The sequence below is a fragment of the Hyla sarda genome, chromosome 2, assembly GCF_029499605.1.
Source record: "Hyla sarda isolate aHylSar1 chromosome 2, aHylSar1.hap1, whole genome shotgun sequence".
NCBI lineage: Eukaryota > Metazoa > Chordata > Amphibia > Anura > Hylidae > Hyla > Hyla sarda.
Window position 1 is genome coordinate 375372019 of NC_079190.1, and position 1153433 is coordinate 376525451.

Consider the following 1153433-nt stretch of genomic DNA (forward strand, 5'->3'; position numbering starts at 1 on the left):
CTCCTCCATACATCTCTATGGGAGAGGCGGGGAGCCAGCGTTCGTGGAGGAGACGGGGAGGAGACGGGGCGTCACCGTCAACCTCTAGGTCGACGCTATGCGCCTTAGCACTCACCATGATCGCTAATGGCGGCACCCCGTTAGGGAGATCGAGGGGGGTCCCAGCGGTTGGACCCCCCGCAATCAAACACTTATCCCCTATCCTGTGGATAGGTGGTAAGTGTCATACCTCTGCAGTTGTCCTTAAGGGTACGTTCCCACACGGCGTATTTTGCTGCGTATTTGCTGCGTATTTGGTGCTGCATATTTTCCTACCCATTGACTTCAACAGAGAAAATAACATACGCAGCAGCAAATACGCAGCAAATACGCCGTGTGGGAATGTACCCTTAACCTCTTAAGGACCAAGCATTTTTCTGTTTTTACACTTTCGTTTTTTCCTCCTCACCTTTTAAAAATCATAACCCTTTCAATTTTGCACCTAAAAATCCACATGATGGCTTATTTTTTGCGCCACCAATTCTACTTTGGAATGACATGAGTCATTTTACACAAACATTTATGGCGAAACGGAAAAAAAAATCATTGTGCGACAAAATTGAAGAAAAAACACCATTTTGTAAATTTTGGGGGCTTCTGTTTCTAGGCAGTACATTTTTCGGTAAAAATTACACTTTATCTTTATTCTGTAGGTCCATACGATTAAGATGATACCCTACTTATATAGGTTTGATTTTGTCGCACTTCTGGAAAAAATCATAACTACATGCAGGAAAATTTATACATTTGTCCTTTTCTGACCCCTATAACTTTTTTATTTTTCCACGTACAGGGCGGTTTGAGGGCTCATTTTTTGCGCCGTGATCTGAAGTTTTAATCGGTACCATTTTTATTTTGATTGGACTTCTTGATCGCTTTATATTCCTTTTTTTATGGTATGAAAAGTGACCAAAAATACGCTATTTTGGACTTTGGAATTTGTTGGCGTGTACGCCATTGACCGTGCGGTTTAATTAATGATATATTTTTATAGTTCCGACATTTACGCACGCGACGATACTACATATGTTTATTTTTATTATGGTTACATATTTTTAATATGGAATTTGGGAAAAGGGGGGTGATTTAAACTTTTAATAAAGAAGGGGTTAATGTGTGTGTTTTTAAACTTTTTTTAAACTTTTTTTTTTTACACTTTTAGTCCCCTTAGGGGACTTTTAGGAGGAATCATTTGATTCCTCATACAGATGAATGGGATTGCATACAATCCCATTCATCTGTGTGCTCTGCGCTCGATTGATAAAGCCTGGTCCTGCCATGCTTTATCATTCAGAGAGCCGGAGCCGACACAGGAGGAGAGGTAAGCCCTCAGGCTACCTCAGCAGTGGATCGCTCCCCCGCGATCGCGCTGCGGGGGAGCGATCCACCCCACTGGACCACCAGGGGCTGTATACAGGCACCTTTAGACGCCGCTGTCAACTTTGACAGCGGCGATCTAAAGGGCTAATAGCCGGCCGCGGCGATCGCCGCATGTCGGCTATTAACGCCGGCCCCCAGCTACAGGAATCAGCTGGGGGACGGCCGGTATGACGCGGGCTCGAGTCGGGAGCGTCATACCCCGGTAACGTCCATTGGACGAGTATAGACGTCCATGGTCGTTATCGGGTTAAAGAAGGAAATTGTAGGGAAAAGTGCAATATGTAAGGAAACCTTAGTAAATACTGTGGAAAAAGATCTGTTGGGTAAAAAAATTAAAACACAAAGTAAACTCCACTCCACTCTTAGTAAATCAGGGCCATTGTGTAGTATAATGAAGGGTTCCATTAATAATGATAACTTGTTTGAGCGGGGAGAAGTACACAGCTCAGTGCTTCTCTCCCTAGCAAGCTGTTTTCTTAAGCTTCTCCCCACTTGTTGTAGTGACTGGGAAGGAAGGGTGTTTGTCCCCCCTTAAAACATATTGGGGAGAATTTATGAAGTCTTGTATGCCTACATAGTTACATATAGTTACATAGTTACATATAGTTACATAGTTAGTACGGTTGAAAAAAGACATTAGTACGTCCATCAAGTTCAACCACACATTTTTACATACACATTTGCGACTTTTCAGTGTTTTAGTTAGTGAGCACCTCCTCCCCCAGAGGGGTGTGACTTCGCTATACAAGCCATCTGGTAAAAGTATGATAGGGAGATTTTTACTTGTTCGGCTATGTTCACATGACGGAATGTCCGCATGTAGAATCTCCGTGCAGACATCCCAGAAACTGTGGGGCGCCAGCATAATATGCCGGCACTAGGACCGCACAGGAATGCGTCGTCTCATAGACAGCTAAGCATTACGTGCAGACTCCGCACATTCTTTGTGCGGACACGGAAAATGGAATTTTAGGGTGCGTTCACACGGCCTTCTGTCCCCGTTTTTTTATCCCCATTTTGGTTCCATTCTTGCAGGCTGTAAACTGATTAAAAACGGTTTTAAAAAAATCCCATTCATGTCAATGGGATTTTTTACAATCTGTTTCCATACGTCTGCACTCATTTCCGTTTTTTTGATGGCAGAAAAAAACGGCACTTGCATTTTTTTTTTTACTTCCGTCAAAAAAAACGGATACAGTAACATTGAAGTCTATTTAAAACGAATGAGCCTTTAATGTTATCCGTTTGCATCCGTTTTTTTCTATCCATTTTTACTTCTGAGCATGCTCAGAGCAAAAAATATATTTTTTGGTTTATTAACTGAACAATAGCGATACAAATGGATAACATCCATTTGCATCCGTTATTGTCCGTTTTTTTAAATCCGTTTTTATTTTTGACGGGAGAAAAACGGGACGGGTCTAGACGGCCGCGTGAACGCAGCCTTAGGGTGCATTCACACCACATTTTTGCAATACAGTTCCCGTATACATTTTCTATGTGAAAACCGTACGGAACCGCATTGAAAACCGTATGCCAAAAGATGCAGCAGGTTGTTTCTGTTTTGCATCCTGTAAGGTTTTAAAAAATGTTTCCCGTACCCAAAACCGTAGCCTACCACGGTTTTTGGTCCGGGTGAAAAACTGTATTAAACCATATAAGTTTTTTTTTTTAACATGGGCGTCAATGGGAACCGTACAGAACTGTATGTGCGTACGGTTCCATTCGGTTTGCACCATACGGTTTTTGACTATGCTCAGTTTTTTTTTTCTTGGAATTTCAATCAAACAAGTGAAACTTTATTCATAATGGAGTGAAAAGTTAAAAACGTATGTTTTTTTTTCTTAAAAACGGATGCATATGGACATCATTTTTTAAACCGTATACAGTTTTTAACTGTATACAGGTTAAAATTTGTACTCACGTTTTGAGGAATCAGTTTTTCATTAAAAACCTGATACGGGAACTGTATTGCAAAAACGTGGTGTGAATGCACCCTTAGTTCTATTTTGCAGGTTTTATTTATTTATTTTTTGCTGCTTTACTACCTAAGAAATAGTGTTGTGAAGTAATTCTGTTTGCACCATCACACATTGTGAGACTATATAATAAATAATGTGCATGTCCGCCAAAAAAACGGCTACAGAAGTGACATGAAAAATGACATCCAAAACAACTTCAGTGATAAATATCTCCCTCAGTGAGTCTTTAACCCCTTAAGGACTCAGCCCATTTTGGCCTTAAGGACTCAATTTAATTTTTACGTTTTCATTTTTTCCTCCTCACCTTCTAAAAATCATAACTCTTTTATATTTTCATCCACAGACTAGTATGAGGGCTTGTTTTTTGCGCGACCAGTTGTCCTTTGTAATGACATAACTCATTATATCATAAAATGTATGGCGCTACCAAAAAACACTATTTTTGTGGGGAAATTAAAACGAAAAACGCAATTTTGCTAATTTTGGAAGGTTTCGTTTTCACGCCGTACAATTTATGGTAAAAATGACGTGTGTTCTTTATTCTGAGGGTCAATACGATTAAAATGATACCCATTATTACATACTTTTATATTATTGTTGCGCTTAAAAAAAATCACAAACTTTTTAACCAAATTAGTACGTTTATAATCCCTTTATTTTGATGGCCTATAACTTTTTTATTTTTCCGTATAAGTGGCGGTATGGGGGCTCATTTTTTGCGCCATGATCTTTACTTTTTTTTGATACCACATTTGCATATAAAAAACTTTTAATACATTTTTTATAATTTTTTTAAAATAAAATGTATTAAAAAAGTAGGAATTTTGGACTTTTTTTTTTTTCGTTCACGGTACGGGATCATTAACATTTTATTTTAATAGTTCGGACATTTACGCACGCGGCGATACCAAATATGTCTATCAAAAAAAAAAATTACGCTTTTTGGGGGTAAAATAGGAAAAAACTGACATTTTACTTTTTTATTGGGGGAGGGGATTTTTCACTTTTTTTTACTTTTACTTTTACATTTTTTTACATTTTTTTTTACACTTGAATAGTCCCCATAGGGGACTATTCATAGCAATACCATGATTGCTAATACTGATCTGTTCTATGTATAGGACATAGAACAGATCAGTATTATCGTCATCTCCTGCTCTGGTCTGCTCGATCTCAGACCAGAGCAGGAGACGCCGGGAGCCGCACGGAGGAAGGAGAGGGGACCTCCGTGCGGCATATGAATGATCGGATCCCCACAGCAGCGCTGCGGGCGATCCGATCATTCATTCAAATCGCGCACTGCCGCAGATGCCGGGATCTGTATTGATCCCAGCACCTGAGGGGTTAATGGCGGACGCCCGCGAGATCGCGGGCGTCGGCCATTGCCGGCGGGTCCCTGGCTGCGATCAGCAGCCGGGATCAGCCGCGCATGACACGGGCATCGCTCCGATGCCCGCGGTTATGCTTAGGACGTAAATGTACGTCCTGGTGCGTTAAGTACCACCGCACCAGGACGTACATTTACGTCCTGCGTCCTTAAGGGGTTAAAGGGGTTATCCAGGAAAAAACTTTTTTTTATATATCAACTGGCTCCAGAATGTTAAACAGATTTGTAAATGACTTCTATTAAAAAATCCTAATCCTTTCATTACTTATGAGCTTCTGAAGTTAAAGGGGTACTCCGTCCCTAGACATCTTATCCCCTATCCAAAGGATAGGGGATAAGATGTCAGATCGCCGCAGTGCCGCTGCTGGGGAGCCCCGGGATCGCTCTGCACCTAATGACGCGCAATACAGGGGCCGGAGCATCGTTACGTCACGGCTCCGCCCCTCGTGACGTCATGTCCCGCCCCTTTCACTACAAGTCTATGGGAGGGGGCGTGGCGGTAGTCACGCCCCCTGCCATAGACTTGCATTAAGGGGCGGAGCCATGACGTCACGCGGCTCTGTCCCCTGTATCGCCCGTCATTACGCACAGAGCGAACTCGCTCTGTGCTGTAATGATAGCGTGCTGCCGCAGCGGGGATCACGGGGCTCCCCAGCAGCGGCACCGTGGCGATCTGACATCTTATCCCCTATCCTTTGGATAGGGGATAAGATGTCTAGGGGCGGAGTACCCCTTTAAGGTTGTTCTTTTCTGTCTAATTGCTCTCTGATGACACGTGTCTCGGGAACCGCCCAGTTTAGAAGAGGTTTGCTATGGGGGTTTGCTTCTAAACTGGGCAGTTCCCGAGACACGTGTCATCAGAGATCACTTAGACAGAAGAGAACAACTTTAACTTCAGAAGCTCATAAGTACTGAAAGGATTAAGATTTTTTAATAGAAGTAATTTACAAATCTGTTTAGCTTTTTGGAGCCAGTTGATATGTAAGTTTTTTTCCTGGATAACCCCTTTAACTACATTTATTATATGTGACTTTTTAGAAAACTCCACTCAATAGGTGTCATACATGTGACCTTACCCTAAAATGGCGTAAAGGGGAAAGTGCAGGCTTGAGCAAAAGTTTAAAAAAGATGGAAATGATAAATTCCCTTTTTGTTTTTGAACGCAGAACTGTAGCTCTGACTTGCAGCTGAGGTAATAACAGGTGGCTACATGGTTAGTGCTCCCTGAAATATGCAAATCCAGTGACTTCTATGTCAGTCAGTCCATGTATAAAGCAGTGTTTCCCAACCAGGGTGCCTCCAGCTTTTGCAAAACTACAACTCCTAGCATGCCCGGACAGCCAACGGCTGTCCGGACATGCTAGGAGTTGTAGTTTCGCAACAAGAGTCATGTATCTACTCTGCTGCATAGAAGGTAAAGCTGTGGATCTCTTCCTGGACACTCCTATTCTCTGCAAGCGAAGAAGCGAAAGTGAAAGTAATAGAACAAGAGAAGGACTGAAACTGCACTGAAAACTCAGAAATGGATAACTACCCCGTCTCCCTCATACTATGCGTGCTGCTAATAGGCGGTAAGAATGAATGCATCTACTTTATTCAGTCACGCTTGTGTGCACAGTAGTAGATATATGGACCTTCTCAGATTGATCTTCTAGCTGCTTGTACGTTAACTCAATGTAGTATTCAGCAGTCTGTAGTAATAACCCTATGAACAGAAGAATCTCCCAATAGCAGACACTGGTGGGGAATAAAAAAGTGTCCGCTATTGAGAGATGTTCCCTATTGGGAAAAAAGGCTCAAAAATCGACGGAATATTGTACTGTACTCACTCCAGAGTTTAATCTTATATATAAAAGGAGAAGACCTGGCTCATCAACGCGCAGCCTAAACCCTTGGACCTAGAAACCTGAATTTTTGCACAGGTGTTGTTTTTAAGACGTAGACAAGGAATAAAAAAGGATTTTTTTCGAAATTCCACCCTTTGGGTACGTTCACACGGGCGGATTTATTTGCAGGTTTCCCGCTGCGTATTTGAAAGTGGGCGGGCTCTTCTCGGCTGTCCGCAGCAGATTTCCCGCTGCAGAATTTATGCTGCGGAAAAAATCCGCCGCAGACCCTACTGACTTCAATGGGGCTTGCAGTGGATTTTCCGCAGTTTAAATTCCGCCGTGGAAAATCTGCTGCGGACAGACGAGAAAAGCCCGCCCACTTTCAAATACGCAGCGGAAAACCCGCAAATAAATCCGCCCGTGTGAACGTACCCTTAAGGGGGTGAAAAAGTTTTTTTTTTTTTTTTTTTAAAGTCTTATACAAGTCTATGGGAAATATATGTTACTGCATAACTTCCAAACGGCTGGAGATATTTTGATAATACTTGGTCACATGTTACTTATATGTCCACTTAAAATATAAGATAGTTAATTTAACTCTTAACTACCCCCATTTGTGGGGGTCAGGGTTTTTGTTTAAAGTCCCATGCAAATCAATGGGAAATGTATGTTCCCACATAACTTCCGTACGGCTGGAGATATTTCAATACCTGGTACACATATTACAGGTCGGGCTATGAGGACAGGATGGGAGGTCGGGATAGGAGGTCGAGATAGGAGGATGGGATATGAGGTCGAGATAGGAGGACGGGATAGGAGGTTGGGATAGGAGGTGGGGATAGGAGGACAGGATAGGAGGTAAAGATAGGAGGTCAAGATAGGAGGACAGGATAGGAGGTCGGGCTAGGAGGTCGCGTTCGGAGGACGGGATAGTAGGACGGGATAGGAGGTCGAGATAGGAGGATGGGATAGGAGGTCGAGATAGGAGGTCAGGATAGGAGGTCGGGAAGGTTGAGATAGGAGGCCGAGATAGGAGGTCAGGATAGGAGGTCGAGATAGGAGGACGGGATAGTAGGACAGGATAGGAGGTCGAGATAGGAGGACGGGATAGGAGGTCGGGACAGGATGTCGAGATAGGAGGACGGGATATGAGGACTGTTGCCAGTATATAAGCAGCGCAAGAAGGCGGGTTCCCCTGCGCGCAGACTCGGTAAAAGTCCTCAAAGGATGTCGATCTTCAATTCCATGAAACAGCAGATGTAATGTTTCGGGTTGTTTGGATGCCCGTAGACTTTAATCAGAGCGGCCTCATTACTATAGGGTCGTAAAAAGTAAATCTATGTTACCCCAAATTTAACGCGAACGAAGCCGCGGGCAAAAGCTAGTTACCTATAAAACTTAATAAAAAAGGAATATTACAGTACAATCTCCCAGTGGCGTTTAATCACCCCTTACCCCCCCCATCATTTCATCCCCCTTTATACCCTGTGCCACCTTATGCCTTGTGCCAAATCCTCCCCCCCCCCCCTTACCCCCTGTGCCACATAATTCCCCCCTTTATCCCCCTTTGCCTCTTTATTAAGAGGGGGGTGATGAATTTACACAGAGGGTAATAATGGGGCAATGATATGGCACAGGGGGGATAAAGGGGAAATGATGTGGCACGGGGGTAAGGGGGGATGATTTGACACGGGGAATAAAGTGGCATGGGGGATCAGAGAAGGAGGGGGGTGAATGATGTGGTGGATGTACAGAAGCAGGAGACCACTGTGGTCTTCTGCTTCTGCACTGGGCCTGCTGCAGTGGGGGCCTGGCCCCCTTACTTGGGTATTGGCTGTAATGGCAACCCTGTGTACAAGGTAGGGCCGGCACATACGCCTGGTTGTCCCCTATTGGGAGTGTTTTGTTCCCTATTGGGAGTGTATTGTCCTCTACAGGAAGTTCTTTGTCCCCTATTGGGAGTGTCCGCGTCCACTATTGGGAATGTCCCCTATTCGGAGTGTGCAAATACATTAAAGGGGTACTCCCCTGGAAACCTTTTCGGTGCCAAACAGATTTGTAAATTACTTCTATTTAAAAATCTTCCTTCCAGTACTTATCAGCTTCTATATTCTCCACAGGAAGTTATTTTCTTTTTGAATTTCCTTTCTGTCTGGCCACAGTTCTCTCTGCTGACACCTCTGTCCATTTTAGGAACTGTTTGGAGCAGTATAGGTTTTCTATGGGGATTTGCGCCTACTCTGGACAGTTCCTAAAATGGACAAATGTGTCAGCAGAAAGCACTGTGGTCAGACAGAAATGAAATTAAAAAATAAAAGAACTTCCTGTGGAACATACAGCAGCTGATAAGTACTGCAAGGGTTAAGATTTTTAAACAGAAGTAATTTACAAATCTTTTTAACTTTCTGACAGCAGTTGATTTAAAAAAAAAAAAATTTCCCAGTGGAGTACCCCTTTAGGTTTTACGGAACTTTGCCGGAGAATTAAAAACTGTCCACTATTGGGTGGTGTTCACTAAGAGAGGTTTCACTGTATAGGGTGATGTAACATGGTGCCTGCTATCTGTCCGCAAAAAGGACAAAACTAATGAATTCCTGAACAAAGCACCTTCACAGGTAGCTCTGTCACTGGAAAAAAGGACCTTGGTAATAGAAAGAGTGCTAGGAAAGCGGTTACCTAATATTGAATTAACACTGTTTTAGGGTTTATTCACACGTACAGTATCCTGCACATATTTGATCTGCTGGCTTTGAAGCTGTATTAAGTCATTTAGTTTACATTGAAATCTGCAGCTTCAAATCCTGAACAGCAAATGTGTGCAAGATACTATATTGTACGTGTGAATAGACCCTTAACTCAGTCACGCACATGGCCCAGCCTGGAACAGAGCCACACAGTCTTTATGCACTATTGTATAGGTTCCAGTTAAAGGGGTCCTCCACCCCTAGACATCTTATCACCTATCCTAAGGATGTCAGATGGCCGGGGTCCCGCTGCTGGGGACCCTCGGAATTTCGGCTGCGGCACCCCGCTATCTGCACAGAGCAGACTCGCTCCATGCGTAATGACCAGCGATATCAGCTCCGCCCCTCGTGACGTCACGGACCACCCCCTTAATTCAAGTCCACGCCCCTTCCCATAGACTTGTATTGAAGGGCAGGCCGTTACGTCACGAGGGGCGGAGCCGTGACATAACGATGCTCCGGCCCCTGTATCGCCCATCATTAAGCACGGAGCGAGTCTGCTCTGTGCAGTAATGATATCGGGGTGCTGCAGCCGAGATCCCGGCGATCTGACATCTTATCCCCTATCCTTTGGATAGGGGATAAGATGTCTAGGGGCGGAGTACCTCTTTAAGTGCATGAAAACAGAGCTTTAATATGGCTGTTTTGCAGGAGCTTCATTGGGAGTAGAGTTAAGCTGTCTAAAAGGCAGCACCAAGAATCCATTGTGAGTACCAGACTGTATGGAATTGTTCCACATTATTATTATTGAAGAAAACAGTGTGTAGGCAGCATGTTCAGAGACAGCTTGCTGAGCAGAATTGGGGATTTCCACCGGAATTTCGATGGAATTTCTGTGTTCTCAGAACACAGAGTTCTGCTGAAATTCAAGCCCAATTAAAACTTCAATGAGATTCTGCCGTGGATTTCCACAAAATACAAGACTGATCTTATATAGCATGTTATTTTCTATGTTTGCTGAATGCAGAATTTCTGCTGCAGAATGCACACACATTTGTTGCGGAACTTCCTGTGATTGAAAATCCATATATATATATATAACTTCCTCCGTAAGGAAACAGCACCCAACACCAGGTCCAGGTAAAGTGCAAGCTACAGGGTCTTTATTGCATCAAGAGAGACAATGCGACGTTTCGGCTGACAAGCCTTTTTCAAGCATGCTTGAAAAAGGCTTGTCAGCAGAAACGTTGCATTGTCTCTCTTGATGCAATAAAGACCCTGTAGCTTGCACTTTACCTGGACCTGGTGTTGGGTGCTGTTTCCTTACGGAGGAAGTTCTATGTGGATCCAGTGTGGCACACTGGGGGTTACACTGCACCACACCTGAGCAATCCTGTGCTGGAGTTCCCATAGTGATTACTATATATATATATATATATATATATATATATATATATATATATATATATATATATATGAATAAGGTTGTTTCTGATGCATGTGCATGGATTTCTGCAAGGTTCATCTACGGGACAGTTGTAGAAATTTCAGTAACAAGTTTACTGTGTGAATACACCTTTACAGTGTAGCAGTTTTTTTTTTTACTTTTGTCGACTGTATTTTTCTTGTGATTTTGGTGCTACTTCATAGTATTTGTTTATTTATCACAGTTACTCCATTTATTCCTATCTATCTATTTATGTATTTTTAGGAACTTGGTCCATTGAAGACCCAACATACATCAAATTACCTTGCTTGTATGAACGTCCAAACCATCATCTGCTGGGTGACCAACCAGTTTCCTTAAATACGGCCTGGGTAGTGCTGGGAAGTGGACAGGGCATCAGTGTCCAAAATTTAGATTTTGAAGGAGTTACATTTATTTTTAAAGGTGAGAGCTTGATATATTTATAGAGATATCCCCACTGTATGGCAATATTTATGGCATATATCCACAGAATGCCTTATAGGTGCTGGTTACCTACCTGGGGTCCCATGATCTCCATGTCCTGTTTCACACCCACCGCTTTTCCGTGTAGAAGTAATATGAGTAAGCAAGCAAGCCCCCATTTATTGTAACAAATGAAAAAAACAAAGGCTATAGATACCCCTGACCAGGCAAAAATAATATTTACATATTTTAATCGTAAATATGTATAGATCAGCACAGCATGGTTACTCTACTGTGTTCTAATACAGTCCCTGTGTGCTCTACTCTCTCTTATGATGACAGGGATGCTGGCTGTGTGTTTGACCTTCCCCTGCCTGCAGATTTTGCTATACATTTACTCTGACTCCTCCCCTTCCCCCCTCCCCGTTTGCTTTTTCCTGTTGCTCTCCCCAATCATCAATACAGTCTATCTTGCTGTAGTGTGTACAGACTCTTCGCCCCCCCCAAACCCCCTTCATGACAGAAGCTTTAATGGCTCCCTCGCTCGCCATCCCTCCTTTGTGATAGTTGCTTTAACAGTTTGGTATTGTGAGGGGAAGAAAGAAAAGGTCATATGAAGTTAGCCCTGACCATACAGCAGACAGAAGCAGCATGTTGTTACATCGATTTCAGAAACAGCAGCACAGCTGGCTATGTGAAGGAGCTGAACAAACTCTACAGCATCAAAATCGTTGGACATTTTTTTTATGTAGTTTATGTTGAAGATTTCCTCTTCTTGCTTTTAAAGAGCAACTAGTGAAGTAATCTCTGTATGGGATGCCAGATACTAGTAGAATATAGTATCTGCACTCACCATAAGTAGCAAACAGTGTCGGACTTTATTGTTGAACGTCCATACATAAAAAGCAGATTTGTGTGGAGCTGCTCTCCCTCCCTGCACTGGGTGGTCTGCTTTTTTTATGTATGGACGTTCAACAATAAAGTCTGAAACTGTTTGATACTTATGGTGAGTGCAGGTACATTCTTTCCTTGTTCGGCTGGGTTCACACCACGTTTTTCAAATACGGTAACCGTATACGGTTTTCTGCAAAAAAACGTACACGACCGTATCCGAAACCATATGCATAGAGAATGCATTGTAAACCGTATTCCAAATGTTGTGTACGGTTGCATCCGTTTTGCCTCGCATATGGTTTTGCCGATTTTTCAACCGTAGGCAAAAATGCTGTCGACCACGTTTTTGCCTCCGGTTGGAAAACCGTATGCGAACCGTATGCGGTTCTTTTAACATTGTTGTCTATGAGAACCGTACACAGAATTTCAGAATACGGTTGCACACTGTTTTTCTAATCCGTTTTTGGAGTTGACACATGCGCAGATTGGAATTTCAATAGAACAATAGTAACTTTATTAAATTGCTGGGAAACTAATTCCAACAAAATAGCAAAACCGTTGGCAAAAACTGATGTAAACGGATAGAACCATACGGGGAAAAACCGTATACGTTTTAATTTGGAGTCATACGGTTGCATACGGTTTTTGCCATACGTTTTTTAGCAGAAAACTGTATACGGTAACCGTATTTGAAAAACGTGGTGTGAACCCAACTTTCTGCTTCTGGTGTCTGACACACAACAATGCAGCTCAGCTAATTTTTGGTCGCAGAGGTGTCCCACCTCAGCCAGAAATGAGCTGAGTGGAAGGGAGATGTATTGAGCCCCAGCCCTGGTCTTCTTCCTGGTGCCTGAGCCGGATATGTCACACTGATGCTCAGAGAATCTCTGGCCAAGATAGGACACTACTGCAGCCAGCGATAAGCTAAGCTGCATTGTTGCCTGTGGGGTATTAGAACCACAAATAAGATCGCATCGGAGGACATACAGTAAGAGTGATACCAGAGGCACTGGGGGAGCAGCAGGAGGTAAGTTAATGTTATCTTTTTTTTATTGCGGCAGCTTGAGCATATTGAGATAAAAAAAAATAATAATTAGCTGGCGTACCCCTTTAAATGTCTATAGCATTTAATGTTGGATTATGGTGAATCCCAATATAACAGCTATTTTTAATGCCCCAATATATGATTTCTATAACACTAGTTAGGAATTAAAAATGAAGTATTTTCCTTAGTAACAAAAGCTGCAAAATGGCATTTAGCCCAAATATATAAAAAAGAAATGATAACTGTTAACCTAACTTGTAAAATAGCAAAGATAATTCAGGTCCTGAAGAACAGAAATACAGCAAACCGCATACTATAGGAATATGAACATCTAAAGAGAGTATCCAGAAAAAAACCTGTACTTACCTCCCTTCCTCCCCTATAGTAAAAGCTTTTTTTTATGTTATCACACAGCCTCTGCACATTAGTCAAAAAAAGTGGTTTCCCTGATAACCCCTTCAAGGAATAGAAATTATGAAAAAATATCTCCAAAAAAGGTTTATTTTGGGCAGTGCAGAAAGAGTTTGTGGTTCATTGCGTCAAAATGATCATAAAATGACCATCCATGTATGGTTGTGTTCTGTCCATAGAATGTGCCCATCTTCCCTTCATGATCACACGGTCTGGAAACACTGGAGACATGTCTGTTGTCAGCAGCCAGAAACCAACATGCTATTTTAAAAAGGCTAAATAAAAATTCAAGATTTTACGCCTGCATATACTGAATTCACTTGTCCATGTTTTTAAATGATACTCCTACTCCACATGCAGGGTAGTGACGGATATAGAACCCCCCCACCCTTCCAGTTTACATGCAGTGCAGCAATGTGATGGCAGTGCAGCAATGTGATCTTGTTGTGGGCAGTGAGTGCTCTGTTCCTGTAAAAAAGGAGTATTCCATACTTTAACTTTCTCAAAGGTATGGCGTCATCATTTGCAAATTTCTGGTTCCATAGGAACCCTGCTTTAAATTATTCTGATAATAAATTGGTATACAGTAATATGAAAAAGAGATGTACTACTCAGCTACAGCCAGCAGATGGCGGCATAATACCATGTATAAAATATATAATTATTCGAATATCTCTAGGAAAAAAAGAGTCTTGGATACACAGTTGACAACCTTCCATAAAGTCGTACACATCCTTAAAAATATTGATCTTACTGTTTGAGGGTATGTGTTTAGAAAAGTTTAAGTTCAGAAAACCTGTTAACCCTTAAATGGCAAGTAGTCTTATCATTCATTATGGTTCCATCTGTTGCGATTTTTATTTCTTTGAACTTTTTCCGTTTCTATTTTTAACTTAGATTCTGTAATTCAAATTATTTATTTTTTTCAGATTCACCAGTAAATTTGATGCCATTTTTAAAGGAGGGCATCACAGATCTGAAATGTGAAATCAAACCATATTTCACAGCCAACACACAGATTCTATGGCCTGGTGTTAAGAGTACAGATAACGGGCTCAATTCCTGGTATATCTACACAGTACAGGACTCTGCTGGCAAATTTCACACTGCAACTTTTTTCACAAAACTTACAGAGACTGCAGAAAAGAAAGAGGACAAACATCATGTGTTAGGTAGGTCGATCATAACAAAAATTGCAAGCAAGCATTAAAGGGGTAGTCTGACTTAAAGGGGTTATCCACCATAAGGAGATTTTAGTATGTACCTAGCATGGACATGCTTAGGAAGGATCTGCTCTTGTCTTGGGGCTAAATGGCTATGTTGTGAGATTACCATAACACTGTGGCTAGCTGTTTGTGAACTGGTATTTCCTGTTTGATTTTTCTTTTTTTGACTACAAATCCCATAATTCAATTTTCCTCCTTCCCACACATCAGCCACCCCACCCATTGAAACATAAATGAGCTGCATCCATTCAAAAGACCTGTGGTTTTCAATCAGGGTGCCTACAGCTGTTGCAGATTGATCGCTCTCCCACCAAGCGATCCCTCCACTCATTGAAGCAGACAGGCTCCCTGTCATCAGCTGACTAGTGAGTCAGGTCTCGGCCGTATTGCAACCTGTCACGCTCCCTCCCATAGACTTGTATTGAGGGGACGGGGTGTTACATAATGATGGGCGGGGATATGACATCACAAGCTCCCAGCATCGGCTCGGCTCCAGCGTTTGGAACAGTTTGTTCCAAATGCTGAGCAGCGGAGTACCCCTTTAAAAGACAAAAAAAAAATCAATGTTCCCTGAAATAACTTAAAACTGACCAAAGTAAAAATAAATATAAATTTACTGAAAATAACTGATGAAAATCATTTAAAAAATAAAATAATAAAACTGGCCTGGACAAAAATGATGGTACCCTGAACTTCTGTTCGCAGACACAAAAATGAAGCATACAAAGAAAAGCCCACTGTACCTACTGTGAAGCATGGAGGAGGCTTGGTTATGTTATGGGGCTGCTTTTCTGCGCAGGGGCCCTCATTTACTAAGAGTGGAGTGTAGTTTTCTTTGCGGGTTTTTGTTTCCGACAGGTATCTTTCCATCGTATTTACTATTGTATCTTGTATTTGGCAACTTTCCCTACGTTTTGCGTTTTTTACACCTGCTCTAAGCTTTCAGGTTTTCCAGAGTTCAAATCCACCACATTTTATGTGGAAACGTTATTAAATTTGTAAGTTTCTTTTGAAAATGTAGTTTTTAGTTTTTTAGACACGCCCCTTTCCCAGATGGCCACGCCCATCTGTAGTGGTTTCTGAGTAAAGTGGAGAGTTAGTAGAGTTTTTTGGATTCTTTGTCGGAAATTCTGGTGCACGGCACATGCAACACAAAAAACCCTACACAATCTACTCTGAAATGCCTTAGTCAATGAGGCCCAGGGTGTCTTTAATCTATACAGGGTACAATGAAATCTCACAACTATTAAGGCATTTTTGAGCAAAATGTGATGCCCAGTGTCAGGAAGCTTGGTCTCAGTTGCAGGTCATGGGTTCTCAAACAGGATAATGACCAAAAACACACAGCTAAAAACACCCAGAAATTGCTAAGCGCAAAACATTGGACTATTCTAAATTGGACTTGAGCCCTGATCTGAATCCTACTGATTGTCTGTGGAGCAGAAGGAGCAAAAACATGCAGCCTGAAGAAGGCACCTTCACACATGAGACACAATGACTGCCTCAAAAGGTTGCGCAACAAAATATTAACCTGTTAAGGACGAAGGACGTTAGAGAACGTCCTTGGTCCCGCTCCCGTGATATAATGCGGGGTTACACGATAACCCCGCATCATATCACGGCGGGCCCGGTGTCATAGTGAAGCCGGGACCCGCCGCTAATAGCGCGCTATTAACCCATTAGCCGCGCGCTCAAAGCTGAGCCGCGCGGCTAAAACCGAAAGTAAAAGTGCCCGGCTAGCTCAGGGAGCTGTTCGGGATCGCTGCGATGAAATCGCGGCATCCCGAACAGCTGTAGCACAGGAGGAAGGTCTCTTACCTTGCTTCCTGAAGTCCGATCGCCGATTGAATGATTCAAGGCTGAGATCCAGGCTTGAGCAATCAATCGCCGAAAATACTGATTGATGCATTCCTAGGGAGATGCATCAATCATTGTTAAAGATCAGTAAATGCCATGTTATAGCCCCCCCCCCTAGGGGCTATAATATGGCATAAGAAAAGTGTAAAAAAATCATTAACCCTTTCAATGATCCCGTCCCCTAATAAAAGTTTGAATCACCCGGCATTTCCAAGAATAAAAAAAAAACAGTGTAAATAAAAATAAACATATGTGGTATCGCCGTGTGCGGAAATGTCCGCATTATAAAAATATACCGCTTTTTAAACCGCTTGATCAATGGCGTACGCGGAAAAAAATTCCAAAGTCCAAAATAGCGTATTTTTGGTCACTTTTTATATCATGAAAAGATGAATAAAAAGCGATCGAAAATTCCGATCAATGCAAAAATGGTACCAACAAAAACTTCAGATCATGGCGCAAAAAATGAGCCCCCATAGCCCCTTGAACATAAAAAAGTCATAGGGCTCAGAAAATGACAATTTTAAACGTATACATTTTTCTGCATATATTTATGATTTTTTTTCAGTAGTAATACAAAATCAAACCTATACAAGTAGAGTATCATTTTAACCATATGGACCTAGAGAATAATGATAAGGTGTTATTTTTACCGAAAAATGTACTATGTAGAAGCGGAAGCCCCCAAAAGTTACAAAATGGCATTTTTTTTTCAGTTTTGTCGCACAATGATTTTTTTTTCCGTTTTCCCGTAGATTTTTGGGTAAAATGACGGATGTCATTACAAAGTAGAATTGGTGGCGCAAAAAATAAGCCAACATATAGAATTTTAGATGAAAATTTTAAAGAGTTATGATTTTTTAAAGTTAAGGAGGAAAAATTGAAAATGAAAAGACGGATAAAGCCCCATTCCTTAAGGGGTTAAAGGATTATTCCAGGAAAAAACTTTTTATATATATATATATATATATATATATATATATAATACAAAGTCCAGGAATCACAGCACCAATAGGTCAAGGATCTTCATAAGCTGGTTTCTTTATTCACCCCAAAAGTTACAACGTTTCGGCAACAATAGCCTTTATCAAGCATGATGTAACTTTTGGGGTGAATAAAGAAACCAGCTTATGAAGATCCTTGACCTATTGGTGCTGTGATTCCTGGACTTTGCATACACTAACACCAGGCTGGCTGCCTGGGTGTTTCACATGCACGGAGGTTGGTCCCCGGTGCTGTCTCACACCAATTCTTGTGTGTATATATATATATATATATATATATATATATATCTCAACTGGCTCCAGAAAGTTAAACAGATTTGTAAATTACTTCTATTAAAAAATCTTAATCCTTTCAGTACTTATGAGTTTCTGAAGTTAAGGTTGTTCTTTTCTATCAAAATCCTCTCTGATGACACCTGTCTCGGGAAACGCCCAGTTTAGAAGCAAATCCCCATGGCAAACCTCTTCTAAACTGGGCGTTTCCTAAGACAGGTGTCATCAGAGAGGATTTAGACAGAAAAGAACAACCTTAACTTCAGAAGCTCATAAGTACTGAACAGATTAAGCTTTTTTAATAGAAGTAATTTACAAATCTGTTAAACTTTCTGGAGCCAGTTGATATATGAAAAAAAAATGTTTTTCCTGGAATACCCCTTTAGTTCAGGAACAATCATTTTTGTCAAGGATGATTTCATTTTTCTTTTTAACCACAATTCAAGCAAAGTCTGATCTTCATCAGGTAGTTTTCAGTTGATAAATTAGATTCATTATTACTCTTGTGAGTTTCCTGTTATTTCAGGGAGCATTGTGGGGCACCAACAATTGTGTCCACGTCTCTATGACTGTGAACGTATCCAACCCCGTCAATGAGTTTTTCTGGTTGGGCCAGGAACTGATATCCCAACTGTGTTTTCTCTGCAGCTACTTTTATGTTAAGCACCAGAACCCGTAATGTCTACGCAAGACTGGGAGACAGCGTGCTCCTGGATTGTGCATTCACTGTGGATCACCAGGCTAAGATCTCAGTCACTTGGAGCTATCGAGAAAGTTCAGAAGTAAAAATACTGTCTTACAATGGAGACACTAAAAAGCTACAAAATAACTGGAAAGATGCTTACATGAATGTAGAAGAATTAAAAACTGGAAATGCCTCTCTACTGGTCAACAATCTGAAGAAAGAAGGACTCTTCACCTGCACGGTATCTGTAGCTTCTCTCTTTGCTGAGCAGCAGATTCATCTGTACATCAGAGGTATGTACTTTTTCCATTAAACACTGTGACAGTACTGATCCCGCTTTGAAAACTTTTTATAAAAAACAATAAACATTATATGAAGTAAAACATACAGCACTTATAGTAATACAGTATAATTACCGTATTTTTCGCCCTATAGGACGCACCGGCATATAAGACGCATCCAATTTTAAAGGTGCAAAATCTAGAAAAAAAAAGATTCTGAACCCAACAGTGATCTTCAACCTGCGGACCTCCAGATGTTGCAAAACTACAACTCCCAGCATGCCTGGACAGCCGTTGGCTGTCCGGGCATGCTGGGAGTTGTAGTTTTGCAACATCTGGAGGTCCGCAGGTTGAAGACCACTGGTATAGAAGGTAGTACTCACGTGTCCCCACCGCTCCGGACCATCACCGCTGCCCTGGATGTCACCCTCCATCGCTGTCGCTGCGTCCCCGTGGTGTCCCCGACACTCCGGATGTCTTCTTCCCCGGGATCCACGCTCTCCGTCGCCGTCATTACGTCGCTACACACGCCGCTCCTATTGGATGACAGGACAGCGTGCGCGACGACGTGATGACGTCGAAGGAGAGCGCCGGCCATGCAGGGGATCCCGGCACGGAGCAGACACAGAGGAGGCAGGTAACAGCCCTCCCGGTGTCCTGTAAGCTGTTCGGAACGCCGCGATTTCACCCGAACAGCCTGACTGAACAGCCGGGTTATTGTCACTTTCCCTTCAGATGCAGCGGTCAGCTTCGATCGCCGCGTTTGAAGGGTTAATACAGGGCATCACCGCGATCGGTGATGTCCTGTATTAGCCGCGGGTCCCGGCCGTTGATGACCGCAGGGACCGACCCGATAGGTGTGTATTCGCCGTATAAGACGCACCAACTATTCCCCCCCAGTTTTGGGGAAGAAAAAGTGCGTCTTATACGGCGAAAAATACGGTACATAGAAAAATTGACACATGTCCATCAAGTTCAACCAAGAAGGGGAGAAGAAAGATGAAGGGAAGTGTATGGGTGGATGAAGAGGAAGGGATATGATTCTGTATTTATACATAGTATTAATGTTATTTTATTCTAAGAATTTGCCAGTTCTTCAGCCGTAACATTTTTTAGACAGTACAGATAGACCTGACATCCAGAAAGGTCCCAGTCAGTTGCTCCTTAACCCACGTTAAGAAAGTTCATTGGTGCTGCTGTCTCAGGTGGAGTGCATGCTTGACATATGTTGGATTCCTAGGATTTCACCAGAAGTTGTTGGTAAGGGACACAAGCATTGTGCTTAGACTTCCTCCTTCTCTTTCCCAAGGGACCAGGATCTTCTGCCCAGAGCAGAGCACGGTCCTGTTGTACATATGCAGCCATTTTAAGCCATATCGCCTGGTGACATCATCCCGTGCATACATGGATGTGTCCCGACCTCCCAGCATCAATCCAGCCACCCTGTGCTCCACGGATGTCACTTCCGGCAGAGCACAGATGAAGCGGCTATATACCATAAGCTGAGGAGACAACACAAAGGCTGGTGTGCATTCCACGGACTTTGCTTCTGGATGCACAGATGACGTGCCCTACTATAGCAGGGACGAGTGGACTAATGGTGTGCATATCATATCGGCTCCAGGGTAACACAGACAAAGTAGAAACACTACACAACTACACTTACCCTGTCAATATGCTGGCAGTCCCTTGACAATCAGTAGAAATATGGAGGTGTATAATGCCACAGATTCCCATAGGCCGAGGGGTATAAAGCCTAGGGGTTCTGAAAAAAAGGCAGTAAATTATATTGACTTGATTGTCCAGGAGAAGAGTAAAACATATGTCTCTTGGTCGTATCATTTGTTGCTAGATCCCTACACTTCTGTCCATGAGACCCATGAGAGTGATGCCGGTACATAATGAGGATGGAAAGATAGATACTAAAATGAATAGGGGGTGATGCTGGTTTCTTCTGTTGGTATATAAAAGTTTATCACTTTTTAAGACCAATTAAATGATCTATTTTATTAAAACTAACATCTCTTCTTACAGAAAGCCCCTTGGTAACTCTAAATGTAGGCTCAGCATTAACTCTGAGTGAAGGTGATGAGCAGAAGTTTGTTTGTGATGCTTCCGGTTACTATCCATTGGACGTCAATATTGAATGGCTGCGTGAGCTCCCAAATACTGGACTTCTGCCATCTGTACTGTCAAACGTTGTGTACAGCAGCCACAAGCATAATCATAATGGCACTTACAGTCTTTCTGGCTTCTTCCTGTACACGGCTTCCCTCCAGGACAACGGTGTCACATTCACTTGCCGGGTGGAACATTCAAGTCTCAAAAAACCAATCAGAAAGAGTGTGACGCTTACAGTTTTAGGTACTTCTGGCATGGTGTTATTACATTGTGTACTATGTTCATATATAAACTTGGACTTTGTATGCATTGTTGGAGTGGGATTCCTTGAGTCTACAAGAGGAAATATTTATAAAGGCCCGGTCCATTGTGCATACAAAGCACATACACTTCATCCATTGCATCGTGAACATTCTTGTTGTCATTGCACACATAGGACATATCAGTAATAAGGTCTATTAAAGGGGTACTCCCATGGAATTATTATTATTTTTTTTAAATCAACTGGTGCCAGAAAGTTAAACAGATTTGTAAATGACTTTTTAGGGGCTATATACTACAGAGGAAAGGCTTTTCTTTTTAGATTTCTCTGATGTCATGACCACAGTGCTCTTTGCTGACCTCTGCTGTCCATTTTAGGAACTGTCCAGAGCAGCATATGTTTGCTATGGGGATTTTCTCCTGCTCTGGACAGTTCCTAAAATGGACAGCAGAGGTCAACAGAGAGCACTGTGGTCATGACATCAGAGAAATCTAAAAAGTAATGCATTTCCTCTGTAGTATATAGCCCCTAAAAAGTACTGGAAGGATTAAGATTTTTTTATAGAAGTAATTTACAAATCTGTTTAACTTTCTGGCACCAGTTGATTTAAATAAAAAAAAGTTTTCCAAGGGAGTACCCCTTTAAGTTATTTATAAACCCTCTAACCCTGCACCATAGTCATCTGGTGCACAGAGCGAACTCCGCTCCGTGCCGGATGATGGGCGACCACAGCTGTAACGTCCCCTCCTTTCATGTTTATGGGAGAAGGCATGGCAGCTAATACATGGACACGAAAGCTCCAAGCTTCCGTGTTCAGCCAGGAGTCTGCGTTGAGGTCGCAGCTGCCGGACACTCCGCAATCAGACATCTTATCCCCTATCCAAAGGAGAGATAAGATGTCTAGAGGAGGAGTACCCCTTTAAGTTTAGATGGGGCAATGGTTATCCTAAGTGTACTTACCCCACACAGCAATGTGTTGTGCTGGACTTCCTATTGTATCAGGGATCAAGAAAAGGCCAGTAACTAAGAATTCATGTTAAACTTAGGTTTGTGTAGTATTGTGCTGCACTCCAAAAGTCAGGATAGGTTATCCTTAAATGCCAGGGATCAAGATAACAATGGAAAGAAATATGTGAACAAGTTCCTTTCAAGAAGGCGCTGGTACCCGGAGATGAAAATAAACTTCTTTATTGGCAACACGTTTCGATCCCGAACCGGGATCTTCGTCAGGCATCATAGATGCCTGACGAAGATCCCGATTCGGGATCGAAACGCGTCGCCAATAATGAAGTTTATTTTCTTCTCCGGGAACCAGCGCCTTCTTGAGAGGAACTTGTTCACATATTTCTTTCCATTGTTATTCACCGGACTGACTGACGTCACACCGGGAAGTTCCTCGTGGCAGCGGTTTCACTCGATTTCCTGCACATAGACGCTACTGTAGGTGTTGTGCTCTGAGCGCAACACCTAGGGGTAAGGACCCATCTTTGCGTTATCTCCTTCATTTTATTTAAATGGTCCTCACTAGGGGCGCACCTCCTGTTGTTTTTTCTCGTTGATATATTCGGGATCAAGATAAGGCTTGCTACAGCTGTAGAACACTTCTTTCATCCTGTCCCCAGCATCCCTATAAAGTTTTAGCCTTACACACAGAAGAAGGTGAAAAAGCGCATGGATTACATGCCAAAATGTAGAAGGCATGGCTATAACTCGCAATCCCGTGACTGTGGGGGATGCAAAATACATACTGTTGTTTTACCTCTTCCCCAGTCATCCTCTCCATGGGAGATGTCGATCCAAGCACCATATGAAGCAGTATCATCATGGGGCTACCTGTATGTTTTCTAGCACCCTCGTGTCCGCCATCTCCTTGAAGTTCTTTCTTTTCCTGTATTATCAAGCAGCCACTTCACATCTCACAGTCCTCATAAAACCTCTTCATTTCTCCCAGCTCCTGACTGGTCGGGATTGTTAGCAGACTACATCTACACTCAGTCTTCAATCATCCTACCAAAGTATTTGTCATTTACTATATTTTTTTGCTGTTTGACAGATTCTCAGCCTTGGATGCTTCTTATAGTCATTGTCATTTTGATTCTGGTTCTTCTCTACTGTGTAAGGATCTACTATAAAGGTAATCATTTCACTTTTTTATGAACTGCAATGCAAATTTCCATACATTTATTTTACATATATTTTTGTGCAGTATCATTTTTTTTTTTCAACCATGTATGAATTTATATTTTCTAAAATCTCTTTTTTTGTCCCCAACCCACATTAATTCAGCTTAAAGGCACCAGGTGTCCGCCATGTGTGACCTTTTGTCCTTCTAGCTCAAATTGGACAATTGCCTGTCCCTCCATAAAACATGTCCCCACCCCCATATTCTGATTGTCTATCTGCCGCCTGGGCTAAAACTATTGTAGATCAGTTTGGCAAAGCACAGGCAGCCAATCTTCATGGCAACAAATGGCCACCAGCTGGTCAAAAATGAGGAGCCGGATGTGACCAGTCTGAAGATCACCATTACTGACAAGTCTATGGTGGACATCAGCTGGGCTGACCATTACGCTTGTGATTTGTAGAATACATAGTATCTACTAGAAATCGTTATTTACAAATACTCTATAAGTGAAACAATCTTTTTACGCATACATAAGGGTTCTCTTAAAAGAAAACACATATTCTAAGTAGAATAATAGGACTAGAAAACCATCGTTAGATCCAATTGAGCAGACATTTTCTTTCGCATTGTATGGCACAAGGCTTCTCAAATTGTGAGCTTCACCCATGAGGTTGACAGGTGTGATTTTATGATCCATAGTTCTTTATCTGGCTCCAGCAATCTTTAGTTTTGCCGTCACCATCGATTCCAAGCTGCCACTGCTCCGGTATCCCCAGCCAGAAGTGCTGTGATAACGTCCTATACATTGTCATGACCAGTGATTGGCTGAAGTATCACTTGCACGACATAGGTGAATAATTTCAGTACAGTGATCCCTCAATTTACAATGGCCTCAACATACAATAGTTTCGACCTACAATGATCTTTTCTGGACCATTGTAACTTGAAACCAGACCCAACATACAATACAGACAGTCCAGATCTGTGAAAAATGGCTGGAAGAACTGATGAATTAGAATGGGCATTTTACTGGTAAAACTTCTGTATTACTGAAGTGCATGCACTGACCAGATGTCTGGTAGTGCCCCCTACAGTCCAGGGAGGTATTGCATGTTCTGTACTACTCTTTACCGATGCGACGGTTAGCTGCTCCTTTGGACACCAAATAAGAGCAGCTCCATTTTTCTTTAGGACATTGTGTACTGTACAGGACCCTGAGGATACTCCCGTCCCCTACATAGACAGTGACTTACAGCTCCCAGCAGATCTTTATTGTAAGGACTTGTTTTATCTATATTAGTTATCTACTTATTTTTCTTAATCCTCACTTTTTCTTATTTTTGGATGACATTTTGGTGGCATCAGAACCAATGACCAGATTTCCATAGAGATATAGTCTCAACATACAATGGTTTCAACATACAATGGTCGTCCTGGAACCAATTAATATTGTAACTTGAGGGACCACTGTCCTTCCGGTGGGGGACATCAGAGCGCCTGCAGCACTGGAGCAGCTGCAAATTTGTATTCTATAGACCAGTGGTCTCCAAACTGTGGACCTTGAGATGTTGCAAAGCTTCATCTCCCTCCGTTGGCTGTCTGGGCTTGCTGGGAGTTGAAGTTTTGGAAATACAGCATTTCAGTCATTAGCAAAATTAGCTGCAGAAAATATGCAGCAAGATTCTCTGCTGCAGATTTGCTCTAGCAAATGTTGCTACCCTTTGAAGTCAATGGACAGCAACATCTACAGCAGGAAAAATATGCACCAGTGAACATACCGTAATAATGGGTTTTAATATACGCATTAAGGGTAGGGTCACACGTAGCATATACACAGCATATTTCACGCTGAGTGAAATCTGCTGCATTGCAGGAAATCCACTACGTATTCTCCTATGAGCAGACCCACAGGGTGAAATACTCTGCGTATACGTTATATGTGACATTACCCTAAAGTCCTAGCCTACTGTCAGTTTATAAACAGTATCAATATATAGCTTCTGTTGATTTCGTTTTTTAGAGCTAGAATTCTTTTAAAGTGGTACTCCGGTGGAAAACTTTTTTTTTTTTTTTTTTTTAAATGAACTGGTGCCAGAAAGTTACCACAGATTTGTAAATTACTTCTATTAAAAAAATCTTAATCATTTCAGTACTTTTTAGCAGCTGTATGCTACAGAGGAAAATCTTTATTTTTTTAATTTCTTTTTTGTGTTGTCCACAGTGCTCTCTGCTGACACCTGATGCCCGTATCAGGAACTGTCCAGAGCAGGAGAAAATCTCCATAGCAAACCTATGCTGCTCTGAACAGTTCCTGACACGGACAGAGGTGTCAGCAGAGAGCACTGTGGACAAGACAAAAAAGAAATTAAAAAAGCAAAGAATTTCCTCTGTAACATACAGCTACTAAAAAGTACCAAAAGGATTAAGATTTTTTAATAGAAGTAATTTACAAATCTGTTTAACTTTCTGGCACCAGTTCATTTAAAAAAAAAAAAAAAAAAAAAAAAAAGTTTTCCACCGGAGTACCCCTTTAAGTAAAAAGTAAGGTTTGGCATATAGAGTTTTGATGGCTCATGTTTGGCGCACAAAATATGGAACCAAGGTAAGGAGACGTTTGGAAACATTAGGTTAGCGTAAGGAGATGGTAAACCATTTTCAGGAAAGAAATAAGCCTAATAGATTGATCTATCTTTAAGAAATGATTTAGTAGAATCTAGAAAAGAAACATGTCACATATGGGAGGAATATTCTGTAGATTCAAGATTATAGGATTGTATACATTATTACAAGTAGGGCTGGGTGAGTGCACAGAACTGCTTGTATTGCTTCATCAAACAGATGGGAGATTTATCAAAACCTGTGTAGATGAAGAATGGTGCAGTTGCCCATAGCAACCAATCAGATCCCTTCTTTAATTTTTTAAAAGGACCTGTAAAAAATAAAAGAAGCAATCTGATTTGTTGTTATGAGCAACTGCACCATTCTTCATCTACACAGGTTTTAATAAATCTCTCCCACAGTCTCCAGTCCTCTCTGTGTAAAGTGCTGAACATTCCAAGTATTTCACCGCCCCAATCTCTTGCGGAAGGGGCGGGGTGGGGAGGGGGACGTGGTTAATCCCAGGCCAACCTAGGCTTCTCGGCATTCTGTATTTTTGATCTATGAAAAAAGTGGCTGTCAGTGCCAAAAAATTCAGTAATTCTAACATCAGAATATCGAAAGTTTTTTTTTTTTTTTTTGACAGTCACTGTTGTTATTTCTATTTTACAGATGTATTTTATTCCTATTTTATTTTGCTATTCATTTTACACAGCGTGATTATAGCCTTACTCCAACCACTGGCAGGCTTTTTTTAACATGTTTTTTTCTCTTGGTTTTTTTTTGCTACAGAGATGAATGCCAACAAGGTAAGCTTTTATGTTCAAATATTTTCTTATAGTTTTAAATTGTACCTGTAAGATCCCACAAAAAAAAAAAAAAAATTTTACTCAGCACCTAATCCTAACCATGTGCATCTAATTTTTCTGCGTCTATAACCTACATTTATTATAAAAAAAATAAATAAAAAAAAAACTCTTTTCATTGGCTCACAGGGTTAAAAATCCTCTCAGGGGAAGGGGTGTGTCCCTCCCTTGTGGTGGTGGTGGGATATGATTGGTGTGTCTGCTCATGCAACCTTGTCCATGCATCATCTCTTGTCCATGACCCATGGACAAGCCTGAGGATGCTGCAGGACTGGTTAGTGTCCCAGTAGGTATGTGGACACCCGCTGTTTGCTTAATTAAATGTTCAAAGAATTTGAAACAACCATATTACAAATGGTCTTTGATTTTCATCAGAAACAACACATAAAATGTTTTTAGATCTGAAAGTGCCCATTTAAAATAAATGTTTTACTATACAATGATACATTATGATGGTTCAACTAAAAAGCATTTGCTTTATCTGTTTAGACAAAGCCATATTAAGGAGAAGAATAAATGTAGATAAGGTAAGTGACTTAGATTTAGTGTTAGGGTACGTTCACACATACGCAGATTTGATGCACAGCACAGCTTCTAATCTGCAGTTACAAATCCTACGCATCAAATCTGCGCAGGATCCTGTACGTGTGACCGTACCCTAAATGTAAATTTTAATGGTGTTTTGTAGATGATAAGTCTGTGTATGGATATTCATTATTTTTGATTGTCTTAGTACCTAACATGTAAAATAAAAATCCACAGTCATATAGTTTTAATTAAAATGTTCTACAGTCTTGTGTAGCTTCTGAACTGATGTCACTTCATGGTTACAGACCACAAATACAAGTCTTATCTAGAAGTCATGTGTAACTCCCTTCCATCCAGGATTTTTGCCACCCTAGACAAACGTTAATTTTGCCGCCCCTTGACTCCGCACATTGGCTCCACTCTTTAACACGCCCCATCTTACTACTGGGATGACACACTGTAACAAACCTTCTCGTCATGTAATCACCTTACTACTGGGGTGACACACAGTACCAAATCTCCTCTTCATGTAATTACCTTACTACTGGGGTGAAACACTATAACCTCATGTAGTCACCTTACTAGAGAGGTGACAAACTCATAACACACTATAACAAACCTCATGTAATCTCCTTACTAATGGGGTGACACACTAACAAACCTCCTCCTTCTGTAATCACTTTACTGCTGGCATGACCCTGAGTTGTGACCGTACAGGAAACATGTGACCTCCGTTTTAGCTCAGCCCCGCCTCCTCCACAGCGTCACCAAAGGTCCTTCAACCACCATCTCTCCTATCCTACATGGCTGAGCTCCACCCCCAACATATTACTGATCACGTGATGATGACATCATCACAGGTCCTATAACTCCAGCATCTAGTAGGCCAGTTGGGGTGGAGGAAGGGGATACACATAATTCTAAGGTCAGTCCTGCAGGACTTGATCCCTGGATAATCATATGGTTGTGCGGCACTGCACTCCTCTATCTGGATGTGATGTGACTACAAGTGATGTGAGTGCTGTGCTCATGACAACCGGCAGCTAGATAGAGGAGTATAGCGCCACTGGCGTTGTTTTTATGGCTTCACAAAAAGGTTGCCGCAGGTGGCACCCTCATTCAAGGGGGCGCTCTTGGCAGCCACCTACTCTGCCTAAAGGTGCCCACCCCATCCCCTTTTGTAGCCTAACAAATGGAATTGGCACATAACTGCAGGATCAGACTACACAAAGAGTTTGTTTGTAGCCTGTAACTATGGAGACACACTAGGAACTGATAATCAAGTTGATGTGCAAAGAACAAAGCATAATTAATCTTACACTCTCGATATATAGGACTCTTAACTGCACTTCTTGTCATAATATTTAGACTTCAGGCCAAGGGCCAGTATTTTCTGACAATCCTCTGGGTCACAATAGAAGCTATGAGGAGAAAGAGTTGGTGTAGTGATGTCACTATTCTGTCTTCTCACAAGCAGTGGGTAAATGACGGACACTGTGCTGCTTGCAATGGTGATGTAGGATCTAAAGTAAAGCACCCTTAATCAGGGGCGGACTGACAACACTAAGAGCCCCCAGGCCACACTTCTGCCCCACCTCTATTCCATATAATCCAATATATAGGCCAATAGTTTACCATACCAAATGTTTGATGCCTCTAATAATAGAATTACCTATCAATATGCACCAAACCACACATAAGAGTCTCTCCCTGAGGAACTGAGGGAGCGAAACTGCGTAGGGGTAGGCTCGGATCCGTTGTGAGTATAACACAGAGATTACTATTTATCTCTTGGCTATTGTGAGAAATTAGTGTTCAAATGTTTATGGATGTGTTTGGTCCTCCATCTTCAATTGATTCACCCATGATCTGATTTGCACCAGTCCGTGTATCACGCAACTGACATTTATATGCTATCTCACTACTATTTGTCTCTCATATATTAAGTGGGATGGATATTCATGTCTCATATAAGGGTATATACCATTTTTGTGTTATTTCTTATTATTTACACAGGTTGTGTTATCAAATTTTTTACCCATTATTTAGTCATATATCCCATGTCACCAGGGAGACGTTCTCATCATCTAATCTGAGTCTTTTTTCTTCAGACTGCTGTTGATATTTGAATGCATTTTTTCAGTATTTTATTGTGTTTCTAATAAAGAAGTATTTTGTGATAATTCTTATGTTTGGTTTGGTGCATACTGATAGGTAATTCCACCCCTATTCCACATCCCTACTCATGGTCGTCCCCCCCCCCCCTACACACAAAATAAAATAAAATTTAATGAATATGTGTGTGTATATGCGTATGCATGTGTGTGTATGTGTGTGTGTGTAAAACAAGTTAACGTAGGTAAGATAATTTTCCATGAACAAGAATAAAAGTTTACAAGGAGGAAATATATAATACCACTCAATTACTGGATAATACCACCTTACTGTACTGAATAAAACTATTATACACAGACCAATATCCCCCATACAGTGCCCATATAGTGGTAGATACAGTTACTCACAATTTACGTCTTTTCTGATCGGTGGTGTCCTCTTCCTTATCTTCTCCGTTTCAGACCGCCATGTCGACTTCTTCCTGACAAAACACATCTCTTCAGCATCTGTGGGACAAACACCTTAAACTCTCAATTTTTCAAGTGCCCTGCCCTCCTCTATACAATCCCCCCATCTATAGGCCCAAAACTGTAATTATACCCCTCTTGGTGTCCTGTTCAGTAAAATGGTAGGTAGGTTGCTAACTAGGTAATTAGTTAGCCAGGTCTGTAGGTAGGTATCTAGCCAGGTAGGTAGGTAGACAGGCATATAGGTAGGTAGTTAGCCATGTATGTAGGTAGATATGTAATTAGGTAGCTAGTTAGGTATCCAGATATGTATGTAGGTAGACAGCTTGCTAGGTAGTTAGGTAGCCAGGTATGCAGATAGGTAGATATTTAGGTAGCCAGTTATAAAGTTAGGTAGTTCTTTATCCAAGTATGTAGGTAGTTAGGTAACCAGCTAGGTAGTTCTGTAGTCAGGTATATAGGTATTTAGGTAGCCAAGTATGTAGGTAGGTATGCAACTTGCCATGTAGGTAAGTACCCAGGCATGTAGGTATCTAGCTAGCTAGGTAGCCAGGAATGTAGGTAGGTAGGTAAGTAAGTAAACCCCATTCTTAACCCCTGTCCCCTTTGTGCCAGGTTGAAGACAGAAAGAAAAGTAAAAAAAACAAACAAAAGCAAAACCTGTCTCATACAGCGATCTCCTCCGCACTAACGCTGGGCTGCATCGTTCTTCCTTCACGGTCGAGGCGCTAATGATTGAAATGGAAGTCAGATGCTGCTCACTTTGAGAGGAGGCTTTTGCTTTATGTTCATGAGCCACGCATACAGCTGAAGGCAATGCTTGCCTACCTGTGGATCCGGGAGAAGTGTCCTGGATCCCCAATATCAGTGGTGGGCCCTTTCCCTGGCCGGGCCCTCAGACATGGCATGTCCAAATGGACCAACCAGTCAGTGCAACTCTGCCTCCAATAGTTAGACTGAGCCATCTAGTGGAAGCACCTATACTAAAGGTCATAGTAAAAATAAAAGAAAATAATAGTGGAACTGGGCTTGAGTTCCTATTGGATATATTATGTAATAATAAAAATTGATTACAATATCATATATATATATTCATACATATTTAACAATTGATTTTCACAAATCAGGGAGAAGCATCTGGAACTGTGTTGGAATATTTGTGGTAGGGATCTACCATCATACATGGCCCATACGGTCATTGTTATAGTTATCATAAAATGTAATAACATAAAGGTAATCTGTATGCTTTCTATGTTTCATCCTTAAAGGTGTCAACAGTGGTGAAATAGCAAGATGTGATATATTCTCTGAAGAAGCAGAAAGATATATTGAACTGAAGTTGGCAGAATGTGTCTTTAGCAGTAGTAGAATTTACCCTACAGCAATACATACAAAAATAGAGGCAAAAAAAAAGGTTGAACAAAATAAACAAAAAATAAAGAATATAGGCTGTACAATAAAAAGTTTTACATTATTTAAATATAATATTTGTATCAATTCCTTGTGGTTTTCAAGGTCTCTGCTTGCTGTCATTTATTAGTAATCTTCTCTAATTGTTTGTCTTGATGATGTGATGGACATATAGGTGATCAGCTCATAAGAAAGCTGTAATACAGATACTGTACCAGTAATAAACCTTGTACCTGTATGTCCATGACCAGGACAGATTTATAGCCACTGTATGTCAATAATTAATGGTCATTTAGAAAGGTGGTACCGTATTTCTCGCCCTATAGGACGCACCGGCATATAAGACGCACCCAATTTTAAAGGTGCAAAATCTAGAAAAAATAAGATTCTGAACCCAACAGTGATCTTCAACCTGCGGACCTCCAGTTGTTGCAAAACTACAACTCCCAGCATGCCCGGACAGCCATTGGCTGTCCGGGAATGCTGGGAGTTGTAGTTTTGCAACATCTGCAGGTCCGCAGGTTGAAGACCACTGGTATAGGAGGTAATAGTCACGTGTCCCCACCGCTCCGGACCCGTCACCGCTGCCCTGGATGTCGCTCCATCGATCTCACCGTGCCCCCGTGGTGTCCCCGACGCTCCAGGCGTCTTCTTCCCCGGGATCCACGCTCTCCGTTGCCGTCATCACGTCGCTATGCACGCCGCTCCTATTGGATGACGGGACAGCGTGCGTGCCGACGTGATGACTTCGAAGGAGAGCGCCGGCCATGCAGGGGATCCTGGCACGGAGCAGACACCGAGGAGGCAGGTAAGGTCCCTCCCGGTGTCCTGTAAGCTGTTTGGGACGCCGCGATTTCACCGCAGCGGTCCCGAACAGCCCGACTGAGCAGCCGGGTTAGTGTCACTTTCGCTTCAGACGCGGCGGTCAGCTTTGATCGCTGCGTCTGAAGGGTTAATACAGGGTGTCCTGTATTAATACCAGATGTCCTGTATTAACCGCGGGTTCCGGCCGTTGATGTCCACAGGGACCGCCGCGATAGGTGTGTATTCGCCATATAAGACGCTCCAACTTTTCCCCCCCAGTTTTGGGGAAGAAAAAGTGCGTCTTATACTGGAAAAATATGGTAATTTTGCAAGCCGCGAGAAATTGATACCTAAACTATAATGGAAAATGGTAGAACTTTTCATTGTACAGTATAAAGAATAACTTTGTCTTTGTAGATTTTTTTCACAAATGACTATTGTACTGCACTGTGCAGTTCTTTGTGTAAATATGATCCATTTTAAAATTGGCTCCTAAATGGTATAGCTTTTCTCCCCGCTCATGTCTGCTTTTATCTGTATATCGCTATGCCGCATAAGACAAACTTCCTGCTAAGCTCCATTGGTCCCGCCTCCAGTGGTGAGACCCGGTGTAATGTAATTCTATGGTGCTGTACTAAAGTCATTTGTAAAAAAAAAAAAAGCTCTAGAAATACACTTTAGGCCAAGATTTATCAGCAAATTTGCATAAAAAATGGTTTTCTACAGTTAAAAAAAAATGATTTTAAAATTGTTTGACCCAACTGTTAGGGTAGAGTCACACAGGGCACTTCTGATTTGTCGATGGCAGTCACATGAGGCAGTCCCGCTGTAGAAATCTGTTTCTATCACAGGACACACAGAGCACAGAGGACACACTAAAGCAGGGAGCTCGGTCTGCAGTCCCTCTTGTGAGAAATCCGCAGTGTGAAATACGCTGGTGATGCACCCCATGTGACCCCGCCCTAAAAGTTAACAGTCAGTGCTTGTAGAAGGTCAGCAATAAACCCATAGAGACTTCTAAGTAATGGGTAAAAATAGTATTATTCTAGACCTGTGCTCAGGAAGTAAGCACTGTAGTATAAAAAGCAAAATGGGGAGATAGTTTTATTTTAGACAAGTCTATTGAAACTTACAGCAACAATTGTTGCACTGTATTGTTGCTATATAAGAGACTTGCTTTGTGTTATTGTACTGTATGTCTGTACCAACTGTACATATTAGTCTATTGTAAATATTTTGAGTGCTGATGAAAATTTGAATTTATGAATGCATATGAAAAATAAATATATATTAAGAAAAGGATTAAATGAATGTCTGTTTTTCTTAGAAATTCTCTTTTGAGGGGTCTCATGACCAGTAGATTCAAAGTAGTTTTATAAATGTACTTTTGATGTGTTTTGAGAAACGCATCAATCCTGAGAACAGAGGACAGGACAGATGTCTTAATGAATAGAGTGCAATGTTCAGAAGTCCCATAGAAAATGAATGGTCCTCTGTCCGCACCTCTCCAGCTGCAGCATCATCTTTGTCCCAGCTGAAGCACAGGAAGTGAGGACAGGACTAACACTCCTCTCTGCTCACTCCTGTCTTGTCTATCAAACAGAGTGGAGGGGTTACAGTGCTTAGAGCTTGCAGTGATTGGATGATGAGAGACAGCACAGCACAGAAGACTCAGGGGTGAAGTGAATGCATGGTGAGTGAGGGAGGGCTCAGTGCTTGTCTTGGACATGCCCCTTCCTGAGCAGTAAATGTCAGAATAAGTAAGCAGCAGAACAGATGGATTTGTGAGCCAAATACAGAAGCTAGGTACATGAAAAAGACATGTAAAGCATTTGTATGACCTAGAAAGTAACATATATAAGCACTGTTTTTTTCTGTGGTATGACAGGTACACTTTGTCTTCTTCTGCATTTCCCTTCTGATTGTCTCCTATTTACCAATAGCTACAATTTGTCACATTGCTAATCAAATTTCTGTCCTTTGCTAATAAGGACCACCAGAGCAAAAAAAGATCTGAAAATGACAACCCCCCTTTAAAGTGATTGTTCAAGATTAGAAAAACATGGCTGCCAAAAACGGCACCTAACCTGTCTACAGGCTGCAAGAAGTATTGCATCTCTGCCCAATCCCTCAAGGGGGGTACTCCGGTGAAAAACATTATTTTTTACAAATCAACTGGTGCCAGAAAGTTAAACAGTTTTGTAAATGACTTCTGTTTAAAAACATTAATCCTTCCAGTACTTATCAGCTGCTGTATAATGCAGAGGAAGTTCTTTTCTTTTTGAATTTCTTTTCTGTCTGTCCACAGTTCTCTCTACTGACACTTATGTCCATGTCAGGAACTGTCCAGAGCAGGAACAATTCCCTACAGCAAACCTCTCCTTCTCTGGACAGTTCCTGACATGAACAAAGGTGTCAGCAGAGAGCACCATAGACAGACAGAAAATAAATTCCTGTGGAGCATACAGCAGCTGATAAGTCCTGGAAGGATTAATATTTTTAAATTGAAGTAATTTACAAATCTGTTTAACTTTCTGACACCAGTTGATTTAAAAAATGTTTTCCACCAGAGTACCCCTTTAAAGGAACTGAGCAACACTACCAGCCACAACACGTGGACAGGTATGGTGCTGTTTTTTTGAAGAAATCTGCCATGATTCCTGAACAACCCCTTTAATTTTGATGACTGGTACAGATCAATTTAGTTAATAGTCAATTTAGTGTATGTCCTTTGTCACTTTCTGAGATTATTCCTTTGTCTGGGATACTGCTTCCCAACCAGGATGTCTCCAGCTATTGCAAAACTACAACTCCCATCATGCTCTTTGGCTGTCTGGGAATGTTGGGAGTTGTAGTTTTGCAACACCTGGAGGCACCCTGGTTGAGAAACACTGCTCTGGGGTATTCTCTTTATAGTACTCAGGCTGGGGTAAAGCCCCAATTTAACCGAGCCGCTATTCTGACAGTGCCCCATCCTGCTACATAGCACTTCCTTGTTATGGTCTTGGCACAGGAAAGTTCTCGTTTAGCCAATCTCTGGCAGGTGTGGTGACCAACCTAAGCAACTGATTGGCAAAGCTAGGAGACCAAGGCCATGAAAATATGGCAGCGAGGGATCAGGGCAAGTGAGTACACATAATTTTTTTGTTTTTACAAAGAATACCTCAGAAAACCTCTGTAAAGGAGTACTGTGACCAAAATTAAACTTATCCCCTATCCCCAGAATAGGGGATAAGCAGCTGATCGTGAGGGGTCCGACTGCTGGGACCCACCACGATCTACTGAATGGGACCCGGCTCTAAGTGAGGAGCGCGTGTTGTAGACGTCACACGCTCCATTAAAATGAATAGAGTGCGCTGTCTAGGGTAGATGACACACGCTCCACACTGAGCAAGACAGGGGGGGTCCGAGTAGTTGGACTCCCTGCGATCAGCTACCTATCCTGTGGTTAGGGGATACATTCATTTTACCCACAGTACTCCTTAAAGACACTGTACATATAAAATAATTTTTTGAGGTTGTTTAGTTCTTTCGGGTGTAAGTTCTATATCCACAACTAATGAATCTACGATTGTAAATAGGTGTAATGAACATAGGCAGTAACACAAGTCTACACAAGATCATTGGCTCTTTAGGCCCGTTCACACTACGGAATTCTCGCGGAATTCCACGAGCGGAACTCCGCGAGCGGAAATCCGCTGTGTGAACTTAACATTAGTGTGAATGGGTCTCCGAGAGACCCGTTCACACTGCGGAATTTCCGCGGCGGACAATTCCGCCACTGAAATTGTTCCGCGCAAAGAAAGAACATGTTCATTCTTTGCGCAGATTCCGCGAGCACTGCATAGCCATCAATGGTGACGGCCCTAGCGCCGAAGCATCTCCAGCGGCGGCCGCCAGGCGGAATCTCCGCTCGCGGAATTCAGCCATGAGAATTCCGTAGTGTGAATGGGGCCTTACTGTATCTTCTTAATTTATTGTACTGAGGTTTGTATTGTCAATACAATTTTAAACTGAGTTTTTTTGTTTTTGTTTTTAAATAGATGAAAGGTTACATATTTTGTGCACATAAAATAGGTCATTTATTGTGAATTTTGCAAAGACACATTTAAGCAACAAAATATACATTTGTGAACTTTAAATTTCATTCTATACATTACTAGACCAAAGCAATAAATTAAATGTACAATATTTACAGACAGAGGTCACCGGAAACTTACAATAAGCACCACCTATCTAAAAAGAATACAAATAGATAGAGGATAGAGTTTCCCCTTCACTTAAATTCATATACTTAAAAATGATTTTTATACTCTAAAATTAGAAACCGACTTTGCATTTTGTCTAGTGCTACATTTAGGTAGAAATTATATATATTTATATCCGCATGCTTTATTTACACAATCCTCTTTCATATTTTATCTGCAAAAAAAGAAAAACTAAATTTCTGACAATAAAATACAATTCTAGGAAACCGATTTACATTGATATCTTAACTATGTCAGATTCTTTTCAGAGTCACCAAAGGCAGTAGTACCACGTAGTCAATGACGGGCGGGTTATAAATAATGCTAAAAATATCATTAAATGAGAACATAACATTTGATTCACAGAATTTGTTAATATTGGATAATGTTAAACAAAGTTGGAAAATAAAAGCACAACTGAACACAGTTTTGGGCATAATATATCGGAAAATCAAACACCTATTGTACCCCTATGTAAGGCCACATACCGAACAATAACTCAGAGAGTCAAGAGAGTTTCTGTGATTTATGAGTGAACTGTCCTTCATGGTTAAAATAGGAAGGTAAGTTAGTGCTCCCCTCCCCCATTAAAGATTATTTTTATTTATTCATTTTATTTTTGTACTATAAATAGGAAAACTAATTAATTGTAATAATTAACCTTATAATATATCATTACATGGGTTATAGTTCAGATTTCCTGCATAGACAGTTAAATGATAACATTATGACTACCTGTAGCAACCACAGGGGGAGCTTAAAGGGGTACTCCTGTGGAAAACTTTATTTTTTTTTGTCTTTTTTTTTATCAACTGTTGCCAGAAAGTTAAACAGATTTGTAAATGACGTCTATTTAAAAATCTTAATCCTTCCAGTACTTATTAGCGGCTGTATACTACAGAGGAAATTATTTTCTTCTTGGATTTCTTTTCTGTCTGACCACAGTGCTCTCTGCTGACACCTCTGTCCATGTCAGGAACTGTCCAGAGCAAGAGAAAATCCTCATAGCAAACATATGCTGCTCTGGACTGTTCCTAAAATGGACAGAGGTGTCAGCAGAGAGCACAGAAAAGAAATCCAAAAAGAAAAGAATTTCCTCTGTAGTATACAGCTGCTAATAAGTACTAAAAGGATTAAGAATTTTTAATAGAAGTAATTAACAAATCTGTTTAACTTTCTGGCACCAGTTGATTTAAAAAAAAAAAAATGTTTTCCACCGGAGTACCCCTTTAAGAGCATACTACATACTGTTCCTATATTGAATTAAATAATAAAACAATATTATCCTATGCAGTCAGAAATATCTCTACAGCTGTCAAAATAGTCTGGAACTGTGTTTAAAGTGTATCTGTCACTCTGTACTCCTTTGTATTAAGGGCATAGGGACATAAGAAAGACAGTACACTCGTTTAGTGTGGCCGCAAGTTTGTAAACTTATATTACCCTCATTTTCTAATCCAGCTGAGAGACCGGCAGAGTTGAAATGGCGCACAGCGTCTCGGCCGGCCTCTCTGACTATCCGGCTGGATCAGAAGATGAAGACAATATACGTTTACAAACTGCGGCCACATTAACAAGGTACAGTATTTCTTATCTCCCTATGCTCCAGATGCTTAGGTGTGCAGCTCCGTACCTCGTATGAAGTAGATAGATGACCTTTAAAGAAGTTCTCCAACCCCTGTAGAGAGATATATGATAAAATCAAATGATAGGCACGAGGGTGACCTGACACCTTACTGCTGCTCGGATTGGTGTGGACACCGCCAATGCTTGAATGTAGAATAAAATCTTTGTCTAGCGCAGTGACTCTTCAGAATGGTGTAAACTTTATTCACATTGAAACCACATGGAACAAAAGGACATCACTGAAACAGTGACACGTTTCATGTCCTTCTGTTCTGTGTGGTTTTAATGTGAATAAATAACAACCAAAGAACAAAAAAGTGGCACCGATACCATAAGCCTACAGCTCCTCGAGATGGATATGATCACTCCCGGTGAGGAAACCAGCCGTGTCCAGTAGCGGCGGTGCTAGGACAATGCAAATAGCAATCAATAGTGGAAACACCAAAGATAAGTGCAGGTGTCCTGCACTCACCGCATAAGACCTGGTATTTCAGCTCCCACCTCTGGCTGTTCCTCCGGCAGGGACTTCAAGACGTTGTGGGGTGCTCAGAGGCGACTGCCGGCGTGAAACCGAGCGCCCCACAACGTCTTGAAGTCCCTGCCGGAGGAACAGCCAGAGGTGGGAGCTGAAATACCAGGTCTTATGTGGTGAGTGCAGGAAGCCTTTATCTTTGGTGTTTCTATTAATATGAATAAAGTTTACATTGTTCTGAAGAGTCACTGCGCTGGACAATCAGTTTCTTTAGCATATAATGTTGGATCTGAAAATGACATTAATGTTAACATGACATTCACTAGGTAGTCAGAGATATAACATGACAGTTGACTGACACATATGATGTCTGATTGACTATTTGCTTTAAATAACCTAATAATATATATTATTTAAGGAATAGCGTACTGTAGAACAGCTGAAAGGAGGAGCTCTGGCTTCTGGCGGCTCTGAATTAAAATAATGCTCTTTTTCATACAGTAATGCAAATGGAATATGTTATACAGTGGGAACTACCCTTTTCATATACATGACTGGCTCTAGAGATGAGCAAAGTTACAATAAATTCGATTCGTCGCGAACTTCTCGGCTCGGCGGTTGCTGACTTTTCCTGCATAAATTAGTTCAGCTTTCCGGTGCGCCGGTGGGCTGGAAAAGGTGGATACAGTCCTAGGAAAGAGTCTCCTAGGACTGTATCCACCTTTTCCAGCCCACGGGAGCACCTGAAAGCTGAACTCATTTATGCAGGAAAAGTCAGCAACCGCCGAGCCGAGAAGTTCGTAACGAATCAAATTTACTGTAAGTTCGCTCATCTTTAACTGGCTCCTCTAAGAATTCAAGCTCATTGCATAGAAAAGGGGCAGATGAGCAGCTGCTTTGTAGAATAGGAACAGTTGTCTTGTTGTGTCCATAGACATTAGGCAGGGATCAGTAGACAAACATTTATATCTATGAACAATTTTTAAGGGATTTACATGATTATTCCTGAAACAACATCTATGAACTGTGTCTGGTATTGCAGCTAAGTCCCATCAGAGTGAGTGAAAAAAAAGCTTGACCCGCAGAACCTAAAAGAAGAAGTAGGCACATATGTCTCCATACTCCATCTCAAATGTCGGATTATGCTCTGGCAGACCGATCGGCCGAATGCAGTTAGTTCATGAACATTGCAATTCATTTATCTATTACATTTTATCACATAACAAAATTTGTAAAATGCCCTGTATTACTTCTAATACTATATAAACCTATATAAACCTTGATTTCTGAGGTTAAATTAAAAAGCATATTTAAAGGGGTACTCTGCTGCCCTGCTTCGGAAGCTCCGCTCCCCAGTGTCCGGAAGTTTCTAGTTCCGAACGCTGTGTACGGGCTTCCGTGTTCAGGGCCGCCCCTCGTGACATCACGCCCGCCCCCTCAACGAAAGTCTATGGGAAGGGGGCGCGACGGCCGTCGCGCCCCCTTCCCATAGACTTTCATTGAGGGGGCGGGCGTAACGTCACGAGGGGCGGCCCTGAACATGGAAGCCCTCAAGCAGCGTTCGGAACCAGAAACTTCTGGATGCTGAGGAGCGAAGCTTCCGAAGCAGGGCAACGGAGTACCCCTTTAAGCCAAACTAACCTATGTCGAAAAATAAATTACTGAAATGAAAGGCAGAGCATCTGAAATACCAACTTTGAATTAGCTTCAAAAAAAGGAATTTCCATGCCCAGGTAACTTTGGTTAGTAAATTGAATTCCTGTTTGAAATGTTAAATGATATTCTGTAGAAGCAAACTCTATTTCGATGTACAGTGCCCAGATAAAAAAACAGATTTAAAGTGGATCTGTCCAGTAATATATTACTATGTTTGAGGAAGGCATGTGATAGAGGAGGAGATGCTGAACTTGGATATATTTATTTTTCTGAGTATGATTTGATACTGTACTTATATAAAGCTCTTTAAATGTTGTCAAAACCAGAGAAAGCCTGTGAGTCCTGCCTCCCCCACCCACAAAGAGTGATTGACAGTTCTCACTCTCTACAGGAAGACCTGTCAATCAGAAATGGGTGGGGGGGAAAAAGGACTCGCAGGCTTCCTCTAAGGTTAGGTTCACACGTCAGAATGTCCACAGGAAGAATCTCCGTGCAGACATTCCAGACACTGCGGAGCGCCGGCATAATATGCCAGTGCTAGGACTGCACCGGAATGTTCATTCTTTGTGCGGATACGGAAAATGGAATTTCCGTGCCGGAAACATCTGACATGGAAATTCCACAGAGCAGCAGAATCCTGTTGAATTCAAAGGGAACTCTGTTGCAGCGGAACAGACACACAGACACTTTCTCTGCCACAGTCCTGTGTGTGCAGTGAGGTTAGGAGGAGGGCCCAGCGCACCGATATAACTGTGACACGTGGCTCGCCTCGGAACCTCACTGCACACACAGAGCTGCAGCAGGGAAAGCCCTGTGTAACTGCTTCTTGCGCATACACAGCATATTTCCCGCCTTGGAACATGTTCGTGTGAACATGGGTGAAGAGTAATGAGAACAATAAAGCAGCTTGCACATTGCATACTGTGAGAAATCTGCCAGACAGTGTTAGTAGCAGACACACAGGGATTTCCTGCCACAGTCCTGTGTGTGCAGTGAGGTTAGGAGGAGGGCCCAGGGCACCGATATAACTGTGACACATGGCCCGCCTCGGAACCTCACTGCACACAGAGCGACGGCAGGAAAAGCCCTGTGTAAATGTTTCTTGCGCAAACGCAGCGAATTTCCCACCGCCGAGCAGATTTCTCTCAGACTCAAAAACATTGTGTGCTGTTATCATTTTACAAAAATATTTTGAATATATATATATTCTCAAATGTAGTAAATAGTCGAATCAATTAAAACCGCGGAGAGAAAAAACAAGTGTTGTGCAGGCTACATGCTGGTACTACGCTGATTGAAACATAGAGTATTTATGAATTTTGAAACATGAATACTTATGTATAAAAGATATTAAAGTCTGTATGGCTTTTCTTGACACTGGTGATGGCGACAGCTACCCTTTGATTCGAGTAGTTTTAGGAAGAATCCATTTAAAGGGGTACGTCGGTGGAAAACATTTTTTTTTATTTTTTTTTATCAACTGGTGGCAGAAAGTTAAACAGATTTGTAAATTACTCCTATTAAAAAATCGTAATCCTTCCAGTACTTATTAGCTGCTGAATACTACAGAGTGAATTCTTTTCTTTCTGGAACACAGTGCTCTCTGCTGACATCTCTGACCATTTTGGGAACTGTCCAGAGCAGCATATGTTTGCGATGGGGCTTTTCTCCTACTCTGGACAGTTCTTAAAATGGACAGAGATGTCAGCAGAGAGCACTGTGCTTGTGATGTCAGCTCTGTGTTTCAAAAAGAAAATAATTTCCTCTGTAGTATTCAGCAGCTAATAAGTACTGGAAGGGTTGCAATTTTTTATAGAAGTAATTTACAAATCTGTTTAACTTTCTGGCACCAGTTGATTTAAAAAAAAATTGTATCTTAACAATTGCTGGAACAGGATCAGACTAGTGTGTATAGGGCAGTGTTTCCCAACCAGTGTGCATCCAGCTGGTGCAAAACTACAACTCCCAGCATGCCTGGACAGCCAAAGGCTGTCCAGGCATGCTGGGAGTTGTAGTTTTGCAACAGCTGGAGAAACACTGATTGGGAAACACTGGTTTTGGGACAAACTCACAAGAGGAATAGTTACACTAACTTATCAATATATTCCTAAAAATTGGAAGCCTCTTCCAAGGGCATGGTTTAAAAGAAAATCAGGCTATAATGACTGTAAAAGTATACGAAAAACGACATCTCGACGCTGCGCTCCTTCACTTCTTCCAACCACCAGTAGAGAGCGCTCAGCAACAACAAGAAAAAAACCATTCTGAGTTATCGCGGGCGATTCCGTATTTGCATATCATTTACGTAGCCTAACAAAGAAATTACATTTCGGATGACAACCTCACGAGCAGCAGGACGTCTACATTAGGATCCAGCGGTGACCTTTATAATTTAATACTAATGGTTTTTATCATGTATGTGCACAGATTTATTCTAAATAATTTAGCTCCAGAAAAGAAATAATGTGTCACTGTCTAGGAGGGAACAGGGGACTGCAGCTGGTGGGGTAGGTGTGCACAGTCTTTTTGACTATTACAGTTATGTTTGTATAGAAAATATTACTTGACTGGTCATGGAAACCTTTTTTTAATATACAAGAGTCCACTTCCAAAAATGTTTGGATGGAAAAAGAGTCGCCATTTTTTTTTTTTTTTTTTTTTGCCTAAATGGAGCACTTACATAGTAGCAGATCACATGAGATGCAGATGGCAAATAGAATTGCATACAAAAAAATTGCAAAGAAGAAAGAAGAATGTCACACAGGCCAAACATATAGCTGTATAACTATGGAAAAAGAGAGCTGCATAGAGAATAGACTAATGTCTAACTTTTGTTATCTTCAAATACACACTGGCATTTTCTTTGGTTATGGGAGGAAAAAAAGTTACACAAGACGTCCGGCAAAATAAATAACCTGTGTATGGTGTCAAAATGTATCATACAGCAACTTCCTAATGTATTGTTATTAGCCTTAGTGCAGAGATATGAGCTGTGCTGTCTGGCTTGCAGCTGTGATGTCACATCACACTCTCTGAATGTAGTCTGTTCTGTCCCTCCTCCCCCTCCCCTCCTGTCTGCTCGGAACAAGACCAGTAATGTTAAGGGGGAGCTTGTGTTACTGCTCATTAGATAAGACAGCAGTCAGTAGCTTCTGTCAAAATAGGCTGTCTTATCCAAGGAGTCATAATTCTAATGAGCAGTTATACAAGTACCCCTCTTTACATTAATGGTCTCGTCCTGAGCAGGCAGGAGGGGGGGGGGGCAGGTACAGGAGCTCTGGATTCAGAGAGTGTCATGTAATGTCACAGCAGCTCTGCTCTTCCAGATCTGTGCACTATGGCTGATAACATTATAGTAGTTATTCGCTTTCTTGTACTTTTTTTTTAGATCGTACACAGATTGTTTCTTTCACTGGGTAAACCCTTTATTTGGAAAAAGAGTCCTTATGGAAGTGGAAGCTGTGGAAGCTAGCATAGGGACTGGTTTTTATCAAAAATGACAAAACTTAAAAAAAAAAAAAGGATTCAATATATTAAAATGTGGTGCTGTCTGGAAATGAAGCAGTGCTGGATTAATTGACCATCTGTTTCTTTGGTGCATTATGACATCTGAGTTTAAGTAAAATTCCAGGTAAGTTTTACCAAATTAGCAGGATCTACCTATAATGATTATTTAAAGGGGTTATCCAGGAATAAAAAAAAGCAGCTACTTTCCCACCAAAAAACAGGTGGTTAGACCTTCCCTAGCCTGTGAATCCCCATAGTAAATACAGTAGAATCATGCAAGTCTGAAACAATATTCGAGACTAATAAAACCCAACACTCAGAGCCGTAGACTGCAGGAAGCGGAGGATGATGACATGTTTCCCAAATAAGTATATATTTAAATGTTTTATATATTTGTATGCACTAAATTTTTATAAATAGAAAAGTATAAACATAGAAATATCTGTAATTATTTATATTTATCTCCAGCCAATGTTAATTATTGTATTGAGCATACTTATAGCATTTTTATTTCTAATAAATGAACATATAGAGAAGTATAGATTGAAATTTGCCGCTTTTTCTTTGCAAAAACAGCACCACTCCTGTTCACGGGCTGTGTCTGGTATTGCAGCTTGGCTTTATTGAAGTGAATGAGACTGAGCTGCAGTACTAGACATGGCTCGTAGACAACAGTGGTGATGTTTTTGCAATAAAAAAGCAGTGTTTTTCTAATCCTGGACAACTCCTGTAATTCCCGATTACTGAAATATTTTCTATATTTTCCTACTTGCCTAGCAACCCTGGTGCACTACGAGGGTAGCACCCAGACTCCAAGTTCACGGACACTTAGACAGATTCAGTGCCCCACACTTTTTATTTTGCTATCAATTCCCGATTACTGTTTGATGCCATAAATTATCCTTAAATATATTTCTTAAATATCAATAACAGATCCTTAATAGACATAGATCGGGTAAAGTTAAAAGCTAACAGCAGGATATGCTAAAAAATACCAGAGTTGGACTGTTGTCAAGGCAAATGCCTACCTATATTCTACCTTCCTAGAAACTTAAAGGGATCATCCGGTTAATAAATACGTATCTCCTATTCACAGGATAGGGCATAAGTGTCTGATCACAGAGAATCGACTGCCGGGACGCCTCATGATGTCCAGAACGGGGCCTGTCTCTTACCGCTGTCAGTGACATCCCAGTCAGCCAATCACCAGGCTGGCGGTCATAGATTGGCTGACCGGGCCATCACTGCTGAGACTAGTACTTTTTGAAAAGTGGGGGCCGGAGAACTAAGCAATGTGATCCAGGCCCTGTTTTGGAGTTTGCAGGGGGTCCCTGATTCCCTACCCCCTCCAATCAGACACAATCAGAATTAATTTACCAGATAATTTAAGCATCAGGCAGTTGCCTTAGCCAACTAACATCCACCATGCCTGCCTGCAGCATTCACTGCCATCAGTTTTAAAGGTGTTTAACTGGGACTGTTTAATTGGTGACCTTTTGTCAGTAAAGGCCATCGATAACTGATCAGTGGAAGTTTGATACATGGCAACCCTGCCAGTCAGCTGATTGCCAGAGCTGAACTGCCCAAAAACACAGTGAACAGAAACAGCTCCATACATCGTGTAGTGGAAGGAATGGGTTACTGCAGCTTAACTACAGTAATGCCAGCAACTGTCAAACGGTGCTAGACGTTGGAACCTCACCGATCAGATATTGATGAGTAGAGGCCATGAATGAAAAAGTCCTGGAAAACCCCATTTTGGCCAGGAGACATGCCATGCTTTATAAATATAACTATGCTTTAAGTGGAGACAATGTTGCAGCTACCACAATTAAAGAAATTCAGCAAATTTAGAAAAAAGGGTCACACCAATGGCATTGCAGTTCAATTCTCAGTCCAAATTCCCTATGTTGCTATAATGTTTAAGCATGCAAGACAGGCACACCTGATGTAAACCACACCTCACAAAAAAGGTTGCATGATATTAAGGAGAGGGTTGCACAGTACAAGCTCTTGCCCCCTTATGATGTAGGTATACAGACTGGTATAACTAAAGGCCCGTCGAGCCCTCAGAGAATTCTTAGACATTCAAGAAAGTTTTCATCACCAGAAACACAACGAATATTAAAGCTGAAGACTTATTCTACACTTTTAACTTCTGACACTTCTGCTGATGTCAGATGACTAAGAATATGGGACCTTGATTTGTGGGAATATTTCACAATGTTGGATTCGTTCTTAAAGCCATTGCACATCCAGATACATTTGTGTGTATGCATTGCATAAGATGCCAAAAGAGCAGCCATGTTTAATGAAACTGTTCACCTCTAAAGCTCATTCAATACGATAATATGGCAGACGTAAGATTGTGTGAGGCTCAGAAAGATCCTCAGATGTTACCTTGTTAAATGGAACAGCAGCATTGGAAATATCACTGTATGAAACATCAAGTACCACCTAGGGGGAATGCCCAAAATTGTGGTAAGAATTCCACAGAATTTCATTCCTAAATAAACTTGCCACTCGGTGTTCAGGTGCTGTCGAGTATAAAGACCGTGCAAGTAGGATGCTTCACATTTAAAAAAAATTCTCTTTGTATTAGGCAAAGTAAAATAAAGAAATTGGGTGAGAGTCAATTCCACTATTGGACAAGACAAGTCGTACTATAAACTCCGTTCACAAGACAAGTGTCACAGGACACGAGGAGTGCACTAAGATGGCAGTTCTTTCTTTGATTGTTGGGAAACAGCTTGGTAGCCAAACATTTCCATGGATGCATTGTGGTAACTATTCGCGGAGTGAGTATACCCTTGCAGGCCAGTCTTAAAGATGGTGGTTCCACTTCGCCAGGGCATCATTTCACTGCAACACAAATGATAAAGTTGTCAGTAAAGAAGGAATAAATGGAATAACAGGTAGAATATCATGCTGAAACCTGGCATTCAGAACCCAGTGGTTTGTCAATCACAATAACAACATGCTCCATGACACACACGGCAAGACAAAGGCATAGTAAAAGACAGTAAGGACCCGAAGCATACAGCAAACCATCAGCAAGTAATGCAAAGTAATGGCAAATATATGTTTTCCCTCCAGCTGTTTACCTAACCTCAGTTGTGCTCTATGAGAATTTCATCAACCCCCACGGGCACATTCACGATCTATACTGTTATACAACACTGGATCATAAAACTACAGAATGTGTCCTCCATCATTGGGGTCTTTCTTACTATATGAGGCATAACATAGATTGTGGCATACTCCATTGTGTACTGTATAACTTAGATTAGCATTTTTCCCTTTTTGTACTACATGTGCGTGACTAACAGGTCATTCCTGTGTAATTTACAAACACCAAACAATCACTGCATTAGCAACAGCTGGAACTTGACATTTTGTGACCAATAACACAAAACCCCAATCTTGATAATGTGTTAACCTCTCCTCTGCATGCAGAAGGCATTATTAGCAGGTAAACATGGTGACTTCCGTTTCCTTGACCGCAGACAGATTGTTGAGACGAGTATTTTTGAAACATCTGCACTTGTTGACTGTTCCTAAACCACGGTACCAAGAGTTTATCAAGACTGGATGAACCATGGACAGAGATCCAACAGAAAATCACACAGCTGTAGGCCATATGTGGTTGATCCAAGGGGCAAGCGTCAAGTAGCATGTTTAGTGTTTTTCTCAGGATTGGCATACCCCAGTGGATCGACTGTACCATCAGTACAACAGCGGGATATTTATCAAAACCTGTCCAGAGGGAAAGTTGCCCATAGCAACCAATCAGATCATTTCTTTCATTTTGCAGAGGCTTTGTTAAAAATGAATGAAGCAATCTAATTGGTTGCTATGGGCAACTGGACAACTTTTCGTCTGGACAGGTTTTGATAAATCTCCCCCCATGTGTAAAACCTCACACTGTTGGTCTTCGGCTATTGGGTCCAAGTCAAAGATGCTCCTAACAACCCTGAATTATCGCAAAAGAAAAAAAAAAACATCTTCCATGAGCCTTGGACACAAGGCAGAAGATCATTTGGAGTCCCTGTTTCTTTTTAACCCTTTTGGAGGGCCAGGTCCACATCTGTCATAAACAAACCTGTGGGTGCACTGTTGGGGTTCAAAACGCTGGTGGTGGGAGTGTCATGGCTTGGGAACGTTGGCCATAAAACCACAATACTTGAATGATGAATACTATAGAGATATGTTAGCTGACCATCTGCATCTGATATCTTAAGGAAGGTCTTCCCTAACCACAGTGCCATTCTTTTACAGGACAATGATCTGTATCATCAGACTTAGATCACTAGAGAGTACAGGAACATGGCAATGAGTTCTCCAAACTTCCTTGGTCCCCAAACTCTCTGGGCTGTTATCCCATTAAACATATTTGGGATATGGTGGAACTGTCTGTAAAATTTGTTCCCACTCCTCTGAAGTGATGGAGCTGCTGCAGTGGGCATGGGTTAAGTATGCAAATATCACTGTATGAAACATAAAGTACCACCTAGGGGATAAGATGTTAGATCGCGGGGGTCCCGCCACTGGGGACCCCCGCAATCTCTAGGCTGGCAGTGGCAGTGCCCGGAACATGGAAGCTTGCAGTACCTTTTTAAGTGTCACTTAATAATTGCTTGCTTTACATTGTCATACTTGCTGCTTGCAGACTCTATAAACCCATTGTCTGGCGATGGTGATGATGACCCTCCTAGTAGTTAGTTATGAGGGTTAGTAGGGTTGTATGCATTATCAAGGTTATCAAAGCTATTAATATAGTACAAGCCTGTTATTATTGTATAGATGACTCTTTAAGCTAATACTCATCAGAAGGCGCAATTCATGAACAATAAGCTGCTTTGTTGCAATCTCTCAGGCACTGGATCATTTATGTGGCTCAAGTGGCCATTTTCATGCAAACGAACATGGGACTATATGACAATGAGTGATTGTAGACTTAAGGGTCAAGTTGTCAGATGGTGAAAACCTTTGGCATTTTTTACAAACAAAAATCAGCAAAGTAGTATACTAGATAACACTAAGATACAGAAAAGGCATCTCCATTGCTAAAGGAACAGTGTTATGGCAAATGCATGGCTTACATTAAACAAATTCCTGTAGAAAAACTCCTAAGCATTCCCTTATGGATGGAAGAAGCCAGTCACAGCACAGGCATGATGGATAATAGGTTTAGGAACTCTTCTATTACCTACTGTATATTTGACGCTCAGCTCACATGACACAATAGTACAGCTCGCCCATGCTGCCTAGGGTTGGACATCTGTAGACAATGCTACTTACTGTACTTGAGCCGGAACTTGACTGGCTGAGTTTATCAAAACGAAATTTGAGGTTGGATCTTGGGGAATTTCTACTCTTTACATCTGTGAGAAGGAAAGATGATGAGAGGAGCACTCCATTTACTTCATTCACCTTACTCCCTTCAGGCTATTTGTGGGAAGATAGAGTATAATAACTTTACCAGATAATTATGATATAAAAGTTGACCATGTGCCCATAGCAACCAATCAGATTACTTCTTTTATTTTTCTGAGGCCTTTTTAAAAATTTAAGAAGCAATCTGATTGGTTGATATGGGCAACTGATTAACTTTTCCTCTGCACAGGTTTGGATAAATCTCCCCCAATAATCCTTTATTGTGCACTAAATATATGAAAATAATTTCTTAATACATGAAAGTGTTACTGTCATTTAAAAAAAACTTTGAGTCTGTCTCCTGCAGCAAAATGGGAGAGTGTCAAGCCATATCAAAAATGTTGTTAAATGACAGTAAGGCTACATTCACATCACGATTTTCCAGTGCAGTTTTGTATTAGATTTTTCTTTCCAAAACAGTATACAAAAAAAACCTGGCAAAACCATATGAATTGTATGCTTAATGGGGTTTCCATTGACTACAATGTTATAAAAAACATCTCTGGGTGCCATATGGTTTTTTATAAACCATTGTAGACCCAAAAACAGGACAGAACTGGGAACAAAACCGTGGTTCACCACGGTTTTGTGCACGGGAAGAAAAACTCAGAAAAACGCAAAAGTACAAAAACTTTTGGGTACGTTTTTGTAGGGAAAGTCAATGGGTACGGCAAGCAATACGGCTGTATACAAAACAGTATTGAAAAAACGTGAGTTGAACACTTTAAGCACTGATAACTTATCAGAAGACTAAAGTGTGGACTCATACCATTGCTTGCTCCATGGACAGGGTTTCATATATCCATAGTTCTCTGTAAGCCCTCATATACAGTGGGGCAAAAAAGTATTTAGTCAGCCACCAATTGTGCAAGTTCTCCCACTTAACAAGATGAGAGAGGCCTGTAATTTTCATCATAGGTATACCTCAACTATGAGATACATAATGAGAAAAAAAAAATCCATAAAAATCACGTTGTCTGATTTTTTAAGAATTTATTAGCAAATTATGGTGGAAAATAAGTATTTGGTCAATAACAAAAGTTCATCTCAATACTTTGTTATAGAGGTCAAATGTATTCTGTAAGTCTTCATATGGTTTTCACACACTGTTGCTGGTATTTTGGTCCATTTCTTCATGCAGATCTCCTCTAGAGCAGTGATGTTTTGGGGCTGTCGCTGGGTAACACAGACTTTCAACTCCGTCCAAAGGTTTTCTATGGGGTTGAGATCTGGACTCCAGGACCTTGAAATGCTTCTTACGAAGCCACTCCTTTGCTGCCTGGACGTTGTGTTTGGGATCATTGTCATGCTGAAAGACCCAGCCACTTTCATCTTCAATGCCCTTGCTGATAAAGGAGGTTTTCTCTCAAAATCTCACGATACATGGCCCCATTCATTCTTTCCTTTACATGGATCAGTTGTCCTGGTCCCTTTGCTGAAAAACAGCCCCAAAGCATGATATTTCTTCCCCCATGCTTCATCACAATAGGTATGGTGTTCTTTGGATGCAACTCAGCATTCTTTCTCCTCCAAACACGACAAGTTGAGTTTTTACCAAAAAGTTCTACTTTGGTTTCATCTGACCATATGACATTCTCCCAATATTCTTCTGGATGATACAAATGCTCTCTAGCAAACTTCAGATGGGCCTGGACATGTACTGGCTTAAGCAGGGACACACGTTTGGCACTGTATGATTTGAGTCCCTGGCGGCATAGTGCGTTACTGATGGTAGCCTTTGTTACTTTGGTCCCAGCTCTCTACAGGTCATTCACTAGGTCCCCCCGTGTGGTTCTGGGATTTTTGCTCACTGTTCTTGTGATCATCTTGACACCATGGGGTGAGATCTTGAGTGGAGCCCCAGATCGAGGGAGATTATCAGTGGTATTGTATGTCTTCCATTTTCTAATAATTGCTACCACAGTTGATTTCTTCACAACAAGCTGCTTGCTTACTGCAGATTCAGTCTTCCCAGCCTGGTGCAGGTCTACAATTTTGTTTCTGGTGTCCTTCAACAGCGCTTTGCTTTGGTCTTGGCCATAGTGGAGTTTGAAGTGTGACTGTTTGAGATTGTGGACAGGTGTCTTTTATACTGATAACAAGTTCAAACATGTGCCATTAATACAGCTAATGAGTGGAGGACAGAGGAGACTCTTAAAGAAGAAGTTACAGGTCAGTGAGAGCCAGAAATCTTTCTTGTTTGTAGGTGACCAAATACTTATTTTCCACCATAATTTGCAAATAAATTCTTTAAAAATCAGACAATGTGATTTTATGGATTTTTTTTCCTAATTCTCTCTCTCATAGTTGGGGTATACCTATGATGAAAATTACAGGCCTCTCTCATCTTTTTAAGTGGGAGAACTTGCACAATTGGTGGCTGACAAAATACTTTTTTTGCCCCACTGTATCCTATTTATATATGTTTATAGGCATCCATAATTGATGAGCTAGTGCAGAGAGGGATTGGTTATTCAAATCATGCTCTGTTATTCAATCTTTGATTTTGACAAACACAGGTAAATTGCGTCCAGAGAGGACTATGGAAAACCATGCACTTTCACCTTATATAGGGCTATTTACATAAACAAGAAACATATAAACAATCAAAGGGATATTCCATTATCTTAAAGTGATGGCAAAAAAACTAAGATATGCAAATGTGGGTCCCACCTCTGGTACCCCCACCAATTGTAGGTAGGAAGGGGATGCATAACTGGTGTTGGGCTCTGCAGGAAATTGAAATATCAAGTTAATGGTGCCCACTACAGTGTCATTCACACCTTGGTGGCCAAGAGCACCATGGCAACACTGTGTAGGAAAAACCTCTTACCGATTCTTATGATCAGTAAAAGTCACATGGGGCAGATCCTAAACAATCATAAAGCTATGACATATGCCATCACTATATAAGATGGAAAACCCCCATTAACCCTTATTACTACAATAACTCTGGTAACTGAAGTGTGTTTATATCAAATCTTAGAAACTCTTGCAATTTATTCCAGTACCAACAAACCCCTAAAGGACCATAGATTTACAAGCACTGTCTTATTTCCTCAAATGCAATATCGTGCCTCAGCTGGTGTTATAAGTAGAAACTGGCCTCCTGTATTCCATCCTATAGACATGTAGTTTAATAAGGGAAGCACCTGTAGGGCTCCTGCTCATGATTACGGGGGTAGAGGAAGTATAGATCTCGTGGCTAGGCGACGGACTGTAGACAAACACTTCCTGTTTGCAAGGTGATGCGGTCAGAGGTTGGCTGCCCTGTGGAAAATGTTTGTAAAAATACATTTAGATCCTTATTTTATTTTATTTATTTTTACTTAATTCAAGCAGGAAATAAAGGATGGATCGTATTTACCAGTATGAGGCAATGCATATAAATATCCTGCTAGACTGTACTCTTATTTATACCTCTAAGCAGTCCTATCATTTGTTGCTATGGCTACTAGAACATTTGCGCACATCGTACCATTATATTTAATAAATCTCAAATGTTATAGATTAATGTTGGTCACTCTAGCAATTTAATGGTAAACCAAGCATTTGATGATTAAGATACAACCTACAAAAAGGAATACATCACGCTAGGTACATCAACCTGGCAAGTAGTAAAAAACAAGGTTTTGTATGAAGGATTGACATCAGACATTTCATAAAAGTCCCAGTAAAATGCATTCGTTTCTCCAGTGCCATGGGAGTTTCCAACAATATTAAAGCAATATGTTATTTCCAATTCAAGAATGAAGATTATGATGGTCTCTGTATTTTTAATTATTTTATAACTTTGATTCGGGGTAAATCTGCTTATTTGAACGTTTACAGATTTGTTAAATATTCAAAAAGGTAAAAAAGGTGTCACTTAATAAGGGTTCACCATGTAAGACAATTGTACTATTTCTATGTTGCTGATAATTTTGCAGATTCATTATTAGATATATTATTGATACATTTTATACCATTTTGATTTTCAGCAGCTTTACTTCTGGGTAATGTATTCTTTACACCAGGCAATGTACAGTAGATGTGACAATCTGGACCATGTTGTGAGTAGCAGAACACATTTCATTGCTGGCATGTTAACATTGTGCCTGTTTATACCTTAAACAAATAAAAAAAAAAAAAAACATTTTCCATAATGTTTCTGGGCTACACCAGAGGTATAGATTGGGATACTGGTTAAAAGGTATGCTGATGTATCCTGTAGCTTAGACAATTAGTGACTGAGCTCAGTCTACTTCCAAAACGTATATTTTTTTTTTATGGGACTCGGAAGTGCAGTAGGCTAGGCTATCAGTACCTTTTTGCCTGTATCCCAACTCTTACCTTGGATGTAGTGCTTGAACGTGGTATGAATGGGGCCTTTTATTTGCTTGATGTATGCCTCATGAAGCCAGAATGTTCAGCATCTAAACAGTGTTTTGTGTTATGTCTCTGATTTGTAAATTTCCTATGAATTAAAAGATCTAAGGACCATCCTGTAAGTGTGGGCATTCCATAGTTTTTGTCATGGGCAGTAAACATACATATTCCACCAATGCAGTTGTGCATGTTAATAAGGGAAGTTGGAAGTGATAACTTTAAAGGAGATATCCAGTGCTGAAAAACGTATCCCCTATCCTAAGGATAGGGAATAAGTTTCAGATTGCGGGGGGTCCAACCGCTAGGGCCCCCCCCCCCCTCCGCGATCTCCTGTACGGGGCCCTGGCAGCCTATGGGAAGGGGGCATGTTGACTACCTCACGAAGCGGCAGCTGACACATCCTCTCAATATAACTCTATGGTAGAGCGGCTCTGCTTTAGCGATGTATTGAGGGGGAGTGTAAGCCGCCACTTCGTGCGGTGGTCAACACACCCCCTTCCCGTAGGCTATCAGGGCCCCGTACAGGAGATCGCAGGGGGCCCCAGCGGTCGGAACCCCCGCAATCCGAAACATATCCCCTATCCTTTGGATAGGGGATACGTTTTTCAGCACAGTACTACCCTTTAAGGCTAACAGGTACAGTGTAAAAATTTCCAAAGATATACATACATACAGGCCCAGATTTATCCATCTGCACGAAACCAAAACTGCCAGGTTTTGCCCATAACATCCAATCAAACTCGACATTTATTTTACCGGAGCTCAATAAGATATGAAAGCTGAGCTGTGATTGGTTGTTGTGGGCAAAACCAGACAGTTTTTGTTTTGGCCAAATGGATCAATCTGGACCATGACAAAGCTGCTACTCGAAGCCGGTGACAGTTAAAAAGCTCATATATGAGCCATATAAGTCCAAGGACTTTCACCACCAGTATGTGAGATGTCTGTCTATAGCCACCCTTGAAGTGTTATGGTATGTTCACCCGCTAGTAAAATGTGTGGAATGTCTGTCCGGAAAACATACCACACATTTGAAAGTTCCGGTGGGAGCTAGGACCGCTCAGGAATGTGCCATTTCATAGACAGCAATGCATTTCCGAGGGACAAATCTATTCTTTCTGAGGATGTCAGAATACAGATTTTTGGAAGTTCCCCCATGTGCACAGTGCAGGAGAATCCCATTGAAATCAATGGAACTTAGCTGCAGCGAAATGTCCATGCATAATATTCCAGTGTGTGAACATTAGACTTGTCATAGAGACATGTTAAAAGTTTTGATCGGTTGGGTCTAGGAGCTTGAACGATTGGTGGAGATCTCTATAGAAAGTCTATTGAGGCACGAAAAGAAGCGCTAAGACAAGCACTTATTCCTGCTTATTCTAGTGATTGTAGGGGGTCTCTACACCAATCAGTACTTTCCATGTCTTTATGACATGCCCATAATTTTTTTTTTTTTTAATGATAGTAAAATATTAACCCCTTAAGGACCAGGCCCATTTTGGCCTTAAGGATCAGACAAATTTTATTTTTGCATTTTCGTTTTTTCCTCCTCGCCTTCAAAAAATCATAACTCTCTTCTATTTCCATCCACAGACCCATATGAGGGCTTGTTTTTTGTGTCACCAATTGTACTTTGTAATTACATCACTTATTTTACCATAAAATGTACTGCACAACCAAACAAATATTATTTATGTGGGAAAATTGAAAAGAAAAACGCAATTTAGCAAATTTTGGAAGGTTTTGTTTTTACGCTGTACATTTTCCGGTAAAAACTACATGTTTTATTTATTCTGTGGGTCAATCATATAAAATGATACCCATGTTATATGCTTTTCTGTAATTGTACCACTTAAAAAATATCTCAAACCATTTTAACAAAATTAGTATGTTTGAAATTGCCCTATTTTGACCACCTATAACTTTCTCATTTTTCCGTATATGGGGCGGTATGAGGGCTAATTTTTTGCACCATGATCTGTAGATTTGACAGTACCACTTTTGCTTAGGTTTTACTTTTTAAAGTAAAAAAGCAGCAATTTTGGCCTTTTTTTATTTTTGTACGTTTACGCCGTTCACCATACGGGATAATTAACAATATATTTTAATAGTTCAGACTTTTACGCATGTGGTGATACCAAATATGTGTATTAATAATTTTTTTTACGCTTTTTTGGGGGTAAAGTGGGAAAAACTGACGTTTTACTTTTTTATTGGGGGAGGAGATTTTTCAAATTTTTTTTACTTTTTTATTTTACATCTTTTTACTTTTTTTTTACACTTTAATAGTCCCCATAGGGGACTATTCATAGCAATCATTTGTTTGCTAATACTGTTCAGTGCTATGTATAGGACATAGCACTGATCAGTATTATCGGTGATCTTCTGCTCTGGTCTGCTCGATCTCAGACCAGAGCAGAAGATCCCGGGAGACGGCCGGAGCCAGGTGAGGGGACCTCCAGCCGCCATGTTGGATGATCAGATCCCCGCGGAAGCGCTGCGGGCGACTTGATCATCCATTCAAAGTACCGCACTGCTGCAGATGCCATGATCGCGGATGTCCGCCATTACCGGTGGGTCCCTGGCTGCTGATAGCAGCCGGGACCTGCTGGGCATGATGCGAGCACCGCTCCGGTGCTCGCCATCATGGCGGCACGTAAATGTACGTCATGGTGCGCTAAGTACCACGTCGCCATGACGTACATTTACGCCCATTGTCGTTAAGGGGTTAAAGAGAACTGCTAACAAGAAAATCACCATAAGGAAAATATAACATGATTATCCATTTATTATGTCGTTATTTATATTTGTAGTCCATATCTTATTTCCCACCTTTGCAAGGGCATAACTACGTAATGCATAATCTCCATAAGAGGAGACCACATTATAAAATCATGTCATAGTTGAAAGACTTTGTTATAGTTTTTGCATTGGGGCCCAGGAGCTTCATGTTCTGCCTCTGTGGGAGGCGTAATGGCATCTTTATAGGCTCTTTTATAAATGTTTATAAACAGATGAAACAGGCAAAATATGAATAACAATTGAGTGGTGTTGGTCAACGTCTTTTTTACCCCATTAATTCATGTGGAGGAAACTGTGTCCCTGCACCAGATTTATTACACGGTGTAGAGCAGGTGATAAATCTGGAGCTGATGACATTTCTTACTTCAGTACACCACTTTGTATGGCGATTCCTATGTGACTTTTTGTGCAACTTTTTTTTCCGTGCGACAAAATGTGCAACTTTTTAAAAATGCTGTCCACAGTCAGTTCTGTAAGCCAAGTCAGGACTGGTGTAGATTTGATGCAATAGGAGGGACCTATGAGTGGAGGGTAAATCCAATATTATTAACATTTGACCGCTAAGCGGTCACTAAGACCCTAAATTTCCCACCCAATTTAAAACTTAACGTTTAATGAGCCGAGATTAAAATAACCTCACACATATTGATCCATGGTGCATTGATTGGCATGACACTGCATGCTATAGAAGTGAATTGAAAAATTAGACTGTGGCTGCAGTCCACAGTCTATAGTGTGAGACAATTAAAAATCTAACACATTGCCCGCCCGCCCGACGTTTCGCCACAGGCTGTGGCTTTATCAAGGGCTAAGAGGCAAATGGCGTGCAAACAAGCCTTGCAGGGGTTTAAATAACCTCCTGTCTCTAACGTCATTAGAACATGTCACTTCCTGTATTAACATGACATCTCATTGGTTACAATCATATGCAGACTCATGATTGACCGCTTCCTGGCCAATGAATTTTAAGACCAGGATGCATCTTGCTATATTCGTTTGATTGACAGCATCCTTGACCAACCAGCTGAGAACAATCAAGCTTCTGAACTCCTCATTGGTGCCGGAAGCTGTATACGTATGTGCGCCATCGGTCCTGCGCTAACTAATAGCTTCCCGAACCTCCGATATGGGCGCATGCGCAGTACGGATGCGCAGAAAAACGTGCGCGAATACTTAGTCATATACAGGCACTGCTGGAAGCTGCGCGACAGACATATGCGCCGGCACTTAGCCGATTTTTGGCATATGATTCACTCATGGCTATTGTGATAGGGCTGTAATACACAATATAACCACTATTGTGAACAACGACTGCGTAGCAAGTGATAGGTTAATTCGAGAACACTAATAAGTTACTATCTGGCAATATAAGACGGCCAACCTAGCAACGTAAGTATAAGATCAGAACAAGGAAATATTAATCGATAGAGGGAGGAGCAATTACTCATCTGTTCTGCATAGATGTAGTCATAATTAATTCATATCATCAACGGAAGTTAATCATAAATATAATTAATAAAGGCTTATAACGGCTCTTCTATATAGTAACAATTGTAATAAGTGATTCCTGTCCTACAAGAAGGCTGCAAAGGTGAAGCCTTCATTCAGTCCATTTGGACTTTGGGATTTTAATCTCCAAATCCAACGGGCTTCTTCTTGAAGCAGTCTGGTGTTAAGATTGCCACGTCTCGGACCTAGTTTACACTGGGTAATGCCACAGAAACGTAATTCAAAGGGAGCATCATTGTGTACAGTCCTCATATGCCTAGCAATTGGCGTATCTTGGTAGGTGTTAATAGTACTCATATGTTTTGAGATACGCCTACGCAATTGTTGAACTGTCTTTCCTACATAGATTTTAGGACAATTGCAAGTGGCTAGGTACACTACCCCCGTCGTTTGACAGGTGATGAAGTCCCTAATTTGATATTTCCGATTATCAATCGGATTAGAGAATTCTTTTGTACGTGGCATAAATTTGCAAAAATTGCACCGTCCACATGGATGTGATCCTTGAATTGAAGATTTCAACCAACTGGATGCAGACTCCTCTGCATAAAAACTCCTAACTATTTGATTTTGAATATTGGGTCCTCTACGATAGGTTATAGAGGGGTGAGTAGAGATCACCTCCCTAAGGTCATTATCCACCTGTAATATAGGCCAATATTTCCTAAGTATATTCATGATTTTTTGATTGTGTTGATCAAAAGTTCCGATACACCTAATGATCTTTTGGCCACTATTGTCTTTAGCCAATTTGTGATCACGTAATAATTCAGATCTTGGAGTAGCCCTGGCTCTGGCGAAGGCCTTGTGAAGGACTTTCTTAGGGTAACCTCTATTGGTGAAGCGTCTATACAGGAGATCACATTCTTCTTGAAATTTAAGAGGGTCAGAGCAATTCCTTTTGGCTCGTAGATATTGACTGATAGGGATGCCTTTCTTCAATGGTACGGGATGATAACTCTTCCAATTGAGAAAACTATTGGTTGACGTAGGTTTACGATATATAGAAGTGTGAATGTGACCAAGTGAATCAATAGTGATAGTGAGGTCAAGAAAATGAAGAAATTTATCATGAATTTCAGAAGTAAAGTGCATATTAATATGATTAGTGTTAAGTGCTTGAACGAAGGATTGAAATAGTTGTGTGGTGCTGTCCCAAAAAATCAATATATCATCTATATAACGACCCCAAAATAAAATGTGAGAGTTAAATTCTTGAAAAGTGTCAGAGAAAACGTGAGTGTCTTCCCACCACCCTAAGAATAAATTAGAATAATTCGGTGCACAAGGAGTGCCCATAGCAGTGCCCTTCAACTGAAAATAAAAGTGCCTATCAAAAAGGAAAAAATTGTGAGTAAGTAGAAAACGTAATAAGGTCAAAACAAATTTGTTGTGTGCTGTGTACTGAAGACCTTTAGTAGTTAGGAAATGTTGTACAGCATGAAGTCCCTGTTCATGTTGGATGTTTGTATAGAGAGATTCCACATCCAAACTAGCTATAAGGGTACCTGGAGGGAATGTGATCTCCTGTAATTTCTTCACAGTGTCCTTGGTATCCTTAATAAAGGACGGAAGAGAGGAAACAAAAGGGGCCAAGAACTGATCTACATAGTGACTGATATTTTGTGTAATATTGTCACACCCTGAAACAATAGGTCTGCCAGGGATAGGGGAACTCCGTTTGTGCACCTTAGGAAGGGCGTAGAAAGTGGCTATTGTTGGCGATGGATTAAAGAGATATTTAAATTCTTCTTCTGTTATCAATTGGTCTATTCTTGCCTCTTGTAAAATTGTACGTAAATTCTGGTTAAACTCCTGAAGTGGGTTGTGGTCAAGTTTACAATAAGTATCTTTATCATTCAACAGTCTCATCACCATAGCCTTATAGTAACTTTTATCCATCAGGACGATGTTTCCTCCTTTATCAGAAGGTTTGCAAACAATCTCATTATTATGTTGTATTTCATCAAGTGCTCGGATTTCTTCCGTAGATAAGTTAGATGGAATATGGGGAGTCCTTGACCTTAGGGAACTGATCTCGTGTGTAACCATCTTAACAAAAGTATCGATATTAGAGTATTGTGACAAGGATGGTGTAAAGCTTGACTTAGGTTTAAGATTAGAGAAGGGAGCTTCAACTGAGACAATTCCTGTCTCACTTTCTTCTTCTAGCTGTTCTAGCATAGTAACAACTTGCTGATCTTGTTGTCTGTTCACAGCAGGATTGGTAGCAAGGTTTTTGTGAAATTTGTGTAGGGCAAGCTTCCTGCCAAATAGATTTATATCTTTAGTCCAAGTAAAAATATTACAAGGTGGTGTAGGGGTGAATGATAACCCCTTTTGTAATACGGACAGATGGTGTTCATTCAGAACTAGGGATGACAGGTTACAAATTTGCAATTGGTCACTGGTAGCATCAGTTATTGTCTGGGAATTGGATTGTATCCCCACAATCCAATTCCCAGACAATAACTGATGCTACCAGTGACCAATTGCAAATTTGTAACCTGTCATCCCTAGTTCTGAATGAACACCATCTGTCCGTATTACAAAAGGGGTTATCATTCACCCCTACACCACCTTGTAATATTTTTACTTGGACTAAAGATATAAATCTATTTGGCAGGAAGCTTGCCCTACACAAATTTCACAAAAACCTTGCTACCAATCCTGCTGTGAACAGACAACAAGATCAGCAAGTTGTTACTATGCTAGAACAGCTAGAAGAAGAAAGTGAGACAGGAATTGTCTCAGTTGAAGCTCCCTTCTCTAATCTTAAACCTAAGTCAAGCTTTACACCATCCTTGTCACAATACTCTAATATCGATACTTTTGTTAAGATGGTTACACACGAGATCAGTTCCCTAAGGTCAAGGACTCCCCATATTCCATCTAACTTATCTACGGAAGAAATCCGAGCACTTGATGAAATACAACATAATAATGAGATTGTTTGCAAACCTTCTGATAAAGGAGGAAACATCGTCCTGATGGATAAAAGTTACTATAAGGCTATGGTGATGAGACTGTTGAATGATAAAGATACTTATTGTAAACTTGACCATAACCCACTTCAGGAGTTTAACCAGAATTTACGTACAATTTTACAAGAGGCAAGAATAGACCAATTGATAACAGAAGAAGAATTTAAATATCTCTTTAATCCATCGCCAACAATAGCCACTTTCTACGCCCTTCCTAAGGTGCACAAACGGAGTTCCCCTATCCCTGGCAGACCTATTGTTTCAGGGTGTGACAATATTACACAAAATATCAGTCACTATGTAGATCAGTTCTTGGCCCCTTTTGTTTCCTCTCTTCCGTCCTTTATTAAGGATACCAAGGACACTGTGAAGAAATTACAGGAGATCACATTCCCTCCAGGTACCCTTATAGCTAGTTTGGATGTGGAATCTCTCTATACAAACATCCAACATGAACAGGGACTTCATGCTGTACAACATTTCCTAACTACTAAAGGTCTTCAGTACACAGCACACAACAAATTTGTTTTGACCTTATTACGTTTTCTACTTACTCACAATTTTTTCCTTTTTGATAGGCACTTTTATTTTCAGTTGAAGGGCACTGCTATGGGCACTCCTTGTGCACCGAATTATTCTAATTTATTCTTAGGGTGGTGGGAAGACACTCACGTTTTCTCTGACACTTTTCAAGAATTTAACTCTCACATTTTATTTTGGGGTCGTTATATAGATGATATATTGATTTTTTTGGGACAGCACCACACAACTATTTCAATCCTTCGTTCAAGCACTTAACACTAATCATATTAATATGCACTTTACTTCTGAAATTCATGATAAATTTCTTCATTTTCTTGACCTCACTATCACTATTGATTCACTTGGTCACATTCACACTTCTATATATCGTAAACCTACGTCAACCAATAGTTTTCTCAATTGGAAGAGTTATCATCCCGTACCATTGAAGAAAGGCATCCCTATCAGTCAATATCTACGAGCCAAAAGGAATTGCTCTGACCCTCTTAAATTTCAAGAAGAATGTGATCTCCTGTATAGACGCTTCACCAATAGAGGTTACCCTAAGAAAGTCCTTCACAAGGCCTTCGCCAGAGCCAGGGCTACTCCAAGATCTGAATTATTACGTGATCACAAATTGGCTAAAGACAATAGTGGCCAAAAGATCATTAGGTGTATCGGAACTTTTGATCAACACAATCAAAAAATCATGAATATACTTAGGAAATATTGGCCTATATTACAGGTGGATAATGACCTTAGGGAGGTGATCTCTACTCACCCCTCTATAACCTATCGTAGAGGACCCAATATTCAAAATCAAATAGTTAGGAGTTTTTATGCAGAGGAGTCTGCATCCAGTTGGTTGAAATCTTCAATTCAAGGATCACATCCATGTGGACGGTGCAATTTTTGCAAATTTATGCCACGTACAAAAGAATTCTCTAATCCGATTGATAATCGGAAATATCAAATTAGGGACTTCATCACCTGTCAAACGACGGGGGTAGTGTACCTAGCCACTTGCAATTGTCCTAAAATCTATGTAGGAAAGACAGTTCAACAATTGCGTAGGCGTATCTCAAAACATATGAGTACTATTAACACCTACCAAGATACGCCAATTGCTAGGCATATGAGGACTGTACACAATGATGCTCCCTTTGAATTACGTTTCTGTGGCATTACCCAGTGTAAACTAGGTCCGAGACGTGGCAATCTTAACACCAGACTGCTTCAAGAAGAAGCCCGTTGGATTTGGAGATTAAAATCCCAAAGTCCAAATGGACTGAATGAAGGCTTCACCTTTGCAGCCTTCTTGTAGGACAGGAATCACTTATTACAATTGTTACTATATAGAAGAGCCGTTATAAGCCTTTATTAATTATATTTATGATTAACTTCCGTTGATGATATGAATTAATTATGACTACATCTATGCAGAACAGATGAGTAATTGCTCCTCCCTCTATCGATTAATATTTCCTTGTTCTGATCTTATACTTACGTTGCTAGGTTGGCCGTCTTATATTGCCAGATAGTAACTTATTAGTGTTCTCGAATTAACCTATCACTTGCTACGCAGTCGTTGTTCACAATAGTGGTTATATTGTGTATTACAGCCCTATCACAATAGCCATGAGTGAATCATATGCCAAAAATCGGCTAAGTGCCGGCGCATATGTCTGTCGCGCAGCTTCCAGCAGTGCCTGTATATGACTAAGTATTCGCGCACGTTTTTCTGCGCATCCGTACTGCGCATGCGCCCATATCGGAGGTTCGGGAAGCTATTAGTTAGCGCAGGACCGATGGCGCACATACGTATACAGCTTCCGGCACCAATGAGGAGTTCAGAAGCTTGATTGTTCTCAGCTGGTTGGTCAAGGATGCTGTCAATCAAACGAATATAGCAAGATGCATCCTGGTCTTAAAATTCATTGGCCAGGAAGCGGTCAATCATGAGTCTGCATATGATTGTAACCAATGAGATGTCATGTTAATACAGGAAGTGACATGTTCTAATGACGTTAGAGACAGGAGGTTATTTAAACCCCTGCAAGGCTTGTTTGCACGCCATTTGCCTCTTAGCCCTTGATAAAGCCACAGCCTGTGGCGAAACGTCGGGCGGGCGGGCAATGTGTTAGATTTTTAATTGTCTCACACTATAGACTGTGGACTGCAGCCACAGTCTAATTTTTCAATTCACTTCTATAGCATGCAGTGTCATGCCAATCAATGCACCATGGATCAATATGTGTGAGGTTATTTTAATCTCGGCTCATTAAACGTTAAGTTTTAAATTGGGTGGGAAATTTAGGGTCTTAGTGACCGCTTAGTGGTGTAGATTTGCACCTAAGTTAGCACAGTTGCGACAAAAGATGCGACAAACTGAAAAGTCGCATATGATGAATTCCTTACCACTGCATGATATCAACTGAAATCATGACTTGGTATGTTTCTTTTGAAAAACCTTCTAAAGCAAAAACCGCAATGAAAAGTCTCAAAACAGCATCTGAGACAAACTGTGAGACAAATGTACAACACAAAACCAGGGTAAACCAGTGATAGATTCCCATGACCGTTAAGAAGATTTTGTTCTTATCCAAACTTTAGGAACTCTCTCTACCAAAACACTGTCTTCCCACAATCATACAATAGAATGTTAGTAATGCTGTTCACACAAAGGATTTTCTTTTTTGTAATATTGGATTTATTGAACTATTTTGATCTCCTCACATTGCATTCACCACTGCTTTAGGACATGTTTGACATACGCACCACACTTTCGTATTCCTCCATGGCCTCGCTCTCTCCAGCTGTGCTGCTGAAACTGCTTGTGCTGGATGAAGAGCGAGAGATGTTGGATCTCCCGTTCTCTTTCAGCTTAATGTACGGTCTGAAAAACAAAAAAGTAAAACAGACTAAATATTTTTATGGTGTTCAAAAAGTAATCTATTAAAATATATACAGGGGATCAATTGATGAATGTGATGTTGTTAGATTTAGAAAACCCATCTTCAGGGTACGTTCACACGCGCAGATTTCCGCAGCGTATTAAGCTGCAGATCCGCTGGTGAAGGCCCGCTCTATGCTGGCTTTACATGTGCCTGCTGGTAGCGGTAATACGCTGCTACCAGCAGACACAGTGCAGCGGTGTGCGTGGCGTACTTGCACATCGCGGCCGCTCTACCTGCTCTGAGCTAGGCAGAGAGCTTCCGCAATGAGTATACTGCGACTCGCACATCACAGTGTGCCTGCTGGTAGCGGCGTTTTGCCGCTATGAGCAGGCACTTGTAAAGCCAGCATAGAGGGGGCCTTCACCAGCGGATTTACAGCGTAAAATACGCTGTAAATCCGCGCGTGTGAACGCACCCTCAGATGTCATATGGTGGAATTCTGAGTTAGGGTAGGGTCACAAGGTACGGATCCGCAGAGTATTTTACGCTGCGCTGATGATGGATCCTACAGTGTGCATCCAGCTGTGCCTGCTCATAGCGGCAATCCGCCTCTATGAGCAGACACACAGCAATCTGCAAGACACTGTGAGCGTGTGCAGTATACTCACACATATTGTATCTGCTCTCAGCCTAGCTCATGGAGCAGGGGGAGTGGCCACCATGTGTGCGAGTATACTGCGCATGCATGTAGCGACTTGCAGATCGCTGTGTGTCTGCTTGTAACAGCGGATTGCCGCTATGAACAGACACAGCTGGAGGCACACTTTAGGGTCCATCCATTTCATGTGACCGTACCCTTAAAGGGTTGCTCCCAACTGCCCCTTTACCAAGCTTTGCTGTTGCAGGCTCAGTGCAGCTTCCTGGTTTGGCTCTGAGATGAATGGGTGCACACACACACACACACACAAATACATATACACAAACACACACTCAATCACATAAACACAAACTGTCATGTACACTCACATATACACATACACAATCGCATACATACATAAACATACACATACATAAAGGAAAGAGACTCAGATGTATGCAGGGCTGTCCTGGAGAGCCCCCCCACCAAGGAGCCAGAAAGCTGTCACTAGTAATATAAACACACAGATAAGATGGCCGGCCAGGTCTTCTGCAATATCCCATCCTGCAGACACTTTCCTGCTATGTGCAGACAAAGTGATGTCACCAACAGCTCGACCACTGCTCTAGATTACCACAATCTCAAAAAACAGTGTTTTTATTGCACAAACTTGGGGTGACAACGCGTTATTAGGGGACCTGCTTCCCTCTTCCTCAGGTCAACCTACTGGTGCCAGAAAGGCAAACAGATTTGTAACTTACTTCTAGGAAATTTGTTTAATCCTTCCAGTACTTCAGCTGCTGTATGCTCCAGAGGAAGTTCTTTTCTTTTAGAATTTCTTTTCTGTCTGACCACAGTGCTCTATTCTGACACCTCTGTCCATTTCAGGAACTGCCCAGAGCAGAATAAATTTGCTATGGTGATTTGCTCCTGCTCCGGACAGTTCCTGACATGGACAGAGGTGTCAGCAGAGAGCACTGTAGTCAGACAGAAAAAAACATTCAAAAAGAAAAGAACTTCCTCTGTAGTATACAGCAGCTGATAAGTACTGGAAGGATTGAAACATTTTTATAGAAGTAATTTACAAATCTGCTTAACTTTCTGGCACCAGATGATTTAATTTTTTTTTTCCACCAGAGTACCCCTTTAAAGCCATTCCTGCACGGCACACTGGCCGCTACTTACCTTACACAGCTCATACTGTGGGCGGCTGGGATCTCCAGCATAGCAGGAGAAATGCTGAATCGGTCTTGTTTCAATATACAATATAAAATACTACAGTGAGCTAATCCCTGTAGCAAGTGATAACTTATAGTATAGTAGTTAATATCATAACTCAATGCTTAGCAAAAATCAATGTGTCTTAACAGCAAAATATAGATTTTCTTTTGAGACCACCAGAGGGAACATTATTTACATGGTACACATTTGGCTCTTGCTCGTAGACAAGTACAAACTGTATAATAATATTGTCAATATGATTTCCAATGACAAAGTGTTCCTAGATAGTTTTGTTTCTAACATCTGCATGATCAGCTACATGGAGGAACATGTCAGAAGTTTTGATCAGTCAGGATCTCAGTGCTGAGAAGAGTGGGGGTAAGCATGTGGCTGCACACTTTACTCCCTGGCTCCTAGTGATCTTTGTCTCACTGCTTCATTATAAGTCTATGGGGCAGCGTGACAAATATTTCTGAGAACCGGGGAGTCAAGTGCGTTTATCATTGCTCGTTCTCCTGATCGGTGGGGGTCTCAGCACTGAGACAACGACCAATCAAAACTTTTGACATGTCTCGTTAATATGTCAAACAATCTTTTTAAGTGACAGATACACTTTAAACTGGTTCATGTAGTGCCAGAACTTTTCTGTAACTTCTAATACATTACACAATTTATCATTATTTCCCATATAACACATAATAATGATCACATGTTCATTACCATGCATGGCATTATTATTTACCTTTCTTTGTTGGGACATATCTCCGGGGAACTGGGATTTGATGAGGTTTCGGATTTGACATCCTGTGATGAATGGCCACAATCTGGAGTCCTTGGTGCAGCAGACATGCTATCACTGTCAATAAGAAATATATGTTTACTATATGTACCTTTAGCGCAGAAATGATCAGTCTTCACACCAAACGTTTTCATGAAAAATCATTGACAATATAGAAATCATAAACTTTAGATAACTAAGTGTTTTCATGGTATAATATATTCATAAAATCCTGTAGTAGGGAGTAAAAAGTAAAAATATTGGGGAATAAATAAAAAGTGTGAATCTGTTATTATGCAAAGTAGATGGTTTCCTCACGGAGGAATAAAAATTGTTCCTGTATCATGTAATTAGATTTGTGTATTAACGGAACCTGAACTGGAGCTGGAATTGAGTGGTGCACAGCAAATGCATTTTGGTGCCAAATTGTACTCAAAGGGGTATTCTGGCCAAGTACATCTTATCCCCTATCCAAAGCATAGGGGATAAGATGTCCGATCTCGGGGGGCCCGCCGCTGGGACCCTCCTGTGATCTCCGTGCAGCACCCGCATATGCTGGGCTGTTACTCCAGTCTTGGAAACCTCTGTGTTTCTGGGACTGGAGATGTGACGACACTGCACGACCCATCCATTCATGTCTACAGAGGTTTCCGAAACTGGAACAGCAGCCCAGCATAGTGCTGCACGGAGATCGCTGGAGGGTCCCAGCGACAGGCCACCCGAGATCAGACATCTTATCCCTATAAGATGTCTTCAGCTGGAATACCCCTTTAAAGGGGTTTTACTATTTGGTTGACTATCTACACTTTTCCCTGAATATTTAGATGAGCATGAAAAAGAAATGAGTGAGGAATCAAGGCTCCTGAAACCCTCAAAAACTAAACAGCCTAGGAATCAGGGGGCCTGAGGCTAAAATATTATATAAAAACCACAGGTCCTCCTTATAAAGGACTGAAGTCTCTTTTATACATGTCCTCCATTTATGATCCATCCCTGGCCTTGGCCTAAAAAACTGCATCATAAAACATGAGGGAATACATCCTTTTTGAAAATAGTCAATAAGCTCTTTGATAAACACACTAATACAGTCTGCATATGTGTTCTCACATACAAGTTTGTCATGCAGTTTGGTGAAGCCAAAATCAGAATCAGATCATAATGAAGGACATGTATGTGTAGGAAAGAGTGTTTGGCCGATTATTATGAGGGGAAGTCACTTTTTTATGTTTGACTTTGCCAGTCTGCGTCAACGCCCCTACAGAAATTTGCTTTTTTTTCTTTAAAAGTGAAGTCTCATGTTTGATGTTACAAAAAATGTATCCCCAATCCACAGGATAAGGGACAAGTATTAGATCGTAGGTGGTCAAATTGCTGGGGACCCCACGTTCATCTGTACGGAGCCCACGACCCCCGCACAAAGGGGGGGTTGCCACACCCCCTCCATATATCTATAGGAGAGCCAAAGATTGCCAAATGGCTCTCCCATAGAGATATATGGAGGGGGTGTGGCGGCCCCCTCTTTGAGCAGGGGTCGTGACAAGCTGCTCTGGGGGAGAACCGGGGCTCTGTCCAGATGATCACGGGAGTGGGAGAATAAATGGGAAAAACAAGTGGTTGTATTAATTATTTGACTGTTATAATTACATTTGTATAATTAAATTAAAAATATTAATAAAAAATAAATCATAAATATGACACATCCTCCTGAACCATAAAAACCATGGTCACTATGCTAGACAAAATAAAGAAGTATAGATCATGGTGCAGAAATGGTTCACGACCTTCAGTAATGCATGAAAAGACAGAAAAAAGGTACAAATATGTAAAAAACTGACATAACCAATGAAAAAATGCTCCACCGAGTCTTCTTTTTGGAAATAAAACTATATAAACAAAACTGCACATGGGAACCCAACCCTAGGTGTGTGTGGGTGTGAAATCCCCCCCATTCTCTTAAAACGCAATTGAAAGCATAATTCACACACATTTTACGTGGGGCTTAAAAATATAAAAAAAAAGACGCCTCAAAATGCTAGTGTTTTTCTTTTCGTACTTTGTGCATTTTTTATGCCTTTTTTCTTCAAAATAATGGGAGAGATATTCAGAACTATCTAAAAGTTAATTGTGGTTGCCCATAACAACCAATCACAGCTGAGCTTTCACAGTTTAAGAAATACAACTAAACTCTGATTGGTTGCTATAGACAGTTTTTCTTTTAGACAGTTTTGATTATCTCCCACATTTTAGTACATGGGATTTTGTCATTACGTTTTTTTCTTCACTTGGTGTTTATCCTATTGCAAATCATGTGACCCATCATTGCTCACAGTCCATCATCCCTATCTCATCCTCTATCATTTAGAAGGTTCACTTAACTCGCCATAGGCAGCTGATTGCTACCGTGTCTTAACCTTTAAAAAGTAGATGAAAATATATTTTTCCTCACGTAATATAAATCTGTGCAGCTCTTGCTATGGTGAAGGCAGACCTACCCTGCCCTTTCAACAGTAATAATTGCTTGGTAATAGGAAGCGAGTATTCGTGCACATGGTCATTCTGATTCAGAAAGCAATGGTCATAAAGGTCATCTAGATGTGCCCATTCATCTGTTTAGCTACTTCAGAAAAGCTTTTTAGATTGAAGAAACTGTTCTCAATTAATGGGATTACTTCTATTATTTTGATCGAATTATGGTATCTGTATATTGCCCTATCAGAATTAAACTTAAGCACATTAAACAGAACAAGTCAACATGAAAATTCTATTTGATCTATTGGAATCAGGTTATAGAGCAGGAAAAGCTGAGCAGATTGATATACATCTTTGTGGGAAAAGATTCAGTATAACTTGTAACTTACTGACTGAAACTCCTGCTTCTCAAGTGCATAGGAGTCCAGTGATAGTGTTCTATAATGATAGGACCGCCCACTGGACTCCTAAGCATGAAAAAACTGATGTCAATCAAAAAGTTACATGTTTTCCAACAAAGATGTATATCGATTTTCTCAGCTCTTCCTGCTCTATAACATGCTGCCTGCAGATTAGACTGCATTTGCATAGTGACAGGTCCCTTTAAAGCATCATAGGGGTCAGAACATGAACATCTTGCTGCCACCTCGACCTCTAAATAAATATCAGCAATAGGAAATTATATCCCATTAACCCTCTCAGTTGTGCTAAATGGCTTGAGAGGGCTTAAAGGTAGGAGGGGGTATATAAGTGGTTATCCACTCGCCAGGGGTTAAATATTAGAAAAGTGCGGTTCCCGACTGCAGACAACCCTACCAATTGCAAGAACCTTACTACACAACCTTAAACTGATGGTGGTGAGGAGAGTTAGAAGACAGTGGTGATCAATCATTTGTGTTGCCGCTCCTTAGATGGGGGTCATGGAAATGCGGTATTGTGACACTTAGGCGGTACTCTTGCCAGTTAAGAAACAATGATAGACACAGACTATTTAGTGAAATAAAATGAAGCTCTTACACTTTGTAAAAGTTATAGAATAGTATATAACATTTATAAATGTCAAAGGAAAGAGCAATGCAAGGCATACACAAAGGATCAGACAACCGAGGGTAACTCAGAATGTCCTGATATTTCGTTCAAAGCTATCAGTAGAAGATTTTGGAGGGAGGGGTAATATATCCCCTTAGGGAAGTCACCAAGCTGGCATAGGGATAGGCCAACCAATGCTCCCTGGAAAAAAAATATTCCAAATAACTTTCCTCCAGAAGTAGAATAGTTGACTCTCTAATGCCACCTATTGGTAGCTTTCCTGTAAGTCAGTGCTTGACTACTTTAGAAGCCCTGAAACTCATGATTATGAATCACACTAGAACCTACCCGAAAAGAAAAAAGACCAATGTTTAGAACAGCCTGTCTCTTCAAGGAGACTTATAATCTACTTAGACATACAGTGGTCCCTCAAGTTACAATATTAATTGGTTCCCGGACGACCATTGTATGTTGAAACCATTGCATGTTGAAACCATTGTATGTTGAGACCAGAACTCTATGGAAACCTGGTAATTGGTTCTGAAGCCACCAAAATATCATCCAAAAATAGGAAAAAGTGAAAATTAAAGAAAAATAAGTAGATAACTAATATAGATAAAGCAAATCCTTACATATAAAAGTAAGAAAGATCTGCTGGGAGCTGTAATCACTGTCTATTTCTGTGTTTCCCAACCAGGGAGCCTCCAGCTGTTGCAAAACTACAACTCCCAGCATGCCCGGACAGCTTGGCTGTCCGGGCATGCTGGGAGTTGTAGTTTTGCAATTTCTGGGGGCGCCCTGCTTGGGAAACACTGGTCTATGTAGAGGACAGGAGCTTCTTCAAGGTCCTGTACAGTACAGGCAATGTCCTTAAAAAGTAACATGGAGTCGCCCTCACCTGGTGTCCAAAGGAGCAGGTAACCCTGGTACAGGTAAAGAGTACAGAACATGTAATACCTCCTGTACTGTAGGGGGCGCTACCAGACATCAGTCAGTGCATACGCTTCAGTAATACAGGTGTTTTACCAGTAAATTGCCCATTCCGATTGGTCAGTTCTTCCAGCCATTGACACGTTTCACAGATCTGGACTGTCATTGTATGTTGAGTCTGGTTTCAACTTACAATGGTCCAGAAAAGACCATTGTATGTTGAAACTATTGTATGTTGAGGCCATTGTAAGTTGAGGGATCACTGTATATCTAATGCCTCTTGTCTACCTAACAAACACTCTTCTCTCTACTCTACAGATGTCTACAGAAGGAACTTCTGGTTTGGCTAATGATCTTTTGTTATGTCTCAGCTCCTTACGAGGAAGCTTCCTCCAACAGTGGCACCAGAGATCCAAGAGATGTGAAATGGGGAAACTGGTCTGGACTTGCAGTAATCGTGTCGTTTGCTTGAACCCTTTCAGATGCAAAAGATTTTGACCATGATGAAAATTAGAAAAAAAGTGCTCAACATATTTTAGGTGTTAACAGCCATAAAACGACCTATTTAGCTTATATTTGAGTTCAATGCCTGTCTTCTCCATGTTAAACATCCTACTTGAGGCAAGCATGAGATTTGTCTCATGTGACCAGAGTTCCATAGCTGAAGAATGCAATGTCCAACAGCAGATTGGTCTTACAGCTGCTTCTTCCTACCCACTCCTGTTGTCTCATTACTTTGTTCCTGTCTCCTTTAAAGGGGTATACCGGGCAAAAATATTGTATCCCCTATCCAAAGGATAGGGGATAAGGTGTTTGATCGCGGGGGGCCCGCTGCTGAGACCCCCCACGATCTCCCTAGAATGGGGGTGCGGCAGGGAGATCGTGGGGGGTCTCAGCAGCGGGCCCCCCGCGATCAGACATCTTATCCCCTATGCTTTGGATAGGGGATAAAATGTTTTTGCCCGGAATACCCCTTTAATCTACAGTCCCTAGAGATCAGTATATTGAAGAGATGTCTGGTCACTGACACCCCATGCACCTGCTCCCCTTACCTGCAGTCAGACAGAAAGCCTGCGCCCCACATCCCCACTGGAGGCCGAACACATTTATTCTTACTTTGCTTTCATAAGTTGTGGACAGCGCATACAGCTCAAAATAATACATTTAGATTAATCAAGAAAAACATTACCATCGAGCCCGGCTTTCAGGTGTCTCCGCTCCAGTGTGTAATCGAGGGAACAGACCAGATCTCCGCTTTATTGGGCTCTTGGACTGTGTCTTTGTTACTACTGCAGGGGGCTGTAAACACACAACAGAGGACAGCACATATTTTTTATTGCTCCAATACATCTAGAATTAAAAATGAAACATCTTTGCTGATATCCTTGGTTATACATATCCTATTGTTTTATGTATACAGCTACTCTATAGAGTTACAGGTGTAGCACCCTAATCCACAACCACGCCTGCCACCCAACTCTACACCCACAACCAATATCATCATGTTCAATACTTAGCTCTCTGCAATCTAAAGGGGCAGATAGAAAAGAGCAACAAAACATCAGTATCAGACTACACATTGCTTTTTTGTAGTCTGTTATCGTGGAGACACAAATGTCTGCATACAATTTAAAGGGGTACTCTAGTGGAAAACTTTTTTTTTTAAATCAACTGGTGCCAGAAAGTTAAACAGATTTTTAAATCACTCCTATTAAAAAATCTTAATCCTTCCAGTACTTTTTAGGAGCTGTATACTAAAGAGAAATCCAAAAAAGAAATGCATTTCCTCTGATGTCATGACCACAGTGCTCTCTGCTGACCTCTGCTGTCCATTTCAGGAACTGTACAGAGCAGGAGAAAATCCCCATAGCAAACATGTGCTGCTCTGGACAGTTCCTAAAATGGACCGCAGAGGTCAGCAGAGAGCACTGTGGTCATGACATCAGAGGAAATGCATTTTTTTTTTGGATTTCTCCAAAAAGTACTGGAAGGATTACAATATTTTAATAGAAGTGATTTACAAATCTGTTTAACTTTCCGACACCAGTTAATTAAAAAAAAAAAAAGTTTTCCACGGGAGTACCCCTTTAATAGTGCTCCCTGCCAAAATATTGTGAGGTGACCAACCATTTAAATGACCCGTACCCAGAGTTTCCGCTAAGCTGTGAGCTCTGGCAAGGAATGAGTTAAACAGTAAATGTATGTAAGAAGCCATGTAGTAGTATCTATGTGTAAGGAATTTTAATTATTAATTCCACTGCACTGCTTAGAGGAGACAGTGCTTGTAGCCTGGATGGGTATCACATATATGATAGACCTAAATTCAGGGAAAGCCATATAGTTTTATCAAACTCCCTCTCCAAAATATCTTAGCTCTTATCCAGTGGGAACCCACAACACACAGTGTGAGGTTTACCTCCCTAGGTGAATGGGGTCAAATATGGACTAATCACTTTATTAGATACACCTGATCAATTACTTGTTAACACAAATCGATAATCAGCCAATCATATGGCAGCAACTCAATGCATTTAGGCATGTAGACTTGGTAAGACAATTTGCTGAAGTTCAAACCAAGCATCAGCATAGGGAAGAAAGGGGATTATAGTGACTTTGAATGTTGCTTGGTTTTTGTGCCAGATGGGCTGGTCTGAGTATTTCAGAAACTGATAATCTACTGGAATTTTTTTTTACACATAATCATCTCTAGGGTTTACAGAGAATGATCAGTAAAGAAAAAAATATCCAGTGAGCAGCAGTTGTGTGGATGAAAATGCCTTGTTGATGTCAGAGTTTACAGAAAAATGGTCAGACTGGTTTTAGATGACAGAATGGAAGCAGTAATTCAAATAACCACTTGATACAGGCATGCAGAATGCCATCTCTGAATGCTCGATACATCAAAACTTGAAGCAGATGGGCTACAGCAGCTAAAATACCACAGCGGATGCCACTCCTGTGAGCTACGAACAGGAAACTGAGGCTACAGTTTGGACAGGCTCAACAAAATTGGACAATGGAATTCCGTATATTCCGGCGTATAAGACGACTTTTTAACCCCGACTTTTCTGAAAAAAAGTCGGGGGTCGTCTTATATGCTGGGTATTGGGGTCCGGGATAGGAAAACTTATGACTATATGCCTGGGCCGGCTCCGTGTGTGGGGGCCGGCCAGAGCAGATAAAAACTAATTACTGATACTAAAAACCAGGGTGTCTCCAGCTGTTGTCCGGGCATGCTGGTAGTTGTAGTTACACAACAGCTGGAGGCACCCTGGTTTTTAGTATCACGGGAGCAGATAATCATAGCTTTTCCTATGCCGGACATCCCTGTGTCCCGAAATATCTTTTCGGGACATATGGATGTCTGCCTGTCACTCACCATTCCACGACCGGCGCGTGTCCTCCTGCGGTCCTCCTCCGCTTCTCCGCCTCTATGGTTGTACGCACGGGACGTCAGTGACGTCCTCCTGCGACCATAGAGACGCAGGAGGACCAGGAGGACAGCAGGACCATCGCAGGAGGATGCACGCCGGCTGGGGCCTGGTGAGTGACCAGCGGCACGTCATCTTCTTCAGTGATCCGGTCACCGCTCCTACAGGCCCGGGACTGCTGCTATGGTCCATAGCAGTAGATGGTGACCCCGGGCCAGAGGAGCGGTAATCAGAACACTGTGGGGGCAGTACAGACATACAGCCTCCAGCCATACATTGTATATGGCTGGAGGCTGTATGTCTGTGAGGGGGGGGGACTGTCTACTAATGTGGGGGAGCTGCCTACTAATGTGGGGTAACTCCCAACCTAATGTGGGGTAACTCCCGACCTAATGTGGGGGAAGCTGCCTACTATTGTGGGGGAACTGTCGACCTAATGTGGGGGAACTGCTGACCTAATGTAGGGGGAGTTGCCTACTATTGTGGGAGAACTGCTCACCTAATGTGGGGGGGAACTGCTGACCTAATGTGGGGGAGCTGCCTACTATTGTGGGGGAACTGCTGACCTAATGTGGGGGAGCTGCCTACTAATATGGGGGAACTGCAACCTAATGTGGGGGAACATGCTGCCTACCTAATGTGGGGGGAACTATACTGCCTACCTGATGTGGGGGGAACTACAAGGTTCTGTACATCGCGGTAGAAGGGGTAGTCTTATACGGCGAGTATATTCCAAACTCTATATTTTAACTGTAAAAGTTGGGGGCCGTCTTATACGCCCAGTCGTCTTATACGCTGGCCTATACAGTACTGGAAGAAGATTGCCTAGTCTGAGGAGTCTAGATTCCGGCTGTGAAATTCAGATGGCAGGTCAAATTTCAGCAATATGAAAGCATGGATCCATTCTGCCTTGTATCAACAGTTCAGGCTGGCGATGATGTAATGGTGTGTGTGTGGGGGGGGGAGGGGCATTTTCATGGCACACTTTGGGCCCCTTTGTACCAATTGAGAATTGTTTAAACGTGACAGTCTTCCTAAGTATTGTTGCCGACCATGTCCACCCCATTATGACCACATTGTACCCATCTTCTGATGGCAGGATAATGCACCATGTCACAAAGCTTTCATCATCCTTAACTGGTTTCTTGAACACAACAATGAGGTCACTGTACTCAAATGGCATCCACAGTTACCAGCTCTCCATCCAAAAAAGCATGTTTGGGATATGGTGGAATGGGAGATTTGCATCATGAATGTGCAGCCGCCAAATCTGCCACAACTGTGCGATGCCATCATGTTCATACGGAACAACATCTCTGACAAATGTTTCAACACTTTGTAGAAAGTACTCCACAAATAATGAGGGTGGTTCTAAAGGCAAAACGGATCCAACCCAGTACTAGTAAATGTACCTAAGTGGCCTGTGAGTGTATATTTCCTATGGTCATGCTAATGTTAAATTATTTAAAATAAAATAACTATAGAGACCAAATGTTTTCTGTTAGATGATATGAGAAGACATAATATAGAAGACTCCAGTTGACATGGACAATGCTTACAGAGAAGGTGGTTTTGGTGAGTTCGGCCGTGGTGTGCACAATGCCTCCGCTCAGGCTCCCCGTTATGCCTCCAGATTGATGCTTTTTCTGACTTCCAACCATAGTTTCCATTGAATGACTGCGAACCCGGATCGCTCTCTTAAACAAAGAAGAGATAGAGGAAAACAAATAGACTTTATGTGCGGACCATAAAGAGAATGTTTGCTATCAGATAAGCAGCATTGTTTACGGCATGAAGATTAATCCCAACATATATAACCGGCTGATCTTGCCCTCCTCAAACATCTGATACATTTATATCCTTTGCTAGTGTTCAGCTGATGAGTTATCTCTTATTCTTTTCACGGTCACGATAGAATCCATATTTTCCAGGCACATTGTGTAAATGCATCATTGTTTGTTGGAGTCCAAAAAGTCTGAACCCTACAATTAAACATTTAATACATATCCCATGATATGTGATGTGAGTTTATAATGGAGAAAACTCCTTGTACATCTGCACTCCCTATAGTTCCCTACTGGTGCATACTGCGCCGTCAGGCAGAGCACTAGTGTGCATGGCAGAGCTGTGTATTTGTATTAAATTATTCACATTACTTATTAGCAAGGCAAAGGGGGCATTCTTCTAGTTTAGTGAACAACATATTGTGACGTAGCATCCTATTTTTCTCAAATGAGAATGTAATTGAAAGTGGCCTCGCAAGGCAGACTGTACTCCAAAGCAATTATAGAGCATCTAGTAGGTCATTAGAAGTCAGACATCTCACCAGACGGCCATGCCAGCCATTATCCTTCAAAGTGGCACAGCTACCAGGGGTTTAACTGCTGATCAAACCCAGAGACTGCGTATTGAAGTTTAACTGCTGCTAACATCAGAGCGGCACTCTTTAATTAACCATTCTGCAGCTGTCTGCATCCACTTTACATGTCAGGTCTGGCAGCTATCCCGGGATCCATTCATACATGCCATCTGGTCATGGCATGTCAATTACAGAATATATATATATATATATATATATATATATATATATATATATATATATATATATTTATTTATTATTACTATTATCATTATTATTGGAAGTGTCTAATGATTTCCTATTTTTAAAGGGGTACTCCGTTGCTCAGCCTTTGGAACAAATGTCATAGACCCGCCACCCTCATGACATCACGTCCCGCCCCCTCAATGCAAGTCTATGGGAGGGGGCGTGGCAGCTGCCACGCCCCCTCCCATAGACTTGCATTGAGGGGGCGGGTCATGACATCATGAGGGGGCGGGGATATGATGTCACAAGCTCCCGGCAAGGGCTCCAGCGTTCGGAACAGTTTGTTCCAAACGCTGAGCAGTGGAGTACCCCTTTAAGGAACTGCTCCACATAGTAAGAAAATCCAGTGTTTATCTGTTAATCGGAAATTAGTTTACATGCCATCATTGACCAACGTTCTACCACAATATATAAAGGCACACTACCAAACTATTTTTTTTAAGATCAGTTTCACACAGGCGTAATACCCTATCTACAGTATACTCACTTTGAAAGACTCGAGGAAACCTCCATGAGCGCCATTCTCAAGCTTGTCTTCTTCTGGGCCCAGGCCAAGCATAGCCTGTGTGTGCACATGAAGGTCATCATGAAGATTGTCCAAAAGAGCGGCTCTTGTCCGGTCCTAGGTCAAAAAAACATGGACAAAATGCAGATGTCCTTAACTCAGAAAAGTAACAGTAACACAAACAGTTCTTTTTTTAAGTCACACTACCTTAAAGCATTACTGTCATTTAAAACAACTCTAGACATTTGAAAGGTTGTGATCGCACCAGATCTCACTCCTGGGACCCCTGGGATTGTCAGATATAAGTCGGAGAATTTTTCAGCAGTACATGGATCACTCCTCGTCTGTCAATCAAATCCAACCTTTCCCCTTAGACTGCAATGTAGAGAAAAGGTCAGATATGCGGGCCAGCTGGGGAGTGAATGGCAATGCTGTGAACTTCCCTGGCTTATATCTTATGATCGCAGGAGGTCTCAGGAGTGAGACTCAGTGTGATCACAACCTTTGGAAACATGTCAAAAGTTGATTTAAATGGCAGTTATGATTTAAGACCCCTCTAACATTGGATGTATATTCATGGAGTCTTCATACCTCAAGCCTAGCAAACTTGTCCGACTTGCAGCAAGCATACTCAGCATTAATGAGTTTTGTCAGTAAAAATTCACGGAACTCCGCATTCTGGAGAGAGAGAGAGAATAAGTTATTATAAAGCCCTTATAAAACTGCTCTTTGTCATAAAATAGTACTATAGACTAATGAATAAGTCAGACCATGTTTTAACCAGTTTCTTAAAAATGCATTTTCAAAAAGGGAAACATTGAGGTTCTGTAGTGGTCACAATAACCCATTATGTGGAGTCCAAGCCAAAACAATCTCCTTCTTATACTATGTTAATCATAAGATAGAAGTAGATTGATAATTGAACATCTCTTGAGCAAACCATTGTCTGATAGGTGATAACTATCTGATTGCAGAGGCCCTGGCAATCTCAAGAAAAGGGGTCCGAGTCTTTTGTTAAAATAGAGGGATGAGATGCGCTTGCGCATGGTGCTCGATGCATTCTCTGTTGGAACTGCTGGTAACATCCTAATGCTGTATTTAGCTTTTTCCTACAGCTCCCATAGAGAATAAATGGAGCAGGAGATTTAGGTCTCAGTCCTCAAGATCACAGGTGGTCCCAGTGGTCCGACCCCCCCTAAGATCATATAGTTTTGTGGATTGTGCATTATTGTTGGCAGTTTATATGCATTTTCATTAAAGTAAGGTAAATCTGAATATGACCCAAAACCCCACCCAATGAATCCAGATGACCAACATTGATACAATAGTATTCAGATTTCAATGTTTCCAACATATATTTTAACTCAAACAGTCAGGACTCCTGAGCCAAAGCCATCCACTTAGCATATACAACCGGACATATATATTAAAGGGGTATTCCAGGCAAAAACATTTTATCCCCTATCCAAAGGATAGGGCATAAGATGTCTGATCGCGGGGGGCCCACTGTTGGGACCCTCCGCGATCTTCCTGCAGCAGCCCGCATTCTATGCGGGGACTGCGTCTCTAGTTTCGGAAACTTCCGGGTTTCCAGGACGTGATGTCACGCCACACCCCCTCCATTCATGTCTATGGGAGGGGGTGTGACAACCGTCACGCCCCCTCCCATAGACATAAATGGAGGGGACGTGGCTTGACGTCCCGTCCCCAGTCCTGGAGGTTTCCGAAACTAGAGACGCAGTCCCCGCATAGAATGCGGGGGCTGCAGGGAGATCGTGGGGGGTCCCAGCAGCAGGACCCCCGCGATCAGACATCTTATGCCCTATCCTTTGGAAATGTGATATTTTGTCAATGCAGGGAGAGCAGAAACAAAAGGGAAAGTGGTTAAATTTAAAAAAATCTTATTTTACTCTATATTTGCAGTGTCTGGGAGAGGTATATGTTAGGTGGATGTCCTGATGTATACTTCCAACAGATTTCTCTGTATAAGCATACAGTAATGTCTGCCAACTATAGACTCCTGGGTTAAAAAAGTAAACCGAGTTATGTATTGTACATTATACTGGATTGCACTGTATGGAATAGTGCAGCAGACAGTGCTATACCATACTGTATTAAAAAGCATATTAGTGACCGGTAGATTCCAGCCCAATAAAGGCCAAAAGGATATTCTTTTGGCCTTGGTCAAGTAAATGGGGGCTTGTAGATACGTTTGACACAGTAATGTGGTTTTATACATCATTCAGTATCTGGGGAGACATCCGTACTGTACTGGCTGCTAAGAATAGCTGATACCTTTGAGGACTTGAGAACTTTACATCCTACTCTCTGTTATGTATGGGAAGAAAAGTGATAGCTACTGTACTGTAAATTCGTGGGTCTCTGCCTTTACCAGAGCGGGGGACTTTTTAGCACCTAAAAAAACCTACATTACAGGCAAAATTCCTACTAAGAATCAGGTTGTGCAGTATTATTTCCCTCTGTAAGGTACCTGGCCCTTTAAAAGCTGAGCTGGTTCCATGCAGTATTAAACATGACTTGTGTATAGTTTTGTCTATTACAATCACAACGTGATCCTAATAAATAATTTTGCTATACATACTCTACCAACAGGGCCCAGTGGTAAGACATCAGAAAGTGTGAGATGTAATGAACACATTTGGAATTCAGATTTCCTTGCATCTCTTTCATCTCTATGGGACCGGCGGGGACTCAGAGGCTTGGTAGCTGACACGCTGACGCATTTATGACAGCTCAGGGAGAATCATGACTAATATTTTGACTGCCAAAAGCTGGCACTCATTTTCTTTCCAAATGCTGGTCTGCTCCCTGCTGAGTACAGAGAAATGGGCTGAGAGGATAAATTTGTTCGTTTTATTGAGTCATGGCCTGCTCGGCTCCCGGAGTCACTGTCAGGTGCTGTACTCTGTCTGTGGCAGGTGTCTCTGCTGGAAGGGATTACATGAGTGAATGCACATCTGGGAGGGAAAGGAACACTGTGAACATTACCCATCTCACTGCATAAACCATCAACGTACACAACTAGGTGATCGCTTCTATTCCCTGTGTGTCCTGCAGGTTGTTTTACTGATCCCTGCTGCTCAATACAGTTTTATCACTCCAAAGGAGTCCAAAGTGGAAAATGAAGCTTTTGAGAGATGAAGCTTTTGAGAGACTTCAAAACTGAATTCTAAAATAGTGTAAAAGGGGCCAATACGTATAGGGGCAGTCAAACAAATCAGACAAACCTGATAATTTCAGCAGGACTTGATGACTGTCCAATGTATGTACGGTACATATGCCCTACATAGGGCATAAGATGTCTGATCGCGGGGGTCCTGCCGCTGGGACCCCCGTGATCTCTGTGCAGCACCTGGCATTTGTTTAGAACACTGGGTGCCGGCAGCGGGGGTCGTGACGTCACACCACACCCCCTCAATGCAAGTCTATGGGAGTGGGCGTGGCATACGCGGGGGGGGGGGTGACTGTGATGTCACAACCCATTGCCGCCTGCACCCAGCGTTCGGAACAAAGCATTTGAAACGCTGAGGCAGCGGAGTACCTCTTTAATGGAAAAGAAGGATCGGGCATGCTAATTTTCAACGCCAATTCTTTAGATTTTAAAGGGATTTTCCAGGATTCAAGGACAAGCTACCAATTTCTGATCACTGGGGTCCAATAACCAGTGCCTAGCCAATGAGAGGATTGCAAGAGCAGTTTACATATACAGAGAACAGTGTTAGAAGCAGACAGCTCCCATTAAGGGACGTGACTTGCACTAACCCAGCATGATCACTACACAATTCACAGAGCTAGCTGCTTCTTAGGCCTTGTTCACGTGACAGGGTTTTTTGTGGAATATTTGCCTGTAAAATTTCCAGCGGACATTCCGCAGACATCAGGTACCAACAGAACAAGCCGGCGCTAGGACCATGTGGTAATGTGTCGTCTCCAAAGATATGTTACATCTTTCTGCAGAGGCTCAGAATTTGAATTTCCTCGCCAGAAAGCACACGCACAGAAAACAATAGGACAGCATTTCCCAGCAAATTCCACTCAAAAATTCTGCCGTGTGAACGAGAGATATCACTCTCTCTGTTCTCTGTATATGGAGATGCCATGGCTCTGGTATTCAGCTGAAAGGTGAGGCAGCCTATCCTGGAACCCCAGTGGTTAATATTGATGACATATCCTAAGGATAGGCCACCCATAATAATTTCCCAAAAAATCATTTATAAGATGTTATCCAGGAATAGAAAAACTGTGGTAACTTCTTCCAAAAACAGCACCACACATGTCTTTAAAGGCAAGCTCCATCTCGTAATGAGTAGTTATATACAGGGAGAAAGGCATCCTGTGCAGCGACTTGGGCGCCCATGTTGAAATGGATGTCAATGAAATAGTGCTCAGTGCTACCAGAAAATTGACACACTGTAGAGTTACATTTTAAAGTTATACTGTATAGTAGACACTTGGGGATTTCAGCTACAATACAAACATTATCAGAAACATGAACATGTACAGTACAGACCAAAAGTTTGGACACACCTTCTCATTCAGAGTTTTCTTTATTTTCATGACTATCAAAATTGTAGATTCACACTGAAGGCATCAAAACTATGAATTAACACATGTGGAATTATATACCGTATTTATCGGGGTATACCACGCACCGGCCTATAACATGCACCCTCATTTTACCAAGGATATTTGGGTAAAAAAAGTTTTTAACCCAAATATCCATGGTAAAATGAGGGTGCGTGTGTGCGCATGCGTATACCCCAATACACCCCCAGGAAAGGCAGGGGGAGAGAGGCCGTCGCTGCCCGCTTCTCTCCCCCTGCCTTTCCTGGGGTCTAGAGCCCTGCTGCCGGCCCTTCTCTCCCCCTGGCTATCGGCGCCGCTTCCCGTTCTGTCCCCCTGACTATCGGTGCCGGCGCCCCATTGCCGGCGCCGATAGCCAGGGGGAGAGAAGCGGCGCCGACAGCCAGGGGGAGAGAAGGGGCAGCGGCACCCATTGCCGGCGCCGCTGCCCCGTTGCCTCCCCCCATCCCCGGTGGCATAATTACCTGTTGCCGGGGTCGGGTCCGCACTGCTGCAGGCCTCCGGCGTGCGTCCCCTGCGTCGTTGCTATGCGCTGCACGGTGCGGCGCATGACGTCAGTGCGCCGCGCCGTGCATAGCAACGACGCAGGGGACGCACGCCGGAGGCCTGCAGCAGCGCGGACCCGACCCAGGTAATTATGCCACCGGGGATGGGAGGAGGCAACGGGGCAGCGGCGCCGGCAATGGGTGCCGCTGCCCCTTCTCTCCCCCTGGCTGTCAGCGCCGCCTCTCTCCCCCTGGCTATCGGCACCGATAGTCAGGGGGACAGAACGGGCAGCGGCGCCGATAGCCAGGGGGAGAGAAGGGCCGTCAGCAGGGCTCCAGACCCCAGGAAAGGCAGGGGGAGAGAAGCGGGCAGCGACGGCCTCTCTCCCCCTGCCTTTCCTGGGGGTGTATCGGCGTATAACACGCACATAGACTTTAGGCTAAAAATTTTAGCCTAAAAAGTGCGTGTTATACGCCGATAAATACGGTACATAACAAAAAAGTGTGAAACAACTGAAAATGTCCTATTCTGGGTTCTTCAAAGTAGCCACCTTTTGCTTTGATTACTGCTTTGCACACTCTTGGCATTCTCTTGTTGAGATTCAAGAGGTAGTCACCTGAAATGGTTTTCACTTCACAGGTGTGCTGGTGTGGAGGAGGAGGTGTGATGGTGTGGGGGTGCTTTGCTTGTGACACTGTTGGGGATTTATTCAATATTGAAGGCATACTGAACCAGCATGGCTACCACAGCATCTTGCAGCTGCATGCTATTCCATCCGGTTTGCGTTTAGTTGGACCATCATTTATTTTTCAACAGGACAATGACCCCAAACACACCTCCAGGCTGTGTAAGGGCTATTTGACCAAGAGGTAGAGTGATGGGGTGCTGCGCCAGATGACCTGGCCTCCACAGTCACCGGACCTAAACCCAATCGAGATGGTTTGGGGTGAGTTGGAAAGCAGAGTGAAGGCAAAAAGGGCCAACAAGTGCTAAGCATCTCTGGGAACTCCTTCAAGACTATTGGAAGACCATTTCAGGTGACTACCTCTTGAAGCTCATCAAGAGAATGCCAAGAGTGTGCAAAGCAGTAATCAAAGCAAAAGGTGGCTAGAACCTAGAATATGACATTTTCACACTTTTTTGGTATGTATATAATTCCACGTGTGTTAATTCATAGTTTTGATGCCTTCAGTGTGAATCTACAATTTTCATAGTCATGAAAATAAAGAAAACTTTGAATGAGAAGGTGTGTCCAAACTTTTGGTCTGTACTGTATATGACCTATAATTTATTTTGTTTGTTTCTCTTTAAAGGGGTACTCCGGTGGAAAACTTTTTTTCTTTATTTTTTAAATCAACTGGTGCCAGAAAGTTAAACAGATTTGTAAATGACTTCTATAAAAAAAAATCCTAATCCTTCCAGTACTTATTAGCTGCTGAATACTACAGGGAAATTATTTTTTTGGAACACAGAGCTCTCTGCTGACATCCCGACCACAGTGCTCTCTGCTGACACCTCTGTCCATTATTTAGAACTGTCCAGAGTAGGAAAAAATCCCCATAGAAAACATATGCTGCTCCTGACAGTTCCTAAAATGGACAGAGATGTCAGCAGAGAGCACTGTGGTCATAATGTCAGCTAAGAGCACTGTGTTCCAAAAAGTAAACAATTTCCTCTGTAGTATTCAGCAGCTAATAAGTACTGGAAGGATTAAGATTTTTTTTTTATAGAAGTAATTTACAAATCTGTTTAACTTTCTGGCACCAGTTGATTTAAAAAAAAAAAGAAAATTTCCACCGGAGTACCCCTTTAACCCCTTAACGACGCAGGACGTATATTTACGTCCTGCGCCGGCTCCCGCGATATGAAGCGGTATCGCGCCACGATCCCGCATCATATCGCGTGGGTCCCGGCGCTAATCAACGGCCGGGACCCGCGGCTAATACCACACATCGCCGATCGCGGCGATGTGCGGTATTAACCCTTTAGAAGCGGCGGTCAAAGCTGACCGCCGCTTCTAAAGTGAAACTGAAAGTATCCCGGCTGCTCAGTTGGGCTGTTCGGGACCGCCGCGGTGAAATCGCGGCGTCCCGAACAGCTGATCGGACACCGGGAGGGCTCTTACCTGCCTCCTCGGTGTCCGATCGACGAATGACTGCTCCGTGCCTGAGATACAGGCAGGAGCAGTCAAGCGCCGATAATGCTGATCACAGGCGTGTTAATACACGCCTGTGATCAGGATGAGAGATCAGTGTGTGCAGTGTTATAGGTCCCTATGGGACCTATAACACTGCAAAAAAAAAGTTAAAAAAAAGTGTTAATAAAGGTCATTTAACCCCTTTCCTAATAAAAGTTTGAATCACCCCCCTTTTCCCATAAAAAAATAAAACAGTGTAAAAAAAAATAAAAATAAACATATGTGGTATCGCCGCGTGTGTAAATGTCCGAACTATAAAAATATATCATTAATTAAGCCGTACGGTCAATGGCGTACGCGCAAAAAAATTCCAAAGTCCAAAAAAGCGTGTTTTGGTAACTTTTTATAACATTAAAAAATGAATAAAAAGTGATCAAAAGTCAGATCAAAACAAAAATCATACCAATAAAAACTTCAGATCACGGCGCAAAAAATGAGTCCTCATACCGCCCCGTACGTGGAAAAATAAAAAAGTTATAGGGGTCAGAAGATGACATTTTTAAACGTATACATTTTCCTGCATGTAGTTATGATTTTTTCCAGAAGTGCGACAAAATCAAACATATATAAGTAGGGTATCATTTTAACCGTATGGACCTACAGAATAATGATAAGGTGTAATTTTTACCGAAATATGCACTGCGTAGAAACGGAAGCCCCCAAAAGTTACAAAATGGCGTTTTTTTTTCGATTTTGTCGCACAATGATTTTTTTTTCCGTTTTGCCGTGAATTTTTGGGTAAAATGACTAATGTAACTGCAAAGTAGAATTGGCGATGCAAAAAATAAGCCATAATATGGATTTTTAGGTGGAAAATTGAAAGGGTTATGATTTTTAAAAGGTAAGGAGGAAAAAACGAAAGTGCAAAAACGGAAAAACCCTGAGTCCTTAAGGGGTTAAGTAAACTACCCTATAACCTAATTTATTGAATGTGTTAAAAACAATGCATCTCACCCAGCAGACAAAGCTGGAGCCCCATGTATGGCACTTAATTCTGCTCCATTAATAATGGAGATTTTAGTTCCTGTCATTTTGCACATCTGGTGCTGTTGAGTAAAATGATGAATGTTACTGTAGAGCGAGGAGATTGTTTATCAGGATAAAAATAGTGTGGCTTTCGGTGCCCCATGCCTTATGTCTCCCCGCAGAGCATGTATGCATTTACATTTCTTACTTTCTGGAATACTGGTGGATTTGGAAGTGGGGGCCCAAAAGACGGGACATCTTCTCGTGCAGTCACTGAGACCTGGATAAAAGCAAAAGAAAGTAAACACATATTAGAAACAATACTTGTAACATTTATACCACAGAGATTTTAGTGTAGCTTCTATAAATATAAAGTACATCGGACTTGAAAACAGTAAATTATTTAACCCATCCCTTACTTTAAAAGGGTATTCCAGGATTTTTTTTATTTGACTATGCTACAGGGGCTGTAAAGTTAGTGTAGTTCATAATATAGTGTCTGTACCTGTGTGATGGTTTTCTCACAATTCTTATGTGATTTTCACCCCAATATTTATTTTTAACAGCATACAAAATGACTGCTGTCTCAGATTTTTCCCAGGATGCAATGCGGCCGAGATCTGACTCACTAGTCAGCTGATGACAGGGAGCCTGTCTGCTTCAATGGGTGGAGGGATCGCTTGGTGGGAGAGAGAACAATCTGCAACTAATGCAACAGCTGTAGACACCCTGATTGAAAACCACAGGTCTTTTGAATGGAAGCAGCTCATTTATGTTTCAATGGGTGGAGTGGCTGATGTGTGGGAGGGAGGAAAATGGAATTATGGGATTTGTGGCCAAAAGAAGAAAACTTCAACTGGAAATACCAGTTCACAAACAGCTAGCCACAGTGTTATGGTAATTTCACGACATAGCCATTTAGCCCCAAGACAAGTGCAGATCAGATCCTTCCTAAGCATGTCCATTACTGTCTGCCAGGTACGTACTAAAATCACCTTATGGTGGATAACCCCTTTAACTTTCCTATACAGCTTATTAAGAATAAAGATTATATTGGTGGAAATTCCACCAAACACAGCCTTCTGCTGTTTTTTGTCTGACATTGTAAAAGTTTTAAATCTCCTTTGTTACTTTAAAAATTTAACATGTTTCCATCAGTGGGGGTAAGAGGAGTAGCACACACTAAGAGCATGACTACCAATGTAAGTCTATGGGACCATCTCGGTTGGATACACAGTGTTCAAAACTTTTGACGTCTCTACATGTCAAAATAATTTGATAGTGACAGGTACATTTTAAGCAGTGACTCCCTAAGTATTTTTAAAAATATTTTTATTGCATTTTTCTTTCAATTAATACAATCCAACAAAAAAAAACTTAAAAATTGTCATCTTACATTTCTTAGACACCGTACCAAACAACTGTACCTTGGGTTTCAAATGGGTTTAAAGGGGTGAAAAACAAATACTTTCAAATCAGCTGGTGCCAGAAAATTATACAGATTTGAAAATTACTTCTATTCAAATATCTTAATCCTTCCAGTACTTATAGGCTGCTGTATACTACAAAGAAAGTTGTGTAGTTCTTCCCAGTCTGACCACAGTGCTCTCTGCAGCCACCGTTGCCCATGACAGGAACTGTCCAGGGTAGAAGCTAATCCTGATTGCTAACCCTCTCCAGCTCTGGACAGTTCCTGACACAGACAGAGGTGGCAGCAGAGAGCACTGTGGTCATACTGGAAAGAATTACACAACTTTCTCTGCAGTACACGGCAGTACCGGTAGGGTTAACATTTTTTACCTCCTTTAACCTCCACAAATGTGGATTTTTATTTGAGCTCTAAATAATTGAAACCACACCTCTTTTCCACAAAACAAAAGACACCGAACCTCTCTCTCCTTCCCTCAACATCTAGCTTCGGTCGTGTCTCCAGCCCAGGGTGGCACCAATGATTCTTGGGAAAACTCATCACTTGACCCTATTCTCTAATTCCCTAATTCTTCCAGCTCTTCCCTTTCTTCCCTCCTTCAGTAAGACCACAGTTCTAATTGACTTTAACCTATTTCACCCTTTATATTCCGTTTATAAATTACACCATGTTCACTTTAGCCGAAACCCACATTATTACAATACCTTGACACCATATTCTTTTTTCCCTTCCCATCCCCAAGCAGCAAATAAAGAAAGATAAAAATATTTTTTTTCCCCCATAAATTTTCCATTCCCCCGAACAACCATTTAAAGGTGTAGGTCCTCCAATGTAGTGGTTGTACTTCTTTACAACAACAAATGCTGCACTACAAATCTCTATTCTCTATTCAATAGGAAAACTTTTTGTGCTTAGCCATATAGACACTGCTCAAAAAAATAAAGGGAACACTTAAACAACACAATGTAACTCCAGGTCAATGACACTTCTGTGAAATCACACTGTCCACTCAGGAAGCAACACTGATTGACAATCAATTTCACATGCTGCTGTGCAAATGGAACAGACAACAGGTGGACATTATAGGCAATTAGCAAGACACCCCCAATTAAGGAGTGGTTCTGCAGGTGGTAACCACAGACCACGTCTCAGTTCCTATGCTCCCTGGCTGATTTTGGTCACTTGAATGCTGGCAGTGCTTTCACTCTAGTGGTAGCATGAGATGGAGTCTACAACCCACACAAGTGGCTCGGGTAGTGCAGCTAATCCAGGATGGCACATCAATGCGAGCTGTGGCAAGAAGGTTTGCTATGTCTGGTGCTACCAGGAGACAGGCCAGTACATCAGGAAATGTGGAGAAGGCCATAGGAGGGCAACAACCCAGCAGCAGGACCGATAACTCCGCCTTTGTGCAAGGAGGAGCACTGCCAGAGCCCTGCAAAATGACCTCCAGCAGGCCACAAATATGCATGTGTTCACTCAAACGGCCAGAAACAGACTCCATGAGGGTGGTATGAGGGCCCGACGTCCACAGGTGGGGGTAGTGCTTACAGCCCAACACTGTGCAGGACATTTGTCAATTGCCAGAGAACACCAAGATTGGCAGATTCACCACTGGCGCCCTGTGCTCTTCACAGATTAAAGCAGGTTCACACTGAGCACATGTGATAGAGTCTGGAGACGCCGCGGAGAACGTTCTGCTGCCTGCAACATCAGCATGACCAGTTTGATGGTGGGTCAGTAATGGTGTGGGGTGGCATTTCTTTTGGGGGGCCGCACAACCATCCACGTGCTTGCCAGAGGCAGCCTGACTGCCATTAGGTACCGAGATGAGATCCTCAGACCCCTTGTGAGACCATATGCTTGTGCAGTTGGCCCTGGGTTCCTCCTAATGCAAGACAATGCTAGACCTCATGTTGCTGGAGTGTGTCAGCAGTTCCTGCAAGAGGAAGGCATTGATGCTATGGACTGGCCCGCCCGTTCCCCAGACCTGAATCCGAATGAGCACATCTGGGACATCATGTCTCGCTCAATCCACCAACACCACATTGCACCACAGACTGTCCAGGAGTTGGCGAATGCTTCAGGCCAGGTCTGGGAGGACATCCCTCAGGAGACCATCTGCCACCTCATGAGGTGCATGCCCAAGCATTGTAGGGAGGTCATAAGGGCATGTTGAGTTGAGGCCACACACACTACTGAGCCTCATTTTGACTTGTTTAAGGACATTACATAAAGTTGGATCAGCCTGTAGTGTGGTTTTCCACTTTGATTTTGAGTGTGACTCCATATCCAGACCTCCATGGATTGATAAATTAGATTTCCATTGATAATTCAACTATGTGAACACATTCAACTATGTAAAGACGAAAGTATTTTATACGATTAGTTCATTCATTCAGATCTAGGATGTGTTATCTTAGTGTTCCCTTTATTTTTTTGAGCAGTGTATAAGCAAGAAGCACTCAAATGTGTACACTTACAAATTCCTGCCAAACAACATATGTATAAAAATAGAGTTTCATGAACAAATCAAAATAAGATCCCACACAAATATTCAATAAAAAACATACACACAATAGACACATTTAAAAAACAATTTGTTGAGGGGAGGTATACAAGTATAAAGAGGTTGTAAAGTCAACTGCTGCACTCTGCCCACACAGAATATATATGCACACCTAGATGTTAAACATAGCAACAATAAATATAGATATACATGCCAGAAATTATACATTGTGCTACGTACTAGTGGGCAGTTATTATACAGGGCCCATAAATGAATTAGCGCTGGCTAAGATCTGATAATATAGTTTAACACCTTAAGGACCAGGCCATTTTACACCTTAGGACCAGAGCATTTTTAGCACATCTGACCACTGTCACTTTAAACATTAATAACTCTGGAATGCTTTTAGTTATCATTCTGATTCCGAGATTGTTTTTTTGTGACATATTCTATTTTAACATAGTGGTAAATTTTTGTGGTAACTTACAATCTTTCTTGGTGAAAAATCCCAAAATTTGATGAAAAAATTAAAAATTTAGCATTTTTCTAACTTTGAAGCTCTCTGCTTGCAAGGGAAATGGATATTCCAAATATATATTTTTTTATTCACATATCCAATATGTCTACTTTATGTTTGCATCATAAAATTGACAAGTTTTTTCTTTTGGAAGACACCAGAGGGCTTCAAAGTTTAGCAGCAATTTTCCAATTTTTTACAAAATTTTCAAACTCACTATTTTTCAGGAATCAGTTCAGGTTTGAAGTGGATTTGAAGGGTCTTCATATTAGAAATACCCCATAAAAGACCCCATTATAAAAACTGCACCCCCCAAAGTATTCAAAATGGCATTCAGTCAGCGGTTTAACCCTTTAGGTGTTCCACAAGAATAGCAGCAAAGTGAAGGAGAAAATTCACAATCTTCATTTTTTACACTTGCATGTTCTTGTAGACCCAATTTTTTAATTTTTACAAGGGGTAAAAGGAGAAAATGTATACGGTACTTGTATTTGTAGCCCAATTTCTCTCGAGTAAGCACATACCTCATATGTCTATGTAAAGTGTTCGGCGGGCGCAGTAGAGGGCTCAGAAGGGAAGGAGCGACAAGGGGATTTTGAGAGTACGTTTTTCTGAAATGGTTTTTGGGGGGGCATGTTGCATTTAGGAAGCCCCTATGGTGCCAGAACAGCAAAAAAAAAAAAAAAACACATGGCATACTATTTTGGAAAGTAGACCCCTTGAGGAACGCAACAAGGAATAAAGTGAGCCTTAATACCCCACAGGGGTTTCACGACTTTTGCATATGTAAAAAAAAAAAAAAATTCACAAAAATGTGTGTTTCCCCCCAAATATCCCATTTTTGCAGGGGCTAATAGCAGAAAATACCCCCCAAAATTTGTAACCCCATTTCTTCTGAGTATGGAAATACTCCATGTGTGGACGTCAAGTGCCCTGCGGTCGAACTACAATGCTCAGAAGAGGAGGAGCGCTATTGAGCTTTTGAAGAGTGAATTTGTTTGGAATGGAAGTCAGGGGCCATGTGCGTTTACAAAGCCCCCCGTGGTGCCGGAACAGTGGACACCCCCAACATGTGACCCCATTTTGGAAACTACACCCCTCACAGAATTTAATAAGGGGTGCAGTGAGTATTTACACCCCACTGGCATTTGACAGATCTTTGGAACAGTGGGCTGAGCAAATGAAAAATTTAATTTTTCTTTTTCACGGACCACTGTTCCAAAAATCTGTCAGACACCTGTGGGGTGTAAATGCTCCCTGTACCCCTTATTACATTACACGAGGGGTGTAGTTTCCAAAATGGGTTCACATGTCGGGGGGTCCATTGTTCTGGCACTATGGGGGCTTTGTAAACACACGTGGCCTTCAATTTCGGACACATTTTCTCTTCAAAATCCCAATGGCGCTCCTTCTCTTCTGAGCATTGTAGTTTGCCCGCCGAGCACTTTACATCCACATTTGGGGTATTTTCTTACTCAGAAGAAATGGGGTTACAAATTTTGGGGGGCTTTTTTCCTATTTTCCCTTGTGAAAATGAAAACTTTAGGGTAACACCAGCATTTTTGTAAAAAAATAAATTTATTTTCATTTTCCCATCCAACTTTAACGAAAATTTGTCAAACACCTGTGGGGTGTTAAGACTCACTATACCCCTTGTTACATTCCGTGAGGGGTGTAGTTTCCAAAATGGGGTCACATGTCGGTATTTATTTTTTTGCGTTTATGTCAGAACCGCTGTAAAATTAGCCACCCCTGTGCAAATCACCAATTTAGGCTTCAAATGTACATAGTGCACTCTCACTCCTGAGCCTTGTTATGCGCCCGTAGATCATTTTACGTCCACATCTGGGTTATTTCCGTACTAAGGAGAAATTGCGTTACAAATTTTGGGGGTGTTTTTTTCCTTTTACCTTTTGTGAAAATAAAAAGTAAAGGGCAACACCAGCATGTTAGTGTAAACATTTTTCTTTTTTTACACTAACAGGCTGGTGTAGACCCCAACTTTTCCTTTTCATAAGGGGCAAAAGGAGAAAAAGCCCCCCAAAATGTTTAGTGTAATTTCTCCTGAGAACGGAGATACCCCATGTGTGGCCCTAAACTGTTTCCTTGAAATACGACAGGGCTCCGAAGTGAGAGAGCGCCATGCGCATTTGAGGACTAAATTAGAGATTGAATAAGGGTGGACATAGGGGTATTCTACGCCAGTGATTCCCAAACAGGGTGCCTCCAGCTGTTGCTAAACTCCCAGAATGCCTGGACAGTCAGCTGGAGGCACACTGGTTGGAAAACCTTCAGTTAGGTTCTGTTATCTAACTCAATATTTTCCAACCAGTGTGCCTCCAGCTGTTGCAAAACTACAACTCCCAGCATGTACTGATCACCGAAGGGCATGCTGGGAGATGTAGTTATGCAACAGCTGGAGGGATCGCAACTACAACTCCCAGCATGCTGGGATTAGCAGTTTTGCATCATCTGGAGAGCTACAGTATAGAGACCACTGCAAACTGTGGCCCTCCAGATGCTGCAAAACTACAAATCCCAGCTTGCCCAGACAGCAAACAGTTGTGTGGGCATGCTAGGAGTTGTAGTTTTGCAAGATCTGGAGGGCTATAGTTCAGAGACTACTATATAGTGGTCTCAAATTGTAGCCCTCCAGCTGTTGCAAAACTACAACTCCCAGCATGCCCAAACAGCTGTCTGGGCATGCTGGGAGTTGTAGTTTTGCAACATCTGGAGTGCTACAGTATAGAGACCACTATATAGGCAACTTACCGGCTTCCGTCGGATCCAGGGAGCCTGCTGCTCCAGGGAGCCTGTCAGCTCCGGCGCCGGTCCCCGTCGTTTCCCCGTTCTGCCCCGCCTATTGAGGGTTTGTGGGTGTCTTAGACCACCGCGATCCCCCTTATATTCCGGGTCACCGGGTCACCACAGACCCGTAATGACCCAGAATCGCGTAAATCGCAAGTGTGAATTCACTTGCGATTTGCGTCGATCGCCGACATGGGGGGGGGGGGGGGCATTTGCGCGGGGTGACTGCTGATCGATATCAGCAGTTACCCCGGTCTGGAAATTCCCATGGACGTATGAGTACGTGCTTGGTCCTTAAGAGGTTAAAGATAATAAAGTGCATAGAGTTGATCACAAATGTCTCACATCATCCCATTAAAGGGGTTATCCAGGAAAAAAAAACTTTCTTTATATATATCAACTGGCTCCAGAAAGTTAAGCAGATTTGTAAATTACTTCTATTAAAAATCTTAATCCATTCAGTACTTATGAGTTGCTGAAGTTGAGTTGTTCTTTTCTGTCTAAGTGCTCTCTGATGACACCTGTCTCGGGAACTGTCCAGAGTAGAAGTAAATCCCCATAGCAAACCTATTCTACTATGTGCAGTTCCCGAGACAAGCAGAGATGTCAGCAGAGAGCACTGTTGCAAGACATAAAAGAACAACTCAACTTCAGCAGCTGATAATTATTGTAAGGATTATGATTATTTAATAGAAGTAATTTACAAATCTGTTTAACTTTCTTGAGCCAGTTGATATGAAAAAAAAGTTTTTTTTTCTCCTGGAAGTTTTTTTTTCTCCTTTTAAGTACATGTATAACAGTTACATCAGCTCCAAAAAGTGCATAGATAGGATAACATGTATCTCACATTCACTGATTCACATATAGCTGGCAGTTAGATAAAGTAAATATGGCTTGATAGTATGTATTTATAGACACCTAGGTCGCTTTTCTTTCTTTTCTTTTTTTTTTTTTTTTTGCAGCTAGAGGTTAAATGGGCACTGTCAGAATCAAAAACTTTTTACATGTTGCACATCTTGGTAAAGCATTAAAGGAGTACTCCAGGATACAAAATCCCTCTCCTCCTCCATAGTGATCCTATTCCTTGACACTGCGGCTCAGCTAATTCCCAGCCACAGCGATATCCTGCCTTGGCCGGCGATAGGCTGAGAGGCAGTGTGACATATTTCGTCCCTTTTCTTCTTCCTGGTGCCAGGGCCCAATACGTCATACTGCCACTCAGCCAATCACCGGCTGAGGTGGGACAACGCTTGGGTGATTAGTGTGACAGATCGATCACCAGGAAGAGCATAGCTGTGTAGGCCGGAGCGGGATACCAGAGGCCCCAGGGGAACGGTGACAGGTAAGTCCTGTTTGTTTTTTTTAAATGCCAGAAGCCTGGGGATGTTTGAAAAAACAATTGTGGCCTTTAACCTTTCTAATATACATCATAAAAAAATGTCATCTCCTTTTTATAGGAATCATGGCCCATAAAAAAGACCACTAGGGGTCCCCATACCGTCCAGAACATAATCCTGTCCGGCTGCAGCAGCATCATCTTTGTCACAACTGAAGCACAGACAGAGACAAAGTCCAGTAAGTGAGGGCAGGACTAGTACTCCTCACTGCTCACTCCTGTCCTATATAAGACTCCTTTCTGAAAACAGAGAGGAAGGGGTTACAGAGCAGCCGGCAGTGATTGGATAAAGAGACTCAGGGAGGAAGTGAATGCATGGTGAGTCAGGGCGGGATCAGTACCAGCCTCCGACATGCCCTTCCTGAGCAGTGGATGTCAGAATGAGTAAGCAGCAGAACAGCAGAAAAAAGATTTGTGAGCCAAATACAGAAGTTAGAAAAGTAAAAGTATTTAAATAAAAAAATAGTTATGCATGACCTAGTGAGTAACATATATTTTGTTTTCTGTGATATGACAGGTAAGCTACAAGTTATGAGAATTTTAGTATGGAATATAAGGGAGTGGGTAGATAAATTAAAGCAAACGAAAATCTTCTAAGTTATGGCTAAACATTTGCCTGGAATGATATGTCTGTATAGATACGCATTTAACGGTAAAAAAAAAAGGTAAAAGTTTTGTGTCAGAGATGGACTGAGAAAGAATAAGAGTAGTGAGTGTAATGATTCATAAAGAAGTAGAATGTAAAGTACTGGTGAATATAGATGATGGAGAGGGTAGGTTTGTGCTTCTAGTACTGTAGTAAATTATAGCAGGAAGAACAACGTATAAAATGGATCGGACAATGCCCAATTAACTCTATCTGCAAAAACTGAAAAAAGACCAGTATCCTAGGTGTCTCTAAATACATTGTATCAGCCATATGTACTGTATCTAACTGCCAGCTATAGGCACTTCATCAGTGAATGTGAGATACATCTTATCCTATCTATGCACCTTTTGGGGTTGATGTAACTGTTATACATGCACGTTATGGGGTGATGTGAGACATTTGTGATCCAGTCTATTATCTATGAACTGTATTATCAGATCTTAGACAGTGCTAATTCATTTATGGGCCCTGTATAATAACTGTTACCTAGTACGTAGCACAATGTGTTATCTATGTATGACAATGGGTTATGCAGGTATATTAAAGGGGTATTCCAGTAAAAAACATTTTTTCTTCATATCAACCTGCTCCAGAAAGTTAGAAATTACTTCTATAAAAAATATTAATGCTTCCAGTACTTATCAGCTGCTGAAGTTGAGTTGTTCTTTTCTGTCTGACCACAGTGCTCTTTGCTGACACCTCTGTCAGTCTCAGGAACTGTGCAGAGTACAAGCAAATCCCCATAGCAAACCTATCCTGCTCTGGACAGTTCCTGAGACAGACAGAGGTGTCAGCAGAGGACACTGTTGTCAGACAGAAAAGAACAACTCAACTTCAAAAGCTGATGAGTACTGGGAGGATTAATAGAAGTAATATACAAATCTGTTTAACTCTCTAAAGCCAGTTGATATGAAAAAATGAATGTTTTTTTTTTTTTTTTTACTAGAGTACTCTAATATTTATTTGCTATGTTTAAGATCTAGGTGTGTGTATATATATTCTGTGTGAGCAGAGTGCAGCAATTGACTAACAGTTAATAAGTAGTGTTGGGCGTGAATATTTGCATTCCAAATTTTTATCGCGAATATCGCAAATTTGCGAATTTGCGAATATTGCGAATACATTCGCTATATATTCCAAATTGTGAATATTCACTTTTTTTTCCGCATATGTGAATATCCGCATATGTGAATATGCAAGGATATTTGAATATTCCTTCTTTTGTCACTTGTGGGCCAATTAGAATGATGCAAATACACTTGTCAGAGGTTATCAACAACATCCCTAGCAACCAATAGTAAAGTTGCCCACCTCCTCACTGTTTCTTCCTTAAATATGCGAATATAACGAATACGCGAAATTCACGAATATAGGACGAATATTCGTCTATATATTTGTGAAATATCGCAAATTCGAATATGGGCAATGCCGCTCATCAATAATAATAAGAACATCATTATACTTGTATAAATGTGTCCAGTGTGTGTTTTTTTTTTTTTTTTTTTCAAATTAAATGTTTTATTTATTTATGTGTAAAATACAACATGTACAAATAGAGATAACAGTCGCCATCGGGTCATATACAGACACAAGGATCAGCAGCTCAGATACAATGACCCTACAAATGGTACGATACAATGGATCAAGTAACACGTGGGGAGACTGGACTAAACCTCCTGTAATAGCAACGGGAGGATGAGCGTGTGTGTTTGTTTTTTATGGGGTACGGTGTCCATTTTAGGACATTTTATGGGGTACGGTGTCCATTTTAGGACATCGTCAGTCCTCAGCTGTATCTCCGTCAGGTATTTGTGTGGAATTTTATGTTGATGTAGTCATAAAACTCTATTTTTATACATATGTGGCTTGCTTATTATTTGTTAGTTCTACATTCTTACTAATATACTGTATGAGGAAGATTTATCAAAACCTGTCCAGAGGAAACGTTGTCCAGTTGCCCATAGCAACCAATCAGATTGCTTGTTTCATTTTTCACAGGCCTTCCTAAAAGTGAAAGATGCAAGCTGATTGGTTGCTATGGGCAACTGGGTGAGTTTTCCTCTGGACATATTTTGATAAATCTCCCCCTATGTGCTTAGGCTCAAAGGGGTTTCCTATTTCTTATAGTTTGTGTTGCAATACAGTACAGTAACCCCCCCGACCTGCGATGGCCCCGACATATGATAAAATTGACATACGATGGCCTCTCTGAGGCCATCGCATGTCGATGTCAGCATCGACATACGATGCTTTTATATGTCGGGGCCAACGCATTAACTGCTATCCGACAGCGCAAAATGCTTAAGCTGCTGTCGGATAGCAGTTTAAGCATCCCGGACAGGTTCGCCTACCTATTCCCGCTGCTCCGGGTCCACTTCGCGACCCTCCGGCTTCTTCTGCATCTTCTCCAGGGTCCGGGCCTCGCTTTCCGGCGTCGTTATTACCTCGCTGCGCACGCCACGCCGGCGCAGCAGCGTAATAACGTCACCAGAAAGCGAGGCCCGGACCCTGCAGAAGATGCGGAAGATACCGGAGGATCGCGAAGAAGACGCCGGAGCAGCGGGACAGCATCGGGAGCCCCTGGAACAGCATCGGGAGCGGTGAGGACCTGGTCCGGAGCGACTGGGACAGGCGAGTACAGCTTCCTATACTTTACATTGCACGGATCCATCAACATACAATATATTCGACAAACGATGGGTCATTTGGAACGAATTACCATCGTATGTTGAGGGACCACTGTATAGAGCAGTGGTCTTCAATCAGCGGACCTCCAGATGTTTCAAAACTACAACTCCCAGCATGCCCGGACAGCCGATGGCTGTCCGGGCATGCTGGGAGTTGTGGTTTTGCAACATCTGGAGGTCCGCAGGTTGAAGACCACTGGTATAGAGGCTGAGATTTGTTGTAAAGCAGTGCACCCACTGGAATACCCACATCTTGAAGTGGCACCTGACCTCTTCAGAAGGAAACTATTTTCCTTAATTTGCTTAAAAATAAATGCAGAAGAACAAAAGCTGTGCCAAGACATAGCTCCGTTAATGTATTTGTTGTACTGCATGTGTTTTCATGGAGGGACAGCTGGTATTTTAGTATTTTCTTATCTTTTAAATCATCGGGTCAATAAAATGAAGTCTGGCATATGGTTTTCCAATTTGCAGACCATTACGCTCTGGCCAGGGATACCTCCTCTCCATTATCCCCATAAAGCATAATAACCCCATCTTTATAATACGCCTGCGTGAGTTTCTGCCTAGTAACCATCCTAATGGGGGAAGTTCCCGTCCTCAAATAATATTTGCACTAGAATATTGTCTGGCTAAAGCCAGCTGCTTCTTGGAAACAATTAACAGCTCTACACAAGCCAATCTGTTCTTCCAAGGCCGCCTCACCAAACAGCACATTCTGTAACTCTTCATCTAAACCGCCAATTTATTGTAACAGTGCCGCCCCAGAAATTCATTTCTGGAGATCTAAGCAGCTTCCTCTTGTGAGCGCGGGTTTATTGTTTTATTGCTGTAAAACTTATGTGCCACCACCCACTCCTCCTGTCAGCGCTTGGCCGTATTTCCTGTCAATTGCCGTTTGTACAGATAGAAAATGTTCACTGATAAGCAAAAATTATGTTTTTTAAGGTTGATATAATAATCAGTTAAGACCAGTAAAACAGCTGTCTTTGACTTGTTAATTCCAGTAATACATTTACTATTTGCAATGAGTTCATGGTATGTTGTCAAAATGTCAACCTCCTTCAGTGGCCGCTAAGTAGATGTAATTCTTCTAAAGAGGCAAATGAAAAAGACTGCACTCACCAAATATTTTCGTTCTCTGCTTTATTCAGTCCATAACATGGGGTAACACACTTGCGGGCGCCTTCTCAGGATGAGCGACATGTTTCGCGCCTTCTAGCGCATCGTCTGGATCCTTAGGAGCCAGACGATGCGCTCGAGAGCGCGAAACATATGTCGCTCATCCTGAGAAGGCGCCCGCAAGTGTGTTACCCCATGTTATGGACGGAATAAAGCAGAGAACGAAAATTTTTGGTGAGTGCAGTCTTTTTCATTTGCCTCTTTAGAAGAATTGTTGGAACTTGGTCACTGCAAGGCTTCATTGCACCTCCAAACTTATGCTGCCACAACATATCTAACTCCATAAAGGGGCCATTGTTACTCATACAGTGACACTTATTCAATAGGAGTGCCAGTCGTGCTCTATATATCAGATAAGTAGATGCTATGTTACTGCTACAGGCTTCAGACTAGAAAAGGACTAGAAAAGGACGTTTAAAGGGGTACTCCATTGGAAAAAAAAAATTTGAAAATCAACTGGTGCCAGAAAGTTAAACAGATTTGTAAATTATAAAAAAAATGAAGCAAGGAAACAGGGAGAGCACTCAAGGAGTAATATCCCCTCCTACAAGCAACAAAGCGATCCTTGGCGACCTGTCACAATGTCTCCTGCGGGGTGCATATACACAAGTGTAAAGTATCCAACCTAGACAAAACAAAGAGCACGTATGAGCACTCACCATTGGGCAGAGACAGTCGGGTCTGGAAGTCCAGTAGCAGGGTGTCGGGTCACGGCATAGGCGCTGGTGTGTGGCACCTGGAGGCTACGCCGGCAGTTTCGCACGTAAGTGCGTGCTTCTTCCGGCCTCTATTAAAACATCTTAATCCCTCCAGTACTTATTAGCTGCTGAATACTACAGAGGAAATTATTTTCATTTTGGACCACAGTGCTCTCTGCTGACATCTCGGTCCATTTTAAGAACTGTCCAGAGCAGGAGAAAATCCCCATAGCAAACATATGCTGCTCTGGTCAGTTCCTAAAGTGGACAGAGATGTCAGCAGAGAGCACTGTGCTCGTGATGTCAGCAGAGAGCTCTGTGTTCCAAAAAGAAAATAATTTGCTCTGTAGTATTCCGAGGCTAATAAGTACTGGAAGGATTACGTTTTTTTTTATGGAAGTAATTTACAAATCTGTTTCACTTTCTGGCACCAGTTGATTTAAAAAAAAAAAAAAAAAGTTTTCCACCGGAGTACCCCTTTAACAGCCCATGTCATTATGTTCTCTTACTGTTGCTGGTAACCATGCCCTAGACAGACCCCATGTAACGTAATGCTACAATGCACCGCAAAGTCAATATCTCTAAGCCATTTTAATTGTTTAGAAGGTCCCGAAATCTACGTCTACATATTGCTTGCTTCTTGCTCACTTGTAGGATGCATTGGAAGCAAGTCGACGAAAAAGAAAATGTTACGGGAAAATTATTTATTTTTTTTGGATCTGTTTTTCAGAAAACTGCAAAAATTCTCTACAGGTATTCCTCAACTCGCGGCTTTCTAGCTGTTGCGAGACTACAATTCCCCCCCTTTCCTGACAGTTGAAGGCTATTAGGGCATGATAGAAGTTGTATTTTCGCAACAGCCAAAAAACCACAAGTTGGGGACTACTGCTCTAGAATGTATAACTTACAATACTGATCCTTAAAGGGGTACTCCAATGGAAAACATTATAGGGGAGATTTATCAAAACCTGTGCAGAGGAAAAGTAGCCCAGTTGCCCATAGCAACCAATCAGATTGCTCCTTTCACTTTTAGCAAGTCTGTAAAATGAAATAAGCAATCTTATTGGTTGCTATGGGCAACAGGTTTTGATAAATCTCTCCCTATATTTTTTAAATCAATGCAAGCCGACGGGAGGGGGCGTGATAGCTATCACGCCCCCTCCCGTAGGCTTGCATTGAAGGGCGGAGCGTGACATCACACGGGGGCGGAGGCGTGACGTCACACGCTGCCGGCCCTGTAGTCGCCCGTAATCAGACCCGGAGCGAACACGCTCCGGGGACTGATTACAAACAGGGTGCCCCGTGCATGATCCCGGGGGTCCCCAGTTGCGGGACTCCCGCGATCAGGCATCTTATCCCCTATCCTTTGGATAGGGGATAAGAAGTGTAAGCACCGGATAACCCCTTTAACTTTCTGACCCCAGTTGATTAAAAAAAATATTCTTATTGTATTTCCAAAGGAAAAGAACATGCAATGCACTGCACAATATACCTTATAAGTTGTTAAGTCTGTTTCTGGATTCTCCACTTGCACCACAATATATGCATGTAGAAAGTTTGATGCAATCATGTCTGGAACAAAAGGGGTGTTCTCTTCTTGAAACACTATGGCTACGATGTCATTCCCGATGTGTCTTTTCCTTTGTAGCTGAAATGAAATAATTGTAGGACAATGAATAATTATTTACCAACGGTAGCTAAAGTCCTCTATAGGTCAGTGTTTCCCAACCAGTGTGCCTCCAGTTGTTGCAAAACTACAATTTCCAGCATGCCCAGACAGCCGTTGGCTGTCCGTGCATGCTCGGAGTTGTAGTTTTGCAACAGCTGGAGGCACACTGTTTGGGATACCCTGCTGTAGATACTGTTTTATACTGTGAGACTGGATGGTCAAACAAGGCAATGTGCTACATTTTCTGTACTTGTAACATCTTACAAGCTTAGGCTGCATTCACGCCACGTTTGAGGCATACAGCATTCACTTCAATAAGGGTGCATTCACCATGCATTTACCATCCTACTTTGAAATCGTACAAATCTGCATGTCAGGTAGTATCCATTGACTTCCATTCATTAATGATAGACAACAAATGCATCAGTTTTGATCCGCATCCGATTTTGCACGACTTAAGATCGGAGGTAAAATCGTGGTGTCCGATTTTTTTTATTATTGATGTCTATGTAAATCGCATGGAATCAGATTAATCGCACACAATTTTTTTGTACGCATGCGCAGTAGACTTGAAAACACATACACTTCAAATATATAAAACTTTATTGTCATTGGCATACATATTAATTTTAAAAACAGGATTAGATTTTTATTGAAAATCGGATGGAATTTTCATCTGTACGGTTTTTGGATATGATTTTAAAATCGGAAAGCAAAGACATTTTTACATACGATTGTATACGATTTTTTTGCATTCCGATTTAGTCCGATTTTACGGTCCGATAATTGGATGGTTAAATCGTGATGTGAACCTAGCCTAAGGTGACCAGAGTCAGTTATGGACTCCAGTCGGCTCATTTTCCCACTGTTTCTGGTATTAGAAACGGACTAAAATCTGTGGTCTGCTGTGCTTTTCAGTCTGGTTTAAAAATGGATACCTTGGGAATATGAGCCACCTGGAGTTACTAGCTGACTCTGGTTACCTCATTGAAATGACTGGGGTCCGGCATTGGTCCGAAGGCGGTTTAAAAATTCTCCTGGCAGATCTGGCTGCCGATTGCCCCAAACGTATTGTGAATGCAGCCTTAAAGGGAATTTGTCATCAGTTTTATGCGACCCAAACCATGAGCAGCATAAAGCAAGTGCAGGCAGCGCGTCTGGGCTTTATAAAACTGATGACGGGTTCCCTTTAAAGGGATACTCCAGAGGAAATAAAATGTTTTCAAATCAACCAGTACCAGGAAGTTATACAAATTTGTATATTATTTATTTTTAAAAATCTTAACCCTTCTAGTACTTTTCAGCTGCTGTATGCTCCAGGGGAAGTTGTGTAGTTATTTCCAGTCCGATCACAGTGCTCTCTGCTGACAACTCTGTCCATGTCAGGAACTGTACGGTGCGGGAAAGGTTTGCTATAGATATGTTTATCTATATATCCTATATATCAGCTTGCTATTTGCATGCAACTAAGATGAAGACCTTGGGACGAGGCCAAAAGACGCAAGATAAAGAAGAAGTTAGAAGTTGGAGACAAAACATCTGAGAAATATAGACTGTGCAGAAGGAAGGATACATCCGGAATTTTCTGGTAGAATAGGGAAATGGCAACATAAGTGACCTATGGTTAAGAAAAATGAATGCTTAAAATGCTAATATATACAGACGCAATACTCAAATAACCAATCAAAATATAACATGATGATTTTGACGTGATAATGAACCACCCCTTTTTTGTCAACTGTAAAAAACAATGTACTTCCGTATAATAAACAGAACTCCTTGGGACAGCTCCTTAGCCAGTGTCAGCTAAACTTCTGCTTAGAAGGAGATCATACCAACTTTTTGTCTGGTGTTTATTTCTTTGTGTCGACACTCAGCAGTATACAGCGAAGGAGGAGAAAATCGGAAGCTGAGATCGCGCTGTTGCAGAAAGGTTCAAGGATACTGGTGGAAGTCTTAAATTCTTTTATTCTATTCACACAACGCGTTTCTGGATATTAATAATCCAGAAAAGGATTATTAATATCCAGAAACGCATTGTGTGAATAGAATGAAAGAATTTAAGACTTCCACCAGTATCCTTGAACCTTTCTGCAACAGCGCGATCTCAGCTTCCGAGTTTCTCCTCCTTCACTGTCTCTCACACGCCGGTGGATCCAGCGTTGGAAGCCGCAGCAGTTGCTACATTAAGCCCACATCAGCGTTGTGCCTGGAATATGCACAACCCGACCAGGTAAGTGCGTTCCTCACTCACCCACATAATCCGACCTGGTCTGGAAGATCGCACACAGAAGCGCTCTGTTGTCTTTTGTCTAGCAGTATACAGCGGCAGTCACACACATTTTAAGGCCTAACCAGCAGCCAACCTTAACAGTGGCACCAGAGAACACTGTGGTCAAACTGGAAATAGCTACACATCTTTCTCTGAAGCATACAGCAGCTGATAAGTACTGGAAGGATTAAGATTTTCTAAATAGAAGTAATTTACAAATCTGTATAACTTTCTGGCACCAGTTGATTTGAAAACATTTTTTTTCCCTCCAGAGTACCCCTTTAAGAAAAGCTGACAAATCGGCATTACAATGACTGGACTTGTTGAACAACTTGCTGGATTTCTATAGTAACTTTGAAGGGTAAAGTACTCTGCTTGATTAAATCCAGAATGATGGGTTTTGGATAAGTCGGGCTGAGTGGCTTTGCCAGGGACATTATAATCTGGGCACCAGTGCAGTGACAGTATTTAGTTGGAGTTGTCAACGTCTGGCTATCTATTCTCTCTAATGTGTCCAGCTTGAGTTTGAAGCCAACCAATAGTTAGAAAACCTGATTTCTATATAAGATGACAAAATGTATAATATATGACAGCTATATATGTATGACCAGGGTTTGCTAACCAGAGTGCCTTCAGCTGTTGCAAAACTACAACACCCAGCCAAAGGCTGTCTGAGCATGCTGGGAGTTGTAGTTTTGCAACCGCTGGAGGCACACTGTTTGGGAAACTCTGAATTAGACTAACTAAAATCTATATCCAAAAAAATCCATTTATGCATCATTTACTTGTTAACCCTTAACAAGTACAGTAAAAGGGTTGTTACTGAAGATAAAACCCATCTTTTGAAACAAAGCTGGCCTGGTATTTATCAGATGGCAGTGGACTCCGCTTGTAAAGTACCTGACTAACAGCATGTTACAGGGGGAAGTGACTGCTGCAAGGGAATTGTAGCATTGTTCATCAATACTGCTTCAGATTAAAGGGGTTATCCAGGATTAGAAAAACAGAGCTAATTTCTTTTCAAAACAGCAGTGCACCTGTCCCCAGGTTGTGTGTGGTATTGCAGCTCAGTTCCATTGAAATGAATGGAGCCGAGTTGTAATACCACACACAACCTGGAGGACAGGTGTGAAGCTGTTTTTGGAAGAAATTAGCTCTGCTCTTCTATTCCTGGATAACCCCTTTAAAGGACATCTTCAGCAAAAGACAACTTATCCCCTATCCACAGGATAAGGGATAAGTGTCTGATCGCCAGGGTCCAACCGCTGGCACCCCCGCAATCTCCCAAACGGGGCCCCCGCATTGCCGCTCGATGTGAGCGGCTAATGCGTGTAGCATCGACTTCTCTGAGGTTGACGGTACACCCCCTCCTATGGGGGAGGCGGGAGGCATGAACGCTGCCTCCCCGCCTCTCCCATAGAGATACATGGAGGAGGCGTGTTGGCAGCAACGTCACGCTGCACCCGGGACGCCTCTTGCACAAGAGAGCCGCGGCAGAACTGTGCAGGAGATCGCGGGGGGTCCCAGAGGTCAGACTCTCCGCGATCAGACACTCATTCCCCATCCTGTAGATAGGGGATAAGTTGTCTTTTGCTGCAAATGTCCTTTAATGGCCACCCATATAATTTGGTTCCAGCCCAGGTTTACTCCCACTCTTTGTTAGTGTCTCTACACTATGGCTAAGAGAGGGGTCCCATACAGGAGATCCCCCCAAATGACATTTGTATGCCTGGGGTACTGGGGTATATAGGAATGAGCTGTTTTATTGAATGAAATAAGCATTCTCTGAGAACAGGATGATGGGCAGCCATGAAGGACCGGGACCTAGAAAAATCATTAAAAAGAAGTCCACTCTCTTGTGTCAATGGCTACCTGCAGCTTACATGCATTGTATATTACAGGGTCAAAATAAACATATCGGTGAAGATTTACTATTGCAAATGAGCCAGAATTCTGATGTCATTTTCTTCCCAAAAACTGTCTTACATGACCTGTGCCATATTTATTTTGAGTTTTAGAAATTTTTCCTCAATGCTTCGTCTTGGTAAAAGGAGGTGTGCCTTTGGTAAAAAAAAATTACCACTGCTCCAAAAATGTGCCATAATGCTGGCGCAAGATTTTGGTACAAACTAATAGTTGAACTAAACTTAGACTAGACAGTCTAAGTATATGATAAACATATCACATAGCCACTGTGATAAATCTGGCCAATTCCTAGACTGTCTGTCTGGTACACTGTCTTAGAATTAGAAAGTTTTTAAAATTCTGGCCAATGAATGAGGCTAAAACGGTAACCATTCCTCCCCCTCGCCTTTCCCTACACACATAGAAAAACACTATTACTTAGGGGCCTACCAAATATTTTCAATGTGGTATAACATTAAGGAGGGGAAACGCATGAGGGAGCCCAAGGGGCCAATCCTTAATAATGACCCCTTAATATGGGACCTAGATATTCCAAAAGGCCGCTCGGAGTACAATAATAGGACACGACTCCAATTATGGTGGGACATAGTAAAAGAACAATTCAATCTGGCCACAATGTAATAAATACACAAGTGTTTTATTTATTTATTTATTTTTTATGCAATCTTAGGACAATATGTGCAGTCGCAGGAGACCTCAATGTGATGGTAGTAATGACTGTGCTCATGCGGCTTTAGCTATGTAGTTATTATTTTCAGAAGTAAACTTTACCTCCATTAAACACCATCGCTATTAATATTATCCCTAGAGTTTATAGTTACTTATAAAAATGAATAGTTTTTTTTCCCCCGCTAATTTAAGGGCAACACAATCATTTATTACTGCAGGGAGTATGCAGATGTGAACTGGTGACCTTTAATGAATGAATAATTCTCGGTTCATTCACGGATCTTATTGGGATGTTGATCCTAGCGCATTATGGGGGTGGAGAATGCGGATCGTCTTACAGAAGAGGGAGGGAGAATGCTGGAACTTTTAGCTGTTATAAAAAATATTTTCTAAGATCTTGTTAAAGGCTCCACTGCTGTGCAGACCAAGTATCCCTGACTACAAGACTCTATATAACTGCATACATATAGGTATCACTGACTATAAGACTCTATATAATCACATACATATAGGTATCACTGACTATAAGACTATATAATCTCACACATATAGGTATCACTGACTATAAGACTCTATATAATCACATACATATAGGTATCACTGACTATAAGACTCTATATAATCACATACATATAGGTATCACTGACTATAAGACTCTATATAATCACATACATATAGGTATCACTGACTATAAGACTCTATATAATCGCATACATATAGGTATCACTGACTATAAGACTCTATATAATCACATACATATAAGATATAAGTATCACTGACTATAAGACTCTATATAATCACATACATATAGGTATCACTGACTATAAGACTCTATATAATCACATACATATAGGTATCACTGACTATAAGACTATATATAATCTCACACATATAGGTATCACTGACTATAAGACTATATAATCACATACATATAGGTATCACTGACTATAAGACTCTATATAATCACATACATATAGGTATCACTGACTATAAGACTATATAATCACATACATATAGGTATCACTGACTATAAGACTCTATATAATCTCATACATATAGGTATCACTGACTATAAGACTCTATATAATCGCATACATATAGGTATCACTGACTATAAGACTCTATATAATCACATACATATAGGTATCACTGACTATAAGACTCTATATAATCACATACATATCGGTATCACTGACTATAAGACTCTATATGATCACATACATATAAGTATCACTGACTATAAGACTCTATATAATCGCATACATATAGGTATCACTGACTATAAGACTATATATAATCGCATACATATAGGTATCACTGACTATAAGACTCTATATAATCACATACATATAGGTATCACTGACTATAAGACTATATATAATCTCACACATATAGGTATCACTGACTATAAGACTATATAATCACATACATATAGGTATCACTGACTATAAGACTCTATATAATCACATACATATAGGTATCACTGACTATAAGACTCTATATAATCACATACATATAGGTATCACTGACTATTAGACTCTATATAATCACATACATATAGGTATCACTGACTATAAGACTCTATATAATCACATACATATAGGTATCACTGGCTATAAGACTCTATATAATCACATACATATAGCTATCACTGACTATAAGACTCTATATAATCACATACATATAGGTATCACTGACTATAAGACTCTATATAATCACATACATATAGGTATCCCTGACTATAAGACTATATATAATCTCACACATATAGGTATCACTGACTATAAGACTATATAATCACATACATATAGGTATCACTGACTATAAGACTCTATATAATCACATACATATAGGTATCACTGACTATAAGACTCTATATAATCACATACATATAGGTATCACTGACTATAAGACTATATATAATCTCACACATATAGGTATCACTGACTATAAGACTATATAATCACATACATATAGGTATCACTGACTATAAGACTCTATATGATCACATACATATAGGTATTACTGACTATAAGACTATATAATCTCACACATATAGGTATCACTGACTATAAGACTCTATATAATCTCATACATATAGGTATCACTGACTATAAGACTCTATATAATCACATACATATAGGTATCACTGACTATAAGACTCTATATAATCACATACATATCGGTATCACTGACTATAAGACTCTATATGATCACATACATATAAGTATCACTGACTATAAGACTCTATATAATCACATACATATAGGTATCACTGACTATAAGACTCTATATAATCACATACATATAGGTATCACTGACTATAAGACTATATATAATCGCATACATATAGGTATCACTGACTATAAGACTCTATATAATCACATACATAGAGGTATCACTGACTATAAGACTATATATAATCTCACACATATAGGTATCACTGACTATAAGACTATATAATCACATACATATAGGTATCACTGACTATAAGACTCTATATAATCACATACATATAGGTATCACTGACTATAAGACTCTATATAATCACATACATATAGGTATCACTGACTATAAGACTCTATATAATCACATACATATAGGTATCACTGGCTATAAGACTCTATATAATCGCATACATATAGGTATCACTGACTAGTGTTGAGCGGCATAGGCCATATTCGAATTCGCGAATATATGGACGAATATTCGTCATATATTCGCGAATATTCGCATATTCGTTAAATTCTCGTTTATTTTCGCATGTGCGAAAATTCGCGTTTGCGAAAATTAACATATGTGAATATTAGCATATACAAAATTAGCGCACGCGAAACTTCGCATATGCGAAAATTAGCATGCACGAATATTCGCATATGCGAATTTGCGCACACCAGTCTCACACAGTAGTATTACAGCCTTCTTTACACCACACAAGCTGGAAGCAGAGAGGGATGATTACTGTGATGTGTACTGTGAAAAAAAAAAAAAAAAAAACGAATATTCGTCATTACGAATATATAGCGCTATATTCGCGAAATTCGCGAATTCGCGAATATGCGATATTCGCGAATAATATTCGAATTGCGAATATTCGTGAGCAACACTATCACTGACTATAAGACTCTATATAATCACATACATATAGGTATCACTGACTATAAGACTCTATATAATCACATACATATAGGTATCACTGACTATAAGACTCTACATAATCACATACATATAGGTATCACTGACTATAAGACTCTATATAATCTCATACATATAAGTATCACTGATTATAAGACTCTATATAATCACATACATATAGGCATCACTGACTATAAGACTCTATATAATCACATACATATAGGTATCACTGACTATAAGACTCTATATAATCACATACATATAGGTATCCCTGACTATAAGACTATATATAATCTCATACATATAGGTATCACTGACTATAAGACTCTATATAATCACATACATATAGGTATCACTGACTATAAGACTCTATATGATCACATACATATAGGTATCCCTGACTATAAGACTATATATAATCTCACACATATAGGTATCACTGACTATAAGACTATATAATCACATACATATAGGTATCACTGACTATAAGACTCTATATAATCACATACATATAGGTATCACTGACTATAAGACTCTATATGATCACATACATATAGGTATTACTGACTATAAGACTATATAATCTCACACATATAGGTATCACTGACTATAAGACTCTATATAATCTCATACATATAGGTATCACTGACTATAAGACTCTATATAATCGCATACATATAGGTATCACTGACTATAAGACTATATAATCTCATACATATAGGTATCACTGACTATAAGACGCTATATGATCACATACATATAGGTATCACTGACTATAAGACTCTATATAATCACATACATATAGGTATCACTGACTATAAGACTCTATATAATCGCATACATATAGGTATCACTGACTATAAGACTATATATAATCGCATACATATAGGTATCACTGACTATAAGACTCTATATAATCACATACATATAGGTATCACTGACTATAAGACTCTATATAATCACATACATATAGGTATCACTGACTATAAGACTATATATAATCTCACACATATAGGTATCACTGACTATAAGACTATATAATCACATACATATGGGTATCACTGACTATAAGACTCTATATAATCACATACATATAGGTATCACTGACTATAAGACTATATAATCACATACATATAGGTATCACTGACTATAAGACTCTATATAATCTCATACATATAGGTATCACTGACTATAAGACTCTATATAATCACATACATATAGGTATCACTGACTATAAGACTCTATATAATCACATACATATAGGTATCACTGACTATAAGACTCTATATAATCACATACATATAGGTATCACTGACTATAAGACTCTATATGATCACATACATATAAGTATCACTGACTAAAAGACTCTATATAATCGCATACATATAGGTATCACTGACTATAAGACTATATATAATCGCATACATATAGGTATCACTTACTATAAGACTCTATATAATCACATACATATAGGTATCACTGACTATAAGACTATATATAATCTCACACATATAGGTATCACTGACTATAAGACTATATAATCACATACATATAGGTATCACTGACTATAAGACTCTATATAATCACATACATATAGGTATCACTGACTATAAGACTCTATATAATCACATACATATAGGTATCACTGACTATAAGACTCTATATAATCACATACATATAGGTATCACTGGCTATAAGACTCTATATAATCACATACATATAGGTATCACTGACTATAAGACTCTATATAATCACATACATATAGGTATCACTGACTATAAGACTATATAATCACATACATATAGGTATCACTGACTATAAGACTCTATATAATCACATACATATAGGTATCACTGACTATAAGACTATATAATCGCATACATATAGGTATCACTGGCTATAAGACTCTATATAATCACATACATATAGGTATCACTGACTATAAGACTATATAATCTCATACATATAGGTATCACTGACTATAAGACTCTATATAATCACATACATATAGGTATCCCTGACTATAAGACTATATATAATCTCACACATATAGGTATCACTGACTATAAGACTCTATATAATCACATACATATAGGTATCACTGACTATAAGACTATATAATCACATACATATAGGTATTACTGACTATAAGACTCTATATAATCGCATACATATAGGTATCACTGACTATAAGACTCTATATAATCACATACATATAGGTATAACTGACTATAAGACTCTATATAATCTCATACATATAGGTATCACTGACTATAAGACTATATATAATCACATACATATAGGTATCACTGACTATAAGACTCTATATAATCGCATACATATAGGTATCACTGACTATAAGACTTTATATAATCACATACATATAGGTATCACTGACTATAAGACTCTATAATCACATATATATAGGTATCACTGACTATAAGACTCTATAATCACATATATATAGGTATCACTGACTATAAGACTCTATATAATCACATACATATAGGTATCACTGACTATAAGACTATATATAATCACATACATATAGGTATCACTGACTATAAGACTCTATATAATCGCATACATATAGGTATCACTGACTATAAGACTCTATATAATCGCATACATATAGGTATCACTGACTATAAGACTCTATATAATCACATACATATAGGTATCACTGACTATAAGACTCTATATAATCACATACATATAGGTATCACTGACTATAAGACTCTATATAATCACATACATATAGGTATCACTGACTATAAGACTTTATATAATCACATACATATAGGTATCACTGACTATAAGACTCTATATAATCACATACATATAGGTATCACTGACTATAAGACTCTATATAATCGCATACATATAGGTATCACTGACTATAAGACTCTATATAATCGCATACATATAGGTATCACTGACTATAAGACTCTATATAATCGCATACATATAGGTATCACTGACTATAAGACTATATAATCGCATACATATAGGTATCACTGACTATAAGACTCTATATAATCGCATACATATAGGTATCACTGACTATAAGACTATATAATCGCATACATATAGGTATCACTGACTATAAGACTCTATATAATCACATACATATAGGTATCACTGACTATAAGACTCTATATAATCACATACATATAGGTATCACTGACTATAAGACTCTATATAATCACATACATATAGGTATCACTGACTATAAGACTCTATATAATCACATACATATAGGTATCACTGACTATAAGACTCTATATAATCACATACATATAGGTATCACTGACTATAAGACTCTATATAATCACATACATATAGGTTTCACTGACTATAAGACTCTATATAATCACATACATATAGGTATCACTGACTATAAGACTCTATAATCACATACATATAGGTATCACTGACTATAAGACTCTATATAATCACATACATATAGGTATCACTGACTATAAGACTCTATATAATCGCATACATATAGGTATCACTGACTATAAGACTCTATATAATCACATACATATAGGTATCACTGACTATAAGACTCTATATAATCACATACATATAGGTATCACTGACTATAAGACTATATAATCGCATACATATAGGTATCACTGACTATAAGACTCTATATAATCACATACATATAGGTATCACTGACTATAAGACTCTATATAATCACATACATATAGGTATCACTGACTATAAGACTCTATATAATCACATACATATAGGTATCACTGACTATAAGACTCTATATAATCACATACATATAGGTATCACTGACTATAAGACTCTATATAATCACATACATATAGGTATCACTGACTATAAGACTCTATATAATCACATACATATAGGTATCACTGACTATAAGACTCTATAATCACATACATATAGGTATCACTGACTATAAGACTCTATATAATCACATACATATAGGTATCACTGACTATAAGACTCTATATAATCACATACATATAGGTATCACTGACTATAAGACTCTATAATCACATACATATAGGTATCACTGACTATAAGACTCTATATGATCACATACATATAGATATCACTGACTATAAGACTATATAATCACATACATATAGGTATCACTGACTATAAGACTATATAATCACATACATATAGGTATCACTGACTATAAGACTCTATATAATCGCATACATATAGGTATCACTGACTATAAGACTCTATATAATCACATACATATAGGTATCACTGACTATAAGACTCTATATAATCGCATACATATAGGTATCACTGACTATAAGACTCTATATAATCACATACATATAGGTATCACTGACTATAAGACTCTATATAATCACATACATATAGGTATCACTGACTATAAGACTATATATAATCTCACACATATAGGTATCACTGACTATAAGACTATATAATCACATACATATGGGTATCACTGACTATAAGACTCTATATAATCACATACATATAGGTATCACTGACTATAAGACTATATAATCACATACATATAGGTATCACTGACTATAAGACTCTATATAATCTCATACATATAGGTATCACTGACTATAAGACTCTATATAATCACATACATATAGGTATCACTGACTATAAGACTCTATATAATCACATACATATAGGTATCACTGACTATAAGACTCTATATAATCACATACATATAGGTATCACTGACTATAAGACTCTATATGATCACATACATATAAGTATCACTGACTAAAAGACTCTATATAATCGCATACATATAGGTATCACTGACTATAAGACTATATATAATCGCATACATATAGGTATCACTTACTATAAGACTCTATATAATCACATACATATAGGTATCACTGACTATAAGACTATATATAATCTCACACATATAGGTATCACTGACTATAAGACTATATAATCACATACATATAGGTATCACTGACTATAAGACTCTATATAATCACATACATATAGGTATCACTGACTATAAGACTCTATATAATCACATACATATAGGTATCACTGACTATAAGACTCTATATAATCACATACATATAGGTATCACTGGCTATAAGACTCTATATAATCGCATACATATAGGTATCACTGACTATAAGACTCTATATAATCACATACATATAGGTATCACTGACTATAAGACTATATAATCACATACATATAGGTATCACTGACTATAAGACTCTATATAATCACATACATATAGGTATCACTGACTATAAGACTATATAATCGCATACATATAGGTATCACTGGCTATAAGACTCTATATAATCACATACATATAGGTATCACTGACTATAAGACTATATAATCTCATACATATAGGTATCACTGACTATAAGACTCTATATAATCACATACATATAGGTATCCCTGACTATAAGACTATATATAATCTCACACATATAGGTATCACTGACTATAAGACTCTATATAATCACATACATATAGGTATCACTGACTATAAGACTATATAATCACATACATATAGGTATTACTGACTATAAGACTCTATATAATCGCATACATATAGGTATCACTGACTATAAGACTCTATATAATCACATACATATAGGTATAACTGACTATAAGACTCTATATAATCTCATACATATAGGTATCACTGACTATAAGACTATATATAATCACATACATATAGGTATCACTGACTATAAGACTCTATATAATCGCATACATATAGGTATCACTGACTATAAGACTTTATATAATCACATACATATAGGTATCACTGACTATAAGACTCTATAATCACATATATATAGGTATCACTGACTATAAGACTCTATAATCACATATATATAGGTATCACTGACTATAAGACTCTATATAATCACATACATATAGGTATCACTGACTATAAGACTATATATAATCACATACATATAGGTATCACTGACTATAAGACTCTATATAATCGCATACATATAGGTATCACTGACTATAAGACTCTATATAATCGCATACATATAGGTATCACTGACTATAAGACTCTATATAATCACATACATATAGGTATCACTGACTATAAGACTCTATATAATCACATACATATAGGTATCACTGACTATAAGACTCTATATAATCACATACATATAGGTATCACTGACTATAAGACTTTATATAATCACATACATATAGGTATCACTGACTATAAGACTCTATATAATCACATACATAGAGGTATCACTGACTATAAGACTCTATATAATCGCATACATATAGGTATCACTGACTATAAGACTCTATATAATCGCATACATATAGGTATCACTGACTATAAGACTCTATATAATCGCATACATATAGGTATCACTGACTATAAGACTATATAATCGCATACATATAGGTATCACTGACTATAAGACTCTATATAATCGCATACATATAGGTATCACTGACTATAAGACTATATAATCGCATACATATAGGTATCACTGACTATAAGACTCTATATAATCACATACATATAGGTATCACTGACTATAAGACTCTATATAATCACATACATATAGGTATCACTGACTATAAGACTCTATATAATCACATACATATAGGTATCACTGACTATAAGACTCTATATAATCACATACATATAGGTATCACTGACTATAAGACTCTATATAATCACATACATATAGGTATCACTGACTATAAGACTCTATATAATCACATACATATAGGTTTCACTGACTATAAGACTCTATATAATCACATACATATAGGTATCACTGACTATAAGACTCTATAATCACATACATATAGGTATCACTGACTATAAGACTCTATATAATCACATACATATAGGTATCACTGACTATAAGACTCTATATAATCGCATACATATAGGTATCACTGACTATAAGACTCTATATAATCACATACATATAGGTATCACTGACTATAAGACTCTATATAATCACATACATATAGGTATCACTGACTATAAGACTATATAATCTCACACATATAGGTATCACTGACTATAAGACTCTATATAATCGCATACATATAGGTATCACTGACTATAAGACTCTATATAATCACATACATATAGGTATCACTGACTATAAGACTCTATATAATCACATACATATAGGTATCACTGACTATAAGACTATATAATCGCATACATATAGGTATCACTGACTATAAGACTCTATATAATCACATACATATAGGTATCACTGACTATAAGACTCTATATAATCACATACATATAGGTATCACTGACTATAAGACTCTATATAATCACATACATATAGGTATCACTGACTATAAGACTCTATATAATCACATACATATAGGTATCACTGACTATAAGACTCTATAATCACATACATATAGGTATCACTGACTATAAGACTCTATATAATCACATACATATAGGTATCACTGACTATAAGACTCTATATAATCACATACATATAGGTATCACTGACTATAAGACTCTATAATCACATACATATAGGTATCACTGACTATAAGACTCTATAATCACATATATATAGGTATCACTGACTATAAGACTCTATATAATCACATACATATAGGTATCACTGACTATAAGACTCTATATAATCGCATACATATAGGTATCACTGACTATAAGACTCTATATAATCACATACATATAGGTATCACTGACTATAAGACTATATATAATCGCATACATATAGGTATCACTGACTATAAGACTCTATAATCACATATATATAGGTATCACTGACTATAAGACTCTATATAATCACATACATATAGGTATCACTGACTATAAGACTCTATAATCACATACATATAGGTATCACTGACTATAAGACTCTATATAATCGCATACATATAGGTATCACTGACTATAAGACTCTATATAATCACATACATATAGGTATCACTGACTATAAGACTCTATATAATCGCATACATATAGGTATCACTGACTATAAGACTCTATATAATCACATACATATAGGTATCACTGACTATAAGACTATATAATCACATACATATAGGTATCACTGACTATAAGACTATATATAATCACATACATATAGGTATCACTGACTATAAGACTCTATATAATCACATACATATAGGTATCACTGACTATAAGACTATATGATCACAAATATACTGTATAAGTATCACTGACTATAAGACTCTATGGGGGACATTTATCAAAGCATTTAGTGGGGTTTTTTTTGCTTAAAATTGTCGCAAAAATGTCGCACATGAGATTATGCTCTTTTTTCTGCGACTTTTTGCATTTTCAGTGTCCTAAGCAAAAAATAAAAATCTTGCTTAGCAAAGCAAAAAGTGATTTTTCAAAAAAGTCGCATCGCATGAAAAACCTACTAAATATACTCCAGCTCAGACATGGAGCAGAAAAAGCCACTACCAAAGCAAAAAAAAGCCTAGGCCCAGGAACGCCATATTTTATACTGCGGGCCTGTTGGTAGCGGCTCTTCCCTGCACCCCTGGGGCGATGGGTACCGGGGTAACAATTGTGGGTTAGCACCAGCTGTTTTTGAGGCTCCAGCTGCTGCTAAATTACAACCCCCATCATTTCCAGACAGCCTTTGACCATGACGGGTGTTGTAGTTTAGAAACAGCTGGAGGCACCCCGTTTCTCATTTACAACTTCCATGACGGGAGTTGTAGTTTGGAAACAGCTGGACGCACCCCGTCTCTAAACTACAACTTCCATGATGGGAGTTGTAGTTTAGAAACAGCTGGAGGCACCCCATTTCTAAACTACAACTTCCATGACAGGAGTTGTAGTTTACAAACAGCTGGGGCACCCCGTTTCCAATTTACAACTTCCATGATGGGAGTTGAAGTTTAGAAACAGCTGGAGGCAACCTGTTTATAATCTACAACTTTCATGATGGGAGTTATAGTTTCGAAAAAGCTGGAGGCATCCTGGTGTTAAAATGCCAGCTGCATCTACCACCAGCCCACTAGCTGTTTCAAGATTACAACTCCAAGCATGCCCGTACAGTGAGGACATGCTGGGAGTTGTAGTTTCAACTCATGGGCGGGTGGTTGATGCAGGCCGGTGGCCAGGGCAGCGGAGTCGGCCGGCTTCCAGAGATATGAAACTACACTATAATTCCATATTTCCCAGGCAGTGCCGAGATTGGCCGAGACCAACTGGCCAATCACGGCAGTGCCCGGAAAATATGAAATAACAGTGTAGTTTCATATTTCTGGGAGCCAGACGGCTCTGCTGCGCCGGCCCCTCCTCTCCCTGCCGCTGCTGTTCATCTCTCCCCCACCGTCGCTGATCCCTCCCCCGCCACCACTCATCTCCCTCATCACTCCGACGCAAGGTTAATGGAAAACTGGCTTTGCTGAGGGTGGAAAGATTGTACAATCTGTTTGGGCTCAGATTAGCATGAAGGAGATGCAGGGTGAACTTTGGGAAGCTTATCGGCTTGCTGCGACTTATAGTTGATTGTGTTGTATATGACTGACTTGCATGACTTGTATGCAGCCCACACTAGACTTTAGTGACTTGGACTTGAATAACTTGACTTGAATTAATCTCCGGACTTAGTGCTTACTGCAAGGCTTTGACTCGCACCCGGGTAATGGGGTTAACTGGTAGTAGATGTATGGTTGCTGGACTAGGCCTCAGGCCTCCTTCAGAATCACCCACAGACTTCACATTTCACCAAACCGTACCACAGCAAGAGAAAGCGAACTGAACTCTGACCTCTCTATATATGGGAGGAATTTAGAGAGCTCCCATTGGCCGGATAAGTCACCTGGTTCACCTTTGAATACTCCCCTAACAACAAGGCTCATAGCAACAGGCTTCTTAAAGTAACAAGTGCATAGAAAATACTCTTACATTAACCATTATATAACATTGCATTATACTGTGCATTATAGAGAGTCCTGAGGAGAGTGGGACAAAGATGGACATTGAAGCAGCATATGCCACACAGGATGGGCAGGAATATAGAAGAACACATGATTCTGTACTGGGTCACCACTCTATTATAACATTGACATATCACTGACTATAAGACTCTATACGATCACATACATATACTGTAAGTATCAATGACTATAAGACTGCATCAAAATCTGCTCTGTATAAATTTAGGCTAAAGTCATCACAGCAGGCATTCTCTCCAAATTCTGTAGGAAAGTATCACCATTCAAGAACATTTACATTTATCATAAAAGTATCGTTTTTAAGCTTTTTAAAATTGTGATGGGAAACTTTATTTAAATATAAAAATAAATTTTTGTTCTTGCTCAATTCTATAAGTAAGGACTTGCTTTATATGTTTTAGTTACCTTTTTATTTCGGGTGGGGATTTTGAGGATTCAGAACTGAAGAAAATTTTTTAACAGAGTGTTTGGCTAAAATTACTATATTTTTACCTTTAACAATGTTTGTCCTGGGAATAGTAATATTTAGGGATGAGCGAATCGCTACGAATCCAAATATCACCGCGATTCGATTGCACGAATCGTTTCATTAAACTCCATTTAGTGTGGTCCAGGCTCCAGGGCATCTAAAATAGCGGATCCACATGTGACGACATGGGGCAAGAAACTCTGGGAAGGCGGTAATTCAGTTAGGCAGGGTGAATAACCCTGAATCACATGCAGCATGCAGCCTATCAGCAGCCAGCCACCCCTGTGATGTCACAACCCTATATAATCGGCAGCCATCTTGCGGCCAGGCATTCAAGCGTTTTATTTCAGAGAGCGCGTTTCATTGCAGGGAGAGATAGAGCATTGTGTGCGTTGCATAGAAAAACACCTTGACAGCAGTGATTCAGCACAAACCCAAATCACTGCAGAAAAGCACTGACAGAGAGAGAGAAAGAGAGAGAAAGTACACTTTTGGGTGTAATACACAGGGACTCTACTGCTGCAGTGGAGTGTACAGCAACTTTAAAGCTTATAGGGGCCAGTTAGGTTGAGCACTAAAAGCCATTGTCACCTGCTATTAGTGCCTAATAATACTGTACTGGGCTCTACTACACAGCGATTCTGTACTGCTGCAGTGGGGTGTACAACAACTGTATAGCTAACAGGGGCCAGTTAGTGTGAACACAAAAAGCCATTGTCACCTGATTACAGTGCCTAATACAGGTTGAGTAGCAGAGCTTATTGTCCTCTCATAAGTGTAACCTGTACATACATAGGTGGTGTGCATTTTTTTCCCCCCTGTAAAACTAGTTTGGGCCAAGTTACCGTGAGAGACCAGCCAAAGCTACACACTTGTTTTTGTAGTCTAATACAGTTTCAAGCGGAGCATATTGTCCACTTCTCATATGTATAACCTGTGTATACATAGGTGGTGTAAGTATTTTTTTCCCCTGTAAAACTCATTTGGGTCTAGTTACTGTGAAAGGTCAGCAAAAGCTACCCACTTGTTTGTATAGTCTAAGACAGTTTTAAGTCCTTCTCTCATAAGTGTAACATACATGCACTCAGCTGGTGTACAAGTAGGTCAGACAGGCAGCAGTAGTCGCAGCTAGAGGTCTGAGCTCCCGGTGCTAGCAGTCGTGTCTCGACCAGCAACCCAGCAGCCGTGATTGATCCGTTCACTCAGTCATCCACTTCATCCCAAGTGACGTCCGACACGTCCGTCAACAGTCGGTGGGTTCCTCAGACTCAACCCTCCGTTGGAATGGCCCTCATGCTCCAGAAGCGCAAAATAGCTATTACCATCATGGCTCCAGTTCAGTGCTGGTCTGATGCAATCTAATACCTACCTGGCGTCCCTGCTGCTGTAACAACCTCCTGAATAAAGTCTGGACAACAGAAAATCGTGAGTGCCCCCTGTCTTCATTCTCGTCTTATGGTGTATTTTGCTTTGTGCTTGTGGGGGATGCACCGTGCATAAATCTTAGGACTGTATCCACACTATATGTACCGGTCATTGCCGTGACCAGGTTCCTGATATACAAAAGTATCGCTAGTGCCGACTACTCTCTCTCTCGATTGCAAATAATAAAAATAAACATATGTGATATCACTGCGTGCCTAAATGTCAGATCTATAAAAATATATTGTTAATTAAACCATACGGTCAATGTAGTATGCGCAAAAAAATTCAAAATTTAAAAATAGCGTATTTTTGGTCACTTTATATACCATAAAAAAAATTTAATAAAAAGCAATCAAAAACTCCTATAAAACCAAAAATGGTACCGATAAAAAATTATGACTGAGCCCTCATACAGCCCCGTATGCTAAAAAATAAAAAGTTATAGTGGTCAGAAGAGGACAATTTTAACCCCTTAAGGACTGGGCGATTTCACGTTTTTGCATTTTCGTTTTTTCCTCCTTGTCTTTAAAAAATCATAACCCTTTCAATTTTACACCTAAAAATCTGTATTATGGTTTATTTTTTGCGCCACCAATTCTACATTAGTAATTTTACTGTAAAATCCACGGCGAAATGGAAAAAAATTAATTGTGCGACAAACTTGAAGAAAAAATGCCATTTTGTAAATTTTGGGGTCTTTCGTTTCTACGCACTACATTTTTCGGTAAAAGTGACACCTTATCTTTATTCTGTAGGTCCATACGGTTAAAATGATACCCTACTTGTATAGGTTTGATTGTGCATTACTTCAGAAAAAAATCATAAATACATGCAGGAAAATTTATACGTTTAAAATTGTCATTTTATGAGCCCTATAACTTTTTTATTTTCCTGCGTTCAGGGGGCTATGAGGGCTAATTTTTTGCGCCGTGATCTGAAGTTTTTAGCGGTACCATTTTTGTTCTGATTAGACTTTTTGATCACTTTTTATTTCTTTTTTTTTTTTTTTTGCGCGTACGCCATTGAACGTGCGGTGTAAAAAGCAGTATATTTTTATAATTCGGACATTTCCACACGCGGTGATACCACATATGTGTATTTTTTATTTTATTTACACTGTTTTATTTTGTTACTAGGAAATGCCGGGTGATTCAAACTTTTAATTCAGAAGGTAATACCTGAAAGGGTTAACTTTTTTTTGCCATAGAGACCTATCAGCTTGCAATGGCTGATTTCATTCACAGACTGCTGCCTTGCTGTTGCATGGCAACAATCAGTGAAATCGGTGATTGATTGCTCCAGCTTGTAACTCAGGCTGGGAGTAATCAATCGGAGCCCGGATGCCACCAGAGAAGTTAAGAGACCTTTTTCACTCCAGGTAGCTGATCGGGGCCTCACGATTTTATCGTGCGCAGTGGAGGGCTCAGAAGGGAAGGAGCAACAATGGGACTTTGGAGAGTGAGTTTTTCTGAAATGGTATTTGAGGGGCATGTCACATTTAGGAAGCCCCTATGGTGCCAGAACAGCAGAAAACCCCCCACATGGCATACCATTTTGGAAACTACACCTCTCAAGGCACGTAACAAGGGGTCCAGTGAGCCTTAATACCCCACAGGTGTTTGACGACTTTTCGTTAAAGTCAGATGTGTAAATGAAAAAAAAAAATTTCACTAAAGTGCAGTTTTTTTCCCCAAATTACAATTTTTATAAAGGGTAATGGGAGAAAATGCCCCCCAAAATTTGTAACTCCATCTCTTCTGAATATGGAAATACCCCATGTTAGGATGTAAAATGCTCTACAGGCGAACTTCAATGCTCAGAAGAGAAGGAGTCACATTTGGCTTCTGGAAAGCAAATTTTGCTGAACTGGTTTTTGGGGGGCATATTGCACTTAGGAAGCCCCTATGGTGCCAGAACAGCAAAAAACAACCACATGGCATACTATTTTGCATACTACACCCCTTAAGGAATGTAACAAGGGGTACAGTGAGCCTTAACACCTCACAGATATTTCATGACTTTTTGTTAAAGTTGGATGTGTAAATGTAAAAAAAAAAAATTTCACTAAAATGCATTTTTTCCCCCCTAATTTTACATTTTTGCAAGGGGTAATGGGAGAAAATTACCCCCAAAATTTGTAACCCCATTTCTTCTGAGTATGGAAATACCCCATGTGTGGACATCAAGTGCTCTGCTGGTGCACTACAATGCTCAGAAGAGAAGAAGCGCCATTGAGCTTATGGGAGAGAGAATTTGTTTGGAATGGAAGTCGGGGGCCATGTGCGTTTACAAAGCCCCCCGTGGTGGCAGAACAGTGAACCCCCCCCCCCCACATTTTTGAAACTTCATACCTCACAGAATTTAATAAGGGGTGGAGTGAGCATTTACACCCAACTGGCGTTTGACAGATCTTTGGAACAGTGGGCTGTGCAAATGAAAAATTTAATTTTTCATTTTCAAGGACCACTGTCCCAAAAATCTGTCAGACACCTGTGGGGCGTAAATGCTCACTGCACCCCTTAATACATTACATGAGGGGTGTAGTTTCCCAATTGGGGTCACATGTGGGGGGGGGTCAATTGTTCTGGCACTATGGGTGCTTTGTAAACACACATGGCCTTCAATTCTGGACAAATTTTCTCTTCAAAAGCTCAATGGCGCTCCTTCTCTTCTGAGCATTGTAGTTCGCCAACAGAGCACTTTACATCCACATATGGTGTATTTTCTTACTCAGAAGAAATGGGGTTACAAATTTTGGGGGGCTTTATTCCTATTTTCCCTTGTGAAAAGGAAAAATTTAGGGTAACAACAGAATTTTAGTGAAATTATTTTTTTTCTCATTTTCCCATCCAGCTTTAACGAAAATTTGTGAAAAACCTGTGGGGTGTTAAGGCTCACTATACCCTTTGTCACGTTCCGTGAGGGGTGTAGTTTCCAAAATGGGATGTGGGTATTCATTTTTTTTGCGTTTATGTCAGAACCACTGTAAAATCAGCCACCACTGAGCAAACCACCAATTTAGGCCTCAAATGTACATAGTGTGCTCTCACTCCTGAGCCTTGTTGTGCGCCCGCAAAGCATTTTATGCCCACATATGGGGTATTTCCGTACTCAGGAGAACTTTCGTTACAATTTTTTTTATTTTTTCCTTTTATCTCTTGTGAAAATAAAAAGTATGGGGCAGCACCAGCATGTTAGTGTAAAACGTTTTATTTTTTTTACACTAACAGGCTGGCTTAGACCCCAACTTTTCCTTTTCATAAGGGGTAAAAGGAGAAAAAGCACCCCAAAATGTGTAGTGCAATTTCTCCCGAGTACGGAAATACCCCATATGTGGCCCTAAACTGTTTCCTTGATATACGACAGGGCTCTGAAGTGAGAGAGCGCCATGCGCATTTGAGGACTAAATTCGGGATTGCATAGGGGTGGACATAGGGGTGTTCTACGCCAGTGATTCCCAAACAGGGTGCCTCCAGCTGTTTTAAAACTCCCAGCATGCCTGGAATGTCAGCGGCTGTCCGGAAATGCTGGGAGTTGTTGGTTTGCAACAGCTGGATGCTCCGTTTTGGAAACACTGCCATACAATAAGTTTTTCATTTTTATTGGGGGGGGGGGGGGACAGTGTAAGGGGGTGTATATGTAGTGTTTTACCCTTTATTTTGTGTTAGTGTAGTGTTTTTAGGGTACATTCGCACTGGCGGGTTACGGTGAGTTTCCCGCTAGGAGTTTGCGCTGCGGCAAAAATTTATTGCAGCTCAAACTTGAAGCAAGAAACTCACTGTAAATCTGCCCGTGTGAATGTACCCTGTACATTCATATGGGGGAACAAACCTCCAGCTGTTTCAAAACTACAATTCCCAGCATGTACTGACAGACCGTGCATGCCGGGAGTTGTACTTTTGCAACAGCTGGAGACACACTGGGTGTAACCTTCAGTTAGGTTCTGTTACCTAACTCCGTATTTTCCAACCAGTGTGTCTCCAGCTGTTGCAAAACTTCAACTCCCAGCATGTACTGATCGCCGAAGGGCATGCTGGGAGATGTAGATGTTGCAAAACTACAACTCCCAGCATGCCCATACAGCTGTTTGGGCATGCTGGGAGTTGTAGTTTTGCCAGATCTGGAGGGCTACAGTTTAGAGACCACTGTATAGTGGTCTCAATTTGTAGCCCTCCAGCTGTTGCAAAACTACAAATCCCAGCATGCCCAAACAGCTGTATGGGCATGCTGGGAGTTGTAGTTTTGCAACATCTGGAGGGCTACAGTTTAGAGACCAATGTATAGTGGTCTCAGACTGTAGCCCTCCAGATGTTGCTAAGCAACTCACCAGCTTCCGTACGATCCAGCGAGCCAGCCGCACGACATCGCCGCCCGCCGATCACCATCGCCCGCTGCCTCCGGATGGGTAAGTGGATCTTCTGCCATCGGTCCTCTTCGGTTTCCCCGTCCTGCCCCGTCTATTGTGGGTGGGCAGAAGGGGAAACCGAAAGTTAACCCCCCCCCCACGCCCCCGATCTGCTATTGATCGTCGCTTCTGGTGACCAATAGCATGGATGGGAGGGGTGGCACCCCTGCCACCTTGCTCCTATCCCTTCAGGGGGATCATAGATGTCTTAGACAACCGTGATCCCCCTTATATTCCAGGTCACTGGGTCACCATAGACCCGCATGACCCGGAATCGGCGCAAATCGCTAGTGTGAATTCACTAGCGATTTGCGCCGATCGCCGACATGGGGGGGTCTGATGATCCCCCTGGGCATTTGCGCGGAGTGCCTGCTGATAGATATCAGCAGTCACCCCAATCCGGTCCCCACCCAGCACTCGGCGGGGACCCAAATTCCCACGGGCGTACAGGTATGCCCTTGGTTCTTAAGTAATAGGGAGCAAAGGCATACCTGTACGTCCTTGGTCCTTAAGTGGTTAATAGCGATTCACCGCAAATAAACTCGGACCGAACCAAATTTTTGGGAAAAAATTGTCCGAATCCAATTTTCCAAAAAATTTGCTCATCTCTAGTAATATTATAACCTTTGGAACCAATGTATTAAAGTGGTACTCCACTGGAAAAAAAATTTAAAAAATCAACTGGTGCCAGAAAGTTAAACAGGTTTGTAAATTACTTCTATTTTAAAATCTTAATCCTTCCAGTACTTATCAGCTGCTGTATGTTCCAGAGGAAGTTCTTTTCTTTTCGAATTTCCTTTCTGTCTGACCCCAGTTCTCTCTGCTGACACCTCTGTCCATTTTAGGAACTGTCCAGAGTAGGAGCAAATCCACATAGCAAACCTATCTTGCTATGCACAGTTCCTGACATGGACAGAAATGTCAGCAGAGAGCACTGTGGTCAGAAAGAAAATAACTTCCTCTGGAGTATACAGCAGATGATAAGTACTGGAAGGATTAATGTTTTCAAGTAGTAATTGAAGTAATTTACAAATATGTTTCACTTTCTGGCAACATTTGATTTAAAAAAAAAATGTTTTCCAGTGGAGTACCCCTTCAAAGGTACAATATAAAGTGTACAGTTTGTAAAGTACTAATGTAGTGAAGGTATTATATACAGTGTACAGTGTGTATAGTAATAATGTGAAGAAGGTATTATATAAAGTGTACAGTGTGTATAGTAATAATGTAGTGAAGGTATTATATAAAGTGTACAGTGTGTATAGTAATAATGTACTGTTGCATCACTCATTGCCCACATAACCCACTTCTACTTGTCCTGGAGACTGTCATTAGGTCTACACTAGTTTTAACCAGAAATCAACCCGCCTCCAATTAGTGACCTGATCTATTCTTTGCGCAGGTTTCCGTGTATGTAACTTTGGTTTAAATATAGAAGCACTTATCTCATTTTCCATATTTCATATGGCGTTTTATTATAGACTGGTGATAAAGGAATAATATAAACTAAACTACCACTGGCAAATAAGACAGACATTGAGTAAACCTACCAAGATCTATTGTCTATACACAGTGAAAGGTATTTTTTTTTTCTTCTTATAACAGAAGAAGCACAGCTTCAAGAAAAATTAAGTGATTATACTGGAATTTACTGGATTTCATAGTGATTGCTAATAAAATGTGGTCTAAACTGATATCTAAGTCTAAATTATAGACAAACTCAGACTAAATTAATAACAAACAGTCACACTGTTCATGAGAACATCGAGTAAATGTACACAGTGCAGGGAGAAAAGGTAAATTGAATGTCTGTGTTACTGAGGTTTATTGTCTATTTGGCATAAAGTGTTTTACTTATGGAGATGAAATTCGCAGAGTGGGTTTGATAGGTGCCATTAAATTAAGGTACACAAAGCCTGTTTACTGACAGATCAGTTCTCCTGAAAAGAGATTAGATAGTGTGAACCATGCCTTAATGCATACAACTTTTAGTGGATATGTGTTATAGAGATGCAGGATGCTGGAAAAGTCTACAAAAGCATTGCTAAATACTTAGGCTGCTTTCACACTATGAGAAGTAACCGTTATATAACGCCCTTTATAAAATAGCGGGCGATCCCGGGGTTAAACGGCCATTAAAAAATCCCTAACGGACGTTAGAAAATCCCATTATAGTCTATGGGATTTTTCTAATAGCCGTTTTAACCAGTTATCGCCCATTATAAATAATGGCCGTTATTTTGTGACGGGCAATTGAACGGAAGAAATAGTGCATGCACTATAACTCCCTTTACTATCTTCTGTCACAAAATAAAGTCTGTTATTATTAATGGGCGATAACGGGTTAAAACGGCTATTAGAAAAATCCCATAGACTATAATGGGATTTTCTAACGTCCGTTAGGGATTTTCTAATGGCCGTTTAACCCCGCGATCACCCGCTATTTTGTAACGGGCGTTATATAACGGTTACTTCTCATAGTGTGAAAGCAGCCTTAGGTGTACATTAATCCATTGTTAGACAAATATCTATGAATGGGGAGAAATAAAGACTGTTGCTGCTGTCTCTAGTAGAGAGAATGCTGTAGAGATAACTCCAAATGCACAATGGGCAAACTTGAAAGTGGTATGGATTGTGTTGATGCATCCTGAACCTGTTTGTGTCCTCCTGGGGTTCCACGTTAAGCCTGAAAGGTAAATCTAAGCTTCTCTCATATCTTACCACCCATAAAGCATGGGTAAAAATACTACTATTCTTACTATGTACAATGCACAGTTATATAGCCTGAATGTAATACCTTCTTCCCCTCACTTTAGTCATCATCACTATTTACAGTTCACTTCTTAGGCCAGAGCTGCCTTTGTGTTGCAACTCCTTCCATGCTGCAATCCTCTCTGTTGCCATAAGTTTACTTTTAGTTCATACAGAAAACCCAGGTCATTAATCACCCCTTCCCCACATGCCATTTATAGTGCTCCGCCCCGTCCGCAAATCCTTAAGGACTTAGGGTGTACCTGTACACAGGTAGGACCCAGGGTTAATGCCAGGATGGCCGATCGGGCCAATGCCCGGCATTAGCCCTTTAGACACTGCATTAAAAGTTGTTCACGTCATCTAAAACGAAACCAAAAGTATCCAGGCAGCTCAGTGGAGCTGATCGGGATTATCGCAACATAATTGCGATGTCCCGATCAGCTTACTGGATGACAGGAGGGTCCTCACCTGCCTCTTGGTCATCCGATCGTCAATCTGCTGCTCTAAGCCTGCTCAGCAGGCTGGAGCAGCAGAGTGCCGAGAACACTGATCAATGCTTTAACCCTTTCCCTATTAAAAATTTTAATCACCTCCCTTTTCCCATTTTTTAAAATAAAATTATGTAATAAAGAATAAAAATAATCATATGGGGTATCGCCACGTGCATAAATGTCCGAACTATTTTTTTCATCCCATTAAAAAGGTCTTTTTGTTTCGGCACAGATTATGTTATAAAATAAGTGATCTCATTACAAAATACAATTGGTGATGCAAAAAACAAGCCCTTATATGGGTCTGTAGGTGCAAAATTGAACACGTTATGATTTTTAGAAGGGGAGGAGGAAAAACAAAAGTGCAAAAACTAAAATTGTTTTGAGTCCTTAAGGTGAAAATGGACCATAAGGGGTTAATAGGGTAATCTAATGTTACCTTTATTTGCATGATTTGAGTAAAAAAAACAAAAACAAAAAACACAGCTTTCAGTATTTTTGTCTTTGGTTGTGCCCCGCTATTGGAACGGATTCTGAGAACAGAAGTCTCTGAAGGGAGCTCCAACACACTTGTGCACTTAGCCTTAGCAGTGCACTTTCTCCAGGACTAAATATGTTAGGGCATATTAGAGAGTAGGTGGGCTTGAGTGCTTATTTAACCCTATCAAGATACGGTGGCAAGAGAAGTATACAAACAAGGCATTCCAAGAAATATGGATGAACCAAAACACATTTGCAGGGAGAAATGATCCAAATGTTTCCTCAAAGTTGATCATATTGTATTATTTGCAGCTCCAGGAAATTTTTAATGAAGGTGAGTGCTGCTAAAGGGGATCTACAGTTTATAAAATTTCCTCCTGCACAGTGGATGTTTACTCAATATTCTTAATAAAGGACCTGAGCAGTACAACTATTTGTTAGTAGTTTATTTAGATTGCTAATTTGCCTATAATTGTAACTAACATAACAATCAGACCACATTTTATTAGCAATCAGGGAGGAGTACAGTTCCAGTGTGTGTACTTATTCACTTACTTGTTCCTGCTTTTCTATGTTCCACAATATAAACATTTTTATGCAATTAAAATCCCTCCCCCCTCATGGCAACAATAATGGATGTAGCCTTTTTGGTTTGCCTTTAGGGGATAAGATGTCTGATCATGGGGGTCACGCTGATGGGGACCCCCAAGGTCTCACTGCTGCACCCGCCGTTCATTTAGAATGTTGAGGGCATCGCGGGAGGCTTGTGACATCATGGCGGCGCCCCACTCGTGACGTCACAGCTATGCCCCCTCAATGCAAGTCTATGGGAGGGGGTGTGACCATAGAATTTCATTGTGGGGGCATGGCCGTGACGTCATGAGCGGGACGTGACTGTGACGTCATGAGACTCCGCCTGCATCACCAGTCATCCGGCACAGAGCGAAGTTCGTTCCATACACAGATGTCTGGGGTGCCGCAGCCAAGATCGTGGGGACCCCCAGAGGCGGAACCCCCGTGATCAGACATCTTATCCCCTATTCTTTGAATAGGGGATAAGATGTCTAGGGGCGGAGTGCCCCTTTAATCCGATCAAGCATTTGTTCAATGTTCTGGAAAAACATGTCTGATCTACGGAGATCCCACCTTACAGTTTACAGGACCTGAGGACTTGCTACTAAACCTTGAGAGGTCTTGTGGAGTCCATGACAGGTCAGAGATGTTTTGGTGACATTAGGGGGAACCTATACAATATTAGGCAAGTGGTTTCAGTGTTATGGCTGATCAGTGTTTGCTTTAATGCAAGAAAAGTACACAAGGACATACCGTATTTTTCGCCGTATAAGACGCACTTTTTCTTCCCCAAATCTGGGGGGAAAAATTCGGTGCGTCTTATACGGCGAATACACCCCTTTCGCGGCGGTCCCTGCGGCCACCAACGGCCGGGACCCGCGGCTAATACAGGACATCACCAATCGCGGTGATGCCCTGTATTAACCCTTCAGACGCGGCGATCAAAGCTGACCGCCGCGTCTGAAGGGAAAGTGATACTAACCCGGCTGTTCAGTCGGGCTGTTCGGGACCGCCGCGATTTCACCGCGGCGGTCCCGAACAGCCCGACTGAATAGCCGGGTTAGTGCTTACAGGACACCGGGAGGGACCTTACCTGCCTCCTCGGTGTCTTCTCCGTTCAGGGATCCCCTGTATGGCCGGCGCTCTCCTTCCTCGTCATCACGTCGTCGTGTACGTGCGTCGGCGTGCGTAACGACGTGATGACGGCGACGGAGAGCGAGGATACCCGGCCGGCAGCAGAGACGTTCCGGAGAGATGGGGACACAGTGACAGCGATGGAGCGACATCCAGGGCAGCGGTGACGGGTCCGGAGCGGCGGGGACATGTGAGTATTACCTCCTATGCAGTGGTCTTCAATCTGCGGACCTCCAGATGTTGCAAAACTACAACTCCCAGCATGCCCGGACAGCCAACGGCTGTCCGGGCATGCTGGGAGTTGTAGTTTTGCAACATCTGGAGGTCCGCAGGTTGAAGACCACTATTGGGTTCAAAATCTTTATTTTTTTAGATTTTGCCCCTAAAAATTGGGTGCGTCTTATACGCCGGTGCGTCCTATAGGACGAAAAATACGGTAATATAAAAGTGATTAATGTCCATATACCTACGCTAAATTTACACAATAATAAGAAACGCAATTCCATATCCCCTACAGGCAAATAGAGGCAAATTTCCCTCATGAATATATTACAGATTCAAAAGGAGCTCAGAAGTTGCCTCAGTTATCTCTCTGTGATAGTCTGGAACATTTGGCTTTACTAAATAGTATAATATCCACGAGTCAGCCGTGATATTAGGAGCTAGATGGCAGCAATATATGACAGCACATTCCTTGAGATAGTACAGAAATATGAAAGCAGAGAATTTTATCAGTGTCTGACAGCTGACAGTTCATACATTCTGACCTGCTGAGTATCTCCTTCAGTAAATGGTAACTTAGTTGACACGTGAAACATGATCTCCTTGTCCCTGAATACAGTGTAAATGGATTCAGTGCCCGTCTGGCCATGCGCTACATCCAGCCCTCCGCGAAAACTGTACAGGAGGAGAAAAAAATTTAAGAATCACATATTAATAACTAACAAATCCGATTCATAAAAAAATATTATGTATTGTGAGACAGTGGAATGGAGGTCAGGGATCAGTATATTTCCTAAGGTACCTGTCATGTGTAGCTACCAGATTCCAGGAAGTTCATATCTCATCTAGAATCAAAGGCGAATGACCAGGGAGTCAGGAGTTTGTCTGGCGCAGAGAGGAACCATCAGACAGCCAAGTAAAATCAATGGATTTATTAGATGCAACGCGTTTTGCTGCGCATGCGCAGCTTCATCAGGCATCATATCATATCTCATCTAGGGAAAGCTTGGTGAGATATGGAAAGGCCAGAAATACAGTATTTAGTCAGCCACCAATTCCCCCACTTACAAAGATGAGACAGGCCTGTAATTTTCATCATAGGTATACCTCAACTATAAGAGACAGAATGAGAAAAAATCCCTAAAATCACATTGTCTGATTTTTAAAGAATTTATTTGCAAATTGTGGTGGAAAATAAATATTTGGTCACCTACAAACAAGCAGGATTTCTGGCTCTCACAGACCTGTAACTTCTTCTGAGGGGTACTACTGTGGAAAACTTTTTTTTTTTTAAATCAACTGTTACCAGAAAGTAAATTACTTCTATTAAACAATCTTAATCATTCCAGTACTTATTAGCTGCTGAATACTACAGAGGAAATGTTTTTCTTTTTGGAACACAGAGCTCTCTGCTGACATCATGTGCACAGTGCTCTCTACTGACATTTCAGTCCATTTTAAGAACTGTCCAGCGTAGGAGAAAATCCCCATAGCAAACATATGCTGCTCTGGAGAGTTCCTAAAATGGACAGAGGTGTCAGCAGAGAGCACTGTGCTCGTGATGTCAGCAGAGAGCACTGTGTTCCAAAAAGAAAACAATTTTCTCTGTAGTATACAGCCCCTAAAAAGTACTGGAAAGATTAAGATTTTTTAATCGAAGAAATTTACAAATCTGTTTAACTTTCTGGCACCAATTAAGGACCAGACCAATTATATTTTTGCATTTTAATTTTTTACCTTCTCACCTTCTAAAAATCATAATTCTTTTATATTTCCATCCACAGACCCATATGAGGGCTTGTTTTTGGCATCACCAATTGAACTTTGTAATTACATCACTTATTTTACCATAAAATGTATGGCGCAACCAAACAAATATTATTTATGTGGGAAAATGTAAAAGAAAACCGCAATTTTGGAATTTTTCACGCTGTACACTTTCCGGTAAAAATAACATGTTTTCTTTATTCTGTGGGTCAATACGATTAAAATGATACCCATGTTATATGCTTTTCTATAATTGTACCGCTTAAAAAAAAATCTCAAACCATTTTAACAAAATTAGTATGTTTGAAATTGCCCTATTTTGACCACCTATAACTTTCTAATTTTTCCGTATATGGGGCAGTATGAGGGCTCATTTTTTGCGCCATGATCTTTAGTTTTTATCAGTACCACTTTTGCTTAGGTTTTACTTTTTATAAATTTTTTATTAATTTTTTGGGGAATTTTTTTACGTTTACGCCGTTCGTCGTACGGGATGATTAACAATATATTTAAATAGTTCAGACTTTTACGCATGTGGCAATACCAAATATGTGTATTAGTTATTTTTATGTGCTTTTTTGGGGGTAAAATGGGAAAAACGGACGTTTTACTTTTTTATTGGGGGAGGGGATTTTTCACATTTTTTTACTTTTTTATTTTACATTTTTTTACTTTTATTTTTACACTTTAATAGTCTTCATAGGGGACTATTTATAGCAATCATTTGATTGCTAATACTGTTCAGTGCTATGCATAGAGCATAGCACTGATCAGTGTTATCGGTGATCTTCTGCTCTGGTCTGCTCTGATCTCAGACCAGAGCAGAAAACCCCGGGAGACAGCCGGAGTCAGGTGAGGGGACCTCTGGCTGCCATGCTGGATGATCGGATCCCCGCGGCAGCGCTGAGGGCGATCCAATCATCCATTCATAGTACCGCATTGCAGCAGATGCCGTGATCCGTATTGATCACAGCATCAGAGGAGTTAATGGTGGACATCCGCCATTACCGGCGGGTCCCTGGCTGCTGATAGAAAATGTACATCATGGTGTGTTAAGTACCATGGCACCATGACGTACATTTACGTCCATTGTCGTTAAGGGGTTAAGAGTCTCCTCTGTCCTCCACTTGTTACCTGTATTAATGGCACCTGTTTGAACTTGTTATCAGTATAAAAGACACCTGTCCACAACCTCAAACAGTCACACTCCAAACTCCACTATGGCCAAGAACAAAGAGCTGTCGAAGGACACCAGAAACAAACATTTATACCTGAAAACACATGTAGAAAACAGAGTCCGGCACTCTGGGATTGGAGTATAGGAGAACTGCCGCAGTGGTGATAATGATGACAACTGCCCGGCTATCCACAGGTGCTTGAACTTAAACTAAAGAACATGTAACTGCGGGCATAGAAGAACAGACTGTACAGCACTCACCAGGAAATTTCGCCAGGATGGCACTTTCTTTATTGCATGTAAGACGGGGTTACAGCAGCATGCTCGGAGGAAGAAGAACGCGAGCTCGGAGAGCTCGTGGGTAACCGATATCGCGGGTGTCCACTTGGTCACGCCCACTTGAGAGTCGAGTCGGCGTTACCAAGCGGACACCCGCGAAACCGGTTACCCATGAGCTCTCCGAGTTCACATTCTTCTTCCTCCGAGCATGCTGCTGTAACCCTGTCTTACATGCAATAAAGAAAGTGCCATCCTGGCGAAACATTTATACCTGCACCAGGTTGGGAAGACTGAATCTGCAATAGGCAAGCAGCTTGGTGTGAAGAAATCAACTGTGGGAGCAATTATTAGAAAATGGAAGACATACAAGACCACTCAGAATCTCTCTCGATCTGGGGCTCCACGCAAGATCTCACCCCGTGATGGCAAAATGATCACAAGAACCGAGAGCAAAAATCCCAGAACCACATGGAGGGACCTAGTGAATGACCTGCAGTGACAGGCCCAAAGTAACAAAGGCTACCATTAGTAACACACTATGCCGCCAGGAACTCAAATCATGCAGTGCCAGACGTGTCCCTCTGTTTAAGCCAGTGCATGTCTGGTCCTGTCTGAAGTTTGCTAGAGAGCATTTGAATGGTCCAGAAGAGTATTGGGAGAATGTCATATGGTCAGATGAAACCAAAATAGAACTTTTTGGTAAAAACTCAACTTGTCATGTTTGGAATAAAAAGAATGCTGAGTTGCATCCAAAGAAGACCATACCTACTGTGAAGCATGGGGGTGGAAACATCATGCTTTGGGGCTGTTTTTATGTTTAGGGACCAGGATGACTGATTCATGTAAAGGAAAGAATGAATGGGGCCATGTATCGTGAGATTTTTTAACCTCCCTTCTTCAGCAAGGGCATTGAAGATGATCCTGAACACACCGCCTGGGAAACGAAGGAGTGGCTTCGTAAGAAGCATTTCAAGCTCCTGGAGTGGCCTAGCCAGTCTCCAGATCTCAACCCCATAGAAAACCTATGGAGGGAGTTGAAAGTCCATGTTGCCCAGTGACAGCCCCAAAACACCATTGCTGTAGAGGAGATCTGCATGGAGGAATGGGCCAAAATACCAGCAACAGTGCATGAAAACCTTGTGAAGACTTACAGAAAACGTTTGACCTCTGTCATTGCCAACAAAGGGAATATAACAAAGTATTGAGATGAACTTTTGTTATTGACCAAATACTTATTTTCCACCATAATTTGCAAATAAATTCTTTAAAAATCAGATTTTATGGATTTTTTTTTCTCATTATGTCTCTCACAGTTGAGGTATACCTATGATAAAAATTATAGGCCTCTCACATCTTTTTAAGTGGGATAACTTGCACAATTGGTGGCTGACTAAATACTTTTTTGCCCTACTGTTGTTAAAATATCTGGCAACACTTAGTTTGCTAAGAACATTGGTAAGTCCTGTTTTCTGTTGCTAGTTGCTCTATGTGTATCAAATAGGTGTCCATGACATGATGAACTTGTAGCAGACCCCCCCCAGGTAAGTCTTTTTTTTATACCACCTAATGGCAAAAACTCTAGCATAAAGTATTGCTTACTTTACATAAGTATTTTGTGCAAAAAAAAATTGTAACACATATTTTATAAATTTGCTGTATTTTCCTACCTACCAGCTTCATTTTTTACACACTTTTCGAAACTGTTGATTAAAGTGTAAACAATTTTTGACACATTTCACACCAGAATACACTAGTAGATCTTTCTCATGTAAATTTATATCAGTTGTTTGTATCGCATGCTTTCATATAAGAGCAATGTAAAACTCCACACCTATCCACAGGTTGCGTGTGGTATAGTAGCTCAGCCCTATTTAATTTAAAGGGGTACTCCACTGGAAAACATTTTTTTTTATTCTACTGGTGACAGAAAATTAAACAGATTTGTAAATTACTTCTATTTAAAAATATCAACCCTTCCAGTACAGTATCAGCTGCTGTATGCTTCACAGGAAGTTCTTTTGTTTTTGAATTTCCTTTCTGTCTGACCACAGTGTTCTCTGCTGACACCTCTGTCCATTTTTGCAAATTCCCATAGCAAACCTCTCCTGCTCTGGACAGTTCCTGACATGGACAGAGGTGTCAGCAGAGAGCACTGTGATCAGACAGAAAGTAAATTTACAAAAAAATTATATTTACAAATATCTCGACCTCCTATCCCGTCCTCCTATCTCGACCTCCTATCTCGACCTCCTATCCCGTACTCTGATTTCGACCTCCAATTCTGACCTCCAATCCCAACCTCCTGTCCCGCCCTCCTATCCCGCCCTCCTATCTCGACCTCCTATCTCGACCTGTAATATGTGTACCAGATATTGAAATATCTCCAGCCGTACGGAAGTTATGTGGGAACATACATTTCCCATTTATTTGCATGGGACTTTAAACAAAAACCCTGACCCTCACGAATGGGGGTAGTTAAGGGTTAAATCAACTATCCTATATTTTAAGTGGACATATAAGTAACATGTGACATCGAAATTTCTCCAGCCGTTTGGAAGTTATGCAGTAACATATATTTCCCATAGACTTGTATGGGACTTTAAACAAAAAGCCCTGGCAAATGGGGGTGAGAAAGTGTTAAATTACTTATCCTATGTTTGTTGTTGACATATAAGTAAGATGTGTGCCAAATTTCATGCTAATATCTTTAGCCGTTTGGACGTGATGCTGGAACATACACACATACACACATACATACACACATACACACACACGTTGAGTTTTATATATATATATATATATATATATATATATATATATATATATATATACACTAGCTGAGTACCCAATGTTTCCCGGTTTTTCCTACCTTATCCTTGTGGGGGAAAAGCAACAAAGGAGGAAGCTTTTCTCCTCATATCCCGTACCAAAATCCTGACCCCCATATCCCATTCCCAACCTCAAATCCCCTCCTCATATCCCAACCTCATATCCTGACCTCTATCCCATCCTCATATCCTGACCTCATATCCTGTCCTCATATCCCGTCCTCATATCCCGTCCTCATATCTTGTCCTCATATCTTGTCCTCATATCCCGTCCTCATATCCCGTCCTCATATCCCGTCCTCATATCCCAACCCCATATCCCGACCCCATATCCCGACCCCATATACCAACCTCATATCCCGATCTCATATCCCGTCCTCATATCCCAACCTCATATCCCGTCCTCATATCCCATCCTCATATCCCGTCCTCATATCCCGTCCTCATATCCCGTCCTCATATCCCGTCCTCATATCCCGTCCTCATATCCCGTCCTCATATCCCAACCCCATATCCCGACCCCATATCCCGACCCCATATCTCGACCTCATATCCCAATCTCATATCCCGTCCTCATATCCCGACCTCATATCCCGTCCTCATATCCCGTCCCCATAGGTAATCCTCATTTCTAATCCTCATATCCCGTCCTCAGGTGGGGCTGCGTTGTAGTAAAGATATTGTAAGTTGAAAATAAAAGGGGTGTGGTTTAAAGGGTGAGCGTGTCTTTGTGTGATGGGGTGTGGCTTACCAGCCAGACTGACGCATTCACCAGGAGATGCAGAGCGAAGCTTGTGGAGTAAGGCACCAGAAGTCCTATATACTTGCATGGGACTTGAAACAAAAACCCCATCCTTCACATATGGGGGAAGGTTAGGGGTTAATTTAACTATTATATATTTTTATTTGACACATAAGTAACATGTGACCAAGTATTAGCAACATATCTCCAGCTGTTTGGAAATTATGCAGTAACACTAATTTTCCATAGACTTGTATGGGACTTTAAATAAAAACCCCGACCCTGGCAAATGGGGGTGGGTAAGGGTTAAATTACCTATCCTATGTTTTGTTGTTCACATATTAGTAACATGTGTGCCAAGTTTCATGTTAATATCTTTAGTGGTTTGGACGTGATGCGAGAACATACACACACACACACACGCATACATACATACACACACACATTGAGTTTTATATATATAGATATTAGCTGAGTACCTGGCGTTGCCTGTTTTTTTCTTCCTAATCCTTGTTGGGGAGGAAAATAAACAAAGGAGGAAGCTTTTGACTTCATATTCCATCCTCATATATTGTTGTCATATCCCAACCCCATATCCCATCCTGACCTCCTATCCTGACCTCCTATCCCGTCCTCCTATCCCGTCCTGATATCTTGTCCTCCTATCCCGACCTCCTATCCCGACCTCCTATCTCGACCTACTATCCCGACCTCCTATCCCGACCTCCTATCCCGTCCTCCTATCCCGTCCTCCTATCCTGACCTCCTATTCCGTCCTCCTATCCCGTCCTCCTATCCCGTCCTCCTATCCTGTCCTCCTATCCCGCCCTCCTATCTAAACCTCCTATCCCGTCCTCCTATCTAGACCTCCTATCCCGACTATCCCGTCCTCCTATCCCATCCTCCTATCTCCACCTCCTATCTCCACCTTATATCCCGTCCTCATATCCCGTCCTCCTAACTCGACCTCCTATCCCGATCATCGCGTCCTCCTATCTTGACCTCCTATCCCGACCTCCTATCCCGTCCTCATATCCCAAACTGTAAGATGCGTACCAGGTATTGAAATATTTCCAGCCGTACGGAAGTTATGTGAGAACATACATTTCCCATTGATTTGCATGGGACTTTAAACAAAAACCCTGACCCTCACAAATGGGGGTAGTTAAGGGTTAAATTAACTATCCTATATTTTAAGTTGACATATAAGTAACATGTGACCCAGTATTATCAAAATATCTCCAGCCGTTTGGAAGTTATGCAGTAACATATATTTCCCATAGACTTGCATGGGACTTTAAACAAAAACCCCCGCCCCTGGCAAATGGGGGTGAGTAAGGGTTAAATGACCTATCCTATGCTTGTTGTTGACATATAAGTAACACGTGTGCCAAGTTTCATGTTAATATCTTTAGCCGTTTGGACGTGATGCTGGAACATACACACACACACACACACACACACACACATACACACATACATATATACATACAAACACACACACACAAGTTGAGTTTTATATATATATATATATATATATATATATATATAGATAGATAGAGATTTATCCACTGTTTAAGTAAGTGCTTGGAAATTACCAGCTTTAAAGTACAGTATCCTACACCTAAAAGGAAGGTGTTTACATAGCTTTTGTTGGGAAGTTTTGATGATGTAATTTTCCATATATACACATCAACCAACTTTTGCAAAGAGTTCAGAGGGAGGAGAGAAAGGGGGTCCCTGTATACTGGGGTATCCATTAACCTTGTGGTCCCCAATGTAGTCAGGAGCAACATGTGGCTTATATATCCCTACTGTGTTGCCCACCGAAAGCATTCTTGATAATTTTTCGGCCTCCATCTGGAAATGGAAGCCTAAGGACAGGATTAAAGGTCAAAGGTATGGCACATAAACCCGGTTAACCCAGCCTAAGTAAGTATCATAAAGTCAAACCTAAAATAGCATATTATGTAAAAAATATGTACTAGACATACAGCTAAAATAGCTTGAACACAATGTAGGTAGGACTCTGTATTTAAGATGATTTGTTTCTTCCTAGAAATATCAGCAGTGTGATGCCAATAAAAGTCCTTATAGACTGTGTCACTCTGCCCATAATTTGGGTGACCTGAAACTAGTGACAGGATCCCTTTTAAAATCAAGGAACAACATCCTATCAGATGGATCTACATATGCAAAGACTGAATGCACCGGATGCTCAAGATTGATGTCAGACTTTCTAATTACTGTAGAGATTGCAGTTTTTTACATCTATTTTTCTAGAAAAGACAAAAGAACCAAAATGAATGGGCAATCAAATCTGACTACAGAACGACCATTACTCCTTAGGAAAAAGGGAATGAGCAGATCTTTTCAATGTCAAGATGCAAAATATTGATTTTGAGCCCATTACATGTCACTTTACACCACTGCTTATGTTTTCTGTTTCATTGCAATCAAAACAATTGTGTTTTTTTATAGATTTCATCTGTGACTCTTAATCTTTGTAACTTACCCTCTAAAGTCTTGAAGTAAGACGGTATCTCCGAGCAAGCTTAAAAATTCTCGAAAAGCTGGACTCTCTTCATTATTCCCGAAGAGCTCTTCTTCTAATGTCTGCAAAGAACACAAATTGGATTGTGTGAGACCTTTGGAAAAGTTTGGATTAATTGTTCAACATTAGTGCTACGTTCAAAGAGATACACACCCGCCATCTCCTTGTAGCTGACGGATATTTGCATGCAATACAGATTAAAAGGGTGTCCCCTTTCATGAAGCAGGTGATACATGAGAAACCAGAGGAGAACCAACCATTGGTCTCCCCATAATCACTAGAACCATCATGATCACTACCTTGGTTCCTTTATCTTCTATATTGGAAAATCCAACAGGGTGAGGAGCCAAGAATGTGTATTGCTGCTCCCAATATTTTTAAGAAAAGTGCAGAAATAGCTTTGTTGTATAGAGTAGCAGCATGTATGTCTAGCCACTGCTCAATGTAACTCGTCCCTACCATGATGAAGTCCCCCTTTCTATTCATATGTGGTATCCCAGTAGTAAAACCCAATTAATATCAATAGGCACTGTCATTTCATACAATTTCCCCTATTTGATTTGTAAATCAATTAATTTACCAAAATGAACTTGTTACACAAGAAACACAGCTCTAAAGTCATGGCCACTAGGTGTCTACTTCCCTGCAATCTGCTGTTCACTGCCTATTGTTAGGGTAAATCTGTCTCTAGTAAAAGATATACCAGGAGTGAGCACAGTTAGTGGGGGCTGGGCTTAGCATGTGCTATGTGCTGGAGAGATGACTGAAAGACTGTGTTACTGCATCTGTGAGTGTCCAGAGTATTTGCACTGTTCATGCAAGGTAAATCAATGCTTCTCTCTCATCTCAGCAGAAACAGTGCTACATATAACCCTTTTTTTTGCCTTGATGGTGCTGTTTATTTCCAGTTTACTTATAGCAACTAGCAAAACCATTGTATCAGTAACCCTTTTCCTCCACAAGCCATCTATAGTATTGTACTGTGTAACTCATCCCCTAGTACAGTACAAGCCTGTTCAGTGCACTTTCATAATTTTACGTCATGACAAAGCAGAGAGAGAAGTGTGTTATTAGCTGTGCTGTAATTAGCTAAACAAGTAAAGGAGGAAGTAACTGTGTGTGTCAAAGCTCAGCTCTGGCCCCACCACCCAGAAATTAAGAGAATGAGAAATATCTGGCAATATGGAAGGGACTCTCAGGGGCTCAGTAGCAACAGAGACAGCACTGAATTTCCATTTTCCCCTTTAATATAGGTTAATCAAAGAAAATGTGCATGTTTTTTAATCTTTTTAAAATGATAGGTGCACTTTAACGTTATCATCAAGACAATGGCTAAATAATAAATGTTAACTATAGATATATCCTTAAGAAGCATAGAACTGCCATGACTAACAAGATGGAAGCGTGTAGCTATTGGATCATTTGTATTCTAACCTTCTGCTGCTCCCGCCTTCAGTATCACATAACTCCAAATCCATAGCAATTTGTAGCTACATAGCGCTGGCACCGCATAGAGGCAGAATATGGAAAGTTAATTAAGACGCCTGCCAGAATTTTCGGGGACAAATTAGTGGATTCGTTCCTCTCTGTCTTTCCTATTCTGAACTCTTCCCTAATTACAACATTTTCATTACACACATGGCTTTATAGTTAAATATTTCAGTAAAGGGAATCATCTTTTATGTTAGAACTTGGCGAACAGCATCTTTCTTCAGATCCATTTAAAACAATGGAGGCTACAAAAAGCTAGCAAGCTAATCTTGAAACTGTATTGTATTTTTACTACAATGTTGGTAAAAGTTGCTCAAGTCTTTACTGATAGACTGTGCCAAATATCAGAGAACAAGTAAGGAAAGGGGGAGGGTGGCTTGGTCAGTACAGGTTAGGCTCCGTAGACGCTGTCATTAAAAGGTTCTCATAACTTGATGGGAAGAGAGCTTCTGTCACCTAGTGCAATATGCTGCACTACTCTTCCTGTTGAACCAAAGCAAACCACAATGGAACCTGACAGACCCCATTAGAAGTCAATGGGGTCCATCAGTACAGTGTTTGTCCATCCCCGGGCACAGCAATGCCTTTTTGGATTCCATTGTGATGGTAGCCATGATAGCCATCTGTACATTCACATCAATAAAGTAGCCTACATTTGTGTTATACATTGGCATACCGGCAGAGCAGTATGCCAATGTATACTGAGGTCTAACTAAATAGGATCTATTAATTTCAATCGAACAAACTTAACTTGGTACTGACCAATTCAGTTCAGCTGGAAATGGACCAAATATAGGTGCTACTAGATGCTACTAATTGTAGGTGCTTCCAGTACTTATCAGCTGCCAAAAAAGTTGTGTAGTTTTTTTCTTATCTGACCACAGTGCTCTCTGCTGACACCTCTGTCCATGTCAGGAACTGTCCAGAGGAGCAGAGGTTTGCTATTAGTGTTGCTTGCGAATATTCACAATGCTAATTTTATTTGCGAATATCGCATATTCGCGAATTTGCGAATATTCACGAATATAGCACTATATATTCGTAATTACGAATATTCTACTGTGTGAGACGTGGCGTGTGAATTTTCGCATGTGCGAAAATTTGCATATGCAAATTTTCGCTTATGATAATTTTTGCATATGCCAATTTTCGCGGATGCAAATTTTCTCTTACGTGAATGTTCGCATATGCGAAAATAAAACGTGAATATTACGAATATGCGAATTTAGCAAATATATGACAAATATCGCAAATTCGAATATGGCCTATGCCGCTCAACACTATTTGCTATGGGGATTTGCTCCTACTCTGGACAGTTCCTGACATGGACAGAGGTGTCAGCAGAGAGCACTGTCGTCAGACTGGAAAGAACCACACAACTTCCTATCTAGTATACAGCAGCTGATAAGTACTGGAAGGATGAAGATTTTTATATAGAAGTAATTTACAAATCTGTTTAATTTCCTGCCACCAGTTGATTTGAAAAAATAAAATAAAAATATGAATTCCACCTTTTTAAAGAGTACCTGTCAGTAACAACATTTTTAACCCCCCTCCCTATTCATCCCCCCACCCTGATAAAGCTCCTCCTGCCTTAATTCTTTAAAACATTTTTACCTTATCTTTCCCCCTGTCTTCAGCTCACATGGTGTGTGAGCTTCGGTGGTCAGAGGGGGCATTCAACAACATCTGAAGCTCTGCCAGGTGAACTTCCGCCCTCACTCTTCTATGCTGTGCTCGCACTACAGAGAAGAGTCAATTGCTGCAGGCTGTTCTCACTCCTCTCCTCTCTCTATGGGGGATCAGAGCAGACCTGCAGTGATTGGCTGCACACAGAATTCACTGTACCCTGCATGACTGACAGGGCAGAGAGTGAACGCAGTGTATAGCTGATGTCCTGCCCGCACTTCCTGAGTTTGGACTTTTGCCTGGCTGGAATGAGTACAAACTCAGTTGGCGTGCAAACACAGACTGCAGCCAGCATAGAAAGGGAGACCCCTAGTGGCCATGTTTTAAGTCCTTAAAAAACATATAAATAGTGAACATTTTTAAAAGAAGTATATAAGAAATATATTTATTTTCAATAAAGGAAAACAATATAAAAAGTTGATTTTAATGACATTGTCCATTTAATGCTATGACTATCACTGGAGGTAAATTCACAGCTTCACAGCTTCACTTATGAGTCACTTTACTGCAACCTCAATATTTCCTATTGTAATTCCACAATTTTACCTTGATCCATGAGTGACACAAAGCAGCTCTAGCCTTGAGGCTCATCTCACCCGACAATCCGCAACTAGGTCATTTTAGGAGCTTTCATATGCAAGGTACATTAAAATAATCCAGCACTTGCCTTGGCTTTTGATGTGTTAAACTAGATTTGTATAAATGATGAGTGCAAAAATTGTCTGTCACGATGCCGGCTGGCAGGTAGTGGATCCTCTGTGCCAGAGAGGGATTGGCGTGGACCGTGCTAGTGGATCGGTTCTAAGTCACTACTGGTTTTCACCAGAGCCCGCCGCAAAGCGGGATGGTCTTGCTGCGGCGGTAGTGACCAGGTCGTATCCACTAGCAACGGCTCAACCTCTCTGACTGCTGAAGATAGGCGCGGTACAAGGGAGTAGACAGAAGCAAGGTCGGACGTAGCAGAAGGTCGGGGCAGGCAGCAAGGATCGTAGTCGGGGGCAACGGCAGGAGGTCTGGAACACAGGCTAGGAACACACAAGGGAACGCTTTCACTGGCACAATGGCAACAAGATCCGGCGAGGGAGTGAAGGGGAAGTGAGGTATAAATAGGGAGTGCACAGGTGAAGACACTAATTGGAACCACTGCGCCAATCAGCGGCGCAGTGGCCCTTTAAATCGCAGAGACCCGGCGCGCGCGCGCCCTAGGGAGCGGGGCCGCGCGCGCCGGGACAGGACAGACGGAGAGCGAGTCAGGTACGGGAGCCGGGATGCGCATCGCGAGCGGGCGCTACCCGCATCGCGAATCGCATCCTGGCTGGAGACGGTATCGCAGCGCACCGGGTCAGTGGAGCTGCCCGGAGCGCTGCGGTAGCGAGAGAGAAGCGAGCGCTCCGGGGAGGAGCGGGGACCCGGAACGCTCGGCGTAACAGTACCCCCCCCTTGGGTCTCCCCCTCTTCTTAGAGCCTGAGAACCTGAGGAGCAGACTTTTGTCTAGGATGTTGTCCTCAGGTTCCCAGGATCTCTCTTCAGGTCCACAGCCCTCCCAATCCACCAAAAAGAACCTTTTTCCTCTGACCGTCTTGGAGGCCAGTATCTCTTTCACTGAGAAGACGTCAGAAGAACCGGAGACAGGAGTGGGAGAAACTAATTTGGGAGAGAAACGGTTGATGATGAGTGGTTTAAGAAGAGAGACATGAAAGGCATTAGGAATACGGAGAGAAGGAGGAAGAAGAAGTTTGTAAGAGACGGGATTAATTTGGCACAAGACTTTGAAAGGACCAAGATAGCGTGGACCCAGGCAAACTTTTTCATGCGAGATGAAGCCTGTAAAAGAGAATCTTGGGTCTCTTTCCATATGGTGGAAAGATCATGAGTCACTTCATCTACAGCGGGCAAACCAGAGGGCAAGGGAGTAGGGAGGGGGGGAAGAGGGTGACGGCCGTACACCACGAAAAATGGGGATTTGGAGGAAGATTCAGAGACTCTAAAGTTATACGAGAATTCGGCCCATGGTAGAAGATCTGCCCAATCATCCTGGCGGGAGGAAACAAAATGTCGTAAATAATCACCCAAGACCTGGTTAATTCTTTCTACTTGTCCATTGGATTGAGGATGATATGCAGAAGAAAAGTTTAATTTAATCTTGAGTTGTTTACAGAGAGCCCTCCAGAATTTTGACACGAATTGGACGCCTCTATCCGAGACTATCTGTGTGGGCAACCCGTGAAGACGAAAAATGTGTACAAAAAATTGTTTAGCCAACTGAGGCGCTGAAGGAAGACCAGGAAGAGGGATGAAATGTGCCATCTTGGAGAATCGATCAACGACCACCCAAACAACAGTGTTGCCACGGGATGGGGGTAGGTCTGTAATAAAATCCATACCAATCAGAGACCAAGGCTGTTCAGGGACAGGCAGAGGATGAAGAAAACCAGCAGGCTTCTGGCGAGGAGTCTTATCCCGGGCACAGATAGTGCAGGCTCGCACAAAGTCCACAACATCTGTCTCCAGAGTCGGCCACCAATAGAAGCGAGAGATGAGTTGCACAGATTTCTTGATGCCTGCATGACCTGCGAGATGGGAGGAGTGACCCCATTTGAGGATTCCGAGGCGTTGGCGTGGAGAGACGAAGGTCTTTCCTGGAGGAGTTTGCCTGATGGAGGCTGGAGAAGTGGAAATCAGGCAGTCAGGAGGAATGATGTGTTGCGGAGAGAGTTCAACTTCCGAGGCATCCGAGGAACGAGAGAGAGCATCGGCCCTAATGTTCTTATCGGCCGGCCGAAAGTGAATTTCAAAGTTAAATCGGGCAAAGAACAGAGACCACCTGGCCTGGCGAGGATTCAGCCGTTGGGCAGACTGGAGATAGGAGAGGTTCTTGTGATCGGTGTAAATAATAACTGGAAATCTTGATCCCTCCAGCAGATGCCTCCATTCCTCAAGTGCTAATTTAATGGCTAGAAGCTCTCGATCCCCGATGGAGTAGTTCCTCTCCGCCGGAGAGAAGGTCCTAGAAAAAAAACCACAAGTAACAGCATGCCCGGAAGAATTTTTTTGTAGAAGGACCGCTCCAGCTCCTACAGAAGAGGCATCAACCTCCAATAGGAAGGGTTTAGATGGGTCAGGTCTGGAGAGCACGGGAGCCGAAGAAAAGGCAGACTTGAGCCGTTTAAAGGCGTCTTCCGCTTGAGGAGGCCAAGACTTGGGATTGGCATTTTTTTTGGTTAAAGCCACGATAGGGGCCACAACGGTAGAAAAATTTGGAATAAATTGCCTGTAATAATTGGCGAACCCCAAAAAACGTTGGATAGCACGGAGTCCGGAGGGGCGTGGCCAATCTAAGACGGCAGAGAGTTTGTCTGGATCCATTTGTAGTCCCTGGCCAGAGACCAAGTATCCTAGGAAAGGAAGAGATTGGCATTCAAACAGACATTTCTCTATCTTGGCATAAAGTTGATTGTCACGAAGTCTCTGAAGAACCATACGGACATGCTGGCGGTGTTCTTCTAGATTGGCAGAAAAAATCAGGATATCGTCCAGATATACAACAACACAGGAGTATAAGAGATCACGAAAAATTTCATTAACAAAGTCTTGGAAGACGGCAGGGGCGTTGCACAGGCCAAAGGGCATGACCAGATACTCAAAGTGTCCATCTCTAGTGTTAAATGCCGTTTTCCATTCATCCCCCTCTCTGATGCGGATGAGATTATAAGCACCTCTTAAGTCCAGTTTGGTAAAGATGTGGGCACCTTGGAGGCGATCAAAGAGTTCAGAGATGAGGGGTAGGGGGTAGCGGTTCTTTACCGTGATTTTATTAAGACCGCGGTAGTCAATGCAAGGACGTAGAGAGCCATCTTTTTTGGACACAAAGAAAAATCCGGCTCCGGCAGGAGAGGAGGATTTACGGATAAAGCCTTTTTTAAAATTTTCCTGGATGTACTCCGACATAGCAAGAGACTCTGGGGCGGACAGAGGATAGATTCTGCCCCGGGGTGGAGTAGTGCCCGGGAGGAGGTCAATAGGACAATCATAAGGCCTGTGAGGAGGTAGAGTCTCAGCTTGTTTTTTGCAAAAAACATCCGCAAAGTCCATATCCTGGCGGAGCTCCTGACGCCTTTCGGAAAAACGCATGTCAATGCGAGTGGCAAGATGGATGAGTTCATGTAGGTTAGCAGGGATTTCTCGTGCGGCCAGAACATCTTTAATGTTGCTGGAAAGGCCTTTTTTAAAGGTCGCGCAGAGGGCCTCATTATTCCAGGATAATTCTGAAGCAAGAGTACGGAATTGTACGGCGTACTCGCCAACGGAAGAATTACCCTGGACCAGGTTCAACAGGGCAGTCTCAGCAGAAGAGGCTCGGGCAGGTTCCTCAAAGACACTTTGAATTTCCGAGAAGAAGGAGTGTATAGAGGCAGTGACGGGGTCATTGCGGTCCCAGAGCGGTGTGGCCCATGACAGAGCTTTTCCAGACAGAAGGCTGACTACGAAAGCCACCTTAGACCTTTCAGTAGGGAACTGGTCCGACATCATCTCCAAGTGCAGGGAACATTGGGAAAGAAAGCCACGGCAGAATTTAGAGTCCCCATCAAATTTATCCGGCAAGGATAGTCGTAGACCAGAAGCGGCCACTCGCTGCGGAGGAGGTGCAGGAGCTGGCGGAGGAGATGATTGCTGAAGCTGTGGTAGTAGCTGCTGTAGCATCACGGTCAGTTGAGACAGCTGTTGGCCTTGTTGCGCTATCTGTTGTGACTGCTGGGCGACCACCGTGGTGAGGTCGGCGACAACTGGCAGAGGAACTTCAGCGGGATCCATGGCCGGATCTACTGTCACGATGCCGGCTGGCAGGTAGTGGATCCTCTGTGCCAGAGAGGGATTGGCGTGGACCGTGCTAGTGGATCGGTTCTAAGTCACTACTGGTTTTCACCAGAGCCCGCCGCAAAGCGGGATGGTCTTGCTGCGGCGGTAGTGACCAGGTCGTATCCACTAGCAACGGCTCAACCTCTCTGACTGCTGAAGATAGGCGCGGTACAAGGGAGTAGACAGAAGCAAGGTCGGACGTAGCAGAAGGTCGGGGCAGGCAGCAAGGATCGTAGTCGGGGGCAACGGCAGGAGGTCTGGAACACAGGCTAGGAACACACAAGGGAACGCTTTCACTGGCACAATGGCAACAAGATCCGGCGAGGGAGTGAAGGGGAAGTGAGGTATAAATAGGGAGTGCACAGGTGAAGACACTAATTGGAACCACTGCGCCAATCAGCGGCGCAGTGGCCCTTTAAATCGCAGAGACCCGGCGCGCGCGCGCCCTAGGGAGCGGGGCCGCGCGCGCCGGGACAGGACAGACGGAGAGCGAGTCAGGTACGGGAGCCGGGATGCGCATCGCGAGCGGGCGCTACCCGCATCGCGAATCGCATCCTGGCTGGAGACGGTATCGCAGCGCACCGGGTCAGTGGAGCTGCCCGGAGCGCTGCGGTAGCGAGAGAGAAGCGAGCGCTCCGGGGAGGAGCGGGGACCCGGAGCGCTCGGCGTAACATTGTCTATTAGCTGTGGGGAAGCTATTGACTGCTAAGTGAATAACATCTTATGTTATGTTATTGTTTTATTGGTTTATAAATGTATTATTTATTCTGAATACAAACAACTATAATTTCTGTTACACATATACACATAGAATATTGAAAAATAATTTACTAAATTATAGAAGACGTCTTAGTAAGAAACTACTAAAAGGAGCTTAAGTGACCAAAATATAATTCAGCACCTTGGAGAGCGAATCATTTTACTAACTCAAAGTCTTATAAACTCTTCAAACCAAATGTTCACTTGAGTAAACATCGGTACTGAGATGTAACCCCATCACTGGCAGACTGAAAGAAGTCTGGGTCCCCGGACAATAAAGTCATTGACCCCATATCAACCACAATGGTTATAATACACTTGAGCTTTTGGTAATACAATAAGTTTCTGTTGCACAATATTTATCTCATGTAATTTTTTTAGAACCTTCACTTAAACATTCAATTGTTGAGCAAATGGCCCAATGACAGTTATAGGGCATAAAAAAATTAAAAAAATTAAATATCCTTGCATTTGCTTCCAGTCCAGTGCTACTTCCAGTTCCAAGTGCCCTAATGAGACTTCTCCTGATGCAGCAGTGACACAGGACTAGGAGCAAGCAGGGTGATATAGTGCCTGTTTCTTGTTAACTGATTTGCAGGATAAACCTGCAAATAATAATAATAATAATAATAATAATATATATATATATATATATATATATATATATATATATATATATTCGAGTAGGAAAACACAAAGACAATCGTGCACTCACCGTCCAGCTATTGACTTGATGCCCCTCTTACGGGATAAACCGGGGACACCGGACTGCAGAAGGTGTGCGCTCAGAGGCAAACAACCGGTGGTATTCGCGCAGACTAGCGCTTCATCTGGCCGGATGAAGCGCTAGTCTGCGCGAAAACCACCGGTTGTTTGCCTCTGAGCGCACACCTTCTGCAGTCCGGTGTCCCCGGTTTATCCCGTAAGAGGAGCATCAAGTCAATAGCTGGACGGTGAGTGCACGATTTTCTTTGTATTTTCCTACTCAAATTCTTGCTGAAATCTAATTTTCTACATCCTAGCACCGCCGCATAAGACTCATTAGTTGTATACTGGAGGACTGCACAGAGCTCCCTGAGTCTCCGTACTGTGGGTACAAGATATCAGCGGTGCCATCTCTCTCTTTTTTACTGAGACACACACACACACATATATATATATATATATATATATACACACATATATTGTACAGTGACCCCCCGACCTACGATGGCCCGACATACGATAATTTCAACATGCGATGGCCTCTCAGAGGCCATCTCATGTTGAAGGCAGCATCAACATACAATGGTTTTGTATGTCGGGGCCATCACATAAATGGCTGCTTCAGCTGCTGCCGGATAGCCGTTTACGGTGCCCCATGTGCTCCGGTGATGGTCTCTTACCTGTCCTCGGGGCTCCAGAGCGTCCTCTTCGGGATCTTCTGCATCACCGGCGCTCTCCTTCGTCATCATCACGTCATCCAATAGGAGCGGCGTGCGTAGTGACGTGATGGCGGCGACGGAGAGCGAGGATCCCGGGGAAGAAGAGACGTCCAGAGCGTCGGGGACACCAATGGAGGGTGACATCCAGGGCAGCAGTGACGAGCGGTGACGGTCCGGAGCGGCGGGGACAGGTGAGTATAACTTCCTATTCTTTCCATTGCACGTATCCCTCAACATATGATGGTTTCAACAAACGATGGTTCATTTGGAACGGATTACCATCGTATGTTGAGGGACCACTGTATTAGAAAAGCTGCTATATATACTGTTGCCAGTTTGACAATTAGAAGCTATAAATGAATGGTAGGACTTGCAGCTGGAAAGCCACAGGTTGCAGACCATTGTTGTAGATTGTAGATGTTATATCCTGCTTTCCCTATAGACATAGAAAGCAGTTTGGAGCTCACCACACCTATATTTGGATTGCTATGTCAAGTTAGTAATACATATCTTTGTTTGTCTTCAGCTACAGCAGATGCTCCTTGGACTGAGAATGAAGTGGAGGGAATTTACTAAGACGCCATATGCCATGTATGAAGTAGTTACAAACACTTCTTGCCATCAATCTTTGTAGATTAGATGACAGCTTTAGCAGCTGCTTTAATAGCTGCAAATAATTCTTCTGAAGGCCAAGTCAGCTTGTGTATTGATTTTCGGATTATTTCTTGCGGGTGTCACTGCATTGTGAAATCATTGGAAATTTGGTGTAAGCTCTGAAAGTTGTATTTTAGATATCATGTACTGTAGTAGTCTGGATATATTGTCATATATATATATATATATATATATATATATATATATATATATATATATATATATATATATAAGGGTACTTTTCTATCTATGTGTACATTTTTACAATTGTTAAAACATAACTGTCATTTGTAAAAAGTTTTAACATGTCAAACAGAAAGGACAAACGTTTAGATTGCACCAGGTCCCACATCAAGACCCACTGCAATCCCAAGTTATAAGCTGTGAAGAGTGTGAGGCAGCGTTCTTCACCGATCTGATTCTTTCACTCCAAAGACTAATGCAGTGAAAGGATGGGATTTAATTGACGGACGGCGAGCTCTGCCGTGCACTTCACTAGCTTATAACCTACAATCACCTTGGGTCTCAGGACTGAGACCAGTGCTGTCAAAATTTTTGACATGTCTGGACAACATGTCAAAAGTAGCACTTGTGGATTTTGGTGGGGATCTGCAGAAAAATCTGCAACGTTGCTGATTTATTCCAGATTTTTACTTCTACAAAAGATCTGCAGTTTTTCCAATACATACAGGTGAATTTCCCCTTTCAAGTCTCGTCCATGTGTCTAAAACACATAAGAAAGATGTGTTCCTGTGTGTCTAATGTATCCCGTGTAGGTGTTTGTTGTTATTTCTGATTATATTGCTATATGTGTCCTGTCTCATTGTTATAAGGCTTTCTGCCACTCTATTTGTGGTCTCCCAATATCTCTTTAGGCAAAGTCAGGTTAGGTGACACCTGGGACTTCTCTCTGCTGAGCATTTGTTCATTTTGTAGGATGGCACACGTGGACATGGACTTATAGTTGTCTTGGGGCTATTCTGCTGGGGAGGGGTGGGTGCTATTGTTGGGGAGGTGGGGTGGCTAAGGAGCGGGAAATGGGGTTTATCTTATTTCTGTATGAAAAAGGTAAAACATTTATAAAAATATCTGATTTAAAAAAAATAAATAAATAAAAACACACAAGAAAAACAGATATTGATAAATCTGCTCCAGTATGTCTCCTGTCTGTTGTATCTGCTTTTGTCTTTGGTCTTTAAAACGGCATCTAAAACTCATAGGGGTTTTACCACCATAGATACTTATCCCCTAATCATAGGGCATATGGATAGGTGACTGATCACAGGGGTTCAAATCGACCAAGAAAATAGGACTCTCAAACAGGACCCTGAATGGGGTGCCAGTTCATAGAGCATCACTACATTCATTGTCTATGGGTGCGATTAACCCCTTAAGGACTAATGCAAATAAACCTGTATGCCCCTGAAAGACCATGCCTGTTTTTTTCAAATCGGGGATGTCTGTCTTTATTAGAGAATAACTCTGGTAACGTTTTGCCAATCAGGATAATTCTGACATTGTTTTTTTTTGTCACAAGTTGTCCTTCATGTACATAGTAAAAGTAAGCCGATATCATTTGTAGTTTTTTTTTACAATGCAAAAAATCATGAAATTTTTACAAAAAATTACGATTTATTGCTATTTTAACACTAATTGGTTGCATATATTTATACATACTGACCAAATAGTTTATGAAACTTATACTTTCAGATGTCTACTTTATTTTGACGTCATTTTTTAGTTTTTAATTAACATTTTAAATTAGTTAGAAGCCTAACAATTTAACTTGACATTTTTAAAATTTTTAAAATTTGAAAAGTACATCTTTGTTTGTGTGCTATGCAAGGTTTGCAGAAATTAAAAAGGTAGTAGAACATAGGAACACCCCCCCAAATGACCCCATTTTAAAAACAAGACCCCTCAAGGTATTTGCTAGGGGGTACAGCGAGTATTTTAACACCATAGTTTTTTGGCAGGAATTATTACAAAGTCAGTGTTAAAAATTAGAAAATTGCAATTTTTCACAAATGCATCATTTGGGGGGCATATTTTTTGTACATCACTTCTGATATTGAAAGAAATGCACCCTATATTTTATTTAGCTGCTTGTCCCATGTTCGGAAATACCCCCGCTTTGGCCATATATGGTTCCTTGGCCGCGTGGTAGGACTCAGAAGGAGAGGAGCGCCATTTGGCTTTCAGGGCAGAACAGTACCCCCACCCCCACAAGTGACCCCATTTATATACCGCACCCCTACAAGTTATTGGCTGGACTAGGGACCTCTCTGATTGGTCCTTGGTCGGCTGGCAGTATAACGCGTCTGTCTGTGACAGTTAAGGCTCCTGATGGATATATCCGCCATGTTGTGGGAATAAGCACCCGCTCATGGCGAACATATCCATCACTGCTGCGGCTGGGTAGCTCAGTGTGTCCGCTCATGACTGCTGGCGGAAAATCCGCCGCTATGAGTGGACGCACAAAGCTACCCAGCCGCAGCAGCGAGCTCATTACCGTGACTGCTGCATAATGTGTAGGATCACGTGGCGGACATCCGCAGCATATTACATGCTGCGGATGTCCGCCAATGCGATCCTACACATTATGCTTTTTTTTTTTTATTAGATTAATTTAATAAATGTATTTTTAATATATATATATTTTTTTTTTACACTTTTCTTAAATTTTTATTTTTTTTACACTTTTATTTTATTTATTTATTTTTACACTTTTTAATGCTTTGGAATACTTAGTATTCCAAAGCATTGCAGTTATATGCTGCCTGCCAGTTTTCACTAGCAGGCAGTATATTAGGACGTGCCTCTCAGGCAATACCCAGGGCAGACCTGGGGGTCTTTGTAGGACCCCCGGCAGCCCAGGTATGCAGTAGCACCCCGCGTTCGCGATGCGGGGTGCTGCAGGAGAGACAGAGGAAGCCCCCTCCCTCTGTCAGAACTCCTTACAGCGCGCAGTCATTTCTGACCGCGGCTGTAGGGGTTGAACTTCACTCCCGGCAGTGTGGCCACACGCAGCACCCCGCAATCGCGATGCAGGGTGCTGCAGAGGAGACAGAGGGAGCTCCCTCCCTCTGTCATAACACTTACAGCCCGCGGTCACTTCCGACCGCGGCTGTAAGGGTTAAAACTGCCAGGACCGAAGTTTACTTCGGTCCTGGCAGTGCAGCAGGGTCCCGGCTGTGTGATACAGCCGAGTCCCTGCCGCGATCTTGTGGGTGCACTGGGCAGCACCCACGAGAATAATGGACGAGTATAGACGTCCAGGTGCGGGAACGCCCGCCAACCTGGACGTCTATACTCGTCCATGGTCGTTATCGGGTTAATGCTGTACTCAGCTATCTTTGGCACTTCTATAGATCCTGCAGATCCTGCTTTGGTGCCCCAGCACCAAAGGCTGTCCTGTGGGCTAAAAGATTCCCTCGGGTATCCCTGCTGTCTCTATGTTCGGCCCAATGCTCCACAGTCTGACCTGTTGTAATGTAATATATTGTTATGTTGTGCCTTAATTATACTCTGTACCTTTAAGGAATTGTGGCAGAGGGATCAAATGGCCCTGATGCCCTAATGGGGGACCCCCAAACCTAGCCCCTATGTAGGGGAGGAGGAGCTGTGCAGTTAGGGTAGAAGTGTGTAGAGTGAGGAGTTCAGGAGTGGAGTGCAGGTACTGTGAGGAGAAGTCTATGAAGAAGAAAGCCTCAAAATACTACAGCCAAGTCAATCTCAGGAAAACCCCGGTGCACAGGTGAATGTCAAAGCCTGGTGGTAAGCAAAGCTATTGGGGAAAATCACGTCTTTTCAGTCAGTCAAGTTAAATCTCTCAAGCCAGCGTGGGCTGCTAATAATCTGAAAGCTGCTGTGACAGCAACTACAACTACTAGCAAGGCGACAGGTTCCCCGGGTTACCCTCTGCACATCCTTCTGCACTAAAGCTTACTTATATTGTCAAGGATTCAGTCATTGCAACCACAGTAAAGATAGTCATCCGTAACCTTGCATTGGTGTATTCATTACCCCGCTCCTGGTCAAGGAGAAGCTATCTCAACCTTGGACCATGTAGGTTAACGGTGCCTTGGCGTCACAAACTGATCCATACACCCTGCATACACAATCAATCCCTAGTAAAAACAACATTCACGTAAACAGAACTGATCTCCAGTCAATACATTTCTGTAACAAATGTATCCTGTGTGAATTTCTACTTAAGCAAATGAAAACATCTGCAGCAAATTCCCAATGAAATCCAAAACAAAAATCTGCAAAATCTTGATGCTGATGTGTGGTGACAACATCAAGGGAGTGCAGAATATTCACCAAGCCAGACACATAAATAAGTAAGAAAGATGACCTTGCACTTACTTGCCTAAGCTTCTGATATATGACACCAAACTTGAAGGTATTATTGATTTCATGTTCATCATAGGTAACAATCATTTGTGACGCCTGGAAACAAATACACATAATACATTGGTTAATATAAGTATAAAACACAGATATTCAATGCAATATTTTATTTTAGTCACAACTTGATCTTGTGTTAAATAAAAGTGTAAGGAACACAAATAGTTCATGATTCCTTCTAATTTTCGACTAAAATAAAAACATTCAGAAAGTGGACCAAAGCACAAACACTTTACAATAACATATTTTATAGAGAGACATACTGAACTGTACACAATTTTTTTTTGTTTTTTTCTGCCTTTTATTTTAATGATTATTTTACAAGATTTTTCTGAACACAGTGTGCATATGTTGCTTATTTGGTAGGTTTTAATGTCCTAAAAAAAATGCCATATCTAGGTCATGCTGTGTTTTGAAATCTAGAAGAACAAAAACACACGCACAAAAAAAAAAATTGTACCAGGCTTTGTAAACATATATTTCAATTTTGACTTTTAGCTAACATCTGGCCACAGCTTTTTTTTGTACTATGTATAGTGTCCCAGTATCTGTGTTCCAGCTGCAATCTATCAGAAGTTGTCATGTGGCTTAGAGAAACCATCTATCACTTGCTTAACACTGTGTGTGGGCTACTGTGGGTGAAGTTACAATTGCTTTACACATTGCATTGTCTTAATTGCCTGAGGTGTTCAGGAATGTAGGAGTAAAAATGTACATATGCATTTTATCAGATGAATGATGCCTTGGTCACATGATACTTCCCAGCTAGTGTCTATGCAAAAACTTCTAAAAGGTTGTGTGAAGAGTCCATAGTCCAACCATCTCTCCCATTAGGGTGGACCTAAACCAGTTTAGTTCTGGCTTTTGCCAGGGTAACATGTCTCTTAGCTCTGCTCCTTCTAAGCACACATACACCTAGTCCAAAGCATTACTCCTAGGCTAAGTCCTGTCCTGTAACCTTTTCAAGAAAAAGACTGCTACAAGCAAATCACTGTGTTTGCCTAAATGTTTGTCTCCAGTCCTCAAAGTGAAGGCATCATGCTCAACTTTCCAGCTCCAGGAAGGAATATCATCTAAATCAGAGGAGAATAAAGCTGAACAAGAGTCTATCTGCATACGCTGACATAGGTGGCAGAGAACACTGTGGTCAGACTGGAAAGAACTACACAACTTCCTCTGGAGCATACAGCATCTGATAAATACTGGAAGGATTAAGATTTTTAAATAGAAGTAATTTACAATTCTGTATAACTTTCTGGCACCATTAGAATAAAAAAAAAAAAAATGTTTGTTCCACCCGGAGTACCATTTTAAAGAAAAACAGATGTCACACAGGTTGGTGCAACAAGATCCCTATCCTGTATTATCCTGATCCCATAGACATGCAGTGAACAAACACTGGACCTGTTAGGGAATGTATATATGGGCAGGTTAGTTATTGTGGATTTTCCTCTCTGGAAACTCGGCAACGGGACACTGCAGGTTCAAACCTGCAGTGGGAAACTCACGGGTAACCCACCGGTGTGAACGTACCCATAGGTTCCTGTTTTTTATCTATACTGTTCAAAAAACAGATTCTAACAGAAACTGGTGAAATGGACACTTAAAGGGGTACTCCGGTGGAAAACCTTTTTTTTTTTTAAATCAACTGGTGCCAGAAAGTTTAACAGATTTGTAAATGAGTTCTATTAACAAATCTTAATCCTTCCAGCACTTATTAGCTGCTGAATACTACAGAGGAAATTATTTTCTTTTTGGAACACAGAGCTCTCTGCAGACATCATGACCACAGTTCTCTCTGCTGACATCTCTGTCCATTTTAAGAACTGTCCAGAGTAGGAGAAAATCCCCATAGCAAACATATGCTGCTCTGGACAGTTCATAAAATGGACAGAGATGACAGCAGAAAGCACTATGTTCATGATGTCAGCAGAGAGCACTGTGTTCCAAAAAGAAAATAATTTCCTCTGTAGTATTCAGCAGCGAATAAGTCCTGGAAGGATTAAGATTTTTTTTTTTTTAGAAGTAATTTACAAATCTGTTTAACTTTCTGGAACCAGTTGATTTAAAAAAAAATAAAGTTTTCCACCGGAGTACCCCTTTAACAAATACCAACTGATCTACATGTTTACAAAGGAGCTTCTCTGTTTGATAACTCTACCCACTCCATAAATAGTTCCACCCTCTTTTTCAGCATGTCCATGAAGGGGGCAGAGTTATCAGCCAGAGTGGGTGGGTGACAGATTTGTACGTACAGCAGCAGCCACCTCCCAGTTCAGTTAAGAAGTTAAGAAAAACAATATTAGTAGTAACAAGATGAAAATCTCCTGAACGGCTGCACCAATTTTCACTCAATTAAAAAATTTTAAAAACAGGGTCACCCACACTACATTGACAGCAATGGGATTCTGCTGCACCAGAATTTCCAGCCAAAATTCCTGAGTGGAATTCTGGTCAGAGATTCCGTAGAGTGAACATGGCCTGATCTGTGCCTGAAAATACACTGTGTGACCATAGCCTAAGGCTGAAAACACCCACAGCAATAATTCTTCATCCTTTAGGGTATGTTCACACTACAGTGTGTGAACGGAATCTCCGCTCGCTGAATTCAGCGAGCGGAGATTCAGCCTGGCAGCCGGCGGCGGCGGAAGGACCGCGCGGCACTGCGCCGTCATCATTGACGGCTATGCGGACTTCAGCGCAAAGAATGAGCATGTTCTTTCTTTGCGTGGAACAATTTCAGCGGCGGAATTGTCCACCGCTGAAATTTCGCAGTTTTTTTTTTTCCACCGTAACATGCTCTGGATATGGCATTTTGTTTAATTTTTAAGAAATAGAGCTATTTTTTCCTCCCATAGCCATGTGTGTATGTACAAATTATTTTTTTTTTTTTTTTACTCGTGTTTTGCCCCCAGTTCTTCAATAGACAAACTGGGGTTGCCTAATAAAAGAATCACATGACTTGTACTGAGAACGATACAGACGATAAAACACCAAATAAAAATGGCTATACTGATAAACACTATTTTTGAAACAAACAAAAACAAAACACCAAAATGCATCATGGAGGAGAAAAATGAGGGGGTAGTGTTGTGAGGCTTTTTTCAGGCCAAAAGGAAGGTCAAAAGTTTTGTCTGTTGCAGTTTTTGAGCCAAAGTCAGAAGTGGATCCATTAGGAAGGAGAAGTAAAAGTTCTTCCTATATATTATCCATTTCTTTTGAATACACTTCTGGCTTTGGTTCATAAATTCATGAAACTGTAATTTTGTATGCAGTTTTATTAAGCTGCAGAATTAGATCCAGTAAGAAGAAGAAGTTTCTCCTTTATATTTCCTGTTACGTTTGAATCCACTTCTGGTTTTAGCTGCATAAAAATGAATGACAAACTGCCCCAAAAATGCTGTGTGTGGAACCTCCTTATAATAAACAGTATTCCTCTGGAGTATAACAAATGTGGAGTGTGCTATTCTTACATCTCTGGGTTCTGCCATCACTCTGTCATTCTTCCTGACAATGGATGAATAAATTGACAAGGGGGCATTACCATTAGCTACGTCAATGAAGTGTATCCCTACACACAAGTACCAACAGGGACACATCATATAAAAAATGGAATGATCATGCCTAGTTTATTCAAAAAATTCTTAGTGAATTGAGAATATCTACAGTCTCTGGGTGCGTTCACACAAACTATATATTCTGCAGATTTTATACTGCAGATTTTCTGCTGGTAAGTCAATGATAAATCTGCAACAGAATATCTGCAGAATATGAAGTCCGCATTTACAGAATATTTTTACAGAATTTTCAAATGGAGAAATTCTGCGTGGAAATTCCCATGCAGCAGTCTCCTATTGTCTTCACTGGGACTCTGCTGCCCCGTGCACACTGCTGAATTTCAGCAGTGGAAATTTCTGCGTAAATTTAAAATTCAACTCCGCCCAAAAAAATGAACTTGTTCTATCTGCTCCGATGGGCATTGCCGTCAGAGGTAACGGCACATGTCTGAGCGGGCCTGAATCAGTCGGCAACTGCTGAGCAAAGAATGTACACCAGGAATTTCTCCAGGCAGACATTCCATAGTGTGAATGCGCCCTTACACTTCAAAAAAGGAAATGGAATGGGAAATGTACCTTTGGGTAGAGAACAGGATTAAATTTGAGTCCAGTGACGTCGTCACATAAGGCCTGTAATAACAAGAACAAGAGTCCACAGTTAGAAGATTAGATACGAAAAGTTGAGTAGTTGTATTTCATTGTGTCCTTACTAAGATCACATACAACAAATGTGGTATGGGGTGTGAGATGCAGGGCAGATGGAATTACCCTAGTGGCAAACAGCATTAACCCCTTGTATTCGCGACACCAGGGCATAGTTTATCCTCAATACCACCTGAAGGTATACCGCTGGATCCTGGATTAGGCACGGGGGTAATAATGACTCCGACACCAAGTTACGGACAACGGTAGCTTTACTGAGGGTAGACAGGTGGAAAAGTCTACACAGTTCAGCCAGGCCCACTGAGGTGACCAGTGACTTCAGAGACCTTAAAGGCTTGCTGGGACTTGTAGTAGACTTGTGGACATTTATTGCAGGCCATGCTGACTAGACATATGACTGTAACTTGACTTGACTTGTGACTGACAATACTGTGACTGTGGATTACTTGCAGGTTTGTAGCTTGTGGCTGCAGACTTGACTTGAGGCCTCCTATGACACTGGACACACACTTAGGCTCAACTTGACTGGACCTCAGCAGGAAGCAAGAGAGAGTGAAGAAACTCCTCCCAGGGATTTTATGGGGGAGGCTCTGGGGGGTCCCATTGGTCACCCTTAAGTCACCTGGTCCCTGATACCTCCAGGGTAACAATCACATGACAACTCAAATGTTAACCAGTCTTAAAGATACAACACTCTTAGGCTAGGTTTCCACAGTTTTTTCCTGCATTTTGGCAGTTTTTCTGGCGTTTATTCTGGCGTTTTCCCTGGTGTGTGGAAACAGCCAAATTTGTCTCCTGTGGCAGTTTTCTCACTACCTTCAGGTACCACTCTGTGGGTCAGATGCTGAGCGCCCGGTCCACAGAGTGTAAGGAAATGAGGAGGGATGTATAGCATCACTAATCACCTCGCCCGGCTGTATAGTATACAAGGGGGCATAGTGTACCCGTGCATACTATACAGGAGCCAGGAATCCTGTCACCAGACTGACAGGAATTCCTGCTCCTATAGCCCTTTGGGTGGTATACAGTATATACAGCTATCTATAGATAGCTGTATATAGTGTATACAGAACAGGAGGTCCCCTTACCTCCCTCGTTTCTGTCCCTGCTGGGTCCGTGTAGCTCCACCTCCTAGTGATGACATCATTAGGGGGCGGAGTTACAGACAGGATCCAGGCTGGTAAGTCTGAAGCTCTGTTAACATTGTCCGTTTTGGATAATGTGAACAGACCCTTCTGCCAGTGTCTACCCAGACAGGGAGACTCCATCTTTTGCTAAACTAAAACTCTCTGCATGCTGGGAGTTGTAGTTTTGCAAAAATTGGAGGCTCCCTGTTTAGGTAGACATTGCATTATGGGCGCTCCTAACCCATTTTTTTGTGTTTTTTTTTTCTTCTTGTTTCAGATCAGTGTATGCAGAGGATTACGGCGGATTCGATGGATTACGACAGATGAACTGGATTTTTTTTATTTTAATAAAATGGTTAATGAGGGCTGTGAGGGAGTGTTTTTTAAAATAAAATAATTTTTTTAAATGTGTTGTGTTTTTTTAAAATTGAATATTCAGGCTTAGTAATGGAGGCTGTCTAATAGACGGAATACATTACTAAGCCAGGGCTTAGTGTTAGCCCCAAAAACAGCTGGCGCTAACCCCCAATTATTACCCGGTACCAAACGCCCCAGGGGTGCCGGGAAGAGCTGGTACCAACAGGCCCGGAGCGTCAAAAATGGCGCTCCTGGGCCTAGGCGGTAACAGGCTGGCGTTATTTAGGCTGGGGAGGGCCAGTAACAATGGTCCTCGCCCACCCTGGTAAGGTCAGGCTGTTGCTGCTTGGTTGGTATCTGGCTGATACTGAAAATAGGGGGAACCCTATGCATTTTTTTTTTTTTTTTTTTTATTTATGGAAAAAAAAAGGCGTAGGGTTCACTGTATATTCCCTTAAAGTCTTGACAAGAGGTCATTTTTTAAAAACTGCCAAGGAGCCCAAAAATGCCAAAAGGATAAAAAAAAACGCCAAACTGAAAAACGCCAAGCGGATTTGCCATTTTGCAGTTCCCTATTGACTTGCAGCTAACATCTGGCCACATGCGGCAGAATGGGTGTTTTTATTGGTGTTTTTGTAAAAAAAAATACAAGTGGAAACCTAGCCTTATACATATATATAACATAGGGGATAACATATAATTACAGTAAATCAGATGCTGGGGGGCCACCTGACAGGGCAGCAAGGGTACGGTGTAACATGTGGATGGGCCACCACACAAACATTAAGCATTTGTTCTATCAAAAACAGAACCGCACTTTTCCTCAGTTTGTGTGTGTGGAGAACTGGAGCAGTGGTGCTGGATGCATTCAGGATTAAACAGTAATTTTTATTTTAGAAACGAACTAATGTCGCCAACAGTGAAATGTAACACGTGGATATGTCTTTTCATCTACTGTGTATGAAAAGAATAAAAATGAAGGTAGATTGAAGAAAGATAAAATGATGCCTCGGGTTCACAACTGATCATTAGTACTTACCTTTGCTATTTGGGGAATACTGGGAAGTTTGCTAAACCCAGCCAGCGGGATTCGTTCATGTAACGTTTTTGCTTTAGACCTAAACAGAAGCCACATACATTAGTTGATTTGAAAATAAAACTTTAAACAAGGTAGAAGGTAACCTGTTAATAAAATTCTACAAAATTATAATAATAGCCACGGCCATTTCCTTCTGTTAAAGATATTTTTCCTCCACAGTTATTGAGAATAGAGATCTGCAGAGCCGTGTTTACACAGTGATTGTATGTATATTTCTTTTAATTGAAAATGGGAAAAAATATAACGTTAGGTGGTGACTAGGGCCAGGTTCTGCCACCAAAAGTGACTAATGGTTACTTAACATGGTAATGACCCAGTATATTAAAGCTCGGTTCTGCCAGTTCGCCAAACTCTGGCAAAAAATTATAGTTTTGACCAAACTACTTCTGATAACACTGTCTAAGAGCCCTTAATGGGGTACTCCCGTGGAAAACTTTTTTTTTTTTTTTTAATCAACTGGTGCCAGACAGTTAAACAGATTTGTAAATCACTTCTATTAAAAAAAATCTTAATCCTTCCAGTACTTTTTAGAGGCTGTATACTAAAGAGAAATCCAAAAAGAAATGCATTTCCTGTGATGTCCTGAACACAGTGCTCTCTGCTGACATCTGCTGTCCATTTTAGGAACTGTCCAGAGAAGCATATGTTTGCTATGGGGATTTTCTCCAGTTCCTAAAATGGACAGCAGAGGTCAGCAGAGAGCACTGTGGTCAGGACATCACAGGAAATGCATTTCTTTTTTGGATTTCTCTGTAGTATACAGCCCCTAAAAAGTACTGGAAGGATTAAGATTTTTCAATAGAAGTGATTTACAAATCTGTTTATCTTTCTGGCACCAGTTGATTTAAAAAAAAAAAAAAAGTTTTCCACGGGAGTACCTCTTTAAAGCTTAGTATAGCACTGTTAAGTCACCTAGGAGTGTATTTATGTACTTCTGAGCTATTTTAAAGACATTGTTAATTTTAAAGCTACATCAATATGTATGGCTATGGGCAAACACATCATACCTGGTGGTAACTAATAGGTTGCATAAAAACAAACTGCACTCTTTTTTTTTTTTTGGAGTAGCAACAGGTTTTGTGCCTAGAAAGTAAAGAATCAATGGCTTTTTACAAGCTTTAAAAGCGTATTTCTGTTTTTTAATCTGACAGTGCCCATTCAACTTTTAGTTCAAGCCCATTTTGCAGAAGAACATGTAAGCTGATTCCTAAACATGGAAAAAGGAGCAGAATATTATTTTGGCCTGTTCAGGGAGAGTATAAAAGGACCAGTGGGAGAGGCCATATCTGTAAGCGTAGGGTCACATGTAGCGTATTTTGCTGAGTATTTGCTGCTGCATATTTTTATACCCATTGATGGGTAACAAAATCATCTGCATATTTTGCTACCCATAGACTTCAATGGGACAGCAAAATAGAGCACATGTGACTCTACCCTAATAAAGTTTTCTTTAACGTATGTATGATTTAAAGGTTTAAATCGGTACTCCGGCCCTAAAACATCTTATTCCCTATCCAAAGAACAGGGGTTAAGATGTCTGATTATGGGGGTCCCGTCCCCTCCCATAGACTTGCATTGCAGGGGCGGGGCATGAGGTCACACGGGGCGGGGGCGTGACGTCACAATACTCCGGCCCCGTAGTCGTAACCCGGCAGACTCTGAGGCTGCACTGCGTGCAGCTCCCAGAGGTGGGTGCTGCATGCGAGATAGCAGGGGTCCCCAGCGGCAGGACCCCCGCGATCAGACATCTTATCCCCTGTCCTTTGGATAAGGAATAAGATGTCTTAGGGCTGGAGTACCCCTTTAAGTCCAAGTGCCTGGGTATCCAGCAGTTTAAAGCAAACAGGAAAACTGGTGTAAGGCTATGTTCACATAGAATAATTTCTGCAGGGAACTCTGCATGAAAATTCTGCAGAAATTCACTTCAATTGGATTCCTGCTGCAGAAATTCTGCTGTGTGAATGGGACAGCAGAATCCCATTGAAATGTATTGACTATGAATTCATGCAGAATTTTCATGCAAAGCCCTATGCAGAAATTCTGGCGTGTGAACATAGCCAAAATACACACATGGCTGTATAGGGCTTCTCACCATAATTCTAGGTTTGCCTTTTTTTTTTTTCTAGTGCTTTCCAGTGCCAAAGTATAAACCTTTTTGTTCATTTGTAAATGAGGCTCAACATTCCAGGGGGCCAGTCAGTGTCCTGTTTAACTAGTGACAAGTCAGTCAAACAGGGTAGACGGAAGCAAGGCAGTACAGAGGAGTGGAATACGAGGATATAGGCTGGACTTGCCTCGGCTCCTGCTGTGCTGGTGAACACTCTCTGGGCTATCTATTCGAATTTCAATTTTTTATATTAGAGAAATCTCTGCTATTTTATCCAAAACCTACATCTATTGTACCCACCTGAGTATAATTCTTAAATATTCTATGCTGTCGGCTTCTTCACATTTAATAGATAGGATCAAGTTCCCAAGGCTGCTGCCAGTGCAATAAAAGTTTAGATGGTCCTAAAATCAAAAAGACAAAAAGACCATGATAACATAGAAAACTCAACATTACAAAAAACAATGGACATTTTCCATTCAGGTATCATGAAATATAAAGCATTTGTGTTCTTGTATGTGCTAAACTGAATCAATTTATCCAAAGGGAAAATCCATAAACTTGTAATAATGTTTAGACAGAGAGACTTCCTTTCTATATGTAATCCTTAAAGCGTACCCGTCAGATCCAACAACATTTTTTTTTTAATATAGTACAGTGCCTAATCCTGACCATGTACATCTAATTTTTATGTGTCTAGCACCTTTATTTATTTTTTTATTACACTTTTAATTTAGCTCACTAGTTTGAAATCCTCTCAAAGGGAGGGGGTGTGGCCTCACTGTGCAGGTCTCCGCCCCCTCCCTCAGTATACTGTCTGATCACATCTCCCCTAGCATTAGCAAAACTACAACTCCCAGCTTGTGCTCACTGACAGTAGCGGGACACGAGCTGACAGTGGGAGGATTTTTCCTCCAGGAGAGAGCCCTGCGCTCACAGCTGTCAATCAAGGAAGTGTGTCCATGACATAGGTGATGATGCATGGACACAGCAGGACTAGTATGTGTCCAATAGTGTTGAGCGGCATAGGCCATATTCGAATTTGCGATATTTCGCGAATATATGGCCGAAAAATTCGCATATGCAAAAATTAGCATATGCAAAAATTTGCATACAAGCGAAAATTCGCATATGTGAAAATTCGCATAAGCAAAAGTTAGCATAAGCTAGTACGCCAGTCTCTTACAGTAGTATTAGAGCCTTCTTTACACCACACAAGCTGGAAGCAGAGAGGGATGATCACTGTGATGTGTACTGTGAAAAATAAAAACATTTTAAAAAACGAATATTCGTAATTGCAATTATATATAGTGCTATATTCGCGAATATTCGCAAATTTGCGAATATGCGATATTCGCAAATAAAATTTGCGTTGCAAATATTTGCGAGCAACACTAGTGTCTAAGCAGGGGGGGGGCAGTTGTTTGATTGGCTTTTTCAGTATGAAATACCGAACATTTTCTCATGAAAGCAATTGCAAAACCTATTGGTTATACATGCTTTACAACATATCAAAAGTTTTTGTATCTGACAGTGCCCATTTAAAGTCAGATTTGTCTAATTCCAATACAATTGAATATCAGTGCTTCCATTCTTTTTGTCCGTGTCAAATCCCAGGATATAGAACTTATCTGGTAGATAAATATACAGGCCTTTATGAATACATGGAAAAACCAAGAAGCAAATTAAACATGTTTAGAAAAAGTTGCCTGAGGATATATGGAAACCAATAAAGTCATTTGAAGGTGGAAGTCTTTTCCAATTTAAGATACAATAACTATTAATGCTAAATTACATCAAATCCTGAATAAAGAGAAAAAACAATCAATAGTGTTCATCACTTTGTCATTTATAAGAACTTGCACCTAGACCTTATTTCCTTCCAGAGCTATAATAAGAAAAGGAAGAGTTATAGATAGAAAGTAATTCACCACCTTAAAGACTATAACAATTGAAATATATAAGGCTGTCGCATGGTGTGTCCTCCTTTGAACTAAAATGAATTTATGCAGCAAATTAATGGTTTCTATTATAGATAATAAGCTCTTCAAGCTCAGTTATAACTCTAGAAGGCAATAATGTTTATACAGTATTTTTTCAGGTGTATTTTATATGTAATAATTCTGCCTCGTCACTTTTTAAAGGGGTGCTACCGTGGAAAACTTTTTTTTTTTTTAATCAACTGGTACCAGAAAGTTAAACAGATTTGTAAATTACTTCTATTAAAAAATCTCAATCCTTCCAGTACTTATTAGCTTCTGAATACTACATAGGAAATGATTTTCTTTTTGGAACACAGAGCTCTCTGCTGACATCATGACCACAGTGCTCTCTGCTGACATCTCACATCTGTCCATTTTAAGAACTGTCCAGAGTCGGAGAAAATCCCGATAGCAAACATATGCTGCTCTGGAGAGTTCCTAAAATGGACAGAGATGTCAGCAGAGAGCACTGTGCTCGTGATGTCAGCAGAGAGCACTGTGTTCCAAAAAGAAAATAATTTCCTCTGTAGTATACAGGCCCTAAAAAGTACTGGAAAGATTAAGATTTTTTAATAGAAGTAATTTACAAATCTGTTTAACTTTCTGGCATCAATTGATTTAAAAAAAAAAAAAAAAAAAAAAGCTTTCCACGGGAGTACCCCTTTAAAGGGCCAACACTTTCAATTTTAACCTTTTTACTATTTATAAAATTATAGAAGATTTTGGGGTTAGTTTTAGTTTATTTAGCAATGTGTCTCTCTGTCTCCCGTTTTGCTGCCTTTATCTGTTTTTTACATTTTTTTTTCCAGTAGTGAATTGTCTCTGTAGCCGTCATTAGGACCCACATGGGTAAAGGGAAATGAGAGACAACTTAATCAAAACCCCGTAATGAACGAGTACAGGAATGAACAGCACTGCTGAGCTTCTTAATACCTGGCCAGCTGTATAGCTACAGAGAAATTGCTCAGTGAAAACATTCCCTGGGAAGGAGTTCATGACAGAACTACAATTTATTATTAACGTACTGTACAAGCTTATATCCTCTCAAGCCTCTCAAAATCCCATAATGACAACAACTACATCCCAATCTACAGTCTAGGTTTAGATGTACAATATTTAGCTATATATGTATATATATATATATATACATATATATATATATATATATATATATATATATACATACACACACACACCGTACTCGAGTATAAGCCGACCCGAATATAAGCCGAGGCCCCTAATTTCTCTCCAAAAACCCAGGAAAAGTTATTGACTCTACTATAAGCCTAGGGTGGGAAATAAATCATCCCCCCCATCATCCAGACTCCCGTCATTAACACCCTCCATCATCATCACCCTGTCATTATCACCCCCGTCATCATCACCCTGTCATCATCCAGACCCCCGTCATCATCACCCCCATCATCATCCCCCCCTTCATCATCACCGCCTGTCAATCCCTTCATCAGTGGTCTTCAACCTGCGGACCTTCAGATGTTGCAAAACTACAAACCCCAGCATGCCCGGACAGCCATCGGCTGTCCGGGCATGCTGGGAATTGTAGTTTTGAAACATCTGGAGGTCCGCAGGTTGAACACCACTGCGACCTTCGTCATCATCCAGACCCCCCTTTAGTTTTCTACTCACCTGCCCTCAGTGGGGAGGAAGGGTGAGCTGGTCCGGGCTATCTATGCTGCAGGGACCGTCCGGTGGGGAGGGTTAGACGTTCCGGACTGTCCATCTTCACCGGGAGGCCCTCTTCTCCGCTCCGGGCCTTGACGACGACGCACAGGGACGTTCATGCGCAGGGACATTAAGAACGTCTGCTGCGCACAGACGTCTCTCTGCGTCGTCGTCAAGCCAACGTCACTAGTCTGGGGCCGTCCCGGAGCGGAGAAGAGGGCCTCCCGGTACCCAAGGCATAGGTTTTAGAAGGGCCTGCCCTCCATATATTTAGGCTGGGTTCACACATAATATTTTGGTCAGTGTTTTGGTCACTATTTTTAGGCCCCCTTTACATCATATTTTCAGCGCTCCATAGTGCCTTAAATCAGTGTCCTGTCAAAAAGAGATGCCCACATGCAGTCTGACCTGGACTTTATTGGGCCCAGCATAGGCTAATTGTGACTATGTTTGTTCCACTTTCCAAGTTACTCTGTATGTGCAGGACTCAGCACTACCGCATCCTTTTTTGCCAAGATGCCAGTATACAGCCCAATGGAGCCCTGAAAACGTAATGTGAACATCACTTTAGAGACAACTAGGAGTGGACCTAACACAGAAAAACCATAATGGAATCTATTTGGATACACTGCTGGTTTTGTCTAAAAATACCGACCAAAGTACTTTATATTAACCCAACCTAATACCCACCATACACCCATATGCTTTACATAACAGCTGCCCAAACCACAGATTTCCGACAGATGTCACAGATGTGGTGATGGGGGATACTTTTCTGCCAGAGGTGTCTGGTTGCAGTCTAATCCCCTCTTTACATTAAAACACACAGATTTAGGAAAGCAAAGCGTGAATGTTTAAGGCAGAAGCGGGAGAGATAGCTGCCGGCCAAATGGATGTTCAGCCAACAGCTATCTCATGTGTATGGAAATGAATGCGTATGGCCAGCTATCATTTTAAAGCTCCGTGCCGCACGTGTTTAATGCTACATCCCTACACAGCTGCTTCACTCTCTAGGGAATGCCAGCTGATTATAGTTGGCACCTGTTAACCAGTGAATGTCTATTACTGCCTGACAGGTGGCATTCCCATTCCCTTACCAATGAACGCACAAAAAGTGTGGATATCATTTTGTTCGGGTTTTCAGCATAGTTTATGGAAAAATAAAGGATGTCATTACAAAATACAAAAGCCTTTATATAGTTCTATATATGGAGAAATAAAGAGCTCTGAAAATGTGAAAAAAAAATGGCCTGGTCCATAAAGGGGTACTCCGCTGCTTAGCGTTGGGAACAAACTGTTCTGAACGCCAGGAGTTCATGACGTTATATCCCCACCCCCTCATGATGTCACACCCCGCCCCCTCAATGCAAGTCTATGGAAGGGGGCGTGACATCCGTCACGCCCCCTCCCGTAGACTTGCATTGAGGGGGTGGGGTGTGACATCATGAGGGGGCGGGGCTATGACGTCACGAGCTCCCAGCATCGGCTCCAGTGTTCAGAACAGTTTATTCCAAACGCTAAGCAGCGTAGTACCCCTTTAACTACATTCAGATTAGGTTTGTTATCCCCCTCTCAGACCAGAGACATTTTCAGATTTTTTGGGACTCGCATATTTGGAAGGTATAATGTGTCTTTTTATATGATTATTCAAATAATTTGTGCACCATTTTTTCTGTGATAGTGAGTGGCTGATCTTCTAACAAACGAATGGCTTGAGTCCATGAGACTCCTCTCTTTTTGGGCTATTCTCTACTATAGCTTATAGTGCATATATATACTCGATATGCCCAAAAAGGGATTATGACAAGGGTTAACCTGAGATAGGCCTCTTTAAAGTCAAAGACAACCCAGAAAAGATTTTGGCCTTGGCATTTTTTATACATATTTTTATACATATTAATTTTATTTAATCTAGCCTCTAAGTCAGCACAAATATAACAAACCACATATATTTAAAAGCTCTTTAACATGGGCCAATGATAAAGCGTTTCTAGGAATGCTAGGTCCCAATGATCTGCAAGTAGAGATGAGCGAACTTACAGTAAATTCGATTCGTCACGAACTTCTCGGCTCGGCAGTTGATGACTTTTCCTGCGTAAATTAGTTCAGCTTTCAGGTGCTCCGGTGGGCTGGAAAAGGTGGATACAGTCCTAGGAAAGAGTCTCTTAGGACTGTATCCACCTTTTCCAGCCCACCGGAGCACCGGAAAGCTGAACTAATTTATGCAGGAAAAGTCATCAACTGCCGAGCCAACAAGTTTGTGACGAATCGAATTTACTGTAAGTTCGCTCATCTCTATCTGCAAGTGTAAAAGGGCCATAAGAGATTATATGTAAATGTAAAGTGTATTGTGAAAAGTATTGAAAAAAAAACACTTACCTTTCCCAAAAAGTGCTTTCTGTATGCCTGAGCTGAACCTTTATATTCTAGTTTATATCCATATGTGCTGGGGCTAATGGGTTCTTCCTCTTCATCACATATACTGCTGTCTGAGGAAGTTGGAGTACTTATATTTTCTGGATCTTCTATCCAATAACCCCCAAACTGAGGCAGGATTATGAGAGGGTAAGTGGTGTCCTTCTCCAGGATCTAAAATGTAGAAGAATAAACAGGAAATACTTTCATTTTCACTGAGTGGCCTGACGAAGCGCGTTCTCGCCCGAACACGGTCCATTTGCCCAACCCCCCACGCCAATCCTCTCTCCCGCACTGTGTTTGTTACCTGCTCCAATATTGAATAAAGCCTGAAGATTTTGCAAGCTTCTATTGGGTGAGTGCTCCGATTTATTCTTCTGCACGCGCTATTTTATTTTAATAGTTCGGACATTTACGCACACGGCGATACCAAATATGTCTATTAAATGTATTTTTTACGCTTTTTGGGGGTAAAATAGGAAAAAATGGACGTTTTACTTTTTTATTGGGGGAGGGGATTTTTCCCTTTTTTTTTACTTTTACATTTTTTAACATTTTTTTTTACACTTGAATAGTCCCCATAGGGGACTATTCATAGCAATACCATGATTGCTAATACTGATCTGTTCTATGTATAGGACATAGAACAGATCAGTGTTATCGGTCATCTTCTGTTCTGGTGTGCTCGATCTCAGACCAGAGCAGAAGACGGCGGGAGCCGGAAGGAGGAAGGTGAGGGGACCTCCGTGCGGCTTTCTGAATGATCGGATCCCCGCAGCAGCGCTGCGGGCGATCCGATCATTCATTGAAATCGCGTACTGCCGCAGATGCCGGGATCTGTATTGATCCCGGCATCTGAGGGGTTAATGGCGGACGCCCGCGAGATTGCTGGCGTCAGCCATTGCCTTCGGGTCCCTGGCTGCGATCAGCAGCCGGGATCAGCCGCGCATGACACGGGCATCGCTCCGATGCCTGCGGTTATGCACAGAACGTAAATGTACGTCCCGGTGCGTTAAGTACCACCGCACCAGGACGTACATTTACGTCCTGCGTCCTTAAGGGGTTAAAGGGGTACTCCCCTGGAAAACATTTTTTTTAAATCAACTGGTGCCAGAAAGTTAAATAGATTTGTAAAGTACTTCTATTTAAAAATCTTTATCCTTCCAGTACTTATCAGCTGCTGTATGCTCCACAGGAAGTTTATTTCGTTTAGAATTTCCATCATGTCTGACTACAGTGCTCTCTGCTGACACCTCTGTCCTTGTCAGGAACTGTCCGGAGCAGGATAGGTTTGCTATGGGGATTTGATTCAACTCTGGACAGTTCGTAAAATGGGCAGAGGTGGCAGCAGAGAGCACTGTGGTCAAACAGAAAGGAAATTCACAAAGAAAAGAATTTCCTCTGGAACATACAGCAGCTAAGTACTGGAAGGGTTAAGATTTTTTAATAGAAGTAAATTACAAATCTGTATAACTTTCTGGCACCAGTTGATTTACAAAAATGTTTTCCCGTGGAGTACCCCTTTAAGTAACATCTCATAGAGGAAGATTAGCTCAATATAATTAAACCAATGGCCTTTTGGATCTACTTTGAGAAAGAATCTCCAAAAAAGGACAAATGGGGTCTTGACGACACTTTAGGGGTTTCACAGGACCCAAAGAAGTTAAAAGAAAGGCAAGAATCCTAGGAAAAAGTATCTTACAGATTTGCAAATTCAAATGTATAACCTTTTAGCAAAATCAATAGTAAGGGTCTATTCACACAGCAGAATTGCAGCTTGCCAAATTCCACCTCAAATTAAAACATATAGACTTCTATGGGATTCAGCACTACCATTCACACTTCTGAATTTCCACTTGCGGAAATTCAGAAGTGTGAATGGGAGTGCAGAATCCCATGGAAGTCTATGGGCTTTAATTTGAAGCGGAATTCCGCAAGCGGAAATTCTGCTGTGTGAGTAGACCCTTAGTGTCACAAACACTCCTGTCCATACTCCTGAAGTCTTAGGCTGGGATGTGCCCCTGTGGGGAATGTGTTTGTGTTACACAGGTGACCAGTTCTGGTGACAGTGTTTCACTTTCTCCCTGTCGAGCACACTTAAATGGGTGTCTGCTGACCACATTTTTGAATTTCTGTGTGTTCCTGGACTTATGAACCCCTGCCTCCTTCTGACTACCACTACTGAGATAAAGATTTGGACCTTACATGACCTACTGTTCTGACCTGGCTTGACTTCTGGTATTGTGCTTGACAGTTAGTCAAAGAAAAAGGGTGTAGTGCAGGACCTGGGCATTGTTGGGAGGGCAACACGGGATCACTAGTAAAGAAGATTTTATGGTATTTTTATCATAGTTGAAAGAGTATTTTTCACATATATTATAAATTCCCAGAAAGCTTCTTTGGCCCCATTTATATGGTTTCTGAGCGGAATCCGGTGGCAAAATTCCACTCGGAAATTGCCCTGCAGCAGACTACCATTGTTTTCAATGGTTTTCACAGGGCAAAATTTCCAATTCCGCACTCAGTAATGCATTGTCGTCTATGAAGATGGCACATTTCCAAGTAGTCCTAGAGCCGGCTTCTTCTGCTGGTACCTGCCATCTGTGCAATATCCTGACGGAATTTTTCCGGACAGAAATTACCGCCGTGTGAATGGGGTCTTAAAGTATCAAAGGAATTTATTTAATTATGTTATGGTCAGCTATAGGTTTTATTTAGCTCTATTACAATGGTTGCACCTTTTATCCACATACACTAATGAAGTCTGCAAAATGTAGGTTGAAAAGCTAATATACCGTAAAAAAAAAAAATTATAATAATAAATTTGATGACAAGAACTGTGTCAGGCTAGCTAATATTATATAAAATATACTACCACCTTTGGAAAACCATCTGTGCTCAGCTTGTCATATTTTACATAATGTAAAACAACGTGTTATAGTCTTTTAAACATTGCATTGTTGTTGCCCACAATTCAGCACTTTTCTCTTAATAGAAGAAGAGAGTATAATATTTGTGATATATAAAGGATTACCTCTTCAATGCTGGGATATGGTATGTAGTCATCCTGTAAAAAGAAAGGAAAGACATATGTAGTCATTCATACTAATACTTCAAGGGGGAGATTTTTTGTTGTTGTCTTTGGAAAACTTGTTTTAATGTCATTTATTTTTGCATTGGTTTTGCTTACGTGCGAAATATTTATCATAATACCGCAATTGGGTTGATAAACTTGGCGCACCTAAGCAAAAAACAATAGACATCCGAACACCATTTTCTATGATTCTTGTCTGCTTTCTGACTTTTCTGCACAAAAAGTCTGATTAAAGGGGTACTCAGGCGCTAAGACCTCTTATCCCCTATCCATAGAGGATAAAATAGAGGATAAGATGCCTGATCGCGGGGGGGGGGGTCCCGCCGCTGGGGACCCCCATGATCTTCCACGCCGCACCCCGGTAGAATAAGCCCCCGGAGCGTGCTCGCTCCGGATCTGATTACTGGCAATCATGGGGACGGAGAATAGTGACGTCACGGCTCCGCCCCGTGTGAAGTCACGCTCCACCCCCTCAATGCAAGCCTATGGAGGGGGCATGGTAAATCCGTTACCACTGCAAGTTAAAAACTGAAATTGACTTTTGCAAGATGGCTTGTAGCTTTTTTGCTTACTGTGTGAAGTCGCTTTATTGCTTTTAGGGCACATGTTCCGATTATAAGCAAAACAAAACAAAAAAATCTCTAAAGACAATAATAAATGGCCCCCTATGACACATGGAAGGACACAATAGTGAATAAAACTTGTTGATTGTCAACCTACACCAAACAAAATGAAATATAGTCCTAATAATAACACAGCCCCATTTCTCCGTTAACACTTGAGTGTTTATCCATAAGGTTTGTCTCTTCTGTAATTGACCTCAAGTAACTGAATAACTGATGACAAATGGTCTTGTTTCCATATGGGTTTTCAATCTGTCACCCATTAACCTCAATGATAAGGACAAATGATGAATCATGGAAATGGATGCACCTAGAGAAATAAAAAGGATCCATACACATATCATTAGAATTATTGGCAAAAGCCAAACTGTACCAGAAGTAACCAGTGAAGACATAGTAACCCATGTAGATATAATATAACTGAATAGCCTATAATGGGACAGCAATTCACTATTTAATCTGCCAATTAAAACATAGAAAAATAGACATAATCTAAAAAATGAAGTATAAAAATGGGGAATGGAGAAATATTTCATTTTCTTGAAAAATTTCAGGGGTGCCAACATTTACGGCCATGACCGTATAATCCTATTATCTATTACACTGTCAAACATTGGGATTGGAAATACATTGTTGTTCTTTCATGTTATTATTTATATGTGAATCTATGGGGTGTCATTCTTTTATTTCCCCATAGGTGGATTCCTACCTCATTTTTATATTATTTTAACATGAAAATAAAGTATATACCTTTTAATTGTAACCCCTGTGGAGTTGGCAGTAGATGGCGGATGGAGCCCTCAAACGAACTAGCATGCTGTTAATTAAGACTGGAGCTGTGATCACATGATTACCAACCATTTCATGAGAGATAATGTTGATTGGTGGAGACTTCGGTCAAATGATTGTGACATCACACAGGTCCTGTGCCATGAGGATTTGCTCAGACGACTACAAGCTTAGCTAGAGAAAAGACGTGCTTCTAGCTGTGAAAGACTGCACCACTGAGACAGCACCTAGCTGAGAGAACTTGCTTCACACAGGACCACACTAGCTGAGAGAGACTTGCTGGCAGAGACAAGCACTGAGTCCAGATGTCTTGTAAATACAGTGAGAGGAGACTGCTGCTGGACTGACCTAGTTAATGGTGTTGTGAGGGTAAGATAAAGCCTCTTCCCTGTTCCACTACAGGGCACCTGTCTCCTTACTCAAAGTAAAGACTCTGAGGTTCAGTGGCGGATAGTACAACACAGGCTGCTTCAGTGACTCTGCGGAGCAGGACTTTAATAGGGGCTCCAACACTCCTATGTGCACTATCGGCCATTAAGGCAAAGATAAGGGGGTGGGCCGCAGGTGTACTAGTGGGTGGGTGAGGAAAATTCACACTGCATTCCTATCTGTGTTACACTATTTTATTATCCTATGTATGTTTTTCCTTTGCTACTTATTATATAAAGTTAGTTCCCATTAGGCTGTGTCAGTCTCATTGTACCAAGTATGTTCCCAGTGGGACCCCACATTCCTATCCCGGATGCTCCACTGGGTGGAGGCACTGCTGCAGACATGTACCCCAGCTCCCAGATAGCGGAGGCTCAGGATCCGCCTGTCAGGCGTAGTGAGGTAGCTAGGGTAAGGGACCCCAGAGACACTAGGGGGCGCTCCCAAAAACCCGCTACATAACATTGCACAAGTTACTCCAGTTTTCTTAGCTTTTTTGTGTAGTTTGGTAGGAGTTCACACATGGGCTGGTATACATTGGGTGTTACATTGTGGGACTAATACTCTTTCATTTGGTTAATACAGTAAGGGAGAGATTTATCAAAATCTGCCCAGAGGAAAAGTTACCCAGAGTTGCCCATAACAACCAATCAGATTGGTTCTTTCATTTTTAGAAAGGCCTCTGCAAAATGAAAGAAGCAATCTGATTGGTTGCTATGGACAACTCAACAACTTTTCCTCTGGACAGGTTTTGATAAATCTCCCCCTAAGTGCTTACCTGCCACTTAGTCACTCATTTGCCTTTGTTTCTTGTTTTGTATATTTCATATAAAGGCATATAGGGGGATATTTATCAAAACCTGTGCAGATGAAAACTTGCCCAGCTGTCCTTAGAAACCAATCAGATTGTTTCTTTTTCTTTAAAGAAGACCTGTAAAAATGAAAGAAGCAATCTAATTGGTTGCTATGGGCAACTGGGCAAATTTTTCTTTGCATAGGTTTTGATAAATATTCCCCATAGAATTTTTTTTTTGCCACATGGAAACAAAAATCACAACCTTCTGTATCAGGCTCTGTATCACAGATACTGATTGAGAAGTATTACCTCTATGGAGGGGGAGGGGGGGTCTTCACAATATAGTATACCTTCATTGCATATAGAGTCCCTATGATCCTTTGGATTATATAGGATAAAAAAAAATGGATGCTTTCTTCCAGGGCCTCATTCACTTTAGTGGAGCTGAGCTTCAATACCAGAACCAACTCAAGGATAGGTGTAATGCTATTTCTAAAACAAAGCAGCCACGTTTAATTGAATCTTAGGGACTGTTCACATCACATTAACCGGGAAAGTTTCAATGTACACACTAGAGGGTCCTTTTGTTCAATGTCTGGCTGGTATCATACCATTGGGTGCTTTATGGGCTATTTCCTGGGGTCCATGATGTGGAGGCAATCCAGGAGGCCTGGTGTGGTAACCCAGTACAGAATAACGTGTTCTTCTATACTCCTGCCCATTTTGTGTGGCAGATGCTGCTTCAATGTCCGTCTTGGGCCCACATACATCAGGACTTTATATTTCACAGTATAACGCAATGTTGTGCAATGGTTAATGTATTGGTATTTTCTATGTACTTGTCACTTTAAACCTTAAACCTGTTATTAAGGACCTTGTTGTTAGGGGGGTATGCAGAGGTGAATCATGTGACTTAGCTGCCCAATGGCACTTCTGCAAATCTGCTCCATATATGGTGTAACCAGAGTTCAGAGTTCAGTTTATGAGAGAAGTCTAAAGAGTCTGGGAGGTGATTCTGAAGAAGGTCTAGTCCATGCATCTACTACAAGTTAACCCTGCGCCTGGGAGAAAGTCAAAGTGTGGCGGTAAACACTAAAGTCCGGGGATCAATTCAAGTCAAGTTAGTCAAGTCAAAGTAGCTACAGTCTAGCGTGGGTTGCATACAAGTCAAGCCATTCTTACACAGCACAATCAACAACAAGTCCCAAAAAGCCGATAAGCTTCCCAAAGTTCACCCTGCATCTCCACCATACTAATCTGAGCTGCAATGGATTGTACCATCTCTGCAACCTCAGTAAAGCCAGTTATCTGTAACCTTGCGTCGGAGTAATTATTTGCCCCGTGCCTGGGACAGGAGAAGTTGGTCTACCTCGTGTGGTGTATAGTTCAACCATGCCCTGGCGTCACAAAAAGGTTAATTCACACACTACCCTCACCCGACACCACACTGGCGTCTCGTGCACTGTTAATAGGATGTTATATGACTGGCAAGGAACCATCTCATCGTCAACAGGGGGAACATGTCCATCTGGGACTGCTGCAGGCTGATCTACAGCCTTCTTAGAGACTATTCCATCTTGGACAGACTAACGCCCCTTTACTTTTCCCATCTTTCCATATTTGTGCTCAGTAGTTTGGCCCTGTGATTTACTGCCCATAATTCCCACCCACTCCTTGATCACAGACTGTAATATTTTGTTGTTATTTTTATAATATATGTAGAAGCAGAGAGTTAGTGTGGCATGTAGTATGATGTATAGCCTAGGGAGCCTGTGCTATATATTGTACTGTCATGCTTTGTATGGTTGTAATTTATTGTGCCTGCGCACACTGACTTGTATGATGACTGAATAGGCCACAAAATAGAAGTTACAGAGAATGCCATGGTTCACAAAGAACTTTATTGCTATCTATTGTACCAATAAAAGGATACAATCTGTTAGATGTTTATGTAATGAGAGGGGGGCGTTTTTGTAAAAGACTCAACCAAATGATGACCTTGTTGAGCTCTAGGCATGGAAAGCAGCATATGGTGAAAAAGATAAAAAGTGACGTCGGTGCAAACCAGTTGGTACTAAACAAAGTGTGGTTATGATGTGCTATCAGACTATTTACTTCCTCCTCCCAAACTAACCTAGGCAGTGTAGTGCCTCAATAATACATTACTCTTCATCATCTTTTCATATGCCTCAATGGTGTGAGCAGCACATAACATAATACTCCACTGTGTACAATCTCACTTACATTATAAATGCAGAACGCACGCTGTAAAACAAAGTTGAGCTTTTATTAAGCCAGATGGCGAAGCAAACTATTCACTATACCAACAAGTTGATTCTGAAGGTAAATCAATAAAAGAGAACTGGGAATTCAGACAATTTGCTAAAGAATGTGCGCTATTATTTATACAGTACAAGCACAACAATGCCACATGGAAGCTATGCCATTAGCCTAGTGTACTCAGTATAATTCCTAAGGTCAAGCTCACATAATGCATTAATGCATTTGCAGAATTTTTTCTCTCTCTCTTTTTTTGTCATTGTTTGCTAAAACACACCGGCCAGATGTTTGTTGTTCATCAATAAGAGAATATAAAGTCCTCAAAGGGAACCTTTCATTAGTTTCATGCTGCCCTTCATGTAAAGGTTTATGATTTAAGCTAAAATGTTGCAGCATTTAAAGGGGTTATCCACCATATGGTGACTTTAGTACTTACATGTGAGACAGTAATGGACATGCTTAGGAAGGATTGATTCTTGTCTTGGGGCTAAATGGCTGTGTTGTGAGTCCGCCATAACGCTGCTGAATTCTTTTTGTGAAATAGCTATTTCCTGTTGGAGTCCCCTCCCTTCAACTACAAGTCCCAGAATCCCTTGTTTGTAGGTGTGAGGTCACTTTTCTTCCTCTCACACATCAGTCATTCACCCTTTGCAGCACACCTGAGCTATGTGTGCTGTTTATGAAGCTACAATTTCCTGCTTGCCCTGTGGAGAATGATCTACTTCCCACCCATCAGTCACTCCACCCATTGAAAGAGACATTTCAACATCTGACTAGTGATATAATGTCTCAGACTGCACTGCAACCTGGGAAAACCTAAGACAACACTCATTTTGTATGCTAAAAAAAACACATTGGGACAAAGATCACAGAAGAATTGCAAGACCAGACATTAAACACAGGTACATACACTATATTATGAACTACACTAACTTTACAGCCTCTATAGCACAATCAAATAAAAAAATAAAAAATCATGGAATACCCCTTTAAGAGGATCATAGTTTTAACTGATAGTTTGATTTATGGATCCTTCTCTATACACAACTAGGAAGAGATCTACCAATCAGGGCTGGTAGAGCATGGAGAAGCCACCGGGGACTGAATGTCACAATGTGAATCATAGATTGTTCAGATAAGGGAGCATGAAGCCAATAACATGTTCTCTTCAACAGATTTTTGACTTCAGAAATACCATAGTCCATCCCAGTCTTGAGATATAAACCTTTTAGTTATTATGCAAATGAGGATAAAAAATCAAGTGGGTGTTCCCCAGCATGGCAAGAGCCCAGTTATGTCCAACCAACTAGCCCGCCCGGTTGCATTCACCTACCCCATGTGACTGACAGCCACTAGATAAAGGGGACATGGCCTAGACTGACCTGGGCTCTTGCCTTGCTGGGAAACACCCCCCTGGGCTTAGGAGCCTCATTTGTATAATAATAAAACTAAAAGGCTGATATCTTTGCATTAGAAAAGATAATGGAAAAAGGTATATCCAGAATCCTGATGAAAACCTCTCTCTAGCCATGTGGTTATTTACACCAAAGTTTTCCTACTGACAGGTATGCTTTATAGGGGTACTCTCGTGGAAAAAAAAATTTTTCTTTTGTTTTTGAATTTCTTTTCTGTCTGACCACAGTGCTCTCTGCTGACACCTCAGTCCATGTCAGGAACTGTCCAGAGCTGGACAGTTCCTGACATGAGGAGGCATGTCTGTTTTACTTTCTGGCACCAGTTGATTTTTAAAAAAAAGTACCGCTGTAGTAACACTTTAAAGGGGAACTGCTGCAAAAAGTAACTTATCTCATATCAACAGGATAGAGGATAAGTGTCAGACCGTGAGTGGGCCCCAGAAGGTCACTGGGACCTTCTGCGATCTCCTGAACGGGTCCCGACTCTCTGAGAGGAGCGCATGCCAACCCCAGCACACATTCCTCTTAGAAAGTCGGGACCCATTCATGCATGTACTCCATTCATTCTCTATAGGAGTACTGAAGAGACCAAAGTGCTGTGTAGGCATGCTTATGGGACAAATAGGTGTGATTATAGCCTGGAATGCGGTGACTACGGTGTCCTGACTTACAAACAGTGCAGGAGATTAGGAGATTTATAAACTGATTGTCTTCACTTTACCAGAATCAAGCCAGCATGTGAAAGCATGGAAGCAAACATCATCTTTGGGAGTGAAACGTGTTGTTGCTGGTTATAAGGGATCCAAACTGATGACAGATTCCCTTCAAAAAGAAGATTCCAACTATCAGCAGGTATGGGACTCGGTAAGAACATCTGTACTCGGTAAGAACATCTAAATCTCCAGCGCTCCCATAGAAATGAATGGAGTGCATGCCGATCCCAGCACGTGCTCCGCTCAGAAAGCCGGGGCCCATTCAGGAGATCTTGGGGGGTCCCAGCAGTTAAACTCTCCACGATCTGACACTTATCCCTATCCTGTAGATAGGGGATAAATTACTGTGGTGTCAGCGGGGTACAATGCAGGGTAGATGTTATAACCCAAGGGGCAGATGTTATTAACCCCTTCTTGTTGTGACACCAAGGCATGGTTTAGCCTTAACCACCCGAAGATAATACCGCTGGTCCTGGGCTAGGCACGGGGGCAATGAAGACACCGATGCCAAGTTACGGACAAATGGTAGCTTTACTGAGGTTAGACAGATAACACAGTCTATGCAGTACAGACAGAATCCCAAGGAGGTGACCAGTGACACAGGGGGACCTCGCAGGCTTGCTGGGACTTGCAGTAGGTAGAGACACTTTAGTGCAGGCCACGGTGACTAGACAATTGACTAAACTGATGACTGACATGTGACTGACAAGATGATGACTTTAGCTTACTTGAGCTGACTTTGTGGCTGCAGACTTTAGGCTTGAGGCCTCCAATGCTCTGGACACACACACTGAGATGACTGCACTGACCTCAGCAGGAGAAAGAATGCTGGAAGAGAGAGATTGCAGCCCCTCCCCTGATTATATAGGGAGGCGGTGCAAGGAGCCCATAGGTCACTTGGGGGGGGGGTCACCTGGTCACTATTGTCTCCTGGGTAACAATCACATGATCATAGCAATTAAAGAAACATTACACTTTTAATGTATAACATATGTACACTGTGGGTAACACTGGAGGGGGGGGGGGGGATCATGGGGACATGAAGGGACACTGCCTGATAGGGCAGGAGAGGTACAGGGAAACACCATCCCGTACTGGGCCACCTCATTATTTTTCTCTGCAGTACCCTTTTTTCTATCAAACAACATCAAGTGGTAGTATACAATTCAGTATTACATTCCTGTTTCAGATCAAGCAAAAAAAGAAAAAAATATGAGTCAATTGGAAGAATAACAACACCCAGTTTGCAAAAAATGTTCCTGTGTGAAGATATTGCTGTCATATACATTACGGTGCTTCCTGGTGGTCTCTCAGAATATCTGCCCTATGTGTCCATGCTGGTGCTGCTATTTAGATGTGTCCATGTTTACAAATCGCAAAGTAATCAAATGGGGATAATCCCTTACCAGTGCAATCCTACAGAAAAGCTGGAATTAAAATAAAAAATGCAACACAAATATTTGCAAAAATCCTATTATAAATCTACATATTTTAAATCCTATTATAAATCTACTTATTTTAAAACACATCCTGTATAGAAGGTGTGTAAAGAGAACCTGTTATCAGTATGGACCCCCTGTAACCTGCACCGACACGTTTTACTTGCAAAGAATATGTTTCAAATGCTGGATCAAGTAGTCCCTGGGATGGTGAGACTTTCAGAAGTAGTCACTGTGCCCTTCAATGTAATCACACCTATTTGGCCCATAATTATGCCTACTTAAGCCTGACTATGTTTGTTTGACAGCCTGAGTATGGCACTGACAACACAGACATTGCATACAATGGAGAGGACTGGGCGTGCCCATAGTCTATATGGTTCACCATAAATCGATCAGTAACCTGGACTATAAATATCACCCAAATGGTCAATTTGCCAAAGATCAGTATAAGGCAGCTGCATAATATTCAAATACATAATTATGTTACTACAGTGTTACAGTATTATGAAACTGTCTTATAATACGAAAAATAGACCATTTGGGTAGTATTAACTAAATAGTCCTGTTTTTTAAGTATTTGTGTAGCTTGAGGGTTTAAAACAGGATAGTAAACAGAGAGTGGTGTAGGAATGAGAATAGTTATGAGGTATGTACATTGAAACGTGTATTACCTACTAAAAGCCAAAGAATGTTACAGTATTTATAGCCTTTAAAACATCATTATGGACAGTGCAGTGATCTGGGCAGCATAGGTCAATGGAACAAGTGATGCACCATAACTGCATGTAGGGGGTTTACACAAGAAAATACAATTATAGCAATTTTATTCTAGGCCCCATGATGCAAAACCCAAATGGTTTTTTTAGACAAATATTCAATTTGGCCGATTCGCCGAAAAAATTACTTCTAAACTGTCCCTGCCTGCCTGCAGTGATGTGGGCTTGAGGTCAATGGATTTCCCCTATGCTGATCTGTATATTCAGTAACACTGATTAGTGACATCACAGTGTCTGCTCTCTCTCTAGCCAGAACGAATGCGGGATTGAGGTGAATGGATTCGCAGTATTGTCAGTAACGGTGATTAGTGCGCGCACACAATCTCTGCTCTCGGAAATGCCTGTCTTCGTCAATGGCTGCCGAATATGCAGGGCTGTGACATCACAGGACTGGCTGGATGCTGATAGGCTGCATGCCGCTATGTGATTCAGGGTGATCCCGGCTACCCGCCTTCCCAGACTTCCTTGCCCTATGTCCTCAGACGTGTAGCCGCCATTTTAGCCCTCCGGCCCGCACAAAATGTAGTGAATGAAACGATTCATTACCATGAAGCGAGAGGAAATTAGGATTTGTTCAGAATAAAATTTTTCATGAAATTCGATTACTCTTACTCTGCTTCGATTCGCCCATCTCTAGTGTTTCTTTTTTTTCCAGATGACTTGAAATATATTTTAACATTTTCTCTACTTCAGGCCATATAAGCAGACTTGGTAAAAGGCCAAAATTGGTCCACTACCTGACCCATTTAATTTCCATTTGTCTAAAAGTGGCTAGTATATTTAGTGTTGGCTGAGAAAATCCAGTTGGGATTAGTTTACAGTATCTGCAGACATTCGGAGGATAATGCCTATTCCTTAAATAGATAGTTAAGGCTGACATGAATCCATCTGTGTAATAAGGGGCGAGGTGTCTGCCTGGATCTGAAGCTGCTCTTTGACAAGTGTGATGAACTGAGATGTAACTGCCTGAAATAGTGGATATAATGAAGATAAGGATTTATTGCCTTCCTGCTGCTCGTGTCTGGTAATGGGCTGGAGAAAGAAGCGCTTGCTGTCTGCTTTCTTGCTACCCTGAGGATTCTATGAAAACAATATCCGTTGCTGACAATTCAGAAAAATAGAGAAATGGCCCAAAGGGGAATATTTACGAAACGTATTACCAACTTTTCTAAAGCAAATTTTGGATTCTATTATGATCAGACTCCTGTGTGGAGACCGCAATAGAGTCTCAAAAGTTGATGGTTTTGCCTGTGCTCACATAGACGTATGTTTTATTATTGCCAGTATGTCTTCAACAAGTGATAGCTACAGGGTACATATTCCACAATATAAAATTCAGCAACTAAATGGCAGCATGACCTGCAGAGCCGAGAGAGGGTCATCACACAGCAATGCAAGGGTTATTGCACACAATGAAACAAGAGCCATAACCTATGAAAACAAATCAACACTAACAAATGGCAGGGGCAGGTCCGAGGGGCACATTAAAGGCAGGTGCTATGGGCAAATGTGGGCTTATGGAACACAGATGACTTGCATGTCTTTTTATGTTCCCGCTTTGAAGGTGTTTGAACTTGTAACAAGCTTTAAAGGGGTACTTCGCTGGAAAACATTTTTCAACTGGTGCCAGAAAGTTAAACAGATTTATAAATGACTTCTATTCAAAAATCTTAATCCTTACAGTACTTATCAGCTGTTGTATTATCCAGAGGAAGTTCTTTTCTTTTTGAATTTCCTTTCTGTCTGACCAGAGTGCTCTCTGCTGACACCTCTGTCCATTTTAGGAACTGTCGAGAGTAAAAGCAAATCCCAATAGCAAACCTCTCTGGACAGTTCCTGACATGGACAGAGGTGTCAGCAGAGAGCACGGTCGCCAGACAGAAAATAAATTCAAAAAGAAAGAACTTCCTCTGTATCATACAGCAGCTGATAAGTACTGGAAGGATTAAGATGTTTAAATAGAAGTCATTTACAAATCTGTTTAACTTTCTGGCATCTATTGATTAAAAAATGTTTTCCAGTGGAGTACTCCTTTAAATAAATGATCTTAAAGGGGTACTACTGTGGAAAACTTTTTTTAAATCAACTGGTGCCAGAATGTTTAACAGATTTGTAAATTACTTCTATTTAAAAATCTTAATCTTTCCAGTACTTTTTCCTACAGAGGAAATGGTTTTCTTTTTGGAACACAGTGCTCTCTGCTCACATGATGACCATAGTGCCCTCTGCTGACATCTCTGTCCATTTCAGGAACTGCCCAGAGCAGCATATTTTTGCTATCGGAATTTTCTCCTACTCTGGACAGTTCTTAAAACAGACAGAGATGTCAGCAGAGAGCACTGTGGTGATGATGTCAGCAGAGAGCTCTGTGTTCCAAAAAGAAAACCATTTCCTCTGTAGTATTCAGCAGCTAATAAGTACTGGAAGAATTAAGATTTTTTAATTGAAGTAATTTACAAATCTGTTTAGCTTTCTGGCACCAGTTGATAAAAAAAAAAAAAAAAAAAAGTTTTCCACGGGAGTACCCCTTTAAGAACTCACAGTGTTTAGAAATCTAGTCTGTAATGGCTGGTAAGAAAAAAATATAAAATATAATTAGTTTACCATCTATATTACATCAGGAATGAATATCTAAACATGTGGAAGGGATGGTACTTAGTTCCAAATATAAATGAGGTGCATAAATACTGTAGAATTAAGGAATAAAGGGGTATTCTAACCACAAAACAGAGGATAGGGCATGGGCAGATTTATAGCTGGGGCAGCCGGTCAGGGCATCAGGGTTGCTCAGGCTGCCTGCCAGGCTCTTTTCCATAGAAGTCAATGCATTTTCGAGCAAATTCTTTAGGTGGAGTCCGGAATAAAGATTTCGGCAGTATATGTTGTGTGCACAGTGCAGCAGAATCCCATTTTTTTCTTGCGGATTCCACTCAGATATTCCGTTTTGTGATTTCATACCTTATATGGTGTTATACATAAGTGTTAGGGATATTGCTGAGGTTTGGCAAACCTACCAAGCCAACATTTGAAAAGTTTGCACATCTCTATTAAAGATTACTGCCTTTTCTATGTCACTCTCTTCTCCTGCAGCTCTACGACTTTTCATGGACAGTCAGGAGCATCCTTACGAAGTCACTTGCGGACTGGCTAGACTATCTGGCAGTCCACAAATGGTTAACTGAGTTTTCCAGCTGTCATAAATAAGGACTTATGGACAGCATGAGACACAATGATGTTCCGCCTTGGTCAGCCTATCACTGAGCAGCAGTATGATACATTGGGCCTGGGTGATCCTGGGCCTGGTACGTCACTCTGCAGATCAGGAAGAGAATTGCACCTGGAGACCGGAGAAGGACACCAGAGGCACCATGGGAGTGCTGGAGGTAAGTAGATGTTTATTTATATATATATATTTTTTTTTTATATACCACAAAATGGGCATAGCTAAGAATCCCACACCCCTACCCTCCTGCCGGATAACCACTTTTAAGCTAACTTCAAAAATGCTCAGTAGATCACTGTATCAATTCAAGTCATTTGATGCATATTGCAGTCATAATACAGGCACAAATAACACCTATTTCAATTCATAAACCAAGGGCATTAAATTATAGGAGCAGATTATAAATCCATAAACACTCCTTACAACAAACAGCATTGCAGTGCTGATGTGAAAAGGATTATCCAGGAAAAGGAAACCAGATCTAATGCCTTCCAAAAACAGCACCACCCCTGTCCTCAGGTTGTGTGTGGTATTACAACTTGACTTTCTTCACTTCAAAGGAACTGAGCTGCAATACCACACACAACCTGAGGACAGGGGTGGTGCTGTTTGTTTGTTTTTTAAAGGAAATATCAGCTTCTGGTTAACCTCTTTAACTACCATACCCAGCATACAACTAGAATGACCAATCAAAAAGGGTAACAGAAATCTCAGCAGACGGGAAAATTAACAATGTTGTTATCTGTTTCTCAACATCAGAGTCACGGATGAATTGGTAACATGGATAAATAATACTGTTACATTTTGCTCATGATTCACCCACCTTATTTTTCTGGCTGCTACCTTTCTGCTCTTCCAGTTTTGGGGTCTATAATATGGTGAAAAGAGAATATGAAAAAAATTTATTTCCAAAGTAAGGAACAAATGACCAGCTGAGATAAACATCCAGGATTTAACAATAAGGCTAGGTTCAGACTACGGAATTTCCGACAGAAATTCCGTTTCAAAATTTCCGTCCGAAATTCCGCTTGCTAAAAAGTACATGCGAGTCAATGGGATTTCCGTGCCCCTGTTCAAACTTCGTATTTTTTCACTCGGAATTTGCGTGCCTAATTTCTACTTGAAAATTTCCACATGAAGAAAGGAGGTGCTCTTTCTTCAGATGGATTTCCGCAGCAGAATCCCATTGACTTCAATGGGACTCTCATTTCCCGGCGGATTTTTGTTCGAACGCAGAACGTAGGCAGATTGAAAGCGGATTACATATGGAAAATCCGTATGGATTTGAGTCAGAAATTTTAATATGATCAGCCCACTGGTTCTTGGACTAGCCCACATTCTTCCTTTTAAATACGCCTGGGTCGGGTCATGTGATCACATGGTCCAAAAGGCGGATTTGGTGGCATCATTTCCATTCGAAATAGAGGCCGATTACTCGCGGTAATGACAAAATTACGCATGACACTGAAAAACGCCTTTGGAGGCAAAAAATAGTCGCGGAAAATTTTGCAGACAGACTGTCGGAAATTCCGTAGTCTGCACCTAGCCTTAGCGTCTATTCACATGGCAGAATTTCCTCTCATCTGCCCCAATTCCGCTTCCATTTATGTGTATTTTGTACTGAATTGGTGTGGAATCCAAGCAGAAATTCTTCAGAAGTGTGAATGGGAGTGTATTGGGCTTTAATTTGAGGAGGAATTCCTCAAGCGGGAAATTCTGCCATCTGAATAGACCCTTAGGCTAAGTTCACACTACGGAATTTCTGGGCAGAATTTCTGCCGGAGATTTAACCGATGGCACTAGGACCGCACAGTCTGCATTGCCGTCTCCATAGACGGCAATGCATTTCTGGATAGATCTTTTGGGAGATCTGCTCAGGAATGTATTTGAACTGACATGGGGACAGCAATGCAGTCCGTGCAGTCCTTGTGCCGCCAGCTTGGTCTCAGGCAGAAATTCTGCCCAGAAATTCCACAGTGTGAATCCAGCCTTAGGCTAGGTTCACACTGCGGAATCTCAGAGCAGAAAATTTCCACCCGGAGATTCCGAATACGGACAGCACTGACTGAATCAGTCGGCGCTAGGACCACGCGGACACTGCAGTTTCCAATAGACTGCAATGTGTTCTTTGAGTATTTCCGCCTGAAGAATGAGCAACGCCATTCCTCAGGCGGAAATTTTAAAGCGGATTTTCCATTCACAAATTCCGCTTCACAAATTCTGAAGTGTGAATTTGTGAACGGAAACCCATTCACTACACTATACATTTTAGTAAGCGGAATTTCTACAGTTTCAAAGCGGAATTGCAGGCGGAAATTCCGTAGTGTGAACCTAGCCTAAGGGTTACAAAAGTTAAAGTCACACAGGAGCCATAATAACTGTGCATGTCCAATGGTCCCTCTGTCTCAAATGATAATAAGTAAGTGAGTAAATGGGACTCAGGAGCTTTAAGTTACATTTCTAGAATACAACATGAGCATTCAAAATTGGTCCACACAGTGTACAGTGGTTTATATTATAGATTTATTATACATTTGTTTTGATTATTTTATATAGTTATGTAATTTATATTAGAAAATGACAATACAAGCAACTCTCTAAAATATTTTTATTGTCCTTTAAATTCATCAGCAGACTGCAGACCTCAGTAGCCTGTAAATAAAAGGAATGTATTGGAAGAATTCTGTTTTCTTTGATGGCTATTAAACCTAAATAATTTTTAATTAAAGGGGTACACCACTGGAAAACATTTTTTTTTTTTAATTAACTGATGCCAGAAAGTTAAACAGATTTTTTAATTACTTCTATTTAAAAATCTTAATCCTTCCAGTACTTATCAGCTGCTGTATGCACCGCAAATAGCTATTTTCTTTTTGAATTTTCTTTCTGTCTGACCACAGTGCTCTCTGTTGACACCTCTGTCCATGTCAGGAACTGTCCAGAGCAGCATATGTTTGCATTGGGGATTTGCTTCTACTCTGGACAGTAACTAAAATGGACAGAGGTGTCAGCAGAGAGCAGTGTGGTCAGGCAGAAAGGAAATTCAAAAAGAAAACAACTTCCTGTGGAGCATACAGCAGCTGATAAGTACTGGAAAGATTAAGATTTTTTAATAGAAGTAATTTACAAATCTGTTTAACTTTCTGGCACCAGTTGAGTTTAAAAAAATGTTTTCCAGCGGAATACCCCTTTAAGGGCAAAGTCATATGGGGCACATTTGCAGCATATTTGATGCTGTGATTGCGCTGACGGCAGCCATAGAGGGACTGCAGAGCATGCTCGTGGCTCAGGCCGGGTCTCTTTGTGTATCTGCATGCAGTGGCGGATTTGCCACTCTAGAAATCTGCCGCTATGAGCACACACACAAAAGTGATCTTTTCCCCTATTCTTAGGATACGGTCCCACATACTGCTTACGCAGCATATTTCACGCTGTGCAAAATCTGCTGCTGCAGCGGGAAATATGATGCATAATCCCAGATCACCACACACACAGGGCGGATTTCCCACTCTAGAAATCTGCTGCTACGAGCAGACATACAAAAGTGATCTTATCCCTATTCTTAGGGTACGGTCCCACATACCGCTTATGCAGCGTATTTCACGCTGGGCAAAATCTGCTGCTGCAGCAGGAAATATGATGCGTAATCCCAGATCTCCACACACACAGGGCTTTCCAGCGGTAGCCCTATGTGTGCAGTATGTTTTGGAGGAGAGGCCGCGTGTCACAGTGATGCCGGCATGCGGCCCCGCCTCCAAAACTCACTGCACACACAGGGCTGCTGCCAGAAAGCCCTGCGTGTATGGTGATCGGGGGTTAAGCAGCATATTTCCCGCTGCAAGAGCAGATTTTGTGCAGTGTGAAATACAATGCATAGGCGATACATGGGCTGTACCCTCAAGATAGGGGAACAGTGTCAGATCTCCAGAACAGGGGCCCTTAAAAATGTAGTGTCTCGCCCATGCACACTGCTGATTTATTTATAGTATATGGATCTGTCAAAGAGAGAGCAACTTGCAAGTCACAAAAAAACATGAAAAAGAGTGGCTTCATGCTCTGGGGCAGATTAACTAAAGATGACTAATTCCTAGACAGAATTCCTAAACTTTTAAGATTTGCTCAATTTGTGCAAGAATTTTGGCATAGTTTTGGCACACAACCCTTTTAGGCAAGCAATGCCTTCTTTCCCACTAAACAACTTTCCCTTTATGAACGAGCCTGGTCTAGTTTAAGCATTGATAAATTCTCCCCCTAACAAACATGGTGCAATGCGTGTATACCAGTTTTTGTTTTTTGGCTCCAATTGCACCAGAATTATGTCATATTCACAATAGGAAAATGCTGCTTTTTGTGGAATTTTTGTACTTATTAAAGGGGTGTTCCAGAAACGTTCATAGTGCTAGGGCTGTGTTGTGCAAGTAGGTCTTTATCCAACCCCTAAACTCCGAAGTAGGTAGAAGAGATAAGGGATCGGAAGAAGCAGCAACATTAGCTACAGCAGGACCTGCAGGGAATCGGGGATAGATAGGAGAAGACATTTCTTGCAAAATCTGAGAAAGTCTGGTTCCGCAGGAGGAGTTTAATTTTCTATGTAGTGATATTTATCTCTGTATAAAGGAATTCTTACATATTGGGGGGTATTTATTAAAGGATTTATGTTTTTTTTTTTTTTTCACGTTACTTTGGTGCAATACTTCGGCACAGTAGGGGGTATGTATGAAGGATTTTACCTTTTGACTGTGATTTGTCTGAAATCTCCTTTTATGTGACTTTTTGCGACAAACAATTGCGCCAAATGGTTTAGAACAAAATCACTGATTTCACTTTGTTAGTCGTGATTTCAGTTACAATCATTCTTTGGTCTGGAATTCATTAATTGCGACTTTTCGATTTGGCGCAAGTTTAGGCGCAAATACCTTCATTTAGGCGCAAATCTACACCATGATTAAAAGTGACAGAGAAAATAGCTACAACAATAGAACGTCCCAAAGTCAGATTTACTGCCTGGAATTCTGGGGTCTGCGCCTTTTGTAGGGCTACATTTGTGCCAAAATTACAAACTTGCCTACGACAATTGATCATTTTGGCGCAAATATGCTCCATTTGACGCAAAAAAACATACATAAAATCACACATTGCTACACCATTATTGTCCCCCAGTGTCTTTTTGCGCCAAAGTTTGGCGCATCTTCTCCACCGTCATTTTTACAACTTTCTCAAAATCACATGGTCCTGTGTGTGACTTTAACTTTTCATTTGCGCCAATCGATCTTTGTTTTTTTCTTGGCGCAAATCACCGCCAAGAAATTTTGCACATGGTAAACACACTTAGCAATCTCAGAAAATGTAAAGGTATCAAAATACATTAAACATTTTTTTTTTTTTTGTCAAAAGCAGCGACGCCTCCAGGGCTGCGCAATACTATCCTGCGACATAGTTGTCTCTGAGGGACCTTCACCCTCCGTTGAGCCAGCATTGGACATGGCCACACAGGTTCAGGAAAGGTAAAGCACTAAAGGAGTGGTCTCCAACCTGCGGACCTCTAGATGTTGCAAAACTACAACTCCCAGCATGCCGGGAATTGTAGTTTTGCAACATCTGGAGGTCCGCAGGTTGAAGACCACTGCACTTAAGTAACCAAAATAATAATAATACTCAAGTTGAAAATAAAATCCATTTCACATGGTGGCTATAAACCCCTCAAAAGAAAATAACTCATGTCGCTTGCTGATATACTGCAGGAGGGACTCCAAAATGGCTGCTCTACAGGGTAAAATACGCATCCTCTGTGGTGGTAAGTTCTGTGTAAGGATGCATGCACACCACGTTTTTGCTATCCAGTTCCCGTATCAGGTTTTTTGTAAAAAAACGGATAGGCAAAATCCGGACTCAACCGTATTAAACCGTGTGCACATAGATCAACCTCTATCCGGTTTGAATCGTGATGTACGGTTTAATCCGGTTGTACCGTTTTCACCCTAAAAAAACATATACGTCTGTAAATGTTCGCCTTGTTTTTAAATAAAGTTTTTCCAGAAAGAACATTCTAGAAGGTGGGTGGTGTTTTCGGCGGAGGGATTAAACGGAGGGATTAAAACGGATCCAACCGTACACTCATACGGTTTAGTCCGGTTCTCATTGACTTCTATGTTAATAAAAACGTATCCGGTTAGGATACGGTTGGTCAACCGGACCTAAAAACGCTGTATACTCCGGTTGCGAACACGGCTGAAAAACCGGGCCCAACCGTAAAAGTCGCCAAACGGACATAACCGTATGATGCGTTTGCAATACGGTTTGCAATGTTAAGTCAATACCTCCGGTTTTCAATACGTTTTAGTACGGTTTTATACGGGAACTGTATAGCAAAAACGTGGTATGCATGCACCCTAAAAGGCACTGTAAACAGCTGATGTCAACATTTGAGCCAAAATTACTAACAACTTGCACCAATTTAAAAATTTGGTGCATGTCCACGAAAACCAAAGGGGAAAAAAAAAAGGATAAAAAGAAACTGTCAACAGACAAAATTGATAAATACCCCCCTAATGTCCTTTAATGGGTATTAGTTATCTATAATGGATATTGACTCAGATATTGAAGCCCATGTGCTGAGCAATATCCCATAATACACAGTGTTCTTCGTTCTCCAATGCACTTCAGGTCAGGTAGGTATAATTAATCCCCACTTCTGAACTGGGGACAAGTGCACAAATCCACTTTTGAAGCTATTGAACTAGGTGCATGAGGAGACACACACTTCTGAAGCTTTGAACAGGGTTCCATTCATATAGCCATCTTGAAAGTATACTTCAAACATGCCTCAAGAACGCTTCAGAAGCAAAGGCTCTTGATCTGAGATGGATATTGAGTCACAAAGAAAGCAACAATGTATTTGTATCTTATATCTATGCCATGATCCTTGTGTTACGTTAGCAGTGGACTGTGCATTCAGCGCTTATACACAGAGGAATATTTATAAGCTCTTTGTGTTACCAGAAACTATAGAACTGGTATTATACCGTGTTTCCCCGAAAATAGGACCGGGTCTTATATAAATTTTAGCCACAAAAAAACACACTAGGGCTAATTTTCAGGGTAGGGCTTATTTATCTATTTATATATGGTATGCACACTGAACAACATGGCGGTTCCACGGTATTTACCCCCCCCCCCATTATCATCATGTGATATGCGCGAGCTGCGCATATCACATAATGATAATGGGGGGGGTGTAAATGCCCCCCCAATGTCCCTAACCCTCCCCCCCCGCCGGTTTATCAGCCCAGCGCTGCACCCCACAATCCCCACATCGTGGTACTGATCATTTGTCACCCGCGAGCGCAGCTTCTCTCCCCCCCCTGCCAAATAATTATCAGCCGCTGCGCTGTATCTATTCCTGTGCCCGGTCTGCACATATTAAAAAGCAATATTTAACTTACCTTCGTCCTCCGTTCCCCCGTTGCTAAGGCACCGGCCTCATGGTCCCTCCGCTGTTCTTGCTGCTTCCTGGTGTTGTGACGTCTCAGAGCCTTCAGCCTATCACCGGCCGCAGCGATGTCCCGCCTCGGCCGATGATAGGCTGAGCCGACTGTCATGTAAGAAGCCGGCCGGCAAGCGAAAACAGCGGAGGACAGTGAGGCCGGTTCCTTAGCAACGGGGGAATGGAGGACGAAGGTAAGTTAAAGATTGTTTTTTAATATTTGCAGCCTGGGCATTGTCTAGGTCAGTGGTCTTCAACCTGTGGACCTCCAGATGTTGCAAACATTTGCAACATCTGGAGGTCCGCAGGTTGGAGACCACTGGTCTAGGTCTTATTATCGGGGTAGGGCTTATATTGCAGTCCACCCCGATAATCCGGCTAGGGCCTATTTTCAGGGTAGGTACTTTTTTTGGGGAAACACAGTAGTTCATTTATTCATTTTACACGTTCCAGCTTGTCACCACTGTAGGTCTCTGTTGTGCAATGGACCGTACAGGCCCTGAATGGAGTTTGTGATGGTGGACCCAAGCGAAGCTCTAAAGATATATATATTTTTTTACTTTTGGTAATTTCTTTTCGACTTTGGTGTTTTATTATCTATTTTTTTTTTATAATTCTGAAGTCTTGCAGTTTTCATTCTGGCCACTATGGGGAGATTTATCAAAACCTGTCCAAAGGAAAAGTTGACCAGTTGCCCATAGCAACCAATCAGATCGCTTCTTTCATTTTTAACAAGGCCTCTACAAAATGAAAGAAGCAATCTGATTGGTTGATATGTGCAACTGGGCAACTTTTCCTTTGCACAGGTTTTGATAAATCTCCCCCAATGTGTTTTGTCAACAAGGAGGATGGGTGACGAAACTCAGGGCAGCCGAGAATAGTAGTCCCTTAGGTAACGTCTCTAGTGTGGTCACAGGTGGCTTTTGAGTCTGGCTAACCCTGTATATGTTCCTGCAACTTTTGTAAATGGGGGTCTGCACAATTGTAGGAAATCCTTGACCCAAGGGTCCACATCGTTGAGTTGTCTAGGGAGGTGTACCTTTGTTGGTATATGCAATAGAATCATTTTAGACATGCAGGTAACTGGGATTGACTTTATTGAAGTGCACTGTGCACAAGACAATATATACTCCTTTATAGCACAGGGAAGCAAACCTACAGTCCTTAAAGGGGTAGTCCAGTGGTGAAAAACTTATCCCTTATCCTAAGGATAGGGGATAAGTTTGAGATCGCGGGGGGTCCGACCGCTGGGGCCCCATGCGATCTCTCTGTACAGGGGCCAGGCTCTCCGGCCAGATAGCGGGTGTCGACCCCCGCACGAAGCGGCGGCCGACACGCCCCCTCAATACATCTCCATGGCAGAGCCGGAGATTGCCGATTCCCTTCCCGCGGGCTGTCGGGGCTCCGTACAGGAGATTGCAGGGGGCCCCAGCAGTCGGACCCCCCGCGATCTGCAACTTATCCCCTATCCTTAGGATAGGGGATAAGTTGTTCACCACTGGGTCACCACTGGACTACTCCTTTAAAGGGGTACTCCGCCCCTGGCATCTTATCCCCTATCCAAAGGATAGGGGATAAGATGTTAGATTGCCGCGGTCCCGCTGCTGGGGACCCCGGGGATCACCGCTGCGGCACCCCACCATCATTACGGCACAGAGCGAGTTCGCTCTGTGCGTAATGACGGGCGATACAGGGGCCGGAGCAGCGTGACGTCATGGCTCCGCCCCTAATGACATCACGGCCCATCCCCTTCATGCAAGTCTATGGCAGGGGGCGTGATGACCGCCACACCCCCTCCCACAGACTTGTATTGATGGGGGCGGGCCATGAACTCACGAGGGGCGGAGCTGTGACGTAATGATGCTCCGGCCCCTGTATTGCCCATCATTACATGCAGAGCGAGCTTGCTCTGTGCAGTAATGATAGCGGGGTGCTGCAGCAGCAATCCTCGGGGTCCCCAGCAGCGGGACCCCGGCGATCTGACATCTTATCCCCTATACTTTGGATAGGGGATAAGATGTCTAGGGGCGGAGTACCCCTTTAAGGACCCAGCCATTTTACACCTTAGGACCTGGCCATTTTTTGCACATTAGACCACTGTCACTTTCAACATTAATAACTCTGGAATGCTTTTAGTTATTCTGATGCCGAGACTCTTTTTTCGTGACATATTCTACTTTAATATAGTGGTAAAATTTTTGGTAACTTGCATCCTTTCTTGGTGAAAAATCCCAAAATTTGATGAAAAATTAGAAAATTTACTTTTGGAAGACACCAGAGGGCTTCAAAGTTCAGCAGCAATTTTCCAATTTTTCACAAAATTTTAAGTGGATTTGAAGGGTCTTCATCTTAGAAATACCCAACAAATGACCCCATTATAAAAACTGCACCCCCCAAAGTATTCAAAATGACATTCAATCAGCCTTTTAACCCTTTAGGTGTTTTACAGGAATAGCAGCAAAGTGAAGGAGAAAATTCACAATCTTCATTTTTTACACTCGCATGTTCTTGAAGACCCAATTTTTGAATTTTTACAAGGGGTAAAAGGAGAAAATGTATACTTATATTTGTAGCCCAATTTCTCTCGAGTAAGCACATACCTCATATGTCTATGTAAAGTGTTCGGCGGGCGCAGTAGAGGGCTCAGAAGCAAAGGAGAGACAAGGGGATTTTGGAGAGTATGTTTTTCTGAAATGGTTTTTGGGGGGCATGTTGCATTTAGGAAGCCCCTATGGTGCCAGAACAGCAAATAAAAACACATGCCATACCATTTTGGAAACAAGACCCCTTGAGGAACGTAACAAGGAATTAAGTGAGCCTTAATACCCCCCAGGTGTTTCACGACATTTGCATATGTAAAAATTTTTTTTTTAAATTCACTAAAATGTGTGTTTCCCCCCAAATTTCACATTTTTGCAAGGGTTAATAGCAGAAAATACCCCCCAAAATTTGTAACCCCATCTCTTCTGAGTATGGAGGTACCCCATAAGTTGACCAGAAGTGCACTACGGGCGAACTACAATGCTCCGAAGAGAGGGAGTCATATTTGGCTTTTTGAGAGCAAATTTTGCTCGGGGGGCATGTCGCATTTAGTAAGCCCCCATGGTGCCAGGACAGCAAAAAAAAACAAAAAAACACATGGCATACCATTTTGGAAACTAGACCCCTCACAGAATGTAATGAGGGGTACAGTGAGAATTTAACCCCCACTGGTGTCTGTCAGATCTTTGCAACAGTGGGCTGTACAACATTTTTAATTTGCACAGCCCACTGTTCCAAAGATCTGTCAGACACCAGTGGGGGGTAAATTCTCACTGCACCCCTCATTACATTCCTTGAGGGATGTAGTTTCTGAAATGGGGTCACATGTGTTTTTTTTTTTTTTTTTGTGTTTGTCAAAACCGCTGTAACAGTCAGCCACCCCTGTGCAAATCACCTCAAATGTACATGGTGCACTCTCCCTTCTGGGCCTTGTTGTGCGCCCCCAGAGCACTTTGCGCCCACATATGGGGTATCTCCATAGTCGGGAGAAATTGCATTACAAATTTTGGGGGGCTTTTTTCCCCTTTTAACCTCTTGTCAAAATGAAAAGTAGAGGGCAACACCAGCATGTTAGTGTAAACAATTTATTTCACCTTTTCATAAGGGGTGAAAGGAGAAAAAGCCCCCCAAAATTTTTTAGGCAATTTCTCCCGAGTACGGCGATACCCCATATGTGGCCCTAAACTGTTGCCTTGAAATACGACAGGGCTCCAAAGTGAGAGCGCCATGTGCATTTGAGGCCTGAATTAGGGATTTGCATAGGGGTGGACATAGGGGTATTCTACGCCAGTGATTCCCAAACAGGGTGCCTCCAGCTGTTGCAAAACTCCCAGCATGCTTGGACAGTCAACGGCTGTCCGGCAATACTGGGAGTTGTTGTTTTGCAACAGCTGGAGGCTCCATTTTGGAAACAGTGGCGTACCAGACGTTTTTCATTTTTATTGGGGAGGGGGGCTGTGTAGGGGTATGTGTATATGTAGTGTTTTTTACTTTTTATTTTATTTTGTGTTAGTGTAGTGTAGTGTTTTTAGGGTACAGTCACAGGGGCGGGGGATTACAGCGAGTTTCCCGCTGCAAGTTTGAGCTGCCGCGCAAAATTTGCTGCATCGCACACTTGCAGCCTGATACTCACTGTAAGCCCCCTGCCCATGTGAATGTATCCTGTACATTCACAGAGGGGGGGGGGGGAACCTCCAGCTGTTGCAAAACTACAACTCCCAGCATGCACAGTCTATCAGCGCATGCTGGTAGTTATAGTTTTGCAACAGCTGGAGGCACACGGGTTGGGAAACACTGAGTTAGGAAACAGACAATGTTTCCCAATCAGTGTGCCTCCAGTTGTTGCAAAACCACAACTCTCAAACATTCTCAGGCATGCTGGAAGTAGTAGTTCGGCAACATCTTTAGAGCCAGATGTTGCCGAACTACAACTCCCAGCATGCTTCGAGTTGTAGTTTTGCAACATCTGGAGGACTACAGTTTGCAGACCACTAATACAGTGGTTCCCAATCTGTGCCCTTCCAGATGTTGCAAAACTACAATTCCCAGTATGCCAAAATTGTCCAGGCATGCTGGGAGTTGTAGTTCTGCAACAACTGCAGGGCCAGATGTTACAGAACTACAGTATGGGCATGCTGAGGATGTGTAGTTTTGCAACATCTGGAAGGGCACAGTGGTCTCCAAATGGGGGACCTCCAGATGTTGCAAAACTGCAACTCCCAGCATGCCCAGACGCCAAGGGCTGTCTGGGCATGCTGGGAGTTGTAGTGTAAGGGGACCAGATGGAGCAGTCCAGATCGCTTTACGGTGGTCTGGACTGCTGCAAAGGTCCCTCGATGCCGACGAAGATCAACTCACCTGTCGCCACCGCCGCCGTCTCCGCCGCTGGGATCCTGGTCTTCAGGGACGAGGTAAGTACCGGGGCCGGTCCCCAGCACTCCCCCGTCCCCCACCGCATCCTCCAGTCTTCCTCCCGTCCTCTCCGGACTTCCAGGGGCCGGGCAGGGCGGGAGGTAGTAACCCCTCCCCCCCGGCGATTGGTCGGTTAACTAACCGAGGAATCACAGGGGATAGGAGGAGGTGGCAGAGACCCGATCAGACCGGTATTGCCGCAGATCGCAGGGCCGATTTCCCTCGCGATTTGCGGCGATCGCCGACATGGGGGGCAGACATGGCCCCCCTCGCCGTTTGCCCTGGATGCCTGCTGAAGCATTTCAGCAGGCATCCGCTTCCGATCTCTGCCCGGCGCGTGGCAGGGACCGGAAAACGCCAGGGCGTATGGATACGCCCTGGGTCCTTAAGGCCCAGGGTGTGAGGGCGTATCCATACGCCCTGGGTCCTTAAGAGGTTAAATCAGTGATTCTCAACCATTTTCCCAACTGTACCCCAAAGGGTGAAAGTATGTCTGCAGATACCCCTTGTGCATAAATTCGCACCGTACATACGATAGGGGTACTCATGGACAAAATAAGTAATAAAATTACTTATTTTAATAATGGCGTGTGCTTACCTTTATCCTAATTCAATACTTAATCCCCTTGTGCCATTATTATCCGATATGGCAAATGGAGATCAAAGGGGGGGGGGGGGGGGGACAGAATAATGACACAAGGGGATCAGAGGGAGGGGGAATAATGGCACAAGGGAACTAAGATGGAGAGGGACAATGGCACTAGGGATAATTTCACCCACCCCCTTATATTATATATATATATATATATATATATATAATATACACACACACAAAAACCCTCCCTCCCATACACTTTTTTTTACATTACATGGTCTGTTCGGGTATTCAGCACGTCCCAACTGGCTTGTCGGGGTATACAGCGCGTCTCAGCGTCGTGTGCACTGTGTGGCACCTCCGTGCCACGTCAGGGGAGGTCACACGTCTCCCCAGCAACCACGCAGCTCCTGTACAGTAGCCATGGCCGAAGCTCCGGCCGCGATACTATACAGGGAGCTGCCGTGGCCATTCTCCACTGTGCGCTGACAAATACTGACCAATGTATGGCCGGTATTTGTAAGCGCATCGGCGTACCCCTAGGGGTATCTGAACCACCGGTTGAGAACCCCTGCTTTAGATGGATGTTTAGAATTTGATCACAGTTCCCTTTCAGTCACTTTAAGAGCAGTAATACTGACAGGAAAGTCTTTGAATGTGCTTCTAGAACTTTATTGTTATTGGAACTGTAGGCAGTTTAATTAGGAGATACTGTACCAAGGAAAATTTACATAGCTTGGCTGAATGGCAAATGTACTTGAAAGACTTGTACCCAATATCCTATCACAGGGCATAAGACAAAGATTACACTAACCCTGGCATATAAGCCCTCAAACAGTTAGGTGTTGGCCGAAGAGTCCTTGAACAGCTATTCCCTAGCAGGAACAGCCTAGTAGAGATAAATGCCCTCTCAGCAAGGACTGGAGACAGTTCTTGGGCAAAACTTCTGAAATACCATTCGTACCTTAATCACTGTGACCGACCCAGATCTGACTCAGGTTAGGCTTTATCAACTTCAACTGGGTGAAGATTTGTTGGCAAAGCCAGGACTTGGTTACCCTGCTTCACAGCACGCTTAGCTAGAAGGAAAGACTGAAAAACTGCTCTTAGGAGACTCCTCCCGCCAAAATTTCTAGAAGCTTCTAGCAAGTTCCATGCACCCTTTACACATAATCCACCAGTGGTGGCAGTAAAAAGAAAAATATTACCGTAACTATTTCATTACCTTAATACCACAGTGTATGCAGAGATAGCAGTGTGACAGACAAAATGGCAAGTTATAAAGGTTAGAATCACGAAACCCAGATAAAGATTAAGATTTTTGAAGAAAAACTTCTCAGTCCTAGACTACGGCAGCTGGGAGATGGTACCAGGTCACTGCAAAAGGCTAATAATAAACTGGCACTTTCTGTTCTGTAGAGACAACTTTTCAACAGTCTCCTCTTTATCATTACATACATGATTGCAGTGAAAAGTAACACCAGTGTATAGATAAGACGGGACCAGTCATTCACAATAGGGGTTTTTAGAATGACCTCTGCACAACTTACAGAACATGCCTAGTCAATGAGTCAGCTCCAGATTATTGTTTCCTATATTTATGGGACTGCTGTAAAGCATCTCTGTGCAGAGGGCTCTAGCAATATGTCTGCTAGACTTGTGCACTAGAAAAATTTTCGTTTAATTTCGTTTCGTTTTTTCGTTTTGGAAAAAAAATTCGGTTCGGCAATATTTTCGGTTTAGATTTTTCGGATACATTCGGTATTCGGGTATTCGTGTTGTTTTTTTTCGGATACATTCGGTATTCGGGTACATTCGGTAAATCTTTTTAGTCTTTTTTTGGACTTTAGCGATCCTAATAAATAATGGAGATACCTTTTTTATTAAAATTTCGCAGGGTATCATAAAAAAATCATAATAAAAAAGATACAGTGGTGATGGAAAAAATTGTATCTAACGAAATGTATCTTTTTTATTATGAAATGTTTATTCATTTTTAAACAGGGATCAATTTATGTGAGCGGGTAAAGCACAAAAAATGGAGCCGACAATAATAAAAATGTATTATGTGCGTGTTTTTCACTTTTTTTAAAAACATTTTTTAGGTAGTACTACTACTCCCAGCATGGAACACACTCTTCCATGATGGGAGTAGTAGTTACCTGTACTAATTGACAGATTGCAGGGGTCCCTTGCGATCCTCTTGTATAAGGTATAGATGCAGCGGCTGCTCTTCTATGGTCCCCTGCACTCACGTATATGTACACATATTTATATTTCCCGCAGAGCTGTGATTGGCCAGATGGTTCCAGCCAATCACAGCTCTCTGTGAGAAATAGGAATATGTGTATATATACGGCCGTGCAGGGGACCATAGAAGAGCGGCCGCCGCATTCATACATTATACAGGAGCATCACAGCGGGTGTCAGGAGTGATACCTGCAGTGATCTTTCCTTTACTACAAGTACTACCACTCCCAACATGGAGTACACTCTGCTCCATGCTGGGAACTGTAGTACCTGCATTAATAGACAGATCGCAGCGGGTGTCAGAAGTTACACTCGCTGCCATATGTCTATTAATGCAGGTACTACAGCTCCCAGCATGGAGCAGAGTGTGCTCCATGTTGGGAGTATTAGTACCTGCAGTAAGGGAAAGATCCCAGCGGATGTCACTTCTCCTGACACCCGCTGCGATGGTCCTGATGTGAATGTCGGGATCAGCTGTTCTCAGGGCTACAGAGCCGGGAGAACAGCTGACGCTGAGCCGTATACCATACATCGTATATCTACTGCCCAGCAAGAACTTACAGTGAGCCTGCAATGTGTATACAGTATACACATTGCTGGCTCACTTAACCCCTTGCTGAGCTGTGCGCTATGCGCAAGCCCAGCAAGGGAAGAGTTAACTTACACTGCTGGACAGTGTAGGTTAACCCTTTGGGCGGTATATACTTCATACAGCTATCTATAGATAGCTGTATACAGTGTATACAGAAGACGAAGTCCAGCTTACTTCCCTCGAGTCCCGGGCTGGGTTCGTGTAGCTCCGCCCCCTAGTGGTGACATAATTAGGGGGCGTGGCTACAGAAGGGAACAAGGCTAGTTAATCTGAAGCTCTGTTCACATTGTACGTTTTGTATAATGTGAACAGACCCTTCTGGCAGTGTCTACCCAGACAGGGAGACTCCAGCTGTTGCTAAACTACAACTCCCAGCATGCCCAGACAGCCAAAGGCTGTCTGGGCATGCTGGGAGTTGTAGTTTTGCACCAATTGGTGGCTCCCTGTTTGGGTAGACATTGCATCATGGGTGCTCTCCCCAGCGGACAGCGCCAAAAATGTCATAACCAATTTTTTGTGTTTTTTTTCTTCTCTTTTCAGATCCGTGTATCCAGAGGATTACTGCGGATTCGATGGATTACGGCGGATTATTTATTTTTTCCTTTAATAAAATGGTTAACGAGGGCTGTGGGGGAGTGTTTTTTTAAATAAAATAATTTTTCCAATGTGTTGTGTTTTTTTTTATTTTTATTGAATTTTCAGGGTTAGTAGCGGAAGCTGTCTTATTGACGGAATCCATTACTAGGCCAGGGCTTAGTGCTAGCCTCAAAAACAGCTAGCGCTAACCCCCAATTATTACCCCAGTACCCACCGCCACAGGGGTGCCGGGAAGAGCCGGTACCAACAGGCCCGGAGCGTCAAAATGGCGCTCCTGGGCCTAGGCGGTAACAGGCTGGCGTTATTTAGGCTGGGGAGGGCCAGTAACAATGGTCCTCACCCACCCTGGTAACGTCAGGCTGTTGCTGTTTGGTTGGTATTGTGCTGAGAATGAAAATACGGGGAACCCTATGCGTTTTTTTTATTTAAATAAAAAATTTAAAAAAAAAAACGCATAAGGTCGTTTCTCAGCACAATACCAACCAAACAGCAACAGCCTGACGTTACCAGGGTGGGCGAGGACCATTGTTACTGGCCCTCCCCAGCCTAAATAACGCCAGCCTGTTACCGCCTAGGCCCAGGAGCGCCATTTTGACGCTCCGGGCCTGTTGGTACCGGCTCTTCCCGGCACCCCTGTGGCGGTGGGTACCGGGGTAATAATTGGGGGTTAGCGCTAGCTGTTTTTGGGGCTAGCACTAAGCCCTGGCCTAGTAATGGATTCCGTCAATAAGACAGCTTCCACTACTAACCCTGAAAATTCAATAAAAAAAACAAAAAAACACAACACATTGGAAAAATTATTTTATTTAAAAAAACACTCCCCCACAGCCCTCGTTAACCATTTTATTAAAGGAAAAAATAAATAATCCGCCGTAATCCATCGAATCCGCAGTAATCCTCTGCATACACGCATCTGAAACGAGAAGAAAAAAACACAAAAAATTGGTTATGACATTTTTGGCGCAGTCCGCTGGGGAGAGCACCCATGATGCAATGTCTACCCAAACAGGGAGCCACCAATTGGTGCAAAACTACAACTCCCAGCATGCCCAGACAGCCTTTGGCTGTCTGGGCATGCTGGGAGTTGTAGTTTAGCAACAGCTGGAGTCTCCCTGTCTGGGTAGACACTGCCAGAAGGGTCTGTTCACATTATACAAAACGTACAATGTGAACAGAGCTTCAGATTAACTAGTCTTGTTCCCTTCTGTAGCTCCGCCCCCTAATGATGTCACCACTAGGGGGCGGAGCTACACGAACCCGGCCTGGGACTCAGGGAAGTAAGCTGGACTACGTCTTCTGTATACACTGTATACAGCTATCTATAGATAGTTGTATATTGTGTATACCGCCCAAAGGGTTAACTTACACTGTCCAGCAGTGTAAGTTAACTCTTCCCTTGCTGGGCTTGCGCATAGCGCACAGCTCAGCAAGGGGTTAAGTGAGCCAGCAATGTGTATACTGTATACACATTGCAGGCTCACTGTAAGTTCTTGCTGGGCAGTAGATATACGATGTATACCTACGGCTCAGCGTCAGCTGTTCTCCCGGCTCTGTAGCCCTGAGAACAGCTGATCCCGACATTCACATCAGGACCATCGCAGCGGGTGTCAGGAGGAGTGACATCCCTGGGATCTGTCCCTTACTACAAGTACTACCACTCCCAACATGGAGTACACTCTGCTCCATGCTGGGAGCTGTAGTACCTGCATTAATAGACATATGGCAGCGAGTGTAACTTCTGACACCCGCTGCGATCTGTCTATTAATACAGGTACTACAGCTCCCAGCATGGAGCAGAGTGTACTCCATGTTGGGAGTGGTAGTACTTGTACTAACGGGAAGATCACTGCAGGTATCACTCCTGACAGTCGCTGCGATCCTCCAGTATAATGTATGAATGCGGCGGCCGTTCTCCTATGGTCCCCTGCACGGCCGGTATATATACACATATTCCTATTTCTCACAGAGAGCTGTGATTGGCTGGAACCATCTGGCCAATCACAGCTCTGCGGGAAATATGAATATGTGTATATATACGTGAGTGCAGGGGACCATAGAAGAGCAGCCGCCGCATCTATACATTATACAAGAGGATCGCAAGGGACCCCTGCGATCTGTCAATTAGTACAGGTAACTACTACTCCCATCATGGAAAAGTGTGTTCCATGCTGGGAGTAATAGTACTACCTAAAAAATGTTTAAAAAAAAAAAAAAAGTGAAAAACACACACTACATTTTTACTATTGTCGGCTACATTTTTAGTGCTTTACCCGCTCACATAAATTGATCCCTGTTTAAAAATGAATAAACATTTCATAATAAAAATCATACATTTCATTAGATACAATTTTTTCCATCACCACTGTATCTTTTTTATTATGATTTTTTTATGATACCCTACGAAATTTTAATAAAAAAGGTGTCTCCATAACTTTTTAGGATCGCTAAAGTCCAAAAAAGAATAAAAAGATTTACCGAATGTACCCGAATACGAATGTATCCGAAAAATCAAACTATCTGTATCCTTTTTATTAACTTTGTTATCAGAATTAATTCTTCACGTCGTTTACGGATAACAAATGCATTCGTTATGGTCGGGAAATAACGAATGTATTCGTTACTTTGCTATTCGTATTATCGTGGCTATTCGGGAATGTTCAAAATATGTTTTCGTGCATTCGGATGGGTCCAAATGCACGAAAACGGTAAAATTCGTTAATTTAGACATTCCTGCCGAACCGAATTGCACATGTCTAATGTCTGCTGGCCTCTTCTCCAGAAATAGAAACAGATTTATAAAAATAAGGACTTGGCTGGCCAATGAACAGTAATGTTCAGCTGTTTTATTCGGAAGCCATGACGCAGTGAGCTAACGCTGTGGCTCTGACACTGCCTTACTAGTGTTGGGCGCAAATATTCACATTTTAAATTTTTATCGTGAATATCGCAAATTCGCGAATTACAAATATTGCGAACATATTCGCTATATATTTGAAATTAGGAATATTCACTTTTTTCCGCATATGCGCATATTCCTTCTTTTCACTTGTGGGCCAATTAGAATGATGCAAATACACTTGTCAGATGTTATCAACAACATCCCTATCAACCAATAGTAAAGTTGCCCACCCCCTCACTTTTTTCTTCCTCGAAATATGAGAATATACGAATATAACGAATACACGGAATTCCCGAATATAGGATGAATATTCGTCTATATATTCGCAAAATATGAATATGGGCAATGCCGCTCATCACTATGCTTTACCAGCAGCACGGCAGGTGGTGGGATTGGGGAGACAAGGGTCAATTGTATGTATGCCCCTGCACAGTACTCAATTAACAATACAGCCCCATAATGTTTGTGGCTGCACAGGGGGATGGAGTGGCCTGTGGGCTTATTTGCGGTGGGGCAGGGGATTGTATGGACGCCCCTGACTTACACATTGGTGTCCTAATCATGTGATGCATTCACCGATGCTCTGCTTTATATAGTAAACTGCTCTGATAACTGTACAGTAACTGTGATGAGCAGCATCACATGACCTGGACAGACCATCATCGGTTGTTAGTAACAGTGAAGCTTCTTGTTGAAAAACTTAAATCATTAACCTTAAAAAATGGGAAGAATTTATACAAAAAGTATATTGGAAAAATCTAAAAAATAACCATTATTTTCTGCAGCATAAGTCGGTCTCATTAACCATGGCAGACTTCTGCTGGACTACACATTCACATCAGTAGTAGAGGTGATCTGCCCCGGTCTTTGTTTTTCTTGTCATTACATACTAGGAAAAGGATGTTGGGAGACAGTCGCTTCTTCTGATCATAGGGAATGGATAACCAGTCACTTGACAGCTTGCCCTTTTTTGTTTTATTATTGTGCCAATCTCTTCTGCTGAAGGTCATGTCCTGTCGTGATACAAGACATTCTGCCAACACAAGTCTCTGGATACTTCAATTTAAAGACATTATCACTCTATGCTATTGTATAGTACATCACATATGATACTGTATGTGGACGACATACAGAATAAGGCTATTTACCATATCATGAGACTCCCATAAATCAGATATTACAATCTTGTCAGGGGATATTTGTTAGTTGCTATGTTGTGGTGAGCTTGTGGGGGTATAGGATGTATGGGGTGTAGCTGTGCGGTAACTAAAAGGTGCTTGTTTAACCCTTATCACTCATGACTCCAGGCTGAGGGCTCCTCTGTATATGCTTGTCCTATCGCCACCCGTCTCAAGAACGATAGGGAGGTCTAATAAATGATTGTCCACAACCGGAGGTTTTCAGAAAACTGTCGGAACTTTTGCTGCAGCTTTTATGCAACATTAAACAGGAACAGTCTTTGTACAAAAGTCTATTAAGAACCTGACGGTTGGGACCATGAGTTCTCAGCTTAGAAAAGGAATAAGTGCTGTTCCGCTGGATTTAGGGGATTGAGTTTAGGTCCAGCAGTAACACTAGTTTTAGCGGGGATTGATATCGCAACTCATGAATAGATTCAGGCTGTGGCTGGCAGACTTCAGGTCTAAGCTTGTCTTTGTAAGTTGCACGGATCACTTATTTCTCTCCACTAGTCCGGAACCCAAGAGAGCGAGGATTGGGTAGCAGCTCCCTTATATTGGCAGGGGCTGGCCATGAGCTCATTGGTTCATACCATCTGTCATTCACTTTACAAGGAATTATGGTCTAACCATGTGACCACACTCGGGACCTAGGAAGGTCCTTCAACATACCTTACTAGAATTAACATTAGTCATGTGACCTAAGATCCTGCGACAACATAAAGATAATTAAATATACAATTATTTATACATGTAAATATCATAGAATTGAAGAAGGAAGAGGCGACTAGGGGCAATCCCACCAGGAGGACCCTACTGGAATGAAGTAACTCTGACTTTGGGGACCACCATACAAGGTACGGTATACTATACGGTACTGGGACACCACAATGTTATATTTGAATATTGGGCACAATATACCTTACATCTTACTACAGCTGGTCCAAAACATCTGTCACAATCCAAGATCTCTATTTCCTCATCGACACACACAATAAACACAATGATATAGACTCTCTAGAAATGTTTGGCAATGCATACAGGAAAAATGACACATTTGTACAGTTAAGTGACATACACTGGGAATATAAAGAACAAATATTACAGCTCATTGAACATTTTCCATAGTCTAAATGCATTTCGTGACATTAAATATAGTGTTACAAACAATAGATAAGCTTACACATAAACTTAGCTTAATACATAGGATTTCATAGCTGAATACATAGGATTTCAGAACTATTTTATTTAATGTACCTCAATTTTCCCCAACCCCTGCCTATTAGACTCCCTGCATTTGGCTCCCAAGCTATTGGTTGTTCTAGATACTCCTATTTCCCAATGGCCCCAGTGAGGTCATTGCATTACAGTTTGGCAATCTGCCCTTAATGGCGGCCCCCAACTGGGTAACAGTCCATATACTGGATTAAGTAGATGTAGCGTCAGGAAATGCAGACAGGCAATCAGATACAAAATCAGCAGACAAAGGGTTTAAAAACAACTTCAGGGCAAGCAAGGGTCTACCCATGAAAGTAGTGTAATACAAAATTAGCCAGCAGGAGGAATCATCAGGAAACATGCAGAGGTCAGGTCACAGGGAGTCAAAACACCAAATGCAGGACAAAAAGCTTGTGAAGGGCAAAACACAATCATAGGCATCTCAGCTAGTGTGTTAATTTCCCACCGCCAGGAGGTGTGAGCACCCGCACTGATTGGCCCGATGCTCCTTCCTACCAATAGGCCAGGCCTAGCCACATCACACAGTCAAGATGACAAACATCACTGCTGGCCAGAATGTGGGGGCTAAGCGTGCTTGTGCAGTGATAGAGGCAGAGAAAGAGAGAGAGCTCTCTGCCTCTATCACCGCGCACGCATGCTGTGCCGAAAAGCATTGAGACCGATTGATTGCAGAGACATCTCAGGCGGGATGTAGTGGAAAAGGCCCACGCATGTGCAGGTCAATCACACAGTGGGCCAAGTGTTGACATAGATGGAGAGAGGTGGTGTGGCCCCAGGGCATTGCAGACACCGGCCACACCTCTCCGAATTCTCCTGACTGCAGACAAAAGTCATTTTCGAGCACATAAACCCACCAACTAAGCAGCTAAAGGGTATGGCTAGATTACACAGCAACACAGCTTGTCTATACTGTGCTTCTTATAGGGGCTACTTGTTAGAGACAGTTGCACTTTATATCTTAAATTTACATCTAAAATGTCAGTGAATTTTGTGAAGAAGCTAAACAATCTATCATTGTTTCTATCATACAAAATTGTATATTTCTTACCTGCATTTTTTCCAGCATCTCGAAAAAATCTGCTGACTGAAAAGAAGAGAAGAGACAAGCTTAGTGGAAGGTTCAGAAACAGTGACATTGCTAGAATTTGACAGAAAAACAGTCATTGAAGATATGGTGTTAAAGTTGTACTCCGGTGGAATTTCTTTTTTTAATCAACTGGTGCCAGAAAGTTAAACAGATTTGTAAATTACTTCTATTTAAAAATCTTAATCCTTCCAGTACTTATCAGCTGCTGTATACTACAGAGGAAGTTCTTTCTTTTTTGAATTTCTTTTCTGTCTGATCACAGTGTTCTCTGCTGACACCTCTGTCCATGTCCAGAACTGTCCAGAGCAAGAGCAAATCCCCATAGCAAACCTCTCCTGCTCCAGACAGTTCTGGACATGGACAGAGGTGTCAGCAGAGAGCACTGGTCAGAGAGAAAATAAATTCAAAAAGAAAAGAACTTCCTCTGGAGCATACAGCATCTGATAAGTACTGGAAGTATTAAGATTTTTAAATCGAAGTCATTTGCAAATCTGTTTAACTTTCTGGCACCAGTTTATTTAAAGAATTTTGGTTTTCCACCAGAGTACCCCTTTAAAGGAATATATCACTAGATGGACAGTATACATTTGACAGCGTAAAGAAGACATAATACTGTAATTCTGAACTGATGAGTGCATTTGTGACTACTATGCAGCATTTGGTTGAGTTCATATATTGCAAAAAAAACAAAACAAAACAAAAAAAATAAACAGTAAAAGAGGTATGAAACCTGACATTTTTTTTTTTTTTTTATCTAATGATGTGTTATATCAGAGTCTAAGGAAAAGTGTCCGTCAGTTCATACAATGTTTAAAAAAAAAAAAGACCAAAATTCCATTTTGCTGCTGTTCTTTTCTTTTCTACAATGTGTGAACCCAGCCTATGAGAGATGATCATCCCCTTCATAAGCCTTTTTAGTCATTTTACAGAATCAAAATAGGTCAAACCTCTCTGTCCATTGATTTTGGGGAAAATTACTGTTTGCAATTCTACAGGAAATCCTGTATATAATCTAACATTAGGATACATTCACACATACAGGATCCTGTGCAGATTTGATGCGCAGGATTTGTAACTTCAGATTAGACGCTGTGCTCAGTCATTTAGTTTACATTGAAATCTGCAGCAGAAAATCCTGAGCATCAAATGACGCCAGTCACTATCCTGTGGAAAAAAGGAGTTACTGTTTTCTTATTTGCCCTATAATAAACAAAATATAAACATCAACAAGTAAATTATATGTACCAAAACGTAGAGCAAAAAAATCTCTTAGCACTAAGCACAATATATATAGTATATATAGATCTAAATAAATATATATCTACATAAAAAATTATATATATATATATATATTTTACAGTGGGGCAAAAAAGCATTTGATCAGCCACCAATTGTACTTAAAAAGATGAGAGGCCTGTAATTTTCATCATAGGTATACCTCAACTATGAGAGAAATAATGAGGAAAAAAATCCATAAAATCACATTGTCTGATTTTTAAAGAATTTATTTGCAAATTATTGTGGAAAATAAGTATTTGGTCAATAACAAAAGTTCATCTCAATACTTTGTTATATACCCTTTGTTGGCAATGACAGAGGTCAAATGTTTTCAGCAAATCTTCACAAGGTTTTGCTTGTATTTTGGCCCATTCCTCCATGCAGATCTCCTCTAGAGCAGTGATGTTTTGGGGCTGTCACTGGGCAAAATGATTCTTATGAAGCCACTCCTTCTTTGCCCAGGCAGTGTTTTTGGGATTATTGTCATGCTGAAAGACCCAGCCATGTTTCATCTTCAGTGCCCTTGTTTATTGAAGGAGATTTTCACTCAAAATCTGGTGATACATGACCCCATTCATTCTTTTCTTTACACGGATCAGTCTTCCTGGTCCCTTAGCAGAAAAACAGCCCCAAAGCATGATGTTTCCACCCCCATGCTTCACAGTAGGTATGGTGTTCTTTGAATGCAACTCAGCATTCTTTCTCTTCCAAACACGATGAGTTGAGTTTTTACCAAAAAGTTCTACTTTGGTTTCATCTGACGATAAGGCATTCTCCCAATACTCTTCTGGATCATCCAAATGCTCTCTAGCAAACTTCAGATGGGCCCAGACATGTATGAGCGTCTGGCACTGCATGATTTGAGTCCCTGGTGTCGTAGTGTGTTACTGATGGTAGCCTTTGTTACTTTGGTCCCAGCTCTCTGCAGGTGATTCACTAGGTCCCCCCCCCCCCCCCCCCCCCCGTGTGGTTCTGGGATTTTTGCTCACCGTTCTTGTGATCATTTTGACACCACGGGGTGAGATCTTATGTGGAGCCCCAGATCAAGGGAGATTATCAGTGATCTTGTATGTCTTCCATTTTCTAATAATTGCTCCCACAGTTGATTTCTTCACACCAAGCTGCTTGCCTATTGCAGATTCAGTCTTCCCAGCCTGGTGCAGGTCTACTATTTTGTTTCTGGTGTCCTTTGACAGCTCTTTGGTCTTGGCCATAGAGGAGTTTGGAGTGTGACTGTTTGAGGTTGTGGACAGGTGTCCTTTATACTGATAACAAATTCAAACCGGTGTCATTAATACAGGTAACGAGGGGAGGACAGAGGAGACTCTTAAAGAAGAAGTAACAGGTCTGTGAGAGCATGAAATCTTGATTGTTTGTAGGTGACTACATTTTTCCATTATTTGCAAATACATTCTTTAAAAATCAGACAATGTGATTTTATGGATTTTGTTTTCTCATCATGTCTCTCATAGTTGAGGTATACGGTACCTATGATGAAAATAACAGGCCTCTCTCACAATTGGTGGCTGACTAAATACTTTTTTGCCCCACTGGGTGTAGTGTGTTTATTGTTGCTATACCAACTTAACATTTTAATACATATTATAAAAAAAAAGTAAAATGGCAATTTTTCCATCTCATTAAAATTAACAAAAATATATTATTTAATAAGTTATACATGCTCCAAAATAGTGCCAATAAAAACTCCAACTCATCCCACCAAAAAAGTAATCCTTTATTCAACTTTTCCTTGGCTCTGAAGTCCCAGCATAGAAAGCATTGTCCCAAGGCATGTCGATGTTAACTGTTATCTTATGCACTTAAAATGTGACCTGCAACAATAAATATAGTTGCCAACACAACTCCAGTACCTCTCTGTCCTTATTATTACATTACTAGGCCAAAATGTGGCCATATTGCCTGTCTGCCTGCCAGGTGCTATATTTTCTATTTTCCATAGTATTGTCTATGTAGAGGGAGCACTAAATATTCAATCTTCTTTTAGAGTAGTCTACTAAGTGACTATAACTATATTATGTGCTACAAAATGCAGCTATAACATCTTTTATGAAATAAGGCAATAATAGTTACTACATCTGCAATACGTCTTTTGTGTTCTCTAACTAAAGATTAGCTGTAGAGAATTGCCTTAAGTCCGGAAGATCAGCTCAAACATCCTATATGGAAATAAATATTTGCACAGTACTGACTGGAGTATATAAGCCGTCAGACAGTAACATGTGGCATTAACCTTGTAGAGGAGTGGACTACACAATTTCACAAGAAATGTATACACTTATTCTTCAGAAATATAATATTTCACATTAAATACCAAACAAGTTTTTCACCATCAAAGCTGAACATATACTACATGTACTTTTCACCTGATTTTTTATACTGTCATATAATACTGCCAGACAACTGGCAGTAGCCGATATCCAGTAGAAGCTTATTTAATCTCAAATGGACAACGGGGGAGATTTATCAAAACCTGTGCTGAGGAAAAGCTGCCCATAGCAACCAATCAGATCTCTTCTTTAATTTCTCAAAGAAAGAAGGGTAGAAGGCACTCCATGTGTAGAACCTCAAGTTCAGATAGAGGGGGAAGGGAACCATCCACAGCTGCTTACCAAATTAGGTTGTGTGAACTCACACACAACAATGGATAGCGCATGGAAAGGGTAACCAAGTCGTCCGCAGCCTTCCTGGAGACTGGTAAGCAAAAAAGTGGCTGAAGATTACAGGAATCAATCCAGCGCTGGACGAGTAAATGCAAGGGAGCAGCAGGTATGAAAAAGGTAGATATATTCATCAGAGATGCAATGCGTTTCGCTGCGCATGCGCAGCTTCATCAGGCATCAGGATGTCTGATGAATCTGCGTATACACAGCGAAACGCGTTGCATCTCTGCTGAATATATCTACCTGGCCTTTATACCTGCTGCTCCCTTGCATTTACTCATCCAGTGCCGGATTGATTCCTGTTATCTTCAGTCACTTTATTTATTTCTCAAAGGCCTTCTTAAAAATGAAAGAAGCAATCTGATTGGTTGCTATAGGCAACTAGTCAACTTTTCCTCAGCACAGATTTAGATAAATCTCCCCTAAAGTCTTTAAGTATTAAAGGGGGGCGACCAAGAACTTTTTTTTATTTATTTACTTTATAGATCCAAATTAAAAAATGCAGCATGTTCACCTATACCTGATCCCCCAAACTGTAGTTTTGATGGCTCTCGGTTTCCAGTGCTCCCTTTATCTTCCTGCTTCTGATGACGTGCTGACCCTACAGGAACTACTTGCTCAGCCAATCACTAGCCACAGCAGTAATCCACCTGAGACAGTGATTAGCTGAGCAGTGCTGCAAAAAAGAGAGTCAGCAAGTCATCTGGAGCGGGCTGAAGTAGAGAGCAGGGACCAAAGCCATCAGAATAGCTGTGGTGGGGATACAGGGCAGGTGAGTATGATCTTTTTTTATTTATTTTTTATTTATTCATTAATTTATTTATTTTTCGCAGCACCTTTTGACCGAGATAACCCTTTTAACTTTTGGCTGCATGTACGTTTGTATACGTATAACTGCTGGAGATCTGGATTGACAGATATTTAGGATTCTACACACATGCAATGTAGCTTTTCTTTTTAACCTGTTGCATCTAAGGATACAGTTTTTATTCGCTAGGACTGAGTGACTTTAATTCACTTTGTCACCTTAAATTATTAGACACATTGATTGTCAATACACACGTTTGCTTGAAAGCCCTTTTTATCTAAGACTATCATTTTCTATTGATGCATATGAAAGTTATATAAAAGCCACATTGACTCACTGAACGGTCCATCCCTATTTGCTGCTATTGATAATATGAAAGTCGGGCAAATCACCTCTTCTGTTTTCTCTTGGCAGACAAGATTTTCTTATACTGAAACATATAATTTTCTCTCTAGTACTCCACCTTACATAGCTAAATGTTGAATCTTTAACCTGAAATCTGCCAGGAGGGAGTTATGTAAACAGGACTTGTAGCAGCTCAGTTAAGCACTGCATGCCGCTTTTTCCTCCTTTCTTTCCCATCTATTTGCACAAACACAAAGCAAACAAATGATGGATGCTGAGATGTGGGTGTATGATGGGAAGATGGAGAATGAAATCCGGACAAAGAACTGATAGCCACTGGGAAAACATGTGTCTATTCAACTGCCATGTGACATTTCTTTTTATACAAGACATAATGTTTCCTGCTCGGTGATTAAGTGCATATCCTGTGGTTTTGATGGACAAGACATCAAACTGCGCCGCAATCTATGTTAGTGGTGGTGGGATTGGCTTTTAATTGCTGAAGGAAGAAAAAGAGTCGTATTAATGCACCCAGGGGGACTGCACAGACTCACATGTATAGCTGCAAGAATGGTGGTTGCAAAGGCAATGGAAATAACCACTGTGGAAAGAAGAGCGCCATATACGGTATAAAAAGAATATCACAACAAAAACATGCTATGATATGCTTTTACATACAATAAAACCCTAGTAAACCAAATTATGAAGACAGACAATTACGATATCACATAGGCAGAGTTCACCATGTTAAGGAAAAGCAACAACTTCCAGGTTTAAACAACCATGTTGCAGTAGTAAATCTGGCTGTACATGGAAAATGTATTACTTATATTCTACAGAATTCGAACAGAATGTAAAATAATAGTTCACTTTTTACATAACTTGGGCTCATAAAATGATTCTCTGGAACATTGGCGGGCCAATTTGACCCTGGTCAGAGCATTGGATTTTTAAAGAATCCTTTGCTACTCTGATGGGCCAGTCTTACCCTCACCAGAGTGTGGGCTCACCTGGAGTTCCAATGGTATTCTGGTAGGACAGCCAGGCCCTGTAGACCAGTACAACCCTGTTCAGAGTAGAAGCTCACTGGAAGATCCCTAAGTGGACCAGTTCAACCCTGGCCAGAGCATAGACTCATCGAGGGATCAGAGCCTGGGGTCATCCTCTGGTGGACTGTTCCAACCTATTTCTTCTTTATTGTTGAAAATATTATTGTCATTTTCCTTTAAACTTAAAATGAGATTTCTAATACAACAAGTAACTTTTGTTGCTTGATACAACCAGAAGCATGTCGAAAACTTTAGACCAATAATCTACACAAGTTGTAAAATTGAGATGTAAAACAGGAAGAAACTAACTACTGAATCATTTAAATAATACATTTATTTGATAAAATTATTTCAGATGAATGAATTTCTTTGTAAAAGCAAGTTAAGTAACATTGATATTTTTTTATTTCCAAAATAGAACTTCACAGAACTCTCAGTGAAGTACAAATGTAAAAGTGTTCAATACACTTTCATACTTTATTGCTTGTGGCTGCACAATGAATTTTGGGATTATGACTTCACACAGCACAATCCTCTCAATCCTAATGAAGATCTGTCATTTACTTACAAAAGATCCGCCCATTTCTGAGTTCTTTCCAATCCATAAATGAAGCAATAAAGTGAAGACCTAGTTACGCAACTGAAACACTGGATGAAGCTGAATCCGCTTTATGCCGTACCAAAGCCACTAAATCTGAGTGAATTCATAGTCTAAACGTTCATGAATATTTATTGGGATGATGAACTGTACAAGGTTATAGGTTCATATTAACATATTTGCCTCACTGACTCATAAGCAGATCAGCTAATATCTAGATGTAGATAATGAGTAGATTAAGTGTTGCTGAGCCATCTCTGTAATTTCCTAACTCCATAGCATTGCCCAGATGCAGACACATCTCCTATCTTGTCCAGTTAAGTACAAAATTATCCTTTCATTATTTTTTTTTTCTTAGAAGGTTAACTCTTCTAAGCCCTGCCATGGAAAAAGTACAGAGAAGCAGAGATTGAAACTCCATTTGATGTGGCTATCTGATTGAGATTTGATCACAATTAAAGCCTATCTATATTTTTTTTGTGTGTTAAACACATTAATTTTGCTCATAGATGAACTGTGAACATATTATCAAAGGCATACTATGCAACTCGTTTATGAATGTGCGGGGGAATAATAGCTCAGCCTCCACACAGATCAAAAACTGTATGGAGCTATGTCAGCCCCATAGCAGTGCCAGTTCAAAGGATAGGGGCAGGCTGAAGTTTATGCATTTACCGTATATACTCGAGTATAAGCCGAGATTTTTCGTGCTGAAAACGCCCCCCTCGGCTTATACTCGAGTGAACTCTCCGCCTGTCAATCCCTTCTCAGTGGTCTTCAACCTGCGGACCTCCAGATGTTGCAAAACTACAACTCCCAGCATGCCCAGACAGCCATCAGCTGTTGGGCATGCTGAGAGTTGTAGTTTTGAAACCTCTGGAGGTCCGCAGGTTGAAGACCACTGCGGCCTTCATCATTATCCAGACCCCCCTTTAGTTTTCTACTCACCTCCCCTCGGTGGGAATGAAGGGTGAGCTGGTCCGGGCCATCTATGCTGTAGGGACCGTCCGGTGGGGAGGGTTAGTCGTTCCAGGCTGTCCATTTTCACCCTCCTCTCCGCATTCCGGGCCTGACCTGGACTAGTGACGTTGCCTTGACGACGCACAGGGACGTTCATGCGCAGGGAGGCGTATGTGCGTCGTCGTCAAGTCAACGTCACTAGTCCGGGGGGGGGGGGAAGATGATGGGGGGTATGATGACGCGGGTCTGAATGATGACGAAGGCCGCAGTGGTCTTCAATCTGCGAACCTCCAGAGGTTTCAAAACTACAACTCCCAGCATGCCCGGACAGCCAATGGCTGAAGGGATTGACAGGTGGTGATGATGAAGGGGGGGGGATGATGACGGGGGTCTGGATGATGACATGGGGGATGAGGTATTTCCCACCCTAGGCTTATAGTCGAGTCAATAAGTTTTCCTGGGTTTTTGGGGTGAAATTAGGGGCCTTGGCTTATATTCGGGTCGGCTTATACTCGAGTATATACGGTAATTTGTAAAGACAGGATGGAAATGATCTTTTTTTGAGCGAATGAAGGTTTAGCAGGTAGAGGGAGGTAGGGAAAGTAGCTTGAAAGAGGCACCTTCTCTGATAAAATACTGTACATTACATAGTTTTTTATCACTTGTTTGTACTACTGATTTTTACAAAGCTTGTTGAAACAAGTTAAACGGGTACTCCAAAGGATAGGGGATAAGATGTTAGATCGCCGCGGTCCCGCTGCTGGGGACCCCGGGGATCGCCGCTGCGGCACCCCGCCATCATTACTGCACAGAGCGAGTTCGCTCTGTGCGTAATGACGGGCGATACAGGGTCCGGAGCAGCGTGACGTCATGCCCCCCCCCCCTCATGACATCATGGCCCGTTCCCTTAATGCAAGTCTATGGCAGGGGGCGTGACGACCGCCACGCCCCCTCCCATAGACTTGTATTGATGGGGGCGGGCCGTGACGTCACGAGGGGCAGGGCCGTGACGTAATGATGCTCCGGCCCCTGTATTGCCCGTCATTACGTGCAGAGCGATCTCGCTCTGCGCAGTTATGATAGCGGGGTGCTGCAGCAGCGATCCCCGGGGTCCCCAGCAGCGGGACCCCGGCGATCTGACATCTTATCCCCTATCCTTTGGATAGGGGATAAGATGTCTAGGGGCGGAGTACCCCTTTAAAATAGAGGCTATTTACAGTTAATAAAATGTGCCCATCATGTACAGAATTTAAATAAAAAGTATTGCATTTCTTAAATCTATGAGTTATGGCTCATCAAAATGACATCATCAAATACCAATGCTTATATAATTATGATACAGTATATCCAAGTCTAATTAGTAATCTATTATAGTCAGTATTAAAGTTTGCTAAGCAGTTGTGTGCAAAAAAAAAACAAAACAAAAAAAACAACAATAAGGATTAACCCCTTCATAACCCACCTAATTTTATTTTCTGGCTCAAATTTTTTTTCTCATTACCTTCTAAGACCCATAACTTTTTAATTTTTGACTGACAAAGTTGTATTAGGGCCTATTTTCTGTGTGATGGCTTGTACCTTCCACTGATGAGGTTTTTTATTTTTTTTTTTTTTTTTTTTATCAGCAGTGTATTACAAAGCCAGAAAAAAAATGTAGGGCAAAATTGAAGAAATTATGGAAGTGCACAATTTTGTAGGGCAATCATTTTTTTGGAGTTCAAAATACAATAAATTTGACATTCCATCTTTATTCTCTGGGCCAGTACTATTCCAATGATACCAAACATGAATAATTTTTGTTTTGTTTTATGGTAAAAAAAAATTGAAAACGTGAAAAAAGAAAATAACTTTGTTCATTACCTTGTTCTCACCCCTATAATTTTTTTAAACGGAAATGTGTTAGGGTTTGTTTTGTTTTTTTGCGCCATGAGCTGTAGTTTTAAAAGGTACCACTTTTGTGTAGGTAGCTTTTTGATCCCTTTTTACTACGTTCTTTTTAGATATAATGTAACAAAAAATCTGCATTTTTGGCATCTGGAATTATTTTGCGTTTACGCCGTTCACCTTGCAGGATCAGAAACATAATAATTTTATATTTCAGACAATTACGCATGCGGTGATACCGAATATGTATATTTTTTCTTGTTTGTACAGTGTTTTATTTAGAAAATTATAAAAAGGGGGGTGAATTGAATTTTTATTAGGGGAGAGATGTTTTTATATTTTTCAAAACAATTTTTTTAATAATTTTTTACACACTTTTACCCCCTAGGAGCCTATAATAAGCCATCATCAGATGACTTACATAGATCAATGTAATGCTATTGCAGTACATTGATCCATGAAATCTGTTCTTGATTGCTAAGGGCTGCCAAGGACAGCCCCCAAACAATCACAGAGCCAGGAAAAATGCAAAGGACAAGGTAAGGTTTCCCTAGTAACCCATAGCTTCACTTTTTTCCCACTGCAACCAATCACAGCGCATCTTTCATTTTTCATTTCATATAACCCATAGGGGCAAATTGAGTTGTTAACTGCTGGTCCCTTGAAGTCTGCTTGTATTAGGATCCTATTATATTTAGACCATCACAGAACCTTCCTTGTGCTCTGGTGTGCCAGATTGGACCGTTTTTTCTTTTCTTTTCCTTTTTATGTTTTTGTATATTATATATTAAGCTAAAATATTCCTTCATATGAATGTTGCATAATACTGTATATACCCTGGTTATGAATTTGAAGGTATGATTAGATAGGGTATTCTTCCTCATAGAATATTCAGTTCTTAGGTAGAAAAACTTAAAGGGGTATTCTGCTGAAAACATCTTAAGATCAGATGAGATAAGATGTTAGATCGCGGTGGTCCCGCCACCGGGGACTCCCGCGATATCCACTGTGGCAACCCTGTCATTCGGTGCACGGAACGAACTCTGATGACTGGCTAAAACCCTGTCCTTCTAGTCCAACTCAACATTGACAATCCCAACAAAACTTATCACTTCTCTAAGACAATCTGCTCGGCCTCAGCTACAATTAAAGACAAGTAAAACTAATTAACACTTTATCTTGCTAGGACTTTCAAATATAACAAATAAACATCTTAAAATGATCCATGGATGACAGACGATGACAAAAGAAACATATTGTAAGTAGTTACAGTAAATTCCTTCATAGTTTGCAACTGCCTGAGGCATAAAGTCAACAATTAGTCTGTCCCGATCAATGCCTAGTGAAAAAACAAGCATACAACAAAACATCACATTGAAGAGTAGAGACTGAGCTCAAATAATAATGTAACCTTTCTACTGATGCCTAGATAAGAGCTTTCCTTACATAGAGAACAGTACATATAGAAATGTGTTCACCTTGAATCCACCGCCCACTCATCTGCACTCGGTTTCCAGTAGCGCTCACTGTAGTTACTGCTATCTTTATGCTCTTGTACATGAAGACAAGTATTGGTAAATGTATAACACAGGTATTATTTTACTGCATATACAAAGGATTCATTACTTCTATTCATGGTATTACATTAAAGTTGCATGTAATCCTAATACAGAGTTCACACCAGGTGAGCTCCATGAAAGTCTGAATGTTAGAACGTAATAAGCAGGGATATGATGCATGTCAGTAAAGATGGTTGAATATCTACAGTGCCTGGTATATTGATATATATCTACACATAGATATTGTTAAAGGGGTACTCCGCCCCTAGACATCTTATCCCCTATCCAAAGGGTAGGGGATAAGATGTCAGATCGCGGGGGTCCCGCAGCTGGGGACCCCCGGGATCTCGGCTGCAGCAGCCACCTCAACGGCTTCCGGCAACGCTGGAGGCTTCGGATCCCGACCACGCGAGCAAAAGAGCGTGATGTCACGATTCCGCCCCTGTGTGACGTCACGCCCCGCTCCTCAATGCAAGTCTATGGGAGGGGGCGTGACGTCTGTCACGCCCCCTCCCAAAGGCTTGCATTGAGGGGCTGGAGTGTGACGTCACACGGGGGCGGAGTCATGACATCACAATGCTCCGGCCCCGTGAGCGACAGTTATCAGACCCGGAGCAAACACGCTCAGGGGACTGATTTTAACGGGGTGCGGCGTGCGAGATCACGGGGGTCTCCAGTGGCAGAACCCCCGCAATCAGGCATCTTATACCCTATCCTTTGGATAGGGGATAAGATGTCTAAGCACCGGAGTACCCCTTTAAGCACCAGTTTTGTTACATAAATGGGCAAAACATTTTAGCTGTTGTTTACATGAAATGCCGGGGTAAGGATCGACTGTGCCGGTGCCAGGTTGGGTAATTTAAGGACATCTAAAATGGTTCATGACTCTTGAGATCTTCACACTCTAGACTCTTTGTAAGAAATACAGTAAGTGCTGCTTAGATGTCTTATTCATAAGAAAGGTCAGAGAAGAAGAATCAAACTGGAAGGGGAACTGTCACGGGAACAGTCACCACAACCAGTCTTAGCTTTTTGTTGCCTGAGGCAAAGGCTTGGATACCCCCTTTCCTCGAACTCAGAAAAGCTCCAGTGTGCACATATGCACATGCATGCAACCTACGTGATTTGACTTTAGTATGTGAAGGGTTAATCTACCAGGAGCGGAGGTTTCTGTTTATTTGCTGTTGCTGGTCCCTTCCATCTGCCAATGATTGACAGATATCTGTCAATCATCAGTGGGTTGGGACAGAGGCAGCTAAGGTCTCATTGTGACACAGCGACCAATCAAATGGAAGTTCTAAGAAAAAGATGCTAAAAAAAATAAACACAACATAAAGTTGCAATGATTTCTGTCAGAGCCTTCTGTTATATTAAGAACATTATTTGGGAAAGTTACTATTTACTGCCCCCCTCCTCCCTCCACAGAACAGTAATATGTTCCGTATTTCTCGCCATATAAGATGCACTTTTTCTTTCCCAAAACTGGAGGGGGGAAAAGTTGATGCGTCTTATACGGTGAATACACACCTATCGGGTCGGTCCCTGCGGCCATCAACGGCCGGGACCCGCGGCTAATACAGGACATCCCCGATCGCGGTGATGCCCTGTATTAACCCTTCAGACGCGGCGATCAAAGCTGACCGCTGCGTCTGAAGCAAAAATAACACTAACCCGGCTGTTCAGTCGGGCTGTTTGGGACCGATGCGGAGAAATCGCGGCATCCCGAACAGCTTACAGGACACCGGGAGGGACCTTACCTGCCTCCTCGGTGTCTGCTCCGTGCCGGGATCCCCTGCATGGCCGGCGCCCTCCATCGACGTCATCACGTCGTCGCGCACGCCGCCCCGTCATCCAATAGGAGCGGCGTGCGTAGCGACATTATGACGGCGACGGAGAGCGAGGATCCCGGGGAAGAAGACGTCCGGAGCGTCGGGGACACCACGGGGAGCGGCGGGGACACGTGAGTACTACCTCCTATCCAGTGGTCTTCAACCTGCAGACCTCCAGATTTTGCAAAACTACATCTCCCAACATGCCCGGACAGCCAATGGCTTTCCGGGCATGCTGGGAGTTGTACTTTTGCAACATCTGGAGGTCTGCATGTTGAAGATCACTGTTGGGTGCAGAATCTTTTTTTTTCTAGATTTTGCACCTTTAAAATAGGGTGTGGTGCGTCTTATATGCCGGTGCGTCCTATAGGGCGAAAAATACGGTATAGTGTAACATGTAAAGATACTATAAATGGTTTCTTGTATTTTTAGACAGTCTCAACTACAACAACAAATAAAGGATCCAAGTAAAACATAAAAAGCTAGGCCACTAATGTATTTGACTACATGCCAGTGTAAGAAAGAATCTTAATAACTTTAGTAATGCATTCATGCGGTGGAAATAACAAAGTGGATTTGTGGCATATTCCTGTCCAGACAGCCTGGAGGTTTCCTTAATCCTTGTGTTAATGGAACCTGCATTTAGACGCAGCAGACTGTACCGAGAAGATCCTAGTTTTTGTGCTCACAGTTTTCATAGATGAAAGGATAAAAATATAAAATTAATAAAGAACTTACTGGTCTGTGGTAATGAACTGAAACCAAGAGTGGTTATTGTTTTCTATTAACTTCTTGTGACTAAGTTGCATTCATTTTCTTCTCAGAAAAGTAAATTAAAATATGAGCTATTTATTGCAAGTTTAATAAAATAGAATTTTTTTGCACACACTTTTTGCAGTCTCTCTTAGTCTTTACATATTTTTTTTTAGGTAAACACAAGCAACAATCAGAGGGGGGGTTACCCGTAATAATAAAGAAGATACTCCAGGACATATTGCAGGAGAGACCCACCAGATCACAGGATAAGAGGCGACTAATAGGTTAGCAGAGTTCTTAAATTAACTACAGTGATCCCTCAACTTACAATGGCCTCAACATACAATAGTTTCAACATACAATGGTCTTTTCTGGACCATTGTAACTTGAAACCAGACTCAACATACAATGCTATGGAATCTGCCAAACGTGTCAATGGCTGGAAGAACCGACCAATCAGAATGGATATTTCACTGGTAAAACCTGTGTATTCCTAAAGTGCATGCACTGACTGGGGTCTGGTAGCACCCCCTACAGTACAGGGAGGTATTACATGTTCTGTACTCTTTACCTGTATTACTGAAGTGTATGCACTGACTGGTGTCTGGTAGCGCCCCATACAGTACAGAGAGGTATTACATGTTCTGTACTCTTTACCTGTATTACTCAAGTGTATGCACTGACTGGTGTCTGGTAGCGCCCCATACAGTACAGGGAGGTATTACATGTTCTGTACTCTTTACCTGTATTACTCAAGTGTATGCACTGACTGGTGTCTGGTAGCGCCCCCTACAGTACTGGGAGGTATTACATGTTCTGTACTCTTTACCTGTGCCAGGGTTAGCTGCTCCTTTGGGCATCAGGTGAGGGCGGCTCCATTTTCCTTTTTTTTAGGACATTGCGTGTTCTGTACAGGACCCTGAAGAAGCTTCTGTCCTCTACATAGACCAGCGTTTCCCAAAGAGGTTGCCTCCAGCTTTTGCAAAACTACAACTCCCAGCATGCCCGCACAGCCTTTGGCTGTCCAGGCATGCTGGGAGTTGTAGTTTTGCAACAGCTGGAGGCACCCTGGTTGGGAAACACTGAAATAGACAGATTTGTAAATGACTTCTATTAAAAATCTTAATCCTTTCAGTACTTATGAGCTTCTGAAGTTAAGGTTGTTCTTTTCTGTCTAAATCCTCTCTGATGACACCTGTCTCAGGAAACGCCCAGTTTAGAAGAAGTTTGCTATGGAGATTTGCTTCTAAACTGGGCATTTCCCGAGACAGGTGTCATCAGAGAGGATTTAGACAGAAAAGAACAACCTTAACTTCAGAAGCTCATAAGTACTGAAAGGATTAAGATTTTTTAATAGAAGTAATTTACAAATCTGTTTAACTTTCTGGAGCCAGTTAATATATATAAAAAAAAAAAGTTTTTTTTTTTTCCTGGAATACCCCTTTAAAGATAAATAAGTAGATAACTGATATAAGTAGATAACTGTTTTTTTTTCCTGGAATACCCCTTTAATCCTCACCTTTTCCTATTTTTGGATGACATTTTGGTGGCTTCAGAACCAATTACCAGGTTTCCATAGAGTTATGGTCTTAACATACAATGGTTTCAACATACAATGGTCGTCCTGGAACCAATTAATATTGTAACTTGAGGGACCACTGTAATTCAATTTGAAAGCAGGTGGTCAAAGGGAGCCCTTGTGGTTCTGACATACAGCCTTCTTAAAGGCGTACTCCGCCCCTAAACATCTTATCCCTTATCATAAGGATAGGGATTAAGATGTCTGATGGCAGGGGGTCCAGCCGCTGTGACCCATCGGGATCTCTGGGCCAGCACAGCAGCGTTAAGAACACGGTACTAGTACACAACCATCACGCCCCCTCCCATAGATATGAATGGAGGGGGAGTGGCAGCTGTTGTCGCCGGGGGGGGGGGGGGGGGAGGGTCCCAGCAATCGGAGTATCCCTTAAAAGGATGCAGTGGCACCTAGGTCATGCAAAGTAGCTTGACTCCAGAAGAAAGATCCAGGCGTATAAAGGAAAAAGAGCAAAAACAGCGAAAATGGGATTCCACATATATGTGTGGTATATAACATGATGTGAATGTTACCCCCAGCAAAGCCCCAAATTATAAAACGCTGTAAATTCCATCCATACAGTATACCTCCACAAAAATGTAACTGTGATTTCTGCCAGTTTAACAGAAACGTCCCAATGGTAAACTGAGCCTGGGGTCCCCGATCATTTATCTAACCCTAATATACAGCAACCATACGGTTCACTGGAGACTAAACATGAAAAATGTGAACTTAGCAATGGAATAAAATAACACTTACCAGTCAGTTACTGGAGAAATGAAAGAAAGGACATGCCTGTATGACTTTGAGCACATGAGAAGACTTATCAGAGTAATACAGTGTACAGATAAAGATTAACCCTTAACGTTACCAGTAGCAGTGATGAATGCACCTATGCCTCAAGGTGGCCACATTTTTGTATTATATATTTGCCAAACAAACATACTAGTAAAAATAAATAAGAAAGATAGTTTTCTTAAAGAGTACCTGTCATTAAGTGGTCACCCCTCCCCCTTTCCCTATTAATTTCCCCCACTCTGCTAACCACCCCCCAGCCTTCATTTTTAATCCCCTGGCAATTTTAACCTTTTATTTGGGCTGGCTCTTCAGCTCACTGAGTGTGAGCTTGGGAGTGCTGGAGGGGGCGTTACATCATCTAAAGCCATGTGGGGGTGAACATCCGCCCTAGCATAGAAGAGACAGCCAATCACCACAGGCTGTTCTCTCTCCCCTTCTCTCTGCATGTGTATCACAGAGAGGAGAGGGATCAGATCACACCTGCAGAGATTGGCTGCACACTGCATTCCCCCTGCCCTGCATGATTGACAGGGCAGAGAGCGAACACAGCTGATGTCCTGCCCCCATTTCCCGACTTTGTTCTCATGCCCGGCCGGCATGAGACCAAATTCAGGTCTGCTGAAGACACAAAATGTGGACCGGACTAGGAGGGAGATATATATACAAATCCATAAAACACGGCACCAGGAGACCAAGGATCATGCAAAACTGGATAGGTTTATTCCCAATTCAATTGCGATGTTTCGGCAGCAATAGCCTTTTTCAAGCATTCAAGCTATTGCTGCCGAAACGTCGCAATTGAATTAGGAATAAACCTATCCAGTTTTGCATGATCCTTGGTCTCCTGGTGCCGTGTTTTTTGGATTTACACATAAGATTCCTGGGCTGGCCGCCCAGGTGACCACGAGCACAGAGACCTGGCTCCAGTGCTGTCCTATTTTCCTTTGTATATATATATATATATATATATATATATATAATTTTAATGACAATGGCCATTTAAATGAGGCCCTTTTTTTAGTTTACATAATTTCCATGTTCTAAATCTATCCTACATCTGTACCATACAAGTAAAAAATTGTCATAGGTACATTATCGATTAGCTGCCTAGTTTACAGTAGAAACCCACGTTAGGCTGGGTTCACACCACATTTTTCAAACACGGTTACCGTATACGGTTTTCCGCGAAAAAACGTATGGCAAAAAACGTATTCAACCTTATACAACCATATGACTCCAAATTAAAACGTATATGGTTTTTCCCCGTACGGTTCTATCCGTTTGCATCAGTTTTTGCCAACGGTTTTGCTATTTTGTTGGAATTAGTTTTCCAGCAATTTAATAAAGTTATTATTGTTCTATTGAAATTCCAATCTGCGCATGTGTCAACTCCAAAAACGGATTAGAAAAACCGTGTGCAACCGTATTCTGAAATTCTGTGTACGGATCTCATAGACAACAATGTTAAAAGAACCGCATACGGTTCGGATACGGTTTTCCAACCGGAGGCAAAAACGTGGTCGACAGCGTTTTTGCCTACGGTTGAAAAATCGGCAAAACCGTATCCGAGGCAAAACGGATCCAACCGTACACAACATTTGGAATACGGTTTACAATGCATTCTCTATGCATACGGTTTTGGATATGGTCGTATACGTTTTTTTGCGGAAAACCGTATACGGTAACCGTATTTGAAAAACGTGGTGTGAACCCAGCCTTAGCCACCTAAAGGTTGGAGGCGTCCTATCACCCTGAACTCTATCAATCAAAACTTGTTTTCTAGAGATCACAGTGACATTTCAAGCATATACTGTTTCTAATAAGGGGTTACTGTAGGTTGCTGTTATTGCTGTTGTTCTTGTATTGGTTGTTTGTATTTAGATTTTTTTGTGCCAAAAGAGATTGTAACCTTTTTCAATTGATACTTGCTCCCACTGGGGCTCACAATCTAAACACCATATTAATCTATTAATAGGTTCTGCTGTCAGCCGTCACAGACATAGAGTAACCCTAACCCTAATGGGCAATAAACAGCTGAAAAGGAGCTAAATAAACCCTACACATGGCTATTTTTAGCCATTTATGCTAAGCGTTTACATTAAACGGGTACTCCACTGAAAATTATTATTTTTTTAAATCAACTGGTGCCAGAAATTTTAACAAATGTATAAATGACTTCTATTTATAAATCTTAATCCTTCCAGTACTTATCACCTGCTGTATGCTCCACAGGAAGTTCTTTTATTTTTTTATTTTGTTTCTGTCTGACCACAGTGCTCTCTGCTGACACCTCTGTCTATTTTAGGAACTGTCCAGAGTAGGAGCAAATCCCCATAGGAAAGCTCTCCTGCTCTGGACAGTTCCTGACATGGACAGAGGTGTCAGCAGAGAGCACTGTGGTCAGACAGAAAAGAAATTAAAAAAGAAAAAAAAATTCCTGTTGAGCATACAGCAGCTGACAAGTACTGGAAGGATCAAGATTTTTAAATAGAAGTAATTTACAAATCTGTTGAACCGGTTGCCGACTAAGGACGAGCCAGCTCGTCCTGAGAGGGTAAGCGGTGTAAGACGCGGGCTCCCGACTTGAGTCCGCATCATACCGGCCGGCCCCCAGCTGATTCCTGTAGCTTGGGCCGACGTTAATAGCCAACATGAAGCGATTGCCGCGGCTGGCTATTAACCCTTTAGATCGCCGTTGTCAAAGTTGACAGCGGCATCTAAAGGGACATTTAAACCATCTCTGGTGGTCCAGTGGGGTGGATCGCCCCCCTGCAGCACGATCACGGGGGGTGATCCACTTCTGAGGTAGCCTGAGGGCTTACCTCTCCTTCACTGCCTGCTCCTGCGCCGAGAATGATAAAGCCTGGCAGGACTAGTGTTGAGTAGTGTTGCTCGCGAATATTCGCAATGCTAATTTTATTCGCGAATATCGCATATTCGCAAATTCGCGAATATTCACGAATATAGCACTATATATTCGTAATGACGAATATTAGTTTTTTTTTTTTTTTAACAGTACATGACAGTGATCATCCCTCTCTGCTTCCAGCTTGTGTGGTGTAAAGAAGGCTCTAATACTACTGTGTGTGACTGGCGTGCGAATTTTCGCATATGCTAATTTTCGCATATGCGAATATTCACTTATGCTAATTATTGTATGTTAATTTTCGCATACGCGACTTTTTCGCATATGCGAAAATAAAACAAGACTATTACGAATATGCGAATAGTCGCGAATATATGACGAATATTCGTCCATATATTCGCGAATATTCGCGAATTCGAATATGGCCTATGCCGCTCAACACTAGCAATACGAATTTTATTCGCGAATATCGCGAATATAGCACTATATATTCGTAATTACGAATATTCTTTTTTTTTTTTTCCACAGTACACATCACAGTGATCACCCCTCTCTGCTTCCAGCTTGTGTGGTGTAAAGAAGGCTCAAATACTACTGTGTGAGACTGGCGAGCGAATTTTCGTATATACGAAAATTTGCATATGTTAATTTTCGCATATGCAAATTTTCGCTTATGGTAATTTTTGAAATGCTAATTTTCGCATATGCTAATTTTCGCATATGCGAAAATAAAACACGAATATTACGAATATGCGAATTTAGCGAATATATGACGAATATGACCTATGCCGCTCAACACTATTTATCAATCGAGAGAAGAGCACACAGAACAATGTGTTTCTATGAAACCACATTGATCTGCATGAGGAATCTAATGATTCCTTCTAAAAGTCCCCTAAGGGGACTAAAAGTGTAAAAAAAAAAAAGTTGAATAAAAAGTTTAAAAATCACCCATTAACCCCTTCCTTATTAAAAGTTTAAATCACGCCCCTTTTCCCAAATTCCATATAAAAAATATGTAATCATAATAAAAAATAAACATATGTGGTATCGCCGCATGCGTAAATTTCCGAACTCTAAAAATGTATAGTTAATTAAACCGCATGGTCAATGGCGTACGCACAAAAAAAATTCCAATGTCCAAAATAGCGTTTTTTTGGTCACTTTTTATAGCATGAAAAAATGGATAAAAAGCGATCAAAAAGTCAGATCAATACAAAAATGGTACCGATAAAAACTTCAGATAATGGCACAAAAAATGAGTCTCATACCGCCCTGTACGTGGGTCAGAAGGGGTCAGAAGATGACAATTTTAAATGTATTCATTTTCATGCATGTAGTTATGATTTTTTTCAGAAGTACAACAAAATAAAACCTATATAAATAGGATATTATTTTAATCGTATGGACCTACAGAATAAAGATAAGGTGTCATTTTTACCGAAAAATGTACTGCGTAGAAACGGAAGCCCCCAAAAGTTAAAACATGTTGTTTTTTCTTCAATTTTGCCGCACAATGATTTTTTTTTTGTTTCGCCATAGATTTTTGGATAATGACTGTTGTCATTACAAAGTAGAATTGGTGGCGCAAAAAAGAAGCCATCATATGGATTTTTAGGTGCAAAATTGAAAGGGTTATGATTTATAAAAAGGAAAAAACGAAAGTGCAAAAACGGAAAAACACTGCGTCCTTAAGGGTTTAACTTTCTGGCACCAGTTGATTAAAAAAAAATGTTTTCTAGCCGAGTACCCCTTTAACATCTGTTATGTAACATGTCAGCAGTGTATCTGTAACTTTGACATTCTGATATATCTGTGTGCCACTGAGCTATTTTTAACATATTTGCTCGTTATTTAATCAGTTCCTATTCAGATGTAAATAATGTTTATTCAATAAATAGCTACAGTTCAGAACAGATTACAGATGCTGGCTGATGATGATTGTTTTGTATAATTTATGATAAAAAGTATCCACGACCTTAAAGAGTTTGCGTCATTACTAAAGGCTTTTCACATGTAGCACAGACATATAAAAATGTTTGATTGCACTGGATCTCAGTACTGAGACCCACTGCACTTCACTTCTTGGCTGTCAGTAAAAAAGTCAAAGAGTTGGATTGGGCCGCTATTACTTGCAATCACAGCGAGCCTAAGGGCTGAGACTTGGACAACATTTCAAAACTTTTTATTAAGACCTGGTTCACACTACATATCCTGCTCTTTGACAAGTGTCATTATAATGAGATAAGCAATATTATATATCTCACTTGTCAGTGGTTTTAATGTTGTGGCTGATCGGTGTCAATCAGTTGTCCAAACAATATTTAAAAAAAGTTTATTTATGTGTTTAAAGCTAAAATATACTCCATGCTACACGTACAAAATATCATTACAGCCTCTATAATACTGGAATCATCATCTGAGCTGTCACTTACACATAGATACTAGGAAGGGAACAAGTTCACATGTAAAAATAGTACAGCAAAAGGCAAAAATAACCCGTGATATACCAGTCTTAGTTCATTACCATTGATAGTGGTGATAAGTAGTGTTGCTCGCGAATATTCATTATTTTTTTTATTTTTTTTTCCACAGTACACATCACAGTGATCACCCCTCTCTGCTTCCAGCTTGTGTGATGTAAAGAAGGCTCTAATACTACTGTTTGAGACTGACGTGCTAATTTTCGTATATGCAAATTTTCGTATATGTTAATTTTTGTTTATGCTAATTTTTGCATGTGCGAATTTTCGCATATGCGAAAATAAAACGCAAATATTATGAATATGCGAATTTAGCGAATATATGACGAATATTCGTCCTTATATTCGCGAAATATCACAAATTCGAATATGGCCTATGCTGCTCAACACTAGTGATAAGTGTAATCTGATCATCACATCTTTAACAGGCCGGAAAGTGATCTCAAGGAGGACTGGAGAATGTTGCATTAGTTCTGGAAGGGTGGAAAGATCTAGACTGGAGCATAGATAGGGGCATAGCAATTTAGGATGCCAAAGTAGCAGTTACACCTAGTTCCTGGTGCCTGAGGGGACCCAGTGTCCCCTCTGCCGCTTAAGAAAACACTAATAGGAGGGGGGCCTTATGACAGATTTTGCATTGGGCCCGGGTACTTCTAGGGGTTGTTTAACGTAGCCTAATGATGGATCACATTAAAGGGGTACTCCGGTGGGAATTTTTTTTTTTTAAATCAACTGATGCCAGAAAGTTAAACAGATTTGTAAATGACATATATTAAGAAATCTTAACCCTTCCAGTACTTATCAGCTGCTGTATGCTCTAGAGAAAGTTGATTAGTTATTTTAAGTCTGACCACAGTGCTCTCTGCTGACACCTCTGTCCACGTCAGGAACTGTCCAGAGCAGAAGCAAATCCCCATAGCAAACCTCTCCTGGAAAAATAAATGTTTTCCACCGGAGTACCCCATTAAGGCATGTGAGCTTGATACAAGATTTGAATGATCCAGATTCTCATTGACAAACTTCAAACGGCCTGTACATGTGCAGGGGGCCTTGTGGGCACAGCATAATTTAAGTCCTTTACAGCATAGTGTGTTATCAATTGTTCTCTTGGTGACTGTGGTCCCAGCTGCCTTGAGATCATTGACAAGATCCTTCTGTGTAGTTTTGGGCTGACTTCTCACCATACTTTTGATCATTGAAACTCCACAAGGTGACATCCAGCATGGAGCCCCCAATCGGGGGAAATTGATATTTTGTGTTTCCTCCATTTGCAAATAATTGCACCAAGCTGCTTGGCGATTGTCTTGTAGCCCATTCCAGCCTTGTGTAGGTCTACATTCTCTTCTTTGACATGCTTGAACAGATCTTTGGACTTACCGTAGTCAAGGTGGAGAGTTAGCAATCTGATTGATTGATTCTGTGGAAAGTAGTATTTTATACAGAAGCCAAGCTGAGATTAGGAGCACTCCCTGTAAGACAGCTTGTTACCTGTATAAAAGACACCTGGGAGCCAGAAAGCTTGCTCATTGATAGGGGATCAAATACGTTTTTTTGTTGTTGTTCTGCCTCTCACTGTTCAAATAAACCTACCATTAGAATTATAGACTGATCATTTCTTTATCAGTGGGAAAATGTACAAAATCAGCAGGGGGTCAAATCATTTTCCTTCACTGTAAGTTCACATCTAAAAACAGCTAGAGGATATGTCAGCATACTGACAGAATGGTACCACAAAGTACCTGCGCCAGGTCCATTGAGCCCACTGGTCTGAATAGTGGGACTAAGTTTGGTCCGATTCCACGTATAAACTGTTATATTTCATGATTCAAAAGTGCTAACACCTGCGCTTTGAAGTCTGGTAAAACAAAAACAGTACATGTTCGGAAATGGACAGAACCTAATCACTAGCAGACCATGCTTGGGCCATGGCCCCCACACAGGTATGCCACATTAAACATTGGCATACCCTTTTGCTGGTGTGCCGCTGTACGCCATGGACCCTATCAGATGTGAACATAGCAACAAGACAAGTCATTTTACAGTATGAAAAGCAAACTGATCTAAGCCTGCAAAATTTTTTTTTACAAAAATGGCAAACATATCGGAGCCAAATAATAGCCAAATAATGGACAAGAATTATGGAGTGCTTCATTTAAGGCAGGAAAGGCATTAGGGGTTTCCCAGGGGAGAAAACATTTTTTTAGGTCTTCCCATGTGGTAGTACAGTTGGGAATTACTGTTGGATAGTACAAAGAGCTCTGCTTACTATTTATTGATGCCAAGGTGTCTCCTAAGTATAACCAGCTATCAACATAATAAACCGTTTCAGAATTTGCATAAAATAAAAAATTTTGTAATAATTAGTTTCATGGTAATCTAAACTTCTGCTTAATTACGGACAGGAAAAGAAGTTCCCGGGGGAATAAAATCATCAAAATAAGCTTTGTGTTTGTGTTGATAGAAATAGTTTTTCTCCGTGCCTGGGTAATATGTTCCTGTGTAGTTACGCATTGAGCTGGGCATAGGCTTTCATCTACGATATAATAAGTCCAGACTAGGAACAATATGTTTGCTCAGCAGCTATTTAAAGTAAAAGTTGCATGCAAGCGACAAACATAGTCTACAATAGTATGTTTAATTGTTTGCTTACACGTACGGAACGTAGAAAGGCATGCTACATCTCAGGCATGGGGATATATTTACTACAAGGTCACATCTACCCAATAGTTGTGGAAGTCATGGAACAAGATAATTATAGGAGTCCTATTAATGTATGTTATTTCTAATAGATAAAATCCTTGATGCAATGTTTTAAAGGAATATGTCAGTTGTATTTGCTGCTAAAAGTTCCCAACACCATTGGAAAGTTGTAAGAATATAAAGGCATTCACACACTATCCCATGGAGCCAGAATCGGTGGTGCTACACATAATATGTATAGATATCCAAAAATACAGAGCAAAGAAAGTTCAGAAAAAAATGGAGCACTCACCGAATATAACTTCCAGATGGGAATTTATTTTAACAATGTAAAACCACAGACAGAATAGTGATATGTGCGGGGGAGCAGAGGACAAAAGTGAGGCAGGGGGTTAACTGCAAGAGCTACAATTTTTTCATGCCTGGTTAGCCTGAATAAGTTGGACGAACCAACCAGGCTACTTATATAAGTTGTCAAGTTTATAAAATCTTCCTCTTTTATTTTTAAGTGTCATGGAGGTGGAGCCAACCTGCTCATATGCCACAGCTTGGCATGCATCTTCGCTCAACCTTAATTCCTTAATGGGAGGTAATAATAATACATAATAATTTGATATAGCACCAACATTTTCTGCAGCACTGTACAGAGCCTGTCATTAATGAAGTCAGTCCCTGTCTCCACTAGGGCTTAATGTGACATCAGGCAGGAAGGAGTGCAGCTGTACTATCACCCACAACATCTGAGCCACTGTGCGGACAAGTTAGGTGTGCCATGCTGTGGCACTTGAGCAGCTCGGCTTTTTTCTTGCCGTCCTCTGGGTCAGCACTACAGGGTGATTAGCTGAATTTGATGGGCATATGTTTATCTACCTAACAAAAGATGTTACTAAAGAGAAACTTTTATGGAAATGGAAGATGTGAAAATTCCTCCCCCTCTTCAAGCTTGTGTCTAAGGCTGCATGCACATCAGTGTTTGGCTCCATTCAGGGGAGTTCTAGGCGCCGAGTGCGTTGATACAGCGGGAAATGAGCGGAGTAGGAAATACAGTAAGGCGTAATTTTTTTTCGCTCAAAGCATACAAATCTACAGACACCAAACATTCAACCAGATGAATGGAATCCAATGGGACCCAGCTCAGTTTTTTGACACTTGAATGGACTCCCAAATGGAGCTCCAACTTGGATGTGTGCGAGCCCCATGTCTACACAATGAAGTACTACTGTATAGTATGTAGAATATTGACTTGTGTCTTTTTTCTGTTTCTCTGTTTTTAAAAAGAGACCCCTGGAGGATAAAAATACTCTTTATGCATTGCTATGTGAATATAAAAAATACATCTATTTTTGCACAGTAATATTAAAGGGGTATTCCAGGATTTTTTTTTTATTTGACTATGCTACAGGGGCTGTGAAGTTAGTGTAGTTCATAATATAGTGTCTGTACCTGTGTGTGACGGTTTTCTCACAATTCTTCTGGGATTTTCACCCCCCTATTTATTTTTAACAGCATACAAAATGACTGTTGTCTCGGATTTTTCCCAGCTTGTAATGCGACCGAGACCTGACTCACTAGTCAGTTGATGACAGGGAGCCTGTCTGCTTCAATGGGTGGAGGGATCAATCTGCAACAGCTGTAGGCACCCTGATTGAATACCACTGGTCTTTTGTTTCAATGGGTGGGGTGGCTGATGTGTGGGAGGGAGGAAAATGGAATTGTGGGATTTGTAGTCAAAAAAGGAAAATCAAACAGGAAATACAAGTTCACAAAAAGCTTGCCACAGTATTATGGTAATCTCACAACAAAGCCATTTAGCCCCAAGAGAAGCAAAGATCCTCCCTAAGCATGTCCATTACTGTCTGCCAGGTATGTACTAAAATCACCTTGTGGTGGAGAACCCCCTTTAAGATCATTCCAGTCACAATGCTAAGCTCACACTAGACAATAGAAATTTCCCAGAATTCATTTGATGCTTTCCATGGCATTTTATTCCCCGTCACATGTAAAATTCATCACATAAGAGGATTACATGTTTAACAGGTGTTTAAAAATGCAGGAGGATGGGGCAGCCAATGGGGAAGTCTATATAAACAATGCTTCCAGACGTCCCTCACAATAAACCATTGGGGCTTTATCATTATTTAGACTTGCATGCTCTGGCATTAAAATTGTAAAACCTACTAAAAGTTTCCTAAATACTGGGTTCTATGCAATTCAACATGCCAATATGTTTCTTTACTAACATATAAAGCACTAGTAACTGGTTTTTATTGGCTTCTATTGAATTATCAGATGATGTTCAAAGGAGACAGTACATGGGGTCTTTGTCTCGCAGATAGAAAAGTCTTTTGTTGAATCTTTAATAATTAAACGGGTTTTGCCACAAAGATACATAAAGTGGAATTGTGGGAAAATGTATGCACTGTTGCCTGGAAACAGCAGGGTCACAGTTCAGAGAGGAAACCATGACATGATCAGGTCCTTGGGCGAGAAGAACGGTACAGGGATGTGGGTCATTGTACCTAAAAACTGGACATGAACTCCTTCACACACACACACACACACACACACACACATATATGTATAGTATACCGTATTTTTCGCCCTATAGGACGCACCGGCATATAAGACGCACCCAATTTTAAAGGTGCAAAATCTAGAAAGAAAAGATTCTGAACCCTACAGTGGTCTTCAACCTGCGGACCTCCAGATGTTGAAAAACTACAACTCCCAGCAAACTACACTCACAGCCGTTGGCTGTCCAGGCATGCAGGGAGTTGTAGTTTTGCAACATCTGGAGGTCCACAGGTTGAAGACCACTGGATAGGAGGTAGTACTCACGTGTCCCCGCCGCTCCGGACCCATCACCCCTGCCCTGGATGTCACTCCATCGCTGTCGCTGCGTCCCCGTGGTGTCCCTGACGCTCCGGACTTCTTCTTCCCTGGGATCCTCGCTCTCCGTCGCCCTCGTCACGTCGCTATGCACGCCGCTCCTATTGGATGACAGGACAGCGTGCGCGACGACGTGATGACATCGAAGGAGAGCGCCGGCCATGAAGGGGATCCCGGCACGGAGCAGACACCGAGGAGGCAGGTAAGGTCCGGCCCGGTGTCCTGTAAGCTGTTTGGGACGCCGCGATTTCACCGCAGCGGTCCCGAACAGCCCGACTGAGCAGCCGAGTTAGTGTCACTTTCTCTTCAGACGCGGCGGTCAGCTTTGATCGCCGCGTCTGAAGGGTTAATACAGGGCATCACCGCGATCGGTGATGTCCTGTATTAGCCGCGGGTCCCAGCCGTTGATGGCCGCAGGGACTGCCGCGATAGGTCTGTATTCGCCGTATAAGACGCACCAACTTTTCCCCCCAGTTTTGTGGAAGAAAAAGTGCGTCTTATACGGCAAAAAATACGGTACATCTAATTTTACCAACTTTGCTGGCAACTTTTATTTCAGAGAATAAAAATCTTTCCTGATCATGTAATAGACACGCTACTGCAGGGTTTGTTACAATTTGCATCAGAGTTTTAAACTCTGTTTAGTTTCTCTTCTACAGCCTCTTTGTTTTGCTGGTTGCTGTTAGGAACAACAGAAAATTGTTGTATGGTTTTCCCAATAGCAACCTGGACAATCGTGGAAGTATTACTTTACTGAGAGAGTAGTGGATGCATGGAATAGTCTTCCTGCAGAAGTGGTAGCTGCAAATACAGTGAAGGAGTTTAAACATGCATGGGATAAGCATAAGGCTATCCTTCATATAAGATAGAGATAAGGCTATCCTTCATATAAGATAGGGCCAGGGACTATTGATAGGATTCTGATTATTGGGCAGACTAGATGGGCCACATGGTTCTTATGTAACAACAAATTCTATGTTTCTATAGTGTTATCTGATGTGTCCTGTTCCGTCAAAGAAGAAGCTTGTCATCTCTGTTTCTAGCTCTTTTTTATGTCCTGACCTATATTCTAGGGACTTTTATTGCACCATAAGTCAAAAAATAATAAAACAAATAGCATTTAATAGTGTTTATAGCTGTTAAGTAATGAGTCACTAAAGAAACTCATCTCCCCTATAGCTGCCACTCTTATCTCTCCCAGTCCCTGCTACTTACTGCTTCTCTCTGTGACGCAACTATGCAGGAACTGCCTGCTCAGCCATTCGTTGTCTGAGGTAGGTCAACACTGCAACCCTCAGTGATTAGTCCATGTCTTAGGAAGTAGTGGTGAATGGTGGGGACCAGGACACATCAGAACGGCAGCTGTGGGAGATTGGGGTAGGTGAATAACATTTCTTTTTATATCTCCAAGGGCCAATTTCTAATTTTCTTTCTGGGGCTGGAATATCCATGTAAGCCCCAATGACCTTATTATAGCAGAAGATAATTCAATGTGGGATTGCACTGCTAACTGTCTTTGACTTATCAGGAAATTCTTAGTGTTAAGGACAGACAGCATGCACCAATGAGGTGCTACCTGAAATAAGATTGTGATGCATTATTATCACATTGTGTTATGCTTACAGTTATATTAATTCAATTAGTGACATTATTTTCCCTTTTTAGAGGAATGTGTTTTGACAGCATGTTACGCCGAGCGCTCCGGGTCCCCGCTCCTCCCCGGAGCGCTCGCTACACTCCTCTCACTGCAGCGCTCCGGTCGGTTCCACGGACCCGGGGCGCTGCGATACCGCCTCTGGCCGGGATGCGATTCGCGATGCGGGTAGCGCCCGCTCGCGATGCGCACCCCGGCTCCCGTACCTGACTCGCTCTCCGTCAGTCCTGTCCCGGCGCGCGCGGCCCCGCTCCCTAGGGCGCGCGCGCGCCGGGTCTTTGCGATTTAAAGGGCCACTGCGCCGCTGATTGGCGCAGTGGTTCCAATTAGTGTTTACACCTGTGCACTTCCCTATATCACCTCACTTCCCCTTCACTCCCTCGCCGGATCTTGTTGCCTTAGTGCCAGTGAAAGCGTTTCCTTGTGTGTTCCTAGCCTGTGTTCCAGACCTCCTGCCGTTGCCCCTGACTACGATCCTTGCTGCCTGCCCCGACCTTCTGCTACGTCCGACCTTGCTTCTGTCTACTCCCTTGTACCGCGCCTATCTTCAGCAGCCAGAGAGGTTGAGCCGTTGCTAGGGGATACGACCTGGTCACTACCGCCGCAGCAAGACCATCCCGCTTTGCGGCGGGCTCTGGTGAAAACCAGTAGTGACTTAGAACCGATCCTCTAGCACGGTCCACGCCAATCCCTCTCTGGCACAGAGGATCCACTACCTGCCAGCCGGCATCGTGACAGTAGATCCGGCCATGGATCCCGCTGAAGTTCCTCTGCCAGTTGTCGCTGACCTCACCACGGTGGTCGCCCAGCAGTCACAACAGATAGCGCAACAAGGCCAACAGCTGTCTCAACTGACTGTTATGCTACAACAGTTTCTACCACAGCTCCAGCAATCATCTCCTCCGCCAGCTCCTGTACCTCCTCCGCAGCGAGTGGCCGCTTCTGGACTACGACTATCCTTGCCGGATAAATTTGATGGGGACTCTAAGTTTTGCCGTGGCTTCCTTTCCCAATGTTCATTACACTTGGAGATGATGTCGGACCAGTTCCCCACTGAAAGGTCTAAGGTGGCTTTCGTAGTCAGCCTGCTGTCTGGAAAAGCCCTAGCCTGGGCCACGCCGCTCTGGGACCGCAATGACCCCGTCACTGCCTCTGTACACTCCTTCTTCTCGGAAATTCGAAGTGTCTTTGAGGAACCTGCCCGAGCCTCTTCTGCTGAGACTGCCCTGTTGAACCTGGTCCAGGGTAATTCTTCCGTTGGCGAGTATGCCGTACAATTCCGTACACTTGCTTCTGAATTATCCTGGAACAATGAGGCCCTCTGCGCGACCTTTAAAAAAGGCCTATCCAGCAACATTAAAGATGTTCTGGCCGCACGAGAAATGCCTGCTAATCTTCATGAACTTATTCACCTAGCCACTCGCATTGACATGCGTTTTTCCGAAAGGCGTCAGGAGCTCCGCCAAGATATGGACTCTGTTCGCACGAGGCGTTTCTTCTCCTCGGCTCCTCTCTCCTCTGGTTCCCTGCAATCTGTTCCTGTGCCTCCCGCCGTGGAGGCTATGCAGGTCGACCGGTCTCGCCTGACATCTCAAGAGAGGACACGACGCCGCATGGAGAACCTCTGCCTGTACTGTGCTAGTACCGAACACTTCCTGAGGGATTGTCCTATCCGCCCTCCCCGCCTGGAAAAACGTACGCTGACTCCGCACAAAGGTGAAACAATCCTTGATGTCTACTCTGCTTCTCCACGTCTTACTGTGCCTGTGCGGATGTCTGCCTCTGCCTTCTCCTTCTCTTCTGTGGCCTTATTGGACTCTGGATCTGCAGGAAACTTTATTTTGGCCTCTCTCGTCAACAGGTTCAACATCCCAGTGACCAGTCTCACCAGACCCCTTTACATCAATTGTATAAACAATGAAAGGTTGGACTGTTCCATACGTTTCCGCACGGAGCCCCTTCTAATGAGCATCGGATCTCATCAAGAGAGGATTGAACTTTTGGTCCTCCCCAATTGCTCCTCGGAAATTCTCCTTGGACTTCCCTGGCTTCAACTTCATTCCCCAACCCTGGATTGGTCCACTGGGGAGATCAAGAGTTGGGGGCCCTCTTGTTCCAAGGACTGTCTAAAACCGGTTCCCAGTAACCCTTGCCGTGACTCTGTGCTTCCTCCAGTAACCGGTCTCCCTAAGGCCTATATGGACTTCGCGGATGTTTTCTGCAAAAAACAAGCGGAGACTCTACCTCCTCACAGGCCTTATGATTGTCCTATCGACCTCCTCCCGGGCACTACTCCACCCCGGGGCAGAATTTATCCTCTCTCTGCCCCAGAGACTCTTGCCATGTCTGAATACGTCCAGGAGAATCTAAAAAAGGGCTTTATCCGTAAATCCTCCTCTCCTGCCGGAGCCGGATTTTTCTTTGTGTCCAAAAAAGATGGCTCTCTACGTCCTTGCATTGACTACCGCGGACTTAATAAAATCACGGTTAAGAACCGCTACCCCTTACCCCTCATCTCTGAACTCTTTGATCGCCTCCAAGGTGCCCACATCTTTACTAAATTGGACTTAAGAGGCGCCTATAACCTCATCCGCATCAGAGAGGGGGATGAGTGGAAAACAGCATTTAACACCAGAGATGGACACTTTGAGTATCTGGTCATGCCCTTTGGCCTGTGCAACGCCCCTGCTGTCTTCCAAGACTTTGTTAATGAAATTTTTCGTGATCTGTTATACTCCTGTGTTGTTGTATATCTTGATGATATCCTAATTTTTTCGGCCAATCTAGAAGAACACCGCCAGCATGTCCGTATGGTTCTTCAGAGACTTCGTGACAATCAACTCTATGCTAAAATTGAGAAATGTCTGTTTGAATGCCAATCTCTTCCTTTTCTAGGATACTTGGTCTCTGGCCAGGGACTACAAATGGACCCAGATAAACTTTCTGCCGTCTTAGATTGGCCACGCCCCTCCGGACTCCGTGCCATCCAACGTTTTTTGGGGTTCGCCAATTATTACAGGCAATTTATTCCACATTTTTCTACCATTGTGGCTCCTATTGTGGCTTTAACCAAAAAAAATGCCGATCCCAAGTCTTGGCCTCCTCAAGCGGAAGACGCCTTTAAACGACTCAAGTCTGCCTTCTCTTCGGCTCCCGTGCTCTCCAGACCTGACCCATCTAAACCCTTCCTATTGGAGGTTGATGCCTCCTCAGTGGGAGCTGGAGCTGTCCTTCTACAAAAAAACTCTTCCGGGCATGCTGTTACTTGTGGTTTTTTTTCTAGGACCTTCTCTCCGGCGGAGAGGAACTACTCCATCGGGGATCAAGAGCTTCTAGCCATTAAATTAGCACTTGAGGAATGGAGACATCTGCTGGAGGGATCAAGATTCCCAGTTATTATTTACACCGATCACAAGAACCTCTCCTACCTCCAGTCTGCCCAACGGCTGAATCCTCGTCAGGCCAGGTGGTCTCTGTTCTTTGCCCGATTTAATTTTGAAATTCACTTTCGGCCTGCTGATAAGAACATTAGGGCCGATGCTCTCTCTCGTTCCTCGGATGCTTCTGAAATTGAACTCTCTCCGCAACACATCATTCCTCCTGACTGCCTGATTTCCACTTCTCTAGCCTCCATCAGGCAAACTCCTCCAGGAAAGACCTTTGTTTCTCCACGCCAACGTCTCGGAATCCTCAAATGGGGTCACTCCTCCCATCTCGCAGGTCATGCGGGCATCAAGAAATCTGTGCAACTCATCTCTCGCTTCTATTGGTGGCCGACTCTAGAGACTGATGTGGTGGACTTTGTGCGAGCCTGCACTATCTGTGCCCGGGATAAGACTCCTCGCCAGAAGCCCGCTGGTTTTCTTCTTCCTCTGCCTGTCCCCGAACAACCTTGGTCTCTGATTGGTATGGATTTTATTACTGACTTACCCCCATCCCATGGCAACACTGTTATTTGGGTGGTCGTTGATCGATTCTCCAAAATGGCGCATTTCATCCCTCTTCCTGGTCTTCCTTCAGCGCCTCAGTTGGCTAAACAATTTTTTGTACACATTTTTCGTCTTCACGGGTTGCCTACGCAGATCGTCTCGGATAGAGGCGTCCAATTTGTGTCTAAATTCTGGAGGGCTCTCTGTAAACAACTCAAGATTAAATTAAATTTTTCTTCTGCATACCATCCTCAATCCAATGGACAAGTAGAAAGAATTAACCAGATCTTGGGTGACTATTTACGACATTTTGTTTCCTCCCGCCAGGATGACTGGGCAGATCTTCTACCTTGGGCCGAATTCTCGTATAATTTCAGAATCTCTGAATCTTCCTCCAAATCCCCGTTTTTCGTGGTGTACGGCCGTCACCCTCTTCCCCCCCTCCCTACCCCCTTGCCCTCTGGTCTGCCCGCTGTGGATGAAATTTCTCGTGATCTCTCCATCATATGGAGAGAGACCCAAAATTCTCTCTTACAGGCTTCTTCACGCATGAAGAGATTCGCGGATAAGAAAAGAAGAGCTCCTCCCATTTTTTCCCCTGGAGACAAGGTATGGCTCTCCGCCAAATATGTCCGCTTCCGTGTCCCTAGCTATAAGTTGGGACCACGCTATCTTGGTCCTTTTAAGGTTTTGCGCCAGATTAATCCTGTCTCTTACAAACTTCTTCTTCCTCCTTCTCTTCGTATTCCTAATGCCTTTCATGTTTCTCTTCTTAAACCACTTATCATTAACCGTTTCTCTCCCAAATCTGTTCCCCCCACTCCTGTCTCCGGCTCCTCGGACATCTTCTCCGTTAAAGAAATTTTGGCATCAAAAAAGGTCAGAGGGAAAACCTTCTTTTTAGTGGATTGGGAGGGTTGTGGTCCAGAAGAGAGGTCCTGGGAACCTGAGGACAATATCCTGGACAAAAGTCTGGTCCTCAGGTTCTCAGGCTCCAAGAAGAGGGGGAGACCCAAGGGGGGGGGTACTGTTACGCCGAGCGCTCCGGGTCCCCGCTCCTCCCCGGAGCGCTCGCTACACTCCTCTCACTGCAGCGCTCCGGTCGGTTCCACGGACCCGGGGCGCTGCGATACCGCCTCTGGCCGGGATGCGATTCGCGATGCGGGTAGCGCCCGCTCGCGATGCGCACCCCGGCTCCCGTACCTGACTCGCTCTCCGTCAGTCCTGTCCCGGCGCGCGCGGCCCCGCTCCCTAGGGCGCGCGCGCGCCGGGTCTTTGCGATTTAAAGGGCCACTGCGCCGCTGATTGGCGCAGTGGTTCCAATTAGTGTTTACACCTGTGCACTTCCCTATATCACCTCACTTCCCCTTCACTCCCTCGCCGGATCTTGTTGCCTTAGTGCCAGTGAAAGCGTTTCCTTGTGTGTTCCTAGCCTGTGTTCCAGACCTCCTGCCGTTGCCCCTGACTACGATCCTTGCTGCCTGCCCCGACCTTCTGCTACGTCCGACCTTGCTTCTGTCTACTCCCTTGTACCGCGCCTATCTTCAGCAGCCAGAGAGGTTGAGCCGTTGCTAGGGGATACGACCTGGTCACTACCGCCGCAGCAAGACCATCCCGCTTTGCGGCGGGCTCTGGTGAAAACCAGTAGTGACTTAGAACCGATCCTCTAGCACGGTCCACGCCAATCCCTCTCTGGCACAGAGGATCCACTACCTGCCAGCCGGCATCGTGACACAGCACTGAACATAACACGCAAAGTCTTCACAGTTTTCCAGTCTACTAAAGGTTTGTGTGTCTTATTTGCATAGATTATAATATTCTTGATTACAAAAGCATAGCTGTTTTTTTCCCAAAAAAATTGCGCTACACCTGACCTCAGATTTTGTGTAATAGTACAATTCAGCACCATTCACTTCAACAGAACTGAGCTGTAATACCGGACAAAAATGGCACTGTTTTAGGAAGAAAGCATCCATGTTATTTATTTTTTATTTTTTTTGGTCCACCTCTTGGATAAGCACTTCAAGCTGTAAGAGCGGAGAAGAATTATATATATATATATATATATATATATATATATATATATATATATATATATATCTTTGTTGGAAAAGATTCAGTATAACTTGCAACTTATTGATTTAAATCTCTGATCTTTCTAGTCTTAGAAGGCCAGGTGTTACATTATGTGCTCCGGCCACACAAGCTGGCCATGAGCGCATGGCCCCCTACCTTCTGCTGCCGACGGGACTGGGACTCATATCGCGGGACGTGCCCGCATGCGAGCCCCAGTCAGTCACTCTCTGGGTGTTTCTCCTGCCTCTCTGCTCCTGCGTGCGTGTCCCTGTCCCCTAGGGCGCGCGCGCCCCGGAGCTTTAAGACTTAAAGGGCCAGTACGCTCATTAGTGTAATTCACCTGTGGCTCATTTATAAATTCCTCCACACTCCTCAGTTCCCTGCCGGATCTTTGTTGCCTTGTGCCTTTGAGAAAGCGTTCCTCTGTATTGCCTTGCCGTGTATCAGATCTCTTGCTCTTGTGACTTGACCTTGCTCCTCTGCCGCCTGCCTACTGAACTCCTGGATCGCTTTGACTATGCTATTGTGCCGCCTGTCCTGACCTTTTTCTATCCAGACTACGAGTTGCTTTATCCCTCCTGTGCCTCACATCTCCTCAGCTGCCTGTGTGGTCAAGCCATGACAGGGGTAGCGACCTGGGTTCCGCCTGCAGCAGCAAGTCCATCCTGCATTGCGGTGGGCTCTGGTGAAAACCAGTGGCACCTTAGACTCCGCTCCCTGGTACAGTCTGAGTCATCTGCCACACAGGTCCAGCGGATCCACATCCACCGGGGTTCCTGTCTTCAGAAACGTGAGTGTTACACCAGGGAAAGTGTCACTCAATCATAGGACCACCCACTGGACTTGTAAGCATGGGAAGAGCATACATTTCTATCAATAAGTAACAAGCTATCCAAAATGTTTCCCAATCCTGTTCTATAACATGATGGCAATAGATTAGACAGCATTTTCATGGTGGCAGGGTCTCCTTTAAGTAGAGTAGATTGAATGGCTCGTTATTATGGTTTAGAATCCATGATATTTGTCTAGTCATTAAAGAGGACCAGCGGTCTCTCTTTAAAAATGAGATACAGTCATGTATAAATAGCTTAGAGAAGCTGGTCACATATCTTTTTATAGAATGGTGATCAGCCCCTTCCTTTCCAGAGATATAGGGCTCAGTATCCCCTCTGACTGTCTTGCTACTCCATCAGATGGGCAGGACGGCTTATACAGTGTTTGCCATACTTCATATGACTGGTGACATGCACAAGATCTCTTTGAATTGATAGAGGTGTAACTGATTAACTATACTAGCCACATGAACAAGAATACTGTACCTTATATAATGATATTATACCAGTTGAGATGGCCTCAAAGATTAAAATGGGACCCCTTTCTGAAGCAGGTAATCACCACCACATCCCTGACTACCTGAAGCTGAGCTAGTTTGAGCTAGACTTAACTCTTTACTCCTTTATTTGTGGCTTTAGAGTCAACTGGGCATTCCCCTTAGCTGCTAGAGCTTGACATAGTTTGTCCATTTCACCAGTTAGTAACTTTTCTGTCAGTCAGAAGGGTAGAGGAGGTGACTAATTCATGGAGAGGAGTGACTAAATGGTGAAGGGGCTGAACTGTGCTGGGCTCTAGCAGCCGAGGGGAACACTCAGCGGACTCCAAAATCTAATTTGCATATATTTTTTATCTCAAAGCTAGAGGGGTCAGGTAACTAACGGGAGGTATGTCCTTACTTTATACCCTAAAAACTTCTTGACAGTTCCGCTTTGAGGTGAACATTTTTCATATTTTAGAAATTAAACAAGTTTTTGCCACACATTACCAGGGGTATTATTGCCCCCCCCCCCCCCAAGACCTAGTGTTATTCTTGATTCTGGATATTATTTATGAACCTTCAGTAATGTTATTAGAAAAGCCCTAGCCAACAAACCACTGGACCATTAAGGATGGCCACTGGATACCCATAGATGCCTACAGAAAACAAAACATCAGGATTTGACTATAGCTTAACCACCTTTCTAATAGATAATAGACATTAGATATTAACTAAATTAGAAACTAAGCCCTTGCCTACGAGGTACATTAGATAACTGTGAAATATTGGACAAGGTTCCAAATACTTAGGTCACCGAAAACTCTACAAGTTTGTAATATAATAAGATTATTTTTACAAATGTATCACATCATGAACTATATTTACAATATACACCATTGGAATTGTGCTGTAAAGTCTTCAAGCAAGTCACAATAAAGAAGACTTTGTGTGCAAAATCTAAAAACAATGCTACGGGCTGCGAGAACAAAAAACAAATGATTGTGTAGTTTACAACCGCCACTGAGTACACTGTCCAAATGTCTCCATGTGCCAGTCATGTTACACTTTTCCTGTTCTTTTTTTTTATTATTAGTAATGAAGTATTGGTTCTCTGTTTATTTTGCTAGGATTCCTAAAGAATCTTGATGAACAGGAACAATAGGGTCAGGAAATTGCTATATATTCCCGCATATTACCCAAAGGAAAATAAAGGTTGGGTTATGTGGGTTTATTTCCCCGAATGGCATATGAATGCCATGATATTGTGTTTGAGACATATGAAAGCCTTGCCTAAATTTCTGTTACGGGGTAGGGCGCATACGTTTTGGATCATTCTTCCGTGTGTAAATAGTAACTCTATAGTGTTGTATTAGAATTCCACCCTTTACTAGAAGAGATGTTCATAAACTATGTAATAAATGCAGAATTGTGACTAAATTAGCAGACAACATAGTCAATGGTTGTGGTCACACTTGGGCTGGTCTCCACAAACCTACAAGATCATTTAGTGATTATGTTATTAAGAATTTTCCCTAACAGTAGGTTTATTGTATATTTGAGGATATTGTCTTACAATATCCTATTGTAATTTATATGGTAATTAGAGGAAAGGTAACATGGATTTCAGATGACCCTTTTCTGGTAGAATCTTAAATAAATTCAGATTACTAAATAACAATTATTTATTTTTCCAGTTACCTTTTACACCTCTAAAAATACACTTGTGATAACATTGTGACCAAAGTAAGTCATTTTATGGGTAACAGGCAGATGGAGCTTTTTACAGCCGATCAGTACAGACGCTTTGTTCACATTATTATCTTACAGGTACTCAGCATTTTATGAAATTACTGGCCTTATGAAATCACGTCCCAAATACAGTGATCCCCCGACCTATGATGGCCCCGACATACGATCATTTCAACATACGACGGCCTCTCAGAGGCCATCATATATAGAAGGCAGCATCAACATACTATGCTTTTATATGTCAGGGCCATTGGATAAACGGTTATCCGGCAGCGCAGACTGCTTCAGCTGCCACCGGATAGCCATTTAATGTGCCCCGTGTGCTCCGGTGAGTGTCACTACATATACATATACCCCTACACAGTTACCCCTACCTGGTTTCCGCGTCTGGTACGGCACGGTTTCTAAAACGGAGCCTTCAGCTGTTGCAAAACAACAACTCCCAGTGTTGCGTAACAGCCACTGACTGTCCAGGCATTCTGGGAGTTTTGCAACAGCTGGAGACACCCTGTTTGGGAAACACTGCTGTAGGGTTATTTTGGTATTGGAGGCAAGTGAAATTCTTGCATCCAGGTCAGTCCCTATGCAAATCCCAAATTTAGGCCTCAAATGCGCATGGTGCTCTCTCACTTTGGAGCCCTGTCGTACTTCAAGGCAACAGTTTAGGGTCACATATGGGGTATTTCCGTACTCAGGAGAAATTGCCTAACACATTTTGGGGGGCTTTTTCTCCTTTTACCCCTTATGAAAAGGTAAAGTTGGGGTCTACATGCTAGAATGTTATTGTTAAAAAAAAAAATTTACACTAACATGCTGGTGTTGCCCTATACTTTTCATTTTCACAAGAGATAAAAGGAAAAAAAAAAAGGCCCCCAAAATTTGTAATGGAAGTACGGAAATACCCCATATGTGGACGTAAAATGCTCTGCGGATGCACAACAAGGCTCAGGAGTGAGAGCGCCATGTACATTTCAGGTGATTGCACAGGATTGTTACAGTGGTTCTGACATAAACGCTGTACACCCCTCATGAAACGTAACAAGGGGTATAGTGAGCCTTAACACCCCACAGGTGTTTGAAGAATTTTCATTAAAGTTGGATGTGAAAATGAAATGTTTTTATTTTTTTCACTAAAATGCTGGTGTTTTTAATTTTCACAAAGGGTAATAGGAAAAAAGCCCCCCAAAATTTGCAACCCCATTTCTTCTGAAAATGGAAATGCCCTATATGTGAATGTAAAGTGCTCTGCGGGCGCACTACAATGCTCAGAAGAAAAGGAGTGCCATTTGGGCTTTTGGAGAGAGAATGTGTCTGGAATTGAAGGCCATGTGTGTTTACAAAGCCCCCCGTGGTGCCAGAACAGTAGACCCCCCCATTTTGGAAACTACACCCCTCACAGAATGTAATTAGGGGTACAGTGAGCATTTACACCCCACAGGTTTCTGACAGATTTTTCATTTGCACAGCCCACTGTTCCAAAGATCTGTTCAATGCCAGTGGGGTATAAATACTCACTGCACCCCTTATTAAATTCTGTGAGGGGTGTAGTTTCCAAAATGGGGTCACATGTGGGGAGTTTCTGCTGTTTTGACACTATGGGAGGTTTGTAACTGCACATTGCATCTGACTTAAATTTCATCAAAATTCTGTCTCCAAAAGTCCAATGGCGCTCCTTCTGTTCTGAGACATGTAGTGTGCCAGCAGAGCACTTAATGTCCACATATGGGGTGTTTTCTTAATCGAAAGAAATTGGGCTTCAAATTTTAGGGTCCATTTTCTCTTATTACCCCTTTTGAAAAAGAAAAATTTGGGTAACACCATCATTTTAGTGTTAAAAATCTAATTTTCCATTTTCACGTCCAAATTTAACGCAAAGTCGTCAAACACCTGTGAGGTGTTAAGGCTCACTATACCCCTTTTTACGTTCTTTGAGGGGTGTAGTTTCCAATATAGTATGCCATGTTTTCTTTTTCTTTTTCTTTTTTTCTGTTCTTGCACCTGGGGACTTTCTATATGCAACATGCCCCCCAAAAACCATTTCAGCAAAATTCTCTTTCAAAAAGCCAAATTTAGCTCCTTTTCTTCTTAGCATTGTAGAGCACCAGCAGAGCACTTAACGTCCACATATGGGGCATTTTTGTTAATCGAGAAAAATTTGGCATAACATTTTTGGCCCAGTTTCACCTATTACCCCTTGTGAAAAAGAAAAATATGGGGTAACACCATAATGTTAATGTTAAAACTCAACTTTTTCATTTTCACATGCAACTTCAATGCAAAGTATTCAAACACCTGTGAGGTGTTAAGGTTCACTATACCCCTTGTTATGTTCCTTGAGGGGTGCAGTTTTCAAAATAGTATGCCATGTGGGGGTTATTTTGCTGTTCTGGCACCATGGGGGCTTCCTAAATGCAACATGGCCCCCAAAAATCACGACTGCAAAGTTTGTTTTAAAAAATCCCACAGTTGCTCTTAAAGCCCGCAGAGCACTTTATGTTAACATATGAGGTATTTCCATACTCAAGAGAAATTGGGCTACACATTTTGGGGAGCTTTTTCTCCATTTACCACTTTTAAAAATGAAAAAAATGGGGCTACAAGAACATGTTAGTGTAAAAAAATGCAGGTTTTGATTTTTCTCCTCCACTTTGCTGCTATTCTTGTAAAACACCTAAAGGGTTAACATTTCTGAATTGCATTTTGAATACTTTAAGGGGTGTATCTATCTATCTCATATCTATCTACAACAATATGTCTAATAATAAAAGTGCCAGCAAGTCCAGGCCTTGCCCAGGGCCCACACAAATATGAAAGAAGAGACTTTAGCGCATAGATTTAATTTATTCCATCATACGTCAAGAAAAAAGAGCAATAATTCTGCCCCCTTTGAGACAATTTCTATGTGGGGGTAGAAATGTTGCCCTACTTTGATCTCTATCGTTCTTTTTATCTAGTAAAGTCATATATTTGTTTTAATAAACTCATTTGTAGGATGATCTGTCTTAGGCTAGGTTCACACCATGATTTGAGCTTCTGAGTCATGGATACATTGGAAAATGTCAAAATGACATGTATCTGTGCTTGGACAGGCACAGGCCCCTTTCATTTCTATGGCCTAAACTAGTGACTATGGTGCAGATTCATCAAGACCTGTGCTGAGGAAAATTTGACCAGTTGCCCATAGCGACCAATCAGATCGCTTCTTTCATTTTTAGAAAGGACTCTGAAAAATAAAAGAAGCAATCTGATTGGTTGCTATGGGCAACTGGTCAACTTTTCCACTACACAGGTCTTGATGAATCTCGCCCAATATGTTATGGTTATTTACCAGACTTGTATATCTGACTGAAAAGTCCTGCAACTCCGCTTTTCAGTCCAATCTAAAACCTGTACACACTATGAAATTGACCTGAACATAGCCACTAGCTGGCTATGCTTTGGCCGGAGAAATGAATGGGGCCCATACCGGTCTGGGTATGAACAAATTGTCATGTAATTTTGACATATGTTCCAACGTTTTCATGCCTCGGAGGCCCAAATTGTGCTGTGAACAAAGCCGTAGGCTAGGGCTACTTGTTGCATAACTTTTGTGACTTGTCATGTGACTTTATTACTGTTGGGATTTGTCTTATAGGGTAGGGTCACTTGTTCCGTATTTTGCTGCTAATTTGCTACTGTGTATTTTCCTATCCATTGACTTTAGTAGGCAGGAAATTACACAGCAGCAAATATGCAACAAAATACGGAACGTGTGACCCTACCCTAGGGTATATATTTGATACTGTGTTAAATCATTTAGTTTCCACTGAAATCTGCATCATAAGATTGGCAGCATCAAATATTTGCACCGAATACTGCACTGTGAATACACCCTGTGGCAGATCACAGTCACAAGCCTGTCCCAGTTGCACACAACTTGCATTGAGGTCAATTGTTGCAAAGTTGAGTGCAATCAGTGACACAAAATCCATCACCAAGTTGGATTTTGTGCCAATGCCATGTCACAGTCGGGCCATGTGGCAACACAACATGACCACATGACTATCATTAGATGTGATGTTGGAGTCTTCAAGTTGTGTGACCAAAGTCCTGCTGTTGCCCTAGCCTAAAACTAGCCTAAAATGTGTCAAAATGTTGCTGTTCTTGTTGCCAATGTACTGTACAATATGTAAAAGTCATTTTCTGTCATTTTTACATCGCTGTCACACGTCTGTCAAAAACTTTCATCAAATAGTGTTTTTGGATAAATAGATAGTAAATTAATAAATAAATAGTATGTAAATAAATAAATAGACTAAAATAATAATAAACTGATTGAACAACTGATAACTTCATTGCAATGATATACAGATATAAAGTATAAAGTTTGATATGACTAGTTTAGTGTGCCTCAAGCTGTTGCAAAACTACAACTTCCAGCATGCCCGGACAGCCTCCGGCTGTCCGGGCATGCTGGAAGTTGTAGTTTTGCAACAGCTGGAGACATATCGGTTATGTGAAACAAATATGAAGATGAATACAAAATTCACTACATAAGATAATGAAAGCAGCACAAAATAATACAAAGCATATGCAAGCAGAAGCAACGGTCACAGAGGGGAATAGAGACAGTTTTTTGGCCTTTTATTTTGGCCCCTGAAGGAATAAGTTAGTGAAGTGTCATGTGTACACAGCCTGCAGAAAGGTAAACGCCACTACAGAACCAGACGGTAAAACTAAAGTACACTCCTGATACAACGGAATAAAATATACACCACTCACCAAAATATTCCTAAGGAAATCCATCATGATTCCAGACAGTATCCTTGGACCAAAAGTTAAACAGCGGGGAATCCCGCCTCCGGGCCACCAGAGAGAGTCCTGACAAGCCCGACACACACCTGATTCCTCCACCTGCTCTCACTGAGCTTTCCATGTAATGCTTGAAGAGTTAAAAGGGTGGGTCGGCTGCCAAGGCTGATGACAAGAAACAGGTTGTGCAGGAAATAGGGTTTAAGGTAGCACGAAAAAAATAAAAAATAAAAGACTCACATGGATTTGGCGTGGGGTCTGTGTAAATATTAATGTGTTAAAGAAGCACAGAATACCTGACAAGAGCTCCCAGCCAAGTATATAGGCAGTTGGTTCTTTTTGTTGGCATCTGGAATGAATTATAATGTAGACAGACATCTTGGCAGCCTCCAGAGTTACCAGTAAACGTTAAGGAAATATCTACTGTAAGTGTGTTTAACAACGCAGACATATTTCTTCTGTACATAAAGATAGAGATTTCTCTACTGAGCCCTACTGTACTATATATATATATATATATATATATATATATATATATATATATATAGTTATATAAATAAATTCACCAACATTCGCCTAACCACATGATTATTGGCTTTACGTGTATTGATAGTGTTTTCTTGTGAAAAGTAACCTCTGCTACTTAGGAAATCCTATGGTGTCATATGACTAGAACTTCACTTTAAGTTGCATTTTCCCTTTATAGAAAGATTCCCTTTAGAGCAGAAGCCACAAATGCAAAGAGTGACATTTGCACACAAAAAAAAAGAAAAAAAAAACAGTAGTACTTTTTTGTTTAGTTGACTTAATGTAGTTTTGCTATGAAGTCGTAAAAGTCTGCTATGCCTGAATATAGCCTTAGCAATCTACTACAAAATGAGCCTGTTCCAAAGCTTGACCTAAAATCTTCATTCACTATGTTAAAAGAAATGCAGAAAACCTCAAGCTGACATGTGGAGAACTTCGAAACAAGAACCTCAAGCTTACATGTGGAGAACCTCAAGTTAAGAACCTCAACCTGACATGTGGAAAATCTCAAGCTGAGAAACTCAAGCTGACATGTGGAAAATCTCAAGCTGAGAACCTCAAGCTGACATGTGTAGAACCTCAAGATGAGAATCTAAAGCTGACATGTAGAGAATCTCAAGCTAACATGTTGAGAACCTCAAACTCACAGGTGGAGAACCTCAAGCTGACATGTGGAGAACATCAAGCTAAGAACCTCAAGCTGACACGTGGAGAACCTCAAGCTGACACGTGAAGAACCTCAAGCTGACATGTGGAGAACCTCAAGCTGAGAACCTCAAGCTGAGAACCTCAAGCTGATGTGGAGAAGCTCAAGCTGACATGTGGAGAACCTCAAGTTGACATGTGGAGAAGTTCAAGCGGACGTGGAGAACCTCAAGCAGAGAACCTCAAGCTGACATGTGGAGAACCTCAAGCTTACATGTGGAGAACCTCAAGCTGACATGTGGAGAACCTCAAGCTGACATGTGGAGAACCTCAAGCAGAGAACCTCAAGCTGATGGGGAGAAGCTCAAGCTGACATGAAGACGCTCAAGCTGACATGTGGAGAACCTCAAGCTGAGGTGGAGAAGCTCAAACTGACTTTAAGAAGCTCAAGCTGACATGTGGAAAACCTCAAGTTGACATGTGGAGAAGCTCAAGCTGATGTGGAGAACCTTAAGCATAGAACCTCAAGCTGACAGGTGGAGAACCTCAAGCAGAGAACCTCAAGCTGACAGGTGGAGAACTTCAAGCAGACATGTGGAGAACCTCAAGCTAACATTTGTGGTCCTTTACCCATATTCATGTTCAGTAATTTTGCACTGCAATACCTTCTACAGGCTAACATAGGGGGTCCAGTGGTCAGACCACCCCCCAATAACACACTTATGCCTTAGATAAGATGGTTTAAGTCAGAATACCCCTTTAACACTATTCCGTATGTCTATCCTGGTCTTCCACAAGGCCCAGGATACAACTGATCTAAAGTGATATTTAACAAGTTATGTGCAGAAAAACAGAAGTATACTGCAGAAGCCAGCATAACAAGTGTATTAGACTATTTAAGGACATCAAGCTTGGCATTAAGCCTGTATATGTAATACTTACCAGAGACGAGATACAATTCTGTGTTTTTTGTTTTTGTTTGTATTTTTATTGGGTTTCTGGCTTTCAGAGATTAGTTCTTTACTATCTGTTCTGATGCTATCAAGGTAAAACAAACAATCTCTTCAGGCAGATTATTATAGGTAAGATGTGGTGAGATGTAACTTAGATAGACTATTACCACTGTCCACTAACAATACACAAGAAATGTTGTGCTTATATATAGTTGACATGTCTATAACTGATCTAAGCCTAAACTGGCCTTGCACTTTTCTGCTATCAGCTATTCTTCTCTAGACTATTATACATATGCACGCTTAGTTCAGCAGAATGTGCTCTGAAGGGACAGAGGGGAGAGAGCTGTTTGCAGACATCTCTGGTAGTGCCTTATTTCCCATTAGATGAAATGAATTGACTATATTGAATCTTCCATCAGGGGAAAATCAAGACACACCCATATACATTAGATAGTTGGATGGTCCTGCACATTTGGCTGACATTAATCCTATCGTTATGGCCAGGTAGCTATCTGTTGCTCCCAATGCTTGTATAGACCACTGCTGGATACCTCTGGCAGCTGCTTATCTACTGGTAAAATCCAACATGCCGATCCATCTTTACCCAACATCCTCTGTTAGAGGAGAGTTGGAAAACTTCCATATGTACAGAATTTGATGGTCATCCAGTCAGGGCCAGTGCAAGGTTTTCTGCCTACACAAGTGAAGCTTCATTTTGCTAAGTTAGGATGCGCAGCCCCTCTGTCGCCTGCCGCCACTGTGGCAATCAGTCCCTGAGCCGCCTGGATGCTGCTGGGCTGCTATACACCAGCCCTGCACGTGATGTCAATCACAGTATCCCAGCCCGGCGGGCGGAGGCCAGCACACACACATCGCCCGCAACTTAAGCAACGTGTGAGTGCTTAGTTATTGTTTTTTTTTTTTTTAAATGTAATGATCCCCCCACCCTGAGCTTCGCAGCGTCAGCGCACACCAAAGCCTCAAGTGGCTGCTTGAGCAGTCTTACACAAGTGGCAGGCCTACATCCAGTCCTGATAAAATAGGCAAGTTTGCCAACATTCATCTAATGTAGTGTTTCCCAACGACTGCACCTTCAGCTGTTGCAAAACTACAACTTCCAGCATGCCTGGACAGCCGAAGGCTGGGAGTTGTAGTTCTGCAACAGCTGGAGGCGCACTGGTTGGGAAAGGCTGATCTAATTTATAGACAGGAAGACTTTCTGGCTGCATGGTAGAGCTGTATAAGTGTATAAGTGGTAACATTCTTAAATAAAGTACTAATAAAATGTCAGTTATTAATGTACTGCATATATATATATATATATATATATATATATATATATATATATATAGGCATGACAGTATAAAAAAGGGAATATAAAGTTAAATTTTGATCATAATTTGCCCCAACTGCTTTCCTTTCAATTATTTTTTTTCTGTAGCCTAATAAAGCCCAGTAGGTTGGATTTCTGATTCAATTGTAACAGTAACAATTTGCTGTCATGATGAACCCAATCAAATTGTATTAGGTCAGAATAAAAACATTAATCTACAGTATCACAGAATCAATAAAAATGAGACTTGCATTGTGGGAATTTACCGTAATAGATTCTAAGGGACAAGGGAATAAATACATGAAGAAGTGTTAAAACTACAGTAAACTACAGTAAGTAAACAAAAAAGCTCTGAAAGTTGTAATGGACACAAACCAAAAACACCACAAGTTGTTATCATATACATGAGTTGTCACGTTGCTTTCCCAGAGTACTGAATGACAAATCTGCATAGTTATGTTGCGGTACATTCCCAGCCCTTGAATCACGGCTTAGTTCTGCAGAACTTCATGAGTCTACGAGATGACCATGTTAGGATTGTAGTAACAAGAACAGGCAAGATGTTACAATTTAATACACAAACTATCAGAGATGAATGAGATAAATGCGGGTATTTTGTAAACATGTAACCATGTTCCTAGTGATAATAAAGATTCCTGCAGCCTGATCTCAAAGTATTACTTTCATGTGTATTGTAAATCATCTCTGTATAAGAATTGGATGTTTATGTTATTGAACGTCCAGAGAATTAAATAGTTTTAGTAAATCTGGGCCCATGTTAATAATGTTAATAAGAATATAAAGCTGTAATGATAGGATTAAACACTAATCAAGAAAACCCATAATACTGCCGGATGGATTGCTGAGCTGTCTGTCATTTTAACAGGGTGTAGCATTATTTTTCCTGTCAACAACAATGGTCTCCGCGACAGACGGAGCTGCTAATGCAGATGTGAATCTAGCCTTTCCAAAGCCTCTTCTGCTACCCAAAATGGTCTGTATATCATAGCCCATGCTTATAGGGCTGTATACAATATAAACATAGGTGTAGCTGAGGTCGATCACTTAAGGTTAGTTTCAGTTTATGAGCCAGTTGTTACATTAAAGTCTATGAACACTGTTAGGCTGGGTTCACACCAAATATTTTGGTCAGTATTTTTTTTATTCAAAACCGGGAGTGGAAATGATACCAAAATAAAAACTATAATGGAAAGATTTGCTCCTTTTTCTGTGTTTTGGATGTACAGATAAAGCAAAATAGTGACCAAAATACTGTGTGTGTGGACCCAGCTTTAGGCCATGTTCACACGGAATGTCCTCCTTGACGCATTTCCGAGCGGATTCTCCAGAAAGAATTGACATGTCCCTACCTATCCATCTGAAGGATTCCCTACCTACCTACTAGGGTCATCCATCAAATTGGAGTAAGGAAGGGGTAGGGTGCCAAAATGCCCTTCACCTGTGTAACAACATCCTTGCACCGGCCCTGTGAACATGGTGAGAAGAGATTGCGTGGTGTCATGTGATGTAGGGAGGTGCAGTGTACCCGGAGGTAGTATAATAAGGTGTATTAGTAAGGTTTATTAGATGAGTTATTTACTGGAAGGGAACATGGGAAGATTTATTGCACTAGGAGGGGGTATTGAGGGATTCAAAGTACTGGGAGGGGTATTAAATGGGGTAGATATGTCATGTATTGGGAGGGTTAATAGACAGGAAGATGTCAAGTGATGGAGAAGTTATTATATGGACAGAAGCCAATGAACAAAAAATGTGTTGTACAACTGTGACAAAGAAGTGCTTGTAAAAATAGTAAAACATTTTAAATGTATGAAATGCTGAAAACATATGTGTAAAGGAGACCTAAGTACTTTATACAGTTCCTCAACAGAGCTATAGAAATCAATGAAGTGCTATTTAAAGGGTGACTCTCATTGAAACTAATTTTTGCTATTGCACTCCTTATGGTAAATAAAAAATATTTCTAATATACTTTGCTAAAAAAAAAATGAAGTCTTATTTGTGCTTAAAAAGCTAAAGAGCACATTTTCCCCCATCTTATACACAGACTTTGGACCGAAGTCCAAACACAGGAAGTGCAGCCTGGAGTGCTGAGGGGGGTGTGTCCAACCTCATCCAATCATAGCTCCCCTCACACTTAGCTCCCCTCAGCACTCCAGGCTGCACTTCCTGTGTTTGGGCTCCGGTCCTAAGTCTGTGTATAGGATGGGGGAAATGTGCTCTTGAGCTTTTTTAAGCACAAATAAGACATAGAAAACTTCATTATTTTTTTTAAAACAAAGTATATTAGAAATATTTTTTACTTACTACAAGGAGTGCAATAGCAACAATTAGTTTTAATGAGAGTGACCATTTAAAGATTGAATATAACACAACCTTCCCTATCAATTCTTTATTTTCAGATGGCAAATAAAATTCTGTATCTACAAAGCTCATCGGACAAACCAGAGGTATCAGACAGAGGTATGAGAGCTTTTCATAAGAAGCAGCCAGGACTATTCCCTCCACACATCCTTTTAATGTCCCAAGTTTTTGAACTCTCTTATCTTCCTAAACCACAACTCATTCTCTCAACCTCAATGTACTCCTGTGTTTCTTTCCATCAATCCTTTGCCTGTTTACACATACTCCTTAAAGGAGCCGTCCTAATTGATGTGGCTTTCATTGATCTAATACCTGGACACCTCAATCTTCTCCAGTTACTTATCCCTGTAGCCTAAGGAATTGGTGCGCTTAATCCTAGTCTTCTCTAGAGGATTGAAACTTTCTTTATAGAGACCAGAATACAGGTATTAGGTAGCCACATTAACCAAGGGCCTAATCTTTGATGTATTAAATATCCATTAGTCATAAATGCATGTAGATATCAAAAAGGGAGATCTCCTACTCAAACCCCCCTGCATAAGCCATAGCATGGAGCTGATGTATATACAGTAAAGAAAATATTTGTGATGTGTGATGTTTTATGTCTGCATTTGGCATAGTAAGAAATGAAAATAGCCAATGGGGGCTTTGTTTAGTCATAGCCTACTAGGTAGAGATGAGCAAATTTTCCTAGATTTGCTTGACTGACTTTAAAGGGGTCCTCCGTTGGAAAAAAAAAATTCTAATCAACTGCTGCCAGAAAGTTAAACAGATTTCTAAATTACTTCTATTAAAAATGGTAATCCTTCCAGTACTTATCAGCTGTTGTATACTGCAGAGAAGTTGCATAGTTCTTTTCTGTCCGACCACAGTGCTCTCTGCTGACACCTCTGTTCGTGTCAGGAACTGTCCAGAGCAGGAGAGGTTTTGCTATGGGGATATGCTTCTTTTCTGGACATTTTTTTCACACGGACAGAGGTGTCAGCAGAGAGCACTGTGGACAGATAGAAAATACTTCCCCTGTAGTATACGACAGCTGAAGTACTGGAAGGATTAAGATTTTTTTTTTAAATAGAAATAATTTACAATTCTGTTTCTGGTACCAGTTTCAGTTTGCAGGAACAGGGACAAAACTAATTTTAAATGAATTACAAAAAGTTTAGATTCTAATGTATATTTATTTAATTTTTTTTTTGTAAATTCTGATTTGTGCCAAATTGCTTTGCTCATCTCTACTACAAGTGTTGAGCGGCATAGGCCATATTCGAATTCTCGATATTTCGCGAATATATGGACGAATATTCATCATATATTCGCTAAATTCGCATATTCGTAATATTCTCGTTTTATTTTCGCATATGCGAAAATTTGCGTATGCGAAAACTCGTACATGCGAAAATTTGCATATATAAAAATTAGCATATGCGAAAATTTGCACGCCAGTCTCACACAGTAATATTAGAGCCTTCTTTACACCACACAAGCTGGAAGCAGAGAGGGAGGATCACTGAAAAAAAAAACAAAAAAAGGAATATTCGTAATTATGAATATATAGTGCTATATTCGCGAATAAAATTCGTATTGCGAATATTCGTGAGCAACACTATCTACTACTAGCCCACAATATTTCTAGAGACTTTTAGAGCCAATAAGAGCACTCCAGGAACTAGTTTGGTTGTTTAGTTGCTAGAATTCATAAAAAAAAAAAAAAAACATAAAGCAACCCAAGAAAAATAGTGAATCACAAAATATCTACGCACATCTCAAAGCACCGGGATAGAAAAATCCTCTATCCTAAGAATAAGTGTCAGATCATGGGGGGGGGGGGGGATCTAACCACTGGGACCCCCCATAATCTCCCGCATAGCACCTTAGCTCTCTGCATGAAAAGAACTGTGTCGACCACTGCACAAAGGTGGGGCCCACATGCCACAGGTCTATTGGAGAGCTGTAGATACCCGAGTGCAGTGCTCCGGCTCTCCCATATAGAGATGCATGTGCATGTGGTGGACGACACACCCCATTCAGCAGGAGAGCCGGGAAGCCATGCAGGACATCACCGGGGTCCCAGCGGATGGACCCCCTGCAATCTGACACTTATCCCCATATCCTTAGGATAAGGGATACAATTTTCTAACCCGGAGTTCTTCTTTAATGGAGGTCAAGATTAGGGAACAATTCTATCACTACAGAGTGCCAATTCTAAAAGTACCTAAACAGATAAGCCCAGATATAAACAAATACAGTTTTGCAAACAGATGCTTAAATACGGTACATATAAATATATAATGCAGGAGAAATATATAATAACAACATCAGCCCTATAAAAGTACATAAATATTTATATCATGCATAATATATTGAACATAAAAGGCAAAAAAAATTAGCCTAATATCCCTTTTCTAATCACAAACACTAAATAAAATAACTTGGCTGAATTAAATATTATTAAATACAGTGATCCCTCAACTTAAAATGGCCTCAACATACAATAGTTTCAACATATAATGGTCTTTTCTGGACCATTGTAAGTTGAAACCAGACTCAACATACAATGCTACGGACAGTCCAGGTCTGTGAAATGTGTCAATGGCTGAAAGAACCGACCAATCAGAATGGACATTCACTGGTAAAACACCTGTATTACTGAAGTGTATGCACTGCCTGGTGTCTGGTAGTGCCCCCTACAGTACAGCGAGGTATTACATGTTCTGTACTCTTTACCTGTACCAGGGCGACTCCATGTTACTTTTTTAGGACACTGGGTCTACTGTACAGGACCCTGAAGAAGTTCCTTTCCTCTACATAGACCAGTGTTTCCCAAGCAGGGTGCCCCCAGCTGTTGCAAAACTACAACTCCCAGCATGCCTTCGGCTGTCCGGGCATGCTGGGAGTTGTAGTTTTGCAACAACTGCAGGCGCCCTGCTGTGGAAACACTAACATAGATAGTGATTTACAGCTCCCAGCAGATCTTTCTTACTTTTATATATAAGGATTTGCTTTATCTCTATTAGTTATCTACTCATTTTTCTTTAATCCTCACTTTTTCCTATTTTTGGATGACATTTTGGGCCTTTAGAACCAATTACCAGGTTTCCATAGAGATATGGTCTCAACATACAATGGTTTCAACATACAATGGTCGTCCTGGAACCAATTAATATTGTAACTTGAGGGACCACTGTAAATAGAGAAATTATGCAAATATTTCAGAATCTCTTACTTTTTGTTCTGCCGAAATAATGGCATTTCTTATATATATATTTTTTTCCATTCTGAATGCTAATTCTAATGAGGATACTAAAAAGAGTTAAATCCTGGCTCATCTTTCAGATGGTAATGGAAATCTAATAGCAAGATATTTTGTGTTACTGATAGAATGAATGGAATTTGTATATAATATTTAAGGTGTTACTGTCATTTAAAAACAAACAAATAAATAAAATAAAATGGACATGTCAGACTGACATGTCAAAAGTTTAGATCGGTCGGGGTCTCAGCACTGAGACCCCCTCCGATCGACCCCCACCGATCTCTAGACATTGTCAGAAATAGCGCACCACTCTCTATCTTAGTGTTTTCCAAACAGTGCATCTCCAGCTGTTGCAAAACTACAACTCGCAGCATGCCCGGACAGCATTTGTAGTACCTACAGTAGGATTAAAGGCGTACTCACGTGGGAATTGTTTTTTTTTTCCAACTGGTGCAAGGAAGTTAAATAGATTTGTAAATTACAAAAATTACAGATTTCAGTACTTATCAGCTGCTGTATGCTCCAGAGGAAGTTGTATAGTTCTTTTCTGTCTGACCACAGTGCTCTCTGCTGACACCTCTGTCCATGTCAGGAACTGTCCAGAGCAGGAGCAAATCTCCATAGCAAACCTCTCCTGCTCTGGACAGTTCCTGACATGGACAGAGGTGTCAGCAGAGAGCACTGTGGTCAGACTGGAAAGAAAGTAAAAAAAGAATAGAACTTCCTCTGAAGCATACAGCAGCTGATAAGTACTAGAAGGATTAAGATTTTTTAATAGAAGTACCGTATTTTTTGCCCTATAGGACGCACCGGCATATAAGACGCACCGAATTTTAAAGGTGCAAAATCTAGAAAAAAAAGATTCTGAACAGTGATCTTCAACCTGCGGACCTCCAGATGTTGCAAAACTACAACTCCCAGCATGCCCGGACAGCCAGGTTGAAGACCACTGGTATAGGAGGTAGTACTCACGTGTCCCCGCCGCTCCGGACCCGTCACCGCTCGTCACCGCTGCCCTGGATGTCGCTCCATCGCTGTCGCCGCGTCCCCGTGGTGTCCCTGATGCTCCGAACGTCTTCTTCCCCGGGATCCACGCTCTCCGTCATCACATCGCCGTCATCATGTCGCTACGCACGCCGCTCCTATTGGATGACGGGACGGCGTGCGCGACGACGTGATGACAAGGAAGGAGAGCGCCGGCCATGCAGGGGATCCCGGCACGGAGCAGACACCGAGGAGGCAGGTAAGGTCTCTCCCGGTGTCCCGTAAGCTGTTCGGGACGCCGCGATTTCACCGCAGCGGTCCCAAACAGCCCGACTGAGTAGCCGGGTTAGTGTCACTTTCGCTTCAGACACGGTGGTCAGCTGTGATCGCCGCGTCTGAAGGGTTAATACAGGGCATCACCGCGATAGGTGATGTCCTGTATTAGCTGCGGGTCCCGGCCGTTGATGGCCACAGGGACCACTGCGATAGGTGTGTATTCGCCGTATAAGACGCACCAACTTCCCCCCCCCCCCAGTTTTGGGAAAGAAAAAGTGCGTCTTATGCGGCGAAAAATACGGTAATTTACAAATCTGTTTGACTTTCTGGCACCAGTTGATTTAAAAAAAATGTTTTCCACCAGAGTACCTCTTTAATTTTGTTCCTTAGATACTGATTAGGAGAACACACTAGTGATGTCATGATGCTGAGTGATGCCTTTTTCTTTTCCAACACTGGCATTGCCATTGCCTCCAAATGTTGCAAAACTACAACTCTCAGCATGCCCGGAGAGCCAACGGCTGTCCGGGCATGCTGGGAGCCGTGGCTTTGCAAAAGCTGTAGGGTCACGGCTTAAAACTATTGACTTAAAGGATCCTTTATTGTCAATAAACCTCAAAGGAAAGGACATAGCTATCACTCTATGAGTTAAAATTGTATCTGCAGCGCCAGTCTCCAATTTCAGGGCTCAGGTATTATCAGGAAGATTGATAGATATATTGTCTTATTTCAGCTTTATTGAGAAAAACAACATAGACAGCCTTTACATCTTAGTCCGCTGTCTGACCTGAAAATCCCCTCCCCCAGGACTGTACAGAATGGTCTATAGACATCCTTTATGGTAATTAGTCAGGCTATTTATAAGAACGGAGCCATCACCTCTACAGGATAGACCTTCATCACTGCAATCTGCAATAATAAAACAGCCTTCTTGCTCTTAGAAGGAAAGTACTGCGGTCGAAATAATAATCCCTCTGCAAACAGCCGTCTAAATTCAGCGCCTGCAAAACTCACGCTGCTATCAATATGGCCCATTTATCAGCTTTATTGTGTACCAGGGATGTTAACCACTTTGCTGATTGAAGAGCAGACCACACTGTGTCGTGATATAACACAACTCCAACCCTACGACTGATGTCGATTGGCGCATCAGTTACCATAGAGAAGGAAATTATGCCGCGGGTTTGTTGTGGCTGCTAGGAAAATTGTCGATTTTAATAGGAGAGGCTTAGATCAGCTTCTTTCCTAACATTTATGCAAAAACAAACAACACAATGTTTTACATAATACATTAGAAATGTCTTGCATGATACAGGATCAGACTGCCAACCAGAATACCAAATAATCCTGCAGTTTCCCAAAGTTTGAACACAATATTTGGACCTATATATGTAGCAGAAAACAAGCCCAATTGAAGTTGACTTTATACTACTGTGGCCTATTCCCTATAGGATTCATCATGTACAACCTATAAGACATTATCGATTACTTTTCCCTGTGCATTAATGGCAACATTTGTAATCCACTTTGAGGGTAGGGTCACACACAGCGCATCCACAACATATTTGACACTGCAGATGAGCTCTGCCAACAGTCACAGAGCGATGGCAGAACAAGCTCCCTACAGCTCTGTGTGTCTGCTCGTTGTGGACGATTTCTGGCTGGCAGTCACGAGCTGACACATTGCAGCAGGGAGCTCAATTTGCTGTTGCTCTGTGACAGCCAGAAGCGCATCCGCAGCGTAAAATATGCTGCAGATGCACTCTGTTTGACCCTACCCTAAAGGGAAACTGACATCAGGGTCACCCGTACTAACCTGATTATACAGGTAGATAGTGCGGGTAACCCTGTTCCTAATGCTGCTCACCGGGCATCAAAATTGATGCAGCTGTTCAGGATATTCATTTTGTCGCTAATATGGTAATTCCTCGTTCTGTGCAATGGAGGTGGGCCGCTGCATGTATGTGGAACGTTCCATTCTGTCTGCTCCTTCCCACACTACTGTAACCGCCCGACTTATGTGAGTGAATAAATTCAAGTTTTTGCATCCCACTTGCTAGTGCCATCCACCTTCTTTCTTATTGGGACCATTGTGTACTGCTATTTGCTACTAGGATTAGAGCACCGATGAGAGTGGAATTTGCTGGGAATCGCATCTGTACCTCTGGGAAGTCTAATTGTGTAGAAGCCAGTAGTGCTATCCTCTATTTTCTTTTGTTTGTGTTACTTCACATCATGATGGGGGTGGTGACATCGGCTGGAGTGGGCAGCAGAAAGTATTGTACACATCGGCCCATCTCTATTGTACAGAATAAGGAATTATCATATCAGCAACCATTCTGGCTTCAGAGGTCTTATTCCTAGGCTTTATATGTGGGAACAGCTTTATTTAAAAAGAATGTCATTTTGTGGTGTTTACTGGGAACATTGGGTTAACACCACTCAGCTCATGACATATACTTATATTACCCTCATCATTGTCCTAGTGACCACCACAATAAATGTCTATGGCCTGATGTACTGAACTAATGGCCTGATGTACTGAACTAGTTGGTGCTCATAGATTTTCCTAGGGCTCTGTTCCCATTGTAATAGCTATCAGGCTGTCTTTTAAGGCCTCATGCACACAGCTATTTTATAGCTGTACAATCTCCAAATTGTCCATATGGCACAGTACAGAAAAATGCACAAAACCTCAGTACAGTTACAACTCTGAGCTTGTATAGAGCCCTATTTAGGCTGTTTAAATGTGGTATTAGGCTTCTGTACCTGTGAATTGGGTTTTCCTAATTACATTTATTGTGTTACCTTACAGCAACAGTACAATGTCCACTTGCTGTTGTCTGCAACCACTATAATTATTATAGATAAATAACCAGAATAGGAACAGGATACAGAATAGGACACAAAATTTGGAATGTGCACCTTGACTAAGTTCCTTCAAGGATTACATGGCTAGCATGGGACAAAGGTACAGATTTACAGATTTAGGAGAACACAGCCTTGAGACAGAATAGATATTAGAAATGTTCTACAATGGGCAACTTTTAAGAAATGCCTTTAATATACTTGACTGCCAAAGTGAATATACATGTAAACACGGGGGCAGGCACCTGTCCCCACATGATCAGGTAACCTCCAACACAATGTTATTTTGTAATGACTATTGATGTTAAAAATCTGCAGTGTTATATGAACTTATCTACCGTAACTCAGATCTCCTGAAAGTATTGATTTTTAGGTTTAACGCACCATAACTCAAATGCTTTTGTCCGTCTTGAGTCTCAGTTTAATGTCTATTTTTCTGCTTCACTAAATTTTACAATTATCCAAAATCTTTCAGATACTTCTATAAATATCTTTTGCACTTTACTGAAGGAAAGTTGTAGCACTCTTAATGCAATGGATGTCTTATGTCAGTTCTAGTGAGCAACGATGAGGAACGTCAAGGAACTGGCTATGCCACATAACCACATTAAATTACATGCAAGTTCTATAACAAGATGTACAACACAGTACTTGGAAAAGTATTTGACCTCCTTACAAAGAGTTTATTAGAAGTGCTGTACTGCATGGCCTATTCCGATCATCAGGGTGGAGCACTTAATAGGAGCAAAGCAAATACACAAACACTTAACTTTTCCATTTCCAGTCTGCTCATTATTTGCTATAGGTAACATGGGAATTGAGACCAAGGTGACTAGGTCTTAAAGGGGCTGTGATAAAAAAAAAAAGGGGGGGGGTGGCGTTATGTCCCCAGTCCTGGAAACAAACAAAGAGCTTTCTGAGACTGGAGACGCAGCCTCGCATAGAATGCGGATGCTGCTCTTTGGCCGAATAACCCCTTTAAAGGGGTACTCTGGTGAAAACCATTTTTCTTTTAAATCAACTGGTGGCAGAAAGTTAAACATATTTGTAAATTACTTCTATTAAAAAATCTTAATCCTTCCTGTACTTATTAGCTGCTGAATACTACAGAGGAAATTATTTTCTTTTTGGAATGCTCTCTGATGACATCACGAGCACAGTTCTCTCTGCTGACGTTATTATAATAATAATTACGCTTCATTTATTGTTGTCCTTAGTGGGATTTGAACCCAAGTCCCCAGCACTGCAAGGCAGCAGTGCTAACCACTGAGCCACCATGCTGCCCTTAGCATACATCTGCTATGCTATGCATGGTTGCTAAAATGGACACACAGAGATGTCAGCAGAGAGCACTGTGCTCGTGATGTCATCAGTGTTCCAAAAAGGAAGGAATTTCCTCTGTAGCATTCAGCAGCTAATAAGTACTGGAAGGATTAAGATTTTTTAATAGAAGTTATTTTCAAATATGTTTAACTTTCTGCCACCAGTTGATTTAAAAGAAAAAAGGTTTTCACCGGAGTACCCCTTTAAGCTTTGAACACACGATTAATATAGCTATTCATTTTTTATGTCCTGAATATGAGTTTGGTCTTGGAGGAATGGTGAACATATCTTTCTTTATTTTATATCGTAATTGGTCATATTTGTGATTTTGTAACTAGTATTTTCTTTTCTTTATTGTGGCTTGAGAACTGTAATGTTACTTCTGCATTAAACTTCCTTTCCATTGCACAGGGCCAGGTCTCCTACCTTTCTGGTTCTGCATTAGAAATAATAACAGATTAAACCAGCATTTATTTTTAGCCTCGATGGTAATTAACAATGTATCAGAATCATTCATAGCTGTCAACCTCATAGAAGTACAATGCTGTCACAACAGAGGTTCCACCCTGCATAAGAAAAAATACAATCCCAGTATTTTTGATGAGATGTAACAAAAGTTTTGATTCTCATGAGAACCCAAGGAAACACAAATAAATAATGGAGCTCAAAAGAGACAGTAAGAGGTAAATGTCAGCATTGATATACCTGCATAATGTTTGTTTGTTTCCTAGAACATTAGTGGTGACACTAAGAGGGTCTCAAATTTCAGAGGAAAGTGAGATCACTCACCCTCTGGTACATCTCTAACCTGGTAGACCTCTGACCCTAAAAACGTCATAAAGAAAACATTATTTTAGCTACGTTATGACCATAAACTGAACAATCCATCACTGAACTTTCAGTATAGTCCATTTTGCTTTGTATTCTAAACTTTACAATACATAGATCATTCCTAAAGCAGTTATATGGTCTCAGTATAGTGTTCACTTACAACTATATCATTTTGGACCAGCTCTCTAGCCCAGTGGTTCTCAACCTTTTTTGCCTGAGTACCCTTTCACAGCCCATTCAAAAAAAATTGTACCCTTATATTAGAGACATTTTTGTAATCATTATAGTATACCGTATTTATCGGCGTATAACACGCACTTTTTAGGTAAAATTTTTTAGCCTAAAGTCTACCTGCGTGTTATACGCCGATAAGCCACTGCAGTTCAATGATTTAAAGCGGGCGCTTTAAATCAATGAACTGCAGCAGCTTTGCAGGTGCAGAGACCGCCAGGGCTGCCGGCTTCTCTGCCCCTGCCTGTCCTGGGGTCTAGAGCCCTGCTGCCGGCCCTTCTCTCCCACTGGCTAACGGCGCCGCTGCCCGTTCTCTCCCCCTGACTATCGGTGCCAGCGCCTCATTGCTGGCGCTGATAGCCAGGGGGAGAGGAGCGGCGCCGGCAGTGGGGCAGCGGCGCCGACAGACAGGGGTAGAGAAGGGGCAGCGGCACCCATTGCTGGCGCCGCTGCCCCGTTGCCTCCCCCATCCCCGGCTGCATAATTACCTGTTGCTGGGGTCGGGTCCGCGCTGCTTCAGGCCTTCGGTGTGCGTCCCCTGCCGTGCAGTGCATAGCAATGACGCATGGGACGCACACCGGAGGCCTGAAGCAGCGCGGACCCGACCCCGGCAACAGGTAATTATACAACCGGGGATGGGGGAGGCAACGGGGCAGCGGTGCCGGCAATGGGTGCCGCTGCCCCTTCTCTCCCCCGGGCTATCGGCGCCGCTGCCCCATTGCCGGCGCCGCTTCTCTCCCCCTGGCTATCAGCGCCGGCAATGGGGCACCGGCAGAGATAGTCAGGGCGAGAGAAGCGGCGGCAGCAGGGCTCTAGACCCCAGGGAAGGCAGGGGGAGAGAAGCGGGCAGCGACGGCCTCTCTCCCCCTGCCTTTCCTGGGGGTGTATCGGGGTATAAGCATGCACACACACGCACCCTCATTTTACCAAGGATATTTGGGTAAAAAACTTTTTTTACCCAAATATCCTTGGTAAAATGAGGGTGCGTGTTATAGGCCGGTGCATGGTATACCCCGATAAATACGGTAATTCACCTCTGTAACAGGCCCCCTGTTTCTCTTCTTATCTCCCCAGTCCCCCGATTTACAGGTGACGTTTTCTCTAACCGAAGATGTTTATTTTTCTTCACTTTATGGTTTAGACCGCCAATAAGATTTCTCCCATACAAGACTTCTCCACAGAACCAAACAAACATTTGAATCTCCTTACTGCTGTACAATACCCATCTATTTACAAACTCCCCATGTTTATTGTCACACAGTAATAGTACCCGCTATGGTTCCCTATAAAGATGTTAGGCCCCCTCTGTGCCCCCAAATATAGCTGTAGGCCCCCAAACTGCCCCATATATAGTTGTTGGCCACCATACTGTCCGTTTTGTTGCTCCACTGCTCCTCTGGTCTTGGGACCAATTTCTATGGCTCATAGCAGTAGGTCCCCGGTCTGCAGGGGCAGTGGAGCAACAAAACTGCTGGTCATTACTGCCCACAACAGCCCAGTGCCTGTCCTTCCCCTTTGCTGTCCTCCTGCTCCGCTCCTCGGTGCAGTGACATCTGCCTACTATTTCTTTCAAAGTGGTCAAGACCAGTAACTAGTGGCTGTGGCCGCCATTACTGATCTTTTTTCAAGTACCCCCTGGAGAACTTCTAAGTACCCCTGGGGATACTTGTACCCAAGGTTGAGAACCACTGCTCTAGCCTGTTCATCTGTCAACTCAGGTTACAGTCTAATGTGATCAGGCGTTCCTAAGAACATCAGGTACATAAAAGGATATTCCTATTTTTGGATATTTCAGCAGGATACAGGAGAACATGCCTAGTGGTGGGGATTAGACCACTGGGAATATCATGAATCCGCAGGTGAAAATGGCATATGAAATGGCAAATAAAGTAAATATGTCCCATACTAATACACTAATACAAATTTAAAGGGGAACTTCGGTGGGGGAAAAAAAATTCAAATCAACTGGTGCCAGAAAGTTGTACATATTTGTAAATTACTTCTATTTAAAAATCTTAACCCTTCCAGTACTAATCAGCTGCTGTATCCTACAGAGGAAGTTGTGTAGTTATTTCCAGTCTGACCACAGTGCTCTCTGCTGACATCTCTGTCCCTGTCCGGAACTGTCCAGAGGAAGATAGGTTTGCTATGGAGATCTACTCCTACTTTCGACAGTTTATGACATGGACAGAGGTGTCAGCAGAGAGCACTGTGGTCAGACTGGAACTACACAACTTCCTCTAAAGCATACAGCAGCTGATAAGTACTGGAAGGCTAAATATTTTTACAAATCTGTTTAACTTTCTGGCACCAGTTGATTTGAAAACATTTGTTTTCCCCAGGAATACCATTTAAAGGGGCACTCCGCTGCTCAGCTTTTAGAAGAAACTGTTCCGAACAAATGGAGCCGGCGCCGGGAGCTTGTGATGTCATAACCCCGCCCCCTCATGACATCACACCCCTCCCCCTCAATGCAAGTCTATGGAAGGGGGCGTGATGGCTGAGCAGCGGAGTACCCCTTGAAGGAGGTTGTCCAGCATTAAAGAAATATGGCTGCTTTCATGCAGAAACAGTGCCTCACCTTTCCATAGTTTTAAGGTTGCCAAGCTGTAAAACCACACACAACCTGTAAGTAGGAGTGGCACTGTTTGTGACCAAAGGATCGTAGCCTACCACCATCTAAAATGTTCTTTTCAAAAACTTCCTTCATTTTATTGATCAGGTGTTATGAATCTTGGCCCCGCCACCTATTCTGTAACAAGTTTTTTCTGCTGTATCCCATGAGGGACCTTTTGGAACCGTTCTGTTCTTTGTGCTGTTTATATATTTCAAAAACAAAATAAAGATTTGATTTAAAAAAAAAAAAAATTCCTCTATGTAAAGATGCAGGTAAGAACTATAAAATGCAATTCCCAACCTGACAGATTACCCCCTTAAGGACGCAGGACGTAAATGTACGTCCTGGTGAGGTGGTACTTAACGCACCAGGACGTACATTTACGTCCTAAGCATAACCGCGGGCATCGGAGCGATGCCCGTGTCATGCGCGGCTGATCCCGGCTGCTGATCGCAGCCAGGGACCCGCCGGCAATGGCCGACGCCCGCGATCTCGCGGGCGTCCGCCATTAACCCCTCAGGTGCCGGGATCAATACAGATCCCGGCATCTGCGGTAGTTCGCGATTAAAATGAACGATCGGATCGCCCGCAGCGCTGCTGCGGGGATCCGATCATTCATAACGCCGCACGGAGGTCCCCTCTCCTGCCTCCGTGCGGCTCCCGGCCTCTTCTGCTCTGGTCTGTGATCGAGCAGACCAGAGCAGGATATGACCGATAATACTGATCTGTTCTATGTCCTATACATAGAACAGATCAGTATTAGCAATCATGGTATTGCTATGAATAGTCCCCTATGGGGACTATTCAAGTGTAAAAAAAAATGTAAAAAAATGTAAAAGTAAAAAAAAAGTGAAAAATCCCCTCCCCCAATAAAAAAGTAAAACGTCCGTTTTTTCCTATTTTACCCCCAAAAAGTGTAAAAAACATTTTTTATAGACATATTTGGTATCGCCGCGTGCGTAAATGTCCGAACTATTAAAATAAAATGTTAATGATCCCGTACGGTGAACGGCGTGAATGAAAAAAAATTTAAAAAGTCCAAAATTCCTACTTTTTTAATACATTTTATTAAAAAAAAAATTATAAAAAATGTATTAAAAGTTTTTTATATGCAAATGTGGTATCAAAAAAAAGTACAGATCATGGCGCAAAAAATGAGCCCCCATACCGCCGCTTATACGGAAAAATAAAAAAGTTATAGGTCATCAAAATAAAGGGATTATAAACGTACTAATTTGGTTAAAAAGTTTGTGATTTTTTTTAAGCGCAACAATAATATAAAAGTATATAATAATGGGTATCATTTAATCGTATTGACCCCCAGAATAAAGAACACACGTCATTTTTACCAGAAATTGTACGGCGTGAAAACAAAACCTTCCAAAATTAGCAAAATTGCGTTTTTCGTTTTAATTTCCCCACAAAAATAGTGTTTTTTGGTTGCGCCATACATTTTATGATATAATGAGTGATGTCTTTACAAAGGACAACTGGTCGCGCAAAAAACAAGCCCTCATACTAGTCTGTGGATGAAAATATAAAAGACTTATGATTTTTAGAAGGCGAGGAGGAAAAAATGAAAACGTAAAAATTGAATTGTCTGAGTCCTTAAGGCCAAAATGGGCTGAGTCCTTAAGGGGTTAAACGAATGGGAATGGTGCCTTATCTCTCTGATATAGGTTAATAGATTCTTTTATGATCAATAGAAGAGTAGTCAGGGAGAGAGAAATGGCTGCACAGCGCAGTTCTCAGTTGGGTAAGTCGGAGCCAGGCTAGACTTTATCTGTAATAATATGCACACATACATGTCACTATGACAATAGAAATGACATGAGCCACAGCTGACTGAATGTGAAATACGAACAAGTGAAGTTCACCATATTACACAGTAGACATATTCATTATATTACAGACATATTATGTGAAACAAGTTACATTGTCATAACAGGTTGACAGGTTTTCTGTCTTATCCTATAGAATAAGACGCTATATGTCATTCAGATAACTGACAGACTATACTTTGCCTACAGGCTCTTAGGGTTATAAGAACTCCACTGCCAGTTCTGTCTTCAAACGCCTTTGTTGGCAGCTCCAATTCTCCAACCCACGTCAATTTATTAAGGAATGACTTATGAAGCTGTTTCCTAATATTTTAGCTAAGTAGCTTTAAACACTTATTATCGCCTTCATAAAGATGTGAACGGTTTTTAAACATCCAGTTTCTACAGTTCTGTGAAAAGCATTAGATCTTTTGAAATGTATCTCTAGAAATACAATGTGTCCTATATAATTCCTTCAATGCAACCGCCACACGGTAATTGCTTTTATTGTTAAATTGGCTACGTGGTCAAGGCGGCATATTTCTGAGTAACAATGAATAGGTGGTAATTTCATTAATGAAAACATGAAAGGAATTACAGACTTTTCTGAATAGGCACTCAGCAGATAACTCAGGTTATTTCTTCCATATCCAGTGTAAAAGGGGAAAACATTTAGAAAAAGATGGATTTCTGTTTGATGTTAATTCATTTTATTAACATTATAGACAATTCTGAGAACAATCATTCTAACTGATGATGACAGCTACACTGCGGTGTCATCATTCTCACGTCTCTATAGGTGGCTGAAATACCCAGAGGGCACTGCAAGGTGTCCCTTAGGACATTTATGTATTGTATTCTTAGAAAGATTTCCACGCAGGTTAAACCTTGTAATCAGGCTTGTCCTGGGAGACAATCGGTAGTAATATGATGACAAAGTGACCACATTTGGTTCCTTTTGAGTGGCGGAAACCTGACTGCCCCATTATCAGTCAATGAGATCCATCCCTTTTTATTAAATTAAAGCTGTCAAGACTCATTTAAAAAGAATCGGTCACATTCAGCTGTCAAGGGGACTGAGTGCTTTTCCCTCTGAGAACTGAGGGGTTCTTTTTAAGGCTTCATTCACATTGGGGGTATTCATGAAAAGTGGAGGTGGAGAACGTCTTTTTACTCCATTAATTCAAGTGGTGGAAACTGTGTACCTGCACGAAATTACTAAATGGTGCAAGGCATGTATAAAATCTCGTGCCGATCACATTTCTTACTTCAGTACTCCACTCCTTTGTATGGTGATTCCTCTGTAACATTTTGTGCGACTTTTTCAATCATGCGACAAATGTGAGACTTTTTAATAATGCTGTCCACAGTCAGTTTCTAAGCAAACTAAGGAGTGGTGTAGAATTGCGGCTAAATAGGCGCACTTGCGCCAAAAATATGCGACAAACTGAAAAGTCGCAAATCATAAATTCCTGACCACTGTATGATTTCAACTGAAAAACAACTGCACCCAAAAAAAACAAGTGACAAACTACAGCCAAAATAATGGAGTACAACGTTTTATACATACCCCTCATTGTACTGATGGATTCCTATCTGAAAAGGAACTTTTTCAATTCTAAAAATTCAATCGGCCAGGATCATGTTATAGAGCAGGAGGAGCTGAGCAGAATGATATATAGTATTGTTCCCGGGTGACTTGTCATTTATTCATGTAAATTTCTACTCATTAATGGTTAAGTAGCTAAGAGGTGGGTCCTACTCCGTGATTGACAGCTATCTGTGTGTATGCTCATATAGGGAGAGAGCTGCCAATCACTGAGTAGACCCGCCCACTTGACTACTTAGCCTAAATTATTTATTTAGCCCCAATTCTGCACCAGAGATTTACATAAAAACTACCGTATATATATATATATCAACCTGTTTAGATATGCTTGGTCTATACCATGATGTCTGTGGATTGAATTGCATTTTTAAGTATAGTTAAAGGACAACTGCAGTGGTACACATTTATATATGCCCGTGCCCGGGCCTCATAAATAAACAAAATTAAGTCATACATACCTTCCTACGAGCCCCCGTTGGTCCGGCACAGGCCTCACGGTCCGGCAGTGCTGACGTCATTCCACTTCCTGGGGACGGGGATGCCGCAGAGCCGTCGGCGTATCACCGGCCGTAGCAATGTCCCGCCCCGTGATAGGCTGAGCCCACTGTCATTTAAGAAGCCGGCCAGAGCTCCTTACATGACAGTGGGCTCAGCCTATCACAGGCCGGGGTGGGACACCGCTATGGACAGTGATACGCCGATGGCTCTGCGGCGTCCCTGTCCCCAGGAAGTGGAATGATGTCAGCACTGCCGGACCATGAGGCCTGTGCCGGACCAAAGGGGGCTCGTAGGAAGGTATGTATGAGTTTATTTTGTTTACTTTTGAGGCCCGGGCACGGGCATATATAAATATGTACCACTGCAGTTGTCCTTTAAGTTCCTTTTCAGAAAGGTATCCATGAGGACAAAATGAAACAAGCCTGAAAAGGTCCCCTTCAGCCATCACAGATTTAGGCAGTGCGCTTTTTGCACCCCCTATAGTTATGTCCCTGCAGAAGACATATTCTCCCTGTAGAGGTCAAGAATCACCTGAACATGAGGACCTCATGTTGTTCCGCAGGGATCAGTTGTTAATCAGAAATGTTAACTTTATTGTGTTCTTATTACTATGTGCATGTATGATATTCTTGTATGATATTCTAGTTCTGTGGGTTATCTGCTAGAAATGATCTTAATCCAAAGGTTCAGGCTTTGCCCCAGTGGTTGGATCCTGTTTGGTCAGATGCTTGTCCTCTATACTATGGATAGGGATAAGATCATTTTCACTGGGGAATCCCTTTAATGGCAAAATCAGGTTCAGCAGACTGACTAAATTAACCACATTATATACATTTAGTACATGTACTATTTAATATATTGTTTATGGCTGTCTACTGGTGACAATGTGACATTGAATAGCTTATAGCAAATCTGTATTCGCCGTTCAACCTCCCAACAAGTGGCAGCAACATGATATGGACAGCTTCTTTGCTGTTAATGGCTATATTAATCTTTCTTGTCTTATAATGTGAAATATAACGTGTATAAATCTGAAAAATGAAAAGAATTGCAGGTCCTTATTGAAAGACTTGTAAAACTTCAGCTTGTTTATTGCTTGCTACGTCTGCAGAGGCCCAGGGGACAACACATTACATCCACTCCTACACCGAGGACGTGAGCAGGTAACAAGCAAATCTCTTCCTGCGGTTCTACAACTAATCTTGATGGACTGGCGCAGGGATCACAAGGAGCATTTATTGGTACTTTTTCTTATCCTAATACTAATTTAATTAAAATGACTTGCCTTAAGCATTGAATAAAGCAACAATATATGCAGATAGTTATAAGAAAGAAACAACAGGAAAAACAGTGTTCTTGATTTCCAGTGGTTGCTTGTATGAATTGGAGCGTCACAACAGTTCTTTTTTTTTTACTTTGGATTTAATAAAGAAAAGATGTAGAAGAGTTCACCAAATGGATTCATTTCTGGGGGCTACACATTGAAGGGGTTAGAAAAAACTGAGCTGATTTCTTTAAAAAAAAGTCATTATTAAAGTCAATGGAGCCAAGTTGTAATACCAAACACAACCTGAGGACAGGTGTGGTGATATTTTTTTTTTAAAGAAATTAACTCTGTTAAACTGTTTCTATGGATAGGATCAATAATGGGCCTGACAGGGCACAACAGGGTTCCAAATGTTCAACCCTATTGTTTTTCTTAGGCGCTGATTCCTTATTGGTGATTTGTCCAGTGTGTGTACCGATAACAACACAACAGGATGCGCACATTTTCTAAATAGATGGAGGTTGGGTTTTCATGTGCTCTGGTGGGTTTATGGGTTTGTCCTATCACATGAAATATGATGTGCAATTTAAACAAATACTGCTATTGTAGATCAGCGCTCATTTAGGGTCTATTTACATGCCAGAATTTCCGCTTGCTGAATTCCGCCTCAAATTAAAGCCCATAGACTTCTATGGGATTCCACCCTCCCATTCACACTTCTGAATTTCAGCAAAATTCCGCAAGTGGAAATTTAAAAGTGTGGATGAGAGTGTGGTGTCCCATAGAAGTCTATGGGCTTTAATTTGAGGTGGAATTCGCAAGCGTAATACAGGGCTCAACAAATGCACAGGAGGGCTGCATTAACAATGACTCGATATCTGTTCCCATCATTCATAGGCCACACATACCCTATTACACAGGAAGACGTGTATCCAACAAAAGATGATTTTTAGCCAGTAGAAAAATGAAGCGACCAGGTGTCAAACAACCCCATTTATTGGCTGATCTCTGGCTCTATTACACAGGGAGATATTGGTTGGTTCGGCTTATATTCGCTCTGTGTAAGGGCCGATTTACACAATGGAGATTCCGAGGGTGGGCAGCACAGACCAAATCAGACAGCTCTAGGATGATGCAGACATGCCGATTCCCATAGATGGCAATGTATTCAGTGCTGTTTTCCACTGAAAGAATTAACATGTTCATTCTTTCAGCTGAGGCCTTCAGCAGTGGAATGCACCGCTATAGAATTGCCGCCTCTGCTGCACCAGGTTTTCAGATTGGAATTTCAAAGTGGAATTCTACTCGAAAATTTTGGAATGTGAATGAGCCCTAATAGGGCCATGAGAAACTCCAATTCTGGAGGCAAATTAACTGCATTGTCTTGACTTAGATAGTTATAAAGTACAAAGGATGCAATCCAAATAGAAAGAGAACACTGGAACCTGAAATAAATAGAAATTCACTAGTACATACAAGTCAGTCATTTCTTAGTAGTGTTAGGTCTTTAAGGAAAAGCCATTTTTTCCTTTTTAACTCCTGAAGGTCAGCTTTGTGTAACTATGAAATAAATGCACTCCTCCCTATAGTGTATAAGAAAGAAAAGATTCTTCAGCTCACCTCTCTTCGGTGTGCGCGGATCCTTGTTGGCCCGGCGTCACACATTAGCAGCGAAAGAGAATACCATGATCCAGCAGATCCTTAAAACTTCAATACTTTATTACTTGCACTTAAAATTCCACAGTATAGGACATCACACCACCTAGCTGGTTACACAACACACACAACGGACACGTTTCGAGCGCATGCGCTCGAAACGTGTCCGTTGTGTGTGGTTTGTAACCAGCTAGGTGGTGTGATGTCCTATACTGTGGAATTTTAACAGCAAGCAATAAATTATTGAAGTTTTAAGGATCTGCTGGATCATGGTATTCTCTTTCGCTACTCCTCCCTATAGAGCTATAGACATGACCAGGCAGATTTGCTTTTTAGGGAATGACAATCTATAGGAGTTAGAATAGAGGCCATGTTAGTTGTCATTTCTGGAAAACAAGAAAGAGCCAAAATAACAAACATCTCAGTGCAAACTCTCAGACTTGGGGACATCTACTATACAGTGAGCGAGCAAAGTCATTTTAATTCTGGAAAATTACTCTGCCTACGATTCATTAAATTAAGATAAGCAAAATGGCTGTTTTTATTTGCAGATTTTGCTAATTGTTATATGTTCTATTTGTAATAAATGATGCAGTTTAGCTTCATGACTTTCTGTTACCATTGTAAGAACTAATGGGGCTGATTGTTCAGTTGCTTGGGGACAGAAAGTACTTTAATGAAATTCTTAGAGCAGCATGACATATGTTATAAAATGGAAAGATTACTTCCCAGATCTGAAGCACGCTTGTTTACTACATAATTGGGCAACATCATTTGTCCTTGTTAGCTAGTGGCATAGTCAAAGGAGACGGAACCTTCATAGAACAAGGACAATAAGTGCATTCCACATCACAAAATAGTAGAGTTTTAGTTGGGTGTAGATAGTTTAGGATGGAAACCAGTAACCCCGGGTATTTATAAGTAATTTATATGTTTTAATGGAGACATCGGAGAGATTCCATAGATGTGAACAAAAATTGCTTTACCTGGTAGTGGTGGTAAAGTAGAAAAGGGCAGTATTGTAGTGTGGGGGAGGAGTGCAAAATATGTTCAGATAATCTGTTAGTATACCTACATTGAATGGCAAGTATTGGGTAAAATGTAAAGCAAGTAGTGATACAAAAATCGAAGGCATTAAAGCGCACTTTAGTAAGTACACATTCGCTGGATTAGATATTCTCGCACCAGGTATGGTGAATGTGAAGGGAGCGGCGATGCACATAGTGTATGCATGGCTGCTCAGTCTTGTATAGGATAAGGAAGTCTGTAGACACACAGGAGTCCAGCTTCTGTACATACATTCTGTGGCACACCCCGGATATCATGTTGGCATCCACTACATCTGTCGTCCTACTCTCAGTTTGAGTAAACAGGAACAGGTTAGGGGCCCAATAATGAACTTCCCCATGCACTGACAACCCACAATATATGTCCCTGGAATAGTATAGAGGTGAGTATTATGGCACCATGGAGATTGGCTAGATATTCTGGGAACTTCTATTTTTATGGGAAAGCTGGCAAGGGCAAAGTTCTTCGGTTTGTAACAAAGGTGTCTTTTTACCTCACCACGACATTATTTGCAACAAAACGTTTGATGTTTCTGTGATCACACACCGATATATATTTTAACATTTTTTTGAGGGTTTTTATCTCGCCCTCCCTCCTCACAAACATACACTGATATCACCTGGTATGGCTAAATCAAATAAGCATTCAAGTTTATACAGCTGTTCAGAGTTGAAAAATATGCATTAAAAAAATTATATGGTAAAAATACTTACCTCATAACTGTGCACACAGTGTATATGACTAAAACAAGAAGGAAGAGCGCTCTATAGCGTAAAACCGCCACTCCAGGGTCCAATTAGTAATAGTAAAAAACCCTTACCGAAGGCGGTTGTGTGAACTCACACACAACAATGGTCTGCGTGAATGAGAGAACAAGTCTGGTCTGCAGCTTTCCAACCTAGGCAATATTCAACAGGTGAGGACTTCCAATGGGCGGTTAGGGATATCGGCGCTGACCAGGAACGGACACGTCCGGTGAGTAAAAGATTTTTAATTTAAATGCAACGCATTTCACTGTACTGAGACGGCTTCATCAGTTATGACAAACAGGATAAGGAGGGGGTTTATATACAAAATAGTGTTAACCCTATCGGGTCAGGATACATCATTTAAAAAACTTAACCCATTCAGGGTATATAACAACATTGCATGAACATTAAAAAAAGGAAAGAAAATTTAAATCAATGTAAAAGTACATACAGACTGCACATATTATTTGGGCAACCCTACAAACACTGGATTTTATGGAAGCACAAATATACAAAAAATAAGTATTATATAAGACATTTTTTTATTTTTATATATAACTGGGTGTAAAAACATATAATCAATTAAGACATTCTAACATAAAAAAATGTTTTTCATGTATAACGTAAACTAATAAGATATAAAGGTACATGAAAACATAAAAAACACATATATATATATAGGGAAAAAAATTCTGACAAAAAATCTGACAACAAATCTGGGTGTGAACAGGGCACGGAGATAACATTCACCTCACATTTTCAATCATCTCATTTAGTCCCTGAGGGGCCAATGTGGCAAGTTTATGAATCCAAAAGGATTCCCTGTTGATTAAATGCTGGAATCTCCCAGGGCAACCCTCAGGGATTTATTCTAGTATGACTAAATTTAAAGAGCTCATGTCTCCTTTATGAATAATTGAAAAGTGTCTGGAGACACTATGTAATAAAAATGTATTTTTGATATTTGATCTATGCTTGCACGGTGCGGCCCACATATTGCAAACCACAACTGCAAGTCAAGAGATATATCGCGAATTGTGTACCACAGTCAACATTATGTTTTATAGAAAAAGTTTTTTTTAGTTTGAAGTGAGGTGAAACTATCAACTCTAGAGCCCTGAATCATATCACAGCACAAACAACGATTTTTATTGCAAGGAACACAACCTTTTAGTGTAGTCGCATGTGCAACTACCGCAGAATAATTTTTGAAACTGCTGGGTGCCAGAATATTTTTCAAATTTTTAGCACGTCGAAATGTGATATTTGGGGAATTTGGAACTATCTCCCTAAGTATAGGGTCCGCCAAAATAATAATCCAGGGTTTATAGGGTTGCCTAAATAATATGTGCAGTCTGTATGTACTTTTACATTGATTTAAATTTTCTTTCCTTTTTTTAATGTTCATGCAATGTAGTTATATACCCTGAATGGGTTAAGTTTTTTAAATGATGTATCCTGACCCGATAGTATAAGGAGGGGGTTTATATACAAAATAGTATTAACCCTGTTTGTCATGCCTGATGAAGCCGTCTCAGTACGGTGAAACGCGTTGCATTTAAATTAAAAATATTTTACTCACCGGACATGTCCGTTCCTGGTCAGCGCCGATATCCCTTACCGCCCATTGGAAGTCCTCACCTGTTGCACAGTGCATATGGACAGGAATACATAGGGTGCATTCACACTACGGAATTCTCGCGGAATTCCACGAGCGGAACTCCGCGGTGTGAACTTAACATTAGTGTGAATGGGTCTCCGCGAGACCCGTACACACTGCGGAATTTCCGCGGCGGACAATTCCGCCGCTGAAATTGTTCCGCGCAAAGAAAGAATATGTTCGTTCTTTGCGCGGATTCAATGGTGACGGCCCAGTGCCTCGCGGCCCTAGCGCCAAAGTAAGTTCGGCGGCGGCCGCCAGGCGGAATCTCTGCTCGCGGAATTCAGCTGCGAGAATTCTGTAGTGTGAACGGGGCCATACAGGGATTCAACAGTGTATTTTTGGATACAGGGCAAATAACCGGAATGTTGAACATTTTTTAGTAGTTACCCCTATTACATTTTTCTTACTAGGATTTAGCTTAGGCCCACAAAAGAGTTGGGTTGGGCTACATACATGACTGTCTGCAATACATAAAAGGTTATCATTGGATACAATTCCAAGCTAATGCCTTATAACCTGAGGAACTGGATGAGATTGAGCTTTCTTTAGTTTCTGTGGTGATTGCATACAGCGAATTGCTTAATCTGCACATATAATTGGCTGAACAAATAGCTTTAGTTGTTGCTTGGATTATTTTTGGAATTTTTTATTGTACTTGTAAAAGGTAAAACTTATAATTTTTTACTCCAATAAAATATGTGTTATCCTTTAAAGAGATATACAGTCATGGCCGCAAATGTTGGCACCCCTGAAATTTTTCCAGAAAATGAAGTATTTCTCATAGAAAAGGATTGTAGTAACACATGTTTTGCTATACACATGTTTATTCCCTTTGTGTGTATTAAAACTAAAGAAAAAAGGGAGGAAAAAATAGAAAATAGAACATAATGTCACACCAAACTCCAAAATTGGGCTGGACAAAATGATTGTCACCCTTCGAAAATTGTGGATAAATAAGATTGTTTCAAGCATGTGATTCTCCTTTAAACTCAACTGAGGCAAGTAACAGGTGTGGGCAATTTAAAAATCCCACCCAAAATCAGATAAAAAGGAGAGAAGCTCACTTAGTCTTAGCATTGTGTGTCTGTGTGTGCCACACTAAGCATGGACAACAAAAAGAGGAGAAGAGAACTGTCTGAGGACTTGAGAATTAAAATTGTGGAAAAAAATTTCAACAATCTCAAGGTTACAAGTCCATCACCAGAGATCTAGATGTGCCTTTGTCCACAGTGGACGGAAGAGAAAATGTATGAAAGGTGCAATTTATCAATGCAGGATAGTTCGAATTGTGGATAAGCAGCCCCAAACAAGTTCCAAAAATATTTAATCTGTCCTGCAGGCTCAGGGAGCATCAGTGTCAGTGCGAACTATATGTCAACATTTAAATGAAATGAATTGTTATGGCAGGAGACCCAGGAGGTCCCCACTGCTGACACAGAGACATAAAAAAGCAAGACTCCATTTTGCCAAAATGAACTTGAGTAAGCCAAAATCCTTCTGGGAAAACATCTTGTAGAGAGATGAGACCAAGATAGAGCTTTTTGGTAAAACACATAATTCTACTGTTTACAAAAAACGGAATGAAGCCTACAAAGAAAAGAACCCAGTACCTACAGTGAAAAATTGTGGAGGTTCAATTATATTTTGGGGTTGTTTTGCTGCCTCTGGGTGCCTTGAATTTGTGCACGGCATCATGAAATCTGAGGATTGCCAACGGATTTTAAATCGCACTGTACAGCCCAGTGTGAGAAAGCTGGGTTTGCATAAGAGATCTTGGGTCTTCCGGCAGGAAAATTACCCCAAACATACGTCAAAAAGCACCCAGAAATGGATGCAGAGCATATATATATGAGTCTAACACATAAGGGGTTCTGTTGACTTATCTTTGTAATTATGGCATTTAAGTCCTGGATATAATCCCTTAGGAAAGCCAGTCTTGGAGCAATGTACAAGACTAGTCATCTGAAGAGACAAGCATTATAGTTTTGTGATACATTTTTTAAAGGGTGAGTTTACAGATGTAAACCTTCTAGACAGATTAGGTCTCTTCTTCAGGCCTGTATGGTATAGAAACTGGAATAGTATATAGGCGTGCCAAGAGATATAATAATTTGTCAGGTCTACAAACTTATCAAAGATATACACCAAAAACCTTGAGATCTGTTTGTCAGGATACAGAGGGTTAATGTTGTGGACATGTTAACATGAGAAGAGGTAAATAATATGGATAAGGCTATGTTGACACGGTGGAATGTCCGCCCGGAAAATTTTCAGGTAGACATTCCGCAGACAGCGGACCGCTAGAAAATGTAGACGGCAGTGCATTTCCGAGTGGATTCCGCAGAAAGAATAGACAAGTCTTTTCTTTCTGTGAACTCAGGAATCGGGGTTTCCGCAGCAGAAAGATATGTTGTGGAAATTGAAGTCAATGGCACTCTGCTGCAGTAGAATGTCTGAGTGGAATATCCCCGTCAAGTTTTGTTAGGAAATTCCACAGTGTGAATATGGCCTAACTGTGTAAATCTACACCAAGGAAATGTAGGTGGCTGATGTTGACCCTGTCAGGAGAGGAGTTGGGAAGCTAAAGTTGGCTGTTTGGAGAAATGTGTAAATCTAGGCTGAAAAATGCCTTGAACTGGTATATCTGAGTATCAACAGAGACATCTTAAAACACAGCAGATCAGTGCATTGGAAGATCTAGAACCAGCAGCGGTAATGATCGGCACCTATTCATATTGTCTAAATTAGAAATTAGTGAATTTTTTAAAAATTTGTTTCGGTCAATTCACCGAATTTTTTCCCCTGAAAAAAATTGGTTCGATACGAATTTATTCGCAGAGAATCTGTATTAAAAATGGCTATTTCTGAGGGGTGTAGAACACTTTGCCTTGCTGTAACACGCATAGGATGTGTGCTGTGTTAGTGAAATAATACTGTTATTCAGTATGACATGCAGATTAGAGGTGTCGCTATTAGAATCACTGTCACAGAGTGGCACAATGACAGAGCCCGGGGGTGGCATCAGTATGAGGAGACCATATAGTTGCTGAATGACACAGCGTGGAGGAGGCAGCAGCATGATGAGATCATATAGTGGCTGAATGACACAGCCTGGAGGTGGCGGCAGCATGAGGAGACCATATAGTGGCTGAATGACACAGCCTGGAGGTAGCGGCAGCATAAGGAGACCATATAGTGGTTGAATGACCCAGCGTGGAGGTGGCAACAGCCTGACGAGACCATAGGGCCTCACAACTGAAAAGATTAAAGATATTTTTAACATTTAAATTGAAGATTTCAAATAGATAAACCTAAAAAGTTTTATTAAATGTGCCAGCAACATGAGTAGACCACATGGTGGTACAGTGACACAGCCTGGAGGTGGCGGAAGCATGAGTAGACCATTTAGTGGCTGAATGACACAGCCTGTAGTTGGCGGCAACATGTGGGGACCATATAGTGGCTGAATGAGACAGCCTGGAGGTGGTGGCAGCAAGAGCAGACCATATAGTGGTTGAATGACACAGCCTGGAGTTGGCGGCTGCATGAGGAGACCATATAGTGGCTGAATGACCCAGCCTGGAGCTGGCAGAAGCATGAGGAGACCATATAGTTGCAGAATGAGACAGCCTGGAGGTGGTAGCAGCATGAGGAGAACACATTGTGGCAGAATGTGACAGCCTGGAGCTAGCATCAGCATGAGGAGAACATATGGTGGCATTATGAACCAGCCTGGAGGTGGCATCAGCAGCATCAGGAATCCTGAAAGTGATTTGGTGACATAGTGGGGCGGTGGGTGGCAATACCAGTACCCGGTGATGAAGGTGGGTGAAAAAAGGAGAACTTGGCATCAGGCGGCTGGCAGAATAGTAGTTGAGCAGGTAGGTAGAAGAAAATGGTCTCTTTTGTAAAAGTGTTATGGTGCACAAGTAAGTATTGAGGATATGCATTACGTAAAACTTAACTTTTAATAAAATTCTTAGGATAAAACATATGGACCCAAATCAAACAAAAGGAAAAGGTGTGAAAACAACACCATGAGCCACCTTCACCACCAAGTATTGATGTGATGCAAAGAACACAAAAGGTGGAAGGGAACAACGTATAGTTCATTGTAACCGGTGGGGGTAAAAACTTCCCCTGCAAGGCCCTAGTCTCGCATTATTAATTCCCTTCTTGGCAAGTGTTACTCGCCCTAAAAAGGGTGGCACCACCAAGGAAACTCTCCCTATTTCCACCTAAAAACCATGGGAAATGGCAGTGTTTGTAGCTGTAAATAGGGAGAGGTTCCTGTGTGGGGTCGCCCTTTTCAGGGCTATTAAAACTTGCCTAGAAGGGAATTCAAAATGCAAAAGTAGGGCCATAGAGGGGAAGTTTTTACCCACACCGGTTACAATGGACCATACGTTGTTCCCTTCCACCTTTTAGAGGTCTTTGCATCACATCAATACTTGGTGGTGTAGGTGGCACATGGTGTTTTTTGTACACCTCTCCTTTTGTTTGATCTAAAAAAAAATTGTTTGATCTAAAAAGAAAAGTTAAGTTACTTGTGATCTGATGCGGAGGAATGTCTGTAACTGGGGAGCAGCACCTTAAATATGTCTTGTACTATCCATATTTGTGAAGTGTTGGTGTGGCACCATGGTCAATCTACTCTGATGCATCAGGCATTGGTGGATGGAAATCCTGGCTGATCCATGCCTGATTCATCTTCACAAAGGTCAGTCTCTCCACATATTTCGTAGACAGACGAGTTCTCCTTGAGGTTACTATGGCCCCCGCCGAACTAAACACCCGCTATGATGGCACACTACTGGCCGGGCAGAACCGCTTTTCCAGGGCCAACTCTGCTAGTTAAGGCCACAAATCAAGTTTGGCTGCCCAGAAGTCCAGTGAATCTTCAAGGTGTGTTTGCAGGGTCATGTCAAGGTATGCCACCACCTGCTGGTTCAGGTCCTGCTCCAGGTCTACCTGCTGCTGATGAGTTGCTTCACTATGCGGGTGAAGAAAGGTACTCATCAGTGACTGTAGACTCAGGCTGCTGCTGATAGAGCTGGCAATGCTCCTGCCACTCCACCCCTCCCCAACAGCCATGGCAGTGGAAGGTGAGCGCAGAGCCCCCCCCCCCCCCCCCCCCCAAGTCAGACCTGCGAGAGGATGGACGATGGCGCAGATATGCATCGGCCAACAGACTACGTAGGATGTCTCTGTAGTAGGTCAGTTTGTCCTCCCTCTCAGTGGTTGTAAAAAAGCACCCATTTTGAGCGAGGGTCCAATAAGGTGGAGAGCCAGAAGTTATCCTGCTGCCAAATAGTGACAATTCAGCGGTCATTACCCAAGCAAGTGAGCTTGAATCGTGCCATTTGTGCAAGTGACTCGGAGGGACTCCCTGCATCCATCTCCACTGCATACTGCCACGGTGTGTCATGGTCCTCTGTCTCACCTTCCTCATAACCCTCTAGCTCCTCTGGCTGCTCCTTCTCCTCCTCTTCTGTCAGATGACTAGAAAAACTGCCCAACTCGCAAAACCTAAACTGTGCTCCACTGTGCCCCTCCCCCTCCTCCAGTTCAGCCCCCAAAGGGCTCATGTGGCCGTAAGATGTAGACGCCATGTCTCCAATGCCTTGACCAGCCATTTTTTCCAACACATGTTGTAATAAATGAAGCAGCGGCATGACGTTGTTTATACCGTAATCCTGGGGACTGACTAATAAGGTGGCTTCCTCAAAGGGCCTTAGCAAATGGCAGGTGTCACATATGAGCTGCTGCCCCTGGCTGACATTGAAGTTACACAGGGGAGTCCCCCTATCCGCTTGGATCATCAAGAAATCGGTGATGGCTTTTCTCTTGTTCGTATAGTCAGTGCAACATATGAAGGGTGGAATTCCAACGTGTGGAAACATTGCAAATTAGATTATGTTGGGGGATATCATTCTGTTGGTGCAGCTCAAGGAGGGTGTGCTTTGCGGTGTACGAGAATGTTGTCTGGGCAGTGGAGGGTGAGGACACGGTGGCGGAGTTGCAAACTGTCACAGGACCAATGGCCTGAGAGCATGGAGGAGGAATAGGCGGGATCTGTCCAAGTTGCTGTTGTGGCTGTGCAGGAACCACATTCACCCAATGGGCTGTAAAGGACACGTATTGTCCCTGACCGTAGTTACAGCTCCACACGTCGGCGCTGCCGTGCACATTGGTATACACCGACAGGCTCAAGGACTGGCCCACCTTCTGTTTCACAAAATTGTGCAGGGCTGGTCTTGCCTTTTTTGCAAAGAAATGACGGCTTGGGACTCTCCACCTTGGCTCAGCACAAGCCATCAGTTCTCTGAAAGGTGCAGAGTCCACCACTTGAAAAGGGAGGGACTGCAGCACCAGAAACTTGGACAGGAGCACATTCAGCTTCTTTGCCGTTGGATGAGTGGGCGCAAAATGTTGTCTCTTTGACATGGCTTAACCGATAGATTGCTGGCGGAATGACTGACTCGAGTAGGAGCAGCAGGAGCATCTGGAGTGACAGAAGATGGGTATGACACACAACTCCCTTCGGCTGAGGTGGTGGAGCCTTGGCTGGATGAAAAAGGGAGTGGCGTGCCACTGGGTGATGCAGCAGGCTGGACCACCACATCAGAGCCACGGTTCTCCCAGGCCACTTTATGGGGATGCTGCATATGTTGACGCAGGGCCATGGTGCCAACATTGGGACCCTGGCCACGCTTCACCTTCTGCCAACACATTTTGCATGTGGCCAGGTTAACATCCTCCGGATGCTTGATGAAAAACTGTCTCACCACCGAGTAGCTGATTTTCCCACCAACAGTCCGCACTGATTGACTGCTACTGCCGCCGACTCCAGAAACCCCTGTTCCACTACCTCCCAGAAAGGTAGGCTGTTACAAAGCAGATAGTCTACCCCGGGTATGTTTGGCTCCAGACTTTTCACTTCTACCACCATGCTGACTGCCAACTATGCTACCATCTTGCTGGCTCACCTGCTGCCTCACGGGCAACCTGCAACCCTCTTCTCCTGATGATGTTGATGCCCCTTCTGCACCCGGCTCCCAAGTGCAATAGGCTTCATCATCATCAAGTTGTGTCTGCACGTCACTGATGTCCTCTTCAGGTTCCTCAACAGTGTCTGCTTCAGGAGCCTGAACGCTCTCAACACCACCTCCCATGCCACTCTCCTCATCACTACTTGCCCGCCTAGCGGAGAAAATGGCGGATGTCTCCTCCACTTCTTGGCTGGGCAGTAGCTGCTGACTGTCCTCTAGTAAATTGTCCTCACTAAATAGTGGAGCTGGACCCACAGCATAAGATACTTCTGTGGGGGATGGGACAGCATCGGACAGAGTCAATGGGAGGACAGGGACTGCTCCCGGGCCATGCCAACTGTGGGTTGTGTCTGAGGAACCCACCGACTGTGTACTGGGGGTGTCAGATGTCAACCAATCGATGGCGGCAGATGGGTTGCTGGTCAAGACACGGCCGGTAGCTGATACCGGGAGCTCAGGCCTCTTGCTTCGACTCCTGCTGCCACTTACCCCTAGTCTGCTGCGACCTCTGCCTGATGAATTTAGGCCTCTGCCACTCCTCTGTCCCTGTCCTGACACTTCTCTGCCTGACATACTGTCACGATGCCGGCTGGCAGGAGGTGGATCCTCTGTGCCAGAGAGGGATTGGCGAGGACCGCGCTAGTGGACCGGTTCTAAGCCACTACAGGTTTTCACCAGAGCCCGCCGCAAAGCGGGATGGTCTTGCTGCGGCGGTAATGACCAGGTCGTATCCACTAGCAACGGCTCACCTCTCTGGCTGCTGAAGATACTGAAGAAAGGCGAGGTACAAGGGAGTAGGCAGTAGCAAGGTCGGACGTAGCAGAAGGTCGGGGGCAGGCGGCAAGGTTCGTAGTCAGGGGAGATAGCAAAGGTACTGGTACACAGGCTATAAAACACACAATACGCTTTCACAAGGCACAAGGGCAACAAGATCCGGCAAGGGAGTGCAAGGGAGGAGACTAGATATAGCCAGGGAACAGGTGGGAACCAATTAAGCTAATTGGGCCAGGCACCAATCATTGGTGCACTGGCCCTTTAAGTCTCAGGGAGCTGGCGCGCGCGCGCCCTAGAGAGCGGAGCCGCGCGCGCCAGCACATGACAGCAGGGGACGGGAACGGGTAAGTGACCTGGGATGCGATTCGCGAGCGGGCGCGTCCCGCTGTGCGAATCGCATCCCCAACGGCCATGACAGAGCAGCGCTCCCGGTCAGCGGGACTGACCGGGGAGCTGCAGGGAAAGAGACGCCGTGAGCGCTCCGGGGAGGAGCGGGGACCCGGAGCGCTAGGCGTAACAGTACCCCCCCCCTTAGGTCTCCCCTTCTCTTTATCGGGTAACTGCCTCCCCTGGGATGAGGACACCGGGAAAGGATGGAGGGATTCCTCAACGGCAGGCAGAACCGCAGGAGTAGGAATGGGGAGAGAGGGCAGAGGGCGGGACCTGGCACGGGGCAGTGTGACACCAGGACGAGGGCCATGAGGGGACACAGAAGCTTGCCTGATGGAACTGGGAGGGGGGGAGGGGCATTTCCTGTGGCAGGCAGAGTCCTTAATGACCTTAGGGGGACCAGATACAGGAGGAACCACAGAGTTACGGCAAGGGTTACTGGGAACCGGTTTTAGACAGTTCTTGGAACAAGAGGACCCCCAACTCTTGATCTCCCCAGTGGACCAATCCAGGGTTGGGGAATGAAGTTGAAGCCAGGGAAGTCCAAGGAGAATTTCCGAGGTGCAATTGGGGAGGACCAAAAGTTCAATCCTCTCGTGGTGAGATCCGATGCTCATAAGAAGGGGCTCCGTGCGGAAACGTATGGTACAGTCCAACCTGGCTCCATTGACCGCGGAAATGTGGAGTGGCTTGACAAGACGGGTCACCGGAATACGGAATTTATTCACAAAGGAGTCCCGAATAAAATTCCCAGAAGCTCCAGAGTCCAGGCAGGCCACGGCTGAGAGGGGAGAGCTGGCTGAAGTGGAAATCCGAACAGGTACCGTGAGACGTGGAGAAGCCGACTTGGCATCAAGAGACGCCACACCCACGAGAGCTGAGTGCGAGCGTGCGTTTCCCAGACGTGGAGGACGGATTGGGCAATCCACCAGAAAATGTTCAGTACTGGCACAGTACAGACAAAGATTCTCTTCCTTACGGCGATTCCTCTCTTCCAGGGTCAGGCGAGACCGATCCACTTGCATGGCCTCCTCGGCGGGAGGCCTAGGCGCAGATTGCAGTGGAGACTGTGGGAGAGGTGGCCAGAGATCTAAGTCTTTTTCCTGGCGGAGCTCTTGATGCCTCTCAGAAAAACGCATGTCAATGCGAGTGGCTAGATGAATGAGTTCATGCAGGCTAGCAGGAGTCTCTCGTGCGGCCAGAACATCTTTAATGTTGCTGGATAGGCCTTTTTTAAAGGTCGCGCAGAGAGCCTCATTATTCCAGGATAGTTCAGAAGCAAGAGTACGGAATTGTATGGCGTACTCGCCAACGGAGGAATTACCCTGGACCAGGTTCAGCAGGGCAGTCTCAGCAGAAGAGGCTCGGGCAGGTTCCTCAAAGACACTTCGAATTTCCGAGAAGAAGGAGTGAACAGAGGCAGTGACGGGGTCATTGCGGTCCCAGAGCGGTGTGGCCCATGACAGGGCTTTTCCAGACAGAAGGCTGACTACGAAAGCCACCTTAGACCTTTCAGTAGGAAACAGGTCCGACATCATCTCCAAGTGCAGAGAACATTGCGAAAGGAAGCCACGGCAAAACTTAGAGTCCCCATTAAATTTGTCCGGCAAAGACAGGCGGAGGCTAGGAGTGGCCACTCGCTGCGGAAGGGGTGCAGGAGCTGGCAGAGGAGATGATTGCTGATGAAGTTGCGACTGAAGTTGGTGCACAATGGTGGACATTTCTGACATCTGGTGGGTTAGATGGGCGATCTGTCGGGCTTGCTGGGCGACCACCGTGGTGATATCAGAGGCAACTGGCAGGGGAACCTCAGCGGGATCCATGGCCGGATCTACTGTCACGATGCCGGCTGGCAGGAGGTGGATCCTCTGTGCCAGAGAGGGATTGGCGAGGACCGCGCTAGTGGACCGGTTCTAAGCCACTACAGGTTTTCACCAGAGCCCGCCGCAAAGCGGGATGGTCTTGCTGCGGCGGTAATGACCAGGTCGTATCCACTAGCAACGGCTCACCTCTCTGGCTGCTGAAGATACTGAAGAAAGGCGAGGTACAAGGGAGTAGGCAGTAGCAAGGTCGGACGTAGCAGAAGGTCGGGGGCAGGCGGCAAGGTTCGTAGTCAGGGGAGATAGCAAAGGTACTGGTACACAGGCTATAAAACACACAATACGCTTTCACAAGGCACAAGGGCAACAAGATCCGGCAAGGGAGTGCAAGGGAGGAGACTAGATATAGCCAGGGAACAGGTGGGAAACAATTAAGCTAATTGGGCCAGGCACCAATCATTGGTGCACTGGCCCTTTAAGTCTCAGGGAGCTGGCGCGCGCGCGCCCTAGAGAGCGGAGCCGCGCGCGCCAGCACATGACAGCAGGGGACGGGAACGGGTAAGTGACCTGGGATGCGATTCGCGAGCGGGCGCGTCCCGCTGTGCGAATCGCATCCCCAACGGCCATGACAGAGCAGCGCTCCCGGTCAGCGGGACTGACCGGGGAGCTGCAGGGAAAGAGACGCCGTGAGCGCTCCGGGGAGGAGCGGGGACCCGGAGCGCTAGGCGTAACACATACTTAGTGCATATATGAGTGGAGTACAATGCGCTGAACTATGCTTAAAACAGTATTTGTGTACAACACCAGCAGGTGTGTACTTTTTGTTGGCCTTTCACAGTATCTAGGCCCTTAAGACTTTAACAGGAACAAAATGGTACACCACTTAGATGCACGTATGTGGTATGTACTTATGAGGGGAGGACAATGCACTCCAGTACGCTTAAAACAGAAATTGTCTACAACACCAGCAGGTATGTACTTTTGTCTTGCCTTTCAAAGTATCTAGGTCCTCAAGACTTTAACAGGAACAAAATGGTACACCCCTTAGATGTACGTACAGGTTACACTTAATAGAGGACAATACTTTTTTAGTGCTCTGCTCACCCTAACTGGCTGGCTGTTATTAGCTTTTCTGTTGTTGTACACACCAGTGCTGCAGCACACAGTCGATGTGTACTACACCCAAAATTGCACTCTCTCTCTCAATATCACTCCTTTCCCTACCAGTGCTTCTCTGCTCTCTGTCCCTCTCTCTCTGCCATAGAACGCTGATGTGACTGGTTGGTGAATCGCTGCTTTAAAAATTATTTTCTTTGCAACACACATTGCTCTCTACCCCTCTCTCTCTGTAATGGAACGCTGATGTGAGTGGCCACAAGATGGCTGGGGATTATATAGGGCTGTGAAATCACAGGGGTGGCTGGCTGCTGATAGGCTGCATGCAGCATGTGATTCAAGGTCATCCCGCCTACCCTTGTTCCTGCCTTCCCAGGATTCCTTGCCCCATGTCCTCACATGTGGATCCACCATTTTAGATGCCTGGCCCACTAGACCCTGGACCACACTAAATGGAGTTTAATTTAGCGAATTGTACGATTGTTGCAAATCTAATTTTTCCTGAAATTCGTAACGAATTCGGATTTGTCAGATTCGACTCGCTCATCCCTAGTCTAAATTAAGGAAATCTCATATTTCATCTACAGTGAACAGACATCTTTATGCTTTTTAATGAGGTCAAAAAGTCAAATAGAGGATAATCTAACCTAGATGTAATACAATATCGTTCACATCCTCAAACTAATGGGACACATTAAAATTCAATGGAAAATAAAGTTAATTTAAAGACATACAATAAAGCATGATTTCTATACATCTTATGATCTCTGCTCATCCAAAGCAAGCTGGGAAATTGTAAGACCAGTAAGATGTGCAGCATACAGTATCCAAGTAAAATGAATTTGCAATAGAAGGCAGAACGATTTATCAGCTATGTTCAGCTCATGGCATGGTTATTCTTTATGTACAATAGTATTCTCTGGTTTCATGACTAGGCGAACATACATATGGATACATACATACACTCTATGGCAGTGTTTTCTAACCAATGTGACTACAGCTGTTGCAAAACTGCAACTCCCAGCCAAAGTCCGTCTGGGCATGCTGGGAGTTGTAGTTTTGCAACAGTTGGAGACACACTGGTTGGGAAACAGTGCTCTAGGGTGTACACTGGGTAACAAGGTTTAAAGGGGTACTGCAGTAAAAAAAAAACAAAAAAAAAACAACTGATTGGTGCCAGAAAGTTAAACAGATTTGTAAATAAATTATATTTAACATTTTTAACCCTTCCAGTACTTATCAGCTGCTGTTTGTTCCAGAGGAAGTTCTTTTCTTTTTGTATTTCTATTCTGTCTGACCACAGTGCTCTCTGCTGACACATCTGTCCATGTCATGAACTGTCCAGAGCAGGAACAAATCCCCATAGCAATCCCTATCAGCAGAGAGCGCTGTGGTCAGACAGAAAATAAATTCAAAAAGAAAAGAACTTCCTGACGAGCACACAGCAGCTGATAAGTGCTGGAAGAGTTAAGATTTTTAAATATAAGTAATTTACAAATCTCTTTCTTTCTGGCACCAGTTGATTGAAAAAAGAAAATTTCACTGGAATACCCATTTAAAGCTGACAGTGAAAGTAATACAAAAAATAAGAGATGTTGACGGTGTCAATATCAGCCGCCTACATTTCCATGGTTTAGTCACTGTATGGCTGGGTTGTTCCCTTTGGAAAATCCCATTTTGTCATGTACTGATTTCTAGTAATCTGCTGTAATCTGTGCCACCTCGGAGTAGAAGAAGCATTACATGATACTCAATCACTGGCACTGTAAGGTATGGACCTGACAGGTCCACAAGGAATAGAGATGTTCTAAAGTTAAACCTACACAACAGATAAATGTCGACTGAATGCCGCCAGTAGAGGTTTTTGGCAGTAGTTTATTTTCATATCCAGAATGGGAAGACATTTGTGCTTGAATGTGTATTGGGGCAAGGAAGTGTCAATGACTCAGGAGTAAAAGCTGTCAATTGAGTATTCAGCTAAACTCTAAGGTATGTGACCACCATCGAAATTAATCTCCATTGATGAACCTCCCTCTCTATTAAAGGAGAACTCCAGAATATAAAAATTGTCCTCCATACTGCCGGCAGAAAAATAAATAAAGATGTCCATACCTTCCTTCGCTCCCCCGGGGCCTCCGGTAACCGTCTCCGGTCTCCGCCGCGATCCTCTTCCTGGTTGCTGGTGGTCGGCAAGTCATACTGCGTTTAGCCAATCACCGGCCGCAGTGAAGTCCCAACTCAGTGTGAGAACGCTTCAAGACACAAAATCCTTCACTACACCAGCACCTGCTGCCGGGGCCGAAAACGTCACACTGCCGCTCAGCCTATCGCCGGCCGAGCCGGGACTTCACTGCGGTCAGTGATTGGCTGAGTGCAGTATGACTCGCCAACCACCGGCAACCAGGAAAAAGATTGTGGCGGAGACCGGAGCCGGTTACCGGAGGCAACGGGGGAGCGAAGGAAGGTATGTACATCTTTATTTTCTTACTGCCGGCAATATGGAGGACAATTTTTATATTCTGGACTTTTCCTTTAAGGCTAGGTTTACACTGCATTTATGCATTACATCATAAATACGCAAAGGGCATCACGCCAAGAAAGGGATGCCGATGTATACTATGGTGTACTGCAGAAGTCCCCATTCATTTCAGTGGCCCATATGTGGTTAAATAAATTCAAATAATGCTTTTTATTTTCAGGTAAAATTGAAGTAAAGCAAAAATATTATTAAAAAAACATTACACCGTATCATGAATATTGACACTTTTTTTGTTCTTTGCCACTTTTATTCATTATCATAGTCATTTTAATTAACGGGATACTCCGATGCTCCAGCGTTCTGAACAGTTTGTTTAAAACGCTCGAAGCTGGAGGCGGTGATTGTGACGTCCCAACCATGCCCCCTCGTGATGTCAAGCCACGCCCCCTCCATTCATGTCTATGGGAGGGGGTGTGTCTGCCGACACGCCCCCCTCCCATAGACATGAATGGAGGGCTCGTGACATGACATCGTGAGGGGCGTGGTCGTGACATCATGAACCTGGCTGTGGGTGATCGCGGGGGACCCCAGCAGTGGGACCCCCACGATCAGACATCTTATTCCCTATCCTTTGGAAAGGTGATAAGATGTCTAGCAGCGGAGTACCCCTTTAGCTCTACAAATCCCACTTAACCGCACTTGTTTAACACTACTAGGCTTTTCTTGGCATAGTTCAGAGCCTCATACTGACCCCCGTGATACAGTACACCAGTAATAATAAACAAGCCCCGCTGTGACAATTATACAATGTCATTTGTAGGGAAAAATAAATATCTCTGGAGATTAGGGGTAATTGGTGGCTATAGTACTTATAACTTTAAAGGACATCACTAATGATAAGATATTGCACTGCAGTTACTCCTTACATTTTATCCTATTGCTTCTCTAGCACAGACTGTTGCACTGTGACAGTAAATCACTAAAAGAAAACAGGATACCAGCTATAAACCAGTCTGTTCATTGATAACATAGGCGATCCATCCATCAGCTCCGTTTTATTAGCTTCAGAGAATAGAGATAAACTGTGGATATAATTCTACTTTCACTAGTTTATTGAAAGCAAGGCAGAACCTGTCCATGTACCTGTCTAATGGCCTTAACAGGATGATGTTCTATCCGAACATAATAATGTGCTACTGAGACACAAATATTAGCTTCTAATTTTTATTTTTGCTTAATTTGGATACTTAAAAGGGTATTTCAGTAACCTAAAATGCATCATATGTTGCTAAAAAATAAATACTTTCCTAGCCTGATCCCCTGCAATTCTTCTTCCAGTGAAGGATCCCATGCTGGTCACCAATCATAAATACCGTATTTTTCGCTTTATAAGACACAATTTTTCTCCCCCAAAAGTGGGAAGGAAATATCTGTGCGTCTTATGGAGCGAATGTGTGTGCCGAAGTGTAGGGGCGGAGAGCAGATCCTGGCTTGCGGCATAGAGGAGGAAATATCGCAACCGGCAGGATGGAGGAGGGAAGGCTGCAGAGGGGAGGCTGCTGAAGCTTACCTGCTCCTGGGTCTGTACGGAGAAGTGCTCCGCTGCCCCGTTCTCTGATTCACACCGCTGCCCCGTTCTGCCATCCCCTTTACTGTTGCTGTCCCGTTCTGCCGTACGCATAATGGAGTTTTATGGAGGAGCATGTGACACACACGTCACTCCGCTTCCTCCCCTGCCCCCAGCCTAACGCCACAGAGGAAGCAGAGTGATGTGTGTGTCACATGCTTCTCCATAGACTCCATTATGCGGACGACTGAACCAGTGGCGTCTCCAGCATTCATATTTAGGGGGGGCACATGGGGGGGCCAGTGACAAAAGTGGGGGGGGCAATTTTAAAACATGTGTGTATGTATGTGTATATATATATATATATATATATATATATATATCATAAATAAATACACTGTGCAGAACATGTTTAATTAAAAAAAAATGTAAAAAAAATGTATTTAAAATCTTCATACATTCTTGTTGCACAATGATTTTTTTTCCGTTTCTGCGTTTTTGCCGTAGATTTTTGGGTAAAATGACCAATGTCACTACAAAGTAGAATTGGTGGCGCAAAAAATAAGCCATCATATGGATTTTTAGGTGAAAAATTGAAAGGGTAATGATTTTTAAAAGGTAAGGAGGAAAAAACTAAAGTGCAAAAACAGAAAAACGCTATGTCCTTAAGGGGTTAAAACTTTTGGACACAACCATCAACTTTGATAGCGGCATCTAAAGTGTTAATGTCAAACATCAGCCTGATTGGTGATGTCTGGCATTAGCCGAGGGTTCTAGCTAATGATTTATACAACACAGTGGGAGCAGGCACTGTGCGTACACATACGCCTTAGGGCTCATTTACACGGAGGGATCCCCAGCATATTTTACGCTGCGGATCCCCCGACAATGGACCCTACAGTGCTGCCTCCATCTGTGCCTGCTCATAACGGCAATCCTCCGCTACGAGCAGACACGCTTTGATGTGCATACTCGCACACATCGCGGCTGCTCTCGGCCTAGCTCAGAGAGCAGGAGCGGCCATGATGTGTGCGAGTATACACATCAAAGTGTGTCTGCTCGTAGCGGAGGATTGCCGTTATGAGCAGGCACAGATAGAGGCAGCACTGTAGGGTCCACAGCGTAAAATATGATGGGGATCCATCCCTGAATGAGCCCTTAGGGTACGTTAACACATACAGAATCTGCTGTATATTTTCTGCAGCTGATTTTGCTTCCTATTGAAGCTAATAGGTTGCAAAATCAGCTGCACAAAATATGCAGCAAAAATATGCAGCAGATCCTGTACATGTGAATGTACCCTTAAGGGGTTAATGATAAACTAGCAGTGTGTTCACATGTTGTCCTTCCAGAGGGGTCACTTTCCCTCCTCCAGTGTCCACAGGTCTCCAACAGGTCACATTACCAGAACAATTTATGGAAAAATTGCGGCAAAAATTGAGCGGTTTTACCGCGATTTACGAAAAATCGCGGTAAAACCGCGCAATTTTGCCGCAATTTTTCCCAAAAATTTTTCTGATAATGTGACCTGTGGACACTGAAGGAGGGAAAGTGACCCCACTGGACTGCTACTATACACATGACCCAGCCCCATAGGCGTGCGCACGGGGTGTGCCGGGTGTGCCTAGGCACACCCTAATCAAGCCCAGGGGGGCATCCGAGGCCACCACTGAGCAGCCCACAGAGGACCCCCCCCCCCCCATCACATTCGGGACATCCCTGTGTCCCAAAAGATCTTTTCGGGACACAAGGATGTCCCGGTTACCTTTCTACAGCGGCCCCCGCGTTAACTTTAAAAACACAGGGGCCGCCGGGAAGTAGCGCACGCAGGGACGTCAAGGAAGAGGATGCGCGCCGGCCGGAATGGTAAGTGACCAACACGAGCTGGCAGCACGTCGTCTTCAGTGTTCCGACCACCGCTCCTCCAGTCCCAGGACCTACTGCTATGGTCTATAGGCCATAGCAGTAGATCGTGACCCCGGACCGGAGGACCGGTGGTCGGAACACTGAAGTGGGGCAGTACACAGACATACATCCTCCAGCCATACACTGTATATGGCTGAAGGCTGTATGTCTGTGGGGAATATACTGCACCTAATGTGGGGAGCTATATTGCACCTAATGTGGGGGACTATACTGCACCTAATGTGGGGGACTATACTGCACCTAATGTGGGGGAACTGTACTGCACCTAATGTGGAGACTATACTGCACCTAATGTGGGGGGAACTATACTGCACCTAATGTGGAGACTATACTGCACCTAATGTGGGGAACTATACTGCACCTAATGTGGGGAACTATACTGCACCTAATGTGGAGAACTATACTGCACCTAATGTGGGGAGCTATACTGCACTTAATGTGGGGGACTATACTGCACCTAATGTGGGGGACTATACTGCACCTAATGTGGGGAACTATACTGCACCTAATGTGGGGGACTATACTGCACCTAATGTGGGGGACTATACTGCACCTAATGTGGGGGAACTATACTGCACCTAATGTGGGGACTATACTGCACCTAATGTGGGGAACTATACTGCACCTAATGTGGAGAACTATACTGCACCTAATGTGGGGGACTATACTGCACCTAATGTGGGGGACTATACTGCACCTAATGTGGGGGAACTGTACTGCACCTAATGTGGGGAATATACTGCACCTAATGTGGGGAATATACTGCACCTAATGTGGGGAACTATACTGCACCTAATGTGGGGAGCTATACTGCACCTAATGTGGGGGAACTATACTGCACCTAATGTGGGGGAACTGTACTGCACATAATGTGGGGAACTGTACTGCACATAATGTGGGGAACTATACTACACCTAATGTGGAGGAACTGTACTGGTGCAGTAGAGTTCCCCCACATTAGGTGCAGTACAGTTCCCCCACATTAGGTGCAGTACAGTTCCCCTACATTAGGTGGCACCTAATATGGGGGAACTGAACTGCACCTAATGTGGGGGAACTGAACTGCCAACCTAGTGTGCGGGGACTTATATTGCCAACCTAATGTGGGGGGACTTATACTGCACCTAATGTGGGAGAACTATACTGCACCTAATGTGGGGGACTATACTGCACCTAATGTGGTGGGACTTATACTGCACCTAATGTGGGGGAACTATACTAACTGTGTGTATGTGTGTGTGTGTATATATATATATATATATATATATATATATACACACGCGCGCGCGGCGGGAGTTTGTGCTTTAGGGTGCACACCCTAATGCAATAGGCTGCGCACGCCTATGCCCAGCCCCAGGATATACTGTTGATCAGGGGGGAGAGAGGGAGGACACGGACATCACTCACCTCACATGAAGCTGCTCTGTGTTCCAGAGGCCTGTCAGCTCTCGGCCCGTCCTCTCCTGTGCTGGGGGCGGAGCCATCATCAGGTACCTTCATCCCCAGCAGCTGCAGCAGGCTCTTTACCCAGCCGGTCAGTCCGCCCCTGGCCCCGATACTAGTATCGGGACAACCCTATTTATTTTGTATTGGGGGGGGCACAAGGGGGGGCATGGCCTGATCTAGGGGGGGCCATGGCCCCCTCTGCCCCCCCCCCCCTCTAGCGACGCCACTGGACTGTACAGGGCAGCAGTAGTGATAAGTACGGGGCTGCGGAGCGGCCATGAGTAAGCAACTACAAGTGGGGTCCTACTGTTTACAAGGGGGGTCCTGCTGGCCACAAGGGGGGTTGAATAACATGGTTGAATAATTATTCTGTTATAGTTTATTAAATATTTTAGTACCCGTTTGGTTCAGAATATTTTTTTTCTTGTTCTTCTCTAAAACCTAGGTGCATCTTATGGTCTTATAGTGCGAAAAATGTGCCCAGGCACACCCTAATCAAGCCCAGGGGGGCATCCGAGGCCACCACTGAGCAGCCCACAGAGGACCCCCCCCCCCCCATCACATTCGGGACATCCCTGTGTCCCAAAAGATCTTTTCGGGACACAAGGATGTCCCGGTTACCTTTCTACAGCGGCCCCCGCGTTAACTTTAAAAACACAGGGACCGCCGGGAAGTAGCGCACGCAGGGACGTCAAGGAAGAGGATGCGCGCCGGCTGGAATGGTAAGTGACCAACACGAGCTGGCAGCACGTCGTCTTCAGTGTTCCGACCACCGCTCCTCCAGTCCCGGGACCTACTGCTATGGTCTATAGGCCATAGCAGTAGATCGTGACCCCGGACCGGAGGACCGGTGGTCGGAACACTGAAGTGGGGCAGTACACAGACATACATCCTCCAGCCATACACTGTATATGGCTGAAGGCTGTATGTCTGTGGGGAATATACTGCACCTAATGTGGGGAGCTATATTGCACCTAATGTGGGGGACTATACTGCACCTAATGTGGGGGACTATACTGCACCTAATGTGGGGGAACTGTACTGCACCTAATGTGGAGACTATACTGCACCTAATGTGGGGGGAACTATACTGCACCTAATGTGGAGACTATACTGCACCTAATGTGGGGAACTATACTGCACCTAATGTGGGGAACTATACTGCACCTAATGTGGGGAACTATACTGCACCTAATGTGGGGAGCTATACTGCACTTAATGTGGGGGACTATACTGCACCTAATGTGGGGGACTATACTGCACCTAATGTGGGGTACTATACTGCACCTAATGTGGGGGAACTGTACTGCACCTAATGTGGGGAATATACTGCACCTAATGTGGGGAATATACTGCACCTAATGTGGGGACTATACTGCACCTAATGTGGGGAACTATACTGCACCTAATGTGGGGAGCTATACTGCACCTAATGTGGGGGAACTATACTGCACCTAATGTGGGGGAACTGTACTGCACATAATGTGGGGAACTGTACTGCACATAATGTGGGGAACTATACTACACCTAATGTGGAGGAACTGTACTGGTGCAGTAGAGTTCCCCCACATTAGGTGCAGTACAGTTCCCCCACATTAGGTGCAGTACAGTTCCCCTACATTAGGTGGCACCTAATATGGGGGAACTGAACTGCACCTAATGTGGGGGAACTGAACTGCCAACCTAGTGTGCGGGGACTTATATTGCCAACCTAATGTGGGGGGACTTATACTGCACCTAATGTGGGAGAACTATACTGCACCTAATGTGGGGGACTATACTGCACCTAATGTGGTGGGACTTATACTGCACCTAATGTGGGGGAACTATACTAACTGTGTGTATGTGTGTGTATATATATATATATATATATATATATATATATATATATACACACACGCGCGCGCGGCGGGAGTTTGTGCTTTAGGGTGCACACCCTAATGCAATAGGCTGCGCACGCCTATGCCCAGCCCCAGGATATACTGTTGATCAGGGGGGAGAGAGGGAGGACACGGACATCACTCACCTCACATGAAGCTGCTCTGTGTTCCAGAGGCCTGTCAGCTCTCGGCCCGTCCTCTCCTGTGCTGGGGGCGGAGCCATCATCAGGTACCTTCATCCCCAGCAGCTGCAGCGGGCTCTTTACCCAGCCGGTCAGTCCGCCCCTGGCCCCGATACTAGTATCGGGACAACCCTATTTATTTTGTATTGGGGGGGGGCACAAGGAGGGGCATGGCCTGATCTAGTGGGGGCCATGGCCCCCTCTGCCCCCCCCCCCCCTCTAGCGACGCCACTGGACTGTACAGGGCAGCAGTAGTGATAAGTACGGGGCTGCGGAGCGGCCATGAGTAAGCAACTACAAGTGGGGTCCTACTGTTTACAAGGGGGGTCCTGCTGGCCACAAGGGGGGTTGAATAACATGGTTGAATAATTATTCTGTTATAGTTTATTAAATATTTTAGTACCCGTTTGGTTCAGAATATTTTTTTTCTTGTTCTTCTCTAAAACCTAGGTGCATCTTATGGTCTTATAGTGCGAAAAATACAGTAGATAGATCTAAAATGGAAATACTATCACAATAATAAATAGATAGATACATAGATAGGAATAGGAAAAGTTGCACACTTCAAGGTATCCTGTTTCCCCCATAGAAATTTAAATTGCAGACTTTGCATGGACTGCATTGCCATCAATGGGGAAGGCACATGTCTGTGCGATTTTGACAGCGTCCACTGTACACACAATATACCATAGTTTGAAAGGGGCCTTAGGATACAGAAGCAAACTATACCTTTCCTAGACCTGAGGGTAGTTGCTAAACTAATAAAATCTCCTTTAATCTCTCAGCCAAGTGTCAAGGAGGCAGGGCCAAGCTGCTCAAATGCCACAGCCTGACACACCACTTTGCTCACCTCCCAGCCCCTCTGTATTTGATGTACAGAGGTCACTACATTTTTTTTTTTTTTTACACATGCTCTGAGCAGTCGGGTTTTCTAGAGCTCAGATCCACTACATTTTTATGTGGGAACATAAGTAAATTTGTAGTTTCTTAATATTTTTTTTTCAAAAAGGGAGACACACCCCTTTCCCCCCGATGGCCACCCCCCCCTTTTCAGGTTTTCTGTGTAAAGTGGAGAGCTGGTATGTTTTTTTGGATTCTTTGTCAGAAATTCTGGCACACAACACATGTGATGCAAAAAACCTACTAAATTTACTCAGAGAAGCCTCAGTAAATGAGACCCATTTTGCTGCAGATTCTCCTTTTTTTGTGTGTGCTTCCACAGGAAAGTCTGCAGATACAAATCTCACCCATCTCAGCATCATTTTGTGCAGACTTGTCTTGTGGATTTCTCTGCAGGTTTCCTGTGGATTTTCTGCAGAAATAATCTGAAGATAATCTGACCCATGTGAATATGACTGATCTCTGTATTATAGCCTAAACGTTGCGACATATGAAGTGAAAAATGATTATAATATAAACAAGTAGAATAAATATTTAGTATTTTTCTTAGGAATTAACAATGAACAGTAATTCCCAGTTAACCACATCTAGATATATAATGGAGATATGACCTATGAGATCCAGCAGTACAGTAACATTAGTGCATATTCTGGGAAGAGTAACCAATGAACGAATAATGATGTCTGCAGATTGCAATTCAATGCTATATGCTATGAGAGGCAATGATCATTTGCACTCAGGCATCCTGTCTCCTGGATGAATGCCTACACTACTTCATCTTGGCTAATGCTTTTTATATACACAGATGGGCTCGTAGGCCAAGTTGGTTTATTCCCTGCTATGTACTCTTCTGATGTAATGAGAGTTTGCTTATTTAGGCATGTGAAATATATCTGAATCTCAATATCTTTTATATTAAATTTTTATTCATGTTGTGGTTTCATGCAATCTCTGTTAAACTTATAAACCTATTTGTAACCCTTAAAGCGTGCCCGTCAGATCCAACAAAATGTTTTTTTTATATATCACTCAGTACTTAATCCTGACCATGTACATCTAATTTTTATGTGTCTAGCACCTTTATTTTTTTTTTTATTACACTTTTAATTTAGCTCACTAGTCTGAATTCCTCTCAAAGGGAGGGGGGTGTGGCCTCACTGTACAGGTCTCTGCCTCCTCCCTCAGTATGCTGTCTGCTCACATCTCCTCTAGCATTAGCAAAACTACAACTCCCAGCTTGTCCTCACTGACAGTAGCGGGACACGAGCTGACAGTGGGAGGATTTTTCCTCCAGCTGTGAGCCCTGCACTCACAGCTGTCAATCAAAGAAGTGTGTCCATGACATAGATGATGCATGGACACAGCAGAACTGGTATGTGTCCAAGCAGGCAGGGGGGGGGGGGGGGGGAAGATGTTTGACTGTTTTTTTCAGTATGAAATACTGAAAATGTTCTAATGAAAGCAATTGCAAATCATATTGATTTTGCATGCTTTACAACATATCAAAAGTTTTTATATCTTAAAGTGTCTATGTAAAGGGGATGTGTAACCAGAATATTACCTATTGTTTAACCCCTTAAGGACGCAGGACGTACTCAAACGGCCCCTTTTCCGAGTCCTTAAGTACGTCCTGTCAAATCCCGGCCCCCCGCCGCTAGCTGGAGGGGAGCCGGTGCCCGATGCCTGCTGAAATCGTTCAGCAGGCATCGGGGCATATCGCCCAGGGGGGTCATTATGCCCCCCATGTCGGCGATGGCCGCAGATCGCTGGACAATTCAGTCCAGCGATCTGCGGCAGATTCCGGGTCAATCGGGTCTCCAGTGACCCGGTGACCCGGAAATCCAGAGCCTGCAGGGGTGAGGTGGCACTGGTGCCACCTCACGATCGCCCTGATTCGTCGGCCGGATTACCGGCCGACCAATCAAGGCGCCTGCTGCGGGTGTCACTCCCGCAACCCGCTCCGCTCCTCTTCCGGAGGACGTGAGCGGGTGTGGGAAGACGACCCCGGGTGCTGGGGACCCCGATCCCCGGCGTCAATGTTGGGATCGGGGCCCCAGGAGCGACGGCCGCGGCGGCGACGACGAGGGACTGACCTCATGCGGCTGGATCGTTGGAGGTGAGTGACAGCCTCCTGCTGTTGCTTAGCAACAGCTCCCAGCATGCAAAAAGGGCATGCTGGGAGCTGTAGTTATGCAACAGCAGGAGGCAGACCACCACAACTCCCAGCATGCCCTTATGGGCATGCTGGGACTTGTAGTTTTGCAACAGCTGGAGGCACATTTTTTCTATGCAAAAGTGTACCTTCAGCTGTTGTGTAACTACAACTCCCAGCTTGCACCAACAGCTAAAGTGCATGCTGGGAGTTGTAGTAGTGCATCTGCTGGTTGCATAACTACAACTCCCAGCATGCCCGTTGGCTGTCGGTGACTGCTGGGAGTTGTAGTTTTGCAACAGCTGAAGGCATACTGAGTTATGTAGCAAACCAGTGTTTCTCCAGCTGTTGCATAACTACAGTCTCCAGCATCCCCAGCCAAAGTAGTATGCCTCCAGCTGTTGCATAACTACAAGACCCAGCATGCCCTTCCGCTGCCCGTACATGCTGGGGGTTGTAGCTTTTGCAACAGCTGAAGGCACACTGGTTGCAAAACACTGAGTTTGTTCCCAAACTCTGTGTTTCACAACCAGTGTGCCTCCAGCTGTTGCAAAACTACAACTCCCAGCATGCACTGATAGACCGTACATGCTGGGAGTTGTAGTTTTGCAACAGCTGGATGTCCCCCCCCCCCCCCCAATGTAACGTACAGGGTACACTAACATGGGCGGAGGATTACAGCAAGTATCCGGCTGCAAGTTTGAGCTGCGGCAAATTTTCTGCCGCAGCTCAAACTGCCAGCGAGAAACTACTGTGAACCCCCGCCCGTGCGACTGTACCCTAAAAACACTACACTTACACACAATAAAAAGTAAAAAACACTACGTATACACACACCCCTATACAACCCCCCTCCCCTCCCCAATAAAAATTAAAAACTGATAGACAGTACATGCTGGGAGTTGTAGTTTTGCAACAGCTGGATGTTCCCCCCCCCCCCCCCCAATGTGAACGTACAGGGTACACTCACATGGGCGGAGGATTACAGTAAGTATCCGGCTGCAAGTTTGAGCTGCGGCTCAAACTGCCAGCGTGAAACTACTGTGAACCCCCGCCCGTGTGACTGTACCCTAAAAACACTACACTACACTAACACACAATAAAATAAAAATTAAAAATCACTACATATACACATACCCCTACACAGCCCCCCTCCCCTCCCCAATAAAAATGAAAAACGTCTGGTACGCCACTGTTTCCAAAACGGAGCCTCCAGCTGTTGCAAAACAACTACTCCCAGTATTGCCAGATAGCCACTGACTGTCCAGGCATGCTGGGAGTTTTAAAACAGCTGGAGGCACCCTGTTTGGGAATCACTGGCGTAGAATACCCCTATATCCACCCCTATGCAAGTCCCTAATTTAGGCCTCAAATGCGCATGGCACTCTCACTTTGGAGCCCTGTCGTATTTCAAGGCAACAGTTTAGGGCCACATATGGGGTATCGCCGTACTCGGGAGAAATTGGGCTTCAAATTTTGGCGGGTATTTTCTGCTATTACCCTTTTTAAAAATGTAAAATTTTTGGGAAAAGAGGCATTTTAGGTAAAAAAAAAATTTTTTTTTTTACATATGCAAAAGTCGTGAAACACCTGTGGGGTATTAAGGTTCACTTAACCCCTTGTTACGTTCCCCGAGGGGTCTAGTTTCCAAAAAGGTATGCCATGTGTTTGTTTTTTTGCTGTCCTGGCACCATAGGGGCTTCCTAAATGCGGCATGCCCCCAGAGCAAAATTTGCTTTCAAAAAGCCAAATGTAACTCCTTCTCTTCTGAGACCTGTAGTGCGCCAGCAGAGCACTTTTCACCCCCATATGGGGCGTTTTCTGAATCGGAAGAAATTGGGCTTCAAATTTTGGGGGGTATTTTCTGCTTTAACCCTTTGTAAAAATGTAAATTTTTTGGGAAACCAAGCATTTTAGGTAATTTTTTTTTTTTACATATGCAAAAGTTGTGAAACCCCTTTGGGGTATTAAGGTTCACTTTGCCCCTTTTTACGTTCCCCAAGGGGTCTAGTTTCCAAAATGGTATGCCATGTGGGGTTTTTTGCTGTCCTGGCACCATAGGGGCTTCCTAAATGCGGCATGCCCCCAGAGCAAAATTTCCTTCAAAAAAGCCAAATGTGACTCCTTCTCTTCTGAGACCTGTAGTGCGCCAGCAGAGCACTTTCTACCCCCATATGGGGGGTTTTCTGAATCGGGAGAAATTGGGCTTCAAATTTTGGGGGGTATTTTCTGCTATTACCCTTTTTAAAAATGTAAAACTTTTGGGAAACCAAGCATTTTTTTTTTTTTTGCTGTTCTGGCACCATAGGGGCTTCCTAAATGTGACATGCCCCCCAAAAACCATTTGTCGCTCCTTCCCTTCTGAGCCCTCTACTGCGCCCGCCAAACAATTAACATAGACATATGAGGTATGTGCTTACTCGAGAGAAATTGGGTTTCAAATACAAGTAAAAATATTCTCCTTTTTACCCCTTGCAAAAATTCAAAAATTGGGTCTACAAAAACATGCGAGTGTAAAAAATGAAGATTGTGAATTTTCTCCTTCACTTTGCTGCTATTCCTGTGAAACACCTAAAGGGTTAAAACGCTGACTGAATGTCATTTTTAATACTTTGGGGGGGTGCAGTTTTTACAATGGGGTCTTTTATGGGGTATTTCTAATATGAAGACCCTTCAAATCCACTTCAAACCTGAACTGGTCCCTGAAAAAAAGCGAGTTTCAAAATTTTGTGAAAAATTGGAAAATTGATGCTGAACTTTGAAGCCCTCTGGTGTCTTCCAAAAATAAAAACACGTCAATTTTATGATGCAAACATAAAGTAGACATATTGTATATGTGAATAAAAAAAAAATATTTTTAATATCCATTTTCCTTACAAGCAGAGAGCTTCAAAGTTAGAAAAATGCAAAATTTTCAAAATTTTCATCAAATTTTGGGATTTTTCACCAAGAAAGGATGCAAGTTACCACAAAATTTTACCACTATGTTAAAGTAGAATATGTCACGAAAAAACAATCCCGGAATCAGATTGATAACTAAAAGCATTCCAGAGTTATTAATGTTTAAAGTGACAGTGGTCAGAATTGCAAAAAATGGCTGAGTCCTTAAGGTGAAAAAGGGCTCAGTCCTTAAGGGGTTAAATTGAGTTTTTATAGATTTTTATGAATTTTGGGTGCTTTTTGTTTCTAATTTTACTATCTTTATTATAGAATAAACCTGAAATCTTGCTATTAAGCCTAACACTTTCCGTTCTGTAGAGAAAACATTTGAGCAGTCTCATCATTATCATCACATGCAGAACTATGATGAAAGGTAACAGTATAAAACAGGATCAGCTCATTCAAAATACCTGATAATGATCACTGCTCCCCTCCTCCCCCTCCCTGCACAATGATCTCTGCACAGGTGAAAGAACATGTCTGAAACACTTTTTCATAGAAGTTAAAGACGAACTCACAGGCTGTTCACATGCACTAAACCAAATATACTGGGTTATAATGAGGGTGAACAGCTTTAAAAACTGTTGTCACTTACTTTAATCTGTTTAGTACTTGCAAAGTTATGGACCTTTATTCTTTCCTTAGTATTGCCATCCTGTGTGCAATGGAGGCAGGGAGTTGGCTGGCCTTCCCCTCTCATCATTATGCCAATGGATTTACTCAAGTCTGCGGGGGGGAGCGTTTTGCTCTCTGAGCCAAGCACAGGTGCCCCTGCCTTTCTAAACCTGGAAGGCAGCAAAGCCTGTTTAGAGAGCAGAACGGTCACCCACATCAGGCTCTCACATCCTAATGACGTAAGAGTGAAGATATTAGCATATTTATGAGAGGGGTGGGCAGGGCAGTGAATATGGAGGAGGCAGGGGAGCTGGGCAAGCCGCCTCTCAGCCTCCATTGTGCTCAGAAGCTCAATATCAATAAAAGTATAAAGGTCTGTAACTTTGTAAGTACTAAACAGATTAAAGTAAGTGAGTCTCCTCCAGTCTATTTTTTACTACTATGGTTCAACAAACTAATCAGAAAATATAAACAGAATATAAAAAAATTACATGTTTCCGTATCTGGCTCTAACCAGAGTCATACACAGGTTGTTTTTGTGCTGTACTTTATCAGATCCCATACTACAGGGTGGCACATTGGGCACATAGGGTCACCTCTATTCTGCCTATGACTATTTTTCCATCTGTGTCTTGGCTCCATTCAGGGTTTCCATGACAGATTTTTCATTCAGGAGTATACAAAGTACTGTAGAATGGTCTACTGTATGACAGATACCAATGGATCCCAAGGGACCTCATTGACTTTAATGAGGTCCATGTGGTTTCCATTTTTAGCCCATCATATTATGATGGAAATTTTCCTGAATGTAGCATTTTCTTGTTCCGATATTTAAAGGTTTACTGCAGCCATAGAACACTTATCCCCTATCCGCAGGATCGTGGGGGGTCTTACCGCTGGGACCTTGCTATCTCCTGTACGGGCCCCGGCTCTGCTGCAGATCTCCCAATGCAGGATTCACGTTGGCCGCAGCATAACGCTATGGCCGACACACCCCTTTTCATGTATCTCTATGGGAGAGGTGGAGCTGCAGCGTTCGTGCATCCCCACCTCTTCCATAGAGCTGAATGGAGGGGGAGTGTCTGTCGACCTCTTAGTGAGATTGACAGCACAATTATTAGCTGGGCAGAGCCACGGCAATGCCGGGTCCCTGTACGGGAGATCACGGAGGGTCCCATTGGTCGGACCCCCCGCGATCAGACACTTATCACCTATTCTGGCGATAAGGGATGCGTTCTATGGCTGCAGTAGTCCAGTGGAAAACATTTTTTTAATCAACTGGTGCCAGAAAGTTAAATAGATTTGTAAATTACTTCTATTTAAAAATGTTAATCTTTCTAGTACTTCAGCTGCTGTATACTCCACAGGAAGTTGTGTAGTTATTTTCTGTCTGACTACAGTGCTCCCTGCTGACACCTCTGCCCATGTCAGGGACTGTCCAGAGCAGAAGAACATCCTCATAGCAAACCTCTCCTGCTCTGGACATTTCCTGACATGGACAGAGGTATCAGCAGAGAGCACTGTGGTCAGACTGAAAAGAACAACTCAACTTCTTCTGGAGCATACAGCAGCTGTCAAGTACTGGAAGGTTTAGGATTTTTTAATAGAAGTCATTTACAAATCTGTTTAACTTTCTAGCCTCAGACTTAAAAAAAAAAAAAAAAAAAAAATCCACCGGAGTACCCCTTTAAACAAAATCTGTGACAGAGATCCAAATAGAGCCTCCAATGCAAAAGTGAATGAAACCTTAGGCTAGGTTTCCATACAGGTTTTTGCTGGCGTTTTTTTGAAAACTGCCACTGCAGTTTTTGAGCCAAACTCAGCAGTGGCTCAAATACTGTAGTAGCAGTTTAGCAAAAAACGCCAGAAAAAAAACCTGTGTGGAAACCTAGCCCTACACATCTTTCCTGTTTCACAATGCCAGTTACCAAACAGTTATATAATGGCATTCTCTACAACCCCCTCTGAACCCCTTAGTCAGTACTTCCCAACTTCGGCCTTCCAGGCATGCTGGAAGCTGTAGTTTTGCAACAGCTGGAGGCATGGCAGGATGTTATGCAGCCTATCCTCTGCCTAAATCATAATCCTCCTTCTTGGCCTACAACAAAAAGCTAAACAAATCCTAGAAGTGCCGTTAAAACAAAGTTTTAGTATTTCTTATTAAAAATCACAGAAACAAGTGAACCCCAAAAAAGGCAATAACGTCAAAGTGCTCCAACTAAAGACTGGAAAAAAGTTGTGAACAGTAATATACACAGACCGTCCTAATACATACAGATACTCCCAACATGTTTCTGTTGTCTATAGCAACAACATCCTCAGGGGAGAAAATTATAGAAATACCATGTGAGACAAGATCATTAAAAGTGATAGCATAGATCAAAAAAACAACCATACATAGTTTCATAGTATCATAGGTCTTATATTTAGAAAAACTCTAGTTAGAAAACACTGCCCTAAGTTGACTAGAAGCTAGCCCTGTCTTCAAAAGAGAAATCCCCTCTTCCTGAATGGCCAAGATAAATCATGTGATTGCCTCTCAGACAGCAGCTATAAGCCTGCTGTAACTAACAGGTACAATTCTGCAATTTGCAGCCGTAATATATTGCCAGATGCAGCTGATTTAGTAAACAGAGGATCTAATTATACGGATGACTTACAACCCTTGTAAATGTTTATTTGCATCGTTCTTACAGGAATATCTTAATAACGTTTCATTACCGTTAATTTCATCTCCGATTATATGACACACCTGGGCTGGAATCAAAACTAAGATGTCAATGAAATCCTATTGATTATAAATCTGCATCTTCTCAGTGTCTTAAAGTGGATCAGTCCCATTAGAAAGAGTCATATTGGCAAGTAGATTGTTATATACTGTATCCAGAGATGCTTGGAAGATTGAGATATATATATCCATATATATAGGGAAAGGAGCATTAACACAGCAAATATATATATATATATATATATATATATATCCAAAGCAAAGTAGAAGCAGCACTCCAATGTCACACAAAAATACGTGGTTTATTCACTCATCTGTGTACAGCGACGTTTCGGCTTATCAATTAAGCCTTTCTCAAACATAAGCAAAACAGTGCAAAATGGTGCACATATATCCACCCCCTAATTGCAGATGCAAATAAAGGGGGCGTGATATCACAGTGTCAACACAACAAACACAATACCATTTAAGAGACCACGAAACGTCGCTGTACACAGATGAGTGAATAAACCACTTTTTGTGTGACATTGGAGTGCCGCTTCTACTTTGCTTTGGATATTACAGTGGGGGTAGGTCTGCCCCCGGAGCTGAGTACCCAAACGGATCTGGAATCCTGGTTCACGGTGCTTCTCCTTCCTCTCCTTTGTATATATATATATATATATATATATATATATATATATATATATAAATATATATATATATATATATATATATAAATCAAGTCGAATGCAGCAACACAATATTGGTGAAAAAAAAAATGTGAACAGATTTTATTTCATTACAATGTGAACAGCGAGATTTTGACCCTCTTCAGAGTCTTTTTCAAGCTGGAAAGAGTCGATACGTCTCTGTTTACACTGTGATGGAATAAAACCTTTTCACTGTTTTTTTTTTTCACCAATATTGGAGTGTTGCATTCAACTTGATTTTTTTGTATCTTACCAGGTCTGCTTGTGGTCCTTACTCTTATTTTTGCTTGCACCCATTTTTTTTTTTTTAAGTCTCCTTGGAGGACATTCAACCAAGAAAAAGCACTGCTGATTTGCTGATTATGAATATATATATATATATATATTCATAATGAGGAAAAAAATACTACTTGTCCTTTTTTTTTCTCTCCACTCAACTCCAGTACAATAACGGATCCCTGACCAACCCCATTCAAGCCAAAGGGATCCATCTGAACCTGGTGGTGTCAGTTGTTCTCTGCCCCGTTCCAGGTCCGTTGAACAAAAACACAAACAGACCCAGAAAGGAACGGAGCATAACACAATGGGAACTTAGTCTAACAACAAGGATGAAGGAAACCGTAAGGCTATGTTCATACCTTGGAATTTCCATGTGGAATTCTGCATGGAAATTCTGCTGCAGCAGAGTCCGATTCTGCTGAAATGTACACATGGGGGAATTTCCGTGCCAGATGTTTCCGGCACAGAAATTTCAAATCCTGTGTCCTGTTAATTCTTTCTGCGGACTCCACACAGAATGCATAGCCGTCTATGAGATGGCGCATTTCCGTACAGTCTTAGCAGCGGGATATTATGCCGGCACCTGCAGTCTATAGAATGTACGCACGGAGATTTTCTGTGCAGACATTCCGAGATGTGAACTTAGCCTTACACTCTAATTTCTTCTGCAGTTGGCAAAGAAATTATATTTGGTTTTCTCTAATACAGAAGCAGAACATTGGATACCATTTAATAAAAGGATTGGATACTATCATGGGAGATTGGGAAGGGATTACTCAGGGAATAGGCTCCTGTCCCCTCCTGGCAGCACATATAAGGCCCATGCATGTTGTATTAAGGCCAAGTGCAGGACTTAAGATTCTGCTGAATTCAGCTCACCAAGCCTAGATTTATCTGTGATACAATAAAAAACACAAAAGTGCACATGAACTCTTCAATAAGTACATAAGAAAGATCTGTTGGAAGCTCTATATGGCTCTATTTCAAGATGTAATGAATGAAGGGGAGGGGTGGACTGGCAGCTATTTGTCTCCCAAACCACCAAAGAAATATAAAACAGAGAAAAAACTGAGGGGAACCACAGCTCCTAATAGCCAATTAGTCAGAGCACACGATCGATCAGCAGACACGCTGCGTCATTAGCACCGGCTCAATTATTGATCTGTCATGTATTGATCTGCCACATTGTGTTTCAGGAGGTATTAGCTATTTCCAGCGCTGGTTATTTCAGTATAGCTCTGGAGGTCTCTTTAAATACGTTTGGTAAATTGAAAACAGAGATCACAAAGTATACAATACAGAACATATGACACAGGGGCACATTTATAAAAAAAACGGAGAAAGACATTGGCGTGTGGTTTAGTACCTGGATGACAATTTTTGCATGGGCTTTTTGTGGTCGACAAGTTTTGGTAGAAGGGCATGAGATAATTTACTGAAAAGAAGAATCACATTGTAAAATCTTCCATATGAAAAAAAATCTGGTTGACCAGGTGTACAAACTAGAAGCAGTTAAGAATTAAAGGTGGACACATATTTCACCTGACCTCCCCATACATGTGAATGTTTGACACATCTGAAAGTTTATACAACCTCAATGGAGATAGGAGGGTTAAGACACTGCCAGACTGGTCTGGTGGCTTACCTCTCAGAAAACAAAAGGGTGAGGCAGTTAAAATCCACCATGGCCAACTCTTCTCTCCCTCAACATCATCTGTTGGAGAGGAGTCAGAAGGCCACCATACACTTTAGACAGTTGGCCAACCCCATCATAGTCTTCCCCATGGCACTTATTCATCTGCTCCATTCATAGTTTTCCTCATGGCCCTCACTCATCTGCTCCATTTATAGTCTTCCTCATGGCCCTTACTCATTTGCTCCATTTATTGTCTTCCTCATGGCTTTCACACAACTGTTCCATTTAAAGTATTCCCCTTGGCCCTCACTAATCTTCTCCATTCATAGTCTTCCCCATGACACTCACTCATCTGCTCCATTCATAGTCTTCCTCATGGCCCTTACTGATTTGCTCCATTCATAGTCTTCCTCATGGCTCTCACACAACTGCCCCATTCATAGTCTTCCTCATGGCACTCACCCATCTGCCCCATTCATAGTCTTCCTCATGGCACTCACCCATCTGCTCCATTCATAGTCTTCCTCACGGCACTCACCCATCTGCTCCATTCACAGTCTTCCTCACAGCACTTACCCATCTGCTCCATTCACAGTCTTCCTCATGGCACTCACCCATCTGCTCCATTCACAGTCTTCCTCATGGCACTCACCCATCTGCTCCATTCATAGTCTTCCTCATGGCCCTCACTCATCTGCTCCATTCATAGTCTTCCTCATGGCCCTTACTCATTTGCTCCATTCATAGTCTTCCTCATGGCTCTCACACAACTGCTCCATTCATAGTCTTCCTCATGGCCCTTACTCATTTGCTCCATTCATAGTCTTCCTCATGGCTCTCACACAACTGCTCCATTTATAGTCTTCCTCATGGCATTCACTCATCTGCTCCATTCATAGTCTTCCTCATGGCTCTCACACAACTTCTCCATTCATAGTCTTCCTCATGGCACTCACCATCTGCCCCATTCATAGTCTTCCTCATGGTACTCACCCATCTGCTCCATTCATAGTCTTCCTCATGGCACTCACCATCTGCCCCATTCATAGTCTTCCTCATGGTGCTCACCCATCTGCTCCATTCATAGCCTTCCTCATGGCACTCACCCATCTGCTCCATTCACAGTCTTCCTCACGGCACTCACCCATCTGCTCCATTCACAGTCTTCCTCATGGCACTCACCCATCTGCTCCATTCACAGTCTTCCTCATGGCACTCACCCATCTGCTCCATTCATAGTCTTCCTCATGGCCCTCACTCATCTGCTCCATTCATAGTCTTCCTCTTGGCCCTTACTCATTTGCTCCATTCATAGTCTTCCTCATGGCACTCACCTATCTGCTCCATTCATAGTCTTCCTCATGGCACTCACTCATCTGCTCCATTCACAGTCTTCCTCATGGCACTCACCCATTTGCTCCCTTCACAGTCTTCCTCATGGCCCTCACTCATCTGCTCCATTCATAGTCTTCCTCATGGCCATAACTCATCTACTCCATTCATAGTCTTCCACTTGGCCCTTACTCATTTGCTCCATTCATAGTCTTCCTCATGGCCCTCACTCATCTGCTCCATTCACAGTCTTGCTCATAGTATTCACTCAACAATGGGGGCTCAAAATTCTAATCTAGTAGAGGTTCCTGTGAGACCCCCTGTGTCATTCTCCCATAACTGCCCATTCAGCAAGTCACAAGTTGAGGTGGGTAACCATTGCAGGCAACAACTGACTGAGTAGGCAGTTCTTGCAAGGACAGTGCATCACAGGAACCAGGAAGAAGTGTGTACCGTGAGCCATTGAAAGTGCAGCTACAGGGACCGTGGCATGTGAGTTTGGTTTCTTTTTTAATTTTATAACACCCTGACACACTTCAACACTTTTTTTTTAAAGGGCTGGAGTACCCCTTTAAGTATGCATTTACATTTTACAAGAATTATTGTAAAGAAATGTAAAATTATGCCAATGAGATTTTAGTGTTTTCCCATAGTTCATTCAAATTGAATACATGATACAAAATTTTGTTGGATATGTGACTGGCACTAGCTAACAAGAGAGCCGCAGAATGTTTACTGAGAAGAATAACCCCATAGAATGGCAGCTGCAGACCAATAATCACTGTGTGAATGGTAATATCAGCATAAGAAATAAGATTATACAAAATCCAGGCCCATATAGTGGAATTAATATGAGAGAATAAATGAATTTCTGGCGCCATCCTGCTATGGAGCGATTATTGGATTCTGGCTAGAAAATCACAATATTAGTGTTTGTAAAGAAAACAAATCAGGAAAATACAGAGATAAAGCAATTTCTAATTTATGTGTAGGGTTGGTTAATGGTAAATTCAGTGCTTTTTTATGCATTTTCATTATCTTCTTCCTATGTAACACATTTTTCTTTGCATTTTGCAACTGTTCACAAAAAATAATAGACATGTTGCCACCTGGCAACTATTAACAAGCTGATACAGTGGTCCCTCAACATATGATATTAATTGGTTCCAGGAGAACCATCATATGTTGAAACCATCATATGTCGAGTACATATGTCTATGTAAAAATGGTAATTGGTTTTGGGGCCTTGGAACCATTGTATGTTGAATACATATCTCTATGGGAAACTGCTAATTGGTTCTGGGATGACCATTGTATGTGGAGTGTATGGGGAGTGTTTAACAAACCAGGGTGCCTCCAGCTGTTGCACAACTACAACTCCCAGCATGTATGTACAGCCATTGACTGTCTGGGCATGCTGGGAGTTATAGTTTTGCAACAGCTGGAGGCACACTGATAGGGAAACATTGATGTATGGGGTGTATAGTGTGTATATGTATTGTATGTGATGTGTGACATCGCATACAGTACTATACAGTTCTTTAAATACCTTCAGGGGAGACAGAATGTCCTCAATTACCATCCTGCCGACTACAGCTCTATAGGAAAGGAAGGGGAGGGCAGCCAGCAGCTCATTGGATGCCTGCAGCAAGATGCTGCAGGCTATTGGCTATGGTTGCACTGGGGGGGGGGGGGGGGGGCTTACACGGAGCTCACAGTGGAAGCCTCCGTGAGTTAGCAGGACAGCATGTGAGTGACAGGAGGCAGAACGGGGCACACGGGGACATTAAACAACTATCTGTCAGTTGCTGAAGTTGTCAGCACTGTCAGATAGCTGTTTGTATGATGGCCCCGACACACAGCAGTATCATATGTCGAGGCTGCCTTCAACATACGATGGGCTCTGAGAGGCCATCATATGTTGAAATAATCATATGTCGAGGCCATCATAATTCGAGGGATCACTGTACTTACACATTTTTAACTGGCTTTTTTATTTATTTATTTAATTTATTTATTTGTTTGTATTTATTTATGTGTTTGTTTGTTTATTTATTTATTTTGACAAATTCACAAATACTTCACAAAACACCAACAGTCTATCACAGCAAGACATTATACAGTGTTTTCCAAGCACTGCGGGGGAGATTTATCAAAACCTGTCCAGAGAAAAGTTGCTGAGTTGTCCATAGCAACTAATCAGATTGCTTCTTTCATTTTTCAGAGGCCTTCTTAAAAATGAAAGAGGTGATCTGATTGGTTGCTATGGGCAACTGGGCAACTTTTCTCTGGACAGGTTTTGATAAATCTCCCCCTGTGTCTCTAGCTGTTGCAAAACTACAACTCCGAGCATGCTAGGAGTTGTAGTTTTGCAACTAAATTGAGATATATAAAAAATAAGAGATATAATAAGAAGAACTAAATAGAGTTATAAGAAGAATAAAATATATACTGTAATAAGTATAACTTAAAAGGGTACTCCAAAGGGGAAAAAAAAAATTCTAAATCAACTGGTGTCAAAAATGTATACATATTTGTATATTACTTCTATTTAAAAGAAAACTTAAAGCGTACCCGTCAGATCCCACAAATTTTTTTTTTAATATATCACTTAGTACCTAATCCTGACCATGTACATCTAATTTTTATGTCTAGCACCTTTATTTATTTTTTTATTACACTATTAATTTAGTTCACTAGTCTGAATTCCTCTCAAAGGGAGGGGGTGTGGCCTCACTGTGCAGGTCTCCGCCCCCTCCCTCAGTATGCTGGCTGCTCACATCTCCCCTAGCATTAGAAAAACTACAACTCCCAGCTTGTCCTCACTGACAGTAGCGGGACACAAGCTGACACTGGGAGGATTTTTCCTACAGCTGTGAGCCCTGCGCTCACAGCTGTCAATCAAGGAAGTGTGTCCATGACATCGGTGATGATGCATGGACACAGCAGGACTAGTATGAGTCCAAGCAGGCGGGGGGGGGGGGGGGGGGGGAGGCAGTTGTTTGACTGGCTTTTTCAGTATGAAATATCGAACATTTTCTAATGAAAGCAATTGCAAAACCTATTGGTTATACATGCTTTACAACATATCATAAGTGTTTGTATCTGACAGTGCCTATTTAAGCCTTCTAATACATATCAGCTGCTGTATGCTGCAGAGGAAGTTGTGTAGTTCTTTCCAGTCTGACCATAGTCTTCTCTGATCCAACCTCTGTCCGTGTCAGGAACTGTCCAATGCAGGATCAAGTCCCCATAGCAAACCTCTCCTGCTTGGGACAGTTCCTGGCACGGACAGAGGTGGCAGCAGAGAGCACTGGAAAGAAGTACACAACTTTCTCTGAAGTATACAGCAGCTGAAAATGACTGCAGGATTAAGAATTTTAAATAGATGCAATTTACAATGTATGATTTTCTGGCACCAGTTGATTTGAAAACCTTGGAGTAGAGATGTAATAAGCTATAAAATAACAATAACTAAATAGTCATATGATGAAAGATATAATAAGAATAACTAAATAGAGAATAAGAGATATAAAAACAATGACCAATGATTGGTTCTTAAGTCATAATAGTAAAAAATAAACTGACTGGAAAAAAGTGGGGAAAAAAATGCATAAAAACCTACCGTATTTTTTGCCATATAAGACGCACTTTTTCTTCCCCAAAACTGGGGGGGAGTTGGTGCGTCTTATACGGCGAATACAGACCTATCGCGGCAGTCCCTGCGGCCATCAACGGCCAGGACCCGCGGCTAATACAGGACATCACCGATCGCGGTGATGCCCTGTATTAACCCTTCAGACGTGGCGATCAAAGCTGACCTCCGCGTCTGAAGGGAAAGTGACACTAACCCGGCTGCTCAGTCGGGCTGTTCGGGTGAAATCGCGGCGTCCCGAACAGCTTACAGGACACTGGGAGGGACCTTACCTGCCTCCTCTGTGTCTGCTCTGTGCCGGGATCCCCTGCATGGCCGGCGCTCTCCTTCGACGTCATCACGTCATCGCGCACTCTGTCCCGTCATCCAATAGGAGCGGCGTGCTTAGCGACATGATGACGGCGACGTGATGACGGCGACGGAGAGCGTGGATCCCGGTGAAGAAGACGTCGGGAGCGTCAGGGACACCACGGAGACGCGGCGACAGCGATGGAGGGCGACATCCAGGGAAGCGGTGACTGGTCCGGAGCGGCGGGGATACGTGAGTATTACCTCCTAAACCAGTGGTCTTCAACCTGCGGGCCTCCAGATGTTGCAAAACTACAACTCCCAGCATGCCCGGACAGCCAACGGCTGTCCGGGCATGCTGGGAGTTGTAGTTTTGCAACATCTGGAGGTCCGCAGGTTGAAGAACACTGTTGGGTTCAGAATCTTTTTTTTCTAGATTTTGCACCTTTAAAATTGGGTGCTTCTTATATGCTGGTGCGTCCTATAGGGCGAAAAATACGGTAATAAAGATTTGTACAAAAAAAGTATTAATTCTGTATTATTAATCAAGCATTGTGATTTAATGAATTTCCTTTATTTTTCAGTTCTTTCAATAACCACTATATAATAAGTAGATGCACATTTTCCTTTTACCAGTCTAACTATAACATGAAATTCCGTATTTACCTATTGAAAGTGTGTAACTAATTGCCTGTGTAAGTTTTCTTAGCTCTGTGTTAATCTGTAACTGCAAGGCCACCAGTCTCATTTGTCTGGTCAACAGTGGGGAGATTGCAGATCTTGACATTTCCATTTGACTTTCCCACATCACTTCACCCCCATCACAAATGTCAGCTGCAACTGGCGGCAAACACACCCTAAAGTAAGCCGAATGTATTAATCAGTGATTGGGTTTTACAATAGGAACATCAGCCACATCATAAAGTCATTATCAGCCGTGGATTTCTCATTGAAACATATGAAATTGTTTGGAGACCTTTTCAAGCTGATCAAACTTGTATAGAACATCAAACATGAATGTTTATCTGCACTGGAAGAAGAGATGCCCTGAGGTCCCTCGTGTTGACTTTATTGATTGGAATACACAGAACTTTTATTAAATATTATTTACTGCATGGTTTAGCGATCTACCCTGCATCTTGTATATTGCAACATATTTAGATGTAAATAGTAACACAGGCTAATTCATTAAAATAAGTGATTGTATTAATCTGACTTCACACCCTGTGGCTAATTAGTGGTACTGCAACTAATTACCACATGCGTTTTTGACGCAAATGTCTGGTAAATTGTGGTGAAAAAGGACAAAACCCCATACAGTAATTAGTAGGGGTACCACTAATTATCTGCAATGTCTGAACACTGCCTTAAAGGGGTACTCCGGTTGGAATTTATTTTTATTTTTTTTATCAACTGGTGCCAGAAAGTTAAACAGATTTGTAAATTACTTCTATTAAAAAAAAATCATAATCCTTCCAGTACTTATTAGCTGCTGAGGAAATTCTACAGAGGAAATTCTTTTCTTTTTGGAACACAGAGCTCTCTGCTGACATCATGAGCACAGTGCTGTCTGCTGACTCATCTGTCCATTTTAGGAACTGTCCAGAGTAGGAGAAAATCCCCATAGAAAACATTTGCTGCTCTGGACAGTCCTAAGATGGACAGAGATGTCAGCAGAGAGCACTGTGCTCATGATGTCAGCAGAGAGCTCTGTGTTCCAAAAAGAAAATAATTTCCTCTGTAGTTTTCAGCAGCTAATAAGTACTGGAAGGATTAAGATTTTTTAATAGAAGTAATTTATAAATCTGTTTTACTTTGTGGCACCAGTTGATTTAAAAAAATCTGGTATAATAAATTTAAAAAAAGTTGAACTTAACCGTGCTCTCCCGCTGCTCCTTATAACATTGCTCCGGTGATTTTCTATTCCTTGTTGTTGGGCCCAATACATCAGAGTGCTCCTCAGCCAGTCTCTGGATAAGGTGGGACACCATTGTGGCCAGTGATTGGTTGAACGGCAACTGAGGTATTGGGTCCCAGCCACCAGAAGAGGAGAACACCAGAGATTGGAAGCAGCGGAAGAGGTATATACATTTTTTTATAGCCTGGTTGTCTTTAGGAAAAATGGGTCTTCACCCGAATAACCCCTTTAGGCACTGTAAGAACATTCTAACTTCTTTTTGAGCTATTTTGTAAGGCTGGATTCACATATATCAGTTGTCCGGCATAGTTTCACTCTGGCGTGCACCGGAGGGAAACTGAAGCTAGAACTGATCCCATTCATTTGAATAGGACAGTTCACGAGCACCGGATAGGGGAATGCAGATTGCTGCGTTCCCCTGTCCGCCGTCCAGAAACAATGGACACCTGATGCCATACAACTTATGACAACTTTTCATCAGTTGTGGTATCAGTTGTGTCCAGATCTAGGCTGAGTTCACCTACAGTAAGTCGGGTGCCAGACATATGTGAACCCAGCTTTAGAGCAAAGGGTCTTTTTTAAACAAATTGACTAAACATGTTACAATATTCATGAAATATAAGAAAGCACATGCACATTGGTAAATACATGACTTCTGACAGTGGATTTTTAAGATGGAATAGGAAAGGCTGAAGGACCTTAAAGGAGAAGTGTCATGGGGAAAAAAGTTATCCCCTATCCAAAGGATAGGGAGTAAGTTTTTAGATCGCGGGGAGGTCTGACCGCTGGGACCCCCCGCGATCTCCTGTTCCATTTTCAGGAGGGGATATGATACACATAAAGATTTACTATTGTCTTTTATTTACAATTTACTATTATTGTGTTTACTATTACTATTTACTACTATTGTGTTTACTATTATTATTTACTACTATTGTATTTACTATTATTATTTACTACTATTGTGTTTACTATTACTATTTACTGCTATTGTGTTTACTATTACTATTTACTGCTATTGTGTTTACTATTATTATTTACTACTATTGTGTTTACTATTACTATTTACTGCTATTGTGTTTACTGTTACTATTTACTGCTATTGTGTTTACTATTATTATTTACTACTATTGTGTTTACTATTATTATTTTCTTCTATTGTGTTTATTCTTATTATTTACTATTATTGTGTTTACTATTAGGGGGAATACAAAACAATAAAAAAAAGAAAAACCTCCAGGTCATGGGAAAGCCATGCAGAAGGTATATTGAGAGATTACATAACTTTTAGAGTTATAATTTATATTTAGAGTTTACATAACTTTTAGAGTTATAATTTATATTTAAAGATTACATACCTTTTAGAGTTATAATTTATATTGAGAGATGACATAACTTTTAGAGTTATAATTTATAATGGGAGATGACAATGTTTTTTTTCACAATTAATTACACACTGTTTACTGTACACATTTCCAGATGCAGCTCAGATCACTGGACAACGAAGATTTTTTTTTCCCCCCTGGGAGTAAATGGTGAAAGTTGCTATTGAATGAATGCAAGCAGAGATCTTATAATGGATGCAGAAGGTTTATTGGGAAATATTATTATAATGTTTCCTTCATACAATATCATTTATGTGCTGAAATCAAAATATAACTTTAAATACTTAAGTCTCTGGAACAGTGTTCCCCAACCAGGGTGCCTCCAGCTGTTGCAAAACTTCAACTTCCAAAATGCCCGGACAGCCAAAGGCTGTCCGGGCATGCTGGGAGTTGTAGTTTTGCAATAGCTTGGGCACCCTGGTTGGGAAACACTGGTCTGGAAATAATGAATGTAGCCTAATCTGACATGGATTTGAGGCTACATGGAACATAGGTATTAAATGTATTAATAGAAGGTCTGTAAAATATCAATATTTAGCTGATATACATGTTTAATGCTATTCATAGAGAGCTAGTAGGACATTTGACATCATTAAAACTTCTGTATAGTATATTATACATTGAACTAGGTGCTTTTATCTCTACATAACATTGACATACAGGGTCGGCGTTAGGGCGGGGCTATCCTGACAATTGCCCAGGGCCCCCATGCCCCAGGGGGCCCCCTGCGGGCTGCTCAGTGGTGGATCCAGGGGGGGACCCTCCACTGAGCAGCCAGCAGGGGGCCCCGTCACATTCGGGACATCCCTGTGTCCTGAAAGATCTTTTCGGGACTCAAGGATATCCCAGTTACCTTTCTGCAGCCCCGCGTTAACTTTAAAAACCTTTAGGCCATAGCAGTAGATTGTGACTACTGACCGGAGGAGCGGTGGACAGAACACTGAAGTAGGGCAGTACACAAGCATACAGCTTCAGCCATACACTGCATATGGCTGAAGGCTGTATGTCTGTGGGGAGCTATACTGCACCTAATGTGGGGAACTACACTGCACCTAATGTGGGGAACTATACTGCACCTAATATACGGAAACTATACTGCACCTAATGTGGGGAACTATACTGCACCTAATATGCGGGAACTATACTGCACCTAATGTGGGGGGACTGTACTGAACCTAAAGTGGGGGAACTATAATGCACCTAATGTGGGGGAACTATACTGCTCCTAATGTGGGGGAACTATACTGCTCCTAATGTGGGGGAACTATACTGCATCTAATGTGGGGGAACTATACTGCACCTAATGTGGGGGAACTATACTGCACCTAATGTGGGGGAACTATACTGCACCTAATGTGGGGGAACTATACTGCACCTAATGTGGGGGAACTATACTGCACCTAATGTGGGGGAACTAAACTGCACCTAATGTGGGGGAACTATACTGCACCTAATGTGGGGGACTTTACTGCACCTTATGTGGTGGAACCATACTGCAACTAATGTGGGGGAACCATACGGCACTAATGTGGGGGAACCATACTGCACCTAATGTGGGAAACCATACTGCACCTAATGTGGGAAACTATACTGCACCTAATGTGGGGAACTATACTTTACCTAATGTGGGGAACTATACTGCACCTAATGTGGGGGAACTATACTGCACCTAATGTGGGGGAACTATACTGCACCTAATGTGGGGGAACTATACTGCCAACTCAATATGGGGGAACTACAACCTAATGTGGGGGGACTATACTGCACCTAATGTGAGGGAACTATACTGCACCTAATGTGGGGAAACTATATTGCACCTAAAGTGGGGAACTATACTGCACCTAATGTGGGGGAACTATCTTGCCAACCTAATGTGGGGGAACTATACTGCCAGCCTAATGTGGGGGAACTATACTGCCAGCCTAATGTGGGGGAACTATACTGCCAACCTAATGTGAGGGGACCTATACTGCCAACCTAATGTGAGGGGACCTATACTGCCAACCTAATGTGGGGGAACTACAACCTAATGTGCGGGAACTACACTGCCAACCGAATGTGGGGGAACTACAACCTAATGTGGGGGGACTTATACTGCCAGCCTAATGTGGGGAAACTGTGCTGCCAATCTAATGTGGGGGAACTACAACCTAATGTGGGGGAACTATACTGCCAACCTAATGTGGGGAACTATACTGCACCTAATGTGGGGGAACTATATTGCCAACCTAATGTGGGGGAACTTTACTGCCAGCCTAATGTGGGGGAACTATACTGACAACATAATGTGGGGGAACTATACTGCCAACCTAATGTGGGGGAACTATACTGACAACATAATGTGGGGGAACTATACTGACAACCTAATGTGAGGGGACCTATACTGCCAACCTAATGTGGGGGAACTATAACCTAATGTGGGGGAACTACACTGCCAACCGAATGTGGGGGAACTACAACCTAATGTGGGGGGACTTATACTGCCAGCCTAATGTGGGGGAACTGTGCTGCCAATCTAATGTGGGGGAACTACAACATAATGTGGGGGAACTATATTGCCAACCTAATGTGAGGGGACCTATACTGCCAACCTAATGTGGGGGAACTACAACCTAATGTGGGGGAACTACACTGCCAACCGAATGTGGGGGAACTACAACCTAATGTGGGGGGACTTATACTGCCAGCCTAATGTGGGGGAACTGTGCTGCCAATCTAATGTGGGGGAACTACAACCTAATGTGGGGGAACTATACTGCCAACCTAATGTGGGGAACTATACTGCACCTAATGTGGGGGAACTATATTGCCAACCTAATGGGGGGGAACTATACTGCCAGCCTAATGTGGGAAAACTATACTGCCAACCTAATGTGGGAGGAACTATACTGCCAACCTAATGTGGGAGGAACTATACTGCCAACTTAATGTGGGAGGAACTATACTGCCAACCTAATGTGGGGGAACTATACTGCCAACCTAATGTGGGGGAACTATACTGCCAACCTAATTTGGGGGAACTATACTGCCAACCTAATGTGGGGGAACTATACTGCCAGCCTAATGTGGGGACACTATACTGCCAACCTAATGTGGGGGGAACTATACTGCCAGCCTAATGTGGGGACACTATACTGCCAACCTAATGTGGGGGAACTATACTGCCAACCTAATGTGGGGGAACTATACTGCCAACCTAATGTGGGAGGAACTATACTGCCAACCTAATGTGGGGGAACTGTGTTGCCAATGAAATGTGGAGGAACTACAACCTAATGTGGGGGAACTATACTGCCAACCTGATGTGGGGGACTACAACCTAATGTGGGGGAACTATACTGCATCTAATGTGGGGGAACTATACTGTACCTCATTTGGGGGAACTATACTGCACCTAATATGGGGGAACTATAATGCAACTAATATGGGGGAACTATACTGCACCTAAGGTGGGGGAACTATACTGCACCTAAGGTGGGGGAACTATACTGCACCTAATGTGGGGGAACTATACTGCACCTAATGTGGGGGAACTATACTGCACCTAATGTGGGGGAACTATACTGCACCTAATGTGGGGGAACTATACTGCACCTAATGTGGGGGAACTATACTGCACCTAATGTGGGGAACTATACTGCACCTAATGTGGGGGAACTATACTGCACCTAATGTGGGGGAACTATACTGCACCTAATGTGGGGGAACTATACTGCACCTAATGTGGGGATCTATACTGCACTTAATGTGGGGGAACTATACTGCACCTAATGTGGGGAACTATACTGCCAACCCAATGTGGGGAACTATACTGCCAACCCAATGTGGGGGAACTACAACCTAATGTGGGGAACTATACAGCACCTAATGTGGGGGAACTATACTGCACCTAATGTGGGGGAACTATACTGCACCTAATGTAGGGAACTATACTGTACCTAATGTGGGGAACTATACTGTACCTAATGTGGGGAACTATGCTGCCAACCTAATGTGGGGGAACTATGCAAAAATATAAAATTGTACTATTCTGATCCCTATAACTCTATTATTTTTCTGTATATGGGGATGTATGAGGGTCATTTTTTGCGCTGTGATTTGTAGTTTTTGTTTTGATGGGACTTTTCAATTGCTTTTTAGATATTTTTTAATGGTATTTGAAGTGACCAAAAATGTGCAAATCAGGTTAGTGCACTATTATGACTTTTGGGGACCCACTTTTGATTTTGCCCAGGGCCACGCTAAGCCTAAAACCAGCCCTGCATACAGATATAGCAGAGCAGAACTTGCCACAGTAACAAGACTTGAATTAAAAAGGTTTTATTTGATTCTGAATGTGTAGATTTTTTTATTTTTTGCATTTTAGAAGAAACAACTTTATCTTGTATATTATGTTCTGCAAATGTGTAATGTAGAGAGCCCTCTCCCGCCTGTTTCCATACAAAACCCACACAGTACTTTTATAGCACCAACACAACACCCACACAGTATTCATACAGCACCCACAAAACACCTACACAGACATAGGTGCCCCTGGAAATTACTATATTTATTGTACAGCAGTTCTGTATGGCACATGGTAAATTTTCTATACTGTAGTGCAGTAATGTGGATACTGCATGTTGGTACCTATACTGTGTGGCACTGCTACTAGGCACTATATATTTTTGGCATCACATGTGACAAGGCTTTACAGGAGTAAGGCTGAAATTCCCCTTGGCAGCTTTTTGGAAAACTGTCACTACAAGGCAAAGCCAGAAGTGTATTCAAAAGGAATGAGAAATATAAAGAAGTACTTATACTTCTCCTGCCTGCTGGGTCCACTTCGATCCAAAAAACTGCCATGGGGAAATTCAGCCTTTCCGAAAATTAAAAAAACAAAAACATAGCTACTTTCTTCTGAAAACAGTGCCACGCATGTCCTCAGGTTGTGTGTGGTATTACATCACAGCTTCATTCCCTTCAGTGGAGCTAAGCTGCACTACTACACACAAACTGAGGAGAAGAGTGGTGCTCTTTCTGGAAGAAAACAGCTCTGTTTTTTTCTAACCCTGCATAACCCCTTTAAAAGGGTTACTGGGTTACTATGATTTATAAAAATTAAAAATAAAACTTTTAACATATCATGCAGATCTGGATCAGTCAGGATCTCAGTGACTAGATATAGCTGGGAGAAGTGGTAGTGCGGTTCTCTTCCCCGGATCGGCGCTGAGTCTGATTGCAGGAGTTGAGCTCCATAGACTTACATTGAGCGCAAAGCCTCAGAGTGAACCGCACAGCCATGCACTTCCCCCAGCTATATCTAATGATCAGCAAATGCTTGTTCATTGGTTGAGGACTTCACAGCTGCACATCAACCTGTATAATAAAGGATGTGTGGCCGAAAACAGACGGTAGTAAAGGACCGATTCATAAGTCATTTGTGTGGCCCTGCCTGACCATAACCAAGCCATGTAATAGACTCATTAAATGAGCATCGATCTACATGATTAGGACGGAACTGACCTGTCTTATATGTACCACCCTATGGTCATGTTCACATGGCGTAAATTTGGCAGAATGTCTGGCCAAAAAACAGACGGACATTCCAAAAATAGTGGGCACCAGCTAGAATATGCTTCTGTTTGGTCTGCTCGGAAATGCAACGTCTCCATAGACAGCAATGTATTTGAAAGTGGATTAGGCCAAAAGAATGAAGGTTTATTCTTTCAGCGGACATTGGAAGAGGAATTTCCCTGGCGGCAACATCTCCCGCGGAAAATCAGCCGAGTGTATGGTGCAGCAGAATCCAATTGAAAATAATGGGACTCTGCTGCAACATAATTTCTAGGCAGAATTTTTAATCCGAATTCCACCGTGTGAACATGGCCTAAGATGATTTCACACCAAGAACTTGAATGTCCATTTTGATCTCTAGTGATTTTTGCTTTCCGTACTGAATTTTTGGTTTTCAGCGCAGGAATGATAGCGGAATTTCTGTGCGGTAATTCAGAGGCAGAAAATCCACAGTCTGCATGACCAAGCGGGATCCCCATTAATATCAATGCAAAATCATAAAGTCCATCATGCAAATATACCCTAAGGGTACATTTACCCAACAGACATTCTGCGTGGTATTCCGCTCTGAATTTTAGGTGAATTTCACTTTGTATTGGAAACAATGGGGATTTCACTTAGTCGTCCAGACTGTGGAATTTTCTGCCTCGGAATTTCCGTACTGAATTTCCTGCATCATTCTGCAAGGAAATCAAAAAATCAGTGTGCGATGGAAAAAACAAAAACGAAACAATTCCAAGCAGACACTTGGAAAATCCTTTGTGTGAAGCCATCCTTGTTCAAATGGTGTGATTTCCACAACTCTGCACAATTTCCGTTCCACAAAGGTTACTGAACGAAATTGCGGAATTCTCAAAACTTCAATGAGATTTGGCTGCTGAATTCCACAAAATTAAAGACTGGTCTTAAAATTTTGCGGAAATTCCATGGCGGACTTGCAAGTAAAATTGGAAATTCAGCTTTGTGAATGGGACAGCGGAAGTCTACGGGCAGTAAATTTCAGCAGAATTTAAGGCGAAATTCTCCTGCAGAATTCCACCTGGAAATTTTGCCGTGGAAACATGGCCTAAGAGGATGCAATGTAAGTACCTGACAGTAGGTCAATGAGGGCAGAACATTGTAATAACTTCCAAGTAATATTTAGGCTGAAACGAAAGAAGAATCTAATAGCATTAGGCTAAGGTCGGGTTCACACGATGGAATTTCCAAGTGGAATCCCGTTTTGAAATTCCGCTCGGTAATTCTGGTGCAGCAGAGTCCCATTGCTGGCACAGTGTAAACTGTAGTTTTTTGAGGCCGACTATCTGACCATTAAATCCCCTCGAAAAATTGCATCAGAACATTGAACTCGTTCAATGTTCTTGCAGATCTCCGCTCTGCAGACATTGCCGTCTATGAGCGTCCCTTGAGAAAGTCGGGTGACGAAACGTACGTTGGGACGGTGGTTACAGGCTTCCATTATGGGTAAGTGAGGTCTTTTTTCACTAATCATTATTGTTATACTTTGGGCCCATTCTCTATACCAATCATGTGATATAGCAGTTAGCTTCTTATTCTACTGGGGCCCTTTCTGGACCCCTGGTTACTTCTTTTTGAATAGGAGCCATATTACATCATTTCCTGACCTCACTATACATACATCCATTGTGATTTTTACTTCTACTGCACCTGATCCACCTACGTGTTTTCTGGTTGTATCTGAGACATCTCATTTTGTATTGCTTTATACATACACACCTGGTACTTTATCCTTATCGAAATCAGTCACATATGTGTGACGCTTTTTAACATTTTGGATATACTAATAAAATTTTGCATATTTATCAGTAGCAATTGCTCTTTGTTTGAGTTTTTCTCTTTCTTTGTATAAAATAGTTTATGGAGCTATACTGATTCACGATTTATAGACCCCTTGCACCTAGTACATATCATGAAAAATAGAGTACAATATATACCTAATTGGTGCAGTTTATCCTTTTTGTGTTTAATTGCCGTCTATGGGTACGATTCTAGTGCAGACTGATTCAGTCGTCGGATTTCCCGGCCGAAATGTATTATTATTTTTACATCTGATGCTGCAGCATACCATTACCTCTACAACAATCCTCAAGCTTTATGATGTCCTATGAGCATTTAGAAACTCATGCTACATCAGGTTTGTGACAAATATACCTTTTAAAACAGGGGCTTGGGCAACCAGCATGCCTCCAGCTGTTGCAAAACTACAACTCCCAACATGCCCGGACAGCCTTCGGCTGTCCGGGCATGCTGGGTGTTGAAGTTTTGCAACAGCTGGAGGCACGCTGGTTGATAAACAGTGCTCTAAAATGCCTACATTGGCAACAGTTAAATAATACTATAGGCACCAGCCTGCTTACAAGCCATTTCTTAGAGCCCAAATGTGAACAGAAAAATGCTGTGAACAGAACAATTCCACAAGGTCTTCTCCACAAACAAGAATAGAAGCCAATTAAAAACAAAACAGCCCAAATTATAATAGAGCTTATGCTGCATGCGAGAGCCACAGTATGCGGATAACAAAGGAACAGCTGCCCTTCCCCTGCCCTTCCCCAGAACGTTATGCCCTATGGAGCAATAACACAGGAAGCACTGTAAAGAATTCAATTAGCAAAGGCTGCTGTGTTTGCAGATGGGAAACTTGGGCTGGACATTTAACCTGGTGTATACTGCGACTCTGTGAATGCTATCACTTGTCAAACCGGGTTCACACGGCCGAAAATGTGCGAAACGTCCACCCGGAAAACACAATTGGACATTATGCACATTTAAGCAATCCAGCGGGCGCTAGGACTGCTCAGAAATGCACCGTCTCAAGTTTCTGGCATATGTTACATTACATTACATTGAAACTGCTAGCAAATCCAAGGACAATCTTATATACGATGTGGTAATGTAAATTAGATGTAGCCCAACCTAACCCTATTTAATTGTTTAAATATTATTCATTAGCTGAGTACCCGGCGTTGCCCGTTTTTTCTTTCCTAATCCTTGTTGGGGAGGAAAATCAACAAAGGAGGAAGCTTTTGACTTCATATTCCATCCTCATATATTGTTGTCATATCCCAACCCCATATCCCATCCTCCTATCTCAACCTCATATCCCGACCTCATATCCCATCCTCATATCGCAACCTCATATCCCATCCTCATATCGCGACCTCATATCCCATCCTCATATCGCGACCTCATATCCCATCCTCATATCCCGAGCTCCTATCTCGTCCTCCTATCCCGACCTCCTATCCCGACCTCATATCCTATCCTCATATCCCGACTAGTGTTGCTCGCGAATATTCGCAGTACAAATTTTAATCGCCAATATCGCATATTTGCAAATTTGCGAATATTGCGAATATAGAGCTATATATTCGCAATTACGAACATTCATTATTTTTTTTTGTTCACAGTACACATCACCGATCATCCCTCTCTTCTCTTCACATATGCACGAATATTGAGCCCTCCCTTCTTTAATGGTATAGGGAACTAATGTGCTAGTGCAGTGGTCTCCAACCTGCGGACCTCCAGATGTTGCAAAACTACAATTCCCAGCATGCCCGGACAGCCGTTGGTTGTCCGTGCATGCTGGGAGTTGTAGTTTTGCAACATCTGGAGGTCCGCAGGTTGGAAACCACTGCCCTAGTGCATTAACTTTGAGATTTTTTGCCCATTAAAACCAATAGGCCCATTGTGGTCTATGGGGATCTCGCGGTATGTAAAACTGTAAGATAAGCAGGAGGGTCTCGGCAGTACAGTGGATGAGAGACTGGTGGTTCAAGTGCCGGGGTGGGACGGAGTGTTCAGTGTTGTGGTTAAACTTTTTTACTCGTGATTGAAAAATGTAGGTCAATTAGAAATTAAGAAAGCCTTTGAACCGTGGGAACTAGGTTAATGGGGTACCAAATATGGGTATTGGGGTAAATTGAAACTGGATGTAAGGTGTAAGGCTGGGCATTCATCAAAAACTGTCCAGAGGTAAAGTTTCTGAGTTGCCCATAGCAACCAATCAGATCGCTTCCTTTATATTTCAGAGGCCTTTTCAAAAATGAAAGAAGCAATCTGATTAGTTGCTATGGGCAACTCAGAAACTTTTCCTCTGGACGGGTTTTGATAAATCTCCCCCATAGGGGGAAATTTATCAAAACCTGTGCAAAAGAAAAGTTGTCCAGTTGCCCATAGCAACCAATCAGATCGCTTCTTTGATTTTGCAGATGCCTTGTGAAAAATTAAAGAAGCGATCTGATTGGTTGCTATGGGCAACTCAGCAGCTTTTTCAGGAAAATCTGCTGAGTTGCCCATAGCAACCAATCAGATTGCTTCTTTCATTTAGCAGAGGTCTTGTGAAAAATGAAAGAAGCAATCTGATTGGTTGCTATAGGCAACTCATCAGCTTTTCCAGGAAAGTAAAGTTTAACCACAACACTGTACAACCGCAGGACTCCAACCACTGCATGGTCTCCCATACACTGTACTGCCGAGACCCTCCTGTTGTGTGGGAACATACATTTCCCATTGATTTGCATGGGACTTTAAACAAGACACCCTGACCCTCACAAATGGGCATAGTTAAGGGTTAAATTAACTACCCTATATTTTAAGTGGACATATAAGTAACATGTGACCAAGTATTATCGAAATATCTCAAGCCATTTGGAAGCTTTGCAGTAACATATATTTCCCATAGACTTGTATGGGACTTTAAACAAAAACCCCGACCCTGGCAAATAGGGGTGAGTTGGGGTTAAATCACCTATCCTATGTTTGTTGTTGACATATAAGTAACATGTGTGCCAAGTTTCATGTTAATATCAGTCGTTTGGAAGTGATGCTGGAGCATATACACACACACACACACATACACACACATTGGCCCTCATTTACTATTGCAAACCTAACATGTTTTGTCGGGTTGTGTGCCAGATTCTGTTGCATTGTGCCAGAAATTCTGTCTGCGGCAAATTTTGCACCAGAATTTGCTCCAGAAGTGAAAAAACCCCAACTAACTTTACATTTTGCTAAGAAATCCCGAAAAAGGGGCGTGGTATCCGAAAGGGGCGTGTTCGCGACATTTTCACGAAAAACCAACATATTTACTAATGTTTCCACATAAAATGTGGTGGATTTGAGCTGAGGAAAACCAGACAGATCAGAGCATGTGTAAAAAAAGCAAAGTGTAGGGAAAGGGGAAAATGTAGGGAAACCTTAGAAAATACCGTGGAAAATAAATTGTAGGGAATTAAAACCCACAAAGAAACCTACACTCCACTCTTAGTAAATAAGGGCCATTGATATATATATATATATACATACAGTAGATGAGCTATATAGAGCAGTTTCCCCTCTCTGTTTGTAACTTGCATGCATGAAGTGAGGGAATGACATCATCCAGTCATTCACTTTGTCTCTGTCCAAGTTCCTCTCCGAAAGCAGCCCCCACCCTCCTGAGAGGCACAGACCATGTGGTTTCTGCTCTGCACTGATGAGCCATGATCTCTTTAGTGTTGAGAACTGGGAGGTGTGTGCAGCCTCAGCCACTGAACTTCTCTCTGATCAGAGCAGGAGGGTGGGGGCTGCTCTCAGAGAGGGAGCTGGCTGGCAGAGCAGAGCTGCAATGATTGCTGGGAGATGTAGGCAAGGGGGAAGGAAGGATGGCAAAGGAAATCAAGCAGCCAATGAAGACAACAGGGGCCACAGAAGCCATGCACATCAGTCAGGGAACATATCACGGTAGTGTGGTCAGTTTTATTTATATATATATATATATATATATATATATATATTTATATTTCCCTGGAGTACCCCTTTAATTGTATAATAAACATGAAGACCTTACTTTTATTCAGACCACAGTTTTTGCAATGGATTAAGAGTGCATTGTACATTATGCATAGTGACCATTAAAAAAAATACCGTCTACATGAAAGATGCCAAGACCACTGTTTACTGCAATTGTACCATAAGTTTGTAAAATAAAAATAAAAAAAATAATAAATATGTAAGTAAATAAAAACATGTATGAAAGTGTAAACATAAATACATGAATTCAGGAAACCAAAAAAATAAAAATAAATATATATATATATATATATATATATATATATATATATATATATATTGTAAGGATTCCTCCTTGGGGATTAGCTCCGGGATCGTCCTGGACACTGCCACGGGACACGTTTCCACTCAATAAACCCGCAGACAACGGTTATTCATGCAAGCCTGGCACCTCGCCAGCTTTATTTAGACAGGTTGCAGGGGGAAAACAAACATAACGCAGGAACAAAATGAAGACCTAGACCGTCTGGTCACTGACTACACATATCAGCATTCCCTGACTACGAACTGGTGAGCTACCCTCAGCCAGTTAAACATGTGACTCCTGCAACCTGTTACTCACAGTTCACACCACTTCTTGGACCACTCACAGCGCCTTCTGTGTGTTGCCTAAACAGGGTCCGTGTGTCTCCCCCTCTAACAACCAGCATACTGTTTCCAAGGGAGAGTCCCAACTATTCTGTTTCCTTTACTTTTAAACATACTTTCCCTTCCTGATATCTCATTAATCAGGCCACAGGTGGAGCATTCTCCAGAGTTAGCAAGGGAAATACACCTTTTCCTTGCCACACTGCACAATATATATATATATATATATAATCGGTCAAATCGGTCATCATAGGTATACCTCAGCTATGAGAGACATGATGAGAAAAAAAAGTCCATAAAATCACATTTTTAAATAATTTATTTGCAAATTATGGTGGAAAACAAGTATTTGGTCACCTACAAACAAGCAATATTTCTGGCTCTTACATACCTGTAACTTCTTCTTTAAGAATCTCCTTTGTCCTCCACTCTTTACCTGTATTAATGGCACCTGTTTGAACTTGTTATCAGTATAAAAGACACTTGTCCACAACCTCAAACAGTCACACTCCAAACTCCACTATGGCCAAGACCAAAGAGCTGTCGAAGGACACTAGGCTGGGAAGACTGAATCTTCAAAAGGCAAGCAGCTTGGTGTGAAGAAATCAACTATGGGAGCAATTATTAGAAAATGGAAGACATAGAAGACCAATGATAATCTCCCTCGATCTGGGGCTCCATGCAACATCTCACCCCATGGTGTCAAAATGATCACAAGAACGGTGAGCAAAAATTCTAGTACCCCATGGGGGGACCAAGTGAATGAGCTGCAGAGAGCTGGGACCAATGTAACAAAGGCTATCATCAGTAACACAGTACGCCATCAGGGACTCAAATCCTCCAGTGCCAGATGTGTCCCTGCTTAAACCAGTACATGTCCAGGCCCATCTGATGTTTGCTAGAGAGGATTTGGATGATCCAGAAGAGTATTGGGAGAATGTCATATGGTCAGATGTAACCAAAGTAGAACTTTTTGGTAAAAACTCAACTCATCGTGTTTGGAGGAGAAAGAACGCTGAGTTGAATCCAAAGAACACCATTCCTACTGTGAAGCTTGGGGGTGGAAACATCATACTTTCGGCAGTTTTTCTGCTAAGGGAGCAGGACGACTGATCTGTGTAAAGGAAAGAATAAAAGGGACCATGTATCGTAAGATTTTGAGTGAAAACCTCCTTCCATAAGCAAGGGCATTGAAGATGAAACATGGCTGAGTCTTTCAGCATGATAATGATCCCAAACACACCGCCCGGGAAACAAAGGAGTGGCTTCATAAGAAGCATTTCAAGGTCCTGGAGTGGCCTAGCCAGTCTCCAGATCTCAACCCCATAGAAAACCTTTGGAGGGAGTTGAAAGTCCGTGTTGCCCAGCGACAGCCCCAAAACATCACTGCTCTGGAGGATATCTGCATGGAGGAATGGGCCAAAATACCAGCAGTGTGTGAAAACCTTATGAAGACTTACAGAAAAAATTTGACCTCTGTCATTGCCAACAAAGGGTATATAAAAAAGCATTGAGATTAACTTTTGTTATTGACCAAATACTTATTTTCCACCATAATTTGCAAATACATTTTAAAAAAATCAGACAATGTTGAGGTATACCTATGATGAAAATTACAGGCCTCTCTCATCTTTTTAAGTGGGAGAACTTGCACAATTAGTGGCTGACTAAATACTTTTTTGCCCCACTGTAGATATATATTTATGAATGAAGAAAGCACATATTTTTCCAAAAACCCATACATAACACTGTTACACATACTGCTAAAATGAAAGCTATAGGGAGCTCAGGCATATCTGAGCTTTAGGATCTAAGCACCCATAGTATCTGCTCTGCCACATTAGTGAATACTTTGTTTATTACTTTTCTAGTGTGATATCACAGTACTTCATTGTCCATTGGCAGTAATTATTGTGCTGTGGGTGTTCTGTGACATTCCTGTGTTTATTATTTCTGTACTGTAACATCACTGTGCACAATAACCTTACTTTACTGTTTATTATGTATATACTGTGACATAACTGTGTACAATAACCTTATGACTAGTGTTGAGCGGCATAGGCCATATTCGAATTCGCGAATATTCGCGAATAGATGGACGAATATTCGTCATATATTCGCGAATATTCGCATATTCGTTATATTCTCGTTTTATTTTCGCATGTGCGAAAATTCGCGTATGCGAAAATTGACATATGTGAATATTAGCATATAAAAAATTAGCATATGCAGAAATTCGCATATACGAAAATTAGCATATGCTAATTTTCGCATATGCGAATTTCGCGCGCCAGTCTCACACAGTAGTATTACAGCCTTCTTTACACCACACAAGCTGGAAGCAGAGAGGGGTGATCACTGTGATGTGTACTGTGAAGAAAAAAGAAAAAAAAAAACGAATATTCGTAATTACGAATATATAGCGCTATATTCGCGAAATTCGCAAATTCGCGAATAAGCGATATTCGCGAATAATATTCGAATTGCGAATATTCGCGAGCAACACTACTTATGACTTCACTCTATTATGTATGTACTGTGACATCACTGTGTACAATAACCTTATGACTTCACTCTATTATGTATGTACTGTGACATCACTGTGTACAATAACCTTATGACTTCACTCTATTATGTATGTACTGTGACATCACTGTGTACGATAACCTTATGACTTCACTCTATTATGTATGTACTGTGACATCACTGTGTACCATAACTCTATGACTTAACTCTGTTTATTATGTTTGTACTGTGACCTCACTGTGTCCAATAACCTTATGACTTCACTCTGTTTATGATGTATGTACTGTGACATTACTGTGTACAATGGGGGAGATTTATCATAGGATATAGAGGTTTTTTCGTGTGTATATTTGCGTTTTTTTGTATGCCGTGTTTGATGGAGTTCTTCATAGCGATGTCTACGTTCATGTTTACCGTAGAGCACTTTATCCTGTAGACTTGGATTTATTAACTGCATCCTTTTGATATTATTGCACAAAAAATGTGCAAAAGCCCTTTTCTAGCGCAAATATACACCACTTTGGAGGACATGTACCTAAGTGTCAGAAAGCATCAGAGAATTGTAAACGCATGTTCCTCTTTAGTGTGCAACATAGAGGAGATGAGGTGATCTCTAAGGGTGCGCACAATTTACCAAGATATGTGAGCATGCCTAGTAAATTGAGCATAGCAGCATAGGGGATAGACGCAGCAATAAGGGGTACATAGAGCTCCAACTTAAACAGATTTTGATAAATTCTCCTTAATAACCTTATGACTTCACTCTATTATGTATGTACTGTGACATCACTGTGTATGTTAGCCCTATGACTTCACTCTGTTTATTATATTTGTACTGAGACATCACTGTGTACAATAACTCTATGACTTCAGTCTGTTTATTATGTTTGTACTGTAACATCACTGTGTACAATAACTCTATGACTTCACTCTGTTTATTATGTTTGTACTGTGACATCACTGTGTACAATAACTCTATGACTTCACTCTGTTTATTATGTTTGTACTGTAACATCACTGTGTACAATAACTATGACTTCACTCTGTTTATTATGTTTGTACTGTGACATCACTGTGTACAATAACTCTATGACTTCACTTTGTTTATGATGTACAGTGGGGCAAAAAAAGTATTTAGTCAGCCACCAATTGTGCATGTTCTCCCACTTAAAAAGATCAGAGAGGCCTGTAATCTTCATCATAGGTACTGTATACCTCAACTATGAGAGACATAATGAGAAATTGTCTGATTTTGAAAGTTTTTTTTTGCTAATTATGGTGGAAATAAGTATTTGGTCACCTATTAACAAGCAAGATATCTGGCTCTCAAAGACCTGTAACTTCTTCTTTAAGAGTCTCCTCTGTCCCCCACTCGTTACCTGTATTTATGGCACCTGTTTGAACTTGTTATCAGTATAAAACACACCTGTCCACCACCTCAAACAGTCACACTCCAAACTCCACTATGGCCAAGACCAAAGAGCTGTCGAAGGACACCAGAAACAAAATTGTAGACCTGCACCAGGCTGGGAAGACTGAATCTGCAATAGGCAAGCAGTTGGTGTGAAGAAATCAACTGTGGGAGCAATTATTAGAAAATGGAAGAAATACAAGACCACTGATAATCTCCCCCGATCTGGGGCTCCACGCAAGATCTTACCCCGTACTGTAACTAAAAATGATCACAAGAATGGTGAGCAAAAATCCCAGAACTACACGGAGGGTCCTAATGAATGGACTGCAGAGAGCTGGGACCAAAGTAACAAAGGCTACCATCAGTAACACACTACACTCAAATCATGCAGTACCAGATGTATCCCCCTGCTTAAGCCAGTACATGTCCTGGCCCGTCTGAAGTTTGCTAGAGAGCATTTGGATGATCCAGAAGAGGATTGGAAGAATGTCATATGGTCAGATGAAACCAAAGTAGAACTTTTTTGGTAAAAACTCAACTCGCCATGTTTGGAGGTGAAAGAATGCTGAGTTGCATCCAAAGAACACCATCCAAGAACACCTACTGTGAAGCATGGGGGTAGAAACATCATGCTTTGGGGCTGTTTTTCAGCCAAGGGACCAGGACGACTGATCTGTGTAAAGGAAAGAATGAATGGGGCCATGCATCTTGAGATTTTGAGTGAAAACCTTCTTCCATCAGCAAGGCTATTGAAGATGAAATGTAACTGGGTCTTTCAGCATGACAATTATCCCAAATACACCACACGGGCAACGAAGAAGTGACTTCGTAAGAAATATTTAAAGGTCCTGGAGTGGCCTAGCCAGTCTCCAGATCTCATCCCCATAGAAAACCTTTGGAGGGAGTTGAAAGTCTGTGTTGCCCAGCGACAGCCCCAAAACATTACTGCTCTAGAGGAGATCCGCATGGAGGAATGGGCAAAAATTCCAGCAACAGTGTGTGAAAACTTTGTGAAGACTTATAGAAAAGTTTGACCTCTGTCATTGTAAACAAAGGGTATAAAACAAAGTATTGAGATGAACTTTTGTTATTGACCAAATACTTATCCACCATAATTTGCAAATAAATTCTTAAAAATCTGACAAGTGGGATTTTATGGATTTTGTTTTCTCATTATATCTCTCATAGTTGAGGTATACCTATGATGAAAATTACAGGCCTCGCTTATCTTTTTAAATGAGAACTTGCACAATTGGTGGCTGACTAAATACTTTTTTTGTCCCACTGTATGTACTGTGACATCACTGTGTACAATAACTCTATGACTTCACTCTTATGTATGTGCTGTGACATCACTGTGTACAATGGGGGAGATTTATCAAAACCTGTCCAGAGGAAAAGTTGCTGAATTGCCCATAGCAACCAATCAGATTGCTTCTTTTATTTTTAACCCCTGAAGGACACAGCGTTTTTCCGTTTTTGCATTTTCATTTTTTCCTCATCACCTTCTAAAAATCATAACGCTTTAAATTTTTCACATAAAATTCCATATTATGGCTTATTTTTTGCGCCACCAATTCTACTTTGCAGTGACATTAATCATTGTACCAAAAAATCCACGGTGAAACGGAAAAAAAATTAATTATGCGATAAAATTAAAGAAAAATGTCATTTTGTAACTTTTGGGGGCTTCTGTTTCTACGCAGTGCATATTTCGGTAAAAATGACACCTTATCTTTATTTTGTAGGTCCATATGGTTAAAATGATACCCTGCTCATATAGGTTTGATTTTGTCGTACTTCTGAAAAAAATCATAACTACATGCAGGAAAATTTATACGTTTAAAATTGTCATCTTCTGACCCCTTTAACTTTTTATTTTTCCGCGTATGGGCCCGTATGAGGGCTCTTTTTTTGCACCGTGTTCTGAAGTTTTTATTGGTACCATTTTAGTATTGATCGGACTTTTTGATCACTTTTTATTCATTTTTTATGATATAAAAAGTGACCAAAAATACGCTATTTTGGATTTTTTGCGCGTATGCCATTGACTGTGTGGTTTAATTAACGATAAATTTTTATAGTTCGGACATTTACGCATGCGGCGATACCACATATGTTTATTTTTATTTACACAGGTTTTTTTATGGGAAAAGGGGGGGGTGATTCAAACTTTTATTAGGGAAGGGGTTAAATGACCTTTATTAACTTTTCTTTTTTTTTTTTTTTTCACTTTTTTTTTCACCCTGTGTCCTTAAGAGGTTAAAAGGCCTCTGCAAAATGAAAGAAGCAATCTGATTGGTTGCTATGGGCAACTCAGAAACTTTTCCTCTGGACAGGTTTTGATAATCTCCCCCAATAACCTTATGACTTCACTCTATTATGTATGTACTGTGAAATCACTGTGTACGATAACCTTATGACTTCACTCTATTATGTATGTACTGTGAAATCACTGTGTACGATAACCTTATGACTTCACTCTATTATGTATGTACTGTGACATCACTGTGTACAATAACCTTATGACTTCACTCTATTATGTATGTACTGTGACATCACTGTGTACGATAACCTTATGACTTCACTCTATTATGTATGTACTGTGACATCACTGTGTACGATAACCTTATGACTTCACTCTATTATGTATGTACTGTGACATCACTGTGTACAATAACCTTATGACTTCACTCTATTATGTATGTACTGTGACATCACTGTGTACAATAACCTAATGACTTCACTCTATTATGTATGTACTGTGACATCACTGTGTACAATAACCTAATGACTTCACTCTATTATGTATGTACTGTGACATCACTGTGTACAATAAACCTTATGACTTCACTCTATTATGTATGTACTGTGACATCACTGTGTACAATAACTATATTATTTGACAGTGTTCCTTTTCTATGTACTGTGATGTCACTGTGACATCATTATTCATATTGTTTCTACACTAATACATTATGACACATTGTGGGAGATTTATTAAAACCCGTGCAGAGGAATAGTGAAGCAGTTGCCCATAGAAACCAATCAGATCCCTAGTTTTATTTATTTTTGGAGGACTTTTTGAAAATAAAATAAGCAATCTGATTGGTCTCTATAGGCAACTACTCCACTTTTGCCATGGGGGCTTTTGATAAATCTCCTCCCTAGTGACCATGCTTTCTGCACTCTGACATTACTGTGTGCAATAATCCTTAATACTTTTCCTCCCTTAATCGTGTGTTGAAGTCACAATAATGGTACAATAATAACACTACTCATGTGTGGTCGGTCACTGAGGGAGATTTATCAAAACCTGTGCAGAGGAAGAGTGGTGCAATTGCCCATAGCAACCAAACAGATTGCTTCTTTCATTTTCCACAGGCCTCTTTAGAGGCCTGTGGAAAATGAAAGAAGCGATCTGATTGGTTGCTATGGGCAACTGCACCACTCTTCCTCTGCACACGTTTTGATAAATCTCCCCCACTGTGTAGTGGTAATCTTATTGGGGGAGATTTATCCAAACCTGTGCAAAGACAAAGTTGCCCAGTTGTTCATAGCAACCAATCAGATCGCTTCTTTCATTTTTAACAAGGCCTCTGCAAAATGAAAGAAGTAATCTGATTGGTTGCTATGGGCAACTGGGCAACTTTTCCTTTGCACAGGTTTTGATAAATCTCCCCCATTGTTCATGTTGATCACTGAGGTGTATAATCCTTGTGTAGATACTGAAAACGTTCTGAAAATACCAATGTAAAGACTGAGGGGGAGAAGTGTAGAGAAAAAATTGTCCAGGTGCCCATAGCAACCAATCAGATTGCTGCTTTTATTTTTCAGAGGCCTTTTTTAAAAATGAAAGAAGCGATCTGATTGGCTGCTATGGGCAACTGGTTAGCTTTTCCTCTACACAGGATATGATAAATCTCCCCCTGAGACAGAACAAAGATCAGTCAATAGCCATTATTGGACATCAGTGCAGACTGTACAGATCTCTTGTGTACAATAACTCCACATAAAACCATTTGTAAGAGCGTTAAGGGGGGGAATCTACTAAGAACGATTTCACAAGCTGGTCATAAGGAAAACCTTGCTGTAAATAATAAGCATCAGATGTATTAACAAGTACATGCCTGTTAACACATTTGACATATCTATTGCTGTCTGTACACCATAAATTTATGACTTTTGATAAATACTTATACGTAACTATATGTACTTAACTGCATTTCACTGTAAAGTTGGAAGTCATGTACGTATATGCGTAATCTGTGCTTAAAGGGGTACTCCAGGGAACTGAACATTTTGGACATTTATCCCCTATCTACAGAAAGGAGATCTGGGTGAGGGGGCCCATACAGGAGATCATTGTGGGTCCCAGCGGCTATCCTTTCCCCCTCTTCCCCCAATACGATCGGACACTTATCCCCGATCTGTTGGCCTCTGAGTTGTTGATTGGCTGAGTGGGCTGTCTCTTGGCTCTGTTCAGGAAGGTGTGGGTCAGAGTGCACTGAGGATGTGTAAGTAGCCAGACCCCATACAGTAGATCGCTGGGCGATCACCGGGGGATAAGATGTCTGAGGGCGGAGTATCCCTTTAACTCCTTGGGGACGAAGGGTGTATGCATACGCCCTCGCGTCCCGTCACTTAAGGACGGAGGGCGTATCCATACGCCCTCGGCATTTCCGATCACTGCCGCGCGCTGGGCGGTTATCGGACCAGGATGACTGCTGATATCTATCAGCAGGCATCCCGTGGCAATGCCTACGGGGGTCCTGAGACCCCCCCCATGTTGGCGATCGCAGCAAATCGCAGGCAAATTCAGACATTGGTGACCCGATCACCCAGAAAATAAGACTGATCGGAGCTGTCAGAGCCAGCTCCGACCAGCCTAAAGGATAGGAGCGAGGTGGCAGTGTTGCCACCCCTTCCTATGCCCTGCCATTGGTCAGTACGGCTGACCACCAATGGCTGGAGGGGGCGGGGGGGGGGGGTGGGGGTTAGAGTTCATTTCCCCCGCTCTGCCCACCGATCGGAAGTCGGTACAGAGCGGGGGAACACGGGCGGAGAGGGGGAGCATGGCCCGGCTTACCCGGACCTTCAGAGGCGGCGGAGGCGGCATCAACGAGCAGCGGTGGCAGCAGGAGGAGCGGCGGCCGGAAAGTGCGGCGCAGAAGGCTGCAGTGAAGATCCCGATAAGTGATCTTCACTGTGACCTTCTAAAAGCTTCAAAACTACAACTCCCAGCATGCCCACACAGCCAAAGGCTATCTGGGCATGCTGGGAGTTGTAGTTTTGCAACATCTGGAGGGTCACAGTTTGGAGACCACTGTATAGTGGTCTCTAAACTGTGGTCCTCCAGATGTTGCAAAACTACAACTTTTAGCATGCACTGACTGTCTGGGCATGCTGGGAGTTGTAGTTTTGCAACATCTGAAGTGGCACAGTTTGGAGACCACTATAATTTGGTCTCCAAACTGTAGCCCTCCAGATGTTGCAAAACTACAATTCCCAGCATGGCCAGACAGTCAGGGATGCTGGGCGTGTAGTTCTGCAATATCTGGCCCTTCAGATGTTGCAGAACTACAACTCCCAGCATGCATGGGCAGTCTGGGCATGCTTGGAGTTGTAGTTTTGCAACATCTGGAGGGCTACAGTTTGGAGGCCACTACTTAGCGGTCTCCAAACTGTTCTTCCCCAGTTGTTGCATAACTACAACTCCTAGCATGCCCAGACTGTCCAGGCATGCTTGGAGTTGTAGCTCTGCAACATCTGAAGGGCCAGATATTGCAGAACTACACACCCAGCATCCCTGACTGTCTGGGCATGCTGGGAATTGTAGTTTTGCAACAGCTGTAGGCACACTGGTTGGGAAACACTGAGCTAGAGTCTGTTTCCTAACTCAGTGATTCCAACCCGTGTGCCTCCAGCTGTTGCCAAACTACAACTCCCAGAGTGCACTGACAGACCGTACATGCTGGGAGTTATAGTTTTGCAACAGCTGGAGGCACATGGGTTGGAATCACTGAGCTAGAGTCTGTTTTCTAACTCAGTGGTTCCCCACCAATATGCCTACAGCTGTTGTAAAACTACAACTCCCAGCATGTACGGTCTGTCAGTGCACTCTGGGAGTTGTAGTTTGGCAATGTGAACCCCGGCCTGTGTGAAAGTACCCTAAAAACACTACACTAACATATAATAAAAGTAAAACACTACACATACACCCCCTTATACGTCGCCCCCCCCCCCCCCCAATAAAAATGAAAAACTTCTCATACGGCAGTGTTTCCTAAACGACGCCTCCAGCTGTTGCAAAACCACAACTCCCAGTGTTGCCGGACAGCCATAGACTGTCCTGACAGGCTGGTAGTCTTGCAACAGCTGGAGGCACCCTGTTTGGGAAACACTGTTGTAGGGTTTTGGTGGAGACAAGCCCCATCCTTGTATCCGGGTCCACCCCTATTGCAAATTCCTAATTTAGGCCTCAAATGCGCATGGCGCTCTCTCACTTCAGAGCCCTGTCGTATTTCAAGGCAACAGTTTTGGGCCACATATGGGGTATCTCCGTACTCGTTCGAAATTGCGTTACAAATTTTGAGGGGATTTTTCTCCCATTACCCTTTGTAGAAATGGTAAATTTGGGAAAAGAAACTGCACATTTTTTTTTCATTTACACATTCGAATTTAACGAAAAGTCGTCAAACACCTGTGGTGTGTTAAGGCTCACCGGACCCCTTGTTACGTGCCTTGAGGGGTGTAGTTTCCAAAATAGTATGCCATGTGTTTTTTTTTGCTGTTCTGGCACCATAGGGGCTTCCTAAATGTGACATGCCCCCAAAAACCATTTCAGCAAAATTCACTCTCCAAAATCCCATTGTCGCTCCTTCCCTTCTGAGCCCTCTACTGCGCCCGCCGAACACTTGACATACACATATGAGGTATTTCCTTACTCGAGAGAAATTGGGTTACAAATTTTGGGGGTCTTTTTCTCCTATTACCCCTTGTAAAATTTCAAAAACTGGGTCTACAAGAACATGCGGGTGTAAAAAATGAAGATTTTGAATTTTATCCTTCACTTTGCTGATATTCCTAAAGGGTTAACAAACTTACTGAATGTCATTTTGAATACTTTGGGGGGTGCAGTTTTTATAATGGGGTAATTTATGGGGTATTTCTAATATGAAGGCCCTTCAAATCCACTTCAAACCTGAACTGGCCCCTGAAAAATTCGGATTTTGAAAATTTTGTGAAAAATCGGAAAATTGCTTATGAACTTTTAAGCCCTCTGATGTCTTCCAAAAGTAAAAACATGTCAACTTTATGAGGCAAATATAAAGTAGACATGTTGTATTTGTGAATCAATATGTAATTTATTTGGAATGTCTGTTTTCCTTATAAGCAGAGAGCTTCAAAGTTAGAAAAATGCAAAATTTTCAATTTTTTCATCAAATTTTGGAATTTTTCACCAAGAAATGATGCAAGTATCGACAAAAACAGTCTCGGAATCAGAATGAAAAGTAAAAGCATTCCAGAGTTATTAATGCTTAAAGTGACAGTGGTCAGAATTGCAAAAAATGCTCCCGTCCTTAGGGTTATAATGGGCTCCGTCCCCAAGGAGTTAAACACGTCAAAGGGGTGTGGGGCGTTTGTTTGTCACCAGATTGCACCAGCTGGGCTTTACCTGTATGATTCTATCCAAATACGTCAAGTTTTATGGGATAAAGGGCCGTTTTTTGCATGTTTAAAGTTGCTGCTTAAAGGGGTACTCCCATGGAAAACTTTTTTTTTTAAATCAACTGGTGCCAGAAAGTTAAACAGATTTGTAAATCACTTCTATTAAAAAATCTTAATCCTTCCAGTACTTTTTAGGGGCTGTATACTAAAGAGAAATCCAAAAAAGAAATGCATTTCCTCTGATGTCATGACCACAGTGCTCTCTGCTGACCTCTGCTGTCCATTTTAAGAACTGTCCAGGGCAGGAAAAAATCCCCATAGCAAACATATGCTGCTCTGGACAGTTCCTAAAATGGACAGCAGAGGTCAGCAGAGAGCACTGTGGTCATGACATCAGAGGAAATGCATTTCTTTTTTGGATTTCTCTTTAGTATACAGCCCCTAAAAAGTACTGGAAGGATTAAGATTGTTTAATAGAAGTGATTTACAAATCTGTTTAACTTTCTGGCACCAGTTGATTTAAAAAAAAAAAAAAAAAAAAAGTTTTTCATGGGAGTACCCCTTTGAGGTGAAGAATTGCCAAAAAAGTGCATGGCAGGAGGTGAGCGAGCCATTTATTACTTTTTTTTTGTATAGTTTCCATGTATATGTAAATGTCATGTGTCACATCTGCAGAACTGATCCTGCCGCCTGCATTATACTTCCTAGCAGACAGTTTGATGTTTCCGTCCTCCCGTTTTTTTTCTCTCCTCCTAATATCTATCACTGTGGCAGGATGACATTTCTCATGGTATGTAGTGTGGATTAGGCAGTATGAAGAATGTTCAGGATTTCACAAAAGTCCTTTCCAACATTAAGATGACAGGAGTTCTGGTGTCTGGGAGACGACTCAAGCTGACTGCTGCGTAGCCTCTAGTGCCTCAGGTAATGTAAGATCGTAGCCTCTAGTGCCTCAGGTAATGTAAGGTATATATCAGGCTTTGGTGAATAGCTCATTGTCTCAACCAGCTTTGTAGTGAACCCTGTGACTACATGAACAATGCATCAAAACTGAACCTGATGAACTTTTCTTATTGTTTCTGAAGAGATGAATGGAGATCAAGTGCAGTTAAGGTGGAGTATCTTGGCGTGACTAGACACTATGTCACTGATCTTCTTAGCAGTACATGGTCATGAGCTATTATATTCAGGCACAATGAAAAGTGCAACAGTTATACATTCCTGTGCCCAATTATTGACATCTGTTCATATGGTAAATAAAGTATATATCTACTCCTAAATGTTTGCAAATGTCAATCCGAGCAGTAATGCAGGTGGCTCATGAAGGTCAATAGTGGCGCTTGGTGCCATAAAGCAGTGCAACAAGCCAAGGACATGCACACATTGACAAGAAAGGGGGCTTGACCCCCTGCCCTTTTGACACTGGGCAGCGGGGCATCATTATGTGGTCATTTAAATAAATAATTATGAGAAGTGCCCTTTGTTCACTTCAGGCCCTGCCCCCCAAAATGTCTGTGCACGTCCCTGCAACAAGCTATAATATATAGAGTGCAGTAGAAGACAAATATATTCTATTACTATAAATTTACACTTTACTATGCATTCATAGTTCTCCAAATGTTTTCATATAGCTTTTGTTTTTTTGGATGGCTCATTGATTTCTGCATATATACAAAAATCTGGCATGATGTACACCAACAAAAAAAAACTGCCATGAATCGCATCATATTTGCATGTGTGTTCGGCTTTTTTTAAATACTTTTTGCACTTCATCACCATGACTTGATGAAAGTGAGTACAGCTTGTGGCATTGAGGCAGGTTTGAGGGAAATGAAAGGGTGTTTTCCCCAGTCCTTTATCCAAGGTGAGCTAGCAGAGATGCTCATCAGGGGCCTAATTAATGAGGCCAACAGAAATGTGGGAAGTCTAGATATAAGGAAAGGAAACAGAATAGTCTGGGCTCTCCCCAGAAAACAGCAAGGTGGCTTTGGGGGGAGACAGGGGTCCTTGTGAGGAGCACACAGCCAGGGCTGTGAGTGACACCCACAACAGTGAAGTTGACAAGACAAGGAGTCTTAGTACACACAGCAAGAGGCTGCAAACGCTGTGTGTGAACAGAGTAAAAGGTTGCAGGAAACTTCAGTTTTAACTGGCAGGGAAAAGCCCTCCAGTTGATGGCATGCTGGGTTGTTTAGTTAGTGACTGGATGATCTAGGATTTTGTTTGTTCCTGTGTTATGTTTTTTATTTATCCTGCAACCTGTGTAATAAAGCTGGTGAGGAACCAGACTTGCATAAAGAACTATGTTGTTTGCTTTCTGAATGAAGTAGAAACGTGTCCCGTGGTTGTGTCAAGGATCATTCCAGAGCTATCCCCAGGGTGAAATCCTTACAGGCTTCATTGTAAGGGGACATGGCTCATATATGATGCAGTACGCCAAATTTTGCCACACCTTTTTGGCCTAAAAAGGGCTAGACAGTCTAAAAGATGTGACAGATTTGTCAAACAGCCTGTGCCACTAGAATATGTTTGGCACATTCTCTGTCTAGTTCATTGTTTCCCAACCAGCGCACCTCCAGCCAAAGGCTGTCCAAGCATGCCTGGAGTTGTAGTTTTGCAACAGCAGGATGCACGCTGGTTAAAAAATACCGATCTAGTCATACAATTAGACCATTTTTGTTTATCTCTCATAGTATGTCTTTTAAAAGAAGGAATTGCTATGACTAAGAGCACTTAGCTGTTTGAAATGCGTCAGTAAGATGTGGTCTGCTATCATAATGCCTTGTAATTGTGGTACTATGCTAATGAATTTTGAATAAAGAAATTAACTTTTTACAGAACTTGCCGAGGAATAAATATGGGTTTTTATTACAAAAACCTGTATGGCCCTAATAGTCTACAATGTGATCAATGTTTGTGCTATGTTATCATGCTGCTTACATACATAACAGGGGGATACACAAGATACACAAATTCTTGTTCATGCCTGTCAGCTATATCTGGAGTCTACCTGATCAGCTTGTACATTTCTATTGTTCTAGTCCTACTTGGAAATGTGTACAGAGAAAAGAGGAGTTGTTCATATATGGCTCATATGAATAAGAAATCAATCAAAATATGATACTATAATAATTCCTTGAATCCCATTTAGGATATTCTGTGATTCCATAATGAATGCTGAAAAGCAAATAGATAGATAGATAGATAGATAGATAGATAGATAGATAGATAGATAGATATGAGATAGATAGATAAAAGATAGATATGAGATAGATACAAGAAAGATAGATAGATAGATAGATAGTAGATATGAGATAGATAGATATGTAGATAGTGAGATAGAGAGATAGATATGGGAGATATGGGAGATAGATAGATAGATAGATACAGTAGATATAGAGATAGATAGATAGATATGAGATAGATTGATAAATGAGATAAAGATGAGATATAGATGAGATAGATACATAGATATCTCATCTATAACTCAGATAGATAGATAGATAGATTAGATGCACAGCAACACTCCAGAGTAACGTGGTTAAATGGTGGCTTTTCTTCAATCACCTAAGTGTAGCGACGTTTCGGTCACCTCACGTGACCTTTATCAAGCCTTGATAAAGGTCACTTAAGGTGACCGAAATGTCGCTACATTTTGGTGATTGAATAAAAGCCCAGATTTAACCATGTTACTCTGGAGTGCTGCTGTGCATCTATCTATTGGATATATTGAGTGGGGACCCAGGACCGGGGTCTGACGTCAGCACACACCCATTTACTGGCATACTCTGAGTGCTGCTCCATTTCCTTGTACTAGATAGATAGATAGATATTAGAAAATGTAAAAAATTGTGGCATGTTCCATTAGAAATACAAAGGTACTGTTTGAAGGTACTCTACCTAAGAAGCATGCATCTGCAGCCTGAAGAAGCCTCTATGGCAGTGCACAGAGCTGTATGATAAAGGACTCCTTTATAATGCATATCTACTTACATATACTGCCATTCATCTTTCTTATTCCATTTTTCTATTTACTAGTAACTCACTGGGGATCCTATGCTTGCAACTATAGTACGTACAACAGCTATGAGGAATGGGGGATACTTTGAAAACCGTACTGCTTTGAATTCTAGAACAAATCGTTATTGCAGAGAACCTGAGTCTTATCTGAGTTTTAATGCCCAATATTGACCAATACTTCTCAGTATTAGTGGTAGTCATGAATACTCCCTTTCATAAGGGGCACTTATTGCAATGAGGTCTCTACCGGATATATTACATCTCTTCAAGTGTGCCTGTCACATAAAAAATCTTTTGACATTTCACAGAGATATGTAAAAAGTTTTGATCGGTTGGGGTCTCAGTGCTGAACTTCCCCCTTCCCCCCCCATAAAGAGAACAAGCTGGGATAAGCGAGTGTAGAACACTTTACTGCCTGATTCTCAGCAATCTCTGTCTCGTTGCTTCATTGTAAGTCTATGGGACAGTGAGACAAAGATTGTGAGAGCTGGGAAGTAAAGCACTTATGCCTGCTGGTCCTACCGATTGGTGGGGTTCTCAGCAAGGAACCCCAATATTTCTCTGTAACATGCTAAAAGTTGGTGTTTATTTTTACTTTACAAAACATACTTTAATAGAAATATATTGATATATGTCAAAGCTAGAAGAAAGACAAAAAAGGCTTATTCTAGTCCTAGAGTATAATCTCTTAGCCCAAAAAATAGGGCATTAAACTTATCATCATATAAAAGGAATCTTTGAACATCGAGATATTTGAAATGATCAGATGATGCATTTATGATTAGACCTTCCAATGAATAAAATCCTAAAATCAGATTTACGGAACCACAGCATGTGGGGATGAAGCTGGCACATATAGGGGGTATTTCTTATCCCAGTAGTATTTTGGTCAGTATAGCAATGGAAAAAGCAATGGAAATCACACAGAGAAAAAACTATAGTGGAAAGATTTGCACCTATTTCTATGTCTTTGGACCCACTCCTGGCTAATAATAATCATACTAATAATTGTAATAAATCTTCACAGTCTGTTGTACTGCACAAGATAAAGTTGATTTGTGCCATAACTTATGCCACTTTCTAGGGTAAACTATAGTAAATCTGCAGGACCACAAGAGATCATGCCCCTCTTGCTAACCCCAAATCACATTTTTTTTTTAAGTTGCGAGAGAGTATAGCATAAAATAGTAATTTTCTTTCCGAAAACTTGCATGCCAAAAAACTGGTATGCCTGCTTACTATATCCCTCATAAAGATCCATTTATGTGATGCATTTAACATACAGCTCAACACAAGTACTACAAGTACAACACAAGTCGCCAAAAGCTCCACTCGGGTACTGCAATAACACAGTAGTAATATTACAGCTGTGACCACATCCCACAGCATACACCTTTTTCCAAGGTCAGTAGAAACAGCCAAAAAATAAAGGTGCATTATAGAAATCAGTGTATTTAAGACACTGATAATGATTGACCATCATAGGGTTGGTTAGATGAATAGTAGAACCTATTACCTTCATAATTGGGGGAGCAGTGGCCGGAGGGGAGAGGGGGCGATCAGGTGTGGTAGCTTCTGAAGAGTTGGACATCTCCTGTTTCCTGTTGATACAAAACAGATGATTATTACTATTGCACTTCTTATATATATGAAAAAGTTATGAAATACAACCACTATATCCAATGTAACACCTGTTATAGGAACGTCATCTTATTTACTAACACACTACTGGTTATTTGTAAATACAGGACATGATGGGGCATCTTCTTACCACAGTTTCATTGTGCTGCACAAGGTTGAAGAAATAGGGACCGGTGTAACCTGTGATGCAGCAGGTGACTCGGGACTCCCCCCTGCAAAGTGTTGCAGGTAAAATTAATTTCAGGTGCTTTTCACACAGGAAAAAAAAGGCAGATAGATTTGTGTTACCATGACAATCTCCTTACGCCAAATTTCCCTTGGCCCTCCCTCCTCCAGTCTCCCATCTGGCATTAGCTTGTTATGGACCACATTCTGTTTGTTTCTGGCTTTCCTTTTTATGATATAAAGGATTACATGGAGCGCGTATGATAGGGGAGATGCTGGAGACCAACTACGGAGGATAAAACCGGATGCTCTATTGTATCTGTGTTCTAGAAGAGCGGCAGAGTGAATAAAGGGGCATGGAAAATCAGAGACATGTTTTCTTATGGTTCAGTGACTATTATAGCTTGAAGGTGCATTAAGTGCTTAGTAAAAAGGATCTCTGGTAAAAAGGCTGAAATATGGGATGTAGCTTGGTGTTACAGTGTAGCAATATTATAAAAAGAATAGAATGTTAAAGGGGTACTCCGGTGAAAACCTTTTTTCTTTTAAATCAACTGGCTCCGGAAAGTTAAACAGATTTGTAAATTACTTCTATTAAAAAATCTTAATCCTTCCTGTACTTATTAGCTGCTGAATACTGCAGAGGAAATTCTTTTCTTTTTGGAATGCTTTCTGATGACATCACGAGCACAGTGCTCTTTGCTGACGTTATTAGAATAATAATAATAATAATAATAATAATAAGTCTTTATTTATTGTTATCCTTAGTGGGATTTGAACCCAAGGCCCCAGCACTGCAAGGCAGCAGTGCTAACCACTAAGCCACCATACTGCCCTTAGCATACATCTGCTATGCACGGTTGCTAAAATGGACAGAGATGTCAGCAGAGAGCACTGTGCTCGTGATGTCATCAGTGTTCCAAAAAGAAAGGAATTTCCTCTGTAGCATTCAGCAGCTAATAAGTACTGGAAGGATTAAGATTTTTTAATAGAAGTAATTTACAAATATGTTTAACTTTCTGTCACCAGTTGATTTAAAAGAAAAAAGGTTTTCAACTGAGTACCCCTTTAATGTACAGGAAAATACTAAGATATAAAAAAGTTACATTGTAGCCAATCTGTAATGCAATTGTATAATGTCAACACTATATGGGTGCCCCTGGTCAAATAGTGTATCTTACTCAAGGCCAAATCAAAAAAAGGAAGAGGCCCATGGACAATAGAATTAGAGGGGCACCCTTCAGCAGTAGCAGCATCATATTTGACTAAAAAGTGGGAATTAAACATTAGATAATTGTCAGTAAATGTGAACAAGATAACAACAATCTAAGTTTTAAGGGCGCATTATGGTCCCCCAATCAGTATGATGGTTTTTACTTTTCTACAGTGTTCATACAGTGGGGCAAAAAAGTATTTAGTCAGCCACCAATTGTGCAAGTTCTCCAACTTAAAAAGATGAGAGAGGCCTGTAATTTTCATCATAGGTATACCTCAACTATGGGAGACATAATGAGAGAAAAATAATCCATACAATCACATTGTCTGATTTTTAAAGAATTTATTTGCAAATTATAGAGGAAAATAAGTATTAGTTCAACTACAAACAAGCAAGATTTCTGACTCTCACAGACCTGTAACTTCTTTAAGAGTCTCCTCTGTCCTCCATTCGTTACCTGTATTAATGTCACCTGTTTGAACTTTTTATCAGTATAAAAGACACCTGTCCACAACCTCAAACAGTCACACTCCAAACTCCACTATGTCCAAGACCAAAGAGCTGCCGAAGGACACAGGAAACAAAATTGTAGACCTGCACCAGGTTAGGAAGACTGAATCTGCAATGGGCAATCAGCTTGGTGTGAAGAAATCAACTGTGGGAGCAATTATTAGAAATTGGAAGACATACAAGAACACAGAAAATATTCCTTGATCTGGGGCTCCCCTCAAGATCTCACCCCGTGCTGTCAAATGATCACAAGAATGGTGAGCAAAAATCCCAGAACCACATGGGGGCCCTAGTGAATGACCTGCAGAGATCTGGGACAAAGTAACAAAGGCTACTATAAGTAAGACACTACGCCACCAGGGACTCAAATCATGCAGTGCCAGACATGTCCCCCTACATAAGCCAGTACAAGTCCGGGCCCGTCTGAAGTTTGCTAGAGAGCATTTGGATGATCCAGAAGAGTATTGGGAGAATGTCACATGCTGAGATGAAACCAAAATATAACTTTTTGGTAAAAACTCAACTCGTCATGTTTGGAGGAGAAAGAATGCTGAGTTGCATCCAAAGAACACCACACCTACTGTGAAGCATGGGGGTAGAAGTATCATGCTTTGGGGTTTTTCTGCAAAGGGATGAGGACAACTGATCCGTGTAAAGGATAGAATGAATGGGGCCATGTGTCGTGAGATTTGGAGTGAAAACCTCCTTCCAACAGGAAGGGCATTTAAGATGAAACTCGACTGGGTCTTTCAGCATGACAATGATCCCAAACACACCACCCGGGCAACAAAGAAGTGGCTTTGTAAGAAGAATTTCAAGGTCCTGGAGTGGCCTAGCCAGTCTGCAGATCTCGACCCCATAGAAAACCTTTGGAGAGAGTTGAAAGTCCGTGTTGCCCAGCGAAATCCCCAAAACATCACTGCTCTAGAGGAGATCTGCATGGAGGAATGGGCCAAAATACCAGCAACAATGTGTGAAAACTTTGTGAAAATTTACAGAAAACGTTTGACCTCTGTCATTACCAACAAAGAATATATAACAAAGTATTGAGATGAACTTTTTTTATTGACCAAATACTTATTTTCCACCATAATATGCATACTATTCTTTAAAAATCAGACAATGTGATTTTATGGATTTTTTTTTTCTCATTATGTCTCTCACAGTTGAGGTGTACCTATGATGAAAAGTACAGGCCTCTCTCATCTTTTTAAGTGGGAGAACTTGCACAATTGGTGGCTGACTAAATACTTTTTTTGCCCCACTGTATCTATGTCCAATAAAACTGCATGTTAAACCATTGGATGTCTTCCCATAAGCTGTGCAGGAAGAAGGGGAATTTAATTTCCAAGCATGTGCTAGCCATTCATTCATACTTTTACTTTGTTAAACTCATCATATTTTATTGCAGAGGAGTATATTACTGGGAATTAGAGGCCTTGGACAACTTCCCCCTCTCCCCCATATGGTAAATATAGTATTAGATATTATTAGATATTGGTCATTCATTTTACTGAATCTATAAGAGCAGGAGTTAACTTCATAGAGTATCTTTATTCTGGATCATAGAGGGGTGACCTCCGTATGTGACTCCCCCCTAAGATATTCATTCCCATTAATAGGCCATATAAAAAGGGATAGTCTTCATGAGACAAACCTTGGAAATGCTACTGAAAGATATACGGTATGCACCCACTAGTTATGGTGTTAGAAGAACATAAGAGCTCAGCCTTTAATAATTCCCTTTCCTTTGTGTCTTCTTAGACTCACAGTGTGTATTTTTCATTATGGGTTATTCACATGAACACCACATCGGAATCCCAGGGAAAACCACATAAAATCCTTGTGTGATTGTTTGTGCTAGGTCATTTTAATAATGCACAATTTATGTGGATTATGTGTTGGGAAGTTTGGACATGGATTAACTCCACTGACTGACAGTATTTCAGAAGAAAACAATTCTCAAATTTTCAGTGTTTTTGGTTAATGTTCCTAGAATGTAACAATTTCCCTTCTATTGCTCCATCTGTATTCCACTCCCATTCTTCACTCCAATTTTCATGAAGTGTTATATAGTACCTAGTAATAGGAGGACAAATCTGATCAGAATTTGGGAACGAGAAGAGAACATCTTGAAAGGGGGAAACAAAAAGGACACTGGAATATAATAGTGTAATATGGATAATGAAGTGGATATGGAATAATTATAAGCGTTGTGCTATACAGTGGGCTGTATATACAGTAAATTGGTCAGCAGCTACAGCTGTTACATACTGCTATAAACCCACCTCTGGGATTTGAAAATTTCAAGGAGAAAATCACAAGGATATAAAGGGCTCGTCCACATTCCTGAATTTCCGCCAGCGAAATTCCACCATGGAATTCCGCTTCCATTTGTATCCAATGGCATTTTGCCGCAGCATTCACACTGAGGAATGTATACAGCGAAAAATTCCATAGCAGACCTTCATGATTCAGGACCCACCAAAAGAATGTTCATTCTTTTAGCAGAATTCCGCCATACTACATTGCTGTTTATGGCGATGGTGCATGCTTACGCGATACTCCCTCTGATGATTTTAGCAGCGCCCACTACAGAAAGAATCTCCACCTGGCAGTGTGGATGGGGCTAAAAAGTAAATGAACAAGGTACTAGGTGGAATATTGTATTTGTTGAAACACTGATGTTTTAGGGTACGTTCACACGAGTGGATCCCCAGTGCGCATTATGCTGCGGGTCTGCCGCTGAAGGACCGCTATATGCTGCCTTTACAGATGCCTGCTCGGAGCGTCAATCCGCCGCTACGAGCAGACACACTGGGATGTGCGAGTCGCCGCTCGCATGCGCAGTATACTTGCACATCGATGCTGCTCTCAGCTTAGCTCAGGGAGCAGGGGGAGCCGTTGCGATGTGTGCGAGTACACCGCGTATGTGCGGCAACTCGCACATCGCAGCAGTGTGTCTGCTCAGAGCGGCAATACGCATATCTAAAGGCACCCTGTAGGGGTCCTTCAGCGGCGGACCTGCAGCGTAAAATACCCTTAGCCTTGTATTTAAAAAGTCAACATGTCGAAAGCCAATCCCGCCAAAAAAGGTAAGTATTACTGAGACAGGGATTGTGGTGTGCTCACTGGTGTGCATGGCAGCATCATGTTATATTTTACAACTTCTCTATATGGGCTGCAATGCTCACAATTGAGACTGCGCCCCTAGGTTAGGGGAACCGACAAGCCCCTCTTGCCACATATTGGAACTTCAGTCCAGTTCACCTACTCAATAGTATCGGCATCCTTAGGACAGCAATACAATTGAAAAACTATGTGGCGACAGAAACAAAAGAATGTTTGGCTCCCTCTAACCCCCTTCAGCGCTTGCTTTGTCCTGCAGGATTGATTAGCACTGCCTGCCTCCACAGCAGTCAGACCTGAAAAGAGAAGCCAGAGCAGCGTAGGAGTGACGACAGGTGAGTATTACCAGGGATGCAGGGTATTTAGGGTCAGTGTTACCCAATCTTTGGCTCTCCAGATGGTGCAAAACTACAACTTCCATCATTGCTTGATTTCAGGGCATGATAGGAATTGTCATTTTGCAACATTTGGAGAACCACAGATTAGGAAACAATGATTTAGGGCTAAGGGGCACAGTGGCACAGTTTATTATTTATTAGACTTTAAAAGCATGGCAGCACAGTTCATTGAGATATAGTGGCATAATACATCAGAGGCATGGTGGCTGAGTTTATTGTGATGTGTTAGCACAGTACATGGGGCATGGTGGCACAAATAATTGGGGAATGGCTGTACAGATCATCAGGGGCATGGTGGCATAACACATTAGGTCATGGTGGAACAGATTATAAAAGACAAGCTAAACTTTTCCACTATTGCCCATAAACCCTTAGCTATGCCCCTCGCTATTAATAATTACACATTTTATACTAAGACATTAAAGCTATACTTTTTAATAAAAATAACTTCAGACATGTCACTCCCTCACCTGGCACTCAATTTAATTGAAGGTGTCAGACTCCATTACAAGTCTATAGTGCCTGACATCTGCAATCAGACAGACTAAACGCCTAGCTAGGGAGTGAAACACACTGCAATGCACTTCACCCGACTACATCTAAGTACTGGTGGGGGTCTCAGCACTAAGACTCTGACCAATTAAAACTTTTGACTTGTTTATTAGAGCTGCCTTTACCATCCTACCCCCTAGTTCATACATTCTAGATACATTTTTAGTATGTGTTTGTTATTTACCATATTTAAAGGGGTACTCCACTGCCTCAGCGTTCAGAAAATGTTCCGAACGCTTAGGCAGTAGAGTACTCCTTTAAGGAGCCTGCAAACAGAGAAATAGGGTTATAGAAGAAAATAATGATGCTATCTCCTCCTAATTACAATATCTATTACAGCTTTTTATATTCACATATATTAATTATTCATGGCAAATAATTATAATAATAGGTAGAATGTAAAACCCAGGATTAAAGGGTGCGCCCCTAGATGTCTTATCCCCTATCCAAAGCAGCAACCCAGAAATCCAGTGCATGGAGCGAACTTTGCTCTGCGCTGGATGACTGGCGATGTGGGGTGGAGGCTCGTGACCTCACGGTCATGCCCCGCTTATGACTCAATGACCACTCCCCCCTCAAGGAAAGTCTATGGGAGTGGGCGTGATGCCAGTCATGCCCACTCCCATAGACTTGCATTGAGGGGGCGTGTACATGACATCGGCAGCGACCGTAACATCACGAGCCTCCAGGGCTGCACACGACAAACTAAACAAACGCGGAGTGCAGCAGGGAGATCACGGGGTTCCCCATCGGCGGGGTCCCCACGATCAGATATCTTAAGCCCTATTCTTTGGATAGGGGATAAGATGTCTAGGGGCAGAGTACCCCTTTAAGCCATGAAATAATGGAAGAGAAAGCCGGTAACCACGATTCCAGTCATCCCCATGAAAGTAAAAGTGTTCAATGTAAACCGCAGTGCACACTACCTTCTCTTATAATGAGACCATGCCTAAAAGGTGCCGAGGCTTTGTTAGTGTATCAGTCTAAACTGGTAACAGCTGGGACCAAATGCAATATACAGCTTTTATCACACTTCAAACAAGCTGGGTTGCTGGAGCAACAGGCCGCATGGTTCCCTAGCACCACAGAGTCCACCTGAACGATGCACCTCGGAGGACGCGGACAATTATAGACCAAAGGGAAAGCACACGACGAATGAATCACACAGCAAACAACTAGGAATGCTGTAACATTAGCAGACATCCTAAATGGTCCAATACACTGGAAGCTGAGAAGCCCTATGTGCAAAAGGCATTTTTATGAATAGTCTTTTTATCAGGTAATGTTTTAAAGAAAATCCCTGGAAATTTAGAGCTGTACAAATAATTTATGGGCTCACATCAATCCTGGACCTCGAAAGGTTTGCGTTCATACTGTCTTTGCTATTTTCCTCCTTTTGTAAAGGTGAGCCATGGGGCAGGTTTGCACAATTGATTTTCATGTGGATTTCAGCAAAGGATATGCATGTATTCTGCACCGAAATCTGCATGAATTCTGCCTGCACCCCGGGTACCATTGTTTTCAATAGGAATCTGTTCCATAGTTCATATTTTTCCACTATAACTACGAAATCTGCATTGCAAAAAAAAAAAGGGACATGTTATTTATTGAAGTGGTTCCTGTGCAAAAAAAAAAAAAAAAAAAACATGTAGGATAGCCATTGAAGGGGACAACATTCATGCCAAAAATCACAAAAAATTCATAGCATAGAAGATGACAGCAGCAGAAGTCTTAAGAGCACAAGTCCAGTGTCCAGTCCAGCCCATTCCGCAAAGTTTGGCGAAGAGATACTGCTCATGCTGGGAGAGGCAACCATACTGTCATTCAGCAAGTTCTATGCACGTGTCCTATTGATATGAAATTTATCACTAAGTCACAGGATAAATTCCCATATACAAACACATATTCTCTCTTACTGTTCAATCTTTTCACTCTCATCTCTAGATGTATATCAATCTTTTGTACATATATCAATCTTCATCAATATCTATTTGGCAGGGAGCTGATGAGCTCTTCTGCAGAACCTGGGGACACACACTACATGAGAAATAGAGCAGGAAGTTGTTGAGCCATTCACTTCAATAGTTACTGAAAGAACTTTATTGATCATTCAGTCGCCATTACAAGTCATACAAGAAATTACAGTCACACAAAGCGTGTGCAATATACAGCACAGGTTCCCTAAGCTATACACTACACCACATGCTACACTAACAATCTGCTCCATCACTCGTTATCCAAGAAACAAAGTTGAACACAGCACAGCCACTACACAATGTATGGAGCCAGGGCTTCTGTATCTGTTCATATGTCTAGTACGAGTACAGTGATAGGCGGAGTGCCTGGTGTCCACAGGATAGGCCATCAATATATTATCATTAGAAAATGCCTTTAAGTCCTTAAGGACACCGCCCATTTTGGCCTTGTGGACAATTTTCATTTTTGTGTTTTAGTTTTTTCCTCCTCGTCTTTTAAAAAACACCTTTATTTTTCATATGAGTTTTTTTTTTTTTTTTTTGCACAACCATTGTACTTTGTATTAACACCATTTATTTTACAATAAAATGCATGGCGAAACAAAAAAACAATGTTATAAATGGGGAAAGTTCCCACAACTTGCAACCCCCTCGACAGTACAATGGAAGTCTGGAGCCTGCAGCAGGGAGCTGAGTGAGCAACTTGGCCAAGATAAGCAAGAATGGCAGATACTGGGGTTACAGTATGCTTAAGACTGCTCTATTCTGACCGCTATAACTTATGTATTTTTCTTTATATGGGCTGTACAAGGGCTGATTTTTTGCACCGTGATCAGTAGTTTTTATCTGTACCATTCGTGTTTAGATAAGAGTTTTTGATCACTTTTTATTTCTATATATATATATATATATATGCAAAAAAGATCATCAATTCTGGATTATTTTTTTTTTACTCCATTTATTAACACTTTTAATGTCCACAGAGAAGTATTATAAACGGTTATTCGATTGTTTATACTGCTCAGTGTTATGCCCTAGCATAGCATTGCTCAGTGATAATGGCAATCTACTAGTACAGAGACTGTATGAGTGGAGCACTGATCAGCGATAAGGAGTAGACCTTCCATCAGCCATTTCAACTCATCAGACCCCCGTGATCATGCTGTGAGGGTCGAGGAGCACTCTGAATCCACCAGCACCTTCATTTTATCCATTAGATGCTGAGATCTGTATTCATCGTAGCATCTAAAGGGTTTATGGCAGACACCAGCATAATCATTGATGTTCGTCATTAGCTGTCATCGTAGCAGCTGATCCTCACCATCTATGAAGTAACCGCAGCTTCTGCGCTCGCTTCATAGACATAAATTATTGTAACATATTGCTGCTGGAGAACCCCAGGCACATTTATGTTTAGCTTAATGTGTACCTTGTCTGTGATCTATACTTGTTTAAAATTATTTGAGTATTTCTACTAGGGTTGCATTTCTACTAGTGCCTAGGACAGCAGTGCTGAGGGGACAGCACTTAAAAGATTTGGTTGAATCCACATGAGTCTGAACATGCTCTGAATTTTATCTTCAGATTGGCTGCTGCAGCCGCACAATATGCTGTGAATTTGTTATTCATTTCACCATTTTATGTTTACAGGGATGATATACCCAGTGAACTTGCAAAAAATGCACATGTAACAAGTATAGCTTTTGCTGTGTATTTGTGACACATCTGCATTAAAGGGGTACTCCATTGGAATTTTTTTTTTTTTTAATCAACTGGTGCCAGAAACTTAAAAATTTGGAAATTACTTTTATTTAAAAATCTTAATCCTTCCAGTACTTATCAGCTGCTGTATACTACAGAGGAAGTTCTTTTCTTTTTGAATTTATTTCTGTCTGTCCACAGTGCTCTCTGCTGACACCTCTGTCCATGTCAGGAACTGTCCAGAGCAGGAACAAATCCCCATTGCAAACATATCCTGCTCTGGACAGTTCCTGACATGGACAGAGGTGTCAGCAGAGAGCACTGTGGTCATACAGGAAGGAAATTCAAAAAGAAAATATCTTCCTCTGTAGTATACAGCAGCTGATAAGTACTGGAAGGAATAAGATTTTTTAAATAAAAGTAATTTACAAATCTGTTTAACATTCTGGCACCAGTTGATTTAAAAAAAAAAAAATCAAAAAAATTCCACCAGAGAACCCCTTTAAGAGATGCAATGCTTGTGGAATCACACTAATGGGGTGTATTCAGTCCAGGTGCCCAGGACAATGTAAGCTAAATTCCGTCTAGAGATTTCACAGTGTAAACCTGGCCTAAGACTGCTTTTGTGGTGACCACTGGGTGTTGCAGTGAGTGGTGGGGTCGGATGGTATTAACCCCTGGGGCAAGATGTTGTTAACCCCTAGTGTTTGTGACGCCAGAATGTGGTTGTTTTGGTATAGGGCACCGCTGACAACCAGTCCAGAAACGGCATGCAGTAAATGAGAGTCCACAGCAAGGATTTGAAGCAACTTGAACTTTTACTTGGAAAAGGCAGATAACAGTCTTTACAAATAGCCAACTTCAACAGAGGTGACCGGGACACAGGGAACCTCTCAGGCTTGCTTGGACTTGTAGTTATTGTAGTAATGATGCAGGCCACTGTACTACCGTTGTAACTTTAGCGGGACAGTAGCGGACTTGAATTGTAGAGGTAGATTTCACTTACAGTTTAGTTGTGGCTTCAGGTTCTTAGGCTTTGGCCTAGATAAGCTGAACTTGGATAGTACAGGACTTTGTGCTTTCTTTAATGCCAGGAACTAAGAGAGTGAATATACAGACTACAGCCTCTTATATACTAGGGGGCTGGACTATAGCCCATTGGTAGCTGGTTGCCTGGGGTACCTGTGCCCTTGGAACTCTGGATATGTCATGTGATTACAAGACACATGACCAACATTTCATACAATCAGTACAGCTTTATACATACTGACAAAGACAATAAATGAACATATTGAATATACAAGGCACTTATACCATATAACCTGGGGGAAACCCTGCAAGAGAGCCCTGTGGACCTGAGGGACTCTTCCTGTGGGGACTTAAGGACTCTGTACTGTTCTGTACTGGGACACCACACTTTTCCACTTGGCAGGTTTTTGTTTTGGAGGGGAAAATCAGTCCAAAAAGGAACACATTAAATAGCATAAGAAGGTTTACTAGGGTACAGGTCTCACTTCCAGAACTTTGTGGAAACAAGGAAACAACCTATAGGTGTTGTTTCCATATGGATCAGGTTTAACTGCATGATAACTGAATGTAAACTGTAGAATAGTTTTCTGCACATGTTTGCAGTGATACTATAACAGTAAGTAACAGTACTACATCAAACAGATATAACTGACACCATTGTATCCTCTGATGTTGTGGAATGGTGCTGAGAATTCTAAACTAAAGCTATTATATAATGCTCAGGTAGAATTCTACATTATACAGTGTTTGTGCTGGGACAACAGCAGGTGACTAGCTGGGTACCTCTTAGATATGAAGGATGATACTACAGAATACAGCTAAAAAATATTAAAGGGGTTATCCAGGGTTTATTAACTTATCACTATCACTAATGACTTCCTCTGGACTCTGGATGACTGTTGACTCGAGCCTTTCCCTGGATCCTGTTCTGCTGTTCTGAGACAACAGCTGATCACAGGGGCAGCGGCACGTCTAGCTGGACCGCACAGGTCATCAGAGAGCTGACTTGTTAGGGAAGACAAGAAGAAGCCTCCCCGTGATCAGCTGTTGTCTTGAGCCAAACCGGATGGGAAAGGCTCGAGACAACAGTCATCCAGAGTCCAGTGGAATGCTGAACCTGGGGGGGGGGACCATAAAATCATAAAAAGGGGCACATCCAGGTAACACAAGTAAATGTACTTAAGACATTACTTGGCATCATGGGCACAATAGTAAAAAGTTAATAAATGCTGGATAACCCCTTTAAACTAGACTCCCGGGCATCACCTAAATGATGAATTTTTCCCCAGTGAATGGAACAGTATTCTCTTTGGAACACTGCTGAGCCCCACAGAGAATGAATGGAGCATTTATGAGGACCCCAGAAGTTGTTCCTGTAGATTTGGGACAACCCCTTTAAGATGTCCTAATGTATGTGCATAAATTCTATAGAAAAAAAAATGTTGGTCATAGCTTTACCTTTGGTTCTTCCAGTTGTCATACCCGCTCCTTTTCATATAAAAGTTATTCCCTTCCAAATGTAAAGACATATTATTAGTAGACTTTACAGTGCAGTAGGGTAATCCTGTTTCCAATGAAACCAGACATAATTGGAAACAATGATATCTGACTTATGGCATATTTCTCATAACCCTTCCCAATAACCGTATTATACTAATACACTGTTCTCTGCCTATATATGCAATACTCTATTTCTGCAGCAAGCGTATATTAGAATAAAATGGAATATTAAAATTCAATGCATCTTATAAACACGCTAAACGGGAATGTGCTATATGTGATTATACTTTATTAGATTGAAATGAGCAATGACCTGGGGTGAATCCAGCCACAGGTAATAATTTGCTGTGGAAGAGAATATCTTCATGTGTGTGAGTTGACAAGCCTAGCATTATTTACATGGGAAAGCTTCACTTACTGTGTATTATATTGCTCTTAGAGAAATTAAATTGCTGCCTGCTGATAGCTTTATTTAATCATTTTACTAGAAATTGTGCTTAGTGTTTCCACAGAATATTAACAGTGTGGGGGTAACAGTGATATTACACTCCTCAACAATAAAATTACACCAAAAACACCAAAAAGAACAATAATGTTATGAAAATTGAGGAAATAACAGGAGTCATTATGATCTGCAAATTAGCAAATGTATAAGTATAAAAGCCAGATCGAAAGCAAATTTTTTCAGCCACATGAAACCTCAGATATTGTATCAAGTAAGTTCAGTATGATTGGGTGATGCCTCCTGTTAGATGACAGGCCAGTTATTGCCACTTGTTGCAAACTGAGAGGAACATAGTCCATGAAATCAGAGACCTTGGTTTATTACTCCAGCAGATCACTATGCATGTAGGCACAAATGTCAGCACTGTTCTGTGATGTCCAAGTACGGGATATAGTCCCGTACAGTACTTAGGCCCTGTCAGCTTGAGTCCCTCTGTGTCCTATTAGCTCTCCTGCAGTGTCTCCCCCATAGTAATATATATATATATAAATATATATATATAATGTATAGTGCTATGTGTGTTATGGATAAAGGACCTTTAAGGACCTTTGAATTAGTCAAATGATCATGTGTTCACATGATGTGTTTGTTACCCAGAGAGCACCAGTTAACCAGGTGACCTGTAGCTTCACCTATGGGCTTCTGGCTCAGCCCCTCTTTATAAGAGGGGCACCCATTACAGTCTCTCTCCTATATCCTGAGACACAGTAAAGACCAGACGTCTCAGAGCTAGTGTCCAGCACATCTGGGGGCTTCAAGCTTACCTACAGCCACATGCCAGTAAGTCAAGTTGTCTTTGTCTGCTGTCAGTACCTACAGTCAAGTCTGTTATAGTCAGCGTGGCTGTCCTAAAGTCTGTCAAAGTCACTACAAGTCCCAGCAAGCTGCGAGGTCCATCTGTCTACCTCAGTAAAGCTACCATTAACCCTTACCTTGTCTTGGACAATACGGTGAAGGACATCAACGGTGTGAAAGGTGACTGTCGTTTTGTGCATATCGCACTTCTTCAAGCGATTTGCAGTTCTCCGAAGCTGTCACCTCTCACAACCCTGCTGTCCTTCACTGTATAACCCCTCTGTGTTGTGCTGATACTACATTAAATAAGTAAGAAGATTGCACTATGATTGTACCACCCCATTTACCGATTACAAACTGTCTTGTGCTGTTCAGGGAATGGGAACTGTCCAGGATATATATAACAATCACTACTGATTGTAAAGGGGGAAATTCTGGTTATATTGTATAATAAGGAATTCACCATGATGAAATCTGCTAACACGGTATAACCGTGTCCAGACCAGACTGTTCCTAGCACTGCAGTTCATCTAGAGGTTTCTTACATGACAAAGCTGTCAGTGAGTTCTGCTTATGAGAAAGATCCATTATAGAAAGTCTCTTTTCCTCAAATATTCCTCCTAGCAAAGATATAGGACCTCTCCCATAACACAATATTGCACTACAGATCATACAAGGTAAATTAAAGGAGTACTCCGGTGGAAAACATTTTTTTTTAATCAACTGGTGCCAGAAAGTTAAACAGATTTGTAAATTACTTCTATTAAAAAATATTTATCCTCACAGTACTTATTAGCTGCTATATACTACAGAGAAAGTTCTTTTCTTTTTGGATTTTTTTTTTTTTCTGTCCACGGTGCTCTCTGCTGACACCTCATAGCAAATCCCCATAGCAAACCTAGCAAACCTATCCTGCTCCGGACAGTTCCTGATACAGACAGAGGTGTCAGCAGAGAGCACTGTGGACAGACAAAAAAAAAAAAGATATCCAAAAACAAAAGAACTTTCTCTGTAATATACAGCCGCTAATAAGTACTGGAAGGATACAGAATTTTTAATAGAAGTAATCTTCAAATCTATTTAACTTTCTGGCACCAGTTAATTAAAAAAAAAAAATTATTTCCCCTGGAGTACCCCTTTAAGAGTGTCTCAATCATCAGATAACACTTCTACAGTCTGAGATAGTGTGAGTGCTGGATATAATCTTGGTGAAGAAAGTTAGAGGATACAATGACGTCTGTAGATACATTCTTCCAGCTCACAGAAGCTTTGTGAACATCTGTCTGCATCCTGACTCATCCCCTATGATATTCGGTCATAGGCAACAATTCAGTGTGAATATGTACTCATTGCATTTCCCTTCGCTCCATAGAAAGCATGGATCATCATTTCTTCTTCCTATCTCACAGGGACTGGCTGTGAACTTCTTTATTATGCCATTGATTCCTGAGAATGCACATTTCTCAACTTAAATCCTATACTTAATGTTAACATCAAACCAATTTACCTGTATATTAAAGGGGTATTCCTGGATTTTTTTTTTATTTGACTATGCTACAGGGGCTGTAAACTTAGTGCAGTTCATAGTGTCTGTACCTACGTGTAACAACGATCTCGCAATTCTTCTGTGAATATCGCCCCAATATTTATTTTTAACAGCATACAAAATTACTCATATCATCGGATTTCCCAGGTTGCAGTGCGTCGAGACCTGACATCATTAGTCAGGTGATCAGAGGAAGCCTGTCCTGCTTCAATTTAGCAACAGCTGTAGGCCCCTGGTTAGAAAACACTGTGTTTCAATGGGTGTGGTGGTTGATGTGTGGGAGGAAGGAAAGTGACCTCAAACTTTCAGGCATGTAACTGTGGGATATGTAGTTCAGAGAACAAAATCCAACAGGAAATACCCAGTTCTGGCAAGTGAGTTCTAAAATTTCCTTATGGTGGATAACCCCTTTAATCATATCTGGTAATCCAAAATATCCACTTTAAATATATGTAATTTCTGACCTCATATAAAGTGAGAGATCACTCCCGGCCTCTAGTAACAGGTCTGATGGGTCAGCGACTCATTGCACATGCGTGGACATAACACACAGGGCTGCTATCAGCAGTGTCAATCAAAGGGGCCCAACTTCATGCAGAGGCGTTTCAGCCTAGGGGCAAAGAAGACCCCTGTCCATACCTCTCCGACACTATTAAATACAGAAGAAATGTTATTTTTGAGAGAATATAGACTCAAAAACTAGTAACAAAGGTATGTTCGGCATCGTGAGACCAACCCCTGGTAGGCTATGGTGCACTTTAAAGGGTAATTTCGGAGCTACAGCTTTCTGAACCTTTTGTTCAGAACGCTCAGAGTTTGAGCCCATGATCATGATGCCACAGCCACGCCCCTACCATAGACATGAATAGAGGGGGCATGGTTTGAGGTCATGAGGGGTGTGGCCATGATGTCATGACCACTGCCACAGTTAGAATGCCGAATGCTGTGGGATAAGATGTCTAGCAGCAGAGTACCCCTTTAATGTCATTGTGCCATATGAATACCATGAAGGGAAGTTTACTGCCTACACACCTACTCTGTGACCTGACACAGTAGCTGCTACTAAACATCAGCTTTTCCTCTGGAAAACTCATCCCAATAATGTAATAAATGGAGAACCAATGAGTTAAATGTCACAATGTAATGTTACTAAAAATGAGCAAATCGATTTGGAATTAATCAAAGTTGTTCTAAATTTCCCCTAAAAATTGGATTTCAGAGAATTTTTTACTTTTTGAATTCATAATAGCCATAATTTAGGGATAGCGTTATGCTGTTTTGGTGTTTATCTGCTTGGTTATATTGGATACAATCCAGCTGATCTTTAGAAGCTAGTGTAGATTGACTCACAGTGAACAGCAGATCATGCCCAGTTTTCATTAAAGGAAATCTTCAACCAGTGTCACCTACACTAACCTGTCTGTACCGTCAGGTAGTGCAGGTGACACTGATGACAAAGGTACTTACCTTGTCCTGTTCCATGTAGGCGGAGAAGGAAAATATGACCCTTACAGAGGCGCTGCTAGTTCCAGAGTAATGTAGAAGCCAACCAGAGGTATTGGTAAAACACCGGAGTGGTTTATTAGAGCATAAGAAGACAATGAAGTACACAGATGACGCGTTTCGGGGGAGCAACCAACTTCCTCAGGAGCAGTTCCGATCTTTCCGTCACCCACGGTGTGGGTTATATGCGAATACCTTATTCGCTCAAGGTGAGCGGCCATTACCTAAGGGGCAATTCCTGCCCGTTCACTGTGTTTGTTTTTATCTGTTATTCCTGTCTAGTGGTAACGCACAAGGCGCCTGTGTCGGTCTCTCCGTTTTTCTCTCCCACACTCAGGCTGTTCCATGTAGGGGATCTCCAGTAATCTTCTCCGTTAGCTTAAGCTCCAGGCCCGGCTTGGGGCATGGGCAGCATGGGCTTGATGTCGCCGCTGCTGTTCTCTAGCAGCGGGACCCAGAAGAGAACAGCAGCGGAGACGTCACTAAGCTCCGCTCATGCCCCAGGCCGGGCCTGGAGCTTAAAGGGGTACTCCGGTGAAAAACTTTTTTTTTTAAATCAACTGGTGCCAGAAAGTTAAACAGATTTGTAAATTACTTCTATTAAAAAATCTTAATCCTTCCTGTACTTATTAGCTGCTGAATACTACAGCGGAAATTCTTTTCTTTTTGAAACACAGAGCTGTCTGCTGACATCACGAGCACAGTGCCCTCTGCTGACATCCCTGTCCATTTTAGGAACTGTCCAGAACAGCATATGTTTGCTATGGGGATTTCCTTTTACTCTGGACAGTTCTTAAATGGACAGAGATGTCAGCACTGTGCTCATGATGTCAGCAGACAGCTCTGTGTTTCAAAAAGAAAAGAATTTCCGCTGTAGTATTCAGCAGCTAATAAGTACAGGAAGGATTAAGATTTTTTTTAATAGAAGTAATTTACTAATCTGTTTAACTTTCTGGCACCAGTTGATTTAAAAAAAAAAAAAAAGTTTTTCACCGGAGTACCCCTTTAAGCTAACAGAGAAGATTACCGGAGATACCCTGCATGGAACGGGACAAGGTTTCATCCATAAAAGTCAAGGATATGATCAATGCAAATGGTTATAGCTTAAAAAAAAAAAAAAACTCCTGGATACCTACGTGTATGAATGGAACTGGATATGTTAAAGGGGTATTCCAGGAAAAAACTTTTTTATGTATATCAACTTGCTCCAGAAAGTTAAACAGATTTCTAAATGACCTCTATTAAAAAATCTTAATCCTTTCAGTACTTATGAGCTTCTAAATTTAAGGCTGTTCTTTTCTGTCTAAGTGCTCTCTGATGACACCTGTCTCGGGAAACGCCCAGTTTAGAAGAGGTTTGCTATGGGGATTTGCTTCTAAACTGGGCGTTTCCTGAGACACGTGTCATCAGAGATCACTTAGACAGAAAAGAACAACCTTAACTTCAAAAGCTCATAAGTACTGAAAGGATTAAGATTTTTTTAATAGAAATTATTTACAAATCTGTTTAACTGTCTGGAGCCAGTTGATATATAAAAAAATAGTTTTTTCCTGGATAACCCCTTTAAACAAAAAATTATTCTCTTTTGTTTAAATTTTTCTTCAGTGGAAAAACAAATCAAATACTCTTCTAAAAGTTGAATACGGTATAAATAGTCAACACCTTTAGCATTTTAAAGCTTCCTATGATGTCTAAATGTTATTTATACCCTTAGGCTATGTGAACACTCAAGTTTTTTGGTTGGTACTTCCAGCTAACAATTTTTTTTAAAGCTGGCAATTTAGGCTGTTTTTATCTGCCATTTGGTCTTTTTTTTTTTTTTTTAAACAATATTTCAAGACTTTCAGTTTTTATTTGTCAATAAAACTCAATAATGAAAAAAAAACTATTTTTTTCCCCGCCAAAATACTGTGTGTGAACATAGCCTGAAAGTTTATGCACATGGTTGTATTATGATTAGCTGCTGCTGCTACTGGAGGGATAATGTAACAGAGCATGTCCGGAGGACTGTAATTTCCCATCAGTAACATGGACACATCACACATGAAATGAAAGTAGTAGTTATATGCCCCCTAGTGGACATGGTGTCATTAATATCATGCATTTGAGTAATTTGGTTAAATAGATGGAGAGACTGTTTGTAGTCCATTAGTAGATTTCAATAATTGTAGCTACCATCTATGGTTACTCTCATATTATTCTCAGAAGCTTATATGCATTTACATTACAGTAAGGTAAGTCTGCATAAATATGACCAAAACCCCAAATTATATAAGTGATCAACATCAATACCATGGTCATCCAGATTTCAATGTTTCCAACATATATTTTAACTTTTGTCATATTGTCATATGAACAAACAAACTTCTGAGCTGACGCCATAGTGAAAAATCTGTACTAGAATAAAGTGGTATTTTCTGTTCCACTTCATCAGAAATAAAAGTTGTGTTATTATTATTAATAATAATAATAATAATAAAAGTAATCTCAAAAACATATTGTATTATAATATAATAACATAATGCATTTATATAGTGGCAACATATTCTGCCGCGCTACAATTCTGGGCCATAAATAGACAATAATCAAACATGACTTGCTGTAACTAGTAAGGGCCCTGTTCACAAGAGCTTGCACTCTCTGAGGAAGGGGGTTGAGACAAAAGGCTTTAGTTGTATAACGGCTCAGCCATCATATATAAACAGTATAGTTTACATAAAGGTAGGTGGGCCACACTGTCACACACCAGCTACGCAATATTAATAGTTTGGCAAATGTACTGCAATCTGTCTGCTGTAAATATAAAAGTGTGTAAAATATCTCAATCATCTTGCATATTGTTCATTGGGAGATAAATCCATTTATATGTTATATATCTAGTTATATAATTTGCCACTCCAGAATCATGAATTTTACTCGCATGGTCACTATTTCCTCCAATCCCCCCCCCCCTCTGCAGTCTCTCTGTAGATTTCAAGAAACTGTCTGTCACTAAAAAGCTTGTCTTAAAGGGAACCTGTCATCTGTATTTCCTGCTCAGAGCTACAGACACTGTTGGATAACTGTTGGGGTATAAATGCAAACTGTACCTTTCCTGGAGTTGATGATGGTTGCCAAACTTATAAAAATCACCTTTTTATTACTCAGCAAAGTGTCAAGAAGGCGGAGCCAAGCTGCTCAAGTGTCACAGCCTGGCCTGCCTCCTCACTCAGCCCCTCCTTAATTACATGCTAATCCCTGTATGCCAGTCATAGAGGGTCTGGGAGGTCAAGCAAGAAGGCATGCCAGGCTGTGGCACTTGAGTAGCTTGGCTCCACCTCCTTGAGACTTGGCAGAGAAACAAAAAGGCAATATGATAAGTTTGGCAACAACCTTCTGCTCCAGGAACGGCACAGTTTGCTTTTATACCCCAACAGCAATCATATGGTGCATGTAGCTTTCACCAGCCAATAGAGCTGACACATTTATCATTAGCGTTGCTCGCGAATAAAATTTGCATTGCGAAAATCGCATATTCGCGAATTCGCGAATATTCGCGAATACAGCACTATATATTCGTAATTACGAATATTCGTTTTTTTTTTTTTTTCACAGCACACATCACAGTGATCACCCCTCTCTGCTTCCAGCTTGTGTGGTGTAAAGAAGGCTCTAATACTACTGTGTGAGACTGTTGTGCGAATTTTCGCATATACGAAAATTTGCATATGCTAATTTTCGCATATGCGATGTTTTGCTTATGTTAATTTTTGTATATGATTATTTTCGCATATGTAAATTTTCGCATACCCGAATTTTCACATATGCGAAAATAAAACGAGAATATTACGAATATGCGAATATTTGCGAATATATGACGAATATTCCTCCATATATTCGCGAATTCGAATATGGCCTATGCCGCTCAACACTATTTATCATACCATCAGAGGGGGATTGATAAATTTTACTTTTTCTCAACTCCAAAGGCTGGCTTTGGCTTGCAACATTTTGATGGGGTTGACTGCTTTTGTTATGCCTATGAGAGACATGCACACTTTATAAATTTGAAACAACTGCAAGGCAAAAACTGAAAATTGTTTGGGTAAGGCTGTTTGCTACCTTATGTATATCAATGAAAGTCACAAAAAAAAAAGGTGCAAGTGCAACATTTGTGCGCCCGGAGTAAGTAAAAAAAAAGCTCTAAATGCGATGATAAATTCCCCCCAAAAAAATATTTTTGTCATGCAAGAAATAGTCATGACCTTTGTAAATGGTTTCTAAGTTGCCTAAAGGAACAACATTATTCCACTTTTATATTAAACAGCATAGCTCAGTTAAGGCTAATGTCCACATGAATGGCTTTGTTTTCTTTAGAAAGCAGTCTATTGTAGTTAATGGTTGATCTTTCTTTACGGGAACATTGTGTGACGACCATTGCAAGGATTCTTGGTTTAATTGTAGCACAGTATATATTAGATGCATATTGTGGAGTCATTAATGGGTAAGGCAAACCCGAAGGCAATTACAGCGTGCACTGCATGACCTTATCAGGAAAGGTTAACTGCGATAACTAATGATCGGGCTGCTGGAAAATTCTTTCGACACAGTTAAACTTGGTTATACCGAAGAAAAAAAAAGCGTTAATATTTTTTGGGGTATTACCTGATTGTCTGATATACAAATATTTATCTAGAGACAATGACACCAGTCAGGGGATGGGAAAATAGACAAATATAAGGCTCTGAGTGACTTTGACGAGGGCCCAGTTGTAGCGGTTAGACAACTAGGTAAGAGTATCTCCGAAAGGACAGGTGTTATGTGGTGTTCCCAGTATGCTGTGGTTAGGACCTACTAGAAATTGTCCAAAAAAGAACAACAGGTGGAACTGGTCAGGGCCAGCACCACCTATAGGCGGGATAGGCAGTCGCCTACAGCGCTCTCTTGATGCAAGAAAGTTGTCTGTACACTGTCCCATAGCTGGCAGAAAAGCACAGCACCCCTCACTCAGGTCCCGCTTCCTGTTAAAGGCACAAGAACAACCCCCTCCTCCCCGCCACTCGCCCTCTACTCTAGGCCGCTAGCCTGCGCAAACCCCACCCCCCGCCGCTACTAGGCAAGCAGCATGCAATGAAATCTGAGGATTACCAACGGATTTTTGGGTCACACTGTACAGCCTAGTGTCAGAAAGCTCGGTTTGCATTCGAGATCTTGGGTCTTCCAGCAGGACAATGACTCCAAAAATACATCAAAAAGCACTCAGAAATGGATGGTGACAAAGCGCTGGAGAGTTCTGAAGTGGCCAGCAATGAGTCCAGATCTAAATCCCATTGAACACCTGTGGAAAGATCTTAAAATTACTGTTGGGAAAAGGCACCCTTCCAATAAGAGAGACCTGGAGCAGTTTGGAAGAGTGGTCCAACATTCCGGCTGAGAGGTGTAAGAAGCTTATTGATGGTTATAGGAAGCGACTGATTTCAGTAATTTTTTCCAAAGGGTGTGCAACCAAATATTAAGATAAGCCGGACAATTATTTTGTCCAGCCCATTTTTGGAGTTTGGTGTGACATTATATCCAATTTTTTGGCTTTTTTTCCTCCCTTTTTTTGTTTAGTTCCAATACACACAAAGGGAATAAACATGTGCATAGCAAAACGTGTTACTGCAATCCTTTTCTGTGAGAAACACTTAATTTTCTTGAAAAATGTCAGGGGTGCCAACATTTACGGCCATGACTGTATGTGTGTGTGTATAGATGTATGTTATTGCAGTGTTAGTCAAGGTGTGGCTGTATTGTTGTGTTTTTCTGTGACGTTGTATTCAGTCATGGTATGGCGGTATTGTTCTGTTCTGTTATGGCGTTGTTATTCAGTCACGGTATGGCAGTATTGTTCTATTCTGGTATGGTAGTGTTATTCAGTGACGGTATGGTGGTATTATTCTATTCTGGTATGGCAGTGTTATTCAGTCATTGGATGGTTGTATTGTTTACAAATGGGGGAACACTTGTTTACATATCGGACAAAAATAATTAGTTTTGACCAAAAGCCAAACCCCTAAGGGTTGGGGGGGGGGGGTAGTGGTAAAATGAGGTTTTGCCTAGGGTGGCTAAAATCCTTGCACCAGCCTTGGAACTGGTCATGGGTGCCCAACGCTCAATATTGCATTTGGGTAGGTCATCTGGTTTAATCCTAAATTTAGGTTCTGAGCAGGCATTCTATGGATGACACTCTATCCGACCTAAACATTGATTCAGCCCAAATACACCACTTCTTTTCAATGGTATTCCATAATGGCGTCTTTTAGCAGGATAATGTTCCCGGCCACTTCAATGTTGTTCGGGAATGGTTTATGGGACATGACAAAGCGTTCAAGATGTTGACATGGCCTTCAATATTTAACACTGTGCAAAAAGCATTGCTAGTGAGCCAAGCAGCACATGCAGTTCAGAAAGTCATGTTAGATTTGCCCCCAATAAGATTTGCAGACATCTTTCCAGTGAAATACACATAGGTGGACTATACACCATAAATTATCAATCCCTGTGAAACGTTTAAGTTATTAAGTTATGATGCCAGCAAAAAGACCATTGTAGCTCAAGGGACCTCTACATACTGGGAATCACTGGATATTTCTTGAGGTATGCTTTGATTTGTGGATGGTGAGGACACTCAGATACTGTATGTACCCTTAGGGCCGCTGGTCAGTTTGTATCATAATGAAAATGCACCATTTAAAAGTCAAATACAAAAATGTCCCATCTATTGTCTGATGTCTGTGATTCACATTTTATCAATGAGAAAAGAAATCTGAACTTCTTAGACGTATTAAAGGTTATGTTTTAGACTATATACTCCCCTTGTGTGAATTGTTTTTTACTTGTAATAGGTACAAATTTAATTAGCAAAATGCATTTAATGGGTTCTGTCATAAGGATGGGAGTTTTTATTGTAGATGAAGCACGTGCTAATGTCATTTTAGTAAATATACAGACATAACCACCCATGTTCATTTCCCTTAGTGTCTGAGTTACAATCTCAATAAATGTTTAACTTCAATTACCTCTTTTGGGCTCTGTTCACATCTGCAAAGGAGGCATCATTAGAACACACCGTCATAGATACCTTAATTTTTATTAAAACTGTATTTTATTAAAAATGGGACTGCATGCACCACTATGTATCCAATCAAAATGGCGGGCACCACTGTGATAACATACCCAATTATGTAAATAATAAAGTCTGTTGATGTCCACCCTGTGATAGATTGAGCACAGTGCTGTGGCTTCTGTTAGATACAGAAACCATGTTGCAGATGTGAAAAGATCCAAAAGTAGACCTTAATGGTCTATTCACACGTACAGTATTCTGCTTCAGATTTCAATGTAAACTGAACACAGCTTGAAATCCTGCGCATCAAATCTGCGCAGAATACTGTACGTGTGAATAGACCCTAAAGAGGTACTCCACCCCTAGACATCTTATCCCCTATCCAAAGGATAGGGAATAAGATGTCTCATCGTGGAGGTCCCGCCGTTGGGGACCACTGCAATCTCCCTGCTGCACTTAGCATTCATTTAGAGCGACGTGCCCCCTCCCATAGACTTGCATTGAGGTGGCGGGGCGTGATGTCATGAGGGGGCGGGGCTATGATGTCACAAGCTCCTGGCACCGGCTCCAGCATTTGGAATCGTTTGTTACAAACGCTGAGCAGCAGAGTACCCCTTTAATGGGTATCAGCGTAAATCAGAGAGGTGAGGAACTGTTGGTTTGTTATACTATCTAATGTGGGGTCCCTTAAATGTGTTATTCTTAATTTTTTTTACAACCTGGATAACCCCTAAATGGAGATTGTGGCCAACATTTATCATTGTCTTTAGACTGTTTTTTGTGTCTACCAAAGGCACAAAAAGGCGCAAGCAGGGTTTATTTGCGCTGTTTTTGCGCCTTTTTGTTTACACATTTCTGCTGATTTTGAGTTGCAATCCACTGATTTTGAGTTGCAATCCACTGATTTCGCCAATACACATTATATAGAAGGGATTTATGAACTGCGCCTTTTTGTAAAAAGGTGCAAAAAAGGCGCAAAGCCACTGAAAAGTGTCTAAAACTACACCAGCCCAGACTTGGTGTAACTTTTTGGTGTATGTGAAGAGAGAAATTTCAGAAAATGTGACCTGAACAAAATTTATCAAATGCTCTGTGACCATATAATAAATTTGGTGCTCCTACACATTACCAGCACACAAAAAAAGGTGCAGAAAAATGCTTCACTTACACCTACAATGATAAATGTGGGCCAGTATGTTGCAAAATTTTGCATTCAGGAAACAAAGCATTTATCATTGTAGGTGTAAGTGAAGCATTTATCATTGTAGGTGTAAGTGAAGCATTTATCATTGTTGGTGTAAGTGAAGCATTTTTCTGCACCTTTTCTTGTGTGCTGGTAATGTGTAGGAGCACCAAATATATTATATGGTCACAGAGCATTTGATAAATTTTGTGCAGGTCACATTTTCTGAAATTTCTCTCTTCACATACACCAAAATGCTAAGCTAAGTCTGGGCTGGTGGAGTTTTAGAGACTTTTCAGTGGCTTTGCGCCTTTTTTGCACCTTTTCCCAAAAAGGCGCAGTTGATAAAACCCTTCCATATCATGTGTATTGCCAAAATCTGTGGATTGCAACTCAAAATCAGCAGAAATGTGTAAACAAAAAGGTGCAAATAAACCCTGCTTGTGCCTTTTTTTGCGGCTTTTCTAGACACAAGAGTCTAAAGACAATGATAAATGTTGGACTGTGCATCCTTTACTGTGCTGTCAAACCATTGCAGTTGTGTGTTATTTCCATAGGCCACTTCATGGCTCCAGGTGAGAGATATCAGTATTCACAATTGACAACTAAAATGCATTCTGCCTGGAATAAGAACAGTATGATCTATGCTCTTAAATCAGAAAATGTAACTGTCGACAGGAGCACTTACATAGTCCTGCCAGTTTCTTTGACAAAAGTTTTTCTGTTTCCGACCCTTTATATCTCATGTAATTTAATCTCTTGAAGTAACAAATTGAACAGCAAAAAGGCTCCCAAACTAAAGGACAAATAGTTCTTATTCTTCTCCATTTTATCCAGTTGAACTCATTTTATGGATTTCAGTGTGAGGTCGGCAGCCGAGCGGAGGAGAACGCTCTCAGTAACCCTGTAAAATGTCTGAGATAGTAGAGAGTTATGGACCTTCCAGCTATAAAAGCCTGGAGTGTATTCCACTAAAATATTGTAAAAATATCTGCTCTTATAAAAAGGACAAAAAAGGACTTATCCATCTTGTTGTCCATCATGTTGTCATTTGAAAACTTTTTAATGTAATGATTCTTTCACTCTTGATGGACCAATTGTTCAAAATCCTTATGTTCCAGGACACTATGGGGGAGATTTATCGTTGCTTTTTGAGCATTTTTTTGTCTATGTTTTGGCGCAGTTCAGGCGCAAGCAGCATATTTAGCAACTTTTATGCGTCTTTTGATATAGACAGTTTCATTCTTTTTGCCTACCTGTAGAACTTTTTCTTTTTGACCATGCAGTGGTCACATATTTATCATTTGCGACTTTTGTCAAAGGTCGCTATTTTGTGCGCAAAGGTAATTATTAATAATTTCTACCTTCCACAATTCAACCTTTAACCCCTTGTGGACGACAGCATCCCACTCCCCTTCTATGACACGCATTCAGGAGCTGAGCGCGGGTCATAGCTGGGTGGTCCTGGCGGCTATCTGCCACCAGGACCCATCTCTAATGCCAGACATCACCGATCACGGTGATGCCCGGATTTAACCCCTTAGACACCGCAATCAAATTTGATTGTAGCATCTATAATGCAAGTAAAAAATGTCCCAGCAGCTCTGTGAAAGTAAGTAAAAACACCTAACCTGCCAAATTCAGGACCCGGGAAAATGTCTACTTCCCTCCCTCACAAGTGTCTAGAAAAAGTTCATTAATACAGGTTCTAGCATATGTCGTGTATGATCACCCCTTGCCTTAGTGGCATATATTCGGGGGTACACCGATTCCTGCATAGATACAAGGGAACTCATAATACCATGTATACAAAAAGAGAATCAAGTTCAGACAACACCTTAATAATTAAAATCATGATTTCATTAAAGCAATTTTTAAAAAACAATGTAAACAGACGATAATGATTGGAAATGGGATTAAGGTTAAACACCAGTACAAAAAAATAGGACTACTGCCAGCTACAATAAGCTTACATATAATATGGTGTAGAAGGTAATCAGTATGGTTTCTCAGTCTCTTAGAGAACTGCACTTCACATAAATTATTCCTGCTAGAGTGCTCTATGTGCGGTATATATAGTATACACTTACCACAATTGTGGGTATTACTAAATATTAAACCAGTTCAATAAGGTGCCTGAGAATATTAGAATGCAAATGTGCATATAAAGATATAGTAATTACTCAAGCACTATCCATGGATACATGCAGACTACAGAGAGACATAGAAACTAATCAAGTTAAGTACATATAGTAACCTTACCCATATTGAGCAGCAGAGCCCTGTCGAAAATTTGCATATGCGAAAATTTATATATACAAAAATTAGCATATGCGAAAATTCGCACGCCAGTCTCACACAGTAGTATTAGAGCCTTCTTTACACCACACAAGCTGGAAGCAGAGAGGGGTGATCACTGTGATGTGTACTGTGAAAAAAAAAACGAATATTCGTAATTACGAATATATAGTGCTAGATTCGCGAATATTCGCGAATTCGCAAATATGCGATATTTCCGAATATTCACGAGCAACACTATTTATGACTAGGCTTTATAGTATCAGTACTATTACACTATTGTTTTTACAGTGTTTTGCAAATTAGACAGTACAGCAATAACAAAGTAGACAGGTGAGCAATAACGCGCCTATTTACGGCAGTCTCTAATGGACTTCATACTGCTACATGTACCTTTTTACGCCATTGTGGAAAAGCTTAGTACAGGTGTTCCATCGCAGGTAGTCTAATGACAGCTCTAATGGCTGGAATCAGAAGAACATCTAATCCTATACATTTAACCCCTTAAATACCCTAGTCAATAGTAACTGTGGCACCTAGATGTTTTACAAAGCCCCAAAACTATGATTGTCTTTGCATATCCACCATTGAAAAAGGGGACGCTGCTCCCCGAAACGCGTCTGATCCAAGACTGCCTTTGCACAAGAAGTCGGGACTATTTGGATTATTTGTCAACCACTATTGGTCTTTTACTGCCCTCTCAGCTTCTCCCTGCGCCGTCCGGGTAGAGAGGGATACTACGCCAAAGACCTCCAGCGCTGCCACACGCTACAAACAAACATTACCTTTTCCAGCGGACTACGCAATACCTATCTCTACCGGACATCTTCACCTCTCCTACACCTTCTCTGTGCTGCCGGGGCTGAGAGGCATCAATCCGGATCACCGTTAAGCGCTGCTATGCGCATATTACTGCTTTCGCCGGAGCCGGTAAGAGGCACTAAGTGCCAGACTTTGATCTATTTTCCCTCTTGTACTTTGTCCCCGTGCCGTCGGGGTATAGAGGATAGATCGTTAGCGCTACTGCGCATAAAAGTATACTCAGTGGGCTCGTAACTGCGAGCCTCCAGAGCTGAAAAAACTGTTTATTGGACATATCCTATTACATACATTGGTTTAGAAACCCCCATCATTGTCCCACCGTTTAAGTGCAATACTATTTTACCGTCATGTTTTAAATGTTTATAACTAACTTTTACCATTCTATTTTAGTGAGCTGTCTGCGGCAAGAGCCCTGCCCCCAGACCTCACAGTATTATTCAATAAATGTCATTATATTTTATATCTTATTATCAGACACTTTCTTTCTTTCTTTTTTATTTATCTCTATTTATTCAGCCACATTCTAAATTTTCTTCCTAGCCTAGTAGGACTGCTATTTTTCTATTTTTTAAATCAGTATATATATATATATATATATATATATATATATATATATATATATATATTGCCCATGGGTAGGTATCCTCAGTTTAGGTCTCTTATATTTTACGTAGAGCTCCCACACGTGTACATTATACTCTTTAAATATACGATGAATTTAATTTTTAAATATTACAGAAATCTGATTTCTTGAAATCAAAATATTAGAAATCATATAGAGAATTACTAAATATAGTAACAGTTCATTAGGTTGAAAAAAGACCAGAGTCCACCAAGTTCAACCTATAACCCTATTGTGTCCATACTGTGTTGATCCAGAGGAAGGCAAAACACCTTTACATCTAAGCTGATTCATCCTTCAAAAAATAGGTGGCAACCTTTGAAGGAGTTGTACTTGTTGCTAGTTCCTGTTGTTACTAAACAAAAAGTTGGAAAACTCCGAGATAAATTATTTGTAACAATAGATGCGGTTGGCTCACCTTGTATGTGGCATGCTCTTGGCATTCCACTAAGACCGTTCGTAATTCATGAAGGATACTGGCAACGTTTTATATTAAAATAAATGATCCTTTATTCCAAACACTTATAAACCAACATGATAATCTCTTTTCATTAAAGGGGTACTCTGTTCCCTTGCTTTCGGAGCTCCGCTCCCCAGCGTCCGGAAGTTGTTGTTCCGAACGACACCCCCCCTTCCCATAGACTTTTGTTGAGGGGGCGGCCCTGAACATGGAAGCCCGCACACACATCGTTCGGAACAATAACTTCCGGACGCTGGGGAGCGGAGCTCCGAAAGCAAGGGAACGGAGTACCCCTTTAAGACAATGTGCAAAATAAATACCACTCAGGACACAGGAAGTGACCCACATGTATAGGACATATACGTCCTTCTTTTGGGCACTGTACACATGGGTCAGTTCCTGTGTCTTGAGTGACTTTTATTTTGAATATCTTGCTGTAATGGAATAAAGGATCTTTTATTTTAATATAGATCGGTGCTGGTATCCTCCATGTACTGCGATTAGTTAGTAGTAACTACTCACAATGGCTGCACATTTTTACTTTTATATATTAAAACCGTAGCTCATATTACAACAATTGTGCCTACAAATAACATATACAGTACTGTACTTGACATCTCTAAGGCATTTTATCAATGGCTTATTTCTTCCCCTATATTGAATGTATAAAACATATAACGGAAGAAACTCAGGAAATGCAGATTTGATTGATTTCGAATTTATGGAGCAAATGAAAAAAGCTTTTTACTAAACAGTGGAACGGAAGGTTACAATTAGAGATGAGCGAACTTACAGTAAATTAGATTCGTCACGAACTCCTCGGCTCGGCAGTTGATGACTTATCCTGCATGAATTAGTTCAGCTTTCCAGTGCTCCGGTGGGCTGGAAAAGGTGGAGACAATCCTAGGAAAGAGTCTCCTAGGACTGTATCCACCTTTATGCAGGATAAGTCATCAACTGCCGAGCCGAGAAGTTTGTGACGAATTGAATTTACTGTAAGTTCGCTCATCTCTAGTTACAATGTGATAAACCAGCAATTTACTTCTATTATAAATAATCTATCTAATCTGTCACAGGTTTTTGTGTTACAGTCCTACACGAAATAAATTATTATTTTAAATTATTAAAAAACATTTCCAACAGGTGATTTATTCTTAATATGTATATGTGCCAGAGATGACAGCGCGGGGTACTTTGTCTATTATAATGCACCAATGTTAACCCGGGGCACTTGTTATGTGTGGAGAGAGTCCAAGTGGCCAGTGAAGGTTTACTTTGTTTTAAAGATTTAAAGCCAAATAAAGACAATCATCAGTAAAGCATTTGGCAAAAGCATAGGGGATATTCCAGACAAAATAAACAAAGGCTAAATTCAGCTGTATCCATAAGAATTACTAAACTTATTTCTGTCAATGGCATAATGTTATTAGTTATTTTTTGAGGTTGGCAAAATTCAGAACATTCTATACCAATTGTCACCCTGCAGCCTTCTCCTTGCTCAATTGTCAATTGTGTAATGCTGCAGAAAGGAAGGGGGGATTCATCGAAACTGTTCCACGTTTCTTCTGCACAGGTTTTGATAAATCTCCCCCTGAGATTGATCCCACTTGATTATTAAGGAAGACATCTGTTTTTACATTAAATAGATACTACAGTCTTTTCCACTAAATTAAAGGGGTATTCCAGGAAAAAAACTTTTTTTTATACATCAACTGGCTCCACAAAGTTAAACAGATTTGTAAATGATTTCTATTAAAAAATCTTAATCCTTTCAATAATTATCAGCAACTGAAGTTTAGTTGTTGTTTTCTGTCTGGCAACAGTGCTCTCTGCTGACATCTCTGCTTGTCTGGGGAACTGCACAGAGTAGAAGAAGTTTGCTATGGGGATTTGCTTCTAAACTGGGCAGTTCCCGAGACGCGTGTCATCAGAGAGCACTTAGACAGAAAAGAACAACTCAACTTCAGCAGCTCATAAGTACTGAAAGGATTAAGATTTTTTAATAGAAGTAATTTACAAATCTGTTTAACTTTGTGGAGCCAGTTGATATATATATATATAAGTTTTTTTCCTGGAATACCCCTTTAATTAGTATTCGTATTTCACATCATATTTTGGCTGTATGCTCTAGGCATACATCAGAATGGCATGGCCATAGGCTTTGATATACCAAATATAGTCTACTTGTCATTACATTTGGTCTGTTTTACACATACATGTTATACATGTAATACGTTTTATTTGTGGTCTCCCACATATTTTTGTCTCACAAGGCATTAAGGCTGATGTGTCAGCCTGTATTTGTGGGAGGGGCAATGGGTGTTACTTAAACGTCACAGGACCGCAGTGACGTCATCCTGGCGTGCATACCTGATGTACAGTATAATAATGCATGTGGGGTTGGTATAATGAGTTGAGGAATAATAGCTGTTCATTAAGATTGGGGAAGATGGGTCAAAAGGGTTAACATTGGATGCATTAAGGGGCAGGAGAAAAGTAATAAGGGAGAGTGGCACCATTAATGGGCCATATAACCATCAAGTGAACATGATAGTGGGGTTACTTCCAAGCTGTATTTGTTAATACATCTGTCTTTGGGTCAGTCAAATGTTTAAGGGGTACTCTGGTGGAAAACTTTTCTTTTTTTAAAATCAACTGGTGCCAGAAAGTTAAACAGATTTGTAAATTACTTCTATTAAAAAAAAATCTTAACCCTTCCAGTACTTATCAGCTGCTGTATGCTCCAGAGAAAGTTATTTTCTTTTTGAATTTCATTTCAGTCTGACCACAGTGCTCTCTGCTGACACCTCTCTCCGTTTCAGGAACTGTGGACAGTTCCTGACATGGACAGAGGTGTCAGCAGAGAGCACTGTGGTCAGACTGAAAAGAAATTCAAAAAGAAAAGAACTTAATTTGTAGTATACAGCAGCTGATAAGTACAGAAAGGATTAAGATCTTTACATAGAAGTAATTTACAAATCTGTTAAACTTTTTGGCACCAGTTGATTAAAAAATGTTTTTTTTTTTCCCACCGAAGTACCCCATTAAGGGTCTTGAGGTATCTTAGTCATGGGGGGCCATGGAGGAACCTTTGGTGGTAGTATAGGTGGGTTACATGGGCAATATGGATGGCGATCTATTGCTGTCGTATGTTTAGCAGTGATTTCACTTGAGGAATATCAATATAGGTAAACTTTACCTTTATAATTTTCTTTATTCAAGTTCACTACGGTTGCATAATGTTTATAGATTTTTTAGGAGCCTCAGGAGCCTCAGAAGTTTAACAAAATTGCAGAAATGCAGGACTGTTAAATAGTCAGGCAGTTATGATATTACTGTTTCCCATGTATTCTGGCCTGTCATGTTTTCAGGTAGTAACAATATTGTTACGTTTCCTATATAGTCAGGCCTGTCATGTTTTCAGGAAGTTAAATTATTAGTACAGTTCTGTTATGGCCTGGTAGAGTTTTAGGCAGTTACATTATTATTATGGTAGTGTTTCTTTTTATTTTTTCCCTATTCTCATGGATACTAATAGCCTATAAACAAAACAAAACAAAAAAACACTAAGGGGACCATATTATACCTCATAAACATTACGGAAGAAGTAGAACAAAGGATGGGTAACGGGAAGAGGATCCTGCTACGCACTTTATTAATATGCTGATAAAGCTCATTGAGCAAAGAAGCATACAATTAATAAATAGAATAAACCTGGTAATATCTGGGCATGTGTATAAGCACCATAGAACATATAAGGAAGCATAATAAGTAATAATTGGCAATATACATCATGTAAATATGTTTCTAAAGTATTATACCATTGTAATGTGTTCAGAATGCGTTGTCACTTTAAGACTGTTCACCATGTGACTTGTCATGTGATTGTTACCCAGTGATTAGGTGATCCCAGGGGTGACTTATGGGCTCACTGCTAGTCTCCCCCATATAAGCCCTGGGTGGAGCTAGCTCTCTCTCTCTTTCCTTACAAGTCTTTGCTGAGGTCAAGTCAAGTCCTAGAGATTATCCAAAATCATAGGAGGCCTCAAGTCCAGTCTGCAGCCACAAGCAGCTACAGGTAAGCCACAGTCTCAGTATTGTCAGTCATCAAGTCAAGTCAAGTCAGTCACAGTCACCATTTGTCAAGTCAACGTGGCCTGCATTAAATTGACCCCAGTCCCAGCAAGCCCTTAAGGTCTCTGAGTCACTGGTCACCTCTGTGGGCCCTGGCTGAACTGTATATACTTTACCATCTGTTTACCCTCAGTAAAGCTTCCGTTATCCATAACTTGGTGTCAGAGTCATTATTGCCCGTGTGCCTAGCCCAGGATCTAGCAGTATACCTTCGGTGGTAATGAAGATAAACCATGCCCTGGCGTCACAAATACAAGGGGTTAATGCCATCTGCCCCAAGGGTAATTCCATCAGCCCTTTGCATCACACCCTCTATCTACAACAGAGCCAAGGTGCAAGTGCTAAAGTGCTAGGGGGAAAAAACCTCATGCTTAGAATAAAGCAGCATATACTTATATAGTGTGGATATTATACATACATAAAGCATGGGTCCCCATATACCAGTTACCCACCACAACTCTGAAGCGTTGTGCCACCAGGCTTTGTCCAATACATAGGTATTGTAGCTTTGCAGTTCTCAGAGTAATAAGCCTTGTTCATTTTATGGGGTGTCAATAATGGGGTTTAGGTACGTTTCATTGCATCATCCATCAATATGTGTTTTTCATTATGTGCATCCTGTTTTATTTTGGAAAGTTGTAGCACCCATTAGACATTGTTGTAGCACCCATTATGACCTTGCATTTAGCTTCTAGTATGTTACATAACTCAGGTACCGGCTGATTACCCTTGCCAAGTCATGAACGTCTCATCTTGTTATCCTTACATATCTTATCTTTGTATTCACTAGCCATTATTTAATTTAGGGTTGACATCCCAGGATTTCGGTAGTGGTAGTTCTTAATTCACACATGGTTTACAACAGTGTTCTGGTTTTTCACATGTTACATATGCCCTGGTAGCTGCAGTTTGCCCTCGTCAATCGTCAGAGCCTCATGTCAGTGGCATTGTTACTTTGTTAGAATGTTCCAGTTAATGTTGTTTTTTACAGTAGTTTATTACAGAGGTTTTTGCTGGATACCATGGGGAAGTCTACGGTATAATTGGTTGGAGCTGCTTCCACCTTCAGGCCTCATATCATTACGATACATTACTTGTTTTGGTACTGGTTATATGTTGGCCTCAGTTGCTTTCTAATAACATTCACAATGTCAAGTTAGCAAGGTTCCTGAACCTGGCATGTCTACGGACTCAGTCGCTGGTTCAAAACCTGTCACGTCTCAGTTGTTCAAATAAGTTTTTTTCATTTTTTATGTCTGCAGGCTGCAGCTTTGATGTTTCAACAAATCCTGTCATGTCTACAGGCTCGGTCATATCATATATCTTTCCCACTTGAGTTTGTATAGATAATATAACTGTTTTATCTACTGGTTCTACCACATCACTGAGCCTGTCACATATTCAGGCTTAGTCATAGCGAAGCCTGCCAAGTTATCAGGAGCAAAACCGTCACGTATTCAGACTTAGTCATAGTGAAGCCTGCCAAGTTGTCAGGATCAAACCGAACTAGCATTATAAACTTTCTGTTTCAAGCATAATACCCCAAGTAATTGGGGGAGTTGGTCTTTACCAGCATGAATTCAGTTCTGTGGCTCTCGTCACTGGATGTAAGGCAGGATATTGCCCTCACATTCATCAAGAGGGCCATACCATTTACCTACTTGCTCAATTATGTTTGCCATTTAGATATAAGGCTAGCATATAACACTATCATTTCTAATTACCAGCCATCCACTTTTTTTATCGTTATAGATGGGATAAGGATTATCAGGTATCAACATCCCATTCTAAGCATGATATGAGTAGGCGATAACATAGGGAGTAAGTATTTTGCCACCTAGAATGCTATACGTCTGTTAGGGGTACTGCATGAGTTGCTGGGAAAACTCCCCACCTACCTCACTACCTACTAAACTGTTGTCACCCTTTCCCAAGCCAGCAGTCCTAATAGTAGTTTAGCAAATACATTTTGTATGCCACTTTTCACTTTTCTATAGCTACAACAGGTCATGCTGCCACATTGGGATAAGGCAATGCCTTCTAAACCGCATATTCCGACAAGTTACTCAGGAAGCTCGGTTAATAGAATTCTTTCTGTAGCAGCTCAATTGCATATGGGAGAATATCAGTAGTATCAGAATATAGTTATGTAAATAACAATATATCGGCTTGTCACACTCGGTGGCCACAACCACAAATAAAATATATACTGGAGTAAAAAAAAAAGACGAAAGATACTTAAAGGGGTATTCCAGGCAAAAACTTTTTTTTATATATCAACTGGCTCCGGAAAGTTAAACAGATTTGTAAATTACTTCTATTAAAAAATCTTAATTCATCCAATAGTTATTAGCTTCTGAAGTTGAGTTGTTGTTTTCTGTCTAACTGCTTTCTGATGACTCACGTCCCAGGAGCTGTCCAGCTCCTATGGGGATATTCTCCCATCATGCAAGGGATATTCTCCCATCATGCACAGCTCCCGTGACGTGACATCATCATTGAGCAGTTAGACAGAAAACTTCAGAAGCTAATAACTATTGGAAGGATTAAGATTTTTTAATAGAAGTAATTTACAAATCTGTTTAAATTTCTGGAGCCAGTTGATATATATATAAAAAAAAGTTTTTGCCTGGAATACCCCTTTAAATATAATTTTCTAGACATGAACATTGATTGGTTGTTTTAGCAACTGGTATAATGCCATTTGTCCTTTTTGAAGGGTTAAATACCCAGGTGTGGGGGGCTTTAACAGACTTTAAATATTTAGTCTTTCTAATGAATAATTTTTAAGCTGTTTGCTTGTCGCGCAGGAGCCTGAATATGTTCGAGTTGTTGCTTAGCAACAAAGGCCACAGCTGGCGGGTAACTCTTAGTGAGAGCCAGCTGTGTCACTCGTCATACAGTAGGAGGACTTTTGATATGTATCACTCTTTCAGATTAGTGCAAAATCAGTCTTCCAATGTTGGAGCTAGTCAGCTGATATGGTACCTACAACAATATTGAGGCATTTGATCATGTTGTACCACTAACTATCATGTTAAAGATATTCATGTGGCATGGTTGGGCACAGCAAATACTGTCTGCCCTACACCTTACTGCCATTGGGTCTCTCCTGTTCCTCCAATTCCCCCTGGGCTCAAGGCTTCCTCCTCCTTCTGTCTTTCCTGTGGCTGCGGTTTCTGGTGCTCCCTCCAGGATGCGCACCCATTCTCTAAATTTGTCCTCCACCTCCCTGCCTGACACTGCCTATGTAAGTCTTCCCTGCCTGATTACCTGGACCTGAGGAATAGTGTGGTTTTGTCATGGCAAATATATGTTTGCCAATGTTGATCTGGCATCCTGTACCTGATCTCTGCCCTTTACCAGACTTTTCCACTGCCTAATCTTTGCATATTACATTGATCCTTCCATTCATAACCTGGGTCGTTCACCCTGATCCACCTGCCACAATTCTTCTGTCAGAACCTGACACTGAACCAGTGCCACCTGCTACAACTTTTTTATGTGGACTTGACTCCACTATCTGTCTGCAGCCTACCACCCAGGCTAGCACCAGCACTACCTCTGCTTATCCACTACCCATACTGGTACTATGGGATAGCAACCTAGTACCTTCTAAAAGCAGAAGTCCAGCTACTGCATCCTGGAGGGGGATGAAGGGTAAAACCTATAGGGTAGCTTAGCATTACATAATCTCATACATATACCAGGCATAAGATAATGTAAATATAAAAAATTCTTCAAACCTACTTGCACCACAACAAACTCCACTTTTATTATTCAATTTTTACCAATTTATTAAAGGGAAATAAGTTTACCGAGAGTCTGGCTCCTGAAATTTTCCAGCAATCAACATATATTTCCCAGGCATTTTTTATGTTGTCTCCCTATTTCAGCTGCAACAGGTGCAATATAGTATTTTATGTCCTTTGTGCCATCAATGATGTTGCCATTCTGGGCACCTCTCTGCTCTGGCCAATAGAAAGACCTCCAAGAGGGTTAGTAATTCTTCTTGCCCTTATGACCTAAAATCAGGATGAACACCACATTTACCAGCAAATTCCCATGTAAACATGTGCAGCTAACAAAAATGGAAGAGTATGTTTGCATGAATATTTGTCCTGCAGGTCACCCCCAATTATTCACCCATCTATACCATTCCTATTAACAAGACCTCATTCATTGGTATAGATGCAGTAGGCACCAAAAAGATTAGCAGTGTCCTGCACTATTACCATGGTGCGGGCTATGCCAGTAGCATAGCATAGCAGTTCTGTCTAAGCTGTTCTCTACAGAGCAGTTCTGCTACTGTACTGTAAAGAACAGCGTTACGGCAGGGTCAAGAGGTGCACTACAATATCTTTATAGCGCACTGCCATGATTTATTTTGCGGCTGTCATATCTGGACTTTAGTGTTTAGATATGAAAGCCTGTTATTTAGACTCTGGTAACTTTTTGCCCCCAAAAAATCAGAATACATAGACATCTGAAACAAGCTAAATATGCCAAAAATGCCAAAACTCCATGAAAAACACCATGCAACGATTTTTTTAATACTGCCACTGAACAAAAAATATGCCAAAGAAGCGTGGAAAAAAGTACCAAGTGGGTTTGGCATTTCATATTTCCTTATTGAACTTAGCTAACATCAGGATTTTTGCTGAAAAAAAATGCATGTGGCGATTTAGGAGGTTTTTTTGGCTGTTTTTCCTATAAAAAAAAGTTAAAGTGAAAAACCAAGCTATATACTGGTTTGTTGCATATGGTAATAATTATTCATTTTCTATATTGCCTTTATGTATAGTACAGATACTTAGAATACCAAGAAATTATAAGATACAAGGAACAGCTCATGAAGGATTTCTAGGTCAAAGAAAGTAAACTATGACGCACCAAATACAGTATATATGATTGTCAGGGGTTCAAACACAGCAGCACACTTTGCAATTAGTGTTGAGCGACATAGGCCATATTCGAATTCGCAAATATTCGCGAATATATGAACGAATATTCGTCATATATTCGCGAATATTCGCATATTCTCGTTTTATTTTCGCATACGCGCAAATTCGCGTATGCGAAAATCTGCATATGCGAAAATCAACATATACAAAATTAGCATAAGCAAAAATTCGCATATACGAAAATTAGCATATGCAAATTTTGGCATATGTGAAAATTCGCACACCAGTCTCACACAGTAGTATTAGAGCCTTCTTTACACCACATAAGCTGGAAGCAGAGAGGGATGATCACTGTGATGTGTACTGTGAAAAAAAAAAATAATAAAAAAAAAAAAAGAGGAATATTCATAATTACGAATATATAGCACTATATTCGCCAATATTCGTGAATTCGCTAATATGCGATATTCGCGAATAAAATTCACATTGCGAATATTCGCGAGCAACACCATTTGCAATATTAGCTCAGGGACTTTCTGAAGTTTACACTTACTGACAAATTAGGATCTTAATTCAAGTACAAGTATGGCCAATATTCGGATATAACACAATATGGATGTTTCTTAAGTTATTTTCATTACTCTTGTGGCTAATGCAACATTTATAACTCAGATACATTTAGATACATAAGTCAGATACATTTACAACCATAGTATCAACATAATAGATTGATATTCAAAGACAATGTTTAAGCGCAGTTATTATGAAATGGACCCTCTAGTCAAGCCAGCATTTAAGAGATTTGGTGGTAGGGCACACATGCCCACGAAACATAATGCATCTGTCTCCCCGGTTGCAGCAGAAGTTCAACACCGCCTCTAGAATTCATCTCTGCTGTTCGCCAGAAGCCTCATGGATTTCTGTGTCTATGATAACAAATCCACACACAAGTCTGAGAATACCATGAACGTCGTCAAGCATTGGCTGAAGACGGACTTTGTTTCCAGTAGATCATACTTCATTATCAAAATATTTCCTTGCTCTTTCAACACAAAAATCACACGTATTACCTTATTTAACCACTTAAATATCTTGCTAATAAATTTGTGCACTAGCTATCAACAGGAGTGTCTAACCTTACTATGGCCTTGTAACATTAAGGGAATCTGCCATCACTTTCATGCTGCCTGAACCACAAGTCACTAGAGTGGTCCCCAGCAGCTTCCCCCTGCCCCAACCAGCCTTTATTGGAAAACCATCAAAGAAACCAGAGGACCAACACTCTATAATAATGGCCACGGCATTCATTTTTACACTGTTCCATGTGAAGTAAAATTTAAATATTATTATTATTATAAATTTGTATAGTTTCTGCTTTGCTTTACTGCTTAAAAAAAATTTAAAACTTTAACAAAAAAAAATATTAAAATGGCCATTTTCTGACCCCTTTACTTTTCTGACTATGAAACTGTATGGGGGCTAATTTTTTACAGCCCAAACTGTAATTTTTATTGATATCAGTTTTAGTTGGATGTGATGTGTTAAAAAAAAAAAGTATGGCAATTGGTATTTTTTGGTTTTGTTTTGTTTATGGCATTCACCATGTGGCTTCACTAACCTAACATTTTTATAGTTTGGACATTTCTGGTAGTGACAATACCAAATATGTTTTTGTTTTGTTTATAATGGGAAAAGGGAGATAAAATGTTTGCTTGCTGTGTTGTTTCATCCCTGCTTGCGAAAAGTACAATAAGGTTTTAACATGTTGTATAATATGAATGATTCTTATGGCCTTCACCCCATATATTTGGTCATACTATGAACCTCAACTTGTGTTGGCTTTATTACAAAATGTTTACAGTAAAATCTAAAATGCAATTTGTTTTTATTCTGTATTTATCAGATACTGACATGTGGAGAGATGTGGAAAATGTTCCAAAACTTATGAATATAGCGGATGGTGTGATCCCTTTATCCTCCTAATGAGCATGTCATGGATCATGAAGGATGAAGACAAGAAATAAAATGAGACGCCAGAGCAGAAGGTAGCCAAGCTATTAGGGACTGTGTGTCTGGGGAACAAGACTTGTCAGTCAGCTAATTTTAGTACAGTAGGTTACAATATAGTCATTTTAATTTTATCACATAGACTGAATAACAATGACAAGGGTTTGTGTCAATGGGCAGGACGTGAACAGTGAATTGTTAAAGTGGATATATTGGAAAAAAATGGGTAAGAGACTTTGACGAGGGCATAATTGTGATGACTAGCCAACTGGGCCAAAGCATCTTTAAAATGACAGAGCTTGGGAGTTGTTATCAGCACACAGTTGTTATTTCTTTCCAGAAGTACTTCAAGAAAAGAACACCAGTATACCAGCAAAAGGGTCAAGAGTCACCATGAGTCATTAAAGGGGGTGTTAGCGAAGGAAACAAACTGTGTACAGTGTCAAAAAAGTAACTTAATATAATGTTTTAGCTTTTCTTGTAAGCTGTTATGTCACAGACTCTGAAAGCAGTCTTCTCTGTCCCTCCTCCCACCCTCCTCTGCTGTCAGCACTGAATGAGACAGTGATGTGGAATTATTATTCATTAGATTTTTCATCCATTAAATAAGGCAGCTGGGAGCCCATTCTTAGTCACAGTAGTTTATATCAGAATGAACTCCCTGCTGCCTTATCCAATCAGTCATAAATCTAATGAACAGTAATACCAGCTACCCCCCTTGACATCGCTGATCTTGTCCCTTGATGATAGGAGGGAGGGGGAGAAGGGAATCCACATGAACTTTGACTGTTTAATTAAATAAAGTGTATCTTTAACTGAGCAGCGGAATCCGTGACGAAATTCCGTATACATTCCGCACAAATTATGCACCGATTCCGCCTAAGGCCGCGTTAACACAGCAGAATTTCTGCACTGAATTCTGCATGGAATTCTGCATGGAATTCTGCATGAAAAATCTACATGAATTTTTAGCCTCTGTCCTATTCACACAGAAGAATTTCTGCTGCAGACTTTCTGCTGCAGGAATTCCATTGAAGTGAATTGTCTATTCAGAAATTCAGTGCAGAAATTTTGCTGTGTCAACACGCCCTAACTGTGCCTCTGAAATAAAACATTACTAAGTAGACTTTGTTAAAAGGAGACCCAATAAGAAAATATAGTGAGTTATTATCTCAAATTAGGCTCTGCTTTTCTTAGTCAGAAACCTCATGTCTCAAATGTCTGTCAAGTCCTGTACTTTTATGACTTTCATATTGCTTCTAGTTCAGCACTATAATTACTTAAGCAGACATTTTCCCAATAGTGTTATAATACCATTATACAATGAACCTGTACAAACATTCATGACATCAATGTCAAAATACCAGAATTCAAGTAAAAACACAAAAAAATATATATAGGAGCGCAGTCCCAGTGCATTATATCTGGTGGAAAAGGTTATAGAGAGAGATGTAGTTAGGTTATGCTCACGAATGAGAGTTATGCTAAGAGCATAATATCTGTGATAGTGTATCAGGAGCGGGTCAACAGCATTGGAGTACCCAATTTCCAGTCGATCTCAGCAGGTAAACAGCAGAGTTTTTTTCAGGACAAATTCAGGACAAAATACCTCCAGACATGGCGCTTCTCCCAAGAAGTGTAACATGTTACGCATTTTGGGCTCGGACTGAGCCCTTTCTCTTTGAGTTGATAATAGTTTCAGAGATTTCATTAAGGCCCCCCAGGGATAAAGTGTCCATTTTATATATCCAGAAATCTCTGAAACTATTATCAACTGAAAGAATACACAAGTGGGTAGTGGTCTCCTTCTAAGGCTTTGTAGGTGACTGGTCCAATTGGTAGAAACATTAAGTCAAAGTACTGTCCCCATAACACTTGCTCTTACAAAGTCGAGCATCGTGTAGGCTTTAATATGAAATTATTCAAATCACTCACTAATCAACTATTACCATCCACAGTTCAATAAACCCAAACTGTCATTCTACAATGAACCTATGAATATACCCAATATAACTACTATTATCCTAATTATTATTATATACATGCATTAGCTCCATAATGAACCTATGAATATACACAAATAATCACTATTATACTAATGCTATTATAACCACTGGTATACCACTACTTTTATACAAACCACAAGATATAATTGTGCTATAATCATTGTCAGGTCTTGCATAGAAGAATGGTGCAAGAAAAAAGATGGGGAATAATAACAATATTCTATATCATCCCCTATACTGTAACATTTGATAAATGAAGAATTATTACTTTCATCTATGGCACAAGATTTATAATGGTTCATTATTATATACCGGCTGTCCTCTAGCACTCCGAACTATACAGTTACTAGCGCTCCCCCTTGCAACAAAAATCCTGAATGTTACAGTTCAGCTGTTGCCGTGTCATCACTGTAACATTCGTTACATACTATTGTCCCATCATGCATCTCGCATCACCATCATAATCAGCGCCCTCGGACACGATGAACTAGACAGGGATCAGCGCTCCCCCTACATAGCGGATACCTGTACTTGTAACAGTTCACATTCCCCCTAAACACTGCAACATCTTGAGGCAGACACCTTTATGAACAATTTTTTAACAATATTATGCATTTTGTAATTCTGATAATGCTTATGACCTTTTACTATGTTTAACTGAACTGACATTTTTTTTTTTTAAACTGAAATTGCCATATTACTACACCCAGCACTGAAGCCGTGGGCTGGGTGTAAGTAATTCCTGGGCAATTCTACACCCGGAAGTTTTACCTGTGTACCTGCTCACGAATATATTATAAGAGCCACACATTATTTATACCATGCACCACTTGAGAAAGGGTTCGGTTCAAGCCTGAAACGCGTCGACCATCCTGTGTGAAGTTTTATCCAATAAATGTAACACTACTTGGGAGAAGCGCTTTGCCTGGAGGTATTTTGTCCTGAAAAAAACGCTGCAAAATACAGAATTGTCATGCAGCACACTAGAGCTAAGATCACTAGAGAGAATATTTTAATATTCCCATTTGCAGTAACAGTATCAGTAACAATGCTAAAATTATGTCTCTTCTACATGATGAAAATGGGTGTCCTTCAGATCGTAATAAGCTTGGCACTATGCCTCATAGAAGTAATTTCTAATGTATTTATTCTATAGTTATTGGGCCCTATAGTACATGTCATATACTAAAGTAGTATAGTACTTGCATCCATGTGGAACACTTCTTAAATTTAAATGATTTAGTCTTAATTCTCCTTGACAATATGATACCAAGAACAGTTGATTATTTGGCAACTTGTAGATTTCATTGACTATATACAGAAACTATGAAGCTTGAGTAACTAAAACATTACCCTTTGGTCCTACAATGACAGGCTTCTCTTCAGTCAACCAGCACCCTGCTCTGTACTTACAAAGAGTAACAACTGTGAAACAGCTTTCTATGGATAGGTACAGGGCCGGTGCAAGGTTTTCTGCCTACACAAGCGAAGCTTCATTTTGGCGCAAATTTTGGCGTAAATCAAAATGAAAGAAGGGAGATTAAAATGGCACAGGGAGGATGAGGGGAGGGAGGATTGAGAACAAATGACACAGGGCCCCTGTCTCATTTTAATCCCCCCCCCCCCCCAGCCAATTTAATTCTCCCCTGATCCATTTGTGCCCTAATTAGGGGGGGGGGAATCTCAATGAAAATACCACAGGGGGATCAGGGGGGGTTCAATTTAACCCCCCCCCTGATCCCCCTGAGCAGGTCTGGACCCTACTACAAGATTCTGGACCGGCCATACATTTACCAAATTACCCCCGGTGGCTCCCCCGCCTACAGCCACTCATAAAAATCTCTCTCCCCGAGACCTCCGGCCCCTCATGATCACCCGTTCCCGACCCACTCCTTCATTTTATCACCTGCTCCCTTACCCGCCATTCAGGATTACAGAGCCGCGGCTCGAACAGGCTGCCCAGACTGGGTACTACTGTACTATCCACAGCCTCGGTGGTGCCAGCAGCGGAGGGCCGCCCCTTCAGTGATGTAAGACGTTCTCCTGCGCAGAGGAGGACGTCGTCACTGACTCACTGCAGTGCCGTACAGTCAGGCCCGGACCCAGGGGACTGCGGAAGTTTAGAAGGCGCACGCAACAAAGTGACAGGCGCCCAGGCCAGGGCGGCCAGCGGAGACAAGTGATCAGACTGGAGCGGGACACCGGGAGCCGGCGGCAACTCAGACAACTTAGACAAGTATTTAAAAAAAAAAAAAAGAGGTTCATTTTTCCGCCCCCACCCCCGGCTGCGGACCTGCCCGCCTCTAAGCGGCCACTTGGTCCACCTGGTGGTTCCGCCGGGCCTGGATAGGTCCCTCTGCATCTAGCCAACTCCCTGATCTCTGCAGTGACAAACCTTAAACAGCTGTCTATAGATAGGTAACTCCGTCATGTTCTGAGGCTTTTTAAATGGGCCAAATATTAACCTAAAGAGAAAGCTACCTCCAAAATGGTGTCAGAGAGCTGCTGTGCATATGCTTTTCCCAGATGGAAGCTATCACAGCCCAAGTCAGACACTCCAAAACTGATCAACAGAGGACATATAGATCGCTGAAGTTAGTGATAGATAACATTATATTAAACATCCCTCTTCCCTCATTCTTCAGGGTAGAGTTATTCATCAAAGGCGTTTTTCAGGATCTTTGGGCAAGGCCATCAACATCAGATTGGCGGGGTCTGATCCCAGCCCCCCTTCATGGACTAGATAAATTAAGGGGCTGCTGTGCTCAGGTGGATGTTATGACCTCTTCATTACCAGCAACCACTCTCTACACTTTCACTGATTATCCCTGGTACTACACATAGCTTAGTCCAATTCACTTGGAACAGGCTAAGCTATAGTAAGATAAACAACCCCTAAAAAATGTATGGCACTGTGACAACAACAAAGAAGCCACAGCACTTGCCTGGAGTTGGACCCCAACACGTCTTATATTGGTGGCCTATCCTAAGTATAGGCCATCGATAAAATAAGTAAAGTTTATTTTGCCAAAGCCAATAACAGATACTATTCATATTCAGAATAAGAGATGTAAGGCAACATTCATATTTTAGATTAAAATTCAGATTCAGCAGAGCATTACACAGCAACTAATACATCCATTGTCCCTGTTGGATCACTGACATAATGTGTATATCTCAGAATCCTCTACATGATTCATATATATTGCTTCATTATTTATGTTTCAATATGTCTTGAAAGTATTTTTATTATTTTAAAATAATAAGGTCTTATTAAATTGTGATGTACATGTACTCCCTAAAGCGCTTCATATATGTTTGTACATAAATATATGAAATTCAAGGATACAATGTACTGGATATATTGGTGGTGCAGCGGAATGAAAATTTTGGGTCGAAACCAAAAATTTAGGATGTGCTTGGCTGAAATTTGAAACCTGAAAATGACTTGTCCCATCCATGAAAAAAATTGCATAATTGTATTATGTTAGAATTTTACACAGCCTACGGCTCTGCAGCTGACCCCGACCAAAACAAAAACTGCAATTCCAGATGGTTGCACTATAAATGCAGCATGCTTGGAGTCGTAGTTTTGGTTTGGGTCAGTTGCAGAGCCTTAAAGCAGTAGTCCGGTACGCACGTTTCTTATTTTATTCGGTCCGGGCTGCAAAAAAAAAGCAAACAAGCTTTCTCTTGCAGCGATGTCCCGCCTCGGCCAGTGATAGGCTGAAGCTCCGTGTGATGTGCCGCTCTAACAGGAAGTAAGAAGCAAACAGCCCGGCGACCGAACACCTATACCGGAGCTCCGGGGGCGCGGCAGGCAAGAGAAAGTTTGTTTTCTTTTTTTTTTTTTTTTACAGCCTGGACCAGATAAAATAAGAAAAGTGTGCACCGGACTACTCCTTTAAGGCTATCTAGGCATGACGGGAATTGCAGTTTTTGGGTGGACAGATTTGGTTACACAGGAAAGCACAAAACCTCCCATTCATTCTATTTCATACACTTCAAAGTGCCCTTTCATGTCAGCTCTATGGGCTAGATCAGTATTCCCCAACCTGTGACCGTCACAGCATCCTGGGAATTGTAGTCCTACAGCTGAAGTGGCACAGGATGGGGGAATAGTGACATATAGAAAGGAACATACTGAGCACATGTCTGTCAGTGCTGAGATTCAAGGACAAGCCCCCCCCCCCCCCCCCCCTATATGGCACTATTGTCTGCTGACTATGTAAACAACTGTATATACTTGGTAATGCTCCTTGTTAACTTCCGTCACCACCTGGTCTGTACAGGATATCCAGGCAACAGTATAAAACTGTACCCTTGGCCCTATTGCAGCTGTATGTCATGCACAGGTTCTGCGGCATGTATTTTCCTTTTGGTAAAATGCTTATAGCACCATTTTTGGCCGACAAATGACACTTTCTTTCTGTAGCTCACTTGGGAGAGAAAAGGTGTCAACTTATTATTAGAATGTTAACCTAAATGACAGAATCTTTAAAAAAAAAAAAAAATCATCTGTAGAGTTATTTCTAATAAACAAATAATAAAACTGACATATTTTAAGTATGGGGTTGCAAACTATGGAAAACCTTTCATCCTGACAACTTCGAATAGAAGGAATACTGTATCACAGACGAGGTCCATGTTGCATATTGCTTTTTATTTTAAGTGTTTTAGAAATGTTATGTATCAATGTTAAATATAACACTGCTTAAATGTAAGTTGTGAGCATTTATGATATTTCAGCTCCTTATCTTGTTGGGTACATTAAGCACGGATGTAGGTGAAGTGACTCATTTATTTAAGTCACAACATTTTAGAATGTCATTTACACTCGCAGTCTGGTGTGAAAGCCTAAGTCTTGGTAAACTACTATATATTAAAGAAAATGAATAAAACAATAATCTAAGGTTTTTTTTTTTTTTAAATCATAAATGTTTTAGGCTGTTTTAGGCTGAGACATATTCAAAGACGGGGGTGGGGTGGGGGTGGGGGGGAAGCTGAGTAGGCCCAACATTGGGTTACATGTCTGAATACTGTCAAAAAAGCTAACGTGTTACTGAATGGCCCCATAAACTTCAGTGAACAAGTTCAAGAGAGACCTGGAAGTATTGGTTATTAGCTTTTGGAGCCTTGATCTACAAATGTATTCATTTACAGTTATATGTATATATTTACAGTTGGCATCTGCCTCAAAATAATTTTTACCTTCTTCTGGATCAACACAGTATGTTTATAAGTTGAACTTGATGGACCTAACAAAGACCCTTTACCTCTCCAACATTGCCCATTGTGTATCCAAAGAGCCCCCTTGTTTAGGCATGTGTTAACTGTCCTGATATTAACCATTTGTGTCTAATGCTTGCCTACAAAAATAATAAAATCTATAGAAAACAAAAGCTCACAAAAGTAGAACATAGCTGAAGCTACTGTACAGTTCCTGTTTAGACACCATGAAAGGGTTGATACGCTCAGTCACCTTTAATGTTGAAACTATAATAAATGTTATATTCTTCCCACACGGGAACACTCAACAAGCCTATAAACTGGGACAGAAAGCAGCTATGCAACTGACTACATGTCAACTAGAGATGCTACTACTGTACCATCTCTAGTAACATTTACCTGAACTTTGCTAAATATATTTACAAGGTTCATTTTAACTTAGTTCAGTTATAAATGGGATTATAGAGTTAGGGTTTCTACCATTACACCAATTAATTATTATGATTATTATTATTATTTTTTTTTTTTCACAAGACACCAACCAAGCAGACAACTACGTGAAGTCAGTTCTCGGGGAGAGACAAACATGAATCACATGATTTGAATAATTTATTCGTTGTTACATCTCATGCATAATTTTGTCCTCCACCTGCATCTAAATGATATTGCAGCCAATTGGGGCCCTCTCTGCTATCTTTAGAAGTAATGTGTGAGGAGCTCTCCATCTCCGGTGGTGCACAACCTAGAATGACACAAGGTTTCTGACCTACTTTACATGCCAGACTTCTTCAGTAGAAAGTCGCCTGTGCAAGATAAATAATAGATTGTGGTATTGTCAACATCACCACCATATACTGCACAGTAAGAGTTAATACATGTATGGACTCAAGAAATTGGAATAAATGATGAGGGTAGTCTTCAAAGCAAATCCATAGCCCAAATGGTTAAAGCCATCTTAATGTTGGCTGTCCTGGTCTCCAGGTATTGTATCAGACCTCAACCATATACAATATGAAGTTATCATTTAGGACAATACTTCTTTCCTTTTTCAGTTGAATTAAAAAGATCTGATTCCCCATGAGCAACAAGGTCATTATAGAAATACAGATATTACAACGCAACATGTTTAGTTGCACTGGTCATACTATGGCTTTTTTCCAACACAACAAAAAATGAAAGCTGTAGAAGTGCCACGCCCCCTCCCATAGACATGAATGGAGGGGGTGTGACGTCATGTCCCCGTCTCAGAGGCAGCACCCGGAACAGAATTAAGGGGGCTGCACCAAGATTGCAGGGGTCCCCAGCGGTTGGAGCCCTGTGGTCATACATCTTATCCCCTATCCTTTGGATAGTGCATATAATGTATAAAGCCAGAATACCCCTTTAATTCAGGATGAAAGGTACATTACACATAGCAGTTTTCCCTATTTGAATGGGGGTTATGCTCCCAAATGACAAAACACAGCTCCCTAGATCATGGGTCATTTCCACAATGGTGGTTTAGGATTTTGAAGAAAATGGGTGTAACCCTCCACACAGATGTGCGAATCCATTGGAAGGTTGGGAGTGAAGCATATTTCCTAACAACATGCCGCACATAGTTCCTATAAGCCATCCAATGTTTAATTGCTATTAAGAAAAACCTGCCCAAAGCAGCTCCAAAAGCTCATCGTTGCTCCTTACAGCTCTGCAGGACACCCCAAGGCATGAAGAAATGAGAGATCAGCCAAGGATTACATCTTCTTTTAATTTTGCTAACCACATCAGGAACTGATGGCTACATGTATGATAATGGCAGCCCAAATGGCTGAGGTGGAACCTCAGGAGATTGGGTGGCTATTCAAGATTGGTCTTGTCTCTATTTAAATGGTTGATGAGAATTTGCATAGGAAAGTGGAGAAAGTACTCAAAGAGTACCTGTCATTTCAAAAGATTTTTAACCCCTTGGAGAATCAGGGTTTTTCCGTTTTTGCACTTTTGTTTTTTCCTCCTCACCTTTTAATAATCATAACCCTTTCAATTTTGCACCTACAGACCCATATGATGGCTTTTTTTTTTTATGCCACCAATTCTACTTTGTAATGACATCAGTCATTTTACCCAAAAATCTACGGTGAAACAAAACAAAAAAAAAATCATTGTGCGACATAATTGAAAAAACTTAAGCAAAATGCAATTTTGTAACTTTTCGGGGCTTCCGTTTCTACGCAGTATATTTTTCGGTACAAATGACACTGAATCTTTATTCTGTAGGTCTATGCAATTAAAATGATACCCTACTTATATAGGTTTGATTTTGTCTTAATTCTGGAAAAAATCATAACTAAATCCTTACAAATGTCCTCTTCTTACCCCTATAACTTTTACATTTTTCTGCATATGGGGATGTATGAGGGATAATTTTTTGCGCCATGATCTGAGGTTTTATTGGTACCATTTTCGTTTTGATCAGACTTTTTGATCACTTTTTATTCATTTTTATATGGTATAAAAAGTGACCAAAAATACGCTATTTTGGACTTTGGTATTTTTTTTTTACTTGTACGCCATTGACCGTGTGGTTTAATAAATTATATGTTTTTATAGTTCGGACATTTACGCACACCGTGATACCACATATGTTTATATTTATTTTTATTTACATATTTTTTTTAGTTTTAAGGGTTAATAAAGGGTTAATAACGGACATCACCACAATCGGTGATGTCCGGTATTAGCCCCGGGTCCCAGATACTGTTAGCCACCAGGACCGACCTGATATGACGCGGGGTCACCACGTGACCCCGTGTTATATCGTGGAAGTGGAAGCAGGGCGTACAGGTATGCCCTGCATCCCCAAGAGGTTAAAAACCTGGCTAGTTTTGTTAGATTAATCCTTCAAAGTGATAGCAAGGTAATTTTAGTGCTCACACTGCTGTTTCTGAGTCTCTGACAGCCCCCTCCATGGTGCACAGCTGTTTCTCATTCTGTCCATTTTAAAGAGTGGTACCATGTATGAGCTGTTTGCCTGTACACAAAATCCCTTAGTCGTCTAGCCAATCACAGCACAACATTCATTCTTTACAGTTTAGCCTCAACATTCAGTTGGTGAAAGTGGACTGAACAGGCTGACTTTGTGGTGGGAGATGATTTTCACAGCACAGTATTATATAGATGGCATGTGGAGGTAGAAGGGCTTACTGGGGCATTGGGTTTGCAAGCTGCTCTATGAGGAGAAATTCATTGGTTAGGACTGGTGGTACTAGCAACATGTGAAAAGGGACTAATTTTGAAAGAAGACCTGTTGTCAGTCCAAAACAAAAACTTTTCAAAATAATTTCATTGCTTTGCCCAATCTTATAAAATTATATAAAAATAATATTTTTTTTTTTGATTGACCACAGGTCGTCTTTTAGTCCGTGGACACTTCTGCTGATAAGTGACCAATTATAAAGCTATTCTGTGTTTTGTTTCTAGTTGCAAAACAGCAGTCATCTCACATTGGTCCAACAAGACAAGAAGAGGCTGATAGCAAATACTACTATACAAAATCATATTGTTTTGCATTTAGGCACATGCTGTCCATCACTACATTGTTTTCAATGAATCTAGAATAAATAATGTGGTTAGATACTCTACTGTTTCTTTACAAAACAAACTAGTTTTGCTTCCTTTCCAGGAGATAATGAGGGGGATTAAAGGGGTACTCCGGTGCTTAGACATCTTAGATGCCTGATCGCGGGAGTCCCGCTGTTGGGGACCCCCGTGATCTTGCATGCGGCACCCCGTTTGTAATCAGTCCCCGGAGCGTGTTTGCTCCGGGTCTGATTACCGGCGACCACAGGGCCGACGGAGTGTGACGTCAAGCCTCCGCCCCGTGTGATGTCACGCTCCGCCCCTTAATGCAAGCCTACGGGAGGGGGCGGAGTCATGATGTCACACGCTGCCGGCCCCGTGATCGACAGTAATCAGACTCGGAGCAAACACGCTCCGGGGACTGATTACAAACGGGGTGCCGCGTGCAAGATCATGGGGGTCCCCAGCGGTGGGACTCCCGCGATCAGGCATCTTATCCCCTATCCTTTGGATAGGGGATAAGATGTCTAAGCATCGGAGAACCCCTTTAACATCAACATTTCCACAACCTACAAGGAAACTGTCCCCCTCAGGACACTAAGAGGCAGCATGTTATAGTAAGGTCAAATTGTTTATTTCAGGTATTGTACCACCGAGGAGAAATAATAATGGAGGGATTATTTGTTTATTCCCATGGAGATAATGAAAGAAAAATTTCCCAACAAAGTCCCCGAAAAGTACAAAAGTCCCAGGAATGACACTTCTGTCAGTGCTTTGGATCTAAATACACAGGACTTTTTACAGGAGATTTCCAGTCGCGGCCGGACAATTATTATTATGTCTGAATAAATAATCTGACTAAGATATTTTGTGCATTTACTAGAAAAATTATAGTAAAAGGATAATGGTGTGGAAAACTAAACTGCATAAAACCTTAACCAAAAGTTTTTTTTACACCATATCCTCATATACCTGGTCTTATCAGCCCCTCCCATATTCAGATCAGTAAGGAGTATGACACTGGGTCATCATCATGACACAGTCGGATTATAGTTTTGTGTTATAAACTGCTATGGATTCACAATATATGTAATTTTTTTATTGAGAGACATACAGAAGAATACTCTACTGGATTCATACAGATTCTAGAAAATAAATGCTGGATGTTATAGTCCCTCTCGGTAGCAAATATGGTAATATTTTGTTGATAGGGGATACGTTTTAAAGTACCCTGTTGACATATTGGCCCTGATACTGATAGGATATTAACATTAATGCAGCCTGGATGACCAGCTTAGATGGTTTATTGGGCACTATCAAAACCATCCAGCTTTTGAGTAAATCCATTTAAATTTAAATACAAATTTTAACACACAATCCCTCACAAAGAGCATAAGTCCTTTTTGCAGATGATACTAAACTCTGTAAAGTGGTTACTACAATAATGGACAGTGCACTGTTACAAATGGATCTGAATAGGTTGGAGGTTTGGGCTGGGAAGTGGCAGATGAGATTCAACACTGATAAATGTAAGGTTATGCAAATAGGGAGGAAAAATCGAGACAGGAAAAAAAATATATATATTAAATGGGAAAACACTGGGGGCGACTGACATGTAGTTTTAGTTAACAGTAAAGTTAACTATAGCGACTAGTGTCAGGCAGCTGCTGCCAAGGCATATAAAATCATGGGGTGCATCAATAGGTGCATAGATATACAAAACAAGGAAATCATACTACCACTGTACAGATCACTAGTCAGACCACACATAGAATACTGTGTACAGTACTGGGCACCAGTGTACAAGAAAGATATAGTGGAGCTGGAGAGGGTTCAAAGACGGGCAACCAAAGTAAAAAGGGGAATGGGAGAAAGATTACCAGAATTAGGGTTATTACAAAAATACATTTTAGGGGTCAGCAAATACCTATGTATTATTTTATTATAGGGGGCAGTACAGAGATTTCTCCCATTACATATTTGATCTGGTTTATAGATTTAGAGCCAGGAAGGAATGAGGAAACTTGGCTTCTTCCTCATGGTAGATATTCAACATTGCCGGGTCATAGGCTGAGCTGGATGGACATATGTATTTTTCAGTCATCCACACTTTGCTACTATTTTACTATGACCGCCACGGTTTCAGCTGCTGACACTCTACATATCTGTCTTGCCAGATTACAAACTAAAACTGAAACAGGAACACATACAGCACAAATCTAGCCTGGGATCCGGCCTCCAATCTCTTATCTTCACTGTGCAAGGCAATGTGGGAAAAAAGCTTTATATTATGCTTATATTTTCTTTGGATACAATTATACCATGCTATGTATTAACGATTTATTTCCCAATAAAAACAGAGAAATTGATGGAGAAAAATAATAGAAGAGATTCTAACATATTTAAGAAGCTATAGCTGTGTTATTTTCGTATCCTGAAAAGAACAAATCAAGTTTAGTGAATGATTTACAATATTAAAGGGAACCAATCATCAGATTTTACCCTATATAATGCTTGGCAAAGCGTTATATAGGGTAAAAACTTTATTTTCACCATCCCGGGGGGATGCTCCTGCCCCCAGGGATGGTGAAGATATGAAGTTATAAAATAGTCACCGCCGCCACCGTAAGTAGTCACCTGGGCGGGGAGCTCTTCTCACCTACTCGCGTTCTTCGTCCGGGAGCGACGCCCCCTCTGCTTGATTGATGGGCCGCATCATCGCTCTGCTCCGTCTGTTCAGTGAGCGGAACAATGATGCGGCCCATCAATCAAGCAGAGGGGGCGTCGCTCCCGGCCGAAGAACGGGAGTAGGGGAGAAGAGCTTCCCGCCCAGGTGACTACTTGCGGCGGTGACTAGTTTATAACTTCATATCTTCACCATCCCTGGGGGCAGGAGCGTCCCCCGGGGATGTGAGGACAACAATTTTACCCTATATAAAGCTTTGCCAAGCATTATATAGGGTAAAATCTGATGATTGGTTCCCTTTAGGCCACCGACTCTATCTCCCATGTCTTTAACTTACAAATCTGTTATACATTCTTCAAATTCATTCTTACAACCAGACAAACAGCTTATGAAGCAAGGAAACGCTGGAAGAAAATCAGCTTCTGATGTTAAAAGGGGTTATCCATGAAAAAACGTTCAACTGGCTCCAGAAAGTTAAACAGATTTGTAAATTATTTCTATTAAAAATCTTAATCCTTTCAGTATTTATGAGCCGCTGAAGTTGAGTTGTTCTTTTCTGTCTAAGTGCTCTCTGATGACACCTGTCTCGGGAACTGTCCAGAGTAGAAGCAAATCCCCATAGCAAACCACTTCTACTCTGTGCAGTTCCCGAGACAAGCAGAGATGTCAGCAGAGAGCACTGTTGCCAGACAGAAAAGGAAAAAATTTACTTCAGCAGATGATAATTATTGGAAGGATTAAGATTTTTTTAATAGAAGTAATTTACAAATCTATTTTGATACGTAACAGGAGCCTGCAAGTTCAGTTTCAAAAAATGGATACATTTCACTACAAAGAAAACACAAATGTAACTAATTAGTATCCCCCTCTATTTGCAAGCACTTGGGGTTGAGCACCTCCAGCCATTTGAGACCACGTTTTTTGTTGTTGTTTAAAATTTATACTTGGAGGTGTGTAAACTCCATATGTAATGCGCCTTGAACATTTTCCAGGCAGCATTAAGGTTGCACCTGTGAGGCCATGCACTTATATCAGCCAACTTAGGTGGGGGTTGTAGCCTGTCTCTCCCTCCTCCCATTGTATGTGTGCTCAGTCACACCGGAGGGAACTCTAGAGAGAGGGAGGAAGGCACCTCATGTGCGGGATCAGCAGGTCTTGTTAGTGGAGGAAGGTAATTCCCAAGCCGCTTACCAGAGTTGGTTGTGCACCCACACACAACAAGGTAAAGCATAGAATTAATATATGTATTGGTCCGCTGCAGCCCTCCTGGGTAGAAGTAGAATCAAAACAGAATGACCGTAAATTCAGGAGTTAGTCCGGAGCAGAGAGGAACCATCAGGGAGCCAGATAAAATCAATGGATTTATTAGATGCAACGCATTTTGCTGCGCATGCGCAGCTTCATCAGGCGTCATGAATGCCTGATTTTGCTGCGCATGCGCAGCGAAATGCGTTGCATCTAATAAATCCATTGATTTTATCTGGCTCCCTGATGGTTCCTCTCTGCGCCGGACTAACTCCTGAATTTACGGTCATTCTGTTGTGATTCTACAGGAGGGAACTGGGAGCAGGCTGCATGTCAGGCTAATGCTGCTGTAATTGCCCACTGGCCCCTGGTTTTTGCTTATCACTCACAGGTAGGTTAGTGTTAGGTCCCGTGCCATTTGAGAAACCTTGGCATTGGTGTGCAGGCTCTGGTATGTCCTTCATATATTTTAACATCAGAGTTGAGGGATAGCCAATGTCATTGTATACATCTACCACAGTAGGGCACCTAAATTTCTGTATTGTATGATTCTAATTGTTACACATCCACACTGCTTATCTGGTGTAGGATTCTATTGTGGCACTTGTAGTCCGCTGCAGGCATCCTCCATTGTATGCATTTTTATGCTGGGGATCGCCCTTAGCAATGGACTACAAGGGCAGGATGTGCTCCCCCAGTATAAATGCACAACTGCATTTGGGGTTGAGCACCTCCAGCCATTTGAGACCACGTTTTTTGTTGATGTCTACTAATTCCACATTGATTTTGACCCCTTTATAAATACGTTCCGTTGGTCAAATATGCAGCACTGTTATCGTGATATCTAGTAAACCATATGTCCATAGGTGTTACTCTGCCCCGAAGTACCTGATGGTTGTAAGTTTTCTTTCGGTATCGGGTTGCGGTCCTTCACTGTATTCCAGTGCTGTTTGCGGTTAGCGGAATCCCCAGGTGTATACTGGACAGTTACAGAGTTCCTGGCAGGGAGCCGTACACCGGGAGAACTGCCCCGTCCGGAAGCATCTCACCAGTTCGTTTCCCTGTTAGTGCAAAAAGGCACCGTGACCCACAAAAGATTTTGGCGTTCTTGTTAGTCATTGACGTCACTACTGAATATAGATTGGGCCAAAAAGGTATCTGATGCATTTCAGAAAGAACGCTTTCCTTCCTCAGATATCTCAGAGATTTAAAAGAGAGTTAAAATACACCATCGCGTGTCAGGAACAGTAAGGGGCCCTCTGCATATTACATAGTGAATGACTTTCCTCTATTGTGTATGAGGTGTAGGAGATCAACTCCATAGAGCCAGTCAAATATTGGCAAACCAGCAATCAGAGACAGGGACACAGATGTAACATTTGAATAGGGCTTCTCCTGTTTTTATTTCTCAGTAACAAATACAGCTTTTAACTTCAGGCACAAAATGAATACAAAATGAATCCTGCCTGTCCAACATCAACTGCACAAAATCTTCCCTCTTTGTACAGGAGGGTAACTACCACCATCTAACAAAACAGTCACCAAAAATGTATTACTCACACAACGTAAATGTGTAAATGTCCCCCTATTGAGGCTGCCCACTTCAGGACTCCACCTCTCATCAGAGGGTCATCACAGCCTCTCGGAGCAGACTTGGTTACATCTTTTGGAAGCCCAGTATTAAATGGCATCAGAACTTGTGCTGACTTGGGATCAACCTGACAATCTCGATTGGCCCAGAAAGTGGGATTAAGTAGCCCACTACCAAACTTTCCATTCATACTATAAAAAATTAATTATATGATATTGAGAGCAGATCAATTAGGAAAGCTTCATTTTATTTTATTTTAGTACAAGTCCTTAATTTAACAAAATGTGAAAAACCTGAAATGATCAAAAGTATTTACAGAATAAAATTAAAAGGTTTTTCAATAAATTATTCAGTGAAAATAAATAAATGCCCTTTCCCAATAAAACCCTATATTATCACCCGACTAAAATTTCACAAACCTATACATAATAGGTATTGCCACGATCATAATGACTTGTTCAATAAAATAATAATATTATTTATCCTGCATGGTGAACTGCGTAAAAAAAAAGTGCAAAAATCGCTAATTTTGGTTCAAAACATGGAGTAAAAAAAGATCAAAAGGAAGCATGATCGCAAAAATGGTACCAATAAAAAGTACAGCTTATTCAGCAAAAAATAAGCCATCACACAATGGCGTTGGACGAAAAAAAAAAAAAAAGTCAAAGCATGACAACACAAAAAAGGGGGAAACTTATTTTGTTGTGAAAAGTAAATGGAATATAAAAAAATGATACAAATTGGGTATCACCATAATTGTACCGAACCACAGAATAAAAATAACATAATTTTTACCAGTGAATACCATAAAAAAGTCAGAAATTTTCAAATTTTTCACAATATTTGGGAGTTTTTCACAAAAAATGCTGCATAAATCAACAAAGATTTACCACTAATGTACATAACAATATGTCATGAAAAAACAATGCCGGAATCACGTCACTAAAAAAAGCATGTCAGAGATTTTACCACTTAAAGAGACACATGACAGATTTGAAATATTGGACCAGTCATTAAGATAAACAGGTGGCATCCTCAGGTGGTTAATAGACCATCATGCAACGTATTTCACAGCACAAATGCTTCCTCAGGCATCTTCTAGAAATTACCTACTTTACATATTCTTTTCTCATGGAGCATTCCACGATCTCTAATGGTCTCCTCAAGTAAATTCTGTAAATTTTTGCCACAGACAGCCATGATATGTAACCAAATGCCTAGGCATTTCAAACCGGCTTGTTTTTAATCATAATACAGGGTGGGCCATTTATATGGATACACCTTAATAAAATGGGAATGGTTGGTGATATTAACTTCCTGTTTGTGGCACATTAGTATATGTGAAGGGGGAAACTTTTCAAGATGGGTGGTGACCATGGTGGCCATTTTGAAGTAGGCCATTTTGAATCCAACTTTTGTTTTTTCAATAGGAAGAGGGTCATGTGACACATCAAAATGATTGGGAATTTCACAAGAAAAACAATGATGTGCTTGGTTTTAATGTAACTTTATTCTTTCATGAGTTATTTACAAGTTTCTGACCACTTATAAAATGTGTTCAATGTGCTGCCCATTATGTTGGATTGTCAATGCAACCCTCTTCTCCCACTCTTCACACACTGATAGCAACACCGCAGGAGAAATGCTAGCACAGGCTTCCAGTATCCGTAGTTTCAGGTGCTGCATATCTCGTATCTTCATAGCATAGACAATTGCCTTCAGATTAACCCAAAGATAAAAGTCTAAGGGGGTCAGATCTGGAGTCATTGGGGTCCATTCAACTGGCCCACGGCGACCAATCCACTTTCCAGGAAACTGTTCATCTAGGAATGCTCGGACCTGACACCCATAATGCGGTGGTGCACCATCTTGCTGGAAAAACTCAGGGAACGTGCCAGCTTCAGTGCATAAAGAGGGAAACACATTATCATGTAGCAATTTTGCATATCCAGTGGCCTTGAGGTTTCCATTGATGAAGAATGGCCCCACTAACTTTGTACCCCATATACCACACCATACCATCCATTTTTGTGTTCCAACAGTCTTGGAGGGATCTATCCAATGTGTGTTAGTGTCAGACCAATAGCGGTGGTTTTGTTTGTTAACTTCACCATTCACATAAAAGTTTACCTCATCACTGAACAAAATCTTCTGCGTTAACTGAGGGTCCTGTTCCAATTTTTGTTTTGCCCATTCTGCAGCACCTGAAACTACAGATACTGGAAGCCTGTGCTAGCATTTCTCCTGCGGTGTTGCTATCAGTGTGTGAAGAGTAGTGTTGCTCGCGAATATTCGCAATTCGAATATTATTCGCGAATATCGCATATTCGCGAATTCGCGAATTTCGCGAATATAGCGCTATATATTCGTAATTACGAATATTCGTTTTTTTTTTTTTTTTTTTTTTTTTTTTTTTCTTCACAGTACACATCACAGTGATCTCCCCTCTCTGCTTCCAGCTTGTGTGGTGTAAAGAAGGCTCTAATACTACTGTGTGAGACTGGCGTGCGAAAATTCGCATATGCGCATTTTCGCACATGCTAATTTTGTATATGCAAATTTTCACATATGTTAATTTTCGCATACGCGAATTTTCGCATACGCGAATTTTCGCATATGCGAAAATAAGACTAGGAGATAACGAATATGCGAATATTCGCGAATATATGACGAATATTCGTCCATATATTCGCGAATATTCGCGAATTCGAATATGGCCTATGCCGCTCAACACTAGTGAAGAGTGGGAGAAGAGGGTTGCATTGACAATGCAACACAATGGGCAGCACATTGAACACATTTTATAAGTGGTCAGAAACTTGTAAATAACTCATGAAAGAATAATGTTACGTTAAAACCAAGCACATAATTGTTTTTCTTGTGAAATTCCCAATCATTTTGATGTGTCACATGACCCTCTTCCTATAGAAAAAAGTAAAGTTACATTCAAAATGGCCGACTTCAATATGGCCGCCATGGTCACCACCCGTCTTGAAAAGTTTCCCCCATCACATATACTAAATGTGCCACAAACAGGAAGTTAATATCACCAACCATTCCCATTTTATTAAGGTGTCCATATAAATGGCCCACCCTGTAGACAATTTGGCTATGAACAAACCAGTTGTGTAGGTATGTGAAAACCACATTATTGCCCGTGGGAGGCCCATTCATGGTTCATTTCAACTTTGTCAGGCATTACCTAATACATTATTCATGCTGATACACAGTTAGCAATTTTCTAATGTATGTTTAATAATGCTAGTCTACCAATACTCAAGTCTCCCAATAACTATAACTACCAACACTCAGACAGTTCAGACAGTATAAAGTTGGCACCTTCCTCATTCATACCAGATGGTAAATAAAATCCCAAAAGTATATAACTGTGGTACTCCCAGTGTAAGTCCAGCATGTAGCATAAAGATACCAAAAGAAAAAAAGATCCAAGGCACTCGCCAATGAGTGCCATGGATCTTTTCTTCTTACTGGATCTAATAACTACCAACACCGTTACCCTAGGCTCAAGAACATGGTGGTCCCTTGTGTATAGACCCTGTAATGCAGAACATAGGACACCTACAGGTCCATAGTACCGATAATAATAACAACTGCCATATGGTGCCACTAAGCAATGTTGAAGTAATTCTTCTAGGAGTGAATACCTTCAAAATACTATGTTCTACGAGACATTTCACAAGGGTACTTTTTGCCTACTGCAGTCATTATATTCTTCTTAAAAAATAAAATATGAAGAAAAGTGATCAATAGACCACGCCGCACTGACTTCACTACAGTCCGATTTTACATACATGTGGTGATAAGTAAATCATCTGCTTCCATGAGAAGAAGATAGGATAATGGGTTCACATGGTGGTGACACTAGAAATGATAATGCTATTCCAGCTATGATAATGATGCTTTTAAACGCTAAGACCTTTGTTTAAGTGGGTGAAGTCATTTCATTCTCATCTTTTTACACTTCTTTTTCACATCCACCTCCAGGATAACAGAGATACTAAAGTCTAAAAATAATTTCAAGCTCGCTCGGAAAAATTAAACGTGGTCGGTGCTCTAAATATAGAAAATGTGTTCAGTGTAGTAGAATCTACGCATAACCCACCTTTCGGGAAGAATGTAAAGGCTTATGTCTTCAATTGTCTAGTTCCACTTGTGCTGTCAGTTCCATGAAAATGCGCTATATATATATGTGCGCACACTATCCTGTACCAAAGGGCAGCATTTTCACCTTGCACAAGCTGGACAATAAAGCCTGGTGTTTCCTCGATTGTATCAATCCCTTTAGAATTGACAACAAAAGAGAGATAAGTGTGCACTCACCGCAAGGAACGTCAGGCAGTACCGAAGTCCGGGTCACGAGCAGCAGGTTACCGAGGACGCATGCGTCCTCGGTAACCTGCTGCTCGTGACCCGGACTCCGGTACTGCCTGACGTTCCCTGCGGTGAGTGCACACTTATCTCTCTTTTGTTGTGAATATTGTGATGCCTCACCCTAGTGGATGCACCCCGCAGGTGTCAGCGTGATTTCTCTGAGGGCCACTGCATTAACCCTAACCAGCCCACCAGGTGTATATATGCACCATTGAATACTACGTGAAGTGAAATACACCGCCAGGGAGTACACGCTCTATTTCCATTACTCTACATATATTATATACCCTTTAGAATTGAGTATTGTTTTATAAAGATTCTATAAATATATTACCATATTTCCTAGATTTCACATTTTCCTTGGCACAATCTGTTTTCTTATTTTTTTTCTCAATAATATTTTCATAAACAAAAGTAACACAAGGGAAAATTATTCTTATTTAAAGCAGCAATTACTTGTATTTTTCTTGCCTGTGAGCTGTATTCTTTATAATAGTCATGGGCTCTCAGAAGGTGTTGATCCTCCTTAGGAAGTTCCAGCTGGTGGGGAATTGTTACGCCGAGCACTCCGGGTCCCTGCTCCTCCCCTGCGCTTGCGGCGTTCTCCTCTCTGCAGCGCCCCGGTCAGACCCGCTGACCGGGAGCGCTGCACTGCCATTGCCGGCGGGGATGCGATCCGCATAGCGGGATGCGCCCACCCGCGGATCACATCCCAATCCACTCACCTGTCCCGTCCCCCGGCTCTCACGTCCCCGCGTGCGCGGCCCCGCTCTCTAGGGCGCGCGCGCGCCGGCTCTCTGAGATTTAAAGGGCCAGTGCACCACTAATTGGTGCCTGGCCCAATCAGTGTCAATCACTCCCATTGATTTAAAAACCCACTTCCCCTTCCTGTCCTCGCCAGATCTTGTTGCCTTAGTGCCCTGAGAAAGCGTTTTAGTGTGTTCCCAAGCCTGTGTACCCAGACCTTCTGCTGTTGCCCCTGACTTGTTGCCTGCCCTGACCTTCTGCTATGTCCGACTTTGCTCTTGCCTTGTCCCTGTGTACCGCGCCTGTCTCAGCTGTCAGTGGGGTTGAGTCGCTATCGGGTGGAACGACCTGGGGGTTACCTGCCGCTGCAAGTCCATCCCGCTTTGCGGCGGGCTCTGGTGAAAACCTGTAACCCTTTAGATTCCGTTCCCCTGCTACGGCCCACGCTATCACCTCACTGACACAGAGGATCCACCTCCAGTGTCCTCTCTGCATACCAGTCCGGATCCTGACAGGAATCTTTAGTGTAATTCTTTCTGGGAAAAGGGTATGCAAAATAGATCCCCTCCAGAAGGAAGAAAGATGTCTTTCTGGTGGCACCTACACAGGGTAACCACTCATAGAGGGCACTAGAGAGACATTTGTATTCCTTCTGAACATGAGCTATAATGAAATGCATTTCTTTTGAAAATATAAATTATAAACAATGCAAGTGACTATGGGACAGAGAATATGGCCGCTACAAGGTATTTCAGTTAACTGTCCCATACCCTAGAGGGGCACGTCTGACTTTATAACAACTTAAATCAAAGTGTAAACAAGTAAACAGAAATGAAATTGCACAATAGAGGCATTTTGGATAAGAGCAGACATGTCTGTTTAGCAGCATGGCACATATACTTGTTTTTGTGACTACAACTGGAAAGCAAGGTTGACCCCCTAAGGCCGGGTTCGCAAAGCAGAAAAATTGTGTTCGTATATTATTTACGCTCGCATTTTCTATACTTGGCAAAAAGCAGCAAGTAAATTATGTACAAAATTATATGAGCATTTTTTTCACCGTGTGAACCCTGGCTAGAGGTAAAGTCATACACATAGCATTTTGTTCCCCTGGCAGAATTTTTGCACAACACACTGAACATTTTTTTCGCAAATAAGCAATTGCTCAATAATTTGGGACACATTTTTGCCAAAACCTACACAAAAACCATTGATAAATTCCCCCTAGTGCACTTGCTTTTGTGGTTTGAATTTTTGACCTTGATAGTCTTTTCTTATACAATTCTTCAATATCCCCTCACTTTTCACATACATCTTAATGGCACTATAAGGGTACTATAAAATAGTTCTGCTTTTGACCATAGCCATAAAACTTCCATTTTTCTCTTGGAAAACAGTCAATACATAGCGAACACTAAAGCTAAAATGGTTTCTTTCTTAATGGCTTTAACTTGCCTGAATACACTTCTATTCGTTCAGCTCGCAAAGGCATTTTTTTTTTTTTAGAGTGGTGCCACATATTGCCCATTAGTGCCCTTAAGCATCTGATGGCAGGTCTAATCCAACCCTACTCTTGTCACTTCATGTGCGTTAATGGCATGTAGCTGCTAGACTGAGGAGACTGCGCTATTTCCATCAAGTAAAGACTTTCTGCAGGTAACTTCAGAGGACAAATGTACTTCAAAGTGTTTTTCCTTCTCTCTGTATACTACAGATGACGCATTATATGTTTTATCTACAGTAAAGTTTGATAAATTATGAGACGTATGGGACAAAAAAGTTGCACGTGTTTTGAATGCAACTTTGTAGGCCTTTTCACCGCACAGCAGATAAGGGTGGGTTCACACTACAATTTCACTCTACGGCTGCCGTGACATACCAAGGTTTTAGGTCTGGTCAGAAAACCGTATACAGGGCAAGAATGAGCTCACTGGAGTCCCCGTTTGACTCTGGTCGGCTCATTGAAATGAATTAGAGACGGGCTGAGTCGTAGAGTAGCAATCGTAGAGTGAGATCGTAGTGTGAACCCAGTCTTACTGAGAAATCACTGTTGACAGTCAAATCTGTGTTTGCACATGCAGTGGTCAGGAATTTATCATTGTAACTTTTTGTAAAAAGTTGCAAACTCTTTAAAAACCCTATCTTACAAAACTGCCTTTGAATATGTTTTAAAAGACACACATTTTGGCACTGCGGGTTGAAAAGTAGGAAACTTACAAAGGGATGTACTAAAGTAAAAAATTAAGTTAGGACATGCTGGGAGTTGTAGTTTTGCAACAGCTAGAGAGTGATATGTTGGGGCTTGCAGGACCTAACATGTCTCTCTATATTGTAAACAACTACAACTCCCAGCATACTCTGAGTTTTAGTAAATTTGAATAAGCCCCCCCCCCCAAAAAAAAAAAAAAAATTGTTTACTCTATTTTACCATTTTATAAAATAAAGAAATAAATAAATAAACATATTTGGTATTGCCACATGCGGAAATGTCTGATCTATTAATATAAAATGTCAAAAAAAAAACTATGTCCAACATTGCCGATTTTTGGTCCTATCACATCCCAAAAAAGTGCAAGAAGAATTACCAAACATCCCAAACACTCAAAAATGGTACTGTTCAAAACTACAGATCATGGCTCAAAAAAATTAGCCTTCATACTGCCCTGTATATGGAAAAATAAGAAAGTTATAGGGGGTCAACAGAGGGTCAGGAATGCAATACAACAACACGCAGCATTTAAACACAGCTACTTTTTCTTTCAGTGTAAAATTGACGGTGCTGGGGTAATTTTCCCCAGCTTTCTATTGCTAAGACAAATGTATCATATTCATATATTTGGTGCATGTCAGCACTTTCACAGCAGAAAATTATTGACCGTAAAACACATCTACCACAGACAATTATAGTAAATTCCCCACATATTTTTACGGTATGATTTACTGCATTTGCCAAAGATAGAATTACTAGACCTAAGGAGGACATATACTATAGATGATTGTCAATGGGATCCACTGACAAGGCAGCACTCATGTCTCCCTGTTTCTTTTATTCTATATAACAAAAAGCTTGTTAGCTTTCATCCTGCTTATTCTTCCCCAGCAGATACATGGTGCTGGAGGTGTCTGCTTGCAGCTCATCCCCTTCTGCCCTCTGCTGGAGAGTATGCATTTAAATGAGTGAGCGGGGATAGGGACAGGGGTAAAGTGCAGAAAATCGAAGCATTTGGTGACTGCATATATTTTAGAGAAAAACAATAGTTATCCTATAGGCCCTATCTCTTCTGCTCCCTGACACTCACGTCCACCCTCTCACATTGTACACGATGACCAATAGCTGCACAATGCTCGGGCATGTTCGGGCATGCTGGGATTTGTAGTTTTGCACCAGCTGGGAGCACACTGGTGGAGAAACACTGGCCTAGGCTGAATATTAACTTACAATTTACAAAATATAATTTATTAAAGCCTGTCAGAAATATTCTGTGCTCGTAGTGGCACCCACATACTGTATGAATATTATCCCTCTGCGAATGTTTATAGCACATGGTTTGTTCTTCCGTTCTTGTTTTAAAAAAGCAGACTTTTTTTCTGTGCCGAAAATATGGGTGAATAAGTATCTGTTTTGCTTGCCGGGGTTTCCACTGCATTGCGATAACCTTTATCAATCATTAACAACAAGGTAAAGAACCCAGCGATATCGATTGTGACTGACCTTTACCTTTTTGTGAACACTGTTGTAGACAGGAGCAGTACTAGAGGGAAGTGTCCCTAAAAAATACCAATAAACACTATGAACATTGTGCATCAACATTTTATTGTATTACGGCCAAAACATCCGGGCACGCCACAGTCCATGTGAACTGAACTGTGATGACTATAGAAATGAACAAATTTTTTGAAAAATTGATTCGGCCGGTTTGCCAAATTTTCCCCCAAAATTTTTTTCAGTTCGAATTTAGTAGCGGCGAATCGCTATTGAAAACTGCAATTTCTGGCCTACAGAGAGCCTCAAAAGGGGTGTAGAACACTCTGCCTTGCTGTAACAAGCATAGAGTGTGTGCTGGATTAGTGAAATAATACTGTTATTCAGTATGACATGCAGATCACAGGCATCGCTATTAGAATAAATGTCGCAGAGCGTCACAATGGCACAATGACAGATCCTGGTGGTGGCATCAGTATGAGGAGACCATATAGTGGCTGAATGACACAGCGTGGAGTTGGCAGCAGCATTTAGTGGCTGAATGACACAGACTGGAGTTTGTGGCAGCATGAAGAGAACATATAGTGGCTGAATGACACAGCCTGGAGGTGGCAGAAGCATGAGGAGACCATATAGTGCCAAATGACACAGCATGGAGGTGTTGGCAGCATGAGGAGACCATATAGTGGCTGAATGACACAGCGTGGAGATGGCAGCAGCATTTAGTGGCTGAATGACACAGACTGGAGTGTGTGGCTGCATGAAGAGAACATATAGTGGCTGAATGACACAGCCTGGAGTTGGTGGCAGCATGAAGAGACCATATAGTGGCTGAATTACCCAGTGTGGCATTGGCGGCAGCATGAAGAGACCATATAGTGGCTGAATGACACAGCATGGAGGTGGCAGCATGAAGAGACCATATAGTGGCTGAATTACCAAGTGTGGCATTAGTGGCAGCATGAAGAGACCATATAGTGGCTGAATGACCCAGCGTGGAGGTGGTGACAACATAAAGAGACCATATAGTGGCTGAATTACCCAGTGTGGCATTGGCGGCAGCATGAAGAGACCATATAGTGGCTGAATGACACAGCATGGAGGTGGCAGCAGCATGAGAAGAACATATGGTGGCAGTTTGAGACAGCTTAGAGCAGGCATCAGTATGAGGAGAACATATGGTGGCAGAATGAGACAGCCTGGAGGTGGCAGCATCAGGATTCCTGAAAGTGACCCAGTGACAGAGTGGTCCGGTGGGTGGCAATACCAGTACCCGGAGACAAAGGTGGGTAAAAAAAGGAGAACTCCACATCAGATGTGTGGCATCAGGCGGGTGGCAGGATCAGAATAGTAGCTGAGGCAGGTAAGCAGAAGAAAACGGTCTCTTTTGTAAAAGTGTTAGTGTGCACAAGTAAGTATTGAGGATATGCATTACGTAAAACTTAAAACTTTTAATAATATACTTAGGATAAAATAAATGACCCAAAAGATTTGTTTAAATCAAACAAAAGGAAAGGTGTGCAAAAAACACCATGTGCCACCCACAACCTACACCATCAAGTATTGATGTGATGCAAAGACCTCTAAAAGGTGGAAGGGAACAATGTATGGTTAATTGTAACTGGTGGGGGTAAAAACTTCCCCTGTAAGGCCCTACTCTCGCATTAGTAATTCCCTTCTTGGCAAGTGTTACTCGTCTTAAAAAGGGCGGCCCCACACAGGAACCTTTCCCTATTTCCCCCTACAAACACTGCCATTTCCCAGGGTTTTTAGGTGGAAATAAGGATTAGTTCCTGTGTGGGGCCACCCTTTTTAAGATGAGTAATACTTTCCTCAAAAAGGTGGAAGGGAACAACGTATTGTCCATTGTAGCAGGTAGGGGTAAAAACATACCCTATAAGGCCCTACTCTCGCCCAATTATTTCCCTTCTTGGCAAGTGTTACTCACCCTAAAAAGGGCGACCCCACACAGGAAACTCTCTCTATTTCCCCCTAAAAACCCTGGGAAATGGCAGTGTTTGCAGGCAGAAATAGGGAGAGGTTCCTGTGTGGGGCTGCCCTTTTTAGGGTGAGTAACACTTGCCAAGAAGGGAAATAATAATGCAAGAGTAGGGCGTTACAGGGGAAGTTTTTATCCCCACCGGTTACAATGGACCATACGTTGTTCACTTCCACCTTTTAGAGGTCTTTGCATGACATCAATACTTGGTGGTTTAGGTGGCACATGGTGTTTTTTGCACACCTTTCCTTTTGTTTAATTTGGGTCCAAATATTTTATCCGAAGAATATTAATAAAAGTTAAGTTTTGCGTAATGCATATCCTCAATACTTACTTGTGGTCTGATGCAGAGGATGCCTGTAACTGGGGAGCAGCGCGTTAAATATGTTTAGCACTATCCATATTTGGAAAGTGTTGGTGTGGTACCATGGTCAATCTACTCTGATGCATCAGGCATTGGTGGGTGAAAATCCTGGCTGATCCATGCCTGATTCATCTTCACAAAATCGAGTTCTCCTTGTGGTTCCTATGGCCCCGTCGCACTAAACACCCGCTCTGATAGCACACTACTGGCCGGGCAGGACAGTTTTTCCAGGGCAAACTAGTTACGGCCTCAAATCAAGTTTGGCTGCCCAGAAGTCCAGCGGATCTTCAAGGTGTGCTGGCATGGTCATGTCAAGGTATTCCACCACCTGTTGGTTCAGGTCCTGCTCCAGATCTACCTGTTGCTGATGAGTTGCTTCATTATGCGGGTGAAGAAAGCTACTCAACAGTGACTGTAGACTCAGGCTGCTGCTGATGGAGCTGGTACTGCTCCTGCCGCCCCACCCCTCCCCAGCAGCCATGGCAGTGGAAGGTGAGTGCAGAGGGCCCCTAGAGCCAGACCTGCGAGAGGATGGACGATGGCGCAGATAGGCATTGGCCAATTGACTACGTAGGATGTCTCTATAGTAGGTTAGTTTGTCCTATCTCTCAGTGGGTGTAAAAAATAGCCCCCATCTTGTGCTGGTAATGAGGGTCCAATAAAGTAGAGAGCCAGAAGTCATCCCGCTGCCAAATGGTGACAATTCGGCTGTCACTACGCAAGCAAGTGAGCATGCATCGTGCCATTTGTGCAAGTGATTCGGAGGGACTTCCTGCCTCCATCTCCACTGCATACTGCCACAGTGTGTCTGGGTCCTCTGTCTCGCCTTCCTCATCACCCTCTAGCTCCTCTGGCTGCTCCTGCTCATCCTCTCCTGTGAGATGACTAGAAAAACTGCCTATCTCGCAAAACGTAAACTGTGCTCCAGTGTGCCCCTCCTCCTCCAGTTCAGCCCCCACAGGGTTCATGTTGCCCTGAGATGAAGACGTCACGTCTCCAGTGCACTGACCATTCATCGTTTCCAACACGTGTTGTAGTAAATGAAGCAGTGGAAAGACATCATTCTTCCAGTAATCCTGCTGGCGACTGACTAATTAGGTGGCTTCCTCAAAGGGCCTGAGCAAACGGCAGGTGTCACATATGAGCTGCCTTTAGTCGACATTGAAGTTACACAGGGGTGTACCCCTATCCGCTTGGACCATCAAGAAATTGGTGATGGCTTTTCACTGTTCATATAGTTGGTCCAACAAATGGAGGGTGGAATTCCAATGTGTGGAAACGTCACAAATCAGACTATGTTGGGGGATGCCGTTCTGACGCTGCAGCTCAAGTAGGGTGTGCTTTGGGTTGTATGAGTAGCTGAAGTGTATGCAAAGTTTCCTTCCCATTGTTAGGATGTCTTGCAGATTGGGGGAACACTTCAGGAACCGCTTGACAACCAGATTGAACACGTGTGCCATGCAGGGCGCATATCACAGACATCCTTTTCGACAAGATGTTCTTCCTGTTGTCAGTCACCATGGTTCCCATTTCCAGTTTTCATGTAGTAAGCCATGATTTGATTTCTTGATGAATGACTTTTGGCAGTTCCTCCCCTGTGTGACTCAGTTGCCCAAGGCAAAAAATGTGAAGAACAGCGTGCACACATGGTATGCTAGAGGGGCACTGAGACTTGTCCGTGCAGTGGAGGCTGAGGACACGGCTGAGGACAAAATTGTGCAGAGTGGTACTGCCTTCTTCACAAAGAAATGATGGCTTCGGACTCTCCACATCAGCTCGGCACAAGCCATCAATTCTCTGAAAGGTGCAGATTCCACCACTTAAAAAGGGAGGGACTGCAGCACCAGCAACTTGGACAGGAGCACTTTCAGCTTCTGCGCATACTGTTGTCTCTAGGACATGGCTTCTCTGATGGATTGCTGGTGGAATGACTGACTCGAAGTAGGAGGGGCAGGAGTATCTGGAGCAACAGAAGATGGGTATGACACACAGCTCCCTTCAGCTGAGGTGGTTGGAGCTTTGGCTGGCTGAAACAGGGAGCGGCGTGCCACTGGGTGATTCAGCAGGCTGGACCACCACATCGAAGCCATGGTTCTCCAAGGCCGCTTTATGGTGATGCTGCATATGTTGATGCCAGACCATGGTACCAACAATGGGACCCTGGCCACGCTTCACCTTCTGCAGACACATCTTGCATTTGGCCAGGTTAACATCCTATGGATGCTTCATGAGAAACTGCCACACCGCCAAGTAGCTGATTTTCCTACTAACAGTCCGCACTGATTGACTGGTACTGCCACTGACTCTATGAACCCCTATTCCATTACCTCCTGGGAAGGTAGGCTGCCGTGAAGCAGGTGGTCTACCCTGGGCACGTTTGGCTCCAGACTTTCCACTTCTGACACCATGCTGACTGACAACCATGCTACCACCATGCTGGCTCAGCTTCTGCCTCATGGGCAACCTGCAACCCTCTTCTCCTGTTGATGATGAAGCCCCTTCTGCACCCAGCTCCCAAGTGCGATCGGCTTCATCATCATCGAGTTGTGTCTGTACATCACTGATGTCCTCCTCAGGTTCCTCAACAGTGTTTGCTTCAGGAGCCTGAACGCTCACAACACCACCTCCCACGCCATTCTCCTCATCACTACTTGCCCACCTAGCGGAGGAAGCGGCGGATGTCTTCTTCACTTCTTGGCTGGGCAGTAGCTGTTGACTGTTCTCTAGCAGATCTTCCTCATTAAATAGTGAAGCTGAACCCACAACATAAGATACTTCTGTGGGGGGAGGGAACAGCATAGGACAGAGTCAATGGGAGGACAGGGACTGCTACTGGGCCATGTAACTGAGGGTTGAGTCTGAGGAACCCACTGACTGCTGACTGAGGGTATCAGATGTCACTTGTGATGAAGTGGATGACAGTCTTAACCAATCGATGACGGCAGATGGGTTGCTGGTCGAGACACGACCGCTCGCTGATACCGGGAGCTCAGGCCTCTTGCTGCGACTCCTGCTGCCAATCGTCCCTAGTCTTCTGCAACCTCTGCCTGATGAATTTAGGCCTCTGCCACTCCTTTGTGCATGTCCTGGCACTTCTCTGCCTGACATACTTAGTGCGTATATGAGGGGAGTACAATATGCTATACTACGCTTAAAACAGTATTTGTCCACAACACCAGCAGGTGTGTATTTTTCGCTGGCTTTTCCCAGTATCTAGGCCCTTAAGACTTTAACAGGAACAAAATGGTATTAACAAAATATATAGGCAAAAATTATAGTACCATAGGCCACTATACAATACTCTCACAAAAAATGAGGCCAAATATGGAAAACACGTATTAATCTTTATTAGAAAACAAATTAAAATATATACATAAAATCACAAATGCAATGAATAGGTGGTCAGAAAACACATACTGAAAGAAAGGGATGAGTATATCCCAGGTATTACCTGGGATATACTCACCCCTTTCTTTCAGTATGTGTTTTCTGACCACCTCTTCATTGCTTTTGTGATTTTATGTATATATATATATATATTTATTTATATATATATATATATATATATATATATATATATATATATATATATATTAATAGGTTTTCTAATAAAGATTAATACATTTTTTCCATATTTGTCCAAATTTTTTGTGAGAGGAACAAAATGGTGTATATACCACTAAGATGTATGTATGTGGTATGCACTTATGAGGGAAGGACAGTGCTCTCCAGTACGCCTAAAACAGTATTTGTCTACAACACCAGCAGGTGTGTACCTTTGCCTGGCCTTTCACAGTATCTAGGCCCTTAAGACTAATAGGAACAAAATGGTACATCACTCAGTTGTACGCACAGGTTACACTTAATAGACGACAATACGCATTTAGTGCTCTGCTCACCCTAACTGTCTGGCTACTATTAGCTTTTCAGTTGTTGTACACACCAGTGCACTTTCTCTCTCATTCTCACTCCCTTCCCTATCACAGCTTTTCTGTGCTACACACACTGCTCTTTGTCCCTCTCTCTGCAATAGAATGCTGATGTGACTGGGAGGTGAATCGCTGCTGTAAAATGCTTTTCTGTGCAACACACACTGCTGTCTATCCCTCTCTCTCTCTCTCTCTCTGTAATAGAACACTGATGTGACTGGCCGCAAGATGGCTGCCGATTATATAGGGCTGTGACATCACAGGGGTGATTGGCTGCTAATAGGCTGCATGCAGCATGTGATTCAGTGTAATCCCGCCTACCCTTGTTCCCGTCTTCCCAGGATTCCTTGCCCCATGTCCTCACATGTGGATCTGCCATTTTAGATGCCCTGGAGCCTGGACCGCACTAAATGGAGTTTAATGAAGCGATTTGCGTGATCGAAACGCGGCGATGTTCGCATTCGTTGTGAATCAAATTTTTTCCTGAAATTCGTAACGAATTCGGATACTCGACCCCCCAGGGGCGGATCCAGAGTCGAGACTCGGGAGGGGCACTATTAGAGTATTTTGTGTTGACGGACAGAAAATAAGATGTTGCTTACAGAACTTACAATATTATTAAATGTATCATACAGTCCTAACCTTGTTTAAGACTCTTAGGCCATGCTCACATGTCAGAATAATTATCAAATATACCAATTGCCACAGAATGGGAAAGTACTAAAGAAGTTTTTACCATTTAAAACTACAGCTCCCAGTATGACCTAAGCAGTGGTGAGGGGGTGCTGGGAGTTGTTGTTTCACCCATCATTACTGCAGAACTTCTTCAGTGACTCCAGCTCTGATGGGACACACACAGGAGGATACAGAATGATATCAGTGACTACAGGTGACGTCTTCTCCATAGTCTTTCCTTATCTAATTCAGCTGGTACATACCACCGGGACTTGTTCCAGCTAAATCTTCTCTCTGCAGAACTTGACGCCCAGATGGCTCCTCACTATGTCAGCACATTCTCATCCTCTATATGAAAACAATTATTATTATAAACCTGCCAGACACTGTATTCTTCGAATATAATACTGGCACATACCTTCTGAATATAATTCTGACACACTGTATCCCCTGAATAAACAACACACTGTACCCTCTGAATATAATACCGCCACACACCGTACCCTCTGAATATAATACTACCACACAATGCGCCCTCTAAATATAATACTACCACACACTGTGCCCTCTGAATATAACACTACCACACACTGTGCACTCTAAATTTAATACTACCAAACACTGCACTCTCTGAATATAATACTACCACACACTGTGCCCTCTAAATTTAATACTACCACACACTGCACTCTCTGAATATAACTTGCTGTGCAGTGCACCCTCTGAATAAAATACCCAAATGTATTGTGGCCCATAAAAAAATGTACCACCCCAGAAATTCCTCATAATATACAATATACTTCTGAAATGCAGAAGACTCTGTGTCTTCACATATAGTAATAATGCCCCATTTTGTGCCCCTACATATAATAATTATGAACCGTCCTGTTCCCCCCACATAATAATAATAATGCCCTCTCACATATAATGCTCCTGTCATGTGCCCCTAACATATATTGCCCCCTGTGCTGTGCCCTTCACATATAATTCCCCCGTTCTTTGCCCCTCACATATAATTCCCCCGTTCTTTGCCCCTCACATATAATGCCCCCATCATGCGTCCCTCACATATAATGCCCCCTGTGCTGTGCCCCTCACATATAATGCTCCTGTCATATGCCCCACACATATAATGCCCCCTGTGCTGTGCCCTTCACATATAATGCCCCCGTTCTTTGCCCCTCACATATAATGCCCCCATCATGCGCCCCTCATATATAATGCCCCCATCATGCACCCCTCACATATAATGCCCCGTGTTGTGCCCCTCACATATAATGCCCCCATCATGCACCTCTCACATATAATGCCCCCTGTCCTGTCCCCTCAGGGGGCATTATATGTGAGGGGCACAGCACAGGGGGCATTATATGTGATGGGCGCATGATGGCGCATCATATATGAGGGGCACAGGATGGGGGTATTATATATGAGGGTCGCATGATGGGGGCATTATATGTGAGGGGCACAGCAAAGGGGGCATTATATGTGAGGGGCACAGCAAAGGGGGCATTATATGTGTGGGGCACAGCACATGGGGCATTATATGTGATGGGCACAGAACAAGGGGCATTATATGTGTGGGGCACACACGGGCATTATATGTGAGGGGAACAGCACAGGGTGCATTATATGTGAAGGGCACAGCACACGGGGCCCCCCTGCCATGTGCTCTTCACATAGTGACCCTAGTGCTATGCCCTGCAGCCCCTCACATTAAAAATTCCCCTTTCTCTCCCCCCCCCCCCCCTAAGTTTTTAAATCCCCCTCCCCGCCTCCTGTACGATATAGTGCCCTTACAGTGGCACATATTCTGTCCCCCAAATCCCCTGGGCCCTGAGCATACTCTTAGTACTTACAGTATGCAGGCTGCGGGGACGGGATGTGACATCATCGCGCCGGCCTGCAGTGGATCGCATTCCCGCAGCTCACACGCTGTGTACTCACAGCGTGTGACAGCCAAGGTTAGTGAATGGTGGAGCGGGAGCTTACAGCTTCGGCCCCACCATGCTAGGGGGCGGGGGGCAGCAATCTCGGGGGGGGGGGGGGGGGGAATTGCCCCCTTGCCCCCCCCCCCCCTGGATCCGCCACTGCGACCCCCTGAATTATAATTTGTGGCTTCTGTTTTTCTTTTGTTTCAACTTATAAGATGCAAAACATTAAATTTTTCCATTAAGAGAGTTTCATTAGGATTGAGGTTGTCTGAAACCTACCTGTCTGTATGATCACTTAGGTTGCTGCTGGATCTCTATGCTTTAAACTGCAGCTCTGCTTGTTCAGATTGTCTTCCATGTATGAGCACAAGCCCAGTAGAAGCATACTTACTGTACAACCAACTACACAGGTAATTGCTACGCATGCACTCAGGCACATCTCTCTTAGTACGGGGGATCCCACAGCAACAATTAAAAGCTAATTTTGCAATAATATATCTAAAAATACATTTGAAACCAGACGTTAATTGACATTTCCTCGGTTTATTCGGTGCCTATGATTATGGTAATGGCAGTGATGAGTATACTAGGAACCTTAATTTGCCATATGTACAGTAAGCTTTCTAGATATAGGGCTGTTAATGTCCTATTATGCTGAAGGTTATTCTGCACAAATGTATCACCAACACTCCCATGTTCTGCTCTGTCAACATCAGCAAACAGCTTTTAGCCTTGCTAGGTTTACATAAGAGAACTACACGTGTACCTTTATGTGGGCCTACAGTCTCTCAGCTGATACAGATCCATCAGCAAAGCCTCTTTTCAGCTAAGTGCCATCCCCGGCCTGCAGTCTTTCTCTCCAGTGATTTATGTCTGTAGGATGGCAGCCCATGGAGATACCAACTCTCAATTTGCAAATGCAAAGATAGAGTGCCCTAGACAAAAGGCCTTTTCCATCAACTCTGCATCAGCTCGGTTCTGTCCTCCGTCCCCTCTCTAACCTTATTAACTCCTTCTGTTACAATCTGGATGCCTGGGATTGTGCTGAGCGTCCCTGTAGACTTGTGTTTTCCAACAGCCAAAGGCCGCCTGGGCATGCTGGAGGCAACATGGTTGGAAAACACTGCTGTAGACCATTGTTTCCCAACCAGGGTGCCTCCAGCTGTTGCGAAACTATAACTCCCAGCATGCCCGGACAGCCGTTGGCTGTCCGGGCATTTTGGGAGTTGTAGTTTTGCAACAGCTGGAGGCACCCTGGTTGGGAAACACTGATGTAGACTGACAAAAGCACTGACTCATAAACATAGGCCACCAGGGACAACATTAGGTGCAAACTTCAGGGTCACAGCTGCTAGACAGGTGCATCAATGGCAAAGAATTTAATGCATTATCATTATATAATATTCTGTGGCAGCCAGGGGAGGAGTCTTAAAGGAGTAGTCCAGTGGTGACCCAGTGGTGAACAACTTATCCCCTAAGGATAGGGGATAAGTTTGAGATCACGGGGGGTCCGACCGCTGGGGCCCCCTGCGATCTCCTGTATGGAGCCCCGACAGCCCGCGGGAAGGGGGCGTGTCGACCTCCGCATGAAGCGGCGGCCGACACGCCCCCTCAATACAACTCTATGGCAGAGCCGAAGCGCTGCCTTCGGCAATCTCCGGCTCTGCCATAGAGATGTATTGAGGGGGCGTGTCGGCCGCCGCTTCGTGCGGAGGTCGACACCCGCTATCTGGCCGGAGAGCCTGGCCCCCGTACAGAGAGATCGCAGGGGGCCCCAGCGGTCGGACCCCCCCGCGATCTCAAACTTATCCCCTATCCTTAGGATAGGGGATAAGTTTTTCACCACTGGACTACCCCTTTAAAGGCATAGCAGTCCATGTGGTGTATATGTCATGTAGCTGAGTGGTGTCCACCCAATGTACCTTTATCTTAAATTAAGCAGTTTCCACACACAAAGCCCAGGACTGACACCTCTGAAGCCAAGGTTTTGTGAAACAACTTCTAACATTACTTAGCTCCAGATGCAAATCCAGCACAATATAAATGGAGCTTAAAGGGGTATTCCAGGAAAAAAACTTTTTTTTTTATATCAACTGGCTCCAGAAAGTTAAACAGATCTGTAAATTATGCATGCATCTGATGAAAGGTCACATGACCTGAAATGCGCCATGCCTGGCGCTTATCCCAAGGATTTTATCCACATGTCTTATTCAAGTCTCTCCATGTCTATGCTTTTAACGTGATGAAAATAAAGAGGAAGTTTCTTATCAGCTGGCATTTACCTGCTTTCTTCTTCTAGATTTGTAAATTAGTTCTATTATAATCTTAATCCTTCCAGTAGTTCTTAGCTGCTGAAGTTGAGTTGTTCTTTTCTTCCTGACTACAGTGCTCTCTGCTGACACCTCTGCTTGTCTCAGGAACTCTCCAGGGTAGAAGCAAATCCCCATAGCAAACCTCTAATGCTTCGGACAGTTCCTGAGACAAGCAGAGGTGTCAGCAGAGAGCACTGTTGTCAGGAAGAAAAGAACAACTCAACTTCAGCAGCTGATAACTACTGGAAGGATTAAGCTTTCTTAATAGAAGTAATTTACACATCTGTTTAACTTTCTGGAGCCAGTTGATATATATATATATATATATATATATATATATATATATAAAAGTTTTATTCCTGGAATACCCCTTGAAGAAAGTACAGCTTTGAATAGAAGATATTAAGTACTGAATGCTTCTTTAGCAAATGTGTTGAAGGAATAAATCTTGAGTGCTTTCTTAGGATGTGGATGTAAATTTGTCTAATGCGGATGAAGACTGAACATTTTCTGATACATAAGCTTGTAGTCTTTGATACAAAGAGAAGAGTATGTAGAAAAACCCTGCCTGACTTGGCAGACAGCCTGGCACTAGTTTGACTGGAGGCCAATAAAATACCAAGTGAAATACAGTAAGGCCCTTGTTCAGCATTATCCTTGCTTGAAAAATGTAGCTCTTGGGGCAGAAATGTGAATTGTATCCTCTCTCTAGGACTGGAACTAAGCTTAGGAACAACTTGGTAGCAAACTAGACTGATGACATGTGGCAGGTCAGGTATGTCTAACTTTAGTTATTTTGGCTTTCTGTACCTAAAATACACAAGTTACACCCAGCAAACCTTTTATCTACTCAGTCACCCTACTACTCAGATGGGTAGAAGGTAAAAAAAAAAAAGCTGTGCAGGGACATCACAATTCATTGCTACAACTTAATGGACCCTTGTGCTGGTATTAGTGGCTACCAGGTATACCAATGCAGGTAGTAATAGTACAGTGCAAATTAAAGGGGTACTCCGGCGGAAAACTTTTTTTTTTTTTTTATTAACTGGTGCCAGCAAGTTAAACAAATTTGTAAACAGCTTCTATTTAAAATTCTTAATCCTTCCAGTTCTTATTAGCAGCTGTATGCTACAGAGGAAATGCTTTTCTTTTTGAATTTCTTTTTTGTCTCATCCACAATGCTCTCTGCTGACACCTCTGTCCATGTCAGGAACTGTTCAGAGCAGCATAGGTTTGCTATGGGGATTTTCTCCTCCTCTGGCCAGTTCCTGATACAGGCATCAGGTGTCAGCAGAGAGCACTGTGGACAAGACAAAAAATAAATTAAAAAAGAAAAGAATTTCCTCTGTAGCATACAGCTGCTAATAAGTACTGGGAGGACAAATATTTTTTAATAGAAGTAATTTACAAATCTGTTTTCCACTGGAATACCCTTTTGAGACTGGTCTGTGTGGAATTTACTGTCAAAAGTTCTGAGCAGAAAATTATGCAGTGTAAATGGGTTCACAGAAAATCAATTTACCTGCACTTAGGGGGCACTCCGGTGAAAAACTTTTTTTTTTTTTTTAAATCAACTGGTGCCAGAAAGTTAAACAGATTTGTAAATTACTTCTATTAAAAAATCTTAATCCTTCCTGTACTTATTAGCTTCTGAATACTACAGCGGAAATTCTTTTCTTTTTGAAACACAGAACTGTCTGCTGAATCACGAGCACAGTGCTCTCTGCTGACATCTCTGTCCATTTTATGAACTGTCCAGAACAGCATATGTTTGCTATGGGGATTTCCTTTTACCCTGGACAGTTCCTAAAAATGGACAGAGATGTCAGCAGAGAGCACTGTGCTCGTGATTCAGCAGACAGCTCTGTGTTTCAAACGGAAAATAATTTCCACTGTAGTATTCAGCAGCTAATAAGTACAATAAGGATTAAGATTTTTTTAATAGAAGTAATTTACAAATCTGTTTAACTTTCTGGCACTAGTTGATTTTAAAAAAAAAAAAAAGAAAGTTTTTCACCGGAGTACCCCTTTAATTTAACCTTCCTGTAGTGTAGTGGAATTTCTGACCGAAATTCCTGAACTGAATTCTGGTCGGAAATTCCGTACTGTAAGGGAGTCTGAGCTTTGGGACTCTCTGGCTAGCATATATGGTGAATTTTGGTATTACTGTATTTTATAGAAGCTCTTAGCTTGTCTTTACTATGAAGGCAATAAGGATGTCAATATTAGAGGAAAATTATTATTTTTTAATTTTATTTATATAAGAGCCGAGGAACGTGCTCTAGAATCACACAAGGTGTAAGAAAAAGTGCAAACGTGTTACACTAAAAGAACATACACAAAGGATTCGGTCTATCGCAAGCACTTCTCCGACGGGAGAGAGGCCCCCAACAAACCTTACCCTTCGCCTCCGGACCAAAAGGTACCTGTGAGGTTTGAGGTTCAATGTCCCTTTTCGCTGAAGCTACTAAGGGACCACAAATGCTCCTGGCATCACTTTGGCTAGCGAAATGCTAGCATTGGCTCTCTTTGTATCGCTGTGGTTTGTTTCCTTATGACGTCCTATAATTTGTTTCAGGCTATTAATAAAGCAACCAAAAAAGTGTTAAAATATTGTTGGGTGGAATGAACTATCAGTTGTGATCATCAAGGCCCATACCAATTTTTTTTAGAGTTTTTTCTTAAAAATTACAGCATTTCAATCACAGTGCTAATGCCATATGAGGCTGGGTTCACACTAAGATTTTCAAATACGGTAACCGTATACGGTTTCCCCTAAAAAACGTATGCCAAAAACCGTATGCAACCGCATACAACCGTATGACTCCAAATACGGTTTTTCCCAGTATAAGGTTCCAAAACGTATGGACGGTTCTATCTGTTTGCATCCGTCAACTCCAAAAACGGATTAGAAAAACTGTGTGCAACCGTATTCTGAAACTCTGTGTACGGTTCTCATAGACAACAGTGTAAAAAGAACCGCATACGGTTCGCATACGTTTTTCCAACCGGAGGCAAAAACGTGGTCGACAGCGTTTTTGCCTACGGTTGAAAAATCGGCAAAACCGTATCCGAGGCAAAACGGATGCAACCGTACACAACATTTGGAATACGGTTTACAATGCATTCTCTATGCATACGGTTTCGGATACGGTCGTATACGTTTTTTTGCAGAAAACCGTATACCGTTACCGTATTTGAAAATCGTAGCGTGAACCCAGCCTAACAGTGTTTTCCAACCAGGGTGCCTCCAGCTGTTGTAAAACTACAGCTCCCAACATGCCCGGACAGCCAAAGGCTGTCCGGGCATGCTGGGAGGTGTAGTTTTACAGCAGATGGAGGCACCCTTATCGGGAAACGCTGCCATATAATGTGAAGGAAGTGGTGCCGCTCCAGTCAGATGCCGATATTGGTGAAATAATATCCTTAATATGCAGACATAGCAAGTACCACTGCAGCCAGCTGTAATTGCCGCCAGCTTTGTAGAATCCCAGCACAATGATCCATAAATAATTGGAAAGTCACATTTATGTCGGTAACTAATGATCTGCGATTACTGGGGCGCAGTGATGGATGGCAGAGTGTGATATCCGTACACTTGCACATAATCCTCCTATACCTTGCTAATTTATAATGGTAATGTGCCGTAAAGAGCCAAGTAGTGCCACATATTACCAAGATAGCAGTGTTAAGTGTTTTCTCTCATAGTATAAATAGACATAGATGCAGGTTTTAAACTTCCCATTTGTTTGATGCATCTATCATCACTGCCGCCTTTCTTTATCTCTTGTCTCCACAGGAAAGCAGGTGAAATGAGGCAACAGGAGGGGCCATAAAGACTCTTGGGTGGTCAAAACTCTTAACAGTTTTCATAGACAACCTACCAGGGCCATCATTGGTATGAAACGTGGCCTTTACATCCCAAATCACTCCAGCTCATGTTAGTGATCATATATACAGACCAAAAGTATTGACACTATAAAATTGATATTTATTGAATGACATCTATGCTGCGTCATCTCTTATTTTTTTTGTCAATTTTATCAGTGATTTCAATTTCTATTTATTGTAACATGGTAACAGTACCCTAAACAGGAATAGCAATTCACAGAGCCATCACTGGTTGGCCACACACAGGGCCGGCTCTGCCTATAGGCATATAAGTATTTCCATGGCAGATGTTTCCACAATGGAAGTTCTGATGGGTGTGCGGTGGAGCAGAATCCCATTGAAACCGCTAGATTCCGGTCAGAAATTATATGGTGTGAACAAGGCCTAGTAGAGTACAGGGTCACCAAAATCCATTCCTTGGGTTGGTCTAGGTCACCTTATTTCCCATCTATGGACGCTAGGGTCCAGCATTTATAGTTAACCACATTGCTTTTTATGTAGGAAAAAGTAGGAAGAACATGGTTTTCACACCTTTGTTTGCTAGAAAAAGAGCTCGGCTATATCTACAGATGAACTGTTTATCTCTAAGATTAACATAACCTGACATGTATAGTGCGAGATTACCAGCTTTTGACAACAATGTGATATTGTGACATGCTATCACGAGATTTATATGCTGTGTTTGTCTATGTGTCTCGCCCAGTGATTGTTATGTGAATGAAGCCTTTTGAGTACTCTGATAGCTTGTCCTGATATTGTGTTCAATTGATTTTATGGGAAAGTCGAGTCTTTAACCAAATAAACCAATCCAAGGCTCAGTATATAGATCGAGACAGAACTGCAACAGGTGTATCTGAACGCAGAAAATCTATTGTGCATACAGAGAGCGATGGCAGTGCTCAATCTTGAAGGGGTTAACCAGTAATAAAAAAAAGCAAAGTTAATTTCTTTCAAATACAGCACCATAGCTGTCCTTAGGTTGTGTGTGGTATTACAACGTGGCTCCATTTGTTTCAATGGAACTGATGTACAAAACCAAACCCAGCCTGTAGACAAATGTGGTGCGGTTTTTTTGAAAAATCTGCTCTGTTTTTCTATTTCTGGATGACCCCTTTAGGGCAGGCACACACATAACGGATCCTCAGCGTATTTTACGCTGCGGATGCACCAGTGACCCGACCCATATTGTGCCTCCAGCTGTTAGAACTAACCCAAACAACCCCCCCGCCCCCCGGCCTGGGAGGGAGAGTGACAGCCGTCACGCCCCCTCCCATAGACTTTTATTGGGGGGCATGGCCGCGAGTGGGGTGCAGCCATGATGTCACAAGCCTCCTGCGTTGCACCCGATGCTCTAAACGAACACCGAGTGCAGCAGGGAGTACCCCTTTAATAATTGAATTCAGGTCATTTCTTTCTGTCCCAGGTGAATAGGAACCACAGCAACTCAGCCATGAAGTGGAGACCATGAAGAGCTACAAAGAAGGGTCCCTGAGTGCTGAGGTGTATAAAAATCCCCAACACGGACTCAAGAATTCCGAACTTCATCAGGGACCTTCATTGCATGGGTTTCTAAAACCAAGCAGCTGCATGCAAGCCATACATCACCAAGCAAACAAGACATAATAACAATGCAAATGTATGGAGTGGGATAAAGCACGCCACACTGGACTCTGAAGCAGTGGAAACATGTTCTTTGGAGTAAGGAATGACAAGTCTCTATGTGGCCTGTGGTCTGATGGACCTGACTGACTGCATTGTTCAAACTGTAAAGTTTCAGTAAAAAAAGTAAATCATAATGCCTTAGTATGACAAGACATTTTGGACACTTGTGTGCCTCCAGTTTTGTGAAAACAGTTTCGATTCAGCCCTTTTCCATTCCATCACGACTGTGCTCCAATGTCCAGCATGGTTGTGGGAGTGTGGTGTAAAAGAACTTAACTGGCCCTCACAAAGCCCTGACCCCAATCCCATCCAACAGACATGGGATGAAATAGAATAAAGAATGTGAGCCCTCGCATACAACATCAGTGTCTGACCTCATAAATGCTCTTCTAGAGGAATTGGCAAAAATTCCAACAGACACCTCCAAAATCTTGTAGAAAGTCTTGCCAGGAGAATGGAAGCTGTAGTTACTGCAAAGGGGGTGGCAATTTTGATATTAATGCCTATGGATTTAGAATAAGATGTCCTGTAGGTGTTATGTGTAGGTGCCCCAATACCTTTGTCCATATAGTGTAGTTCACTGTAAGTAGGAAGCCTTTCATGCCTTTATAAAGGACAGTATGAATGTGCTGACAGGTTCCCTTTGTATGTACATCTTTCTGGTGTTACCCCCAATATCTGTGGGATTAAGTAGCGGTAACTAATACACCCAGGGTCTTTTCAATGTAGATAGCACAAGTCATTCCACAAAAAGGGATTACATGTATGATTAAGTTTTTATTATTATATATTTTCCTATAAATGGCTTACAGCTGTCTACAGTCCAATATATTCTTGAATGAAAACCTAGTTGCCACTATTACTTAGGGCAGCCGACTGTGCTAAATGGACCACATGATCTCCAAGGCAATCTCCTTTGTCACATGTAACCACCCAAGTGTGTGGCCTAATCATTGAGCAGCTGGGTCTTAATGTTTGTTGTCATGCATGGCATAACTAATTGGACGGCTCTGGCCTTCTAATGGATAGACCAACAAACTCTGAAAAGATCCCCATTGTACTGTATGTGTTAAATGACTACTGAAGCTTGTGCCTTAGCCCTTACTCCACAAAAATCCTGTAACATAGGATTTCAGGACCAACCATAATTGGTTTCATGCACAACTAATCCTGTAACATAGGATTTCAGGACCAACCATAATTGGTTTCATGCACAACTAAACAAAAGTCAGTACCGATCAGCAAACTGTATTTGTGACATTCCGTATGGTGCTGTATATTAACTGCTTTGTTTCAGTATAGTACTGGGTTATTGGTATATGGTGTTTCATAGGGGTAATTTATGAATGGATCTACATACATGAATGTGGATTTTTATTCTCCATTGGCTTTTATGGGGGGTAAATCTATGTCCATATGGCATCCAATGAAGCATGGCATGGAGAGCAAATGAAAAGACCTCTATAACAAAGATACAACATCACACAGAAGCCTCAACAGGGTAAAATCCCTGCCATGTTACAGCTGGTGTGGTGCTTGTTGTCTGCATGAGGTCAAAGCCAAAGACCTGTGAAAAAGAAAGAAGGACAGAAATGTGGTGTCTTATTTGCCAGAGTAGTGTTTCCCAACTAGTCTGCCTTTAGCTGCTAAAAAACTACAACTCTTAGATGCCCAGACAGTTGTAGTGGGAGTTGTAGTTTTGCAACAGCTTGGAGGCATACTGGTTGGGAAACAATGGTCTAGAATGTCAAGTCAATGGTGGGAACTTGAGGAGTTGGGTAGCAGTTTTGAGTTTTGTTCTGGTATATAGGAAAATCCACATTTTACTATACAATAAATGGGGGTGTATATTTTAACAACCCTATTTCATATTGTATTTAGGGATTATTTACTCTCTACCTTGGTCAGCTGCTGGCTGCCATCAGCGCTTGTTATGTTCATTTTCCTAAATCACAAGAAGAATCCTATTTGCAGTGAAATTGAACTATGAGAAATGGGAGAAGAGGGAGGAGGAGGGGAAAGGTAAAAAAAAGGGTGTGGGGGAAGGGAAATTGAAAAGGAACAAGAGAAGATACCACTGGTTATGGCAGGCACGGAGTCTGGCTGGTTAGCACCCATGCGTGCCCAGACCTGGCAGCCCCATTAGCTATGCCCCTTACTCCCTTCCTTCCCCCTTTTTTTCATATCCGATCGAGCCATTGTGCACACCCCTCACCACACTGTCGGACTTACTCTTCTATGAACCTGTAGGAACCCATTCTGTTTTTAACTCCAATCCCTTTACCCCAATAAGTCCAACACTCCCCTATATGTATACTTATGTATTATCAATATTGATAATACATTTTTTTTTATTATTTTGCAATTCACTCTTTACAGTCTTATACACATATGTATTGCATACACTATTTATCCACTAACACATATTTTATCTAATTTTATTATATTTATATTGATCAGTACTCACAAAGCCACACATAATGAATTTCACATTTAATTCACACATCACTACCTATCTACCGAATGTTCATACACACTTATGATATATTTATTTGATGAAAAAACTAAAGGAGATACTTATCCCAAGAACACCGTGATCCAGCAACCTTTTAACCCATTCCTTGATACTCCCCACCACTTTTTCTTTCCCAGTCCCATTCTTTCCTTTCTTTCCTTCCAATCCTATACTCCATTCCCACCTTTTCCTTGATCAGATCTATTCCAATTATGGTATAAAAGGAGCACTACTCCAGCTACTGAAGAAAATAGTGGAGCCCCTGAAATGCGTATAGCCTCATATCAGACGGCAATCCCCACCATCCACAGCTATACAAAGTATGGAGGGACCCGTGGCTCGTTTGTTACCTACATACAGCATCGGCAATCTCATCCCAAAGCGCGCGCTCCAACACAAGGAGGACATCGTTAATACCGCATCATCTGACTGAGAGCTCGCTGCTGGAGAGCCGTTCACAGCGACGCATCAGACCGGGTGAGCAGGACATAGTCCCCACTGTACTTGTGTTCCTTCATAGGATTTGAGTCACTGGCCAGAGACCAGCACCGCCGATTTTTTCCCCTCAGCATTTCTTTTCACAGGAGGACCCAGCGACAACAATGCTCTGCCTGTCTTACATCACAGGACAATATAGCGCTTTTTTCCCTCTACAGGAGAGCGTATGTGGGCATTTCTATTGGAACTACAATAAGTGGCCACTAACTGCTTTTTTTTCCCAGGGAGCACACAGAGCTCTAATCATTGGTTACATAGTAACATTACCTGTATATTGTATTATGACTGCATAGCAGCTATTGTTTCGTTATGTTTGTTTGCTCATGTATCTGTTGCATAGTAATATACTCCACGGCACAGCAGGATCTAGGTGCCTGCCTTTAGAGCACATAGCGCTGAATATCTGCCACACAGTGGCAAACAGCACAAATTACACAGCGGCAATACTGCAACATTAGGAATTACAAGGGAAGTCAACAACCCACACCTCCTAATATCACAAGGGGATTTTCTGCATATCTGTTTTATAATATACATTTTTATTCTTATAATTATTATGTTATTTAGTATTGTAATAGGTGTCCAGGTGGGTGGTCGCTAGGGCCCAGCGCACCCCCTTCACTTGGTTCCACCATTGTATAAGTTAACTAAATATAGCCAATTATTTACCACACTACGGTCTGATCATGCTACTTCCCCCCCCCCTCTCTTCTCTTGTTCCTGTTCAATTTCCCTTCCCCCACACCCTTTTTTACCTTTCCCCTCCCCCACAAAAAATGAGCCCTTATACCGCTCCGTACGCAGAAAACTAAAAAAGTTACAGAGAACATGACAATTTTAAATGTATTAATTTTCCTGCATGTAGTTATGATTTTTTCCAGTAGTACGACAAAATCAAACCTATATAAGTAGGGTATCATTTTACTTTTATGGACCTTCAGAATAAGGTGTCATTTCTACCAAAAAATTTACTATGTAGAAACGGAAGCCCCCAAAAGTTATACAATGGTGTTTTTGTTTCAATTTTGTTGCACAATGATTTTTTTCCCCCATTGAGCCGTAGATTTTTGGGTAAAATGACTGATGTCATTACAAAGTAGAATTGGTGGTGCAAAAAATAAGCCATCATATGGATTTTTAGGTGCAAAATTGAAAGGATTATGATTTTTTAAAGATAAGGAGGAAAAATAGAGAGTGCAAAAATGGAAAAACCCAGAGTCCTTTAGGGGTTAAGGTAGAAATAAGGTAGGCACTTGCACTTTAATCCAATTTTGTTCACTTTTTGTTCACTACTGTGTGTTTTTAGTAAATGCTTGGAGCCTCACTACAATTTGTTGTACCCCATCTATGTTTGTAACCATTCCGCCTGCCCCTTTTGTGATAGATGTGTTATCAAGGGATCCCACCACTTTCTCCATTTTACCATAGGGAGTAGGTTTGCTTGAACCAATTTTATATCATTTTACATGTTTTTTCTTGTACTTCTCTGTATTTGTGATAAAGATATTTATTTGGTTGTCTAAATACGCAGTTTTTTCTCTTTCTTTGGTTGTGCATATCTAGTGGGTGTAAAACATTTAACTTCATGGATATATTTTTGGTTAATTTAAAAAAAATGCTGACTAAAATATTACATATAAACCCAATCTCTCAGTGGATATCTAGGAGAGCAAATCCCGCAGGTACTGTCTATATTCTGTTATATTATGAATTGTATTCTATACATAGAAGAAAGCCCTGGATGTCATATTCAGATGATATAATGCTCTCCTATCAATGGTAGCTCTTCCCTCAGGCCCCAGGATTATGTAAGGCAGCAGAACTGTAAGGGTACGTTCACACGTGTGGATTTACAGCGTATTTTATGCTGCAGATCTGCCGCTGAAGGACCTCTGTATGGTGCACTTAAATGTGCCTGCAATACGCCGCTCCGAGCAGACACATTGCGAGTCGCTGCGCATGCGCTGTGTACTCGCACGCATCGCGGCCGCTTCCCCTGCTCAATGAGCTAGGCCAAGAGCAGCCGCGATGTGCAAGTATACTGCGCATGCGTGTGGCGACTCGCACATCACAGTGTGTCTGCTCGTAGCGGCGTATTGCCGCTCCAAGCAGGCACATATAAAGGCAGCATATAGGAGGTCCTTCAGCGGCGGATCCACAGCGAAATACGCTGCGAAAATCCACACGTGTGAATGTACCCTAAGGCCGGGTTCACACTACAAAATCTGCGGCAGGAAAATTTCCGAACAGAGACTCTAAGTGCAGTCAGCGTCGACTGATCCCGATAGACGGCAATGTCTGCGGTGCGGATTCCGCCATAACATTGAGCAGGTGCACTGTTCTGGTGGAATTATTTGATCAGAATTTTCTGATGGAAATTCCACCCAAAAATTCTGCAGTGTCAATGGGTTAACGGAAAATCCATTCACCTGCATTTTACTGTCATACAGGGGAATTTCCGACTGAAAATAAGAAGCGTAATTCTGGTCAGGAAATTCCGTAGTGTGAACCCAGCCTTATGGGGTGTACTTTAGGAAATTGTACATTATCCTAATCGCTACCAGGAAAGTACTGGGTCCCTTTAACCCCTTAAGGACCGAGTGTTTTTCAGTTTTTGTATTTTCGTTTTTTCCTCCCTGCCTTTAAAAAATCATAACTCTTTCAATTTTGCACCTAAAAATCCATATGATGGCTTATTTTTTGCGCCACCAATTCTACTTTGTAATGACGTCAGTCATTGTGCCCAAAAATCTATGGCGAAATGTAAAAAAAAATCATTGTGAGACAAAATTGAACAAAAAATGCTGTTTTGTGAATTTTGGGGGCTTCCGTTTCTACGTAGTAAATTTTTGGGTAAAAATGACACCTTATCTTTATTCTGTAGGTTCATACGATTAAAATGACACCCTACTTATATAAATTTGATTTTGTCGTACTTCTGGAAAAAATCATAACTACATGCAGGAAAATGTATACGTTTAAAATTGTCATCTTCTGACCCCTGTAACTTTTTTATTTTTGTGCATATGGGGCGGTATGAGGGCTCATTTTTTGCGCCGTGATCTGAAGTTTTTAGCGGTACAATTTTTGCATTGATAGGACTTATTGATCAGACTTTTTATTCATTTTTTCATGATATAAAAAGTGACCAAAAATGCACTACGCCATTGACCATGCAGTTTAATTAATTATATATTTTTATAATTCGGACATTTCCACACGCGGCGATATCATATATGCTTATTTTTATTTACATTGGTTTTTTTTATGGGAAAAGGGGGGTGATTCAAACTTTTAATAAGGAAGGGGTTAAATTATCTTTATTCACTTTTTTTTGCAGTGTTATAGCTCCCATAGGGACCTATAACACTGCACACACTGATCTATTACATTGATCACTGGTGTCTCATAGGAACCCAGTGATCGTTGATTCTGCCGCTTGACTGCTCATGCCTGGATCTCAGGCACTGAGCAGTCATTCGGCGATCGGACAGCGAGGAGGCAGGTAGGGACCCTCCTGCTGTCCTGTAAGCTGTTTGGGATGCCGCGATTTCGCCGCAGCTATCCCAAACAGACCACTGAGCTAACCAGCATACTTTCACTTTCACTTTAGACGCGGCGTTCAACTTTGAACGCCGCGTCTAAAGGGTTAATAGCGCGCAGTACCGTGACCAATGCCGCCCGCTATTAGCCACGGGCCCGACCCCCTATGACGCGTTCCAGTACGTCATGTGTCCTTAAGGAGTTAAAGGTGTACTCCACCCCTAAACATCTTATCCCCTATCCAAAGGATGGGGGATAAGATGTTTGATCGTGGGGGTCCCGGCACTGGGGACCCCCGCAATATAGCATGCGGCACCCACCTATTTCTGGTCCGGAAGCGCTGAAGGGTCTGGGTCCCGACCACAGGAACGGAAGTTCATGACGTCACGACTCCGCTCCCGTGTGACGTCACGCCCCGTCCCCTCAATGCAAGTGTGTGGGAGGGGGCGTGCATTGAGAGGACTTGCATTGAGGGGACGGGGCGTGACGTCACGAACTTCCGTGGGTGCCACATGCTATATTGCAGGGGTCCCCAGCGGCGGGACCATCGCGATCAGACATCTTTTCCCCTATCCTTTGGATAGGGGATAAGATGTCTAGGGGTGGAGTACACCTTTAAGTAGAATTTCTCTATAGTTACGGAAAAAAAAAACACTTTAACTGAAGCATTTACTCATGTCAGTAGATTCGCATGTATAGAAGCAGATTCATTATTTCAGGTTATGCAGCTCCCAAAAATATTAAAGTAAAATGTCTGGGAGTGCGACGTAATGTGATGAATTATTATGGCTTCATCATTTTGACATGTAATTTTCTGCCATCTTTGTATAGATATGTCTTTATTACATAGTACTGTACATCATGTAGACAAGACGTTTGCTTTTCTTATTTATTGCTGCAGCTGAGGAGGGAGCAGTCATGCACAGCGCTAATACATAGATTTCCCGAATCCCGGCAGCGTTCTGCCAGTGTAAATGTGGGGGTCGCAGAAGTAAGTGGTATATGCAGCACTCCTAGGGAGCAGTGACAAGGGCCTCATCACACTACAGAATCATTTTCACTTGTTCTAGCAACAAGCATCTGATTCTCTGGGGGTCACTGAATTCCAGCTGCTCTTCCTTCCATACAGCTAACCCATTGGTGTCCAGAGATAAGCCTTTTATAGTGTATAGACAATGCTTGATATTGGGCCATTTTATTGCCAGGATGAGTTTATGTCAGTTTTAGAAAGAGTGATCTGCTGGCTGGATTAGGGAATATTTGGGGTAACAGAACTGAACTGATGATCCTATTGTATACGGAACTGGAGCCTAAAGTAAACCAATCCTCCAGTGTTGAATCAGGTTATCCAGCATTGCACAAACAGAGCTAATTTCTTCCCAAAACTGCACCACTCTTGCAGCTCGGTTTCACTGAAGTGAATGGAGCCAACTTGTAATACCACACATGACCTGAGAACAGGTGGGGTGCTATTTTCAGAAGAAATTTGTTTTACTCTGTTTTAACCCCTTTATTGTACATCCCTACGAACTAGGAAGTACTTTCTGGCAAACATTTTTATGTGCCTTAAAGGGGTACTCCGGGGGTAAATAAAATATTTTCAAACCAGCTGGTGCCTAAAGATATGTAAATTATCTCTATTTAGAAATAAGCTTTCCAGTACTAAGCTTTTCAGTTGCTCTTACTACAGAGGAAGTTGTAGAGTTCTTTACAGTCTGACCACAGTGCTCTCTGCTGCCACTTCTGCCCATGTTAGGAACTGTCGGCAGCAGAAGAGATTCGATATGGGGATTCGCTTCCGCTCTAAACAGTTTCTGTCATGAACAAAGGTGGCAGCAGAGAGCACTGTGGTCATACTGGAAAGCACTACACAACTTCCTGTGTAGTATACAACAGCTGATTAGTACTGGAAGGATTAAGATTTTTTTAAAGAAGTAATTTTCTAATCTGTATAACTTGTTAGAAACTGTATAAGTGGGGTCTGGTGAGGGGTGGGTGAGCCCCCTCTTTAGTACATTAGTGGCAGCTTTAGACTATCTCACCTAGTCCCCAAAAATCCTTAGATAAGCACAAACAGGACCCTCAAAATTTAACAATTCCATATGACCAATCACCACTACAGTATGTTTCTAATAGGTTTATCCACAATAATATCCTCAAATCTATTATAGTGTTCTAGAATCTGAGTACAATGATGACAATGCGGCTATAAGTAGACATGCACATGATCTGTATAGATCAAGGCTGAGCCATTTACAGCAATATATATATATTTTTTTTTCATAATCTAAACTATTTATAATTTAAATGTCAATGGAAATACCATGTTAAATTCTCAGTAAACTACTAAAAACTGCAGAGACTTGATCTGCAGATAATAACTTTACAACACGTTTAATACATTTCGCAATCAATAATTTTAAATGAATCGGAAAATAATAATAATACGAATAATAATAATTATTATTACTACTGCATAATATATGTAAAAACAGACTGATTATGTGTATGACCATAAAGAATAATAATAATTATTTCATATAAATAAAAGACAACTCATAAAATCCACGCCATTGTCAAGGTGCATCACTTCAGCTGGACTGTTCTAAATCATTATTATAGAAACTTCGTAATATATAAGTCAAGACGAGGAAGATATTCTATAAGATATTCTATATAATTTTCAGTATTCAAACATTTTAGTTTAAAAAAAAAATGTGGTGTTACTGAGAGACAATTGGAGTACCGTAAATACTTGTATACGATGATGATGACACTCAACACCGTATGAGTGATATAGTGCCATACTTGCGCCAATAATAATTACGCGAGTCACTGAAGATCGTATTTACCCGGTCGCATGCAATCAGTTGCTCGTGCAGTTGCTCAGCATTGGGATACACTGTTTTGTCAAGTAACAGCGACTTCCTCAGCCCTCAGTAGCAGCAGCACAATGACCCTGATGACAGCTTTACTGCGGGTGTTATGGCAAAGATTTAGTGCAGACTCAGAAAAGAACATCACGTTCTCTGTTCCATACCTGAGTGCAGAAGCATGGAAGTATGGGATTTCATTCCAAAAATAGTCACTTCTTCTGGCAACTGGAATTTAAAGCATGCTCACCTCTGTTTGCGGACACTGAGTATTTAAAGGGGCACTCTGAGTTTATTTAAAGGGGTATTCCAAGAAAAAACTTTTTTTTATATATCAACTGGCTCCAGAAAGTTAAACAGATTTGTAAATGACTTCTATTAAAAAATCTTAATCATTTCAATAATTATCAGCAGCTGAAGTTGAGTTGTTGTTTTCTGTCTGGCAACAGTGCTCTTTGCTGACATCTCTGTCTGTCTCGAGAACTGCCCAGAGTAGAATAGGTTTGCTATGGGGATCTGTTTCTAAACTGGGCGGTTCCCGAGACACGTGTCATCAGAGAGAACTTAGACAGAAAAGAACAACTCAACTTCAGAAGCCCATAAGTACTGAAAGGATGAAGATGTTTTAATAGAAGTAATTTACAAATCTGTTTAACTTTCTGGAGCCAGTTGATATGTAAAAAAAAGTTTTTTCCTGGATAACCCCTTTAAGTAGGTATTGTCATTTTCCTCATCTCATAGACTGCTTGCTCAAGCCAATGTTAGCAGATTTGCTGAATACACAGCCCAGATGAATGCAATGGGGTTCCTTATTGTTGCATGCAATCTACCTGCAGGAACCCATGGAGAGGAGAAGTAGTGTTTTTAAAGGTAAGTCATGGAAAAATTGGTTTAACCTCTAAACGCCATGTGGCTAATAACCCCATAGCACAACGGTGACTTGTGTGAATGCACCATTACCCACATTCATCTCACAACTGGTTTACCCATTATGTCTTGTACACATGATAGCTGCTGCATGCTTCCATGTTCATCCCCGTCCACTGATCTGCTGTCACAATGTCTGTTCAACGAGTTATGTGCATAAAACGTCCTACTTCTCATAATAACCAGTACGATAACGGTATAAAGCTGCCCCAAGTGTAAAAACTGCTCTGATCCAGGTTGTGACAAAAGGAGTGTGCGCAGGTTGGTTCTTCTATTAGAACAGGACATGTACACATTGGGGTTTTATTTACTAATGTGACCCCGACTCTTTTTTTTCTCTGGTTTTGCACCAAAATCCTGTCACACGCTCCATGCGACACAATTTGCGACCAAAAAAAACCAAAACCGTCCATTTTACAAGAAAACACGAAAAGGGGTGTGGCCACAGGAGAAATGAGGGCATGGTTCCGACAAAAGGGGTGTTTCCCTGACAGTTTTAAAAAATCACGACATATTTACTAAGGTTTCCACAGAAAATGTGGTGGATTTGAGCTGAGGAAAACCCTACAGATCAGAGCATGTGTAAAAAAAAGCAAAACGTAGAGAAAAGTGCAAAATGTAGGGAAACCTTAGTAAATACCTTGGTAAAATACCTGTCAGGAATGAAAACCCACAAAGAAAACTACACTCCACTCTTAGTAAATAACCCTCATTCTGTGTGCCATTGTATAGAAATATTGGCCCTCATTTACTATTGCAAACCCGACATGTTTTGTCGGGTTGTGTGCCAGATTCTGTCGCATTGCGCAAGAAATTCTGTCTGCGCCAGATTGTGCGCCAGAATTTGCGCCAGAATTGAAAAAACCCAGACTAACTCTCCATTTTGCTATGAAAACCCCAAAAAGTAGTGTGACCGCCAGGAAAGGGGGCGTGGTCTCTGAAAAGGGGCGTGTTCCCAACATTTTCACAAAAACCCAACATATTTACTAAGGTTTCCACAGAAAATGTGGTGGATTTCAGCTGAGGAAAACCCTACAGATCAGAGCATGTGTAAAAAAAGCAAAGTGTAGGGAAAGTGGAAAAAGTAGGGAAACCTTAGAAAATACCGTGGAAAATAAATTGTAGGGAATTAAAACCCACAAAGAAACCTACACAACACTCTTAGTAAATGAGGGCCAATGTGTCACATTCCATTCGATGTATTATGGGTGCTGATTTCCCATAGAGAAGCCCAGGAAGTATGAAAATGACAGTACATACGTATGGAATCATATATACACCCTTGTCATGACAAGTCAGTTTTTATTATAAACTTTGGACAATTTCTTCATACACTCTTTTGTTCCTGAGATATGAGGGTTTATAGTTTGTCTGACAATTCAGGGAATAGTCATTTGGGTGTGGTCTTACTTCTGATATAGGGAGTGATAATCAATGCAATGGGTACGCCCCTCAATATGCCCCTTAATGTAAAACTTTCCCACCTCCCAATTGCATAACCACACCTATCACCTGATATTCCCTCCTATTATTAAAATCCCATTCACGACCATTCAGACACATAATAAACCTAACGGAATGGAAACGAAAAGGCAGACCAAGAAACTGGAAAAAGGAGTGTGATCAGGGTCACAGGTCCTTTTTAAAGAAAAGAAAATGGAAGTCATTAGGTAGCAGTACAGAGCAACAAAAAGTGAAAAAAAATGCCATACAGTACCAATTATCCATACAAATCTTTAACTGGTGCCAAAAAGTTAAACCGATTTGTAAATAACTTCTATTTAAACATCTTAATCCTTCCAGCACTTATTAGCTGCTGTATGCTGCAGAGGAAGTTGTATAATTGTTTTCCGTCTGACCACAGAGCTCTCTGCTGACACCTCTGTCCATGTCAGGAACTGTCCAGAGCAGGAGCAGATCCCAATAGCAAACCTATACTACTCTGGACAGTTCCTGACTTGGGCAAGGGTGTGAGCAGAGAGCACTGTGGTCAGACAGAAAATAATTATACAACTTCCTCTGCACCATACAGCAGCTGATAAGTACTGGAAGGGTTAAGATTTTTAAATAGAAGTAATTTAAAAATCTGTTTCACTTTTTGGCAGCAGTTGATTTAAAAAAATAAAAATATACGTTTTCCACTGGAGTACTCCTTTAACTAACACTGCATTGTACAGTATGTACTCTTATTGGGGGAGATTTATCAAAACCTGTGCAAAGGAAAAGTTTCCCAGTTGCCCTGAACAACCAATCAGATCGCTTCTTTCATTTTGCAGAGGCCTTGTTAAAAATGAAAGAAGCAAGCTGATTGGTTGCTATGGGCAACTGAGCTACTTTTCCATTGGACAGGTTTTAATAGATCTCCCCTTTTGTTTCTCTGAAGAGTTAATGTCTGGTATAGCAATGTGCATTATTACATAGACTACGCAGACTAAGTACCGTATTTTTCGCCGTATAAGACGCACTTTTTCTTCTCCAAAACTGGGGGGGGGAAAGTTGGTGCGTCTTATACGGCGAATACACCCCTATCGCGGCGGTCCCTGCGGCCATCAACGGCCAGGACCCACGGCTAATACAGGACATCACCGATCGCGGTGATGCCCTGTATTAAAGGAGTAGTCCAGTGGTGACTCAGTGGTGAACAACTTATCCCCTATCCTAAGGATAGGGGATAAGTTGCAGATCGCGGGGGGTCCGACCGCTGGTGCCCCCCCGCGATCTCCTGTACGGAGCCCCGACAGACCGCGGGAAGGGGGCGTGTCGATCTCCGCACGAAGCGGCGGCCGACACGCCCCCTCAATAGAACTCTATGGCAGAGCCGAAGCGCTGCCTTCGGCAATCTCCGGCTCTGCCATAGAGATGTATTGAGGGGGCGTGTCGGCCTCCGCTTCGCGCGGGGGTCGACACCCGCTATCTGGCCGGAGAGCCAGGCCCCCGTACAGAGAGATCGCAGGGGGCCCCAGCGGTCGGACCCCCCACGATCTCAAACTTATCCCCTATGGATAGGGGATACGTTTTTCACCCCTGGACTACCCCTTTAACCCTTCAGACGCGGCGATCAAAGCTGACCGCCGCGTCTGAAGGGAAAGTGACACTAACCCGGCTGTTCAGTCGGGCTGTTCGGGACCACCGCGATTTCACCGCGGTGGTCCCGAACAGCCCAACTGAATAGCCGGGTTAGTGCTTACAGGACACCGGGAGGGACCTTACCTGCCTCCTCGGTGTCTTCTCTGTTCAGGGATCCCCTGTATGGCCAGCGCTCTCCTTCCTCGTCATCACGCCGTCGCGTATGTGCATCGGCGTGCGTAACGACATGATGGTGGCGATGAAGAGCAAGGATACTCGGCCGGCAGCAGAGACGTTCCGGAGCGATGGGGACACGGCGACAGCGATGGAGCGACATCCAGGGCAGTGGTGACGGGTCCGGAGCGGCGGGGACACGTGAGTATTACCTCCTCCTGCAGTGGTCTTTAATCTGCGGACCTCCAGATGTTGCAAAACTACAACTCCCAGCATGCCCGGACAGCCAACGGCTGTCCGGGCATGCTGGGAGTTGTAGTTTTGCAACATCTGGAGGTCCGCAGGTTGAAGACCACTATTGGGTTCAAAATCTTTATTTTTTTAGATTTTGCACCTATAAATTGGGTGCGTCTTATACGTCGGTGCGTCCTATAGGACGAAAAATACGGTAAGTATCTCCGAGAATGCAGGAAATGTTAGTAAAGTTTCGCTTTTTCATTGTAGTTCACTGCTGCGGAGTAATATGCGGCATTGATCACTTCTACATAGAGAACACAGTGTAACGTAGCAGGCAGGGTACAGGTCACTGACTACCTATTCTTACTAGACCTTACTTTCCCGCTTACACTGGAAGAAGCCACAGTATTTCAGCTTTAATCACAGCTTTTCTCCCTTGGTACTTCTATGGGTTGTCTTCTTGGCAGCCGTGTTACCTCGGAGTGCGCCTACATTTGACAAGCTGTTATTAAATTTGTAAGTATGAAAAGTATGTAAAAGGTATAAAAGGCCCTTAGCATGGGATGTATTCACCACGATGTCAACAAGAGCACAGGAAACTGTTAATATCATATTATCTACATTTCACCGTATCTTAAATAGCTCAACTAGTAGCTGTCAATTCATCTACTAAAAGTTTCCTTAGATTTTGGAGGGCTGCAGTAACAAGTAGTGCTGCATATGTCACTGTGGCTCCGCATCCCTCGGTAAACCCTTATGGGGACGCCATCTCTAACTCCATTAATCTTCGTACCGGTATCTGTTTCCTGTACCCATTAGGTGAGGACATTAATTAGACACATTCATCTTGTGGTTAGGGTGTGAGGGCAGATGGAATTACCCTAGGAGCAGATGGTATTAGCCCCTTGTGTTCATGAAGCCAGGGCGTGGTTTATTCTTTACACCACCCGAAGGTAAACCGCTGGATCCTGAGCTAGGCACGGGGGCAAATAATGACTCTGACACCAAGTTACGGACAATGGTAGCTTTACTGAGTCAGACAGGTGTAAAAGTCTCTACAGCTTGGCTAGGCCAAAGGAGGTGACCAGTGACTTCGGAGACCACAGGTTTTTGCTGGGACTTATAGTGGGCTTGGACAATTTGATGCATGGCCACGTTGACTTGACACAAACTTGACTTGGACTGACTTGACTGAGATGACTATGACATACTTTTCCCCTTTTGTAGCTTATTAGGCTTTGACTTGGACCTGGGGGAAGTGGACTTGCTGTGTGGTAGACTATAAGCCTCCTCTGGACTCCAGACACACACCTAGGACTTGACCTTACTGTAGCTCGGCAAAGAGTTCAAGAGCATAAGAGATTGAGCTAGCTCTACCCAGGGCTTATATAGGGGAGACTCAGGATGGGTCCCATAGGTCACCCTGTAGGTCACATGTCACTGGTACCTTTCTTGGTTATAACAAATAGCAACATTACTTAACCCCTTAACGACGAATATACGTCCCCGAATATACGTCCTGCGCCGGCTCCCGCGATACAGCCGGGACCCGCGGCTAATACCACACATCGCCGATCGCGCCAATGTGCGGTATTAACCCTTTAGAAGCGGCGGTCAAAGCTGACCGCCGCTTCTAAAGTGAAAGTGAAACTATCCCGGCTAGTCAGTCGGGCTGTTCGGGACCGCTGCAGTGAAATTGCGGCGTCTCGGACAGCTTACAGGACACCAGGAGGGCCCTTACCTGCCTTCACGGTGTCCGATCGACGAATGACTGCTCCGTGCCTGAGATCCAGGCAAGAGCAGTCAAGCACCAATAACACTGATCACAGGCATGTTAATACACGTGTGGTAGCCCTTGGGGGGGTGTATGGTAGGGATGGTATGATGTTGGTATATGAGGGGTTAATATTAACCCAGTCACTCGTGACGCCAGGGTGAGGGCTGGTATGCTGAATCTATGTTCCGGCCTATCGCCGCCCTTCCCAGAAGCGATAGGTGCAATGAAATGACTGAAGGTCCACAAGCAGATTTAACTTGAACTTGAATAACTTTACTGCAGTGCTTGCAATATCCAATGCATAGTAACAGTCTCATATAACAGTTCTTAGGTTGCTTAGCGACTGGCAGAAGTTGCGGACCTTGCATTAAACTTATAGTCTCTGAATTTAGGGAGTGATGTGCAGATCCGTCCGGATTTAGGGGAAATATTGGGTCCGGTGATACTGCAGAGTGCTTAGGGGATGAAACACTCTATAATTTAGATCATTCAGCCGTTGCCGCAAGGCTCAGGCCTAACTCACTGCGATTACTGCTATACAGGTCTTGCTTGCTTGCTATCCCAGGAACAAGAGAGAGATAAGATGGCCGCCGCTCCCTTATATGGGCAGGGGGCGTGGCGATTTTGATTGGTCCGAACGTCTGCCACTCACTTTACATGGTATCATGGGATTGCTTACATCACAGGATCTATATACGTTGCAAAACCCAAAATGAGGCTAGAGATACAAAAGTGAGGCCTGGAACGCATCCAGAATGAGGCTTGAAACGCATCACATGACCCGAAGGCCCTGCGACACCATGTAAACAAGTAATTAACCATTTATATGCAGAAATAATACTATATACATTATTCAATGGATAAATTAGGAATCTATGCACTATAATAGAGGCGACTAGGGGCGGACTGACTAACAGATATTACTAAGTCCTAGGGACTCTGGCTACGGGACCCATAGATAAATGAGTACCGTATGAAATGCGGTACTGGGACACCACACACGCCAGTGATCAGCATGAGAGATCAGTGTGTGCAGTGTTATAGGTCCCTATGGGACCCATAACACTGCAAAAAAAAAGTTAAAAAAAAAGTGTTAATAAAGGTCATTTAACCCCTTCCCTTATAAAAGTTTGAATCACCTCCCTTTTCCCATAAAAAAAATAAAACAGTGTAAATAAAAAAAAACATATGTGGTATCGCCGCGTGCGTAAATGTCCGAACTATAAAAATATATCATTAATTAAACCGCACTGTCAATGGCGTACGCGCAAAAAAAATTCCAAATTCCAAAAAAGCGTATTTTTGGTCACTTTTTATATCATTAAAAATGAATACAAAGTGATCAAGAAGTCCAATCAAAACAAAAATCGTACCGATAACTTCAGATCACGGTGCAAAAAATGAGTCCTCATACCGCCCTGTACGTGGAAAAATAAAAAAGTTATAGGGGTCAGAAGAGGACATTTTTAAATGTATACATTTTCCTGCATGTAGTTATGATTTTTTCCAGAAGTGCGACAAAATCAAACCTATATAAGTAGGGTACCATTTTAACCGTATGGACCTACAGAATAATAATAAGGTGTCATTTTTCCTGAAATATGCACTGCGTAGAAACGGAAGCCCCCAAAAGTTACAAAATGGCGTTTTTTCTTTGATTTTGTCGCACAATGATTTTTTCCCAGTTTCGCCGTGAATTTTTGGGTAAAATGACTAATGTCATTGCAAAGGAGAATTGGTGACGCAAAAAATAAGCCATAATATGGATTTTTAGGTGGAAAATTGAAAGGGTTATGATTTTTAAAATGTAAGGAGGAAAAAACGAAAGTGCAAAAACGGAAAAACCCTGAGTCCTTAAGGAGTTAAAGGTATAACACATTTTATGTACAGTACACTGGATAACAGAGGCACTTAAGGGAATATACATAGGAGACAGGTGAAGAGGAGCCCAGGGGTCACAGGATGGAGTCTGCAGGACAGGGCAGCTAGGGTACAGGGGTACAACTCCTGTACTGGGCCACCACAATCTGCAGTAAATATGTGCTTTAAATTGGGACCTTGAAGATGTTTCTGTCCTATAGACCAGTGGTCCCCGACCCAGTCCTTATGGGCCACTAACATTCTGTTTTTTTTTGTTTTTTTTTTAGTAACTTCATTGCAATAGAACAGGGAACAATAGTTCAAATTCTAGACTGTTGATGGGTCTTGAGGACTGGGTTGGGGACCTCTGCTATAGGCCATCTTACAGATATCCTTGCTTAAAGGGAAAGGGACTCACTAAAGGGTCATGTGCTAGATCTCAATTGAAGTCACTATTTTAGCTGTATTGCCTCACTTTGTAGTTTACTTGTGCTTATATTGTAACAGACTTTAATGCAGTTCAAACTGAGCAGTCCCATTATGGGGCCCAGATGGGCATCCTATTACAGTACCCTATTGTACCCCCAGGACAGAAGGGCCTGGTGTTTATTTTTCTTGTTTATCATAACCCCTCATGTAGGTTAATACCTCCATACCTTTATTTGCTGACAATTCAGTTCCTTTGGAAGAAGGGTCCTTTAAACTTTCCTACCAGTAGCAAAAGGAATGGAACCAACCCGGGCTGGGCCCCTCTTTCCAAGTGGCCTATAACAACTGCATGGTCTGTCTCTATGGAACATACACCCTTGCACAGTGTTCAGTAACTCTGCACCCCCATTACAGTATCAGTCTCCTATCATCTCATATCCACAGCTCTGCAAAATCCCCATAGAGAATGAATGGAGTGCAGGCCACACACAAGCAGCACGCACCATTCATTTCATTTTTCCCATTCTCATAACTGTTGGGGTTCCTAGTGTTCAGATCCCGATCAGTTAACTTATCCCAGTACTATGTTTAGGGGATAAAGAAGTTTAACCCTCCATGTCCTGTACAGCTCTATATCCTTCTAGCCTTCTAAAAAGTCCTGCTTTTCCCTACTTTCCACAGGAGAGATAAAACTAAAGACATGTCAGATAGCAGCTCCTCTGATCTCTACGGTTGTGTGGAGCCTTTATTGTACAGATGTGCTCATCTATGACCATTAACATAAGATCTGGATGCTATTCACAAGCCAACAGATGGCCCTGACTGTTATGTTCTGTCCATAGGAGTATTTTACACCTTAAAGAGGTTTTCTCTTTAGGACACTGTCTTCTTCAGTGCTGTATGAGGAAGGTATGCTGGCACAATATGAAGAACAAGAATGACATATTGTCACACCATATGCCATGTACCAGTAGCCCCCAGCTTGTTAGTGATTCAGAGATGACAGGTCCACTCGAACAGCCTCTTTAGGATGGATTCTAGGATTCAGTGTTTTACAGTTAAAGGGTTTTGGGTTCCTTTAAGATCTCCTCATCCAAACCATAAAGAACTAAATAAATTACCTCTAGTTATTTGTCCATAGAGAATCATGCATTGGATAAAATCCTAATCCTAATCTGGATTATTTCCACCCTGCGCTTTCCAAATGCTACAGAGCTAATTGAGAAATGATTAACGGGAACTCCCACGATATAGTCCTGTCCGCCTCCTCCAGAGTGAATGATGGCTTTCCATCTACGGTAAGTCACAAGGAAAATGAAATAGAAAGCCTGAAAATGTGACATCTGAATATAGATCAACCAGAGTGTGTGATATAAGGTACAAGTGACATCTTTATATACATAAATGTTTATAAGAAGGTTCTTGCAGTCATCATCGTGCCCCAAATTCAGGAGAAACCAACCTGAATATGGAATTATTGACTAGAGCGCAGTCAGCTCCTAAGACAGCAGTTTTCCTCTGTTTCTATACTATTGATCTTTTTGACATAAATTGTTACATGATGTGAGTTATTGCATCTGTATTGTTTCTATCCAAATACTTATTCATGCTTGCTCCACTCTAAACACAAAAAGGGTTAAACTGAAAGACCTCTAGATAGCCTTACAGTTTGCTATGTACAGTATAGTAGACACTGAAGTGCTGATCTTGAAGACAAAGATAAAGTAGGGCAATGCTAGGAGACTGCTTGTATGAAAGCAAAGAATACCTTTTTGTAGTTACGCACCATGGATACTATTGTACTATGCAGAGTCAGATTAGCATACTAGAGCACCAGAGTAGATCCCTGCATTGGGAATGGGATCCCACAGGACCCCATTCAGGCTCTCTGAGGATGCTACTTGCTCTGAGCTGGTGTAAATGTTCACTACAATGTATGACTTCTAGCAGGTGTAAACTGTATTAAATTTGGTGTGTCCCCTTGTGCAAAACCACACCCCTCGGCTATAAGCCAAGCCTCCTTGGCAATGATATCGGCATCATATAAAATGTCATATTCACAGGTTCTTTATAGAATAATGATATGTGTTGGGAATCACTTGCGAATGGCCCAATAGCACAGCTGAATGGCAAATCTACCTAGTAATGAAGCAGTAGGTATCTGAGTTGCAATTAAAGGAAAACTGTCTCATTGAAAATACAGTCCAATCTGCAGATATCATGTTATAGAGTAGGTGGATCTGGGCAGACAGATATCTAGTTTTGTGGGCAAAGTTCCAGAATATTGTTAGGGTCACGGCAGGTGGTGGATCCACTGGGCCTGTGTGGATGATGACGTGAGCCATGTCAGGTAGCGGAGTCTAAGGTGCTGCTGGTTTTCACCAGAGCTCGCTACAAAGCAAGATGGTCACAGGTCGCTATCCCTGGCATGACTTGTCCACACAGGTTGCTGAGATGTGGCGAGGCACAAAAGGAAACTGGCAAGACGAGGTCAAGTTAGCAGTAGGTCAGGGCAGGTGGCACAGGTGCAGGGTCAGGCAACGGAACAAGGATCAGGAACACGGATATCAGAAACACAGTATGCTTTCACTAGGGCACAAGGCAACAAAGATCCGGCAGGGATACAAGGGAGGACCAAGTACTTATAACAACAGCACAGGTGAATACACTAATTAGGGAAGTACTGTCCTTTTAAATGAAAGAGCTCTGGCGCGCGTGCGCCCTAGGAGGCGGGGGCACGCGCGCCGGGGCTGCAAGACCAGGGAGGTGAGTGAGGGGCTGGGATTCGCATGTGGGCACGTCACGCAATGCGAATCCCAGCCCCGCCACCAGCCGGGACATGTCAAGAGAGCGCTCACGGCCAGCCTGTCTGGCTGGAGCACTGATGTTACAGATATTTTGATATATTGATTTATGTAAACTTCTGCTCATTCTGGGGTAAGTAGTCAAGTGAGTGGTCCTACTCAGTGATTGACAGCTATCTGTGTGTTAATCACTGATTAGGACCACCTACTTGATTAATTAGCCCAGAATGAGCAGAGATTACCCTGAATATATGATGTTATACTTTTTGACTATATATCTATCTGCTCAGCTCCTTCTGATCTATAACATGACGCCTGTAGATTGGACTATGTTTTCCATGTGACACTTTCCTTTAAGACAGAGTTTTCCAAACAGCCTGCCTCCAGTGGTTGCACAACTACAACTCCTATCATTTCTGAACAGGTGAAGGCTGTCCAGGCATGCTGGGAGTATTTGCCACCGCTGGAAGCACGCAATTTGGAAAACAGTGCTAAAAGACTTCTTGTAAAGATGAGACAAAACCACTACAAGGCCGTAAACACAGCAATATTTTTTACTATCCAGTTTGTATAGAAGTAAGTATAGCTAAAAACAGATTTAGGGTTGGTTCACAACACTTTATGATCTCCGTTTAACATATTCGCAGTGACATATACATTGAATGGATCCCATTCAGTGGCATCTGTCATCCCTACCCTTACCGTAATAATCATTTGTATACTGTACTGTCCTGCATACTTTTTTTTTTGTGCAATAAATGGCCATTTAAATGGTTACTCCAGTTTGCAGCTCTCGTGTATCTTTGGCTCTTACAAAGAGATGCAGGAAGGGGGCTTGTAGACCCCCGATCTGTTCATGAGAAGAGCCAGAGCACTGTGAAGGAGATCGTGGTGGTCCCAGCAGTCGGACTCCCATGATCAGACACTTATCCCCTATCCTTTGTACAGGGGGATCCATTTTCCTAAACTGGAATACCCCTTTAATGTCTACCAGCAGCTGAAAGCACTTACATATAGGTTTACCATACATTTTTTTTACAGGACTCTGTGGGATGGTAGTGTAGTCTTCAATACTATTCCATCCCTTTCTTTTTGTGGTATTCTAACATATACCACCAGCTGGAGGACATTTTTAAGGACATTTTACTGACCAGACAGAAAATTATTTAGAGATGTTTAGCATATACAATAGGAGGTTTCACGGCATACATGGATTACTAAAGAGAAGTTATTTCTTAAACTCAACCCTACTCTAGTGCTTAGTACATCTTGTATGTTTGAAGTTGTTCACCCTATTTAGATAGTTGTCACATAATGCTGCTAAGCCTTAGCCGCACATAGCTATAAGCTTCAGGCCTTATGGATAAAGTAGAGTGTTAAAAAGTATGTCAACCAGGGCATGGTAGCATGCTTAGAGTGCTCAAAGTTTTTCCCAGTCTTATCCCAGACAGCAGGACGTCACGTAAGGCTCATCTGATCTGCAACAAATAAATATTGAACTTTCCTAATGCTTCGCCTTTGCTGCTCTTCAGGTCTGATTGAATTAAACATTCAGAAGCACAACGTCTTCTCAGCCCTCACATTAAAGCCCTGTCTGACGTTATAAGGATTTGGAGGAAATGTAAATGCTTCCTCACACCATGCAGCTACGGCATTTGCTGTATTTCACTTATAAGGTAAATAGATGTTGCTCATCTCATCCAAAAAAAAAAAACGTCTCTTGTACCTGGCTGGATACATACGGTAACAGGCAGCACATCCCAGCTGCAGCCATGAATCATTTAAGGGATTTAATTTGTGACTGAACTGATTTCTCCGAGTTTTTGAATAATGAAACCTATACAAACCATAAAGGTCGGTGCAAATGGATCGTAAACCGTGTGAGGTTGTGTTCAGGCGGAGACAAAATGAAATGCTTAAACTTTGTAAAAATAGTGAGTTAAAGTTTCTGGTGTGAGACCAGCTGAAGAAAATGTGGATGATGGAGGAAATAGAGACATGAAACTGGTGGCCTAATATAAATCCATGCAGCCCCAGTACAAATATCATTATGGGTTCACTTCACTACAACCGAATACAGCAGCATAGGGACTTAGACAGAAGAGAGCACAGGGGAGTACTATCAGACAAGAGAGCACAGGGAGTACTATCAGACAGGAGAGAGCACAGAGGAGTGCTATCAGACAGGAGAGAGCACACCGAAGTGCTATCAGACAGAAGAGAGCACAGAGGAGTACTATCAGAAAGGAGAGAGCACAGAGGAGTACTATCAGACAGGAGAGAGAACATAGGAGTACTATCAGACTGGAGAGAGCACAGAGGAGTACTATCAGACAGGACAGAGAGCACAGTGGAGTACTATCAGACAGGAGAGAGCACAGAGAAGTGCTATCAGACAGGAGAGCACAGAGGAGTACCATCAGACAAGAGAGAGCACAGAAGAGTACTATCAGACAGGAGAGAGCACAGAGGAGTACTGTCAGACAGGAGAGAGAGCACAGTGGAGTACTATCAGACAGGAAAGAGCATAGAGGAGTCCTATCAGACAGGAGAGAGCACAGAGGAGTCCTATCAGACAGGAGAGAGCACAGAGGAGTCCTATCAGACAGGACAGAGAGCACAGTGGAGTACTATCAGACAGGAGAGAGCACAGAGGAGTACTATCAGACAGGAGAGAGCACAGAGGAGTGCTATCAGGCAGGAGAGAGCACAGAGGAGTGCTATCAGGCAGGAGAGAGCACAGAGGAGTACTATCAGACAGGAGAGAGCACAGAGGAGTGCTATCAGACAGGAGAGAGCACAGAGGAGTACTATCAGACAGAAGAGAGCACAGAGGAATCCTATCAGACAGGCGAGAGCACAGAGGAGTGCTATCAGACAGGAGAGAGCACAGATGAGTACTATCAGACAGGAGAGAGCACAGAGGAGTCCTATCAGACAGGAGAGATCACAGAGGAGTGCTATCAGACAGGAGAGAGCACAGAGGAGTACTATCAGACAGGAGAGAGCACAGAGGAGTGCTATCAGGCAGGAAAGAGCACAGAGGAGTACTATCAGACAGGAGAGAACACAGAGGAATCCTATCAGACAGGAGAGATCACAGAGGAGTACTATCAGACAGGAGAGAACACAGAGGAATCCTATCAGACAGGCAAGAGCACAGAGGAGTACTATCAGACAGGAGAGAACACAGAGGAATCCTATCAGACAGGCAAGAGCACAGAGGAGTGCTAGCCCACTCTCACTTACTGGACTTTGTCCCTGCCTGTGCTTCAGCTTGGACAAAGCCATGATTTTATAAGCCATGATTTCTATAAAAAGAAAATACATTTTTTTAATGAAGTATAATAGAAAGGTTAATGTTTTGCCAAGATGTACAACATATAAAGGTTTTTGATTCTGACAGTTCCCATTTAGGGCAACAAATGTTGATGATGATTTAAGTCATAAGTATATCTGTGCGGTTCAAAATGCGTCAGAGTTTTGGTTGCATTTTATGCTCACCATTTTGGTATGATTTACTTTATACTGGGAGTGTGAGAATCCTATATGCTTCTCTTTATATAATGTTAATAGTTATTGTGGTCTCTATCTTGCCCCCATCTCTTTTCCACCTCTCCATATTCTCCTAATCATTTGCACTCAGTATGTTCTACTCTTCCTTTCCATGATCCATAGTGCTTACTGACTTCACCTCTGCTTGAAGTGTATGTTTCCCCCCTAGGTTGCTAAGCAGCATCAGCTGTGTCCGAGACGCTTCCATTTACATGACAGGAACATACTCCTATCTTTCCTCCATAATATCACAACTGTAAGGTGTGAAGACATCCAAGAGTCAAAAATAATGTATACAGAAAGGTTTCATATAGGAATCTATATATTTATCAACGTGGGCCATTTCTTCCCACACACTGACAGTGACAGTATTGTGACATTATGTGAGGCTGCATTCATACCACATTTTGGCATATGGCAGCCATATACAGCCATACCCATGCTGTACCCCATTCATGTCAATAAGCCAGACAGATTTGGTTAGTGACTCCAGCTGTGTCATTTTTGGACATTATTATTTTTTTGTTTGGCGGAATAAAAAGCTCAGTAGACAATGGTTATCAGTCTGGTAAATTATTGGGTACGGTCCAAAAATGAGCTGACTGAAGTCACTAGCTGGAATGAATGGGGAATGGCACAGGTCTGGTCTCCCAACAAATCTGTCTGCCGTATGCCCCAAATGTGGTGTAAATGCCTCAGTGACACCCTACTTCAGTGGTTATCACTGCTGGTTTATAGCAATGGAGTATGCAAACTTACATGATATTTGTATGTTTTCTCTGTATTTGCATAGGTATTTTAAGGATGTTCTAATTTCTTCCCACACTCCTAATTTCATGATTTTCCCATGACCATTGCTGGTTACCAATGCAGAATACATTGCAGCTATCATGGCTATTAATGTATCTATAGGCTGATTGGTTTACTAGGATATTACCACTAGGGCATGTATGCTCTTGGTCTTCAAACTGTGGACCTCCAGCCTTTGGTGGTCCGGGCATGCCGGCAGTTGTAGTTTTAAACCATCTGGAGGTCCACAGTGTGGAGACCACTGATGTATACTTCCAAACCTCTGGCAAAAATGATGGGGTCGCCAGACTTAAATGATGGTCATCCAGCTTTTCTACTTTATAGAAAAACATAAATCGTAGATATGACACAGAACAATGTTTAATGGCTTCATGAAACATCTCTCAAACAAAGAAAATCATAATGGCCAAAGTATTTCCAGATCAAGTAGAGAACATTATGGAATCATCAAATAAAGTCCCGTACAGTACAGTACTTTTCAAATAAGTACAGTACTTTTCTGCTCTCCCTAAACAGGTTTCTCAATGAAGCCGGTTCCAGCCTCCTCACCAGATCAGCTTTGCATGATGGAGTCTTATCATGGACCAATTGTTGACTGGTTGTTTTCTCCAGGTGTCTTCTTTAGATCTTTTACTAGAACGGTAGCAGAAGAAAGTTCTCGTTTCATCTCCTTGGTCAATGCAGATTAGTTATTCCTCACTGAATATCACTTTTATCCAATTTTCCACAACTTTTGATGATTTCTCTTTAGCCCATTGTAGCTGTGTTTGCTTCTGTTTAGGTGTTGGAGCTGCTTTTCATTCGACTATTCTAAGTATAAATTCATTTTCATTCACTCCTGTTCTTGTCTATATATTTGGTACTTTGATATATTCCTTGTTCTACCCATGTGTTTTCCTTTTGTCACGGCTGATTGGGTATAACTAACATCTTTTGCCACACTCTGTTAGATTTCCATGCTAAGCAGTTTTAGAATACTTCCCATTGTTACAACTGACAACTATCTTGTTGCGGCCATATTTTCTATTAGCCAAGTCCACTGCTCTGTAATGTTTCTAAGCACTTTCTCTTTTTTTTTTCTTGCAGACTATTTCACATTTTTACACTTGTCTTTGGTTTAGTGTTGGTTCCTCAACACTGAGTGATTCCATCATTCATCCTCTACTTGGTCTGGGAACACATAAGTCATGAATAAAATAATTTACTTTAATGATGTCAGAAACATTGTTTTGTGTCATATTTATGTATCTGCAAGTTTGTCCTCTGTCACACTGTGTTTTCCTTGTGTCATTTTGCCCCCCCCCCCCCCATCACACCAGTGCTAATGACTTATTGTTATTCACCGCACTCTTTGTATATCTGCCTCAGCAGGTCTAGTGTTTTTCACAGCACCCTTGTTCTCCCACTCTTGTTTTCACTACCCCCTCAACCATCCCACAGTCAGTGATTGTACCAACACAATGTTACTGAGTAATTACAACCCTTCAGTACCGCACTACAGTATATGTAGGGCCTCGCACAGAGGGAGGCATCTGTTATGGGGCTCACCTATATAATGGTCTCTTTAATAGGATAAAGGAGCATGTACTCTTCATCACAAAATGTGTGTAAAGTTTGCCAATTGCAACATCCCTTCCCCCAAACACCCACAGTTCTATCTGTTTCCTTCTTTCCCAAAAAAAAAAAAAAACACTTTCCTCGTCATTATAATTAGTTGTGCCAAAAATGACGTACAAGTACAAAGATTAAACTTGTTACAAGGCTTGTCCTTCTGTCCACGTGTGACCGTTTCTTTTTAAAATATTTTATAGGGGTTTTCCCATTTCATTAGGTGACCTCCAACCTTCAGTATAGGAAATATCAAGTAGATATGCACCATGCCTCCATGACCACCACTCCACTCATTCTCTATGGGACCACCCCTGTTGAACTAGCAAATGTTCAGCCTTTTGGAATAATGAATTCTATAGGTGACTCTTTTTTCTTATTGTGCACTTTTTTCATGGGACTAGCCATTGATACTGTACAAAAATGGACTATTAAAGGTATCGTGCTAGGAAAAATGGACAGATTGGTATAAGCAGTAAAAGTTACCAATTCTGTAAGATAAAGATATTTAATTTTATTTCATGTAGGGTATTTTATTCAGCATCAATGGCTCCTTTTTGCAATGTAGTTACGTATAAGAACTGATAGGGATCAGGCAGGATATGCACACACTGAGGACAAGGATTATTTCCGTAAGTTCGGAAAACCTTCATCTGCATGATGTGGATGACAGCTGTTCTATTTAGGATGCACCATAGAAGCGTGCATGGACCAGAAGGTGTGAATATGTGTCATGTTACCATGTTGTATTGAGAAAAGTAAAGTCAGGAATACAACACTCACATTGGGAGTCATTTTGGTCATGTTAAGGTCAAGGACGTTAGTATTTCAGCTTCAAGTCATGTTAGTAGGATGTAGTTGTCACTATTACAGCCCAGTCCAGGGGATGGCAGTGCATTACTGAGAGCAATGTACAGCAGCATCAATGCCATAGATGCCAAGGGATTCCAGATTCGACGAATATACTTTATATTTTACACTACTGATAAATGACCCCTAATAACACCCATTGTTACTATCTTCTACGAGATAGTACATCCAACATTTTCTGTATAAAATCAGACATGCTACCTCATTACAAGGAAAATATAAACGATAGGTTGGCCTGTCATTGTCACTGCCTATATGAGAGATGTATTGCAGCGGAGGTGTCATGTGACAATACAGAGAACACGCCAACATCAGTGACAGGTCAAAAGGTGCCAATATACACCACCGACAGCCATGTAACAAGCCCCTATCTCTACAGTGCTCAAGGTGAGACCACTGTAACAGTACCTGGCAAGCACCGTCTAGAGGTAGCAAAACAAATACATAAGTACAGGAATAAGAACAATGATCTGTATGCAGCGTTACCTCCTCTCTCTATTCTGTTTTCTGGATTTGTGTAGCAATCCTATTAAAACCACGGCCGCTCGGATCCCAGCTTTTTTCGAATGCATCCTTTCCGTCGGTTGCTCTGACATATTTGTTAGATGCCAGTGCCACCAGGACCAAAGTATCCAAACTTAAGGAGTTAAGGCTGCAGGGTTACTTATGTTTTCCCCTTCTTTTCAATGTCCGCAAAATGATTGCCCAAGACAAGTGACTTTTCTCACCAGTGACCTTAAGGTCACTTGTCGCCGCAATCCAGGGTACGCTCCTGCAGGTTCAGCCTTTCTCTTGTTCCCTGTCATTCAGTTAGTATGACAATTCCGGAGAAGGACGGATTATTACAAGTCACTTTCCAAAGTGCTGCAGCCTCATCCCAGCTGGAAAATGTCCATCGGGAGACCAACCGTGAATGTCCGTCCCCACAGGATTCTCCTTCTCACAAATATTCCAACCCAACTTTAAGCTGACACATAGGGGAGTGTGTGAATCTCCTTCCCAGATCCATCATTTGCTGGAGACACAGACACACAAGCAGGGCTGAAGAGGGATGTCATGAAATCAAAGCCCAGGAGAGAAGGGGGAAGAACAAATACACACACCACACAATGGCTCGGAGTTGGCTCTGCACCTGCCGGATAAAATATTAACTTTCACAAGCAAGATGATGCTGAGTGTGTGTGAAGTAGGCGGTGGATTGTGGAGCATCTTTGCCTGCACTGGCTGGGGAGACCAGGATCTGCAAGGTGGGTGTTTCCAGACGGATTATTTCCTCCTCTTTCCTCATTCTTTCTTTACTCGCTGCAGAATGCTGGAGATGAATGATGCCACAGCCAGGGAACAGCAAGAAGTCTGGATAGAGTTCTACAGAACTGGATTGGTGTCTGCATTGACAGAAGCGGAGAGCCAGCGCAGATCCATTGGAGGCGGGGCACATGTCATATTTAACCCTATCTTTTGGATGCAGTATGGATAACTAAACTTGCAGATGTAGCAGAGCTGAGTTTGTCATTTGACACCACTCACCGTCATGGCACAATGTCTCCTCTGCGCTGGTGTGTTAATAGAATTGCAGGTATCTTCATTATCTTAATTCAGAGCCTAATCATGATGTCCGAGCAGAAGGTCAATGACAAATTCAGATCTGCTGCATCTGCTTCTCGTCATGAGAGAGAGAGCATTACTGGCTCCTCATTATCTAGATGGTAATGCTGATTTGTTTGCGCTATAGTTTCAGGTTTTGTTTTTTACACTAAAAACATGTCTGCAGAGATGTTGTTTTTTTTTTTAAGGAAAGCCTCGACTAAAGAGTCAAAATCTGACCAGCAAAAATCCAACCGGTCACTCTCACTATCCAAGTGAAGTACCTGTATTTTTCACCGTATAAGACGCACTTTTTCTTCCACAAAACTGAGGGGGAAAAGTCGGTGCGTCTTATACGGCGAATACACACCTATCGCGGCGGTCCTTGCGGCCATCAACAGCTGGGACCCGCGTCTAATACAGGACATCACCGATCGCGGTGATGCCCTGTATTAACCCTTCAGACGCGGCGATCAAAGCTGACCGCCGCGTCTGAAGAGAAAATAACACTAACCCGGCTGTTCAGTCGGGCTGTTCGGGACTGCCGCGGTGAAATCGCGGCGTCCCGAACAGCTTACAGGACACCGGGGGGGACCTTACCTGCCTCCTCGGTGTCTGCTCCGTGCTGGGATCCCCTGCATGGTGGGCGCTCTCCTTCGTCATCATCACGTCTTCGCGCATGCCGTCCCGTCATCCAATAGGAGCGGCGTACGTAGCGACGTCATGGCGGCGACGGAGAGCGAGGATACCGGGCAGCAGAGACGTTCCGGAGTGATGGGGACACCCCGAGGACACGGCGACAACGATGGAGGGCGACATCCAGGGCAGCGGTGACGAGCGGTGATGGGTCCGGAGCGGCGGGGACACGTGAGTATTACCTCCTATACCAGTGGTCTTCAACCTGCGGACCTCCAAATGTTGCAAAACTACAACTCCCAGCATGACCGGACAGCCAACAGCTGTCAGGACATGCTGGAAGTTGTAGTTTTGCAACATCTGAAGGTCCGCAGGTTGAAGATCACTGTCCTATACTTTACATTGTATTTGGTTAAGAATCTTTATTTTCTAGATTTTTATCCGATACAATTAGGTGCGTCTTATATGCCGGAGCATCTTACATGACGAAAAATACGGTAAATCTAGGTAAGAACCAGGTAGGTCCATTCATGGCGGAAATAAAGCCCGCTGCAGATCTGTAGTGAATACACCGCAGACACTGCATAGATAATATGCATTTTTCTGATGATTTACTATGGTTTTTATGCAGTTTTTATCCCTGCTTTACTGAAAGGGTTGAAATGTGAAAACTGGCAACAGATCCGCAACACAATGGACAAGTTTAAAGGGGCACTCCAATGGAAAACAAATGTTTTCAAAACACCTGCTGCCCGAAAGTTAAATAGATTTGTAAAATGACTTCTATTTCAAAATCCTAATCCTTCTAGAGAAAGTTGTGTAGTTCTTTCCAGTCTGACCACAGTGCTCTCTGCTGCCACCTCTGTCTGTGTCAGGAACTGTCCAAAGTAGAAGCAAATCTTCATAGCGAACCTCTCCTGCTCTGGACAGTTCCTGACATGGACAGAGGTTTCAGCAGAGAGCACTGTGGTCAGACTGGAAAGAACTACACAACTTTCTGTAGAGCATACAGCAGCTGATAAGTATTGGAAGGGTTACCCCTTTAATGAGTGATCTGGTGAAAATCTTTATATATTTCATAAACCCAGAATGCCAGCATTAAAAAACTACAAGCCCAGAATTATCTCCCACCACTACCTAGCTGACGCCAGTATTATCACAGTCTCCACTACAGTCTTCTTTCTGCTTCTGGGTCAGTGATTGGCTGAGAGGCAAGATGACAGATCGGGCCCAGGAAGAGGCCAGGGCTCGATAATCAGCCAATCACTGGCCGAAGAGGGACACCGCTAGCTTATCTGCGTATCAGGCTTAAGACATAGAAAGGGGATCACAGTAGCGACCCTGATGACGACCGGGAGTGGTAGGAGAAGTCCAGGTTTATTTTTTTATTACGCCATTCTGGGGTTATTAAAGGAAAAAAAATAAAAGATTTTAGCAGGATAACCCCTTTTAAAAATTGAAAATCTACAGCATGTTCAGTTTTCTCAAATTGTAAAATCTCAACCACTTGTTTAGCCCAAATCTGCTGGAAAAATCCTTTGTGTTTCCGTCCCATGTAAATTTAGTCATAGGATTCTACAATACTAGAGCTTTGGTTCAGTAGAATCACAGGGACCTGGCTATGCTCCTCATATAAATGGACTGACAGACTGATTTTAATTTGTCGGAAGCAATCACATTTCCGGTGGAAAAATTCAGCTGGGAATTTTGCTACAAGAAGTTACCATTGTAGTGAAAGGAATTTCGGCTGTCCCATAAACACAGCAGATTTTCTGCTGCAGAATTTCATCTGCGGAAATTCTGCATGCCAGATTCCGCAAAAAAATTGACATATTCATTTCCAATTCCACAGTAGAGTCCTATTGAAGGACTTTAAATTTCGCTTGGAATCTGTGTGTGGAGCACAAGAAATTCTGCATAAATTCTGCATAAATTCTGCATGGAATCCGCAAAACTGCAAAAACTTCACTGCCAGTTTGGAAGAACAGAATCTGAGCAGAAGCATGGAAATTCCGCCGTCTGATCAAAGCTTTAGGGCGCATTTACACTATGGAATTTCTGAGTGGAGAAATTTTGAGCAGCAGCCTCCCATAATTTTTTTATTTTTTATGCAATTCTGCTGCACCATGCACACTGCTGAATTTCCACAGCGAAAGATTGTGCTGCGCAAATTCAACTATTGAAATTCTGAACTATGATAAAAGAATGAATAGATTTTTGTTTATTGGTTCTATTTCTGAACCTTTGTTTTGCATGCGTTCCAAGTGACCGCTCCTGAGCCAAATTAGATAAATACGTGCACGGAGAAAACAGACGCTGACTCTCTCTTTGGGTCAAAGCAGCTATTGTATAGCGTACACACAAGATATATCCTTCAGTAGGGCGTAGCACATTATGTAAGCATTCTAATTGGTTAGCAGACTACTTTACGTAAGCATTGCATCATATTCTCTCTGTGCCAAAAGGGGATGGTCACACAGGGCGTAATACAGGATGTAACCTCCATTTTAGAAGAATGATCTTCATTATCATATATTATCCATAACACCTTTGTTTGCATTGAACATGCAAAATAAAGAATTATAAAAAATAAATAAATAAATAAAAGAATTATTAGGTTAATTCGGAAGAATCCACTCAGATATGCATTGCCATAAATAGTGATGGCGCATGTCCGAGCGGTTATAGCACCAACTGAATCAGTTGGCACCTGCTGTGCACAGAGGGGGAGATTTATCAAAACCTGTCCAGAGGAAAAGTTGTGGCGTTGCCCATAGCAACCAATCAGATCGTTACTTTCATTTTTGAAAAGGCCTCTGCAAAATGAAAGAAACAATCTGATTGGTTGCTATGGGCAACTCAGCAATTTTTCCTCTGGACATGTTTTGATGAATCTCCCCGAAGAGTGGTATAGTTGCCCATAGCAGCCAATCAGATGGCTGCTTTCATTTTCCGGATTTTAAAAATGAAAGAAGCGATCTGATTGGTTGCTATGGGCAACTCAGCAACTTTTCCTCTGGATAGGTTTTGATAAATCTCCCCCTCTGTCCGCCGGGCCCATTCCATAGATTTTAAATTGTGGCCCAACACTTTTGGCAATAATCTGTATTAGTCATCATATAAACATTAATGATAGTGATGCGGTTAATACGCCCTTTCCATGTTTATTTCAAAAGCTGAAATAAAATAAAAATCCTGAAAAATAACTGCAAGGAAAATGCCCTGTGTGAACCTGACCTTAGCGATCACTCTTCTGCGCATCCTGAGAGATTACATTTCCATCATGGCCTTTTCAGGGCAATAATGAATGCAAGTGGTGGAAGAAAATGCGCAATATTCTCTCATGGTGGATGATAAGTGAAACCGTCCCTAGTGGTTGACATTCATATTGCGGCAGACTAGGTGGATTTTTATTACAATATTGGTTTCCTGGAAACTAGCAATAATGATGTTTATAGATATTACCAGCAGTGTTTTATTATTATCTATCTGGAGCTACTGAAGTAATTGACTATATTTGTGGCGGTTGTTGTAGTTTTAGCGCAAAACACTAAAGCGAATGTAAAATAAGTAACTCATGGATTTCTTTTATACTTTCTTTAATTTTTTACCCACTCTTGGCTTTGGTAAAACAAAAAGCTAAAAGTGTGTGTGTATGTGGGATTCCGATTTTATGCTATGTTCATGGAAGACATGCTGCAGATTTCCTGCAAATTTTGTTGCGGATTTTCCCAATTCGGTTGAAAATCGAAAAAAACTGCAACAAATCTGCCACATGTGAACATATGCTTATATGGACTTTTCTAAAGTTCCCATTGAACTGTGGCAGTGTTTTCTAAACAATGTGCCTTCAGCTGTTGCAAAACTACAACTTCCAGGATGCCCGGACAGCCAAAGGCTGTCCGGGCATGCTGGGAGTTGTTGTTTTGCAACAGCTGGAGGCACACTGTTTGGAAAATGCTGAACTATGGTCACAAAAAATCCATTCAAGGAGGACTTTTTGCAACTTTCAAGTCACGATCCCTCGTGGGTTGCAATGTGACCGCATTTACTTTGCTTAGCTATGACGCAGCACAATCCGTGCAGGTGACGTGACCCCCCTGATGCGGCCAAAATCACCAAGTAGCCCTAGCCTTATACTAGATTGATGGAAATCAGGCTGATGGCTGCCCCTCTGATCGACTGGCTAAAGGGGTCATGGCACTGTAGAGAGTGCTGGGCCCTGTTCATTGTTTACAAAGCTCCATTCATTTAGTAACATCCTATTCTCATTCACTGCCACTACCACATGTACCAAACTGTGCCTGGGTAACAATGTCACTTTAGCACCACAGACGCTTGAAGGAATCTTCCCCACCGATCTGACATTGATGGTCTTTAACCCCTTAAGGACCGGAGGTTTTTCCGTTTTTGCATTTTCGTTTTTTGCTCCTTGCCTTTAAAAAATCATAACTCTTTCAAATTTACACCTAAAAATCCATATGATGGCTTATTTTTTGCGCCACCAATTCTACTTTGTAATGACGTCAGTCATTTTGCCCAAAAATCTATGGTGAAGCGGGAAAAAAAATCATTGTGCGACAAAATTGAAAAAAAAAACGCTGTTTTGTAACTTTTGGGGGCTTCCGTTTCTACGTAGTACATTTTTCGGTAAAAATGACACCTGATATGTATTCTGTAGGTCCATACGATTAAAATGATACCCTACTTATATAGGTTTGATTTTGTCGGACTTCTGGAAAAAATCATAACTACATGCAGGAAAATTAATACGTTTAAAATTGTCATCTTCTGACCCCTATAACTTTTTTATTTTTCCGTGTATGGGGCGGTATGAGGGCTCATTTTTTGCGCCGTGATCTGAAGTTTTTAACGGTACCATTTTTGCATTGATAGGACTTATTGATCACTTTTTATTCATTTTTAAATGATATAAAAAGTGACTTTGGAATTTTTTTGCGCGCACGCCATTGACCGAGCGGTTTAATTAATGATATATTTTTATAATTCTGACATTTCCGCACGCGGTGATACCACATATGTTTATTTTTATTTTTATTTACACTGTGTTTTTTTTTTATTGGAAAAGGGGGGTGATTCAAACTTTTAATAGGGGAGGAGTTAAATGATCTTTATTCACTTTTTTTTCTCACTTTTTTTTTGCAGTGTTATAGGTCCCATAGGGACCTATAACACTGCACACACTGATCTTCTATGTTGATCACTGGTTTCTCATAAGAAACCAGTGATCAACGATTCTGCCGGATGACTGCTCAGGCCTGGATCTCAGGCACTGAGCAGTCATTCGGCGATCGGACAGCGAGGAGGCAGGAAGGGGCCCTCCCGCTGTCCTGTCAGCTGTTCGGGATGCCGCGATTAGCCGCGGCTATCCCGAACAGCTCGACTGAGCTAGCCGGGAACTTTCACTTTCACTTTTAGCCGCGCGGCTCAGCTTTGAGCGCGAGGCTAAAGGGTTAATATCGCGCGGCGCCGCGATCGGCGCTGCGCGCTATTAGAGGCGGGTCCCGGCTTCACTATGACGCCGGGCCCGCCATGATATGACACGCGGTTACTGTGTAACCCCGCGTTATATCGGAAGAGCAGGACCAAGGACGTACCGGTACGTCCTTGGTCCTTAAGGGGTTAAAGGGGTACTCCGGGGGGGGGGGGGGGAACAAATGTTTACAGAAATTTACAGATTTATAAATTACTTCTAAGATGCTCTATGCTCCAGAGGAAGTTGTGTAGTTCTTTCCAGTCTGACCACAGTGCTCTCTGCTGACAACTCTGTCCATGTCAGGAACTGTCCATAGCAGGAAAGGTTTGCTACAGGGATTTGCTTCTACTCTGGACAGTTCCTGACACAGACAGAGGTGGCAGCAGAGAGCACTGTGGTCAAACTGGAAAGAACTACACAACTTTCTCTACAGCGTACAAGTGGGAGGCTTAAGATTTTTAAATAGAAGTAATTTACAAATCTATTTAACTTTCTGGCACCAGTTGCCTTGAACACATTTTTTCCCCACCAGAGTACCCCTTTAAATGGTCACCTATTTAGAGTAACTTACAACATGGCCTCCATTGTGACACTATCCCAACTATGCTCACACGGCCGCTCACCTCACAAGGGCCTTTCCCTTGTAAGCTCATCAGGCCTATGTTGTGGTTGGACTCATTTACACCAAGTTTTGGGGATACAACAGCCAGATACGACAGGATAATATAAAAACCGGCTACTGCCGTATCCCCACCAGACCCACGCCGCACCTCATTCATTTAAATGAGCCTGACGGAGTCAGATAGTGATTCCGGTCGGCAAATTTTTTGACCGTATCCAGTTTTGTTGCCGGACAAAAACACTAATAGGGTACGTTCCCACACGGCGTATTTTGCTGCGTATTTGGTGCTGCGTATTTTCCTACCCATTGACTTCAACAGAGAAAATAAAATACGCAGCAGCAAATACGCAGCAAATACGCCGTGTGGGAATGTACCCATAAGGTTAAAAAATGAGCCGACTGGGGTGACTATCTGACTCCATCCGGCTCATTCAAATGAATGGAGTGCAGTGCCGGTCCGGCAGTGATACAACAGTGGGCAGTTTTTAAATTCTCCCGCCAGGTTTGGCTGCCATATCCCCAAAATGTGGTGTAAATGCACCCTTAGTTATGTCCTCGCTTGTCACATATCCTGCAATTTGATTTACATTTTTACGAAAGAGTGATTTTTTTTTCTATAGGTTGTCCTATTAATTTGCCTAGAGGATATACCCAACATATTTGTGACTTGTCATCGCTGCGGGGGCTTCATTGGTTCTGTCATATGTCATTGTACGTACAGTCATCAGTAAAGGCTTTCATATGAACGCGTACCAGTGTTCCCGCTTCCAGTGTACAAATAGACACAATTAATGGCAGCAAAGTATTGATAGATCCTTGTCATGAAAGAGTTGCTATGGAGTCACAGATGGTAAGTGCCTTTGAGAGTTTTATGCAGCAGAAAACAAAAAAGGAAATCATTGCTGGATTGTATGCATTTGCTATTATACCGGTGATTTGTCTTTCTTTAGAGCACTGCTGGCTTAAAGGGGTACTCTGCTGCTCAACGTTTGGAACAAACTGATCCGAACGCCGGAGATGGCGCCGGGAGCTCGTGACGTTATAGCCCCGCTCCCTCATGACGTCACACCCTGCCCCCTCAATGCAAGTCTATGGGAGGGGGCGTGACAGCTGTATAGACTGTATAGACTCCCATAGACTTGCATTGAGGGGGCGGGCGTGACGTCATGATGGGCGAGGCTATGACGTCACAAGCTCCCGGCTCCAACGTTCGGAACAGTTTGTTCCAAACGCAGAGCAGCGAAGTACCCCTTTAAGAGTTGAGACGTGGAAGTGGACGCACGACTGGAGACAACACACACATCTGGCATCACTTGATTAGATCACCATGTGTAGTGGTTGTAGCAAGTGTGAACATGATAACACACCGTACACCGATTCAGAGCTGCGCTGTACAAGTAGTTGTACAGGGAATATGAGTATGTGTTGAGCGTGTTACCATGTCACTGGTGCTTATTCATCTATTCAGGTGCCCGGCATGTGTCAGGCTTCAAAGAAACTAAACATGTTTCATAAATTTGTACATGAAGAATTAACCACTTATTTTCCAGAATAATGACATGAGTCGAAGAAGATGTTTTAAGAAAGGATTACTCCTATAACAAATTTACACTATAATGGTATATTCGAAGCACAGTATTTGCAAAAAGGAGCATCATTTTGTGCTTAGCTTTACTGTAGACACACCATTATTTTACTATTGAGACCCCTTATCATGTTTGTCTAATCTACTGATGGGCAAGTGGTGCAATGGTGCAAGATGTGAATGGAGATCCTTTGTATTCTGAACTTACAGCTTTAAAGTGGTACTCCTACTCCGCTGGAAAACATTATTTTTTTTTTAATCAAGTGGTGCCAGAAAGTTAAACAGATTTGTAAATTACATCTATTTAACCCCTTAAGGACACAGCCCATTTTCACCTCTAGGACGCAGCCCTTTTTTGCACATCTGACCACTGTCACTTTAAACATTAATAACTCTGGGATGCTTTTACTTATCAATCTGATTCTGAGATTGTTTTTTCGTGACATATTCTACTTTAACATAGTGGTAAATTTTTGTGGTAACTTGCATCCTTTCTTGGTGAAAAATCCCAAAATTTGATGATAAAATTTAACATTTTGCATTTTTCTAACTTTGAAGCTCTCTGCTTGTAAGGAAAATGGATATTCCAAATATTTTTTTTTTTGGATTCACATATACAATATGTCTACTTTATATTTTCATCATAAAATTGACAAGTGTTTACTTTTGGAAGACACCAGAGGGCTTCAAAGTTCAGCAGCAATTTTACAATTTTTCACAAAATTTTCAAACTCGCTATTTTTCATGGACCAGTTCAGGTTTGAAGTGGATTTGAAGGGTCTTCATATTAGAAATACCCCATAAATGACCCCATTACAAAAACTGCACCCCCCAAAGTATTCAAAATGACATTCAGTAAGTGTTTTAACCCTTTAGGTGTTTCACAGGAAAAGCAGCAAAGTGAAGGAGAAAATTCAAAATCTTCATTTTTTACACTTGCATGTTCTTGTAGACCCAATTTTTGCATTTTTACAAGGGGTAAAAGGATAAAATTTATACTTGAATTTGTAGCCCAATTTCTCTCGAGTAAGCACATACCTCATATGTCTATGTAAATTGTTCGGCGGGCGCAGTAGAGGGCTCAGAAGCGAAGGAGCGACAAGGAGCCCCTATGGTGCCAAAACAGCAAAAAAAAAAAAACATAGCATACTATTTTGGAAACTAGACCCCTTGAGGAACATAACAAGGAATTAAGAGAGCCTTAATACCCCACAGGTGTTTCATGACTTTTACATATGTAAAAAAAAAAAAAAAAAATCACTAAAATGTGTGTTTCCCCCCAAATTTCACATTTTTGCAAGGGTTAATAGCAGAAAATACCCCCCAAAATTTGTAACCCCATCTCTTCTGAGTATGGAGGTACCCCATAAGTTGACCTGAAGTGCATTACGGGCGAACTACAATGCTCAGAAGAGAAGGAGTCATATTTGGCTTTTTGAGAGCAAATTTTGCTCGGGGGGCGTGTCGCATTTAGGAAGCCCCTATGGTGCCAGGACAGCAAAAAAAATGACATGGTATACCATTTTGGAAACTAGACCCCCTCGGGGAACGTAACAAGGGGTTAAGTGAATCTTAATACCCCACAGGTGTTTCACGACTTTTGCATATGTAAAAAAAAAATATTTTTTTTTTTTACCAAAAATGCTTGGTTTAGCAAAAATTTTACATTTTTAAAAAAGGTAATAGAAGAAAATACCCCCCAAAATTTGAAGCCCAATTTCTCCCGATTCAGAAAACACCCAATATGGGGATGAAAAGTGCTCTGCTGGCGCACTACAGGTCTCAGAAGAGAAGGAGTCACATTTGGCTTTTTGGAAGCAAATTTTGCTCTGGGGGCATGCCGCATTTAGGAAGCACCTATGGTGCCAGGACAGAAAAAAAAAAACACATGGCATACCATTTTGGAAACTAGACCCCTTGGGGAACGTAAAAAGGGGTAAAGTGAACCTTAATACCCCACAGGTGTTTCACGACTTTTGCATATGTAAAAAAAAAAAAAATTTTTTTACACTAAAATGCTTGTTTTCCCCCAAATTTTACATTTTTACAAGGGATAATAGCAGAAAATACCCCCCAAAATTTGTAACCCCATCTCTTCTGAGTATGGAAATACCCAATAAGTGGACGTGAAGTGCACTGGGGGTGAACTACAATGCTCAGAAGAGAAGGAGCATCATTGAGCTTTTGGAGAGAGAATTTGGCCATGTGCATTTCCAAAGCCCCCCGTGGTGCCAGAACAGTGGACCCCCCCACATGTGACCCCATTTTTAAAACTACACCCCTCACGGAAGGTAATAATGGGTGCAGGGAGAATTTACACCCCACTGGCATTTGACGGATCTTTGGAACAGTGGGCTGTGCAAATAAAAAATTTTATTTTTCATTTTCACAGACCCCTGTTTCAAAGATCTGTCAGACACCTGTGGGGTGTAAATGCTCACTGTACCCCTTGTTACATTCCGTGAGGGGTGTAGTTTCCAAAATGGGGTCACATGTGGGTATTTATTGTTTTGCACTTATGTCAGAACCGCTGTAAAATCAGCCACCCCTGTGCAAATCACCAATTTAGACCTCAAATTTACATGGTGCACTCTCCCTTCTGAGCCTTGTTGTGCGTCCCCAGAACACTTTGCGCCCACATATGCGGTATCTCCGTACTCAGGAGAAATTGCGTTACAAATTTTGGAGGCTTTTTTTCTTTTACCGCTTGTGAAATTTTAAAGTATGGGGCAACACCAGTATGTTAGTGTACAAAAATGTTTTTTTTTTACACTAACATGCTGGTGTAGACCCCAACTTTACCTTTTCATAAGGGGTAAAAGGTGAAAAAGCCCCCCAAAATTTGTTAGGCAATTTCTCCCGAGTACGGCGATACCCCATATGTGGCCCTAAACTGTTGCCTTGAAATACGACAGGGCTCCAAAGTGAGAGCGCCATGTGCATTTGAGGCCTAAATTAGGGATTTGCATAGGGGTGGACATAGGGGTATTCTACACCAGTGATTCTCAAACAGGGTGCCTCCAGCTGTTGCTAAACTCCCAGCATGCTTGGACAGTCAATGGCTGTCCGGAAATGCTGGGAGTTTTTGTTTTGCAACAGCTGGAGGCTCCGTTTTGGAAACACTGCTGTAGGATACGTTTTTCATTTTTATTGGGGGGGAAGGGGTGGTGGGGGGGGAGGCAGTGTACGTGTGTATATGTAGTGTTTTACTCTTTATTTTATGTTAGTGTAGTGTAGTGTAGTGTTTTTAGGTTACATTCACACTGACGGCGGATTACACTGAGTCTCCCGCTAGGAGTTTGAGCTGCGGCTGCTGCAGCTCAAACTTGAAGCAGGGAACTCGCTGTAATCCGCCGCCAGTGTGAATGTAACCTGTACATTCACATGGGGGGGGGGGGGGGCAAAACTACAACTCACAGCATGCACTGACAGAACGTGCATGCTGGGAATTGTAGTTTTGCAACAGCTGGAGGCACACTGGTTGAAAAATACTGAGTTAGGTAATAGAACCTATTACCTAACTCGGTATTTCCCAAACAGTGTGCCTCCAGCTGTTGCAGAACTACAACTCTCAGCATGTACTGATTGCCAAAGGGAATGCTGGGAGATGTAGTTATGCAACAGCTGGAGGCACACAAGTACAACTCCCAGCATGCCGAGACAGCCATTTGCTGTTCCTGAATGCTGGGAGTTGTAGTTTTGCAAGATTTAGAGGGGTTCAGGCTAGAGATCACTGACAGTGGTCTCTAAACTGTGGCCCTCCAGATGTTGCAAAACTACAAATCTCAGCATGCTAAGACAGCAAACTGCTGTCTGGGTATGCTGGGAGTTGTAGTTTTGTAACATCTGGAGGGCTACAGTTTAGAGACCACTGTCAGTGATCTCTAGCCTGAACCCCTCTAAATCTTGCAAAACTACAACTCCCAGCATGCCAACACAGCAAACAGCTGTCAAGGCATGGTGGGAGTTGTAGTTTTGTAACATCTGGAGGGCGACAGTTTAGAGACCACTCTCTAAACTGTCGCCCTGCAGATGTTGCTAGGCAATAGACTCCGGACACGCGGCGTCATACTCACCTCCACCGCCGCCGTGATCACAGCCGCCGCCGGGTAAGTGATCGCCGCTGCCGCCGCCACTACTACACGGTTCCCCCCGCTGTGCCCGGACACCGATGGGTGGGCATAGCGGGGGGAACCGAACTTTAACCCCCCCGCCCCCAGTTTGCTATTGGTCGGCCGCTCTGCTGATCAATAGCAGGGATAGGAGGGGTGGCAACCCTGCCACCTCACTCCTATCTCTTCAAGGGGGATCGAGGGTGTCTTGGACACCCTCGATCCCCCTTATTTTGTCGCGGAGCCGCCGTTGATGGGCAGGGGGAGAGCGCTCCCCCTGCAAACACCGCGGCAGAGCAGGAGATCGCTTGGACGTATGCATACGTCCATTTGCGCGAACGTGTAATTCGCCTGGACGTATGCATACGTCCAATAGCGGGAAGGGGTTAAAAAAATCTTAATCCTTTCAGGACTTATCAGCTGCTGTATACTACAGAGGAAGTTGTTTTCTTTTTGAATTTCTTTTCTGCCTGACCACAGTGCTATCTGCTGACACCTCTGTCCATGTCAGGAACTGTCCAGAGTAGGAGCAAATCCACAAAACAAGCCTCTCTTGCTTTGGACAGTTCCTAAAATGGACAGAGGTGTCAGCAAAGAGAACTGTGGTGAGGCAGAAAGGAAATTCAAAAAGAAAAGAACTTCCTCTATAGTATACAGCAGCTGATAAGTACTGGAAGATTAAGATTTTTATTTAATAGAAGTAATTTACAAATCTGTTTACCTTTCTGGCACCAGTTGATTTAAAATATTTGTGAATGTATAATAGATAGATAGATACTGGAACATATTTTTTTTCTAATCTTTTTTTCTGATTGTAGGTCCCTAGGTGAGTTCCTACAGGGATTAGCTGCAGAGTTATAAAACTCCCCTGCATCATACTATAATTATCTGCATTATGGTTTGTGCTGAGAGTCCAATCTGTTATAGTAATAATAATAACAAATTATATAGTGCCAACAAACTGCAGCACTGTAAAGAACAGAGGGTGGCACTCTATGAGATGCAATTTCATATTACTCCCCCTGCCTCTGGCTTACAATGGGTAGGTACTTTCCTGCCAGCTCTTATAAACACGCGGAAGAAGTGAGAGCTATGTGAATGAACTTACTTTTCTCCCTGCTTTGTGGATGTTTAGCTCTTATAAACACACGGAAGAAGTGAGAGCTATGTGAATGAACGTACTTTTCTCCCTGCTTTGTGGATGTTTACTCAGTGTGCTTAATAAAAGACATTACCAAAAACAACAACGGTATTGTGTGTAATTAGTTAAGATAAACTATGGGTGTATACAATTGAGAAAGATAACAGTCAGAGCCCATTTAAATAAAATGTAGAAATCCATGAAATTCCAGGGGTTCACTTACTTTTTCTAGCAACTTAAAGGGGTACTCCGGTGAAAACCTTTTTTTTCTTTTAAATCAACTGGTGGCAGAAAGTTAAACATATTTGTAAATTACTTCTATTAAAAAATCTTAATCCTTCCTGTACTTATTAGCTGCTGAATACTACAGAGGAAATTCTTTTCTTTTTGGAATGTTCTCTGATGACATCACGACCACAGTTCTCTCTGCTGACATTATTATAATAATAATAACACTTTATTTATTGTTGTCCTTAGTGGGATTTGAACCCAAGTCCCCAGCATTGCAAGGCAGCAGTGCTAACCACTGATCCACCATGCTGCCCTTAGCATGCATCTGCTATGCATCTGCTATGCATCTGCTATGCATGGTTGCTAAAATGGACAGAGATATCAGCAGAGAGCACTGTGTTCATGATGTCATCAGTGTTCCAAAAAGAAAGGAATTTCCTCTGCAGCATTCAGCAGCTAATAAGTACAGGAAGGATTAAGATTTTTTAATAGAAGTAATTTACAAATATGTTTAACTTTCTGCCACCAGTAGATTTAAAAGAAAAAAGGTTTTCACCGGAGTACCCCTTTAAAGAGGTACTCCGGGAAACTAAACCCGTAGCCCATCTTTTCCCTCTCATCAACCTATTTCATTTTCTAAATATCATTTATTAGTTACATAGAGCTGTTTACCTTCTTTGGTTGTCACTTACATGCATGAAGTAAAGGAATGACATCATCCAGCCATTCACTCTGTCCAAATCCCTCTCAGAAAGCAGCCTCCATCCTCCTGAGAGACACAGACCATGTGGTTTTTGCCCTTCGCTGATGAGTCATGCTCTCTTTAGTGTTGAACACTGGTAGGTGTGTGTAGCCTCAGCCAATCAGACACTGAATCTCTCTCTGCTGCTCAGAGCAGGAGAGAAGGGGCTGGCAGAGCATCAATAATTGCTGGGAGATGTAGGCAAGGGGAGGGAAGGATAGCAAAGAATATCAAGCAGCCAGAGAAGACAAAAGGGGCCACAGGAGCCATGCATATCAGGCATATTGGTTTACAGGGTTGCTTTGGAGCTTTACTATAACAGGGTATTAACAAATGTATTTTATATTGTCCATTTTATGCCATTGCCATTATATGTTTGCCAGTGGTTCTCCCTGTCTGGTCAAGGTTATAGTGACTATAAATGTATTCTTTATATCTATCTTAGACACTTGACCACATTTAAAAATATAAATCCACAAGCTCAGAAGAATAATCATAGATAATTCTGCAGAACTAATGGAAGTGCTATTTCCACACCTCTGTCATGAACTGAAAGCTAATTCTGCATAAGCTACGTGAATCTCTACTGGAATGTGATCTATTTTAGGTTGTGTAAACTTCTCTCACCCGGCATGACCCTACAGCTCATATTCAGCCCTGTCTGAATACTCAGAGGGTGATGCCTTAGGATTATACAATCCTAAAGGTGTAAAGTTTGCTGTCTAAGTATGTGCAGGTTATTCTAGAAGGCTGTCATTTCATTCTATGGGCATGAAAGTTAAGAATTACAATGAAGGCTTGGAAGAACTGCAGCCAACTGCAAGCTGAACTGGTCATTTGGGAGCCTGGTATGAGCAGATTCAAGCTGATCTCTATCTGCTGGCTCTATAACTAGTAGGTCTGCATATATCCCACATATTAGACTTTAAACGGTACCTGTCACAATCAATGATATGTAATATATTATAGAGCAGCATATTTGAATTACTTTTCTAATATACTTCTTAATAACATTTTGTAACTATGCTTGTTAAATTAAGCTCTATAATTTGGCAACATGTTTCCTTTTTATGGTCCTGCCTGCAGTCCTGATAGCATATTGTCTCCTGCAGTAGCCTGGCAGAGACAAAAGTCAGGAAATGCAGACGGGACCTCAGCTTAGCACAGTGTATAGAGTGTATAGTGCCGAATATTGTGCTAAACATTGTGCTGAATATTTCTGCTCCCTTTTGCAGCTGCTGGGCAGAGCTAACACACTGTAAAGTTCAGTGCATGAATCTAAGGTGGGTACATGCAGTCTCAGCCAATTACAACCAATCACACGCTTAATTGCTGTAGACTGTATGCAGCGGAGTAAAGGAGGAAGTTCTCCCCAACAGGGATTCAGATGATGTCACGCCTGCTGGGTAATGCCCCTTCCCAGTCTGTGAATCTGACTGAGACTGTGCATAAAATACAGAGCAATATCAAGGTAGAAAACTAAAAAATTATAAAGGCAAGGGGTGGTTTATTATGATGGGGAAAAGAACTGGGAGGATTTAAAAAAAGATATCAAGGTCATGATAGGTACTCTTTAAGATGCATTCCGATCTTCAGGAGTTACCCAATATGAACAATGTAGGGGATAACAAGCTGATTGGTAGGAGTGAAACCTTCTGACTCCCACCAGTCACAAGAACTCAGGGATATTGTATCAACAAATAAACAGAGCTCAAAATTGGTGGGGGTCCTAAATAATGGACACCCACTGATGTTCCCTTTATGGCATTGTCTCCTATACTGAGAAAGACCACTATAAGCCTATTGCATTCTTCCATTGCAATGTACCTATCAAATACATAAGTTCCTCCAAATAAATTTAAAAAAATTGGCTTGATTGAGATTTGGTTGATATGGGAATCACCACCATTGTGTCCCAATTCTTCATGATATTTTGAGATTTCTATACTGATTTTCCCCAAATGACTTGCAGGAGACCAAATGCAAACACACCCAGATTGACTTATGTATTAGTCACTCTATAACAAAGAAGAAAAAAGGTTACACTAGATTATCAAGTGGTTCCTTCTAAGCTGTGGTCAACTGAGTAAACAAACCTCTTGGCAGTCAATGAGTTACTCTGGCCGCCCCATTGGCATCCCACCCCTTTGTGACCTTAGATTAAGTGGTCTGCACGGCATTCGCTGTTACAATTAATGCCTTGTAAATTGAATAAGAGTACAGCCAGCTGAGAGAGCCACACAGCTCGGAAAAAGGGCCCTTCTTGCCAAATGTTCAGATACGTTCTGCTCAGAATGCTGCAGCTGTTACTATTCCATTGCAGAATTCTGCTTTTTTTCCATTACCAGCTTGAATTTATGGTATTATTAACCCAGTAAATGCCCAATAAGAGTTGGAGATAGCAGTTCCATCAGGATGCTGCTGTACAGCGTACACAAACAACATGCCCACACCCAAGTCTCAGACATTCTGGAACTATAGGATGTAAAATATCTTGCCTGAGGTTGTATGTAATTGGCATTGTGACTGAATCTCTTACTTGTGAAGCCAGGGCAGCAGTTTACTCATCCCCAAGTCAGTATGACATCAGCCAGATACAGGAGTAGAGGAAAAGCTTCTGAGGCTCTCGTCCTCTGCATTGCAGTAACATACCTTACCCAGCAACTTTGCCTCCAGATATTTAGAAGTCTTCAATTTTAAGAGGAGCAAATCCAAAATCTGAATGTGAATACTGTAATATCTCATCATTAGTCAAACAATAACCTGCTCATACTGTGTCGGGATCTGTTCATCTGCCTCATTGTCATCTATGATCACTCAAAACTAATAAATCTGAGAACCCTTATCACATGGTCAATCTAACAGGAGAACACCAAAAACACAGACCATAGTGAGACAAATAAATGCCAAATAATAATGAATCTTTATTAGCATACAAAAATATATAAAAATCACATAAAAAGTAGCAAGGGTGGGTACAATGAATGCACAGGCAGAAAATAAAGAGGTACGTCTGATGATATATTGTACATGATGATGCAGGTACATACCTGGAAATGTATCACTATACGTATATAAAAGGTATACAAATGACAATTGATGGCTTGATAAGGCCCAAATATATGCAGGGTATCTATACAAGTACAGTATATGCCAGAAAATTGAAGAACCCCAACTCAAATCCCTATTAAGAATACATATCACAAGTATCACAGTAAAAGGGCATAAAGTATCACAGTATGCAATAGCAGCATTATAATGTACATAGAAGATACATGATATGCACCCTGTATCTTGGTCATGTATCTTCTATGTACATCATAATGCTGCTGTTGAATACTGATGCACTTTATGCCCTTTTGCTGTGATACTTGTGATATGTATTCTTAATAGTGATACGAGTCGTGGTTCTTCAATTTTCTGGCATATACTGTACTTGTATAGATACCCTGCATATATTTGGGCCTTATCAAGCCATCAATTGTCATTTGTATTCCATTTATATGCGTATAGTGATACATTTCCAGGTATGCACCTGCATCATCATGTACAATATATCATCAGAGCACAGCCTCTTTATTTTCTGCCTGCGAATTCTTTGTACACACCCCCTTGCTGCTTTTATGGGATATTTATATATTTTTAGTATGTTAATGGTCTTTTCTGTACCATTGATACTTGAAACCAGACTCTACATACAATGCTGCGGACAGTCCAGATTTGTGAAAGGTGTCAATGACTGGAAGAATTTACCATTTTACTGGCAAAACACCTGTATTACTGAAGTGCTTGCACTGACTGGATGTCTGGTAGCGCCCCCTACAATTACATGTTCTGTACTTCTCTCTACCTTTGCCAGGGTTACCTGCTCCTTTGGACACCAAGTAAGGGCGACTCCATGTTACTATTTTAGGACATTGCGTGTACAGTACAGAACCCTGAAGAAGCTCCTGTCCTCTACATAGATAGTGATTTACAGCTTCCAGCAGCTCTTTCTTTTATATGTAAAGATTTGCTTTCTACTTATTTTTCTTTCATTCTGACTTTTGTGGATGACATTGTGGGGGCTTCATAACCAATTACCAGGTTTTCATAGAGTAAAGCTATGTTCACATGGTGGAATGTCCGCATAGAAACTTTCTGTGCTGACATTCCACCAACAGCAGAGCGCCGGCATATGTTCGAAAATGTGCCGTCTCATAGACATGACTATTCTTTCTGCGTATTCCGGAATCTGAATTTCCATGCTAGAAACAGCGTGGAAATTACAAGGTGAGGAGGAAAAAACAAAAGTGCAAAAATGAAAAAAAAACTGAGTCCTGAGAGGTTAAAATCTAATGAGCTGTAATATGATGTCCCCCTCTTCACATCAATGGTCTAGTCCTCTGCAGACAGGAGGGGAGAGGGAGCAGGGACAGAGCAGACTGGTAGTTATACAAGTCCTACTGATCTACTAAATGTTCTGTACCACTTCCTTTGGACACACTTGGTGCCGTACAGTGGTGATGGCTACATACATAGTGTTGGGGAACAATCCTTACTTCTCTGCCTCCCAGACTGATGTAATGACCAACCAGACCTTACTAAATGACTAAAAATATGACTATGATGCAATGAATGTGTCTATTTTCATGTAGAAAGTTCAATAGCTGAGACTAGGATTGATCGCTATTCACTAGTATGTAGTTTAGTCCTGAGGCTAAAAATATGAAAGTTATCACTTACATTACCCTTACTTACACTTAACAGCCAATCCTCATGGCTTTCATCTCGCTATTCTTGTACTATATCACAGATGCCCAGCACAAATAATAAAAGTAGTTTTGTCAATGACATATTCTTTCATCAAACCCATCAAGAGCTGTTCCTGGAATATTCCAAGCAAGTGGCTGCTGTTTGGCTTAGATCTATCTGACAGCCATCAGTCCCTTTATATTGAAGATAAAATATAATGCACTTTAAAGTTTACTTTTCCTGTGAGAGCATCTGTGAAGGCCACAGCTTTCAGTGTGCTGTACACATGCTGAATTCTGTCTGCAAGCTCCTGTTACCTCAGAGATGAGCACGTGCTAGGTATCTGTCGGCATACAAATTGCCCTTCTCAAGTACTTGTACCTGAGCTCTCGCTATTATTCAGCATTCTTAAAATGTAGCTACAATGAAAGCGCCATCCATGAACAAGCTGTGAATTTAAATAAGGTAATGTCAAATAGTGTGTCCTAAATTCTGTTAAATGTCTTTTATCTGAAGAAAAAAAAAAAAGAGATCTTAGTCAACTGGTCAGGTGTATTTAGCAATTTCTTTGGTTCCAGCATCTATAGCATTCAATATAGCAACCACATAGCATGCAATTGCATACAACTGCAGTTTTGTCCTGTCATGTCCTTTCACTACTTTCTATGTGAGAAGTTGCTTAGTATTACAATGCTGAAAATGCACAGTCCTCCCACCCTGCCATACTACTCCTTTCAGTTCTCCTGCTCAGAGCTGCTGCAGAACATTGCTCTACAGGGCAAAACAGAATGCAGTAGCTGCTGTATTCATTCTCTGTCTGCTCCTCTGCCTGTATCATTGTTCAGCAAAACTGTAAATTGTTAACTGTAACTGCAGTGTAAATATATGTTTATGACAGGGAGTAATGTGGGCTGTAGAGGCTGGTCAGAGGTGGTGACATCACTCAGGGGATAGGACTAGAGATCAGAGACTAGATCCAGCCAAACTTCTTGTGACAACAGAAGATTCTAGGACACCACAAGGGAGAGGGAGTTTCTGGGGAGCTGCTGAGACAACACCACATTGAAAACAGGACTACACAACTTCCTTTTAGGCAAAAACATGCTAAAGCCAGTACAACTTGAGATAACACTCTATTAGTAAGTTATGTATGTTGGGGTTATAGGTTTATTTAAAGATAATTTTCTGATACTAGAATACCCCCTTACATATTTCCGTGGGCAGTGCCAAATTTGTCGGCTAAAAGCTGACTGTATGTAACTATAAGAGGCGCAAAGGGGTTTACCCTCTTGGTGCACATTGACTACATCCCCATCAGGCTCCAGTACCCCTTCTCAACATAACCATCCCTCACCTTCTTGTGTCCTCAGTTAGGGAGAAAATGAGGATCCTGCTATTCTATGTTTTTATAGAATGAGGATGAGAGAAGAGGGTCAAACTGGATCAACAGTGGTAGGAAATCAAAAGGTTTACTTGGTGTACTTTATTTTTATCACACATCGCGGGAACAAACGCGTTGTGTGATCAAAATTAAGTACACCAAGTAAACCTTTTGGTTTCCTACTTCCCGCTTGACCCTCTACAGCAGCATGATCCAAGCTTCCTTTTCCGTGCCTTCTCTCATCCTCATTCTATGCGCCGATGTTCCTGACGTAGGAAGTCGCAGAAGCTGATCTTTCTTCAATGACACACCATTGTAAGCATTGTGCCTGGATTTTGCACAACCTATCCAGGTGAGCACGTTACCTTCTGGAAATCACCCTGATCGTCCTGTGGTGATCCCACACAAGGAAACGCTTTTTGTGTTTTTTTCTTATGTTTTTATAGTGCATTCTTAGAAGCACCAGCATGGAGGATAATAAAGAGCAGTCATGAGATATATCACATACTAGAGCTTTCATAAGCTTATTTGTGTGTCTTTCTACTAACTATTTGTCTCATATTTTCACTCAAAACTTCTATGGGCAGCATGTAACGTCATCTATTAGTGATTTATCAATCCACTTGTTCTGTAAGGAAGACATACTTTTAACAATTTTTCATACTGAATAATGAGTTGGGGATGCCTGATAAGTGGAGAACAAGGTATTTTTTTGTTTAATAAAATGTATTACAGTTTTTTTTTTATATTGGTTTGTAATTTATGCAAAATTTGTTAAAATTGTGTCTACAATGGCTATGCTCCCGTAAAGCTCCACTACACTTAGCAACATTTTAAGAATCAAAAACTTTCTTGATATAGTAAATTTTGTTGTGGGATTTTATGATAATACTGGAATGATAAAATATTGAAACTAATGGAACAAGACAAAGGTTCAAAGCATAAAATGATGTGTCATACTGCAGTCAATGTTTAAAGTTTAGTAACATCTATTTAGTTATTCAGTAAAGAATGTGTAGAATTTAAGGGGCACTACTGCACTTAGAGACAGTGCACTTGATAACTAGGTCTATTTATTTTGCTCCACTCCCAGCCTCCCATGTGTCTTAGTTTTGGTGTTTAGGTATTAAGGTTGTCAATAGGTTAGGGTGCACTGTCAGTCCTTTCTTTCCTGTGTTGCCCTTTCCCAGCTTCTTTATAGTTACTATTTGGCAAGGTTATTTCTCTATCCTCTTTGGTCATGGAGGTGCTCTTTCCCATGATCCCCCCTTTGGCAGTGGTTGTGCTTGTTTATACATTTCTATTGTAAATTTATTATTGTTTTTTAAATATTAATGTCACGATGCCGGCTGGCAGGTAGTGGATCCTCTGTGCCAGAGAGGGATTGGCGTGGACCGTGCTAGAGGATCGGTTCTAAGTCACTACTGGTTTTCACCAGAGCCCGCCGCAAAGCGGGATGGTCTTGCTGCGGCGGTAGTGACCAGGTCGTATCCCCTAGCAACGGCTCAACCTCTCTGGCTGCTGAAGATAGGCGCGGTACAAGGGAGTAGACAGAAGCAAGGTCGGACGTAGCAGAAGGTCGGGGCAGGCAGCAAGGATCGTAGTCAGGGGCAACGGCAGAAGGTCTGGAATCACAGGCAAGGAACACACAAGGAACGCTTTCACTGGCACTAGGGCAACAAGATCCGGCGAGGGAGTGAAGGGGAAGTGAGGTGATATAGGGAAGTGCACAGGTGTAAACACTAATTGGAACCACTGCACCAATCAGCGGTGCAGTGGCCCTTTAAATCGCAAAGACCCGGCGCGCGCGCGCCCTAGGGAGCGGGGCCGCGCGCGCCGGGACAGAACTGACGGGGAGCGAGTAAGGTACGGGAGCCGGGGTGCGCATCGCGAGCGGGCGCTACCCGCATCGCGAATCGCATCCCGGCCGGAGGTGGTAACGCAGCGCCCCGGGTCCGTGGAACCGACCGGGGCGCTGCAGTGAGGGAAGTGTAGCGAGCGCTCCGGGGAGGAGCGGGGACCCGGAGCGCTCGGCGTAACAGTACCCCCCCCCTTGGGTCTCCCCCTCTTCTTGGGGCCTGAGAACCTGAGGATCAGACTTTTGTCCAGGATATTGTCCTCAGGTTCCCAGGACCTCTCTTCTGGACCACAACCCTCCCAATCCACTAAAAAAAAAGTTCTTCCCCTGACCTTTTTAGAGGCCAAAATCTCTTTGACAGAGAAGATGTCCGAGGAGCCGGAAACAGGAGTGGGAGGAACAGATTTAGGAGAAAAACGGTTGAGGATGAGAGGTTTAAGAAGAGAGACGTGAAAGGCATTAGGGATACGAAGAGAAGGAGGAAGAAGAAGTTTGTAAGAGACAGGATTAATTTGACACAAAACTTTAAAAGGACCAAGATAGCGTGGTCCCAACTTATAGCTCGGGACACGGAAACGGACATATTTAGCGGAGAGCCATACCTTGTCTCCAGGGGAAAAAATGGGAGGAGCTCTTCTTTTCTTATCTGCGAATCTCTTCATGCGAGAAGAAGCCTGTAAGAGAGAATTTTGGGTCTCTTTCCATATGGTGGAAAGATCACGAGAAATTTCATCCACAGCGGGCAGACCAGAGGGCAAGGGGGTAGGGAGGGGGGGAAGAGGGTGACGGCCGTACACCACGAAAAACGGAGATTTGGAGGAAGATTCAGAGATTCTGAAATTATACGAGAATTCGGCCCAAGGTAGAAGATCTGCCCAGTCATCCTGGCGGGAGGAAACAAAATGTCGTAAATAGTCACCCAAGATCTGGTTAATTCTCTCTACTTGTCCATTGGATTGAGGATGGTATGCAGAAGAAAAATTTAATTTAATCTTGAGTTGTTTACAGAGAGCCCTCCAGAATTTAGACACAAATTGGACGCCTCTATCCGAGACGATCTGTGTAGGCAACCCGTGAAGACGAAAAATGTGTACAAAAAATTGTTTAGCCAACTGAGGCGCTGAAGGAAGACCAGGAAGAGGGATGAAATGTGCCATTTTGGAGAATCGATCAACGACCACCCAAATAACAGTGTTGCCATGGGATGGGGGTAAGTCAGTAATAAAATCCATACCAATCAGAGACCAAGGTTGTTCGGGGACAGGTAGAGGATGAAGAAAACCAGCGGGCTTCTGGCGAGGAGTCTTATCCCGGGCACAGATAGTGCAGGCTCGCACAAAGTCCACCACATCAGTCTCTAGAGTCGGCCACCAATAGAAGCGAGAGATGAGTTGCACAGATTTCTTGATGCCCGCATGACCTGCGAGATGGGAGGAGTGACCCCATTTGAGGATCCCAAGGCGTTGGCGTGGAGAAACAAAGGTCTTTCCTGGAGGAGTTTGCCTGATGGAGGCTGGAGAAGTGGAAATCAGGCAGTCAGGAGGAATGATGTGTTGAGGAGAGAGTTCAATTTCAGAGGCATCTGAGGAACGAGAGAGAGCATCGGCCCTAATGTTTTTATCAGCAGGCCGAAAGTGAATTTCAAAATTAAATCGGGCAAAGAACAGAGACCACCTGGCCTGACGAGGATTCAGCCGTTGGGCAGACTGGAGGTAGGAGAGGTTCTTGTGATCGGTGTAAATAATAACTGGAAATCTTGATCCCTCCAGCAGATGCCTCCATTCCTCAAGTGCTAATTTAATGGCTAGAAGCTCTCGATCCCCGATGGAGTAGTTCCTCTCCGCCGGAGAGAAGGTCCTGGAAAAAAAACCACAAGTAACAGCATGCCCGGAAGAGTTTTTTTGTAGAAGGACAGCTCCAGCTCCCACTGAGGAGGCATCAACCTCCAATAGGAAGGGTTTAGATGGGTCAGGTCTGGAGAGCACGGGAGCCGAAGAAAAGGCAGACTTGAGTCGTTTAAAGGCGTCTTCCGCTTGAGGAGGCCAAGACTTGGGATCGGCATTTTTTTTTGTTAAAGCCACAATAGGAGCCACAATGGTAGAAAAATGTGGAATAAATTGCCTGTAATAATTGGCGAACCCCAAAAAACGTTGGATGGCACGGAGTCCGGAGGGGCGTGGCCAATCTAAGACGGCAGAGAGTTTATCTGGGTCCATTTGTAGTCCCTGGCCAGAGACCAAGTATCCTAGAAAAGGAAGAGATTGGCATTCAAACAGACATTTCTCTATTTTGGCATAGAGTTGATTATCACGAAGTCTCTGAAGAACCATACGGACATGCTGGCGGTGTTCTTCAAGATTGGCAGAAAAAATCAGGATATCGTCCAGATATACAACAACACAGGAGTATAGTAGATCACGAAAAATTTCATTAACAAAGTCTTGGAAGACGGCAGGGGCGTTGCATAGACCAAAGGGCATGACCAGATACTCAAAGTGTCCATCTCTGGTGTTAAATGCCGTTTTCCATTCATCCCCCTCTCTGATGCGGATGAGATTATAAGCACCTCTTAAGTCCAGTTTGGTAAAAATATGGGCACCTTGGAGACGATCAAAGAGTTCAGAGATGAGGGGTAGGGGGTAGCGGTTCTTAACCGTGATTTTATTAAGACCGCGGTAGTCAATGCAAGGACGTAGAGAGCCATCTTTTTTGGACACAAAGAAAAATCCGGCTCCGGCAGGAGAGGAGGATTTACGGATAAAGCCCTTTTTTAAATTTTCTTGGACGTATTCAGACATGGCAAGAGTCTCTGGGACGGACAGAGGATAGATTCTGCCCCGGGGTGGAGTAGTGCCCGGGAGGAGGTCAATGGGACAATCATAAGGCCTGTGAGGAGGTAGAGTCTCAGCTTGTTTTTTGCAAAAAACGTCCGCAAAGTCCATATAGGCCTTAGGGAGACCGGTTACATGAGGAAGCACAGGGACACGGCAAGGTTTACTGGGAACCGGTTTTAAGCAGTCCTTGGAACAAGAGGGCCCCCAACTCTTGATCTCCCCAGTGGACCAATCCAGGATTGGGGAATGGAGTTGAAGCCAGGGAAGTCCAAGAAGGATTTCAGAAGTGCAATTGGGGAGGACCAACAGTTCAATCCTCTCGTGATGAGATCCGATGCACATTAGAAGGGGCTCCGTGCGGAAACGTATAGTACAGTCCAATCTTTCATTGTTTACACAATTGATGTAGAGGGGTCTGGCGAGACTGGTCACCGGGATGTTGAACCTGTTGACGAGAGAGGCTAAGATGAAATTTCCTGCAGATCCAGAGTCCAAGAAGGCCACAGCAGAGAAGGAGAAGGCAGAGGCAGACATCCGCACAGGCACAGTAAGACGTGGAGAAGCAGAGTAGACATCAAGGACTGTCTCACTTTTGTGCGGAGTCAGCGGACGTCTTTCCAGGCGGGGAGGACGGATAGGACAATCCTTCAGGAAGTGTTCGGTACTAGCACAGTACAGGCAGAGATTCTCCATGCGGCGTCGTGTCCTCTCTTGGGGTGTCAGGCGAGACCGGTCGACCTGCATAGCCTCCACGGCGGGAGGCACAGGAACAGATTGCAGGGGACCAGAGGAGAGAGGAGCCGGGGAGAAGAAACGCCTCGTGCGAACAGAGTCCATATCCTGGCGGAGCTCCTGACGCCGTTCGGAAAAACGCATGTCAATGCGAGTGGCAAGATGGATGAGTTCATGTAGGTTAGCAGGGATTTCTCGTGCGGCCAGAACATCTTTAATGTTGCTGGATAGGCCTTTTTTAAAGGTCGCGCAGAGTGCCTCATTATTCCAGGATAATTCTGAAGCAAGGGTACGGAACTGTACGGCATACTCGCCAACGGAAGAATTACCCTGGACCAGGTTCAACAGGGCAGTCTCAGCAGAAGAGGCTCGGGCAGGTTCCTCAAAGACACTTCGAATTTCCGAGAAGAAGGAGTGTACAGAGGCAGTGACGGGGTCATTGCGGTCCCAGAGCGGTGTGGCCCAAGCCAGGGCTTTTCCAGACAGCAGGCTGACTACGAAAGCCACCTTAGACCTTTCAGTGGGGAACTGGTCCGACATCATCTCCAAGTGTAATGAACATTGGGAAAGAAAGCCACGGCAAAACTTAGAGTCCCCATCAAATTTATCCGGCAAGGATAGTCGTATTCCAGAAGCGGCCACTCGCTGCGGAGGAGGTACAGGAGCTGGCGGAGGAGATGATTGCTGGAGCTGTGGTAGTAACTGTTGTAGCATAACAGTCAGTTGAGACAGCTGTTGGCCTTGTTGCGCAATCTGTTGTGACTGCTGGGCGACCACCGTGGTGAGGTCAGCGACAACTGGCAGAGGAACTTCAGCGGGATCCATGGCCGGATCTACTGTCACGATGCCGGCTGGCAGGTAGTGGATCCTCTGTGCCAGAGAGGGATTGGCGTGGACCGTGCTAGAGGATCGGTTCTAAGTCACTACTGGTTTTCACCAGAGCCCGCCGCAAAGCGGGATGGTCTTGCTGCGGCGGTAGTGACCAGGTCGTATCCCCTAGCAACGGCTCAACCTCTCTGGCTGCTGAAGATAGGCGCGGTACAAGGGAGTAGACAGAAGCAAGGTCGGACGTAGCAGAAGGTCGGGGCAGGCAGCAAGGATCGTAGTCAGGGGCAACGGCAGAAGGTCTGGAATCACAGGCAAGGAACACACAAGGAACGCTTTCACTGGCACTAGGGCAACAAGATCCGGCGAGGGAGTGAAGGGGAAGTGAGGTGATATAGGGAAGTGCACAGGTGTAAACACTAATTGGAACCACTGCACCAATCAGCGGTGCAGTGGCCCTTTAAATCGCAAAGACCCGGCGCGCGCGCGCCCTAGGGAGCGGGGCCGCGCGCGCCGGGACAGAACTGACGGGGAGCGAGTAAGGTACGGGAGCCGGGGTGCGCATCGCGAGCGGGCGCTACCCGCATCGCGAATCGCATCCCGGCCGGAGGTGGTAACGCAGCGCCCCGGGTCCGTGGAACCGACCGGGGCGCTGCAGTGAGGGAAGTGTAGCGAGCGCTCCGGGGAGGAGCGGGGACCCGGAGCGCTCGGCGTAACAATTAATTTAAAATTTGCTTAATTTAGAGCAGAGGTCAGTGAAAGAAGGTAGAAAGTAATTGACTTACTGGGGGTTCGACAGTGGCATAAAGCCTTAAAAATGTTTGCCCATAAAGCTTGGTCCAACCAGATGTGTAGAACAAATGTGCTGTACAATGACCTATGGGAAGTAATGTAATTATATGATGCTATACATTCCAAAATGTAGTAGCAGACCATGGACAAAGGTTGGGCTAGTCTTGGCAAAATATCTAAGGACCCCTTACCAAAAATGAGAATATTCAACTAAATTCTGCTTTCACAGTGGCAAAGGTTCGGCACAATAGTGTTTCAAGAGGATAAAGGATAAGGCAACATTCTCTTTCTTACGTGTTTGTTCCATTTGTACCTACCATATCCTGGTGTCTAATTACGTGGTGGTCAGTGCAATTAATATCTTTAAGAACTATATAGCTGCTATGCCCCAATCTTTCCCTAATAGAAGTTGGCACTCCACAGGCCTCATTTACTAAGAGTGGAGCATAGTGTGGGATTTTGTTTCCGACAGGTATTTTTTCATGGCATTTACTATTGTATTTTTTTTATATTTTTTTTTTATTAAAGAGCCAAGGTAAGTGCTCTCAAATCACCCAAGTGCAAACGTGTACTTACCTTACTTTCATTTTTATTTTTATTTTCATTCTTATTTTTATTCCCATTTTTATTTTTATTTTTATCTCCAATTCATCACTTTTCCTTATGTATACATTTTCTGTTCCATATTTACAGTGGGGCAAAAAAGTATTTAGTCAGCCACCAGTTGTGCAAGTTCTCCACTTAAAAAGATGAGAGAGGCCTGTAATTTTCATCATAGGTATACCTCAACTATGAGAGACATAAGAAGAAAATAAATCCATAAAATCACATTGTCTGATTTTTAAAGAATTTACTAGCAAATTATGATGGAAAATACATATTTAGTCAATAACAAAAGTTCATCTCAATACTTTGTTATATACCCTTTGTTGGCAATGACAGAGGTCAAATGTTTTCTGTAAGTCTTCACAAGGTTTTCACACACTGTTGCTCCTATTTTGGCCCATTCCTCCATGCAGATCTCCTCTAGAGCAGTGATGTTTTGGGGCTGTTTTCTATGGGGTTGAGATCTGGAGACTGGCTAGGCCACTCCAGGACCTTGAAATGGTTCTTACGAGGCCACTCCTTCATTGCCTGGGTAATGTGTTTGGGATCATTGTCATGCTGAAAGACCCAGCCACGTTTCATCTTAAATGCCCTTGCTGATAAAAGGAGGTTTTCACTCAAAATCTCATGATACATGGCCCCATTCATTCTTTCCTTTACACGGATCAGTCGTCCTGGTCCCTTAGCTGAAAAACAGCCCCAAAGCATGATGTTTCCACCCCCATGCTTCACAGTAGGTATGGTGTTTTTTGGATGCAACTCAGCATTCTTTCTCCTCCAAGCACGACGAGTTGAGTTTTTACCAAAAAATTCTACTTTGGTTTCATCTGACCATATGGCATTCTCCCAATAATCTTCTGGATCATCCAAATGCTCTCTAGCAAACTTCAGACGGGCCCAGACATGTACTGGCTTAAGCAGGGGGACATGTCTGGCACTGCATAATTTGAGTCCCTGATGGCGTAGTGTGTTACTGATGGTAGCCTTTGTTCCTTTGGTCCCAGCTATCTGCAGGTCATTCACTAGGTCCCCCTGTGTGGTTCTGGGATTTTTGCTCACCATTCTTGTGATCATTTTGACACCATGGGGTGAGATCTTGCGTGGAACTCCAGATCGAGGGAGATTATCAGTGGTCTTGCATGTCTTCCATTTTCTAATAATTGCTCCCACAGTTGATTTCTTCACATCAAGCTGTTTGCCTATTGCAGATTTAGTCTTTCCAGCCTGGTGCAGGTCTACAATTTTGTTTCTGGTGTCCTTTGACAGCTCTTTGGTCTTGGCCATAGTGGAGTTTGGATTGTGACTGTTTGAGGTTGTGGACAGGTGTCTTTTATACTGATAACAAGTTCAAACAGGTACCATTAATACAGGTAATGAGTGGAGGACAGAGAAGACTCCTAAAAAAGAAGTTAAAGGTCTGTGAGAGCCAAAAATTATGCTTGTTTGTAGGCGACCAAATACTTATTTTCCACCATCATTTGCAAATAAATTCTTTAAAAATCAGACAATGTGATTTTATGGATTTTTTTTTTCTCATTACGTCTCTCATAGTTGAGGTATACCTATGATGAAAATTACTGGCCTCTCTCATCTTTTTAAGTGGGAGAACTTGCACAATTGGTGGCAGACTAAATACTTTTTTGCCCCACTGTGTACATAACACTTTTTATTTTATGACTGTGTATACTATCACCATTTGGTGGTTTTTATTTATATGTGATACCATATGCAACTTTGTTGCTCCTAGTTACGGTTGTGTCTCCAGATTGTAAAGTAGAATATATTGAGTTCAAGTACATCAAAATGGATCCATCCCAGATTTTCCAGAGATACGAGGTGGCAAACACGTGAAGGACCTTGTAGACCAGATATATGGAACATAAAACTCACAATATACTTTACACCACTGAAGAAGGGGTATTTCATTATCTGTTGCTGCTTTTATACACCCCGAAACGCATTTGGTTTAATAGATATTGGACATCCATTCTTGCACCCTATTCATACTGAGGAAGTGGACTATTAATGCATTTTTGCAAAAAGAACCTCTAATCCTAGCAGTTCCTCTGCTATCAGCAGAGAGAAGACACGCTATAACTTTGAGATAAGCCACTACTGGTAGCAGCAAGCCCAGAGAGAATTAAATTGTCTATACAGAGCACTGATTCTGTTAGCCGGACTCAGAACCATTGCTACAGAGCATACATCTAGCTCAAGGAATCAAATATAATGTGCCCTCCTGGTCAGCTGACCTGCCATCAGCTGACCACCCAACGACACATGCCGAGGCATAATGGTTCATGGCCCCTATTACATAATCGTTTAGGAGCTCAAAATTCCACCTCTGCCTATATCTTTATACAGAATATAGTGCTGCAATTTTAATTTATCTATGGAGCAACAGCTGCTGTCCACAGCCATACCTTGAGTTGTATACAATCTTGTGGACTGCAGCTGTCACTCAATAATTAAAATCAATCATTTGTGCTACAAAAGGTTACAGTGCATCCCTAACCTTATAGCCCTGTAATATTATCACTGGAAACAATTCATGATAAGATAATGGGGCCATTTTAAGGAATTATGTAACTTTTTAATACAGTAGTCCCTCAAGTTACAATATTATCTGGTTCCAGCACAACCATTGCATGTTGAAACCATTGTATGTTGAGAACATAACTCTATAGAAACCTGATAATTGGTTCTGAAGCCCATAAAATGTCATCAAAAAATCGCAAAAAAGGGAGGATTAAAGAAAAATAAGTAGATAACTAATACTGTATAGATAAAACAAGTCCTTACATATAAAAGTAAGAAAGATCTGCAGGAAGCTGTAAATCACTGTCTATGTAGAGGACAGGAGCTTCTTCAGGGTCCTGTATAGTACACACAATTGGGAAGATTTATGAAAACCTGTCCAGAGGAAAAGTTGCTGAGTTGCCCATAGCAACCAATCAGATTGCTTCTTTCATTTTTCAGAGGCCTTTTCAAAAATGAAAGAAGTGATCTGATTGGTTGTTATGGGCAACTCAGCAACTTTTCCTCTAGACAGGTTTTGATAAATCTCCCCAAAAGTCCTAAATCTGGTGTCCAAAGGAGCAGCTAACTGTGGCACAGGTAAAGAGTAGTACAGAACATGTAGTATCTCCCTGTACTGTAGGGAGGTGCTACCAGAGAGGCAGTCAGTGCATGCACTTCAGTAATACAGGTGTTTAACCAGTGAATGTCCATTCTAATTGGTCCGTTCTTCCAGCCACTGACACAACCGTAGGGCCCTGCGGCAGTGGCGTACCAAGGGGGGGAGGTCGGCCCGCATCGGGTGCCACTCACAAGTGGGGTACCATTACGGAGTCACCCCCCCCCCCTCAATCCAGTGGCGTAGCGGCTGGGGTGCGGACCGAACCGGGTGACACCAGCCTGATGGGGTGACACCATGCCGCTCAGTGACCGGGGTGCCCCCCTCGTCTTCAGCTGCGCTCGCTCCGATAGCACCCCATTACCTCGCTCCGCCGACCCCATTATGCAGCTGTCCTGGCGGCCGGCACAAGTCTGATGAGGGACGTCGCGCATGTGACGTCCCTCCGCAGACCCGCACAGGAGGACGTCACCGGAGGGAAGAAAAGCCGCCGGAGGGAAGAAACGCTGCCAAGTAAGTGTGTCTGTCTATGTGTGGGTGTGTGTGTGTCTGTTTATCTATGTGTGTGTGTGTCTGTCTATGTGTGTGTCTGTGTGTGTGTGTGTGTGTGTGTCTGTCTGTGTGTGTGTCTGTCTATGTGTGTGTGTGGGGGGATGACGACTATGCTTCCTAATGTGGGGAAACTGAGCTTCCCTAATAATGTGGGGAGTCTATGCTACCTAATGTGGGGAGACTGTGCTTTCTAATGTGGGGAGTCTATGCTTCCTAATGTGGAAAACTATGCTACCTAATGTGGGGATTCTATGCTACCTAATGTGGAAAACCATGCTACCTAATGTGGGGAATCTATGCTACCTAATGTGGGGAATCTATGCTTCCTAATGTGGAAAACTATGCTACCTAATGTGGGGATTCTATGCTACCTAATGTGGAAAACTATGCTACCTAATGTGGGGAATCTATGCTTCCTAATGTCCGCCCCGGGTGCCAAATTCTTTAGGTACGCCCCTGCCCTGCGGTTTGTGTTTTTACCACAGATTTGTATCATTGACTGTCCATTTTTAATAAATGCTTGTGTTGAATCATATACTGTTCAATTTTTCAAACATCCATCATACATCAGTACTTGGGACAGATGGTAAATTGAGGACTGAAGAACTTTAGCATATAAAAAGTGCAAACGTGTTAACACAAAAACCGTGCACGAGGATGTGGTCCATCGCAAACCCTTCTCCGAAAGGAGAGAGGCCCCCCAACGAAACCAAACACTTTGCCTCCGGGCCATAAGGCACCTGCAAGGTTCCAGGTACAATGTCCCCTTTCGCTGAAGCTACTCAGGGACCAAAAAGTGTTCCCGGCAGGCAACTAGGCATTAACCAGGTTGCCACCAAGGAACCAGTAAAACCGGTTCGGTACTCATGCCGAAGCAGGAGTACCACAGGGTATGGCAGGGAGGTGAGGAACCTAATGGCCACACACACCTCCCATAGACCGGCAGGAGGGACACCCAGAAGGGCTACCGCACCCTACCAAATCCTTGTGACACATAAAGAACACAAACCTGAGCACAGTGACAAAAATATATAAAATAAATAAGTGAATGTGTGCAATGTAAAACTGCCCGGACATCCGGCAGGATCTATAAAAATTCCTCTGCAGATCAAAAGCCAGAAGGCCAGAACGCTAGAGGTGAGTGCTCAGAAGAGTGAGAGAAAAAGGATGTGCCACATGCCATCAGTCAAGTGGGGTTGCGAATCCCAAGTGATTTCCGGCACCCTGGGGTCACCACTCCCAGGGCATTTTTGTACCTCGGCCTTCACTCTACCCGAACCTTAGGGCCAGATCCAGAAGGTCAGTTCAGGGTCTGCCGCCAGACGCAAACGGCTGACCCAGGTACACCTGCACCATTTTGTGTGGTTCCCCATCCTGTCTACCACACTGCCAAGTAACAGCAAAGGTACTACACTTGATCTTAGCCAAAAGGCCGAGAAGCGATTATATTTGGCACTTACCTCCATGTTTTGCTCTTTTTACACATACTCTAAGCTGTCAGGTTTTCAAGTGCTCAAATCCACCACATTTTTTGTGGAAACATTAGTAAATTTGTAGATTTCTTTAAAAAAAATTTTTTTTTTTTTTGGGAGACACCCCTCTTTTCCTTAATTGCCCCGTCCCTTTGTAGGGTTTTCTGAGTAAAGTGGTGAGAAAATAGGGTTTTTGGGATTTTCTTTGTCAGAAATTTTGTAGGATGACACATGCGACACAAAAAAACCTACAACCTCTACTCAGAAAAGCATAAATAAATGAGGCCCAGAGTCTCCACTGTTTGGTAAGGGGGCCATACACATGAAATAGCTGTAAATTGAATGCTCTTCCATCTATACAAGTGGTCTTCAAACTGTGAACCTCCAGATGTTGGAAAACTGCCATTGGCTGTCCGGGCATGCTGGTAGTAGTAACTTTGCAACAGCTGGAGGTCTAAAGTGGGAGACTAGTGATCTATGTCCAGATAAAAATCAAAGGTTCAGCTCACCATTGGCAGCATGCAGTCCCAGATCACGATGAACTCAGCACACCCTCCAGCGGAAGCCACGGATTGAACAAAGGCCGTGTTCCCAGGTACAACAGATGAGCACAAGAGAAAGGAAGATCCGTCTCCCAAGACTGGATAAAAGTTCGTAGCTTTAATGTATCATATTAAAATCCAACATAGGAAGAAAAAATGTGGCTAAAATCCCAAACGAAACGCACCAACGTGTTTCGACTTGTTAACAAGTCTTAATCATGGACATGTACCACTCTGGCAGCAGTTAAGATTAGACATGTAGAACTTCCACATTCCTGATTCTTTTTTTTGCCTCAGCTTCTACCAAAACTAGTGAGTTGGGGCCACCATTGATAACTATAGGCAACTTTGCCTTATCAATAGGCCCAGAAATCCTCAGACTGTACATCTATATATATAAAACTCAACGTGTGTGTGTATGTATGTATGTATGTATGTATGTTCCACAAAAACTTTCAAACAGCCAAAGATATTAACATGAAACTTGGCACACATGTTACTTATATGTCAATAACAAACATAGGATAGGTAATTTAACCCTTACTCACCCCCCATTTGCCAGGGGTGGGGCTTATGTTTAAAGTCCCATGCAAGTCAATGGGAAATATATGTTATTGCATAACTTCCAAACTGCTGGAGTTATTTCGATAATACTTGGTCACATGTTACTTATATGTCCACTTAAAATATAGGATAGTTAATTTAACCCTTAACTACCCCCATTTATGAGGGTCAGGGTTTTTGTTTAAAGTCCCATGCAAATCAATGGGAAATGTATGTTCCCACATAACTTCTGTACGGCTGGACATATTTCAATACCTGGTACACATATTACGAGTCGGGATATGAGGACGGGATGGGAGGTCGGGATAGGAGGTCGAGATAGGTGGTCGGGATAGGAGGATGGGATAGGAGGATGGGATAGGAGGATGGGATAGGAGGACGGGATAGGAGGACGGGATAGGAGATCGGGATAGGAGGTTGGGATAGGAGGTCGGGATAGGAGGACGGGATAGGAGGTCGGGATAGGAGGTCAAGATAGGAGGTCGAGATATTAGGATGGGAAAGGAGGTCGGGATAGGAGGACGGGATAGGGGGTTGAGATAGGAGGACGGGATAGGAGGTCGGGATAGGAGGACGGGATAGGAGGTCGAGATAGGAGGTCGAGATAGGAGGACTGGATAGGAGGACGGGATAGGAGGTTGAGATAGGAGGATGGGATAGAAGGACGGGATAGGAGGACAGGATAGGAGGTCGGGATAGGAGGAGGGTATAGGAGGTTGGGACAGGAGGTTGAGATAGGAGGACGGGATAGGAGGTCGGGATGTGGGGTTGGGATATGACAACAATATATGAGGACTGCATACGAAGTCAAAAGCTTCCTCCTTTGTTTATTTTCCTCCCCAAAAAGGAGATATTTCAATACCTGGTACACATATTACGAGTCGGGATATGAGGACGGGATGGGAGGTCGGGATAGGAGGTCGAGATAGGAGGTCGGGATAGGAGGACAGGATAGGAGGACGGGATAGGAGGACGGGATAGGAGGACGGGATAGGAGATCGGGATAGGAGGTTGGGATAGGAGGACGGGATAGGAGGTCTGAATAGGAGGTTGGGATAGGAGGTCAAGATAGGAGGTCGAGATATAAGGATGGGAAAGGAGGTTGGGATAGGAGGACGGGATAGGGGGTTGAGATAGGAGGACGGGATAGGAGGTCGGGATAGGAGGTCGGGATAGGAGGTCGAGATTGGAGGACGGGAAAGGAGGTCGAGATAGGAGGTCGAGATAGGAGGACTGGATAGGAGGACGGGATAGGAGGTAGAGATAGAAGGTTGGGATAGGAGGAGGGTATAGGAGGTCGGGACAGGAGGTTGAGATAGGAGGACGGGACAGGAGGTCGGGATGTGGGGTTGGGATATGACAACAATATATGAGGACTGCATACGAAGTCAAAAGCTTCCTCCTTTGTTTATCTTCCTCCCCAAAAAGGATTTGGAAGGAAAAACCGGGTAACGCCGGGTACTCAGGTAGTAATCCTATAAAATTGCCAAAGCACTGTGGTGTGTATATTACGGTACTCTAATAGAAAGCAAGAGACATGATGAAATAATGGAAAGTGGGAGACATGATGAAAGCTTCTTAAAGGTATTGTCACTGCCATGTATATGTTTTGAGTCCATTACTGTGTCAGACAGATGTCAGGTCATAGGAGATATACCAACAAAGCAACCTCGGGATGAGAAGGTTATGACATGGAAGAAAATAGAAATACCAGCCATTTTGCCCATTGATGCACTCAGATTTATGAGAACTATTAGCAGAGCATTTGTCTGCACATCCTGTTCTTTTTGAGAAGAAAAAACGGTGCAATAATGATGAATGCTCAGAAATTCCCTCTGAGCCGCATCTCTAAGAGCCCTAATGATTCCTTCATAAACATGATATCGAAGGACGAGGAATTAGTCTCTCATGACACGTCTATAATGAATGGCTTATGGATTTAAGCCATTATGGCAACCATGTGTAACAGGTGACATATCCTCTATTCATTAGCTATAGAAATAATTGTTCATGTATAACTAATATGTTGTCACAATTTGATGACATATGTTTAACGTAATTGACTTCTTGACTAGTATGAAAAAATATTATATCACAACTCTGTTTAGCCTGAACTGTGTGCTAAAATTAACCAAAAACTGTCTCGTAAAAATTCAGATTAAAGGCGCTGGTGCATGTACTCTATGCCAATTTTTCAGTACTAATAGTTTACCTCAGAAAAAAGCAGGAAACAGTGAACTTGTAGGCTAGTGGTTATCTGAGATTTCCCCGAGGTGTTCTTGATGGGTGGGGTGGAGAACAGGCTTATTCCTGCTGCTTTCTAATTACCATTTCTTAAGACTGTGGTTAATAAGACAAGGTTAAAAAAGGTGAAAAGTGACAGTGCATTTGTCACATAACTCACTTATTACAAGCATATTCTTCTGTGTCTTTTTATATTGTAATTCCCTAACATATACTGATGTAAGTATAGGAGGGGCAGACTTTGTAGCAACATTAAGCTCCAAAAGACACATGGGCCCCTAAAAGACTCCTCTCCCCCATAAGTATATACTAGTACTATAAATGAGGCAAAATGGTTAATGGGCCCTATTACATAATCGTTTAGGAGCTCAAAATTACACCTCTGCCTATATCATTATACAGAATATAGTGCTGCAATTAGAATTTATCTATGGAGCAACAGCTGCTGTCCACAGCCATACCTTGAGTTGTATACAATCTTGTGGACTGCAGCTGTCACTCAATAATTAAAATCAATCATTTGTGCTACAAAAGGTTACAGTGCATCCCTAACCTTACAGCCCTGTAATATTATCACTGGAAGCAATTCATGATAAGATAATGGGGCCATTTTAAGGAATTATGCAACTTTTCAACAGGGCCAGTTTTAGGCTTAGCGTAGCCCAGGGCAAAATCAAAAGACGGGCCCCAAAAGTCGTAATAGTGCACTAACCAGATTTGCACATTTTTGGTCACTTCAAATACCATAAAAAAAATATCTAAAAAGCAATTGAAAAGTCCCATCAAAACAAAACTGGTACCGGTAAAAACTACAAATCACAGCGCAAAAAATGACCCTCATACATCCCCATATACTGAAAAATAAAAGAGTTATAGGGATCAGAATAGTACAATTTTATATTTTTGTATAGTTCCCCCACATTAGGTTGTAGTTCCCCCACATTAGATTGGCAGCACAGTTCCACCACATTAGGTTGTAGTTCCCCCACTTTAGATTGGCAGCACAGTTCCCCCACATTAGGTTGTAGTTCCCCCACATAGGTGCAGTATAGTTCCCCCACATTAGGTGCAGCATAGTTCCCCCATATTAGGTGCAGTATAGTTTCCCCACATTAGGTGCAGTATAGTTCACCCACATTAGGTGCAGTATAGTTCCCCCACATTAGGTGCAGTATAGTTCCCCCACATTAGGTGCAGTATAGTTCCCCACATTAGGTGCAGTATAGTTCCCCACATTAGGCGCAGTATAGTTCCCCACATTAGGCACAGTATAGTTCCCAAGATTAGGTGCAGTATAGTTCCCCACATTAGGTGCAGTATAGTTCCCCACATTAGGTGCAGTATAGTTCCCCACATTAGGTGCAGTATAGTTCCTCCACATTAGGTGCAGTATAGTTCCCCCACATTAGGTTGGCAGTATAGTTCCCCCACATTAGGTTGGCAGTATAGTTCCCCCACATTAGGTGTGCAGTATAGTTCCCCCCACATTAGGTGCGGCATAGTTCCCCCCACATTAGGTGCAGCATAGTTCCCCCACATTAGGTGTGCAGTATAGTTCCCCCCACATTAGGTGGGGCATAGTTCCCCCCACATTAGGTGCAGCACAGTTCCCCCACATTAGGTGCAGTATAGTTCCCCCCACATTAGGTGCAGTATAGTTCCCCCCACATTAGGTGCAGTATAGTTCCCCCCACATTAGGTGCAGTATAGTTCCCCCCCCACATTAGGTGCAGTATAGTTCCCCCCCACATTAGGTGCAGTATAGTTCCCCCCACATTAGGTGCAGTATAGTTCCCCTCCACATTAGGTGCAGTATAGTTCTCCCCACATTAGGTGCAGTATAGCTCCCCCACATTAGGTGCAGTATAGTTCCTCACGTTGGGTGTAGTATAGCTCCCCACATTAGGTTGGCAGTATAGTTCCCCACATTCGGTTGGCAGTGTAGTTCCCCACATTAGGTGCCGTATAGTTCCCCCACAGACATATAGCCTTCAGCCATATAAAGTGTATGGCTGGAGGCTGTATGTCTGTGTACTGCCCCATTTCAGTGCTCCATCCACCGCTCCTCCTGTCCGGGGTCACGATCTACTGCTATGGCTTATAAGCCATAGCAGTAGGTCCCGGGACCAGAGGAGACATGGTCCTGGTAGTACAGTCCACCCATTAAAGTGAACAGAACCAGGTACAGCCACTACCCAGTGAACAGCCCTGTGTCTGGAAGGAAGTAAAGAAGGGACATCACTTGCCTAAGCACAGTTTCAAGCACGTTCACTTAGCTAAGCATATCAATCAGATTATCAATTATCAATTATCAAGTATGGTGAACCCCTTTAAATTATTAATAATAATAATAATCAGCCAATCAGGATAACATCTGTGATATTTTAGAGCACTATTGGCTCTTACTCATGACTTCCGTCTTCTTTAACATAGTGGAATAACTGTAGGTTAAAGGGAATTGGGTAATAAATTGATAATATGTATCATACTTGGAGTTTCCTGATTATAGTTTTTTGGGGTAAGGTCATTGAGGGGGATTTATCAAGACATTTAGAATGTTTTTTAACCTCTTCAGGACACAGGGCGTATGGATACGCCCTGCATTCCGAGTCCTTAAGGACCGAGGGCGTATCCATACGCCCGTGGGAAATCCGGTCCCCACCGCTAGCCGGTTGGGGACCGGAGCCGGATGCCTGCTGAAATCATTCAGCAGGCACCCCGACACATCGCCCAGGGGGGTCTTGAGACCCCCCCATGTCGGCGATCAGAGAAAATCGCATGTCAATTCAGACATGCGATTTTCTCCAATTCCGGGCTGATCGGGTCTCTGGTGACCCGATCACCTGGAAAATAGGGCTGATCGGAGCTGTCAGCAACAGCCCCGATCAGCCTAAAGATAGGAGTGAGGTCGCAAAGCTGCGATCTACTCCTATCCCCTGGCATTAGTCAGAGTTCCGACCAATGGCAGCGCAGGACAGGGGGTTGCCATGGCAACCCCCCGTTCTGCCCGCCCCTGGATGTCGAGGGGCTCTGGGAAGAAGATGGAGGCCGTACCTGCAGGAGAAGATGCCTGGGGACCTGGGATCTTCGCTGGAGCCTGCTGGATCCTGATCATTTTATGATGCCAACATAAAGTGGACATATTGAGTTTGTGAAGAAAAATAACATTTATTTGGAATATCCATTTTCCTTACAATTAGAGAGCTTCAAAGTTAGAAAAATTCAAAATTTTCTATATTTTCATGAAATTTGGGGATTTTTCACCAAAAAAGGATGCAATTAACGCCGAAAATTTACCACCAAAATAAAGTAGAATATGTCATGAAAAAACAATATCAGAATATTCGGTAAAAGCGTTTTCGCGTTATTAATTCGTAAAGTGACGGTGGTCATAATTGCGAAAAAGGGCTCAGTCCTTAAGGTGAAAAAGGGCTGCGTCCTTAAGGGGTTAAACGTTATTTTTTTTGTTTTTTTGTTTTTTTTGTTTAAACTCTGTTTGTCGCACAAAATGTCACACAATGGGTCCGTGTTACTTTTTGTACGACAATTGCTTTAGAAACGTTTCCATGATTTTTACCTAATTAGAGCACTTTGTGCAGTGGTCACTAATTTACTAATGTTGCAAAATTGTTGCACGATCCCAGAAATAACGAAAGGTCTATTCAGCCCTGCCCTACTTGAGTCAGGGTATATGCGACTTTTCACACAAAATTCTGCGACTTTTTTAGAAGTTGCATCAGCGAAATTTGTCAAAGTCCGTATGCCGTTTGATAAATGTGCCACACATCTGCAACTATTGCAGCAACTTTTGTGCTCTAACATAGTTAACAATTCATACCACTCTTCGTAAATGCTCCCCATTGACCTTTTATGTGAACTTACAAATGTATCTTGCCCCTTTATCCCATAATTTTGTCTCCCGAAAGCCATTTAGATTCTTTTGGCTGTCTAATCTTGTGCTGCTGGCAGCACAAATACATATTGCCACTAAACAGCCAGATCTTTCCTGGGACTTTATGATCGCACGGGTTAATAGTATTGTTTTCTTTCTGAAAAGCTGTCTGCTATGAGAGAAGATGGAGTTGACAGGCTCCATAAGGTGTGGGAACCCGGGTTAACTTCTCGTTTTTGTCCATACCTCATAGATAATTTTCTCTCTATTAGTGTTTTTCTTGATGTGGCTATGTTATTTTTTATTATTATTTTTTTTTGTACTCCATTGTATTCATGGGCATGATTGGTTTGTTCTGTATTGTACCCATTTGTCTACCCTTTATCTCTTTACCTGGGCAATTTCCCAGGTGTCATGGCTCTTTATTAGCAAGTAAGATTGTGCATTTCTTCTAATAAACTTGTGTTTTGATACTAAAGGGAATTAGGTAATGACCTTGGATGTGCCCTTAACACCATAATCTATGATGGAGATTAATGCTCTTGTTTATTAAAAAGAAGCTCATTAGACCTATGTGAAGAGCCATCTTGGAGCGTCACTCTCAGTCTCTGCACTCACCAGCTTCAGTGCTACAGACTCATTAGCAGATTGCCATTGACAGTCAAACTTCCTTAGCAGCTTGAAGGAGAGAAGTGGCAATGAGAGCCCTCCAGGAAGAGAAAAACCTCTACAGAAATTACTGCGATAAGCTGCGAGCTGTGCTTTACTTTATCATGAAGCACAATGATACCTCACTAACTTAAAGGGGTACTTCGCTAAAAACATCTTAGGATAGGGGATAAGATGTTAGATCACGGGGGTCTCGCGGCTGGGGACCCCCTCGATCTCCGAGCCAGCAGCAGCGGCGGCGCCCGAGAGATGGAAGCTTGCAGCTTCCGTGTTTGTGATGTCACCCCACACCCCCTTCCTTCATGTCTATGGGAGGGGGCGTGGTGGCTGGCATCGCCAGTCATAGGGCACGGAGTGGAGTTCGCTCCATGCACCAAATGACAGGGGGCTGCAGTGGAGAGTGCCTAGCGGCGGGACCCCTGGGATCTAATATCTTATCCCATATCCTTTGGATAGGGCATAAGATGTTTTCTGTGAAGTACCCCTTTAACCTGGCTGTATGAACCTACAAAGTTCTCTTGGAAGAAAGTACTGGGATTTACAGTATGTGCTTTCCAGCCTGATTCTAGGAAAACTACAGATAAACACAGATAAACACAGTACAAAAGTATTAGGGCTCATGCACACTGACATATTCTAAATTTGTATTGTACAGTTACACACATAGAAACATGTCGGCAGATAGAATGTGTCGGCAGATAAGAACCATTTGATCCATTTAGTCTAGCCAATATTATGGATAGATTACATAGATTGTAATGTATCTCACTATCTTTTGTCATACATTTTTAGAGTATGTTTGTGATGACCCAGTACAGAATCATGTGTTCTTCTGTACTCCTGCCCATCCACTGCGAAACAGAAAAAAAATTCATTGTGCGACAAAATTGAAGAAAAAATGCCATTTTGTAACTTTTCGGGGCTTCCATTTCTACGCAGTGCATTTTTCTGTAAAAATAACACCTTATATTTATTCTGTAAGTCCATATGGTTAAAATGATGTCCTACTTATATAGATTGGATATTTTCGTACTTCGGAAAAAATCATAACTACATGCAGGAAAATTTCTATGTTAACAATTCTCATCTTCTAACTCCTATAACTATTTTATTTTTCCGCATACGGGCCGGTACGAGGACGCTTTTTTGCGCCGTGTTCTGAAGTTTTTATCGGTACCATTTCTGTATTGATCGGACTTTTTGATCGCTTTTTATTAATTTTTTCATTATATAAAAAGTGACCAAAAATACGCTATTTTGGACTTTGGAATTTTTTTGCCATTGACTGTGCGATTTACTTAACAATATATTTTTATAGTTCGGACATTTCCGCACGCGGCGCTTCCGGATGCTGTGAGCGGAGCTCCGAGCTGCCCTGCAGTTCTGAGCTCCGCTCACAGCGTCCGGAAGTTCATTACTCCGAACGCTGTGTGCGTGCTTCCGTGTTCGCGGCCGGTGGGCGTGACGTCACGCACGGCCCCTTCGTGACGTCTCGCCCGCCCCCTCGTGACGTCTCACCCGCCCCCTCAACGAAAGTCTATGGGAAGGGGGTGCGACCGCTGTCACGCCCTCTTCCCATAGGGACCTATAACACTGCACACACTGATCTCTTATGCTGATCCCTGCAAAGCCATAGCTTTGCACGGATCAGTGAGATAGGGGCTCGATTGCTCAAGCCTGTAGCTCAGGCTTTGAGCAATCAAACCCCAATCGGACACCGCGGAGACAGGTAAGGAGACCTCCGCCTGTGTCCCAGCTGATCGGAACATCACGGTTTTATCGCGATGTCCCGATCAGCCCGTCTGAGCTGCCGGGAAGCGTTTACTTTCACTTTCAGACGCGTTGGTCAACTTTGACCGCCACGTCTGAAGGGTTAATAGCGCGCGGCCGGTGCCGCGTGCTATTAGCCCAGGGTCCTGGCTATGACTAGCAGCCGGGACCGACCCGGTGTGATGCGGGGTCACGGCGTGACCCCGTTTTAAACACCAGGACCGGGCTCAGGGAGTAGAGGTGCGCCCTGAGTCCTTAACCCCTTAAGGACCCAGCCATTTTACACCTTAGGACCCGGCCATTTTTTGCACATCTGACCACTGTCACTTTAAACATTAATAACTCTGGAATGCTTTTAGTTATCATTCTGATTCCGAGATTGTTTTTTCGTAACATATTCTACTTTAACTTAGTGGTAAAATTTTTTGGTAACTTGCATCCTTTCTTGGTGAAAAATCCCAAAATTTGATGAAAAATTTGAAAATTTAGCATTTTTCTAACTTTGAAGCTCTCTGCTTGTAATGAAAATGGATATTCCAAATATTATTTTATTTTATTCACATATACAATATGTCTACTTTATATTTGCATCATAAAATGGACGAGTTTTCACTTTTGGAAGACATCAGAGGGCTTCAAAGTTCAGCAGCAATTTTCCAATTTTTCACAAAATTTCCAAAATCACAATTTTTCAGGGACCAGTTCAGGTTTGAAGTGGATTTGAAGGGTCTTCATCTTAGAAATACCCCACAAATGACCCCATTATAAAAACTGCACCCCCCAAAATATTCAAAATGACATTCAGACAGCCTTTTAACCCTTTAGGTGTTTCACAGGAATAGCAGCAAAGTGAAGGAGAAAATTCACAATTTCCATTTTTTACACTCGCATGTTCTTGTAGACCCAATTTTTGAATTTTTACAAGGGGTAAAAGGAGAAAATGTATACTTCTATTTGTAGCCCAATTTCTCTCGACTAAGCACATACCTCATATGTCTATGTAAAATGTTCGACGGGCGCAGTAGAGGGCTCAGAAGGGAAGGAGCGACAAGGGGATTTTGGAGCGTACGTTTTTCTGAAATGGTTTTTGGGGGGCATGTTGCATTTAGGAAGCCCCTATGTGCCAGAAAAGCAAAAAAAAAAAAAACATGGCACACCATTTTGGAAACTAGACCCCTTGAGGAACGTAACAAGGAATAAAGTGAGCCTTAATGCCCCACAGGTGTTTCACCACTTTTGCATATGTAAAAAAATTTTAAAAAAATTTCAATAAAATGTGTGCTTCCCCCCAAATTTCACATTTTTGCAAGGGTTAATAGCAGAAAATAGCCCCCAAAATTTGTAACCCCATCTCTTCTGAGTATGGAGGTACCCCATAAGTTGACATGAAGTGCACTATGGGCGAACTACAATGCTCAGAAGAGAAGGAGTCATATTTGGCTTTTTGAGAGAAAATTTTGCTCGTGGGCATGTCGCATTTAGGAAGCCCCTATGGTGCCAGGACAACAAAAAATACCCACATGCCATACCATTTTGGAAACTAGACCCCTTGAGGAACGTTACAAGGAATAAAGTGAGCCTTAATACCCCACAGGGGTTTCACTACTTTTGCATACGTAAAAAAAAATAAAAAATTGTCACTAAAATGTGTGTTTCCCCCCCAAATTTCACATTTTTGCAAGGGTTAATAGCAGAAAATACCCCCCAAAATTTGTAACCCCATCTCTTCCGAGTATGGAGGTACCCCATAAGTTAACCTGAAGCGCACTACGGGCGAACTACAATGCTCAGAAGAGAAGGAGTCATATTTGGCTTTTTGAGAGCAAATTTTGCTCGGGGGGCATGTCGCATTTAGGAAGCCCCTATGGTGCCAGGACAGCAAAATAACACCCACATGGCATACCATTTTGGAAACTAGACCCCTTGAGGAATGTAACAAGGGGTACAGTGATCATTTACCCCCCACTGGTGTCTGTCAGATCTTTGGAACAAAAGGCTGTACAAAATTTTTAATTTGCGCAGCCCACTGTTCCAAAGATCTGTCAGACACCTGTGGGGTGTAAATTCTCACTGCACCCCTCATTACATTCCATGAGGGGTGTAGTTTCCGAAATGGGGTCACATGTGTTTTTTTTTTTTTTTTTTTGCGTTTGTCAAAACCGCTGTAACAATCAGCCACCCCTGTGCAAATCACCTCAAATGTACATGGTGCACTCTCCCTTCTGAGCCTTATTGTGCGCCCCCAGAGCACTTTGCGCCCACATATGGGGTATCTTCGTAGTCGGGAGAAGTTGCATTACAAATTGTGGGGGGCTTTTTTCCCTTTTACCTCTTGTCAAAATGAAAAGTATAGACAACACCAGCATGTTAGTGTAAAAAATTAATTTTTTTACACTAACATGCTGGTGTAGACCACAATTTCACCTTTTCATAAGGGGTGAAAGGAGAAAAAGCCCCCCAAAATTTGTAAGGCAATTTCTCCTGAGTACGGCGATACCCCATATGTGACCCTAAACTGTTGCCTTGAAATACGACAGGGCTCTAAAGTGAGAGCGCCATGCGCATTTGAGGCCTGAATTAGGGATTTGCATTGGGGTTGACATAGGGGTATTCTACGCCAGTGATTCCCAAACAGGGTGCCTCCAGCTGTTGCAAAACTTCCAGCATGCTTGGACAGTCAACGACTGTCCGGCAATACTGGGAGTTGTTGTTTTGCAACAGCTGGAGGCTCCATTTTGAAAACAGTGGCGTACCAGACGTTTTTCATTTTTATTGGGGAGGGGGGCTGTGTAGGGGAATGTGTATATGTAGTGTTTTTTACTTTTTATTTTATTTTGTGTTAGTGTAGTGTAGTGTTTTTAGGGTACAGTCACACGGGCGGGGGGGGTTACAGCGATTTTCCCGCTGCGAGTTTGAGCTGCCGCGCAAAATTAGCTGCATCGCAAACTGCAGCCTGATACTCACTGTAAGCCCCCTGCCCATGTGAATGTACCCTGTACATTCACAAGGGGGGGACCTCCAGCTGTTGCAAAACTACAACTCCCAGCATGCACAGTCTATCAGTGCATGCTGGTAGTTATAGTTTTGCAACAGCTGGAGGCACACGGGTTGGGAAACACTGAGTTAGGAAATAGACAATGTTTCCCAACCAGTGTGCCTCCTGCTGTTGCAAAACCACAACTCCCAAACATTCTCAAGCATGCTGGGAGTAGTAGTTCGGCAACATCTTTAGAGCCAGATGTTGCCGAACTACAACTCCCAGCATGCTTGGAGTTGTAGTTTGCAACATCTGGAGGACTACAGTTTGCAGACCACTAATACAGTGGTTCCCAATCTGTGCCCTTCCAGATGTTGCAAAACTACAACTCCCAGTATGCCAAAACTGTCCAGACATGCTGGGAGTTGTAGTTCTGCAACATCTGAAGGGCCAGATGTTACAGAACTATAACTCCCAGCATGCCTGGACAGTAAGGGCATGCTGAGGATGTGTAGTTTTGCAACATCTGGAAGGGCACAGTGGTCTCCAAACTGTGGACCTCCAGATGTTGCAAAACTGCAACTCCCAGCATGCCCAGACGCCAAGGGCTGTCTGGGCATGCTGGGAGTTGTAGTATATAGGGTACCAATACAGCAATGCATGTCGCTTTACGGCGACGTGCTTTGCTGTAAAGGGCCCGACCGCGGCTGAAGATCTACTCACCTGTCGCCGCCGCCGCCATCTTCCTCGCCGGGATCTGGGTCTTCAGGGATGAGGTAAGTACCGGGGCCGGGCCCCAGCACCCCCCGTCCCCCGCCGCGTCCTCCGGTCTTCCTCTCGTCCTCTCCGGACTTTCATGGGCCGGGCAGGACGGGAGGAAGTAACCACCCCCCTTCCTGCGATTGGTCGGTTAACTAACCGACAGATGGCAGGGTATAGGAGAAGGTGGCAGGCTTGCCACCTCGCTCCTAGTCTTCAGCATGGTCCTGGCTGTCTGTGACAGCCGGGATCATGCGAAATTACCGGGGGGTCGGGTCCCAGAGACCCGATCAGCCCGGTATCGCCGCAGATCGCAAGGGCCCCCCCCTGGCGTTTGCCCTGGATCCCTGCTGAAGGATTTCAGCAGGGATCCGCTTCCGATCTCCGCCGGGTGAGCGGCGGAGACCGGGAAAAGACATGACGTATGCATACGTCATGGGTCCTTAAGACCCAGGGTGTGATGACGTATGCATACGTCATGGGTCCTGAAGAGGTTAAGGATCGGGGATGCAGGGCGTATGCATATGCCCTGCGTCCCCAAGAGGTTAAACAGTAGGGGTAATTCACTAAATTGATCCTGACAGTTTTTTCCCAGGTTTTGCACCCAAATTGTGTAGCTGCATATTTACTAATGTTCCCACATAAAATGTGGTGGATTTGAGTTTTGAAACCCGACAGCTGAGAACAGTTATAAAATAAAAAGAGAAACAAAAACATAGGGAAAAGTGCTTTACTCTTGGGTGTGCACTGACAGTCACTTTTCCATAGTCTTTTATTGTGCACATTATTAGCTAAAAAAAAAAATATGGACATGTTTTAGCCCAATTTCACAATAGTATTTTATTCCTACTTTACAGATAATTTTTTTTCCTATTTTACCATGCATTTTATTCCTATTTTACAAATGTATTTTATTATTCATTTTGCACTGTGTGAACTTGGCCCTGTAATGTAAAAGGGAGCAGGACTTTGTCAGTAAGATCTCTCATGGTAAGAACGTTCTAAATATAAAACAATCAATACGAAACCTATGGCAATCACACATCATCAACATTTAATGCGCACAAATGTAAAACAATCAATTCAATCAGCTTCAGTGTGATCTGCACCTGGTCCACATACGCATAGAATTAACAAGGTAGAGCAAATGAAGAACAGCCAGTTAAATAGACTTATAATGACATGCAAATACATGGCAGGTGTCAGTAAATGTCTGCTGCGCTGGGTGATCTAAAGTAAGTGGATCCCCCGGAAGACACCTATACTCTTTTTAGTAACCCATTTGACATTTACCGCTGTAATGTAAGAGTATCTGTCACTAAATAAAACTTTTTAACCCCTTAAGGACCAAGCCCATTTTCACCTTGAGGACCAGAGCATTTTTTGCACATCTGACCACTGTCACTTGACTAGGGGATAGCCTAACTGCTGGCCCCTTAAGACCCACCACCATCCCATATACCATAAGAATGACAGACACATTGGTTGGGTACAAGGGCCACAGCAGACACACTTTTATTTACATAACAATTTAAACATTGTTCAACAAAAAATAACCCCCTCCCGTATGAACACCATACAAACAAACAAAATACAAAACTTTAACTTATACCTGCCCAGGACAAGGACTTGAAGGCAATACTAATTTAAAGGGGGCCCTACTATATACCCCCAGCCGTGCATCACCAAGACCGGGGGCACCAATTATCGAAGACCCACAACCCTCCCTGGGGGCCCCATGCCCGCAGGGAATTATCCACAAGGCAGGGTACCATTCCCAGCCTTTACTGAAACCACCTTTCCAGCTGCCACAATGACCATACACATGCCTCCATGTCCCTGTCCTGCTACCTCTGCTGTGACAAACATCGGAAAAACTAGGGCGGGTGGGCGGGACTTCTACTGTGGCCATGAGCCAACTGACCCCCTCCTCACTCTGCCTCTCCGATATATCTCCTCCCTACTCCTCCCCTTTTCCAGCTCCGCTCCCTGAACTCTCAATGACCTTAACCATTTCATGGCCACTAGTCTCCCCCTGTCTTGTGCCCCTCCACTCCAATGCTTTCTGTTACAGGGCTTTCTTTAAGCATTAATAACTCTGGGATGCTTTTACTTGAATTGATTCCAAGAATGTTTTTGCGTGACATATTCTACTTTAACATAGTGGTAAATTTTTGTCGATACTTGAATCATTTCTTGGTGAAAAATTCAAAATTTTCATGAAAAATTAGAAAATTTTGCATTTTTCTAACTTTGAAGCTCTCTGCTTGTAAGGAAAATAGAAATGCCAAATAAATTGAATATTGATTCCCATATACCATATGTCTACGTTATGTTTGCATCATAAAGTAGACATGTTTAAACGTTTGGAAGACATCAGAGGGCTTCAAAGTTCAGCAGCAAATTTCAAATTTTTCTCAAAATTTTCAAAATCGGAATTTTTCAGGGACCAGTTCAGTTTTGAAGTGGATTTGAAGGGCCTTCATATTAGAAATTCCCCATAAATGACCCCATTATAGAAGCTGCACCCCTCAACGTATTCAAAATGACATTCAGAAAGTTTGTTAACCCTTTAAGTGTTTCACAGAAATAGCAGCAAAGTGAAGGAGAAAATTCATAATCTTCATTTTTTACACTCGTATGTTCTTGTAGACCCAGTTTTTTTAATTTTTACAAGGGGTAGTAGGAGAAAATTCCCCACAAAATTTGTAACCCAATTTCTCTTGAGTAAGGAAATGCCTCATATGTGAACGTAAAGTGCTCTTTGGGTGCATTAGAGGGCTCAGGAGGGAAGGAGCGACAATGGGATTTTGGAGAGTTAATTTTGCTGAAATGGTTTTTGGGGGGTATGTTGCATTTAGGAAGCCCCTATGGTGCCATAACAGCAAAAAAATAAATACTATTTTGGAAACTACACCCCTCAAGGCATGTAACAAGGGTTCCAGTGAGCCTTAACACCCCATAGGGTGTTTGACGACTTTTTGTGAAAGTTGGATGTGTAAATTTTTCTTTCACTAAAGTACATTTTTCCCCCCAAATTTAAAATTTTTACAAAGGGTAATGGGAGAAAATGCCCCCCAAAATTTGCAACCCCCTTTCTGCGGAGTATGGAAATACCCCTTGTTATGACGTAAAATGCTCAGTGGGCGAACTACATTGCTCAGAAGGAGTTACATTTGGCTTTTGGAAAGCAAATTTTGCTGAAATGGTTTTTGGGGGGCATGTCGCATTGAGGAAGCCCCTATGGTGCAGGAACAGCAAAAAAAAAAAAAAAAAACACATGGCACACTATTTTGGAAACTACACCCCTCAAGGAATGTAACATGTGAAAATTGAGAAAATGCCCCCAAAATGTGTAACCCCATTTCTTCTGAGTATGGAAATGTTCCAATTGTGGACGTCAAGTGCTCTGCTATAATGCTCAGAAGAGAACCAGAGGAGCACCATTGAGCTTTTGGAGAGAGAATTTGTTTGGAATGGAAGTCGGGGACCATGTGCATCTACAAAGCCCCCCCCCCCCCCCGTGGTGCCAGAACAGTGGACCTCCCCATCATGTGACCCCATTTTTGAAACTACAACACTCACAGAATTTAATAAGGGGTGCAGTGAGTATTTACACCCCACTGGAGTTTGACAGATCTTTGGAACAGTGGGCTGTGCCAATGAAAAATTACATTTTAAATTTTCATGGACCACTGTTAACAAAAACCTGTCAGACACCTGTAGGGCATAAATTCTCTCTGGACCCCTTATTAAATTCTGTGAGGTGTGTAGTTTCCAAACTGGGGTCACATGTGGGGCCTGCTTTGTTATGGCAACATGGGGGCTTTGTAAACACACGTGGCTTTAAATTCCGGACAAATTTTCTCTCCAAAAGCCCAATGGCGCTCCTTCTCTTCTGAGCATTGTAGTTTGCCAGCAGAGCACTTTACATTCACATGTGGGGTATTTATATACTCAGAAGAAATGGGATTACAAATTTTGGAGGGCTGTTTTCGTCAAAGACCTGGGGGGTGTTCAGGCTCACTATACACCTTGTTACGTTCTGTGAGGGGGGTAGTTTCCAAAATGAGGTCACATGGGGGTATTTATGTTTTTTGTGTTTATGTCAGAACCGCTGTAAAATCAGCCACCCATGTGCAAATCACCAATTTAGGCCTCAAATGTACATAGTGCACTCTCAGTCCTGAGCCATGTTGTGCGCACGCAGAGCACTTTACGCCCACATATGGGTTATTTGCGTTACAAATTTTGGGGTTCTTTTTTTTACTTTTACCCCTTGTGAAAATAAAAAGTATGGGACAACACCAGCATGTTAGTGTACATTTTTTTTTTTTACACTAACAGGCTGGTGTAGACCGCAACTTTTCCTTTTCATTTGGCGGTAAAAGGAGAAAAAGCCCCCCGAAATTTGTAGTGCAATTTCTCCCGAATGCTCCCAATGCTGGGAGTTGTTGTTTTGCAACAGCTGGAGGTTACGTTTTCATTTTTATTGGAGGGGGGAGGGGGGGGGAAGTGTAAGAGGGTGTATATGTAGTGTTTTACTCTTCATTTTGTGTAGTGTAGTGTTTTTAGGGTACATTCACAAGGGCGGGTTTATGGTGAGTTTCCCACTAGGAGTTTGAGTTGAAGCGGAAAATTTCCCGCAGTTCAAACTTGAAGCAGGAAACTCACTGTAAACCCACCAGTGTGAATGTACCCTGCAAACCTCCAGCTGTTGCAAAACTACAACTCCCAGCATGCACTGACAGACTGTGCATGCTGAGAGTTTGCATGGGGTGCTTGCTGGACGATTTCAGCAGGCATCCCGGTCCGGTCCCCACCCGGTGAGCGGTGGGGACTGGAATTCCCACAGGCATACAGTTACGCCCTTGATCCTTAAAGGGGTACTCCGCCCCTAGACATCTTATCCCCTATCCAAATGTCTGATTGCGGGGCTCCCGCTGCTGGGGACCCCCGGGATCGCGTCTGCAGCACCCCGCTGTCATTACTGCACAGAGCAAACTCGATTCATGAGTAATAACAGCTCTGCCCCCTCATGACATCACGGCCCGCCCCCTTAATGCAAGTCTATGGGAGTGCGTGACGGCTGCCACACCCCCTCCCATAGACTTGTATTGAGGGGGCGGGCCGTGAAATCATGAGGGGGCGGAGCTGTGATGTCACGATGCTCCGGCCCCTGTATTGCCCGTCATTACACACAGAGTGAGTTTGCTGTGTGCAGTAATGACAGAGGGGTGGTGCAGCCGAGATCCCGGGGGTCCCCAGCAGTGGGACCCCCACGATCAGAAAATCTTATCCCCTATCCTTTGGTTAGGGGATAAGATGTCTAGGGGCAGAGTACCCCTTTAAGTACCAGGGCGTACCTGTACGCCCTTGGTCCCTAAGTGGTTAATACAGTGTTCCTTGTGTAATTAGCAGACACTTTCCCATTCACTTACTTTTAAAATTATCAACATAAATTTGTTTAAAATGTAATAGAAAAAACAGCCACTAGGTGACTCTGTTCTGTTCCCTGCCACAATTAATACAGTGAGTTTAGTCTCCTCCCGGCCTCAGGAAGTGTTTCTCTGCTCTGAGCTTAATTGACAGCTGCACAGAGCCTCACTGAAAGCTGCAAAGAGTCTCATTGAAAGCTGCATAGAGCCTCACTGAAAGATGCACAAAGCTTGACGTCTTCTATTCATCACAGCACTGCAACAATGTGAGGGCAGAAGAAGTTCCCCAGCAGGCTTCAGTGATGCCATGCCTGCTGGGAAACGCCCACTTTCTCCTGCTGGGAGATTGCACTATGTGAGCAAGAATAAAGGTAAGATACACAGCTTTTTAAATCTCTGAATTAGTAGTAGTTAGGGAACATAGCCTGTGTAGTGTTAGGAGTAGTTAGGGAACATAGCCTGAGCTAGTTTAGAAAAGTTTATTTGGTGACAGGTACTTTTAAATGTAGTTAGTTCTTAATGACTGTAACGTGCTCTCACTTTAAAAAAAAGCAACCCAATTTTGCCAAAAATTAGAGCCTGTTACTTGCTCTAATTGTCAATTTAATCTTATGAATTCCAGTTTAGGCACCTTAAAGAGTACCTGTCATGATCTTGATAATTTTTTTTGTATCCCTCTCAGTTCCCTCCATCATCATGATAAACCACTCCCTGCCTTTATTTGTATTATTTTTTAGTTTTCTACCTTGTTATTTTGCTGTATCTTCTGTTCAGTCTCATTGGGCTGCACATGTATAAAAAAGAGTGTCCCGGCACTCAGAAATTCGTGACTGACACAGTTGATAAAGGCTGCTTAGCCGTAACACGTACTGTGATTTATGCTACCCTTTTTATTGTATGAATAAAGACAAAGATTAAGCAAAAATTTCTGAGTGTCGGGACCCTCTTTTTTATACATGTGCAGCTGCACTGACTGGGAAGGGGCGTTCCCTGGCAGGCGGGACATCATCTGGGGAGAACTTCCTCCCTCACTCTGCTTCACATCCTTGAGCAGTTCAGTGTGAGATGGGCTGTGATTGGATGAGACCACACACACCCTCAACTTTGCACAGAACTCTATAATGTGTCAGCCCTGCCCCATAGCTTGCAAAGGAAACAGTAACATTCAACACAATATTCAACACTAAGCACTGAAGGCATTCTGACCACAGTCTATCTCAGCTCAAATATTTAGCTCCATATACTCTATACACTGTGCTGAGCTGAGGTTCCACCTGCCTTTCCTGACTTTTGTCTCTTCCAGGCTGCCGCAGGAGACAACATAGCAATCCAAAAGGAAGGCCATCAATTTTTGACCACGTCCTGTGTTGTGCAGGTGAAAAGCCAGCTTGCCAGGCTGGAACAATAGCATATGTTCAAAAGAAGAAGAATCACAGCACAACTCCAAGGATCCAGTCCTTCAAATCAGGGCTGAAATTTTATTGCACCAAGCAGTAAAAAGTGCAAGCATTCATAAAGGCATTGGATGCCAAAAAGCCGCACAGTTTACTGCTTGGTGCAATAAATTTTGATTTGAAAGACTGGATCCCTGGAGTTGTGTTGTGATTCTGCTTCTTTTGGACATATACAGGAGACAACATGCAGCAGGACTGCAGAGGACCTCTGGTGGCCAAACTTTTAGGGGTTAATTTAACACATAAAGTTACAAAATTGTATAAAGAAGTATATTAGAAAAGTAATTCAAATAGGCTAATCTATAATATAATTATTTTTTTATCACTAATGACAGGTACCATTTAACTTCAATGAGTTTTAATGCCATGCACACCTAATAGATAACCTAATAGATGAGCCTTTAAAAAAATGGTCTCCAAAGTGTAAACCTCCAGATGTTGCAAAGCTATCACTCCCAGTATGCCCGGACAGCTCCTTGGAGAAGGGGATTAGACTACGGGCCCTTCCATCAGTCTTCTAAAAGGTTCTGCATAGTTGGGGAGAATTATGTGACCAATGCATCACTCATCTTTACACAATATGCAGATTTTTTATGTCTTTACACTCTCATTATATCTCAGTGTATGTTGTCAAGGCAATGCAGTTTACAAAAACTGTTTTTCTGTCTCAGTACCCCATACGCAGATTTAGGCAGGGTTTTTCAGCCACTTCTGATATATAACCACTGGGATCAGGTCTGTAACTATAGGGGGTGCAGAGTTAGCAGTCGCACCAAGGCTCTGTGCCTATGGGGGCTCCAAGAAACATCTGCCCCATAAGAGACCATTATTTTGCATGGAGATTTTGCATTGGGGTTCAAAAGTTACAAATTACGCCTCTAGCTGGGACGCGGGTACACTACTCCTTCGTGTTTCATTTAAATGTTGATTATTTTGACAAATTGAGCAATTTACCCCTATTTATTAGTTACATTCAATGGCTTCATTCATAGGCAATACACTTTGCTCTACATTTGTTTTGACCCCATCGCCAATGCTGTGACATGTGACACATACCACTGTGGGTTGTTTCTGTAAGTTTAAAAAAAAAATTTTGTTTGTCAATTTCAAAATTACCTCCCTTTATTCAGCGACAATTTAATATTTATGACCTGTATTGTGCAGTATGTTTGTCTACCTCAAGTTTTACAGCAGTAAATAATTTAATGTGAAAAATTTACCTTCCACAATTAAAATATGGATAAGATCTCTAAAAATAAAAGTCCCCCTCGAGAGCCATGTTTAAAGTAAGTGATAGAGGGGGCTATAACATTTTACAATGCGTTAAATGGAGGACCTTCTCTATGAAGGACAGTCTGCAGGGAAGTCACCTCTGAGGGTTAAATATTCATTTGTTTAAGTGTATTGTGTTTTCCTCCTGTGGTGCAGCGTTCTCTCTGTATACTATGGCATTGAAGGATGAGCTTTCAAGATCATCCCTAGTTTCTGATACATTGACCTTGATAAATGTTTTTCCTGTTCCCTAATAACCTTTTCCCCCTCTTTTTCAGAATCTTCAGGCAAATTGCATTTTTGGTGTGGTTTTTCTCCTGCAGATTAAGCCTAATCTCATAATAACACATTCCACTGCCTGACCACCCCTTTGACACCAATGTAAAAATGTTATTATAAGCTAAATGCACACCTTGTGGTTTTATCCCAGTCAGTAAGCTCTAAGTCACACATTCCGCCATGTGACTTAAAGGGATACTCCTGACTGGCTGTCTGGTAGCGTCTCTCTAAACTACAGTGTGGTACTCTTTGTTCGGTCCTACTCTGTGCCACGGTTAGCTGTTTCTATGGACACCAGGTGAGGGCAGCTTCATGCTAAGTTTTTGGGACAGTGTGTACTTTACAGGACCCTGAAGAAGCTCCTGCCCTCTACATAGACAGTAATTTACAGCTCCCAGCAGCTCTTTCTTACTTTTATATGTAAGGACTTGTTTTATCTGTATAAGTAAGTTATCTCCCTCTTTTTTTTTTATTCCTCAATTTTTACTTTTTTTTTTAACAATTTTTGATGATATTTTTGGGCTTCAAAACCAATTACCAGGTTCCCATAGAGTTATGGCCTCAACATACAATAGTCTCAACATACAATGGATACAACATACTATGGTCATCCTATTATTGTAACTTGAGGAACCACTGCACAGTCGTGGCTAAAAGTCTCTGTGAATTTACATCTTCTGGTCAGATTAAACTATGGTTACTGAAGTACAATTATAAGCACTTCATTAGTTTTTTTTTTTTTTTTTAGCTTTTTTTGACAAATATGTCAAGTTTACGCAAATACCCTTCTTTTTCAAGACAATCCGCCCTGGCATACTGGATATCAACTTCCATGCCGAATCCTGACTAATGGCAACCTATTCTTGCCTATCCAGTGCTTGGAGTCTTTTTTTGTTTGTATTGCCACGTTTTGGGCATTGACCAAAGGTCCACAATGGGATTGAGATTTGGGGAGTTTACGGGCCATCAACTCAAAATGTCCAAGTTTTGCTCACCGGGCCGCTTGAATATCACTTTTACCAGCACATTGGTAATGGACAAAACTTTTTCCAGCATGTAAATATTGAGACTTTACATAATCCTGATGTATTTGGCAGTAAAAGTTTAGCAACTTCTGAAATGCTTATGGTTGTATGAAAAATATCTGAAAGATTTAAAACATTGAAGTAGAAACTTTGTGAAAACCAATATTTGTGTTAGTCTCAAAACCTTTGGCACGACTGAATGAAGTGCGTCATATACTGTGTGGTGTACGACAGACCTTATAAAAGCTAATGCACACAAACAGAAAGGTCTTGCCCATAGAAACCCATCAGATCACTGCTCCAATTTACTAATCGGCGTTGGAAAAATGACAAGACCTATGTAGTTGGTTGCTGTGGGAAACATTCCACTTTGTTTTCTAATAGTTTACATAAATGATCCTCACTATATCGACTGACAATGTTCTAAGCTGCTCTTTAGCCTATGAAAATAGAAAAGTTTAAATAAACGTCCTTCAATTTACAATGAGTCCTGGAAATGTATTAGTGACCCCACTCAGACTCTGCGGCAATTTCACAGAAATGGATGCCAACCAATTTATATAAAACACCAGGAGGCGTTAAAAGGAAAGAGAGTGTTATATGTACTGACCTCTTTATACCGGGAGAACTTACATTTTTATGACTTATTCTAATGTATCCTATATTACAGATTTTGTAATAAAATGCTAAACTATTTTATATATTTTTTTGTTATGTCGCACTGGTATATAAACAACAGTCATGTAGACATTCAATGTCTGGTGGATATCCTTTTCACCCACCAAGTAACTGCTACGTTTAAATGAAAAATTAGAAAATTATTAAATTGTAAAAAAAAAATAAAAAGCATAAAATTGAATAATAGATTAATGGGACCCAAGGGGTAATGTTTCTCCTTGTGGAGAGCATCATAAAGATGTTTGGAGACTTATAGGCCATTCAAGTTGCTGAAAAATAGCTTCCCCCCAAAAAAAATAAAAAGGCAAAAAAAAAAAAAAATTGTATTGATTCATTTTGTTTCATTATTTTACACAGTTTTGAGTGTTATTTTTTTCTTTTAAATCAAATTAGAGAATCCATTGAAAATTTGCCCCACTATTCTAAGTTCTTTATGACATTAACAAGAGTGATTTAAGTGCCTTGGAATTTTTTTCTACAATATAGGCTGAAGGAGAAATGTATCATTAGCACAGATTTTTGCACAATGCGAAACCTATTGTACAAGTTTGTGGTTTTCCCAGTTGCTGCTTACGTGTGACACACGTCTCTTCATAAAGTTGTGCAAGTGACAAGAAGCCCCTGGATAGAGCACGAAAAGGGTCACTGGATTAGGTTTGTGTGATAAGTTCAGCGCACCAACTAGTGCATTTGCTAACCACGCCCCTTGATGGCGCACAACAAGAAAAGTGACAAAGCCAGCACAGACAACATATAAACAGCGCAAAATGAAATGATAATTTTGGCACAAGTCAATGTGAGCTTGCAGTTCTGCAGGTGTACTCCCAGGGGGTGTTTTAAAATAGGTTAAAAATAGTTAAATTGCTTCAGATTTACGATCTTTGTAAATATAACATTACATCAAATTGGACATAGAATGTCTGTCAACATATCAGAGAAATTTACCATATATACTCGAGTATAAGCCGAGTTTTTCAGTACGATTTTTCGTGCTGAAAGCGCCCCCCTCGGCTCGGCTTATACTCGAGTGAACTCTCCGCCTGTCAATCCCTTCTCAGTGGTCTTCAACCTGTGGACCTCCAGATGTTGCAAAGCTACAACTCCCAGAATGCCCGGACAGCCATCGGCTGTCCAGGCATGCTGGGAGTTGTAGTTTTGAAACCTCTGGAGGTCCGCAGGTTGAAGACCACTGCGGCCTTCTTCATTATCCAGACCCCCCTTTAGTTTTCTACTCACCTCCCCGCGGTGGGAAGGAAGCGTGAGCTGGTCCGGGCCATCTATCCTGCAGGGACCGTCCGGAGGGGAGGGTTAGTCATTCCGGGCTGTCCATTTTCACGGGGGGGGGGGGGGGCGGGTGCTCATCATCGTCCCTGTGCATCGTCGTCAAGGCAACGTCCGGGCCCGAAGCGCGGAGCAGAGGGCCTCCCGGTGAAAATGGACAGCCTGGAACGACTAACCCTCCCCACAGGACGGTCCCTGCAGCATAGATGGCCCGGACCAGCTCACCCTTCCTTCCCACCGAGGGGAGGTGAGTAGAAAACTAAAGGGGGTGTCTGGAGGATGACGAAGGCCGCAGTGGTCTTCAACCTGCGGACCTCCAGAGGTTTCAAAACTACAACTCCCAGCATGCCCGGACAGCCATCGGCTTGCTGGGAGTTGTAGTTTTGCAACCTCTGGAGGTCCGCAGGTTGAAGACCACTGATGAAGGGATTGACAGGCGGTGATGATGAAGGGGGGGGGGGGGGGATGATGACAGGGCGTCTGGATGAAGACGGGGGGGGGGATGATGACATGGGGGGATGATGTATTTCCCACCCTATAACTATTCCTGGGTTTTTGGGATGAAATTAGGGGCCTCAGCTTATATTCGGGTCGGCTTATACTTGAATATATACGGTATATATATATATATATATATATATATATATATATATATATATATATATATATATATATCTACCTTAGTTTATTCAGTATTAAACATTATGAGTAAATTGTGTAAGTCATTTAATGCCCCAGCTCTTTCTACATGTGATTTATAAACTATTACAAGGAGAATGAAAAAACAGAGAATGCATAAGAAATAAAGACGATAAAATGACTCTATTTCTTCCAGGGCAGGAGGGTACGCATTATTTTTCCTGACTCTTAAATCTCAATAGACTACTTATTATAATCTGATTCTGATTAGCAGAGGGTTCATTAAATTTAGAATAATGTCCATTTAACCCCTGCCCTTCCCTCAGCCGTGCATTAGAGATTCTGTCTTCATATATCTATATAGCAGTGACATATCCCGTATAATGATGGCTGTCGCTGATGCTGCTAATGAAAAAAAATCAGGACATTAGAAGTCTCATCTGCTGGGCTCACTTAATCCAGTTACTGCACATCTGCTGAGGAAAAATGAGCTGTTCCGCTGAATTTTTTTTTCTAGATATAAGATTGATTATCAAAGGCCTCATGAGGGAAGAGATAATACTCTGGGCAGGCATCCCACCTGCAGATGTTCTCAGCGCGGAGTGCCAGGCTGTACCGATTCACACTTATAGTGCAAAGGATGGGCACTCTGAAAATGCTCCTACATCTTTGCAACCTCTATGTCAGTGTTTACCAAGCGTGGTCCTCAACTACCCCCAACAGATCAGGATTTCAGGATATCCCATACAGGGACCACTTGGGGTGATGCCTGATGCACTGACCAGAATTATGTCACCTGTGAAAGACAAAAGAAATCCTGAAAACATGACCTGTTGGGGGACTTGAGGATCGCACTTGGGAAACACTACTCTGTGTCCACTTCAAAACCACTTCAACCCATTATTGGAATTACAACTTGGCTCCATTCACTTAAATAGAACTGAACTGCAGTACCACACACAACCTGAAGACAGGTGAGGTGCTGTTTTTTTTTAAAAGAAATACGAGTATAAGCCGAGTTTTTCAGCTCGGCTGTCCGGGCATGCTGGGAGTTGTAGTTTTGAAACGTCTGGAGGTCCGCAGGTTGAAGACCACTGCCCAGGCCTTCATCATCATCCAGACCCCCCTCCCCCCTTTAGTTTTGTTCTCACCTCCCCTCGGCGGGACGTTAGGGTGAGCTGGTCCGGGCCATCTGTGCTGCAGGGACCGTCCGGTGGGGAGGGATAGTCATTCCGGGCTGTCCATCTTCACCGGGGGGGGCCTCTTCTCTGCGCTTCGGGCCCAGCCCCGGAATAGTGACTTTGCCTTGACGACGACGCACAGGGACGTTCATGAGCAATTTCCCTGTTCATCGTCGTCAAGGCAACGTCACTATTTCAGGCCCGAAGCACGGAGAAAAGAGTGAAGATGGACAGCCCGGAACGACTATCCCTCCCCACCGGACTGTCCCTGCAGCACAGATGGCCCGGACCAGCTCACCCTAACGTCCCGCCGAGGGGAGGTGAGTAGAAAACTAAAGGGGGGGGGGGTCTGGATGATGACGAAGGCTGCAGTGGTCTTCAACCTGCGGACCTCCAGATGTTTCAAAACTACATGCTGGGAGTTGAAGTTTTGGAACATCTGGAGGTCCACAGGTTGAAGTCCACTGTGATCAGAAATTGACAAGCGGTGATGATGAAGGGGGGGATGATGACAAGGGGATGATGACAGGCGGTGATGATGAAGGGGGGTGTGGGATGACGACAGGGGGATGATGACAGGCGGTGATGATGAAGGGGGGATGATGACAGGGGGGATGATGACAGGGGGGGATGATGAAGAGGGGGATGATGAAGGGGGGGATGATGAAGGGGGGGATGATGAAGGGGGGATGATGACAGGGGGATGATGACAGGCGGTGATGATGAAGGGGTGTGTGTGGGATGATGATAGGGTAATGATGACAGGTGGTGATGATGAAGGGGGGATGATGACAGGCGGTGATGATGAAGGGGGGATGATGAAGGGGGGGATGATGACAGGGTAATGATGAAGGGGGGATGATGACAGGCGGTGATGATGAAGGGGGGATGATGACAGGGTGATGATGATGAGGGTGTTAATGATGGGGGTCTGGATGATGACAGGGGGGATGATGTATTTCCCACCCTAGGCTTATAGTTGAGTCAATAACTTTTCCTGTTTTTTTTGGGGTGAAATTAGGGGCCTCGGCTTATATTCGGGTCGGCTTATACTCAAGTATATACAGTAATCTCTGTTTTTTTTTCTATCCTGATAACCCCTTTAGAGCTTCTTGGGGAGCAATAAATAATAACTTTTTACTAAAATGTGGAAATTGTTGGAAATCTACATAGATCAACACATAAAGTTCCACTTGGGGTATGTGTCTACACTACCCATAGTATTTTAACATATAGTTGTATGTATTAGGACTTTACCAACATTCAATATTATATTGTATACCCAAAGCAAATGAGTCATCATAAACACTCACAGTCTATTAAAAATACACCTTCATTTAAACTTCTTATATAAAAACAACTAAATAGTGGGTATTTAGGTCAAATGACAACCAAATTAATACAAGGAAAGAGCATGAATGAATGAGCGTCTCTGGATCAGTGGGGGTCCCAGCGATTGGACCCCCCCCATAAGCAACTACTTATCTCCTATTCTTTGAATGGCCGCTCAGAAGGGGCTGGCCCTGAGAACTTTCATATATGCCTGTGGACTTTGCGAGAACAGGTGCCGCCTGAGATGCCCACTCTCTGAGAAAACTACTTTTGGCAGTGCCCATTTCCCCAGGCAGTGTGGGATGCTCTTTAATATGAACTCTAGGAGTTTCAAGGATTAATCTATCATATCACTTGGTGCTTTACAGACTATTTGGGGGTTCACATGGTTGTGACTATGAAGGAGGACTGGCATCTTATGAATTATTATTAGGACACTTTGTGATTTGTCAGGAAATGCCTGATTTTACATTCAGAGAGGATATCCACCCAGGACTGCCCAGGCTAGTCCGCATTCTGCTTACAGACTATTCCATCATTGACATTCTGGATGTCGAGGAAGAAGAGGATAAAAACTCCTCTCCCCTCATGTGTTTAGTCTCTCAATAAAGCCTAAGGCCTGTGCTCTCCCCACACTACCCCCTTCTTACCCAGCTCCCACCTCATATCACCATTTTCAATGCTTTTCTGTTTGATAATGTGTGCAGGAATGTTAGTGTAGCACGTGATATGATGTATAGCATAGGGAGACCCATGCTGTATGTTATACTGTTGCGTTATGTAGGAAAATTGTAATAGTTTATTGTGTGCTGCCTCAGTGTCGGTTATGTATTGCAGTACATTGTAGGTATGTTAACTATAACTGGTTGCTAATAAAGTGATTTTTTTAATAACTTTTGATGATGTGAAAACACTAGTAACCTTTTATAGGGCCTGTAAAGAAGGGTACATTGAATGAACTACAAAAATTCTTTGGGGGAGATTTATAAAAACCTGTCTAGAGAAGAAGTTGCTGAGTTGCCCATAGCAGCCAATCAGATCGCTTATTTCCTTTTTCAGAGGCCTTTTCAAAAATGAAAAAAGCTATCTGATTGGTTGCTATGGGCAACTCAGCAACTTTTGCTCTGGACGGGTTTTGATAAATCTCCCCCTTTGTCTATACATTATGACACCAATTCTCCACGGTAGAAACACCTCCCCTTCTTACAGTGATGGACATTAAAATGCACTTTCTTATTAACCATCTAAAGGTACTTAAAGGGGTTATCCAGGAATAGAAAAACACAGCTAATATACTAAAAAACACCTCCAGTCTGTCTCCAGGCTGGGTGTGGCTTTACAACTTGGCTCCATTCACTTCAATGGAACTGAGCTGCAGAATCACACCTAACCTGGAGACAAACGGGGAACGGTTTTTGAAAGTAGCTCTGTTTTTCGATTCCTGGATAAACCCTTTAAATTCATCCGCATGGCTGACAACAATTCATTATATTTAACATATTGTTAAAATATATTTAACATATTATATTCAACATATTGTGTTTCCAGTATTGAAACAGTCTGTTATCATTCCTTTAGTATATATGCAAAAAAGGGAGAAAAAGTTCATTGTAAAGGAGGACGTGGGTGTTAGCTCTGGAACGCACTACCTATGAATCACACATATTATGGTAAATGCGTTTTTCTAGATGTTAAGCAGCGGATGGTGTGTGCAAAATATTGATTTTCAGCTATGAGTAGGCAGTCAGTATTACTATAGAAAAGCAGAAAATAATTTACAAAAGCAAAATATACTGCAAAGTGTATGTATTTATACATTTAAGGGAGTACACCTAGAACTCTCCCATGATATAGGTCCTGATCCATTGTTTCTCTTGCTTTGCCCCCAGCCTGGTGTGTTGTTTTACTTTCTTTTGTCTTGTGTGATCCTGAGCCTGGGTATCTTGATCTGTATAGTGTCCTGACTTCAGTTGGTAATCATCCCACTATATCTTCCTGGTAATCTGTTTGTCATTCCTCTCTGGGTTCACACCACGTTTTTCAAATAAGGTTACCGTATACGGTTTTCCGCTAAAAAACGTATGGCAAAAACCGTATGCAACCTTATACAACCGTATGACTCCAAATTAAAACGTATACGGTTTTTGCCCGTACGGTTCTATCCGTTTGCATCAGTTTTTGCCAACGGTTTTGCTATTTTGTTGGAATTAGTTTTCCAGCAATTTAATAAAGTTACTATTGTTCTATTGAAATTCCAATCTGCGCATGTGTCAACTCCAAAAACGGATTAGAAAAACCGTGTGCAACCGTATTCTGAAATTCTGTGTACGGTTCCCATAGACAACAATGTTAAAAGAACCGCATACGGTTCGCATACGGTTTTCCAACCGGAGGCAAAAACGTGGTCGACAGCGTTTTTGCCTACGGTTGAAAAATCGTCAAAACCGTATCCGAGGCAAAACGGATGCAACCGTACACAACATTTGGAATACGGTTTACAATGCATTCTCTATGCATACGGTTTCGTATACGTTTTTTTGCGGAAAACCGTATACGGTTACCGTATTTGAAAAACGTGGTGTGAACCCAGCCTTACCTGACATAGTACTTTGATCGCAAAGCTATAGTAAGTACTCCATATACCTACCATTATATCTCCCTGCTACCTGTTTGTTACTACTTTTCATACCTGCCATTATATTTTATCTTGGTTTCCTGATTGTAGAATCAGTGCCATTTGTGTCCATGGATTGCATCTGGTATTGCAACTCAGCCTTACAATCACATGGCGCAGAGCTGCAGTACCATGCAAAGCCCATCAATTAGAGTGGCGCTGGTTCAGAATAGAAGCAGCCATGTTTTCCTAATCTCAAGGAACTCTTTTATTATTAACCAGCTAATTGCTGAAACATAATATTACGTTATGATTTTTAGTTGCATTGGTACAAGAGAGTAAGAATATCAGTCTCTTCAGGCAAGCGAATGAAATGAATTCATGGAAAATAACATCTGTTCCTGTTTTGGTTAATACAGATGGTTCCAAGCAATTATTCCCATGTACTTCTGAAAAGAAAGCAACACAGTAAAAAGTTCTATTACTAACAAGGAGGATAACCACTAATATAATCTATGTTATAATACTGATTATATTCGATTTACAGTCCTTGCAAGATGTGTATAAGAGAAGGAAACCTTTAAAGGGTTGACAGATTTGTAAATTACTTCTATTTAAAAATCTTAATCCTTCCAGTACTTATCAGCTGCAGTAGAATAGGGTGTTTCATTTTGTAAGGCAAAAAATAACATTTAAAATTTTCAAGAAGATTGGATAATATTTAGAAGTTGCACACTTTGCTCAGTTTTTTAAAAGTAGGCAAAAAATATGATTTTTCAATGTTAATTACCGTATTTATCGGGGTATACCACGCACTGGCCTATAACACACACCCTTGTTTTTCCCAGGATATTTGGGTAAAAAAAAGTTTTTTACCCAAATATCCTTGGTAAAATGAGGGTGCGTGTGTGTGCATGTGTATACCCTGATAGACTGTTTCTGACCCCGCAGAAGCCCCCAGGAAAGGCAGGGGGAGAGAGGCCGTCGCTGCCTGCTTCTCTCCCCCTGCCTTTCCTGGGGTCTAGAGTCCTGCTGCTGCCGCTGCTTCTCTCCCCCTGGCTGTCCAGAGACTGCCACCGCCGCTGCCCCATTACCTCCCCCATCCCCGGTTTTATAATTACCGGTTCCCGGGGTCCACGCTGCTTCTGGCTCTGGAGGCGTCCTTAGCTGTCACTGTGCACCGGGCCACTGACGGTGACATCATGTTGAAAACGTCACTCATCATTGCGCAGCGTATATCAACAACGCAGGACACGGGACACAGAACGCTTCAAGACACAGTTATTTATAAAACAGGTAATTATAAAACCGGGATGGGGGAGGCAATGGGGCAGTGGCGGCGGCGGTCTCTGGTCCCCAGAATAGGCAGGGGAAGAGAAGCAGGCAGCGATGGAGCGGCTTCTGCGGGGTCAGAAACCGTTTATCGGCGTATAACACGCAGATAGACTTTAGGCTAAAAATGTTTGCCTAAAAAATGTGTGTCATACGCCGATAAATACGGTACTTTTATTGGGAAAACTAGAAATCACAAACTTAGTATTAAAACTAGACACTAAGATTAATAGGTAGTATGATAGGCAAAACGTGTGTTATATTAATCAACTTTGAACAATGCAATCCCTTCTTTTGTTCGCTTGATGATGACTTTCATGTGACGCTCGACTACCCTCAACAAGAATTGGACAACAAGGCGACTTCAGCAAATTTCAGGAATTCAATGGTGCTGTACAGGACTTCAGACACGGGAGACAGCAATAACGAATAAAATCCTTTACTAGGTACTCATGCAATGCATTACACTGTGCATGCTCAGCTTCTTCAGGCATCTCAACAAGAATGGTTTTTGCTGTTCGTCCCTGACCGATTCGTTAAACTCCTCTTTCGGCGGTATCATTGACCACCTTATGAGCGTTCTCATGGCTTCTTAGAGAATCACTGCAGTATTCTGTCACTTGTGGATCCCAAACAATTCAAAGAATGTGTTTGTTTTATTAGTAACAAACTGGCTCAGGTCTTTTCCTTAAAAAAATCGGTTTTTACCCTCTAATCATTTCATTTCCTTTTTCTTTGCAGCTTTGGTTTCAAATTTTTTTGTCATATTTTCCTTATCAGCATTATTTCCTTATCAGAGTAAAAAGTTCGTCCAAAAAAAGCCAATCCTACGTTTGTTTCTGACAGATACCAAAGGTATCTCTTAGCAACTGTGAGAGCACTTTTTTTGACATCTGCATCTGGGTAAGTGCTCAGAAGCTGTAGCATATCCAAATCATTCTTTGGAGCCCATCGACTTACAATTGCCTCGTGCCAAAAGTGAACATATATGAGGCTGACAAAATGTGCAACCTGTTTCATTCCTTTTAATTCTCGTTAAAGAATATTCAACTGTTTAGTGAAGAGGACAATTTTAAGTGCATTTATTGCCTTTGCCATCCACCTTGCTTGAGAGCCCCTGGGATCCTGAAACTGAATATTACAAATTTCACTAGTTTGAGATCAAAGTGATCAATGTGTGCCACCCCTAAATATTATTCAATCTTCTTGAAATTTGGCATATATATCTTTTACATCACTGAGACTCAGGGCGTAAGCAAAGTCATATGAAAATCACATCTTTGAAAAATGAAACAACCTACTGTATACTACAGAGGAAGTTATTTTATTTTTGAATTTCTTTCCAGTCTGATTATGTTGTGTATAACTCTATTGCTGCTGTGTACCTGTTACTGTATTCACTATTACTGTGGTTCCTTCCTATATATGAGGTGTGTTCAATGAATTACATTGAAGCAATGAAAGTGATTTCATTTGTATTTTTCTATATATTTACCCTTAAACATTTATTACATCTAGAAATTAAGCTTTCTATTTCTTGAAAAAATATATGTAAAGGGACTTCCTGGAACTTTTTAGGCCATCAATATCATAGCTGCCAATCAGCTGTTTGCCAGAGCCATGGCGCTTGCATAGGGCAGGGTCACATACAATGCATCCGCAGTGTATTTCACGCTGCAAATGCGCCAATGGCAGTCACAGAGGGACTGTAGATGGAGCTCCCGGATGAAGCCGGATAGTCCTGTGTGTCAGTTTGCAGCGGCAGATTTCTACAGTGGTATGTTCGCCGCTACAAGCAGACACAAAGAGCTACCAGGCAAGAGGCAGGAGTTTGCTCTGCAGTTCCTCTGTGACTGCATTGGGCGCATCTGCAGCATGAAATACACTGTGTCCCATGTGACCCTGCCCATACATAGTGAACTCTAGAGAGAGGAAGGAAGGCGCCTCATGTGCGGGATCAGTAGATCTTGTTGGTGGGGGTAGGGGACGGTAATTCCCAAGCCGCTTACCAAAGTTGGTTGTGCGCCCACACACAACAAGGTAAAGTGCAGAAGAAGTCAAGAAGAAGGTCCACTGCAGCCCTCCTGGGTAAGAGTAAAATCAAAACCGAAAGACCAGGGAGTCAGGAGTTTGTCTGGCGCAGAGAGGAACCATCAGGCAGCCAAGTAAAATCAATGGATTTATTAGATGCTTAAATTAAATCCATTGATTTTACTTGGCTGCCTGATGGTTCCTCTCTGCGCCAGACAAACTCCTGACTCCCTGGTCTTTCGGTTTTGATCATACATAGTGAACGACCTGGAGCAGACAGTTCCATATATTGACTCTGATTTATCAATCTGTTGTAGACAAAAACTGGTGTGATTTACCCATAGCAACCAATCACAGCTCAGCTTGCAAATCTCTGGTAAAATGAAAACTCTGCTGGGATTGGTTACTATGAAAAAAATCCCACTAAACTGATAAATCTGGGCCAATGTGTAGTGGCCATGCTGGGTTATTGTTGCACAACCCCATTGAAATGAACTGTGTAAGAGTAAATTGTCAGTAACAATGCAAGTGTGTAGGGCCGCATACTACATTCACTGGACCAGGTGTTTTCTTCCAAACGAAGTACAGTACAGTAAGAGTCCATGCATATGTGTATTGCTGCTCACTACAGTACTGTACAGTACAAACAGGAACAGGGAGTCCGATATAGAAGTCCTTGCTTCTGTATATAATATCCATCATGCAAAAAGAGTAGCTCACCATCAATAAAGTTACTAAGGCCTATTTCTGATGGGATGATTCATATACAACCATATACCCACAATGTGAGACTCTACCCTTACAAATAAGCCACTGAAATGGTGAACCCTTTCAATTATTTCAGAACTTACTTAACCCAGTGATCTAAAGTGTCTCTGTCATAAAAAAAAAAATGTTTAGACATATCAGAGAGACATGACTAAAATTTTGATTGGTTTAGGTCTCAGTACTGAGATCCCCACCGATCATTAGAACAAGTGGGGAAAAGGGTGCAATAGCAGGCTTCACTCCCCGGTATGCATTAATCTCCAACCAATCAAGTTTTTTAACAGGGACACTTTAAACAAACAAGTATGGATTAAAAGGTCAGATAAATTTGCAGTTCCCATTTTATACTTGGGTAAAAACACAGTTGCTCTAGGTGAAGATCTGAACTACAGGGGCTGATAGAGCTTTTTGCTCTGTTTGCTGCCTTTTTTCATTCAAAATTTGATTTACTTTGAGAGAAACATAGGCAATTGTAATAACTTGTAATATAACTTGTAATATAATATAATGGTATTTTTTTTTTTATAATTTATTGTTATCACTAGTGGTTAACTTCAATATGTGATGGTCCTTTATTACAATGTCTGCTGAGGCACCTGATTACTTTCCTGTTTTGTGCCCCCCTTGGCAATAGCTTGCAAGATAGAAATGAACATAAACCACTGCTATAAAGAGAGATTCATTGTTTCTACCAAACTACTGACAACAACATTATAAAATGCACTAAAAACAGAACATTTAGTATTTTTGATATTTAAAAGGAAATTACCATTGGGAAATGGGGGTTATTTACAACTAGAACCAGGATCAAATTTATAACTTTGACTGCTCTTAGCCCCAAGCTTGAGTACATCCCCTTTAAAGGCACATTTACACTCACCAAATATTGCCATGATTTACTCATCTCTAAGCAATCATAATAATTGTTCAGGGTTAAAAAAAGGAAAAAGCCAACGATAAAACTATAATACTTATCAGAGCCATGAATGATAAATGTAAATGCTGCTAAGTTACATTTATGCAAGGGGTTGCTGTCTAGCACACAGACTGGTCCTGATGTCCAGTACTGGACTATGTTCCCTAAGAGTCTTATGCTCTTTTGCGAAATATAGGGCTCCCTATGCTTTATTAGAAATATGAATCTATGTACATAAATTAGTTGTACCTCAATTCATGATAACCATATCAATTAAATACTACCACTAAACCATACAAGATAATACTCCCATTATGTGGTTAAATAATATGCCTGTACTGTGATTGGGTAACAGCACTTTACATGACTGGATAAATCATCATATCATAGGCTGGATAACACACCCATACCATGACTGCTAATTCCACCATTCCATAATTAGATAACAAGCCATACCACGACTGGTTACACCACCATACCATGACTGAATAAAACTGATATATTGTGACTAAATAACACCACCATACTATTACTGTATAACACTCCTGTACTATGACTGAATAACACTATCATAGTGTGACTGGTTAATGCCAAATAATAATAATAAAAAAATAAAAAACACTATGGGGGGCATTTACTAAGGGGTTTAGTCATTTTTTTCTGACTATTTTTGGCGCAAAATTGTCGCAATTGCGCCTACCCTATAAATTGTGCGACTTTCCCTAGCAAGAGCTAGAAAGTCAAATTTTTTTTTCCCGCTTAATTTACGCAAGTTTTCAGTTTTGACTTGCAGTGGTCAGGAATTTATTAACTGAGACAGTCGCAGTTGCGCAATAAACTGTCGCAACGGCCGTAAAAATTGACTAAATTTACTCCAGCTCCAACATGGAGCAGGAAAAGCTGCTGCCGCCCGGGCTCCGACATACTTTCTCCCCGCTACCCTCACTGCGCTACCAGGACACTACAGTCACTACAGTGATTTACATCCCACCCCTCTCACCTGCCAGCGCCACACAACTCCCATCTGTCTGCTGTTGCAAGACTACAAGTCCCAGCATGGCCTTACAGTGAGGACACGCTGGGAGTTGTAGTCTTGGAGCAGCGGGAGCTGAGCGGCGCGGGCGGGAGACAAGGGGGGGGGGTAGCGGGGAGGCCGTATGAGGAGCCCGGACGGGAGACAAGGGGGGTAGCGGGGAGGCCGTATGAGGAGCCCGGGCGGCTGCACTGTAATGTCAGCCCGGGCTCCTGCCCTGAGAGCCATAGGCTTTGGCTGTCAGGGCATGCTGGGTGTTGTAGTTTTGCAACAGCTGGAGGGCCACAGTTTGCAGACCACTGGTGTGTGGTCTGTAAACTGTAGTCCTCCAGCTGTTGCAAAACTAAACAGCTGAAGGGGACCGGCGAAGAAGTTCACTTACCCTTCCGAGGCTCCAGCGACGATCGCTGACGGAGATCGTCGCGCGGCACTGTCGCGCGGCAGTGTCGCGCGGCAGTGTCGTGCAGCGCTGGATCCTACGGAAGCCGGTAAGTTGCGCAAGCTTCCCAACCAGGGTGCCTCCAAATGTTGCAAGACTACAACTCCCAGCATGCCTGGACACCCTTTGGCTGTCCGGGCATGCTGGGAGTTGTAGTTTTGCAACAGCTGGAGGCACCCTTGCTGGGAAACACTGGCCTAAAACAGTGTTTCCCAACCAGGGTGCCTCCAGATGTTGCAAGACAACTCCCAGCATGCCTGGACAGCCATTGGCTGTCCGGGCATGCTGGGAGTTGTAGTTTTGCAACAGCTGGAGGCACCCTTGTTGGGAAACACTGGCCTAAAACAGTGTTTCCCAACCAGGGTGCCTCCAGATGTTGCAAGACTACAACTCCCAGCATGCCTGGACAGCCATTGGCTGTCCGGGCATGCTGGGAGTTGTAGTTTTGCAACAGCTGGAGGCACCCTTGTTGGGAAACACTGGCCTAAAACAGTGTTTCCCAACCAGGGTGCCTCCAGATGTTGCAAGACTACAACTCCCAGCATGCCTGGACAGCCATTGGCTGTCCAGGCATGCTGGGAGTTGTAGTTTTGCAACAGCTGGAGGGCCACAGTTTGCAGACCCCTGGTTTGTGGTCTGTAAACTGTAGTCCTCCAGCTGTTGCAAAACTAAACAGCTGAAGGGGACCGGCGAAGAGGTTCACTTACCCTTCCGAGGCTCCAGCGACGATCGCTGTCGGAGATCGTCGCGCGGCACTGTCGCGCGGCAGTGTCGCGCGGCAGTGTCGTGCAGCGCTGGATCCTACGGAAGCCGGTAAGTTGCGCAGGCTTCCCAACCAGGGTGCCTCCAGTTGTTGCAAGACTACAACTCCCAGCATGCCTGGACAGCCTTTGACTGTCCAGGCATGCTGGGGCTTGTAGTTTTGCAACATCTGGAGGCACCCTGGTTGGGAAACACTGTTTTAGGCCAGTGTTTCCCAGCCAGGTTGCCTCCAGATGTTGCAAAACTACAACTCCCAGCATGCCTAGACAGCCTTTGACTGTCCAGGCATGCTGGGACTTGTAGTTTTGCAACATCTGGAGGCACCCTGGTTGGGAAACACTGTTTTAGGCCAGTGTTTCCCAGCCAGGTTGCCTCCAGATGTTGCAAAACTACAACTCCCAGCATGCCTAGACAGCCTTTGACTGTCCAGGCATGCTGGGACTTGTAGTTTTGCAACATCTGGAGGCACCTTGGTTGGGAAACACTGTTTTATTCCAGTGTTTCCCAGCCAGGTTGCCTCCAGATGTTGCAAAACTACAACTCCCAGCATGCCTAGACAGCCTTTGACTGTCCAGGCATGCTGGGACTTGTAGTTTTGCAACATCTGGAGGCACCCTGGTTGGGAAACACTGTTTTAGGCCAGTGTTTCCCAGCCAGGTTGCCTCCAGATGTTGCAAAACTACAACTCCCAGCATGCCTAGACAGCCTTTGACTGTCCAGGCATGCTGGGACTTGTAGTTTTGCAACATCTGGAGGCACCCTGGTTGGGAAACACTGTTTTAGGCCAGTGTTTCCCAGCCAGGTTGCCTCCAGATGTTGCAAAACTACAACTCCCAGCATGCCTAGACAGCCTTTGACTGTCCAGGCATGCTGGGACTTGTAGTTTTGCAACATCTGGAGGCACCTTGGTTGGGAAACACTGTTTTATTCCAGTGTTTCCCAGCCAGGTTGCCTCCAGATGTTGCAAAACTACAACTCCCAGCATGCCTAGACAGCCTTTGACTGTCCAGGCATGCTGGGACTTGTAGTTTTGCAACATCTGGAGGCACCCTGGTTGGGAAACACTGTTTTAGGCCAGTGTTTCCCAGCCAGGTTGCCTCCAGATGTTGCAAAACTACAACTCCCAGCATGCCTAGACAGCCTTTGACTGTCCAGGCATGCTGGGACTTGTAGTTTTGCAACATCTGGAGGCACCCTGGTTGGGAAACACTGTTTTAGGCCAGTGTTTCCCAGCCAGGTTGCCTCCAGATGTTGCAAAACTACAACTCCCAGCATGCCTAGACAGCCTTTGACTGTCCAGGCATGCTGGGACTTGTAGTTTTGCAACATCTGGAGGCACCTTGGTTGGGAAACACTGTTTTATTCCAGTGTTTCCCAGCCAGGTTGCCTCCAGATGTTGCAAAACTACAACTCCCAGCATGCCTAGACAGCCTTTGACTGTCCAGGCATGCTGGGACTTGTAGTTTTGCAACATCTGGAGGCACCCTGGTTGGGAAACACTGTTTTAGGCCAGTGTTTCCCAGCCAGGTTGCCTCCAGATGTTGCAAAACTACAACTCCCAGCATGCCTAGACAGCCTTTGACTGTCCAGGCATGCTGGGACTTGTAGTTTTGCAACATCTGGAGGCACCCTGGTTGGGAAACACTGTTTTAGGCCAGTGTTTCCCAGCCAGGTTGCCTCCAGATGTTGCAAAACTACAACTCCCAGCATGCCTAGACAGCCTTTGACTGTCCAGGCATGCTGGGACTTGTAGTTTTGCAACATCTGGAGGCACCTTGGTTGGGAAACACTGTTTTATTCCAGTGTTTCCCAGCCAGGTTGCCTCCAGATGTTGCAAAACTACAACTCCCAGCATGACTAGACAGCCTTTGACTGTCCAGGCATGCTGGGACTTGTAGTTTTGCAACATCTGGAGGCACCCTGGTTGGGAAACACTGTTTTAGGCCAGTGTTTCCCAGCCAGGTTGCCTCCAGATGTTGCAAAACTACAACTCCCAGCATGCCTAGACAGCCTTTGACTGTCCAGGCATGCTGGGGCTTGTAGTTTTGCAACATCTGGAGGCACCCTGGTTGGGAAACACTGGCCTAAAACAGTGTTTCCCAACCAGGGTGCCTCCAGATGTTGCAAAACTACAAGTCCCAGGTTGGGAAACACTGTGCCCGGCCTCCGCCCCACCTTACTGTAAGGGCATGCTGGGAGTTGTAGTCCTGCAGCTGGGGGCAGGGGACAAGCTTGTCACATTTATTATCACCTGCTCACACATCTCCTGCACCACACAACTACAACTCCCAGCATGTCCTTACTGTAAGGGCATGCTGGCAGTTGTAGTCGTGCGGGGCGGGAGATGTGTGAGCAGGTGATAATAAATGTACTAACCCATTTTTTTTGTTTTCTTCTCATTTCAGATCCGTTTATCCTGTGGACTCCTTCGGATTCGGTGGACTACTTCGATGACCAGCGTTTTTCTTTGTTTGATTTTAATAAAATGGTTAACGAGGGCTTGTGGGGGAGTGTTTTTTGTAATAAAAATTTTTTAAAACCTGTTGTGTTTTTTTCTTACTTTACTAGACAGGCTTAGTAGTGGAAGCTGTCTTATAGACAGAGTCCATTACTAACCTGGGCTTAGCGCTAGCCACAAAAACAGCTAGCGCTAACCCCCTATTATTACCCCGGTACCCAACGCCACAGGGGTGCCGGGAAGAGCCGGTACCAACAGGCCTGGAGCGTCAAAAATGGCGCTCCTGGGCCTAGGCGGTAACAGGCTGGCGTTATTTAGGCTGGGGAGGGCCAGTAACAATGGTCCTCGCCCACCCTGGGAACGTCAGGCTGTTACTGTTTGGTTGGTATTTGGCTGAGAATGAAAATAGGGGGGACCCTATGCGTTTTTTTTTTTTAAATAAATAATTAAATATATTAAAAAAAAGCATAGGGTCCCCCTATTTTTATTCTCAACCAAATACCAACCAAACAGTAAGAGCCTGACGTTACCAGGGTGGGCGAGGACCATTGTTACTGGCCCTCCCCAACCTAAATAACGCCAGCCTGTTACCGCCTAGGCCCAGGAGCGCCATTTTTGACGCTCCGGGCCTGTTGGTACCGGCTCTTCCCGGCACCCCTGTGGTGTTGGGTACCGGGGTAATAATTGGGGGTTAGCGCTAGCTGTTTTTGTGGCTAACGCTAAGCCCGGTTTAGTAATGGACTCAGTCTATAAGACAGCTTCCACTACTAAGCCTGTCTAGTAAAGTAAAATAAAAATAAAACACAACAGGTTTTAAAAAAAATTTATTACAAAAAACACTCCCCCACAAGCCCTCGTTAACCATTTTATTAACATCAAGCAAAGAAAAACGCTGGTCATCGAAGTAGTCCACCGAATCCGAAGGAGTCCACAGGATACACAGATCTGTAGAAGAAGTAACCAAAAAAAAAAAAAGTGTAAGTACATTTAGGGAGAAAAAAACTGTGTTAAAAAAATGTAATAAACACACACACACACACACACACTAAACGCCGTTTACCACTTCTGAGCCATGACTACAATTTACAGTGATCCCTCAACTTACAATGGCCTCAACATACAATAGTTTCAACATACAATGGTCTTTTCTGGACCATCGTAAGTTGAAACCAGACTCAACATACAATGCTACAGACAGTCCAGATCTGTAAAACGTGTCAATGGCTGGAAGAACCAACCAATCAAAATGGGCATTCACTGGTAAAACCCCTGTATTACTGAAGTGTATGCACTGACTGGTATTACATGTTCTGTACACTTTACCTGTATCAGGGTTAGCTGCTCTTTTGGACACCAGGTGAGGGCAACTCCATTACTTGTTTTGGACATTGCCTGTACTGTACAGGACCCCTGAAGAAGCTCCTGTCCTCTACATAGACCAGTGTTTGCCAAGCAGGGTGGCCCCATTTTTTGCAAAACTACAACTCCCAGCATGCCCGGACAGCCTTTGGCTGTCCAGGCATGCTGGGAGTTATAGTTTTGCAACAGCTGGAGGCTCCCTGCTTGGGAAACACTGACATAGACAGTGAGTTACAGCTCCCAGCAGATCTTTCTTACTTTTATATGTAAGGATTTGCTTTATCTATATCAGTTATCTACTTATTTTTCTTTGTCACTTTTTCCTATTTTTGGATGACATTTTGGTGCCTTTAGAACCAATTACCCTGTTTCCATAGAGTTATGGTCTCAACATACAATGGTTTCAACTTACAATGGTTTTCCTGGAACCAATTAATATTGTAACTTGAGGGACCACTGTAGTTATTGAATTATTTAGATGTGGTGAAAAAGCTAAAAAAAACTCAAAAACAAAAGATCCAGAAGGAAACCAGCAGCCAAACCTATTCAGACAGCAGGAAAAAGGAACAGACTATTTTTTCTACTACATGAAGTAAATTTCCCACTTTTGCCTATGTGTGCCAAATTTATTAATGCCGTGCAGCAATTTAGTAAATTTGTCGCACATAGTCAAAAATGAAGTAGAAAAAAACAGGGTAAAAACCAGACTACATAGTAAAAGATTAGTAAATGCCCCCCTATGTGAATGACAACATGACTATCATACTGTAAGTGAATAATAACAATGTATAGAGACTGAATAAGAGGAACATATAGTGATCTGGTGGATTTCCCTACATATTGAGGGTCAGTTTTTCAGTGGTATCTCATCAAATGCACTAAAAATTCGGTCCATAGGAAAGTGCCTTGTGCTTTGTTAGACTGTCAAACGAAGTCTCCTGGAAAATGAATGAGGTGTCAGCCCCGTTTAGTTAGTTCTGTGCATCACAATTATGCTAAATAAAAAAAGAACATGGAGAAACACTAAATAATGACTTTCATTAGGAGCACGCTCAGCTTTGGCGCGCCTATAATTACCTCCGTTAAAAATTTAATTGTACACAAATTATTGTTAACAGGCCTACTGCAAAGTAATGTGCTTTGATGTACATTGAGAAGAAGACTGACCAGAAGTTGAATGAGGGGTGCTGATCACTGACTTATCCTGCCTACCATCAGCCTTCAGTCTCTTGGAAAATGCTAAAAAGTCTCTATAGGTAAGGAAGGCCTTGATATTTTTCCTTGATTTTTAGGAGCTATTAGGAGGTAAAACACGTATACACAGCAGACAGGATTTGGATTAAGCACTTTGCATAGTCATATTTTACTCTCTATGTCATATGTAGATTTTGGCCTTTCTATCAAAATGGTAATGGTGTATTCAATTTACAAGAGCATGGGAGCTAGTGATATCACATTAACCTACCAGTGATAAAGTATTTATCAGTCTCATTATCAGACTCTTCCCCAGAAGAATTATATAAAGTCACCTTTATTTTACTGAAATGATCCCTTTCAAAATGGTTTATCAGTCCCCTGACTAGAGCAACTGTATTTTACTGTTATATAAATGAAGCTGTTCATAAATTACAAGTGCAACCATCATTGGTCTATAGCCATTTCTGCAGGTACCTGATGTACTATACTGTGTAATCATTTATTTTTATCATTTCAGCTAGATGAAATTAGATCTGTGTCGGCTGGACCTGCTGAATGCATCGGAACTGGCTGATTATTTAAAGTGTATGGTGGCCTCTTGGCTTTCCTCTGATGGCAGATGACAGCTTTTCCATCTGCACTGTGTCCCTCCTCAGCAGGTCCCAATCCATCTACACCGTGTCCCCCCTCAGATTGTCCCATTCATCCACACCATGTCTCTCTCAGCTTGTCCGTATTCATCCACATTGTGTCCCTCGTCAGCATGTCCCCATCTGTCCACACACTGTCCCTTTCAACTTGTCCCCATCCGTCCACACCCTGTCCCTTTCAACTTGTCCCCATCTATCCACACCGTACACCCCTTCAGCTTGTCCCCATCCATCAACACCATGTCCCTCCTCAGCATGTCCCCATTCATCCACACCGTGCACTCCCTCAGATTGTCCCATTCATTAACACCAGGTCTCTCTCAGCTTGTCCCTATTCATCCACACTGTGTCCCTCATCAGCATGTCCCCATCCGTCCACATCCTGTCCCTTTCAACTTGTCCCCATCCGTCCACACCCTGTCCCTTTCAACTTGTCGCCATCTATCCACACTGTACACCCCTTCAGCTTGTCCCCATCCATCAACACCATGTCCCTCCTCAGCATGTCCCCATTCATCCACACCGTGTCCCTCCTCAGCATGTCCCCATCCGTCCACACCTTGTCCCTCCTCGGCATGTCCCAATACATCCACATTGTATCCCTCCTCCGCATGTCTCCTTTCATCCACACAGTGTCCCTCCTCAGCATGTCCCCATCCGTCCACACCTTGTCCCTCCTCGGCATGTCACAATCCATCCACATTGTGTCCCTCTTAGCTTGTCCCCATTCATCCACACCTTACACCCCATCAGCTTGTCCCATTCATCCACACCATGCACCCCCTTGTAATCAGAAAACAAAATCAGATTAGGAAAACAGATCATGCTTCAGTCATCAGAACTTGGAAGCAAAAAAAGAAAGAATTTCTCCAAAACCAGGTGCTTCTCCCAATAAAAGGTTTTATTCTTCAGTCATTGGCTCTAATCAATAAAAAAATAAATAATCTAGGTGATACATTAATACTATTAAATACATGTGTGCCATATGCACCATGAGCTGTTGTTTTTTAATAGGAGTCGATGGCAGATAGGCAGGACAGGAACCTTTCTCTGTTCCCCACAATCAGTCTCTGTCACTGTCATGTGTTCTTTTAGCCTCTCTGGGTCTTATTCCATGTTATGTGCTTCATACTGCCATGTCCTCCAATAGTAGTAAGCCACATTGACATTTCCATCTATAGATGCTAACCTCATGTGACATGGACAAAGCATCAGAATATATTATAAGCTATTATTATTTTTTTTAAAGCTAAGCAACCTTTAACCCTTTCAATTTTGCACCTAAAAATCCATATGATGGCTTATTTTTTGTGCCAACAATTCTACCTTGTAAAGACAGCAGTCATTACCCAAAAATCTACCACGAAATTGAAAAAAAAATGTGCGACAAAATTGAAGAAAAAAGCCATTTTGTAATTTTTGGGGGCTTCCGTTTCTACACAGTACATTTTTCGGTAAAAATTATACCTTCTCATTATTCTGTAGGTCCATACGATTAAAATGATACCCTACTTATGTAGGTTTGATTTTGTTGTACTTCTGAAAAAAATCATAACTACATGCAGGAAAATGTATACGTTTAAAATTGTCATCCTCTGACCTCTATAACTTTATTTTTCCGTGTATGAGGGCTCATTTTTTGCGCCGTGATTGGAAATTTTTAGCGGTACCATTTTTGTATTGATCGGACTTATTGATCGCTTTTTGTTCATTTTTCCATGATATAAAAAGTGACCAAAAATATGCAATTTTGGAATTTGGAATTTCATTGTGTGTACGCCATTGACCGTGCGGTTTAATTAATTATATATTTTTATAATTCGGACATTTCCGCACGCGGCGATACCACATATGTTTATTTTTATTTACACAGTTTTTTTTTATGGGAAAATGGGGGTGATTCAAACTTTTATTAGGGAAGGGGTTACATGATCTCTATTAACTTTTTATTTTCAACTTTTTTTTGGAATGTTATAGCTCCCATAGGGGACTATAACACTGCACACACTGATCTTTTACATTGATCAATGATTTCTCATAGGAAACCATTGATCAATGATTCTGCCGCTTGACTGCTCATGCCTGGATCTCAGGCACTGAGCAGTAATTCGACGATTGAACAACAGGAGGCAAGGGAAGGGACCCTCCTGCTGTCCTAGAGCTGTTCGGGATGCCGCGATTTCGCAGCGGCGATCCCAAACAGCCCCTTGAGCTAACCGGCAATGTTTTACTTTCACTGTAGACGCAACGTTCAACTATGAATGCCATGTCTAAAGGGTTAATAGCGGATGGCACCGCGATCAGTGCCACACGCTATTAGCCACGGGTCCTGGCCGTTGTTAGAGGCCGGGCCCGACCAGGTATGACGTGGGGCCACACCGTGGTCCCGTTATAGAACGGGAGCAGACTCAGGACGTACAGGTACGCCCTGAGTCCTTAAGGAGTTAAGAGAGTATCCACAGGATGTGATGGGACCCCTGCTCTTTTAGTGAGGAGCATGTTTCATCTACCGGTAGCTGGCACACCCTCCATTCATTTCTATGGGCTATGGGAGTGCCCAGGATGTATTGGGTCTTTTTAGTGCTCCTATAGAAATAAATGGATTGCACGCCATGTGCAGCACACGCTCCTCCCTGAGGGACGGGTTCCATCCACGAGAGTGCGGAGGGGTCCCTGCGCTGGGACCCTCCAGGATCATCTACAGGATATTATTGTGATGAATTTTTGCCAAAGTTCTTTAAATTCTTTACATTCTGTAAATATTTTTTTGTTACTTTTTACAATGTAATTGTGCTACAAAATGTTATATGACTTATACTTTTGTTATCTTTCATGCCAGCTCCCAGCTGACAGCCTTTTACTTTATGTCAGTATTCTGAAGGGCCACTCTGAGGAACCATAAAAAACCATATAAATAGGCAAGGACAGAGGGATAGATGTAGCAAACTTTAACTTAACACTTACAGGTTACAGATCATCATGCAGCAAACTTAACCTCGACAGATTTAAAGGAATACTGTAGTGGAATATAACTTATCCCCTATCCGAAGGCTTCCTGCTGGGGATGGCTCGGTGCTTCCTTCCCATACAGGAGATCGCGGGTGCCCCAGCGGTCAGACCCTTTCGCGATCTATAACTTATCGCCTATCCTTCAGATAAGGGATAAGTTATATTCCACTACAGTACTTCTTTAATGCCATGAAATGTGTTTAATGTCAATTTAACATTTAATGCACCATGGTCTGTAATGTTTAAATGTCAGGTTAACAGAGATGTCAACCTGGGAGATCCCTTCACTGGTGATACATGATTATCGGGTCACTGCAAAAATGGAAGAGACCTTTTTAAGGTGTAGTTTATAAAAAAGCATGGCTAAAAAACATTCAACCACTCTATCAGAAAATAGAAACAGACCACCGCTCTAAATGTAACCAGACAGCTTATATATTATTATCAGACTTCAGACCAGACCACCTTAATAAAATCAGACCATCTATTTAATCATCAGACTCCTAAATACGTTTAGATCTTAGACCAGACCCAGACCAAAACACTAAGTCCAGTTCATGGAGACTCTTTCTTAACAATTTACAGAATTTAAAGGTAATATGTCATCTAGATTTTTCTTTACGGATTAGAGCCATATACTGAAACATGTTCTTTTTCTAGTCTGTTTCTATTTTCTGATTTTAATTACTTATTTTTATTTTTTTGTACATTATTATGAGGACTACCATATTGCTAAATTTTTATGCGCAGCGTTTAGAGATATGCTTTTCAGCAGCCACACTCACATAGTAAACTGTAACTAAACCCTATTGATCTGTCTAAGGGCCGGTTCACACTACTTATGTAGTGTACGGGAACCGGATACAGCTGGGGGGAGCGAAAACCGTGAACTCCCATATCCCAGTCGGACCCAGCCCATATGTAATGCATTTCAATGAGCTGGCCGGAGTCAAACGCTGACTCCGGTTGGCTAATTTTTGCCCCGTATATGGTTCTCTAACCGGACCTAATACCATGGTATACCACGGTTTTATGTCCAGCCAGAAAACCGTATATGGGGCAAAAATGAGCCGACAAGAGCCAGCATTTGACTCTGGTTGGCTCATTGAAATGGATGGATTTCGGGCCGGATCCGGCTGGGATACGGGAGCGGGTGGTTGCCATACACTGCAAACGTTGTGTGAACCCAGACTAAGATAGTTTTCTAGGCATCATCTATTCATTGTGAAGAAATGGTGGGGAGGGGAGTAGTGCCATAACCTATTGTGAATGGTGTAACCCTTCTAGTGTAATCACACATAGAATCATAGCAAACAGACAGATGAAACATTTTCTCTACAGAACAGGAAGTGTCAGCTTGTTATTAGGTTTAGTGACCAGACTGATAGATAGATAGATAGTAAAATGGGAAATCTACACTTTATTAGGCAGGTGATTTAATGTTGTGGCTGATTTGTGTATGTACTGGCAAATAGAAAACTAAGGAGCATGCATAAAAGTAAAGGAGGAAATTAAAAAGAGTCCCCCCCGGTTCTGGTTTATGCCATCCCAATTTTATATTGTGAAGGAGGTCCTTCTGTGTTCCTGGCCACCTCTCTGGGATTTCGGCTTAGCTGTGAAGATAATAACACCTATCTGACCACAGTAAAGCCTCCGTGAAACCATAACTTGGTTGTGGACTCTCATTTTCACTGCCTAGCTCTTGGAATAGAGGAGATACCGTTTGGGTGGTTCCGGTGCCCAAAAAGCACTCTGGCGTCACGAACATTAGGGGTTAATGACACCTTGACCCCGGGGGTTAATAACATCTTGCCACATCCACCTACACCGCTACACTGTGTGGTTCCGCCATCTCCGTGGGTCACCACAAATGTGTATATTTTTAGGTGAAAAAATACTGTCTTGTCCCTGCAGTTTGCCTGTGCTGCAGGGCTCTTTGCAGGCTCCTGGCTTGTCAATCATCTTGTATGATCCTGCTTGTCCTCAGAGTACAGAGCCCTGCTTATCCTCAGTGTACTGAGCCTTGCTTGTCCTCAGTGTACAGAGCCCCGCTTGTCCTCAGTGTACATAGCCCCACTTGTCGACCACACTTCCTGTATTTTTTCTCTTCACAGACACACAGACAATAGCTGCAGAGACAAACTAGGATTTTTTCCACACAAAAATATACACTTTTTTTTTAACCAATGTAGATTACAAATATACATATAATGTTACATATTATGTATATTATAGAAAAAGTTTTCAAGTGACTGCCTAGAAATGGATCATAGATTAACCACAGAAAAGCTGCATCTGTAAATTTGTATTGAAGCACATATAATGCAGTTCGTGAGTTATTACCTAAAATCAAGCCTAATAAAAGCTTCCCTCCAGTGTGCGTTCAGCTAGGAATAAAAGCAGAGGCAAGTGGGAGCGGAATCAATCTCCAGATACATGCATCACAGTAACATTTATGGTCCAGACTGTGCAAATTGAAGGGGTGAATGCAAGCAAATTCATCACCAATTGTGACATCCATGATACAGCCTATCTGACAGCAAAGGAGAATAAAATACACACTTTAGATAAGAAGTGTAAGGTTTCCAGGTCTAATGAGCATCACTACTGAGAATCATACATCTTATGATAAAGAAGCTGATATTTCACACTCCAGACCCTTTTAACAGTAAATATCTGACATCACTTGGGTGAGACATTAAGAAAACCATTTCTCCTGAAAAACAAAAAATGATCCTCTGTTACAAGTAGATTACTAGGTGCTGTTGAATTAAACTAAGACAACACAAATGGTGAAGGGTATTGGCAATGCATTATGCCTGCCTAAAGGAGAATTGCATTTCTTACATCAGCCATGTTTCAGTTTTTTCTTTTACCAGAATGTTTTGTACATTGGGTTGTGATACACTAGAAGTAAAAGAGCAATGGAACTTTATGAAAAAGAAATGACAAAGTGGGAACAGAGCTCGGGGTCATTTTATACGATAAGAAACCTAAGAAAACATCATGCCCGATATGAGTGGAACTCTAGCAGATCAGCACTCATTCAATAAGCCTTTTACATGGCTCAGTGATTATGCGGCCAGGCAGGCCACATGGACGATCATTAAATTGTTCACATGGCCCTTCAATTACATTATTGTCTTCGAAAAACCAGATTCCATAGAGAGATGTAAGATCGCTTAATGATGATTTTTTTTGGCACAGACTTTTACTCATTTGTTGTCTGATCACTGGGTCTTTTATATGGGGCAATAATCGACCTGTTCAGGAAATAATCACCCATGTAAAAGACCCATAATGGATACTTTTCCCCTAAGTGTCAAGTCACATGGGTCCTAGCTCTCCCTTACGGTGCCCATATTTTCTCAAGAATGGAGGCATGCTGACCACCCCACAAAACTGTGGGCAACACACACCCTCCATGCATCTCTATGGGAGAGCCGGAGATACAGAATTTGGTATCTCCGGCTCTTCCATAGAGATGCATGGAGAGGGTATGTCAGCCACAGCTTTGTGCTGTGAACAACGCACTGCATTCATGCAGAGAGCCAAGGTGTGAGGCGGGAGATCGGGAGGGGTCCCAGTGTTTGGACCCCTAGCAATCTAACACTTATCCCCTATTCTGCGGATAGGGCTTAAGTTTTGTTATACTGGGCTATTCCTTTAAAGTATTGCATGTCATGCAGACATGTCAATTGTTTGGATTGGTTAGGAACTCAATGCTGAGACTCCACTGATTGCTAGATACAAATGGGCGAAACATGTGATTGTACATTTCACTCCCTTGCTTGGATCTCAGTTCATGATATTGCAAGTGATGGGTCATTTGTGCAGCCTAGCTGCAGAATTAGTTCAGCCTTTGGAAGAATCGCTAATGATTAGGGCTTGTTTTTTAATGTTGGCCTGTCTAAAAGTAACTTTAAGGCGTATGTCTTCAGTCTGTAAGAGGATATTTTGTTTTACTGCTTTCTCCTCTCCAATTCAACAAAAAGGGGTTCACAAGGATCCAACATATTGTATGCCTTCTACAAAAACAAGGTTGGTCTCACTCGTCTTCAAAGCTTTAGAAGAGCTTATCTGTCCTCTGCTATTTGCATAGGCTGCTGCCCACATATCCACTGCAGCTCAACAATAAAGGTTTTGCAAGTTGAGTTGAATGGAGGTAGAAGCAGTGGCATAGCTATAGGGAGTCAGAGATAGCAGTTGCACAAGTGCCCCTGTGTCTAAGGGGACCCCAAAGCACATCTGCTCCATTAGAGACCAGTATTATATTTGACATATGGGGCCCTGTTGTAGATTTTGCATTGGGGCCCGGAAGCTACAAGTTATGCCTATGGATGGCAGCTAATGGTCAGACACAGGAGTCATTATAGGGTGAAATCATCCATAAGGGCTACTGCGAGCACAAGTTAAAACGGTAACCTCTAGTCAAACCAATAACAGACATACACATTTGAAATATTACATATTGCTTAAGGCTTGGACTATATGAATAGAAACATCAGAATTTATACAATGTAGAAAGAAGAGTCAGCACCCAAAGTCCCAGCTCATATGCAAATGTCCAACCAGCGTGCCAGTGCTGGATTAAGCAAATCCCAGAATTTATATTTATACTTTCTTATTTTCTGAAGGATAACCTCTAGACCCCACTGGTTTCTATGAGGACATCTGAAACATTATTTGTCCAGCATCTGTGATGATAAATGTGAATGAAGTGGCCATGTGAAAAATACAGTGGCAAAGTATCACATCAAGTTCACCCAGTGCCCAAGGCCCATCAAATGCCTAATCAAATAATAATTCATGTGAAAGATTAAAAGTAGTAAATATCTATGGAGCATGTTATTAGATTTCACATTCCAAGACCCAGAACATTCTTGATTTATACTGTACAGAAAAGGCTTGGTGTAGAAAATGATAACATAAAAAGAGTTGAAAATATACCGCCAGGTTAAGCCTTAACACAATCTCTTGTAGGTGATTGTTGAGGGACCATGTACGTCCTCTGTGTATAGGTTTTGTAATTGCCTTCAATGCACTCAATAAAAGATCTGTAGTTTTGTCTTTAGGCTTGTCAGTCCCTTGGGTTCATCACGTTTATATCAGTCTAAAGGAAACTCCAGCAGGAATTTAAGGCCATCAGATCAACATTTTTAGTTAAATTGAGGCCTACTTTACATATCCCTTGAGGCCATATTGTATGTTAGTTTATCCCTTATTTGTATTAATAAGTGATACATTCACACATGTTCCTCACCTCAAACTTCAGTCTCCTACTGGGAAATCAAATATGTATCTAGAAATATATCTAACAATTATGGCTTCAGCTGCCATTTAGTTATTTATGTTGCTTTTTTTTTTTTACCACTAAATTAGAATGTATTATCACGAAAAGGAGTGTTTTGCATTTACATGTTCACAGCTTGTATGACAACAGCATTTCTATAATAAACTAAATAAATCTTTACAAAAATCCTTTGAATTTAGAAATCTAAAAATGTCCTTATATCCATATATGTGTATGTTACAAGACTTGAAAATCTGAAAACATACAATTAGGGGCGCTCCATAGGGTCATATTATTGGTACACTGGAACCAAATATAAACTGTGTTTCCAGTATGATATGTCCTGGTTCACATGTTGCTACCATGGAAAACAGAGTACATAGACTGGACAACTCAGAATGGACCAGAATGGACATCAGCTTGTGGTATTGCTGTATGTCTTAGGGTGCTGCAAGTCATTGGACAGGAAGATGCTGAATGCTCAAATGAAAAGACATCCTCCAAAGTGCAGAGCTAGCTGTAAACATAGATGAAATTAAACACAGTTTAAACTGGGACCTTCTTCAGAAGGGATGGGAAGGATCTGCTGTGGACCACCCTGATGACTTCTGGCTCAGGCATCATAAAATTCATGTGGTTACCTACACTCACCGCTAGGCTTCAGTAGGATGACTCTGCTACATCGGCTTCCCCGGACGTCATTGGTCTCAGATGTGCTGCAGGGCGCTCAGAGGCAACTGCTGGCTGGTTTCACGCTGATTGTGCCTCTTCCAGCCTCATAGGAAGAAGCGCAATCAGCATGAAACCAGCCGGCAGTCACCTCTGAGCGCCCTGCAGCGCATCTGAGACCGAAGATGTCCGTGGAAGCCAATGTAGCAGAGTTGTCCTACTGAAGCCTAGCGGTGAGTGCGGGTAACCACTTTTCTCTTTGAGTTTACTATAATGTGACTTTAAGTTCTCTGGTTCCCAGCATCACCTGACTTGCATGCCTAGGACCCCGTTCTCCGGCAGTGACATACATAAGTGCTGTTGCCCTACAGTCCTTGTCATCTAAGCCACAATTGTGACACTTGATCTCCCACTGTATGTATCATAAAATTGATGACAGGTTTCCTTTAAGGGATAATCTGATTTTCACACTTTAAATCATTTACAGAGATCTAATTATCGCTGCAGGGATCCCCCCAGGTCACTGTCCTCAGAGTAGTCTCCTTCAGTAACAGCTGGCAAATACAACCATGGAACCAAATAAGAAGGTGTATAGGTCCCATTCACACAACAGCATTTCCTCCACTTGCAGCAGATTCCAATTGAACTCAATGGGATTCTGCTGTAAAGTACACAATACAGAAGTTCCGTAGTGGAACTTTCGACATACAATTGTATTCTGGCACAAGATTAAGCATGTTCAATCCTAAAACTGCATCCGAGGGAGATGTCCCTGCACTGCACTGTAATGAATGAGATAAGGCTTATGTCTGTGACAGTGCTGACAACGACTCAAGTGTAGATTCCAATGCACTACAAAATTCACAGTAGAAGGATATTTCTGTTTGAACTGGCTTTAATGTAGTCAGACAAATCGAGTTCAGGAGAAGCAGAATTCTTGGTCAGAAGGTCAGGCAACAGACAATTAGACAAAGTCAGGAAACAACAGGCAAGGATCAATAGAAGATAGGTTCTTAAATAGCCTAGGGCAAAAGAAGAAGCAGAACTTCAGTGTACACTGGCCCTTTAAGAGGCTGGAAGTCTATGTTTGATGGACCAGAGGAGGCCAATGAAAAGGAAGATACTGCCAAGCAAGACACTTGGTGAGGAGACCAGGAACAGCAGCACAATATTGAGGAGAAAAGTAGAGTGAAGAGCAAGTAGAAAACCATTAGAGATCTACCTAGGACTGGGCAGAAAGCATCAGTGATCTACCCACTGGCGATTGCCTATTTAGGGTTCATAGGATATTAGGTAAGGGTATTGCTTCTGTTTTTTACTCTGAAGAAATATTTGGTATCTTATAAGTAAAATGTTTTAATGAGATTATAGCTCCACAGAGCTCTTAGAGCAATTTCAGTCATTTTTCAACTCCCAGTTCCCATCATGAATTTATTTGGATCTTGACTTGGTAAATTGGAGGCTGGAATAAGGCTGTTTTTGTTCCCTTAAAAGAAGTGGGTTATACCTTTAAAATGAATTTGTCATCAGAGCTGCAGATACGGCTGGATAGGGTATAAAAGCAAACGGTTCCTTTCTTGGAACTAATGGTGGTTGTAAAATTGATAAAATTGACTTTTTATTTCTCTGCCAAGCGTCAAGGTGGCAATGTCAAGCTGCACGAGGGTCACAGCCTTGCATGTCTCCTCACGCTCTCGCCCATTCTTGACTGACATACAGGTATCTTTACATCAATCAAGAAGAGGCTGGAGGGTGAGCTAGAGGTTAGTGAAGAGGTATCCCAGGCTGCGGTACTCAACCAGCCTGGCACTGACTGGCACTTTATATGTTTGGAAACTATCATCAGCTCCAGGAAAGGTACATTTTGCTTTGACTTAAACTTAGGAGCTGTAAGAAAAGCAAAATTTAGTTTTTGGGTAAGCTCACACGAGTCGTAATTTGTTGCATATTTGCTGCTGTATATTTTCCTACCCATTGAAGTCAATGAGAAACAAAATCAGCTGCAGCAAATACGCAGCAAAATATGGCACATGTGACTCTTCAAATCTAGTCACCATATAAGCATTTATATATAAATAATACAATGAAATAGTGAATAGGAACCACATGAAGAATTCTCAAACTTACCAAAACAGTATAAACATGACTGATAAGAGATTAGATTTTCATTTCTGTGACCACAAGTTTCATGGCATGGCCGAGAGTTTAAACATGGCCACACAAATATGATAGAAGTAGGTTGAGAGACATAGATTTGCTTTCCATAAGCGTTTTATTCATAAGCCTTAAAGGGGTACTCCGGTGGAAAACTTTTTTTTTTTTTTTTTATCAACATGTGCCAGAAAGTTAACCAGAATTGTAAATTACTTCTAGCTGCTGAATACTTCTAGCTGACATCACGAGCACAGTGCTCTCTTCTGACATCTCTGTCCATTTTAAGAACTGTCCAGAGTAGGAGAAAATCCCCATAGAAAACATATGCTGCTCTGGACAGTTCCTAAAAATGGACAGAGATGTCAGCAGAGAGCACCGTGCTCATGATGTCAGCAGAGAGCACTGTGTTCCAAAAAGAAAATAATTTCCTCTGTAGCATTCAGCAGCTAATAAGTACTGGAAGGATTACGATTTTTTAATAGAAGTCATTTACAAATCTGTTTAACTTTCTGGCACCAGTTGATTTTAAAAAAAAATGTACCCCTTTAATAGTCAACATTCACATATGCTGTTTAGTGTGTACTAAAAAAAAATAGACTACAGTTATTTTTATCATTGGTTTAAAGCAAGTAGAATCAATACTTCTGTAAAAAAGACATTGTTAATGTTCTTAGTGGCAAAACCATTAGATATATTTCATGTTATATGAGCTTTTATCTGAATTTAGGCCTGATTGTTCTTGATGCTGTTCTATTATACAGTACCATTAAAATATTAATGTCTAAATTTTGCAACCTCCATTAATGAATAGGAGCCTTTAAGTGGGGCCACAGCTTCAAATGGATGATGAAGCATACGTTTTTTATAGTCACTACAAGTCCTCATATTCCATCCTTAACTCCTGTCATTTTATCTCATCCTCATATGCCATCCTCATATCCCTTCCTGATCCTGTTCTCTATCCCACCCTTATATCTCATCCTCAAAGTTTGTCCTAATATCCCGACCTCCTATTCCATCCTAATATCCCAACATCATAACTCAACCTCATATCCCGTCTACACTATTTTCTGCACCTGCTTGTCGGACAGTTGACAGGATGTTTAAAAGTCCCGGCAATCTCTGCAGCCCAAGAGTAATGCAATCAGGAGATATACCGGAAGTTCCATAAACTTGCATTAGACTCGCTCTCGCATAAGAAGGTAGGTTAGGGTTAATTTAAAGCTACTATATTTTTGTTGACATATATGTTTAATCAAACTATCTACAGCTATTTGGAAGTTATGCTGGAACATACATACATAAATATTTTGAGTTTTACATACATATATATGTCGAGATAGATAGATAATTTTTTTAAAGTCGGTTAATATTTTGCAAACTTATGCAAATATATATATATATATATATATATATATATATATATAAAGGGGAATATGCAAAGCAGCTCATTACATCCCCTTCTCAGGCGATGTTTCTTGGTATCAGCTTAGCTCCAGTTACGGAATATAAAAAAATGATCGGGATTAATGCCAAGCCAGACTTACTGGCTTGGCTGAGATGAGGGGCCTTAGACCAAGCCAGATCACCCTGCTCTGTACTGACGAGGGGCACTTACCTTTCCCCTTGCTCACATTCTGTGAGCTCCTGGCAGGAAAAAGTGCAGCAGGCGCAATGTCACTGAAGCCTGCGAGAGCTGTGCCTCGCCATGCCCTGCACGCACTTCCTGAGTTTGGTCTCCTGCCACGCCGGGAGGAGACCAAACTGTTTGACTTGCAGTAGGGAACAGAACAGAGCCACCAAGTGGCTGTTTTTTCAATCACATTAAAACATATAAAGATTGAGAATTTTAACAGCAAGTAAATAGCAAAGTGTCTTATAATTACATAAGGAACAACATATTAAAAGTTTAGTTTGGTGACAGGTGCTGTTTAAGTAAAATGAAGGTAAATGAAGGTAAATGAACTACATTACACCATTAAAGTGCAGGTGTTCCACGTTGTATGTTGCACTTGGTTTAGAAAACTAATCTAAAGTAAATGTTAGTTAGCTAGAAAAACAAAGACTGATAAGATATAAGTGCTATAAGTGTTATCGACCAATCCCAGTTACTAAGGAAACCCAGTACTAAGAAACAGGGAGCTCATTTAATAAAGAGGTTATTGTATGAAATTTGGGCTCCATTTATGAAGCTGAGCTATGTAAACATGTCTAGAAGTTAAGAATATATAACAAAGTAATGTTTTGGTCGTGAGGGCTGGATATTGGAAATCTAGGCTCTATTGATGTGTGCAAACACAGTTTTAAAAGTTTATTATGTTTACTAAAAAGTGATAGCATCATTAAGTGACTCTTTGTTATATAGATTAGAGATGGTAAACAGTGAAAGACTTTTCCTTCTCATTTTGGCCCACACTTGTGTACATTCTAAAATAATGAGAAATAAAACACCACTGGAAGCATGTTAACCTGTGGTGTACTCCCCAATGTAACCAGCTCCTTCTCCCATCATAGGTAAAAGTGAATAATGAATAGGATATACCACAGTAATGTATATACCAAAGTCACTGGATCATTTTAAAATAGGCTACAACATCAACCCTGGTTCTGATCACAAATCTAGTGCCATTGCCAGTTATAGTGCTCATAGAAAACTACCTCCTGTACTAGTATTACAGTGTGCCTATTGGTCTAAAGCAGTGGTCTCCAAAATGGTGGCCCTCCAAATGTGGCAAAAATACAACTCCAAGCATGCCCCTGACCACCAATCTGATTCCACAGGAAAATCCTCATATGGTACATGTGAATTTTACAACAGATTATGCTGAGGATTCATTGGGAATTTCACCCCTATACATTGAATGAAATACTTAATTTATCATGCAGGATTTTTCTACTAGATGTTGATGCCATTTTCAAAGCCCCATCCACATGTATTGTATAAAATGCTGATTTGTGATGAAGAATCCTTTGGGTAATATTCATAATGCGGGAAGTTATTATGGCATATTACTGGATACCCCTGGAGGTAAATGGTAAGTTTGACCTCAACTTCTTATATTTGTAGGGGTAAGGTTAAGGGTATTCCATCACTTTACGATCACTGGTGGCCTAACAGTAGTAGTAGGTAGGGGCCGTTCTGTGTAGGGAAAACTGTTAAAACAAAAAAATTAAGAATACCCTAACTCAAAATAAAAATTAGGTTACCCACAAAGCCCCTCCCCCCCACCTGAAGGTCCCCAATGGTTTCCTCCTCTACCTATGTATATAGTAGGGCCTGTTGTGAAGTAAGGACCATTACTTTGTTCTAGTTTGAAAGTCCAATTGTTCCATTTATAGTATCATTGCCTTCTTATCTGGCCTAGGTGAGAATGTTACCTTTACACCCCTCCCATGGCTACATCTCTGGTTTTAAGGAAACTCAAAATGTCTGACATAAGGGACATATAATAGCTGCATTAGGATCTGGTATATTTTTTTTTTGTTCAATAAACAGTTTTTGTCAACCATTCAATGTAACAGTATTATATAATTTCACGTGGCTTTTCAGTCGAGCTGTAAGAACTTGCGCACAATTAAATCTGGAGTCCCCTTGTCAAATCTGTTTTGTGGTTTTAAAGCCAAGAATGTGCGAACACTTTGTTATTCCAACATCCAGTAATTACAACTTCTGCTTAGGGAACAAGCCCTGTGACTTTCAATGTGTTATTCTCAAGAGATTCTCACATATCGGAATACCAAGTGTATTGAGCTATTTATGTACTTGCTTTCACTCACATATACTTACAAGAACCATAGGTGATGAGAAAGAAAATCACTTGAGCACAAATATCGGACTAATTGATATTATCCGTGCATAGAAGCCTGACCTATACATTGATCATATGAGAGCAGAATTCATGTCAGCTCTAATGTTAATGCAAAACTGTAAAAGTAGAATTTACACCATGTAACATGCACTTTGAAGCAAAGTTAAAGGGGTACTCCGCCCCTAGACATCTTATCCCCTATCCAAAGGATAGGGGATAAGATGTCTAATCATGGGGGTCCTGCCGCTGGAAACCCCCCCGCTGGCTTGACCACGCCCCCTCAGTTCAAGTCTATGTGAGGGGGAGTGACAGCCATCACGCCCCGCCCATAGGCTTGCATTGAAGGGGCATGGCCATGTTGTCTCGAGCGTGGCGTGGCCGTGATGTCATGAGCCTCCGCCTTGCATCGCCAGACATCCGGTGCATGGATAGGGGATAAGATGTCCAGGGGCAATGTACCCCTTTAAGGGTGACTTTTTATTGTGCAAAAAAGAGTAAAGCTCTGTTCACATGTGCAATGTGGCTTTTATTTATAGAGAAACCAGCAAAACTCTGTTGTGCAATGGATCCAAATGCTGCCTGACCCTCCCCATTGACCTACAATAGAATTAATCATGATTCTTTTAAGTTTTTTGACCACAAAATAGTGCTGCCACTGTCCTGTTCTTGGAGTCAAAAATACAGTTAAGTTATAGAATCCCTGAGATTGACTTCAAGTACAGAGAGCCATAGACCAAACTAGACTACAGTGCCACTAGAGCTACAGAAGAAGATCGATACAGAAGACTATGCTTCCGCAGTGAAGGACAACTCAACTTATGTTTAGAGTTGTCCAGGTGGCAGTATTTTAGATGGATAGGCCATCAATGATGGATTCTTTGGGATCAAACCCTATCAATCAGATTATCAGAGTGACCTTAGTGTTCATGCCTGTGCTGTGGCCTCTTCATTCTAGTGATAAGCAGCAGGGTCCATATTCGAATTTGTGATATTTCGCGACTATATAGATAAATATTCGTCCTATGTTCATGAAATCCGCATATTCACTATGTGCATTTTTTTTTCATGTGAAAATTCATTATGAAATTTGCATAGTGCACATGCGCAATTATATCTCACCTAAAAGAAGGGAGGGATCAGTGTCCAGTCTGGACTTGCCGATATTTGCATAAACATTTGCATAAAAATGTGCATAAAAAACAAATATTCGTCATTACGAATATATATCACTATATTCTAAATATTTGCGAAATCGCGAAGTGCCTATATGCGCGGTAAAAATTTGCATTTCGAATATTCGCGCTCAACACTATTGATTGATTGAAATGGCCAGGCACAGCTCCAGCCTTTTTTTTGTGGCTGTACCTGCTATTGCAGCTTTTCCCATTGATGTAAATCACACAAATTGCAGTGCTAGGTACAGCCACAACCCAATGTACACAAGCATACCGCTTATTCACACACTGTGGCCCATTCATCCCTTACCAGGTACAGCTGTGTACATTGGGTAGTGATTGTACCTAGTATTGCAGTTCATGTTATTTACTTCAATAGAACATGCTGCAGTACCAGGTACAGCCACTGCAAAGAGTCCAGAGTTGTTTGTGGCATTGCAGCTTGTCTTATTGAAGCAGACAGCACGAGCCCCAACACTAGGTACAGTCACCACCCAATGTACAAAGCTGTGCCTGGAAAGGTTACTGCAGTACAGCTCTCATTCACTTCGCTTCTCGGCCTTTTGGTCGAGTTCTTATAGTATCTGTTCTTATCAGTTTTTCATGCCGGTTGGCAGTAATGCCGGTATGGGGCTGGTGGGGATGGGTGCTGCATGGAGGGTGCAGGTGTACCAGGGCTTTCCGGGGCTGGTTCTGAGGAATCAGCTCGACGGCTGCCCCGATGTGACCTGGTCCCTCCGGGTCTCGCCACGAGGCTGAGAGGGTCTAAAGCCGAGGTACTTTTGTGCCTCAGGGAGTGGTGACCCCGAGGTGCCGAAACTCACTGGGAATACTGGCTCACTGAGTTGAAGCACGGGCACCATAATCTCTTCACCTTGTGGTACTCACCTCTTGATTCCCGGCCTTCTGGCTAGGATCAGAGAAATTTTTATAGATCTGGCTGGATGTCCGGGCAGTATATCTGCACACATTCACTTATTTATTTCTTTTTGTCTCACTGTGTCACTTTTTGCGTGTTGTGTGTTCACAGGATTTGTCAGGATGCGGTAGCCCTTCTGGGTGTCCCTCCTGGCGGTCTAGGGGAGGTGTGTGTGGCCATTAGGTTCCGCACCTCCCTGCAAACACCCCGGGTACTCCTGCTTTGGCAGGGTACCTACCGTTATTAGCTCTGCGGGCAGATACCTTGGCTAACGCCAAGGGGGATGCCGGGAGCATTTGTGGTCCCCTAGTAGCTTTGGCGAAAAGGGACATCGAACCTGGAACCTCGCAGGTACCTTTTGGTCCGGAGGCGAAGGGTAAGGTTTGTTGGGGGGCCTCTCTCCTATCTGAGAAGGGCTTGCGATAGACCGCATCCTTTGTGCACATTTTTTTAGTGTAACACGTTTGCACTTTTTCTTGCACTTTGGGTGAATCGAGAGCACATTCCTCGGCTTTAAAAAAAGCTCTCGTTCACTTTATTGGTAGCTCTGCTGCAGTAGTCTAGTGCCACCACTACACAATCTACAGAGCTGAGACTTCTGCAGAACACTGCGGCTGTCCAGAACAGTTGATTGGCAAAGATGCTGCATATGGGCACTTTGCCGATCAGCTACTGTTGACCTTCCCTGGGATTAGGCTGGCAATGCTTTATACAGTCATGGCTGTAAATGTTGGCAGCCCTGAAAATTTTCAAGAAAATGAAGTTATTTCTCACAGAAAAGGATTGCAGTAACACATGTTTTGCTATACACATGTTTATTCCCTTTGTGGGTATTGGAACTAAACCAAAAAAGGGAGGAAAAAAGCAAATTGGACCTAATGTTACACCAAACTCCAAAAATAAGCTGGATAAAATTATTGGCACCCTTTCAAAATTGTGGAAAAATAAGATTGTTTCAAGCATGTGATGCTCCTTTAAACTCACCTGGGGCAAGTAACAGGTGTGGGCATTATAAAAATCACACCTGAAAGCAGATTTAAAGGAGATAAGTTCACTTAGTCTTTGCATTGTATGCCACACTAAGCATGGACAACAGAAAGAGGAGGAGAGCGCTGTCTGAGGACTTGAGAACCAAAATTGTGGAAAAATATCAACAATCGCAAGGTTTCAATTCCATCTCCAGAGATCTAGATATGCCCTTGTCCACAGTGTGCAACATTATCAAGAAGTTTGTAACCCATGGCACTGTAGCTAATCTATCTGGGCGTGGACATAAGAGAAAAATGTATGAAAGGTGTTAATGCAGGATAGTCCGGATGGTGGATAAGCAGCCCCAAACAAGTTCCAAAGATGTTCAAGCTGTCATGCAGGCTTAGGGAGCATCAGTGTCAACGCGAAATATCCATGGACATTTAAATGAAATGAAACGCTATGGCAGGAGACCCAAGAGGACCCCACTGCTGACACAGAGACATAAAAAGCAAGAGTACATTTTGCCAAAATGAACTTGAGTAAGCTAAAATCCTTCTGGTAAAACGTCTTGTGGACAGATGAGACCGAGATAGAGCTTTTTGGTAAAGCACATAATTCTACTGTTTACCGAAAACAGAATGAGGCCTACAAAGGAAAGAACACAGTACCTACAGTAAAATATGGTGGAGGTTCAATGATGTTTTGGGGTTGTTTTGCTGCCTCTGGCACTGGGTGCCTTGAATGTGTGCAAGGCATCATGAAATCTGAGGATTACCAACGGATTGTACAGCCCAGTGTCGCTGGGTTTGCGTCCGAGATCTTGGGTCTTCAAGCAGAACAATAACCCCCAAACGTACATCAAAAAGCACCCAGAAATGGATGGCAACAAAACGCTGGAGAGTTCCAAAGTGGTAAGCAATGAGTCCAGATCTAAATCCCATTGAACACCTGTGGAGAGATCTTAAAATTGCTGTTGAGAAAAGGCGCCCTTCCAATAAGAGAGACCTAGAGCAGTTTGTAAAGGAAGAGTGGTCCAGCATTCCAGCTAAGAGGTGTAAGAAGCTTATTGATGGTTATAGGAAGTGACTGATTTCATTTATTTTTTCCAAAGGGTGTGCAACCAAATATTAGGTTAAGGGTGCCAATAATTTTGTCCAGCCCATTTTTGGAGTTTGGTGTGACACTATGTCCAATTTGCTTTTTTTCCTCCCTTTTTTGGTTTAGTTCCAATACACAAAAAGGAAATAAACATGTGTATAGCAAAACATGTGTTACTGCAACCCTTTTCTGTGAGAAATACTTCATTTTCTTGAAAAATTTACTGTATATCTATGCAAACTTAATATGGGTTATAAAATATATTTACACCAAAATATTAGTCAGCACAAAGTGGGAACACAGGAGGAAATTTATCAAAACCTGTCCACAGGAAAAGTTGCCCATAACAACTAATCAGATCGCTTCTTTCATTTTTCAGAGGTCTTTTCAAAAATGAAAGAAGCGATCTGATTGGTTGCTATGGGCAACTCAGCAACAATGCTGTTTTGCCCAGTTTGGACTGCAGCATCCAAAGGCATTCCATCATAGAGGCAGACCATGCAGCTGCTATTTGGCCCTTGGAGAGAGGGGCCCAGCTCCAGTTGGTCCCATTCTATTTTCTAGGGGTAAACAACTCTATTCAATTATCTTCATTATCAAGAAATTAATGGATGGTAGAATTAACTAATGGGTCATGAAAAGCTAAGGGAAATAAAAACCAGATCCATTATGACCTTTGCCATGTGTGCTACTGGAACACTTGTCCTTTACTGTTGCATTACTGGCTTCATTAATATATTATAAGTTATTTCATTTGTATTGTACAGAAAGTGAGATTGTAAACAGGTATGGAGATCTAGACTTTCCAGCTAAACATCTGTATACTAACCCTTACACCCCATTATGACATGTAGACATCATAAAGTCAGAAAGTGATATTTCTCCAATTGGCAGTTCTCCCTCTGAGGATCCCAGTGTAAACCTTGATTAAAGGGGTACTCTTGTGATACAAAATGTTTTAGAGTTGACTCAGAGATTTATCAAAACCTGTGCAAAGGAAAAGTTGCCCAGTTGCCTATAGCAACCAATTTGATTGCTTCTTTCATTTTGCAGAGGCCTTGTTAAAAATGAAAGAGGCAAGTTGATTGGTTTCTGTGGGCAACTGGGCAACTTTTCCTCTGCACAGGTTTTGATAAATCTCCCCAAGTGGGTTTTCCAGTTTAGGTAATCCCGGGCTGAGGCAGATCACCACTGCAGCCAGTGACTAAACTGGAATTTCCTTCAGGATTGACAGAACAGAGGGAGCAGTAAGCAGCTGGGACCTGGCACTATTGGAAAGACAACTGCAAGGACTCAGGGCAGGTGAGTATGTATTTTTTTAAATTATTTTTTAAAGTGCCTTGCATTGTATTGAAAGAATACTTATTTAAATGGTTGCAGTATTAGTGTGATCACCTGAACCCTTCCCGGCAAAGACTGTGTGGTATTCAAGCAGCAGGACATGTCTAGACCAGCGGATCTCTGGACAGCTTTGATATAGGACTGATTGTCCAGATGAGACAACACTTTAAACCTGACAGGTTTCTCTGTATTGTCGACATTTGAAGATGACAAACAACAAGCTTAATGGATACATCCCAAGAAGGTACATAGAAGAGAATTGGCCACCATCATAGTTTTAGATATTGCTACCCAGGTCCTAAGGGCCATGACTTGTAGGATACTATCGCAGCCATTCTTTTTCTACTTGTTAGATAAATAAAAGAAAAAACAAAGGTGCGCTCCTAGTGCAGGCAACTAAAATTGAGATAAGGTGCACATATGAGATTGGAGGCTTACCAGATAGTGTTGTGCTCAGGGCACAACACCTCAGCAGGCACGTAGAATCGCTGTAGGAACGAAGGTCAGCAGCTACGGTATCCTTTTCAGATGGCCAAGGTCAGCTGGATAATGCAAGTGACATTGTGGATAAATCCAATAAAAAGAGAGGACTACCCGACTGGCGCTTCTCGGGAAGTCCTCTCTTTTTATTGGATTTATCCATGATCTCACATTCTTTTTCTAACAGCTCTTATGTAGACAGAAATTCTTTAGCTCCATGCATCACTAATCAGGACTGGGATCCCTTGGAATTTTTTTTTTTTTTTTTTTATCGCGGGGAACCCCTACCGAACTTGATGAGCAAAAGAAAAGGGAAACAATATCTCTTTATCTGTGAGTATGTAGATTACAGTGCTGATTTATACAGTGACGTCTTCTAAAATCAGCGTTGTTCCCTTCTCTTTTCCATCTGGTCCAGGCCGTTATGACGATTTCTTCCAGCCACAATACTTCACCGCAAAACAAACCTATTAGGCTCTGCACTTTTAGGCTCTAGCATCAGCTTCCAGATTCCCCCATTACAAGTGAGGAGGAATACAGGAGCGTATAGGGGTAACAGAGAGGTGCAGAAAGGTGTACATGGGTGACAGGTGTGTAGAGGGGAGTACATGGGTAACAGAGGGATGTTGGGTGTGTAGAGGAGTGTACATGAGTGACAGAGGGGTGTAGAGGAGTGTACATGGGTGACAGGGGGAGTAGGGGCGACACAGGGGTGTACATGGGTAACAGAGGAGTGTTGGGGGGTGTAGAGGAGTGTACATGAGTGACAGAGGGGTGTAGAGGAGTGAACATGGGTGACAGGGGGGCATAGGGGGTTACAGAGGGGTGTACATGAGTGTTGAAGAGTGTACATGGGTGACAGGGGGCATAGGGGTGAAAGAGGGGTGGACAGGAGTAGCAAGGTGGTAACAGAGGAGTGGACAGGGGTGACAAAGGGACAGAGGGGTGAATAGTGGGGGTTGGACATAGGTGATAGTGGGGTAGACTGGGGGGGTGGTCAGAGGGGTGGTCAACATGGGTGACCGGGGCGGACAAGGTGGACATGGATGACAGAAAAGTGGACAAGGGTGAAAGGGGGTAACAGAGGGTTGACAAAGGGGGGTTGACAGGGGTGACAGAGGTGAGATGTACCTTAATTAAGCTGAGCTGTTTTTCCTTCTGTGGGGGATCGGGAAGATGGGCCGGGGGCCGGGAAGATGGGGTGGGGGTTGGGAAGATGGTCCGGGGCAGGTGCACCATCCCCATTTGCATTTATCCCCTTCACTAATGGTGCCGAAGGGGGGAGGGGGACGCTGAGTGCGCAGTGCGCATGTACACGCAATGCGCACGCAGGCTCCCTTTCCCCCCTGCGCTGCCATGATTCACAGGCGCGCAAGCCAGGGTGGGAGATTCAAAAAAGAATTGCCGGCACCTGCCATCTTCTCCACCAGAGCTAAGCGGACCCCATGGCAGTGCCTGACAGAACCCATGGGTTCCACGGAACCCCGGTTGGGAATCACTGGCCTAAACACAGCACTCATAGACTTGAATACATACACAGAGGACAGGATACCGGAGAATTATTATTAATATGGCAAAAATTTACTTAACAGAACATAACAGTAAGCTGTATTCTTGGTGATGAAACTTACAAAATACTGTATATGCTTGTCAATAACCTAATAAACCAGAGTCTACAAAAAAGCATCACAACCACATATTAATGGGGGAACTCCTGTGGAAAATTATTTTTTTTCATATCAACTGGCTCCAGAAAGTTAAACAGATTTGTAAATTACTTCTATTTAAAAATCCTAATCCTTCCAATACTTATCAGCTGTTGTATGCTCTAGAGGAAGTTGAGTAGTTCTTTCCAGTCTGACCACAGTGCTCTCTGCTGACACCTCTGTCTGTGTCAGGAACTATTCAGAGTAGGAACAAATTCCCATAGCAAACCTCTTCTGCTCTGGACAGTTCCTGACACGGACAGAGGTGTCAACAGAGAGCACTGTGGTCAGACAGAAAAGGACAACTCAATTTCCTCTGTAGTATACAGCAGCTGATGAGTACCAGAAGGATTAAGATTTTTTACTAGAAGTCCTTTACAAATCAATTTAACCTTCTGGAGCCATTTTCCACCGGAGTAGCCCTTTATTGGAGAGAACTGACACAATATATATATATATATATATATATATATATATATATATATATATTACATAAACAGTTTGAAACAAGTATAACCTTAAAAATAAAGTAAAAAGAAAACTTCTAAATATGAGTTGCGTCATAAAAGTCCAGTTTGTCTCTATTAGTCTCCTTAATGCAGCTAATTTTTATATGATGTGTCAGGTATTTGTGTTCCTGCCGAAAAAGCCAGCAGTAAATGGAGGTAATAGCCACCAAAAGAAACAATCATAGCAGGTGGTGATCTGAGTGAAAATACATTACAGCAAATTGGCCCTTCATGTTCCATTTAATAGCATTGCTTGAAAACTGGATAAATGTCGCAACTAACGTGAGTATCAATTTTCTCATAACTGGACAAAGGATAAACCAATGCAGACTCAGTGCTTTAGAGGCTGTTTGTGAATAGAGAGGCTATGCTTCACAGTACAATCCAAAGACAGAATATATGACGTGAAGTCAGTCATAATAAAACATTTGAGGCTGCACCTCAAAGAAATTCAGCCACATCCAGTGTTTCTTTCAGCTGCCACCGCCACAACGAGTCTCTGTCAGGGATGCCGGGTGGTGTATGCACATAAGGAAGGGTGCCCGTGCCCAGCCAATTAGACAACAAACTGGTCTTGGTGCCAGCTATATGTGAATCTGCCTGATCCTGTTGTTGAATTCCTTTTAAATGCTTGTTGCCCAATCTTCTGTTACTACATCTCTCCATGTTCCATGGTCCATGTGTAATAAAAGTGGCTCACACCACTAGCAAGAACGGAGTAATTGTCAATCCAGTTATATTCCCCCCATTTGCAAGGTGGTGATTACACAATTTCAACTGCCCCACATTTTTAATTGGATACATCTATAGTTAAAATTAATAGAAATGTCACTAACATTTTTGAGTATTTCTATCCATTGGGAATCTACCATGGGGCCTATTTCATTTTCCCATTGCGCCTAATGTTTTGAATTCAGGAACTGGAATCTCAGTAATATCAGACTTTCATACAAGATCAACTCACCCTTCTTCAATTGTGATGAATTGTGCAAAAGTTCACCAAGTGGAAAGCACACTACCTTTAATAAATTTTTATTTTCTGTGGCCGTGTAAGCACTCTGTATTTGACTATATCTCAAAAAATCTATAATTTTATTATTTTTTTCATATTTTTTATTTTATTTTTCACAATTTTTTTTTACTTTTTAATTTACTTTTCACTTTTTTCACATTTTACCTTTCTTTTTTTTCTTTTACTATTATACACATAATTCAATGGAGTACACATCTGTACTCCAGTGAATTATGCCTATGTCTGTCAGAGACATAGGATAGATCAGTCACTACATTAGGTAAAGACTTATCTGTTGCCATGACAATGGAGGCCACTGTCAACCATGGCAACCATCGGTGCTCTACTTTCACTTTGCAGAGCGCCGATCGGTGACAGAGGGAGCTCCCTCCTTCTGTTACCCTAATAGATGCTACGGTCACAGTGACCACAGCGTCTACATGGTTAACTAAGGATCGAAGTGCTGCAGGTGGCCTCCTGCGACGGGGCCCCCCTCACCACCGATCTCTTAACTGTGTGAAGCAACGGAGGAGAGGGGGAAGGAGAAGACCCCTGCCAGATCCCTGCTATTGGTCCATCTGTACTGACGGACCAATATGAGCGATCGCCGGCCGGGGACTGCTGCAATTAATCCCTGGCCGGCTTCAGGGATGTTCGGCTGTGCAGCACAGCCGAGCTCAATAAACTGTCACAGCGCCCGGCGGCGCTTTAACACTTTATTTCCATCAGGTACATGTACGTGGTGTAGCGGGAAGTCATCCCTAATCACCATGTACATGTACCTGATTTTGTGTAAAGGGGTTAATCATACCAGCTAAAAATTTGCTAGGCCTACCTCCCTCTATGAAATACCCATGGCCAGAAAAAAAGATCTGGTTTTGTGCTGTAAGGCTTCCTGCTTCTCCTTGTGGGATGCTGACAGACTTGAGTCGCCACTCTTGGCCAATTGATCCTCCAACCTCTTAACGTCTACATGAAGGAGAGCCTCCTTCTCTCTGAATGATTTTTTATTTATTTGAGATTTCCTCTCAACAAACAGGTCACCTCTAAGGAATGCCTTTAGGGTGTCCCAAATAACTTGAGGACTAGTTGAACCCTTATTATTCAGCCAGAACAATGAGATCTCCATCATCTTTTTTGATGATGGAGAGCCGATGGGCGTTTAGTTTAAAAATCCTTACATGAGATGCTCCTCCCACATCCAGGTCTATATCTGCTGCTAACAATACGTTGTCAGAGATGGAACGTGGGTCGGTGGAAATTTTCCTGACTTTCCCTTTAGCCTGATGGTTACAGATTAAAAGGTCCATCCTACAGACTGAGTCATGTGAGGAACTATAATATGTGAACTGTGACTTTTCCCCATACAAAGTTCTCCACATATCTACCCACCCAATCTCATCGATGAATCTAGCAAGCAAGGTATTAGAGGGAGGGGGACACTTACCCTGACTCCTCCTATCCAGGTTTGGATAGGTTAGAAACAAGGGAAGTTCCCTCTTGTCTTTTAAGAAATTAACCATAATTAACAATACCTCTAGGGAGAATGGGGGAGGAACGTATGCGAATGCCAGCACCAGCTCCACCTTATCTAATGTACCGTGGAGGAAAATAAATTTGCCTCTTTGGTCTATTAATTTAGTTTTAGCCGTAAAGTTTACCTTATTTTAAATAAAAACAGACACCCCTGCTGAGCATCCAGGGACCATCGCGTGGTACTCCTGGGAGGCCCATTTTTTCCTGATCTTAAGCACAGTTTTGGTTGTTAAATGGGTCTCGACAAAGGGAAACTATTGCTGGGAGATGTTTTGTTATCTGGTCAAACACTGCACATTTTTTTATTCAATCCCCCATTCCCTTACATTCCACATAATATTTTTTGTCATCCCAGCCTAAATAGAAGATAAAGGGAAAAAAAAGCCCCCCAAAACTCGCCGGTGGCCCCACCCATATCCTCCCAGTAGCCCCCTCCACTGACCCTTCAAGGACTAGCCCATCCAGATCTCTCACCTACAGCCTCTACCTCCCAAGTCCCAACCCTCCTCCCAACCCAACCCACTAACATAAAGAATATAACAGGATCATAACCCAATGGAGTCTAGCCAGCTAGTCACATTACACACATCCTTGAAAAAAAAATGAGTAGAGTCCTAATGTATGACTCTCAGTGTAGCTGGGTGAAGTAGGGAGTAGCGAATTCCTGCTGCCTCCATTCGTTTTTTTGCCTCCTTGAATGATGCCCGTTTTAGTTGTGTTGACTTGCAGAAATCTGGATATAGAGAAATATGATTACCATTATATGTCAGTTCCTTTGCTTCCCTTGCTCACATCTCGATCTGCTTCCCTTGCTCTCATCTCGATCTGCTAAAAGGAGAGTTTTAAAGATAAGGGAGCAGGGGGGGGGGAACCCCCAGGGGGAGCCTTGCCTGGAACACGATGTGCATGCTCAATTTTAAATAATGGAGAAAGAGCAAGTTGGCTGAATGTGTTCTTAATCCACGTGTCACAAAATTGTATAGCATCTCTGCCCTCTGAGCTCTCCAGCATACCAACCAGTCTAATATTGCCCCATTTGGGAGCGATCCTCCAGGTCAGATAGTTTACACTTTTGGTCCTCATTGTCTTTCTTGAGATCCAACAGTTCTTACTTCAGCTGGTCAATTTTACCCTGTATATCAAAGATCTGCTGCTCAACCATTAAAAGTCAGGTTCTGGTGTTGTTAGCATCTTCTCTTATAAGAGAGATGTCTGTGGTCAAGTGACCAACCTGGAGGCTAAGCTCCCGCAGTCTTCTATTGCACATTTTGATTTCTACCAGTATGTCTACCAGCATCTGATTTTGAGGTGCCTCCTCCCTTGCCTCTCTCCTACCCTCTTGTGAGGTTACACTGGTGGCCGATTCATCCAAGACAGGTTCACGCCCTCTTTCTCCTTCTTATCCTTGTGTTTAGCCTTCAGCACGAGTGATTGCATAAATTTGTCAATTTTCCCAGCTGATTCCTTCTCTATAGGTGAAGCCACCATGGCCACATTCTTTTGGTGTGTTCTGTGAGCCATTGTGTAGGGAGTCTCAGCTTATAACAGCGGCCATTTCCAGCAGTTACTATCAGAGGGAAGGGTAAGGTTTCTTCAACAAGATTGGCCGCATCCATGGAAGGTAGGCATGCCCCAGACAGCGCCGTCAGCAGTGCTCTACACACCGCGAGAGAAGCTCCCACACCGGCATCTCCAGCGCGTCACGTCTGCTCCAGGCACCCTTAGGCACCCTTAGGGTGCGTTCCCGCCTGGCGTATACACAGCGTATTTCACTCTGCGCAAAATTTACGGCAGCAGCGGGAAATACGCTGTGTATTCCTCGCTCACTATACACACAGGGCTTTCCGGCGGCAGTCCTATGCGTGTAGTGAGGTTTGGAGGCGGGGCCATGTGCCGGCATGACTGTGACGCACGGCTCCGCATCCAAAACTCACTGCACACATGGAAAGCACTGTGTGTATAGTGAGCGAGGAATATGCAGCGTATTTCCCGCTGCTGTCGTAAATTTTGCGCAGAGTGAAATATGCTGCGTATATGCCAGGTAGGAATGCACCCTTAAACTGATCTGCATTTAAGCGCTGCAAGAAGAGTTTTTTTTTATTAATTCTTGAAGTAGATGTCCATAAGAAGACATATATAATGTAAATCATTTTCAGATCAGAAATTCCATACCATTGTGTAAATGCTGAAAACATTTACATTGGCAGTAAATAACGTAAAACTTTAACCTAGTAAGATGTAGACAAAAATACTGAAAAAAGACTTAAAAAGAAAATCTACAATGAGTCTGATGACTCTAGAAGATAGACTGAATCTCTGCTCAAGAAAAAAAAAATGAAGAATTGATTTATTAAAGCCCATGGCTGAGAAATATTCTGAATAAGTGGAGATGACCTTTTACAGAATGATCATATTAGAGCCATAAAATACTTAACTGCTTTTATAGATTGCAATAAAGTGAGTTAATCCATCTGGAATATCAATGTTATACAGTGTTTTCCACCCAAGTATTTTCTTAAATGACATTTGCCCAAATATGAATATAAGTAAATCTTACAAATGAACTTTGGCGATCAATTAAAGAGGTACGCTGCCCCTAGACATCTTATAAGGGACCCCCTCTATCTTCCTGCTGCACCCGGCATTTGTTTAGAGTGTCGGGTGCAGCACCGAAGGCTCGTGACATCACTGCTGCACCACGCTGTTGACGTCTCGACCACGCCCCCTCAATGCAAGTCTATGGGAGCGGGCGTGACAGCTGTAACGCCCTCTCCCATATACTTGCATTGAGGGAGTATCTCCAATGTTACCTAGGGTGGTATTACATGGGCAGACTACTGCCCGATGCAAGTCCCAATCAACAAGATTGCTGCTCATTTAAAAATTTACATGACATGGTTATTGGGCAGGGCTACATGAATGATTGCTGAATCATTGGTGCGACCCTTTACTTCTATTATTTGTCTGATGCACATTCCCTTTTTCACAGGGAGGGTGATGTATTGGCGAAGAATGGGAATTTTTTTCAGCAGATAAATACCATGCAATCGTCCAACAGACAAGTGTTTGCTCATTTGTGGGCAGATCTATGGGCATATTAAACATAATATACACAAGATAGGTAACAGCACAGGTAAAACATTGGTGGGTGCAGAGGTTACAGTTGCATCTTGGTTTTAAGTTGTTGAAGGGGTCAAATGGTTCCTCCAGTAATTCACAAGGAGTATAACTCGCACATGGTAATTGGGAGCTCTGATGCAGATAGCACTGTAGTTTAATGCTTTACATCGGAATAACAGCGTATTAAAGGAGAACTTCAGCAAACATTAACTTATCCCCTATCCTGTGGATAGGGGATGAGTAGCTGATTGCAGGGGGTTCAACTGCTGGGACCCCTATCGATGTCCGAGACAGGACCCAGCGTTCAGTGAGGAGCACGTGCTGCAGAGTGCACATGCTCAATTGATATCTATTGGAGCGATGAAAAGACCTGAGTACAGCACTCAGCATCATCGGCACTCCCATATAAATTAATGGTGCGCATGGCGTCTACCAGTAGGCAACATGCGTTTCTCAATGAGAGAGCCGGGGTCTCGGAAATCGCAGGAAGTCCCAGCAGTCAGACCCCCTGCGATCAGCTACTTATCCCCAAGTCTGACTGAACTACATGAAGTAAATAAGTTAAAAACAAACAGACAACCAAATTTTTCTTATTAGTTATAGCATAAACCTTGTATGTGACATATCACGTAAGCAAGCGTAGGCGATAGGACAGAGGTGACATGATGGCTGCTGTAATTGCTCTAGCACCTTGTATGAGATGATTCTGTATGAAACAAAAGAACTGACCTGAATATTTACCATGTAAAGCTATTTTCCTTCTGTAGTGAATCATCATTCCAATTTCCTCCCACAACACTAGATTTATCACCTTCACTTGTCACTTCTTTAAAAGTGAAAAATGAGACCGATTCTTCATTCTGTGGCACTGTAGATTTAATTTTTGACTTTCTACAGCAGCTAATATAGTCCAAATGTATGTACTGCATTATAAGCAAGGCAAGTCAAGCAGGTCTGGTGCAAACCCTTTTAGATACATACAATTATTTTTAAGGCATATCATAATTTTGTTATATCTAGATTATATGTGTATTTTATGTGGTCTTGAGACCAACCCCAAAAAAATAAGATTTTACTGTCACTATATAGCTGAGGGTGCCTTGATCACACCCCTTTTTACAGTTTCATGATATGTTCCTTTGTTCCTGAGATACGAAGGTTTATATTTTGTCTGGTAATTCAGGGAATCAGTCAAATGGGCGTGAATTTAAATGTAAAATATGGGTGTGAATGAGGAAATGGGCAGGATTATATTGTCAGGGGTGTGAATGTTATACATTGAGGGGCATGTATGCCTAATACAGACCACCGCCCATCACCTGATTATCTCCCATCCCATCACCCATCACCTATTACCTCATATTTGGGGAACAGAAGCTCATCAAGAGACTGTAAAAAGGTGTGTGATCAGGACACCCTAAGCTATTTGATGATAATGCAATCTCCTTTTTGGGGGTTGGCCACAGGTCCTCTTTAAAAAAACATTCACAATCACTGCTGACCTATAAACTACAGTATAGAAATCAGATTTTGACTGTTGTATACAGGATGGACTTGAGATTTCATTACGTAAATGCTATTCAACAACAGATATTTCAACTATCATCATACTATATTTTTCATGTTAAATTAACAACTGACTATAATTGTATATATCTTTTTTATTTAAATGTGCCCATATACAGTTTTACACCATTAGCATGGATTGTCAGAATGGAAAAAAATAAATAAAGATGCAGTATCAGTTTATATGCACGCAATGTTTTTTTTTTATGTCTTATTTTCTACCTTATTTTCACTTTATTTAGCTTTAACTGTACAGTACCCCTTTTCTGTGTATGCGGTGTATATGAGCCTTATAAAGATTATTCTCTACTTATTAGTAGTGTTGAGCGGCATAGGCCATATTCGAATTCGCGAATATTCGCGAATATATGGACGAATATTCGTAATATATTCGCGAATATTCGCATATTCGTTATATTCTCGTTTTATTTTCGCGTATGCGAAAATACGCGCATGCAAAAATTAGTATATGTGGAAATTCGCATATGCGAAAATTAGCATATGTTAATTTTCGCATATGCGAATTTTCGCACGCCAGTCTCACACAGTAGTATTACAGCCTTCTTTACACCACACAAGCTGGAAGCAGAGAGGGATGATCACTGTGATGTGTACTGTGAAGAAAAAAAAAAAAAAGAAAACGAATATTCGTAATTACGAATATATAGCGCTATATTCGCGAAATTCGCGAATTCGCGAATATGCGATATTCGCGAATAATATTCGAATTGCGAATATTCGCGAGCAACACTACTTATTAGTTCAGGGACAACTGAAAAGTAAAGATGGAGCCTGCAGAGCAGACATTTGGTGAAAAATGCCATATACAAGTTATATAATAGCCAGAAATGGTGTTACTCCTCACACACTGTACAGAAACATGATAGCTTATCATAAAAAGTTACTCGAAACCACAGGTACGCTTTAATCTGGTATGTTAATAACAAATATTATGGTGTGAAGCAGAATTATATACTCCCTACAAAAAAATATTTGTTCCCTATGATTCATTTAATGGGGTACTCCTATGGAAAACTCCTTTTTTTTTTTTTTTTTTTTTTTTTTAATCAACTGGTGCCAGAAAGATAAACAGATTTGTACATTACTTCTATAAAAAAAATCTTAATCCTTCTAGTACTGTTTAGGGGCTGATTACTACAGAGGAAATGCTTTTCTTTTTGGATTTCTCTTCTGTCATGACCACATTGCTCTCTGCTGACCTCTGCTGTCCATTTTAGGGACTGTCCAGAGAAGGAGAAACATAGCAAACATATGCTGCTCTACACAGTTCCTAAAATGGACAGCAGAGGTCAGCAGAGAGCACTGTGGTTGTGACAGAAGACACATTTTAAAAGAGTACACATTTCCCATGTAGTATAAAGCCCCCAAAAAAGTACTGGAAGGATTAAGATTTTTTATAGAAGTAATTTACAAATCTGTTTAACTTTCTGCCACCAGTTGATAAAAAAAAAAAAAAGTTTTCCACGGGAGTACCCCTTTAACATAATCTTGACATTGGCTTTTTTAATTGATTTTTTTATGTATTTATTAAAACTCTGAATTGAGATGTATCTAGTGTTATATATAAGAATTGTGCATCAAAGCACAATACTTTTTTTCCAGAGTTTATAAAGTGTTCCCAATTTTTTTTTAAATGCATATATACAAAAATGTCATTTCAACTATGGAGTCTACTCTTTGAGCTCAGATGAACATGTGTGTGTGAATAATTTATAAATAATTTATTGAATATAACATAATCAATTATATATGCCTTTGTAAACCAAGTGGAAAATTACCATATTAGACAAGTCAGTTATGGTTCAGAGCTCTTTCGTGACATATCTGAATGGTAACTGTTTTTGTTCTTTTTTTCTTTTGTTAAGGGCATCAGTTTATTCCCTAATAAAACCAATTTTAGGATTTAGAATTTTTTGACAATTGATATTATATATGTGTATTACGAGTGATCGATAAGGATGGATGGGCATTAGAAACTGCATGTAGTGAATTATCTGGTCCTTATTTGGCATTTAACACAAATTCACATATTGCTGGGCCTGTTTTAGCCAGTGATTGGGTGAGCAGGCAAATCCTGCTCTGAGCGCTTTTATTGGAAGTGGGCAAAAGAATTGGGGGACCAGAAGGAGCCGAATGGGGGATGCAAGGGCTAGTGGGGGAATGGGGGTAGGTCAACATACCTTTTTTTGGAAAAAATTTCTTAGGCCCCAGCAATATATTGTTTTTGGGAAATACTGGCATACCCCTATAAAGCCCTCGAAATACATAACAAAATTGATAACTGCAACAAATTGTCTGTCATGTTAAAATTCAACTAAACTAAACCAAATGCAATATTAAACACAGTGCTCTCTATATCAGGTGGAAAGGGTTTTAAAGGGAAATAAGTCACTTCCAGATATCTCTGGCAGCAACTTTTCCATCGAGAGCCCAAAGGCCCCTTTGACAAAAAACGGCCAAAAATCAGGGTTATAAACTATTTTTAATACTAAGTTTACATACAGACACCTTTTTAGGACAGAATAAACCAGGATAGAGGCAGCGCACAGGACTTCAAAGGTAAAATGGTTTATTTACCCGGCATGCAACGCGTTTCGCTGGATAACCAGCTTCATCAGCCTGATGAAGCTGGTTATCCAGCGAAACGCGTTGCATGCCGGGTAAATAAACCATTTTACCTTTGAAGTCCTGTGCGCTGCCTCTATCCTGGTTTGTTCCCTGGAGGGATCCGCTTAATTTCTTCGCCTGTGTGTCCAGGAGCAGCTGCCGCTCTTCGCCCGTTGCAGGGTCACTTCACGCCTTCACCATAGTTGTACTTGGTCGCAGTACAACTAGACTTGATGAGCAAGTTCTCTTGTCTATTATCTATGCTTTTACATTACGCTATCACACTAGGAGCGCTCTCCTTGTTTGTCTATTGCTTTTTAGGACAGAGGAAGCTTATGATCTGAGATTCTAAAATCTACTCACAGGGTCTCCTCTCCCTTCACCAACAGATCTACAAGCTAGGTCCTTTAACCCCTTAAGTACCAAGCCCATTTTGACCTTAAGGACCAGGCCAATTTTATTTTTGCATTTTCGTTTTTTCCTCCTCATCTTCTAAAAATCGTAACTCTTTTATATTTTCATCCACAGACTAGTATGAGGGTTTGTTTTTTGTGTGACCAGTTGTCCTGCTTAATGAAATCACTAATTTTACCATAAAATGTATGGCGCAACCAAAAAAAATACTATTTGTGTGGGGAAATTAAAAAGAAAACTGCAATTTAGCAAATTTTGGAAGGTTTCGTTTTCACGCCGTACAATTTATAGTAAAAATGACATGTGTTCTTTATTCTGTGGGTCAATATGATTAAAATGACACCCATGATTATGTACTTTTCTATTATTGTTGCGCTTAAAAAGAAATCGCAAACTTTTTAACCAAATTAGTATGTTTAAAATCCTTCTATTTTGATGACCTATAACTTTTTCATTTTTCCGTATAAGCGGCGGTATGAGGGCTAATCTTTTGCAAAGTGATCTGTAATTTTTATCGATACCACATTTGTGGTTATAAAACTTTTATTCATTTTTAAATTTTTTTATTTTTTTTACAAAATGTGACAAAAAAGTAGCAATTTAGCAATTTTTTTTATTTTTTACGTTCACGACGTTCAACGTACGGCACCAATACCATTATATTTTAATAGTTCGGACATTTACACACATGGCGATACCAAATATGTGTATTAATTATTTCTTTTTACACGTTATGGAAGTTGGGGGAGGGGATTTTTCAAATTTTTTTAACTTTAAAAAAAAATCTTTTTTACTTTCATTTTTTACACTTTAATAGTCTGAGGTGTTAATGGCGGATATCCGCTGCTGATAGCTGCTTGGACCTGCGGCGCATGACGCTTACACCCGCCTGATGCTCGCAGTCATGGCGGCGCGTAAATGAACGTCATGGTGCTTTAAGTGCCACGTCATCATGACGTACATTTACGTCCATTGTCGTTAAGGGGTTAATGTCCCTTTTTCTTGGTTGAATACTCCCAGCTAAAATAGTTTATTGTGTCTAGGATAGAAGAGTCTTCTTTCCAATCCATTCCTTACTCCTTTGGTCTCTTTTTTACCTAAAATTGCTCTCCTTTCTATGCCACACACATAATGTATATTTACTCAGCTATGCCATACTGTTTCTTCCGTGTCCCTTCACAATGTGCCCCCTCATGTACATATGCAAATTATAATTATTCTCATGCATTCACTGGTGGAAAGACATTTTCAGCTATTACTTCTCTGTTGGTGTTCTGTTTACTTGTTTCTACTTATGGTCCTGTGACTCAGGAGTCAGAACTCAGTATTGTTTTACTTTAAAATTCTTAATAAAACTTGATTTAAGCATGAAAATTGTTTATAGCAGGTGCGACTCTAGTTGTCAAATTCTGTATTAGATGATGATAGAATTTAAGAAATGTAGAATTTTATTACTTCCTAATGTTTTGCATATTGTAGCATATGATGCGTCATTTTAAACATTTCAGCCTCCCACACCTTGGCCGTGTTGCTGCTTGGTGACAGGCCTGCTTTCCTGTGTCATATAAAGGGAGTCTGCTGCCAACAGAGTATGAATTATCATGAAATCACATTAGTATAACATTTTGCTGCAGGTGCCAGAGTCACAAATCTCTACCCACTTAGCATCTGGGGCACATGCCCCACCAGTTACCCTATATTTGTAGACTGTATAAGACTGCACGTAAGTCTTGATACTGTCTGTGACATCCATGATATTATATTTATACATTATTTGGTGGTTACTATTTTTTATATCCTAAATGTAATCTAAAAGCATAAAAAACATATGTATTTGAAATCAGAATATCAATAAGACATGGCATTTGCAATTAATTTTGACTACATGACTTATAAGTGAACTTTATATTCCACATATTTACTTAAAGGTTGACGGACATCTTTACTGCTATTTCTAATCTTCCTTATACAGAAGCGCGTGTGAATAAGCTGAGATTAGTTTGCAAGGAACTCAACATTTATTATAGCTGGAGCAATAATAAACATGAATACTCAAGAGGCTAGACCGAGAAAGTAGAAGACTTTTTTCTTCAGATTGCCTTATTGTAGCTGTCATGCGGTCATTGACGTGTCTTTCCATGACAACACAGGAGCTGTCCTCACCATTGGGTGCACCCAGAGCACTGACTTGGAAACTAAACCACCTGTTTAGTCCCTTAAGACTTTTATTCAGAGTTCACCATCTGTCACCATTTACAGCACACAGGAATTATACCTTCATTATTTACTTTACTGGATACAATGCTAGCACAGAGGCCTAACAGACCAAAACTGTATGGGAGTTTTAATTAATAAAGTTTATAAACAGAATGGTTGTATTAGTAACAATTTTTTTTTTATCTACCACATACATCAAGATTTTTTACTACGAGAACAGTAGTTATCATTAGGAATGTTTATCTAGAAATTATAGAGACCTAATTTGCAAAAAGGCTTTATCAACTTGGACAATTTGTAGAAACATTTTTCTTGCAAAAAAAACATACTATAAAAACAAAAAAATATCATAAATTTAATATTTTTTTATTTTTGATAATGATGAAGAGATGGCCAATTCATCAGGTTTTAATGTAATGCATATTAAGTGGAAGTATATTAAAGGGGTACTCCACCCCTAGATGTCTTATCCCCTATCCAAAGGAAAGGGGATAAGATGTCTGATCGTGGGGGGTCACGCCCCTGGGGACCCCCATGATTTTGGTTGTGGTACCCCAGACATCCGATGCATGGAGCGAACTCCGGTCACGCCCCCCCACTTGTAAAGTGACGGCTGTGCCCTTTCAATGCAAGTCTATGGGAGGAGGTGTGACATCTGTCATGCCCCCTTCCATAGACTTGCATTGAAGGGGGCATGGCTATGACATCACGACCAGGGCGCAGCTGTGACGTCATGAGCCTTCAGCACTCCGGCGCTGCACCCAATGCTCTAAATGAATGCAGGGTGCAGCAGGGAGATTGTAGAGGTCCCAAGTGGTGGGACCCCACGATCAGACATCTTATCCCCTATCCTTTGGATAGGAGATAAGATGTCTAGGGGCAGAGTACCCCTTTAAAGCAGTGTTACCCAACCAGTGTGCCTCCAGCTGTTGCACATTTTTAATTTAATTCTAAGGGTCAATATCAAGTGTTCCCCTGTCCCTTCCTTTTCAGATATATATTACTGTACCTGAAATTTTGTTTTAACTTCCAGGAGAAATATGTAAAGTGCCCTGGAACCAAGGGCGCTATATAAATAAATAATTTCAACAGCAATAATAATAATAATAAATAGAACATAAAAGAGAAACAATGTTTTTGAGCTCAGAAAAATTGTAAATGTTGCTTTCTTATCCATTCAGTTACAAAGTGTGACAACACTGCCACCTACGAACAACTTTATGGACCTGAGTAAGAAGGATATCATCATATATGGATGAAGCTACATCTCTTTACTTTAATAACATTCTTCATAATAGCTACTGGGTAGAACTTATTGGACCAGTTCTTACAGTTCTTAGATAATTGCCTTGTTATGTTATTTAGTAAATCGCTTACTCTTTGATAACTACTCTTACAATTATCCCATTATAAAAGAGGAAAAGGAAAGCTCTTTTAACTTTGCCGGTGGCCTACTTTTTTGTTTTAATTTGAATTTCTTTATTTGGAAAGACATATTCAGTGGTTGAACAGCAGGGGTTTAAAAACAGAACAAAGACAGTACTTGCCTATAGCAGGATGCAAAAGAATCTTTAGAAATCTCATATTTAAATCATATTTCCAGGGCATGTGTTTGTTTATGTACCTATGAATTCTCGTGATCATCTACCAGTGATTTTTTTAATGATGTCTCACGTGTCCGTGTATTTTATGGGGGGACATGGTTAACTTTGGTGCAAAAACAATAATAAATAAAATAAATACAATTTTGATACTATCAACTGTTTGGGGTTTTTTTTTTTAGGTTTGGTTATGTTTTCAGTTTTGGAGTACACAATAAGTTTGCTTGCACTTTTTTCTTACTTTTTTTTATGCAGGCGCATACTAGACGGCCATGTATATAAAAATCCAAGCAAGAGGAAAAACTTATTACTGCTTTTCTTATAACACCGTTAACAGTTAAAAGATGAAAACAAGAGAACGATTCCATTTTCTAACAAATAAACGAGAAGATGAAATTTAGTTAAAAAAAATTATTTAAGTTCATTTTATTATTGAAGGGGTTTTGCTTTGGAAAATATTTATGTGTTTGATGGATCCCCTGACAATTAACACATCACAGAGTATACTCCCCCTGGGACTTTAACCAACCTTGCATTAAGTGTTTAATATCTCTGCAGTACCACCACAGGAAAAAATATGCATTATACAGTGTCCATTATAATTGATGGGATGTCTGCACAATATGCGTACAAGTGGGGTCCTCCAGTATTAAGTATTCTGAACAAGTAAAAGGACCTTAACACAAAACTGTCATGAACAGGGGGCAGAAAGAAGTAAGCCCTAAAGCTGTCCCTTAGACGACTCTCACACCTACTTGCCTAGACACCCTAGCGGTGAATGACAACTGGGCGCCGGTCCCTTCCTGTGCTAAAGTGCATGGGCATAAACGTCAAACAAAAGAAACTATACATGTCGGGAAACAAGTCAGGCAGGATATAGCATACTAACATACAGCACAGAAAACAGGTTTAAGATAAACGGCAGATATGATAATATGAACAAGACTAGATATGGGGATAAGTAGAAAGCAGACAAAACCAAAAGATGCAGGGGATGAACAGGTTAACTGAATGTCAGAACACTAAACCAGTCAGGAAATCAAAAGCACTGTTCACATTGGACTCAAAACAAGGAACACACTTGATACCCCACTCCAATTATAGGATATAATAGGATAGGCTCCTTGCTAGTGGGCACACTCCACAGAGTGATCAGAATACTAGGCTAGGAGGAAACAAAAATCCTAAATACAAGCAAACACGGGTACAAACACAAGGCTAATTTACTCCTAGATAGACGGATAGCACAAGGCTCAGAACAGGATTCTATCCTAGGAAATCAAGAATCAGACAAGGTTAAAACAGGACTGACAAAAGCACAGGGTAAACACGGACTAGGCAACACAAAGCAGAACAAACAAAACAAGAATACTAAAATCCGACAAAGGTACTAAAACAAGGCAAGTTAAAATCTAGATATCAAACAGAACAGATAATCATGGTTAAAACTCAGGATACATGTGCCTAGACAGACATAGTGAACATAATGCCAACCCAGAGCAGCACCTGAAGAGGCCTTATATATCCTTCCAGTGCTGAAGGGTTTACTCTTCCCAAACCAGGGAAAATAAACACAGAAACTGTTCAGACACAAACCTAATGTCTGAACAGGACCCAAAGAAGAAAAATGCAAAACACAGACAAACGGACATTACAATAACAAGTCAGTATGGCAAAAGTTTTTGGGCAATATTTCTGCAATACTCAAAATGAATACATGAAATGCTCCATAAGAAAAAAAAAGTGAAACGTAGCTCCACTGCAGGAGGAAGAAAGTTTGTTCCTCACTGTTACCTATTGGAAGTAACATCCCTTCAAGTCAATGTTTGACCCTGGAGTCTAAAAACAAGACTGGGGATTGTATGCCAAGCCAGAATATCTCCCAGATGGGTAAATCTGCCTTGTGGAAAGGATTTTGGCTTTGCATCTAATCCCCAGTCATGTTTCAAGGCTCATTGAGAGTCAAACATTGACTGAAGGAATGCAACTTCCAATAGGTAGCAGTCAGGATCAAGTGTTTCCCTTCTGGAAAAGTTCTACTTTATAAGGCATTTTTGAAATACTTTCCTTTGTCCACATGAAATGACTTTTCTTATTTAGGACTGTGTATTATTTATGTGTAGCCTAACAGCAAAGCAAGAAATGCACAAAAAATTACCTTAATGCGTTCAATTACAAATGCTCTGGTCTTTATTTGCCCTGAAAACCATGTAATTTTTCTGCTAAAACATTTGAGATAGAATTTTATATGTTCTTTACGGTAAAAGACAGATAAACATCAGGGCTAGTTTCAGAACCAGAACTCTTTCATGGGCTGCTAGGCCTCTTTCACATGCACCTCACTGTGCCATACACAGGCCAAGAGCTAATCATTTCTCAGTTCCGGAGAACATGTCTATGGGTCTCACCTCCTGATGGGTGCATTTCTAAGTATCCCATTCTATCTACAGCTCGAATAGCACAGATGACACTTGCCGAAGACTCCAGCTGCTATTCCAGGCACATGCACAGTTCCTGCTACAATGGATATCTCACATTTATGATTTGAGGCTAAACTTTGCTCCACAAGAAAAGAAAAACATTTTTCCCTCAAGCCAGAAAAGATTTACTGATTTCTACTAACATGATTAGGACAATAATGAATATTTATTTTCTTTTTGTGCAGCACAAAATGGCTACAGAATTATCAAAATACATTCATGGCCGTAAATGTTGGCACCCCTGAAATTTTTCAAGAAAATGAAGTATTTCTCACAGAAAAGGATTGCAGTAACACGCTTTGCTATACACGTTTATTCCCTTTGTGTGTATTGGAACTAAACCTAAAACTAAAAGCTAATTTGACATAATGTCACACCGAACTCCAAAAATGGGATGGACAAAATTATTGTCACCCTTTCAAAATTGTGGAAAAATAAGATTGTTTCAAGCATGTGTTGGTTCTTTAACCCCTTAAGGACCAAGGACGTACCGGTACGTCCTTGGTCCTGCTCTCCTGATATAACGCGGGGTTACACAGTAACCCCGCGTCACATCACGGCGGGCCCGGCGTCATAGTGAAGCCGGGACCCGCCTCTAATAGCGCGCAGCGCCGATCGCGGCGCTGCGCGCTTTTAACCCTTTAGCCGCGCGCTCAGAGCTGAGCCGCGCGGCTAAAAGCGAAACCGAAAGTGGCCGGCTAGCTCAGTCGGGCTGTTCGGGATAGCCGCGGCTAATCGCGGCATCCCGAACAGCTGACAGGACAGCGGGAGGGCCCCTACCTGCCTCCTCACTGTCCGATCGCCGAATGACTGCTCAGTGCCTGAGATCCAGGCATGAGCAGTCATGCGGCAGAATCGTTGATCACTGGCTTCTTATGAGAAACCAGTGATCAATGATGAAGATCAGTGTGTGCAGTGTTATAGATCCCTATGGGAGCTATAACACTGCAAAAAAAAAGTGAAAAAAAAAGTGAATAAAGATCATTTAACTCCTCCCCTATTAAAAGTTTGAATCACCCCCCTTTTCCAATAAAAAAAAAACACAGTGTAAATAAAAATAAACATATATGGTATCACCGCGTGCGAATATGTCCGAATTATAAAAATATATCATTAATTAAACCGCTCGGTCAATGGCGTGCGCGCCAAAAAATTCCAAAGTCCAAAATAGTGCATTTTTGGTCAATTTTATATCATTTAAAAATGAGTCAATAAGTCCTATCAATGCAAAATGGTACCGTTAAAAACTTCAGATAACGGCACAAAAAATGAGCCCTTATACCACCCCATACACGGAAAAATTAAAACGTTATAGGGGTCAGAAGATGACAATTTTAAACGTATTAATTTTCCTGCATGTAGTTATGATTTTTTCCAGAAGTCCGACAAAATCAAACCTAAATAGGTAGGGTATCAATTTAATCATATGGACCTACAGAATAAAGTAAGGTGTCATTTTTACCGAAAAATGTACTACGTAGAAACGGAAGCCCCCAAATTTACAAAAAGTCGTTTTTTTTCAATTTTGTCGCACAATGATTTTTTTTCCCGTTTCACCGTCGATTTTTGGGCAAAATGACTGACGTCATTACAAAGTAGAATTGGTGGCGCAAAAAATAAGCCATCATATGGATTTTTAGGTGCAAAATTTAAAGAGTTATGATTTTTTAAAGGCAAGGAGCAAAAAACGAAAATGCAAAAAAGGAAAAAAAAAACGATCCTTAAGGGGTTAAACTCACCTGGGGCAAGTAACAGGTGTGGGCAATATAAAAATCACCATACCTGGTCAAGACCAGTATATGGAGGGTTAATTTTCAATTTTCCTAGAGATTGCCCCTAGGGGTAATCCAATAATACTCTATTTTTCCCATATACTTAAAAAACCCATATGCTTGTTTATAATTATTCTCTAATTCTTTTTCTTTTCTTTTCATTGGTACATTACCTCCACTGTGTGCTTATACTACTGTAGGCTGATTTTATTGATCACTTATTAATGTTTGTTTATTATGTATTTCTTCATTTTGTGTTTTTTAGGAGGATCTCGTCCTTTCTCCCTCCAAGAGGCTCCCCATGGTCCTCTCCATCTCTGCCACAGTTTTCCAGGTAAGTTTTGTTTTTATTGGTTGTGGCCAAATTTTCTTGTTCGATTTTCATTTTGATGTTACATTCATACATATATATATGCGCTATACTTTCTACTCTCTGTTTACTAATTGGGGCCTATCTGGGTGTTATATTTCTGGTTCTTCTTGTTCATACTGTATAAACCATGTACCTGGTCGCATATTTGCATCCAATTTATTCTTCTTAAAATGCTGTTTATATGCTTCATGATTAATTATGACCATCTTCACTGGTATTGGGAGAGATTTTTTTGTCACCATTATTTTGGGTACACTTTCTTTTTGTGTAGGTGATGTGTAGGTGAAGTGGCCAGCAATGAGACCAGATCTAAATCCCATTGAACACCTGTGGAGAGATCTTAAAAGATCTCTTATTGCTCAATAAGAGAGACCTGGAGCAGTTTGCAAAGGAAGAGTGGTCCAACATTCCGGCTGAGAGGTGTAAGAAGCTTATTGATGGTTATAGGAAGCGATTGATTTCAGTTATTTTTTTTCCAAAGGGTGTGCAACCAAATATTAAGTTAAGGGTGCCAATAATTTGGTCCAGCCCATTTTTGGTGTGACATTATGACCAATTTGTTTTTTTTCCTCACTTTTTTGGTTTAGTTCTAAAACATACAAAGGGATTAAACATGTGTATAGCAAAACATGTGTTACTGCAATCCTTTTCTGTGAGAAAGGATAGGTGATAAGATGCCTGATCGCTGGGGACCCCTGCAATCTTTCATGCAGCACCCTGCTATCATCAGCTTCGGGAGCGAACATCGCTCCGGGTCTGATGAATCACGATCGCGGGGCCGGAGTATGGTGACATCATGGCTCTGCCCCGTATTACATCATTATCCACCCCCTCAATGCAAGCCTATGGAAGAGGGCATGACAGCCACCACGCCCCCTCCCATAGGCTTGCATTGAGGGGGCTTAGCCTGATATCACACGGGAGCGGAGCCATGACGTCACGATACTCCGGCCCCGTGATTCCTCGTGATGTTCGCTCTGGAGACTGATGATAGTGGGTGCTGCATGAAAGATTGCAGGGGTCCCCAGCAGAGGGACCCCTGCAATCAGGCATCTTATCCCCTATCCTTTGGATAGGGGATAAGATGTTTTAGGGCCAGAGTACCCCTTTAAGCTCTTGATCCCCATAGCCGAATTTGTATAATCTATCACGTGCCAAACATAATAATGGTTTCTACTTACATGGCAGCAGGGCTGTATTTGCCATTAGGCACCCGTGGGCCTGTGCCTAAAGCAACAGTATTGAGGGGGGCAAAACTTGTGTGAGTAAAAGAAATGATAAAATCTTTTGAAGTAGCTGCTGCTGCCATGCTGTGGCCCTTTGGGTGAATCCACATGAATCAGAACAGCTGTGAATTTTACCTGCCAACTTCTATCCGCATATTATGTTGTGGATTTATAATGGGGTATATTCAGTCCATGTACCTAGCATAACAGGAGCTATAAATATGGACCTGCATGGCTGTAAGCCCTTTGGGCCTCCTAAGGCCCTCTTTACCGCCTATAGCTACACCCCTGACTGAACTAGACATCAATATGGAGCACAATTCAGAAAGAAGAGAAAAAACACACCAAAATTGCGCGCACCAAATAATAAAAAATACAATACTTTATTAATTACACATGATACACAATACACGGAAACCCTCTAAAACCAATTAAAACATGCCCATGAAAAGGCAAAAAAAAACTCAACATGGGGTGGGGGCCATGGAACCCATCCCAGGGCAGTTCTATGTAAACACAACTCCTGCCTAGTAGAACCCAGTCACAGTTACATAACTACAGATTCATTATAATGATATACAACCTCCCAACTGCAGGGGGTCACATCAGACCAGTAGGGGGAGTTCAAAAAGTGCACCGGTAGGTGAGTGCCCAGCTGAAACCAGCTTTTTCTAGATAAATATGGACCAGGCTGGAAGAATTTATGTGACAATGAACTAAGTGATAACACTCAGTGAATATCTTACCAGCCGCATGCCCAGGTGATAACGCAGATCCATTACAGTAAATATCGCACCGTAATCTTTCCTTTCTATCACTAAACTCCATTTTTATTTTCATATCCACAATCTACCAAATAACAGGAATCATCAGACTAAAATCAATTCTCTTCTATCTCTTTTATCAGCCACTGCCCGCACTACGAGACTGACTGCCATCGCCTTTACTGCCTCCATTGTGTTTTCTGTCTACAAACCTCAAGTAACGTGGAAAAGCTACAGTGATATACTACTACAGTAGTAAAAGACTATGTAACATAAAATGTAATGACATACCATTTTATAACAGCGGCTTTATGTTCCTGATGTTCTCCTTTTCTTTTAGACCATAAAAGCAATAACAGTTTTTATTATTTCTATTTGTGGCCGAGCTGAAGTTTATATACAATATTATTCATTTAGAAGTGCTGGGCCTAATGAAGATAGGATGTCTTAAAATGTTTTCTTTAAAAACTGAAAGAACATTGTCCATAAAATAAAATAAAAAAACAACAAAAAACAAACAAACCTATAATCCCGGCAAAATAGAAACAAGTGCGTTCGGCACAGCTACAGGACGATCCTTGCTGAGCCTTCCTGCTGACCACCACTTAGTGACCATGAAGTGCACTGGTTTGCACAGCCAGGATTACCAAATTGATGGAGGTGCACTCCTAAATACAAACCAAGCAAATACTCCTAAGTGTCTCAGGGCAAAACAATGAAAATTACAATTTTAGGGACACGTCCCCAAGGACTGCCCTAAACTAGAGACTACTTAACTAAATTATTAAAACTTAACTTTTATTACAACCACTAAATTATAAATTGTGCTTTTGGTACCATAGTGAAAAAATGTTAAAAAGTCCGGTCATCCACAATGTGACTACAACATAGGTCAAAATTGCCCATATGTCTTGTGATCAGTGTCACAGTGGAAAGGTCTAGTTAAGCCAGACAGTGTCGCCACCGCTGACTAAAGAAAACCCCCACCCTATTCGAATCTTGCTATTGTGTCACTAGGATGCCGATTTATAAAAACATTATAGCCCCTCCTGCTGACGTTTCGCCAGTGTACCCTGGCTTTTTCAAAGAAGTGAGGTCCTCACTTCTTTGAAAAAGCCAGGGTACACTGGCGAAACGTCAGCAGGAGGGGCTATAATGTTTTTATAAATCGGCATCCTAGTGACACAATAGCAAGATTCGAATAGGGTGGGGGTTTTCTTTAGTCAGCGGTGGCGACACTGTCTGGCTTAACTAGACCTTTCCACTGTGACACTGATCACAAGACATATGGGCAATTTTGACCTATGTTGTAGTCACATTGTGGATGACCGGACTTTTTAACATTTTTTCACTATGGTACCAAAAGCACAATTTATAATTTAGTGGTTGTAATAAAAGTTAAGTTTTAATAATTTAGTTAAGTAGTCTCTAGTTTAGGGCAGTCCTTGGGGACGTGTCCCTAAAATTGTAATTTTCACTCCTAAATACAGCACAAAACGCTTGGTAGGGCCATGATAAAAGAAGATGAAGGATGCACTCACCGCTGTAGGAACATGTATCAAACTTCCCTTTATTGTGGTAAAATCAATACAGACAACAATAGCTATAGTGGAGGAAAGGGAGTGCAGGATGCTGTGGACGCTAGGAAGTTACAGTCGTTTCACCCACGCATGCGGCCTTCATCAGACCAAACCTGCCAGTGACGTGAGTACGGTAAGTACCCTTCTGCAGCCATGTCAGGTGCTTCCAAGTAAATCATGTGACCTAAAATCATGATATTAAAAGCAAACTTGTATTTACTGTATTTATAATGCATTGCTTGTGTGTGTTTTTAATATCATGATTTTAGGTCACATGATTTACTTGGAAGCACCTGACCGGTGATGTGACTGCCGAAGGGCACTTACCTGTACTCATGTCACTGGCAGGTGTGGTCTGACATAGCTTGCGGGTGAAATGGCTGTAACTTCCTAGCATCCACAGCTTCCTGCACTCTGCACTATAACTGCTTTTGTCCGTCTGGATTTTACCGCAATAAAGTGAAGTCTGATACATCTTCCTACAGCGGTGAGTGCACACACCTATAATCCCATTTGAGGTGTTTTACAAAGATTATCAATCTGTGCTTACAGCATTTTTTACGTGCTTTACTGTGTTTTGTCCATATTTTTGGCTGCAGTTTGCGTGATTTGTGTAATCGCAGTAAAATGATGCATTTTTGCGGCAATTTTAGGTAAATCAGGCAGAGATCAACATAGCACAGAAGGGAAAGGGTGTGTATCTACTATATATATCCTGATTCCATAGAGATAGCAGCAGCATACAGATAAAGCTGGGAGAGGAGCTCTGGGAGCTGCCGGGAGGGATCTGAGAGGCAATGATATCATCCTGTAGTTCTCAGATAGTCAGCTGACCCAAGACAGACCACTTACTAGGCCCATTTCATTTTCTAGTTATCTGGGTGGTGGTCGCATGACCCAGTTACAGAACTTATAGGCTGGTGATGGTGAGAGTGCATTATATGGACAGAGTGCAATGTATGCATTATGCATTAAAAACTGGAGTGCTTATAAAAAAAATAGATGTTAATAAAGTAGGAGGAAAATTAAAAAATACATACATAAAAAAAATAAAAATCACACTGATGCATCTCATTGAATTGTGATGTCCTGGTCATATGTCTACTTTTCTTGTATGATCACCACAGCTCTTGTCACTTACTATGGGCTACTATGAGACTTGTCTACATTTACCACTAGTCCTAATCTATTTCCTGTGCTTGTGTTGTTTACACGTTCACACATTTTTATAAAAATAGTCAGAAAGCATAAATCTCCAGCATCCCCCAGGTGGACTTATTATGTTCTCAGCACATACTGTTCCACACAAATTATTGTTTTCTTACTGTTAACTAGAAGGATTTTTGGAAAAAACACTTGTCCAGTGGGAGCAATTTGTGCTCTGATGGAAAAAATGGCCATGAAAGCGTGTGGCTTTAGTTGGCAAGAAAAATATAAATCAGTTAAAGAAATTTCCTTTAGTAAGTTTCAGGTGGTTCTAAATGTACATTAGTTCTAAAATACTAGACAAAATACTAGATAAAACAGCAAATGACTTATACAATACTGTACCTATAGAACAAAAAACTAAATTCAACTGAATGAAAAATACAAGTAGTGTTAACATAGCACTGTCAGTATTGTTACTTATAATAATAATGCTAAAAACATATATAATTGTATAATAGATCATGGGGTTATGATCAGGATTAATAAAGGGGTTATCCAGCTTGAAAAGGACCGGAGATTGACTGAGCTCCCCAGCACTGTCGAGATGAGTATGTCTCGGAAGATGGGGGCCATAGCCCTCAACGGGATATAGCCGGGGGGCCCAGCGGTCAGACCCCCCGTGATCAGACAATTATCCCCTATACACAGCATTGTTTGCTTATGTACCTCTAGTTATAAATACAGCTGCATCCCCCACCAGAATATTAAAATGATGATAGGAGACATATGGGACACAGTGAATAGTCCATTTCCTAAATCAGCTGTAAGAACCTGGAAATCTCCTTTGCAGCTGAGGCTTCCACTACTGTACACTTGTCACAACAAATGAATCACCCAGTCGACTGGGTCTTGTGGAGATGGTACACCTATATTTTATAATTATTCCTAGGCTAGGTTAACTTAAAATGTAAAGGGACAGATAAAATGGGAACAAGATGTAATACCAGACATGGCCATGGACAAGTGTGGCACTGTTTTTGGAAGGAAGCATTGGAGTCCCCTATAAGAAAAGAACTCCTTACAATTTACACAAGTAGGGTGAGGATAGTCCAGAGGGTTTGACTGAACATAACATACATTACCAAGATCACATTAAAAACATATTCATTTAAAGGGGAACTCTGAAAACAAAAAATTTCAAATCAACTGGTGCCAGAAAGTTAAACAGATTTGTAAATCACTTCTATTTAAAAATCTTAACCCTTCCAGTACTTATCAGCTGCTATATACTACAGAGAAATTTGTGAAGTTCTTTCCAGTCTGACCACAGTGCTCTCTGCTGACCTCTGTCCATGTCAGAAACTGTCCGGAGCAGAAGAGGTTTTCTATGGGGATTTGCTTCTAATCTGGACAGCTCCTTACATGGACAGAGGTGTCAGCAGAGAGCACTGTGGTCAGACTGGAAAGAACAACTCAATTTTCTCTGGAGAATACAGCAGCTGATAAGTACTGAAAGGCTTCAGATTTTGAAATAGAAGTAATTTATAAACTTTCTGGTATCAGTTGATTTGAAAACATCAGTATCATCAGGATCAACTCAGGATCAACTCGGTAGGGACTTATTAGGGATATAGGTTGAATTAGATGGACTCTGGTCTTTTTTCAACCTTATGAACTATCTGTTTCCACTTGTTTCCACCGGAGTTCCCCTTTAATGTATAAGTAATATATTAATATACAACACAGTCTTGTTTTTTCTCTTTCTTTATTTTTTCATTAAATACCAAATAAACCAATACACAGAGTAGAGATGAGCGAACTTACAGTAAATTCGGTTCGTCACGAACTTCTCGGCTCGGCAGTTGATGACTTATCCTGCGTAAATTAGTTCAGCCTTCAGGTGCTCCGGTGGGCTGGAAAAGGTGGATACAGTCCTAGGAAAGAGTCTCCTAGGACTGTATCCACCTTTTCCAGCCCATCGGAGCACCTGAAAGCTGAACTAATTTATGCAGGAAAAGTCATCAACTGCCGAGCCGAGAAGTTCGTGACGAATTGAATTTATTGTAAGTTCGCTCATCTCTAATACTGAGTATGAGTTAATGTTTGTGTCTCAGGCTCAGATATCATCCCCTTATGTATCATGTATTTTGCAGGATAAACAATGTGACATCTCATTAGTTTATATATAATAATAATTTTTTACTTTTAGTTGGGCAAGTAAGCCAGAGGTCAGTGGGTTCTGAAGATATACTTGATTCGAGAAAGAAAAGGGAACAAAAGGGAACAGAAGACCAGCGCACCCTGTGCCGTTACCTCATGGGGATATGAGTAAAGTGGAATGGGAATGAAAACTGCTCACCTTGTCGTGTCGCGCTGCGAGCGCGACACCGTTGTAGGCTTTGTATAGAACTATGGTGATCCGCGGCAGCCTGTGTCCTTCCGTTTCTCGAAATAGTCGAGGCGGTTCAGTCAAGATGCGAGTTCTGTGTTCATGGCAGAGGTCACAGATTAGAAAAATCGGATACTTCTCTGGCGCTCGCAGGATCCGTGCTGGTGGTCAATCAGGTAAAGACTTCAGGTTTGATAAAGAATTCAGTCTTTATTTCTTCATAAAAAAACAGACAACGCGTTTCGAGGGGTCACCCCTCTTCCTCAGGTCAGGTCATGGGTACATGGGACTGTACCCATGACCTGAGGAAGAGGGGTGACCCCTCGAAACGCGTTGTCTGTTTTTTTATGAAGAAATAAAGACTGAATTCTTTATCAAACCTGAAGTCTTTACCTGATTGACCACCAGCACGGATCCTGCGAGCGCCAGAGAAGTATCCGATTTTTCTAATCTGTGACCTCTGCCATGAACACAGAACTCGTATTCTGAAGATATACGGCACACTGTTTTTCATATCTTTACTGAATGAAATGAAATGTTGAGCTCTGGTGCCATCATTAAAACAGAAAATAAATAAAAATAAAGTGGCAATAAAATGCTATAAATACCCAGATTATGCTATTTTAAAGCCTAAGGGGGAGATTTATCCAAACCTGTGTAGAGGAATAGGGGTTTAGTAGTGAGTGCCCAGCCGGCATAACTGTGTGTAATGTTGTGTCCTCTCAAAATAGTAAGTACACCCCTAAATGAAAATGTAAAGGTTATTTGTGTGGCCACCATTATTGTCGAGCACAGACATATTCCTCTTGAACATGGAGTTCCAGAGCAGAAGCAAATCCCATAGCAAACCTTTCCTACTCTGAACAGTTCCTGATACAGACAGAGGTGTCAGCAGAGAGCACTGTGGTCAGACAGAAAAGAAATTCAAAAAGAAAAGAACTTCATGTGGAGCACATAGAAGCTCATAAGTACTGGAAGGATTAAGATTTTTAATAGAAGTAACTTACAAATCTGTTTAACTTTCTGGCAACAGTTGATTTAGAAAAAAAAAAAATTCCACTGGAGTACCCCTTTAACACCATCTGAACCAAGTACGTTTATTGTGGTCTCATGTCCTTAGTCTGCTTGTCTTCTTCAAACTGTGTGCAGGCTTTCTTGTGCTTCATCTATAAAAGAGGCTTTATTCTGGGATGACAAGTATAAAAATGTAATACAGTGTTTGGTGTATAGTATGAGCATTGAGAAACTGACCCCTGACTCCTTCAACCTCTGCAGCAATACAGGCAGCACTTATTCATCTATTTCCCAAAGACAACCTTTAGATATGACACTGAGCATGTGCACTCAACTTTTTTGGTTGACCATGGCGAGGTTTGTTCCGAGTGAAACCTTTCCTGTGAAACCTCTGTATGGTCTTGCCCTTTGTGCCGCAGCTCAGTTTTGTAACGAAGCTGGATGTGGATACTCTTACATGTGTGGCTGATGACTCGGACCGTATTGGTTAGCGGAGTCTAAGGTGCCACTTGTGTTCGCCAGAGCCCACCGCAAGGCGGGATGGGCTTGCTGCGGCAGGCGACACCCAGGCTGCTACCCCCAACACGGCTCGACCACACAGGTAGCTGGGCAAAGCGAGGTACCAAAGGATAAGAATGTAGCGTAGTCAAACGTAGAAGGTCAAGGTAGGCGGCAAAGGTACGGAGTCTAGTAACGTAGCGGAAGGTCTGGATACATGGGAAAGACAAAAAGGCAATAGGGAATGCTTAATCTCAGGCTAGGGGCACTGAAGATCCGGCAGGGAAGTGTGGGAGGTGCAGGGATTTATAATGTGGTGTCAGGTGCAAACACTAATTATGGGCACACTGGCCCTTTAAATTTCACAGCTCTGGCGCGTAGAGCTGAGACAGAGAGACAGCAGAGCATGGTGAGTGACGGGCTGAGATTCGCATGCGGGCGTGTCCCAGCCCCGCCGGCAGACAGGGACCCAGGGACACGGCCGGAGCTTGCGGCCGGAGCGCAGTGTGTAACAAGTTCCAGGGTCTTGGCAATCTTCTTATAGCCTGGGCCATCTTGATGTTGAGTAAAAATTGTTTTGTTTAGATCCTCAGAGAGTTCTTTGCCATCCAGTGACAAGTATTAGAGTGTCAGAGAGATAACACCAAATTTAAAACATGTAAAAAAAAAAAAGTAAGGGGTGTACTCACTTATGTGAGATACTGTGTATATACATATATGGATAATGTGACAATATGCAGCTTATCTCTTAGTATTTGACTATATATTATTATAAAATTAAGTATATATTTGTATTTTATGGAAACAATCATTTTTAAATAAGAATATATTTATGATAATGGAATTTTCAAAAGTGGGTTATGGCCATTACGGGGAGCAGCACCAGGGCCCGGTGGGACCCGGTGGCACCATTGGTCCCAGACGGAACTTTTCAGAGGTGGCACTTTGCTGCCCCTTTTCTTTATTTATTCTTTTTTGTGCCTCCTAGGTTCATGGTTGGGTCAGCCAACCTGGGTAGGGCACTTTAGACAGTGAGTCTGCGGCCGGCCGACCCAGGTCTGACGAGGGGCGTCACGCAAGTGATGTTCCACTGCAGACCCACGCAGCGCAGGCCAGGTGAGTGTGTCTATGTGTGTGTGTCTGTGTGTGGGAAAGCTATGCTATCTAATGTGGGTAAACTATGCTACCTAATGTGGGAAAATTTGCTCCTAATGTGGGTAAACTATGCTACCTAATGTGGGGAGTCTAAGTTACCTAATGTGGGGAATCTATGCTACCTAATATGGGGAATCTTTGCTACCTAATGTGGATAATCTATGCTACCTAATGTGGGGAAATTATACAACCTAATGTGGGGAAACTATACTACCTAATGTGAGGAAACTATGCTACCTAATGTGGGAAAAGTATGCTACCTAATGTGAGGAAATTATACAACCTAATGTGGGGAAACTATGCTACCTAATGTGGGGAAACTGTGCTGCCTAATGTGGGGAAACTATGCTACCTAATGTGGGGAAACTATGCTACCTAATGTGTTGAAACTATGCTACCTAATATGGGGAAACTGCTACCTAATGTTGGGAAACTATGCTACCTAATGTTGATAAACTGCTGCCTACCTAATGCTGCAGATTAATATGAGTTGCAATGTAATTTTATGGCATAGTACCCAGGCAGCACAATGTCTTGGGCCGGCCTTGAGCAGCACTATTTTCCTGCACTGTTCCTGCATGGTTAATAAGTATTGATCCCTTATGAGCCATGGCACCTTTCTCTTTCGAGGTGAATGGAAAGCAAAAAGTCTTGGAAATAAATGTCTTCTTATTGCAATGCCTTAGTAAAGCTTGAGAACATTTGCTACATGTTCCAGTTGTGACAGAAGAGCAAAGCTGACCTTTTCAAGGGTAAAAAGTGCTTTCTGCATCTCACCGGATAAAATAATTATATCAATGGATTTTGACAAGGTGACCAGGCAACCGTACAGCAGAAGACCTGTCCCTAGTATGTTACAGCCGGCTGCATGAGGCTTTTTTCTGGAAATCTCACAGAGCCAGGCGAGAAATAAGATGTGAAGCTTTGTGTCACATTTTACAATTCTTCCTGGAGGAGGCTGAATCTCACTGTACAGATCTCTTGTAAAGAATGTGGCATGTTCCATGGTATTACAATAGCACATGTCTGATGGCCAGAATACATTTTCTGAATGCCAGACTATGGCACAAGATGTAATATACAAGGTGGCTGTAAATCAATGAATGACCTTGGTTGGTCACGCTCGATCGCTCTAGAAAACTGGTACAAATGCTCAGATACATTTCCTCTATTGACTGTGCTTCAGGATAAATGGCTAATCAGGATGCTTCCAGCTGTTGCAGAACTACAATTCCCAGCATGCCCGGACAGCCTTCGGCTGTCCGGGCATGCTGGGAGTTGTAGACCTGCAACAGCTGGAGGCATCCTGGTTGGGTCATTTACACAGCAAAGGGAGCTCTGTCAGTCTGTCGGAAGGAAGGGAGTTGAACAGAGCAAAAATTAGTTAGCAAAAATTATTATGTCCTATGTTTTTTCAGTGCTCAACTCCTGTAAAATACCAGACACCCCCGGGTTCTGACAGAACCCATTGACTTGAATGGGGTCCACTGGAACCCTATGGTGTCAGTTGTGCTGCAACCCATTCAGACTCCATTTGGTGAAAAGAAAAAGAGCCAAATGGGCCATGAATGGGTCAGAGCACTGCAACAGTGTGAACTCTGCCTTAAAGGGGCACTTCGGTGAAAAACAAGTGTTTTTAAATCAACTGGTGCCAGAAAGTTAAACAGATTTGTAAATAACTTTGATTTAAAAATCTTAATTCCAGTACTTATCAGCTGCTGTATGCTCCAGAGAAGGTTGTGTAGTTCTTTCCAGTCTGACCACAATGCTCTCTGCTGCCACCTCTGCCCATGTCAGTTACTGTCCAGAGTAGAACCAAATCCCCAAATCAAAACTTGCCTGCTCCGGACAGTTCCTGACATGGACAGAGGTGTCAGCAGAGAGCACTATGATCAGACTGCAGATGATGTCTGCCATTAAATCCTCAGATGCCATGATCAATACAGATCATGGCATCTGCGGCAGTGCGGCACTTAAAATGGATGATCGGATCGCCAGCAGTGCAGGGATCTGATCATCCAGCATGGTGGCCGGAGGTCCCCTCACCTGCCTCCGTCCATCTCCAGGGGTCTTCTGCTCAGATCTGAGATCAAGCAGACCAGAGCAGAATATCGCTGAGAACACTGATCAGTGCTATGCCCTATGCATAGCACTGAACAGTATTAGCAATCAAATGATTGCTATAAATTGTCCCCTATGGGTATAAGTAAAAAAATATTTAAAAAAAGGAAAACATTTTGAAAAATCCCCTCCCACAATAAAAATGTAAATCGTTCCTTTTCCCATTTTACCCCCAAAAAGCATTAAAAAAAACATTTAAAAATTTTAAACATATTTGGTATTGCCATGTGCGTAAATGTCCGAACTATCAAAATATAATGTAATAGTGAGCCCTCATTCCGCCCTGTATACGTAAAAATTAGAAAGTTATAGGTGGTCAAAATAGAACAATTTTAAACATACTAATTTTATTAACCCCTTAACTACGTAGGACGTATATATACGTCCTCGCCGGCTCCCGCAGTCATATTGGGTCAGTCCCGGTGGCTATCAACGACCAGGACCCGCGGCTAATAAAGGATATCACCAATCGCGGTGATGCCCTGTATTAACCCTTCAGATGCGGCGATCAAAGCTGACCGCCGCGTCTGAAGTGAAAGTGAAAGTATCCCGGCTGCTCAGTCGGGCTGTTCGGGACCACCGCGGTGAAATCGCGGCAACCCGAACAGCTTACACGACACTGGGAAGGCCCTTACCTGCCTCCTCGGTGTCCGATCGACAAATAACTGCTCCGTGTCTGAGATCTAGGCAGGAGCAGTCAAGCGCCCATAACACTGATACACACCAGTGATCTGTGTAAAAGATCAGTGTGTGCAGTGTTATAGATCCCTATGGGAGCTATAACATTGCAAAAAAAAAGTTAAAAAAAAGTGTTAATAAAGATCATTTAACCCCTTCCCTAATAAAAGTTTGAATCACCTCCCTTTTCCCATAAACAAAATAAAACAGTTTAAATAAAAATAAACATATGTGGTATCGCCGCGTGCATAAATGTCCAAACTATAAAAATATATTGTTAATATTAATATATTGGCGTACACGTAAAAAAATTCAATAGTCCAATAGTCGTATTTTTGGTCACTTTTTATACCATGAAAAAAGGAATAATAAGTGATCAAAAAGTCCGATCAAAACAAAAATGATACCGATAAAAACTTCAGATCACGGCGCAAAAAATGAGTACTCATACCACCCTGTAGATGGAAAAATAAAAAAGTTTTAGGGGTCAGAAGAGGAAATTTTTAAACGTATACATTTTCCTGCATGTAGTTATGATTTTTTCCAGAAGTACGACATAATCAAACCTATATAAGTAGGGTATCATTTTAACCCTATGGATCTACAGAATAATGATAAGGTGTCATTTTTACCAAAATATGCACTGCGTAGAAACGGAAGCCCCCAAAAGTTACAAAATGGCGTTTTTTTCTTCGATTTTGTCGCACAATGATTTTTTTTCTGTTTTGCCGTAGATTTATGGGTAAAATGATCAATGTCACTGCAAAGTAGAATTGGTGACGCAAAAAATAAGCCATAATATGGATTTTTAGGTGGAAAATTGAAAGGGTTATGATTTTTAAAAGGTATGGAGGAAAAAACGAAAATGCAAAAACTGAAAAACCCTGCGTCCTTAAGGGGTTAAAATAGCTTGAGATTTTATTAAAGCGGTACAATTATAAAAAGCATATAAAATTGGTATCACTTTAATCGTCTTGACCCTCAGAATAAAGAAAATGTGTCAATTTTACTGTAAAGTGTACAGAGTGAAAACAAAACCATCCAAAATTGCGGTTTTCTTTTCAATTTCCCCACATAAATAATATTTTTTTGAATGCGCCATACATTTTATGGTAAAATGAGTGATGTCATTACAAAGTAAAATTGATGATGCAAAAAACAAGCCCTCATATGGTCTGTGCAAGAAAATATAAAAGAGTTCCTCAACACTCCAGTGCTATACTCAATTCATGGTACACGCAAATTCTACCTATCCCAGATGGACCTCCTCCCACCATGTGGGCCTTTGACACCTCTATTTGATAACCCTCTCTTCCAGCCAGTGATGTCCAACCAATGTTTTCTGTCTTACCACAAAGGGTGAGGTGTCACGTTTCATTCCCTCCTCAACTGCGCGTCCCTCAAACCCCTCAGCGATCTAGTCCCCGGTACCTCCCTGTCTGCCGCACATCTATTTTAATACGCCCAAGTGCCTCACTTTCACCAAACACACAACAATACCCTGCAACTGCACAGCCCCCTCACACAGTTTGAGAAACTCTGTGCTGCCTCAGGTCCTCAACTCTGTGCTGCCTCAAGTCAAGGAACTGGGCCATGCCATCCCAACAGATGATTGGTGCAAAGCTCTTATTAAATGTCATAGATCCTCCAAATCCTGCAAAACTCAAGAGACTAATTATAAAATTTTGAAGAGATGGTAAAGAGTTCCTGCCATGCTGGTGACTTTCCACCCGGGAGTCCCCGATACTTGCTGGAGATGCAACTCAGCTAAAGGCACTATGTTACACGTGTGGCTGACCTGCCTACCATTGCTCCCCTTCTGGACGAAGGTCCTTGATGTCATACACCACATCACCTCAGTCCGCCTCTTACCTAGCCCTGAGATCACCCTTCTCTCCATCCTTCCCCCTTCCATACCTGCAGCCACCTCTAGGCTGCTCACCTTCCTCCTGATGGCCGCAAGAACAGTGATTCCGAGACTATGGAAGTCCAATGCCCTGCCCACAATATTGTCCTGGTTCCAGGAAGTATCCCACAACAAGAACTGATGGCCGACACTGGCAACCAAATATCACGTTACAACATGACATGGAGCCTATGGAACTCCTTGACTTTCCCAGATTTCCTTACTTTACACCTCACTGAGTGACCTTGCCTACACCTCCTCTTGCACATCGACATCCTTCTCCCATACATCTCATCACTTCAACCCCGTTTCTTCCTGCAACTATTCTTGCCCTGGCTCAACTTGTGATGCGACATGTTGTGGAGGTCCGGAATTCGCCCTGCTCGCATGTACCTTCATCATCTATGTGATCCTTCTCCTACTGTTTCCTACTGTTTCCTCACATATCTATCTCTGTTCCTCTTCGACCTCCTCTACTCCCCTCCCCTTTTCTTTTTTCTTATCCTTTCCCCATTTCCCTTCACTGTTAACCTACATATTCCCATTTATTTCTGACACTTGGTTTTCGACTCTGACATACCAATATGCTTGATACCTGTCTGGCCTCTTCACATCACATATTGTTATATCGCATCTGCAGCCCCCTTAGCCAAGCCCTATTCCCTGTTCTAGATGACACAATGATGCTACGCATTGTTCCCTAGGTGATTATCCCTACTGCTGGTTACAACTTTCCACTCGTTTATACCTCTTGTTTATATTCTGGGAATGAAACCATATCAGGTTAGCGCTATTGCCCTATACCAATGTTGTCTTTATTTGTATTGCATACTATTATTGTATTAACTGTTCAGTCTTTGACTCTATTATCTTCTATCGTTTTGAGTTTTATTGCTGTATGTTAACTTTCCATAAACATTTTTGAATAAACTCTGATATTGAAAATGTAAAAGAGTTATGATTTTCAGAAGGTAAAGAGGAAAAAACGCAAAAATAAAATTGGCCTGATCCTTAAAGGGGTACTCTACTGAAAAAAATGTTTTTTTTAAATCTACTGGTGCCAGAAAGCTAAACAGATTTGTAAATTACTTCTATTTAAAAATCTTAATCCTTCTAGTACTTATCAGTTGCTGTATGCTTCACAGGAAGTTCTTTTCTTTTTGAATTTCCTTTCTGTCTGACCACAGTGCTCTCTGCTGACACCTCTGTCCATTTTAGGAGCTGTCCATAGTAGGAGCAAATCCCCTTAGAAAACCTATCCTGACAGTTAGTAAAATGGACAGAGGTGTCAGCAGAGAGCACTGTAGTCGGACAGAAAGGAAATTCTAAAATAAAAGAACTTCATGTGAAGCATACAGCAGCTGAAAAGTACTAAAGAATTAAGATTTTTAAATAGAAGTCATTTACAAATATGCTTAACTTTCTGGCACCAGTTGATAAAAGAAAAAAATAATAATTCTGTGGAGTACCCCTTTAAGGCCAAAATAGACCCAGCCATTTTACACCTCAGGACCCGGCCATTTTTTGCACATCTGACCACTGTCACTTTAAACATTAATAACTCTAGAATGCTTTTAGTTATCATTCTGATTCCGAGATAGTTTTTTCGTGACATATTCTACTTTAACATAGTGGTAAAATTTTGTGGTATCTTGCATCCTTTCTTGGTGAAAAATCCCAAAATTTGATGAAAAATGTGAAAATTTAGCATTTTTCTAACTTTGAAGCTCTCTGCTTGTAAGGAAAATGGATATTCCAAATAACTTTTTTTTTTATTCACATAAACAATATGTCTACTTTATGTTTGCATCATAAAATTTATGAGTTTTTACTTTTGGAAGACACCAGAGGGCTTCAAAGTTCAGCAGCAATTTTCAAATTTTTCACAAAATTTTCAAACTCACAATTTTTCAGGGACCAGATCAGGTTTGAAGTGGATTTAAAGGGTCTTCATATTATAAATACCCCACAAATGACCCCATTATAAAAACTGCACCCCCCAAAGTATTCAAAATGACATTCAGTCAGCGTTTTAACCCTTTAGGTGTTTCACAGGAATAACAGCAAAGTGAAAGAGAAAATTCACAATCTCCATTTTTTACACTCGCATGTTCTTGTAGACCCAATTTTTGAATTTTTACAAGGGGTAAAAGGAGAAAATGTATACTTATATTTGTAGACCAATTTCTCTAGAGTAAGCACATACCTCATATGTCTATGTAAATTGTTGGGCGGGCGCAGTAGAGGGCTCAGAAGCGAAGGAGCGACAAGGGGATTTTGGAGAGTACGTTTTTTTGAAATGGTTTTTGGGGGGCATGTTGCATTTAGGAAGCCCCTTTGGTGCCAGAACAGCTAAATCCCCCACATGGCATACCATTTTAGAAACTAGACCCCTTGAGGTACGTAACAAGGAATAAAGTGAGCCTTAATACCCCACAGGGGTTTCACGACTTTTGCATATGTAAAAAAATAAAAATAAAATGTCACTAAAATGTGTGTTTCCCCCCAAATTTCAAATTTTTTGCAAGGGTTAATAGCAGAAAATACCCCCCAAACATTGTAACCCCATCTCTTCTGAGTTTGAAGGTACCCCATAAGTTGACCTGAGGTGTACTATGGGTGAACTACAATGCTCAGAAGAGAAGGAGTCATATTTGGCTTTTTGAGAGCAAATTTTGCTCGGGGGCATGTCGCATTTAGGAAGCCCCTATGGTGCCAGGACAGCAAAAAAAAAAAAAAAAAAAACACATGGCATACCATTTTGGAACCTAGACCCCTTGTGGAACGTAACAAGAAATAAAGTGAGCCTTAATACCCCACAGGGGTTTCACGACTTTTGCATATGTAAAAAAAAAATTAAAAAAATCACTAAAAGGTGTGTTTCCCCCCCAAATTTAACATTTTTGCAAGGGTTAATAGCAGAAAATACCCCCCAAAATTTGAAGCCCCATCTCTTCTGAGTATGGAGGTACCCCATAAGTTGACCTGAAGTGCACTACGGGCGAACTACAATGCTCAGAAGAGAAGGAGTCATATTTGGCTTTTTGAGAGCAAATTTTAGGAAGCCCATATGGTGCCAGGACAGCAAAATAACCCCCACATGGCATACCATTTTGGAAACTAGACCCCTTGCGGAATGTAACAAGGTGTAAAGTGGGCATTTACCTCCCACTGGTGTCTGTCATATCTTTGGAACAGTGGGCTGTACAACATTTTTAATTTGCACAGCCCACTCTTCCAAAGATCTGTCAGACACCTGTGGGGTGTAAATTCTCAATGCACCCCTCATTACATTCCGTGAGGGGTGTAGTTTCCGAAATGGGGTCACATGTGGTTTTTTTTTTTTTTTGCGTTTGTCAAAACCGCTGTAACAATCAGCCACCCCTGTGCAAATCACCTCAAATGTACATGGCGCACTCTCCCTTCTGGGCCTTGTTGTGCGCCCCCAGAGCACTTTGCGCCCACATATGTGGTATCTCCGTACTCGGGAGAAATTGCGTTACAAATTTTGGGGGGCTTTTTTCCCTTTTACCTCTTGTCAAAATTAAAAGTATAGGGCAACACCAGCATGTTAGTGTAAAAAGTTTATTTTTTTTACACTAACATGCTGGTGTAGACCCCAACTTCACCTTTTCATAAGGGGTGAAAGGAGAAAAAGACCCCCAAAATTTGTTAGGCAATTTCTCCCGAGTACGGCGATACCCCATATGTGGCCCTAAACTGTTGCCTTGAAATACGACAGGGCTCCAAAGTGAGAGCGCCATGTGCATTTGAGGCCTGAATTAGGGATTTGCATAGGGGTGGACATAGGGGTATTCTACGCCAGTGATTCCCAAACAGGGTGCCTCCAGATGTTGCAAAACTCCCAGCATGCCTGGACAGTCAACGGCTGTCCGGCAATACTGGGAGTTGTTGTTTTGCAACAGCTGGAGGCTCCATTTTGGAAACAGTGGCGTACCAGACGTTTTTCATTTTTATTGGGGAGGGGAGGGGGGCTGTGTAGGGGTATGTGTATATGTAGTGTTTTTTACTTTTTATTTTATTTTGTGTTAGTGTAGTGTAGTGTAGTGTTTTTAGGGTACAGTCACACGGGCGGGGGGTTACAGCGAGTTTGAGCTGCCGCGCAAAATTTACTGCATCGCAAACTTTCAGCCCGATACTCACTGTAAGCCCCCTGCCCATGTGAATGTACCCTGTACATTCACAGGGGGGGGACCTCCAGCTGTTGCAAAACTACTACTCCCAGCATGCCTGAGAATGTTTGGGAGTTGTGGTTTTGCAACAGCTGGAGGCACACGGGTTGGGAAACAATGAGTTAGGAAACAATGTTTCCCATCTAGTGTGCCTCCAGCTGTTGCAAAACCACAACTCCCAAACATTCTCAGGCATGCTGGTAGTAGTAGTTCGGCAACATCTTTAGAGCCAGATGTTGCCGAAAAACAACTACCAGCATGCTTGGAGTTGTAGTTTTGCAACATCTGGAGGACTACAGTTTGCAGACCACTAATACAGTGGTTCCCAATCTGTGCCCTTCCAGATGTTGCAAAACTACAACTCCCAGCATGCCTGGACAGTAAGGGCATGCTGAGGATGTGTGGTTTTGCAACATCTGGAAGGGCACAGTGGTCCAAAAACTGTGGACCTCCAGAAGTTGCAAAACTGCAACTCCCAGCATGCTCAGACGCCAAGGGCTGTCTGGGCATGCTGGGAGTTGTAGTTTACAGGGTCCCAATACAGCAATGCATGTCACTTTACGGCGACGTGCCTTGCTGTAAAGGGCCCGACCGTGGCTGAAGATCTACTCACCTGTCGCCGCCGCCGCCGTCTTCATCGTCTGGATCCGGGTCTTCAGGGAGGAGGTAAGTACCGGGGCCGGTCCCCAGCACTCCCCCGTCCCCCGCCGCGTCCTCCAGTCTTCCTCTCCGGACTTCAAGGGGCCGGGCAGGACGGGAGGAAGTAACCGCCCCCCCCCCCCCCCCCCTCCTGCGATTGGTCGGTTAACTAACCGACAGATCGCAGGGAATAGGAGGAGGTGGCAGGCTTGCCACCTCGCTCCTATACTTCAGCATGGTCCTGGCTGTCTGTGACAGCCGGGATCATGCGAAATTACCGGGTGGTCGGGTCCCAGAGACCCGATCAGCCCGGTATCGCCGCAGATCGCAAGGGCGATTTCTCTTGCGATTTGCGGCGATCGCCGACATGGGGGGCCTACATGGCCCCCCTCGGCGTTTGCCCTGGATGCCTGCTGAAGCATTTCAGCAGGCATCCGGTTCCGATCTCTGCCCGGCGAGCGGCAGAGACCTGGGGACATCCTGGGTCCTTAAAGCCCAGGGTGCGGGGATGTCCCCGTATGTCCTGGGTCCTTAAGAGGTTAAAGGGGTACTCCGGTGAAAACCTTTTTTCTTTTAAATCAACTGGTGGCAGAAAGTTAAACATATTTGTAAATTACTTCTATTGAAAAATCTTAATCCTTCTAGTACTTATTAGCTGCTGAATGCTACAGAGGAAATTCCTTTCTTTTTGGAACACTGATGACATCACGAGCACAGTGCTCTCTATTGACATCTCTGTCCATTTTAGAAACCATGCATACCAGATGTATGCTAAGGGCAGCATGGTGGCTCAGTGTTTAGCACTGCTGCCTTGTAGTGCTGGGGACTTGGGTTCAAATCTCACTAAGGGCAACAATAAATAAAGTGTTATTATTATTATAATAACGTCAGCAGAGAGAACTGTGCTCGTGATGTCATCAGAGAGCATTCCAAAAAGAAAAGAATATCCTCTGTAGTATTCAGCAGCTAATAAGTACAGGATGGATTTTTTTATAGAAGTAATTTACAAATATGTTTAACTTTCTGCCACCAGTTGATTTAAAAGAAAAAAGGTTTTCACCGGAGTACCCCTTTAAGGGTTTAAAGAGTCGTTTTTATTTTTGTTTTTTTAAATTAACAAAACAATAAAGATCTCTTATTTTATACATTGGTTGATTGTTGCTTGTTTCCCTGATCATTGTATCAGCTAATAATCCTATATGTATAGGGGCCTCCCAGCATTTCCCTTAAGGTAGATATTTCAGGGTACAGAGTGATAGGGGATGCTCAATTTCTTGTTGTTGAAGGAGATAAGCAGCAGCGTAAGCTGTCCGTCACTGGCTTATCAATCGCTCCTTATTGAAATAAACATACATGCTTGGCCGAGCTAAGCGTGCATGATTATGGTGTTGAGAGGGAAAGTATCATTTATCCTGTAAGATAAGAATATACTTTACAATGCTAAAATGACATGTTATCTTGTAGGCAGTGGAGCATTTAGCACACGGGAGCCCATAACAATTTGTTCTAGATGGAGGGGTATTTCAACAGACAGAACACGGAGTAGTCAGACAAGGCTTCTGCCTATGGTACAGCTTTTTAACCTGGGGTGCATTACAATGGCCCCCCAAACTGATCATTGGTAAGGCTCACACTTATACACTGAAGGGCTGTCAGCACACAATAGTTTGCATTCTTATACCTGTCATAGAGATTATATTACATACACGCTTTAAGGACTATACACGCTTTAGATCAGTGGTCTCAAACTCCCGGCATGCGGGCCATTTGCGGCCCGCGGAATGAAATTTTGTGGCCAGCACCAGGGATGTGTTATTTGTATTGCCTGACGCCCGGGACATGTAGTTCTGGGCGCTGGGCAGGTGGTTGCTTCAGACATTTAGCTCTGCTTCGGGCAAGCAGCGTTAAATGCTGGAAGGCTTCACTTACCCCGCCCTCCTCCGCGTCTCCTGTTGGCCGGCCCGAGACTGATGAGGGACGTCGCGCATGTGACATCCCTCCGCAGACCCGAACAGGAGGACGTCAGTGACGTCACTCATCAGGCCCCAGCCAGAGAGAAGTGCAGGACAGATAAGTGTGTCTATGTGTGTGTGTGCATGTGTGGGTGTCTGTCTGTCTGTGTGTGTGTCTGTGTGTGCATGTGTGGGTGTCTGTCTGTGTGTGTGTGTGTGTGTGTCTGTGCATGTGTGGGTGTCTGTCTGTCTGTCTATCTGTCTGTGTGTCTGTGTGTTTGTGTGTGTGTGAGAGTCGGAGGGGAAACAACAATGCTACCTAATGTGGGGAACCTGCTTCTACCTAATGTGGGGATCCTGCTACTACCTAATGTAGGGAGCCTGCTACTACCTAATGTGGGGAACCTGCTTCTACTTAATGTGGGGAACCTGCTTCTTCCTAATGTGGGGAGCCTGCTACTACCTAATGTGGGGAGCCTGCTTCTACCTAATGTGGGGAACCTGCTTCTTCCTAATGTGGGGAGCCTGCTACTACCTAATGTGGGGAACCTGCTATTACCTAATGTGGGGAACCTGCTACTACCTAATGTGGGGAACCTACTACTACCTAATGTGGGGAACCTGCTACTACCTAATGTGGGGAACCTGCTACTACCTAATGTGGGGAACCTGCTACTACCTAATGTGGGGAACCTGCTACTACCTAATGTGGGAAGCCTGCTACTACCTAATGTGGGGAGCTTGCTATTACCTAATGTGGGGAACCTGCTTCTACCTAATGTGGGGAACCTGCTACTACCTAATGTGGGGAAACTGCTACTACCTAATGTGGGGAACCTGCTACTACCTAATGTGGGGAACCTGCTACTACCTAATGTTGGGAACCTGCTACTACCTAATGTGGGGAACCTGCTACTACCTAATGTGGGAAGCCTGCTACTACCTAATGTGGGGAGCTTGCTATTACCTAATGTGGAGAACCTGCTTCTACCTAATGTGGGGAACCTGCTACTACCTAATGTGGGGAAACTGCTACTACCTAATGTGGGGAACCTGCTACTACCTAATGTGGGGAACCTGCTACTACCTAATGTGGGGAACCTGCTACTACCTAATGTGGGGAACCTGCTATTACCTAATGTGGGGAGCCTGCTTCTACCTAAGGTGGGGAACCTGCTACTACCAAATGTGGCGAACCTGCTACTACCTAATGTGGGGAGCCTGCTACTACCTAATGTGGGGAACCTGCTACTACCTAATGTGGGGAGCCTGCTATTACCTAATGTGGGGAACCTGCTTCTACCTAATGTGGGGAACCTGCTACTACCTAATGTAGGGAACCTGCTTCTACCTAATGTGGGGAAACTGCTACTACCTAATGTGGGGAAACTGCTACTACCTAATGTGGGGAACCTGCCACTACCTAATGTGGGGAACCTGCTGCCTATCTAATTTGGGGAACCTGCTGCCTACCAAATGTGGGGAACCTGCTGCCTACCTAATGTGGGGAACCCCCAGAAGTAGCACCTCCATCATCCGTCAGCTCATGCTATTACCATACGGGGGTAGGGGGAATGGGGGGGGGGGGGTTACTGGTGGATGATGGGGGTGTTGCTGGTGGATGATGAGGGGCGCATGATGGGGGAGTTATATGTGAGCGGCGCATGATGGGGTCATTGTATGTGAGGGGCGCATGATGGGGGTCATTTTATGTGAGGGGCGCATGATGGGGGAATTATATGTAAGGGACGCATGCAGCCCTGCCTCACCCAACTGCTACCTCCAGTGGCCCCCGGATAATTTGAGTTTGAGACCCCTGCTTTAAATGTACTGTTTGGTGACTGGTATTTGTGGCTAGTATTTATGGTGAACAATATAGTAAGAATTAGGTGCTATTATTTGTCACTAGTAGCAGCATTGTAGTTAGAGTTTATGGGGTTCCCTTGTTGGGTCACCATTGGGGGGGTGTCAAGTCCTGGGAAAAAATGTTTTGGACCTCAACCAAGATTTCCACTCAAGGGCTGCTCATGAAGGACTCCTGCTGATGGGAACAGTGTTCCTGCTGTGGAAAAAGTGCAGGAACTCCATTCCCATGCGCTCCTGCAGGACTTGAGCCCTGACTGTAGTTGTCCTGTTAATAGGAATGTGGGTGCTGTCCATATTATAGAGTTTCTATTGCTATTGGTAATATATATAGCGCATACGGGCATGTTTATCTTGGGTATTAAAAGAGCTTATCCCACCTCTGACCACAATGATTATAATAACCAGTGGTACCACCTTGTACCTAATAAACTAGGATTATAACATTTACTGCTCCAAAATTCTACTATGTTCATTTGTTGTACAGTCATAAAATCTAACTAGTATGGTGTGCACATTAAAGGGCAACATGTCATATGTACAGTCCAGTCTGCAGGCATCATGTTATAGGGCAGGAGGAGCTGAGTAGAATTATATACACCTCAATGTACATTGTGTATGTATGTATGTTCCAGCATAACTTCCAAATGGCTGGAGATATTTTAATAAACCTTGGTAAACATGTTGCTTATAGGTCAATCAAAAATATAGTAAAATTAAATTAATACTATTCCACCCCAACTTGCAAATGGGGGTTCTCAGAAGTCTCATGAAAGTCAATGGGACTTCTGGTAAACCTTCTGATTACATTACACTTGGGCTGCAGAGATTGGACCGATGTGATGGTAAAGTATGATTTAACTGTCTGGCAGAAGGTTAAAGAGAATACTTAGTGCAGGGGATGACATAGGAGCTTGGAATATGAGAAGGAGATATGGGGATGGGATATAAGGTCAGGATATAAGGATGAGATATGAGGTTGGGATATTAGAATGGGATATGAGGATGGGATATTAAGGCCAGATATGAGATCAGGATATAAGTATTAAATAAGAGGATGGGATATGAGGACAGAAAATGAGGATATGAAATAAAGAAACGATATAAGGACGAGATATGAGATTGGGATATGTGGATGGAATATGAGGTCGGGATATGGGGATGAGATAGGAGGTTAGAATATGAATAAGGGATATTAGAGCAAATTTACCAGTTTTTTTTAAGAATAGTTACATTTAAGCATTTCATATTTCTTTCTGTCACACTGCTGGAATCCTATATTTGCTATCATGTGACTTGTCCAAATTCATAGCCCATGGAGAATGAAAGCAGCAAAAATACATCTTTGGCTATTTCAGAGACAGATATTGTACAATGTGCATATAATTTCCACAGCTATGAGTATTTTTGTATAAACTTATTTCCAAATGAATGGAAGATGTTTGTGTTATGAAGTGCCGCAGAGCTAAAAACTGCAAGTAGTCGCTTCATCAATCAAAAGGAAAAACATCCAAGGATAAGTGCAGCATCTGGCTATTCCAGAATATATAACAATGCATTGTATGTCCCATATTAACAACGTAGGCAGTGATAATATAGAGGAGGGCATTTCTAAGCCTTCTGGTCTCCAAGACTTTATTCATAAATGTCAGTTCTGGACCCCGTATTCCTTAGGTACCTTAAGTCAAAAAATTTGGCTTGATTTATTGCCTTACACATCTCATTGTAAAAGGTCACCTGATCAAATGCTGTGAATAGCCGCAATTGTGGCAGCCCAAAGGTATGCATAACAAGATATACTCTAAGACACTCTGTGTATATTTACAGTATAAAGAAAGATCGCTTCAGACAGGTTGGCTGTGAATTCTAGAAAGAAGTACAGAAGAAGAGAATATGAGATTATAATATTACGAGTTGCGTCCAAACATGTGCTTTCTTCTAATGAATCAATAGTAAGGGAATACAGCAATTCCCATTGCCCCCACAAAGTAGTGGCCACATTACCGGTTGCTGGCATTCACACATGCTTTAAAGAGTAGCTCCCACCATCCTTTTTTTTTTCTATCCCTGCCTATTGCCTATCTATCCCTAACCCCCTCCCTGCCTTAAATTTTTTTTTTTTTTTTACATATTAAAAATGCCTTTTGTCTGCCTGGTAGTGTGCTCACTCAGCTGTTTCAACACTACAACTCTCAACTTGCCCTGACATCTATTGGCTGTCAGGGCATGCTGGGAGTTGTAGTGGGGAAATAATTGGAGGCATACTGTATCGGTGAACACCGTATCTGTGATGGCCGCAGCTGCTGAACATCCCGTTCCACGCTGCGCAACCCACTCACCACCCCCGCGCTCAATCCACTCCCCCCCCCGCTCAATCCACTCCCCCCCCCCCTCTGCCCCGCCTCAAAAGAATAAACAGTCAGAACAGTCATAGCGGAGCAGCTGCGCACATTTTACCTGTCCCCAGGGCCGGGGCCGGTGTGCAAGGCCAGCGAGCCTGTGCGCATCCTCTTCATTCAAAGCACTCCCTCCCACCTGATTCTCATCTTATCAGGCTACTTTGCCATCTCTTACAGAAGGGAGGGGCAGGTAGGAAGATGGAAGGGGGAATGACTGGAGAAAGCCAGAAGCAAGCAGAGACTGCAAAGAGACTACACGTGAGATGACTGTATTTATTCAATCTACTCTCCTGATTGTTTTACAGCTTAGACTGCTTAATACTGCTCTATAATGTCCCCCAGCACTTTTGGTCTGGCATTCAGCCTAAAAAAACATCTGGGAGGAGCAGTGTGTGCTTTTGTTTTTCTTTACCAAACTGTAGCTGAAGTTGTGGATCTCCTCTGAATACTCCTCCTATTGATTATTCTTGCCTTTGTCTCTGGAGTCTGAATTAATTTGTCTGAACTGGGGTCTGATATTAATAAAGGGGGTCTAAACATATAAAGTGGGTCTGGTCTTGGGTCTGATCTCAATAGGTATTCTGAATATATTTAGCCATGATGTATGATATAAGCCACTATGCTCTTCCAAAAGGCACCTTTTTCTGCAACCTACTCATCGTCCTATGAAAGGATCTCCCAGATTAACATCTCTGAAGATGTCATTACATCACTACATCATTACAGAGTTTTTAGGATTTTCCCTGTGATCAATGTTATACAGACAGGGCTGTATGGTGCTAGAACAACCCAGGCAACAAAACATTAGCAAAGATTAAAGGGTACCTCTCATCAAATAAACTTTTGCTATATTTTAGATTAATGAATGTTGAATAACTTTCCAATAGCATGCTAATGAAAAATTTGCTTCTTTCTGTTGTATTTTTCCCGATCAGTCCTGTCAGCAAGCATTTCTGACTCATGCTGGAGTCCTAAACACTCAGAGCTGCCAGCCTGCTTTGTTCACAGCCAAACAGGCTGTGAACAAAGCAGGCTGGCAGCTCTGAGTGTTCTCCTTTGTGAACAAAGCAGACTGGCAGCTCGTAGTGTTTAGGACTCCAGCATGAGTCTGAAATGCTTGCTGCCAGGACTGGTAGGGAGACCCCTAGTGGTCATTTCTTCAAAGTGGAAAATTAAATAGAAAGAAGCATATTTTTTATTAACATGCAATTGTAAAGTTATTCTGCATACATTAATCTATAATATATCAAAAGTTTTTTTTGATGAGAGGTACCCTTTAAGAATCATGTCTTCCTTCTCTACCAGGAATATGCAGAAAGCATCAGGCTCCTACTTGATACAATAGGTACTGATAACAAGTAAGGACTCCACCATTATTTTTGCATTAGTTCAATTCTTCTCCATAGACTGTGTGCACTGAGTAACATCCATGTTTGTGTATCTAATAATTGACCTTTACTGTATATTTCAGTGGATATAGCTCTGCTTTATCATATGTATATTGTACGCTAGACATAAAGTAAACCCATTAAATTACATTAGTTATGTCTTGTTCAGTAATTTGACCAATTTGTATCTCTACTGCATGAAAGAAGATGTGACAGATAATCCTTCAGAGGAAACAGACACTGGCATGTTTTCTGAGTCCCTATATGACAACATGTCACCCAGTAGTCACAGGCTCGAGATTGGGTTTGTGTTCTGGCTGACTGATGGAGCAGTTTGTTATCTTGACGACTACATCTGTTATATGGCAGAATCACTGTCAGTCCTATTTATGTAGTCCCCGAGTAATATCACTGTCATACCGACTCTATTACAACCCTCTGTTAATATGTGTGACTAAGTCCAGATACTGAGACGATTAAAGAGGATTTATGGGAGCTGATCACAATATGGATGACTTCTGTTTCTCTACTCAATTACTGCAATGCTGAAAAACTGACCTTCAGCTATATCTGACATACAGTGGATACAGGCCTAACCTCTGGGACCCCCACTGATCTTGGAAATGAAGTGGATGCAGATATGGTATATACATATAGTTCCCCTTTTCCTCTGCATAGAGGAGGGGCTCCTGGGCATCTGATTATTAAAGGGTTACTCCGGTGGAAACCTTTTTTAATTTTTTTAATTTTTTTTTTTAAATCAACTGGTGCCAGAAAGTTAAACAGATTTGTAAATTACCTCTATTAAAAATCTTAATCCTTCCAGTACTTATTAGCTGCTGAATACTACAGAAGAAATTATTTTCTTTTTAGAACACAGAGCTCTGTGCTGAATCATGAGCACAGTGCTCTCTGCTAACATCTCTGTCCATTTTAACCCCTTAAGGACAATGGACGTACTCCTACGCCCCCGTTTCCGAGTCCTTAAGGACCGAGGACGTAGGAGTACGTCCTGTCCATTCCCGGCCCCCCGCCGCTAGCCGGAGGGGAGCCGGTGCCCGATGCCTGCTGAAATCGTTCAGCAGGCATCGCGGTATATCGCCGAGGGGGGTCATTATGCCCCCCATGTCGGCGATGGCCGCAGATCGCTGGACAATTCAGTCCAGCGATCTGCGGCGATTTCGGGTCAATCGGGTCTCCAGGAATCAGAGACGGCCCCGAAAAGCCATAGCCAGCAGGGGTGAGGTGGCACCGGTGCCACCTCACGATCGCCCTGATTCGTCTGCCGGTTTCCCGGCCGACCAATCAGGGCGCCTGCTGCGGGTGTCACTCCTGCAACCCGCTCCGCCCTTCTTCCGGAGGACGTGAGCGGGTGCGGGACGTGCACCCCGGGTGCTGGGGACCCCGATCCCCGGCGTTAATGTTGGGATCGGGGCCCCAGGAGCGACGGCGGCGGGACTGACCTGCGCGGCGTGGTTCAGCAGCAGCAGGAGGTGAGTGACAGCCACCTGCTGTTGCTTAGCAACAGCTCCCAGCATGCAAAAAGGGCATGCTGGGAGCTGTAGTTATGCAACAGGAGGAGGCAGACCACCACAACTCCCAGCATTCCCTTATGGGCATGCTGGGACTTATGGTTTTGCAACAGCTTGAGGAACATTTTTTCTTTGGAAAAGTGTACCTTCAGCTGTTGTATAACTACAACTCCCAGCTTGCACAATCGGCTAAAGTGCATGCTGGGAGTTATAGTGGTGCGTCTGGTGGTTGCAAAGCTACAACTCCGAGCATGCCCATTGGCTGTCGGTGACTGCTGAGAGTTGTAGTTTTGCAACAGGTGAAGGCACACTGGGTTAAGTAGCAAACCAGTGTGTCTCCAGCTGTTGCATAACTACAATCCCCAGCATCCTCAGCCAAAGTAGTATGCCTCCAGCTGTTGCATAACTACAAGACCCAGCATGCCCTTCCGCTGTCCGTACATGCTGGGGGTTGTAGCTTTTGCAACAGCTGAAGGCACACTGGTTGCAAAACACTGAGTTTGTTACCAAACTCGGTGTTTCACAACCAGTGTGCCTCCAGCTGTTGCAAAACAGTAAGTTAAGGATTACAGTAAGTCTCCGGCTGCAAATTTGAGCTGCGGCAAATTTTCTGCCGCAGCTCAAACTGCCAGCGAGAAACTACTGTGAACCCCCCGCCCGTGCGACTGTACCCTAAAAACACTACACTACCACAAAATAAAATAAAAAGTAAAAAACACTACGTATACACATTCTCCTACACAGCCCCCCTCCCCAATAAAAATGAAAAACGTCTGGTACGCCACTGTTTCTAAAACGGAGCCTCCAGCTGTTGCAAAACTACAACTCCCAGCATGCACTTATAGACCCTACATGCTGGGAGTTGTAGTTTTGCAACAGCTGGATGTTCCCCCCTCCCCAATGTAAACGTACAGGGTACACTCACATGGGCAGAGGTTTACAGTAAGTATCCGTCTGCAAGTTTGAGCTGCGGCAAATTTTCTGCCGCAGCTCAAACTGCCAGAGAGAAACTACTGTGAACCCCCCGCCCGTGCGACTGTACCCTAAAAACACTACACTACCACAAAATAAAATAAAAAGTAAAAAACACTACATATACACATACCCCTACACAGCCCCCCTCCCCAATAAAAATGAAAAACGTCTGGTACGCCACTGTTTCCAAATGTTGCAAAACATCTACTCCCAGTATTGCCAGATAGCCGTTGACTGTCCAGGCATGCTGGGAGTTTTACAACAGCTGGAGGCACCCTGTTTGGGAATCACTGGCGTAGAATACCCCTATGTCCACCCCTATGCAAGTCCCTAATTTAGGCCTCAAATGCGCATGGCGCTCTCACTTTTGAGCACTGTCGTATTTCAAGGCAACAGTTTAGGGTCACATATGGGGTATCGCCGTACTCGGGAGAAATTGTGTTACAAATTTTGGGGGGTATTTTCTGCTATTACCCTTTTTAAAAATGTAAAATTTTTGGGAAACCAAGCATTTTAGGTAAAAAAAAATGTTTTTTTTTTTACATATGCAAAAGTCGTGAATCACCTGTGGGGTATTAAGGTTCACATTACCCCTTGTTACGTTCCCCGAGGGGTCTAGTTTCCAAAATGGTATGCCATGTGTTTTTTTTTTTTGCTGTCCTGGCACCATGGGGGCTTCCTAAATGCAGCATGCCCCCAGAGCAAAATTTGCTTTCAAAAAGCCAAATGTGACTCCTTCTCTTATGAGACCTGTAGTGCGCCAGCAGAGCACTTTTCATCCCCATATGGGGTGTTTTCTGAATCGGGAGAAATTGTGCTTCAAATTTTGGGGGGTATTTTCTGCTATTACCCTTTTTAAAAATGTAAAAATTTTGGGAAACCAAGTATTTTAGGTAAAAAAATAATTTTTTTTTTTACATATGCAAAAGTCGTGAAACACCTGTAGGGTATTAAGGTTCACTTTACCCCTTGTTACGTTCCCCGAGGGGTCTAGTTTTCAAAATGGTATGCCATGTGGTTTTTTTTTTTGCTGTTCTGGCACCACAGGGGCTTCCTAAATGCGGCATGCACCCAGAGCAAAATTTGCTTTCAAAAAGCCAAATGTGACTCCTTCTCTTCTGAGACCTGTAGTGCGCCAGCAGAGCACTTTTCACCCCCATATGGGGTGTTTTCTGAATCGGGAGAAATCGGGCTTCAAATTTTGTTGGGTATTTTCTGCTATTATCCTTTTTAAAAATGTAAAATTTTTGGGAAACCAAGCATTTTAGTAAAAAATTTTTTATTTTTTTTTTTTTTTTTTTTTAAATATGAAAAAGTCGTGAATCACCTGTGGGGTATTAAGGTTCACATTACTCCTTGTTACGTTCCCCGAGGGGTCTAGTTTCCAAAATGGTATGCCATGTGTTTTTTTTTTGCTGTCCTGGCACCATAGGGGCTTCCTAAAGGTGACATGCCCCCCAAAAACCATTTGTCGCTCCTTCCCTTCTGAGCCCTCTACTGCGCCCGCTGAACAATTAACATAGACATATGAGGTATGTGCTTACTCGAGAGAAATTGGGTTTCAAATACAAGTAAAAATGTTCTCCTTTTTACCCCTTGCAAAAATTCAAAAATTGGGTCTACAAGAACATGCGAGTGTAAAAAATGAAGATTGTGAATTTTCTCCTTCACTTTGCTGCTATTCCTGTGAAACACCTAAAGGGTTAATACACTTATTGAATGTCATTTTGAATACTTTGGGGGGTGTAGTTTTTATAATGGGGTCATTTATGGGGTATTTCTAATATGAAGACCCTTCAAATCCACTTCAAACCTGAACTGATCCATAAAAAATAGCGACTTTGAAAATTTTGTGAAAAATTTCAAAATTGCTGCTGAACTTTGAAACCCTCTGGTGTCTTCCAAAAGTAAAAACTCATAAATTTTATGATGCAAACATAAAGTAGACATATTGCATATATGAACCAAAAATTTTTTATTTTGAATATCCATTTTCCTTACAAGCAGAGAGCTTCAAAGTTAGAAAAATGCAAAATTTTCATTTTTTTCATCAAATTTTGGGATTTTTCACCAAGAAAGGATGCAAGTTACCATAAAATGTTACCACTAAGTTAGAATATGTCACGAAAAAACAATCTCGGAATCAGAATGATAACTAAAAGCATTCCAGAGTTATTAATGTTTAAAGTGACAGTGGTCAGAATTGCAAAAAACGCTCTGGTCCTTAAGGTGTAAAATGGCCTGGTCCTTAATAGTGTTGAGCAGTATAGGTCATATTCGAATTCGAGAATATTCGCGAATATATGGGCGAATATTCGTCATATATTCACGAATATTCGCATATTCGTAATATTCTCGTTTTATTTTCGCATATATAAAAATTCGCGTTTGCGAAAATTAACATATGCGAAAATTTGCATATTAAAAAATTTACATAAACGGAAATTCGCATATGCGAAAATATGCATATGCACATTTTCGTATATGCGAAAATTCGCACACCAGTAGTATTAGAGCCTTCTTTACACCACACAAGCTGGAAGCAGAGAGGGAGGATCACTGTGATGTGTACTGTGAAAAAATAATAGTAAAAAAAACAAAAAAAAATCAAATATTCGTAATTACGAATATATAGTGCTATATTCGCGAATAAAATTTGCATTGCGAATATTCGCGAGCAACACTAGTCCTTAAGGGGTTAAGAACTGTCCAGAGTAGGAGAAAATACCCACAGCAAACATATGCTGCTCCTGACAGTTCCTAAAATGGTGTCAGCAGAGAGCACTGTGGCCATGATGTCAGCAGAGAGCATTGTGTTCCAAAAAGAAAATAATTTCCTCTGTAGTATTCAGCAGCTAATAAGTACTGGAAGGATTAAGATTTTTTAATAGAAGTAATTTACTAATCTGTTTAACTTTCTGGCACCAGTTGATTTAAATAAATAAATAAATAAATAAATGTTTTCCACCGGAGTACTCCTTTAGGGAAACTGCAGCCAACTCCATTTATTGAATGGGACCGGCCAGCAGTTACCTACAAAGCCAATGTGGCTTCCATTTTATTCTCTGGATCAGTAAGGGTCACAGAGATCGGATAAACTAATGGTATATTGTAGCCAATAATTTACAAGATGGGAAAGACCCTTGAATTAAGGTCCTAAATAGACTGTAAGTGGATAGTATTAGGACAATTCCTATCATTATGTACATATAGTTCTTGTTGTGTTGAATTTTAATTTTCGGCTGCTACTCTCAGGCTGCCAGTAAGACTGATGGGAAAGTGGGAGGCTGGAAGGACTAATGACTCAGCAGGATAGGCCTCAGTGCTGGATCCCAGAACATCAAGAAGGTGGGAGGTAGAAGACAAGTTAACACAGTTAACATATACAAGGCATTTAGAAAGTCCTCAGACCCTTTAACTTTTTGACATTTTGTTACTGCCTTGTGATAAAATAAAAAAATAAAGTTTTCCCCATAAGTCTGCACGTATTACCCCCTAATGAGACTGTGAAAACAGAATTTCAGCAAATTGAAACCCTTTGCTATGACATTTAAACTTAACCCTGTGGCCTCCCATCTCTTGTGACCATCTTTCAGATGTTTCTACACCTTGATTGGAGTCACTTGTAATAAATTCAGATTATTGGACAGGATTTGGAATAACAGCCCTGTCTATATAAGGTCTCTCAGCTGACAATGCATATCAGAGCAAAAATTAAGCCATGAGATAAAAGAGCTGCCTGTAGAGCTCAGAGACAGGATTGTGTGTAGCCACAGATCTGGAGATGGGTACAAAACATTGCTGCTGCTGGGAGGGGGGGGGGGGTTGCTGTTTTTAAGTGGCTGACACAGGGAGACTGATCAGGGTTGAGGGAAAGCTGATTGGAGCAAAGTACATAGATAACCTTAAAGAAATCTTTAAACAAGACAATGACCCTAAGCAGGGCCGTTTGAAGGAATTTGGGGGCCCCAAGCAAAGATATGGAGGGCCCCCTCCTCCAGGGGCATTATATGTGAGGGGCACAGGACAGGGGTCATTATAAGTGAGGGGAACATGTCAGGGGGCATTATATGTGAGGGGCACATGACAGGTGGGCATTATAAGTCGGGGGGCATTATATGGGCACATGATAGGGGGGGCCCTGTCATGTGCCCCTCACATAATGCCCCCTGTCATGTGCCCCTCACATATAACACCCCCTGTCCTGTGACCCTCACATATAATGCCCCCGTCATGTTCCCCTCACATATAATGCCCCTGTCCTGCCCCCTAAGGGGGCTATATACGTGAGGGGCACAGGACATGAGGCATTATATGTGAGGGGCCCAGGACAGGGGTTATCATAAGTGAGGGGCACATGTCAGGGGGGCAATATATGTGAGAGGCACATGACAGGGGGGCATAATAAGTCATGGGCACATGTCAGGGGGACATTATATGGGCACATGTCGGGGGGGGGGCCCTGTCATGTGCCCCTCACATATAATGCCCCCCTGTCATGTGCCCCTCACATATAATACTCCCTGTCCTATGCTCCCCACATATAATACCTCCTGTCCTGTGCCCCCCACATATAATGCCCCATGTCCTGTGCCACCCCCCCTGTTTTAATAATTCCCCTGTACCATAGCACCCGAGCATCTCTCACCTTTCTCACATGCTGCTCCGTTCTTGCAGTGTGAGCCGCGGGGACGTGATCTCCGGGTGACGGCCTGCCGTGAATGGCGTCTCTGCGGCTCACACTGCGTGAACGGAGCAGCGTGTGAGAAAGGTGAGAGAATGGTGGAGTGGGACAGCTGACAGCTCCCGCTCCATCATTCTATAGGACAGGAGGGGCTTTAGTCTCTGCCTCCCATCCCGCTCCAGGCTCTCGCACTGCTGGCCCAGCCGGCCGACAGGGCGAGCTGCTGAACCGGGATAGGGGCCAGTGGATGGCCCGGCAGGACAAGCACCAGCTCTGCTTGGTTTGTCTGTCCTGTAGCGACGGGCCTGACCCTAAGAACACAGCACAGACAACATAGGAGTGACTTAGGGACTACTCTGTGAATGCCCTTGAGTAGCCCAGCCAGAGTCCTGACTTGAACCCAGTCATCACTTCTGGAGCTTAATGTTGACTTAATGTGTGCACGGATCTTGCTCTAGTGATTCGATGGAATACTAGAGGTAAAAATTCCTTCCTGACTCCAAATATGGCAGTCAGAATAAATCCCTGGATCAACATTCTGCCCCTATAAATCTAGAATCCATAACCAGCAATGTTATTAAAGGACAACTGCAGCGGCATTACACTTATCCTCTATCCACAGGATAGGGGATACGTGTTTGATTGCAGGGGGTCCGACCTCTCTAACGGGGCACCGATCTCCCTAGAGGTCGACGGTGACGCCCGTCTCCTCCCCGTCCCCATACAGTTCTATGGGGGATGTGGGGAGGCACGAATGCTGCCTCCCCGCCTCACCCATAGAGATGTATGGAGGAGGCGTGCCGGGCCGCAACGTCATGCTGCGGCTGGCACGCCCCCTGCACGGGAGAGCCGCGGCCCCGTACAGTAGATCGCCGGGGCCCCAGCGTTCGCACCCCCCACGATCACACACTTATCCCCTATCTTGAGGATAGGGGATAAGTGTTTGTAACGCTGCAGATGTCCTTTAATCTCTAAAAATGCCTCCAGGCCCCTTTTGAACTCTCTTACTGAGTTCACCATGACCACCTCCTGCAGGAGAGAATTCCACAGTCTCACTGCTCTTACAGTTCTTACAATACCTGCCGGCAGGCTTGGCGTAACAGTGCCACAACCAAGCAGAAGCTCAAGGAGGGTCCTACTGCCCCTCCTACTTACTGAAAGCTGGAGTAAGATAATTGGGGGAGTCACATTAGCGGTTTAGAAGACCATTCATATTTTTGTTATAAGCATCAAGTATATGACCAAAAAAAGGAAATACCCGGACACTAGGTATATGACCAGAACAAGGGAAACTCTGAAACTAGACTGGCATGAGTGTTTCTTTACTTTCTTCTGTCAGTCTATCTTAAATACTCACAGTCCTTTTAGCTGATTTTACCAAAAGGGGTCGTTTCACACAGGTTGGCTCACAGCAGTTTTTCTGAGTTCGCTCAACAATGCCAAGATATGCGGGGGGGAGGTAACTGTGGTGAAGTCCTGTCAGATACCTTAATGACTAGGTCCAGTCTAAAGCCCATAGAGGCCAGCTGGTAGTGAGGTTTTTGCACATTCTTTTCCTCACTGACTTGTGGAAGATTGTAGTTCACTCAACTGGTACTCTTGACAATGAATATGAACATGAGTACTTGTCTTGGTTCTAGACTTGTACTATTGGATAAAATGTAGTCTTTGCTGGGTTATGGTTTTATGCAAATACAGGTTGTTTGTAAACATAAGATATAGGTGGGAGAGGAAAGCTGTTCTTGACCTCCTCTTACTGTGTCCTACTCTCTACTACAAACCTTCTCCTACTCCAAACAGGATATCCTCCCTTAGCCTGAGAGGGGATTAGAACAGAATAAAAGTACCGTCCCTCTTTTTATGGTTTCCCCTCTCAGTGGTCTATGCTCTTGGTTTTTACAGGTAACCACTAGGTGTCATTCACTGTACATCAGTCATACATTGCCAATGTAAATGAAAGACAAAATGCACATTGTACACACACAAGGCACACAACTAAATACTGCAAATATGGGGGATGGCCTGTCCTACCACTACAAAGCAATACAAAAAACACACAGAGGGACAATGCATAAACACCCATTCAGCTGCATACTATCTTCCCAGAACTCCCCATAAATATGTATCAACGGTATATATCAGTATATTGAAAGAGACACATTGATGTATATATTGAGATGTCATGACATAGCTTATTGTGGTATCCCAGCACCAATAGCTGTCCCTTGGCTTTGGACTGTCTTGGGCAGCTTGGCAGCACATAGTGTTGGGCCCACTAGAAGTTCTATGGTTAGAATTAATTATGTGCATTATAATGCCAGATAACATATTTTTCGAAATTAATTTATTATTATATGTATATATGTTTTATATGTGTACTGTACCCTTAACCCCTTAAGGACGCAGGGTTTTTCTGTTTTTGCATTTTCATTTTTTCCTCATCACCTTTTAAAAATCATAACGCTTTCAATTTTGTACATAAAATTCCATATGATGGCTTATTTTTTGCGCCACAAATACTACTTTGCAGTGCCATTAGTCATTTCACCCAAAAATCCACGGCGAAACGGAAAAAAATTCATTGTGCGACAAAATTGAAGAAAAAATGTCATTTTGTAACTTTTGGGGGCTTCCGTTTCTACGCAGTTCATTTTTCGGTAAAAATTACACCTTATCTTTATTCTGTAGGTCCATACAGTTAAAATGATACCCTACTTATATAGGTTGGATATTGTCGTACTTTGGAAAAAAATCATAACTACATGCAGGAAAATTTAGATGTTAAAAATTCTCATCTTCTAACCCCTATAACTTTTTTTATTTTTCTGCATACAGTGCGGTATGAGGGATCATTTTTTGCGCCGTGTTCTGAAGTTTTTATCGGTACCATTTTTGTATTGATTGGACTTTTTGATCACTTTTTATTCATTTTTTCATGATATAAAAAGTGACCAAAAATACACTATTTTGGACTTTGGAATTTTTTTGCGCGTACGCCATTTAATTAACCCCTTCAGGACCAAGCCCATTTTGGCCTTAAGGACCAGAGCGTTTTTTGCACATCTGACCACTGTCACTTTAAACATTAATAACTCTGGAATGCTTTTAGTTATCATTCTGATTCCGAGATTGTTTTTTCGTGACATATTCTACTTTAACATGGTGGTAAATTTTTGTGGTAACTTGCATCCTTTCCTTGTGAAAAATTCTAAAATTTGATGAAAAATTTGAAAATTTTGCATTTTTCTAACTTTGAAGCTCTCTGCTTGTAAGGAAAATGGATATTACAAATAAAAAAAATTTTTATTCACATATACAATATGTCTACTTTATGTCTGCATCATAAAAGTGACGAGTTTTTACTTTTGGAAGACACCAGAGGGCTTCAAAGTTCAGCAGCAATTTTCCAATTTTTCACAACATTTTCAAACTCACTATTTTTCAGGGACCAGTTCAGGTTTGAAGTGGATTTGAAGGGTCTTCTTATTAGAAATACCCCACAAAAGACCCCATTATAAAAACTGCTACCCCCAAAGTATTCAAAATGACATTCAGTCATCATTTTAACCCTTTAGGTGTTTCACAGGAATAGAAGCAAAGTGAAGGAGAAAATTCACAATCTTCATTTTTTACACTCGCATGTTCTTGTAGTCCCAATTTTTAAATTTTTACAAGGGGTAAAAGTAGAAAATGTATACTTATATTTGTAGCCCAATTTCTCTCGAGTAAGCACATACCTCATATGTCTATGTAAAGTGTTCGGCGGGCGCAGTAGAGGGCTCAGAAGGGAAAGAGCGATAAGGGGATTTTGGAGAGAACGTTTTTCTGAAATGGTTTTTGGGGGCATGTTGCATTTAGGAAGCCCTTATGGTGCCAGAACAGCAAAAAACCCTCACATGGCATACCATTTTGGAAACTAGACCCCTTGAGGTACGTAACAAGGAATAAAGTGAGCCTTAATACCCCACAGGTGTTTCACGACTTTTGCATATGTAAAAAATAATTATTTTTTTTTCACTAAAATGTGTGTTTCCCCCCAAATTTCACATTTTTCCAAGGGTTAATAGCAGGAAATACCCCCTAATATTTGTAACCCCTTCTCTTCTGAGTATGGAGGTACCCCATAAGTTGACCTGAAGTGCACTATGGGTGAACTACAATGCTCAGAAGAGAAGGAGTCATATTTGGCTTTTTGAGAGCAAATTTTGCTCGGGGGGCATGTCGCATTTAGGAAGCCCCTATGGTGCCAGAACAGCAAAAAATACCCACATGGCATATCATTTTGGAAACTAGACCCCTTGAGGAATGTAATAAGGAATAAAGTGAGCCTTATTACCCCACAGGTGTTTCATGACTTTTGCATATGTAAAAAAAAAAAAAAAAAATTCCACTAAAATTTGTGTTTCCCCCCTAATTTCACCTTTTTGCAAGGGTTAATAACAGAAAATACTCCCCAAAATTTGTAACCCCATCTCTTCTGAGTATGGAGGTACCCCATAAGTTGACCTGAAGTGCACTATGGGCGAACTACAATGCTCAGAAGAGAAGGAGTCATATTTGGCTTTTTGAGAGCAAATTTTGCTTGGGGGCATGTCGCATTTAGGAAGCCCCTAAGGTGCCAGAACAGCAAAAAAAAACACACATGGCATACCATTTTGGAAACTAGACCCCTTGAGGAACGTAACAAGGGGTACAGTGAGCATTTGCCCCCCACTGGTGTCTGACAGATCTTTGGAACAGTGGGCTGTACAAGTTTTCATTTTCATGGACCACTGTTCCAAAGATCCGTCAGACACCTGTGGGGGGTAAATTCTCACTGCACCCCTCATTACATTCCGTGAGGGGTGTCGTTTCCGAAATGGGGTCACATGTGGGGTTTTGTTTTTTTTGCGTTTGTCAAAACCGCTGTAACAATCAGCCACCCCTGTGCAAATCACCTCAAATGTACATGGTGCGCTCTCCCTTCTGGGCCTTGTTGTGCGCCCCCAGAGCACTTTGCGCTCACATATGGGGTATCTCCGTAGTCGGGAGAAATTACGTTACAAATTTTGGGGGGCTTTTTTCCCTTTTACCTCTTGTGAAAATGTAAAGTATAGGGCAACATCAGCATGTTAGTGTAAAAAATAAAAAATGTTTACACTAACATTCTGGTGTAGACCCCAACATTTCCTTTTCATGAAGGGTTAAAGAAGAAAAAGCCCCCCAAACCTTGTAACACAATTTCTCCCGAGTACGGCGATACCCCATATGTCGCCCTAAACTGTTGCCCTGAAATACGACAGGGCTCCAAAGTGAGAGCGCCATGTGCATTTGAGGCCTAAATTAGGGATTTGCATAGGGGTGGACATAGGGGTATTCTACGCCAGTGATTCCCAAACAGGGTGCCTCCAGCTGTTGCAAAACTCCCAGCATGCGTGGACAGTCAACGGCTGTCCGACAATACTGGGAGTTGTTGTTTTTCAACAGCTGGAGGCTCTGCTTTGGAAACAGTGGTGTACCGGACGTTCTTATTGGGGGAGGGGGGCTGTGTAGGGGTATGTGTATATGTAGTGTTTTTAACTTTTTATTTTATTTTGTGTTAGTGTAGTGTAGTGTTTTTAGGGTACAGTCACATGGGAGGGGGATTACAGCGAGTTTCCCAGCGCAAAATTTGCTGCATCTCAAGATGCGAGAAACCCACTGTAAAAGCCTCGCCCATGTGAATGTACCCTGTACATTCACGGGGGTGGCGGGGCGGGGGGGGGGGGCTTGCATCAGCTGTTGCAAAACCACAACTCCCAGCATGCATGGTCTGTTAGTGCATGCTGGGAGTCATAGTTTTGCAACAGCTGGAGGCACACAGGTTAGGAAACACTGAGTTAGAAACAGACAATGTTTCCCAACCAGTGTGTCTCCAGTTGTTGCAAAACTACAACTCCCAGCATGCCCAGACAGCTGAAGGGCATGCTGGGAATTGTAGTACGGCAACATCTGAAGGGCCAGATGTTGCTGAACTAAAACTCCCAGCATGCCTGGACAGTCAGTGCATACTGGGAGTTGTAGTTTTGCAACAGCTGGAAGAGCACAGATTGGAGACCATTATACAATGGTCTCCAAACTGGGGCCCTCCAGATGTTGCAAAACTACAACTCCCAGCATGCATGGTCTATTAGTGCATGCTGGGAGTCATAGTTTTGCAACAGCTGGAGGCACACAGGTTAGGAAACACTGAGTTAGAAACAATGTTTCCCAACCAGTGTGTCTCCAGCTGTTGCAAAACTACAACTCCCAGCATGCCCAGACAGCTGAAGGGCATGCTGGGAGTTGTAGTTCGGCAACATCTGAAGGGCCAGATGTTGCTTAACTAAAACTCCCAGCATGCCTGGACAGTCAGTGCATGCTGGGAGTTGTAGTTTTGCAACAGCTGGAAGAGCACAGATTGGAGACCATTATACAATGGTCTCCAAACTGAGGCCCTCCAGATGTTGCAAAACTACAACTCCCAGCATGCCCAGACAGCCAAAGGCTGTCTAGGCATGCTGGGAGTTGTAGTTTTCAGACTCCTAGAAGCAGCAGTGAAGATCTTCACTGCTGCCTCTGAGGACCACATACTTACCCGCCGCTGCTCGTCCACGTGGCCGGTCCCGCGCTGCTCCTCGGTCCCGCCGCTGGATCAGGTAAGTCCGCCGGTCCCCACGTGTTCCCCCCGAATGCCGCAGGTCCCCGCGAGCCCCTGCAGCCATCGTCCCCCGTTCTGCCCGACTTCCAGGGGCGGGCAGTGCGGGGGATCTGAACTTTCACCCCAGATCACTGTGATTGGTCCACAGGGACCAATCACAGTGATCGCTGACCAGGACCATCAATGGATGGTCCTGGGGGTGAAGCAGAAGTTGTCCCCTGCTGGAAACAGCGGGACTTCTGCCAGTTAACCCGTGCGATGCTGCGCATCGCCGGGTTAACTGAATGTCATTTATAAACGCCGGGATGCGCGAACGCACTGCACAACCCGGCGTTTATATATGACATTCTGCGGGAAGGGGTTAAAGATATATTTTATAGTTCGGACATTTCCACACGCAGCGATACCACATATGTTTATTTTTATTTACACAGTTTTTTTTATGGGAAAAGGGGGGGGATTCAAACTTTTATTAGGGAAGTGGTTAAATGACCTTTGTTGACTTTTTTTTCCCACTTTTTTTTGTAGTGTTATAGCTCCCATAGGGACCTATAACACTGCACACACTGATCTCCTATGCTGATTCCTGCAAAGCCATAGCTTTGCACGGATCAGTGAGATAGGGGCTTGAGATCGGACGCCGTGGAGTCAGGTAAGGAGACCTCCGCCTGCGTCCCAGCTGATCGGAACATCACGATTTTATCGCGATGGCCCGATCAGCCCGACTGAGCTGCCGGGAAGGGTTTACTTTCATTTTCAGAAGCGGCGGTCAAGTTTGATCGCCGCGTCTGAAGGGATAACAGCGCGCGGCACAACGATCGATGCTGTGTGCTGTTAGCCCAGGGTCCCGGCTATGATTAGCAGCCAGGACCGACCCAGTGTGATGCGGGGTCGCGGCGTGACCCTGTTTTAAACACCGGGACCGGGCGTAGGGCATACAGGTATGCCCTACGTCCTTAAAGAAGAAGTATCATGGACCAAGTCACAATTTTTTTTATATCATGTGAAAGTGCATCAGCTCACCATTCTGACAATCTGCTCCTCATGTATCTCACCCTCTCCCTTCTCCTGCAATCCCCTCTGAAAGATCGGTACTTCCTGGTCCATGGAGGTCCCTGACTTTCTGTCTCCCATAATGCCTTTCAGTTCATCACAGAAGTAGCCCAGCCTAGACCAGTGCTTCCTAACCAGGGTGCCTCCAGCTGTTGTGAAACTACAACTCCCAGCATGCCTGGGAGTTTTAGTTTTGCAACAGCTGAAGGCACCCTGGTTGGGATACACTGACCTAGACACTGATCACTTTCCTAACAGCAGGCTCAGTGTTTACCTTCCCCCCTGCTTCTATTCTCAGGACATTGTTCTTTCAGACTGACCTGCTGTCAGATTGTGATCAGTGCAGGGGAAAGCAGGGATCTCCCCCTCCCCCTCTGCTTCTTCTCGGGACATCGTCCTTGCCCTTATAAACACTGAGCTGGCTGTCAGATTCTTCCCTGCTGAGGAGATGAAGACGCTTGCTCAGCTCACTGGGGCTTCTATGATTGGCTGAAGCTGCACATGGGAGGTGCTCTGGCCATGCACAGAGCTGGCTGAGCTGCAGGCAGCACACAGAACTATGGGAAATTGTGACATCACGGCCCCCAGCATAATGCATCTCAATGGGGGGTCGCAAGTCATCAGAACAGGGAGCTGCTGAACTTCCTCTCTGAACAAAGAAGCTAGAAAAACAGGTTTTACATACAAGATGGGTAAAGTCAGTGATTTACAAAGTGATATAACTTTTGCTTCTGCATTTAAAACACAATACTTTTTCTACATGGGAGTTCTCCTTTAAGGAGTTAAAAGAGAGCAGTGAACCCCCTGCCTGCCAATGAGAACCCCTTAAGTCTCCCCTGTATAGTGTGGGGCAGGGGAGGAGTTAGTTTCACCCCAGTGAGGCTCCTGAGCATCAGCTTAGCTCAGGTGTGCTATGTGTCGTGTGCTCTAAGGAGAGGCCTGCTTTAAATCTAATCTCTCAACTGGTCATGATGCAAGGATTACTCGCAAGGAGGAAATTCATGCCTCAGTGGAGTAGTCTTCAGTACCATGAAAGGACCCTAGCAACCAGGAATCATTCTTCCGTCTCACAAGTCAGTATAAATCTGTTTGGTGTAAGCACCACAAGTCTCAGCAATGCAACAGGGCTCCCAAGGGGTTACGCTACACTCTCTCATCTAAAGCCAGCTGTTTGTGTATTACCATTTGCACCAGCTCAGTAAAGACAGTTTTCCGTAACATGACGTTGGTGTGTTAATTTACTCCCTGTGTCTGGCCCAGGAAAAAGCTGTCCCTCGGACCACGTATAGGATAACGGTGCCCTGGCGTGACAAAGTGATCAGGTATTTCCACCAACATCATCCCATGTCACCACATTAATGTCAGGATTATTGACAGACTGACATATCTTTTATTCATTACTGAAGCAGTCTTAAAGGGGTACTCCGGTGCTTAGACATCTTATCCCCTATCCATAGGATCGCGGGAGTCCCGTCGCTGGGGACCCTTGTGATCTTGCATGCGGCACCCCGTTTGTAATCAGCCCCCGGAGCGTGTTCGCTCCGGGTCTGATTACGGGCAACCACAGGGGGGGCTATCATGCCCCCTCCCATAGGCTTGCATTGAGGGGCGGAGCGTGACGTCACACAGGGGCGCAGGCGTGACGTCACACACCGCCCTGTGTTCGCCTGTAATCAGACCCAGAGCGAACACGCTCCGGGGACTGATTACAAACGGGGTGCCGCGTGCAAGATCACGGGGGTCCCCAGCGGCGGGACTCCCGCGGTCAGGCATCTTATCCCCTATCCTTTGGATAAGGGATAAGATGTCTAAGCACCGGAGTACCCCTTTAAGAAAAGAAAAAGTTCTAATAGCTCTACTATTAAGAAAAGAATACATAAAGTTTGTTAGGTTGCATATTCACATTAAGACTTTGTCTCCAATAGGCGAAAGGCTGAATTGTATGTGAGCCGTCCTTCGACAGCTTTGCTTGCAAGCAACATTGACATTTCTAACTAGATTCCTGTCTCAAGAGTTAGACCTGTTAAGCTGTAAACAACTTGGATTTGTCTAACACTAATACATACATAGATATATACACATCTTTTTCTTTACATACACATTACACAGACAAACTTGTAACAGTCATTGTCATGTCTCTGCAGATCTGTTTTCTTAATCTTTTGCTAGGAAACAAATTCATTGGAGATACGGTTTGTATTCTATGAATGTATGATATTAATTTACAATGTGAACCTGAAAACGAATCAATGAAACCAAGATAATATAGAAAAGAGGTGGTACGTAGTCCTGTCTAGAAATCTAGAAAACATAACTGCTACAGGGTCTGTTGATACTAGGTATATGGACAAAGAACAGTGCAGGAACCTTGAATTTTTTAAAAGTCTAAGAGCAGGGTCACACGGGGCGCATCCGCAGCGTAATTCCCGTTGCTGGTGTGCCAATGGCAGTCACAAAGGGACTGCAGAGCAAACTCTTGGCTGCGGCCTGGTACATCTGTGTGTCCACTCGTAGTGATAAGATGTTTGGGACCCCATTGATCTCTGGCTCAACGTTCTGAATATTTATATTCAAAATGTCGCTTTCGGGCGGCCATGGTCATGCGGTCACGCCTTAAAGGAATACTCCTTTAAGTTTGCTATTATATACTGCATTACACAATTTTTTCAGACTGATTGCAATTTAATGATCTTCTATGCAGATTCCATATGCTAGACAGCGCGTCCCATAAATTTTAGTTCAGTGACTCTGCTTGGACGTCATTATTAGCTGCAGCAGGTTTTCATTGCCATATGTTAGTACACATAGTGTCATCAATCATTGGACAACGGCAAGGTAACATACAATAAAATAAAGTACTAATACGGTCAGCTGCCTGGGCACTAATCCAAAGAGATTTGGGTTAGATCTCTCTTATAACTGCAAAAAAAAGACAAGATAGATACAGGTGCTTGTTTGCAGACGTATTGTATTGTAGTATACAGATTAGTGCGTGTGTGTGTGTGTGAGGGGGGTTACTAGTGATAGAGCTAGTGGTCATTCTTTTCCCCAGAAGTTATGTTAACCAGTAATGTTCTTTATCATTATTGTCCATGATATTATTTCCTATGTGACAAAGAACAAAGACCATGGATGGAGGCGATCCATTTTAAAACTCACTGACTGCAGACAAATTTGATGATTTATATATAAAAAAAATGTTAGCCACTAGACAACACAGGGCATATCTGTGCACACCTGCCCTCTGGTCCCAAATATACCAGAGCAACATGTATGTCATGATACATTTAGTGTCCATGAGGTGAGTGCAGGAGCTGCACTTGCTTCATAGTTGGAGAGGGATGGCTGCTATCAGCAGCCGGCACTTACCGCTAATGACAGACAGCAATGGCGATCATTGCATCTAAAGGAGGAAAACACAGGTCCTTGTGGTTTGAGGTACTTAAAAGTTGTTCTGGCATACTGAGAGTTGTAGCTGGAGGCACACTGGTTGGAAAACACTGCCTTAAAGGGTTAATGAGAGCCTAAAACCGATTGAGAAAAGATGTTCTCCTAGAATATTTCATCATATTCTGGTGGTGTAGTATGAATTGAGCACATATGGTTCCAGATACTACAGATATTTGCGTTCCTTTACATCATTTCACTTAGTATACCAAAACGATACAGGTGCTGACATAATAATATATTGAAAACAAACATTCAACAAAAGACATGTGTGATCCAGTCACTGGGGTGCTGTGATCCAAAGAAAATAGAATCTAATGTGTAAGGCCTTCTGTAGTTCAAGGACTTATGTAGATTTATTTGCCTGTAACCTTCTGTACATAATTTCAATTATTAAAGGTTTTTGGTGAATAAGGACGATCTCTGGCATTCTATAATCCTGAATCCTGAGTTTATAAAGGGTCTCTGCAGTTATTTTCCTCTTTGCCTTATATATATATATATATATATATATATATATATATATATATATATATATATGAGCGTTAGGCTCAGAATTTGTGTTAGGGTCCTATCCTAAATGAGGCCACCTCCACGTGGTGGATGGGGGGGACACATTTTGATCAAAAAGTGCGCTAAGAGCCTCAATTTTTTGACCAATGTGTGCTGCTGCAATCCTCTTTTTTTGTATACTCTGTATTTGGCACAGCAGCGTGCACCCATGTATTAGGTAGTTGTGCTGGCTATTTTTCTTTTTGCTTGTTTGTTCAACTCAGGGGGAATGGCACCCTCTTTTAGCTGAGCACCCCTCCCCCTTTTTCACTGGTGGTGTTTTAAATTGTTAAAGGATCCAACATATCACCCAGTCAGAGGCTATATGCCCAGCAGAGGTGAGTGGATATGAGCGTTTAGGCTCAGAATTTGTGTTAGGGTCCAATCCAAAATGAGTCCACCTCCCCGTGGTGGATGGGGGGACACGTTTTGATCAAAAAGTGAGCTAAGGGCCTCATTTTTTTGACAAATGTGTGCTACAGCAATCCTCTTTTTTCGTATACTATAAGAAGAAGAAGAAAGTGTAGTCTTTGGAGCTTCTAGTTATATTCATTTAATCTAAATTTAGGACAAAGAGTTGAATCAAATTTCTGTTTTTACAGAATCTTTGACAAAATACAAATCTTATACATCCCAAACTTTTTGGGTACTTCTGTATATAAACAAAGTGTAATATAGGCTATATAGTCGTGTTCAGCTCAGCTTATTCAGCTGGCAATACATGGAAGATGTGGTAAAGTAGTGGATAAAATAGCTTTATGCTTCATAAAATTCCCAAAAATGATCATTGGTTTCATGTACTAGTCTTTTAATGTGTTGAAAAAATAGTATTGATCTTGAAATCATTTCTATTGGTATGAGCAGTCCCTAACGATAGAAAGGCTCTTTATCTTCCATACTTCACAACGTATAAACAGGACTGTTTTCCTTTCTGAGCAACTATTCCACATCTAAAGGAACCCTATTGATAGGAGTGAGGGACACATTTTTCTTCTGTATAAGGTGAACTGCCATTGTACAGAGGCTACTTTATGTATGGACTCTCAAGTAAGATCACTGAACATCAGGGTAATACACAAGGTTCTATTTTTCTTTTTTCTATAGATAAATGTAAGATAGCTATCAGCCAAACACTTGTTCGACCAACCTCCCTATACACATGCATGCACAGCTCAGCCAAGTGTGCATGTGTTCTCAATGGGAAGAGGGAAGAAACGGCTGTGAGACACTACTGATCCCCCTAAACAAAAAGATCAGGCAGTTGAAATACAACATGTCCAACGTGATGAAGAAGGGACATAGCACACAGGGGAACTAAAGGGGGAGTGGTCTGGCACAGAGGGGATCTAAAGAAGGAGTGGCCTGGCACACAGGGGAACTGAAGGAGGAGTAGCCTGGCACACAGGGGAACTGAAGGAGGAGTGGCCTGGCACACAGGGGAACTGAAGGAGGAGTGGCCTGGCACACAGGGGAACTGAAGGAGGAGTGGCCTGGCACACAGGGGAACTGAAGGAGGAGTGGCCTGGCACACAGGGGAACTGAAGGAGGAGTGGCCTGGCACACAGGGGAACTGAAGGAGGAGTAGCCTGGCACACAGGGGAACTGAAGGAGGAGTGGCCTGGCACACAGGGGAACTGAAGGAGGAGTGGCCTGGCACACAGGGGAACTGAAGGAGGAGTGGCCTGGCACACAGGGGAACTGAAGGAGGAGTGGCCTGGCACACAAGGGAACTGAAGGAGGAGTGGCCTGGCACACAGGGGAACTGAAGGAGGAGTGGCCTGGCACACAGGGGAACTGAAGGAGGAGTGGCCTGGCTAATCTGAGAGGTAGTGGGTATATTCGGGGAAGAAGTGGCTTCTTACATAGAGAAACTGTGGATAGAATGTTTAGCACACCTTGGCCTTGTTCTTTGATTTTGATATATACCTTGGATTGTTTGTCTAGTGCCTTTTGTTCTATTCCTGGCTCTGACCTTTGGCTCCATTCCTGGCTTCACATCTTGGCTTCTATCCTGATAAGGACCCTCAGCTCCTTTCCTGACTGTGTTGCTACTATATCGGAACTACTGCCACTAATCCACAACCTGGGAATTTTCCTGCAGCACAGTCCACACCTACTTGCCTGGATTAAGAGAGAAGACCAGAGAATTCCTAAAACTCTGCAGTATCGCCATCACCAAACAGATTACGCCTTATGAATTTTACAACACAGGTACAGTAATGTAACAGTTTGTACATTATATAAATAATGTTATTAAAATAAATATATATTTTTGGAGATTGATTTATGAAAGAAAATGGTATACAGTTTGAGGTTTCTGACATTAAAATAGTTAAATGAAACACCACAACAGTACCACACGGAGATAAGTACGGCCTTCTGGCAATTTTAGTAATTGCTGTTGTCCCCATTCTATTCTATACATGGGTAATTATAGACTGCAGGGGGCTAGAAGATCACAACATGGTCTCAAGACTCATAACTTTATTAAAATTAACCCTTTACATACTGTAATACACTTATGCAAAAAAAAAAATCTACTTTTATAATAGAAGTAAGAAAAAATATTACTCATGTCTCTATTTGGTGCCTGCTACAATTCCTTTCTGGTGAGGGAGAAATCAATTTAATTTAGAAAGAACAAGGAAATTTGGTCAAAGAGTGTTGTATTACATTTTTATTGAGCGCTGGGCTACTTAAATACACTTGTACACTCTACTTTAGGTAGGTACCCGATATTTGTGGCAGTAGAGGGTTGCTAAGGGGATAATATATCATTGTTTAGAGTAACATTCCCTAACCTGAGTCTCTATAGCTGTTGCGAAAATACAACTCCATCATATCCCGATAGCCTGCGGTTGTAGTTTTAGAGGAGTTGGGAAACAATGGTTTAGGATAAAGATAACATCTAGTAAAAGGCTTCCATCACCAAGACAAAGACCTCTTGCATCACAAAGGTCCAGGTTAGTAATGTAGACAATTACTTTTTTACATTGGATCAGACATATAAACTAAAAATAGTGAAGCACATTCAGGTACTTGCTCCATGAAGTCTGCCTGTTATGGTTAAATATTCATACGGCCATTCTGATAAAAATAAGCACATGCCTAGAACATTTCCCAGAATAAGCTGTTTTATAGAAGAGAAGAAGTCATTATATCTCCATATTATCATACATTTATTAACGGACTCATTTCACCATGACTTTTATTTACACCCATCAGCCATAATATGAAAACTACAGCATTGGCTGGATTACACAGGCCATTGCATGCTCTAAATAAGCGCTGATCTTGATTGGTGCTCACTTAATATTGGAGCTTGACTACCATGAGGGGAGGTTCGCACGAATGATTGCTGGACCATCTGTGCGGCCCTTCGCTGCTGTCATTTATTGCCCATACATTCCCTATGACATGTGGATGTAAGGCCAACAAGAGAAAATGTTACTTGTCAGAACAAAGCGATCGGCTGAAAAACAAGTGTTTCCTCATTCATTGGCTGGTGTCTGGCACTACTATACAGGGCTATATCATCTATTTTGCTGATAATTGCCCCATGTAATGGGCTCTTATATAATGTACCATCCTTTGATCTGCCTAAACAGCTCTGATGCATTAAGGCATGGACTCCACAAGTCTTCTGAAGGTGTTGTGGGGTATCTTACACCAAGATGTTAGCAGCAGATCTTCTTTGTCCTACAAGTTATTAGGAAGGGCCTCCATGCGTTCCTCTTCTGGGTTCTCCACAGTCAACGTGTCATGCTGCGGCTCAGCATTCACTGGTAGCAAAAATGTCCCAGTGATTGCTGGTCTGTAATCTGATGTTTTAAGCCCCCGCACTAGGAAGAAGACCAATACTGGGAATTAATACCTTAGATTGCAGCCCACCAATCACTGCCAAGGCAAGACATTGTCACGATGCCGGCTGGCAGGAGGTGGATCCTCTGTGCCAGAGAGGGATTGGCGTGGACCGTGCTAGTGGACCGGTTCTAAGTCACTACTGGTGTTCACCAGAGCCCGCCGCAAAGCGGGATGGTCTTGCTGCGGCGGTAGTGACCAGGTCGTATCCACTAGCAACGGCTCAACCTCTCTGACTGCTGAAGATAGGCGCGGTACAAGGGAGTAGACAGAAGCAAGGTCGGACGTAGCAGAAGGTCGGGGCAGGCAGCAAGGATCGTAATCAGGGGCAACGGCAGGAGGTCTGGAACACAGGCTAGGAACACACAAGGAAACGCTTTCACTGGCACAATGGCAACAAGATCCGGCGAGGGAGTGCAGGGGAAGTGAGGTATACATAGGGAGTGCACAGGTGAACACACTAATTAGAACCACTGCGCCAATCAGCGGCGCAGTGGCCCTTTAAATCGCAGAGACCCGGCGCGCGCGCGCCCTAGGGAGCGGGGCCGCGCGCGCCGGGACAGGACCGACGGAGAGCGAGTCAGGTACGGGAGCCGGGGTGCGCATCGCGAGCGGGCGCCACCCGCATCGCGAATCGCATCCCGGCTGGAGGCAGGATCGCAGCGCACCGGGTCAGAGGATCCGACCGGAGCGCTGCAATAGCGAGAGTGTAGCGAGCGCTCCGGGGAGGAGCGGGGACCCGGAGCGCTCGGCGTAACAGTACCCCCCCCCTTGGGTCTCCCCCTCTTCTTGGAGCCTGAGAACCTGAGGACCAGACTTTTGTCTAGGATATTGTCCTCAGGTTCCCAGGATCTCTCTTCAGGACCACAGCCCTGCCAATCGACCAAAAAAAAGGTTTTCCCTCTGACCTTCTTGGAGGCCAGTATCTCCTTTACGGAGAAGATGTCCGAGGTGCCGGAAACAGGAGTGGGAGAAACAAGTTTGGGAGAGAAACGGAGAGAAGGAGGAAGAAGAAGTTTGAAAGAGACAGGATTAATCTGCCACAAAATTTTGAAAGGACCAAGATAGCGTGGTCCCAATTTGTAGCTGGGAACACGGAAGCGGACATATTTATCGGAGAGCCATACCTTGTCTCCGGGAGAAAAAATGGGGGGAGCTCTTCTTTTCTTATCAGCAAACTTCTTCATGCGTGATGAAGCCTGTAAGAGAGAATTTTGGGTCTCTTTCCATATGGTGGAAAGATCACGAGTTATTTCATCCACAGCGGGCAAACCAGAGGGCAAGGGAGTAGGGAGGGGGGGAAGAGGGTGACGGCCGTACACCACGAAAAATGGGGATTTGGAAGAAGACTCAGAGACTCTGAAGTTATACGAGAATTTGGCCCATGGTAGAAGATCTGCCCAGTCATCCTGGCGGGAGGAAACAAAATGCCGTAAATAATCACCCAGGACCTGGTTAACTCTTTCTACTTGCCCATTGGACTGAGGATGATAAGCAGAAGAAAAGTTTAATTTAATCTTGAGTTGTTTACAGAGAGCCCTCCAGAATTTTGACACGAATTGGACGCCTCTATCCGAGACGATCTGCGTGGGCAACCCGTGAAGACGAAAAATGTGTACAAAAAATTGTTTTGCCAACTGAGGCGCTGAAGGAAGACCAGGAAGAGGAATAAAATGTGCCATCTTGGAAAATCGATCAACGACCACCCAAACAACAGTGTTGCCACGGGATGGGGGTAAGTCTGTAATAAAGTCCATACCAATCAGAGACCAAGGCTGTTCGGGGACAGGCAGAGGATGAAGAAGACCAGCGGGCTTCTGGCGAGGAGTCTTATCCCGGGCACAGACAGTGCAGGCTCGCACAAAATCAACAACATCCGTCTCCAGAGTCGGCCACCAATAGAAACGAGAGATGAGTTGCACGGATTTCTTGATGCCCGCATGGCCTGCGAGATGGGAGGAGTGACCCCATTTGAGGATTCCGAGGCGTTGACGTGGAGAGACGAAGGTCTTCCCTGGAGGAGTTTGCCTGATGGAGGCTGGAGAAGTGGAGATCAGGCAGTCAGGAGGAATGATGTGTTGCGGAGAGAGCTCTACTTCCGAGGCGTCCGAGGAACGAGAGAGAGCATCGACCCTAATGTTTTTATCGGCAGGGCGAAAGTGAATTTCAAAATTAAACCGGGCAAAGAACAGAGACCACCTGGCCTGGCGAGGATTCAGCCGTTGGGCAGACTGGAGATAGGAGAGATTCTTGTGATCGGTGTAAATAATAACTGGAAATTTTGATCCCTCCAGCAGATGCCTCCATTCCTCAAGTGCTAATTTAATGGCCAGTAGCTCTCGATCCCCGATGGAGTAGTTCCTCTCCGCCGGAGAAAAGGTCCTAGAAAAAAAACCACAAGTAACCGCATGCCCGGAAGAATTTTTTTGTAGAAGAACCGCTCCAGCTCCTACTGAGGAGGCATCAACCTCCAATAGGAAGGGTTTAGAAGGGTCAGGTCTGGAGAGCACGGGAGCAGAAGAAAAGGCAGCCTTGAGCCGTTTAAAAGCGTCTTCCGCTTGAGGAGGCCATGACTTAGGATTGGCATTCTTTTTGGCTAAAGCCACGATAGGAGCCACAATGGTGGAAAAATGAGGAATAAATTGTCTGTAATAATTGGCGAACCCCAAAAAATGTTGGATAGCACGGAGTCCGGAGGGGCGTGGCCAATCTAAGACGGCAGAGAGTTTGTCTGGATCCATTTGTAGTCCCCGGCCAGAGACCAAGTATCCTAGGAAAGGAAGAGATTGACATTCAAACAGACATTTCTCCATTTTGGCATAAAGTTGATTGTCACGAAGTCTCTGAAGAACCATGCGGACATGTTGGCGGTGTTCTTCTAGGTTAGCAGAAAAAATCTGAATATCGTCCAGATACACAACAACACAGGAATATAAGAGATCACGAAAAATTTCATTAACAAAGTCTTGTAAGACGGCAGGGGCGTTGCACAGGCCAAAGGGCATGACCAGATACTCAAAGTGTCCATCTCTAGTGTTAAATGCCGTTTTCCATTCATCCCCCTCCCTGATGCGGATGAGATTATAAGCACCTCTTAAATCCAGTTTGGTAAAGATGTGGGCACCTTGGAGGCGATCAAAGAGTTCAGAGATAAGAGGTAGAGGATAGCGGTTCTTTACCGTGATTTTATTAAGACCGCGGTAGTCAATGCAAGGACGTAGGGAGCCATCTTTTTTGGACACAAAGAAAAATCCAGCTCCGGCAGGAGAGGAGGATTTGCGGATAAAGCCCTTTTTTAAATTTTCCTGGATGTACTCAGACATAGCAAGAGTCTCTGGGGCGGACAGAGGATAAATTCTGCCCCGGGGTGGAGTAGTGCCCGGGAGGAGGTCAATAGGACAGTCATAAGGCCTGTGAGGAGGTAGAGTCTCAGCTTGTTTTTTGCAAAATACATCAGCAAAGTCCATATAGGCCTTAGGGAGACCGGTTACAGGGGAAACCACAGGGTCACGGCAGGGAGTACTGGGAACCGGTTTAAGGCAGTCCTTGAAACAAGAGGTACCCCAACTCTTGATCTCCCCTGTGGACCAATCCAGGGTTGGGGAATGGTGTTGAAGCCAAGGTAGTCCAAGGAGAATTTCAGAAGTGCAATTGGGGAGGACCAAAAGCTCAATTTTTTCGTGATGAGGTCCGATGCACATTAGGAGGGGCTCCGTGCGGAAACGTATGGTACAGTCCAATTTTTCATTGTTAACACAATTGATGTAGAGGGGTCTGGCGAGACTGGTCACCGGGATGTTGAACCTGTTGATGAGAGAGGCCAAGATAAAATTTCCTGCAGATCCGGAATCCAAGAAGGCCATAGTAGAGAAGGAGAAGGTAGAGGCAGATATCCGCACAGGCACAGTAAGACGTGGAGAAGCAGAGTTGACATCAAGGACTGTCTCACCTTTGTGTGGAGTCAGCGTACGTCTTTCCAGGCGGGGAGGACGGATAGGACAATCCTTCAGGAAGTGTTCGGTACCGGCACAGTACAGGCAGAGATTCTCCATGCGGCGTCGTGTCCTCTCTTGAGGTGTCAGGCGAGACCGGTCAACTTGCATAGCCTCCACGGCGGGAGGCACAGGAACGGATTGCAGGGGACCAGAGGAGAGAGGAGCCGGGGAGAAAAAACGCCTCGTGCGAACAAAGTCCATATCCTGGCGGAGCTCCTGACGCCTTTCGGAAAAACGCATGTCAATGCGAGTGGCTAGATGAATGAGTTCATGTAGGTTAGCAGGGATTTCTCGTGCGGCCAGAACATCTTTAATGTTGCTGGATAGGCCTTTTTTAAAGGTCGCGCAGAGGGCCTCATTATTCCAGGATAGTTCTGAAGCAAGAGTACGGAATTGTACGGCGTACTCGCCAACGGAAGAATTACCCTGGACCAGGTTCAACAGGGCAGTCTCAGCAGAAGAGGCTCGGGCAGGTTCCTCAAAGACACTTCGAATTTCCGAGAAGAAGGAGTGTACAGAGGCAGTGACGGGGTCATTGCGGTCCCAGAGCGGTGTGGCCCATGACAGAGCTTTTCCAGACAGAAGGCTGACTACGAAAGCCACCTTAGACCTTTCAGTAGGAAACTGGTCCGACATCATCTCCAAGTGCAGGGAACATTGCGAAAGAAAGCCACGGCAAAATTTAGAGTCCCCATCAAATTTATCCGGCAAGGATAGTCGTAGGCCTGAAGCGGCCACTCGCTGCGGAGGAGGTGCAGGAGCTGGCGGAGGAGATGATTGCTGAAGTTGAGGTAGTAGCTGCTGTAGCATCACGGTCAGTTGAGACAGCTGGTGGCCTTGTTGCGCTATCTGTTGTGACTGCCGGGCGACCACCGTGGTGAGGTCGGCGACAACTGGCAGAGGAATTTCAGCGGGATCCATGGCCGGATCTACTGTCACGATGCCGGCTGGCAGGAGGTGGATCCTCTGTGCCAGAGAGGGATTGGCGTGGACCATGCTAGTGGACCGGTTCTAAGTCACTACTGGTGTTCACCAGAGCCCGCCGCAAAGCGGGATGGTCTTGCTGCGGCGGTAGTGACCAGGTCGTATCCACTAGCAACGGCTCAACCTCTCTGACTGCTGAAGATAGGCGCGGTACAAGGGAGTAGACAGAAGCAAGGTCGGACGTAGTAGAAGGTCGGGGCAGGCAGCAAGGATCGTAATCAGGGGCAACGGCAGGAGGTCTGGAACACAGGCTAGGAACACACAAGGAAACGCTTTCACTGGCACAATGGCAACAAGATCCGGCGAGGGAGTGCAGGGGAAGTGAGGTATACATAGGGAGTGCACAGGTGAACACACTAATTAGAACCACTGCGCCAATCAGCGGCGCAGTGGCCCTTTAAATCGCAGAGACCCGGCGCGCGCCCTAGGGAGCGGGGCCGCGCGCGCCGGGACAGGACCGACGGAGAGCGAGTCAGGTACGGGAGCCGGGGTGCGCATCGCGAGCGGGCGCCACCCGCATCGCGAATCGCATCCCGGCTGGAGGCAGGATCGCAGCGCACCGGGTCAGAGGATCCGACCGGAGCGCTGCAATAGCGAGAGTGTAGCGAGCGCTCCGGGGAGGAGCGGGGACCCGGAGCGCTCGGCGTAACAGACATCACTGCGGTCAACAATCTGCTGAGCCACAGCATGACACCTTAAATTGCTACTCCACTGGAAAACATTTCTTTTTAAATCAACTGGTGCCAGAAAGTTATACAGATTTGTAAATTACTTCTATTAAAAAATCTTAATCCTTCCAGTACTTATCAGCTGCTGTATGATCCACAGGAAGTTCTTTTCTTTTTGAATTGCCTTTCTGTCTGACCACAGTGCTCTCTGCTGACACCTCCATTTTAGGAACTGTCCAGAGCAGGAGCAAATCGCCATAGCAAACCTATCCTGCTCTGGACAGTTCATGACATGGTCAGAGGTGTCAGCAGAGAACACTGTGGTCAGACAGAAAGGAAATTCCAAAAGAAAAGAACTTTCTGTTGATCATACAGCAGCTGATAAGTACTTGAAGGATTAAGATTTTCTAATAGAAGTAATTTACAAATCTGTTAAACTTTCTGGCACCAGCTAATTAAAAAAAATGTTTTCCAGTGGAGTACCCCTTTAACCAAAAGAGGAGCGCATCAAGGACCACAGCGGGACAACAGAGGCTCCAGGGGAGCGACGAAGGTAAGTAGATTTTTTATTTTTCATGCTTGACAGAATGTTGTTTGCTTGAAAACCTCATCCATATGTCTAAAGGCAACTTGTACACAGTGAAATGCACAAGAAAGAAAGATTCATAAGAATAAAAGACTGAAGATCCCTGAAGAGATGAAGAGAAATTGATTTTGATATGAAAGTTTAATACTCCTACTTAAAAACTAATGCAAAAGATTCTAGGAGGATTTCGATTATGAATATGCAATTCTTTATCTTGTCTTTACATATAAAAATATATCAAAAGAGATATAGAGAATACTAGCATGTATAGAGGAAGCCTAGTGTTAGAGATGTCGCGAATTGTTCGCCGACAAACAGTTCCCGGCGAACTTAGCATGTTCGCATCGCCGGGCAAACAGATGTGAAGTTTGATCCGCCCCCTATACTTTAACATTGCAGTAAACTTTGACCCTGTGAGTCAGAGTCAGCAGACACATTACAGCCAATCAGCAGCAGTCCCTCCCTTCCAGACCCTCCTACCTCTTGCACGGACGCCCTTTTACCCTCATTCAGCATGCTGCAGGCTTAGGAAGTGGATGGTCAGAGAAGCTGCTCCTTCTGTATAGGGAAAGCGATAGCTAGGTTGCTGCTAGGTGATGTATTCAGGGTCCAGTTTACTTCTAAAGCACTAGTGTAACATCTGCTTTAAGGACAGCACCCAAAAAAGCCCTATTTAGGGCTGAAAGATATCTGTCCGCGTGTCTTGCAACAGCTGGAGCCACCCTGGTTGGGAGGGAACCGCTGGTTAAAAGGGGTACTCCAGAATCAAACTTAAGTTCATTTAAGCAACTAACTACTACAGTATTCAAAGGGCTGAAAGATATCAGTCCGTGTGTCTTGCAACAGCTGGAGGCACCCTGGTTGGGAGGGAACCGCTGGTTAAAAGGGGTACTCCAGTATAAAACTTATGTTCCTTCAAGCAACTAGCTACTACAGTATTCAAAGGGCTGAAAGATATCAGTCCGTGTGTTTTGCAACAGCTGGAGGCACCCTGGTTGGGGACCACTGCTTAAAAGGGGAACTTCACTGGCAAGCTTTTTTTTCTTTAAAGCAACTAACTACTAAAGTATTCAAAGGGCTGAAATATATCAGTCCGTGTGTTTTGCAACAGCTGGAGGCACCTTGGTTGGGGACCACTGCTTAAAAGGGGAACTCCGCTGGCAAGCTTTTTTGCTCATTGTCACACTAGTGCAAATCACATTTAGTGTGACAGTTGTGCAAATTTAAAAAAAAAAAACTTTTTAGGCTGCTAAATAAAACCAGTCGTCACTGTCAGTTCACGTCACAGTTGCCAGTTTTTTTGCCTGCAGGGCAAATTGTGTCACCCTAGTGCAAATCACATTAGGTGTGACAGTTGTGCAAATAAAAAAAAAAAAAACCTTTTTTGGCTGTTAAATAAAACCAGTCATCACTGTCAGTTCACGTCACAGTTGCCAGTGTTTTTGCCTGCAGGGCAAATTGTGTCACCCTAGTGCAAATCACATTAGGTGTGACATTTGTGCAAATTTAAAAAAATACCTTTTTTGGCTGTTAAATAAAACCAGTCGTCACTGTCAGTTCACGTCACAGTTGCCAGTTTTTTTGCCTGCAGGGCAAATTATGTCACCCTAGTGCAAATCACATTAGGTGTGACAGTTGTGCAAATTTAAAAAAAAATATCTTTTTTGGCTGTTAAATAAAACCAGTCGTCACTGTCAGTTCACGTCACAGTTGCCATTTTTTTTTCCTGCAGGGCAAATTGTGTCACCCTAGTGCAAATCACATTAGGTGTGACAGTTGTGCAAATAAATTAAAAAATACCTTTTATGGCTGTTAAATAAAACCAGTCCTCACTGTCAGTTCACGTCAAAGTTACCAGTTTTTTTGCCTGCAGGGCAAATTGTGCCACCCTAGTGCAAATCAAAAAATGACAGGCAGAGGAAGGCCACCCCGCAGGGGCCTTCATGGTGCTCGGATTACCTTTGGCCCTAGAATGGCCAGTGTTCAGAGGCCACGTACCCTGAACCCCCAAAGTTCTGAGGACTTAGTTGACTGGCTATCACAAGACACCCAATCTGCTACAGCTTCCGCTCGGAACCTTGACGCACCATCCTTCTCCTCCTCTAGCTTAGCTTCGGACACCTCTCATGCTACCACTTGCCCGCCTGCTGCCACCACCAACACTAGCACCACAGCAGCTTTACTTGATCTGTCAGAGGAGTTATTTACACATCAGTTTGAAGACATGAGTGATGCGCAACCATTATTGCCAGAGGATGTAGTTAACAGGGATATGTCTCAGTCAGGCAGCATTACACACATGGACGTACGGTGTGATGATGATGTTGTACCCGCTGCTGCTTCCTTTCTTGAGGTGTCAGATAGCGGTGAAGATGTTGATGATGACGATGTATCCGTGAATGCCACGTGGGTGCCCGCTAGAAGAGAAGAAGAGTGGGAAAGTTCAGATGGGGAGACAGAGAGGAGGAGGAGACGAGTTGGAAGCAGGGGGAGGTCGTCGCAAGGAGCTAGTGGCGCAGTCAGACAGCATGAATCGGCACCCGGGGTCAGCCAAATGGGACGCCAATCAACGTATGCTGTTGCCACCACCAGAATGCCGTCTTCGCAGAGCTCAGCAGTGTGGCATTTTTTTTGTGTGTCTGCCTCTGACAAACAGCGAGGCCATTTGCAACCTGTGCCAGAAGAAACTGAGTCGTGGGAAGTCCAACACCCACCTAGGCACAACTGCTTTGTGAAGGCACATGATGTCACATCACAAACGCCTATGGGATCAACACGTCAGTACAAGCAGCACACAAAGTCAAAGCCGCCATCCTCCTCCTGGTCCAGCATCTTCAGCCAGGTCAACCACTGCTGCCCTCCTTGCCCCCTCTCAACCATTCGCCTCTCCGTCTCTCGCCTTGAGCAGTTCCTGCTCATCTGCCCACAGTCAGGTGTCTGTCAAGGAGATGTTTGAGCGCAAGAAGACAATGTTTCAAAGTCACCCCCTAGCCCGGCGTCTGACAGCTGGCTTGTCGGAACTGCTAGCCCGCCAGCTTTTACCATACAAGCTGGTGGAGTCTAAAAAATTTTGGGACACTGCAGTGGAAGGTACCCGGACGAAATTTTTTTTCACAAATGGCAATCCCCAACCTTTACTCCTTTGTGCAAAAGGAAATGATTGCATGTCTGGCACACAGTGTAGGGGGAAGGGTCCATCTGACCACTGATACCTGGTCTGCAAAGCATGGTCAGGGAAGGTATATCACCTACACTGCGCATTGGGTAAACCTGCTGACGGCTACCAAGCATGGAATGCGTGGCTCTGCAGAGGAGTTGGTGACACCGCCACGACTTGCAGGCAGGCCTGCTGCCACCTGCTCTACTCCTCCTACTCCATCCTCTTCCATAACCTCCTCGGCCGAGTCCTCTTCCACTGCTGCGTCTTGCTCCACATCACCGGCACCCCCCCAGCTCCCCAGGTGCTATTCCCCATCCCGGATACGGCAGTGTCACGCCATCTTGGGGTTGACTTGCCTCAAAGCGGAGAGTCACACCTCACCAGCGCTCCTGTCGGCCCTGAATGCACAGGTGGACCAGTGGCTGACTCCGCACCAAATGGAGATCGGCAAGGTGGTTTGTGACAACGGAACAAATTTGTTGGCGGCATTGAGGTTGGGCAAGTTGACACATGTGCAGTGCATGGCACATGTGTGTAATCTGATTGTACAACGCTTTGTGCTTAAGTACCCAGGCTTACAGGATATCCTGAAGCAGTCCAGGAAGGTGTGTGGCCATTTCAGGCGTTCTTTCACGGCCATGGCGCACTTTTGAAAATAATTTCTTTGTGTTTTTCATTACACCAAGGAACGCTTGTTGCGTGTGATTTTTAAACTTAAATTTTCAAAAATAAAATACAGAGAGGGATGAACTCTGTTTCTTTATTTGATGAAAAATGTTATTTAGAAAAGAATTTCTTTGTCTGTTTCTCCGTCTTGCATTATAGAGTCTTCTGGACTCTTGGATATGCACTTGTTCTTATTTTTCAGCCATGTGTACATGCCTAATTTTTCTGGCCTCTGGTGCTGCACTTTTTATGCTGCCACAATTTATCTGGGCGCAGCTACAGCTGCAACAATACCACATTTTTGAACCATGTGTACATGCCTAATTTTTCTGGTACTCTCTGCTGACATCCATGTCCATTTTAGCAACCGTGCATATTAGATGTATGGTAAGGGTAGCATGGTGGCTCAGAGGTTAGCACTGCTGACTTGCAGCGCTGGGGCCTTGGGTTCAAATCCCACTATGTGCTGCATAAAAAGGGGGCTCTAAATATGTGCTGCCTAATATGGGGGAATCTATGTGCTGCCTAAAGGGGGTATCTAAATATGTGCTGCCTAATATGGGGGAATCTATGTGCTGTCTAAAAGAGGGATCTAACTATGTGATGCCTAAAGGGGGGCTCTATGTGCTGCCTAAAAGGGGCTAAAGCATGTTATTCCAAACCATTAGGAATTAGGTGATTTATGCCCTTTATGGATTAAAACCAGACTCTGCATCAACTATGTAATTTTCCATGGGAGTTTTGCCATGGATCCCACTCCGGCACGCCACAGTCCAGGTGTTAGTCCCCTTGAAACAACTTTTAAATCACTATTGTGGCCAGAAAGAGTCCCTGTGGGTTTTAAAATTTGCCTGCCCATTGAACTTTTGCAGAAGTTCGCGGTTCGCAAACCGAAAATGTTCGTGACATCACTACCTAGTGTCATAGCTGGATTTCCAACACAAAATCATGTCAATGGAAACAACATGATGTGTTTAAAAGAGTTGTCTAGCGAAACAAACAACATGTGTATGGTGTCAAAGAGTATAAAAAGGCAACCTATTGATATAATGTTATTAGCCATTCTGCACAGATCTTCAGATATCAGCTGAGCTGTCTGACCTTTAGCTATGTAATACCATCACACTCTAAAAGTAGAGCTCCTGTCCCTGTTTTCCCCTCCTCTTCTGTCTGCTCAGAACAAGACGATTGATGTGAAGAGGAGAGCAAATATTAGTCATTAGATTTTAATGCAGCATTAAGCTATTTTTATAGATAAGACTGAAACTAGCAGTAATGAGCAGTAATACCAGCTCCCAGGTTCACACCATTGGTCCAGTCCTGAGCGGACAAGAGCGGAGGAAAGGAGCTCTGCATTTAGAGAGTGTGAAGGGATGTGACAGCTACAAATGAGACAGCTCAACTAATATGGAGAGATCTGTTCAGTTTGGATAATAATATTATATTAGTAAGTTGCTTTATTATACAGTACTTTTTGACACCATACACAGGTTGTTTCTTTCACTGGACCTTTAGGGTAATTTTTCTATTGACATTTTGTAGCAGACAACAGAGGGCATTAATACATCACTTATAGATGTATCTTGCTGTTGAAACTGTACCTATATACATGAGACCTTCTACTAATCTGTCTCTTCTGGAAGGATAAAACCAGTTTATCTGAGGACCCTATCCCATGGAGGGATTATTGGCCAAACAATACGATATTGACCTCTGTAATAGGGTCAGTCATCTGCTGACAAACAAGCTTTATTTTATTTTATTTTTTTTTTAAATCCTCATTCATCAGCCACACATCTCCTTGGTATGTGGAGGTGACAAATGATGGAAGCAGAGGGCCACCTGAACGAGCCAGCGGTCCATCATGCAGCTCTGCCCGCACAGTAATTGAGCCTTGTAATAGGCTCCTCAAATAAGCATCCATCGATAATATTGGTTCTTGTTTACAGCGAGCGTTGAGCCACGTAATAGGGCCCTAAAGCTGTCATTCAGCTATCTCTCTCGATCCATTCATAGACAAGCATGTTTGGCCAAATGAGTATGTTTTCTGAATAGAGAGACAGGAGAAAGCCGCTGCCAGGCAACTCTGAAGGTGGCTTATCTTCCCATGGATCGGGGATCTTGAAATCCCACATTACTGTTCCTTCTCTCCCCTGACATCTGCCATCAGGACTTCAGAGGTTCCCATAATTTCCTCAAGCCCCGCCAACAGTCCAGGATTAGAATTTTCCCTGTTCTCTTCCAATTGAGTAACGGAACGAACCCAGATGGTCATTCAGCCCTGCCGAAATCATCCAACCCTTTACCTGAGCCTATCCCTTCCTATACCCCACAAATATATTAAGAGCCAAGAGGTAAAGAAGACCTGTTTTCCGGACAGACTGTGGCTAGACAGAAACATTAAAGGGGTACTCTGGGGGAAAACATTTTTTTTTTTTTAAATCAACTGATGCCAGTTAAACAGATTTGTAAATTACTTCTAGTAAAAAATATTCACCCTTTCAGTACTTTTTAGCAGCTGTATGCTACAGAGGAAATTCTTTTCTTTTTGAATTTCTTTTTTGTCTTGTCCTAAGTGCTCTCTGCTGACACCTGATGTCCGTATCAGGAACTGTCCAGGGCAGGAGAAAATCCCCATTGCAAACCTATGCTGCTCTGTACAGTTCCTGACAAGAGCAGAGGTATCAGCAGAGAGCACTGTGGACAAGACAAAAAAGAAATGAAAAAAGAAAAGAATTTCCTCTGTAGAATACAGATACAAAAAAGTACTGGAAGGGTAAATATTTTTTAATAGAAGTCATTTACAAATCTTTTTAACTTTCTGACACCAGTGGATTTTAAAAAAAAAATACCCCTTTAAAGGGGTACTCCAGTGGAAAATGTATTTTTTTTATTACATCAACTGGTGCCAGAAGGTTAAACAGATTTGTAAATTACTTCTATTAAAAAATCTTAATCCTTCCAGTACTTATTAGCTGCTGCATACTACAGAGGAAATTATTTTCTTTTTGGAACACAGAGCTCTCTGCTGACATCACGAGCACAGTGCTCTCTGCTGACTTCTCTGTCCATTTTAAGAACTGCGAAGAGTAGAAGAAAATCCCCATAGTAAACATATGATGGTCTGGACAGTTCTTAAAATGGAGAGATGTCAGCAGAGAGCACTGTGCTAGTGATGTCAGCAGAGAGCTCTGTGTTCCAAAAAGAAAAAAAATTCCTCTGTAGTATTCAAAAACCAAAAGAACACAACGGAGTCATTTCAAAAAAAGGTATGTGCCAAACAAGCACAAATTTTATTATTTCCTTAGAAGAAAAGTGCATCAATAAAAACCATGTATAGGCAAAAAAGAGGAATACAACAACAAACGGTGATATCACCGGCTCTGCACAGGTAATAGACAAAGTACACAAAATTAAAATAATAGGGTATATCCACAAAAAAGTATCTGCATATAAAAAGGATGGCATAAGGCACATCTACAATATTGTAGATGTGCCTTATGCCATCCTTTTTATATGCAGATACTTTTTTGGGGGATATATCCTATTATATTATAAATTTTGTGTACTTTGGCTATTACCTGTGCATTTTAGGAACTGTCCAGACCAGCATATGTTTACTATGGGGATTTTCTTCTACTCTTCGCAGTTCTTAAAATGGACAGAGAAGTCAGCAGAGAGCACTGTGCTCGTGATGTCAGCAGAGAGCTCTTTGTTCCAAAAAGAAAATAATTTCCTCTGTAGTATTCAGCAGCTACTAAGTACTGGAAGGATTATGATTTTTTAATAGAAGTAATTTACAAATCTGTTTAACCTTCTGGCACCAGTTGATTTAATTAAAAAATAAATTTTCCACTGGAGTACCCCTTTAACCCCTTAAGGACTCAGCCCATTTTGGCCTTAAGGACTCAGACAATTTAATTTTTACGTTTTCATTTTTTCCTCCTCGCCTTCTAAAAATCATAACTCTTTTATATTTTCATCCACAGACTAGTATGAGGGCTTGTTTTTTGCGCGACCAGTTGTCCTTTGTAATGACATCACTCATTATATCATAAAATGTATGGCGCAACCAAAAAACACTATTTTTGTGGGGAAATTAAAACGAAAAACGCAATTTTGCTAATTTTGGAAGGTTTTGTTTTCACGCCGTACAATTTCTGGTAAAAATGACACGTGTTCTTTATTCTGAGGGTCAATACGATTAAAATGATACCCATTATTATATACTTTTATATTATTGTTGCGCTTAAAAAAAATCACAAACTTTTTAACCAAATTAGTACGTTTATAATCCCTTTATTTTGATGACCTATAACTTTTTTATTTTTCCGTATAAGCGGCGGTATGGGGGCTCATTTTTTGCGCCATGATCTGTACTTTTTTTTGATACCACATTTGTATATAAAAAACTTTTAATACATTTTTTATAATTTTTTTTTAATAAAATGTATTAAAAAAGTAGGAATTTTGGACTTTTTAAATTTTTTTTCGTTCACGCCGTTCACCGTACTGGATCATTAACATTTTATTTTAATAGTTCGGACATTTACGCACGCGGCGATACCAAATATGTCTATAAAAAATGTTTTTTACGCTTTTTGGGGGTAAAATAGGAAAAAACGGACGTTTTACTTTTTTATTGGGGGAGGGGATTTTTCACTTTTTTTTTACTTTTACTTTTACATTTTTTTACATTTTTTTTTACACTTGAATAGTCCCCATAGGGGACTATTCATAGCAATACCATGATTGCTAATACTGATCTGTTCTATGTATAGGACATAGAACAGATCAGTATTATCGGTCATCTCCTGCTCTGGTCTGCTCGATCACAGACCAGAGCAGGAGACGCCGGGAGCCGCACGGAGGAAGGAGAGGGGACCTCCGTGCGGCGTTATGAATGATCGGATCCCCGCAGCAGCGCTGCGGGCGATCCGATCGTTCATTTTAATCGCGAACTGCCGCAGATGCCGGGATCTGTATTGATCCCGGCACCTGAGGGGTTAATGGCGGACGCCCGCGAGATCGGCAGCCGGGATCAGCCGCGCATGACACGGGCATCGCTCCGATGCCCGCGGTTATGCTTAGGACGTAAATGTACGTCCTGGTGCGTTAAGTACCACCTCACCAGGACGTACATTTACGTCCTGCGTCCTTAAGGGGTTAAAGGGGTAATTTTTTTTTTTTTTAAATCCACTGGTGTCAGAAAGTTAAAAAGATTTGTAAATGACTTCTATTAAAAAATATTTACCCTTCCAGTACTTTTTTGTATCTGTATTCTACAGAGGAAATTATTTTCTTCTACGGAAATAATAAAATTAGAGTTCATATTTATACGGCCAGAACTGGTTATTGGGGTGTCACTGGACAGCACACAATATTTAGTGTAATACTATAGATGTGCAATACATTTTTCCCACCACTGGCCCTCATTTACTATTCTAAACCCGACCTCTTTTGTCGGGTTTTTTTGTCGCATCTTTGTCTGCGCCATGTCGCAGACATCGTGCGCCAGTCTGCGACACGATGCAACATTTTTTCCCGACGGACCCGATGTGGATTCTCCCAAACCCGAAAAAGGGGCGTTACCCAACATTTCTGAGCTTTCCCACGTATTTATTAAGGTTTCCAACCCGAATTTGTTGTATTGTTGTGGATTTTTTCCCGACAGCTCAGAGGAGTTGGAAACCAAAACCTACAAAACCCACGTGTGACAAACAGGATGCGACATAATAATAAATACCAGGGGAAAAAAGCAGTCGGGTAAGAAAGCAATATAGACTTACAACCCGATTTTCTTAGTAAATGAGGGCCACTGTGTTTATTGGTTTGTATATATATATATCTGTAGTATTCAGCAGCTAATAAGTACAGGAAGGATTAAGATTTTTTTTAATAGAAGTAATTTACAAATCTGTTTAACTTTCTGGCACCAGATGATTTCCATCGGAGTACCCCTTTAAGAGCAGTTGTCTTAAAAACCATGGTCTTCCAGATGTTCCAGATGTTGCAAAACTACAACTCTCAGCATGCCCGGACAGCCAAAGGCTGTCTGGGCATGCTGAAAGTTGTAGTTTTGCACCCTCTGGAAGACCATTGATTTAGAGGCTGAGCAGAAGGTGTTTTTTCTGTATTTTTTTCCGTATTATTGTCTAGGTGGAGTACCCCTTTAAAAGCAGATGTCATTCTACATAACAGAATGCATTGGCAATCCATACAAGAATTCAGTATAATATATACAGTTAACATTCACTGTGGACAGCAGAAATCTATCAATCATTTTTCAATGAAAGGAGATAATTTGTGTGTTTCCCTTATCACATCACTTACGGAGCAATGTGCAGAAACTTCTATAAGTAACATATTGATCTGCATGGGCACTCCGCAGATTAGCGTGCTGGCTAATACTGTTTATCACTGCTCTTTTATGGTAAGGCACGTAATGTTTCAGCCTCATAAATTATTCATATAACATTTCTCTGTAGCTTCTCAGACTCCTTTTAAGACATTACATCAAATTTGGTCATTACTTACAGATGACATGCTGGTTTGCCAAGGCACAGGGCGCTAAATCAAGGTCACCATCAAAATAGAAGCTAGAACTATAAATGTGAAATCATGGTGCTGAGTACTGTATCTCAGAGCCACACCTGTCATTGCTTTAAATGGAAATGATCTGGTGCGGAATGATCTGGTGCGGCCTTCAAGTCTAAAGATCCTGACATTATTGTATACCTGCTACTGTAGTGATGGACATATTGGACAAATCAGTACAGCAGTACAGCACACCAAATTATGTTATACTTCCCACTTTAAGAATGCAGTCATTTGGGGGTTAAGGAGAATTTCAGAATTTCAGCCTTTGAGCCCATGATGCCAAGTTATAAAACTATGTAATATGCTTCTATTACCTCCATGTGACGCTTTGTCCCATTTTCATGCATGGGAGCAATACCACCTTCATCTGTGTAAAGTGGATTTTATTCCTTATACACTGGTATTATTAGTAATTATACAGGATTTGGTCAGTAACAGTATGATGGTAATTTATATGGTGATAGTATTTCATGCTTATATACTGGTATTATTGGTATATTGGTCTTGGTATACAGGATTTGGTCAGTAACAGTATGATGGTAATAAGTATGGTGATAATATTTCTCCTTGTATACTGGTATTATTGGTAATGTTAGTATCAGTATACAGGATTTGGTCATTAAAAGTATGATGGCAATTTGTATGGTGGTAATATTTCATCCTTTTATACTGGTATTATTGGTAATATTGGTCTTAGTATGCAGGATTTGGTCAGTAACAGTATAATGGCATTAAGTATGGTGATAATATTCCTCCTGTTTTACTGGTATTATTGATATTATTTCAACTTGGTTTTTATTAAAGGATTTTAGAATTTAACAAAGGATAAACAAAAGACAATAAATGGGATAATAATGCTGACAGACATGACATATAACGGTCTCATAATAACCGCACTAATACTTAGTATAAATGACGTGTGGACCTGATGTCGCGGGAGGTCCGGACTGATCTCCAATATGAACACGGTAATAGGGAAGATATAATCAGAAGAAGAGTCCAGTGGGTGGAGGAATATAATGGTGTATACACGTCCATATACACTATGATCTGTGAGATATTATTGATATTATTGGTCTCAGTATGCAGGATTTGGTTAGTAACAGTATGATGGTAATATGTATGGTGATAATATTCCTCCTTGTGTACGGTTATTATTGATATTATTGGCCTCAGTATGCAGGATTTGATCAGTAACAGTATGATGGTAATGAGTATTGTGATAATATTTTATTATTATATACTGATATTACTGGTAATATTGATCTCAGTATACAGGATTTGGTCAGTGAAAGTATAGTGATAATATGTATGGTGATAATATTTATTTTTGTATACTTGTAGTATTGGTAATATTGGTTTCAGTATACAGGATTTGGTCAGTAACAGTATGGTGGTAATATGAATATTACTCCTTCCTTCCTCAAACTAAATGATGCCTGTTTTTCTTGTCATGTATCTTAAAATATTTTTGTTGATTATGGGGAAGATAGTGGGCAGGCCCTGGAGGTGGGCTCGGGGAGGGCCACAATAGGTCAAGACCTTGAGCTGTGTAAGGGACCCCAAAACTTATTATAGCAGCCTTAAGGACCCCCATAATCTCAAGAACAGAATCGCCCATTGACGTGCAAGGAAGTTAACAAAAATAGGAGGGAGCACCAAAGTGGTCAAGGGTAGAGGTTAGTCAATTGTTATTTCATGACTCTAGCAGGCTGTAATATTTTTATAAATAATTTAGACAACCCCCTTGGAGGACATCAATATTTAATTTGTGTGAGCAAGTGTGACCAAGTACTGGGGCCCAGACAATCTGACACATGTGCCCTATACTGTGGATATGAGATGAGTCAATAAAACTTGTAATACCCTTTAAGGATAGGTCATCAGTATCACAGTCCTTGTAAACCCTTTAAAGGGGTACTCCGCCACTAGACATGTTATCCCCAATCTAAAGGATAGGGGATAACATGTCTGATTGCGGGGATCGGGCCGCCGGAGAACCCTGCAATCTCTGCCACGGCACCCCAGTCAACCGGTGCACGGAGCGAACTCAGCTCCGTGCCGGATGACTGGCTATCACAGCTACCACACCCCCTCCATTCATTTCTATGGTAGGAGGCGTGGTGGATGTATACTAGCTGCCACGCCCCCTTCCATAGACATAAATGGAGGGGGGGGGTGTAACATCACAATCCGCAGACTTCCGTGACTGTAACATTATAACCTACACTCTTTTATGGGGAAAAAAATTCACATACATAATACATATGGTAACAAAAAATTCTAATCCCAACCCTATAAATGTCATCCATAAGAAACCAATCCTAGATCAAATATAATCCAAAATATAATCTTTTTATTACAACATTATACAATACAAACGAAAAAGGACAAAAAATATTTCCTGAACCCCTAAAAACACGTATACCCCAAATACACTGGAATACCCACAAGGCCCAAAAACAAACACCAGGTAATAACTAATAAAGCAAAGTGCAAAAAAGCTATTGAAAAATACAAAATACAAACTGCATAACTAATAATACATATTAGCTGGGGTGCTCATGATGCCTGCAGCCATATGGGAACCAGTGTAACCCTCAACGTTTCATGGAAAGATCCAGTTCATCAGGAGGCCATATGATATTATCGTTATAAGGGAGGTGACATGATATTATGGATATTGTCAGGCTATTAGTAACTATTATGAACTGGTTGTATATAATGTTTATTCACATGACTGGCAAGAAATACACTGGAATGCTCACATAAAATCTTTTTTTTATAGTACAGTATGTAGCTGTTTCTCTATAATTGCCTGCAGTATTTTATACATGTACTGCCATCTTGTGGCACCTTCATGTAATGCAACAAAAATTCTATCTGTACTAAATACAGTAAGGCTTTCCTAAAACTGGTGGTTTAATTAACTCATTCCCACAATACATAAAAAAAAAAAAAATATTTATATGCATCCATGTAGTCACCTATACACCCAGTAAGTGGCATACAGAAGAGATACAGACTCTAAGAAAAAACATCCTACTTATATAACACTATTTCAGACTCCTTGGCAGGGCCATATTATTCATAAGGTTGACTAGGCTAAAGTAGTGAGTGGGGCCCCCAGTTTGTTTGACAAAGAACTGCAACTAGCAGCGCTTAAGAAAAAGAAAGGAATATTTTTCTCACTAAGTATATATCCAAAGGCGCTATTGACATGAAATTCTCAATAGATGTTGATATTGGTATGGATAATAGATACAAAATAAAGATCATTCTTCTGAGATGGTGGTTTTATCCTGTACTATGCCCTGTGTGACTATTCCCTTTTGGCACAGAGAATATGTTGCAATACTTACATAAAGTTGTCTGCTGACCAATTAGAATGCTTACACAATGTGTTACGCCCTACTGAAGGTTATACAGTGGTCCCTCAACATATGATGGTAATTCGTTCCAAATGAACAATCGTTAGTTGAAACCATCGTTTGTTGAGGGATCCGTGCAATGTAAAGTATAGGACAGTGGTCTCCAACCTGCGGCCCTCCAGATGTTGCAAAACTACAACTCCCAGCATGCACGGACAACCAACGGCTGTCCGGGCATGCTGGCAGTTGTAGTTTTGCAACATCTGGAGGTCCGCAGGTTGAAGACCACTGGTATAGGAGGTTATACAGTACTCACCTGTCCTCGCCGCTCACTGCTGCCTTTGATGTCACCCTCCATCGCTGTCGCTGCATCCCAGACCGTCTCTGCTGCGTCTCTTCATCGCCGTCATCACGTCGCTGTGGACGCTGCTCCTATTGGATGACGGGACGGCGTGTGCCATGACGTGATGATGACAATGGAGAGCGCCAGCGATGCAGGGGATCCCGACGTCCTAGACCAAGATGCCTGCTGAAATTGTTCAGCAGGAACCCTGTGCAAACCCCTGGGGGGTCCTGAGACACTCCCATGTCGGCAATCAATCAATGTTGGCAATCATACCAGGGCATGCTGAGAGTTGTGGTTATGCAACAGCAGAAGGCACTACTACAACTCCCAGCATGTCCTTCTATGAAAAAGTGTGTCTCCAGCAATAACTACAAGTCCCAGCATGCCCTTCGGCTGTAAGATCACGCTGAGAGTTGTCGTTTTGCAACAGCTGAAGGCACACTGGTTGCGAAACACTGAGTTAAGTAACAAGCTCTCAGTTTTTTTGCAACCAATGTGCCTTCAGCTGTTGCATAACTACAACTCCCAGCATGTATGGTCTGTCAGTGCATACTTGGAGTTGTAGTTTTGCAACAGCTAAAGGTTTGCCCCCCACAGCGAGTTTTCTGCTGCAAGTTTGAGATGCCCCTATTCCGGAGCGCGAGAGCAGTTTCCGGGAATAAGTACCTGTACTGGGGCCCCCGATCCTCGGTATCAGCAATGGGATCGGGGCCCCCAGAGCGGAGACAGCAGTAGCAGCAGAAGGATCCGGCAGAGCAGCAGCAGGAGGTAAGGCTGGCCTCCTGCTGTTACTTAGCAACAACTCCCAGCATGCACAAAAGGGCACTACTACAAACTCCCAGCATGCCCTTTGGTAGTTTGTGCATGCTGGGGGTTGTAGTTATGTAACAGCTGGAGGCACACTTTCTCTATAAAAAAAAAAGTGTGCCTCCAGCAATAACTACAAGTCCCAGCATGCCCTTCGGCTGTAAGACTGTGCTGAGAGTTGTAGTTTTGCAACAGCTGAAGGCACACTGGTTGCGAACAAACTCTCAGTTTTTTGCAACCAATGTGCCTCCAGCTGTTGCATAACTACAACTCCTGGCATGTATGGTCTGTCAGTGCATGCTGGGAGTTGTAGTTTTGCAACAGCTGAAGGTCCCCCCCCCCCCCCCCCCATGTGAATGTACATTCACACGGGCGGGGTTTTACAGTGAGTTTTCTGCTGCAAGTTTGAGATGCGGCAAATTTTCTGCCACAGCTTAAGCTCCCAGCGAGAAACTCACTATAAACCCCCACTCGTGTGAATGTACCCTAAAAACACTACACTAAGCCTAAACAAAATAAAAAGTAAAACACTACACATACACCCCCTTACACAGTCCCCCCCCCCATAAGAAAAAATAAATAAACGTCTTGTGCGAAACAGTTTCCAAAACGGAGACTCCAGTTGTTGAAAAACGCCAACTCCCAGTATTGCCGGACAGCCACTAACTGTCAAGGCATGCTGGGAGTTTTGCAACAGCTGGAGACACCCTGTGTGGGAAACACTGCCGTAGGGTATTTTGGTGGCGTAAGCAAATCCCCAATTTAGGCCTCAAATGTGCATGGTGCTCTCTCTTGTTTTGGAGCCCTGTCATATTTCAAGGCAACAGTTTAGTGCCACATATGGGGTATTTCCGTACGGAGGAATTGTGTTACAAATTTGGGGGAGGGGTTCTCCTTTTACCCCTTATGAAAAAGTAAAGTTGGGGTCTACACCAGCATGTTAGTGTAATTTTTTTTTTATTTTTTACGCTAACATGCTGGTGTTGCCCCATACTTTTCATTTTCACAAACAGCAAAAGGGAAAAAAGACCCCCAAAATTTGTAACACAATTTCTCCGGAGTAGGGAAATACCCCATATGTGAACGCAAAGTGCTGTATGGTGCACAACATGGCCCAGGAGTTAGAGCGCACTATGTACATTTGAGGCCAAAATTGGTGATTTGCACAGGGGTGGCTGATATTACAGCGGTTTTGACATCAACACAAAACAATAAATACCCACATGTGACCCCATTTTGGAAACTATACCCCTCACGAAACGTTACAAGGGATATAGTGAGCCTTAACACCACAAAGGTGTATGACAAATTTTCGATAAAGTTGGGTGGGAAAATAAAAAAAAAAAAACATTTTCACTAAAATGCTGGTGTTACCCTACATTTTTCATTTTCACAAAGGAAAAAATCCCACCACAATTTGTAGCCCCATTTCTTCTGAGTATGGAAATACCCCATATGTGGATGTAAAGTGCTCTGCTGGAAAACTACAATGATCAGAAGAGAAGGAGCGCCATTGGGCTTTTGGAGAGAGAATGTGTCTGAAATTTAAAGTTCACGTGTGTTTACAAAGCCCCCATGGTGCCAGAACAATGGACCCCCCCACATGTGACCCCATTTTGAAATCTACATGCCTCATGTAATGTAATAAGGGGTATGGTGAGCATTTACTCCGCACAGGTGTCTGACAGATTTTTGGAACAGCGGTCCGTGAAAATGGAAAATTAAATTTGCCAGTGGGGTGTGGTTGCTCATTGCACCCCTTAGTAAATTCTGTGTGGGGTGTAGTTTCCAAAATGGGGTCACATTTGGGGGGGTCCACTGTTCTGGCACCAAGGGGGCTTTATAAACACACATGGCCCCTGACTTCTATTCCAACCAAATTCTCTCTCCAAAAGCTCAATGGCGCTTCTTCTCTTCTGAGTATTGTAGTGTGCCAGCAGAGCACTTGACGTCCACACATAGGGTATTTCCATACTCAGAAGAGATGGGGTTACAAATTTTGGGAGGCTTTTTCTCCTATTACCCCTTAGGAAAATGAGAAATTTGAATGAAAACACCAGCATTCTAGTGAAAAAAAAATCTAATTTTTCATTTTCATGTCCAACTTTAGCAGAAATTTGTCAAACACCTGTCGGGTGTTAAGGCTCACTGTACCCCTTATTACATTCCTTGAGGGGTGTAGTTTCCAAAATTGTACAAAATGAGTCATTTTTTTTTTTACTGTTCTGGCACCATAGAAGTTTCCTAAATGCGACATGCCCACCAAAAACCTTTTCAGCAAAATTTGCTTTCCAAAAGCCAAATGTGTCTTCTTCTATTCTGAGCATTGTATTGCGCCCGCAGTGCACTTGATGTCCACACATGGGGTATTTCCATACTCAGAAGAAATCGGGTTACAAATTTTAAGGGGGCATTTTCTCCTATTACCCCGTAAAAATGTAAAATCTGGGGGGGGGGGAAGAATTTTAGTGAGTTTTTTTTTTTTTTACCCATCCAACTTTAATGAAAAGTCGTCAAACACCTGTGGGGTGTTAAGGCTCACTGTAAACCTTATTACGTTCTTTGAGGGGTGTAGTTTCCAAAATAGTATGCCATGTTGTTGTTTTTTTGTTTTGTTTTTTGTTTTTTGCTGTTCTGACACGATAGGGGCTTTCTTAATGTGACATGCCCCCCAAAAGCAATTTCCGAAAAACTCACTCACCAAAATCCCACTGTCGCTCCTTCCCTTCTGAACCCTCTAGTGCACCCACAGAGCATTACATTAACATATGAGGTATTTTATTACTCGAGAAAAATTGGGTTACACATTTTTCTCCTTTTATCCCTTGTAAAAATTCAAAAACTGGGTCTACAAGAACATGTTAGTATAAAAAATTGAGATTTTGAATTTTCTCCTTCACTTTGCTGCTATTCCTGTGAAACACCTAAAGGGTTAACTAACTTTTTGAATATCATTTTGTATACTTTTAGGGGTGCAGTTTTTATAATGGGGTAATTTATTGGGTATTTCTATTATAAAGGCCCCTCAAATCCACTTCAAAACTGAATTGGTCCCTGAAAATTGGAAAATTCCTTCTGAACTTTGAAACCCTCTGATGTCTTCCAAAAGTAAAAACATGTCAACTTTATGACGCAAACATTAAGTAGACATATTGTATATGTGAATCAATATTTAATTCATTTGGTATGTCTATTTTCCTTACAAGCAGAGAGCTTCAAAGTTAGAAAAATTCAAATTTTTCAAATTTTTTATTACATTTTGGAATTTTTCACCAAGAATTGATGCATCCCAGAGTTATTAATGCTTAAAGTGACAGTGGTTAGATGTACAAAAAATGCTCTGTCTTTAAGGTGAAAATGGTCTTGGTCCTTAAGGGGTTAAATCCCATTGAAAATCTATGGAATGAACTGAAGATCATGATTCATAGAAGAGGCCCACAGAACCTTCAAGATTTAAAGACTGTTTGTTCAAGAGCAGGCCAAAATCACTCGGGAGCAATGCATGTCACTAGTTTCTCTATACAGGACAGGTCTGTCATTACAAACAAAGGCTTTTGTACAACGTACTATTATTAAATAAAGATATTAAATTAATATCAGTAAGCATGTTCAATACTTTTTTCCTGTGCCATCACATTATTACACATAACTTAATTTCTTTAAAAGTTTTGGTTTGTTTTTATGTATGAATTACCGTACTTAGGTTGTTACCAACATCTGGTGGAAATTTCATGTCAATAGCACCTTAGTAACTAATATTTAGTGAGAAAAATAGCGATTATCGACTACTTACTTCACCTCCTGTAATACTTCACCTCCTGTTTGTACACATACAGTGAAAAAACTGTGAAAAAACAAAACCTAAAGCAGCAAATACAATTCAAGTAAATATAATCCAAAATGGCATGAAGCTGGGTTTCCCCTTGGTAGTGTTTTGGATCAATGTCACTACAGTTTTTGGACCAAAGCCAAAGTATAATCAAAAGGAATGAGAAAGTTTCCATTTGTTTTTTCTTTTATTTATTTTTTTATTTTTTGCACAAATGCTCCAAAAACATCACAAATGCCACACAGCTTTATGCCAATTATTAGCTGAAAATCAGTAAGGATTTATGAAACATAAAACCCACTTTATGTTTATTTACTCATATTTGGCTTTTTTGCAGTTATGGGCTCAGTGACAGTTTTCCAAAATCAAAGCATGTTGAGACTATGTTTTTTTTTTTTTTTTTGGGGCCAAAATCTTGGCGTTTCTCTTCCATAGAAGTCTATGGAACAAAAAAATATGGTGTGCATTGGTAATTTTTTTTTTTAATCTTTGAGTTAAAGGATGAAAGAATGACATGACTTGTAATGATCAAAACTCAGGGGGAAAATTACCAAAGAAAAAAAGCCAATATTAAAACTCACAAGTAAAAAATAAAATAAATAAATAAATAAAAACTACATCCTATGAGTGCAAAATAATAGGGGAGTTTTTTTTTTTAATATTATTATTATTATTTTGTATACCTTCTACATAAGTATATGGCATGTTGCTCTGATATTTTAATTCTTACACCTTTCTGTGAGGCCATGGTGATGCCTTTTTTGTTATATTGATTCCACTTTTTAATGATTTTTTGTCTTTTCATGTTTTCTGATGTATTACTATTTTGGATAATATTGACTCCCTTTTCTCTTGTTTGGTACATACTGCAAAGTACCTTTAACTATTAGAGGCCTGGGTCTCCAATGGCGAAAGGCACTTTGCATCCTGTACTGTAGCAATACATGTACATATAACATTTATCCATTCAAGTGCCAGAGGGGGGCCTAAAATACCTGAAAGCCATTGGTTATTGGGACCTGCTTCATTTTATACACCTGTGGCAATAGGACTGAATAAAACACCAGACTTCAGTGACTTACACTGTACTTTTCATTCAGATTGTGTCATTCTAATTAAATTAGATTGAATGGGAGTTTACTGCCATCTAGTGGTGCATTGTGAATTTGCATGCTTTCACAAACAACACAAAATAGGAAACTACTGCAGGCCAAACAGACCTAAATGACATTCTATGGGTGATGCAGATGCATTTCAGTTACTAGGCCAGTATTTTCCAACCAGGGGGCCTCCAGTTGTTGCAAACCAACCAACCAGCCAAAGGCTGTCTGGGCATGCTGGGAGTTGTAGTGTTGCAACAGCTAGAGACACCCTGGTTGGAAAACACTGAACCTGGCAGTGATACAGATGCACTTTCAGTTACTAGGCCAGTGTTTTCTAGCCAGGGTGCTTCCAGTTGTTAGAAAACTACAACTATCAGCGAGCCAAAGGCTGCCTGGGCATGCTTGAAGTTGTAGTTTCGCAACAGCTGGAGGCACCAAGGTTGGGAAACATATGCAGCATATCTTACTGTACATGTTTACAGATACCATTCATTTTATGTCAGTGAGACTTCAATAAGAATCTGATTCATTTAGTTTCAACCTAAAATAAAACATGCAACCTCCAAATTCCCAAGATACCTGCTTGAGACGTATCTGCAATTTGGCTATTTTTATTACAGCCAAATTGCAGCCATAATAAAGTTACCCGGCAGACAATCTTGGCCACCAAGGTTGCCATGTAGCCCCAGGTTAGACCTGCATGAATCGGCCATCCAGCAGGTATCAATGTCAAGACAAATAAAATGTCCAGAATAATACAAAGCTCAACCTCACCAAACCTCACCAAAAGACCACCTCTTTGAGAAGACCACCTCCTCATCTAGTCTAGATTTTCTTTGATGGCTTTTTGGTCCACCATACATTTTGCATAGTGGCCATTTTCTTTGAGAAGACTGCCCTCATAAATGACCACTTTTTGATGCAATTTTTGGGTGATCTTCTCAAGGAGGTTTCACAGTACACTATTGTGGTGTCCCAAAGCCTATCCTGTGGCTTCGGACTTCCTCGGGCAGACCTACGGCACAGGTGTTGGTCCCACTAAAGGACTTGTTATTATCTTCAATATGTTGGAGCATTTTATCAGAGGTTTAATATATATTTATTTTTTATTTCTATATGTGTTATACCTTTAAGAGATGAGCTGTGTAAACCCATGTGACCCTGCCTGCCAATAGGAACCCCTAAATTCCTTAGTATATAGAGTAGTGAGGGGAGGAGTTGCCCCAGTTCAGTATAGAGCTATGAGCAGAGCATAAGTGTGGTAAAGGTGTGAGGAGAAGCTCTGAGGGAAGGCCCAGATCAAATCTATCTTATCTGGTCATTCTGCAAGGATAACCCACACGATGGAAGTTCATGCCCTAGTGGAGAGAGCTACAGGACCTTGACAGAACCCTAGCTACCTGGAAAAAGTTTCCGTCTCAAATAAAGTCAGTATTAATTCTATTGGGTGAAAAGCTCCACAAGTTCCAGCAAGGCAACAGAGCTCCCAAGGGGTTACACTGAATCTTCTCTACTCTGCACCATACTGTTGGCGTGTAATACCATCTGCACCCTGCTCAGTAATAGGCTGTTATCCGTAACTCAATGTGGTTGTGTTTCTGTACTCCCTGTGTCTGGCCCAGGAGACTCTGTCTCCAATCCTGGACCGTGTATAGGCTAACGGTGCCCTGGCATCAAGAAGTGATAAGGTATTTCCTAGCACCCAAGTGGCTACCACACTATACCTTATGTCTGCCTCTGAGTTTTCCAGGCACTGGTTGGGATATCACTGTGGTTAAAAATACTCATTTGTGATCTCAAAGCCGATAACCCGACTGGAACTAGTCGTGATGTCACAAGACTGTAGCTCACCTTGTGAACACTTAGCTTACCTAGTAAGACTCAGATTCACAGCTGTAAACTGGATAACATGGAGGTGCTAGATATAGACCTACTCATTTGTAGCTCTTCAGAAAATCCTTTACCATTATACCAACCAGTAAGGCTGCATTCAGACACAAGTATCTGAGCCCATGTGCCATGACCAATGGCGGTGTAATGATGCCATTCCCAATACTGTACGTGCAGCTGTGGCTTCGGACATGTGTGTTTAGTGGCTTGTGTGGACGCAGTATAATTGTGAGGCATAAATAGGAAGGAAAGTCACCACTTACATGTGTAATAATACACATTAGGAAACACTATTGTTTTTTTTCAGGTAACAGTTTCCCTCCTTGCCTGCAGGTCCCAGCGTAGCAGCAAAGGAGATGCACCGTATATGGGATATCTACTTTTCTACAGATAGGTATCTACACACTTTATAACTACAGCTATTAGTTAAAGGGGTATTTCTGGATTTTTTTTTTTCTTCAGCCTTTGAACCCATGAGGCCATGCTATTATCTCTGTGTTCTGCTCTGTGCTGTTTTCATGCACAGGACCCACACCAAGAAGTATTGTAGTGCAAGTCTTTTTATTTTGGTGTTGTCTCTGATCTTTCCGATCATTCCATGTGGCCAGAGATGATGGCCCTCGTTTACTAAGAGTGTTGGGTTTTTACTAGTGTGAAATGTTGTTTTAGACTTGTAGGATTGCACTCTATTTACTATGGGGATTCACAGATTTACAACTTGGGAAAGTTTTCTGACCAGCTTTTCATTGGTGGAAATTTATATCCATTTATTTCCCCGCCCCTTTTCCAACCAGTCATGCCCCTTTGCTGGCCGATCACGCCCCTGTCAGGTTTGTCCTCCTTGTAGGTTTATTTTGGCGCAATTTGTTGCAGACACAAATTCTGTCTCACAACCCGAAAAAACAGGTCGGGTTTGCAATAGTAAATGAGGACCATTATGTTACAAGTCACATAGCCCACTTGTGCCCACTGCAGCCACACACAGCTTTTCTTAAAAAAAAATTTAAGATATTTTAAAAAACAGTTATGTGTAAACACAGCCAACATAAATTGCTCAACACTCAACACAGCAGGAAGGAGTATGGCAATCTACAAAAATCGCTGATTTACTATATGTTCACAAAAGAGTTAAGTAGCGATGCACAGCATTGCTACTTAATTCTTTCATTGCTGGGCCAGCGCAGCCCAGTGGAGGGGGGGGGGGGTTGGGGGTTTACAGTTAACCAAATATTTATAAAGATCACTGCCTTACTTTATGTCCTCAAAGAGTAAAGTAGCCAGTTAACTCTCTACTTGCTGGGACTCTCTTATGCATAGCATCACTACTTATTCTCAGTACAAGTATGAAGGTTCACTGGCCCAGTCTATTTGAGAGCCGAGATTTTCCTTGCAGGGCTTTCAAAATTGCCACTCCGCATCATTACCGATGAATGTCTGATAGTAGCCGTCACTCACCGCCAATGAATTGAGTGCAGCTCCTGTGCTCGATTCCTAGTCAATTAATGCTCCAGGGCATACATGTACACCCTGCTGCTTTAAGTCCCAGACAGCTAGGGTGTACATGTTCGCCCAATGTCATCTAGGCATTAAATTGCAATTCTCTACTTAAATTATGGAATATACTTAAATAAGCAATGATGGCTGTACTGTTTTAGTATAAAGCATTGTCTCTAGCTAATTTACAGATGTAAAGTATTCTTTGGCTAAGGGGGCATACTTGGGCACCAACAGTTTTAGCTGTAGGGTCCAGAGGACATGGACTGGAGGACATTGCGCTTTTCTTCTGAATGTGTGCATTTAACACATTAGAGGATCATCCAGAAAGGAAAAATTAGTGTTGCATAAGCCACGAACATGTAGTATTTGTTAAAGTATGGAGTGATATATCGCATTGATTTCATCAGATAGGTCCGGAAGGATTAAGACTGTACAATGCCCCATAGTTATAGCAGTCATAGAAGCATGACAATATTTAGCTGCAATGGTTTCATTGAAACAAGTCCTGAAACCAGAATGTTGAGGTCTATTAGAGAGTTAAAAGGGTACTCAGCTGGAACACATTTCCTTTTTTTTTTTAATCAACTGGTGCCAGAAAGTTAAACAGATTTGTAAATTACTTCTTTTTTTATTTATTTTTTTTAGAAATTTTTTTTACTTTTTTTTTCAAATTACAAAAAGGATGGAGCATATCCTCATATACAAAAAAGGTAAAGTATTTGTAAATTACTTCTATATAAAAATCTTAATCCTTTCAGTACTTATCAGCTGCTTTATCACAGGAAGTTATTTTCTTTTTGAATTTCCTTTCTGCCTGACCACAGTGCTCTCTGCTGACACCTCTATTTTAGGAACTGTCCATAGCAACAGAGAGCACTTGTGGTCAGACAGAAAGGAAATTCAAAAAGAAAATAACTTCCTCTGTACTATACAGCATACTGATAAGTACTGGAAGGATTAAGATTTTTTAATAGAAGTAATTGCCTTTCTGGCACCAGTTGATTTAAAATAAACTGTTTTCCAGTGGAGTACCCCTTTAATACAGATATCTGTCAAGTGGGCACTATACCAAGTGGGTTTAGAAGCAACTATACTAAGGGGTTTAGAAGCAACAAGGAAACTTATGGACCATGTATACAGTATTTAAAAAGTCTAATTACTCCTGGAATATCATCTGACCACTGTGATTTAGCCTTATCACAACTATACCTTAAGATCTACACCATGGCTTCCCAACCAGGGTGCCTCCAGCTGTTGCAAAGCTGCCTGGGAAGCCAAATACACTCTGGTTGGGAAACACTTATCTACACAGTGAATGGATTCAATGAAAAACAAGTTTTTTCCTCACAGCTTTTTACGATCATTTTCTTATCCAAATGCAAAACTAGGATTAACAGAAAGGGAGCCTGTTGCCCTGAAAATGCTGTCCAATCTGCAGACATCATGTTAGGCTGAGTTCACATATGTGCAGCGTCCGGCACAGTTTCCCTCAGGCGTGCACTGGAGGGAAACTGATGCTAGAACTGATCCCATTCATTTGAATAGGACAGTTCATAATCATCCAGCATCTCAATTTTGACACTGGATGGTTGGACACGCCGGAGAGCACCGGATAGGGAAATGCAGTTTGCTGTGTTCCCTTGTCCGCCCTGCAGAAACAATGGACGCCGGAAGCCATACAACTGATGGCAACTTGTCATCATTTGTGGCATCAGTTGTGTCGAGATTTAGGCTAAGTTCACCTATGCTGGATGCCGGACATATATGAACCCAGCCCTATAGAGCAAGAGGAGCTGAGCCCCTTCCTGGGGTACTACCTGTACCCCCCTGATAGTGGCCCTCTTCGGGTGGAATTCCACCGGACTGTATTACCATCTATGAGAAAGCACACGTTTGTGTGGTCCTACCACCGATGCAGTACAATGCATTCGGTGGAATTCTGCCGGCTAAATCTACTCTGTGTGAATAAGGATACATTCAGACATGCTAATTTTGCAGATTTGGCTGCAGATTTTCTGCTGCTGGTTTTCGTACCCAATGACTTCAATAAGGAGCAAAAAAAGAAATCTGCACCTGTAATCATACCCTAAGGTTTTGTCACATCCATAGAAACATAGTACAAACAAAATTGATTCTATTGTCTTATCTCATAAATATAATTACACGGATTACTACAATGCTTTGCACTTGTAATATTATTTGATTTAAACATGTGAGTATTCATTTGTCAGACTGCCAGGAATTAAGTGTGCCATCTGGATAGCAAATATGCCAACTGCCACTTATTTTTAGACCAAACATCAAAGCCATGTTATATTACAGAGTTTGTACTTGCGGCATCATATCATCATTGTGCTCCACTGTTCTGCCTCCTTGCCAAAGTCTTATTGTTTGCATGAATAAGATGCATTAATTTTATGTTTGGAATGAACACAATAAAGATGATGATGTAACCCGGTGGTGGAGGTAATAAGATACCAGCCTAAGAGGAATAAGCAACCATTATTAACCACTGATGCACCCGTTATAAGTCTTGTATTGTAAGCAAACTTTGATTATAACAGCTGGAAATAGAAAAGGATCATCAGGGGCTGTAGAAAGAATAGGGCGACCTACAGTACCAAAGACCCATGCCATCAGCCATGAAAAGAGAGATGAGTTGGCTTGAGCTCTCCTTTTTAGTAATCCTAAGGACTATTAACATGGCAGAATTTCTGCTTGCAGACTTCTGCCTCAAATTAGAGGGGTATTCCAGTGAAAAACGTTTTTCAACTGGCTCCAGAAAGTTAAACAGATTTGTAAATTACTTTGATTAAAAAATCTTAATCCTACCCATACTTATCAGCTGCGGAAGTTGAGTTGTTCTTTTGTGTCTGACAACGATGCTCTCTGCTGACACTTCTGTCTGACTCAGGAACTGTCCAGAGTAGGAGCAAATCCCCATAGCAAACCTCTCCTGCTCTGGACAGTTCCTGAGACAGACAGAGGTGTCAGCAGAGAGCACTGTTGTCAGACAGAAAAGAACAACTCAACTTCAGCAGCTGATAAGTACTGGTAGGAGTAAGAATTTTTAACCCCTACAGGACCCATGACGTACCAGTATGTCATGAGTCCACTCCCATTCTATAACATGGGGCCACGGTGTGGCCCCGCGTCATAGCGGGTCAGGCTCGGCCTCTAACAACAGTTGGGACCCGTGGCTAATAGCGTGCGGCACTGATCGCGGTGCCAAGTCCTATGGGAGCTATAACATTGCAAAAAAAAGTGAGAAAAAAAGTGAATAAAGATTATTTAACCTCTTCCCTTTAAAAAAAAAAAAAATAATCGCCGCATGCGGAATGTCTGAATTATAAAAATATATTGTTAATTAAACCGCACAGTCAATGGCGTAAGCGCAAAAAAAATAAAAAGTTATAGGGGTCAGAAGATGACAATTTGAAACGTATACATTTTCCTGCATGTAGTTATGATTTTTTCCAGAAGTGCGACAAAATCAAACCTAAATAAGTAGGGTATCATTTTAACCGTATAGATCTACAGAATAAAGATAAGTTGTCATTTTTACCGAAAAATGTACTGTGTAGAAACGGAAGGCCCCAAAAATTACAAAATGGCGTTTATTTTTATTTTGTCGCACAATGATTTTTTTTTGTTTCACTGTATATTTTTGGGTAAAATTACTGATGTCATTACAAAGTAGAATTGGTGGTGCAAAAAATAAGCAATCATATGGATTTTTAGGTGCAAAATTTAAAAAGTTATGATTTTTTAAAGGTAAGGAGGAAAAAATTAAAATGCAAAAACGGAAAAACCCTGAGTCCTTAAGGGGTTAAAAGAAGTAAATTACAAATCTGTTTAACTTTCTGGAGCCAGTTGACATGGAAAAAAGTAGTTTTTTACTGGAATCCCCCCTTAAACCCCATAGATTTCTATGGGATTCTGCACTCCCATTCACATTTCTGAATTTCTGCTTGCGGAAGCAGAAATTCAGAAGTGTGAATGGGAGTGTGGAATCCTATAGAAGTCTATGGGCTTTAATTTCAGGTGGAATTCCACCAGCGGAAAATCTGCCATGACTTTCAAATACAAGAATCTCTGGTCTGATGAAACCAAGATTAAAGTTTTTTGCTTCAATTCTAAGAGTCATGTCTGGAGGAAACCAGGCCCTGCACTTATCCCTACAGTATAGCATGGTGGTCACAGCAACATGGTGTGGGGGTGTTTTATATTGGCTAGGACAGGTAGACTGGCCGGGGTATAGGGAAAGCCAAAGAGACCTGATCCAGAGTGTTCTGGAACTTAGACTGGGCCAAAGGTTCACTTTCCAACAAGTACACAACCGAGACAACACAGGAGTGGCTAAAGGGCAACTCTGTGAATGGTCTTGAGTGGTCCAGCCAGAGCCCTGACTTGAACTTAATGAAACATCTCTGGAGAAACCTGAAAATGGCTTCCTATGACAGTCCCATCCAACCTGACAGAGCTTGTGAGGATCGGCAGAATCGGACAGAAAATCCCCTAATCCAGGTGTGCAAACCTTGTGGCATCATACCTAAGAAGACTGGAGGCAGCAATCACTGCCAAAGGAGCTTCAACTAAGTACTGAGTAAGGGGTGTGAATACTTATGTCAATACAAGGTTTTTTTTTTTCTTTTCAATAAATTAGTAAAGATTTCTAACATTCTGTCTTCACTTTGTCATTATGGGGTAATGATGGGGGGAATTTTTTTACGTAAGCACAAGGCTGCAACATAACAACATGTGGAAAAGGTAAAAGGGACTGAAGACTTTCCAAATGCACCGGAGTTGAAATCCAGAGCAATGTACCCCGTGACATACATTAAAATCTACACGGAATTCTAAGGGTGCGTTCACACTGACTAATTCAAGAGGAATTTACTCGAGTAATTCCTCTTGAATTCTCTGCTCCAAATTAATGCACATCTCCTTTGCCCATTGACTTTAATGTTTCTTCCACTGTCCTGTTCACACTGCAGAAATTCTGCTAGCGGAATTCCGACACTGAATTCCGTTCCGCTTGAAGAAAGAACATGTTCATTCTTCAAGCGGAATCTGCGAGCAGAATCCTATAGAAGTCGATGGTAAAAAAAAAATTCTGCCCAACATCGTATTCAAGCGGAATAATTTTGGTCAGGAAATTGTTGCCTTCTGTCATTTTATCCATCAAGCGGAATTCAAGCGGAATTCAAGCGGAATTCAGAAAAGTAGATTTTCATTCCTCTTCATTTCCGCATGGAAATTCTGCTTGAATTCCACTTGATGGATAAAATGACAGAAGGCAACAATTTCCTGACCAAAATTATTCCTCTTGAATTCCTCAGTGTGAATGCACCCTAATTGATACGCACAGGACTTCTAGCAGCTGTGAATACATTCTACACAAACAGTGAACCCTGGAGTGTTAAAGGGGTACTCCACATGCCATCGTTTGGGACATTTAGTTCCAAATGTTGTGTGAGCGCTGTTGAGGGTTGACTAAGCCCACTTGTGAGGTCACGCCACTCCCCCTCAATGCAAATTTATGGGAGGGGGCATGACGTCACGCCACTCCCACAGACTTGCATTAAGGGAGCATGGCGTGATGCCACGAGGGGCCATGGTCGACCCCCACAATGCGCACATAAAGTTCGGAACTAAATGTTCCGAATGCTGGTCAGTGGAGTACCCCTTTAAGCATCAATGAGACTTATCAATGGATCCTGTGGACTGAAATTACATATTGTGAAAGGGGACAATCATTCTCTTCGGAGACCGTAGTCTGTGCCTGCACAGATCACCAAAAAGTGCTCCTGTTATAATACCCATGTGATTGTACACTGGTCAGGTGTGAAATGCCAGTCTTAGTAAATTCCTCCTAAAGTGTTTCTTATGTAACCCCTTAAGGACTCAGTCCATTTTGACCTTAAGGACTAGGATAATTTTATTTTTACTTTTTCGTTTTTTCCTCCTCGTCTTCTAAAAATCTTAACTCTTTTATATTTTCATCCACAGAACCGTATGAGGGCTTGTTTTTTGCGCGACCAGTTGTCCTGCGTAATGACCACTCATTTACCATAAAATGTATGGCACAACCAAAAAAAAATACTATTTGTGTGGGGAAGTTAAAAAGAAAACCGCAATTTTGCTAATTTTGGAAGGTTTCATTTTCACGCCGTACAATTTATGGTAAAAATGACATGGGTTCTTTATTTTGTGGGTCAATACGATTAAAATGATACCCATGATTACATACTTTTCTATTATTGTTGCGCAGTATGTTTAAAACCCTTCTATTTTGAAGACCTATAACTTTTTCATTTTTCCATATAAGCGGTGGTATGAGGGCTCATTTTTTGCACCATGATCTGTACTTTTTTATTTATACCCCATTTGTGTATATAAACCTTTTATAACTTTTTAATATTGTTTTTTATAAAATGTGACAAAAAAGCTGCAATTTGTGCTTTTTTTTGTTGTTGTACGTTCACGCCATTCATCGTACAGGATCAATAACATTATATTTTAATAGCTCGGACCTTTATGCACACGGCAATACCAATTATGTGTATAAATGTATTATTTTTTTTACACTTTATAGGGGTAAAATGGGAAAAAAGGACATTTTACATTTTTATTGGGGAGGGGATTTTTCAATAATTTTAACTTTTTTTTATTTTTTTTACTTTTTTTAACTTTTATTCTTACACATTACAATACTGGCGGGTCCCTGGCTGCGATCAGCAGCCGGGACCAGCCGCGCATGAACCGAGCATCGCTCCGATGCTCTCTATCATGTACAGGATGTAAATATACGTCCTGGTGCGCTAAGTACCGCAGCACCAGGATGTAAATTTAGGTCCTTGGACGTTAAGGGAGTATACAATGACAAGGATACATTTTTTGGGATGTTGTAAAAAAATCTAATTATTAAACTTTAACTATATTTCAGATTTTACCATATTTGTAGTTTTTAAGTGGATATGGTGCCAACATAAGGAAGGGTGTGTACCGTGTCTTTACTAAGGTGGTTTCGCACCATGTAAATGTGTGACATTGTCTACATTATTACAGGAGATAATGCAGATAGGTGAACAAATGCATTAATAATCTTAACGAACTTGCTCATATTGGACAACCACATTCCATATGACCTATTGGGGCATATAGATTTGGCCTATGTGGCTAAATTGACACTGGAACTCCCTATTGAATAGGTGACATAGTGGAAGGAAAACAGCAGAGAAAATTTTGTAATACAAATGACCGGGAACAACTTCTTGCAGAAATTCCCTGCTCTGGCTATTTGAGTGGTGGTCACATATGGGGCATATAGACACAAAGGGGGATATTTATGATTGCCTTTAGAACCTTTTTTGGAGGGGTTTGTGACTTTTTGTGCAATATTCACATTTGGTAAATCCGTTACTGCTGCAAAGTGAAAATTGAAATTTGTCTAATTGTTTAAACCAACAAATCTCGTACCCGGGATCAAAAATTCCCTTATTACCCCATCCTAAAACATTGCTTTTATTAACATGTTTATTAAAAGGTGTAATCAAACAAAATGTTTAAAAACACCAGCGTCACCTGTCCAACTATAAGAGGTATATGTCACTGTAACATGAGGGCAATAGTATAACACTGGGAGTATCACATCATATATACTTTTGATGGCTGCAGTCCTAACAACAAGTGTAATAAAAATATAATCGGTGACACAGGCCCCTTAACATGTTTCGCTCCTCAAAGTTCAGAGGTCTCGGCTAATGGCTTCCAAAATGGAGACTGTTTGGCCTTATATATTCTTTGTTGATGACATTACAGATTAAGGGAGGGAGCAATCATCTCCAATGGTTACCGTTATACTAGATGCATGAAACAACCCACATAGTCCAATAAAATTCCATACTCCTGATGGACAGCAGTTCTCTCCAATTCCAAAAAGTGATCAATCAAAGAAATTGACTGATAGTTATTCTCACCAATCATTGATGTACCTTGCTGCTCAGAGCCACTCCTACAAGTAGTAGGAATGGTTGTTAACAACTTTTTTACAGGATTTTCAGGATTGAAAAGTATTGTCGATTACACTGTCAACACTGGGGCCCAATATAGTGTATGGGTGTGCTTGCAGTTTATGGCGAGTTTCATTGAAGCGTGCAAGTTTTCATAGTCCACCCCTGACTGCGGATCTAGTGACCTGAACTAACTGCCATCTTTTCAGGTCATCAGAAATGCATTCAGGCCGGGACTTGAGTTCCTAATACAGATTAAAAAAAAGTTCATGTAACAAGCTTGTTTGAAACCGGCCAAAGGCAGGCAAAATCTAAAAAAATTAAGATTTTGAACCCAATAGTGGTCTTCAACCTGCGGACCTCCAGATGTTGCAAAACTACAACTCCCAGCAATACTCACGTGTCCCCGCCGCTCCGGACCCGTCACCGCTGCCCTGGATGTCGCTCCATCGCTGTCACCGTGTCCCCGTCGCTCCGGAACGTCTCAGCTGCCGGCCGGGTATCCTCGCTCTCCGTCGCCGCCATCACGTCGTTACGCACGCCGACGCACGTACGCAACAACGTGATGACGAGGAAGGAGAGCGCTGGCCATACAGGGGATCCCTGAACGGAGAAGACACCGAGGAGGCAGGTAAGGTCCCCCCCGGTGTCCTGTAAGCACTGACCCGGCTATTCAGTCGGGCTGTTCGGGACCGCCGCTGTGAAATTGCGGCGGTCCCGAACAGCCCAACTGAACAGCCGAGTTATTGTCACTTTCCCTTCAGACGCGGCGGTCAGCTTTGATCGTCGTGTCTGAAGGGTTAATACAGGGCATCACCGCGATCGGTGATGTCCTGTATTAGCCGTGGGTCCCGGCCGTTGATGGCCGCAGGGACCGCCACGATAGGGGTGTATTCGCCGTATAAGACGCACCGACTTTTCCCCCCCAGTTTTGGGGAAGAAAAAGTGCGTCTTATACGGCGAAAAATACGGTACATATGATTTCAACTGAGTGAATGTTAAAAGGGTTGCCTGGTTCATATTATTGTTACAAGAGTACAGCAAAAAAAGTTGCTCACAAGTAGTATCCCCCTGCTTAAACCCCCAGTGATCATCTGTTATCTTAAAGGGGTACTCCAGTGAAAAACTTTTTTTTTTTTTCTTTTTTAACTGGTGCCAAAAGGTTTCAATCATTTAAAAATCTTAATCCTTTCAGTAATTATTAACTGCTGAGCAGAGCAGGAGCAAATCCCCATAGCAAACCTCTCCTGCTCTGGACAGTTCCAGACACAGACAGAGGTGGCAGCAGAGAGCACTGTGGTCAGATAGAAAAGAACTATACAACTTCCTCTAGAGCATACTGCAGCTGATAAGTACTGGAAAGATTAAGATTTTTAAATAGAAGTAATTTACAAATCTGTTTAACTTTTTGGCACCAGTTTATTAAAAAAAGAAAAAACTGTTTTTCCTGGTGATTTTTTTTTCTCAATTCTTCAATAAAAATTATTTAGTCAAATGAGAAGTCACATGATTGAATCATATAGCTTGTAATGCTAAATAATTAATGAGTATAATATGCAAAAGAAAACCTACCTATACACCAATACTAAAGCCCACTATTTTTGGAGTGGGGGGGGAGGACACCTCAAAAAATTGCATCTTGGGAGTACAAAAGTAGGGAGCAGATTTTTTTGCTGCATTTTCAAAACACAAACAATAAAACAAACGATGTGTGATAACCCAGGCTTATGGAGTTTTGTACCTCTATAACCAGCTGATAAATCTGCTGTCTCATCCTAACCCAGAGAACACATAGAATACATTGGCAAAGTGTTAAACTATAAAGTCAGCATCTGTAGAGGACTAGGCTAACCCTATAGAATACGATATTTCAGATTGAACTGCATAACCTAACACGAATTAAGAATTCTTGCACGTAATAACTTACCATAATCTTCTGTACATTGTTGGAGCGGAACTCTTCGGAGCGCAGACTTGAAGTTATCCCAGATCACAAGTTACAGTCTTAAATCCTCCACAGGTTAAGTCCAAGCAACTCAACCAATTACGTGAAGCAGAACGGGAAAGTCAGGCTGAGGGCTTATCAGTTCAGCTGCTCGCCGCATGCGATTCCACGCTGTAATGTCTACTTATTTTCTCCTATTTCATTTCCCTTAACAGGAATTTTCACAGGTTGTCATGGCAACTAATGAAAACTGATTTATGAGGAAAAAAAGAGAAAAGTGTATTTAAGCTCAGCACCACCTGCATGACTATATTAATAACAGTATCGGTTGTCAGGATAAGAGCCCAAGTATTCTGGGCATTGCTGAGCTGCTGCCTGTAATTGAATAAGAAATGTATTCTGTATGCCAATACTAAGAGCGGCAGACCTGACGTTTATCACTGGTTCTCTGGACTACGCTAATGTATTGCCATCACAAGGGCTATCGCTAGACACAGTATATCTGGGCATTCTAAGGGAAGGGTCACACGGGGCGAATCTGCAGCGTATTTCACACTGCGGATACACCGATGGTAGTCAGAGAGGGACTGCAGAGCAAGCTACCAGCTGTGTAGCTCTGTGTGTCCGCTCATATCGGTGGATTTTTACAGCGGAAATCCGCCACTACAAGCGGACACAAAGAGCTACTCGGCACTTCCACAGCGCATTTCCCCCTGTGTGACCCTGCCCTAAGGAACTATTATAGAAAGCAGTTTTTGGGTGAACTTCTAGACTTAGTAATTTCACCAGTCATTAAAGGGTTATCCCAACATTAAAGAAATACTCTTAGTTTCACAGCACTAGTCATATAGCACCAATTGTTTTAATTTAGCATAACTGCATCCAAGTGTTTCATTACTGAAACTTGGTCAAGTGATCACCTGTCTGACCCACAGAATATCACATTGCTTAAAGGGTTACTCCGCCCCCAGACATCTTATTCCCTATTCAAAGGATAGGGAGTATAAGATGTCTGATCACGGGAGTCCCGCCACTGGGGAGCCCCAGCTATCTCGGCTGCGGCATCCCAGACATCCGGTGCACAGAGCGAACTTCACTCCATGCCAGATGACTGGTGATGCGGGACAGAGGCTTGTAACATCACTACCATGCCCCTCTTGTGACGTCACGGCTCCTCCCATAGACTTGCATTGAAGGGCATGACCGTGATGTCAGCAGGGAGACTGCGGGGGTCCCCAGCGAAGGGACCCCCGTGATCAGACATCTTATCCCCTATCTAAAGGATAGGGGATAAGATGTCTAGAGGCCGAGTACCCCTTTAATCTTTCAGAGGAAGTCAGTCCTGGGTCAACTGACTTCTTATGAACTACAGAATTACATCATCATCTCACAGACCCCTCCCCTTTCAGATCTGTATAATGCTGCTGCTATTTCTATGGGTTCAGCATCTATAGTAGTTATGTTTTCTCTTTTTGCCATGACTTTCCCAATGTTTTGGCAAAATGGTGATATTTTACCACAATTGCACAAATTTCGGTAAAAAGTGTACTTGTTACCACAATTGTGGAACAGCCAAACTGGAGTACAAATGTGTGAAATATGAAAGACTTCAAATCTTCATAAAATGCCTCAATTGTGGATATAGGTCAAATCACTTTCACCTGATGGGTATATATCTCTAAAACACTTACTCTGAATAAGAAAACACATCAAAATTGCACAGTGTGAACTGACCTCAACTCACATATGAATCTAATGAGTTCCCCTGGGTAAACTTCAGCATTAGCAGACAGATTAAATGACATAAAACTACAGAATCACTTCAGTGTCACTACTGCAATCCAACGTAGAGCCTATCCCAGGCTAAAACAAGTAAACAGGCATACACAAAAACCTCTATATTATTTACTAATAATAGCCTGTGCTGCACAAGATGCTCAGCCATCCTGCATGCCTGAGGGAGATGAGGAGACCTCCAGCATCTATTTGCTCTTATAGGACCCTTGCAATTGCACAGAGGTGGTGTTATATTCCCACCTGAACTTCCAGTTTCATTACAGATTCCATGACCAGCATTGATCACGGACGGTATCTATAGGGTTAATAGTGGCATCCACCATAATTGGTGGAGCCTCGGCTGCTGAAAGCAGCTGGAGCTCACCTCCTATGCAGCGAGTGCGGCTCCTGCACTTGCTTCATAGCCACACCGTAAATGTACGGCGCTGTGTGCAAAGTTACTTGTTGTAGTGCCATACATTTATGGTGCATGTTCATAACCCCTCAAAGATGAAGGGCGTACAGGTATGCCCTTGCGTCCTGGCACTTAAGGACCGCGGACATACCTGTTAATTGAGTTTGAAGCTTGAGCACGAGCTGACCATGCTTCTTACCTGGTGGGTCCCTGTTGCAATGAGCAGCCAGGACCCACAGTTAATGCCAGGCATTGGCAATCAGGCCAATGCCCTGCATTAACCCATTAGAAACCGCAATCAAAGTTAAATGCGGTGTGTAAAGTGCGCGGTTAACAGAGCCCTTACCTGCAGGAGAGCCATTGCAGGCTGGAGCAGCAGAGCACAGATAACACTGATCAATGCTATGAACATTTTATGCAATCAAAAAATTGCATGTTATAGCCACCTCTGGGGACAAAAAAAAAAGTTTTCGAAAGTGAATTAACCCCTTCCCTAATAAAAGTGTGAATCACCCCCCTTTTCCCATTTTGAAAAAAAAATTATGAAATAAAAATTAAATGTGGAAGCCCTTGGGGGTATAGTGTAGTTGGGGTGTTGCTGTGTTGGAATATGAGGGGTTAATTTAACCTTTGTCACTTGTGACGCCAGGGTGTGGGTTAATACGCTGAGGTAGTTGCTAGGCCTATCGCTACCCTTCACAGAAACGATAGGTGCGTGCAGAAATAAATGATTGTCCATGGCAGTGCTGAACTTGAACTTGCAGGAACTTTACTGATGAATTGCGGCACATTCAGTAACGGTAACAGTTTTAGTAACAGAGTCTATTTTCAGCACGGCAGTGACTGACAGTTGCTTAGGACCGATAAGTTATCCTGAGATTAGTAGAATTAGGTTTTGCAGAGATCCACTGGATTTAGGGGTCTGTTTAGGTCCAGTGATCTTGCAGAGTAATAAGGAATTGAAGTAACTCACAGTTTTGGAATGATGGCCGTTGCCGCAAGGCTTTGGCTTAGTGGTTGCCAATGACAGCTGCGCAGATCCGTCCTCATCAGCAGCCCACGGGGAAAGAGAGAGATTAATGGCCGTCGCTCCCTTATATGGGCAGGGGCAGGGCCGTTTTGGATTGGTCCATGTCAGCTGTCACTCACCGTTACAAAGCATGATGGGTGATCACCTGACTACCTCCAAAGGTCCTTGAGAAAAAACCATAGAGTTCTGCGACGCATCACGTGACCCGCAGGTCCTGCAACACTAACAACAAGATAAGTACACTTTATATAAATATAGACAATTAGAATTAGATTTTTTTTTTCAATTTTACCCCACAAATATATAAATATATATATATATATATATATATATATATATATATATATATTTGTTTTGCTGCAGATTTTGTTATGAAATGATTGATGTCAATACAAAGTACAATTGGTTTTCAGAAGGGGAGGAGGAAAAAGCTAAAATGAAAATTGGCCTGCTCCTTAAGGTCAAAATAGGCTTCATCCTTTTTTTTTTTTTTTGTATTTGACTATGCTACAGGGACTGTAAAGTTTAGTGTAGTTCACAATATAGTGTGTACCTGTATTTTATGGTGGTCTCACAATTCTTCTGTGACCTTTGTTCCAATGCTTATTTTTAACAGCATACAAAATGATTGTCATCTCAGGTTTTCCCAGATTGCAATATAGCCTGTGACATTACATCAGTGTTCAGAGGGAGCCTGTCTGTGCTTCAATGCCTGGGGTGACGGCTGGGTGGAAGGGCGATTATTCTGCAGTGAATTGTAGTTTTGCAACAGATGGAGGCACCCCAGTTAGATAACACTGTTTCAATGGGTGGGGTGGCTGATGTGTGGGAGGGAGAAAATTTACCTCACACTTACAAACAAGAGATCCTGGGACTTGTAGTTTAACTCCTTGCCGTAAAGTGTTTATAACGTTTATAAACGGCGCTGCAGCACGGCAGGGTTATGAAGTGAGCTAAGGAGCTGAGCTCGCATCATACCCGCAAAGTCCTGGCTGCTAACAGCAGCCAAGACCCGTGACTACTGTCGGACATCGCCGTTCAGGCAGATGTCCGGCATTAACTCTTTAGACGCGGCAATCAATGTTGATCGCCGTGTCTAAAGTAAAAGTGAAAGCTTCCCATCAGCTCAGTCAGGCTGATTGAGACCACTGCGCTGGAAGTGAGGTGTCCCAATCAGCTAGGATGCACGAGGAGGGTCCCTTACCTGCGTCCGATCACCGAATGACTGCACCTTGCCTGAGATCCAGGCAGGAGCAGTCAAGTGGCGATAACACTGATCAATGCTATGCAATGGCATATCATTGAACAGTGTAAGAGATCAGTGTAATGCATGTTATAGTCCCCTATGAGGAAAAAAAGTGAAAAAAAAGTTAATAAAGATGATTTAACCCCTCCCCTAATAAAATTTAGAATCACCCCCAATTTCCCATTAAAAAATATATATAAAGTGTGTAAATAAACATATGTGGTATCGCCGCATGTGTAAATGCCTGAACTATAAAAATATATTGTTAATTTAGCCAAACCGTCAATGGCGTACATGCAAAAAAATTCCAGAATCCAAAATAGCGTATTTTTGGTCACTTTTTATACCATAGAAAGCGATCAAAAAGTCTGATCAAAACAAAAAGGATACTGATAAAAACTTCAGATCACGGCGCAAAAAATGAGTCCTCATACCACATGTATGTGGGGATAACGGAAGCCCCCAAAAGTTACAAAATTGCATTTTTTTCTTCAATTTTGTCGCACAATGATTTTTTTTTTTGTTTCCCCGTAGATTTTTGGGTAAAATGACTGATGGCATTACAAAGTAGAATTGGTGGTGCAAATAATAAGCCATCATAAGGATTTTTAGGTGCAAAATTGAAAGGGTTATGATTTCTAAAAGGTAAGGAGGAAAAACGGGGTTAAAGAGTACCTGTCACCAAACCAAACTTTTAATATTGTTCATTATGTTATTATAAGACACATTGGTATTTACTTGCTGTTAAAATTCTCAACCTTTCCATGTTTTTAATGGGATTGAAAAAACAGGCTCTGGCTCTGTTCTGTTCCCTGCACAAGTCAAACCGTTAGTTTGGTCTCTACCTGGACTTGCAGAAGTCCAAACTCAGGAATTTTAGTGCATGGCGAGGCACAGCTCTTGCAGGCTTCAGTGACGCCACACCTGCTGGGGGATGCCCACTTTCTCCTGCCAGGAGCTCACACAATGTGAGTAAGGTATGATACAGAGCTTTTTAAAACTCTGAAAACATTTTAAGGGCAGGAGGGGTGTTAGGAGTAGTTAGGGAATATAATCTTAATTAGCTTAGAAAATATGGTTTCATGACAGGTACTCTTTAAGGGAATTAATGCCAAAAGGAAATAGCCAGTTCACAAAAAGCTAGCCATGGTATTATGGTAATCTCACAACATAGCCATTTAGCCTCAAGACAAACACAGATCCTTCCTAAGCATGTCCATTACTGCCTGGCAGGTATTTACTAAAATCAACTTATGGTGAAAAACCACTTTAAAGGGTTAAATATCACATTTATTGTATTGATCATAAAGAAATGAACATGGCCATTTACATGCTGTTAAAAACAATCCACCTAGTAGGGATCGACCGATATCGATTTTTTAGGGCCGATACCGATAATCTGTCACCTTTCAGGCCGATAGTCGATAACTTATACCGATATTCCAGTATAAGTTATCGGCTATTTCAACCCCCACTGGCGGGCCAGAAGCCGTTGCAGATCAATTGTTTAAAGCGGGCGCTTTAAATCAATGAACTACAGCGGCTTTTGCGGTGCCAGAGATCGCCGCCGCTGTCCACTTCTCTCCCCCAGCCTGTCCTGGGGTCCTGAGTCTAACCACCACAGTTGCCCCATCGCCTCCCCCCCCATCCTCTGCCCACATACCGCAGCCGCCCCATCGCCTCCCCCCATCCCCGGTGTTATAATTACCTGTTCCTGGGGGTCCGCGATCCTTCTGGCTCCGTCGGCGTCCTGCGCTGTTACTGTGCGGACTGACGGTGACGTCGCGTTGGGGACATCACTCGTCATTGCGCTGCGCACAGCAACAGCGCAGGAGCCAGAAGGATCGCGGAACAGGTAATTATAACACCGGGGATGGGGGGAGGCGATGGGGCAGCGGCGGTATGTGGGCAGAGGATGGGGGGAAGCGATGGGGCGGCAACGGTATGTGGGCAGAGGATGGGGGGAGGTGATGGGACGGCGGCGGTATGGGGGCAGAGGATGGAGGGGGTGCGGCAATATGTGGGCAGAGGATGTGGGGAGGCAATGGGGCAGAGGCATGTGGGCAGAGGATGGGGGGAGGCAATGGGGCAGTGGCAGCGGTATGTGGGCAGAGGATGGGGGGAGGCAATGGGGCAGCGGCGGCGATGGTCGTCTCTGGCCGGGGGGGCGGGGCATTATCAGCATATCGGCAAGGTAATTGCCGATACCGATAATGTCCAAAATCGTGATTATCGGCCGATAATATCGGTCAAACCGATAATCGGCCCATCCCTACCACCTAGTGGTAAACATTTATAGCTATGTGCACGTCCACCTGCATACATGCTGGACATACATGCTCACAGCCATGTGCTAGCATGGTGATCCTCTGCTAACTGCAGGACAGACAGTAGAAATAGCTTTTTCTCTGCTTGTCAGGGAAGTACCAAAGCCTTTGCAGTAACATGGTGTGGCATTATTCTGTAGCCAAAAAGACATGGTATACACATGATTAATTAGTTAACCTAAAACACCAGCATAGCAGCCACATTCAAGAGTACTACAAATGGTAATATTTCCAGCTCCAACCACAAGGACCAAAGCAGGTGCACATGGAGATGCTTGGGTGGCACATTAATCCAACAGAATATGTTCAAAGCTGTGCTCCATACATTATATATAGTGACAGGGTTCATGTATATTCAGAGCTGCAGCCTCAATGTTTATATGCAATAAAAACCAGCCAGAATGGGAAGGCAATGTTTTCAAAATGAAGGTTTTTTTTTCTTTTTTCTTTTTTAATTAATGACCATTCAATGATCAATATCTGTGGTCTGTGGGTGTAAAGTGTTGCACTTATTTAAGTTATTGCATTTTCTTACATTTAATTAACATGTAATTCAATGTAATCTGATTACCCAACATGCATTACTCTGTTTCATTGTAAATTTACATATAGGAAACAATTCTATTCCATTCAATAGGGATTATCATAGCATGTACTGTAGCCTTTTTTTCAGTAGGTTGAGGGAGGACCACACTCTATGTCACCTGCTAAATTTACCTACACTAACTATAGACTTCTCACAAGATAAAAATACATTAGTGTTTTGTTGCTGTACATTTCATTAAAATGTGTTGTTGTAAGAGTTGTGAAATCTATATATATACGGTATATATATATATATATATATATATATATATATATTTATAGTGCTGTTTTTCAGAAGAATTACGTTGCCTCCAGGTGCCATAAAGAAGCTGTCAGGATCACCAAAAAAGAGCAAAGAACTGGTGCGACCCACAATGGAGAATACAGTAGATGAAGGAAGTTGAAGGAAGAAAATGCATTTGTCTTATTTGACATCAATGACGAATAAATGGGGGGACCACACCGTGCTCCTTTTTTATTTAGTTACATTATTACCACATAATTTTCCTAGCATGGGGAGACTGGCATCTGCCTCATTAAAGTTTTTTTGTCTCTACATCTTTGGATGAACTCAGTAGGGTTATAGGTTGAACTTGATGGACCCTTGTGTTTTTTCTACAGGGATTTTATTGACCATGTATGACCTAATGACCTATGAAAGTCCTATGAACCCGTTTATACTAGCAATGATGCAAACAACATGCCAAACTTAACTTGCAGATCGCTGTGGTTTTAGGTTTTTTTTTTGTCAAAAGTTACCACAGTTGGGGGAGTGTATTAATACAGTGGTCCCTCAAAAAGATAAACAAATATTCAGCGCGGTAGCTCGAATGCAGGAGTATTTCAGTGCAGTAACACACATGGACCAGGACAGCAGTGACGCGTTTCGATCTTCTAAGCGATCTTAATCATACTGACAGAGTCACAAAATTGGATTGCCTATATGGGGGAGGAAATCCTTACCACAGGCGCAATGAATTGCCATAATGGCAGGTAAGAGACACTCTCCCATAACGGGCAAACTCCATTACAAAGATATGTGCAATTCAACAAAAAATGTTCACACCACAATAGTATAATAAAAAATACCATAAAGTAGTATAACACATATAGAAAAAACATGAGTTGACACTAACAGAGTGTGTACACCATTCTATCGTGGAAGCGAAAACCAGCATAAGTATAAAAGTTATACACTGAAAAAATGTAGAGCTTACACTTAGATAAGTGAATTTAAAATGCAATTTTATTAAATATATTAAAATAACATTGAGCTATTACAGACAGGATCTACCAATAAATACAATTGAAGTGTGAGGTTCAGTACTGTTGTAACAATATGCACTCCATACACATAATGTTATTGTATCTTAATAGAATACAAAAAAGTGTCATATGCAAAGTAATAAATGAATACTGTGTGAGAGTCCCTGAATTGTCAGAACTCGCACCTGAACATCTCAGTCAGGTATTTACCCTGCCACAGTACTACATAACCTAAAGTGCACATGTATATAAAGTGCAAAAATCCTTCTCACCCACATTGACTGGGAACTGCTTCACTCCACTACCCCAACAGCTGCTGTTTTGTTGCCTTCCTCAGGGGGGCAGCTAAAGTCGGATGTGATAGCTATTCATAATTCATGTATAGTCATTAGAGATGCATGATTAAATCAAATAAAATAAATATGCCTATACTAAAGGTATTGAGATAAAACATAACATAATGGTCATGTTATTGAGGAATGTTAATATTTAGTGAGTCTTAAGAAAAAAGTCTATTCCTTATCATCCTGTTTATAACAAGTTCCAGAGCATGTATTGACATTATTCATATGTACAGAGACTCTACATTTTTTTTTCATCTTTTTATTGTTCTTAAGCCTGAAATTGGACATTGTGAAGAAATGCTTCAGCCCCATTCGGCCCTATGGCCATTTCGTTCCTCTCCCTAAGGGGACAGACGTCGATCATGACTTTTATTAAATAAGGGGATTTGTGGTGTCCCGGGACAGGACATGGTCCTGTACCCTCCCTAAGTCACATCAGGAAGAGTCCCTGCAGTCCATAGGGCTCTCCTGCAGGGTTAACCCCTTTGCTTACCTTCTATTGTTTCGTATAAATGCATTGTATATATTGTGCATGCATTGTCAATATGTATAAAGTTTTTTACAAATGTGTACAGGAGTGTTAGTGACATACCCAAAGTTCCTTGGGTACAGGACCCACAGGCTTTGCAACCAATGGGCTTTAGTCCAGCCTCCTTAGTATAATGGGGGACTGTAGTCTCTAAACTCGCTCTCTTATCTCCTGGATTTTAGCCAAGTACAATACTTGTACTATCTAAATTCATGTCATCTAGGCCAAAGCCCAAAGAACCTGCAGCAACTTCAAAATGTGAGTTATCAAGCTCTATCTACAATTCTAGTGACTACTACTCAACTCAAGAATAATGTCAGTACCACAGTGGTCTGCATAGATATCCTCAATACTACAAGTCCCAGCAAGTCTGTGAGGTATCCTGTGTCCCGGTTGCTTCTAGAGAAACTGCCTAGAGATATATAGATTAGACTAGCGGCATAATCCAATAAACCTCCCTATCTACGAGCTTCTGTCTATGGTTACCGCCTCTCACTGGGGCTCCTACCCCGTCAATACCCTGATATCGATAGTAGATATCCAATAGGATTAAACAAGAGGCAGGATGTTATACTGCACTATTGAGCCACATAGTCCGAAATGCCCCGTGTTGTTATTATTATTGTTATTTTTCTTTAATGCTTTACTGGTGGCATGTATAAATATAAATATATTTGTACTTATGTCTATGGTTATCCGCATCTTACTTGTCATATAGTTATGTATGGTATATATTTCACCCCCTTTCCCTCTCCATTCGAATGATTTAGAATGAGTGTTTTTTCTTTAATCACTCTTTAGGGTCTCATTACACAATCTTGTTTTTTGGGACCATATAAAGTATAATATGTGTACTATATTAAGTATATTATGTATATTTCAATACATTTGATTATATACTTTTATACTTATGCTGGTTTTCGCTTCCACGATAGAATGGTGTAAATACTCTGTTAGTGTCTACTGAGTATTGTGTTTTTTCTATATATGTTATGTTACTTTATGGTATTTTTAATTTTTTAATTGCACATATCTTTGTAATGGAGTTCGCCCGATGTGCGAGAGTGTCTGTTACCTGCCATTATGGCAAGTAATTGCACCTGTGGTAAGGATTTCCTCCCCCATATAGGCAATCCTCTGTGTCAGTATGATTAAGATTGCTTAGATGATCAAAACGTGTCTCTGCTGTCCTGGTCCATGTGTGTTGTTGCACTGAAATACTGCATTCGAGCTACCGCGCTGGATATTTTTTTTATCTTCTATCTTATCTTCAGCATTGTCCTAGTAGATCTGTGACGTGGAAGCCGTACTAAGGGGGGGGGGGGGGGGGGGAGCTGGATTTACTTGGTTTGTATTTGTCCTTCAAGTCACAATATTAATTGGTTCCAGGACGACCATTGTAGAAAGCATTGTATGTTGACACCATAACTCTATGGAAACCTGGTAATTGGTTCTGAAGCCACAAAAGTTCATCCAAAAATAGGAAAAAGTGAGGAATAAAGAAAAATAAGTAGATAACTAATATAAATAAATCAAGTCCTTACATATAAAAGTAAGAAAAAGCTGCTGGAAGCTGTAAATCACTGTCTATGTAGAGGACAGGAGCTTCTTCAGAGTCCTGTACAGTACACAATGTCCTAAAAGAGAAAAATGGAGCCACCCTTACTTGGTGTCCAAAGGAGCAGCTAACCCTGGCATAGGTAAAGAGTAGTACAGAACATGTAGTACCATCCTGTACTGTAGGGAGGTGTTACCAGACATCCAGTCAGTGCAAGCACTTCAGTAATACAGGTGTTTTACCAGTGAAATGCCCATTCTGATTGGTCAGTTCTTCCAGCCATTGACATGTTTTTCAGGTCTGGACTGTTAGTAACATTGTATGTTGAATCTGGTTTCAAGTTACAATGGTCCAGAAAAGACCATTGTATGTTGAAACTATTGTATGTTGAGGCCATTGTAAGTTGAGGGATCACTTTAATGTTGGTTTGGTTTTAGTTGTGTGTTTTCAAGCCAACTTTGGTTTTTCCTGTGAGCTTATTATTGGAGCACAAGTGTCTGTAACATTGTGACGCAGCACTGAAACAGTGTGATGCATTGAAAAAGCTGTAACGTGAACCGACCCCTGGGTTTTCTCACAGGACACAGAGAAGTCTTAACAGTCCTGAAGACAAGACTGAAGTCCCAAAAATCAGTAAAAGACATTTTAAGTCTTTTTTTCTGGAATTTTTAAAACATTTCCCCCAAGACGATGAATCAAGCTTGTACTGTAAAAAAAAAAAACTTATACATCTATAAATGCAAGACACATCACCACGTAAAGAAATATGACTGAGGGAACCAAGTAGGTAGGTCCACTATTTGGTAGATAGGAAGACAGTTTTTCTTATTGAATTGACAGGTGCCCATGTAAATATAGTAGTTTCCAACATTTCTCAGGTAATCCTTGATGGTAATTGCTACATTAGCGAGGCTAGCCACTGCAGATAGTTTGCCCCATTAGGTTAGTGCCCCATAGAGGTATTTCCCCACCCTTGGCAAGATTCCTCCTATAGGTACTTCCTCCCATGACCCATGTTAGGGCTGTAAATAATCAGAGAATAACTCTGCAAATGTTTTGCAAATACGAGAAATTCGGACATTCTCTTGTTACATGTTGTGCTATATAAACATAGAGAAAGTAGGCCAATATAAATAACATTTATTTAAAATGCAAAAACGGAAGAAGTTTTTTTTCTTATTTTAACTGTGATGTGTCACATATAATATGATACATAATGTGCTAGTAGGTTATGAAATGCATATTTTCATATGTCTACTTTTTTTTCTATGCATTATGTATCTTAGAAATACACTTTTTTTTCATAAATGCATCATTCATTGGACATATTTTTTTTATATACCATGCTTTTGAAATTAAGAAAATGTATTATGCTACTTGACCCATGATAATGAATTCCTCCATAGTTTGTTGCTTGGCCACATGGTTGGACTCGGATAGGCCCTTTATCTTTCACCACATCATCTTAGGTTGAATATAGGCCCCACTCCATTTCTGCAAAGGTGTGGAAACAGCGAGAGAGCGATACTGCACCCCCAAAAATTACCTCTTTTAAAGGGTACTCCGGTGGTTAAGATTTTTGGCTATATTGCATCTTCTTTTAATGTTCATGTTTTTTGCAATTGACATGTATTATATGTTTGTGTAGCATGTGTCTTTTTTTTCTTACCTGTTTGTGGGCCAGGAAGTTCTGTAGTTCTGTGTTGGATCTCTGACTGTTGTCCACAAGTTAGGATTAGGCTGTGGACAACATGTCAGAGCTTTTTTTTTTCTCTGTTCTTTCAGAACTGCATGAGAGAGATAAGCCACGCCCAATCATCTCCACCACCTGGAGGACGCAGGTGTACATGAGAGCAAGAAGTCACACCCCCTCTTCTCCCCCTCCTGGAGGACGCAGGTGTACATGAGAGCAAGAAGCCCCGCCCCCTCATCTCCCCCTCCTGGAGGACGCAGGTGTACATGAGAGCAAGAAGTCACGCCCCCTCTTCTCCCCCTCCTGGAGGACGCAGGTGTACATGAGAGCAAGAAGCCACGCCCACTCATCTCCCCCTCCTGGAGGACGCAGGTGTACATGAGAGCAAGAAGCCAGAGCAGAGGGAGAGAGAGGACATACTTCTGAGGACACAGGTCTGCACTGAAAGAAGAGAGAGAAGATAAGAGTGCTGTCTGAAGGGGAGGATAACAAAGTGCATGGGCTGGGGATGTATAGACTGCAGGGGAATAAATCTCGCACTGGGGATGATTTCTATGTGTGCAGGAGGGGGGGGGGGGGCTCCTGAATGACACATGCTGGGAGTTGTAGTCCCTGTTGTGTGTGTGTGTATGCTAGTGTTTACAAACCAGTCTGCCTCCAGCTGTTGCGAAACTACAACTACCAGAATCCTGGACAGACTTTGAACATGCTGGGAGTTGTAGTTTTGCAACAGCTGGAGGCACACTGGTTGGGAAACACTGTCCTAGCCTATTCAGCATACACATCATGTTACACCAGTGTTTCCAATCCAGTGTGCCTCCAGCTGTTGTACAACTACAACTCCCAGCATGACCTGAGAGCCTTTTGGCATGCTGGGAGTTGTAGTTTTGCAACAGCCGGAGGCACACTGATTTGGAAACACTGGCCTTGCCTATTCAGTATATTACAAACAAATTGGTTGTTTCCCAACCAGGGTGTCTTCAGCTGTATCAAAACTACAACTCCCAGCATGCCCGGACAGCTTTTGGATGGAGGCACCCTGTTTTGGAAACACTGGTGTATGCCCTACAGAGGTGTGGTGAACTACAACCCCCAGGAGATGACAGAGGCAGCATGCTGGTGTTATACCACAGACTGAAGACTCCTGAATGACACATGCTGGGAGTTGTAGTCCCTTTTGTGTGTGTATGACAGTGTATCCCAACCAGGGCTGATTATATTAGTGTGCTGTGTATAAGGGGGCCGACCCGGGAAAATAGTAGGATGGGTAAAGGGCGGAACAAAAAAAAAAAGGAGCCACCCCAAACCAGCAATGCATGTGGCATGCTGGGATTTGTAGTTTTCAGCACAACAGGAAACAGGAAATAGAAGCAAAGATAGGAAAACAAAGTGGGGGATAAAAAGACAACAAAGAATGGAAATAGAGTCGCCTAAACAACAAGAATAGAAATGAAACAAAACAAATAGGGTAAGTCAAGAACGGAAAAACACGTTGACCACCGGAGTACCCCTTTAAGGCCTTTGTGTGGCTGGGAATATTACAAAATCATGAGCTTTTTTTCACAAATGCATCGTTTGTAGGACATATGTATGAAAAATATATTTTTAAATGAAGGAAATACTCCCCGACATTTGTTACGCTGTATATGCTGGCTTAAGAAGTACCCCCACTTAGGGTATATTTTGCTGCTTGGCCCCATGGTAGGACCCAGAAGGAAAGGAGCACCTTTTGGCTTTGAGGACACGATAGTTACATAGTTGCATAGTTAGTATGGTTGAAAAAAGATATATGTCCATCAAGATAGACCAATGAATTGTCCAATCACCAATTTACAATCAAGGAGTAGAAACCTCTCAAAGATGATCAGGAGAAATGGGAGGCCACCATGGGTATTGAGAGTAGAATGATGGGGAAACACAATTTTTCTTCTTTTTTTTTTTTTTTTTGCCACAAAGAATTAATATAATGAATTTTCAAAAAGTCAGAATTCTATCTGAAGGCATTATATATGTATATTGAAATATTTATACATCAACGTGTTTAAATGGTAACTCTCATTAAAACTAATTTTTGCTATTGCACTACTTATGGTAAATAAAAAAAGATTTCTAATATACTTCGTTTAAATAAAATGAAGTTTTCTATGTTTTATTTGTGCTTAAAAAAGCTCAAGAGCACATTTTCCCACATCGTATACACAGACTTTGGACCGAAGTCCAAACACAGGAAGTGAAGCCTGGAGTGCTGAGGGGTGTGTATCCAGCCTCATCCAATCATAGCTCCTCTCACACTTAACTGCTATATGCCGTTGGTTGGACACACACCCCTCAGCACTCCAGGCTGCACTTCCTGTGTTTGGACTTCGTTCCAAAGTCTGTGGATGAGATGCGGGAAAATGTGCTCTTGAGCTTTTTTAAAGCACAAATAAAACATAGAAAAATTTTTTTTTTTTACAAACTATATTAGAAATATTTTTTATTTACCATAAGGAGTGCAATAGCAAAAATTAGTTTTAATGAGAGTGACCCAAAGAGCCAATTATACTTCTACTGTATTTGACAAAATGGACCATTATGCCTCTGTTATAGTTCTATATATTGTATTATTACACACTTTTATTTCCTGCAGTAATATGTGACAGAAGACTGAAGAATGCTTTGTACAGTAGATTGATCTATAGTGTTCTCCAATGTTTTACAGTTAGATGTTGTACAGAAGCTGCGGCATAGGCTTTGTAGGAGTATTAGTTCAAACATTGCCTGCTTATGTTGTTATTACATTTCACATTTACTAGCAGAAAAAATTTAATTAAGTTAATTAAGAAGCCAGATAATTAGACTTGTAACTGGCATTCCTTATTACCTTTTGGAAGTCAGGGGATTTCCTAAACACATTAATAATGTTATACATGGCATGTAAATTAAAAGCAGATTTATTTTAATGCATTATTTTAAGGAACCATAAACAACCTAATGAAACAGTTTATACTGCTTTTAATTTCCATTAGGTTAAGTTTACATTGCCATTGTTCTGGCTCTTTTTCTTTTTTTTTTTTTTTTTTTTTTTTTTTACACCAAATGGACCCAGAATGGTTTGGAGCACAACTGACACTGCAAGGTTCTGTTGGAAAAGATTGACATGAATGGGGTTTATCCAGGATCTGAAGTTTGAAAGGTGTCCCCCACTGGCCCGTAAGTATTCCCCTCGAAGAGAGAAATTCTCTTCTAGTCCCATCTGCTGGGGCTGTAATCCCACCTGCTCTGAGCAGAAAGAGCTAAAAAAGGATTGATCCCTCCCAGGGGACTTCTCATGGGCCGGAGTGGGACACCTTTAAAACTTCATGGGGAAGACATTTTTTTCTAGCTTTGGTTTTGCTAATGGGGGATTGATAAATTTGATGCACATATGCAAAAAAAAACAATAAATCACTTCAGAACTCAATTTTGTATGATCCCTTCTCTCCTCTGCGACTTTTTGTACAAACAACTTTTTTGTGCGACTTTTTAAAAGTTCTCTCCAAATACAGTTTTGTAAGCCAGGTCTGACCTGGATTAGGTTTGCGACTTTTTGGAGGGGTTTGCAACGTTTTCATGCCTATGTGCGACATTCGCGCAACATATATTCGCAACCACTGTAAAGAGAAAACTAAAGGTTGCTTAGGGAAGGCTAGTGGCTACTTTAAGCATACCCAAAAAAAGGCGCAAAAAAGTGCTTTGTGCACCCAGAGGAAAAAACAAAGCTCTAAATGCAATGATAAATCTCGCCCCATTTCTTCACCATCGATGGTAAAATCTGATGAAAGGTTCCCTTTAAAGGGGTACTCCCACCCTAGACATTTTATCCCCTATCCAAAGGATAGGGGATAAGATGTCTGATTTTGGGGGTCCCGTCGTTGGGGACCCCTGCAGTATTGCATGCGGCACCCACCTGTTTTTTGTCTGGAAGCGCTGGAGGGTCTGAGTCGTGACTATGGGAACGGAAGTCCTTGATCTCAGGACTCCGCCCCGAGTGATGTCACGCCCATCCCCTCAATGCAAGTCTACGGGAGGGGGCGTGATGGCTATCACACACCCTCCCATAGACTTGCATTGAGTGGACGGGTGTGATGTTACACTGGGGCGGAGTCCTGAGATCAAGGACTTCCGTTCCCGTAGTCGTGACCCTCCAGCGCTTCCAGACAAAAAAACAGGTGGGTGCCGCATGCAATTCTGCGGGGGTCCCCAGCGGCGGGACCCCCGAGATCAGACATCTTATCCCCTATCCTTTGGATAGGAGATAAGATGTCTAGGGTGGGAGTACCCCGTTAAGTGCCTTGCCAGAGATGGTAGTATTGTATTGCTAGTAGGAATATGTTCTGGCCATATTTTCATATAGCAGAGAAAATGTTGTTGTTTTTATAGCCCTATATTATATAGCGATGTATACACTCAGTGCAGTACAAGAACACACCAGACATATAATCAAAATAAAATACTTGGAGATAAATGAAACACCAAACAGTTTTTGAGGCCACAATAACGTTGACTTAGCTGAAAATACTCCTGTTCACCTGTTGATGGATCCTCTTCATAGAAGCTAAGTGTGTTCTCTTACCTAAATACCACTATTCTTGGCCATTCATTTCAAAGTTAAAAGCTCTCTCAAGTCAACCAATGGAGTCCTTACAATAAGCAGATGGCATGCTACAAAACGATCTAATTCATAAAGGCAGTGGATGAGTCTTCCATAACAAGGACATCACTTTTATTCTCCATGCATCATAAATCAGATGTACATTATATAACATTGTGCTTCAGATTTCGAGTATGAATAGCAATTATGGAAGGCTGCTAGGACTTTATGTAAAGTATACGTAGATATTGATGCATGAAGGAACATACCTTCCGGGGGTGGAAGGAGCAGGTTATTCAAAATCAGAGATATACTGGGCGATAAGGAATGGTGCAAAATCATAGCCTCGGTATTCATAACCGAGAAAACATAACACATATTTATTAACATAAAAAGACATACTGGGGGACATATTCAAAAACTAATGTAAATTCTGTTACAGCAATATCAATCATATTTTTACTTCTCCTCATATTACCAAAGGTCCCTTGTGCTGCTTTGAAAATATGTGAGTTCATCTCCGCACCACTTTAGTTTTTTCTTTGCCACTTTTGGGGTTTTACATTGCAAAAATGTCTGAGTTAGGCACCAATTTGTAAATGTTGGACAATTCATGTGGGAACAAGCTAACCCCACGTAGCAATGTCTGCGGGGTGGAGATCCGACAGAACATTAAACAAGTTCAATGTTCTGGTGGAATTTCGTGAGGGGATTTTCCGGGCAGAAAGTCCGCCTTGAAAACTGTGACAGTAATAAGACTCTGCTGCACCGGAATTTATGAGTGGAATTTAAATACGGCACTCTGGAAATCTGTAGTGTGAAGCCGGCTTTAAGTGTCCTGGACACTCTGGATCACTATATGAGCTGGATTAGAATGTATTTTTTTCACTTCTCATCTCTATTTTAGTATATATCTAGTTTCCCTATGAAATAGCAATTCTGAAGCATCTGAAAGCTTGTGTTGTTCCTTTGCTATTCCTCCTGGAAGTGACATGTCCATAATAACTAGTCTAAGGCCATGTAACTTCACACGGCCGATAATGTGCGCAAATTTTGCTTGAAAAAACATGGGGGAACATTCTGCACATTTGCTTGTTTCGGTGGCGCCTCCTTCATAGACGGCAATGCATTTTCGAGCAGAATCCTCAGAAACACTAAACTGATACAATGTTTATGCAGATGCCGAAATCGCTGAAATTCCACCATGTGTACAGTGCATTAAAATCCCGTTGAAAGCAATTAAAATTTCACAAGGAAATGTGGTAGTGTGAGCATGGTTTCAAATTAGTGCTGACAATTCCACAGTGTGTAGTGATAGATCCAGGGGTGTAACTAAAGGGGGTGTAGAGGTTACAATCCCACCAAGCCCGTGATGCCTGAGAGGACCCTTCTGATATATATTAAAACACCAGTCCTATAAATTCCACATAGGTGGTGGCCTTTTATAACTTATGCACTGAGGCACAGGAACCTCAAGTTAAACCTCTGGATACATCCTATGGACAAGTTGAATGGTATTGCACAGTTGGAAATTTGAGTATGGAGTATGAGCTGCAGTACCAGATACAGCCACATGGACATATACATTGTAGTGCTGAATGCTGCAGTGAAGGGGTACACTGCAAGTTACACAACCCACTCCTGCAAGCTACACAACCATTCCTTTCTGTTAATCATAGGGATACATAGCATATCAGGCCATAATGATGAATGTAATAGAAATACCAAAGGAACGGACAGGCGTCCTGCACTCACCGCATAAGATATGGTTACTCAGCTCACATCTCGGGCTGCTTCTCCGGTAGGGACTTCGAAGACAACGTGGAGCGCTCAGAGGTGACTGCCGGCGCTTTCACGCATACTAATGCGCTTCGTCCGGCCGGAGGCATTCCTATGCGTGAAACCGCCTGCAGTCCTTCTGAGCGCTCCACGTTGTCTTAGAAGTCCCTACCGGAGAAGCAGCCCGAGATGTGAGCTGAGTAACCATATCTTATGCGGTGAGTGCAGGACGCCTGTCCGTTCCTTTGGTATTTCTATTACTGATTACTACGTTATATTGTCCTAGCACCACCGCCGCTGGATTTATCTGGTTGCCCGACCTGGTCTGGTTGTTGTCCATCTCATAGAGCTGCTAATTAAACATACCGGTGCCACTGTATTTTTCTCACACATTTGATAATGATAAATGTGTTATCCTGGATAACACACATGACAAGGAGCTCTCGTAATTATTACAATATTAAAACCAGTTACATTTACATCTGTTCATTTCATGAAGTCTTAACACGTTCATAAAGCACATCGCCCTCCAAGAAAATGAACTGCAATCTATCAAATTAACAAAACTGCTTGAAAGAATGACTTACTTGACTTTCAGGCTGGCCAGCATAGCTTTATCAATCCTGCAAGAATGAAATCAATAAAGCAATTAATTATTCAGCTTTCACTTACTGTACACAATGTCTTACAAGAACACATTGACTTAGGGATTAGATGGAGTTGTCACCGCTAAAATGTCCAGCTGATTGATCATCCTTTAAGGTCTATTCACACGTACTGTATTCTGGCATATTTGATGCACAGGATTTTCTGCTGCAGATTTCAATGTAAACTGAATGAGTGAAGACAGCTTCTAATCTGCGCAGAATACTGTACATGTGAATAGACCCTTAAAGCGGAACAACTTCATCAGCAGAAGCCTAATGCCTGGTGCACTTATAATAGGGAGAAACGCGCCTCAAACCATGGAAAATCAGGTCATGAATGTAAAATCTGATAACATTAGAATAGTCTGAATGGAAATCACTCTCCTGCCTGGCTATGATTAGAGCAATAGGCATAATATATGGGAATTACTCATGCCGCAATGAATATATTAGTTACTATTGACACTTCATTTCAAACATTAAAAGGAAAAGCACAATTGGGAGACAGACACATACTGAACCGCTTAACTTATGGCGCTTTCATCATCTTGGCTGGCGCGTAAGTTATCCGGAGTAGTATAGCGGGGTAGAAAAGAAGATTCTTCCTCGCTCCAATGATGCAAGGTCTATTATTTATTTATACAAACAAAATCAAACAAATACAATTATATGTTATACTTGTTTTGGTTAGTTTAATTTTTTTTATTTAGTTTGTATAAATAAATAATTGACCTTGCATCACTGAAGAACAGAAGAATCTTATCTTCCATTTACCTTACTGTACTACTCCGGATTAATAAACCTGCTAATGCTGCTTTTTGTTAACACTTTTTCAACTATTTCAACTTCTAGTATGGAATGGGTTCATCTATATGTGTAAAATTTTTATTGGATAATTTTTTACACTTTATTTATCTATGCTATCTGCGCTCCATTAGTAGTGCCTGCTACAGTCAGTCTATATGAAAAGAAGAAGATTGGAAGCCATGGAGGTAAGACCCCAGCTGCCAGAAAAGTGGATGCAACATCCAAATAACCTTCCTTGCTATCAACCTGGTTGTCGGTCTCTCCAGTGCTGGATGATCCTGTTCTGAAGCATTCCTCAGTTACATTCAGCGATTCCCCCAGCATTGCTTTGGAGTGCTCTTTTTTTCTGTTTATAAATTTGGATGTTGCTGTCATCTTAATGGTTACTAGCAGGCGACAGGGATCGCCATTAGTTAGGAGTTTGCACCATACCTTCTTAATGGCTCCATGACGTGTACATTCATCATGGGTCATTAAGGGGCTATGGTATACTTATCCATATCTGCCATCAGATGAAGGTCTGAGCTAAATGCTAAGGCCCAGGTCACACCTAGAAGCCCACACTGCCATGTATAAAAGAGGCACTGCCATTTGTGGAAAATGAATATTACCCTAATACTAAGTCTAAGGGTAAAATGTGCTACTGAAGTGCATAGAATATAAATGTTCAGCTTCCAGTGTGACCAGAATAATATTAAGGATATGCCTGGAAATATGGTGCAGGATGTCTCCTGAGCCTTTGAACCTCATTTATAGAGATGTCGCGAATTGTTCACCGGCAAACTTAGCATGTTCGCGTTCGCATCGCCGGGCGAACATATGTGAAGTTCGATTCGCCCCCTATACTTTAACATTGCGGTAAACTTTGACCCTGTGAGTCAGAGTCAGCAGACACATTACAGCCAACCAGCAGCAGTTCCTCCCTTCCAGACCCTCCTACCTCTTGCACGGACGCCATTTTACCCTCATTCAGCATGCTGCAGGCTTAGGAAGTGGAGGGTCAGAGAAGCTGTTCCTTCTGTATAGGGAAAGCGATAGCTAGGTTGCTGCTAGGTGATGTATTCAGGGTCCACTTTACTCCTAAAGCACTAGTCTAACATCTGCTTTAAGGACAGCACCCAAAAAAGTCCTTTTTAGGGCTCAAATATCAGTCCGTGTGTCTTGCAATAGCTGGAGGCACCCTGGTTGGGAGGGAACCACTGGTTAAAAGGGGTACTCCAGTGTAAAACTTAATTTCCTTCAAGCAACTAACTACAGTATTAAAAGGGCTATAAGTTCAGTCCGTGTGTCTTGCAACTGCTGGAGGCACCCTGGTTGGGGACCTCTGCTTAAAAGGGGAACTCCGCAACCTTTTTTGCTCATTGTCACACTAGTGCAAATCACATTTGGTGTGATAGTTGTTCAAAGAAAAATAATGTGCTGCCTAATATGGGGGAATCTATGTGCTGCCTAAAGGGGGGATCTAAATATGTGCTGCCTAAAGGGGCTCTATGTGCTGCCTAAAGGGAGGCTCTAACTATGTGCTGCCTAATATGGGGGAATCTATGTGCTGTCTAAAGGGGGGCGCTATGTGCTGCCTAAAGGGGGGCTCTAACTATGTGCTGCCTAACATGGGGGAATCTATGTGCTGCCTAAAGGGGGGGATCTAACTATGTGCTGCCTAATATGGGGGAATCTATGTGCTGCCTAAAGAGGGGATCTAACTATGTGATGCCTAAAGGGGGGCTCTATGTGCTGCATAAAGGGGGCTAAAGCACATTATTCCAAAGAATTTAGGAATAATAGGTGATTTATGCCCTTTATGGATTAAAACCAGACTCTGCATCAACTATGTAATTCTCCATGGGAGTTTTGCCATGGATCCCCCTCCAGCACGGCACAGTCCAGGTATTAGTCCCCTTGAAACAACTTTTAAATCACTATTGTGGCCAGAAAGAGTCCCTGTGGAAGTCAATGGCCATTGAAGTCAATGGCGGTTCGCCCGGTTCGCCAGTTTGCGAACATTTGCGGAAGTTCGCGTTTGCCGTTCACGAACCGAAAATTTTATGTTCGCGACATCACTACTCATTTACACCATTTACACATTTTTACTTGCATTTTAGACGCTACAATTAAATTTGATTGTGGTGTCTAAGGTGTTAAAGCCAGGCATCACCGTCTGGCAGCTCCTGAGCGCATGTCATAGAAGGGGAGTGGGACTCTGTCGTCCACGAGAGGTTAAAGGTGGAATTGCGGAAGGTAGAAGTGATTCTCACGCCTACTGGTAGGTGGTGTAGCTTTGCGCCTAAAAAAAATGCACAAAATAGCGACTTTTGACAAAAGTCGAAAATGATAAATACGTGACCACTGCATGGTCAAAAAGAAGAAGTTCTACAGGTAGGCAAAAATAGTGAAACTGTCTATATCAAAAGATTCATAAAAGTTGCTAAATATTCTCCATGCGCCTGAACTGCACCAAAACAAAGACAAAAAATGCTCTAATAGCAATGATAAATCTCTCCCTATATCTTTGCCCTGGAAAGAACTATGGAGCGTTAAAAAAAAAAAAAAAAAAAGGATGCCCAAATAATTATCCCTATTAAGCTATGGGCCAATTTACACCCATGTTTTCCTGCTGACAAGTCCGCTTTAAGGGTACGGTCCCACGTACCACTTACGCAGCATATTTCATGCTGCGCAAAATCCTCTGCCTCCAAACTTCACTAAAAACGCATGGCTGCCGCCGGCTAGCCTTGTGTGTATGGTCATCTGAGGAAACGCAGTGTATTTCCCGCTGCTGCAGGTGATTTTACACAGCGTGAAATATGCTGCTGCGGTGACTGGGGTGTTGCAGTATGTAGGTAGTATTAACCCTGGAGGCAAGATTTTATTAACCCCCTTAGTGTTCGTGACGCCAGGGTGTGGTTATTCCGGTATGGTAACCGCCGTCAACCAACCCAAAAACGGTTTTGTAATAAAGGAATGTCCACAGCAAGGATTCTGAATAAACTGGAACTTTTACTTGAAATGCTTAGGGAACAGTCTTTACAATTATGCAGTTCCTTCAGAGGCAACCAGGACACGGGATACCTCGCAGGCTTGCTTGGACTTGTAGTTATTGAGATATTTAGGCAGGCCACTGTGCTACTAATATATTCCTTAGCTGAGTAGTAGTCACTGGATTTGTAGAGAGAATTGTAACTCACATTTTAGAAGTGGCTGCATTTCTTTAGGCTTTGGCCTAGATGAGATGAATTTGCAGTATACAGGACTTTATGCTTTCCTTATGTCCAAGTCTCAAGAGAGAAGAGAGCTAACTAAGAGACTACAGCCCCTTATATACTACGGGGCTGGACTAAAGCCCATTGGTTGCTAATGGCTGGGGTTACTGTGCCCATGGAACTCTGAGTATGTCACATGACAGTGGTTCATGTTACGCCGAGCGCTCCGGGTCCCCGCTCCTCCCCGGAGCACTCGCTTCACTCCCTCCGCTGCAGCGCTCCGGTCACGTCCTCTGACCCGGGGCGCTGCGATCCTGCTGCCAGCCGGGATGCGATTCGCGATGCGGGTAGCGCCCGCTCGCGATGCGCACCCCGGCTTCCCTACCTGACTCGCTCCCCGTCTGTTCTGTCCCGGCGCGCGCGGCCCCGCTCCCTAGGGCGCGCGCGCGCCGGGTCTCTGCGATTTAAAGGGCCACTGCGCCGCTGATTGGCGCAGTGGTTCCAATTAGGGTTTTCACCTGTGCACTTCCCTATATTACCTCACTTCCCTTGCACTCCCTTGCCGGATCTTGTTGCCTTAGTGCCAGTGAAAGCGTTCCTTGTGTGTTCCTTGCCTGTGTTTCCAGACCTTCTGCCGTTGCCCCTGACTACGATCCTTGCTGCCTGCCCCGACCTTCTGCTACGTCCGACCTTGCTTCTGCCTACTCCCTTGTACCGCGCCTATCTTCAGCAGCCAGAGAGGTGAGCCGTTGCTAGTGGATACGACCTGGTCACTACCGCCGCAGCAAGACCATCCCGCTTTGCGGCGGGCTCTGGTGAAAACCAGTAGTGGCTTAGAACCGGTCCACTAGCACGGTCCACGCCAATCCCTCTCTGGCACAGAGGGTCCACTACCTGCCAGCCGGCATCGTGACAGTAGATCCGGCCATGGATCCCGCTGAAGTTCCTCTGCCAGTTGTCGCTGACCTCACCACGGTGGTCGCCCAGCAGTCACAACAGATAGCGCAACAAGGCCAACAGCTGTCTCAACTGACCGTGATGCTACAACAGTTGCTACCACAGCTTCAGCAGTCATCTCCTCCGCCAGCTCCTGCACCTCCTCCGCAGCGAGTGGCCGCTCCTGGGATACGCTTATCCTTGCCAGATAAATTTGATGGGGACTCTAAGTTTTGCCGTGGCTTTCTCTCCCAATGTTCCCTGCATCTGGAGATGATGTCGGACCTGTTTCCCACTGAAAGGTCTAAGGTGGCTTTCGTAGTCAGTCTTCTGTCCGGAAAAGCCCTGTCATGGGCCACACCGCTCTGGGACCGCAATGACCCCGTCACTGCCTCAGTACACTCCTTCTTCTCGGAAATCCGAAGTGTCTTTGAGGAACCTGCCCGAGCCTCTTCTGCTGAGACTGCCCTGTTGAACCTGGTCCAGGGTAATTCTTCCGTTGGCGAGTACGCCGTACAATTCCGTACACTTGCTTCAGAATTGTCCTGGAATAATGAGGCCCTCTGCGCGACCTTCAAAAAAGGCCTATCCAGCAACATTAAAGATGTTCTGGCCGCACGAGAAATTCCTGCTAATCTATATGAACTTATTCACCTAGCCACTCGCATTGACATGCGTTTTTCTGAAAGGCGTCAGGAACTCCGCCAAGATATGGACTCTGTTCGCACAAGGCGTTTCGTCTCCTCGGCTCCTCTCTCCTCTGGTCCCCTGCAATCTGTTCCTGTGCCCCCCGCCGTGGAGGCTATGCAGGTCGACCGGTCTCGCCTGACACCCCAAGAGAGGACACGACGCCGTATGGAGAACCTCTGCCTGTACTGTGCTAGTACCGAACACTTCCTGAGGGATTGTCCTATCCGTCCTCCCCGCCTGGAAAGACGTACGCTGACTCCGCACAAAGGTGAGACAGTCCTTGATGTCTACTCTGCTTCTCCACGTCTTACTGTGCCTGTGCGGTTGTCTGCCTCTGCCTTCTCCTTCTCTACAGTGGCTTTCTTGGACTCTGGATCTGCAGGAAATTTTATTTTGGCCTCTCTCGTCAACAGGTTCAACATCCCAGTGACCAGTCTCGCCAGACCCCTCTACATCAATTGTGTAAATAATGAAAGATTGGACTGTACCATACGTTTCCGCACGGAGCCCCTTCTTATGAGTATCGGATCTCATCATGAGAGGATTGAACTTTTGGTCCTCCCCAATTGCACCTCGGAGATTCTCCTTGGACTTCCCTGGCTTCAACTTCATTCCCCAACCCTGGATTGGTCCACTGGGGAGATCAAGAGTTGGGGGTCCTCTTGTTCCAAGAACTGTCTAAAGCCGGTTCCCAGTAACCCTTGCCGTAACTCTGTGGTTCCTCCAGTAACCGGTCTCCCTAAGGCCTATATGGACTTCGCGGATGTTTTCTGCAAAAAACAAGCTGAGACTCTACCTCCTCACAGGCCTTATGATTGCCCTATCGACCTCCTCCCGGGCACTACTCCACCCCGGGGCAGAATTTATCCTCTCTCTGCCCCAGAGACTCTTGCCATGTCCGAATACGTCCAGGAGAATCTAAAAAAGGGCTTTATCCGTAAATCCTCCTCTCCTGCCGGAGCCGGATTTTTCTTTGTGTCCAAAAAAGATGGCTCCCTACGTCCTTGCATTGACTACCGCGGTCTTAATAAAATCACGGTTAAGAACCGCTACCCCTTACCCCTCATCTCTGAACTCTTTGATCGCCTCCAAGGTGCCCACATCTTCACTAAATTGGACTTAAGAGGCGCCTATAACCTCATCCGCATCAGAGAGGGGGACGAGTGGAAAACGGCATTTAACACCAGAGATGGACACTTTGAGTATCTGGTCATGCCCTTTGGACTGTGTAATGCTCCTGCCGTCTTCCAAGACTTTGTCAATGAAATTTTTCGTGATCTATTATACTCCTGTGTTGTGGTATATCTGGACGATATCCTAATTTTTTCTGCCAATCTAGAAGAACACCGCCAGCATGTCCGTATGGTTCTTCAGAGACTTCGTGACAACCAACTCTATGCCAAAATTGAGAAATGTCTGTTTGAATGCCAATCTCTTCCTTTTCTAGGATATTTGGTCTCTGGCCAGGGACTACAGATGGATCCAGACAAACTCTCTGCCGTCTTAAATTGGCCACGCCCCTCCGGACTCCGTGCTATCCAACGCTTTTTGGGGTTCGCCAATTATTACAGGCAATTTATTCCACATTTTTCTACCATTGTGGCTCCTATCGTGGCTTTAACCAAGAAAAATGCTGATCCCAAGTCCTGGCCTCCTCAAGCAGAAGACTCCTTTAAACGACTCAAGTCTGCCTTTTCTTCGGCTCCCGTGCTCTCCAGACCTGACCCTTCCAAACCCTTCCTATTGGAGGTTGATGCCTCCTCAGTAGGAGCTGGAGCTGTTCTTCTTCAAAAAAATCCTTCCGGGCATGCTGTCACTTGTGGTTTTTTCTCTAGGACCTTCTCTCCAGCGGAGAGGAACTACTCCATCGGGGATCGAGAGCTTCTAGCCATTAAATTAGCACTTGAGGAATGGAGGCATCTGCTGGAGGGATCAAGATTTCCTGTTATTATCTACACCGACCACAAGAACCTCTCCTACCTCCAGTCGGCCCAACGGCTGAATCCTCGCCAGGCCCGGTGGTCTCTGTTCTTTGCCCGATTTAATTTTGAGATTCACTTTCGTCCTGCCGATAAGAACATTAGGGTCGATGCTCTCTCTCGTTCCTCGGATGCCTCAGAAGTTGATCTCCCTCCGCAACACATCATTCCACCTGACTGCCTGATCTCCACTTCTCCTGCCTCCATCAGGCAGACTCCTCCAGGAAAGACCTTTGTTTCTCCACGCCAACGCCTCGGAATCCTCAAATGGGGTCACTCCTCCCATCTCGCAGGTCATGCGGGCATCAAGAAATCTGTGCAACTCATCTCCCGCTTCTATTGGTGGCCGACTCTGGAGACGGATGTTGGGGACTTTGTGCGAGCCTGCACTATCTGTGCCCGGGATAAGACTCCTCGCCAGAAGCCCGCTGGTTTTCTTCATCCTCTGCCTGTCCCCGAACAGCCTTGGTCTCTGATTGGTATGGATTTTATTACTGATTTACCCCCTTCCCATGGCAACACCGTTATTTGGGTGGTCGTTGATCGATTCTCCAAAATGGCACATTTCATCCCTCTTCCTGGTCTTCCTTCTGCGCCTCAGTTGGCTAAACAATTTTTTGTACACATTTTTCGTCTTCACGGGTTGCCTACGCAGATTGTTTCGGATAGAGGGGTCCAATTCGTGTCTAAATTCTGGAGGGCTCTCTGTAAACAACTCAAGATTAAATTAAATTTTTCCTCTGCATATCATCCCCAGTCCAATGGACAAGTAGAAAGAATTAACCAGATCCTGGGTGATTATTTGCGACATTTTGTTTCCTCCCGCCAGGATGACTGGGCAGATCTCCTTCCATGGGCCGAATTTTCGTATAACTTCAGGGTCTCTGAATCTTCCTCCAAATCCCCATTTTTCGTGGTGTACGGCCGTCACCCTCTTCCCCCCCTCCCTACCCCCTTGCCCTCTGGTCTGCCCGCTGTGGATGAAATTTCTCGTGACCTTTCCATTATATGGAGAGAGACCCAAAATTCTCTTTTACAGGCTTCTTCACGCATGAAGAGGTTCGCGGATAAGAGGAGAAGAGCTCCCCCCGTCTTTTCCCCTGGAGACAAGGTATGGCTCTCCGCTAAATATGTCCGCTTCCGTGTCCCTAGCTACAAGTTGGGACCACGCTATCTTGGTCCTTTCAAAATTTTGTGTCAAATTAATCCTGTCTCTTATAAACTTCTTCTTCCTCCTTCTCTTCGTATCCCTAATGCCTTTCACGTCTCTCTTCTCAAACCACTCATCCTCAACCGTTTTTCTCCCAAATCTGTTCCTCCCACTCCTGTTTCCGGCTCCTCGGACGTCTTCTCGGTCAAGGAAATTTTGGCTGCCAAAAAGGTCAGAGGGAAAAATTTTTTTTTAGTTGACTGGGAGGGTTGTGGTCCTGAAGAGAGATCCTGGGAACCTGAGGACAACATCCTTGACAAAAGTCTGCTCCTCAGGTTCTCAGGCTCCAAGAAGAGGGGGAGACCCAAGGGGGGGGGTACTGTTACGCCGAGCGCTCCGGGTCCCCGCTCCTCCCCGGAGCACTCGCTTCACTCCCTCCGCTGCAGCGCTCCGGTCACGTCCTCTGACCCGGGGCGCTGCGATCCTGCTGCCAGCCGGGATGCGATTCGCGATGCGGGTAGCGCCCGCTCGCGATGCGCACCCCGGCTTCCCTACCTGACTCGCTCCCCGTCTGTTCTGTCCCGGCGCGCGCGGCCCCGCTCCCTAGGGCGCGCGCGCGCCGGGTCTCTGCGATTTAAAGGGCCACTGCGCCGCTGATTGGCGCAGTGGTTCCAATTAGGGTTTTCACCTGTGCACTTCCCTATATTACCTCACTTCCCTTGCACTCCCTTGCCGGATCTTGTTGCCTTAGTGCCAGTGAAAGCGTTCCTTGTGTGTTCCTTGCCTGTGTTTCCAGACCTTCTGCCGTTGCCCCTGACTACGATCCTTGCTGCCTGCCCCGACCTTCTGCTACGTCCGACCTTGCTTCTGCCTACTCCCTTGTACCGCGCCTATCTTCAGCAGCCAGAGAGGTGAGCCGTTGCTAGTGGATACGACCTGGTCACTACCGCCGCAGCAAGACCATCCCGCTTTGCGGCGGGCTCTGGTGAAAACCAGTAGTGGCTTAGAACCGGTCCACTAGCACGGTCCACGCCAATCCCTCTCTGGCACAGAGGGTCCACTACCTGCCAGCCGGCATCGTGACAGTTCACAGGACTAACCCTTTTATACATTTGTACAAACTTTATACACATGGGACCTATAACACTGCAAAAAAAATGTAAAAAAAAAAGTGTTAATAAAGGTCATTTAACCCTTTCCCTAATAAAAGTTTGAATCACCCCCCTTTTCCCATAAAAAAAATAAAACAGTGTAAAAAATAAATAAATAAACATGTGTGGTATCGCCGCGTGCGTAAATGTCCGAACTATAAAAATATATCATTAATTAAACCGCACGGTCAATGGCGTACGCGCAAAAAAATTCCAAAGTCCAAAAAAAGCGTATTTTGGTCACTTTTTATACCATTAAAAAAATGAATAAAAAGTGATCAAAAAGTTCGATCAAAACAAAAATCATACCGATAAAAACTTCAAATCACGGCGCAAAAAATGAGTCCTCATACCGCCCTGTACGTGGAAAAATAATACAGTTATAGGGGTCAGAAGATGACATTTTTAAACGTATAAATTTTCCTGCATGTAGTTATGATTTTTTCCAGAAGTGCGACAAAATCAAACCTATATAAGTAGGGTATCATTTTAACCGTATGGACCTACAGAATAATGATAAGGCATAATTTTTACCGAAATATGCACTGCGTAGAAACGGAAGCCCCCAAAAGTTACAAAATGGCGTTTTTTTTTCGATTTTGTCGCACAATGATTTTTTTTTCCGTTTCGCCGTGCATTTTTGGGTAAAATGACTAATGTCACTGCAAAGTAGAATTGACAACGCAAAAAATAAGCCATAATATGGATTTTTAGGTGGAAAATTTAAAGGGTTATGATTTTTAAAAGGTAAGGAGGAAAAAACGAAAGTGCAAAAACGGAAAAATCCTGAGTCCTTAAGGGGTTAATTATATTTGTTATTACCCAAAAGGGTTTAAAGAGTTTTGTTTTAGTATGAAGCATCCAATAACAGAAATAACAGACTGTGGTTGTTCCATATCTGTGATGAGGTAAAAACATTTCTCGCCCCCCCTAAAACAGTTCTAGATTTACTTTGTTCTCATAAATAATCCCAAAATCCAAATGCTGCCTGCAAAAGCTTCACACGCAGGGTCGTGACTTCTAAAGTCAGAGAGCACGTTATTACTGCTCTGGAAGTATGATTTTCATTGCACATGGTGACCTCAGGCTTGTTTCTGGCTTCACGGCTAAGGAAACCCAAGTCATGATGAGCTCCCCCTGCAAACAGTTCTAGTCTTGATATTACTTTCAGACACAGTCTGGCACTTGACAGTTAATGTTGCAACCAACAACATACAATTTTTTACACCCTTTCAGCCTCCACATAAAGCAAAATTCTATGGCCTAATGTTCTGCCGATGAGCTTCTGCTGATCCCAGACTTACCCCTTTCATAATAACAGCAACTACATCGAACCGGAGCTCCTCTAGGGGTAGATACACATAGGAAGGAAATTGTTCGAATTTTGATGCAGGCGAGTTTTTGTGTATTTTAAGTGCACTATATGTAAATGAAAAAAATCCATGTATATGCTACAAATTTTAGACTTCTCCATTAAAGCCAACGGTCCAGAGTTTTATTTTCCTTTCCCAAAAGTTTAGTGTTAGCTTTTGCAACACTATTTTGTCGAACCTGCAAATTTGGACACTTTAAAAGAATAACCCCACACACTACATTTTTAAGCTGATGAAGTAGGTGTGTCCATAGGTTGAATAGAAAGATATAAGATGAGATGATAAATAGATAGAAAGATGATAGATAGATAATGGATAGATAGATATATAGGTAGATAGATAGATAATGGATAGATAGATAGATAGATAGATGATAGATAGATAGATAATGGATAGATAGATATATAGGTAGATAGATAGATAATGGATAGATAGGTAGATAGATGATAGACAGATAGATAGGTACGTAGATAGATGATAGATAGATAGATAGATAGATAGGTAGATAGATAGGTAGATAGATGAGAGATAGATTAAATAATACCTAAAATGGTAGAATTAGAAATAATACATTACGTGTAGAGCCAGTCGATATCTAGGTAGGTTATATTTAGAGAGCACTGTGAATACGAGTGTGGTGTCATGGAGCCGTCTTTAACTCGTAGATCTCTAAGAAGGTTAATTAACAACAATTACTAAGTAATGGCTTTTCTCTATTAAATAGAATGTGTTATATACCGTGACACCTGCACTGGAGTTTGCTATAGAAACCACACTAAAGACCATTGCACTGCATAGTGTGACTCATAGCAGTATCATAGCCCTACTCCTCAAGTGTTCCACCTGCAAATTATGTTCAAAAAGCCTAGCATAGTTACGTTCCTACAGGTGTTCCCTAAAGAGTAGTATGGAGATGGATCTAAAAATATCGAATAATATCCCAGGTACATAAAGATAGTGTCACATGCACCACCATTATTGGATAGTCTGAATTGCATTCTAATTTTACCTATCTACCACAGACTACATTTATGTAGAAATAGAACTACCAGGAACATACAGAGGATTTAGGGGGGCTCCATAAAAAATCAAAACAGGGCCCCTGTCACCCCCAGCAATTCCCCCATCATTGCCCCCTTTCACTTGGAGTATTGTGCACAGTACTGGGGATAGTATCTCCAGAAGGATATAGATATTTCAGAGACAGTTCAGAGAAGATACTAAACTAGTACATGGATTGCAGGATAAAACTTACCAGGAAAGGTTAAAGGACCTTAACATGTATAGCTTGGAAGAAAGAAGAGACAGAGGGGATATGATAGAGACTTTAAAATACATAAAGGGAATCAACACGGTAAAGGAGGAGAGCATATTTAAAAGAATAAAAACTACTACAAGAGGACATAGTTTTAAATTAGAGGGGCAAAGGTTTAAAAGTAATATCAGGAAGTATTATTTTACTGAGAGAGTAGTGGATGTATGGAATAGCCTTCCTGCAGAAGTGGTTCGCTGCAAATACAGTGAAGGAGTTTAAACATGCATGGGATAAGTATAAGGCTATCCTTCATATAAGATTATTGGGCAGACTAGATGGGTCGAATGGTGCTTATCTATTGATACATTTTTCATGTTTTCTTTAGGTAAACTGCTACTCGCGTCAGTATAGTATGGAGTAAATATACACCCTCAAGCTGCATCCAGTTCACACTGAGGGGGAACAGTTGAGGCCACTAGAAAATCATTCTCTATGGGAGCTGTTCAACTATCTCTGGTGGCTCCTATAGGGAATTAATATCATTCTCTATGGGAGCTGTTCAACTATCTCTGGTGGCTCCTATAGGGAATTAATGGAGTGGCAATGAGGGCATTTTGAAAGGAGACTTGAGTCCCTATTCTCGAGATTCTGTACATTATTATTACGGGGGCTGCCATCTTGTCTAAGCTGTTGGTTACATCATTTATTGATATGCTTTACAACAAGCCCCATGGACATAGACAACAATGGACAGGACCAGTCCCATTCAGATGACTTACTATGCTGATTTCTGCTTCTAGTGGTGGCGGATCCAGTGTTATCTCTCTACTGATGTCATGTTTTACCATACTCCTTGCCTGTTCTATGAAAAAAAGGCATTGCTGAAAAATTATCTGTACAGAACAAGACTTTTCAGCTTAGGTTTAGCCCTAATGGCCAAAATGAAAACTGGAAGATTCCATGATTATTTTAACCCCTTAAGGATTTAACCCCTTAAGTTTTTTTTTTCTTTTTAGTATTTCATTTTTTCCTCCTCACCTTCTAAAAATTATAACACTTTTTTCACCTAAAGACCCATAGGAGGGCTTGTATTTTGCACCACTAATTTTACTTTGTAATTATATCAAATAATGTATGGCTAAACAAAAAAAAAATAGTTGTGGGGCAAAAACAAAAACAAAACAAAAAACAAAACAAAAAAACACCTTTGTGTAATGTTTGGGGGCTTCCGCTTCTATGCAGTGCACTTTTTGGGTTAAAATGAAATGATATCCAAATTATATAGATTTAATTTTGTTTTACTTCTTTAAAAAAATGTATACCTTTTTGTATGAGAATTTGTGTGTTAAAAAATGTCCTCCTCTTACCCCTATAATTTTTTTATTTTTCCGTATACAAGGATGTGTGAGGGCTAATTTTTTTGCACTGTAATCTGTAATTTTTATTGGTACCATTTTTTGTTTTGATGGGTCTTTTTGATCACTTTTTATTCATTTTTTTATGGTTTACAAAGTAACCAAAAATACATAATTCTAGACATTAGTATATATTTTTTTACATATACGCCAAACCTTGTGGTTTAAATAACATTATATTTTATAGTTTGGACATTTAGGCACGGAGAAACAACACATTTTTTTTTACATATTTTTATTTTTTAATGGAAAAATGGTTGTGATTCAAACTTTTATTAGGGAAAGGGTTAATTCACATTTACAAAACTTTATTTTCTTTTACTTTTTTACACTATTTTGTAGTCCCTGAATGGGAATATTACATGCAATCCTTAAATTGCATACACTGTTTAATGCTATGTCATAGCACAGCATTGATCAGTGTTATCAGCGCTCCATTGTTCCAGCCTGCCATGGCTGACTGGAGAATTGGAGCACCAGTTGGACAGTGAGGAGGCAGGTATTCCGCCATTCTCTCAGCTGATTGGGACACCGTTGTTTAATCACACTGGTCCCAAGAGCAGACTGGAGTCATATTTTTACATTTTAGATGCTGCGATCAACTTTGATCACAGCATCTAAGGGGTAAATTCCAGGCATCATCACATCATCAGAATGTCTGATATGAGCCATGGTCCCAGCATGCATCATAGAGGAGGAGTCAGTGAAAGGTGTACATGTACACCCTACACTCTTAAGGAGTTAAAATATAGATCGCAAAATGCAAAATTCAAAAGAAAAAAAAATTCCTTAAAAATATGGTTAATATAAAAACCTGACTTAAAAAAAAGGTAATTTTCTTTGACACATTCTCTTTAAGGCCATACTAGGTAGCGAGTGGCATAGTAGCACCATTTTATCCTTTGAAATACTGAACTGCTCAACGCTCTACACCTTGTGATAATTCTTCTAAAAGAGAACTTTTTTGGATCCTATACTTCAAACAAAGCCTTTCTTTTTGGTGTGTATAATGGTCATTATACTTCGTAGCCTGGGAGATGAATGCATCTTCTGCCGTAAATCTGGAAGCGTTCTGTCAAAGCTCACTTCCCTTCTAATTAATGTAAAGAGCTGACAGTGGCCGTTCTCGTGCCGCCTTCATTACAATAGCAAATAATTCAGGCTTTCTGGGTTAATTTATTATTCTTTTTTGTTGACTTTTTAGTATGACATAAACTAACAGCTTGAAAATGCTTTAAAGAAAACAGTGAATAACTGTAAACTAAAAAATAAAAAGCCTTTCGGCTGGAAATACACTTGGCGCTTCTGCCAAAAAATGCCTCAAAAAAGGCCATACTCGCTGCATGGCGCTGGGCCAACAACGCTGTGGACAGTTGTTTTTCATTAACTTTTGCCATTTTTCCTCCCATAGAATTGGGACAGAAAAAAGTACAATGTATATATTTAATATGAGATTATTTTCAGCCATTCTTCAATAGAAATTTTTGAGTTCATATGAAGGAATGACATGACTTGAAACGAGAAAAATGTAGGGAATAAATCACCAAAGGAAAAAAACAAACTACCGTAGTTATCGGCGTATAACACGCAATTTTAAAACTTAAATTTAAGGCAAAAAGCCTGCCTGAGTGTTATACACCGATAAATCTTCTGGTCACTGATTTAAAGTGGCCGCAGCAGCGGCTGCTTGTAAAGTATTGGCAGCACGGCTGCGGCCACTTTAAATCAGTGACCAGCGGTGTCTCCTCCCCGCTCTGGAAAACTGTCACTTGTTTTCTCACGCACTATCCACAGGTACTGGTGGATAGTGCGGGAGACGCTGATTAAAATGAGCCCTACCTTACCCGGATCTGTGCCGCCGTTCTCCAACAATTGTAGTTTTATTATGTGTTGAGATCTTCCTGTAACTGGCACGGGCGGGGCTTCTGCACTGACGTCAGCGTCAGTTACAGGAAGATTTCAACAGATAATTAAACTACAAGTGCGGGAGAATGGCGGTGCAGATCCGGACAAGGTAGGGCTCATTTTAATCAGCGTCTCCTGCACTATTCACCAGTACCTGTGGATAGTGTGGGAGAAAACAAGTGACAGTTTTACTTTTAATTTTTCTTACCTCCCCCTCTCTCATCATTCCCCTTTTTCCCTGCTTTTTATAGTTTTTTTTTTTATTTCTTTACCTGGCTGCGCTTCGTCCTCTCCCGGCTTCTCTGCGCGGCATCAGTGATGTCACTTTTCATTTCCTGTAGTCGCCGCACTCCAAACTCTGACTAGCGGCGGTTACAGGAAATGAAAAGTGACGTCCCTGATGCCGCGCAGAGAAGCCGGGAGAGGATGTCACTCATCTGCTTCACTGACCGCAGCCCGCAAGACAGCCAAAGCACAGCCAGGTAAGGAAAGTTTAAAAAAAACTATGAAAAGCAGGGGGAGGAATAGCATAGTGGTCTTCAACCTGTGGACCTCCAGATGTTGCAAAACTACAACTCCCAGCATGCCAGGACAGCAGTTGGCTGTCCGGGCATGCTGGTTGTTGTAGTTTTGAAATATCTGGAGGTCTGCAGGTTGAAGACCACTGGAACATGATGGGGGGGATGATGAGACAGGGGGAAATGATGAGGGAGGGGGAAATGATGGGGGGCATGATGAGACAAGTTGGGGGGATGATGAGACAGGGTGGGGGATGATGAAAGGGGAATGATGGGGCACATGATGAGACAGGGTGGGGGGATGATGAGACAGGGGAAAATGATGTAGGGGGAATGATGGGGGACATGATAAGACAGGGTGGGGGGATGATGAGACAGGGGGAAATGATGAGGGGGACATGATGAGACAGGGTGGGGGATGATGAGACAGGGGGAAATGATGGTGGGGGGAGGCACTAAATGCTTAATGTCTGTATGGCTAGTGGTGGTCTATCTTTAGCATTAAAATAGATCAGATCTTTCCCTGTAGGAATTTTCTCCTTATACTGCTCATCACCGCTCCAATCTGTCTCCTCTTCTTCTTCCTTTATATCTTTAGCATTAATATAGATTGGATCTTTCCCTGTAGGAATGTTCTCCTTATACCGCTCATCACCGCTCCAATCTGTCTTTTTTTAATATTAATATTGTTCATATCTTCTCCGGGCAGCGATTTCAGCAGACCGCGATGTCCTGGAAGTGAGGAGAGCTTTATGCAGTGCCGGTCCGGGTCGTAGCTGGGGTGAGTGGTTCTCCGGTGGGCTGTGAGTGTCCTGGGCTGGCACGGAGGGGCGTCCAGCCTGAGGAGGATGCTTCCAGGAACTCTGCCGTCCGGGGCTCCTTCCTTGGAGCCGAACAGGAAGTGTACTAACAGCTCTATGACATAATGAGACATGGGGGGATGATGAGACATGGAGGGTGGCGATGAGAGGGGTAAATGTGGCACAGGGACTGAAAAAAGGGAAGGAATGATGTGGCACTGGAGGGGACGGGACCAAACTGAGGTGCGTGTTATACGCCAGTGTGTGTTATACGCCGATAAATATGGTAATACATACTTTTTTTAAATTCATTTTTTTAAATTGCATCTTAGGAGGTAAAATTAGGTGCAGTTTTTTGGTCGGCCTTTTTTCCTGCTAAAGAAACACAGGGGGATGAGTGGAGTACTGATGATACCTTTATTGGCTTACTAGGAAGATATGGGTTTCAAGCTTTCAAAACCTCTTAGGTCTCATCATTGGGAATGTTATACAAAACAAATATAAAAAGCATCTCTCTTAAATACAGTTTCAACAGGCATAATCACACATTAGAAACAGATATGACCAACCCAGTATAGGACAATTCTTTGATCAGTCATTGGTGGTATAACGGGGTGCACATTGCAGTTAAATGGGCACTGTCATTATATCAAATGTTTAATATTAATATAATAATCATTTTCTATGTTTTCTTTGTAGAATAGGTAGGCCAGCTCACCACACGTAAGTTCCATCCACCGCACAGCAGGTGTATGGCAGCACCAAAAGTCCGGAATAGATAAAAGAAAAGTCAGCGTAGATGATGTGAAAAGCAGAGTCTTGTTTATTCAATAAAAGTCCGGAGACACACAGTAAACATGGTGTAACATGTTTCATGTCCAGGGCCAGATTAAGACTGCCTGGAAGACGAAGCACTTCCTTATGATGGGGCCCCCATCAACTTACCATGCGTGCATCCTCGTTGCTCTGCTCCTATGGGCGCACGCACAGGACGTCAGTGATGTCCCTGCGTGCGCTACCTCCCTGCATTTTTAAAGTTATTGCGGGGCCACAGAAAGGTAACCGGAACATCCTTGTGTCCCGAAAAGATCTTTCAGGACACAGGGATGTCCTGCTGAATGTAAGGGGGGGAGGGGGAATTACAGTATTTATCTGGCATATAACACGTACCCTCATTTTCACAGGAAAATTTGAGGGGAAAAAAATAAATGTAAAATAAATGACTATAACTCTGAACTATATGCCTCATCATCCCCCCAACTTTGATTCCCCTTGATCCTCAGTTCCCCCCCCTCCTTCCTCCCCCTTTTATCAGCCTCTGTGCCATATTTCCCCCCCCCGCTCATCATCCCCCCTACTCATCATTCCCTGCCCCTGCTCATGATTCTCCCCCCCTGCTCATCATTACCCCCCTGCTCATTATTACCCCCCTGCTCATCATTACCCCCCCTGCTCATGATTCTCCCCCCCTGCTCATCATTACACCCCCTGCTCATCATTACCCCCCCCCGCTCATCATCCCCCCTGCTCATCATTCCCCCCTGCTCATCATTACCCCCCCTGCTCATCATTCCCCCCCCTGCTCATCATTCTCCCCCCAGCTCATCATTCTCCCCCCTGCTCATCATTACCCCCCTGCTCTTCATTCCCCCCCTTGCTCATCATTCCCCCCTGCTCATTATTACCCCCCCTGCTCATCATTAACCCCCCATGCTCATCATTCCCCCCTTGCTCATCATTCCCCCCTGCTCATTATTACCCCCCTGCTCATCATTAACCCCCCCTGCTCATCATTAACCCCCCTGCTCATCATTAACCCCCCCCCGATCATCATTACACCCCAACCCCCCCCCGCTTATCATTCCCCCCCCTGCCAATCATTCCTCCCATCATTGCTCCCTCCCCCCCTCCTCCTTTTTCTATTTTTTATATTTCCTTACCTGGCTGCGCTCGGAAGGATCAGGTGATGCGTCGGGTCTTGTGGGCTGTGACGTCTCCTGCGGCTCCTCTGCACAGCGTCAGGGACGTCACTCATCATTTCCTGCAGCGCTGGGGTGTAATGAAGAAAATTGTGCCCTGCAGGAAATGACGAGTGACGTCCCTGACGCCGTGCAGGGGAGCCGCAGGAGACGTCACTCGTCACAGCCCACATGACCTTACGCATCACCTGAGCCTGCCGAGCGTGGCCAGGTAAGGAAATATGAAAAATAGAAAAAGCAGGAGGAGTCCGGGGCGGGCCCACAGGAGCCGGCGCTGGTCACTGTTTTAAACTGGCTGCGGCCGGGCTATCGGGGGCCCCGATCCGCAACTCAGCAGCCCAGGGATGTCCCGAATGTGACGGGACCCGGAGCAGGTGCTCCATGAGCACCAATGATGATCCGGCCCTGTTCATGTCATGCCTGCTGGGTAATGCCCCTTCCCAGTCTGTAAACTGAAAGCAGAAAATACAGAGCAATATCAAGGTAGAAAACTACAAAATAATAAAAAAAATAAAGGCGGGGGGGGGGGGGGGGGAGGTTATCATGGTGGAGGCAGTGAACTGGGAGGATATTAAAATTTATCAAGATCACGTCAGGTGCTCTTTAACCTCTGGAGGTGTCAGAGATGGTCACCACTATTATCATGAGGATTTACTCTATAATTTAAAGGGGCACTCTTCCCCTAGACATCATATCCCCTATCCAAAGGATATGGAATAATCCTCTTTGTCCTCTGCTGAACGGAGCGAACTTGAAGCAGATGACACAGGGTGGTGCAGGAGAGATTGCGGGGGTTCCCGGTGGTGTGACCCCCCCCCCCCCCCCGCGATCAAACATCTTATCCCCTATCCTTTGGATAGGGGATAAGATGTCTAGGGGTGGAGTACCCCTTTAAGTAATACAGTGTATGCATCACATTGATTGATGGATCACATGACTTGTAATAGAAGCAATTAGCAATTCAGAAAATATGCAAGAACACATAATAAAACACACTCTTTAGGGAAAATGCCTCAAAAACTGCCCATCTAACTTGTGTCCATTTTAAAGCAGCTCTGACCCTATTGCCGCAATAATCAGTTCTCAGTTACAAATAGAAATATCACAGAGCCACAGAATACTATAAAAGAAACTGTTGATCCCTCGTCTTGCTTTGAATGAAGGGTTGACATAAGAAATCGCTAAACATGTCCCTTAGCTGCATTTATCACAAGTAAAAACAAAAGTACTAAAACAGCCATATCAACATTGCACACAGCATTAACTATATTGAACCCAGTCAACCATACTTGAGAGGAACATCCTACCCAAGGGCTGAGCACCAGCATGTGTAGCTGCAGATCGCCTTGATTGTGTTTACGCCACATTTAGCATTTCGCTAATGTTAATGTCATGTCACAGTTATGTTTTCATCAGGTCCAGGGGAAAAATTAAGTCTGTCCTTGACAAAGGTAATATGACTCTGTGAAGCTGCAGATAGGAACAGCACAACTAAGCCACGAACTGTATTCAGCAGGTCACAAAATGCTCAGGTCACCGCAAACAGATCAATGCTCCCATTAAGAAAAATGAAAATATATCCAGAAGTGTTGTAACTGGAGAGGAAGGACATGAATGCACATTTAATACCATCCTGTATGGCCTTCACAGGTCTCCAAGCACCTTGCATCTGCACAGGTAAATCTTCATTTATCAGCAATGTATGGGAGGTGTTCATTCTGCAGAAAGCAGGATGGATGAAGGATCTGTCAGATCTTTACTTCAGAGTTTTTTTTTTTTTTTTAAGGGGTACTCCAGTGGAAAACTATTTTTTTTAAATCAACTGATGCCAGATAGTTTAGCAGATTAGTAAATTACTTCTATTTAAAAAGCTTAATTCTTCCAGTACATATCAGCGGCTGTATGCTCCACAGGACATTCTTTTCGTTTTGAATTTCCTTTCTGTCTGACCACTGTGCTCTCTGCTGGCACCTCTGTCCATGTCAGGGACTGTCCAGAGTACAAGCAAATCTCCAAAGCAAACCTATCCTGCTCTGGACAGTTCCTGACATGGACAGATGTGTCAGCAAAGAGCACTGTGGTCAGACAGAAAGGAAGTTCAAAAAGAAAAGAACTTCCTCTGGAGCATAGAGCAGCTGATAAGTACTGGAAGGGTTAAGCTTTTTAAATAGAAGTAATTTACAAATCTGTTTTATTTTCTGAAACCAGTTGATTTAAAAAAAATTGTTTTCCACCGGAGTACCCCTTTAAGGTTAGGGTCCTGCACACAGCAGTGCCATGAACACAGCTTGTATGGAAGCACAAAAGAGACCCTGTTGCTCAGCGCTCAGTACTATAAAGCTTTAGGCTCTTTTATGCTACCATACACTATATAAAATGTGAACAGTGCTAGGACATATGTGTATTATTATTTTTTTTATTAAATATCTGCACCAATCAGCCATACCTTGACATTGATCATGTCAAAACAATGACATCTGTTAAGGGGTGGGGTATATTAGGCAGCAACTTGGATTTGATGTCTACAAGACTGGAACAATGAAAGTTTTGATGGCAAATGACAACAGGTAGAAAACTAGGTCTGAGCATCTTCAGATCTTGTGATCCTAATATGCAGTGAGTATCATCTGCCAAAAGTGGTCTAAAGAAAAGACAACAGGATCAAGGGCACCCAAGGTTTGGCAGGGACCCCCAATAGATATTTTCCCCCACTATATAGAAACTCTCGGTACGTAGTTTTCCACAGTATACAGGTTTCCCTAGTAGGCAGTTCCCCTAGTATGTAGGTACACCTAATCTGTAGTTTCCCCAGTATATAGCTGCCCCCAAGAAGAGGTATCTCCATTATATAGGGGCCCCCAAATACCGTAGGTAGTTTCCCCCCAGTATGCTGGTGCCCACAGTAGGTAGTTTACCCCAGTATGTAGGCCCTAGTAGGTCATTTCCCCCAGTATATGTAGGTCCCCCAGTAGATGTAGGGTCCCACTATATGTAGAACCACCCAGTAGACAGTTTATATAGCAGCCTGACCATAGTGTAACCTCTAGAAAGTAACCTAGACAGCAAGCTGTCAACAAAAGAAAAGAAAGGAATAGTAATATTAGGTACATTGTTGACTAAATGCTTATACTAAGATATTTAACTCCACTTACCCTATAAGTCTAACTACACTGCTCAAAAAAATTAAGGGAACATTTAAACAACACAATGTAACTCCAAGTCAATTACACTTCTGTGGAATCACACTGTCCACTCAGGAAGCAACACTGATTGACAATCAATTTCACATGCTGTTGTGCAAATGGAACAGACAACAGGTGCAAATTACAGGCAATTAGCAAGACACCCCCAATAAGGGGGTGGTTCTGCAGGTGGTGACCACAGACCACTTCTCAGTTCCTATGCTTCCTGGCTGATGTTTTGGTCACTTTTGAATGCTGGCGGTGCTTTCACTCTAGTGGTAGCATGAGATGGAGTCTACAACCCCCACAAGTGGCTCAGGTAGTGCAGCTCATCCAGGATGGCACATCAATGTGAGCTGGGGCAAGAAGGTTTGCTGTGTCTGTCAGAACAGTGTCCAGAGAGCATGGAGGCACTACCAGGAGACAGTCCAGACGTGGAGGAGGCCGTAGGAGGGCAACAACACAGCAGCAGGACCGCTACCTCCAACTTTCTGCAAGTAGGAGCAGGAGGAGCACTGCCCGAGCCCTGCAAAATGACCTCCAGCAGGCCACAAATGTGCATGTGTCCACTCAAACGGACAGAAACAGACTCCATGAGGGTGGTATGAGGGCCTTAAGTCCACAGGTGGGGGTTATGCTTACAGCCCAACACCGTGCAGAACATTTGGCATTTGCCAAAGAACACCAAGATTGGCAAATTCACCACTGGCACCCTGTGCTGTTCACAGATCAAAGCAGGTTCACACTGAGCACATGTGACAGACGTGACAGAGTCTTGAAATGCAGTGGGGAACGTTCTGCTCACTGCAACATCCTCCAGCATGACCGTTTTGGTGGTGGGTCAGTAATTTCCTTTCTTTGGGGGTCCGCACAGCCCTCCATGTGCTTGCCAGAGGTAGCCTGACTGCCATTAGCTACCGAGATGAGATCCTCAGCCCCCTTGTGATACCATATGCTCGTGGGGTTGGCCCTGGGTTCCTCCTAATGCAAGACAATGCTAGACCTCATGTGGCTGGAGTGTGTCAGCAGTTCCTGCAAGAGGAAGGCATTGATGCTATAGACAGCCTGCCCATTCCCCAGACCTGAATCCGATTGAGCACATCTGGGATATCATGTCTCGCAGCATCCACCAACCACGTTGCACCACAGACTGTCCAGGAATTGGCGGATGCTTTAGTCCATGTCTGGGAAGACATCCCTCAGGAGACCATCCACCACCTCATCAGGAGCATGCCCAGGCATTGTAGAAGGGTCATATGGGCACATGGAGGCCACACACACTACTGAGCCTCATTTTGATTTGTTTTAAGGACATTACATCAAAGTTGGATCAGCCTGTAGTGTGGTTTTTCCACTTTGATTTTGAGTGTGACTCCAGACCTCCATGGGTTGATCAATTTGATTTCCATTGATAATTTGTGTGTGATTTTGTTGTCAGCACATTCAACTATGTAAAGATGAAAGTATTTCATATGATTAGTTCATTCATTCAGATCAAGGATCTTATCTTAGTGTTCCCTTTATTTTTTTGAGCAGTGTATGTTAGTTGAGAAGGGAATATCGCTTTAAGAAATGAGAGATGATAATGTTTCTGGACATTTAAAGAGATCCTGGAGACAGGGAAAGGCTAGGTTTCCACTTGTTTTTTTTTAATGCTATTTTTTGGGGAAAAACTGCCACTGCAGTCTTTGAGACAAAGCCAGAAGTGTATTCAAAAGGAATGGGAAATATAAAAGAAGGACTTCTACTTCTCCTTTGTCATGGATCCACTTCTGACTTTGGCTCAAAAACTGCATTGACAGTTTTCCAAAAAACACCAATAAAAAAAACCTGGGTGGAAACCTAAAAGTTACATAGTTAGTATGGTTGAAAAAAGACATATGTCCATTCAGCTACTTCCGCCTCTACGTTCTCAGGCCGTTGGTCCTGTGACAGTGTGCGACTCCAACTCCTCATCCTCTACCGTTTTCTCAGCCTCCACTGCACGGACAAGCCTTAGTGCCCGTCCGACATACCCGTCCGGCGGTGTCATGCTGTTCTGCACAAGGTTTGCCTTGACGAACGGAGTCACACAGGGGAGGAACTGCTAAAAGTCATTCATCAAGAAATCGAATCATGGCTTACTCCACGGAAACTGGAAATGGGAACCATGGTGACATCTTGTCTGCGCTGCGACAAGGAAGCCTGAGACATGCGCCCTGCATGGCACACATGTTCCAGCTGGTTGTCAAGCGGTTCCTGAAGTTTTCCCCCCAATTGCAAGACATCCTAACAATGGGAAGGAAACTTTGCATGCACTTCAGCCACTCGTACACCGCAAAGAACACACTCCTTGAGCTGCAGCCCAACATAGTCTGATTTGCGATGTTTCCACATGTTTAAATTCCACCCTCCATATGCTGGACCAACTATATGAACAGAGGAAAGCCATCACCGATTTCTTGATGATCCAAGTGGATAGGGGGACTCCCCTGTGTAACTTCAATGTCAAATAGTGGCAGCTTATACGTGACACCTGCCACTTGCTCAGGCCCTTTGAGGAAGACACATTATTAGTCAGTGAACGATGTTATTCCACTGCTTCATTTACTAAAACACATGTTGGAAACAATGGCTGGTCAGGGCACTGGAGATGTGGCGCCTACATCTCATCGCCAAATGAGCCCTGTGGGGGGCTGAACTGGAGGAGGATGAGGAGGGGGTGGGGCACAGTGGGGCAGAGTTTAGGTTTTGCGAAATGGGCAGTTTTTATAGTCATCTGACAGGAGCAGGAGGAGCTAGAGGGTTATGAGGAAGGCGAGACAGAGGACCCAGACACATTGTGGCAGTATGCAGCGGAGATTGAGGCAGGGAGTCTCTCTGTGTCACTTGCACAAATGACACGATGCATGCTCACTTGCTTGCGTAGTGACCGCCAAATTGTCACCATTCAGCAGCGGGATTACTTCTGGCTCTCCACCTTGTTGGACCCTCGCTTGCGGCACAAAAAGGGGACCTTTTTTAAACCCACTGAGAGGGAGGACAAACTGACCTACTACAGAGACAACCTACATTGTCAGCTGGCCAATGCCTATCTGCACCATCGTCCATCCTCTCGTCTGAGTCGGGGGGCCCTCTGTGCTCACCTTCCACTGCCATGGCTGCTGGGGAGGGATGGGGTTGTATGAACAATACCAGCTCCATCAGCAGCAGCCTGAGTCTACAGTCGCTGATAAGCAGCTTTCTTCACCCACATAGTGAAACAACTCATCAGCAGTAGGTAGACCTGAAGCAGGACCTAAACCAGCAGGTGGTGGCATACCTTGACATAACCATGTTAACACAACTTGAAGATCCGCTGGACTTTTGGGCAGCCAAACTTGATTTGTGGCCGCAACTAGCAGAGTCTACCCTGAAAAAGCTGTCCTGCCTGGCCAATAGTGTGCCATCAGAGCGGCTGTTTAGTGCGGCGGGGGCCATAGTAACCCCAAGGAGAACTCCTCTGTCCATGAAAAATGTGGAGAGACTGACCTTTGTGAAGATGAATCAGGCATGGCTCAGACCCACCAAAGGTACTTCTACCCAGTTACAGAAATTCATCGGCATCAGACCACAGGTATTGAGGATATGAATTAGCTAGAACATAACTTTTTTTAGGATAAAATTTATGTACCCCAAGTTTTTTTTAAATCAAACAAAAGGAAAGGTGTGCAAAAAAAACACCATGTGCCACCTACACCACCAAGTATTGATGTGATGCAAAGAACTCTAAAAGGTGGAAAGGAACAACGTATAGTCCATTGTACCTGGTGGGGGTAAAAACTTCCCCTGTAAGGCCCTATTCTCGCATTATTAATTCCCTTCTTGGCAAGTGTTACTCGCCCTAAAATGGGTGGCCCCACACAGGAACCTCTCCCTATTTCCCCCTACAAACACTGCCATTTCACAGGGTTTTTAGGTAGAAATAGGGAGTTTCCTTTGTGGGGCCACCCTTTTTAGGGCGAGTAACACATGCCAAGAAGGGAATTAATAGGGCGAGAGTAGGGCCTTACAGGGGAAGTTTTTACCCCCACCTGCTACAATGGACAATACGTTGTTCCCTTCCACCTTTTTGAGGAAAGTTTTACTCATCTTAACCCCTTAAGGACTGAGGGTTTTTCCGTTTTTGCTTTTTCGATTTTTCCTCCTTGCCTTTAAAAAATCATAACTCTTTCAATTTTACACCTAAAAATCCATATGATGGCTTATTTTTTTGCCACCAATTCTACTTTGTAATGACATCAGTAATTTTGCCCAAAAATCTACGGCGAAACTGAAAAAAAATCATTGTGAGACAAAATTGAAATAAAAAACACGCTGTTTTGTAACTTTTTGGGGCTTCCGTTTCTACGTAGTACATTTATCGCAAAAAATGACACCTTATCTTTATTCTGTAGGTCCATATGATTAAAATGATATCCTACTTATATAGGTTTGATTTTGTCGTACTTCTGGAAAAAATCATAACTACATGAAGGAAAATTAATACGTTTAAAATTGTCATCTTCTGACCCCTATAACTTTTTATTTTTCCGCGTATGGGGCGGTATGAGGGCTAATTTTTTGCGCCGTGATCTGAAGTTTTTAGCGGTACCATTTTTGCATTGATAGGACTAAATGCACTATTTTGGACTTTTGAATTTTTTTGCGCGTACGCCATTGACCGTGCGGTTAAATTAACGATTTATTTTTATAATTCGGACATTTCTGCATTCGGCGATGCCATATATGTTTATTTTTATTTACACTGTGGTTTTTTTATGGGAAAAGGGGGGTGATTTAAACTTTTAATAGGGAAGGGGTTAAATGATCTTTATTCACTTTTTTTTTTCACTTTTATTTTGCAGTGTTATAGCTCCCATAGGGACCTATAACACTGCACACACTGATCTATTACATTGATCACTGGTTTCTCATAGGAAACCAGTGATCGATGATTCTGCCGCTTGACTTCTTATGCCTGGATCTCAGGCACTGAGCAGTCATTCGGAGATCGGACAGTGAGGAGGCAGATAGGGATCCTCCAGCTGTCCTGTAAGCTGTTCGGGATGCCGCGATTTGCCGTGGCTATCCTGAACAGCTCCCTGAGCTAACCGGCATGCTTTCACTTTCACTTTAGACGCGGCGTTCAACTTTGAACGCCACATCTAAAGGGTGCGCTATTAGCCACCGGTAACGGCCGGGCCCGACCCGCTATGACGCGGGGCAACGCCGTGGCCCCACGTTATAGATCGGGAGTGGACACATGACGTACCGGTACGTCATGTGTCCTTAAGGAGTTAAAAAGGGTGGCCCCACACAGTAACCTCTCCCTATTTCCACCTAAAAACCCTGGGAAATGGCAGTGTTTGCAGGCAGAAATAGGGAGAGGTTCCTGTGTGGGGCCACCCTTTTTAGGGCGAGTAACACTTGCCAAGAAGGGAATTAATAATGCAAGAGTAGGGCCTTACAGGGGAAGTTTTAACCCCCACTGGTTAAAATGAACCATACGTTGTTCCCTTCCACCTTTTAGAGGTCTTTGCATTCCATCAATACTTAGTGGTGTAGGTGGCTCATGGTGTTTTTTGCACACATTATTTGATTTAAAAAAAATTGGGGTACATTAATTTTATCCTAAGAATATTATTAAAAGTTACATTTTACGGAATGCATATCCTCAAAACTTACTTGTGCACACTAACACTTTTTCAAAAGAGACCGTTCTCTTCTGCCTACCTGATTCAGCTACTATTCTGATGCTGTTGATGCCACCTCCAGGCTGTCTCATTCTGCCACCATATGTTCTCCTCATGCTGATGCCAGCCCCAGGCTGTCTCATTCTGCCACCATATGTTCTCTTCATGCTGCTGGCACCTCCAGGCTGTCTCATTCTGCAACTATATGGTCTCCTCATGATGCCGCCAACTCCAGGCAGTCATTCAGCCACTTTATTGTCTCCTCATGCTGCCGTCACCTCCCTACTGTGTCACTGTTCCACCATGTGGTCTCCTCATGCCGCTGGCACATCCTTTTAGGTTTATCTATTTTAAATCTTCAATTTAAATGTACAAAATATCTTTAACCCTATCAATTGTGAGGCCCTATGGTCTCATCAGGCTGTTGCCACCTCCAGGCTGGGTCATTCAGCCACTATATGGTCTCCTTATGCTGCCGCCGCCTCCACGCTGTGTCATTCAACCACTATATGGTCTCCTCATACTGATGCCCCCTCCAGGCTCTGTCATTGTGCTGCTCTGCAACAGTGATTCTAATAGTGACGCCTCTAATCGGCATGGCATACTGAATAACAGTATAATTTCACTAACTAAGCACACACCCTATGCGTGTTACAGCAAAGTGTTCTACACCCCTATTGAGTCCAGAAATAGCCTTTTTTAATACAGATTTGCGGCAAAAAAATTCGGCCGAATCGAATTTTTCAAAAAATTTGCTCGTCTCTAGTCATCAGCATATATGTGATACTTGAAGCCATGGAATTTTAAAATCTGTCCCTGGCAGAGGGTGTAGATAGAGAAGAGTAGGGGCCCCAGGACTGAGCCTTAGGGGATTCCAACAGAAAGAGAGAGCTAGGTAAGGAGGTAGCCTGAGAGTGGGAGATGCTAAATGTGCAGTTGGTGAGGTATGAGGAGATCCAGGAGAGGGCTAAGTTTGTGATGCCTAGGGATGAGAGGGACTGTAACAGAATAGAGTGGTCTAGTGTGTCAAAGACAGAGGAGAGGTCAAGAAGAAGGAGAACAGAGTATTGGTGTTCGGCTTTTGCAGTCAACAGATCATTGGCAACCTTGGTTAGAGCAGTTCAAGATAGACATGTTGTTCAAGGAGTTTTAAAGCAAAGGCAGGAAGCAAGATGGGGCAGTAGCTGGACAAGGAGGATGGGTCGAGAGATGTTTTTTTGAGGAAGGGTGTGATGATTGCATGTTTGAATTATGAGGGAAAAGTACTGGTGTTTAGTGTTATGTTGAAGAGATAGGTTAGGGCCGGGACGAATACTGTAGTCAGGTAAGGGATGAGGTGGGATGGGATTAGATCATGTGCAGTGAGGTGTGAAGAGGAAAGTAGTTTGGAGAGCTTGTCTTCAGTAACGGTGGAAAATAAGTCATGGGGGAGAAGCACTGAGCAGGAGTGAAGATGGGTTGTTGGGGCTGTATTGTAAAACTGTTCCTGATTGTGTCGATCTTGTGTTTGGAGTATGTAGCAAAGTCGTCTGCTGAGATGATAGATGTGGGCGGTGGTAGTGGTGGACAGAGGAAGGAGTTAAAAGTGTTAAAGAGTTGCCTGGGGTTGTGGGAAAGAGATAATATGATGGTAGGAGCTGTGTCTAGTAAGCTGTGGGTATTAAATAAAAATTATAATGGAGACCCTTACTTTGCAGATGATATAACTTAGAAGATTTTCAATTGTAAAGATAAGTTTTAAAAAAAAAACAGGATCATGAATTTCCAGGCTACAAAATACTATATTTTGTGGTTCTTTATGGATGTGAAAGCTTGTCAATGAAGAAGTAGGACACTCAAACTCATGTATTTGAACTTTACCGTAGACAAAGACTTTCGAAAAAACAAGGCAACCAGCAATGTGCTGTTTGGATATTATAGCAAAAGAAAAAAAAAAGCCGGAAAGTTTAATAAAATGTATTGTTTCTTTAGAAGTAGGCTTGAAATGGGTATCTGATCATTATAGCACCCCTTTAATACCGTTTAATGTAGAATCAATTGGTAGGAAGAAAAAAAAAAAAGGGGGTTTCCAACCCCTATATAAATGCTTAGTTTGCTCCAGTCATTTGGTCGCAAGCTTCCTCCCATTGCATAGCAAGGAACTGTCATCTGATGCTTCCTGATCAACCAAACATGGTTGACATGGACAATGTGAATGCTACTGCCAGTGATTGACTTGGCAATCTAAATTAAACAATATCCCTTTACATTTGGATTCATTTTAGACTGATCTGAAAATCCTTTCATACCATTTTCATAAATTTTTATATAGGACCATTTACTACTGGACACTGGTCACTATCTGTACAAGAAATCATAAAGAACTTATTTTACTAAATTGGTCAGTTCAAACCCTAGGAACCAGGGAAATTATCAATAAAGTAAATAAGACGCACCTTAGGAAGCCAGAAAAACCAGCTGTTAGAAGAAAAAGGCTGTTGCTTTGAGGCCACAAGAGTAATAAACCAATATCAAAATAAATTGAATAACACCTACGGATCAAATAACTCCGATCCCGCTACACAAGCCTACTAAAAGGTCATAGAAGATCTGTAATTTCTGTATCAGTGTTTGCAGTTCCAGAACCCATGTTCCATTAAACAGATATGACAAGATGCCGAGATAACCCAACCCGAGAAACAGCTCAATAAAACATAATAATATATAAAAAAAAAAGTATGTATATATATATATATATATATATATATATATATAAATCAATGAATAAAAACTACAAGGAGCAGGAGGGGAGTCCAGACAATAGCCAAGTTAATATATCCACAAACGGGGCTGTATACATAAAATCAGATCACTGCTGTATAAAGGAAGTATCTTATCTTATCTAGAAACACCTGTATGTACACTGCAAGTGCACCCAAATAACCCAGAATACAATAAGAAAATGAAATAAGTAAAATCATGTGAGAGAATGAATATACTGTATATTTTTATTAATTAATCATTACATCAATATTACACAAGGACAGAATAAAAAAAAAAAATATATATATATATATATATATATATATGTATGAATCAATGGATAAAAACTACAAGGAGCAGGAGGGGTGTCCAGACAATAGCCAAGTTAATATAGCCACAAACGGGGCTGTATACATAAAATCAGATCACTGCTGTATAAAGGAAGTAAAAAATAAAGTGCAAACCGTGGTATAAAAAAAAAAGGTATCAACATAGACTAATGTGTATTTAGCCAACACATGTGCAAGAATCACTCAAATGAATAAATAAACAAGGTGCTATGTGCAAAACATGCAGCACATGAGAAAAACAAAGTGTCAGTGCAAAGAAAAAAGGCTAGCTGCAGTGAAACTTAGTGAGGTCAGTACATACAAGGCAGGACTCCACATCTTTACTCCGTTCCCCCAACGCGTTTCGCTTAGGGCTTTATCAAGGATGGAGCTGAGGTGGGGAGTCCTGCCTTGTAAGTCTGGACACCCCTCCTGCTCCTTGTAGTTTTTATCCATTGATTCATATATACATAATTTTTTTCATATACTTGTATTAAATATATATATATATATATATATATATATATATATATATATATATATATAATTTTTATTCTGTCCTTGTGTAATATTGATGTAATGATTAATAATAAAAATATATATTCATTCTCTCACATGATTTTACTTATTTCATTTTCTGATTGTATTCGCGGTTATTTGCGTGCACTTGCAGTGTACATACAGGTGTTTCTAGATAAGATAAGATGTTATAATGCTACGTACAAAATCCAAAGTAATTAATTGCAGGTTTGTTTTCCATTGACGGTATTCCATAAAAAAGTGGAATGATACAGAAATATTCTGTCCTGGCTACAATAAGAGATACAAATATACAATATTGTGAATACAATTATTATATTTCACGTCAATGATAACTTCAAGGGCTCCACATTTGTATTGTTTTTGTAAAAATGTATAATGCACATGGTGGACCATAACATGAAGTACGAATGAAACAAAAGCCTTCTGGCTAAAAAGAGCACATGTCAAACAAGGATCAAGGAGGAGAAAAACAAAGAAGAGAGGATGCTTCCTCATGTAGTAGTGACCAAGCTACCACCACTAAGCTGGACACTCACCAGGGGTGGTTGAGCTGGAGAATAGGCAAAACTCTACTAAAGTCTCGTCTGTATGACAGACTGCTGCACTACCAACCCAATCCACTGGGTGCCTGATAGTGGATCATCAGACGAGTAGGAAAACAGGAAAAGATTGGCCCTTCCTTGAGATGTTGCTGTCGTTTTAACACATTTAGTTACCACAGTCAGGTTTAAAGGTTTATTGGGATAGCTCAATAAAAAAAGACAACTGGTTTCAGACTATGCTTGTGCCGTCCTTTTGTTCACTTAAAAACATCTTTTGGTGTACAGAATAGTTGTGGGGTCTCTATGGAGCACTCAACAAAGACCCCAGTCCTGTTCTATACGTCAAAAAGTGTTTTTATGTGGACCTGAGGAAGACACAAACATATCCCGAAACATGACCCTCTCTGTCAAGCAACAGATCCGGATTGGAATAACATCATTACACGTGTATTTTATTATTTTGGACATTTCCACATTTATTTATTTTTTAATAAAAAGTTTACACTTGTTTTATTTGGAAAATAGGATGGGGGGTGATTTTTTTTAATATTATGGGGATTTTTTTTAGATAAAGATAAATGGTCTGACAAATCTTTAAAGGGTTTCCCATCTCATTGCGATATCCTGGGGGTCTGACCACTTGTTTCTGGCAGTATAGGTTGTAGTTCTTATTGGTACCATTTTGGGGTACTGGGAACTATAGTTTTGCAACAGCTGAAGGTCCACAGTTTGGAGACCACTGTATTAAAACATGCCCTAATGTGAGCCCTCTTCTGTCATCATAAACCTTTAGATTGCAGAGTCCCTATTGACTTCATTATCTAAGGGATTAAATGGCTTTTCCAATCTCAAGTATTACAGGTGTTAAAAAAAAGTATTCCACTTGTACACCTGCATAGAAAGCTCAACATGTAGACTAGTGTTATGCTATTGTATAGCAAAATATGGTATAGTAAGCCATATGTGGCTATTCCATTCCAATCAATCTAGACTACTGACAAGTTTACAGGGCAATGGTAGGGAACTTCAAACCTCTACATTATATTATTCAACTATACCCACTAGTAAACAAAAATATTTAAATAAGTTAATTACAAAATGTTGCAGTATCTGGTTATTTTAACTCCAGGATTACATGTATACAGTCATTTGATGTAGGAAGAAACAAATATTTTTCTGAATTATCAAATCTCATGTTAAAGGGGTATTCCAGGAATTCTTTTTATTTGACTATGCTACAGGGGCTGTAAAGTTAGTGTTCATAATATAGTGTCTGTACCAGCGTGTGATGGTTTTCTCACAATTCTTATGTGATTTTCATCCCAATATTTATTTTTAACAGCATACAAAATGACTGTTGTCTCAGATTTTTCCCAGGTTGCAATGCGGCCGAGACCTGACTCACTAGTCAGCTGATGAAATGGAGCCTGTCTGCTCAATGGGTGGAGGGATCAATCTGCAACTAATGAAACAGCTGTAGACTCCCTCATTTAAAACCACAGGTCTTTTGAATGGATGCAGCTCATTTATGTTTTAATGGGTGGGGTGGCTGATGTGTGGGAGAGAGGAAAATGGAATTATGGGATTTGGTGGCACATAAGAAAACTCTAACAGGAAATACCAGTTCACAAAAAGCTATCCACAGTGTTATGGTAATCTCACAACATAGCCATTTAGCCCCAAGACAAGGGCAGATCCTTCCTAAGCATGCCCATTACTGTCTGCCCGGTACCTACTAAACCTTATGATGGATAACCCCTTTAACTCTTAAAGGAGTACTACACTGAAAAAAAAATTCTTTTAAATCAACTGGTGCCAGAAAAATAAACAGATTTGTAAATTACCTCTATTAAAAAATACAAATCTTTCCAGTACTTATCAGCTGCTGCATGCTCCACGGGAAGTTCTTTTCTTTTTGAATTTCCTTTCTGCCTGACCACAAGTTCTCTCTGCTGACACCTCTGTCCATGTCAGGAACTGTCCAGAGCAAGAGGGGTTTTCTATGGGGATTTGCTCCTACTCTGGACAGTTCCAGAGGTGTCAGCAGAGAGCACTGTGGTCAGCCAGAAAGGAAATTCAAAAAGAAAAGAACTTCCTGTGTATTATGCACTGGAGTACTGGAGTACTTCCTGAGTACTGGAAGGATTGGGATGTTTTAATACTTTCTGGCACCAGTTGATTTTAAAGAAAATATGTTCCAGTGGAGTACCCCTTTAAGTGTGTGTTTGTTGAAAGGTAGATTGATACTTTCCAAAACAAGCAGCAGAATGTTAAATACAGCTCTGAGCTATTATACAAAGTGTAACTTGTGACCATCAGTACAAGATACAATGTAGATTTTATCATAGAGCTCAAAGGTGAACATAACCTTGTTATAGTGTTATTGAGACAACAGATCCATAGCCCTTCATAGGAATACACCATCATTACATCATAATAGATCCATCAGCATGTAGGTAGGGGGTTAATCTATTACATATGATAATATATTTGCAGACTAGTATTAATAGAAACTTAGAAAGGTTTGCATACAGAAAACCTGTAGCATATAACAGTATCAGCAAAGTGTACTGTATACTTCAATATAATAACCATACAGTTACCAAATAATTACTGCCTACTCAGTCCTGACTGTCCAGTTGTCATTTGCAGGTCATGAGGTCAATGAAGTCAACAGAACAAGGGAAATAGGGGTAGTGGTGTGTAGCAGAAGATGCAAGACAGTATGCTTTACTCCATAAAACATGCTGCCCCTCAGGGACTGTGCAATCTTACGCCTGAGGTGAGATACTCATCTAGCCTCACATGGAACATATGTTACTCTATTAGAAATTGGTTTTAGTTTCTAATGGCTAAAGCTATAGTTATTTTAAACTGTGCAAAAACTGCTTTACATAAATGATAGAACAATAATAGAATATCAATGCTGATATATTAACATAAATAAATAGCATGCTAATTTTTCCCTAAAATATATTAGATGAAGTTTTAATTTTGATTCGTTACAGAAATCATGTCATGCATGTATAACAAGTCCCTCTGAGATATGCGTTGTGCCCTCTGGCATTTAGGAACATGAAGCTTTTCCATTTTTTACTGATGTTGCACTCGGCACACACAGATGCGTAATAGATTTCTAGAGCACAGAGATATTTCGGTTCGCCATGAGCCATGGTTACATCTCAAACTAGTCAAAATACAAAAAAAGGTGGAAATTGAGGCCACTAACTTTATTTTCAAGTAAATTGAAATTGGTCTGGAATGTTGAAATAAAGCAACGGAGGAAGGGATTACTTCATTAAAATTAAGTAGGTTTAATGCTTTGCTAATACACAAGTTAACCCTGTATGCATAGACACCAATTTGAAGAGACCTACTTTGAAAAGAAGTTCACTTCAAGAAATTGCCCAGCTTATAAAATAAGTCCAAAAGCTTGTCCAATATAATTTTCAAAAACTTTTTCTATGATGTCATCATATGTATATTTAAACTATACATTGGTTATAAAATATGTATGTTTTTGGGTAAAAAAAACAAAACACAGGAAGTGAGGGCAGACAAGCAGGGTTCTGTGCACTCAGGACAAGCAGGGCTCTATTCACTTAGGACAAGCAGGGCTCTGTACACTGAGGACAAGTGGGCTCTGTACACTGAGGACAAGTGGGCTCTGTACACTGAGGACAAGCAGGGCTCTGTGCACTGAGGACAAGCAGGGCTCTGTACACTGAGGACAAGCAGGGCTCTGTACACTGAGGACAAGCAGGACTCTGTACACTGAGGACAAGCAGGGCTCTGTACACTGAGGACAAGCAGGGCTCTGTGCACTGAGGACAAGCAGGGCCCTGTACACTGAGGACAGGCAGGGCTCTGTACACTGAGGACAAGCAGGGCTCTGTACACTGAGGACAAGCAGGGCTCTTTGAACTGAGGACAAGCAGGGCTCTGTGCACTGAGGACAAGCAGGGCTCTGTACACTGAGGACAAGCAGGGCTCTGTGCAGTGAGGACAAGCAGGGCTCTGTACACTGATGACAAGCAGGGCTCTGTACACTGAGGACAAGCAGGGCTCTGTGCACTGAAGACAAGCAGGGCTCTGTGCACTGAGGACAAGCAGGGCTCTGTGCACTGAGGACAAGCAGGGCTCTGTGCACTGAGGACAAGCAGGGCTCTGTACACTGAGGACAAGCAGGGCTCTGTACACTGAGGACAAGCAGGGCTCTGTACACTGAGGACAAGAAGGGCTCTGTACACTGAGGACAAGCAGCGCTCTGTACACTGAGGACAAGCAGGGCTCTGTGCACTGAGGACAAGCAGGGCTCTGCAGTGAGGCTCTGTGACACTCCTGGCTCACACAGCCCTGCTTGTCCCGCCCCCACTTGCTGTATTTTATCTCTGCACAGAGACACACAGACAAAAGCTGCAGGGACAGCATTTCACCCACAATTATGAATTTTTTTTACCAATATTTATTACAAATATACAAGTTCTCCATTCATTTCTGTGAGAGTGGTGAAGATACCTGAGTACAGCACCATAGAAATGAATTGAGCGTGTGTTGTCTGCAGCGCACACACTCTATCTGAAAATCACGGTTGGACTCACCACACAATCAGACACTTATCCCTGATCCTGTGAATAGGGGATATGTTCTTATTCACCAGACAACCCTTTGAAGCCTGATACAACTGACAATTTCTGATCCGTATTTACAATCTTCAACATCATCCACAACTTAATTGTGGGAGTTTCATTACGGGTCTTACCTTGAAGTTCACCCAATGCATTGGAAAGAACAGCTGCAGCAAATTCACCCTGTCTGGACTCACACCTGAGGATATGTTCACACCACTGGAAAATTCCGCTTGAAAATTTTGCTGCAGCAGAATCCAATTGACTTTAATGGTATTCTTCTGCACTGTGCACACAGCTGAATTTCCGATACCAGCATCCGCAGAAAGAATAGATATTGTATGTCTATTCTTTCTGGGAATGCCGCTCATAAATGCATTCCTGTCTATGAGACGGCACATTTTTGAGTGGCCCTAGCACCTGCCGGAACATTCAAATGCTCTGCTCATTTTCGGCCTAAGGGTTCCATTGAAATCTACTATTACTATTAACCTATTATTAGGAAACCGCATCAATAAAAAATAGTAATATATATGAAATTACCTTTAGTCATGGGAGCAGTACATGAGTTAAACATAAATATATGAGAAATTTTACTTTCTCCAAAGTCACTCCACAGGCCTGTCCGTAGAAGGGTGAACAAAACAATCTGGAGTCAATTTACTACTGCAGGGTAACAGCTAAACTGGTTGTTCTTTAATATTCTACCTAAAGTGCCAATCATATCAGTGGCATTGCAGGGGTTCAGCCATATGGGACAGAAATATTGTTGGTTTTCCATTTGCATTTTCTGTTAATTTGGCACCAAGCCATGTGAATTCTGGTGTGGGTTTATCGCAGTTTTGCGCTGGTAGATTAACCAGTCAATTTTGAAAATTTCTTATGTGTTTTAGACTCTTTTTCCAATGTGGCCAACAAAAGAGGAATGACTTTGGTAAAAGGAGCATGGCTGTAGATGGGACACTGTGTGACAAAATTGCACAATAATTCTGATTGGGTTCCCGGCATGTGATGAGAAAACACCTTTAAAGGGTACCTTTGATAGATTAATGTATGCAGAATAACTTTCCAATAGCATGTTATTAAAAAATATGCTTCTTTCTATTTCATTTTCCACTTTGAAAAAATTACCACTAGGGAGCAGTGCTGAGCTTGTATGTGTACCGGCTGCAGTCTGAGATTTCAGACTCCAGCATGAGTCTGAAATCTATAAAAAAAAGCTTATTGCCAGGACTGGTAGGGAGACCCCAGTGGTCATTTATTCAAAGTGGAAAATTAAATAGAAAGAAGCATATTTTTTAATAGCATGCAATTGGATTCTGCATACATTAATCTATAATATATCAAAAGTTATTTTGATGAAAGGTACCATTAAACCCCTTAACAACAGTGGACCGAAATGTACATCTTGGTAGTTGTCCAGCATTTTTTTTAAACGTGCCCAAGCTGCCTAATAAGATTTAAAAAAAAAAAAACTGTACTTGCCTCCTTCACTCCCTTGCAGCCTCTGTTATCGCTGAACATCTCCGCCGTAGTATACATCCCAGTGCTGCAGTATATATATATATATATATATATATATATATATATAGTCACATGGCTGCTTAGCCAATCACTGGCTACAGCGGTGTCTGCCTCATTTATTGGCTGAGTGGTAGTGTAATGTATTATCTGCAGCACTAGGATGTATAGCACAGCAGAGATGTGCAAGGAAGTGAGGAAGGTAGGTACAGATTTTTTATGAGAAAGCATGGGCAGACTTCTTAAAAAAAAAAAAAAATACCGGAAAACCCCCCTTTAACCCCTAAAGGACACAGCAGGTTTTGGCCTTGAGGAGGCAGCTAATTTTTATTTTTGTGGTTTCTTTTTCTCTTTTTGGCTTCTTTTTCTATAGGCATGACACTGCTGCGGTGTGAGCATTTCTTAAAAAAAATATTTTGCTGGAAAACCCCTTTAAATGTTGTACGGTCATTCTTTTACATAAAAAAGCAGAATTGTATGAAAGGTTCTGACGTTGTTTCCCAGTTCCCCTTTAGTTTCTATCGCCAACTAGTCTCAGCTTTTAATATACTGTATTGTATGGAGGAGGAAGCACAGAGTGATAGACCTATCTATGAACGTGCACTTTTTCACTCACTGGATGTTGAAAATGAATCTGAGCTGACAGTATTGAGAACAAAGAGGCAGAGGGATGGCATTTAGGAAGTGCTTTTTTTGTTTTTTTTAACAGTACGTCTCTTTTGTGACACTGGGGCAGGATTTAAAAAGAAGCAGATGCTAGTGTTATATTGCTGTAAACCTTATTCAAGAGTCTAGTGGTAGTGTAGTATTGAAAACCATTGGATGGATAAATGGGAACAATCTGACTCCATCATGCTCTTGGCTTATAAAAATAGAGGGCAATCATTTCCTTCACCTTCTCCAAAAACATACTGATATGTTATTTTGCAATTTAGATTGTCCCATTGAGGAAAGTAAAATTTGTACAATGCTGCAGAAAATGTTGGTGCTATAACAATAAAAAAAAAGTTTAACTATTACTAATAATAATAGTAATAATATTATTCATTATAATAGTGCAATTAAGGTGTACCTGTAATTAGCAAAATACTATTATATGTATCAAGTATGTAGAAAAAGAAATGGCGGCAACTCACTGTGGTATGCAGGAAGGGTTTATTGGAGAATCACAAACAGACAGCTGGACTTGTCCAGAGGATAGAGCGACACAGTGTTTCGCCGGTGGCTTCTTCCGGCTCCCTTTGAGTGGTGCTCATCATACTCTGCTCTTCTCATTTGGACTATTATATGTATATTTGTAATATACATTGGTTAAAAAAATGTGTATAATTTTGGGCAAAAAAAAAGCTGTCCCTGCAGCTCTATTGTCTGCCTGTCTCTGTGAGTAGACCAAATACAGGAAGTGTGGGCAGGATAAGCAGGGCTCTGTGCACTGAGAACAAGCAGGGCTCTGTGCAGTAAGGCTCTGTGACATGCTCCCAGTGTGAGGTGCAAACATGCGCCCTGTGGAAACTTGCTTATGCTTCTCCCCTCAGCTCTCTGAAGTTTTCTGAATCTAGAGCTGGGGGGAGGACAGAGCGAAGACAAATCAGGGGGAGAGAGGAGGTACACGCCTCCCTCATCTCCCCTCCCTCTCCTCCGCCTGCCTTCAGAGAACACAGGTTTGCACGGACATAGCTAAGGCAGAGCAGGGGAAGATAGGAGGTACATATGACTCCATCCTCATCTCCCCTTCTCAGCCCCGCCTGCATTCTCCGAACGCAGGTTTGCATGGGGAATCAGCCCCAGCCCATCCAGTTAGTTATACACAGACCACTTAGAAATCAGCCCCAGACCCTGGAGTTTGTCCTCCCCCTTGCAGCCCGTGCAAACCTGCCTTCTCCGAAGGCAGGCGGAGCAGAGGGAGGGAAGATGAGGGAGGCGTGTACCTCCTCTCTCCCCCTGATCTGTCATCGCTCTGCCCTCCCCCTAGCTCTAGCTTCATAAATCTTCAGAGAGCTGAGGGGAGGAGCAGGAGCAAGTTTGCATGGGGCGCAAATATGCACCTCACACCGGCTCACACAGCAGGATGATTGACAAGCCAGGAGCCTGCACAGAGCCCTGCTTGTCCACCCACACTTCCTGTATTTGGTCTCCTCACAGAGACACTCAGGCAATAGCTGCAGGGACAAGGCAGGATTTTTCACCCAAAAATATACCCATTTTTAACCGATATATTACAGATACACATACAATGGTACGATCTATCGCTTCTCGGTCTTTTGGCTAAGATCAAGTGTAGTACCTTTCCTGTTAGTTGGCAGTGTGGAAGACCACCAAGGCAGGATGGGGAACCACAAAGAACGGTCCAGGTGTACCTGGGTCAGCCATGTGCGTCCGGCAGCAGACCCTGAAGTGACCTGCGCCTTCTGGATCTTGCCCTAAGGTTCGGGTAGAGTGAAGGCCGAGGTGCACGCTGCCCTCGGAGTGGAACTCACTTGGGATTGGCAACCCCACGCGACTGATGGCAAGTAGCATGCACTTTTTTCTCTCACTCTTCTGAGTACTCATCTCTAGCGTTCTGGCCAGGGCTGCCATCAGAAATTTTAGGGCCCCTTACACAGTTTGTAGTCTGCACCCCGCCCTCCCCCATCCCCCCCCCATCACTGTGGCACACGCTAGATTTTATCTTAGTATCAGGCTTTTAGAAAGATAAAATAATATTGCCACTCCAGGACAACACATTAATTCTGCAGTGGCTAAATAATACCAACATACTGTACGGAAATAAAAGCCACTATACACAGGGCGGTATCATTAATAACACCACTATTAAAGGGACATATGATTCCGCCACACCATAACTACTACCATTACCACTGACTAACACTGCTATATTGTTATTGAATAAAACCACTATACAAAAGATCAATAACCCCTATATAGAGGTAGATTTGAGCTGTACACAGGTGCTGCAGACCATATAGGTTATTATAGTCACATACTCACAGGGGTGTCTTCTCTGATCAGAGTTTTTCACTTTTCTCTTTCTTCTCCATCTGTCCAGGGTCATCATGAAGATTTCTCCCGATCACAACTCCTCTTCACCAAATCAGACAAACATTTTAGGCTCCTCACTACAGCAAAGTCCTCAACTCTATACAAACCCCCTATTTGTATTACACTGCCCCATATAGTAGTCCCTTCTATGCCTCTGTGTAGTATTAGGCCCCAACATTGTCCTCATACATTATAATGGCCCCTCACATTGCCGCCATACAGTATAATGGCCCCTCACATTGCCGCCATACATAATAATGCCCCTTCACATTGTCGCCATACATTATAATGCCCCCTCACATTCCCCTATACATTATGATGCCCACGTGCATTGTCCCTGTATATTAGAATGCCCACTCACATTGCCTCCATACATAATAATCCCTCCTCACATTGCCCCCATACATAATAATCCCTCCTCACATTGCCCCCATACATAATAATCCCTCCTCACATTGCCCCCATACATAATAATGCTCCCTCACATTGCCCCCATACACTATAATCTCCCCGTACATTGCTCCCACACACAGTAGTGCCCCCTGACATGGCCCCCATATATAATACAATCTCCTGTCATGGCCTCCATATATAATAGTCCCCTGACATGGCCCCCATACATAATAAAGCCCCCTGACATGGCCCCCATATATAATACAGTGCCCTGTCATGGCCCCCATACATAATAAAGTCCCCTGTCATGGCCCCCATTATAATAAAGTCCCCTGACATGGCCCCCATACATAATAAAGCCCCCTGACATGGCCCCCATATATAATACAGTGCCCTGTGATGGCCCCCATACATAATAAAGTCCCCTGTCATGGCCCCCATATATAATAAAGTCCCCTGACATGGCCCCCATACATAATAAAGCCCCCTGACATGGCCCCCATATATAATACAGTGCCCTGTCATGGCCCCCATATATAATAAAGTCCCCTGTCATGGCCCCATACATAATAAGGTCCCTTGACATGGCCCCCATACATAATAAAGCCCCCTGTCATGGCCCCCATACATAATAAAGCCCCCTGTCATGGCCCCCATACATAATAAAGTCCCCTGACATGGCCCCCATAAAGTCCCTTCACACAGCTCCATATAAAAAAAAAAAAAAAACACTCACCTCTGCCTCGTTCCCCCGCTGCTCCTGCACCTCCATTTCACACTCTGCTTCCTGTGTTAACAGCCTCTGCAGAGCCGCTGCCACACAGGAAGCCTGGGCTGGAGTGACAGGACGGAGCCGCTGGCTCCTTCCTGTCACATCAGCCGCCGCAGCCGAGCGCACGCTCATCACTGTGTGCGTCTTAAAGTGTTAAAGGCTGCGGTCGCTCAGGGATTCGCGACAGGTGTCCTGAATCCGTGGGTGCCCCCCCCCTTCACCTGCTGGCCCAGTCGCAGGGGGTGCGATGGGGCCCACAGGTGAATGGTCTGGTTATGCACATGCAAGGACCGTGCCAGCACCGGACCCAGCATATAGCAGTCCTAGGGCCCCCCTGGGTGCCTGGGGCCCTTACTGGGGTACCAGCTGTGCGGCCCTGGTTCTAGCCTTCTGGCTGTTGATTTGCAGAGGAATTTTTATAGATCCGGCCGGATGTCCGGGCAGTTTTACACTGCACACATTCACTTATTTATTTTATATGTTTTTGCCACTGTGCTCACATTTGTGTTCTTTATGTGTCACAAGGATTTAGTAGGGTGCGGTAGCACTTCTGGGCGTCCCTCCTGCCGGTCTAGGGGAGGTGTGTGTGGCCATTAGGTTCCTCACCTCCCTGCCATACATGAGTACCGAACCGGTTTTACTGGTTACTTGGTGGCAACCTGGTTAACACCTAGTTGCTTGCCTGGAAAACTTTTTGGCCCCTGAGTAGCTTCGGTGAAAGGGGACATTGTACCTGAAACATCGCAGGTGCCTTTTGCCCCAGAGGTGAAGGGTTTGGTTTAGTTGGGGGGCCTCTCTCCTGTTGGTGAAGGGCTTGCGATGGACTGCATCATCGTGCACAGTTTTTGTGTGAACACGTTTGCACTTTTTACTTGCACTTAGGTGAATTGAGAGCACGTACCTCGGCTCTTCAATAAAATAATAGAATGGTATTATCTACATTATGTAAGAAGTTTTTGTTAACAACAGGTACACTTTAAGCCAATGGTCAAACTGGCAATTTCTATTTTTTTATGTTTCCAGGCAAAAAGGCTGACAACAGGTTTTCCCACTGCTCAGACCCACATCAACAAGCTATAACCTTCAGTAGAATAGCACAGCAAGCATTTCATTCTCATGAAGCTCCACGACAGGAGAAACATTAAATTACCAAAAAATATTGTTGTCCATGAAATACAGGGACATGTCATATTCTGTACTGTGAGAGACCCTCTTTGCAGCTAATTCTTGTTCTGGACAGTAGATGAGGGTATTGAATGTCTATTAATTTAGTCCAGTGGTCTCCAAACTGTGGCCCTCCAGATGTTGCAAAACTACAACTCTCAGCATTCCCGGACAGACATTGGCTGGGAGTTGTAGTTTTGCAACATTTAGAGATCTCTAATTTAGAATTATCAGTTGACAATGACATGTTAATGTGAAATTCCCTACTATTTGTAGTAAAATGCATTCCTGTTCTTTGCTGTTTAATATGCTGTGTACACAAATGAGGAAAAGACAGACAGTATTATCTGTGCCTGTTATTTTGTAGGCACTGGGTTGCTCTGTTTCCCCTAGCAAAGAGAAGGGATGCTTTTAAAGGGTTACTTTGGAGGGTAAAAAATGGTTTAAAATCAACTGGTGCCAGAAGGTTAAACAGATTTGTAAATTACTTCTATTAAAAAAAAATCTTAATTGTTACCGCACTTATCAGCTGCTGTATACTACAGAGGAAGTTGTGTAGTTCGTTCCAGTCTGACCACAGTGCTCTCTGCTACCACCTCTGTCCGTGTCAGGAAATGTCCAGAGCAGGAGAGGTTTGCTATGGGGATTTGCTCCTACTCTGGACAGTTCCTGACATGGACAGAGGTGTCAGCAGAGAGCACATCATGTCCATCTAGCTTAGACAGTTACAGTGGAGTTAGGGACCTCACATGTGTGTAAAGTGGCCTGGAATGTTGGTCCTTTGAGAGTGGCTTGGTTTGTGGACTCTGGATAATAGACCTGATAAGGACAGACCTGTAAGCAGCAGGCTGGGCATGGTAGATAGTGGAAGGTAAATTGGGGTCCCTGTGAGTAAGGTGCAGATATGTCCAATAATCTCTGAGCTGTTGTGGGGGGAACATTTGAAGCTGGCTAGTAGTGCCAGTAGTAAGAGATGGCCTACTAAGTGTAAATTTGTTGGGAACCTATGCCTGGTCTGTGCTTCAAAGGTCATGGTCTAACAATAAGAAGTAGTCACCTAACAGATAGCAGGTAAGACCAGGGTGACATGGTCCTGTGTGTAGTAACACAAACAGGAAAGAGACTTATGTGAAGAGAACAGAGTCCTAAATCTAGAGGGAAGTGGCAAATACTTATATAACATTTACATTATTTGTAAAATTTAAGAAACTGCAATATGTTATGTGAAGATAACCACTAAGCTTCTGTGCCTCTGTTGAGAATAATCTCTAAGATCATTGTACAATGAAGAGAAGAAAAAGGCCTATCTACAGCAAGAAAAACTACTTTATGGTATATCTACATGGAGAAACTACTTACTGGGGGCCTATATATTGGGAAAACTACCTACCTGGAGCATTTTGATTTTAATTAGGTAACAGGATAGAGATGTGTGGTCATGGGGGGAGATTCATCAAATCCTGTGTAGAGGAAAAGTTGAGCAGTTGCCCATAGCAACCAATCAGATTGCTGCTTTCACTTTTGAAAAGGCCTCTGAAAAAATTAAAGCAGCCATGTGATTGGTTGCTTTGGGCAACTGGTCAACTTTTCTCCTGCACAGGTTTTGATAAATCTCCCCCATGGTGTATCAAAATGATTTATATTGTCAGCAATACTGGTACAGCGTACTGAATCCCAATGGAACATTAAGGAACCCCACTATAGTCAATAGGATTTATCAGTAACCACTTGGATCCATCAAATGATTCTGTCATAATGTCATGATTTAGATTTAAAAACATTACTGTCATTAAAAAATAACATTTGATATGTTGTCCACACATGTCCAAAGTTTTGATCACGAGGGGTCTAACTTCAGAGACCTGATGCTAGTCATAAGCTGGGGAAGTTCGCACAAGCACGCTGTACTCCCAATTCAGGTGTCAAATCTGACCTTTTTCTGTTGTACAAGTCTGGTTCGGCAGATCCAAACTTTTTTGTTGTACAGGTCTGCATAGGCTTAGGGTACTGAGGATTTACAGCGTATTTTATGCTGCAAATCCACTGGTGAAGGCCCGCTGTATGCTGGCTTTACATGTGCCTGCTCGTAACGGCAATACGCCGCTACCAGCAGACACACTGCGATGTGAGAGTCGCAGTATACTTTCACATCGCGGGAGCTCTCTGCCTAGCTCAGAGCAGGTAGAGTGGCCGCGATGTGCGAGTACACCGTGCATATCGCTGCAGTGTGTCTGCTCGTCGTGGGGTATTGCCGCTACCAGCAGGCACATGTAAAGCCAGCATAGAACGGGGCCTTCACCAGCGGATCCGCAGCTAAATACGCTGCGAAAATCTGCGTGTGTGGACGTACCCTTACACAGAGAAAAGACCAGATTTGTCAGACAGCCAGGGAGTGAGGCGCATGCTGCCACTTGCTTCATGACTTATAACTAGTGTTGAGCGGCATAGGCCATATTCGAATTCGCGATATTTCCCGAATATATGGACGAATATTCATCACATATTCGCTAAATTCGCATATTCCTAATATTCACGTTTTATTTTCGCATATGCGAAAATTCGCATGCCAGTCTCACACAGTAGTATTAGAGCCTTCTTTACACCACAAGAGCTGGAAGCAGAGAGGGATGATCACTGTGATGTGTACTGTGAAAAAAAAAATAATATTCGTAATTGCGAATATTTAGTGCTCGCGAAATTCGCGAATTCGCGAAGATCACATACTTGGTGATGATTTTCCACAAAATGTCTTGCAACACTATTTTCTCCATACTTCGCATTCTCCACTTCTCTTTCCTGTACTGCCTTCCTAGCCATATTTCTAATTGCACTTTTATGTTCATTGATACGAATTCTCACTGATCTAGTTGTTTGACCTATGTATACCTTGCCACAGGGGCATTTTATCAGGTATATGACCTGTTTAGTATCACAGGTGAACCAACCATGAATGGGGAACTTAGTCTCCCTCATTGGGTGGGACACCGTGTCACCTCTTATAATACCATTACAGTTCTGACAAGAACCGCATGGAATAGTGTTGCGAGACATTTTGTGGAAAATCATCACCAAGTATGTGATCTTAAATGGATGGTATTGGAGGAAATATGGGGATCCAGGAGTGAAGAAATAAAGAGGAGGTTACTGAGAAAGGAGGTATTTAGGATTACTAAATTGGATGCTATGTCCCCTAATGGCATTAAAGGAGAACTCCAGACCATAAAAATTGTCCCCCATAGTGCTGGCAGTAAAAGAATAAAGATGTACATACCTTCCTCCGCTCCCCCGGGGCCTCCGATAACCGGCTCCGGTCTCCGCCGCAATCCACTTCCTGGTTGCCGGTGGTCGGATGAATCAGCCAATCACCAGCCGCAGCGCAGTCCGACTCGGCCGGCGATAGGCTGAGCGGCAGTGTAACGTTTTCGGCCCCGGCCGCAGGTGCCGGTGTAGCGAAGCATTTTGTGTCCTGAAGTGTTCTCACACTGCCGCTCAGCCTATCGCCGGCCGAGTCGGACTGTGCTGCGGCTGGTGATTGGCTGATTCATCCGACCACCGGCAACCAGGAAGTGGATTGCGGCGGAGACCGGAGACGGTTACCGGAGGAGCGGAGGAAGGTATGTACATCTTTAATTTTTTACTGCCGGCACTATGGGGGACAATTTTTATGGTCTGGAGTTCTCCTTTAATGAAAACTGTAATTTTAATGTTTTTTTTTTTATAATTATGTATTTTGTTCCGATGTATTAATACATGGTAATGCCATTGACCAGTATATTTAAATTATTCTATATGTTATTTTAATTCATAGATATGAAATCTCGTGAGACTACAGACCATATGTAAATGGTGGTGGATTTACTCACATAAGGCTTGAGAAAGGGAGAGATCCTGGAATGTTGCCAGTAGCGCTCACAGGTGTGTGAACTTTTTTCGCTGTCTGTCTGCAAGGAAAGCTGGGTGAACGGCTAGCATGAAACCTCCGGAAGGAGCAAAAGACTTTTATCCAATGCCGCAACCCTGATCAGCGACGAGCACTTGGGTGAATATGACATGTTCCATTTATACTGTTCCTGTATTTTAAAGTTTTTGTATGAGAACATATGGATGAAGTAAAGTATTGAAATTGAGAACATAAACTTTGTTGTACGAGTGCAATTCTTGTTGGATTGATTGATATTGTGCTGAGGACTTGTGGATGTTCAGTTGCACTATGTCACACCCAGGTTTAACCTCACCCTATCCATATGTTTCAGTGAGTACTCTAAGGCTAGGTTCACACTACGGAATTTCCGCCTGAAATCCCGCTTTGAAATTGCAGGCAGAAATTATGCTTACTAAAATGTATAGTGTAGTGAATGGGTTTCCGTTCACAAATTCACACTTCGGAATTTGTGAAGCAGAATTTGTGAATGGAAAATCCGCTTGAAAATTTCCACCTGAAAAAATGGTGTTGCTCTTTCTTCAGGCGGAAATACTCGCGGAACACATTGCAGTCTATTGGATACTGCAGTGTCCATGCGGACCTAGCGCTGACTGATTCAGTCAGCGCTGGCCGCACTTCGAATCTCCGGGCGGAAACTTTCTGCTTGGAGATTCTGCAGTGTGAACCTAGCCTAAGACCTTAAAAGGGAACTCTGGTGAAAAAAATGTTTTCTAATCAACCCTTCCAGTACGTATCAGCTGCTGTATACTACAGATATACTGCAGAGAAATGTGTGAAGTTCTTTTCTGTCTGACCAAAGTGCTCTCTGCCGACACCTCTGTCCATGTCAAGAACTGTCCAGAGAAGGAGAGGTTTTCTATGGGATATGAGTCTAATCTGAACAGTTCCTTACATTGACAGAGGTGTTAGCAGAGAGCACTGTTGTCAGACTGAAACAAACTACACAACTTCCTGTGGAGCATACAGCAGCTGAGAAGTACTGGAAAGATTAAGATTTTGAAATAGAAGTTTAAAAAACTAAAATTAGTTTAACTTGCTGGCACCAGTTGATTTGAAAACATTTGTTTTCTGCCAGAGTTCCCCTTTATTTCTACATGCCAAAATACCAGACCCCATTATCCAGGATTAGAAAAACACAGCTACTTTCTTCCAGAAGCAGCGCCACTCTATTCCTCAGTTTGCATGTGGTATCGCAGCCTACTTCCACTGACATGAATGAAGCTGTTGTAATGCCACATGTAACCTGAGCAATGTAAATAAAGCCATATATATATATATATTGTGGCAGTGTGGCAAGGAAAGGGTGTATTTCCTTGGCTCACCCTGCAGAAGCTCTCACCTGCTTCTTAAGTAATGAGGCAGGCAGGAAGGAAGGGAAGTGTATATGAGATGGAGACTCAGTCTAATCTAGGCTCTTCCTAGGAGACAGCATGTGGGCTGTAGGGAAGAGACAGAGCCTGCTGAGGAGTACACAGCCCGAGCTATGAGGGGCTCAAAGAGACTGCCATGAATTGTGAGTAGAAGGTTGCAGGGGACATATGTTTAACCGGCTGAGGGAAGCTCAGCGGTTGTTAGTCAGGACAAGCTGATCTGTTTAGTCAGTGACCAGACGGTCTAGGATTTTGTTTTGTTCCTGCTTTTTGTTTCTTTCCCTGCAACCTGTCTAATAAAACTGGCAAGGTGCCAGATTTGCATTATAAGCATTTGTTTGCTGGTTTATTGAGAAGAATCGCATCCTGTGGCGTGGTCCAGGACGATCCCAGAGCTAATCTCCAAGACGGATCGTCACAATATATATATATATATATATATATATATATATATATATATATATATATATATATATATATATATATATATATATATACACACACAGTCAGTGATCCCCCAACTTATGATGGCCCTGACATACGATCATTTCAACATACAATGGCCTCTCAGAGGCCATCACATATTGAAGACAGCATGCTTTTGTATGTTGAGGCCATCGCAGACTGCTTCAGCTGCCGCCGGATAGTCATTTAATGTGCCCCTGTGAGTGTCACTCATCTGTCCCCAACGCTCTGAACCATCCTCTTCATGCTCCGCTGCATGGCCATCGCTCTCCTTTGTCGTCATCACGTCGCTGCGCACCCCGTTCCGTCATCCAATAGAGGCGGTGTGCGAGGCAACATGATGACGGCGATGGAGAGCAACGATCCAGCGCAGCGGTCATGGTCCAGAGTTGTGGGGACACCCAAGGGGACATGATGACGGCGATGGGGAGCGACGATCCAGGGCAGCAGTGACAGTCCAGAGCTGCAGGGACACATGAGGATAACATTCTATATTACTACTGCACGGATCCCTCAACATACGATGGATTCAAGTAACGATGGTTAATTTGGAACCAATTACCATCGTATGTTGAGGGATCACTGTATATACATGCATACACATTAAGGGAGATTTATCAAAACTTGTGCAGAGAAAGTCGACCAGTTGCCCATAGCAACCAGTCAGATGCCTTCTTTGATTTTTAGAAAGACCTCTGAAAAATAAAAGAAGCGATCTGATTGGTCGCTATGGGCAACTGGTCGACTTTTCCTCAGCACAGGTCTTGATGACTCTCCCCCATTGTACTTAAAAATGTGCGGCTCTTTGATAACAGCAAAGAAAGTAAAGCTACATAATCTGCAAAAATGTCTAATGTACAATAAATACATACAAATATGTACAAATAGTGGATCTGACTGAATCGACTATAAGATTCTCTACTGTCAAAATACAGAAAGTTCTCCACAGGGGAAAAGGCAAGAGATAAAAACTGTAGGAGAACCTTCCCCTGCTATGGGGTACAGCACAATTCACACAGACCACTCACTTTCCTTTCCTGAGTGAAAGAATTAGAGATAACACAGACTTAGCATCACTATATCCTATAAGCAATGGTCATAACTAGTGTTGCTCGCGAATATTCGCAATGCGAATTTTATTCATGAATATCGCGAATATTCGCAAATATAGCACTATATATTCGTAATTACGAATATTCGTTTTATTTTTATTTTTTTCACAGTACACATCACAGTGATCATCCCTCTCTGCTTCCAGCTTTTGTGGTGTAAAGAAGGCTCTAATAATACTGTGTGAGACTGGCGTGCAAATGTTCGCATATACGAAAATTTGCATATGCTAATTTTCGTATATGCGAATTTTTCCTTATGCAAATTTTGTATATGCTAATAATTTTCACGTATGCGAAAATAAAACTATTACTACGAATATGCGAATATTCGCGAATATATCTCCATATATTCGCGAATATTCGCAAATTTGAATATGGCCTATGCCGCTCAACACTAGTCATAACCTATGCCTAATATACAAATGAATGGGCAGCAGCACACCGGAGTAGTGAAAAAAGTAGTGGTCTTTATTCAGGCATAAACGAGTGCAACGTTTCGGCTTGCTCACTAAGACATTTTTAAGCCAAGTTTGGATCAAGATCCGGGATCCTTAAAGGGGTACTCCGGTGAAAACCTTTTTTCTTTTAAATCAACTGGTGGCAGAAAGTTAAACATATTTGCAAATTACTTCTATTAAAAAATCTTAATCCTTCCAGTACTTATTAGCTGCTGAATGCTACAGAGGAAATTCCTTTCTTTTTGGAACACTGATGACATCACGAGCACAGTGCTCTCTGCTGACATCTCTGTCCATTTTAGCAACCATGCATAGCAGGTGTATGCTAAGGGCAGCATGGTGGCTCAGTGGTTAGCACTGCTGCCTTGCAGTGCTGGGGACTTGGGTTCAAATCCCACTAAGGACAACAATAAATAAAGTGTTATTATTATTATTATAATAATGTCAGCAGAGAGAACTGTGCTTGTGATGTCATCAGAGAGCATTTCAAAAAGAAAAGAATTTCCTCTGTAGTATTCAGCAGCTAATAAGTACAGGAAGGATTACGATTTTTTAATAGAAGTAATTTACAAATATGTTTAACTTTCTTCCACCAGTTGATTTAAAAGAAAAAAGGTTTTCACCGGAGTACCCCTTTATCAGCCTGCACCCCTACATCTAATATTTGGTGTGCTGCTCTCCTTGGGGACTATGTCTAATATAGATATATATAATAGATCTAACAAACATCTGTTTTATTATTATGTTATGATAATGCTACATTGACTATACCTAAACTGCAGACCTCCAGCTGTTGCAAAACGACAACTCCCAGCATGCCCGGACAGCCGTTGGCTGTCCGGGCATGCTGGGAGTTGTCGTTTTGCAACAGCTGGAGGTCCGCAGTTTGGAGACCAACTAGACTATACATTGAGTAATCAAACAATACATCACAGCACACAGAAGTAAATAAAGTGATATTAGTTACATCTACACGGGCTACATGTGCATAAATAAATGAACGATTGTAAACCCACCAGCCGTAACCCCCGAACGAAACGCTGCGCTTTCTTCTGAACATCTGTGCAGGTTCCTGCCCGAACGAGCGTCTCTAGCAACGACTTGTGCACTGGAGCTGAGCACAGCCAAAGGAGGAGAAGGGGAGAAGTGGGCAGGATGAGGAGGACAGCTCCTGTAGATGCTAAAACTCAGTTACACGGCTGCTACTGGCGCTGCTGCTGGCCTGAGATCTTGTGTTTCAAGCTTTGTGGGAAAGTGGCTTCTCAGTTTCCTGTGCGGTGATTCTGCCTGCTGACTGACCCTGTGCAGCTTTTCTAATTTGCTGAACTTTTTACTATTGAGGAGGAGACTTAAGGCATGGGGTTTCTGCTTTGTTTTCGCACTACTGTCAGACGTATATTTGTATACATATTTACTGTATACACATGCACTCAATGAATGTCGTACAGCAGGTCTGATTGACACGTGACTACCTGTTGTCCAGTTGATATCCATTTTTTCCTGCATCTCCATGTACTTTAAAGGAGTACTCTGGTGCCCGGGCTGCCAAGCGAAACAAAACAAATTTTAACTCACCTTCCTATGTTCCCCCGTTGCGCTGATATCGATGTCCCGTTCTCCGGTCCCTGACTTCTTTTGCTTCCTGTGGGTCGAAGAGTCACGTGACGCTCAGTGTATCACCGGCCGCAGCAGTGTCTCCCTTCGGTCGGTGATATGCTGAGCATCACATGACTCTTCGACTTACAGGAAGCGGAAGAAGTCGGGGAGCGGAGAACGGGACATCGATATCAGAGCAACGGGGGAACGTAGGAAGGTGAGTTAAATTTTCTTTTGTTTCGCTTGGCAGCCCGGGCACATAAGGTTAATTAAAAAAAAAAACACACTGGAGTACTTCTTTAAAGGGGTACTCCAGTGTAATTGTTTTTGTTTTGTTTTTCAAATCAACTGGTGCTAGAAAGTTAAACAGATTTGTAAATTACTTCTATTAAAAAAATCTTAATTCTTCCACTACTTATCAGCAGTTGTATACTACAGAGGAAGTTGTGAAGTTCTTTTCAGTCTGACCACAGTGCTTGCTGCTGATGCCTCTGTCTGTGTCAGGAACTGTCCAGAGCAAGAGAGGTTTGCTATGGAGGTGTGCTTCTACCCTGGACAGTTCTTGACACGAACAGAGGTGTCAGCAGAGAGCACTGTGGTCAGACAGAAAAGAACAACTCAACTTCCTCTGCAGCATCCAGCAGCTGATACGTACTGGAAGAATACCAGTTATAGATGGATAAACTACTAAATGACATTTTTTTTTTTCAAATAAATATTTATTTTTCAAATAAATTAGAATAAATTAGAGAGATCTCTTTCAATGAATAATAATTATTTATTTGTTATTTATATAGTGCACAGAGATTTTGCAGCATTGTACACTCAAACTGATCCCTGTCCCCACTGAGGCTCACGATCCAAAGTCACGGTCAGTGGGGGAGATTTATCAAAGGATTTAGACTTTTTCCCATCTAAAATTGTCGCACAGAAAGTCGCAGTCTAAATACGTGCGCCTTTTTCGCGACTTTTGCTTTAGAGGATTTTTAGAGCATGATGCATTTTTGTCTATTTTAGACGGAAAAATGCATTGGTGCTGAATTTATCAATAGCAACTGTTCGGCGAAAAGTCGCATTGGCCGAAAGTACGCTGAAATGGCCGACCATACTGAAGCAGGTTTAAATACAGTCTTAACCATAGATCCCATAGACTGTGCACAGAATTTATTAAGAGCTGTCCGACTTTTGATAAATTAGGTGCAGAATAGACCAGCCTAACACTCTGTAGGTTGGTCTATATTGATACAAGAAATAGACTTTGATAAATCCCACCCAGTATGTTTTGAATTGTGGGAGGAAACTGGAGCATCTGGAAGAAACCCACGTGAACATGGGGAGAACATACAAACTCTTTACATATATTGTGCTTGGTGGGATTTGAACCTAGGACTGTAAAGAAACCATGCTAACCACTGAGCCAATGTGCTGCTGCCACTAAGCCAGTGGTTGACCAATGAAAATTTACACAGGATAGAGAATAAGTGACTGATCATGGGGGGGATCTGACGATCTCCATAATGGCACTCCTATTGAAAAGAATGAATGATGTAGCATTTGCAGCACACTTTCCTTCTTTTCACACTGTTCACTGATCAGAACCATTTTATTATCATTAGAAGGGAAGCAAGTTAGTAACCACTCTGCTGTACTGCTGGAAGCCTACAAAAGGCAGGAGTAACCTACGCATACAGATGAGGCTCCATATGCATCTCCCCTCTCATTCCCTAGTCTCTGGGGGAGGGGGTTGTACTCCATCACTTTTTCAAGACTGCAATGATCCATAATATTCACTCTCCGTTAATTCATAGTCGTTAAAGTTGCCATATATCTCCCAAACGCTGCTGTACTCTGCTATATACAGATAATACTAAAAGGAAGTATGTACATCTCCAATGTGGTTGCCCCAGATCCTGTTAGAGAGTGATTGACAGTTCATACTGTATTTAACATACAACAAAAGCTGCCATTCAGGCTTTCACCACCTGGAAAGCAAATACACTGTTTTTCCTTAAAAAGAACCTGACAGCTGTTCATCCGCACTAAACCCAATATACTGGGTTATAGTGAAGGTAAAGAGCTTATAATTGAAGGGTCACTTACTCTTATTGGTAGCGTGAGTGCAGAGTTCTGTCCTTTCAAGCTTTTATTCATATTGCCCTCCAGGACGCATTGGAGGCGGGAGGTGACTCAACGAGTTCCCCTGCCTCATCAATATTAAAGGGGTACTCCACCCCTAGATATCTTATCCCCTATCCAAAGGATTCGGCCCCCCGTGTGACGTCACGCCCCCTCAATGCAAAGACTTGCATTGAGGGGGCGGGACGTGACGTCACACAGGGGCGGAGTTGTGACGTCACGCTCTTCCGTTACCGTGGTCGGGAGCCAGAACCTCCAGCGCTGCCGGAAGCAGAAACAGGTGGGTGCTGCATCCTATATTGCGAGGGTCCCCATTGGCTGGACCCCCGCAATCAGATATCTTATCCCCTATCCTTATATAGGGGATAAGATGTCTAGGGGTGGAGTACCCCTTTAAAGGGGTATTCCAGGCCAAAACTTTTTTTTATAAATCAACTGGCTCCTGAAAGTTAAACAGATTTGTAAATTACTTCTATAAAAAAATCTTAATCCTTCCAATAGTAATTAGCTTCTGAAGTTGAGTTGTTGTTTTCTGTCTAACTGCTCTCTGATGACTCACGTCCCGGGAGCTGTGCAGTTCCTATGGAGATATTCTCCCATCATGCACAGCTCCCGGGACGTGACATCATCATTGAGCAGTTAGAAAACTTCAGAAGCTAATAACTATTGGAAGGATTAAGATTTTTTAATAGAAGTAATTTACAAAACTGTTTAACTTTCCGGAGCCAGTTGATATATATAAAAAAAAGGTTTTGCCTGGAATACCCCTTTAACTTCCCAGCCCGTCCATGACTTGAACTGGGGGGTGGGTAGTGTGTAGCTAAAAGCTCGCCTCCAATATACAGAGTACAGAACTCTGCACCCATGCCACCAATAAGCGTGACCCTCCCATTTAAAGCTCTTCATCTGCACTATAAATGAGTCTATTGCGTTTAGTGCAGTTGAACAGCTGTCAGATTCTCTTTAAATAAATACTGAATAAACTATTATATATAAAAACTAGAAAAAAAAATTACCTAGTTTCTTCACCTATATATTATCTTGCCCTTGGCGGAGCATATTCGTTTGAACAAAGTGCATAATATATCTTTTTATGAAGAGATACATAAGAAAAACAGTAAGAATAATATCAGAATAAGGCTGGGTTCACACTACGATTTGAACTACGGTTCCCGTATACGGCTGGGAGGAGGAGGGGGCGGGGCTTAGTCGCGGCGCCCGCACTCAGCTGTATTCGGGAACCGTAGTTAATGTATGTCTATGAGCCGACCGGAGTGAACCGCAGCCTCCGGTCGGCTGCTTTTTTGCCCGTATGCGGTTTCCCGACCGCAGGCAAAAACGTGGTCAACCACGTTTTTGCCTGCGGTCGGGAAACCGCATACGGCCGAAAAAGCAGCCGACCGGAGGCTGCGGTTCACTCCGGTCGGCTCATAGACATACATTAACTACGGTTGCCGAATACGGCTGAGTGCGGGTGCCGCGATTAAGCCCCGCCCACCCCTCCTCCCAGCCGTATACGGGAACCGTAGTTCACACGTAGTGTGAACCCAGCCTAACAAAACCAGTGGCAACCTAAAAATCTGAACAGCATTACTGCCCAAGAGCTAATCCTACAGAGCCCGGCTCCATCATCTCTAATAGTGTCTAACCCTGGAGCAGAGACCATAAAAAATACATTTATTTGGGAGTCTGCATCCGGATAAACATAAGATGTGCCAGCAATAGATGTCAATAAAAATTCAATTTGGTCAACAAGTTGAAAGACCTGAGCAATGTTCATCCCATCCCTGGAGTGGTACTTTCGCTGGTACTTTGAAATATATTGCAGCACTATAAAAAGAAACAGAAGAAACCTTAAAAGATAAAAGGCAAGGTGTTGTATACTAGGGTGGCCTGGAAAGAAACTCATTTGTAGTTCTAACTGCTCTTCATTTTATTTACATAGTCCGCTCCCCCTGCCTTTCCTAATGGTTCACTATATGCCAAAATGTACGTCATGAGAGGACTAGCTTAGAAAAAAACAATATTCACAATATTCTGTCGGTAGACGCATATGCTATGGGGTGTCTAAGTGTGGCCACCCAGTGGTTACATATTGGATCCTGTTTTATACAGAAGTGTACATATACTGTCAATCACCCATAGCCTTCTATTGTACAAATGTATTCCATATCAGCTGAACATTCACTTCCAGTCCAGCTGCAAAAGATGGGTTCTAAAAATGTTATGGCGACCATCAAGATAAACTGTAGTATGAGGAGAACCGAAAAGATAGGACTTGCTTAGCCCTTGGCGCCTATTCCCCAAGTATCGATTCCAGCCGGTAGTAGTCCAGTAGTCGAGCGGTAGTTTTTCCTCTGGTCACGTGGGATAGCGGTCGGCGGCCAGTTGTTTTATGGACTACTACCGGCTGCCGCCCATATTTTCAACTACAAACCCCAGCGAGTCTACAAGCTCATCAAGGTGTTGTGCCCTCAGCACAACGCTACACGGTAAGGTGCAAAAGACACGCCCACACGTCAACCCACCTTATGATTCTCCACTAGGAGCGCATCTCTTTTTTTATATATATCTCATCAAGATAAACTGGACTGAAAGTGCAGCGACCCAGGAAGTGAAGCACCCAGCTGCTCGCTTCTACTTGCTAATGATCAGTCAGGGACCCCGCTCGATTAAAACTTTTGTCGTGTCTTTTTTTTGCTTTGAAAAATATCTCAATTTGTTGACAAAACGTGGTGTGAAGTTACTTGGACCTGTTTTACAATCTGGTCTTACAAGCATGTGATTATGTCCTTTCATTCCAGTGATGAATGTCACAATGTATCCTGTTTTGCCTTGAAATGTTATCATGTCATTTTCTTATCTCTTTGAGCAATAATGTGTCCACATGAAATACCAATCTTGTTTTGTACATTTCTCTAAAGTTTCGGTAGTGTAAACAGACAAGTGTTACATCTCTACACTGAAGTTTCCATTCTAACCCTGAAATATCTCTGGCATTTCAAAAACACCATGAAAATCAACATCGACCCGGGCACACAGGTACACTTACACCGAGTTATGGAAAAAATTAGAAAAGAATTCTCAATGTAATTTGTACTATGTATAGGCCAATTTTATTTACCTAAACTTCAGGGGCAGAGCCCATGGGAATGAGTGGCACTGATTCTGAAAGAAAGATACCATGTTTTTTAAGATTGAATCCTTTAACCCCTTAAAGGGGTACTCCGGTGGAAAAAAATGTTCATATCAACTGGCTCCCGGAAGTTATACAGATTTGTAAATTACTTCAATTAAAAAATCTTAATACTTCCAGTACTTATCAGCTGCTCTATGTTCCAGAGGAAGTTGAGTTGTTCTTTTATTTCTGACCACAGTGCCCTCTGCATACACCTCTGTCCGTGTCTGGAACTGTCCAGAGTAGGAGCAAATCCCCATAGCAAACCTCTCCTGCTCTGAACAGTTCCTGAAATGGACAGAGGTGTCAGCAGAGAGCACTGTGGCCAGACAGAAAAGAATAACTCAACTTCCTCTGTAGTATACACCAGCTGATAAGTACTGGAAGGAGTAATATTTTTATATAGAAGTAATTTACATATCTGTTTAACTTTCTGGCACCAGTTTATTTGAAAAAAAATGTATTCCACCGTAGTACCCCTTTAAGGAATTTTTGTAGCTTCACTCCTCTTCTTTCCTCCTCACACTTTAATAGCCATAACTCTTTTTCATCTAAACATCCACATAAGACTCTATGAGGGCAAATCTTTTGTGCCGTGACCTGTCACGGCACAATTTTTATCGGTACCATTGTGGTACTTATCAGACTTTTTGATCGCTTTTGACTGGGGTATGGTGTGATAAAAAACGCAATTCTGGTGTTTTTTTTTTTACGTTTACGCTGTTCACCATAAGGGAAAAATAATGTTTTATTTTAATAGTTCGGACAATTACGTAAGTGGTGATACCAAATATGTTTATTTTTATTATATTTACATATTTTTTATATGTCATTTGGGAAAAGGGGGGGGGGATTTAAACTTTTAATATGGAAGGATTTAATGGGTGTTTTTTAAACTTTTATTTAACATTTTTTTTTTTACACTTTATTAGTCCCTTTAGGGGACTTTTAGGAGGAATCATTAGATTCCTCATACAGATCAATGTAGTTACATAGAACTACATTGATCTGTGTGTTCTGCACTTGATTGATAAAGCCTTTCCAGCCAAACTCTATCAATCACCGAGCTGGGACTGGGACAGAAGGAGAGGTAAGCCCTCCGACTACCTCCACAGTGGCGATCCACCAGGGACTGTTTAACCCCTTAAGAACCAGGGGGTTTTCCGTTTTTGCACTTTCGTTTTTTCCTCCTTACCTTTAAAAAATCATAACCCTTTCAATTTTGCACCTAAAAATCCATTTTGTAAATTTTGGGGGCTTCTGTTTCTATGCAGTAAATTTTTCGGCAAAAATGACACACTCTCTTTATTCTGTAGGTCCATATGATTAAAATGATACCCTACTTATATAGGTTTGATTTTGTCGTACTTCGGTAAAAAATCATAACTACATGCAGGAAAATGTATACGTTTAAAATTGTCATCATCTGACCCCTATAACTTTTTTATTTTACTGCGTATGGGGCGGTATGAGGGCTCATTTTTTGCGCCACGATCTGAAGTTTTTAGCGGTACCCTGCTTGTATTGATCAGACTTGTTGATCACTTTTTATAATTTTTTCATGATATAAAAAGTGACCAAAAATACACTATTTTGGACTATTTTGGATTTTTATAAATCAGACATTTCCGCACGTGGCGATTCCACATATGTTTATTTTTATTTACACAGTTTAGTTTTTTTTTTTTTAAATGGGAAAAGGGGGGTGATTCAAACTTTTATTAGGGGAGGTGTTAAATGATCTTTATTCACTTTTTTTTGCAGTGTTATAGCTCCCATAGGGACCTATAACACTGCACACACTGATCTTTTACATTGATCAGTGGTTTCTCATAGGAAACCAGTGATCGATGATTCTGCCGCTTGACTACTCATGCGTGGATCTCAAGCACTGAGCAGTCATTCGGCGATTGAACAACAGGAGGCAAGGTAGGAGACCCTTCTCATGTCCTACAGCTGTTCGGGATGCCGCGATTTCGCCGCGGCGATCCCGAACAGCTCGCTGAGCAAACCGGCATGGTTTCACTTTCACTTTAGGTGCGGCGTTCAACTTTGAATGCCGCGTCTAAATGGTTAATATCCGGTCACTGGCGTGCGCTATTAGCCATGGGTCCCGGCCGGGCCCGACCCGCTATGACGCGGGGCCACGTCGTGGCTCCGCGTTATAGAAAGGGAAAGGACTCAGGATGTACCGGTACGTCCTTGGTCCTTAAGGGGTTAACGGTCCCTTTAAATGGTCACTCTCATTAAAACAAATTTTTGCTATTGCACTCCTTATGGTAAATAGAAAATATTTCTAATATACTTTGTTAAAAAAAATGTAAGTTTTCTATGTTTTATGTGTGCTTAAAAAAGCTCAAGAGCACATTTTCTACCATCTCATACACAGACTTTGGACCGGAGCCCAAACACAGGAAGTGCAGCCTGGAGTGCTGAGGGGGTGTGTCCAACCAACAGCATATGGCAATTAAGTGTGAGAGGAGCTATGATTGGATGAGGCTGGATACACACCCCTCAGCACTGCAGGCTGCACTTCCTGTGTTTGGGCTTCGGTCCAAAATCTGTATATGAGATGGGGGAAAATGTGCTCTTGAGCTTTTTTAAGCACAAATAAAACATAGAAAACTTATTTTTTTTATAAACAAAGTATATTAGAAATATTTTTTATTTACCATAAGGAGTGCAATAGCAACAATTAGTTTTAATGAGAGTCACCCTTTAAGCGCCGCTGTCAGCTTTGACATCGACGATTTAAAGGGTTTATAGTAGGAAGGGTATAGTAGGAGATCAGTAAAGAGCAAATGCAATGCAATACAGTAATGTGCAGTAATGTCCCTTAGGAAGGACTAACAGTGCACGGGAAAATGCAATAAAAAATTCTAAATTACCTTTTACCCTTTATCAAATACATAAATCTAAACTATAAAAAATAAACAGAATTGCATAGCCATGACTAGGAAAACTCCAAACTATTAAAATACATATTTCAAATGGTAAAAAAATACCCAAGACTAGAATAGCCGTCACTTCACAAAAAAAAATCAATAACATAAAATAATTAAAAAAGGGATCTAAAGTTATATTACCATTTACAGTGATATTTGCTATAATCATACTAACAGTTAACCTCTTCACGACATAGGGGGTATGCATACGCCCTGCATCCCGAGTCCTTAAGGACGTAGGGCGAATGCATACGCCCGTGGGAATTCTGGTCCCTGCCACTAGCCGGTTGGGGACCGGACCGTGATGCCTGCTGGAATCATTCAGCAGGCATTCCGTGACCCCCCCCCAAAGGCTGTCTGGGCATGCTGGGAGTTGTAGTTTTGCAATATCTGGAGGGTCACAGTTTGGAGACCACTGTTACAGTGGTGCCCAACTGGTAGCCCTCCAGATGTTGCCAAACTACAACTCTCAGCATGCCTAGACTGCCCAGGCATTCTGGGAGTTGTAGTTCTGTAACATCTGTCCCTTCAGATTTTGCAATTTTCATGACATTTTTGAAAATTGCTGCTCTACTTTGAAGCCCTCTAATTTTTTCAAAAAGTAAAAGTATGTCCATTTAATGATGCCAACATAAAGTGGACATATTGTATTTGTGAATAAAAATAAAATTTATGTGGAATATCCATTTTCCTTACAAGCAGAGAGCTTCAAAGTTAGAAAAATGCAAAATTTTCAAAATTTTCATGAAATTTGGGGATTTTTCACCAAAAAAGGATGCAAGTAACAACGAAAATTTACCATCAAAATAAAGTAGAATATGTCACAAAAAACACTCTCAGAATCAGAATATTCGGTAAAAGCGTTTTAGAGTTATTAATGCGTAAAGTGACGGTGGTCAGAATTGCGAAAAAGGGCTCAGTCCTTAAGGTGAAAAAGGGCTGCGTCCTTAAGGGGTTAAAACTAAAAGATCCCATAATCAGAGAATAGTGTTTTTCCCATTTCACTCCACAATTATTATTTATTTTTATTTGCTTGCTCGATGGATTATAAAATGGTAAAAAAAAAAAAAAAAAAAAGTGTGACATTAAAAGTATAACTGTTATGAAAAAAAATGTATGCAATTTTTTTTTTAATGATTGCTTTTTGAAGACAATAAAAGGCAATGAAAAAAGAAAAATTGCTGGATCTTAAGGCGCTAACCTGTTTACAGTACTTGCATTGTGATTATCCTGCTATAGGTATGGATTTCTGACAATGTTTAGAGATCAATATTTTTAAATGGGCACTGTCAGATTCAAAATCCTATTATTTGTTTTACATCTTGGAAAAACATTTGCTTTTCAAATATACTATACTAAAAAAAATTTATCTCCTTTTCATAGAAAACTTGGCTTTTAAAAAAGACCACTAGGGGTCCCCATACAATCCAGAACATAATCCTGAGGGTGGGCTCAGTGCTTGCCTTGGACACACTCCTTTCTGAGTAGTTAATGTCAAAATTCAGTGAACAGCAGAATGGAGGGATTTGTGAGCCAAATACAGAAGCTGGACACATACAAAAGATATGTAAAGCATCTGCACTACCAAGTGAATTACACATAGAAGACAAGATCAGGTTCAGACAAACATAGCATGGCCCAGCGATAAGCCAACAAAACCCTTGTTTATTGGCAGATCAGATATTGTGTACAAGGTGAATGTGTAGCAGATGAAACTGAAGGGCCACACTGCCCAGACTGCAATTCATCAACAAAACATGCGCTTGTTATAGGGACCTGCTTGGCACATGTAAGAAACCTTGAGCTTGTTCAGTAGAACCCCAAATGAAGAGTATTAGTGTTCTCACCGTAGACGTATAGATGCAAATATTTTACACCTATCCGAAATCCCTTAAAGGGCTACTACTACATCCCTAGACATCTTTTCCCCTATCCAAAGAATAGGGAATAAGATGTCTGATCACGGGGGTCCCACTGCTAGGGATCCACACGATCTTGTCTGCGGCACCCCAGACATCGGTGTATGGAGCAAACTTTGCTCCGTGCCGGATGACTGGTGATGCGGGGCAGAGGCTCATGACATCATGGTCCCGCCCCACTCGTGACGTCAGTGCCGCGCCCCCCTTAATGCAAGTCTATGGGAGGGGGCTTGACGACCGTCATGCCCCCTCCTATAGACTTGCATTGAGGGGGCGCGGCCGTGATGTCACAAGCCTCCGGCACTGCACCCGACACTGTAAACGACCGCCAGGTACAGCAGGGATATCACGGGGGTCCGGAGCAGTGGAACCCCTGTGATCAGACATCTTATCCCCTATCCTTTGGATAGGGGATAAGATGTCTACGGGGAGAGTACCCCTTTAACTCAGTCCCGACAATAAAAAATCTGATACAAGTGCATGCTTAACTGAAGTATAGTATCTAAGACATCAGGCATGAACTCTGTTTCAGGTGGATACATGGATCAAGGCCCTTGCAGTTTCCAAATGCACAAGGTAAGATGGAAACATTAGAATATGTCTGACTGACAGCCACACTATCATAGTCGCAGCCAATAAACATCACTCTATCTAGGACCAGGAGAGTAATGAAAAAGCAACACGTTATTACCAGTAACAATAGCCACTACAAAATGGCTAAAGACAGTGACCAATGAAGTGTTCCAAATAATAGGCCAAATGCGTAAAGAGTCAAGATATCCAAAGCACACAAGACACAAATGACCTAAGGAGGAGCTGAGACCCGAACAGGAGTGTGATGAGTAACACTGACCTGAAACAGTCAAATGCTTCCCAAAATATGTGGCAGCTGTTCTGAACTGACAAAGACTTTCCCATCTACCAATTATTTTATCCACTCCATAATCTCAGCTTCTGGTCACTGTATTTTACCTTGCTGAAAGCCAAGAAATATTCAGAAAGGGAATATGAATCATTTAAGAAAAAGCTTCTTGCCAATTTTAATACAGCCTGATCGTTAATGGAGAAGCTTTATGTGGAGCAGTTATTTATAATGGCTTCTGGCTTCTTCTGAAACCTTTAAAGTAACTGGCTAAGTGCCAGTTTGTAACATTAATGTATCTTCCTGAGGCATCAAGAAGCTGCCATTCTGTTAGCATGTAAAGCTAGGCCCAACGACAGTTTTGAATGACACTGATGCCTTTTATAACAACGAAATACAATTTGCATTTTAAGGGAAAATTATCAATCACCTGGTGAATCTGGAGATTTGCAGTGTAAATGTTTAGATAAAGTCACTTATGGTGGGTTTATACAGGATTTACTCCAAGGGGACATTCATTGGGCCCCCCACACCACCAGGACCCCTAGAGATCAGCAAGATTTTTTAAAGTTCAGCTTGCCAAACTTTTGAAAAGCTGTCAGGTTGTGGTAAACTTTTAGCCTTGAACCAGCAATTAAATGGTTACGCTGAGCTGCACAGTGCAGTGCAACTTAAAACATTTTACCTGGACTGCATCTAGTCTCAGTCCTGAGACCTGCTTCCCCGGCCTTTCATTCAGAATTGCAGTGGGTCTCAGGAGTAAGACCCGTTCCAAACAACAACATTTGACATGTCTGATTGACAAGTTGTTTCTCGCTGGGCTGAGGGCTATCTGCCAGTCCAGCAATGAAAGGGTTAATTAGCGCTACTGAGTGCTGATTTACCCTTTGAGAGGGGGTGGGGTACAGCCTTTGCCATATACTGCATACAACAGAACATCCACTTACCAAGCTTGTTCATGATCTGTCGGTCTTCTTCTTTAGCCCCACCATCATCATTAGAGGCGGGGCTACAGGAGAAGATCGACAGACCAAGAACAAGGCTGGTAAGTATGGGTCACTCAACTGTAATGACCACCCATTGGCATGATAAGGATGGTGAGAAGGGGGAGATGGGCGGTGAAGGATTCCTGAGCTGCCTCCATCACAATGCTACAAATGCATGGGAGCTAGCTACCCTGGCCAGGGCATGACTATAGGTGGTGCAGAAGGTGATGTTGTACCCGGGCCCAGGAGCCTGAGGGGCCCCTTAGATTTCTCTTTCTTATACAAGGAGACCACTACTTTTACACATAGTTACAGATTTTGCACTGGGGCACTGTATCTCCAAGTTATGGCTCTGACCTTAGTGCCAACAATGTAAAAATAAACCAATGGCATCTAGTGTTAAATGTCACAAACATAAATGTGATGGAGAGAGACAATGCATTCATCCCACACTGCAGCAGGAGGCAGTGGACAGAGGGCACTAGGGTACGATCGCATACAGATGTATTGGCCACCAACTTTATTGGAGACACACTACAATGTTGGAATTGTATGCCCCACTATACTGTAAGGGTGCGTTCACACGGAGTAAATCAAGAATAATTTACGCCGAAAAATTTACGGGCAGAAATTTTTTTTTTGGGTGCGAAATTTGCGTGGAATTGCACGCGGAAATGGGGGAGAAAGAAGTGAAGGGTTTTTCCAACCATTTTCCGTGTGAATTCCGCACAAATTCCACGCAAATTCCGCTCGGAAACGATGTTGGAGGGAATTTTTTTTTACCATTGACTTCTGTTGCTTTCTGCTAGTGGATTCCGCTTGAAGAATGAATGAACATGTTCTTTCTTTAAGCGGAGCGGAATTCAGTGTTGGAATTCCGCTAGCAGAATTTCTGCAGTATAAACAGGACAGCGGAAAAAACATTAAAGTCAATGGGCAGAGGAGATGTGAATTAATTTGGCGATAACCATTTTATATAGCTTTTTATGTAATTTTACCGTTTCTGAGCAAAATGTTTTTTTCCCTTTTTTTGTGTTATCATTTTCCGACAGCCGTAATTTTTTTTATTTTTCATCTGACGCCATTACGTAAGGGCTTATTTTTTGTGGGACTTATTTTTTGTAAGGGCAATGTTTGCAATACATGCTACATTTTGATCTTTTTTATTCCGCTATCTGTACCAAAATTGGCGAATTTTGCACTTTTTTTTTTTTACAGAGTTCACCGTGTGGGATAATTTACATTATAACTTTATAGTACATGTCATTACAGACATGGCAATACCTAGTATGTATATGATTTGTGTTTTTTTTTTAATGATAATACAGGGCTTTTATTGGGAAAGGGGCATTTATTTCATTTTTTTTTACACTTTTAATACTTTTAATGAAGAACCTTTTGTTATTTTATTTTTCACTTTTTACAGGTTATACTATGCTGCAATACATTTGTACTGCAGCACAGTATGACCTGATGAGTTGCACACACTACAGCCTGTGCGATCCAGCCTGTGGCTGGATCTCACAGGCTTCCGTAGCAGGCAGACCGGAGGTCATCATCTGACCTCCTGCTGCCATAGCAACCAACGGCGACCTGCAATCTTATCACAGCGCTGCCGTTGGTGAACAGGGGGCGCACCCTCCCCCTGTCAACACCATAGATGCTGTGATCAGGATTGATCATGACATCTTTGGGGTTAATGCGGTGGGACCCCGGCTGTGATTGACAGCTGGACCCAGTTGGTGGTCTCCTGAGCTGTGCGCAGCAGAGCAGGAGATCGTCAGGATGTATGCATACGTCCCAGAGAGGAAACATGTCGGGTGCTGGGACGTATGCATAAGTCCTATAGCAAGAACGGATTAACTATATTTGTTTGTAAATACAATAATAAAATTAAACAGCTAATGAGTAGTTGAGTTATTGACACTTTGTGAAAAAAGGGGAATGAAGGACTTGTATACAATGCCTATAACTCTTCTCAACTCTTGACCCTACTGTTATTCCAAACACCTAAACTAATAGGGGTCTACAGTATTTCACATAAGTGAGTTCACCCCTCACATTTTTGTAAATATTATTATATATTTTAAGGTGACAACACTGAAGAAATGACAAATTGCTAGAATGTAAAACAGGGCACAGCCTGTATTGCAATATTTAATGTTGTGTCCCCTCAAAATAACTTAACACAAAGCCATTAATGTCTAAACCTTAAAAGTAAAGATAAAAGTAAAGAAACCCCTAAGTGGAAATGTCAAAATTGTTCCCAATTAGCCATTTTCTTTCCTCTTTGTCATCTGACTCCTTAGTGTTACACGGTCTCAGGTAAATGAGGAGCAGTGTCTTAAATTTTATGTTATCATTCTCACACTCTTTCATACTGATCACTAGAAGTTCAACATGGCACCTCATGGCAAAGAACTCATGAAAAAAAAAAACTACTATATAAAAGTGGCCTAGGCTATAAGAAGATTCTCAAGACTCTGAAACTTAGTTGTGGCATAGTGAGCAAGACCATACAGCAGTTTCACAGGACAAGTTACACTCAGAACAGGCCTCACCATGGACGACCAAAGAAGTTGAGTGCATGTGCTCAGCATCATATCCAGAGATTGTATTTGAGAAAGAGATGCATGAGTGCTGCCAACATTGCTGCAGAGGTTGAAGGGGTGGGGGGTAAGCTTGTCAGTGTTCAGACTATATGCCACACACTGCATGAAATAGGTGTTCATGGCTTTCGTCCCAGAAGGAAACCTCTCCTAACTTGGAACAATGTCCTGTGGTTTGATGAGACCAAGATAAACCTATTTTGTTCAGATGATGTCGAGCGTGTGTAGCGGCAACCAGGTAAGGAGTACAAAGACAAGTGTGTCTTGCCTACAGTCAAGCATGGTGGTTTGAATGTAATGGTCTGGGGCTGCATAAGTGCTGCTGGCACTGGGGAGGTATAATTCATTGAGCGAACCACGAATGCCAACATGTACTGTGACACACTAAAACAGAGCATAATCTCCTCCCTACAGAGACTGGGCCGCAGGGCAGTATTCTTACATGATAATGACAAGCTTACCCCCCACCCTTTAACCTCTGCAGCAATGTTGGCAGTACTCATACATCTCTTTCCCAAATACAATCTCTGGATATGATGCTGAGCACATGCACCTAAAACACAGCTCCAAGGCAACCCCTGCCTTGCTAAAGAAGCTAAGGATATAGGTGATAGACTGACCAAGCAGGTCTCAAGACCTAAACCCTATTGATCATCTATGGAGCATCCTCCAATGGAATGTCGGGGAGCACAAAGTCTCATCCACAAGCTCTGTTATGGCATCATGGAGGAGTTGAAATGGACTCTAGTGGCAACCTGTGAAGATCGGTGAACTCCATGCCCAAGAGGCCTAAGGCAGTGCTGAGAATTAATGGTGAACACCAAGGGCCTTGCCAGATCTCCAAAAGATCGGGAGGCTAGAGCCAAGCCTGTAACCATGCCCTAAACACACCCCAGCCATGCCCTAACCACACCCAATACTTACTTCTACAAGCAATCACACTCTTCACACACATCACCCTCAGCCTCACATCTCAGCATGTAACAAAAGTGCAATTGCTGCAACCACAATCCTATCACACAATAACACAGGAAACCTGTACATGCTGAGATCTCATAGGTAGTTAAATAGTTCTTACTTTCTAAGTAAAAAGAAGTAAGATTATACATTTGTTAACAAAGTATAATATGTGCAAAGTTTCTGCACAAGATAGTACCTCATACAGTTTCCAAATAACATAAATAAGGAGCAAATATCACCATACGTATTACCATCATATTGTAACTGACCAAATCCTGTATACTGAGGCCCACATTAAAAATAATACCAGAATACAAGAAGAAATTCTATCATCATACATATTACCATCATACAGTTATTGATCAAATCCAGTATATATAGAGACCAATATTGACAATAATACCAGCATACAAGGAGGAATATTATCACCATACATATTACCTTCATACTGTTACTGATCAAATCCTGTATACTGAGACCAATATTACCAATAATACAAGAATACAAGGAGGGAAGTAGCACTCTTGACTAGTGATCTGGGACTAGTGTCCTGGATCCCATTGGTGAGCATTAGGGACCAGACTATAGGGACCAGACTGGGGCTTCAACTCCCATAGCCCCCTCCACTAGCCAAACAAAATTTTAAAACTTGGGGCCCAATTTGGACATTTAGGGATGAATTAATTTTTGTAGCCAAGGTTTAGATATTAATGACTGTGTGTTAAGTTATTTTGAGGGGGCACAACAAAAAACACAGTATACAGGCTGTGCACTCTCTACTTTACATTGTAATTTCTTCAGTGTTGTCACTTGAAAAGATAGAATAAAACAATAACAAAAATGTGAGGGGTGTACTCACTTACGTGAGATACTGTATCAAGATTTCAGTCTGGGGGATCAGACCCAGGATTTGCAACTATAATATATGGTATGCTTACAATGTATGCTGGGAAAATCCCAGGGCACTTTTTCCATAGCAGGAACACCATTCCCATTAGCAGGAGCAGCCCTCGAATAGAAATATTGGGTGCGTACCCACACTTTTTTCAGGACTTAAAGGGGTACTCCACCCCTAGACATCTTATCCCATATTCAAAGGATAGGGGATAAGATGTCTGATCGCTGGGGTCTTGCTGCTGGGGACCCCCACGATCTCCCTGCTGTACCTCAATGCAAGTCACGCCCCCTCAATGCAAGTCTATGGGAGGGTTGTGACGACACGAGCGGGGCGTGACCATGACATCATGAGCCTCCGCCCTGCAATGCCAATCATCTGGCACGGAGTGAATTTCGCTCCGTGCCTCAGATGTTTGGGGTACCGCAGCCGAGATCTCAGGGGTCCACAGCGGCGGGACCCCCGCGATCAGACATCGTATCCCCTATCATTTGGATAGAGGATAAGATGTCTAGGGGTGGAGTACCCCTTTAACCCCTGGAAGAGCCCCCTGTATACAGCACCAATGTACACCTACTATGTATCTCACTGCATAGGCATACAGTGATACTTTACCCATAGGGCCCCATTTTTTTTAAAGAATGCATACCATATGGTATCTTTTTTTTATTACCGTATATTCTTCTATACAAAATGTTTCGCGATTTGTAGTCATATACTTGCCCGACAGTGACCAAAAAGAACTCTCTGTTGCGCTAATGCAGCCCTATAATATGCTTACTTGTCCACTGGGGATAGATCAGCCAGGTCCAAATTGTGGCCAACCTGATGAAATAGAACTACAACTCCCAGCATAACCGGACAGCCGACGGCTGTCCGAGCATGATGGGAATTGGAGTTTTGCAACATCTGGAGGGCCAAAGTCTTCAGACCAATGGCGTAGATCACTAAAGTGACCTGAACACCCCGTAAAGGTTTAGCCATTGTACACACTGCCTAAAACAAACTTGATTTTGACTTAATCTACAAAATACCTAGAAAATGTATACAGATGTTTAGATTTTACAATGTAGAGCCCATTTTAAACATTCTATACTTTATTTTGCCCTATTCTGGAAACACATGCAATTTCTAACTTGTTTTTCAAAGCTTATACACCAACTGGTTTCCAAACTGTGAAAAGCAACCTTGATGTACCCGTTACATTTGTATTGTGTGGTTTTACTTGTGTGAACCCCGTCTATATGAACATACTGAAACCTGGACTGCAGTTACTACTTCATGTTTCCCAGCTGTGAGTGAGCGCCTCAGTATACGCAGGAAGCCACACCCAGTGTTACACCCCTCGGCCGGGGTTTCACCTACAGATACCAGTTTTGGGGAAATAAATTTGGTTCCCATTAGTGCAGTTGAGTGAATGTCACGTAGGTATTCGGACAGCACACACAGCATTACAATTTACTGCAGGAAACAAATAAGCCTGACTTCTCATGACACGTACTACAGCTTTAATGCCATAAATATTGTGCAATATACAGAGGCTAAGTTATCAGACGTCTGCATGCGTCACAGATGCTGAAATGAAAGAGGAAACTGGAGCATGCAGAATTAAACTGGTGACAGAAAGTTATACAGATTTGTACAAACAAAAAAACACCCAAGCCTTCCAGTACTATGCGGGAGATTTATCAAAAACTGTGAAGAGGAAAAATTGCCCAGTTGCCTATAGCAACCAATCAGATCACTTTATTTTGCAGAGGCCTTGGTAAAAATGAAAGAAGCGATCTAATTGGTTGCTATGGGCAGCTTTTCCTCTGCACAAGTTTTGATAAATCTCCCCCTATGTACCGGAGGAAGTCATGTAGTCTTTCCATTCAGCCATGGTGCTCTGTGCTGCCACCTGAGTTTGTGTAAGGAACTGTCCAGAGCAGGAGCAAACCCCCATAGCAAAACCTCTTCTGCTCTGGACAGTTCCTGACATGGACAGAGTTGGCAGCAAAGAGCATTGTGTCTGACTGGAAAGACTACATGACTTCCTCCAGGACATACAACAGCTGATAAGTACTGGAAGGCTCAAGTAATTTAGTCATTTACCAATCAGTTTAACTTTTTAGCACTCGGTTTTTTGAAGAAAAAAAAAAAAAAATAATAATAATAATCTTTTGGAGTACCTCTTTAACCCCTTAAAGGGGTACTCTGCCTTAGACATCTTATCCCCTATCCAAAGGATAGGGAATAAGATGTCTGATCACGGGGGTTCCAGCGGCAATCCCTGTGCAGATGTGCCACGGGCAATCCGATCATCCATTTAAATGCCAGCTTTGCTGCAGATGCCGTCATCTGTATTGATCATGGCATCTGAGGGGTTAATGGTGGACATCGGCGAGATCTGCTGTGCATGATGCAAGCACGACTCCGGTGCTCACATCATGTAAATGTACGTCCTGGTGCATTAAGTACCAGGACACCAGAATGTTCATTTACATCCTGTGTCATTAAGGGGTTAAAGGGGTTGTCTGGTGATTGCTGATATTTAAATATGCTGCTAAGTATACTTATCTCTTCCGCTTCTCCGTTGCTTCTGGTTTCCTAACCGCCCAGTGTGTGCCAACATTGTCTTTTTAAAAACTTTTACTGACGTGTCATGTAGACAGCAAATATTCCCTAGGAATAGAGAGCTCTATGCTGTCTATGCTGAGCAGGTATGGCAGCAGAAATCAGGTGGAAACCAGCAGTGGCAGGGCAGTGAGACTGGTAAGTATAATTATGCCCAGACAACCCCTTAAAGTAGCTGTCCAAGTTAAAAATTGTATCCTGCTTTTTTCTTTCTTATTTTAGCACAGAAACAGCGCCACTCTTGTCCATATCTGGTATTGCAGCTTTTCCCTGTTTAAGTATACAAGACTGAGTTTCTAGGACAATGCAAACCTAATCCTTCATAATCCTTTTACAGTATATATCCCTCCTGCATTTATTAACAAATTGGGACTTAGTACCCATGTGTGCAATGACCATATGGAAGATGGGAGATGTTATGTACAGTAGGTCCAACTAGGATTTGATGTCGGGACCGTAAAGGGGTACTCCGGTGAAAAACTATTTTTTAAATCAACTGGTGCCAGAACGTTAAACAGATTTGTAAATTATTTCTATTAAAAAAAAAATTGTAATCCTTCCAGTACTTATCAGCTGCTGTATGCTCCACAGTTCTTTTCTTTTTAAATTAATTTCCAGTCTGACCACAGTGATCTCTGCTGACACCTCTGTCTGTCTCAGGAACTGTCAAGAGCAGGATAGGTTTGCTATGGGGATTTGCTTCTGCTCTTGACAGTTCCTGGGACAGACAGAGGTGTCAACAGAGAGCACTGTGGTCAGACAGAAAATAAATTAAAAAAGAAAAGATCTTCCTGTGGAGTGTACAGCAGCTGATAAAGTACTGGAAGGATTAAGATTTTTCTATGGAAGTAATTTACAAATCTGTTTAAATGTCTGGCCCGGGTTGATAGCCCTTTAAGGGTACAAACGAGCGGATCCACAGCATATTTTACTCTGCAGATCCGCTGCTGAAGGTTCCGTTCAGGATGCCTTTAGATGTGCCTGCTCGGAGCGGCAATACGCCGCTACGAGCAAACACACTGCAGCGATGTGCGAGTTGCCGTGCTTGCGCGGTGTACTCTCACACATCGCAGCTGCTCCCCCTGCTCCCTGAGCTAGGCTGAGAGCAGTTGCGATGTGGGAGTATACTGCGCATGCGCGTGGCGACTCGCACATCACAGTGTGTCTGCTCGTAGCGGTGGATTGCCGCTCCGAGCAAGCACCTGTAAAGCCAGCATACAGCTGTCCTTCAGCGGCGGACCCGCAGCTGGTTGGTTTTGCCTGACCTGCTGAAAGCTTCTATGCTCAGCAGTATGGGGAGTGCAGTCTGTGCAGCAGCAGGCAGGGCTGCGCAGTATCTGACATGAGCAGTGGTATCACATGGACAGCAGGAGTATTGCTTTCCTAGTTAGTAGACAAGTCATAGAACAAGAGACGAAAAGAAGATAAGAACTTAATCCCTTCCTTTTAATTTTTCAGGACACTGTATGTGACTACCACTTATGGTATTTGTCTATGCTATTCACCAAAAAGGGTTGAATAGAAATCATGTTAGTTTTTTATACATACACTTGTTTTACTCATCATAGCTATAGCCAGGGCCAGATTACCACTACAGCATCTGGACCTCCAGCTCCATGCCACACTTTCCTGCCATCCTGGATTGGAATGGATTTAGTATTTTAATATAAAAAAGAGAAATGGAGCAGGGGCCTTACAAGTATGTGGTGGCCCAGTACAGAAGGTGTTACCCCGTGCACCTGCTGTCCTGTCAGGCAGCCTCCTTCAGTGTCCTCAGGCCCCCTGCACTTGTTTCCCCATTGTAAATATGTTTTACCATGTAAAGTGTCATAAAATATAATGTTGCTTTAAGAGTTAAGCCATGTGATATGTCATGTGATTGTTACCCAGAAGGTACCAGTGACCAGGTGATCCCAAGAGTGACCTAGTCTACCCTGCTAGTCTACCCATATAAGCCCTGGGTGGAACGAGCTTCTCTTTCTTTGAGCTCTGATCTTCTGCTATGTGCAGTTGTGCCTAGTGTGTGTGTCCAGAGGGTTGGAGGCCTCAAAGTCAAGTCCTGCAGCCACTATCAAGTCAAGCAAGCTAAAGTCACAGCTTTTTGAGTCAAGTCAAGTCAGTCCCTGTCATCTGTCAAGCCAGTGTGGTCGGCATTCAATTGTCCAGTCCTACTATAAGTCCCAGCAAGCCCTTAAGGTCTCTGTGTCACTGGTCACCATCCTGGGCCCTGGCTGAACTGTATAGACTTTACCAACTCTCTAACCTCAGTAAAGCTACTGCTGTCCCTAACTTGACTTCGGAGTCTTTATTGCCCCCGTGCCTAGCCCAGGATCCAGAGGTATACTTTCGGGTGGTTATAGGCTAAACCACGCCCTTGCGTCACGAATACAAGGGGTTAATGCCATCTGCCCTGCACCATACACCCCGCCACCACAACTTTTGGCATCACGAACAGGATACAGGTGTGCACCTTATGCCACAAGTCTTCCCCTAGTCTGAACTGTGTCCAATATTGTCTGCAAAAACCGCATGCCAATGTGATTTAAGTCTGCGCCAGAAAGTGTATGGGACTTTGCAAATGAAAAGTGGTTTACTCGTGGTGCTTGTGAAAAAGAGGGGGAGGTAAAGAAAAGTACTGTGTCAACCATGTGCAAGATTAGGTCTGAAGGTATGTTACGTTGCCAAGAATTGCCTTTATCTGCAAGGGTTAAAGATGTGTCGGGGAAGCGCGCTAAAATGTCCCACGCCGGTCAGCGTCCTGTCCCTGGGCATGGAAACCATGTTGCTATCTCCATGCCAAAGTGGAACTGTGAAGATCCGCCCCTTGTTGATGGGGGAGTGGAAGTCAGCGCTGCACCGTTGACGCACTTCCGGCTGGCGGTCATTTTCCCGAAGCCCTGCATAAAAGGAGCAGCGCTGCCAAATCCTCCCGATTTGCCGGAAGACGGTCAGAGGAGCAACATGGCGGAACAGGCAAGCACACGTGCAGAGAGTTCCAAGATTGTGCCGGAGGTCCGTAAAGTTCCCTTGGCGCAATTGTCCACACAAGGTCCACACCTTTACCAAAGTGGTTGTTTGGCGATGAGCCTGGAATAATACAATATATGTGGGAGCACCTTCTTCCCTTGCCAGGGAAGTCCCATCCCCCAGTCCCACTGGCCCAGTCTGAGAGGGCCAGAAGGGAAGCTCAGGAGGTCAAGATTGTAGAGGGGCTGAGGGCACAAAGATGGAAAGATATGGGCCGAAGCTGATGCCATATGAGGTGAGAAAAATGCAGAAGCAGGACACAAAAGCATTGGAGGCCCTGTATGTTAGGAAGCTAGAAGATCCCCGAGAGGGAGAGCTACCCCTGGAACGTGGCAGAGCCACGTTTAGGGTCACAGCAGGTGATGGATCCCCTGGGTCTGTGTGGATGAAGACGTGAGCCATGCCAGGGAGCGAAGTCTAGGTGCCGCTGATATTCTCCAGAACTCACCGCAAAGCGGGATGGTCTTGCTATGGCAGGCGGCACCCAGGTCGCTATCCCTGGCACAAAAGGAAACAGACAAGACGAGGTTGAAGTAGCAGTAGGTCAGGGCAGGAGGCACAGGTGCAGGGTCAGGTAACTGAACAAGGATAAAGAACACAGGTATCAGGAACACAGGAACACAGTATGCTTTTACTAGGGCACAAGGCAACAAAGATCCGGCAGGGATACAAGGGAGGAGCAAGTACTTAAAGATAGGGTGCAGGTGTAGACACTTAATTAAATTAGAACTGGCCCTTTAAATGTAGGAGCTCCGGCGCACGCGCCCTAGGAGGCGTGGGCACGCGCGCCGGGGCTGCGAGGACAGGAAGACCAGGGAGGTGAGTGACGGGCTGGGATTCCCATGCTGGCGCATCCCACGATGCGAATTCCAGCCCCACTGGAAGCGGGGACATGACAAGAGAACACTCACAGTCAGCATGTTTGCCCGCAGCGCAGATGTTACAGCCACGGTCATAAAATAAATTTGACAAAGTGCGGGGGTTTGGCACCCTCATGGACTGTCGTCATGGTGGGACCATCTTGGATAATCGTCGGGCAGTGCAGAGAGACTATCTCCCCCATCATTGCATTCTCTAGAGAGCAGGGAGATCGTGAAGTATACTACTGTACAGAGCTTGAGAGGAGAGTGGGCAGCTGCAGTAACCCATCCGAAGATTCCAACCCAGATTCCGTATGCCTAATTCCCATCGGACGACTGGGACGCGGATCCCTTTGGGTTCCGGACGCCTAAAGTCAGAGGTACTATGCAGGAGGAGGAGGCCTACATGCCCGAAGTGCCTGTCATGGCACCAAAGTATCTACCACAGTCGTCTGTGAATGTGCCCAGGCCTACTCCTGTGGTCGAGGAGGTTTGGCCTAACCAGCGGGCACCAACTGAAGTGCCTCGGTCTACTCCCGCAGAGGTTTGGCCGGCCCAACAGGCACCAACTGCTGTTCCCCCAGTGGCGCAAGTCGCTGCAGTGCAAATGGTGGTCCCCATCAGCCCCACCATTACAGAGCCCACGTTGTCCTGGGTAAACTGGAACACCCGAGTGAGTCCATTAGAGGGGGCACAGTCCTGTGGACCCCGTTACATGTCCCAGCCTCGGAAGCAGTCCGATCGGCGAGGCTGAGATGGCAAGTTCCCAAGTTATAGGAGTCTACCCATGATTTTTCTACTGTATATCACTAACTTTCCTTGTGAAATATTTTTGTTCTTCACAGGTTATACCACATTTAAGAAGAAGTGCCTGACAAACTTGTCAACAAGTTTATTTGTAACCATTTGCGTAAGTGTATGTGCCTGGCTTTTAGCCGTGATTCCTTTCTAAGAACTCCCAAAGTGTACCAGGACTGTGGGTCAATGAAAATATGAATATACCGTTATAGTAATATATTTTTGCTTATTCTCTTTGCACAAGTAAATACTTATGTTGGTGTACAATAATGGTTATTGTATATTTTAATAAAATGTATATAATGTGTTTGTACAAAATGTCATGGTGTACGGTGTCTGTTGTGCATGGCAATTTATGTAGGAGGTATCCTGACCCTGTTAGGAAAAGCATAGCCACTACCTCAACACAAGGACAAATTCCCGCCAGGTACAAAGATTAACTCATAATGTAAAGTTATGTACCACAGATAGTCAGTCCACATATGGTAAAAGTAGTCCACACATATGCAAACAGTTAAGATAGGACTGTAACATTATTTGGTGTCCCAGTCCACAAGTTCTCATTATCTATGGCTATATGTCTAATGTTTTCTCTCCTGTCCACGTATACAGAGTACTCTACTGGCCAGGGGGTTCGCCTGATATCTAGATAATGCACATAGAGCGACAGAATTTATAAATGTAAAGGTAACACTGTTGTATAGTGTAACAATGTATATTGAGTTCTGGGGAGAAGAGTTGAGAACCGAGGGGCCCAAGCAGCCAAGGTATTGGGTAGATAGCCTCCGGCAGCTCAATCTGTGAATCAATGTATATTGATATGTATATTGTTGTCTTCAGAAAGCAGTTACAAATTCAAATTAACCCCATATCTTTAAAGAGCATGTATGGACATTCACCATGCCACATGGACTCATCCTTATCTTGTTTTGTAATCCTGACCTGAGAACGACATTGTGCATAAATGCTCCAGGAAATGTCACTAGGCCTCAGTGGCCACTTCAGTCCTTTACATGAGCTCCTTTACTGGCCGGATCTAGGCTCAGGCACACTGACTAGACTATGCCTCTTTCTCCTTTCCTGGTCCAGCCAGGACTAACTACCTGTTCAGCAGCAGAGCTTTTAGACACAACATCTTACTTTTCTGACTAGGGGCAGACTTCAGTGATTTGTTTCAATACCCTAGGTATGGAAGGCTGGACTAAGGGAATCTTCCAACAGAACTTTCTAGAGGCTTTAGAAGGTGATCATGTGATCTGTTTCTCATAAACTTTATAGGGGTACTCTGGTGGAATATTTTTTTTTTCAAATGAACTGGTGCTAGAAAGTTAAACAGATTTGTAAATTACTTCTTTAAAAAAAAAAAACGTTTTCCACCGGAGTACCCCTTTAAAGCGTACCCGTCAGATCCCTAAAAAAAACTAAACTGTTATATGTTGCTCAGTATCTCATCCTGATCATGTACATGTACTTTGTATGTGTCTGTGACCTACATTTCTCTCAGAATTAGCTTTATTTCTGAAATAACTTAATTTTATCTACCAGAAGCAGGGGGGTGGGTACTCACTGTGATAGCCACTCCCCCTCCCTCTCCTCAGTCCAGTGCTTCCCAACAAGGGTGCCTCCAGCTGGTGCAAAACTACAGCTCCCAGCATGCCCACACATAATTTGGCTGAGCAGGCATGCTGGGAGTTTTAGTTTTGAAACAGCTGAAGGATATGATTGTAGTCCTCCTTTATTACACACACACACAGGCTTCATATACTCTAACACATACACATTAGATAGACACACTGATATATACACATACACATTTATATATACACACACACACATACATACATACATACATACACACATGCTTGGACACTTACTTTTTCGTCTGCAATGCATGTTTCTGCCTCTCTCATTGATGTCTGCTGTGTGAGAGTCGGCAGCAGACTTCCTGCCCCTGCCCCTCCCCTTCTCTTCACATGAGTCTCTGCAGTGTGGACAGCCCCTCCCCCCTCCAAAACGTCCTGGAGTCCAGGACGAAGCAGTGTTCACAGAAGCACTGAATGCATTCCAGGAGGCAGAGGTGGCAGTTGTTTGACTGGCTTTTTCACTATGAAATACTGAAAATTTTCTAATGAAAGCAATTGCAAAACCTATTGTTTTTGCATGCTTTACAACATATCAAAAGTTTTTATATCTGACACAAAGAATGTTAAAGGGGTATTCCAGGCCAAAACTTTTTTATATATATCAACTGGCTCCGGAAAGTTAAACAGATTTGTAAATTACTTCTATTAAAAAATCTTAAAGGGGTACTCCGGTGGTTAATTTTTTTGACTATATGGCATCTTCTTTGTAAGTTTAGTTTTTCTGCAATATACATGTGTTATATGTTTTGGCATCATGTGTGTGTTTTTCTTACCTGTTTGTTGGGCAGGAAGTTCTGTAGTTCAGAGGGTTTTCTTTTACTGTCGTCCATCATGTTCTGAATCTTCTGAATCTCTTGTGGACAAGACATCAGAGCTTTGTTTTTATGTCTGTCTGCATGACAGGAATAAGCCACGCCCCCTCATCTACCCCCTCCCGGAGTTCTGCATGAGAAGCCATAGTACACAGCTCCTTATCTCCCCTCCCCCCCCCCTGCTCTGCTCCTGAGGACGCAGGTCTGCACAGGAGAACGGAACACAGAAGATAAATGTGTTATCTGAAGGGAAGGATTACAAGGTGCATGGGCCGGGGATGTACAGACTGCAGGGGAAGAAATCTCATACTGGATCTCTATATGTGAAGGGGGAGGGGGACTCCTGAATGACACATGCTGGGAGTTGTTATGTGTGTGTATGCTAGTGTTTCCAAACCAGTGTGCCTCCAGCTGTTGCAAAACTGCAACTCCCAGCATGCCCTGACAGACTTTGGGCATGCTGGTAGTTGTACATTTGCAACAGCTGGAGGCACACTAGTTGGGAAACACTGTTCTAGCCTATTCAGCATACACATCATGTTACACCAGTGTTTCCCAACCAGGGTGCCTCCAGCTGTTGCAAAACTACAACTCCTAGCATGCCCAAAGGCAGTCAGGGAATGCTGGGAGTTGTGGTTTTGCAACACCTGGAGGCACCCTGGTTGGGAAACACTGGTGTATGCCCTATAGAAGTGGGGTGAACTACAACCCCCAGGAGACGACAGAGACAGCATGCTGGTGTTATACCACAGAATGAAGACTCCTGAATGACACATGCTGGGAGTTGTAGTCCCTTTTGTGTGTGTATGACAGTGTATCCCAACCAAGGCTGATTATATTAGTGTGCTGTGTATAAGGAGGCTGACACAGGAAAATAGTAGGGTGGGTAAAGGGCGGAACAAACAAACAAAAAAAAAAAGGAGCCGCCCCAGACCAGCAAGGCATGTGGCATGCTGGGATTTGTAGTTTTCAGCACAGCAAGAAACATGAAATAGAAGCAAAGATAGGAAAACAAAGTGGGGGATAAAAAGACAACAAAGAATGGAAATAGAGTCACCTAAACAACAAGAATAGAAATGAAACAAAACAAATAGGGTAAGTCAAAAATGGAAAAACACGTTGACCACCGGAGTACCCCTTTAATCCTTCCAATAGTTATTAGCTTCTGAAGTTGAGTTGCTGTTTTCTGTCTAACTGCTTTCTGATGACTCACGTCCCAGGAGCTGTGCAGCTCCAATGGGGATATTCTCCCATCATGCAAGGGATATTCTCCCATCATGCACAGCTCCCGGGACGTGACATCATCATTGAGCAGTTAGACAGAAAACTTCAGAAGCTAATAACTATTGGAAGAATTAAGATTTTTTCATAGAAGTAATTTACAAATCTGTTTAACTTTCCTGAACCAGTTGATATATAAAAAAAAGTTTTTGCCTGGAATTTCCCCTTTAACCATTGCACAAGCATATACCTCAGTGCATGCACATGTTAAGCAGTATAAAGAAATACAGTACACATTGAACATGTTTAAACTAACAGTAAGTACCCAGAAAGGAATCGACTAAGAGAGGTAAATCTATATATTCTTCAGCCGTAGGTAGATCAGGTTACTGCATATGAACTTGTATGAACATGTATGACATTGTGTGGGAGAGTCATCATTGTATTACACTGTGAAAACTGTGTCTCTTCGGTGGAGAAAGTTGACAATGAGGTGGCATGGTGACTATTTCCCAAGGATCTAAAATATTCATTGCATAGCAGGAATGTTGTCAAATTCATAATTCAATGCTATTAATGGAAAAGAAAGCTAGGGACACATTTTCTGTTGAAGTGCCAACCCTCCAGACAGTACTTTGTATAACTTATCACTAATAGAGAAATATATAAGAATAACCCATAAAAAAAAAAGCTGGTGCAGTGATCAGTTGGCAAGCATGAGTCTGGCTTGTCTTAACCCCTGCCATTAGCTGCCAATGCCAGTGGAAGCATCTAGCTATACATTTCACTTGCTGTAGAAGAAATGAAGAGGTACATGACAACCATTCAAAAACCAATGGCAATAACAATTCAAAACATCTGATTTCAGGTTAATGTAAATATGCTGACAATTTAAGTTAAATAACTACAGTATATAGCAGGGATCCCTTTTTTGCTATCCTTCCCTATAAAAACTTTACACAGAACACCCAGCATCATATTATACTGTTTTGTTGGCCATTACTTTGTCATTTCATATTAGTCTTTCTATTTTAGTGTTTTATTGTTACAATAAGTAGATATAATTTCCTTAAAAATAACATTGTGTTAAGAAAAAGAGTTTGTAAACTCTATGACTTCCAGAGCTAAGTGTAGATAAGCACAAAAACAGTCCAGATGGGGGAGTCACCAAGACAAATGACTGCATAGGATTTATTCTATCAATGCAGCAAGTACAAATGAGCGAATTTATGAAAAATTTGATTCGGGCGATTTGCAGAATTAAAAAAAAAAATTCGATTTGATCCAAATACATTTGCGGCAAATTTTTATTAGTAATGTATTTTAATAATGTGTTTAATAAAAGTATGCGTGTGTTTCACTTTTTTTCCTCTATATTTTACACTTTTTAGGTAGTACTACTACTCCCAGCATGGAACATACTGCTCCATGATGGAAGTAGTAGTACCTGTGCTAATAGACAGATCGCCCAGGGTGTCACTTCTGACACCCACTGCTATAGTCCTGTATAATGTATAGATGCGGGGGCTTTCTCGCATCTCTGCAATAAATAGGACGATCAACTGCAGGTAATCTGTCCTCAACTGCAGGTAATACTGCTCCCAACATGGAGTCCACTCTGCTCCATGCTGGGAGCTGTAGTACCTGCATTAATAGACAGATCGCAGCGGGTGTCACTTCTGACACCTGTTGCGATCTGTCTATTAATGCAGATCCTACAGCTCCTAGCTTGGAGCATGGTGTGCTCCATGTTGGGAGCAGTAGTACCTGCAAGTAAGGAAAGATCAAAGCGGGTGTCACTCCTGACACCTGCTGCGATTACCCTGTAAAGTGTATAGATGTAGTAGTATGTAGTATTAGTATATGCCTATTATATATATATATATATATATATATATATATATATATATATATGTATGTATATATACCTATTATTCATATTTCCCACTGAGAGCTGTGATTGGCTGGAATCATCTGGCCAATCATTGCTCTCTGTGGGAAATATGAATAAGTGATGTGAATTCTATTCATATCAGTGGCCAGCTGGAGTATAGTGCAGAGATGCGAGCGCAGGAGAAAGCCGCTCTATCTCTGCAATAGAAAGGACAATCACATCAGGTGTGACACCCGGGGCGATCTGTCTATTAGTACAGGTACTACAGCTCCCATCATGGAACAGTCTGTTCCATGCTGGGAGTAGTAGAACTACCTAAAAAATGCAAAGAATAGAGAAAAAAATTGAAACACACATACATAATATTAAACACAATATTAAATTGCTTTACTTAAATTAAATTTCATTACTAATAAAAACATTTTAAAAATTAATTATAAAAAATATATAAATTTTAAATTTAAATGGCCCCTTTCTACATTTTTACTATTGTCGGCTACATTTTTAGGTCCCTGCCAACCCACATAAATTGATCCCTGTTTAAAAATTAACATAAAATTTTTTTTTTTGTCTTTTAATTTTCAGGAGTTGGCAGGGACCAGATAATTAAGCGCTCAATATTAAAAATGAATGAGGGGTACATTTCATAATTTTTTTCTAGTTTTCGTTCTAAATCATATATTTTTTATTTTCACTTTTCTTTTTTAGCCTCATTTATTTTATTTTATTTTTTTAGGCATTTAGATGTGCTGCCATGAATAATTGCGGGGGTCAGAAATGAGCCGAGGATAGAGATATCAGTAATATGTATAGTACAGTAAGCAAAAAAAAGGCTGAGTTTCCCTAATTTACCAAAAATCCATAAATTTACAGAGGTCTTCGATCAGATATTGAAGATACTTCAAATTGTATTTTGCGGAGGCAGATGGCCGGGACAATAATGTATGTATGTATTTAATGTAATTGTGAAGGACGATGTCATTGTAATTATGCAGTATGAGCTGGTTTTAAATGACAAATTACTGAAAAACTCTTCTTGTAATTCTAATGTCTCTGCATATGCTGGAAGACATGGATGGGAGCTATAATTTCAGTAGGATGGAAAGGACTGTAGGTCAAGTGGTTTGACCTTAATTGGCTGTGGTTATATTATTCAATTAAGGTAGTTCCCTTCTATTTCCTGTTCTTCATTCATCTGTCTGCTTTGTGAGAAAAAAAAATAAATAATATATATACAGAGATATGATTTATGTATCTATATCTCTATATATTTATAGCGCTTTAATCCATATATATATATATATATATATATATATATACAGAGAGAGAGAGAGACATATAGATATATGGATAGCTATATAATATATATATATATATATATATATATATATATATATATGACAAACACACACACATATATATATATATATATATATATATATATATATATATATATGATCTAATGTGAAAGTTCACATCTACATTTACATGAGCGAAAAATGTTTTATGATATATATAAAAATATATGATATATGACAAATACATATATAATCCATATCTCTCTCTCTTTGTAGTACCTGGGAGCTGTAGTACCTGTACTAATAGACAGATCGCCCCGTGTGTCACTCCTGACACCCAATGCGATCATCATATCTGTTGCAGAGATGGAGTGGCTTTCACCTGCGCTTGCATTTTTGCATTATACTACTGCCGGCCAGTGATGTGAATACAATTCACATCTATGGTGTCCATTTTAGGACATAGTCAGTCATCAGCCGTACCTCCGTGCTCCGTCAGCAAAAACGGCGTCTCGCCTCCTCCCTCGGACCAATTGTCATCAGTCGTCAGACACAACTCCGTCCTCCCTCCGGTGACACGGCATCCCACCTTCTCACTCGTCAGCCATACCTCTGTTCTCCCTCAGACCAATCTCCGCCAGGCATCAGCCGCAACTCCCTCCTCCTTCCTTTGTCATCCCAAAGTCTCTAATCCAAAACTCGGTCATCCTAAAGTCTCTCATCCAAAACTATGTCATCCCTCAGACGAAAAACCTTCCTGCCGTGTAGCAGAGACGAGTCAGTGTCGGCTCTCTGCTATACGGGTTCTGCTGTACATGCTATTCAATGTCGGCTCTGCTATACAGTGCTGTGCAGCGTCGGCTATTGCAGAGATGCGAGTACAGGAGAAAGCCGCTCGCATCTATACATTATACAGGACGATTTCCGCGGGTGTCGCTAATGAAGAAATTCCTTTTTTCGAATGGAGTCGAGGTTCGGATTCGGTCCAAATTGAATTTTTCATCAAATTTGGAACTAATTCTACTTCGTCCAATTCGATTAGCTCATCTCTAGCAGCAGGTATTGAAGGTTAAAGGGGTACTCCACTGCTAAACATCTTATCCCCTTACCAAAAGATAGGGGATAAGATGTCTGATCGCAGGGGTCTCACCGCTGGGGCCCCCCGCAATCTCGCACAGCATTGTGCGTTTTAAACAAATGCAGGGTTCCAGCGGCAGTGATTGTGACATCACGATCATGATGGCCAACACACCCCCTCCCATAGACATGAATGGAGGGGCGAGGTTGTGACGTCACGATCATGGCCGCCTGCCCCAAGCGTTCTGAACAAAATGTTCAGAACGCTGGGGCACGGGAGTACCACTTTAATAGAGTTGTCAGCTTGTTAGAAAAAAAACAGACCTTCTAATTTACATTTCATATTAGAGGGTCATTTTATTGACAATTTTAGTCTCTTCTTCATCTGAAATAGAACTTTATATGTAAATAACACCTAACATAACCATTTCACAGTAAGATGATTTTTTTCAGCCAGCAGTATTCAGAGACCTTATTTACCTTACTTTTCTGGCCAATCACTTGACATACTGACAGTGAAAGCGCAAAGTGGACTGAAAAGGCTGTTACTGTGCTGGGAGATGATTTCCACAGTACAGCATAGATGGCATGTAGAGAGGAGAAGAGAGTCAATGCACTAGTTGAAAGGTGCTATGTGAGCAGAAAAGAAAGAAACAGCAGCAGTACAGCAAGGAAGGGGTTACACTAATCACTGGACTGCTGATGATGATAACGACAACCCTGCAGACAAAAGGGACAAGGGAGGAGGAGATTACATTCAGGAGTGTACATACAAGAGTACTATCACTGATGTTTACAGAAGTGACAGCTGTGCGGAACTTTAAATATAAATATTTTTTTCAAAATAAAAAAACTAAATTTTTTGAGACTGATCACAGGTCCTCTTTAAGTTGCAAAACTTTATAATTAGCTCTATTTACAACACAAGTCCTCTTTATAGGAGTACTCTGGGATTGAAAAATGTATCCCCTATCCTTAGGTGTCAGATCAGACCCCCGGTCGGGTCCCCCGCGATCTCCCGCTCGGCGCCGCTGCTCTCCTCTTGAACGGGGAGTGTCGACCACCGCACAAAGCTGTGACCGACATGCCTCCTCCATGCATCTTGAGGGGAGAGCTGGAGCGCTGCACTCGGGTATCTCCAGCCCTCCCATAAAGCTGCATGGAGGGGGAGTGTTGGCCACAGCTTCGTGCAGTGGTAGACGCAGCTCTTTTCAAGCAGAGTTGGGATGCTAGGCAGGATATTGCAGTTGGACCCCTGTGATCTGACACATCCCCTATCCTTAGAATTGGGGATACATTTTTCTATCCCGTAGTACTACTTAAAGCAGCACAAAGTAATAAGAAGCTCTATTTACAACGCACTTAAAGATGAAACTTCTATAAATGTTGTGCTATGGTTGAATAATTTTTAAAACTAGATTTGTAATGCAAAACCAATCTTGAGCCTAAATGCTTTCTGACAATATCCCTGTGCCCGACTCCCCACCTCTTCTAACTTGTATATCAAAGGCAAGGTAAGCTCTAGTTAGCATAGAGCTGTCTACCACAGGAACATGAACATATTCATTCATTTTAAGCAACCACAAAAGAACTAGAGGACCCTTTAGAAGATAACAAAACACCAATTTGAATGTAAATGCCAACCTTTCTGTTCCAATGAAACCTCGATACAGTATATTACCATTTACAAGTGTACACAAAATAAACCCTAAAAAGGAGCTGTCCTTATCCTGGGAATTCATTGTATATATCTGAATATCATTTTCCTTTGAGAGCCGCCTGCTTTGTGTTGCTTTGCGGACATCTTCTGACAACATAATAGTCCATGAAGGAAGCGCCTGGCTGGGTGTATTCACTCACAATGGTTGTTTTGAAATCATATTCCCCAAATTACAACAGAAAACAAACCATCCTAATGATATCAATGGATCTCCGATGACTATTTATGCCATGTTTAGCTACTTTTCAGAGATATGCAAAGTTGTTCAAAATAAATCTAAGCAGGGCCAGCTCTGCCTATAGGCAAAATAGGCAGCTGCCTAGAGCATCCTTTTGAGGGGGGCGCTGCTCTTCCTGCCACAAAAAACTTAGTCAGCTAGCATATGAACCACCCGCTCACAGCCAACAACACTTACAGTTACAGTGTGTCACCCCAGTAGTAAAGAGATTGCACAAGGAGGAGGTTTGTTGCAGCTTGTCACTCCAGTAGTAAGGTGGGCTGAATCTAAGAGTTATTTATGCCAAAGCCAATTGTGCCACTGATCAACAGGTTTCAAAGTGTCTAGAAAAGTGTGGGTCAAATAAAAGGGTTCTGGCTTAAATGCACAAAAAATTTTCCCCAGAAATATGGTGCATTTTGGTCTAGATTCAGCTAACCAGGAGGTGGCGTGAGGAACAAAAAGTGTCTAATTAGCAAGGCAAGATGTACCAAATCTATTACACAACTTCCTTTTATTTTACCTTACAATGTATTACGAAGCAAGAGAAAAATAAGGGAAAAAAAAAACACATGAAGTTAAGCATGAGCAAATCCCCAAAGAAAACCTCTCCTACTCCAGAGAGTTCCTGACATGGACAGAGGTGGCAGCAGAGAGCAATGTGATCAGACTGAAGAGAACTACACAACCTCCTGTGGAACGTTAATCAGCTAATAAGCGCTGGAAGGCTTAAAGGAATATTCCAGTGGAATTTTTTTTAAATCAATTGGCGCCAGAAAGTTAAACAGATTTGTAAATGACTTCTATTTAAAAATCGTAATCCTTCCAGTACTTATCAGCTGCTGTATGCTCTACATGAAATTCTTTACTTTTTTAGTTTCTTTTCTGTCTTACCACAGTGCTCTCTGCTGACACCTCTGTCTATGTCAGGAACTGGCCAGAGCAGGAGAGGTTTGCTATCGGGATTTGCTCCTGATGTGGACAGTTCCTGACATGGACAAAGGTGTCAGCAGAGAGCACTGTGGTTAGAAAAGAAATTCAAAAAGAAAAGAACTTACAGCATCTGATAAGTACTGGAAGGATTAAGATTTTTATATAGAAGTTATTTACAAATATGTTTAACTTTCAGGCACCCGTTGATAAAAAAAAAAATGTTTTTCACTGTAGTACCCATTTGAAGGAGTACTCTAGGATATGAAAACTTATCCCCTATCCTAAGCATCTGACCACTGGGACCTCCCGCGATCTCCCATACGGGGCCCCAGCAGTCCGCAGGAAGGGGGCGTGTTCGACCACCTCACAATATGAAAACTTATCCCCTTAGGAGTACTACTTAATGATTTTTAAATAAATCTGCCACCAGTTGATTTTAAATTTTTTTCCTCCAGAGTCCCCCTTTAAGGGTGCGTTCCCAGCGTATTTCATGCTGCGCAAAATTTATGGCAGCAGCGGGAAATGCGCTGTGTATTCCTTGCTCACTATACACCCAGCGCTTTCCGACGGCAGCCATATGTCTGTAGTGAGTTTGGAGGCGGGGCCGTGTGCCGGCGTTACTGTGACGCGTGGCTCCCCCCGTCCAAAACTCACTACACACATAGGGCTGCTGCCGGAAAGCCCTGTGTGTATAGTGAGCAAGGAATACACAGCGTATTTCCCGCTGCCGCCATAAATTTTGCGCAGCGTGAAATACGCTGCGTATATGCCAGGTGGGAACGCACCCTTAGACAGCTGAAACTGGTCTTATTACACATATCCCTGCAATATTTCCCTGTGATTTATTTCCCTTTGAGTTGATGATGGTCTCTTCAGCTTTCTTAGAGTGTCCTATTATCCCTGAGTAAAGCTCTATCCGGTGCACCTACGATATTGACCTTGCTGTCCCGGCTTTAGCTGTATTTTGTTGTTGAAATATTATTGGGCTCAAAGCCTCGGCTCTTACTTTTCAGTTATCTACCATGATCCAGGTTGGATTAGAGCTCCGCTTTAGTTAGTGCAACATTTTACCTTCCTGTTTCACTTGTTCTCTGCTCATCTGTGTGTAAGTCAGAGGTGAGCTTCTTATTATGATGGATCGGGAGGGAAAAGGACCCTTATAGCCTTTGGCCTCATCTGACAGAATGCAATCCATCTCATTTCATAGGGTGGGATGTGGTCACAGGTAAATAGTGAAATTAGATACAAAGTGAAAGGGTGTTACCCTACAGATCTGAACAGTAACTGTCAGGATGGATTCAAAGATGAGACAAAATAGCTTCTACATCACTGTTTTCCAACTAGTGTGCCTCCAGCTGTTGCAAAACTACAACTCCCAGCATGCCCGGACAGCCAACGGCTGTCCAGGCATGCTGGGAGTTGTAGTTTTGCAACAGCTGGAGGCAAGCTACTTGAGAAACACTGCTGTATTTTTCTGTATTACTAAACATTGCAGTTCAGGGACGTGCACACATAGAATCAAAAGGGGGCTTGAGCCCCTGCCCTTTTAATGCACCTGCCCTATAATGCCCTCACTGATTGAGACCTCCATGGGGTGATGCGGGTCCCATTCAGCTGACATGACTGCTGGAGATTCCTTCCTCAGGAATTGTATTCTGTAAGGTTTTTAAAAACATTGTTTAATTAGAAGCGCCCTTTTTTTCTACTTGAGTCGCTAAACCCCCCTCCCCCCAAAAAAAAATTCTGTGCGTATCCCTGCTTCAGTTCAACTAAACTTGGGATGAGACGAAATACCCAGGACGTCGCCAGGTTCTGAAGTCACATGTGTAAAAAAAAGTTAAATGTCATGATCTGATCTTTCCAATTGTCATGATCTGATCTTTCCAGGTCCTGTGGGTTAATCAATGAACAAATATATAATATTAATATAAAGTATATGTGGAGTCGGGGTGCAATGCAGGGTAGATGCAGGGCAGATGGTATTAAAGGAGAACTCCAGAATATAAAAATTGTGGCCCATACTGCCGGCAGTAAAAAAAAATAAAGATGTACATACCTTCCTCCGCTCCCCCGGGGCCTCTGGTAACAGGCTCAGGTCTCCCCCACGATCCACTTCCTGGTTGCCGGTGGTCGGATGAATCAGCCAATCACCAGCCACAGCGCAGTCCGATTCGGCCGGCGATAGGCTGAGCGGCAGTGTGTAAACGCTTCAGGACACAAAATTCTTCACTACACCAGCTCCTGCGGCCGAGTCGGCCGCTCAGCCTATCGCCGGCCGAGTCGGACTGCGCTGCGGCTGATGATTGTCTGATTCATCCGACCACCGGCAACCAGGAAGTGGATTGCGGCGGAGACCGGAGCCGGTTACCGGAGGCCCCGGGGGAGCGGAGGAAGGTATGTACATCTTTAATTTTTTACTGCCGGCACTATGGGGGACAATTTTTATGTTCTGGAGTTCTCCTTTAACCCCTTCTTGTCGTGATGCCAGGGCGTGGTTAAGCCTTAACCACCCGAAGGTAATACAGCTGATCCTGGGTTAGGCAGGGGCAATGAAGACACCAATGCCAGATTAAGACAGGTGATATAGTCTTGCAGTACAGACAAATATCCCAGGGAGGTGACCAGTGACACCGGGGGACCTTGCAGGCTTGCTGGGACTTGCAGTAGTTAGACTGACTTTAGTGCAGGCCACGGTGACTACAGATGTACATGACTTGACAGAGATGGTGACTGAAAATAAGATGACTTCAGTGTCTGTGTCCAATGCTCTGGACACAGACACTGAAATGACAGCACTGGACCTCAGCATACAGCAGAAGAGAGAGATTGCAGCCCCTTCCCTGTTTTTTATGGGCAAGCTTAGCAAGGATCCCATAGGTCACTTGGGGGTCACCTGGTCACTAGTGCCCTCTGCGTAACAAACATGTGGTGCAAACATTAAAGCAACAGTACATTAAATGAGGCAAACCTATATACATAATGGGGGTATGCTGCAGGGAGCCCTGGGGACATGCAGGGACTCTGCTTGACAGGGCAGGAGGACAGTACGGGGCCACATCATCCCGTACTGGGACATCACATATATAAGTATTCTATAATAAATGATAAATAACAAGCCAGTTTTATTGTTTCAAATGTCTTTCCTAAATCATTTCATTAACCAGAATTTTATCTTTTCCCCTGGAATAAAAAAAATAAGCTCTAAAATCATGTCCACTAGGTTTGTCATTTCTCTGCCTTCTGCTGTCCACTGTTTTTCGTCAGGGAAATTCTGTCTCTAGTAACAGCTAGATCAGGACAAATAACAAGAAACGGGGGTACGGCTTGCCTTGTGCTCTGTGAAGGAGAGAAAGAGAGCCAGAGAAAGCCTGCAAGCTGAGCAAGTCAGCTTGCTGAAGATGATCCCCATTATTCTTGGAAGGTAAATCAATGCCTCCTTCTCATCTCTAACTACCCATAAAGCTCAGGCAGCTGTTCCTTGTGGAAATACTGTGTATTTACTATTGTATGTCCACATAGCTGCAGTGTTATCTTCACCTCCCCATTTTCTACAGCTTCTCAGCGGCAACAACAAAAATTAGTGTTTTTTTTTTTTACATATAATACATTTCCCCACGGCCAGGTTCATACTGTGTAAAACTCGGCATTTTAATTTACCCACCAATTTTATCTGAAAATTCGCCCGCATTTTGCAAGATATCCACTCATAAGATTAAAGAAAAGAAAGAAAAGAGCAGAAAAATTTACGTTGGGTATACTCAGCCCCATTGTCTCTTCTGCTTTGTAGTTTCTTTCAATTCTCTACCAGAAGGTGGCACTGCATTAACAACCTTGTAATAACATTACACTGGAGTGCTGCAGGCAGAGGTTACCAGCATCAGCAACTTTCTGAAAATCAAATCTACCTTCTTTTGCTGTTCTGTGGCAGAAAGTTATATTACGTAATAACTGTAATAATAAAAATTTAAAAGTTTTTTATATTTTTTCATTTTTAACGATCCATTCTTAACAGAGGTTTCATTGTCTCCTATAGATTATGAAAGTGTTTCTAGACCAGGGTGACTCCAGTTGTTACGTAACTACAACTCCCTGCATGCTGGCAGTTGTAGTTTTGCAACAGCTGGAGGCACCTTGGTTGGGAAACACTTTAGATAGTGAACAGACCAGCACTTTACCATATATACACCGTATATCTGTTACGCCGAGCGCTCCGGGTCCCCGCTCCTCCCCGGAGCGCTCGCTTCTCTCTCGCTACCGCAGCGCTCCGGGCAGCTCCACTGACCCGGTGCGCTGCGATACCGTCTCCAGCCGGGATGCGATTCGCGATGCGGGTAGCGCCCGCTCGCGATGCGCACCCCGGCTCCCGTACCTGACTCGCTCTCCGTCTGTCCTGTCCCGGCGCGCGCGGCCCCGCTCCCTAGGGCGCGCGCGCGCCGGGTCTCTGCGATTTAAAGGGCCACTGCGCCGCTGATTGGCGCAGTGGTTCCAATTAGTGTGTTCACCTGTGCACTCCCTATTTATACTTCACTTCCCCTTCACTCCCTCGCCGGATCTTGTTGCCATTGTGCCAGTGAAAGCGTTTCCTTGTGTGTTCCTAGCCTGTGTTCCAGACCTCCTGCCGTTGCCCCCGACTACGATCCTTGCTGCCTGCCCCGACCTTCTGCTACGTCCGACCTTGCTTCTGTCTACTCCCTTGTACCGCGCCTATCTTCAGCAGTCAGAGAGGTTGAGCCGTTGCTAGTGGATACGACCTGGTCACTACCGCCGCAGCAAGACCATCCCGCTTTGCGGCGGGCTCTGGTGAAAACGAGTAGTGACTTAGAACCGATCCACTAGCACGGTCCACGCCAATCCCTCTCTGGAACAGAGGATCCACTACCTGCCAGCCGGCATCGTGACAGTAGATCCGGCCATGGATCCCGCTGAAGTTCCTCTGCCAGTTGTCGCCGACCTCACCACGGTGGTCGCCCAGCAGTCACAACAGATAGCGCAACAAGGCCAATAGCTGTCTCAACTGACCGTGATGCTACAGCAGCTACTACCACAGCTTCAGCAATCATCTCCTCCGCCAGCTCCTGCACCTCCTCCGCAGCGAGTGGCCGCTTCTGGTCTACGACTATCCTTGCCGGATAAATTTGATGGGGACTCTAAATTCTGCCGTGGCTTTCTTTCCCAATGTTCCCTGCACTTGGAGATGATGTCGGACCAGTTTCCTACTGAAAGGTCTAAGGTGGCTTTCGTAGTCAGCCTTCTGTCTGGAAAAGCTCTGTCATGGGCCACACCGCTCTGGGACCGCAATGATCCCGTCACTGCCTCTATACACTCCTTCTTCTCGGAAATTCGAAGTGTCTTTGAGGAACCTGCCCGAGCCTCTTCTGCTGAGACTGCCCTGTTGAACCTGGTCCAGGGTAATTCTTCCGTTGGCGAGTACGCCGTACAATTCCGTACTCTTGCTTCAGAATTATCCTGGAATAATGAGGCCCTCTGCGCGACCTTTAAAAAAGGCCTATCCAGCAACATTAAAGATGTTCTGGCCGCACGAGAAATCCCTGCTAACCTACATGAACTCATCCATCTTGCCACTCGCATTGACATGCGTTTTTCCGAAAGGCGTCAGGAGCTCCGCCAGGATATGGACTTTGTTCGCACAAGGCGTTTTTTCTCCCCGGCTCCTCTCTCCTCTGGTCCCCTGCAATCCGTTCCTGTGCCTCCCGCCGTGGAGGCTATGCAGGTCGACCGGTCTCGCCTGACACCTCAAGAGAGGACACGACGCCGCATGGAGAATCTCTGCCTGTACTGTGCCAGTACCGAACACTTCCTGAAGGATTGTCCTATCCGTCCTCCCCGCCTGGAAAGACGTACGCTGACTCCGCACAAAAGTGAGACAGTCCTTGATGTCTACTCTGCTTCTCCACGTCTTACTGTGCCTGTGCGGATATCTGCCTCTGCCTTATCCTTCTCTACTATGGCCTTCTTGGATTCCGGATCTGCAGGAAATTTTATTTTGGCCTCTCTCGTCAACAGGTTCAACATCCCAGTGACCAGTCTCGCCAGACCCCTCTACATCAATTGTGTTAACAATCAAAGATTGGACTGTACCGTGCGTTACCGCACGGAACCCCTCCTAATGTGCATCGGACCTCATCACGAGAAGATTGAATTTTTGGTCCTCCCCAATTGCACTTCCGAAATCCTCCTTGGACTACCCTGGCATCAACTCCATTCCCCAACCCTGGATTGGTCCACTGGGGAGATCAAGAGTTGGGGGCCCTCTTGTTTCAAGGACTGCCTAAAGCCGGTTCCCAGTACCCCTTGCCGTGACTCTGTGGTTCCCCCTGTAACCGGTCTCCCTAAGGCCTATATGGACTTTGCGGATGTTTTTTGCAAAAAACAAGCTGAGACTCTACCTCCTCACAGGCCTTATGATTGTCCTATTGACCTCCTCCCGGGCACTACTCCACCCCGGGGCAGAATCTATCCTCTGTCCGCCCCAGAGACTCTTGCTATGTCGGAGTACATCCAGGAAAATTTAAAAAAAGGCTTTATCCGTAAATCCTCCTCTCCTGCCGGAGCCGGATTTTTCTTTGTGTCCAAAAAAGATGGCTCTCTACGTCCTTGCATTGAATACCGCGGTCTTAATAAAATCACGGTAAAGAACCGCTACCCCCTACCCCTCATCTCTGAACTCTTTGATCGCCTCCAAGGTGCCCACATCTTTACTAAACTGGACTTAAGAGGTGCTTATAATCTCATCCGCATCAGAGAGGGGGATGAATGGAAAACGGCATTTAACACTAGAGATGGACACTTTGAGTATCTGGTCATGCCCTTTGGCCTGTGCAACGCCCCTGCCGTCTTCCAAGACTTTGTTAATGAAATTTTTCGTGATCTCTTATACTCCTGTGTTGTTGTATATCTGGACGATATCCTGATTTTTTCTGCCAATCTAGAAGAACACCGCCAGCATGTCCGTATGGTTCTTCAGAGACTTCGTGACAATCAACTTTATGCCAAGATAGAGAAATGTCTGTTTGAATGCCAATCTCTTCCTTTCCTAGGATACTTGGTCTCTGGCCAGGGACTACAAATGGATCCAGACAAACTCTCTGCCGTCTTAGATTGGCCACGCCCCTCCGGACTCCGTGCTATCCAACGTTTTTTGGGGTTCGCCAATTATTACAGGCAATTTATTCCACATTTTTCTACCGTTGTGGCCCCTATCGTGGCTTTAACCAAAAAAAATGCCAATCCCAAGTCTTGGCCTCCTCAAGCGGAAGACGCCTTTATACGGCTCAAGTCTGCCTTTTCTTCGGCTCCCGTGCTCTCCAGACCTGACCCATCTAAACCCTTCCTATTGGAGGTTGATGCCTCCTCTGTAGGAGCTGGAGCGGTCCTTCTACAAAAAAATTCTTCCGGGCATGCTGTTACTTGTGGTTTTTTTTCTAGGACCTTCTCTCCGGCGGAGAGGAACTACTCCATCGGGGATCGAGAGCTTCTAGCCATTAAATTAGCACTTGAGGAATGGAGGCATCTGTTGGAGGGATCAAGATTTCCAGTTATTATTTACACCGATCACAAGAACCTCTCCTATCTCCAGTCTGCCCAACGGCTGAATCCTCGCCAGGCCAGGTGGTCTCTGTTCTTTGCCCGATTTAACTTTGAAATTCACTTCCGGCCTGCCGATAAGAACATTAGGGCCGATGCTCTCTCTCGTTCCTCGGATGCCTCGGAAGTTGAACTCTCTCCGCAACACATCATTCCTCCTGACTGCCTGATTTCCACTTCTCCAGCCTCCATCAGGCAAACTCCTTCAGGAAAGACCTTCGTCTCTCCACGCCAACGCCTCGGAATCCTCAAATGGGGTCACTCCTCCCATCTCGCAGGTCATGCAGGCATCAAGAAATCTGTGCAACTCATCTCTCGCTTCTATTGGTGGCCGACTCTGGAGACAGATGTCGTGGACTTTGTGCGAGCCTGCACTGTCTGTGCCCGGGATAAGACTCCTCGCCAGAAGCCCGCTGGTTTTCTTCATCCTCTGCCTGTCCCTGAACAGCCTTGGTCTCTGATTGGTATGGATTTTATTACAGACCTACCCCCATCCCGTGGCAACACTGTTGTTTGGGTGGTCGTTGATCGATTTTCCAAGATGGCACATTTCATCCCTCTCCCTGGTCTTCCTTCAGCGCCTCAGTTGGCTAAACAATTTTTTGTACACATTTTTCGTCTTCACGGGTTGCCCACACAGATAGTCTCGGATAGAGGCGTCCAATTCGTGTCAAAATTCTGGAGGGCTCTCTGTAAACAACTCAAGATTAAATTAAACTTTTCTTCTGCATATCATCCTCAATCCAATGGACAAGTAGAAAGAATTAACCAGGTCTTGGGTGATAATTTACGACATTTTGTTTCCTCCCGCCAGGATGATTGGGCAGATCTTCTACCATGGGCCGAATTCTCGTATAACTTTAGAGTCTCTGAATCTTCCTCCAAATCCCCATTTTTCGTGGTGTACGGCCGTCACCCTCTTCCCCCCCTCCCTACTCCCTTGCCCTCTGGTTTGCCCGCTGTAGATGAAGTGACTCATGATCTTTCCACCATATGGAAAGAGACCCAAGATTCTCTTTTACAGGCTTCATCTCGCATGAAAAAGTTTGCCGATAAGAAAAGAAGAGCTCCCCCCATTTTTGCTCCCGGAGACAAGGTATGGCTCTCCGCTAAATATGTCCGCTTTCGTGTCCCCAGTTACAAACTGGGTCCACGCTATCTTGGTCCTTTCAAAGTCTTGTGCCAAATTAATCCTGTCTCTTACAAACTTCTTCTTCCTCCTTCTCTCCGTATTCCTAATGCCTTTCATGTCTCTCTTCTTAAACCACTCATCATCAACCGTTTCTCTCCCAAGTTAGTTTCTCCCACTCCTGTCTCCGGTTCTTCTGACGTCTTCTCGGTGAAAGAGATACTGGCCTCCAAGACGATCAGAGGAAAAAAGTTCTTTTTGGTGGATTGGGAGGGCTGTGGACCTGAAGAGAGATCCTGGGAACCTGAGGACAACATCCTAGACAAAAGTCTGCTCCTCAGGTTCTCAGGCTCTAAGAAGAGGGGGAGACCCAAGGGGGGGGGGGTACTGTTACGCCGAGCGCTCCGGGTCCCCGCTCCTCCCCGGAGCGCTCGCTTCTCTCTCGCTACCGCAGCGCTCCGGGCAGCTCCACTGACCCGGTGCGCTGCGATACCGTCTCCAGCCGGGATGCGATTCGCGATGCGGGTAGCGCCCGCTCGCGATGCGCACCCCGGCTCCCGTACCTGACTCGCTCTCCGTCTGTCCTGTCCCGGCGCGCGCGGCCCCGCTCCCTAGGGCGCGCGCGCGCCGGGTCTCTGCGATTTAAAGGGCCACTGCGCCGCTGATTGGCGCAGTGGTTCCAATTAGTGTGTTCACCTGTGCACTCCCTATTTATACTTCACTTCCCCTTCACTCCCTCGCCGGATCTTGTTGCCATTGTGCCAGTGAAAGCGTTTCCTTGTGTGTTCCTAGCCTGTGTTCCAGACCTCCTGCCGTTGCCCCCGACTACGATCCTTGCTGCCTGCCCCGACCTTCTGCTACGTCCGACCTTGCTTCTGTCTACTCCCTTGTACCGCGCCTATCTTCAGCAGTCAGAGAGGTTGAGCCGTTGCTAGTGGATACGACCTGGTCACTACCGCCGCAGCAAGACCATCCCGCTTTGCGGCGGGCTCTGGTGAAAACCAGTAGTGACTTAGAACCGATCCACTAGCACGGTCCACGCCAATCCCTCTCTGGCACAGAGGATCCACTACCTGCCAGCCGGCATCGTGACAATATCCTTTACCTTTGATCAGACTCTGCTCCATTTAGTGGTGCTCAGTCCAGGGACTAGGGTGCAAATTCCACAATGTATGTAACAAATTTATAGAAGAGAGGATCCAATGGACGGCACTCACCTGACGATTTTTATGTAAAATTATTTTTATTTGCTACATATGGTACGGGATACAGACAAAAGAATTCAGAAGACAGCTGTTTCGTACAACTCTCTGTACTTTCTCGAGCCCATGATATATATATGTATTTAATGTGCAAGAAAAAGTATTGCTTAAATTGTACCTGTACAGGGCCCTGTACACTGAGGACAAGCAGGGCTCTGTACACTGAGGACAAGCAGGGCTCTGTTTACTGAGGACAAGCAAGGCTCTGTACACTGAGGACAAGCAGTTTTTGTGTGGGGGCATTCTGGGACTAGGTAACCCTGATGTAGTCAGTCCTAGGGGCCTATAAATGATCAGGTCTGCCCACAATGAGGACATACAAGTGTCCCCCCAACTGAAGCCTGTGTTATAGTGCCACAGACCCTAATGTTTCAGCATACAGGACTATGTACTAATACAATATACATTTCAAATAAAGATGTTAAAATATACATTTCTTAATAGGATTAAAAAATAATGTACTAGAAAATAAAATTATTATAATAATAATAATAATAATAATAAAATATCTGCCGAAAAAAGTTACAAGAAAAGCAAATATTAAAGTGTACCTGTCATCAACAAAAACTTTTTATATAATGTAGATAATACAATTATATGTATATTTGTAATATACATTGGTTAAAAAATATTATATATATATATATATTTATCTCGAAGCGAGGGCCCCCTCGTGAAACACATTGTCTTTTTTATGCTTTTATTATACCAAAAAACCTTTTTGGATATACTTCTGCTGCCCTCTCTGCATTTGTGACAGGGCAGCTCCTCTGAGGTGCCAGACTGTGATCCCAACCATTGAGTGGAATACCCTGAACTCCTCTCCATACACTATACATAATACACAGTGTCACAATTCATAGTCTTGTAGTGTTTACTGTAGAAATCGCCTTCATTTGTGCAACTTATGAGAGAGATTGTAGCTGTCAGATATATGCTAAGAGCAATGAATGAAAAAAAAATGAATGCATTTCCCTTTCATTATTCAAAGTAACAAGAATAGGACTCAAGGCATAAGAGTGAACTGGTATTCAGTTAATGTGCAAGGAGAGGACGCTGTCATATCAGGATACTACTGGACCATGACACGGCTGTCTCTAAGACGGTGGGATTGTACATTAGTTTGCATTTATCAACATGAAAGACTGCAATGCATAGGTCAGAGATCGGCATAACAAGACGCAGAATTACAATCTCTCTAAATAAATCGTCTCTCAATTTTACCCCATAGTAATTCGCAGGTAATTGGTTTACTATATTCTGAAGCAACAGCTATCAGACACTTTAGCTGAGACTATTGTGATGTCATTGATTTCTCATCCTCGCCTGTAATTCTCCACAATATCATGTTAGAAATATATTTATCACTAAACCCATAAAGATATTAGCAGTTAATCACAATAGACAGTTGTTTTCCCCTTCTGTCAAGCTAATGTCTCCTGAAGAAGACAATGTATCTCTATAGAGTCAGGAAAGATTGTTGATATGAAAGGAAATGATTCATATCTTATGCTATTAGTATTCTGTTAATGTTCAAATATTATGTCGGAGTCATTGAGAATTTGTCTCACAACATATCAGTTATATTAGAATCATGGTTGGGCTTTCCGTCACATGGTGTAAAGATTCTGCTGAACATTTGCACCAGGGTCCATGAGATTTTATCTGCGCCCCTGCATATTGGCACCAAATGTCGAACATTAAAGGGGTAGTCCAGTGGTGAAAAACTTATCCCCTATCCTAAGGATAGGGGATAAGTTTGAGATCGCGGGGGGTCCGACCGCTGGGGCCCCCCGCGATCTCTCTGTACGGGGCCCCCTCTCTCTTCCGAGATAGCGGGTGTCGACCCCCGCACGAGGCGGCGGCCGACACGCCCCGTCAATACATCTCAATGGCAGAGCCGGAGATTGCCGAAGGCAGCGCTTCGGCTCTGCCATAGAGTTGTATTGAGGGGGCGTGTCGGCCGCCGCTTCGTGCGGAGGTCGACACGCCCCCTTCCCGCGGGCTGTCGGTACAGGAGGTCGCGGGGGGCCCCAGGGGTCGGACCCCCCGCGATCTGCAACTTATCCCCTATCCTTAAGATAGGGGATAAGTTGTAAACCACTGAGTCACCACTGGACTACTCCTTTAAGAGCACATGTCCCTCCAGTACTTTCTTATCTAAGCCCCAGAATCATATAGTTAGATACAGTATTATCTAGAAAAGGAGCAAGATAAGTCCCAAGGACTAGTTAATTATCCTCATTTTAGGAGAAAAAAAATTATTCTTGGTTTCAAATATGTCAATACTATCAGAATATGTCCATGAATCAATTCCCAAAAAATCATTAGACAAATCTCTGAATTGGCCTTGGCTTTCTCAATACAATTGGCACATTGTTGTGGCCATTAAACCCATAGCATTGAATGCTCCTGTAATCTAGCTGGAGTAAATCAGGACCATGGCTGTCGGGAACAGCTGAGGACCTGGAGGAAAAGCTAGAAGTGGGTTGAAACCAATTTTGTCTTCTCTTTTGCCATCTACATAGCACTTAATGAGTGCTAAGAAGTGATTAGAGGCCGCAACACATCAGATCATCTCTGACAACATTACAGTCATGCCTGTCCTATGTAATGCCTTGATTACAGTGGAAAACTGCAAAACGAATAGAGAAAAATAAAGTTTGAATTTCTCCCACAGGTCTTATATGACAGGTCTTATATATCAACATACAAACAAAAGTAATAAGAAAAATAAGAAAACAATGCAGATAATAAAATGCTATAAAAAAAAAAAGCACCCATGTCAACAGAAACAAACTAAGGTCCACTATTCAACTCGGATAGATTTTGTCTGTGTGTATGTTCTATTGAAAATGCCTTCGTAGCCCACAGGGATCTCCATTTTCCAACCTGTAAAAATCTAAGACATATTATGACTGGAACTACACTATATGACCCAATGTATCTATGTCTAGATGACAGGTAATGATCTCTGCTTTTTGTTTCCTTTTCTATGTTTTTCCTTTAGTTTTTAGTTTTTTTCCCTGTAAAATGAGAAAACAAATCTCGTACAGACTGAGGTCTACTGTTCACCGAACTACTAGTACATATTATATATCAACAGGATGAAACAAACTAGGAAACCCCTTTTTATACTTTATGTTACTGGAAATCCTATATTATAGTTAATAAATGCATTCAAAATTCTACTAGCCAATGGAAATAGCTTGGTTTATCTCTTTGATGAAGTAGAAGAGATTTTTCTACATCATATTACTATTTTTATTATTATTCTCGTCTGGTATAAAGACTGCGCTGTAATGCAAAGAATATAGAATATAGAATTGCAGTTTTGTGAGAAGATTTATTAATCCTGTAGAAGAACGCATTAGGTAAATGTCAAATTAAAGGGGTACACTGGTGGAAAACATTTTTTTTAAATCAACTGGTGCCAGAAAGTTAAAGGGATTTGTAAATTACTTCTATAAAAAAAAATCATAATCCTTCCAGTACTTATCAGCTGCTGTATAATACAGAGGAAGTTCATTTCTTTATAAATTTATTTTTTGTCTGTCCACAGTGCTCTCTGTTGACACCTCTGTCCATGTCAGGAACTGTCCAGCGAAGGCACAAATCCCCATAGCAAACCTCTCCTGCTCTGGACAGTTCCTGACAGAGGTGTCAGCAGAGAGCATTGTGGACAGACAAAAAAGAAATTCAAAAAGAAATGTACTTCCTCTGTATTATACAGCAGCTGATAAGTACTGGAAGATTTAAGATTTTTTAATAGAAGGCATTTATAAATCTGTTTAACTTTCTGGCACCAGTTGATTTAAAAAAAAAATGCTTTCCACTGGAGTACCCCTTTAAATCCTTAAAGGGAATTTGTCATTAGTGTCACCCGCACTAACCTGTTGGTACAGGCTTGTAGTGTGCGTGACACTATTCATAATGATACTTACCTACTCCAGATCCGTGGATCTGTTCGTCTGTTATTTTCTTTAATCCTGCTGCAGGCTTGGTGCACGACAGGAGCGCGCTGACTTCAACGCTGCTGCTTCTCTTCTAGGTCTGGCTGCGAGCAGGCCTGGAAAAGCTCCTGCCATGCACACAGCTTGCCATAGGATTAAACTAGATAACAGACGAACGGAACCACGAATCGAGAGTAGGTAAGTATTGTTATAATCAGTGTCACCCGTGCTTACAGGCTGTACCAACAGGTTAGTGTGGGTGACACTGATTCCCTTTAATAATAACATACATTGTACCCTATAGGAGACATCAACACTAAAAAACATGGGAGGAATTTATTGTTGATGTATGCTGTGTATTTTTCTTTGAAATAATACAAAATTTTGAGCATCTCACAAACTTTTTAGAGATGTGACTGAATCTCACTTTAACTTTTTTAAATTGTCTGTATTATGTGCTGGATTTATAAATTGTGACCTTTTAAGTTTTATGCCACAAAAGTTACATTCCAACAAATCGGGTGGTTAATTTTCAAGCAATTATATAGTATCTGTACTACGGGCGCCCGGGCTATAAAATAGATGAGTTGTCAAACTTATGATGAATTATACACTGGGAAACCAGTCTATTAATAACTTTAGTAACATAAACATAGCACAAGAAACTGAGCAAATTATGGATTCCCCCCATAATCTTAAAGGAGGTGATTCTATAGCATATGAATGACAGTGATGGAGAACCCCTTTTTTAAAGGAAATCTGTCATCAATATCACCCGCAATAAGCTGTCATACAGGTTTGTAGTGCGAGTGATACTGATCAAAATGATACTTACAGCATCCGGAACCGTCCAGCCAGGGTGAAGCAGCGCATGCGCCGTAGAGTAAACCAACAGCTCAAGGAGGGAGGGGGATTATGCATATGGATTAACCGGGAGGAACGCACGCCCGGCTAAGGGTGACATAGGGGTGCCCAGAGCTCTGGTCATAGCTCCATGCCCCAAGGACCTAATTTACATATAAAGTTAAAGCGGAATAACGGAGGAACGGCTGGACGGTTCCAGACACTGTAGGCATCATTTTGATCAGTATCAGCTACACTGCAAGCCTGTATGACAGGTGATACTGATGACAGATTTCCTTTAAGGGTGTAGCTAAGGGACTGGGTGTCGCTTAAGTTTTTAGTGCATGCATTTTTTGTTGCTTTTTTTGTGTTGGAACCTGGGCACTTGGAACCAAGGGCACTAGAAAATAATAATAATAAGAAGAAGCATAATAACAATAATTTAAAGGTTTGAATGAAAGAACATAAAAGAAAATGAAACAACCAAATGCAAAACATATTGCCCCATGTGTTTTTTTTAAGCAGGTACAAAAAAATCTATGGAGGTATGAGGGTGAAAATCAGGACAAACTGGGTGAAAAAACATCATAGCTACAGCCTGCTGCATTTGGAAAAAAAAAAAAAATACTGTCATTGGAGAAGGTAAAAATGCTGTGGAGGGAATGAAGAAAGTTTTTTACGAAAGCAGGTTTGCCCTCTGGAGGTAGATTGAAGTACATGAAACTGTATCAGCATGGCAGAAGGTATCGTAAGAGATAAGATAAAGGTGAAAGTGTTCATGTAAGTGATACAATGGTACAATGTTTAGGGGTAGAGAAGAAGAGGCCAAAAAGTTTGTTGGAACTATACAAAATGTTAATACCTTGCTCAAGAATGTACTGGAGGAGTCAAGGGAGGGGGCCACAGGCATCCCCAGGAACCAATGAATAGAATAATAGCAGTGAATATTTTTCCTTTTAAAACTGTTAGTGTAAATAAAACTTGCAAAAAGGTAAAGAAAATCCATGTGGTATTAATTGAAATTTATGTGAATATATGTTATATGTTATCTCTTGCATATCTATGTTTGGTATGTGATTTTGCCAATTTTGTCTTATGATTGTTTGTGTTTGCAGTCTTTGTATTATTGGTTGTTACAAAAGAAGAGAATGCTTGCAAATTGTGTTGTGAATTCTGTAATACAGTCCTTCTCATCTCCCCTCTGCCTGAAGTCTGTGTACATGTGTGAATGTATGGTGTTGTGAAATCTTTTAATGTTATTTACTGTATGTACAGCACTTGCTATAGCTAACATGCAAAATTTTTAAGTGAGTATTGTATTTCTATGGTAATGGCAGGCATAAAGACATTATTTCTCCTATCTCTTATGTGAGATATGATTTATGTTTGTTGTATAAAAAGATAGAATCTTGGCCCCTGTTATACAATGTTTGTTGTAGCCCCTACTATATTTTATGTCCCAAAATGGCATCCAGGGACTAGCCAATGCCCAAACCTTCCAAAAAAGTGGGCTTGTCCTACATGTAGCTGTAATATAATAATTATGTTGTCCTTCACAAACCTTGCCCAAAAAAAAAAAATGGAGGTGCTTGTATGTTACCTAGAAAAAAGAACTGTGTAATTAACATAGCAGGAGAATTTGTGAATAGTTTAGTAAATTATGTGGTTTAATAACTGATAAAAGAGGTATTCAATATTTGCAGTAAATACGTTAAAAAAAATGTAAAAGTTGCCGGATTAGTGGAAATTCTGGAGTATCCAAACAAAGAGAACATAGCGCATTCCTTAAGCTGATTATCAAGAATTTTAGGACACGGGGGAGAGGAAAAACACCCACATACAGAGGATACAAGGTAGCAGCCCACACATGGCTGTAGCACTGAACTACTGTTTGAACGGGAACAAAGATACACATAAGCCAAGAAAAAAGGATGTAAGATAATTAATAAAAACCTTCAGGTCACCTGACAACAAACCAGTCTTCCCCAAGTCCCTGTTCAATTATGCAGCAGTATTAAGACATTTATTTACTATATATCTGTTTGTTGTTTTGTAGTGTTCCCTCTATGTATTTGGTCATTTATGTTTGGTTGGTTTTTGTTTCTGCTTTGTTCCTAACATATATTGTTCCATTTGTTTTATTTAGTTTGATGCCTCTGCACTGTAGTTTAGGAATGGACTCATGACTAGTTGTCATTCACTGTGAAAAGATACTTTCTTCTTTGTGCCATGCCCAAAAACCTTTCAACATGTACTATATTGAGAAACAGGGGCATGGTACTGCTGTAGTTACACAACAACAGGGACAGAGACCAGTTGCCTATTGCTCTTGTAAACTGGACCCAGTGTCCCAGAATGGACCCAGAATGGAGGCTGTTACAGCTTTACTGGACAAAGCCACATAAATTGTCCTGACGTACACAATCACCATCCATACGCCTCACAACATCAACAGGGGAGGGGGAGGATTATAGATAATCTCTTTTTTAAAAATACATGACTGACAATGAACTGATTAACGCCCATCACAACATGACTGTCTAGAACTAATGTCACAAGAGACAGAAGGTTCTCACATGTAAGAGACTCCATTACAAAACCCACACTTTAAGTTCTTTGTAGATGGGAGCAGATGTCTGGAGGGTGGCAGATTGTTCACGGGGTATGTAGTAACCATATTACACCAAGTAGTCGGAGCTGAACCGCTCCTACCTTATTGCCCAGGGCAAAAAGTAGAGTTGGCTGCACTAACTGAGGCCTGCAGACTGGCTGGGGATAAAACCACTAACATTTATACAGACTTATCTTGAAGGCTTTTCTCTCCTCTTCAGGCAAACCAATCAAAGATGCAGAGAGTAGGAGCACTTATGGAGGCGCTGCCACTAACAGTCCAACACTGGATAGCTCCCAGATTTTCTACTGTAGCTACTAAGTTCACACAGGCTTGAAGGACCTGTGCTCTACACAATCCAAGGAGGACTGTACCAGCCCTCTGAAAACATACCCAAAGCCACTCTGCCCATTTCAGAGAGTCCAGGTAGGTTACATAAGCTTGACCCCTTGTTCAGGCTATATGTATGTCTTGGTGTGTGTTGATCTTTTTTTCAGGCTGACCGGAGGCCTACTCCGTGAGGTGGATGTATTACAGCAATAAAACTGCTCTAGGAACTGGTCTGTAGATATGGAGTTCCAGAGGTAATTGCGAGTGATAGCGGAACCCATTTTACAGGTGAGATCATGACACATATTTTGGGGCTTTAGGGATACAGCAGGCTTTCCACACTCCTTACCACCCACAAGCGAGCGGGAAGGTGGAAAGACTAAACCTTTTAAAATAAATAGATGAGATCCAAAAGGCAATGGCAGAAACTGGGACACCATGGGTAAAGTGCCTCTCCCTGGCCTTATTTTCTGTAAGAACCACTCCTGGGGGGAAGTCTACTGGGTTGTTATCTTATGAAATACTTTTTGGGATCCCTCCCAATACTGGATTATTCTTTCCTCCACAATTGGTAATGTAGCATTCTAAATTGACTGATTATGTGCATAAACAAATGTTTGATTCAATTCCAGATCCTAATGCTGGTGGTAGGACACATAATCTAGACCCAGGAGATTGGATGATGATAAAGAGACACTTGAGAGTCTGAAGCCACGATTTGATGGTCCTTTTCAAGTCCTCCTCACCACTATCACTTCAGTAAAACTTGAGGGAAAGTTTAATTGGATTTTTTGTACACCTAAAAAAATGCCAGCAAAAACACCAGAAAAAACTGCCACAACTTTCTCCTGCGTTTTGGCAGTTTTTCTGGCGTTTTTCTTGGTGTGTACATTTGTACCCTGAGGCAGTTTTTTCACCGTCTTAGGGGTAACACTCTGTGGGTCGGATGCTGAGCACCCGGTCCACAGAGTGTAACGAGAGGAGGAGGGATGCATAGAATCACTATTCAACTCCCCCGGCCGTATAGTATACAGGGGTGCATAGTGTACCCGTGTATACTATACAGGAGCCTGGAATCCTGTCACCAGATTCACAGGACTCCCTGTTCCTATAGCCCTTTTGGGTGGTATACAGAATATACAGCTATCTATAGATAGCTGTATATAGTGTATACAGAAGATGACTTCTGCTTACCTCCCTCCAGTCCTCGCCGGGTCTATGTAGCTCTGCCCCCTAGTGATGACATCATTAGGGGCGGAGCTACAGACGGGAGCCAGTGTGGTAAAACTGAGGCTCTGTTCAGTTTGTACGTTTTGTATAATGTGAACAGACCCTTCTGCGAGTGTCCTCCCAGACAGGGAGACTCCAGCTGTTGCTAAACTACAACTCCCAGCATGCACAGACAGCAAAAGGCTGTCTGGGCATGCTGGGAGTTGTAGTTTTGCAACAATTGGAGGCTCCCTGTTTTGGAAGACATTGCATTATGGGCGCTCTCCCCAGGGGAGAGTGCAAAAAAAGGCCTAACCCATTTTTTGTGTTTCTTTTTTCTTTCCGATCCGTGTATGCAGAGGATTACAGCAAATTTAGATGACTACTGCGGATGAACTGGATTTTTTTCTTTTAATAAAATGGCTAAAATTCCAATGTGTCGTGTTTATTAAATTTTTATTGAATCTTCAGGCTTAGTAGTGAAAGCCGTCTTATTGACGGAATCCATTACTAAGCCGTGGCTTAGCATTAGCCCCAAAAACAGCTAGCACTAACCCCGAATTATTACTCAGGTACCCACCGCCTCAGGGGTACCAGGAAGAGCCGGTACAAACAGGCCTGGAGCATCAAAAATGGCGTTCCTGGGCCTAGCGGGTAACAGGTTGGCGTTATTTAGTCTGAGGAGGGCCAGAAACAATGGTCCTCGCCCACCCTGGTAACATCAGGCTGTTGCTGCTTGGTTGGGATCTGGCTGAGAATAAAAATACGGGGAACCCTATGCATTTTTTTTATTTATAAAAAAAACACACATAGGGTTCCCCGTATTTTTATTCTCAGCAAGATGTAGTCCCTTACATTACATTAATGTAGTCCCTTTTGTGTGTGTATGCCAGTGTATCCCAACCAAGGCTGATTATATTAGTGTGCTGTGTATAAGGGGGCCGACCCTGGATAGTAGGATGGGTAAAAGGCGGAACAAAAAAAAAAAAAAACAAGGAGCCGCCCCAAACCAGCAAGGCATGTGGCATGCTGGGATTTGTAGTTTTCAGTACAGCAAGAAATGGGAAATAGAAGCAAAGATAGGAAAACAAAGTGGGGGATAAAAAGACAAAGAATGGAAATAGAGTAGCCTAAACAACAAGAATAGAAATGAAACAAAACATATAGGGTAAGTCAAAAACGGAAAAACACTTTGACCACTGGAGTACCCCTTTAAGGGGTTAATAATTAATAAAAACGTTGTTATAAAAAAAAGATGAATTTCATTAAATACAATTTTTTCCATCACTACTGTCTCTTTTTTATTATTTTTTTTAATGCCACCCTCCGAAATTTTATTAAAAAAGGTATCTCCATCCCTTTTTTGGATCACTAAAGTCCAAAAAAGAATAAAAACTGACTGCAAAAACACCAAAGTTAAAAGCATTTTTCTTCAACAAGAGGTTGTTTTTGAGAAACTACCAAGGAGCCAAAAATAGCTGAAAAAAGGATTTAAAAAAATGCCAAACTGAAAAACGCCAAGTGGATCTGGCATTTTGTAGTTCCCTATTGACTTGTAGCTAACACCTGGCCGCAGCGTTTTTTCACAAAAAAAACGCTATGCGGAAGAATGGGTGTTTTTATTGGAAACCTAGCCTAACAATCATTCTTCTGACTATGTGTGAAATATCTAGAAAGTTTCTTAATCAGACTTCCAGCCATGTTGACAAGGCAGCAATGATTTATTCTCACTTGGGAGTCTGTAGATAATGGAACTAGGTAACAGTGATGACAGGCTATGTGATAGCATGGTCAAAAGAAAGCACATTTACACATTAATTTGTTATATATATCTGAATTAAAACCCTATTTTTTTTTATGGCTCAATAGGTGTATGCAAGATATAGGTTCTATGCAGGGTTTAACTCTCTGTTTCATCTAATACAAGGGGGAAAATGATCAAAGGGAATATGGGAAACCTTATAAACATAGACATATAGACAACCCAAAATATGGAATAAATATATATTATATTAGCACATCATGAATAAATTGAAAAACATCATCGGTATTTAAGCTTGCATCACATGTAGGCCATACTCTTTTAACGCTATGGAAATTATATTCAAATGTTTGAAACTGAATTATTCTTTGCTGTGCCTGTTCTGTTCCCCAACATGCCCTGACAACCTTAGGCACAGCTCAAACCAGGGTGCCCCAGGTGTTGCAAAACTACAACTCCCAGCATGCCTGGACAGCCGAAGGCAGTCCAGGCATGCTGGGAGTTGTAGTTTTGCAATATCTGGAGGCATCCTGGCTGGGAAACACTGAGCTATACATAGACAACCAGTCTACAGATGTTATTGGGCAAAACATGCTCTAAGGCTAGGTACGCATCTGCATCGAGGCTCTGTTTGGGCCTCCATCGCAGATTTAATTTTAATAAAGGGGCAAACAAAAACGTTGCATGCAATTACTATTATTATTTTTTTAACTGGTTAAAATCAAGCAAATTCAGCTCCTTTGGTGTCTATTGTGTAGTGGACCGACCGGCTGCTGAATGGAATCTGCCACAGATGCCTCCTAATGAAGCTAGCCTTATTGGGGAGATTTATCAAAACCTGTCCAGAGGAAAAGTTGCTTAGTTGCCCATAGCAACCAATTAGATTGCTTCTTTCATTTTTAACAAGGCCTCTGCAAAATGAAAGAAGCGATCTGATTGGTTGCTATAGGCAACTGGGCAACTTTTCCTCTGGACAGGTTTTGATAAACCTCCACCATTGTGACTATGTTTGGTCAATTTTTTGGAACATAGAGGGGTACATTTATCATTGTAGTCTTTGGAAAGCCATTTTTTTTCTTTTTGCATACTATTGCAGGGGATATGATACATTTGGGGAACATAAGCGAAACAAAAACAATAAATCACTTCAGAACACCATTTTGTATGATTCCTCCTCTCCTCTACTCAAAAATTCGCAGTTTTGAAAAAGAAAAGTGCAACTTATATAAATATGAACACACATATGTATGATATAGTTTCACAATATTTATTCTTCTCTATTTAGTTTTTTTCACAATCTTACTTTCATTTTTTGTGTTTTTCTTTTTTTCTTGTTTCAGATTAGATGTAATTTAAACTACTTTGGATTCCAAAGACAATTTCGATAAAAGGGTTAATGAAATGGTTAATGGCTTGTGGGGGAGTGTTTTTTGTAATAAAAATGTTTTAACATATGTTGTGTTTTTTTTTTTTTTGCTTTACAGGCTTAATAGTGGAAACCGTCTTATAGACAGAGTTCATCACTAAGCTGCGGTTTAGCGTTAGCCACAAAAATGGCTAGCGATAATCCCCAAATATTACCCTGGTATACACTCCCACAGAGGTACCGAGAAGAGCCGGTACCAACACGCCCGGAGTGTGAAAAAATAACATTGGCCCTCCCCCACCCTGGTAACATCAGACTGTTGCTGTCTGGTTGGTATCATGTGTGAATGAAAATACAAGGAACCTAACATGTTTTTTTTTCATAATTAAATACATTTATAAAAATGTGTTCGGTTCCCCATATTTTCATTCCTAGGCTGGGTTCACACTACGTTTTCTCCCATACAGGAGCGCAAACGGCAGGGGGGAGCTAAAACCTCGCGCTCCCGTATGTCACCGTATGCGCTCCCGTATGTCATTCATTTCAATGAGCCGGCCGGAGTGAAACGTTCGGTCCGGTCGGCTCATTTTTGCGCCGTATGCGCTTTTACAACCGGACCTAAAACTGTGGTCAACCACGGTTTTAGGTCCGGTTGTAAAAGCGCATACGGCGCAAAAATGAGCCGACCGGACCGAACGTTTCACTCCGGCCGGCTCATTGAAATGAATGACATACGGGAGCGCATACGGTGACATACGGGAGCGCAAGGTTTTAGCTCCCCCCTGCCGTATGCGCTCCCGTATGGGAGAAAACGTAGTGTGAACCCACCCTTAGCCAGATACAAACCAAACAGCAAGATCCTGACATTACCAAGGACCATTGTTATTGACCCTTCCCAGCCTAAATAACGTCATCCTGTTACAGTCATCACAAGACTGGTGCAAGACTGATGCAAACATAATACCTTTACTTTATGAGAATACAAAAAAAAAAAAAAATTGAATGTGTATAAGTGACACCACAGTTTTGTAGCAGTTGCTTATGTCACTTCCTTGAATAAAGGGGTACTCCACTGCTCAGCGTTAGGAACAAAATGTTCCGAACACTTAGATCCAGCACCGGGGATGTGATGTCACAGCCCCACCCCCTTGTGACATCACTCCCCGCCCTTCAATGCAAGTCTATGGGAGGCCGTGGACATGACGGCACGAGTCCCATGCGCCAGATCTGGGCGTTTGGAACACTGAGCAGCGGAGTACCCCTTTAAGTTCATTAAGGAGTAGGAAAAAAATACCTGCCAGCTGATTGAACAGCCATTTGTCCAGCTAAGAGGAGGGGAGAAGAGCAAGACTAACGTCAGCTGCTGACCATAGAGTTGAAGTCAAGGAAAAGGAAGGAAGAAGGAAGCAGTTACAGAGAGAAAGTATGCCCTGTAACGGATAAAATAGTAGTGGAGGGGCTCATGACAGGGGTAGGCTGTAGCATGGAGGCTAAGGGATTAAGTGCAGGTCAGCAAAGGGCAAGTTCTGGAATAAGGGGAGGAGTAACATGGGGTGTATATAGTAGTTAGGGGTTAAGGGGTGGGTGGCCCAAATGGCACGTGAAGACAGAAGAAGTTGCCCGCCCACCCATGTGTTTTTGTTAGTATTTGTCGCAGCAACGGTAGTAGGGAGGAATTTGGAGGCACTCTAGAAAAATTGTTGGTGTGAGCTGGGGATTGTACGCAGCTTTGTGGAGATGTTGCTTGCGGGCATGGGGCCCCAGAGAGAGGTGTGGGTCTCTGAAAATGGTGCCCCTGTGTCTGAAGCCCTACGGCTAGGGGTACAGTAGGTGGCCCATACAGAGATTGAATTACTGTAAAAGGAATTGGGTGTCTCCATTTTCTTCTCCTGCTGGGGAGTACAGATGTTTTTCTATTATATGTTGTATGATGTTCATACATGATTTATGATATTAAAATGGTATGCTATTTTGTTAATTTGTTACTGTATATGGAATAAACATGGGTCTGCTGTGGCCTTTAAACACCAATCTGTGTCGGCTATTATTATTTTGGAGGGTTAGGAATTTGGAGTTGGATTTTCTAGGCCAGAGCGACTAGACTATCCCCCAAGAGTGCTGGCACCCACGCGCACGAGAGAGAGAGAGCGACATAGACAAAGGCTGCTGCTCTTGTAACTAAACAGAAACAGTAGCTTCAAGGCAGAACTACGATTAAAACCTGGGGCATAGGGCAGAAAAATAGCAGCACTTGCAGTGATTTTGACTATACTTGGCCATTCTAAACTTGATATTGCTGTAATTGTAATGACCAGCAGAATATAGTAACCCACATCAACCACACCATCAACATCGGAAGCAAATTAAAAGTGTAATTTCAAGACAGCTGACCACATGGTCAAGGAAAGACTTACACTTGCAATTTCAGTCAGGGACAAGCGTACATTTCTATTAAAAAATCACCAATATACCTTACAATGCCATCATATTGTGACCATACAGTGGACAGGTACCAGGTGTTAAGAGGAGTTTTATCACTCAGACTATACAGCAAAATAAGGGACTGAAGAGACACAGTCACAGGTAGAAATCAATCAACAATTATCTGTCATATCTAATGATTTCTCCTGTTAATTGAAAACTATTATTGTTATAAGTTCAGTCATCGCCAAAAAGGATACATTTTATTGTCATTGGGTTCACACTTTTTTTTTTCTTTTTTTCTTTTTGGGGGGGTATTTTGTCTTTTTTATAATGTTTTGAAGAAAAGAAAAAAACAACCTTGTGCGGTATAGTTTAAAATCCCTACAAGGGGATTTTTTTTTATTGCACTCACAGGAACAATCTCTTGGAGAAAAGCATATTAATCACTACAGTGACTGTTTATCTAGTTTTGTCAGGGGCATCCTGACCTAGCGATTACTGAAGGTTGTTTTTCTCAATTTTTTTCGATGCTATCCAAAGTGCTAAAAATACACAGGCGTAGTCCAAGGAGCTTGAAAGAAAGCAGAGAGCTCAGCGTAGGGGCACTGTGAACGATCGAACCATGGTGAGTACATCAAGTTTACATTGTAAGAGTTATTATACTTCTTGAAGAGACTATCGCTGCAGCTAGGGCCATGTTATGAGTTTATTGGTGAGATTAATCACACAAACTTTTATTTATAAATTTTTTTGGCTACTTATGCAAATTTTGGCTTTAATGCATTTTTTATGTGCTTTTTCTAGTGGATGTGTTTTACATGCTCATCACATCACAAGGTTCCATGTATTTAGGGTATATTTTTGATTCCTGTAGATAAGGTTTAGTTTTATGTAGGAACACACTAGGTACCAACAGATAAATAAGTCATAATCCCCTGGGGGTAGCATCGTGTATTGATCTTATTGTAGAGTAGATATAGGCAAGCTCCACATTGTTTCTACAAACTTTAATTCAACAACTACCGGTATTTATCTTTTAAGTCCAGCATAAATCAGGAAAGTAGAATTTATATCTTTGTTTGTATATATGTTATTCTATTGTTTCTATGTTAAAAAATAGAAAATGTTATTAAAGGAAAACTGTCACATATTTTCTCCCGCACTATCCACCAGTATTGGTGGATAGTGCGGGAGACGCTGATTAAAACGAGCCCTACCTTGGTCTGATCCGCGTCGCCGTTCGCCCGCACTTGTAGTTTTAATCTCTGTGTATATCCGGCTGTAAATAACAAAGGCGGTGCTTCTGCGGGCTAACTGACACTGACGTCAGCGCCGCTCATGAATATTCATCCTTCCTGTTCTCCCTCTCTTCGCTGCTCCTAACCAGAGGGAGGGATGAATATTCATGAGCGGCGCTGACATCAGTGTCAGTTACCCCGCAGAAGCACCGCCTTTGCCAGTGACAGCCGGTTATACACGGAGATTAAAACTGCAATTGCGGGCGAACGGCGGCGCAGATCAGACCAAGGTAGGGCTCGTTTTAATCAGCGTCTCCCGCACTATCCACCAGTACATGTGGATAGTGCGGGAGAAAATATGTGACAGTTTTCCTTTAAATAAACAGTTTTATAAAAAAGAATTTGAAAAAGTAATGGGAAGGGTGGTCAGACTTGGTGGTCTAACACATTGTTACGCCTAGTGCTCCGGGTCCCCGCTCCTCCCCGGAGCGCGTACGGCGTCTCTCTCTCCCAGTAGATCCGGCCATGGATCCCGCTGAAGTTCCTCTGCCTTATATCTCTGATTTCACCACGGTGGTCGCCCAGCAATCCCGACAGATCGCCCATCTAACCCACCAGCTGTCGGAAGTGTCCACCATTGTGCAGCAACTTCAGTCGCAACTTCTGCAGCAATCATCTCCTCCGCCAGCTCCTGCACCCCTTCCGCAGCGAGTGGCCACTCCTAGCCTCCGCCTGTCCTTGCCGGACAAATTTAATGGGGACTCTAAGTTTTGCCGTGGCTTTCTTTCGCAATGTTCCCTGCACTTGGAGATGATGTCGGACCAGTTTCCTACTGAAAGGTCTAAGGTGGCTTTCGTAGTCAGCCTTCTGTCTGGAAAAGCCCTGTCATGGGCCACACCGCTCTGGGACCGCAATGACCCCGTCACTGCCTCTGTACACTCCTTCTTCTCGGAAATTCGAAGTGTCTTTGAGGAACCTGCCCGAGCCTCTTCTGCTGAGACTGCCCTGCTGAACCTGGTCCAGGGTAATTCTTCCGTTGGCGAGTACGCCATACAATTCCGTCCTCTTGCTTCTGAACTTTCCTGGAATAATGAGGCCCTCTGCGCGACCTTTAAAAAAGGCCTATCCAGCAACATTAAAGATGTTCTGGCCGCACGAGATACTCCTGCTAATCTGCATGAACTCATTCATCTAGCCACTCGCATTGACATGCGTTTTTCTGAGAGGCATCAAGAGCTCCGCCAGGAAAAAGACTTAGATCTCTGGACACCTCTCCCACAGTCTCCATTGCAATCTGCGCCTAGGCCTCCCGCCGAGGAGGCCATGCAAGTGAATCGGTCTCGCCTGACCCTGGAAGAGAGGAATCGCCGTAAGGAAGAGAATCTTTGTCTGTACTGTGCCAGTACCGAACATTTTTTGGTGGATTGCCCTATCCGTCCTCCACGTCTGGGAAACGCACGCTCGCACCCAGCTCTCGTGGGTGTGGCGTCTCTTGATGCTAAGTTGGCTTCTCCACGTCTCACGGTGCCTGTACGGATTTCTTCTTCAGCCAGCCCTTCCCTCTCAGCCGTGGCCTGCCTGGACTCTGGTGCCTCTGGGAATTTTATTCGGGAGTCCTTGGTGAATAAATTCCGCATCCCGGTGACTCGTCTTGTCAAGCCACTCCACATTTCCGCGGTCAACGGAGCCAGGTTGGATTGCACCGTGCGTTTCCGCACGGAGCCCCTCCTAATGTGCATCGGACCTCATCATGAGAAAATTGAGTTTTTGGTCCTCTCCAATTGCACTTCTGAAATTCTCCTTGGACTACCCTGGCTTCAACACCATTCCCCAACCCTGGATTGGTCCTCAGGGGAGATCAAGAGCTGGGGTACCTCTTGCTTCAAGGACTGCCTTAAACCGGTTCCCAGTACTCCCTGCCGTGACCCTGTGGTTCCTCCTGTATCCGGTCTCCCTAAGGTCGTTATGGACTCTGCCCGCCTTAAGAAGTGCCTCTCCCCCCCTCCCAGTCCAGTCAGTCAAGCCTCGGTGCCTCCTCGTGGCCCTCGTCCTGGTGTCACACTGCCCCGTGCCAGGCCTCGCCCTCTGCCCTCCCTCCCCATTCCCACTCCTGCTGTACTGCCTGCCGTTGAGGAATCCCTCCATCCTTTCCCGGTGTCCTCATCCCAGGGGGGGCAGTTACCGGACAAAGAGAAGGGGAGACCTAAGGGGGGGGGGTACTGTTACGCCTAGCGCTCCGGGTCCCCGCTCCTCCCCGGAGCGCGTACGGCGTCTCTCTCTCCGCAGCGCCCCGGTCGGTCCCGCTGACCGGGAGCGCTGCACTGTCATGGCCGTCGGGGATGCGATTCGCACAGCGGGACGCGCCCGCTCGCGAATCGCATCCCAGGTCACTTACCCGTTCCCGTCCCCTGCTGTCATGTGCTGGCGCGCGCGGCTCCGCTCTCTAGGGCGCGCGCGCGCCAGCTCCCTGAGACTTAAAGGGCCAGTGCACCAATGATTGGTGCCTGGCCCAATTAGCTTAATTGGCTTCCACCTGGTCCCTGACTATATCTGACCTCCTCCCATGCACTCCCTTGCCGGATCTTGTTGCCCTTGTGCCTAGTGAAAGCGTTTTGTGTGTCCAACGCCTGTGTACCAGAACTTCTGCTATCCACCCTGACTACGAACCTTGCTGCCTGCCCCGACCTTCTGCTACGTCCGACCTTGCTTCTGTCTACTCCCTTGTACCGCGCCTATCTTCAGCAGCCAGAGAGGTAGAGCCGTTGCTAGTGGATACGACCTGGTCACTACCGCCGCAGCAAGACCATCCCGCTTTGCGGCGGGCTCTGGTGAAAACCTGTAGTGACTTAGAACCGGTCCACTAGCACGGTCCACGCCAATCACTCTCTGGCACAGAGGATCCACCTCCTGCCAGCCGGCATCGTGACACACATCTAGTTAACAAGTTACAACTCAGATCAGATCTCAGAGAGAGAAATAGGAAAAATTTTATTTTTTCAAAAGTGTCCTTAGTAGAGATGAGCGAATCGAAGCTGACAAACCCGAATTGTTATGAATTTCATGAAATATTCGATTTGCAACGAATGCGACTATCGCCGTGATTCTATCGCGCAAATCGCTTTATTAAACTCCATTTAGTGCGGTCCAGGCATCTAAAATGGCGGATCCACATGTCAGTACAGGGGGCAAGGAACGCTGGGAAGGCAGGAAGGGAAGTAGGTGAAATGACCCTGAATCACATGCAGGATACAGCCTATCAGCAGCCAGTCACCTCTGTGATGTCACAGCCTTATATAATCGGCAGCCATTTTGCATCTCATCATATCATTCATTACACTGTATAGAGATAGGACAGACATCGCTCTGTGTGTGTTACACAGAAAAGCTCATTCCAACAGCGTCTCACATCAGCGTTCTGGTGGACAGAGAGCAGTGTTTTTTTCACTGAAAAGGATTTTTACTGGAGCCATTAACCTCCCAGTTACTTTCTTCAGCATTGTATTACAGATAGGGGCAGATAGCTGTGTGTTGCCTCATACTTTTCAACAAGCTGCCTCAACTTCATAAACCTTAGCAGAGGAGGCAGAAATAATTTTTCTGCGGAATTCTGTCTTTGTTCCACAACAAATCATCTGCTGGTAATACTTCTGGTTATACTTCATTATCATCAGGAGAAGAGAGTTGCAGGTTGCCCTTGAGGCAGCAGCTAAGCCAGCAAGGCGGTAGCATGGTTGGCAGTCAGCATAGTTGCAGAAGTTGACATTCTGGAGCCAAACGTGCCCGGGGGAGACCACCTGCTTTGCAGCAGCCTACCTTCCCAGGAGGTAGCGGAAGAGGGGTTCCTGGAGACTGTGGCAGTAGCAGTCAATCAGTGCGGACTGTTGGTGGGAAAATCAGCTACTCGGCGGTATGGCAGCTTTTCATCAAGCATCCGGAGGAGGTCCACATAGCCACATGCAAGATATGTCGGCAGAAGGTGAACCGTGGCCAGGGTCCCAATGTTGGCACCACGGCCCTGCGTCAACATAGGCTTCGCCACCATAGAGCGGTCTGGGAAAACCGTGGCTCCGATGTAGTGGTCAAGCCTGCTGCATCACCCAGTGGCACACCGCTCCCTCTTTCAGCCAGCCAAGGCTCCACCACTTCAGCCGAGGGGAACTGTGTGTCATACTCTCCTTCTGTTGCTCCAGATGCTCCTGCTCCTCCTACTTTTAGTCAGCCATTCCGCCAACAATCCAGCGGCGAAGCCATGTCCAAGAGACAACAGTATGCGCCCACTCATCCAAATGAATGTGCTCCTGTCTAAGTTGCTGGTGTTGCAGTCCCTCCCTTTTTCACGTGGTGGACTCTGCACCTTTCAGAGAACTGATGGCTTGTGCCGAGCCAAGGTGGAGAGTGCCAAGCTGTCATTTCTTTGTAAAGAAGGCAGTACCAGCCCTACACAATTTTGTGGAAGAGAAAGTGGTCCAGTCCTCGAGCCTGTCGGTGTGTACCAAAGTGCACAGCAGCACCGACGTCTGGAGCTGTAACTATGGTCAGGAACAGTACATGTCCTTTACGGCTCACTGGGTGAATGTGGTTCCTGCACAGCCACAACCCCAACTTGGACAGGTCACACCGCTTCCTCTTCCACGCTCTCAGGCCATTGGTCCTGTGACAGTGTGCGACTCCGCTTCCTCACCCTCGACCGTGTCCTCAGCCTCCACTGCCCAGGCAAGTCTCAGGGGCCCTTCAGCATACCATATGTGCAGGGCAGTGTCACACTGTTCTTCACATGGTTTGCCTTGGCGAAAAGAGTCACACAGGGGAGGAACTGCTAAAAGTAATTCGTAAAGAAATCGGACCATGGCTTACTCCCTGAAAACTGGGAATGGGAACTATGGTGACTGACAACAATAAGAACATCTTGCATGCACTGCAACTGGGAAGACTGAGCCATGCGCCCTGCATGGCACACGTGTTCAATGTGGTTGTGAAGCAGTTCCTGAAGTGTTCCCCCCATTTACAAAACATCCTAACAATGGGAAGGAAACTTTGCATGCACTTCAGCCACTCTTACACCGCAAAGCACACCCTCCTTGAGCTGCAGAACAGTATCCCCCAACATAGTCTGATTTGTGACGCTGCCACACGTTGGAATTCCACCCTCCATATTTTGGACCGATATATGAACTCTGTATGAACAGAGAAATGCCATCACTGATTTCTTGATGATTCAAGCGATAGTGGGACTCCCCTGTGTAACTTCAATGTGAACCAGTGGCAGCTAATATGTGACTAGTGTTGCTTGCGAATATTCGCAATGCGAATTTTATTCGAGAATATCGCATATTTGCGAATTCGCGAATATTCGCGAATATAACACTATATATTCGTAATTACGAATATTCTTTTATTTTTTATTTTTTTACTTAATTTTTTTTTTCACAGTACACATCACAGTGATCATCCCTTTCTTCTTCCAGCTTGTGTGGTGTAAAGAAGGCTCTAATACTACTGTGTGAGACCGGTGTGCGAATTTTCGCATATGCGAAAATAAATCGAGAATATTACGAATATTCGTCCATATATTCGCGAATATTCGCGAATTCGAATATGGCCTATGCCGCTCAACACTATACGTGACACCTGCCGTTTGCTCAGGCCCTTTGAGGAAGCCACATTATTAGTAAGTCGCCAGGATTATGGGATGAACAACATAATTCCACTGTTTCATTTCTTGCAGCATGTGTTGGAAGCGATGGCTGGTCAGGGCACTGGAGACGTGGCGCCTACATCTCACGGCCACATGAGGCCTATGGGGGCTGAACTAGAGGAGGAGGAGGGGGAGGGGCACAGTGGAGCACAGTTTAGGTTTTGCCAAATGGGTGGATTTTCTAGTAATCTGACAGGAGAGGAGAAGCAGGAGAAGCCAGAGGAGCTAGAGGGTTATGAGAAAGGTGATACAGAGGACCCAGACACACAGTGGCAATATGCAGTGGAGATGGAGGCAGGGAGTCCCTCCGATTCACTTGCACAAATGACATGATGCATGCTCACTTGCTTGCATAGTGACTAGTGTTGAGCGGCATAGGCCATATTCGAATTCGCGAATATTCGCGAATATATGGACGAATATTCGTCATATATTCGCGGATATTCGCATATTCGTTATATCCTCATTTTATTTTCGCATACGCGAAAATTCGCGTATGCGTAAATTATCATATGCGAAAATTCGTATATACAAAATTAGCGTACGCGAAAATTCGCATATGCGAATATTAGCATATGATAATTTTCGCATATGCGATTTTTCGCACACCAGTCTCACACAGTAGTATTACAGCCTTCTTTACACCACACAAGCTGGAAGCAGAGAGGGATGATCACTGTGATGTGTACTGTGAAGAAAAAAAAAAAAAAAAACGAATATTCGTAATTACGAATATATAGCGCTATATTCGCGAAATTCGCGAATTCGCGAATATGCGATATTCGCGAATAATATTCGAATTGCGAATATTCGCGAGCAACACTAATAGTGACAGCCGAATTGTTTCCGATGCCTATCGGCGCCATTGTCCATCCTCTCGCAGGTCTGAATCAGGGGGGCCTCCTGCCCTCACCTTCCACTGCCATGGCTTCTGGGTAGTGTTGCTCACGAATATTCGCAATTCGAATATTATTCGCGAATATCGCATATTCGCGAATTCGCGAATTTTGCGAATATAGCGCTATATATTCGTAATTACGAATATTCGTTTTTTTTTTTTTCACAGTACACATCACAGTGATCACCCCTCTCTGCTTCCAGCTTGTGTGGTGTAAAGAAGGCTGTAATACTACTGTGTGAGACTGGCGTGCGAAAATTCGCATATGCGAAAATTAGCATATGCTAATTTCCGCATGTCCGAAAATTCGCATATGCTAATTTTGTATATGCTAATATTCACATATGTTAATTTTCGCATACGCGCATTTCGCATATACGCGAAAATAAGACGAGAATATAACGAATATGCGAATATTCGCGAATATATGACGAATATTCGTCCATATATTCGCGAATATTCGCAAATTCGAATATGGCCTATGCCGCTCAACACTACTTCTGGGGAGGGGTGGGGTGGCAGGAGCAGTACCAGCTCCATCAGCAGCAGCCTTAGTCTACAGTCGCTGATGAGTAGCTTTCTTCACCCGCATAGTGAAGCAACCCACCAGCAGTAGGTACACCTGGAGCAGGACCTGAAACAGCAGGTGGTGGCATACCTTGACATGCCCATGCCAACACACCTTGAAGATCCGCTGGACTTCTGGGCAGCAAAACTTGATTTGTGGCCACAACTAGCAGAGTTTGCCCTGAAAAAGCTGTCCTGCCCAGCCAGTAGTTTGCCATCAGAGTGGGTGTTTAGTGCGGCGGGGGCCATAGTCACCCCAAGGAGTACTCGTCTGTCCACGAAAAATGTGGAGAGACTGACCTTTGTGAAGATGAATCAGGCATGGATCAGCCAGGATTTCCAACCACCAATGCTTGATGCATGAGAGTAGATTGACCATGGTGCCACACCAACACTTCACAAATATGGATAGTGCCAAACAGATTTAAGGTGCTACTTCCCAGTTACAAACATTCCTCCGCATCAGACCTCTTTTCAACCACCTCCGTCACCGGGTACTGGTATTGCCACCCACTGCACCACTCTGTCACCGGGTCACTTTCAGGAATCCTGATGCTCCTGCTACCACCTCCAGGCTGTCTCATTCAGCCACTATATGGTCTCTTCTCATGCTTCAGCCAACTCCAGACTGTGTCAATCAGCCACTATATGGTCTCCTCATCCTTCAGCCAAGTTCAGGCTGTGCCATTCATCCAATATATGGTTTACTGATGCTTCAACCAGCTCCAGTCTGTGTCATTCAGCAACTACATGGTTTAGTGATGCTGCTGGGCCTACGACATTACCTAAATATGTTTATGGTAGCACTAGGTACCATACATCTTCAATGGAAATTTCAAAAAAGTATCTTTTATTCTTAGAGATTGTGAGGCCCTATTGTCTCCTCATCTGCCGCCAACTCCAGGCTGTGCCATTCAGCCACTATATGGTCTCCTTATGCTTCAGCCACCTCCAGGCTGTGCCATTCAGCCACTATATGGTCTCCTCATGCTTCAGCCAACTCCAGGCTTTTCCATTTAGCCACTATATGGTCTCCTCATGCTTCAGCCACCTCCAGGCTGTGCCATTCAGCCACTATAAGGTCTCCTCATGCTTCAGCCAACTCCAGGATGTGCCATACAGCCACTATATGGTCTCATCATACTGATGCCACCTCCAGGCTGTCTCATTCAGCCACTATATGGTCTCCTCATGCGTCAGCCACCTCCAGGCTGTGCCATTCAGCCACTATATGGTCTCCATATGCTTCAGCCACCTCCAGGCTGTGCCATTCAGCCACTATATGGTCCCCTCATGCTTCTGCCAACTCCAGGCTTTTCCATTCAGCCACTATATGGTCTCCTCATGCTTCAGCCACCTCCAGGCTGTGCCATTCAGCCACTATAAGGTCTCCTCATGCTTCAGCCAACTCCAGGATGTGCCATACAGCCACTATATGGTCTCATCATACTGATGCCACCTCCAGGCTGTCTCATTCAGCCACTATATGGTCTCCTCATGCGTCAGCCACCTCCAGGCTGTGCCATTCAGCCACTATATGGTCTCCATATGCTTCAGCCACCTCCAGGCTGTGCCATTCAGCCACTATATGGTCCCCTCATGCTTCTGCCAACTCCAGGCTTTTCCATTCAGCCACTATATGGTCTCCTCATGCTTCAGCCACCTCCAGGCTGTGCCATTCAGCCACTATAAGGTCTCCTCATGCTTCAGCCAACTCCAGACGGTGCCATACAGCCACTATATGGTCTCCTCATGCTTCAGCCAAATCCAGGTTGTGCCATTGAGACACTATATGGTCTCCTGATGCTGCCACAGACTCCAAGCAGTTATTCAGCCACTATATGGTCTCCTCATACTGATGCCACCTCCAGGCTGTCTCATTAAGCCACTATATGGTCTCATCATGCATCAGCCACCTCCAGGCTGTGCCATTCAGTCACTATTGTTACGCCGAGCGCTCCGGGTCCCTGCTCCTCCCCGGAGCGCTCGCGGCGTTCTCCTCTCTGCAGCGCCGCTGACCGGGAGCGCTGCACTGACACTGACGGTCCCCGGCTGTCACATTCTGGCACGCGCGGCTCCGCTCTCTAGGGCGTGCATGCCAGCTCTCTAAGATTTAAAGGGCCAGTGCACCAATGATTGGTGCCTGGTCCAATCAGTCTAATTAGCTGCCACCTGCTCCCTGTCCATATAACCTCACTTCCCCTTCACTTCCTTGCCGGATCTTGTTGCCTTGTGCCAGAGAAAGCGTTTAGTGTATGTCCATAGCCTGTGTTCCAGACCTTCTGCTGTTGCCCCTGACTACGACCCTTGCTGCCTGTCCTGACCTTCTCTTGCCTTGTCCTTTTGTACCGCGCCTGTCTCAGCAGTCAGAGAGGTTGAGCCGTTACCGATGGATACGACCTGGTTGCTACCGCCACAGCAAGACCATCCCGCTTTGCGGCGGGCTCTGGTGAATACCAGTAGCAACTTAGAACCGGTCCACCGGTACGGTCCATGCCAATCCCTCTCTGACACAGAGGATCCACCTCCAGCCTGCCGAATCCTAACAACTATATGGTCTCTTCATGCTTCCACAAACTCCAGGCTGTGCCATTCAGGCACGATATGGTTTCCTCATGCTTCAGCCACCTCCAGGCTGTGCCATTCAGCCACTATATTGTCTCCTCATGCTTCAGCCAAATCCAGACTGCGCCATTCAGATACTATATGGTCTCCCCATGCTGCCACAAACTCCAGGCAGTCATTCAGCCACTATATGGTCTCCTTATACTGATGCCACCTCCAGGCTGTCTCATTCAGCCACCATATGGTCTCTTCTCATGCTTCAGCCAACTCCAGGCTGTGCCATTCAGCAACTATATGGTCTCCTCATGCTTCAGCCAAATCCAGACTGTGCCATTCAGACACTATATGGTCTCCCCATGATGCCACAAACTCCAGGCAGTCATTCAGCCACTATATGGTCTCCTCATACTGATGCCACCTCCAAGCTGTCTCATTCAGCCACTATATGGTCTCTTCTCATGCTTCAGCCAACTCCAGGCTGTGCCATTCAGACACTATATGGTCTCCCGATGCTGCCACAAACTCCAGGCAGTCATTCAGCCACTATATGGTCTCCTCATACTGATGCCACCTCCAGGCTGTCTCATTAAGCCACTATATGGTCTCATCATGCGTCAGCCACCTCCAGACTGTGCCATTCAGCCACTATATGGTCTCTTCATGCTTCCACAAACTCCAGGCTGTGCCATTCAGGCGCTATATGGTTTCCTCATTATTCAGCCACCTCCAGGCTGTGCCATTCAGCCACTATATGGTCTCCTCATGCTTCAGCCAAATCCAGACTGTGCCATTCAGATACTATATGGTCTCCCCATGCTGCCACAAACTCCAGGCAGTCATTCAACCACTATATGGTCTCCTCATACTGATGCCACCTTCAGGCTTTCTCATTCAGCCAACTATATGGTCTCTTCTCATGCTTCAGCCAACTCCAGGCTGTGCCATTCAGCCACTATAAGGTCTCCTTATGCTTCAGCCAACTCCAGGATGTGCCATACAGCCACTCTATGGTCTCCTCATACTGATGCCACCTCCAGGCTGTCTAATTCAGCCACTATATGGTCTCCTCAAGCGTCAGCCACCTCCAGGCTGTGCCATTCAGCCACTATATGGTCTCCATATGCTTCAGCCACCTCCAGGCTATGCCATTCAACCACTATATGGTCTCCTCATACTGATGCCACCTCCAGGCTTTCTCATTCAGCCAACTATATGGTCTCTTCTCATGCTTCAGCCAACTCCAGGCTGTGCCATTCAGCCACTATATGGTCTCCTCATGCTTCAGCCAAATCCAGACTGTGCCATTCAGACACTATATGCTCTCCCCATGCTGCCACAAACTCCAAGCAGTCATTCAGCCACTATATGGTCTTCTCATACTGATGCCACCTCCAGGCTGTCTCATTCAGCCAGCTATATGGTCTATTCTCATGCTTCAGCCAACTCCGGGCTGTGCCATACAGCCACTATATGGTCTCCTCATGCTTCAGCCAAATCCAGGTTGTGCCATTCAGACACTATATGGTCTCCTCATGCTTCAGCCAACAGGCTGTGTCATTCAGGCAATATATATGGTTTACTGATGCTGGGCCTGGGTCTGGGAATAAAAAATTTGTTGTGGTAGCATTAGCTACCCAAAATCTTCAGTTTAATTTCAGAATTCATCTTTTAATTTTAGGATGGTGAAGCCCTAGTGTCTACTCATGCTTCAGCCAACTCATGGCTGTGCCATTCAGACACTATATGGTCTCCTCATGTTTCAGCCAACTCCAGGCTGTGCCATTCAGACAATATATGGTTTACTGATGCTGCTGGGCCTGGGCCTGGTCCTACAAATGTTGTTATGGTAGCACTAACTATCCTAAATCTTGAATTTAAATGTCAGAATTAATCTTTAAATATTAGGGATTGTGAAGCCCTAGTGTCTACTCATGCTGCTGCCAACTCCAGGCTGTGCCATTCATACACTATATGGTCTCCTCATGCTTCAGCCAACTGCAGGCTGTGTTATTCAGGCAATATATGGTTTACTGATGCTGCTGGGTCTGGGCCTAAAAAATTTTGTACGGTAGTACTAGCTACCTTAAATCTTCAATTTAAATTTCATAATTCGTCTTATATTTTTAGGGATTGTGAAGCCCTGGTGTCTACTCAGGCTGTGCCATTCTGATACTATATGGTCTCCTCATGCTTCAGCCAATGGTTTACTGATGGTTTACTGATGCTGCTGGGTCTGGGCCTAAATTTTTTCTATGGTAGCACTAGCTACCCTAAATCTTAAATTTAAATTTCAAAATTCATCTTTTATTCTTAGGGATTGTGAAGCCCTGGTGTCTACTCATACTGCTGTCAACTCCAGGCGGTGCCATTCAGACACTATATGGCCTCCTCATGCTTCAGCCAACTTCCAGGCTGTGTCATTCAGCCAATATATGGTTTACTGATCCTGCTGGGTCTGGGCCTAAATTTTATTTTTTTTATAGTAGCACTAAGTACCCTAAATCTTCAATTTAAATTTCAAAATTCGTCTTTAATCTTAGGGATTGTGAAGCCCTGGTGTCTACCCATGCTGCTGCCAACTCCAGGCTGTGCCATTCAGACACTATATGGTCTCCTCATGCTTCAGCCACCTCCAGGCTGTGTCATTCAGGCACTATATGGTCTCCTCATGCTGCCAACATCTCCACGCTGTGTCGTTCAGCCACTATATGGTCTCCTCATACTGATGCCACCTCCAGGCTCTGTCATTGTGCCCCTCTGCGGCAGTGATTCTAATAGCGATGCCTGTAATCTGCATGTCATACTGAATAACAGTATTATTTCCCTACCCCATCACACTCCATATGCGTGTTAGAACACAGCAAAGTGTTCTACACCCCTATTGAGGCTCTCTGTAGGCCAAAAATAGCCATTTTTAATATAGATTCGCTGCAAATAAATTCGGATCTAACCAAATTTTTTCTAAAAATTCGGCAAATCGGCCGAATCAAATTTTTCAAAAGTTCGCTCATCTCTAGTCCTTAGTTCCCTGTAATTATAGTGATAGCCATGTTTAATATTTTATTAAGTGTTAACACAGTTACTTTAATGGAAGGCAGGAATCCCTTTTCTATAGCACATAAAAAGGAATGGATCAGAGGATTGTGGAAATCAAAAGGGTGGTTGGGGGTGTGTGGAAGTGTTTTTCCACAAGGCCCCTCCATGCTCTCGATCTGTAACACCAATTAAATTGATACTTGGTTGACTTTTAAAGGATTCTTTAAATGTGGACAATTGTGTTTTGTAAGATGTAAAGTTGCCCAGCAGACTCAGGTTGTAGCAAGTGGGCAAAAAATCACATTACAATAAAGAGTACCTCTCATGATCTTGTTAAATGTTAAAATCCTCCCAGTTCACTGCCTCTATCATGATAAACCACCCCCTGCCTTTATTTTTATTATTTGTTAGTTTTCTACCTTGATATTGCTCTGTATTTTCTGCACAGTCAGATTCACAAACTGGGACGGGGCGTTTCCCAGCAGGCGTGGCCACCTGAAGCCATACAGGTGAGAACTTCCTCCCTCACTCTGCTACAGACAGCCCAAAGCAGTTCAGTGTGAGATGACTATAATTGGCTAAGGCTGTACACACACCCCTAAGCACTCCAGACTGCACTTCCTGATTTTGGACTTCTGCCAGGCCAGCAGGAGTACAAAGTCTGTGCAAGAGATAGGGGGAAATTTGCTCTGGACAAGTAGGGAGACACCTAGTGGCAGCTTTTTTAAACACAAATAAAACATTAAAAAAATTAATTTTTTTTAAACAAAGTACATTAGAAAGATTTTATATTTACCATAAGGAGTGCAATAGCAAAAATTTGTTTTCATAAGTGTGACCATTTAAAGATTTGATGAATTGTGGTACTACATTTGTTGTATACATAGCATGCTGCACTGAGCGCAACCCTGCCTATGTTGGGCAGCCTCTTGAAGGTACCAGCCAGTACCTCTGGTTAGTGCGGGGGGAGTTTAGTGACAGTTTTCCTTTAAGAAACACATTTAAAAGCATGTTTGTAAAGTGAATGTGTCTTAGGAGGTCACCCTTTCCAATGTTCCCAAACATTTTCGGAAAATTGGCACCAATATGTCCATGTTTGTATTTTTGGGTATTGAAAAAGCCAGTAAACCGAGAAGAGATGAAGATTGGGTGAGGGCTTTATGAAACTGAAACATTTTTGGGTACATGTTTTGGATTCCTCTCACCTAAAAGATTTTTGTAATATGTCTCAGTGTATGTTAAGGGATCATAAGTGGAGAGGTCGGAGTTAAGTTAGAGTGTTTTTTTTTCATCCCCCCCCCCCCCCCCAGGTTCCCATGTAGATTAAAAAAAGGTCCTTTTAGAAGTAAAGATTGCTACGACTAAGGATCATTGATCCGAAACATGTCAGCGTGTTGATCAATATACATTTTTATTTGTGCTTTTTTAGCCTCTGTATGGCTGTGTTTTAAGAAACCATAATAAAAGAACATTTTAAAAAGAGGGCCAGCATTTTCCTGTTGTTCCTGTATTCGTAACAGTACCCGCATTTTGCATCCTAAAGAATCCAGCAATTCTGTGTATCATATCTCAGCAATATGAAGGTTTTCTTCTGAATATCATTGGTCAATTCCTGACCACATGACCAGTAGAATCAGGGCTGGGCCGGAACAAGGGATAGGCAGGGTAGCAACCCACCTAGGGCCCATAGCGGCCCACAACTACAAGCAATAACAAGCACTGAAATTCCAGGACACTTGTGCTGGGTCCCAAACCTTGCAAGTGTTTTAATATACAATTGAAAGCAGGTAAAGGCTGACAGAGCAAAGAACCACTAGTTCTTTACCCTGTTGCTTGCTCTGAATGCTGCAGGCTGCCTTTTGCCTGAGATCTGCAGAGGCCAGGAGTGGTGCAGGACCTCTGCGTCCTGTTTCAGGCTTCAGCGCTTTCACAATGAGGTGACTTGTAGTGCATGAGCCCCCTGCAGCACAGAAGAATGTAGTAGGAAGAGAAGGTCGGAGAAGGCACCTGCCAGTGTGAAACAACTGTAGCCTATATTACACCCCCGCACTGATCCATCACCATCTCCCTTGCTTGTTATATTCTACATATTAACTTAATAAAGTTAAACTTAGTAAAGTGCAGAGCGTTATTTTCATTTGCCTGTATTATTTAGCCTACGCATGCTGCACCACAGGTCTTATGGAGCAGGCAGTTTGGCATTCACCGTCGTGGGAGTTACAGGAAAAGGTAGTAGTTGGACCATATCTATATAGAGTACTTTCATTTGTCCCTTCTATACTGGAATTATTTGTAATATTGGTCATGATATACTGTTTTCTGTTCAGTATCTGTAACAGTTTTCAGGAACCGGACTGGAAGTGGGTAGTGGATCCTCTGTGTTAGTGAGGTGATGGCGTGGGCCGTACCAGGGGACCGGTTCTAAGAAGTTACTGGTTTTAACCAGAGCCTGCCGCAAGGCGGGATGGACTTGCTGCGGCGGTAACTCCCAGTTCGTATCCCCCGATAGCGACTCTACCTCACTAACAGCTGAGATAGGCGTAGTACACAAGGGCAAGGCGAAGCCAAGGTCGGACGTAGCAAGAGGTCAAGGCAGGCGGCAAAGGTACGTAGTCGGGGGCAACAGCAAAGGTCTGGATACACAGGCTTGGGAACACACAGAATGCTTTCTCAGGGCCCTAGGCAAGGACAGGAAGGGGGAGTGGGTTGATATACTTTCCACAGTAATTAGAACAGATTGGGCCAGGCACCAATTAATGGTGCACTGGCCCTTTAAATCTGAGAGACCCGGCGCCCTAGAGAGCGGGACCGCGCGTGCCATGGCTGAGCAGACAGAGGACGGGGCAGGTAATCAGAACGAGATGCGACCCACGGGCGGGCACGTCTCGCCGCGTAGATCGCATCCCCACCGGTGGAATCAGAGAAGCGCTCCCGGTCAGCGAGTCTGACCGGGGCGCTGCAGGAAAGAGATGAACGCCACGAGCGCTCCGGAGGAGGAGAGGGACCCGGAGCACTCGGCGTTACAACAGTAGGGTAGTATAAGTCAGTATGTGGTGGTTATGGTGTGGCAGTATAAATTGTCCCTGGTATATTAGTGTTACTGGTGATGTTGACCTTAATTTACCGTTTTTTTTTTGTGGTGTTATTTAGTTATTGTGTGCTAGTTATATGTGGTCATGTGTTGCAGTATTATTTGGCCCTTGTATACTGGTATTAATGGAAATATTGGTATACTGGAAACTGGATCTGGTCAGTAACAGTGTGGTGATATTTGTCCCACATACACTGTTATTATTTAGTAGCTGGAGGACATAATTTAGAGGTATACGGTATTATCACACATAGAAGATTGCCTGATAGCTATGTTGTCTTTGATAGCTAACTGATAGGGATTACCTAACTGATCAGTCTTATTGCTGGGACCTCCACCAATCCCAAGAACAGAGGACAATGGAGTGAGGAATTTCTTTGCATCTTGGAATAACCCCTTTAAGTGGTTGCAGCGGTGTTCATACTCTAATGTAAGCTCTGGGGTCAAAACACTGCATTGTTGTAGGTAAATGAAGGATTCTATATTCTCATTCATTGTATATACAGCTATAACCTATTCCCTATTCATTTTGTGTTTTTTCTCCAGTTTGCTGCTCTGGTAATCTACTGCTGTGCCTATATGTATAACATAAGTAAACAAGCATTAAAGAACTTCTATTTCCATAACACATTTTTTTACCCCTGTGGATTTGTAGCTGTTTATTTTGTTGGTTTTGCCCTATTGACTTTTAGTCATCTACTTGAAGTTTCAATGAAAAAATGAACATTTCCAGAATTTTCTTCAATCCTGCAATCAAAGCAGCAAAAGGATCTTTTTCATGCAATAGCGTAGTGGGTAATGTCCACACTAAGGCTATTTCCACTAGCTTAGAAATACATGAAATCCTATTACTTGCCCTGTGAAACCTTCATCTTATAATAACTGTGATAATGCTTGAAATGTAGTATCAAGGAGTGTTAGTCTGTGAAAAACGAAAACCACACGTTGACAAATAATGACACTTTTACTAATGTCACTTGTTCTAAAAACAGCCCTTAATGTGCTTTAGTTGTAAGTGGCCCCCAATAATGCGTAACAACTAGGTTATACCCAATTTAACTGTTTAGCCAATTAACCTATATAGATATTTTATTTTTTTATTGGCAGCTCTTTTCCATTACAGGGAAATTCTTGAGACCATTTAAAAGACGCCATTTAAAAGAGTATTAAAACATGATCTAATGGGGAAAAGATCTAGGGATGTTCTCGGAAAAGAGGGATTATAAATACATGAATTAGAAAGTGGATGGGGAGCTGCCCACTATAAATGTATAGTTTAATTCGGCCGAGGTGCTGAGATACACTTTACCCGTAGTGCCAAATAAAATTGAGAAATTGAGAAATTCAGACCTCTAGGCACAGTTAGTATTTTGTGCTAGTGTGTGTGTGTGTGTGTGTGGGAAAAAATTAGATGGGAGATGTGGCTGGTATCTAAATATAATGTGCTTTATTCAAATATATTGCCAATATAGTCAGTAATAAAATTCAGTCTCTGAGCAGGGCCCTTGCTACAGAGATAATGATATATATATATATATATATATATATATATATATATATATATGTTAAAAGCAGTACAGCATATTTCAACATAAAAATTGGTTTTAAAATGATGGTACCAGTCTTTGACAAGGAAAAAGTTAGAATCACTTGTGATATATAATAAAATTAGAGTAAAAATAGTAGCAGCTCTGTAAATACAATTGTGGTTTATGGCAGTCTAATGTGTAAGGAATGAATATGATGAAATATAGCATTGTGCAGATTGGCATGGGTGCTGGTGCTCACAGCGCTCCCGGCCTGGTAGAAATACCTGCAGTCGTCTTAGGTGTTTGTTCCATCTTTGTTGTGGATATCCTGGCACGTTCCCTTAATTTAGGGCCACAAAAGTCTATAAAAAATGCTGACTTTAAAACTAGTCACTTGATATTCTGTAAACATTGGGTGTGCAAAATAAGGATGGGCCTAAGGAACTTCAGTCTGACACTGGTTATGTCTAGTATTCTGAAGCTGTTTATTAATACCTTCCTGCTAGAAGCATTTATAACTCTACTAGCAGAGTATCCAGGGTTGTCCAGTCTTCCTACCTAGATACAACTATTGTAGAAAGGAGATAGCTTCAGTAGAGACGCTGGCTCAGCATGGCGCTGGACATAGACAGGAAAGGGTGAGTAAAAGCAATGGTATTTTATTTTCCCAGAATGCAACGCGTTTCACTGCAAAGGCAGCTTCATCAGGCATAGGTGAGAACAGGAGAGTGATGTATTTATCTTAGTACTAATTAGTCACAGCAGGAGAAAAACTCCGCAGGCCAATGATTACTAGATAAATGCATTTACAGATAAATTAAAAGAAAAAAGAAGTTTAGGTAATATGTACCCCAAAATTGCATACACAAATAATAACAAATTATGATCATAAAAGGAGGATTTTTTTAAGACAAAAAATACACATATTTCTATAAAAATAGAAAAATTATGGAATATAGTATCATATTAAATGAACAAGCATTGTGCGCAAGAATAATGCATGCGCACAAGACAAAAGTATTTTAAAAATGAGAAAATAGAAATCATAATATGGATATTATGTTGAAATAAAAATTGGTTTATACAGCATATAAGTAATATACGAAAATATTTAAGGATGATGGTTTCCGATAATTACTAGATACTGAAGCAGACAATGTGCGCATGAATAAAGCATGCAAACAAGGTCTGCAAATAATAATAATCAAATTACACTATATTAAAAATTATATTAATAAAGAAAATGAAAAAAATATGTACAATCAAATAAATAAAAAAGGTAAATAAGCATTTTTTAATTTTTAAAAATTGCTTATTCACCTTTTTTTATTTATTTGATTGTACACATTTTTTTCATTTTCTTTATTAATATAATTTTTTTATATAGAGTCATTTGATTATTATTATTATTATTAATAAAAAAAAATAAAAAAACGCAAAAAAACAGATGATGAGGCCAGAGAGAATGGTCGGCAATGTTAGCGAGCATTCTCTATGGTCTCATTCAGACCGTGTGGTCTTAAAGTGGAAAGTGTAAATATCCAGTAGGATTCTCTATTAATTAAATGTTGAAAACTGCTAAGATGGATTCAAGGATCAATAAACGTAAAGATAAAATGTCATTCTTGTGAACAATGGTGAAGTGGCGGGATACACTGTGCAGTGTGAATTGATTCTTAATATTAGACCGATGTTTTGACATGCGGTTGACAATTGCCGCATATTAAGACCGTGCGGTGCCGCATGTCAAAACATCGGTCTAATATTAAGAATCAATTCACACTGCACATTACCGACCATTCTCTTTGGCCTCATCATCTGTTTTTTTTTCTTTGCGTTTTTTTTATTTTTAATAATTTCTTATTCACCTTTTTTATTTATTTGATTGTACACATTTTTTTCATTTTCTTTATGAATATAATTTTTAATATAGAGTAATTTCATTATTATTATTATTTGCAGACCTTGTTCGCATGCTTTATTCAGGCGCACATTATCTGCTTCAGTATCTAGTAATTATTGGAAACCATCATCCTTAAATATTTTCATATATTACTTATATACTGTATAAATCAATTTTTATTTCAACATAATATCCATATTATCATTTCTATTTTTCTCATTTTTAAAATACTTTTGTCTTGTGCGCATGCATTATTCTTGCGCACAATGTTTGTTCATTTAATATGATACTATATTCCGTAATTTTTCTATTTTTATAGAGATATGTGTATTTTTTGTTTTCAAAGAATCCTCCTTTCATGATCATAATGTGTTATTATTTGTGTATGCAATTTTGGGGTACATATTACCTAAACTTCTTTTTTTTCTTTTTATTCATCTGTAAATGCATTTCTCTAGTATTCATTGGCCCACAGAGTTTTTTCTCCTGCTGTGACTAATTAGTACTAAGATAAATACATCACTCTCCTGTTCTCACCTATGCCTGATGAAGCTGCCTTTGCAGTGAAAAGCGTTGCATTCTGGGAAAATAAAATATCATTGCTTTTACTCGCCCGTTGCTGTCTATGTCCAGCGCCATGCTGAGCCGGCGTCTCTGCTGAAGCTACCTCCTTTCTACAATTGTTTTAAGCCGGTGGGCTGCGGACATCCAGTCATCATATGCTCACCATTGTTGTGTATGTGGTTACACAACTGTATCAGGTGAACAGCTTCACAGCTTTTATATATATTTTGATTGATCCTCTTTTATTGCACCACGGAGTGCTGTTACTTCCTTTGTTTTAGATAGATCCAACACTGACTCTCCCGACCTAATATCTCATCCTCATTTATAGACCTCATATCCCGTCCTTATATTCAATCATCATATCCCATCCTCATATGTCGACCTAATAACCCATCCTCATATACAAACCTCATATCCCATCCTCATATCCTGTCTGCATATACAGACCTCATATTCTGTCCTCATATCCCGGCCCCCACACTATCCTATGCACTTTCCTGTAAGGCAGTCTGCGGGTTGTTTTTAAGTCCCAGACAATCTCTGCAGCCGAAAGTAACATGATCAGGAGATGTGGCGGAAGTCCCATACACTTGCATGAGACTTCAGACAAATACCCCCACCCTCCCAAAAGGGGGTGGGTTAGGGTGAAATAAACAATATTTTTAGTTGACATATAAGTAACATGTACAAAGTTTCATCAAAATATTTCCATTTGCAAGTTATGCTGGAACATATATACACACACACACACATTAAGTTTTAGATATTTAGATAGATAATACAGAAGATACAGTTAGTATAATGCATGATAGTTTTGTCTTCTCTCTTTGTTTTTAGGGGAAAAAACACATAGTGGTTGCATTGCAGTTGAACTGTTCACCATATGCAGTAACTTCTGAAATGCTGCTGTTAACCTGCGTTTTTTTTATACTTGCCAGTTTGGGCAGTAATACCCTAATTGCTCAATAGCTACACCTGGCAAATTAGAAAAAAACACAGGTTAACAGCACAATTTTAAAAGTACTTATAGCATACCCGTCAGATTCAACAAAAAAACATTTCCTGACCAATAAATCTATTTTTTTATTACACTTTTAATTTAGCTCACTAGTGTGAATTTCTCTCAAAGGTAGGGGGCGTGGCCTTACTGTGCAGGTCTCTGCCCCTTCCCTCAGTATGCTGTCTGCTCACATCTCCCCTAGCATTAGCAAAACTACAACTCCCAGCTTGTCCTCACTGACAGTAGCGGGATACAAGCTGGATTTTTCCTCCAGCTGTGAGCCCTGTGCTCACAGCTGTCAATCAAGGAAGTGTGTCCATGACATAGGTGATGACGCATGGACACAGCAGGACTAATATGTATCCAAGCACCAAGCAGGCAGGGGGGGCAGTTGTCTGACTGACTTTTTCAGTATGAAATACTGAAAATTTTCTACTGAAAGCAATTGCAAAACCTATTGGTTTTGCATGCTTTACAACAAAGCAAAAGTTTTGTATCTGACAGTGCCCATTTAAAGCATGTGCCCAACGGCAAAGCAAAAAATTGTGTGTTTTCACCCTTAGGAAATTTTAAAGGGGTACTCTGCCCCTTGACATCTTATCCCTTATCCAAAGGATATTCCTGTTCAGAACACTGGGTTCGGGTGGCCGTGGTCATGTCATCACACCATGCCAACTCCATTCATGTCTATGGGAGGGGGCGTGACGAGCAACTACATGTTAAGAACGCCTTTAGATAGGGCGTACCCCTGGGAGTACCCCTTTTAAGCACCACTTTACATTTAATAAAAGGGTTTTTACCATTTATGGTCCAAAAATCTCTCAAAATGTGGTCAAAAATTAGTTGGTTTAGAACAACAATTTGCCAATTGAGTTCAGAACCCAATTGGAAAACTAATGTTTCACCTGTAAAATTACATTTTTATAGCAGGAAATATGACCCAAAAATCTATGTGTAAGCATAGCCTTACACTTGGAGGCTACATGCACACATAGTTGTTTTGGCCATTTTTTGAAGGTCAATTTGGTACCTTATTTCAGTCAATTTATATATTTTTTTCATTTCAGCATTTTGTACACACTAAGGGTGAAAAATAATGAAAATGCTCTTTATTTTTATGGTCTTTGGAATGACGGACGTTCTTTTAAACCATGTGGGCACTTTAATAGTCTTTAATATAACATATCGTCAGATGTTGTTATTTTTACAACAGTTTCTTTTTGATGAGCAAGAAGTATGACCTTGTCCCGTGCACGAGCAAAGCAGGACTGACCCTTTGTAGCATGGACTCCACAAGACCTTTGAAGGTGTCATGCTGTGTCAGACCCTAAGACATCAGCAACAGATCTGGGGCCTACATGGATCTAGCTCCTAGCTAATTTTTCCTGCTTAGCAATAAATAAGTCAAGAACTGACTGTTCACTTGCCGCGTAAAATACCCCCCCCCCCCCTTGACAGGTACTATTCAGTGGTTTAAATGTTATGGCTGATCAATTGGTAACTCCACAAATAATACAACAGTTAGTTAATATTATCTGCTGTGTACATTCGATCCCCATATAGTATTATAAAAGATTATTTTTTCATCCATCTATGATCCAATAGCATGTTATGTACAACATTCTTGTTTCCATTCAATTGCCTTAAATACTTTTGTAGAGCAGGCTACAGTGTTGTGTAATGTTCTGCAATGAGTTCAAACAGTATAGTAATGGTTGTTATTTTGCCTTATTAGGGTCTAAGGAAAGTAATGGTCATGCACAGTGCTATCTCACTGAGGGCACTTATAGGGAAAATTGTTGCTAATTGTGAGGACAAAAAGCACAAAACTAACCTAATAATGACTGGAGCTCTATTTACAGTGATGTGAATCATATAGAACCAACATTTCCATATGATGTGCACAGAGAGAAAGAATATGTATTGTTCTGTGGAGGCAAATAGGTTTTACATTTCTACTGTAAAACAGAAATAATATGATGGTTAGTATGTGAAAGTATTAAACAATTGGTTACTCCAGTGCACTTAACTGTGCATGACAAATATAAAGTATTGCTGCAAACAGTCTTATTAAAATATAATGTACTGTTTTGTTTATACAGTTTATGTGCAGACCTATGCATTGTTTTTGTTTACCTGCCCCTGCTAATGTTTGTAGGTTAGGCAGGGTTCACGCTATTCTTACTCATTTTGTTGCTCTGCTTCATTATTGGAGCAGAACAATGAAAAAAAGTAAACAGGCCTTTAGACAAAAAAGAAACACTTACTTTAAACACTAACTTGTATTTAAAATGTTGATAAAACGCTAACTCTAAAAAGTAAACACACCAATTTATTGCACACCAAGCACCAACAGTGCCCAACAGACCCCACTGACTTTAATGGTGCCCATCATGTTTCTGACACTGTCCGGTCTGCATATTATGGACAGAACCTGCAAAGGAGACATCCATAAAAAGCAAAAGATGACTGCAGGTTATAGTATGAATATTATATACCAAACATGGCTTGCTATTGTTAGTCTATTTGCAAAATTTCTTTGATTTTATGTTTGTATTAGTACAATAAAAACATTGGTTGCACAGGTGCTCAGGTCTGATTTTTTGATCAGGGAAAAAAGCAGATGAGAAAGTATAAAATTGCAATTTATTGGGTATATACTGATAAAACACACATATAACCCCTAGAGACAAATACAAATATTCCCCTGTGGCTTTCTGGGTGAATATCCACAAATGACATTCAGAAAGGGCCCCAGCTTGAGGGATCTGATGGTACAAAGCCATCTTACCCCTAAGAGGGGACCCGGTACCTGGTTGGACTGAAAACCGAATGGCACTTTTAGGTGCGGGTCATGCGTGTCCTGTACCTATGTTAAAACCTGTAAATCCTTTACAAGTTCATCAGATAGGATGGAATATAAAATCTTTGATTTCATCAACTGTAAAACCTGGCACAGTGCCCCTGTCCTATGGACTATGTTGGAAAGACCTGGCATGAATTTCGCCATCGGATCAGGGATCATTATAATGATATATGCAATCAAAGGGATACATTCCTTTCCAGACATGCCCATCAGACACACGGGGTGATCCTAATCTGGTAAAGTTCATTGGGATACAAACAGTGGCGAAAGGCCCGCGAGGAGGTAATTGGGATGCTATGGTTCTACAGGTTGAACTTGATGACACCCGTGTGCCTCAATGAGGCACTAAATTTCTCATGCTTTATTTGACACATGTTTTTCTGCCATTTATACATTTGGATGACACTAATGTTATGAATTCTTAGAGGGTACCCTTAGGCAGGGATAAAATGGTTGTAAGATGTATCAAAACTATGGGGGATTTTTGTGCCAAGCTATCACGGAAGGTCCTTGCTGGGCAGTCATGCATCACGATTGTGGCACCTTTCATATATGTAGGTGAGAATGTGATGTTGGCTGTCAACATAATGTAGGCAGAACCTGATTAAGGATTGGTCATATTAGATGGGACTGGCTTAAAGGGGTACTCCAGTGCTTAGACATCTTATCCCCTATCCAAAGGATAGGGGATAAGATGCCTGATCACGGGAGACCTGCTGCTGGGGACCCCTGTGATCTTGCACGCGGCACCCGGTTTGTAATCAGTCCCCGCAGCGTTCTCTCTCTCCCTCCCTCCCTCTCTCTCTCTCTCTCTCTCTCTCTCTCTCTCTTTCTCTCTCTCTCTCTCTCCTGGCAGGAAACCTAGGTCTAAGGTTACACATGGCCACTCCTAAAAGAGGAAACAATAAATAAAAACAAATCTATTACACATACTAAAAAGCCCCATACAAATACATTTTTGGAAAAAGGTATATAAAAAAAATAATAAAAAGTTAATCTGGGGAAAGTCCATATTCCTGTAAGCTGGGTACATTTATTATTATTTTTTTTTTTCATTTTGTTATCCTGGACAAGTTAATCTTAAATGTAATGTAAAACCACAGTCAATATACTCTTCTGCACACTGTATAGAGAGGTATAGAGAGTAAGAGAAAAAAACTAAGACTAAGCAAATTAGTCTGGGTCTCAAAAGAAATTAGAGACCATATAAAAATGACAAATACACTTTTAAAATGAACAATGCATAAAACAATATTAAAATATTCTAATTCAAATCCTTAATTGCGATATATTGGATCATACTATTAAAAACTATATATATATATATATATATATATATATATATATATATACACATAAAGTGGCGCCGTACAAGAGCTTTCGAATAAGTAAATAACAAATTGTGTTTCACAATTTATAAATGTTTAACAGGGAATTCTTCTTAGACTTAATTACAAATAAACAAACACTACTCGAAGAGATCCAAGAGCAACAACAGCATTTCTTGGCATTGCCACAGTAGTCACCACATATGGTTTAGTCCCTTGAGTCCTTATTATACTGAGAGCAATCATTTGTTTTTGTTTTTTAGGGAAGGAACCCTCCTGACCATAATCCTCAGTTTTCTAGGTAATGTATATTTTAAATACAGATCTTCCTGTAGTACATGCCAGTAAGTAGTTATCATTTTCTTAATAGGTATGCGATCATTGGTGAACTGTGTAGTAATGTTATATTTATGCTTATAAGAAAAAACTTGATGCCCGTTTTTAGGCATTTAGAATAATGAGCTTTGGAATATGCCAAAAATCTATTTGAATAAAAATGCCAGTGTCAAAATTTGCATGGATCCACTCATATAAAAATTGCCTCTTTGACAGCTGTAATTCAAAAATTCTATGTGTAAGGCTGCATTCACACCACATTTTTGCAATACAGTTCCTATATCAGGTTTTTGATGATAAATTGATTCTTTAAAACCGTACTAAACTGTATCAAAACGTGAGTACAAATTTTAACCCATGCACGGTTTAAAACCATATACGGTTTGAAAAATGATGTCCGGTTGCATCAGTTTTTTAAGAAAAAAACGCATACATTTTTAAATGTTCACTCCATTATGAATAAAGTTTCACTTGTTTAATTGAAATTCCAAGAAAAAAACTGTGCAAAGTCAAAAACCATATGATGCAAACTGGATGGAACCGTATGCACATATGGTTCTCTACGGTTACCATTGACTCCCATGTAAAAAAAAAAACATATACGGTTTCAATACAGTTTTTACCCGCACCAAAAACCGTGGTGGGCTATGGTTTTGGGTACGTGAAAAAAACAGACAAAACCGTGCAAGACACAAAATGGATACAACCGGATGCATCGTTTGCCATACGGTTTTCAATGGAGAGTCAATGCATGTGGTTTTCAATACGGTTCCATATGGTTTTCAAATTGAAAACGGATATGGGAACTGTATTGCAAAAACATGGTTTGAATGCACCCTAAGTCAGAGTAGTACATGGTTAAATCAATGCCCCACTGTTTGTTATTTAGTAAATGCTTTGGTAAATTGTTTCTGTTTAGTAGAAGAACCTCTCCAGATGAAGAAGAATGTCATCAATATAATGGCATTACAGAAAAAATTAATTTGAGACACGTAGGAATATCTAAAATGTCTACACCCATGAAAAGATTTGTGTAACTAGGCACGAATCTCGTGCTCATAGCAGTTCCCTTAACATAATTTAGAAATGGTATTTTGAAAGATAAAATAATTGTTATTAAGTGTAAACAGAATCCCTTGTAATAAAAAAAAACTATTTGGGCAGGTGGAATGGACTGGTTCTTATAAAGAATCACTAGGATTGATTTAATTCCTATATTGGGGAAATGTTACACATCCATAATTATCAAAAGGTCACCTGAATATCAATTGATCGTTATTAGGATTTTAATCATTTTGGTGGAGTATTTAAATTAGGAAGGTAAAGATATAGCAAATGGTTGTAATAAAACATCCAAATAATGTGATAGATGGCTTGTGGGAGAGTTAATATAGTCTTACAATATAATGGTCTTTTGGGATTTTTATGTTTCTTAGGTAAAATATAGGCCTAATTTATTAAATCAATGCATTACGTCAACAGTAGGGTCAGGGGATTATGAAATGGTAAAGAACTCCTCATTGGAAAGAATTCTCAAAAATTCTGCAATACAATCTTCCCGATTTTATAGTCTGTACAATTTTCATGGAGGTGGTCATTACATCATTTACGTTTAATCTTTGACAGATTATGTTTGTAATTTGTGGAGGAAAAAACAGCAGTTAACAAAGAGGAAAATGTCTCAATAAAAGGACTCTATAATGGATTAGATTAAAAGGAATTTTATGTGGAAGGTCTGTGGGGGAGATTCATCAAAACTTGTGCAGAGGAAAAGCCAACCAGTTGCCCATAGCGACCAATCAGATTGTTTCTTGAATTTCTGAAAAGGCCTCTGAAAAATAAAAGCAGCAATCTTGTTGGTTGCTATGGGCAACTGGTCAACTTTTACACAGTGTATGTGTATAAATTCCCACTGTGTCATTCGCAAATACTACAGATTGAAGGTTATTATGGTCTCTAAGGGCGAAATGTCTGCATAGGGTAAGCTTTCATAAAAAGCTGTTTAGGTCGAAGAACAGATTCAAATCTTTAGCCAGCGATATAAGACAAAAAGCTAAACCCCTTTCCAGATTGTTTATCTGGTTTCAAAATGTGGTTAGATACATTGAATATGGGAATACTCTTTAGTAACAAACTCAGTGTTTTGCAACCAGTGTGCCTTCAGCTATTGTAAAAGCTACAACTCTCAGCATGCACAGACAGCCAAAGGGCATGCTGGGACTTGTAGTTATGCAACAGCTGGATGCATACTACTAAAACTCCCAGCATGCCCTTTGGCTGTCCGTGCATGCTGGGGGTTGAATTTATGCAACAGCTGGAGGCACAAAAATGTGCCTCCAGCTGTTGCATAACTACAGCCCCCAGCATGCACACACTACCAAAGGGCATGCTGGGAGTTGTAATTGTGCCTTCCGCTGTTGCATAACAACAACTCCCAGCATGCCCTTTTGTGCATGCTGGGAGTTGTTGCTAAGCAACAGCAGGAGGCCAGCCTTACCTCCTGCTGCTGCACTCTGAGGATCCGCCTTCCGACGTCGACTCCGCTCCGGGGGCCCCGATACCGCTGCAGATGCCAGGGATTGGGGGCCCCAGCCTCAGGTGAGGGCTCCCAGAACCCGCTCTCGCCCTCTGGAACAGGGGAGGAGCGGGTGCCGTTAGGGACACCCCCACAGCAGGAGTCCTGATTCGTAACGGCCGACGAATCAGGACGATCGTGAGGGGGCACCAGTGCCACCTCACTCCTCCTGCTAAAGGATGATAGGTGCGATCTCGGACGGCACCTATCATCCTTTTTTTCCGGGCCACCAGGGACCCGATTGACCCAAAATTGCTGCAAAATGCCAATTTGAATGGACTCAGGACCCTAACCAAGTGTTGTCATGGGATGCCTGCTGAAGGCGTACAGGAATGCCCCTAGTCCTTAAGGATTGGGGATGCAAGGCATATGCATATGCCCTGCATCCCCAAGAGGTTAATGCATGTCTGTGGTAGCCCAGTACAGAAGTGGCCCTTCTGTACACTATTGGTCCTATCAGGTGGACTCAGTCCCAGTCCCCTGGCCCCAACACTTCTCAGAGCTCTCTTTGCCCATAAAGAGTTAATGTACTGCATTAATGTGTTAATAAGTGTTTGTACCTTTAAATCCTGTTGTTAAGCCTGATGTAACCAACGAAGGTGTAAGTGGCCAGGTGACTTGTTGGTGGCCTATGGGACCCCTCCAAGTTGCTCCCTTATATAGCAGGGAGGAGCTAGCCAGTGCCAGTCTTAGCTGAGTTACAGTCAAGTGAAGACCTGAGAGTGTTTGGTGTTCCTGAGGGAGACCAAGGCCTAACCATGCAGCCACACAACCACTATCTGTGGAACCCACTACAGGTGAAAGCCAAAGCCTGGTAAGCACAAATACAGGGGAGAAGTCTAGTCAGCATAGTCATATCTGTCAAGTCTAAAGTCAGCGTGGGTTGCATAATTGAGTCCAAGTCCACTACAAGTTCCAGTGAGCCAATAAGCCTCCTGAAGTTCACTGGTCATCTCCTTGGGCCTAAACTGAGCTGTAAAGACTTTAACATCTGTCTGCCTCAGTAAAGCTGCCGTTGTTCCGTAACCTTCATCAGAGTGATTATTTGCCCCTCGCCTGGCCCTGGAACCAGCGGCCATACTTCAGGTGGTGTAGAGGACAACCACGCCCTGGCATCACGAACACTAAGGGTTAATACCATCTGCCCTAAGGGTTAACAGCATCTGCCTTTCCAACACCCTCACCACATGTCTATGGAAGAAATTATGGATTAAAAGGTCATATCATCAGTCAATGATTTAGCCAAAAACGTGTACAGATAGCTGCAACCCGACAATAGGGCCAACAGTATTACTGCCAGACGAGTACTAATGTTAAAAAGGTTGTGTATCCCAAACAACTTGCGAACAATGTATAAAGTGGGGGAACTCTTTCCTCAAGTCTGGGCTTGATTATTACCAATAAATGGGTGTATATAAAATATATGTAAAAAATTACGTAGATCCAGTGAATTAATTTAAAACAATTTATTACTACAATGATAGTGCTTGTGGTGTCCTTTGTAGGGCCCTTTCATCGGACTCACCACAATAAGCAAGGTAGTGAATGTATAAAATATTTATACAATGAAATCAAATAAAATAAAATAGACATGTAATATTCAGGATAAAAAGTGCTGGTATCCCAGTGTGGCAAAGAGTCTGTAGCGCTTTTAGATGTATGCACAGAGATCATGCCTTGTATGGTTGATTACAAATATCTTATAGTCTGAGTAGCGATGTCTCTGTATAGCTCGTATCTGGTCAGGATACTGCACGGGGCAGCGTGTTGGTAAGGGATTAAAATCAATACGCTCTGTGGTGCTGGGGTTTCCTTGTGTGTATCCCACTCTACCCTGGCGGTACAGGGATAGAGATTGGTGAGTGGGATATAGATAGTCTCTTAATTGTAATCCTGTGGGTGCATGAGGCAGCGCTCTGCAGCGCTGTAGGCCCCTCAAATGTGGACCACTCTACCCTAGCGACACAGGGAAAGTTTTGAGTGGATTTGGCGATTTGGCACACTGTGCCTCTTACCAGCAATGTCCTGGAGCCTGGTTGCCGGAAAAAGTTTTTTTTCCCCGGGGAGATGTCCGCTGGCAGGTGGGATGCGTACAACCCCGGAAGCGCGCTCCGGTAAATTTCTTGCGATCCGGTGAATGATGGTAAAGATTGTTGGGTTTGTCAATACTGGGGTACAGGTGATAGAGGCTAGACACGTTTCAAGGTACTCATCTACCTCTTTTTCAAGAGCAATAGGCATTGCTCAATGAAGTTCTTGGCCTTACCATTATTATGCTACAGCCCAGCACAGTCAGCCCCTACACCAATAAGTCCCTCCCCTCTGTGCATTGGTCACCTCCTTTACCCTCCTTTTTGACAGCCACTAGGCTATACTGTAATCCCTGCTTCTCCCCTGAATTCGAACGTCCAGTGGGCTCTAATGCCTAATTTGCATATTGTTTTAAACTCTGTGCCGGAGGGATTAATTAAATAATGAGAGGTATGAACTGATTCAGGGTCAAAGGGGAAGATTTATCAAAATCTGTGCAGATGAAAAGTTGACCAGTTGCCCATAGCAACCAATCAGATCGCTTCTTTCATTTTTCAGAAGCCCTTTTCAAAATGAAAGAAGCCATCTGATTGGTTGCTATGGGCAACTGGTAAACTTTACACAGGTTTTGATAAATTTTTTCTCACAATCCTTATATATCCATGCCCTTATTTTACATCATAAAAACCTGCTGATAGGTCCTCTTTAACTCCTATATAGAAATATTATTGCTGATCACAAGGGGGGAGTTGCTCTCAAACAGACCCTTGCAGAGCTGGAATACCTGGAAGCAAGCACTTTACTCACTAGTGCTGATACTTTGATCTTACTAACCTTGTCTGTTATGTACCCAAATTCAGCTGACACAATCAAACTTTCAGTCTGCTCTGGTTTGGTTATCCTGTATATAAACCCTACAAACCCTATAAACGCATGTAAAATGGACACAAACATAGAAGTGCAAACAAAGAACACTGCATCGGGTTCAGAAAACTCGCAAGGCAACAGGAAACCAATGTAAAGTGCACAAGTGCTTCTTTAGTATTGTGTAAACTATCATGTAAGCTCCCATTGCTGCCTACCATGCATAGATAGTGTGGTATCCCATGTGGAACATATCTGTTCTCCTGTTCCATCAGGTGGATGTCACAAGGGGTGTTTTCTCCAAGCCCACTACTCAGGTGTAAATGTGTTAATTAATGTATTGTATTATATTGTCTATGCACTTTCATGCTGCTGCACCCGAAGGGGTTTAGCTGTTGCGCAGAAATATGCTAGGGGGATCATGTTTGCTTCTAGCCAACCAGGGGTGCTACCCTGCCCTCCCCCAAGTCTGCTAGACAGGGCAGAGTTAGTTTTGTTGAGGGAGAGTTGAGAGAAGAGTGGAGGCCACCATTAGTCCTCTGCTGTGGACCTGTGCCTCACCACATGAGGACAGACCTAAAGAAAATTCGAGTTGCTGCACTAAAATATTCCAGGGCTACAACACCTCCACAGGAACGGCCGGGACATTTATCCCAGTGAGAAGCAAGTCTGCTGTGGTAAGAATAACGAAGAGAGGCCCCATTAACCAAGAAAAGGATTACAGGAGAAAGAAAGTGATAGGACAGGCCGGATCTTACTGTTAGGACAGGCCGGATCTTACTGTTAGGAATCACGGCAGGTGGACGATCCTCTGGGCCTGTGTGGATAGAGACTTGAGCCGTGCCAGGGAGCAGGGTCTAAGGTGCCACCGGTCTTCAACAGAGCCGCAAAGCGGGATGGTCTTGCTGCGGTGGGTGACACCCAGGTTGCTACCCCTGGCACAACTCGTCCACACAGGTAGCTGGGGGGTGACGTGGCACAGACAGAGACTGGCAGGATGTGGCAGGCAGGATGTGGCGGGAAAGAAGTGACTGGCAAGGCAGAAGGACAAGGCAGGAACATGGGAACAGGACAGGCCGGAACTAGGGACAGGTACACAGACACTGGAACAGGACTTGACTCTGGAACAGGACTTGACTCTGGAACAGGACTAGACTCTGGAACAGGACTAGACTCTGGAACAGGACTAGACTCAGGAACAGGACTAGACTCAGGAACAGGACTTGACTCAGGCTAGGACAAACAAAGACTAAGACAGACAACCAAGATCTGGCCCAGGAAGCAGGGAGGAGCAGATACTTATGGACCAGGGGACAGGTGCAGACACTTAGACTAATAGGGTACTGGCCCTTTAAGAAACAGAGCTCCGGCGTGCGTCCACCCAAAGGGGCGGGAGGCACACACGCCAGAGCTGCGCAACACAAGGGAGCAAGGATACAGGACGGTGAGCGACGGGCTGAGACTCGCATGCAGGCACGTCCCGCACTGTGAATCTCAGCCTCGCCTAAAGCGGGGACAAAAGGCGCTCACGGACAGCGAGTCCGACCGGAGCGCAACTGTAACAGTACTCCCCCCCCCCCCTTTGGTCTCCCCTCTTCTTTGGGACTCAAAGAGCTCCCCACTACATAAGACCAGGGGAGTACTGAACTGGGCAAAGGCAGACAAGAACTAACAGGCTTCAGTCTTTAATCTTCTGAGATGAACACCTGGAGAGGAAAAGGTAACAAGACAAAGAATTTGGCAAAATTCAAGACAGTCCACATCCATAGCCTCTTCGGCAAGAGGCAAAGTTGGTAACAAGGAAGGATGTTGGGACACCAGACAAGGTACAGGCAGGCATAGCTGGGAACCAGAAGACACTGCAGGAGCCAGAAGGGGCAAATGGTCCACATCCAAGACCTCTTTGGCAAGAGGCAAAGTTGGTAGCAAGGAAGGATGTTCAGAGGACACTGCAGGAGCCAGACAGGGGAAATGGTCCACATCCAAGACCTCTTGTGCAAGAGGCAAAGTTGGTAGCAAGGAAGGATGTTGGGACTCCAGACAAGATACAGACAGGCATAGCTGAGAACCAGGAGACACTGCAGGAACTGCTAGTGGGCCAGATAGTGGTACCTGCTTCTGCTGCAAGGCTAAAAGCTGTTGCATCATCGCTGAAAGTACTTCAGTAGTTGCGCGTGATGGACCATGACAGTGGGACGGACTTCAGGCAGAGGTACTACAGCAGAAACCAAGGCCGGATTGAAAAGACCCAAAAAGTCTGACAAAAGCGCCCCAGCGGAATCCATGGCCGGATCATACTGTTAGGAAAGGCCGGATCTTACTGTTAGGAATCACAGCAGGTGGACTGCAGGTGGTGGATCCTCTGGGCCTGTGTGGATAGAGACTTCAGCCGTGCCAGGGAGCAGGGTCTAATGTGCCACCGGTCTTCACCAGAGCCCGGAGCAGATACTTATGGACCAGAGGACAGGTGCAGACACTTAAACTAATAGGGTACTGGCCCTTTACCCCTTCATGACCCAGCCCATTTTCACCTTCAGGACCTGGGCATTTTTTGAAAATCTGACCACTGTCACTTTAAACATTAATAACTCTGGAATGCTTTTACTTATCATTCTGATTCCGATTTTACTTATCATTCTGATTCTGTTTTTTCGTGACATATTCTATTTTATGTTATTGGTAAAATTTCACTGATATTTGCATCCTTTCTTGGTAAAAAATCTAAAAATTTCATGAAAATTTTGAAAATTTTGCATTTTTCTAACTTTGAAAGTCTCTGCTTGAAAGGAAAATGGATATTCCAAATACATTACATATTGATTCACATATACAATATGTCTACTTTGTGTTTGCATAAAAAAATTGACAAGTTTTTACTTTTGGAAGACACCTGCCTTGACCTTCTGCTACGTTTGACTACGCTACTGCTTTATCCTCTGGTATCTCACCTTGCCCAGCTACCTGTGTAGTCGAGCGGTGTCGGGGTAGCAACCTGGGTGTCGCCTGCCACAGCAGGTCCATCCTGCCTTGCGGCGGGCTCTGGTGAGGACAAGCAGCACCTTAGACTCCGCTCGCCGATACGGTCCATGTCATCAGCCACACAGGTTAGAGGATCCACATCCAGCTCTGTTACATTAATCACTTTTATGGTAAACAGATCCTGTATACAGCTGGTATCTACCTCTATATTGTCCTGTATATAACAGATCCTGTTTACAGCTAGCATCTTTCTCTATTTGGTGAATGCATGTGGGAATATTGGTCTTGTGTATAGTAAATTTTATTTGGTAACAATATAGGGGTATTAGTCAGTGGTAATGGTTGTCATGGTGTGGCGATACTATCCCTTACTGGTAAAACACAAAACTAGCAGGCATCTGTCTACTGGAAGGAGGGGGGTAATCTGAGGGGACTACCTGCATACTCGGGGAGAGGCTAATCTGGGGCTAATTTAAGGCTTATCTACCTAACTGCTGGGGGGGGGGGGGGGAGAGTTAGCATTGTTACAATTTGGAGGATTATAGATGAGGAGATTGTATAGAGGGGAGTTGAAGTTGGAAAATTTCCCCTGGGCCCCATGTGATACTAGTGACTAAAGTTTTTGTGGGCCGGCTTGGCTGGCAACACTACGGTACGTAAGCCTGACAAATTTAATGCCAGGCTTCCTTCACAGGCTGCAGTTCTTAGAACCTGTGTAGTGAAAGCCTGGTATTTGATTTACCAGGCTTCTGTCATGTATGTTACGGCTGCGCCCTTTGACCTGTGGAGCTAGTATGCAGTTGTATTCAGGGCTAGTTTTTATTCCAGTCCGGCCCTGGCAACAAAGCTGGAGAAAGACACTGAACAAAACACATTACCAGAGTGCCTAGATCCCCTGTGTACACCAGGAGTTATCCTGCACTATTAATGTATACATAGTGTATGGGTCATTTACTAAAGTGATGTATTACTGTATCATCTAGAGCTCTACATCACATAAGACATATATTTAGCATCTGTCTCTTCCATATTCACTGAAATCAATGTGTTGTGTGATCCTTACTGCCTTTCTGATAAAACTAAATCACACTTTATTTACTTACTATCCACAAACTACAGTCTTATCGGTTTTTGCATGGTACGGCCTATCTGACTGTGTATATTTAGTGCTCACACTTTGTTATACAGTCTTTACAAATCCAAATTGAATGGTTAACTCAGGATCCACAGTTAAAAGGAACAAATGTTTAATTGTCATATGCATGGTATGAGAGGGGTTAAAACACATGCAACTATACCGCAAAGGAAAACATAATTTGATTCCCTGCTTATTTGAACAGTGAGACACAAAATAATGCCAAAAAATTCAAGAAAAACAAATTTCAAATTAGGTATGAATTGATAACTATTTTATCCCCCATCAATCATCAAGATTTCTGGCTCCCAGTTGTCTTTTCTACAGGTAAAAATCTGAGATTGGGAGTACTCTCTTAACCTCCCTGGCGGTATGATTCTGTCTGGAAATTTGTACCAAAAGCGGTACAATTTTTTTTTACTGAATTTCACATCTCCCTCCGCCCATTTCACATCTCCCGTCACATTCCCCCTCTCCCTTGTCACATCCCCCGTCACATTCTCCCCCCTCCTTGTCACATTCTCCCCCCTCCTTGTCACATTCTTCCCCCTGTCACATTCCCCCCCTTGTCACATTCCCCCCTGTCACATTCCCCCCCTTGTCACATTCCCCCCCCCCCGTCACATTCCCCCCCTTGTCACATCCCCCCCCCGTCACATTCCCCCCCTTGTCACATTCCCCCCCCGTCACATTCCCCCCTTGTCACATTCCCCCCCCTGTCACATTCCCCCCCTTGTCACATCCCCCCCCCCCTGTCACATTCCCCCCCTTGTCACATTCCCCCCCCGTCACATTCCCCCCTTGTCACATTCCCCCCCCCTGTCACATTCCCCCCCTTGTCACATCCCCCCCCCCTGTCACATTCCCCCCTCTGTCACATTCCCCCCCCCCCCCCCTTGTTACATTCCCCCCTCTGTCACATTCATCCCCCGTTGTCACCTTGTCTTGTCCTGCAGAAAATACACTAGGTTTGCCGGCAGATTTCAAACCTAGTGTATTTCCTGCAGAACAAGTCCTTTCCCCTTCAGCCAATCACAGGCTTTACACCACTGCGGCCTGTGATTGGCTGAAAAGTGAAAGGTCCTAGAAGATGAATAGTGAAGAGAGGACACCCCGGACCGCACGGAGGGGAACGGCATCTGCAGGGACCGGGATTAGGTGAGCAAAAGTTTTTTTATTTTACTACTTCTTCCTTTTACACTTAGCTCAGTGTTTTTCTAACAGGGGGCCTCCAGCTGTTGTGAAACTACTACTCCCAGCATGCCCGGACAGCCTTTGGCTGTTCGGGCATGCTGAGAGTTGTAGTTTTGCAACAGCTGGAGGCCCCCTGGTAGGGAAACACTGACTTTTAGTATTTTTCTTTACCTGCTCTGGCCGGCCCCCGCAACGGGAGACGACCAGAGCAGATAATCGCATGTTTTCCCGGGGGCCGCATCGCTATATCGCATTGCTTTTGCGATATATCATGCAGCCCGGCCAGGAACTCTGCAATTCTACCCCGAGCGTGACTCGGGGATACCGATCCTAGCAGGGAAAGTTAACCCCGAGTCACGCTCGGGAATACCGCTCAGGAGGTTAAAGGGAATGCTCCTTATCTCATCTTGCTACCTGCATAAAAGTTTCCTGTTTACAGAAGCAAACAATCAGACTCCAAACTCTCCACCATGGCCAAGACCAAAGAGCTGTCTAAGGATGTCAGGAACAAGAGTGGAGACCAACACAAGACTGGAATGGGCTACAAGACCAACAGCAAGCAGGTTGGTAAGAAGTTTACAACAGTTGTTGCGATTATTTGTAAATGGTGGAAACACAAAATAACTGGCAATCTTCCTCGGTCAGAGGTTTCATCTCGTCAAGCTTCAATGATCATAAGATTAGTGAGGAATCAGCCAAGAACTAGACAGGGGGATCTTGTCAATGATCTCAAGACAGCAGGGACCATAGTCACCAAGAAAACAATTGATAACACACTATACCATGAAGGACTGAAATCCTGCATTGCCCACAAGGCCCCCCTGCTGAAGAAAGCATATGTACAGGCCGGCCTAAAGTTTGCTACTGAACATCTGAATAAGTCAGGGTCGGTTCACACAATGGAATTTCTGTGCTAAATTCCGCAGAAGCACAGTCCTATTGATATTAATGCCTAATTAATGCCACTGAGCAGATGGCGGAATCTCGATTCCTGAGTCCGCAGAAAGAATAGACATGTCCAGGGGCAGACTGACCGGCCGGTCCGTTCGGACTCGAGGGTCCAAGGGCTCTGCTAGGTAAAGGGCCCACTGCTCGCCACTGCTACAGGGGATCCAGGATACAGCTGAAAGCCTCCTCTCAGTGTGAGCTGCATCTGCAGCCTACACTGAGAGAAGACGTGACCTCTGCCCTTTCTGCGCAGTGCAGGCACCAATTACATCACTTATCGACGCCTGCACTGTGGAATGGAAAGAACACGCTCCGTGATAGTGAGGAGATTACTGTGCGGGACAGGTGAGTATCTCCTTTTTTTTTTCCATTTCAACCTTCGACAAGGGGGCTGGGGGTTGGGGCTATACCTGCCTACCTACATACTTGGCTACCTAACTACCTTGATACCTAGCCTACATGTCTGGCTTCCCTACTAACAACCTACATACCTGGCTTCCTACCTACATACCTGACTACCTAACTACCTTCATACCTGCCTCTATCCCTGACTGCTTAATTACCTACCTACATATCTGGTTGCCTATCTACTTATCTACATACCTGGCTTCTTAACTACCTTCATACCTGAATGCCTACCTTCATACCTTGCTGCCTAACTACCTATATACCTGGCTGCCTAACTATATACCTGGCTACCTACCAACATACCATGCGGCCAAAACACCTACCTACATACCTGGCTACCTAACTACCTCATTACCTACATACCTGGCTACCTACCTACTTATCTGACTGTCTAAGTACCTACTTACATACCTGGCTACAGAACTACTTACTTACATACCTGGCTACCTAACTACCTAGCTAGCTACCTGGATACCTTCATACCTGGCTACCTAAATACCTAATTGCATACCTGCCTAAATACCTGGATATCCGAATACCTAATTAGATACCTACCTACATACCCAGTTACCTAACTACCTAGCTAGCTACCTTCCTGGCTACCTTCCTAGCTGCCCTTTTCTGTGCCTATAGATGGGGAGATTGTGTAGAGGAGGGGAGTTCACTGGAAAAATGTAGAATCTCACATGTTTGTCCTGCAGATGCTGAAGAGATGGGTTTTGGCTGGAAGAAGATGACATGGCCATCTAGTGTGGATGGAGAAGAAAAAGTTATAGAGAAAAATGTAGAATATGTAAAAAGCAGATAAAAGCCGCAAAAGTTGAGACAGAAAGACTCATTGTCAAAGAGTAAAACTAACCTCAAAATGTTCTTTAACTATATAAATAGCAAGAAGGTTAAAAATGAAAGTGTTGGTCCTTTAAAAAAAACGATAAGGGAGAAATTATAGACGGGGATCAGGAAAAGGCAAATATATTAAGCACATTCTTCTCCACTGTATTCATAGAGGAAAATGAAATGCCAGGTGAAATACAGCAAGATAATGTAAACTCCCCAGTACAGGTCACCTATCTATCCCAGGAAGAAGTACAGTGCCACCTACAAAAAATCAAAATAGACAAATCACCAGGTCCAGATGGCATTCACCCCTGTGTTCCAAATGAATTAAGTAATGTGATAGACAGACCCCTATTTTTAATATTCAAGGACTCTATAGTAACAGTGACTGTTCCCCAGGACTGGCACATGGCAAATGTGGTGCCAATATTTAAAAAGGGGTCAAAAGGTGACCCCGGGAATTATAGGCCTGTTAGTTTAACCTCCGTAGTATATATATTGTTTGAGAGTTTTCTAAGGGATGCTATTTTGGAGTATCGTGAAAAAAATAAATGTATGACTCCATAACAGCATGGCTTTATGAGGGATGGGCCTGTCAAACTAACCTGATCAGTTTTTATGATGAGGTGAGCTCCAGACTAGACCAGGGGGAATCGCTGGATGTCGTATATCTGGATATTTCCAAAGCATTTGATGCGGTTCCACATAAAAGGTTGGTGCATAAAATGAGAATGCTTGGACTGGGGGAAAATGTGTGCAAGTGGGTAACTGGCTCAGTGATAGGAAACAGAGGGTGTTTATTAATGCTATTTATTCTGATTGGGTCACTGTTACTAGTGGGGTACCACAGGGGTCAGTCTTGGGTCCTATTCTATTTAATATATTCATTAATGTAGAGGGGTAGTAAAGTAGCAATCTTTGCAGATGATACTAATGTGGTGTCCCGGTACCGTATTTCATGCGTTACCTTTGTAGAGGTCCCCATAGTCAGAGTTCCTAGGAACGTCGGGGTCCCTCTTCTATAGTTATCCCCTCATCACCCCTTAGTTGATTCATAGTTGTATAGAAATTCCTGTTCAGCGTAGCAGGACCTGCGGGTCATGTGATTAGGTTCAGAACTCTAAGGTTTTTGCTAAATGACCTTTGGTGGTTCTCATGACATGTGATCACCCACAATGCAATGTAACAGTGAGTGACAGCTGATTGGACCAATCCAAACCGGCTCAGCCCCTGCCCATATAAGGGAGCTGCAGCCATTAATCTCTATCTTGTTCCTGTGCTGCCAAGCAAGCAGCATCATTGCTCTTGGGTTGCTGATTCTGGATGAGGTAGGACCTCCGCAGCTTACAAGACAATTTACTAGGCCAAAGCCTTGCGGCCTTGGCCTATATCAAAGCGGTTATACTAAGCAATTCCCAGCTACTCTCCGCAAGATCACCTAAACTTAAATGCACTCTTAAATCCAGCGGATCTATGCTACAAAATCTCTGAGAAGCTAAATTGAGCTTATCTGATCCCAACCAACTGTCAATCGCTGCTCAGCTATATCTATAGAGACTCTGTTATCTGGACTGTTACTATTGCTGCATGTACAGAAATTCTTCAGTAAAAGTTGATGCAAATTTTCAGTTAACAGTGGTTGTGGACAATCCTTTATTCTACATTCACCTATTGCTCTTGGGAAGGGTGGCAATAGGCCCATCAAGATTACAGAATTTAACCCTCACCCTGACATCACGAGTGACAAGGGTTAACAGCGCCCTTTACTATTCTGAACAGCAACACCCTAACTACCCTACACCCCACAAGGCTTTATCCCCCAAGGTTACCACAAAGCCTTTTTGGCGTCGCAAGAACAGGATTCGGGTGTGTGCCTTTTGCTGTTGCCACTAGTGAAAGTGTACTCTCCCCAGAAAGTAACGGACTTTATTCATGTGTCGCAGACCGCATTACAGTGTACAAGAGCGGTGCGTGTGGTGCAAGTTGCAAGGGGGCCACGCGAAAAGTAAGGGGGGAGGCGAAAATGTATGCGCAGCAACAATGTGTAAACTTGGAAACAGAGGAGATGTTTCTGGGGGGACAGGAAGTCGGAGCTGCACCGATGACGCCCTCCCTGCCGGCCGCCATTTTGGGGAAGCCCACTATAAAAGACATCACGCACAGCGACCTCTTCAGTCTGCACAGGGAGCCGGAGAGTACAGACATGGTGGAGAGCAGCGTTCCACGTGGCAAAATGACACCGGAACAGCGGAAAGTTGTGGCAGTCGCAGCCCGACTTTTCCAAGAACTTGCTGACCGTCTGCAGCGGTTGTCATTAGATGAAGAGGGGGCCTGCAATCTTCCCCCACTGCCTGATGATGATGACAATTGGCCAGACACACCTCCAGTGGAGAGCGCAGGGACACCTGGAGGTGCATCACCGGTGAGATTGTACCCTCACCACAAAACTTGGGGCTTGTGGGCCGAAATCCCATCGGAGTAGTCTGCAGTGAGTACACCGCCAGAGGCGGCCTTTTCTTCCTCCTCCAGCCCTGAAGCTGAAATACCTTTGTCTAGATTGCCAAGTGCACGACCGTGCTCACCAGATTTGCCCCAGTGGATCTTTGGGGACGAGCCGGGACTCATCGAGTATATGCACGCGGTTCTACAACCCATACCTGGGAAGCCACTCCCACCAATGCCAGCCGCACAAAGGGAAAGGGCCCGTCAGGAAGCCGAGCTGGCTGAGCTGATGGATAAATTAAAGGCTCGACACAGAGAACTGTACGCCCCTAAGCATGTGCATTTGCCTCCTGAGTAAAGAATTCGCTGCCAGGAGAATACTAAAGAAATGGAAGCATTATTCATCCGCAAATGGGGCCATGCCCGAGAAGGGGAGGAGCCTCTAGAACGATGAAGAGCAACTGTGGCCAAGTTCGACAAGGTCAGAGGTTATGGGACACTCCTAGATTGCCACACAGGGCAAACCAGCGCAAACAGGGCAAACCGGCGAGCAGTATAGAGGCCATATCTTCACAAAAAGTTCTACTCCCTGGAGGTGGGCGAAATTGTGGAGTACACCCCCGTCCAGAGCCTGCGTAGAGAATGGGCTGCAGCGGTCACAAGACCAACAGCCCCAAGACAGCTTCCTTTCAAACACTTTCGTCTACAGATTGAGAATCGGATCCTTTCAACTTGAGGCCGAAATGGTCTGCTCCTAAAGCCTCCTCCACCGTACTCAAGGAGGAGGAGCCTCCACAACGTCAATCATCTTCTGTGTACAGTAAAGTGCCAAGTCCTGCTCAAGATCAAGAAAGTAAGCCTAAATTGCGGGCACCAAAGACCGAAACTAGACCCTCTCGGAGCAATGAGAGTTTGTCTGTTCCAGAGGTACCAACTTACGTACCTAGGCCCTCTCGGAGCAATGAAAGTTTGCCTCCTGCACAGGTACCAACGCATGTACCAAGGCCCTCTTCCGATGTGGAGAGTTTGCCTGCTTCCAGGGTACCGACGAAAGTGCTTTGGCCCACTCCTGGCATGGAGATGGTGCTAAAACCTTATGCACCAACCTTGATCCCGACCAGTAAACCCCTGGTCACCTTGAATCCTACTGTTGCCCATTCGACTCTCACCAATGTGGTGTGGAAGAGTTACATTAACTCCTCGCCTGCTCCAGATGTTGGGAGGTATAGAGGATCTACAAGAGGCACAAGAAGATACCGGAGAAATGTCTTTTGAAGGACTGTAAAGTAATGTTTATTGCTTTTCTATGCTAACCACTTTTGTTGTTTCAGTAACAAAGTTCCAGACATGTGCCTAGCAGGACTGTCCTAAGATTGATCCAGTTTCAAGTTCAGCAACGTAACCATCAAGCTTTGTGCCTGACCATCAAGTCAAGAGACTCCTAGCCAGTAGGAGATTCATAAGTTTTGTGCCCGGTTGATTTGAGGGAAACCGTGAAATATAGACTCCTAGTGTAGGTGGACTGCAGATCCTTACACGTCCGTTCTATGTACATAACCCTATATTTATAGGACTCTCGTGCTAAAATTTGCACTTATCAGGTGCATGCGCCTGAACCTTGTTGAAGTGTTAATAAATGTGTAAGCTTGTATAATAAAAATGTATATGGTTCCTGTACACAGAAAAATAGCTTTGTGTCAGTGTACATAAAAAGTAAGTAAATGTTATACACGGAAAATTGTCCGCTAGATGCACGTTTACATCAAAAACAAAAAACTAAAATAATTCTGATATACATGTACATATAAATGTATAAAAATACTAAAAGGTGTTTTAGTAGTTGCTAAACAGGTGACTCTCCCGGCTCCTCCGAGAGTAGCATTCCAGTCGCCAATCGCTAGCCCCTGTCTCAACAGAAATAACAGGGTAAACTACCCTTAAGATAGCAAGACTAACTAGTAAGCAGTACTTGCACACATAGTATTCAAATTACTCACTTAAATGTACTACCTCAGTCTTCTTCAGTACATACACAAAAATTAAAATATATCTCACATTCAAGAAACACTTAGGAATTGTAGCCTATTGATATCCAATTCCTGCCACTGTTAGGTACACTCCTATTTTTCTTCTCTGTGTTACGTGTGTGAGATGCTCTACTGGCCAGTAGGTGCTCTTGCGAGCTAAATATTAAACACGTATTTCTAAAGGTAACCTAGGTAGGTTATACTGTTGTGTTCTAGGGGTAAGTAGCGTGTAGCCGACAGACCCTAGTAGCTAACCTTATTGGTAGAGAGCCTCGGGAAAGCCAATATACCCTTCTGTGTACTAACAGGTGACTCATCGTGGCAAAAGAAAAAGTGTGGTGAGATTTCAAAAATGTCTAGACAGCTTGAAACTAAATGTATTGAGAGCTGCACTAATGTCTAGTTAGCCTCATAAATGTTATAGAGAGCTATATAAAAATGGCTAAGGAGCTTGAAACTAAAGGTTAGATAGCTTCATCAATGTCTAGATAGCTTCAAATTGTCAAATCATGATGCTAGTCAGAGTAACAAGAAAGTACAAAGGTGTTTAATGCTTACTCAGATTTTGTCAGGATGTATAGAATGTATAAATAATCCTGTCCTAGTCCTAGTTCCTCTGCCTTAGGGGACAGGCGTCGGGGTCGACTTGTTTTAAGTAAGGGGATTTGTGGTGTCCCAGTACCATATTTCATACGTTACCTTTGTAGAGGTCCCCATAGTCAGAGTCCCTAGGAACGTTTGGGTCCCTCTTCTATAGTTATCCCCTCGTCACACCATAGTTGGTTCATAGTTGTATAGAAATTCATATAAATATAAATATGTATATATTCAAGTGCCTACCTGTTCAGCGTAGCAGGACCTGCGGGTCATGTGATTAGGTTCAGAACTCTAAGGTTTTTGCTTAAGGACCTTTGGTGGTTCTCATGACATGTGATCACCCACAATGCAATGTAACGGTGAGTGACAGCTGATTGGACCAATCCGAACTGGCTCAGCCCCTGCCCATATAAGGGAGCTGCAGCCATTAATCTCTCTCTTGTTCCTATGCTGCCAAGCAAGCAGCATCATTGCTCTTGGGTTGCCGAATCTGGATGAGGTAGGACCTCCGCAGCTTACAAGACAATTTACTAGGTCAAAGCCTTGCAGCCTCGGCCTATACCAAAGCGGTTATACTAAGCAATTCCCTGCTACTCTCCGCAAGATCACCTAAACCTAAACGCACCCTTAAATCCAGCGGATCTATGCTACAAAATCTCTGTAACTAAGATAGCGCATACAAATTATTGGGCAATTCGAGTACCTTATGTTACTGATAACTGGCACCCTAAATGACTAAGAGAAATATATAGACAGTATCCCAACTGAAAAATAAGGTGCTTAAAACTTAACATTTAATAGTAATAAATATATATATAAAATACACCCTCACAGTAATAGTGGAGACCAAGAACAAAAAAAGGTGAAAAAATTAAACTCAGCATAAAATTCCAGTCCACCTAGGACCAAAAGTACCGCTGCATCATTAGCTAGGCAGTACCTTTTTAGTATTAGTCATATGCATTACTAATTCAAAGACCAACACAAGTATGATGGGATTGGCATACCCATCCAAAATTGTGTTAGCACCCAAGTGAGGTTCACACTGTTACACACACGTAGGATTAGATACTATTTACAAGGACGTGTTTCTGCAGGGACTCATATAATCACAAAGACTCGTGCCTACTTCTTCAGGGGAGTAAAAGGGAGCTATCTATAGCCCATGTTAGAATGTCCTTGAGTACAAATAACAGAATAACAGCATAGACTCTAGCAATGTATGCATATTATAGGTCAGTGGACCTATAATGGAATCATTAAATAATAAAAGTAGGGAGATCTATAGACCCCTTTTAGCTACCAAGCGATACCATATCCATCCCGGCAGGTCAAAAGTGTTCCCGTCTGGTCTCCCCATATATTGGAACAAGACCGCCGGGAGTGTCAAAGTGCAGAAGCTATGGTAAGTAGTCTATTCGCAAGACGCCACAGTGGCAGCGATCTCCGTCCTGTGCCGGAGCTGATGGAGAACGCTGCCACTGCGGCGTCTTGCGAATAGACTACTTACCATAGTGTCTGCACTTTGACACCCCCAGCAGTCTTGTTCCTATATATTGGGAGACCAGACGGGAACACTTTTGACCTGCCAGGATGGATATGGTAACGCTTGGTAGCTAAAAGGGGTCTATAGATCTCCCTACTTTTAATATTTAATGATTCCGGGGTCCACTGACCTATAATATGCATATATTGCTAGAGTCTATGCTGTCATTCTGTTACTATAGATAGCTCCCTTTTATTCCCCTGAAGAAGTAGGCACCAGTCTTTGTGATTATATGAGTGCCTGCAGAAACGCCTCGGGACAGGGGTCTCCGTGTAAATAGTATCTAATCCTACCTGTGTGTAACAGTGTGAACCCCACTTGGGTGCTAACACAATTTTGGATGGGTATGCCAATCCCATCATACTTGTGTTGGTCTTTGATTTAGTATGACTAATACTAAAAAGGTACTGCCTAGCTAACGATGCAGCTGTACTTATGGTCCTAGGTGGACTGGAATTTTATGCTGAGTTTCATTTTTTCACCTTTTTTCGTTCTTGGTCTCCACTATTACTGTGAGGGTGTATTTTATTTTATATATATATATATATATATATATATATATATATATATTTATTACTATTAAATGTTAAGCATTTTTCAGTTGGGATACTGTAATATATTTCTACAAAATCTCTGAGAAGCTAAATTGAGCTTATCTGATCCCAACCAACTGTCAATCACTGCTCAGCTATATCTATAGAGACTCTGTTATCTGGACTGTTACTATTACTGCATGTACAGAAATTCTTCAGTAAAAGTTCCTGCACGTTTTCAGTTAACAGTGGTTGTGGACAATCCTTCATTCTACATTCACCTATTGCTCTTGGGAAGGGTGGCAATAGGCCTATCAAGATTACAGAATTTAACCCGCACCCTGGCGTCACGAGTGACAGGGGTTAACAGCGCCCTTTACTATTCTGAACAGCAACACCCTAACTACCCTACACCCCACAAGGCTTTATCCCCCAAGGTTACCACACTAAACTCTGTAAAGCAGTAAACACAATAGAGGACAGTGCACTATTACAAATGGATCTGAATAGGTTGGAGGTTTGGGCTGGGAAGTGGAACATGAGGTTCAACACTGATAAATGTAAGGTAATGCACATGGGGAAGAAAAACCCAGGCTGGGATTATGTATTAAATGGGAGAACACTTGGGTAGACTGACGTGGAAAAAAAAGGGTATAGATGCCCTCAACAAGGAAATAATTCTACAGCTGTACAAATCACTAGTCAGATCACACGTGGAATACTGTGTACAGTACTGGGCACCATAGAAACATAGAATGTGTTGGCAGATAAGAACCATCTGGCCCATCTAGTCTGCCCAATAATCTGAATCCTATCAATACGTCCCTGGCCCTATCTTATATGAAGGATAGCCTTATGCCTTTGCATGCTTATGCATACATAATATTTCCTGATATTACTGTTAAACCTTTGCCCCTCTAATTTAAAACAATGTCATCTTGTGGGAGTTTTTCTTCTTTTAAATATGCTTTCCTCCTTTACCGTGTTGTAAAGTTTCTATCATATCCCCTCTGTCTCTTCTTCTTCTTCCAAGCTTCCAGTGTACAAGAAAGATATAGTGGAGCTGGAGAGGGTTCAAAGATGGGCAACCATGGTAATACTGGGAATGGGAGGACTACAGTACCCAGAAAGATTATCAGAATTAGGGTTATTTGGTTTAGAAAAAAGAAGGCTTCGGGGTGACCTAATAACTATGTATAAATATATCAAGGGACCTTACAGAGATCTCTCCCATGATCTATTTATACCCAGGACTGTATCTATAACAAGGGGCATCCTCTACATTTAGAGGAAAGAAGGTTTCTACACCAGTACACACAGGGATTCTTTACTGTTAGAGCAGTGAGAATGTGGAACTCTCTCCCAGAGGAAGTGGTCATGGTGAACTCTAAGATAATTCAAAAGGGGTCTGGATGCATTTCTGGGGAGTAATAACAGTACAGGTTATGTATACTAGATTTATATGGACAGAAGGTTGATCCAGGGATTTATTCTGATGCCATATGTGGAGTCGGGAAGGAATTTTTACCTCTAGTATGAGGGTTTTTTGCCTTCCTCTGGATCAACTCAGAAGGGACTCATTAGGGTTATAGGTTGAACTTGATGGGCTCTGGTCTATTTCAACCTTATGAACTATGTTACTATGTTACGATGCTGATCATAAAAGACGTCTGTGAGTTCCCTAGATGCAACTGTACTCACTAATGGTATTCAGATCCTATGTACAGCTGGTATCTCTCTCTCTCTCTCTCTCTCTCTCTCTCTCTCTCACTCTCTCTCTCTCTCTCTCTCTCTCTCTCTCTCTCTCTCTCTATATATATATATATATATGTAAAAAGCTAAATCATCGGTAGTTGCAGTATGTTGTAATACCTTTTTTATTGGACTAACAATCTTGTTAGTCCAATAAAAAAGGTATTACAAGATACTGCAACTACCGATGATTTTGCTTTTTGCATCACTGGACTAATACGGCTACTCCTAACTACTCTCTCTCTCTCTCTCTCTCTCTCTCTCTCTCTCTCTCTCTCTCTCTCTCTCTCTCTCTCTCTCTCTATATATATATATATATATATTTAATCTGCTAAAAAAATAAAGGGAACACTAAGATAACACATCCTAGATCTGAATGAATGACCTAATCGCATGAAATACTTTCATCTTTACATAGTTGAATGTGCTGACAACAAAATCACACAAAAATGATCAATGGAAATCAAATTTATCAACCCATGGAAGTCTGGATTAGTGTTGCTCGCGAATATTCGCAATTCGAATATTATTGGCGAATATCGCATTTTCGCGAATTTGCGAATTTCGCGAATATAGCGCTATATATTCGTAATTACGAATATTCGTTTTTTTCTTTTTTTTTCTCTTCACAGTACACATCACAGTGATCACCCCTCTCTGCTTCCAGCTTGTGTGGTGTAAAGAAGGCTGTAATACTACTGTGTGAGACTGGCGTGCGTAAATTCGCATATGCGAAAATTAGCATATGTAACTTTTCGCATATGCGAATTTTCTCGTATGTTAATTTTGTATATGTTAATTTTCACATATGTTAATTTTCGCATACACGAATTTTCGCATATGCGAAAATAAAACGAGAATATAACGAATATGCGAATATATGACGAATATTCGTCCATATATTCGCGAATATTCGCGAATTCGAATATGGCCTATGCCGCTCAACACTAGTCTGGATATAGAGTCACACTAAAAATCAAAGTGGAAAACCACACTACAGGCTGATCCAACTTTGATGTAATGTCCTTAAAACAAGTCAAAATGAGGCTCAGAAGTGTGTGTGGCCTTCACGTACCCGTATGACCTCCCTACAACGCCTGGGCGTGCTCCTGATGAGGTGGCGGATGGTACCCTGAGGGATGTCCTCCCAAACCTGGACTAAAGCATCCACCAACTCCTGGACAGTCTGTGGTGCAACGTGGTGTTGGTGGATGGAGCGAGACATGATGTCCCAGATGTGCTCAATCGGATTCAGGTCTGGTGAACGGGCGGGCCAATCCATAGCATCAATGCCTTCCTCTTGCAGGAACTGCTGACACACTCCAGCCACAGGAAGTCTAGCATTGTCTCGCATTAGGAGGAACCCAAGGCCAACCGCGCCAGCATATGGTCTCACACGGCCCCCCAAAGAAATGCCACCCCACCCCATTACTGACCCACCGCCAAACCAGTCATGCTGGAGGATGTTGCAGGCAGCTAAACGTTTTCCACGGCATCTCCAGATTTTGTCATGTCACATGTGCTCAGTGTGAACCTGCTTTCATCTGTGAAGAGCACAGGGCTTGGTGTTCTCTGGCAAATGCCACCCTCATGGAGTCTGTTTCTAACTGTTTGAATGGACACATGCACATTTGTGGCCTGTCGGAGATTATTTTGCAGTGCTCCTCCTTCTCCTCCTTGCACAAAGGCGGAGGTAGCAGTCCTGCTGCTGGGTTGTTGCCCTCCTATAGCCTCCGCCACGTCTCCTGATGTACTGGCCTGTCTCCTGGTAGTGCCTCCATGCTCTGGACACTATGCTGACACACACAGCAAACCTTCTTGCCACAGCTTGCATTGATGTGCCATCCTGGATGAGCTGCACAACCTGAGCCAGTTGTGTGGGTTGTAGACTCCGTCTCATGCTACCAATAGACTGAAAGCACCGCCAGCAGTCAAAAGTGACCAAAACATGAGCCAGGAAGCATAGGAACTGAGAAGTGGTCTGTGGTTACCACCTTCAGAACCACTCCTTTATTGGGGGTGTCTTGCTAATTTGGGTGCGATAGGGGTATGACAGAGGCTTGACCAGGGGCGGAGCCTCACAGAGGGCTCTTGCTTTATCTAGTCCAGGGGCCCTGCTGGCACTCCACTGTCAGGTGAATGTCTGCGCAGAAATGTTCACACATTTACGGACATTGCCTGTATGAACGTAACCTCAGAGGAGACCTTGGTGAAAGTGTATTGGTCAGAAGAGACCAAAAGCTCTTTGGTGTCAACTCAATTCGCTATGTTTGGTAGATGAGGAATGCTGCTTATGACCCCAAGAACACCATTCCCACTATCAAACATAAAAGTGAAAACATTATGCTTTTGGGGATGTTTTCCTGCTAAGTGGACAGGACAACTTTACTGCATAAGGGTGCGTTCACACGCTAGTAGCTAGCAGCGAGTTTCCCGCAGTGGAAAACCTGCTGGAAATTACGCTACCATTGATTTAAATGAGTTTGCGGACAGTCCGCAAATCTGACTGTCTGCGGAATGTCTGTGGACCCATTCAAATCAATGGTAACGTAACTCGCAGCAGGTTTCCCGCAGATTGAATCCCACTGCTAGTAAGAGCGTGTGAACGCACCCTCAAAGAGATGATGGATAGGGCCATGAACCATCAAATCTTGGTTGGGAACACCCTGTCCTCAGCCAGGGCATTGAAAATGAATAGTGGATGGGTATTCAGCATGGCAATGATCCAAAACACATGGCCGAGGCAACAAAGTAGTGGCTCAAGTAATAGTCCACTAAGGTCCTGGAGTGGCCTATATAGACTTCAGACTTTAATCCCCAAAAAATCTGGGGAGGAAGTTTTGGGTTGCTAAATTTTAGTCTTGAAACTTTAGTGACTTGGAAAGTATCTACAAAGAGGAGACGGACAAAACCCTTCTGAGATGTGTACAAACCTGGTGACCAACTACAACAATCGTTTGACCTTTGTGATTGCCAACAAGGGCTCTGCCACTTAATACAAAGTCATATTTTGCATAGGAGTCAAATACTTATTTCACTGTAAAATGCTAATCAATTTATAGCTTATTTGAAATGTGTTTTTCTGGATTTCTTTGTTTCTTTTTCTCATTGTTCAAATTAACCTACAATTAAAATCATAGACTGATCATATATTTGTTAGTGGGCAAACAAACAAAATCACATTTTTTCCTTCACTATAAGGCTAGGATTCCACTGAGGTTTTTGCATTGCATTTTTTTAGGCTTAAAAATGCCAAAAAAAGCACCAGAAAAACTGCCACTGTTTTTCCCTGCGCATTGATGTTTTTTCTTGTGTTTTTTTCTGGCATTTTTACCTTTGTGTGGCATTTGCCTTTTTAGGCCCCTTTGGTTTTTTATTTTTTTATTTGTTGGGTACCAAAAAAAAAAAAAAAAAAAAATTAAAGGATGCAGCAGGGATGGCAAAACATTTATTTAATGAAATTGTATTTTTTTTTTTATAACAAAATTTTAATAAATTTTTAATAAAGTGTGTGTGTGTTTCACTTTTTTTTCTCTATTTTTTTTTTACATTTTTAAGGTAGTACTACTACTCCCAGCATGGGACACACTGCCCATCCATGATGGGAGTAGTAGTACCCATACTAATAGAAAGATCACCCCCGGTGTCACTCCTGGCACTTGATGTGATCGTCCTATCTATTACGAAGAGGCTCTATACAGCACTCGCATCTCTGCTCTGTACTCCGGCCGGCCAGTGATGTAAATAGATCATCACTCATTCCTTTTTTCCGCATAGAGTGGGGATTGACCGGATGGTTGCAGCCAATCACAGCTCTCAGAGGGAAATATGAATGAGTGACGTTCTATACATAACACTGGCCAGCCGGATTATAGTGCAGAGATGCGATCGCTGTATGGAACCGTTCCACATCTCTGCAATAGATAGGACGATCTCATCAGGTGTCAGGTGCCTGGGCTGCAAAACGAACCAGCCACAGTGGGACATTGCTGCAGACGGTCATACGCTGAGCGCAGCGTGACTCACCATCCCGCAGGCAGCAGAAGAAGACAGGAGAAAGTAGAAAGGTGAGCTAAAGTTTGTTTTGTTTTGCACAAGGGATGATTTTTCAACTTTCTCTGCCTGATTTTTAGGCAAAGTCCCAAATTTTTGCACAAAACGTGCACAGTTTTGACCTTTTAGCTGGGTATCAATATAAAAATATAAAACCCTATACCTACAATACTTTTTTGTTCATGGCTGTTTTTCTGGCTTGAGTGGCGTCTTTTATGTTTATGGTAGTTTTACAATGCAGCATGCTACAGCTATTGCATTTTTATCACCTAGTTAGTGGTGTTTTCCCTCTCATAAACTTCTATAGGTTGAAAAAAAAAGCATACAAAATATCATTGTTTAACCTTTTAAGGACGCCGGGCGTAAGCATACGCCCTGCATCCCGAGTCCTTAAGGACGCGGGGCGTATGCATACGCCCATGGGAATTCCGGTCCCCGCTGCTAGCCGGTTGGGGACCGGACCGGAATGCCTGCTGAAATCATTCAGCAGGCATCCCAGCACATCGCCGAGGGGGGTCCTGAGACCCCCCATGTCGGCGATCGCAGAAAATCGCATGTCAATTCAGACATGTGATTTTCTGCTATTCCGGGCTGATCGTGTCTCTGGTGACCCGATCACCTGGAAAATAGGGATAATCGGAGCTGTCAGGGACAGCCCTGATCATCCTGAGGGATAGGAGTGAGGTCACAGTGCTGCGATCTCCTCCTATCCCCTGCCATTAGTCAGAACTGATTCTGACCAATGGCAGGGCAGGACAGTGGGTTGCCATGGCAACCCCCCATTCTGCCCACCCCTGGATGTCAAGGGGATCATGGGAAGACGATGGAGGCTGGTACCTGGAGGAGAAGATGCCTGGGGACCCCAGATCGTCGCTGGAGACTGCTGGATCCTGCTGGATCCTGGCTCAGGTAGGGAAACCACGTTGGGGGGGGGGGGGGGATTAAAGTGAAAGTAAAGTGATCTTTACTGTCACAACCACTAGGAAGGCCAAACTTCAACTCCCAGCATGCTCAGACAGCCAAAGGCTATCTGGGCATGCTGGGAGTTGTACTTTTGCAACATCTGGAGGGTCACAGCTTGGAGTCCACTGTTACAGTGGTGCCCAAACGGTAGCCCTCCAGATGTTGCCAAGCTACAACTCTCAGCATGCCTAGACTGCCCAGGCATGCTGGGAGTTGTAGTTCTGTAACATCTGTCCCTTCAGATTTTAAAATTTTCATGACATTTTTGAAAATTGCTGCTCTACTTTGAAGCCCTCAAAAAGCAAAAATATGTCCATTTTATGATGCCAACATAAAGTGGACATATTGTATTTGTGAATAAAAATAAATTTATTTGGAATATCCATTTTCCTTACAAGTAGAGAGCTTCAAAGCTAGAAAAATGCAAAATTTTCAAAATTTTCATGAAATTTTGGGATTTTTCACCAAAAAAGGATGCAAGTAACGCCGAAAATTTAGCACCAAAATAAAGTAGAATATGTCACGAAAAAGCTATCTCAGAATCAGAATATTCGGTAAAAGCGTTTTAGAGTTATTAATTCATAAAGCAACGGTGGTCAGAATTGCGAAAAAGGGTTCAGTCCTTAAGGTGAAAAAGGGCAGTGTCCTTAAGGGGTTAATAGAAATCCTTGAATCACATTATGAAATAATCACATGACTCTAGATAATGAGAAAAATGCAGGTGTAAAAAACAGATCATCACATAAAAAGCATAGGACACACTTCTTTGGGAAATGCAACAAATTCAGGATAAAAAAAATGAATAAAAAAAAAAACACACTGCAAAAAGTAAAGAAACCTAATGGTGGACTCATAGGCAGAGTAATTTTATCCAGGAGATTCAAGGGTGAAATCTACAGTAAGGCTAAGTTTCCACTTGTTTTTTTTTTTCCTGCGTTTTTTTTGGTGTGAAAAAAAAACGCCAGAAAATCCGCCAGAGCAATTTCTTGCGTCTGACGTTTTTTCTGGCATTTTTTTCTGGCGTTTTTGCATTTGAGTGGAAATTGCATTTTTGGCCCCTTTGGCGCTTTTTTCAAAATTTGTTGGGTACCAAAAAAAAAAAAAAAAAGGAAAATTTATGCTTTTTATAATGAAATTGTAATACATTTTTAAACAGGGATCAATTTATGTGGGCGGGCAGGGCACTAAATATGTAGCCGACAATAATAAAAATGTTGTGTGTATGTGTGTTTCACTTTTTTTCTTAATTTTTTATATTTTTTAGGTAGTACTACTACTTCCAGCATGGAACATGTTCCTGTTCCAAGATGGGAATAGTAGTTCCTGTACTAATAGACAGATCACCCCGGGTGTCACTCCTGACACCCAATGCGATCGTCCATAATATAGCAGAGATGCGGAGTGGCTCTATACAGCGCATCTCTGCACTATACTCCAGGCCAGCCAGTGATGTGAATAGAACATCACTCATTCATATTTTCTGCTCAGAGTGGGGATTGGCCGGATGTTGGCAGCCAATCACTGCTCTCAGAGGGAAGTATGAATGGTGAGAGGCCGGCCGGAGAACAGAACAGAGATGCGAGCGCAGGAGAAAGCCACTCCGCATTTCAGGGATGAAGGATAATCGCAGCGGGTGTCAGGAGTGACACCCAGTGTGATCTGTCCTTAATTGCAGGTACTACTGCTCCCAACATGGAGCACACTCTGCTCCATGCTGGGAGCTGTAGTACCTGCATTAATAAACAGATCGCAGCGAGTGCTAAAGTTAAAACCCACATGTCGTTTTTCTTGGCTTTTTTTTTTTAACTCTCATAGACTTCTATGGGAGAAAGACGCCACAATTTCAGGGGAAAAAACACCGTAGGCTCAACATGCTGCGACTTTGCAAAACGCCCAAGGAGCTGAAAAATGCTAAAAAAAAAATAGAGTGAAAAAATTCCAAAAAGATTAAAAAAATAAAAACGCCAAACTGAAAAACGTAAAGTGGAAAAATAATTTTGTGATTTCTCATTGATTTACAGCTAACATCTGGCCGCAGCATTTTTTGTCCAACTTGGCGTTTTTTGTGGCGTTTTTCCCCCCAAAAAACACGAGCGGACCCACAGCGTATTTTATGCTACAGATCCGCCCCTGAAGGACCGATGCATGGTGGCTTTTCTGTACATGTGCCTGCTTCAAGCAGCAATACGCTGCGATGTGCAAGTTGCAATATGCGGGTTGTCGTGGTGCGTGGTGTACTCGCACACATCGTGGCTGCTCCCCCTGCTCCATGAGCTAGGCTGAGAGCTGCCTCGATGTGCGAGTATACTGCGCATGCGCACTGCGACTCACACATGGCAGTGTGTCTGCTCGTAGTGGCGTATTGTTGCTCCGAGCAGGCACATGTAAAGCCACCATGCAGGGGTTCTTCAGCGGCAGATCTGCAGTGCAAAATACGCTGTGGGTCCGCTCGTGTGAACGTAACCTTAGGGCTAGTTTACACAAGCGGATTACCTGCAGAAAATCGGCAGCGGATTTTACAACCATTGACTTTAACTGGTCCAAAGGAAAATCTGCAAATCTGCCTCTATTGCAGATTTTCTGCTGACCCATTGAAGATAATGGTAGCAAAATCGGCTGCGGATTTTCAACAGTAAAAACGGTGTGGAAATTGGCTCGTGAACATACCATAAGGCTATGTTCAAATGATGGAATTTCCAAGTAGAATCTGCCGGAAAAATTCTGCTCGAAAATTCTGCAGCAGCAAAGTCCGCTTTCAATGTTGCACCTAAAATTCCATATTATGGCTTATTTTTTGCGCCACCAATTCTACTTTGCAGTGACATTAGTTATTTTACCAAACTATCCACAGCAAAAAATTCATTGTGCGACAAAACTGAAGAAAAAAATGCCATTTTGTAACTTTTGGGGGCTTCCGTTTCTATGAAGTGCATAGTTCGGTAAAAATGACATCTTCTCTTTATTCTGTAGGTCCATACGATTAAAATGATACCCTACTTATATACGTTAGTTTTTTTATTACTTCTAAAAAAAAATCATAACTACATGCAGGAAAATGCATACATTTAAAATTGTCATCTTCTGACCCCTATAACTTTTTAAATTTTCCGCGAACGGGCCGGTATGAGGGCTCATTTTTTGCGCCATGATCTTACGTTTTTATTGAAATCATTTTTATATTTATCAGACTTTTTGATCGCTTTTAATAAATTTTTTCATGATATGAAAAATGACCAAAAATACGCTATTTTGGACTTTGGAATTGTTTTGCGCATACGCCATTGACAGTGTGGTTTAATTGATGATATTTTTTTATATTTCGGACATTTACGCACGCGGCAATACCACATATGTTTATTTTTCTTTTTATTTACACAGTTTTTTTTATGGGAAAAGGGGAGTGATTCTTACTTTTATTAGGGAAGGTGTTAAATGATCTTTATTAACTTCTTTTTAACACTTTTTTTTTGCAGTGTTATAGCCCCCCCTGGTGGCTATTTCACTGCACATACTGATCTAATACACACATCATTGCCATGCATTGACACGGCAAAGATCAATGTAATCCGCGGTCGATTGCTCAAGCCTGGATTTCAGGCTTGGAGCAATCAATCACCGATCGGAAGCGACGGAGGCAGGTAAGGGGACCTCCGATCGCGTTCTAGCGGATCGGGACATCGTGATTTCCCCACAGTGGTCCGGATCAGCCCGACTGAGCTGCAGGGAAGCTTTTACTTTCATTTTAGATGCGGCGATCAACTTTGAACACCCCGTCTAAAGGGTTAATAGCACATGGCCCAACAATAGGTGTTGCGCGCTATTAGCCCAGGGTCCCGGCTGTCATTAGCCCCCGGGACCGACCCGGTATGACGCGGGGCCACGGTGTGACCCCGCATTTTGTACAGGGACCGGGCACAGGGCGTACAGGTATAGTCCCCATAGGGGACTATTTATAGCAATCATTTGATTGCTAATACTGTTTAGTGCTATGCATAGAGCATAGCACTGATTAGTGTTATCGGACATCTTCTGCTCGATCTCAGACCAGAGCAGAAGACCCCTGGAGACGAACGGGGGCAGGGGAGGGAACCTCCGTCCGCCATTGTGGCAGATACCATGATCTGTAGTGACCACGGCATCTGAGTGGTTGATGGCGGACATCCGCGCGATTGAGGATGTCCACCATTACCAGCAGGTCCCTGGCTGCTGACAGCAGCTGGGACCTGCCGCGCATGATGCGAGCACAGGTACGGTGCTCGCGGTCATGGCGGAGTGAAAATGTATACATTTACGTCAATTGTCGTTAAGGGGTTAAAGGGGTACTCCGGTGGAAAACTTTTTTTTGTTTTTTTTTTAAATCAACTGATGCCAGAAAGTTAAACAGATTTGTAAATTACTTCTATTAAAAAATATTAATCCTTCCAGTAGTAGTATTAGCAGCTGTATACTACAGAGGAAATTCTTTTCTTTTTGGATTTCTTTTCTGTCACGACCACAGTGCTCTCTGCTGATACCGCTGTCCATGTCAAGAACTGTCCAGAGCAGGAGAAAATCCCCATATAAAACATCCCCATAGCAAACATACTGGCCCTCATTTACTATTGCAAACCCGACATGTTTTGTCAGGTTGTGTGCCAGTTTCGGGCGCATTGCACCTAAAATTCTGTCTGCCCCCTGAATTTGCGCCTGAAATTGCGCCTGAATTGAAAAAACCCAAACTAACTCTCCATTTTGAAAAGAAAACTCAAAAAGGGGCGTGGTCATCTGGGAAAGGGGGGCGTGGTCATCTGGGAAAGGGGCGTTTTCCCAATATTTTCACAAAATCCCAACATATTTACTAAAGTTTCCACAGAAAATGTGGTGGATTTGAGCTGAGGAAACCCCTACAGATCAGAGCATGTGTAAAAAAAAAGCAAAGTGTAGGGAAAGTGGAAACTGTAGGGAAACCTTAGTAAATACCGTGGAAAATTAATTGTAGGGAATTAAAACCCACAAAGAAACCTACACAACAGTCTTAGTAAATAAGGGCCACTGTATGCTGCTCTAGACAGTTCCTAAAATGGACAGAGGTGTCAGCAGAGAGCAATGTGGTCGTGACATTCAAGAAATCCCAAAAGAAAAGAGTTTCCTCTGTAGTCTACAGCTGCTAATAAGTACTGGAAGGATTAGGAATTTTTAATAGAAGTCATTTACAAATCTGTTTAACCTTCTGACACCAGTTGATTTAAAAAAAAAATTCCACCGGTGTACCCCTACAGCTTCCATACCCATTGTAAATATTTCACAAATGTTGCAGCCTAAACAGAACAACCAGAATTTCTCCATAGTTCACTCACTTTTAAATGACAACATTTTTTGGAGCAATCTCAAATTCCATGTGTATAACAGAAGCTGAATATCTTATTTCGGGGAAATGAATGAATCGGCTGAGGTTATTTTAATTTCTTCGATGCTAATGTGAATCAGAAAAGTAACAACCAAATAAGAAAATTGTACTTGCTAAACTAAATGTAAAAGCTGCAGCAATAACGTGCGCTGAGAACAATATTTTGTTGACTATGTAACATGTTCAGGGCTGTTTTTACAGCTCGTGCTGCCCTAGACACTTGACCCGAATACGCTCCTTTAGTTTCTACTTGTTTCTTTGTGCTGCATTTTTGGGATGAAAAAACGCCAGTGCGATGTCCTGCGTCTGGCGTTTTTTCGATAGTTTTTTCATTTGTGTGGAAATTGCATTTTTGGCACCTTTTTACGTTTTTTTTTGGTACCAAAAATTTGTTGGGTACCAAAAAAAAAAAAGGATGCAGCAGTGATGGAAACATTTTTATTAAACGAAATGTATATATTTTATAACAAAATCTTTATTATTTTTTAATAAAGTGTGTGTGTTTCACTTTTTTTCTCTATTTTTTTAACTTTTTAGGTAGTACTACTACTCTCAGCATGGCACAGACTGTTCCATGATGGGAGTGGTAGTAACTGTAGTAATAGACATATCACCCCGGGTCTCAGTCCTGACACTCGATGCGATCGTCCATTATATAGCAGAGATGCGGCTGTATACAGCACTCACATCTCTGCACTATACTCCGGCCAGTGATGTAAATAGGACATCACTCATTCATATTTTCCACCCAGAGTGGTGATTGGCCGGATGGTTGTAGCCAATCACAGCTCTGAAGGAAATATCAATGAGTGAGTGGCCAGAGTATAGTGAAGAGATGCGAGCACTGTATACAGCCGCTCCATCTCTGCTATAGACAGGACGATCGCAGTGGGTGTCAGTAGTGACATCCACTGTGATGTGTCCTTAACTGCAAGTACTACTACTCCCAACATGGAGCACACTCTGCTCCATGCTGGGAGCTGTAGTATCTGAATTAATAGACAGATCGCAGCGAGTGTAACTTCTGACACTCGCTGCAATCTGTCTATTAATGCAGGTACTACAGCTCCCAGCATTGAGCAGAGTGTGCTCCATGTTGGGAGCTGTAGTACCTGCAGTTAAGGAAAGATCACAGTGGGTATCACTACTGACACCCGCTGTCATCCCCCTGTATAATGTATAGATGCGGCCGGCCGCTCTCCTATGGTCCCCTGCACTCACGTATATATACACCTATTCATATTTCCTACAGAGAGCTGTGATTAGCTGGAACCATCTGGCCAATCACAGCTCTCTATATATAAATAGGTGTATATGTACGTCAGGGCAGGGACCATAGAAGAGCATCCAGCCGCATCTATACGTTATACAGGAGGATCGCAACAGGCGATCAGTCAATTAGTACAGGTACTACTACTCCCATCATGGAACAGTGTGTTCCATGCTGGGAGTAGTAGTACTACCTAAAAAAATTTAAACGAAAAAAGAAAAAAAGTGAAAAACACACACACTACATTTTTATTATTGTCGGCTAAATTTTTAGGTCCCCGTCCGCCCACATAAATTGATCCCTGTTTAAAAATTTATAAAAATTTTGTAATTAAAAAGATACATTTCATTAGATACAATTTTTTCCTTTACTACTGTATCTTTTTTTTTTTTTTTTTTTATGGTACCCTACGAAATGTTTTTAAAAAAGGTATCTCCATCACCTTTTTGGATCGCTAAAGTCCAAAAAAGAAGAAAAACCGCCTTTAAAAATGCCAAAGTTAAAACCCACATATTGTTTTTCTTGGCGTTTTTTCACTCCCATAGACTTCTATGGGAGAAAAAACGCCACAATTTTGACAAAAAAAAAACGCCAGTGGCTCAACATGCTGCAATTACCAATGATTTAAAAAATGCAAGAAAAGAGTGAAAAAACAACAAAAGGATTAAAAAAACACCAAAGTGAAAAAAGCCAAGTGGAATAAGAATTTAGCGATTTCTCATTGATTTACAGCTAACATCTGGCCGCAGCGTTTTCTGGCCAAAAAAACACCATGCAGCAGAATTGACGTTTTTCTTGGCGTTTTCCCCAAAAAATTAAAACAAGTAGAAACTTGCGGATCTGTCAGATATTGGCAGCAATAAAACACATGTTACATTGTGGATTTTGTTGCAAATTCATTGTGGATCTCTCCCCTTTATACAAAAAATGGTGAAATCAATCACAAATCTGCAACATAAGGAGCTGCTGCAGCTAAAATCTGCAGGGAAACTTTCCAGTTTCAACCAAAGAAAGAAAATAGTTTTTTTCTCTTTCTGGCCACGTCATTGTAGCAGCTACTAGATCAAAAGTATTTATTTATTTATTATTAGTTTTTCTCACTGAAGTGCTACCCCATTCAACACTGCTGCCCTAGGCACAGGCCCACGGTGCCTAGTGGCAAATACATCCCTGGACATGCTGTGACATTTAAATCCAATTGTAAGTGTGAGAAGAGCCATATATTACCGCAGCACAGTCACAGCGAATGTGCCCTTCACATCACCTCTAAATACAGCTCCGAGGATCATACATTCATCTGCAATAAAAGCTCAGAATCCTTCAGTGCTTCCAAAATACTAATATCTGCATTGTTAATATGATTTAAAAGCTCTTAACTTATTGCACGGAAATTCACATTTAGATTGCATTTATTAAATTTTTTTTGTTATGTTTATTGGGTTGTGCATTTTGCTAATGGTGTTTTATTTTAAAACATTTTTTTTGGTTTTGTTTTTGTGTTTGTTTTTTAATCTCTGGCAATGAGACATGTCTTCTTCTGTAGCCCACCGTCCACACTAGAGGCATCACTACTAACATTTAAATTCAATAAAATACAAATTTCTCTTATTACTACTAATAGTCTAAAGTCTTCTCCATCACCATGTAACCCTGTGGATCCCTCAGCTCCAGCGCTCCTGCTCTAGTATCTCTCACTGTAAATATTGTAATGACATCATGTGCATTGCTTATATGATGCTCCAACCAAACACCAGTCTTAGATGTTTCTTCCTGCACGTATGGCAGGTTTCCACTGACCCCAGTGAATGGCTGTAGTGTCCCATAAACAACATATATGACACATCTATTACTTGTCACTGGAAATTCAACACGGCACCTCATGACAAAAATCTCTCTAAGAATCTGAAAAAAAAATGAATTGTTGCGCTTCATAAAGATCGACTAGGTATAGAAAGATTGCCAAAACCCTGAAACCAAGTTGCAGCATATTGGACAAAATTATGAAGCAGTTCCACAGGACAGGTCTCACTCAGAACAGACCTTGCCATGCTCAATCAAAGAAGTTGAGTGCACATGCTCAGCATCATAGCCAGAAGTTGTCTTTGGTTTCTTGCTGCACGTATATAATTTGTAAATTGACCCCCTCCCCCCCCCCCACCCCGTGACTTACTGTAGTGTCACATAAACAATATATGAGGAAGTCACCGATTGGGTAACAGAGCGCATGGGGCTTCAGAGTGGGCACCCACCCATGATGAGTATTTTATTGTGATCTATCCTTCCATTTGTATTCGGCCTGTCTCTTGGTATTTTTTGCAGTTTTTGTACAGCAGTTTATTTTGTTTTGCACTATTTAAGTATTTCTTTTTCTGCTTTTACCAGTGACAGGGTCGTTTTTTCATATTTATAGCTTCTCTGTAGGGAGTTATTAATTATCTGTCATTTTCTCATAGTATTACCAATTTGTTTCAGAGTTGCTCTATACATTTTTCATTCTAGTTACTATACCAGTGGGAGTGTGTTTACATACATCTTTGGCACCGGGTGGGTGCCTGCTGGAGTATGTGCCTTTTTAAACCCCTCCAAGTGTTTGGGGTTGCCCATGTTTTTAAATTGTTTGTCCACGTTATGTGAAAATTGTTTAAGATACCTAATAAAATGTATTATTGTGATATGACTTGATATGATATGTACTTTCCATTTAATATTCCATAGGGTGTGCTGTTACTTAGTGGGGTGTTCTCTTTTTCTCATTTATGGTTTATTACATAAACAATATATGTGACATCATCGCACCACTTAGGGCAGGGGATACAGGAGTGAAGAAGAATTAAGGGGGTGAGTATAGATAGTTTCCCTCCAGTTACAGCCTGTAATATATATTTTTAAACAGCAGAAAATCCTCTTTTTGGGTAGGGTCACACTGAGCACATTTGCAATATATTTCACATTGTGGATGTGCTGACAGGAATCACAAGAGCGAGCTCCCTTCTGTGGCTGGGTAGCTCTGTGTTTACGCTCATACCGCTATAGGCACAGTGCCAGCTCATAGCAGTGGGAAATTTGGACACACATACCTACCTGGCTCACTCTTGTGACTGCAGATGGCACATCCGCAGCATGAAATACGCTATGGATGTGCTACGCGTGATCCTACCTTAATGGAGTATACAGTACTAGGCAGAAATCCCTTATCACTGCCTCTAGTGCCAGAGCCCAGCTAGTGTTTACCCTCTTTGTTGGGCTGGGCTTCTTGACTATGTGTAATGAGCCCCTCTAACCCCTAAATAGGTCATATGATGATGATGGATGAAGACGTCATCACGTAAAGTGCAGAAGCTATGGGCACATATGCCATAATCAAAACTGAAGTGAAATACATTTTTAGTAAAAGTTACTATATAAAGCAATCTTTCCCAAGCAGGGTGCCTCCAGCTGTTGGAAAAATACAACTCCCAGCATGCCGAAGGCTGTCCAGGCATGCTGGGAGTTGTAGTTTTGCAACAGCTGGAGGCACCCTGCTTGGGAAACACTGATATAAAGAGCTTTCCAAGTGACAATATGGCACAAGACACTAGCATGAAGCCGCTTATTTGCATTGTGAAGTCCAAGGTTTGCACAGAAAAGCATCTCATCCAAATTGTCACAGTCCGGGCCAAAATCCTCTGCATAAAAGCAAATGTATTTGCCAGCGCACTTTCTCCTGCATGTGGATATTTTTAGACCAATAAAAATTCTACATTCTGTTGGAAGGTGTAGAGATGGAAAAGATACAATAAGTAAATAGAAAAAGAAGGATATTAAAAGTGCCCTGCAAGCAAAGGCTGTGACCTAGATTAATAAAGGTTGCTAAGATTCAGTCTACTTGTTCACTTACATGGAAACACAGAAGTGAGAGAGTAATAATGGACCTTGACAGCCATATGAAAAATGTAAATGAAAGAAGATAGAGCTTGATATGGTGTAGTAAAAGGTTTGCTTGTCTAAGATCATGTCTGAAATCATTGCAGGTTGTGAAAAAAATCTGTGCCATGAATAAAATGAACCTCCTATCCACAGCAGAGAACTGTACAATCACTGGGGGTCCAACTGCTGGGAACCTCATTGATCACAATAGACAGGGGACCTGAAACCCCCATTTATATACAATGCTGCTCCTTTCACTGCCTTTCACTGTCTATGATTATAGTGGTTATCCAGGTAAAAACTATTTTTTTTTTTATATATATCTACTGGCTCCAGAAAGTTAAACAGATTTGTAAATGACTTCCATTAAAAAATCTTAACCCTTTCAGTACTTATGAGCTTCTGAAGTTAAGGTTGTTCTTTTCTGTCTAAATCCTCTCTGATGACACGTGTCTCGGGAACCGCCCAGTTTAGAAGCAAATCCCCATAGCAAACCTCTTATGAACTGGGCGGTTCCCAAGACACGTGTCATCAGAGAGGATTTAGACAGAAAAGAACAACCTTAACTTCAGAAACTCATAAGTACTGAAAGGATTAAGATTTTTTAATAGAAGTAATTTACAAATCTGTTTAACTTTCTGGAGCCAGTTTATATATAAAAAAAGTTTTTTCCTCGATAACCCCTTTAAGGTTCCCAGTGGCATATGCAGGGACATATGACCATGAACATGGGAGTGGGGTTGGGTGGCATGCCCAGGTTGCATTTAACTGAGCTCAGCTTCCGTTATGTCACTTGACATGCAGTCTGCAAAGCCGGTATAGAGTTGTGTGTAACACTATATGGTCATTGTTTTTTTTTTTTTTTTTTTGATGGGGGAGAAGGGATAATGGTTGTTATGTTTTTTTTATTCAGCAACAGTACGTGGTATCAGCCCTTATGTGGGGTTAATGGTAGTGGTTATGATGCATATACTGTATTATTGGTAATGTTGGTCTTTGAATACTGTTTATTTGTTCTGTCTGATCGTATGTGTGGCAATATTTTTGTATATGTGTATAATTGGTACTATAGCTATCACAGCATTATTACTACAGATACATTGCTTTTATTTTCTTTGCTACACCCTAGCTGTCATGTCCGGGGAAGAGGGGGCTTCCAAAATTTACCCTATGGACCACAAGATTCTTGTTACCCCTGTCACGTTGGGCAGGGATAGAGTGCAGCCCTAAACTTGTCCACACCCTCTGTCTCTGTCTACTTGCGTATACGTCCTAAACAACAGGTCCACAACCACGAGGACAGTCCCTACCTAACTATGTGCAGGGACTGTCACGTCAAAATAATAAAAAACAATACTGTAGAAGAAGGGAACCGCTGGAGGCACACAAAACTAACAGAAGTAAAGCTAAACAAACACACAGAAAAGCGAGGTCAGACTAGCCGGGTCAGCAAAGAGGTAACAATATACAAGAGCAGAAGAGAGGTCAAAAGCCGAGCCAAGATCAAAATCCAGAGAACAAACAACGCTGGTTACTCAAAACTATCTTCTTTCACTGACAACTAGAAACAGAATGAGCTGGACTTAAATGCTCACACCACAGGTGCAGGCTCAGCCTGATAACTGCTCACAGCCCAGAATTGCTAGGGCATAGTCAAGCAACCAGGCCAAGCCAAACCTCAGGAAAGGTTAACACTTTCAGTTCTTACAACACCCTTACATTTATAAACCTGTCTTCTTGTAGTAGGTCTCTGTCAGGAATCAAACTCAGGACCTGTTATAGGGGAAGCAGAATAAAAGGACAATGAGCCACAGTCTCTACTGCTGTCTATGAAAGGATTTCACTGCCTTAAAAGGGTACTTCGCCCCTAGACATCTTATCCCCTATCCAAAGGCTCTGTGCCGCATGACTGGTGATGTGGGGCGGAGGCTCCTGACATCACGGCGTGCCCTGTTTGGTGTCATGCCCCCTACAATGGACTTACATTGTGGGTCCGTGGCCATGATAGCACGAGCGGGGCGTGGCCATGACAACTCGAGCCTCCGGCGCTACACCTGACACTCTAAACAAACGGAGGGTGCAGCAGGGAGATCGCAGGGGTCCCCAGCCGCGGGACACCCATGATCAGACAATTGAAAGTGAAAGTAAAGTGATCTTTACTGTGGCAACCACTAGGAAGGCCAAACTGCAACTCCCAGCATGCCCAGACAGCCAAAGGCAATATAGTGGCTGAATGATACAGTCTGGAGTTGGCAGCAGCAAGAGGAGACCATATAGTGGCAGAGTGAGACAGCCTGGAGCTGGCATCAGCATGAGGAGAACATATGGTGGCAGAATGAGACAGCCTGGAGCTGGCATCAGCATGAGGAAAACACATGGTAGCAGAATGAGACAGCCTGGAGGTGGCATCAGCATGAAGAGAACATATGGTGGCAGTATGAGACAGCCTGAGAGTATAAAACTGTATAAGGCTAGCCGTTCACAGTAACTAGGCTTAAATTACGTAGGTGTATGTACAGTTCAAACTTATGAGAGGAGGACAATACACTCCACTTAAAACTGTATAAGGCTACAGAAACAAGTGTGTAGCTTTGGCTGGCCTTTCACAGTAACTAGGCCAAAATTAGTTTTTCAGAAAAAAAAACATACACCACCTATGTGCGCACAGGTTTTACTTATGAGAAGACAATAAGCTCCGCTACGCAACCTGTATTAGGCACTGTAATCAGGTGACTATGACTTTTTGTGCTCACCCTAACTAGCCCCTGTTAGCTTTAGAGTTAGTTGTTGTACAACTAACTGCAGCAGTACAGAATCACTGTGTAGTAGAGCCCAGTACAGAAATATCATGCACTAATAGCAGGTGACAATGGTTTTAACTGTGGTGCCAATCTTCAAAAAGGGCTCTAGGTCTTCCCAGGAAACTATAGACCGGTAAGTTTAACGTGCATTGTGGGTAAATTGTTTGAAGGACTTATAAGGGATTACATACAGGAATACATAGGAGATAATAGTATTATAAGTGATAACCAGCATGGGTTTACTAAGGATAGAAGTTGTCAAACCAATCTAATTTGATTTTATGAAGATGTGAGTAGAAGCCTTGACAGAGGAATGGCTGTGGATATCGTGTTTCTGGATTTTGCTAAAGCGTTTGATACTGTCCCTCATAGAAGTCTGACAGGTAAGTTAAGGTCTTTGGGTTTGGAAATTTTAGTTTGTAACTGGATTGAACACTGGCTCATGGATCGTACCCAGAGAGTGGTTGTTAATGATTCGTACTCTGATTGGTCCCCGGTTATTAGTGGTGTACCCCAAGGTTCTGTACTGGGACCGCTGTTGTTTAATTTATTTATCAATGATATAGAGGATGGTATTAACAGCTCTGTTTCTATCTTTGCAGATGACACCAAGCTTTGTAGCATGGTACATTCTATAGAGGATGTGCATAAGTTACAAGATGACTTGGATAGACTAAGTGTCTGGGCATCCACTTGGCAAATGAGGTTCAATGTGGATAAATCTAAAGTTATGCATCTGGGTACTAATAACATGCATGCGTCGTATGTCTTAGGGGGGATTAAACTGGCAGAGTCACTGGTAGAGAAGGATCTGGGTGTACTTGTAGATCACAGACTTCAGAATAGCATGCAATGTCAGGCTGCTGCTTCCAAGGCTGGCAGGATATTGTCATGTATAAAAAGAAGCATGGACTCAAGGGACAGGGACATAATACTCCCCCTTTATAAAGCATTGGTACGGCCTCACCTGGAATATGCTGTTCAGTTTTGGGCACCAGTCCATAAAAGGGACACTGTGGAGCTGGAGAGGGTGCAGAGACGTGCGACTAAACTAATATGGGGCATGGAACATCTTAGCTATGAGGAGCGATTAAAGGAGTTACAATTGTTTAGTCTTGAGAAGAGACGTCTAAGGGGGATATGATAAATGTATATAAGTATATTAATGGCCCATACAAAAAATATGGAGAAAAACTGTTCCAGGTTAAACCCCCCCAAAGGACGAGGGGGCACTCCCTCCGTCTGGAGAAGAAAAAGTTTAGTCTCAAGGGGCGACACGCCTTCTTTACCATGAGAACTGTGAACTTATGGAACAGTCTACCTCGGGAACTGGTCACAGCAGGAAAAATTAACAGCTTTAAAACAGGATTAGATACATTCCTGGAACAAAATAACATTAATGCTTGTGAAGAAATATAAAATCCCATCCCTTCCCCAATATCGCACCACACCCCTACCCTTCAATTCCCTGGTTGAACTTGATGGACGTATGTCTTTTTTCAACCGTACTAACTATGTAACTATGTAACTATGTAACTGCTCTGCCTAACTGACCCCTTTAAGCTTTAGAGTTGCTGTACACCCCACTGCAGCAGTGGAGTCGCTGTGTATTACACCCAAAAGTGTACCTTCTCTCTCTGTCAGTGCTTTTATGCAGTGATTTAAGCTTGTGATGAATCGCTGCTGTCAAGCTGTTTTTCTGAGCATCACGGGACGCACCCGCATGCGAATCTCAGCCCGTCACTCACCTCCCTGTCCTCCCAGCCCCGATGCGCGTGCCCCCGCCTCCTAGGGCGCTCGTGCGCTGGAGCTCTTACTCTTAAAGGGCCAGTGCTCATTTAGTCAAGTGTCTACACCTGCACCCTGGTTCGTAAATATTAGCTCCTCCCTTGGTTCCCTGCCAGATCTTTGGTTGTCTATTGCCATAGTGAAAGTTCTGTGTCTCTGTTACTGTGTACCTGTTCCTTGCTACCTTCCTACCCTGCACCTGTTGGAGAGAGTTCCTGCCCTGACCTACTGCCAACTAACCACGTCCTGCCAGTCTCCTTTTGTGCCACGCCACCTAACAGCTTCCTGTGTGGAAGAGTCGTGTGGAAGAGTCGTGGGTAGTGACCTGGGTGCCGCCTGCCGCAGCAAGACCGTCCCGCTCACGTCATCATCCACACAGTCTGCGGAATTTCGCGCGGTGAGTTTCTGTGCGGACATTCTGTCGTGTGAACCCAGCCTAAGGCTTTCTTCACAGGAATTATCCCAACACATTGGAAATCCCTAATTTTAGCATTACTCCTTAAATACTAAAACCAAGGGAGCTATAAAAATAAATAATAATAATTTAATTTTCTTTCTCTCCAACCCAGGGAGCAATAGAGTGGGGAGGGGGGCTAATATTAATTAGAATTTAACTTTATAAATATTGCATAAATCCTTGTTAAATTGAAAAATGGAATAAAGATATTTAGGTACTTAACACACTAGGATGTACATTTACTTCCTATACATGAAAGAACCTCAGAACCTGCTGTTATGATGGACACCAGCGATCACGCTGATACCCACCCTTAACCCCTTAAGGACCAAGCCCATTTTGACCTTAAGGACATGGCCAATTTTATTTTAGCATTTTCTTATATTTCGCAAATTTCGGAAGGTTTTGTTTTCACGCCATACAATTTATGGTAAAAAGGACATATGTATTCTTTATTCTGTGGGTAAAATCAATTAAAATGATACCCATGATTACATACTTTTTACGCAAATAGTACTGGTCAGTGTTATGCCTCTACAAAGCACTGAATAGTATTAGCAATTAAAATTATTGCTATAAATAGTCCTCCAAGGGAACCTAAAAAATGTCAAAGTTTGTGGGGAAAAAAAAGTAGTTTTTTTTTAAATGTGAATCAGCTCCTTCCCCAATAAAAAGTAAAATATTTTCCCTTTTCCCATTTAGGTGTAAATTACAGTGACCCCCCGACCTACGATGGCCCCGACATATGATCAAATCGACATACGATGGCCTCTCAGAGGCCATCGCATGTTGATGTCAGCATTGACATACAATGCTTTTTTATGTCGGGGCCATCGCATTAAGTGCTATCCGGCAGCGCAAAATGCTTAAGCTGCTGCCGGATAGCAGCTTAATGTTCCCCGTGTGGTGCGGTAAGTATTACTTGCCCCTCCACGATGCTCCGGGGTGCCCTCCGGGTCCAGCGCTGATCTTCCGGTGTCTTCTCGGCCCTCTCCGATGACGTCAATACGCTGCTGCGCACGTCATCCAATAGGAATGGCGTACGCAGCTGCGTAATGACGTCGCTACGCAGGCCCAGTAAGGCCTTGCGGAAGACAGGGGAGGACCGGAGAAGACCAGGAGAGCCCAGCGGAGGCCCGGGGTCACCATCGTGAGCGGCGGGGACACCATCGCAAGCGGCGGGGACACCATCGCAAGCGGCGGGGACAGGCGAGTACAGCTTCCTATACTTTACATTGCACGAATCCCTCAACATACGATGGATTCGACAAACGATGGCTCGTTTGGAACGAATTACCATGGTATGTTGAGGGACCACTGTATAAATAAACATATTCAATATCAGTGCATGTGTAAATGTCTGGATTATTAAAATCTAATGTTAATGATCCCATACAGTGAACAGCGTAAATGTAAAAAAAAAAAGTCTAAAATTGCGGCTTTTTGGTCACATTTCATCCAAGAAAAAATGTTATAAAAAGTGAACAAAAAGTCACATATATGCTAAACTGGTACCAATAAAAACTACAGATTACAATGCAGACAATGAGCCTCTTACAGCCCCATATACGGAAAAATTAGGAAGTTATAGTTGGTCAAAATACAAACATACTTGTTTTGTATAAAAAAAAAAAGTGTGAGTTTTTTAAAAAGCAGTACAGTACATGTAAACATGGGTATCATTCTAACCATACTGACCCACAGAAGAAGACATGGCAGTTTTACCGTAAAGTGCACTGCGTGAAAAATGAACCCCCCGCCCCCCAACAAAATTGCAGTTTTTTTCATTTATTTATTTTGTTGTGCCATACATTTTATGATCAATTGAAAGGTGTCATTACCAAGTACAATTGGTCATACAAAAAACAAGCCTTCATACAGGTCTGTAGATGGGGAAAAAAAAGGTTATTCCTCTTGGAACGCGAGGAGAAAAATACGAAAATGCAAAAATGAAATTGTCTGCCAAAATGGGCTGTGACCTTAAAGGGTAAAGCAGTTAAAGGAGTACTCTGGCGAAAAATGACTTATCCCCTATCCACAGGATTGGGGATAAGCAGTTGATTGTGGGGGGGTCCGACCGCTGGGGCTCCTCTCAACGAGACAGCATGAACTCGATTCATTTCTATGGGAGCGCCAATGATGCCCGAGAGCTGTACTCGGGTCTTTTCAGCACTCCCGTAGGAATGAATGGAGCTGCAGCACGTTCTCCTCACTGAGCGATAGGTCCCGTCCTGATGATCGCGGGGGTACCCAGCAGGTCCCGTCCCGATGATCGCGGGGGTACCCAGCAGACAGACCTCCCTGTGGATAGGGGAAAAGTTATTTTTCGCCAGAGATCTCCCGTAGGAATGAATGGAGCTGCAGCACGTTCTCCTCACTGAGCAACAGGTCCCGTCCCGATGATCGCGGGGGTACCCAGCAGGTCCTGTCCCGATGATCGCGCGGGGTACCCAGCAGACAGACCTCCCTGTGGATAGGGGAAAAGTTATTTTTCGCCAGAGTTCTCCTTTAAAATATTGTTCTTCACTTCTGAAGTTCAGATGAACTATCCTAACACATTGCACAATCCTAATTTTAACCTCTTAAGGACTCAGGGCGTACCTGTACGCCCTGAGCCTGGTCCCGGTGTGAAAAACTGGGTCACGCCGTGACCCCGCAACACACCGGGTCGGTCCCGGCTGCTAACGATAGCCGGGACCCTGGGCTAACAGCACGCGGCACCGATCGTTGTGACGCGCGCTGTTAACCCTTCAGACGCGGCGATCTGAAAACGAAAGTAAACGCTTCCTGGCAGCTCAGTCGGGCTGATCGGGACATCGCGATCAGCTGGAACGCAGGCGGAGGTCTCCTTACCTCTTTCCGCGGCATCCGATCGGTGTTTGATTGCTCCACGCTTGAGCTACATCATAAAATTAATAAAAAGCGATCAAAAAGTCAGATCAACACAAAAATGGTACCGATAAAAACTTCAAAACACGGCGCAAAAAATGAGCCCTCATACCGGCCCGTACGCAGAAAAATAAAAAAGTTACAGGGGTCAGAATATGACAATTTTAAACGTATACATTTTCCTGCATGTAGTTATGATTTTTTTCAGAAGTGCGACAAAATCTAATCTATATAAGTAGGGTATCATTTTAACCGTATGGACCTACAGAATAAAGATACGGTGTAATTTTGACCAAACAATGCACTGCGTAGAAACGGAAGCCCCCAAAATGTACAAAATGAAATTTTTTCTTCAATTGTGTCGCACAATGATTTTTTTTTCCGTTTCGCCGTGGATTTTTTGCTAAAATGACTAATGTCACTGCAAAGTAGAATTGGTGATGCAAAAAATAAGCCATCATGTGGATTTTTAGGTGCAAAATTGAAAGCGTTATGATATTTAGAAGGTGATGAGGAAAAAATTTAAGTGCAAAAACGGAAAAACGCTCAGTCCTTAAGGGGTTAACATTACTCCTCAATTACTGAACCCAAGGGCGTTATAAAAATCCATACTAATAACAATAATAATAGTAAAAAATTAAATTCTCTTCAACGCAGTGAGCAATAGGGTGAGGGGGGGGGCAAATATTAATTAGAATTTAACTTTGTAAACAGTGTGGGAATTATTGTTAAATTGAAAAATGGAATTAAGATATTTTAAATAAATAATAATTTAAAAAAATCTCTGGTAAATTATGGTGAATTAGGATATTACATTGCTGTGTTGGGTTAGCACATTCTAGATCACTAAGGTTACATCCAGCATAAGGTGATTTTAGCACGTACCTGGCAGACAGTAATGGACATGCTTAGGAAGGATCTGCACTTGTCTTGGGCTAAATGGTTATGTTGTGAGATTACCATAATACTGTGGCTGCTCTCTCTACCCATTGAAGCAGACAGGCTCCCTGTCATCAGCTGACTAGTGAGTCAGGTCTTGACCGCATTGCAAGCTGGGAAAAATCCGAGACAGCAGTCATTTTGTATGCTGTTAAAAATAAATATTGGGATGAAAATCATATAAGAATTGGTACACACAGGTACAGACATTATATTATGAGCTACACTAACTTTACAGCCCCTGTAGCATAGTCAAATAAAAAAAAAAAATCCTGGAATACCCTTTTAAGCTTTTGTTATTGAACAAGCTACAATATGGAGTACGCGCTCAAGCTATAAAAACGACTATGATGCTCTGCACTTTTTTAGGATCTATTCCATCCTTTGCCAAACACACATTTACTGCCCAAATGATATGGTTCACCAGGTTATACTGCTAGGCACGAATTTATACTTATACAAACTGAGAGAATCCAAACTAACACCAATTTACATATATTGCCCTCATGCCTACATAGTGTCTAACAAGATCCTATTTTATAGTGGAAAAACTCAAACATAGGTATACCACAAACAAAAAAAGAGTTCACACTGTACCGCTTATATAAAATATATTACTTTATTGAAAAACAAAAATTAATAAAATATGGACAGCTGTCTCAAAATCTGGAAAAAGTAAGGGCCTCAAACAATAGGCCGAGCAATCAAACAGAGGAGCACGTACAATTGTAAAAATACCTGGGAGCATCTAATTGTCATGGCTCTATTCCATATCTGGTGAAGGGAGTTAAAGGGGTATTCCAGGCAAAACCTTTTTTTATATATATCAACTGGCTCCAAAAAGTTAAACAGATTTGTAAATTACTTCTATTAAAAAATCTTAATCCTTCCAATAGTTATTAGCTTCTAAAGTTTTCTGTCTATCTGCTCAATGATGATGTCACGTCCCGGGAGCTGTGCATGATGGGAGAATATCCCCATAGGAACTGCACAGCTCCCGGGACGTGAGTCATCAGAGAGCAGTTAGACAGAAAACAACAACTCAACTTCAGAAGCTAATAACTATTGGAAGGATTAAGATTTTTTAATAGAAGTAATTTACAAATCTGTTTAACTTTCCGGAGCCAGTTGATATATAAAAAAAAGTTTTGGCCTGGAATACCCCTTTAATCAGTACATCTTATGGTATTCCCCAGGTCAGTGTAATAACTGTATGGGTACTGAATTTAGCTCTGGTAATCCCTCCCTATATCACAATTCAAAAAAGTGCAAAAATGCTACTTAGATTGAATAAAGTGCATAACATAAATACATAAGGTGCCTAATGCTTACCCATGTTATTACTGCTCTGTACCCCAACGCCGTTTTGTTTCTTTTCTCAAGAGGCCGCTGCTGATTTATACCGTCAGCAACTTCGAGAGACATTGTATAAAGAAATAATAATGTAGCACGTACAAATGTCTTCACTGAGTCAGCAAGGCAGCTGTACAGAAAGCATATAAACTCTATACAATGGGAAAACACAGTCATGATGACACAAGCTTAGCTGTAAGCCAAAAAACATTTTCACTTTGTACAGGTTCATTCCCAGTACACCGCTCACAGCAACAACAAAAAACTCTGAAAAACCCAGATAATGTGAACAGGATTCCTGCAGGCTGCATCTGACAGATGACATAGTTTTGGGGTTTCCCAATAAACACTGCTCAAAAAAAATAAAGGGAACACTAAGATAACACATGCTTGATCTGAATGAATTAAAGGGTAGCTCCCACCATCATGTTTTTTTTTCTGTCCCTGCCTATTGCCCTTCTATCCCTAACACCCTCCCTGCCTTTAGTTTATTTTTTTACTATTTTTAAAATGGCATTTAGTCTGCCTGGTAGTGTGCTCACTACCAGGCAGACTTCCCCAGCAGGCACCACGTCACTGATGCCTGCTGGGGGGACCAACTTCCGCCCTTAGTTCTCCTAACAGGGGGCCTCCAGCTGTTTCACAACTACAACTCCCAGCACGCCCTGACATCTATTGGCTGTCAGGGCATGTTGGGAGTTGTAGTGGTAAAACAACTGGAGGCACCCAGGACAGGAGCTTCATGGGGGAAGGAGTGCGCCAGGAGCCGATGCGAGAGGGACGGGTGCGGGGGAGCCTCTTCCTGCTGCTCAGTGAGTAAGCAGAGGTAGCGGCCCTGCTGCAGGGTTGTTGCCCTCCTACGGCCTCCTCCACGTCTCCTGATGTACTGGCCTGTCTCCTGGTAGTGCCTCCATGCTCTGGACACCATGCTGACAGACACAGCAAACTTTCTTGCCTCAGCTCGTATTGATGTGCCATCCTTCATGAGCTGCACTACCTGAGCCACTTGTGTGGGTTGTAGACTCCGTCTCATGCTACTAATAGAGTGAAAGCACCGCCAGTATTCAAAAATGGCCAAAACATCAGCCAGGAAGCATAGGAACTGAGAAGTGGTCTGTGGTCACCACCTGCAGAACCCCTCCTATAGTGGGGGTGTCTTGCTAATTGCTTATAATTAGCCGGGATGTGTCATTTTACACTTTAGATGCTGTGATCACAGCATCTAAAGGGGTAATGATTGGCAGCGGCATAATCACCACTGCCCGTTACTAGCGGTGATTGTCCCACAACTGATAGTAGCTGTCAGTCACCGCAATCAAATGAGCGCAGCTACTTAAAAGTCACTTAATGCGGCAGGAGGTACATTTACACCCTGGTGTGTTAAGTCCTGGACTTCCAGAGATCATGTTCAAAGAAAGTTCATAAACAGACTACAGCATGGATATAGACTCAACTTAGAAGATGGAGCGTTATCAGCGCAAATGATATTAAGATCTAATTTAAAAGTGTTTATTAGATTCAGGCCACTTAGTAGGGATTTCCATTGGTATCACTCCATCAGTGAAGCACACTATGGTAATTGTTATCTCATCCGCCTCGGTAGTGTCGGTGTCTAATTATCTTCAATATTTTTTCCCAACATTAATGGCATTTGTTCTATAGGATGAGAGATTGTATTACAGTTTTTGTTCCACATAAAAAATTCATAATCATAATTGAGTAAATCTAAAGGGAATATTCAGGACACAGTATTGAGGTATACACAGATAAGCTATAGCATTAAAACCACTCACAAGTGAAAGCAATAACACTGGTCATCTCTTGGCACCTATCATAAGGCGAGAAATATTAGGCAGCAAAGGGTCAATTATTAAGGCTGATGTGTTGGAAGCAGGAAAAAAGTAAGTAAGTGAAAGGCTCTGAGTAGAAATTAGGAAATCTCCTAAGATTCTGTCACGATTTCCATGCAACTGCCCACACAAGGTGTGTGCCGGAACGGGGACTCAAAGGCAGGAGTCCCTGCTTCTGTACTGTACATTGAGCAGCTAGGACAGGTATTAAGTTCCCAGTTCTGCTACTATAGAAAGTTGAAAATGTACAGTGGTCTCTCTCTTAACTTACAATAGCCTCAACATACAATAGTTTCAACATACAATGGTCTTTTCTGGACCATTGTAACTTGAAACCAGACTCAACAAACAATGCAACGGACAGTCCAGATCTGTAAAACGTGTCAATGGCTGGAAGAACGGACCAATCAGAATGGTAGCGCCCCCTACAGTACAGGGAGGTATTACATTTTCTGTACTACACTTTACCTGTGCCAGGGATAGCTGCTCCTTTAGACACCAGGTAAGGGTGGCACCATTTTACTTTTTTTGTGTACTGTATAGGACCCTGAAGAAGCTCCTGTCCTCTACGTAGAAAGTGATTACAGCTTGCAGCTCTTTCTTACTTTTATATGTAAGGACTTGCTTTATCTGTATTAGTTATCTACTTATTTTTCTTTAATCCTTCCTTTTTTCTTTTTTTGAAACAAAAAATAAGAGAAAAAAGGCATGTGCCCCCTAGTGAAGCATGCAATGTACTGGTAAAATGGGTAAAGGATTATCACACTTACCCTGTACAGTTGTGCTAAGATCTCACAACATCTGTATGCACTTATTAAATTATATTGGGTCCTGCAGTTCTGTTCCTCCTGAATCCAGACTTCAGCTAGTTCGGCATCTCTTAGACAGGAAAACTAAGTGGAAAATAGTAACCGTTGCAGCACTGGATCCCGCTCAAATAAGTCATTTCTGACTTCCAATGTACATAACTAGAACTGTTTATTATTAGCACACATCAACATGTTTCTGGCCTGGATCAGGCCTTTTGTCAGGAAAAGTTCAGGAAATGGGCCTAATCCAGGCCTGAAATGTGTTGATGTGTACTAGTAATAAACAGTTCTAGTTATGTACATTGGAGGTCAGAAGTGACTTTATTTGATTGGGATCCAGCGCTGCAACGGTTCCTATTTTTCACTTTGTTTACCTTTGACTTATTTTTGGATTACCAGGTTTTCATAGAGTTATGGTCTCAATATACAATGGTTTCAACATGCAATCGTCCTCCTGGAACCAAATTAATATTGTAACTTAAGGGGCCATTGCATACAGAATCATCACTTACCAACAGGCCACTTATTGTACAGGAACATGGACTGAACTAAAAAAGTTACAAAAAGCTCACATTTAAATAAAAAATGTGGACTGAATCAGTTTGTTTTTAATCAATTCATCAATTTATCTCTAGCTTTGAGTCTATGACATTGGCTAACCTGTGACAGCTGAATGACTGGGTCAGAGCATTTCCAACGTTAGTCTTGAGGGAATATCTTGGCCTGCAGGGGTTAGTAAGTGGTCAAAAGAAGGACCACTTGTGAACCAGCGTCAGGGTTATAGGTGCCCAAAGCTAATGACGTCAGTGGAGAGAGAAGGCTCCCCCATCTGGTCTGACCCTTCAGAAGAGCAACCATTACGTTGTCTATAATAGAATGGTGCCAGAACACACAGAGTGCTGATCTCTGCCTACTGTCGAAAGCACCTACAATGGGCAGGTGTGGATCAGACCTGGACCATGGAGCAAGCTGGCCTGGTATGATGGTGTAGTCTGATGCCCCTTTCTTTGTTGGCACTGCACAATAATCTATGATGACATTTTTACAACAACAAGAACATAACCTTTGCTTGGAAATATGTAATCTTTGGGGGCCAGTAAGTATGTTGAGTACAGGGTTTTCCTGACCAAAATCCCACTACATAAAGTCGAAACTGGCCTAAGTGCAGTTAGGCAACGTGTACACTTCCCTCCATTAGGTTCTGTAAAAAACAACTGAGCAAAAACGCCTATGTTTTCATACTTCAAGAAAATTTTTTAAATAAAGCAATGTAAGCAAACCTTTCAATTTTGTCCTGCAACGCTTGGTGGGATGGGGGTCAGAGGACCCCTGTTCGCAGCATAAGTGCAGGTACCAGGGGTGGGACCTGTAACTCTTAGATATTTTTAGAATACCCTGTCTATATGTCATATGTCTTAGAATGTTATAAAGGATTTTATTATATGGTGCACAACATGTTTTAAAACCAAATAGTCGTCTCTGACACTGATACTAAATCAAAACACGCTGCGCATGATTTTAATGAAAAAATAAATGAATCTTCATCAGAAATACATTTACTGTGAATACTTATTATCGCTTTTTTATTGAACACTGGATGAGACACTGGGTGGTTTTCAGACTACCTCAGAGTCCCATTATGCTGCAGTCAAAAATAATAAAGAGGATTGACTTTAATCTGACTTTTATCATTCAATGGTTAATAAACATAAATTATCTAATACACTCTAAGTTTATTATTACTACCACTAAAGTTATTATAATTTAATTTATTATCATGTTCTATAATTTTTTTTAATACTGAAAACAATCAGGGTGTAACGATCATGCTTGCAGAGGGCGGGACCATTACCAGGCTGGTGGGGAAGTGTGGCCTGTCTGGGCATCTCTCAACTGCATGTGTATGCTTAGTATGCAAACACAGTTGTAAGGTATAGAGCAACAGAACAGAGATGGCAGCCCCGGTTGTGTCCCTTGATAGGAGGTAGTACAGGAACAGAGCACCGGAAGCTGGGAGGAGCAGTGTGATAGGTATAAAGATTTCCACAAGGAAGCACAGTGTGAGAGCACATGGAGGGACCTGGCTGCTACATGGGGACACAGTGTGGGGCACATGGAGAACCCTGGCTGCCTCATGGGGCCACAGTGTGGGAGCATATGAAAGGCCATGGCTACTATGGGGGGCACTGTGTGGGAGCATATGAAAGGCCCTGGCTGCTATGGGGGGCACTCTGTGGGAGCACATGAAGGGCACTGGTTTCTACATATGGGCACAGTGGCAGAGTGTAATATTTATAATTGGCCTGGAACCAGCCTGGAAAATTCAAGTCAATAAACTTCAAAACATTTCTTTTTCTTATATATTTTATGGTATGAATGTAAAATGAATACACGGTTCCATGCATAATTCTATACGATATGGATTTAGCAAGTGATATATGGAAATGCATGTAAAATGGACATCTGTTAAACCAATTTCATCTATCTCTTTTTCCATTGGCAACAGTAAAATTAATTCAAGAACTATCAGCTCTGATCCAGTAAACAATAGGGCTCACAACCATATTTCTGCAATGCAGGAGATACAGCAAGAACTAACAAGACTCCAGTCTGTATACAGGGGCCCAAAATTTGATAATATCATAAATGCCAGACTTCACAGGATGGCAAATAGTCACCATCTGGTAAAAGAGCAGTGGGATTTCAGTGGCAGAAATACATCACTGGGTTTTGTGATGAGGTTATTACTATGGATAGGGACACTGAAGATTATGCTAAAGCTGAATAATCACCACCAGGCTGATCAAACTGGCATCTCGTGTTCTGCGGGCAACTTATAAAAGCTTTATTATACTCATGTCTTGTGTATGACAACGCGTGACAGGTCATTTTATTATTCACAGCCAAACGTTTAGTCTAGACGTAGCAGGACGATCTTGTGCAATGACTAATCACTTTAGGATCTAAGTGAATAAGGGAGTCTGACATGTGTCCTTGTTTTCTACTTCTGTAACAAACAAAAGAAGACATGAATAGTTTATTACAGCACAAAAATAATATTTTATTTTATAAGTATTGTGCTTCTCTTAGTCGTAAGTACAAATCTAATAGACATAGCCACTATCGGTACGTTCACACAGCGGTATCTCCGCTAGCGGAACTTTCAGTGACAAATATTACAGAGTGTGAGAGCAAAACTCTAAATTTGCGACACATGCTCCCCATTCACACCTGAGACCTTGTAACACTAACAAGTCACATGATACTGGGGAGGGAAAATGGCTAATTGGGCCCAATTTGGACATTTCCATGTACTCACTTTTGTTGCCAAGGTTTAAACATTAATGAGTTATTTTGAGAGGACACAACATTTAACCCTGTTATACGGACTGGGGACTTACTACTTTACATTGTAGCATAGTAACATTTCTTCAATGTTGTCACATGAAAAGATATAATAAAATATTTAAAAAATGTGAGAGATGCACTCACTTGTGAGATATGTGAGATACTGTATATATATATATACATGCACGGTTTTGATATCTAAGACCCCAAGCAATCCATAGACTTGGTGTAAAATGGAGTGCACAGTGCATGCACAGTCAGCGCTCCACTCATTCTCTATGAGGCTTCCGTACATTGCCAAGCTGAACACTTTCACCTCTGTCCTCCACCAAGTAAAGTTGTATTTGTATTAGTCACATCACGTTATTCCTAACTGCTCACCGTGAATAAATAATATGAATGAATGAGGAATGTGACCTGTGTACTGATATGAATGATACATAACAATTATTATGCTAAACTATTCTGCACTATGTTGTAGTGACATGCCAAGAATTGTAAAGCACTTAAGAATCAACCTAATGTATTCATTTTCCGGTTATGCAATGAGAGAGCAAGCATTATGTCTGGATGTGAGGGATATTAATTAGAGATGTTGTGAAGGCCTCATTGTATCCTATACAAAACAAATTTACTATTACTACTGAATACGTACGGTTGGGAAAACACTGATCAAATGACGTATGTAAGGACTGCAATGCAGTAGTTATTTGCATGCTAGGGAAATACTAAATTGGGATCTGCACATATGTACATGCATGCAGACCTCTGTGCAGGAGTATTAAGAGAATACACAGAATCTCGCTTTACTTGACAGAAATAAACAGCAGCAAAACAAGCTGCAGGGGGAGATAAAACACTCTGGTGAATGAGTACAGAGAGAACATCACAGGAAGCATGCTGACATGTATTGATCAGCATGGTAACGTTCATCAGCGATGGGACTGAGCTCGGAAATTCTATCTGTGAAAACAAGGCAGTCTTCTGTATTTCAAAACCTGCACACAATACGCACATACTAAATGACCTAAAGTAGTAGAATTCTAATTGAAAAAGACTAGGGGAATTCTGAAACCCATCACTGATTTAGTCAGGCACATAGATTTTGATATATTATTGTATTTTCTTACTATAATTTCCAGAAATATACACAAACACTATTCAGTATGTGGAGAATGTATCATTATGTTTGGTGGGTTGTTAGGCTCAGCAATTTTTTTACTCAAAAGTGTGCGCCTTTTACAGTAGAGAATTTTGATCGTTTTTTGCAGTGGTCATGAATTAACAAGTTTACTTTTTTTTTGTTTGTTTGTTTTTGTTTTTTGGTGCAAACGGCCCTCAAAAGCACAACCCTGCACAATCCCAACCTACACTTAGAAAAGTGCCCCGTGGAGAGAAATTATTGGATGCTGGTAAATTTACCACATTTCGTGCGCCAAACTCAACACAAGAAAACCAGCTAACAAAGGAGGCATACCACAACCCCATTTGATAAATTTGCCCCTATGATAGTAAAGTTACATGTATTTAGAACAGTTTAATTAATAATTTATATAATTAACATTTATATCGGATCTTAGAGTTCTGAAAGATTATGTGAACAGGATAGAAATTTCCATGGTGCCAGATTCAGTCCGGAGGAGTTCATCCTCACAATGAGAGAAATTATCCCATTTACATTGCCAGCAAAATGTCCCCCATAAAATACCAAAAGAATGACCCATAAACAGTATTGGGCTAGATAGAGAGATCTGGCATTTTTAGTAAATTTCTAGAAGAGTCTCATTAGGTATCTATAGAAAAGCCACTTTCTTGTAAATTATAAAAATACATAAATCTACCAGAAAGTGTGGTGAGATCCTGGCCATGACTCCAAAGATAAGAGGTTTAGGCTTTCCTCCAGGTTGAGTCAGGCTAAGGTAAAATATGATCTCCCACCACTGCTGTTGGGACACTCTTGGGGTTCCCACTGATCTCCACTTACTGGTGTTGCCCCGACACACATGAAATTCCTGCCAGTACACTTTTTCCAGTTACACCTCTATATACAAAGTATTGGATGCTGATACCATCATTGTTGCCTCCAGTTCAGGGGGAAAATGTTTGCACCTATAAGCAATTGATAAGGTTCGAAGCTTAGCCTTTCATTTTTTTTTTCTGTCTAGAAATAGGGCAAGATTGGCAGTGCAAGGCATCTGTGCAAAAACAGTATGAAGTTGAGGGTTCTCTTACTCAGTACAGTTTTGCTGCAGTTTTTTGGTGCCGTTTTGCTAATGTCATGGTACATATGGTATGTCCATTCATGAGCTTACCTTACTGAAAGTAGTTGTGATGTTAAAATGGTAACCTAACTTAAGGTTATCCAGAGACTAAAAAAACTTAAAGGAGTGGTCCGGTGAAAAGTTTTATTTTACCACTGTCCTCAAAAACCTTCCTCGTTCACCTTCCTCGTTCCCTCATAGCCTCCAACATCAGGATGCCCCGTCTCCGAATGGTCTCCACTGACATTCTGCTTCCCGGAGCCAGCCAGAGCTGTAGACATGATGTCAGAGCACCGCTCAGCTGATAACTGGCCACAGCGCCTCGGCCAGTGATTAGCAAGTGGCCCTGTTAGTTTCTCGGGCTGTAGATACCACAATCTGCAGTTCGGGGGATAACAGTGCCACTGACCACTGACAGAGCATCCTGATACCGGAGGCTAAGAGGGGAGACTTACCTTAGTCCCCAGAGGCTCCTATTGGGATTTTATACCATCCACCACAACTCTGGCAACTTCCTACTTCCCAGACAATCTCATTGATGGCCTTCCCAGCCAATCCCTGACTACAGCCATGTCCCACCTCACTCAGTCAGGCATAGGTGGGCTGTCACTGTAGGAAAGAGCTAGTCTTGGAATTCGGAAGTAGTCTGTCCTGCAGGGGACCAGACCACATTATAGCGGTAGTCAAGGGGGACCAAGAAAGAGTTGTTGTTTTTTTCAGCCCATGCCAAATAACCCGTTTAATACCCTTTTGTCAGAAAACTTTACCTGACTGAAACTAGCTCTGATTTCACAGTAACTTAAACCACTTAAGCTCATCTAAAAGATTACCATGATGTGAGCGGGAAATCGGTCTAAAACCTATTTGTGATGTCACAGATGTTTACATTCTGAAAATGTACTTGTGATGCCACAGCAGTGTACATGTCCCAAACCTACTTGTGATGTCGCAATAACTTACATAATGGAAACCCACTGGTGAAGTCACAGCAGATTTACTAACAGAAATACATTAGTCAATACTTCCATTGAAAAAACAAATGAAGGCACTCACCATAAGTTTCTTTTAAAGCTTCTATTATTTAGCCGTCTGGTAAGGTAGACTGGAAAGCTGGCACATTCTAATGAGTTCTCCAGTCCCCCTTCCCAGACAGCTAAAAGAAACTTTAAACACAACTTATGGTGAGTGCCTTTATTTGTCCTTATTATGGAAGTATTGCAGCATAATAAATACCTACAATCCAGCAAACCAGACCTTATACTTATACTAATTACCTACAAAATGATTGGCCAATCCAATTCAAAACACAATCTTTATTGAATTCACAAAATTACAAAAAAAAGGGGTGGGATAAGGGCACCTTTAGACGCCAGTGTCAGCTTGGACAGCGGCAATCTAAAGGGTTAATAGCCGAACGCGGCGATCGCCGCATGTCAGCTATTAACCTGGCTCCCAGCTACAGGAATGTAGCTGGGGGCCGGTCAGTATGACACGGGCTCGAGTCGCCCATCCCCCGTGCCATACCCGGTTAACGGCACATGGAGTATATACATCCATGGTCATTAACTGGTTAATAAAGGTTTAAAAAAAACACACATTAACCCCTTCCATATTAAAAGTTAAAATCACCCCTTTCCATTTTTCATATAAAAAATATGTAAACAAAATAAAAATAAACATATAAAGTATAGTAGCGTGTGTAATTGTCCAAACTATTAAAATATAACATCATTAATTCCTTACGGTAAATGGCATAAAAGTTAAATAAATGGCATAAAAGTTAAAAAAAAAATGAATTGCAGTTTTTTTTTTTATTATGTCCTACTGTCCTACAGATATGCAATGGCACTATTATTATGTCCTACTGATATGCAATAGTACTTTTTTTTTTGGAGGGGGGGTGGCAGCATTCCACTCTTGGACCCAGGCAGCACAATGTCTTGGGACGGCCATTCCTCCCTGCTGTACGGTAGGGGGCGCTGACAGACATCCAGTCAGTACATGCACTTCAGTATTTCAGGTGTTTTACCAGTGAAATGTCCATTTTGATTGGTCAGTTCAATAAACAGTGCTATACCTCTTAATGGTCTATTCACATGTACAGTATTCTGCGCAGATTTGATGCACAGGATTTTTTTGCTGCAGATTTCAATGTGAACTAAATGACTGAGCACAGCTTCCAATCTGCAGTTACAAATCCTGAGCATCAAATCTGTGCAGGATCCTGTATGTGTGAATGTATCCTAAACAGTAGTGATGTTGTCACCCTGTCAACTACACTCCTTACTGCTACCCTGCATCCCCTATACCTACACCCCTGACTGCTACCTCTGCACCCCCTACCTACACACTTGACTGCTACCTCTGTACTCCCTATAGATAACCCCTGACTGCTACCTCTGCACCCCTATAACTACACCCCTGACTTCTATCTCTGTACCCCCTATACCTACTCCCCTGACTGCAACCTCTGCATCCCCTATACCTACACCCCTGACTGCTACCTCTGCACCCCCTATACCTACACCCCTGACTGCAACCTCCACACCCCCTATACCTACACCCCTGACTGCTACCTCTGTACCCCCTATACCTACACCCCTGACTGCTACCTCTATACCCCCTATACCTACACCCCTGACTGCTACCTCTATACCCCCTATACCTACACCCCTAACTGCTACCTCTATACCCCCTATACCTACACCCCTGACTGCTACCTCTATACCCCCTATACCTACACCCCTTACTGCTACCTCTGTACCTTCTATAGCCACACCCCTGATTGATACCTTTTACCATGATATCATGTTTGTATAATCTTTATCAGTGAATGCTAAATGTCTGAGGGGTTCAGCATTTTGTAACATTCATTGTGTTCAATGGAGAATCATTTATTTTAGGTTAAGTGGATATTGTTATAGCAACCAAAGCACCTGTATATCCGCAGAATGTCTTCCATACTTTTCAGTGCACTAGAATCTATTTAGTTCGGCATAATCTGATGTTACATGCGGCTGCGACTCTCAGCACAATGGCGTAAGGAGGAACAGGTGCTCAGTGTGTGCAGCCAGCATGAGGCTTCTGTAGGTTTTAGTTATATGGGGGAGATTTATGAAAACCTGTGCAGAGGAAATGTTGCCCAGTTGCCCATAGCAACCAATCAGATCGCTTCTTTCATTTCTCAGAGGCCTTTTCAGAAATGAAAGAAGCAACCTGATTGGTTGCTATGGACACCTGGGCAACATTTCCTCTGCACAGGTTTTCATAAATCTCCCCCATTGTCATTGGCTACAGATTAATGCAAGAAATGTGCAAAGTAGGAAGTGTAAACAATGTGCAAAAACAACATGTACTTTATCAGAGCTTGACAAATTTGGCTTAAAAAGGTTATCCAGCGGGAGAGTTGTTTTCTTTTTAAGTATGCCCATTGTGTGGGATATAGAAAAATAAGCCTCCACTTACCTCCAGCGCTCCAGACAACCCCGGACCGGACAGTATGGGAGGGGAGGGGGTCCATGACAGGGGACAGCTCTGGAGCGTCCGGGGTCAGGGAAAGTTCAGGGAGGGCAGATGGGGGACAAGGGGCGGAGAGTTAGGGTAAGTTATAAATAAAGGGGGCAGTGGGGACGGTGACCACTGGCCGAGGAGACATCGAGGGAGAAAGTTGCCCGCCCGCCCGCCCTGATGTCGTGTTCATCGGTGGGGTATATTTGAGATGTCGCAGCGGCAGGAGCTAGAGGGGGACTTGGAGACAATTGGAGAGAGTTGGCACTGAATGGGATGGTGAGGCTGGGGGCGGTACCCAGCCTCGTGTGGTGAAACCCTGCGGGAGAGGCCCAAAGGGGCGGGGGTCTCTGAAGGCGGTGCCCTGGGGTTAAGGGAAGGGACGACCCAGGGCAAAGTAGGAGACCCGAGGAAAATTTGGGATGCCTCCAAGTCCTCTCTCTGGCTAGGTGGTAGAGTCGAGTTAAAGGATATTTGCACTAGTTTGTTTGTATAGGGATATGTGTGGTCAGGTAATGTTACATGAGTATGTTTAATGTTATTTAAAGGTTAATTAATATTTGAGGATTAAGTTATGATGTTTTTGAATAAAATGGCCGCTGTGGCCTTTATACCAAAAGTATGTGGTCCGTGTCTTTTATGGGGGGAGTAAGTAAGAAGAAGGGGCACAGCGCAGGTGGATGATACCCTAGTCATGTGGTGCCTTTGGTGTCCTGCCCTGGTCCTTGTGCAACCCTCTTCCTGGGTTGCAGCGTGACGTGTCTGGCCTAGGCCCAATGGGGAAGATTTATCAAAACCTGTCCAGAGGAAAAGTTCTCCAGTTGCCCATAGCAACCAATCAGATCGCCTCTTTCACTTTTCACAGGCCTCTTTAAAAATAAAAGAAGTGAGCTGATTGGTTGCTATGGGCAACTGCACCACTCTTCCTGTGGACAGGTTTTGATAAATCTCCCCCAATGTGTCAGGATTTAACAACCTGCACCAGTTTTTATGTGGGGAACAGTAGTTTTCATCAGTACAACTTTTGCGCATTATTGACTTTTTGATCTTTTTTAATTCAATTTTTATTAAATTTTTTATGTGATCAAAAATCAGATTCGATCAAGGGAACTGAGTTGCATGCACCAAGGACGAGCAGTGTCTCAGTGCTGAGACCCCCACCAATTAGGAGAACGAGCAGGGATAAGTGTGTGTGGAAGCACGCTCTTTCACCCGACTCTCAGGGATCTTTGTATTGTGATAGATATATAATGAAGCGGCGAGACAAAGATTGTTAAGAGCTGAAGAGTAATGTAGTAATGTGCTCTACAGAGCACTTATCCCCACTCGTTCTCCAGACCAGTGGGGGTTTCATAATTGAAACCCCGACTAATTATAACCTTAGACATGTATCTAGTGTAAAAAATTCTACTAGCCACTTCCAGGGATCTTTATTTGGTTTTCCTGCAATCTGTCAAGTAACTTAACCCCTTAAGGACTCAGGGTTTTTCCATTTTTGCACTTTCGTTTTTTCCTCCTTATCTTTAAAAAAATCATAATTCTTTCAATTTTGCACCTAAAAATCCATGTGAGGGCTTATTTTTTGCGCCACCAATTCTTCTTTGTAATGACATCAGTCATTTTACCCAAAAATCTACAGCGAAACAAAAAACAAAATCATTGTGCGACAAAATTGAAGAAAAAATGCCATTTTGTAACTTTTGGGGGTACCATTTTTGTATTGATCAGAGTTTTTGATAGCTTTTTATTCATTTTTTCATGATATGAAAAGTGACCAAAAATACGCTATTTTGGACTTTGGAGTTTTTTTGCACGTGCGCCATTGACCGTGCGGTTTAATTAATGATTTATTTTTATAGTTTGGGCATTTCCGCGGTGATACCACATATGTTTATTTTTATTTAAGGGAAAAGGGGGGTGATTCAAACTTTTATTAGGGAAGGGGTTAAATAATCTTTATAAACTTTTTTTTCCACTTTTTTTTTGCAATGTTATAGCTCTCATAGGGGGCTATAACAATGCTCACACTGATCTTTTACATCGATCTTTGTTATCTCGTAGGATAACATTGATCGATGATTCTGCTGCCTGACTGCTCATGCCTGGATCTCAGGCACTGAGCAGTCATTTGGCGATCCGCGACGCAGGTATGGACCCTTCTTGTGTCTGCCAGCTGTTCGGGACGCCCTGTTTTTGCCGCGGCGGTCCCAAACAGCTCACTGAGCTAACCGGCAGTACTTTACTTTCACTTTAGATGATCAACTTTAAACGCCGCGTCTAAAGGGTTAATAGCATGTGGCACCGTGATCAGTGCCGCGCGCTATTAGCCACGGGTCTTGGCCATTGTTAGAGGCCGGGCCCGACCCTCTATGACGCGGGGCCATGCCGTGGCCCCACATTATAGAAAGAGAGCGGACTGAGGGTGTACAGGTACGCCCTGAGTCCTTAAGTGGTTTTAAAAGGGGTACTCCGGTGGGGGGGGGGGGGGGGGAATTCATATCAACTGGCTTAGAAAGTTAAAAAGATTTGTAAATTACTTCTAATAAAAAAATCTTAATCCTTCCAGTACTTATCAGCTGCTGGATGCTCCAGAGGAAGTGAGTAGTTCTTTTCTGTCTGACCACAGTGCTCTCTGCTGGAACCTCTGACTATGTCAGGAACTGTCCAGAATAGGAGCAAATCCCCATAGCAAACCTCTGTACAGCCAGGGACGTGCACAGACATTTTAGAGGGCAGGGGCTCAAGTAAAAAAGGGCACAATCCTGCAGTCAGCCTCAGCAGCCTGTACTTATGGAACACTGATAATGTTGATCAATGTTGTGCTATGGCCCAGTATTGTTCAGTGTTTGCAATCAAAAGATTCCAGGTAATAGTCTCCTATGGGAACTAAAATATAGTGAATAAAATGTAAAAAAAAAAAAAAAAAAAAGGTAATAAATGTGAATAAGCCCCTCTCTTAATAAGTTTGAATCACCCCCTTTCCCCATAAAAGTAAAAATAGTAATGTAAACAAAAATAAACATAAATATATGTAGTATTGCCACGTGGGTAAATGTCTGAATTATTAAAATATAATGTTAATGGTCAATGGCATAAACATAAAAAAAAATACCAAAGTCCATAATGACTGATTTTTGGTCATTTCATGTAGCAGAAAAAAAAATGCATAAAAGCAAACTAAAAAGGCCCATGAAAACAAAATAAAACCTACAGTGGAAAGATTACTTGTAATTTTTACTGAACAGAATCCCCCAAGAGTAAAAAAAAGGCGTGTTTTTTTTTCTTTTGCCTCTTAAATAATTATCTTTTTTATGCTTTTACCGATGGCCACCACACAAATATATACTTATTATGCTAGAACATGCAAGAAAAATATAAAGTGGTCCCTCAGCATACGATGGTAATCTGTTCCAAATGGACCATTGTTTGTTGAAACCATCGTATGTTGAGGGATCCGTGCAATGTAAAGTATAGGACAGTGGTCTACAACCTGCAGACCTCCAGATGTTGCAAAACTACAACACCCAGCGTTGGCTGTCCGGGCATGCTGGGAGTTGTAGTTTTGCAACATCTGGAGGTCCGCAGGTTGAAGACCACTGGTATTGGAGGTTATACTCCCGTGGCCCCGCCACTCCGGACCGTCACCGCTCGTCACCGCTGCCCTGGATGTCGCCCTCCATCGTTATCGCCACGTCCCTGGGGTGTCCCTGACGCTCCGGCAAGGCCTCTGCTTCCCCAGCATCCTCGCTCTCCGTCGCCGCCATCACGTCGCTACGCACGCCGCTCCTATTGGATGACGGGACGGCGTGCGCAGCGACGTGATGATGATGATGGAGAGTGCCGGCGATGCTGGGGATCCCGAAGAGGACGCGCCGGAGCCCCGAGGACAGGTAAGTGATCGTCAGCGGACCACACGGGGCACCGTAAAAGTCTATCCGGTGGCAGCTGAAGCAGTCTGCGCTGCTGGATAGCCGTTTATGCGATGGTCCCGACATACAAAAGCATTGTATGTTGATGCTGCCTTCAACATGCGATGGCCTCTGAGAGGCCATCGTATGTTGAAATGATCGTCTGTCGGGGCCATCGTAGGTCGGGAGGTCACTGTATATGCAAGGAGAAAGAAAGCTGGCAATTATAAATATTTACAGACGACATTAACAACCTGTACAAAATAGCATAAAACAATGTTTGCTTCCAGTCCAGAATGAGGAGGGTGACCATGGTGGGACATCACGGCTTCATCAGGGACAGACATTTTGTGCGCACAGGCGGAAATGCATTTTAGCAGTTAGCAATTCCCTAGTTATATCTTTTACTGGGAAAGCTGGTGGACAATCAATATGCTTGCTATGACACATAAGCAGGACTGTGGACCTCCAGAAGTTGCAAAACTACAAACTACAACTCCTGTGCATGCTGGGAGTTGTAGTTTTGCAACATCTGAAGGTCCACAGTTTGGAGACCACTGATGTCAGCAATCAACAGGTTAAGCCTCAATGTCAGAGGTCACTGCTAGAAGCTGACCCCCTCCTCCCCCTGGACAGGTCCGGACTCACAGGAAGAAGTGACAGTAACCTTCTCACCTTCCACTTCCCAGCTGTATGTGGTCACTGCCTCCATGGTGACGGTACAGGGGGGTTCAGAGAGGGAGGATGTTCGGGAGCTCAGCAATGCTCCGTCCTCTATATATATATATATATATATATATATATATATATATATATATATCATCATTCAGCCCTGCACTCGGCAGCAGCAGTGATAATATCTGCATATCACTCCGTTGTCTCTCCTTCTGCTCACTTCTTTTACCTTCACCTTACAGGCCCTGAACTTCATCCTCCTCTGCGCAGTGCACACTGTGAGGAGACCGCATCACTGGCGGAGGGATTTGGTCTTCTGAATAGAAGACTGACTGGGATTGTCTCGTCACTCATCAGGCTGCTTCATCTTCCCCTGCAGGGCCCAGTGTTGAGGAGCTGGAGATGACAGGTCCAGACTGCGGCCGCATGACTGCTGGAAGGTGGGGAGGGATTATTAGTCAGGCCAAGGTGTAAGTGTGGGCCAGGGCTGAATAGTGCAGGGAGCAGAGCAACCTTACAATGGCCGCAGCCTTACTGTGAGAAACATATCCCTGCGTCGGCCACCTCTGAGCTTTCACAGAACACTTGTGCTGTGCAGCGGCAAGGTCCTCTTACTGTCTGCACCTGTAACTCTTAAAGGGGTAGTCCAGTGGTGAAAAACTTATCCCTATCCTAAGGATAGGGGATTAGTTTGAGATCGCGGGGGGTCCGACCGCTGGGGCCCCCTGCGATCTCTCTGTACGGGGGCCAGGCTCTCCGGCCAGATAGCGGGTGCTGACCACTGCACGAAGCAGCGACCGACACGCCCCCTCAATACAAATTCCCCTCATTGAGTCTTGTTTGCCTTTGCTGATTAGCGGAGCACCCCGCAGACATTATTGATTTGTGGTCAGCACTGAGTCCTACAATCCATGCTATGGATAGGTATAGGTGTGTACAGCTTAGCATGTAGAGCTCTCTCCGTCTCCTCTCTCTGCTACAGATGGATGTATTGTATAACAACCATATTATGTATATTGGTCATTATACATAAATACCTGCTTTGGCCACCCTTGAAGAAGGTGTTTAGCACTAAAATGTGAATTGGGGTGAACATGTGTGTGTGTGTGTGTGACACATTTCGAAGCACTTGATTGGGTATAGATTTCAACTTTATGACATCCCTCTGTTAATACGACAATGGCACTTGCACTTTATTAGGTGTATAGAGAGGCTTAAGTGCATACATGCCTGCTATTAAGTTACATATGCATGTTTTTTATGCTTTTTAATATTTTTTTCAATGAAGCATTATCAAGTACAATTTGAGATAATGCTGCTGAAAAATATGATATTTGTTAAAAAAGTAGAAAAGGTTATAGACAAAAATGTATTACCTTTTATGTTGGGCGCATAATATACGCCTCTATGACTAGACTCATATCTCATCCCAGCCAAATCCATTACCCACAACACAACAGAACATCTATAAGAAATGAACAACTTCTTAGGCTTCTATGTTGACATCTGCACAGTGGGCTCTAAATGTTACAATGCATCAATGCTTTAGCACATAGTTTAAAGGCATTGTATCTCTTATATAACTGAGAGGCCATGTCTTCTCCTTAACTTGGAATATCTGTTATGATCTACTCAGGTAGACAGGTACTATTTTTAGTTCTTTGCAGTGTATTCAGAACATAAAGGGAAGGTGAGGATGACACAAAGCAGCATAGAGCTTTTTCACATTTTGGTATGGTATACCCAGTAAATGTTCCCGTTACAGTATTGTAAAGGTCATCTCTGTTCTATGTATTTAGAATATACAGCACATATTGGAAGTTGTTTAAGTGTTTGTGGTTAAAAATAATATGATACAGCTGTTACAGATTGTGAATATTCTTTAACCCCTTAATGACCAGGTCAATTGTCGTTTATGCACTTTAACTTTTTACTTTTAATAGACATAACTATTTTTTTTTTTATTTTTTTTTAGCTACACACCCATTTGGGGGATCGTTTTTTGTGGGACCAATCATTCTTTGTAATGACTTCCTTCATTTTTCCATAGCATATGCTCTGAAAAATTATTTTAGGGTAAAAATGAAAATAAAAATGCAATTTAGAAAATTTGGGAGGCTTCTTGTTAACGCCATTCACTGTATTTCACTGACATGTTATCCTGACACTTCCAGTTGGAAAAATGACAGCATTACCCAATTTGTTAATTTTCTGTCATGTTTTACTACATAAAAAATAAAAACAGATCACCCCTGTTAGATCGGTCCAAACCACTGCACCACCAAAGAACTTTTAAAAGCCCATTTAGGTGCAGCTGTCAGCTTTGACAGCTGACATATAAAGATATAATAGCTGCTAGCGGCAATTGCAGCATGGCAGCTATTAGTGGTGGCTTCCAGCTAATGAAATCATCTGGGGCTACAAGGTATGGGACACGATTGCATTGGGATTTCGCTCCATACACCCTTAAAGGGGTACTCCGTTTTTTTTTTTGTTTTTTTTTAAATCAACTGGTGCCAGAAAGTTTTGTAAATTAGAACAGATTTGTAAATTACTTCTATTTAAAAATCTTAACCCTTCCAGAACTTACCAGCTGCTGTATGCTCCACAGGAAGTTCTTTTCTTTTAAAAAAAAATTCTGTCTGACCACAGTGCTCTCTGCTGACCCCTCAGTCTGTCTCAGGAACTGTCAAGAGCAGGATTATATGGGAATTTGCTCTTGCTCTTCACAGTTCCTGAGACAGACAGAAGTGTCAGCACAGAGCACTGTGGTCAGACAGAAAAGAAATTTAAAAAGAAAAAAACTTCCTTTGGAGCATACAGCAGCTGATAAGTACTGGAAGTATCAAGATTTTTAAATAGAAGTAATTTACAAATCTGTTTAACTTTCTGGCACCAGTTGATTTAAAAAAATAGTTTTTCACCGGAGTACCCCTTTAAGGGCACCATGACAAAAGTGTATGTCATGGTTCGTTAAGGGGTTAAAATATGATTAGCCATAAAGCAGCTGGCACTGGCTGGCACTTTGAAGGGAATGTGTCATTAGAAAATGACCTATTGTTTAGATTAAACATTTTATGTTAAACATATTTTTAAGAATCTTGTAGCGAAGACACAGCGTTCGGCACAACCGTATATTCGGCCCACTAACTATTAGCACATGTTCAGCAAAACACAATTGTGCGAATCAACCATGCAGGGCTCATGGGGTGCTCAGCCTGAGCAGACGTCAAATCACTTGGGTAGAATGTGAGAATAAAGCAGCACTCAACAAGTCCAACGTATCATTCAAGACTTTATTCCATGCAAGGTGATGAAGTTACAGGTGCGGGGGAGACAGGGACGCCGGGGAGCCCGGCTAACAGGTCACAGCCGTATCATGCTTGCTGCACTTCCTCAGGCCGTCCCATCCACCTGGGTCCACCCAGGTAAATACCTGAGAGGCTCCGCTGGTGGGCGGGTGTTTCTGTGATCACGTGTAATACACAAATTACACATACATTTAAAACCAAATTAAAAACAGAAACAAGCAGGGCATTACAAAAACTGTTGCAAAATAGTAGTTATATAAATATGCTAAGATCTAATTTATCATTCAAGCCGAGGTTCCCCTGGGCGTTAGGACGCGTGATCCAGCGGGCCTCGGCTTGAAGTAAAAGTTTGCGTCTATCTGAGCCATCATTTATGTCTATTTTCTCAATACCGAAGAATTTTAATGCTTTTTGGTTACCTGCATGGTCACTTAGCATATGGTCTATGACCCTAGGTGAACCCTTTTTAGATTTTAGGGAGTATAGATGTTCATGAAATCTGTGGTGCATCGGGCGGATCGTGCTGCCGATGTAAAAACGGCCACAATCACAAACCATCCCGTACACCACATATTTCGTTTTGCAACAAAACAGATCATTATTTTTAATCTCCACTCCCCCAACTCTGATGTTTTTATCACAGATGAGTTGGGGACACCATTTGCAGGACCCACATTTGAAGTTTCCCTTCCGGTTGCTGGAATTTAACAATCTCTGGTTCTGATTACTAGAAATTAATCTGCTTCTGGTAAGAACATCTCCAAGATTCTTAGCACGTTTAAAGGTGACTAAAGGCATTTCTTTGCTATAGTTATTGAGGACAGGATCGTTTTGGATGAGGTACCAATGTTTGGAAATCACTTTTTTAATTTGAGTACTCATAGAACTGTACTTAAACGAAAAAGAAAAATGATCAGTTTTAATATCTCTACGTCTAGATCTGTCCAAGAGTGTGTTTCTATTTTGGCTAGGTGCCCTACTATAAGCTCTATCCAGAACTTTTTTGGGGTAACCGCTAACTTCTAACCTGTCCATTAACTCCTTTGCCTGTAAAGCAAAACCTTCGTCAGAGCTATTTATCCTTTTTAATCTTAACAATTGTCCATATGGAATGGCTGACCTTGTATGCTCAGGATGATAACTTGAATAGTGCAGAAGAGAATTACCTGCCGTGGACTTTCTAAATCCTGATGTAGAAAATCCTGCCTTAACTGAGGGTTACCAATACATCGAGAAATTCTAACTGTATGGAACTAGTCTTAAAGGTAAAATTCAAATTCATGTCATTTACCACATTCAGAAATTGGACAAAGTTCTCAAAGTCATTCTCAGTACTGGACCACATAATGAAGATGTTGTCTACAAAACAAACGTAACCCTTTATGTAAGTCAAGAAGGGGTTAATTTCCCAAAAAATAAAACTTTTTTCAAAACAAGCTACATATAAATTAGCCAGCGTACATGCCACCGGAGTGCCCATGGCAACTCCGGTGGTCTGTCTGTACCAAGTGCCATCAAATGTGAATGTATTATTCAAGAGCACGAAGGAAAGGGCATCGCAAATAAAGTTAATGCATTGCCTGATTTTTTTCGATTTCACTAACAAATCTGTGATACTGTCACGATGCCGGCTGGCAGGAGGTGGATCCTCTGTGCCAGAGAGGGATTGGCGTGGACCGTGCTAGTGGACCGGTTCTAAGTCACTACTGATATTCACCAGAGCCCGCCGCAAAGCGGGATGGTCTTGCTGCGGCGGTAGTGACCAGGTCGTATCCACTAGCAACGGCTCAACCTCTCTGACTGCTGAAGATAGGCGCGGTACAAGGGAGTAGACAGAAGCAAGGTCGGACGCAGCAGAAGGTCGGGGCAGGCAGCAAGGATCGCAGTCAGGGGCAACGGCAGGAGGTCTGGAACACAGGCTAGGAACAAACAAGGGAACGCTTTCACTGGCACAATGGCAACAAGATCCGGCGAGGGAGTGCAGGGGAAGTGAGGTATACATAGGGAGTGCACAGGTGAACACACTGATTAGAACCACTGCGCCAATCAGCGGCGCAGTGGCCCTTTAAATCGCAGAGACCCGGCGCGCGCGCGCCCTAGGGAGCGGGGCCGCGCGCGCCGGGACAGGACCGACGGAGAGCGAGTCAGGTACGGGAGCCGGGGTGCGCATCGCGAGCGGGCGCCACCCGCATCGCGAATCGCATCCCGGCTGGAGGCGGTATCGCAGCGCACCCGGTCAGTGGATCTGACCGGGGCGCTGCGGGAGCGAGAGTGTAGCGAGCGCTCCGGGGAGGAGCGGGAACCCGGAGCGCTCGGCGTAACAGTACCCCCCCCCTTGGGTCTCCCCCTCTTCTTGGAGCCTGAGAACCTGAGGACCAGATTTTTATCTAGGATATTGTCCTCAGGTTCCCAGGATCTCTCTTCAGGACCACAGCCCTCCCAGTCAACCAAAAAGAAGGTTTTTCCTCTGACCTTTTTGGAGGCCAGTATCTCCTTTACAGGAAAGATGTCTGAAGAACCGGAGACAGGAGTGGGAGAGATAAGTTTAGGAGAGAAATGGTTGATGATGAGTGGTTTAAGAAGAGAAACGTGAAAGGCATTAGGAATACGAAGAGAAGGAGGGAGAAGAAGTTTATAAGAGACAGGATTAATCTGGCACAAAATTTTGAAAGGACCAAGATAGCGTGGTCCCAATTTGTAGCTGGGAACACGGAAGCGGACATATTTAGCGGAGAGCCATACCTTGTCTCCGGGAGAAAAAATGGGTGGAGCTCTTCTTTTCTTATCAGCAAACTTCTTCATGCGTGATGAAGCCTGTAAGAGAGAATTTTGGGTCTCTTTCCATATGGTGGAAAGATCACGAGATATTTCATCCACAGCGGGTACACCAGAGGGCAAGGGAGTAGGGAGGGGGGGAAGAGGGTGACGGCCGTACACCACGAAAAATGGGGATTTGGAAGAAGATTCAGAAACTCTGAAGTTATACGAGAATTCGGCCCATGGTAGAAGATCTGCCCAGTCATCCTGGCGGGAGGAAACAAAATGCCGTAAATAATCACCCAGGACCTGGTTAATTCTTTCTACTTGCCCATTGGATTGAGGATGATAAGCAGAAGAAAAGTTTAATTTAATCTTGAGTTGTTTACAGAGAGCCCTCCAGAATTTAGACACGAATTGGACGCCTCTATCCGAGACGATCTGCGTGGGCAACCCGTGAAGACGAAAAATGTGTACAAAAAATAGTTTTGCCAACTGAGGCGCAGAAGGAAGACCAGGAAGAGGGATGAAATGTGCCATCTTGGAGAATCGATCAACGACCACCCAAACAACAGTGTTGCCACGGGATGAGGGTAAGTCTGTAATAAAGTCCATACCAATCAGAGACCAAGGCTGTTCGGGAACAGGCAGAGGATGAAGAAGACCAGCGGGCTTCTGGCGAGGAGTCTTATCCCGGGCACAGACAGTGCAGGCTCGCACAAAATCCACAACATCCGTCTCCAGAGTCGGCCACCAATAGAAACGAGAGATGAGTTGCACGGATTTCTTGATGCCCGCATGACCTGCGAGATGGGAGGAGTGACCCCATTTGAGGATTCCGAGGCGTTGGCGTGGGGAGACGAAGGTCTTCCCTGGAGGAGTTTGCCTGATGGAGGCTGGAGAAGTGGAGATCAGGCAGTCAGGAGGAATGATGTGTTGCGGAGAGAGCTCTACTTCCGAGGCATCCGAGGAACGAGAGAGAGCATCGGCCCTAATGTTCTTATCGGCAGGCCGAAAGTGAATTTCAAAATTAAATCGGGCAAAGAACAGAGACCACCTGGCCTGGCGAGGATTCAGCCGTTGGGCAGACTGGAGATAGAAGAGGTTCTTGTGATCGGTGTAAATAATAACTGGAAATCTTGATCCCTCCAGCAGATGCCTCCATTCCTCAAGTGCTAATTTAATGGCTAGTAGCTCTCGATCCCCGATGGAGTAGTTCCTCTCCGCCGGAGAGAAGGTCTTAGAAAAAAAACCACAAGTAACAGCATGCCCGGAAGAATTTTTTTGTAGAAGGACCGCTCCAGCTCCTACTGAGGAGGCATCAACCTCCAATAGGAAGGGTTTAGATGGGTCAGGTCTGGAGAGCACGGGAGCTGAAGAAAAGGCAGACTTGAGCTGTTTAAAGGCGTCTTCCGCTTGAGGAGGCCATGACTTAGGATTGGCATTCTTTTTGGTTAAAGCCACGATAGGAGCCACAATGGTGGAAAAATGTGGAATAAATTGTCTGTAATAATTGGCGAACCCCAAAAAACGTTGGATAGCACGGAGTCCGGAGGGGCGTGGCCAATCTAAGACGGCAGAGAGTTTGTCTGGATCCATTTGTAGTCCCTGGCCAGAGACCAAGTATCCTAGGAAAGGAAGAGATTGACATTCAAACAGACATTTCTCCATTTTGGCATAAAGTTGATTGTCACGAAGTCTCTGAAGAACCATGCGGACATGCTGGCGGTGTTCTTCTAGGTTGGCAGAAAAAATCAGGATATCGTCCAGATACACAACAACACAGGAATATAAGAGATCACGAAAAATTTCATTAACAAAGTCTTGGAAGACGGCAGGGGCGTTGCACAGGCCAAAGGGCATGACCAGATACTCAAAGTGTCCATCTCTAGTGTTAAATGCCGTTTTCCATTCATCCCCCTCTCTGATGCGGATGAGATTATAAGCACCTCTTAAGTCCAGTTTGGTAAAGATGTGGGCACCTTGGAGGCGATCAAAGAGTTCAGAGATGAGAGGTAGAGGGTAGCGGTTCTTTACCGTGATTTTATTAAGACCGCGGTAGTCAATGCAAGGACGTAGGGAGCCATCTTTTTTGGACACAAAGAAAAATCCGGCTCCGGCAGGAGAGGAGGATTTGCGGATAAAGCCCTTTTTTTAAATTTTCCTGGATGTACTCAGACATAGCAAGAGTCTCTGGGGCAGAGAGAGGATAAATTCTGCCCCGGGGTGGAGTAGTGCCCGGGAGGAGGTCAATAGGACAGTCATAAGGCCTGTGAGGAGGTAGAGTCTCAGCTTGTTTTTTGCAAAAAACATCCGCAAAGTCCATATAGGCCTTAGGGAGACCGGTTACAGGGGGAACCACAGGGTCACGGCAAGGAGTACTGGTAACCGGTTTAAGGCAGTCCTTGAAACAAGAGGGACCCCAACTCTTGATCTCCCCTGTGGACCAATCCAGGGTTGGGGAATGGTGTTGAAGCCAGGGTAGTCCAAGGAGAATTTCGGAAGTGCAATTGGAGAGGACCAAAAACTCAATTTTTTCGTGGTGAGGTCCGATGCACATTAGGAGGGGTTCCGTGCGGTAACGCACGGCACAGTCCAATCTTTCATTGTTAACGCAATTGATGTAGAGAGGTCTGGCGAGACTGGTCACTGGGATGTTGAACCTGTTGATGAGAGAGGCCAAAATAAAGTTTCCTGCAGATCCGGAGTCCAAGAAGGCCTTAGTGGAGAAGGAGAAGGTAGAGGCAGATATCCGCACAGGCACAGTAAGACGTGGAGAAGCAGAGTTGACATCAAGGACTGTTTCACCCTTGTGCGGAGTCAGCGTACGTCTTTCCAGGCGGGGAGGACGGATAGGACAATCCTTCAGGAAGTGTTCGGTACCGGCACAGTACAGGCAGAGATTCTCCATGTGGCGTCGTGTCCTCTCTTGAGGTGTCAGGCGAGACCGGTCAACTTGCATAGCCTCCACGGCGGAAGGCACAGGAACGGATTGCAGAGGACCAGAGGAGAGAGGAGCCGGGGAGAAAAAACGCCTCGTGCGAACAAAGTCCATATCCTGGCGGAGCTCCTGACGCCTTTCGGAAAAACGCATGTCAATGCGAGTGGCTAGATGAATGAGTTCATGTAGGTTAGCAGGAATTTCTCGTGCGGCCAGAACATCTTTAATGTTACTGGATAGGCCTTTTTTAAAGGTCGCGCAGAGGGCCTCATTATTCCAGGAAAGTTCTGAAGCAAGAGTACGGAATTGCACGGCGTACTCGCCAACGGAAGAATTACCCTGCACCAGGTTCAGCAGGGCAGTCTCAGCAGAAGAGGCTCTGGCAGGTTCCTCAAAGACACTTCGAATTTCCGAGAAGAAGGAGTGTACAGAGGCAGTGACGGGGTCATTGCGGTCCCAGAGCGGTGTGGCCCATGACAGAGCTTTTCCAGACAGAAGGCTGACTACGAAAGCCACCTTAGACCTTTCAGTAGGAAACTGGTCCGACATCATCTCCAAGTGCAGGGAACATTGTGAAAGAAAGCCACAGCAAAACTTAGAGTCCCCATCAAATTTATCCGGCAAGGATAGTCGTAGGCCTGAGGCGGCCACTCGCTGCGGAGGAGGTGCAGGAGCTGGCGGAGGAGATGATTGCTGAAGCTGTGGTAGTAGCTGCTGTAGCATCACGGTCAGTTGAGACAGCTGGTGGCCTTGTTGCGCTATCTGTTGTGACTGCTGGGCGACCACCGTGGTGAGGTCGGCGACAACTGGCAGAGGAACTTCAGCGGGATCCATGGCCGGATCTACTGTCACGATGCCGGCTGGCAGGAGGTGGATCCTCTGTGCCAGAGAGGGATTGGCGTGGACCGTGCTAGTGGACCGGTTCTAAGTCACTACTGGTATTCACCAGAGCCCGCCGCAAAGCGGGATGGTCTTGCTGCGGCGGTAGTGACCAGGTCGTATCCACTAGCAACGGCTCAACCTCTCTGACTGCTGAAGATAGGCGCGGTACAAGGGAGTAGACAGAAGCAAGGTCGGACGCAGCAGAAGGTCGGGGCAGGCAGCAAGGATCGCAGTCAGGGGCAACGGCAGGAGGTCTGGAACACAGGCTAGGAACAAACAAGGGAACGCTTTCACTGGCACAATGGCAACAAGATCCGGCGAGGGAGTGCAGGGGAAGTGAGGTATACATAGGGAGTGCACAGGTGAACACACTGATTAGAACCACTGCGCCAATCAGCGGCGCAGTGGCCCTTTAAATCGCAGAGACCCGGCGTGCGCGCGCCCTAGGGAGCGGGGCCGCGCGCGCCGGGACAGGACCGACGGAGAGCGAGTCAGGTACGGGAGCCGGGGTGCGCATCGCGAGCGGGCGCCACCCGCATCGCGAATCGCATCCCGGCTGGAGGCGGTATCGCAGCGCACCCGGTCAGTGGATCTGACCGGGGCGCTGCGGGAGCGAGAGTGTAGCGAGCGCTCCGGGGAGGAGCGGGAACCCGGAGCGCTCGGCGTAACAGATACAATTTACACTCTGTTCTTGAGCAATATTTGTGTACAGAGATTCAATATCAATTGATGCCAAAATGCATCCCTCGTGCCATTGCATATCATTCAGACAGGATAGGAATTCGTTAGCATCTTTAACAAGAGAGGGGACATCTGTTAGAAGAGGTCTCAGTAAATAATCAAGGTATTTAGACAAGGGTTCAGTGACGGAGCCCACCCTGGACTCAATAGGGCATCCGGGGGGGCTTCCAAACCCTTTTGTATTTTCGGGAGAAAATACCAGCAGGGATGTTTTGGAAAAGGGGGTATTAATTTTTCTGCAGTTTTTTTTAGAAAGAATTTTATTCTCTACCGCTACTCTCAAAAGGTTTTGCAGTTTAGATGTAATTTTGCTGACAGGGTTTAAAGTAAGCTTTTCATAATTGTGCGTGTTCCCTAACTGTCGCATCGACTCATTTATATAGTACTCCTCTGTCATAATCACTATATTGCCCCCTTTATCTGCTTTCTTGAATACTACTCCTTTTAAGGAGCGCAGCCAAGAAAGAGCTTCTTGTTCTTTTGCCGTAAGGGGAGACATATCTACTGGATACTTGAGGGCTTTAAGATCTTCTAGCACCTTATGCTGAAACAGATCTAGTTTACTGCCTGGGGGTATAGGGGGACAGAAGTCAGATTGTATACCCCCTGTAAAGTAGGATATTGTGTTAACCCCTTCTTCCATTGAATAGGGGTCTCCTCCCAATAACTCGGTAAGGTCACACAGACATTGTTGTTCTGTGTCACCCGCTTCGTCAAAGGGTGAGAACCCTAGGGGGCCAATGGAAACAGGTATTTCACCTTCATTTTTGTTTTCATCTTTATTTACCACTTCATTATGAAATTGAGTCTCCTAATAGCTCTAAAGAGATCTTCTTCAAACTCTACCACATCAAATTGTTCAGGAAAGCAAAAATTCAAACCCCTTGACAATACTGTAATAGCTGCTTCACTCAAGGGGATAGAGGTTAAATTAACCACAGAGGTAGAGGATGCTTTCATGTCCTGGGAATAGTTCACATTACTATCAGTCCTGATCAGCGATGCCACGCGACTCTTTTCTTTCTCTTGTAGCTTTTTTTGGTTGCGTCTTTTCCTCCCATAGCTCCTTCTGGTTCTTCTCCGTCTAAAGGGACCTCGCTAGATTTCTCTCGATCCATTTGAACTGCATTCACATGTGAGGTAGAAATATCAGGAGTAGGCTGTTCCTGATTGTCAGAATTGCTAGAGTCTGTCTCTGTAGTCATATAATCGGAGGATTTCTTTTTAATGTTTTTCTTTTTCTTTTTTTGTTGATATTGTTGAGCACTGTTCGCATTGCAATTCTTTTTCTTAGTTTGACTAAGAAAAATCCGACCGGAGTCGAAATCGGTTCTGTCTCAGATAAATTTATCCCGCTTCTGTTCTTTAATGTTTGTCTGTAAAGTTACCATTTTCCGTTCCAATTTCTTGTTAAAATTTTGCAATTGTGTAGCAGATATTCTGGTTTTGTAGCTCTCTCTTGGCCTTGCATAAGGCATCAGTGACTGTAATATACTCTGCTTCGTTACGTTGTCACAACAGAGAAAGCATATTACGTGCATAAGTTAGATGCAGTTCTTTCCAGGCGGATAGAAACTCAGGATCGTCGGTAAACTGGGAAGGCTCTTTGTCTGTTCTTAAGCCTCAGGGAACCAAACCACACTCTTCATATGATTTTAAAGACTTTACAGTCCAAAATAAATGCATTTCTTTATCTGCTAGATGTGAAATTTTGTATTCCAAACTTTTTAGGCTAAGAACTTGTAGCAAATCAATATCATTGCAAACAGTGAAAAATGCCCCTGCGTCCTGTCTACCTGCCGACACTGCATTCAATTCTTCGAGGTCGCCACCAGTGGGGTCTGTATCCGTATCCATGATACCAGTAAGGCAATTACAGATCCTCAGATATGCTGTATGTGGCCACACAGTGTGCTCAGAACTAAAGTAGAGAAACAGTCCAGTCTTGTAGCGAAGACACAGCATTCGGCACAACCGTATATTCGGCCCACTAACTATTAGCACATGTTCAGCAAAACACAGGTGTGCGAATCAACCATGCAGGGCTCATGGAGTGCTCAGCCTGAGCAGTCTCCCCCGCACCTGTAACTTCATCACCTTGCATGGAATAAAGTCTTGAATGATACGCTGGACTTGGTGAGTGCCGCTTTATTCTCACATTCTACCCAAGTGATATTTTTAAGAATGATGTATTTTCAAATTTTACTACATTTATTTTAAAATAATTATGGGATCAGAATTATTTTGGCCACTTGGCCTAACACCAAGCTGAGACGTCCTGTGGTGATAAGGAAATGGCTTTGGGGGGGGGGGGGAGGGGCTACAGCATTAAAATGAAAGGTGACGATAGGGGGTGCAGAGGTAGCAAACGCATCTGGGCACTGGTGCTTAAGTGGGCCCAAAGGCACTTCTGCCCCATAAAAAAGCTACAGAATCATAAATACTTTTCATTGAGGTGCAGAAGCTACAAAATACTCCTCCAGTGATACCAGTGTAAAGATAAGACAGGATCTCCAGAATAGCTGAAGCTCAGAACTCAGGGTCCCCCTCCCAGTTAAATGACCTGTACAAAGGTAACAGAACATGCCCAGACACATTCATGTGAATGGGACAGCGCATGTTTATTGTTGTTGATGTCCATGGGTCCTGCAGTAAAGCATATCTCTAAATGCTGTTAAAAATAGCTCAGGCAAGATAAAGTAATAAAGTATTAATCTGCAAAAGAAGAAAATATGTAATTCTCCACTAATGCCCTGCAGATTAGACAGCAGATTTTGGCTGTGTATGGCAGCCTGTAGTGATGAGACACAAGGCCAAAGTGTAAGAAATGTAAAATTTGCAGATGTCATACAAGATATTATCATTTGCCTGCCAGCTGTTAAGAAATCATTTACAATACCAGAAATATTCTATAGGTATTACTGCTAATATCATTCTGCAATGTGTAGCAAGTAGCAATGGAGCAAGTTGACAGGCTGGTGCAACAGTAATAATGGGAGATTTTATCTATCCATATAAATGTAGATTGGGGATCTGATGCTTCTTCAGCTGCAAAAGGCAGATATTTCTTCAGCTTGTTGTAAGATAATTTTATGGACCAGTTTGTGGAAGACCTGATAAGAAGTGATGCTCTGCTAGACATGGTAATTGTTACCAATGCAGAGCTTGCAGGAAACAGCGCTAACACTGCTCCTAAAAACCTCTGAGAGCACATTATTATTTCATTCTGCCTCAACTGTTAAAAAACAAACACAAGCTGGAAAGGCGAAAACATTTAATTTTATAAGTTGATTGTAAAGCAGGTGGCTCAGTTCTAATTTACAAACATCGCTCTGTAATGGGTATAACACCTAGCACTGTTCGTAAGGGAAGGTTGTTCGGGCTACGTGCAATGCTGCTGGTTGGCAACATACACTGTGTCATGTATCTGCCTTGCGTCCTGGTCTTCCTGCTCTGGTGTGTCTCCTACTGCTATTCCTGCTCTGTCCACTACGGTATGTGTGCAAGTACTGGCTGAATCCTATAGAGAGAGTGTGCACTCACTAATGAATCCTTCTACAATGCCTGTCTGGGACTCCCTATGTAAACCTGTGTGGTATACTGGTACAGGACATGGTCCTGTACCATGCCTAAGTCCCCTCAGGAAGAGTCCCTGCAGTCCATAGGGCTCTCCTGCAGGGCTCACCCCTTGCTCACCTTCTAGAAATGCATTGTAAATGAATTACGCATATTGTTCATTGTATATAAAGTTTTACAAATGCATAGGACCGTCATGGGATCTACTGTCATGTGATGTACCCAGAGTTCCCTGGGTACAGGACCTACAATGGGCTTTAGTCCAGCCTCCTTAGTATATAAGGGGCTGTAGTCTGACCGCTGATACCCCCTCCCGTGATCTCCTGAACGGAGACCCGACTCCCTGCATGAAACGGGCATTTTCGACAACAACACACCCCCTCCATACAGTTCTATGGGAGAGTGGAAGCACTTCTTTCAGCAATCTCCGGCTCTGCCATAGAACTGCATGGAGGAGGCGTGTCAGCTGCAGCTTTGTGCTGTGTTCAACAATGGTCATTTAATGCTGGGAGCCAGGGCTCCGTTTGGGAGATCACGGGGGCCCCAGCGGTTGGACCTCCGCGATCTAACCCTTATTCCCTATCCTTAGCAACATCGATTGACAATCAATTTCACATGCTGTTGTGCAAATGGAACAGACAACAGGTGGAAATTATAGGCAATTAGCAAGACACCCCCACAGATCACTTCTCAGACGCTATGCTTCCTGGCTGATGTTTTGGTCACTTTTGGATGCTGGCAGTGCTTTCACTCAAGTGGTAGCATGAGATGGAGTCTACAACCCACACAAGTTGCTCAGGTAGTGCAGCTCATCCAGGATGGCACATCAATGTGAGCTGTGGCAAGAAGGTTTGCTGTGTCTGTCAGCGTAGTGTCCAGAGCATGGAGGCACTACCAGGAGACAGGCCAGTACATCAGGAGATGTGGAGGAGGCCGTAGGAGGGCAACAACCCAGCAGAAGGACAACTACCTCCACCTTTGTGCAAGGAGGAGCAGAACGAGCACTGCCAGAGCCCTGCAAAATTACCTCCAGCAGGCCACAAATGTGCATGTATCCACTCAAACGGTCAGAAACAGACTCCATGAGGGTGGTATGAGGGCCTGACATCCACAGGTGGGGTTGTCCTTACAGCCCAACACCGTTCAGGACGTTTGGCATTTTCAAGAGAACACCAAGATTGGCAAATTTGCCACTGGCACCCTGTGCTCTTCACAGAGGAAAGCAGGTTCACACTGAGCACATGTGACAGATGTGACAGAGTCTGGAGACGCCGTGGAGAACATTCTGCTGCCTGCATCATCTTCCAGCATGACCGGTTTGGCGATGGGTCAGTAATGGTGTGGGGTGGCATTTCTTTGGGGGGCCGCACATCCTTCCATGTGCTTGCCAGAGGTACCAAGATGAGATCCTCAGACTCCTTTCCTTGTGAGACCATATGCTGGTGTGGTTGGCCCTAGGTTCTGGCTAATGCAAGACAATGCTAGACCTCATGTGGCTGGAGTGTGTCAGCAGTTCCTGCAAGAGGAAGGCACTGATGCTATGGACTGGCCCGCCCATTCCCCAGACCTGAATCCGATTGAGCACATCTGGGACATCATGTCTCGCTCCATCCACCAACACCACGTTGCACCACAGACTGTCCAGGAGTTGTAAGGAGATCATACGGGCACATCATCAGAAGCATGTCCAGGCATTGTAAGGAGGTCATACGGGCACGTGGAGGCCACACACACTAATGAGCCTCATTTTGACTTGTTTTAAGGACATTACATTAAAGTTGGATCAGCCTGTAGTGTGGTTTTCCACTTTGATTTTGAGTTTGACTCCATATCCAGACCTCCATGGGTTAATAAATTTGATTTCCATTGATAATTTTTGTGTGATTTTGTTGTCAGCACATTCAACTATGTAAAGACGAAAGTATTTCATACGATTAGTTCATTCATTCAGATCAAGGACGTGTTATCATAGTGTTCCCTTTATTTTTTTGAGCAGTGTACATTAACACTGTCAGTTAAATGCGTACTCCGGCGCTCAGACTTCTTATCCCCTCCCATAGGCTTGCATTGAGGGGGCGGAGCGTGATGTCACATGGGGGCGGAGCCGTGACATCACAAAACTCCGTCCCCGTGATCGGCAGTCATCAGACCCGGAGTGAATATGCTCCGGGGGCTGATGGTAACGGTGTGCTGCGTGAAAGATCACGGGGGTCCCCATCGGCAGGACCCCCGCGATCAGGCAACTTATTCCCTATCCTTTGGATAGGGAATAAGATGTCTTAGCGCCGGAGTACACCTTTAAAGAATGAAATTGACTTTAGTAAGACCTATTGTAGGTTTTTGCTTACTGACCTCTCTGGCAGAAAAGTCATAAATAAATGTGCTTTGGTCCACTTGAGGCATTGCATGCACCATTTATAAGCCAAAAATTACTCTTAACACAATGATAACCTAATATTTAGTTTAGATTTTTTTTTTTTTATGCATTAGCCTGTAAATCATTTTCTTCACAGTAAAGTACATGTACTAATAACTCAGCTTTCCTGTACATAAATTAATTGATTCCCTAGAATATAGATATAGGTTCACCAATAGTTACTCCTACATACACATATGCCTATAACCAGGTGGATGGCTGGACACTGGTTTCTGAAGTTGGATCCTCAGCAATGAAGCTTGGCTTCAGTCTGACAATACCTTTATAGGGGTACTCCGGTGGAAATAAAATGTTTTCAAATCAATTGGTGCCAGAAAGTTAAACATCTTAATCCTTTCAGTACTTCATCATCTGTTGTATGCTCCAGAGAAAGATGTGTAGTTCTTTCCAGTCTGACCACAGTGCTCTCTGCTGACCCCTCTGTTCATGTTAGGAACTGTCCAAAGTAGGGGCAAATCCCTATAGCAAACCTTTCCTGGTCTGGACAGTTCCTGACACAGACAGAGGTGTCAGCAGAGAGCACTGTGGTCAGACAAAAAAGAACTATACAACTTCCTCTGGAGCATACAGTAGCTGATAAGTACTGGAATGATTAAGATTTTTAAACAGCAGTAATTTAAAAATCTGTATAACTTTCTGTCACCAGATGATTCATTTTTTTTTTCCAGAATACACCTTTAATTCTAACTGAATGGAACCAAGGAGACCACCTGGTGACTAACTGAAAAAGTACACACCGCTACCTTTTGGTACCATTGTCTTTGGATGCAGAACCCTGGCATTAACGTTTCATTGAGATTTAACATAATGGGCCATTTCCATTCATTTACTTGCCATTAATTTATTTTGTGAACACTAGGTTGCATGTCTTGCATCTTTAGACTCTTTTCCTTTAGTGCTTTTTTGGCTGCATCTTCACTTTTTAAGTACAAGATCAAAGCACTTAAAATGAAAACCCTGAATCGACTCCTACTTCTGTGGATTAGAAACTATGTTTGTACAATAAAGATGTCAGTTCTAAGGGCCTGCCCAATGACCTGGAAACAAATAGGGGAGATATTTCAGAGGAGCTTTCCTAAGACACTTGTCCACATGTCACAGTTACTGAAGCAAGAATTCTGGAACGGATAAGCAAATGCTTCTGTAAGGAAGCCATAGATTCATATTAGGGCAGCCTTAGAACGCCTCTCCTCTCTAGAACCTTCTTATCTATCATAGACGGGCCAAACATGCAGTATTACTCTAACGCTTCATCGCATTTCTAGGCAGAGGTTCTCACTCCCATTATGCTAATACTTGATTTATTTCAAGGGGTTGATTCATTAAACGCTCTTTTGCATTTATTTAGAATCCTTGTGTAGTTCAGTTTAAGCACATTATCAATTCCCGGAGCCTTGAGTGAATATAGAAAAGAGCGGATGAAGCTATAAATGCCTGAAGTCCTGGACAAATCAATTCAACTAATACAGATGATACTGTGATAAAATGATTGAGTCCTAAAGCTCAATGGGTACATGCAAAACTACGACGTAAAGAATGGGAGGGTTCTGGTTAGATGTCATCATATTCCATTTTCTCAGTAAAATCATAGCAGAGTTGTTCTTACAGGACTTCAAAATCCCCATTTCACTTAGATGTGGGGCCTGGAACCAGTTTTCAGCTTCTTTTGGATACGCCCTGCTTTGAACCATGATGGAATAACCTGTTGGGCCCATGCTGATCTAAGTGAGTATGAAATGCTATTATTGTACTTGTATTTGTGACAATATTAAGGAGTAGCCTATCACATCACTCTGTGTTTTATAGACTATTTGCTGGGGATCCCATGGTTGTGGCTATCTAGGAGGCCTGGTGCATTATAAATTGTTATAAGGACACTTTGTGGCTTTCCAGGAAACAGCTGATCAAAGATTGTGTCCATCCAGGACTGTGGCAGGCTGGTCCGCATCCTGCTCAGAGACTATTCCATCATGGACAATCCGGACATCAAGGAAGAAGAGGACTGATACCCCTCTCTTCCCCTCCCCCTTCTGTATGTCTGTTCTTCAATAAAGATTCAAGCCTATGATCCCCTTTCCATTTCTCCCTCCTCCCAACTCACCTATAGTTTTGTTTTTATTTGACGGGATGCTTTATTGGGCTTCGGATATAGCGCAGAGCTGTAATGTATGGTGTTGAATATGTGTCTTTGGTGTATGTCCTACTTCTGTGCTACTTATTATGTGTAAATAATAACCCCATAATAACACCATACAGTTACTGAATACAACACCACACAGTTAATAAATAATGCAACCATATAGTAATTGAATAATATCACCGTACAGCTTTTGAATAATACCATCATACAGTTATTGAATAAAACCCTGATACAGTTATTGAATAATACCCCCATACAGTTATTGAATAATACCACCATCATACAGTTATTGAATAAAACCATCATACAGCTATTGCATAATACACTATACAGTTACTGAATAATACCACCATCATACAGTTATTGAATAAAACCATCATACAGTTATTGTATAATACCACTATACAGTTACTGAATAATACCACCATACAGATACTGAATGATACCCCTATACAGTTATTGAATAATACCACCATACAGTTATTGAATAATACCACTATATAGATACTGAATAATACCACCATACAGTTACTGAACAATACCACTATACAGTTACTGAATAATACCACCATACAGATACTGAATGATACCACTATACAGTTATTGAATAATACCGCCATACAGTTTCTGAATAATACCACTATATAGATACTGAATAATACCACCATACAGTTACTGAACAATACCACTATACAGATACTGAATAATACCACCATACAGTTACTGAATAATACCACTATACAGTTTCTGAATATTACACTATACTGAATGATACCACCATGCAGTTAGTGAATACCACCATTAATTGGCAGAATAACCATATAGTGACTATATAAAGGCACAATAACATTACATAATACAGCCACCATACTGCTACTGAGTGAGAAACACTACATGAATCTTAATATTACCACCATAAGGAGATACTGAGACTGAATACAGTGTTTATTCACTGACCAGCCATAGCAGTAAAACCAGGTAAAGTACATAACAAAGATTATGCCCTGTCAATGCGTGGGATATTTAAGGCTGTAAATGAACAGTCAGTTCTTTGAAGCAACTTTGAAAAGAGAATGTGATATCCAGACAACAGAGCAGAAGCAGCAGGTCTTTTGGGGGTGTTCCTGGTATGGACCGTTAGAACCTACCGAATGTCGTCCAAGGATGAGCAGCTGCTGAACTGGTGACAGTGTCATGGATGCTCAAGGCTCATTGATTTGTGCGAGGACAGAAGCATAGCCTGCCTGGTGTGACCCCACAGATAAGATACAATAGAACAAGATGAAAATATAAAACATTTTTATGCAGTGGCTTATGGGGCCCCCACTAAGCACTGCCCAAGGCACTGTACCTTCAGTGGCTAGGGCAAAATATGGGCTTGCTTACATTAATCTTGGGGAAACTATAAACACGTTTTACAATTTCAGATTATTATATCTGTTATACTATTATATCTATATTTATAAAAATGAGTATATTTTTGGGTTGAAAAAATGCTGTCACTGCAGCTATTGCCTGTGTGTCTCTATGAGGAGTCCAAATACAGGAATTGTGGGTAGGACAAGCAGGGCTCTGTGCAGGCTCCTGGCTTGTAAGTCATCCTGATGTGTAAGTACTGCTTGTACTCACTGCAGAGAGCCCTGCTTGTCCTCAGTGCACAGAGCCCTGCTTGTCCTCAGTGTACAGAGCCCTGCTTTTCCTCAGTGTACAGAGCCCTGCTTGTCCTCAGTACACAGAGCCCTGCTTGTCCTCAGTCTACAGAGCCCTGCTTGTCCTCAGTCTACAGAGCCCTGCTTGTCCTCAGTCTACAGAGCCCTGCTTGTCCTCAGTCTACAGAGCCCTGCTTGTCCTCAGTCTACAGAGCCCTGCTTGTCCTCAGTGTACAGAGCCCTGCTTGTCCTCAGTGTACAGAGCCCTGCTTGTTCTCAGTGCACAGAGCCCTGCTTGTTCTTCAGTGCACAGAGCCCTGCTTGTCCTCAGTATACAGAGCCCTGCTTGTACTCACTGCACAGAGCCCTGCTTGTCCTCGGTGTACAGAGCCCTGCTTGTCCTCAGTGCTCAGATCCATGCTTTGTCCTCAGTGTACAGAGCCCTGCTTGTCCTCAGTGCTCAGATACATGCTTGTCCTCAGTGCAGAGCCCTGCTTGTCCTCATTGTACAGAGCCCTGCTTGTCCTCAGTGTACAGAGCCCTACTTGTCCTTAGTGCACAGAGCACTGCTTGCCCTCAGTGTACAGAGCCCTGCTTGTTCTCAGTGTACAGAGCCCTGCTTGTCCTCATTACACAGAGCCCTGCTTGTCCTCAGTCTACAGAGCCCTGCTTGTCCTCAGTCTACAGAGCCCTGCCTGTCCTCAGTCTACAGAGCCCTGCTTGTCCTCAGTGTACAGAGCCCTGCTGTCCTCAGTGCACAGAGTCCTGCTTGTCCTCAGTGTACAGAGCCCTGCTTGTCCTCAGTGCTCAGATACATGCTTGTCCTCAGTGCACAGAGCCCTGCTTGTCCTCATTGTACAGAGCCCTGCTTGTCCTCAGTGTACAGAGCCCTACTTGTCCTTAGTGCACAGAGCACTGCTTGCCCTCAGTGTACAGAGCCCTGCTTGTTCTCAGTGTACAGAGCCCTGCCTGTCCTCAGTCTACAGAGCCCTGCTTGTCCTCAGTGTACAGAGCCCTGCTGTCCTCAGTGCACAGAGTCCTGCTTGTCCTCAGTGCACAGAGCCCTGCTTGTCCTCAGTGTACAGAGCCCTGCTTGTCCTCAGTGTACAGAGCCCTGCTTGTTCTCAGTGCACAGAGCCCTGCTTGTCTTCAGTGCACAGAGCCCTGCTTGTCCTCAGTATACAGAGCCCTGCTTGTCCTCAGTGCTCAGATCCATGCTTTGTCCTCAGTGTACAGAGCCCTGCTTGTCCTCAGTGCTCAGATCCATGCTTTGTCCTCAGTGTACAGAGCCCTGCTTGTCCTCAGTGCTCAGATACATGCTTGTCCTCAGTGCACAGAGCCCTGCTTGTCCTCATTGTACAGAGCCCTGCTTGTCCTCAGTGTACAGAGCCCTACTTGTCCTTAGTGCACAGAGCACTGCTTGCCCTCAGTGTACAGAGCCCTGCTTGTCCTCAGTGTACAGAGCCCTGCTTGTTCTCAGTGTACAGAGCCCTGCTTGTCCTCAGTACACAGAGCCCTGCTTGTCCTCAGTCTACAGAGCCCTGCCTGTCCTCAGTCTACAGAGCCCTGCTTGTCCTCAGTGTACAGAGCCCTGCTGTCCTCAGTGCACAGAGTCCTGCTTGTCCTCAGTGCACAGAGCCCTGCTTGTCCTCAGTGTACAGAGCCCTGCTTGTCCTCTGTGCACAGAGCCCTGCTTGTCCTCAGTATACAGAGCCCTGCTTGTCCTCGGTGTACAGAGCCATGCTTGTCCTCAGTGTACAGAGCCCTGCTTGTCCTCAGTGCTCAGATCCTTGCTTGTCCTCAGTGTACAGAGCCCTGCTTGTCCTCAGTGTACAGAGCCCTGCTTTCCCTCAGTGTACAGAGCACTGCTTGTCCTCAGTGTACAGAGCCCTGCTTGTCCTCAGTACACAGAGCCCTGTTTGTCCTCAGTCTACAGAGCCCTGCTTGTCCTCAGTCTACAGAGCCCTGCTTGTCCTCAGTCTATAGAGCCCTGCCTGTCCTCAGTGTACAGAGCCCTGCTTGTCCTCAGTGTACAGAGCCCTGTTTGTCCTCAGTGCACAGAGCCCTGCTTGTCCTCAGTGCACAGAGCCCTGCTTGTCCTCAGTGCACAGAGCCCTGCTTGTCCTCAGTATACAGAGCCCTGCTTGTACTCACAGCACAGAGCCCTGCTTGTCCTCAGTGTACAGAGCCCTGCTTGTTCACCCTCACTTCCTGTATTTGGACTTCTCACAGAGACACACAGGCAGTAGCTGCAGGGACACAAATATACACATTTTTAAACTAACGTATATTACACAGGCAACGTGATTGTGAGCCCACTCTCTTCTTTAGGTACTCACACACATTAGATTAAAAGAGTTGTCCACTTTTTATTGTTTTTTTATATTATGTATAGAACAGGAAATCCTACAGTTTTCTAACATACATGTATTAAAAATTCTAGCCACATCCCTTTATTTTACAAGTGCAGTGACCCCTTACAACTCCCAAGTTAGTCCATAGTAGCACATGCCATGGACTGTCCTGTGACCCACCACACACATCATGTGATCCATAATATTCAGGTGACAACTGCCACATTTTTAAGATGAAGAATAATATTACGGTACATTGAAGTTAGAGCCAAGTGTAACACCTCAGGATCATGTCTGTCAGTGTCTGTGGTAGTGGTTCTTATATTCTTCTCACTGTCACCTCCATTTGTGTTTTTTTTTTTTGTTTTTTTTTTACAGATCCCTTCATTAACAACATAACAACCTCACCTAGAAACATTTGTATTTTATGTATTTAACAATTAACATTATTAACAACATGACAATGTTACCTACAGACAGTCGAATTTTACTTAAATAATTCATCCATCATCCTTCCTATTCAGCAATGAACATCATGTAACCCTTTTGTCAGGTGAACGCCAGGGGTCACATGGTGTGTGTGGGCATGTGTATTTGTGCGATAGATCACATGAGTTACCACATGTTGAGTGCTGTCAATTAGCTCATGGATACATTACACAAGGCTAATCTGTGAGTTAGGGTGCATGCACACTACGTTTCTTAAGATACGGGACCGTATACGGCTGGGGAGAGGGGGGCAGAGAGTCAGGGGCGGGGCAACCGCATGCTGCCGTATGCGGTCCCGTATCTAATGTATTTCAATGAGGGACCGGAGTGAAACGCTGCCTCCTGTCGGCTCCGCTTTGGCCCGTATATGGTTTCCCGACCGGACCTAAAAACGTAGTACACAGCGTTTTTAGGTCCGGTCGGGAAACCGTATACAGGGCAAAACGGAGCCAACCGGAGGCAACGTTTCACTCCGGTCGCTCATTGAAATACATTAGATACGGGACCGCATACGGCAGCATGTGGTTGCCCCACCCCTGACTCTCCGCCCCCCTCTCCCCAGCCATATATACGGTCCCGTATCTTAAGAAACGTAGTGTGAATGCACCCTTATGTACAGATGCAGGGTTACAATACTGGTATAAGAAAGGTATGTGAGCAGAATTTTTAATTCATGTATATGAATTATAAATGATCAAGTAAAATAGCACTAAAGTTAACCCTTTAAATGAACAATCATTAACCAATGGCAGTCTGTCAACCTTCTAAAATAAATTGGACAATTTTCAGCCAAGAGTTGAATGAAAGATCAGGAAAAAAATTTAAAAAAAATTTAAAAAACCACCATAAGGTGATTTTAGTACGTACCTGGCAGGCAGTAGTGGGCATGCTTAGAAAGGATCTGCGCTTGTCTTGGGACTAAATGGCTATGTTGTGAGATTACCATAACACTGTGGCTAGCTGTTTGTGAACTTGTATTTCCTGTTTGACTTTTCTTTTTCTGAGTACAAATCTCACAATTCCATCTTCCTCCCTCCTACACATCAGCCACCCCACCCATTGAAACATAAATGAGCTGCATCCATTCAAACACCTGTGGTTTTCAATCAGGGTGCCTACAGCTGTTGCATTAGTTGTAGAGGGATCTCTCTCCCACCAAGCGATCCCTCCACCCATTGAAACAGACAGGCTCTCTGTTATCAGCTGACTAGTGAGTCAGGTCTCGGCCGCATTGCAAGCTGGGAAAAATCTGAGACAACAGTCATTTTGTATGCTGGTAAAAATAAATATTGGAGTGAAAATCACATAAGAATTGTGAGAAAACCGTCACACACAGGTACAGACACTATATTATGAACTTTACAGCCCCTGTAGCATAGTCAAATAAAAACAATTCCTGGAATACCCCTTTAATCTACCCATGCATGCGCAATTTGACCATGAATGTGCCATCAATGGGTCTGACAGCACTCGCAAATGGCCCATTGGACAATAAACACAGCCTGTTTCGACAGTCAAGTGACAGATGCACTATACGATACATTGACGCCCAAGCATACAGATGAATGGAGACTCAAACAATATGTTTGGTACAAAAAAATAACCTAAATGTGAAATCCAGTTACCAGGTATATGTCATTGGAAGGTCAATGGAAGACAGTATCAGCTGAAAATCTTTTCTACAAAGCAATGTGCGATCTATCTTTTAGCAAAATATCTTTTAGTAATATTAAAGATGCCATAAGAAACTGCCTTTCCATAACACAGATATGGTCAGTACTGTAAAGTAACAATAGCAGGGAACCTACTTATCACAAAGTCAGAATGATAAATGTCACAAGCTCTTGCGACTACCCGTACATCACCCACTAGTGATCTATAGCTGGGAACAGAATTAATCAGAGTGCTGACCTTTCCCTCTCAGTGCTCCCTACAAATCTGTATCTCGTATAACTGAGAGTCCTATTGATTTTTTGGTGTATTGTTATGACCCATCCAGATGACACATCTAAAGATCTGATGCTGATTTCTTAGGATATAGTAAAGCAGGGTATACAAAGACACGTCAGCTGCCTTTTACTACTGCTTCTTTCCCCATTGCTATAGAGATCAGTAAAACTGCATCTGACTATTCTGCCCTCTTATATCAGATCATGTAAAATACTCATGGCATACTAAATGTCGACAATGTGCACTACTGCAGACAATACATGATTCCTGTCATCTATATAGTATTATATTTTTCATATATGCACCACTTAATATTCTGTACAGATGTTTCAGTCTTGCTGATGGAACTAAATCCTTTCCTTTGTAGAAGAAGATTTAAACCAAGACACATGGAGGTCATGGACACTATACATGGTCTTCGTGAGCTGGAAAAGTGAAGTGTCTTGAATACATAGCTACAGCTTCATTCTGTAATATGCTATGACTAGTCATGAGCAGCAGGGGCCATATTCGAATTCGCAATATTTTGCAAATACATTGACAATTATTCGTCCTATGATCATGAAATTCTCATATTCGCTATGTTCATTCACTTTTTTTTCCATGCGACAATTCGCATGGAAAATTTGCATAAAAGTTTGCATAAAAATTTGCATGCGAAAAAAACTAATTTGCAAGGAAAATTTGCATTAAAATTTGCATGTGAAAAAAAAAAAAACGAATATTCGTCATTACGAATATATTGCACTATATTCTAAATATTCGCAAAATCGCAAAGTGACAATATTCGCAAGAAAAATTCGCATTACGAATATTCGTGCTCAACACTAGCTATGACATGGATAAATAGAATAAAATTTTTTTTTTCTGATCTACTATATTTGGTGCACCACCTACCAAACATTGTTGCAGTAGTAATGATGGTTAAAGGGATCATCCAGGAATAGAAACACAGAGAAGATTGCTCCCAAAAACAGAACCACACCTGTAATGTCTGTTTTTGTGTCTTTGTGTTTTTGTGTCTTGGGGTCAGTTCAGACAATGGCATTCTTGTCTGAGCAGTTTCTGTTCAAATTCTCCCTGTGCTTGGAAGAGTTAAAGGGGTTATCCAGGAAAAAACTTTTTTTTATATATCAACTGGCTTCAGAAAGTTAAACAGATTTGTAAATTACTTCTATTAAAAAAATCTTAATCCTTTCAGTACTAATGAGCTGATGAAGTTGAGTTGTTCTTTTCTAAGTGCTCTCTGATGACACCTCTCTCGGGAACTGTCCAGAGTGGAAGCAAATCCCCATAGCAAACCTCTTCTACTCTGTGCAGTTCCCGAGACAAGCAGAGATGTCAGCAGAGAGCACTGTTGCCAGACAGAAAAGAACAACTCAACATCAGCAGCTGATAATTATTGGAAGGATTAAGATGTTTTAATAGAAATCATTTACAAATCTGTTTAAGTTTCTGGAGCCAGTTTATATAAAAAAAATTTTTTTTTCCTGGAAAACCCCTTTAATGCTTTGAGACAATTACAACTCAGGTGTGGCTATTTAAACCCTAGCTTTGCTGCACTCTGGTTGCGGGTGATTGAACTTACATGTCTGTTTTATCATGCACCTTGTATTTATTTTGTGATATTTTCTAAGTTTTAGCCATGGTTAATAGTCCTGGTTATTATAGATTTTAGTCTGTAGTACATTTGTCGTTTTTAAGGATTATGTACTGTATGTCCGTTCTGCTTTAATCTTGTATCTTAGTCTGTGTTCACACTGTGAGTCTCGTTTATATAATTCCTGTTCTGATATCCTGATTCCTCCATGTTGTTTGGAGTTTGGTTTTGTGGAATCTGTACAGAATGATCAGTTTCTCAGTCTAGTGTTCCATATTATATTTCTGTTTCCTTCTAGGCTAGTATCCTGATCACACGGTAGAGTGTGCCTGCTGGCTAGAAGTCTATCTGGAGTTATTGCTGACTACTCCTTTTGTGGAGTGGGGTGTCTAGTTTGTTCTTTGTATGTGTCCAGAGTTGTTTGCTGATCTTTAGAGTTTTTAGTACATGCGCTGATCATAGAGTACATGATCAGTAATCTGGTGTTTCCTCTGTGCTTTACCATTGGTCTATAGTGCCCTTTGTTCTTACTCAGTGATCTGTGTCCTCTGAACTTAATCTGTTTATGTTAACTATCTAGTCCAGTGTGAACAGTGTTCTATGTTCCTGATCAATTTAGTGTTTAACATTGAGTTCTTCTGTTTATCCCCCGCAATTCCTGGTTTTTGCTGGATATTCATTCCATACAGGGGTCAAGAGCTGGAAAAAAAAAAGTGGGATTTCCACTCAAAAGTGGTCATGCAGGACTCCTGCTAATAAGAACAGTGTTCCAGCTGTGGAAAAAGTGCAGGATCTCAGTTCCCACACGTTCCTGCAGGATTTGAGCCTTGATTCCATACCTATTCTTGTTCATTTAATCACAAATGCTGTTTATCTGGTTTCCGGTTTTTGAACAGTTTGTTAGTACATTATATTTTGCCTTGTTTGCCTGTATATATTCTGTCTTGTATATCTGTTTGTTTGGTAGTTTTCCCGTTATGTTTCGGGCCTGTGACCAACTATGTTTATTATTTCTTTTATGCTTATTGCACTTTAGCGCAGGTAGGGACCGGCGCAGTGGTTGTCAATACGCCGTTTAGGGGGGATGGGCAAGTAGGCAGGGAGAGTGTTATTAGGAACAGCTTAGGGCTCCCTTTCCCTGTCCCCCCAGTCGGTCATGACACACCTGTCCCCAGGTTGTGTGTGGTACTAATTTCCACTATAGTAATGGGAACAAAGTTGTATAACCACACAACCTGAAAGCAGGTGTGGTGCAATTATGGGGTGCTAAATTAATTGAAACCCTTTAATTAAAACTTGAATCTTTTATAATATTAGCTAAAAAGGCATACAATAAAATTAACAAATCACAGAAACTGGCAAAAGAAACATTTCGTAGGATTATATCTTCTTCCAGGGTTCAAAGAAAGTTTTAACGACCGAACTGTACATCGAAGTGAGCGCCACCTTGGTCTTCCAGTGCAGTTGTTTGGTATATGCATTTGTGTTTTTCCCTGTTGTTATCTCTTTTTTTGCACTTTATTTTTGGCTCTAGGGATATATGCAATAGATTTACCTTGTATTTTTTCACTACCTGTCTTCCATATTTTTCTTTTGGAGCAGAGCATTTTGTATCTTCATATGGATATTTGCCTAGACTTTCTTGGGCATCTTCTTTGCCAGTTACTGTAATTTGCTAATTTTACAGAGTTTTACAAATTCTAAATTTAGAAAATATTGCATAGACAAAAGTTTTTAGACCCTTTACTATGACACTTGAAATGTAGCTTTGGGACCTTCTATTCCCCTTATTTCTACACCTTGATTGGAGTGAAGGGGAAAAGGGCCTTGATGAGAACCCAATGGTCACTCTTGTTGAGTGGGGGATAAACTTCCAGAATCTCAACCATCACTGCACACTCCACCAATCTAGGCTTTAAAAAAACACTGAAAGGATTACAGGATTCTCAGACTGTGGGAAACAAGATTTTCTGGACCCAATTCTAAGTATCATGTCTGGAGGTAACCAGGCGCTGCTCTTTACCTGCCCAATACCATCTTTACAGTGAAGCATGGTGGTGGCAGCATCAGGGATGTGCACAGACATTTTTGGGGGGCAGAGGCTGAAATAAAAAAAAAAGGGCACTTGTTATAATTACTTATATAAATGCCCACATAATGATGCCAGACTGCTGAGGACACTTATAGGAGGAACGTAAAAAGGGCAGGGGCTCAAGCTCTCTTTCTAGTGAACCTGTGCACGTCCCTCGGTGGCATCATTCTGTATGGTGGTTTTTCAGCAGATGGGACAAGAAAACTCCTCAGAGGTGAGGAAATGCTGAATGGAGCTACATTCTTGATGGAAAACTGTGCTCTGAACCAAATAGATAATCTCTGGAGACATCTGAAAATGTAGAATGAAGTGGATCCAGAAAGAAGGCGAAATGTAAATCCTTTTTTTATATTTCCCATTCCTTTTGAATACACTTGTGGTGTCCCAGCACCAATGGCTGTACTATGGCTTCGGGCTGCTTTGGGCAGCTCTGCAGCACAAGGTGTTGGGCCCACCATAGGACTTATTGTTCTATCAATTATGTTTGCACTTTGTTAAGAAGTAATACATTTTCCCCAATAAATTCTATTGTTGTTATCTGTATATATATGTTATTCATGTGTTATTATACCCTTAAGAGAGAAGCTGTGTAAACCCCATGTGACCCTGCCTGACAATGGAAACGCTTAAATTCTTCCCTATATAGGGTAGTGGGGGAGAAGTCCCCCAGTTCAGAGTTGAGCTCAGTCTGAGCTTCAGTGTGGTTAAGGTGTGTTGTGTGTGGAAGCCTCGAGGGAACACCCAGGTCAAATCGATTTAATCAGGTCGTTCTGCAAGTTCATGCCCCGGCGGAGAAGGCTACAGTACCTTGGCATAACCCTACCTACCAGGATTCATCTACCCATCTTACAAGTCAGTGTCAATCCATTTGGTGAAAGCACCATAAGTCCCAGAAAGGCAACAGGGCTCCCAAGGGGTTATGCTGTATCCTTTCTCCTAATACCAACTGTCTGTGTAATACCATCTGCACCCAGCTCAGTAAAGACAGTTATCCGTAACCTGACATGTGTGTTTATTTACTCCCCGTGTTTGGCCCAAGAGAAGCTGTCTCCAACCTCAGACCGTGTATAGGATAATGGTGCCCTGGCGTCGCAAAGGGAAATTATTTCTCCTAACACCCAGTGGCAACCACAAAACTTGGCATCACCAACAGGATAATTCCTCATCATGCACCGACACCACACACTTCTGGCTTTGGCTCGGAAGTTGCAGTGGCAATTCTCCCCAAAAAAATCCCACCTGCATGGAAATCTAGCCAACTACTATGATTATTCTGCCCAATTTACATGGCAATGCTATCTCTAACAAAAAAATACTAACAAAAAAAAACTAAAATAGAGTGCACATAAAAGTTCCATCCAGTGGCAATATAATATGATGCACAGATAACAATATTTTGCATGGTCCAAAGGCCAATGCCTGCATCCCAGTTGAAACCATCAAGATCAAGAGGAAGTAGCAGAGAGGAATATTTAAACAGGGACTGGTGCAAACAAGATGAACCATACCAATGCGTTGTGGGACGCAAATATCCAAATGAGTCTGTGATATGTCTGCACATGACAAATAGGGATTATATTCTTCTAGCTGCACATGTATAACACTCCAGGCTAATGATAACATATACTGCCATAATGACAGGGATGAGCCGCTCTGCAGCTGCCTACTACAGTATATCAAAGGAGGCAGCACATAATACAGACCATTGCGAAGATATAAAATACATAATAAAAAGGCTTTGTAATTATTATTTTTACATAAACATAGAAGCTTAGAAATCACGTGACATCTCTGAAGCTCACATATGTTGTAGATGAGTGGTCTCCAATCTGTCTACCTCCAGCTGTTGCAAAACTACAACTCCTAGCCTGCCTGGACAGCCGTTGGCTGTCCGGGCATGCTAGGAGTTGTAGTTTTGCAACAGTTTGGAAACGTAGAGACATAGGCATTAGATATAGACTCATGTCCACATTGTTCGTCATGTATATATTGTAGATTAACTTTCTTAAGTTGCATCATAGATACAGCGATGTGCTGTGATAGCAGAGCCACAGGAAGTGTTGTAAAATAAACATTTCCTTATAGCGCTATAATGGTAAAGTAAAGGTTCTTGTTTTTTTACATCAGCTTTGTCGCCTTGCATTCTTTACCGGCTTAACAGGACCGTGTTTTCTTTTACCATCACAGCACCAGTTCTCCTTCAGCAGATGTGAACAAATGGGATAACTTTCTATAGCCTCGAGCTTTTCTTAAAGGCATCTTTCCGCGTATGCAACAGGTACCTAGTCATATACGAGAGCTTTCCAAATGGTTCATTACACCATTCTATTCTATAGTGCTGGTAAACAGATTGGATCACCTATGAAATAATGGGAAATCCAACTCAACAGTGGTACAGCCCAGGCATAAATAAGATGAAATAGTGCCAGCCATCATGAATACTTAAATGCCCTCTCTCATTGTCATGCCAGGCAATACCACCCGAGACAACATAAAAATAGACCTGGTTGCATCATATAGGGTATTCCCTATGAGCAGGTGTCAGCAAAATCCCTATGTCTAGCATAATGGAGGTTAAACATGCAACAGAGGAAATGTTTAGGCAACAGTGAGTTAAATGACCTTTCCCTCTTAAGTCTTGATTTCTATCACAATCAGTACAGAACCCTCCCTTAAATTTAACTTCTATAGCCGAACGCAAAGATTAGCCAAGCACGAATTCTGCAGCAAATAGTCAATTAACAGGACCATTGTGGGAATGGATTAGTTTAGTAGGTAAAGAGTTAAAACACGCAAGTGCAGCAAGACAGTATGCATGTAAATACGTAGGATGTAAGTCTAGAAGATAAGGTCCCCTTGTGTTTGTCCTTCTAAGAAGATGCCCATGTACTGTAGCCTATTGAGACAGCCTTACCTGGGTGGCAGGAGTCCTTGTCTACAAATGAGAGCCTCGCTAGCACAGGACACGTCAGGGAGCTTTATTCTGCCAGTCTTCCAGTTGAGCAGAGCTGAGATGAAGCTGTTACTCTCTGCTGCTATTAGGAGACGATGTGCTTGTCTTTGCTAACCTGCTGTTTGAATGCTTCTCTGTTGGCATGCTCTCACACATCCAAACAGCCACCAGGGGGCCATACAGGCTTGTGCACAATGCTACCAACCCTACTGCGTTACCAATGTGAATTCGGGTAGAAAAACAGACATGGTGCACATCTACAATCTTGTATAATGATCTGATTGCTTCTCAGCATAATATCAAAAACTAACAGGTTGTTAGTATACATTTTTGATCAAAAAGTACAAGCCCACTCGCCACGTCAAGGCCACCTATTGAGAGTGGGTCCCTAATGTCCCTAGCATAAAATGGCGCAGCACCGAGCGGCGACCACCACCGCCGCGACACCAATGCCCACAGGGGGGAACGACCCACCGGCAGAGCGGCCCCAATGCCACTCAAACCAGTCTATGGGCCGCACCCCCCCGCAGACACGGCGCCACGGCAGTAACGGACACCGCACAGCACCACACCAGTGTGAACAAGGTGTAATGGCTCACTTACCATGCTCTCCCAGTCAGACTGGGAGGCTGCTAGGAAAGAAATGACCCATGTGTAGCTAACTACTACTTATATAGGGTTGGGCTGAGGGGGTGGGGAAGAGTGCAGACAACATGTTCAAACAAAAAAAAGAGGGGATAGAAATCACAGTGTGAATTCGGGTAGAAAAACAGACATGGTGCACATCTACAATCTTGTATAATGATCTGATTGCTTCTCAGCATAATATCAAAAACTAACAGGTTGTTAGTATACATTTTTGATCAAAAAGTACAAGCCCACTCGCCACGTCAAGGCCACCTATTGAGAGTGGGTCCCTAATGTCCCTAGCATAAAATGGCGCAGCACCGAGCGGCGACCACCACCGCCGCGACACCAATGCCCACAGGGGGGAACGACCCACCGGCAGAGCGGCCCCAATGCCACTCAAACCAGTCTATGGGCCGCACCCCCCCGCAGACACGGCGCCACGGCAGTAACGGACACCGCACAGCACCACACCAGTGTGAACAAGGTGTAATGGCTCACTTACCATGCTCTCCCAGTCAGACTGGGAGGCTGCTAGGAAAGAAATGACCCATGTGTAGCTAACTACTACTTATATAGGGTTGGGCTGAGGGGGTGGGGAAGAGTGCAGACAACATGTTCAAACAAAAAAAAAAGAGGGGATAGAAATCACAGTGTGAATTCGGGTAGAAAAACAGACATGGTGCACATCTACAATCTTGTATAATGATCTGATTGCTTCTCAGCATAATATCAAAAACTAACAGGTTGTTAGTATACATTTTTGATCAAAAAGTACAAGCCCACTCGCCACGTCAAGGCCACCTATTGAGAGTGGGTCCCTAATGTCCCTAGCATAAAATGGCGCAGCACCGAGCGGCGACCACCACCGCCGCGACACCAATGCCCACAGGGGGGAACGACCCACCGGCAGAGCGGCCCCAATGCCACTCAAACCAGTCTATGGGCCGCACCCCCCCGCAGACACGGCGCCACGGCAGTAACGGACACCGCACAGCACCACACCAGTGTGAACAAGGTGTAATGGCTCACTTACCATGCTCTCCCAGTCAGACTGGGAGGCTGCTAGGAAAGAAATGACCCATGTGTAGCTAACTACTACTTATATAGGGTTGGGCTGAGGGGGTGGGGAAGAGTGCAGACAACATGTTCAAACAAAAAAAAAGAGGGGATAGAAATCACAGTGTGAATTCGGGTAGAAAAACAGACATGGTGCACATCTACAATCTTGTATAATGATCTGATTGCTTCTCAGTTTTTGATATTATGCTGAGAAGCAATCAGATCATTATACAAGATTGTAGATGTGCGCTATGTCTGTATTCTACTTGAATCCACATTGTGATTTCTTTCTTCCCCCTTTTTTTGTTTTTTAAACATGTGCTGCACTCTTCCCCACCCCCCACAGCCTAAACCTATATAGGTGGTAATTAACCACAACAGGGCCATTTCACTCCTAGCAGCCTCCCAGTCTGACTGGGAGAGCAAGGTAAGTGAACCATTACACCTTGTTCACACTGGTGTGGTGCGGGGCGGCGTCTGTTGCTGCCGTGGTGCTGTGTCTGCGGGCGGGTGCGGCCTATAGACTGGTTTGAGAGGCATTGGGGCCGCTCTGCCAGTGGGTCGCTCCCCCCCGTGGGCACTGGTGTCGCGGCGGTGGTGGTCGCCGCTCTGTGCTGCACCATTTTATGCTAGGGACGTTAGGGACCCACTCTGAATAGGTGGCCTTGACGTGGCGAGTGGGCTTGTACTTTTTGATCAAAAATGTATACTAACAACCTGTTAGTTTTTGATATTATGCTGAGAAGCAATCAGATCATTATACAAGATTGTAGATGTGCGCTATGTCTGTATTCTACTTGAATCCACATTGTGATTTCTTTCTTCCCCCTTTTTTTGTTTTTTAAACATGTGCTGCACTCTTCCCCACCCCCCACAGCCTAAACCTATATAGGTGGTAATTAACCACAACAGGGCCATTTCACTCCTAGCAGCCTCCCAGTCTGACTGGGAGAGCAAGGTAAGTGAACCATTACACCTTGTTCACACTGGTGTGGTGCGGGGCGGCGTCTGTTGCTGCCGTGGTGCTGTGTCTGCGGGCGGGTGCGGCCTATAGACTGGTTTGAGAGGCATTGGGGCCGCTCTGCCAGTGGGTCGCTCCCCCCCGTGGGCACTGGTGTCGCGGCGGTGGTGGTCGCCGCTCTGTGCTGCACCATTTTATGCTAGGGACGTTAGGGACCCACTCTGAATAGGTGGCCTTGACGTGGCGAGTGGGCTTGTACTTTTTGATCAAAAATGTATACTAACAACCTGTTAGTTTTTGATATTATGCTGAGAAGCAATCAGATCATTATACAAGATTGTAGATGTGCGCTATGTCTGTATTCTACTTGAATCCACATTGTGATTTCTTTCTTCCCCCTTTTTTTGTTTTTTAAACATGTGCTGCACTCTTCCCCACCCCCCACAGCCTAAACCTATATAGGTGGTAATTAACCACAACAGGGCCATTTCACTCCTAGCAGCCTCCCAGTCTGACTGGGAGAGCAAGGTAAGTGAACCATTACACCTTGTTCACACTGGTGTGGTGCGGGGCGGCGTCTGTTGCTGCCGTGGTGCTGTGTCTGCGGGCGGGTGCGGCCTATAGACTGGTTTGAGAGGCATTGGGGCCGCTCTGCCAGTGGGTCGCTCCCCCCCGTGGGCACTGGTGTCGCGGCGGTGGTGGTCGCCGCTCTGTGCTGCACCATTTTATGCTAGGGACGTTAGGGACCCACTCTGAATAGGTGGCCTTGACGTGGCGAGTGGGCTTGTACTTTTTGATCAAAAATGTATACTAACAACCTGTTAGTTTTTGATATTATGCTGAGAAGCAATCAGATCATTATACAAGATTGTAGATGTGCGCTATGTCTGTATTCTACTTGAATCCACATTGTGATTTCTTTCTTCCCCCTTTTTTTGTTTTTTAAACATGTGCTGCACTCTTCCCCACCCCCCACAGCCTAAACCTATATAGGTGGTAATTAACCACAACAGGGCCATTTCACTCCTAGCAGCCTCCCAGTCTGACTGGGAGAGCAAGGTAAGTGAACCATTACACCTTGTTCACACTGGTGTGGTGCGGGGCGGCGTCTGTTGCTGCCGTGGTGCTGTGTCTGCGGGCGGGTGCGGCCTATAGACTGGTTTGAGAGGCATTGGGGCCGCTCTGCCAGTGGGTCGCTCCCCCCCGTGGGCACTGGTGTCGCGGCGGTGGTGGTCGCCGCTCTGTGCTGCACCATTTTATGCTAGGGACGTTAGGGACCCACTCTGAATAGGTGGCCTTGACGTGGCGAGTGGGCTTGTACTTTTTGATCAAAAATGTATACTAACAACCTGTTAGTTTTTGATATTATGCTGAGAAGCAATCAGATCATTATACAAGATTGTAGATGTGCGCTATGTCTGTATTCTACTTGAATCCACATTGTGATTTCTTTCTTCCCCCTTTTTTTGTTTTTTAAACATGTGCTGCACTCTTCCCCACCCCCCACAGCCTAAACCTATATAGGTGGTAATTAACCACAACAGGGCCATTTCACTCCTAGCAGCCTCCCAGTCTGACTGGGAGAGCAAGGTAAGTGAACCATTACACCTTGTTCACACTGGTGTGGTGCGGGGCGGCGTCTGTTGCTGCCGTGGTGCTGTGTCTGCGGGCGGGTGCGGCCTATAGACTGGTTTGAGAGGCATTGGGGCCGCTCTGCCAGTGGGTCGCTCCCCCCCGTGGGCACTGGTGTCGCGGCGGTGGTGGTCGCCGCTCTGTGCTGCACCATTTTATGCTAGGGACGTTAGGGACCCACTCTGAATAGGTGGCCTTGACGTGGCGAGTGGGCTTGTACTTTTTGATCAAAAATGTATACTAACAACCTGTTAGTTTTTGATATTATGCTGAGAAGCAATCAGATCATTATACAAGATTGTAGATGTGCGCTATGTCTGTATTCTACTTGAATCCACATTGTGATTTCTTTCTTCCCCCTTTTTTTGTTTTTTAAACATGTGCTGCACTCTTCCCCACCCCCCACAGCCTAAACCTATATAGGTGGTAATTAACCACAACAGGGCCATTTCACTCCTAGCAGCCTCCCAGTCTGACTGGGAGAGCAAGGTAAGTGAACCATTACACCTTGTTCACACTGGTGTGGTGCGGGGCGGCGTCTGTTGCTGCCGTGGTGCTGTGTCTGCGGGCGGGTGCGGCCTATAGACTGGTTTGAGAGGCATTGGGGCCGCTCTGCCAGTGGGTCGCTCCCCCCCGTGGGCACTGGTGTCGCGGCGGTGGTGGTCGCCGCTCTGTGCTGCACCATTTTATGCTAGGGACGTTAGGGACCCACTCTGAATAGGTGGCCTTGACGTGGCGAGTGGGCTTGTACTTTTTGATCAAAAATGTATACTAACAACCTGTTAGTTTTTGATATTATGCTGAGAAGCAATCAGATCATTATACAAGATTGTAGATGTGCGCTATGTCTGTATTCTACTTGAATCCACATTGTGATTTCTTTCTTCCCCCTTTTTTTGTTTTTTAAACATGTGCTGCACTCTTCCCCACCCCCCACAGCCTAAACCTATATAGGTGGTAATTAACCACAACAGGGCCATTTCACTCCTAGCAGCCTCCCAGTCTGACTGGGAGAGCAAGGTAAGTGAACCATTACACCTTGTTCACACTGGTGTGGTGCGGGGCGGCGTCTGTTGCTGCCGTGGTGCTGTGTCTGCGGGCGGGTGCGGCCTATAGACTGGTTTGAGAGGCATTGGGGCCGCTCTGCCAGTGGGTCGCTCCCCCCCGTGGGCACTGGTGTCGCGGCGGTGGTGGTCGCCGCTCTGTGCTGCACCATTTTATGCTAGGGACGTTAGGGACCCACTCTGAATAGGTGGCCTTGACGTGGCGAGTGGGCTTGTACTTTTTGATCAAAAATGTATACTAACAACCTGTTAGTTTTTGATATTATGCTGAGAAGCAATCAGATCATTATACAAGATTGTAGATGTGCGCTATGTCTGTATTCTACTTGAATCCACATTGTGATTTCTTTCTTCCCCCTTTTTTTGTTTTTTAAACATGTGCTGCACTCTTCCCCACCCCCCACAGCCTAAACCTATATAGGTGGTAATTAACCACAACAGGGCCATTTCACTCCTAGCAGCCTCCCAGTCTGACTGGGAGAGCAAGGTAAGTGAACCATTACACCTTGTTCACACTGGTGTCTTGCGGGGCGGCGTCTGTTGCTGCCGTGGTGCTGTGTCTGCGGGCGGGTGCGGCCTATAGACTGGTTTGAGAGGCATTGGGGCCGCTCTGCCAGTGGGTCGCTCCCCCCCGTGGGCACTGGTGTCGCGGCGGTGGTGGTCGCCGCTCTGTGCTGCACCATTTTATGCTAGGGACGTTAGGGACCCACTCTGAATAGGTGGCCTTGACGTGGCGAGTGGGCTTGTACTTTTTGATCAAAAATGTATACTAACAACCTGTTAGTTTTTGATATTATGCTGAGAAGCAATCAGATCATTATACAAGATTGTAGATGTGCGCTATGTCTGTATTCTACTTGAATCCACATTGTGATTTCTTTCTTCCCCCTTTTTTTGTTTTTTAAACATGTGCTGCACTCTTCCCCACCCCCCACAGCCTAAACCTATATAGGTGGTAATTAACCACAACAGGGCCATTTCACTCCTAGCAGCCTCCCAGTCTGACTGGGAGAGCAAGGTAAGTGAACCATTACACCTTGTTCACACTGGTGTGGTGCGGGGCGGCGTCTGTTGCTGCCGTGGTGCTGTGTCTGCGGGCGGGTGCGGCCTATAGACTGGTTTGAGAGGCATTGGGGCCGCTCTGCCAGTGGGTCGCTCCCCCCCGTGGGCACTGGTGTCGCGGCGGTGGTGGTCGCCGCTCTGTGCTGCACCATTTTATGCTAGGGACGTTAGGGACCCACTCTGAATAGGTGGCCTTGACGTGGCGAGTGGGCTTGTACTTTTTGATCAAAAATGTATACTAACAACCTGTTAGTTTTTGATATTATGCTGAGAAGCAATCAGATCATTATACAAGATTGTAGATGTGCGCTATGTCTGTATTCTACTTGAATCCACATTGTGATTTCTTTCTTCCCCCTTTTTTTGTTTTTTAAACATGTGCTGCACTCTTCCCCACCCCCCACAGCCTAAACCTATATAGGTGGTAATTAACCACAACAGGGCCATTTCACTCCTAGCAGCCTCCCAGTCTGACTGGGAGAGCAAGGTAAGTGAACCATTACACCTTGTTCACACTGGTGTGGTGCGGGGCGGCGTCTGTTGCTGCCGTGGTGCTGTGTCTGCGGGCGGGTGCGGCCTATAGACTGGTTTGAGAGGCATTGGGGCCGCTCTGCCAGTGGGTCGCTCCCCCCCGTGGGCACTGGTGTCGCGGCGGTGGTGGTCGCCGCTCTGTGCTGCACCATTTTATGCTAGGGACGTTAGGGACCCACTCTGAATAGGTGGCCTTGACGTGGCGAGTGGGCTTGTACTTTTTGATCAAAAATGTATACTAACAACCTGTTAGTTTTTGATATTATGCTGAGAAGCAATCAGATCATTATACAAGATTGTAGATGTGCGCTATGTCTGTATTCTACTTGAATCCACATTGTGATTTCTTTCTTCCCCCTTTTTTTGTTTTTTAAACATGTGCTGCACTCTTCCCCACCCCCCACAGCCTAAACCTATATAGGTGGTAATTAACCACAACAGGGCCATTTCACTCCTAGCAGCCTCCCAGTCTGACTGGGAGAGCAAGGTAAGTGAACCATTACACCTTGTTCACACTGGTGTGGTGCGGGGCGGCGTCTGTTGCTGCCGTGGTGCTGTGTCTGCGGGCGGGTGCGGCCTATAGACTGGTTTGAGAGGCATTGGGGCCGCTCTGCCAGTGGGTCGCTCCCCCCCGTGGGCACTGGTGTCGCGGCGGTGGTGGTCGCCGCTCTGTGCTGCACCATTTTATGCTAGGGACGTTAGGGACCCACTCTGAATAGGTGGCCTTGACGTGGCGAGTGGGCTTGTACTTTTTGATCAAAAATGTATACTAACAACCTGTTAGTTTTTGATATTATGCTGAGAAGCAATCAGATCATTATACAAGATTGTAGATGTGCGCTATGTCTGTATTCTACTTGAATCCACATTGTGATTTCTTTCTTCCCCCTTTTTTTGTTTTTTAAACATGTGCTGCACTCTTCCCCACCCCCCACAGCCTAAACCTATATAGGTGGTAATTAACCACAACAGGGCCATTTCACTCCTAGCAGCCTCCCAGTCTGACTGGGAGAGCAAGGTAAGTGAACCATTACACCTTGTTCACACTGGTGTGGTGCGGGGCGGCGTCTGTTGCTGCCGTGGTGCTGTGTCTGCGGGCGGGTGCGGCCTATAGACTGGTTTGAGAGGCATTGGGGCCGCTCTGCCAGTGGGTCGCTCCCCCCCGTGGGCACTGGTGTCGCGGCGGTGGTGGTCGCCGCTCTGTGCTGCACCATTTTATGCTAGGGACGTTAGGGACCCACTCTGAATAGGTGGCCTTGACGTGGCGAGTGGGCTTGTACTTTTTGATCAAAAATGTATACTAACAACCTGTTAGTTTTTGATATTATGCTGAGAAGCAATCAGATCATTATACAAGATTGTAGATGTGCGCTATGTCTGTATTCTACTTGAATCCCTACTGCGTTACCAATGCTGCTATGTGTGTGGACAGCAAACAGCCAAACTCAAAAGGTGCATGTTAGGGTGCGTTCACACGGTCGTCTGTCCCCGTTTTTTTTTTGCCCCCCGTTTAGGTTCTGTAGTTGCAGCTTGTAAACGGATTACAAACGGTTGTAAAATAATCCCATTGATATCAATGGGATTTTATTTATAACCCTTTCACATCCGTCTGCAGTCATTTCCGTTTTTTGTGATGGGAGAAAAGACAGTATTTTTCTACTGTCACAAAAACAGAAGAAAAAACGCATACAGTAAATTTAACATTGAAGTCTATGGGAAATGGATGAGCCTTTAATGTCATCTGTTTGCATCCTTTTTTTAATCCGTTTTTACTTCTGAGTATGTTCAGAAAAAAAAATATTTTTTTTGAGTTCATTAACTGAACAATAACGGATCCAAATGGATACAAACAGATAACATCCGTTTGCATGCTTTATTGTCTGTTCTTTTTTTTTAAATCCGTTTTTTTTTATTTGTCGGGAGAAGAACGGGAAGGGTCTGGACGGCCGTGTGAACGCAGCCCTATTTATGATGTATTCCTGCTCATACATGTTTGTAAACACCATTCAGACAAGTGAAAAATGAACCTGCTATTTATAAAATGGTAGTGATTGACGGCTCTCTATAAATGCACAATCATACACCGATAGCTGTCAATCACAGGGTAATGAGCAGAGATTTATAGGAATAAATGACAAGTTATCCTGGAACTTTTCCCACAAAACTATTTATCATCAGTCTGCTCCACTATGTATCATGATGCCTTTAGAATGGTAAATTCACAGTACAGTTAATGCCAAACAACAGTAGGGCAGTGGCGTGGTACCCTCAGAAAAAGCAAGGTTCACAGAAGGGGTGTACACTTTAAAATTCATATTTATTGAATACTTGTTAAAATACAAAAGTAGCCCCACTAACAAAAGGCACAAATGCAGAGCATGTGTCACAATAACCGCAGACCAAGTAGCACCAAAGTGGGGGGATGGAACAATGCGGGGGGGGGGGGGGTCACAGGATCCTATGGATGGGGGACCCTGGTATGCCCTAACAAGGGAGATGTGGTGAGAGCTAACCCTACTCGCACAGGGACCGTCGGAGCACTCGTCCTAAAAAGGACGACCCCTGCCCCGATTTACCCCTTGGTCTATCCCTACACATGAATAGATGATATAAAAACCTGAGAAAAGAAAGCCCAACGCGTTTCCCCCACGTAATGTGAGTTCATCAGGGGCTATATACAAGCAGAAAGATGGGGGTGCCAGTATACAGCACTGCCCAAGCCACACAGATGTCACAGACGCACAGCTATACAGTACATAGGATATTAGCAACCAGTATAGTAAAGTGCAATAGGTGTGCAATTACAACACAAAATCATGTGCAGCAGAAAGGTGCAACAGAAAGTACAGTACATTGATGATTGTAAACCGTATCTTAAAGTGCATATCAAGGAGTCAAAGGTGAACGTCCACAAGCCTAAAGCAATAATTGAGTCATATGCTGGCAAGTACAGCAACAGTTAATAAATAGCCTAGGACAGAGCCCATCTGCCCCTTCCTGCCCTTGCCGGATCTTTGTGCCTTGTGCCTCTGAGAAAGCGTTCCCTACAGTGCTTATTGCCTTGCCAGTTGCCGTACCCATTGCTACCGTATTCTCGCCTGTGAACCCTTGCTGCCTGCCCTGACCTCTGCTACGTCCGACTACGCTCTTGCCTGCTCCCTTGTGTACCACGCCATATCAGCCACCAGAGAGGTCGAGTTGCTACTGGAGGATACGACCTGGTGGTTACCGCCGCAGCAAGTCCATCCCGTCTTTTGGCGGGCTCTGGTGAAAACCAGTAACCACTTAGAACCGGTCCTCTAGTACAGCCCGTGTCACAGCCTCTCTGGTTCAGAAGATCCACTACCAGTTCTGCCGGTATGTGACAGTAAGATCCGGCCATGGATCCTGCTGATGTTCCTCTGCCAAGTCTCTCGGACTTCACCTCCATTGTGGCCCAGTTGACCGCCATGATGCAACAGCTCCTGCCTGCTCAGCAACAGCCTGCACCTCCACCTGCACCTGCTGCATCACCTCCGCCTGAGGTTGCCACTGGAGCCAGAATCCGTTTGTCCCTTCCTGACAAATACGACGGAGATCCTAAACTATGCCGAGGGTTCCTGTCTCAGTGCTCTCTTCACCTCGAGCTACTGTCTGACCAGTTTCCATCTGAGCGAGCCAAGGTAGCCTTCATCCTCAGTCTGCTCTCCGGGAGGGCCCTGGCCTGGGCTACACCACTTTGGGACCATGCTGATCCAGCCACTGCTTCTGTCCAAAGTTTTTGTCAGGAGTTTCGTAGTGTTTTTGAGGAACCAGCCCGGGTTACCTCCGCAGAGACTGCCTTGATAAACTTGTCCCAAGGAAATTCTACCGTGGGTGACTATGCCGTCCAGTTTCACACCCTTGCTTCAGAGCTGAACTGGAATAATGAAGCTCTTTGTGCTTCCTTTAAGAAGGGATTTAATTCTGACATTAAAGACGTCCTCGCTGCACGTGATCTGCCTACCACCCTGAGTGACCTCATCTTGCCAGCTACAAGGATTGAGAAACGTTTCTCCGAAAGACAAGAGGAGCTCCATCTTGAAAAGAAAAAAGCTCATCCCTCGTTGCCCTCGCTGCCCTCGTCTGACTCCAGTGTTCCAGCGTCCACCTCTACCTGTCTTTGGGTCTTCCACTGTGGAGGCCATGCAGGTGGACCGGTCTCGCCTGACCCCGCAAGAACGGAGCCGTCGTAGAGACGAGAATCTGTGTTTGTATTGTGCTAGTACTGAGCATTTCCTTAAGGACTGTCCTCTTCGTCCTCCACGTTCGGGAAACGCTCGCACCTAGTGGATGTGGGAGAGGCATTACTAGGTATGAATTCCTCCTCTCCACGTCTCATGATATCCGCGCAGTTGTTCCTTTCATCTAAGTCCTTCTTCTCTGCTGCCGCCTTCTTGGATTCCGGCTCAGCCGGCAACTTCATCCATGCCTCCTTGGTCGACAAGTATCAAATTCCTATTACCCATCTTCCCAAGCCGTTCCTAATTTCTACGGTCAACGGGGAGAGACTCTCTGCTACGGTACAATACCGCACGCAGCCCCTGCGGATGGACATTGGGATATTCCATACCGAGACTCTGGAATTTCTTGTTCTTCCCTTCTGCTCATCCGAACTCCTGCGGGGGTTACCTTGGTTGCAACGCCATTCTCCTGTCTTGAATTGGTCCACCGGAGAGAATCTGCGCTGGGGTTCCTCCTACCCTGACTGGTGCTTCAAGCCTTCTCCTATCAAACGGGTCCCGCCTGTTCCTCCGCCACCAGGTCTTCCCAAGCCTTACCATCAATTTGCGGATGTTTTCTGCAAAAAACAAGCAGAGACTCTTCCTCCTCACAGGCCGTATGACTGTCCCATTGACCTGTTACCGGACTCTACTCCTCCTCAGGGCAGAATCTATCCTCTCTCACCTCTAGAGACTCAGGCCATGTCGGACTATGTACGAAGGAATTTACAGAGAGGTTTTATTAGAAAGTCTTTGTCTCCTGCTGTAGCCGGGTTTTTCTTTGTGTCTAAAAAGGATGGTTCTCTCCGACCCTGCATTGATTATAGAGGACTCAATAAAATTACCATTAAAAACCGTTACTCTCTGCCACTAATCTCTGAGCTCTTTGACTGTCTCAGAGGAGCCAAGATCTTCACCAAGTTGGATCTCCACAGGGCTTACAATTTGATCCGCATTCGTAAAGGAGACGAATTGAAAACCGCATTTAACACCCGGGACGGTCACTTTGAGTATTTGGTGATGCCTTTTGGACTATGTAACGCACTTGCAATCTTCCAGGAGTTCGTGAACGACATCTTCCGGGACCTTCTCTACACTTGTGTTGTAGTATATCTGGATGATATCCTTATTTTTTCATCCAATCTGGAGCAACATCGAGACCATGTCCGCCAAGTTCTCACCCAACTCAGAAGTAACCGCCTCTACGCCAAAATTGAGAAATGTCTGTTTGAACATACCTCCTTGCCATTCCTGGGGTATATTGTCTCTGCCCAAGGTCTGCAAATGGATCCTGCCAAGTTATCTGCAGTTCTAGACTGGCCACGCCCCTCTGGTCTTCGAGCCATACAAAGATTCCTGGGTTTTGCCAAATATTACAGACAGTTTATTCCTCATTTCTCCACCCTAGTGGCTCCTCTTGTGGCTCTGACTAAAAAGGGTGCCAATCCCAAGTCCTGGCCTCCTCACGCTGAAGAGGCTTTTCAGTCCCTAAAAGCCGCCTCTGCACCTGTTCTCTCCCGGCCAGATCCCTCCAAGCCATTTTATCTTGAAGTGGATGCATCCTCGGTGGGAGCTGGAGTGGTATTAACTCAGAAGTCTTCCAGGGGCAAAACCATAACTTGTGGCTTCTTCTCTAAGACATTTTCTTCCGCCGAGAAGAATTACGCCATTGGGGACAGAGAACTATTGGCAATCAAATTGGCCTTGGAGGAGTGGAGACATCTTCTCGAGGGTGCTCCTCACCCTGTGACCATTTTCTCGGCCCATAAGAATTTAGTCTACCTCCAGTCTGCTCAGAGATTAAATCCCCATCAAGCCCGTTGGTCCATCTTCTTCGCCCGCTTCAACTTCCAGATTCACTTTCATCCCGCTGCCAAGAACATCAGGGCAGATGCCCTTTCTCGCTCTTCGGATGTGGTGGGTGACATATCTACACCTCAACACATTGTCTCACCTAAATGTCTCATCTCAGTTGCATCTGTGGACTTACGGCTTCTTCCTCTGGGTAAGACCTATGTTCCTTCTCGGCAGCGATTACAATTCCTCAAGTGGGGTCACACTTCCCTTCTGGCCGGTCATCCTGGGATTAAGAAGTCTCTTCAATTAATTTCCCAAAGGTATTGGTGGCCTTCGCTTGAGAGAGACTTCACAGAATTCATCCAGTCCTGTGCGATCTGTGCCCGTGACAAGACTCCTCGTCAGAAACCTGCCGGCCTTCTTCTGCCTCTTCCTGTTCCAGAGACCCCTTGGTCACACAACGCCATGGACTTTATCACGGATCTCCCCTCCTCCCATGGTATTTGGGTCGTGGTTGACCGATTCTCGAAGATGGCTCACTTTGTCTCCCTGCCTGGTCTCTCGTCCGCTCCTCAGTTGGCCGAACAATTTTTTCTACACATCTTCCGCCTCCACGGTCTTCCCAGACACATCGTCTCTGACTGTGGGGTGCAGTTCGTTTCCATGTTTTGGAGGGCTCTCTGTGCTCAACTCGGAGTCAAGCTGGACTTTTCTTCCTCGTATCACCCACAGTCCAACGGCCAAGTAGAACAGGTGAACAGACTCTGGGAGATTATCTACGCCATTTTGTGTCCGCCTGCCAAGATGATTGGTCGGACTTGCTCCCTTGGGCAGAGTTCTCATATAACTTCAAACAATCTTCCGCTACCAACAAGTCTCCATTTTTTGTGGTTTATGGTCGTTATCTTCTGCCTCCTCTGCCTAGGACCTCTGCTCCCTCCTCTGTTCCAGCGGTAGAGGATCTCCTTCTGGACTACACATCTATTTGGCGAGAGACTCACTCAGCCCTCCTCAAGGCCTCGGCCCGTATGAAGCTCCAGGCCGACAAGTGTCATAGAGCTCCTCCAGAATTCCGTCCCGGTGACAAGGTATGGCTCTCCTCGAAGTACATCAGATTTAAGGTACCAAGTTACAAGCTGGGCCCTCGTTATCTAGGTCCCTTCAGAGTCAAGAGCCGCATTAATCCAGTGTCCTACCAGCTCCATCTTCCTCCCTCAGAATTCATAACTCTTTTCATGTCTCCCTTCTCAAACCTGCTATCTTTAATCGCTTCTCTCCCAAACTTCTTTCTCCCACCCCTGTCACTGGTACCTCTGATGTTTTTACTGTTAAAGAAATCCTAGCCTCCAAGCTTGTTCAGGGGAAAAGATTTTTTTTGGTTGACTGGGAAGGCTGCGGTCCTGAAGAAAGGTCTTGGTGTCTCATTCTCAACTTTCTTGGTACCAAAAAGAGAGGGAGACCTAAGGGGGGGGGGGGGGGTACTGTCACAGCGAGCACTCCGGTCTCCACCTCTACCTCTACCTGATACCCTACTTATATAGGTTTGATTTTGTTGTACTTCTGGAAAAAATCATAATGTCACAGCGAGCACTCCGGTCTCCACCTCTGGACTGGAGCGCCCGCTGCCTGTGTCTCCTGGTAAAACACACTGACTGGGAGCACGGGTATCACTGTGGCAGGGACGCGGCTAGCATGGCGGCTGGTCTCCGCTCACGCGCCACGTCCCTGTTCATCTCACCTGCTCCCCGCGCAGCGCTCCTTGCTCCTGGGTCCCGGCGCGCGTGGCCCCGCTCTCTAGGGCGCGCGCGCGCCGGCTTCTGTAAATTTAAAGGGCCAGCACACCGGTAAAGCGCTGGTTCCACACCTCCCACTGTGATTTCCCAATAAAAGGCATCTGCCCCTTCCTGCCCTTGCCGGATCTTTGTGCCTTGTGCCTCTGAGAAAGCGTTCCCTACAGTGATTATTGCCTTGCCAGTTGCCATACCAATTGCTACCGTATTCTCGCCTGTGAACCCTTGCTGCCTGCCCTGACCTCTGCTACGTCCGACTGCGCTCTTGCCTGCTCCCTGTATACCACGCCATATCAGCCACCAGAGAGGTCGAGTTGCTACTGGAGTATACGACCTGGTGGTTACCGCCGCAGCAAGTCCATACCGCCTTGCGGCGGGCTCTGGTGAAAACCAGTAACCACTTAGAACCGATCTTCTGGTACAACCCGCGTCATCGCCTCTCTGGTTCAGAGGATCCACTACCAGTCCTGCCGGTACGTGACACATAATTACATGCAGGAAAATGTATACGTTTAAAAATGTCCTCTTCTGACCCCTATAACTTTTTTATTTTTACGCGTACAGGGCGGTTTGGAGACTATTTTTTTGCACTCTGATCTGAAGTTTTGATCGGTACCATATTTGTTTTGATCGGACTTATTGATCGCTTTTTATACATTTTTTAATGTTATGAAAAAGTGACCAAAAATACGCTATTTTGAACTTTGGAATTTTTTCTACGTGTATGCCATTGACCGTGCAGTTTAATTAATGATACCACGTATGTTTATTTTTATTTACACTGTTTTTGTTATGGGAAAAGGGGGGTGATTCTAACTTTTATAACTATAACACTGCACACACTGATCTTTTACATTGATCACTGGGATGTATTGACATGCCATTGATCAGTGTTATCGGCACTTGACTGCTCCTGCCTGGATCTCAGGCACGGAACAGTCATTTGCCGATCGGACACTGAATAGGCAGATAGGGATCCTCCCGGTGTCCTGTAAGCTGTTCGAGATGCCGTGATTTGATCGCGGCTGTCTCAAACAGCCCGACTGAGCTGCCGGGATACTTTGAGTTTCACTTCAGACGCGGCGGTCAACTTTAATCGCCGTGTCTGAAGGGTTAATACAGAGCATCACCACGATCGGTGATGTCCTGTATTAGCTGCGGGTCCAGGCCGTTGATGGCTGCCGGGACTGACCCGATATGATGCGGGGTCACCGCATGACCCCGCATTATATCGCGGGAACCGGTGCAGGACGTAAATATGCGTCGTTAAGGAGTTACATTTTTTGAGTACCCATTCTGGTGAGCATCGAGCTGGCGGTCCTCCGACAAGCAAGATACCACCTGTTCCAGCCCCTGCCTTTCAGTGCCCCCCTGACTGAAAGTGCAAATGTTTCATTTAATCAGTTATGGTTCATTATCACTCCAAGCTGTTCCATTGGATGCTTGTGATAATTACACAGATAAAATGACGTAAAACGACCATAGGGCCTCAGTCTTGAAAAGATTACATAGATTTTATGTAAATTTAAGATTTATATTAGATTCCCAAGTTTAATGTCCCGGTGTTTACTTTGAACTAATACTGTATGATCACAAAACCCAATCTAACAATGAGTCACATGGCGGCACAATGACAGAGCCTAGAGGTGGCAGCAGCATGAGGAGACCATAATCTGGCAGAATGACACAGCCTGGAATTGGCGGCAGAACAAGGAGATCATATAGTGGCAGAATGACCCAGTCTGACAAGACCATAGGACCTCACAATAGAGAAGATTTAATATATTTTTGAAATTTTAAATGAAAGATTTTAGATATATTAAAATTTTAAAAGTTAAATTTAAATGGCACTGTCAGATACAAAAACTTTTGATATGTTGTAAAGCATTCAAAACCAAAAGGTTTTGGAATTGCTTTCATTAGAACATTTTCAGTATTTCATACTGAAAAACCCAGTAAAACAACTGCCCCCCCCCCCTGCTTGTTTGGACACATACTAGTCCTGCTGTGTCCATGCGTCTTCATCATCACCTACATCATGGACCACCTTGATTGACAGCTGTGAGCGCAGGGCTCACAGCTGGAGGAAAAATCCTCCCACTGTCAGCTTGTGTTCCTCTACTGTCAGTGAGGACAAGCTGGGAGTTGTAGTATTACTAATGCTAGGGGAGATGTGAGCAGACAGCATACTGAGGGAGGGGGTGGAGACCTACACAGTGAGGCCATGCCCCCTCCCTTTTGAGAGGAATTCAATCTAGTGAGCTAAATGAAAAGTGATGGGTACGCTTTAAGGTGCCAACAGCATAAAGAGACCATATGGTGGCACAATCCCTAAGATTAAAAGATGAATTTAAAAATTTAAATTGAAGATTTTAAAATGTAAGATTACACTCCCAAGTTTTAATGTCCCGAGCCCCGGCATATGATTACAAAGGACCAAATCTAACAAGGAGTCACATGTCACATGGCGGTACAACAACAGAGCATGGAGCTAGCGGCAGCATGTGCAGACAATAGGGTTCACAATTCCTAAGATTAAAAGATTCATATTAAAATTGAAGGTTTATGGTAGCTTGTCCCAGGCCCAGCAGCAACACTAAACCATATAGTGGCAAAACGGCACAGCCTGGAGCTGGCGGCAGCATGAGTAGACAATAAGGCTTCACAATCCCTAAGATTATAAAATGAATTTTGAAATTGAAATTGAAGATTTTGAATATTGAAATTTCAGTATTCATGTGGTTACAAAGGACCAAATCTAACAAGGAGTCACATGTCACATGGCGGCACAACAATAGAGCCTGGAGGTGGCATCAGTATGAGGAGACCATGTAGTGTCTGAGTGGCACAGCCTGGAGTTGGCTGAAGCATGAGGAGACCTTATAGTGGCTTAATGGCACAGCCTGGAGTTGGCTGAAGCATGTGGAGACCATATAGTCGCTGAATGGCACAGCCTGGAGTTGGCGGCAGCATGAATAGAACAGATAGTGGCTGATTGGCACAGCCTTGAGTTTGTAGTAGCATTAGGAGACCATATAGTGTCTGAATGGCACAGCCTAGAGGTGGTGAAGCATGAGAAGACCATATAGTGTCTGAATGCACAGGTTGGAGGTGGCTAAAGCATGAGGAGACCATATAGTGTCTTAATGGCACAGCCTGCAGGTAATGAAGCATGATGAGACCATATAGTGTCTGAATGGCACAACCTGAAGTTGACTAAAGCATGAGAAGACCATATAGTTGCCGAATGGCACAGCCTGGAGGTGGTGAAGCATGAGGAGACCATATAGTGTCTGAATGGCACAGCCTGGAGGTGGTGAAGAATGAGAAAATGATATATATTGTCTGAATGGCACAGCCTGGAGTTGACTGAAACATGAGGAGACCATATAGTTGCTGAATGGCACAGCCTGGAGTTGGCTGAAGCATGAGGAGATCATATAGTGGCTGAATGGCACAACCTGGATTCGTCTGCAGCATGAGTAGAACATATAGTGTCTGAATGGCACAGCCTGGAGGTGATGAAGCATGAGGAGACCATATAGTGGTTGAATGGCACAGCCTGGAGTGGGCCGAAGCATGAGGAGACCATATAGTGGCTGAATGGCACAGCCTGGAGTTTGTGGCAGCATGAGGAGACCATATAGCGTCGGAATGGCACAGCCTGGAGGTGGCTGAAGCAGTAGGAGACCATACATTGGCTGAATGGCACAGCCTGGAGTTGGTTGAAGCATGAGACCATATAGTGGCTGAATGGCACAGCCTGGAAGTGGCAGCAGCAGCATCAGGAGTCCTGAAAGTGACCCTGTGATAGAGTGGTGCGGTGGGTGGCAATGCCAGTACCCGGTGATGAAGGTGGGTGAAAAAAGGTCTGATGCGGAGGAATGTTTGTAACTGGGGAGCAGCGTATTTGTGAAGTGTTGGTGTGGCACGTTGGTCAATCTGCTCTGATGCATCAGGCTTTGGTGGGTGGAAATCCTGTCTGATCCATGCCTGATTCATCCTTACAAAGGTCAGTCTCTCCACTTTTTACGTGGACAGACGAGTTCTCCTTGAGGTGACTATGGCCCCCGCTGCACTAAACACCCACTCTGATGGCACACTACTGGCCGGGCAGGACAGCTTTTCCAGGGCAAACTCTGCTAGTTGTGGACAAAAATCAACTTTGGCTGCCCAGAAGTCCAGCGGATCTTCAAGGTGTGTTGGCATGTGCATGTCAAGGTATGCCACCACCTGCTGGTTCAGGTCCTGCTCCAGGTCTACCTGCTGCTGATTCAGACCTGAGAGAGGGTGGACGATAACGCCGAAAGGCATTGGCCAACTGACCACATAGGATGCCTCTGTAGTAGGTCTGTTTGTCCCCCCTCTCAGTGGGTGTAAAAAAAGGCCCCTATTTTGTGGCTGTACCAATAAAGTGGAAAGCCAGAAGTCATCCCACTGCCGAATGGTGACAATCCGGCTGTCACTACGCAAGCAAGTGAGCATGCATTGTACAAATTTTGAAAGTGACTCGGAAGGACTCCCTGCCTCCATCTCCACTGCATATTGCCACTGTGTGTGTCTGGGTCCTCTGTCTCGCCTTCCTCATAACTAGACATGTGCAATTCGTTTCGACACGGATGTCTAATTTACAGAATGTTACCGTTTTCGGGCATTCGTACTGATCCGAATGCACAAAAGCATATTTTGAACATTCCCGAATAGCCACGATAATACTAATATCAAAATAACGAATGCATTTGTTATTTACCGAATGCATGCGGTAAATAATGAATGCATTCGTTATCCGTAAACGGACGTAAAGAATTCATTCTAATAAAAAAAATTATAATAAAAAAGATACAGTAGTGATGTAAAAAATCGTATCTAACGAAATGTATCTTTTTTATTATGAAATGTTTATTAATTTTTAAATAGGGATAAATTTATGTGAGCGGGTAAAGCACTAAAAATGTAGCCGACAATAATAAAAATGTAGTGTGTGTGTGTTTTTCACTTTTTTTTGTTTACATTTTTTAGGTAGTACTATTACTCCCATCATGGAACACACTGTTCCATGATGGGAGTAGTAGTTACCTGTACTTATTGACAGATCGCCGGGGTCCCTTGCGATCCTCTTGTATAATGTATAGATGCGCGGCCGCTCTTCTATGGTCCCCTGCACTCACCTATATATACACCTATTCATATTACCCGCAGAGCTGTGATTGGCCAGATGGTTCCAGCCAATCACAGCTCTCTGTGAGAAATAGGAATATGTGTATATATACGGCCGTGCAGGGGACCATAGGAGAGCGGCCGCCGCATCCATACATTTATACAGGAGCATCACAGAGGGTGTCAGGAGTGATACCCGCAGTGATCTTTCCTTAACTACAAGTACTACTACTCCCAACATGGAGTACACTCTGCTCCATGCTGGGAGCTGTAGTACCTGCATTAATAGACAGATCGCAGCGGGTGTCAGAAGTTACACTCACTGCGATATGTCTATTAATGCAGGCACTACAGCTCCCAGCATGGAGCAGAGTGTGCTCCAAGTTGGGAGTAGTAGTAAGTGCAGTAAGGGACAGATCACAGCAGATGTCACTCCTCCTGACACCCACTGCGATCCTCCTGATGTGACTGTCGGGATCAGCTGTTCTAAGGGCTACAGAGCCGGGAGAACAGCTGACGCTGAGCCGTAGGTATACATCGTATATCTACTGCCCAGCAAGAACTTACAGTGAGCCTGCAATGTGTATACAGTGTACACATTGCTGGCTCACTTAACCCCTTGCTGAGCTGTGCGCTATGCGCAAGCCTAGCAAGGAAAGAGTTAACTTACACTGCTGGACAGTGTAGGTTAACCCTTTGGGCGGTATACACTATATACAGCTATCTATAGATAGCTGTAAATAGTGTATACAGAAGACGAAGTCCGCTTACTTCCCTCGAGTCCGGGGCAGGTCAGTGTAGCTCCGCCCCCTAGTGGTGACATAATTAGGGGGCGTGGCTACAGAAGGAATTATGGCTAGTTAATCTGAAGCTCTGTTCACATTGTCCGTTTTGTATAATGTGAACAGACCCTTCTGGCAGTGTCTACCCAGACAGGGAGACTCCAGCTGTTGCTAAACTACAACTCCCTGTTTGGGTAGACATTGCATCATGGGTGCTCTCCCCAGCGGACAGCGCCAAAAATGTCATAACCAATTTTTTGTGTTTTTTTTTCTTCGCATTTCAGATCCGTGTATGCAGAGGATTACTGCGGATTCGATGGATTGTGGCGGATTAATTTTTTTCTTTTAATAAAATGGTTAACGAGGGCTGTGGGGGAGTGTTTTTTAAAATAAAATAATATTTCCAATGTGTTGTATTTTAAAAGAAATGAATTTTCAGGCTTAGTAGTGGAAGCCGGTCTTATTGATGGAATCCATTACTAAGCCAGGGCTTAGCGCTAGCCCCAAAAACAGCTAGCGCTAACCCCCAATTATTACCCCGGTACCCACCGCCACAGGGGTGCCGGGAAGAGCCGGTACCAACAGGCCGGAGCGTCAAAAATGGTGCTCCTGGGCCTAGGCGGTAACAGGCTGGCGTTATTTAGGCTGGGGCCAGTAACAGTGGTCCTCGCCCACCCTGGTAACGTCAGGCTGTTGCTGTTTGGTTGTTATTGTGCTGAGAATGAAAATACGGGGAACCCTATACGTTTTATTTTTTTAATTTAAATAAATTTAAATAAAAACACATAGGGTTCCCCGTATTTTCATTCTCAGCACAATAACAACCAAACAGCAACAGCCTGACGTTACCAGGGTGGGCAAGGTCCATTGTTACTGGCCCTCCCCAGCCTAAATAACGCCAGCCTGTTACCGCCTAGGCCCAGGAGCGCCATTTTTGACACTCCAGGCCTGTTGGTACCGGCTCTTCCCGGCACCCCTGTGTCGGTGGGTACCGGGGTAATAATTGGGGGTTAGCGCTAGATGTTTCTGGGGCTAGCGCTAAGCCCTGGCTTAGTAATGGATTCCGTCAATAAGACTGGCTTCCACTACTAGGCCTGAAAATTCAATTTAAAAAAAACACAACACATTGGAAAAATTATTTTATTTAAAAAAACACTCCCCCACAGCCCTCGTTAACCATTTTATTAAAAGAAAAAAATTAATCCGCCATAATCCATCGAATCCGCAGTAATCCTCTGCATACACGAATCTGAAATGAGAAGAAAAATAACACAAAAAATTGGTTATGACATTTTTTTGTCCGCTGGGGAGAGAACCCATGATGCAATGTCTACCCAAACATGGAGCCACCAATTGGTGCAAAACTACAACTCCCAGCATACCCAGACAGCCTTTGGCTGTACGGGCATGCTGGGAGTTTTAGTTGAGCAACAGCTGGAGTCTCCCTGTCTGGGTAGACACTGCCAGAAGGGTCTGTTCACATTATACAAAACGGACAATGTGAACAGAGCTTCAGATTAACTAGCCTTAATTCCTTCTGTAGCCACGCCCCCTAATTATGTCACCACTAGGGGGCGGAGCTACACTGACCTGCCCCGGACTCGAGGGAAGTAAGCGGACATCGTCTTCTGTATACACTATATACAGCTATCTATAGCTGTACAGCAGTGTAAATTAACTCTTTCCTTGCTGGGTTTGCGCATAGCGCACAGTTCAGCAAGCGGTTAAGTGAGCCAGCAATGTGTATACTGTATACACATTGCAGGCTAACTGTAAGTTCTTGCTGGGCAGTAGATATGCGATGTATACCTACGGCTCAGCGTCAGCTGTTCTCCCGGCTCTGTAGCCCTGAGAACAGCTGATCCCGACATTCACATCAGGAGGATCGCAGCGGTTGTCAGGAGGAGTGACATCCGCTGTGATCTGTCCCTTACTGCAGGTACTACTACTACATGGAGCACACTCTGCACACTCTGCTCCATGCTGGGAGCTATAGTACCTGCATTAATAGACATATCGCAGAGAGTGTAACTTCTGACACCCGCTGCGATCTGTCTATTAATGCAGGTACTACAGCTCCCAGCATGGAGCAGAGTGTACTCCATGTTGGGAGTAGTAGTACTTGTAGTTAAGGAAAGATCACTGCGGGTATCACTCCTGACACCCTCTGTGATGCTCCTGTATAAATGTATGGATGCGGCGGCCGCTCTCCTATGGTCCCCTGCACGGCCGTATATATACACATATTCCTATTTCTCACAGAGAGCTGTGATTGGCTGGAACCATCTGGCCAATTAAAGCTCTGCGGGAAATATGAATATGTGTACGTGAGTGCAGGGGACCATAGAAGAGCGGCCGCGCATCTATACATTATACAAGAGGATCGCAAGCGACCCCAGCAATCTGTCAATAAGTACAGGTAACTACTACTCCCATCATGGAACAGTGTGTTCCATGCTGAGAGTAAATCAATATGTTTTATGGTGGTGAAGGATATGTTGACGCAGGGCTGTGGTGCCAACATTGGGACCCTGCCCACGCTTCACCTTCTGCTGACATATCTTGCATGTGGCTATGTTAACCTCCTCTGGATGCTTAATGACAAACTGCCACACCACTGAGTAGCTAATTTTCCCACCAACAGTCCACACTAATTGACTGCTACTGCCGCCGTCTCCAGGAACCCCGGTTCCACTACCTCCTAGGAAGGTAGGCTGCCGCGAAGCAGGTGGTCTCCCCCGGGCACATTTAGCTCCAGAATTTCCACTTCTGCCAATGACTGCCAACCATGCCACTACCTTGCTCACTCAGCTGCTGCCTCACGGACAACCCGCAACCCTCTTCACCTGATGATGATGAAGCCCCTTCTGCACCCGACTCCCAAATGTGATCGGCTTCATCATCATCGGCTTGTGTCTGCACGTCACTGATGTCCTCCGCAGGTTCCTCAACAGTGTCTGCTTCAGGACCCTGAATGCTGGCAACACTGCCTTCGATGTCACTCTCCTCATCACTACTTGCCCGCCTAGCGGAGGAAGCGGTGGATGTCTTCTCCACTTCTTGGCTGGGCAGTAGCTGCTGACTGTCTTTTATTAGATTGTCCTCACTGAATAGTGGAGCTGAACCCACAGCATAAGAAACTTCTTTAAGTGAGGGAACAGCATAGGACAGAGGCAATGTGAGGACAGGGACTGCTCCCGGACCATGCCAACTAAGGGTTGTGTCTGAAGAACCCACCAACTGTTGCCTGGGGTAACAGATGTCCCTTTTGATGAAGTGGATGACCGTGTTAACCAATCGATTATGACAGATGGGTTGCTGGTCGAGACAGGACCGCTAGCTGATACCGGGAGCTCAGGCCTCTTGCTGCGATTCCTGCTGCTTCTAGTCCCAAGTCTGCTGCGACCTCTGCCTGAAGGATTTAGCCTCTCCCACTCCTCTGTGTACGTCCTGGCACTTCTCTGCCTGACATACTTAGTGTGTATAGGAAGGGAGTACAATATGCTTCACTATGCTTAAAACAGTATTTGTCTAGAACAGCAGCAGGTGTGTACTTTTGGCTGTCATTTCACAGTATCTAGGCCCTTGACAGATTAACAGGTACAAAATAGTACACTGCTTTGATGTACGTATATGGTATGCACTTATGAGGGCAGAAAAATGCTCTACAGTACACTTAAAAAAACGTATTGGAGTAAAACACCAGCCGGTGATTACTTTTCACTGTCCTTTCACAGTATCTAGGCCCTTGACATATTAACAGGTACAAATTAGTACACTACTTAGATGTATGTATGTGGTATGCATTTATGAGGACATAAAAATGTGATACAGTATGATTAAAAAAGTATCTGAGTACAACCCCAGCTGGTTAGTACTTTTGCCTGGACTTTCACTGTATCTAGGCCTTTGACATATTAACAGGTAGAAAATAGTACACTACTTAGGTGTACGTATATGGTATGCACTTATGAAGGCAGAAATATGCACTACAGTACACTTAAAAAACGTATTGGAGTAAAACCCCAGCCGGTGATTACTTTTGCCTGGACTTTCACAGTATCTAGGCCCTTGACAGATTAACAGCTACAAAATAGTGTACTACTTAGATGCACGTATGTGGTATGCACTTATATGGCCCGAAAAATGCGCTCTAGTACGCTTAAAAAACATTTTTTTTGCACAACACCAGCAGTACACAACAGTGCTGCAGCACACAAAAGCTGTGTACTAAACCCAAAATTGCACTCTCTCAAAGACTATTATGAATGGACTGCTGGTCATTATACCGTCTACAGACTAGTGTATCCAGCAGATGATTTGTTATGTAACAAAGACACAGAATTTTGCTGAAACTTATTCCTCCATCCTCTGCTAAAGTTTATGAAGTTGAGGCAGCTTGTTGAAATGTATGTGGCAACACACAGCTCTTTGCCCCTCTCTGTAATGAAATGCTGAAGAAAGTGACTGGGAGGTTAATGGCTGCAGTAAAAATCCTTTTCAGTAGAAAAAAACACTGCTCTCTGCCTACCAAAACACTGATGTGACCAGGAGGTAAAACATTGCTGGAAAAAGCTTTTCTGTGTAACACGCACTCGCACACAGGTTGTCTGTCCTATCTCTCTGCAGTGTAATGAATTAAGTGACTGGCTGCAATATGGCTACCAATTATATAGGGCTGTGACATCACAGGGGTGACTGGCTGCTGATAGGCTGCATGCTGCATGTGATTCCGGGTCATCCCGCCTACCCGCCTTCTCAGAGTTCCTTGCCCCATGTCTTCACATGTAGATTTGCCATTTTAGATGCCCTGGAGCCTGGACTGCACTAAATGGAGTTTAAGGAAGCGATTCACGCGATAGAATCGTGGTGATATTCGCATTAGTTGATAATCGGATTTTCACGAAATTCGTAACGTATTGGGATTCATCAGCTTCGATTCGCTCATCTCTAGGACCCACCCACCCCAGAACAGAAAAATAAATGAGTGAGGGTCTGACCTTTGGGACTCCCACTGATCAATAGGATAGAGGTCAAATGTCCCCCAAGTGAATACCAGCAGCAGTCTGTGTGCCTGGTTACACTGTATGGGACTTTCAAACATAGCTGATTGCTTAATTTGGGAATGTATGGAAGCCCCATAGATGATAAATGGAGGTCTGGATGAGAATGTGCACTGCAATTTGTTTTACTTGGGGGACATTTAACCCTTGGTTAATTCAGACTCCATAAAAGACATCTAAATGAATCCAGACCATGGACCCTACACAATAAACAACTCTGATCCCAGATCAGACTCCCCAACCCCCTAAATTAATTCAGACCCTACACCAGACCTCTAAATTTATTCAGCCCTAGGATCAAACCCTATAAATGAACTCAGAAACCCAAATCAGACCACAAAATTTATCAGACATGCCAAAAATGTATTTAAATGACAGAACTGCTTTAAAACATAAGACATGAATAGCATTCCACCTGTCAAGGTGTGGGAAGTATTAGGTAGCAAGTGAATAGTAGTGTTGAGCGGCATAGGCCATATTCGAATTCGCGAATATTCGCGAATATATGGACGAATATTCGTCATATTCGCGAATATTCGCATATTTGTAATGTTCTCGGTTTATTTTCGCATATGCGAATATTCGCGTGTGCGAAAATTAATATATGCGAAAATTTGTATATACAAAAATAAACATATGCGAAAATTCGCACACCAGTCTCACACAGTAGTATTAGAGCCTTCTTACACCACATAAGCTGGAAGCAGAGAGGGATGATCACTGTGATGTTTACTGTGAAAAAAAAAAAAAAAGAATATTCATAATTACGAATATATAGCGCTATATTCGCGAATATTCGCGAATTCGTGAATATGCGATATTCGCGAATAAAATTCGAATTGCGAATATTCGTGAGCAACACTAGTGAATAGTCAGTTCTTGAAATGGCTAAAAAAAGGAGAAGCATAAACATAGGAGCAACTCTGCCATGGGCCAGATGGGATAGGGATAGTCATGTCAGAACATTTTCGAAATGGTATTCCGCATTGCTTTGTGGTATTTGACGTTTCTGGGGTGGAATTTTGTGCTGCACTGTAATATGGTAGCAAGCATACTGACAGCTGCACTATGTTAAATGTATCTGTGTCTAAAGGACACAGATAAAGTTTCCAAACCATTGGTTCTCTTCCCCACCCCTGTCTGTAGTCAGCCATCAGATGCTTCCCTATTAGGCTGAAGGATGTTTGATGATGTCCTGTGTTGGAAGAGCAACCTAACAAAGATGTAGGAAGAAGTTTGTTGGAAGGTAGGGTACAAGGGGACATTCGGGACGGCTATATGACATGGGGGAATGAGGGCACTATGTGAGACGGATATGGGGCAGGTCATGTGAAACCAGGGGATGGGACAGTCTATGTAAGATGGGAAAATCGGGGCAGTCTGTTTTAGAGAAGGATGAGGCAGTCTATTTAAAATGGTGGGAGGAAGGTGTATGGGGCAGTTTATGTGAGACTGGAGGATGAAGAAGTCTATGTGAGATGGGGATGCGGGGATGGGGATGTGAAATGGGTGATGGGAATGTGAAATGAGAGATGGGGATGTAAAATGAGAGATGAAGCTACTGGGGCAGTCTATGTGAGACAGGTGGGTACGTGAAAGCAGTCTGTTAGACAGAAGACATAGAAGCAATATATCTGAGACAGAGGGAGGCCATTGGGCCAGTCTAAGCTTCTATGGAAGTCTATAAAAGAAAGAGCAGGACATAAGAGCACGCTATGTGAGACAGAAAGGGACATGAGGGCAGTCTATAAGATAAAAAGGAGCATGTGGGTGTAGTTTATATGAGAAAGAGGTGACCTGGGGCAGTATATGTGAAACAGACAGGGATATGGAGACAGTTGGTGTGAAAAAGAGAGGGAATGGAGACAGTCTATCTGAAAAAGATGTGCTTTTATGGAAAGTCTGTGTGAGAAAGAAAGAGGCATAGAGCTCTCTCTTTGAGAAAAAGGGGTACATGGTGAAAGCTGTGCGAGAAAGTGGGGGACACAGGGCAGTCTGCATGAGAAAGAAGGGCATGGTGTGGTCTTCATGAGCAAGAGGGGAACATATTGGCAGCCTAAGAAAGAGATGGGCATGGAACAGTCAATGTAAATAAGAGCTGGGCATGGGCAGAGTCTGTGTGAGAAAGAGGGGGATGGGAGCAGTCTATGTGAGAACATGGGGGACATAGGAGCATCCTGTGTGAGAAAGAGGTGCTCAGAAGGGGCAATTTTTGTGAGGATGGAGACATGGGGTAGTCTAACAGACAGAGGTGGGAGAAGGATGTGTTCATTGAGGCCATTAAGAGTAATGCACTTGAGGCACATTGGGAGCTGTGGGATGATCTTAATTGATGTGGGAGGACACATTAAGCACATGGGGAGCTGTGGGATGCTTAAAGTAATGTTTTGGTGCAGGGAGCTGTAGGAACTTTGTTAGTGGTGTGGGGGTGCTTTGAAAAGCCCAATTAGGACCCTGTGTGGAGATGGAATTGGGCTCTATTAATATGTGGAACAAAAACATTTGTATTTTTATTGTGTGAGGCAGTTTTACCACATAATCCAATTACACTGTCTGGCACTATCATAGCTCCCAACCTTCCCAGATCATGCCCCGCTGTCCCCGAATGACCCACTTATGTCCCTCTCAAGGCTGATTCTGACTGTACAGAATCCTCCTGCTCACACAGTAATACAGCTAATTGTGTAAGCAGGAAGACTTCTCAGCCAGAACATTGCACACAACATCCTAATATCTGGCCAGTAACTATGTATAACCCTAGTTCTAGATTGGCAGATACATAAATTTTCCTCCCCATGGAACTCCTGCAAGCAGCCCAGCAAGGTAATGGAAGACCAGATGCTTACTAAATGGGACTGCTGTACCTGGACTGATGTCTTGCTATAAAATCTCAGAAAAGAGGACAGGGGCTGGCATGGTAGGCTATTACTCCCAGCAGCATTAGACTGAACCTGTTAAACCTGCAGGACTTTTTCTGCATTGGTTAATCTAAGACTACAACTCTCGGGATGTAGCTATGATCAGAGCTCCCAGTTCAATCCTGTCTAAATCCTGTGGTACCTCTCATGTGCTCCCAGTTATCACTATCAGGGCCAGATTAAGGCTGCCTGGAAGACGGAGCACTTCATTATGTTGGGGCCCCCGCCCCCCGACAGTTCCTCCATATTAGGTTTCAGTATAGTTCCCCCACTACTGGAAGACACCAATAGAGGCATTATGATTGTTTGGGGCACTATAGGTCTTGAAAAATTGTTGAACCTAAAATGTTCTGCGGAGTTGAATTGTAGCTGGAAGAAATTATCATAATGGTGTGAGCTTGATGGAGAAGAAAAATGAAAGTGAGCGTCTCAGAACAGAAAAAATGTCACTAGATGTCACTGCACTATAATAACTTATATGGTCTTTAATGTTAATAATGGTGGTTGTTTTCACTCTGTCATCTGTATATAGGAGGTCCTCCTAAATGCAGGTGACAGATTAACAACATTATTGCTGTTAAAGAGATATTCCCATTCCACATGTACGAGTGTGGTTGAGGGTGTGGTTAGTCTCTCTTTGCTCTTCAGCAAAAGTTGTGAGGTATGTCCTATTGCTTTTAGGGGCACAACTGAGTTGTGACTGTGGAAAGGGAGCGCTATTGTAACAACTACATTCAGTGGGAGTGCCTTAAAGTCTAAATTTCCCACTAAAGCCGCTATTATACACAGGGTTATATTCATAGCTTGTGCTGCTCTAGACACTTCGGCACCCATAAGTGTGATTCCACAAGGATTGGAATCTAAACCCTTTGCACAGAAAGAGGTGAAATCAACAGCATACTGGGGAAGATTTATCAAAGTCAGTGTAGGTGCACTGATGTTATACAGTTGCAAGAAAAAGTATGTGAACCCTTTGGAATTGTATGGATTTCTGCAGAAATTGGTCATAAAATGTGATCTGATCTTCATCAAAGTCACAACAATAGACAATCACAGTCTGCTTAAACTAATAACACACAAATAATTAAATCTTACTATTTTTTTATTGAACACACAATGTAAACATTCACAGTGCAGTTGGAAAAAGTATGTAAACCCTTGGATTTAATAACTGGTTGAACCTCCTTTGGCAGCAATAACTTCAACCAAACATTTCCTGTAGTTGCAGATCAGAAGTGCACAACTGTCAGGAGTAATTTTTGACCATTCCTCTTTACAGAACAGTTTCAGTTCAGCAATTTTCTTGGGATGTCTGGTGTGAATCGCTTTTTTTGAGGTCACGCCACAGCATCTCAATCAGGTTGAGGTCAGGACTCTGACTGGGCCAATCCAGAAGGATGTGGTTTTGATGTTGGTGTGCTGTGCCTCTTTTTCTCCACACATAGTGTTGTGTGTTTCTTCCAAACAACTCAACTTTGGTTTAATCTCTCCACAGAATATTTTGCCAGTACTGCTGTGGAACATCCAGGTGCTCTTGTGCAAACTGTAAACGTGCAGCAATGTTTTTTGTTTTTTTTTGGACAGCAGTGGCTTCCTCTGCGGTATCCTGCCATGATATCCATTCTTGTTTAATGTTTTATGTCTTGTAGATTCGCTAGCAGGGATGTTAGCATATGCCAGAGACTTTTGTAAGTCTTTAGCAGACACTCTAGGATTCTTCTTCACCTCATTGAGCAATCTGCGCTGTGCTCCTGCAGTCATCTTTACAGGACGGCCACTCCTAGAGAGAGTAGTAGCAGTGCTGAACTTTCTCCATTTATAGACAATTTGTCTTACCATGGACTGATGAACAGCAAGGCTTTTGGAGATACTTTAATAACCCTTTCCAGCTTTATGCAAGTCAACAATTCTTAATTGTAGGTCTTCTGAGAGCTCTTTTGTGCAATGCATCATTCACATCAGGCAATGCTTCTTGTGAAAAGCAAACCCAGAACTGGTGGGTGTTTTTTATCTGGCAGGGCAGCTGTAACCAACATCTCCCATCTCATCTCATTGATTGGACTCCAGTTGGATGACACCTCACTCCAATTAGCTCTTGGAGATATCATTAGTCCAGATTATTCTATAATCTAGTATGATACAGTGAATATGTATTCAGGCAATAGTGGGGTATAGTACAGTATGATACAGTGTAGGTATACAGGCTAGTGGGGGAGATGGTAACCAGAGGATGTAAAGGGTTAAGAGATCAGTATTAGGTCCTATGTGTACATAGGTAGACATATCTAAAAGGGGGTCTAGTATGTACATAACTGGATGGGTGTACTCAGTTAATGTACAGTAGATTGCCTACTGTACATTATAACAATATAAAAAAAAGTAAAAAATGAATAAATAAATAAAGTAAAAATAAAAAACAATATATGCACATACACCTAAAAACTCATAAAGAGTGATATGATATTACAGGTAAATTCTAATAAAAATGTATTAAAAATATATTAAACATGCATGCATATAAGGATGGTAAATAAGGGTACTGAAGACGAGTGGATGTGGGACGTGGTGTGGAAACGGCAATAAATATGTATAAACAAATACATACATGTATAAATATAAATACATATATAAAAAGATAAATAAATAAATAAATAGTTGAATAATTAAAGGGTGAGTGGATAGGTCATGCAGGACTCGAGCATTCTATAAGTTCATTAAGACCGGATGGGACCAATAATTATTGTGTCTGCGGAGAGTATTAAAACGCTGAGGGTTATCCTTAGGCACACTTTCAATGGGTGTTACAGTGATGCATTTAAAGTCCTGATGATGGTGTTGGGTCAGGTGTCTGGATACACTATGTATTGTGAAGCCGTTTTCTGTGTTATTTATATGCTTCATAATTCTTTCACGTAAGCACCTGACCGTTCTGCCCACGTATTGGGTCCCACAGGCACAATCCAGGAGATAAACTACATACTGTGTGGAACAGTTCAGGAGGGAGTTGATATGGAAGGACTCACCCATGCTCCTGGAGGTGAAAGATTTTGCACAGGTATAATACACTGGATAACATATACAGTCATGGCCGTAAATGTTGGCAACCCTGAAAGTTTTCAAGAAAATCAAGTATTTCTCACAGAAAAGGATTGCAGTAACACATGTTTTGCTATACACATGTTTATTCCCTTTGTGTGTATTGGAACTAAACCAAAAAACGAAGGAAAAAAAGCAAATTGGACATAATGTCACACCAAACTCCACAAATGGGCTGGACAAAATTATTGGCACCCTTAAATAAATATTTGGATTGCACACCCTTTGGAAAAAATAACTGAAATCAGTGGCTTCCTATAACCATCAATAAGCTTCTTACACTTCTCAGCCGGAATATTGGACCACTCTTCCTTTGCAAACTGCTCCAGGTCTCTCTTATTGGAAGGGCGCTGTCACGATGCCGGCTGGCAGGTAGTGGACCCTCTGTGCCAGAGAGGGATTGGCGTGGACCGTGCTAGTGGACCGGTTCTAAGCCACTACTGGTTTTCACCAGAGCCCGCCGCAAAGCGGGATGGTCTTGCTGCGGCGGTAGTGACCAGGTCGTATCCACTAGCAACGGCTCACCTCTCTGGCTGCTGAAGATAGGCGCGGTACAAGGGAGTAGGCAGAAGCAAGGTCGGACGTAGCAGAAGGTCGGGGCAGGCAGCAAGGATCGTAGTCAGGGGCAACGGCAGAAGGTCTGGAAACACTGGCAAGGGACACACAAGGAACGCTTTCACTGGCACTAAGGCAACAAGATCCGGCAAGGGAGTGCAAGGGAAGTGAGGTAATATAGGGAGTGCACAGGTGATAACCCTAATTGGAACCACTGCGCCAATCAGCGGCGCAGTGGCCCTTTAAATCGCAGAGACCCGGCGCGCGCGCGCCCTAGGGAGCGGGGCCGCGCGCGCCGGGACAGAACAGACGGGGAGCGAGTCAGGTAGGGGAGCCGGGGTGCGCATCGCGAGCGGGCGCTACCCGCATCGCGAATCGCATCCCGGCTAGCAGCAGGATCGCAGCGCCCCGGGTCAGAGGACGTGACCGGGGCGCTGCAGCGGAGGAGGTGAAGCGAGCGCTCCGGGGAGGAGCGGGAACCCGGAGCGCTCGGCGTAACAGTACCCCCCCCCTTGGGTCTCCCCCTCTTCTTGGAGCCTGAGAACCTGAGGAGCAGACTTTTGTCAAGGATGTTGTCCTCAGGTTCCCAGGATCTCTCTTCAGGACCACAACCCTCCCAGTCTACTAAAAAAAAATTTTTCCCTCTGACCTTTTTGGCAGCCAAAATCTCCTTGACCGAGAAGACGTCCGAGGAGCCGGAAACAGGAGTGGGAGGAACAGATTTGGGAGAAAAACGGTTGAGGATGAGTGGTTTGAGAAGAGAGACGTGAAAGGCATTAGGGATACGAAGAGAAGGAGGAAGAAGAAGTTTATAAGAGACAGGATTAATTTGACACAAAATTTTGAAAGGACCAAGATAGCGTGGTCCCAACTTGTAGCTAGGGACACGGAAGCGGACATATTTAGCGGAGAGCCATACCTTGTCTCCAGGGGAAAAAACGGGGGGAGCTCTTCTTTTCTTATCCGCGAACCTCTTCATGCGTGAAGAAGCCTGTAAGAGAGAATTTTGGGTCTCTCTCCATATAATGGAAAGGTCACGAGAAATTTCATCCACAGCGGGCAGACCAGAGGGCAAGGGGGTAGGGAGGGGGGGAAGAGGGTGACGGCCGTACACCACGAAAAATGGGGATTTGGAGGAAGATTCAGAGACCCTGAAGTTATACGAGAATTCGGCCCATGGAAGGAGATCTGCCCAGTCATCCTGGCGGGAGGAAACAAAATGTCGCAAATAATCACCCAGGATCTGGTTAATTCTTTCTACTTGTCCATTGGACTGGGGATGATATGCAGAGGAAAAATTTAATTTAATCTTGAGTTGTTTACAGAGAGCTCTCCAGAATTTAGACACGAATTGGACCCCTCTATCCGAGACAATCTGCGTAGGCAACCCGTGAAGACGAAAAATGTGTACAAAAAATTGTTTAGCCAACTGAGGCGCAGAAGGAAGACCAGGAAGAGGAATGAAATGTGCCATTTTGGAGAATCGATCAACGACCACCCAAATAACGGTGTTGCCACGGGAAGGGGGTAAATCAGTAATAAAATCCATACCAATCAGAGACCAAGGCTGTTCGGGGACAGGCAGAGGATGAAGAAAACCAGCGGGCTTCTGGCGAGGAGTCTTATCCCGGGCACAGATAGTGCAGGCTCGCACAAAGTCCCCAACATCCGTCTCCAGAGTCGGCCACCAATAGAAGCGGGAGATGAGTTGCACAGATTTCTTGATGCCCGCATGACCTGCGAGATGGGAGGAGTGACCCCATTTGAGGATTCCGAGGCGTTGGCGTGGAGAAACAAAGGTCTTTCCTGGAGGAGTCTGCCTGATGGAGGCAGGAGAAGTGGAGATCAGGCAGTCAGGTGGAATGATGTGTTGCGGAGGGAGATCAACTTCTGAGGCATCCGAGGAGCGAGAGAGAGCATCGGCTCTAATGTTCTTATCGGCAGGACGAAAGTGAATCTCAAAATTAAATCGGGCAAAGAACAGAGACCACCGGGCCTGGCGAGGATTCAGCCGTTGGGCCGACTGGAGGTAGGAGAGGTTCTTGTGGTCGGTGTAGATAATAACAGGAAATCTTGATCCCTCCAGCAGATGCCTCCATTCCTCAAGTGCTAATTTAATGGCTAGAAGCTCTCGATCCCCGATGGAGTAGTTCCTCTCCGCTGGAGAGAAGGTCCTAGAGAAAAAACCACAAGTGACAGCATGCCCGGAAGGATTTTTTTGTAGAAGAACAGCTCCAGCTCCTACTGAGGAGGCATCAACCTCCAATAGGAAGGGTTTGGAAGGGTCAGGTCTGGAGAGCACGGGAGCCGAAGAAAAGGCAGACTTGAGTTGTTTAAAGGAGTCTTCTGCTTGAGGAGGCCAGGACTTGGGATCAGCATTTTTCTTGGTTAAAGCCACGATAGGAGCCACAATGGTAGAAAAATGTGGAATAAATTGCCTGTAATAATTGGCGAACCCCAAAAAGCGTTGGATAGCACGGAGTCCGGAGGGGCGTGGCCAATTTAAGACGGCAGAGAGTTTGTCTGGATCCATCTGTAGTCCCTGGCCAGAGACCAAATATCCTAGAAAAGGAAGAGATTGGCATTCAAACAGACATTTCTCAATTTTGGCATAGAGTTGGTTGTCACGAAGTCTCTGAAGAACCATACGGACATGCTGGCGGTGTTCTTCTAGATTGGCAGAAAAAATTAGGATATCGTCCAGATATACCACAACACAGGAGTATAATAGATCACGAAAAATTTCATTGACAAAGTCTTGGAAGACGGCAGGGGCATTGCACAGTCCAAAGGGCATGACCAGATACTCAAAGTGTCCATCTCTGGTGTTAAATGCCGTTTTCCACTCGTCCCCCTCTCTGATGCGGATGAGGTTGTAGGCGCCTCTTAAGTCCAATTTAGTGAAGATGTGGGCACCTTGGAGGCGATCAAAGAGTTCAGAGATGAGGGGTAAGGGGTAGCGGTTCTTAACCGTGATTTTATTAAGACCGCGGTAGTCAATGCAAGGACGTAGGGAGCCATCTTTTTTGGAGACAAAGAAAAATCCGGCTCCGGCAGGAGAGGAGGATTTACGGATAAAGCCCTTTTTTAGATTCTCCTGGACGTATTCGGACATGGCAAGAGTCTCTGGGGCAGAGAGAGGATAAATTCTGCCCCGGGGTGGAGTAGTACCCGGGAGGAGGTCGATAGGGCAATCATAAGGCCTGTGAGGAGGTAGAGTCTCAGCTTGTTTTTTGCAGAAAACATCCGCGAAGTCCATATAGGCCTTAGGGAGACCGGTTACTGGAGGAACCACAGAGTTACGGCAAGGGTTACTGGGAACCGGTTTTAGACAGTTCTTGGAACAAGAGGACCCCCAACTCTTGATCTCCCCAGTGGACCAATCCAGGGTTGGGGAATGAAGTTGAAGCCAGGGAAGTCCAAGGAGAATCTCCGAGGTGCAATTGGGGAGGACCAAAAGTTCAATCCTCTCATGATGAGATCCGATGCTCATAAGAAGGGGCTCCGTGCGGAAACGTATGGTACAGTCCAATCTTTCATTATTTACACAATTGATGTAGAGGGGTCTGGCGAGACTGGTCACTGGGATGTTGAACCTGTTGACGAGAGAGGCCAAAATAAAATTTCCTGCAGAACCAGAGTCCAAGAAGGCCACTGTAGAGAAGGAGAAGGCAGAAGCAGACATCCGCACCGGCACAGTAAGACGTGGAGAAGCAGAGTAGACATCAAGGACTGTCTCACCTTTGTGCGGAGTCAGCGTACGTCTTTCCAGGCGGGGAGGACGGATAGGACAATCCCTCAGGAAGTGTTCGGTACTAGCACAGTACAGGCAGAGGTTCTCCATACGGCGTCGTGTCCTCTCTTGAGGTGTCAGGCGAGACCGGTCGACCTGCATAGCCTCCACGGCGGGAGGCACAGGAACAGATTGCAGGGGACCAGAGGAGAGAGGGGCCGAGGAGACGAAACGCCTCGTGCGAACAGAGTCCATATCTTGGCGGAGTTCCTGACGCCTTTCAGAAAAACGCATGTCAATGCGAGTGGCTAGGTGAATAAGTTCATGTAGATTAGCAGGAATTTCTCGTGCGGCCAGAACATCTTTAATGTTGCTGGATAGGCCTTTTTTGAAGGTCGCGCAGAGGGCCTCATTATTCCAGGACAATTCTGAAGCAAGTGTACGGAATTGTACGGCATACTCGCCAACGGAAGAATTACCCTGGACCAGGTTCAACAGGGCAGTCTCAGCAGAAGAGGCTCGGGCAGGTTCCTCAAAGACACTTCGGATTTCCGAGAAGAAGGAGTGTACAGAGGCAGTGACGGGGTCATTGCGGTCCCAGAGCGGTGTGGCCCATGACAGGGCTTTTCCGGACAGAAGACTGACTACGAAAGCCACCTTAGACCTTTCAGTGGGAAACAGGTCCGACATCATCTCCAGATGCAGGGAACATTGGGAAAGGAAGCCACGGCAAAACTTAGAGTCCCCATCAAATTTATCCGGCAAGGATAAGCGTATCCCAGGAGCGGCCACTCGCTGCGGAGGAGGTGCAGGAGCTGGCGGAGGAGATGACTGCTGAAGCTGTGGTAGCAACTGTTGTAGCATAACGGTCAGTTGAGACAGCTGTTGGCCTTGTTGCGCAATCTGTTGTGACTGCTGGGCGACCACCGTGGTGAGGTCAGCGACAACTGGCAGAGGAACTTCAGCGGGATCCATGGCCGGATCTACTGTCACGATGCCGGCTGGCAGGTAGTGGACCCTCTGTGCCAGAGAGGGATTGGCGTGGACCGTGCTAGTGGACCGGTTCTAAGCCACTACTGGTTTTCACCAGAGCCCGCCGCAAAGCGGGATGGTCTTGCTGCGGCGGTAGTGACCAGGTCGTATCCACTAGCAACGGCTCACCTCTCTGGCTGCTGAAGATAGGCGCGGTACAAGGGAGTAGGCAGAAGCAAGGTCGGACGTAGCAGAAGGTCGGGGCAGGCAGCAAGGATCGTAGTCAGGGGCAACGGCAGAAGGTCTGGAAACACTGGCAAGGGACACACAAGGAACGCTTTCACTGGCACTAAGGCAACAAGATCCGGCAAGGGAGTGCAAGGGAAGTGAGGTAATATAGGGAGTGCACAGGTGATAACCCTAATTGGAACCACTGCGCCAATCAGCGGCGCAGTGGCCCTTTAAATCGCAGAGACCCGGCGCGCGCGCGCCCTAGGGAGCGGGGCCGCGCGCGCCGGGACAGAACAGACGGGGAGCGAGTCAGGTAGGGGAGCCGGGGTGCGCATCGCGAGCGGGCGCTACCCGCATCGCGAATCGCATCCCGGCTAGCAGCAGGATCGCAGCGCCCCGGGTCAGAGGACGTGACCGGGGCGCTGCAGCGGAGGAGGTGAAGCGAGCGCTCCGGGGAGGAGCGGGAACCCGGAGCGCTCGGCGTAACAGGCGCCTTTTCCCAACAGCAATTTTAAGATCTCTCCCCAGTTGTTCAATGGGATTTAGATCTGGACTCATTGCTGGCCACTTCAGAACTCTCCAGCGCTTTGTTGCCATCCATTTCTGGGTGCTTTTTGACGTATGTTTGGGGTCATCGTCCCAAACCCAGCTTTCTGACACTGTTCTGTACAGTGCGACACAAAATCCTTTGGTAATCCTCAAATTTCATGATGCCTTGCACACATTCAAGGCACCCAGTGCCATAGGCAGCAAAACAACCCCAATACAGAAGGGGAACAGGTGCAAGGGGCCCTTGGGGGCTAGTGCACATTTTTGTGAAATTTTCCTTCAGAACACCACTTTGTATGGCCCCCTTCTCTGCTACTTTTGTGCGACTTTTTGCCAGTTCTGTTCTGTTGTAGGTCATTTTGTGTAATTGAAGGCTGTGCAACAATTCTGTGACTTTTTATTTAGAAAAGTTGCACTTCATAAATCACTGACCACTGCAAAGTATAAAGCAGATCTTGTGTAAAACATCTGTTCAGTGAGAAATTGTGCAGGTCTGTGTACCACTAAAAGTCGCAAAAAAAGTGGCACATGCAAAATTTTTTCAACAAATATACACAAAAATCCTGCAAAGCTGCAGTTAAACTTTGCACCTGTTCTGACTTCTGGATTCAACCACATGAGGAAAATGTAAGTTTTTCCTCCAGACCACGGCATGGTGGCAGCAGCTACAGCAAAAGTACTTACCATGGGGGCCTAATGGCAAATACAGCCCTGATTACACATGGCACATTGGTAGTGCACATGTAAAAACACATGTATTTTTAAGCAATGCTAATCCTTATCACTGATCAAAAATTAAAAAAAATACATATGCCTTTTCAAAAAATGCTCACATTTTTACATGCAGATTTTCTGATATGTGTTTAAAATACTGCTAAATATATTTGTAAAAGTACACTAATGTTTCTAAAATTGACTCTAAATAGAATAGAATTGGGGAGGCACAATTATCAAAACCTTGTCCACCAATGTGTTAAATGGCCCTGCCTAAGTGTTTATCTGTTCTGAATGGGGAAAGAGGAGAAAGCCAATAAGAGTAACCTCACGGCCTATCTTCCCTGAGAACAAAAGACTGAGTACGTAAAAATGTAAAAACCTGAGCTTTCTTCCCTTTGTATTTGCTTCCCATGTAGAGTTCTGTGAATACTTCAGGAATACAGACATCTGTTAAAATGTACCACATCATATCACAGAAAAAAATAATGTTTATATATGTTACATTATCTTTTTTATGCATGTTGCTTCTTTATTTTTCTCATAAATTCCTTCAGTCTGCTGCTCACTTGTTCTGACATACACTGCTCAAGATGGGGCATATCCGAGGTGTAAGACACACTGCAGACGGCAGGTACCCAGGGAGTAGTAGATCCGTAGCTCCATGGTAGTCTGGAGCGGGTGATGTAGTGGATCCGCTGGACCTGTGTGGCAGATGACGCGGTCTGTGCCAGGGAGCGGAGTCTAAGGTGCTGCAGGTTTTCACCAGAGCCTGCCGCAAAGCGGGTTGGACTTGCTGCGCCAGGCGACACCCAGGTCGCTACCCCTGGCACGACTCGACCACAGAGGTGGCTGAGGTGATGCGTGGCACCAAAGGAATAGGCAGAACATAGTCAGGCTAGCTAGAGGTCAGGGCAGGCATCACAGAAGCGTAGTCAGTAGGATAGCAGAAGTTCAATAGGCTGGCGGCTAGAAACATGGTCGGGTCACGGAATGCAAAGGTCTGGTACACGGCAAAGGAACACTAGGACTGCTTTCCTTAAGGCGCAAGGCAAACAAAGATCCGGCAAGGGTACTAGGGAGGTGCTACAACTTATAATAATGGTTCAGGTGTTAATACTAATTACGGGCGCACTGGCCCTTTAAATCTCAAAGCGCGCACTAGGAGGCGGGGGCGCGCGCGTCGGAGCTTAGAGACAGAGGCCAGGGATGGAGGTGAGTGACGGGCTGGGACTCGCATGCGGGCACGTCCCGGATTGCGAATCCCAGCCCCGCCGGGAGCCGACATTCGGGGAGAGATGCGCTCACGGCCGGTATAACACGAGGCAAGCACTGAGCCCGCTCTTACTCACCATGCATTTACTATCGCCCTGAGTCTACCATGCTTTACTGTGTCTCTTTATCCAATCACTGCAGGCTGCTCTGCAACCCCCTCCTCTCTGTTTTTATATTTTTGTCTGAAAGAACAGGAGTGAGCACAAAGGAGTGCTAGTCCTGCCCTCACTTCCTGCACTTTGTCCCAGTTTGTCTCTTAGCTGGGAAAAAGATGATACTGCAGTCGGACAGGATTTTGTTTTGATGGTATGGGGACCCCTAGGGATATTTTATACAAGCCATGACTTCTATAAAAAGGAGATGAAAAAATTATTAAGTATATTGGAAAGGTTAATGTTTTGCCAAGATGTACAACACATAAAAAGTTTTTGATTCTGACAGTGCCCATTTAAACTGTAACATGCTGCGCTCCGGTTGCTGACTCAGGCCGTAAGCGCAGCGTCCCCGACTCCTGGCGGGGCCGGGATTCGCATTGTGGGGTGCACCCGCATGCGAATCCCGGCCCATCCCTTACCTCGCTCCACTCCTGCTGCTTCCTCTCAGCCCCAGAGTGACGGGGACGTACACGCCAGAGCTTTGAAATTTAAAGGGCCAGTGCGCCTATACATAGTTAATGCACCTGTCACCATGTTATAAGTTTTTGCACCTCCCACGCCCCCCTGCCGGATCTTCAGTGCTCATTGCCGAAGAGAAAGCATTCCCATTGCCTTTTTTGCCTACCCGTGTTTCCAGACCTTCCTGCTACGTTTTTTGACTCCGAACCTTTGCCGCCTGCCTAGACCTTCTGCCACGTTTACTACGCCTCTGCCTTATCCTCCGGTACTTCGCTTTGCCCAGTTACCTGTGTGGTCGAGCCGTATTGAGGGTAGTGACCTGGGTGTTGCCTGCCGCAGCAAATCCATCCTGCCTTGCGGCGGGCTCTGGTGAAGACCAGCGGCACCTTAGATTCCGCTCCCCAATACGGTTTAAGTCATTAGCCACACAGGTAGAGTATCCACATCCAGTTCCGTGACAGCCCACTACCTGGTGCGTGACATAAACACATATGTTGGCAGCTTTAATCTGCTAAGAGGCAGTGAATTTCATCTTATAAAAAAAAAAATCATAGTGCGTTGTAATGATGGAGCCAGTGTTTCTGTTTCATGTCAACCTATATATTATAAGATGAGTTAATGGTAGCTTTTCATTTGTCCTAAAGGAATATATATATACTCTTAGGCAAGGTTTATACTAAGGAATCTCCAGCCAGAAATATTTGCTAGGACCGCCTGGACTTTGCCATCCCCAAAGATTAAGATTATTCATTTGGCGGCAAAATTTCAGCAGCAGAAGTTCCACAGCTGAAATTCCGTAGTGTGTACTGTGCAGTAGAATCCCATTGACAGCAATGTGACTCTGCTGCACCAGGATTCAAACAGGAGTCTAAGCATCATTTCAAAGCAGAATGAGGCTTGTAAATTCCTTAGAATAAACCTAGGCTAACTTGCAAGATTTGCATACATTTTTCTTTAAATGGAGCATTGCCTCATAAAAAATTTCCATATGCAACTAGGCTTCTTATATAAGAATCAGTACAGCCCTTACCTGGATTTCGCCTAAAACATTGCAACCTGAAAAAGTGTTCAATACTGTTAGAAAGCTGCAGATAGGGATATAAAACCCTGTGTTAATGATCTGCAAACATCATGCTACCTGTTGTAAGACTGGATTAGAGATGAGCGAATTTACAGTAAATTTGATTCGTCACGAACTTCTCGGCTCGGCAGTTGATGGCTTATCCTGCATAAATTAGTTCAGCCTTCAGGTGCTCCGGTGGGCTGGAAAAGGTGGATACAGTCCTAGAAAAGAGTCTCCTAGGAATGTATCCACCTTTTCCAGCCCACGGGAGCACCTGAAAGCTGAACTCATTTATGCAGGATAAGTCATCAACTGCCGAGCTGAGAAGTTCGTGACGAATCGAATTTACTGTAAGTTCGCTCATCTCTAGACTGGATACTATGCAGAATCAGGACTCTGGCTAGCAGGAAAACCAGTCTGAAATATTGAAGAGCTTGTTTCCCAGCCATTTAGTTTGTACATTTAAAAACACTTTAGTGGCCCCTTCCTAAGTGAATGTTTCATTATGAATGTTTCAAGAGGATCCGCATAAAAGCGTTAAAGAAGATCCTGCAAAAGGAATCAGTCACCTGTACGGCTTCATGTGCGGTAAGATCTAATAGGTGAGGTAGCATCCTCAAAACCTTTCTCATGATGGCCTATTTTGAGGATAAGCCAGCAATTAAAAGGTCCCAAACAAGAATGTAGATTGTAGCTGTCATGTAAATGTGTCATATCCACATACAAGATTTGTTCAATGGGGGTTCATGCTTCGGTCCCTTAGAGTTCCTTCACATAAACATAATCTACAAGAAGAATTTCTGTTGCATTATGTACATGTAAACATACCTTAAGGCCGGGTTCACACTACAGATTCTCTACCCTTAAATATTCTGGGTATAGATTCCAAGGGCAGCAGGTACCGCTTGAATCAGTCGGTGCCAGAATGCATGGACATTGCTGGTCCCTATAGTGGGCAATATATTTTGTGCGGTATTCCATTGAAAGAACAAACAAGTTCTGTAGTGGAATCCCATTTACAGCACCAACATTTCTGGGCAGAATTTCGAATGTAAATTATATAAGCAATAGAGAAAAGTGTCTTTCATTTTGCTTTTTCTGAGTCTCAAGGCAGAACGCATATAAAATGTCCTCTGTGCTGCCTGAGAATAAAGAAGAAAAAAATGAATTGTCTTTCCTGTAGTTTTGCTTTCCTCGAGTCCAAAGGCAGCACAGCAGAGAATTTATATGTGTTCTTCCTGAGAGCAAAGTGGAAGTGAAATAAATAAAAAAATAATTAAATACAAGAAAGAAGCTTTCAGATCAGTCAGAATCATTAGATCAGATGGTAGTTAGTGATTGAATAGGTGATTAGTAGTGTTGAGCGGCATAGGCCATATTCGAATTCACGATATTTCGCGAATATATGGATGAATATTCGTCATATATTCGCTAAATTCGCCAATTCATAATATTCGCGTTTTAGTTTCGCATATGCGAAAAATTCGCGCATGCGAAAATTTGCATATACAAAAATTAGCATAAGCAAAAATTGCCATATGCGGAAATTATCATATGCAAATTTTTGCACATGCGAAAATTCGCACGCCAGTCTCACACAGTAGTATTAGCGCCTTCTTACACCACACAAGCTGGAAGCAGAGAGGCATGATCACTGTGATGTGTACTGTGAAAAAAAAAAAAAAAAATGAATATTCATAATTAGGAATATATAGTGCTGTATTCGCGAATATTCGCGAATTCGCGAATATGCGATATTCGCGAATATTCGTGAGCAACACTAGTGATTAGTTTAAATGTGCATTGAGACATTTCAAAAGTTTTAATCATTCGGGGTCTTAGTACTGAGACCCTCACCAGTCAGGAGAATGAGCAGACATCTATTATACCTGGTATATAGTAATTTGGGTATAGGGCAGCACTTATGGCACAGTATTAGGGGCACATGGGGCATTAGCAGGCACTGTATTGGTGGTAGCAGGAGAATGATAATGTCAAATATGAGGTCCAGGTTGAAAATAAGATGTCCAGTGATGTACTTATGGAGGGACAGGGGGATGGACACCCCTGGGTGCCACTGACCTGGGAGGTACCAAGTCCCCCACAGGTCCCCACATGCAGGGATCTTCAACCATTAGGCCTATTGAACTTTAGTCACCCAGTGGTAAAGTGGGCTGCAGCACCATATAGAGTGTATCTACTGCCATACTCTTTGTATTATGTAAGGGTGGGGTAGGTACAGGCTCATCTCCAGCTACACAGCGCCCTGCTTCCTCAGCAGCCTCCCCACCTCTATGTCCTGCTTACCACTTAAGTGACACGACAAGGAAATAATTCTACCATTGTACCGATCACTAGTCAGACCACACATAGAATCCTGTGTACAGTACTGGGCACCAGTATACAAGAAAGATATAGTGGAGCTGGAGAGGGTTCAAAGACGGGCAACCAGAGTAATACGGGGAATGGGAGGACTACAGTACCCAGAAAGATTATCAGAATTAGGGTTATTTAGTCTATGAAAAATGCATCTGTATGAATATATCAATGAGCAATACAAGGATCTCACCCAGGGGTCAAGTCCTGGAAAAAAAAAGTGTGGGAACTCACCCAAGATTTCTAATACAACCCCCCACCCCCCCCCCCCCCACCCCGTTTGCGCAAAAAAAAAAATCCGAAAATGTCCAAGCTAAAACTTGACATTCTGCACAGTTCCAGGATTCTTACAGGCCACAGGCATACAGCTGCCTACGGAGTATAAAAGTGACACACTGTAACTATCCTCCTCCCCATGTAATCTCCTTACTACTGGGGTGACACACTGTAACAATCCTCCTCCCCATGTAATCTCCTTACTACTGGGGTGGCACACTGTAACAATCCTCCTACCCATGTAATCTCATTACTACTGGGGTGACACACTGTAACAATCCTCCTCCCCATGTAATCTCCTTACTACTGGGGGTGACACACTGTAACAAACTTCCTCCCCATGTAATCTCCTTACTACAGGGGTGACACACTGTAACAAACCTCCTCATGTAATCTCCTTAATACTGTAACAAACCTCCTCCTCATGTAATCTCCTTATTACTGGGGTGACACACTGTAACAAACCTCCTCCTCATGTAACTACCTTACTACTGTGGTGACACACTGCAACAAATCTTTGATGTAATTACCTTACTGGGGTGACATGTCTCCTCCAGCTCAGCCCCGCCTCCTCCACAGCATCACACAGGTCCTTCAGCCACGATCTCTCTTCTCCTCCACAGCTAAGCTCCGCCCCCAACATGAGATAGTGACATCATTAAAGGTCCTACAGGTCCTACATCTCCAGCATCTAGCAGTCCGGCCGGGGGAGGTGACTGAGGGAGGGTAAGAATAATTCAGAGGTCGGTCCTGCAGGATTAATGTAACAGGGACGGCGTTCCTCCTCTGCAAAAAGCAAAGGAACGCCGTTCCTGTGCGTTCCTGCAGGACTCGAGCCCTGATCTCACCCATGTGTGGTGACCACGGGGTGTTGCAATGGATGTAGCAGGATCTGGTGGTATTAACCCCGGGGGCAAGATGTTGTTAACCCCTTAGTGTTCGTGACGCCAGGATGTGGTTGTTTTGGAATAGGGCACCGCCGACAACCTGCTCAAAAACGGGATGCAATGAATGAAGGTCCACAGCAAGGATTTGAAGTAACTGGAACTTTTACTTGTAATATGCAGGAAACAGTCTTTACAATTATGCAGTTTCCACAGAGGTAACCGGGACACAGGGAACCTCGCAGGCTTGCTTGAACTTGTAGTTATTGTATTAATTATGCAGGCCACTGCACGACTGATATAACTTGAGCTTGACAGTAGGTACTTGATTTGTAGAAGTAGCTTTGACTAACAGTTTAGACGTGGCTGCTGGTCTATAGGCTTTGGCCTAGATTAGATAAATTTGGACAGTGCAGGACTTTGTGCTTTCTTCAATACCAATTCAAGAGAGAGAATTAAGAGACTACAGCCCTTTATATACTAGGGGGCTGGACTAAAGCCCATTGGTTGCTAGGTGCCTGGGGTACCTGTGACCTTGGAACTCTGGGTATGTCATGTGACTGCAGGTCACATGACCAAAACTCTATGCACTTTGTACAACTTTATACAAATGAACAATCACATTAGATGAACATAATAAATACACATGGCATTTATTAAATACACATAATATAACATAACCCGAGGGAAGCCCTGCAGGAGAGCCCTGTGGACCTAAGGTACTCTTCCTAAGGAGACTTAAGGATGGTACAGAACTAGGTTCGGTACCGGGACACCACACATGCCCTTAGTCTTTACTGTAAGATCAGTGAGACTACAGAACTGCCTGAGGAAATTGTATTGTTGAAATCACTACAAGAGATTTAAAGGGACCTGGATGCATTTCTGGAGTGAATAATATAATTGGTTATAGGTAAAGGCGATATCCAGTGGTGAACAACTTATCCCCTATCCTAAGGATAGGGGATAAGTTGCAGTCGCGGGGGGTCCGACCGCCGCACGAAGCGGCGACCAACACGCCCCCTCAATACAACTCTATGGCAGAGCCGAAGCGCTGCCTTTGGCAATCTCCGGCTCTGCCATAGAAATGTATTGCGGGGGCGTGTCGGCCGCCGCTTCATGCGGTTGTCGACACCCGCTATCTGGCCGGAGAGCCTGGCCCCCATACAGAGAGATCGCAGGGGGCCCCAGTGGTCGGACCCCCCGCGATCTCAAACTTATCCCCAATTCTTAGGATAGGAGATAAGTTTTTCACCACTAGACTACCCCTTTAATAGAATCCGGAGAAGAATGGCTGATCCAGGGAAACAGTCGTTAAGGGTCACTAACATTTAAAGTTTTTTTCCATTACTTCTTTGTAATAGAACTGGGGACATTTACATCCTGGACTGTTGGTGAGCCTTGAGGACTGGGTTGGGGACATCTGATCCAATGGGCTGTATTGTATTGGAGTCCAAAGGAAATTGCAGTTTTTAGATTTATACAGAATCCAATTTATACAGAATCCAACAGCATAAAAAATTCTATTTGTATCTGTATAAAATAAGAGGTATGCAGATTACCATATGCCCACTTACTGGCAGCACATAGTGCCAAGTTCACTGTACAACGCACTTCATATACCTGTTTCATATTTCCACATTGTTTTCTTCTTCAAAGTCAGCATCCAGGAAGATAGAGGCGAGAAGCTTTATTTTGAGATGGATTTTTGTCATGTGCGAATATATTTCTATTTCTTCTTTTTGGGGCGGGGCAGGTTTTAGAGCAGGCGCAATGTCAGTATAAAATGCCTTGCCCCTTATGAGCTTCCTCTAATTACCCCGTAGTAATTCTATCACACATGGAAAAACTAAAAAACAAAGCAATTTGCAGTGTGCATTGTAAAGGGCCGGAGATTAAATAGCCCCTTATTAAATTATATAGAAGCAATTCCAGTTACTAGCAAGGGACGCATTTCTGAATTGTTCCTCTAAATTGTAACATGCTGTAGAATAGCTACATGCAAATTCAGCAGTTTTGCAGCAACTACAATATCAATTTATCGCAGCAGAAACGAAATTATATATTTTACTCTCCACTAAAATAAAAATGAATGCGCAGCAGAAGAGTATTATTCTTATTTTCCTCTACGCAGAAAATGAGTTTTCTATTTCATTTCTTAAACAGCATGTCTGAGAAAAATAACAACAAATTGATGCTAAATTTAAGAAACCTTGGGGTCGATAAGCTGGCGTTCATGAGGCCTCGAAGCAATAGGCCTTAGTAATGGGTTTATTTTATGTAAGATTGCGTTCGGCACTGTAAATAATATAATTCTTCAGGAGATATTTAGTAGAAGGAAAGCCATTTACTTGTTGAAAGTTGGAAATTATAGTATACAGCCATATAGCTAAATAGCCTCACAACATAGGCAAGAAAAGAAATGAGGACTAGAGGTATTTATAATGTGGAAAATAACAGGCTTGATTGTAATTAAAACATATCCTAATCTTGGCATTATCCCTGTAACACTTCTATTGTCCATAATTCAGGATACAATTAACTCTGTGGGTACTATACTTTCCATACATGACTGTGTATTTATGCCTGCTCTTAACCCCTTAAGGACCAGGCCATTTTATACCTTAAGGACCGGAGCGTTTTTTGCAATTCTGACCACTGTCACTTTAAACATTAATAACTCTGGAATGCTTTTAGTTATCATTCTGATTCCGAGATTGTTTTTTCGTGACATATTCTACTTTAACGTAGTGGTAAAATTTTTTGGTAACTTGCATCCTTTCTTGGTGAAAAATCCCAAAATTTGATGAAAAAAATGAAAATTTTGCATTTTTCTAACTTTGAAGCTCTCTGCTTGTAAGGAAAATGGATATTCAAAAAATATTTTTTTTGGGTTCACATATACAATATGTCTACTTTATGTTTGCATCATAAAATGTATGAGTTTTTACTTTTGGAAGACACCAGAGGGCTTCAAAGTTCAGTAGCAATTTTGAAATTTTTCACAAAATTTTCAAACTCACTATTTTTCAGGGACCAGTTCAGTTTTGAAGTGGATTTGAAGGGTCTTCATATTAGAAATACCCCATAAAAGACCCCATTATAAAAACTACACCCCCTAAAGTATTCAAAAAAACATTCAATAAGTGTATTAACCCTTTAGGTGTTTCACAGGAATAGCAGCAAAGTGAAGGAGAAAATTCAAAATCTTCATTTTTTACACTCGCATGTTCTTGTAGACCCAATTTTTGAATTTTTGCAAGGGGTAAAAAGGAGAAAATTTTTAATTGTATTTGAAACCCAATTTCTTTCGAGTAAGCACATACCTCATATGTCTATGTTAATTGTTCGGCGGGCGCAGTAGAGGGCTCAGAAGGGAAGGAGCGACAAATGGTTTTTGGGGGGGCATGCCGCATTTAGGAAGCCCCTATGGTGCCAGGACAGCAAAAAAAAAACACATGGCATACCATTTTGGAAACTAGACCCCTCAGGGAACGTAACAAGGGGTAATGTGAACCTTAATACCCTTCAGGTGTTTCACGACTTTTGCATATGTAAAAAAATATATATTTTTTTTACCTAAAATGCTTGGTTTCCCAAAATTTTTACAATTTTAAAAAGGGTAATAGCAGAAAATACCCCCCAAAATTTGAAGCCCAATTTCTCCCGATTCAGAAAAGACCCCATATGGGGGTGAAAAGTGCTCTGCTGGCGCACTACAGGTCTCAGAAGAGAAGGAGTAACATTTGGCTTTTTGAAAGCAAATTTTGCTTTGGGGGCATGCCGCATTTAGGAAGCCCCTATGGTGCCAGAACAGCAAAAAAAAAACACATGGCATACCATTTTGGAAACTAGACCCCTCGGGGAACGTAACAAGGGGTAATGTGAACCTTAATACCCTTCAGGTGTTTCACGACTTTTGCATATGTAAAAAAATATATATTTTTTTTACCTAAAATGCTTGGTTTCCCAAAATTTTTACAATTTTAAAAAGGGTAATAGCAGAAAATACCCCCCAAAATTTGAAGCCCAATTTCTCCCGATTCAGAAAAGACCCCATATGGGGGTGAAAAGTGCTCTGCTGGCGCACTACAGGTCTCAGAAGAGAAGGAGTAACATTTGGCTTTTTGAAAGCAAATTTTGCTTTGGGGGCATGCCGCATTTAGGAAGCCCCTATGGTGCCAGAACAGCAAAAAAAAAACACATGGCATACCATTTTGGAAACTAGACCCCTCGGGGAACGTAACAAGGGGTAATGTGAACCTTAATACCCTTCAGGTGTTTCACGACTTTTGCATATGTAAAAAAATATATATTTTTTTTACCTAAAATGCTTGGTTTCCCAAAATTTTTACAATTTTAAAAAGGGTAATAGCAGAAAATACCCCCCAAAATTTGAAGCCCAATTTCTCCCGATTCAGAAAACACCCCATATGGGTGTGAAAAGTGCTCTGCTGGCGCACTACAGGTCTCAGAAGAGAAGGAGTCACATTTGGCTTTTTGAAAGCGAATTTTGCTCTGGGGGCATGCCGCATTTAGGAAGCCCCTATGGTGCCAGGACAGCAAAAAAAAACACATGGCATACCATTTTGGAAACTAGACCCCTCGGGGAACGTAACAAGGGGTAATTTGAACCTTAATACCCTACAGGTGTTTCACGACTTTTGCATATGTAAAAAAATATATATATATTTTTACCTAAAATGCTTGTTTTCCCAAAAATTTTATATTTTTTAAAAGGGTAATAGCAGAAAATACCCCCAAAATTTGAAGCCCAATTTCTCCCGAGTACGGCGATACCCCATATGTGGCCCTAAACTGTTGCCTTGAAATACGACAGGGCTCCAAAGTGAGAGCGCCATGCGCATTTGAGGCCTAAATTAGGGACTTGCATAGGGGTGGACATAGGGGTATTCTACGCCAGTGATTCCCAAACAGGGTGCCTCCAGCTGTTGTAAAACTCCCAGCATGCCTGGACAGTCAACGGCTATCTGGCAATACTGGGAGTAGTTGTTTTGCAACAGCTGGAGGCTCCGTTTTGGAAACAGTGGCGTACCAGACGTTTTTCATTTTTATTGGGGAGGGGGGCTGTGTAGGGGTATGTGCATATGTGGTGTTTTTTACTTTTTATTTTATTTTGTGGTAGTGTAGTGTAGTGTTTTTAGGGTACAGTCGCACGGGCGGGGGTTCACAGTAGTTTCTCGCTGGCAGTTTGAGCTACGGCAGAAAATTTGACGCAGCTCAAACTTGCAGCCGGATACTTACAGTAATCCTCCGCCCATGTGAGTGTACCCTGTACGTTCACATTGGGGGGGGGGAACATCCAGCTGTTGCAAAACTACAACTCCCAGCATGTACGGTCTATCAGTGCATGCTGGGAGTTGTAGTTTTGCAACTGCTGGAGGCTCCGTTTTGGAAACAGTGGCGTACCAGACATTTTTCATTTTTATTGGGGAGGGGAGGGGGGCTGTGTAGGGGTATGTGTATATGTAGTGTTTTTTACTTTTTATTTGATTGTGTGTTAGTGTAGTGTAGTGTAGTGTTTTTAGGGTACAGTCGCACGGGCGGGGGGTTCACAGTAGTTTCTCGCTGGCAGTTTGAGCTGCGGCAGAAATTTTGCCGCACCTCAAACTTGCAGCCGGATACTTACTGTAATCCTACGCCCATGTGAGTGTACCCTGTACGTTCACATTGGGGGGGGGGGGGGGGGAACATCCAGCTGTTGCAAAACTACAACTCCCAGCATGTACGGTCTATCAGTGCATGCTGGGAGTTGTAGTTTTGCAACAGCTGGAGGCACACTGGTTGTGAAACACCGAGTTTGGTAACAAACTCAGTGTTTTGCAACCAGTGTGCCTTCAGCTGTTGCAAAAGCTACAACCCCCAGCATGTACGGACAGCGGAAGGGCATGCTGGGTGTTGTAGTTATGCAACAGCTGGAGGCATACTACTTTGGCTGGGGATGCTGGGGATTGTAGTTATGCAACAGCTGGAGACACACTGGTTTGCTACTTAACTCAGTGTGCCTTCAGCTGTTGCAAAACTACAACTCTCAGCAGTCACCGACAGCCAACGGGCATGCTGGGAGTTGTAGTTATGCAACCAGCAGATGCACCACTACAACTCCCAGCATGCACTTTAGCTGATCTGCAATCTGGGAGTTGTAGTTACACAACAGCTGAAGGTACACTTTTCCATAGAAAGAATGTGCCTCCAGCTGTTGCAAAACTACAAGTCAAAGCATGCCCATAAGGGAATGCTGGGAGTTGTGGTGGTCTGCCTCCTGCTGTTGCATAACTACAGCTCCCAGCATGCCCTTGTTGCATGCTGGGAGCTGTTGCTAAGCAACAGCAGGAGGCTGTCACTCACCTCCAACGATCCTCGCCGCACAGGTCAGTCCCTCGTCGTCTCCGCCGCCGCCGCTGCTCCTGGGGCCCCGATCCCAACAGGGGCGCCGGGGATCGGGGTCCCCAGCACCCGGGGTGCACGTCCCGCACCCGCTCACGTCCTCCGGAAGAGGGGCGGAGCGGGTTGCGGGAGTGACACCCGCAGCAGGCGCCCTGATTGGTCGGCCGGTAATCCGGCCGACGAATCAGGGCGATCGTGAGGTGGCACCAGTGCCACCTCACCCCTGCTGGCTCTGGCTGATCGGGGCCGTCTCTGACGGCCCCGATCAGCCAATAATTCCGGGTCACCGGGTCACTGGAGACCCGATTGACCCGGAATCCGCCGCAGATCGCTGGACTGAATTGTCCAGCGATCTGCCTCCATCGCCGACATGGGGGGTCATAATGACCCCCCTGGGCGATATGCCCCGATGCCTGCTGAACGATTTCAGCAGGCATCGGGGACCGGCTCCGCTCCAGATGGTTGCGGGGGGCCGGTAAAACACATGACGTTCTCATACGTCATGTGTCCTTAAGTACTCGGAAATGGAGACGTATGAGAACGTCATGTGTCCTTAAGGGGTTAAAGGGGTACTCTGGTGAAAACCTTTTTTCTTTTAAATCAACTGGTGGCAGAAAGTTAAACATATTTGTAAATTACTTCTATTAAAGAATATTAATACTTTCTGTACTTATTAGCTGCTGAATACTACAGAGGAAATTCTTTTCTTTTTGGAATGCTCTCTGATGACATCACGACCACAGTTCTCTCTGCTGATGTTATTATTATAATAATAAAAATGCTTTATTTATTGCTGTCCTTAGTGGGATTTGAAAACAAGTCCCCAGCACTGCAAGGCAGCAGTGCTAACCACTGAGCCACCATGCTGGTTTAGCATGGGTGCTAAAATGGACAGAGATGTCAGCAGAGAGCACTGTGTTCGTGATGTCATCAGTGTTCCAAAAAGAAAGTAATTTCCTCTGTAGCATTCAGCAGCTAATAAGTACTGGAAGGATTAAGATTTTTTAATAGAAGTAATTTACAAATATGTTGAACTTTCTGCCACCAGTTGATTTAAAAGAAAAAAGGTTTTCACCGGAGTACCCCTTTAAAGTCTCTTAATCAGAGATAGCCCTCCAATAAGGCCACATGACTGCAAGAGCCTTGCTGCTATCCAACTTGATATTTTCTGTATATTGTATTTGTACAGGAGCAGGGAGTTCGGTGGTATGGTGAGGGTGTGATGAGGACAGATGTTATTACCCTAGGGGCAGATGGTATTAACCCCTTGTGTTCGTGACACCAGGACCTCTTCACAGAGGTAGACAGATGTAACAGTTTTAACAGTTTAGCTAGGCCCACAGAGGTGACCAGTGACTTCAGAGACATTAGGGCTCCCTGCATCTTGTAGTGGACTTGGATAATTTGATGCAGGAGCATGCTGATTTGACACAGATTAATCTTGACTGACTTGACTGGGACTGACTAGACAGACTTCACCCCGTTTGTAGCTTACCAGGTTTTGATGTTCACCTGTGGGGTAGTGGACTTGTGAATGCGTGGCTGCATGGTAGGCTTTAGGCCTCCTCAGGACCCCAGACACTCTCTCTGGACTTCACTGCACTCAGCACTCAAGAAACTGAACTAGCTCCTCCCAGGGTTTACATTGGGGGAGACCCTGGAGGGGTCCCATAGGTCACTCTATAGGTCACATGGTCACTGGTACCTTCCTTGGTTACAACACTTAGCAACATTACTTAAAGGTATATGACAAGTTATATACATTACAATAGATAACAATGGTGGTAGTTAACTACTTAGGGAACACAGACAAAAGGGCGGGCCCAGGAGTCACTGAATAGAGTCCGCCTGACAGGGCAACAATGGTACAGGGGTGCAACTCCTGTACTGGACAACCACAGGTCATAAACAGGACTTCCTGGTCCTATATTCTACCAGAGCGGTGCAGCACTTATGCCAGCTGTGCACAATGACGTATTTTCATCACACACAGCCAGCAAGACATGGTCATGTGCTGCTCCTGAGTAAGGCTGGGGTCATATATGTCCGGCATTGGCATAGACTAAATCTTTACGCAACTGATGCCATAACTGATGACAAGATGCATCAGTTGTCATCTGTTGTATGGCATCTGGTGTCCATTGTTTCTGGACGCCGGACAGGATAACACAGCAAGCTGCGTTTCCCTGTCCGGTGCCGTCTGCCATGTCTAACCACCTGAAAAAAAAACTGAGACGCTAGATAATTGTGAACTGTCCCATTCAAATTAATGGGATCAGTTGTAGTATCAGTTTCCCTCCAGTGCATGCTGGAGGGAAACTATGCCGGACGCATGATCCCAGCCTAACAGAGCAGAGGATGCAGAGGGCCTGGTCTCAGTAAGAGTTTGGAGAAAAGTTAAGTAGGATTTTTATAATTTTTTGCAGGGGACCAATTGAAGGTAACTACTAGGGATGAGCGAATCGAATCTGACGAATCCGAATTTGTTATGAATTTCAGGAAAAAATTCAATTTGCAAGAATGCGAATATCGCTGCAATTCGATCACGCAATGATCGCTTCATTAAACTCCATTTAGTGCGTTCCAGGCTCCAGGGCATCTGAAATGGCAGACACACATGTGAGGACATGGAGCAAGGAATCCCAGGAAGGCGGGAACAAGGGTAGGCGGGATGACCCCGAATCACATGCAGCATGTAGCCTATCGGCAGCCAGCCACCCCTGTGATGTCTCAGCCCTATAAAATTGGCAGCCATCTTGCGGTCAGTCACATCAGCATTCTATTACAGAGAGAGAGGGACAGACAGACCGCTAGCAATACATCAGCTAAGCCATGCCCAAGAGACAACAGTATGCGCTCACTCCAACGGCGCAGAAGCTGAATGTGCTCCTTTCCAATTTGCTGGTGCTGCAGTCCCTCCCTTTACAAGTGGTGGAATCTGCACATTTCAGAGAACTGATGGCTTGTGCCAAGCCGAGGTGGAGATTCCCAAACCGTCATATATTTGCGAAGAAGGCAGTGCCAGCCCTGCACAATTTTGTGGAACGTGTTCAATCTGGTCAAGCGGTTCCTGAAGTGTTCCCCCCATCTGCAAGACATCCCAACAATAGGAAGGAAACTTTGCATGCTCTTCAGCCACTCATGCACAGCAAAACACACCCTCCTTGAGCTGCAGCGTCAGAACAGCATCCCCCAACATAGTCTGATTTGCGATATTTCCACACGTTGGAATTCGACCCTCCATATGTAAGACCAACAATACGAACAGAGAAGAGCCATCACCGATTTCCTGATGATCCAAGCGGATAGGGGGACTCCCCTGTGTAACTTCAATGTCAACCAGTGGCAGCTCATACGTGATGCCTGCCATTTGCTCAGACCCTTTGAGAAAGCCACCTTATTAGTCAGTCGCCAGGATTATGGGATGAACCATGTAATTCCACTGCTTCATTTACTACAACATGTGTTGGAAACGATGGCTGGTCAGGGCACTGGAGACGTGGTGCCTACATCTCACGGCCACATGAGCCCTGTGGGGGCTGAACTGGAGGAGGGGGAGGGGCACAGTGGAGCACAGTCTACGTTTCACGAGATGGGCGCTTTTTCTAGTCATCTGACAGGAGAGGAGGAGCAGGAGCAGCCAGAGGAGCTAGAGGGTTATGAGGGTGAGGCAGAGGCCCAGACACCTTGGCAGTATGCAGTGGAGATGGATGCAGGAAGTCCCTCCAAGTGACTTGCACTAATGGCACGACGTATGCTCACTTGCTTGCGTAGCGACCAACGAATTGTCACCATTCGGCAGCGGGATGACTTCTGGCTCTCTACATTATTGGACTCTCGCTACCGGCACAAAATGGGGGCCTTTTTTACACCCACTGAGAAGGTGGACAAACTGACCTACTACAAAGACATCCCACGTAGTCAGTTGGCCGATGCCTATCTGCGCCATTGTCCATCCTCTCACAGGTCTGACTCGGGTGGCCCTCTGCGCTCACCTTCCACTGCCATGGCTGCTGGGGGGAGGGGTGGCAGAAGCAGTACCAGCTCACCATCAGCAGGAGCCTGAGTCTAGAGTTATTGATTGGTAGCTTTCTGCACATGCATAGTGAAGATACTCATCAGCAGCAAGTAGACCAGGAGCAGGACCTGAACCAGCAGGTGGTGGCATACCTTGACATGACCATGCCAACACACCTTGAAGATCCACTGGACTTCTGGCCAGCCAAACTTGATTTGTGGAACTAGCAGAGTTTTCCTGGAAAAGCTGTCCTGCCCGGCTAGTAGTGTGCCATCAGAGCGGGTGTTTAGTGTGGCGGGGCCATAGTAAACCCAAGAAGAACTCGTCTGTCCACAAAAATTGTGGAGAGACTGACCTTTGTGAAGATGAATCAGGCATGGATCAGCCAGGATTTCCACCCACCAATGCCTGATGCATCAGAGTAGATTGACCATGGTGCCACACAAACACTTCACAAATATGGATAGTGCTAAACATATTTCAGGCGCTGCTCCCCAGTTACAGACATTCCTCCGCATCAGACCACAAGTAAGTACTGAGGATATGCATTACGTAAAACTTCACTTTTAATAATTTGCTTAGGATAAAATATAAGGAAACAAAAGAAAAGGTGTGCAAAAAAAACATGTGCCACCTACACCACCGATGTGATGTAAAGACCTCTAAAAAGGTGGAAGGGAACAACGTATGGTCCATTGTAACCAGTGGGAGTAAAAACTTCCCCTGTAAGGCCCTACTCTCACCCTATTAATTACCTTCTTGGCAAGTGTTACTCACCCTAAAAAGGGCGGCCCCACACTGGAACCTCTCCCTATTTCCCTCTACAAACACTGCCATTTCCCAGGGATTTTAGGTGGAAATAGAGAGTTTCCTGTGTGGGGCCGCACATTTTAGGGTGAGTAACACTTGCCAAGAAGGGAATTAATAGGGCAAGAATAGGGCCTTACTGGGGAAGTTTTTAACCCCACCTTCTATAATGGACAATACGTTGTTCCCTTCCACCTGTTCGAGGAAAGTGTTACTCATCTTAAAAAGGGCAGCCCCAAACAGAAACCAATCCCTATTTCCACCTAAAAACCCTGGGAAATGGCAGTGTTTGTAGGTGGAAATAGGGAGAGGTTGCTGTGTGGGGCCACCCTTTTTAGGGCGAGTAACACTTGCCAAGAAGGCAATTAATAATGCGGGAGAAGAGCCTTCCCCCCCCCCCCCCCCCACCGGTTACAATGAACCATTTGTTGTTCCCTTCCACCTTTTAGAGGCCTTTGCATCACATCAATACTTGGTGGTGTAGGTGGCACATGGTGTTTTTTGCACACCTTTACTGTGCTCCTCTGCTGTCCATTTTTAGGAACTATCCAGAGCAGGTGAAAATCCCCATAGCAAATCTCTCCTGCTCTGGACAGTTCCTGACATGGACAGAGGTGTCAGCAGAGAGCACTGTGGTCAGACTGAAAGGAACTTCAAAAAGAAAACAACTTCCTGTGGAGCATACAGAAGCCTATAAGTACTAGAAGGATTAAGATTTTTTAATAGAAGTTATTTACATATCTGTTTAACTTTCTGGCACCAGTTGATTTAAATAAAATGTTTTCCAGCAAAGTACCCCTTTAAGCAGAAGGGGATATCTGGCCACAGGGGGTGGAGGAAGGAGTGCTAGAACCTCTGGATCCCTCCTCCATTGTGCAGAGATGAAGATTTGCATATGAGCAACAGAGAAGATTTTTAAAGAACCACGGAACGGATTTTCTTCAAATAAAGAGCATTTCAATGCTCACTATATAGCCATAAACAGGTTAGTGCAGATAATCCGACTGATAGATTCCGACAATATAGTATTTTACATTACTTATACTTTCTACATATCTAATATATTATTTTACATTTATTATACTTTCTACATATCTAATATATTATTTTACATTACTTTTACTTTCTACATATCTAATATATTATTTTACATAACTTTTATTTTCTACATATCTAATATATTATTTTACATGACTTATACTTTCTACATATCTAATATATCATTTTACATTTATTATACTTTCTACATATCTAATATATTATTTTACATGACTTATACTTTCTACATATCTAATATATTATTTTACATAACTTTTATTTTCTACATATCTAATATATTATTTTACATGACTTATACTTTCTACATATCTAATATATCATTTTACATGACTTATACTTTCTACATATCTAATATATTATTTTACATGACTTATACTTTCTACATATCTAATATATTATTTTACATAACTTTTATTTTCTACATATCTAATATATTATTTTACATTACTTTTACTTTCTACATATCTAATATATTATTTTACATAACTTTTATTTTCTACATATCTAATATATTATTTTACATGACTTATACTTTCTACATATCTAATATATCATTTTACATTTATTATACTTTCTACATATCTAATATATTATTTTACATGACTTATACTTTCTACATATCTAATATATTATTTTATATGACTTATACTTTCTACATATCTAATATATTATTTTACATAACTTTTACTTTCTACATATCTAATATATTATTTTACATTACTTATACTTTCTACATATCTAATAAATAATTTTACATAACTTTTACTTTCTACATATCTAATATATTATTTTACATTACTTATACTTTCTACATATCTAATATATAATTTTACATTTATTATACTTTCTACATATCTAATATATTATTTTACATAACTTTTACTTCCTACATATCTAATATATTATTTTACATTTCTTATACTTTCTACATATCTAATATATTATTTTACATTTCTTATACTTTCTACATATCTAATATATTATTTTACATTACGTATACTTTCTACATATCTAATATATTATTTTACATTACTTATACTTTCTACATATCTGATATATTATTTTACATTACTTATACTTTCTACATATCTAATATATTATTTTACATTACTTATACTTTCTACATATCTAATATATAATTTTACATTATTTATACTTTCTACATATCTATTTTTTAGTGGTTAGCATGCTATAAAGATAGGATTTTGAAATCTTTTTTTTCTGGAACCCAGACAGCAGTGCAAGTCTTTAGCAGTAGAAACATACAAACAAGATATTACTACAGTATGTTTGCAAAATGCAGCTATAAAGCAAGTCTACATTACCAGTCGGTTCAAAGGCAATGTACACAATTGGGCATCGGCGGGGAAGGTAGATTGTAACATATGTGACAGAAGTAGTGGGAGTTAGGGACAGCTGCACTGTAATATTATTTATTTATATATTTAGTAATTGAGCGCCACACTATAAAATAATTAAAAAATAATAATAAGTAGTGGGAGTTGGCAACAGCTGCTCTGTAATATTATTTGTTTTATTTATTTATATGGCGCCAACTTTAAAAAAAAAATAGTGACGGATAGAAAAAAGTAGAGTGAGTTGGAGACAGCTGTACCGTAATATTTGTTGTTAGTAATTATGTATGAGGAGTGTGAGGATATACAATAGATATTATAGTTAGTTATCTTTATTTCACTGTCACAACCAGGAGACAATGACTGTCACTTCTACAAATAAATCTATAAAGAGAGACACAGTAGACACAAGAGAATGACTGTACACCTTTAGCACAATAAGGATGAGTTCATGCATTGTCAAATGTAGTGATAAAAATGCTTGCCTAAAATAATTTTTAAAATATGTGAACTAAGCGTATCAAAAATAAAATTCTGTTTTAGGATATGCTAAACCTTTAAAATGAAGGGGAAAAAAAACCTGTAGTAAAATAGATATAAAAAGCAGTGTTTTATTTTTTTTAATCCAACAATGTGTTCTGTGTCACTTTTACATAGATTTTCATAGACTATGTTCCAGTGTTAGAATAAGTGCAGTTTCTTTGCTACAATGTGCGCACTGACCGACTGTTTTCAATCATTAGATAAAAAAAATATACTGACACTTTTTATGCCTATTTTACACTGTGTGAACATAGATGTAATAATTGGGGGAGAGTTATCAAAACTTGTCCAGGGGAAAAGTTGCTGAGTTGCCCATAGCAACCAATCAGATCGCTTCTTTCATTTTTCAGAGGCCTTTTCAAAAATGAAAGAAGCGATCTGATTGGTTGCTATGAACAGCTGGGCAACTTTTCCTCTAGACAGGTTTTGATAAATCTCCCCCATAGTGTTTTGGTTGGTCTTTTCCAAGGTTACAGTGTGACTGTATTCTCTTTTGTGTTTAAAGATTTCTCACAGTAGTACATTTAATGGGTTTCCCAGTCTTATGTAAAGAAAGGTTATTCACTGAAAACTCAAGAATTAATAATAATTTTTTTAACACTAGTTTTTATTTTTGCATTTTTATTTTTGCCTCGCCTTTTGGTAGGCTGCAAAAAAAATGTGTGCTGGTCAAAACTACTATTCCTAGCAACACAAGGCTGAGCCTTTTGGGTCTTTTAGACCTATGGGTAAATTTAATCTTAGATTTTCTATTTACTCTCTGAAATAAAGTTACTCTCTGAATCTGTAGGACTAAAAAGATTGATGCAAAATGAGGACGTGGAAATTTAAAGGGTACCTTTAATCAAAAATACTTTTGATATATTATAGATTAATGTATGAAGAATAACTTTCCAATTGCATGTTATTAAAAAATATGCATTTTTCTATTTAACTTTTCACTTTGAAAAAATGACCACTAGAGGTGTCCCTACCAGTCCTGGACGCAAGCCCATTTTATAGATTTTAGACTCATGCGGGAGTCCTAAATCTCAGACTGGAAAATTTAATAGAAAGAAGCATATTTTTTGATAACATGCAATTGGAAAGTTATTCTGCATACATTAATCTATAATATATCAAAAGTTTTCTTGATGAAAGGTACCCTTTAAATTGTGTAAAAAATGTTTCAAACTCCTTTTTGTTTGTTTTTTCCTGCCATTGTGCAACTTTGACATGTTGTCCATATTCTATAGGTCCATATGATTACAATACCCAATTTATATATGCTTTACTTTATCTTACTAATTATAACTTTTTGTTAGAAAATATGTATGATTAAAATTGTTACCCATATACCGCTTTTATTTTCCGTATGTGGGGCTGTATGAAGGCTCATTTTTGTATTGTGATATTTTTTATCATTGCCATTTTTGATGGGATTTTTAAAATATATTTTTCTTAGCTTTTTTTTTACATTTACACCATCGAACATGCGGTTTCATTAACGTTACATTTTAATTGTCTGGAAATCACCACTGAAGGCTATTATCGGCAGCCTCTGGCTATTAAAATCAGCCAAGACCACCCGGTATGGAGCAAAAATGCATTAGGGTCCCGAAACACATAAAAAAGGTGGAATGAGATAGTGTGTGAACATAGAAGTTGCTCATGTTAGTGCATCGGCAGAACAAGAATTATATTATATATTCTTAGCAGTGCATTGATTCACACAATGTAGATGCACCTGAGTTTTAGTTCTTCTCACAGATAAAATGATGTTTCATCGTGCAGTTATGGCACAACAAAATGTCACTACAGACACTAAAAGGCGCTGCCTGAGGCAAGATATTCATCTTGCCCCATTGGTGGTATGCCACTGCTACAACAATCTCTAAATATATTTCCTTTATACTTACCCAAAACCTATTCTACTTTACTGAAGTCATATTCAGTAATTAAAACGCTAACTATAAAACCGAGCAGTGTCATTTCTTGTCTTCTGTATGTTGAAAACAGAGCTAAGTATTTATGAATAAATGGATTGCATAAACTTTGTGGCCTGTATCCGTTATTTAATAGGGTGTGTATGGACAACTTGTTCTGTGACTTATTTGTAAGGATACAGCAAAAGCGAGTGTCTTCTCTTACCATGTCCTATATTTAATTAATTGCATTTAACCTTATTGTATTTAATCTAATGTTTTCTGTATTTCTTCTAATAGGGTATAAATGGGCACTGCACAGTATCACACTGTGCAGCATCTTCTCTTACTACATTTTATAGGAATTGCAGCACACTAAACTTTGTTTTGCCACCAACATATTTTTTGGCTCTCATTTACTATTGCAAACCCGAAATGTTTTGTTGGATTGTGCGCCAGATTTCAGATTGGAAAAACCTGACTAACTCTCCATTTTACTAAGAAAACACGAAAAAGGGGCGTGGCCTCAGGGAAAGGGGGCATGGTCACCGAAAAGGGGGCGTGTTCCTTATATTTTCACAAAACCCAACATATTTACTAAAGTTTCCACAGAAAATTTAGTGGATTTGAGCTGAGGAAAACCCTACAGATCAGAGCATGTGTATAAAAGGAATATGTAGGGAAAAGTGAGAAATGTAGGGAAAGCTTAGTAAATACTGTAGACAAAAGTTGTAGGGAATTAAACCCCACAAAGAAACCTACACAACCCATTTAGTAAATCAGGGCCTTTGAGTTAACTAAGTAGTTTTACTTTTATCAAATACATGAAAAAAAGTAATACAATTTTTTTTTATATACTAGCTGAGTACCCGGCGTTGCCCTGTTTTTCCTTCCTAATCCTTGTTGGGGAGGAAAATAAACAAAAGAAGAAGCTTTTGACTTCATATCCTGTCCTCATATATTGTTGTCATATCCCGACCTCCTATCCCTATCTCGACCTCCTATCCCGACCTCCTATCCCGTCGTCCTATCCCGTCGTCCTATCCCGTCGTCCTATCCCATCGTCCTATCCCGACCTCCTATCCCCTCCTCCTATCCCGACCTCCTATCCCAACCTCCTATACCGACCTCCTATCCCGTCCTCATATCCCGACCCATAATATGTGTACCAGGTATTGAAATATCTCCAGCCGTACGGAAGTTATGTGGGAACATACATTTCCCATTGATTTGCATGGGACTTTAAACAAAAAAAAACACCGTCACATATGGGGGTAGTTAAGGGTTAAATTAATTATCCTATATTTTAAGTGGTCATATAAGTAACATGTGACAAAGTATTATTGAAATATCTGCAGCCGTTTGGAAGTTATGCAGTAACATATATTTCCCATTGACGTGTATGGGACTTTAAACATAAGCCCTCCTATCCCGACCTCCTATCGTGACCTCCTATCCCGACCTCCTATCCCGACCTCCTATCCCGTCCTCCTATCCCGTCCTCCTATCTCGACCTCCTATTCCGACCTCCTATCCCATCCTCCTTTCCTGTCCTGATATATTGACCTCCTTTCTTGACCTCCTATCCCGACCTCGTATCCCGACCTCCTATCCCGACCTCCTATCCTGACCTCCTATCCCGTCCTCCTATCTTGACCTTCTATCTCAACCTCCTATACCAACCTCCTATCCTGACCTCCTTTCCCGTCCTCATATCTTGACCTCCTATCTCGACCTCCTATCTCGACCTCCTATCCCGACCTCCTATCCCGACCTCCTATCCCGTCCTCCTATTTTGACCTTCTATCCCGACCTCCTATCTTGTCCTCCTATCCCGTCCTCCTATCCCGTCCTCCTTTCTTGTCCTCATATCCCGACCTCCAATCCCGACCTCCTATCCCGTCCTTCTATCCCTTCCTCCTATCTCATCCTCCTATCTTGACCTCCTATCTCGACCTCCTATCTCGACCTCCTATCTCGACCTCCTATCTCAACCTCCCATCCCGTCCTCATATCCCGACCTGTAATATGTGTACCAGGTATTGAAATATCTCCAGCCGTACGGATATTATGTGAGAACATACATTTCCCATTGATTTGCATGGGACTTTAAACAAAAAACCTGACACTCGGGTCACAAATGGGTGTGGTTAAGGGTTAAATTAACTATCCTACATTATTAACTATCCTATATTAACTATCCTATATGCCGGGTTTTTCCTTCCTAATCCTTGTTGGGGAGGAAAATAAACAAATTAAGAAGCTTTTGACTTCATATCCCGTCCTCATATATTGTTGTCTTATCCCGACCTTCTATCCGTCATCATATCCCGTCCTCCTATCCTGTCCTCCCATCCCGTCCTCCTATCCCATCCTCATATCCCGACCTCATATCCCAACCTCCTTTCCCGTTCTCCTTTCCCTTCCTCCTATCTCGACCTCCTTTCCCATCCTCCTATCTTGACCTCCTCTCCCGTCCTCCTTTCCTGTCCTCCTTTCCCATCCTCCTTTCCCGTCCTCCTATCCCGTCCTCCTTACCTGTCCTCCTTTCCCGTCCTCCTATCCCGTCCTCCTTTCCCATCCTCATATCTCGACCTCCTTTCCCGTCCTCCTTTCCCATCCTCCTTTTCCGTCCTCCTATCCCTTCCTCCTATCCAGTCCATCTATCCCGTCCTCCTATCCCATCCTCCTATCCCGACCGCCTATACCGTTCTCCTATCCCGTCTTCCTATCCCGTCCTCCTATCACGACTTTCTATCCCGTCCTCCTATCTCGACCTCCTATCCCGTCCTCCTATCACGACCTCCTATCCCGTCCTCATATCTCGACCTCCTATTCCGTCCTCCTATCTCGACCTCCTATCCCATCCTCCTATCCCGTCCTCCTATCTTGACCTCCTATCCCGACCTCCTATCCTGATCTCCTATCCAGTCCTCCTATCCCATCCTCATATCCCGACCTCATATCCCAACCTCCTTTCCCGTCCTCCTTTCCCGTCCTCCTATCCCGACCATCCCGTCCTCCTATCTCAACCTCCCATCCCGTCCTCATATCCCGACCTGTAATTTGTGTACCAGGTATTGAAGTATCTCCAGCCGTACGGATATTATGTGAGAACATACATTTCCCATTGATTTGCATGGGACTTTAAACAAAAAACGGGCTATCTGATGGATCCAGCGTAGCCAGTCTTTTATTACCCACTGGCTATCCAACTTCTATCTATCGCCTTTTATCTAACTTCTATCTTCTCTATTAACTTCTATCTAACTTCTATCTCTTCCAAAACCTTCTATCTAACTTCTATCTATCGTCTTCTATCAGATCTATGTCTATCAGCTCTCCACTTCTCCACGGTGACGATGCTCAGGCCTTGCTTTGTAGCCCCGCTCTGGCAATATGGCGTTCCAAAGCGACTACGTAAAGAACGCCCTGTTCAGCTTTTCTCAGGGAAAGCACATTAGCACTTTCTTTGGTCACCAGATCTGGGATAACTCTGTTCACACAAGTTGAGCAGAGTCCTCTGGAACCTCATGCAGTTACACTAAATGGTTCCAAAGCATTGCCCTGTCATTGTTTCCCCTCCTACTGGTGTTGTGGCACAGTGCTCACCTGTATATCAGCACCGAGCCCTACCTGGTCCTATTCTGACACTGGCACTTTTTGTAGAAAGCCGGTAGACTGGAGACCATGTTAAGTGCCTTGCTACCTTGGTGCTCAGTGACTATGGCAGTATGGTAGTATCACTGTGCATGGCTGCTGTCCAGCCCTTTACACCCAATTGCTACCAGTTGCAAACAAAGTAAGAGCACAACATGAGATAGCACATAATACCTTATGGCAGCAGAAATGTCTGCAACTTAAAATCAGTTTCTTATGTACAAATGAGTATATTTAATATACATAGGACAATGGCAGGGAATCTGCTCTGTCTTTACCCTAAGGGTACGTTCACACAAGTCGGTTCTGAGGGGGTTTCCCAGTGTAGTATTGAGCTGTTCTGTGGCCAATTTCCCCCCCAGCGGAATTTCCACAGCTGATTTTACTACCCATTTAAGTAAAACTCCACTACGGAAAATCAGCAGGAAAATACACATATTTAGAGGGGTGGTCCATTGATGGGAGGGGAAATTTACCATTGTCTTGTTCTGAATAACACCATGCATGATTGACACTGCTATGTTATGCATCACAGCATCTCTTACAAGTCAATATTTCACAATGTATGCATGAGTGACCGGGACTCCGGCAAACATAACGACTACTCATCCACCTGAGATTCAGTGTTGTTCTCCAATCTCTATGTTTAAAATAACAAAAAAAAACAGGGCTGGCAAAATTAGCAACAGCGGCACTTAACATGAATTATAAATCACTCCGTGTTCTTGACTTCCATTCTCTAGTAATATTGACTTTTTGCAACTCCAGCACAAAAACAGCTTTTCTATGCGTGGTAAGAGGATAATGAGCTGTTTTATTAATAACAATTTAGTTAGCTTTCTTACATTTCTACCGATTTATTAAGAAATGTGCAACCTATAAATGTACATTTATTTTCTTCCAGAGTGTTTTCAACAAATAGGTAAATAAATATATGTGATGGCTATGTTAGTTGCCAAGGCTCCTTACATAGTTACATAGTAAGTACAGTTGAGAAGTATGTCCATCGAGTTCAACCAAAGAGGTGAAGGGTAGGGGTATGGGTAAATGAAGGGGAAGGGATGTGATTATATTTCTGTGTAAGCATTAATGTTATTTTGTTCTAGGAATGTATATAACCCTGTTTTGAAGCTCTCAACTTGTACTATTCTGACTAGTTCCTGTGATAAACTGTTCCATAAATGTACAGTTCTTATGGTAGTTATGGTGCCATGTGTGTTTACATTAGAGCAGCACTTGCTGGTATATATATATATATATATATATATATATATATAATTTGTATGTAGTATTTTTCATCAGATCTCTACTCTGCAGGCTTCATCTATAATTTGCAGTTCTCCCAGAGCTGGTGGGCAGAGCTCCCTGCTCCCCCCTCCATAGATTTGTATTGCTTGTCTTGCAGACATATGTAATGTCCCAGTACAGAACATGGTTCTGTACTACCCTTAGGCCCTGTCAGGTTGAGTCCCTCAGTGACCTGGGGGCTCTCCTGCAGTGTCTCCCCTGCTGTTCCTTTAATGTAATTTATTATAATGGGATTGTAGTCAGTGTCCTAATGTATAGTTAGTATAAAGGACATGTGAGATTCTGTTAGATGTTGTCTAAAGGACATGTCACATGTTACATGTTATGTTGTCACATGATATTACCCAGAGAGCACCAGCTTAACCTATGACCCACAGCTTGGCCAATTGGCTTTGGCTCAGCCACCCTCTATGTTAGGGGCGGCCATTAGAATTCTCTCTCTTACCTCTTCCACCACTTTACTGAGACCAGCAAACACCAGAGGTCGAGCACCTGGAAGGGCTCAAATCTACAGTCATTCCGGTAAGTCAAAAGTCTATGTCTGCTGACACTACCCATAGTCAAGTCCAGTCTACATTCACGCCTCAAGATAATTATCTAAAGTCTATTACAAAAATAATTGGTCCCAGCAAGCTGCGAGGTCCTTTTGGGTTCCTGGCCACCTCTCTGGCCTAGCTGTGAAGAAAATACCATCTATCTAAACTCAGTAAAGCCTCTGTTAAACCATAACTGGTTGTGGACTCTCCTTTCACTACCTGGCTATTGGATAGCGGAGATACCATTCGTGTGGTTCCGGTACCCAAAAACCACTAACAACACCTTGCCCCGGGGTTAATACCATCTTGCCCCTCCACCTACACTGCTACACTCATACCCCGTATATCACAACACATAAGACAAAGCTGAGCTGAGATTTGAGCAGCAGAATGGGAGAGAGTTTGATAACAGGAGAAAGAAGCATTTCTGTCAAATAGGATATATTACAAAGTTTCCTATATTCACTTGTACTATTAATCTATGCAAAGTTTATTCAAATGGCAGTGCGTATTGAAAAATAGGGACTTCAGTTATCCCAGTAGCAAACAAAACCAAGGTGATGAGGGGTTTGATTAAAGCATCAGTCTCAATTGGGCAATGCAAATCTCATAGGGTTCTTACAGACTGGCAGAGCTCAAGCTGGACCACTACTCCATACAGACATACTGATATGTTGGAATTAGGCTCCAAAACCCTCATACAGAGAAGTGGTCTTGGAACCTGTAGATAGGCCTTTAACCCCTTAAGGACTCAGCGTTTTTCTGTTTTTGCATTTTCATTTTTTCCTCATCACCTTCTAAAAATCATAACGCTTTCAATTATGCACATACAATTCCATATGATGGCTTATTTTTTGCGCCACCAATTCTAATTTGCAGTGACATTAGTCATTTTACCCAAAAAACCACGGCGAAACGGGAAAAAAATTCATTGTGCGACAAAGTTGAAGAAAAAATGTAATTTTGTAATTTTGGGAGCTTCCGTTTCTACGCAGTACATTTTTCGGTAAAAATAACACCTTATCTTTATTCTGTAAGTCCAAACAATTAAAATGATACCCTACATATATAGGTTGGATATTTTTGTACTTCGGAAAAAAAATCATAACTACATGCAGGAAAATTTATTTGTTAAAAATTCTCATCTTCTGACCCCTATAACTTTTTATTTTTCCGCGTACGGGCCGGTATGAGGGCTCATTTTTTGCGCCGTGTTCTGAAGTTTTTATCGGTACCATTTTTGTATTGATAGGACTTTTTGATTGCTTTTATTCATTTTTTCATTATATAAAAAGTGACCAAAAATGCGCTATTTGGGACTTTGGAATTTTTTTTGCGCATACGCCATTAAAAGTTCAATTTAATTAATGATATATTTTTATAGTTCGGACATTTCCGCACGCGGCGATACCACATATGCTGCGAGCGGAGCTCCGAAAGGCAGGGCAGCGCACAACCTCTTTAACTACCAGTACTGAACAGCTCTGCTGTATGCTCCAGAGGAAGTTGTGTAATTATTTCCAGTCTGACCACAGTGCTCTCTGCTGAAACCTCTGTCCATGTCAGGAATTATCTGGAGCAGGATAGGTTTGCTATGGGAATTTGCTTCTACTCTGAACAGTTCCTGACATGGACAAAGGTGTCAGCAGAGAGCACTGTGGTCAGACTGGAAAGAACTTTACAACTTCCTCTGTAGTATGCAGCAGCTAATGAGTACTGGGAGGTTTAAGATTTTTATACAGAAGCAATTTACAAATTTGTATAATTTTCTGGCACTCGATTTGGAAAAAAAAATTCCTCCAGAATACCCCTTTAAGTATTGTTAAATGCACTTGAGATGCATGAGATTGTACAGGTGTAGTTGGATGGCGAAGTCTAGTCTCCTAAGTGTCACTGAACATTAAAATGGCTTCAATTTTCCAAACCATGTGACATATGTAATAATGTAAATTTGGTTTACCGACTGCTTTTCCCTGCAAGTGATATATGTGGGTGAATTAGGTGGTAAATAAAGTTCAGGAGACAAGGAATTAACAGCTTAACAAATGTATTAATGAGGATGCTTGGTGGTTACAACTACTGTATATTTAAAGGCACAGTCCTATGAATGGTGTCAGCAGCAGAACAGTTTTCCCAGTTGGATAGTGTTAGCTAGGCTGTGCTCCTCTGCTTACTGGTTCAGGGCAGGACAACTCAATAGTGTGGGTTTTGCCAAGTTAACATTCCATCACTTTTTCAGGTGGGATCTGTCTTGTCTGGTGGATCTGACTTGTGTAGAGCTATCCTTCTTCACTATCTTTAGGTATTCAGCAATACTGTACCTCTAAACTTATCCCATGAGGAGTGTGGGGCACCTGATGGACAAGCTGTCCCTGAATTCTCATCTGCTCTATACTGACCTTTAAAGAGATACCCCGATGGAAAACATTTTTTGTTTAAATCAACTGGTGAAAGAAAGTTAAACAGATTTGTAAATTAATCTTAATCCTTCCAGTACTTATCAGCTACTTATCAGTTCTTTTCGAATTTCTTTTCTGTCTGAGCACACTGCTCTCTGCTGACACCTCTGTCCATGTCAGGAATTGTTCAGAGCAGGAGAGGTTTGCTATGGGGATTTGCTCCTGCTCTGGACAGTTCCTGACATGGACAGAGGTGTCAGCAGAGTGCACTGTGGTCAGGTAGAAAATAAATTCAAAAAGAAAAAAAAATGTCTCTGTAGTATACAGCAGCTGGCAGGATTAAGTGCTGGCAGGATTAAGATTTTGAAATAAAAGTAATTTACAAATCTGTTTAACTTTCTGGCACAAGTTGATTTAAAAAAAAATAATTCCACTGAAGTACCCCTTCATTTCCAGCTAGTGGAAGAGAGAGAGGTGATATCTGACCAGATAATACATTGCTACTGAAGAAAATGCCCGAGGCATTGAAACGCGTTTAGCATTTTATGCAATATTTTATGCAGTTTGCACAATAATCCAAAACTTTCATCTTGCCATTTGAAACTGCTGGATACTCCTCGTTTGGAGACCACCGCAACACGCTCGCAGACACGAGGAACGCCTTCTCCGATCCAGCTGCATCCACCATCCACAGCCCCGGCTTCTCTGCATGAGCCCCGGACATAACTGCTAAAGGCCGGACGCCTGCCGTGCCAGTTTGGGACCCACGGACTGCCGGAATGCCACTCACCCCCCACACAGACGGGCACCCGCTACAACCCAGGATGCGGCCGCTGACAGCGTAGGACTAAGCCGTGACAGCCGTACTAGCCCCGAACACAAGTGTATCCTGCGGGTGGTGAGTGGTGCTGTGCACCGATAATCATTACAGCGCTCTTCTAATACAGCGCGATATACTAAGACTTATTCATACAAGTTAAAGAACTGTTTTTGCAAGAACTGTTTCTGCAAATAATCTTAAACTAAATGCAATAAGTGTACCTATATCACCTACGGACAATTACAATTCATAGATATACGAACTATATCACCAACGGATTAAGTGCAACAAGCATATTTTAGATTTCTTTATATTGTCTTATTTTAATGATACAATTTTACTGCCACAATTTACAAAGTGTTTTATATTGCCGTTCACCTTATGCAAGGGCCCTGCTGAGGTGAAGGCAGATTACATATAATAAACATTATATACTTATATCATCATCTCCTAACCTTTTTCTCTATTTTTCATTATTCTATAATCTACACTTTTAGTACTTTAGAGGACTGGTAATTACATATCTACAATACTACATAGCTTTAGGCCTTTTAGGGTGAAGGTAACACCGTTAACCTCGAGTACTATATCTTATATCCTAGGTGAGCTACACAATTTTTTTACTTCCTGTCTAGAGTAAGATGATTTCTCTACATGTGCTTCTACTCTATTGCCCTGTACTGGGGAACGATCTGCATTTTAAAGAGATCTTGTAACAGTCTATAATCATTGCAGTTAACTGCCCCATCATGATAAACCACCCCCTGCCTTTATTTTTATTATTTTTTGTTTTCTACCTTGATATTGCTCTGTATTTTCTGTAGTCTCAGTCAGAGTCACAGACTGGGAAGGGAAGTTACCCACCAGGCGTGACATCATCTGAAGTCATACATGGGAGAACTTCCTCCCTTACTCTGCTACACACAGCCCAGAGCAGTTCAGTGTGTGAGATGAGCTATGATTGGCTAAGGCTGCACACACACCCCTCAGCACTCCAGACTGCATTTCCAGATTCTCCCATTGCTTCTCGGCCTTTTGGCTAAGATCAAGTGTAGTACCTCTCCTGTTAGTTGGCGGTGTGGAAGACCACCAAGGCAGGATGGGGAACCACACAGTAGGACAGGTGTACGTACAACGGCAGTCATCTCTTATGAGACCTGTTCCTGCTGGATCTGGCCTTAAGGTCCGGGTAGAGTGAAGGCCAAGGTGTACAAGTGCCATGGGAGTGGTGACCCCAGGGTGCCGGAACTCACTTGGGATTGGCAACCCCACTTGAAGGAAGGCACGTAGCATGCACTTTTTTTCCTCATTCTTCTGGGCACTCACCCTTAGTATCCCGGCCTTCCGGCTAGGATCGGGGAAATTTTTATAAATCAGGTCGGATGTCCGGGCAGTATTACACTGTGCACATCCACTTATTTATTTGTTTATTTCTTGTCACTGTGTCCATGTTTTGTGTTCTGTTTGTTCACAAGGATTTGGTAAGGTGCGGAAGCCCTTCTGGGTGTCTCTCCTGCCGGTCTAGGGGAGGTGTGTGACCATGAGGTTCCTCATCTCCCTGCTATACCCCATGGCAACCCTACTTCGGCAGGATGCCGTACTGGTTTTACTGGTTCCTTGGTGACAACCCGGTAAACGCCTTGTTGTCTGCCGGGAACATTTTTGGTCCCTGAGTAGCTTCGACAAAACGGGACATTGTACCTGGAACCATGCAGGTGCCTTTTGGCCCGGAGGCGAAGGGTTTGGTTTGTTGGGGGGCCTCTCTCCTTTCGGAGAAGGGCTTGCGATAGACTGCAATCTCGTGCACTTTTTTTGTGTGAACACTTGCACTTTTTACTTGCACTTGGGTGATTTGAGAGCACGTACCTTGGCTCTTCAATAAAAATAAAAAATAAATCCTGATTTTGGACTTCTGTCAGGCCAGAAGGAGTCCAAAGTCTGTGCAAGAGATAGGGGGAAATGTCCTCTGGACAAGTAGGGAGACACCTAGTGGCAGCTTTTTAAACACAAATAAACTTGGTATATTAGAAAGATTTTTTTATTTACCATATGAAGTGCAATAGCAAAAATTAGTTTTAATGACAGTGCCCATTTAAGTGTACAAAACAACAATCAAACATAAGAAAATAATGAAACCCCCTAATAAAATATTAATAAACGTAGGAAGGGATTTATCATTTGTACCTTTCTGTGCCACAATGCACACATACAGGTGAAACACGAAAAATGTGAATATCGTGCAAAAGTCCATTGCATTTCATTAAAGCAACTTAAAAGCAAAGGAAGCATGAAGTGCTCCAAAATCTCCTGGTAGACAGATGCGTTGACCCTGGACTTAATGAAGCACAGAGGACCAACACCATCAGATGACATGGCTCCCCAAATCATAGTAATTGGGGGGAGGGGGGCTTTGGGGTTTCATGAGCTGTAACCATAATCATCACAATTGTGGCACATCGCGGCTTGAACTATCTTGCTTTGCCTGTAATGAGTCTCTCTCATATATTATTTTCACCTTTGCACGATATTTTAATTTTTTGAGTTTCACCTGTAGACTAGACAATCTATGATCAGAGTTATCACGTGGGCTCAGACTGATAAATCTGTTGCTCCTTTAATTGTACAATTTGAGTTTGCAACCAACTATTCATTGAGTTAAAATAAGACATAATTTTGCAAAGGAATTGTGCACATTTTTTTGGCACACAGTGTCACAACTAAAGCTGCACCCTTTTTTTTAAGTCACACCCCTTTTGTTGAAGACGGGAAAAAGTGACTAAAAACTCTTGTTACATGTGGCACAAATCTATTGTTGTGGACAATAAACCAGAGTTTTGAAGAAAAGAAATAGTTATTCTTCCATGCAGTGTTCTGGTCACATTGTAGTGTTATTGTTTTTAGTTTTGTTTTAGGCACAACAATTACAAAATGCGTGCATACTGTATGTGGCTATAGCTTTTCTGCCCTCTGGATTGTTGACTAATACAGTATTGGTGATACAAATATAGGAAGAAAAATCCTATGCTACTGGACAGTCTTAAAGGGGTACTCCGGTGGAAAACTTTTTTTTTTTTTAAATCAACTGGTGCTAGAAAGTTAAACAGATTTGTAAATTACTTCTATTAAAAAAAATTCATTCTTCATCCTTCCAGTACTTATTAGCTGCTGAATACTACAGAGAATTTTTTTTTTCTTTTTGGAACACAATGCTTTCTGCTAAAATCACAAGCACAGTGATCTCTGCTGACATCTCTGTCCATTTTAGGAACTGTCCAGAGCAGCATATGTTTGCTATGGGGATTTACTCCTACTCTGGACAGTTCTTAAAATGGACAGAGGTGTCAGCAGAGATAATTTCCTCTGTAGTAGTCAGCAGCTAATAAGTACTGGAAGGATTAAGATTTTTTAATAGAATTAATTTACAAATCACTTTCTGGCACCAGTTGATTTAAAACATTTTTTTTCCATTGGAGTACCCCTTTAAATAAAGCATCACTCTCTTTTGGGTCCAAGATCAAGTGAGAAAGAATTTTGATCCTGTCTTCCACTTCTTTCATGTTAAGGCTATGTTCACAAGGAGAAAATCCCAATTGACTTCAATATGATTCCGCCCAGAATTAAGCAAAATTTAAAAACATGTTCAATGTTTCTGCAGAATCTGGAAAGCAGAATGTTCACTGCAGAATCACCATTCAACACAATGGCCCTCATTTACTAACAGCGTAGTGAGGTTTTCTTTGTTGGTTCTTGTTTCCAGCTATTTATTTTGTATCTTGTGTTTTGCACTTTTCCCAACGTTATACTTTTTTTTATACATGCTCTGAGCTGTCAGTTTTCCAGAGCTCAAATCCACCACATTTTATGTGGAAACATTAGTAAATTAGCAATTATTTTTTTAACCTGTTAAGGACCAAGGGCGCACCTGTACGTCCTGAGTCTTTTCCCTTTCCATAACGCGGAGCCACAGCGTGGCCCCGGGTCATAGCAGGTTGGGCCCGGTCAACAACAACGGACGGGACCCGTGGCTAATAGCGCGCAGCGTTCAAAGTTGATCGCCGCATCTAAAGTGAAAGTAAACTAATGCTGGTTAGCTCAAGGGGCGGTTCGGGACGAATCGAATCACTGTAACTTCGCCCATCTCTAATGGTGGCACACCAAATCAGGACATAGGGGGATATATTTAAAAAAAAACTGACTGATTCTGAGGAAGCGTAAACTTGGGCCATGTTTACATGGCAGAATTTTAGTAGAATGTCTGCCCAGAAAATTTCCTGTGGACATTCTGCAAACAGTGGGCACAATGGGACTCTAAGCAGAATTTTTCCACCGGATTCCGATTAGAAATTCCGTTGTGTGAACATGGCCATAGGCAGTCTATGATTGTCCCAGATTATTTGTCTCAAACTGTTCGAAAATCTAGTGTATTTTACACTGTCTACTCTTTGGGTGGGATATGAAATATGCCGTTTCTGGCAAGGCTATGTCCCTTTAAGGCAAGGTGTCCACACAAGTTTTTTTCTGCCATTTTTTTTGGAAGACTGCCAGTGTAGTTTTTGAGCCAAAGTCAAAAGTGTCTTCAAAAGGAATGTAATGAGAGGATTTCTACTTCTCCTTCCTACTTGTTCAACTCCTGACTCTTGCTCAAAAACTGCAGTGGCAGTCTTCGAAAAAAAAAAAAAAAAAACGCTAGAAAAAAACGTGTGTGGAAACTTAGCCTCAAGAAGTACATATTATTTTAACAAATATATAGCATGCTAATGTTGACATGTCAGGCGTTTGTATGGGTGGGGGGCCCAGGTGCTGAGACAGCCACTGATCACTAAAATGAAAGGAGAGAAGCGGTCAGATGTATATGCTGTGCCTCTTCATCTCCATTCTGCAAGTCTATGACACTTCTGGCAATTCCTTATACCACTTGCTTTAGCTTCCCAAGATACGCAGAGCAGAGATAAACAGCTTATACAGCTGAGGTGATGATACTCTATAAGTATGCCACCACTTCATTAGGCTGCCATTACCAGTTGCCATAGTGACTAGCATAGTCCAGCACAGTGACCCACTGGATGCAAACACTGGAGTAGGCAGCCATAACTAGGAAACTGAAGTATAGAGCTTGACCAAAATGTATGGGACAAATATAAAATATAGTCACATGTTCTGTAAATAATATATGCTCCATTGCAATATATTTTTTTTTTCTTTTAAAAGTCTAGGTAAAATTAATAAGGCAGGTGTACAGGAAATTTTGAATATATATTTCCAATTCATTTTTTCGGCTTTAATGCAGCCCTATGCATCGTCATGGCAACTAATCCTGCATTTATACTGTTTGCAGCATGTTACCATAGATACATATAGATCTGCATAAAGCCATCATACTGACTGTAACAGGGAATTTATATAATCCAGTAGGTCCTGATGTATGCATCAAATACACTAAATAGATCCATAGACCCCGATTACCTGACAGAGGCCAAAAGTGTGTCATTTTGGTCTCCATTCTGTGTCTTATGTTTTGGGGCTTGCTGAATGGAATAGCCCACACTACCTTGCTATTCCATTGAGCTGGATTTATTAAAAATAAAAGTATATCATGCTGTATTTGTTTAGTGTTTTTTAAATATTGGACTCTATGTATGACAGACCCTGCTAAGTGGCATCGGTTTTAGGTATATGTTTTAGTCAGGTGGTACCCCGACTTACATTCAAAGAACACTGTAATCGCGGTGTTAAACCAACCTGAAAGGGTAGGCACAAGTTAAATAAACTCAAGAGTAAGCAGCATTTAACATCATTAAATTGATGTTTCCATAAAACAGCAAAAACGTGTCCTGCATGTTTTATGTTTCTGTTGACATAGCTAGTGCCATATCCAGAAGAGAGAGAGATTGAGCTGTGTCCTCAGAAATGTAAATGCAGGCTTTTCTTTTATCTCAGCAGCGCCAACTTAGTGTAACCCTTTCCTTGTGCTGCTGTTTCTTTTATTTTTGCTCACATAGCACCTTGCAGGGAGAGTGCATCAAAAACCCATTTTCCCTGCACATTGTCATTTATAGCTGAAGTCTGTACACATTGATTTGGATAGTAGCTGTATATGCAGAACATAAGACATTGGGTGGGCTCTTGTTCTGTAAATGATGCTTTAGGCACACAGGCTTTCTTGGTTGTGTGCAAGTTACTAGTGCTTTGCGTGAAGTGTCCATGATTATGTTTACATACAAATAGTTTCCTAGCAGATAATGTGGCAGGGGCATGCACCTAGGTGCAGAGGGAGAGTGGGACATCAGCATTCTAGTCAATGCTTCAGGAGTCAAGGGGTGGTCGGTAACCTAGACAATGAGCTGTGAACAAGGGGCCGAGAGGAGAAGCAGTAACACAAAATGGGGCAAGTTTATAATATATATATATATATATATATATATGTATATATATATATATATATATATATATATATATATATATATATGTTTACAAAATAGTTCAATTTTTTTTTTGTTATAATTATTAATTATTCTGATTCTTATTCTTCAACTTAACTTGTCTTACAATTAAAAAAATTATTATGGGAATACCGCTTTGAAAAGATTTTGGTAGAAACATGCATTGTATTTTTCAGTAAGGCATATTTATAAAGATAAAAACTATTTAAGAAAAGCATTTTACTTTAGTTTGCTCCTTGGAAGAACATTTTCCCAATGTCTCACAATAAAGGATGCCCTTCAGGCAACACCATTGAAGTAATAACAAGACTTGAAGGCTTTGAAGATATTTCATGACACCTCAACACCACTCATCCATATATGCCTGTAAGGAACTGGGTACAAATAGAAACTAGTTGAACCTAGGAGACAGTGTGTACAGATCTCCAAGATAGCAGATGTAATACCTTTGGCAACAAGAAAGTAATTAGAATACAACATAGATTAACTGTATCCCTTTGGGTTTAAGTAGGCTACAACATCAATTGTCTATGCTAATTCATAAAGACAAACTAGCTGTCACATTGAGAATCAAACCATCCGGCTTTTCTTTTCTCCAATTATCAGAGCTGCAGCCAAAATGCATTAAAATCTTGATTGGAAAATTGTTTGAAGACTCTACTCTGGAGTTGTTGACATGAGAGTCTCCCAATTAGCTAATATTGTCATCTGGGATTAAGGGAATGATAGGGTTCATAAAAGAAACATGAGGAGTAGTATTTATCTTGCTTTCCTTAAATTTATTATGTGTACTAGACTTGATACTCCCTTTGAGCAGGATACGTCATGCAAAGAGTCAGTAGAGGTCGAGCACAAAGTTAGTGCATTTCAGAAGTGATCAAGGTATTTCATGGTATAAATAAATTGATCAATTAATTAATTAATAAGTAAATAAATAAACTAATGTTAGCCCTTCTGGTCCAGTCAGACAAAAGCGCTACTGTAGTGCCAACTTTAATACATACACGGTAGTTAGAGACCAAAAGACACTATGCATGGTGAACCTTTGCACATGGGGTCACATATAGAGATGAGCGAATTTTAAAAAAAATTAGATTCGGCCGATTCGCCGAATTCTCCCAAAAAATGTGTTTCGCTCTGAATTTATTATCAGCAAATAGCTATTAAAAATGAATATTTCTGGCCTACAGAGAGAGAGAGAGAGGTGTAGAACACTTTACGTTGCTGTAACACACATAGGTTGTGTGCTGGGTTTGTGTAATAATACTGTTATTCAGTATGACATGCAGATTAGAGGTGTCGCTATTAGAATCACTGTTGCAGAGTGGCACAATGACAGAGCCTGGAGGTGACATCAGGATGAGGAGACCATATAGTGGCTGAATGACACAGCGTGGAGGTGGCTGCAGCATGAGGAGACCATATAGTGGCTGAATGACACAGCCTGGAGTTGGCGGCAGCAAGAGGATACCATATAGAGGCTGAATGACACAGCCCAGAGTTGGCGGCAGCAAGAGGAGACCATATAGTTGCTGAATGGCACAGCCTGGAGTTGGCAGCAGTAGGAGGAGACAATATAGTGGCTGAATGACACAGCCTGGAGTTTGCGGCAGCATGAGGAGACTATTTAGTGGCTGAATGACACAGCCTGAAGTTGGTGGCAGCAAGAGGAGACCATATAGTGCCTGAATGACACATTCTGGAGCTGGCATCAGCATGTGGAGAACATATGGTGGCAGTATGAGACAGCCTTGAGCTGGCATCAGCATGAGGAGAACATCTGGTGGCAGTATGAGACAGCCTGGAGCTGGCATCAGCATGAGGAGAACATATGGTGGCAGTATGAGACAGCCTGGAGCTGGCATAAGCATGCGGAGAACATCTGGTGGCAGTATGAGACAGCCTGGAACTAGCATCAGCATGAGGAGAACATATGGTGGCAGTATGAGACAGCCTGGAGCTTGCATCAGCATGAGGATAACGTATGGTGGCAGTATGAGACAGCCTGGAGCTGGCATCATCATGAGGAGAACATATGGTAGCAGAATGAGACAGCCTGGAACTGGCTTCAGCATGAGGGGAACATATGATGGCACAGCCTGGAGGTGGCATCAGCAGCATCAGGAGTCCTGAAAGTTACCCGGTGACAGAGTGGGGCAGTGGGAAGCAATACCAGTACCCAGTGACAAAGGTGGGTGAAAAAGGGAGAACTTGGCATCAGATGTGGCAGGAACAGAATAGAAGCTGAGGCAGTTAGGCAGAAGAAAACAGTCTCTTTTGTGAAAGTGTTAGTGTGCACAAATGTTAAAACTTAACTTTTAATAATATTCTTAGGATAAAATATATGTACTAAAAATTTTTGGGGAAATCAAACAAGAAAAAAGGTGTACAAAGAACACTATGTGCCACCTACACTACCAAGTATTGATGTGATGCAAAGACCTCTAAAAGGTGGAAAGGAACAATGTATGGTCCATTGTAACCGGTTGGTGTAAAAATTTCAACTGTAAGGCCCTACTCTTGCATTATTAATCCCCTTCTTGGCAAGTGTTACTCGCCATAAAAAGGGCAGCCCAACACAGGAACCTCTCCCTATTTCCATCTACAAGCACTGCCATTTCCCATGGTTTTTAGGTGGAAGTAGGGAGAGGTTCCTGTGTGGGGCCGCCCTTTTTAAGACGAGAAACACTTTCCATGAAAAGGTGGAAGGGAACAATGTATTGTCCATGGAAGCAGGTGGGGTTAAAAACTTCCCCTCTAAGGCCTTACTCGCGCCCTATTATTTCCCTTCTTGGCAAGTGTTCCCTGCCCTAAAAAGGGTGGACCCACACAGTAAATTCTCCCTATTTCCACCAAAAAACCCTGGGAAATGGCAATGTTTGTTTTTTGCACACCTCTCCTTTTCTTAGATATACATATTTTTTTTTAGCTAATGCATATGCTCAATACTTACATGTGGTTTGATGCAGAGGAATGTCTGTAACTGGGGAGCAGCATCTTAAATATGTTTATCACTATGCATATTTGTGAAGTGTTGGTGTAGCACCATGATCAATCCACTCTGATGCATCAGGCATTGGTGGGTGGAAATCCTGGCTGATCCATACCTGATTCATCTTGACAAAGGTCAGTCTCTCCACATTTTTTGTGTACCGATGAGTACTCCTTGGGGTGACTATGGCCCCCGCTCTGATGCCACACTACTGGCTGGGCAGGACAGCTTTTCCAGGGCAAACTCTGATAGTTGCGGCCACAAATCAAGTTTGGCTACCCAGAAGTCCAGGGGATCTTCAAGGTGTGTTGGTAGGGCCATGTCAAAGTATGCCACCACCTGCTGGTTCAGGTCCTGCTCCAGGTCTACCTGCTGCTGATGAGTTGCTTCACTATGCGGGTGAAGAAAGCTACTCACCAGCGACTGTAGACTCAGGCTGCTGCTGATGGAGCTGGTACTGCTCCTGCCACCCCACCCCTCCCCAGAAGCCATGGCAGTGAAAGGTGAGCGCAGATGGGCTGTCAGACCTGTGAGAGGATGGATGATGGCGCAGATAGGCATCGGCCAACTGACTATGTAGGATGTCTCTGTAGTAGGTCAGTTTGTCCTCCCTCTTAATGGATGTAAAAAAGGCCACCATTTTGTGCCAGTAGCAAGGGTCCAATAAGGTGGAGAGCCAGAAGTCATCCCACTGCCGAATGGTGGCAATTTGGCGGTAACTACTCAAGCAAGTTAGCATGCATCGTGCCATTTTGTGCAAGTGACTCGGAGGGACTCCCTGCCTCCATCTCCACTCTTCTTCCTCATCACCCTCTAGCTCCTATGACTATAAAAAAGAATGAAATCGTTCATCCCGTAATCCTGGTGACTGACTAATAATGTGGCTTCCTCAAAGGGCCTGAGCAAATGGCAGGTGTCACGTAGGAGCTGCCACTGGTTGACATTGAAGTTACGCAGACGAGTTCCATTGAATCATCAAGAAATCGGTGATGGCTTTTCTCTGTTCGTATAGTCAGTCTAACATATGGAGGGGGGAATTCCAATTTGTGGAAACGTAGTAAAATCAGACTATCTTGGGGGATACCGTTCTGGCGCTGCAGCTCGAGGGTGTGCTATGCGGTGTATGAGTGGCTGAAGTGCATGCAAAGTTTCCTTCCCATTGTTAGGATGTCTTGCAGATGGGGGGAATACTTCGGGAACCGCTTGACAAACAGATTGAACACGTGTGCCATGTAGGGTCACCATGGTTCTCATTTCCAGTTTTCGTAGAGTAAGCCATGATTCGATTTCTTGATGAATGACTTTTATCAATTCCTCCCCTGTATGACTCCGTTCGCCAAGGCAAATCATGTGAAGAACAGCGTGATACCACCGTGCCCTGCACAAATGGTATGCTGAAGGGGCACTGAGACTTGTCCGTGCAGTGGAGGCTGAGGACACAGTGGAGGATGAGGAGGCGGAGTCGCACACTGTCACAGGACCAACGGCCTGAGAGCGTGGAGGCGGAAGCAGCGTGACCTGTCCAAGTTGCTGTTGTGGCTGTGCAGGAACCACTTTCACCCAGTGGGCCGTAAAAGACATGTATTGTCCCTGACCGTAGTTACAACTCCATACGTCGGCGCTGCCATGCACTTTGGTACACTCAGACAGGCTAAAGGACTGGCCCACTTTATGTTCTAGAAAATTGGGCAGGGCTGGTACTGCCTTTTTCGCAAAGAAATGACGGCTTGGCACTCTCCACCTCGGCTCAGCACAAGCCATCAGTTCTATGAAAGGTGCAGAGTCCACCAGTTGAAAAGGGAGGGACTGCAGCACCAGCAACTTGGACAGGAGCACATTCAACTTCTGTGCCGTTGGATGAGTGGGCGCATACTGTTGTCTCTTGGACATGGCTTCGCGGATGGATTGCTGGCGGAATTACTGACTCGAAGTAGGAGAAGCAGGCTGGACCACCACATCGGAGCCACGGTTCTCCTAGACCGCTTTATGGCGACGCTGCATATTTTGATGCAGGGCCATGGTGCCAACATTGATGAAAAACTGTCACACCGCCGAGGAGCTGATTGTCCCAACAGTCCGCATTGATTGACTGCTACTGCCGCCGACTCCAGGAACCCCTGTTCCACTTCCTCCCGAGAAGGTAGGCTGCCACGAAGCAGGTAGGTTTGGCTCCAGACTTTCCACTTCTGCAACAATGCTGACTGCCACCCATGCTACCACCTTGCTGGCTCAGCTGATGCCTCACGGGTAACCTGCAACCCTCTTCTCCTGATGATGATGAAGCCCCTTCTGCACCTGGTTCCAAAGTGCGATCGGCTTCATCATCATCGAGTTGTATCTGCACGTCACTGATGTCTTCCACAGGGTCCTCAACAGAGTCTGCTCGCAATACCACCTCCCATGCCACTCTCCCCATCACTACTTGCCCCCCTAGAGGAGGAAGCTGCGGATGTCTCCTCTACTTCTTGGCTGGGAAGTTGCTACTGACTGTCCTCTAGTAGATTGTCCTCATTAAATAGTGGAGCTGAACCCACAGCATGTTATACTTCTGTGGGGGAGGGAACAGCATAGGACAGAGGCAATGGGAGGACAGGAACTGCTCCGGGGCCATGCCAACTGAGGGTTGTGTTTGAGGAACCCACCGACTGTTGACTGGGGGTGTCAGATGTCAATTGTGATTAAGTAGATGACCGTGTTAACCAATTGATGAAGGCACATGGGTTGCTGGTCGAGATACGACCGCTAGCTGATACTGGGAGCTCAGGCCTCTCGCTGCGACTCCTGCTGACATTAAACCCTAGTCTGCTGTGACCACTGTCTGCGCCTGATGAATTTAGGCCTCTGACACTCCTCTGTGCATGTCCTGGCACTTCTCTGCCTGACTTACTTAGTACCTTTCGCAGTAACTAGGCCCTTAAGACTTTAACAGGAACAAAATGGTACACCACGTAGATGTACATACATGGTATGCACTTATGAGGGGAGTACAATACGCTCCACTACACTTAAAACAGTTTTTGTCTAGAACAGCAGCAGGTGTGTACTTTTGGTTGGCCTTTCACAGTAACTAGGCCCTTAAGACTTTAACAGGAACAAAATGGTACACCACGTAGATGTACATACATGGTATGCACTTATGAGGAGAGAACAATACGCTCCACTACGCTTAAAACATTATTTGTCTACAACACCACCAGGTTTGTACTTTTGGATAGCCTTTCACAGTAACTAGGCCCTTAAGACTTTAACAGGAACAAAATGGTACACCACCTATGTACGCACATGTTACACTTAATAGAGGACAATACACTCTGCTACACTAACAATGTCAGGGACCGACCAGGGGACAAGGAGAGTGAGCCCTAAACTGACCCTAAAATCGCTGTCCCTGCCTACTTGCCCATCCACCCTAACCAGTGGATCGACAACTGGGCGCCGGTCCCTTCCTGAACTAAAGTGCAGGGGCCTAATAAAAACACATAATAAATAGTCGGTCACAAACCAGAAACATAACAGGAACATAGAACTCTATAGTATAAAGTTCAGAGGACACAGATCAGAGAGTTAGTACAGAGGACACTACATCAGTGGACATGAACAGAGGACTCAGTGGTTGTGAACAGAGGACACTATAGATAAGCGGTCATGAACAGAACTCCAAAGATATCAATAAAGAACAAACAAACATATAGAGTTCAAAACACCAGATGGGAAAACGGATAAGTCTGAACATATTCCAGAACTAAACAGGAATAAGCTTAATCCCCTAGAAAACCTCCGGTAGACACAGGGATAACAATACCCTTTGAGTCCCCACGGACAGGTAAACGGGATCTATCGCTAAACAGGAATATCACAATCCCTCCGAACACCTTCGGTAGACACGGAGTCCCCATGGACAGGTAACAGGGATGCCAAGTTAAAACTCAGAAAAACGGATACAACAGGATATAAATATAAAACACTGTTCACACTAAACACAAGACAGGAATAATCGCAATCCCTTCAGAACACCTCCAGTAGATGCAGGAAAAGCAATACCCTCTGAGTCCCCATGGACAGGTAACAGGAATGCCTAAATACACAGGATATAATATAGAACACTGTTCACACTGAACACAAGACAGGAATAGCATCCCTCCGAACACCTCCAGTAGACAAGGAGTCCCCATGGTGCGGTAACAGGGAAGCAACATAGGACACTGTTCACACTGGACACACAAACTGGACACTCCACCCCAATAACAAAGTAGCCATTAATAATAAATCCAAATAGACTACTGTCCAGCGGCATACTCACCAGTGTGGACAGGATGCTGACGCAGTAGGAAAACAGAAATATAAAACACAGAACTTCATATAAACGGATACAAGAGAAAACACAGTGTGAACAGACACATAGCAAAAAAGATATACAAATCCTAAAACTGACTATACAAACACAGCTTAAAATCTACTAAGAGCATGCCACAAGACATTGGCTAAAACCAGAAAATACAAAGTGCATGCTAAAACAGATAGTAGAGAAAAAGCTCAAACAAAGAGTGTTTCACCAAGAGCTCCATGCAGCATGTCCAGCATTTTAGCAAGTCAATAGATAATGAAGTATCACCAGTAGCATAGGAGGACGAGACAGCCTGGCACTGCTGATACATACACCTGTAGGATGTCTGGCTGATCGGAACACTCCTGCAGCGTAACAACAGAGGCAGCCTGGCAGTGGTGCAAACTTATAGTGGTGTGAAGATAAAGTTCAACGGAACAACTCAAACCAAAGAAATAATAAGTGCACTCACCGCAGAATGGCTGCTACATCTGGTAGTTTTATTGGAATTGCAGTGCAGGGAGGTAACAAAAAAGGAGGTGAGCTGAGGCTACGGTCCTGTCTCGTGCTACATGTGCTTCATAAGGCCGCTGGCGTCTCAGGTAAGGGGTGTGTTTAAAAAGGAATTACACCGGAAAGGTGTCCTTGGTAACAGTTACACAAATCAATAGTGAAACAAATTTAAACAAAAACATGTTAAAATTAATGTTATGTATAATAAAACACATCAATGTTATATATAGTAACACACATCAATACCTTCTGTAGAGGACAAGCGATATGCACAGATTATTTAAGATAACTAGATAATGCAGTGTAACGATACCAACGGGTTAGTGCAAAAACGCACCCATTTCATCACAGTTGTTCAGACCTAGAGGACCCGTTGCCTTTAACTGCATAATCCAGTAAGCTTCTTTTCTCAAAAGTTGCCGATCCTTATCTCCATGCTTAATGGATTTTTCTACTCTCTCCAAAGCACCAAAACGTATGGTCTCGGAAAGACCACCATACTTGTGTCATATGATTAATGAATCTGGATGCTCCTGTACCTGTTTTGAGAGACCGCACATGCTCTCTGATCCGATGAAATTATAATCTTATGGTCTTACCTATATAGTAAAAACAACATTTGCAGATCATGGCATAAACTACATGGGTTGAGCGACAAGGGATAAATTGTTTCACGTCTACATTCTGTTCACCTAATTTCATCAGATTACTATTGATGTTTAATTTACAAAAGGAACAGTTCCTGCATGAAAAATTACCCTGAGGTTTAGTATTCTCTAACCAATTTGTTGTTTCTTTTAACATTTTTCTCTTTTTAATATAATTTTGTAGGGTCCTGTTTTGTTTGTATGTTATTATAGGTTTATTTATTGCAACATTTCTGAGGTCTTCATCTCTTTCAATCATAAACCAATGGTTATAGATGGCCTGTTTAATCTTACCATTCATGGGACTATTTTGAAAAGAAAAAAAGCATCTATCTGATTGTTCATTCTTTCTTGATTTTTTCTTTTTTACCAACTCAGAGCAAGGAATATTCTCTGCTTTAGATCTAGCTAAATTAATTACTTCATGGGGGTAACAACGATCCAAAAACTGTTGTGTGAGTTCAGATGCTTGCTGTTGGAATAGGGTGGTATCACTATTAATACTTTTCAAATGTATAAACTGGCTATATGGGATACTGTTTTTTGTATGGGTTGGATGCGAAGACACGTAATGCAACAATTTTTTGTAATGCTTTTTCTGAACCCCGATGTTATTATCTGGTTGTCAATGATCTCAATCTTCACATCTATAAATTCCAAAGAGTCGCCTCTGAAAATGGTAGTAAACTTCATGTTCACTTTATTCGTATCATTTAGATAGCGTACAAATGCATCAAAGCTGTTCTTAGTCCCTTCCCAGATGACAAAAATGACATCCACGTACCTCGGATAAGTTTTGATATTGCAGCAATAAGGATTACTAGATGTAAAGATGAGATCACTTTCCATAGCAGCTTAATATCTACTAAGAGCAAGCCACAAGACATTGGCTAAAACCAGAAAATACAAAGTGCATGCTAAAACAGAGATAGTAGATAAAAAGCTCAAACAAAGAGTGTTTCACCAAGAGCTCAATGCAGCATGTCCAGCATCTTAGCAAGTCAGGAGATAATGAAGTATCACCAGCCCTGAGAGTAGGCTGGGCTGATCCTTATCTAGACACACCCTAGGAGCTACTGGCTAGTAAGCAAAAGGCTATTAACAATTCTGCGACCAGGGAACATAAGACTGTTCACACACAACCAAACCAATAGCTGTGTGTGAACACAGGCCAATATAGACATGACAAATAGCAGGTGATTATGGCTTTTAGTGCTCTGCACACCCTAACTGGCTACTATCAGCTTTCCAGTTGTTGTACCCACCAGTGCTGTAGCACACAGTCGCTGTGTACTACACCCAAAATTGCACTTTCTCTCTCAATTTCTCTCCCTTCCCTATCAGTGCTTCTAGGCTGCATTTGGGCTTGAGGTGAATCGCTGCTGCAATACATCCAAAATTGCACTCTCTCTCTTTCAATCTCTCTCCCTTCCCTATCAGTGCTTCTAGATGGGATTTTGGCTTGAGGTGAATCGCTGTAAAAATGCTTTTCTGTGCAACACAAACACTGCTCTCTGTCCCTCTTTCTCTGCAATAGAACGCTAAAGGGACTGGTCGCAAGATAGCTGCTGATTATATAGGGCTGTGATATCACAGGGGTGATTGGCTGCTGATAGGCTGCATGCTGCATGTGATTCAGGGTCATCCCGCCTACCCTTGTTCCCGCCTTCCCAGCGTTCCTTGCCCCATGTCCTGACATGTGGAGAAGCCATCTTAGATGCCTTGGAGCCTGGACGACACTAAATGGAGTTTAATTAAACAATTTATGCGATCGTATTGCGGCTATATTCGGATTCTTTGCGAAGCAAATTTATCCTGAAATTTGTAACAAATTCGGATTCGTCAGATTCAATTTGCTCATCCTTAATCATATAGTTTTCATGCTTACTCATGTCCCTTCTGAAAGCACCTCCAATGGAAATACTGTATGAACATCAGAACTAGATCATGGGCCATGAAGCAAGAAAGTGGACTGGTTGAATCATACAAAAAACAAGCCTATATAAAGCTATGCTAATGGAAATGTATGTATTTGTTTATGTATAAATATACATACATTTTGCAATACTAATTGCCAGGTAAAGTTAATACATCAATTGTATCAGATGGCGAGTGCTCTAAAAAAAAAAAAACAACCTTCAAAACATATGTATAATTGCTGGTTTTTATCTCCCTCCCAAAAAAGAAACAATTAAATGTTTAATACAGTACACGTATTCAAAATGGTTTCATAAAAAAATTTAATCTTGAGAAAAATGGGGGAGAAAAAGTCATAGCTCTTAGGCTATGTTTACACATCAGAATTTTCTGCTGCACTATACACATAGCAGAATCTCTGTGTCAGATGTTTCTGGCACGGAAATTCAAATTCCGGTGTCTGCAGAAAAAAATGGACATGTCCATTCTTTCTGCAGACTCCACACAGAATGCATAGTTCTTTTCAGTCTGACCACAATGCTCTCTGCTGATACCTCTTTCCATGTCAGGAACTGTCCAGAGTACAAGCAATTCCCCATAGCTAACCTCTCCTGCTCTGGAAAGTTCCTGATACAGACAGAGTGAAACAGAGAGGGTGAAACATGCGCCCTGCATGGCACACATGTTAAATCTGCTTGTCAAGCAGTTCCTGTTCCCCCCATTTGCGAGACATCCTAAGAATGGGAAGGAAACTTTGCATGCACTTCAGCCACACGTACACCGCAAAGCACACCCTCCTTGAGCTGGAGCGTCAGAATGGTATCCCCCAACATAGTCTGATTTGTGATATTGCCACACATTGGAATTTCACCCTCAATATGTTGGACCGACTGTACGAACAGAGAAAAGCCATCACTGATTTCTTGATGATCCAAGCAGATAGGGGTACTCTCCTGTGTAACTTCAATGTGAACCAGTTTTCTCAGGCCCTTTGAGGAAGCCACATTATACGTAAGTTGCCAGGATAACGGGATGAATGACATCATTCCACTGCTTCATTTCCTACAAGTGTTGGAAACGATGGCTGGTCAGGGCAATGGAGACATTGCGCCTACATCTCATGGCCACATGAGCCCTGTAGGGGCTGAACTGGAGGAGGAGGATGAGTGGCACAGTGGAGCACAGTTTAGGTTTGATGATATGGGCAGTGTTTTTAGTCATCTGACAGGAGAGTAGGGGCATGATCAACTAGAGGAGCTAGAGCGTTATGAGGAAGGCAGGACAGAGGACCCAGAAACACCGTGGCAGTATGCAGTGGAGATCGAGGCAGGGAGACCCTCCGAGTCACTTGTACAAATAGCAGGATGCATGCTCACTTGCTTGCGTAGTGACAGCCGAATTGTCACCATTCAGCAGTGGGATGACTTCTGGCTCTTCACCCTTTTGGACCCTCGCTACCGGCACAAAATGGGGGTCTTTTTTACACCCACTGAGAGGGAGGACAAACTGACCTACTACAGAGATATCCTACGTAATCAGTTGGCTGATGCCTATTGGCACCATCATCCATCAACTAGCAGTTATTACTCGGGGGGCCCTCTGCACTCACCTTCCACTGCCATGGCTGCTGGGGAGGGATGGGGTAGCAGGAACAGTACCAGCTCCATCAGCAGCAGCCTGAGTCTACAGTCGCTGATGAGTAGCTTTCTTCACCCGCATAGTGAAGCAACTCATCAGCAGAAGGTGGACATGGAGCAGGACCTGAACCAGCAGGTGGTGGCATACCTTGACATGGCCCTGTCAACAAACATATATAGTCACCCCAAGGAGAACTTGTCTGTCCACAAAAAATGTGGAGAGACTGACCTTTGTGAAGATGAATCTGGCATGGATCAGCCAGGATTATTACCCACCAATGCCAGATGCATCAGAGTAGATTGACCATGGTGCTACACCAACACTTCACAAATATGGATAGTGCAAAACAGATTTAAGGCACTGCTCCCCAGTTAAAAAAAATTCCAGCCACCTTCATCACCGGGTACTGGTATTGCCACCCACCGCACCACTCTGTCACTGGGTCACTTTCAGAACTCCTGATGCTGCTGCTGCCATTTCAGCCACTGTTTCATTTCAGCCACTATTTTGTCTCCTCATGCTTCTGCCAACTCCAGGCTGTGCCATTCAGCCACTATATGGTCTCCTCATGCTTTGGCCAACTCCAGGCTGTACCATTCAGACACTACATGGGCTCCTTATGTTTTCCCCACCTCCAGGCTGTGTCATTCAGCATATATATTGTTTTCTGATGCGGCTGGGACTGTCTTGGATATTACCTACAATTTTTTTATGTTAGCACTAGCAAACATACATGCTCAATCGAGATTTCAACATTGCTCTTTTAATGTTATAGGGGTTGTGAAGCCCTCTTATGTACGCATCCTGCTGCCTGATCCAGGATGTGTGTTTCAGGAACTACTTGGCTCACTGATGCTGCTGGGCCTTTGCCTAACATTTTTTGATGTTAGCACTAGCTAACATACATCTTGTATACAGATTTCAACATTAACATTTTAATGTTAGGGGTTGTGAAACCCTCTTGTAAACTCATGCTGGTGCCTGCTCCAGGTTGTGTGTTTCAGCAACTATATGGTTTAGTGATGCTGCTGGACCTGTGCCTAAAGTCTTTTGATGTTAGCACTAGCTAACATACATCTTGTATACAGATTTCAACATTAACATTTTAATGTTAGGGGTTGTGAAGCCCTCATGTAAACTCATGCTGATGCCTGCTCTAGGCTGTGTGTTTCAGCAACTATATGGTTTAGTGATGCTGCTGGGCTTGGGCCTTAAATTCTTTGATGATAGTACGAGGTAACATACCTCTTCAATAGAGATTTCAACATTGATCTTTCAATCTTAGGGGTTATGAAACCTTCTTGAGTACTGCTGCTGCCTGCTCCTGACTGTGTGTTTCAGGAACTACTTGGCTTACTCATGCTGCTGGGCTTGGGCCTTAAATTTTGGGATGGTAGCACTAGCTAACTTGCATCTTCAATAGAGATTTCAACATTCACCTTTTAATGTTAGGGGTTGCGAATCCCTCTTGTGTAGTCATGTGTGGCCTGCTCCTGTCTGTGTCATTAAGCAACTGCATGGTTTAGTGATGCTGCTGGGCCTAGGACATTACCTATATATGTTTATGGTAGCACTATGTACCATACATCTTCAATGGAAATTTCAAAATTCCTCTTTTATTCCTAGAGATTGTGAGGCTCTATTGTCTCCTCATCTGCCGCCAACTCCAGGCTGTGCCATTCAGCCACTATATGGTCTCTTCTCATGCTTTAGCCAACTCCAGGCTGTGCCATTTAGCCACTATATGGTCTCCTCTTACTGATGCCACCTCCAGGCTCTGTCATTGTGCTTCCATGTGACATGTGACTCCTTGCCCGGGACACTAAAACTTGGGAGTTAAAAGTTCAATTTCAAAATCTTACATTTAAATTTCAAAATTATACATTTCAATGGTCTTCTCATGCTTCTGCCAACTCCAGGCTGTGTCATTCAGCCAATATATGGTTTACTGATGCTGCTGGGACTGGGTCTGGGAATAAAAATGTTGTTATGGGAGCACTAGCTACCCAAAATCTTCAGTTTAAATTTAAAACTTCGTCTTTTTTTCTTAGGGATTGTAAAGCCCTGGTATCTACTCATGCTGTTGCCAACTCCAGGCTGTGTCATTCAGGCAACATATGGTTTACTGATGCTGCTAGGCCTGGGTCCAGAAATAAAAACTTTTGTTCTGGTAGCACTAGCTACCCAAAATTTTCTGTTTACATTTCAGAATTCATCTTATAATCTTAGGGATTGTGAAGGCCTAGTGTCTACTCATGCTGCTGTTAACTCCTGGCTGTGCCATTCAGCCACTATATGGTCTACTCATGCTGCCAACACTTCCACGCTGTGTCATTCAGCCACTATATGGTCTCCTCATGCTGCCAACACCTCCACGCCATGTCATTCAGCTACTATTTGGTCTCCAAAATCATTTCAATGGTCTCTTTATGCTTCTGCCAATTCAAGGCTGTGTCATTTAGCCAAAATATGGTTTACTGATGCTGCTAGGCCTGGGTCCAGAAATAAAAACTTTTGTTCTGGTAGCACTAGCTACCTAAAATCTTCTGTTTAAATTTCAGAATTCATCTTATAATCTTAGGGATTGTGAAGGCCTTGCTGCTGTTAACTCCTGGCTGTGCAATTCAGCCACTATATGGTCTCCTCATGCTACCAACACCTCCACGCTCTGTCATTCAGCCACTATATGGTCTCCTCATGCTTCAGCCTCATCCAAGCTGTGTCATTCAGCCACTATAAGGTCTCCTCATGCTGCCAACACCTCCAAACTGTGTCATTCAGCCACTATATGGTTTCCTCATGTTGCCAACACTTCCACGCTGTGTCATTCAACCACTATATGGTCTCCTCATAGTACCAACACCTCCACGCTGTGCCATTCAGCCACTATATGGTCTCCTCATGCTGCCAACACCTCCATGCTGTGTCATTCAGCCACTATATGGTCTCCTCAAGCTGCCAATACCTCCACACTGTGTCATTCAGCCACTATATGGTCTCCTCATACTGCCAACACCTCCACGCTGTGTCATTCAGCCACTATATGGTCTTCTCATCCTTCAGCCTCATCCAAGCTGTGTCATTCAGCCACTATATGGTCTCGTCATGTTGCCAACACCTCCACGCTGTGTAATTCAGCCACTATATGGTCTCCTCATGCTTCAGCCTCATCCAAGCTGTGCCATACAGCCACTATATGGTCTCCTCATGCTGCCAACACCTCTATGTTGTGTCATTCAGCCACTATATGGTCCCCTCATGCTGCCAACACCTCCAAGCTGTGTCATTCAGCCACTATATGGTCTCCTCATGCTGCCAACACCTCCATGTTGTGTCATTTAGCCACTATATGGTCTCCTCATGCTGCCAACACCTCCAAGCTGTGTCATTCATCCACTATATGGTCTCCTCAGGCTTCAGCCACCTCCATGCTGTGCCATTCAGATGCCATATGGTCTCCTCATGCTGCTAACACCTCCACGCTGTGTCATTCAGCCACTCTATGGTCTCCTCATGCTGCCAACACCTCCACGCTGTGTCGTTCAGCCACTATAGGGACTCCTCATACTGATGCCACCCCCAGGCTCTGTCATTGTGCCGCTCTGCGGCAGTGATTCTAAAAGTGATGCCGGAAATCTGAATGTTATTCTGGATAACAGTATTATTTCACTACCCCAGCACATTCCATATGCGTGTTAGAACACAGCAAAGTGTTCTATACCCCTATTGAGGCTCTCTGTAGGCCAGAAATAGCCGTTTTTAACATAGATTTGCCGCAAATAAATTCGGAACAAAACTAATTTTTTCTAAAAATTCGGCGAATCAGCCAAATCGAATTTTTCAAAAGTTCGCTCATCTCTAGTGCTAACGTCACAGATATTTTCTTACATAACATTCTGATTTTTTTTTTTTGCCGCTAAATTTACAGGGGACATAAAATGTAATGTCACAGAACAAAACCTAAATTGTTACTTACAAAAGTTAATCAGAGGTTTGTAACACAAGCGAATGATCAGTACAGCACATTGCTGCAAAAGGAAATTAAATTTTACCACCACAAAAATGATAAAAAATACTTGTACTTAGTTGCAACAACAAAAGAGATGGAAATGTCAGATATGACAAACATTATTACATGATAATGTATCTTCAAAATCCTGCTAATATCACATACAAATACAGTGCATGCCTTTGTGATGCAGAAGAGTGTTCTTTGTTCGTTGTCTACAAGAAAATGTTACAGACATAGAGGTACATTGCTAAAGAAGATCATCAAAGAACTAGTGATTAAAAGCTGTGCAAAAAGATGGTAAGATTATATCAGCAATGAACAGTTCCCTATCATGTAATAGTGATGTTATACTGTCAACACAATACTGAACCTCTTTAACCCCTCAAAGACCAGGGGTTTTTCCGTTTTTGCACTTTCATTTTTTCCTCCTTACCTTTAAAAAAGCATAACTCTTTAAATTTTGCACCTAAAAATCCATATGTGGCTTATTTTTTGCTCCACCAATTCTACTTTGTAATGACATCAGTCATTTTACCCAAAAATCTACGGCGAAACGGGAAAGAAAATCATTGTGAGACAAAATTGAAAAAAAACGCCATTTTGTAATTTTGGGGGCTTCTGTTTCTACGCTGTAAATTTTTCGGTAAAAATGACACATTCTCTTTATTCTGTAGGTCCACACAATTAAAATGATACCCTACTTCTATAGGTTGGATTTTGTCGTACTTCTGAAAAGAATCATAACTACATACAGGAAAATGTATACGTTTAAAATTGTCATCTTCTGACCACTATAACTTTTTTTTTCCGCGTATGGCGCAGTATGAGGGCTCATTTTTTGCACTGTGATCTGAAGTTTTTAGCGGTACCATTTTTGTATTGATCGGACTTATTGATCGCTTTTTATTCATTTTTTCATGATATAAAAAGTGACCAAAAATACTCTATTTTGGACTTTTGAATTTTTTTGCGCGTGCGCCATTGACCTTGCTGTTAAATTAATGATATATTTTTAGAATTCGGACATTTCCGCACATACCACATATGTTTATTTTAATTTACACCGTTTTTATTTTAAATGGTAAAAGGGGGGGGGGGATTCAAACTTTTATTAGGGGAGGTGTTAAATGATCTTTATTCACTTTTTTTTGCAATTTTATAGCTCCCATAGGGGGCTATAACACTGCACACACTGATCTTTTACATTGATCAGTGGTTTCTCATAGGAAATCACTGATCGATGATTCTGCCGCATGACTGCTCATGCCTGGATCTCAGGCACTGAGCAGTCATTCGGCGATCGGACAGTGAGGAGGAAGGTAGGGATCCTCCGGCTGTCTTGTAGGCTGTTCGGGATGCCGTGATTTCGCCGTGCGGTGATCCCGAACAGCACCTTGAGCTAACCGGCATTGTTTTACTTTCACTTTAGACACAGTGTTCAACTTCGAACGCCGCGTCTAAAGGGTTAATAGCGCGCGCCACCGCGATCAGTGCTGCTCGCTATTGGCCACGGGTCCCGGCCGTTGTTAGAGCCGGGCACGACCCGCTATGACCCGCCGTGCCCCCGCGTTATAGAAAGGGAAAGGACTTAGGATGTACCGGTACGTCCTTGGTCCTTAACAGGTTGAGGGAATGTTTACATATACATAACCTGCTGTAGATTTTATGCTGCAGAAATGAGGCTGAGGAATTCAGCTATTTATTTGTTTTCAGTAAATCTACAGCATCAAATCTGAAGTGGATCAAGTATATTTAACCCCTTGAGGAATTTTTTATTTTTTTTTGCACTTTCATTTTTTCTTCTCCTCACATTCTAAAAGTCATAACACTTTCAGTTTTTTACAGACAGGGACGTGCACAGACATTTTGGGGGAAAGGGCACATAATGATGCCCCACTGCCCAGTGTCAAAAGGGCAGGGGCTCAAGCACCCTTTCTTTTCAATGTGTGCACATTCCTGCCTACAGATCAATATGAGGACTTGATTTTTTTGGCACAAATTTGTATATATATATATATGTGTATATACGTGTATATATATATATATATATATATATATATATATGTGTGAAAATATATATATATATATATATATATATTGTGGCAGTGTGGCAAGGAAAGGGTGTATTTCCTTGGCTCACCCTGCAGAAGCTCTCACCTGCTTCTTAAGTAATGAGGCAGGAAGGAAGGGAAGTGTATATGAGATGGAGACTCAGTCTAATCTAGGCTCTTCCTAGGAGACAGCATGTGGGCTGTAGGGAAGAGACAGAGCCTGCTGAGGAGTACACAGCCCGAGCTATGAGGGGCTCAAAGAGACTGCCATGAATTGTGAGTAGAAGGTTGCAGGGGACATATGTTTAACCGGCTGAGGGAAGCTCAGCGGTTGTTAGTCAGGACAAGCTGATCTGTTTAGTCAGTGACCAGACGGTCTAGGATTTTGTTTTGTTCCTGCTTTTTGTTTATTTCTTTCCCTGCAACCTGTCTAATAAAACTGGCAAGGTGCCAGATTTGCATTATAAGCGTTTGTTTGCTGGTTTATTGAGAAGAAACGCATCCTGTGGCGTGGTCCAGGACGATCCCAGAGCTAATCCCCAAGACGGATCGTCACAATATATATATGTGTATATATATATATATATAAGAGAGAGAGAGAACAAGGAAGGCTGCAGCACACCAAGATGAGTGGTGAAAGAACAAGGTGTTTATTCCATCACAACAGATGCGACGTTTCGGTCGCCCAATGCGGCCATTTTCAAACATGTGTTAATAGACATGTGCAACATATATCTATGGTTACAAATGAGCGTTAATTAAGTGAATACAAACATTAGTATTATACATGTTACTGTATACAAACAAATAAAGTGCAACGTGACAAAATTAGAGCCACCTCCTATCAAATGGCAGCAGACATGTGTATAGTGTCCTGATAAAAGTCTATATTTTCGTCATAAGGTGCATAAGTGTACTCAGGTGTACAGTGACTAATTCGTAGTTGGGCGGGGGGAACATCCATTCACCAGTGGCCGCGAAATAACCCGATCAGTACTGTATGTAGCTTGGCGTCTCACGTGTACCGGCGCTCCATGTTTGTGGGAGGAGATGGAAGGACCAATAGAAAAATAGATGAAAGCATCGAATGAATGGGAAAAGACCAATGGAAGAGAGAGCGGTATGCTCATGCGCAATAGAAGTCCATGAGGCTCTTAGCGCATGCGTGTTGGTGAGTCATGTCAGCTCCTCGTAGATAGTTTAGGCCGGTTCTGTTCAGTAGTCTGCTTGGCATCCCGGAAACGGACAGGGGTTAACCCACATCTCTCCAGGGGTACGATATCCAGAACCAGATCGGGGGGCACTTATAGCTTCCTCGCATCATGGGTCCGGACAGCAGATTGTCACTGTATCACAGCTACTGGGCCAAAGTGCAAGAATGTAAAAACCGCATCAGAACCGCATCAAAGCCGCATATAGTGTGAATACTGGCCAACATGAACTTTGCTAGAAAATAGAAAAGAAATGAGAAAAGTAGATACTGGTGCGTTTCCATACGACCTCCCACAAAAAAATCATAATGTTGGGCACTGGAGAGGGATTCCCAACGTAATCCAATCTGCAAATAAAAAATAAAATACATTAGTATGCTAAAATAGGGCACATATATAGAACATTAAACATATAGAAACAGTAGATGTAAAAATGTGAAATCATCCCTGGTGTAACATTAAAGTCAACATTAAGACCATGGGGGCGCAACGTGTTAAGTTCAAAGATCCAGCGAATTCGCGGCGTTTAAGTAACGCCGTTCGATCGCTGCCAGCTTTGGGCATGGGGATGTGATCGAGAAGTGTAAATCTAAGATCACGTTCCCCATGACCCAACTCTGTAAAGTGTCATGATACCGGGAGATCGAGGCGTTTCTTCCGGATCGTATATTGATGTTGTGTAATGCGGGTGCAAAACTCCAGGGTGGTTTCCCCCACATATGAAAGCTGGCAGGGACAGCTAAGTACATAGATAACAAACTTAGATGTACATGACAAATAGAATTTAATGTCAAACGTTTTTAATGTAGCTGGATGTGTAAATGTGGGACCCATAATCATTAGAGAATAATTTATGCAGAGACGACAGGGATATGAACCTTTGTTCTGGATCCCCAAATATCTCTAGTTATCGCCTGTTTTTTGAGACACATCAGACTTAACAATTCGATCACGTAAATTACGGGGTCTTCTATAAAACATGAGGGGGGATTGTTGAATTCTGGCACCTGTGGAAAACATTTTGTTACGATGGACCAATGCTTGTTAATAACTTGAGAGATTTTATGGGAGTAATTATTGTAGGTAGTTACAAAGGCTACTCTAGGGTTGGATTGTATGTGTCTTTTAGAGGGCTGATGTATTAGTGCCTGCCGATCCATTTTCTTGACTTGGTTTTAATTCTCACATAACAACTCAGCTGGGTAACCTCTTTGTGTAAAATTATGAATCATTTTATCTAACGCTGGTTCGACCTGGGTAGTAGAGCCAATGATGCGTTTCATTTGGCTCGTGGGAAGGGATCTAATCATAGATCTCGGGTGGCAACTTTGGAAATGTAAAACCGAGTTACTGTCAGTCGGTTTGGTGTATAATTTTGTTCTTAAATGATTACCTTTGATCACTACCTGTGTGTCGAGAAATTGTACCCGGCTGTCGGAAAATGAGAGTGAGAATTTGATGTTCTCGTCCATAGCATTAAGAAAGGACGCAAAAGCCTCTAACTCCATGGCACTCCCTGTCCACACGAGGAGGATGTCATCTATGTATCTCCACCACCCCAGCACATGGCTGAAGTGGTGAGACACATAGATAGGCTCCTCCTCCAGGGTGGCCATGAAGATATCGGCATAGGTGGGGGCCACCTTGGTCCCCATCGCTGTGCCAGATGTTTGAAAGTAGAAGCAATCATTAAATGAAAAGTAATTGTTGGTCAATATCAATTCCAATGCTGAAATAATGAAGTTAACCTTGGTCTGTGACATATCTTGTGAAATCGCCTTTCTAACTGCGGCGATCCCTCTCTCATGAGAAATTGATGTGTATAAACTCGTCACGTCCAAAGAGGCCACAAGTGTCCCCTGAGGGACGGTCAAATGTTCGATTTTCTTCAGAAAATCCGATGTATCAGCAAGATAAGATCGTGTATGGGTGGCATATGTGCGTAATACCTGGTCTAAGAATATGGACAGATGACTTGTCAAGGATTCTCGCCCGGACACAATAGGTCGTCCGGGCGGATTATCACGGGCTTTATGTATTTTGGGCAATAAATACAAAAAGGGCGTCCTAGGATGTGTTACTGTCAGGTATGACTTAAGAGCACGATCATTAATGCCACACAAAAAAGCATCTTCCAAAAAGATGTTCATTTTGCGTTCAATATCAAATTTAGGGTCCCTGGATAAAGAAATGTAAACATTGGTGTCACTCTGTTGTTGCATGGCCTCCTGGACGTATTGAGAACGGTCCATAACCACAACCGAGCCCCCTTTGTCGGCGGGCTTGACGACTAGGTTTTGGTCATGGACCAGTTCTGTAAGTGCCTGTTGTTGTGAGTGCGTTAAATTGATAAAAGAAAGTTCTTTAGGTGCTTTACGTAACGACTCCATGTCCCTTCGAACCAGTGTGCAAAACGTCTCAAATGGACTTGAGTTAACCACTGGCTGGAAGAAACTAGGGATCTTGAGGTCATAATCAGACAAAGAAAAACAGTCAGGTACAGGTAAATGAGGTACAAATTCAGTACTGGTATTGACCGGATTATCTGTAAACCAAATTTTTTACTTAACCTCTTAAGGACGCAGGGCGTATGGATACGCCCTGCATTCCGAGTCCTTAAGGACGCAGGGCGTATCCATACGCCCGTGGGAATTCAGGTCCCCACCGCTAGCCGGTTGGGGACCGGAGCCGGATGCCTGCTGAAATCGTTCAGCAGGCATCCCGGCATATCGCCCAGGGGGGTCATTATGCCCCCCCCCCCATGCCGGCGATCGCCGCAGATCGCTGGACAATTCAGTCCAGCGATCTGCGGCGATTCCGGGTCAATCGGGTCTCCGGTGACCCGGAATTATTGGCTGTTCGGGGCCGTCTCTGATGGCCCCGAACAGCCAGAGCCTGCAGGGGTGAGGTGGCACTGGTGCCACCTCACGATCGCCCTGATTCGTCGGCCAGATTACCGGCCGACCAATCAGGGCGCCTGCTGCGGGTGTCACTCCCGCACCCGCTCCGCCCCTCTTCCGGAGGGCGTGAGCGGGTGCGGGAAGACGACCCCGGGTGCTGGGGACCCCGATCCCCGGCGTCCATGTTGGGATCGGAGCCCCAGGAGCGGCGGCGGCGGCGAGGGACAGTCTGCGATGGAGCAGCAGCAGGAGGTGAGTTACAGCCTCCTGCTGTTGCTTAGCAACAGCTCCCAGCATGCAAAAAGGGCATGCTGGGAGCTGTAGTTATGCAACAGCAGGAGGCAGACCACCACAACTCCCAGCATTCCCTTATGGGCATGCTGGGACTTATGGTTTTGCAACAGCTGGAGGCACATTTTTTTCTATGGAAAAGTCTACCTTCAGCTGTTGTATAACTACAACTCCCAGCTTGCACAAACAGCTAAAGTGCATGCTGGGAGTTGTAGTGGTGCATCTGCTGGTTGCATAACTACAACTCCCAGCATGCCCGTTGGCTGTCGGTGACTGCTGAGAGTTGTAGTTTTGCAACAGCTGAAGGCACACTGGTTGTGAAACTTAGAGTTTTTTTTTTACCTAACTCAGTGTTTCACGACCGGTGTGCCTCCAGCTGTTGCAAACTACAACTCCCAGCAGTCACCTTACACCATGCACCGTACATGCTGGGAGTTGTAGTTTTGCAACAGCTGGAGGCACACTGGTTTTGAAACACTGAGTAAGGTCACAAACTCTGTGATACATAACCAGTGTGCCTACAGCTGTTGCAAAACTAAAACTCTCAGCATGTACAGTCTGTCAGCGCATGCTGGGAGTTGTAGTTTTGCAACAGCTGGATGTTACCCCCCCCCCCCAATGTGAATGTACAGGGTACACTCACATGGGCGGAGGCTTACAGTAAGTATCGGGCTGCAAGTTTGAGCTGCAGCAAATTTTCTGCAACAGCTCAAACTGCCAGCGAGAAACTACTGTGAACTACCGCCCGTGCGACTGTACCCTAAAAACACTACACTACACTAACACAAAAAATAAAATAAAAAGTAAAAAAACACTACATAGACACATACCCCTACACAGCCCCCCTCCCCAATAAAAATGAAAAACGTCTGGTACGCCACGGTTTCCAAAACGGAGCCTCCAGCTGTTGCAAAACAACAAATCCCAGTATTGTCGGACAGCCGTTGACTGTCCAGGCATGCTGGGAGTTTTGCAACAGCTGGAGGCACCCTGTTTGGGAATCACTGGCGTAGAATACCCCTATGCAATCCCTAATTTAGGCCTCAAATACGCATGGTGCTCTCACTTTGGAGCCCTGTCGTATTTCAAGGCAACAGTTAAGGGTCACATATGGGGTATCGCCGTACTCGGGAGAAATTGGGCTTCAAATTTTGGGGGGTATTTTCTGCTTTTACCCTTTTTAAAAATGTAAAGTTTTTGGGAAAAGAAGCATTTTAGGTAAAAATTTTTTTATTTTTTTTACATATGCAATAGTCGTGAAACTCCTGTGGGGTATTAAGGTTCACTTAACCCCTTGTTACCTTCCCCGAGGGCTCTAGTTTCCAAAATGGTATGCCATGTGGTTTTTTTTTGCGGTCCTGGCACCATAGGGGCTTCCTAAATGCGGCATGCCCCCAGAGCAAAATTTGCTTTCAAAAAGCCAAATGTGACTCCTTCTCTTCTGAGACCTGTAGTGCGCCAACAGAGCACTTTTCACCCCCATATGGGGTGTTTTCTGAATCGGGAGAAATTGGGCTTCAAATTTTGGGGGGTATTTTCTGCTTTAACCCTTTGTATAAATGTAAATTTTTTGGGAAACCAAGCATTTTAGGTAAATTTTTTAATTTTTTTTTACATATGCAAAAGTCGTGAAACACCTGTAGGGTATTAAGGTTCACTTTACCCCTTTTTACGTTCCCCGAGGGGTCTAGTTTCCAAAATGGTATGCCATGTGTTTTTTTTATGCTGTCCTGGCACCATAGGGGCTTCCTAAATGCGGCATGCCCCCAGAGCAAAATTTCCTTCAAAAAAGCCAAATGTGACTCCTTCTCTTCTGAGACCTGTAGTGCGCCAGCAGAGCACTTTTCACCCCCATATGGGGTGTTTTCTGAATCGGGAGAAATTGGGCTTCAAATTTTGGGGGGTATTTTCTGCTATTACCCTTTTTAAAAATGTAAAACTTTAGGGAAACCAAGCATTTTAGGTAAAAAAATTTTTTTTTTACATATGCAAAAGTCGTGAATCACCTGTGGGGTATTAAGGTTCACATTACCCCTTGTTACGTTCCCCGAGGGGTCTAGTTTCCAAAATGGTATGCCATGTGGGTTTTTTTGCTGTTCTGGCATCATAGGGGCTTCCTAAAGGTGACATGCCCCCCAAAAACCATTTGACGCTCCTTCCCTTCTGAGCCCTCTACTGCGCCCGCCGAACACTTTACATAGACATATGAGGTATGTGCTTACTCGAGATAAATTGGGTTTCAAATACAAGTAAAAATTTTCTCCTTTTTACCCCTTGCAAAAATTCAAAAATTGGGTCTACAAGAACATGCGAGTGTAAAAAATGAAGATTGTGAATTTTCTCCTTCACTTTTCTGCTATTCCTGTGAAACCCGTAAAGGGTTAAAACGCTTTCTGAATGTCATTTTGAATACTTTCGGGGGTGCAGTTTTTATAATGGGGTCATTTATGGGGTATTTCTAATATGAAGACCCTTCAAATCCACTTCAAACCTGAACTGGTCCCTGAAAAAAAGCGAGTTTCAAAATTTTGTGAAAAATTTGAAAATTGCTGCGGAACTTTGAAGCCCTCTGGTGTCTTCCAAAATTAAAAACTCATCAATTTTATGATGCAAATATAAAGTAGACATATTGTATATGTGAATAAAAAAAAAATTATTTGGAATATCCATTTTCCTTACAAGCAGAGAGCTTCAAAGCTAGAAAAATGCAAAATTTTCAAATTTTTCATCAAATTTTGGGATTTTTCACCAAGAAAGGATGCAAGTTACCAAAAAATGTTACCACTACGTTAAAGAAGAATATGTCACGAAAAAACAATCTCGGAATCAGAATGATAACTAAAAGCATTCCAGAGTTATTAATGTTTAAAGTGACAGTGGTCGGATTTGCAAAAAATGGCCGAGTCCTTAAGGTAAAAAAGGGCTCAGTCCTTAAGGGGTTAATCTTGTGAAAAAATGGTGCCAAGTCAATAAAATTGTGCCAAGTAGATGGACAGAAATTCAGTCCCTTAGATAGTAATGATATTTGTTCATTTGATAATAAAGTAGAGGAGATATTTACCACAGCTGCAGGTGTTATTTCTTGCTCTTGTTATTGAACATAGAATTTCTGCAGAGAGACGTCACTACTTGTAAACATAAAGTTGGTCTGTTGGAGGAATCCTTAAAAACTACTTTATCTGCAGAGGACTTTGACAAATTCATCTCTAAACAAACCCTATTTCTAACTAAGCTTAGAACAGACCAGGAAACCATGCAAAGACATAAGTGGCATCGCGACAGTTTGGACTATGATAACAAAAAAGTCTACAATTGGAGTGGACTTACCATCAACTGGAAACCTAGGACAAGAGAACTGAGATCTGGAACCCCTCAACACCAATCTGGAACAACTACTACATCGGAACCAGACACTTTTTTAGGCCTACAGAACGACCTACACGACTTACCCGCAGAGGGGGACGAAAACACCATCGGCGCAACAAGACCACGCATTCCTCGCATTGTCAAGACCAAGCCACCCAAGAGCAAGAAATAACACCTGCAGCTGTGGTAAATATTAGTGTTGAGCGGCATAGGCCATATTCGAATTTGCGATATTTCGCGAATATATGGACGAATATTCGTCATATGTTCGCTATATTCGCATATTCGTAATATTCGCGTTTATTTTCGCATATGAAAAAATACGCATATACGAAAATTTGCATATGCGAAAATACGCATATACGAAAATTTGCAAATGCGAAAATTTGCATAAGCGAAAATTCACATATGTGAAAATTAACATATGCGAAAATTAGCATATGCCAAAATTCGCATATGAAAATTTTCGCATATGTGAAATTTCGTACGCCAGTCTCACACAGTAGTATTAGACCCTTCTTTACACCACACAAGCTGGAAGCAGAGAGGGATGATCATTGTGATGTGTACTGTGAAAATAAAAATAAAAAAACCCGAATATTCGTAATTGCAAATATATAGTGCTATATTCGCGAATATTCGCGAATAACATTCGCATTGCGAATATTCGTGAGCAACACTAGTAAATATCTCCTCTACTTTAATATCAAATGAACAAATATCATTACTATCTAAGGGACTGAATTTCTGTCCATCTATTGTCATTAACTGGTTTGACAATGAAATTGACTTGGCACAATTTTTTCGCAAGATTAAGTTAAAAATATGGTTTACAGATAATCCGGTCAATACCAGTACTGAATTTGTACCTCATTTACCTGCACCTGACTGTTTTTCTTTGTCTGATTATGACCTCAAGATCCCTAGTTCCTTCCAGCCAGTGGTTAACTCAAGTCCATTTGAGACGTTTTGCACACTGGTTCGAAGGGACATGGAATCGTTACATAAAGCACCTAAAGAACTTTCTTTTATCAATTTAACGCACTCACAACAACAGCCACTTACAGAACTGGTCCATGACCACAACCTAGTCATCAAGCCCGCCAACAAAGGGGGCTCGGTTGTGGTCAATACGTCCAGGAGGCTATGCGACAACTGAGTGACACCAATGTTTACATTTCTTTATCCAGGGACCCTAAATTTGATATTGAACGCAAAATTAACATCTTTTTGGAAGATGCTTTTTTATGTGGCATTATTGATTGTGCTCTTAAGTCATACCTGACAGTAACACATCCTAGGACGCCCTTTTTGTATTTATTGCCCAAAATACATAAAGCACGTGATAATCCTCCCGGAGACCTATTGTGTCCGGGCGCGAATCCTTGACAAGTCATCTGTCCATATTCTTAGACCAGGTATTACGTACATATGCCACCCATACACGATCTTATCTTGCTGATACATCGGATTTTCTGAAGAAAATCGAACATTTGACCGTCCCTCAGGGGACACTTGTGGCCTCTTTGGATGTGACCAGTTTAAACACATCAATTCCTCATGAGAGAGGGATCGCCGCAGTTAGAAAGGCGATTTCACAGACCAAGGTTAACTTCATTATTTCAGCATTGGAATTGATATTGACCAACAATTACTTTTCATTTAATGATTGCTTCTACCTTCAAACATCTGGCACAGCGATGGGGACCAAGGTGGCCCCCCCCTATGCCAATATCTTCATGGTCTCCCTGGAGGAGGAGTCTATCTATGTGTCCCACCACTTCAGCCATGTGCTGGGGTGGTGGAGATACACAGATGACATCCTTCTCGTGTGGACAGGGAGTGCCATGGAGTTAGAGGCTTTTGCGTCCTTTCTTAATGCTATGGACAAGAACATCAAATTCTCTCTCTCATTTTCCGACAGCGGGGTACAATTTCTCGACACACAGGTAGTGATCGAAGGTAATCATTTAACAACAGAATTATACACCAAACCGACTGACAGTAACTCGGTTTTACATTTCCAAAGTTGCCACCCGAGATCTATGATTAGATCCCTTCCCACGGACCAAATGATGCGGGCAAAACGCATCATTGGCCCTACTACCCAGGTCGAACCAGCGTTAGATAAAAGGATTCATAATTTTACATAAAGAGGTTACCCAGCTGAGTTGTTATGTGAGAGTAAAAACAAAGTCATGAAAATGAATCGGCGGGCTCTAATACATCAGCCCCCTAAAAGACACATACAATCCAACCCTAGAGTAGCCTTTATAACTACCTACAATAATTACTCCCATAAAATCGCTCGAGTTATTAACAAGCATTGGTCCATCGTAACAAAATGTTTTCCACAGGTGCCAGAATTCAACAATCCCCCCCCTGATGTTGTTACGCCGAGCGCTCCGGGTTCCCGCTCCTCCCCGGAGCGCTCGCTTCACCTCCTCCGCTGCAGCGCCCCGGTCACGTCCTCTGACCCGGGGCGCTGCGATCCTGCTGCTAGCCGGGATGCGATTCGCGATGCGGGTAGCGCCCGCTCGCGATGCGCACCCCGGCTCTCCTACCTGACTCGCTCCCCGTCTGTTCTGTCCCGGCGCGCGCGGCCCCGCTCCCTAGGGCGCGCGCGCGCCGGGTCTCTGCGATTTAAAGGGCCACTGCGCCGCTGATTGGCGCAGTGGTTCCAATTAGAGTTATCACCTGTGCACTCCCTATATTACCTCACTTCCCTTGCACTCCCTTGCCGGATCTTGTTGCCTTAGTGCCAGTGAAAGCGTTCCTTGTGTGTCCCTTGCCAGTGTTTCCAGACCTTCTGCCGTTGCCCCTGACTACGATCCTTGCTGCCTGCCCCGACCTTCTGCTACGTCCGACCTTGCTTCTGCCTACTCCCTTGTACCGCGCCTATCTTCAGCAGCCAGAGAGGTGAGCCGTTGCTAGTGGATACGACCTGGTCACTACCGCCGCAGCAAGACCATCCCGCTTTGCGGCGGGCTCTGGTGAAAACCAGTAGTGGCTTAGAACCGGTCCACTAGCACGGTCCACGCCAATCCCTCTCTGGCACAGAGGGTCCACTACCTGCCAGCCGGCATCGTGACAGTAGATCCGGCCATGGATCCCGCTGAAGTTCCTCTGCCAGTTGTCGCTGACCTCACCACGGTGGTCGCCCAGCAGTCACAACAGATTGCGCAACAAGGCCAACAGCTGTCTCAACTGACCGTTATGCTACAACAGTTGCTACCACAGCTTCAGCAGTCATCTCCTCCGCCAGCTCCTGCACCTCCTCCGCAGCGAGTGGCCGCTCCTGGGATACGCTTATCCTTGCCGGATAAGTTTGATGGGGACTCTAAGTTTTGCCGTGGCTTCCTTTCCCAATGTTCCCTGCATCTGGAGATGATGTCGGACCTGTTTCCCACTGAAAGGTCTAAGGTGGCTTTCGTAGTCAGTCTTCTGTCCGGAAAAGCCCTGTCATGGGCCACACCGCTCTGGGACCGCAATGACCCCGTCACTGCCTCAGTACACTCCTTCTTCTCGGAAATCCGAAGTGTCTTTGAGGAACCTGCCCGAGCCTCTTCTGCTGAGACTGCCCTGTTGAACCTGGTCCAGGGTAATTCTTCCGTTGGCGAGTATGCCGTACAATTCCGTACACTTGCTTCAGAATTGTCCTGGAATAATGAGGCCCTCTGCGCGACCTTCAAAAAAGGCCTATCCAGCAACATTAAAGATGTTCTGGCCGCACGAGAAATTCCTGCTAATCTACATGAACTTATTCACCTAGCCACTCGCATTGACATGCGTTTTTCTGAAAGGCGTCAGGAACTCCGCCAAGATATGGACTCTGTTCGCACGAGGCGTTTCGTCTCCTCGGCTCCTCTCTCCTCTGGTCCCCTGCAATCTGTTCCTGTGCCTCCCGCCGTGGAGGCTATGCAGGTCGACCGGTCTCGCCTGACACCTCAAGAGAGGACACGACGCCGTATGGAGAACCTCTGCCTGTACTGTGCTAGTACCGAACACTTCCTGAGGGATTGTCCTATCCGTCCTCCCCGCCTGGAAAGACGTACGCTGACTCCGCACAAAGGCGAGACAGTCCTTGATGTCTACTCTGCTTCTCCACGTCTTACTGTGCCGGTGCGGATGTCTGCTTCTGCCTTCTCCTTCTCTACAGTGGCCTTCTTGGACTCTGGTTCTGCAGGAAATTTTATTTTGGCCTCTCTCGTCAACAGGTTCAACATCCCTGTGACCAGTCTCGCCAGACCCCTCTACATCAATTGTGTAAATAATGAAAGATTGGACTGTACCATACGTTTCCGCACGGAGCCCCTTCTTATGAGCATCGGATCTCATCATGAGAGGATTGAACTTTTGGTCCTCCCCAATTGCACCTCGGAGATTCTCCTTGGACTTCCCTGGCTTCAACTTCATTCCCCAACCCTGGATTGGTCCACTGGGGAGATCAAGAGTTGGGGGTCCTCTTGTTCCAAGAATTGTCTAAAACCGGTTCCCAGTAACCCTTGCCGTAACTCTGTGGTTCCTCCAGTAACCGGTCTCCCCAAGGCCTATATGGACTTCGCGGATGTTTTCTGCAAAAAACAAGCTGAGACTCTACCTCCTCACAGGCCTTATGATTGCCCTATCGACCTCCTCCCGGGTACTACTCCACCCCGGGGCAGAATTTATCCTCTCTCTGCCCCAGAGACTCTTGCCATGTCCGAATACGTCCAGGAGAATCTAAAAAGGGGCTTTATCCGTAAATCCTCCTCTCCTGCCGGAGCCGGATTTTTCTTTGTCTCCAAAAAAGATGGCTCCCTACGTCCTTGCATTGACTACCGCGGTCTTAATAAAATCACGGTTAAGAACCGCTACCCCTTACCCCTCATCTCTGAACTCTTTGATCGCCTCCAAGGTGCCCACATCTTCACTAAATTGGACTTAAGAGGCGCCTATAACCTCATCCGCATCAGAGAGGGGGACGAGTGGAAAACGGCATTTAACACCAGAGATGGACACTTTGAGTATCTGGTCATGCCCTTTGGACTGTGCAATGCCCCTGCCGTCTTCCAAGACTTTGTCAATGAAATTTTTCGTGATCTATTATACTCCTGTGTTGTGGTATATCTGGACGATATCCTAATTTTTTCTGCCAATCTAGAGGAACACCGCCGGCATGTCCGTATGGTTCTTCAGAGACTTCGGGACAACCAACTCTATGCCAAAATTGAGAAATGTCTGTTTGAATGCCAATCTCTTCCTTTTCTAGGATATTTGGTCTCTGGCCAGGGACTACAGATGGATCCAGACAAACTCTCTGCCGTCTTAAATTGGCCACGCCCCTCCGGACTCCGTGCTATCCAACGCTTTTTGGGGTTCGCCAATTATTACAGGCAATTTATTCCACATTTTTCTACCATTGTGGCTCCTATCGTGGCTTTAACCAAGAAAAATGCTGATCCCAAGTCCTGGCCTCCTCAAGCAGAAGACTCCTTTAAACAACTCAAGTCTGCCTTTTCTTCGGCTCCCGTGCTCTCCAGACCTGACCCTTCCAAACCCTTCCTATTGGAGGTTGATGCCTCCTCAGTAGGAGCTGGAGCTGTTCTTCTACAAAAAAATCCTTCCGGGCATGCTGTCACTTGTGGTTTTTTCTCTAGGACCTTCTCTCCAGCGGAGAGGAACTACTCCATCGGGGATCGAGAACTTCTAGCCATTAAATTAGCACTTGAGGAATGGAGGCATCTGCTGGAGGGATCAAGATTTCCTGTTATTATCTACACCGACCACAAGAACCTCTCCTACCTCCAGTCGGCCCAACGGCTGAATCCTCGCCAGGCCCGGTGGTCTCTGTTCTTTGCCCGATTTAATTTTGAGATTCACTTTCGTCCTGCCGATAAGAACATTAGAGCCGATGCTCTCTCTCGTTCCTCGGATGCCTCAGAAGTTGATCTCCCTCCGCAACACATCATTCCACCTGACTGCCTGATCTCCACTTCTCCTGCCTCCATCAGACAGACTCCTCCAGGAAAGACCTTTGTTTCTCCACGCCAACGCCTCGGAATCCTCAAATGGGGTCACTCCTCCCATCTCGCAGGTCATGCGGGCATCAAGAAATCTGTGCAACTCATCTCCCGCTTCTATTGGTGGCCAACTCTGGAGACGGATGTTGGGGACTTTGTGCGAGCCTGCACTATCTGTGCCCGGGATAAGACTCCTCGCCAGAAGCCCGCTGGTTTTCTTCATCCTCTGCCTGTCCCCGAACAGCCTTGGTCTCTGATTGGTATGGATTTTATTACTGATTTACCCCCTTCCCGTGGCAACACCGTTATTTGGGTGGTCGTTGATCGATTCTCCAAAATGGCACATTTCATTCCTCTTCCTGGTCTTCCTTCTGCGCCTCAGTTGGCTAAACAATTTTTTGTACACATTTTTCGTCTTCACGGGTTGCCTACGCAGATTGTCTCGGATAGAGGGGTCCAATTCGTGTCTAAATTCTGGAGAGCTCTCTGTAAACAACTCAAGATTAAATTAAATTTTTCCTCTGCATATCATCCCCAGTCCAATGGACAAGTAGAAAGAATTAACCAGATCCTGGGTGATTATTTGCGACATTTTGTTTCCTCCCGCCAGGATGACTGGGCAGATCTCCTTCCATGGGCCGAATTCTCGTATAACTTCAGGGTCTCTGAATCTTCCTCCAAATCCCCATTTTTCGTGGTGTACGGCCGTCACCCTCTTCCCCCCCTCCCTACCCCCTTGCCCTCTGGTCTGCCCGCTGTGGATGAAATTTCTCGTGACCTTTCCATTATATGGAGAGAGACCCAAAATTCTCTCTTACAGGCTTCTTCACGCATGAAGAGGTTCGCGGATAAGAAAAGAAGAGCTCCCCCCGTTTTTTCCCCTGGAGACAAGGTATGGCTCTCCGCTAAATATGTCCGCTTCCGTGTCCCTAGCTACAAGTTGGGACCACGCTATCTTGGTCCTTTCAAAATTCTGTGTCAAATTAATCCTGTCTCTTATAAACTTCTTCTTCCTCCTTCTCTTCGTATCCCTAATGCCTTTCACGTCTCTCTTCTCAAACCACTCATCCTCAACCGTTTTTCTCCCAAATCTGTTCCTCCCACTCCTGTTTCCGGCTCCTCGGACGTCTTCTCGGTCAAGGAGATTTTGGCTGCCAAAAAGGTCAGAGGAAAAAATTTTTTTTTAGTAGACTGGGAGGGTTGTGGTCCTGAAGAGAGATCCTGGGAACCTGAGGACAACATCCTTGACAAAAGTCTGCTCCTCAGGTTCTCAGGCTCCAAGAAGAGGGGGAGACCCAAGGGGGGGGGTACTGTTACGCCGAGCGCTCCGGGTTCCCGCTCCTCCCCGGAGCGCTCGCTTCACCTCCTCCGCTGCAGCGCCCCGGTCACGTCCTCTGACCCGGGGCGCTGCGATCCTGCTGCTAGCCGGGATGCGATTCGCGATGCGGGTAGCGCCCGCTCGCGATGCGCACCCCGGCTCTCCTACCTGACTCGCTCCCCGTCTGTTCTGTCCCGGCGCGCGCGGCCCCGCTCCCTAGGGCGCGCGCGCGCCGGGTCTCTGCGATTTAAAGGGCCACTGCGCCGCTGATTGGCGCAGTGGTTCCAATTAGAGTTATCACCTGTGCACTCCCTATATTACCTCACTTCCCTTGCACTCCCTTGCCGGATCTTGTTGCCTTAGTGCCAGTGAAAGCGTTCCTTGTGTGTCCCTTGCCAGTGTTTCCAGACCTTCTGCCGTTGCCCCTGACTACGATCCTTGCTGCCTGCCCCGACCTTCTGCTACGTCCGACCTTGCTTCTGCCTACTCCCTTGTACCGCGCCTATCTTCAGCAGCCAGAGAGGTGAGCCGTTGCTAGTGGATACGACCTGGTCACTACCGCCGCAGCAAGACCATCCCGCTTTGCGGCGGGCTCTGGTGAAAACCAGTAGTGGCTTAGAACCGGTCCACTAGCACGGTCCACGCCAATCCCTCTCTGGCACAGAGGGTCCACTACCTGCCAGCCGGCATCGTGACAGATGTCTTATAGAAGACCCCGTAATTTATGTGATCAAATTGTTAAGTCTCATGTGTTTGAAAAAACAGGCGATAACCAGAGATATTTGGGGATCGGAACAAAGGTTCATATCCCTGTCGTCTCTGCATAAATTGTTCTCTAATGATTAAGGGTCCCACGTTTCCACATCCAGCTACAGTAAAAACGTATGACATTAAATTCTATTTGTCATGTACATCTAAGTTTGTTATCTATGTACTCAGCTGTCCCTGCCAGCTTTTATATGTGGGGGAAACCACCCTGGAGTTTTGCACCCGCATTACACAATATCGATATACGATCCGGAAGAAACGCCTCGATCTCCTGGTATCACGACACTTTACATAGTTGGGTCATGGGGAACGTGATCTTAGATTTACACTTCTCGATCACATCCCCATGCCCAAAGCTGGCGGCGATCGAACGGCGTTACTTAAACGCCACGAACTTCGCTGGATCTTTGAACTTAACACGTTGCGCCCCCATGGTCTTAATGTTGACTTTAATGTTACACCAGGGATGATTTCACATTTTTACATCTACTGTTTCTATATGTTTAATGTTCTATACATGTGCCCTATTTTAGCATACTAATGTATTTTATTTTTTATTTGCAGATTGGATTACAGTGGCAACCCCTCTCCAGTGCCCAACATTATGATTTTTTTGTGGGAGGTCATATGGAAACGGACCACTATCTACTTTTCTCGTTTCTTTTCTATTTTCTAGCAAATTTCATGTTGGCCAGTATTCACACTATATGCAGCTTTGATGCGGTTCTGATGCGGTTTTTACATTCTTGCACTTTGGCCCAATAGCTGTGATACAGTGACAATCTGCTGTCCGGACCCATGACGCGAGGAAGCTATAAGTGCCCCCCGATCTGGTTCTGGATATCGTATCCCTGGAGAGATGTGGGTTAACCCCTGTCCCTTTCCGGGATGCCAAGCAGACTACTGAAAACAGCACCGGCCTGAACTATCTACGAGGAGCTGACATGACTCAGAGTGTCCGCTCACCAACAAGCCTTTGCAACAGTGTGCCCATACAAAAAATGTCCATACATGCCTCATGGACTTCTATTGCGCATGAGCATACAGCTCACTCTGCCATTGGTCTTTTGCCAGTCATTCGATGCTTTCATCTATTTTTCTATTGGTCCTTCCATCTCCTCCCACAAACATGGAGCGCCGGTACACGTGAGACGCCAAGCTACATACAGTACTGAGCGGGTTATTTCGCGGCCAATGGTGAGTGGATGTTCCCCCCGCCCAACTACGAATTAATCACTGTACACCTGAGTACACTTATGCACCTTATGATGAAAATATAGACTTTTATCAGAACACTATACACATGTCTGCTGCCATTTGATAGGAGGCGGCTCTAATTTTGTCACGTTGCACTTTATTTGTTTGTATACAGTAACTTATATAATACTAATGTTAGTATTCACTTAATTAACGCTCATTTGTAACCATATATATATGTTGCACATGTCTATGATCACATGTTTGAAAATGGCCGCATTGGGCGACCGAAATGTCGCATCTGTTGTGATGGAATAAACACCTTGTTCTTTCACTGTTCATCTTGGTGTGCTGCAGTCTTCCTTGTTCTCTAGCTATCCGGTGCCTGGGACCCGGCCACATTACTGCGTGCACCCACCAGAACTTTTTCAAGGTGTGCTGCCCTATGTCTGCTGTCTATAAATATATATACATTTGTGGTCAGGACTTATCAGTGTGCGTAGTCTTACCTGTTACCTGCTGCCAGGGAAACCTGAAAGAGACATGATTAATACCACTTGAAGCTTAACAACTACCAGCCCCTTGAACAGCGGTTGAGATGTGCCTGAAAACCGCATCGAGGGTCTGCCTTTAGAGGGCATCCCCTTATGTACATGATAAATGAAAGAAAGGGTGAGGCGGGTGGGTTTCGCCAACCCAGCATACGCCCCTAGGGAGGGGTTGCCGGGGATTAAATATCCTAAGCCCCTCCCACAAATGCAGCCTGATAGGCTTTTTTACTTGTGGTCAGGACTTATCAGTGTGCGTGATCTTACCTGTTACCTGCTGCCAGGGAAACCTGAAAGAGACATGATTAATACCACTCGAAGCTTAACAACTACCTGACCCTTGAACAGCGATTGAGGTGTGCCTGAAAACCGCGTCGAGGGTCTGCCTTTAGAGGGCAAAAAGACAACACTATTAGTGTAATTTGAAAGTGAACTTTATTATAAAGCTAAATGATGAAACGCATCAGCCATCTCCCTTGAGGGATCTGGGACATACGTGGCGTACGCTTTAGAGCGCCACCTGCCCAACTTTTGAATCACATGTACTGGCACCTTATGCCTGGAGGCCGCTGATGCCGCTCCTATCTGAAAGGAGTGCCCTGAGTATTCCCTGGGGTTGTGTCCTAACGTACGAAGTAACGTGCGAATATGTGACATGAACGTGGAAGTAGTCAGCGCCCCTGCACCGAAGGGCAACAGAGGTGACTCCGGAGGTTTGTCGTGTAGAATGTTGTGACAACACCGCCACCGGGCACCATTTATTACCTGAAGGGAAATACCTCACCACTGCACCCCACCTGCATGTCTTAGTGACAGAAAGTGCAACCTCAAACCAAGAACCCTGCCACCTCAAGTGAGCTTTCTGTAAGTGTGTGGTGCCCCGCCTAGCACATGAGAATTCTCCCGGACGGAGGAAACCAATAAAAAGCCAGATACACGGCAGACTTTAGAATCAAGCTGCGCTCAAAACCGAACGGGTTACCGTCCAAAGCATCAGACAACGCCCTGAACAGGTCACCGCTGATAGGTCTCCGGAGAGCCGGAACTCTGGAGCTACGGGCCAAGACCCCTCTGAGCGCAGCCTTGACAGCCTGTGATGAAAGAATAGAGAGCCTGTCCGGGTGAGCTAAAGAAATGAAGTGCTGGATACCTGACAGATAAGATTTGATGGTACTATGAGATAAGTGCAGAGAAGAGTGGCAAAAACCGATGAAAGATAGAATGACCTTAGTGTCGAAAGATAAAGGAATATTGTGATGCGATAGATAAGACCTAAAAGTGTTGTAAGCCGCGTGGTATGCCTTCTTAGTGTTGGGTGCCAAGGTGTCAGACATTAAGTCCCGGGCCACTTTCGTGTAATAGGCTAATACATGACTAGATTGGCCAAACCTGGGGCCTGAGCTCCGACCAGCTCTGCCTGTGGGACCACCTGTGAAAAAAGATGGAAATTAGCCCTGGATAGTGCATCGGCAGCTGTATTCTCCACCCCCGGTATATGTATGGCCACAAAATTGAACTTGGACTGCAGGGACACCCAGACTAACTTACGAATGAACCTCATGACTGTGGCGTGATTGGAACTGCCTTTGTTTACTATGGCTACTGTCGCCTGATTGTCGCATAGGAATTGCACCGTCTGCCCTGCCCATTTGTCACCCCATACCACTGCCGCCGCTACAATAGGCAATATTTCAAATAGAGCAGACGTGCTGCCAAAACCCCCCAGAGCCAACATCTGCTCGGACCATTGCCCCGCCAACCACCTGTTGCCCCACACTGCACCATATCCGGTGGAAGATGACGCATCGGTGCAGACTTTGGGGGACCACTCGGAGGCTGGCGGAACAAACATCACTGTGCCATTCCAATGCTCCATGTACCTGTCCCACATCCCAAGATCAGCCAGGGCTTGCCAATCCAGGGATACCCTACTGTGCTGGTGTGGGACATCGTGTAGGAGGGACAAGATCCTGGACACAAATGCCCTACCCTGCGGAATGACCCTCATGGCAAAAGCAAGCATACCTAGCAAACTCTGTAAGTCAACCTTGGTCGTGATGGGAGAGATCGTGAACTTGTGGATGGTTTGTCTGATTCTATTGAGTTTGTCAGTAGGCAAGCTAACTTGCATGGTAACTGAGTCTAGGACTACTCCCAGAAAGGTGAGGCATCTGGCTGGACCAACTGTCTTCTTGGGAGACACCGGCACCCCAATGTCAGCAAACAGCTTGAGTAATCTGCCCAACTGGCCTGGCTCTTCCCTTGGACCACTGAGCAGAAGAAAGTCATCCAGATAATGGATGACTTGGCTGCATCCGGAGACATTGACCAGCAGCCAGTGCAATGCCTGGGCCAGTTGGTCAAACAACCACGGGCTGCTTTTACAACCGAAGGTCAGCTTGGTAGCAAAATAATATGAACCCTGCCACTTAAGACCGAACCATTGCCACTGATCCCTGCGTAACGGAAGCAACTTAATCGCGTCTGTGACGTCTGCTTTAGCCATCCAGGCCCCTGAACCGAGTTTCAGGATGAGCTGAATGGCCTCGTCTATCGATGAGTACTGCATGCTAAATTCGTCTGATGGTATGAGCGAATTGATGCTGGGAATTACTGAACCGTGGGGAGCCGACAAGTCAAAAATCATCCTTTTCTTCCCACTGAACTTCCCCGTCACCACCCCTACCGAGCTGACTCTCCATGAAGTGAAGGGAGAAACTGCAAAGGGCCCAATCATGTAACCTTTCAACAACTCTATGTTTATTAAATCGGTGATGACTACGGGATCGTGCAGAGCCGTCAACAAATTATCACATTCATGTGTGGATTGTGGAATCGTGACCATGCCAGCGTGGAAACCCTCAGTCAACCCGGTGACCAACCACTGCACCCAGGACGGGTCTGGGTGATCTACGAGTAAGGCAGCTAGGACTGCGGTACGAACCCCGCCTAGTCATGCTGGCCCCTTTTGCCTGCAAGCCGAGCCCGGGTGTGCCCTAAAACAGTAAAAACAGATATGCAACAACCTGCAGTTGCTGTAGTTGCAGGAAGAGATATTGTAATTGTTGCATATCTGCGAGCCACCGAGGTAATGCACCGGACGGCCCAACTTATCCACTGACGGAGCGGGCCTCGAGAAAGTATCTGAGGATGTGGATGGTCTGGCCGCCCCATGCTCCCCCTGCTGCCCAAGCCCTGCGTACCATGCGGTGTCGTGAGTGATGGCCTGACAGTGAGCGCACGCTTGGAACTTCAGATTTGCAAAATGACTCCAAAACATTTGCAAATCCTCTAGGCTCCAGTCAGTCACGTAACCATCCTGGCTGAAAGCGGCCGCTGCCATAGCCGAGAAACTTCTATGATAGTCGTAGAAGTGGGTACCACCATACTTGTACGCATACTCAGTGACCCTCAGCAAGTACAGGTCGAGCTCCTCCCTTCTCTCCGGCCTAACAGAGCATATCACTTCCCTGTACTTGCTGAAGGCAATAACATACTCATGAATGTTCAATTTCCGTTTCAACCTAGCGTCCTTACTTTTGAGGACCACTGATAACTCTGCACAAGCTACCATCTTAGTGTCCTCCACTAGTGTTGAGCGGCATAGGCCATATTCGAATTCGCGAATATTCGCAAATATATTCGTCATATTCGCGAATATTCGCATATTCGTAATAGTCTCGTTTTATTTTCGCATATGCGAATATTCGCGCATGCGAAAATTAACATATGCGAAAATTTGTATATACAAAAATTAACGTATGCGACAATTCGCATATGCAAAAATTAGCATATGCAAATTTTCGCATATGCGAAACTTCACACACCAGTCTCACACAGTAGTATTAGAGCCTTCTTACACCACATAAGCTGGAAGCAGAGAGGGATGATCACTGTGATGTGTTCTGTGAAAAAAATAAAATAAAAAAACGAATATTCGTAATTACGAATATATAGCGCTATATTCTCGAATATTCGCGAATTCGCGAATATGCGATATTCGCGAATAAAATTCGAATTGCGAATATTCGCGAGCAACACTATCCTCCACATCAAAAGCAGATATCAGAAGTGAAGCCAAGTTAATGTCCTTCCCTTCCAGTATGTCCTTTCTCAGGGCCCCCGGGACAAAATGCACCGGTAACACCCTTGGTGGCCCTGAACGCCTACCTGGGTTGACCTCCACTACTGGGGTAGTCGCTACCGCAGGGGCAGGCCCCTGTGGGGCTACTGGGGCTGCCGACTCCTGAGTACCCCTCTTCTCAAGAGACTCCAGTCTGCCCATCATGGATATCATCATGGCATGTAGTTCATTTAGTGTAGCCTGGCTCGAGGCACCCTCCAGAGTGCCAGTAGCATCCTGATCCGCCAAGAGGAGCTTATACAAGTCCGCTTTACGGGCGGTGGCCGGGAAAGGAATTGCCCTCTTGCGCAATTCCTCCATTAGCTTGGGAATCGTCCACGCTCTGTATGCCGCAGAGGAGGACGTCCCTCGCATGGAGCTCCTGCCTGGCGTTTCGGGGATGGACATCGGGTCCTCGATGTCTGAAACGTGAGACATGACCTGACCTGCATTACGCGTGTAGCCATGATGTGTATTATGACAGTGAATACCTCCTGACAGCGGCCAAGATTACAGTACGCACCATCTCTGACTAACTAGCAACGGTCCTGAAGACGTGTCAGCAACCATCGCAGGTAAACGGTCACCCTTGAAGAAGAGTCAAGATAACAGCAACCGTTACCCATGTACCGGGAAATGCTCTGAACGCTTGCCAGACCAATGAATGCACCGTAATCCCTCTGACGGATTGGAGTCAGACTACTCTTGATAACAGCGTCTATGTGATACCGCTACTGTATGTACCATTTAAGTTGGTGTAGACCAATATTATGTGAACTGAAAACGAAAGGCGCGAACTGGCCCAACTACCAGGGAAGTGACAACCAAAGTGCAACACAAGAACAGAAAACACAAGCGAATCGCCGTGCGGCTAGTACTAACCGAAGCCCCTAGGCGTAGATGCAATGTACAATACAGGAACGTAGCGACCACCTAACTGGAATGCACCCAATCTGAAACAACATAATAACCAGTGTTTCTGAGCTGAAACTAATCACAGAGTTACCTAGCTAACAAACCTGGAAAATGACCCGACTAAACCCCCGCTAGCCCCCCTTTTTTTATTTATTTATTATTCATTTATTTAATTTTTTAAAATTTTTTTATTTTATTTACTGGTGCATGTATCCGAGGCATGTGCCCCCCAAACACCGTTACACCTGCTAGGAACTATACTTCTTATAATACCAACACTGCATGTACACCACTACAAATGCTCTATTTTTTTTGTTTGTGCATGTGTTTGAGGCCTATGCCCCCCCCCCCCCAAACACCGGTGCACCTGCCAGAATTATACCACCTCCAATACCAACACAGTGTATGTATGAATATAACCACTATACATGTCCCCCCCCCTTTTTTTTTTCCGTACCGCAGCACCACCTGCTGTCCGCAGGCGGAACTGCAGCCAGAAAACAGCTACTCCCCTGGCCTGCCGACTCCACTCAACCAGGGACCCAGCGTGTCATGTGAGACGCTGGAGCTGTGCGCCCACGTGGGACGCGTCTCCCGGCGCCGGCTGCGTGAGAGCGACCGAACCCTGCCGGTGAGGCCTGCCCCAGCAACCGCTGACCTACGTGAGGGTATACCGTCCCCACCGAGCGCAACAGCACTCCGACCACGTGTGGATGAGCCGGAGCAGGGAGACTCCGGGTGCCGCGTCTCCCCGCCCGCCCCCGCTGCAGCCACGCGCCACATAAAATATATCTGCATGACCGGCCAGCCTGGCTAAGCTGTCGGTGCCCCTGAAGGATGCTGCCGCCTTGCAGACCTTGGGTGCCGGAGACCGCCCGCCTGTGGGGAGAAAATCTGCGTCACCCAGGGCACCCAAGTGAGTGAACAACCCGCCGGTACTCCGGCACTTACCTGTATCACCAGTCCCACCTGCCTCGCTTACGCAATGAAAATCCCAGCCGATTTCGCCAACCCAGCATACGCCCCTAGGGAGGGGTTGCCGGGGATAAAATATCCTAAGCCCCTCCCACAAATGCAGCCTGATAGGCTTTCTACATATATGCATATATAAATATATTTTTTTCACTTCTCCCCCTATTGTTTAGTGCACAAAACATTCAGTAACAGGTTTAGGACACCAGGGGGAGCTGTTGTACAACAAAACAGCTGCTTTACAAAAAAAAAAAAAAGGGAGTGAAAGTGAAACTAAAGCATGTCGGCGGGCACAGTGTCGGCAGTTTGGAATGGGTAAGGGACACTGGGGGAAGGGGGGACAGGTAAGGGACACTGGGGTCTTCTAGAAGAGAAGTGTGTGTGTCCCAATCCCCGTTATCGGGACACACACACTGCACTGCTCAGTATTTTTCTGTGCGAAATGCTGCCATCAGCTAGTCAGATTTGACTAGCTGATAGTAGGGATCGCTGTGAGGGGGGAGGGGTTGAAATCCCTCCTAGGTCCCGAGGCAAGATGGCTGGCTATCAGTGATAGCCACCATCTTACCAGGCATGGCGAGATGCCGCGAGTAGCGGCCAGTAACTGCATGACGTACATATATATACGTCATAGGTCGGGAAAACTTTCCCGGTCATGACGTACATTTATGTCATGGGTCGGGAAGGGGTTAAAATTGTCCTCTTCTGACCCCTATAACATTTTTATTTTCCCATATACAGGGATGTTTGAGGGCTCATTCTTTGTGCCATCTGTAGAATTTATTGGAACCATCTGTGTTTTAACGGGACTTTTTATACGCTTTTTTTTTTTTTTTTTTTAAATGTATGGAATACGAAGTGACCAAAAATATGCCATTCTGACGAAAGGGGTGATTGCACCTCAAAAAGCATCAATGGTCCTTTTATTATTTTATTGTACTTCTAATAAACAAGTCCACTTTGAATTTGAACATTATTCCTGACTTGGAATCCATTTTAATTTGGATAAGGAGTGCCTGACATCAGAAGGGTCTTGTTTCTTCAACTTCATACTACGCTCTACAGGAGCAGTTGCCTCTCCCCTGAGACCCCAGCAATGAGCAGCTCATATCATACCCCATCAATAGGGATAATAGGCACATTTTTTCAAGTAGAAGATAAGCGACCATCTTACAGAGGCTTGTATCTAGGTGGAACCCTGAGCAGGGTCTCTGAACACTGTGGTAATACACGAGGTGCTGACCGCCAGTCTTTCTTTTTCAACTCTTTTGTATGTCTGGCATGAGGCGTTGGCAATTTAAAAGTTTCTCTGGTGGATTGCAGAGCTTTGTTTACTAAATTCTTGGATTCTGCTGTTGTTAGGCTGGGTCCACACTACGTTTTGTCCCATACGGGAGCGCATACGGCAGGAGGGAGCTAAAACCTCGCGCTCCTGTATGTGACCGTATGCGCTCCCGTATGTCATTCACTTCAATGAGCCGACCGAAGTGAAACGTTCGGTCCGGTCGGCTCATTTTTGCGCCGTATGCGCTTTTACAACCGGACCTAAAACCATGGTTGACCACGGTTTTAGGTCCGGTTGTAAAAGCGCATACGGCGCAAAAATGAGCCGACCGGACCGAACGTTTCACTCCGGTCGGCTCATTGAAGTGAATGGCATACGGGAGCGCATACGGTCACATACGGGAGCGCATACGGTCACATACGGGAGCGCGAGGTTTTAGCTCCCTCCTGCCGTATGCGCTCCCGTATGGGACAAAACGTAGTGTGGACCCAGCCTTAGATTGTTTTCACTGGACAGTGTTTTCCTGTTTACATGTTGTTCCATTCCCCCTGCTTGTTGTTTGCACATTATCTGAGCCACTCTGCAAGACAACAACTCCCACCTGCTCCAGTCATCTAAGTTACCATTTTATTATTACTTCCGACATTGATGTGCTTTTATGAATTCTTGGTGCAACTGCTGGCTAGTCTACCTGTTCTTCTCTACCATAAGTCCTAGAAGTATCTGAGTACTAGGAGTCACTGTTAGGACCCAGGAAAGGAAAATCTTATTGCTGAAGCCTGGTTCTGCAGTTTATCAACCCATCAGTGTCGTTACACCTAGGATTCCATAAAATTATTTTATTGGTTTTACCGCTGTTTAAAAGCACTTATTAATTCTCAAAAAACAGGGTCTAGTAAGAAAAAATACATTGCCACGTCAGAAAACTAAAGTGAGTGGGCAGCTGTGTACTATTACAAATCATTGTTGGTTGCTAGGTAGCAAGGTGAACACAGAAGTTAGAAAAATAATACTACCTTCTACAAGACCAGTGAAGACAAGAGAAACTGAAGTGCAGCTAAAAATATGTCAATTGCAATATCTAATTCGAAGGACATTGCACGTGGCTAAAAGAACCATATGCAGTTACTGTCATGTGGGGGAGACTTTTCTCTTTCCTGTACACATAATATTCAGTGATTTTGATGCGCACATGGTTGGACGTAAAAGAGAAATAGAGAAACAGAAACATAGCCGCACATCCACAATTTCTATTTCGATCTACTTGCTTCTCAGCATAATGCTTGGATGTGGTTGGATTTGAAACCAATAATCCAGGCTACAAAAAATAATAATACTTTATAAACATTTAAAAAACATGTACATTGTTACTGAACATATCTTAATGATGATTCATTTTTGGCAAATTATATTTAGATGACTTGTAAACATCTGAATGTTTTTCAGATAAGCCAACATAACCAGCGTTACTAAGAAGGGCTGTCCAAGCTAGGTATTGTAACTTTTTATTGGATAAAAAAAATTAGACTTGAGCGAGCTTTTTTAAAGTTCAGGTCATTGGGCTTTTTTATGAAAAAAAAATCCCTTTTTTGGGGGGAACACAGGTTATATATGTGAATGCCCAGCTGGTATTAGCAGTGGTGGACTAGTGGTAGTTGTAGCAACCAGCGGATGGCAGAGGTGGTGGACTAGTGCTAGTTGTAGCCAGCGAACAGCAGGCAGTGGAGGAACTAGTGATACTTGAAGCCAGGCCTTGTGATGTCACTCCATGTGCGTACTTAAAGCCATAATTCTAAACTCTGACCCTGGCTATGAATGACTTTATTTTGTGCAGATACGGTACTGTGCCTGGTTTCTTGCATCTGGTAAGATAGAAAAGAATTTCTGCACAACACAATACCTTTAAGAACCCGAAGGGTTAATATGCCCTGAGAGCTTTTGTTTATCTTTGTTGCTGGGACTCGCCACTGTGCTTCTGGATGTGTCTCAGTTGCAGCCCATCAGAGTCCTCTGCAGGCCTATTTAAGGAGGCCTTTGCCATTCATTCCCTGCCTGTGATAGTTCTATTAACTGACCTAGAATTCTCTGTACTATATTGTTTGTTCTGGTTCTGTGACTCTTGGCCCAGCTTTTGACTACTCTTTGAGACTCTGTTACTGTACTTTGTTATCTCCTGACTTAGACTCGGCTCTCTGACTACGTATTTGTGTGTGTGCGTGTTCAGGTTTGTTTTCTGTTAGTTTTAAGCTTTTCCTGACCTTTTGTCAGTTTGTAGTTTTTTTATTGTTTTGACAACTGACTGCCATCACTTATATAGGTTGTGGACCCGCTGCTTACGGCGGGTACACAAGTAGGCAGGGACAGAGGGAGTGGGCGAGCTCAGGGCTGCACTCTATCCTTCCCCAATGTGACAATACCATAAAGAGATAGGTACGCCACCTCCTCTGCAATGGAAAGCTTTTTTCTCAAGCCTACAGATGCAGTATTGTTGTTGTCACCTGCTCCTGAGATATACATACCAGCAGGCCTACATCTAATACGTTTGTGTTCTGCATCTTTCTCCATTCTGCTCTTCATCACTGACATTATCATAATAAAAATCCTTATCATCCACACCACTCCTCTCTGTATGAATGTGTGTTGTCTCATCATGGATGCTTCCCCTCAATACATCCACAATAAAGCCTTACAATGTCACCACTACGCCATCACCACCAGTCCCACTAGTGCTATGCTCGGCCACTGCTCATGGCACACTCCAAAGGCTGACTGTGACACAACTCCTCTTCGTGGAAAATGCTATCCTTTTGCTAAGCACTGGAGATGGGGAAAACAAAGACAGAGAGAATGGAACAGACCCTCTAAGAAGAACATTTCCACCCTGCCATGTAACTGTAGATGATAAACAGTGCACTAACAGCTGACTCAATGCTGTATCTTCCTCCTGCAATGATTGAGAACCAGTTCCCTGAAACCCTGATACAACCTCTGAAAGACAACTTTTGCTTGCTGCTACTACTACTGAGACCACCAGGCACATGGCTGCTGCTACCTATACTGGGCCAGGGCAAATGGTTGGTGCCCACAGTGCCACCAGCATACTTACTGGCAGAGGACATGGCAGGGGTGCTATTTCCACTACTCTATCCTTGTCCAACCATTCCAACCACATTCACTCTTAATGCTAGAAATGCAGATTCTTGTTAAAATACAAGTCAGTCCACTGCACAATTCTTTTCCCAACTAGCTTTGTATTGTAGCGTCATAGCTTTCTATGGGCTTGGTCTGCAGTCACACTGCTGGGTTTTGTATGCAGCAACTAGACATAGTAACGCTGAGGTCAGCCCACTGGGCTATACTTTGCTCAAATTGCATTGTATTGTATTGTGAAAGGTTTTTGGAATCAGTAGTTCCACAGTGAGTACTTCTGTGCACTGCTCTCTAATCAGCTTTTTCTCCAGGATATCGGCTGCAATGAAGTGCATAGGAGTTTATCACTCCTTTTAGACCCTCCCCATACTGTCTCCTGATCGCCCTGGAACCTGTATGCAAGCAAGGATTGACTAACCTGAGGTCATATGATCTTGCTGCTAGCTGCAATGTTTGCTGGGATATCCTTCATCCTGCAGCCACATGTGTTGCCACTCGTGGCAGGGCTTCCGGCTGAAATTTTTCAGAAAGACACCCACACTTAGCAAGGGTTTTTCAGGAATGTCTTCGCCATATTGTAACCCTTTCTTTGCCTGTCCGGTTGCCAGATTTATCATCAATCGAGCATTTATGGGGATAACCATGATGCCAGCTTCAGAAGCTTATGAGTGTGCAGGATCTGCAGGAAAATGCGCCACATGATGCCATAAGGAACCTGTCTGCCTTGTATTCAGGATAGAGGTGGCATGCTACTAGGGCCAGAAACATCCACAGACTTCCCCAAGTCTAGACATACCAAATCATCCCTTTAAATATTGCCATATGTAAATAAATAAATATTTTGAAAGTACATTCCAAAGTACACTGCTCAAAAAGGGAACACTTCAACAACACAATGTAACTCCAAGTCAATCACACTTCTGTGAAATCACACTGTCCACTCAGAAAGCAACACTGATTGACAATCAATTTCACATGCTGTTGTGCAAATGGAACAGACAACAGGTGGAAATTATAGGCAATTAGCAAGACACCCCCAATAAAGGAGTGATTCTGCAGTTGGTGGCCACAGACCACTTCCCAGTTCCTATGCTTCCTGGCTGTTGTTTTGGTCACTTTTGAATGCTGGTGGTGCTTTCACTCTAGTGGTAGAATGAGACAGAGTCTACAATCCACACAAGTGGCTCAGGTAGTGAAGCTCATCCAGGATGGCACATCAATGCGTTCTGTGGCAAGAAGGTTTGCTGTGTCTGTCAGTGTAGTGTCCAGAGCATGAAAGCACTACCAGGAGACAGGCCAATACCTCAGGAGACATGGAGGAGGCCATAGAAGGGTAACAACCCAGCAGCAGGACTGCTACCTCCGCCTTTGTGCAAGGAGGAGCGCTGCCAGAGCTCTGCAAAATGACCTCCAGTAGAACAGAAATACGCATGTGTCCACTCAAACGGTCAGAAACAGACTGCATGAGGGTGGTGTGAGGGCCCGACATACACAGGTGGGGGTTGTGCTTACAGCCCAACACCATGCAGGACGTTAGGCATTTGCCAGAGAACACCAAGATTGGCAAATTCACCACTGGCCATTCTCTTTAGACACTCAAAAGCTTTATGTTGTTTACCACAATGCCTTTCTATTCATCTACAGCTGTGTAAAAGGCATTTGCAAAGACTATGAATAATGAGTTGGTCTAGACGGGAAATCATTCTCCTTTCTTGCCGATGGTGAGTGATTGCACACTGCTCTATCTTATAAGTATAGAAGACATATAATCTGCTTAAGTGAAAAATCTAAAAGGGAGATCATCCAAGCAAAAAATGGAAGCCATTACTGCTGTCAGGTAAAATGTATTGTTTTGCATGCAGTGATGCACAAGATCATTTATCTGCAAATATACTGACTTGAGATGACGTAGACAGTAATTAAATCTCAATGTAAATTTAGAATCTTAATGAAAAACATTCTTTCCATAGTTTTTATCTATTCTATCTGTACATTAGGCACACGTGTGCATATGAATAAGCTGTGCAGAAAATATTACATATCATACATAAACATGTGATCTTGATAAAGACCTTTTACATTTAACACAGGATGCAAAAACTCACCAACATACATATCTACTGGAAGAAGTGACAAGCACCCAGCCAACATCAATATCTCCTGGATGTAGCCAGAAGCATAAGGAGGTGTCTCCGAAACTTTTTTGAAAACTGCCAATGCAGTTTTTGAGCCAAAGTCAGAAGTGGATCCTTCCTTTATTCCCCATTCCTTTTGAATACATGTCAGGCTTTGGCTCAAAAACTGAAGTGTCAGTATTACAAAAAACGCCAAAAAAATATCTGTGTGGAAACCTAGCCTTATACTGACCAACATCAATAGACTATAAGCATTACAATAAAACAACATGGTCACAGACTGAGGCTAGGATTCCACTGAGGTTTTTGCATTGTGTTTTTTTAGGCTTACAAATGCCAGAAAAAACGCCACAGTTTTTCCCTGCATTTTGGGGTTTTTTTCTGGCCGTTTTACCTTTGTGTGAAATTTGCCTTTTTTGGCCCCTTTGGCGTTTTTTTCAAAATTTGTTGGGTACCAGAAAAAAAAAAAATAATAAGATGCAATAGGGATGGAAAAAAATGTATTTAACGAAATTTTTATTTTTTATAGCAAAATTTTTATACATTTTTAATAAAGTTTGTGTGTTTCACTTTTTTCTTTATTTTTTTTAGGTAGTACTACTACTCCCAGCATGGAACAGACTGTTCCATGATGGGAGTAGTAGTATTGTTACTAATAGAAAGATCGCCCCTGGTGTCACTCCTGACACCTGATGTGATCGTCCTATCTATTGCAAAGATGCGGAGCGGCTCTATACAGCGCTCCCATCTCTGCTCTGTACTCTGTCCAGCCAGTGATGTGAATAGAAATTCCCATCACTCATTAATTTTTTCCGCCCAGAGTGGGGTTTGGCCAGATGGTTGCAGCCAATCCCCGCTGTCAGAGGGAAATAGGAATGAGAGATATTCTATTCATATCACTGGCCGGAGTATAGTGCAGAGATGCAAGTGCTGTATAGAGCTGCTCCGCATCTCTGCAATAGATAGGACAATCGCATCGGGTGTTAGTGTTGAGCAGCATAGGCCATATTCGAATTTGCGATATTTCGTGAATATATGGACGAATATTCGTCATATATTCGCTAATTTTGCATATTCGTAATATTCACGTTTTATTTTCGCATATGCAAAAATTCGTATATGCGAAAATTTGCATGCCAGTCTCACACAGAAGTATTAGAGCCTTCTTTACACCACACAAGCTGGAAGCAGAGAGGGATGATCACTGTGATGTGTACTGTGAAAAAAAACAAATATTCGTAATTGTGAATATATAGTGCTATATTCGCGAATATTCGCAAGCAACACTATCAGGTGTCAGGAGTGACACCTCTGTGATCTGTCCTTAATTGCAGGTACTACTGATCCCAACATGAAGCACACTCTGCTCCATGCTGGGAGCTGTAGTACCTGCATTAATAGACAGATCACAGTAAGTGTAACTTCTGACACCTGCTGTGATCTGTCTATTAATGCAGGTACAACAGCTCCCAGCATGGAGCAGAGTGTGCTCTATGTTGGGAGCAATATTACCAGCAGTTAAGGCTAGATCATAGTGGATGTTCTTCTATGGTCCCCTGAACTGACGTATATATACACCTATTCATATTTCCCGCAGAGAGTTGTGATTGGCTGGAACCATCTGGCCAGTCACAGCTCTCTACGGGAAATATGAATAGGTGTATATATACATCAGAGCAGGGGACCATAGAAGAGCGGCCCACTACATCTATAAATTAAACAGAAGGTTTGCAACGGACCCAGGGTGATCTGTCAATTAGTACAGGTACTAGTACTCCCATCATGGAACAGTGTGCGCCATATGCTGGGAGTAGCAGTACTACTTAAAAAGAAAAAAGAAAGAAAAAGTGAAAAACACACACACTTTACATTTTTATAATTGTCGGCTACATTTTTTATGGCCTGCCCGCACACATAAATTGATCCCTAAAAATTATAAATTGTAAAATTTCGTTATAAAAAAAGATATATTTTGTTAAATACAATTTTTTCCATCACTACTGTATCTTTTTTTTACAATTTTTTTAATGGTACCCTATGAATTTTATTAAAAATGGTATCTCCATCACTTGGATCACTAAAGTCCAAAAAAGAATAAAAACCGCCTGAAAAAACACCAAAGTTAAAACCCACATGGCGTTTTCCCGAGAAAAACGCCACACTAGGATTTGAAGGGCATTTTTGAAAACCAGCCTCTGAGCCCAAAATAGCTGAAAAACACCCAAAGAATTAAAAAAATGCAAAAAGGCATTTTGCAGTTTACTATTGACTTGCAGCTAAGATCTGGATGCAGCATTTTTCTGCTGAAAAAACGCTGTGCGCCAAAATAGGCGTGTTTTTTTAAGGCATTTTTGCATGAAAATCCTCAGTGAAATTCTAGCCTGACTCAAGTTTTGCCACTGTTTTTTTCTGGGGTGTAATAGAAAAAAGGTAAACTGTAAGTTATATTTGAGGCTTTTATAGCATGCCGAACCTGTTGCCTCTTGTTTTGTTTTTGTTTTGTTTTTTTACATTTTTGTGTTCTTTTTTAATTCTGTTTTAAAAGCAGTGGTGTTATATAGACAAAGTTAAATTCATAATTCTAATGGTTTGATTATACTAAACAGTAATGAAATGTGGAAGTTAAAATGATAACTAAAATTAATTAGGACTTTCTGCAGAATGAAAATAAGCCACAATTAATGTATAGGAACAGCTCAAAGAAATGTGCATAGAAAGAAACAATGACCCAACATTAAGAGGCATTCCAGCCTGCACAGCTTTTCACTATGTATGCCAATGCTTTAGACTTTCAATGAAGCAGCAGGGTGCATGATCTGCTGCTGCTCATTTTAAATTCTCCCTAGCTGTGGTCTTGTGGTCCGGGCAAAACAATGCATCTGTGTTCTAGCAGTTGGGCCCTCATCAATCTAGATTTGTCACCTAATGGATCGATGATAATTGCTACAGGCTAAAATACCCCTAAAAAATTAGCTTATACTGCATAAAGCAACATATCTGCAACAAATCTGTTTGTCTAAAGAGGGAACATGTATAATTATTTAAATTTAAAGGAGTACTCCGGCACTAAGACATCTTATCTCCTATCCAAAGGATAGGGAATAAGATGCCTGATCACGGGGGTCCTGCTGCTGGGAACCCACGCGATCTTGCATGCAGCACCCGTTACCATCAGTTCCCAGAGCATGTTCGCTCCGGGTCTGAGGACTGGCGATCACAGGGCTGGAGCATTGTGATAGGGGATAAGATGTCTTAGCGCCGGAGTACCCCTTTATTGTTATTTTAAAGCATTGCTGTTAGAGATGAGTGAACTTTTGATAAATTTTATTTGGTCGAATATTTTCGCAGCGAATCGCTATTAAAAAGGGCTATTTCTGGCCTACTGAGAGCCTCAATAGGGGTGTAGAGCACTTTGCCTTGTCCTAACATGCATAGAGAGTGTGCTGTGTTAGTGAAATAACACTGTTATTCAGTATGACATGCAGATTACAGGCATTGCTATTAGAATCACTGCTGCAGAGCATCGATGTGGCAGCGGGGAGACCATATGGTGTCAAAATTGAAGAGACTAAAGAGATTTTTTATGTAATTTTTTTAAAATTTTATTTACATTTTTTGAGTACCCATTCTGGTAAGCATTGAGCTGGTGGTCCTCCGCCAGGCAAGATACCACCTGTTCCAGCCCCTGCCTCTCAGCGCCCCCCTGACTATGAAAGTGCAAATGTTTCATTTAATGAGTTATGGTTCATTGTTATCGCTCCAAGCTGTTTCATTGGATGCTTGTGACAATTCCACCAATAATATAACGTAGACGACCATAGAACCTCAGTCTTGAAAAGATTACATCGATTTCTTTAAATTTAAGATTTATATTATATTCCCAAGATTAATGTCCCTGTGTTTACTTTGAACTAATAATGTATGACCAGAAACCCAATCAGCAAGGAGTCACATGGCGGCACAATGACAGAGCCTAAAGGTGGCATCAGCATGAGGAGACCATAATCTGTCAAAATGACACAGCCTGGAATTGGCAGCAGCACAAGGAGACCATATAGTGGCAGAACAACCCAGTCTGGAGGTGGCAACATCTTGACAAGACAATAGGGCCTCACAATAGAGGAGATTAAAGATATTTTTGAAAATTTTAATTGAAGATTTATGGTAGCTAGTGCAACCATAAAATATTTTTATGTAATGTCCCAGGCCCAGCAACATCAGTAAACCATATAGTGGCTGAATTGCACAGCCTGGAGCTGGCAGAAGAATGAGTAGACAATAGGGCTTCACAATCCCTAAGTTTACAAGATGAATTTTAACATTTTAATTGAAGATTATTCGTAGCTAGTGCTACCATAACATATATTTTAGGTAATGTACCAGGCCCTGCTGCATCAGTAAACCATACAGTGGCTGAATGGCACAGCCTGGAGCTGGCGGCAGCATGAGTAGACAATAGGACTTCACAATCCCTAAGATTAAAAGATGAATTTCAAAATTTTAGTTGAAGATTTATGGTAGCTAGTGCTACCATAAAATATTTTTAGGTAATGGCCCAGGCCTGGAGGTAGCTGAAGCATGAGGATACCATATAGTGGCTGAATGCCACACCCTGGAGGTGGCTGAAGCATGAGGAGACCATATTGTGGCTGAATGGCACAGCCTGGAGTTTGCTCAAGCATGGGGAGACCATATAGTGGTTGAATGGCACAGCCTGGAATTGGCTGAAGCATGAGGGGACCATATAGTGGCTGACTGCAACAGCCTGGAGGTGGCTGAAACATGAGGAGACCATATAGTGGCTGTCTGAATGGCACAGTCTGGAATTGACTGAAGCATGAGGAGACCACATAGTGGCTAAATGGCACGGCCTGGAGGTGTCTGAAGCATGAGGAGACCATATAGTGGCTGAATGGCACAGCCTGGAATTGGCTGAAGCATGAGGAGACCAGATAGTGGCTGAATGGCACAGCCTGGAGTTGGCTGAATCATTAGGAGACCATACAGTGGCTGAATGGCACAGACTGAAATTGGCTGAAGCATGAGGAGACAATAGTGGCTTAAGGCCACAGCCAGGAGGTGGCTGAAGCACGAGGAGACTACATAGTGGCTGAATGGCAAAGCCTGGAATTGGCTGAAGCAGGAAGAGACCATTTAGTGGCTGAATGGCACAGCCTAAAGTTGGCTGAAGCATGATGAGATCATATAGTGGCTGAATGGCACAGCCTGGAGGTGGCAGCAGCATCAGGAGTCCTGAAAGTGACCCGGTGACAGTGGTGCAGTGGGTGGCAATACCAGTACCTGTTGACGAAGGTGGGTGAAAAAAGGTAAGATGTGGAGGAATGTTTGTAACTGGGGAGCAGCACCTTGAATCTGTTTGTCACTATCCATATTTGTGAAGTGTTGGTGTGGCACCATGGTCAACCTACTCTGATGCATCAGGCAGTGGTGGATGGAAATCCTAGCTGATCCATGCCTGATTCATCTTCACAAAGGTCAGTCTCTCCACATTTTTTGTGGACAGCCGAGTTCTCCTTAGGGTAACTATGGCCCCCACCACACTAAACACCCGCTCTGATGGCACACTACTGGCGGGCCGGACAATTTTCACAGGGCTAATTGCGGCTCAAATCAAGTTTGGCTGCCCAGAAGTCCAGCGGATCTTCAAGATGTGTTGGCATGTCAAGGTATGCCACCACCTGCATGTTCAGGTCCTGCTCCAGGTGTACCTGCTGCTGATGAGTTGCTTCACTATGTGGGTAAAGAAAGCTACTCATCAGCGACTGTAGACTCAGGCTGCTGCTAATGGAGCTGGTACTGCTCCTGCCACCACACCCCTCCCAGGCAGCCATGGCGGTGGAAGGTGAGCACAGAGGGCCCCCGATTCTGAGCTACAAGAGGATGGATGATGGCGCCAAAAGGCATCGGCCAACTGACTATGTAGGATGTATCTGTAGTAGGTCAGTTTGTCCTCCCTCTCAGTGGGTGTAAAAAAGGCCCCCATTTTGTGGCGGTAGCGAGGGTCCGATAAGTTGGAGAGCCAGAAGTCATCCCACTGCCAAATGGTGACAGTTTGGCGGTCACTACCCAAGCAAATGAGCATGCATCGTGCCATTTGTGCAAGTGACTCGGAGGGACTTCCTGCCTCCATCTCCACTGCATACTGCCACGGTGTGTCTGAGTTCTCTGTCTCTCCTTCCCCATAACCCTCTAGCTCCTCTGGCTGCTCCTGCTCCTCTTCTCCTGTCAGATTACTAGAAAAATCACCCATTTGGCGAAACCTATACTGTGCTCCACTGTGCCCCTCCCCCTCCTCCCCCCTCCAGTTCAGACTCCACAGGGCTCATGTGGCCCTGAGATGTAGGTGCCATGTCTCCATTGCCCTGACCAGCCATCATTTTCAACACATGTAGTAGGAAATAAAACACTGAAATGACTCCGTTCATCCCGTAATCCTGGTGACTTACTAATAATGTGGCTTCCTCAAAGGGCCTGAGCAAACGGCAGGTGTCATGTATGTGCTGCCACTGGTTCATATTGAAGTTACACAGGGGAGTAGCTCTATCTGCTTGGATGATCAAGAAATCAGTGATAGCTTTTCTCTGTTCGTATAGTCGCTCCACATACGGAGCGTGGAAATCCAACGTGTGGCAACGTCACAAATCAGACTATGTTGGGGGATATCGTTCTGACACAGAAGCTCAAGGAGGGTCTACTTTGCAGTGTACGAGTGGCTGAAGTGCATGCAAAGTTTCCTTCCCATTGTTAGGATGTCTTTCAAATGGGGGGAACACTTCAGGAACCGCTTGGCAACCAGTTTGAACACATGTGCCATGCAGGGCACATGGCTCAGCCTTCCCTGTCGCAGAGCAGACAGTCAGTCACCATGGTTCCCATTTCCAGTTTTCGTGGAGAAAGCCATGCTCCAATTTCTCTATAAATGACTTTTAGCAGTTCCTCCCCTGTGTGACTCCGTTCATCAAGGCAAACCATGTGAAAAACAGCGTGACATCGCCGTGCCCTGCAACATGTATGCTAAAGGGCCACTGAGACTTGTCTGGGCAGTGGAGGCTGAGGACATGGTGGAGGATGAGGAGGTGGAGTCGCACACTGTCACAGGACCAATGGCTTGAGAGTGTGGAGGAGGAAGCGGCGTGACCTGCCAAATTGGTGTTTTGGCTGTGTAGGAACCACATTCACCCAGTCAGCCGTAAAGGGCATGTATTGTCCCTTAACATAGATACAGCTCCAGGTGTCGGCTCTGCCGTGCACTTTGGTATACACCGACAGGCTCAAGGACTGGCCCACCTTCTCTTCCACAAAATTGAGCAGGGCTGGTACTGCCTTCTTCACAAAGAAATGATGGCTTTGCACACTCCACCTCGGCTCGGCACAAGCCTTCAATTCTCTGAAAGGTGCAGAGTCCACCACTTGAAAAGGGAGGGACTGCAGCACCAGCAACTTGGACAGGAGCACATTCAGTTTTTGCGCCATTGGATGAGTGGACACATACCGTTGTCTCTTGGACATGGTTTCGCCGATGGATTGTTGGCAGAATGACTGGCTCAAAGTAGGAGGAGCAGGAGCATCTGGAGCGACAGAAGGAGGGTATGACACAAAGCTCCCTTCAGCTGAGGTGGTGGAGCCTTTGCTGGCTGAAAGAGGGAGCGGCGTGCTACTGGGTGATGCAGCAGGCTGGACCACTACATCGGAGCCATGATTCTCCCTGGCCGCTTTATGGTGGCGAAGCATATGTTGACACAGGGCCGTAGTGCCAACATTGGGACCCTGGCCACATTTCACCTTCTGCCGACATATCCTGCATGTGGCTGTGTTAACCTCCTCCGGATGCTTGATGAAAAACTGTCACATCGCCGAGTAGCTGATTTTCCCTCCTACAGTCCGTACTAATTGACTGCTACTTCCGCCGTCTCCAGGAACCCCTGTTCCACTACCTCCCGGGAAGGTAGGCTGCTGCGAAGCAGGTGGTCACCCCAGGCAGGTTTGGCTCCAGAATTTCCACTTCTGCCACCACGCTGACTGTCTGACACTCTTCTCCTGATGATGATCAAGCCCCTTCTGCATCCGGCTCCCAATAGCGATCGGCTTCATCATCATCAACATCACCGATGTCCTCCTCAGGTTCCTCAACAGCGTCTGCTTCAGGACCCTGAACGCTGGCAACACTGCCTCCCACGTCACTCTCCTTATCACTACTTGTCCGCCTAGTGGAGGAAGCGGCGGATGTCTCCTCCACTTGGCTGGGCAGTAGCTGAACCCACAGCATAAGATACTTCTGTAGGGGAGGGAACAGCATAGGACAGAGGCAATGGGAGGAAAGGGACTGCTCCCGGGCCATGCCTACTGAGGGTTGTGTCTGAGGAATCCACCAACTGTTGACTGGGGGTATCAGATGTCACTTGTGATGAAGTGGATGACCGTATTAACCAATCGATGATGGCAGATGGGTTGCTGGTCGAAACACGACCACTAGCCACTACCAGGAGCTCAAGCCTCTCGCTGCGACTCCTGCTGCCACTCGCCCCTAGTCTGCTACGACCTCTGCCTACGCCTGATGAATTTAGGCCTCTGCCACTCCTCTGTGCATGTCCTGGAACTTCTCTGCCTGACATACTTAGTGCGTATATGAGGGGAGTACAATTCGCTTCACTACGCTTAAAACTGTTTTTGTCTAGAACAGCAGCAGGTGAGTACTTTTGCCTGGAATTTCACAGTATGTAGGCCCTTAACAGATTAACAGGTACAAAATAGTACACTACTTAGATGTAGGTATGTGGTATGCACTTATGAGGGCCGAAAAATGTGCTATAGTAAGCTTTAAAAAAAAAAACGTATTGGAGTAAAACACTAGCCGGTGATTACTTTTGACTTGACTTTCACAGTATGTAGACCCTTGACAGATTTAACAGGTACAAAATCGTACACTACTTAAATGTATGGATGTGGTATGCACTTATGAGAGCAGAAAAATGTGCTACAGTATGCTTTAAAAAAACGCATTTTTGCACAACACCAGCAGTACACAATCGCTGTGTACTAAACCCAAAATTGCACTCTATCAAAGACTATTAGGAATACAGACTAGTATAACCAGCAGACCATTTGTTGTGGAAAAAAAGATACAGAATTGTGCTGAAAAATTATTCCTCCATCCTCTTAAGGTTCAACAAGATGAGCCAGCTTGTTGAAATGTATGTGGCAACACACTGCTCTCTGCCCCTCTCTGTAATACAATGCTGTAGAAAGTGACTGGGAGGTTATTGGCTGCAGTAAAAAATATTTTCTGTGCAAAAATACACTGCTCTCTGTGCACCAGAACACTGATGTGACTAGGAGGTGAAATGCTGCTGGAAAAAGCTTTTCTGTGTGACACACACACAGGCTGCCCGTCCTATCTCTCTGAAGTGAAAGGATATAGTGACGATCCGAAATATGGCTGCCGATTATATAGGGCTGTGACATCACAGGGGTGACTGGCTGCTGATAGGCTGCATCCTGCATGTGATTCAGATTTGTCAGCTTCGATTCGCTCATAACTAGTTACTGTCATGAGAACATTTTTTTTTACATGTAATGCAAAGATGTCTAAAGTTTTGATTGCTTGGTGTCACTCTGTTTAATGGGGAACTCTGGTGCAAAACAATTATATTTTTTTAAATCAACTAGAGGCTAGAAAGTTAGAAAGTTAAACAGATTTGTACATTACTTCTATTTAAAAATCTTAATCCTTCCAGTACTTATCTGTGCTGTATAGTAGAGAGGAAGTTCTTTTCTCTTTTGAATTTCTTTTCCGTCTGACCACAGTGCTCTCTCCTGACACCTCTGTCCATGTCGGGAACTGTCCGGAGCAGGAGAGATTTGCTATAGGGATTTGCTCCCTTTTCTGGACAGTTCCTGACATGGACAGATGTGTCAATAGAAAGCACTGTAGCCAGACAGCCAAAGAAATTCAAAAAGAAAAAACTTCCTGTGGAGCATACATCAGCTAATAACTACTGGAAGGATTAAGATTTTTAAATAGAAGTAATTTACAAATCTGTATAACTTTCTGGCACCAGTTGATTTAAAAAGAATTGTTTTCCACCGGAGTACCTCTTTAGCACTTCTGTATTTTTAAGCATTCTTTGCATTTTTTTCACACCTAACAGTTTTGCACAGTACTAAACATCCACACTTAGTTTATTTTATGACTACAGTATACTATTCTAATTTTCTATAGCAATAGTAGTTTCCTTTATAACACTGCTACTTGTGTCAGTTGATAAAGTACTGTACACATACTCTACATAGTTTTCAGTGTGTGTTGTTTTCACATGTGGGTGGCAGCTGAGAATATCATTTTGTTTTGTTAATTATCTGATTCACGCTATATGTTATATAAAGCTGAAGAATGTATAATTACAAAGTATATTCACTTTGCTCATCTCTATAACCTATTATCCATATACGCACACCTATTTTCAAAAAGCTTTTACTGTGAAGGTAAAAACTTTTGACATGTCATGCAGACATGTAAAAAATGTTGATTGGTCGAGGTGTCACTGCTGGGACCCCCGACTGATCACTAAATATGGCCAGGTGAAGCACTCGGCAGCTCAGCGCTCATTGCATTATAGTCTATAGAGCCCCAAACCTGCAAATTGTCATACAGACCACCAAAGTGGGAGTGGGACCAGCGAGCACTGGGGTTAAAGTGGTATTCTGGTGGGAGGTTAAAGTGGTATTCTGGTGGGAAACAATTTTTTTTTTTTAAATCAACTGCTGCAAGAAAGTTATACAGATTTATAAACTACTTCTATTTAAAAATCTTAAAGTGCACCTGTCATCAACAAAAACTTTTTATATAATGTAGATAATACCATTATATGTATATTTTGTGACACGGTGGCAAGGGAAGGGTGCATTTCCCTAGCTAACCCTGGGGAAACCTCCACCTGTGGCCTAATTAATGAGGTAGCAGAAAGAGGAAGTGTGTTTAAAAGGAAGTCAGACAGAATAGTTGGTGCTCTCTCCAGAAGACAGCAAGGTTGCTGTAGGGGGGAGGCAGGGGTCCGAGCTGTGAGTGGCCCCAAGTGTGGATGAGACACACAGCAAGATGTTGTAAATGCTGTGTGTGTGAACTGTGAGTAGAAGGGTGCAGGAGGCATAAGTTTAACTGGCTGAGAAAAGCCCACCAGTTGATAGTTAGGGCGCGCTGGATTGTGTAGTTAGTGACTAGACAGTCTAGGTTTATGTTTGTTCCTGCCTTATGTTTTTATTTATCCTGCAACCTGTCTAATAAAGCTGGCGAGGGGCCAGACTTGCATAAAGTACTGTTGTTTGCCTGCTAATTGAAGTGTAAACATGTCCTGTGGCGGTGTCAAGGAAGATCTCAGAGCTATCTCCAGGGTGAAATCCTTACAATTGGTGGAGGATGCGGGCAGCACATTTCTAAGAGCAACCAACTGTCGAGTTGCAGTGAATTTGTTGCAAGGAGCAACCCACCCTGCATGTTGCAAGTCGGACAAGCCCAGCTGTGGAGTGCAAGAGCAGGACTGAGCCTGTGGTGAAAGCGTTGCTGGGGGCAATGGATCGCATCAAACGAGTGAGCACAGGTAAAGAGACAGGTGGACGGGCCACCTGCGCAGCTCAACAGCAGTAAGCCGTGTTGTTTGTTTTGCAAAGATGGGTTGACGTTGAAATGCCTTTGCTAGGAGCAACCGACATGGACAGCAACCGGTTGTCGCCAAGATGGATGCTATGGTGAGCACCTTGATGAAATTGGCCGCAGCTCAGCAAGAGGACATCTTTGCACCTGATTGTGCTCTGGTCATGAGGCCAGAAAAGGTGGAGGGGAGGATCCGTGAGTTGATGGTGGATGGTATCCCGCTGTACGTGGAACTGGATTTATCACCAGGCTATATCCAGAGTCATGCCAGACATTATACCATTTGTGAAGACTCGACCAGAATCTGGTAAGACTGTTCTAATTTACTTTGAAACATGTTATGGGACAGTAAGCCATAAGCTGGAGGTGTGTGCAGAGCTTAACATGGAATTTATACTAGGCCGAGACTTCCCATATTTTTGGCAGTTGTTGAATGAGAAGATTACGCCAGAGAAACTGCACACAAAGGTTCCTGAGCCTATGTGTTCTGAAGTAATGTGTACTGCTGCCAACTCTGACGGGACAAAAGAAAATCTGTGTGAGCTGGTAGTAGGTGGTAAAAAGATGATTGCTTTGCTAGAGCCTTGGGGTTTAATAAATATGGTGAAGCCAAACCCTGTCATAGTGTCTATACAGGCAGTTATTTGGGGTTGTAAAATTATTAATGTCTGTTTTTCTACCCCCTATGGTACCGTGAGTCACAAGGTTGCAATGGAGCCATCTTTGGAGTGTGATGTAGTACTGGGGATGGATTTTCCATTTTTTCAGCAGTTATGGGAAGACTGTCAGGTGACTAGAGCAGGAACACCTGATAGGCCCACAACACCTGATAGGGAATGTCAGCAGTCACTAGATATATGTCAAGTAGGGGTCTGCCAGACTGCTGGGAGAGCTGAAGAACAGATCGCGAGTCAAGTCCAAGAATATCCAGAGATTCAAGTGATGAGTGTGCCACTGACTGAAACTGAATCTTCAGTAAAGCCAGAAATGGATCAGGTACAGGAACATGGGTTCCATCCACTAGCTGAAGATGTGCTCAAGGTGGGGATAGAGTTGCGCTGTCATTTGAAAGAGGTGACCAGAAAAGAAGCTACAGAGAAGTCTGTGGATAATGCAGAAGTACTGAAGAGAGTACATGTGGAGCAGGGTGCTGCGCTTACTGTCATAGACAGATTCCTGAGTGAAGGGGATGTGATGTCTGGACCAGAGAGGGATCATGACCAGGAAGGTCAAACCACTGGACCAGATGTTGTTGTTGCAGACCCAGGAGCTCTTGATGTTTCTGTGAGTGAGCGGAGAGACAGTGGTGAAGTGAAAACGAAGTCTGCCGGAGAGCAGAGAAACAGTCCAGAGAGGACTACAACCCCCTAAAGGAGGAGAAGAGTTGGAACGAGTTGGCTTGAAAGAGCAGGAAGCAAAGCTTCAGCTGCAGAAAAATTAGTTTGCGACTCTGCAGGATGAACTGTCCCGCTGCCAGGATCTTGTGACCAACAAGGAGAGAGAATTGAAGCTGCAGAGATATGGACATGGTGAAATTGCTGAGGCAGAGAAGTTCTCTGAGACAGAAGCTAAACTAGAGATGACTGCAGAAGTCCTGCAAATGGGTGATACAGGCTTTGTTGGCCACCAGCAACGTTCAGGTGATGGTCATACCAGTGACAGAAGAAGACAAAAGCCTGGAGCATCTGCCTTGTCTGCACCTAGTGACCAGAGCATTGCACAGACCAAAGGGAAGAACTTGGCGTTGGAAAGGTGTGACACGAATAGAGCCTTTTCCAAGGAATTTGTCAAAGGTGACCAAAAGGCTTCGTGGCTGATGAAAGTGTGAATGAAAGAAGTGTGCGCCATTGAAGTTGTGCATATAAAATCTGCTGAAGAAGTGAGCCAAGGGCCTCAAAACCTGTAGGACAAAGTTATTCAGGGAAAAGGAAAAGCAGTTGGACTCTGCCCTTTGAATACAAGTGCTCCTTCCCAGTGGTCTGAGCAGAGGGGGGGTGGGGATATGTGACACCGTGGCAAGGGAAGGGTGTATTTCCCTAACTATACCTGGCGAAACCTCCACCTGTGGCCTAATTAAGGAGGTAGAAGAAAGGGGAAGTGTGTTTAAAAGGGAGTCAGGCAGAATAGTTGGTGCTCTCCCCAGAAGACAGCAAGGTGGCTGTAGGGGGGAGGGAGGGGTCCTGGTGAGGAACACACAGCCCGAGCTGTGAGTGGCCTCAAGTGTGGATGAGACACACAGTAAGACGTTGCAAACGCTGTGTGTGAACAGTGAGTAGAAGGTTGCAGGAGGCATAAGTTTAACTGCCCGGGAAAAGCACACCAGTTGATAGTTAGGGCACGCTGGATTGTGTAGTTAGTGACTAGACGTTCTAGGGTTTTGTTTGTTCCTGTCTTATGTTTTTATTTATCCTGCAACCAGTCTAATAAAGCTGGCAAGGGGCCGGACTTGCATAAAGTACTGTCGTTTGACTGCTGATTGAAGTGGAAACGTGCCCTGTGGCGTTGTCAAGGACGATCCTAGTATACACAACAGCTTTAGGGTTTGCTCCCCAAAAGGGGTTAGCCTTAAACTAGAAATTCCCCCCTAAAACTTTTATACTTTATTAAGTTCGCTTAAATGATGAGTGTAATTGATGCTTTAAAAACACACCCTGTGCTCAAGTGGTAATGTCAATGCATAAACATGTAAAAAAAGAAAATGGCAGCAGCACACTTGGTCAACAAAATGGAGGCTCTTAGCGCACTTTTTGATCAAAACGTGTCCCCCCATCCACCACACGGAGGTGGCCTCTTATCGGATGGGTCCCTAAACACTTACCTACCTCAGGCTGGGTGACAGGTTGGATCCACTAACGATCCAAACCACCTCCTGTGAAAATAGGGGAGGGGATGCACGGCTACAGAGGGAGCCACTCCCCCCAAATTTGCACAGCAAAGAAAAAAAAAAATGTAGCCAGCACCTAAACCCAATACACGGGTGCACGCTGCTGTGGCAAGTACAAAACATGTAAAAAAAGAAAATGGCAGCAGCACACTTGGTCAACAAAATGGAGGCTCTTAGCGCACTTTTTGATCAAAACGTGTCCCCCCATCCACCACACGGAGGTGGCCTCTTATCGGATGGGTCCCTAAACACTCACCTACCTCAGGCTGGGTGACATGTTGGATCCACTAACGATCCAAACCACCTCCTGTGAAAATAGGGGAGGGGATGCACGGCTACAGAGGGAGCCACTCCCCCCAAATTTGCACAGCAAAGAAAAAAAAACAAAATGTAGCCAGCGCCTAAACCCAATACACGGGTGCACGCTGCTGTGGCAAGTACAAAACATGTAAAAAAAGAAAATGGCAGCAGCACACTTGGTCAACAAAATGGAGGCTCTTAGCGCACTTTTTGATCAAAACGTGTCCCCCCCACCTCCGCGTGGTGGATGGGGGGACACGTTTTGATCAAAAAGTGCGCTAAGAGCCTCCATTTTGTTGACCAAGTGTGCTGCTGACATTTTCTTTTTTTACATGTTTTGTACTTGCCACAGCAGCGTGCACCCGTGTATTGGGTTTAGGTGCTGGCTACATTTTGTTTTTTTTTCTTTGCTGTGCAAATGTCAATGCATCCCTATGTACATGAATTCACTGTGAACAAATGAGTTAGTCTAATCTCTGGATTTGTCCTGACATATATTTTGGCATTCACGGCTGCTGATTATAATAAATCATTCGCTAGCCATGAATGCCAAAATATATGTCAGGACACATCCTGAGATTAGACTAACTCATTTGTTCACATGTGAATTAATGTACATAGGGATTCATTGACATTACCACTTGAGCACAGGCTGTGTTTTTAAAGCATCAATTACACTCATCATTTAAGCGAACTTAATAAAGTATTACAATTTTAGGGGGGATTTCTAGTTTAGGGCTAACCGCTTTTGGGGGTAACCCCTAAAGCTGTTGTTTATATTATTTTGCCCTGAAATCCTCGGGATTTTTGTTGAATAAAGGACGATTCTAGAGCTATCCCCAGGGTGAAAACCTTACAATTTGCAATATACAGTACAGACCAAAAGTTTGGAGAAACTCTCTGGTGTACTGCTGATGCCTGCTCCTGGCTGTGTGTTTCAGGAACTACTTGGCATATTGATGCTTCTAGACTTGGGCCTTACATTTTTGGATGTTTAGCAATAGCTAAATACATGCTTAATAGAAATTTCAACATTGATCTTTCAATCTTAGGGGTTATGAAACCCTCTGGTGTACTGCTGATGCCTGCTCCTGACTGTGTGTTTCAGGAACTACATGGCTTACTGATGCTGCTGGGCTTGGGCCTTAAATTTTTGGATGTTAGCACTAGCTTACATACATGCTTCATTGAGATTTAAATGTCTATCTTTCAGTCTTAGGGGTTATGAAACCCTCTTGTGTATTCCTGCTGCTGACTGCTCCTGTCTGTGTCATTCAGCAACTACATGGTTTGGGCTTTAATTTTTGGATAGTAGCACTAGCTAACATGCATCTTCAATAGAGATTTCAACACTCACCTTTTAATGCTAGGGGTTGTGAACCCCTCTTGTGTACTCATGCTGCTGCTTGCTCCTGTATGTGTCATATAGCAACTACATTACCTATATATGTTTATAGTAGCACGAGGTACCATACATCTTCAATTGAAATGTCAAAATTCATTTTTTATTATTAGAGATTGTGAGGCCCTATTGTCTCCTCATCTGCCACCAACTCCAGGCTGTGCCATTCAGACACTATATGGTTTACTGATGCTGCTGGGACTGGGTCTGGGTCTGGGTCTGTTATGGTAGCACAGGCAACCCAAAATCTTTGGTTTAAAATTCAGAATTCATCTTATAATCTTAGGGATTGTGAAGGCCTAGTGTCTACTTATGCTGCTGCCAACTCCTGGCTGTGCCATTCAGACACTATATGGTCTCCTCCTGCTGCCAACACCTCCACGCTGTGTCATTCAGCCACTATATGGTCTCCTCATGCTGCCAACACCTCCAGGCTGTGTCATTCAGAGGCTATATGGTCTCCTCATGCTTCAGCCTCATCCAAGCTGTGTCATCCAGCCACTATATGGTCTCCTCATGCTGCCAACACCTCCACAATATGTCATTCAGCCACTAAATGGTCTCCTCATGCTGCCAACACCTCCACACTGTGTCTTTCAGCCACTATATGGTCTCCCCATACTGATGCCACCTCAAGGCTCTGTCTTTGTGCTGCTGTGCGGCAGTGATTCTAATAGCGATGCCTGTAATCTGCATGTCATTCTGAATAACAGTATTATTTCACAACCCCAGCAAACTCCATATGTGTGTTAGAACACAGAAAAGTGTTCTACACCCCTATTGAGGTTCTCTGAAGGCTGTTTTTAATATAGATTCGCCGCAAATAAATTTTTTAGAAAAATTCGGCGAATCCGCTGAATATAATTTTTCAAAAGTTTGCTCATCTCTAGTTCCTAACATGGACAGAGGTGTCAGCAGAGAGCACTGTGCTCAGACAGAAAAGAAATTCAAAAATAAAATAACTTCCTATGGAGCATTCAGCAGCTGATAAGTACTTGAAGGTTTAAGATTTTTAAATAGAAGTAATTTACAAATCTGCTTAACTTTCTAGTCTCAATTATTGTTGTTATTATTTTTTTTTTAAATCAACTGTTTCCCACTGGAGCACCCCTTTAATAGTTTATTTATATCAGTTAACAAAATACAAAGTGAATGAACGAAAAAGTTCAAAGGTTTATGTTATGCTGGCTGTAGGGGACCCTGATGTTTGAGTCACATGGCAGAGTGGTACTAACTTGATATCTCTCTGTGACCGACAATCTTTTTGTCAAATGAAGTGGTTCATGCATGCAAAGCAAAGAAATGAGATTCCTGATGCTAGAATTCTGTAACTTAACGGGGAACTCCACTCCCCAGCATTCAGAACATTTAGTTCCGGATGCTGGGAGTGGGCTTCAGGGGTCGCCACGTCCCCTCATGACATCAAGCTCCGCCGCTCATGACATCATGACCTGCCCCCTCAATGCAAGTCTATGGGAGGGGGTGTAACGACCGTCACACTCCCATAGACTTGCATTAAGGGGTGGGACGTGATATCACGAGAGGCGGAGCGTGATGTCATGAGGGGGCGTGGCGACCCCCAAAGCCTGCTTCTGGCATTCAGAACTAAATGTTCCAAATGCTGGGGAGTGGAGTACCCCTTTAACTTCTTTAGCAAATCCAGAGAAATACAATTACTTGAACACAGCTTGGAGTTATGTACAGGACCTGCTGCATATTCATGCATATTCATGCTGCATATTTTCTGCAGCTGATTTTACTACCCATTGCAGCTAATGGGTAGCAAAAACAGCTGCACAAAATATGCAGCAAAAATATGCAACAGATACTGTACATGTGAACGTACCCTTAGGGTGTATTCCCATGTACAGAAAACTGCCCATATTTGATGAACAGGATTTGAAGTGGCAGATGTGATACTGTGTTTACAGATGTGATTAGTTTACATTGAAATCTGCTATATAAAATCTGCAGCTTCAAATCCTATGCATCAAACCTGTGCAGGATACTGTACTTGTGAATAGACCCTTAGATGGTACAGCTGAGGAGCCAGGAGGATCTAGATTTGGTCACTGTCCCTTTTAAAGCAGCTTAGCCGAATTTTAGTAACCGATTGATTAACTGTGGCGTAAGGTGCAACAAAGGACTTTGCTTTACTCACTCATCTGGCAGCAATCTCTGACAAAGCATTCATGAAGGCCTATCTGGGGAAGTCCCCCTGAGTTTGCATACCGGCTGGCTCTGACCAAACTGGAGGCCAATAAAAGAGATGGACATCAGTGAAAGAAAGAATGGCCCTTGTTTAGCTGTGTCCTTTCTTGAAAGATAAAATCTCTTTTTCTTTCCCTAAAAGATGAGAAAAGTACTATGGATTTTCTCCTACAATCATTGGCTAGGAGACAACATGTGGTCACATTATTATTCATCTGCACAAATAAATGCAAGATGTGAGAACTGTAACCTCGGCACTCTTGATACCTCAATGTATGCTTTAGATTTAGGTGTCATGTTGAAAGGCAGTTACTTAGGTCTCTAGAACCTGAATTATACAATACATATACATCCAGAGCGCCTGTAGCATCTCACCCATCGACAACTCTAACGAGTAGCTGCTGGAACTGCTGTACTGGGACACCACAGTATGGCCACACTTATTCTTCAAAACAGTATTGATTTTCCTAGGTACACTTGCACAGTCATGGATTTTGTAGGATAATATTCAGGTGTATGATTAACCAATTTTACCAAATAGGTGAGTATGATCATCATTTTCATATGTAGGTTGAAACATGATTATTCACTGAAACCAAAAAAAGTTGTGTCGGAGGCTTAAAGGGGTTATCCAGGAATAGAAAAACAGAGATAATTTCTTTCAAAAACATCTGTCCCCAGGTTGTATTTGGTATTACAACTTGGCTCTGTTCACTTCATTGGAACTGAGCTTCATTGGAACCACACCCAACCTGGAGAGAGACAGGAAGCATTTTTTCAAAGAAATTAACTCTGTTTTTCTATTCCTGGATAACCCCTTTAAATACACAATGGCTGAGAACATCAACAAGAAACAAGGTAGTATTACTGCAATTATACAGCATTCCAGACAAAGATGTCAAAACAGATTGGGGTGTCAAGTGGTGCTGTTTAAGCTCATATTAAATATGGGAAGTATTGGTGCTCTTTACCGATTTGATCTATATTTTGCTTCTGTTCAATCACATTGTATTTTGTTAGTCGATAAACATAAACTGTTAAATATTATTTGCAGTATGTTTCCCACACCTGCCTAAAACTTTTGGCATGTTTTCCCCTCATTTAGTAATGTCCTAGTCTCTGTCAAGTAGGTGATCATAAAAGAGCAAAAAAGACCTCGCAAATGGCGCTGCTGGATCCATGGAGATGTAGGAATAAACCAAAATGCAAGGTGGAATATTGTAAAAGCTTGTGCATTTTATTGCAAATGAATAAAACAAATAAAAGCAATAAAAGAGCGATACAAGTTAAGATTACGCGTTTCGGGGGAGCCACCCCCTTCTTCAGATCAGTATGCAGACTATCCAAACAGAGATTCTTTAAATACTGGAAAAAGGGGCGCCAGGTACATTAGGGGGCGGAGTTATGCAAATTACATACATATGAAATAATAGGAAAAACCACAGAAACCGAATATAATCAAAGAATGTCCATCTTATATAGGTAACAGTGGGGACCAAATGTTATTAGACAGGGAATTCAGTGTGTGGCTCAAAGATGAGGCTGCCGATGTCTGGCAGTATCAGGCCACACATCCGGACCGCAGATGTAAACATCCGGGGTCCAGATGTGAGTCAGAACAGCTCTGACAGCGGCTGCGACGTGTAATGCAAGGGCGCGCGTCAGGGGGGAGTTGCCACGGACGTGTTGCTAAGGTGCGTGCGTCACGTGGCTAGTGCGGCCAATCAGGAAGCAGTGATCACGGAGAGCTGTCAGTGGTATGCTGACAGCTCCGTGCGCTGCATCTAACAGTGTGTAGCTCTGTGTAAGCTGGCGAGAACTGCAGGGGGATGGAAGAGGATATCTAGAAATGATTATATTGATTTAAATAAGAGTCAAGTGTGTTATTTGGGGGAGAGTGATGCATGATGCAGGGGGATGGGGGGATACGGAGCATGAGAGGACTAAGAAAGAAAATAGGAGAGTGTGATGACAAATATTGGGAAGATGGGCTAGTGGTCATACCTGGGTACTGTGGACATGGGGTGGAGGTACATGGCATGTACATATTGGGTGACAGCTACTGGAGTGGGGGTACTAAATCAGGTAGCATGAATATATATTATATTGGGGGGGCACGGGATCCGGCCAAGGAGATGTAAAGTGGGTAAGGAATTATGCGTGTATATACATGAGCATACGGGTAGTAATGCACATGTGTCACGAAAGACATGTGTGAGCATATGTTTGGCAGCCATATAGCAGGACAGCTGTACTAGATAGTTGTATAATTACACATATGAGTAATAATGCACATGCATCGCAAGAGATGCATGTGAGCATATGTATATGTGTAGAGCTGGACCAATGTACTACTGCGCATGTATGTGAGTGAAACCATACACATTTGAGTAACAGTGTACATATGAGAGTGTGTTCATGTGCATAAGGGTGATAATGCACATGAACCACAACATGCATGTGAAGGTGTAGAATAGAATGAAATGAATGGTATATTAGGGTTTGTATAGAATTTTTGATGGATGGGGTGGATAGAGTAAAATTAGTGGTAAATACAGGCGGATCAGGGTTGATTAGTCTGATGGATGCGTTCGAGGGTTAAAGGTTACATTCAATCATTTCATTGAGACCCCCTGGTGAGATGGTGCCCAGGGTATGAATCCAAAAGTTCTCACGTCTTCTGAGGGTGTTGTATCGTTGGTTGACATCCTTATTGATGTGTTCTATGGGGGTAGCCTTAATATGGCTGAAATCACCCTGGTGGTGCTCAGTGAGGTGACGCGAAACACTGTGGAGTAGGAAGCCGCGTGTGGTGTTGCTGCGGTGCTTATTCAGACGTTCCCTAAAGCACCTTATGGTCCTACCCACGTATTGCTGTTTGCCACAGTTGAGGAATGATTTGATGTTAAAGGTTTCTTTGGTAACGGAGGAGGAAAATGATTGGCAGTTGTGTGCAATGTGTGAACAACACTTGCATCGTGGAAGACCACACTTGAAGCTTCCTGTTAACATGGGAAAAATGGAAGGGTTATTGCGCAGTACCGTGGTTTTGAGTTTACTGGGAGCGATGATATTCCGTAGTGTCCGGGCTCTACGGAAGGTAAGCGGAGGTTTGGATGGAAGATTGCTTCTTAGGAAGGGATCCTGCAGTAGGACTGGCCAGTGTTTGGTGAGGATTTTCCTGACAGCGTAATGTTCTTGGCTGTATGTGGTGATAAAGTTGGAAGTCCGTTCCGTGGTAGTATTTATTGGTTCAGGTTTGGGGAGTAAGCAGGAATTTTGACTGAGGGAGAGAGCCCTATTATAGGAGGACTGCACCAACGATCTGGGATAGCCCTTTGCCTTGAAACGGGCCTTTAGAATGTTACTTTATGATATAAAGTCACTGTCTTTTGTGCAGTTCCTTCTGATCCTCTTAAACTGTCCATATGGTACATTAGTGAGCCATTTCTTAAAATGGCCACTATCAAAGCCAAGATAGCTGTTGCTATCTACTGGTTTGAAGAAGGTCTTTGTGTAAAGTGAATGACCATCGTGGGAAACCAGTACATCCAGAAATTCTGCATTATTGCTGTAAACGGATTGGGTGAGGTGGAGTGACCAGTCATTGGAATTTAGATGAGTGATGAAGTTGTTTAGACTACATCTGTCTCCTTTCCAGATAATAAAAATGTCGTCTATGTAGCGCCTATAAAAGTTGCAATTAGAGAAAAGATGATGAGGGTACACAAAGATTTCCTCAAAGAGTCCCACGAACAGATTTGCGAAACTGGGTGCCACTTTGGACCCCATAGCGGTCCCGGTGTGCTGTATGTATAGCTGACCCAAAAACTCAAAGTAGTTGTGCGTTAGGATGAAGTGGAGTCCTTGTAGAATGAAGTCCACTTGGGCCGAGGGCATAGATGGGTCTTTGGAGATGAAATGAGAGACTGCCTTAATTCCTGCTTCATGTTTGATAACGGTGTATAGTGAAGTGATGTCCAGGGTAACAAGCAGATATTCCGGTTTCCATTCAATTTCCAGGATTGATTTAATGAAGTCTGTGGTGTCTTTCAGATGAGATTTGAGGGTGGTAACATGGCTCTGCAGGAGTAAGTCTATATAGTGTGAAAGGTTCAATGAAATGGAATTAATGCCAGAAATAATTGGTCGACCAGGTGGGTTAGTGATGTTTTTATGAATTTTTGATTGGTAATAGAACAGCGGAAGAGCAGGTTCTGTGATGAGAATAAAATCCCTTTCGGACTTTGTTAATACTCCTCGCGATAGACCTGAATTGACCAGAGTGGTGAGTTCCTCCTGGAAGGCCTTGGTCGGATTGTGTGATATGGGAGAATAGTAGGCAGTATCGGAAAGTAGTCTGGTGGCCTCGACAATTTAGTCATCTCTGTCAAGGAGTACTATTCCTCCGCCTTTATCGGCTGGACGAATGGTGATGTGTTGGTTATCTGACCGGGATTTGATGGCGGATCTTTCTGCTGCTGTCAGATTGTATTTGGAGTTACGGTTGTACTGTGTAGACTTCTTAGTAAGGTTGTCAAAGTCCGATTGTACCAGGGAAGAGAATGCATCTATGAAGCTCCCTTTTGCATGGAGAGGATAAAAGTTAGATTTAGGACGGAAGCCCGTGGTGATGGAAGGTGGTACGAGAACGGGAGGTTCAGAGACGCCTTTATTTTCCCTCAACCACCCAACGGTATCTCTGCTCTCTTTTTTTCTCCCCATACTAGTCTCTGTCAAGAAAAGGAGCCCTGAATCCCATCCAGGCATCCAGGCAATCCCACCCATCTCTTCACCTCTCACATATTCACCACTCACCTATTTTACATCACCCATTCATTCTATTTTTTACATTATATATTTTTTTACATTATTTATATATATATATATATATATATATATATATATATATATATATATATTTTTTTTTTATTTTATTATTATTATATATTTTTTTAATATTTTTTATAATATTTTATATAAATTTTTCCACACCACATTTGCACTCACTTTACCTAGCCCACATTTGCACAGAAATCCATTTCATCACCGATATATACCTAGAGGCCTGTCTGTATCCTCTTTTTATTGTATTGTAGTCTATATAATAGTCTGGCTATTGACTAGACTCCAAAGACCTTATCAATTGGGCTTACATGACTACTCTACGTCATTACTAGTGTTGAGCGGCATAGGCCATATTCGAATTAGCGATATTTTGCGAATATATGGACGAATATTCGTCATATATTTGCAAAATTGCATATTCGCAATATTTGCTGCCTTTTTTTACAGTGCGCCATAAAATTTGCATGCGCATTCACCATAAAATGCTCATGCGCAATATCGCGTGATAAAAGAGCTTAAAGAAGGGAGGGATCAAAATGCGCGAAAATTCGCATATGCAAATATTCGTATATGCGCATTTTCGGGTGCCCGCCAGTGTGACACAGTAACTAGTATTGGAGCCTTGTTTACACCACAAGCTGGAAGCAGGGAGGGATAATCACTTTGTGTACTGTGGGAAAAAAAAGTGAATATTCATAATTGCGAATATTTATCGCTATATTCGCAATATTCGTGAATTTGCGAATATGTGATATTCGGGAAAAATATTCACATTGCGAATATTCGTACACAACACTAATCATTACAGCATTAACACTTCACCAGACCTTTATAGAAACACTCCAGCGATTTTAAGGCAAGACAAAACGCTCCTATTATGCTAAGCAGACTTCTTTACTGACACAGCAGCAAACACATACTGTATGTATTAATGAGAAAAAACATTTTTTTATACATGTAATGCATGTAAGCATGAATCTTGTGACGTAACCTAGTATGCTATATGGTTCAGCCAATCAGTCCACAGCCCAGGTAATAAAGGTAATCCACCCATAGGTATCTTCCTCTTCTTTGCTGCTCAGCAGTGTTGTTCAGATAAGTGCTTGCTATTCTCTCATATAAAAATTGTGTCATATATATACATATATATATATATACTCCATTTAATTTATATGTGACTGAATTATAGATATCTTTTACCATTACAGCTTAATTTACTTCAGTAATTATTGACTGATTTTATTTATGTATTGTCTTTTTATTTCATTCATAATTGTTTTTTATCTCATTACATTTTGTTCCTTTTTCTGGTATTTCATATTCTATTCCTCTCAGTTTATTTATTCCTCTTTAGTAATACGTTTACTTCAGCTATCAATTATCTTATTCCCACTTGGTTTATACTTACCGCTGACTGCTCGATAACCCTCCGTACACCGCATCTTCGGTTTTCACCCCGAATTCACTTCATTCCGTTTTTCCCCTTCTTTCATCTTCTTCCTATCTCCTCCGTCACCGCCGCCATCTTAGGTCCCGTCCGCGCGAGCGCATCTCTCAAGTCTCGCGATATCCGGCAGTGAGGTGATCTCCTGTCAGGATTGAACGGGATTCTGTCATTCTCCTCAGAGCGGCGGAACGAGTGACAGTACAAGGACATTCTATATACTTGGTTGCTATATACATATATATATTCAAGAATATATACCTTATATCCTTTTATACATTAATTTCACTCTGGTTTATCCTTTATAATGTGGAATTAATTCATATTTACAAGTTGTAAAAACATTATATTATATTTCCCTTCACAATAGTCTTTTCTCTACTAATATATATACATTTATTAATTATCTTCTTTTCAATTAATTGATATTTAATTAATTAATATTTTTACAACATTATTATTAACTTTCCTTAATATTTTATTACAGTACATTCCTTCATTTCATATTACACTCTACCTTATCCTAACATGTCTGAGGAAAATAAAGGAGTAACAGACCCTTCCCATGATCATATGCAGGCAATGGTGGACGCATCTGTGTCCAAATCTGTTCAGGCAGCCATTGCTACACTACAAGATACAATTACAAAATTTATGAATTTGGTACTGGCACGTACCACACCTCAGAATCCGTTAGATATCCCCCCTTTAACTCCATCTGATCAGTACTGGTCTCCCAAGGAATCAGTTTCTGAGTTGGCTAAAGGTTTCAAGGGACCTGGAAAGTCCAAATCTAAAAAACGACATATGTCTGTAGGTCCATATTCCAAACCTATTAGATACCCTTCTGATATCCCATCTAACTCTCAACCTAAGGATTCTGTACCTATGCGGGGACCTAACCCGCCAGGAAATTCATCCTCCACCCTGGAAGAGGCTCACTCCTCTAAAGGGAAAAAAGTAGATTTCCGAAATAAACCCGACTCCTTCAGAGACTCTACATCTGATGAGTCTGATCAGTCAGACATCGAGGATGTTGACGATATTTTGTATATCTCTGAGGAAGGTGGCTCAGACCATGATGACCCTGTTTTACAGGACAACACCAACACAGGTGAACAGAATGACCCCTTCTTTGATCCCTCTTTGATCTATCATCCCCGCTCGGGGGAATGGTTACCCGAACCGAAAGTGGCTGAATATTTGGCCATGTGGGTGTTTAAATCCTTGGATAAGGCTTCTAGAAGCAAACTGAAATCCGAGTGTCCCCGTCCATCTCTCCCACATAATTCCTCGGCCACCCCGGAATTAGATCCCCTACTCACAAAATTCCTGTTTAAGACAGGAAAAAATCCTAAAAAGGGAATAGCGGAGGTAGCCTCCACTTCTAATACTTCGGTGGATACCGAAACGTTGAAGGGATGGGCTCAAAGAGCAATATGTTTATTCGGCAATGCCAATGCCGCTCTCTTTACAGAGAGGAAAAGGTCCATCTTGATGAAGATTGATCCGCAACTGACCAACTTGGCCTCTACGGAGCCACCTAACCCTACTAAAGGGTTTCTTTTTGGAGATGAGTTCATAAAGGAAATGAACAAATATGTAGGCCTGTTTTCATCTTTAAATAAAGCACAGGTCTCTATGAAAAAGGTCTTTTCTCAAAAGATTTTTGGAAGGGCTGGAAGAGGTCGGGGCCGCTCTTCCAGCCGTACAACTCAATATAGACCCCAGTATAGAACCCCATACAATCAACCACAACCCTCATTCCCTGCACCCACTCCAACACCATTTTTTCCATACAGGGGCAGACCTTGGCGCGCCCGAGGACAAAGAGGGTATCCACGATCCAGGCCATCTACAGGTAAGCCCTCCTCTGTGTTCTTCCCCTCATATCCCATTAGGAGGGAGACTCCTACATTTTTCAACAAATTGAAGTATGATTACGTCAGACTCTTGGATTTTAAACACGATCAAGGGTTACCAGATAGAATTTGTGTCTCCTCCAATTCAAATGTTTTTTCCTCATCCAATACAATTCTCCGTCAGACAAAAATCTAGTAGACCTAGAAGTCAAAGAACTTCTTTTAAAACACGCAATCATTCCGATTCCGTATCATTCCACAGGCTACCTGAGCAATCTCTTTTTAGTCAAAAAGAAAGACGGCGGTCACAGACCGGTCATCAATCTAAAATCTCTCAACAACCTGGTTGTTTATCGTCATTTCAAGATGGAGGGTATTCACCTCCTAAGGGATATTTTACTGAAAGACGATTGGCTCATAAAAATAGATATGAAGGATGCTTACCTTACAGTTCCGATCCATCCTTCATCCCAGATTTTCCTTCAATTCATATGGAACAACCAAAGATGGCAATTCAATTGCCTTCCATTTGGCCTCTCATCAGCACCTTGGTGCTTCACAAAGCTTCTCAAACCGGTAATTGCATTACTCAGAAGTCGCGGGGTTCGCCTTATAATATACCTTGACGACATCCTCCTTATGGCTCAGTCCAAGGATCTTCTATCTCTTCATATGGATTGGACTATATCTCTCTTAACCAAATTAGGTTTCCTTATAAACTTCAAAAAATCAGTTCTTATCCCGTCACAAGAAATCGAATTCCTGGGTTTCCTGATCAACACACAGTTAACTACTCTAAGTCTTCCATCCAGGAAATTGAAGACTATCCGAAAAGAGATTTGCCAAGTTCTTCGCAAAGACGTGATATCCCTGAGAACGATAGCCTGCATAGTGGGTCTTCTTGCAGCCTCCATTCAGGCAATTTTTCCAGCTCCTCTGCATTACAGAGCTCTTCAACAATTAAAGATTCATCATCTGAGAGAGGGTCTGGGTTACTCAGACGAGATTCTTCTATCTTCCGAAGCCAAAGAGGAACTTCTTTGGTGGCTCTCTCACATAGAGTCATGGAACGGAAAAGCAATTTTCCATCCGAACCCGGAGTCCGAAGCGAGTCTGTCTGGATGGGGAGCTCGCTGTGGTCCTCTTTCGACCGGAGGGAAATGGTCTCCCTCAGAATCTTCTCTACACATAAATTGCCTAGAACTCCTGGCAGGTTTCTTCGCTTTAAAGAGCTTTGTAAGGAACTCTTCAAATTGTTGCGTCCTCCTTCGTATGGACAACATATCTGCTGTCCAATACATCAATCATCTGGGAGGTACGAATTCCAAAATGCTTGCAGATTTTGCCAAAGATTTTTGGCATTTTTGCTTGGACAAAAATATTGTCCTGAAGGCAGAATATCTACCAGGGATTTCCAATTCCATAGCGGATTGGTATTCTCGTTATCTTACAGACAAGAGCGATTGGAGACTTCATCCTCCAGTTTTTCAAATGATCAATTCTCTATGGGGTCCTTTACATCTGGATCTTTTTGCATCACGCCTCAATACACAACTCCCTCAGTTTTCAGTTGGCGTCCGGACCCAGAAGCTCTGGGAGTAGACACTTTCCTCCAATCCTGGCCACGGGAGATACTCTACGCCTTCCCACCTTTCAACCTCATCCCTCGAGTTCTATTTCAAATAATGGTTCAGAAAACCACGCTAGTGTTAATTACCCCTCTATGGCCGACACAATCCTGGTATCCCCAACTTTTGGGTCTTCTCATCGACTTCCCTCGAATACTACCATCCCTCCCTCATCTTCTGTTAGACCCCCAAGGGAACTTTCATCCTCTGATTCTATCCAACCAACTACCTCTCGTAGCCTGGTTGATATCAGGTCAACCAGACCGGATTTCCAATTTTCTCAATCGACTAGAGACATCTTGTCAGATGCCTGGGCCCCGGGTACCAGAGAGGCTTACAGATCAGCCTGGGGATTATGGATTCATTGGTGCAATCAAGGGGATGTGGATCCCTTACATGCATCTATTTCCGACATCCTGAATTTCCTTTCTTTCTCGTTTGACAAGGGTAAAGCTTATAGAACAATAAATCTTTACCGCTCTGCTATTTCGTCAAATCATCCTCCTATTGACTCTATCCCTATTGGCAAACATCCTTTAGTATGCCAATTACTTAAAGGTATTCGATTCAGACGTCCACCTTTACCCAAATATTCAACTACTTGGGACGTTAATCTTATTCTCGACATGTTCAATAATTGGGAAGATAATGATTCTCTCTCACTTAAACTTCTATCTTTCAAACTGACGGTTCTTCTTTGTCTCATCTCTATTAAACGTATATCGGACGTTCGTGCTCTAGACATTACCCATAGACAGTTTACTCCTCAGGGAGTTCTTTTCTCTATTTTCCGTCGTACAAAAACCAATCTTCAGACTGTTTTCTATCCTGCGTTCCCATAAAATGACAAATTATGCGTCGTCCGTTGTCTACGTTCTTACGAATCAAAAACGGAATCTCTTAGACTTCCTTATTCATCTCAATTACTTATTTCTTTTTGCAAACCTCATGCTCCAGTTTCCTCATCTACTCTCGCTAGATGGGTCAGACAGACCATGCATATGGCTGGTATTGACATTTCCAAATTTGGTGCTCATTCTACTAGACGAGCCGTGTCTACCAAAATTTTTCAATCAGGAGCATCCCTTTCTGAGTTATTACAAGCTGCCAATTGGTCATTTGAGTCTACTTTTAAAACTTTTTATTTTAGACCTGAATCTCATGTTTCTATGGTGTTATTATAATGAATCTTATTACAATGCATGTTTATATGTTATCAGATAATTCTTCATGATTGTCTTTTACATCTAGCTTTAAACTAGCATAAAAGGAGCGTTTTGTCTTGCCTTAAAATTGGGAATTTTCCTATCCATTGTGACGGAAAATTTGGATTTTAATAAAGACAAAACGCGAGTATTATCCCCCCCCTTTTTTGATAATAAACCCATCCCTATAACTATTTTGTTTTTTCTGTCAACAGTTCAACAATAAATCATCACTGTTCTTCATCTTCACCTACTTCCTCGCCTGATGCGGACGTTGAGTGGTACATCTTGAATACCTTCAAATATCCTCCTTCATTTGTTCAGAAGTTTCCTATCCACCGTCTTCCTGAGTGTTTACCATGTTCGAGTTGTTTTTTCTCCACATTGACCAGTTCACAGCAAAGAAGAGGAAGATACCTATGGGTGGATTACCTTTATTACCTGGGCTGTGGACTGATTGGCTGAACCATATAGCATACTAGGTTACGTCACAAGATTCATGCTTACATGCATTACATGTATAAAAAAACGTTTTTTCTCATTAATACATACAGTATGTGTTTGCTGTTGTGTCAGTAAAGAAGTCTGCTTAGCATAATACTCGCGTTTTGTCTTTATTAAAATCCAAATTTTCCGTCACAATGGATAGGAAAATTCCCAATTATTTGACATATAACGCTAACTTCCAAGCAATAATTTAGCAGTGTAAATTGTTTCGACTGAGCTCAGTTGATCTTTTCTGGCAGCAAGCAAACATTTCTCCATAGCTATATAAACATTTCTCCTCCTCACCATGTATGCCCTCTTCCTGTATGCTCCCCAATATATATAGAGTCGGTGAAGATAACATTTTATTCCAATCTCAGTACACTGCTTTTAATTGCAATGTGTGCGGAATCTTCTGTATATTCATTTGATTAATGTAGCTTCACACCACTCTCCCCTGCCTCCAGCTTGTGATTGATAGCTTTCTCCCTGCCAGAAAAGAAGCAGCATCACAAAAGAACACACAGGATTCTCTGCAGGGTGCATTAACAAAAGTTCTAATCCACTGATCTATCACTTGCTAGCCTTAAAGGGGTACTCCACCCTTAGACATTTTATCCCCTATCCTCGATCTCCCTGCTGCACCCAGCGTTTGTTTAAAGCATCAGGCGCATCGCCGGAGGCTCCTGACATCATGGCCAGCGGCGGGACCCCCACGATCTGATAGGGGATAAGACCCCCGGGATCTACCATGCAGCACCCACCTTTAGCGGCTTCCGGAACCACTGGAGGTCCTCAGGCATCTCGACCACGAGGATGGAGCATAGTAACACCATGGCTCCGCCCCCGTGTGATGTCACGCACCACCCCCTCAATGTAAGTCTATTGGAGGGACGTGACAGCTGTCACGTCCCCTCCCATAGGCTTGCATTGAGGGGGCGGAGCGTGACATCACACGGGGGCGGAGCCGTGACATCACTATGCTCTGTCCCCGTGATCGCCAGTAATCAGACACGCTCCGGGGACTGATTCTAACGGGGTGCGGCGTGGAAGATCACGGGGGTCCCCAGCAGCGGGACCCCCGCGATCAGGCATCTTATCCCCTATCCTTTGGATAGGGGATAAGATGTCTTAGCACCGGAGTACCCCTTTACACTTTTGTAACCTTTTTCAGCCAACTGAGCATTAACAAATCTTCTTCTGAGGTTCCCAAAAATATCCTTTGGTCATGTTATGATACATTTCAACAAACGTGTTGTGAAGATCAGACTTTTATAGATCCCTTGTTCTTTATTAAAAAAAAATAATAATAATTTAAAAAAAACAGGTCACCCACTCATATCTTTCTCTCTCAATGAATTTTACCCACAGATTATCTGCTTACCCTAAAGCAGTGTTCACACATCACAGTACCGCAACTAACTGCAGTAATCATGGTAAAGAATTGTTCATTTTACCACAATTTATATAATTAGCATAATTAATTGCCGCCATTCATGGCAAAAAAGCATGCAGTAGTCAGTTGCAGTACCACAACATGTGAACATAGACTAAAGGTTTACCTACTTGTGCCTCTCACAGATATGTGAAATTGGATAAAATAAATCACAAACTCAAATATTGTTACTTGTTTGTTTGATTTGGCTCTTTTTTGCCTACTTGTAGGAATTGCAATAAAAATCTTATGTAGTTTTAGGTTACATTTATGCCTACATTTTAGAAAATACTGAAGGGTTCACCAAAGTTCTCCACCACTGTACATAATTGTTTAATATTGTGCTACATTATATAGTCAAAAAGACACACTGGCGTGCTTTTTAATATTCCTTAAATTAAACTTCTTATTAATTTTTATTATTGCTGATCATAAATCTTTAAATGAATCTAAGTAAAATAACAGATCACATTTTATCTTTTTATAGATGTAATAAGATTAAAGAGTAAAATAATATATTTTTAAAGGAAAGTGAAAGTGTCGGCATAGGCGCTGGTGTGTGGCGCTCGGAGGCCACGCCGGCAGTTTCGAACGTAAGTGCGTGCTTCTTACGGCCTCTGAGGCCGGAAGAAGCACGCACTTACGTGCGAAACTGCCGGAGTAGCCTCCGAGCGCCACACACCAGCGCCTATGCCGTGACCCGGCACCCCGACTTCCAGACCCGATCATCTCTGCCTTGCGGTGAGTGCTCGTACGTGCCCCTTTTTTTGTCTACATTGGATACTTTACTCTTGTGTATATGCACCCCGCAGGAGACACTGACATAGGTCGCCGAGGATCGCTCCGTGATATTGCTCCCTGAGTGGTCTCCCTATTTCTTTGCTTTTGTGGATCGAAAGTGAAAGTGAGTTCACCCACAGTAATCCCAGTAAATCAGATTATAATGAAGTATTACTTATCCGGATCTGCGGTTTGGTTTTGGAGATACCCTGATCCGGAGATTGACGGAATTGCTAATCTGGAAATGGACGGCTTTGTGTAATAACAGTGAGTCCCTGCATACTTAGCTTCCCTTCCTCTGTCCCCTGCAATGATATGTCTATCCATCTCATGCTCACAAGGGATTAAATAAACATTCATGAGGTGGGCGGCAGAGGCGGCTCTAGACTTTGTGAGGCCTTAGGCGAAACTTGATTATAAGGCCCCTCCCACCCCGGGCCTGTGAATTTCAGAGAATGGTGGTATATACAGTGTTTGCATCAATGCTAATCCAGGGAGCACACAAGAATGGGTTAGGGTTTAGAAACATAAAATACCACCACACCAGGAAGAGATATTACTACTGCAGTGACTAATACCATCATACAGTTATTATATAAAAACACTATGCAGAGCTCAATATCACCACTATGCAGGGGACAAATTATTGTACCACATCATAACCACCACCATCCTCTAGTGACAGGATAATACTACCATACTTATAAAACCACTATACACATACCAGTATCACAAATAATACCACTACGCAAAGAGCAATGATTACACTCCATGATTACACTTTACCATCATATAGTGACTGGATAATATCACTATACTAAATAAAAACCTCTATACACATTCAGTGCTGACCCCGGCTCCACACAGACTCTACAGACCATATAAGTGAATACATACAATAACAGGTGATTTGCAAGTGACGTCTTCTCTGATCGGAGTTGTTCACTTTCTTTTTTCTTCTCCATCCAGCCCAGACCGTCATGACTATTTCTTCCAGCCACAACTCATCTCCTCAAAACCTGCCAGACAAACATTTTAGGCTGCGTACTTTTACAGTACCTATGCACCTATAGCGCTCCAAACAGTAATAATAACTCCCTTCGTTTCTCACACATTAGGTAGTTAGGTCACTTCAGTGGGTAGACAGGGCCCTTCACACTGTTTCCCCATAACAAAGGTGCCCCGAGTAGGTAGGTGTCACTTGTAGATAGCTGCAGCCCCCCATATGTAGTGTTAGCAGTGGACCCTTTTAGATAGTAAAAGCAGCAGAAGCCCTCTTTAGATAGTGAAACAGCAGAAGCCCCCTTTAGGTAGTAAAAACAGCAGCAGCAGCCCCCATTATGTATTGGAAATAGCAGCAGCTCCTTTCATGTTGTGAAAACAGCAGCAGACCCCTTTAGGTAGTAAAAACAGCAGCAGCCACCTTTAGGTAGTAAACACAGCAGCCCCCTTTAGTTAGTAAAAACAGCAGCAGCCCCCTTAAGGTAGTAAAAGCAGCAGCAGCCCCCTTTAGGTAGGAAAAACATCAGAAGCACTCTTTAGGTAGTAAAACAACAGCAGCACCCTTTAGATAATAAAAATAACAGTAGCAACCTTTACTTAACAAAAATAGCAGGAGCCCCTTTAGGTAATACAAATAACAGCAGACCCCTTTATGTAATAAAAAAGCAGACCCCTTCATGTAGTAAAAATAGCAGCAGCCCCCTTTATGTAATAAAAATAGCAGCAGCCCCCTTCAGGTAGTAAAAATAGCAGCAGCCTCCTTTATGTAATAAAAATATCAGCAGTCCCCTTCAGGTAGAAAAAATAGCAGCAGCCCCCTTTATGTAATAAAAATAGCAGAAGTCCCCTTCAGGTAGGAAAAATAGCAGCAGCTCCCTTCAGGTAGTAAAGATAGCATAAGCCCCCTTTATGTAATAAAAATAGCAGCAGCCCCCTTTATGTAATAAAAATAGCAGCATCCCCCTCTAGTTATAAAAATAACAAAACAAAAAACAAAGATATTCATCAGGCTTCTGTGTAGTCCACAGTGTGGTCTCTTCTATTTTCTCCTCCGGTCTGTGCTCCGGCGTATGATCACATCACTAATGCACCGGAGCACAGTGGAAGGACGCTCTGTCTCTTGTGGGTGCCCGTATCGCAGGTAGCCACAAGAGAGATTGACAGGACGGGTGTCATTGGCTCTTCGCTCTGTCAATCAGCAAAGCGCTGCATTTAACTATAAGTCTGTAAGACGTGCCTATAGTTAAATGCGTCCATGATGCGGGGCGAGTTAAGCGGCTGCGATGCCCCCTCCAGCGCGAGGCCTTTTGCCTAATGGGAGAGCCACCTTTGGTAGGCAGGCATATCGATGCCGTGGGGATGGAGCTGGTTATGCTAGGTCCCACCTCCATTGGGCAAAGTCGGACATTTCCAGATTAGCAATGTCGGCTAATACAGCACGTATCTCCGGAACTGGATTGCAAATCCGGGTTGTTTTTGCCCATGACAACCAGTCAGGTTGCACTTGACTACTTTATCTTTCTACTGAATGAGTTTTCCAGTTTCAATACATATTTCTCTTGTTTGGCTGGGTTCACACAGCTAAAAATATGTGGAATGTCTGCCCAAAAACACAGGCTAACTTTTGAATAATCTAGCGGGCGCTAGGAAAACTTGAAAATGCTCTGTCTCATAGACGGCAATGCATTTCCGAGCGGGATCCGCAGAAAGAATAGTCGTGTCTATTCTTTCTGCGGACAAAACATTTGCATTACTGCAGCAGACAAATCTGCCACGAAAATTCCGCCCTGTGCACAGTGCAGCAGAATCCCATTGAGAGGATTGGGACTCAAACCGGATACCGCACAGATATTCCGATGTGTGAACATTTTATGTTATCTAAGGAATTCCTACTTAAAAACAGGCAAACATAGTATATGGGAATGTCATGCGCTGTATTATGGTTTTTCTCTGTAATACTGGTCCTGACCTCTATTACTAGTGATAGCACTTATATGTAAAGTATGTGTAATGCTCTGCACAGAATGATACATGGAGGGGTGTATATTGTGCTTAATTAACAACCATTTTATGTTTTTTTTTAATTCCCTTTTCAGTTTGACGGAGATAGAACTTGCTGCATTAAGCCTCCAGATGTTCTACAGGGGACAACGTCGCTTTTCATTACCTGACTTTATTACACTTCCTTATAAACACAGTCAGGGAAGTCCTGGCCTACAGCTCTGCGTTCAACTCCTGAGCTAAAGGCAGAGCACATGGAATTTTTAATGTGGAGAAGAGAGTGCCCCAAGTTATACAACACTGGTACCAAGCGAGTGTCATTGACTGGAGAAAGGTTATAGCAATAAAACCATGTACTGACTAATGATAACACAGAATAAAACAGCAATTATATGTAGCACACAGACATCATACCACCTCTTCAAAGGTTGGTGTATAATACAGGGTTCGAGAAGAGGCCATAGCGCACGTAGAATGGCAGGGATTCTCTTAGCTTTCATATACATAAAATAAATAGAAAAAAATATAATATTTTTGGTTCATTGTAGAATTTGTGTTACATTTCTTTGTCTAGACGAGTGTTTCCATCCAGCTTTTGAGAAACTACAACTCCCAGTATGCCGGGACAGTCAAAGGTTTACTCATATAAACAATGCCCATCTTTTATGCAAATATCTGTGTATTTTTATTGTATTTTATGTCATATCTCTATATATAAACTTTTAGAGGAGAACTGCAGAAGAGTGATACAAGTCTTCCTCCAATAATGATCAGAGCTGCACTAAGCCTCTGTGCTTTCTCCCAGTGAGTGCTGTCTGCAGTCTGATGGGACAGGAGTGAGCACAGAGGAGTGCTTCAGCCGGGACAAAGATAATGCTGCAGTCGGACAGGATTATGTTCTGATTGTATAGGAACCCTTAGTGGTCTTTTTTTAAGAAGCCATGATTTCTATTAAAAGGAGATTAAAGGAGAACTGCAGCCTATAATAACTTATCCACTATCTGTAGGTGTTTGATCGCAGGGGGTCCAAACGCTGGGACCCCCCGCAATCTCTTGTACGGGGCCCCAACTCTGCTGCAGCTTTCCCTGTGCAGGAGGCGTGTCAGCCGCAGCATGACGCCGTGGCCGACACGCCCCCTCCATGTATCTCTATGGGAGAGGTGGGAATAAAGCGTTCATGCATCCCCACCTCTCCCATAGAGCTGAATGGAGGGGGCATGTCTGTGGACCTTTTAGTGATGTCGATGACACAAGCATTAGTCGTGCAGAGCCACACCAGTGCCGATCCGTGGAGAGAGACATCGCTGGGGTGCTGCTATTTCTAAGTGCATTGGAGAGATATTGCAGGAGATAGTCAGGAGGTAGGCTGGTGGTGGATGCCTTTTTTAGATTGTAAGATTTGTTTGTTTTAAATGTTCTCCTCTTTAAAATGTCAGACTTGGTACAATGCAAGAATTGTTGTGCATTTATTTCATGTCCACTCTTTGGAGGTTTGGATGCTGTCAGATCTGTCGACAGTTCTCTTTACTGCAGCAGGAAATTGCATTTTTGAAATCTGAGAGGTTTAAATTATCTGTTAAACAAATCAAGGCTGGGACTGCTGCAATGCCACTGCCACAGAGCACCCCTAGAAATGGCAGAGGGGTTACTGTAGGTTCTGGAAGACTTAAGAGTTGTGGATAGAAGACATGTCCCACAGTCTGTGGTTCTCCATAATTAATTTGCAGCACTCTTAGAATTTAAGGGCAACATGGATATTGGTTCAAGCACAGGGGGTGTGGAACCATCGACTCCTATGTCTAATGTTTGAAAGACTGCAGCCAAGGACAAAAAATATAAAGTGAAGTCTGAAATGAAGCAGCTGTTGCTGGGTGATTCAATCATAAGAAGCTTAAGGAAAATGGTTTTGTGAGATGTCTCCCTAGTGCTACTGCTAGAAGAGATAGAAAACATATTCTTAATATTGTTAAGCAAGCAAAGCAGGAAGGGACATGGATGTTCTTGTCCATCTAGGGACAAATGACCTGGCTTGCAATGAAGTTTCAGAGGTGAAGGAATCTTTTATCACACTTGTTAATGATGTACTGGATTTTGTATCCACTGTTTCATTTTCTGAAGTTCTGCCTGTGCATAATGTTCAGAATGATAGGCAGAGGTACATTAAGGAGTTCCACTTATGGCTTAGTAAATGGTGTCAAGAGCAAGGATTTGACTTTGTGTCTCATGATAGCTCTACTTGGAATAGAAAAGAACTGTACAAAAAAAATATGGTTTGCATCTTTCTCTCAAAGGAATGAATGTACTCAGTGAACAATTCCAAGAATTTGCTAAGGAGTATTTAAACTAGGACGGGGAGGCAAAAGAGTGAAAATCCATTAGTCTAATTGCCCCCCGAAACAATGCCAGAACATGTCAGTAGCACAGAGGTTGAGAAATAACAAGCTCAGAGTCCTGTCTACAAATGCTCGCAGTTTAGGTAATAAAAATCAATGAACTTGGGTCAATAATGGCATCTGAGAATGTAGATTTAGTGGCTGTTACGAGACACTGTTTAATGAAAGTAATGACTGGAACATACCAGGGTTCTCTTTATACAGAAGAGACAGAGAAGGCAAGAAATGAGGAGGAGTTGCCCTGTATGTGAAAGATAGCATACAAGTAGCATAAAATCTAACCTAATATAAGTTAGTGAGGCCAACATAGAGTCAGTTTGGCTTACGTTGCAGTTTGGTAATCATGTAGTAACTCGTATAGGTGTGATATATAGACCACCTGGCCAAGTTAAAGAATTATATGATCTACTAGTTGAGGAAATAGCTAAAATGACAATGAAAGGAGAAGTTATTATTATGGGAGACTTCAATCTTCCCAATATGAACTGGAAAACCAAAATAGCTAGTTCTGCCAGGAGTACAGATAATCTAAATTCCCTACTGGGATTATCTCTAAAACAAGTGGTTAAGGAGCCAACCTGGAGGGAGGCCATTTTGGATTTGGTATTCACAAATGGGGATTTGGTATATGATGTTATTTTAGGTGAAAGCTTGGGATCTAGTGATCACCAGTCAGTGTGGTTTAATATAAGAACAGTGAAGGAGTCACACCACACATAAACAAAAGTTTTAGATTTGAGAAAAACAGACTTTTCAAAAATTAGATTAGTCATAAATGAGTCCCTATCAGATTGGAATGGATTACATGGAGTCCAGGAGAAATGGGACAACTTAAAAGACGCATTATTAAATGGCAACAGAAAATTGCATTAGACTTGTCAGGAAAAGCAGAAAAAGGAAAAGACCACTGTGGTACAGAAGTGGCCAAAATCATAAAAACCAAAAAGCTAGCATTTAGTAATTATTAAAAAAGAACAAAAAAAAAAAACTGAGCAATGAAGATGGGGAAATCTACAAGTTTAGGCAGAAAGAGGCCAAGCAAGTTATAAGAACTTCTAAAGGGCAGGCAGAAGAAAAACTAGCTCAGTCTGTGAAAAAAGGGGACAAGGCATTCTTCAGATATATAAATGAAAAAAGGAAATTAAAACAAGGAATAACTAAATTATAAACAAAGGAAGGAAGATATGTAGAAGAGAATAAAGGGCTAGCCGACTGCCTTAATGAATACTTCTGTTCAGTTTCTACAGATGGAAAAGGACCTCCATTAGGCAGGAAGACTAATGAATCGTTTGATGCATGTGTCTTTACAGAGGTACTACGTTTGCTGTCTAAAGTGAAAACAAATAAGTCACAGGGGCCTGATGGGATATACCCGAAATTATTGAAAGAGCTTAGTGGTGAGCTAGCAAAACTGTTAACAGATTATTTTAACCAATCACTGGCAACAGGAGTTGTCCCGGAATATTGGAAATTAGCAAATGTCATGCCCATTCACAAGAAAGGTAGTAGGGAGGAATCAAGCAACTATAGGCCAGTAAGTCTGACATCAATAGTGGGGAAATTAATGGAAACCCTACTAAAGGAAAGAATTGTTGAACATCTAAAATCCCATGGATTGCAAGATGAAAAACAACATGGGTTTACTTCAGGGGGATCATGTCAAACAAATCTTATTGATTTTTTTGACTGAGTGACTAAAATAATAGATGGCGGAGTGACAGTAGACATCGCATATCTAGATTTTAGTAAGGCTTTAGACACTGTCCCACATAGAAGACTTATCAATAAACCACAGTCATTGAGCTCCCATATTGTTGAGTGGATTAGGCATTGGCTGAGTGACAGTCAAAAGAGGGTTGTGGTCAATGGAGTATATTCAGAGCAAGGTCTTGTTATCAGTGGGGTACCTCAGGGATCTATACTGGGACCAATTTTGTTTAACCCCTTAACGACGCAGGACGTAAATGTACATCCTGGTGATGTTGTACTTAATGCACCAGGACTTACATTTACGTCCTGAGCATAACCGCGGGCATCGGAGCGATGCCGGCATCATGTGCGGCAGGTCCCGGCTGTGGATCGCAGTCAGGGACCTGCCGGTAATGGCACACACCCGCGATCCCGTGGATGTCCGCCATTAACCACTCAGATGCCGTGATCAATACAGATCACGGCATCTGCAGCATCGCAGTCACTTAACAGGATGATTGGATTGCCCACAACGCTGCCGCGGCGATCCGATCATCATGCACGGCAGACGGAGGTCCCCTCACCTGCCTCCGCTGTCTTCCAGGAGTCTTCTGCTCTGATCTGCCTTCCCGCAGACCAGAGCAGAAAATGACCGATAACCCTGATCAGTGCTATGTCCTATACATAGCACTGAACAGGATTAGCAACCGAATGGTTGCTATAAATAGTCTCCTATGGGAACTATAAGAGTGTAAAAATCAAAGTAAAAAAAAATAAAAAAATTTACAAAAAAAATTTTGAAAAACCCCCTCCCCCAATAAAAACGTAAATTGTCCCATTTTCCCTATTTTACCCCCAAAGTGTAAAAAAAATTATTTTACATACATATTTAGTATCGCCACATGCATAAATATCCGTACTATTAAAATAAAATGTAAATGATCCCGTACGGTGAACGGCGTGAACGTAAAAAAAAAAAAAAAAAGGCCAAAATAGCTGCTTTTTTTATAACATTTTATTCCCAAAAAATTAATAAAAAATGTAATAAAAGTTTTGTATAAGCAAATATGGTATTAATAAAAAGTACAGATCACGGCGCAAAAAAATGATTCCTCATACCACCGCTTATACAGAAAAATGAAAAAGGTATAGGTCTTCATAATAGGGGGATTTTAAACATACTAATTTGGTTAAAAAGTTTGCGATTTTTTTTAAGTGCAAAAGTAATAGAAAAGTGTATAATCATGGCTATCATTTTAATTGTATTGACCCTCAGAATAAAGAACACATGTCATTTTTACCATAAATTGTACGTCGTGAAAACAAAACCTTTGCAAAATTTGCAAAATTGTGGTTTTCTTTTTAATTTACCCACACAAATAGTATTTTTTTGGTTGCGCCATACATTTTATGGTAAAGTGAGTGATGGCATTACAACGGACAACTGGTCGCGCAAAAAACAAGCCCTCACACTAGTCTGTGGATGAAAATATAAAAGAGTTATGATTTTTTGAAGGGGAGGAGGAAAAAACGAAAGCGTAAAAATAAAATTGTCTGAGTCCATAAGGTCCAAATGGGCTGAGTCCTTAAGGGGTTAATATCTTCATTAGTGATATTATAGAAGGTCTCGATGGTAAGCTATGTATTTTTACTGATGACACAAAGATATGTAACAGGGTTATGTTCCTGGAGGGATACGCCAAATGGGAAAGGATTTAGGCAAACTAGAAGAATGGTCAGAACTGAAATTTAATGTGGATATGTGCAAGATAATGAACAAGGGGCGTAAAAACCCTCGGGCAGATTATAGAATATTTGACACAGTTCGGACTTCAGGGATTTAGGAGTAATTATTTCAGAAGACTTAAATGTAGGAAGACAATGTAATAGAGCAGCAGGAAACACTAGCATAATGCTTGGATGTATAGGGAAAGGTATAAGCAGTGGAAAGAGAGAAGTGCTCATGCCTCTGTACAGAACACTCGTGAGGCCTCACTTGGAGTATTGTGCGCAGTACTGGGGATAGTATCTCCAGAAGGATATAGATACTCTAGAGAGAGTTCAGAGAAGATACTAAACTAGTACATGGATTGCAGGATAAAACTTACCAGGAAAGGTTAAAGGACCTGAACATGTATAGCTTGGAAAAAAGAAGAGACAGAGGGGATATGATAGAGACTTTTAAATACATAAAGGGAATCAACACGGTAAAGGAGGAGACAGGGGCATACCTAGAGCATTTGGCACCCGGGGCGGACCCTTTGTTTCGCACCCCCCCCCCCCCACGCACATACACACGCACCCCCCCCCCCTTAATTACAAACCCCCTCCCTCCCCTCCCCCAAGGAGCGGACTGACAACACTCGGGGCCCCCGGACCAAAAAAATACAAGGGCCTCTGCAGCTCGTCAATCTTCTGCCACACTCCTATTCCACCCAAATCCCGCACACAATAAACTAAAATTTATATATGTAAGAAACACTTTAATGTAGGTAAATTTCTATGACCAATAATACTGGTATACAAGGAGTAAATATAAACCACCACACAATAATTGAGTAATACCGCCATACTGTACTGAATTAAACCACTATACACAGACCAGTATACTATACAGGATCTGTATACAATATAAGTGATTATATACAGGACCAAATGGCGGTAGATATTAGCTGTACACAGGATGTGTATACCATATAAGTGATTACAGTTACATTTTGGGACTCACAATTACGTCTTTTCTGATCAGCTGCGTCCTTTTTTCCTTTTCTTCTCCTTCCGGATAAGACCGCCATGTGGATCTCTTAACATCTGCAGGAAAAACATGTCAGACTCTGCATATTTTCAGTGCCCTCCTCTATACAATCTTCCCATCTATAGGCCCACAAACTGTAATAATGCCCTCCTTGGTGTCCTGCACAGTAAAAGGGCAGGTAGGTAGGTAGCCAGGTAACCCCCTTTTTCCCATAGGTATATGCAGAGTTACACCCCCCCCCTCTTTCCCATAGGTATCTGCAGAGTTACACCCCCTCTCTTTCCCATAGGTATATGCAGAGCTATGCTACACCCCCCCCTCTTTCCCATAGGTATAGACAGAGTTACACCCCCCCCCTCTTTCCCATAGGTATATGCAGAGCTAAACCCCCCACCCCCTCTTCTCCATAGGTATATGCAGAGCTACACCCCCCCTCTTTCCCATAGGTATATGCAGAGCTACACCCCCCTCTTTCCCATAGGTATATCTAGGGCTGGGCGGTATACCGGTTCATACCGAATACCAAATTTTTTGGGCTGCACAATATGGATTTTCCCCCATACCGCAGTACCGGTTGGGCCCCTCCCCCTCGGGAAGGTATTATCAGCCTAGCACAGCACTGTCCCCACATCGGGGAACTAATCCTATGTTACCCGCCAGCACTGTTCTGCTCCCCCCAATTAATGATCAGCCCAGCTGGGTACTACTCACATATGTCAAGCACTGCCCTCCTCCTCTTTGTTGGGGGCCGCCGGGCGCTGGAACTCTATACTGCACTGTCTATACTGTCTCCAACCTGCAGACCTCCAGATGTTGCAAAACTACAACTCCCAGCATGCCCGGACAGCCGGCGATGGAACTCTCTGTATGCCAGTGGTCTCCACCCTGCGGACCTCCAGTTGTTGCAAAACTACAACTCCCAGCATTCCCGGACAACCAACGGCTGTCCGTGCATACTGGGAGTTGTAGTTTTGCAACAGCTGGAGGTCCGCAGGTTTGAGACCACTGCTGTATACCAATGCCTGGGCTGCAAAAGATACAGAAAATAAACTTTTAACTCATCCACGTCGCTGGGGACGGGAACGCCGGACAGCCGTCAGCCTATCACTGGCCAGAGCGATGCCCCGCCCCTGCCAGTGATAGGCTGAGCCCACTGTCATGTATGAAGCCGTATACAGCGTACAGCAGTGGTCTCAAAGCTGCGGACCTCCAGCAGTTGCAAAACTACAACTCCCAGCATGCCCGGAAAGCCGTTGGCTCTCCGGGCATGCTGGGAGTTGTAGTTTTGCAACAACTGGAGGTCCGCAGGTTGGAGACCACTGGCGTACAGTGAGTTCCATCACCGGCAGCCCCCAACAAAGAGGAGGAGGGCAGTGCTTGACATATGTGAGTAGTACCCCACTGGGATGATCATTAATTGGGGGGAGCAGAACAGTGATGGCGGGTCACATGATTTTGGGGGGGGGGGGGGCAAGCCGAACACCGCACGCGGGTCACATGATAGGGGCGGGGGGGGGGGGGGAAGAACAGCGCTGGTGGGTCACATGATTTTGGGGGAGGGGAAATACCGTTATATACCGTGGAACCACCGTAAGTTTAAAAAATACCGTGATACACATATATGGTCATACCGCCCAGCCCTAGGTATATGCAGAGCACCCCCCTTACCCCCCTTCCCTAGAGGTATATGCAGAGCACCCCCCTCCCCCCTTCCCTATAGGTAAATGCAGAGCACCCCCCCCCCCTCTCCCCTATAGGTAAATGCAGAGCATCCCCCCCTCTCTCCCCCTTCCCTATAGGTAAATGCAGAGCACCCCCCTCTCCCCCCCCCTTCCCTATAGGTAAATGCAGAGCACCCCCCCTCCCTCTCCCCCTTGCCTATAGGTAAATGCAGAGCACCCCCCCCTTCCCTATAGGTAAATGCAGAGCACCCCCCTCCCTCTCCCTCCCCCTTCCCTATAGGTAAATGCAGAGCACCCCCCCCCTCTCCCCCCTTCCCTATAGGTAAATGCAGAGCACCCCCCTCTCCCCCCTTCCCTGTAGGTAAATGCCGAGCACCCCCTCCCTCTCCCCCCTTCCCTATAGGTAAATGCAGAGCACCCCCCCCTCCCCCCCTTCCCTATAGGCAAATGCAGAGCACCCCCTCTCCCCTTCCCTATAGGTAAATGCAGAGCACCCACCCCTCCCTCCCCCCTTCCCTATAGGTAAATGCAGAGCACTCCCCCTCCCTCTCCCCCCTTCCCTATAGGTAAATGCAGAGCACCCCCACCCCTCTCCCCCTTCCCTATAGGTAAATGCAGAGCAGCCCCCCTCTCCCCCCCTTCCCTATAGGTAAATGCAGAGCACCCCCCCCCCGCCCTCTCCGCCCCTTACCTATAGGTAAATGCAGAGCACCCCCCTTCCCTATAGGTAAATGCAGAGCACCTCACCCCCTCTCTCCCCCTTCCCTATAGGTAAATGCAGAGCACCCCCTCTCCCCCTCTTCCCTACAGGTAAATGCAGAGCACCCCCCTCTCCCCCCTTCTCTATAGGTAAATGCCGAGCACCCCCCCTCCCTCTCCTCCCCCCTTCCCTATAGGTAAATGCAGAGCACCCCCCTCTCCCCCCTTCCCTATAGGTAAATGCAGAGCACCCCCCCTCTCCCCCTTCCCTATAGGTAAATGCAGAGCAGCCCCCCCTCTCCCCCCCTTCCCTATAGGTAAATGCAGAGCACCCCCCTCCCTCTCCCCCCCCCTTACCTATAGGTAAATGCAGAGCACCCCCCCTTCCCTATAGGTAAATGCAGAGCACCTCCCCCCCTCTCTCCCCCTTCCCTATAGGTAAATGCAGAGCACCCCCCCTCCCTCTCCCCCCCTTCCATATAGGTAAATGCAGAGCACCCCCCCTCTCCCCCCTCTCCCCCCCTTCCCCATAGGTAAATATAGAGCAAAAAATTTAAATAAAAAAGGATGGTCACCTGATATCCCACAAAGCAATCTCCTCGGCTGCAAGGCCTGCATCTTCTCCCCTCCACAGTACAGGCGACGGAAGAGTGACGTCACCGGCGCCTGTACTGCGCGCTGCGTGGGGGCGGAGGTCACGTCTCCTCTGTGTAAGCTGCAGCTCACACAGAGGGGACGCCTTCTCCTGTATGTGTGTGTATCGTGCATACAGGAGAAGGTAGCGCTGTCTGCTGGGGATCTGGGACGACCTCAGCAGCAGCGGCGGCGGGTCAGTCTGCCCCTGGCACCCCCCTTGAGAGTGGCACCCGGGGCGGCCGCCCCCACCCCTTGGTACGCCACTGGGAGGAGAGCAAGTTTAAAAGAAGAAAAACAACCACAAGAGGACATTGTTTAAAATTAGAGAGGAAAAGGTTTAAAAGTAATATCAGGAAATATTAATTTACTGAGAGAGTAGTGGATGCATGGAATAGCCTTCCTGCAGAAGTAGTCACTGCAAATACAGTGAAGGAGTTTAAACATGCATGGGATAAGCATAAGGCTATCCTTCATATAAGATAGAGCCAGGGACTATTGCTAGGATTCAGATTATTAGGCAGACTAGATGTGCCAAATTGTTCTTATCTGCCAACACATTCTATGTTTCTAGGATAAGTGTCTATGGCTGGAGTACTCTTTTAAAACATTTTATGAAGTATAATAGAAAGGTTAACGTTTTGCCAAGATGTACAATGTATTAAAAGATTTTGAATCTGACAGTGCACATTTTTAAGGTGGGTCTATTTAAGGTTTCACTAGAAACATTTTATAAACAATCATTAGACTGCTTAACCCCTTAAGGACGCAGCTCATTTTCACCTTAAAGGAGTAGTCCGGCACGCACTTTTTTCATTTTAAACCGTTCGGGCTGCAAAATAAAAGAAAACACACTTTCTCTTACCTGCCAACGAGCCCCCAGAGCTCCGGTACAGGTGTTCGGTCCCCGGGCTGTATTCTTCTTACTTCCTGTTAGCCCGGCACGTCACACGGAGCTTCAGCCTATCACTGGCCGCAGCGATGTCCCGCCTCGGCCAGTGATAGGCTGAAGCTCCGTGTGATGTGCCGGGCTAACAGGAAGTAAGAAGAATACAGCCCGGGGACCGAACACCTGTACCGGAGCTCCGGGGGTTCGTTGGCAGGTAAGAGAAAGTGTTTTTTCTTTAATTTTGCAGCCCGGATGGGATAAAATGAAAAAAGTGCATGCTGGAGTACTCCTTTAACCCCTTCAGGACCAAGCCCATTTTGGCCTTAAGGACCAGAGCGTTTTTTGCACATCTGACCACTGTCACTTTAAACATTAATAACTCTGGAATGCTTTTAGTTATCATTCTGATTCAGAGACTGTTTTTTCGTGACATATTCTACTTTAACATAGTGGTAAAATCTTATGGTAACTTGCATCCTTTCTTGGTGAAAAATCCGTAAATCTGATGAAAAATTTGAAAATTTAGCATTTTTCTAACTTTGAAGCTTTCTGCTTGTAAGGAAAATATATATTACGAATAAAAAATTTTTTATTCACATATACAATATGTCTACTTTATGTTTGCATCATAAAATTGACAAGTTTTTACTTTGGGAAGACATCAGAGGGCTTCAAAGTTCAGCAGCAATTTTCCAATTTTTCACAAAATTTTCAAACTCTATATTTTTCAGGGACCAGTTCAGTTTTGAAGTGGATTTGAAGGGTCTTCATATTAGAAATACCCCATAAATGACCCCATTATAAAAACTACACCTCCCAAAGTATTCAAAATGACATTCAGTAAGTGTTTTAACCCTTTAGGTGTTTCACAGGAATAGCAGCAAAGTGAAGGAGAAAATTCAAAATCTTCATTTTTTACACTCGCATGTTCTTGTAGACCCAATTTTAGAATTTTTGCAAGTGGTAAAATGAGAAAATTTGTACTTGTATCTGTAGCCCAATTTCTCTCGAGTAAGCACATACCTCATATGTCTATGTAAAGTGTTCGGCGGGCACAGTAGAGGGCTCAGAAGGGAAGGAGCGACAAGGGGATTTTGGAGAGTAAGTTTTTCTGAAATGGTTTTTGGGGGGCATGTTGCATTTAGGAAGCCCCTATGGTGCCAGAACAGCAAAAAAAAAAACACATGGCATACCATTTTGGAAACTAGACCCCTCGGGGAACGTAACATGGGATAAAGTGAGCCCTAATACCCCACAGGTGTTTCATGACTTTTGCAAATGTAAAAAAAAAAATAATATTTTTACCTAAAATGCATTTACATTTTTAAAAAAGGTAATAGCAGAAAATACCCCTCAAATTTTGAAGCCCAATTTCTCCCGATTCAGAAAACACCCCATATGGGGGTGAAAAGTGCTCTACAGGTCTCAGAAGAGGAGTAGTCACATTTGGCTTTTTGGAAGCAAATTTTGCTCTGGTGGCATGCCGCATTTAGGAAGCCCCTATGGTGCCAGGACAGCAAAAAAAAAACCCACATGGCATACCATTTTGGAAACTAGACCCCTCGGGGAACGTAACAAGGGGTTAAGTGAACCTTTATACCTCACAGGTGTTTCACGAGTTTTGCATATGTAAAAAAATTTTTGTTTTTTTACCTAAAATGCTTGTTTTCCCAAAAATTTTACATTTTTAAAAAGGGTAAAAGCAGAATATACCCCCCAAATTTTTTTTCATTTTAAAAAGGGTTATAAACAGAAAAAGCCCCGCAAAATTTGTAGCACAATTTCTCTCCAGTAAGGAAATACCTTGTACGTTGATGTAAAGTGCTCAAGAGGGAAAGAGCAACTGTGGGATTTTGGAGGACGAATTTTGCTGAAATGATTTTTTAGGGGGCATGTCTCATTTAGGAAGCCCCCATGGCGAAAGAACAGCAAAAAAAAAAAACACATGGCACACTATCTGGGAAACTACACCCATCAAGGAATGTAACAAGTGGTATAGTGAGCCTTAACACCTCACAGGTGTTTGTGTTAAAGTTGGACATGAAAATGAAAAATGTGATTTTTAACACTAAAATTATGGTGTTACTCCAAATTTTTTATTTTCACATGGGGTAATAGGAGAAAATGGACCCCAAAATTTGAAGCCCAATTTCTCACGAGTAAGGAAATACCCCATATGTGGACGTAAAGTACTCTGCTGGCGCACTATAGGTCTCAGAACAGCACGAGTGCCATTGGTCTTTTGGAGAGAGAATTTTGCTGAAATGGTTTTTGGGGTGCATGTTGCATTTAGGAAGCCCCCATAGTGCCAGAACAGCAAAAACAAAAAACCCCACATGGCACACTATTTTGGAAACTACACCTCTCAAGGAATGTAACAAGGGGTATAGTGAGCCTGAACACCTCACAGGTGTTTGACAGGTTTGCGTTGAAGTTGGACATGAAAATGAAAAATTAGTTTTTTTTAACACTAAAATGACGGTGTTACTCCAAATGTATAATATTTACATGGAGTAACAGGAGAAAATGGACCCCAAAATTTGAAGCCCAATTTCTCCCAAGTAAGGAAATGCCCTATATGTGGAAATAAAATGCTCTGCTTGTGCACTACAGGTCTCAGAACAGAAGCAATTTTGCTTTTGGAGAGAGAATTTGGTTGGGGGCCATGTGACCCTATTTTGAAAACTACACCCCTCACGGAATGTAATAAGGGGTGCAGTGAGCATTTACACCCTACTGGTGTTTGACAGATCTTTGGAACAGTAGGCTGTGCAAATGAAAAATGTAATTTTTCATTTTCATGGACCACTGTTCAAAAAATCTGTCAGACACCAGTGGGGTGAAATTTATCACTGTACCCCTTATTACATTCTGTGAGGGGTGTTGTTTTCAAAAAGGGGTCACATGTAGGGGGGGGGGGGTCCACTGTTCTGGCACCATGGGGGCTTTATATATGCACATGACCTTCAAGTCCAGCCAAATTCTCTCTCCAAAAGCCCAATGGCACCCCTTCTCTTCTGAGCATTGTAGTGCACCAGCAGAGCACTTTACATCCACATATGGGGTATTTATATACTCGGAAGAAATAGGGTTACAAATTTTGTGAGGCTTTCTCTCCTATTAACCCTTGTGAAAATAAAAAATTTGAGGTAACACCAGTATTTTTGTGAAAAAAATTTAATTTTTCATTTTCACATTCAACTTTAACCCCTTAAGGACCAGGCCATTTTATACCTTAAGGACCGGAGCGTTTTTTGCAATTCTGACCACTGTCACTTTAAACATTAATAACTCTGGAATGCTTTTAGTTATCATTCTGATTCCGAGATTGTTTTTTCGTGACATATTCTACTTTAACTTAATGGTAAAATTTTATGGTAACTTGCATCCTTTCTTGGTGAAAAATCCCAAAATTTGATGAAAAAAATGAAAATTTTGCATTTTTCTAACTTTGAAGCTCTCTGCTTGTAAGGAAAATGGATATTCAAAATATATTTTTTTGGGGTTCACATATACAATATGTCTACTTTATGTTTGCATCATAAAATTTATGAGTTTTTACTTTTGGAAGACACCAGAGGGCTTCAAAGTTCAGTAGCAATTTTGAAATTTTTCACAAAATTTTCAAACTCACTATTTTTCAGGGACCAGTTCAGTTTTGAAGTGGATTTGAAGGGTCTTCATATTAGAAATACCCCATAAAAGACCCCATTATAAAAACTACACCCCCTAAAGTATTCAAAAAAACATTCAGTAAGTGTATTAACCCTTTAGGTGTTTCACAGGAATAGCAGCAAAGTGAAGGAGAAAATTCAAAATCTTCATTTTTTACACTCGCATGTTCTTGTAGACTCAATTTTTGAATTTTTGCAAGGGATAAAAAGGAAAAAATTTTTACTTGTATTTGAAACCCAATTTCTCTCGAGTAAGCACATACCTCATATGTCTATGTTAATTGTTCGGCGGGCACAGTAGAGGGCTCAGAAGGGAAGGAGCGACAAATGGTTTTTGGGGGGCATGCCGCATTTAGGAAGCCCCTTTGGTGCCAGGACAGCAAAAAAAAAACACATGGCATACCATTTTGGAAACTAGACCCCTCAGGGAACGTAACAAGGGGTAAAGTGAACCTTAATACCCTACAGGTATTTCACGACTTTTGCATATGTAAAAAAAATATATATTTTTTTTACCTAAAATGCTTGGTTTCCCAAAAATTTTACATTTTTAAAAAGGGTAATAGCAGAAAATACCCCCCAAAATTTGAAGCCCAATTTCTCCCGATACAGAAAACACCTCGCATGGGGGTGAAAAGTGCTCTGCTGGTGCACTACAGGTCTCAGAAGAGAAGGAGTCACATTTGGCTTTTTGAAAGCAAATTTTGCTCTGGGGGCATGCCGCATTTAGGAAGCCCCTATGGTGCCAGGACAGCAAAAAAAAAACACATGGCATACCATTTTGGAAACTAGACCCCTCGGGGAACGTAACAAGGGGTAATGTGAACCTTAATACCCTACAGGTGTTTCACGACTTTTGCATATGTAAAAAAATATATATTTTTTTTACCTAAAATGCTTGGTTTCCCAAAATTTTTACAATTTTAAAAAGGGTAATAGCAGAAAATACCCCCCAAAATTTGAAGCCCAATTTCTCCCGATTCAGAAAACACCCCATATGGGTGTGAAAAGTGCTCTGCTGGCGCACTACAGGTCTCAGAAGAGAAGGAGTCACATTTGGCTTTTTGAAAGCGAATTTTGCTCTGGGGGCATGCCGCATTTAGGAAGCCCCTATGGTGCCAGGACAGCAAAAAAAAAACACATGGCATACTATTTTGGAAACTAGACCCCTCGGGGAACGTAACAAGGGGTAATTTGAACCTTAATACCCTACAGGTGTTTCACGACTTTTGCATATGTAAAAAATATATATTTTTTTTACCTAAAATGCTTGTTTTCCCCAAAATTTTACATTTTTTAAAAGGGTAATAGCAGAAAATACCCCCCAAAATTTGAAGCCCAATTTCTCCCGAGTACGGCGATACCCCATATGTGGCCCTAAACTGTTGCCTTGAAATACGACAGGGCTCCAAAGTGAGAGCGCCATGCGCATTTGAGGCCTAAATTAGGGACTTGCATAGGGGTGGACATAGGGGTATTCTACGCCAGTGATTCCCAAACAGGGTGCCTCCAGCTGTTGTAAAACTCCCAGCATGCCTGGACAGTCAACGGCTATCTGGCAATACTGGGAGTAGTTGTTTTGCAACAGCTGGAGGCTCCGTTTTGGAAACAGTGGCGTACCAGACGTTTTTCATTTTTATTGGGGAGGGGGGTTGTGTAGGGGAATGTGTATATGTAGTGTTTTTTACTTTTTATTTTATTTTGTGTTAGTGTAGTGTAGTGTTTTTAGGGTACAGTCGCACGGGCGGGGGTTCACAGTAGTGTCTCGCTGGCAGTTTGAGCTACGGCAGAAAATTTGACGCAGCTCAAACTTGCAGCCGGATACTTACTGTAATCCTCCGCCCATGTGAGTGTACCCTGTACGTTCACATGGGGGGGGGGGAACATCCAGCTGTTGCAAAACTACAACTCCCAGCATGTACGGTCTATCAGTGCATGCTGGGAGTTGTAGTTTTGCAACCGCTGGAGGCTCCGTTCTGGAAACAGTGGCGTACCAGACGTTTTTCATTTTTATTGGGGAGGGGAGGGGGGCTGTGTAGGGGTATGTGTATATGTAGTGTTTTTTACTTTTTATTTTATTGTGTGTTAGTGTAGTGTTTTTAGGGTACAGTCGCACGGGCGGGGGGTTCACAGTAGTTTCTCGCTGGCAGTTTGAGCTGCGGCAGAAATTTTGCCGTACCTCAAACTTGCAGCCGAATACTAACTGTAATCCTCCGCCCATGTGAGTGTACCCTGTACGTTCACATTGGGGGGGGGGGACATCCAGCTGTTGCAAAACTACAACTCCCAGCATGTACGGTCTATCAGTGCATGCTGGGAGTTGTAGTTTTGCAACAGCTGGAGGCACACTGGTTGTGAAACACCGAGTTTGGTAACAAACTCAGTGTTTTGCAACCAGTGTGCCTTCAGCTGTTGCAAAAGCTACAACCCCCAGCATGTACGGACAGCGGAAGGGCATGCTGGGTGTTGTAGTTATGCAACAGCTGGAGGCATACTACTTTGGCTGGGGATGCTGGGGATTGTAGTTATGCAACAGCTGGAGACACACTGGTTTACTACTTAACTCAGTGTGCCTTCAGCTGTTGCAAAACTACAACTCTCAGCAGTCACCGACAGCCAACGGGCATGCTGGGAGTTGTAGTTATGCAACCACCAGATGCACCACTACAACTCCCAGCATGCACTTTAGCTGTGCAAGCTGGGAGTTGTAGTTACACAACAGCTGAAGGTACACTTTTCCATAGAAAGAATGTGCCTCCAGCTGTTGCAAAACTACAAGTCCCAGCATGCCCATAAGGGCATGCTGGGAGTTGTGGTGGTCTGCCTCCTGCTGTTGCATAACTACAGCTCCCAGCATGCCCTTTTTGCATGCTGGGAGCTGTTGCTAAGCAACAGCAGGAGGCTGTCACTCACCTCCAACGATCCTCGCCGCACAGGTCAGTCCCTCGTCGTCTCCGCCGCCGCCGCTGCTCCTGGGGCCCCGATCCCAACAGGGACGCCGGGGATCGGGGTCCCCAGCACCGGGGGTCGTCTTCCCGCACCCGCTCACGTCCTCCGGAAGAGGGGCGGAGCGGGTTGCGGGAGTGACACCCGCAGCAGGCGCCCTGATTGGTCGGCCGGTAATCCGGCCGACGAATCAGGGCGATCGTGAGGTGGCACCAGTGCCACCTCACCCCTGCTGGCTCTGGCTGATCGGGGCCGTCTCTGACGGCCCCGATCAGCCAATAATTCCGGGTCACCGGGTCACTGGAGACCCGATTGACCCGGAATCCGCCGCAGATCGCTGGACTGAATTGTCCAGCGATCTGCGGCCATCGCCGACATGGGGGGTCATAATGACCCCCCTGGGCGATATGCCCCGATGCCTGCTGAACGATTTCAGCAGGCATCGGGGACCGGCTCCGCTCCAGATGGTTGCGGGGGGCCGGTAAAACACATGACGTTCTCATACGTCATGTGTCCTTAAGTACTCGGAAATGGAGACGTATGAGAACGTCATGTGTCCTTAAGGGGTTAATGAAAATTTGTCAAACACCTGTGGGGTGTTAAGGCTCACTATATCCCCCCTTGTTACATTCCATGAGGGGTGTAGTTTCCAAAATGGGGTCACAGGTGGGTGTTTTTTTTTTGTTTGTTTTTTTGCGTTTATGTCAGAACGGTTGCAACTATCAGCCACCTCTGTGCCAATCAAAAATTTAGGCCTCAAATGTACATGGCGCTCTCTCACTCCTGAGCCCTGTTGTGCATCTGCAGATCACTTTACAACCCACATATGGGGTATTTCATGAGTAATTGTGTAACAAATTTTGGGGGTCTTTTTTTCCTTTTACCTTTTGTGAAAATGATAAGTATGGGACAACACCAGTATGTTAGTGTAAACATTTTTACTTTTTTACACTAGCATACTGGTGTAGATCCCAACTTTTCCATTTCACAAGGGGTAAAAGGAGAAAAAGACCCCCAAAATTTGTAATTCAATTTCTCCCGATACCCCATGTGTGGCCCTAAACTGTTTCCTTGAAATATGACAGGGCTCCGAAGCGAGAGAGCGCCATGCGCACTTGAGGGCTAAATTAGGGATTTGCATAGGGGTTGACCCGGATGCAAGCAGTACAATTGCCTCCGCCACCACAAATACTCTACAGCAGTGATTCCCAAACAGGGTGTCTCCAGCTGTTGCAAAACTCCAAGCATGCCTAGACAGTCAATGGCTGTCCGGCAATGCTGGGAATGGTTGTTTTGCAACAGCTGGAGGCTCCTTTTTGGAAACAGTGCTGAATGAGATGTTTTGAATTTTTATGGGGGGGGGCTGTGTAAGGGTGTGTGTATATGTAGTGTTTTACCCTTTATTTTGTGTAGGTGTAGTGTAGTTTTTTTAGGGTACATTCACACAGGTGGGGGTTCACAGTGAGTTTCCCGCTGAGTTTGAGCTGCGGTGGAAAATTTGCCACAGCTCAAACTTGCAGCGGGAAACTTACTGTAAACCCCTGCCCGTGTGAATGTACCCTGTACAAACCTCTCGAGCTGTTGCAAAACTTTAACTCTCAGGATGGACTGATAGACCATGCAAGCTGGGAGTTGTAGTTTTTCCACTGCTGGGGGCACACTGGTGACAGACAAACTCAGTGCTTCCCCACTGTTTAAAAACTACAACTCCCATCATGCACGGTCTGTCATTGCATGCTGGGAGTTGTAGTTTTTCAACAGCTAGAGGCACACTTGTGGAGAAACACTGAGTTAGGTTCTGTTATCTAACTCTGTGTTTCCTCACCAGTGTGCCTCCAGCTGTGGCAAAACTACAACTCCCAACATGCACTAATAGCCAAAGGGCATGCTGGGAGTGGAAATTCCGTTACAGCAGAGTTCCTGTGATTTCAATGGGATTCTGCTGCACTGTGCACATGGCAGAATTTCCGCGGCAGATATTTCTGCCGCAGAAATCCCTATCTCAGTGTCCGTTGGATATTCCACACATTTTTGTAAGTACGCACATGGCCATAAGCAGATTCTATTGGCAAATGGAGAGTGCAGAGTGCAGAGTTGCAGGCACGAAGGTCTTATGAAGACCTCTGGCTGCCATGTAAGCTTATCGGCACCCTGTTAACATGTTGCAGAGATGTTGATCGGGCACCAAAAAGGCACAGCACCTGTTATTAAATCTCTCATAGGCCACAATCACTAGAAACTTCCAGGCAGTCATGCTGTACACACGTCTAGTGTCAGGAACGGGTTAATACCAAATAACCTGTTTAGAGACATAGAAACATAGAATGTGTCGGCAGATAAGAACCATTTGGTCCATCTAGTTTGACAAATATGAAGCACATCAGAAACTCTCTCCGGAGGGGCCCTACTTATTCGGGTCACCTATTATTACGGTTTGAGGCATTATAGGTCTTGGCAGAGCCAAAATGTTTTTTCCTACAGGTTCTGCAGAGAGGAGTCGTAGCTGGAAGAAATCATCATGATTGTCTGGTCCGGATGGAGAAAAAGGAAAGTGACCGTTTCCAATCAGAGAAGAAATCACCTGATGTTCCTGTATGTAATCTCATTTATGGTCTATTGTGGTAATGATAGGGATTGTTTTTAGCCACCTGATGCAACTGTATTTAATCTTTTATATGGTCTATTGTGGTAATGATGGGGGTTGTTGTCAGAACATCCTCCTAAACTTGATAGACTGACAACATTATTAAAGAGGTATTCCCATTCTGCATGTGGTGGCGTGATGGGGCGTGGCTAGGGGAGTCCAGTGATAACTATTTTAGGCTATACTGTCATTCACACACTCAAGACAGCCATTTTACAAACCAACCAATAGTGATTTTATGTCCAAGTAACTTTAAAAGACAAGGTTAAATAGTCATTTTTAATATCTTCTTCCCTTTCATAAAGGTATGGTAAATAATTACATTTGAGGAGAATGAATGCCCAAAATTAAGGGAACTAGCCAAATAATAAATGGTCAGAACTAAAACAGACCTAGGAAAACCATGGGTTTCATTAGATAGAAGTGCATGCAGAATCCACCAGTGTCATTTTCTGAGGCATATTCTTGCTGAATATTTTGTGCAGCTGATTTTTCTACTCATTAAATTCAATGGGTAGCAAAATCAGCTGCAGAAAATATGCTGCAAAAATATGCAGCAGATGCTGTAGGTGTGAATGTACCCATAAAGGAGTACTCCACCCCTAGACAGCTTATCCCTTATCCAAAGGATCTCCCTGCTGCACTCGATATTTGTTCAGAGGATCGTGTGCAGTGCCAAAGGATCGTGACGTCACAGCCACGCCCCCTTATTGCAAATCTATGGGAGGGGGCGTGGCTGTCACGAGTGGGGCGTGACCGTGACGTCACAAGCCTCTGCCCCGCATTGCCAGTCATCTGGCACGGAGCAAAGTTCGCTCCGTGCATCGGATGTCTGGGGTTCCGCAGCCGAGATCACGTGGGTCCCCAGTGGCGAGACCCCCGTGATAAGATGTCTAGGGGCAGAGTACCCCTGTAAAATGTAAAAAATATTAAAACCAAGAAATGTTGTCAGCTAAGAGGCAATTGCTCGTAGTGGCAATACGCCGCTACCAGCAGGCACACTGCGATGTGCGAGTCACAGTATACTCGCACATCGCGGGAGCTCTCTGCCTAGCTCAGAGCAGGGAGAGTGGCCGCGATGTGCGAGTATGCCGCGCACATTGCTGCACTGTGTCTGCTGGTAGCGGCGTATTACCGCTACCAACAGGCACATGTAATAGAGCGGGGCTTTCACCAGCGGATACGCAGCTAAATATGCTGCGAAAATCCACGTGTGTGAACGTACCTGAAAGTTCAGGTTGTGATTTTGAAGAGCAAATCATGTAGCCAGCAGTTGAACTTAGAGGAGACATCTAGAGTTGTTTGGTTACATTTAGTGTTAATGTGACTGTGACAAGTTTCTCCAACAACCCTGTCACTAAGCTTTGATGTTAGAGATATTTTATGCAAATGAAAAGTGATTATTTTTAAATCTGCATAATCTCATAGAAAAATACAATTTATGAATTTATGAACAGAAATAATCTGCACATCTTAACCTAGTTTATGTAATGGTTCTCATTAACAAGCTGTTATAATATATATATATATATGTCACGCCGAGCGCTCCAGGTCCCTCTCCTCCCCCGGAGCGCTAGCGGTGTCCGGCTCCTGTCTGCAGCGCCCTGGTCAGACTCACTGACCGGGAGCACTGCTCTGTTTCCCCCGGCGGGGATGCGATCCGCGCGGCGGGACGTGCCTGCCCGCGGGTCGCATCCCGTTCGGTTTATCTGCCCCATCCTTCTTCTGCTCAGTCCCGGCACGTGCAGTCCCGCTCTCTAGGGCGTGCATGCATCAGGTCTCTCAGATTTAAAGGGCCAGTGCTCCATTAATTGGTGCCTGGCCCAATCTGTTCCAATCACTCCCTAACATATATAAACCCACTTGCCCTTCCTGTCCTCGCCGGATCTTGTTGCCCTTGTGCCAGTGAAAACGATTCTGTGAGCCATTGCCTTTGTACACAGACCCGTGCTGTTGCCCCTGACTACGAACCGTTGCCACCTGCCCTGACCTTCTGCTACATCTGACCTTGCCTTTGACTTGTCCTTGTGTCCCGCACCAGTCTCAGCCGCCAGAGGGGTTGAGTCGCTACCGAGTGGAACGACCTGGGGGTTACCTGCCGCAGCAAGTCCATCCTGCTTTGCGGCGGGCTCTGGTAAAAACCAGTAACCTCTTAGATTTCATTCCCCTGGTACAGCCCACACCATCGCCTATCTGGCACCGAGGATCCACTACCCGTGTCCTCCTCGCATACCAGTCCGAATCCTGACAATATATACCTCCACCTGGGGCCTGATATGAAAGGGGGAGTGTATTATATGGAAGTCAGACAGTGTGGTCTGAGCTTCCCCCCCCCCCCCCCCCCCGCCTAGATCGCAGACAGATGCAAGGGAGGGAGACACTGTGTCCATTTGCTAGAGGGCACATAGAAAGAAATCGTGGAAAGCTAGAGGAGTGTTATTTCCCAGAGGGACTGTTAGATGTGCTGGCTAAGGAACACAAGATAAACTAAGTGTGAACTATGGTATAAGAGGTTGCAGGAGGAATGTTTTACACTGGCAGGGAGCTAGTCCATCAGTGGCGGAGTTAGGGCATGTTGGCGTATGAAGGTAGTGGCCCAACAGCCCAGTGTATATTTTGTTCCTGATTTTATTTATTCTGTTGTACCTGCAACCTTCAGTGAAATAAACCTGACAAGGAGCCAGGCCTTGAATGTTTAAACTTGCTGAGATATATTAGGGCATTATGAAATTATGCAGATTTAAAAATAATCACTTTTCATTTGCATTAAATGTCTCTAACATCAAAGCCTACCTTGGGGTGGTAATTTGATCTACAGTGGGGCAAAAAGTATTTAGTCAGCCACCAATTGTGTTCTCCCAGTTAAAAAGATGAGAGGCCTGTAATTTTCATTATAGGTATACCTCAACCATGAGAGACATAATGAGAAAAAAAATACATAAAATCACATTGTCTGATTTTTAAAGAATTTATTTGCAAATTATGGTGGAAAATAAGTATTTGGTCAATAACAAAATTTCATCTCAGATGCAGATCTCCTCTAGAGCAGTGATGTTTTGGGGCTCTCTCCAAACTGCCTCCAAAGGTTTTCTATGGGGTTGAGATCTGGAGACTGGCTAGGCCTCTCCAGGACCTTGAAATGCTTCTTATGAAACCACTCCATCGTTGTCTGGGCAGTGTGTTTGGGATCATTGTCATGCTGAAAGACCCAACTACGTTTCATCTTTAATGCCTATGCTGATGGAAGGAGGTTTTCACTCAAAATCTCACGATACATGGCCCCATTCATTCTTTCCTTTTCACGGATCAGTCGTCCTGGTCCCTTAGCAGAATAACAGCCCCAAAGCATGATGTTTCCACCCCCATGCTTCACAGTAGATATGGTATTCTTTGGATGCAACTCAGTATTCTTTCTCCTCCAAACAGGACGACTTGACTTTTTACCAAAAAGTTCTACTTTGGTTTCATCTTACCTTATGACATTCTCCCAATACTCTTCTGGATCATACAAATGCTCTCTAGCATACTTCAGACGGGCCCGGACATGTACTGGCTTAAGCAGAAGGACACGTCTGGCACTGCATGATTTGAGTCCCTGGTGGCGTAGTGTGTTATTGATGGTAACCTTTGTTACTTTGATCCCACCTCTCTGCAGGTCATTCATTAGTTCCCCCCCCCCCCCCCGTGTGGTTCTGGGATTTTTGCTCACTGTTCTTGTGATCATTTTGACACCACGGGATGAGATCTTGCGTGGAGCCCCAGATCAAGTTAGATTATCAGTGGTCTTGTATATCTTCCATTTTCTAATAATTACTCCCACAGTTGATTTCTTTACACCAAGCTGCTGGCCTATTGCAGATTCAGTCTTCCCAGCCTGGTGCAGGTCTACAATTTTGTTTCTGGTGTCCTTCAACAGCTCTTTGGTCTTGGCCATAGTGGAGTTTTTGAGTGTGACTGTTTGAGGTTGTGGCAGGTATCTTTTATACTGATAACAAGTTCAAACAGGTGCCATTAATACAGGTAACGAGTAGAGGACAGAGGAGACTCTTAAAGAAGACGTTACAGGTCAGTGAGAGCCAGAAATCTTGCTTGCTTGTATGTGACCAAATTCTTATATTACCAAGGAATTTACTAATTTATTCATTAGAAATCCTACAATGTGATTTCCTGTATTGTTTCTCCCCAATCTGTCTCTCATAGTTGAGGTATACCTATGATGAAAATTACAGGCCTCTCATATTTTTAACTGGGAGATCTTGCACAATTGATGGCTGACTAAATACTTTTTTGCCCCACTGTACTATTTTGGAAACTACACTCCTCAAGGAACGTAACCCCATCTCTTCTGAGTATGGTAATACCCAGAGTGTGGACGTCAAGGGCACTGCGGGCGCACTACAATGCTCAGATGAGAATGAATCGCATTTGGCTTTTGGAAAGCAAATTTTGCTGAAATGGTTTTTGGGGGGCATGTCGCATTTAGGAAGGCCCTATGGTGCAGGGACAGCAAAAAAAAAAAAAACATGGCATACTATTTTGGAAAATACACCCCTCAAGGAACGTAACAAGTGGTACAGTGAGCCTTAACACCCCACAGTTGTTTGACGACTTTTCGTTAAAGTTGGATGTGTAAATGTTTTTCCCCAAAATGTTTTATAGGAGAAAATGCCCCCCAAAATTTGTAACCTCATCTCTTCTGAGTATGGAAATGCCCCATGTGTGGACATCAAGTGCACTGCGGGCGCACTACAATGCTCAGTAGAGAAGTAGTCACATTTGCAAATTTTGCACATTTGCTATTTTGGAAACTACACCCCTCAAGGCACGTAACAAGGGGGACAGTGAGCCTTAACACCTCACAGGTGTTTGATAAATGTTCATTAAGTGGGATGTGAAAAGGAAAAATTAGATTTTTTACACTAAAATGCTGGGGTTACCCCAAATTTTTCATTTTCACAAGTGGTAAAAGGAGAAAATGTCACAGTAAATTTGTAAATACATTTCTTTGTAGTAAGGACATACCTTATATCTGGACGTAAACAGCTCTGCATGTGCACACTGGTCTCGGAAGAGCTGGAGTGCAGTCAGGGGCCTTGAGCTTCTACATAGGAGCCTACATTGGCCTATGGAGCCAAAAGAGTGGGAGCCCCCCTCAAGGAGCGTTACATGGGGTAAATTACTAAAATGGGGTACAGTGGGACGTAAAATCATAAAACAGGTTATGTTCCCAGAATGATGACCCAGAGCATAGCCAAAACTAAAAAATATATGCCCACCCCAAACCCTATGCTCTGAATCATCATTCTGGGAATGTGATGTGTGTGGCCGTCCCTAACCTGTTGCCTTTGAGGCAACATAAAAAAGTCCCTGATGATAGTGACTCAGTGACCCATGACCCATTTTTGGAAAAAAATACCCCCAGAAATCTTATCAGGTTTTTATTTTTTATTTTTTATAAAAGAGTTTTTTGGGCGATTTAGTGGTTTTATGGGGTTAAAACTTGGAATATACTCTGGACTTGGTACATTGGGGTCAAATTATGGAAAATTAAAATAAAAAGGTTAAAAATTTAGTACTGCACGGAAGTGTGATACTCACTGAAGCAGTTTTTAATGCAGAGGCCTGGATGATCGGGTCAGGTGTCACACTGAGTGGTGGTGTCCTTACGTATCCCCCTCTTGTGACACACTCTGCATTTTTTCTGGGGTCGACCCTTCTTTCCAGTGTGGGGGACTTCACCTGGAAAGTGCTGGCCTGGGACGATCCTGGCACCTATAACTTCAGTTCCTTGGGAAGTCCAGCCTGCTCTTTCCCGGTCAGCAAAGATCAGGACCTTTAGGACTTCTTCTTGGAACTGAAGGAATGTCCCTGTGTTGCCAGCGTTCTGGGACAGTACAAAAGAGTTGTACATGGCAACCTGTACCAAGTAGACCGCAACTTTTTGTACCATACCCGTGTTTTCCACATGGCCATGTATGGCTTGAGGACTTGATCAGAAAGATCAACTCCCCCCATATACCGATTGTAGTCCAGAATACAATCGAGCTTGAGGACCGTTGTTGTGGTACCTCGCACAGGGACAGGGGTGCTGCTATTACCATGAATTGTGGTCAGCATAAGGACATCCCTCTTATCCTTTTCATGGGTATGGGCACGGGACTCACCCTTGGCCATAGGTGTCTGGATCAAATTTAGACGGAGGCCTCTCTGGTTCTTCCGCATAGTCCCACAAGCGGACGTGGATCTGGCGGCAAGGGATGTGAAGAGAGGGATTCTGGTATAAAAGTTGTCCACGTAAATGTGGTAACCCTTAACTAACAATGGGTGCACAAGGTCCCAAACAATTTTCCCACTAACACCCAGAGTGGGGGAGACATGGGTGTGTGTGTTGGGGGGGTGTAGTGTGTGTGCTTGGTGTAACTTTTATATATAACGGTGTGTGGGCAAAAAAAAAATATGGGGGGCCAAATGCAGTGCCCTGAACACCTAATAGGGCCTGGGTCATGCTGACAAATCTGAAGCAGACCCTTTAGGACCTATTAGGACCTATTTATTCTTTTAACTTTTTTTTTTTTTTTTACTGCTACCTGTCCCTACAGATAAAACTCACCCTACACTACTGGACACAGGGGATCTGTTCTTCAGCCCTGAGAGGCACAGATCTTGGCAGAGGGGGGAATCTGGCTCCTTCTCACAGCTCTGCCTGCTGACTGAACTCAGTGGGCTAGCAGAGCTGCGAGAAGGGGACATTAACCCCTCCTCTGTCGGCTGCTATTGGTCGGACGATCATCCGACCAATGGCAGCGCTCCTGGGGGGGTGACGATATCACCACCTCCCCATAGATACAGGTGGTGATTGGGGGTGTATTGTACACCTCAAATCACCATGTATCTCACAGCCATCGGGTCACATGTGACCCATATGACCGGAATCGCCGCAAATTGCCAGTGTGAATTCACCGGCGATTTGCAGCAATCGCTGACATGGGGGGGGGGGGGTCTCAGGACCCCCTGGGCATTTGCATGGGAGGCCTGCTGATAGATATCAGCAGGCATCCCAGTCCGGTCCCCGCCCAGCATTTGACAGACGTGACAGAGTCTGGAGATGCCATGGAGAAGGTTTTGCTGCCTGCAACATCCTCCAGCATGACCGGTTTGGCGGTGGGTCAGTAATGGTGTGGGGTGGCATTTCTTTGGTGGGCCACACAGCCCTCCATGTGCTTGCAAGAGGTAGCCTGACTGCCATTAGGTACTGAGATGAGATCCTCAGACCCCTTGTGAGACCATATGCTGGTGCGGATGGCCCTGGGTTCCTCCTAATGCAAAACAATGCTAGACCTCATGTTGCTGGAGTGTGTCAGCAGTTCCAGCAAGAGGAAGGTATTGATGCTATGGACTGGCCCGCCCATTCCCCAGAGCTGAATCAGATTGAACACATCTGGAACATCATGTATCGCTCCATCCACCAATGCCAAATGCACTACAGACTGTCCAGGAGTTGGCAGATGCTTTAGTCCAGGTCTGGGAGGACATCCCTCAGGAGACCATCCTCCACCTCATCAGGAGCATGCCCATGCATTGTAGGGAGGTCAAACAGGCACATGGAGGCCACACACACTACTGAGCCTAATTTTGACTTGTTTTAACCCCTTAAGGACCAAGGACGTACAGGTACGTCCTTGGTCCTGCTCCCCTGATATAACGTGGGGTTACACGGTAACCCCGCATCATATCACAGCGGGCCCGGCGTCATAGTGAAGCCGGGACCAGCCGCTAATAGCTCGCAGCACCGATCGCTAAAAAACGAAAATGCAAAAACGGAAAACCCCCCGGTCCTTAAGGGGTTAAGGACCTGGGGTTTTTCCGTTTTTGCATATTCGTTTTTTGCTCCTTGCCTTTAAAAAATCATAACTCTTTCAATTTAGCATCTAAAAATCCATATGATTGCTTATTTTTTGCGCCACCAATTCTACTTTGTAATGACGTCAGTCATTTTGCCCAAAAATCTACGGTGAAACGGAAAAAAAAACAATTGTGCGACAAAATTGAAAAAAAACCGCCGTCTTGTAACTTTTGGGGGCTTCCGTTTCTACGTAGTACATTTTTCGGTAAAAATTACACCTTATCTTTATTCTGTAGGTCCATACGATTAAAATGAAACCCTACTTATATAGGTTTGATTTTGTCGTACTTCTGGAAAAAATCATAACTACATGCAGGAAAATTAATACGTTTAAAATTGTCATCTTCTGACCCCTATAACTTTTTTATTTTTCCGTGTATGGGGCGGTATGAGGGCTCATTTTTTGCACCGTGATCTGAAGTTTTTAACGGTTCAATTTTTGCATTGATAGAACTTATTGATTGACTTTATTCATTTTTAAATGATATAAAAAGTGACCAAAAATGCACTATTTTGGACTTTGGAATTTTTTTGCACGTACGCCATTGACCGAGCGGTTTAATTAATGATATATTTTTATAATTCGGACATTTCCGCACGCGGTGATACCATATATGTTTATTTTTATTTTTATTTACACTGTGTTTTTTTTTTATGGGAAAAGGGGGGTGATTCAAACTTTTAATAGAGGAGGGGTTAAATGATATTCATTCACTTTTTTTTTTTTACTTTTTTTTTTGCAGTGTTATAGCTCCCAGAGGGACCTATAACACTGCACACACTGATCTTTATCATTGATCACTGGTTTCTCATAGGAAACCAGTGATCGATGATTCTGCCACTTGACTGCTCATGCCTGGATCTCAGGCACTGAGCAGTCATTCGGCGATCGGACAGCAAGGAGGCAGGTAGGGGCCCTCCCGCTGTCCTGTAAGCTGTTTGGGTATCCCGCGATTTCGCCGAGGCTATCCCGAACAGCCCACTGAGTTAACCAGCAGCTTTTACTTTCACTTTTAGCCGCGCGGCTCAGCTCTGAGCGCGCGGCTAAAGGGTTAAAAGCGCTATTAGCGGCGGGTCCCGGCATCACTATGACGCCGGGCCCACCGTGATATGTTGCGGGGTTACCGTGTAACCCCGCGTTATATCACGGGAGCAGGACCAAGGACGTACCTGTACGTCCTTGGTCCTTAAGGGGTTAAGGACATTACATCAAAGTTGGATCAGCCTGTAGTGTGGTTTTCCACTTTGATTTTGAGTGTGACTCCATATCCAGACCTCCATGGGTTGATAAATTTGATTTCCATTGATCATTTTTGTGTGATTTTGTTGTCAGCATCAGCATATTCAACAATGTAAAGACGAAAGTATTTCATACGATTAGTTCATTCATTCAGATCTAGGATGTGTTATCTTAGTGTTCCCTTTATTTTTTTGAGCAGTGTATTATCTAAATAACTGAGAAGCAGGATGATCCAAATATAAAAAACGGTGAAGTCATACAAATTCAAGTTGCACGTTTTTCTAAGATATTTCTGTGTCTGCTGCTCTAGGCACAGCCTCTACTTGGCTGATAGCTTTGCTAGGCAATGGTGAACAAATTTTAATCAGCCTAAGTTGGATTTGTGAATGTAAAACTGCTCAAATGTTTGCATACCTGGGCAAAAATAAAAAAAATGTTGGCATTGATTTAGAAAATATGATTTATTTAACAACAGTGGGGGAGATTTATCAAAAACTTGTGCAGAGAAAAAGTTGACCAGTTTCCCATAGAAACCAATCAGATCGCTTCTTATATTTTTCACAGGCCTCTTAAAAATGGAACCATAACTTTATTCTGTAGGTCCATACGCTTATAAGGATACCTAATTTATATAGGTTTTATTTTATTTTACTACTTCAAAAAATTAGAACTACATGCATCAAAATTAGTATGTGTAAAATTATCATCTTCTGACCCCTATAACTTTTTTTATTCTTCCATATACAGGGATGTATGGGGGCTCATTTTTTGCACTGTGATCTGAAGTTTTTATTGGTACCATTTTTGTTTTGATGGGACTTTTTGATCGATTTTTATAAAACAAATTTCTGGTATACAAAGTGACCAAAAATATGCAGTTTTGGACTTTGGAATTTTTTTTACGTGTACGCCATTGACCATGCGGTTAAATTAGCATTATATTTTTATAGTTCGGACATTTACACATGCGGTGATACCACAAATGTTTATTTTTATTATGGTTACATATTTTTTTATATGGAATTTGGTAAAAGGGGGGGTGATTCAAACTTTTAATATGGAAGGGGTTAATGGGTGTTTTTTTTTAAATCTTTTTATTCAACTTTTTTTTATTACACTTTTAATCCCCTTGGGGGACTTTTAGGAGGAATCAGTAGATTCCTCATACAGATCAATGTAGTTTCATAGAACCACATTGATCTGTGTGCTCTTCTCTCGATTGATAAAGCCTGATTCAGCCAGGCTCTATCAATCTCAGAGCCGGGATCTGGACGGAAGCAGAGGTAAGCCTTCCGGCTATTATCACAGTGGATCGCCCCCAGCGATCACGCTGCAGGGGGGCGATCCACCCCACTTGACCACCAGAGATGGTTAAAATGTCCCTTTAGTCAACTTTATCAACCACTTAAAAATTAAAGAAGCAATGAGATTGGTTGCTATGGGTAGTTGCACCAATCCTCTGAACAGGTTTTGATAAATCTTCCCCAGTGATCAATGAAACCACTTACAGTGGGGCAAAAAGAGTATTTAGTCAGCCATCAGTTGTGCAAGTTCTCCCAGATGGGAGAGGCCTTGTTTTGCTCTCAAAACACTGACTATGTGTGATTCTAAACGGACAGCTAAACACTTGTTAGAGACTCCAGTAAACAGAAGTCCATGCTTGTTTTGTCCACCAAAGGAATCCAACTTTATTTTAGTTTGTGAAACTGCAATACAATACAATAACAACAGATCAGTACACATGAAATCATTGGTCTAGCATAAATGACAAATGACACAACAGAAAGGCACTTACAGGTGATGATGTCCCAAACCTCATGGGAGAGATGTAGAGATGCTTCTTTCAAAGAGAATAGTAGAGGTGCACCGAAATGGAAATTTCAGAACCGAAACTAAACCGAAATAAAAAAAAATGTCTGTCCGAAACCGATACCAAAACAGAAAATGACTTCTCCCCGTCTTCTGGTAAAATGCATCGCTCCGCTCTCCATCCTCCGGGAGGGGGGATGAGGGGGCGTGGCTTCAACTCGGGCTCTGCCCTCACTCCTCCCCGCTCTCTCTTCGGCAATTTTCACCCATCACCGCCTCTACTATTTAACTAAGGTAAGATCGTACTGCAGTAATTGAAAACAATAGCAAACCTGCTATTAGCTATTTCAAAATGCAATAGCCAATCGCAGGTTGGCTATTGGACCCGCCCACTATCTGCAGTGGAGCGGACCTGAAGGAGAACTTACTCCTTCAGCAGGCAGAGGGCGGGTCCAAAAGCCAACCTGCGATTGGCTATTGCATTTTGAAATAGCCAATAGCAGGTTTTTCTATTTGGTAAATGGTATACGGGAAGCGGAGCTTGCAGAGGCCCCGGAGCGGCCCCGGAGCAGATCGGCCAGCGGGAGATGGTGAGTTGGGATGGTCTTGGGAATGGGGTGGTGTGGGGGAGCGGAGTTACCTCTGCAGTGCCTCAGACATCCAGGCTGGAATCAAGTCAAAAGACAGCTCCCGGCCGCAAGATAATGCCGACGGGAGCTGATTGTAAGCACGGGAAATAAAAGGATTAGAGGTGCGGGGCGGGCCTGAAGGTATTTAGCTGTGCCGATCCTCCCCCACTCCCTCCTTCATTTTCAATGTGACCATCTATACCTGCACTGTACGGGAGAATTTTCGCCGCTCACACAGAAGGTCAGTCTGAGTGCGGTCTTGGCAGAGTGACAACAAGTGGTGAGGGCTTCAGATTGGTGGCCACTGGCAGTGTTTGTAACTTGAGCTGTGGGAGGGCAGGGGAGGTGAGTCATTATCGGCAAATTTTTTGTTGTTTCGGCATTTCCCCAAAATAGCTATTTTCGGCCGATATGTATCGGCCGCCGATATATCGGTGCATCCCTAGAGAATAGCAATCTAAAATGGCTGAAGAACTTTCTAGAACAAAGGTCATTTCCTGCCTGAGAAATTTACATAACCAGAGTTAAAGCTGCTATTAACTTCTGCCACTAGATGGCAGTGGTACACTACACAACCTATAAGTAATTATAATTCAGTTAACCTGAAAAGACAGCACAGGCCTATAATTATCATCATAGGTATACCTCAACTATGAGAGACAATGAGAAAAAAAAATCCATAAAATCCCATTGTCTGATTTTTTAATAATTTTTTTGCAAATTATGGTGGAAAATAAGTATTTGGTCAATAACAAAAGTTCATCTCAATACTTTGTTATATACCCTTTGTTGGCAATGACAGTGGTCAAATGTTTTCTGTAAGTCTTCACAAGGTTTTCATACACTGTTGCTGGTATTTTGGCCCATTCTTCCATGCAGATCTCCTCTAGAGCAGTGATGTTTTGGGGCTGTCGCTGGGCAACACGGACTTTCAACTAACAACAAAGGCTTTCTATGATTTCTTGCTCTCGCAGACCTATAATTTCTTCTTTAAAAGTCTCTTCTGTCCTCCACTCATTACCTTTATTACTGGCCCCTGTTTGAACTTGTTATCAGTATAAAAGACACCTGTCCACAACCTCAAACATTCGCACTCCAAACTCCACTATGGCCAAGACTAAAGAGCTGTCGAAGGACACCAGAAACCTGCACCAGGCTGGGAAGACTGAATCTGCAATAGGCAAGCAGCTTGGTGTGAAGAAATCAACTGTGGGAGCAATTATTAGAAAATAGAACACATACAAGATCACTGATAATCTCCTTTAATCTAGGGCTCTACGAAAGATCTCACCCTGTGGTGTCAAAATGATCACAAGAATGGTGAGAAAAAAATCCCAGAACCACACGGGGGGACCTAGTGAATGACCTGCAGAGATCTGGGACCAAAGTAACAAAGGCTATCATCAGTAACACACTACGTCGCCAGGGACTCAAATCATGCAGTCCCATACGTGCCCCCCTGCTCAATTCCTTACATGTCCAGGCCCAGCCTTGAAGTTTGCTAGAGAGCATTTGATTGATCCTGAAGAGGATTGGGAGAATGTCATACGGTCAGATGAAACCAAAGTAGAACTTTTTAGTAAAAACTCAACTCGTAGTGTTTAAAGGAGAAAGAATGCTGAGTTGCATCCACACCATACCTACTGTAAAGCATGGGGGTGGAAACATCATGCTTTGGGGCTGTTTTTCTGCTAAGGGACCAGGAAGACTGATCCATGTAAAGGAAAGAATGAATTTTGAGTGATAACCTCCTTCCAGCAGCAAGGGCATTGAAGATGAAATATGTCTGGGTCTTTCAGCATGACAATGATCCCGGGCAACGAAGGAGTGGCTTCGTAAGAAGCATTTCAAGGTCCTGGGGTGGCCTAGCCAGTCTCCAGATCTCAACCCCATAGAAAACCTTTGGAGGGAATTAAAAGTCTGTGTTGCCCAGCCACAGCCCCAAAACATCACTGCTCTAGAGGAGATCTGCATGTAGGAATGGGCCAAAATACCAGCAACAGTGTGTGAAAACCTTGTGAGGGCTTACAGAAAACGTTTGACCTCTGTCATTGCCAATAAAGGGTATATAACAAAGTATTGAGATGAACTTTTGTTATTGACCAAATACTTATTTTCCACCATAATTTTCAAAGAAATTCTTAAAAAATCGGACAATGTGATTTTATGGATTTTTTTTCTAATTATGTCTCTCATAGTTGAGGTATACCTATGATGAAAATTATGATGAAAAGTTTTGGCCTGGAATACCCCTTTAAGTGTTACATATTTTTCATATAACAAATATACTGATTTATAAAATAATATGTGGTCCATTCACCACATAGCAGCCTATTTATACTCAACTAATAATAACTGCATCCAAGCTCATTCACCCCATTATTCTTTCTTATTTTTTCTTTCTTTCTCCTCTCTCTTAATTTCTTTTTAATTTTGTCTATATAATACTAAAATTTATAATATTATTTTTATTTTCTTCTGCTGTTTTCCCATATAGCCAAGTTAAAAATCCTATTTATTTTATTCATTATATTTATTTCAGATATTTCAAAATACTACTGGTATATTCATAAAATTGAATGGTGTTCACACCACCTATGGTTGTAATTTCCACCTTGATTGATCTTTAGATACACCTGTTACAATGTCAGGCTTACTATTAAGAACATGTATATTAATGTTATGGTTCACATTACATTTGGAGATGCTATATTGTGATTTAAATTGTGAGACCTTAATGCAAGGTTTTGTTCCTTGTTCACATTAGTTTTTGCTTCTTGCTTTCCTTGAGACCTATTTTTCCAATTCAGAATTTGTTTTATATATGTAAATGTGTGATCCAGACCTTGTTTTACATTTTATATCTGTAATTATTTGATTGGACCAATGCTTCTATAAAATGGCAACCATGTCCAGTTGAAATTATGACTACTGAAGAAAGGGTATACACCCTGAAACATGTCTAGTCAGTTGTGAACTTATCACTAAGACTGCACTTGGCATTACAAATTTTAATTTCTATGCTGTAAATCTACCTGGATTCCATATTGTGATCCTACTGGTCCAGTCCGGAGACGATCCTACCGATCCTGCTGCCCCAGTCCATAGCGGACTTCCAGTCCAGAGTGGACTTGCAACGGGCCCGGGCAATCCAAGCACATCCTGCAGGTGCCGACACTGACGTTACACGCCACTCTCACGAGGTAGAGCCATCCCCGGTCTGCTGCAGACCTGACCTCTACGGCGGGACATTCCATCAGTCAGTGACACCTCTACGATTATCCATCCCCGACGCCTGCCAGCGCCGGGACCCGGAGGTAGCCCACCTGCAGTGACCACCTCAGTGCTTCATCCATTCAGCGCCACGGCAGATCCACGCTCTAAGGACCGGTAATGTATTGCAAAACTGCCAGCTATCTGTCCTGATATAAAGACACTGAGAAACTAGCAACAGCGAACACCAATTGTAACACACTGAACATTGTTACACTTTCATCTACTAAGAGGAACTTGTTACATTGTTGCATAATGCACATATTTTTGCATCCAACCCCCTTTACAGTGAAAAAGACTGATTCTAAGGATACCATCCAGCAACCAAGTGTCTTTAACTGTTTCAGTACATATCAGTAGTGTTGCTCACGAATATTCGCAATTCGAATATTATTCGCGAATATCGCATATTCGCGAATTCGCGAATTTCGCGAATATAGCACTATATATTCGCAATTACGAATATTCGTTTTTTTTTTTTTTTTTTTTTTTTTCACAGTACACATCACAGTGATCACCCCTCTCTGCTTCCAGCTTGTGCGGTGTAAAGAAGGCTGTAATACTACTGTGTGAGACTGGCGTGCGACAATTCGCATATGCGAAAATTAGCATATGCTAATTTTCACATATGCGCATTTTCGCGTATACTAATTTTGTATATGCTAATATTCACATATGTTAATTTTCGCATGCGCGAATTTTGGTATATGCGAAAATAAAACGAGAATATAACGAATATGCGAATATTCGCGAATATATGACGAATATTCGTCCATATATTCGCGAATATTCGCGAATTCGAATATGGCCTATGCCGCTCAACACTACATATCAGTACATATTGTCTTAAACTGTTTCAGTATATATTTAATGCATTCTGTGCTAGAAAATAGTCTCTTATACCAGTGTCAGTCCATTTATATTTTAGGTAAATTTATCTCCCTCTCGCAAGGGGCCCCTTGTGAGGTGGAATTTTTATCAGTTTATTATATCACAATTTTTTATAAAATGATATACTTATAATTATTAGTGTTGCTCGCGAATATTCGCAATTCGAATATTATTCGCGAATATCGCATATTCGCGAATTCGCGAATTTCGCGAATATAGCGCTATATATTCGTAATTACGAATATTCGTTTTGTTTTTTTTTGTTTTGTTTTTCTTCACAGTACACATCACAGTGATCACCCCTCTCTGCTTCCAGCTTGTGTGGTGTAAAGAAGGCTCTAATACTACTGTGTGAGACTGGCGTGCAAAAATTCGCATATGCGAAAATTAACATATGCTAATTTTCGCATATGCGAATTTCCGCATGAACTAATTTTTCGCATATGTCAATTTTCGTATATGCGAATTTTCGTATTTGCGAAAATAAAACGAGAATATAACGAATATGCGAATATACGCGAATATATGACGAATATTCGTCCATATATTTGCGAATATTCGCGAATTCGAATATGGCCTATGCCGCTCAACACTAATAATTATAAACGATTCTTGGTCCTTTAATTTTAGTTTAAATTATTCCATCCACTATACCTTCCTTGAGGTCTGGGTATTTTGTCTTTTAATTTACAAATCTGTTTAACTTTCTGGCACCATTTGATAAAAAAAAAAAAAAAAAATAAGTTTTCCCCAAGAGTACCCCTTTAAATACTGCCAGACAGTTTACATTCTTCTGCATATAAGCTGCCCATGGGAAACTCTTGGACTTTCCAGCATGACAATGACCACTAGTGGTTACAGCAGAAAAAGGTGAAGGTTCTGGAGTGGCCAAAAAAGACTCCTGACCTTAATATCATCAAGCCACCCTGAGGAGATCTTACCCGAGCAGTTCATGCAACATGACCAAAGACTTTGCATGACCTGGAGGCATTTTGTGAAGACGAATGGGCAGCTATACCACCTGCAAGAATTTTGGGCCTTATAGACAACTCTTCTAAAGCGGGTAATACACAAAATTATGAACTAAGGGTATGCAGATTTTTATACAGGGTCCATTTTATATTTGTTGACATATTTTGTTTTATTATGAATCCCATAAAAAATATGTTTTGCCTGCTCATTGATGTTTTCTTTAAAAAATGGTACAAACATTACTAATTCTCCAAGGGTATGCAAACTATTGAACACAACTGTATTAGAAAATAGCCAAAAAAAAGTCAACCCAATTCCTTTAGGTCCATAAGAACAAACAGTAAGGCACTCACCATGCAATGTGCAGCAGTAGAGTTTTTATTCTTTGTGTAGTTGAAAATAAGCACATTGGGATTGGGTTAGAGTGCGAATTCAAGTAGAAAAAAGACATGGTCAAACATCTACATATTGCATTTTGATCTAATTGCTTCTCAGCATAAATTCAAAAACTAACAGTATACATTTTGATCAAAAGCCCACTCGCCACTTCGCAGCAACCTAGTGGGTCCCTAACATCCCTAGCGTAAAATGGCGTAGCATTGAGCGGCGACTGCCACCGCCGCAGCACCAGTGCCCACAGGGGGGAACGCCCCAATGCCACTCCAACCAGTCTCTGGGCCGCACCCCCCCCCCACAGACACTGTGCCACGGCAGCAACAGACGCCGCACAGCACCACACCAGTGTGAACAGGGTGTAAAAGCTCACTCACCATGAGCTCCCAGTCTGACTGGGAGACTGCTAGGAATGAAAAGGCCCTTGTGTAGCTAACTACTACTTATATAGGGTTGGGCTGAGGGGGTGGGGCGGAGTGCAGACACAGGTTCAAAAAAAATAAAATAAAAAAGAGGGGATCGAAAACACAATGTGAATTCAAGTAGCAAAAAGACATGGTTGCACATCTACATATTGCATTTTGATCTAATTGCTTCTCAGCATAAATTCAAAAACTAACAGGTTGTTAGTATACATTTTGATCAAAAGGTACAAGCCCACTCGCCACTTCACGGCCACCTATTTAGAGTGGGTCCCTAACATCCCTAGCATAAAATGGCATAGCACTGGGCGGCGACCGCCACCGCCGCAGCACCAGTGACCACAGGGGGGAACGACCCACTGGCAGAGCGGCCCTAATGCCACTCCAACCAGTCTCTGGTCCGCAGCCCCCCCCCCCCCACAGACACGGCGCCATGGCAGCGATGGACGCCACACAGCACCACACCAGTGTGAACAGGGTGTAAAAGCTCACTCACCATGAGCTCCCAGTCAGACTGGGAGACTGCTAGGAATGAAAAGGCCCTTGTGTAGCTAACTACTACTTATATAGGGTTGAGCTGAGGGGGTGGGGCAGAGTGCAGACACAGGTAAAAAAAAAAAAAAAAAGGGGGATAGAAAAAACACAATGTGAATTCAAGTAGAAAAAAAGACATGGTTGCACATCTACATATAACATTTTGATCTAATTGCTTCTCAGCATAAATTCAAAAACTAACAGGTTGCTAGTATACATTTTGATTAAAAGGTACAAGCCCACTCGCCACTTCACGGCCACCTATTTAGAGTGGGTCCCTAACGTCCCTAGCATAAAATGGCATACCACTGGGCGGCGACCGCTACCGCCGCAGCCCCAGTGCCCACAGGGGGGAACGATGCACTGGCAGAGCGGCCCCAATACCACTCCAACCAGTTTCTGGGCCGCACCCCCCCCCCCCACACAGACATGGCGCCACGGCAGCAACGGATGCCACACAGCACCACACCAGTGTGATCAGGGTGTAAAAGCTCACTCACCATGAGCTCCCAGTCAGACTGTAAGACTGCTAGGAATGAAAAGGCCCTTGTGTAGCTAACTACTACTTATATAGGGTTGGGCTGAGGGGGAGGGGCAGAGTCCAGACACAAAAAAGTAAAAAAAAAAAAAAAAGAGGGGATAGAAAACACAATGGGAATTCAAGCTAGAGTGCTACTTCAAACGCTAGTGACAGCTGTTTCACACTGTTTTATTGGACCAGTTTCTTATAGCAAAGTTATATAGCTCGCATTAAAACAAACAGTACATCACAACGAAAAAAGAAAAAACACATACTTATGGGCGCACAGCAGAGGTAGCAATCACTAGAAATCTTTACACATACACATTTATTGTACAAATAAATCTATACACATAACCACATACAAAATTAAAAACATTTAAAATGAGAGGGAAAAATTCCCCCTCCCAACTCCACAATCAGAGGGCTCCAAAGAAGGACCCCTACACAAAGGTGCCCATTCTCCCTGTTTGTTAAAAAAAAAGTAACCTAAACTCCCCAACATAGTATACAATATTAGAAAACAAGGCAATAGAACAAAATCAATACCAATGTATACTGGGAGTTGCGTATTGTTAGCAGTATACACGGTATTCTATATCAACCAAGTGGCCCCAATAATATCCAAAATATAGCATGCAATGGAAAACAAAAACATGGGAGACCAAAATTAGTAAGCGGAGTCAGGAAAAATACTATCAATCTTGGGAGCGAGTGCCCCACCAGATCCCCACGTGTTCTGGCACAAGCTAAGTGACACCCCTGAGGAAGGATCCACTTCTGACTTTGGCTCAAAACTGTAGTGGCAGTTTTCAGAAAAAACTCTGTGGAAACCTAGCCTTCTAACCTCTTTGTCAAATAGGTTAGAATTAGAGCTAGGCTCTTCTTTACATTTGAAAATAATTGTATTCACTGGCCTAGCTATAAGTCCCCCTGCCTAAGCTGAATGGGCATCTCATGGGTAAAGCACCTGCATTACTGATGGGCATGCACTGACTGGCTGTCTGATAGTGTCGCCCTACAGTACAGGGAGGTACTACATGTTCTGTACTACTCTTTACCTGTGCCAGGGTTAGTTACTCCTTTGGATACCAGGTGGTGTGACTCCATTTTTCTTTTTTTTGGCACTCTGTGTTCACTGTACAGGGCCCTGAAGAAGCTCCTGTCCTCTACATAGACAGTGATTTACAGCTTCCAGCAGCTCTTTCTTATTTTTATATGTAAGGACTTGTTTTATCTGTATTAATTATCTACCTATTTTTTCTCAACATACAATAGTCATCGTGGAACCAATTAATGTTGTAACCTGAGAGGCCACTGTACACATTTACTACCAGCCCCTCATCTTTACTATTGCCTTTGAAAAAGTATTCTACTAAGGCAAAAATAATCTAACCACAGTTTCTTTTTACTTTAAGCACCATGACATAGCTGAAATAAACATTTTCATACAGGTTAATAAACAGTTAACATTTCTGAATTTTTTTTTTTATTTCAAAATTGCATTTAGATAACAAGAGCATGTATGGAATCTGGCAGACTCCCTAGCACTGCAGTGTATCAGACTGTTTCATTACCATGTGTCTGTAATGCAGTCGGTAAAGTGCCTAATGCCTGGTATAAATTGGGGCATCCTGATGTTAATTTTCAGAAGTGCGACATATTGTGAAATGTGAGGTTTTGAGAGGGTCACACACAGTGCGAATTAGAGACGGCGCGACGCACGTGACATCCCCTGCTAAGGAACAGGTGTAGCAGAAAATCCATTGTGAACAGCTACCAATTACGTCCTCGGGGAAGATTATGGTAAATTTTAAAAGGCACAAATGTCACCGAAGCATTTATTCCTCTGGCTTTCTGCACATTAATGATTAGCAATTATGTTTTCCTATTATGTTGTCTCATAATCTATTGGTATTTCAGGGCCATAACAAAAGTTCCTCTAATACAACTCCAGCACTTATTTGCTGCATCATTGCCTTTATTCTGACTCCCACCAAGTATTTTATTTTGGTAGATAATATTTTATAAAGGTGTATTGTAGGTGACATACTGTATATGTGCATGCTACATGAGCTGCACTGGTCAAGCTACACCTACTGACACTGCACTCACTCCACTCACTCTCCACCCTACTAAGAGACGCAGACCATGTGGATTCTGCCCTGCACTGATGAGTCATAGTCTCTTAAATATTGAGAACTGGGGGTGTGTACAGCCTCAGACAATCAGACACTGAACATCTCTCTCTCTCTGCTGCTCAGAGCAGGAGAGGGGGGGCTGCACTCAGAGAGTGCGCTTGCTGGCGGAGCAGAGCTGCAATGATTGCTGGGGGGTATAGGCAAGGGAAGGATGGCAAAGAATCAGCCAAAGAAGACATCAGAGGCCACAGGAGCCATGCATATCAAGCAGGATGGTTTACGGGGAACATATCCAGGTAGTGTGGTGGCTTTGGAGCTTTTGTTTATTATATATATATATATATATATATATAAATATATATATATATATATATATATATATATATATACACACACACACACACACACACTTCCCTAGAGTACACCTTTAAGGTTTGACATGGTGATAAAAACATACATTTTTGTATATGCCTTTTTCTCAGATTTAGTTTGAAATATGTACAATTGTTTGCATTGTGGCAAAGTAAAATTATGCTACGTAAAAAGTGAATTTAATGTCCTGCTCCAATACCACCTATGAAGTTCAAATTTTCTGTATACAGGGCTGTATAAGGGCTTATATTTTTTTGCACTGTGATCTTTAGTTTTTATCGGTACCACTTTTGCATATATATGACTTCTGTGACTTATATATATGATTTATTATTATTTTATTTTTTTTGGAATATGATGTGACAAAAAAGCTGCAATTTTAGACTTTTTTTTTCCGTACAGGATCATTATCATTATATTTTGATAGTTCAGACATTTACACACGCGGCAATACCAAATATGTTCATTGATTTTTATTTTATTTTTTACGCTTTTTGGGGTAAAATGGGAAAATAGGCCATTTAATTCTTTGTTGGGGGATGGGCTTTTTCAAAAATTTTTTTTATTTTTTACTATTTTTTTTACTTTTTTTATGTCCCCACTGGGGGCTATTTTTTACAATCTTCAGACAAACATGAAGTAAGCAAAAGCGCAGCTGCCCTGTCCAAGAAATCTAATGCTTATCCATATTTTAGCATTAATCTAGACACTTATATTCAGTACATTCATAACATTTATATTCAGTGCATTCTGACTACTGTCTGGTATATAAAAATTAAGTAGCATGATACTAAAAATGGGAATATCCTCTAAAATATTCGCTCCCGGCAGCAATTCCTCTCACTTTGCTTTGTGCAATAAACCTGTACAAGTTTTCCCTGTTGATTTGGTGCATCCATAATATATTTAACATATCAAAGACAGTGTATTGTGAATGCAGATAAAAAATGTATATACTTCATTCTGGGTGTGCATCAGTACTGTAAGACCTATTTTTTCCAATGTAGCTTGTTCAGAAACGCAACTTAAATATGGCTTAAATGAATTTGACTTGTCTTGTCTTGATTTAAAGAAAATGCCTAACTCTTGTGGTCATAGTATTTTTACACGATTTACAGTGTTGAGCGGCATAGGCCATATTCGAATTCGCGATATTTCGCGAATATATGGCCAAATATTCGTCATATATTTGCAAAATTCGCATATTCATAATATTCGTGTTATATTTCTGCATACGTGAAAATTCGCAAATGTGAAAATGAGCATATACAAATTCTGGCATATGTGAAAATTCGTACGCCAGTCTCACACAGTAGTATTAGAGCCTTCTTTACACCACACAAGCTGGAAGCAGAGAGGGATGATCACTGTCATGTGTACTGTGAAGAAAAAAAAAATGCAAATATTCGTAATTGCGAATATATAGTGCTATATTCGGAAATATTCTCAAATTCGCGAATATGCGATATTCGCGAATAAAATTTGCATTGTGAATATTCACGAGCAACACTACTGATTTATTTAAAATGTCTAAGTGTTCAATATCATAGAATCAAAGTGAATATCATTAGAAGGACTATAGGAATGTTTACTGGTACTTGGATACTCCCGAGCAGGTTCCATAAAATTAATCCTGTAGACCAGTACTTCTCAAACTTTTTTAACTGAGGCCTCATCCCACACGCCCAAGTGATGCCTGGACCTCACCATCTGTGGGGAAATCTATGCCTCCATAAGTCTGTATAACATTAAAATAAGTAAAAAATTACGCAATAATAATCCACTAAGTCACTTTTATCCCAGCCTAATAATCCATGATTATTAACACTTACACCCACACCAAGATTGACTGTCCAGCAGGCATGAACAGAGTGTAGTTAGTGTGGCGGGGCTGGATATGTGGTCAGAATATGAATGTAGGATGGGCTATGGGGTCAGGGTATGAGGACGGGATATGACATTGGGACATGAGATCAGAATTAGAGATGAGCGAACTTACAGTAAATTCGATTTGTCACGAACTTCTCGGCTCGGCAGTTGATGACTTATCCTGCGTAAATTAGTTCAGCCTTCAGGTGCTCCGGTGGGCTGGAAAAGGTGGATACATTCCTAGGAAAGAGTCTCCTAGGACTGTATCCACCTTTTCCAGCCCACCGGAGCACCTGAAAGCTGAACTAATTTATGCAGGATAAGTCATCAACTGCTGAGCTGAGAAGTTCGTGATGAATCGAATTTACTGTAAGTTCGCTCATCTCTAATCAGAATATGAGGATGGAATATGAGGTCAGGATATGAGGATCGAATATGAGGTCAGGATATGAGGACAGGATATGAGGATGGCATATGAGCACGGGATATGAGGATGGGATATAAGGAGGGGATATGAGGACAGGATATGAGGTTGGTATATGAGGTCGGGATATGAGGACAACATATGAGGTCAGGATATGAGGACAACATATGAGGTCAGGATATGAGGACAGGATATGAGGACAGGATGTGAGGTTGGTATATGAGGTCGGGATATGAGGACAACATATGAGGTCAGAACATGAGGACAGCATATGAGGTCAGAAGACCGGATATTTCTCCTCCCACAATGTTTAGGTATGAAGACCAGCCAATGGCAGATAATCATCTAGTGCGTGTGTGTTAATACGTATAGATATATAGGTATATATAGGTAAAAATTTGTATTAATGTGCATAAATAAGCCAAGGAAAGATGGAAAAATCTCCAAAAGGCATCAAATTACAGATTATACATTCTTATAATATGTCAACAAAAGTTAGATTTTATTTCCATCATTTACACAAATTAACAGAAAACAAAAAAACTTGCCTCTGCAAAAGTTTGGGCACCCTGCAGAGTTAACATCTTGTACTGCCCCCTTTGGCAAGTATCACAGCTTGTAAATGCTTTTTGTAGCCAGCCAAGAGTTTTTCCATTCTTGTTTGAGGTATCTTTGCCCATTCTTCCTTACAAAAGTCTTCCAGTTCTTTGAGATTTCTGGGCTGTCTGTCACGCACTGCTCTTTTAAGGTCTATCCATAAATTTTCAATTATGTTGAGGTCAGGAGATTGTTAAGGCCATGGCAAAACCCTCAGTTTACCCCTCTTGATGTAATCCCCTGTGGATTTCGAGGTGTGTTTAGGATCATTATCCATTTGTAGAAGCCATCCTCGCTTTAACTTCAGCTTTTTCACAGTTGTCATCAAGTTAGCATCCAAAATTTGCTGAAATTTTATTGAATCCATTTTCCTTCTATTTGTGAGATGTTCCCTGTGCCACTGGCTGCAATACAACCCCAAAGCATGATTGATCCACCCCCATGCTTAACAGTTGGACAGAGGATCTTTTCATTAAATTCTGTTCCCCTTTTTCTCCAAACATACCTTTGCTCATTCCGGCCAAAAAGTTCAATTTTAACCTCATCGGTCCACAGAACTTGTTTCCTAAATGCATCAGGCTTGTCTATATGTTCATTTGCAAAGTTCAAACACTTATTTTTGTGGTGAAAACGTAGAAGAGGTTTTCTTCTGATGACTCTTCCATGAAGACCATATTTGTACGGATCTCCTAATTACACATAGAATATCATTAGTTTTTAGGTTTATAGTTTTACTAGAATGATTGAATATACTCCCATTGCCAGCGGTGGGACTCCCGCGATCAGGCATCTTATCCCCTATCCTTTGGATAGGGGATAAGATGTTTAAGCACCGGAGTACCCCTTTAAGTGATACAAATTTTAAATCTTAAAAGGAAGAATGAACCAAGACCGTTCTTGTACCTAGTGTAAGGTAAAGGTAACCTGTCAAAGGGCATCACTGCATGTGTGATGTTGATAGTTGTGGGACACCTTCCAGGAGCTAGCAATCTTTCTTACTGTAGAAACAAAAATTTAAAAAAAGCTGTTTGTCCCTATGATAGACCATATAAAATAAAAAGTACAAAGAAACGGGTAAGAATTGGCTCCTTACCGGAAGATGTTGTACTAAGAGCATAGAGCATAAACAAGTAAGATTCTGGGTCAGCAGCCTCTCGGTTTCTTCAGTTAGTCGAGGTGCACACCGGTATAATAATGATTCAGGGAAGGCCCATGTCAAGCACGGTAAACAAGGAACATCTGGTCGGCACTTCTACCACTCCAAAATGATAAAGCCAGTGTTATAGTAGGTACAAAAGGCTATATTGTAAAAGTGCAACACATGCAAGTGTTTCAAGCCCAAATCGAGCTCTTCGTCAGGCAGAATACACAATGATAAAAACAGGAAGAATTTAAATTAAAATGGCTTACAAAGAGTTCTGGGTCATTCATGGAAGTAACGCCCGTTAGGGTCACCAATATCAAAACATAGTGTAACCATAGTAAAAGGAACGTGACCATTACACTAAAACGGTCATACAATAAAACCATTATATTAAATACAACGTAAAGTATTATTTATATTCCATTGCAGCGTGATTACCTGTATGAAGAAAAAACAATAACACCAAAGTAGAGCAAGATGGCCCTTTGGGCAAAAATGGGTATTATGTACACTTGGAGAGCAATATAAAAGTCCTGGAAGGTGTCCCACAGCATCCTTTTCTTAACACTGTGTTCAAAGCCATCACATACAGGCACAGTGAAGCTGACTGGCTGCAGGCAGGCTACCCCTTGCCTGTCAATCTTGCCTACCGGGATTTGATCACAGGCAAATGTAAGTGACAATGACTACTTTGTAGTGCTTACGTTACTACAGTATATACTCGAGTATAAGCCGAGTTTTTCAGCACGATTTTTTGTGCTTAAAACACCCCCCTCGGCTTATACTCGAGTGAACTCTCCGCCTGTCAATCCCTTCTCAGTGGTCTTCAACCTGTGGACCTCCAGATGTTGCAAAACTACAACTCCCAGCATGCCCGGACAGCCATTGGCTGTCCGGGCATGCTGGGAGTTGTAGTTTTGGTAGTTTTAAAACATCTGGAGGTCCACAGGTTGAAGACCACTGCGGCCATCATCATCATCCAGACCCCCCCCCTCTTTAGTTTTCTACTCACCTCCCCTCGGTGGGAAGGAAGAGTGAGCTGGTCTGGGCCATCTATGCTGCAGGGACCGTCCGGTGGGGAGGGTTAGTCGTTCCGGGCGGTCCATCTTCACCGGGGGGGGGGGGGCCTTATCTGCTCCGGGCCCGGACCCAGACTAGTGAAGTTGCCTTGACGACAACGCACAGGGACCTGCGCATGAACATCCCTGTGCGTCGTCGTCAAGGCAACGTCACTAGTCCAGGGCCGGTCCGTAGATGAAGATGGACAGCCCGGAACGACTAACCCTCCCCACCGGACGGGCCCTGCAGCATAGATGGCCCAGACCAGCTCACTCTTCCTTCCCACTGAGGGGAGATGAGTAGAAAACTAAAGGGGGGGGGGTCTGGATGATGACGAAGGCCGCAGTGGTCTTCAACCTGCGGACCTCCAGATGTTTCAAAACTACAACTCCCAGCATGCCCGGACAGCTGATGGCTGTCCGGGCATGCTGGGAGTTGTAGTTTTGCAACATCTGGAGGTCCGCAGGTTGAAGACCACTGGATTGACAGGCGGTGATGATGACGGGGGGGGGGGGGGGGGAGGGTGACAGGGGGATGATGACAGGCGGTTGATGATGAAGGGGGGATGGTGTGGGATGTTGACAGGGGGATGATGACAGGCGGTGATGATGAAGGGGGGATGATGACAGGGTAATGATGAAGGGGGGATGATGACAGGCGGTGAGGATGAAGGGGGGGATGATGACAGGGTGATGATGATGGGGGTGTTAATGACGGGGGTCTGGATGATGACAGGGGGGATGATGACATGGGGGGATGATGTATTTCCCACCCTAGGCTAATAGTCGAGTCAATAACTTTTCCTGGGTTTTTGGGGTGAAATTAGGGGCCTCGGCTTGTATTCGGGTCGGCTTATACTCAAGTATATACGGTACTTATGGTGTACTACTGAATCAAAGTTATTTTTCAGTGAATTGCACTAACAGCCAGATACAATACAGACACAGTACATAGGGAGTAAAACCTGGGAGTAAAACCTGGGCACTGATTCCCTTTAAATTACATCTTTTTGTTCTTATTCAGATTTCAAACTGTATAATTTACAGTAAATTACAATCCAATTTTAAAAACCCCATTCACCTTTTCAGATCTGCAGTCTACATATTCCATTGTGTTAATCTTATAGATTACATCAGCAGAACTTCCTCAGAAAAATTGCAGATTCTATGTGACACATTTTGCTGTGGATTTTCTGTGGGGGTGGCATGGATTTGCAGTAATTGTGTGGCAAAAAACAACAATGCTATATCTGGACGTACTGTAGCCTAAATGAGTTATAAACAAATATTAAGTTATTTCCTATGTTCATTGCTGTCTAGCACAGAACTATTCAGTAAGACAGTGAAGCTGTCAGCATCTTTGCTACAGTTGAACCCACATTGATTCAATCAACACAGATAACATAGCATTAAACATCACAGAATCATCACAGAATATTTTTAACTTAATTCTAAACTTACAAAGAGACATAACGTGAGGATATATATAACACAACAAAATTCAAAACTCGGAAAATAAGCTGGTGACCCGAGGGTCAGAAGTGATATCACAGGTTTAGAAAGAAACACAGAAATTAAATGGATTTAAAACATAAGAAAGCAGCAGTTAGGCAATGTTCACATGCCAGAATGTCGCACAAAAAATCTCTGTGCAGACACATATCATGCCGGCGCTAGGACCGGTATGTTGCCTAATAATCCAAAACAACATAATTGAATATCCTAGGCTCCAGTGCACAATCTGTTTCCCATGGATCATCTTCTTATGTAGTGCATAGTTCTTTGGGCACCATCAGACACCAGGACCTGGGTATGACTGCTACCTCTATAGCTATACCCCTGTTTGCCATGTTTTATTGATTGTTTCATCATAAAATTGTGGTGTCCTGGTACAGGACATAGTCCTGTACCCTTCCTAAGTCCCCTCAGGAAGAGTCCCTGCAGTCCATAGGGCTCTCCTGCAGGGCTCACCCCTTGCTCACCTTACATAAATGCAATGTAAATGTATTGTGCATATTGTATAGGATCTTCCTGGGTCATGTGATCTGTCATGTGACAGTACCCAGAGTGCCATGGGCACAGGAACCACAGGCTTTGCAACCAATGGGCTTTAGTGCAGCCCCCTTAGTATATAAGGGGCTGTAGTCTCTCAGTTAGCTCTCGTTCCTGGCTACAAAGCAAGCACAATCGCTGCAACTACTAAATTCATCTCAGCTAGGCCAAAGCCTAAAGAACCTGCAGCCACTTCAAAACGTGAGTTGTCAAACTCTATTTACAATTTCTAGTGACTACTACTCAACTCAAGCATATAATTAGTAGCACAGTGGCCACAGTATAAATCTCAATACTACAAGTCCCAGCAAGCCTGTGAGGTATCCTGCATCCCGGTTGCCTCTAGGGAGTTGTCGGCAGGGCCTTATACAGAAAACAACCACATCCTGGCTGTTACGCCAAGCGCTCCGGGTCCCTGCTCCTCCCCGGAGCGCTTGCGGCGTTCTCCTCTCTGCAGCGCCCTGGTCAGACCCGCTGACCGGGAGCGCTGCACTGACATTCACGATGGGGATGCCATTCGCATAGCGGGATGCGCCCGCTCGCGAATCGCATCCCAAGCCACTTACCCTTCCCGGTCCCCGGCTGCCATGTTCTGGCTAGCGCGGCTCCGCTCTCTAGGGCGCGCGCGCGCCAGCTCTCTAACATTTGAAGGGCCAGTGCACCAGTGATTGGTGCCTGGCCCAATCAGTCTAAATTAGCTTGCACCTGCTCCCTGTCCATATTACCTCACTTCCCCTGCACCTCCTGGCCGGATCTTGTTGCCTTGTGCCAGAGAAAGCGTTTAGTGATGTCCAAAGCCTGTGTTCCAGACCTTCTGCTATTGTTATTGACTACGAACCTTGCCGCCTGCCCCCGACCTACTGCTACGTCTGACCTTGCCTCTGCCTAGTCCTTCTGTCCCACGCCTTCTCAGCAGTCAGCGAGGTTGAGCCGTTGCCGGTGGATACGACCTGGTTGCTACCGCCGCAGCAAGACCATCCTGCTTTGCGGCGGGCTCTGGTGAAAACCAGTAGCAACCTAGAACCAGTCCACCGACACGGTCCACGCCAATCCCTAGCTGACACAGAGGATCCACATCCAGCTAGCCGAATCCTAACAGTAGATCCGGCCATGGATCCCGCTGAGGTGCTGCTGCCAAGTCTCGCTGACCTATCCACGGTGGTCGCCCAGCAATCCCAACAGATTGTCCAACAAGGACAGCAGCTGTCGCAGTTGACCGCCACGTTACAGCAACTTCTGCCACTGCTACAGCAGCAACCATCTCCTCCGCCAGCTCCTGCACTTCCTCCGCAGCGAGTGGCCGCTCCTAGCCTCCGCTCGTCCCTGCCGGACAAATTTGATGGGGACTCTAGACTCTACCGTGGCTTCCTATCTCAATGTTCCCTACATATGGAGATGTTGTCGGATCAATTTCCTACAGAAAGGTCTAAGGTGGCGTTCGTAGTGAGTCTTCTGTCTGGAAAGGCCTTGTCTTGGGCCACACCGCTCTGGGACCGCAATGATCCTGCCACAGCCACAGTCCAGTCCTTCTTCGCTGAAGTCCTTAGTGTCTTCGAGGAACCAGCCCGAGCTTCTTCTGCCGAGACTGCCCTGCTGAATCTGGTCCAGGGTAATTCTTCAATAGGCGAGTACGCCATCCAATTTCGTACTCTCGCCTCCGAATTATCTTGGAATAACGAGGCCCTCTGCACGACCTTTAAAAAAGGCCTATCCAGTAACATCAAGGATGTGCTGGCCGCATGAGAGATTCCTGCCAACCTGCAAGAACTTATCCATTTGGCCACCCGCATTGACATGCGTTTTTCTGAAAGACACCAGGAGCTCCGCCAGGAAATAGACCTTGATCTCTGGGCACCTCTCTCACAGTATCCTTTGCAATCTACCCCTGTGCCTCCGGCCGAGGAGGCTATGCAAGTGGATCGGTCTCGCCTGACCCATGAAGAGAGGACTCGCCGTAGGTATAAAAATTTATGTCTGTACTGCGCTAGTACCGAACATTTCTTGGTGGATTGCCCTATTCGTCCTCCACGTCTGGGAAACGCACGCACGCACCCAGCTCACGTGGATGTGGCGTCTCTTGGTACGAAGTCTGCTTCTCCACGTCTCACTGTGCCCATGCGGATTTCTCCTTCTGCCAACTCCTCCTTCTCAGCCGTGGCCTTCTTGGACTCTGGTTCTTCTGGAAATTTTATTCTGGCCTCTTTGGTTAATAGGTTCTGCATCCCGGTGACACGTCTCGTCAAGCCGCTCTACATTTCTTCTGTCAACGGAGTGAAGTTGGACTGCACTGTGCGTTACCGCACAGAGCCCTTGCTTATGAGCATTGGACTGCATCACGAGAAAATTTAATTTTCGTCCTGCCCAACTGCACCTCTGAAGTCCTCCTCGGTCTGCCATGGCTCCAGCATCATTCTCCCACCCTTGACTGGACCACCGGGGAGATCAAGAATTGGGGTCCTGCTTGCCGCAAGAAATGCCTCACGTCTTCTCCCAGTCCCGTCTGTCGGGCCTCAGTGTCTCCTCCTGTGCCTGGTCTCTCCAAGGCCTATCAGGACTGTGCTGTGCCTCCTCATAGCCCCCGTCCTGGTGACACTCTGCCCCGTGACAAGCTTCACCCTCTGCCCCCCCCCTCCCCATTCCCACTTCTTCTGGATTACCGGCCGCTGATGTAGCTACCCAGGCCTTTTTTTTGTTCCGGAAGGAAACTCAAGAGGCGCCCCCTATGTTCTCTTCTCAGTTGAAGGGACAAGGAGACAAAAAGAGGGGGAGACCTAAGGGAGGGGGTACTGTTATGCCAAGCGCTCCGGGTCCCTGCTCCTCCCCGGAGCGCTCGTGGCGTTCTCCTCTCTGCAGCGCCCTGGTCAGACCCGCTGACCGGGAGCGCTGCACTGACATTCACGATGGGGATGCGATTCGCATAGCGGGACGCGCCCGCTCGCGAATCGCATCCCAAGCCACTTACCCGTCCCGGTCCCCGGCTGTCATGTTCTAGCGCGCGGCTCCGCTCTCTAAGATTTAAAGGGCCAGTGCACCAGTGATTGGTGCCTGGCCCAAGCAGTCTAAATTAGCTTCCACCTGCTCCCTGTCCATATAACCTCACTTCCCCTTTCCGTCCTGGCCGGATCTTGTTGACTTGTGCCAGAGAAAGCATTTAGTGTTGTCCAAAGCCTGTGTTCCAGACCTTCTGCTATTGTTATTGACTACGAACCTTGCCGCCTGCCCCCGACCTTCTGCTACGTCTGACCTTGCCTCTGCCTAGTCCTTCTGTCCCACGCCTTCTCAGCAGTCAGCGAGGTTGAGCCGTTGCCGGTGGATACGACCTGGTTGCTACCGCCGCAGCAAGACCATCCCGCTTTGCGGCGGGCTTTGGTGAAAACCAGTAGCAATCTCGAACCGGTCCACGCCAATCCCTCGCTGACACAGAGGATCCACATCCAGCTAGCCGAATCCTAACACTGGCATCACGAATAATCAGGGATTAATAACACCTTACCCCACAGGGTTAATACCATCAGACCCTAATACACCGTTGCAACACCCCAGACACCACAAAATAATACTTACTTATATTAAGGCTGTGTACAGCTGAGTGGGTCCATGTAGTATGACACATTCCCCCTGACCCCTTTCCCTTTAATAATACTTGTACCATGCTTGGAAAATGCTGCAAGGCAGTCATATGTTATCACTTTTATGTTGTGTGTGTTGCAAGAAGCATTTGATGTGCAGAAAGAGACTTTGTTTTCCAGGATGAATGCTGACGTGCACCACGGTCTACCTCTGGAGACAGCAGTTCAATCTGTGATACCATTACTGCACAAAAATATCACTGTCGAGAAGCTTGTAAACAACATTTCTAAGAGCTGCAAAAGTAAAACCAATTGCAGAATACCTCTTGAAACAAGAGTTTTTCTCTTAATTTATGGGAACATTTATATAGAAAGTTAACCCCTTAAGGACTCAGCCCATTTTGGCCTTAAGGACTCAGACAATTACATTTTTACGTTTTCATTTTTTCCTCCTCGCCTTCTAAAAATCATAACTCTTTTATATTTTCATCCACAGACTAGTATGAGGGCTTGTTTTTTGCGCGACCAGTTGTCCTTTGTAATGACATCACTCATTATATCATAAAATGTATGGCGCAACCAAAAAACACTATTTTTGTGGGGAAATTACCGTATATACTCGAGTATAAGCTGAGTTTTTCAGCACGATTTTTCGTGCTGAAAACACCCCCCTCGGCTTATACTCGAGTGAACTCCCCCACCCGCAGTGGTCTTCAACCTGCGGACTTCCAGAGGTTTCAAAACTACAACTCCCAGCAAGCCAGGGCAGCCATCGGCTGTCCGGGCTTGCTGGGAGTTGTAGTTTTGAAACCTCCGGAGGTCCGCAGGTTGAAGACCACTGCGGCCTTCAACATCATCCAGCCCCCTCTCACCCCCTTTAGTTCTGAGTACTCACCTCCGCTCGGCGCTGGTCCGGTCCTGCAGGGCTGTCCGGTAAGGAGGTGGTCCGGTGAGGAGGTGGTCCGGGCTGCTATCTTCACCGGGGAGGCCTCTTCTAAGCGCTTCGGGCCCGGCCTCAGAATAGTCACGTTGCCTTGACAACGACGCAGATGCGTCGTTGTCAAGGCAACGGCTCTATTCCGGGCCGGAAGCGCGGAGAAGAGGCGCCCCCGGTGAAGATAGCAGCCCGGACCACCTCCTCACCGGACCACCTCCTTACCGGACAGCCCTGCAGGACCGGACCAGCGCCGAGCGGAGGTGAGTACTCAGAACTAAAGGGGGTGAGAGGGGGCTGGATGATGTTGAAGGCCGCAGTGGTCTTCAACCTGCGGACCTCCGGAGGTTTCAAAACTACAACTCCCAGCAAGCCCGGACAGCCGATGGCTGCCCGGGCTTGCTGGGAGTTGTAGTTTTGAAACCTCTGGAGGTCCGCATGTTGAAGGCCGCAGTGGTCTTCAACCTGCGGACCTCCGGAGGTTTCAAAACTACAACTCCCAGCAAGCCCGGACAGCCGATGGCTGCCCGGGCTTGCTGGGAGTTGTAGTTTTGAAACCTCTGGAGGTCCGCATGTTGAAGGCCGCAGTGGTCTTCAACCTGCGGACCTCCGGAGGTTTCAAAACTACAACTCCCAGCAAGCCCGGACAGCCGATGGCTGCCCGGGCTTGCTGGGAGTTGTAGTTTTGAAACCTCTGGAGGTCCGCATGTTGAAGGCCGCAGTGGTCTTCAACCTGCGGACCTCCGGAGGTTTCAAAACTACAACTCCCAGCAAGCCCGGACAGCCGATGGCTGCCCGGGCTTGCTGGGAGTTGTAGTTTTGAAACCTCTGGAGGTCCGCATGTTGAAGGCCGCAGTGGTCTTCAACCTGCGGACCTCCGGAGGTTTCAAAACTACAACTCCCAGCAAGCCCGGACAGCCGATGGCTGCCCGGGCTTGCTGGGAGTTGTAGTTTTGAAACCTCTGGAGGTCCGCAGGTTGAAGACCACTGAGGGCGAATGATGAGAAGAGGATGATGAAGGGGGGGGGGGTGTGGGGATGATGAAGGGGGGTGGGGATGATGAAGGGGGGGGTGTGGGATGATTACAAGGGGATGATGAAGGGGGGATGTGTGGGATGATAAGGGGATGTGTGGGATGATGACAAGGGGATGATGAAGGGGGGATGTGTGGGATGATAAGGGGATGTGTGGGATGATGACAAGGGGATGATGAAGGGGGGATGTGTGGGATGATGACAAGGGGATGATGAAGGGGGGATGTGTGGGATAAGGGGATGTGTGGGATGATGACAAGGGGATGATGAAGGGGGGATGTGTGGGATGATGACAAGGGGATGATGAAGGGGGGATGTGTGGGATGATAAGGGGATGTGTGGGATGATGACAAGGGGATGATGAAGGGGGGATGTGTGGGATGATAAGGGGATGTGTGGGATGATGACAAGGGGATGATGAAGGGGGGATGTGTGGGATGATGACAAGGGGATGATGAGGATGTTAATGACGGGTCTGGATGATGACAGGGGGGGATGAGGTATTTCCCACCCTAGGCTTATACTCGAGTCAATAACTTTTCCTGGGATTTTGGGTTGAAATTAGGGGTCTCGGCTTATACTCGGGTCGGCTTATACTCGAGTATATACGGTAAAACGAAAAACGCAATTTTGCAAATTTTGGAAGGTTTTGTTTTCACGCCGTACAATTTCTGGTAAAAATGACATGTGTTCTTTATTCTGAGGGTCAATACGATTAAAATGATACCCATTATTATATACTTTTATATTATTGTTGCGCTTAAAAAAAATCACAAACTTTTTAACCAAATTAGTACGTTTATAATCCCTTTATTTTGATGACCTATAACTTTTTTATTTTTCCGTATAAGCGGCGGTATGGGGGCTCATTTTTTGCGCCATGATCTGTACTTTTTTTTGATACCACATTTGCATATAAAAAACTTTTAATACATTTTTTATAATTTTTTTTTAATAAAATGTATTAAAAAAGTAGGAATTTTCGACTTTTTTATTTTTTTTTCGTTCACGCCGTTCACCGTACGGGATCATTAACATTTTATTTTAATAGTTCGGACATTTACGCACGCGGCGATACCAAATATGTCTATAAAAAAATTTTTTACTTTTACTTTTACATTTTTTAACATTTTTTTTTACACTTGAATAGTCCCCATAGGGGACTATTCATAGCAATACCATGATTGCTAATACTGATCTGTTCTATGTATAGGACATAGAACAGATCAGTATTATCGGTCATCTCCTGCTCTGGTCTGTTCGATCACAGACCAGAGCAGGAGACGCCGGGAGCCGCACGGAGGAAGGAGAGGGGACCTCCGTGCGGCGTTATGAATGATCGGATCCCCGCAGCAGCGCTGCGGGCGATCCGATCGTTCATTTTAATCGCGAACTGCCGCAGATGCCGGGATCTGTATTGATCCCGGCACCTGAGGGGTTAATGGCAGACGCCCGCGAGATCGCGGGCGTCGGCCATTGCCGGCGGGTCCCTGGCTGCGATCAGCAGCCGGGATCAGCCGCGCATGACACGGGCATCGCTCCGATGCCCGCGGTTATGCTTAGGACGTAAATGTACGTCCTGGTGCGTTAAGTACCACCTCACCAGGACGTACATTTACGTCCTGCGTCCTTAAGGGGTTAAAGGGATACTCAGGTGGAAAACTTTTTTTTTTTTAAATCAACTGGTGCCAGAAAGTTAAACAGATTTGTAAATGACTTCTATTAAAAAATCCTTCCAATACTTATTAGCGGCTGTATACTACAGAGGAAATTCTTTTCTTTTGGGATTTCTTTTCTGTCACGACCACAGTGCTCTCTGCTGACACCTCTGTCCATTTTAGTAAAACTGTCCAGAGCAGCATATGTTTGCTATGGGGATTTTCTCCTCCTCTGGACAGTTCCTGACATGGACAGAGGTGTCAGCAGAGAGCACTGTTGTCAGGATCCGGATGGGTATACTGTGAGGATACTGGTGGTGGATCCTCTGTGTCAGTGGGGTGATGACGTGGGCCGTACCAGGGGAACGGAGTCTAAGGGGTTACTGGTTTTCACCAGAGCCCACCGCAAAGCGGGATGGACTTGCAGCGGCAGGTAACCCCCAGGTTGTTCCACCCGATAGCGACTATACCCCAACTGACAGCTGAGACAGGCGCAGTACAAGGGATTAGGCAAGAGCAAGGTCGGACGTAGCAGAAGGTCAGGCCAGGCAGCAAGGATCGTAGTCAGGGGCAACGGCAGAGGGTCTGGAACACTGGCTTGGAACATACACAAGAATCGCTTTCACTGGCACTGAGGCAACAAGATTCGGCAATGCTAGGAAGGGGAAGTGGGTTTTTATAATGAGGGCACAGGTGTGAGTACTGATTGGGCCAGGCGCCAATCAAAGGCGCACTGGTCCTTTAAATCTCAGAGAGCCGGCACACGCGCGCCCTAGGGAGCGAGGCTGCGCGTGCCGGGACTGAGCCGACGGAGGACGGGACAGGTGAGGGGATTGGGATGCGAGCCGCGAGCGGGCGCGTCCCGCTACGTGGGTCACGTCCCCGCCGGTGAGACTAATGCAGTGCTCCCGGTCAGCGGGTCATGGAGGTAACAACTGTGTTCGTGATGGAAAAGAAATCCAAAAACAAAAGAGCTTCCTCTGTATAGTACAGTGGCTAATAAGTACTGGGAGGATTAAAAACCTTAGACTTTAAGACTATGATTTCTCATTTCACCATAAAGTCATCATTTTAAGTATTCTGATATGCTCCCATTTATATGTTTCTTCACTATGTGATCATTTTATAAATACGTTTTACATGATTGTGGATAACCTGGTGCTGGACAATTCCAGGCTATTTTTGTTACTAAGCAACTATTTTAAAATAATACATCCATGAGACAATTAAACAATATAACACTATTGTTTCAGTAAGAGCAAGAAACATGCATTTAACCCTTAAATGTTCAATACCGTTTCAGCTTCCTTCCATGCAAAAGTCTATGTTATTTGCAATCACTTAATTTACCCAAAAATGACTTACCCCGGATTAAAAAAAATGTGTCTTGGCCCAAAAAAATTTCTTGACCACCAGGTGTTTCATTTCTCTGGAAACTGCTGTCCACATCTTGTTATTCGGCTCAGTCCACCTCTAGTAACAGAGATACCAAAAAAGAACACAGGAAGTCATGGTGGGACTTAGCTAATGCAATGTATTTCTGTTGTGAATGAAAGTTAAATTAAGTAGTCGGGATAGTGCAGCCCAATTGGCCTTGCATCTTTGCCCTTTGATAAGTCGATCAGCCCTGCTGTCATTAGGGTTGGTCACCAAGGTGGTGGTACAACACTCCTGCTACCACCGCACAGAGGCCAATATCACCATGGGAGTGAGGACAGGTATGTTTATGACATAAAGGCTTCCCTTGTATAAATATCAGTGATCCTACTGCTGTATGTACACAGTGCTGCCTCCCGAATTTAACCCCCATTCCCCCCCCTCCCTTTATCTCGTCATCAGCAGCAGCAGGTCAATGCTTTTTGTCATCTCTGTAAAATTCTGTTTTGTAAATTTATTATGCCCAAGCTGCTGGAATAAAAATAATAAACATTAACTTACCATTCTGCTGCTCCCCGGGGCCGCCAATATTTTCGTCTTGTCCTCAGGCCCATATCATCTTCTGAATTTTGGTCATACTGCAGCTTAACTAATCGCCAGTCCCAGCTATGTCCCGAATTGAACAGTGTTAGGCTGAGCAGCAGTGTAATGTAACAGGCTTGGGTCCAGCCTTCTTCCTAGGGCTCGGGCCCATTATATGACACTGTCACTCAGCCTATTACCAGCGGAGGCAGGACATCGGTACAGCCAGTGATTAGATGAGCCACAGCGTTATGTGTCAGACAACAAAAGTGGGGAGAGGACCATGGCCTGAAGACGGGACAGCAATATCGGCTGCATCTGGGAAGTGGAAGAAGGTAAGTAAATGTTTGTTGTTTTTATTCCAGTAGCCTGGTCAGAATGGATTGGAAAAAAAACTATTCACTGGAGTTTTCCTTTAAAGGCTGGGCATTAATATCCATCTCTCTCTTCACATAACATCTATAGTGGTTTATTGTAAATTATTCCCCAGTACTATGCAAGACTGTTCAGTCAGGTACATGTTCACAAGCACTATGTCATGACATAACAGTAAAACGTGCGTGGTTCATTGTGCTGTAATTGGCCAGACAACTTAGGGAAAGGAAATGCCTACAGTAAGTGTGTAATACTTAAAAGCAGCCCAGCTCTGTCGATCCACACCTTCTTAAATTATTTCTTATTTAAGAGCTTGTTATTACATACAACCTTTTGGGGTACATATTGTGTATTGCATAATCTTTATAGATTTTTAGTGGCAATGTGGAAAAACATAAATTCTGACATTTTTGGAAGGGTTTTTATATCATTCACTGTGAATGTACATTTACTCTCTGGGTCATTATTTTATTTTTATTAAATATTTTGTAAAGGAAACACATTTTTTCTAACTCAATAAACATATTTTTTGCTTTTTTTACGTTTTAGTTCCACTGTGGGACTTGCAATGCATTATAAAGGCAATAACATGATAGTCAATACTTCTGTGTTGGGGAGTATTATGTCTGTAAGTGACAGGCAGCCCATTGAACCAGGCCTAATATAATAGAAGTACAAGGATAGCAGACTTAGGTGACTTCAATAGGCCCCCAGCTGCCATGGGAACCTATCAGCATCCCAGTGAACCTATTGTGGGTGCATCAATAGGTGGGACACATGTAGCCCCTCCCTCTGTAAACCACTTAGGCACTGCTGTCAGTAGTGATAGTGAAATGTGAGGGGATGAAAAAAAACGGAATTAGAAGTTCCACCGACCCCAGCTGTTAGAGCAGGAGTTCAAACTTTCCTTTTTCCATCCTGTGTCACACTGGAGAACTTGGCCCAGGCTCCAGTGGATCCAGATAGTGCTGGGCAGTATGACCAAAAATGCATATCACAGTATTTTTGGTGGTTCCACGGTATTTAATGGTATTCCCCCCCCACACGCTGGGGAACTAATTATATGTGACCCGCAGACGCTGCTCTACTTCTATAACCCCCCAATGAATTATCAGCTGCAATGCAGCGCTGTCCCCCACATCGGGGAACTAATCATATGTGACCTGCGGTTGCTGCTCTCCCCATCCTCTTGTGAGCCGCTGGAGCTTTAAATGAATGAGTTGCATGCTGCGGTGCTGGAAATGATTAATAAAGGACATCTGTACTGATTAATTTTACATATTCCTGTGCCCAGGCTACAAATTAAACAAAATAAACTTTGACTCACCTTCCTACGTTCCCCCGTTGCTCCGGTATTGGCCTCACTGTTCTCCGTTGCGATCTTCATGCTGATTCCTGGGGCGGGAACGTCACAGAGCCGTCAGCCTATGACCGGCCAAAGCGATGTCCCGCCTCGGCCGGTGATAGGCTGAGCGCACTGTCATGTAAGGAGCCGGCCGGCTCCTTACCTGACATAATAAGCCAGCCGGCTCCTTACATGACAGTGCCCTCAGCCTATCATGTCATTTAAGGAGCCGAGGCGGGACATCGCTGTGGCCGGTGATATACTGACGGCTCTGTGACGTTCCCGTCCCCAGGAAGCAGCATGAATATCGCAGGGGAGAACAGTGAAGCCGATACCGGAGCAATGGTGGAACGTAGGAAGGTGAGTCAAAGTTCATTTTGTTTATTTTTGCAGCCCGGGCACAGGAATATGTAAAATTAATCAGTACAGTTGTCCTTTATTAATCACTAGCTGAGTACCCGGCGTTTCCCGGTTTTTCCTTCCTAACCCTTGTTGTGGAGGAAAATCAACAGAGGAAGCTTTTGATTTCATATCCTGTCCTCATATATTGTTGTCATATCCCAACCCCATATCCCGTCCTCATACCCTGACCTCCTATCCTGTCCTACTATCCTGACCTCCTATCCTGTCCTCCTATCCAGTCCTCCAATCCTGCCCTCCTATCCTGTGCTAATATCCCGACCTCTTATCCCGACTTCCTATACCGTCCTCCTATCCCATCCTCCTATCTCTTCCTCCTATCTCGACCTCCTATCTCAACCTCCTATCCCTTCCTCATATCCCATCCTCACATCCCGTCCTCCTATCCCAACCTCCTATCCCGACCATCCTGTCCTCCTATCTCGACCTCCTATGCCGACCTCCTATCCCGACCTCCTATCCCATCCTGTAATATGTGTACCAGGTATTGAAATATCTCCTGCCGTACAGAAGTTATGTGGGAACATGCATTTCCCATTGATTTGCACGAGACTTTAAACAAAAGCCCTGACCCTCACAATTGGGGGTAGTTAAGAGTAAAATTAACTCTCCTATATTTTAAATGGACATATAAGTAACATGTGACCAAGTATTATCGAAATATCTCCAGCTGTTTGGAAGTTATAAAGTAACATATATTTCCCATAGACTTGTATGGAACTTTAAACAAAAACCCAGACCCTGGCAAATGGGAGTGAGTAAGGGTTAAATCACCCATCCTATGTTTTTGACATATAAGTAACATGTGTGCCAAGTTTCATGTTAATATCTTTAGCTGTTTGGACGTAATTGTGGAACATACATACACAAACACACCCACACATTGAGTTTTATATACAGTGGTCCCTCAACATACGATGAGGGATCCGTGCAATGTAAAGAATAGGAAGTTATACTCACCTGTCCCTGCCGCTCCGGACCGTCACCGCTCGTCACCGCTGCCCTGGATGTCGCCCTCCATTGCTGTCGCCGCGTCCTGCCTGGGATCCTTGCTCTCCATCACCGCCATCACGTCACTGCGCACGCCGCTCCTATTGGATGACAGGATGGCATGCGCGGCGACGTGATGACGACGAAGGAGAGCACCGGCGATGCAGGGAATCCCGAAGAGGATGCTCCAGAGCCCCGAGGACAGGTAAGAGACCATCACCGGAGCACACGGGGCACCGTTAACAGCTATCCGGCGGCAGCTGAGGCAGTCTGCGCTGCCGTATAGCTGTTTATGCGATGGCCCCGACACACAAAAGTATCGTATGTTGATGCTGCCTTCAACATGTGATGGCCTCTGAGAGGCCATCACATGTTGAAATTATTGTATGTCGGGGCCATCGTAGGTCGGGGGGTCACTGTATAGATTTCCAGCACCGCGGCATGCAACTCATTCATTTAAAGCATAGGCGGCTCACAGGGGGACGGGGGGAGCAGCGCCTGCAGGTCACATATGATTAGTTCCCCGATGTGGGGACAGCCACTGCGGCTGATAATTCGGCTGATAATTCATTCATTCGAAGGAAGGAAGGGGCCCGACCGGTATTGCAGTATACGAAAAATTCTTATCGTACAGATTTAAAAAACGGTATTCGGTATGCACCGGTATATCGCCCAGCACTAGATCCAGGCACTGACAGCCTCAATGGCCACCTATGGGTCCAAGTCCTAAATATAGAGGGGAGGGGGCTAACTATTGAGAAGGAGGCCTAACTACACAGGGGGCCTATCAACAGAGATTGGGGCCAGGTTATTGAATGGATTCCTAGCTACACAGAGGGGCCTAACTACAGAGAGGGGTCAAAAAGGCCTAACTATAGTGTGGGGGCAAAAGGAGGGCCCTCTTACTGTGTGGGGCCTAAATTGGGCAATATTCTCTTATTATGCACCAAAGTGTAAGCCCTCCTTGTACTAAATTACCTACAGTTTTTTCAGGAAGCTATCCCCATCATCCATGTGATTGTACAAAAAAAATTTAAAGACAGATGATTATTTTTGTTCTAACTCATCTTTAATCTATAAATTACATTGCCTTGCCAAATAATGCCCAATACAACCACCAACCTTTCCTACTGACCCAGGGATCCAGTATTGTGATAACTATAAATGGAGCAAACAGGGCTACATTTTATCTAGTAAAATTCAACTACAGAAATTTGTAGAAGTAAAGTTGCTGTATAAACACAACTCAGATAAAAACATACTCACCAATATAACCTACATAATTGTAATATATATGTATTGTTGTGAGCCCGCATGCTCATTTAGTTTTTTTTTTGTTATTTTTTTTGTTTTTGTTTTTGATACTTCTGTTTGTTACCTCGGGTAAACTCTCTGAAAATAAATTGATTAAAAAAAGTTTTAAAAAGTCTTTTAAATTTAATGAACCGATTTGACCAAAAAAAGGAGGATTTGATGTGATCAACCAAAAAATGACAGCAAACGTATAACACTACTCTAAGAGCTACCATGGTTGCACTCCAATTAGGATCAGGGAATCGATAGTAATAGGGGTAATGCTAAAAGAGTGTAATGCATTTTTTTTTTTTTTGTCAAATCTGTTGTTATAAACAAGTTTTATATTTTACAAAGAGTTTAGCTGTTTGGGAGCACAGGCCTCATTTAGCAGGTATTAGCACAAGAACAGTATACAGAACAGAAGCCAAAATTTTTGCTAGGAAAGGTACTCTTTATAGGTCAACACAGGTAAAAAAGACGGAAAACATGGTAATTTATTCAGTTGTAAAAAAGTTAGGATGACCACATAGTACAGTGATAGAGGCTCCTCCTCCAAGATTTCCCTGCTTTATATAGGCTTGAACTACCGCATTGTCTTGAATCTGTGAGTAAGTATGAGTGGCGGATTTGTAGTTTGCCTAAATGTTTTCAGGTACTCCCAGAAGTTCAGGTACTAAGTGTGGCACCCAATTCCCAACTTACCAACGCCTAAAATCTTGCAATTTGCTCTACCTTATTAAACCCTTCCGTGGGGTCTCAGATCTTCAGTGGCGGGGAATTAGTAATTTAGGTGGTGACAAAGTAGGCAAGCTATGTTTTGATGGGTTGAATTTAGGCGAGCAGAATAAAGTTAGGGTAAGGGGAAAAGTAACTGAATAAATGGTTCATATATAAAAAATAAAAACATTACAATGGAGCCAATGTGTCAATGTCTCAAATACTTCTCCAGTATTTATTATCATCAATAACACCCATCTTCTTTAGTAAATATGGAGTCTTATACCAGTGTGTTAATAACTTAAACAAATTGTCCTGCACCCTTACACAGCAATACAAACCATGTAAACGTTGTAGAATATGGGACATTGTGGAAGTGAGGAAGATAGCAATTCCAACTTCTATTTCCCAAGGTGGAAGGTAGGAAGGTTTTGGGTCAGCATTACTAGAGACAAGGTTTTTGTATATTTTGGAAAGTAGACTCCTGGGGAGTTTAGGGAAATGTAAGCATTGTTATAGACAAGTGGCATCTTTAAAGGTAGAAAATCTTGTTTTCAATTTCAATTTGCACTGTTTGCACTGTACAAAGATGGTGTCATGAAGGAAGGCAGACGGCATACAAGTAGTATAAAGGCAAGAGAAAGTACGGGGTTGCACCACTGTAGGGCATATCATGCAGCATAAGACGGAGAAGGGGGATGTACAGGATGAGGCTAGGGCGTGCATAAAACCAGGAAACAGGACTTGTTGCCGTCACGCCGCTCAGCGTTCTGCTGTCTGTTTTTTTTTCTCCTCCATGCCGGGAGTCGGTGCATAAGAAGATATTTTTAGGGTAAGTTCAAAAACCATTTTTCTACGAGGCATACAAGTAGTGCCTTCCAGCAGTAAGTGCAGTGGAGGGATGTCTCTGTCAGCATGTAGGTGAGAGTATATGGAAAGTCCTATAGGTCTGGTCCAGAGGGAAAGTCATGGTCGTGGGCCTCAGGGACATATATACAAAGCGAGTTCATGGTACAACAGGGTTTTGTAGGAAAAAAGAATTGCCAAACATCAAGTGTGCTGCCCATAGTAGGGTTAACTGATCTAGCTGGCATAGATTGTCACTACCCAAATCATGTTTATCCAAGTAAATGTGGAGGGGCATCTTTGGTAGAGACTTTGGATAACCATCTAGCCAAAGAATGTAGTGCATACTTTAGCCACAATCTTACTGCACAGTATTGTATTCAAAGGGGTACTCCGGTGGAAAATCTTTTTTTTTTTATCAACTGCCAGAAAGTTAAACAGGTTTGTGAATTACTTCTATTTAACCCCTTAATGATTGAGCGATTTCACGTTTTTTCATTTTCTTTTTTTTCTCCTTGCCTTTAAAAAATCATAACCCTTTAAATTTTGCACCTAAAAATCTGTATTATAGCTTATTTTTTGCGCCACCAATTCTACTTTACAGTGAAATTAGTCATTTTACCGAAAAATCCGAAAAAAAAATTCATTGTGCGACAAACTTGAAGAGCCGGGACGCCGGGACGCCGACGGAAGAAGGTAGGGACCTTCTTCTCTCCGGGTAGCTGATCGGGGCATCGCGAGTTTATCGCGATGACCCCGATCAGCCCGACTGAGCAGCCGGGAAGCATTTACTTTCACTTTCAATGCGGCGCTCAGCTTTGAGCACCACATCGGAAGGATTAATAGGGCGTGGCAGAACGATCTTGCCCGCGCGCTATTAGCCGCGGGTCCCGGCTGTGAATAGGCGCCGGGACCATCCCGCTATTATAGACAGGGACCGGACTTAGGACATACTCATACGTCCTAAGTCCTTAAGGAGTTAAAAAAATTTAATCCTTCCAGTACTTATAAGCTGCTGTATACTACAGAGAAAGTTCTTTTCTTTTTGGATTTATTTTCTGTCTAGCCACAGTGCTCTCTGCTGACATCTCTGTCCTTGTCAGGAACTGTCCGGAGCAGGAGAGGTTTGCTGTGGTGATTTGCTTCTGCTCTGGACAGTTCCTGACATGGACAGAGGTGTCAGCAGAGAGCATTGTGGTCAGACTGAAAAGTAATTAAAAATGAAAAGAACTTCCTGTGGAGCATACAGCAGCTGATAAGTACTGGAAAGATTAAGATTTTTAAATGAAGTAATTTACAAATCTGTTTAACTTTTTGGCACCAGTTGATTTTAAAAAAATGTTTTCCATCGGAGTACCCCTTTAATACTTGAGGCATGTATTTCATCAAGCTTGCTCTAAGTTTCTGCATGTAAGAACTAGTAGTTAGTAAGCTGGATACTCTTTTTGTTTCATTTTATTATCTAGTGCAGCAAAAAAATATGTAAAGCTCAAAAAAAATTTGAAAAAGATTTCCAACCTTGAAGTACTATATGACTTATGTCTTTTGAGTAAGGTTTCTTATCAGTATATGTTCAGTCTAAGAACAATTAACCCAGCTACTTTATTGGATCATATTGCTTTAACCACCAACTTGGCACAACTACTAATTCCCAATGTAGCGTTAAATATACTCGAATATTTTTTCCCCCATCCAAGCTTAATAGCCAAATTAAAAGTCATAAAATACAAGCATCCCATAGCCGTGATAAGGTTCTTCTATTTTTACAGGTTGTTGAAATCTAAAAGAAAAACACCAAAATATGTAGGCATTTTAGTGCAAATGGGTTATAAATGTTTACAATATCAAGACATTTCAGATCCTCTTTTGATAGGAGTGGTCTTGCTGCCTGGTTACATGATAGATTATATACTGTAGCTAGAGAAAGAGAGAAGCTTAGTACACAAATGTGTAACAAGTACAATGGGGCAAAAAAGTATTTAGTCAGCCACCAACTGTGCAAGTTCTCCCACTTAAAAAGATGAGAGAGGCTTGTAATTTTCATCACAGATATACCTCAACTATGAGAGACATATTGAGCATTAAAATCCATAAAATCACATTGTCTGATTTTGAAAGAATTTATTAGCAAATTGTGGTGGAAATTAAGTATTTGGTCACCTACAAACAAGCAAGATTTCTGGCTCTCACAGACCTGTAACTTCTTCTTTAAGAGTTTCCTCTGTCCTCCACTCGTTACCTGTATTAATGGTGTGGTGTCCCGGTACCGTAAGTTGTACCATACCTTGTGTGGTAAGTCCCCAAAGTCAGAGTTCCTGCATACCAGTAGGATCCTCCTAGTGGGATAACCCCTGGTCACCTCTTACTTCTTTAATTTTATGTGTTTGGTGTATATAATTTGTATATAATTTATATATATATGTATAGTACTTCCAGGACCTTAGGTCACATGACTACTAAGCCTACTGTTAGGTTAAGCTTAAGGACCTTCCAGGTCACATGAGTGGGTCACATGATGTACAACAATGTTTTGTGAAAGGACTGACAGTTGGTGGGAACCAATAAGCTATGAGTCTGCCCCTTGCCATATAAGGGCGCTGTATCCAATGATCGCTCTCTTCTCTACATGCTCTCTTGCGTTCCGGACTAGCGGAGAGAGAAAGAAGCTCCGTGCATACCTCCAAGACAAATCTAGGCCTGAAGCCTGCTAACTTCAGCCGAAAGTTGGTTTCAACTAAACTCAAACCTAAATCTACGTGACTGCTGAACCTAAAACCAAACCCTAAATTCAATGGAACAGCGTAAAGCAAGCCTCAGAGCTTATCCCCTACAAGGTCCGAACCAACTGTGAGGAACTTAAAGTCCAGTCCTCTGTAAAGACTTTTACTACTGTTAACCTGCATAAAAGTTGCAGTAAAGTTATTTCCAGTTTACTAAACCTCCAGTTGTGGACAATCCTTTATTCCTCCTTATCGTTCCTGGGACGGGTGGCGGTAGGATATATATATATATATATATATGTATATATATATATATATAGAGGAAGAACCCGCACCCTGGCATCATGACAGTTAAGAGTTAATTCAACACACTTTCATCACTGCACAGCTACACCCTCCCTACCCTACATCCCCACAAGCTCACCACAATGGCACCTGTTTGAACTTGTTATCAGTATAAAAGACACTTGTCCACAACCTCAAACAGTCACACTCCATACTCCACTATGGTCAAGACCAAAGAGCTGTCGAAGTACACCAGAAACAAAATTGTAGATCTGCACCAGGCTGGAAAGACTGAATCTGCAATAAGCAAGCAGCTTGGTGTAAAGAAATCAACTGTGGGAGCAATTATTAGAAAATGGAAGACATACAAGGCCACTGATAATCTCCCTCGATCTGGGCCTCCATGCAAGATCTCATCCCGTGGTGTCAAAATGATCATAAAAACGGTCATCAAAAATTCCAGAACCACATGGGGGACCTAGTGAATGACTTGCAGAGAGCTGGGACCAAAGTAACAAAGGTCAGGATCAGTAAAACACTATGGGGGACATTTATCAAAGCATTTAGTAGGTTTTTTTTGCATAAATTTGTCGCAAAAAAGTCGCACGTGTGCCTACACTATTTTTTCTGCGACTTTTTGCTTGTTCAGTGTCCTAAGCAAAAAATAATAATTCTTGCTTACCAAAGCAAAAAGTGATTTTTGACTTGCAGTGGTTAGAGATTTATCAAGTGCGAAAGTCGCAAAAAAGTCGCATCGCATTAAAAAAGCTACTACTTTTACTCCAGCTCAGACATGGAGCAGAAAAAGCCACTACCAAAGCAAAAAAAAAAATGACTTGGAACGCAACATTTATCAACAGGCTGAGAACTGTTGATAAATTTCAGGTACTAAAGCAAAAAAATTGTAAGAAAAAAATGACTAGAAAAAGGAATACATAAGCAAACATTGATAAATGTCCCCCTATGCCACCAGGGAATCAAATAATGCAGTGCCAGACATGTCCCCCTGCTCAAGCCTGTACATGTCCGGGCCCGTTTGACGTTTGTTAGAGAGCATTTGGATGATCCAGAAGAGAATTGGGAAAATGTCATATGGTCACATGAAACCAAAGTAGTGGAGGAGAAAGAATACTGTGTAGCATCCAAAGAACACCATACCTACTGTGAAGCATGGGGATGGAAACATCATGCTTTGGGGCTGTCTTTCTGCTAAGGGACCAGGACGACTGATCTGTGTAAAGGAAAGAATGAATGGGGCCATGTGTCGTGAGATTTTGAGTGAAAACCTCCTTCCATCAGCAAGGGCATTGAATATGAAACGTGGCTGGATCTTTCAGCAGGACAATGATCCCAAACACACCGCCCGGTCAATGAAGGAGTGGCTTCGTTAGAAGCATTTCAAGGTCCTGGAGTAGCCTAGCCAGATCTCAAACCCATAAAAAAACCAGCCCCAGAACATCACTGTTATGTGATTTTATGGATTTTTTTTTTCTCATTATGTCTCTAATAGTTGAGGTATACCAATGATGAAAATGACAGGCCTCTCTCATCTTTTTAAGTGGGAGAACTTACACAATTGGTGGCTGACTAAATACTTTTTGCCCCACTGTAGAATCTCAAATGCTGTAAAATTAGACAGCCTATGTAATTTAATATGCCTTGCTTTATTCTTTTGTGTTGCCATGTTTTTAGGGACTCTTTAAGGGTATGTTCACATGTAGCGTATATGAAGTAGCTTTTATGCTTCGTCACTGTATATGCTACAATTAAACATACTCTGTAGATCTGTCATATCTGTTTAATAGTGTTTTTTTGTGTTATGCAAATCCTGACATGAAAACATGCAAAAAGTCTATAAAAGCAATACCGTGCTGCATAGTTTTATGTAGTTGAAAATGGTTGAGAATTCGATATACGCGTTGTACTATCAGGACACATTTCATGCTCTGCTCTTGAATGCAGGGAGAAAATTCCAGCTCAAAACAGCAGGCAGTCTAATGAAGCACATCATCTTTTCATTTACACAAAACAAGCCGAGAAAGTGCTGTAATTGCTCTGTTGCCTTAACAACCTTTTATGAGTATTTAACAGACCTATTTGTATCACGGACATCAGCATTTCATACGTTTTCAGCTAAATTTATCCAGTTTTCCTAGCCCAAAAGACACACAATGGGCCTCATGTACTATGTTTCCCCTTTTTTCTTTTCCTTTTCATGGTGAATTGTTATTTATTTTTCCCTCACATGCTTGAGTGTGTCCCTTGCATAAAAGTGTTGAATACATGTCATGAAACTTTGGTTCTTAATTATTTAACCTCTCTGTTAAAAGTGAAGAATCACAGACTGAATAAAATAACAAAAGCATTCAGATTTAGAAACATTGAAAACCATGCCCACGTTTAGGAGATTTTGCTGAAAATAGCGACCAGTGTAAATAAACAGGGAAAATACAGGGAAAAACATTAATAAATAGAGTAAAAGGATTTTCTTCAACAAGTATACTGAGTAGTGCAATAGCGTATAATTATTTAGTATTAGCAATGTAAGGATTGCTTTTAATAGCCCTCTATGGGGACTTAAAGGGGGTACTCTGCCCCTAGACATCATATCCCCTATCCAAAGGACGTCACAAGCCTCTGGTGCTGCACCCGACGCTCTAAAGGATCGCCGGGTGCAGCAGGGAGATCACAGGGGTCCCCAGCGGCGGGACCCCTACGATCAGACATCTTATCCCCTATTCTTTGGATAGGGGATAAGATGTCTAGGAGCGGAGTACCTCTTTAAGGTGCCCCTCACCTAATAAAAAGTCAAAAATCTCTCCCTTTTTTCCTTTTTCCAAATGAAAACAAATGATTTGGTATTGCCATGTGCGGAATTGTCCAGACTTCTAAAATATAATGTTAATGTTCTTGTAAAGTGAACAGTGAAAACACAGAACAACATCAAAATCGCTGATTTTTGGCC

At 42.8% G+C, this 1153433-nt stretch overlaps 2 protein-coding genes and 2 long non-coding RNA genes across 13 annotated transcripts; 3 read left to right on the forward strand and 1 right to left on the reverse strand.

Annotated features, from left to right (window-relative positions):
• The first annotated feature begins 5748 nt into the window (after positions 1-5748).
• Positions 5749-33432, forward strand: LOC130356644 (tapasin-related protein-like). 2 transcript variants are annotated; one of them, XM_056558440.1, is made up of 9 exons: positions 5749-6359; positions 11013-11192; positions 14472-14714; positions 18551-18880; positions 20903-21232; positions 23305-23385; positions 26767-26783; positions 27330-27367; positions 31219-33432. In XM_056558440.1, exons 1-8 carry the CDS (start codon positions 6311-6313, stop codon positions 27342-27344), a joined length of 1245 nt encoding a protein of 414 aa, XP_056414415.1. In that variant the 5' UTR covers positions 5749-6310; the 3' UTR covers positions 27345-27367; positions 31219-33432. The 2 variants fall into 2 exon arrangements, with proteins under 2 accessions (XP_056414415.1, XP_056414414.1); XM_056558439.1 differs by lacking the exons at positions 27330-27367; positions 31219-33432 and having other exon boundaries at positions 26767-26857.
• Positions 33433-41982: 8550 nt separating this feature from the next.
• On the reverse strand, positions 41983-924473 carry RAP1GAP2 (RAP1 GTPase activating protein 2). Of its 7 annotated transcripts, none has more exons than XM_056558445.1 (24): positions 924322-924473; positions 690029-690064; positions 351031-351115; positions 209563-209598; positions 187552-187596; positions 174183-174215; positions 171113-171322; positions 165369-165472; positions 162902-162980; positions 160292-160345; positions 156117-156200; positions 140832-140932; positions 132069-132198; positions 101417-101572; positions 86258-86329; positions 78387-78473; positions 77778-77912; positions 76245-76382; positions 72444-72553; positions 66791-66904; positions 64072-64189; positions 52261-52378; positions 48974-49056; positions 41983-46534 (listed from the first exon to the last, which is right to left on the reverse strand). In XM_056558445.1, the coding sequence occupies exons 2-24, from the start codon at positions 690049-690051 to the stop codon at positions 46532-46534; spliced, it is 2118 nt and encodes a 705-aa protein (XP_056414420.1). In that variant the 5' UTR covers positions 690052-690064; positions 924322-924473; the 3' UTR covers positions 41983-46531. The 7 variants fall into 7 exon arrangements, with proteins under 7 accessions (XP_056414420.1, XP_056414417.1, XP_056414421.1 ...); XM_056558442.1 differs by lacking the exon at positions 924322-924473 and adding an exon at positions 742159-742404; XM_056558446.1 differs by lacking the exons at positions 690029-690064; positions 924322-924473 and adding an exon at positions 670264-670418.
• Positions 387149-431561, forward strand: LOC130356646 (uncharacterized). 2 transcript variants are annotated; one of them, XR_008888954.1, is made up of 3 exons: positions 387149-387270; positions 391094-391235; positions 431364-431561. It is a non-coding gene; the product is annotated as an uncharacterized LOC130356646 (long non-coding RNA). The 2 variants fall into 2 exon arrangements; XR_008888955.1 differs by lacking the exon at positions 431364-431561 and adding an exon at positions 391538-391995.
• On the forward strand, positions 558871-575062 carry LOC130356647 (uncharacterized). Of its 2 annotated transcripts, XR_008888956.1 has the most exons (7): positions 558871-558954; positions 559614-559690; positions 559769-559973; positions 560083-560244; positions 562541-562706; positions 570420-570575; positions 574673-575062. It is a non-coding gene; the product is annotated as an uncharacterized LOC130356647 (long non-coding RNA). The 2 variants fall into 2 exon arrangements; XR_008888957.1 differs by lacking the exon at positions 560083-560244.
• Positions 924474-1153433: the final 228960 nt, after the last annotated feature.

Excerpts from the sequence above, each read along its gene's own strand:
- RAP1GAP2 (XM_056558441.1), bottom strand. The coding sequence starts at position 461,259 with ATGTCAGAGCAACCGACGGAAAGGATGCATTCGAAAAAAGCTGGGATC. Across the intron at positions 187,597-209,562 it reads AGATGCTGGAAAAAATGCAG|ACCCCAAAACTGGAAGAGCA; the intron begins GTAAGAAATATA and ends ACCATATTATAG. Across the intron at positions 132,199-140,831 it reads TTACTTCAAGACTTTAGAGG|TTTTCGCGGAGGGCTGGATG; the intron begins GTAAGTTACAAA and ends CCTCCTGTACAG.
- LOC130356644 (XM_056558439.1), top strand. The coding sequence starts at position 6,311 with ATGGATAACTACCCCGTCTCCCTCATACTATGCGTGCTGCTAATAGGC. Across the intron at positions 14,715-18,550 it reads GGACAAACATCATGTGTTAG|CTACTTTTATGTTAAGCACC; the intron begins GTAGGTCGATCA and ends TTTTCTCTGCAG. Across the intron at positions 18,881-20,902 it reads GATTCATCTGTACATCAGAG|AAAGCCCCTTGGTAACTCTA; the intron begins GTATGTACTTTT and ends CTCTTCTTACAG.